Source organism: Ambystoma mexicanum, chromosome 11 (assembly GCF_040938575.1).
Source record: "Ambystoma mexicanum isolate Mex_15411 chromosome 11, UKY_AmexF1_1, whole genome shotgun sequence".
Classification (NCBI taxonomy): Eukaryota; Metazoa; Chordata; class Amphibia; order Caudata; family Ambystomatidae; genus Ambystoma; species Ambystoma mexicanum.
The window spans coordinates 970029162-971182594 of record NC_090934.1 but is presented as its reverse complement, the minus strand read 5'-3'; the positions used below and the strand labels follow the sequence as shown (position 1 = coordinate 971182594).

Here is a 1153433-nt window from a genome sequence, read left to right as displayed (position 1 = left end):
TTGCATTCGGAATGTACTGTGTAGTAGAGTATCGCCAGCAGCCCTACAGATATGGGGCGTATCGGCCACTTTTACTCCCTAAAAATTGGCAATTACTCCCAAAAAATAAAAATAGGGAGTACAAATACTTCCAACAAAAAATAGGAAAAAGACATGTAGAATCTTGCACCCCTGCTTTCACCCTCACAGCTCCATGGATATGTTTGGACCAGTGGTGCAGTACCACCACAGGATGAAACTACTATTTTAACTGCCTGATTGGAAGAAGTAAACCTGTATCTTTTAATGTGCATGAATAACTAGGTGCAGAGAAATAAATATTACAAAAACATTTCCGTTTTTCAGTTAAAACATATTTTTACTCGCTTATAAATTACTCTCATTGGGAATTGGACTTGCATGTTTACTCCCTAAAAAATCATTTTACTGCCTACTTCCAAAAATAGGGAGTAAAATACTCCCACTTCCAAATCTTATCTGGCGCACTGATCACCAGTACTCAGTATCCATAAACACAATGCATACTGAGTATTGGTGGTCCTATCATAATGGGCTGACTCTCCTTTTGGCTAAAGTTACACCATCCAAGACCAGACAAGTCAGAGACAACCCCAAACACCAGAAATGGTTCAACCAAGACCGTATTACTCTAAAAAAGCTAAAATGTAAGCCAGAAGCTATATGGTCAAAACATCAAACTCAGGATAATAAAGAAGCATGGAAACAGGTGGATAAAACCTACAAAAATAAAGTGATTGTTTGCAAAAAACTATATTACAATCATGAAATCTCCAACATGGCCAATAGTACCAAAAAACATTTCGAGGCACTCAGACTCCTGGACAAACCCAATGCCCTTCTACCTACTAATCTTGATGCCATCACAGTGCAGGCAGCATTTGAGGATAAATAATTACAGTTGTCTCAGGAGGATAGCTCAGGGGCAACGGTCTCACCTTGAAAGCAAGACGACACGGAGCAACACTGGTTCGATCTCCGGATCCACGCTTAGAAACCTTTGGGTATTAAGCGTGTTATAAATATGCAATTACAATTACAAGCTAGAGAGAATAGTGGGGTAAAAATGCAGACCAGAAATATCACATCTCTAAGTTCTCCTCTCATTGATCCTGAGACGTCCAAACACTGTTTGTTCTCGCTCTCTAATTTTAACATCAATTAAATGCTTCCAGGAAACAAACCGATTTCTCCCAAAATTTCCCTTGATCATGTGGTGCTCTTCGCCCCTTTTTTCACACGTTTCGTTAATGTCTCTTTTCGAGAAGGCAAGGTGCCCAAATCGATAAAAACTGCCACCATCACTCTGCTACCTAAAAAGCCCAATCTAGTTCCTAGGGACCCCTATAACCTTAGACCAATTGCAATTTTCTGCTCAAGGTATTGGACACAGTGGCCTATAAGCAATTCCAAGCTTTTGTTGAGGCCAATGGTATTTTACATTTCAGATAATCGGGCTTCAGACCCAACTTTAGCACTGAGACTGCGTTCGTTGATCTTCAAGCACATATGCTCCACATGGTAGAAGAGGACAGAATGGGCATCCTGACCCTGGTGGACTTGTCCGCTGCCTTTGACCTGGTAGACCATGACACCTTGAAACTGACACTTTGCCACCTAGGGCAATGCTCGAACATTGCAGTTGACTGGTTTCTCTTTCTTATCAGATCGGTATTCTCGTATTCAATGGGGCCAAGCAAGCTCACCCAATAAATCTATATGGCGTGGAGTACCGCAGGGGGGCTATCCTGTCACCTATTCTGTTTGCTCTATACATCCGGCCTCTCTGTACCCTTTTAAACAACTCGAAAGCGTTTTTTACCAACTACGCAGATGATATCCAACTGGTCCTAGAGGTCAGGAGAGACCACCTGGCAGACTCTGCAACTTTGGCCTCAGTTTTTCACCAAATTGAAGATTGGATGTCCTCCAACTGGCTCTGCCTTACTGCAATAAGACAGAACTACTCATCTTTGTCTCAAAGGCAGCGCGGGCCAACCTAGGCCATGCACACTCCAGCTTTCAAATCGGTGCAAGTAGTATCACTGTTCTTAATAAGGTGAAAACCCTGGGCTTCTGCCTAGAGGCCTCCCTAAATTCTGATGCTCATTGCGACCTCTTAACAAAACATTTTAACCATTCCCTCCATCTTCTAAAATATATATGCCTTTTATCTCTAGAGACAATACTGCAATCATTGCCCGTGCCATGGTCTCACAAGACTAGACTACTGTAACTCCTTACTGATGGACGCTTCCTCCAAAAACCTCAGGAAATGTCAAGTACTGCAAAACTGTGCTGTGCGCACGATTAACAACCTTCTCAGAAATAAACACATTTGAACTCACAGAAGGGAGCTACATTGGCTTCCTATCAAAGATTGAATTAACTTTAAGGCAGGTACCATCATCCACAAATGTGTGTACGGAGAAGCCCCTTCTTACCTGAAGACGCTGGTCCCTCAGTATCACCCGGCCAGAGTACTAAGCACTGCTAACAAAACAGATTGTTGGTCCCAGGTTCAACCGGGAGATGGGCCTCGGCAGATCTTTTCAGGTCAAAATGGCTACATTTTGGAATTCACTTCCCGCCGCTATGACTCTTGGCCATAACTCCCAAACCTTCCGAAAAGCCCTAAAAACCCTGCTATTTAAGTAAGCCCTTCCTTCCAGCTAGTGATCTCGTCCTGTTTTTTGTGTTGGTTCTCCTTGTGTTTTTGTCGTGCCCCGATACCAATGGGCTCTTCATCGCATAAGAAATGCATAAATAAATGAAATAGAATAAATGGAAGACCAGGTTTTAAATCGAATTTTATATGTTTCTGTTTACAGAATGATGTTTTTAAAAGGAACTTGGATATTATTTCATGTTTTCTTTAATGTGAATTATTTTTATATCTGTATTTTTATCTGTGTATTTGCTGTAAGACTTTTTTGTCAGATAAAGCAAAGTAAAGAAGAAACAAATGAGATCCATTGAACAGAGTACAAAGTGAATGATTATTGCCATTTGCAGCCTGTACATAGCACTATCCTCCAACCTGTGTGCACCTCCTCACATGCCATGTCATCTCCCTCCTATATTTGGTCCAATGCAATCGTTTTTGCTTAATCACCGCCTAATAGCCAAAACTTAAAAGGCTTTGTCATTATCATGTGGTAAGTGCTGCTAGTTTTAATTTTGGCTTTAAGAATGGAAACTATTGTTAAGGATTTGAGCTCTTTCGATTGCACTGGAAGTTTTCTCATTCTAGGCCAACAGTCATACTGTGATATTTGAAGACCAGGTTTTGAAGTGAGCATATTTCCCTCTAGGAATAAACATCTGAGTAGTTCTGCATTCAAATTGTGGCTTCCAAACGTGCGTCATTCAGTTTGTGTCTGTCTTTCAGTGCCAGGAAATCATAGAGAGCTCCTTGAGCACCGCAACTGTACTGGCTGATGATGTGGATTTTCACTCCTTCCCTTTTGATTCATTCGGCAAAGGGCTAATCAAGAAAACAAGGACAAGTCCAGATGCCTTTGTGCAACTTGCCCTGCAACTGGCACATTTTCGGGTAAGCTTATACTACGTAAAATATGCTCTACCTAGTTACCTTTTTCAAGTTACGTATATCGGTCTGTGGATATCTACTGAAAGATACTTTCCTTCTGTTGTGCTTTTATTGGTACTATTTAAATGTAAAATGGTTTATGGTAAACAGATTGACTAATGTAGTATGTTAGGTTTACAGCTGTGCAGCTGCTAATTCTTGTGACCAAGTCCCCTACTTGAACCTGGGGGTCCACAGGAGGGTGTCACTGTTAGGGAGATGTATCCGTTTTATGCTTAATTTCCTCTCCTAGTGAGAGCCCCAGCGCTTTTTGCTTGTCTTCTGGACTTTTTTCTTGTTCTCATGAATGAGGGGAGCTTTTTCCCCCTCATTCATTCTTATTTGCTCTAACCATGGCAACTCTTTGTTTTACCTTATTTTATGGAGTCTTGCTTTCACTTTTGCAGCACACTGCACCCTATGTGCAGTGGTCCTGGGGACCCTTTTGGGTTCTCCTTTTTATATTCTTATTTTCCTTAAAAACTACTGTTCTTAAGGAAAGAGGTATACTTTGTATCCTTCCTAAACTTCAACTTTTGAGAGATCAGCACCCCCACCTTATATGGAGTGCCCAGGAGATACGTAGTATCCCCCTTCTCTCTGCTCCTGTAACGTTTTGGTTAGAGTGACAACCCTATAGTTATGGCTGGTGACAGTGGACGTGGTCTACCGACTTTTGTGCAATTTTCCACCGCAGGCTGTATTCGCAAGTCCCGGTTATGCATAAAAGGGTCACCTATGTTCTAACATGGTGGCTCCTTTCTTTTATCACCATTTCTTGTGGTTATCCTTTGTTAGCCCTTCTTCTACCATTCTTGGAGGGGGAGGTCTGAATGTGAGTTTTGCCCTTGGAGGGAAACCTTTGTCTGCCCGCTAAGGTTCCAATGTGTCTGTGAGGACAGGAAGTAGGGAAGGAGTTAAACTCTTCCCCTCTCGGGGCGTGGTTGAGCAGCAAGGGAAGTGGCGGCTTGACTGTGAGCTCCAGCCTTGGCAAACTCCTGAACAATATTATATCCTCGAGTGTGCTTGCTTAGTGAACTTTCTGTTGATACAGTGGTAGCTGTTGATTTGGAGCAGGCGCTGAGTTTGGCAAGCTGAGGACAGAAATCCAGTATGCTGGAGGTCTTGGCAGTGCAGCGTTGGGCGCTGGCTGAGGCGTCCAGGAGCGATGGCGAAATCCTTACTGGAGCCCGGCACTGCAGAGGCCTGTAAGGTGGAGGAGCGCCAGAGCTGACGCCTCCAAATGGATTGAAGCACCCCCAACAACACATAGGACCACAGTGACGGCGCAAAGAAACGCTGGCGGGAGTAATCATTGGAGACAGACTGTGACGGCAGAGGCCGTGGACGGCGTGTTGGAATTTGTAGGCGAAGGGGAGCGACATTGGTTTCTACGACCCTCCTGATCGCACATGGTCTGGACCTGCACCCCGGATAATATACATATCCTGTGACCTGTTCCTCTGCACCCTCCACACCACAGCGAAACGAGAGCACGGAGGTGGCGTAATCCAGGGAGCAGCACCGAATACAGATCTGTACCATACCACACGGTATACCACTCTACTCGGAGGGGAGTTTGAGACCTGTGCAGGACCAGCTGCTGGAAGAAACGCATGCAATTCGACTTGGGCTTGGTCCTGGGTACCGACAGACCTGGCAAGGTAGGCGACTCAGCCGGATAATTTTTTGGCGCATCTTTACTCTTAAGACACTAGTGACCCTGTGGGGCCTCCATCCGCAAACCCAGACTACCATCATCCACATAGAGGTCCCGAAGCCAAGCGGGATTAAAGTGTGATCCTGTACCATTAATGTGAAGGCACACCATTTCAATTGGTCACTTTAATCTAGTCCGGTACACCCACAGAACGGTGTAGTGTAATATCAGAAACAGGAGCTGAATGGACACTAAGAAGAAATGCATGGTGTTACCCCCTGAATTTTTTTGTAAAAGGCCACTGCAGTCAGAGGCCCCTTATAGGAGCTAGAGTATGGCTAGGTCCTGGGCGCTACAGTGTTCTAGAGAGCCGGTTGGGCGACTAGCACAGGTGTGAGGAGGCTGCCGAAGACCCTTAGGCACTTAAAGAGGTACACTCCAGTGGTGTGCGCGGTACAAATTTCCTTTCACATTAACATCTGAATCCAGGACCAAGCAACATATAAAGGTCACCAGTAAGAAAAAAGCCAATTACGATAAATCCTGTGCTAGAAAGTTATTAGGTCTGTTTGGACAAGTACTGTGAACAAACTGCTATTTGGAAGAAGACAACTGACAAAAATCCCCTTCCGACCGAACTGTGGTAAATAAGTGATGGCTGGGGGAGCAACATGACAAGGGGAGCCGGAAAGAAAGGTGGCTTAATGGACTCATTCACCAGCAACCATGCGTCAATCACTGGACCGGCAACCCCGGAGCAAGCGGTAGGCTCCGGTATCGCAACTGGGAAGGCTTGTGATGACCAACTACTGATGGCAATGCAAAGTGGCTACATGACTGTCAATGTCAAATTGTGGCAACCATTGGGTCTCTAAAATCCAAACTCGAAAAGGAAAGCGGCCGTATTAATGAGGTTGAGATCAGGCTAGGTGAAGTGGAAGACAAGGTGAGCTACATGACCGTGACATAGCAACATTGAAGGCAGAACTCACTAAAACCTGAGGGAAATGCGATGATCTTGAATCACGTTCAAGGTGGAACATTGTGTACATTGTCAGAGTGCCCGAGGCAGCATGCAAGGGACCTAACGAACCATTTATTGAAGGTGGTCTAAAAATGTTGACACAGATCAGTTCTCCACACACTCTGCATTTGAGTGTGCACACTGTTCTCTGGCCCTGGTTCCTAGACAGAGGGCCCCTTCACGCACCATTATTGCAAAAATGCTTAATTATAACATTCTGAAATTGTCTAGAGAACAGGGACGCTCTGTTACAAAGCCAACAACATTCACATTTACCCCCACTTGCGGGTGGGGTCCAGGCCCCAAGAAGATCGTACGACCCAGTGAAGAGATTACTGACTGCTAGACATGTCCCATATACCCTTATGTTTCCTGCAAAATACTCTTATGTCCCGTCCCCTCCCATTTCCTCCATACTGCATGGGCGTCCCTTCCTAGGGACGGTAGACGGAACCATTTTCACCAGAAAACGCTTCTTCCCCTTTAAAATAAGTGGCGCGCAGGAGTATGGCCCCACAGCCCCGATTATGCACAAATAGGCCACCTATGTTCTAACATGGAGGCTCCTTTCTTTTTTCTCCATTTCTTGTATGGTTGTCTTTTGTTAGCCCTTCTACCACTCTGGGAGGCGGAGGTCTGAATGCAAGTTTTAACTTTGGCAGGAAATCTTTGTGCGAGTTAGAAACTCCCCTGTCCTTTGACTGCTGATGTGCCTGAATGGAACCAGTTCCCACTGGGGGGCTGGTTTTCCTGATTGGACAGCCACCCACCTCTTTCTGTAAACTGCAGTGAGAGTTTGCAGAGGAATGAATGGGAAATCCTAATAGGTGAGGTTCCTGAGGCAGGAGGCAAGTTGACCACTGGAACAAAAGATCCGAAGCAGAAGATGACCACAGACGCCGGCAGACCCTTCCAGTAACCGCAAAGAGACCACTGCTGCCCTGACCCCCGTTTTCTAATCGACAGAGGCGCCCCAAGGGGGGGGACTCCTTCCCTTTTGGCTGGTGGGGCCTAGAAACCATAAGATGAGCTGCAGAACGAGCCATCCCCAATGTACTGTGACCTTGCAGGGCGGCAAACCGCGAATACAAGGGGACCTCTGACCCAATTGCAGTGCAACATCTTCCAGTGCATGAATCCTCCCAGAACTTTGGTGAGCTCCAGTTGGACCTCCAGAGGCAAGATCTCCCTCTTCAGAGTCCCCTCACCAGAATGCAGGACTACAGAATCGAGGTGGATCGACCAGGAAGTAACCATTCACTATTGGAGCTTGTAAAAAGGTACCAAAACTGCAGACCAACGTCGGAGATCGAAATCCCTTGCTGCGGGTCCTTACTTTCGACTGCTGCTGCGACATCCCTTCCAGAGACCCTCCTTTCATCACCAGACTGAAGAAACAGGAGACCGGGGCCACCGCTGCTGCACGGGAAAGAATCCAGCTGCATTTTCTTCAATACTCCTAAGGTACTGTTGGGCTCAAGGTAGTACTTACACCATAGCCAGGTGTTTGGGTGGTCACACATACTCATTGCCCAGGCTTAACAAATTGTGATCCTATAGGGAGTCCTTTACAAGGTCCGTACTAACCTTTGTATTCCACTAAAGCATTCTATTTAAAAGTAACCAAAAAACATAGCCTTTTCTGCTGCTGCAAAAGACTTTGCACCCCTTCAGAACCTGATAAACACACTATCTGGGCTAAAGGTTCCTGTGAAGAGACATCAAATCCTTGGATCACAGTTATTTAAATTTGGCAGAAACACCTGCTGATACAAGTAACTCGGGCGTAATGGGAAACATTGACATGTTTGCAAGGGTTAAGAGGGGAACTCATGGGAGGCGTGGATAAGAGCCATGGCGGACGGACTGGCTCTGTAAGAGCTCCCGGCCACGCAACCGTTGCAAATGCCACAGTAAAAGCAAGTTTCGCGTGCCACGCAGCGGAAGAACTGTGTCGAGAAGCATGCTGGCGCAAGCTCTCCAAGTTTCGCGTCCCTCAAAGAAGAGGAACCTGCAATTCTAGAGATCCCCCACGACGCGGGAAGCGGCCGAGTCCCACCACCAATATGGTGGCTGGTGCTATCCCGGCAACTCAACAGGCCGGCAACCACTGAGTCTTGGGAGACGGGGGCTGAAGACCCGCACCGGCCACCGGGAGCCGGGTGGATCTCTGCCGGCGATCCGAAAAACTGTGCCAGCCCCGGCGCGAGCTCCATCACCCCGATCCCCCGGGGGCCCGGTCTGGGCGCCAATGTAGTCTGCTGGCGATAGAGGCCCTCCCCTCCACCCCCCAAAGAGGAAAGGCGCCAGAGCAGCTCCCGGCACGGGGCCCGACGGCCTGAGAAAGCAAGCAGAGCGGAGCACCTGCAGCAACACCAGCAGTGGACGGGTAGCCGGGTTCCCCCCCTCTCCCTTCCGGGCATCACTGACTCCTGCTTTTGGGCCTGGACACTCCATTGGAATCCCGGCGGCACCCATCCCCCACCCAGCAGCATGGCGGCGGCACACACCACTCGGGGGGGATTCCTCGCCATCCTGAGCCCTGCAATGTCTGGGATCCCGACCTGCTGTATGAGCCCTAACGCCAGCCACAACAACCGGATCCAGCGCCTCCCCGCAAACCTCCATCCCATTGGGACCTGCTCCACCCACCAAGCGGGTGGGCTAGCCTCTGGGTCTGCACACCGTGGTGGGGCTCTCTGCCCTCCACCCCCCGATGCTAACCCCTCTCCCCCCATCAAGCAGAGCCCCATCATTTGGAGGTATAGGGGCACAATCCGGGGACTCCCCGCAGTGAGGAGCGGGTGAGCGGGGGCCCATCTACGCTGCAGCATAGCCGCAGAGGGCAACGGACTGAACGCCCCTCCCCTCGCAACACTCCATCTTGCAGGAGACCCCACCACACTAAAGGCAGTCTACCCCAGGCCCGAATCTGTGGCCCCATGCCAAAGCGCCCTGGAATTGCCACTGGGTCTGCTGCAGCTGGGGAGACCGTTACGGAGCTCGGTCCCCCTCGTGCAGGTGGGAGGCCCCTGCACCCCGTACGCACGGGCGTGGCCTGGGAGGCACCCCGATCAGCAACTCACCCCACATATGCCCGCTTCAACACAGCCTGCTCGGCAGAAGGTAAGGCGGCACCTGCCGCACTGGGGACTGACAGACAATCGGGGGAACGGGGGAACTACTCCCAGCCGCGGACTCTCTGGGGCAGCCCTGACATTGGCAAGACTAGGACTGAATAAAATAGGCCCTCAGCAAGGAAACTTTGAACTACCCGCCCTATCCGTGGGATCTCAACCCACCCCCGGGGAACCTGAAAACACTACTGGGCGGGGGTGGGCCAAACAATGCTCCCAAGCAAAGCTGCCCCCTAAAAACACCAACAGCGAAGCCCTACACCCGAAGCAGAGACCAGCAGAAGCTCCCAATAGCTCCCAAGGCACAGTGGCCCACGAACAAAGGATCAACAAACCTCAATCTCCAGCAAAACACCCGTGGGAGCTCCCCCCACCCTCACTACTCGTAAGGCAGTCGGTCCAGAACACTTAAAGGCAGCACCCCGCCCAGCAAACGCGCTGCCCCCCCCCCTGTGGTGCGACTGGGAAGCTAACGACCCAAAAGCGCGTCAACGAGTCCCTTGGGGGGGGGGGTTGTTCAGTCTCGCGCAGCCGTCCGTCAACCCACTCTACAGTCGGCAACCCGGGAACCGATCCAGAGCAGCCTGGTGGTTGGGCGCAAGACCTCAGAGAGACCCACCAAACCAAGTCCGCTGCCCCATCAGTATGTCTAGGAACCCCAAGCCAACAAAGCAAACAGACATTGCAGCCTTGCTAACCACTCCAATGGCGGAGAAATCCAAAAAAGGGGAGCGCCACAAAGGCACAGCAGCAGGTTCCTCCCCAGAAATGGCCCCGGACCGAAGGCGCAAACAGTTACTAAAGCCAACCTACAAGACCTCCTCACAGCAATTACCAAGGAATACCAAAGGGGGGAAGGATGAAGTTGAGAGCAAAATCTCATCCCTGGACAAGAGGTTGGGGGAAATCGAGGCTAGAACTGAAGAGATAGAAACTACCATCTTCGAACAAAACTTTGAAATTGGAACGGGAACCGACAGGAACGCAGTACTGGAAGCCAGATGTGAAGCGCTCGAAGCCAAAGAGGACGCGGTGAACAGGTCAAGGCGCAACAACATCCACCTGAGGGGGGGGGGGTCCCAACCTCAGTCTCGGACGGTGACCTGGACCAATATGTAAAAGACCTGTTCCGCTTCATCATATCCTTGCCAGATGAGGCCCACTTGGAGCTGGACAGGGTGCATAGAACCCGGGCGAGACAAAACTCCTCTTCTCCTCCACACGTTCTTGCCCGAGTGCACTTCTTCCGAGTCAAAGAGGAGATCACGCGGGAGGCTAGAAGTACAGCCTGGATCCACTTCAGAGACGCTGCTATATCCCTTTACCAGGACCTGGAAGCAACAACGTTAGCAAAAGGAAAAGCCCTAAAACCAATGGCAGAATGGCTCTGCGAGAAGAAAATAACATACCGATGGGGCTTCCCCACGGCCCTGTCCTTCACCTGGGAGAGGCCCTGTCCTTCACCTGGGAGAGCAAATCACAGCTGATCTCCTCCCCTAAAGTGGCAGAAAACTTCATGAACCCCGAGACCGGGGACAGGGAACCCAATGGAGCAGCGCTCAGCCCCAAAGGTGCTAGGTGCGAGCCTCTAAGCACATGGTCCCGAGGCGATAGGCACCCTAGGGTACGCGGGCCCGCCCCCAGGAACAAGAAAACAAACAACCAATAAAGACGAGCCGCCGAGCATCCCAAAGACCCCACCAGATCAGCCCCGAGAACTACAGACACAGGAACTCAACTTAGTGGATCTCTACTACACCATACGGCAATCCTCTCGCTATTCTGGAAACGCAAGAGGCGTTATGGCCTCCTATCTAGCTGGTTGCGTTGGCCCGGCCACAGGCCACGTTGGTCGAAGGCTGGACCGTAAGACCAAGTTTTTCTTCAAAGTGGGAGTTCGGAGTCATGGAGATGGGAGACCTTGTCAAAGATATCGGATTCCCCAGAATCCAAAACCAAGCTGTGAGGAACAAACCCCAAAAAGGGGGGCTGCCCTTACTAGCAACTATACTTAGCCCAGATGGCTGCCCCAGATAGGAAAATCATCATGTTGACCTGGAACGTACAAGGCCTAAACGCCCCGGGCAAGAGGAAATCAGTGGAACAAATACTCTCCCAAGTATCCGCAGACATCGTCTTCCTACAGGAAACCCACCTACTAGCTGCCAACGAAAATCGGATAGCCTTCCTCCGCTATCCGAAACGCTACTTTGCCTCCTCTGGCCAGAAAAAAAGAGGGGTTGCCATCCTTCTCAGCCGCGACCTGCCACTGACTCAGATCACGATCAAGAGAGACCGAGAAGGACGTTACCTACTATTGAAAGGCCTCCTCGTCGACCTTCCCATCACCCTCGCGGTGGTATACTGCCCAAACAGCGCCCAAGACCGCTTTCTCCACAGCCTGATTCCAGTTGTGGCGGCATTCTCAGAGGGTCAGCTTTTGATCGGCGGGGACTTCAATCTAACACCAGACCCTGACCTGGACAAAACACTCCCTCCTACTAGGGAGGACTACATCAAAGCCCTGGCCATGGCAGAGTTCTTGCGGGAAACCGACACCATAGATGCCTGGAGGCTGTTTAACAAGAAGGAAAGAGACTATTCATTCTTCTCGCATGTCCATAGAGGCCATTCGCGAATCGACCTGCTCCTAACCTCCAGCGAGCTCTTCCCCTGCATAGAAGGCATCCAAATCGGCCTGAGAGCCATCTCGGATCACGCTCCCGTGATTATGCGCCTGCGAACACTGGGAATGCCGGAACTGCCGAAATGGTCCTGGAAGCTACAAGACCAAACCCTAGCGGACGCAGTTTGCAGAATGGAAATTGCTGAGGCACTCACAAACTACTTTGCAGAGAACTCGACCATCGACACCTCAGGGGCAATCCTCTGGGATGCCATGAAACCGGTGATTCGAGGCGTAGCGATCAACTGCGTAGCGGGGCTCAAGAGACTTAACCAACTACAGCAAGACAAGCTGGAGGAAAGGGTCAAGGAAGTGGATGATACCTTTTTAAAAAGCACCAGACTAAAGCTACCGGCCGGGCACTCAAGAGAGCGAAATCTGAACTAGAGATGCACCTGGTGGACCGCTCAGCCAAGGCCCTGGCCTATACAAAACAATTCTACTACCAAAACAGCAACAAGGTGAAGCCCCTCCTGGCGTACAAGTTGAAATAAGTTCACTCAGGAAACAACATCCAAGGCCTGGCAGACCCGAGCTGTAAAAACCACTATACAAAGCCAGAAATCCTCGAACTCATGGCGCACCACAGAGAAACCCTGTCTGGACCCCCCACATCCAAGTGGGTGCAGCTGAGCTTCCTGGCTCCCGGCCAAGGAGTACCGCCGCAGCTCCAACTCGAATCGCTGGAGCGCCCAATCATAGCAGAGGAAGTAGGCGATACGATCCCCGCCCTGAAGAATATGGCCCCGGGCCCAGACGGCTTTACTGCCCAGTTCTACAAGAAATACACCAATATCTTGTCCCCCGAGCTTGCAATCCTATTCAATTACTTTCTCGAAACGGGCACCACAACCCCGTCGATGGAGGAGTCCGTGATAGTCCTCATCCCAAAGCCGGGGAAAGACCGGACCCAATGCGCCTCATACAGACCTATCACTCTGCTAAACAATGATGCAAAACTGTTTGCAAAGATCCTGGCGAACAGACTGGCACCGACTCTCCCAAGCATAATCCACCCGGACCAAACCAGCTTTATCCCAGGCCACAGCACACACGATAACATCAGGCGTACAATCAACACAATCAAATCGGCCAACAGAATGAGGTCGGAGCTGATAGTCATGTCACTTGATGCACACAAAGCCTTCGATAGGCTGGACTGGGGCTACATCAAGAAAATACTAAGACACTACAAATTCAGCCCAAACTTCACCAAATGGGTCCTAGCCAACTACCAGCACCCCCCCCCCACACATCTCAGAGTGAACGGTATCAAGTCTGAGAGAATCGCTATCACAAGAGGCACCAGGCAAGGCTGCCCCCTATCCGCCTTCATATCCGCGCTCTCTATGGAGCCCTTTGCAGACAGAATAAGAGCGAACCCAGCGATCCACGGTCTCTCAGTCGGCGGAGAGTCCTACAAAGTAGCCCTCTACGCAGACGATTTACTCTCAACAGCCTCTCATCCTAAATAGTCCAGGCAAGCAATATGGCAGGAATTAGAAAAGTTCGGAGAAGCAGCAGGATTCCAGGTAAACTTCTCAATCTGCAGTAATGGGTCTCAACATACAAGAGAAACACAAGGCCCCCCTAGTGGCCAAATGGCCAATCCCATCGGCAAAGCAGCATCTCACCTACCTGGGAGTCCTTATGCCAACTAAAACGGAAAGGATCTACAAAATTAACTTTCGCCCACTATTCGCAGAATTCCAAAAAGATCTAGCCAGATGGCAAAAGCAGGAAATCTCATGGTTCGGAAGGATCACCGCAGTGAAAATGAACTTAATCCCAGGACTACTATGTCATTGTCTGTCCCTCCCAGTCATGGCCCAAAAAACTGCCATCCAAAAGCTACAGGCAGACCTCCTAAAGTACGTCTGGGAAGGAAAGAAGCCGCGAATACCAAGAAGCATCATGCTCTGAAGTACCGCGGCGGGTGGCCTAGGGGTCCCAGACATCAGCAGATACTGCCTCGCAGCACAGCTCTCTCACGCCTTCGCATGGAAACTACAGGACCCTCAACCCCGTTGGCTAAGGACAATTGGTGCCAGTCGCCGATAGAAAGCCTACCACACAGGAGAAGCCCTGACCACTCCAACAATGAGGAATCGCTGACAGCGACAAAAAACAGTGACAAGCTGGAAGAAAGCAGCCCCCCAATGTAACCGCAGAACTACGACAGGCCCTCTCACTCCCATCTGGGACAATCCGGACTTCTCTCCCAGCGTCTCCCCGAACAGCTTCGACAAGTGGAAAGCGGGCGGACTGCGCGTCATCGCGGACCTCTTTGAAAACGGCGCTCCTCTGAACTTTGAAGCCTGCAAGACTAAATTCCAGGTCCCGGAAACAGAAAGGTGCAGGTATGTCCAGCTCAGGCACTGGCTATCAAGCGATGGAGTCGGGCAAGGCGGAAGCAGAGAGCTATCAGCCCCAGAGAGCACTCTCATGACCACCCCTCCTAAAGGGAAAGTGGCCACCCTATACAGACTACTAGATAGAACGGACCCGAACAAGAAGGAGCCTTACATGATAAGTTGGGAAAAGGACATGGGAAGAGAGATTGACCAAGCGGAATGGAGCCATATCTGGCCCCGTGTTCACAAAAGCGTAACCAACAAAGAATGGGCCTTTAAGGTGTGTTACAGATGGTACCGAACCCCAGAAATCCTCAACAAATGCAACCCCTCCATCCCACCAAACTGCGGCAGAGGATGCTCAGACAAAGGCACACTATACTTCTATTATGGACCTGTCCCAAAGCGGCCCAATTCTGGAGGAACGTCCTCGACCAAATCAAACTAATCACAGGCCTCACAATCCCGTGGGACCCGGGAGTAGTCCTGTTGCGGTCAACAGGCGAAGGTCGATTCCCTCTGTCCAGCCGTCTAGCTGACCTCTGCCTGCACCTACTAACGGCGGCAAAAATATCGATCGCCAGACTATGGAAAAAAAAACAGGGCCCATCAATCCCAATGTGGTGGACCAAATGTTGAGAGATAGTTGCAGCAGAAAAAATCACGGCCGTGCGCTTCAATAGCAGAAGCAAATTCTACCAAACCTGGGCCCCATGCCTGGACTACACGCAGCAATTCCCGGGAGTGGCAAGACAGCCCCCAACCCTGCGATGGATGGAGAAAATGGACTGAATACCCGACGGAGGCAAAACAGAGACAACTCTGGTGGCCTTGCCGGAGCCCAACACCAACATCGTCTCGCCTCCCGAACATCAGGGCAAACTCAGGCCTAGAACTCGGCACCCCCGCCTACCCCAAGAACGCACAGCAAGAAAGAGACTGATCACCAATACAGCTTATTGTGTAAACCTATGCTCCCTATGTCTCCACTGCCCCCTCCCACTGTTCCCTTTTCAGACCTCAGTTTTACTGTTCTGTCAGATTTGTTGAAACAAAGCTTTAATGTCTCCTTGGACCCGATGTCTTGACGAAAGCTATATGTTTCCTGTGTTTATTTTGTTTTACTTACCACTGCTATAAAACAATAATGTGAAAGGTTGAAAAGAAAAGGTGAACTCATGAATCCGGCAATCCACCACTGGTTCACTATCGGTAACATTCTTGTGTATGGTCCACAAAACCAGTAGGCCAACACCAACTGGGAGGTCAGTTTATGATTCACGAGTAAGACTTTCGGGCTGCGAACACTGCACCCCCATTTCTAGTGACTAGCAGCAGAACTCAAGCTGAGCCACTGAAACTTGGGCTTCACCTAGCTCAATGTGGAGAGCACAAAAAACAGCATTGCAACAACGAACACTCCACCCAGCACAGTCCTCAGCACGAACCAGACAAGAAAAGTAAAAAAGATGAAAGTGGTTATGCTCGATAAAGCCCTCTTTTCACATTTAGCACAGGTGACTCTAGAGAAAACCGCCAATCCCAAAGCAACAGTAGAATAAACACTCCTGTGCAAACCTTTACCCAGAGGGCTTTTGAAAATAGGGATGGTGAGCGCTGTTCACTAAGCAGAAAACAGGCCCGAGCTTCGCATCCAGGTACCCAGAACCGGGTTCCCTAGGCAATGCACTATGGATGAGCTGGTCGTGGATATTTGCTTACACATTCCCCCATACCACTGTGTGATGCTGAAAATGCATCGAAGGGACTGGGCCTCTGTATCCTTGTCCTTTTTTTTTTTTTTTTTTAAATTTAACTTTATTGGTTTTAAACAGCAAAGGTGAATCATGAGCAAGAAGCAAATTCGAACATACATAGGAACCATGTATCGCTACTGCATCTTCTCCCAGCTCAGATTCAAATAGCGTAATTACAAAGACAATACAGTCAAGCGTGTGTCCACTCCGGACGAGTGAACTATATAACTCCCCTTCCCTCCCTCCCTCCCTCCCCTTTTATTGCTCGTAACGCTTCCGTGGCGTGATGATTGCTATAGTCTGAAGAAACTTGCGACGCGGCAACATCTGGTAGTCGTTGTCTTTGCGAATCGTGAATCGTTGGTAGCATGATCAGATGTGTGACAGGCACGGACCTCTGGACGATAAGGATCTCATTTTTCATACATCGTGGAAGGCAGTTGGTGAATGCCTTTATTGGCTAGGTGTTGGGTGGGCGTTCGGTCTTGACATGTAATGGCTTGCGAAGTCACTCCACGCTTCTTCGTGTTTCGCGGCCTTGTCGTGCAGGGCCGCCGTTATCTTCTCCATTGTGTAGATATTGGTGGCAACTTTCAGCCAATCTGTCTCGTTTGGCAGCCGTGGGGATTTCCATTTTATAACTAGGGCCGCCCTAGCCGCTAGAAGGAGGGGGGATACCAGTCCTTTCACATGAACCAATTCGTCATCGTCCTCCTCAAGACCGAACAGCGTAAGTAGGGGGGAGGGTTCTCTGTCTATGCCATCTAGTCGCTTGATCCACCCTAGAACCTCCTGCCAGTAAATGCGCACTTTAGGGCACCCCCACCACATGTGCCAATAGTCTGCTTTCGCTCCGCAATGGCGCCAGCATCTGGGGTCGGAGGTTTGGAACATCTTTGAAAGCCTAAGCGGATCATACTGCCAACGGTGGAGTAGCTTTACTGTGTGCAGTTTGTATTGAGTAGCAATAGACACTCTGGCGGGCGTGTGGCATATCCGGTCCCAGGCCTGCCGAAATCTTTTTCCCACCTTCCTTTGAGGCGGAGGATCGGGGAATGGTCCTTGGTGATCAGAGCTCGATACATCCTGGATATCAACCCTTTGGTCGCAGTGGTCGTGTCTAAGATTATTTCGAAGGGCGTTAGGTCTCTGCGCGTGGTGGCTTTCCATTCCTCCCTTGACAGCACCCCTTTCAGCCGTAGGTACAGGAAGGTCGGGATCGGGTGAATTTGGAGGGCGTCTTCCAGATCCGAAATTGATATGAATTTCTCTTTCCTCCACAGCTGACCGACTCTTTCTAGGCCTGCATCAAACCAGGCTTGATACCAGGCGTGTTCGGGGATCTTCTCACGGATGCCAGGTGACCAGAGGTGGCTCAGGGGTGAGGGCCATGTTGTAACTCCTGTCATAGCCTTACCCTTCTTCCAGATGTTCCACATGGCACCCAGTATCGGGTGTTCACGTAGTGGTTTTACGAGCTTGTTCCTGGGGACCCATAGCCATTCTGCGAGGGTGACGTTGCGGAGAAAGTCATTGTCCAGCTGGACCCACTGGAGGTCCTTCCTGTCTCTTAGGTGTGGGACCAGGATCCTCAATTGCGTTGCCTGATAATATATTTCTATATCTGGAAGACCTACGCCTCCGAGCTCCTTCGGTAGTATCAGGACATCGTACGCTATTCGTGGTTTTCTCCCATCCCAGAGGAAGTCGAGTATGGTTTTCTTAACCTGTCTGAAGAAGTGTTCTGGGATCGTGACTGGAAGGGCCTGAAACGGATACAGAAAGCGTGGGAGGCTTACCATCTTGATAGCGTTCAAGCGTCCCATCCAGGAGATTGTGAGCGGCTTCCATTTCAGTAGGTCAGTCTTTAGGGCAGCTGGAGCTGGGGGAAGTTCGCCTCGTAGAGCTGTGTAAGATCTCTTGTTATATTGATCCCCAGATAGCGCAGCGTTGATTCCTGCATGGTCAGGCCGAGGTGTGCCAACTCCCTTTGTTGTTCAGGGGAGGGTACGTTAAGCGGGAAGAGGATGGACTTAGACCTATTGATTTTGAAACCAGATAGTGTTCCGTATTCTTCGATGAGCTGGATCGCCCGCGGGACTGACGACAGGGGGTTGAGTACATGCAGCAGGATGTCATCCGCATACAGGGCCAACTTGTATTCCCTTCCGTTCACTCGGATACCTTCCACAGCAGAGTCCGCCCGGAGAGCTCTGGCTAGTGGTTCCAGGGACAGCGCGAAGAGTATCGCCGAAAGGGGGCATCCTTGTCTCGTTCCTCTGGTTAGTGGGAACCAGCGCGAAAATTGGGAGTTCACCATCACTGAGGCTTTCGGGGTCGAGTAGACAGCTTTGATCGCTCGACGGAGGACTGGTCCGAGGCCTATATGCTTCAGCGTGGCTTCCAAGAAGTGCCACTCGACCCTGTCGAATGCTTTTTCCGCGTCGATTGAGAGCAATGTTGGCATATCCGGAGATGTTCTTGATTCATGTATTAGGTGGAGGGTCTTACGAGTGGAGTCAGCGCCTTGTCGACCCTGGATAAAGCCGACCTGGTCGTTGTGGATCATCGAGGGCATATGCGTCTCTAGACGGGCTGTGAGGATTCTTGTGTATATTTTGGCATCGATGTTTAGCAGTGATATCGGACGATATGAGGCACAATACCTCGGGTCTTTTCCTTCTTTGGGGATTACTGCTATCAGGGCCTCCGAGAAGGACGCGGGGGCTACTCCAGTATGAAGGATGTTATTGAAGAGTTCAACCATAAAGGGGAGGAGGGTACTTTGAAAGGTCTTATAAAATCCTGCCGTGTAACCGTCATTCCCAGGGGCTTTTCCTGTCGGGAGTCTTTTAATAGCGTATTCAACTTCCTCTGCTGTAATGGGGGAGTCCAATGCCTGTGCAATATCGGCTGGGAGAGAAGGCATGGTAACCGCCGACAGGTAATCCGTAATTGCCTCCAGGCCGGGGGCATCCTGTGAGGTGTAGAGCTTCTCATAGAACGTGGCAAAGGCTTCAGGGATATTGGGGGGGCAGCGGACTCTGGGTGGTTCTTCTTCTTGTATAGCGGGCACCCACCTCTCGCGACGCTGGCCTCGGAGTCTGGTAGCGAGTAGTGCCCCCGCCTTATTACCGTGTTCATAGTGCCTCTGCTTTAGGCATCGGAGTCGATGCTCAATGGCTCCAGTTTCGAGTTGGCGCAGTTCCTCCCTTTTGGCATTGGCTTGTTCTATCTTGTGTAGCCTCTCCGTAGTGGCGGTTTGTGCCGATTGATCTAGTTGGGTGATTTCCGTCCGTAACCTATTCTCTATCAATTGTCGTTCCCTTTTTTTGGCCGCACCTTCTCTGATGAGCACCCCTCTCCAGGTGGCTTTGCCCGCCTCCCAGACTGTATTCGTGGAGATGTCACCTGTGTTGTTTTCCTCAAAATAGTGGGTGATGTCCTGTTCGAGTTGTTCTCGAAAAGCCAAGTCTCTGAAAAGCGATTCATTGCAGCGCCATTTGACTGACCTCCGGGGGAGGGCCATCTGATCCAGTGTGACCGTCACCATATCGTGATCCGACCAGGTGACCGGAGATATATCGGTGTCCGTCATTGCCGTTGTGAGTGCAGGCGTTAGATATATATAGTCAATCCTGGAGTACGTGGCGTGTGGGGTCGAATAGAAGGTGTAGCCCGCGCGTGACGGGTTCCGGTGTCTCCAGGCATCTGTTAAATTGTGTACCTCCATCAAATCTGCCGCCCTCGAGTGTGCGCCGATGACTGGAGTGTTTGTGGGGGGGTCGCCAGCTTGTCTGTCGAGTTCAGGATCCATCCACGTATTGAGATCCCCACCCAGGATTACTTCGCCTTGTGCCTCAGTCATAACCTTAGGGATCGTTTGGTGAAGAAACCGGGATTGGCCGGTGTTTGGTGCGTAGATGGATGCGAGCGTGACAGCGGTGCCTTGTATATTGCCCACCAGGACAATAGTTCTTCCGCTCACGTCAGACCAGGATCTCATTAGCTCGAATTGTAGGGCCTTGTTGATCAGAATGCCCACCCCATGTGAAACTGAGTCTTGAAGTGGATGGCGTCCGCGTTGGACCAGATGCACTCAGCCGGCCTTTCGGCGGACCGCCTGTGAGGGTTATAGCCTCGCAACCCCCTCCCCCCATGGTAGCGTATCATGGTTCTGAGCCCCCCTCCCCTCCCATTTGATTGCTGAACATCAATCACAGGATAACAAGCAACAAGAACAATTATCTTAAGTATACAATAGAGAAAGAAAAGAAAATTCAACGATACGTGTGGGTACAATGGACGTCATTCGCCGGTCGATCTTCAGAAATGACAGCAGTAGAAAGTGCACAATATAGGGTGTCCGGCGGGCCCATGACGTCGACCCACCACCGAGTACCAACTCCCTGGCCCATGGGTCCCGAGTAAGATTCTTCAGGGCAAGTGACGGGTGGGTGCCGTCTCATCCATTTACGTCCGGGGAGTCATTGGGACGTCTATATTTTCTTGCTCCCCTGACTTTATTCCGCTTCGGGCCCTGGGGTCTCCTTCTCTCTCCATCCCGTGCCGAGTCGTTCTGTGTTTCTTCCCGCGGGTCCGGGCCCAGGAGCTCCGCAATGCAGTTCCGGATGTCGTCTTCGGATCGGAGCGCTATTCGTCTGCCCTCGTGCTCAAAGTTGAGGGAGAAGGGGTATCCCCACCTGTACCTCGTGCCTCGGTCCGTGAGCCACTTCGTGAGGGGGCTACAGAGACGTCGTAGAGCCAACGTGAGCGAGGAAAGATCTTGAAAGATAGTTATCTTGGCCCCGCTGAGGGTGAGGGAGTCTGCGGATCGAGCCTTCGTGAGAATCCTTGTTCTGTCTTGGTATCTATGGAACTTGGCGAGGACGGATCTCGGGCCCCCTGGTGGGCCACCGGCTCTGTGTATCCGCTCAATTGCGAGCTCGTCCACATTCTCATCGGCAACTAGTATCCTAATGATATCATTTATGGTGTGTTTAAGGTCTGATTCTGTCTCAGCCTCGCGCTCTGGGATCCCAAAAAAGCGGAGGTTATTACGGCGCTCCCTGTTCTCTAAATCGTCAATTTTCAGTCGGATGTCTTCCTCTCTTTTCTCTGTTGCTCATTCTGAGGTTCAGTTGGGTTTCCATTACATCGGTCGAGGCCTGGTTGTTTTCGACCCCCTCAAGCCTCTGTTCTATGTTATCGACCCGCTGGGTCATTCTGTCGAGCTTGTCTCCTAAGTTTGCGCCCATGCTTCTGATCTCATTTAGGAGGGCGGCTATGTCCCCTTTGGTGGCCGCCGTACCCGACTCGGGGTGCTCAGTCGCCATTGTTCCGTCGGTATCGGGGTCCAGATCTGGGGAGATGTATGCAAACCTGGCGAGCTTGCTGCGGGTGCTCATACGGTGTGTGGGCGCGAGGAGGCACACGCCCCTATGATGGGGGCCTTTCCCTCAGCACCAAGGCCCGATTTGCTTGTCGGCGTGAGGGACGGGAGCGTGAGTCGGGTATCCCTGGGAGCGGGAGTGGGCGACGGGAGGAGGCACACGCCCTGGGATCAGGGGCACTACCCTCCGTTCGTACTGTTCGTCTCCGGTGGTGGCCTCTGTTCTAATATCCTCAGCCACTCGGGTTCCACTGCCCTGTGCCGGTGTGGCCTTTGGGGCCTGTCTGGATTGTGCCCGTGAACATTCAGGGGCTAGGGGAGGCCCGGGTCAGGCTTGTAGGTGCAGGGCCCCGTCCGAAGTGTTGCCTGGCTGATGAGGGAGTTCCGCGCCAAGCTCTGCAGTGCGGGGGGGGCGATTCTCTGCTGGATGGGGGGTGGTAAGGGATTTCGCCTCCTGCAGGTCCGGGATGCCCCTCCGTTGACGGGGTGGCGTTGCCGGGGGGCCCTGGAAAGCGCACGCGTAGTGCGGGCGGGAGACACTCACCCGACCTGTCGATAGCCGGTCCGCGAGGTTCCCGAAAGCTCTCCTGCGATCTGGAGGGGGGGCAGCGGTCGACTGGGGTGATGCTTCGGAGTGCGGGAGGCCGAGTAGGCCGTACGCGAGTTCGCGCAACTTCGGCGCTCCGAGGAAGTGCTGCGTAGAAGGCCCGAAGGGGGCGGCTCTTGTCGGGGCGATTTCGCAGGAGAAATCGCTCCGATTTTCGTCGGAGTTTCGCCCAGAAGTCGGGGGCCAGGTCCAGGGGGCTCCGTCCGTCGTTGTTGCTCGGGTGGGGGGGCCAAAAGTGGGGGCTCAAGGCACTTTTGGGGGTTAGGGGAGCGGAGCTCACACGGAGGAGTTCTGCATCCGTGCGCCCCCTGGCGGCCAACACTATCCTTGTCCTTTAATGCTTTTATTGTGTGTTCTGTCGTGTTTTCCGCGCAGGAGTTCATGTGAGACTCCTGGCGGTGCAGCTCTTTTGGTTTTGGTTAACAGACCCATGGGATACCCTTATGGTACTCATGGGTAGGGGTACAACCCTGTGCCCCTAGTGTATGTTTATGGGCACCTGCGTGTGGCCCATAGAGCAGGGTATGGGCTGGTGGCAGCTCCATGCTGAATTTGTCAGGTGCTGAGTATCCTCCATTTTGGGATACCCAGGTCCTGCCATTGGTATCAGTTGATTCCTGATGGGAAACAAGATGGCCCCCGTGGCCTCTTGCTTTCTATTGCCTGTTACCTTGTTTTCCCAAAGTCCTGGGAAGCCCTGACTCTGTCCCTTCCCCCTGACCGGCTGTTGGGTGGAAGTTCCATATATGGTGTTGTTGTGAAGTCCAGGCCAGACTGGCTGGAGTCTTCCCAATGACTGTATGTTGTGGGTACACCTGTGGGTGGGACCTGGGTGAATGGAGTGTGTGACGAATACACATTGTGTTGTGGGTGTCTTGTATCTGGTGTTTGACACAATGACTGAGACAGCCCTGCCAGAAACCGGTATGAAGAGTGTGGAGTGTTGAATGGCTAGGTACTTGTCCCAATACACACAACTTGTTGCGAGTGTCTGGAGAGACGTGAATGTCCTGAATGCACTATGCACCTGATTGGCTGGCTGGCTGGCTGGCTGCCTGTCTGCCTGCAGGGATGCCCTTCTGACCGATTGGTGTCCGAGTGTGACCCAGCAGAATGAATGGGAGATCAACTAGTATATCATGGGGCCTCTCACTGCTAGAATTTGTGTTCAGAAGCTGAAGTCCACTACGAGTAACTGGAGTAACTGAAGCTTAACCTTGAAGCCCTGCTGGAAGAGAAGAATTGCTGTTGCTCTCCTTCATCAATCTGAAAGCTGCTGTGTCTCCAAGGACTGACCCAGGGAGGACCTGGTAAGGCACCCTCTTCCCGAGCTACGAGGGACCATCGTGCACCAGCTGATCTTTGCCAAAGCTCCCTGGTAAACAGACCTTCGAAAGGCTGCCGGCACGAGACGGGGACCGCCACAGAATCACAAGGAGAAGCGCCCGGACTGTTCGCCACCGTCGACTACCGCCGTCGCTGGCCGGAGCCGCTGTGCTCCTGTTTGTCTAACAACTCTTGATTCAAGGATGCTCTCGTCTGCATCGTCGCCCGCTTGATCCTGCTGGAGAAGGCCAGACCGTCGACGCGCCGAGGAGTATCCGCCAGTGGGTTTCCCGCCACCCAAAGACCACAGAGACGCCGACGACTCTACGCCCTTGCTGGTCCACAGTTCTTCAAACTCTTTGCGGCCCAGAACTATCGACCTCGAGGTGCCCCGCACGCCTCTTCCTTGAAGGCCGGTTATGCTTCCCTGTCGACGAGCACCGCTAGGAAAGAAGCTGCCATTTCACCGCCGTAGTTCACCCTGTTCTTCGCCGGACGTTTGACCACCCGTGACTCCTGCCTTAAAGGGAGGGCACTCAAGAAGGGCCATTGATTCCCCGATGAACGCTACAACGCCAGGTACTATGGGGTTGCAGAACTATTGGAAAGTCTCTTGTGAACAATGTATGGACTGGGCTTGTGATGTATGGGACCGGTTGTCCATGTGGGGGGGGGATCAGCACATAGAACTGTGTCTAGGTAGCTGGGCCAGTATTCTGCCAATTGTTCTAACCAACTGCTTTCCTCGTACCGCTACTGCTGGTTTCCTCTTTATTGATGTGTGACATTTTGACAGTATAGTTGATGCACTTTAATGGGATCTGATAATATTTATGGTACCACTTTAGAACTGTATATATTTACCATTGTTGATTTCCTAAGTGCAAAGTGAGTTATTATGACGGTGTACATAACCTTGAATATTAATTATATAAAAACTGTGTTTTAACCAATACAGTATGTGGACATTCCTTTGTGGGGACTTGGGGACTACACTGTACTTAAGAACCAGCCTGCATCACCTCCTGAGAAGCTAGGCCTTGATTGCTCGTCCATTGCTACCACAATAGAGAATCTTGGCTGAGGTCCTCTGTGCCTCTCTACCATATAGAGAGCGGAAGTACAGTCACCCCCCTCCCCCTCCGGTCCTTTACTCACTGCACTACATGATATCCCTCAAACTACACCGAACAATGATATTCATAACTCCAATATGAGTGAGACATCCCTGCTACCCTTACCTACTGAACATGTCTATATGCCCTTCAATCAAACACCATCCTTCCTGCAACCTGCACACTCAAGAACAGCAGCAGATAACCCATCCAAACCCACAAACTACAGACGAAGCTGCCTCGCTACTGAGATCATAGAATTCAGACATTTACCTGCATAGTTCATAGACATCTTGCATGAAGCAAGGAAACCAAACTCCAGACATTATTTTAATAAATGGGAAAGGTTGTGATCTTGTGTAACTGGAAACAAATCGGCCCCTTTAATTGTTCACCAGCAGATGTGTTTCCACCTACCTGCTTTATCTATTTGATGTGGGCCTGGTCTACAACTCACTCAAAAGTTCATTTGGCGGCCTATCCAACATCACAACATAAAATCGTGTGGTAGATGTTGGGGATCATTTTCATTTTGGTGCTTAATTCCACCCACTTTGGAGACCCCAGCTCTTTTGCTGGACTTTAGGACTTTTTAATTTTAATCTTGGAGTGAGACAGACCTTTTTCTCACTCTCATGTATTTTTGATCTGATTTGGATTCTGTGTTTTCTTTGTTTTTGGAGTCTGACAAACTCCATAGGCATCTACTCTTTGTATGGTGACACGCAGCACCTTCAGTGCTGTGTGTCAGATAAATTCTTTAGATTTCTCATAAGGTTTCAATACTTTTTCTTCGGTGAACTACTGTTCCCAATGTTAGTAAAATGACATTGACTTTACCTACCTTTTTCTCTTTGTAGATCCAGCACACACCATCTTATGTGTAGTGCTGGGGAGTTACTTAGTAGCCCCTTTTTCTACTTATGTAACATTTTTTTTATGTTACCTTCACTCCTTTAAATGACTGATGGCAGTGGTTTAATTTTCCCACCATTGTGCTTTTCTTCCGCATGCTGAACCCTCAGCGGTTGTATAGCACCCTTGGGTTACCATTGACTCAAAATGGCCCCAGTCTTCTTTTTTTGTGCCTTTGTTTTGTTAGTGAAGTCTTTATTTGGTTTTGCACACCAAACCAGGTTTAACCCTTTTGTTCGTTTTGTCTTTGGGTGGGCTTCAGTGCTGAAACCCGCCTCTGGCTCCAGTGTGTTTGGAAGGGCAGGAAGTCGGGGAGGTGCCCGAAACTCCTCTGTCCTTTGTCTCCATGGTTACCTGAATGCACCCAGTCCTCATTGGCTGGCTGTCCATGCTGTGTGAGTGACAGCGAGGCTGTGCATGAATGGGAGAAACCTGCATAAAAGGTGAGGTTTCTTGAACTTCAGACCGAGCCGACCACTGAACGAAACATCCGAGGAAGGAATTGTGAAGAGAAGCTTGCTGCATCCTCCTAGACCATAGAACTGCCAGGTGAAGCCCTGCTGCTGTGCTGAAACTGCTTTTCCAAATCGACTAGAGAGGCTCCGGAGAGGATGACTTCTTCCCTTGGGTTAGTTGGACCAACTAACCTCAAGACAGACTTTGTTGGAAGACCTTCCCCAACTGACTGTACTTCTTTTCTGCTGCTGAAACCGAGTGCCAGGGGTCGAGAAATCCGTAGTCGAGTGCATCCTCTTTAAGCCGGACCAGAGCTTCAGGAGGATCCTGAGGACCCTCGTGAAGCAGGCGAACCCAAGCTAGAGTCACCTCACCAGAGTGCTGCACTCAAGGAGCGAAGAAAGTCCAAGTGTCCAAGATCCGCACTGCTGCTACATACTGGTAGCTGAAACCGCGAAGTGCCGCTGAACTGAAAAGAGCCCAACAGTGACTTTCTACAACAAACTCTCTAACTGTGTGCAAGATATTTTTGCTATGTAAGAAGTACCCCAGCTCAATACACTTTGTCCGAATTGTCTTTGGCTGTCCTGGCTCTCTGCAGACTCTTCTGTCATTGACGTTGATCCGAACTGTCCATCATTTGTGATGCATTGGTTGCTTAACTGATATTGCTGGGCAAAGTTTCTATTTAGACTTCATTGGGGGATTTTAAAAGTGCTTACATGCTCTGAGAACCTGCTAACCCTTTTCCTTCCATTAACCCTGCCTTTTTCACAACCTCAGAATTTTACTAAGTACAAAAGTGTTATATAAATGCCAATACTGTCCTAGTAATTGAAGTCACTCCAGGGTGTAAGAAGTGTGTACGAAGCATCTCGAGTATCTACTTGCTTATCTTGATATGATGAGATATATTTTATTTATAGCACCCTTGTACACAAGTGTTTCAGAGCGTGACCAGGCAAACGGAGGGGAACAGGTGGGAACAAAAAACAATGATCTTACTAAGCCCAGTGAAATCGAGAACGCGCAAATGCATGTATAAGGGAAAAGGGGGGGGGGTGCATGGAAGGGCGGAAGAATTGGAAAGTGCGGAACAGGGGAGAGAACAGAATAAAAAGTAAACTATATAAATATAGGTGATAAAGCAGTGGTAGTGCAGTCGGCAGGTGGCAAAGTGCTAGGGTAGTGAGATAGGGTGTATCTGATAAGTGCAGAAGAAGAGAGGGTGGGGGACTGTACGAGTACAGATACAGACCCCAGTGCAAGGGGTGGTCCGGAGGCAGTGCAGGACGGTGGAAGGGTAAGCAGGTACCTGGGCCCGAAGGAAACAAAGGGTGGCAAGGTGCACGGTTCTGAGAGAGAAAGCAGATCAGCGGGAGAGAAGAGGGGTAAAGGCAGAAGCGAAAAGGAAGGTCTTGAGTTGCTTCCTGAACAGTCGATGGTTCTACTCGTTTCAAGGTGGCAGGAATTCTGAGAACGTGTTATGAAGTGTATTTTGATTGTTGCACATTGCCCTTTTTAAAGAAAACTGATTTAAAACTGACAGTTACATAAATAATTTACTACAAAACCTTGAGTGTAAATGTTATTTGGATACTTGTATGTGTGGAATTCGATGCTACAGCTCACATTTACCCCTCTTGAGATAAGTCTGGCTGCTCAGTCCCTCTACCAACTTGCGTAGTATAGACCTATACCAATAGGTTGGTTACCTAATACCGAGAGAACAAGGCTGGTGGGTTACTACATACAATCTTGCCTAACAGTAGAAACCCCTAGTCAAAGCATTCATTGAGGGAGTAAAACACATATAGCCATCAGTGGTGCATTCGCCGCCTGGTTGTAATCTAAAAACAACACTATTTAAATTAATCGGACCACCATAAAGCTAATAAAGTCACCTTCCTCATTGCTACCGCATCAATCAAAAGAATAAGTGAATTACAGGCGTCCATTTCAGAACCATCAGTTTCAATACGCAAGCACAAAGAGATATTAACATTCAAGGTTTTCACCAAAATAATATAAAAATCTCAAGTTAATCAATTCATTGAATTGCCAGCTTTCTTCCATAATCCACAAAACAGAGGAGAAAGGGTATCACGCACTCTGCGTCTGTCGCACTAGCATGTATTACCTAAATAGAACCAAAGAATTCAACAAAACAGACCAATTCTTTGTGTCAATGGCAACCAGATGGGAAGAAGATCCAGTTACAAAATCAATCATTGCAAGATGGATCTTTAGGTGCATACAACATTGTTACACTGTCAAACAAAACACTACATTTTACCCTTTGAGCACACTCTACACATAGTACAGGAACAATACTAGCTTTCACACTAATGTACCACTTGAAGTAATTTGTAAAGCAGCAACTTGGAGTGCTTCTCACACTTCCACATGGCACTATGTGTAGACAAAAAAAGCAAGATTCTCATATGGGATAGGCAGTATTGTAGAGAAACCCCTCAATGCTCAAACAGAAAAAATACAACCCACTAGGGGAAAAAGGCCCAGCACACCTCTTGCAAGGAGAACAAAGTTTTATTCCCACAAAAATAGAAATGTGCCAGCAAAGTACTCTGCTGCCACGGAGTGTTCTGGCAAAATCAGTATGAGCAACACTTCATGAAGGCACACAGCGTCATCAATGACGTAAATTACATAATGTACAAATCCAAATGGCTGGTTGGTGCGACCCTATACATAGGCTACCAGCTCCATAGGGGATGCCAGGCTGTTGGTCCCAGCCCCTTCTGTCCGTCATCTTCCAGGTGGGCTCCTCCTTGTGCATCATCAGACATGAAGCTACACTTAATTGGTTATTAGGCAAAGACTAACAATGCAGGCTCTATCTCTAACCTGATGTGTACCTGGTACTGCAGACAAGGGCTAAGGGGATATTTTGAGGTCATTGCATCACACACTAACTCGATTCCAGACACCGCAACTCCCATAAAAAGCTCCCTACCCTTGTTTTAGCTATGTTGTTTTACCCCTCCTGGCACCTTAAAGCACAAATCACGCGACCTATGGGGAAGGCAACTGTTCTCTGCTTTCTGATCTTTCGTGATCGATTGGAGGGGGGTCTAACAGTTTTATGGTTGGTCATCTGCTACTGACTGGTACCTTGAAATGATGGGGGTCTTGGGACTGGGGCTTTTGGGTGCTATTACTTAGAGCTAGGACAGTGAAGGTCGGAGGCTCGTTGTTAGGCAGAAACCTGTGCAGTTCCCTTAGGGAACACTGCAAAAGATTTAGGACTACAGGTGTTAGCAGTAAACCCACTTGGTAGCAGTCTGTACCACCCAGGTTTACCTGGTAGCTGTGGCTGAGCAGTCAGACTTCCCTCAAGAAGAGTTAGGCTGTATGCAAAGTGTACACAATAGGCATTCGGTACAACAATACAAGCAAACACTGACCAGAGCTTTGGTATCAAAGTATATAATTATTTATTTAAAAACACACTGTTTGAAACACTCCAGCAAGCTTATTGTAAAATATTCTAAACACAGTTACGATTATAATATATACACCCCTTTTTCCTTATCCGATAAGTCACTGTAAAACACCACTTATTTTCACACAGAGGTGAGCGCTTAACTAGATGGCACTCTAATAAGTTTGTGAGAAAGGGAGGGAAAAAGACAGAATATTGAAAGGTACACCACTCTAAGATTCAGGAACACTGTTAGCAAGGCAGAAGAGCAAAAGTCACTGGTGAGCCAAAGGCTGGGCCCACTCTTAGAGAGAGCAGAGCACAAATGCGCCCAAGATCACACAGTTACACTAGGCTTAGAAAGTCTTGCAGAGGGTTCAAAAAGAGTTTAGAGAGGCTTAGGAAAGTTTAGCCAGGGTGTCCCAGGCTAACCCAGGTTCGAAAGCCGGGGACTAAATCTACCCCGTACAGTCGGTAGCAAGGGAAGCCAGGCGAGAGACGGTACCTTAAGTGGGAAGGATCCTCCAGCGGTGGCAGTTGTTCCTGGTAGTGGGTGCAAGTTGCGTCGTCGTCCAGGGGGAGAGAAGATCTCGACTTGGAGGAAAGGTGAAGGTCGTTGCACTACCAGGGAAGAAACCAGCCGTGGAGTTTTCCGGTTAAAGGTGGTACCTTTGTTTCGCGGTCGTGGTAAAATGTGGTATCCCGGTTGCTGGGGTGCTTGGCACAGGCAAGGCGGCCACGAGGTACGTCGGGAAGGCGAAAAGACGGTGAAACTGGTTATCCCCACCAGTCAAAGGAAGAAGACTCTCCGGCGGGAGATCTCCTCTGTCGTTGGGAAAAAGTGGTGAGACGGTCCAGCAGGGCTCCACCGGTGGTGGTGTCGTGGCAGGTCGGCTCAGCTTCTCCCTCGTCGGATTCTTGGGTCCTGTGGCGACTTCTGAAGTTCCAGTCCCCAAAGCCCTGCTTTTATGCAGCAAACCCCCATTCACTCAGCCTAGCTGTCACTCAAACATGCTAAGTGGGGAGCCGGCCGGCTCACCACTTGGGCCAATCAGGATTGAGTGCGACTTGAGTTGCCTAGGCAACTCAGTCCAGGGTGCCTAAATTCCCCTCCACCCCTCCTAAGTACCCCAGACAGAGTGGCACCACTTTGGAGGGCTTCTGTGGAGAAGCCCGCCAAAAGTGGAACAAAGGGATCGACTTGGGTTGGAGTCACAGAAGAGAACACAAACTCCATTTTAGAATCAAGTTTTGGCAAAAAATCCCAACCGGAGAATTAATATTAATTAAATAAACCAGCGGTATGTTTGAGGCTACCGTAAATAGTTAAATAAAGATAGCCTAAAACAATGGGAAATCCCATAGGAAAATATTCGCAGTTGAATATAAAAAGTAGTATCCACTGCCACCAGCCAAAACTCGATCAGTGGGGACGGAGACGTGCCCCCTCGACTAACAGACCCTGGGGCAATCCAATTGCCCCAGTCAATACGTCCACAATAAGATGGTTTGTACTGGTTCTGTTCAGAATTTAAGACTAGTAAAGTCAATGGTGACTTTACATGCCCTGGGAGACAGTCAGTCCCAGGGTATGGAGTCTATATTGGGGGGTCACTATGATACCCCTGTGTCACTGCACTGAGGGTGCTGTGTAACACATCACAAAAACACATGAAGCCCTATGGAGTAAAAGACCCCATAGCCCATCAAACACATCTAGATTCAAAGAAACACACTCAATCATGTCCAAGAGTGAGGGTAAAAGAGTCTCACTCTTGGCAGGAGAAAAAAATAAACCCCAAAAATCCAGCAAAGCTGCTGGGGGACTCACTAGGTTAGGAAATTCAGCCTAAACAGAGAATTCTCCCTAACACTCGTGCCCTCCTTCTAATGGGATTGCTTTTCGCAGAGAGCTCTCAACACCCTCGTGGCCTTGCAGGGAGCATTTCTTCTGCGATACGAAGTGTTGGCAACATGAAACAATTGAGGGTCTATGAATCTCTGCTGCTCTGGCCTTTCTCACTGGTGTCCAAGGTACACCCTATTCCCACATGCATGCACTTATTTCTGTGTGTGTAGCTCGGGCCTGCGGCCCTGGCTGCAACATGACGTTAGGCCTTGATTCCAATATTGTTGCTTCTATCTAAGATGTATTTTGGTTCCCCATGGTTCGCTAAAACAAAAAACATCCCCCATCCTCCCCACACAATGGCCCTTGCCACCACACCCTCCCCTCTGCCCCCTGCACAAGCCCCATCTGCACACTTCCATGCCTCTTCTTCATCCGAAAAAGCTTGTCGCGGGGGGCTGTTATGCTCATCCTCCTTCCCAAAAGTATTAAAGCATTTTTTCGCAAATGTTCCTTCAGCTCACCCTCCACCGTCATTATGCATCGTGTACTGCTTGCTAATCTATGCAAACCAATCTAGGCAAATTCATAAGCCTCAGAAGGGAATTACTTACCCTCTAATCATTTTTCTATGACCTTTATCTGCTTAGAATCAAATACGTCCAGCTATCCTCCCTGTGTAAGAGCGAAGGGGGAAAAAGAGCATCCAGCTATTTTAAACTTGTCATGTCTGAAAAATATACAACTGTCGTCGATGGGTGAGGGATCATGGGTACCCATTGTTCTATAGCATGGGGTCTGGCATGGATTCACATGCTCGTGAATATTCCCCGTCGTCGGGCTGGGAATCCCGGTAAAGAAAAAATCAGTATCAGTTTCGTTTCTGATCTGTCTTTCTTAGTAGTAACCAATCACTGATCTCTGGGTCATACTGCCCCCAGCCAATGACTGCCCTCTCCCTAAGCCCCGCCTCTGGCAGCCATCCTCAGATTTTTACCACACGCTCAAGTGTTGGGAGTCCTCGTGTTTAGCTCTTGAGTTTTTTGCTGCGTTTTCACGCTTTTTCAGGAGATTTTCTAATTTTTTCGGTTTATTCGAGCCTCAAGCTCCACCATTTCTACTTCCGACAACGGGTATCCGTTTAGGAATTCTTCTACGCCCTTCAAGGGTGCAGTTTTCGTCGAGTTTACACTTCTTGGAGGATTCTGGAAGATCTGCGGCCTGCCTCAACGGACATGGCCCAGGACAAGGGAAGCTCGATGCCCGGATCCAAGCTGTTCAGGTGCTGCCCTGGATGCGGATTGCAGAACGTTTTCAAGGAGGACGAGCATTCGCGTTGTCTCTGTCTTCATGAGGACAAGACGCACGTGGAGAAGGACTGTGCGTTCTGCAAGAACCTTTGGGAACGGACCAAACAAGATTGTTGTTCTCTGCCTCGCCGCCTGGCTGGAGAAGGGCACGGCAGGTGAGAAGGCGAAGAAAAAGTCTGAGCGGGCTTCTAAGTCCTGTGAGGGTGCCTCGGGGACGGGGGCCCAACAGAAGGCCAAGCACCGCAAGTCCGCGGCACCGGGAGCACCGAAAGGTTGGGTTCTTCGGCTGCCAGGCAGGGCGCTACTTCCCCGGCACGTTCGACCACGAGCCAGCGCTCTGGTTCGGGGAAGAGGAAGTCTGAGAACCCGGGTAAGCCGCTGGAGCGGACCCGGTCGATCTCGAAGGGGGAGCGAGGCGCTGACCCTCCCCCCCCCAAGGCGAAGGCCCAGGACGCACCTAAGGTGGTGAGGGCTTTGATCCATCTGGCAAAGGCTTCTGTCGAAGTGGTCGCTGCGACCCTGGCGAAGCCAGCTGAGACTACGCCAGTGGAAATGGCCTCTGGGCCCAGAGTATCCCTGCCGCCGCGGAGGGAGTCCTCTTTCCAGCCCATCATTAAGACCCCCGTGAAGCCCCCGGCGGAAAAAGAGGGGGGGGGGCTGTGGCCATTACAGACTCGGAATCAGCCTCTGAGGAGGAGCTGGTGGAAACTGAGAAGGGCCTCAACGTGAGGTCCATAGGCCTCAACGAGAGGTTCGAGAAGGTTCGATCCCAGGGGACGGTCTCCGCTGACGTGATCGAAGATGGCGACGTAGAGGGCCCAGTGGACCGAACAAGCGGAGGAGAGTCCACCCCGCTCCGCCCTTCGTGCCTGCGAGACCTGTGGACCCCTCGTCCTCGCCGGACCCTAGAGAGGATACGGCAACGGACACAGCGACGGGGAAGGACGATGACGGCGGCGATGACACAGCGGACATCCCGTCATCATCCCCCAGCCCCCCCCGCGGGCTTCCACAGACGACGAAATTGGCTATTTCCACGCCATGATAACCAGGGCATCCGAGCTCTTCCAGCTCTGCCCTGAAGAACAAAAAAAGGAAGGGTTTCTGTACCAACGACGAGAGGCCAAGAAGAAGACGGCCCTCGCGGTGCCTTTGCTCGACGACATCTGGAACGAGGGGCTTGCTGTCCTCAAGAACCCTTCCATGGCACCCGCCAAGAGGGACGGGTACGAGAAGAAGTATAGAGTCCGTCCCCGATGCCGCCCCCTTGTGCCTCAGGGCCCAGCCCACGCCGGACTCTGTCGTCTCAGCAGCGGCTAAGAAGGCAGCGGGTGCGGCGGCTTCAACTTCCACTTCCCCGCCGGACAGCAAGGGCAAGAAGTTGGACTCCATGGGGCGACGAGTCATCTCAGCGGCGACGACGACGATTAAGGCGGCCAATGCCTTAGCGATCGTGGCCCGCTACGACAGGGACCTCTGGTTCAAGATGGCTCCCCTGCTAGACTTCCTACCTGACAAGAGGGCGGAGGCCCTAGAAATTCTTCAGGAAGGTGAGGTGGCGTCCGATCACGCCCTAACAGTGGCAACGGACATTGCCGATACCGGATTTTGCCAACTGGGCAACGGAGTTTGCCTCAGACGACGAGGATGGCTCAAGGCGACAGACTTTCACCAGGACGTCCAGACCAGAGTGTTGGACATGCCGTTCGACGGCAACAACCTCTTTGGTAAGATGGTGGACGAGTCTCTACAGGCCATCAAGAGCGACTCGGAGACGGCCCGGGCCTTAGGGGTGCTTTAACAGCGACGGCCCTTTCGGAGCTCTGGAGGCAGCAGGGTTCCTCCAAAGGTTCCAGCGTTGGCTCCTCCACTTACCGCCAGGTGGCCCGCTCCTCTTCCCAGGAGGCCTACAGAGGTTGCGGCAAGCAAGGGGGATCCCGCCGTCGTCGCCAAGGCCGCTTCCAAGCAAGACTGACCCGGCTGTGTTGTCGGGCCCCCACTGAAGCACCCGGTGGGAGGCCGGCTGACGAAGTTCGTCAGCATGTGGGAGTCCATCTCCACCGACCGTTGGGTGTTGGACACTCGCTGGAATTCCAAAAGAAGTGCCCTCACATTCCTCCCGTGGTCCAGAAGGAAAATCACATCCCTCAACTGCTGTTGGAGGTAAGGGCGATGCTCAAGAAAGGTGCCATCGAGCTCGTCCCCAGAAGGCTCCGGGGCTCCGGAGTGTACTCAAGGTATTTCCTCGTCAGGAAGAAGACGGGTGGTTGGCGCCCTATCCTGGACCTGCGTCGCTTAAACAAGTACATCAAGGCGCAGAAATTGAGGATGGTCACCCTCCAGCACGTGCTGGGACAGCTGGAGGAAGGAGACATCCTGTCGTCTCTGGACCTAGAGGATGCTTACTTCCACATCCCTATTCTAAAAAGGCACAGGAAGTTCCTCAGGTTCGTGGTTCAGGGACGCCACTACCAATTCAGAGCCCCCTACCGTTCAGATTAATGTCGGCACCCAGGGTTTTCACCAAGTGCCTGGCACCAGTGGCTGCGCGGCTGCGCCTGCAGAGGATCCATGTTTACCCCTATCTGGACGACTGGCTAATCCGGGCAAGGACAAGGGAACTCGCCGTCGAACACACGGCGAGGACCGTCCGGTTGCTCACGGAGCTGGGGTTCGCCATCAACTACCCCAAATCCCACCTAGTTCCATCGCAGATAGCACTGTTTCTGGGAGCGAAGCTCGATACAGTGGGGGCAATTGGCCTCCCCTTCAGAGGAGAGGACCAAGACCATCCTGGGCAAGGTGCGGCGCCTGCTAGCCACGGACGTGGCCAGGGTGAGGTCCATCAAGTCCCTCCTCGGGATGATGTCCTCATGCATCTATCTTGTACCCCTTTGCAGACTTCGGATGCGTCTGCTACAGGAGTTCCTCGACGCCCGCTGGCTTCAGGCGAGGGGCTGTTTCGAGGACAGGATCCCTCTGGACGAGGAGTTCCGTCGGGCGATCTTATGGTGGGGCATCCGTGCTCACCTCACGACAGGCACGGAATTTCAAATCCCGCCGTTTCAGGAGACGGTGACAACGGACGCCTCTCTGGAGGGTTGGGGGGCCCACACTGGAGACCTCCACGCAAGAGGCCTTTGGCTCCCGGAGGAGAGGTCTCTCCACATCAACATTCTGGAGCTCCGAGCAGTGTTCTGGGCTCTCAAGTCGTTCCTTCCGTCCCTGAAGGGCAAAGTGGTGAGGATCTTCACCGACAACACCACCACGATGTTCTATATATGGAAGCAAGGAAGCACCAGATCCCCAGCCCTATCCAAGGAGGCCCAGGATCTGTGGCACTGGGCCGTCGCCCAGGGGATGTTTCTGGTTCCCTTCCACCTGGCAGGAATAAAAAAACACCATCGCGACTCACTCAGCAGGGAGCTGCGCTCGTGCCACGAGTGGGAACTGCACCAGGATCAAGTGGATCGACTGTTCCAGCGATGGGGCAAACCCCAGATCGACCTGTTCGCGGCGGCGATGAACTCCAAGTGCCAGAGGTTCGCCAGCAGGTTCCCACAGCCGAGGAGCATGGGCGATGCTTTCTTCCCTTGGGTCGGCCTGTTTCTATACGCGTTCCCTCCATTGCCGTTGCTGCTCCGCCTCATCAACCAGCGCAAGAAGTCAAGGTGCAGGATGATCCTCGTCGCACCGGCGTGGCCGAGGCAGATCTGGTTCCCGGACTTTCTGGACTTGTCAAAGTCCCCGCCATTCAGGCTGCCGGCGGACGCGGATCTTCTCTCCAGAGAAGGAGGTGCCATTCTCCATCACGACCCACAGTCGCTGAACTTGCAGGCCTGGCTCCTGCAGCACTAGAGTTTGGAGGGTACGATATCCCGGCTGATTGCAGAGAGGTACTTGCAAAGGCCAGGGCGTCCTCAACTCTCGTGTTACGGTCATAAATGGAAGAGGTTCTCTGTCTGGTGCTGTGCACAGAAGATTAACCCTCTGCGGATTACGGTCCCTCAAGTGCTGCCACACCTACTGTCGCTGGCTAAAGCTGGACTGGCTCACGCCTCCATAAAAATACATCTGTCTGCCATCTCCCGATATACCAGGACTACGGGACGGGCGTCCTTGTGGCGAAGGAATTTATGAAGGGACTATTCCGATCATTCCCACCGGTGAAGGCTCCTGCCCCGGCGTGGGAACTTAATGTGGTGCAGGCCAGGCTCATGGGAGCCCCATTTGGGCCTATGCATTTGGCGCCTTTGAAGTTCCTGTCATGGAAGACAGCGTTCCTCGTGGCCATCACCTCTGCACGACGAGTGGGAGAGATTCAGGCCCTATCTTGCAAGCCTCCATACTTGACTTTTCATGACACAAGGGTGGTGCTGAGGACGCACCCCTCCTTCATGCCCAAGGTGCCGTCGGACTTCCACCTCAACGAGCCCTTGGTGTTACCAGTTTTCTTCCCGTCGCTTTCGCCGCCGGCCGAGAGGACTTTGCACTCGCTGGATGTAGCTAGAGCGCTGAAGTTCTACGTGGACCGCACAAAGAGTTTTTGGAAGACATTGCAACTGTTTGTGAACTTTGGGTCTGTGAATCAAGGGAAGGCTCTCTCGAAGACTTCCATTTCCAGATGGCTCTCCGGCTGCATCATGCATTGTCACCGGTTGGCAAACCGACCGCTTCCCGGCCATCCGAGAGCCCATTTGACCAGAGCGATCGCTGCTACCATGGCGTGCCTGCCTGGTGTGCCCCTGCTAGACATCTGCAGGGCTGCTACGTGGAGGTCGACCCACACCTTCACAAGATTCTACTGCGTCAATCGTGACTCCAGGGAGGAGTTCAGGGTCGGCCAAGCAGTGCTGCGCAACCTGTTCGCTTAAGGTGAGCCTGGTGAGGAGGTAAGAGATGCTTAATGTTGAGCCTGTTGCCACCTCCCATGGTTGTGCATGTTTATACTGCTATGTATTCTTTTATTCATGAGCATGTGAATCCATGCCAGACCCCATGCTGGAGAAGGAACAAGTTACTTACCTGTAACTGTTGTTCTCCAGCATGGGTCTGGCATGGGTTCACATGCGAACCCTCCCACCTACCCCTCTGCGGCTCTTCACTTGGTCATACTGCCACTTAGCGTGCTACCAAATCTGAGGATGGATGCCAGAGGCGGGGCTTAGGGAGAGGGCAGTCATTGGCTGGGGGGGGAAGTATGACCCAGAGATCAGTGATTGGTTACTACTAAAACAGACAGATCAGAAACGAAAAGGATACTTATTTTTTCTTTACCGAGGATTCCCAGCCTGACGACGGGGAATATTCATGAGCATGTGAATCCATGCCAGACCCATGCTGGAGAACAGTTACAGGTAAGTAACATGTTCCTTCAAAAAGATTTCTACTTTTTAATAACTTTCCCTCCATAGTTTTCTATGGAACCACATTCTAATTGCTTTGTTTTTGACCCTGCCATGACCTTTTGAAGGGAAGTAAAGCCTTCAGCTTCACTTACCTTGCATTTTGCTCATTTGTTCTGGGGAAACTGACTAGTCCTTTAGGCTTTCAATACTGGGAAACTTTGTTTACCTTTTCAATTCTTGTATTTTACATTGCACACAGCACCTTACATTGCAGTGCAATGGGGATACTTTAAGACAAGCTGGTGCCTGCAGTTACATTTTTACTGCTTTTGCTTCATTTTTCTTGTGCTCATTCATGTTTACCACGTATGTCTACTAAATGTGGCTAGTGCCCTAAAAGGACCATGCTACAAGATTTTCGATTGTTTTCCTTTGGCCATATTGTAGTTTGGCTCCTTCCTGCCTTCCCAAGTCAGGAAACCCTTATACGTTCATGCACTGGCGACAGAGAAAGCTGCTACTTTCACAGGCTAGTGAACCTTTGTTTGTGTGTTGGCCAGGAAGGGGACTGGGACTGTCTAGTCCCAATCCACATCTCTGGTGCCAGACAGTCTGCTGTTGGGGCAGATGTGAAACCAGTAGTTGCCCCTGATTGGACAACTACTGGCTGTTTGAATTGTGCACATCCTTTCCATCGGTGGGCTTGTCCTCGCTTTCAGCTCCAGTTTTGGATAAGAGGAGGACTTCTGCAGCCATTATTGAGATCTACGTTGGAGCCAAGAAGCCTCCGAAGACGAGCAGCTCAGTGAGGACCTATAGACTACTTCTGCAGTGGAGCATCCCCTCCAGCGATTGGCCCGGAGAAGCCCTGCTCCACTGCCTGATCTCCAATGGCCATTGTCTGTGCTTCAGCCCTTAAACTAGTGGGACCAACTCATCTCAATGTCTCCTTGAGGTTGCATACCATTGAAGCTTTCTGAAGTGTCCCTGGATTGCCTGGTGGTTTGACCAGCTCTCTAGTCTGCTTTTTCGCCAGAGTCGTATTTCGTTCAAGCCCAAAACTTTGGTGGTTGCCAGCTTGTGCCATAAGTCGACCTTCTCCTGGATTTTCAGCTTCTTAGCGTCAAGGGAACATGTTCTGGAGCGGTTTCTTTGTCCACAACTGGAAGGACACCTGTTGTTGCCTGAAAACGGTGCTGCAGCTTGCCTTCCTCCATTCCATAAAGTGTCCTGAAGATGTCTACATTTCTTTATCAACTGGGCTTGCAACTTTTAGTTGCATCTGACCAGAAGAAGCCTCGAACCTGCAACTCCTGGGCAAATCTCGCCCGATAAAGCAGGGGTGTTGCTAGGTCTCGAAAAGACCTGGGGCTATGCTAATGTCAGGACTCTCGGGACTCGGGGCTAGCTAACCTTTTGGCTGTAGCTCCTGAGTCTATCTGGGGCTACAACCAAAAGACGAGGGGCTATAGCCCCCTTAGCAACGCCTCTGCGACAAAGGATGGAAGACTGCGCTCCCTGTGACCCCCCCCCCCAGATGGACAAGCCATCATAATCTGAATCGGGAGATAAGCATTACTGTGCCTGTCCCCCCCTAAACTCCCTCGTGTCGTCAATAGGATAAGAATGGGTGCAAAGCCCTCTGTTTCCTGTCTCCCTTTTTTGTTGAACCTGGGTCAAGTTTACTGCCTCTGGGTTAGCCATGGGTCTCGAATGGAGAGAAGAACTTACCTGTCTTCTGGTAAATTGTTGCTTAGCTTTAAAATAGTTTAAAACTATTCTGAATCACCACCACAAGTCCATTGCATCACTTTAGAGAACACCTTAGTGTTGGACTTCTGAACTATAGGCAATTGAACTTGTGACTGGTTCTCATCATTATATCTACATCTGCATTATATACCTGTTTCACTTGTTTAGTGGTTTAATGATGTAAGTGAACCTACTAGTGACTGGATATATTTGTTTTATATCTTATTGTGAGCTATTACTATTTGCTAGTTTCATTTTTCAGTGTGTTCCAAAGGTTTGAATGAATAACTGTATTTTTACAACTGACTGTCTAAGCTGAATTATTATTCTATTCTGTGTGGACTCTTTGAGGGCCCCTGACCACACTCACGCTCTCCTGAGACGAAGCATTGACTGCCCTCCTCTCTATCTTGATTAGGTTTTGGCTAAATTGTCAATCTTCCTTTTCACCCCAACTAGTGTGGCCTCCAGGGCTGATCTTAGAAATCCATCTCACAACCGTACTTGTCGGGTGGGGTGGGTATAGTGTGACAGGTACACCCCTGTCAAGTACCCCAATTTTAGAATTTCAAAAAGCTAGCTGTTAACACTCTACACCAACCACTAGATGGCAGATCTAAGCAGATACAAGCTAAAGAAAGATGATTATTTGGTAAGTAATGTTTGCCATATTTCTATATAGTTCTAAGGCTTGTGGATCTGCTTAGAATCACATGCTTTGCCTAGGCCGACATCTAGTGGTTGGTGTGGAGTATTGCATGACTTCATTTCGAAATTCAAAAAGGGACTTTGACAGGTCGTGCCTGGAATACTATCCCTATTGTGATGTGTGATGTGTACTGTGTTCCCATGGTCCTTCACGTGTTGAGGTCCTCAGATAGTTGTCGCCATCATGGTAGTCGGTTGCTCTACACAGACTTCCAAGCTTTAACAGCTAGAGTGATATTATATTTAATATATCGCCCCACTTTTCATTGGTACATTCAACACTCAACTGATCAAGAGGTATTAGGTGACGCTACATCAAGAGAGTCTACAAACTTTTCTACTGCTGTCTTCAACGACCCTCTGCAGGCTTTGGCCTACACCAGGCTACTAAGTCCTTTATTGTAGAGAGATTGGGAAAATCGACATTTTACATTCACATTTGGAGAATGTCTGTTCACCCTTCCCTTTTACACTTATTGACTAGCTGTCCTTATCTTTAGTCATGGAAAAGACTTCTTTGAAATTATGTCCCTCCTGTAGCAGAAAATTCCCATGGAAAGACACATAACCTGTGCAACCACTGCCTCCCTCGAGACTACTCTGAAAAAGCACGGCCACGCGTGCAAACTCATTGTTACAAAAACGTTAAAAGATGAACACACGAAACGGTGGGCGGCCTACGCCAGGGAGGTTGGGGCCTCTTCAGATTACCCCACCGGTACAGCGAAATCTGGTGAAGAACAGGGCATCTTCAGCGACTTAAGTGACGCCGAGAACAAAAGGCGGGAGTCAGCAGACTCCCGCATTCTCGTTCCCAGCTCTGTAGGACACACATCTCGCTCTGCTGTGGAGACAACACCTTGTGACAATAGCATCCAACGTCATAAACACAGGGCTTGTAAAAAACACAGTAAGCACGCAACCCATAGCCACTCTTCAACCCTGTGTTAACAAAAAGCATTACAAGTGCTACTGACTAGTGCGACATAAGTCCACTGCACCTACAGCATCAGGTTAAACGGACGCCGAGTGTAACAGTTACCGTGCATGAGCATTCGATGACTGTGTTTTCACAGACGTCTGCACCTAAACAGGTGCCAAAATAGTCAAGTGATACAAACCCGTCCAAACAACCGTCAAAAATGACAGAAATTGTTTCTTAACCTACACAATACACTTAGCTTCATTCACTCTTTCTCAAACTTTACCTAAAGATTGACATACACTCAATCCAGAGGAAATAGTTTCCTTTGCAGGAAACACCAAAGACCGGCACATGGACCAAACAACGATTTGAGGAGAGCATGGACCGGGCGTCTTCCTTTATCTTTTTAAAAAAATACCCTGTCAAACAAACTTACATTTCCATGGATGAGGGTGAACCTCCCCCAAAGGCACCCAGGGTGAAAAGTGTAGCTGAGCAACATTCACAGGGTTTTTATACATGTTCAGGATGTTCAAGGGGACAATATTTTCAGACGATGCCTAGGGTACAGACTACAATAACCCTCATGACTTTGCTTCAATCCTCTGATGTCACAGATTAGCCCACTGCTAACTCACAGAAAAATAACCAGCTCCTTATTAATGATATGCTATAAAAGCTGCAGAATATTTTAAAATACAAACCAACGAATCAGATGAAGATACAGACCTCGTGGATAATCTATTAAAAGAAAAGAAGTCTGTATATACCTTTATTACAATCAATCAAAAAACATATTCTACCATCTGACCACTCCCGCTCTTACTAAAGCGCTCAATCCAAGAATAGAAAAACGTTTTAAACCAGCTTCTACAGACTCTTACTTTATCAAAGGTTAGTTGAAACCTGACTCCCTGGTGGTCACTACAACCCGTTAAAGGGCTGGTATCCTGCTAGCAACCGCAGAAGCACCCCAGATTAAAGAAAGCAAAAACCTCTATACTTTAGGTAAAAAGGTTGCTACATCATGTAAGGAAGGCATGGTATCAAGATAAGACAGACAGAAGTAATAACATTTCAAGGGTGTTTATTGAACTGTAAAAATGGGTGAGATAAAAGCCTAATCTATGTTTATTTGTATAACGCGCCAAGCCCTCAGGTATCTGGGCGCATTATTCCAGTTACATTTGTACAAGAAATATACAGGTTACATTATAATTAAAAGAGACTATTTACAGCATTGCAAGAAGTAAAACATGACATTATGTACCAGCAGGAAAGGAGATGACAGGTCGAGCCCTTGTAGTTAATCATTTCTTTGCAGTAGTCTTGAATTGGGGAAGAGTGGGCACAGTTCTTAAGCCAGTAGGTATAGAGTTCTAGAATTTGAAGGCTAATACAGGGAAGCTGGAGCATCCAGGTTTCTGGCGTTTGTACTTGGGGACTTTGGGCTGATCTGGTAGGTCTGGTCGACTGGTTTTTGGTGTATCTGCAGATCAGGTAGTTCGGTGCTGAATTTGTAAGGCACTTATGAGTCAATGTAAGTGTATTCAAGGAGATTCCGTTATTGATGGACAGCCAGTTGGTGTAACATCTCGTTTCAGAAATGTTTTGGGATTGGGGTATGTTAAAAGCAGCTCTCATAGCATTGTTTTGGAGGACCTGAAGTTTGTTTAGATATCTTTTGCTAGTTCCGAGGTAGAGGTGCGTTGCAGTAATCTAATTTGGATAGGATCAGCGCACTAGCTAAGGTGTAGCGGCTTGTGAGAGAGAGAAATGGTCTGCAGTTGTTTATTAATTTACAAGTGTAGGCTGTGGCGGAGGCTACTGTGTTCACTTGTTTCGTCAGAGTTAAGGAGGAGTCAAGGTAGATGCCTAAGGTCTTGACGACTTTGGAGACCGGGATGTTAATGCCATCAATGCAGAAGGAGTTGAAGGTAATGTCAAGTTTATTTAATGTGGCTTGCACGCCGGTTAATAAAAGTTCTGCCTTTTCATTGAGGCAGAGGCCATGAGTGGCCATCCATGCCTGAATGATGAGGTAAATTTTATTTAGTAATTTAGAGTCAGTTTCATGATTGCCAGAGATCGGGGTGAGCAAAAAGAAAGATATGTGGATGCACTCCAAAAATGTAAATAAGGGATAAAGGTTATTCTCAATATTTTTAAAGATTTCAAGGTGCGGGGGAGGAAAAGTAGATCTGGCACAGGTCTACTGCTACAAATATGTAAAGAAAAAAAGTGTCCTAACTGTGGAGCCCTCCCGTCCCCTGCACACTGTTACTAATCCGTTATCAAATGGTTCAACAATTATTTATATACAGATATTGTTTTTCAATGAACGTATTTTATACATATGATATTCAAGAAACCGTTTTGATAAAAAAGCAGTTATATATTTACACATTTAATTTCTTTGACATTCGTTTCTTAGATGCAAAAGCTAAATACAAAGGAACAATGGATTTTGTAGATAAATCAACAATTAAAATGGCTGACGTGTTGTGAGAATTCATTCTCTTCTTCAAGAGCCAAAGTTTGAACTGAAAAGCAACAAAGAAATGCTGTTCTAGAAACATACATAAGGATAGTCTAGGTATTGTCTCAATACATCATTAGTGGTTAATTGAGTAATTCACAGTCCATAGTATTAATCGTATCTATACACACATTCAAGAATGTCGTTGTGAAAGGCAAAATCAATCAAAAGCACGTTCTTGTTACCTAAATAAACGATCTGGTGGTTCGCGTGTACCAGCACTCAAATAAAAACGAGAGGATGCTTGTGGCTAACTTAAAGTCATAAATATCCTGTCACCCAAGGTATATCAATGTGTAGAAGCTCCCGAGAGACAAAGTAGATAGAATGTAATCCAGGTGGCTAATGTTAGCAAGGAGTTAGGAAATAAACCGAACAATTACAAGAGTATAGACATAAGATTATCCACCATTTGGTCATATATTATTGTCGAGCAAAGAGAAGAAACAAAGTACCTAAATGATACTCCGTGGTTGTTCCTTCCATCCGTTGTAAGAAAATTTAAAGCATTCCAGACGACGGCTGATAATATTCTATACACTCCCTCTATGGGTTCCTGTTGAGTCCAAAGATATACAGTAATAACTGAGGGTGTGTGTACATCCAAAATGCTCATGGAGGAGCTACATATGATAAATTGAGTCTCACCTATTCAAGCCTATAATCTTAAACTGTGACGGATGGAGTCACATCAGAACCATGCGTCTATGCTGTGGTGTGTAACTGGGAGATCAGGACACTGTCTCCAGGTATGGGGCATCTACGTGCAAACTGCAGGAAAATAAGATGTCCAAAGTGGACCATTAGGGTTGTAAATGGGAGATGATCAATAATGGTAGAAGTTTGTGGCGAATAGTCTATAACGATTAACTCGCCCTTCCGAGTGAAGTAATCGAGTTGCTTGTGGTCCGTGCAAAATGCACGTAGTATCTGCAATGGGTCCCTCAATCGTGGGGTCTGTCATGTCTGGACAATGCCATAATACCCTGCAAGGATCAAAAAAGTAAAAATGTGTTCGGACGGAGAGTTCCGGATGAGGCTAGTGTCCAAGAACTAATGAGAAGCTTCAAATGTAAGTGCAAAAGCACTTTTACCTGAAAAGCCACAATAATGTCATTTTAGCTGTAACTCTATGTATGCTGCAATGCGCAAGGCGATATCTGGAGCCCCGCAGTCTGTCAGAAGATGCAGACAGCGGTCTGCGGCGAACTAGCATAGAGGTGAAGAGCGGTGGTCGTCTAGACAACCGATAATGCTCAGGAAGGGTCTGTCTGCACAGACCTCCATATGATACAGAAAAAAATATAGCGATTGAAGATGGATTTACCAGGAAGCCGCAGTGGTAACGTTAAGAAATGGAGGAGATGGGGAACGCCGTATTGGAGTGGTAAATACCCTATTGAACAAAAAGCAGCATGTGGTTAAATAAGTCGATCCGTACTGTTCTGAAAATGGTAAAGTAAGTAATACAATTTATCTACTCCAATGGGAGGAGGCTGAAAAAGGTAAGGTGATACAATGGGGAATATTGGATATATGTGACACTCGGCACGTTAATACAGTAGATCAAGAGTGTATGAGACACTGGTCCATCTAGTGTCAGGTTTCCTCAATGTTATGATCCCTACTAGTTGTGGTCTGAGTGCTGGTCACCACGGTTATGTGTATGTGCTTTAGTTTATGCTGGTCAATGCCAGTTGATAGTGTCCAATTAACATGCAATTGGAAGACGAGCACATCCTTTCCTGTGTTAAATTCATAATTTGGTGGGCTGGTTAGACAAAGCCCGGACTTCTCGTGGATTAACAGGGATTCCACCATGCACATATGTACATTATGTTGGTTTCAGCTAACGTGTTTTTACCAACTCTTTAGACATTTTTTTCAATTAAATATTAAGGTGGGCCGGTGAGACAAATCCCAGCCTACGGTGAATTTAATAGGTGTTCCACCTCCAATTTGCATGTTGCGATTATTTCAAGAATATGTACTCCCATTTAGGATGAGAAATATCACCTGCAGAGGTAAGTATAGACTGTATATTAATTAGGGTATTCGCTAGTGCCCTATATAAAGCACCTTAGGGAAAACTCCTCATTCAGACCCTTGGGATTAAGGGTGTCCAGAAGATGGATCCAATATTTTTCTCTGCGAGAGAGGATTCAGTGGTAGTCGCCTCCTCTGTAGGGTTTCTTCCCTATTTCCAAGATTTGCAATTTGATCTGAGCTACTGAGTGGTGATGATCTGTGAAGTGTCTGGCCAGTGGAGATCTGGTATTCTTGCACCTGATGTTTGATTTATGTTCATTAATTCTGCCTTTGACTGGTCTTGTGGTTTGACCCACATAGTTTCCCACAGGGACATTTAATCGCATAGATAGCTCCTCCAGAGGTGCAAGTGGCAAAGTCTTTAAGTTTATACTTCTTGCCTGTTTGTGGGTGTGCCACTGTTTCTCCCTTGATCACGTTGTTACAGTTAGAGCAGTTGAAGCAAGGGTATGTACCCTTCTTCCTAGTGCTCAGTAACAGTTGTTTGTCTTTTAGGTGTTTTTTCTGCTCTTACCAGTTTGTCTCTTAGATTCATGCCTCTCTTAAAAGCCATCATGTGTGACTTTGGAAACAATCTTTTGAGCATTGGATCACTTTGTAGAATACTCCAATGTTTCTTTATTGCTCTATCGGGATCGGGATGAGGACTTGGGTGTTGTCTGCATAGTTAGTGTAGGTGACACCCAACTGGTCCAGATCATCGAATAATTATTGGTGAATGTTATATAGTGTTGGTGACACTCAAGAGCCTTGTGGCACGCTGCATGTCAACGGGGCAGGGTCAGCAGATGACAAAGGCGAGAACACTCCCATCGTTCTGTTTTCTAAGAAGGATTGAATCCACTCTGTGGCTTCTTCAGACAATTGGGCTGAAGAGGAGAGGTGGTTGCAAAGGACTTTGTGACTGACCAGATCAAATGCGGCTGATAGATCTAGGAGGAAGAGTGGTGTTATCTTACCTTTGTCTATTTGCTCATCAATTTGTGTTTTTAAATCTATCGGTGCTCTTTCCGTGCCATGTCTGGGCCGGAATCCAGATTGTCGCAGGCCCAGAAGGTTGTTTGTTGCCAAATGGGTCTGTATATGGAGATAGGCTTCCCTGTCGAGAATTTTCAATAGGAATGGCATTGTAGCGATAGGCCAATAGTTTGTAGGGACATTTGGATCAAGGTTGTTTATTTTTAGGAGGGGGGAGTAACTAGGCATCTTTCAAGTTAGTAGGAACTGTTTTAGATGCAAAGGATCAGTTGATGAAAGCTGTGATGGCCGGTGCAAGATCTTTTGCTGCTCTTTGATGACGGACGTAGGGCAAATATCACCTTGGCATCTGGAGGATTTTAGGCTAGTGATGATAATGTTTTCCACTTTGGTGATGGATAGTGGAGAGAATTTGAAGAGGTTACAAGGAATTCTCTGCTGGGCGTTAGGTCTGAGAGGGCCGTACGTCTGTGTTGATGTTTATTTCGATTTTAGTTTGTAGCTGTGAGATTTTATCAAGGAGGGCTGCTTAAATCTTTGTGCACCAAGCCTTGTCTTTGGCACAAGACTCAGGGGGTGGGTTGGGCGATTCTAGCTCTCGGAGGATCTTGAAGAGTACTTTAGAGCCAGATTTAGCATTGGAAATTCTATTATAGATTACGCTTTTCGTTTTAGAGAATGGCTGTCTTGTATGCCTTAGTTTTTTCAAGCCGATTCGGCCTTCCTTTTGTCGTCGCATAGAGTTTTAAGGTTGGAGGTGAACCAGTTTTTGAGGTGAGCCTGTGGCTTGGCTTTCCGTAATTTCAAAGGGGCAATACTCTCTGTGGCTTAGGAGCGTAAGGTTTTAGAGCTCTACAAAGGTGGATGCGTCTGTATTAGTGTTAGAGTAGTTGTGAGCGGTTGTAATAAGGGTAGTACGTTTTCAGTCGTGATGTTTTTGTTTCTAGTTACGGCAGGAGGAGCCAGGAAGCTAGTAGAGGGCGGAGTGAGCAGGGCTGCATGGTGAATGTGATTGCATAGTGGTCAGTCCATGCACATGGTGTATTGGCAAGGATATTGGTTTCACAGTTAAGGTTGGCTATCCAGTCGAGAATACTACCTTTGTCATGGATAGGTTGTTAATAAAGTGGGAGAAGCCTAATTCCGTTATTGCCTTAGCTAGAGACATGGCTGGACTGTGTTTAGGGTCAAGGAAGCCAAGGTTAAGATCGCCAAGGAGTAAGATTTGTGGACCACATTTGGTGTCTCTGGCGAGGAGTTGTTGCAGATCTTCCTCGAATGTGGAGATGGGACTGGGTGGTCTGTAGATTAGATGAATCTTAAGGGTGCGTGAGGCAGATAGAGGGAGTTTCACAGAGAGGAGTTCAGCAGAGGGGAATGGAAGGTGCTGCAGGGCTCTGATCCCAAGGTCAATTTTTACTGATGATAGCGACACCACCACCTTTGGAGGATTCTCTGTCATATCTCGTAATGGTGTATTTGTCAGGGATGGCTAGTGCCAAGGAGGGACCTGTCGCGGCATGCAGCCAGATCTCCGTGATGGCAAGGAAGTCTAGTTGATTGGCAGTGATAAGGTCTGCCACTCCTAATGCGTGGGCTGTAAGTGACCTGGCGTTGATAAGGGCCCCTTTGACGGGCGAGTTAGGGTTGGTAAGGTTGCTACTACCAGCAGTGCCATTCGTGGTAAGGGGAGTGTCCCTACTAGTATCATTTTTGTGGGCCTTCCTAGTTTTGCTAGTATTATTGGTGGTTGTAGGCTTGAATGAGGTTTTAGTAGTTGGTATGGAGGTGTGAGATTGGATGAATCTGGATCTCAGTCTCAGATGTCTGGTTGCTGACTTCTCTAGTTCCAATGTTGTGTTGGTTATGGTTTTAGGCTTGATTTGTGATTTGGTAGTAGAGAGGTATTGAGGTTTCAGTCTCAATCCTTGTCTGAAATTTCTGGTGGCAACCGTGCAGGGTTGATTTGGCGTAGGTCTGGAGGCATAACCTTGTATCCATAAGGCTGGTGAGATAGTTTCTGTGCAATGTATGGGTATGGGTGCATAGTAAGGTTGGGTTAATGGAGGCAAAAATTGCATAGGTGCTATGGACTCATCGCGAGGGAGGGCAGCAGACATGGAGAGTGACACACTATTCTTGATAGAGGAGGTATGGTCTGCTGTCATGGTGCTAATGAAGCATTCCATCATACAATGCTTAAGGCTATGGCTTGTAGGAGAAGAAAGGTTGTTATGCTTAAGATAAGGTAGGATAATAGAGACCACTTCTGCAAAGGGGGGCTAGCATTGTGCATAGGCATGGCTAGTTGTTTGGTGGCGGGTGACTAGGGGCATTGAGCCCAGAAACTCGTGTACCAGACACTGCGTGCTCGCTGGTGCTACGATTAACTAGAGGGACACAGTAACAAGTGCATCGTTGTATGCCACAATGATGTACCAGCAGGTACCGGTAATGCAATTAATCACAATTGAAATGGGTGGGCACAGACATAGGCAGAATGCAACTATCTTCACAGACACAAACATGTGCAATGCAATTAAGCACAATTGAAATTGGTGGGCATAGGCAGAATGCAACTATCATCAAAGACACAATAACATGTGCAATGCAATTAAACACAATTGAAATGGGTGGGCATAGGCAAAATGTTACTAACTTCAGTCATGAGATATTAGCTGGAGAGGCAGCGAGCAAGTCGCATAATGCAGAAAGTAAGGTGGCAGTTGTCTAATCCGACGTTAAAGTAGTGCGCACCAGCAAACATAGTGTAAATAGGTACATGCGAGTTAGCTAATGGACGTAAAGTCTTTTTCAGTGAGAAATTGTAGGGCTTACTTGAATTGGCCTAAGACGGTAACTAGCAGGAAGCCACATTTTAGCAGAGTTCACCAGTAGTTTCCGACGCCCTCGTACATGAGGAGTCTCGTGAGGCTAGGGAGTTTGGGTACGCCGTGATTCACGTTAATAATGATTGTGCAAGTGAACAGTAACCATGTGCAATTATGAGAAGATGCACGCTGTGGGAGGGGCATCGCTTACCTTCAGCGAGGATGACACTCTGAGCGGTGGGTGGATGGAAACAAGCGTGTTTCCCAGCCACACAGTGATAGCGTGGACAGAGCGCAGACGGGGCCTTTTTAACGGGCCTCCTGCAAAGGGCCGGCAATCTAAACCTTAATCTAAGATGGGAGCAAGCTACGACTATCAAATAATAAGAAGGCAGTCCTGGTGGCGTCTTGTCAAATAAAAAGGGCCTATATTAAAAAGAACTATTGCCAATCCTTACTGCTAAGTTACAAAAGAGTGTTGGATAGTGTTCACAAGATTAGAAAAAAGTGTCCACAGAATGATAAGTCTGGATGTTATAGCCGGGGTTCTCCCTTCCCCACGTTTTTAGCATGGGACAAGGCAGGTCTCTTGAGCACAGCACACTCCTGGGCTTCTCCCGCATGAGTTTATAGTTCTTTTCAACGATAATCGGAACTTCTGTGGCCAAGTCACTTCTCATACAAAGTCTCTTCAAATTCTCAGAAATGTGCTAATTCCCTTCTACCTTAGCGACCCCCAGCTCTTTTGCTGGAATTAAGAACTTTTCATTTTTACCCTGAAGAGAGCGAGACCTTTTTCTAACTCTTACTTATTTTTCTTTGATTTGAACACTGTTTCTTTTGGTTTTGTAGTCTGACAAACTCCGTAGGCATCATCTTTTTACATTGTGACACACAGCACCTTCAGTGCAGTGGCACAGGGAAGTCTTTTCGATTTCCCAAATGTTTAAATACCTACTGTTTCCAAGAGCAGTAAAGTGAAATTTACTTTACTTACCTGTTGTTACTTTGTAGACCCAGCACACACTATCTTCCTTACAGTGCTGGAGGGGTTACTTTGTATCCCCTTTGTCTACTTTCTCATGTAACATTTTTATGTTACCCTTTCTACAATTAATGGCTGGTGGGAGTGGTTTACCGTTTCTATCACATTGTGTGTTTTTACCGCAGGCTGAATCCTCAGTTGCAGTATTGCACCCATGGGTGTCCATTTTGTCAAAATGGCCTGGTCTTTTTTTTGCCATTTCTTGTTGTATAGGTCCTTCTAGAGATTTACTCTGCAAGCCAAAAAACGGTTTTGTCCCTTCGTTCGTTTTGTCTTTGGCAGGTTTACTGCTGAAGCCCACCTCTGGCTCCAGTGTGTCTGGCAGGGCAGGCAGCAAGGGAGGTTCCTGAAACTCCTGTGTGAGTGACAGTGAGGCTGCAAATGAATGGGAGAAACTTGTATAAAAGGTGAGGTCTTTTGCTTGGAAGGAAGTTGACCATTGGACGAAGGAATCCGAAGAAGAACTTGGAAGAGATGCGTGCTGCAACTCCCAGACAGGTGGTTTGTCTGGTGAAGCCCTGCTGCAGTGCTGAAGCTCCAAATTCGCCTCGACTAGAGAAGCCCTGCAAATGACGACTTCTCCCCTTGGGTTGGTGGGACCAATCGACCCCAAGACTAACTCATCTGGAAATCCTCTGAGCTGGCTGTACTTCCATTGCTGCTGCAGGACCCGCACTCCCTAGAAGCAGGGCTGACCAAGCCTGAGCCATCCCTACAGAGTGCTGGACCCCAGAAGCAAGGAATGTCTGAGTGGTGTCCAAGAACCGCAGTGGTGCTATTCCTGAGAAGCTGAAACCGCAAAGTGCTTCTGATCTGAACTTTGTCCATTGCTGCCGCCTACCTTCGAATCGTAGTGCAGGAGTCCCCAGACGTCCTCCCTCTTGTCCCCACGAATGAGGCCCAGCAGCAACAGGATCTGCCATACTAAAACAGGAACAGAAGCCAGCTGGAACCAATTTCTTCAGACCTAAGGTACTGTGAACTAAGGGGTACTTACCTCTCGTTGTGTAGTTTGCTTGCTCTCTGTTGAGATCTGCATTACTGGCTTTTTGAGTTGCTTGCAGCTCTGCCTTCCACAAGCCTCCCAGCTTGTGGCCAAGAGTGATTTCTTTTACAACAAAACTTTCTATAACATTGTGCAAGACTTTTTACTTACCTTCAAGAAGAACTTCGGCTACTCTAGACTTTGCTCAAGTGGCATTGGCTGTCCTGGCTCCCTGATAGACTCTTCTAACCTCTGACTTTGTGTTTTGATCTGTCCCTCCAAAAGGTCATACATTCTTTACTTGTATAGCTGTGAAAGGGTTCATCTACATTGCATTGGGGGGTTCAAAAGTACTTAGCCGTTTGAGAAACTTGTTAACCATTGGTTTTCTTCCCTAACCTTTTCCTTTTGACACCAAACTCAGTATTTCTATGAATGTACCAGTGATCTATTAATATCCACGGTGTCCTAGTTAATAAAGTCACCGGAGGGTGTAGGAAGTGTCTGTGTGTCCTCCCAAAAGGGTATATACTGAGTTATTGAAACTGAGAGTGTGTATTTTGAAGTATATTTAAGCGTTACATGTTTTGCTCCCTTCTAAAGAAGGCTTATTCAACTGACTGTTAAATTAATAAATTATTGTTTAATCAAGAAACCTTGAGTGTAAGTGTTTATTTGAATACATGTCACTGTGAAACTCTGTTGCAACCCTACAGTGCACATTGACCCCTCTTGAGATAAGCCTGGCAGCTCAATCACTCTAGCAACTTCTGTAGTGCAGACTTATACCAAAGGCTGGGTTAACTATTTCCAAGAGGACCAGGCTGGTGCAGTCTCCCACAGGGTACTGCATACAATCTTGCCTAACAGGGCATGATGGACCAAAACCAACAAACAAAAGTTCCATTTCGATAATTTTCATGTGAGATGATTTCTCTTCACCCTTGGATCCCCCTCAACCGGGCTCCAGTCTGTCTTTTAACATTGGCCTCCCTCAGTCGGGTTCACTACGGCCTTTCACTCAAAATATCAGCAATTTGTAACCTTCAAGAATCTCAATGTCTTTTTAAACAATCACTCAAAGGTTCCATAGAAGCTCCTGGCGAGCCCTAACTTCTGATAGTAATTTCGCCGGCTTTACTCTCTGTTAATATCCAAGATTCAACGGATGGAGTGGGGAAAGGACGGGGCGCAAGTGGATGGGAAAGCTCAGCGGAAGAATGCAGTCATCAATATGAACTGCCCTAGCTAGTACTCTCTGCGTCGGCCTGACCTCAGGGGGCAAAATGGCAGCCAAGGAGCGGAGGAGCCATGAACTCAGGAAAGACCCCGATGCCTGATAACATTGTGGCGGGTGGCGAGAATCTGCAACTATATTTGCATCATAGGCTAAACTGAGTGGAGGATCTCTGCTGGGGTAGTGGCTGGGACGGGGCTGGGTCTCCAGGCGTAACGGCAATTACCTCTTCAGTGCCTACGACCTGTATCTGCCGATACTTATTTCAAAAGCACATCGCAAAATGACTCAGCATGGAGCTGTGGCGGACGGTGTTTGAGGCCCGTTCTCTCTCTCCCACTAACCCAGCCTGGCTCTGAAACAGGCTCCCGCGAAGTAGAACTAAAGCCACGGCCTCAGCGGGAACCCCTGCGACATGTTGGAAGAAGTGCAGGAAGGTTGAAACGGTTGCCAGCTCCCTCTCAAATACTGGGCATCGGGCCCTAACTGTAACCTGAAGGGCAGGAAGCCCAGCTGGCTCCCGTAAAAGAGCTCTCTACAAAGGACCGTCCGTCTCTGGGCTTCAGCGTGAAGGACACCGCATTCTGGAACGTTATTAACTCCATTAGTGCAAGGCTGCAGGTGGGTGCGGGTGCAGTGATACGTGACCGCTACAGCATTCCTGCCGTGCAATCACCTGAAGAGACCAGGAATCAGCCAGCAGCCCTGAATAAAAAAAGCAACAGAGCACTCCGGTGAGTAGGAGGTAAACTAGGGAATGGAACAAAAAAGCAAATTAGTGGTGCATCTGCCCCTTCAATCATCTGTAAACCCCAACCCACACAGTGGTAGGCCAAGTACCCCTCCCGCACCTCACGCGGAAGGCATATCAGCCCAAAGCGCAATAAATACAGCAGTATCGGGAGGGAACTCGCAATGCTCGCATCGGTCTCGGTTCCACCAGAGTTGGGTGGCACTGTATGCATCTGCCACCCACAGGAAGAACTCCAGACAATCCGCAGGGCTCATCCGCATTAGACCTGCTTCTTAACCCTGAACATATGAGCAGGCACCGTCCAACCCTCCACCTAGAGCGAGGTCCCCACCAGGCATCAGACTGGGACTAAGGACCAGAGGAAAAGGAACACCTGCCCACGCGGCCAGTCGACAACATCAGGACGGTGTCCAAGCGATTGAGCAGAAACTGTACCCTCCCCCCCGCAGCCCGCACAGTAGGAAGTGCCTACGGATTGGAGAGATCCAAGATAACCAAAGGGCTAAAAGAGCAGCGGCCACACTCGCCCTGACATTTGGGGGGCAGAACAACTCACTGGTGGTACCGAGACAACAGCACGACACCGGATCCCCCAGTCCTGGTACTTATCAGAAGAGAGGCAATGGCAAAAAACGGGAAATCCACCAAACAGGTGGACATTGCCACATTAATGGGCAATAGCAACCCGGAAAAAGCGAAGAAAGGTGAGCAGACTGAGACGCTAGCGCCAGAGATGACATCTACCTCCAGCAGCTCTCAGTTGGCCTATGCATTTGAATTTGAGAAGGGAATGGACAGGATTGCAGCTTTAGAAGCTCGGTATGAAGCCCTGGAAGCAAAACAAGAAGATGCGGAGAACCGCTCAAGGCGAAATAAGATCCGCCTTCGGGGCATTCCCACCTCGATCGCAGATGCAGACCTGGAGAGCTATACAGTAGATCTGTTTAGATTCATACTAACTCTGCCACACAGTGCCCCACTGCAAATTGATTGAGTTCACAGAACTAAGCCAAGACAATCATTCTCATACCCCCGGACGTTCTAGCTAGAATTCATTTCTACAAGGTGAAGGAGGAAATCGTGAGAGAAGCTAGATCATCCAAGCAGATCCTGTTCAGAGACTCGACCATTCTTATGTACCAGGACCTCGAGAACGCCACACTTCTAAAAAGGAAGTCGCTGAAACACAGCACGGAGTGGCTACGGGAGAAAGATACCTTACCGCTGGGGCTTCCTGACCTCTGGGAATTTCAATTGGGACAGAAACCAGAAGCAAATTCAATACCTAAATGAACCGGAAAAATCCTCGGGATAGGCGTAGAGAGTGGAGAGTCGGAGATGGAATCAGCCTCCCACGATCTGGTAAAAAATCCTGCGACAACCATCACCTGGACAAGAGTCAACAGGAGAAGCAGAATCCGGGGCCCAACCAAAAAGAATCCTAACCCAGACTGAGAGGGTGAGGCATCATACTCATGTCAGTCCTCCCAGCCCTAGGGTTCCCACCCAGCACCATTCAGCAGATAGTCGGTTCACAGAAACATTTGGGAGGGAGATGAGGGTGGGATTCCGACAAGCTTGGGGGGGGAAAAAGCGCTAGAATCCCCAATAACAAAGTTTTGATGGGAGCATCGATAAGCCCATTCTGCAATGAAATCCAAAATGCTGAGACTCGCTGTATTAACCCGCCACAGATGTGTTAGGCCCTGTTGGCCTCCAATCAGTTTGGTGGTGGGGCGTAGCCGGTAACCCTGTTGGGTGAGGGCTGGTCTCATCCCTGGCAGTTATGGGGAGGGGGAGGTTTGGAAGGGGGGCAAGTGGGAGCGTCTTCCAGCTCCAAAAAATCAGAGGAGTCAAAACATCGACATCCATAGGAAGCACAGACACACACAAACGGGGCAATTCAATTCCGGGTATCCAAGAGGGGCACTAGAAGAAGCCATACAATGCTAAAACCACTAGGGTACACCAATGGGTCGGATATTGAGAGCGAAATACGAATGATCACATGGAATGTCCAAGGCCTTAATTTCCCTGGCAAACAAAGATCCATTGAATGCAAACTGAATCAGCTCGCTGGTGATGACATACATTACTCACCGTAATAGCATTTCTGATGATTGTATCTGTTTAGATTCACATGCTGTGCATGTAGTCCGACATCCAGTGGTCACCGCAGAGTATTGCATCTAGTCTTTCGGGGACGTCGGCATTGGCGTGTCTGTAACACTATCCGTATCCCTCTGTTTGTATTTTTTCTGCCATGAGGGATCCCAAGGCTATTGTGAGTGAGTACATGAAGAGAGAAAGTAGTACAGCGTCTATGTTCCTTCCACCCCAAGCGGGGAGTTAGGGAGGGCGCATGTGAATCTAAGCAGATATAATCATCAGAAATGCTATTACGATGAGTAATGCATATCTTCTGATGCTTGTTAATCTGCGTAGAATCACTGCCGTGCATAGACTAGCGAGCAGTACCCAGAGTTGGAGGTGGATTGTGAGAAGGAACAGTAGAGAAAATATGTCTTAGTACTGCTTGTCCCACCTGAGAATCAGACCTAGAATGAGTGTCTAGGCAATAGAGTTTTGTAAAGGTGTGTACAGAACTCCAGGTTGCAGCTTTGCAAATGGAGTCTAGGGGAACATTTGCAATGAATGCTAGGGAAGCCCCAGTGCCCAGAGTAGAGTATTCTAGGCTTCAAGGGCAGTTCTCTCTTAGCAAGAGCCTAACCTACTGTGATGCATTTGACAATCCACCTTGAGATAGCTGATTTAGAGATGGGATCTACTAGCTGCCACTGAAACGGAAAATTGGTTTGTTTTCCTCAGTGGTTTATTTCTTTCCAGTTAGAACATGACTGCCCTGCGGACATCTAGTGTGTGTAGACATCTTTCCGCCATGCTAGTGGGATTCTGGAAAAAGGTAGGTAGTTCGATTGATGGTTCACATGGAACTTCGAGATGCATTTAGGCACAAATCTGGGGTTAGTGCGCAGAACTACCTTATATTTGTGGACTGTCACAAAAGGGTCTAGAACAGAAAGGGCCTGTAGTTCACTAACCCTTCTAATAGAAGTGATAGCCACTAGGAAGGCTGTCTTGTAAGTAGGTCTTTTAGACTTGCGTTATGCATTGACTCAAAGGAAGATCCCATGAGTCTGGTTAAAATCACATTTAGATCCCAACCAGGACCTGGGTGAAAAATGGGAGGATAAATCCTCTTAACCCCTTCCATAAAAGCTTTAATCACCGGTATTTTCCACCACGACACCTTCTGTTGTGACGTGGTGTATGCTGAAAGAGCAGCCAGATGAATTTTAGGGAATTGAAAACCAACCCTGTGTCTTAACAAATGGGTTAGGTACAGCACAATGTGTGTGGGTGACCAATCGATGGGATTGACACCCTTGGTATTACACCAGATGACAAACCGTTTCCATTTGCTGGAGTAGCAATAGCGGGTGCTAGGTTTTCTGGCCTCCCTGTGAATGTCCATGCATCTCTGAGGGAGCTGAAAGTGTCCGAACTGTGACCTCAGGAGCCAGGCCGCTAAGTTCAGAGTTTGTGGGCATGGGTGTAAGGTCTCCCCTGTCCTGAGACATGTTGTACGGGCAGGGTAGTTTTACTGGTGGGGAGAGGGACACTTCCATTTGATGAGCGAACCAGGCTTGGCGCGTGTTGAGTAGTGGAGTTGGGGGGCGGGGGGTAGGGGAGGGCCGAGCGTAAACTAATTTCCCTGACCATGTTATCCAGAGACCGTTTCCCTTGGAACGGTTCTGGGGGTACCTGGAGGCGTAGTCTTGTCATTGGGCGTTCTTCTGAGTTGCGAACAGGCCCATCTCTGGGAAGCCCAATTCTGCAAAGACGTTGGACACAATGTCTTCATGCAGACGCCATTCGTATTCTACGGGCAGTGGGAAATCTCTGCTGAGCACATCCGCTAGAAGATTGAGTTCTCCTGGAACGTGTTGTGACAATAGGAACATCTGGAGCCCACATCCAAATGTTCTGGGACAGCTTGGATAGCCATGGAGAGTGTGTGCCCCCTTGTTTGTTCAGGTAGTACATGGCTGTGGTGCTGTCTGTCAGAAGCAGCACTGTCTTCACTTGTAGTTGCTTCTGAAAGGCTTTCAATGCCTTGAACACCGCTAATAGCTCCAGTAGATTTATATGATTGGATGCTACTTGTGGGGACCACACTCCATGCGCTGTCTGCTCAAGCACGTGAGCCCCCCTCCCGTGAGATGCGTCTGTCTTGAGAGTGGCTTCCACTGCAGGGGTGGTGAAAGTTTTCCCCTTCAAGAGGTGTTCCTTCAACCACCACTGCAGAGAGAGAACGAGGGCTGGCGAGAAAACTACCAGGTCTTCCCATTATCCGCTGGCCTGATACCACTGGCTGTTGAGCCACTCTTGCATGGGACGCATGCGCAGCCGTGCGTGGGGAACCAAGTATATGCATGACGCCATCATACCCAGCAAGTGCATGGCTTTGCGTACCATCACCTCCTGACTGGCTACATATTGAGGGATCTGAAAAAGCATGTTCTGGACGACGAGGCCGTCCTTCGTCCGGACAAGAGCCCCCAGAAATTGTTTTACTTGTCTGGGGACTAGACTGGATTTTTTCTCGTTGATGGAGAATCCCAAACTGAACAGAAGGTCTACAGTATTCTGGGTGTTCAAAAAGCATGTGTTGTAAGAGTCCCCTGTTATGAGCCAGTCGTCGTGGTAAGGGTAAACCGGGATGGACAGTCTGCACAAGTGTGCTGCGACTACTGCCAGGACCTTTTGTAAACACCCTTGGCGCCTAGGCGATGCCGAAGGGGAGCGCTTTCAATTGGTAATGCCTGTCCTCTATCATGAACCTTACATATTTCCTGTGCGCTGGCAACATTGAAATATGAAAGTATGCATCTTTCATGTCCAATGTTGCCATGTGGTCCCCCTGTTTCAAGAGTTATAGTTTCCCGTGCTGTTTTTGTTCTGATTTGCACCGTCGAGGACCACCTCCCCTTTGGGGGGAAGGTTTCTGAGTTATCTGTTGCAGGGACTTAAGAGTCTCATGCTCTTTCTAGGCCATCCCCAGGGCATCGTCGACCGCTTTCCCGAAGAGATTGGTCTCTTCTATGGGTTTGTTGATAAGAGCGGCCTGTGTTTCAGGCTTGAACCCAGAGTTACGAAGCCAAGCGTACCGCTTGAGTAAAGTGCCCTGGGCCAGAGACCTGCCTGCTGTCTCAGTAGTGTCCAGAGTATTCTTGATAGTATTCTGGTTAACCTGCCTACCTTCGGCCACAATAGTGAGAAGCCTGGACCTAACAGGTTCAGGAACCTCCTGGAGACCTTCCTGTACCAGGTTCCATTGAGCTTCTGCATAACTTGTCAGCAGCGTGGTGTTATTCGCTATGCGCATGGTGTATGCAGCTGCTGAGGTAACACGCTTACCTAGGTCGTACAACCTCTTGGATTCCTTGTTTGGAGGTGCCTCCCCCGTAGCTAGGGGTACTCCTGCCCATTTCCGGGTGGTAGTCCCTACCAAGAAGTCATGGGTGGCGTGGCCCTTAATATATTGAGGGTCCGAAGGGGCTGGCCGAAATAGCTTTTCCACTCTTGGGTTCACTGCCCTGGTTTCAGTTGGCGACATGAGGGAGGGGGGCTAATCTTCTTAACAGAATTTAGGAGGGGAATGGCTTGGCTTGAGGGGGGGTTTTTCCTTGAAAATGTCCTCCACAAAGTCTTGTTCGGGTACCGCCTCTTGAGTAGTAATGTGGAAGTGATCTGCTGCCTTCCTTAACATGGCATTGAAGGCCATTTGGTCGTCTACAGGCGAGGCTTGGCTAGCTGGGGTGGATTGAGGAGAATCCAGGCATTGAACATCAGTGTCCTGATCTTGCGTGGGGAGTGTCCATGGCTCTGTTTCCACTTGCTGGGTTTCCTCCCAGTTGGCCATGGCATCCGCCTGGTCCTCAGTGTAGTCCTGCAGGAAGGAAGGGTCTTCTTCTTCGCTGTAGATGTCTTGATAGGTGTCCATCTGGACCACCTCTCCCTGATGGACAGAAGCTGAGGGCTGAGAGTCAAGATTTTCTTGAAAACGGGAAGCCGATTTTACAACAGGTTCCCCACGAGATCTCTAAGGGGAAGGGTGTTCAGAAAAAAAGACAATTTTTTTGAGACAATCCATGCACCCTTCAAATTTTTTCCCTTGTCCACTTAGAGGAACCAGAAGGGCCTAAAGGTGGAAAAACGTCATTTTCCACCCTTTGGCTTCGAAATTAGTCTCCTAGGGTGCTATGAGGACAAAGGCTCCTGACTGTCCTCGTAGTTTTCGCGAGAATCGGGGCACCATGGCGTGTCTTTAGACTTGTCCGCGGCCTGCCCCATGCATTTCGACGGTGTAGGTACCAGCCCAACCGCCTAAGTAATTCTCGCGATGCTGTATTAAATCGGCGTGAGTTAACCGATTTGAAGGCTTATCAGAAGATTTACCGCCTACCACGGCGTTGGAGGGCCTAGTGGTAGATTTTTCACCTGGAGGCCTAGCAGTAGGTTTTAAGCCTACCGGGTCTTTAGGAACCGTCAAAGCGTTGAATGAATGCGCTTCGATGTGTAAACCCGATTAGGGGAAGCACCCTTGTTTTTGGAGTGCCCAGTCGCAAGGCGCTGCTGCTGATGCGGTGGAAGGCTGCTGATCTACCCGATGAGAGGAATCCGCCGAAATTTTCGATGGCCCTGTTAGCGCCTTCACCTTTTTCGACGGAACTATCGAAACTGGTGGTCGGGTTGTGTTTAGTGTGTTGCGGTTTTTGTACACCCATGTCGCCGGGTGTTGTCCCTGAAGTGTGACTAGTGTCAGGCCTTGAAGGGTCGGGGACGGGCGTGGCAGACCTAGAAGTGTCCCCCTCAAGGTCTTTAACATCCAATATGGATGTTTGGTCATCGGAGGTACCCCCGTCACTTGCGGTGGGGGAAGAGGGTTCAGCCCACAACATACTGTACGCGGCCCCACCGCTTTACACAGCGCTCCTTAAGGGTCTTAGGCCAAAGGAGCTTACAAGCCGCACACCGCTTCTCGTTGTGATCTAAGGGGAGACAAGAATTACACGTTCTGTGCTAGTCTTTCCACGGGTATCTGACCCTACACTTAGGGCAGAACCTCAATGAAGTCCTTTCCATAGTGAAAGGTACAAACAAGGATGACCAGACCTAGAGGGGTAAAGAGGAAAGACATAACGAAAGATATGGCCAACTGACCCCACTCTCCCGACTGTGTAGACTGGCCAGAGGGCCCGGCCATGTGGATGCCTCAGCCACCGGATCTTAGGTGCCGAAATCCACTGTCGTAGAAACTTCCAGCAGTCTTGATCGAAGTTCTTCATTGCTGTCGAAGTGACTTATAAGGGAATAACCGGCAAAGTCGGTAAAAAGATAAACAGTGTCTCTTATGTAAGAGCTCCGCTATAGGGCGACCAGTTATCTGGGCGGAAAAAACAATCTGAGGGACCTCAGCGCATGAGGGATTTTGGGTACACTACACGGCACGATAGGATAGTGTTAAAGACACGCCTATGTTGACGTCCCCTTTCGGTCGCCAAAAGACGAGATGCAATACTCTGCGGTGACCACTGGATGTCAGACCATATGCACAGCATGTGATTCTTAGCAGATTAACAAGCATCAGAAATCTTATTTCTCCAGGAGACTCGCCTGCAAGTGGCTGATGAGCCGCACATTAGGTTCAAAAGATTTAAGAAGTCCTCCTTTGCCACATCAGGGGAGAAAAAGTGGGGGGTGGTGATATTGCTGAGTGAAAAGGTTCCCTTAACCCAAATCACAGTAAAGAGAGACCCCTGAGGTAGATATCTCTTGGTAAAAGGATACCTTCTGGAACAACTGCTCACCATAGCAGCCATATACTGCCCAAATAATGCCCAAGATAAGTTCCAAACCCGATCATATCATTTACTGAAGGGTCTCTTTTGATGGGTATGGGGGGGTCATTTTAACGTGGTTCCAGATCCACAGAAGGATAAAACACTACTCCCCTCCGACCCCCCAACCAGGACAGATGTTGCCCGGGCTTTAAGCCTCACCAGATTCCTTAGGGAGACTGAGACAGTGGACACCTGGAGACTAGCAAATATGGGGTCTAAAGATTTCACCTTCTGCTCGTACGCACACAGGCTTCTCTAGAATTGACTTGTTATTGGTATGAAGCGCTATTCCCCTGTCTTGACAGAGTAGAGAAACGCACATGAGTTATATCAGACCATGCTCCGGTCGCAGCAGACCTACTCATTAAAGGGTCACCGGCCCCTCCCCCGAAGTACTGGAAGTTGCAGGACTTCATTTTACTAGACGAGGCCATTAAGAGAGAGTTAAGCGAAACTCTAACCTACTACTTTACCGAAAACACAACAGTGGACACCGCTATAGACACAATCTGGGATGCCATGAAGCCGGTAGTAAGGGGAACACTCGTTTGTGCAAGCACGGAGCAAAGGCGGATGTCCCGACTCCCAAGAACTCCAAATTAGAAGAGGAAGTAGCAGTACTGCAGAACGTGCTCAAAAATCAATGGACGAAGAAATCCGAGAGGGAACTTAAAAAAGCTAAAATGGCTCTAGAAATGCATTTGGCGGATAGATTAGACAAATCTCTGCCATACACAAAGCAATACTATTATATTAAGAGCAGTAATGCAAATTGCATACTGGCCTACAAGCTGCAGAAACTACATAAGAGAAGCAATATAGTATGGCTCATAGGAGAGGATGGAAACGCTCGATACACAGAGAAGGAGAAAATGGAAGTCTTGGTAGCCCACCATAGCGGAATTATGACAGGTCCCCCTACACCTACCGACTGCCAGACTCAATATCTACACTTTATTAATGTCCTCTCCCCAAAAGCCCGACTAGAGCCCTTAGAATGACCAATCACTGTGGAGGAAACAATGGACACTATTAAATCCTTGAAAAGCACGGCCCCGGGCCCTGATGGCCTAAATGCAACATTTTACAAACTCTACTCACACATGCTAGCCCCACAACTTACTGTCCTATTTAACTCCTCTCTAGCAGGTAGGGTCACTAAAAAAAATGGCAAAATCCCTAACAATACTTACCTACAAACCAGGGAAAGATCCTGAGTAAAGCGCCTCCTATAGACCGATCCCACTGATGAACCACGATAGGAAGATGTTTTCTAAGGTCGTGGCATTTAGACTGAGAAAGATTCTCCCAGAAATAATAGCCCCAGACCAGACAGGATTTATCCCAGGGCGGGGGACACAGGATAATATCAGACGTACAATCAATCTTATAGAAAGCGCCGATAGAATGGGGATTAATTATTGGTAATCTCATTAGATGCCCCTAAATCATTTGATCTATTAGATTGGGGATATATTAGAAACACAGTCGCACCCCTGGGATTCAGCTCTAATTTTGTAACTTGGACAATGGCCAACTATCAAAACCCATCCACTTAATTAAGAATGAATGGCTCCAGATCTGATAAAATACACCTCAATAGAGGCACCCGTCAGGGCTGCCCACTATCGCCTTCAGCATTTGCTCTTTCCATGGAACCTTTTGCCATCAGAATTTGGCCAAAACTCAAGCATATGCAAACTCACAGTGGGGGCACAAGAGTACAAGGCTGCAATGTACGCAGATGCACACCTGACAATAGCGCAACCAGGCACATCTCTAGACCCCTTCGGGGATGAGATGAAAGCATTTGGCACGTTCTCTGGATTCAGAGTACATTACGATAAATCATCAGTATTAGCAGCAAATCTCACAAGGAAGCAGAGGGAGGCATTCAGCCCCCATCTCCCCATCCCGTGGGCAGAAGCCACAATCAAGTATCTGGGGGTCCAGATCCCCAGGAGGGCTGCACAAATGTAGCAAAACAATTTTCTGCAGCTGTTCATGGAATTTCAGAAAGATCTAGAGCACTGGCAAAAACAGGAGATCTCCTGGCTCGGAAGGATAATTGTGGTGAAGATGAACTTAATACCCAGATTGATTTATCATTGCGCAGCACTCCCGATACATATCCCAGAGGGTGACTTAAGTCATCTGCAGAAAAATATACTAACATTCATCTGGTGTGGGCAGGGGGACCCTGAGTAGCTAAAAATTATGCTCCGCGAGCAGTGCTCTGGGGGATTGGGAGTCCCATATGTGTCCAGAATTAGGAGGGCAGCGCAACTATCTCATGCGTTTGCATCGGCTCAAACCGTGGACCAACCATATTGGAAGCAAATGGAGCAATCATCGTGTTCAGGCCCCCTTACACCAATCTGGAACCCACAAAAAGATTTGCAGCCTGGAGGGTGGAAGGTCTACGGAAGATCCCAGACTTCCTGGAGGTGGGCAATCCCCTGACATTCAAAGAATGCAAAGCAAAATTCAACATTGCAGAAATGGAGCGTTTCCACTACACCCAGCTAAGGCACTGGTAATCACATGGTGTCATCAGGGAGAAAGGAGGGCAGGAGGGAACCTGACAGCATTGGAATTGACCATAGCATCATCCTCCCCACCACCACCACGAGGGAAAATCTCCACTCTGTACCGCTTACTGGATAAGTCAGATTCTGCCATAAAAGAAAGATATATCCTCAGCTGTGAAAAAGACCTGGGGCTCACAATTGAAATAGAAGACTGGGATAATATTTGGACCAGATTACATAAAAGTACTCAATGCATCACTAACAGGGAAGGGGGGATATAAAGTCTGCTATAGGTACTACATAACACCAGAATAACTACACAAAAGCAACCCAGCCATACCCCCGGGTTGCTGGTGAGGATGCGCAGCCAGCGGCTCTCTGTTTCACCTGCTATGGACCTGTCCAAAAGCGAATAACTATTGGCGGGGGGGGGGTGTTTGGCCATATTAAATCAATTACAGGGGTAACAATCCCATGGGATCCTGGGATCATACTTTTGGGGGATACAGGGCCAGGGCTTACAGGTCAGATAGCTCGCCTATGCATGAACCTTCTCACGGCCGCCAAGATTGCGATAGCCCGGCTATAGAAGAACCCCAACGGTCCCTCAATACCCATGTGGTGGGTGAAATGTTGGGACATTGTATCAGAAAAAATCACGGCGATCCGCTCAGGAAACTTGAACGCTTTCCGAAATGCCTGGGCCCCATTCATGTACTACTCATTGAAATTCCCAGGAATCACCCGTCATCCCCTCATAACCTGCTGGCTTCAATAAGGAATTGATAAAGGTGGAAGGAGCACTCAACATCCAAGGCCTCTACAACAGTTGGACAACATAGGACCCAGAGACCTATACCCATAAAAGAACTCCCCTCTGAATTAACTTGTGTTGTGAATTGTAATGTTACAAATGCTCTGATGTGATGTCAATGTCCATACAAATGAAATGCCTAATAAAATGTGTTTTTGAAGAAATAAAACAATCATTCACTGTGGACGTCCCTCAGCCGACGTCCCTCAGCCGAGTTCACATTTGTCGTCACAATGTTCACGGCTTTATCATGGTTCACCCCGATTCGCAGGCATCCCTCAGCCGGGTTGATGTTTGCCAATTATCACAACTCACTTAATTGTCACAATGTGTCGAAGACTTTCGACTGTACAAGGGATTTTTTACTTGACCCTTGTATGACCACTTTGACACGAAACAAGGCCTCCCTTAAGGCCTCTTGGTCTTTGTAGTTTTATTTGCCAAAATGTTCTTAGTTCAATACTTTCCCTTTCTTTCAGAAGAGGAATACCAGATAGTCCTTCGAATGAGCATCCAAGTGGCGCCGGACCACTCGACGTCTGGCTCCAACTTCACTCACAAAAGACCTCTGTCTGTTATCTTCTTTCTGTATATACAATGTTGCCACTGCAACCTTGGGCTCAACACAGACCGGTCCACTACCAGTTTCTTCTGACTCACCGGCTATATTGAACTCGTTCGTGTTTCCTCTGTTGCTGGAGTCGAGGATGGAACCATGGTGAGAACCGTTTTTCCCCACCCTGGCAATCGGTGCAGGAGGGTTCCACGTACCGCTAACACACGATACACCACTTGCGATTCCTGGTCTTACGTTTCTTTCACAGAGGCTTTGCGGGCCTGTGTTGAAAAGGGCAAGGGCAAGTCCTTCCTGGTCATCCTTTCAGATCTCTCTGCCTCTCTCCTCCGTTTGTCTCTTGTCTCTTCCCGGAATGGTTGCTTCCTCGTGTGCTCTCGTGCTCTGCCTTTTATCTGTGGGGAAGGGAAAGGGCTGTCAGGTGTGTGTAGTTATTATCAATTACCTAACTGTGCCTGACCCTTGTGTTGAGACATGTCAGGTAAACGGCCCTGCTGTTAGTGTTTCCTGCACTGGTCCACCCCCAGGAACTGGATCCAATAGCGATGGCCGTGTCCTGGTCACCTGTATGACAGATCCCTGGGGACTAGCGGGTGAGACACCTTCAGGTTTCTCACAATCGGCAGCATGCGAGACTAGAATTGCCAACAACACAACTTTAATGACCAGCTCTAATAGTGCCCAATGGTACGTTCTACAAGTCCAAATGGAGGCTGTTCCAGAGCCCTTAAATTCACAAATCCTAAAAGCTGTTTCAGAAGGCAAGCAGGTTACCAATTTCATTATAAAGAACTTGTTGGATGCAGCAGATACTCGAGTACCATTTTTGGCTCAGAAATTCAGGTTTAAAGCCAGTAACCCACGCCATATTAATCGATCTACCCATCGAAAACGAGGTTTCATTAGGCAAAGCCGTCAATGATGCTTTGGAAAATACTAAAAAAGAGCACGAAACACTTAAAACTTTGGGCCAAATTTCTAACTGCACGTTTCAAATTCAGGGATACCGCAAAACAACTAAGTAATCCTTTGGACAAGGGCCTTCCCCTTCCTCATGGTACACAACTCGGTCACAATCAACTCCCTTTCATTCCTCATTTCAAAGTGGGTATACACAAGGAAGGAGTCTGGGTAGAAGTGCTGCAGCTAAAGGCTCTTCGACCCCCGCTAAACAGTGACACACACATTCAGGTTCCCTTCCAAGTTTGCCCGGTAGGGGGGGGGGCACATTTATGAATTCACGCATTGGAAGGGAATCGCAACAGACAAGTGTGTGTCAACCAGGTTACTGCATGGAATTCCTGGAGATGCAGCGCGACCATCCGCAAAGATCCAGGATAATGGCACAGGAACACCAGCTCATTCTACAAGCAGAAATAGAACGGGTTCCCCTACACATGGTAAACAAGGGTGTTTATTCAGTGTTCTTCCTTGTCTCAAAGAAGGAACCAACTATGCGTCCTGTGTTAGACCTGCGTCCAACAAACACATGTTAAACCACAAAAGTTCAAAATGACAATCCTGCAGAAGGTAGTCCCTCTCCTAAAAAGGGGGGATTACATGGCAACATTGGACATGAAAGATGTATACTTTCATAATTCAATGTTGCCAGTGCACAGAAAGTACTTAAGGTTCAAGGTAGCGTCCACTCCCTACCTGTTCAAAGTGCTACCCTTCGGCATAGCTTCAGCCCTGCGGTTGTTCACTAAAGTACTGCCAGTAGTAGCCCATTTACGCAGATAGTCAATCCCAATGTAACCTCATTTAAAAGACTGGCTCATAACAGGAGAAGCGCCATAAATGTGTCGGCAGCACACTCGGGACACAATCAACCTTCAAGTTTCTTGTTACATACCCGGTCGTCGTATAATTGTTCAAAAGGTGATGTGCCTTCTCAGAATGATGGCTTCTTGCATATTTCTGGTGTCACACACAAGGTTGGGCATGCGTCCCATACAAGAGTGGCTCGTGAAACAATGGTCTCAAGCAAACGGTCACTGGGATGATCTAGTTATTTCACAAGCTGGGGGTAAAGGCACTGCAGTGATGGACAAGGAAAACCTGTTCAAGTGCAAACCCTTTCTCAACCCCACAGAAGAAGCCACTCTAACAGACGCTTCGCTTTCAGAGTGGGGAGTTCATTATCTCGACCAAACAGCACACAGCATGTGGACACAGTGTCTAACCAAGAACCATATCAACATCCTCAAGTCACTAGCAGTGTACAAAGCCTCACAAGCAATTCAACACCAGTTGTCGGGCAAAACGCGCTGGAAAACAGCTGCAATTGGATCAGCTGTTCAGCCTGCCAGCCCCTCCTCTCCCGCTTTAAAGGGAGAGGAGGCAAATCGGCAGGCGAAGCCGCATACAGGCGAAGGCCATAGGACAAGGCCAACGCCGCTCTCTGCAGCTCTGCTGCGAGAGCCACCCTCCAGCTTCAACAGGCCCCCCAGGGCCACCATGGAATCTGCACTCCCTGCCGCCATTAAGGCACACGCGGCCCCGCTGCCTAAGCCCCGCCGCACACCGGAGGAGCAGCGCCCCACCCACTCCCAGCGCTGAAACACAGCTGCAATTGGATCAGCTGTTCAGCCTGCCAGCCCCTCGTCTCCCGCTTTAAAGGGAGAGGAGGCAAATCGGCAGGCGAAGCCGCATACAGGTGAAGGCCATAGGACAAGGCCAAAGCCACTCTCTGCAGCTCTCCGCTGCTCGACGGCGCAGATGGCGCAACTACGCTCCAGCAGACTCACACAAGATAAGGCCTCAAGCCTTTGTCCGCTTGCAACACCTCTCACTAAAACCTACCCATGTCACAACCTTGCCCACCGTGCTGTGCTGTTACAGGAATGCACGACTACGGTCACCCACTCAACCCTCTAACCCCAACACCTTCACTCCAAACTTGGGATACTGTAATGTAAGGGTTGGCGTGAGGTGCCAGCCCTCATTACACATGCGGTACGCTACCATCAACCCAGGGATGCCCCGCACACTGTAGCTACGCTATGTCTGATCCTCAATGTTTACATCACCAATCAAGACTCCACGCCCGCCACGAACAATAAGCACAATAATATTAACTTTTCTCCACCACCCATGCCCAACTCCACAGTTGGTTCTGTGCTCATTGCCCATGCTGATTCCCCTATGACTCCAGTTGGTACTGTTTTGCCTAATGTTGTTCCTTTGCTCAATGCTCATACCGATGCCCCCATGACTCCAGTTGATACTGTGTTGCCTAATGTTGTTCCTTTGCTCAATGCTCATGCTGACGCCCCATTACGACTCCTGACCCCACACCACCTACTATATCTGAGCCACCATCCATACCAACCAGCCCGCCCACGCCTCCCTCTGCTTACACGCTCAGTTGCGCCCTGCTTAATGCCCGCTCCGTTCCCGCCCACGCCCTTGACATCAATGACCTGCTCATTAAGGAAGACCTCGGCCTCCTCATCCTTACCGAAACATGGCTCAATGAAAGCTGAGGCCCAGCCCTATCGCTGGCCGTTCCATCTGGGTATTCCATCTTCAGGAAAGACTGCACCTCTCAGAGAGGTGGAGGGGTTGCCCTCATCGCCGGGGAAAGCTTTGCCATCAGAGAAGTTGGAAAAACCATCTGCCCCCCCCCCCCCCCATATCAGTCATCAAAGACGACAAATGGTGCAATAGCATTCAATCTGCCATGCTAGAGAAGCTTAACACCCTCCAAACCAAAATCCGCGGCCACCAAAAAGCCCTCCAACATTATGGTTAACATGCGCACTGGACCAGCCACCAAAACCACCTCCTCCCCTCTATTTGATTTCAAAGACATCACTGAACTAGAGCTCATCGCCCTGCTCAATTCCATCAAACCCTCCAACTGCAAGGGTGATGCCTACCCAGCTAGCCTCATCAAAGACTCTGCACCCACCTTAGCCCCCTTCCTTACAGCATTTATTAACTCTTCCTTCCAGTCATGTTCCATCTGGACTTAAGGAAGCTTGGGTGCGCCCACTCCTCAAAAAACCCTTGTTCGACCCAACAGTCCCTGGGAATTACAGGCCCATCACCACTGTACCATTCCTGCTCAAAACTCTGGACAAAGCAGCATACCTGCAAGTCCAAAAGTTCCTGGAAGATAACCGTCTCCTCGGCCTGCGGCAATCTGGATTCCGCCCACGACATGGCACCGAAACAGCCCTCCTAGACTTAAAGAACCAAATGGGTGATCTTAAAGACGCAGGCAAACCTGCTCTCCTATTGCTCCTGGATATATCCGCAGTCTTTAATCTGGTTGACCATAACACCTTGTGCCACCATCTAGCCACCCAAGCCAACTTTTCCCCCAAAGCCTGTCAAAGGATCACCTCCTTTCTCCAATAAAGGGCCATGAAAGTATTTTCTGACTCAGCCTCCGCCACCCCCAGCCTCCTCACCTGCGGTGTCCCTCAGGGTTCTTGTATCGCGCCTACGCTTTACAACCTCTTCACAAGGCCTCTGTTCAGCATACTTGATTCCCTTGGCATATCGTAAACCAACTATGCAGAGGACACACGTACTTATCCCACTCACGGGCGATTACCTAGCAGACACCAATACCCTTACTATCTATTCTACCATCCAATCCTGGATGGCAGAGAACTGGCTTTGCCTCAATAGTGAAAAAACTGAATTCCTCCTCATAGGGTCACCCTTCACACTGGGCAACCTCAGGGATGAGTACGCCTCCTTCACCATTGATAACATTCCTATCAAGGTCTCCAACCATGTGAAGACACTCGGAGTGTACCTGGATTCCGACCTGTCCATGGATAGACCGGTAAATGCTATCGCCGCGTCCTCAGCCTACTACTCCAAAATCCTTAACGCCACCAGGCCCTTCCTGGCCCACCATAACTGCCGAACCATTGCCAGGGCAATTATCGGGTCAAGGCTAGACTACTGCAGTGCCCTTCTTGTTGGGACTCCAACAAAAACCTGGCCAAATTGCAGCTTGTTCAAAACAATGCATTGAGGGCAGCCTCAGGCATCTCAAGAAGAGACCATATCTCTGAAATCAGAAGGCAAGCACACTGGCTCCCTGTCAAAGAGAGAATGGTCTTCAAAACTCTTGGCCTCTCCCACAAATGCCTTCACAAACTCGCCCCTCCCTACCTAACAGAATTACCAAGCACACTACCACTAGAACCCTAAGTGCATGCTCTGCCAACACGATTGTCACGCCCACAACGTGTAAGGTGCGCGCTGGTGGCTCCAGCTTCCCCACCCAAGCAGCCACGCACTGGAACGCACTGCCACCTCACATAAGACGTATTGAGTGTCACCTAGCCTTTCGCAAGGCTATCAAAACTAGACTCTTTGTCTAAATTGCCTCTTCCCTCACTATGAATCTGTATCAGTCATTTACTGCATATGTGCTTGTTACTGTGTAACCGTGAAACCACGGGCACCTGCCTGGAAATTTTAAGTCTGTTCATCCTCTGTAACAGCGCCTCAATGCCTTATGGGCCGCAAGTGCGCTTGACAAATGCAAATAAATAAATAAATAAAACAGTCTTGGTCCTCACAGACAGCACAACTGCTGTGTTTTATATCAACAAACGGGGAGGTATGCGTTCTCCAAGTCTGTCGAAATTAGCACAGAAGATTTGGATGTGGTCCCTGCAGAGGAAAATGTTTCTTCCGTCACAACCAATGTTCCCTCTAATTCTTTTTATCGAAGTGTGGATGTGGTTGGCTTTTGTGCACAAATTATTTTCCATGTGCCCTACTGAATTACGAGGCACGCTGTTTTGTGAGTATGGGTAATTGGTGAGCTATAATCTCTGAAGAGTGTTTGAACCTCTGCAATTCTTTACAGATCAGTGTAAAAGGTGCATCTTGCAGAACATTTTCCAAAGATCTAGGCTAAAAGAAATATTTTATGTGATTATAAAGCTGATCAACCAGTCCAAGACTACAAGATCTGCCACAGTCCCAAGCCAAACTACTCTTATGCACAGAAAAATGTGTATACACAAATAAAAAATATATTGTAAGCTGCGAGACAGCCATGGTTTCGAGAGATGGCACCGACAACAAAAGTATATTTAAACCAAACTTTATTTATCTTCAGGATAGGAGAACACCTAACTAACCCTATATTATGGCAGGATTTTCCTGCCTAAAGAAATCTAAGGAAGGTCCATAGCTTATAAATCCAAAATAAGTCTGTTTGTGTCAAAACCTATGCTGTCCTCACAACTACAATAAACCTAGTGGCAGAAATGCTCTCAAACAAATATAATTGTTTCAAAGTGAATGTTCATTGGTAGAGTTCTCTGGTTCAAGTTCAAGTCCAACACAGTTCCAACACAACCCTGTTTCACTAAAGACTGATCAAGTTCTTCTTTAGATTTACCAATATCACAGTTCGCATCACTTGCTGGTCTCTGGTTTCCCTTCCCTGAATTCCAAAGGGTAATACAGTTCACACAACCCTGTAGTCTTGGGATTCCCTTCCCCAAGATGAAGGCAATAATGTTCACACAACACTCTTTGCTGTTTTCAATTTTTATGTGGCTTTGGTTTGGTCTAAGTGCAGTCATCGGACCACCCATCACAGGTTACACAACCAGTAACCACATGTCTTCTTTGTGCTTACAGTCTTGATGTTGAAAATACCTGCACTAGGAAATGTCCTGGGCTAGGCGCAGTTGCCAGACCACACTGTCCACCCATTACAGGTCATGCAACCTTAAGTTCCACCAATGCTATTGTTCAATAGTTCATCAGAACCTGCTTTTTTCTCACTGCAGGATTTTTCACATAACTTTCCCAGTGCTTGCTGATAATGGGGCACTTATTTTCTCTAAGATGCCCTTATGGTTATTAATTCACAGCTTTTCCTCTAGTAACAGGTATCTGGTCATTCACTTGGTGTCAGTTATATCACTCTTTCTGTGGTTCAACATTCAATATATATGCAGCTTTGTGTGAGCTTAGTTTCACTTGGTATGGGCTCAACAGCCCCTTTCATTGGGTTTGCATTCCATAATAATGTGTTTCACTTTGTACAGGCTCAACAGCCCCTTTCACAGAATTTGGTATTCAATAATAGTAGGTTTCACTTGGTACAGGCTTAACAGTCCTTCGGAGTGCCCGGAGCCCCAGAGCCCTTCTAGAGGATTACTGAGTTGCTGTGCTCCATTTGGCGGCGGCCCTTCTGCCCGGGAAAAGCAACTCGCTGGTTCGCTGACTGCTTACTTCCAGGTATGCTGGCCTCTGGCCTTGCCTCTGCTTCTCCGCGATGCCTGCTCTCTGCTTTCGCTTACACAGGGCTCCCAGTCCCGTTTTTTCCACTTGGCAGGACTCTCGGGATTCTCAGCAGCATCTCACCATCTTGGCTTTTCGCCCCTGAGCACGGCAGCTTTCTGGTCTTCTCCTCGCTCTGCTTCACCTGCACCGCTCGTACCTCTCTCTTGACACTTCTAACTTCCAGCTTTTATACTCTTTTCCATTCACAATGGACTGCATGTCAAACAAGGTATTTTCAATAACCTGACCTTGTCAAGGCCATTCGTGTGACATGCCTGACCTCTCTTCTTTGTCACAGTACCAGAGTGGTACTTGCCATAGGAAATCTGCATTACTCCTAGTGGCCTCTTCTCAGTTCTTAAAGGAAAATCATAGGGGATAATGGACGGAGACTGACAATATCCCATAAAGGCTAAGGGAGGGTAGGTTAGTACTAGGAAAGGGGGGATACCATGTCTCGCCTTCAGGTACCCTCGCTCCAATCCCCAATGGCACCCTACCCAGGTGATCCTCCCTCACTCTTCCACCCCCAGGGTCGGGATCCAAAAGCGGTGGACTTTCCCTGGCCGCCTGAACAGAAGATCCCTGGGGAGTAGACGTGAGAGCACCTTCACAAAGCTCAGTATAAGAAATTGTTTTAGATGTGTGTATTAATTTGTTCACACTGCTCAAAGACAATACAGAACATGTTTTAAGCCACTGGGGAAAAAAAAACATGTGTATCACATAAAACAAATATTGCTCATCACAACTGAGGTGGCTGTCAAAAAAATCATGCCAATAAGAGTTCATGGGCCATTTTATTTTAATTTAATGTATTCATTTATAGCAGCACACACAGCTTGTAGGTATCTAGGTGCTAGTTACTTACAGAGGCTCAGTGCAGGTAGAAAAAACAGTGCAATAGGTAGTTGAAGAGGTGCATTTTAAGTTTCTTTCTGAACAGCAAGTATGATGGTTCAGCCCACAGGTGAGGGGGATGGTTGTTCCAGAGGCTTGACGCGCAGACTGGGAACCTGGAGCCTCCTCTTTTGCAGTTCAATCTTGGTATAGTCAGGCAATGATTGTAGGCAGATCAATGAGCTATCAAGGGCGCTTGTCGTTCAAGCTTCTGGGTGAGGTATGTCAGTGGATGGTTGGATAAGCAGCGGTGGGTGATAGTCTTGAATTTGATTCTCTCTCTAATCGGGAGCCAGTGAACGGATCTCCAGCTTTGGAGATATGGGTATGTTTACCCAGGTCCATAGCTGGCCGAAGGGCATTGGTCTGTGTGACTTGTAGTTTTTTTTTTCTGTGGTGCCACAGAGTAGTGTGTTACAACAGTCCAATTTAGAACCGATTAGTGCTCGGGTGACAGTAAGGCGATTTTCCAGAGGATTGGTTTACTAGCATAGATACATTTTGTGGCATAGGCTGAGGTCGAGGCAAATTAGTTGGTCTAGAGTGACATACAAGTGATCACAGTTAAGGGTGTTTATTAAACTGTATATGCAGGTTGGAAAAACGCCTAATCTAAACCTAAATCTAAGATGGGAGCAAGCTACGACCATCAAATAATAATAAGGCAGTACTAGTGCCGTCTTGTCAAATAAAAAGGCCTATACTAAGAAAAACCTATTGCCAGTCCTTACAACTAAATGCAAAACAGTGTGATAGGATTCACAAAAAAGAAAGAGGTGTTCACGAATGATAAGTCAGGCTGCAGTAGCTGGGATCTCCCTTCCCCACGTTTGAACAGCGGACAAGGCGGGGCTCCTGAGCACAGCACACTCTCCAGCTTTCCCAGCACGAGACGACAGTTCCACGCTCAGCCATTAGGACATTCGGTGGTTGTCTCTTTTCTACAAAAAGTCTCTTGCCTCCAAGGAACTGATGTGTCCCAAAATAATAAAGAAACGTTTTTTTCTGCTTGCATGTTGGGTGATGCCTTTTCACCTCTGGATCCTCATCTTCTGGGTTCAGACCCTTCTCGAATGTTAGCCTTCTCCTTTGGGTTCACTACGGCTTTCCTCAAAAACACTTTTACCTGTTTCATTCACAAGTCTTAATGTCTTTTTAAACAGTCCACTGTAGACATCCCTCTGTCGGTTTTATTCTGGTCAACACAATGATCATTGGGGCAACATGCTTTGCCCCCTTCAGCCGGCATCCCTCTCCATCAGGTTCATGTTTGCCAGTATCTGTTCCTTCTATTTTCCTACGATGTGGGATTTATTTCCTTTGGGTTTTCAATGGTTTGTTGGTCCGAGACTTTCGACTAAACAGAGGTTTTTGCTAGACACCTATATGACCACTTTAAACTTTTTCTTGCGGCTCTCCTAGGGCCTTCTGGTATCGGTATTTTTCAACAAACGTGTGATCAGCCAGTCTTTCGAAGGGGCACCCACGTGGTGCTGGACCCCTCTGCAGCTGGTTTTCCCTTAATGTTAACAGTTCTTTGAATTTCCCTTATTTTGACATGTGCAATCTTTGTTCAACACAACTCTGTTTCTTAGCGGTCCTCCCCTGGACACACCAGCTGTGATGAACCGCTTGGCATTTCTTGTCTCTGCAGTCGAAGGCAGTACCACGGTAGCAAGCTTCTCTCCAGGGCTTGGTTCGTCTCTCCAGGGCTTGGTTATCAGAGAGGAGGGCTCAGTGTACCGTTGAAATCTGCTGCACCATACGCCGGCTATTGTTCGCGGTCTTACGATTCCTTTCAGATTCTTTGCGGGTCTGGGTTGGAAAGGGCAAGGTCGCTTCTCTCCTCGTCACCCTTTCGGTTCTCGCCGCCTTTCACCTCCTCTTAAACTGCCGTGCTTGGATAGCTGTCTCGCCGTGCGGTCTGCCTTGCTCGTAGTGTGTTCTTGTGCTCACCTTTTATCCCTGTTGGGAAGAAAAAGGGCATCAGGTGTGTGATTCTGGTCAATTGCCTGACTTTGCCTGACCCTGGTGTTAGGACATGTCAGGTAAACTGCTCCGGTGTTAGTCCATTGTCTTTGGTTTGCAAAAGTGTTCATGTTGGAAAAGGGGGGAGGGTGAGTATCCTACATGGTAGGATGGGGAAATGGTGTTATAAAAAGGGAATACCACCTCTCACCCGTCGTGTCCCACTTCCACGCCTCGAAGACTTCCCCCTCCCCCCCCCACACCTATCCAGGTGATCTTCCCTCACTGGTCCACGCCCAGGAACTGGATCCAATAGCTATTGCCGTGTCCTGGCCACCTGGATGACAGATCCCCGGGGACTAGTCACGGGGACACCTTCAGGTTTCTTACAGGTGGCATCCAGGTAGACACCCAGGGCCTCATCACAAGTTGGGCAGTAACGCCGGCGCTATTCACTATTATCGCCGGCGCTATTAGCCCTACCGCCAAACCCCCGGTGCTATTAGCGCTGGATCACGGGTTTGGCGGAATGGTCAGTGCCCATTCCCCATTGGGCCCATTCGGGAATTCCTCATTCCCCGTTGGGCCCAATTGGTAAAATTCGCACTATTACCGCTGGAGGATTTCCCGGCAGCGGTAATGACGCTGAAAATGGGCAAATTTGCCGCAGATTTTCCTCCAGCTCAGAGCTGGGGGGAAATCCGCCAAGGCCATGATCTGGCGGACCCTTAAATGCGGCGGTAATGGCGCTACCGCCGTATTTAGGGGTTACCACCAGACTCGTAATGAGGCCCCCAGTGTTTTTACCGCAGAGGTAACCAGGATTTTATTGCCATCGATGATGAATGATTTGAATGAATGGTCTAGTCTGGCGAGGGTAGCCGATGAGCAGTAGCTGTTGTTTCATCATTTAAGCAGAGGCTGTTCATGGTCAACCATGATTTATTGATTTAGGCGTTTTATCTTGATGGTATCTTGTGTAGTCGCCAGATAGGGGGTTGAGAATTTGTGTGTCATCGGCATAGTCTGTATATGATGTGCCAAGAGAGTCGGAGGTCAAATAAGGGCTTTGTATAGATATTCTACAGGATGGGCGAGAGACAGGAGCCTTGGGGAACACCACAGGAGATAGGCGTGGGGGTGCCTGCTGTGTTGCCAGCAAAGACTCTGGAGGTTCGGTCGGATAGGAAGGAAGAGATTCATTTGGCGGCGTCGGGAGAGTAATGAGCAAAGGTTGTGATGTGGTAGCGAAGTGTCTGGTGGCGAACAAGCTCAAAGACTGCCTAAAGGTCAAGTAGGAGTAGGAGTAGGAGGGAGAGATTTCTGGTATTGATTGCATCGTCCAGTTTGTTTTTTAGGTCCAGGAGGGCCGTCTCGGTTCAATATCTGATCGGAAGCCTGATTGCTGGGTGCCTAGAATGTGGTAAGATTCGAGGAAGTCTCAAATTTGGAGGTAGGCCACTGTCAATACTTTTCAGAAGGAAGGGGACGGTGGTTGTAAGCAGTGCTTGGTAGGAATTGTTGGGGTATAGGGTAAGTTTTTGGAGCAACTGGGAAATGGAAGATTCCTTAAGGGCACTAGGGACAGAGCAGGAAGCAAAGGAGGAGTTGATGGTGGCAGCGATTAGAGGAAGCAGAGGTATTTTATGAGTGATGCTGGGCAGATGTCACCTTTGCATCTGGATGGTTTAAGACCCTTGATTATGGTGGCCAGGTCATTGACTGAGATGGGATGAAATTGGAAGAGGCGGGCATTTGTAGGTGTTCCAAGTTGAGGAAGCAGTGGCGGGGCTGCTGTTGTGTGGGAGCATTTGGTGGTGATTTTGCAGTGAGGAGTGAACCGAGAAGCCCAAAGCAAAGCAAGTGATGAACCATTATAAACCTTTATGAATTAAGTGAAAGCAAGGAGGTAAGAGTAAAATCTCACTAAGTTAACTGTATGAGATACAAGTGGTGGCCAAGACAAAAAGACTTCCAAGAAGAATATGAAATAAGTAATGATCTAAGATACAAAAGTCCACAGGACTACAAGTTCAGGAGTAAAACCTGAAGAAAACAGAAGTCCAGCAAAGTACACAGTTATCGTTTGTGTGAACTGTAATGGGTGGACCGTGTGGTCTGACAACTGCGCCTAGACCGAGTGACCCCATTGGAATGAACAAGGAGTTGAAATGGTACTGTTTTGAGAGCCAGAAGATTTGAACTGACATTTGGGTTTTGCAATCTGGAAGAGTCAGCGTCTTGGGGAAGGATCCTCCAAGACTTTATTGAACTTTGTTGAACTCTTGGGGATGAGAACTCTGAGGTCTTTTTGGATTGTTCTGAACTTGGGGGAAGCTCAAAGAAAGCGACTGAGCTGGAAGAAGCTCAGAAATGTACTTTTGAACACTATTTATTTTGCGACGGATATTCCAACACATTGAATGGATTTAGTTGTGAGGGCAAGTATAGGTTTTGGACATAGACAGACTTTTAATTTGAATTTACTGACACTGACTATCCTTAGTTATCCTTGGTTTTCTTTAGGTGAGGAAATCCCACCTTAGCATAGGGCATGTTAGGCCTTACTCCATCCTGAAATGTAACAAAAATAAAGCTTTTTCTTAGAGAGCTGAATCTGTTGTCTGTGTCTTACTTCATGATGCCTTCACAGGGCCAAGGAGTCGACAGCGTTACCCAAGATTGTATTAAAGTGATCCACGAGGGTGGCAGCGTCCTGCACAGTGGGCATGGGTTGGCTGAGCAAGGTGAGGATGTTCACACTGGTGAAGTTGCGGATACTACGTGCGAGAGTGGGTGTGGTAGGGGTGGGGCAATTTGTGTACCGTTTATATGCTGTTTACTCAGGATAAGGGTGGAGTAAGTGATTATGTGGTGGTCTGACCATGGCCAAGGGGACGTTTGAATGGATGGATACGTTACCCCCATGATCCAGCAGCCAGTCAAGAATACGTCATTGGGCATGCGTGGGGTTGAGGATGCATTGGACGCAGCCTAAGGAAGAAGTGGTTTTGATCAGGGCTGAGGCTTCTGTGTCAGACAAGTCATTAAAGCCGAGGTTCAAGTTCCCCAGGGTAATGAGCTGGGTAGTGGGCTTGAGGTTTGTGGATATAAGTTAAGCAAGGTCATCTTCAAAATGTTAGTCGGCCTGGAGGGTGGTATAGAAGGTGAAAGTTGATAGTTGCTTTGAGGGAGCAGCTGAGTTTAACCGAGATGGATTCATAGTTGGGGAGCTTGGTGGTGCTAACTGGCAGAGTGGGGGACTATCCGTGTAGATGGGGGAATACTCCTCCACCTTTTCTTCTTGTTGGATCGCAGCGTATGATGGTGTAACCTGTGTGGCCGGAGAGCAGGTGCAAGCTGTTAAGTTATCAAGGCGTTCTGGGAGTGGGCGCAGAGCAAGAGTTGAGGTGGCGATGATGCTGGCTGATTCGGGTGCGCTTGGGGCTGAATCTGGTTCCAAGGGGAGAAGAGGTGTGCTGGTTGTGCTTTGTGGCAGCCTTGCATGTAACTTTGATGGCCTGGTACTGTGTAGAGAGTTACTAATAGATGATGGTAGCACAACTGGTACAAATGTAGTAGCCAGTAATTGCTGTTTGGATTGTGGGCGAGAGAAGGTGAGGGAGAACTGCAGAACGGGTTGAGGCCAAGCTCCCGCCTGCTGGGGTGGAGTTGTTTCTCAATACTGTGTCTCACCATGTTTTTACATGTGATGGGCACTTCTTGGCCATTGGGCCCACATGGAGATGGTGGTATTGTTTGGAGCGGGGGAGGAAAAGGCTTGGGCTCGGTAATGGGATGAAGTGAGCACAGGCCATGCGGACAGAGCAGCGGCATGCATCGGGTAAGGCACATGCCAATCCTGATGCACTAGCAGCTAGCAAGTGTTCGAGCTTATCTTTCTCATTTGTGCATGGAGCGGGGAGGCGGCATGCGGGTGTGGGAGTCCCTTCCAGCATAGGGTGGTGCAGTGTTCCTCAGCGCTCTGCGGTGGGATCTTTGTGCGCGCAAGAGATATTGATAGGGCAGAAGGTACATGTGACGATGTTGAGTATGCAGGCATCGGATGGAGCGGGGGGAGGAAACGGCTTGGGCTCAGTAGGGGGATAAGTGAACACGTCCAAGGCGGGCAGAGCGGTGGCACTATCGGGAAAGACACATGGTAATAGTGATGCACTAGTAAGCTGCAAGTGTTCAAGCTTACCTTTACCAATTGTGCATGGAACAGGGAGGCAGTATACTTGTACTGGAGACGCTGGCGGGGTGGCGGTGCAGCGATCACTGCAGAGACATTCAGCATTGGCCTTAATAGTTGGCTTTTGCAGATGGCTGGCTACGCCTCCTGGATCGGTGGGGAGAGTTGAGAAGAACGCCACTGCAGGCAATCAGCAGCAAGTCCAGGCAAAGCTAGGAGCTCAAATGAGCTATCAGCCCTGTGGCGACCATATTTAGGTGGATGAAAGGGACTCCAGCCCTAGTAATACAGCAGATGCAGTCCGTGCAGGGCTCACGAGATAGATTTAAATGAAGTAATTCACGGGCCAGGAGAATATGATTCTCAAAATGTGTCAGGAAGTTTAATTGCATCTTATCTTAGAAGGGTGAGAGGGCTGTAGAATCAGTACAAATACATTATAATACACATATGGTCCAAAGAAACACAAACACTATGTATTGTAAAAAATAAATGGTTTATTTAATGGAATAGTGCGCTAAAACTCATTTTGGTCTTAAAACATGGGCAAAAATATACATTAAACATCTTTTTACACAAATCATGTTTAAACCCCTTTAAAATCGAGCACTAGGAGGCGTCCGTTTTGTGAAATCTACGAGCCTCCCGGGCTTCAGTTAATCTCTGCCCTTGCAGCACTAATGAAGCAGAAGCCACCTGCTGGTAGCTTTTATTACAGAGGCGACTTTTGCTTCATTGGGTGTTGTTGGGACATCTTTTTGCCTCTGAACCACTCAGCTCCTTCTCCTGCTTGCTAGTGTATGCAAAGCATGTGATTCTGAGCAGATCCACAACCCTGAGAAGACAAATATCACATACCTGTAATAGTCTTTCTGATGCTTGAATCTGCTTGAATTCATGTGCACCTGCCCTTCCTCCTCTTGTTGAAGTGAAAGGTAGATAGATAACTTGCACCTTTCTTTCTATCCCGTACTCGCATAAACTCTTCATGCTCCCTCATGTCAGAAACAAAACAATCTATCTGAGGACATCGACGCATGAAGGACCATGGAGGTGCGCTTCACACTAGGGTTAGTATTACGGACACGCCCTGCCGATGTCTGTTTTGTCCTGCAATACTCTGCACCAGCCACTAGATGTTGGCCTATACAAAGCATGGGAATCTAAGCAGATCCAAGCATCAAAAAGATGATTATAGGTATGTAATATTTATCATATGGGATCGCTTGCTATGCATAGGCAGACATCTAGTGGTAGCCGCGGATTATTACATTTTTTGTTTTCGAAACTCTGAAAAGGACGTCGTCAGGGTGTGCCATTAATACTATCCCTAGAGTGATGTCCACTTTACCCATGGTCCTTCATGCGTCAAGGTCCCTCAGATTGTTTTTTTCCACCTCGTAGTTGGACCCATATTGCAGAGTTCCTTCTTGGCTGACGGCATTACTTAGAAAAAGTTTGAAGTTCGACTTCTTTGTGTCCTTTCGACAACCGTACACTGCAAGATCTCCAGCAACGGCATTCGAGAACAAGGCCATCCGTCGACAACGACTCCCGTCTCAACAAACTTTGTCTGCAGCCTATCTAAGCCCCAATGGTCCTCGGCCCTGTACAGTAAGGAGAGCGGGGTTAGGTTCATATTCCACCACACTTGGAGAATGTATATTCCCCTATACTTCCTTGTATTCCGCCAGGCTGCCATCTTTATACATTATGGAAAATACTACTTTTAAATTGTGTCTTTCCTGTAACGGGTAGTTTCCCTGGAAGGATTCACACCGAGTGTGTAACCTTTGCCTCCCTAAGGACCACCCCGAAAAACAGTGCAAGTCTTGCAAAGGACCGCAAGACTAAACGCTGAGCCCACCACGGCATGCAGGCCGAGGCTGCCAGGAACGTTGAGGGAGCCTCCAGCGATGGCAATGTTGGCGTCCTACGTGACACAGAGGGCGATCGGGGTTCAATGGATTCCCGCGTGCGAGCCCCTGACTCCAACAGGCAGGCTGATGGTTCTGCTACGGAGAAGACACCAAGCAACTCAAGCACCCACATTGCATGCCACACCAAGCACATACCCCAAGGACGAAAGTCGACCAGGTCATCGACCGATAAACCACACAAGGTGTTTTAAAGGAAGGTCCAAACATTCCCTGCCCTATGGGCCATCGTTGTTGCGATCACCTTATGACCGGTCCGCGAAACAGATGCCAAGGTCAGTTTCTGACACTGCATCAAAATCTAGGAGGTCCTCGGTTCCGGCGACTGTGTGTCGAAAGACACGCTGATGGCCCCTGTAAAAAGCTTTAAGATAAGTGACTTGATTAAAAACACATCCCTTACAAACTACTGAAGGCCAGAACATCGAAAAACTCAAAATCCTCAATGCCCCAAGCGTCCTCAATGCCCCAAGCCTCCAAATCACAAGGTTCAAAGAGTAAGGATTTTTCTACCCCCGAGGACACCCTTTCAGGGGCAATGCATCACAAATGGCACCCTACTCCAGAGCTTCTACCTACACCCTCTGTGTTGCCAAGCTCCTCCCAATAGACCCCAGAACAGCACCACTGCCACGTTTTACATAAACAATCAGGGGGACACACCCTCTCCAAGTCTGTCCAGGCTAGCACAAAAAATGTTGGTGGGCACTCAAGCAGAACGTATTCCTAGTGTTAGAACATGTTCCAGGGGAACTCAATTCTCTGGCAGACTCGTTAAGCAGAGATCCTCTAACCGAAGAGCATGAGTGGCAGCTCAGCAGAAACCTCTCAGATGATATTTTCTCCCTCTGGGGCAATCCTCCCTTAGACTTGTTCGCCACTAGCCAAAACACAGAATGCCCAGACTTCGCATCCAGGTGTCCCCAACCCGGATCAAGGGGAACGCCCTGTGGATGAGCTGGTTGTTCATATATGGGCAAGACAACTTTGGTTTATGCATGTGTGCAAACTGGCAATGTGTGATCCAATCAAACTCCTGTGCCCTTCCAACATGCTCACCCAACACAGGGGGACAAAGTAACTTGGCAGCTTTACTCCTGAAGGGAGTTTGGCCATTTAAAAGTACCTCAAAGGTGTATGGAAATCCTCAGAGGCACACAAACTAAACACCAGACACTGTTATTTTAACAAATGGAAAATATTTGTAATATGGTGCCAGTTTAAAATGGTAAACCCAATTGAATGCACGCCACCACACATTCTTCATTAGATGCTCCACTTACTAGACTCGGTATAGTATTTTTTAATATATATTTTTTAATTTGTTTATGGTTTATTAGCCTTTACAAAAATAAAAATGTTTACAAATTTAGATGATCGTGATTCACATTAATTTATCCAGTTTTCCTTTATCGTTCAAAGAAAATAAAAATTGTACTAAAGCTTTTCGTATCCTCACACTTTTTGCCAAAAGAATCCGCAACCATAACAGTCTTGCCATAAATATTTTATAGTCTTCAAATAGATGTTTGAATTAATAATTTCTCTTGTTTTGAAGTTTCAGTCCAATGGATAATAGATGTTGAATGGTTTCTATTTGGTTAGCGCCACACCCAAACCTACAGCTACTATCCTCTAGTTTGATTTGCTTTCTTCTTGCTTGTATTTCTCTTTTATAGAGTATATTTAACCAGAAGCGTAACATGATTTGTCTAAAGTTTGAGCTTGGAGATTTGAGCAAGTAGCTTTCCGTTGCTTTCATCCTTTTTTCGAGTAAACGGTCAGCATGACTACATTTATATCTTTTTGTCCTATTCATTGTCACTATCCAATCTTGTTGATGCATTTTCATTTTTGCACATGACTGATTCTGGACAAGTAGATCCTCTGTTATATCTGCATCTTGAAGAACCTTTTTAATAAACTTTCTCCATTTTTTTTTTTTTTTTAGAAGGGCTGATCTGCTTTCTTTATAAATTCTGCTAAAAAGGAAAGAGCAGTTACCCTTGATTATTGTTCAAGAAATGTCCCGTGCATTGAGCAAAGCTTCCACTCATAAATCCTGTATCTAGTATTTAACTCCATCAAGGTTCTCCTAGCGGTAAGTTGTCCTTGTGGAAAATCCCTGTCAAGGCATTCATGGAAGGAGTAAAAAGGCTTTAGCCACCCCCATTTCAAACCTGCCTCCAGGATGGGATCTAAAAGTGGTACTCGCAAAGCTCATAGATGCCACCCTCCTTTGAGCTTATGCATAAATCCAGCCTAAAAAAACTTATTGTAAAACAGCTTTTTGGTGCCTATCACCTGCATAAGAAAAGTTAGTGAATTACAAGCTTTGTCAGTGCAAGGCCCTTTCTTTGTTATCCACAAAGGCAAGTTGGTATTAATAACACACCCTAGGATTTAACCTAAATTCATATCCAAGTTCCTTGTCAACCAGTCCATTGAACTACCTGCTTTCTTTCAAACCCTTCAAGCTCAGCTGAGAAAAACGTCCATACACTAGATCTAAGGAGGGGGGTTCTTTACTATCTAAACAAGAAAAAACCACTACGAAAAACAGACCAACTGTTTGTCTACATAGCACCTGGCAGGGAAGGGGATCACGTTTCAAAAAACGCCACCTCCAGATGGATAGTGAAATGCATACAGCTCTGCCACTCTCTATCAAACAAAACTCTGCTTTTCACACCAATAGCTCACTCTACCAGGGGTACAGGAGTTACTTTGGCCTTTATTGCAAACGTTCGTTGGACGCCATTTGCAAAGCAGCTACATGGAGCTCTATTCATACTTTTACTCAGCACTTTTGCATTGGCACACACTCTAAAGCAGATTCAGGGTGGGGAAAGCGGTGCTAAAACATCAATTTGCTGCTGAACCTTCTCACAACACACCACCTTCTCCAGACACTGCTCACTAATCTATGCATAGCATGTGATCTAAGCAGATCCACAAGCCTCAGAAAGGATACATTCCTCGCCATAATTGTATTTCTGATGGTTGTATCTGCTTAGATTCACATGCGTCCACCCTTCCTCCCGTGTAGAGTAAAAGGTGCATAGATGTTTTCTGGCTTATCTACTCTAATCTGCTTTATTACATCTGTACTCGCGCTACATGTCATGCTACCTCATGTCACAAACAAAACAATCTGAGGGACCTCGATGTGTGAAGACCATGTGTACAGTGGACATCACACTAGGGATAGTATAACTGGCACGTCCTGTCGACGTCCCTTTTCGAGTTTCCAAAAACAAAAAATGTAATACTATGCAGCTACCACTAGATGCCGGCCTATGCATAGCATGTGAATCTAAGCAGATACAAGCATCTGAAAAACAATTATGGTGAGTAATGTATCATATGTAGATTCCTGAGGCTTGTGGGTCTGCTTAGAATCTCATGCTTTGTATAGGCCGACATCTAGTGGTGGCTGCAGAGTATTGCACATGAGTTTTTCTAAGTTCGAAAAGGGACTTTGACTGGGCGTGTTTGTAATTCTATCCTTAGTGTGACATTGACTGTACCCATGATCCGTTGTGCGTCAAAGTCCCTCAGATTATTTATTTCCGCAGTCATGGTTAGACATTTTGCAGAGTCCTGTAGCTACACTACTTTTGAGTTAATATCACTTTATTACTATTTGAACGGTTACCGCTCGATGCTACATCTCGACGGAAGACCTTGCAACAACCGAAACAGACAATCGTGATGGCAACAGGCTTCAGCCAACACCTGGCTTTGGCCTAGCAGTAGGGAGAGTGGGGGGACTGATCCTTTTCATTTATTGAATGCCTACCTCCATTCCTTGCTTTTTCTGCCCCATCTTACTGCCCTTGAAATTGCTTTCCAACATGGAGCTTACTCCTTTAAAATTCTGTCCAACATGTAACAGAATGTTTCTGTGGAAGGACTCCCATAGGGTGTGTAACCACAGCCTTCCCCGCGATCACCATGACACCCATTACACGCGCCGTGCGCTTTGTAGATCTAAACCCCTAAAAGAGTGTCAAACCAAATGGTTGGCGGCATATGCCATGATGGCAGAGTCGGAAACCGATGCAAGTCTCTTATCTGATCAGGAAGGCCAGGGCAACCAAGGCTCTGGTTCAGCGCCTGAAGGCACCACAAGGGACCCATCAGGCTCCTGCGCGTCAGTCCCCTGTCTGGAAAGGCAGTCACAGCGTGCTGCAATGGGGAAAGCCTCTGCCGACAATGACGCACGCGCATGCAAAACGCCCAAACACATACTCGAAGGCTGGTCCTCGGCGGAACCATCGAAAAAAGCCTGCTGCGGTTCCACATCAGCATTTACCACAAGGTGATAAAAACAAAGCGGCGGATAGAGGCGTGCATAAATCATATTCCATGGATGAATTGGAGACAGCGAAACATCAGTCGAAAAAACAAAAAACTCACTTTTCGATAGAAATGCACCATAACAAATCACATAAAACACACACACCTGCTGCCTTTGAAGGGTATGAAGAAGCACTTTCTCCTCCGTCATTATCTCTTCAAAAGAAAAGATCAAGGGAAGACCCAGAAGCATTGACTGAAATTCCCTAAACAGGAAAGAGCACTTTGAACAGACTATGGACAAAGTTTCCTCTTTTGTTGACTTTATGAATAAGTGTCATATTCGCCAAAAGACTTTAGACCTTGAAATGTCTCAGCCCCTTTAGTCAGGTCAGCTTCAGCATCCTCCGTCACCCATTCCTACCCTTACATCCCTGGATGCCTCCAATTAGCTCTCAACACTGTGTCAATCAGCCTGACCAGGCAGATTAAGACATCTGGCATGTGGACCAGAATGACCCTGGTGAAAATCTGGACTATTTGTATTTAGATGATCAGGATGACCCAGATGTCACTATCGTTGACACACTGGATGTTACAACGGCAGATAGCGGTCATACATCTCCTATTGATGTCCAGTTGATATACAACTACCTGCTCAAAAAAGCTGCTCACCATTTCAACATCCACACTGAGGAGACAGTCCCTGATAGTACTGATTTTGTAAAGAACATTCCTAATGAGAAGACGCCCTCAGCCAAGCAATTCCCATGATCCAGTCCATTAAAAAGAGAATTACTCTTCTAGTTCCACACCTTTGCTCACAAGCAGTCCATTCCAGAGTACCCTTACTTGGACGACTGGCTAATAACGGAGGACACTCCTCAAATGTGTCACCAAACACACACAGAACAGTCGACCTACTGTTCCAATTAGGATTCTCAAGAAATGAGAAAAAGTCAAGTCTAGTGCCCAGCCAAGTAAAACAATTTCTAGAGCCACTAATCAAAACGAATAACATATTAGTCTTCCCCCTCCGATGACAAGGTGCAAAACAATACTGTTTCAAACACCTCAGTATGTAGCCGGTCGTCAAGTAACGGAGCGAAAGACAATGTGCCTTCTAGGAATTATGGCTTCCTGCATCTATCTAGTGCCACACGCCAGACTGCACATGCGTCCGATGCATGTGCAGTCTGTATCATAGATACCCTTTCCTGTTGCCAAACTTGTTTTAAATTACACTGCTTGTCATTTTATACCCCGCTGTTTCGGTATCGGGTAATATTATCCCCACATATATGGTTGCGGTGTATAATATTGCCGGGAAAAGTTTGTGGCAATATTATATGGGTGACCATAAATATAGGGAAAGGGGCAGCAAAAAAAAACAATGTTTTTTTTTAAAAAAAAACGGTTTGGGGGGTTTGCGGGGTGTCCCCCCACATGTTCCATGCAATAATGTCCCCACAAAAAATTGCCATTTTTCGGCGATATTTTTGCATGGCGATATTTTTGAGGGGACATTATTACATGGAACCGCTGTTTCTTTTAACTTGTGTAACCTTTATTGCTCACTTTAGTGCCTTTCACTTTGCAGATCCTCTAATTTTAGCATTAGCCTGATTCTCTGTTTTACCTGTGATTTATTGTTTACCTAGTGTAATTTCCCCTTCCATCTGAGTGTGATTTGAATCAGATTCTGTTCAGCTCTCTGAACGCACCCGTGGGAACTCCATTTCCCAGCATCACCGGTAGTCCTTCCTGCCGTATTTATTTTTAAACTCGGTGTGAATGCGCCGGCGCAAAAGTGTCAAGGCAGTCTGTGACGCACGTGACCAAGACTCCTTTATGCTCCAATGTAATAGGTATTAAGTAAGTTCTATTGGCTATTGCTGCAGCCCGTACTATCTTCTCAGACCGGGCGACTTCACCCAGAGACAAGTTACCAGTGAACCGCCCCTCTATTCTGACGGCTCCGACAGGTACTGCTATGCAATCTGCCTTGCCGTTCGTGATGATTGCAAGAGATACTAGCCACGCTTCCACGGCCGCCATACTGACACCTCCTCTTTTACTGCCCATGAAATTTACCGACTGTAAGTCGCATGATGTGGTAAAGTACCCGCAAACTCCTGACTCTGCAACTAGTTCGCCCCCCCTTCTCGGTTCCAACCAGCTTCCCCACCAGAAAACCTCACCGCAATGCAATTAGTTTTCACCAAGCTTTGTTGTCTCTTACTGACTACTCTATCCTTGATTAAACATGCATTGGAAGTTAACCACTATATTGAAGATAATTTAGATCTATGCGCACTGACGTAAACTTGGGCTTCCACCTCCGTTGGCCCCTCCCTCAATTGAGCCATACCAGATGGTTATACTTTGTCTCACCATGAGTCTTTCTGGGAGAGGCGGCTGGGTTGCCTTTATCCTCAAGGATTCTCTGTCTGGGTGGTGCACATTAAAATTGGTATGAACTCCAAATCTACTGTGAACCTTCTTCTCATTTATTGCCCGCCCTCCCTTACAGCTAACTTTATCTCTGCCCTTTCCAATTATCTCCTACCACTATTAAAGCCCAATACCCAATATATCCGCCTCGGAGATTTTAATTATTGGCTTGGACACCTTAAGGACCCATTAGCTGCAGAATTAGATTCGGCGCTCTTAGAACTGGGTTTTGCACAACAAATTCACGTTCCTACACATCAGTCTAGCCATAGACTGGATTGGGTTTCAGCTGCCAATGTCTCATGCTGTGAGATTCAGGTTAATCATGTCCCTGATCGGTACCTTTACCTGTCAAAATTAAAAAACACAAGCCAGATTTTATTAAAATTCATAATTTTAAACCTAATACCTGGGACAAAATTGAACCTCTCCTGGACCCAGTGATTAATTTCACTGAGCATACTTCTATGCATACCATGTCCTCCATTCTCACGAACAATCTCAGCAGCATCTCCTCCTGCCTGGCTTCTGCCAAATCTAAAAAATCACTAGGCCCCAAAAGAAGTAATCTGTGGGTCTCAAAAGAATTACAAAAATCTAAATCCCTAACCCTTTCATTCTTGGAAAGCCAACTCTAACACAACGTCCGCGACGCTTATAAATCATCAGCAAAGTCCTATAAAATGGAGCTAGTGGATGCAAAAAAGACCTATCATAACCTCCAGATTCTTAACGCTAAATCGGATATGAAGGAACTTTTTAGGATCTTAAAGGAATCGGAATCCACCCCCCAGCCGCTCGGATTGTCGCCGCCTTCTGACGCCAACAAGTCCAAAATGGAATGCATAATAAACTTTTAGGCATTAGAGCCGACATTATCCAAAAACAGTCCACCATTTCCAACACCACCCATAATAAACCATATGTCAGAAATCCTTCGGTTTCTGAATTTAATTTCCATGCCATTTCTGAGGAAGATCTGCGGATCACCATCGAACACTCAAGGCAACTAAAATGCAAGGGCGATTCCCTGCTCTTCCTTGATCATTAAGTCTTGTCCCCCACTCCTCACAAAAGCAATCTGTAAATTTGTGAAATCCTCCTTATTAAAGGGCTGCATTCCTGATGATCTGAAACAAGCTTGGGTCACCCCCATCCTGAAGAAGCCAGAGCTTGCTGTTGACAACCCTCTCAAGTACAGACCAATTACCGACACCTCTTTTTTATTAAAGATCCTCGATTGTGTTGCGTACTTGAAAATTGCACTTCATTTGAACCAGCAGCCCATTCTTAACGTTTATCATTCAGGGTTCAGACAGGGTTATGACACTGAGACCTGCCTGCTGGACCTAAAGTCAAGACTCTTAGGAAGCATGGACAAAGGTCTAGCCTCCCTTTTTAGTTTCTTTGGATCTGTCCGCATCATTCGACCTGGTCGACCACACCATCCTGGTGTCCAGAATGGTGGAGGTTGCCAACTTCTCCCCCTCTGCAGCATCCTGGATTAAGTCCTTCTTGGCTAATAGGCAGAGTACAGTCTGCCTTTGGGAAGCCCAAGCCTCTCCAATTTCTGTGCTCTTTGGGGTTCCTCGGGGAGCCAGCACGTCTCCATGTCTCTCTAACCTCTATACAGCCCCCTTCTTCAAAATGCTAGGGGAGGAAGGTATTACCTTTTCGAATTATGCTGACGACACACAGATTCTAGTCCAACTTTCTGGAGTGCACTCCAAGGATGAAGAAGAGGTCAACGGAATCTTCACATTAATTGAAAACTGGATGATGTGCAATAATTTCGCTCTGAACAAAAGCAAAACAGAGTTGATGATAGTGGGAAACTCCAAGTATCTCACCAAACTGGACCCTGTATACAAATCATTCAGGCTAGAATCAGTCGAATTTTTTCCTCAATCAAAACTAATACTAGTTGTGGTACTAGACCAGTCGCTTAACATGAGAGCCCACGTGAGTAACATCGTCTCAGCTTCCGTCTATTATGTGAAACTATTAGCCCACCTGAGACCTTTCACCTTGCAAGCTAATGTAGAATCCATTGCCAGAGCCATAGTTTGGGCAAAGATTGACTATTGCAGTAGCCTCTTGGTCAGTGTCTGCAAAGTTGACTCCAACAGACTCCAGGTAGTCCAGAATGGAGCCGTTAAATTAATCGCTGGCATAGCCCGACAGGATCATGTTTGAGGCTAGGCGTTTCCTACACTGGCTCCCTGTTGAGGCTTGATCCAAATTCTATAAATGTAAATGTAGACTGGGTATAATGCCCACATACCTGCAAGACCATATCCTAGAGAAGGCTAGCATCAGGTCATTAAGATCGTATAACCAGAGCCTGTTGGAACTTCTGCAATGCAAACTTAAAAAGGTTGAGAACTGGGCCTTCTTCATTGCCGCACCCAAACTCTGGAACTCATTACTGCAGACCCTCAGACAACAAGAGAGCCCTTAAGACTTGGCTCTTCTACTGACTTCTGAAATGACATTCATCAAAGGCTTTCCCTAACCAGCTGAGACTCTGTCCTCTCTTGTTCTCTGTATTTGTTTCTTTGTCTCCACCCTCACGCTTTAGGGTTCACAGCAGCGCGATACAAATTCATTAAAGTAAAGTAAAAGCAAGAGTGGTGAACGAAACAATGATCGCAAGGCAGTGGTATGTGAGACAATCAATTGGAGGTTTTGCAACCTCTACTTCAATCGCTGCAGTGGTGGTGCAAAGACAACCTGTTAAAGGGAAAGCCTTTCAACACACCAGCAATCGAAGCCACTCTTACAACAGACACATCCCTGACAGGGTGGGGAGCTCATTTTTTCCATCACACTGCACAAGGGGTGTGGACATAGGCAGTAACCAAGAAGCATATCAACCTTCTGGAACTGCTAGCAGTCTTCAAAGCACTTCAAGCATTCAAGACCCAGTTAGTACACAAACAGTCCTCATCCTAACAGACAGCACCACAGTCATGTTCTACATAAACAAACAGGGTGGGGAACACATTCTCCAGGGATGTACAAATTAGCCTAAACCATTTGGCTGTGGATCTAAAACGCAACATGTTTCTCTTAGTTCAACATGTTCCAGGGGACCTCAATTCACTGGAAGACGTACTAAGCAGATGTGTGGTGCTGCCTTCAGAACACGAGTGGCAATTAAATGTCTTCTCAGATTGGGGTTCCCAGAAATATACCTGTTCGCTACTCAGGATAACGCACAATGCCTATGGTACACGCCCAGGTTTCCCCAGAAAGTTACAAAAGAAACGCCCTACTAATTAATTGGTCAGGGAAATGTGTGTATGCTCCCCTCCCCCAGCCCAGCACTTCTTCTCAACAAAATAGTTCACAAGGTACACCGGGTAAAAGTAACACTTATCCTGATAGCTCCTATGTGGGCATGACAAACATGGTTCTCACACCTACAGATGATGTCCCTGTGTGCTCCCATGAAACTACTGTGTCCAACCAACATGTTGACACAGGATCAAGGGACAATACTCCACCCGTGCCCTCGGACATTGAACTTAGCTGCCTGGCTCCTGAGGTCATAGAATGTGATCACCTCAACCTGGACCAATGATGTATGGAAATTCTTAAAGAGGCACGTAGACCAAACATACGGCATTGCTATTTTAACAAATGGAAGTGTTTTTTGTTATGGTGCAAGACACCTTCACTCAATCCAATGCAATGCGCACCATGTAATATAGTTCACTATCTACTATACCTATAAGACTCAGGCTTGGTCTTTAACTCACTAAATGTTCACCTAGCGGCTCTCTCAGCATTCACCTCTTCACAAAGCAAAGTTCTGTTGTGGAAAATGCCACGTTTCATTACATTATTTTTGAAAAGTAATACACCTTGAATCCTGGGAAAGGGGGTTCACACAGGTTGCTAAAACTGTATCGATATATTGTGAATGCCATTGTTGATGCTAACTGAATTGCCATATATTTTCTTTTGTATTTGATGTTTAGAGTGAGGGGCCAGCATTACTGTGTTAGAATGTTTCCTCTTAATTTTGTTAGGCAGGGAAACCCACAGTAGAGAGGGCAAGTGAGGTATTTTGAGATTATTTTTGTTCTAATAAAATGGCATATTTTGAACAAGTATCAAACAGTTGTCTGCCTCACATTGTTGACCCCTCACACTGGCCACTTGGTGATGTTTCCCTCCTGCGCTGCTACCTAATCTTTCCCTCTTACCCCCTCCTCATAGTTAATCACCCCCTCTTGTCTCAAGGTTTCTCTGCTCCTTCCTGTCGGTTTCCAAGCATCTGTGATGCAGAGTGGAAGCCCTGCTCAGCATGATGTATCAGCTGTGCTGACTGTGCCCTTATGGGGCTAGTACTCCATCTCTACAGCAACTGACGATCCCATGACCAGTGAATGGGACAAAGTGGGGGTGACAATTGGAACCTTCCGGGGCCATCATTCACTAGGTTGGGGAGGTCTCAGCCCTGTTAGTCACCACGCTATAAGCCCCAAAAATAAGGTAGATTACTATCACATTTGATAGACATCACCCAGGGACAAACATTGAATGCTTAAATGGCACTCCTGCCCTGGGTTTTATGGGCTACAAAGTGAGGCACATCAAAAATGGGCTTCATGGGCAGAAGGACTTCTATTTAAGTCCCTCCGAACGTAAACAAAAATGCATACAATATAAGCAAAATGTTTAGGAGTCCCGGAGTCGGGGGACCGAACACCAAAAGGTGGGCTTGGTGATTGGATGAAGCCCGGGCAAACATGGTCTATGTGCAGCAGACTTTGACCTGGGGTCAAAAACTTGGGGATCCACTGTATACCACTATGCACTAAGGGCTGCCCCAATCCTAACTAAGACCCTGCCCTGAAGCACCCCTACATCCAAAGAGTAGGGCAGATAGATATCGGCGAGTGCAGAAGGGGAATTGAACATGGCACAATGACAGTGCTCGACTATCTCCTTATGTCCATGCTTGGAAAGTAATGGATTAATTTTCTTAAATTACTTGTATGATGTGTTCGCAAACATATTGAATATAGAGTTCTCATTACCAACGAGTTTATTGTTTTTTTTTTTTTTTACCTTTACCTTATAATTTTATATGTAGGAGGCAAGCAATAGTTTGAATACATGTTTTCTCTTCTCCTTTAGGACAAAGGCAAATTTTGTTTAACATATGAAGCTTCCATGACCCGGCTGTTCAGGGAAGGAAGGACTGAAACTGTGCGTTCATGTACCATTGAATCGTGTGACTTTGTTCAATCCATGGCAGATCCAACCCAAACTGTGAGTTGAACTTTGAAAAGTTCTTAAATATGCCCAATGAAGAGTAGCCTTGTGCAAGTTATTGCAGATGTGTATAAGTGTGTAGTTGGACCGAGTTACAATATACTGTTGAATTTCATGTGGTGTGTCCATGCGGGTGGGAGAAATAATAAACTGTTGGAAACAAAGTAGAAAATGGTAACACTTGCACCCATCTATCCATTCAGTAACGTTTATCGATTTTGCTGCTGGCCAAGTCCACCTTCCAACTTAGATTTTTGCTTTGAACTGTGCATGGTTTTCCATTTAATGTTCTCGAACCCATCAGAAATGAAAATTACTTTTATTGTGAGGGAGGAGTGCTTTTTTGCAGCTATTGTTTTTTTTTCCATCATGATTCCCGAGAGTTGACGAACATAATGTCTCATGTGAAACGAGTGCTTTTAAAACGAGCAGTGCCTGAAAGGTATTAGAGTAAGGCACACGTTAAACCAGCAACACGTCACTGCAGGCGCCATTCATATTTGCACATGCTTTGCTTATTCAGCAACCTTATGGCTGGTTTCAGATGGTCATTGTTGAGAGCTTTTTCGTCTTCAATAGAATTGTCAAACCCAGCCCTAATAACTTGCTTGTTCTAATCGACTTCACCAGGGATGCGTTATCCAATTTTCCCATTATACTGTAAGGCCAAATGTATATGTTCCTATTCTTTTTGATGTATTAGCAGCATCTATAAGCGGGGTAATTTTTTTTTTTTGCTTGTCTTCTTTTTCTTTGAAAATCCATGATCTTTTCCATTTAACACTTATGGCGTTGCAGCATTACACATTGAGATATTTTTGCTGTAGACTTCTTTAAATATCTATCATTACAAGGTGGCAGCACCAGGAACCATATAATTAAAAGAAAATGGCTCTGCCACTGTTTTTCTTTTAAATCCTTATTGGGTAAGAATTGATGTAGTAACACTCTGCTTGGTATTAGGTAACCCACTTTTTGGTATAGGTGTGTACTACACAAGTTGGTAGTGTGGCTGAGGGGTAAATGTGAGCTGTAGTAATGAAATTCATATTTACAAGTAACTAAGTACTTATTTAACATCAATTTTTAAATAAGCATTCTTCAAAAGGGCAATTTATGTAACAATCAAATATACTTTAAAAATACTTTTCAGGATCAGCACAAGTTAGTAGATACTCTTTAGCGATGCTACATTCACAATTCCCACACCTTGAGGTGACGTCATTCACAAGGACAGTAATGGCATTTATATATCACTAGTTATACTTTGCAGATTCTGAGGTTCGCAGAAAGGAAAGGTTAAAGGAAGGAAAAAGCTTAAACCGATTCTCAGTACATGTGACTATATTAAAATCTTCCAATGAAGTCTAGACAAGCCTTTCCCAGCAGTAACGGTCTAAAACAAGTTACCTCCTATGAAGAAACATAAAAATTAAAGTCAATGGGCTAAAAGAGTCGGCAGGGAGCCAGGACAGCCAAAGTCAATTGGAGCACAGTCTATGGAGCTGAGGCACTTCTTGGATAAAAGTCTTGCACAAAGTTAGAGTTTGTAAAGATCCCTTGTTGGGTCACAAGTAGGAAAGCTTGTGAAAAACAGAGTTGGAATCAACTCTAAGGGTAAGCCACTGCAAGTCTCAGCTGAGAAAAGCAAAGCTCAAGACAATGAGGGAAGTACCCGAAGTCTAAACAGTACTTCTGGTTTGAAGAGTGGTCCAGCTGAATTCTGTCCTGTTGCATCGATGCAGATCCTGGGTTCCTGAGCCTCAGTTGTGGGGACAAGAGAGAGGACGTTTGGATGACTGCTGCTGCAGCAATTTGGAGGTCGCCGGCAGCTACGGGCTCTTTTCGGATCAGCAGCACTTTGCGGTTTCAGTGCTTGGTAAACAGCACCTCTGTGGATCTCGGTTACTGGTTGGGCTTCCTTCACTCCTTGAATCCTGCACTCTGGTGAGAGTACTCGAGCTCAGGTCGTTCTGCTTCTGGAGGGTCCTTAGGAGACTCATGGAGCTTCTGGCCAGATTGCAGACCTTGCACTCGACTACGGATTTCCCGACCCCTGGCACTCAGTTCTTGCAGCATCGAAGAAGTACAGCCAATCGGGGAAGATGGTCCATTGGAGTTTGTCTCGGGTTTAGTTGGTCTCACTAACCGAAGGGAAGAAGTCATCCCTTTCGGAGCTTCTCTTATCGATCAGAAAAAGGAGTTTCAGCACAGCAGCAGGGTTTCACCGGGCAATTCAAAGGTCCAGGCGCATGCAGCACGCATCATTTACGGTTTCTTCATAAGGTGTTTCTGCCAGTGGTCAACTCTGCCTCTAGCCCCAAAACCCTCGCCTTTTAAGCAGGTTTCTCGCATTCATGGACAGCCTGGACTGTCAATCACACAGCAGGGTGGCTGTCCTGAAGGAACAGACAGCCGATCAGGACTGGTTGCATTCAGGCATTCCTATAGACAAAGGACAGGGGAGTTTCGGGACCCTCTCTCACATCCTGTCCTTCCAGACACACTGGAGCAAGAGGTGGGCTTCAGGTCTGAAGCCTGCCTAAGGCAAGACAAGCAAAGACCTCAAATCTGTTTTGACGCACAGAGTAAAACCCAAGAAAGACCTCAGAAACCAAAAATGGGTGAAAAAAGAAGTCCAGGGCCATTTTGACAAAATGGTCACCCATGGGTGCTGTACTACAGCGGAGGGTTCAGCCTGCGGTAGAAAAGCACATTGGTAGGAAAAATTAAACCACTGCCACCAGCCATTTAACGTAGTGAGGGTAAAATAAACATGTTACATGACAATGTAGGATAAGGGGCTACTAGGTAACTCCCCCCCAGCACTCCACATAAGATGGTCTGTGCTGGACCTACAAAGAGAAAAGAGGTAAAATAATTTCACTTTACTATTCTTGGGAACTGTAGTTCACACAAGAAAAGGTATTTAAACCTTAAGAGAAATCTGAAGTATTTCTCAGTGACACTGCACTGAAGGTGTTGTATGTCATCATACACAAAGCAGATGCCTATGGAGTTTGGCAGACTCCAAAAACAGTGAAACCACAAAATCTAAATCGGGTAAAAACACATGAGGGAGTGAGGAAACGGGCTCACTCACTCCAGGGTTCAAATTAAAAAGTTCTAAAGTCCAGCAAAAGAGCTGGGGGTCCCGAAGGTGGGAGGAATTAAGCACTAAAATGAATATTCTCCCTAACATTCCTGTTAGGACGTTTTTTTCTGAAGTCCAGCTAAGGGCTTATAAAAGCCATACAACTGAGTCAGTACAAAACTCCACTCTTAGTATAAGGCTGTACCACCTGAGCTTTGGGTAGCGTAGACGGAGCAGCCAGGATTATCTTGGGCGGCTGAGAGGTCTTTAGTAAAGTACAAAGAACCTGTAGCATTCAAATGGTTCAAAATAAACACTTAAAGTATTATTAAAAAAAATAAAGGCCAAGGAAATCTTGGTGGGTAAATACTTTGTCATAAAGTCATGAACACAATATAAAAAAGCAACACAATGTTTAAGGTACACAGACAAAGCATAGACCTTTTTCAGAATCACTAACAGCATTTCTAGGCAAGTCAGACCTAATTATACACATTTAGAATAGAACACACCTATTCAGGGAGTGTAAAACCACTAGTTACATTTAGATGTCTTTACAGTTAGTCAAGGGTAGTAGACCCTGTCAGTCATGCAGTGACACTCCGTTAAGAAATCACTTGGTAAACCAACCCTGTTACCAGGATACTTTTCTGAATAGCGGAACACAAATTCATGAAACAGTATAAAGCTATAACTGCATTCAGGATAACTGTTATACCAGGTGAGTAAGACCTAATATTGCAATAAACTATTCTGATGCTGGTTAATCTGCTTAGAATCACATGCTATGCATATAGTCCGACATCCAGTGGTAACCGGAGAGTATTGCATCTTGTCTGTCAAGAATCGAAAGGGGGTGTCGACATGGGCGTGCCTGTAACACTATCCCACCGTGACGTGTAGTGTACCCAAAATCTCTCATGCGTTGAGGTCCCTCAGATTGTTTTTTCCACCCAGCATACTGGTCGCCTTATGCGGAGCTCGTCCAGAGACATTGCTATTGTTATCCTTTCGAACCTTGGTCGTTTATTATAAAGTTATTGAATATTATCCTATTGTCCATTCCTTCGGAGGTTTGCTATCTACGCTGAAGCCGGTTCCACGGACCTTCGACAGACAGTGTTCAGGTCGGGGCTGCCGACCACGTTGCCGAGCCCTCTGGCCGGCCTACACAGTAGGCAGAGTGGGGTCTGGGTGGACATTTCCTTTTCTGAGAATGTCTTTCCCTTTCCTCTCTCTTTGTTCCCTGGGTCTCTTTGTCACTATATTTTTCCTCAGCTATGGAGATGACTTAGTTTAGGTTTTGCCCTTCTTGTAAGACCAAACTTCCTTGGAGGGATTAACACCGTAAGTGTAATAGGTGTCTGCCCCTGAATCACGACGAGACGGCTTGTGCGGCTTGCAAGCTCTTGCGTCCAAAGACACTAAAGAAGCGCCGGGTTAAGAGTTGGGCGGCCTTCGGAATGTTGCAGGTCGAGTCTAGTTCTCCCGCTGCCACAACCGCCGATTGTGACGAGGGGCTAAGTGACGAACAGACCTCCGATTCGGAGGCCATTGACCTCTCGGCAGAGCATTCCCGCTCTGCGGGACACAAATCAAAAGGAATTCTTGGAAGGCACTGGAGGGATTTCTTCGATGTTAAAGGAGAAATCGTGACGTTCTGCGACGGAAGATACGTTACAAGAGCCTTTTCCACCCCTAGACTCCTCTGGTTCATCTATTTGGACCAGGGAGACATTTGAGGGATGTATTGATAGTTTAGAGAGTTTTGTACAACTCTGAGATGTCCACGCCCAAGAGGCTTCGGGAGGAGAGTGCCTTTCCACCTGTGGCTAAACTTCAAAAGGTTTTTGATCCTTCTCAGGAAGAAGAAGAAATATATACTTACGACCTCACTGGAGATGAGATTCCTGTGGACCAATACAATCAGGATGAATATCGGGTTAAGCGGTGGGCGGCCTACGGAATGTCGCAGGTCGAGTCTAGTTCTCCCGCTGCCACAACCGCCGATAGTGACAAAGGGCTAAGTGACGAACAGGCCTCCGATTCAGAGGCTATTGACCTCTTGGCGGAGCATTCCCGCTCTGCGTTGTCCGTCCCCGGCCTCGTCAGGCAAGACTCAGGTCCTGCTATGGGGACTGTACACCCCGGCGACAAGGACGCACACTCTTTACACACTAAGGACACAACCCTCGGGACGTCTTCGACAAAACAATCGGAGCGCCCCATAGCGCAAACGGGCACACCGAATATTTCGGCCGTGCCTGCCGATCGTCAGGAATGGCAGCCCTCCCCACAACCGCATGTGCGCATTGCGACCGGGCATTCTAAATTTGAGGGCGCTGCCCCCAATATTCAAGAGACCGTCGAGACGCATCGGAAGAAGGCGTCCACGGTTGAGAAGGCCCGGTTCTGCTGAAAACAACCGCAGGATCGAACTAGACACCTTTCTGCCTCTGAAGAGGTTGCCGAAAGCATCGCTAGGATTATTTCAGCGGATAATCAGAAGCAACAGTCCATACCTAAGGACAAACCTAGGGATTAATCAAAATCCAGGGATAAGTTGTTGAAGGAATCATCGGAACCCACAGAGAGGCCTAAGGACAAACACAAGGACACAAATCAAAAGGAATTTATGGAAGGCACTGGAGGGATTTCTTCGACGTTAAAGGAGAAATTGTGACGTTCTGCGATGGAAGATACATTACAAGAGCGTTTTCCACCCCTAGACTCCTCTGGTTCATCTATTTGGACCAGGGAGACATTTGAGGGATGTATGGATAGGTTAGAGAGGTTTGTACAACTCTGAGATGTCCACGCCCAAGAGGCCTCGGGAGGAGAGTGCCTTTCCACCTGTGGCTAAACTTCAAAAAGTCTTTGATCCTTCTCAGGAAGAAGAAGAAATATATACGTACAACCTCACTGGAGATTTGATTCCTGTGGACCAATAGAATCAGGATGAATATCGCTTTGCTGACACTGGTGTTCATATCGACCCCACAGAGGGTTGGGGGGACAACCCAGACATGGTTGATCCTCAGCCTTGGCAATCACCTAATCCAACACCAGAACCTGATGCCTCGTGCATGGATCCCCCCCCACCAAACCCACTCGACGGGCCTCCCCAGTTGACGACCAAATGGCGTTCAACGCCATATTAAGAAAGGCAGTGGAACATTTCCAGATTGCTTCCCAGGAAGCTGTACCAGAGGCTGATTTTGTCCAGGACATCTTAAAAGAGAAACCACTGGCCAGCCAAGCTCTTCCTCTGTTAAACTCTACCAAAAAGCTGTTGGCCCCTTCATTATTGACACCTGTCCTAACTAGAGCAGTAAATCCTAGAGTAGAAAAATTGTTTCAACCTTTCCCCTCTTACCCCCTTTACATCAGGGGCCATGCTACCCCAGACTCACTGGTGGTAACGACAACCTGGAAGAGAGCGGGGGGGTTCCCCTATCAACTGGCAAAGCACCCCCGGACAAGCAGTGCAAGAGGCTATACACTCTAGGGAAAAGGGTCACGGCTGCCACAGCTTTTTCCACTCGCATAGCAAATAACATGACTTTGTTGGCTAGCTATGCCAACGCACAATGGTCCATGCTACAGGAATGCCTTCAAGAAGTCCCTGAACCGCTGTGGGCTTGCCTGCTCTCCACGGTATCCTAAAAAATACTTTGAATGCGGCAGAGACAGCTGGCAGGTCCTTGGCTCAAGATACCCTCCTGAAGAGGCACGCATGGTTACGAAACTCTAGTTTCAAACCAGAGACTCAAGCTTCACTAATAAATAAGCCGGTGGAGGACACTGATCTATTTGGAAAGGCAGTGGATGAAGCACTCGAAACTGTTAAGAAAGAGCATGACACCCTCAAGACCCTGGATCAGATCACCCAGAGGCCTTCCCCGAGGAGGGGAGCGGATCTAGATGTTCATTTCATGGCCAACGTTTCCCTCGGAACCAATACGGCTTGGGAAATAATTGGTCCTCTCCCCAAGGAACCAGCAGCTACACCACCCCGTATGCCCTAAGAGGTCCACGATGTGGAAAAGGAAGGAGGCTGCAATTCTACCCCTCTAGGCTACCCGGCCTCAGGCCAAAAATGACCTGTAGATCCAGGCCTTCCCTGGTCGCGGGCCAGCTAACAGAATTTCTTCAAGGATGGGAGGGGATAACTACAGACCAGTTGGTTCTCAAGACCGTCGCCCATGGGTACTGTATAGAATTCTGCTGGTCCCCCCCAATTCAGATCTCCACGTTCAAGACTCCTGACACCAGAACATCTGCGCATCCTTTTACAAGAAGTCAAGACTATGCAGGAAAAAGGGCGCCAAGGAAGTTGTACCTCTTCTACAGGTAAACGAGGTTATTTATTCAGCGTACTTCCTTGTACCCAAAAATGATCTCACCATGCACCCTGTACTAGATTTGAGCCCAGCAAGCAAATTTGTCAAACCTCAAAAGTTTTATATGGTCACTCCGCAGGAGGTCATCCCCCTTCACACACTGGGGGATTACATGGCAACATTGGACATGAAAAATGCATACTTTCATATTTCAATGTTGCTGGCGCACAGTAAATACCTCCAATTCATGATACAAGACAAGCACTATCAGCTCAAGGTACTACCCTTTGGCATAGCCTTAGCCCAGAGGATGTTTACAAAGGTACTGACAGTGGCAACAGCACACCTGCACAGGCTATCCATCCCGGTTTATCGTTACCTCGACGACTTGCTCATAACAGGGGTCTCTTACGAGACATGCCTGTCAAATACCCAGAAGACAATAGACCTTATATTCAGCCTGGGATTCTCCATCAACTGGAAGAAATCTAGCTTAGGCATTTATTTGGTTCCTCACGCGGGCATGCTCATGATGCGTCCAATGCAGGAGTGGTTCAACAGCCAGTGGTGTCAGGCCAGCAGTCAATGGGACGATCTAGTGGTGGTCTCGCCAGCCTTTTTTCCCTCACTGCGGTGGTGGTCCAGGGAGAACCTCTTGAAAGGAAAATCCATCACCATCTACGCAGTGGCGGCTACTCTCACTACAGACCCATTTCTAACAGGAAGGGGAGCTCACCTGCTTCAACAAACAGCGCACAGAGTTTGGTCATCAGACATAACACCCAACCACATAAATCTGATGGATTATGAATGGCGATTAAACAAAGACATTGTCTCCAACGTTTTCGCAGAATGGGGCATCCCAGAGATCGACTTGTTTGCAACTCTGGAGAACTTTCAATGCCAAGACAACGCCTCCAGGTACCCCCAAAACCGTTCCAAGGGGAACACTCTGAATCACATGGTCAGTGAAATTTGTTTACGCTTCCCCCCTTCCCCCCCCCCCCCCGACTCCCCTACTCAACAAGATAGTGCACAGGATGCACCAGGAACCAGTCCCATGACATTGGTGGCCCCCATGTGGGGCCGCCAACCCTGGTTTGCTTATCTGATGGAGAGGTCTCTCTCTGCCCCACTGAAGCTACCTTGCCCGTACACCATGTTGTCGCGGGACAAAGGGGAGACACTCCACCCATGCCTGTAAACATTGAACTTAGCAGCCTGGCTCCTGAAGTCATAGTTCGGACACCTGCAACTCCCTCAGAGATGCATGGACATACTTAGGGAAGCGAGAAAACCTAACACCCGATCTTGCTATTCCAGTAAATGGAAACACTTTGTTATCTGGTGCAATTCCAAGGGTGTCAATCCAATTAACTGCTCTCCACACACATTGTATTGTACCTGATTCACTTACTTGACTCGGGGCTGGTTTTTAATTACCTTAAGGTTCACTTAGCTGCTCTCTCAGCCTACACTACGTCACAACAGAAGGTGTTGTTGTGGAAGATACCAGTTATTAAGGCTTTCATGGAAGGGTTCAAGAGGATTCAACCCCCCATTTCTAATCCAGCTCCCAGATGGAACCTAAATGTGGTGTTAACAAGACTTATGGGGTCTCCTTTCGAGCCCATACATAAATCAAGTCTTCAAGATCTCACTTACAAGAATGTCTCTTTAATAGCCATTACTTCCATTAGAAGAGTCGGTGAACTACAAGCTCTCAGTTCTAGACCCCTTTGTAACAGTTCAGAGATAAGGTGGTTTTGCGCATTCACCCTAGGTTTGCACCTGAATTCATTTCAAAGTTCCATGTGAACCAATCCATAGAACTGCCAACGTTCTTTCAAAACCCCCCCTGTTACACTCTTGCTAAGAGAGAACTTCCCTTCAAGCCTAGAGCGCATTCTACTCGAGGCACTGGGGCTTCCATAGCATTCATTGCAAATGTTCCTCTAGAGTCCATTTGCAAAAGGGCAACCTGGAGTTCTGCTCACACCGTTACAAAACACTATTGCCTAGACACTCATTCTAGGTCTGATCCTCAGGTGGGACAAGCAGTGCTAAGAAGTTGGGGATGTGATTGTGTTGTACATCCAATTGATCCACTCCAGTAGTTGACCACACTTGTTACAACTCTAGTGGTCTTGTACATTGAATGCACCTTATAAAATAAACTTTTCTTTAGTTGTGATCATCAATAGGTCCTACCACATATGTACTGTATTTAGGTAGAATTTTTATGAATTGTTGAATGTATGGTGGCTGAATGTGGATGAATGGGCGAATGATTTATTGTCAATTGTATGAATTGATATGTTCTTAATTGTTATCTCTTTTGCAATGTTAATAATACTTTAAGTGCTGATTAGGTCACGATTAATTTGTTTAAATGATTTATCAGGTTTAATAAAATTCCTTTTGATACCTTGGACTATTTTTTCTGTGCTTATTTGTTATATTAATACCCTAGTCCAGAGTGTGGGGTCTCCTCCGTCTTTCAGTGATACAGGGACAAACAGTACTGAGACATCTTTTCACTACTGTTCCTTCCCACAACCCACCTCCAACTCCGGGTACTGCTTGCTAGTCTATGCACAACATGTGATTCTAAGCAGATTAACAAGCATCAGAAGACTTGCATTACTTACCGTAAAAGCATTTCTGATGATTGTATCTGCTTAGATTCACATGCGCTCACCCTTCCTCCCCGCTCAGATGGAAGGAACATGGACGTCTTACTACTTTCTCTCTTTTCCGTGCTCACTCACGATGTTCATAGGCTCCCTCACGGCAGAAAAAATACAATCAGAGGGACCTCGACGCGTGAGGGATTTTGGGTACACTACACGTCACGTTAGGGATAGTGTTACAGGCAAGCCCATGTCGACGTTCCCTTTCGATTCTCGAAAGACAGGATGCAATACTCCCCGGTGACCACTGAATGTCGGACTAGATGCACAGCATGTGAATCTAAGCAGATACAATCACCAGAAATGCTTTTTCTGGAAGTAATGCATGTCATTTACTTACGATTTGGCAAAACCCATTCAAAGGATAGTAAGAACTTTTCTAACTGCTCATATTTCAGAGGGGCAGTTACCAACCAACTCTTTCATAAATAACCAAGTCACTTTTAAACACTTGTTATACTTTTCAAGGCAGACTCCTTTTCTTATCCAGTCTTTCCCTAATCTATTGCATGAGTGCTCTCAGTGGCAGAAGAGGAACCCTAGTGTGATCTAGGTGCAAGCTGTAGGCAGGGTGAGATGGGGGTCAGTTGCAGGAAAAGTCAGAGTTCCTGAGGAAGTCTCTTCAAAACAAGTAAGTAGTTCTCTTTATAGTTAGGAAGGGTCCAGGGACTTCAGAGAAGACACCCTAGAGGGATTCTAGCAATAGGACTAGGTGAACTGGATGAGAGGACTCCCAATCGGGTTAATCAACGACAAGCTTCACAGGAATCACACAAGTCGTAAAGTAAATAATACCCCAGCCAACACAGTACCTCAGCGCAGAAGAAGTTTGCAGCAGGAGGTCTTCAGGATCTGCAGCCAAAAATCCAGTCAATGAATTTCTTGTCGTGAAGACTGAAGACAGGACACTGAAAGGGATTTTGCATCAGCGATCAATGGGGAAGGCTCCAGGCAAAAGTTTATTTGTGGCTGAATGTGGCTCTGTGGTTTTGGCACCCTTTCCAGGAGTCAGGAGAAGACTGAATATCGCTGGTCGGATTCTCGTCGCTAATCTGGTCCAGTACTCTGTTGGGCCTTCAAGGACTCAAATCGTGTCACTGGAGAGGTAGGAGGAGGCCACCTAAGTTTCGGACGGATTTGGACTTCGGAAGACCATGCACCACACAATGGCTCAAGGTCCCAGGGTATTGGGGTATTGCAGCCCAGCAAGGTCAGAGCCTGTTGTAGGATGGCTCAAAATGCAGGTCTTCTTGAGTCTAGTGGGTCTCATCAGGCTCTGGGTCGTCATTTTCGGGACCCCCAGGTCGATTGGAAGAAAGAGTAACAGCAGGCTCTGTTACATAGCAGGCTCTCTGGTAGCTGGAAATGGCTACCGCCATCTTTTCTTCATCTTCCTCTTGGGTTTCAGCTCCAGTGGTCGACTTGTCGGCAGATTCCAGGTTCAGTGTTTTTATCAGGGACTACAGCACAACTTCTGCATTCTCTCCCTGCATTTTACAGCAAGGGGCGGTCTGGCTATCCAATTGGGACAGCCAGCCCCCCACTGGTAGTTAGTTCCTTTCAGGCAAGGTGAAAGACAAAGGGTACATAGTTTTGGACTCCTCCCTCGCTTCCTGCCTTCTCAGACACTCTGGCGCCTGAACACGGAATCCAGAGGATTCCTGCCGAAGACAAAACTTCCACTGAAGTTGTTCCCATCTAGAATGGCAAGGGAAGACCTCAGAAACAACAAGCACACAAGAAATGGCAGAAAAGGGAGCACACCATTTCTGCAAAAGGGTGCCCTTTTTGTGCATTACTGAGGATGAATTAACAGCCTGCGAGTAATAGAGACTAAACGTCATGAAGGTAAAACCACTGTCGCCAGCCATTCATGTAAACTTGCAATTATAACAAAATGTTACCAGGTAAGTAAGTAAGGGTTGCAACCCCCAGCCCTCTTGTGCTCCACATAAGGTGGAGGTGCTGGCTCACTTATACATGATGTGTCCAGGTTGGGCTGGTTGCAGAGGATAAAGGCTGTGCCTCGAGATTTTCACATGTCCTTTGGCCGTTTTGTCATTTGACCTTCTTCCTGTCCGTCCTCTGCCATGCAAAGCTTGAGTTTTCAGGGGCAAAGTGGCAATGTGTGTGTATTTATTTTTATTTATCTTTTACATTTATATAGCGCACAAACAGCCCTGGGGCATTGTGGCGCTGTTACTTGAGGGGCACTTAGTTACAGGGAGGGGGTACAAGTTGAATGTACATTTGCATGATTTTCATGTATACATTTATACACATACATTTTTGTATGCACAGATTACATATACATATGCAATTTTATATCATATTTAAGTGTGCAGGCATGCTGTGTCTCTTGCGGAGGCCGGTTAGGCGAAGCACATGGTTTTTAGTGCCTTTCGGAATGCCATGTGCGATTCCTCTGCACGTAGTGGAGGTGGGAGGGTATTCCATTGAAGGGATGCTAAGTACGGGAAGGTAGTGCCACCTGTTAAGCTCACCTGGTATCCACGGGGACGCCACCCAGCCCTGGTTGGATGATTTGCACTCTCGAATCCTCTCCCAGTCCCTTGTTGAAGGCCTCTGGTTAAAGATAGGTCTGCAATATAGGAGAGCTGGATTCAATACCAGATTCTTTGTTTTCCCACCTCCCTTGGCCTCAACTCCTTCCTCCCCCTTGGGCCCTCTCCTCACCTTAATATTGTAAAAGGTGGATTCTTCGTCCTGCTCCTTGTGGCAGAGGCGCGTGGATGTGGGGGGGCGAGCAGTGACCAAGTTACTTCACTGGTGCAAGACCCCCTGTGGGAATCCAGGCCTGCTGCGCCTCCGTAGGTTTGCTGCAGTAAGGCGGTTTCTGTCGCAAGTCTAGGGCCAAAATAATGGATTGTCGTAGCCCTAGGGGCTTATTTTCCTCGATAAATTGTTGTACCTGTAAGTAGGCTGCTTTGTCAAGTATTTTAAGTAAGAATGGGACAGTGGTAATAGGCCTGTATATGTAGCCATATGTTGTATTGGGGGCTGGGGCTGTCTGGACTCATTCCACATCCCAGCCAAGTGTGTCTGCTGCTGCCCCAGCCAGTTTGAATGATGCAGATCTATGCCATTGATGTGCTGAGGGCAAGTACAGCCCGATCCTAGATAAAAGGAGGACTCTGCATCCACTCTTCAGATCATCGTTTGAGCCAAAACCCCTATGAAGGAAGATTTCCAGCAGCCCTTTCCTCTCTGTAGGTCTCCTGAAGACCTCCATCAGTGCTTTGACCCCTTTACCAGTGGGAACAACCAGTCCCAATCTCTGCTTGAAGATCCAGCTGCTGAAGCACTCTGCACAGTCCCAAAAACATCCTGTGAGGTAGCCAGGTGTCGGCCTGGGCTAATTGGTTGCATCCATCACTGTCCCATGTTGACCATTGGGACGCTGCAGATCCTTAGCTTATGGAACAAGAAGTAGCACCCCGAGGTTGCCGTTCTCCACCACAAAGAGGGGCCTTGCAGGACCAGTTTCCTTGTTCTCACCCCAAGGGTCGACTTCCACCATTTTGTTAAAGTAGTTTTCGCTGATCGCCGTCCGCATTGCATCCTGGGCGTCCTCTAAGGTCGTCGTTGGAGTTGTGGTCCCGAAGTCGCTGTGTCATGAATGTCCAGCTTTCCAGAATCCGGTCCATCGGAACCCAAATCCCAGAACTAGCCAGACCCAAGTAATCGATGCCTGAAGTTGATGCCTGAAGTGGCCTCTGCACCTGCCATCCATGGGCTTCCACCAGCGTACCCAAGGCACAAGTCCAGAAGGCCCAGCAATTTAAGGAACCCCTTTGGTGGTCAGAGTGAAATGGAGTACTGGGGTGAGTAAACACCCCCATTTTGGCCCCCTGTCTACATAGGGTTCTACAGGCGTAATGTCCTACCCCATCTCTCCCTTGCCTAACCTTATTCTCCCTTGCCTAGCCTTGACCGGTGGTCTTCTGGCCTGGCATCCTCTCCTGGGTCTCCCTCTAAGGTGGTTGGATTGTGAGAAGGTCTTTTGAAAAAATGTCCTCGTCTTACCCACTACCTGTTGTCTCTAGCCAACACTTGTTCATTCCAATTAAAATTTCATGAGCAGGAGCTAAAACTAGCTCCTGGGTATCGGCCAAAACCTAGTAGGCAGGAGCTACCCCAAGAGAACCAAGAGCTAGCACATAGTGTGTCACAAGTAAAACGTTTACATGAGATGCAAACTTCAAGTTATGTCTATTGTATACAATTGACTCTGCTTTAATGTCTTCTAGATGTGTCTAATGGCTCTGTATACACATTATCTGATAAAGAAAGTCAATGCCACATAGGTATGTTTGTATGGTACCAGTTTTCCTAAGGTACCAAAAGTAGCTATTGGTAGCTGTTGGTGTCAAGCTAACCAGGATCTCCTGGGCTAGAAGCAGGAGCTAAATAGCTCCCAGCAATTACGAACACTGCCTGTGACTCTAAGGTCACTAAGCCACTTCTTTTCTAGATAGTGAAGGGCATTTTATGGTTGCAACCTTACTTCTAAAGGTTTTGTATAGTGTTTGCTACTTTCTTCTTGTCCTGTTCTCAAAGTTTTTATCATTTACCTGGTTCTCTCTTTATTCACTTGCTTTACAATGCTTAGAGAATACAAACATAATTCCAACTGTATTTAAAAGTGAAGTGTTGGTACTCTTATCACTCTTAGCAAAGGGTGTATCACCCGCTAGTCCTCTGGGACTTGTCATCCAGGTGGCCATGACACAGCCATTGCTTTTGAATCCAGTTCCTGGGGGTGGACCAGTGCAGAAGGATCACCTGGATGAGGGGTCGTCAGGGAGTGGGGGTGAGACAGTGGATGGTGAGACGCGATATTCCCCCCTTTTTTGTCCATCTACCCCATCATATTTTTTAGAATACTTTGAGTTCTCGGGGGGGAGGGGGAGTAATTGGGTACTCAATCTCCCTCTTTACACCTATACCAGTTAGCTCTCCTCACACAAATAAAAGGCAACACCTAAAGACACACTCTGAGCAAGGCGGAACACGAGTACCAGCAGAACTTCCGGAATGAAGGCACACATACTGCAGCAGAGCAATGGACCAAGGGAATTTGCCGCCGGCAGACTGCAAAAGACACGTGGAGAAGGCCAGATCCCACAAAGTGAAGATTGCATTGTGTTTTAAGGACGCGAGCGACCCTCCCGGGTGAACAGCGTGTTAGGTAAGAATTGGTGTAGTCCAACTGGTATTGAACTACACAAGGCTTCTCTCTTGGTAATAGGTAACCCACCTTTTAATATAGGCCTGAACTACACATGATGGTAGTTTGACTGAGCAGCCAGGCTTATCTTAAGAGGGGTAATGTGAGCTGTAGAGCTGTGCAATGAAACCAGTAAATACAGGTAACCAAGTAAACACTACTTCTCCAGCATGGGGTCTGACATGGATTCACATGCTCATGAATATTCCCCGTCGTCAGGCTGGGAATCCTCAGTAAAGAAAAAATCAGTTTCAGTTTTACTTCTGAACTGTCGTTCTCCTAACAACCAATCACTGGTCTCTGGGTCATGCTGCTCCCATCCAATGACTGCCCGCTACCTAAGCCCCTCCTCTGGCAGCCATCTTCAGTTTGTTACCGCACGTTCAAGTGTTGGGAGTCTGCATGCTATACATCTCAAGCTTTTACTGCATTTTGTGATTTTTCTTAGAGTTTTACTCTATTTTTTCAGTCAATCGAGCCTCAAGCTCCACCTATTAACCTTCCGATTAACGGGGACCCTTTTCTTCTTGGAGGATTCCAGAAGCTTCTTCGAGGCCTACACCGCGTGGATATGGTGGAGAAGAGGAAGGACTTGGCGCCTCTCTTCTAGGTTTGCCCCGGCTGCAACCTACAGAACGTCTGAACATTCCCTATGCCTCTACTGCCTGCATCTGGACCAGGCGCATGTGGAGGACGACTGCGTGGCTTGTCGGGAGATGGTGCCGCACACGCGGGCCGACCGATGAAAGTGCCTCAACGAGTGGCTGCAGTCCAAGGCCCCTGCTCTGGGTGAGTCCCGGCAGCATGCCTCCCCTGCCCAGAAGAAGAAAGCAGAGCGGTCTTCTAAGACCTTTGAGGGCGCCCCTCCTGTGAGGGCACAACATAAGGCTAAGCACCGCAAGTCCACTCCCAATGGGAGCGCCGTTGCGATGGGCTCATCAGCGGCCAGGGCGAGTTCAGCGTCTCCACCATCTTTGACCACGAGCCAGAGAAGGGGGGACACGGTAGTCCTCCAGGGCATGGACATTTCCTCAGAGGAAGAGCTCCCCAGCCTCCGGATCCTCCAGGAGGGGGGATGCGTCAAGAGCAGGCCCTACGGGAGGATCCTGACTAAAGGGACGACGATGAGGAACAACAGCATGGTGACGACAGAGCAAGTGCCCAAGTCCCCATCGCATCCACCCCAGCAGCCACCTGGGGATAACTCAGTCAACATTCTTGCGGCCCTGTATACCCTATGCTCGGAAATCCGAACGAGGATGCCTCTTGCGCAGGTGGCCCCGCCGCGGCGATCGGAAGAACCACCACCCAAGAGGAGGAGAGTACACCCCCCTCTGCCTTTTCACCCCTCTTCTCCCTCAACGATGGATGACACGGAACTGGACACGGCGACGACAGGCACTGGCACGGATGATGACGATGGCGGCCTGGCAGGGGAATCTCCCGTCTCCGCCGGCCAGTTCTTAAACCGCCTGACGAGATTGGTTTGTTCCACGCCATGATCTCTAGGGCCTCAGAGCTGTTCCAGCTTGTCCCGGAGGAGGAGGAGGAGGATAAAAAGATAGAGGGTTTCCTTACCAGCACTGGTAGGCGAAGAGTAAGACCGTACTTTTGATCCTGTTATTAGATGACATTTGGGACGAGGGTTTGTCCCTCATGAAGAACCCTTCTTAGGCCCTGCAGAGAGGCATCACTACGAGAAGAAGTACAGAGTGCTGGACTCTGCGCCCAAGTGTTTACGGTCCCAGCCATCTCCAGCCTCTGCGGTTTCGGCAGCAGCCAAGAAGAAGTCTTTGTTCTCATCTTCGTCGGCGGCTTCCTCCCCCCAGGACGGTGAGGGGAAGAAGTTAGATGCCAGGGGGCGAAGAGAGATCTCGGCGGCAACGACCATCAAGTCTACTAACGCCCTCGCCATTGTGGCGCGTTACGACAGGGAACTTTGGTTCAAGATGGCCCCCTTCCTGTACTTCCTTCCTGACGACAAGCGGGCTGTGGCTTTGGAGATTCTACAGGAAGGCGAGGTGGCTTCGGACTACGCAATTAGTGGCCACGGACATTGACGACATGGGATTCCGCCAAATGGGCAACAGCGTTTGCCTTCGTCGACGGGGCTGGCTGAGGGCCACGAATTTCCGCCAGGATGTTCAGTCGAAGGTGTTGGACATGCCTTTTGACCGGGACAATTTGTTTGGGAAGACTGTGGACGAGTCTCTCCAGGCCATCAAAGCAGACACGGAGACAGCTTGTGCCCTGGGCATGCTTCAGCAATGGCGGCCGTCCTTTCGGACTTCTGGAGGGAAGTTCCTCTAAAGGATTCAGAGGAGGTGTCTCGTCCTACGGTCAGCCCCCCCCTCATCGGGCAAGGAGACCTACAGTCTGGAGGTGGACGATTTCATCGCCAAGGCCCCCAAGGCGGCACGTCGAAAAACGAGATTGAACGGGCCATTGAGTCGGGCCCCCACCCATGCACCCTGGTGGGAGGCCGGCTGGCAAACTTCATCAGCATGTGGAAGGCCATCTCCACCGACCGTTGGGTGCTGGATGCTTTCGCCTATGGACACACCCTAAAGTTCCAACGGAAGTGTCCAAGGATACCACCAGTGGCCCGTCAGGAAAACCATGTCCCTAAGCTGCTGCTGGAGGTACGGGCCATGTTAAGAAAGGGGGCGATCAGCTCGTCCTGAAGAAGCTCTGGGGCGCCAGAGTGTATGCTCTTTACTTCCTCGTCAGAAAGACCGGCGGTTGGAGGCCCATTCTGGACCTCTGCCATCTGAACAAGTACATCAAGTCCCAAAAGTTTAGGAGGTTGATCCTTCAGCACGTGCTAGGACAGCTGGAAGAGGGGGATTTTTGATCATCGCTGGACTTGGAAGATGCCTATCTTCACATCCCCATACACAAGGGACACCGCAAGTACCTACGCTTCATGGTTCAAGGACAACATTACCAGTGCAAGACCCTTCCCTCCGGGTTGAAGTCGGCACCACGAGTGTTCACCAAGTGCCTGGCCCCAGTGGTGGCGCAGCTACATCTACGAGCAGTCCACTTGTACCCGTACCTGGAACTGGCTCATCCGGGCAAACTCAAGGGACATAGCCATCAACCACACGATGAAGACAGTCCAACTCCTGTCAGAACTGAGGTTCTCGATAAACTTTGCAAAGTCTTGCTTGATTTCATTGCAGGACGCTCTGTTTCTGGGAGCCCGACTCAACACAGCGTCGTGCCTGGCATCTCCGTCGGAGGAAAGGATGGTGGCCATCTTGGGCAAGGTACAACCGCTGTTGGCCCTGAAGGTCGCAAGGGTAAGATCCATCAAGTCCCTACTCGGCATGATGTCGTCATGCGTTTACCTCGTTCGGCTGTGCAGGCTGCGGATGCGTCCGCTGCAGGAGTTCCTTGACTCTCGCTGGATACAAGTGGAGGGGAGCTTCGAGGACAAGATCACACTCAACGAGAGTTTCCGTCGAGGGATACAGTGATGGGGAGTCTGCGCACATGGTCCGCAGGTGCGGATTTCCAGATCCCACCTCTTCAGGAGACAGTCACGACGGACGCCTACCTGGAAGGATGGAAAGTGCATTCCGGAAGTCTTCATGCAAGAAGCCTGTGGCTACTGGAGGAGAAGTCATTGCACATCAACGTGTTGGAGCTGTGTGCAGTGTTTTGGGCCCTCAAGTCCTTCCTTCTGTCCCTTTAGGGAAAGGTGGTATGGGTCTTCACGGATAACACCACCACAGTGTTCTACATCCGGAAGCAGGGGGAAACCAGATCCCCAGCGCTCTCCAAAGAGTTGCAGGACCTTTGGCACTGGGCTGTAGCCCATGGGATGTTCCATGTTCAAGCAGGAGTGAAGAACACAATCGCCGACTCTCTCAGCAGGGAGCTGTGCTCTTGCCACAAGTGGGAACTTCGGCAGGACCAAGTGGATCAGCTGTTCCGCAGATGGGACAATCCCCAGATCGATCTGTTTGCGACGGCGACGAACACCAAGTGCCGGAGGTTCGCCAGCAGGTTTCCCCAGCTGGGGAGCATGGGGGGGCGTGTTCTCTTTCCCCTGGGATGGCCTGTTTCTGTATGCATTCCCTCCGTTGCCATTGCTTCTTAGACTAGTTAGTCAACTCAGACGGTCCCGGTGCAGGTTGATCCTCGTCGCACCGGCGTGGCCGAGACAGATATGGTACCCGGACCTTCTGGACTTGTCGGCGTCTCCTCCAGTCAAGCTTCTGGCAGACGCAGATCTTCTCGCCAGGGAAGGAGGGGCAATTCTGCCACCACGACCCAGGATCACTGAACCTGAAGACCTGGCTCCTGCAGCACTAGTTTGGGGGCTACGATCTCCCAGCAGATTGTAAGGAGGTGCTCACCAAGGCCAGAGCTTCATCTACTCTCAAATGCTACAGGCACAAGTTGAAGAGGTTCGCCGTTTGGTGCCGTACTCAGAAGATAGACCCTCTACGAGTCACTGCTCCGCAGGTGCTTCCATATTTGTCGTCGTTGGCCAAGGCAGGACGGACCCATGCTTCCATCAAGGTTCATCTGGCGGCTAGCTCCCGCATCACCAGATCTCTTGGACGATCATCCTTATGGTTGCATCGTTTGTTCAAGGAGTCCGTGAAAGGACTATTTTGCTCGTTCCCACTGGTGAAGGCTCCGACCCCGGCGTGGTAGCTCAATGTGGTGCTGACTAGGCTCATGGGTCCTGCGTTCGAGCCTTTGCCTTCGACGCCACTGAACTTTTTGTCGTGGAAAACAGCATTTCTTGTGGCCATTGCCTCCGCATGACGAGTGGGAGAGATCCAGGCCCTCTGTTGTAAACCACCGTACTTGACATTCCACGAGACGAGGGCAGTGCTACGGACGCACCCCTCCTTCATGCCCAAGGTGCTGTCGGACTTTCATCTAAACGAGCCCTTGGTGTTACCTGTATTCCTCCTGATGCTTTCGTCGTCGGCTGAGAGGACTTTGCATTTGCTGGATGTGGCTAGAGCGCTGAAGTTCTATGTGGACCGCACAAAGTTTTCGGAAGATGTCGCAACTTTTTGGGAACTTTGGCCCTGTGACCCAGGCCCTCTCCAAGGCTTCCATTTCCAGGTGGCTCTCCAGCTGCATCACCCATTGTCACCGGTTGGCAAACTGACCGTTGCCTGGCCGTCCGAGAGCCCATTCGACCAGAGCGATCCCTGTTACTACGGCGATACTGTCTGGTTTGTCCCTGCTGGACATCTGCAGGGCTGATACATGGAGGTCGGCGCACACCTTCATGAGATTCTGCTGCGTCGACAGGGATTCTAGGGAGGAGTCCAGAGTCGGCCATGCAGTGCTGCGCAACCGGTTTGCTTGAAGGTGAGCCTGGTGAGGAGGTAAGAGATGCTTAATGTTGAGATGCTTAATGTTTAGCCTTGCCACCTCCCGTGGTTGTGCATGTGTGTACTGCTATGTATTCTTCATGAGCATGTGAATCCATGCCAGACCCCATGCTGGAGAAGAAGCAAGTTACTTACCTGTAACTGTTGTTCTACAGTATCGGTCTGGCTTGGATTCACATGCGAACCCTCCCACCTACCCCTCTGCAGCTCTTCTCTTGGACCTACTGCCATTTTACATGCTACCAAATCTGAAGATGGCTGCCAGAGGAGGTGCTTAGGTAGAGGGCAGTCATTGGCTGGGGGCAGTATGGTTGTTAGGAGTGATTGGTTGTTAGGAGAAAAACAGTTTAGAAGTGAAACTGAAACTGATTTTTTCTTTACTGAGGATTCCTAGCCTGACAACAGGGAATATTCATGAGCATGTGAATCCATGCCAGAACCATGCTGGAGAACAGTTACAGGTAAGTAACTTGTTCCACACTTAACGTGCGTTATATTAAATTATTTATTTATACACAAAGATATTTAAAGCATTCTTTATATGATACACATGTTCCAGCACCCGGAGGAGAAGTCATTTAAGGTCAGTATAGCGTTTATATAGTATCACCTTTGCAATATTGAGTTTTCAAGGAAGGAAAGGTTAGGGTTAGATTAGAAAAGACTGCTAGGTTCTAAGAACAGTTAGATTCTCCCAAAGGGTTACAGGCAGTAAGGAGGCCTTTAGGGAGCCAGAAGAGCCAAAGTCAATGGACAAAGTCGGAGTTCTGATCAGGGACGTCATTTAGGGGTCGCCAGAGGTTGCAACTGCGACCTCTGTGGTCTCCCATGCTACCTCTAAAGGAAAAAAAAAGTAACGCATGCTCCTGGGCTGTGGCCAGCACCATGTGGCTCTTTACTTCTGGAGTGGCTGGCATTCTTGTTCAGGCCCCTTAAAAAAAATAAGAAAAATAAGAACAGGGGTGCCACAAGTCTAACATTTTCAGCACTGACCCTAAATAAGAAAAAATAGGAATACCAAATAATGTGTCTTTCTGGAATTCTATACAATAATTGCTAGACTCATTAAAGGTTTATTTCAGGCACACTTCAGGGGGGTGAGTCACTGTTTTAGTCTGTTCTTAAATGCCTCAACTCAGTCTTTCATCCTTATGAGGTTGATAAATGAGTACCAACACAGGTTGGGTGATATTGTGTATATATTTTTTTTACATAAAGTGTAAGTGCTATATAATAACACATCATCATTTGGTCATGAACGTCTGCTTGCATTCACAGTAATTTGGTAATCTATACACACTGATCTTAACGATGCATATGGCGATCCATTCTTGTATTTAATGTACATCACATTTATAGAGATATCATAACCATATTTTTCGTAGTGTACAATGCTATGTGATGCTACTTCCCGTTTTGTCAACGGGTGAAAGGTTGTGTTCCATCGCTTCCCGCTATATCATTTCAGGGTGGGGTCAAATTACATCACTTCCTGTGATGTCAGCAGGGGTCAAGGGTCGTGTGATGTCACTTCCGCTACCCCTGGCATTTTGGTGAAATGATATCCCTAATTATGATGCTCTTCTTCTTAGAAAAAAAAGTTTCTTAAATAGTCAGTGTTCAAAAGGAAAATCTAAGCAACTCGAGGAGTCACATTTAGAAAGCGCACGCGGTAAGGTCAACTTAGTGTAGGGTTAAATTGCACTCCAAAAGAGGGGTAGCACCCCTAATGGCAAAAAGATAAAAATACCCCAAGCCCCACAGTACCTTGAAAATGAACAAAAAGTGTTCCTGCTGGTTGCCTTCATGATGCAATGCAGTAGACTCTTGTTCCTGGTCCTTTGTAGTGGTGACGAAAGGGAGGATGTCTGGCGGGCTTCTGCTGCAGCACTTGAGAGAGGGACTTGGCAGCAATGGATTTCCGTTGATTCAGCAGCTCTTTGTGGTTTTGGCACCTTTTTCTCAGCTCAAATGGTGAACGAAACGCTCTGATTAGGATTTCCTTGATCCCGCGTCCTGCGCTCTGGTGAGAGGACTCTGGATGCAGATTTCTTGCTTCTGTAGGGTCCTATGGGTGCCCATGAAGATTTGGTCAGTTTCTGACTTCGGAAGACAATGCACTCAAAAATCGGTCGAGGTACCCCGGTAATTGGAATTCTGCAGCTTTGCTAAGTCACAGCAAGTAGGGGGTTGCGCCAAAATAGTTTGTCTCGAGGCTAGTTGGTCCCACCAGCCTAAAGGAAGTCATCCTTTAGCACAGCTGCAGGGCTTCACCTGGCACTTTGCAGCCCAGGAGGGTGCTGCTGGTGTCTTCTCTTATCTTCTGCTTTGTATATTGTCCTCCAGTGGTCGACTCTGCTCTTAGTCCTCAAAACCTTTCTTTTGATGCACATTCCCATTCATTCACATTCCTAGGCTGTCCTCCCGTCCAGCCAGCCAGCCAATTGGAACTGGTTTCACTAGGGCACACACCAGAGACAAAGGACAGTGAAGTTTCAGGACCCTCCCTCACTTCCTGATTCACTGAAGCCTGGGCGGGCGTTAGGGCTGAAGCCCACCAAAGGCAAACTACCCCCCCTCACCTCTGACTCTACCTCTGCCCTCAGCAACCTCCATCTTTCCATCCTCAACCCTCTTGACATTCTTGCCCCAATCATGAGGATCCGCCTGAAACCTGCCTCAAAGCGTAACACTTGGTACGACACCAAACCTGCAGCCCTGAAACAAAAGTGCAGGGCAGCAGAATGGATGTGGCTAACTTCAGGCTCCTCCTCTGACAAACTGGCCTGCCGCCTACTCCAAAGGCAATACAGACTCGCCATCTGTGCAAAGAAAAGAGCCCAAATTCAGGCACGGATCTCCGGCGCATGGAATAACTCAGCTGAACTTTTCCAAATCTGCAGGGAACTAGCCAAACCCTCTGCAGTCTGCTATTCCCCTTTTGCTTCCCAGGCCCTCTGCAATGCACTGGCCTCACACTTTGCCACCAAAGCTCAGGACATTCTGACAACCCTTTCTACACTCTACCTCAACCCATCCCACACCCCCTCCCTCCTCCCTCCTCCTTCCTACTTCTCTTCCTTCTCTCCTGTCACACCTGAAGATGTTACCAGAGTTGTCCGCTCCATGAAGGTCCCTTCTAGGCAGGTCTCCCATTGCTCATCCAGGACAATCAAGGATAAGATTGGCTCTCTTGCTGATTTCGGCAATCACTCTTTTGTCACTGGAACTTCCCCTCCCCCCTTAGGCATTCTCTTTTTGCATCCACTCCTGAAAAAAACATCCTCTGGCTCTGCCAGCTATCACCCTATATCCATCACCCCCTTCCTGGGGAAGCTGCTTGAGAAGCTGGCCTTGCCCCAACTCAACTCTCACACTGAACTTGTTGGTGGCCTCCACGGCCATCAATCTGGATTCCGAGCATCCAGAGGCACAGAAACTGCTCTTCTGAACACCCTTGAAGAACTGCTTGCATCTCTGGACTCCAACTCTCCAGCTGTCCTTATCCTTCTCAATCTCTACTCTGCATTTGAGACAGTTAACCATTCTATCCTCATACAAAGGCTTGGTATCTCGGAACGGGCACTGGATTGACAGTCCTTTCCTCACTAACCGCTCTACCCAAGTCATCCTGGGCCCCTTCTCCTCTCTTACTTCCATCTCCACCTGCGGTGTCCCCAAGGCTCTATACACTCCCCTGGCTCTTTGACATGTACCTTGCTCTCCTTACACACCTCATCTCCTCTTTCTCCTCCAACTTCCAGTGTTACGCAGACAACGCACAGCTCTTCTTCAGACTCCCTGCTGACCCACTTGCACCCTCCATCATCCCTGACTGCCTATCTGCCACCAAGTCCTGGTGCGCCTCCAATGATCTGTGCCTCAATGCCTGCAAAACTGAGATCCTTCCCATTGGAACCCCTGCTCCTTCCTTCTCCTTACTCTGGCCATCCTCCTTGAGTTCTCCCCCTGCACCTTCAACTCAAGCCAAAACCCGTGGAGTCATCTTTGACTCCCCTCTCCTTCCTCCCTCAAACTCAGGGCATTGCCAAGAATTCCAACTATCGGCTCTTCCTTCTCAAAGGAATTTTACTTTTTCTCACTTTCCCTCAGAGGCTCAATGTGACTCAAGCCCTGGTTCTCTTTAGACTTGACTACTATAAGAGCCTCCTCCTGCATCTTCTTTCTTCCACTCTGCGATCCCTCCAGCATATCCAGAATAGGGCAGCAAGACTTGTCCTTGCCCTCAAGCCCAGAGGCAGGGGGTCGCTCACTTTCCTCTGCGGGCTCCCTCCTTTGGGATAGCCTCCTGCGTCTTGAGCAGGATCTTCTCGAATTCCGGAACATCCTTCAGAGTTTCCCCTTCCTCTTTTCCCTTTCCTTCCCTCCTTCCCTACTTCTCGCCTTTGCTAATCCCACAGTTGCTGAATCGGTGTCCTGTGCCCTTTTGCATCCTAGGGCCTTGACCTCCCACACCAATTCTTCCCAGCTCCGGTCTATCCACAGCACTTTGCATCTGCTCACCCTCTGCTCTGGAGGCTCACACTTATACCTCCCGCGGCCCAGGCCATGTTGCACTCAACATTCCTAGCACTTTGTCTAATGCTCACCCAAAAACTCGGACTCCCCAGCACTTACCCCCTCTTCCCTCTTCCTTTCGGTACTTGCATGTTCTGAATACTCACAAGGCTTAGTAGGTTCATCCCTCTCCCCCCTCTGCTCTTAGATATTGTGTTGTAATGTATTTCCTACCCTCCCTCCCTCCCTGCCCTGTGGATGCTTGGAAACAGTATTTTCTTATTGAATAAGCACCTAACAAGCGAACAATAAATAAAGGACAAAAAACCTAATGCAAACAGGGTAAAAGCCTAGAAGAAACTTACAAGAAATGGCAAAAAAAGGAAGACTGGGTCCATTTTGGGAAAATGGTCACCCTTTGGTGCAGGACTGCAGCTGAGGTATCGGCCTGCAGATACATGTCACTAGGTAGTAAAAACCACTGCCACCAGCCATTCTAGTCAGTTAGTGTAACACAATGTTACATGAGGAATGGGTTAAATGAATTACTATGTAATCCCCCAGCACTCCACATACGGTGGTGTGTGCTGGACCCATAAAATAAAGGTAAGACAGACCGGGGTCATCTTACTATTCTTGGGAATAGTAGTTCACCCAAGAAAAAGTAGTTAAACATTAAGAGAAGTTCAAGGGACTTCTCTGTGGCACTGCACAAAAGGGGCTATTTGTCATAATGCAAAAGCAGATGCCTATGGAGTTTAACAGACTCCATAAAACAGTAAGGAACAGAGAATATTATAGTCGGAAAAACACATGAGTGAGTGAGAAAAAGGTCCCACTCACTCAGGAGTAAACATTTAAAATCCCTGAGTCCAGCAAAAAGAGCTGGGGGTCTCTAATGTTAAAGGGAGTTGGCACAGAAATTACAATTCTCCCTAATACGGCAGAGTTGGGGAGGCGATGCCAAGCCGGTGGTACTAACCTTGACTCGTAAATTGGAATTCACGAACCAAGAAAGAAGTGCACACAGCCAGTGAGTTGGCAAGCAACCTGAGAGACCGGTGTCTGTTAAAGCGAATGAAGTAGCAACATTATATCACATGTGAAGGCTGCATGCATGGTGGTGAGACGCAAAGAATGACAGACCTGTGAATGAGCTTTAAAGTAAAATGCAGCTGTAAGATCAGCGATACTAATTAACGGAGTGGTCCGGTGACAGGTAGTAGCCCACTCAAAGTTTCTGTGAAAGGTACTTTGTTTAAAGTAAGAAGAGTGAAAGTAAAAGAGTGAACTTTGAGTCGAAGTGGTCCTGCAGTGGTTTGTAAACAAAGCCACGCACATTCGAAAGACTTCGACATCCGTAAGTGGTCTGAGCCCGACAGAGGGAGACCCGAAGTATAAACTTGGGGATTGGAGCCCCCTAGCAACTTTGTTTTCATCTTTATCGTGAGAGGTCTGAGCCCAACAGAGGGGGATCTTTGTCAACGTTTTGGTTAAAACATTATTTTGGAACTCAGAGGAAGTGACTTTAACATGGAAGGCCCAGGCGCTCCACGATTCACAGTTTTTAACTGTGTATTGTGTTGGAAGCAGAGCCAGAGTGTCATCCTGCCTGCAAGGATTGCCTTACTCCGTGAGGTCTAGCGTGGGGAGGAGAGCTGGTCCAGCCACATTATCATTTGAACACTGATTTTTCCTTTTGCATAAATTTCTCCCTTTTTGTACAAGAGATAGGGCAGGCATTAGGTTTTTGTTGGCATAGTTCATTTTTTATTTGACAGACTCCACTAGGACTGTTTTGTTTATCATTTAATGGGCGAGACAAATCCCATATTAGTTATAGGGCAAAATAGGAGTTTCTCTAACCCCAAAATTTTAATAAAGGTTTTATAAATTGCATCCATTGCGTCAGTGTCAATACTTGTGATATCATGCCTTCCCTACGATATTAGTAGTGAATGTTTAGTCTGCTACTTAATGGTGGTTTTTAATTGATGTAAGTTGTCTAAGGCCTAAAGAAATAACTGTATTTTTATACTTCTGCCTAAAAGGTATTCAGAGAGTGCTTTGTCTGTGCTTAACTGAACCCTTCACCACTCTAAGGCTTGCTGTTCAGTCACACTACCCAAATAATGTTTGTCTAGGCATTAGTGTTTGTTTCTGTTCATCAAAATAGGGTGGCCTCTCAGAATATGTCCATAGGGCTGATTCTGAACATCCATCTTAAGAGCCAACAAATAACATAACATAACAAACATCAAGAGGGAGGAAGGAGACAAAAATGGGAAGCCGTATACCAAATATAATTCATAAGTTATAGTAACAGGATAGTGAGGCTTGCATAAATCAAGTAACATAGAGACAAGTATACTGAAAGAATGGGACAGCCATTAAAGACCTACAGGGAACCAGTGCTCCTAATCTAATACTAATAGTGGGATCAGTGGGTGTATACCTTCCAGCATAAATCCATTAAAGCAGCTTAATTGGCAGATATTGCAAGACCATGAGAAGGCCTTCATTGGCAGGTTATTACAAAGCAGTGTTCCTCTGAATTACTATAAGCAATACAAAAGGATCCCAAAAAGATCTATATTTTATAAATCTATTTGTAAGGTCGGAATTTTCTACATAGCACATTCATGCCAGACTTCAGCCGATCGCATATGGATTGGGGTCACATCCTTAGATTTCCAACAATTGGCAATAGCAAGCTGTGTTGCTATTAGCATGTAGTTAGCTAGCTTATCATTTCCTGTCCCAAATGAGTTTTTTATTTATTTTCTGGTGGTCCATCTTAAGATCGGATAGCACAATAATAGAGCTGCACTGTGTGGCACGCCTCTTGTCTGAACACATGAGCGATGCAGTGTATATAGCACTTATTGGCAATATTCCCCTAATTTTAGGGAATAAAATGGATCTTTTATCCGCTTATCTAGAGGACTATGCTTCGCCACTTTCACTCACTCATACACACTCAGTCATGCTTTGCCACCCTCAGACAAGCTCAGGGATGAGTTGCACTCCCAAAGACTCTAAAGACCAGTTCTATGCTCTGCACAACCTTGGCCACATAGTGCAACGTTTTAGTCACTGTTTGTCCACCCTCAGCTGTTTTCTCCACTGCCTCAGCCATGGACTGCACTCCTTCACCTACACGTAGGACTCTTCCGTCCACGCTATGGCCATACAACAGCCATATGTTGCACATGCTACATCACTCTAAGGAAAGATATTCTTTTTGCTGCTTTTCTTGCTTAGACCTGTATTGGACACCCTTTCTTTTTGCTTTATTTAGACTGCTGACCTGACATTTTGGAGGGAATTAACACCTTTTCTTTCTGCTCATTTTTATTGGGAGACTGATCCGTCCATAAAACTATCAGCAATGGTCCCGTTAGTGGATTTCTTGTATTTTTGAAGCTGCACACATCACCTTATAGTGAAGTGCGCTTAGGATACTTTGTATCCTTATAACGTTTTCTTTTGTAACTCTGTGGTTACAAATGCAATGTGTCTAGGGTGGGCTGGTGGCAGCGGATACTTTTCTACCATGCATTTTACTTTTTACTCGTGCACTTTTGCATTTTACTGTGTCATGCCGTAAAAAATACCATGCACTTTAAAATGGCTGTGCCACAAGATTTTTGCCTGTCGTTTGGTCTTGTTGCCCTTCGGTCTCGGGTCAACAATTGTCATATATGTAATTAATGCCATTTTCTGGGGAAAGCTTCTGCTTTCCTGTGGTTAGTGGCATTTTGTGTGTGGTTGGATGTGGGGACTGGAACTGCCTAGTCCCAGTCCACATCCAGGTCACATGATGAACCAAGGACAACAGTTGCAGCTGAGAAGCCTTCCACCAAGTCCTAAGTGAATACCTACTGTTCTTTCTTGATCTCAAGAAGGCCCTCATCGGTGCTTTGACAACTGGACTGGTGGGTGCAACCAGTTTTGACCCCTGCTCGAGGATCCATGCCTGCTGAGCCTTCGTAAAATGTCCTGGGCCACCCAGTGGACAGACCAGTTTTCTCCTGGGCTACCTCGCTGCAACAGTCGCCATTCTGTGTGTGTCCTTGGATCTTTGAGGACCTTCAACATGTGCTACAAGACACCTGCTGCTGTATTTTCAAACCAATGGAAGCCATGCCGGGACTTCTTCTTTGACGCAAATCAAAGTACGCCTGTCACCGCCTGATCGCGATGACTCCCATTGCAACACTGGAGGTCGCCTACTGTGCAGAATTCTTCTTTGGTCGCAAAGTTGTTCAGCTGGACAGTTCCTGGAACCATAATACAGGTACTGCGACCGACTGAAACTAAATCCCACATTCGAAACTGACCTCTGCCTCCCGTATCCCTGGGCCTCCCTCGATTGGACCTAGCACAGAAGAACGTGTCCTCAGCGGAATCCAGAAACTCTGAACTGGTCTTTGGAGAAATTGGACTAAGGTTGTTAATATAACTTTTCTGTTCCCCCTCTCCATAGTGTTGCATGGGCATTAAATCCTGAACCTATCTCTGTCTTTTCTGACTTAGATTTATGTTGGTCTAGTCAAGGATCCCCTCCTGGGCCTTTCCTAGTGTAATGAAATTGAGAGATTTACTTACCTGAACTTTCCTTAACCTTTTGGAACTCAGAATCACGACCACTAATATTGTTGAATCACATACTAAATCTACCTGCAAAGTAGAACATTTGGAACTGATGTCAGTAAGCCAATAGGCCCAAATCCATCTCAGGGCTGGTCTTACTAAGTATTAGGAAATTGTTCTAGAATTGCCCTTAAGTGTTTGTACTCTTTTCTGAATCTGGTCACTTACCTGTATTGCACTGGTTTTGAATCAAATGTTTTTCTATCTTCTCAGAAGATTGAATATATATATGTATTTTATAACGGTTGTTTGACAATGCTTACCTGGATGCTTTATTGCTTGGTGTGTATTTTAAGGGCCTTATAAATCATTGTATATTTGTGTACTTAACTGTCCAACTGGAGTTGTTAGAGTGCTACGTTTTTGTCTCCTTGTAGCCCTAAAGCCCCCTGCCCCGCCCCCTCAGCCTCTGAGTCTAAGTCTTGCCGCTGTGCTCCCTACCTTGATGGGGGAATTTTGGCTAGACTTCAGTGTCTTCCTGTTCACCATAATAAGTTGGCCTCCCAAAATCCACTCCCAGAGTTGATTGTGGAAATCCATCATTGCCACATGTTTACCATACACTCCCTTTCCCAACAAATCACTGTCAGCCATGCCACACACAAGTTGTGTGCTTCCCTTTAGTACAGAAAAAACAGTTTAGAAAGTATCAGTGGAATTCTGAATATTTTGTACATCTACCACTTGTGTGGAGTTAAACATTGGAGTTCAAAATTGAGGTATTTATACTCATCAAATTGCAGTAATTACCACATGCACTATTCATATGAAATACTGCATTATATTATTCCGCCAAGCCCATAATGAGGTGAGACTAAAAACAGTGCTATTCCCAAATATTGCCTATTTTGACTATTACTTCCAAACTCAAAATGAGTGTCTCAGACTGGTATCCAAGTAATATCAATGACAAATCACAAAGATGCATTTTCTTTTTTATCTTTAGAATGACCAGAGGTTGAAATTGTTCAAGGTTGCGTGTGAGAAGCACCAGCACATGTACCGCCTTGCCATGACGGGCAGCGGCATCGACCGTCACCTTTTCTGTCTTTACGTTGTGTCCAAATACCTTGGAGTTGACTCACCATTTCTAAAAGAGGTAAGTTGCTATCTGGAAAGAGTACATTCGACTGCCCTCTTTTCTGTACATAGAACACAGAGTATGCCATGATTAACAATTGACTTTATGTACTTAATTGTGGTTTATCATGTGTTTACGGAACAATTGCATTTTAGCTTTACTGGGAACATTCCTGTTATTTCAGCGCTTCCTTTGAAACTGTTTTTTGGCTGAAATTGTAATGTAGTCTTCTTTGTTCACAATAGAGATCCCTATCACAGTTACACCTCTGACAGCTGAACTGTATAGAGGGGACTTATATGAGAAACATTCCGATTGTCATCCTAGAACATGTATTGTTATGAACATTTATAAAAATCCTTTTTTCTGCCAGAGTGTCCTTGTTTTGTTATGAAAAGCTAGACCCACTGAAAGTAGTCTAGGCGAATTTATTTTAGTCCATTGAGCAGGGTCTGTGGCTCATTGTACTAATGCATCCACCACAGGGATCTGTGTTTGAATTCCAGCAGGTCCACTCAGCCCTTCATCCTTCTCAGATCGATAAAATGAGTCCCAGTGAGTAATATTAAACTTCTGTTATATAGCGCCAAGATATCGCCGGGTCAATATGCGCTGTACAATTGCACATTTGTGTTCTGTTATTTTAAGTAATGGTAAAAATGGGAAAGTGAGTCATAGTTCATGCGAGATTATTACATCTCCCTGCAAACATACTCTGAGACCAGATGCTACAGACCAGAAGCAACACTCCTGCATAATGCTTTGAATATTCCCCACCACAGGCTGGGAATCCTCAGTAACCTTAGTATTATAGCTTAGAGTAAAGCTTTTTAGGCTCCCTTTAGTAGCCCATCGGTGTCCTTTTGGGTGTATTTTTCCCCAGCAAATGAGACGTTGAGTATCTAGCTCCAAGATTGGTATTCTGGTTAAATGAGAGTAAATACCCCACTTCTGAGGCTGAGTCCACTAGACGTGTGATGGATTACAAGGCTGACAGACCCCATTCCCCCAGGAAAAACTGCCATCCTATTCTAAAAATGATGGAAAACCAAGTAAATCTAGCCGTCCCTCGACTACATCCCTGACGACTAAACTGCTGTCAGCTAAGACTGCCTCGTCTACAACAAAAAGTAAATCCTCGTCGACTATCAAAATGACCCGTCAACCAATATGAGTGGCTCAGTCAGCCGCGAAACCAACGGCCTTGTGGATGGCAAAAACGACCTTGTCAGCTACATAAACCATGTCGATGGCAGCTCCATTGAGGAAGCTCCCGGCAACGACAAATCAGCCTACAAAAACGACTACAGGAACGTAGACGACAGCAACCCCCGACAGTACACAGCATATTTCCTATTACAATACAGTCCCCAATAGGGAACTTCCTTGTCAACTACCAAGACGAGTGCAAGGAAAAGAGCTGTGGCAACAACCTCGTCTATGGAAACAGGAAAACTTGCAGGTGACAGCAAGAACACCACCGGAGGGGTCACAGCAACAAAATCATTGACGGAACACCAAAAATCACACTTCTCTGGCTGGCCTCCCTTGGCCCTGTGCCTCCACCTACCAACGAGGCAAAAACTCTGGGTGTCCTCTTCGACTCCACTCTATCCTTCTCGCCTCATATCATGGACATCTCAAAAAAGTCCCACTACCAACTGGACCTTCTCAGAGGTATTCTACCTTTTCACACCTCCCCCCAGAGTCTCACCTTCCCCCCAGAGCTCTGGTCCTCTCTAAACTGGACTACTACAACAGCCTCTTTCTCAACCTGCCCTCTTCTACTCTCTGTCCTCTAAGACTTTTCCTTATCCTTGGCCTCAAGCCCAGGGACCGCATCTCTCCGGCGCTGAAATCCCTTCAGTGGCTCCCCATGCCAACAGTAATACATTAATGTCAACAGCACCCTAGAAATTGAAGTCACCTGTGGGTGTAGGTCTCTACTGTATGCCATCCAAAATGGGTATTTACTGATTCTGAACTTAAGAGAGTGTATCATTTTGAAGTATATTTGTGTGGTGTTTTACAGTGCTCCCTTCTGAAGAAGGCTTTTATAAACTGACTGGTAAATACATTAATAATTGTTTTTTCAAGAAACCCTGTGTGTAATTGTCTACTTGAATACTTGTCACTGTGAACCTCTGTGTAACTCCTCTACAGCTCACATTGACCCTTCTTGCGATAAGCCTGGCTACTCGTCCACACTACCAACCTGTGTAGTACAGACTTAAACCAAAGGTTGGGCTACTACTGCCAGGGGGTCAGGGTTGTTGTAGTGCATCCTAAGGGTACGGCATACAATCGTGCCTAACACTAGGCAACAGACCCAATCCTTAGAAAGTCTTTCCCTTATTCTTGGAGCATGAGTGTTCTCGGTGGCAGAAGGAGGGGCACTAGGTCTTGTGAAAAACCAGAGAGTGTTTCACTGTCTAGACCCGGGGGAATCCCTTACTCAGGTGGCCAGGGCACAGCCATAGGCTTTGGATCCAGACCCTGCGGGTGGACAAGTGTGGGAGGATCACCTGTGTGAGGGTTCCTCTGGGAGTGAGGGAGGAACGCCTGATGGCGAGACATGGTATCCCCCCTTTCCAAGTACCCCAGTGCTGTCCTATTTTATAGAATATTCCAACTTCCCAGATCCCTTCTACCCCCTTTCCTACACAAACATTGAGCCGAGGAAGAGGAGGTCTGAGGCTAAAGGGAGTACCACCCATGCAATACATTGGACATGTCCCACTAATTCCATCAGGCAGTGTCAGGCACTTGATCGTCATTACATACACCTGGTACCTATTAACTCTCCCCACATGGTTAAAAGATGGAACACTGAGACAAACCCTAAGCAAGGCAATACACGAGAAGGAGCAGTTCTTCCAGGGCACAGTGAACAAGGCGGAGCAGAGCAAAAGGCAGAGGGTCAGAACCGAGGTACGGAGAAACTTTGGACACCCCAGTGAGAGATCGTTGCCTCCGAAGGTCCTTGAAAGTTGCGCAAGGAAGCCCAGCCAGAGAGAAGAGACCTTGTGTTTCAATGATACAAGCCACCCTTCTGGGTGAACGGCAGGGTTGGGGAGGTGCAGCGGCAGCTGTGGCATAAACCTTGACTTCAGGATCAAAGCTGCGAAAAGAAGAAAATGAATTTACACAGCCGGTGAGTTGATGAAAGCAATGAAAGTCTGGTCTGTGTTAAATGAAACTTGATGGCAACAGTATCCGACGAATGAAGGTTGCACGTGTGCTGATAAGACGCGAGAGAAAGCAAAGCATTGTAAAGAACTGTTTTAAAGATACAAAGTAACAGAGTGGTCCGGCGAAAAAAGATTGCCCAATAGAAAGTATCTGTGAAATGGCTGATGCTGTAGAAGCGGTGAAAAGAGAAAAAAAACTGAGATGCAAGATTTGATCTGATAGGTTTAATCCTGGCAGAGGGAAAGCGCTATGTGAGAGATATCTTTGAACTCTGAAATAAGTACTGTGCCCGAAACTACATTTGCCAAGAGGTTTGATTGAAGCTTGAGGAAGGGAACCCCCACAAATTGTGATTGAAAGGTTTGATCCAGGCAGAGAGAAACCTGTACTGAATTGTGGTAACCAGAAGGAATCAAACTTTTGTTGAACTATTACAAGCTAAAAGGTGACCTGGGCTGGAGTGAGAGAAAGCTGAGAGGTCCAGCAGATAAACCTGTAACTTTTTGTGGAAGGTCAAGTGAGCCCTGGTCCACGGAACAAATTGCTTTCTGGTGTCCGAAGCCAGAGTGTGTCGAAAGGTCCAAGTGTGCCACCCCACCCCATGCTACAAAACGTGGGGAGGGAGTTTACTCAGCCATACTGACATTTCTTTTGAACACTGATTTTCTTTTTTGCGTTACACATTCACTTTATGCATTTATTTTATTTAGAATGAGGGCAGGCATTAGGCTTATTAGTATATGCCATTTTATTTTGAGTAAGGACTGACTAGGACTGTATTTTCTTTTTGTTTGATGGTCGAGAATACTCCAATGTTAGTTATAGGGCAAGATAGGAGTTTTCCAACCCCTTTTAAACCATCAATAAAGGTTTGCAACGTGCAGCTCTTTTGTCAGTGTCTACCTGTGATACCATGTCTCCCTCAGTCTCTAGTGTCCAACAGGCAGTTAGGATAGGCACAGAAGTAACAAAAGTCAGAGTTCCTAAGGAAGACTGTTCAAACATTTAAGTATCTCACTTTAGAGAGGTTGAAAGCTGCTGCAGCTGCTGCAAACACCTCTTTGCTCTCTTCCTCTTCCACCAACCTCACCTAAGCGCCTCTCATTGCTGACTGACTCTGCTGGCATTTTACATCCCTCCTCTACCTGTCTGGAAGTTTCTCTCTGCTCCCATTAGCTACCCGAGTCATCTGCTTCACTGAGCAATTTTTCTGTCTAAACTGCTCCCAATTCCTCCCATCGCTTCCCCTTGTGGGCTGGGATTTCCCCAGGAAGTCACCCTAAGCACCCTTAGCCCTTCCATTCAGGGGAGGGGGTGCCCTAGTCTCCCATAGGGCTTTGTTGCATGCTGCTGGTTCCATTCCCACCACTGCTGTGCTACTGTACCATGCCTAGGGAGTTTGCTGTGGTTGTTTGGTCGCTCAATGAGGCAGTGCATCTCATTCCCATTTGGGAAACCACTCCGTGCCTTCTGTTCCAGACCAGGGTCTTGTTTGGTCCAGGCGCATCATTTTTTTTTAATGGTGATGCCTACCGGGACCCCATATCCATCCCAGAGGCCTGAGGAATCTGGTGCTTGATGGTAATTGTAGTCTCTTGGGAACCACCAGAAAGAGATCTGGTCGGGACAGAGGGTGATGGGCATTGGGTCCAGATACAATCACAGCTCCATGCAAACCAGGGAGCCGGGGACAAGTGTCCCTCTCAGCTCCCCTACACCACCTCTTGGGTCCTTGTTTGTTTATTAATTTGATAATGCGCGCCAAACCCTTAGGTAGACTGGCACAACAGTACAAGAATTCTCGAGACTTAGTTACAGTGCCAGTCGCGGGCAGGTGCATACATATGAGTACAATATAGTATAATATGATATAATACATTATATAATACAAGATATAGCTGATCCAGGTGCAAATCAGGACCAGACTAGGCATTACTTATATTTAGGGTGGGTATATACATGTGAGTGCCACATATGGTACAGTGTATAATACAGGGTGTATGTAATGCAGGGTGTGGCTGGTCAAAGGTGCAAGTCCGGGACTAGGGCTAAGCATAGTCTAGGTAGAAGGTGAGAATAGGGTAGGCATGGAGGGGACGAGAAGGTTAAAGGTCGTTGGTGCAGAGCCAGTTGACAGCATTGTGTCTAAATCTGGCGTAGGGTAGTGGGCGTCTAAGGTCAATTGGAAGTGAATTCCAGGTTTGCGCAGCTTTGACTGGGAAGCTGGTTCCCCCAGCCGTGGTCATCTTAAATCGAGGGGTTTCGAGCATGAATGAATTGGCAGATCTGGTAGGTCGGGTGGTGGTTCTCCTAGAGATTTTTTCCGCTAGCTACGAGGGATCTAGGTTGTTCCCCCATTGAGAGGATCTGGCCTAGTGGCTCAACAGAGTTAAGTTCCATGTAAGTACTGGAGGTGGGTGGAAGTCTAGAAAGTCCTGCTGTACAAACTTTGACAAGGCCAGCAAGTTGGTAAAGAGCAAAGTTTAAATGCATCATTTGGTTTTAACGGTGTGTGTGAACACGTACAGGCAATCCTTGGCGCATTCACAAGACATGCCGCAGACTCAATGGGTTTACAGTGTGTGTAATGGCACTGTAGATGCACTTCTCAGAAGGGCTAGTTTTCCTTAAATGGCATACAAGCCTATCCTATAAGAAGTGCTACTCTTTTTGATCTGCCACGACTAGTGAGCCCACTTCTAGCCACGGCAGAGCACAGAAGCCCAGGGACCAACCAAGCCTGGTCATGGCCTCTGGCAACGGTTATCATAGGTTCCGTGAACACTGCATCTAGGTGCTATAAAGCCACATACGAGTTGTTGTTATAGTAGTGTATATTGTGCCTCATAGCATCAGAAATATGTTCCTAACGTCGTAACTGAAAACTCCTTGTGTGCCTACCTGGTGCTGAGCTCAGTGCGTGTGCGACGCACCTTGGAAGGGGTCTGTTGCAGGGTCGTGTGTGTGTGTGGGGATGGGGTCGGGATTTTGTGGCAGACTTCATATACTCTATTTCTCAATAATGAATGGGGCCAACGGGGATGGAGGGAGGACACGAACTTTTTGTAGCAGTGAGAAATGGTACATGTTGGGGCTAGGCGGTGGATTTATTTAAAATTGCTCGCTTTTGGCAGGGTGGGCGTGAAGTGTGCATATCATGCATTTGCAGTCTGTCATAATGTTGCATTTAGGACGTATATGCGATTTTGTTTGGATCTCATTCACACAGGCTCTCGGATTGGGCACTGGTCAGGGTACAGGGATCTGGCGAAGTGGGAGGGCTGCAGATTCTGTTTACAGTCCGCTGAGTGTGAAACATTCGAACATCTGTTTATGTACTGCATTTCTTTCAACAAACATAGGCGATGTCGTCTAGGTGCATTTTTGACCTCTGATTCTCCTTTTGAACGTCACCTAGTTTGGCTTCGATGTATGCAGGGCAACACCGTGTCTAGTATGTTAGCAGACTTGTTGTGATGATTGAGGAGCATCTGCTGCCACTCAATAGTGCCATCGTGTGTGGGCAGCCTGTGAAGTAGGCTCCTTCACCCATCTAGAAATTGCGTAAGATTTCGAACGCTCTTGGCTTCTGATCGTTAGCCATTTTGTGTTTTGATACTTTTAGGGTTTTTCTCTTATAAAACTGGTAGATGTTGAATTTGTTTGATCTTGTGAGATACACACCTGAACACCCCTTTTGGGGGAACAAAGAATGTTGGGGGGGGGGGGGGTTGGCTATGTCGTATGTATATGATGTCGGTTTGTATTATGTTTCTAAATTTTTTTTTTATTAGCTGCCAAATGTTTTTTAGCAATGTTTTAAGCAATATGCCTTTCTTGTTCTCTTCCTTTTGTTTTTTGTTTGTTTTATCATTAGTATTATCAACATTTGACTATGGATTTCTTCATGTGCTACGAAAAATGTGTAAAGGTGTAAATTAAATTTTGCTACCAAAACAAATAGATAAATAATAATGTTGCATTTAGAAAGTGACATGTCCTTACCTCAAGGACTGAGCTGTGACCTCGGGTTCAAGTCCGGCTGATGCAGATATAATTGTGGAATATTGAGAAATCACTGACAATTTGTCCGAACATTTTGGACACCATTATTCTGTTACCCTCCATTATCTGTGTGTGTTCGATCTCACTACTGACACTGGGGAAGGGACATCTTCAAAGAGAAAGAGATGCAGAATTGAACAATATTCAAAATGAAAATAAACTCGAAGACTAAGAAAATAGGTGTTACGTAAGGCTGGCCTTGGGTGCAACCAAGGTATAGAGAGTACAGGTTACTTTACAGAAAGAAGCCGCCAATCTGTGGCGATGGCGCTGTTACTGCCCCAAGCATTGTTCGTGCTCACAGATAATATATGTCATCTTTCCTTCCATTCTGTTGCCAGTGGAATTTCCCCACATATCAGTAAATACCCTGTATTTCGGCCTGCTATCGCTCACAGCGCAGCTCCTTGATGTCTAGCTTCCAGGGGTGGCGGCTCTTGCCTCATTTGTACCATCTAAGCCAGCCCCACCAGCGCTGTTTGTTTTTTGGGTATTTGCCTTGGTTCGTGTGCTTTGCCCAGTTTGAGCCTCCTGTTTTTCCCTACTCAGTGCCATGCCATGGTTGTTTGTGCTCTGTTTCGACCCTGTGCTTTGCTTCACCTGCTGTTTGTATCCCACGAAGATTGGGGCATAGGATTGTCCTGGGCACCATTGAAAAACTGCCCACAGTTGCAAATGGAAATTCATTCCTTTTGTGACAGACTGTTTGAATAGTGCCCAAGGGGGAGGTTTTGATCCAATGTGATGCAAATTGTGCAATGCAATGTAAAGAATATTTGTTCAGCGACACTGGTCAAAACTAGCTGCAAAGTGAAGTAACTAGTCAAACTGGCCCACATTGGCCAAAAAAGTGGCCTTCTTTGACCCAAAAAACTGGTTCACACTAGCATTTTGCGTTTTTGGTTCGGCTTTGCCCTATAGGCCAGTCATAGCCTGACACCGCGCCCGTGTGTGTATGGGGGTATCTTGTGCTTTGCCCGCGTTTCTACCCCATGAGTTAACCCCGTTTCAACACTGTGTTGTAGGCCCCGTATTTTAGCATGCATGTACCTTACGCTGTGTTCTGGCGTTTATATTAATGCAAACCCAGCTAAGTGTGTGTACCCTGTGCCTTTGCAGCACACACTCTTCCCGTGTGTACCCTGTGCCTATGCAGCGCACACTCTTCCCGTGTGTACCCTGTGCCTTTGCAGCACACACTCTTCCCGTGTGTACCGTGTGCCTTTGCAGCGCACTCTTCCCGTGTGTACCCTGTGCAGCGCACACTCTTCCCGTGTGTACCCTGTGCCTGTGCAACGCACACTCTTCCCGTGTGTACCCTGTGCCCTTGCAGCGCACACTCTTCCCGTGTGTACCCTGTGCCTTTGCAGCGCACACTCTTCCCGTGTGTACCCTGTGCATGTGCAGCGCACACTCTTCCCATGTGTACCCTGTGCCTGTGCAGCGCACACTCTTCCCGTGTGTACCCTGTGCCTTTGCAGCACACACTCTTCCCGTGTGTACCCTGTGCCTTTGCAGCACACACTCTTCCCGTGTATACCCTGTGCATGTGCAGCACACACTCTTCCCGTGTGTACCCTGTGCCTGTGCATACCCAGGCTTCGCTCATCTCGAGTTTTCGCCCCTATGTCCCAGCTCCGTTTGCACTTGTGCTCGCGCTCTGCTAGCTGGGTACTTTCTTTGCCCACTTCTATATTTTCCTAATATGGTCCGTGCCCCGTTTGTTTTCCCCTTGCACGGCTCCAGTGTGTAGAGCAGGGGTGCACAACTGATTTTGACAGAGGGCCGAAAGTACCTTACATGAGGGCTATAGTGGGCCGAAAAGTAAAAGTGGGCGGGGCGGTAGGCGGGACATGTCAGGAGGCTTTTTCAACCCCCAATTTGTATTAAACACATGGAAAAAGATATGTTTTTGAGGGGTAACGATTTTTATTGCATTTCAAACTTACATTTTGTACTACACATTTTCCATTGCTATCATTTATTTCGATTTAGTTATTGTATATCGTCTGTTTAATTAAATTATATATATTTTATTGACCCTTGATTGGACATTCCGTTATTTTGGACTGCTATAGTTTGCTGTTTGGGTTACCCAAGAGGAGTATGGCCTTCGTTGAGTCAGGTTTCCTCAAAAAAGCAAAGGATGTACATCTCCTAACTGTGCCTGTTTTAGCTTTATTATTGAGTTCACTCTTGGAGTGCAACACTATGCCCCATGGCTCCCATCCCCAACCAAACACTATGCCCCATGGTCCCCTCGCCCCCAACCAAACACTATGCCCCATGGCTCCCATCCCCAACCAAACACTATGCCCCCTGTCCCCCACCCCCCAAGCAAACACTATGCCCCCTGTCCCTCACCCCCCAAGCAAACACTATGCCCCATGGCCCCCTCACCCCCAACCAAACACTATGCCCCATGGCTCCCTCACCCCCAACCAAACACTATGCCCCATGGCCCCCTCACCGCCAACCAAACACTATGCCCCATGGCCCCCTCACCCCCAACCAAACACTATGCCCCATGGCCCCCTCACCGCCAACCAAACACTATGCCCCCTGTCCCTCACCGCCAACCAAACACTATGCCCCATGGCCCCCTCACCCCCAACCAAACACTATGCCCCATGGCTCCCATCCTCAACCAAACACTATGCCCCATGGTCCCCTCACCCCCAACCAAACACTATGCCCCATGGCTCCCATCCCCAACCAAACACTATGCCCCCTGTCCCTCACCCCCCCAAGCAAACACTATGCCCCCTGTCCCTCACCCCCCAAGCAAACACTATGCCCCATGGCCCCCTCACCCCCAACCAAACACTATGCCCCATGGCCCCCTCACCCCCAACCAAACACTATGCCCCATGGCCCCCTCACCCCCAACCAAACACTATGCCCCATGGCCCCCTCACCGCCAACCAAACACTATGCCCCCTGTCCCTCACCGCCAACCAAACACTATGCCCCATGGCCCCCTCACCCCCAACCAAACACTATGCCCCATGGCTCCCATCCTCAACCAAACACTATGCCCCATGGTCCCCTCACCCCCAACCAAACACTATGCCCCATGGCTCCCATCCCCAACCAAACACTATGCCCCCTGTCCCTCACCCCCCAAGCAAACACTATGCCCCCTGTCCCTCACCCCCCAAGCAAACACTATGCCCCATGGCCCCCTCACCCCCAACCAAACACTATGCCCCATGGCCCCCTCACCCCCAACCAAACACTATGCCCCATGGCCCCCTCACCCCCAACCAAACACTATGCCCCCTGTCCCTCACCGCCAACCAAACACTATGCCCCATGGCCCCCTCACCCCCAACCAAACGCTATGCCCCATAACTCCCATCCCCAACCAAACACTATGCCCCCTGTCCCTCACCCCCCAAGCAAACACTATGCCCCCTGTCCCTCGCCCCCCAAGCAAACACTATGCCCCATGGCCCCTCACCCCCAACCAAACACTATGCCCCATGGCCCCCACACCCCCAACCAAACACTATGCCCCATGGCCCCCTCACCCCCAACCAAACACTATGCCCCATGGCCCCCTCACCGCCAACCAAACACTATGCCCCCTGTCCCTCACCGCCAACCAAACACTATGCCCCATGGCCCCCTCACCCCCAACCAAACACTATGCCCCATGGCCCCCTCACCCCCCTAACCCCCAACCAAACACTATGCCCCCTGTCCCTCATCCCCCAACCAAACACTATGCCCCCTGTCTCTCACCACCAACCAAACACTATGCCCCATGGCCCCCACCCCCAACCAAACACTATGCCCCCTGTCCCTCGCCGCCAACCAAACACTATGCCCCATGGCTCCCAACCCCAAACAAACACTATGCCCCATGGCCCCCTCATCCCCAAACACTATGCCCCATGGCTCCCAACCCCAAACAAACACTATGCCCCGTGGCCCCCTCACCCCCAACCAAACACTATGCCCCATGGCCCCCTCACCCTCAACCAAACACTATGCCCCATGGCCCCCTCACCCCCAACCAAACACTATGCCCCATGGGCCCCTCACCCCCAACCAAACACTATGCCCCATGGCCCCCACCCCCAACCAAACACTATGCCCCCTGTCCCTCACCCCCCAAGCAAACACTATGCCCCCTGTCCCTCACCCCCCACCAAACACTATGCCCCCTGTCCCTCACCCCCAAGCAAACACTATGCTCCCTGTCCCTCACCCCCAACCAAACACTATGCCCCATGGCCCCCTCACCCCAACCAAACACTATGCCCCATGGCCCCCACCCCCAACCAAACACTATGCCCCCTGTCCCTCACCCCCCAAGCAAACACTATGCCCCCTGTCCCTCACCCCCAAGCAAACACTATGCCCCCTGTCCCTCACCCCCAACCAAACACTATGCCCCATGGCCCCCTCACCCCCAACCAAACACTATGCCCCATGGCCCCCTCACCCCCAACCAAACACTATGCCCCATGGCCCCCACCCCCAACCAAACACTATGCCCCCTGTCCCTCAGCCCCAAGCAAACACTATGCCCCCTGTCCCTCAGCCCCAAGCAAACACTATGCCCCCTGTCCCTCACCCCCAACCAAAAACTATGCCCCCTGTCCCTCACCGCCAACCAAACACTATGCCCCATGGCCCCCTCACCCCCAACCAAACACTATGCCCCCTGTCCCTCACCGCCAACCAAACACTATGACCCATGGCCCCCTCACCCCCAACCAAACACTATGCCCCATGGCCCCCTCACCCCCCTAACCCACAACCAAACACTATGCCCCATGGCCCCCTCACCCCCAACCAAACACTATGCCCCCTGTCCCTCACCCCACAAGCAAACACTATGCCCCCTGTCCCTCACCCCCCAAGCAAACACTATGCCCCCTGTCCCTCACCCCCAACCAAACACTATGCCCCATGGCCCCCTCACCCCAACCAAACACTATGCCCCATGGCTCCCACCCCCAACCAAACACTATGCCCCATGGCCCCCACCCCCAACCAAACACTATGCCCCCTGTCCCTCACCCCCCAAGCAAACACTATGCCCCCTGTCCCTCACCCCCCAAGCAAACACTATGCCCCCTGTCCCTCACCCCCAACCAAACACTATGCCCCATGGCCCCCTCACCCCCAACCAAACACTATGCCCCATGGCCCCCTCACCCCCAACCAAACACTATGCCCATGGCCCCCTCACCCCCAGCCAAACACTATGACCCATGGCCCCCTCACCCCCAACCAAACACTATGCCCCATGGCCCCCTCACCCCCTTAACCCCCAAACAAACACTATGCCCCATGGCCCCCTCACCCCCAACCAAAACTATGCCCCATGGCCCCCTCACCCCCAACCAAACACTATGCCCCCTGTCCCTCATCCCCCAAGCAAACACTATGCCCCCTGTCTCTCACCGCCAACCAAACACTATGCCCCATGGCCCCCAACCAAACACTATGCCCCCTGTCCCTCGCCGCCAACCAAACACTATGCCCTATGGCTCCCAACCCCAAACAAACACTATGCCCCATGGCCCCCTCACCCCCAAACACTATGCCCCATGGCTCCCAACCCCAAACAAACACTATGCCCCGTGGCCCCCTCACCCCCAACCAAACACTATGCCCCATGGCCTCCTCACCCCCAACCAAACACTATGCCCCATGGGCCCCTCACCCCCAACCAAACACTATGCCCCATGGCTCCCACCCCACCCAAACACTATGCCCCATGGCCCCCACCCCAAACCAAACACTATGCCCCCTGTCCCTCACCCCCCAACCAAACACTATGCCCCATGGCCCCCACCCCCAACCAAACACTATGCCCCCTGTCCCTCACCCCCAACCAAACACTATGCCCCCTGTCCCTCACCCCCAACCAAACACTATGCCCCCTGGCCCCCACCCCCAACCAAACACTATGCCCCATGGCCCCCACCCCCAACCAAACACTATGCCCCCTGTCCCTCACCCCCAACCAAACACTATGCCCCCTGTCCCTCACCGCCAACCAAACACTATGCCCCATGGCCCCCTCACCCCCCAAGCAAACACTATGCCCCCTGTCCCTCACCCCCAACCAAACACTATGCCCCATGGCCCCCTCACCCCAACCAAACACTATGCCCCATGGCCCCCGCCCCCAACCAAACACTATGCCCCATGGCCCTCACCCCCAACCAAACACTATGCCCCCTGTCCCTCACCCCCCAAGCAAACACTATGCCCCCTGTCCCTCACCCCCAACCAAACACTATGCCCCCTGTCCCTCACCCCCAACCAAACACTATGCCCCATGGCCCCCTCACCCCCAACCAAACACTATGCCCCATGGCCCCCTCACCCCCAACCAAACACTATGCCCCCTGTCCCTCACCGCCAACCAAACACTATGCCCCATGGCCCCCTCACCCCCAACCAAACACTATGCCCCATGGCCCCCTCACCCCCAACCAAACACTATGCCCCATGGCCCCCTCATCCCCAACCAAACACTATGCCCCAAACACACTCAAGCATGCACCCATACAGACCCGAACCCCCACCCCCAAATCAACACACACACAAACATGCACCCATACAGACCCGAACCCCCAACTCAGCACACACACACTCAAGCATGCACCCATACCGACCTGAACCCCCCACCCCCCAAATCAACACACACACACAAACATGCACCCATACAGACCCCAAACCCCCACCCCCAACTCAGCACACACACACACTCAAGCATGCACCCATACAGATCCGAACCCCCCACCCCAGCACACACACAAACATGCACCCATACAGACCCGAACCCCCACCCCCCAACTTAGCACACACACAAACATGCACCCATACAGACCCCAACCCCCCAACTCAGCACACACACTCAAGCATGCACCCATACAGACCGGAACCCCCCAACTCAGCACACACACAAACATGCACCCATACAGACCCGAACCCCCACCCCCCAACTCAGCACACACACAAACATGCACCCATACAGACCCCAACCCCCCACCCCCAACTCAGCACACACACACACTCAAGCATGCACCCATACAGACCCGAACCCCCCACCCCCCAACTCAGCACACACACACAAACATGCACCCATACAGACCCGAACCCCCCACTCCCCAAAATCAGCAAACTCTCAAACAAGCACCCATACAGACCCGAACCCTCACCCCCCAACTCAGCACACAAAAAACATTCAAATCAAAACATTCATACACATCCGACACCCCCCGATCCTGCATCTCAACATACACACAAAATACATTCAAATACAAACATTCACACCCCCCCACATCTCAACATACACACAAAATACATTCAAATACAAACATTCATACACATCCGACACCCCCCCCACCACCGCATCTCAAAATACACACAAAATACATTCAAACACAAACATTCATACACATCCAACACACCCCCCCACGCCCGCATCTCAACATACTCAAAATACATTCAAACACAAACATTCATACACATCCGACACACCCCCTCACCCCCGCATCTCAACATACACTCAAAATACATTCAAACACAAACATTCATACACATCCGACACACCCCCTCACCCCCACATATACACAAAATACATTCAAACACAAACATTCATACACATCCGACACACCCCCTCACCTCAACATATACACAAAATACATTCAAACACAAACATTCATACACATCCGACACACCCGTGTGTGTGCTGAGCCAATGAGGGCCAGTGTTTTCACCGGCCCGGAAGACAACAAAGACTTTCCTAATGGAGGGCGGCCACGGGCCGCCCTCCATTACGAAAGTCTTTGTGCCTCGCGGGCCGGTCAAAAGGGCATGGCGGGCCGCATGTTGTGCACCCATGGTGTAGAGCATGCACACTGGGGTGGTGTCTGGCTGGTGCATGCGCCTTTGGCTGGTAAGCCTCCAGGCGCTCATTCACTGTCCATGCCCCCTGTCCCCAAGTCATGTTGGTGTTTTTGATTGCCTGCTGAAATGTCTGCATAAATCCCAACCCCCTCGTTACACAGAGGGCCCCTTCCCACTATACCACCGCCTTAAACCGTTACGTGTAAAGGCGGGCTGTTCTCGATTCTCCTTGCGGGTGTGTTACTGCAGACTGCCACAGATCACCCGCCTCCCAACCCCATCACCATGGTATGGTATGGTATGGTATTTTTTATTTAAAAAGCGCCTATACACAGGCAAGTGTTTGAAAGCGCTCAAGGAGGGAGGGTGGGGGGACATGGGGAAAAAACAGTCGCTCAGAGCCCTTCAAATTCTGAGACGATAACCGTCTGCACAGGCAGAGTAAGTGCATAAAATACATTTAACAGTTTGAGATACAGCAAATAGGCCTGATGGCGATTCTGCAGTTTTTTACAGTGCAATTAAGGGGTGAAAACAAGGGAGAACAGACGATATTCAGGCACAGTGCGTACGGATCGTGCAAGTGCACAGACGGTCACAGGGGAGGGGGGAGGTCCAAGTGCACCCAGTCGGTGGAGACTGGGATAAGTGCATAGAGAGCCACTCTGTTGGGTTATTTCTCCAGTTCAGTGAGTGTGGGTGGGGTGTAGGGCCCTGAGGCAAGTGTGAAAGAGTACTGGCGGGGGTGCCAGGGACCTGTAAGATACTGAGGTACACCAGACGGCCAGTCAGCAAGCTGTTCGGAAGAGGAGGGAGAGAGGGAAAGAGCAGAGAACTAGGTTAGCTGGGTAGAGGGATAGAGAAGAGGAAGGTCTTGAGGAGTTTCCGGTAACTTAGGAAGGTCAGGCTCAATAAGAAGGGCTGAATAGCAAACTATCAGACCCCAGGAAAGGCGGTCTGCAGGCAGAACAGGGACTTTGACAATCCAGGGAAACAGGGCTCCGGAATGGAGGGGGGGTATGGCCCTGTCCGAGGGGAAGGGGCAGTTTTTACATGCTAAGAAAAGAACACGAGATCTCGCCCAGAGGACCCTTTGTTTTGCCGTCACACAGTCCCTTAAGCTGAATAGGGATATGCGTTCCAATTCCACCCCACATTGCTAATGAAACACGCTGCGACTGAGTTGTGGAAAACAAAGTTTGCAGGCTTTATTATTTACAAAACAATACATGAAGCCACTCAAAGTGTGCGTGACTTTGGGCATCTCGCGGTTAGGAAGAGCTTAAACAGGCACTTTTTGGAAAGGATGACCTACACGTGGGTTCATCGTTTTTGGTTTTGGCGCTTTTTGGTCGCTAAGCCACCACATTTTGCCAAAACAATTGCTACAAGAAGAAAGGGGTTCCAAGAAGCAGTCTTTGTGGTTGGCATGACAACTGGAAATGCTGTGGCAAGCAATGGCCAATGCACAAAGTGTTCATTCCTGTTCTAATGCACGGATGTAATCCAACAGTGGCTTGTTTAATGTAATGTCACATGTCACGTCTATGTGTGACTTCTGGAGCTGCGGAGTGATCTGTTGTGCTCTGTGCTAATGTTATGGTGGGTAGAAACATTGAGAGGTTCTTTCCTCTCCACTCTCTGCTGGTGTCGGTGGAGGTCCGTAGTTGCTGACCTTGCGGTGCAGCGTCCCCATGTGCCAAACACCGCGTCCAGGTGGTGTCTTGAAACTCGCTGCAGCAAAGGCTCGAGGTGAGGTCCTTGCTAGCCTGAGTTGCTTGCTCTCCCCTCATCCTCCACTTGATGTGAGGTCAGGGGGCCGAGTGCTTTATCAAGGCTATTGCCTCAGAGATTCCGCTACCTACTTTTGCTATTCAAATTGGCAAAGTTTGTGGATTTAACAAATGTTTTGAGCCCATACATTGTTTCTTTACTGTTTAAGTCCTATATACATAGGCTCGCATACGAAGTATAAAAGACGTTCTGCTTTATGTAATGTGCCATTTTAATTCTTGCTGAGGATTCATTTGCACTAGCAGTGATTACATGTTTGGAGGAGCGCTCAGGGCGCGTTGAAAGGAAGAGTTGCTAAGTTGAGTAATGTATGCGATGTGGTCGGTTGCGTTTCAATGCCGCTATTACACCTAGTTTTATTTTACAGCGTAAATAACTGAGTGACTTTTCTCTAGAACCAGCAAAGTACAATGGAGTGGCCCGATGATGACTGCCTAGATTCATCTCCATTTAATCTACAGCGGGGACATCTGTGGGCTACAAGTGATACTGCAGCCACACCATTAAACACACACGTGTTGACACAGTCACACACAGAGGCTGCAGTACCATGGACAGAAGTCTGGTGTCCTCCCAAATGCTCCCACTGAGACAAAGGGAGTGGTTGTTCAACTTTTCCCATTTAAAAATAGTTAATTTCTTGTTTTGAGCTTAATATGTTAGGACTTCGGAAACAACAAATGGTAACTGTTCCCTGAAACATCCATTGTTATGTGAGAAGATACATTCACAAAACAATAAAAGCAATACGTGTGCTCAAGGATTGCATAGTTGGGTTATAACGGAGGAGATTGCATTCAATTCGATTCACACAAACGGGGCATGAATGATAGCTTGCAATATCTGTATAAATTGCCTTCGACACCTACCAACCTACCACCTCACATCCTCTCTCTACCACCACCCACTCTCTCTGCCCCACCCTGCCACCCTACCCCCACTCTCTTCCCCACCTACCCTACCCCCAATCTCTCCCCCACCCGCCCTACTTCCACTCTTCCCCACCCGCCCTACCTCCATTTTCTACCACCACCCACCCTAACCTCTCTCCCTGCCCTCACTCTTTAGCCCCACCTACCTACCCCCACGTTCTCTACCCACACCCACCCAACCCTAACTCTCTCTACATACACCCACCCTCACGCTCTAACCACACCAACCCACACCCCCTCCATGCCCTACCCCTCTTTCTCTGCTCAACTCTACCACCTCTCTTTACCCCACTGCACCCATCCTACCTTCTCTTACACCCTCTCATCCGTCTCACACTCTCGCTTTATTCCGTACCCTCTCACTCGTACTCTTTCTCGCTCTTATTATCCCTTTTCACATCATCAATGACTTCCTCCCTTACTTCCTCTTCTCGTTCTATTGCACATCTGCACCCCTTATCACATCCACCTTTCAAACTGTGCACTCACCTTGCACCTAGGTGCCTATAAATGCAAAGAGCAACAGTAAACGTCAAACTGTTGCCATTGCTAATGCTTGTTTTAATAGGGCACTACCACCATGCCTAAGCTTATCTGTTAAACATTACATTGTATATTACCATTACTTCACAGAAGGGCTGCTATACTTTAGATGGCATAGTATAAACATTTCTAAACAGAACTGAAACGCATTTTAAACCCCTTTCCTTTTTTACATAATTGCCCTTAACCACCCCCTACATATAATTATGGCGAAAATCAGGACAAAACGAAGGTATTTTTGCATTCAGTATTTTGGTCAGCGCATTTAAGCACTGATACCATTCAATCGACCACATATACATTGTGATCTTTTGCTTTGACTCTTCTTGGTCCTGTGTGCATGTGTCTGGGAGAGAAAGAGAAGGGGTGGATTATGGGCAGGTAGGAGAGGGATATGTGGACCCCGCATTTACAAACAAAGAAATGTCGACCAAGAGAAGTCGAAGTAGGAGCCCAGGAGGTAGATGGAATCCCATAGAACCTCCTTACATGCAACTGACACTATCCCATACCTGCTGACCTCTACAGAGGCTGTGGCATATTAGGAAACATAGCTTGCATATATATTCCAAGCAAACTCCCAAAACATGGGACAGATCCATAAGAAAAACGAAATGTTCCTCTTATTTTAAACACCACCAATTGTGCAAAAATAAAAACTCAAAACGCTAGCATCAAACATAATTTTGTAATTGACATATTGCATGTCAACAGCAAGAAAATATATTTCTGGGCCTTGTGGATCTGCTTAGAATCACTTGCTGTGCATCGGCCAACATCCAGTGAAAGCTGCAGAGTATTGCACATGAAGTTTGACGTTCGAAAAGGGACTCCTTACACGGTCTGCGGTAGCGTCCGTGTAGTTATGGTTAAGTTACTCAACTCCTAGGAAGAGCAATTTTTGGGCTGCTTATAACTGAGGTGCCAGTTGACGAATCCTCCCCAAGCTTTTTTAAAAAAGTGCGCAATGCTGTAATACATAGCATTTCATAGAGTGGTTAAAGAGAATATGCTTATTGAGAAGCTTATTACAGGCTATGTGGCAGTAACCCTATATATATATATATTTATAGAGGTGTTTTAAAATGTTACTTTAAAAAAATGTATGCATACCTGTAGACTGTTTTGTTCAATGTAGATATTGTTGAATTTGCAAATATAAATCGTGTAGAGTTTCATAGTCGTTTTTGGTGCAGGTGGCTGTGACTAACAGGAAACATGTAGTCTGACGGTTCAAGAGTACATCTGAAGCCTTGACTGAGATGACATGGTTACATGTAGAGTTTTTGGATGTGTGACTGTTTTGAAAGCAGCCAATGAGGGAGTGTTACAAACATAAAAGTAAAAAAGGGTAGAAGGGCAGCCCTGTGCGATGGTGTCCATGTGCCAGCCGTGTCTTTTAAGGATGCCTGGTATTGAAAGGGGTACTGCAGAGACTGCTCGCGAACGCCTATACACCAAAAACGGCATTAAAAAGTTGTAGAAAAGTCATATCAATGACTAAACACAAATACAAAATGTTTAAAAAGAAGTGTTAAGAATGTTGCTAGGAGGTGGGTAAGGGCACAGTTTTCATTTGAAACTTCCTTGATCGGCGAAAAAAACAGTTTCAATATGACACGAAGCACGTACCCGTTCGCGGACACATCATCACGCTGAAAAGGCGTGGTCACGTGATGACGTCCACGATCGCCTGATGACGTCTGTGGACCTCAACGGCAGAAGACGCCACAGGTGTTGTCTGTGGACTTAAAGATGCGTCCCCGATGCTGAATGCCTGCGGACACGGTGTGGTGTCTGCGAGCATCATCCATTGTGTGAGAGGAACCAAACATTCCTCTAGTCCACGGACTTCGAATTCAGGGTTTTTAAAACTAAATAAAATTAATGACAAAGTAAGATATTTATAGTATCAAAATACATTTATTTGAGAAACGGATGGGGTATTGGAATGGGAAAAGAAAAATAGAATTTGGAATTTCTATTAAGTCATTATTTGGGGAGGGAGGGAGAGAAGTTTTTTCAAACAGTCTTTGATTTATATTTTGTGAATTTGATTGGGGCGATTGGTGGGGAAGGTGCACAGGCCAAGTAGGACAGTGATATTCAACATTTCTAATTACATAATTTTTACCATAATATAGAAGTTCTTTAAAGTGTACTGGTAAAAATCTATGAAATCCAGTGAAAAAACATTGTTAAAAGAAAGTTATGGTTACGAGTAAAATCGAAACCCCCAGAAATTCGCCAGTTAATGGTAAGTTAAGGAACACTAACTCAACGCTACCACCATGCACTGCTAAGACTAACACCCAGAACATCAAAGACAACATCACAAATGTCACAAACCATTAGGAGAACATCAGTGGCTGAGTAGTTACTGTGCAGGGAACCGACGTGTGCCCCTCGTGACCGTACTGTTATATTCATGTATTTGTGAGGGGTTGAAACTTTAGAATCCCATAAGGTGCTGCACCAGGGCGACACATGCCCTGATTCGGAGTGCCACTCTGTGGACTAACCCCCAGCCACCTTTCCCCACTGTGGGTCTGGGTGTGAGCAGGTTCCCTGCAAACTGATTACTACAGCTACCAGAAGTCCTTGCAGAATCATCACTGATTTATAATACCTACACTGTCTGTGAGCAGCAAGCAAAGACTGCCTCCTTGATGATGTGAAGAGCACAGAAACCGGTAGGGGAACATCAGTGGCTGAGTAGGTTTACTGTGCAGGGAACCAGAGTGCCTCTTTCATGTACTGTTTGGGGGGGGGGGTATATATATATCACTTTCTGAGGCTTGTGGATCTGCTTAGATCACATACTATGCATAGGCCGACATCTAGTGGTAGTCGCAGAGTATTACATGATTTGTTTCCGAAACTCGAAAAGGGACGTTGACTGGGTGTGTTAGTAATACTGTCCCTAGTGTGACAGTATGGAGAGTGGTTGGAGGTTCATATAGCTGTACCCTTTTAGAGAATGCCTCTTCTGAACCCACCCCCCCATCTTCCGTTTTGTCGCCATGCTGCCCTTTGCATTAGCAATGGAAAATACCCCTTTTAAATGTTGGCCTTCCTGCAATAGGAAGTTCCTTTGGAAAGATACGTACAGGGTGTGCAACCACTGTCTTCCCAGGGACCACCCCGAGAAAAGTCCTGCAAACGTTTCCATCCTAAAACACTAAAGGACTCCAGAACTAAATGCGAGGCCGCCCATGCCATGTAGGCCGAGGCCTCTATGGACGTGGCAGGAGAATCCAGCGAGGGCAACATCAACATCATTAGTGATGCTGAAGGCGACCAGGGATTGTTAGCATACAGTGTGCGGGTCGCCGTCTCCAATAAGCAGGCCAGCGGTCCTGTGACGGAGACTACACCCGGCTGCTCAGGCACTTACACTTCCCGTCACACTAAGCTCACAACCCACGGACGACCGTCAACAAAATTGTCGACAGCCGTGGAGTGTCCATGGAGAGGTCCTCTAAATCGTCCCTGACCTCTAAATCATCTCTGTCCTCTGGGCCATTGCTCTCGACAGGCCTCCACAAAACGGGCACTGAAAGCTGTTTCGGACACTGCGACTAAAAAGACACTCATATCCTGCTCCGGAAGGCATACATCGAAAGGCGCTTTGGCTTCCCCTAAGCGCACAACTAAAATGAAAACTCCTAAAGAAACATGTCCCGGCTACTCTTTTAAAGACAAAGCCGTTGAAAATATTCGACACTCTTCCCAGCCCTCTATTTTACAATATACAAGCCTTTCTTCCCCTGCAGACGCCCTCAAAGGGGATCTGCAGCACAAAGACCAGGCATCCTCACTACATACGCTGATCCCCGCAGCTCTTCCAACATCCTCTGAGTGAACACCTGAACAGTTTGACAGAATCATGAGGAGAATGTTGTACTTTGTTGATTTTATGGACAGGCATCCCGAAGAACTTGGGTCTCTTAAGGACTCTTCATAAAGCAAGGCTGCTGAGGACCAACCAACTGCCAAAAAGCCACATCTGGATGTCTCTCAGCCAAGCACCTCCGCCCAGACCCCCTTCACGCCCAAGCACCAGGATCCTCTCAGGACCTGTATGTCATAGATCCCTTTGGGATCTCAGGATCACATGTCATAGATCCCTTTGGGATCTCAGGATCCCAGTTCTCATGGTGATCATGGGGATCAATATAGCCAAGACCAATGTTATGACGACGATGATGACCTTTGTTATCCTGTCGCCAGACCACCAAGACCAACCCGCGGCTGACTCCTCAGTGGACAATCCGATCCAATACAATTAGCTGCCCCTTGAAGGCCTACCAACATTTTAAAATAGACACCCAGGAGGCCCAGGTTGACAAGGACTTTGTGGAAGACATCCTTGGGGACAAGAAGTCTGCCACTCAAGTTTCTCTTTTGCAGTCCGTCCAAAGGTGCATCCAGCTTTCTTTGCTTATGCCAAATCTCATGACGGCGATTAACACTCATATTGAAAAAATGTTCAGCCCAGCCCCTACAGACCCCCTGTACATCAAGGGTCTGCTCAAATCTGACTCACTAGTCATGACCACTACGACGGAAAGAGCTGGCACACCTCTGGCCTCTGCTGAAGCCCTGCCACATAAGGAGAGTAAAAAGATTTACAACTTCAGTAGAAAGGTTGCTTGCTCGGCTGCTTATCAGACCAGGATCGCCAATGACACCACCCTCCTGGATAGTTATAGCTGCCATAAATTGGAAGAGCTGGAACACCAAATCGAGGCAGCCCCAGAACCCCTAATGTCTCAATTGCTAAGCATTGTATCAGAGGGCAATCAGGTGTCTAACTGCATTCTTAAGAATAACCTTGATGCTGCAGACAATGCAGGTTGCATCATTGTGGAGGGCACTTTAATCAAACGCCATGCCTGGCTAAGGCAGTCCGAGTTTAAATTAGAAACACAATCTACCCTGCTCAACATGTCTGTCAAACCTAATGCCCTTTTCGGCAAGGTGATGGAAGATGCCCTGAAAAGTGCAAAGGAGGAATAAGATGCCTTTAAGTCTCTTGGACAATTAACGAACAAACCCTTTATCCAGCGGGGTTCCTTCAATACTAGAAGGTTTTGGGGGCAGGGCCCACAACACTTTTCTGGGTACTTTTCTGGGTACAATAAAGCCCACCATCACCATGGGGCTCCTCACAGGGACATTCCTCCTCTCCCAGCTTTCAAAGAGGCTATAAAAGGTCCAGAGGCAGACCCTCTCCAGCCAGAGGCTCCGCTCCTCCCAGACCAGGATGCCCCGCTCAAGGTCCCCTCCCATGCTACTGCAGTAGGAGGTTGCATTTCACAATTCACCCACACATGGGAAGGGATCAATTTAGACAAGTGGGTTTTGTCCACCGTGGCGGGCAGGTCAGCATAGAACTACTGCAAAAACCGCCCCACCATCCGCCAAAGCACAGAAAGAGGACGCTGGAAGAGAGGCACATATTACTGAAGGAGGTCAAAGCCTTGCTGGAAAAAGACACCATAGAGATTGTCCCAGCAAACCAGGTAAACAAGTTTATTTATTCTACGTACTTTCTTGTGCCAAAGAAAGACTTCACACTGCGTCCAGTACTAGACCTGAGACGAGCGAAATACATATGTCAAACCTCAAAGGTTTCGCATGACCACGTTCCAAGAAGTAATCCCCTTCTTAAAATGAGGGGGATTACATGGCAACATTGGATATGAAAGATGCTTACTTTCTTATTTCAATGTTCCCAGCGCACAGAAAATATCTGTGGTTCCAGATAGCGGGAGTACACTACGAGTTCAAGGCGCTCCCCTGTAGCATCGCCTCATCACCAAGAGTGTCCCCAAAGGTGCTCTCAGTAGTAGCAGCGCATCTTCTGTTGTACCCTTATTGAGACGACTGGCTAATAACCGGGGAGTCTCCTCCAATCTGCAGATACAACACCCAAAGAACTATCAACCTTCTGTTCCAATTGGGATTCTCCATCGAGAAAAAGTCAAATCTTGTTCCCAGCCAAATAAAACAATTTCTGTGAGCCTTTTTAAAAACAAAGGAGAAACTAGATTTCCCCCCCAACGGAGAGAGTACAAAACCTGCTGTTACAAGTACCTCACTACCTAGCCTGTCACCAGAAAACTGTGCGCAAAGCAATGTGCTTGCTTGGGATGATGGCCACATGTATTCACTTGGTTCCACATGCGCGCCTGCACCCAATGCAGGAGTGGTTAGCGAAACAATTTTCTCAGGCAAGCGGTCAGTGGGATGATCAAGTGGTTGTTTCACTAACCCTGGTACAGGCTCTTTGCTGGTGGACCAGGGACAACCTGCTAAGAGGAAAACCATTTTGCAATCCACTAGTATCTAGGAACACCTCACTCAATGGATGTAGAGCTCATTACCTTCACCACACAGCTCACAGCCCAGAGACGCACATCAAAGCCCAAAACCACATCCACCTCCTAGAACTTCTGGCAGTTCTCAAGGTCTACCGGCTTTTCAGCAGCATCTAGTAAGTCGGACAGTGCAAGTCCTCGCAGACCGCACCACTGCCATGATTTACATAAACGAACAAGTGGGCACACAGTTTCCAAGGCTGTCCCAATAAATGTGGATGTGGGCACTCAAGCGGAACATGTTCCTGAATCATAACACGTACCAGGGGAACTCTGGGCTCTAGCAGACTCGCTAACTAGAAACCCACTGCCAGAGGAACATGAGTGGCAACTCAACAGAGATATTCTAAACAAAATCTGTTCCCAGTGGGGTTATCCGCCCTTAGACTTGTTCGCCACAAGCCAAAACACACAATACCCAGATTTCACGTCTGTTTCCCCAACCAGGATCCAAGAGGGATGCCCTGTAGATAAATTGGTCAGGGAAATGTGCCTATGCTTTTCCACCAACACCACTCCTCAGCAGGATAGTGCACAAGATGCACCAGGAACATGTCACTCTGATCCTGATCGCCCCAATATGAGCAAGGCAACCTTGTTTTTCACATATGCTAAAACTGACGATGTGCCCACTTACGCTTCTGTGCACCATCAAAATGCTGTCCCAGCACGAGGGAAAGACACTCCATCCACATCCTCAGTCTATGAACTTGGCATCCTGGCTCCTGAATTCATAGATTTTGGTCACTTAAATCTTCCTCAAAGGTGTATGGATATTCTAAAGGAGGCACGAAAACCCAACACCAGACACTGTTAGTTCAATAAGTGAAAAACGTTTGTGGTATGGTGCAAATCACTGTCCTTATACCCAATAGAATGCTCCCCATCCAACATTCTACACTACATGCTTTATCTACTAGGTTCTGGCCTAGTATTTAACTCCATCAAAGGACACCTAGCAGCCTTGTCCGCATACACCACCTTGCAAAACAACGTTTCTTGGTAGAAAGTGCCTGTTATCAAGGTTTTCATGGAGGGAGTAAAGGGATTATACCCTCCCATTTCTACCCTTCACCAGGCTGGGACCTTAATATGATACTCTCAAAACTCATGGGCCCACCATTTGATTCTACGCACAAAGCCAGCCTAAAACATTTAACATACAAAATCGCCTTCCTAGTAGCCATCACCTCAATATGAGTCAGTGAGCTACAGGCATTATCTCTATGAGACCCTTTCTTTATAATCCACAAAGACAAGGTGGTTCTTAGGACACATCCTAGGTTTTCACCTAAATTCTTCTCCAAGTTCCATGTCAACCAATCCATTGAACTACCTACTTTTTCCCAAAATCCATCTAACTCAGCTGAAAGGAGGCTACATACATTAGATTTATGGAGGGCAGTCTTGTACTATGTAAACAAAGCCTCAAAGGAAAACGGACAAGCTCTTTGTTTCCATTGCCCTGGGTAGAGAAGGTGATCACATCTCTAAAAATACCATCTCCAAATGGATATTCAAATGCATACAGCTCTGCTATTCACTATCCAAAAAGACCCTTCCTTTCACTCCTAGAGTTTACTCTACCAGAGGTACAGGAGCTACTCTAGCATTTATTGCAAACGTCCCCTTAGACGCAATTTGCAAAGGAACTACTTGGAGTTCCATTCATAACTTTTACGCAGCATTACTGCATTGACACAGACTCTAAAGCAGACTCACAGCTGGGACAAGCAGTGCTAAAACATCGATTTGCTGATGTACCTTCTCACAACCCACCTCCTTCTCCAGATATTGCTCGCTAATCTTTGCATAGCATGTTATCTAAGCAGATGAACAAGCCTCAGAAGGCATACATTACTCACATCATATTTCTGATGCATGTATCTGCTTAGATAACCCACCCTTCCTCCCCTCCTCGAGTAGAAGGTACATAGATGTTTCTTGCTCTATTGCTATTTTGTGCTTTATTACATTTGTACTCGCGCTACACTTCATGGTACCTCATGTCAGAAACCAAACAATCAGAGGGACCTCGACGTGTGAAGGACCATGGATACAGTAGACGACACACTAGGGATGGTATTACTAACACACCCAGTTAATGTCCCTTTTCAAGTTTCGATAACAAATCATGTAATACTCTGCAACTACCACTAGAGTCGGCCTATGCATAACATGTGAATTTAAGCAGATAACCAGCATCAGAAATACGATTACCATGAGTAATTATCCCATACACAGGCCCAATAAATGAATGCATACATTAACACATCTGCACAGCGTAGCACACTGTGGACAAAGACAACATTCAAAAAGTCAAACTGACAAAGTAATTAAACCATCATAATGGCTGTGCTCCCTCAATAAATATTAATACACATCATATGTGATCCTGTATGAAAATGTGTTTTATTTTTCCCTATGTGAGCGTTCAAACACTGAACAACCTATACAAAAGCGCCTATCAACCAAAAATGCTTTCAATGCAGGTTGACTTAAGACTTGCTTCGGCTGTCTCTGCTACCTTTCTTGGGACCTTAACACTTCAAGTTCCACTTGGCTACTTCAACGCCAACTGGTTCACAGCACTTGATCGGTGGACATAACTTTCATTCAATTAAAAGGTGGACCCACTAACATGTCGGCGGCAAGCCTAGCAACGCATCCACTGTCATGATTTTCAAGGTTGTAACAATAAGTGTTCCTGCTTAATAGAAAGCAGCTGCTGAATTGAAAAAGAGAAGTGTCCGATGTCCGACTAGTCAGCTGTTAGTGGAGACGCTCTTCAGCTTTGTAACTAAGAAAAGTTCAAAACAACGATTTGCAAAGCAACAATGCCGGATCCTGACATGAATCTGCCAATGCTGTGAAATCCTTTATCTCGAGGTTGTTACTCTGGCAGCGTTTCACTTGCATTCCCCCAGAACGCAATTCTGCTGAATTAGTGGAGTGTGCTAATCTGCCTTCTGAAGAGCTGCAAGCGTAATCTGGTGGTCACATGTTCAAATCCCATCTGAGCCGATTTAGCATTCCACCTCTCTACAGGGGTGTAATACTTGCAGTGGCACAGCACGCACTTCTTAACTTTAATTGGGGAAAGACCAGAAGAGCTGAAATACGTAAAACTCAACTCAGCAAGCCTGAAGTACCTCATACGAGACAACCCTAGCAGGACTCATTTACTTTGAATAAGAGGCGGGAGCTTTCTTGGCATGGTTGCTCTTCATTTATTTTAGATACTTTTAGGACCTCGCAGCAGGGCTGGTATACATTAGACAACACCAGAACTTCTCTGCAGGGTTGCTCTCCTTCAGAGAAGTTCTCTAGAGCAACCAGCAGCTGGGATGACTTACTTTTTGTTTTTAAGTCTCAGCAGATAGGTCAAGGTCCAAATGGGAAAGGAGTCTGAGCGCCTGCCTGGCTACCTGCTTCACAAACCGTACAATGACTTATAGTTCACTGGCACAGTCGAATAGGACTTTTCAGTAATAATCTTGCAATGTTACTGCAAGTGTGTTTTTCGTGCCAGGTGTCTCCACTCGGGGAAATATGCTGGATAAACATTCCAGAAAGGTTTTCATTTTCGGTATCGCATGTCTGTACTCTTAAAACACAGAGTAAGGTGTTGAAAAAAATGCCGCCTTTCCACGGCTCTTCCTCCTGGTGGCCAGTCCATTCACAGAACGCACAGGGCGAAAAAGTATGCTACTAACTAGCTATATTTAAGGTAAGGGGAAACCTAAACTCCAATGAAATGTCGTACCTATTTGATTTCCCTATGTCGCTAATAGCTTTGACATGCCTTGTGGTGTTTACCTCCTGCAGTGGACCCTTCTCAAATGGGGCCTTAACAAACTGCTCTAAGCATTCCTTCTTTCCGGGGGCGCTAGAGTTCTTGTCAAGCAGACGACATAAGGATTTGCTAGCTGTCATTTCTTTTTATGAGCTGAAGTGAGAGCAGGGTAGGCAATATCATGAACAGAGTCCTTTTGAAGCGGTTTACTATACATAGCAGATGCCTGACTGAGTCTAGTATTATCAGGAAAAATCTCCAAATGAATGACGCCGAGTGTGAAAAGAAGAACTCCTTGTGAGTTGTAGGTACATTCTGGGAGATAACTGTGGGGCAGTCTAAGTATTATATTCATTCGTTTTGAGTTACCTTATTTATTGTGTGATTAGTGGGAGTGAACTGGGGTATTACTGAGTGAGCCTGGATAATATCAGGGCTATTATCAGGAGAATACCTCCGAGTGAGCCTGTGTACTATCACGAGATGCCCCTAGAGGAGTCTGGGTATGATCAAGTGCATATTGCTGAGAAAAACTGGGCATCACCAAGAATATATTTCTGGTTGAACATGGTAATTAGTACCTTTGAGAAAGCTGTGCAATTATAAGGCGTACACTTCTTTATATGGATATTAGCAGTAGTATAACCCACGGTGAGGCTGGGTATTAGCAGGAGCACACATCCGTGTAAGCCTTAGTTATTACTCAACCAACTTTATTTTGTGAACAATTTCCCATATAAGCACATAGAACGAACCCATGATTTTTTTTATTTTTCATAACTGGTTTTAAAGGTGCATTTTACAGCACACTTTAATACAATGGGGAATAGCCAGACACTTTCCAATTTGGATTGTAGGAAAACACATGAGAAAATCCAATTGATGCAAGTCACCAACAATACACAATCATTGTCCAGTGCATTTTCACGATGCCGTTGCCCACAATATATTCCAGTATAAAAACATTTTCACGCTGGGTGTGCCCATACATTTCTAGGCTGGCTGCACCAATATTTGCCAGTATTTCCATATATGAACATACTTATAGTATCATTACTGGCATTATGTGCAAAGCAAACATAAGATATGTCCATACTGGTTCTACCATTATATGGCAATACGCCACCTTATAACATACTCCATTTGCTGCTGCCATTAAACAAAAAAAAAACATGCCACAAAATTAAACCATGTCCAAACAGGCTGCACCAAAATGTCAGTCTGGCCACGTACTAACACTTAAGCTTCTGTTATCAAAGATGCTCAGTAGTGAGGGAGTATGTGAGTGAGTGTCAGGTTGGGAGGGGCCTGAGAAGGATGCCTCTATGCATGCATGGGTGTGTCAGGGCAGATGGGGGGACTGAGGCAGAGTGTGTGTACGAGGGTCGGTGCAGGTGGAAGATTGAGGCTGAGTTTGTGTGAGTGAGAGACTAGTGTCATGGCTGTGATGAGACTGAAGCTGAGTGCACACTGCTTAAATCAGTTATATATTCATTTTTTATCCCTAAAGATGGCAGAAGAATCTTCTCCATATTTAGGGATTGTTGGGTCCCTGCTTCGCACTGAAAAGGGCCCAGGCAGCTGATCCGGCGCACGCCGGAATAATACGCAGGAGCCGGGTCTGTGCTCAACCTTCTTTATTAACTGTATCGGCGGAACTGCCGAAACCTCCCTCATCCCTCCCCCTTCCCCTGACGTCACGTCCGGGACGTCATGTCCTGAGGACCCAACAGGGGTCCGCCCACACAACGATGTGGAGCAACCTCACATCTCCCCCCTTTTTAAAATGTTAGTTGAAGGGCTCCTCTCTTACCCCATCTCCTCGATGAGTCGCATCGGTTTCATGCGACTCCTCTGCGGTCGTGTTGTCTTGCTCGGGGTCGGTTCTTCCCTGGCGGGTGGGGAGCGGGGTCTTCGTCTTCTGACTCTTCTCCGTCTCCCTGATATGCTTCTTCGCGTGGTCTGACTTCCTCACTGTCTCGGTCCCAGGTCCATTGGCCGGCTGGAGTCAGTCTGACTCGTTTGAAGTGCGAGCTGTTCCGGGTTATTGTTGAGTGGTCACTTCTTTGTGCGGTGACCATGGAACCCTTCTTATGTGTCACGACCAGCGGTGTGGGTGCGAAGGTGGCTTCCTCTTTCATGTTCTTGGGTTGTCTTAGCCATACTTCGTCTCCTGGTTGCATTGTGTTCTCCCGAGCCCTCCTTTTCCTATCCGTGATCTCCTTTGTTTTCGCTTTGTTCGCGGTGTCGTTTGCTTGCGCTTCTTGTTCCAACGGTGTTGGATTTTGTGGTCTCGGGTCCTCGGGTAGTCGCGTGGTGATCGGTCTTCAGAACATCAGGTCTGCCGGGCATACACCCGTTGTGCTGTGGGGGGTGTGCCTGTATTCTCGTAGAAGTTGATTGAGGGCCTGTTCGAATGGCTTGTTCTGCACATGGGCTATTTGTAGGGTCCTCTTTATGTTGGCCATAAATCTCTCAACCATGCCGTTGGCCTGTGGCCACGGGGGGTTATGCGTCGATGTTGAAATCCCATGTATTTTGCGAATTGTTGAAAGTCTTGACTGATGAACGTGGGACCGTTGTCGGACTTTATGATCTTGGGGATGCCATAGGCAGAGAGCATCCTGTCGATGACTGGGATGACACATGTCGTGGCGCTGCTCTCTACTATCTGGGCGTCCGGGTATCTTGAGTGCTCGTCCATGAGTACAACCACGTGTGTCCCATTATTCAGTGGTCCGAATAGGTCTATTGCTGTCAGGCTTTCTCAAATCTGATGTTGTCCCCGGAAGCTGCTGAACCCCCGCAGTCCCCTTTGGATGCTAACCTCTTAACTGGTATCAAACAGTTCAGTTGAGAGCACCCCCAAGGGAAAGGGGGAAAATGGGACAAAATAATAAACTTCAGGTTTTGCTCAGCTTCTTTATCTGCCAACCTGTGGGTGAAAATAACAACAATTCACTTTAGTCACTAACCTTTGAATTCCTTGGCTCTGACTTCTCTTTATAAATTTTAGTAAATAAACACGCCACCATACCTGATTATCCTCTGTGAATAACGTAGAGGACGTGTATGAATTCTACTGAAGAAACCATAAAAATAGAGTCTTAGATGCTCTTACTGATTTCTTCAATTCGGTTTTGCAAAAAAAACTGCTAATCTCTCTCAGTTTAAGGAGTTTGTCTTCAAGCAGTTCAACTGTCTTTTGCCCAAACAACCCGCTGGAAATATTATACATGTAGTTTGTATTGGTGTCTAGATTCAACACAAATTCCAAGAATGACACTCTAACTATTCAATTTAAAATTGTTTGTTTTCTGAATGTGTAAAAGTGTTCATTAATTGGATCTTTTGCTTGCAAAGAAGATCGCTCGTAAAAGAAGCGTTCCTTTTACCAGAATATGCGCATGCGTGAAGATATTGTTTACTCCTTCTAAAATGGAAGCGCACATGAACAAGGAATTGAGTTCAAAAATGAAACTGGCTTGGGCGCATGCGTAAAGGAATAGTCTTCCACTCTTCTTAATATGAATTGCTCAAACATGAAAGGAGAAATTCCTCAGTTCCGGAGACTAATCCTTGAAGAGGCATCCCAGTGAAGATCACGCGCCAGGTTAGAATGTTAGTAAATTAAACATAACGCCTCGGAGTCGCGTGGCTACCACACTGTCACTTGCGCAGACAGTGTAAGATTTCTAACGCTAGTCCGACGCTAAGAAAAGCACTGTTACCGACAAAAGGTACAGTACTCAATAAACTTCTATACGGCCGAAAAAACACACGACGCTAAAATGAATAACAGACCTCCACACTCCAATTTGCCAGGTGCAAAAAAAATGTGACGCAGTTCAATTAATTTAAATACAGTTCTAGAAGTTCAAAAATAAATTCTTGAAAGAACAAAAAGAACTACTATATAAACAAAAACTAAGAAAAACAGGAACAAGTTAATTAATAGTTTTGATATTTATCTCCTGCTTGATAATCATAAAATTCCATAAAAGATAATGAAATCACTTAGCTTGCTTCTTTCTTTCACCGGAACGTTTTCTAAGTTTCTTTTTAAATCTCCAACACTTTCCTGGTCCAAATAACTAATATTAGGCACAAGGGCCTAACTAAAGTTTTCTAAAACTTAAGAGCTTCAAACATAAGACCTTCCAGCTGGGCTTCTGACAATGAAAGGCGGTTTAGAATGTTCCAACAATGCCTTTCTTTTACTTCTGGCCAATCACTGATCCTTTTGGAATTCTCCATTTTGACTTGGGAAGCTCTCCACACTCTGCACAGAAAGTTAAGGCCCAAACCATACTTTATGTTAATCATATCCTTATTTCATCTCATTCATCCAAATCCCACGAACCCTGACAATTGCCAGCTCTTCCCACACTTTGTTGGGCAGCGGTGAGGGTTGTAGGGGGTTCGGTTGTGGCGGTAGTTGTCAACTATGTTTTCCACCAGGCGATCAAGTTGGGGGAACCAGACTTTCTGGCGAAGGAGGCGCTTTGTGGCGACTACGCCCCTGTGTCCTTCATGGGCTAGGTGTATTATCCTTTCTCGGAGGGTTCTCGGGACGATGACCTTGCAGCCTTTTAGTATGACGTTATCCTCCACCACGGTCAACTCGTCGCGGACTTGATCTAGCCACTTGATGTCTTCTTTCGTGGTTTCCGCTTCACCTCTGGCCTGCTGTTTCATGAGGGCCGTCTTGTCTACCTGAAGGCAGTGCCGGGCGATTCGCAGTGCTGGGTCTGCTTCTGATTGGACGGACAGCTCCAGCCACCCTACCGGAAGTGGTTGTAGGTGGTGAATAATGTAATTGATGTACGCGTCCGCTATGGACGGTTGGGACGCCGTCGTGGGCATGGGATGTCGGGAGAGATAGTCCGCCGGGTTTTCCTCTTTACCTGGCTGGTGTTGTATGGTAAACCTGTAGTCCTGCAAGCGGAGTCCCCACCTGGCAATTCTTGGCGGCATCCTGGCCTTCGGGCTGCCGTATATGATGAGTAGTGCCTGGTGGTCCGTGACGATAGTGAACTCCTTGCCAAAAAGGAATAGATGAAAGTATTCGCAGGCCCAGACAACCGCAAGGCTTTCTTTTTCCGCCTGAGAGTATGCCTGTTCTCTGTTCTGTGGTCGTCAGGCTCCTACTGGCGTATGCTACCACGTGCGTGGACCGTGGCTCCATGTGGTCTTTTTGAGTCAATATGGCGCCCAGTCCCACAGGGCTGGCGTCCACTATCAGCTCGGTATCACGGCTGGCGTCAAAATATCCCATGTCCTCTGCCTGTGTGATGGCCCTTCGTATCGCTTCGAATGCTGCTTGGCACTCCTTTGACCACTTGAACGGCGTGTCCTTCCTGGTGAGAAGTCGTAGGGGATTGCCGACGGTGGCATAGTCTTTCAGGTACCTGGAGCAGTAGCTGGCCAGTCCCAGAAACGATCTGAGGTCTGTAGTGTTGACGGGGGGCGTTGCTGAGTTGAGGGCCTCCACTTTCTCTGGGTCTGGCCTCATGCCTTTATCTGAGAAGATGTGCCCGAAAAACCCCAGCGATCCTTTGGAGAATTCGCACTTAGCTTTGTTTAGGGTGAGCCTTGCGTCGTCTAGCGCCTGACATACTCTGTGCAGTGCCAGGTCATGTTCTTCCTGCGATTTGCCGTATACCAGGACGTCGTCCGAATAGTTCAGACAGTTGGGAATGTGCCTGATCACCTTGTGAATCTCCTCCTGAAAGATCTCAGCAGCCGAGGATATGCCAAAGCTGAGCCTTTTGTATTGAAACAGGCCGAGATGAGTGACAAATGTGGTGATGTAACGGGATTCCGGTGCTATTTCGATCTGGTGGTACCCTTTTGTGAGGTCTAATTTGGAGAATATCCTCGCTCCGTGGAGGAGGTGAATCATGTCCGTGATTCTCGGCGCTTGATGTCGCTCCATTTCGATGGCTGTGTTGGCTCTGCGCATGTCGACGCATAGCCGTATGGATCCTTCTGGTGACTTCTTCGGGACGGGGACGATGGGTGAAACCCATGGTGTCGGGCCTGAAACGGGTTCTATAACATTCATTTTGATGAGCTTGTCCAATTCCTCTTCTACTTGTCTCTGGATGTTGAACGGGATGCCTCGGTAGTGTTGGGCTACCGGTTTGACCTGAGGGTTGATGTGGAGGCGCACTTTCCGGTTGCGTAGTTTGCCTAGACCTGTGAAGAGTCTGGGGAATGATTGTTCAATTGAGTCCGGTTTCGCGAAGTACTTGTGGGCCATCAACTGGTATAAAATGTGTACCAGTCCCATGTCGACTGCTGTCCGGAAGCTCAGTATGCACCCGCTGTTGGCTTCTGTGTCTAGAATGTACAGTGGGATCTTCGCCGAGTCTCCTTTGTGTGTGCATGTGGCTGTGATCATGCCTTTGCATGGCAGGGGTGTCCTGGATCCATAGTGGTATATGTCCACTGTGGCTTTTCGGATCTTTGGTGGGGCGGTCAAGGACTGATATGAGCTTTCGCTGATGATATTGACCGTCACTCTGGTGTCCCCGAGAAACTTTAGTGGTGTGTCGTTTACTTGGAGTGTCAAAATGGGGCTGTGTTGGGTGGCCGTCGTGTTGTCCCGTAGGGCCCACACGTACCCTCTCCTTCTCTGATCCTCCTCTGACGAGAGGGTATCCGTGCTGGTGGGGGATCGGGTCTCCACATATCTTACGAAACGCCGCCTGTGTGATCTTCTAGTGTCCTCCGATGACCGTTTGTCTTCGCGCGTGTAGCGACTTCTGCGGTCTCCTTCTTCTTTCCTGGTACGCCGCCTTTCGCTGTCCGCTGGCGGCCTGGGCGGGCTCTGTGGTGTGGGCCTGAGCCTTTCCTGGTATCGGTGTTTGGGCATTGAGTGGGTCGGGGCGTTCTTGCACATGGCCCTGTAATGGTCCATTCCCCCGCACGCGGCGCACTTCTGCCCTATGGCTGGGCATGCACCTGTGTGTGGATATTTGTAGCCGCATTTGAAGCACGTGGCGTCGGGGTGTTTGTTGGTCAGACTTGGGTGGGTGTATATCTTGTTGATTACTTCTGCGTTGACACTGGGTTGGTGAATGGACACCTTGCCGAGGTTGTCCAGTTGCGAGTCCACCGCTGCTTCCATGCGGGCCAGCGCCAGGATTTCTTCTAGTGACCGTTGTTTCTGTAACAGTTGTTTGCGGAAAGGCTGTGAGAGACATCCAGCTATCACTTGGGACCTGAGCGCCTCTTAGTTGGAGTACCTGTGGAATTCACAATGTTTCAGTTTGATGCGTAGTCGCATCACAAAACTGTCTATGGACTCCCCTTTTTCCTGTCTTGTTGTGTGGAACATGTGGCGCTCATAATCCACGTTTGTATGCGGAGCGAAGTATTCGGACAGTTTGGCCTGTAGTTCCCCATATGTGACGGTGTCTACGTCCAGCAACTCCCCCGCAATGTCTCTTACCGCCGGTCCCACTGCCATAAACAGTGCGTTTTTCATCCTCGTGTCGTCCGACAATCCTATGGCCCCTGTGTAGAACTTGAAGTCTCGTAACCAAATGTTCCATCTAGGCCCCAGGTTGGAGGTGTCTCTGATTTCAAATGGGTTGGGCATCTGCATGACTTGGACTGCTCCTTCCTGGTGTGCATGCAGGTTGTTGTCCTGCGCAGTGTCGGCGCTTCCAGATGCCTGTCCTGCTCCTCCTGAGGAGGACGCCGGGGTGGTCGCAGTGTCCGACATGACTGCGCCGCAGTAAGGGTGTTGTGGCACTGACCTTTGTGCTATGTGAGATGCACTGTGTGCACCTACGTTGGTGCTTCTTCGTGGTGTGGCCTTTAGCCTGTCCTGTGGCCTTTGGCCTGTACTCCTGCTGGGTGCAGGGTGCCAGCACGTCGTCTTTTGAACACCCGCGTGTGGGGGCGGGGCCGCTTGTGGCGGGTGCCTCCGCGGGTTCGGAGCGCCCGTGTCCCGTGGGCGTCTCTGATCGGGTGTTTGCTGTGTCACGCGGGGCCGGGGCCGCGCTCACACGGCGCGTTCGACCTTGGGGGCGGAGCCGCTCGTGACGCGTGCCCGGCGGTGCCGGAGCGCCCGTGTCCCGGCTTGCAAGTAATGTCACGCGGGAGCCGGGGCCGCGCTCACACGGTGCACCCGTTGTTGCCGAGGGTGAACGGGCTGAATGTGAGGCCTCTGTCACGCGGGAGTCGGGGCCTTGCAGGGAAGGCACACGTGCCCGAGGCGCGCCGACGCGCTAAACTGCTCGGCTGCAGACCTCGGCACGGCGCCTGCGGGGTCCGCGCCCGCTCGTCGCCAGTGTTGGGTCCCTGCTTCGCACTGAAGCGGGCCCAGGCAGCTGATCCGGCGCACGCCGGAATAATACGCAGGAGCCGGGTCTGTGCTCAACCTTCTTTATTAACTGTATCGGCGGAACTGCCGAAACCTCCCTCATCCCTCCCCCTTCCCCTGACGTCACGTCCGGGACGTCATGTCCTGAGGACCCAACAGGGGTCGGCCCACACAACGATGTGGAGCAACCTGACGGGGATAATAATTAACAAAAACGGAGGCAAGCAATAGTACTATGACACTGTGGGGGAGTGGAGTCCCCCTCCCCCCCTACAATGGGGGCTATTACAGAGGCCTGCACATGCCATTGAGAGGCAGCGATCGGTTAGCTGGCCTCATGAAACTGGGTTCCCAAGGGCTGCTTTGGAAAGCAACATGCACCAATTTCAGAGCGATGCTACTGCTGACCCCATCGCAGCACACGTTGCTCTGAAATTGTTGTAGGTTGCGACATACAACCATTTCAGAGCAACGCGAGATGGAATTGGGTCACCAGCAGAATCGGTTGTTGGAAGTGCATTCAGAGGCACTTGCGGGTGTGTGGCGCAATGGTGCAGGAAATCTTGGTTCATTACTCGACAGAGCCTAGCCTGTTCAGTAATAAACATAGATTCATAACTGGGCACTAGGCAGCGGGTCAGACGATGAACTTGGGGCCTGTGCTTACTGCTTGCATCCCTTGATTCTTCGCTGTATTTAAGGATAATAATTAATTAAAAAAACAGATGCAAAGCTACAAAGCAAGTCGGGTCACCCTGCCTGTTCAATCAACGCTACGCACTCACAGGCGTGTAAGTGTTTAGCCTGTAAGTGGGCTGCCCAAGCCCATAAAATACATTTCCATGTTAATACTTAGCTCAAGTGCACAGTGTGCGCCACGAACCGGACCATCCAGATGTTCCTTCCTTGCCGCTGGAGACTCCTATCCTGATTTTTTTTTTTGCAGTCCAGCCGATGAAGTGTTGTGTTCCTCACCATTGGGAATGGGATACTAAACCAAACCGAGGCTGGTTTGGTTTTTGCATCCCTTTCCCAAGTACTCTTGTGACGAGGGCTGAGGTAGGAGGGTCAAGGATCGGAGGACTGTGACTGAGACCTGACGCTTCCCTCAGCTGCCCGCCCCTATCCTGTCTTTTTCACAGACTGGTCAAGAGCAAAGCATACCTTGGGGCATTTCTTAATGCCCGCAGGCATTATTTAGAGCTGGACTTGATCCGCATTCTATGTTTTGCGCATGTGCAGCGGGGATGACTCATTGGAGCGTTCCCCATTGCATATTCAGTGCAACCATCCTGTCCATGAGTGATAGGCTATTCCTGTTACTCATGGACATGGTGGTGGGTGAGGCACTGCCCCAATGGACCAGCCACCCCTGTCTAATTGCAATTTAATTAGCACCACAAATGTTTGCAACCCTCATGAGACTGATGAAGTGAGGCCACTAGTCAGCATCACTGTATCTCATCTACTTTCTTCTGCCTGTCTTCAGTCCTACCTTTCTCATTGTCTTTTCTATCTCTCCCTGCCTTCCTCTCGTAATTTAGTCTCATCCCATTTTCCTGCTCCCTCTGTGTCTAATTAAACCTGGTGTCTCCTAATTGTCCCATGTTATGTCTGTTCCTCTCTATCTCACCATACCTTATACTCTTCACCTCTCCCCACACCCCATCCATACATCTGCCTCACTATTCGCCTCTCCCGCTTGTCTCATTTTTCTTGCCTTTGCATGGAAAGGGCTGCAAGCTGTTCGTCCGCCCTGCCTCTTTCTTAATGCCAATGTCCAAGCGGAGACAAATATTAACTAATTGGCAGTACTTAGAACATGATGGTCTTCATCTTGGTATTGTGAGGAATCGGAAATGAAACCCGGACAACGTTGGATATGGTTTTGGCTAAAGACATTTATTTAAAAGAAAAAGGGGTGGGGGAATGCCTTGCTGTCCCTGCACTAGAAGTGTTTCCTTACCTGAAACCAAAACTAAGGATCTGTCAGTATCCGAATGTCCAAAACAAAACCGTCCAGTGTCCAAAGTACTATCCTGGCCCTCACATTCTAAACAAATGAATTCTGAGGTGAAACAGGTAATGTCTTTGGCCTCAAGTGTTTTTAAAATGTTCAAAGGGAAAATGTATAGAACTCCAACAAAAGGTATTTCAATGAAAGGGATCCTCGTTCCAGAGGGTGTTACACTTCCCCTGAATTCTGCCTCACAGCCTTGTTTATTCACAGTTCCTGGTGTTTCTCTTGATTAAACAACAAAAGTTATTAGCAAAACTGTTGGCCCTTTTGCCTTTCTCTTGTCTGGACACCTGGTGTACTCTCCTGCTAAGTTTCAACTCCTTATTCTCTGGATTCACACAGCCTTTTTTGCTACTCATATATGCTTCCCAGGACCTTGTCTTTACTTCTGTATGTTACTCAGCTTGTCCTTGTGCCTGGTATATTTCTCTATCAGGATTTCCTTCACACACTTGCCCCTGCATGGCATACACTCCTTCCAGGGTTTTCTGTAAATACACACTTGCAACTGCCTGGTATACCCTCCTACCAGGGCTTCTGGCAAACGCACACCTGTAACTGCCTGGTATACTCTCCTTTCAGGGCTTTTTACTGGTGAGCTTTTGTTCACACTTCCTGACATGATAGTCCTGTACGTTTGCCTTACTGGCTAATATATTCTGCTTAATATATATACTCCCCAGTGTTGCCTCTGTTCTTGGATGGACTCGCCGGTTCTTGAAGGCATTCCTTGTTTCTACCGCGGCCAGTCAGAGACTGTCTTTTGCTGCTTTCTCTCTCACAACTGTTCTCACTTGCTGTTCCTGCTCCTCGCAACATCAGCTGGACTCGTCTGATCCTTGCAGGACTCAGGTAAGTGAAACGCTGCCTCACGACACCTGCAAACACACAGGAGTCCCCTGAAGACGTATGGTGTTCCCACAGCGTGTCTTCTGATTGGAGCAGCTTTCCTTCCCTCAGTTCTCGAGCCGGTTGGCTCCGCCGGCGCCGAACTTCTTGCAACCCGTCACCTTCCTGGATTGCATGGAGAGGACCAGCTCTCTGCCGCCAGCAATCTCTCTGCTAGTGTGCTTTAAATGTCCCGTCCACAGGTGTGTGCTCCCAGCAACTAGAGCGCTGCTTGCGCTTATGGCTTTCTTTGCTTTGTATTGCTCTGCTCCTCTTCCTCGTCCCAGTGTTTTGGAGGTTATGAGTTTAGTAGTCCATTTCATTTTTTCTAACTTGCATAAAAACCTGGGGTGAATGTTCTTAAGGGTTTTAGATGGCAAGTCAGTCTTGGAGGATTGGTATGTGGAGTCTGAGAAGGGGTTTCCAGCAATTTTACAAGGCAGATCAGAATTTGAAGATTGGCCTATGGGTCTTGGCAAAAGGTTTTTTAATATTCTTCGTAGGTGGATTGGGGGGGGCGGAGTTCTGACAACATGCCATATGGCATTGGGGACAAAAGGTTCCTCCTCAGAAGGAAAAAGGGGATACCATGTCTCACCCAATGAAGTCCTAATATCCTCCGGGGCGTTGTGTCCCCCCACTCCTGTGATCTTCCTTCATATAGCTGCCCCCAGGGTCAGGATCAGGTAGCGGCTGCAGTCCCCTGGATACATAGGAGGAGGTCCCTGCTGGGAAAACAGTGATGACTCCATTGGATTCATCACAGGATCTTACGGCATACTTGCACATTTTGCTCTACCTCTCTTTGAGTAATGCAATGAAGCTCCTTTTAAAGATTCATTTATGTCCATTATGTCTACTAGCTTGACATGCAAAAAAAGGGTTTGCTTTTATGTGTATAGTCAAATGTTCTTAAAATCAAGTGTAAAAAAAAAGCTGAAGTTTGTGACAATCTCCATACCCAAGTGTCCTTACTGCAAACATTCTTTAAGTATGTTCCTTAAAATGCTAAAATGACAGTAACCTAAACCAGGAAATATTTGAACTTGCATTATTTTGCATTCTGGCACTTGTAGTTTTCCATTGAGGATTGTAGAAATAAAGCCACAATGATATTCTTTAGTCTTAACATGTTTCTATAAGGATGTATATAGTCGGGTTGCTTTACTGTGTGATTTGCATATTATCAAGTAATCACTGTAATACAGTATTATTGTAGCCCTTGAAACTTAAATGTGTGTACAAAGTAATGTTCAGAAAGTATGTGCTCCAGTTCATAAATTGCAGTCTCGGCTAAAATCCTGGCTTAACCAAAGTGGATGATCCTGAAAAATAATGTAATCTCACTGTGCCTTAACTGCAAAAACTGGGATCAAGTTCACACTATTCAACCAAAAATCTCCCTTACAATGATGCAGATTTCATGATTTTATGGACAAAATGGTGTCCCCTTGTTCCCCTCTGTGGCCTCTGAGACCATCACTTACAGTTACGTTATTGTTTTACTGACTCCATCCACCCATTAACAAATGATTTGACAAGCAGATATATAGTCTCTCTAGCCAGTCAGTGCACCAGAGCTTCTAGTATAGCGGACTGACTGTGGTAGAACCAGGATTAATTTCCTCCCCTGCAGGTGCCAATCACCAAAGTTATTTGGGCTGCCCACAGTACCTCTCCCACAGGTTAATCTTTTTTTATTTTTTGATGGTATTGTTTGATTTTACAAACATTTTCATTATTTAAAAAAAGAAAGTTAGTTTCATTCATAAATCATATTCATCAGTTTAAAATTATACGTTGTGTTTTTAAAAGAAATTAGTTACATTCGTCAGACATTGGGAACTTCTTTTGTTTGGTCCAATGTTGAGTTCCAAAATTGTATGATTCTGAAAATAAATTGTTTGTTCTCTCCCAGCAATATCAGTGCCCAACGATTGTTCGTATTATATTGTGTTCCTGTGTGTGGTAACATAATCGAAAAAAGAGACATTTTTAAGAATAAGCGCCATGCAGTCCATGATGATGTGCTGAATTGTTTCAATTTTGTCATGTTTACAAAATCGGCAGAATGTCCGCTTCTGTGGTATCTGTTTGGTTCTGGCTAAAATTTCTCGAGTTGGATGTATGTTCAGACGCAGTCGAAGGAAAGTATCTCTCATGAAACCGACTTGAAAAAGCTGGACATATGGTGGAATTTGGTTTAATGATCTTTCCTCTAGGTGGCAATTCAATGCTAGCTGGTATTTAGCTTTCTTTTCGATAGTGTAAATCCAATCATTTCTTTGGATTTTTTTATTTTTTTTACTTTTTGAGGATGGTGAAGAAGCATTTCTTCAGTTACATCTTCATTTCTCATTATCAGTGTGCATGATTCTTTCCATAACTTCAGCACTGTTTCGTTTGTGACGTGCTGTTTTTTGCATAGAATATCAATAGAAGGTATAGCTTCAGTATTGTTTTTCTGTATAATCCAAGAATTTCCAGTTCCTTAGCAATTCTAGAGCTTGTAAGGCTAGCTCATACCGAATTCTCAGAGTTGGATATGTCGGAGGGAGAGCAAGAATCTGGCACCATACAATTCCTTCTAGTTGATCCCAAATGTTGCATGGCATTTTCAACATAGATTCACTGCCGTATATTAAGACAGCCGAGATTTTCTGTCTATAATAGGTTTTAGTCAAAATGTACCATATTTCTTGTGCAATAGTAAACCTTGACATGCTAACGATTGAGCTTTTACTTTTAGTAAAAGCTGCCATTCTTTTTCAGTTTCTGATAAATTTTTATCCCTAGATATTTTATTGATTTTACATTTTCCATTTTTTTTCCTTCTAGGAATACTGTCAAGGGTTTTGTATGTGCACGTCCCTTTTGGTAGTAATTTAGAGACATTTGTGATTTCTGTCGCACTCACCTGTGTCTCTGCAAGAGCGATGGACAAGCCTCCCTTGACCCCTAGTCTTCACTTCCCCTGTTTCACCCGGAGGAATACCTGTCAAATACAAGGTGTACACTCAGATCTGCATTCACCTGATTCCCCTGGGCCCTTCCCTTCTCTTTACTGTGTGCTGTGATGTCCCCCTATGGGCTTACCTTGATCTTTAGTAGGGTGTGCACTCCATCCTGCATTTGCAGGGGCACGATTCATTCATGTGATTGGTGCCAATGTCTGTAGGCTCAGTCCAGATGCCAAACACTGTTTTATGCCTTCACAGCAAGGCCGAGAGTTCAAGGCGCCAGTTTCTCCACTGGCTAGAAAGTCCTTCCCACAAGTGAACGTTGCGTGGAGAATGTTGAGTGTCCAAAATTGTCCGTATTGTTTTTGTTTGCTGGTATTTTTGTGGGTGAGTTGCGCTGCGTGTAGAAGCTTTCTGCTGGTAGGTTTGCACAGGGCCTTCAATTCGAGCGCGCCTGGTAATCGTCTCTCCCTTTCCCTTGCAGGAGCAATTATGTGGTATTAGCGCCACGAGTCCGGGTTCAGAGCTACTGGAGACTTGGTGGATTGGGTACGTTTGCACGGAGGCTTTTGGTAAGTATGCACCGCGTAGAGAGAGAGCGCAGTGAAATAAGTGTCCGCGTTATTGGAGCGAGCGCAATGAATGTCTCTTCTTTCTTACAGGGGTTTGTGCACTCGTGCAACTAACCTGGATTGCAGCGTCGCGGGAAGATTCGGTGAGTATGCGCAGCGTTACTGATGTTCACGTGTTAACACTGTTTTTCTTTGTTCTTACAGGTGCCAGTGTAGAAGTCCCCTCTTGACTGGAGATAGCTGCGGTATGGAGTAAGAACCAGGTAAGCTGAATGATCCAGAGCGGGTAAGCAGAAGTAGGATGATCCGGAGCTGGTAAACAGAAGCAGGATGATCCGGAGCAGGTAAGCAGAAGCAGGATGATCCAGAGCACGGCAAGTGTGTTGCTGATACAGCTCACAGTAAGCAACACGAAGCACTGGAAGAATCTTGGGTGTGGTTTATACAGCCAGCCACATCCAAACACTAGAGAGCTCATGAGTTATCATGCACGTCCTGTTTGGCAACAGGAAGTGGTAACCAGGAAGTTACTACAAACATTAGGAAGGAATGAAAGGAGGGATTTGTTATGGGTTCTTTGTATGCCTATGCCAGGCCTGCCAAGCCTCCACCCAGCTTGTCCCAACTACCTGCCTGATACCCATGACAATTTCTTTATATTTATTTTTAGTTCATTGGATTTTAGATACACTTCAGCGCCTGGAGTCTTCTTTGAAGACCAACTTAGGTTTTATCCAGGGTGACCAAGTCATCTGCATACATCTTATATGGCAGTTGCACACCATTTATTTTCAGAGGATTTGTAGTAGTATTTTGCTGGTTTTCTGCAATGTCCGATGTATAAAGGTTAAAAGGGTTGCTGCCAAAGGGCATCCCTGCTTTTAAACCGTTCCAGGTTTGAATTTCCTTTGACAAGATTCCTTGTTGGGTGAGTCTGATTTTGATCGAAGTGTTGGATTAAAGTGCCTTAATCGGTTCTAATATTTCAGATGGACATTTCCAAGCTGTCAATTTAGCCCATAGTTTTGTTCTATTTGCCATCTGCAAATTAATGAATTAGCATGTGTATTTGTTTTTGCATTTATTGCATAAAATTTCAGGATGTTCAAAAGTATGAGATTAATGTTTGTTCCAACATTTTTGACAAAACCTGTTTGTCGGGTGTCCTGTCTGCCATTTTCTTTGGCCCAAGTTGTAAATCTTCTCAAAAGTTGTGTCGCAAAACTTTCCCCAAGGCGTCTTGCAATGCTATCGGGCGATAATTATGGGTAGTTTTCTGTTAACATGCTTGAAAATAGGTATTAAAATTGCATTTTTCCATGTTGCAGGGATAGTTTTGGTGTTTGAAATAATCTTGAATAATTGCGTACATAAAGTGGCCCATATTTCTGGATTGTGTCAATATGGCGTTTTAGACCGTCGGGTCCTGCGGCGCGAGAGGTATTTAAGTTTTTGATAAGGATCAAGATTTCTTGGTAGTCCCATTTAACTTTACAGGTGTGGTTTCTATTGGGTACATACCTATTTAGTTAATCTTGATTCTTTTCTTTGTATAATGTTGAAAAATGAGTTCTCCGGTGTGGTGCTGGAACATCAGTTATAAGGCGTTCAGACTGATTGTGGTTTTGATTCAGTAGTTTCCAAAGATGACTACTATTTTTGTTCTTAATTGCTGCTAGTATTTCTTCTGCATCAGCCTGTATCAAGTTGATCATTGTCATTTCTATCCAGTTCTTTTATCGTTGGATTAGGAGTCTAATTTCTTTGTCCTTGGACTATGTTTTTTTTCAATCTTTTTATGTTGTCCTTTAGTTCCTTTTTTTAATGAATTTGATCGTTAAAAACATGAGTGTTTGTTTTTACCAGTATATTTCTTGTAGTTCATAGATTTGAATGGAATAAGTAGCCGTTCGTACTGTAGTTTTTGAATTTCATACTGTGAATTGTTTTGGAATCTTTGTGGTATGTCTTGAAGTCTATCGTCCGGAATTCGAAGTCTGTTTGTACCCCTGTTAAGTTCTAGCCTGGGAATGGGTGCCTTCACAGGATGTTTCAACTCAAGGGCCCATTCAATTGTGATTTTGTGTTGGTCACTGTACGGTGAGTTAATGTTGGTTTCCGTCACCATATCTGTGATACCATCCAATGTGTAAATATAATCCAGGTAAGCGAGGGATGCGCCCTTTCGGTCTTTGATTTTCACACTGCAATATGGTTTTTTGTGTGATCATTCTTTTGGCCATTTCTTTTATCCATACTTGAGCTTTCTAAGGTAGTTTTTCTAGGGTATTCTCACTGCCAGGTTTGTTAAAGAGATGTATATTTAGATCTGCACATATAATGAACTCTGTTTGAATATTTTTTTAGAAGCTCCATATCAATAGCTGTTTAAACGGTGTCTGTGAAAGAATCATCATTAATCACCACTAAGTTCCAGTATAGATTTAGAACACCGATTTCAGTGTCACTTTCTTTCCTTTCAGGTTTTTTGTATTTGAGTTCAATGATGGTCAATTGGACCCATGGATGTCAATTCTTTGTTTCAAGAGATCTATGTTGCCATCTATTTTTAGCAATCAACATCCCCGATGAGGGTCTTCCCTTATCCCAGTATACAGCCAGGTTCATGTATGTCAGATAACCTTCACATGCTGGTTGTTTGTGTGACAAAGTCTCTTTTAGACATATTATATTGCATTCCAATAAGTCTGTATTTTCTTTTCCAAAGATGCGCTCAACCTAGTGTATTCCAGGTACAAAGAGAGTTTTGCTTTTGTCTTAGAGTTTAGTTGTTAATGTCGATGCTTTTTTTGCCATCTTTCCGGAGATATCCTTCAGACCGTCTTTGGAACAGACACTCTTAATAGAGCTCGATTTTCTTGATATGTCATGGATGAGACAGAGAGGTTTCTATAATTTTCTGGCAAGTCTATTTCTGATGTAGATAGTTGTTGTAGGGAACAACTTCGAGATAGATTTCTCTTCTCAAGGTGTGGTTGTTGAACCTCAGAATACTTTGTTCTACATGATGTATACAATTGAATCCCAATTTATATAACATTCGAGCTTTTGCCATAAAACTTTCCAATTTTTGTTAAGTTGAGAACTGAATCCGGACCTTGTCCGTTATTTGTTCATATAAGATCTTTAATATATGCACACCTTCTGTTTTCACTGGTCCTTGGTGCTTCATAATCTGGAAGAGGTGGGGGTCGGGGTTCGGCATAGGAATAGGTGAAGCAGGGTATGGTTTGTGTGTTGCAATGTTGGTATGTGCAGATATGAAAATATAGGGCTTTCTGTGGTGTGTTTTATAGATATTTTGTGCGTATATGGAGAAGTGGTTAATGTTAGCATTAGGTTGCTAATGTAAATTGTTTGTGCAGCAATCTCTGGTGTCTGAGGAGTGTGGAGAGTTGCATTGGTATTTTTATGCCTTATTCTCCCATTTTATTAGATTTTAGGTTAAGTGATGCTACCTTAGGTTACACTATGCCATGGCACAAATTCCTTCTGACACCTCAAAGAAGCTTGATTGTAGTGTCACTCAGTCTTACATGAGATTATGGTAAAATGCAGATGGACATGCATCATGAACTAGCAAGTGACAAAGCAACTATTTGAAGCATTAGTTAAACCCTCACTCTGTGAGGTTTCGGCATAGTTGAGCACCTGGCAGCGGGCAAGGCACACAATGCTGAGGTAGCTCTGTCCTCTCAAAAATCTCAGCTCTCCTGAAATGTGACAGATAATTGATGTGCAAAGGTTGTATACATAATGCATACCTTCATCAAACAATGTGTACATCTATCAGATGTTTTGCAAGCATGAGTATTAATCTGCATATCCTATTATTTACACATGTGTTTTGATGTCTGTTAATAACCCGTTAATCAATTCATATTAATGAGTTCACAACGTAAGTGCTAATTCTGTGTGTTGACAACACGTCACGATACTGACTCCTCATTAACAAGTGTTTGAGGGGTCCGACACTATGTTGCCGTTATACTAGACCCCCAACTGCCCAAGCTAACTTGCCCGGGCACCTATCACTAGATGCCTGCCTGCCATCGCTATGTAAGCATATGATTCAGCCTACTGTGTTCTCCGTGCCTGTCGCCTGCTGTGTTCTCCGTGCCTGTCGCCTGCTGTGTTCTCCATGCCTGTCGCCTGCTGTGTTCTCCATGCCTGTCGCCTGCTGTGTTCTCCATGCCTGTAGCCTACTTTGATCCCCATGTTTGTAGCCTACCGTGATCCCCATGATTGTAGCCTATTGTAATCTCCACGCCTGTAGCCTACTGTGCGCCCCTTGCAAAGTCTAACTCCTAGTGACAGAAAGTGAACTAGCCCGTTGCGTGATTTACCTGCATAACTGCATTTATGTTTAGCTTGCTCATTGATAAGCAGCAACTAGCCTGTTTAGTGATGTTTGCATTACTACATTTATGTTTACTGCCTTTATGTCCAGGGTAGACACTCATCCCTTATAACTGCCTCCAGTGACCCTTGTACGCCTTCATACTCCAAACTATGAGCCTAGTCTAGCTTAATCATATGCCACTACTTAGAAGGTGCTTCTCAACTCATAATAAGCCACCTCCTATGCAATATCACATCATGAGCATTATAGCCCATAGCCTCTTAATCCGTATATGTCTACTGCTCATTATCCACCAGATATCTCGCAGTAGCCACCCTACAACTAACAAGAGAGCTCTACTCAATCCAACCAACATATTTTTAGTTACCCCCACCACTATGGCTAATCCGAGCCCCCAAGCCAGCTTCAAAGTAATCCAAGTAGTCTACCCTTCAGAAACTCTAGACTCTGAGCTAGACTTACAAGACTCTATGATCCTCTGACTAGAACCCTACCCCCCTACCAACAAAAGATCCAATAACCAAAAGGCTAATGTCGCTCACCTTTAATATCCTGAGGCCGCCAACTACTCCCACTAAAATAAAACCTACCCAATCCACTGTAGTGCCCCCCCCCTCTTAAGGGAGGATTAATAAATGCTAGATCCCTGACTGCGCATGCCACGGACACCTGCTACCTGATCTCAGCCAATAATCTGGATTGTCTTGCTATCACAGAGTCTTGGCTGCACGGCGCAGCAGGACCCCTACTTTCTTTAGCTATCCCTGATGGTTATACCATAGTGAGACAGGACAGAACTAATTTACGAGGCGGCGGCATTGCCATCATCACAAAAACTAGCCTAGGTATGGGAACCACACCCACCTTAGTGTCTGATTCATGTGAAGTGCTCACTATCAAACATCCGCTTCTTAACTCCCAGACACTGGCTATCCACCTCATTTACAGACCACCTGGACCCACATGAACATTCGAGGAGGATATCTACATCCTACTCTCCAATAACCTTAAAATATCTACACAATAACTTGTCCTAGGGGAAATTAACTTGGGATATAATGACCCCCTAGATAAACACACCACCATCATTGCCAACATTCTCTGCGAACTGGGCATAACAAAAAAAAAATTCTCGAACCCACTCATACCAAAGTGAGGAATTCTTGATTGGCTGGCAGACTACAACTGCACCACCAACATCAAATCGGTCTCCCCACAACCTTGGATAGACAACTTCCTCTTGTCCTTTGAACTCTCCACCGCTAGAACCACTCTCTCCAGCTCCCACCATGACACGCCATGTCCAACAAGGAATAAAGAGTATCACTAAGGATAAAGTGATTCCCGCTATCCTACCCACCCTTAACCAATTAGCGGATGACCTAGACCCGGAAACAGTCGTTGATGAGTACAACAAAATTATGTTAACCACACTCGACAACATTGCCCCTCTAAAACTCAGACCGAGTAAACTCAAATCCCATCTAAATAAATGGGTCACCCCCGAACTAAAGGACTCACGACAATTTAAGAGGAGTTGTGAAACCTCATGGAGGCTAATCCCCTCAGAAGGTCACAAAAATAAACTAATGGAAATCTCTTCCCACTACAAAAAAGAAATCCTCCTGGTTAAGTGAAACTCCTATAACAAGCGTATATCTAATTCTATTTCGAGTATGAGGGAACTGTTCACCATCCTCAAGGAATTAATCCCCTATCCCCATACCGGATACATGTTCCAAAGATAAAACTTGGTGCTCAGATATACAACAAGCACTATCCAATAGTAACTAAGCGCCGAAAGAAAATAGCTATGAAAAAAGCTGCTAACAATCTGAATACCGACCACCCCCCTTTAAAGGAACAGGACTCAGCTGTGCGATTCATGTTCTCAAAAACCTCGATCCTTGTGGTAGAGAAAGTCATCCTCTCTCTCAAGCCTTCCAACTGACAAGGTGACCGCTGCACTGCCCAGCTTATAAAAGACGATGCCAGAGATCTATCCCCATTTGTATCCAAACTTATCAACGCATCATTTGCATCACGCACTGTGCCTACCAACCTGAAACAATCTTGGGTACTGGCTTTGCTTAAGAAGCAAACCCTAGACCCACTTACACCTACAAACTACCGTCCTATCACGACAGTCCTATTTTTGCTAAAAATCCTGGACAAGATTGTCTACAACTAAATTCAAAAATTCTTGGAACAACATACTCTCTTGGTAGCACGTCAATCAGGATTCCGACCCCAACATGGCACTGAGACTGCCCTCATCGATTTGATGGCACAAATAGATGAACTACGAGACAAAGGTAAAACAGCCCTTCTCCTACTACTAGACCTCTCGGCTGCATTTGGCCTTGTCGACCACAAGGTCCTTTGCAGCAACCTAGACTCGGCTGCACATTTTTCCAAAGAGGCTATAATCTGGATTGAGTCTTTCCTTGGCGACAGGACTATGTGGGTGTTCTCCCCTTTGGCAGCAGCAGACTCGATCTCCATTCTGTGCAGAGTTCCCCAGGGCTCTTGCGTCTCCCTCACCCTATGCAACATATTTACTAAGCCCCTTTTTGATGATCTGGACCGTCTTGGTATCACCTACACTAATTATGCAGACGATACCCAAATTCTCCTCTGACTTTCTGTGGATTACAACAAGGATTTGGCCTTGGTGTATCATCCAGGCATGGATGGCAACCCACGGTCTATGCCTGAATGATGATAAAACAGAGCTAATCATCCTGGGTACTCGCTCTAATCTTAAAAAATGAGGCCAAGACTACACCTCTTTTGAGATTGATGGCAATATCCAAGTATCCAAGGAGGTGAAGACACTTGGCTTTTATCTGGGTTCCACCCTCTCCTTCGATAAACAGGTGAAATCCCTGGCATTTACCACAGTTTACACGTGTAAGCTCATTAGAGCAGGTAAACACTTTCTCTCAGATGACAACTGCATTATCCTAGCTAGAGCACTGATTCTGTCCAGGCTCGACTATTGTAATGCCCTATACATCGGGGCTAACAAATCGATCATCCACAGAATTCAAATCCTACAAACTAATGCCTTGAGAGCAGCTCTTGGCGTGTCCAAAATATCGCAAATATCTAAGATAAGGCGCCAAAATAACTGGCTGTCTACCCAAAACCAAATCCATTTAAAAGTTGCATGCCTTATTCACAAAGCCTTGAAGAATGCTGCGCCTAGCTATCTCACGGACCGATTCCTAAAGAGAAGATCCACCCGACCAGCAAGCAGCACCAATGTCAATAGCCTTAGCATACCGAGATTCAGGCTGGATAAGTCAGAGGGAGGTAGCTTCCGGGTCCGAGCGGCCCAATTAAGGAATTCATTGCCACATCCTTTATGTGATGAGCAGCCCTATCTCAAACAAATTCAGATCCAACTATATCAATCTGCTGAAGTCTGCTGACGACTAGTTGCTCACAAGCTCTTACAAGACTCCTGATACCACCTAGTCTATATATATATATATATATATATATTTCTGAGGCTTGTTGAATCTGCTTGGATCACATGCTGTGCATAGGCCGACATCTAGTGGAAGCTGCGGAGTTCGAAACTCGAAAATGGGCATCGACACAGGGCGTGCCAGTAGTACTATCCCTAGTGTGACGTCCACTGTACCCATGATCCCTCATGCGTCTAGGACCCTCGGACTGTTTTTTTCCGCCATACTGGTCGGAAGCATTCCGCGGAGTTCCCTGGCTTTAGCCATACTTTTGCAAAAATATTGTTATATTTCCCCATTTCTCCACCCCAATGTCGAGTCACCGAACCACCACACTCGACGCCGGCAAGGAGAAAGAATTGCCATTGAAAGCTGCACGACGGATTTGGGCCTCGGAAGGCCTCTGGCCTCAGCCCGGCCTAGGAAGGCCTCTGGCCTCGGCCTTGCACGTAGGGTGAGTGGGGGGTGGACATACTCTACACTCTTTTGGTATATAGGTACATTCTTATATATTCCTACACTTATTAGCCCGCTGCCACAAGGTGCGTATGGAGGGTACCCCCTTCCAATTTTGCCACAAGTGCAACCGCAAGTACCCTTAGGTTGACAGGCACGCCACGTGCAATCTCTGCTTACCGAGGGACCACCCCGAGGCTAACTGCAGAGCGTGTAGTAGGTTCAAACCGAAAACACTTGAGGACCGTTCGATCAAGCGTTGGGCCCAGCACGCCAGGCTTCAAGAGGCCATGGCAGTGGAGGGCGCCTTCAGCGATGGCAGCAATGCCGTGCTTTTGGACGGCGAGGGCAACGTGGCGTCAATTGGCAGCCAAGCGCAAGTCCCCGACCTCGGAAGGTCGTCCGGCAGGGCGGCTATGAGGAAGACCCCGGCGACACAAGCGCTACCCACAGCACTTCCACAAAACACACGAAGTCCAACCGAGACTCGACGCGCACGCCGAGTACTCGGAAAGAGGCACATACAGAAAGGTCCGATTCGGTGTCCTCTGGGCGTTCACGATCTAGATCGCTGCATGACTCCAGGCACCCATCCACTGTTGCCAGAAGTGCCTCGCTCCCCAAGGTAATGGAGGTTCGATCATCGGAAGACGAAGCCGACCTCTATCCCCAGTCTGCAATCCAGGAGTCGGCGTCAACAGGCCGCGCAACGGCTGCTCCCGAGTCCCAACCTCCACTACACAGAGATAGGGACACTACCCCCCGAACCTCGGCGCCAGGCGTCGAAGGACTCCAGAGCGGTGAAAAAACAGGGGAAACACGATTCCACACACGGGGAAGGTGGAAAACAGAGGAAGCAGTCTTAGCCTACTTCCACACCTCAAAGACTTTCTACTCCACTTAAACAGATGGACAAGTCTCGGTCTTCTGTTACCCCAGAAGACCCCTGTTCAAACCAGTAGGTCTAGTCTAGATAAGACAGGGAAAGGCCTTCAAGAAAGAATCATTCCCAGTTCAAGAGAGTGGTCTACTGATGACATAGACAGAGTAATGTCAAGGATGTCATCATTGGCAGATTTCTACACCAAAAACCCTGAACACTTTCTCTCTTTTACCCCAGACGGGTCAACTCCCTCAGGCTCTAGGGATCCGATTCCCCCAAGTAAGAAGTCCCGGTCGGAGCTCCTACTTCAGACCCCTTCAGTATACAGCCCTATTCTCATTATCGGGGAGATCCATCCCTTTATGAGGATCCGGATTTGGGCATGTTGGAAGAACAAACTGGGACAGGCTACTATGGGGATGACGAGGACCAAGAGGAGGAGGAGGAGGAGGACAACCCAGAAACCTACAGGCTAGATTCCCCGGTAGATGAAGAAACCCCGGTTACTGACTCCCCTCTCGATAACCAGCCTCTTTTGAATGAAGTGCTGTCCAGAGCGGCAGAACACGTCCACATTGACACCCAGGGTGCACAGGAAGAGAGGGATTTTGGCGAGCAGTTAGTGGGAGAAAGGAGATCTGTTGCCCAGGCCATCCCTATCCTTAAGTCTATACGAAGGAGGATAGACCCTTCCCTTGTTAATCCCCATCTCACTATGGTGGTAAACCCCAGAGTTGAGAAGCTTTTCAGGACAGCCCAAACAGACCCACTGTACAGAAGAGGGCATCTGAAACCGGACTCCCTGGTAGTTACTAACACCCGTAAGAGGGCGGGAACACCCTTGTCATCGTCGGAAGCTCCTCCCGACAAGGAGAGCAAGAAGATTTATGGCTTGGGCAGGAAAGTAGCCTCCACTTCCGCCTACCAGGCAAGGATTGCCAACTCCACCACCCTACTGGCGAGTTACAACTGCCACCAGTGGGAAGAAGTCGCAGCACTCATAGATTCCACCCCAGAACCCTTAAAAAGCCAATTGGCACGAGTTCCGGCGGAAGGAAGAGCCGTGTCTGGTTGCATATTAAAAGCAACCTTTGATGCCGCAGAGAACGCCGGCGGATTGATAGCAGAAGGTAATGTTATCAAAAGGCATGCTTGGTTGCGACAATCTGGGTTCAAGGCCGAAACCTAGGCTTCATTGATAGACAAACCGGTGGAGCCAGATCTATTGTTTGGAAAGGCAGACGAGGACGCACTTAAAAATGCCAAGGACAAGTATGAGACACTCAAATCTCTAGGCCAACTAACCAATAAACCCCCTAACCAGAGAGGGAATGGCAATTTTCGTCGCCCACACAGACAAAATTCCCAGAGAGGGTCTAACTATTCCCAGGGGCAGGGTACACAATGGAACAGCCAGCAGTCTACCCAGGGTTATGGTAGGGGTAATAAGAGAGGGCATGCTAAGGGTAGAGGCAGCCCCAGTAGAGGCGGTGGCAGGCCTCCACCAAAACAGTGACGTTCCGTTCAGGGTCCCTTCTCACACATCCCCAGTAGGGGGACGCATTTCCAACTTCACCCAAGCTTGGGAAGGGATCACTTCAGACAGATGGTCCTGTCCACAGTGTCCGCAGGATACTGCATAGAACTGTTAGAGCGTCCCCGAAATCACCCTCCACAACATAGAATACATTCTTTGGACCACCAGAAGATCCTCCTCGAGGATATTGTCAATCTTCTAGCATAGGACGCGATAGAACTCATCCCGGGATACCAGGTAAACAAGGGTATTTATTCAAGTACTTCCTTGTGCCAAAAAAAGATTTGACAATGCGCCCAGTATTGGATTTACGGCCTGCAAACAAGTATGTCAAGCCCCAAAAATTTTGCATGACTACTCTCCAGGAGGTAATCCCCCCCCTAAAAAAGGGGGATTACATGGCAAAATTGGACATGAAAGATGCCTATTTCCATGTTCCCAGCGCACAGAAAGTACTTGCGCTTCAAGGTGGACAGTCGGCACTACCAGTTCAAGCTGCTGCCCTTCGGGATAGCCTCGGCTCCAAGGGTATTCACCAAGGTACTGGCAGTGGCGGCAGCACACCTACGCAGGGAGGCACTCCCGATGTACCCTTATCTGGACGACTGGCTCATCACGGGGGAGACCCCAGTAATTTGCAGAACAAACATTCAAAGGACGATCGACCTCCTCTTCGAATTAGGCTTATCAATAAACGAGAAGAAGTCCAGCCTGGTGCCAAGCACCTCCAAACAGTTCCTAGGAGCTATCCTAGACACACAAGAGGGGTTGACCTTTCCATCAGAGGAAAGAATTCGGAATATACTGCTGCAAATTCCGCAATATCAGGCCGGTTGCCAGATAACGGTTCGCAAAGCAATGCTTTTGCTAGGCATGATGGCGTCATGTATTTACCTGGTCCCACACGCGCGCTTGCGCATGCGTCCCATGCAGGAATGGTTGGCGAAACAGTGGTCTCAGGCAAGTGGTCAGTGGGACGATCTAGTGGTCGTTTCGCCAACACTGGTACAAAGCCTTCACAGGTGGACAAGAGAAAATCTGTCCAAGGGGAAACCCTTTTACGATCCCGAGATACAGGCGGTAGTCACAACCGATGCATGCCTGACAGGGTGGGGAGCTCACCTCCTCCACCACACAGCTCAGGGTCTCTGGTCTCACTCAGTGGCCAAGAATCACATCAACCTGCTAGAGCTTCTGGCAGTATTTAGAGCGCTTCAAGCGTTCAAGCACTACCTGCTGAATCTGTCAGTGCAGATCCGGACGGACAGCACTACAGCCATGTTTTACATAAACAAGCAGGGAGGGATTCGTTCGCCAAATCTGTCCAAGCTTGCCCAGAATATTTGGATATGGGCACTCAGACGGAAGATCTACACAGAGAAACCGTAGAAGAGATCTTCTCTCAGTGGGGTTTCCCCACTATAGACTTATTTCGCCACAAGCGAAAACAGACAGTGCCCAGGATTTGCATCCAGGATCCCCCAGCCAGACTCCCAGGGGAACGCCATGTGGATGAACTGGTCAGGGATGTTTGGGTACGCTTCTCCACCAACACCTCATCAGGAAGGTGGTCAACAAGATGAACAGAGAGTCAATGACGCTCGTCCTAGTTGCTCCCATGTGGGCGAGACAACTGTGGTTTCCACACCTACGCAGACTAGCGGTGTGCGAACCCATCAAACTCCCGGGCTGGTACAACCTACTGTCCCAGCACCAAGGTCAAACAGTGCATCCTCAACCCAACTCAATGAACCTAGCAGCATGGCTCCTGAGGTCATAGAGTTTGGACATCTCAAATTACCACAGAGATGTATGGACATCCTAAAGGAATCTAGGAAGCCAAACATGAGGCACTGCTACTTTGACAAATGGAAACGATTCATTATCTGGTGCCAGAACAAGCAAATCAACACAGTTGATTGCACTCCTTCCACGCACTCCTTCCACAGTTGTCACGTACATGCTCCACCTGCTGGATGCAGGACTGGTATTTAACTCACTGAAGGTACACCTGGCAGCACTGTCAGCATACACCACTTCCCATAACAAGGTGTCGTGGTGGAAGATTCCAGTGGTGAAAGCTTTCATGGAAGGAGTAAAGAGACTTCACCCTCCTATTTCTAACCCACCACCAGGATGGGACCTTAACGTGGTGCTATCTAAACTCATGGGCCCCCCATTCGAATCCATGCAAAAAAGCAGTCTCAAACACCTGACTTTTAAGAGGGCCTTCTTAGTAGCAATAACATCTATAAGAAGGGTCAGTGAAATTCAGGCTCTGTCAGTGCAGGATCCATTCTTTACAGTTCATAAAGATAAACTGGTTTTACGTACACACCCTAAGTTCTCACCTAAGTTTATTTCTAAATTCCACATGAACCAGTCCATAGAGCTTCCGGCTTTCTTCCAAGACCCATAAAGCTCGGCTAAGGTGAAACTACACACCCTAGATGTGCGTAGGGCGGTACTCTACTATGTAAACAAGACCAGATCGCTAAGGAAAACAGATCAGCTGTTTGTCTCCGTAGCTACAGGCAGAGAGGGAGATCGCGTCTCTAAAGGTGCCATCTCTAAGTGGATTGTTAACTGTATCCAGATGTGTTACTCTCTTTTTGGAAAGACTCTGCCTTTCACGCCAAGAGCCCACTCTACTAGAGGCATTGGGGCCACTCTGGCTTTCATTGCAAATGTACCCCTTGACACCATTTGCAAAGCAGCTACTTGGAGCTCTATTCACACTTTTACTCAGCACTGCTGCATTGACACCCATTCCAAGAAAGATACTCAAGTTGGACAAGCGGTTTTAAGACATTTATTTGCTCATGACCCTTCTCACATCCCACCTCCTTCTTCTAACACTGCTCGCTAATCTATGCACAGCATGTGATCTAAGCAGATTCAACAAGCCTCAGAAGAGATACATTACTTACGTAATCGTATTTCTGATGCTTGTATCTGCTTAGATTCACATGCGACCCACCCTTCCTCCCCTCTGAGAGAATGCGCATGAATGCTTGTAGTCTTATCTATCTATTTGCTTGGATTATCTGTACTTGTGCTACTCCTCATGCTACCTCATGTCAGAAAAAATACAATGTGAGGGTCCTAGACGCGTGAGGGATCATGGGAACAGTGGACGTCACACTAGGGATAGTATTACTGCCATGCCCTGTTTCGACGCCCATTTTCGACTTTCGAAAAACAAACTGTAATACTCTGCAGCTTCCACTAAATGTCGGCCTATGCACAGCTTGTGAATCTAAGCAGATACAACCATCAGAAATACGATTACGGTCAGTAATGTATCTCATATTTTCACCATCCTGCTGCCCATTTGTACATTTTCCCTTTTGTGTAGTTTTGAGACCTCATGTTCCCTGTATACATTCTGTCTTGCTTGTATTCTGTAACTGACCTCCATGGCCTGTATATATATTCTGTTTTTCCTGGGATCTATAACCATGAAACGGATTTCCATGGGCTGTATATATTGTGTTTTGCCTGTAATCTGTAACCATGTAACTTCAAGCTTCGCATACTCTTTACCGCTGCGCCCTGTTACCTTCGGGTTTGGTGCGCACTATAAGTGACTAAAACAAACAAACTAGCAGATGGATTTATAACAAATACTCTTCTGAGGTTGTATTTATCTTGAACCTATTTAGACGTGTAGTTCAAAGCATGAGTTTGAAACCAACCTAATTAGATGTGTAGTTCAAGGCATGGGTTTGAAAGCTTTGGTTTCCAGATGATTTGGACTAGAACTACCATCATCCATTTCTATCAATATTAATGGTGAGGAATCTGGGGAGCCAAAGGGGCTCATTACAGGTTTGGCTGTAACCCGCCTGGTATTACTGGGATATTACGGGTGCCGGCAACGGCAGCAAGCTCCCATTCCATGACTCCACGAATGGGTTTGCCACAATCCAGTGATTGAAGCAATTATTTGCCAGTAGGGGCCTGAACTCCTGGCAGGTCAGGCCTGCCGGTAGTTCACTGCCCCTACCGGCAGACTTGTAGAGAGCAGGTCCAGTAAAAATGCCAGAGCCAGTAGTACCAGCATTTTTACCAGACCGGCACCCCGTAATGAGGCCCAAAGTGCAGTGTTTTTCAAAGCAGTATTCTGAGAGTTAAATGACTTAATTGGAGCTGAACACGGACTACTGGTGTAATAAAATGTCTTAAACCGGTCTGACTGCGATTTATAAGCACTAGGCATGCATGTCTTTCACTGAAGCCCTGTTAAAAGCAAGCATTGGTAAAGCCAACTGTGTAGGCTTGTGTACAAGTATTAGGAATGTTTATATTAGATGCTCAGGTGCTTGCACCATTTTGCAGCTGCTACCATCAATGGCCAGTTAATACCACTATGGCAGTTCCTGGCAAGTGCCTTTCCCATGCCTACAAAACTGTTGACATTGTGAATGCTTGTTTTTCTTTTGGGGACAGCAAGCATCAACACCTGTTAACAAACGCTCCGCGTAATTTGCCTTTGGACGTTATCTGGTGGAGTTCCTTGATTTGTTCTGCTGTGCTGTCCTGGACGCTGTCCTACAACGCCGTGAGGTTGTCTGTGGGTTTTCTGTTTGGGTATTCAGCATAGTCTTTCTCCCATTCATTCCTGGTCTTCCTCTTTTTGGTTTCCATGATGGCGCTTTTTTTTCCATCTGTTTTGGCCCCTGTATATTTCTCGTGTTATTGCCTATACCTTCCGTTTGCAGTTTTCTTGGTCGGTCTTTTTTAATCCTCTTTGATTTCTGGTTCGAGAACTGTGACTTGGCTCATGTGGGAAAATGACACTGCATTGCCATTTAGTGAGATTTCGCTGCTATTAAATTGCGGATCTTTTGCACGATCACTAGAAAATGTTCCGGTATGCTGCGTGTGCCCACGGATTGGGCCATGTTTCCGCTAGTCCTCCTTCCGACCGTGGGTCAGGTTTTCGAGGCGGCTGCCGTGCCCTTGGTGCCCTCACTCTGCTCGTTCCTGCATGTCCCCGTTCCTCTCCCCTGATGCCTGTGCCCACCATGGCACGTTACCTGGTTTTTCGCTTTTGTTCTCCACGGAGGCCGTATGAGACGCTTCCATTCTCCGTCTATTATGTGAGCAGGGAGAAATCATTGCCTTACAAAATGTGTACCCACGTGTGCCATTTAACGGGGGGATACCCCTGTAACTTTTTTTATTTTTCTTATTCTTGGTTCACTTTGAACCTTTATCAAATAGATTTGCATATTAGATTTTAAATCATCAAAGTCTCTGAGCATTCACTAATCATAAAAACCTACAGTATCCACAGCTAAAAGTACAATATTATAAACATTGAACAATTGAGACCTAACATTTCATAAAATCCTAAGAGATATTTCCCAATAAATTGATTTAGCTATAATTATTCCGAAGTTAAGGCCCCCAAAAAACCAACCGCTGCCACCACATCAGACGCGACCGAGCCCCTAAAACATCGTTCCCAAAAACAGTCGATAATGACAAAATCCAAGGAGTTAAAAAAAACGGATTACAATATCTAAGACGCAGGGAGCTTAAGAAAGTGCATTCAAGTATTAAATGGAACAATGTTTCAGAATCTGTCCTGCAAAATCTGCACATAGTTTATTCTAACGGAATTCTCTCATTACTTCTATAAAATTATCTTGGAATATACAGTTCCATTTAAATTTCATGGATAGTCCACGTGTCTTTTCCTGGATAAATTGACAAAAAAGGGGACAGCACACCTTTTTTTTATTTTTATTTTTTATAATCGCCAGCCAGATAGGGAACCGTAACTGTGCACTTTTTCCCATAGCCATTATCCAGTCCCATCGTTCCAGACGATCGTTCGGCCTAGTCGTTAACTCTTCGCGAGTGCAACCAATGGCAAGCAATACAATATCACAAGACAAAACAAACTGTGTTCTCGTTATACTTTCTAGTGAAACATTATCTGCCCTGGAACTCAGATCCTCATAAAATGCTCCCTGGACAACTGTTAACATTTTTCCAAATAATGTTCAAAACCGCCATATACCGCAGCATTTTCGAGATTTCCCTCCCATGTCGTACGGGGTTGCCACCCCAGGTAAAGAATACAGCAATTTAAATGTTCGCCTCCACAACAAAGCTTCAATACCTGGGAGAATCTAAACGGTCGAAATAAAACCATTCCACTCCATAAATAAGCTTCAGAACGATCTTACCTTTATAAAATGTCACCACAGGCAATATCGAAAACCGCCCCTATATTTATTATCGATTTTAAGAATTTGATTGCACAGCCACATGGCCATTTCTTTCAACGATCCCCCAAATAGCGAGTATAGTGGTTTTCCTATAAATGTGTGCCCACGTGTCATTTCACGAGGGATACCCCTGTAACGCCCATCCTTTTTTTTTTCTACCCACGGGGGATATCTCTGTGACCCCTCTTGCTTTTGGATTCCTTCCTCCCGGACCCTATCTTGCTTTACCCCCTAACCCGTTTGCCTCCACATAAGGCTGCCCCGATCGCACAACTTCCTTTTCATGCAGAAAGGTGACCTGCGGCGATTGCACGCAGAGGGAAAGAGGACCTAACCTGTTGATACATGTCTCCCTGTCTCTACTTCAGGTGTAGCGTACCCAACAATCCAGGAGAGTTGCTCCGTTAGGTCTATGGGTGCGTGAACAGTCGCATCACATACATCAGAATCGTCAAACGAGTGAGAGAAAAGTGGCCAGAGTTAGCACTATGAGAACAATCCGACATGACCATTGAAAAGATGCATGATATCTCGGAGGGCAGGCATGAAATATCAAGAATTTACGAGTTATTGATGTCTAAAGTGGGCAAGGAGCTGCAACAGCTGATGAAGGACTGGGAGGAGGAGGTGGGAGAACCTATGCAGGATGGGCAATGGGAGAGATCCCCAAGATACCACAAGAAGGTATCCCGGAATGCGAGGCTGCAGCAGATCCAGCTATATGTTACCCACAGGGCATACTTGACCCCCAGCAAAATTGCTAAATTTGGAAATACAGGGATACAGAAATGCCTTAAGTGCGGGGAGGTGGATGCCGGGATGGTACACATGGTTTGGGCGTGCCCGGACGTGGGAAGATTCTGAGAGGAAGTCAAATTATGTCTGACCCAGAAGGGGATCAAGTTAAGGGTAGATTCAGTATGGGTATGCATGCTGGGGGGATTTACTAGACCCCCTAACCTTAAGCATATCAGCAAATTGAAAGACCTGGCCTACATCCTGGCTAAACAGAGAATCGCTATGAGCTGGAAAGCTGCCCAGAGACCCAGATTAGAGGTGTAGTGGAATGACCTCTTGAAATGGGCAGAAGCGGAGATGGTGGCATGGTATGAAGCAGTCAGCAGGGGAGGGGAAGAGGAAGCAGCCCCCCTGATAGCTTGGAGACAAATGGTGGCTAGAATGTCGGGATGCTCCCATGTCGGGCCTAGTGAAGGCGGCATGTCTGATAGTAGTGAAGGAGATAAACCATAGAAACGGAATTTGTGGCATTAAAGTGGGCGCTCGAGTTAATGGGGAGGGAGAGGGGGACCGCAATGTATAACACATGGATGTAATAACAAGTAGCATAGTAGCATGTACACAGAAATGTCCTATATGTTGGACTGGTTTACTGGTTTAGAGTGATGTTTAAATAAAAATTGTTCAAAAAAAATGGGTGCGTGAACAGAAGAACTATGCAGTGGTCTCTCTACTGAAAGGTAAAACGTCCAGCAATGTAGGCGGGCAAAAATACCAGCATAGGTCGGTGCGTTTTCATTTAAATTGGTTGATGGTGTTTGTTAGGGAAATTGCCACTTTTTGCAACAGTTCCTCTATAGACTTCAACGGGGCCCAACATTTCTGTTATGGATTTAACTTTGCCTGTTTTTGTAGCTGCAGTAGGCCTTTTTAGCCCCATTAACCACCTGTTCCCATTTCGTTTGGGGTGCACTGGGCAGTCCAAATAGTGCAGGAAGAGGTTTGCCCCTTTCTTTTTACGTGTGCTAGTTTTAACGTGGCACTGCCCTCCCTATTGCTGCAGGGATACTTAGTGTTCTTTTTTTTTTTTAGTTTACTTTAGTTATCCTTTTTAATGTGCACAGAACAGGCTGGTGACAGTAAGCCTATTTTCAGTTTCATTTACGGTGCATTACTGTTATTTTACTGTGATAATTGCTTTTTGAATATGTAGTCAAACGGATTGCACCTGTGCTACAAATCCTGTTCTTTGTGCCTTGCTGGTGTTTGGCAGTCTTCTTGCCCTTCGAGGTATGAAATGGCCATATTTGGTCATAAACCTTTGTAGGTTACGGCCTTGGATTCCAGGTCAGTGTTTAGTGTGTCTGAGCTTCCTGTGTATTTGGACCACCTGGTCCCAAACTATATTCAAGCCAGGGGATGTCTGTTGTTGGCCATATATTGGGCAGCTGGCTCGCACATTTATGTTCCAACATAGGTCATGTATGGTAAAGTACTTCTAGTAAAACTAACCATCATTGGTAAAGCTCCAATCCATTTGCTTTTTAAAGACAGACGTGGTGTAGGTTGGAGAGGGAAGTTTGTAATTTTCTACCCCTTTCACATTGTTGGCAAATGCTTAAAGTATGTTGACATGTATTCTACAGTGCAACTAGCGAATAAATAGGCTATGGTACTCCTACGTCCCGTCCCCTTTCCTCCATACTGTATGAGTGTCCCTCGCTAAGGACGGGAGACGGAACCTTTTTCACCAGAAAAAATCTTCTTCCCCTTTAAATTTAAAGGTGCGTGGCCCTGGAAGCTCCCCCCAACTCTGCCCACCGGTGCCACTCCTCAGTCCTCTTTTCTGTATCAACGGGAACAGACCGCTTTCACCAGCGCTCCTGGATTTGGCTTCAGCCTTGTAATTCCATGCGCTCTTCCCCGGATACTGTCTTTTGTCTTTCTCTTCAATCAGGTCCTCTGGTGCCACTCTCCTCCCCGGCGCATGCCGACGTCCTTGGACTTCAGCAGGGGTCCAGCCTGTGAGGGGCTCTACCCCACGTCCGACCCCCACAGCCTTTGCCTCTGCGGCCTTGGCCCCGACCACGGCAGAGACGGCTGCACCGTGTGCATCGCACTTAATCCGCACGCCCACAGGTTAGCTCGGTGGAGAGAGCTCTTCGAACAATTGCCTCTAGAGAACTTGAACTTCATCAGACAAGTCACGGCACAATGTAAGGCTACTCTTCTCATCAGCAACCCGCAAGGGTGACTCCTTTCCTTGGAAACTTAAGAGCGAGAGGGACCGTCCAGGTTCTAACACCAGCACAGGTACCAAGGCTGCTTCAGCTACCAGCCGCCAGGTCGAGGGGTTGCTGGATCCTACCGGAGGGACCGCAAGGTTCTTTTACCGGGTCTCCACCTGAGGGGCTACTCCCTACTACCGGACAAATGTCTGAGGGGGCGCCAGAATGCAGCACTACCGGCGACACAGCTGAGGGCATGACACCGACCAGGCACCGTCCTGCGGTGCAGGGTAGGCCTCAAGATCCGCCAAGAGTCCTGTAGGAGGCCGGGCTCAGCGAGGAAAGCACCACAGCGCAGATATGTGGTAGGCAGCCCGACAAGATGGCTGCCGTGCCAGACAAGATGGCTGCTCGTCCAATGCCACCACCCTTCATGGAGCAGGTGGAAGAACGAGTTTCGAGGTTGGACTGGTCTCCACCAGGTACGTGGCCTACAGTAGATCCTTCAATGTCACAGGGCAGATACACTCAGCAGAGAAGGCAGAGTACGCCCAGGCCTCAGCAGCCTTTGGGTTCTGCTCTTCCGCTGATGCCACCTAGCGCCTCACTGGCCTGTGAGGACCGATTTTTATTTTTATTTTATTTTTTTTGGAGAGATTCCTCATACTTATGCGATCCCCGCAGATGGGAGCCTTCCTTAGGGATGCAATCAGGGACATGCTGTCTCCGCTCCCTCCACCAGCACCCACAGTCAATCTGCCTGTGGCTCTGGTGCCTCAGCGCAGCCCAAGCTGCCAACTCCAGAACCCACGTTGTCGGCTCCTTTGCCTCTGGCTGCCTTGCAGTTCCACACCAGCCTCCACAGCAGCCTCAGGCACCGAGTACTCCTCCACCCGCTCCGGATCAGCAGGACACCCCAGCGAACACGGATGAGGAGGACCCCGACACATCATCGGCCAAGGCATTCCATGATCGGTTCGCAGGCTTAGCTGAGTACTTGGGGCTTCCATAACCTGAGGTCGAACAGCTGAAGGCCGGAGTCCTGACAGAGGTCCCCACTCTATGGCCCTCGGCTAGAATGGGGATTCCGATGCAAAAGGACATTATAGCCTTGGCCAAGAAGGTATGGCTTGAACCCCATTCGGTGCAGCCCACCAACAGGCGGCTCAATGCCAAGTACAGGCAATTGGAGGGGCATACACTCTTGCTGTCAGCACACCCTCAACCACACTTCTCGGTGATTGCCGCAGCCTCCATCTACTTGAAGCCGCAGTCTTCCTCAGCCGCCTTGTCCTCGGCACTGCTAGGCAGGGAGGAGAAGATCTTGGAGGTGTATGTAAAGAAGGTCTATTCCAACGCCTCGCTGCACCTTTGTCAGTCCAATGGAGATGCCATGCTCACAGCCGTTAACCAGAAGCTATGGCGGGAAATAGCCGACTTCCTTCCGGAACTTCCGGTGCAGTCAGGCACACTTCAAGACAGGGCTGGTAGAAGCAAAGATGGTGGCTCAAGACATCATGGATTCTACATTGATGCATTTAGACTCCCCAGGCTGTGCCATCTGCATCGCCATGGATATGAAAAGGACTGCCTGGCTATGGGCTACCAAATTCATCCCGGATGTCCAGGAACGCATATTGGACCTTCCATTCGAGGGTAGTGACCTATTTCATTCCACCAACAATGAGCTTAATAAGACAAAGAACAGTTCCCAGACTGCAAAATCCTTATCTATCTTTACAAAGTCCACGGCCAAGATGTACAGCCAGAGGCACCAGCTTTCCGACAAGGGACGGGCCTTCGGCTGGTTCCGGGCTTCCAGGAACGACAGTCCAGACAGCCAGACCGGTCTCTAAGTCAACACCGCCACAAACAGCACAAGGCTGGGAATAAGGGCTTTTTTCAGTCCCTCTCCTCAGCCCCAGCCTCAGAGGGGAAAAAAGGCATGCCACTACCCTCCTGGTCCACGTGTCTCCAGTGGAGGCCAGGCTTGCCCTTCACACACAGCATTGGCGCACTAGGTTCGCACCCCACTGGATTCTGTGAGTAGTGTTCACGGGCTACTGCCTACTGGGCCCTCCCTCCCCTCCTTCTCCACTCCCACAGATTGGGACAACTCTATTGGCTGAGATTTGCTCACTCGTCCAGAGTCAAGCAGTGGAAGAAGTCCCAGCCTTCCAGTCGGGCATGGGTTTCTACTCCAGAATTTTTGCCATACACAAGAACCAGGATGGCCTGAAAGTTGTGTTGGCCCTATCCACCCTGAACCATTCCCTCCTGCTTCAAAAGTTCAAGATGGTTACCCCAGCGCTTATTGAGGAGACACTGTGCAAGGCAGATTGGATGTGCTCCCTGGATCTGAAGGTCACTTATCTACAGGTCCCGATTTGGCAGTCCCATTGATCCTTCCTGAGGTTCAGGATCATGGGCTTCCACTTCCAATACAAGGTTTTACCATTTTGGCCTCAATTCAGCCCCCCAGGGTATTTACCAAGCTTATGAATACAGTGGCAGCCCTCCTCTGGGCTCCGGGGAACCATGTCAACCCATATCTAGACAACTGGCTCATCAGGGTGAGATCCCCTGAGACGGTCCAGCACACCACCTCCGCCCTCCTGAATATGCTACACGAATTGTGATTTTCCATCAATTTCAAGAAGTCACAGCTGGGGCCGACATAGTCTACTGTTCCTGGACCTCATGTAGGATACAAACTCAGAGAGAGTCTTTCCCTCATAGGACAAGGTAATAGCCATCAAGAGGGCCATACGTCATTTTTTCAACAGAGGAGACATCAGCCTGGAGGTACCAGCACCTCCTGGGTATCATGGTGGCATGTCTTCTGGCAGTACCTTACACAAGGCTAAAAATGAGGAGACTACAGCTGCACTTCGCAGCCTCATGGAGTCAGGTTCAGAGATGCCAAGCGGGACTTGTCAGCATTCCTCCTTTTCTCCCCCAGGACCTTGTCTGGTGGAGCACGGACTGCAACTTGAGGATAGGCAGGTCCTTCAGTCAACTAGCACCGCAGGTTACCATCACCACAGACTTGTCCTTTGAGGGCTCTGGAGCTACCATGGACAACCACAGCGTCCACAGAGTTTGGTCTCTTCAGGAACAAGAGGCCCATATCAATTGGCTAGAGCTGAAGGCCATCTGGCTCACTCTCGAGGCCTTCCTGCCCCTCATCAGTGGCAAGACGTTCCTCATCCAAACAGACAACTCCACCAGCATGTATTACATCAACAAGCAAGGTGGCACAAGGTCTCCTCTATGCCCCCTGGTGGTCCGCATCTGGGAGTGTGCTCAGGCAAATGACATACAGCGATCAACCTCCCGGGGGAGTCGAACCCGCAGGTGGACAGGCTCAGCAGGTTTGGTGCAGACAATTACGAATGGCAATTGAACCATCAGGTCCTTCAGGGGATCCTCAACAGATGGGGTCATCCTCAGGTGGACCTCTTTGCCACCTGGTACAACACGGTGCCCTCAGTTTGCATCCTGGCAAGGACAGGGTCTAGGCTCTCTGGGCGATGCGTTACAGATACAGTGGAACAGCATGAACGCCTATGCCTTCCCTTCCACTCCCCTGGTACACAGGGTGATCTGCAAGATAAGGGAGTCCCAGCACCTCAGTATCAATCTGATAGTTTTGTGGTGGCTGGCGAAGCCATGGTTTTCAGAGCTGGTCAGCCTGTAAGACCAACCTCTGATCACCTTTCACTGGGCCCAGCTCATCTACTGTCGCAGCAGGAGGGGTAGGGGGGGGGGGACAGTCATCCACCCTGCCCCTCAGAAGTTGGCCTTTACAGCGTGTTTCCGGAACAGGTCCCATTAAAGCATCTGCATCTCTTGCAGGCTAACCTTGACATCATTCAGGGTGCTAGGAGCAATGCTACTAGGAGCCAGTACAAAAGCAAGTGGATTAGGTTTTGCCACTGGGCTGAGTCTCTAAGGAGGTTGATCCTCTTACTTGCACATTGAACCATGTGCTATCCTTTTCGGCACATCTTGCACACTAAGGGGTACAAATGGACACATGCCGCACCTATCTGGCGGCCATCAGAGTCTACCGGAACTCGCAGGAGGACGTTTTCTCATCCGCCAACCTAGTGGTTAAAACATTTGGCGGGCCACACCAGCCTCTACCCGCCTATCAAGATGCCACACCCTGTGTGGATCCTCAGCATAGTGTTGGGCACCATGGTGCATAAACCCTTTAAGCCAATGGTGTCCGCGGACATCAGGCTAGTCACCATTAAAACAGCCCTCTTAGTAGGTCTTCCGTCTGCACGCTGTGTTGGTGAAATCTAAGCTCTGGTGGCTTCTGAGCCGTACACTACCTTTCATAGGGACAAGGTGGTCCTCCAAACGCATCCTGCATTCTTGCCTAAAGTAGTCCCTTTGTTCCACCTAAATGAGGAGAAGGTACTACTGACTTTCTTTGCAGACCCCAAGGATGATGCTCAGAGGGTTCTGCACTGTCTAGATGTTAGGCGCATGCTAAAGTTCTATCTGGACAGAACCAGGAGCTTGCGCAAATCTGAGGCTCTATTTGTCACCTTACTCAAGGCTGTGATATCAGGATTCCAAGGCCTCCATAGCTAGGTGGATGGTTTCGGCCTATGAGGGGCAGCACAAACCACTTCCGGCAAATATGCATGCCCATGTTGTCGGAGCCAAAGCGTTCCAGAGACACGTCCCGTGGCAGGGCATCAGTAGTGTGGCCACGTGGCCACGTGGGCTACTCCCTCTGCTTTTTGCAAGCACTACTATTTGGATGCCGGCTCCAGGGCAGACTCAGCATTCCGGCAGGCAGTATTAAGGAACATGTTTTCTTAAGGAGGGTCACCTCTCCACCCTGGGGCTACATTCAGTTGTAATCGCCCATACAGTATGGAGGAAAGGGGACGGGACATAAAAGTAAGAAGTTACTCCCCATAGTGACTAACGCCCTCCTACTCCATAGACCCCTTTCCTCCATAAGTCCCACCATCCTCCCCCCTAATTGAACTGGTGTCATTAAGCAATGGTAATATTGTCGACGTGTCGATGGAGACTGAGGTTTGGCGCTGGTGGGTGGAGTCAGGGGAGTGCATGCTCCCAGGGCTGCACCCCCACGTGCCTCTAAATTTAAAGGGGAAGAAGATTTCTTCTGGTGAAAAAGATTCCATCTCCCGTCCGTGGCGAGGGACGCCCATACCGTATGGAGGAAAGGGGACTATGAACTAGGAGTACGTTAGTCACTACGGTGAGTAACTTAAAACATTTTCATGCCAATTTGACCGGCAGATCATTTCTAGTTTGAAGTCAAAGAAATACCTGAAAATACTTAAAGTGGAGAAGGGTGTTCTGCTTTGGACTTTTTGCAAGCAGACACCTTTTGGACTAGAGCTCCATGTGTTCTGTTTCTTAATGAATGACTGCACTAATATTCAGCCAGTTGGATTCAGATAATTTTTATTTTATGTATTGTGCTTCAGTTTAAAATGAACCTTTCACACATTACAAACATAACATATACATTTAAGACAAGTAATCAATACCATTTTAAATAAACTATTTCGCTACTAACACCTTTGCAAGCAGCACATCTATGGATAGCTAATCCATTCTTAGTACACAGCAGTCCCATTACAATTCAAATGATCCACATACAAGACCAAATATCTAGTAACATTTCTTTACATTCGCCAAACAAATATAGAATGAAACCATAATAAAATAGATCACTTTAACTCCGGGATCTGATTTACAAAAGCTAGAACATCAATACACAACGAGATTTGTTGAGCATTTAAAACCTGGTGCCAACATTGGTCTATTTAGTTAATGAGAACATATGATGGATGAATCTCATTGCTGAACAGCTACATACAGTAACCTCAAATTAATCGTTTTTTTAACCAACAGGTTTTGTCTGAACCTTGGAGACTGTCCACCAGTCAGACACCGCAGCAGCAAGTGGAACTCTTTCAACTAGACAAGAACCCAGAATATGTCTCAAGTGGTGGAGGGTTTGGACCTGTGAGTACAAATTAAACAGTAATGTATTTTATAGACTGCCTTGTCTTCTGTACAACGAGCACTTGAACATGATACATCACATTTCAGTATCAAAGTGTGACAACCTCATTTTATCACAGAAGTTTAAGCACAAAGCCAACCTTAACTAATTGTTTACAAAGGATTACACAATGGATATGCTCTAGCCTGGATAATAACACCCCTCTCAACCTTTTGAGTTGTCGGGCGGGTGAAAACATGATTGTTTGCTTGTTTTTATAATGGTGAGAGCCCAGTAAAGTCTATAAATGGGTAAGGGACTTGCCGTGTGAATGAACTGACTCCACAACAGGTGACAAACAGTTTAAGCTTCTGAGTTGCGAGGAATGTAATTGTATGAGGCCGGTACACAACCGAAAGTGCCCATCTTGGTCCCTTTTCTTCACTTCCCCACTGATATGCCACTGAACTTGAACTGTCACTATCATACAAATATTGTACTATTTTAGTGACCTTTTGAAATTAGAAAGTATGTTTGTCATGTACTAGATGTCTTTGCCTGTAAGAAAAATTGTGATAATTCCCATGACTGTCTGCAAATAGCACAGTAACAATGCTAATATATTATTGAAAATGGCCAATCCTAAATTCTAGGAAAATGTTAATTGGTGTCGTGATTATTCTCCAGCATGGGCTCTTTCATTGGTTAAGATGTTCATGAATATTCTCTGTCGTAAAGCTGGAATCCTCAGTAACAATAAAGTAGTTTTGCTTTACATTTAAAACTGCTTGCACTTGTACAGCCTGTTGCTGTCACTTTGGGTCATAATGCCCCAGTCAATGAGAGTGATCCTCCTTAGCTACACCCCTGGTGGACATCTTCAGATTTTTACAGCACGTTCAAGTGTTGGGAGTCCTTGTGTTTCGCTCCTCAAACTCGCTATTTCTCTATTTTTGAACAACTTTTTTCTTCTTTTTCCTTCATCAGTGGTCACCGTTGAGTTTTCTGGTAGCAGGGATCCATTACCGGTAAAGATCAGAACATCCGAAGATCTTCTCATTCCAGGAGGTCTTCTCAGATTTCAGGCCTTCTCCATGCGACAATGGTGGATTCTAGCAAGAAGAGCCTTTTCAAGCACTACTCAAATGGTCGCCTCGGGAACATTTTTGTCAATGATCGGCATGAAAAATGCATCTGTTGCCTGCACCCAGGCCATGATGTGGATGCATGCTCCATTTGCCAGTCCTTGTCTTCGAAAACTCAGAAGGCTTGTCTGGAGGAGGGTACCAGGTCCTCTGTCTCAGCCTCGATCCGAAGTCCTATTTCTGTTACGGTTGGCAAACTTACGGAAAAGACTCCCTCTAGGAAGAGGTTGACGTTCCATGAGGACAATTCCATGAGGAAGAAACCTACCAAGGGACACTTTGTATGCTTCCGCCCACCGCCCCAGCCGATGTCATCCGTGTCGGCGGCTTCACCTTCGACTATGACTACAGGGCATACCATCCACTCTTCAACGAAGAAAACGCCCATCCACAATGACACCCCTGTCGACGAGCCCCAGCCAAACATTGTTGACATCTTCAACAACTACTCCATCGACGAGCCTCGGGCACAAATCGTCAAAGCCAATTCCTCGGTCCATGACCTCATCTACAACAGTTCCCACAACAACCACGTCGACGGTCCATAAGGTGAAACTGACCTCATTGACGACTGCCCATTGATGACTGCTTTGTCAACCACTTTGTTGATGATCACAACAAGGAGTGCCAGAGTTGCTCTTCCTCCAAGGCCGGCTTCAGCACCATTGACATCTACGTCAGCGTTGTCCTCTCCACAAACACCAGGGATTGCTACCTTTCCTAGGAGCTCCAGTGTGGACAGAGAGATGCTGCCATCACTCTCCTTTCTGTCTCGACCTGCTAAATCCAAACCCCTCTTCTTCTGGTACCTAGGTCTAGGGAAGCTGCACCGCCTGCACTATTGCAAGAGGATGTCTTCTCGGGAGATTAAGAGCCTCTGGAGACTTTATTCTCTGAGCAGGATGATATTGAGGACCTACCAGATCCAATTCTACCGAATCCTCCCAAACAGTGATGACCACCTGTTCCACCAGTGGCAATCCAGCTGCTTGTTCCATCAATGGCTGTGCCTACAGTTCCAGTGGGAACTCCGTTGCTACAGAGGGATCTGTCACTCGACATTGTATCTACTATGCAGACCCTGGTCATGGAACTGCGGCAGAGACTGCCTCCTCTGACCGCTCAAGGTGCCCCTCAAGGAGCAACCAGTAGCAGACTCTGACCTGTGGTGGTGGCCCCACCAGTGGCTCAGCCTTCCCACCTGCTGAGACCAGCTCCATCGTTTCCTAGTCCTGTGGCAACCCTCACAAACAAATACAAAACACTGGTCCAGACACGGGAGTATCTCCGGACGGTATCCAGTCATTCCATCGAATGACAATGCATCTAACTGCAAAGCATGTAATTTCTTTCATCGAAATGCCATTCAATAGAATGGCCATTTAGTTGAAAATAATGTGATGGATACATCGAAATGTAAAGTTATGATTAGGGTTAGGGTTAGATTAAGGGTGACATTAGGGTAAGGGTTAGGGTTGGGGCTAGGGTTAGCTTATGGTTACATTAGGGTTAGGGTTCGGGCTAGGGTTAGATTAAGGGGTTACATTAGGATTAGGGCTACGGTTAGAGTTGGGAAGCGTGGGGTTTGGGGGGGGAATCTGAGGGGGGAAATACCCCCCACCCACCCAATATACAGAAAAACTTTAAAACGGTACAAGGAGCTGGCCAGTGCTGAAATTTCAGCACTGGACCACGCCATGTAACGTTGGAAAGTTGCAAAAAAAGCATGGACATGCTACTCTTTACATGTAAAAGTGCATTTCCATTGAAACCAGTCCATGTATATTGTCGAGGGACTGGTTTCGATGGAATTTAACTTTTACATGTAAAATTGTGGATGCTTTTGCATTTGACAGTTTGTATTCGATGCTTTTGTTTGTCGATGCTATTTTTTTGACGTGATCACTATAAACCTCTCCGGACACGTATACTGCTACGGACTAGTATGATGCATTAGCCCCTGCAGATGGGGAGCCCCCAGAGATGCCATCAAGAGATTCGCCTCTGGATGAAATAGACTCTCTTTTCATGCTCTGCTGGCGTGTACTGTGAAGCTTTTTGATCTTGTTCTTGAAGAACAGAAGAAAGGATGATTCCCTTTTCACTGCTTGACAACATTTGGGAGGATGGCTTGCTAGTTATGAATAACCCTTCCTCTGTACCTCTGAAGGAGGACTGGCTGGACAAGAAATAAAAGGTCACAGACTCCGCTCCCAAGTGTCTGCGCACTCAGCCTGGCCCTGACTCTGTAGTGGGCACTGCAGCACAGAAAAGTTCGGTCAACCCGTCCTCTCGTTTCATGGTGCCCCCTGACAAGGATGGCAAGCAGCTGGATGCTTTTGGAAAGCGTGTCATCGCCACAGCAGCAACCACCATTACAGCAGTCAATTCCCTGGCTATCTTCTCTAGATATGACAGGGAATTATGGTACAAGATGGGTAAAATCTTAGATTTCTTGCCTGGCGATGAGCGTGAAGACGTTCTGACTTTACTACGTGAAAGTGAGGCGGCATCAGATCATGCCATTACTGTGGCTCTCAATATTGTGGACACCGGTTTCTGCCAGATGTGTAACAGAGCGATCCTCAGGCATCAACGGTAGTTGAAAACTACATACATTCACCCAGATATGCAGTCTAAGGTAATAGACATGCCTTTTGATGGAGAAGACCCCAGTGGGAAGCGGCTCGATATTACACTCTTAGCCAACAAGATGGACATGGACACTGCTCGTTCCCTAGGTACCCTGCAACAGAAAAGGAAGTCTTTTTTTGGTCCAGCAAAGGCAGATTCTCCAGGACCTCTAGAGATTATCATCCTGCCAATCAACCTTCCCGCACCAGCTCAGAGGAGGCATACAGGGAGAGGTTGCAGGCGTATAGAGGGTAACCATGATGGCGTGGCACTTCGTCTCGCACGCAAACCCCAAATCAAGTCCCACCAGAGTGAGGTCTCGGGCACCCAATTCAGCACCCCAGTGGGAGGCCAGCTTTGACTGTTTGTCGTTGCGCAACATCACCACTGACTAGTGGGTGCCCCAAATCATCTGTCACTTCACACACTGGAGGTTAAGGACAAATGCCCCTCCATTCCGCCAGTGCAAAGGCAAGAACATCTGTCTCTCCTCCTGCAGGATGTTCAGTCCCTTCTAAAAAAAGAAATCAAAAACGCGGGGGGGCATCAAAGCCGTTCCTTCACACCCGCAGGGTTCCGGGGTGCACTTCCTGGTGATAAACAAGTCGGGTGCGTGGAGAACCATTCTGGCTCTCGGGGAACTCCACAAGTTCCTCTAATCGCAGAAGTTCTGCATGGTCACACTATAGCACATGCTGAAGCAACTGATGAAGGAGATTTCCTTTCATCCCGGGATTTGGAGGATGCATAATTCCACATTCCCATCCATCGAAAACACAGGCGCTTCATTCACTTTGTGGTGCAGGCGTGGCACTATCAGTTCAAAGCTCTGCCATTCGGCCTAATGTCAGCGCCAAGGGTGTTGAGAGGTTAGAAATGAGAGGCAGACATAAAGTGTAATATTCTCATGTCAGATATTTTTATTAAATAGAAATGGGTTGGAAAAACTCCTCTCTAACCCCATCCTAAAGAAGAGTTTCCCCGTCTAAGAAACTAAAACTAAAAGATCAGCCTGGGTCAAGTCGTTAGAAACTTAGAAACCGTCCTTATATCCAAAACCTTCTAATTTGACCCTCACAGTAGAAACAAACAGCCAAGGGTGCAAGAAAATGTCTCAGACTTATGTTTAGTAAAAAGTATTCATGATGAAAATATGAAGATAAAGCCAACAAAGTGTTCTCCAAAGAGAAACCCTTGGAACCAGAGGCTGGTTTCTTTCCCCTGGATGTTTATGTAGGATGGCAAAAGTGTTTAGAACAACATTTTCTTGGTATCACAAATGTCTTTTATTTAACAGTTCCTTGGTTTCTTTGTACTGGATTCACAAAGTGTTTGTTCGTATAATAAACTTCACAATACGATTTTTTTAAACTTCTCTTGTATATTGAAAGATTGCATGGTGTATTCCTTTACCAGGAGTCGTCTTGTGATCTCTTCACATCTCCTGGTATACTCCCCTGCCAGGTATCTTCCCACCGTTTTAAAGTTCTTATACAGTTTGAAAATACCTGGTATATTTGGTTGCCAGGACTTTTTGACTTCATAGATCCCCTGGTATACTCCTTTGCCAGATATCTTGCCACAATGTTAGAGACTTTATACAACTTTGGTGGATTGCCTGGTATACTCCCCTGCCAGTAATCCTCCTGTGGGGTCCTGCATATCCCCTGTTATACTTCACTGCCCGGTGTCTTCCCCAAATGTCAACTGCCTTGTGTATTCTTTTTACCAGGAATTATTTTTGATTTCATTGTCCTTTTCACTATGACACAACTGCATCAACTTTGTTGTGTTTCAATATGTTTACTTTGGGTAACACTTGCCCCAGCTTTCCCCCACATTGACATCTAATGCATAGGTATTTTTTTCAAGTGTTGTTGCTGCACTTAATCTTGTCAGTATTCAAATATTCTTCCTTTTCAACATTAATTTAACATTGGGTTTTGCCTGTATTCAAATCGCCTTCGAGCATTGTCCATAATAACAGTCTCATATGATTAATTCACTTTATTGTATGCGTGTCAATATGCCCTGAGGTCCCCAATGGCTCTGGGCAGCCTCACCGGTAGTTCAAAGCGTCTCCAACTTATGGCTTGCCTCTGCGGTGAAGCTTCCTCCTTGGGACGGCTTCTTACACAATGCAGAAGTTTCTCCAGCATTCCATGTAGCTATGCGTTCACTCGCTGGCTTCCCTCTGTGGCTTGGACTGGATAATTTTGCTTCCCAGCAGGACCGTACCTCCAGGAGCTCTGCTGTGGCTCCCATTTGCTTCCACGGTCCTTCATGTGTGCCTGCTGCGTCACTCCTTCCTTCACGCCATGCCAGTATGTGTGACTTGCATTCAAGAGCCACCTCATGGATGTGCCCTCTTCTCTGTCGGCTTTCTCCTGCACGGTTTTTCACGTATCGTTCCTTTATTGAGTGTGGATGCCATTTTTAAATGTCCCGCGCACTTGTGGTTCAGTCAAACAACTAGTCTGCACATTAGGTTTCGGACTTCGCTCCGTCTGCATCAACTCCTCCCTCCTCTTCCCCTCCCTACTAGAGGCTTTATGGGAAGCTGAAGTCCATAGATGTTGAATTTCTAAAATGATGTTCAAAATTATATGGAGCAACATCAGAAACGCTAGATGTTATATGCGTGTTGTGAATGTTTGAGGCATAAATGGAATTTTGTCTAGAGTGACACAAAGTAAAGCGTTTCTGATATTTACAATAAGGGGGATTTGTGGGATGACAAAAAGCCATCAAGAACTTGGGTATTATAGGGTCTCGTCCAATGGAGTCACTACCTCCCCCTGACATCTGTCTCTTCTCATGTGATCCTCTTTCATATATCCGCCGCAGGGTCAGAATCACATAGTGACTGCTGTCCCTTGGCCACATGGGTGGAGATCACTGCCAGGGAATCAGTGGTGACGCCACCAGATTCATCACAGTGTTTACAAAGTGCCTCGCACCGGTAGCCACCCACCTGCGCTGAGCAGGAATCTGTTTACCCTTACCCGGACGACTGGCTGATCTGCGCTCAGTCTCTACCGTTGGCTCGGTAGCACACCGAGCAGACCACACCGTGCCTGACTTGGCTGGGATTCTCAGTCATCCTTGTCGCTGTCTCAAAAATGACATGTTCCTGGGGTCACAATTGTACACGCTCCACAGCCTGGCTGCTCCCTCAGAGGAGTGGGTCAAAGCCATGCTCTGTAAGTTTCAGTAACTGTCCTCTCTCCAGCAGATGAAGATTCACTCGCTCAAGTCCCTATTGGGGATGATGTCTTCATGCATCCCTTTAATTCCTCGCTGCAGGCCGCGGATGAGGCCTCTTCAAGAGTTCCTGGATGCCAGGTGGAAGCAGGGGTCGGGGTCCTGGAAAAACAAGATCACACTCAACCCAGTGTTTCGCACCACTCTGAATTGGTGGAATCATCACCAACACCTCCTGCAGGGTGCTTCTTTTTGCCCACAGGGACATCAGGCAACAGTGACAACGGATACCTCCCGGAAGGTTAGGGAACGCATTTTGGAAACTTCCATGCCATGCTTCTCTGGGAGCAGGAAGACACATCAATGTATTGGAGCTCCAAGCAGTGTTCTGGCCCTAAAGTCTTTCCAACCCCTAACTCGAGGCCAAGGTGGTTTGCATCTTCACGGACAATACAACCACAATGTTCTACATCAGAAAGCAGGGTGGCAATGGGGGAAGACCCACCCTCCCATTCTGTCCATGGAAGCACAGACCATGTGGCACAGGGCTCTGTCTCCGGGCATGTTCCTCATTCCCTTCCTCATGGCAGGAGACCAAAATACCATTGCAGATTCTCTCAGCAGGCTACTGGGTTCCTGCCACAAATGAAGTTCTTCACCTTTTCTCAAAGTGGAGACGCCCATCAATCGACTTGTTGGCCACAGCAGACCACTCCCAAGTGTTCAGTTTGCCAGCAGGTATCCTCAAGTGAGAAGCCTGGGGCATGTTTTCTCCATCTCCTGCTAGGGCCTGTTTGTCTACTCATTGCCTCCAATCTTGCTTCTTCTACGTGTGATCAATACACTCAAACACAATTGGTCAAGATGATTCTCATGGCTCCAGCTTGGCCACACCAATTTGGTACTTAGACCTTCTCCATCTGTCGATAGCACCCTGAATTAGACTACCCCCCCCCCTCCCAGACCTGCCCTCCAGAGGAGAAGGATCCATTCTACACCACGACCCAGTGTCCCTGAAGTTGACAAATTGGCTCGTGCAAACCTAGAGTTTGGACATTTCTCATTGCCTTTGGAATGCTGACAGATTCTAGCCAAGGCTAGAGCCCCTTCTGCTCTCTCCTGCTACAAACACAAGTGCATGGTGTAATTCCCATGACTCGGAGTAAGAGGCTTCCTTATCCTGTCTTCGCCTGACTGCTTTTTAACACCATTTAGACAAACAATTTATTCAAATTACTTAATCCTATGGTCTGAGTCCCTATGTCTAACTAAATGTCCCTATATTCGCTAATTGGCCCTCTCTACAGGTAAGGGGCAAGCCCTCGGTGGTTACCAATATTACACCTGTCAAGGGTACAGAAGAGGAGGTAAAGTCTATCCCTAGCCTTGCTCACTACTTTCCTGTCTTCTAAAATGTTGCACACATCAAGGTCGATATTTTTTTACTTTGTCATCTCCTTGGATCTGTGTGGCTTACAGTACTCAACGCCTTGATTTTACTAACTAAGGGATTTCTAAAACCAAAAAACAGCTACCAGTTTTGTTGGGGCTGCTTATCTTAAAAAGATGCTACTATGTCTGTGCCGTGTCTACCACTTCCGTTTGTATCGAACACGGGATCTAGGTTATCACTCCTGGATCTATTGTCTACCGGTTTCAGCGGTATCATTACTTCCTGCTTTCTCCAGGACATATACTGATTTTTGCGTTACTGGTCTCAATTATTAATAACAGCAGAGCAGAAAAACAACAAGAATGATGACTATTCTTGTCCTGTGTAGCCACATTTATAGGTTGTGGATCCTTTTCCCCAATTTTCTGTGGGCCGGGGTATTTTCTGTAGGTCGCTTGCGAATACAGATACCACTGATACACGGATGAGTTGGATGACTATGTTCCCGCAGACGGGGAATTAGACGTTGACGAAATTGGTTCGTTCCACTCTCTCTGATATCTAAGGCTGCCAAGCTTTTCAATCTGGTGCCGGAGGAGAAGAAAAAGGAAGGCTTGCTTTTGGATCTAAGAGTCATCCAAGAAAACTATTCTCTCAGTCCCACTGTTGGACGACGTATGGGAGGACGGCTTGCCAGTCATGAAGGTTTCAAATACCACTCCTGCTAACCGTGACCGGTTGGTGAAGAAGTACTGGGTTCCAGACTCGGCTCCTAAGTGCCTCAGGTCCCAACACGTGCTAGACTCTGTGGTCTGAGCCATTTCTAGAAAGAGGTCTTCCAACCCCTCTTCTTCGTCCATGGTGTCTCTGGGCCAGGAGGGTAAGAATTTAGATGAGACTGGCCACAGCCATATCAACCATCATGGCCGCCAATGCCCTCACCATCCTGTCAAGGTACGACAAGGAGTTGTGGTATAAGTTGGGGCCCATCCTCGACTGCCTTCCTGACGATAAGAAGGGTGAAGCCTTGACCCTGTTGCAGGATGTTGAGGTGGCTTCCGACCACCCCATCACCATCGCTCTCAACATCGCGTACATTGGGGCCTGTGCCTAATGCGCTGCTGCACTGTATAAGGTGTTGTTCCAGAAATCAAAGCCATAGCGGGCTTTGGCATCAGCAGCCTGCCCTCTCTCTACCTGACGCTTCTCCCCCTGGAAAAGTTGCAGGGTGCTTAACCACTGCACTAGTACCTGTTTATACTGGGTGGAGCAGTGACCTCCTGAGTGCTTGAGATGTGGGATGTTGGAAATTAGTGAGGATGTAAAATTCGACATTACTGCAAACTCCTGCTCTATGTGATGCTTTGATTAGGGTGGCAATCCTAGTATATTAACTCACTACAGACACCTGGCCAGAAGCTGCAAGTCTCGGGTACGAACCACAAAATGCCTAATCCAGCCTTGCACCTTTCTGAGCTCGATGAAAGGAGTACCACGTTGGCCAACAATACATTGAATGGCATCTATCATTCTCCATTTTCCTGCAGAAATATAAATGTGTGGTGGGTCTATATAAGTAAGCTGTATTTGTCAATCACTGTTGGTGAAACATAACGCCCTGAGAGCCGCAAGCCAACACTTGGCGTGCTATACTAAGTAAATAGTTATAAGGGAGAGGTTTGGCAGCATCTGCTGGGAATACAGAAAAGGCCTGCAGGATGCACGCAGGAAGGAAGGAAGAGGGGAGACGATGAGGCCTGGCCGCGAGTCAGCCCCTTCTCATCGAGCGTCTGGGAGCACTGTTCTCTGCAGGCATGAATATATGGGCAACAGCAAAGCAATTATCACAAACTTGGATATCTGCAGCTGCTATGCTTAAGTCCGGAAATTCCGAGCGAGGCAGGGAGGGGCTCTAAAAGCAGCCTCCGGGGGAACGGGCAAGCACCCGGAGATGCTGCTTCTGCTTCACAAACCGCCCTGACCGGAAAGGTGCATCACCCAAAGTGCAGAAGAAGTTGGGGGAGGCAAGTTAGGGGAACTATTCTAATGTGCCACGTTTGGAATGCAAGCGTCTCAGACACCACCCAGGGTTACGAGGCTCTATTGAAAGGTGAGCAAGGAACTTACAGACAGTGGGTTCCACACCCAGCATTTATCCATCCCAAGGGAACAAGCGCAACCTAGTTAGCAGCAACCTTTATTTGGCACGCTAAGAAACGACACCCTACAGAAACAGCACTATAAAAATGCACACGTTAAAAGAGGAAAACGCACATAAGAACTACTCCCCACGGGCAGAAAAGGATGTTCTCTACCTTGAGTTTATGCAAATAATCACAATGGTGAAAAACAAAGGCGTAAGATCTTGACCAACTCCTCTGTCCAATGATCCATTGAGTCATCCTCCCCCAATACCCCAATCTATGCGACTCTACCATTCCATAATGTAGACCTACATTTGATTTCCACCTTCATTCCTATTCTTGCTCGCTCATCCATTAGCAAAACCTCCATCCATGCATTCATTTTTTCACCCATTAACTCATGCGCTCATTCCACGTTTCACTCATTCACACACGTGTTCGCCGGGTAGGTATTCATAAACTGACCATGCATGCAAGCACATCATCCTTTGCTTATCCGCCAGTGTATTCATGTTCCCTTTTTCATTGTTATACTCATCCTTTCATTAGTGCCTTCATCCAAGCGCACAATGACTGTGCTATTCACTTAAAGATTGATGCACGAGTAGCGGCAACTTTTTATTAACTCGCCCATTCATTCATCTATGAACACATGCACTAATCAATTCAATCTTTCATCACTGATGTATGCAATCATTGAGAATAGCCACTTTGGGACCCCTACAGTGGTGTTTCGGCACACTGTAAAAGCTGAACAATTAATTTAACCATTAAACAGTGCACACATCCGCCAATGAACTCAAAGGTTTAGTTCATCGATACACGTGCTGTTCCTTCAGCCATTCACCCGTCCACTCCTTTTCTCGTTGTCACCAGGGATTTCATGCAATTGTGCATTTTCCCCACTCATTCATTCGTGCACTTAGTCTGAGGCACCCACCCGTGCATTCTCTGTTCAATTATTCATTCTTGTTCATCTATTCACTCAAAAACTATAAGACTATATGGATCCATAGTAAATCCTCATTGTGATTAATTAGACATGATTCTTTTCTGGTGAATAAAATGGGGGCTTAGAACTTCCATTAATTGTAACTGGGCCACTTTGCGCACGTCACTTTGTCAACACGGTGCATTTATGGATATTCCTGCATGCTCTGAACTACGCCTCCTCCTGCATATCACAGAATGCACGATAAAAGGGTCCCCGAATACAGACGTTTAATTTGGGAGCATTTTCACAGTAAGGAAAAGGGGCACTGGAGTCAACGTGCGTTCAAATCAACTGCACATTTAAAAATCAAAAACAAAAAAAGAATAAAATCTCATGGCAAGTAGTATGACTTGTAATAATTCTAGATATTACTGGATTAGCATAAGTGTTCATAACATTTTGTGCTGAGACATTGCGTGCAATGAAACAATAAAAGAATATGTCTGTGTTTACACTGGAAAAAACAGTTATCTGTGATTTTTCAAAAGGGGCAAATGGGAAACACTGGAAAAACACCCCCCGAAGTAAAAAACAAAACCTAAAACAGGAAACCCTAATGATAACATACAATTATCTGCAGAAAAAGCCCAAGACAGGGATACCACTTGGGCAACATACTTCAAGTGCCTTACACTAAGAAAATATATACATTTAAAAAAAAAACATATAGACAGAAATTCATTTGATCAAGCTGCTCAATGGAAATTTAACAAGCAATGATGGGAAACCTCCACCCAACACAACGGGCCATGTGCACAGGATTTTGCACTAGTTATTTTAAAAAACGGTTAAAGTGTCCATCATGTGTCCAACTCTTAACTCTCCACAGTGCTCCCTTGTTTCAATTTTTTACTTTTCTACCACAGTCAAAAGTTGAGTGTTAGACACCACCAAAATCGTTTTTACTACATTTGTGGAAAAGTGTAAATGCCCCCACAATTAACAATTGCGGAGGCATTTATCATGGATTTCGATGAAACCTGTATGCTTTAACCAGGTGGTAATTTCAGGCAGATTGCTTGGGAAGCCATTTCTTTGCAGCCAGCATGAAATTTGATGCTGGCAGTAACGCAGCTACATTTGTCAGGTGGAGTGGGTAAAGCAGGTGGACATGTAAAATCCATCTGGCTCCCCAACTGCGCCTGACAAATATCAAATCATGAAGATCAGTAAATCGGCATTAAAAACAGATATTTTTACCACCATTGTTGCTGATCTGTGGGATCTGCAACATGACTCCTAATGACTGTTTGTGCCAATCTTATTAGCAAAACATTCCCTATGTGAAAGATATCGGATTACCAAGAGTTTGTGGTAAAAGGCAATTTCGTTAATTTTATCACATGCTGCCACTGGTACTGGCATTCTGCCAGAGAGGCAGATGAGGTTCTCTCACTTGCTAGGTCTGCCCATTCCTCGTTCATCTATCATGACTCTCTCCAGTCTGATGCAAAAGCTGCTCCTGAGCCAACACTTCGTACTGCCATCATCTTCCCTCCTAAACAGTATCCTCTTTCCCCTCTGGAAACGTCTGCATTCTCCTTGCTGGCAGGCGGTACACCTCTGAGTGCTTTACAAACTGTCTGACTGCTATCAGCCCCTTTTTCTGTCCCCTCCTGTCACAGCCTCCAACAGCTTTCCCAGTGTCCTACAAATGTGATTAGGTCCTATTTCCATCACATCTCACACTTCAAGCTGATGTGAGGCTCATATGCCCGCGTTTGTGAAACAGGTGGATGAACATAACACCTCTGCAACTTCCTGTTGGAAAACACGTCTCCTCATGAGAAAATGGAGTACTCCAAGGAAATGTTTGTCTGGCCTACAAGCCGAATTGTTAAGGTCTAAGGTCTGGAATAAGGTTGCAGTTTTTGTAGTTTTTTAGATGCGTGGCCTCGTAATGTATTCTTTACTACTCGTCCTCAGAGTGTATGTAGCTGGTTATACTGCTTTAATATAGAACACTGTTGTACAATAACTACTTGTGGATGATGTTCCTACATTATACAATAAACTGACAATATTTTTGTTGTTGCAGGTTGCTGATGATGGTTATGGGGTTTCATATATTATAGTTGGTGAAAACCTAATTAATTTCCATATTTCCAGTAAATTCTCAAGCCATGAAACGGTAAGTAATATACTAATTATTATGAAAGGTGTTTAGCCAACAGGTGCAGAAAATCTGTCTACCGAAACAGACCTTTTGTGTTTAGACTCTAAGGAGGTGAAGCTGGAAATGGCCTTCTTGGCAAGGTCCAAGATGGGGAGGGTGAATGAGAGGGTGGAGTCGAAGATGATCACAAGGTATTTAGCCTTGAGGGAAGATGAAGGTAAAGGGCCCAAGGAGGGCGGCCAGTGGGTAGGATAGAAACAGGGCGCAGGTGTCCCAATAAGAAGGATCTCCATTTTACTGGCATGAAGACAGAGGTTGTTAGCCACACACCATGCCTGGAGAGCGGTCAGACAATCAGGGATGTGGGAGGAGGTGGTGGAGGGAAGTTTGAAAGAAAGCTGTGTGTCATCAGCATAACACTGGAAATGTGGAGAGAAGGAGGATATCAGGTGAGCAAGAGAGGAAAGATAGATATTGAAGATAGCTCTGTTCCCAATTAAGGCAGTTTTATGGTGTGATTTCAGAATGATGTGACCAGCTGAAAAGGCGCAGTTACATCACCATAATCACTTTTGCCCTATATACCCAATAATAACACAAATGCCCACAAATAAGAAAAAAAGCAAAATAATTTTTACTGTGTACGTTCTCAATGTTAAGGGTCGGCAAACAGCAACTGTATAGACTTTTTATTATAGGTTTCAAGTCATTGATGGGCATTTAGGAAGCAAGTAAGCAATTAAGGCAACTTTACACTGAGTTGTGAGATGGTTGTGACAAATTGAAAACACAATGTGATATCACAATAATTGCCTAACTAAGCAGTAGGTATGCAGGCAGTTGCTTTTAAATTGTGCCAATCACCATTTGTTAATCAACGATGCATGCTATTCACTGCAGCTAAATACTAAAGTGAGGCCCGTCACTGCTCCCATAGAGGTCTTCCAAATTTGTCTGGTTTGTATTTGCCCTCACCACCCAGCATTCCTTAATTTTATAATTCCAGTAGAACAATTGGTCAGCACAGGAGAGCTCATTGCCATATCCTACATTGTAATTCACTCTGCTGCAATTACATTGTGACAAAGCAATTTAGGTATGTTTGGGGATAAAGAAGTATTGGGGTGCGAAGGGTTGAGGGGTGTGTGTGGGGCGGGTAGTGCGGGCATGGATGGGAACTCCCATTCTATTTTTTTTTTTTAAAGCTGCAAGGTAATAAACTTCAATCAACTTACGTACAATCCTAAGAAGATACATGTGTCATGAGGGTCTTTCAAAGTCTGTACCTGTGGTAGGATTTGGAGAAGCCAACCTCAGGGCTCAGGGTTGCCTCAACCAGAGGTTACCCTAACCAATCTATTGATGGTAGCAAGGCTAAGCAGTCAATCTGAAATAAGGTGGCAGGGATGTATTGTTGAATAGTACAGCTAACACTTGTAAAGATAATAAATAAAAGGCACCATACAAATAAGTTCAAAAATAATCAAATCTATCACTATTATACTCAAGCACAATCAATGCAATTAAAGATCAGTAAAAAGGTCTCTCTCTCTATATATATAAAACACATAGTTTGTTTGGCAACCCACTGCGGGTTGCTCACTACTTAAAGCATTCACACAGTATACAGTAACTACTAAATCAGGGAAAGGTTTTTTAAAGCATCAATGCATAGGCCTTACAATATAAGGCGGCTCAAAACACAGTGTAGCTAGGATCAGAAGTCCCCTCTCTACCTATTGAAGGTTTTAGAGTCGTTAGGTGCCCCAAAGGATTCTTCAGAGTTGCATTTGAGTTGCACTAGTAAATGCCACCCAGATGGAAAGTTCAGGACAAGGAAAACAGCAAGTCTAGAGACAAAGCAGTACTCAGAATATAGCATAACTGACTTAAGACCAAATGTAAAAGTTGTAGGAAGCAGCTGCCACCCGAAGGTCCAAGGGGACTTATCCTAAAGGTAATGGTCAGCGCCGGCTTTTGCGCCCATTGCAAACCTGTTAGGGATAGGGGAGTACAAGTGATGTAAGGGGTCTCGGTTTTGATCCCCCACAAAGGTGCATTGACGCAGGTCAGCAGACCCTCAGCAGCTTGGCTGTTGGACCTCTGGTTCTGGCAGGCTCCTCTTTTTGTGTAGGTCTGCACAGCAGTGCCCCGAGAAAGCCCACAATGATTTTAGCACCTATGCTGGATAGAAGTCCTTGCAGCAGAGCCAAGCTGGTTCCAGGTGTTGCAGGCAAATTGTAAAGATGCAAGCTAATTTATGCTTGAAAATGGCGATGTAGGTCGAGGAGGATAGCTAATTGGTTTTACCCACCAGTGAAAAGGAGAGATGTGCCTTTGAAAGGTCTCCCCTGTCCAATAGAATGATGAGGTCCAAAATGCACTAGTGCTGGCTGAGCCAGTGCAGGTTCCTATAGCAGTTCTCTGGCGTCCCTTGGTTGTCTTTTTCTTCAGATCGCTTCCAGTTCCATTTGGCGACTTGTTTCCTGGGTCCAGCTCCCCTCCTTATACCCAGAAATCCGGCTGGGAGTTTGCCTATTCCTCCAATAAGGATCTTTACAAAATCCAAACTCTGAGGTTGCTATTCAACAGTAAACAAATCGGCCTCCCAAAATCTGTCCAACAATAGCCATGCCTCATCTCCCTTTGTGCCATCCTTTCTGGATTAATCCACACATGAGACAAATCCAGCCAGAAGCATCAGTCTCTCATGTGCTACAGGATCATCCATCATTAAAAAAAAAAAATGGAGGCGATTGAGAACTGTAGAACTTGTGAAGACATCTGCCACCTTTTATTTTGGCATAAGCAGACATTGAACTGCTTTTTTGTTTATATAGATAAGAATTGTGGCCAATATTGGTGCCTATAGGGGACCGAAACACATATAGACATAGGCCATAAAGAAATTGGAGTGGCTTTAATGAAAGGCATACTGTAAAAGAGATTGTGGGGCCAAAGAGAACATTGTAAATAGGTGAAGAAGAAAAGGAACTACAGTGTATATTGTTTATGTATGCTAGAATATGTGGAAAACATTGTAGTGTGTGAAGGCGTGTGTGTATGCAAGGTGGTAGAGAGAGATGTCGTTAATGTGTGGTGTATACAGTATCTATGATATTTTAATTAAATATGTATACAATTTGTTGTAAAAATAGTTTTTTGCTAAATCTGACGATATGAAGATTTCTTGTTAGTAGAATTAATCCAACCTCACTACCTCTGATCCATTTTTTTGATTATTCTCATGTGCTTTGGCCCAGGGGGTGACAAAGCATTTTGCACTATTATAAAAGCTCTCGGACTATCAATTAGTACACTGAGGCAGTGGGCTTAACCCACAGCCTGAGCAAGTCGAGTGATTTCAAAATAACCCCTTAGGTTAATGAGGGGAGCGCAATGGCTATTGCGAGTGGCCTGTGCTCAATACCCAACAGCCCTTCCCCGTATAGAGCTGCAGAAGCTGCTTTGGCGCTCTGCTTCGTGGGGTGCATCCATAGAAACGGATACAAAATGAGCATTAACATTTAAATTCCCTGTCCCACTTTGGTTTATGGCCAAAAAGGTTTTGGGTATTTACTCAAGCCATGATCCGCACACAGTGACACTCAATCCCAAATGGTTACATTTCTCTGTATGGGTAAGCAGCACTATCCCACCACTCGTTGTCCTGTCATAAGGTAGATGAGTCGGATGCAAGGGCATGGGAGTTGTGGGTAGGCGGCATTGTTGTATGAGGACATTTGGGTTTGCTAAGGATGGCAAGCCAAGCTTCTTGATCTGTTTTAATTGTGCCTCCTTGTTCAACACGAAGTTGTAGGATAGCATGGGAAAGTTTAAATTCAGGCTCATGGCAAAATCAGTGGGGCACCTCTACTCTTGAGGTAGGGGATGTCTATCGAGACATGTTTTGAGATTGTTTAGAAGGCTACGAGCGGTCAGGGAGTGAACTCTGAATTCCACAAGTGTTGGACATATATCAAGTGGCAACTTGATCCTCTCTTCATTATTTTACAAACATGACTGTCTATTCGCTTGCCGAAGAAGATGCTTGTGTAGAACATTCAGTTTTGCTTTCTCGCACTCTTCCCACCTTCAAACCTTTCCATATAGCTATTGGAATCTCTCAAAAGATGTGGAATATGTGAGGGGAAGGTCTGCATTAGCGAATCAGGTTACTTTGGCAGTGTTTCTTATGGATACAGCATTCCAACAATAGATTTCTCATCTGTCCTCCCACTGCCTCTCAATCAGATTGTTTGAAATCTCTTATGTGTGGCAGTTCTACCATTTCCCAACATATGCCACTGGGATAGAAGTGCAGTAATGGGGCCAGGGGGAGAGGGAGGCATATGGCTTTTTATGTAATGAGGAGGTCTCTTCCGTCTGTCATGGCAGAGTCGGAAACCCCCGCTAGCTTGCTCCCTGTGTGAATAGGTTCTGATCCAGTGTGTGCCTGGAAGAAATTTCAAAAGATGAAGAATCTGTGGGAGGAGCACCATATCCATTTGCAATAACTTTACTTGGTGATTACTGGAAGTTTGAAAGCTATGAGGGCTTTGATGCAGGGTCTCAAAGCCCCACTTGTGTGGAGGATACAAATAAAGTGTGTTAAAATAAAATACAATTGTTTCAAAGTAGTAAGTTAAGAATTATGTTGAAGCTTCTGTTAATAAATGTGTGGTAATTTAAAGCTGTATTTTTCTCTTAGGATTCGCATCGCTTTGGCAAACACCTCAAGGACTCCATGAATGATATTTTGTCATTGTTCAACCTCAGCAAAAACTCCACTAAATGATTTGAAGAAAAGAATCAAGTAATGGTCGTCTAAATTGTAAAGAAAGAACATTCTTCTAACTGAGGATAGATGGACCAGAAAACGGATTCCTCGTTGTTAGCACCGGACAGTTCAAAGTTTATAAAATGGTCGTTGCATGTGTCCTCCTTCTCTTGTGCTGTCTTAAATCGTTTTGTTTATAGTCCATGATGTTACAAAACTGAATGGTAAAGGTTGGCTGCCCCGTTTTAAGGAGATCAGTCATTGCCCTGTGGATAAAAACATATGCTGTGCTGCTAAATCATCTTATTTTATGAGAATATGATAATTAATATTGTGGACAGAATGTAATATATTCCATGTTTTGTACTCTGCCCGGTTTACTTCTTCATATGTTTCCAATTTCGAACTGTGAGTCGGAAGATCTTTCTTTTCTTTGTTTTTTAGAGGGTCCAGCTGTGAAGGTTGATTGGAAAGCATGTGCATATTAGTGATAATATAATGAGCCTCCCAAAATGTGTTTACATTTGATCATTGTTACTCGTAATATGTTTGATGCTTTTGTCTGGAAAATAACAATCCTGTCAACGGAAAATACTGTATGTCAGCGGATCACAGTCATGTGGGACAGGCGTGCCAGTGGAACCACAACAATTACATGATCAGAGGCTGGTTGTTAAGAACGTGACATCTGCGGACATTCTCACACGTTATAGTGCGTACTTTTATCTGTTAGTTTCTTAAAATTGTGGGTGCACCCAAAATGATGTTGCCTGTTAACAAAAATGCAATGCACTAATGATAGCAGCCATGGGGAGCCCCGCTTTGGGGAGTAGAATTCAGTACTTGCACTACTAGAGATTGGCCAGTTGTGCCTCATCATGCTTTATAAATTAACACTAGACACCTCGCTGATTGATTTCCTGTCATGAACTCAATATTGTGTGTGTGTAAGGCATGTGTAAAAAGGTGCCTTAAAATATTGAAGGACCTTGTCACAGGAAATAACCCCACGTCATAATTTACGTTCGCATATATCCTTATAGTATGTGAAGTTGCTATGCTTACCAATTATGTGGCTGATTTGTCGCACAAAAGTGTGGTCAAAATGACAAACAGGTGACTGGGAAGAACAACTGCTTATTTTTTTAATGTTGTAAAGCCTTCGTTGAAGGTCACTTCTAAAGACACCAACCAGAACCCATCCTGGTGTCCTGCAGTTATTTTACATAGTCCTAGAGCGTGAGCTGTCATTGTCATGTTTGTGTCGCCATGCTCCAGACGCAAAGACATCTATGGAGTATTTGTCTTCCTTAACACAAGCACGATGGTTGAAAAAAGGTTGAACACTTCAAGTGAATATAAATGTATAATTGCCAGCTAGTAAAAGTAACTTGGAAAAACCTGAAATACTTTTTACAAACTGCCAAAGATTACTCCTTGGAAGTGCGTGTTTTTTACAATTGGTATTGCCCTACACTACAGAGATAACACAACATTAGATCGCCAAACAGGGACAGTGGTAGTAGCCGTGGTGTATTTGTGTGGATGGAGAGTTTGTACGCAGTTTGCTTTTATTTCAGTACCAAATGCACAAACACGTGTACCTTATTCAACAGCTAAAAGATGGACATTTATTTGGCGCCTTTCTGTATTTTGTGAAGAAATGTGGTGATAAGGTGGCTCACAAGGTTTGGTTCTTTCTGGGAGAACTCTTCAACTCTAGCTCACACACACACACACCTGCACTTTAACATCAATTAACACATTTTGTTATCTTTTTCACTTAAGAGCATTGATTTAGTGTGCATCGGTTCTGTATCATACTTTCCTTTCCATTCTATTATGGCAGTGATGTGTGGTGTAAGGGGGAGGCCACTTCCATTGATATTGCGATCCATGGGAGTGCACATAAAGGCGTACAATAAATGAAAACTGAGATTGAAAAGATCTGATTCCCGTTGCCTCCCCTTGCACATCTGCACAAGCACTAAACTTCCCACAGATTTCTTTATATATATGCGTTTGGGAACAGATCATGTTTTTTATTACACAACTTGAAACAGAGTACAGGTAGGACTAAGCTAATCTGGTGATATACTTTTCACTGCACCACTTCCCTAACAGTCTGAAAGGGGGCAATTTCTTTAAGGTTGCAAGTGTGGGTAGTATCTGAATAGCATGTCTTCAAGTCTGACATCTGAAGCAGCTTCACTACATCTATAATTGTCCTGTTTGTCAATGCAGTTGACATGTACTATTTATATTGACCACTGACCAATCAGTTTATTTAACATGAAAACAATAACACATAGGATTTTGTTTTAAATTATTAGTACAAATAACTGTATAAGTATAACTCTCAGGTTTTAAATGTTTCAAATGTTAATGTGGCTAGTACAGTATTATCCGTGTAGTATCGCAATTCTTATATGGGTTGTTGAAAATTCACGCAGGAAGGGTCCATTTTATATTGTATTTGATGAGGGAAGAGGCAGAAGGAGTATTTTCTTGTTTAAATGTAATGAGAATACATTACAATGTTTCAAAACGGACTGATATTTCCTATTTCATTGCTATTGGATCGTCCAGTGCATGTTCAAAAACCTGCTGTCTACTGCAGTCCTCTCCAGTTCTCTAGTTGTAAGACTTTTCTGGCATGCGTGTAGACCTCAAAAAGAATCATGCAGCAAAGATATGTAGACCAAGCAGTTCATCTAGTTGTGCAACGGGTGCACACCATTTCTTATCCTAGGAGCATTCCCAAGCAACTAGGAAAACCTACCTCAGTTCTGTCAAAATGTACAAGACTGAAAGTTCAGTACACAGAGAAGTCTAGGTAAGACTGAAAGTTCAGTACACAGAGAAGTCTAGGTAAGACTGAAAGTTCAGTACACAGAGAAGTCTAGGTAAGACTGAAAGTTCAGTACACAGAAAAGTCTGGGTAAGACTGAAGTGCAGTACGCAGAGAAGTCTGGGTGTTTCACTTAAGAGTTGTAATGCAATCCAAAAATAGCATAAGCTATACAGAACCCGAATAGCTCAATAACATTTTCTGTACCACCATCCACAAATATGAGCTAGTGCTTCATACAGACTTAACCTTAATTCTCCATGGTGCTCTTAATTTTTTAAAATTATTATTCATAAACAGTTGATGCAGGTATGGTGCGATTCTACCCCATGGCATCCAACAATTGTATATTTTCCATCCTGTGGGTTGGGAAAGCAATTGTGTGGTTCTCATAAATATTGGTTAAATGCACCATCCCAAAATGATTACTCAATAAGCAGAATATCTGAAATTATGGTTCCTTTGGGTGCTGTACTTTCTTCTATCTGATAATATTCAAGAGATTTTGTATTGCTAGTAAAAAAAAAAGATACCACTTCTCCGGTATTTCCCTGACATTTTCAAGGTAGTTATTTGTTTTGTGTTGAAAATAAGATTGGCTAGTCTTCAGTTCATCATTTGTTGCTACTTGGTTTTCAGAGCAAGTTGAGGAAACCAATGACAAATACTATCCTTTAACCAATCTAAAGGTTAGGTGTATTTATTTTCATATTCCTGTGGTTAGCATAATGGAAGCAACATAGTTTAACTACAAGTGTGTACATTTAATCCTGCAGCTTCTTGTTCTGCCCCGCGTGCTACAGTTAACATAACAGAGTTCTGGGTAAGAAGCAGAATATAGAAAATGTGATGCTGAATATGTGGTGGATAGATAAATTGGCAATGGCGGTTGCATACACTTGGATGTCCTGCTAAGAAGTCTGACGTTTTTTTCTGAGATCTACCATTGTGCCAGAAAAGCTTTTAACAACTAGCAACTGGTAGGCAATCTTTTAGAAAAGTAATGTTACTTCTGCGTAACCTGCGTCTATGCTCAATTGGATGTAAATCTTAGCACTCAAAGCTGAATTAGATTATCATTAATAAAGAGAGTAATTTAATGTGTCTAGATCATTGTCCTATTCTGTGTTGAAAGCAGTAGAAATGTATGTTTTACAAAAATAAATGTTACCAATTTAGAAGTGTACTTTCTTATTTAAAGAAACAAGCTAAGTAAGAACACTGTATAAAATGTTTGTTTCAATATTATGCCAGTGGATTCGTACGTTTGTACAATTCCTGTATTAATTTAAATTTCATATGTAGGGTTTTTCAGTTTCACCAAGAAAGCTATTTGTAAAACATCATAAATGTTCTTAATCCTGCAATTAACCAATAATACACATACCCTTTACCTTTAAAAAAATAGGTAAGACTATTATTTATTAGGGTATTAATCGAGTGTATTCCCAGCTTTGGGCAGCAACAGAGCGCTTTACAATCATGCGTGGTAGAACGTGGATAGGGAAGCTGAGAAACAAGGCAGTGGAGATCTACAACATCGGAGGGTGGGCAATTTGTCAGCGATTGATCTACAAACAACCATGGGAAAAAAACATTGGGGATCATATCACCCAGTCTCAGGTAGGGTGGGGAGTGGAAGGTGTGTGGACATGGACGTTAGGAAGTGCCATTCATTGAAGAGGAGGGTCTTGAGCTCATTCCTGAACTGAAGAAATGAGGTGGCGATGGGGAGGAGGTTCCAGAGTCTTGGGGTGTAGACCGAGAAGGCCTGTCTTCTAGTTTTTTCCTTATCACGCTGGCAGAGTTCAAGTCTGCACACGCCCTTACTTCTGGTGGATCATAGGTCTCCAGAGATGCTGAGTTTCTCAGTGAGGTAGCTTGGGGACGTCAGGGTGACAGCTTTGTAACTGATGCCCTATGATTTGAAGATGCCGCCGGCTTGCAGCTGGAGCCACTGCAGTTCGATGTGGTAAAACATACATTGTTTGGCAATATTAGATGTAAAAACCACCTCCTTTTGTGTGGTGGAAATTTGTTATATTACCACATGCAGTAATATGGCATTTCACAATAGAGTACAATGGACTCCAAAACCAAACTCTTAATGTGGCTCTAAGACAGGGGTGAACGGGTTTTGCTGGAGAGCCGAATGTACCACACAAGTCCCATACAGTGGACCAAACGATCCATGGGAATGAGCAGGTGGTAGGGGCATCAGTCCACAAATTTGAGTTAAAAAACATGCTTTTAGGTGTCATTTTTATGTATTACTTTCTAACTATAGCCCTTTTTAAAACTGCACATATGATGAAAAGACAAAAACTGGACCACAGATTTCAGCAGAAATGCAAAGAATCCCCACAAGATCCGGTTTCTAGAAGAATGTCACCTGATATGACAGACCTAGCGACTGACTGACTTTAGGCCAGACAACACTTCATTAAAATCAGGAAAATTTGAGGACCATGAGTAATGTCCTAAAAGACATTCAGCCCACAGGCTGCATGTCCTCATACCTACCGTCCCCTTTCCTCCATCCTTGTGGGGTGCCCCCTGGAACGGGGAAGGTACGGGAAACTTTTGGCAGCAGAAAAATGACCATAACCTTTAATTTGTATAGTGCGCTGCCCTGGGCATGAACATGCCTACTTGCCCAGTGTGCTCTGGCACCTCACCTCAGTCCCTTCTTCAGCTAGCACAGTCACGAACCTGGCAGCTTGTGCGGGAGTCTTACTTTTATGTCCTGTCCCCTTTCCTCCATACTGTATCGGCGTCCCTTCTTAGGGACGGGTGATGGAACCTTTTTCGCCAGAAAAACCTTCTGCCCCTTTAAATTTAGAGGCACGCGAGGGTGCGGCCCTGGGAGCATGTGCTACCCTGACTCCACCCACTTGCACCACTCCCCAATCCCCTTTTCCGCGTCGATGGGAACGGGCCATTTTCACCAGCTCTCCTGGGTTTGGCCTCACCATATAATTTCACACGCTCTTCCCCGGATCCTTCTCTTATCTTTTTGTCTTGGTCATCTGGGTACTTGGTCCTTTTGGATATGTCTGTGTTCCTGTGTTTTAAACTTGGCTATCTTCTTAGGGGTCATGTATGCTCTGTGGGTAACATATAACTGAATCTGTTGAAATCTCTCGTTCCTTGATACTTTCTTGTGGTATCCATGTACCCTTACCCACAAACCGTCTCCCATTGATTCTCCAGCCTCCTCCCAATCTCGTCTCATCTAGATCACCTCCTTCCACACCTTAGACATTAACAGTTTGTATACTAGGAAGACCTCATGGCCTCCATCTGCCACATCATAATATGTTTATATAGCAGTGTCGGGCTGTCTGTTCAACACTGTCTCTGACCATGTACCTTTTATCATCTTTACCAGCCTCGTATGTGAAGTATTGTCCTCAGTGTAATCCTGTGTCTTGCACCAGTGTATCAAACTCTACCACCTTCCAGTCTTGCCACACATCCCGAGGGTTGCTATACCAATCAGTTCCCATTGCCTTCTGACAATCCTCCTCATTTGCACATCCATCCCATCCAGTGCCACTAGCGGCATCTGTGGGGGGCATGGGAACAGGTTCTCCATTACCTGGCAGGCTCTTCGCCACATTTTCCAACCCAGATCCAGCAGTCTTGTCCCTTCATCCCACTGCGATATTGGAAGCCATATCCAGTCATTCAGAAAATAGGGAGTGCACTCTGCTTTCAACAGTTTGGATTCTGGTGTAGGATCCTCTGATAAACACCCTGCTACGTATTGAAGTTGGCTAGCCAGATAGTATACCTCAAAATTGGGCAATCTAATGCCCCCTTGTTCATATGGGTTCTGTAGCTTCCATAACGCTATTCTATTCCTGGAGTTGTGCCATATGAACCCCCTACATATGCTCTGAACTTTAGCAAAGAATCAGTTGGGTATCATATATGGTATGTTAACGAAGGGTTACCAGTCAATTGGTCGAAAACATTTGGTCGACAGGACAACTGGTCGACACCATTTGGTCGAATGCCAAATGGTCGATTTTTTTTTTTGGTTTTTTTTTTTTTTTTTTTACCCTTTTTTTGTTTTTTTTTGGGGGGGTCCCCCCCCCCAACCCCCTTTTTTTCTTTTCTTTTTTTTTCCCCACACGAAAACCCACAAAACACATATATAAAAAAAAAAAAAAATTCGACCATTTGGCATTCGACCAAATGGTGTCGACCAAATTGCAGTCGACCAGTTTGCTGTCGACCAATTGACTGGACACCTTAGCGAAGTAGTGCAATAGCTTGGGCAGTACACCATCTTTAACAGTGCCACTCTCCCCATCATGGTCAAGGGGAGCCTGGCCCAAAATATCATGCTATTTTCAATTTTAAAAAAAAGGTGAAGGTGAGGTGCGCACTCCAGTTCCTAGTCAAATATACCTGTTGCAAGAAGTAACTGGGTTAAATCCCAAAAATGCTTCATCACCGTTGTTGGGGTTTTTTTTGGTTGCCAACTTTACTTATACCCATGCGCCAAATCGCTATTTATAATTCAAAATAGTCGTGTGGGGTACAAAGGGGTATGACCCCACCCCCTTCATAAAACAATGAAAAAGTAGTACGCCACACACTTGAAGAACTGCGCAACACTTGCATAGGATAAATAATTATGAATTTATGTAGTTTGAATCACTAACATAAATTAACAGATGATGCCCTTTTAAGATAACACGGGGTTCGACACACCAGTATCTTTTTCAAATCAGGGCTAATAGCTGCATTATATTTTCCACAGTTCAATACAAATCCAAAAAATGTATGAAAAAGGATAATTGCAAGTCATGATAGAGTACAGTATAATACTATACATTGATAAATGAAAGGGCAAATCAAAAATGATTGTTTCATCACAGACAAAAAAGGGCGGGTAAAATGGAGTGGAGGTTTAAGGGATGCGAACAAAAATAGGGAGAGAAAAGTAGTCAAAACAGCATGTAAGTATTATCAATTGAATAACAGTTTGTATCAGTGTTAGTTATTTGGTATTGGTGCCCCTGGGGGCCTTACCTATATGATTCCTCCCTGATGATTGTTTGTGACAAGAAAGCATTTGGAGGAGAACAGAGCAACCGAACTGCAGCAGATGGGATTCAACCCTGTTAATACTTGTTCATTTTTGGGATTTAACCCAGATACTTCTTGCATCAGGTATAATTGACTGGGAACTGGAGTGCGCGCCGCGCCTTCCCACCCCTCTACCCCCCCCCCCTTTTTTAATTTTTTTTTTTTTTACATATTTTCAATTTTAGACACCGCCTTCTCTGTGTTTTGCTTGTGTTCAACTTCAACATTGTGGTATACATCTATCCCCAAGTATCTGAACGTCTCAGTTTCCCACTTTATTTGTAATACCGGCAGTTTATATCATGGTACTCCCACATATCTACAGCGGGGAAATATGCTAGATTTTTTGGGGTTAACTGTTAAGCCAGACAGCATCGTGCATCGCTCGATAACCTCCAAAATATCTTGTAGGTTTTCCTAAAGATACTTGAGGTACAGCAGCATATCATCCGCGTACATCGATATCAGATGTTGCCCTCCCTTCGTGCTGAACCCTATTTCTCCATATTGCTGCCTCAAGTATATTGCCAGGGGTTCAAAGGCTACAATAAAAAGCATTGGGGACCACGGGCATCCCTGTCTAGTACTTCTGCTAAATTGCCACTGTTCTGATATGGTCGCTTCTGTTCTGACTCGAGCCAACAGTTTGCTGTACAGCAGTTGTAACCACTTCAAATATGCATTCCCAATACCATATTCCTTCAAAACAGCCATTAACCACGGCCATTTGACTGAGTCGAAGGCTTTCACTGCATCCAATGAGATTACTGCTACCTCTTGGGAGCCCCCATCTGTCTGCTCTATAATGTGATGGAGCCTCCTAAGGTTGGCGGATATACTCCTGTGCGGAACATACCCCATCTGGTCAGGATGTATGAGTTTATTTATAACTGTCTCAACCTATTGGCCATTACTGCTGTGAGTATCTTACTGTCTTGGTTGAGCATTGATAGCGGTCTGTATGATCCGCAGTCTGTGCTCGGTTTATAGCGTTTAAGGAGCGGAATGATGATCGCTTTCCTAAGGGACTCTGGCAACGCGCCCTCTCAAACGCCTCATTTAACATTGCTAACATCGGGGGGAGCAATTCTAACCTGTAGGTTTTGTAAAATTCACTTGGGAGTCCATCCGCCCCTGGGGCTTTATTAGTGGGGAGTAGCTTTATCACTTCTAATTCTTCTAATGTAATTGGAGCCTCTAAGTTCTCTTTCCGCTGCCTCAAGTTTGGGAAGATTAATCTCTGTCAATGTTTCCAGCGCATCAATTTCTTCCCCCTCAGTAATGTCTGTGTACAATCGCTGATAGTACTCAAAAAAACATTTGTTCACACCTTCCTGGGTATCGCGTGTCTGCCCATCCCCTGCATTGCTCTGATTGTTTGTCTGGAGGTCTCACTTTTATACAACCAGGCTAGTAATCTGCCAGGTTTATCTACTTCTGCGTGTTGCCTTTCTATGTATTTTTTGTAGTTTAGGTTGCATAGTCTTTCCCAGTGGTCCCTGCAATCCCGTTGTAGCTGGCGTATGGTCTCGGCCTCCTCTGGGGAATTCGCACCCTCCTGCATTTTGGTCTCCACTTTCCTTTCTGTGTCATGCATTTACTGTGTTATACCACCTTGCAACCCTTTTGACCGCCCCCCCCCTCACCACCGTCTTAAATGCCTCCCATAGTGTACCAGCCGATCCTACAGTACCGGTTTTGTGTTCAAAGTACTCTCATATTTCTTTCCTCGGGTCTTCTGTAAACACTGTGTCGGCCATGAGTCTCCATGTCGGGATTCTCGCCGTAGGAGGCAAGTTCTGCCATGTTACTATCAACCGAGTGTGGTCTAAGAGGTCCACAGCTTTGTATTCTGCTCTCATCATTCCTCCCGCCAACTCCGATGTAGCAAGTATATAATCTAAGCGGGTATGCAGGTTTTGTGGCGCAGAATAGTGAGAGTATTCTCTGTTCTGTGGATGGTGCATTCTCCACACATCCACTAGTCGAAAATCTCTTAATAGGGCCCTCAAGGCCTTAGCTACTGGGGTAGGCCTCTCAACCTTCTCATCTGATCTGTCAAGCGTGGGGTCCAATGTGCAGTTGGAGCACCCCCCCATATAACTGCCCCATCCATATACTATTCTTAATGTATAGGTTCCAGAAGTAGCCAGTGGTGTCCCGATTTGGAGCATAAACGTTAATGATGCTCACCTCTCTATTTTCTACCAACCCTCTTATCAACACCATCCTCCCCTCTATCTCTATGGTGGACTGTAATAGCTTAAACGGGACATGTGGTGCTATCCACATCAAAACCCCTCTGGCGTATGCTAAGTATGTTGCTCCTATGGTGGTCCCTTTCTGTTTTCTCGCCACCACCTCTTGCCTATCTTTGGTCAAGTGAGTTTCCTGTAACAAGGCAACATCTATTTTCTGTCTCTTCAGGTACATCATGACCTTATTCCATTTGATAAAATTATTTAGCCCTCTGACATTCCAGGTCACTATCTTCAGGTCTCCCATCTCATCTGTTCCCTACTCCGCCCGCCTCCTCTCCTATCCTCCTCTTACACAGTGGCGTGTGATTGTAGGCTCGCCCCCTTTACAACTTTCCAAACTCCCCCGCCCCTCCTCCACTTCAACGCCCCAACTCCCCCTACTCCATCCTCCCTACCCGTCCCAAACCATTGCCCAGCTCCTGCCTTGGATCTCAAGCCCCTCCTCCTCATTACCACAGCTCCCCTTCCCTCTATTTCCCCAACCACCCCCAACCGTATAACTCCCCCAACCTCCTCCCTCCCCCCTACTTGAACTACCCCAACTCCCTCCCCAACCATCCCCAACTGTGGCCTAGCTCTATTCCTGGATCTCAGGCTATCCTGCATATAGCCCGTTTCCCGGTGTCACCGATACTCTGAGCTCAGCAGGGGGCTACCGTACTACCAGTATCCCGACTAAACTACCTATGGGGGTGATAGTGTGTCTCTTGGTGCTGCTGATCTAAAGCGGCACTTGTGCCTCCTGCATTAAGCTAAAAGTGTGTTGCTCAGTTTACATCTCTCCTCGTCCCTGTGTAACCTCACCCACTAATCCTGTTATAAGCTGTGTTATATTCAAGTCCCAAAGTCTATTTCCTATACAACATTACAGCTAGGGAAATCCCAGGTTCGCTTATCCGTTCTGCTCTCCGTCTGGTCATCCGCTCCTGCTGGACAGTTCTGTGCATCCAACCACTCTGCCACGTCCTCAGGAGTCTCGAAAAATAGGGCCTTGTTCTTATGAAACACCTTCAGTTTCGCTAGGTAGATCAGCATGTATTTGTAGCCTGCTTTGCGCAGCCTCCTTTTGATCACCACATAATTTAGTCGCTGTCTCTGTACCAAGAAGGTATAATCTGGGTATACTGTAATGGTCGCAGACAGTCTGCTTATTGTTCCCCCTTTTCAAAAGTGCTCCAAGATTATCTCTCTGTCGTTGTAATTCAATATCTTGGCGATGATCAGCCAGGGGGGGGGGGCTCCTGGTGGTGGCTTCCTAACCAGGGCTCTGTGTGCTCTCTCCACTGCGAACCCCTGGGTGAGCACTCCTCCCTTGATTTCCTGTAACAGCATGATGATCTCAACATAGTTGGTCGGGTCCGATCCTTCTTCTCCCTCCGGGAGCCCTACAATTCGTACATTATTCCTGCATGCACACCCTTCTGCTTCTTCCGCCCTGCTCTCTAGGTTGTGCACTAGCTGTTGCAGTGTATGAACTTCTTTGGCATTCGCCGTGCAGGTGGCTGTATTAGCCTTAACGTCTATTTCCAGTACGCTTGTGCATTCTGCCAGCACCCTCACATCCTGCCGCTGCAAATTGAGGTCCACACTTACAGCGTCTATCTTAAATTCCAGCGAGGTCTTTGGATCAGCCATAGCGTTGTCGAGCTTGTTCTCCTATGATACTTTCATGTCTGCGATCACTTCCAGGATCTGTTGGTCATTTCGTGCCAGGGCCATTTTGCCCTGTGTGTTCTGTCCCTTGTTTTTAACAACCTCTGTTGTTTGTGGTGATTTGGCAAACTCCTCAATTGTTTGCTGCTTTCCCTTGAATTTAGTCAGCTTAGAGGCCTTGTCAATTCCAGGAGTGGTCTCTCCGCTTTGGATGGCCAGAATCGTTTTGTCCTGGTGTCACAAGGCGCCCAGCTTTGCCCTGCAATGCTATCCTACAGTGGGCTACTGACTGTGTGATCGGAAGGAGTTGGGGCCTTCCGAGAGCTGGAGGTCCGCGGACCCCAACCGAAGGAGCCTAAGGCACTCACAGGAGGCTGCGCTGTCTCGGCTGTGTGTGGTAACTGTCCTGCCACAATGTTCTGCCTACCCCTTAACATATTTTTGGGGCGTCTGCTCAGCACCGTCCTTCACGGTCTTGGCTAGTGTTGCAGCAATATGGCATAGCTTTGCTCCTGTCAGCCCAGATTCCTGCCGTGGCACGCTTACACCTTACCGGCCACAAATGATTTATTCTGCTATGCAATAGTCCTAGTCCACATTCCGGCCCCTGGTATCTCGGCCGTATTTAGACTCCATATACACGCTGGAGGGATGCACCCAGGCTTGTTTGCCGTTTTTGCTGTGGGGGAAAGCTCCAACAAAGAGAACTTTCTAGCTCCCATCATCCACGGGTCTGCTAACTGCAGTGTGTCTTCATCCAGTGTTGTATCAAAACCTACTGCCCGTGCCTTGCAGAACCTCTGAGTCTCGGCTTTGTCAGTTTCATCCCCACTGAGGCTCAGGCACCCACTGACATAATCGGATCCTGTTATAGTTTTTAGCAACTTAGTGTCTACTCCTGCTTTAAACGTTTGCTGCCGTCTTGACATCCATTCTGCAGAGGGCGCCCGCTGTGCTTGTACAGCTCAGTCACTGGTGCAGTGGGGGGCCTCACATAGACTCTATGCACTTTTGCATGTGTTTTAGCCGCGTAGCCGTGGTCTTCTCCAGAACAAGGGAGACCGTAAGTGGGCTCAATGCACACTGCGTTCTGCTATGCTCTGCCGTCCCCACCAACATCTCCACTGTCAGTTTCACCCGCACCTGGTCCCACGAGCGGGCTGAGCACCGATGTGTGATGTATTTTCAAGCCAAACTGCGGCAAGCACGGGTCTCACACCGGGAGTCACTGGCGCGATGGTCGTAGGCGCTCTGCGGCACACACCCTCCAGTCAGGGCAAGCCTCTGCTCTAATGTCTTGTGCTCTGCGGCGCAGAGGCAAAATCCACTACGTTGGTCCGAGTCACCTGGCGGTGTGCATATATGTTAGAGCGGCAAGGGGCAGCTTGTCTTATCGTTCCGGTACAGGTTTCCCCTCTCTGTTCCCAGTTCCCACTGTGTCTATTTATTTCCCATTGCAATCACCATTCACTTCCAGTGCGGCTCGCTGGTGTATTCCTTTGTCTGGGAGCGTCTGCAATTTTTCCCTCATCACCATAGAAGCGAGCTGCTGTCCATGCTTTCATAACTTCTATTTCCCACATCCGATTCGTTCCAGGAAGCTATCATTGCATGCCCCTTATAATCCTGCAGCTGCAGGTCCATTCCTCTGTTCCAGCGTCCTTGTTTCTTGTGTGGATCAGGGTCTTGTAGGATCAGCAGGAGCCTGCATACAGCTCTCTCAGCCAGTGTTATGGTGAAACCATGCCTTCAGCGTACTTTAGAGTTCATAGCATCCCACTACTTCGTCAATTGCACAGTTTTATAATGCCCAGACTACTGTGTCTGTGTTTGATATGTCCCTCTGCCAAGTACCAAGCATGCTAACAGCAGCGCTCCCAGTTGAGTCGCTGCACATATCTTCTTTCGGTCACCGACTTCAGGCTTTTTGTTCTGATATGCTTCTTGTCATTTCAGCTGTCGTGCTGTCGTCCTCTCCGACACGACTTGCTGGTGCGCCAGCAACAATTTATTTGCTCCCATTGCTATATTCAGAACTCTATATTAGCCCAGTGATACCATGGGGCACTAGCCAGGATAACATGCGCCCACTATGGCTGCTCCTGTTTTTTTATTTTAATTTTTTATTTTTTTTATTTCTGTTTGTTTGTATCAGCTGCTCTTTGTTTTAGCGCATCAGAGGCTCTATTGCTGCTAACGTTGTACCGTACAGCTGTTGAGCTTCCCAGTGTTCACGCAGCCAGTCTGGATGTGATTTTGCCTGCATATATATATCGGCTCTCTTTCATTCTGTGCCATAGCTCGTCAGATGACTTCTTTGCTCTTGTCCAGCCGCCATCTTGTTCATCCAGGCGACCCCACTTTTCTGCAGCTCACTGTGTCTTGCAAATGCAATGATTCTCAGCAGCTTTCAGACCATGTCACTTCCTATTCCATGGCACTGTAGCAACGCCCCCTTTCTCTCTCAGCTTCTGTTACCAGCATACGCACCAAGGCTAACCCATCTTACGACCGAGGGGTCTCCGGACCCTACCGGTATCAGTGCTGAGGGACTGCAAGGTTCTTCTACCGGGTCTTCACCCTAGTACCGTCACCATGTCTGATGGGGGCGACTGCATGCAGCACTACCGGTAACAATGCCAAGGGCGGTACGCCTTCCAGACCTAGGCCTGAGGTGCGGGATAGGCCTCATGTTCAAACACCAAGTGTCTTGGGAGAGGCCGTGTCCGGGGGGCCATGCAGCACGACTTTGGCACATGGCACCCATCCTGACAAAATGGCTGCTGCGTCAGACAACTGTCCGATGCCACTCCTAGGAACAGAGCAGGCGGGTGAACGAGTTTCAAAGTGGGACTGGTGTCCAGCAGGTATGTGGCCTAAAGTGTAACCATCAGTAGCACAGGGCCGGTTTCCCCTGCAGCCCAGACTGAGTATGCTCCGGCCCCAGCAGCCCCCAGCCACTCCGTCAGTATCCCCTGCACTCCTCTTCAGCCTCCGAGGACAGGTTCTTGGAAAGGTTTTTGTGGCTGATGTGAACCCCCTAGATGGGTACAATCTTGAGGGATGCAGTCAGGGACTTGCTCCCTCCGGTCACTCCACCAGCACATACAGTCATTCCTCCCATTGTTCCGGCACCACAGGCCCCAGCGCAGCCCCTGCTGCCGGCTCCGTTGAACTCCGCCCCTAGTTCAGCCAGGTCCGAGCCAATCTCTGCAGCAGCCTCCGGCTCCGGCCTCCACACCGCAGTTCATGGCACACAGCACTCCTCCCGCAGCAGACCAGCAGGACACACAAGTGGATACAGATGAGGAGGAGGACCCTGACACGCCGTCGTCAGCGAAGGCCTTTCACGACAGGCTTGCAGGTTTGGCAGAATATCTGGGCCTTCCTCATCCCGAGGTAGAGCAGCCCGAGGAGGAGGGGGGGGTCTTGGCAGAGGTCCTCTTCCTAAGACCCCTTACCAAGACTGGTATCCCAATGCAGAAGGACATCGTCCCTCTGGCCCAGAAGGGTTGGCTCAAGCCACACTCGGGCCAGCCTGTCAATCGACGCCTCGATGCCAAGTATAGACAGATGGAGGGGGATACACTCTTGCTGTCAACGCACCACCAGCTGCACTCGTCAGTGATCGCTGCAGCGTCACTCTACTCTAAGCCTCAGTCGTCCTCGGCCACCTTGTCCTCGGCACTGCTAGGCAAGGAGAAGATCTTGGAGGCATAGGGGAAAAAGCTGTACTCCAGTGCATCCCTGCCCTTGCATCAAGCCAATGCGGACACTCTGCTGGCAGCCGCTAACCAGAGGGTGTGGCGGGAAATAGCAGACTTCCTTCCGGAACTTCCGGTGCAGAGCCAGACATGCTTCAAGACGGGTCTAGGAGAATCCAGGTTGGTAGCACAGGACATCATGGAGTTCACAGTGGCCCACATTGATACTTCCTGCCGGGCCATCTACATCGCCATGGACATGAGAAGGATGGCCTGGCTTCGGGCTACTAAGTTTAACCCTGACATCCAGGATCGCATATTGGACCTTCCGTTCGAGGGTAGTGACCTCTTTCACTCTACCACTGACGAGGAATTAGATCAGATGAGCTTGCAAACTGTGAAGTCTTTATCCTGACAAAGGCCACACCTAAGATGTACACCCAGTTGCATCAATGCTCCGATAAGCGGCAGGTGTTTGGCGGGTTCCGGGGATTTCTGGAACGGAGGTCGAGACAACCTGACCGTTCGCTGCGTCAGCACCGGTGCAAGCAACAAAAAGGGGGTGGGGGAACAAGGACTGCTTCCAGTCCCCCTCCTCAGCAGCAGCCTCAGAGAGCAAAAAGGCATGACGCGTTCCTCCGGGTCCACGTGTCTCCAGTGGGGGGGGGGGGGGGCAGGCTAGCCCCTCATGTGCGTTTTTGGCACCAGAACTTCGCGCACCCGTGGATCCTCTCAGTAATATCTATGGATTACTGTCTACCTATACCTCCCCTCCCACAGATTGGGAAGGCATCTCTGTTGGCGGAGAGCCGGTCGCTCGTCGAGAGCCAGGCAGTGGAAGAAGTAAGTACCAGCCTCCCAGAGATGATTAGGCTTCTATTCTAGGATTTTCGCCATACAAAAAAAGAACAAGGCTGGCCCGAGAGTTGTGTTGGAACTCTCCACCCTCAACCTCTCCCTCCCTCTTAAACAATTCAAGATGGTTACACCAGCACTCATTGCAGAGACACTAGACAAGGGAGATTGGATGTGCTCCCTGGATCTGAAGGACGCTTACCTATACGTTCCGATTTGGCAGCCCCATCGTTCCTTCCTACGCTTCAGGATCCTGCTTTGGCATTTCCAGTACAAGGTGCTACCCTTTGGCTTCAGCTCAGCTCCCAGGGTATTTACCAGACTCGTGAATGCAGTGGCAGCCCCCCCTGGGGCCACCATGTCTACCCACACCTGGACGACTGGCTTGACAGGGCGAGATCCCCCGGAGGGGGTTGTAGACACCTCCGTGCTAATGAGTACCCTCCACAACCAGGGGTTTACCATCAACCTGAATAAGTCTCAGCTGCAGCCCATGCAGAGCCTCACCTTCCTGGGCCTCATCTGGGATATGAGCTCCAAGAAGGTATTTCCCTTGGAGGACAAGAGTACGGCCATCAAGAGGGCCACTAAGCACTTCTTTACCAGAGCAGGGACTTCGGCTTGATGGTACCAGCACCTACTGGGTATCATGGCAGCGGTTCTCTTGGCCGTGCCACACACAAGGCTCCAGGTGAGGAGCCTGCAGCTGTACTTCGCAGCCTCATGGAATCAGGAGGGGGGTCTCCCAAGCAGAGCTGGTCAGCACTCTGACATCACGTGGTGGGCCAAGGACTGCAATCTGCGGACGGGCAGGCCATTCCGGCAGCTGACTCTGCAAGTCCCCATTACTACAGATTCCTCCATAGAGGGCTGGGGAGCCTCTCTGGACAGCCACAACGTCCATGGAGTCTGGACCCAGCAGGATCAGAAATTGCATATCAACTGGCTGGAGCTCAGAGCCATTTATTTAGCCCTCAGGGCCTTCCTTCCTGCTGATCGAGGGCAGGACCATCCTGATCCAGACTGACAACTCCACCAGCATGTGCTATGTCAACAAGCTGGGGGGTACCAGGCCCCCTCCGCTGTGCAACCTAGCGGTCAGCATTTGGGAATGGGCCCTGGAAAACATCTAACATCTACCTCAGGGCGTCCACCTCCCGGGGGAGGCCAACTTGGAAGCGGACAGACTCAGCAGGCTGGGAGCGGCCAATTACGGATGGCAATTAAACGTCCAGGAGCTGCAGGTGGTTTTCAACACATGGGGCCATCCTCAGGTGGATCTATTTGCCTCCTGGAGGAACAGGAAGTGCTCCCTGGGCAATGCCATGCAGATTGCATGGGAGGGTACGACAGCCTATGCTTTTCCACCCACTCCCATGATCCCCAGGATGATCAGTAGGATAAAGGAGGCTTGTGACCTCAGCATCATAGTGATGGTGCCATGGTGACGAGCGAGACCGTGGGTCTCTGAATTGCTCGGCCTCTCGGACCGTCCACCCATTCACCTTCCGTTGGGCCCAGCACCTCTCCTGTCCCAGCATGGGGCAGAGTTCTCCACCCAGCTTCTCAGAAGCTAGCCCTTGCAGTGTGTTTCCTGAGCAGATCACCCTCAAGCACCTGAACCTATCTAGGGCTAACCTGGAGATAATCCAGGGCACTAGAAGCAAGACCACTAGGAGCCAATACAGAAGTAAATGGAGCAGGTTCTGTCACTGGGCACATTCTAAGGAAATCAACCAACTCCATGACATGCATACTGGATGATGTGGTCTCTTTCTCAGCACACCTTGCCCACTCAGGCATACAGGTGGACATATGTCGCACCTATCCCACAGACATAGCGGCCTACAGAAATTCAGAGGAGGAGGTCTTCTCCTCTTCCAACCCGATAGTAAAATGGTGAGGACTGCAGTACTCCCTAATGGAAAATGTGGGACCTAACAAGGATCACTCTCCCGGAACGGAGTTGTCTGTCCAATGGCAAAGAGCGAAGGAAAGAATTGCTGTTGATCTGTTTTCATGCAGAAACTGTCATGACTTTGCCTTATGACTTGACAGCTGCAACATTGCTACGGCCCATTATGATAGATAATGCCTGCCAGACACATCAGAGGCCACTGATATGATTACTGTTGATTGCCAAACTTCTGTGCATGTCTCTGACTCTGCAGTAATTGAGGACAAAAGTAGTCAAACTGAGCCTGATGCCGCGAATGTCTTGAAGTCTTTGCCCTCTAAAAAGGAAAGACAGCACTATTCCATTGCTTTACCATCATTGTCTGTTACGCCCACTGATGAACATGGTCAGGGTGTGGACTTGGGACCATTATCCCCTGCGCCTCTCAAAGCTTGCATTAAAACTAAAACGAGCCTCTTTGGAACTTCTCGCCTTCGTGAATACGATATGCCATATATTGCAGAAAAGCCACTGAGAGAATTGGTCATGGATTCAAGAAATCGTATTATCAACATCATGCCATCCTCAAGGTCGGAAACCAGAGAGGCCCTTAGAAATAAGGTGATGGCCAGGCTTCGTGATAGAACAGGACCAGGGATTGTCATGAATGTTGACTTAAAGTGTGCTTAGGGTCAAGTTAGACAAGTGGTGTACACAAACTAACAAACTTTGCAGTTATCGGCTGTGGCCATAGCAATCTTCCTTTTTTTTCTGGCTACTTGTAAACATTTCCATAAAATGCCATCTAAATTGAAATTGATTGTGGATTGTATATATAATTTCCCTTCCCATGTGTTGTCGTTCTTCTTGTTCTATGTTTGTATTTGTGCGCACTGAGGCCTATGGGGACTTTTTGTTTAGAGTAGATAGCACAATGTGCATATAGAAAAGGAAGGAGAAGGGGGCGAGCGGTCAGACCACTTAGGGTACGTGAATCTAGGATCTCGCAGAGGAGAGGAAGACAGCTGGAGCACAATTGATGAGGAGGATGACGATGACGAGGAGACAGAGCAAGCTCCTGAAGAAACTCCCCAGGTGGAGAGTTTGTGGGAGGGTAGGTTAAGGAGCAGCTTTGGCTGGATGGCAGTGGCAAGGAAAAAGGGAAGTGGAAAAAGGGTTGCCTGGAGGAGGGCAAAGATGCAGATGCCCCTTATACATATGAAAACTATTTGATAAAGGTGCTCCTGCCCCTCACGGCCGGCGCGGGTAAGTGGATTTCTCCAGCGTGGGGTCTGGCATGAATTCACATGCTCGTGAAAATGCCCTGTCCTCAGGCTGGGAATCCTCAGTAAAAGTAAAAAGTTTCACTTTCACTTACAAACTGTCTTTCTCCTTTAAACCAATCACTGTCCTCTGGGACCTACTCCCCACATCCAATGACAGTCCTCTCCCTAAGCCCCTCCTCTGGCAGCCATCTCCAAATTTGTACAGCATGCTTCAGTGTTGGGAGTCCTAGAGTTTGCTTTTCAAGCTACTTCTGTTTTTGATTGGAAAAAGGTTCTATTTTTGTTCAAAGGGAGCCTGTGTGCTCTTTTCTCCATCTGCCGACAGCGGGGATCCGTTGTCAGTCAATTTCAGCACCCCTCAAGGGCGAAGATCGTCAAAGATTCTAGAAGGCCATCGGGCCTACTTTTCACCCTCTTACCATGATGGAGGAGAAAAGCCCTGCACCAAATGCGGGCTACGGAATGTGTTTGTAGAAGAAAATCAACTGCAATGCCTCTAATGCCTGCATCCGGAACACAAGGAGGTGGCATGCGAGATATGCCTCGGGCTCAACAAGAAGACAATGACGGACAGGCAACGTAGACTGGTGGCTTGGCTTAATGCCAAGGTTTCTGACCCATGCTCCAAGCGGGGTCATGCCTCACCCAGGACTGGTCGGTCTAAGGAGCCGTCTTGTAAATCCTTTGAGGGCACCTCATCCATGGGGGCCCAAGACAAGGACAAGAACTGGAAGTCCGAGTCCACCGGGTTCGTAGCGGAAGCGGGTCTCAAGGTGGATAGGGCGCAATCAAGATCACCTTATGCTTCCATTGCAAGCCAGCAATCAAGCGCCTCCTCAAAAAGGAAATATTCTACCCCAGCTAAACTGCGTGATTAATCTGAGAAGCCACGGATGGAGGAGAAGAAGTCCGAACAGCCCAACCAGGCGCAATCAGCACAGGCTAAGGCTTTGTTGTTAACAGAGTTGGGAGCTGTTACAAACATGACGGCTAAGGGTGCTGACCCTGCAAAGGTAGCCCCCTGCAGCGCTGTAGGTATCCCTGCCCCCAAGGTGCGACACTGCCGCTGTCACTTTGGCAAAATCTGCTGGCACACCAAAAGGGGGGAAACCGGCTCAGGCCCCGATTCAAGACCCTCAAGGGGGAAAAGGGGGATGAGGAGGCCCCAAAACAGCCCTCCCAAGCCATGGAAGTCTCGTTCATGGACAACGAAGACCAGGAGTACCTACACGGTCCACGAGGATGTTGAAGAGGACGTCAGCACAGGGCCTAGTTTTCCAGTCTTGCCATCTCAGCCGAGTGATATTTCCTTGGACATCCTGTCAACCCTGCACACCTTGGTGTCAGAGATCCAGAGGAGGATGCCCCAAGGCCCAGCTCCAGTGGTTTCCCTGGCCCTGGATCAGCCTCCAGCGAAGAAGAGGAGGCATCATCCGATGCTCCCATTTCAACCTCCACCTGCTTGTCAGGCCCCTTCTCCCCCAGCAAACCCAGACACGGGTATGGGACGGATACGGCCACGATGACGGATGACGACGATGATATCATTGCAGCGGACAGCGAGTCTCTGCATTTGGATGCTCCACGTAGGGTGTCCCCAGCGGAAGTGTTCCACTCCATGATCTCCAGAGCCTCTGAGCTATTCCAGCTTGTGCCCGAAGAAACCATGAAGGAGGGTTTCTTGTACCAGAGGCGCAAGGTCAAGAGGAAGATGGTGGTGCCCCTTCTGACGACGTGTGAGAAGAGAGCCTAGCCCTCATCAAGAACACTTGCACGGCTCCAGCCAAACAGGATAGGCTGGAGAAGAATTATCTATCGGGTGCCGAACTCTGCAACACAGTGCCTGAGGTCTCAGCCATCGCCTGATTTGGTGGTATCAGTGGCCATGAGGAAACTGTCAGTGAACCCCTCCTCGTCGTCTTCGGTCCCTCCGGACAGCGAGGGGAAGAGGATGGACACCATGGGAAAGAAGGTGATTTACACTGCGGCGTCCACTATCAAGGCGGGCAACGCACTGGCGATCCTAGACAGGTACGACAGCAGCTGTGATACAAGCTGGATACTTTTCTGGAGTTCCTTCCCAACGATAAGAGAATGGAGTTAATCACTCTCTTCCAGGAAGGGTAGGTAGCGCCTGATCAGGCCATCACAGTGGTGTTGGAGGTCACGTCACAGGGTTCCGGCAGATGGGGAATGGTGTCTGCCTTCATTGCCAAGGCTGGATGAAGTCCACAAATTTCAGTCAGGAGGTTCAAGCGAAGGTACTTGACATGGCCTTCAACGGAGAAAATGTATTTGGGAAGGTAGTCGACATGTTCCTCCAGGCCATCTAAGTGGATACGGAGACAGCCTGTTCCATGGGCACACTCCAGCAGCATTGCTCTTCTTTTCGCTCCTCTGGGGGAAAGTCTAGCAGGTCTTCCAAAGGGTTCTCTGCTTTTTACCGTCAACCCTCCAGATCTACAACTCGGGAGCCACACAGAGGCCGTTTCCAAGACTACGGTAGCGGAGGACAGCGTCACTGGCGCTTGCATGGCAGGGTGATGGCACCGAAGCAGGCCTGAACCGGCCGGGACGTCAACCCCCACTTGTGCACCCCGGTGGGAGGCCGACTGACGAAGTTTATCGGCGAGTAGATCACCACCGTCAGATTGGTGCTGGACGCTCTCGCCCAGGAACACACTCGCATTTCAACGCAGGTGTCTGCGGATACCTCCAGTTACCCGTCAGTAACAGCACATCCCCCAGCTCCTGGAAGAGGTTCAGGCCATGCTACGAAAAGGGGCGATAGAGCTAGTTCCCCAACAGCTCTGGGGCTCCCGAGTTTATTCCAGATACTTTCTGGTCAGAAAGAAGACGGGGGCTAGAGGCCCATCTGAGACCCACGACGTCTCGACAAATATCCAAGTGACAAAAGTTCAGGATGGTCATGTTGCAGTACGTGCTCGGCCAACTGGAAAAAGGAGACTTCTTGACATCGTTGGGCCTGGAGGACGCCTATTTCCTCGTACCCATTCACAAGAAACATCAGAGGTTTCTACACTTTGTAGTGCAGGGACATCACTACCAGTTCAAGGCTCTACCCTTCAGCTTGAAGTCGGCCCCCAGGGTGTTCATAAAGTGCCTGGCTCCGGTGACAGCCCAGCTGCCTCTACAGGTTATACATGTATACCCATACCTGGAGGACTTGCTCATTCGCACTGGCTCGTGGGAGCTGGCCGTCGGACACACAGAGAGGACCGTCCAGCTTCTGACTGATCTGAGATTTTCCATCAACTTTCCGAAGTTGTTCTTAACAGCACCGCAGAAAGCACTAATCCCAGGCGCCAGGCTCAAGACGGTGTCTTGCCTGGCGTCACCTTTGGAAATAGAGGGTAGCAGCCGTTCAGGGGAAGGTGCTGCGAGTCGACGAAGACATCCACAGTGCGGCCCATCAAGTCGTTGCTGGGCATGATGTCATCCTGCATCTACCTCATCCAGATCTGCTGATTACAAATGCGACCACTTGAGGAATTCCCGGACGCTCACTGGAGACAGGTGTTGGGAAACTTCGCGGACAAGATCCCTCTCGACGACGCGTTTGGACAGGCGATAAGGTGGTGGGGCATCCGCTCCAACATCACCCAAGGCAGGAGTTTTCAGGACCCTCCATACCAGGAGACGGTCCCCACGGACACCTTCCTGGAAGGCTGGGGAGCCCACACCGGATGTCTACATGCTAGAGGCCTGTGGCTGCTGGAGGATAAGGATCTTCAGATCAACATCCTGGAGCTACATGCAGTGTCTGGGGCCTCAAGTCGTTCCTCCTGTCTCTGAAGGGCAAGGTGATTAGGCTCTTTACGGACAGCACCACCACCATGTTCTACATCAGGAATCAGGGGCACTCTCTCCCCGGCACTCTCCAAGGAAGCGCAGTACTTGTGGCACTGAGCCGTCAGACAAGGGATGTTCCTCATACCACTTCACCTGGCTAGAGTCAAGAATACCATTGCAGACTCCCTCAGGAGAGAATTACCCTCCTCCCACGAGTGGGAACTTCGGCAGGATCATGTGGAACGCATCTTCGTCAAGTGGGGCAGGCCCTGTTTACAATATTGCGTAGGTTGGGGATGTGGGAGCCATTCATCTCCATGGTGTCGCTGCTGTATTCACTACCGACGGCTAAAATAAGGGTGAATGGACAGTTCACGCTGAACATAAAACTGGAGAGCGGTACACGGCAGGACTGCCCTCTGTCGCCACTGCTATTTGTGTTGGTGATAGTGCACTTGGCGGTGAGAGTAAGGGAAAGGCACCTGCACAGAGGAATTCAATTATGCAAACACAGAGTGGTTATCTCTCTATATGGTGCCGTTTGTCAGTGATCCCAAACACAACTTAGACCCAGTGATGAGGGATGTCATTCAATTCGGAGACTTCTTGGGGCTCAGAGTGATTGCTACCAAGTCTGTCCTGTTCCCGCTAACGGTGGGTACAAAGTGCCATATAGAGCAAAATCAGTACTTGGTGGGTTGAGGGGGGGGGGGGGTTTGGGGGTCAACGTTGCCCGGGACTCAGTTATCCTGTATACATATAACTATCACAAGGTGCATGAGCAGGCCAGGTCTGCAATGGACAGGTGGGGGAATCTGCCTCAGAACCTCTACGGGAGAATCTCCCTGGTCATAATGGTGCTATTACCCCAGTTCTTATATATCTTTCTGAATGTTCCACTGGCACTACCTGGTGAATATTTCCGAGATTTATAATCGGCGGCGCTAAGGTTTGTTTGGGCAGGGAAGCAGGCCAGAACATCCTGGGATAAACTAGCGGGGCCAATACAGGGGGGAAAGCCTAGCACTACCTGAGTTTAAAACGTACTATACTATGGCCCAGGCAAGCTTCCTTCTCTATTTTTTTGGTGAGCGAGGAGACAGAACTCATGTAGAAGTGGAAAGAAGATAACTGCACCATTTCTGCTATGGGTGACTATCCTTACAGCACCCGATAGAATTTCCCACAAGGGTAACATGGTAGAATTGACCTGCATGGCATGGTCACGTATCGAACATAAATTTAGGAGTGACGTCTTGTATTCCCGGATCTACCAGTCACATACATACCTGGGAGCCCCCTTACTAGTGAATATGGCTATGTCACTCTAATGAAGTGATTACGGATAACCCTTTTACAGGGAGCTTTTTCCACATGGGCAATTCATAACACTAGAAGAGCTGAGAATAAGAGGGGTACTCCATGCCTTAGATATCTTCCTGAACTATAGGCTAAGGAGCTCTATAAAGCAACTGTTTCCAACCTTCCCAGAGAAAGTGAAGTGATTTACGAACAGATGGTTTAAAATAAATGTACTTTTACTTTTTAAGCAAAAACCTTGAGTCAGTGTTTGCTTGAGTCACAGTAATTGTAGTCCTTTGTGTAATCTCTACTACTGCTCATTTGCTCTTGAGATAAGTCTGGCTGCTCCGCTACTGCTACCACTTTAACAGTGTAGTACAGGCTTGTACCAAAGGTGAACTTGTATTACCACTTGTAGTCTTAATTGTGTGAGGGCACTGCACAGGATTCTGCCCAACAGCGGATACTTCTTCTCTTTGTCGTCTTTTTTGTCTTTCTGTCACAGTTACTCAGTCCTCAGGCTCCTTCTACAGGGTTTATCAGGTGTCCATCTTGCAACAGGCTCTTCCCTACTTCAGACCCCCACGCCCTCTGCCTACGTTGCCTTGGCCCAGACCATGGTTGGCAATCTTGTTCCGCGTGTGACTCGCTGTCCTTGAAAGCGCTGAATAACAGACTAGCCAGGTGGAGGGAGCTCTTCCAGAAGTCGCCTCCAGAGGATCTCAAGACCTTTGTGAAGCATCGAACCAGGCCCAAGGTAGGGCCGATATTCTCCATCGCACTCCGCGCGGGAGGGATCGGTCAGGTCCTTCTAGCAACGCTCGCACTGAGGCTGTTGCAGCTACCGGCCTCCGGGCCGAGTGATCCTCGGATCCTCCCAGTGACAGTTTTGAGGGACCAGAAGGTTCTTTTACCGGGTCTTCACCCGAGGGGCTCCGCCCTTGTACTGGCACCATGGCCGAGGGGCTATGCCCTATTACCGGCAATCTGTCCGAGGGGGCACCTAAACGCAGCTCTACCGACCTCCGGGTCGAGGGTGTCATACCTACCGGGCCTAAGCCCGAGGAGCAGGGTAGGCCTCGTGATCCAAACACAAGAGTCCTGGAGGAGGCAGGCCCAGCGGGCCGAGCAACACGTTGCAGGCACGTGGCAGGCAGCCTGACAAAATGGCAGCCGCACCAGAAAGAAGCACCCATCCGATGCCATTCCAGGAATTCAGCGAAGAATGTGTGTCAAGGTGGGACTGGCTTCAACCAGGTACGTGGCCTACAGCCTACCCCTCTTACGCACAGGGCGGTTTTCCTTTGCATCCATATGGACAGGGTATGCAGCGGCCTCAGCAGCCCCCCACTACCCAGTCAGCACCCCCTGCCACTGCTTCAGTCGGTGAGGAGGTTTTCTTCAAGAGGTTCCTCAGCCTCAAGAAGTCACCGCGGATGGGTGTTATCCTCCGAGATTCCATCAGCGAAGTAATTCCCACCATGCTAGTGGCACCCCAGACACCGCCATCGGGCCCCCACCCCCTGGTGCAGCCACCTCCTCCGGCTCCAGAGCCAACTACGCAACCTCTGCTGCCTCCTCAGCCTCTGGCTGCGGTCCCTGGACCCCAGCCTTCGGCGCCATTTACTCCTCCTCCTCCACAAGATCCTCCAGATCCACAGGATACGGACGAGGAGGAGTATCTGGATGAGGAGTAGTATCCGGACACGCCATCCTCAGCCAGGGCCTTCCATGAACGTCTTGCTGGGCTGGCGGAGTACCTGGGCCTTCCCCAACCCGAGGTCGAGCAGCCGGCAGAGGGGGTTCTGGCTGAAGTCCTCACATGTCGCCCCTCTGCCAAATCGGGGATTCTTATGCAGATCGATGTAGTCTCCCTGGCCAAGAAGGGCTGGCTCAAAACCCATTCAGCCAAGCCGGTGAATCGACGCCTGGATGCCAAGTACAAGCAGGTGGAGGCGGATACACTCTTGCTCTCGGCCCATCCTCAGCCACACTCCTCGGTGATGGCTGCGGCAACACTTTACTCCAAGCCCCAGTCGTGCTCAGTCGCTTCTTCTGTGGGGCTGCTAGGCAAGGAGGTTAAGATCTTGGAGGCGTATGGCAAGAAACTCTATTCCAACGCCTCTTTACATCTACATCAGGCCAACGCCGATGTCATGCTGGCAGCCGCAAACCAAAGATTATGGCGGGAAATTGCGGACTTCCTCCCAGAGCTCGCCACCCAGAGCCAATCATGCTTTAAGGAGGGGCTAGCTGACGCCAAGCTGGTCGGGCATGACCTCATGGTATCCACAGTGTCCCATATTGACACCTCAGGCCGTGCCATCTGTATTGCCACGGACATGAGAAGAACATCCTGGCTGCGGGCAACAAAATTCAACCCGGATGTCCAGGAACGCATAGTAGACCTTCCATTCAAGGGGGCGGGGGAGCCCTCTTCCACTCCTCTACGGACGAAGAGCTGGACAAAAAGAAAAACAGCTCACAAACAGCTAAGTCTTTGTCCATCCTTAAAAAGCCCACGCCCACATCGTACATTCAATCTCCATAGCGCTCAGAAAGCAGTCGTACATACGGAGGGTTCTGTGGCTTCCAGGAACACAGATCCAGGCAGCCAGACCGCTTGCTGTCTCAGAACTGGTTCAAGCAACAAAAAGGGGGGGGGTGAGGGCTTTTTCCAGTCCCCCTCCTCAGCGACAGCCTCTGAGGGAAAGAAGGCATGACAAGCCCCTTTGGGTCCACGTGTCTCCGGTGGGGGGGGCAGGCTTGTTCTCCATTCACATTTCTGGTGCCTGAATTTCACTGACCCCTGGATCCTCTCTGTAGTATCCACAGGGTACTGCCTTCCTATCGTAGCATCTCCTCCCTCCTCCCCTCCTCTCCCACAGGTTGGGACAGCAACTCTTTTGGTGGAGTTCTGGTCGCTCGTAGAGAGCCAGGCAGTGGAGGAAGCCCCAGCCTCCCAGCGAGGCTTTGGTTTTTACTCCAGGATTTTCGCCATTCAGAAGAAGAACCAGATGGGCCTGAGAGTTGTGCTGGACCTTTCAACCCTCACCCTCTCCTTAACTCTGCAAAAATTCAAGATGGTTACGCCAGCTTTCATAGTGGAGACATTGGACAGGGGAGACTGGATGTACCTACACGTCCCGATTTGGCAGCCCCATGGTTCTTTCCTACGGTTCAGGATCATGGGCTACCTTTATCAATACAAGGTCCTTCCTTTTGGCCTCAACTCAGCCCCCAGGGTCTTTACCAGACTCATGAATGCGGTGGCGGCCCTCCTCAGAGCGCAGGGCCTCCACATCTACCCATACCTCGACGACTGGCTTGTAAGGGCTACATCTCCAGAAGCGGTTCACCACTCTTCACATGCCCTTATTAACACACTGCACAATCTGGGCTTCTCGCTCAATCTCAAGAATTCACAGCTCCAGCCCACGCAGACGCTGATATTCTTGGGCCTCATCTGGGGCACGTGCTCCGAGAAAGTATTTCTGTCGGATGACAAAATCTCGGCCATCAAGAGGGCCACCGGCCACTTCCTCAGCAGAGAAGTGACCTTGGCATGGTGGTACCACCATCTCCTGGCAGCGGTTTTATTAGCCGTTCCATACACAAAACTAAGGATGAGGAGGATTCAGCTGCACTTCGCAGCCTCAAGGAACCAGGAGCGGGTCTCTCAATCAGAGATGATCAACGTTCCTCCATCTCTCCACCCGGACCTGACTTGGTGGTCCAGAGACTGCAACCTGCGGACAGAAAAGCCCTTCTGGCTGCTCTCTCCGTAGGCCACCATCACCATGGATTCCTCGCCCGAGGGCTGGGGAGCCACCCTGGACGATCTCTCAGTCCACGGCACTTGGGCTCGACAGGAGCAGGAATACCACATCAATTGGCTAGAGCTGAACGCCATCTGGCTAGCGCTCAAGGCATTCCTACCACTTCTCAGGGGCAAGGTTGTCCTCGTCCAGATGGACAATTCGACCAGCATGTACTATGTCAACAAACAGGGAGGCACCAGATCCCCTCCTCTGTGCAGACTGGCAATCAGCATGTGGGAGTGGGCCTTTGAAAATGACATTTACCTTACGGCAGTCCACCGCCCGGGGGAATCCAACCTGGAAGCGGACAGGCTCAGCAGGCTGGGAGTGGACAATTACGAGTGGCAGCTAAATGACATCGTTATTCAGGTGATCTTCAAAAAGTGGGGTCACCACCAGGTGGATCTCTTTGCCACCTGGCACACCAAGAAGTGTCTCCAATTCGCATCCTGGCAAGGTCTGGGCCCAGGCTCTCTAGACGAGGCATTTCACCTCCAGTGGACCGACATGAAAGCCTACGCCTTTCCGCCCACTCCCCTGATTCACAAAGTAATTTGCAAAATCAAGGAGTCTCGCCAACTCCTCATCATTCGAATAGTTCCATTTTGGCCGGCCAGGCCATGGTTTTCGGAGCTGCTCAGTCTCTCGGAAGTGCCCCCGATTCACCTCCCAACAGGCCCAGCACATTTTCTGGCACGGCAGGGGGGCAGAGTCATCCACCCTGCGCCAGTGAAACTAGCCCTCACAGCGTGGTACCCGAGCAGGTAACGCTTCGGCACCTCAGCCTGTCACAGGCCAATCTGGAGATCATACAGGGCACCAGGAGAAAGGCTACCAGGGCTCAGTAAAAGCAAAATAGACCAGATTCTGCCACTAGTCAGACTCCAGGGGAGTTGACCCCCTAGCGTGCACCTTGGACGACGTCCTCTCCTTCTCGGTGCACCTCGCCCACTCAGTCATGCAGGTGGACACCTGCCACACTCACCTTGCAGCCATTGGGGCTAACAGGAACTCTGAGGAAGGCATCTTCTCCTCCAATCCTATCGTCAAGAAACATCTGACGGGACTCGCAAGGCTCTACCCGCCCGTCAAGAGACCGCACCCGCTGTGGCGGCCTTAACAGTCTTGGGGGGCCCTGGCGCACAAACCGTTTGAGCCAATGGCGTCCGTGGATATCAGGCTGGTCACCATCAAGACGGCCTTACTAGTCGGCCTCACCTCGGCTCGTAGAGTCACCGAAATCCAGGCGCTGTTCGCCTCGGAACCATATACTACCTTTCAGAAGGACAAAGTAGTCCTGTGGACACACCCGTCATTTCTGGCCAAGGTTCCGTCTACTTTCCACTTGAACGAGTCCTTCCTTCATTTTTTCCTGATCCCAAGGACAAAGCACAGAGGGTGCCGCACTGCCTGGATGTCAGGCGTGCCCTGAAATTCTACTTGGACAGGGCCAAGGGCTTCCGCAAATTGGACGCCCTGTTCGTCACTTTCAGAGGCTCAAAACCAGGCTATCAGGCCTCTAAGGCTTCCATATCCTGCTGGATGCACTCTGCCATCAAAGAAGCATACAAGGGTCAGCACAAGCCGCTCCCGGCCAACATGCATGCCCACGCAGTCAGGGCCAAGGCAACAGCCATTGCATTCCAGCGACATGTCCCTTGGCAATTCATAAGCAGGGTGGCCACTTGGGCCTCTCCCTCGGCATTCTGCAAGCATTAATGTTTGGACGCCGGCTCCAGATCTGATGCGGCTTTCAGACAGGCGGTTCTCCAGAACCTATTTGCTTAAGGAGGATCTCCTCTCCACCCTGGGGCTAAAATCAGTTGTAATAGCCCATACAGTATGGAGCAAAGGGAAAGGGATGGAAGAGTGATTGTAAGTTACTCACTGTAGTGACTAACGTACTCTTAGTCCATAGTCCCCTTTCCTCCATACGTCCCACCAACCTTCCCCCTAATAATACTGGTGTAATTAGGCAATGTTAAATCGACTGTCAACGCGTCAATAGGGACTGAGGTGTGGCGTCAAAGGGCGGAGTCAGGGCAGCGCATGCTCCCTGGGCCGCGCCCCAGCACGCCTCTAAATTTAAAGGGGAAGAAGGTTTTTCTGGTGAAAAAGGTTCTGTCTCCCGTCCCTTGGAAGTGACACTCATACAGTATGGAGGAAAAGGGACTATAGACTAAATGTACTTTAGTCACTACGGTGAGTAACATATAATTTCTCCAGCATGGATCTGGTATGGATTCATGTGCAAACCCTCCCTCCAACCCATATGCGTCTCTTCTTGGTCATACTGCCACTTTACATGCTTACAAAATCTGAAGATGGCTGCCAGAGGAGGGGTTTAGGGAAAGGACTGTCATTGGATGGGGGCAGTATGACCCAGAGGACAGTGATTGGTTTAAAGGAGAAAGACAGTTTGTAAGTGAAAGTAAAACTGTTTTTTCTTTTACTGAGGATTCCCAGCCTGAAGACGGGGAATAATCATAAGCATGTGAATCTATGCCAAAACCATGCTGGAGAAGAACAAGTTACTTACCAACTGGTAACCTTCTTTTGACTGGATGTTCCTCCAACGTATTCCTCATCTTAGATATATTCATCCAGCTTTAGCTGAGCTACTTCGGAAATTTGTTCTCACAGAGGGCACCGTGTGTCGATGCCATTGAGTCGAAGTCCCTCGAAGGCCTCCATCGACGGTGATGTCATCGGATATACAAGTAGCACGCGTGGCACTCGTTGGCCTCAGTTCTGTTTTTCCCCTCTTGCTCTGCTGTATAGATAATGCAGGTATCCAGGTGTCAGCCTTTGCGAGAGTTGAAGTGGTAATACTGGAAAATCTACAGAGGGGTAGGATGGGAGGGCGATGAGGAATATGCTGGAGGAACATCCAGTCGAAAGAACGTTACCAGTTGGTGTGTAACTTGTTCTTCGAATGGATTGTGTCCTCCAATGTATTCCTCATTTTAGATAGACTCCCAAAGCAGTGTAAAAGTTCTTTGGAGGAGAGAGTAGATTTTTAATATTATATAGCTGAATACAGCACTACTTTACCAAAAGCAAGCTCTTTAGAGTGGGAAGCATCCAGATTATAGAATTTAGAAAAAGTGTGCTGTGAAGACCAAGTCGCTGCTTCATAAATAGATTTTATGGGAACACCTCTTTGAGGGGCTGTCGAAGAGGCTATGCCTCTGGTTGAATGGGCCCTCAAGCCTTCTGGTGGATCTTTGCCCGCCAATCTGTAGCATTCTGAAATGCAAAGCACAATCCAACGTGATAGGGTTTGTTTTGACACAGATTGACCCAACTTCCTTCCGGTGTAGCCAATGAAAAGTTGATTATCCACTCTATCTTGGAGAGCCTAGAAATGTAAAAGCTTAGAGCTCTTCTCGGGTCCAGCCTTTGCAATCGTTCCTCCTCCTTGCTGGGATGAGGTGGAGGATAGAACGCGGGCAGAATGATCTTCTGATTTAAATGGAAATCAAACACAACTTTAGGTAAGAACGAGGGTTTAACCCTCAATACAACTCTGTCCTTGTGAACACAGTATAGGGTGGCCCAGAAGACAGTGCCTGCAACTCGCTCACTCTTCGTGCAGATGTTAAAGCAACCAAGAAAACGTTTTTCAATGTTAGCAATCTTAAATGGCATGTGTGCAAAGGTTTAAAACGGGCACACATCAAAAACTTTAGAACCAGATTAAGGTCCCAAACTGGGACTTGGAAAAAAGAGGGAGGAAACACATTGTTGAGCCCCTTTAAGAATAGTACTATCAAAGAAATTTTAAAATAGGAACATTCTTCCGAAGAGCGCTTGAAGATGGAAAGCGCTGCAAGATAAACTTTAATGGTCCCAAAATTGAGACCTTTATGTGCCAATGATAAGAGGAAGTATAATACTTCTGGAATAGGACACAGAAAAGGATCAACATTCTTTTCCCTGCACCAGTTGCAAAACTTCTTCCAGCGGCAACGGTACAAAGATTTTGTTGCTGGCCTTCTTGCCGAAAGCAACACCTCCATGACGTCATCAGGAAGGTCCCAATCCTTGTATCTCAGCCTTTCAGATATCAAGCATGAAGGTTGAGAGTCCTGACCTCTGGATGGCGAACCTGGCCCTCCTTTTGTGAGAGAAGGTCCTCTCTCTGAGGAAGACAAATGGAGGGCAGATGGACATATCTAGAAGGTCCAGGTACCACGTTCTCCTGGCCCAATCCAGGACAATTAGGATCATGTGGTTTTTGAACCGTCTTAGCCCCCTGATGACTTGAGGAATGACGGGGATCGGAGGGAACGCATATAGCAGTGGGAAGTTCCACGAACGCGTCCCCTAGGGCTTCTCTCGGGGGAAAGTCCCTTGAGAAATACCTTTCGCACTTTTGGTTGATTCCGGTCGCAAACAGGTCTACTTGAGGGGTTCCCCAAAGGGCAAAGATCTCTTGAAGGACTTCCTGAGCCAGTTCCCACTCGTGGGACACAGTACTCTGCCTGCTCAGAGCGTCCGCCATCATATTCTCCTCCCCGGCTAGATGAACTGCAGATAAGGAGATTCCTTCCTGAATTGCCCAATACCAGAGCCGCATTGCCTCTCTGCATGGGGTAGTGACCCTACACCTCCTCTTTTGTTTAGGTAATGCATGGCCACTGTGTTTTGTCCGTCATTACCAGGACATTTTTTCCCCTGACAGATGGCAGAAAAGCCTTCAGCGCTAGTCTGATTGCTCTCAGCTCTAAAAGGTTGATGTGTAGTTTGTACTTGGATGGAGACCAACGACTGCTGATTGTCAGATCGTTGGCATGAGCTCCCCACCCCATGAGTGAGGCGTCCGTCACTACTGTAATCTCCGGCCATGGTTGCCAAAAATGTTCTCCTTTTAGGATGTTCTTTGTGCAAGTCCACCACAGAAGATCCTTCCGAACCTTGATCGGAATCTGAAGGAGATCCATCATTTGTCCTGAGAATTAGGACCATTGAGTCTTTAGAGCCCATTGAAGGGATCTCATCCTCAGGCGTGCTTCTGGCACTAGGAAATTGCAGGATGCCATGAGGCCAAACAACCTCAAGAAGTTGTAGGCCTGGAGATTTTGGAATTTGGAAACCTTCTGAAGAACGTCTTGAGCCCTCGACTTGGCAGGTGAGCTCTTTCCCAAGGATGTGTCTAGTACAGCCCCTATGTACTGGTGCTGTTGGGAAGGTGTAATTTGTGACTTCTGGAAATCGAGGGAGAAGCCCAGTCTGTGGAGGAAGTGGCAGGTGACTTTCAGATGATTCAGGGCTTGCTCGGCAGAACGCACCCTGATCAGCCAATCGTCCAGGTAGGGGTAGACGTGAATCCCCCCTCTCTTGAGGTGTGCTGCCACCACTGCCATCAACTTGGTGAAGACCCTCGGGGCGGAGGTCAACCCGAATGGTAGGACTCAAAATTGATAATGAGATTCGCAAACCTCAGGTATTTTCTGTGCTTGAGATGGATTGGCACATGAAAATAAGCATCCTGAAGGTCCAATGACACCAACCAATCCTGAAGTTGCAGGGCCTGAAGGATCTGAGAAAGAGTAACCATCTTGAACTTGTCCTTCCTGAGGAGCTTGTTCAAGCCTCGTAAGTCCAAGATTGGACAGATAGCGGGGGGTCTCTACTGGAAGGGCGGTATTTTGAAATGAGGGACTTATTCACAGGAGGAATTGAGTCCAGGGTTTCCCAATTTTTGCCCACCCTATTCTGTAAGGCTACATGGAAGGGTAAAATCGGATCTTTGGTGGGCCATGATCCAATATGTCAGTCAAGTCATCCTGGATGAACTGAATTGGTGTTCTAACCCATCCTAAATAATCCACCACCTTTGTCATCAGTTGTCTGTATGAGGGACTGGCATGTTCCCCTGGTTCTGGACTGCCAAAATCTGTCTCAGGTGATGTGTCAATTCAACTTGCGTTATGCAAGGTTTCCACTAAATCCCTCATTCTGCTCTCCTCAGAAATTAGACATTCTGGGACATTAGGGGTTCCATACTCTAGGCCAAAAGGAACATCATCATCATCCTCCTCAGACCTTTTTTGTTCTTCAAAAATTTAAGTCAAGGATTTGAAATATTCCTTCCTTAGTAGAGGTTTATTAATTTTTTTCTAGAGGAGCTGCCACAGTGGAGGCTGTAGGTTTTGTAGTCTTTGCAGTTATTTCTTTTGCTGCTATTTTGTCAGTTTCTGGCTGAAATGGAGCCTTTGCAACTTTTGGCACTGAAGACTTTGGGGTTGACATCGACAAAGGTGTCGATGGCTTCGACGAAATAGCAGTCGTCGACGCAGCTGGCTTAGAGGGCATCGAGACGCTCTTCGAAGGCTCGACCTTTGAGGTGTGCCGGGTTCTGGATGGCGTCGATGACCTCGAGCGGTCGACTTGACTCGAGCGATCTTTATCACTCGGGGTCCTGGAAGGTTCCCGATCTTTCCTCCTTCAATCACCCGGGCTCGAGGGTGCACAAGTGTTGGAACGGTAACGGTCTCTGCCGGCTTCCGAGGAAGGCGCGGACCAAGGCTAGCCTTTTGAAAAACCTCCATCACTTTAACTCTAAATGCTTCCCATTCTTCGGAGGAAGAATGTTTTGTGGGGCATTTCATTTTCTTGGGGGATTCGTCTGAAGACTAGGTGGAAGGGGACTGGTGGCATCTCTTTTTAGACTTTTTTGTCAAAGACGAAGAGTGGTGTAAACCACTTCGGGACCTAGACCAATGTTTTCGCCTTTCGCGTTGAGGAGATCTCTCCTCATGGGATCTTGACTCAACGCTTGAGGCTCGTCGGTCGGTCTTTCGACCTACCTGTAGTTTTCCCTTCCTCTCTAGCAAGGCCTTGCTCGTCATTGCCTGACACTTCATGCAGTCCTACATGTTGTGGTTTTCACCGAGGCACCACAGACATTCGCAGTACGGATCCGTGATCGACATTTTGGAACGGCAGGTTTTACATTTCTTGAACCCCGAACGCGGGGTAGTCGGGGTCGACGATGAGGACATCTCGGAATATCTTCTTCACAATAAGTGCGTAACAGAACTATCAAGGCATGCTAAGTCTCCAAAGCAACACGTACTCCGGAAAAACAGAACTGATGCCAACGGGCGCTGCGCGTGCTACTTATATACACAATGACGTAACCCTCGTAAGAGGCCTTCCAGGGACTTCGACTCAACGACATCGACGCACGGCGCCCTCTGCCGAGAAAACATTTCCGAAGCAGCTCAGCTAAAGCTGGACGTATATATCTAAGATATGGAATACGTTGGAGGACACAATCCATTCGAACAATTGTTACAGGTAACTGAACCCTTATGCATTCGAAAAGCATACAGCCGGGGTACCTCTGGCAGTCGGCGACATAAAAAGCTTATTGGTAGCGACTATCGGAGACCAGGCTGGGGATGTGGGGGTAAAGGCAGGATACCCGGGAGTGACTTTGGGGAACGATGCACACAATGGAGCATCGTTTAACAATATCTGGGCACAAATATCAGACGCGCTGCGGCGAGAGTTCTCTAACGCACCTGATCTACAATTGATAATGCAATGTACTATGGGCGATGATGAAAACCCCCTCAGTTTATTCTTAAAGTTCAAGAAATGTGGACAGCAGATATGGGTAGCTCATGGGACCAGTCAATACCCTTTTTCTACTTTATCATTAAAAAGGGTCTGCCCAAAGGAATGCAAAAGGTACTAGACAAAATCGTGGGCATCGAGACAAAGGGGTGGGCCAAAATACAGAGCATAATAATATACCATTGCAACAGTATAAAGGAGCATGACAAGGAAAAGGACTAGAGGTGGCAAACGGAGGAAGCAAAACTAGTACAAAACAAATGAGCTAAAATTGCTGTGGAGGTGTCAGTATTGACACCAGTGCAGACAGGGGTGGCAGGAAACATCCAAGAGTTCGCAAATGCTAGAATAGCTGCGGTTTGGTCGGAAGAAGGGCAAGGACAGTGGGGGGGGTTCCAAAGAACCACAGCCCACAGTGGCAACAAGGAGGACAGCAGCAAGGAGCAGGAGGGTTTTGAGGAGCAAGGGGAGGTAGTTTTGGGGGAATGGGGCTGAGAGGGGGGAATGGGACCTTCACAATGTTGGAACTGTGGGAAATGGTGGCATTTTTCAAGAGAATATAAGAGCAGACTGGGGTTTGGGTCGATTCCTTGAATGCCTTCTATACCCTATGATATACATCAGGCCTACACACAGTTACCCAGCAGGTACCTGGTCCACATGTGCAGCAGCAGCAAGCAGTACCACAGTACACACCCCAGCACATAATCCAACAGGGAGGTGGCACAACCCCATTCAACTGAGCACAAAATGGTACAGTTGCCCCTTTTTGAGGCACAGCCATGGTGGAGGAAACCCCTTTTTTGTTTCCTGGGACAAATACATATCCTGACTAGGACAGCCCACAGAGAACTTTTGCATGTCTGTTCCGGTCAATGACCCTCAACCCTGAAGAGGAACCCTTGGTGGGGGCAGAGATAGGAAACAAACAATTTCATTTTTATGGTTGATTCGGGTGCTGCAAAATCATGCATCAGTGAGGGAGACTTCCCATTATCTTGCAAAACTCTTGACATGCAGGGCTTTTCTGGGGCTATTTCTATGGTTCCATACACTAAAGATCTGGACCTAAAGTTGGGAGGGAAGGTGAAGCATGCTCCTTTATTGTATTCTGAAAGCTCACCTGTCACCTTGTTAGACAGGGATCTGCTCAGCAAGTTGAACATGACTATTTCATTCATAGATCAATGCATTGTTTGTGCCACGCCAGCAATGTGTGCAATAAGAGCAATGGTGTTAATACATGCAATGGCAGGCGAGGTAGTGGTCCGGGGGATACCCGTTGACCCAGACATGTTTATCTATGGAATAACAGTACCTGTGGAGGCGATGCCACAAATTGCCAAGTGCTGTTGGAGAGTGCTGACAGATTTCATCTTTCGCCCTGTGGTGTCCCCGGAATTAGTGGCGGGCACAATCCTGTTCCTAGACCTGCAAGGGTTGTTGGTGTCGGCGAAGAGAGTGGCTGTACTAGGGACAGACCAACATGGGTGCGAGTGGCGTACAGTGATTTGCGTTAACCCTATTGTACCACTTATGGAGGTGACAGATGTAGAATTGTTTGAAAATAATGGCAGTGACGGAGAAATAATTCTAGAGATTTGCATCCCCTGCAAGATCATGGTGCAGTACCGAAGAGTGTAATGCCCCTTGATTTAATTTTATTTATTGTATTTGGTTATACTCCCAAAACCCTGGGTTATCACGGCGTAGGTTACAAGGATGTTTACATTCTTACATGTTACAAGGATATTTATAATCTTATATGTTTCAAAGAAATTTGCATTTGTGTTAAAATGCTTTGTTACATTTATATTCTTACATCTTACTTGGTTACAGTGTGGGCAGCTGGTTACTAGGTGCTGGCGTGGCTCTCATTCTGTTAGTATTTATTAAAGAGTCAAGTCTTAAGTAGTTTTTTGAAATGTGGGAAGGAGGGTATTTTGTATTTCTTTGTATTTGTTTTTATTTATATAGCGCTTTAATTTTTTTTTTATTGAAACTTCAGTTCAATCTTAAGAGAAAACAATTAGTAAAGTTAAACTTTTGTTACAAACGAACAATCAATCTAGTCCTTAAGCAGAGAACAAAGAAAAGGAAATAAACACAATATTAGCGTCATAAGAACAAAAAGAAAAAAAGAAGAGAAGCTGAACTAGAGAAACTGAACTAGAGATCCTCATCCTTTGTCTAACACGTCACGCTATACATTACAATTTTTGGTCGCTTTTCACCAATTTAAACATGGGCTTTCGTCCGTATCGAATCCATATAATCAACTATGGCACATGTTAGTTTTATGTTGTGACCCGCTCTAACATGCACTCACCAATTTTCCATGTTACTGTCTAGAGGTGCAAAACTCCCAAGGTGACAAGTGCGCTTGGTGCTAGTGGCTGGGCAGGCTGTTATGAGATGTTGTAGTGATTCAATTTCAAGCTCACAATAACAACATAACTTGTCTTTTATTTCTTTGTTCTGTCTTTGCCACAACATCTCTTTAATGTTCAGAGCATTTAGTTGTAGCCTCAGAAATTGGTTGCATTGATGGCGTGACGGACAATTTGTCAAATAGCAACATTGCTCATTTAGATTTTGTGCTCCTATTCCCGACTTCAACGTAGACTGCATTTGTTCACATTGTTCTGTATTGCTAATCCAACACCAGATTTCAAATTTCTTTTTGACAAGTTACGGGTATTTAATAAAATCTCATATCTTTAGGTTGGCATTTGACATAATTCCTTCCAATCGTCGCTTCCAGTTCGCTAGTAAACTAGGCCTTCCACCGTCGGGTTTTGTTGAAAAAATTTGATATGCAGGAGTTGAAGGGTTCAAACACATTTTTCGCATGGTCACCAATGATTTCTATGTTACTCAGGAATGCAAGGAATTCAAAGACAGCTCGTATCGTAGAGCTGTGATTGAAATGTAGGATGGTAGATTTAGCACACGCCGCCAAAATTGACCTTCTAATCTTTGCCAGTATTGGAGATGTATATTCCAACCCGCTTCTGCACCAAATGTGATGGTGGGAACAACCTTTTGCAAGTAGAACGTTATGATTGGGGCTAGTGTATGTTTCCCATAGTCCTTGTAGATCTTTGCACCTTGTATGCGAAGTTTTGTAATTCGATTTACTAGTTCTTGCCTCCAATGATGTTCATTTAATGAAGTATTTAACGTAATTCCAAGATAACGAATGGAGGTGACTGGACTTAGTATTTCGTCGGCAATTTACAATCTGAATTCTTTATCCTTCTTCGTGCCCAGCGACCTGATAGTCATTATTTTTGTTTTTTCTATGTTTATTTATAGGTCGTTATGATTTAAGTACTCATATAGTTTGTTTAATAGTCGTTGCAAACCGATCTGGGTGCAATCGATGAGTACAAGATCATCAGTTTCTGTTATGCATTTGATTGGAGTGTTAAGTTTTGGAGAAAAGCATCAAACTTGATCTAAATGCCTTGGCAGATCTGAGATAAATAGCTTAAACAATTCGGCAGCTAAGGGGCAGCCCTGTTTTACCCCTTTATTAGTTGGTATTTTATCCAATAAATCACCCTGGTTGTTTAGGTGTATCCGAATCGATGTATCTGTGTGGAGAGCTTCCACTGGTTCAAGTATGGTTAAAGGGAAATTCCAATTAAGTAGTTTCTGCCAAAGCATTCCATGGTTGACTTTGTCAAATGCCTGGCGCATGTCAATAAAAGCCAGATACATTTTTTTCTTAGCCTTTAGGGTTTTGAACTTTAATATGTTCAAATTTCAGAGATTGACTTCAACTCCAACTCTTTCTGTAAAGCCAGTCTGGCGGATGTCGAAAATCTTGTCACAACACCAATTTCTGCCGCAAAAATTAGCCAAAGATCTTCCCAATAGTGTCTAGAAGGGCAATCGGACGATAGTTGATTGGATCGGCCCGATTGGCCTTCTTATAAATTGGTACAACTATTGCCTCTCGCCAAGACGCAGGGGATCTGCCTTGTATTGGCGAGTGTCTTGAACAGAGCTTCGATGAAATCTGCCCATTGAGGTGAGTGCTTTTTCAGCATCATGTTTGTGATCAAATGCGGGCCAGCGGCGTGTGAGTTCTTCAGTCCCCAAATTGCTCTTTTGATGTCTGGTGAATCGATCTTTACATCCCACATATTTTCTCTGTTATTAAGTGGTAAACGTGGTTCAGATGAAGGTTTGCTGTAGATTTGAGCAAAGTGCGACTTCCATATAACACCAGTAATTTCATTTGAGATTGATGATGGACATCTGGAGTTGCCTGCATTTAAAATGCCCCAGACTTGACGAGTGTTTTTAGACACCAAAAGTTTCATCATTAATTCTGCTTGATCTTGTTCGATGATGATTGCATGGGATTTGAGCCAATTTCTATAGTGTTGTCATCTATGTTTGTTTGCCCTTCTCACTTCGGCCATAAACTTGGGAGGGTCTGTTTTTTTCTTCAGCAATCTTATATTACGTCGCAGAGCTCTCTTTGCGGACATGAGAATGTTACTAGATAAATGCTTGTGCGTAACACCCATTGACCATGATGAAACTATGGATGTCCTAAAGTCTGTCAACAATGGCACATAGTCTACTGACTGGGCCTCTTTTTGCTTTAAGAACCTTTGACTCAAATTTTGAATTTGTTGTCCGGTAATACAAAGGCGGTTTCCTCCAGCATTTACGGAAAGTGGAATTTCATATTGTTTGCATGACTGTGGCCACTCAATCAAACAAGTGAGTCGCAAGAGCTTGTGGTCACTATTTTTCATCTGACATACTTGCAGGTTTATATCATGTTCAGCCAAATTTCAGAACACCCAGAAATAGTCTAATATTTTTTGAGATTTTGCACATTTCCAGGTTGAGTTAGGCAGCTGGTCACCTATTACATTGCCATTTACCATTTGGCAGTTTCGGTTCACAAAAGCTGACATCCAGAGCTGTCCTCTTACATCAACCTCATTTTCTGGCAGTCGCGTGTTTGTCTCTCGGTGTCAAATTTAAACCATGTACAGTTCAAATCTCCATTGCAAATAATTGATACATTCTTGAGTGCAACTATTGTTATCGATGAGCTGAGTGATCGAATTGACAAAACGCATAGTGCTGATTTTTTGGGGATTCCAGTACATGTTGATAATCAGAAGATGTTTGCGTATTACAGTATCTGAGTGATTTGTCTGCAGAAGGATTCCTTGAACAAATGGATTTGGATTGAACGTGTCCAAAGTTGACCACAAAGCATGTATTTTTACCAGAGTCAAAAGTCCTAAGTATGGACGACCTTTTAGATTTTTTACTGCCGGATTTAGATGAATGGAAAAGCCGTCTCTTGTCGGGACGTCGCACAGCCAGGTCTCCTGAAGACAGATCACAATTACCTTTTCCAAGTCAACATCAAACTCATTAAATAAGTGCATGAACCCTCTTGTGTTCCAAGATAGGAGCACACACGGGCACTCGCGCACCTCAGGCCATGGCTATTGTCAGTCCAGATGATGACCCGGTTTGGTAGAAGATCTGGAAGGCATTTGACGATTTTGGCCGTCTTGATGATTCGTGGAAGATGAATAAGTCAGAGATTTTCGTAATCGGGCACATCTTTGTGCAACATTTTCGTCAACAGCCTTTCAGATCGGCTCCACTTCATTATTGGTCATCGCCATGGGTTCAAGCATAATGTTGAAGCCAAAGGCGAGCAATTCGTCGGTAGCTTTCAAAATTGTGTTGCAAACCGAGGCAGAAGCAATGTGTAGTAAAACTTGATTGGATGTATTTTCTGTGGGATATTCCACGATCTTAATGTCATCAGATAGGATGGTACGTAAAGAAGGGATGCTATTAAATAATTTTATTACGTTGTTCTGATTTAAGTTGACTTCATTGTCGTCAGATGGGATATTTTGGAGTCGCAGTTTCCAAGTTTGCCTTGTCATTGAAGTTGTTGAGTTTAAATGAACTCTTGAGCTATAATGAACCAACTTACTCTTTTGATTTAAGGTCAATTTTGGGTTAGATTTTGAGGTCTGTACTGGATTACGATCGTTAGCCTCAAGAGGTCCTTTTTTTTGTTGTCATTGTAAGTGTCTGGCACTTGGTCATTGGGCAAAACACGAAAAACATGACTACCCAGTCGAGTTGCCACAGTGAGAGAGGTTTAATTATGCTGCAAACTGTCGTGGGCGCTAATTTGACTGACACAAGAAGAGTCACCTTGATGAGAGTAAGTTGATAAATTACAAAGATTTATCGCAGATGCAGAGGAAGAGCCCGTGTCACTTTCAATATCAGAGTCAACTCTTCTCTTTTTATTTGGCAAGGAGGCTGGTAGTGTCAGCTTGGTATCAAGATGGTCTTTGGTTAGGGCAACTTTAGATTGAGCGGGTTTCGTCGGGTCTGCTGGGATGAACAGACCGGATTTCGTTGGTGATGACAAGTTCCTGATGAATTTCTTTACTTTAGTGTTTCCTTGCTTTATTCTAGGGCGTTTTGCCTCGTTGGCAGTAATCGTCCCTTGAGGCTTTGATGTGATAGAGATTGGTTGGAACATGCCCTTCTGAAGGGTGGTAACTGGTTTAGCTGTACTATGCCAAACAAAGCTGGGGGGCCCTGCTCGAGAGTTCCTGAGGTCTGCTTACTGTTTTGGGAGTCGGACTTCTCCAAATGCAGGTCTGAGTCCTTATTTGTTTCATTTGCAGGAACTGCTTTGTTTTGAAAATTGCCAGGAGGAATTGGATTATTGCTCATGCTGTCAACAATGGGCAAATCATATCATTGGTCTGATACAGAAAATTCTCCATTTCGAGGGACAGCTTTTTGTAATTGAGGCATCATAACAGGAGCAGATTCTTTGCAAGTTAAGTGAGTCAAAGTTGATGACAAATGTAGTACTTATGAGGACTTGTCTAGCGCCTTTGTTAACAAAGACAAGGCATCATTTGGCAAAGTCATGCCTGACAAAGGCACCATTTTTTGGGGCACTGCGTCAACAGTGTGATGCATCCATTTTACAGCTTCGAGTAGGCCCTCAGACAAGGTATCAGTCTGGCAATGGTGTCGAGCTGCTAGATCAATTAGGCGCTTTTGCCAATGTGTAGTTAAGTCAGCTTCTCTTGAAATCTGGTTTTGGAGAAGGTTGTTGAAAGATTTTATCGTTTCCGTTTTTTCCATTGAAGTTGAAATTATTGCTGTCTGATCCTTAATTGCTTCATGAAGAGATTCATAAAGTTTTACAAAAGGGATCATGGCCATCGAAGAAGCAGCTAAAACATTATTATGAATTTGGGTCGAGGCCATGGCAGAAAGGCTCGATTTCAAGCTAGATCCAAAGGGACCATCAATTCCAGAATGCGAGCTGTTTACTGTGTCTGATTGCTGATCACCAATCGGGGAAGCATGGCCGATCATCTGTGTATTAGCTGCTCTATGCGAATGAGCATTTTTGGCCTTTGCAGATGGATTGCATGGAGTGCTGGAGGAGGCGCCTCTTTGATGTTAATATCAGAGAGTGATCCGTCAATTTTTGCAAGGACTTCTTGTTCGTTTGATCGTTCCCTAGAACATTATCCGGATTAAAGAGCAACATTGTTCCATCAGGAGAGGCTTGTAGCGTCATCAGATTGTTACAAGCTTGTTTCTCAGATCTTATATTAGGATAATAATTAGGTGATTTGGAGATATTTTCTGGACATCTCTTGTAAACTTGCAAAGATGCATGACAGGCAACCAACTTCTTTTTTGCCAACAAGAAGTCGTTGTCTAATTGTGCCATCAGACGTGCGTCTTGTAAGACTCTGTTTGAACAAAGAATGTCACTTTCATCAGAGGCGGCTTTTGCACCAGTGACGTCATTAATTTGTTGGTAAAGAAATCAAGCTGAGACTAGAATTCAGACATGACGGCCCATCTTGGTCGTTAGTTGTTTGTATTTTTGCGTTAGCACAATCATCTACATTTGCATTTTTGTGTGCTTTCTCATTGTTAGTCACTTCCATTAACTCCACGCCTGTAACATCAAACGGAGAGTAGAAAACATCCGGAGCTTCAGGACTTTTTACAGACAAACACATTTGAATGGCAGTTAGGGGAGTCGAGGGACTCAGAGGGGCTGGAGCCAAGCCAATTAAAGTTAATAAAACGTTCCGTTTTGACACCGGTGGCTCTGCTTCAGGCACTGACTCGACCTTGAGGTCAGGAATGGATACAGGGTAAATTTCATTAACTGCGCTCGCACTGGCCAGAGTAAGCAGACAGACAGACAGACAGACTCAGGCTTGTTGATGTGTATGTCAGCGCTTGCTGTGTGCCCTGTGGCAACCATGTGCTCCGGGACAGTTACATTGGTTTTGTCAGTCAAATTGATTGTAAGTGTTGACACAGCTGGCAACACGCTTACCTTAGTGGATTTGGAAACCATGACAGCTTTCATTGCGGTCCAGGAATTCATCATCCAGCGATGTTGTAAAGTCTTTCGCCTGGTAACTGGGCCAGTGTTTCCCGTGTTTGCAGTCATGTCTCCCAGTCACTCTCGGCGGCCCGAAGCAGACTGACTCTGCACCATGACTCTGTGCCACGCTCCACGCGGTATTTTGAATTTTATAGGCACACCTCCTGCTTAAAGGTGCAGTAGCACAAGCAGAAAGCAAACCACGTCGCTACAGCTCCTCGGGAAAAGCAAAATAGACTGAAGCAGACTGACTCTGCACCACAACTCCGCGCCACACTCTGCGTAGTATTTCAAATTCTATAGGCACACCTCCTGCTTAAAGGAGCAGTAGCACAAGCAGAAAGCACACCACGTCGCTGCAGCTCCTCGGGAAAGGCAAAATAGACTGAAGCAGACTGACTCTGCACCACGACTCCGCACCAAAGCACTTCAGAAGAGGAACAAGCATAATACAACTAGCAATACATGACAAATGAATCTGAACCAGAGAACAGTACAAGGAACAATTTACATTACTGATGAGGAAAGGAGCTGATGGTGATGGGCTAAATGAGGGAGGGCGTTTGAGGAGTAGGAAGAGGTAGAGTCAGTAGTGGGAGAGGAAAAAGGATGCCTGGGGGTGAGTGGAAGAGATAAGATTTTAGATAAGTGCGCAATGAGGGGTAGGAGGTAATAGAGCGTACTGGAAGGGGTAGGCAGTTCCAATGGAAAGGAGCGAGAAGTTGGAAGGAGCGGAAGCGGGAAGGGGAACAGGGTGGAGGAGGAGAGAGAAGAAAGAGATCTGCAGAACGGAGTGAACCAGAAGGAGTATAAAAAGTGAGAAGGGAGGATAGGTAGGGAGGGACAAGGGGATAGAGGGATTTGAAGACTTGACAGAGGAAATTAAATTTAAGCTGTGAATGAAATGAGAGCCAACCTAGTGAGTTGAGAGAAGAGGAGATGGAGTCGTGAGGTGAGCAGAGGTAGCGGATAGCAGAGTGGTAGATGGATTGGAGGGGGGAGAGGTGAGAGGGGGGAGTCCAAAGAAAAGAGTGGAGCAGTAGAAGAGTCTGGAGAAGATAAGGGAGGCGACTAAGATTTTGTGAGTAATGCACTGATTGATGGAGATAGGTGCCTGGTGGGAGACGCATTTGTGAGTGATGTTTTGTGTAATATTCTCGCCTGAATGGGGAGCCAGTGGGCGTCTCTTCTATACTGGGATATGTGGTCCCTTTTGTGGGTGCCTAGTGCTGATCTCTGTCGTGGCTGTGTCCCCCTTCATCGAAGCAGACATAAAATATGTACCTGAGCAATTGTGGACTACCAAGGTACACAATGTCTGGCTTTTAACCCCAGTACACATAACATTAAATGCAGGGACAGTGTTATCCCAGGTGAGACAGTACTCACTATCAAGAGAAGCAGCGGAAGGAATTAGAGACACAATACAGGCCCTGCTCGATCAAGGTATAATGGTGCCATCCACAGCCCCGTGTAACACAGCGATCTACCCTGTGAAAAAGGCAACACAGCAATTGGAGAATGATCCAGGATTTACGCCCCCTAAACGACATGGTGCAGAAAGAATTTCCTGTGGTCCCTAACCCTGCTACCATTCTATGTAGTATCCCCAAGGGGGCGACCCACTTCACAGTGATGGATCTAAAAAATGCCTTCTTTTTGATACCTTTGCACCCTGAGTTACTGTATCTGACAGCTTTTACCCAAGGCTTAAAGTGCCACAAACACACTTGCTTGCCTCAGGGGTACTGCGAGAGCCCAAGTATTTTTAACAGAATACTGCATACTGACTTAGGAAACATTCAAATACACAATACGATCATCCAGTAGGTGGACGTTTTGCTTGTATGTAGCAACAGTGAGCAGCACTGCCGGAGAGACTATTACACTCTGGCATTTATTGGCCTGGAAGGGGTACAAGGTTGACAAGGCAAACTGCAATACTGCCAGCAGGAAGTGCTGTATCTAGCTAGGTCAATTAATCTCAGCAAACAGCAAAAGGATAATACCAGACAGATCGGCATCTGTGTGTGCCACCCCGCGACCCATAACAGTGAAAGAGATGCAGAAATTATTAGGGATATGCAACTACTGCAGAGCATGGATTTTAGACTATGCAAAGTTGAATTTTTTATTTAAACAGATAACAAATATCAAGTTCAAATACTCAACACAGGATAACAGATGAACATACGGATTAGGTAACTAAATATGAACTACAGAAAAAATATAACTACAATGAAGCGGAAGAGGAAGAAGAAATGAGAAAAAGAGGTGAAGAAGAAAGAGTATACAAGATCAACAATTATCTTATATGATAACAGTAAATCATAGTAAGTGCATAACTCATGAATGATCACAAAACAACAACGTCTTAAGCTAAGATGACAATGGCCTATACAGATATAGAGAACTGAACAACACTGAATTCTGACAAAACAGTACAGTGCAGTACATGTTCCTTATTAGGCCACTTTATCCATAAACATCGAGGAAACTTCCCCATATGTCCAAACACTTGTCAGTGTCTCCACTTTGTTTGTACATTGCCCTTTCATAGGTAGAAACGGTAAGCAACTCCTCCACCCAATCGTTGATGCAAAAAGAGGCAGACGATTTCCAGGATCTCAAAATCATCTTTTTTGCTATCATGCAAGACCGGTGGAGCCATATTTTACTGAATTGAATATCCTCTAACAGAGATGCATCTCCAGATACCAAAAGTGCCACAGTCATTGGAATTGTACAACATAAGACTAAGCCCAGTCATTCACAGACCCCCCTCCCAAAATGTTTTTGTTTTCGGGCAAAACCAAATTAGATGGCTAAGCGTGCCCCTATCCTGCTTGCACTTCCAACACAATTAATTTTCCAAAAGGTGTCTTCTGAACATGGGAACTGGCATCCAATAAGATCTGAAGAGAAGTTTGGTCTGCAAATCTCTTAAGCCCCAGTCCATGCTCATCAGTCATACATTACCACAGCACCTTCGCCAGCAATCCTCGTCCATCACTTCACCCAGTTCTTCAGTCCAAACATTCACCACCTCCGGATCCCCCTTGCAACATGCTTGCAAGACCCCGTACATGGTGGTGGCTGGGTGATTTGCATGCTTGCAAGTTTTCAAAGCTGTCTAAGCTGCACTATCAGCCGTCAATTGCAATGGGTCCATATTTACAGTGATGATGTGCTTCAATTTTCTGTATTCTGCAAAAGTGCATCCACCCATTTCAAAGGTATGGCGTAACTGTGCAAATGGGAACCATTCATTACCCTCAACCAGTTCCTTTATGTACTTTATTTCCGACAGAAACCATGCCGGCCAGAACAGAACGTTCCTGTTTTGCTCTGGTATTGTGACCATCACTTCTTACTTTTATGCCACTGGGGCTGTGCCGCCGATATATATGCCTAACACTTGCTAGCATTATCCTTATGTATCATGTATGCATTAGCCTCTAGTTGTCCTATTGCTTTATGACAATACTAGGCAACTACAGTACCATGACCTAACATGCCCCTGCAATCTAATGATAATCCGAGAGAAATTAAATGCCTGTAGCAACTATATCTGGTCATCCAAGGACTTAAATATATAAACAATAGATGGCAAGAGACCACACTCAGCTGCTTCGCAGAGGGCCTCCTGGGATATGAAGAGGAACTCCTGGCTCGAGTGGAAGTAACCTGCGCACAAATCTGGCCAGAGCACATTACAACGTTTATTTATTTATTTAGACATGTATATAGCGCACCGAATGCAGGGGTACCTGGGTGCTTTATGCTTAAGAATATCATTACAACAAATTAAAGTGCAGTAATATCCAGCAATATGCATTTGCAAAGCTTAACCTCATGTTAGAAGGTGGCTAGATCAAGGTATGCAGTTAGAATACAAGGTAAAGTCCAGGTACATGATATGGGAAAGCCTGACCTCATGTTGCAAGGCGGCTACATCAGAACATATAGATACATAAGGTAAAGTCCAGGTACATGAAATAGGAAAGTCTGACCTCATGTTGCAAGGCGGTTACATCAGATCATGTGGAGATAGATGAGAAGAGTGTGAGAAGATGGGAGAAACAGGGCGTGCCATGGGTGAAATGGAGTGGGGCGGGGAGGTTGCAGCAAGATCACAACAAACTAAAAACAGATTTACACCAGTAATTGAAAACAGGGTACATTTGAGATGGCAACAGGCACTGAGAGTAGGCTAAATTCAAATTTACACCAGTAATTAAAAACAGGCTAAATTTGAGATGGCAACAGGCACTGAGAGTAGGCTAAATTCAAATGTACACCAGTAATTGAAAACATGCTAACTTCGAGATCGCAGCAGTTCAACATCATAAACTTCGAGCTGCACGCCCTGAGGCTAATGACAATACAAAACTGCTACGGCCTCCAAATGCTGACGGCGAATGACAGGAGATGTGTGCCTAAAAATTGGAGATTCCTGTTGCACATTCATACCGCCTGAAGACGTGTATAACAGGTTCTTATCTCCCATAATTGCAGCCGTACATGGTCTAGGCGTTTGCATGAAGAAAGGAGGAATACAAGGAAATTAATGGTTTGACATGGCATTCGATTTGGCCCTTTCCTGGTTGGCACCATTGTGAACATGCTGGTACCCGTCATCGTGTTCTTCTTGGTTATCTTCTGCAGCTGCCAAATGGGCCTCCGGTGTTGTGCCAAAGCAGTGCCTACTAGTGCAATGATGATGATGATGTCAATTGGGGTTTCAAAGGCACCTCGCAATACAAAAGATAGTGAAATACAAACTGACCATGCCATCCCTCACATGATCCGCATCCCCTATGGAGAGGAAGTTGACCACTTATATCACACCACTATTGTCCCACCCCCTGACCCTGAGAACTATGAGGATGTATGGGTGGATCTGGCAGGGGATGTATTTATATGACACACACACCTGAGGAACATACGCGATCAGGGGAAAGTTTATGGTCTGTGTGCAGGGCCTGGATACCACAAAAAGGGACACCACCATACAAGGCGGCGGTGAGGAGGAAGAATGAGCGCATCTGTGAGGGGGAGTTTGTTACTGTACAAGTAACAAAAGGGGGAATGTTGGGAAGGGAACAAACCCATCCCACCCCCATAGGCACTTTAAGGTGAGGCGAGCACCATTGGGAGAACTATAATAGATCAGGGGAGAGAAGGGTGTCCTAGAATGCCTCACATGATCATAATATCATATTCAAATTTAGACATTTAAACGTAGTGCGTGTATATAAGCGAACGCCATTTCTGTAGATATTAGAAGCCAAAGTCAAAGCACAGGGCCTGCATGGCCATGGATTAGGTAGTGTGTTAGACACAGACCGCAAGCTTGAAGGGAAAACCTGGACAGGCCTGAGCACTGATTTGGGAGGCCCACACCGCCAATTTCCACTGAAACCCCTCTTTGTTCTAAGAGTGTTGCCAATATGTTTGTTCTAAGAAGAATGTGCCGTGCAAACCCACAAGACAGTACTGGGCGCCTTGGTGTACGTGTTACAACAAAGAGGCCACAGAAGGCCTCTGACCACCACCCAGACAACTACGAGCTATAGCCCCTACAACTGCCCTAGTCCCAAGACCCCTGACTTCCAAGGTGCCAGTTAACCCAAGACCACCAACCATAAACCAATCAACCATAAAAGTTCTAAGAGCATGGTCGTCCCACCTTTATTTCATAATGACATGATTTTCAATACGAGGAAAAGGGAGGGATACATTATGGTTCAAAAGCGAGGGTTGAACCATTGGGTATGGATGATGCAATCAGGAGTGAGGGAAGTATGTGTGGGTCAGTTTAACCTCGAGTCCTCCCCTGTTCCAGTCTTTGAGCATGCCAGGTGCACTGTATAATGATAGAGTAGCACTGTTCACAAATGTAGCTAATTGCTTCTTCGGCCTTGGTCATATAAAAGAGGGGGGAGCAGTGAGTGCATACACAAACATCACTGTAAATATGTATAATGATCGTAATGAGCTTAATAACAATGATAACAGGTCAACAAGTACAGCAGTTCGTATGAGTACGAGTGTGAATATGATACTGGAAACATTTTCACATTCGTTTTTGAAAAAATATTTTTCGTAACATAAGCATTTATGATGATATTAGCAGTAAAAGTGTTGTGAGTAAACCCACTGGGCCACATAAGAGAATAAAACGGCAAGCACGAAGGGCGAAGTACGACGCATACCATGGGCTAGGCTTTGATGCTATTGAAGATGTGTGACACCCTGAGATGACCAACAGTTGGTACATGGATAGGAGTGCAGTAGGGAGAAACTGCAAATGGCAGCTGTTATTATGTCCATTAATACTACATGCGTCGGAGGGCCCCAAAGGATTAGTACCACAAGAAGTACCAATCACAGAACCACAGTGCCTGGTTCCTTTTGACTGTGTAGGGATAAAGGCACCTTCCAGGCAGACAAAGTGTGACTAGAGCCCATCGATCCAGATCCCCCGCAATGTAATGATAATCCGAGAGACATTAAATGCCTGTCGCAACCATATCTGGTCATCCAAGGACTTAAATATATAAACAAAAGATGGCAAGTGACCACACTCGGTGCTTGGCAGAGGGCCGCCTGGGATATGAAGAGGAACAAATTGACAAGGGGGGTCCTGGGAGTCTCTCTCCCAGACATTAGTCCTGGTTACGAGAGACTTACCCAGAGTCTTTAGCTCACTATCTTTCACAGAGAAGAAATATCCCAAACATATCAGTCTTTGTCCTGCCCTGGGGCAGTCCAGCACCGAAATGTTAGGCAATTCTCCTCTGAACAAGAGTACCAACAGCATCCCCAGACACGTGTTTCGGTCTGGTTGGACCTCATCAGTAGGGAGGAGCTGTGCCTCTCTAAAAATAGTGAGCAAGGGGTCCACGTCTGGATTCCCCTAGTAACTTAGGGTGAGACCCAAAGCTACTTGAATATGCAAATTGACAAGGGGTGGTCCTGGGAGTCTCTCTGCCAGACATTAGTCCTGGTTACGAGAGACTTACCCGGAGTCTTTAGCTCACTATCTTTCACAGAGAAGAAATATCCCAAACATATCAGTCTTTGTCCTGCCCTGGGGCAGTCCAGCACCGAAATGCTAGGCAATTCTCCTCTGAACAAGAATACCAACAGCATCCCCAGACACTCTGGGTAAGTCTCTCGTAACCAGGACTAATGTCTGGCAGAGAGACCCCCAGGACCCTCCTTGTCAATTTGCATATTTAAGTAACTTTGGGTCTCACCCTAAATTACTAGGGGAAACCAGACGTGGACCCCTTGCTCACTATTCTTAGAGAGGCACAGACCGAAACACGTGTCTGGGGATGCTGTTGGTACTCTTGTTCAGAGGAGAATTGCCTAGCATTTCTCCTCTGAACAAGGCTCAGGCCACAAACATTAGCTGGGGAAGGCGCAGTGACTGCATCAGCGCCGTGATGTTAGTATCAGTGGAACAAGGTTTCACTGAAGTAAAGTGGATTGCAAGTGCAGAGCCGAGAAACAAAATGGCAAAATGAAATAATAGGAGGCAGAGTGCCTCCATGTGCAGGGTGGGCGCCAGCGCCAGCGCCCCCGAAGAAAGTCGGGTGCCTTACCAGGCCCGTGGCAGCAGATGGAGAGAGCCAGCGGTGCTCAAAGATGGAGGAAGGACAGTGAACAGCCAATCCTCCCTCCTCGCACTGTTCACAAGAAGAAAGCAAGGACATCAAGTTGACATGGATTGCAGCGATGGAAAAACCAGTGAAAGTGCACTGAGAAGAAACATATGAACTTTGCTTCCACAACAAAGGAACTATTTTTATCGGCTCTAACGAGCGATGCAACAAGACCCTTTTGATTCCAGACCTGAAGAGGGGCACGGCAGCTGTGATGGATTACTACTGCGTCTACGGCCAAAAAGTGTACTTGCACCTCCAGCCATCATGGGGGGGCTACTATTCGCTGACAACGCTGCACTCAGCACTCTTAATAATCCCAGAAGAACATCTGCAAGGGGAGCCAATACCCGATAAAGCCCGACCGTTTCTCCCGTGTTCGAAGAACAAATTCCATTACCACTACCAGAGTTTCACACCCTACCCGGAAGAGGGCAATATGAGATGTTGCGGAAGAAGAAGAGATCAAACTATCTATCAAGAGACTCAGCCAGGTTACTCACGGAAATACCTGATGAATACAGACTTTTCAGTGCAGCAGAAACCTTTTTCGCCTCAACAATGCTACCCAGCGTGCAGGCAGTGTCCAATGCAAAATGGCTGCAAAGTGTACACTGGGAACGGGACCAGTTGGCAAATGACACTGAGCATGGGCTCAACGTCATAAAGTTCGAGCTGCACGCCCTGAGGCTAATGACAATACAAAACCGCTACGTCCTCATATGCTGACGGCGAATGGAAGGAGATGTGTGCCTAGAAATGGAGTTTCCTGTTGCACATTCATACCTCCTGAAGACGGGTATAACGGGTCATTATCTCCCATAATTGCAGCCGTACATGGTCTAGGCGTTTGCATGATGAAAGGAGGAATACAAGGAAATTAATGGTTTGACATTGCATTTGATTGGACCCCGTCCTGGTTGAGTGCCATCGTGAAGATGGTTGTACCCGTCATCGTGTTCATCTTGGTCATCTTCTGCACCTGCCAAATGGGCCTCCGGTGTTGTGCCAAAGCAGTGCCTAGAAGTGCAATGATGATGATGTCAATTGGGGTTTCAAAGGTACCTCGCAATACAAAAGATAGTGAAATACAAACTGACCACGCCATCCCTCACATGATCCCCATCCCCTATGGAGATGAAGTTGACCACTTATATCACACCACTATTGTCCCACCCCCTGACCCTTAGAACTATGAGGAGGTATGGGTGGATCTGGCAGGCAACCTATTGATATAACATGCACACCTGAGGAACATACGCGATCAGGGGAAAGTTTACGGTCTGTGTGCAGGGCCTGGATACCACAAAAAGGGACACCACCATACAAGGCGGCAGTGAGGAGGGAGAATGAGCACATCCGTGAGGGGGAATTTGTTACTGCACAAGTAACAAAAGGGGGAATGTTGGGAAGAGAACAAACACATCCCACCCCCCAAGGCGCTTTAAGGTGAGGCGAGCCCCATTGGGAGAACTATAATAGATCAGGGGAGAGAAGGGTGTCCTAGAATGCCTCACATGATCATAATATCGTATTCAAATTTAGACATTTAAACATAGTGCGTGTATGTAAGCAAACGCCATTTCTGTAGATATTAGAAGCCAAAGTCAAAGCACAGGGCCTGCATGGCCATGGAGTATGTAGTGTGTTAGACACAGACCGCAAGCCTGAAGGGAAAATCTGGATAGGCCAGAGCGCTGATTCTGGAGGCCCACACTGCCAATTTCCACTGAAACTCCTCTTTGCTCTAAGAGTGTTGCCGAATATGTTTGTTCTAAGAAGAATGTGCCGTGCAAGGCCACGAGACAGTACTGGGCGCCTTGGTGTACGTGTTACCACAAAGAGGCCAGAGCAGGCCTCTGACCCCCACCCAGCCAACTACGAGCTATAGCCCCTACAAATGCCCTAGTCCAAGACCCCTGACTTCCGAGGTACCAGTTAACCCCAGACCACCGACCATAAACCAATCAACCATAAAAGATCTTAGAGCATGGTCGTCCCACCTTTATTTCATAATGACATGATTTGTAATGCGAGGAACAGGGAGGGATACATTATGGTTCAAAAGCGAGGGTTGAACCCTTGGGTGTGGATGACTCGATCAGGAGTGAGGGAAGTATGTGTGGGTCAATTTAACTTCGAGTCCTCCGCTGTGCCAGTCTTCGAGCATGCCAGGTGCACTGTATAATTATAGAGTAGCACTGTTCACAAATGTAGCTAATTGCTTCTTCGCCCTTGGTACCCTGGAGACGATGAACCCAGCAGACCCTGCGTGATGTAAGTTGAACGGACGGACTGGTCTGGGACCAATAACATGGCATCCCCCTATGGAGCAGGCCAAGCATGTATAGGGTTGCACCAACCAGCCACGCGAGTTTCCACTGTATACAATGACATGATCTATGATGCTGTCTCCTTTTAAGCTTCTGCTTGTACCCTTTTTCAGCAGAATGTTTCATGGCAGCAGAGTTCTTTGCTGACGCACCTATTTTTGTAGAAAAAAATAATTGTTATCCTTGCAAGAGTTTCTTGGGCCTTTTTTCCTTGTGTTTTCTTTCTGGTGTGAGCGTTTAGGGGCATGCCTTCAGTTTGCAGAAATAAAAACCATTGCACAAGACCTTCTAGAGCCCACAGTCTAGCACATTGACACTGCAAGCTGGGGCATCTCTGTGGGTGTGGAAATGCAGAGGTCCACTTGGATGCGGGCTCCTAGGTTCTACTTGAACGTGCAATCTCCCCTTTGAGGGCTCAGAGCTGTTCCACTCGTTCAGAGGCGATGAACTGACAGTGAAGTCACTGGCGATCATTACTAAGCAGGGACTCAATCCGTTTATCGAATGACAGGGCAGGCCAGACCATAAACCTGGGGCGTTCAGTGGGTTGAAGGGCTTCCAGGATAGGACGGGCTGTCAGCTGGACAGGTCGGCAAGCACACACAGGAAGAAGCAACAGCATACCACCAGGGGGTTTTACCACTCCCCCTCCTCTGCACACTGCCACCAACAACAAAAAGCAATGGGGTGCAGGTTGGGAATCACAGCATTCCTGTAGGGGATGGACTGACTCTTTTTCTGGAAAGCTGGAAGCTTTACTTCAAGAATCCTTGGCTCCTCTCTGTGGTATCCACAGGGTTTGGTCTCCCCTTCCAATCCCTTATCCTTTTTTCTCCTCCTCTGCTGCAGATAGGCTCCCCCACTATGATGAGGGAGATTTTACATCTTTGGAACATACATGCAGTGTAGCCAGTGCCTCTTCAGGACAGAGGCTCCGGTTATTATTCCAGACTTTTTGTCGTAACCAAGAACAACCAGGCAGGACTGAGGATAGTTCTGGATCTCTCTTTCTTCAATCTCTCTATCCCGCTCGAACATTTCAGAATGGTAACAGTTGTTATGTGCAGGAGACAGGATGTGTTCCCTGGATTTAAAGGATGCGTACCTGCATGTCCCCATCTTTCAACCGCGCAGGACATTTCTGCGGTTCACAATCCTTGAATCCTCATTTTCAGTACATGGTGCTCCCATTTGGCCTCAATTCATCCCCTCGTGTCTTCACTAAACTTATGAATGTGGTGCCTGGCCTACTTGCGTTGGAGAGCCACCACCAGTACCCTTATCTGGACAATTGGCTAGTAAGGTCAAGCTCACCGGACATTGCTGTACACTGATGCCAGAGGCTGCCAGACCTCCTGCACCTGGGATTTTTTCTCAATCAAAAAAAGTCAGCTTCAACCCTCTGAAAACAGAGGTTTTTTAAGTGAGGTGGGGACACAGTGTCACAGAGGATGTACACGACAAGTGACAGGTAAAAGGCGCTCTGGAAAGAAAGCAGTTCACCATTTTCTTCCCAACGCAACATCAGCGTGATGGTTTCCACACTCCCTAGACCTTATGGTCTTATGTGTCCTGACCAGCACATCTGGCTCAAGATGAGGCGCTTTGAGCTCCACCTGGTGTCATCCTGAGATCAGGAGATGGGTGCGCAGTTAGACAGACTTCCCATTCCACTGGCACTCCATCCGGATCTTCAATGGTGGCTCTCAACAGCAATGTGGTGGCAGGGGCTGCGTTCACTCCTCCGGAGCCCTCGATGGTGGTCACAATGGGGGGCCACCTTACCCAACTATTCCGTTCACGGCTCCTGGTCCAAGCAGGGGGCATGTTCACACATAAACTTGCTGGTGCTCAGGGCAGTAGTCTTAGCTCTCATGGCCTTCCTGCCTTTGACCAGGGGCAAAGCAGTCTTGGTCAGGTCCGACAATTCATTTACTATGTTCTTTCTCAACAAACAGGGCGGCACCAGATCCACGCTTCTCTGCAGGGAGGCAGGGAGCATCTGGGAGTGGGCCATAGCTCAGAGCATTTGGATAAAGGCGGTCTACCTTCCAGGGGAAGCCTGGAAGCAGACAGACGGAGCAGGCTGGGGCCAATACGTACGAGTGGCAATTACACAAAAGGTCACTGGCCCCTCTGTTCCAGAGGTGGGGCAGTCCTGTGGTGGATCTCTTTGCCTCCCAGGAGAACGCCAAATGCTGGCTTTTTGTGTCATGGGACAGGTCCTTGGGGGATGCATTCCCAATCAGTCGGGTCAACCTGAGCTGTTATGCCTTTCCTCCCCCTCCACTACTTCAAAGGGTCCTATGGAAATTCTGGGCCTCAGTGGGCTCATCCTAGTGGCCCTTCAGGGTTTGGTTTTCAGATCTCCTACGGGTCAAGACACAGGGCCCAATTCCCTTGCCGGTTCCCCACAGGGGGGTCCTCACACAGCAACGAGGAGCAGTGGAGCACCCATGACAGTCAGGCCGCGCTTTCAGCCTGGCACCTGATCAGTTGAGGTGAATGCGGGAGGAAGGTTCAGTGGATAATTGGCACATCATCCAGCAGGCCAGGAAGGAGCCAAACAGACAGCAGTACCAAAGTAAGCGGACCAGGTTCTTTGATTGGTTGCATGTTAAAGGGATTGACCCTCTCTCTCTCCCCTCCTCCGTAGATGACATTCTCTCCTTCTCAGTCCAATTGGCTCAATCAGGGCTTCAGGAAGACACTTACCACACTAACCTGGCCGCCATAGTTGTATACAAGAACATGGAGGGGCTCTTCTGCTCAGCTAATCTGGTTGTCAAGATGTATCTTAAAGGCTTGTCTAGAATGTGTCCACCGTTGCACAGACCACACCCCAGCTGGGGCCTGAATGGAGTTCTGTCAGCCCATCAGATCAGGCCCTTTGAGCATCTGACCTCGGTCAACATAAAATGGGTTGTTAGGGAGAATTCTCCGAAATGTGCTATCTCCCTTCTACATTAGAGACCCCCAGCTCTTTTGCTGCACTTTAGGACTTTTAATATCTAACCTGGAGAGAGTAAGACCCTTTTTCCCACTCTTTTCATGTATTTTTCTGTGATTTGGACTCTGTGTTTATTTTGACTTTGGAGTCTGACACTCCATAGGCATCATCTTTTCATTGTGACACACAGCACCTTTAGTGCAGTGGCACAAGGAAGTCTCTTAGATTTCCCAAAGGTTTAAATACCTTCTCTTGGTGAAACTACTATTTCCAAGAGCAGTGAAGTGAAATTGACTTTACTTATATTTTGTAACTTTCTAGACCCAGCACACACTCTCTTACCATAGGGTGCTGGAGGTGTTGCTTAGTATCTCCTTTGTCTAGTTTCTCATGTAACATTTTTATGTTACTCTTTCTACAATTAATGGCTGGTGGCAGTGGTTTACTTTTTACTACCGTTGTGTGTTTTTACAGCGGACTGCGTTCGCAGCAGCAGTAAGGCACCCATGGGTGCCCATTTTGTCAAAATGGCCCTGGTCTTCTTTTTTCGCCATTTCTTGTTGGAAAGGTCCTTCTTGAGATTTACTCTGAGCGCCAAACCAGGTTTGGTCCCTTTGTTTGTTTTGACTTTGGTGGGATTCACGAGTGAAGCCCTCCTCTGGCTCCAGTATGTCTGGCAGGGGCAGGAAGTGAAGAAGGTGCCCAAAACTCCATGTGCTTAATCCCCTTGGTTACAGAAATGCACCCAAAGGTGATTGGCCAGCTGCCTGTCCTTGGAGGACAGCCACCCTGCTGTGTGATTGACAGTTAGGCTGGAATGAATGGGAGAAACCTGCATAAAAGGTGAGGCTTTTTGGCTTGGAAGGCAGAGTCGATCACTGGACGAAGGAATCCGAAGAAGAACTTGGAAGAGACACCTGCTGCAACTCCTGGACCTTTGGTTTGCCTGTTGAAGCCCTGCTGCTGTGCTGAAGTTCCGAATTCCCCTAGAGTAGAGAAGCCCTGCAAGGACGACTTCTCCCATTGGGTTGGTGGGACCAATCAACCCCAAAGTGAACTCGTCTGGACATCCTCTCGAACTGGCTGGTTTTCCACTGCTGCTGCTGCTGGAACCGAAGTGACAGGAACACCAGATCAAGTGCATCGCTTTTAAGTCAGACCCGAGCGCCAGGAAGATCCTCCCTGAAGCAGGACTGACCAAGCCTGAGCCACCTCAACACAGTGCTGGGTCCCAGATGCGAGGAAAGTCTGAAGTGGTATCCCAGAACTGCAGTGTTGCTATTTGCTATAGACTTGAGGAGCTGAAACTGTGAAGTGCAGCTGAATTGTAGTTTGCCCATTGCTGCTGCCGACCTTCCCATTGTGTTGCAGGAGTCCCCAGACGTCCTCCCTCTTGTCCCCACGACTGAAGCCCAGGAACAACAGGATCTGCAGAGCCACACAGGAACAGAAGCCGATTAACATAATATAACATTTCAAAAACACGCCTCTTTGGGCGTGATCAGCAAGGCGACTATGTGGGCCACGCCTTTGGCTTTCTGTAGGCATTACTCTTAGGATCTCAGCTCCAGAAGGGACGCCAAATATGGACAGGCGGTTCTCAGGAACGTCTTTTCCTCCAGTTAATGAGAATAATTGTGTTATTTATATAGCGCCTTAATCTAAAGCACTTTACAGAGCACATATTTACATACAATATCACCCAACCGAAATTGGTACTCATTTATCGACCTCGGAAGGATGAAAGGCTGAGTTGGCCTGCAGATCACGCTCAGATTGCAGCAGCGAGCACTCAACCCGCTGAGCTATCTTACCGTAGGCCCCTTCCAATTGGATTTGTGGAGCAGAATCACTTACAAGGATGGAGGAAAGGGGGCGGGATGTAGGAGTAATAAAAGTTACTCAATATAATGACTGGGTACTCATAGTTCTAAGTCCCCTTTCCTCCATACATCCCACCTGCCAGCCCCCACTGGTAGACCAGAAACTAAAATACGTATAGCCAGGTTTACTAGCACCCGATGTGTAATAAGGGGACTGACGTGAGGCACCAGAGGGCGGGGCAAGTAGGCGTGCACCCCATGTTCAATACATAATTAAAAGGGAAGCTAATTTTTTCGCTGCCAAAAGGTTCCAGTACCATCCCCCTCACAAGGATGGAGGAACAGGGACTTAACACTATTATGAGTACTCTAGTCACTATGGTAAGTAACTTTTATTTGTGCACCAATGCCCTAAGAGTTCACCCCATAAGCATACACATTAGACTGCTGGTTTACACGCATCTCTCTCAAAGATCTAATGTCCCTACACACCAATTGCTTTTGAATTCACTTAAAATGTTATTGCACACACATTTTTTAATACTGGCAATTGATCAAACTCAAGTAGCATAAAGTAACTGGAATAAAACCATGCATCTAATGTGCAGATTGTTTGTAATACTTCTCATGATTGTCCTTTGGGAACACGCTGCTTTGTTTGAAAAAAATATTTTCAATGCCATGCCCAACCCAGCAAAGGCCTCAGGCGTCAAGCAACTGATAATCACAGGATTTGTTTATACTGCATTGGGGAGGATCACAACGACCAGGACTGTGGGTAGTGCCAATCCATGCACCCTAAGGCCCTTCGGGAGGGAGTGGCAGAGCCTTATACCTATTTCCACAAGGAAAAATGTAATAAGAGATCATGATCGAGGTTGTAGGGCACGGAGTGCAGCCTGAAGACCGGTCTCTGTCCCACAAGGTGAAGAAGCAATTAAGGGGTCCCGCTCCCCACGCATTTCCTCTGTGCACCATACTTTCTCATCTTTGAAGAAGAGGAGTCACCGATCCAAAGGCTCCCTTGAACCAGCAAAGCAGGTACTGTTTCCTACCCACTCCTCCACCCTGGAGAAGTGGGAGGCCTTTAGGCTGAAGATGCTTGAAATATTCGCTAAGGCCACTGGCAGTACCATCGGGGGCCACTGTGTCTAAAATAAACAGCCCAGAACCCCTTCTGGAGACCTTGAACACGCATGCCTATGGGTCCGGTTCCTCTTGGCAGATACATGTGCCTGCAACAAAAGGTGTCAAGGCCTTGGCGCTAGTACAAACCTCTACATTGGCGTCTTCGACCCTCGAATATGCTCTTCTCCCTATATGGCCATTTCTCCAGCATTGAATCTGTCATAGATTCACATGCTGTTTGAATATTCTCCGTCATCAGGCTGATAATCTTCTGTAACATTAAGGCAGTTTATATTTCAATTTAAAACTGCAATCACTTTAGTGTTCACCTAGTTGTTTTGGGTCAATTTGCCCCACAGCCAATAGGCAGAGACTTCCTTAGCTCCATCCCTGGAGTGCCAGCTTTAGATTTTCTTTACGGTACATTCAGGTGTTGGGGGTGACCTGAAGGTTCACTTCATTCGCTACATAATTTGTTCTATGTTTTTTTCATAGAAATGTTGACATTTTGTAAAGCCTATGTCAAGTTATTTCCTGTTGTGGTGGTTGGGGGTGTTTTTGTTTTTTTTTACATCCCTGGTGCTCCCCTGGTACGCAATTCATTGCCAGTTCAGGGTTGATGCCTGTTGGAAGCTTCCTCTTTACCAGACCGTGGCTGATCCTGAATCAAAGGCTTCACCAAGCTCCACCTGCCCCTTGACGAATATCTATGTGGAAGATCTGCATGTAGAGTGCATCTACTCCCTGACCCAGAAAACAACATCAACTTGTGTTCCATCTGCCATTTGTCCTTGATGAAGATTCTCTGGGGCCCCCAGGAGTATGCTCCCTTTTTTAAAAGGTTGGAGTCCCACAAGGAAGCTTGACATGGGAAAAGGCTGAGGAGAGAACATACCACCTACGCTCATTCTGCCCAGGTTGCAGCAGTTGATGTACCTTAGCCACCACATAAAACCCTGAGCCCACGAAGGCTGTGGTGATGGCTTTGCCAACGGCTCTAATGGCAACACCCTTGGCGTCTGTGACACTCATGTCCACGAAGACGACTGTCATGGTTTCCTTTGTCGGTGGTGATGAAACGCAGCAAGTCTGCATTCATCCTGTCTACGTCCTCATCCCCCACTCTGTCGACTGTATCATCAGCGACTCCATCAAAGACATTGTCCACCACTACTTCATTGATGACAAAACCCCACTATTTCTTCTGCTGATGCCCGTCCGGGGCCCCATCCATTTCTTCCTGCTCTTCTCAATGCAATCAACCTCTGTTTACACTGGATTCTTATGTTCCACAAGGCCCTTCTCAGGTGCCCCCTCAGGACATCCTGGAATATGTCATAGATACTGATTTCAAGGGTCTAGACGGGGTGTTTTCAAATGACGAGGAAGTCCTTTGGTCACTACTGCCTGTTCAGCCACCCATCATGGAGCCTCCACATGCTCCTTATGCTCTGGCTACTCCTCAGCCTGAACCTGGTCCCAGTCAACCAGAGGCAAATTCTCGATCACTGAACAGACACTGTTGTCAGAATTGCAGAACAGGGACCATTGATGCTGCTACCTCAACGAGATCTTCCTGCTCCCCCAGCTCCACCTAGACACAACTGTGTTTCTCCATTACCTTTGTGCCCCCCTGTTGATCTCTCCAATTCTAAGACAGGGGTGGTGCTTCTCAAGCTGGGGCCTCCACTCATACTATGACTGATGAGATTGATGACTTCGTACCAGCGGATGTCGAACCTGATGATCCACCCCTCAGCAATTCCCCACCTGATGATATTGGTACTTTTTATTCTCTTATGTACAAGACTACTAGAATGTTTGATCTGCTACCTGAAGAGCAGAGGAAGGAAGGCTTCCTGTCCCTGTTTGTCTCTATCCCTACACTCAATGGCATCTAGGAGGATGGTCTCCTAACTATGAAATCCCCTTTGTGGCCCCTCCGATAAAGGACAGCTTCAGGAAGAAATACAAGGCCCCAGACAGCAAAACCAGCCTATCACGGAATCTGTGTTCTCAGTGGCTGCTCAAAAACACTTAGCAAACCCTTCTTCCCCTTATTCTATTCCACCTGACAAAGAAGGGAGGCAGCTGGACGCTTTCGGTATGCACGTTATTTCCACTGCGGCACAATGATTAAAACCGCCAACTCCTTGGCCATTCTGTCAGCAGAGAATTCTGGATTTCTTTCCGGATGACAAGGAGGAGGCTTTTGAGCTTCTTTGTCGGGATGAGGCCCAGTCAGACAGCGCCATCCAGTTGCAGTGGACATCCCTGATACCGGTTTCTGGCAAATGGATAACGGTGTGCTGGCCCGACAAGGATGATTGAAGGCTATCAATTTCCAGCAAGGAGTGTAATCTAAAATTGCTAATATGCCTTTTGATAGAGAGGATTTCTTCAGCAAAAATGGTGACGACACTCCAGGCCATCCAGACTAACAGTGGCCAGTCATTCGGTAGCCTCCAGCAATGCCAGCAGTCCTTTTGTTCAGGAAAGTCTCTGTTTTCACGATCCAACAGAGATGATATACAGTCTTATCGATCAGTCTTATTGATCCAATAGGTATCCATCCGGAAACACCTACAGGAAAAAGTCCCAGTACTACAGGGCAATCAGCTGTGACATGGCCCCTCCCAGATAAGGGGTCAAGCCGGTTAGGACTTCCACTCCCCTGCGGGAAGGTCGCATTCCCACTTCCTCTACGAGTGGTCCGGAATCACCTACCGAATAAGTGGGTACCGCCCTTAATCCAGCATGGACACACCTTAGAATTTCAAAGCCAACTGCCAAACATTTCTCCATCCAAACAGGTGGTACACCATCTTTCTATGCATCACTGCAAAGTCCTTGCAACCTCTCCGAAGGAGCCATACAACGTGCCTTTTGCGGTCAGTGGGGGCTTGGCATTTCCTTGCGTGAAAGAAATCAAGCAGTTAGAGGCCAATTCTAGACCTTCGTTTATTGAACAAATTCATCCGTTCACAGACTTTCAGGATGGATACATTTCAACACACCCTCTTTCACCCAACTTTCAACAGGGATTTCCTGTCTTCACTGCCCTTGTATGATGCAAACTTCCAAGTTCCTATCCAACCACACCACAGGAAGTTCCTCTGATTTAGTCACAGGCGAGCACTATCAGTTCAAGGCGCTACCCTTCGGCCTCAGGTCTTCCCGAGGGTTTTCACCAAATGCCTGGCTCCTGTGGTGGCCTGCCTTCATCTGGGGAGGCATCCACATATACTTGTCCCTCAAGGATTGGTTGGTCAGAGCTCATTCCCTTCCTCAGGCCATAGCTCACACTACAACACTGATGCACTGTTTGTCCTCTCAAGGATTCTCTGTCAATTACAGTAGGTTCCCCTACATTCCTACACAGCAGATGCTACTCCTGGGGGGCATAACAGGAAACTATTTCCTGCATGGCTATCCCGTCGGCAGGCAGGGGTACAGCTATTCCAGAAAAGACCAACTTGCTCTCATGGAAGCTGATGGCATCAGTCCACTCTTTGAAATCTCTCCATGAGATGATCTCTATCTGCTGGCTTTGGATATGACCTCTCCAAGCAAGTCTCTGGAAAATGGGACAAGTTGTTACTCATGCCCCCACACAGTGCGCTGCTAGCCTTGCCCAGGGTGAACCGTTCCACCCTCGTACACACAAGGTCACAGTGATGACTGATGCTTCTTTGCAAAGCTGGGACGCGCACACCGGCAGCTATAATGCCAGAGGCCTGTGGTCTCCATCCGACAAATTGTTGCACGTCAACTTTCTCTAGCTGAGAGCTGTCTTCTGTCAATTACAGTAGGTTTCCCTCCATTCCTACACAGCGGATGCTATTCCTGGGGGGCACAACAGGAAATTATTACCTGCATGGCTATCCCGTAGGCAGGCAGGGTTACAGCCATCCCAGCAAAGACCAACTTGCTCTCATGGAAGCTGATGCCATCAGTCCACTCTTTGCAATCTCTCCTTGAGATGGTCTCTCACTGCTGGCTTTGGATATGACCTCTCCAAGCAAGTCTCTGGCAAATGGGACAAGTTGTTACTCACGCCCCCATACCGTTCGCTGCTAGCCTCGTCCAGGGTGAACCATTCCAGCCTCGTACATACAAGGTCACAGTGATGACTGATGCTTCTTTGCAAAGCTGGGAAGCGCACACCGGCAGCTATAATGCCAGAGGCCTGTTGTCTCCATCCGACAAATTGTTGCACGTCAAAATTCTCTAACTGAGAGCTGTCTTCTGGGCTCTGAAGTCCTTTAGCTTCCATCTCCAAAGGAACGTTGTTCAGGTGCTCATGGACACACCACCGCCATGTTTTACTTGCAAAAATAAGGTGGCACCCGATCACCACCACTCTCAGTGTAAGCACAGGCCCTCTGGCTGTGAGCCCTGGCACACAGGATGTTCCTGTCCCCCTTTCATCTTCCACAACTTGATTGTTTTTCCTTGAGCAGGAAACTGTGCTCCTGCCATGAGTATAAGCTCCTCTGCAACAAGCTTCATCTCGTCTTTCAGACGTGGGATGATCCAGAGATAGACCTCTTTGCCACCAGGAAAAGCAAAAAGTGCAGAGCATTCGCTAGCAGGATCTTGCAAGCCAAAAGCCTGGGGGAGTCTTTCACTTTCCCATGGATGGACAAGTTTCTCTACTCATTTCCTCAGTTTCCTCTGATCCCCAGGTTCCTACTTGCTTTCAGACGACAGCAGTGCAGACTGATCCTAGTGGTTCTGGCCTGGCCGAGACAATTCTGGTACTCTGAATTCATCAGCAACTCCGATCCGTCTCCTTCCTGTCTTCAACCTCCTCTCCTGCCCCACAAAACCAGCCTTCAGCCTGATGGCTTGGAACCTGCCTTCCTAGAATTTGGGCATGTCTCAGAATCTATAGATTCTTCCTTATCTGTCTCCTCACCAGGGTCTTATGAGGATTCTTCTGGGGATTCGTCCTTCTTCTTCCTTCTCCTGGAATCACTCTTCTTGCCCTTCTTCTGGGAGAGATAAGGGCGAGCTCACATTCTGACGGATCCTTTAGTCTTTAGTTTGAGGCAGGGAAACCCCTCTTAGATTTAGGGATAGGTAGGTTTTTAAATTCAATAAAAGTATTTGCCAATCACCATTACGCCTACTGGTCATTTGCTGCCATCTGCACCCTTACAGATATCTTCGTCTTTCCACCTTAATAAATGCTTGCACCTGACTGTATTTTTTTTGCCTCTGCATCTACTCTGCATCTACTCAGGTAGAAAGAATGCTTGCTGGATTCACTGGACGTCATGCAGGCTTTGAAGTGTTATGTTGCCAGCACCCAAACAACTCTGCAAGTCATTCAGCCTAAAGAACTGAACTGAAAAGGTATGGTGTAGGGAGGTCATGAGGGAGTGGATACACCATACCTTTTCAGTTCAGTTCTTTAGGCTGAGTTTTCACTGCCTATACCTAACCTCTTTTTAACATCACTTTGTGCTGGTTAGAATGGGCACACGGTTTATTATTACTCACATTGATATGGAAATTTGTCTTCAATATTTACTATGACCGTATAAACATAATTACTTGAGTGGACCTCTAGTGAATCATTTATTGTTTTTGGAATCTGTGTGCAATATGGGGTAAACCCCAAACTTCATGGTTCTTTGATTATTTTGTTGTTTTTCTCCATAATTACATTGGTTCTGATTGGACCCTTCCACTAACTGACTACATCCCTTCCACCCTGCCCTGTCTTATATCAACATATGGAATGTTTGTTTCTTTCTCTAATATTGGGCCACTAATACCTTTGCATGTGTATGATTTCTATATTGAATATGTTGGCCATATACTGAATTATGAACTGCATAATGCTGTGTTAATGGTATATTTCCATACAATGTCACTACATGCTATGAGTTTTTGGTATTTTATGTTGACAAATGATTTACATCTTTGAGGACGACCAGTTTGGGTTGACGACCAGTTTGGGTTGAAACACGTGTAGGCTGACTAAAGGACAGTAAAACCAACTTTAATTTTGAGAATTTAAAGTGTCACATGACATTGTCTTATTACCTTAGAGGACTTTGAATAACTTGATGGTTGAGCGCAGGTCACCCTCCCAACCCCCCCTTTCTTTGTCAAATTATTCCAAACTTTGTAGGAAGTTTGTGGGATTGGGGTCAACCTGCTGCCACCTCTGAACAATTCTTGAATTCAAATATATTCACTACACTTTGAAAGTGGAGAATAGCGCACAACCATTAGATCGTTCCCACAACTTAATCCTCATATACCCGCTTGGCCTGCACCATCCACACTTTTCCCTAAACCTCGATCCACACACCCATCTACGAATCACTATCCAAACACCCTCTAAAAATAAAGTACATCCAGGCACTCCTAAAAGAAACTTGACCATGTGACTTCAATAAAAGTCCAGACCTGTCTAAAAGCGCCTTTCCAGACCCTGGCTAAAAACCTGCATCCTGCCCTCCAAAACCAAATACCTACAGGGATCCCCAAACTACATGGGCACTTCCAGATCCCTCACCCCACAAAGCCTAACCCAGTTGCTTTGCAATGCCCTATTTAGGCCCCTCCACAAAGTGCATTACAAATCCCAACTCAAGATCCAACCCTGTGCCAATTATACAAAAACCCTTCCAAAACGTACACGACACGGTTGAACCCTGAGGCCCCTCTACAAAGCCCAAAATACATTATGTCTGTAAATGTCCAATCCTGGTGTCCTCTACAAAGCTCCATCGGGAACATCTAGAAAAATATCCAATCCTAGTGCATCCTCTATAAAACCGCATCTGAAATACTTGACATTGTCCAATCCTGATGCCCCCCTCTTCAGATCCCCATCTAAAAGCACTCAGTAAAGGTACATCCTGGTGCCTTCTCTACAATGCACCATCACAATCCCATTTTACAAGGATCATTTGTGCCACCCACCGAAAGCCCCATTCATATCTCCTCTAACATGGCCCAATGTTGATGCCCCCTCTACAAAGCTCCAACCAAATCAATTGTCACAATGTACAATCCTAATGTCCTCTCTGCAAAGCACCATTCAAAACCACGGACAAGGTCCAATTCGAATCCCCCTCTACAATGCCCCTTACGTAACATCTTTAACAAGGGTTCATCTATAGCCCACCTCTGCAACGCCCTATTCAGCCCCAGTCCACAAATTCAGTGTGATCCCTATGCCCTGACTCCATCCAAATCCAGCCCTAAAAAGCCACTTATTGTCCTTATTAAAGGTCTTCAGACTACTTCTTTACTAGTAGCATCTGACACAAGGCATTATACAAATTATTTGACCCTGCTTACAGGCCTCCACACAAACGCTCTGCTTTCACAGTGCAATCCACAACCATCTTAATAGCCCCATGAGGACCACTCTGCACAGGGCCCAATCCCAACATGCAACCTGGTTTAATGAAAATCCCCCCTCTGTGTGTAAGATGGCAAGAAATATGTCCCCTCAGCATAGGAAAGATGCATCACTCTGCCTAGTGCCACAAGAAAGCCACGCTGTAGATAGCACAAACCCCTCTCACACACCCGACCACATTAAATCTGCCCCTCTAGATAGGACAAATTTCCAAACTGGTCTCCCCTCACTGAACAAATATCCAAATCCGTCTCTGCACAGAAGAAATCACACCGCACCCTTCTGCTGCACATGGTAGCCCCACCTCACTCTCTATAAAAAATAAAAAAAAACTCATCCCCACCTCAGTTCACCCATATCACACCGTTCTCCACTCTCTGCACAGGAAAAATACCCAAGTCTGCTTAAAGGACAAATACCAGAGTCGCCTTCCCTGCAAACAACAAATAAAATACCCTCCTCCTCGGATCTGTACACGATACCTCCAAAAAAAACTCACCCCCACAGGACAAATTGCTTTACACACGCCAACATCTGCTCACCTACACATGATACTTGATAAAATCTGCCATTTTGCACAAGAAGAATGCGCTGCACTTGGCAAATCCCTCAGCTCCGTCCGCCCCTCCCCACCATTCTGCATAGGATCACAAGTACTAACATGTGCACTGGCTTCTGACAAATTGCCATGGGACCTGCCTGCCTCACAGTGGGTATCGATTCCAAAATCTCAATCTCAAAAGAATGCCCGTATCTTTCAGCTCACAGACACCACGCACACTAGTGTAATGATCACGAGGGGCTGAATGACGTAGAAAATCGGAGGCTCGTGAGTTTGCGTACATCACAAAAGTGCATGGCCTGAAGTTAACGTGCCACTCACGTGATGAAGCGCAGGTGAAGCGTTGCTAAGGGATATTCGGGCCGACGGGAAATAGGCACTAGTCGGTCTTGGGACAGGCGCGGGCGCACGTTCGTTGCTTATTAAATGCGCTAACAGCTTAACGGTTGCATTCGGCTCCGCGGGAGCCACACAAATATAGGTTCAGGTGCGTTACTTTAACAGTGATTTAAGTGTGCCCACATGTTTGTCTTGAGTATGTCTGATTTCAATTGACCGCAGGGTGGGTTTACGGGAGTTGACAGGATCCCTTCTGTGGAGTGATAACGTTCACTACTGAAAAGTATTCTGGTGGAGTGCCTTATTTCGCCTCCCATTGCTTTGTTGTATATGCTGTCAAATTACCGAGCGTGGGATTTCTTTTTAAAAGTCCTGTAAACTATTTCAGTCTAATTGCTTCGGTTGAATTGATCCAAGACTAGAAGACCGAGAATGCATTTTTATTTGTGATGACCCAGTGCTGGATATGAATGCCTCGGCGGTGATAATCGGGCTCGGACTGACCTGTAAGCCAATGCCAGAAGTGACAGCCCATAATTCTATTGTGGGCCAGAATGGGCCACTTTTTAGCCAGAGTGGTCCAGTTTCTTAAGTTGCTAAAATCGTTTTGACCAATTTTGCTAAGCAAATATTCTTGATATGCACTATTTTAAATATATTTCACAAACCATTCGCCCTTGGGTAGTATTCAAACAGTCTGTTCTGAAAACGTATTTCAATTTGCGATTGTGGGCACTTTTTCATTGGTGCCCGGGCCGATTGAATGTCCCAGTCTGACCCTGGTGACAATGAGACTTCTGCAACTTATCGTGAAAATGAAACAATCATTGTCCTAGTATAATCATGCATATATGTGACAAGACATTTCTTTGACCATCTTTTTAACTTCAAGTTTCGTTTGTTGACTTTTCAAAACGTTGATCAGTTTCAGTCCATTTAGAATATTAATGTAATTTTGATTGCAATGAAATGTGAAACTGCCCTCTTTACGAAAAACCATTATATAAGTGTTAGGTAAGATTGTATGCAGTATGTCGTGGGAGACTGCACCAGCCTTGTCCTTTTGGCAATACTTAACCCAACCTTTGATATAAGCATGTACTACACAAGTTGGTATAGAGACTGAGAAGCCAGGTTTATCTCAAGAGGTGTCAATGTGAACTGTAGGGTTATTACACAGAAACTTAAAGTGACAAGTATCCAAATAAACACTTACACTCAAGGTTTCTTGATTAAACAATTATTTATTAATTTATCAGTCAGTTCAATAAGCCTTCTTTAGAAGGGAGCAAAATATGTAACACAATAATATACTTACAAAATACACACTCTGTTTCAATAAAACAGTAGATCCCCATGTGGGATGGCCACAGATACTTGCTACACCCCGAGGCACATTTAGGGCAATACTGAGGTTAGTGTCAAAAGGAAAAGATGAGGGAATAAAACAATGGTTAACATATATTCTTAAGCAGGTAAGTACTGTTTGAACCTTCCAATGCAAAGTAAATTAACCCTTTCCTGGGGGAAAAGGTAAAGCACCAAGTCGGCGGTAAGAAGAGTCTTTCAGGGAGCCAGGACAGCCGATGTTAATTGAACACCAGTCTAGGTGCGCTGAAGCACTGCTTGCAGGTAAGTAAAAGAAAGTCTTGCACAATGTTTTAGAAGTCTTTGTAGAAAATGAAATCCTTGTAGGGCCACACGCTTGGAGGCTTGTGAGGGGCAAATCTGCAAGCAACTCTGCAAAAGCAACCAAGGCAAGTCTTAACTGAGAGCTACCAAGGCTACACAACAAGAGGCAAGTCCCCTTAGTTTTATAGTAACTTTGGTTTGAAGAAAGTGGTTCCATCTGCCTTATGTTCCTGTGTTTGTCTGCAGATCCTGTTGTTCCTGGGCACCAGTCGTGGGGACTCCTGCACTAGGAATTGAAGGTCGGCGGGAGCTTATCCCCACGTTGCATGCTCCACCCCCCTGCATCTGCGCACATGAATTTCCGTGCGTACGTACTGATATATTTTCCTCATTCTAAATCGTTTGGGGGGCATGGGACATGGACGTGCATCCCAACATTCCCCCCTTTAGTTAATCCTCCATTAACAAACCCAGCTACTTCCTGTGTTATATAATCCTCATCCTTGGGCATCCACACCCTGAACATGTGATGTAAACTTCCACCCGTCCTGGGCATACTTCTCTGGGGCTGCAAGTAAGATAATTGCAAACCCCAGCACCCGCTAGTTCGACCCAATGCTCTACATGATTTTCTGAATCCGATGTGGGTGAAGTCAAGGTCCCCGGGGGAACTATAGGCCGTCTGTTCTCACCATGCGCTGCTTTTTTTAATCATCTATTGGAGGCTGCCTATCTTTCCTACAAGGTGAAGCTATACCTGTTCCTATCGAGACCATCATCATAGTACTGTTCGGGAGTGTCTTCGCGCAGCACCGGAGAATCATTTGGCACGTGCAGAACATCACCAGCAAGAGCCCCATGATAAGGACCGATATCTTCACCACTGCTCCGAGCCATGTTGGTGCCCACGAAAACATTGTATCGAACCAATCTTCAACTTCCACTCCTACTTCTGTCTCCATACCATTCTTCAGCTTGTGGAGGAACCCCTATATTGTATGACAGGGACCCATTTATTTATTTTTTTTACTTTATTTTATTGCCATTTTATCAGATGAATACATTTTCCGAGAGACAATCAGTTACAAAAAGAACACATTTAACCAATAACAGTCTAAATCCCCCCCCACTCATCCCCTGTTTTAACTCAACTTTATTGTTCCCTAGTCTGAGGCATCCCTGTCAATGTCTCTGTTTTGAGGGTCATATTCATGTCTGTTTGTAGCCTCTTTCGGCTCCCATCCCATGCCCCCCTAACCCTGCTCGTTTCCCCCCCCCCATTTTCACATGGCATCTATTGCACCCATTGGTTCACTCTGCCTAGACACCTTCCTTCAGTACCCACTTAAGCAGCAGGGCTGACCACTCAACGTGGAATTCTTCCAACCTGTCATTCACCACAGCCGTGAGCTTTTCCATGACCATCATGCTATGAACTTTTCCTACCCACACCTCCCTCGTGGGGACCATCTCCTTCTTCCGCCATTGAGCTATGGCAACCTCCCCGCTCTTAACATGGCTTCCCACATCTTCGGGATCTCTGTTCCTCCCTATCCTTATGCAGGCATCCTAGTAGCAACTGCTGAGGGTCCCGCTCTAAACCTATCCTGTCACCTCTACCATCCAACTCAAAACTTCTTTCCAGAAGATTTTCACCTTGGGGCACGACCACCACATGTGCATCAGGGTTCCACGCCGAACGCACCCCCTCTGAAAAAAAGGAGATGTTTCCTGAAACATTTTTGACAACTTCACCGGGTCCCTGTGCCATCCCTTTAGCGTTTTGAAATGTTGATCTGTTTCAGAGGTGAACAGCCCTCCCTGAAAGACCACTCTATATATTTGTGACCATCCCTCCTCCAATATTTCCTCTCCCACTAGCTCCCCCCAGTATCTTTGGAACATTTGCCTCCCTTGTAAGCATGTCCCATTCATCGCCTTGTAAAGTCTGGAGAGTATTCCCTTCTGTGAGACTGACTGGTCTAGGACCTTTTCCACTGTCGTGAATTCCCTAGACACCCCCTCCACCCATTTAGGATTTGTCAAGATGCCCTTGATGCAGAGTTTTTCCCTCATCATTCACCGTCGCCCCAACTCAAACGGGGGACCTCATATTGAGGACATTGGTGAGGGTCATGATGTTTACCCTCACATGTTAACGGAGTCCTTCCAGACTGACCAAAAAACTCCCAGCGTTGGGTGGAACCTTAGGCTTTCCTGAATTGATCTAGGCTGGGCCCAGAAATAATCAGACCTTTCTGGGGTGCGCTGTCAAGTCCAGTATGTCCTCAGATCCTCCCTCATATGTTCTAACATCCCCCTGATTTGTGCCGCCTGATATCTGCGTATATCCGGGAACCCGAAACCCCCCCCTTCTCTCTCGGAAGGGTTAAAGTTGCCATGTTCACTCTTGGAACCTAATTACCCCATATGAATCTACAAAGCACTCCTGTGACCTCCCTGAAGAACTTGTCTGGGAGACGATTTGGGATTGCCGTAAATGGGTACAGCAACCTAGACAGTACACTTTTATTGAGGTAATCCTTCTGTACCATATCAGTATTGACGGAGCCCATCTCTTCAAGTCAGCTGACAACTGTGTGCAAAAGGGCTCATAATTAGCCATCACCATTTAACCAACTTTCTCGTCACCCAAATGCCCAGGTATCGTATGCCTTTCTGGTTGATCTTCATGCCCAGGTAGTTCTTTTTCTTCCCTAAGAGAGGGCTTTTAGCCAGTAGTGTCAGGATGGCTGACTTCCCCACATTCATTTTGAGCCCGAAAGGAGGCCGTATTCCTCTATCTGTGACATTAATGCTGGTAGGGGGACCTGAATATTTGTAAGGTAAGTGTCACGTCCCCGGTCCTGCCCTCCTCCCGTCACTCACCAGGCACCATTCGTTCCCGTACCCACCACCCACACCAACAGGGAAGACACGGCAGGCGGGATGTCCGAGGGGGCAGAACCACCTCTTTCCGCCCATTTCCGTGCTGGCGCTTGCCATGGCGTCTCATACATGCCCGACGGCTCCGGCGTCGGCGGCTCCAGCTTCCGCGCACGGGGGAACCTGATCGCGTCTCGCTCAGACGATCACGTGACTGGTCACGGGATCGCCTGTAGCCGACGCTGGCGTCCACATCGGACGAACACCAATCACTGATGGCGTCCGTCCATCACGTGACGCTCCTGTGCGGTCACGTGCCCTGTCACGTGATCTACCTTTCCTTCAAAAAGAGCTGAGAGGAAACACTCAGTGCTTCACAGCTGTTTCCACCAGAGACCTGTTCGGCATTACCCCCGTTCTTCTTGATACACTTTGGAACTCGACCACGGACCGTTACTTGGACTTGTCTTGGATTGCCCTTTTGTTTCGACGCATCTTCTGGACCCTTGGAACTCTTGACCACCCTTTTTCTGGCCCTGGAATTGCTCTGGATTACCCTTCTGTTTTGGCGAACTTCTACCCACGCTCCTGGCGATCACGTTTTGTCTCCTGAGTCATTTGGGGTTCACCACCTGGACCTTGGATGGACTTGCTATCTGGTCACGCTCTGGCTACCGGTGTGAGTTGGAGGAAGTGCTGTACATCCCAGCCTGCTGTCGGTCTTCCCTCGTTGTCTATTCAGGTTTACTACCTGTCCTATCATCCCCAGGGTAAGCTTTGTCATTTTTCCTTGTTTGCTTGCACTGCCATTATTGTTCATAGTATACCTGATCCTAACCTTTGCCTTACAGCACTCAGGGGTCCTTCCGGTGTTCCGGGTATCTGATTGACGACGCCACTCATCACCTGTGGCCTCAAAGATTGCTACGGCAGTATTCTTTACCTGCTCGAGCGGTACTTGGGGACGGAGGTAGTTTATAGCTGCACGACCATCAAGGCGGATCACCAAGATCAGAACAGACTGTGAAGCCTATTGGTCGTCCAGCTATGGACACCTCAGCCGGGGACCCCGTGACGGTTCTAATGCAGGCAGTGACAGCACTCAGGGTCGACATGGAAACCGCTACTGCAACCCTACGCGCTGATATGACCGCCGCCACCACCGCATTACACCACCGCCTCGACACGGTACTAAGTACACGCCATCCCTTACCTGCAGAAGCCGAATTTGACGAAACCATTCCTCCCCAAAACCCTCCTCCTATCATACCCCCTTCCTTCCCGGCCGCTCCTGTGGTGATCCAAAGCCCTTTCCCCTTGGCTACTCCCGAAAGATACCAGGGCGACCCAAAGAAATACCGTACTTTCATCAATCACTGTAAACTCCATTTCATGTGTCGCCCTCAGGCTTTCCCCGATTCCGTATCAAAAGCAGCCTTTCTTCTCTCCCATCTATCAGGGGTAGACGCCACATGGGCCAATCCATTGCTGGAAAACAACCACCCGGCGTTGTACGATTTTGAATTGCTGACCCAAGAGATGGCAAAAGTATTCGACACCAGGCACAAAGCGCAGTCTAGAGACATGGAATTCCTAGATCTCACACAGGGTCGCTCAACCCTCATAGAGTACATCACCAGGTTCAATCAGCTGTCTGCGGAGACCTCCTGGCCAGAAAATAAAAAGGCTGTGGTGTATTACCGGGGTTTATCTGGGGCCATGAAAGATGCCTTGTCCGTAGTGCCTACGCTTCCCACAGTATATGCTGATTTGGTGGACTTAACATTGCAAGTCGATGCCAGACGATCGGAGCGACGCGGAGAAGGTTCATCCTCGTTCCCACTCCCATCCACGGCCGTTGCTACCCCCGAACCCATGCAGATAGGCGGGATCCGCAGCCCTATCTCTCACGTTGAACGAGAGCACAGGAGAACGGACAATGCCTGTTTTTACTGCGGTCTTAACGGCCATTTCATAAAAGAGTGCCCTCGCCGTCCAAAAAACAGAAACCCGGGTTTTCAGAAGGCTCGCCCCTAAGATCAGAGGTGGGAGCGAGTACTATCTGGAATACCTCTGAACCTACCTTTGGTCCTGTGCGACCCATTATAGTACAGGCCTTTCTGAATCATGCTACTGGTGCTCACGCCGTGTCAATAGTGATAGACTCAGGTGCTACAGGCTGCTTCATCGACATAGCCTTGGCCGGTTCATTGAACCTGCCTTTGGTCACAAAGGATTGTCCCGAACCGGTCCAGGCGGTGGATGGTACGTCTCTTGCCTCTGGCCCGATCCGGCAACAGACCGCTCCCTTAGAGCTGGTTGTTCAGGAAAACCACAAAGAGACGATATCATTCGATCTCATCTCTACCCCTCAGTTCGGAGTAATATTAGACATTCCTTGGCTAAGGCTGCACAATCCCCTCATTAACTGGGGGACGGGTCAGGTTTCATTCGAATCCGAAACATGCCAACACTTATGTAATTGTTTATCTAGATGAGATTCTGGTGTTCTCCACTTCCCTTGATGAACACATAAAACATGTCAGAGAAGTACTGTCGCGACTACAAAGCAACGCCCTTTACGCCAAACCCGAGAAATGTACGTTCCATGCAAATCAAATCGAATTCCTGGGGTTCCATATCACGCCCAAGGGGCTCTCTATGAATCAATCCAAGGTACGGGCGATCGACGAATGGCCCACTCCGACCAATCTCAAGCAGCTGCAGTCGTTCCTAGGATTCGCGAACTTCTATCGGAGATTCATATCAGGGTTTTCTTCGGTTGCGGCTCCACTTACGGCACTCACTAGCCCTTCTGTCCCCTATGTATGGTCCACGGCTCAGCAATCTGCTTTCGACATACTGAAAACCCTGTTCACCTCCGCTCCGGTATTACAGCACCCTGATCCCGACCTTCCGTATATTCTCGAAGCAGATGCCTCGTCCTATGCATTAGGTGCGGTGTTATCCCAGACCTGTCCTACCACCAACCGTTTGCATCCGGTAGCATTCCACTCCCGCAAGTTCACGACTACCGAACTACACTACACGGTTACAGAAAAGGAACTACTGGCTATTAAGGATGCACTACAGGTCTGGAGACACCACCTTCTAGGTGCCAAACATCAAACCACGGTGTTCTCCGATCATAAAAATCTCCAGGACCTTGCTTCCTTGAAGTGCACAAACAGTCGCCAGGTTAGGTGGCATCTGTTCTTTGCCGCTTATGATTTTGTGGTCCAACACAGGCCCGGTGTTGGGCACGGTAAAGCCGATGCCCTGTCCCGTTCACCTGGGGGGGAGACCCTTCCCTTTTTCCCGGACACCCTGTTGGGAAAGAATCACGTAATCTGTCTATGCACACCAACTCCCTCCTTGTTGTCCACTATCCGCCAATGGGCCTCTCGGTATCCGCAATCACTGGCGGAATGCGACCCAGTCATGCAAGATGGGTTGCCTTTCGTTCAGGGGGGTGAACTCCTTCTACCCACAACTGAAACCCGGAACCAAGCGCTGACCTGGTCCCACGACGCTGCCGTCAACGGTCACCCCGGACAGCTTCGCACCTTAGATCTCCTTAAGCGTTGGTGCTGATGGCCTACGATGAAGCGTGACGTGCGGGACTATGTCAACACCTGTGCGGTGTGTGCCCAGGGCAAATCGCGCAGGGGTCGGCCTTTGGGTCTGCTCCTTCCTCTCCCAATCCCTCCACAACCTTGGCATACGATCTCCATGGATCTGGTCACTAATCTCCCCCGCACTCATGGGTTTGACACTATTTGGGTCATAGTCGACTCGTATACCAAGTTTGCACGTTTTATAACCTGTAAGGGAATTCCCTCAGCCCCTGTCTTGGCCAAACATTTCTTCAACCATGTATTCTGCCTTTTCGGATTGCCCCATGTGTTGGTCTCTGACTGTGGTTCCCAGTTCACCTCCCGCTTTTGGCGGGCCCTAACCGCTCTGTTGGGCATAGATGCCCGGTTTTCCTCTTCGTATCACCCGGAGAGTGACGGTCAGACCGAAAGGGTCAACTAAACGATGGAACAGTATCTACGCTGCCTGACACTACAATACCAGGACACATGGCTCAATCTGCTACAAATTGCGGAGTTTGCCTACAACAATGCTCTGCACTCGGCTACCGGTTACTCACCTTTCTTTTCACTCTACGGTCAGCATCCTCGTGCCCTCCCCATTCCAGACTATTCCTCTTCCGACACCCCAGCCGCATCGGCTTGTGCCCGAGACATCGTATCTGTACACGCTCAGACCTTGGTCCACTTACGTGAGGCACAGACTTCTATGAAGGCGGCTGCCGACAAAAAGAGGGCTGTTCCGCCCGTTTACGGGGTGGGGGATAGGGTTTGGCTGTCCACTCGTCATCTACATATCCCTGGCTGCCGCAAGCTGTTGCCTCGTTTTGTGGGTCCTTATGAAGTAGTCAAGGTTCTGAACCCGGTGGTGTTGCGTCTGGCGGTTCCCCCCGCCTGGCGGATCTACCCAGTATTCCACGTTTCTCTCCTTAAGCCTTGCCCTGGCCCTACCCGCTTGGTTTCTCCTCCTGCTCCCGTCTCTGTCTCTTCTCCCGATGTGTTTGAGGTCCGGGCTATTTTGGGTTCTCGCGTTCATCGGGGTGTCCTGCAGTACTTGGTGGACTGGTTGGGTTATGGCCTGGAGGATCGTTCGTGGGTGGCTTCCCGGGATGTTCATGCCCCCCGTTTGTTGGCCCGTTTTCATCATGATAATCCTACGAGCCCACGCGGTCATGGGCCTTTGGGGGGGGGCTCTGTCACGTCCCCGGTCCTGCCCTCCTCCCGTCACTCACCAGGCACCATTCGTTCCCGTACCCACCACCCACACCAACGGGGAAGACACGGCAGGCGGGATGTCCGAGGGGGCAGAACCACCTCTTTCCGCCCATTTCCGTGCTGGCGCTTGCCATGGCGTCTCATACATGCCCGACGGCTCCGGCGTCGGCAGCTCCAGCTTCCGCGCACGGGGGAACCTGATCGCGTCTCGCTCAGACGATCACGTGACTGGTCACGGGATCGCCTGTAGCCGACGCTGGCGTCCACATCGGACGAACACCAATCACTGATGGCGTCCGTCCATCACGTGACGCTCCTGTGCGGTCACGTGCCCTGTCACGTGATCTACCTTTCCTTCAAAAAGAGCTGAGAGGAAACACTCAGTGCTTCACAGCTGTTTCCACCAGAGACCTGTTCGGCATTACCCTCGTTCTTCTTGATACACTTTGGAACTCGACCACAGACCGTTACTTGGACTTGTCTTGGATTGCCCTTTTGTTTCGACGCATCTTCTGGACCCTTGGAACTCTTGACCACCCTTTTTCTGGCCCTGGAATTGCTCTGGATTACCCTTCTGTTTTGGCGAACTTCTACCCACGCTCCTGGCGATCACGTTTTGTCTCCTGAGTCATTTGGGGTTCACCACCTGGACCTTGGATGGACTTGCTATCTGGTCACGCTCTGGCTACCGGTGTGAGTTGGAGGAAGTGCTGTACATCCCAGCCTGCTGTCGGTCTTCCCTCGTTGTCTATTCAGGTTTACTACCTGTCCTATCATCCCCAGGGTAAGCTTTGTCATTTTTCCTTGTTTGCTTGCACTGCCATTATTGTTCATAGTATACCTGATCCTAACCTTTGCCTTACAGCACTCAGGGGTCCTTCCAGTGTTCCGGGTATCTGATTGACGACGCCACTCATCACCTGTGGCCTCAAAGATTGCTAGGGCAGTATTCTTTACCTGCTCGAGCGGTACTTGGGGACGGAGGTAGTTTATAGCTGCACGACCATCAAGGCGGATCACCAAGATCAGAACAGTAAGCCAATATGTCTTCTGTGAACAGAGATATTTTGCATTCCAATTCACCCCCCCCTGATACCCTTGATCTTGCCATTCATCCGTATTGCAATAGCCAACTGCTACATTGCGAAGGGCGTACAGCAACGGGAGAGGGGACATCACTGTCTGGAGCCTCTCGTTAGCCCAAAGGTCTCTGTGAACCCCCTCCTCCCCCCCGTTTCTTCACACTCTTGCTCTGGGCTTATTGTATAGCTCAGTTACCCATTTCAGGAAATGTGTTCCTATCCCCATCTTCCCCAGGACCTTTATCATGAAGGACCACTCGACCCTGTCGAAGGCCTTCTCTCAATCCAACGTCACTAATCAGGCCTCTAGCCCTTCACTTTGTGCCCCATGGATCAGGTTGATCATTTTCCTTTTATTAATTGATCCCTGCCATCCCTTGATAAATCCCATCTGGTCCCCATCAACTAATATCAGCATTTTTCCCTTCAATCTCGTTCCCAAGACTTTTGCCAGGATCTTGACCTCTCCATTAAGGAGGGAAATTGGTCTATAGGAGGCGTATCTGGTCTGCTCCTTACCTTCCTTTGGGATCATTACTATGACTGCAGCCATCATCGTGGAGGGGAGGGTTCACCCTCCGAGCATGCATTGAAAACGTTTGCTAATCTTGGCGCCAACAGGGAACGGTATAGTTTGTAAACTTTTATGGTGAAACCATCATCCCCTGGAGACGGCCCTGCTTTAATTCCCACAATTGCCTTCACCATTTCTTCCGCAGTGATGGGGTTATCTAGATTTTCTGCTATCGCCTTTGGGAGTCCAGGGATTGGTAGCTTTTTCAAGAACTTGTCTATTTGGTGCTCCTCCCCCTCCCACTCCGATGCGTATAGGGATTTATAGTATTCTACAAACTCGCTCCCTATGCTCTGGACGTCATGCAGGAGTCTCTCGTCCAGCGACCTGATAGCCCCTATGGTCCTCTTCTTTTGCTCTTCCCTCAGCCTCCACGCTAAGATCTTGTCTGCCTGGTCTCCCTTCTCATGATATTTTTGCTTCAGGAACAGGAGTTTTTTTGCTGTACCCTGTGTCGGTAGCGCTCTCAATTGGGTCTTATATTTGTGGAGTTCTTTCGCTCTGGAGGGGTACATGTTCTGCCCCTGGGTACCTCCTCGCTGTATCTCCTCTATTTTCCTGCAGAGCTTAACCTCCTTCTCCTCCCTGAATCTCTTTTTCTCTGCACCTATCCTCATCAGGGTTTCTCTCATGGTTGCCTGGAACCCGTCCCAGACAGATTGCATTCTCACCTCCCCTGTGTCATTAAATAGGAAGTGTGCCTTAATCCTCCTTAGCAGCTCCTGTTGTACCTCTTTGTCCTTAAGCAGGAAGTCATTGCATCTCCAGATCCCCCGGGGCGCTCTCAGGTTCCACATGTCAACTGTGACTGCCACCATATCGTGGTCTGACCATGGGATCAGCGTCATCTAGGATTGTATCACCCGATCTCACAGACTTTCATCCACCAGGATGAAATCTATTTGTGAGAAAGAATTGTGGACTGCTGAGTAGTAGATGAATGGTCTATCCCCTGTCGTCCCCGAACGGATGGAGTCATACCAACCCAGGACCTCATTGGCCCCTTGAAAGCGAACCGAATCACCTGGGTTGGACTTACTGAATCCTCACCCCCCCATCCTTTTTCGATCCCTCTCTGGGTCTAACACCATGTTAAAATCTCCACCCACCACCAGTTGACCTTCTGTGAATTGAATTAATTTATCTCAGACCTACCCCCCCCCCCCAAAAGACACCCTGCTGCACATTCAGGGCATACATTGAACCAATTGTGAAATTGGCCCCATCCAAGAAACCCTTGCCAAACAGATCTCTCCTGTTGGGATCCCCCAATTCCGCTTCAACCACAAAACTCTGCCTTGTTGAGACCAGGATGGCTACCCTCGGCTTCTTTGCGACATCAGGGGCCATATGCACTTCACCCACCTCCCGGGGGTGTAGTCGTGGTTCCCCCTCCCTTTTTCCAGTGTGTTTCTTGTAGAAGCATCCAATCAAGCTGGGCCCTTTTGAACTCGCGTAGCACTAGTGATCTTTTAGAGGGAGAGTTAAGGCCCCCTGCATTCAGGGAGCCGATTCACATATCACCAAAGCCAGACATCTTCTTTTCCCCTAACCAGCCCTCTTTTCACCTCTATCCTGTGATTAAATCTCTTGCAGGCCTTTTGACCCGAGTCTCCCTATCACACCAATTTTCCCCTCTTCCCCCTTCCCTCCCCCTCGGCATCCACCCCCATTTGGAACCATCTCCCCTGACGAGATTGAATGTGGTTTTCTCCCTCTTGCTACCCAGCTCACTTAAACACCTAATTTCAAGCCCCCCCCTGCTGTTTCTTCATATCCTACGTGAATCTCTTCAAGTCAACATGTCCCCCCTACCTCATCCTAACCATTGAAATACTTTCTCATCACCCCCTCCCGAGCCATAGACTCAAGAGCGGCCTGTCTGGGGCGAGCCAAGCTTTGTGTATTTTCTGGAGCCTGGGACCTTCCACCTTTTCGGGCCCTTTACACGCCGTGTTATATCCTCTGGGCCTTGTTCATCGTTGTCCTATTTTGATCTGTCTACTCCCAATAACTGTTAGTGACCCTTCGTATATCCTCCTCAGTCACGAGTTTATAGTTGTATCCCTCCACCTCAAAGGAAAGAGCAAAGAGAATTCCCCATCGATACTGCACACCCGTTTCGCTAAGCCACTTTGTGAGTGGGGCACAGAGGCGCCTCTTCGCCAGGGTCAGTGAGGATAAGTCCTGGTATATTGCCACCTGTGCACTCCCTAGGGCCACTTATTTTGCCCCGTGCCTTCTTGAGAATTTTGTGCTTATCCAGGTAGTTGTGGAAGCGCGCAAGCCCCTCCTTGTGGTGCCCGCTCTATGAACCCTTTCCAGTTCGCCCAAGTTCTCATCGCCAAACAGGGCTTTCACCACCTCATGTACAGTTCTCCTCAAGTCCTTCTCCGTTTTGCTCTCTTTCTCTGGTACCCAAAAGAATTTCAAGTTGTTCCTTCTCTCTCTGTTTTCCGCCTGTAATCTCTAATGGATGTTGTCTATTCTCACATTTATTCTGTCCACTTTTCTACCAATGTCCGCCCTCATTTCTCTAATCTCCTGCAGGAGAGAGGCGATATCTCTTTTGGTGGACATAGCGTCGCTCCCTGCCTCCGGCATATTGGGGTTGGAATTTGTTTCCTCCTCCGTGGGCCTGCGGTACTCTGTCTCTAATTTTGCCCTCCAGTCCATATGCAATTTATATGGACACCTATCACCTTGCATTGTGTCTTGCTTCTTGGTGGTAGGATACCTGCCCCTGATTCGTTGGGCCCAGGCCCCGACGCTCTTTTTCAGTGTTGTCTTTGCTGTTGTGCAGGCGACCAAGTCGCTGGGAGATCGTATTGTGGGGGGGTGTTTAGTGACCCCCAGCCCTCCTTCCTCCTTTTTTCTGGGGGCCTGTTGTGTCCCACCCCTGTGCACTCTTCTCAAATCTCGGGGCTCCCGCAGTAGTCTCCTCAGAAGGGCGGGCACACGCCCCAGGCACGTGACTCAGGAGCCCTCACCCTGTTCCGGTCTGCCTAGCTGGACCCGAACCACACTGGGTGGCCAAGCTCGAGTCCGGTCCTTCACTCCCGCTGTTTCCTCCCCCTCCCCCTGTTGATGTTTTTATCACTGTGGGCCGGTACCTGGCGCTAGCTTCTCCAGACGGCGGGCACACGCCCCAGGAAAGAACCTGAGGGCCCTCCCCTCTGTCACCTACTACAGGCCGTTGCACCCCTCTTGTCTTGCCTTCAGTTGTGTGCCCTGGGCTTGTATATGGGGGGGCACGTACCCCGGACCGCCCAAGCCTGGCCCCGTATTCGGGCAACCTGTGGAATGTTTCAGGCCTGCTGCTCCCTTGACGCCTAGTCCAGCCAACTCTGCCTTTCCACTCAGCTCTACACCTTGCCTACTTCAGGGTTCACTGGTCTTATCTGTTCAGTTTTTGTTATTTATTCTAAGGGGGAGGGAATGGCCCCCGTTGGTTCCTGAAGTCTGGGTCCCCAGGGGACCTCCCTTCTATGGATATAGGCAGCGGGTTAGCCGTAGCCTCGTTCCCAGGCCCCCATGTCTCTGCTGCGTTTTTGCCACGGGCACTGTGCGCTTGGATCTACTCCCTGCTCCAGGGCCTCCACACATGTGAGATGTCTTTCCCTGGGGCGGGCGGTCGTACGAGGGGCACCGGCCGTCACGGGCCCAGCCGTGGGGGGGGGGGGCTCCTCACCTCCTTTCTTGACAGCCCCTGCCACAGTCTCGTGCAGTGCCTTTCTGATCCTTCTACAGTCGCCCACAGGTAGCGGAGGGCAGCCCGGCAGCCCAGCTCCTCCACGCACGCTGGGCCACCCGGGCCACCCTGCTGTCAGGTGGGGGGGGTTCCACTAGCTTTCTTGCCTCCTCCTCCGTGGGCCGATCCCTCACATAATGGGTATGGTTCAGTCTTCTGTGCGAGACCTCAATCCCTCTTTTGCCGGGCCGTCTCTCTGCATTTTGCCTTCTCCCCCTCTCCTGGCCCCGTGTCTGGGGCATGCACTTTTGGAGGCTGCATTGTTCACCGCAACTTCGCCAAGGAAGGTCCAGAACCTCTTCTCTTTCGTCCTCAGGTGCCCCCAGAAGATGGCTGCTTGGAGGCCACGGTTGCCTGATGAGAGGGGGTTCCTTAGTGGGGGCTCAAACCACTTTTGCCAGGGCTAAGACGGGAGCTCTACGTCAATGTTGCTCTCATCAACGCGCCCCATGGTGGCCTCCTCAGGGACCCATTTTCTGCATTGTTTGGAGGGAGGTATGTGCAACATGACAGTCTGATGTTCTTGCACAGTCCCCCTTCCAATGCGGTCAGCAAATCTAGGATGTACCATTTCTGAAGGGACATCAACCGGATTGCGCGCATCTTGCTCTTAATTGAGTTCATCCCTTGCTCTGTATCATTTTCCAACTGGATCATTTGCCTCCTCACGATCTGGAGCCACTTGGTGTTGGCTGCGGCTGGACCCCTGGTTGCAGAAGGGAGGGAAAGAACACCTCCGTTTTGGGGTACAAGCACTATTTGTCTGGAATCTCTTTCAGCAATTTGGTGGAATCTTTGGATAAATAATGTTATCTCTTCTGCCTTTTCCTTAGTGAGTGCCTCTTTCTCATCGCTTGTGGGGGTTGGGATGCGTATGGCTTTGACTGTGCTGTGACAGACCTCGGTGCTATGGACAGATGGGCCCCAGGAACCACAATGATGGCTGAATGTAAGGTCGTTAGCAAACGTGTGCCTCTCCATGATGGTGGGAGATGCATATATGCCGGGTGACCACACACCCAGAAGACATCCATGAGGGCTGCCCTTCCTGAGATCACGGATCAATAATGTCTTATTGCACTTACTATTGGTTCCCACCGGAATAGTTCCATAGTCTCGGAAAAAAAACCTTTAATCTGTCCACCACTTGCACTTTCACTGGACTTCTTTTGCTTCAATCCATGTTAGTTTCAAGACATATGTGGACCATATAGGAAGACCGTTCTTGTTGATGGTCCATATTACTTCTTCATCAAACCCTGCCAATCCCCTGCCGGGCAGCTCACTACTGCCTCCTCCCATCTGTTTGACCCAAACAGCACGTTCATTTTTAGCAGTGGGCACACTTTACATTGCAGGTCTTTTCCATCTTTTGCACATTTGTCTCTGTCTTTATCAGCACAACTTGTATTCCATGCCCCTGGAACTTGCTTATAACCCGACAAAGTGCCAACTGTACCAAACACTGGGCTTCTAGAGGTGGCTTCTCTTGTGGTAGTAACATTTTGGGTGCCCCTGTTGCATGGGGGATGAGAGAAGAGAAGTAGCAGCTCACATTTGACCTCTGCTTCCTCACTGAGCGCACGTGACTATACCATAGATTACAGAATTCTGGATGGTGCACATCAGTCATTGTGACAAGTACAACCCCCTTATATTGGTTGTACTCTATTTCCTCCTCCTCCCCTCTTTTCATTCAAGGCTTCCATTGCATTGTGACTGTATCCACTACCCACGCTTGTTTCACATTTATCATCTTATTTGAAAAAACTCATTATGACCAATACCATACTTTGGAAAATCCCCAAAATCATATTTTATGCATCCCTTTTACTACACCCCCTCAACAATATAACCTGATCAAGTGAGTAGATACAAAGTCCTAAAAGAAAACCAACAAATAGATACAATACTATAATTACACAATGCTTGTGATGAGAAATGTGCAGGGGGTGAGAAGAACGCGAAAAGATAAAGTATTCATATATTTCATGTTACTCGGTGCAGAAATGAAAAGCTTGATAACAGTGGATAAATATTACAGTAAAAGGAATACACATTTATACTGTTCGGTGCTCCTAAAGAGCGGAGGTTCGAAAAGATATCTACTACACTAACAGGATCAGTGTGAAGAACAAGAACAATTACTTTATTCCAACAAAGAGAGAACTGGGTGAAGGAGGTACTGCATGGGGAGCCTTTCAGACATCCAAGAGGTGTACTCTAGGGAAGGCATGGTTTCACAAGTAGGACACTGATACAATGGATACAATTTGTAAAACCTTTATTGAAAATGTTGGGGTTGGAGAAACTCCTATTTTGCCCTGTAACTAAGATGAGAGTAGTCTCGACCATCAAACGATAAACAAAACAGTCCTAGTGTAGTCCATCAAATAAAAATGGCCTATGCTAACAAAAACCTAATGCCTCCCCTATCTCTTGTGTAAAAAGGAGAAATGTATGCAAAAGAAAAAAGTGTTCAAAAGAATAAAGGTAGTTGAACCAGCTCTCCTCCTCACGTTAAACCTCATGGAGTAAGGCTGTCCTTGTAGGCAGGATGACACACTCTGGCTTGGTTTCTAACATTCTAAGCAGTTCCAAACCGTGAATTGAGGCCCGCCTGGCATTCCATGTTAAAGTCTCTTTCTTGACTTTCAAAATTGGAATACAATGTAAAGTTCACAAAGGTCCCCCTATGCCGGGCTCAGACCTTACAGCACACACTTCCCGTAAGTCCCCCCCTCTGTTGGGCTCAGAACTCTCACGTCACACTTCAACACAAACTTGTACGGGGGTTCCCTTCCCCAAGCTTATTGTACTTCAGGTCTCCCTCAATCGGGCTCAGACCCCTTTCGAATGTCAAAGGCGTTCAAATGTGCGTGGCTCTCTTTACAGACCACCGCAGGACCACTTTGACTCAAAGTTTACGTTTGCTCTCGCTTAATTCACTTTTGCTGTTTGTTCGCTTTTTAGCTTCAAACTATCTACCTTTCACAGAGACTTTCGAATGGGCTACTTCCTTTCGCCGGACCACTCCGGTATTTAGTATCGCTGATCTCACAGCTGCCTTTCACTTCAAAGTTAATTTACAGGTCTGCCTTTCTTCACGTCTCATCCACTCGCGTGCAGCCTTCACTTGTGAAATAATGTTGCTACTTAATTTTCTTTAACACATACCGTTCTCTCAGGTCACTTGCCAACTTACCAGCTCTGTGTGCTTCTTTCTTGTTTTGCTATTTCCAATTCTCAAGTCAAGGTTACCACAGACTTGGCCTCACCTCCCCAACTCTGCCGCTTACCTGGGAGGGTCGCTGGTTTCCTTGAAACACAATGCAATCTTCACTTGTGGGATCTGGCCTTCTCCACATGTCTTTTGTGGTCAGTCAGAGGCAACAACCTCCAGTAGGGAACTCTTGGGGTTTTCGGCCTGCTTCTCGCATCCTTTGTTCCGTTGCTCTCCTCCAGTAGGTGTGCCTTTGTCCTGGAAGTTCTGCTCGTACTCATGTTCCGCCTTGCTCAGAGTGTGTCTTTCGGTGTTGCCTTTTATTTGTGTGAGGAGAGCTAACTGGTATCAGGTGTATGCACTTAGTGTAAAGTGCCTGACTTTGCCTGACCCGATTAACGGGACATGTCCAGTACGATGTGAGAGAGTTAGTCTGGTTACCCCCAGTCACCCTCTTCCTCGGACCAATGTTTGTGTAAAAAGGGTGGGGAGTTGGGACTTTGGAAAATCATACAAAATAGGATGGGGTAGATGAAGAAAAAAGTGGTAATACCGCGTCCCACCAACGGCTGCCTCACCCCTACTCCCCAAAGACCCCTCACCCAGGTGATCTATCCCGCACTAGTCCACCCCCAGGAACTGGATCCAAAATCGATGGCTGTGTCCTGGCCACCTGGATAACAAGTCTCTGAGGACTACAGGGTGAGAGACACCTTTTGGTTTCTCACAATACCCAATACTGCAATTCTTTTACTCTGACCGGAAACAGAGTGACATAAACGACCATGTATGGAACATTATACCGTGGCTCACTCCATCTGCGGACCAAGTTCCTTACAAAAACAGTATCTCCTGACTGCAGTTGAAGAGGTGGCGAGATCGCAGCTTCTGGTGCAGCGCTGTTTTCTTCTTCTGTTCTTCTCAGCGCAATCTGTCAAAGGGGTAACTATGTATTTTGTTAACTGACACAAATATGCTTTAAATTCATCACCTAAAAGGGACGCAGCCCTGTGAGCATCAGAAGCACTGCACTATGCGTACGTGAAAGTGGCGTGTGCATACAACACCCCGCCACTGTTTTGTGAGAGGAGAGGTGATGGCCCTTAGAGGGCTGTGTCCGCAAACTAAATAGGGCCAAGGGCAAACAGTGGACCCAATTATTTTTCAGGGTAACGCACAATTTAGATAATTTTTCCTTCAGGAGGTCATTTGTCGGCTCAACAATACCATTGGCCTCAAGATGATAGATTGAGCACATCTTATGCTTGATCCCTAAGAGCAACGTTCTTTCTTTAAATAGGTTGTTGAAGAAGTGGGTGCCATTATTGGATGCAAGTGCTTCGCACACTCCCCCGCTCGGATGCACTTCTCGTACAAAAAATGTGGCAGCTGACTTATGATTTAGCGTCTGGATGTGCACAAGGTCCAGCCTCAACCCAATAGGAGAATGGTCAACCAATGACAATTAAATATTGATAAGTGTTGCATCGTTCTCCCATGTCTGATAAATCAATATGAAATTCTCAGAATTGTCAGCTGGGGTGCGCTAATGTGGCTCGCAGAGTCCCCAATGTTTGCCCAGTATTGTATGTCTGACAAATGGTACAGTTAGAAATAAACATGTTCAACATTTCTTGGATATTAGGTACGTACCAATCCTCCTGGATGTTTGCAATGATGTGCTGATTTGATAGATGGAAGGTGTAGGCTTCTGCTCAAAGGCAACCATTGCCCACTCTGAGGCATTATCGTCTTACCTGTGTTGACCTGCCTCCATATTAGATCAGTGGGAAATTGCTCACACCCCCTTTTTTACCATAGTAACTTTTCATCACAAGGCACCCGACCCTGCAACTCGATAATTTTGCGCAACTGGTACCACAGTATATGGAACCTCCAATTGTAGCTCATGCTAGCTTTTTGTGGCTACTTTATATCATCTGGTACTGGTAGATAGGCAGAGAAATTGGGTCCGTATTTTTCATATGAGCGGTGCACGTGATGACAGCAACAAGTGTGGGCCACGAGAGAGCATGTGTTAGCCTTTCTAACAGTGCAGCATATTGCACTGGGGAGTCCTCTGCCCCCTTCTCTGCCATTGTGACAGCCCTGAAGGAACGGTGGTTGTAACATATGCTTAATCGTAAATGGTAACTCAACGTTCTTGGGATGCTTATAGCACTTCAATCAGAACTATGAGCTCTGCAGCCTGGGCAGAATAGTGCAAGGGTAATCTTTTTAGCACCAGTACTTCATACTCTCCGTCCACTAGACAAACCACTGCTGCACCTGTGTGCCTCTTACCCATCTCCTATTCAATGGTTGCTGAACCATCATCGAAAAATATTTCTCCATCTCAAGAGCAGAGTCCCTTGCTTTTGGTATGTCATTGTCGGGGCCTTCCTATGTGACACAGTCATGCACGTCATCGTGCCAGTGATTGGTTCAGTTATGAATGTGGCTGGGTTCACCGTCTTGCAGCAGACAATATGAGTGGATGGACTAGACAGTATTACTTTATACGCAGATGCTCTCTGTGTTGTCAGTGTGGATTTGAACGAATGCTGCGTGCCGTACATACCACGTGACTGAACATCCCATCGTAATAGTGGCAGACTTTTCGGTGGCAAAGGCCAGAGCCTGTTCACAAGGAAACTGTCCTTGTATCACTGAGTCCAACATACCGCTGTCATATGCTAAGGGTTTGTGGCCCATTGTGCTTCTCTGTGTCAGGACAGCTGTCATCATTTCCCGGTCTGAGTGTGAAAACAGATAAAACTCTTGTGTGTAGTCAAGTGTTGCTAAAACTGGGGCCATAGCAATTACGTCCTTGAACTCTTGGTAACTAGTGACCATCTCTTCAGTCCATATAATGGTTCTCTTGGTTTTTTGGGCCTCCTTAAGGGCTTACAGTAATGGTTGTGTGTATGACGTATAGTCCAAGATCCAGCCCCTGCAGTAATTACATAACCCCAAAAACCTCTGCATGTCTTTAACTGTGACTGGTTGTGGTGTGCTCTGCAGTGCTGCACACACTCTGGAGTTACTTTTTGTTCCATTGACGTAACTGAGTTGGCCTAAACATAGTACTTCTTGCTGACAATACTGCAGCTTTGCTCTGTCTACTGTGTACCCTTTGTCAGCCAGCAATTTTAACAACGTGATGTTGTCCTCCCTATACTACTGCTCATTGGCGCTACATACCAGCAAATCATCAACGTATTGAATGATGGTACTCAGCACATATATCTTGCCTAAATCTTCATGCAATACCCGGTTGAAAATACTGGGGGACTCAGTACCCCTGTGGGAGCCTTGTGTGCTGGCATCGCCTTCCGCCATATGTAAACACAGCGTGGTATTGAGAATCAGGGTGCAATGGGACAGAGAAGAAAGCGTTCTTCAAATCAGTGCTTGTGAAATGGGTCGCTGTGGTGGGTATGTTCCCTAATATTGTCGCAGGTTTGGGCACAATGGGGACACTCATCCAGTACTATATTATTTAGAGGACGCAGATTCTGAATCGTCCTCCAACTGGATCCCTTTGATTTCTTGACAGTGTATATAGCCTTACAGCAGGGAGCAATTGACGGTACCATAATGCTTTGGTGTAGTGGAGCCGTTATGGTGTCATCTATTCCTTCCCCAGGTTCTTTGGACAATGGGTATTGTTTAACTCTTGGCAATACTGCACCTGGTTTAAGGGTAATGTGAATTGGGGCAACACTACGTAAGAGCCCCAAATGTCCACAAATTGTCAGGTACTTTTACCAGATCGCTTTGGGCAAAGGGTGGGACATTATCTTCTAGTAGCATGGACCATGTCGGTATTGCACCAATATCTCACATGGGACACATTGTCAATATTATGTCCACATCATTGTCCATATCTTCGAACACATCACTGTCTGTAACTCCCCTGAGGAACTGGGTTGGGCCGATGCACAGGATTGTGCACCATTCTCCTCCTTCTGCATCTGACACCAACACCCCTTCTAAATCGAGCATGAGAATGGTTCCTGCATCATGTTCCTCGGGCTGGGCTGGTCCAACAAGAACCCAGATGGCACTCTCTAATACCAGTTGACTATGTTCGGTACTATGTTCAGCAATACTCTATCCCTTTACAGTAACAGGTCTGGGTGCACTGGTATGCCCCTGGTTGCTGCTTCATTCCCCAGTGCATGTATGACCATAATTGCCCTACCATTATATATACCATTAGATACCCCTCTCAAAGGGAAAGAGATGGTAACGTTCAGTTTACTAAGCACGTCTCGCACAGACAGATTGATAAGGGATGCTGTTGAAAACAACATTGGGGCTCGTACCACCATGTCACCTATCTTAATAGGCAGTTCTGTGAATGGAATTGATTTTGTTGCCCCAGAGAACCCCTGGGTGTCCATTACCTCACCTGACGAAGGGAAATGCCCCTCCCTGATACATGATTTTGTGGCACCTGTGTCTACCATAAAAATGAATGTTTGTTTCCTATATCCACGCCCACCAAGGGTTCCTTTTCTGGGTCGGCAGTGACTGATAGAACTGGGCATGCTAAGGTTCTCTGTGGGCTGTCCTAATCTGGATAAGTGTTTGCCCCTGGAAAGACAAAATGATTTCCTATCACGCTGGCACCTTGATGGTGTTCCTCAGTGTCATGAGGCACTGAATTACTGTTGAGCACTTGAGGGGCCTGTGGCTGTGTGAGGTGTACTGCATATGCTGGTGCGCCACGGGGCACCAGCGCTTGCAGCTGTTGAAACTGCAGTGGGAGGGCAGGCAGGGCTATAGTTGGTGGTTCGCCATATGGAACACTTGGGGTACTTGGGCAGAGGGCTTTGGGTACAGCGGGGGCACCCTGCGCATGTGGGGGCATTTGCTGGTTGTATGCAGCCACTTGTCTGCTCCTACACTTCCATGAAAAATGACCCGTTTGCCCACATGTCCAACATTGCCCCTTGTTCCACCCTATCGCACCCATTCCTCGGAAATCTCCTCTTCCTCCTCAGGGTCCTGCAAACCCTCCTGTTCTCCTGCGACACCCTTGGTGGGGCCATCACTGATATTGTGGCTGGTACCCACTGTTCCACTCGTTTCCACCTCCCCACGCAGGGACTGCCTGCACCTCTCCCAGAGTCACCCTCTGTTCTGTCTGTCCTTCCTGGGGGGCATCCTGGTGTGCATCTACTGCCGCCACCTTCACTGACTACTTCAGTATCTTTTTCACCTATCTCGCTTTCTATTTCTGTACCCTCTGTGCTGTTTACTTTTCATTCTCTTTCAACCATTTGCAATCGTGTAAAATTATAGACTGTATCTCCGCCCACCCCTTGGCTTCAGTCCCTACTATCTCATTGAGTGCCTTTTGCACCTCTTTTAGAAGCCCTTTCTTGACCACATAGTAGAAAAATACAATTGACCGATCCCATGGTTCACCTGTTTCTGCCCTCCACATCTCTTGTATTTGTAAAATATACCGAGCTGGATCTTCGTCATCCCACATTGTATGTTGCATTATTGACTGGATATCTGGTGTATCACGGTATACACGCTGCAGCGCTGCCCACAACTGGGCTCAAATATCATTGAAATAGACACTGTCATGGCCATCATCCTCTAATGGTACCCCAGAATACCCTGATTTATCCCAAATGGCGGCCGCCTGATCTCTCAAGATTGCGACAAGCGCACTCTTCACGTCTCCCACAGCCAGGAAACCACCTGCTGTCTGCTTTTCAAATGCATAAATCCACTTTCCCGCCCCAGCTGTGAGGGACGTTGGGGGTTTTTAGTAAAGGAATCTTAACCATGTGTGGCCATGGTACATGCTGTGCCCTCTGTGGTCCTTGGTGCAACAACCAAAACTGTGCCCACACTGTCTTAGTCACCTTCATTTTCCTCACCTGCTTTCCCTTTGCAACCTCTATGCGACCAAAGCGGCTCCTCACACTAGGTGTCCACAAGCTCTCCACCCGCAGCGATCTCACAGGCGGGGCCTCTTCTTCCTCCCACTCATTCACGGTGCCCCACTCCCCCTCTTCTTCACCTGCCCTTGCCTCGTCAGCCGACCGCACAGACTCATAATTCAAACTCCCTGCCCAAGACCTTTCCCCCTGTTGAACCTCTGGATTGCCACTCCTTACCTTCCTTCTCAATATGTACAACCTTAATTGCAGTACTGTCAATTATGAACTAAATGTCTCCCGCTCTCCAGTCATCTTTCCCCTCTAGCCAATCCCAATCTCGCTAACTCTTTCTCTGTCACCCTTAAAGCTGCTTCTAGCTCTTTCTGTTCAATCCGCTCTGGACCCCCCTGCTCTTGAGCAGTAGCTCTAGGGCAGTGGTCTTCAAACTTTTTTGGCCAGGGCCCCCCTGAGCAAAATTTGGGCAGGTCGGGACCCCCCAGAAATGCCAAATGGACAGTATATATTGCGCGCCGTCACCTGCTCCCATCAAAGTCGCTGGGCTCCCTCATCCCACTCCTACCCAGTCGCTGGTCTCTCCCCACCCCATCACACACCCAGGGCTCTCCCCACTCTGCTCCCATCACTATCCCATGGTTCCCGCCCATTGTGCTCCCACCATAGTCCCTCGGTTCCCCCATCCCGTTCCCAACACAGTCTGAGGGCCAGTGGCGGCTGGTGAATCTTTTTTAAGTGGAGGGGCATTAAGGGGAGGTTCGGGGGGGTTTCCCCCTGTGAATTTTTTTTTAAATAATAGGTTAAAATGTTGCATTGTAGAGCATACTTTTAACAAAAAATGGGTAAATAGCCAAACAGTTTGCAATTGTTGCTGGGAGTCCAGGGGGCAGGCATTGATATTTTATTTCTATCGCGCTCGTACACAAGTGTTTCAGAGCGTGACAAGGCAAGGGAGGGGAACAGAGGAGAATAAAACAGCGATCTTACTAGGCCCAGTGACATTGAGAACGCGCAAGTGTGAGGGGAAAAGTGCATGGAAGGGGGGAGAAGTGGAAAGTGCGAAGCAGAGGAGAAACAGATAAATAACAATAAATAAATAATAAAGGCAACAAACAGTGGTAGTGCAGCCAGCAATTTGCAAGTGCTATGTTTAAGGCAGCAGACAGGGTAGGTCTGATAAGTGCAGGAAGAAAGATGGTTCTCCTCAAGTTTTAGAGTGGCAGGGCGCTGTTCCAGAGGGAGGCCCCAGCCGAAGACGGAGATCTACCCCCAGCTCGTTTCTTTGATAAACGACTGACCCTGAGGGAGATGGAAGTAGAGGAGTGAAGAGCTCGAGAGGGGAGGTATTTGCGGAGGAATAGCTGAAGGTATTTTGGACCCAGGCCCCAGAAAGCCTTGTGGACAAGGCAGAGGGTTTTGAATGATAGATGTCCGGCAAAAAGATACCATCCCTGTCCCCTGGGCCCCACTGGTCCTAACACAATGAACATGATTATGTGTATATGCAAGGCGCTGCACATTCATACAGCAATCACTCTATCATTCACATGAGCATCCATCACCATACACTCACTCATAACGCATCCATACACATGTTTAAATAAAAACAATGAACATAAACGTACCTTCTGCATTGGACTGTGTGTGGGTGCTGAAACGGCCTGCTCCAGCTGCTCTGTCCGTATGTGCGAGGAGGCGCAGGAGCTCCCCCTCGGACATACAGACATGCAGCGCCCCAGCCAGCATTTCCAATGAGCTATGCAATGCTGGCGAAGCAAAACGCCCCAGCACTTGCATGGCTCAGTGAGCATGTGGGGCTGGGGAACTAAACTGAACTGTCAAAGGGAAACAGTGTTTCCCTTTGACAGTTCAGCCAGCCCAGGAGCACTCCATTAGCTGGATAAAGCAGCTGAGGGAGTGCTCACTGTTTCACTGGGCTGGCTCCTTAGCTCCTCCATAATGGGTGAGGGGCCACTGGGTGGGCGCCTCTTGCCATTATGGATGAGCCGCCAGGCTCGGACAGGCCTATAGGGCAATGCCTGTACCAAAAATGTAAAATGCTAGTTTGGGCCAATCAAAATGGGCCACCATTTTGGCCAATGTGGACCATTTTGATGAGTTACTTAACTATGCAGTTAGTAATGTTGACCATTGTTGCTGAATATATCACAATTTACTTACATTTTAACACAAAGCACCCCTTTGGGTACTATTGAAACAGTGGGCTTCATAACTACTCTGGCGGTAGCTGTGCCGGTAAAACCGGCACGGCTGCCACTGGAGTTGCATCCGGGTCTGGCACCCGCGAATGGGCAATTACTAGGTCATGCCGAGTTAGGCGGACATGATAATTGCCCTTTCGAAGGTGCCGGTAGATCCCCATTCCCATTTGAGCCCCATATGGCTCAAATGGGAATGGGGAGCTCGGATGCACCGGCACCGTTAATAACGGTGCCGGTGCATCCGACGAGCTGAGGTCAGACCTGGCGGGGGCTGTCAAGCACCCACGAGCACAACTCTTACTATGGCGGAACGGTAGCAACGGTGCCGGTAGCTTACCAGCACCGTTGTTACTGGTCCGCCATAGTAGTAATGAGGCCCAGTCTGTGACTAAAGGAATGAATATCCATTTACAACTGTGGGCCACTTTTTCATTGTTGCCTGAGACAGTTTCATGCTTCAGCCCGCCCATGTGGGCCACCCCTGCCCATTTCTTCCAATCTAAAAAAAAAAAAAAAAAAAAAAAAATCTTTTTTCATGCTGAGCTCTCAGGGCCCCCCTGGGATGCACCCGCGGACCCCTAGGGGGTCGCGACCCACAGTTTGAATACCACTGCTCTAGGGTTTGGGAGATTCTGGTACTCGGCTGATTGACGGAGCAGGAGGAGCAGTGGCTGGTAGCGGGACATAAACAGGATTTGTGTACCCCGATGCTGCATATGTGTGATAGCACCCTAATGGGGGAGGCTGTGCTGCTTGTGTTGTGACTGATGGGGTGGGAGATTCCTGAAGAGTCAGAGCGGTGGGCATGTCTGGGATCGGAGCACATGACAAAGATGGTTGACCTGCTGTGTTCTTTGGTCCGGGGGGAGGCATCTTGTAATTTCCTCTACCATCTTCCATATCTCCACCACTTCCCTTCTATTGTTTAATTTCTTCCACTTATATTGGACCACTAGGAATGTGTACATATGACCCATGATATCTTTATCTTTTGTTCCCTGTTTTGGCCATGGTTTAAACATGGCACCACTCTCTTGGCCAACCATTCCCTATGATACGTCCTAATTGTCTCCCTATACAACAGGAGAGTTGTACACATCTACTCCAGTGGGGACGCCAGCCCCATTTTGGCCGCACCTATTCAAACGTTATGCAATACCTTACTTACTCGGGCTTCAATCCAGCTATGCTTTGTTGTCCTTTTACCCATGCCCCTTTCCCGTTACCAATACCCCGCCCTTCCCCCTTCATCCAACTCTACATGCACACCTCACTCTTATCTCATACCACTACATCCTACACTCCCCCACACACATCGTCCACACCCTTACTCCACTCCATTCCAAGATTTACACACAGCAAATCCGGACAACTCCTCGGTCCACATCACCACAATAAAAACACCAACATACGACTTTTTCACTCTCGCGCCCTCTTTATATCGGGTGGAGGGATCCCAGATCCCCACATAGCCTCTACCCAGACTACGTTTCTGTTGTAGCGCTCCTTTATATCGGGTGGTGAGATCCCAGGCCCACTGAATACAGGGGGCCTCTACCCTTATTCCTCTTAATGACACAGCTCTGTCTTCTTCGCCCAATTGGGAAGGAACCCTTTCCACTTTACGCCATATAATAATAAAAAAGAAAAGTAAAAAAATACAAGTTGTTACGTGGTCTTTCCATTCCACAATCACACCACCTTCGCCACGTCAACTCTTTACTCCACACCCTCCAACCGCCCGCAAAACTGCACTTACAGCTACATGTTCTCTTGGGTTCCTCCATCACAGGGATCCACCAGCGATCTGCACAATCCAGGAGCGGCGCCCGCTACAAAGAACAGACAGGACTTTGACAATACAGCTCCTGTAAACCTCTCCAATTTGTGCACAAGGGACTGGTCGCTGCAGGTGGCTGCAGCCCCTCTGGATGTGCAGCCAGGAATCCTCCATCTCTACATATAGGCTGGGATCATGTCAGGGTCACCAATTTGTATGGTGAACCTCAAGACACCAACCAGAGAAAAACAACCGTGGGAATCCTTAGAACCATGACCTTCAAACCCTGCAATGGAATTGCAGGACTCAAACTGCACATCCAGTCACTGGCATCTTTGCAAACAAGCCAACTGCTGAGCCCACCCTGGTGGCACCCACTATCTGCACTTTGCTAAACTCTGCTTCGAGACGCTCTTTGAACCGCCAGCATTTTCACTGCCAATCTTCATCACAAGTAGAACGACCCTGGTGGCCTCATCGAACCGCAACCCTTGACGCTGCATCAGATTGCCTGTTTCGAACTGCGCAATCAGTCACCAGCATCTTTGCATTGGAACCGAATGCTGCACTGACCCTGGTGGTCCTTGCGATCTGCACTACCTATCTGGAACAACGCAGCCAACTCGTTCAAGCCTGATTTAAAGTGCATAAGCAGTACGAAGAAAGCCAGGTTTGATGCTGTTGAACCTCCAAGAACCACCAAAAAGTATTATTGACTCATAACCCCTTTGGTCCAGCTTTGGGCTATAGAGGATGGTTAGGTCACTTTGATCCTTTTTTGCACACGAGCAGATAGTTTTTAAAGCACATTGGGATTTTAATTGCCTTCCATCCCAGAGTCCTACAACTTTCCATCTGTGCATATTCTGCGTTCTTTCTAAGAGTTGTGTTTTGTGTTGTTTTTTTCTATTTAGTTCTTCTTGCAGGTGGTGTGTTTAATAAGTGTTTTTTATGAGTTTTAATTGGACATTCCTTTTTATTTTGGACTATTATGCTTGCTTATTGGGTTACTAATTAATCGCATTCACACCCCTCTTCAGAGTCTAGACTTCCCTCGCCCGACATTACCACAAAAGGCAAACTGTCCCTGATTTACCTTCCGATTTGGATCACTCTTTTATAGAAGTTTTAGGTGCTTTAGCCACTACAGACCCTTGCACGCATGCAGGGAAGAAGTCATACTGTAACAATCATGTAATTTACCTTTAATGTATATACGTACCGCTGCCCAGTGAACAGCAGTTATGCTGTGCCACAATTGACTTCACCTTACTGTGAGGGGTCAGAAATGCGAGGCGGACACAAAGGTAAAGGTTTCTCAAGGTTTGACATTCATTCAAAATATAAACACCCAGCTTTCCCTAACCTAATAGAGAGGTCCTTGCCTAGCCAACTAAAGAAAAATGACCTTGTATCCAAAATATCTCTGGCCCTTACAGTAATACACACAATAAAATCATGCAAGAAAAATATGGCTAAATTCAGTTCAGCAAAACAATTCTGTAATTCATACTTAAAGGTCCTTGAAAGCAATCTGTGATGAATCCTGCAGAATCCTCACAGCATCCCTGCTTAAAGTCTTCACCCCGGTGGCCAGGGGAAGGCAGACGTTTCCTGATCCTAACCCTGGGGGTGGTATTAGCCGGGTGGATCACCTGGGAGAAGAAAGCCCCCAAGGGAACAGGAGGGTTCCACTAGGAGACACACAGTACTCATCATCCTTGAAGGATGAGATAATTAAGATGCCCTAATATCTAATGGCTTGTTGTAAGAATAAGAGTCCCTTTCCTAAAGATACCCAACATATTGGTAAAGCAAGCCAATATGGTCAGTGTAAGAATAAGAACATCAATAGGCCACCTTCAGAGAAGTATGATCTTTCCTCAATTTTAAACTGTGAAAACAAGCACATATTATTACCTTCCAGTCCATTATCTAAAGATATGTTGTGTAGACAAAGTGAGTTACCTAAAACTGAAATGTGTGAGTAAATGAAGAATGAGAATATTGGGGACTTCAAGTCCCATAATACCATACATACTGGGAACAGGAGCTTGGAGGCACAGAATTGCAATGTGCACCTGAGCGGGAATTTGGATTTTTTAAATCCCCCACAGGAGCAGTTACACAGGAGTAGCAGTAGAAGTCACAGAAGGAGTTTGTGGCCGTGTACGCACCAGGGGCAGAGCAAGGAAGCCTGGCCCACCACCCTGCCTTTGGCGGTTAATGGTGCTGAAAGGGTCAGAAGTAGGAGAAGCCCGAACTGCAGAGGTCGTGCAGCGAGAAGCACTGTGGTTGCAAGTTGCCTTCTGGGAGAAAGGAGCTCTGCGCACATCATGTCTGTCTCTGGTGGCTTGCAAGCATCGAGAAATGACAGGAGCAATGCAAGGTCCTGTCAGGGAAGACACTGAGCGGCTGGCAAGGAAAAAAGAAGTGGCAGCAGTGGGACACACAGACGCACAGTGAGAGACCAGTGAGTTGGCCTTGCATAGGTAAACCTGGGGTACTCCATTGTGAAATGCTGACGGCCAAGATTCCTTTTGAATACCGAATTAATAATAGCAAGTTTGGCTTAATACATGTGCTAATAGAAACCAAAACAAGAGAGTATATAATTATCACTAAGTAAAAGAAAAGTGACATTTAATGAAGACTGTAACTTGCATTGCCCAAGGAAAGAGGGGGCAGTATTAAACCTGCAAAGCCACCACCAGTGTTAGAACAAAACTGTAACCAGTATTGCCAAAGCAAAGAGGGGGTTTGCACTAAAAGGCGAAAAAAAGACTGAATGCACAATTAGTGTGCATTCGACCTGGTTGAAAAGACTGAATCCCAAAATGCCAAACAAGGGGATCAGGAGTTGCGGGGGTGTCCCCTGATCCCCTAGTTCGGTATTTGGGGCTTGGGGGGGCAAGGGTGTCCCCTGCATGCAATACTTGCATGGCGGGTGACAAAAAAAAAGCAAAAGATGGAATTACAAATTGCAAACAAGTGTAGTTCACAATTTCGTAATTCGATCTTTTGGGACTCAATCCTTTAACGTACATCCCAAAGAGGAGGCAATAAATAAATTGGACCACACCATTGCCTAAGCCAAGAAAAGATAATTTGAAGAAAAAGGGGAAACCGCTTTCTTGGAGAGAGAAACTTGAATGAACAGTTTCCTGATGTGATAGATTGAAATCCAGAGTGGGCAGGCAGGTTATCCTTCTTGGGGAGAATGCCAAAGGGGAGAATAACATAACCTATATTGCATGTTTCCAAACAACTGTTGTTTCCTCATGGAAGCAGATCTAAATGTTTCTACTGTTGAGTTTAAGACCTTTCCGATATTTGAAGAAACTCATAGTGGGCAGGAAGGCTAGCCTCCTTATGCAGAATGTCAAGGGGAGAGGAACATAACCTGCATTGCATTTACATTTTGCTATTGTTGAACGTTAAAGACTGTAAAGATGTTTGAAGAAACCCATAGTGGGTAGGAAGGTTACCCTCCTTGGGGAGAAGGTCAAGGGAGAGAGGAACATAATCTGCATTGCATGTGGCCAATCAACAGTTGGAACAAACCGCATCAATGGGTGTTGCATCCTTATGGAAGAAGTTATGCATGTTTCTATTGAAAGTCTGACTATACTGATCGTTGAAGTAACCCAAACCACAGAGTGCTTGTAGTCGTATTAGAAGGTACACCTGGAAATTGATTGTTAGTGTTAGTCCTGGCAGGTCAGTGAACCAGGAAAAAGACATTGAAGCACTCCAGTGTGGTGTAAGGTTAAGGTGGAAAGAAAGTGGCAATGCCACTCATGTGTTTGATGAACTGTGCTAAAACCATCCTGATGAAAACATTGTTGTATATAACAAAGAGTGTTTACTAGTTGTCTTTCTCCAGAGAAGAGACATCTTATTGAAATATTCATTGAAGGAGTGATGAACTTTGTTTGCTTCTAAGACAATCACGTCGACAAGGGAAACCTTCAGAAGTCAGGAAACGTTCTGTTGGAAACTGAGATTGGCTATTGGGAGAAGCATTTGTGTGTTACCTTTTGAAGTCGACTTTGACTATTGGAAGGAACTTTATTCATTGGAACTCTCATTTGAAAATTCTGCTTTAATCCTGGGGAAGGGGATCTGGCCCTGGTTACAAGAGTATTTTGTTTCTAATTATTATTTTGTTGAACTCAAAACGGCCATACGAATACCTGAATTGCTTTAGTTGCATGTATACGTGTGAGGGACAGATTGTGTATTAGAGTGTTTTCCTTTAGTCTTGGTTTCATAGGCAGGGAAACCTAAGTTAGGGATAGCGAGGCATTTATCACACCCTTTTAATTTAATAAAATGGCTTCTTGTGAAAAACTCTTACAAAGCTGTCCGCCTCGCATTTCTGACCCCTCACATATGATGTCATGAGTGGGATCGGAATCAGTTAATACAAAGTGGGGCTCCAATGTGAATATGGTAGATACTAACCCTATGGATATTGAGAGAGAAGATGATTGGTTTCAATCATATGTCCCGTTATTATAACCTAAATATAGAACCTCTACTACTGGGGAAGACACAAATTTAAACCCCAGGACATTAGGGGATCGGAAGTGTTAAGAGAGAATCCCGATAACCAGTGGCCTCTCCAGATGAATGTGGGATTACATTTTCATAAACTCTCAGGACAGGCCATTAGCCCAGTAAGATAACCTGTAGAAGGTAACATTTACCATCTATTCTTTGTTTATAAGTATGTGATTCCAAGAAAGGATAAGCTTGTAATTTCTCTATTGCTAGAAATACATTTTCCTGTTTACGTATTTGCGTACATTATGCCGTAGCAAGGGACAGGATTGAAAATATATCCCTTGGCTTCAGATGGTAAGGAATTAAAGTTTATGGTTCTGAACACTTCTACCTATCCATGTGTAATACACAGAGGTGATAGAGTAGGATGGTTGATATATGATGTTGCTTGCAAAGTATGGAACAAGGAAAGAATTTAAAATAATACCTTTAACAATACATCAGAAAAAAGTCTTCCCTCTTGCTTGGTGAAGGAGGCTAATTGTAAGTGTGTTGATAAAGAGAAGGAGGAATCCTATAACATGATGGCCTGTTTTGATCAGAACAAACTACGTCCAGAAAATGTTTCTGCTCTAATAATGTTTAAACAACATGCAGTTAGAGCCATCATGGAGCTCAGACAAGGCTGATAATTATGGATGAAATTCCAAACTAGCCTGCAATGCTTATCTCGGAGATGATGAAATAAGGGATTATCAACTACCTAGCAAGAAATCTTTTGAACAACCCCATGATAGGTTGTCCTAAAATATCAGTGCATCTCGGAAATCCTTGTTGGAAACTCATAAAAATCTTAACACCTTGTATTTTAAAGATTCAGATTACACCAATAAAATTCTTCTCCCATAGAGTTAGGCTGTTTTAAATGTGAGAGTTGTGAACATTCCATATACCAATGTCCCTTGCATTTTCCATCAATCTTGAAAGAAAGCACTGACTCTCCTAGTAGAAGTACTATTTTCTCACATTCCAAAAGAACACTATCTAGTGAGAAAATGCTTTGTACAGGGGAGAAAAATAACGATGACATCCCAATATGAATGCATGGGAAGACAATAGGTGCCCAGTTTGACACCAGAAGTAAGGGCTCTGCTGTAAGTGCTGCCATTCTTCCTTCTGAATGGGAAACCTCGGGACAGAGAAATGTAGCTTGTGTTCACGGGCAGGCCAAAGGACATCCCTCAACCGTTGGTGAACCTCTTCCACTGTATCCTGAGGCTCAGCGCCCGCTTCTGCCTTCTGCGATTAGCCGCATGTTTCAACTTCCTCTGGTGACCATGGGAGCGGGCCGCCAAAGCTGGCACCTCTCAAAGGCCCCACTACAAGGCTAGGGGCTTGTCCTGTCTGGCCTTGGCTGTCCATAATGATCGAGGAGCAGCAGGGCTACACTCCTGCCTTCCGTGATGACCAGCTGCCTGCAACTAAGGTAGGCCCTGCTGGGCCTATGAGCACACAATCTGCCTTTAATTCTGCAAGCCCTAAAACACTGCCAAAATGGCAGCCGACGTTGCAGAGCCTCTTGTACAGTATCCCGAGGCTCACATGAGCCCACCTGCACCTTCTGCTGATTGGCTGCTTGTTTCAACTTCCCCTGGTGGCAAGGGGAGCCGGCAGGTGAAGCCGGCCCCTCTCAAAGACCACACTACAAGGTTAGCAGCTTGTCCTTTCTGGCCTTGACTGACTAAGGACGGCGAGGAACTGCTCCTGACTGCACTCTCATTACTGTTCCATCAGGCTCCCACTGCAATACTATTCAGAAAGCCCCTTACCGGCGATCTGACCTGAAAAGTAAAAGAAACAACACGTTAGTGAGTGAAGCATCACAGCACGAAACAGAATACATCTCCAGACTCACTGCTGAAGTCGAGCAGCTCTTCCTGGTCCTATTGCACAGTTGGGGACACCTCCAACGTTCTATCCGCAGCTAGCTCTCGCATCTTCACTTCTTCGTTCCTCTACTCCAGAAGCTCTGGACCTGCCCACAGCCGCTCCGATTCTCCAGCCATCAACTCTCCCGAACTCTTGGGTGAGACAGAAAAGGACATTATTAACAGGCAAGCTACTCACTGAGAGTGCATCGCCCACACATGGTCCTTCGTGCCGCAGATGCAAACCGCACGCTGTTCGCATAGCACCGCGGATCACTCCAATCAACGAAATGCACGCAGTGCATGTAAGGGACCGGCACCCATACAAACAAGCATACCGCTAGCAGTATATGCAAAAAGACTTAACCAGCAAGTTCCACTGCACATCAAGTAAGTACGAGTTACATACCCAGCCTCATAGACATTACCTACCCCCTGGGACAACCCAGCACAGACTGTAAAGACTGTAAAAGAATTGAGATGCACCCTTAAGCTGCAGCCGGACTGGGCTTCAGCATCAGTGAAGAAACTGGTGGAGCATCACATAGAAGCACAGAAGTTTTGCGACCCAGAGGCACACACAGGAACCAGGGCAGGTCGGGGAGGAAGAACAAAATACAGTGCATAAGGGTAACATCTGTTTTTCTCACGGTAGGTTCACCCCCCCCACATCAGTCCCCCAGACAGAGCCAGCCCACGCCCCAGTTGAGACACCAGTCCAGAGGCTCCAGGCACTCCCGCAGAGACAAGTTAAGCGTAACATATACATTTCACCATACCTGTCTGTGAGTCATTCTAATGGCCCTGCATTGCCTGGCCAATTTTTGGTTCCCAGATGTGATTGCTCTGGTGGTAGAAAGACTGATGGAAAGTGAACAGAGTGTTTGGTGTTTGGCCTCAACTCTTTGTGCTTTATTGGAGGATTACCCAGTGTTTTTTTTTTTTTTTTGCAAACCTGGAAAGAAAAGGAGTATTTATTCGCTATTAACTCTTGGTCGGAGTGGCCCACTGCCTGCACTCACTGCACCTCCACTGTTAAGCCTCACACCAGACGGAGCGTGCAACATGAGCAGACTGTTTGGTCTTTGGTCTCAGATCATTGTGCTTTATTGGAGGCCCAGCGTGTTTTTTGCAACTTGGAAAGAAAAGGAGTATTTCTTCGCTATTAACTCTTGGTGGAAGTGGCCCACTGCCTGCACTGACTGCACCTCCACTCTTAAGCCTCACTCCACGTGGAGTGAGCAGAGTGTTTGGTGCTTGGCGCTGTGACTGCGAAATTGTGGCGAACCTCAAACCAGCTGCATCAACAAGCGGGAAGACTCTTTGTGAAACTGTCTGTGGAAAAAGATCTTATAGCGAAATAACCTCCCTGATTTTGTACTGCTAGTTCTGTCTTTGGGAAATCAAAGCACTGAGCCTCTGAGCCCATTGCAGAGCAAGCTCTTAAGCGTGCTGCAGTGGTGACTGATCAAGAATAATCAGCCACACGACCCATTGGGACCCGCAGTAATACTGTGGTAGTTGCACTAAAAAGTGCAACAGCACATTTTTGTGATCGAGCTGGCCCCACCATTCATGCCGATCACACATATATCACATGCAATCATGAGTCTGCCCTTGAGACCTAGTACATTGACTTGACTCCGGAAAGTGAAGTCTTAGACAACAAAACAGTGATCTGGTCTGAAATCATCTTTGAATCCAACCAAGACTCTTATTACTGCCGAAACTGACAAGACAGATGTGGTCTCAAACGAGAATGTCTTGCCTTCAAAAGCAACTGTCAAATCATGCCCTCGTAAATCCTTCCACATTGGGAAGCCCATGGGGAAACCATCAAAATCCCTCATTAAAATTGCTGATTTCTAGCTCTGAACTGATGGGAGAACTTGCCATGTCAGCGCCCTGTTTGGGGTCCAAGTTGATTGAATCTGTCTCATTAGCACTGGGGGTGTGGGGGCTCAGTAGCTGAGGTCCTCTTCCTGGTTGCTGACAAGCCCAGTGAAACAAAGGTCCCCTCTGGGGAGGTTGAGGGACGAGCGGTTAAAGCCACTGCATCAGGTCCTGGTCCCACCACTAACATGGTATTGGCAGCATACAAAGTGATAATTGTGGCACCTGAGGATATCCAAGTGCATTACTCGGGAATGCATCAATACATTGACAGTTTGTCGTCACCAACATCACATTCGGCTGTTTCCACCAATGAGTTCTTCTTGGAAGCGGAAGCTGAACAACAAACCGCAAACTAACATAGCAAATGCACCACCAATAAAAACATAGGTACGCAAAGCTTTTGAAAAATTCCATCATATTTTTCTATAGACATTCCAGAAAAAACACCTGACTCCCTAAATCTATCTACTGCTGCCAACACAAGCAACTTAAGTGGTGACTCTGAAACGATGTTTGGGTTCCTTGAAAATCTATTAGTACAACTTCTTACCAAACCTGAGGCTATTTCATCTCAACTGAAAAACCAGGGACATGTTATCAATAAGCATACTGGAATCTTGCACAGCATTACAGACTACTCTCCAAGGTCATACTTACTCTCTAGAGAAAATTGGAGCAAGCATGGAATTACTGTCATCTCGACCTGTCTCTACGGTCTGTTCCCCTTCTCTGAATCAATCCACCGCTGTACCGACCTCTCTTCCACTTGACCAAAATCCATCTGTTGATTCTGTTGCTTGGTTTGCCAAGAAAAAGCAGAAAAGTTATATTGCAAGCCAGAATGTATACAGACATCAAAAGGTCTCATAAGGGAAGTAAAGTTCTCCAGCATTGGATCTTTCATGTATTCACATGCTGTGAATATTTCCCGTTGTCAGGCTGGGAAACCTCGGTAACTTTAACATAGCGTTTTCCTATGGAAAACTTCGACACTATTGTGTCCTATCAACGTTCTTTTGGGTGCTTTAGGGCATGCCAATAGGGCGTCCACTATAAATAGCCCCGCCCAGCGGCTTCCCTTCAGATTTCAACCGTCTCCAAACAGTTGGGATCACCTCGTGTTTCTTCGTGTTTGCGCATGCTTTGTTGTGTTGGCCAATATGTCATCTGTGGGCCAAAAAAAATCTCTCTTTCGGCCTTGTGCTACCTGCGGCCTTAAGAAGGTATTCAAAGGAGATGGCCACATGGACAGTCTCTACTGTCTCTACCCTCATCACTTGGCGGATGTCTACGAGATATGCTAGGGGTTTTAGCAGAGGACTTTGAAGGACCGTAACGGTCGGCTCATATCTTGGCTAAACGAGGGCACCTACCCGGCTCCGGAGGTGGGTTCAGCCCGGGGGAGCCAGTCTTCGAGGAGAGCGAGCGGCATTGGGGGAACCCCCTGTTAAAAAGCCACGGACAGAGTTGTCTATGTCCGAAGTGGGGAGAGGTAGCAAGTCATCTATGTCCAGGTCGCATCATTCGAAAGGGGGAAAGTGGTTCCTCGTTTTCCAAGGCAGATCGGCCTGACAAGTTCAAGGGGTTTGGTGGTGGGCTCGAGAAGTCAAAGGTGTTAGACAAAGGACAGGTGAAGCCGAAGGAGTCTTCCTTCGACGCACTCGTCGTCCAGAGACCATCATAAGTCTTCGTCCAGCCGAGAGTTTTCAAAACACTTCCAAGAAAGCCAAGGACTGCAGTGAAGGCTAAGACCGTGGAAGTTGCAGTTCCGACGACAAGGTCGTTGACGGATAGTCCCTCATCGACGGTGGCAATGCAAAGGTGGCATTGGTGCCGTCCACAACTCTGACGGACAGTGGGCCACTGCTGTTGGCGTCGACGCAGATGGAGTCGGCGGGCTTGAGCCGACGGTCGGGCCGTGGCAGTCCGACGGCTTTGGGCCCATGCTTCCTGTGGACATTTTGCAACCAGATCCTGCTGCGTATTCTCTTTCCTCAGGGATGGAAGAGGAGCAGGAGCTGCTTTTTGATCCGTCAGTTCTGGGCCTGCAGAGTGCGAGGCCGTCTACATCTAGTGGGGTGGGGGCTGGGCCGCCCCTTTAACCGTTGGCTAATCAGCAATCTCTGCTGTCTTTACAAGTATTGAATACTCCTGTCTCTGCTGGGGCAACTGGACGTTAGGCTGCCCCTGCTTCCGAGTCAGGCGGTGCCTTTGGTTTGCCTGGTGAGGTCCCTAGGAAGTCGCCTACGGCGTGGTTGCCGTTGCTGTTGGGCCATCCACAGAGTCATCCTGAGGAGGTGAAATTACCCGAGTCCGAACCAGAGAGTGCTCCACGTGACACCCTGTCCACGGTATCTTCGCCGACGAGGGATGAAGCCTGGGACACGGACCCTGAGGCAGAGCAGCCCAGTAGTCCGGCACAACCATCTCCACCAGATGATATTGGGGCATTCCACGCCACGATGGCAAAAGCGTGTCAGGAGTTTGAGCTGATGCCTGAAGAGGAACGTAGGATTGCTTTCTCTTCGACCATATGGTAAAGCGACGGAAGGTGGTCTTTTCGTTGCCAATTCTCGACCAGGTGTGGCAGGAGGGCATGCGCATGATGCGCCATCCGTTTTCTGAGCATGCAGTAAAGGGTCAGCTGGAAAAGAAATTCAAGGCGCTTGAGTCTACCCCTAGATGTCTCATGTCGCAGCCCGCGCCCAGGTCTGTGGTATCGGCTGCAGCCAGCCGTAAGGCCAGAAGCCAACACAAATGTGTTAGGCCCCTGGACAGTGAGGCCAGGAAATGGGACACGTTTGGGAATAAGGTCCTGATGGTAGGGGCTACCACTGTGAAGGCTGCAAATTCCTTGGCAGTTATGGCCAGATATGATCGGGAAATGTGGTACCGGCTGCCCCCAATTCTTGACCATCTTACGGAGCAAAACCGTAAGTAGGCAATGCTGTTGGTACATGAGGGGGAGGAGGCCTCCAACCACAGCATCAATATTGCAGTGGACTTTGCGGAGTCAGGGTTTAAACAAATTAATACTGGGGTGGTGCTCCAACGGCAGGCCTGGTTGAAGTGTACAGATTTTCGTCTGGAAGTCCAGTATATGGTCATTGATATGCCCTGTGAGGGTGAACACTTGTTCGGCGAGAAGATTGATGAGGATACCGAGATGGCACAGTCTTTGGGTTCCCTGCATCGTGGTCGCCCTTTTCGCTCTTTTCAAGCTTTTCGTGGAGCCTCTGGCAACGCCCAGTTTGCCTCCTCCAGAGATCGGAGTTACGGGCGCTACAGCTACTCTTCTCAAGGCTATTGGCGATCAGTCCAGTCAGCTCAGAAGAGCAGGGACTTTTAAGATCAGCGAAAGAAAGGTTCACAGGCCGCGGCTGCTAAAGGAAGGCAGTCGAAAGCTCAACAATGACTGCCATAGGGACAATCTGCTGTGGGTGCAGGGTGGCGAACCTTGTCGACGAGTGGCAGTGGATAACATCAGATCGCTGGGTGCTGTACATGATTCGTCTCGCCCACTTTTTGGAGTTTCGGCATCCTCCCATTCCTATTCTGCCGGTGTATGTAGTGCAGCCGCATCTTCCGATCCTGCGGCAGGAGGTGGTGCTAATGCTAGAGAAAGGGGCAATACAACCAGTTCTGGTCACGGAGCGAGGCCAAGGGGTGTACTCCAGGTACTTCGTCGTGAAGAAACCCAATGGAAAATGGAGGCCTATTCTAGATCTTTGGGCTTTGAACAAGAATCTGCAGTGCCTGAAGTTCAATATGCTCACCATTCAAGATGTCATCCGCTCGGTGCAAGCGGGCGAGTTCCTAGCGTCATTAGATCTGCAGGATGTCTATTTTCACATCCCAGTGAGGGAAAAACACTGCAAGTTCCTGCGTTTCGTGGTCAGAGAGGATCACTATCAGTTCTGGGCCCTTCTGTTTGGTCTGAAGTCTTCCCCCAGGACGTTTACAAAGTGTTTGGCTCCGGTGGCTGCCTGCCTCCGCAGGGAGGGCCACCATGTGTACCCCTATCTGGACGATTGGTTGGTAAGGAGTTGGTCGCAGGAACGGTCAAGGGAGTCTGTCATGGCGACCATGGACCTTTTGCAACGGCTGGGATTTGCAACGGCTGGGATTCGCAGTCAACTTGACAAATCATACTTGACACTGTCCAGGGAATTGGTGTTTCTCTGGGCGCAGTTTCTTACCCAGGACAATCTGGTGAAACCTTCCAGCGAGCGAGAGGACAAGTTGCGGTCCAAGGCAGGCGAATTTAGAAGAGGTACAGTGGTCTCGGTCAGAGGTTACATGTCGCTGTTGGGGGCCATGGCATTGTGTAACCCTCTCCTTCCCAATTGCTGCCTGTTCATGAGGCCAGTGCAGGAGTTCCTCGCAGACAGGTGGTCGCAGAGTCAGGTATTATGGTCCGACAAGCTTGTGGTCAATGAGGGCTTGGTGGACTCCCTTTGGTGGTGGACTTGCACGCCCAATCTTGTAAGGGGCATGCCCTTGCTGGAGCCAGAGTTCCAATTCACGATCGTTAGCAGATGCTTGCCAGGCAGGGTGGGGGGGGCACACCTCGACGAGTTACAGGTACGAGGCCCTTGGTCTCGGGAGGAGACGTCATTGCATATCAAAATGCTTGAGCTGAAGGCGATGCACTGGGTCCTGAGGTCGTTTCTTCTGCATATTCACGGAGCGGTGGTGAGGGTGTTGACGGACAATACCACCACAATGTTCTATTTAAGAAAGCAGGGCGGCAGGCATTCCAGAGTTCTGTCGAAGGAGGTGCAGGACGTTTGGCATTGGTCTCTAGCTCAAGGGATCAGTATTGTCACTTTCCATCTGCCGGGGGTTCTGAATGTTCAAGCGGATGCGCTCAGTAGGGCTGCAAGTCAGCTGCACGAGTGGAGGCTGAAGGTGCAGCAGGTGGCATGAATCTTCCGGCGATATGGGTCTCCCCCGATAGACTAGTTTGCTACAATGGAAAACAAACAGTGTCCGGAGTTTGCCAGCAGAGGGGCTCATCCGGAGTCGATTGGGGACGTGTTCTCATTACCATGGACGGGCCTCTTCGCGTATGCGTTTCCCTCGTTTCCTCTGATTCGCAGGACCATCCAGTGGGTGCGGAAATAACGGTGCAGGGTGATTTTGGTGGCCCCATTCTGGCCCAGGCAGATGTGGTTTTCAGATCTCCTTCACCTGGCGGTGGAAGAGATGTTTGGGTTGGGAGTGGATCCGGATCTCCTGTCTCAGGATGACTGCAAGGTGTGGCATCACGATCCGGCATCTCTCAGCCTGGCGGCGTGGCTCCTGACCACTCCGAGTTTGGCCAGTTAGGGATCTCCCGGGAATGTCGCTGGATCTTGGAGGCAGCAAGGGCCCCTCTACCAATGACTCGTATGGTTAAAAATGTACAAGGTTCTGTGTCTGGTGTGAGGGTCACCCTGAGATACAGCCGTTGGACATCTCCCCGGCTCAGGTTCTCCCATACTTATTACACCTTGCGAAAGGGGGCCTGGCGCTATCCTCCATCAAGTTGCATTTGGCAGTGATTTCTAGGTTCACGAGAAGGCGCCATGCTGCTCATCTATTTAGTGATCGTTTGGTGAAACATTTTCTGAAGGGACTGTTTCAGACTTTTCCCCCCGGAGAAACGGTTTTCACTGGCATGGAGCCTTAAAATATAGTTCTTTCAGCTTTCGTGAAACCCCCATTTGAACCCATGTCGACCGCTTCTTTAAAGTTCTTTTCATAGAAGATGGTGTTTCTGGCATGGGCATCATTTTGGGGGGGGGGTCAGGGGTGTTTGTCCCCCCCCCAACTTTCATGGCACACCATTTTGTCCCTCATTCATTTGGCTGGGGCACCTTTTCTTCAGATGTCATGTCCCCCCCAACATTTTCAGCAACGTTACTCCACTGGTTTCTGGTGGCAATTTCTTCGGCCAGACGGGTGTCTGAACTGCAGGTACTGGTCATTGACACGCCTTACTTGAGGTTCATGAAGGACAAGGTTCTCCTGCCTACTAACCCGTGCTTTATCACGAAAGTGTCATCAGCGTTTCATAAACTTGCCTCTATTGCCTTACCCTCGTTCTTTGCTAATGCATCCATGCCGGCAGGGAAGGCCCTTCATTCTCTGGACGTTAAGAGGGCACACATGTTTTATCTGAACCGTACGCTGGCCTTCCGGAAGTTGAAGCCGCTGTTTGTGACATTTGGGCCCTCCAACAAGGTGCAGACTATTTCCAAAGAGGGACTTTCCCAGTGGGTTTCATCAACAATTTCATTTTGCCACACAAAGGCGGGTAAGTCTTTGAGGAGTGCTTTGAAGGCTCATTCTATGCAGTACACAGCGTCGTCAGCAGCGCTGTGGTCTGGGATACCGCTTGTGGACATTTGCCTGGCGGCTTCCTGGGCAGTGCTGTATACCTTCACCCGGCATTACTGTCTTGGGCTGCAGCATGTGGAAGATGTGCAGGTGGGAAGGGCAGTCCTCCAACGCCTGCTTCATTAAGGTCGGCCCCGCAGCTTCAGGGGTTTCTTGTTTTGCTCTATCACTGGTTGGGTTTATTGTCTCATGTATGTGATGAGATGTTATTGATTGGTTTGCCTGTGATACACCAACACACAGTGGTTGTACTGCTTTGTAATCTATTCACAGCATGTGAATCCATGAAAGATCCAATGCTGGAGAAGGGAGTAGTTTCTTACCTGTAACTCCATTTTTCCAGCGTTGGCATCTTTAATGGATTCACCTGCGCCCCCGGCTGCCCCTGCAGGCAAACCTGGGTTCGGGTTCACTCTACTTTGGAGGTTAAAATCTGAAGGGAAGCCATGAGGGTGGGTATATTTATAGCAGACGCCCTATTGGCGTGCCCTAAAGCACCCAAAAGAACGTCGATAGGCCACAATAGTGTCAAAGTTTTCCATAGGAAAACGCTATGTTAAAGTTACAGAGGTTTCCCAGCCTGACAACGGGAAATATTCACAGCATTTGAATCCATGAAAGATACCAATTATGGAGAAATGGAGTTGCAGGTAAGAAACTACTCCCTTCTTTCAAACAAACCTATTGCTGGCGGAGCCTTGACCAATGTGTCGACCAAGTCAACCAGTAATGGTTCTGTAATCAACGTCCCTACCAGCGCTCATCTTGCAAAGGAGAAAGGAAATTGAAACTGCATGGCAGAACAGGAAAAGGGCAGGATTATACTTCAAATGGCTTGTGTCCTCCCACGTATTCCTTATCTTTTATATTTCCAATATCCAGCTTTGCTGCTTCGGAAAAACTGTTCAGCACAGGGTGCTGTGCGTCGATGTCTGTCGACTCAATGTCCCTCGGAGGCCTCCGTCTCAATGTCGACGTCACCGAAGGTATATGAAGCACGTGCAGTGCCCTTTAGCTTCAATTCCGTTTTTCCACACTTACGCTTCGGACACGGTACGCTTCGTTCCTTGACGGGAATGTCTTCGATAATTTCTTTGAGTAATTTTTTTATTCTTCGAGTGACTCCGTGAAGAATGACTGTCTTCGGCGTCTTCCACTCCCAGGTTGGGTTTCAAGAAGTGCCTTGACTGCAGTGCGAAGATGTCCGTTACGGACCCCCATAGGATCTGCCTATGGTGTCTGGGGTCGACTCATCCGTCATCGGAGTGTGAGGACTGTCTTTGCATGATGGCCAAAGGCCTGAGAGAGCGTAGAGTGAAGGTTGCGGCAAATAGGACCCAAAAATCCCCTCGACTCGGTTGAAAAAAACAAAAGACTTTGGACCCATCAAGAACAGTTTCTCCTCGTCGCAAAAAGAATAAACGTTCCCGTCACGTACTGGTTCACACCATTCGTCGTCCTCTAGACACGGAATGAAACGGCACCATAGATCGCCATCTTCCTCATCTACAAGTTCCTTATTGGAATGGGTCGTTTGCCCCACTAAATCTAGCTCAACGGCCCAGTGGGATGTGTTTAGATTAAGAATGTTAAAGGTGTTCGAGAATGTGGTCTTGCCCCTCTCGACTACACTCAAAAGCCATGCTCCGGTCGAAAGACCTCATAAGCACAAAATCCGTGCGTCTTCGGACCCGGTGGGCAAAACTCCTCGAGAGCGATCGAAGGATCTCTCGAGTCGAGGAAAAAATCTCCTCGAGGACTGAGACATCGACCCAAAAAATTTGACATCGACACCATTGGGGTCGAAAGGTGCATCATCAACGCCATCAGCACTGATAACTTATAAGAAACCATCTATGCTTCGAGCATCGACCTCCTCGATGCCACTTGTATCGAAGCCATCGACGCAACCTTCGAAGCAGTCGACGTTGACAGTTTTAACGATTTTGGCTCCTTTGACCACAAATATAATGACGACATCTACTACACTTTAAAAAAACATACTCCTTTGCCCAGGTCCAATTATTTCAAGTCCCTCTCCTCTATTTAAGGATGCAGTGGAATCTTCTAATGAATCCAGACCTTTTGGTTTGCAGTATGAAACACCATTAGTGCCTGAGGCATTCATTTTAGAAGATTCAAAAATAACAAACCTACAAGAATGCCTGCATGATGCTAGTGGGTTAGACACTTCACCAGAGGTTGAGTTTGGCAGGGCAGACCCGGGTAACCACGCAGAAGTGACATACAGGCAATTGATGTCAAGAGTTATGGAGTATATTGGGTGCTCGAGACCAACACCAGTCTTTGAGCAAGACGATTTAACTGACATCTTGGACAAGGGACCACAAGAAGACCCAATTGTGCCTTTCCATCAAGCCTTACAAAGGGGTGTGGCTACTAAATAGGAGGCACCAGAGGTCACACCGGCTGTCAACAAGATGTTGACTTCAAAAGTTCAAGCTCTGACCCTTTTTACTTGTCCAAGCACCCAACACCAGAGAATCTGGTGGTACAAGCGGCCACCTCCACCAGTAGGCACAATGCCTATCCTACAATCCCTCTGGATAGGGATGACCAGCATTAGGACACCCTGGCCTAAAATGTTTTTTGGGCTGGGAGTATGGCCTTGAAATCTCTTAATGGTACATGCACATTAGCAAGATTTACACATAGCCTTTGGCAGTGCATTTGCATGGCGGCTGACCATATCCCTGAAGGGGAAGAGTGAGACAGGTTTTTAAACATTGTCAAGGATGGGATAGCTGCGATGTGTGAATCCCTCCAGACTGGTCTTGACTCTGCTGACAGTATCAGCAGAGCTATGGCGGCAAGTACAGTGATGCGCAGATTTGCCTGTTTGAGAAAGTCAGGATTGGCCCCGGATATACAATCCAAGACTTCTCAACCTGCCCTTTAACGGCACTCATTTATTCAGCATTAAAGCTGATGTGAGTTTAGAGAAGCTGCAAACTTCTAAGGCAGCAGCCAAATCCCTTGCTGCTGCAATCAGACAACCTCCAAACCTCCCCATGGGTACACCTTGGAGGGGTAGATCCTTTCGTCACTACTCCACATTTGGAAGGGGCAGAGGACAGCCAGCTCAAAAAGGACAAAGGAGATTCCCCTGCGGTGTACAGGGAAGAAGTACTAAGGCTGCAACAGCAGCGGCGGCCTTACCTTCAGCCACTGCGTCTGCCGCTCCAAAACCTCTCTGAGGACTTGATTCGCAAAACTGCAGTGGGAAGCATATTGTCACAGCATCTTAGAGAATGGAAGGCTATTTCCTCAGATGCATGGGCATTGGAAACCATTGCCACAGGTTGCTGCCTACCTTTTCTGCAAAAACCTCAGAGTCATCCACCAGGGAACAACTCTTTAAAAGTTCCAGATCCGCTTCTTATGCAGGAGATATTAACCCTGCTAGAGAAATGTGCTATAGAACCAGTACCTGCAGCAGAGGGGGATAAGGGATGGTACTCCCCGTATTTTCTAATCCCCAAAAATGACGGTGGATTTAGACCCATCATGGACTTGCAAGACTTGAACAAGTTCCTCAGGAAGGGCAAGTTCAAGATGGCAACCCTTTCTCAGATCTTTCAGGCCCTCCAGCTTCAGGATTGGATGCTATCATTGGACCTTCAGGATGCTTACTTTCTTGTGCCGATCCATCACAAGCACAGACAGTACCTGAGGTTCGCCGTTGGTGGTTCTCATTATCAGTTTCGAGTTCTGCCATTTGGGCTGACCTCTGCCACGAGGGTATTCACCAAACTGATGGCGGTTGTGGCAGCAAGTCTCAGGTGAGGGGGAATTCACTTTTACCCCTACCTAGACAATTGGCTGATCAGGGCTTCCCCAGAACAGGCCTTGGAACATCTCCGCTATACCTGTCACTCCCTTCACAGACTGGGCTTCTCCCTCAACTTCAAGAAGTCCCACATGATACCATCACAAAGACACCAATTCATTGGGGCAGTCCGGTGTGCATCCCTGGGAAAAATCTTGCCCCCGCTGTTGAGGGCTCAAGACATTCTGCAGATGGTGACCAAATTCTAGAATGCCCAGCGTCTACCTGGATCTTCAGTGGTGAGCCTGTCGGGAGAAAATTTTGAAAGGAGAACCATTTTGGAAACCATGGCCGGAGATAACAGTAGTGATGGACACCTCACTCACTGGGTGGGGAGCCCATACCAACGATCTGACAATCAGCGGTTGTTGGTCTCCATCTGAGTACACATTACTTATCAACCTTTTAGATTTGAGGGCAATCAGACTAGCGCTGAAGGCTTTTCTTCCATCTGTACAGGGAAAGAATGTCCTAATAATGACAGACAACGCAGTGGCCATGTACTACCTCATCAAGAGAGGAGGTGTATAGTCACTACCACTGTGCAGAGAGGCAATGCAGCTCTGGTTCTGGGCAATACAAGAAGGAATCTCTCTGTCGGCAGTTCATCAAGCCGGAGAGAAGAACACAATGGCGGAGACTCTGAGCAGGCAGAGCACAGTCTCCCACAAGTGGGAACTAGCTCAGGAAGTCCTTCACAAGAGCTTCACCTTTTGGGGAACCCCTCAAGTGGATCTGTTTGCGACCGGTGCCAACCGGAAGGGCGCACTGTACTGCTCCAAGGGAATTTCACCCAAGAAGAGCGCTAGGAGACGCGTTCATGGTGGACTGTGAATTTCCACTTCTATACGCGTTTCCTCCAGTCCCCGCCATTTCTCACGTAATCAGGAGGTTGAGAAATTTCAGGAAATCCATCATCCTAGTTGCCCCGGATTGGACTAGGAGGACGTAGTACCCAGACCTTCTGGACATGTCCATCTGCACTCCGATATGTCTTCCACAAAGAGAGGACCTTCTCTCGCGAGAGGAAGGTTGTGTTCTCCATCCGGATATCCGGACGCTCAGCCTTCATGCATGGTTCCTGAGAGGCTGAGATACAAGGATTGGGACCTCCCGGATGACGTAATGGAGATTTTGCTTTCGGCCAGAAGGCCAGCAACTAAATCTTTGTACGACTGCCACTGGAATAGGTTCTGCAGCTGGTGTAGCGATAAGAATGTTGACCCTTTTACATGTAATACACCAATGATGTTATCCTTTTTATTACATCTGGCAAATATGGTCTTATACCATATTGGTACCATCAAGGGATACTTAGCGGTGCTATCTATTTTTAAGTGCTCTTCATAATAAGTTTCTTACTTCAAGATACCTTTTTAATAGTAGCATTTTTAAAGGGTCTGACAAATGTTTTCCCTCCAATCCCTTTTCAAGTCCCAGTTTGGGATCTCAACTTAGTGTTGAACTTTATGATGGGGGCCCCTTTTGAGCCATTACACTCCTGTCGTTTGAGGCTCCTAACTCTAAAAAACATCTTTTTAGTAGCAATTACACCTGCCCAAAGGGAGAGTGAGCTACAGGCTTTATCCTGCAAACCTCCTTACACTGGGGGTCATTACGACCCTGGCGCTAAGGGATTACCGGTACCGGTAAGGCTACCGGTAATCCCTTAGCACCCAATTCCCATAACGGTGGCTGGAACCAGCCATTACTGCAGGGACCCGCAAAGGGACCCTGGCGATAATTACGGTACCGCAATTTACGGTACCGTAATTACCGCCTTTACCCATTCCCATTATGCCCTATGGGGCAAAAATGGGAATGGGGAAGGGCAATCGTGAAATGGCGAAGTACCGCCCCACCAACCTTGGAATGGGGTGGTACTTCCCCATTTCACCATGGCGGACTTGTTACAATATCGGCAGAAACCATGGTGCTAATAGCGCCATGGTTTAGCGCCGGTGTTGTAATGAGGGCCACTATCTTTTATAAAGATAAAGTGGTACTGAAAGTGAAGCCCAATTTTCTCCCCAAAATTGTCTGAGTTTCATCTCACACAAAAGATAACGTTACCATCTTTTTACCATCCTCCACATCCTGGGAAAGAAGAGGAAAGGCTTCACAGGCTTGACCTTAAACGTGCACTGAGCTTTTAAATATCCAGAATGCCAAAGTGAAGACAGGTTGACCAATTATTCGTGGGTTATTCAGGTCACAAATTGGCTATAGCTATTGCCAAACAAACTCTATTCATATGGATTATATTGGCAATATCGGAATGCTACAAACTCTCGGGAAAAGATCCTCTGGAACGCCTATGAGCTAATTCGACCAGGGGCATGGAAACTTCTTCTGCTTTACAGAGGGGAGTACCAATAAGGATTATATGTGCAGCTGCCACATTGTCGTCTGTACACACTTTCACTAAACATTATAGTTTAGACTCTTCTTCAGGTCAGGAAACTGCATTTGGCAAAGCAGTATTGCATTCTGTGCACACACACCCATGAAATCTATTCATGTCATACCAAAATTCAGACTCTCTCCAAATTCTGTAAACTGCTTTGGGAGTGTACCAAAGATGAGGAATACGTGGGAGGACACAATCCATTCGATTTAAAGTCTACGCTCTCTCAGGAGGAGTAACCGTCGGGCACAAGATAAATCCTTCACTCGTAAAAACAGAACTGAAGACAACGGGCGCTGCGCATGCTACACATACCTTTGGTGACGTTGACATCGAGACAGAGGCCTCCGAGCGGCATCGAGTCAACAGGCATTAATGCACAGCACCCCCTGCTAAAATGTATTTTCTGAAGCAGCAAAGCTGGATATTGGGAATATCAAAGATAAGAAATACGTGGGAGGAACATCCAGTCGAAAGAACATTACCAGGGGTAAGTAACTTGTTCTTCTGACCAATTGTGCTTTCCAGACCTCCTTTGCAGTAAAGTCTGAGCACAAATCGTCCTATTGTAGTACAGGGAAAGGTACTTCTGCTCTCCTTAGAGCAACGCACTGGAAAGTCTCAAACGATCAGTCCAATGGCTGTTGGGAAGAAACATTGTCAAGCCCTGCAGAATCAGCACAAAGCGCAGCCGAGCTGCTGTTCCAGTATTTAACCTCAGGGTTTTGTTCACTACACCCATCAAAACTCCCTGCTCCAAATCTTGCTGCTGTAGAGGAATGCAAATCTGCAGAATCAGTTGAAGTTCAAACGGAGGCAAGCATTTTCTTTGAACGTATACCCTTGACAGGTCACAATATGGTTGGTACTGCAGAACCACAAATGACTGCCCAACCCCCAATTGAGCGTTCAAATATGAATTCCCTGCAGAAGAGCTCTGACACTATGGTGAAGGCTTTATCTGTACGAAGCCTCTCGCAAGTCATTGACTTATTTCACTCTATCATTCCATTACAAATTGTTAAGAGTAGTAACGTATTGTCCACCAATTTGAACTGGAAGAGTTTGTCACATCAATTGTTTATTTTCATTCCGATGCTATGATTGACTATATTGCTAACTATTTTTCAGAATGGGCTATGAATGGATTGTGAAATGTAAAGGGGTTGATCATATGGGGAAAGATAGATGCTTTATTCATCCTCAAGTCACCACTGATAAGGAGGAGCCAGACCACCACACTCCTATGGCTAGGTTAGCAGTTACTACATCAAGCGGCAGAACTACTAAGGACTTTTCTGCTCCACTAGGCCCGGCAAATTGCAGGAAAACAAACAGTGGTGAAGCAAATCACTGGGAATGGCTCAGTGAAATGGTTTCAATGAACAAACAGCAGCCTTCCTAGCCTTCCTTTTCTTATGATGTCCTGGAACACCAGAGGACACCAGCATTTATTTGAGGAAGACGGCCTCCTTGATCATATTGACAACTTTAGTGTAGTGGCATTACAGGAGACCTGGCTCGTTGAAACTCTGGTAATAGATGGGCGGTGTTCCATTAATAAACTGGCAGTAAAGGGAAATGCTGGAAGACCTAAGGGTGGTCTGGCATTATGCATCAAGAAACCGCTGGTGGTGACTGAAATCCACTGTGATTCTCCTAATATTTTATCTGGGAAATTGACGTATTGTTTTGCAGGGAATAAAATGAATATCGTTCTTATTCATTTATTTGACCCACCTTACATAGGATCTCATGTAATTGTTAGGCAAGAGTGGGACGGAACCTGGAATGCCAATGGTCGTCTTTGCATCAGGGGTTTGCTCCTATACAAAAAACACAAACAATGTGGAAAAATGTATCAATTCCAGTAATTCCCCTAGGGCTTCAGGCCCTGATGATCTTTGCAACCTACTCCTAAGAAGAGATTCCACCTTGTGGCAACTGTTTTACATCATCTATTCATCTTTATTGCCAAAACGCAGTCTATACCTCCATCCTGGCGAGACAGTATTGTAGTCCCAGCATTTAAGAAAGGGTCCCATGCTGACCCCCCGAAACTACAGGCTCCTTGCCATGCTCGATGTCTCGGCCAGAGTCTTTGCTCATGTTCTCCTTGAGGAGTTGAATGCCTGGGCCGTGGCCGAGAACATCGTACCATTGAACAAAACTGGTTATCGCACAGGCTAATACGTAAAAGACCAGTTTACGTGGCATTCATAGATTATAGTGCCGCCTTCTACACTCTGTGGTAAACTCCAAAGGTGGGGGACCCCCCCAGGACTATTGAAAATGCTAGCGATGCTGAATGATCGGACTAGGGTCAAGGTAAGATTGGAGGGAAATGGGGGGACCTCTAGTTGGATTTCCACACATATCGGAGTCAAGCAGGGGTGCATTTTGGCTCCCATGCTCTTTAATCTATATCTTTCTGATATGAGGAAGGCACTGGCTGACAGATAATGCATACCCCCGAAACTGGGACAGATGGTCCTTCAGTAGATGGGCTGTGTGGACGACATTGTCCTCTTTGACCTAACCCCTGGATGACTACAAGCCGCATTGTATGGCCTTTATGAATATTCAGTGGCCAATTCTTTAAAGATTAATATATCTAAAACCAAGATGATGGTATTTGATTATGAATTTAAAAGAGCTGCAAGAAAAACTGGATGATAAACGGTGAGCACATTATGGAAGTTACTCATTACACATATTTGGGCACTACGCCAGATTCTAAACCACAAGGGCTCTAGCCAACTAGATTGAGTTAAGGTTAGAGCAGCCCAAACAGTTGGTGGTATTAGCTCATTATCACACAAAGGAGGCGGCTACTCGGTAGGGATATTGATGCATCTTTATTCCACTAAAGTATTGCCACTCTTCACATATGCGGCCGAGACATGGGCTTTGGGAATCTTAGAAGCTGTCCAAACTGGAAATCATGATCTTAAAGAAATTATGAAGGCTTCCTCCCTTTACTTCGCCAGAAATGGTCTACATGGAATTTGTCATCCGCCCGATTAAAGCACGAGTTATGCTCAATTGCACGACCTGTTACTGGAAGCTGGCTCATGCAGAAAAAGAAACCCTCTTGGGTTGGCTGCAAGAAGGAAAAGTGCATTTATGCGGAACCTGCATATTAGCAACAATAAAAAAAAGAAGCTGATAAGTGGATCTCAAGATCACAATGTGATGGCCTTCTAATGCCTTTTCCAGCGTTTAAAGGAAGAATGAAATGTCTATTGCAATATTTTATCACGGAGCAGTTGATAATTGACTTGTCAACCAAATCTACGAGTCAGTGGTTCATAAGATATATACTTGAAAGGCAGGTATTCACGGTATATATCAAACATTTAATTGGCAATGTTTTGGTTTGGGATTGCCTGCGGCTCAAATTCAATACATTTAAGACAAATGAGATAGTGGGGGGAGGGGGAGTGGAACAACATTCTGAGAAATGAGAGATTATTTTGCCTGTGTGGCGAACTTGAAATTGAATCTGTTCCCCATCACCTATGCTCATGCCCAGCATTTCAATTGTTATATCATCAAGCCTCTAAAGCTGCAGGAGTCGATGTGTGTAGGTCTAAGGAAGATCTATGGTCACTTTTAATTTCCGGAGGTGACATTGTATGATGTATTGTGTATTTTACCAAATTCGGGAGAAATGTTATTCAGATTTTATTCATTTTAGAATAGGAATGCTACCTACGTCAAGGACGGTTTTATTATTTATGTGAAGGATTTGATTTGTTTATGGTTGTTGATGTGGCATGTATTAAAAGTTATTTCATTATAACTAAATAATACTCAAACAAATAAAAAAGAAAGACTGGTTCCTGAAGAATTGATGCAAGGACACCTGGGCTTATTGTCAGACAGTCTGAAAATGATTTAGACCCCAAGGGAAGACTCTATTCACAGCCAATATAGAAACATATTGACCAGCTTCTGTCATTGGGCGCTCGAGAAAGGTAAGAATCTGGTTAACTGGTCTCTGTATGATGTTCTGTCTTTTGTATCCAGCTTGCCTGCATCAGGTTTATGTGCAGGACCTGTGTCGGCCAATGGATCATGCCTCAATTGCAACCCCTTCTTTTTTTCTCGATTGCAACTCTGGTTGTGAAGGGTCACTTTGACAGTCTTTGCCTTTTATGACCTCCTAGAAAACTGTAGCACTGTGTTGGAATCTTAATTTGGTGATGACAGCCTTGAGTCATAAGAAGTTCAGGGCAATGGCTACGGTGAGTATCAAACAAGCGACCTGGAAGAATGCCTTTTTTGGTGGAAATTACTTCAGCTTAAATAGTGGGAAGGTGGCAGACTCATTCCGTTGGAGAACCACTTACGCTGTTTTTAAAAAAAACATATTTTTATTAAACAGTTTTATAACATGAAGCATTGGCATAGAACGGATCTTTATCGTTCACAGTACACAGCATATACATCTGTATAGACATTTTTGCCCACCACCCCCTGGGGTGGCCCCTGCTTCCTAACTTCAGATAGAAATGTTTACGAGCAATTATAAGTGCTCATTACCCAACATCTCCCCACACTTTAAGAGTCACGGTTCCTGACCTCAATAGGGTCGTGGTTTTCCAAGTCTGAGTCACTTTTCCCTTCACCTCCTCTCCGCCCTTTAAGCTACCACCACCTGTCCCCTCTTCCTCCCTCCTGATGCTATCCTCCTCCAGCAACTTTTCTTGCTCACCCTAACGGGGGCTCCAGGTCCAATGAGGAGTGTAGTTCATTTAGTAGCTGACTCCAGTCCATCTCCACCACCTCCTCTAACCCTGAGCCATGTGTCCTCTTCAAAACACCCCATTCCGTCATTCCCCAACTGTGAACACCCTCTAACCACTGCCTTAAGGCCGGCTCCTGGGGCTTCTATGCTATGGCTACCCTCCTTCTAGCCAGTGCTAACATGAACTGGGTCAGTCGTCTCTGCGCCTTGTGACGTTTTCCGCTTGGCAATAGCCCGCACAAACACACTCTCGGAGCACATTCAAAGCTGGAGCCCAGTAACCCATTAATTCTCTCCACCACCGCCTGCCAGTAGTCTCTGATCACTGAACATTCCCACATCATATGCAATATACCTGCCTGTCCAGCCCCACATTTCGGGCAGTCTGCACTCAAGGAACCATTCATCGCATGCAGCTTCACAGGTATCACGTATACCCTGTGTAAGACATTGAATTTTATCAGCTGGAACCTAGCATTTCTCAAGGTCTTTCGGATCTGTTCCCACATTTTTGTCAAGTCTGCTTCCGAGACCTGGTCCCCCGCGTCTATCTCCCACTTGGCCTTGACTGCCAGTTCCTCCGCAGGGAACAGTTCCCCTATTGATTGGTAAATACGGGAAACCCTAGCCTGCCCCCCCCCTTGGTATAGCAGTACTTGCATCAACGGGACCTTAGTTCGCTCATCCGGGATATCCGCCCAGTTTTGCTAAGTGCGCCACCATCGCTCTATAGGCTAGGAATTGTCCCCTAGGAATCCAATATCGCTGCCTCCATTCCTCAAATGGCTATAATGTGCCTCCCTCAAATAAAGCCCCCACTGAGGTGTACCCCCCTCTATCAACCTCGAGAACCCCATTCTTTGCGCCGAAGCCCAAAGCCCCTGATCTGCACTCCATGGTAGGTCCGCACTATAAAGCCCTAGCTTCTTCTTACTTCTCAAGAGCTTCTTCCATATCTCCCTTACCACCCTGAAAACCTTTGTGGTCCCCTTCCCTCGCACCGCTCCCCACAATAACTGCACTGCCCCTCGATTAGCTGGTAGGTCCCCCAATACTCCCTGTAATAGTTACCCCACAGGGTCAGACCACAGCAACACTGCTTGCAACTGGGCACCATGAAATATCTCTCATAATTGGGTACGTTTTACCCCCCCATCTTGGTGCGGGAAGCGTAGCTTTGCCAGAGAGACCCTCCTCCTCCCTGAGTTCCACAATAGCTCCACCACTCGCTCGTCTAGCATCTTAAAGAAGACTTTCTTTATTACATACAGTATATTGGTAAAATAGTAAAGGAGTCTCAGGCGAATAACCATTTTGCATACGGCCACCCTACCCATCAGCGATAACGTCAACCCCTTCCATAACTGAACTGATTCCCCTATCCCAGAGAATGCCCTGCCCGTATTGTACATGAATGTCTCCTCCATACTGTGGAAGATCTGGATGCCCAGATATCTAAACGAGTCCCCCTCCCATCTCAATCCCCAGTCTGGCATGGTGGCTAAGTCCCAACTTCTAAGGCCCCCCCCCAATGGAAATAATACCGATTTATCAATATTAATCCAATATTCCGACAATTTCTGGAAGTTACTCAACAATACTAGCAGGACTGGGAGATTATCTACCGGATTGCCTGCATACAACAGGTCATCGGCGTATAGGGACACCACATGTTGTAACCCTCCCGCTAAAATGCCTGCCTCTCTCATCTCCTTCCTAAGATACCTTGCCAGGGTCTCTGCCACCACTGCAAATAATATTGAGCAGACTGGGCACCCTTCCCTCGCCCCTCGACTCAGTATCCATCTCTGTGATACCCAGCTATTCTTTTTCACCATGGCCATCGGTTTATTATATAGGAGCTACTGCCATCTGCAGATGGAGCTTCTAAACCCATAGGTTCCCAGCACTCGAACAGCCATTCCCACTCCACTGAATCGAAAGCTTTCATGGCATCAAACGCTGCTACCACCATCTCCTCCCGGGAGTCCTTCATCTGATTCATTACATGGTGCAATCGGAGAAGGTTCATTGTGGTGCTACGCCCCCCTACAAACCCATGCTGTTCCGGGTGTATCAGACCTGGGGCCACCCCGGATAGTCTAGAGGCTAGCACCTTCCCCAGGATTTTCGCATCAACATTTAACAATGAAATTGCCCAGTACGATGAGCACTGCAGGGGATCCTTACGATCATTCAATAGAACTGTTATCACCGCTTCCTGCATGGATTCTAGTAGAATCCCTGCCTCAAAGGCTTCATCATAAACTTTCTTAAGTCAGGTAACCAGTAATCCTTCGAACCTCGGGGAACCAGTAATTATTTGAACCTGCAGTAGAACTCTACCAGGAGCCCATCCCCTTCTGGAGACTTCCCCTTTCCCATTGTCTACAGCGCCCAACTTATTTCAGTTTGTTCTATTGGTCCGTCTAACTCCTCCCTGTCTTCCCCCACGAGAACCGGCAATTCCGCTATGCTGAGAAGCTTCTGCGCATCTTCATCTGAATACGCCCCCTCACTCGTGTGCAGGGACCAGTAGAGGTCTTGAAAGGCTTCCTTGATTCCGCCTGGGTGGTGTTTAGTTCCCCTGACTTCCGTCTAATCTGGGTTATAGTATGTCATGGCTGTTCTCGACGGATCAGCCAGGCTAGTAGACGCCCTGCCTTATCCCTCTCCCCATGAATTTGTATGTCCCTTTGTCGTCCCTCAAACATTGAAAGTGAGTCATGTACCTCCCAGTGAGCCATCAGGGTACCAGCCAATTCCGCCCCTGTCTTGTCCTACCCCCATTTCATGCTCCAGAACCGCTATCTCCTTTTTCAACTTCTCAAAGCTCGAGCCTGGTAACTCTTCCTCCACCTCTGCGCCCTGTGTCTCAGCCGGATCCTTCACTCCGGTCTCCCGCTGACACTACTTTCCGTCTGTGGGACAACTTGCTTTCCTGGCTCCGTAGCTGCCCCGTGCGCTCACACTCTGCACTTGCTAGTGTGGATTCCTACAATCCGCACCTTAATGGTCCTATCAGCCCTGCTCTGACCTCACGCTGACACCTCTCTACCCCACACGGGGCGGCCCACTCCCCACTCCTCCGACTCGGCTTCTCGACCCAGCTGGTGTCTCCCTCCTTCAGGACAAGTATTCACTGCAGCCTCCGGCGGCCATCTTTGTTCCTGGGCTCGCACCTCGGCAGTATGGCATTCCTGGGTTGTTCTGCACCTTTCTTCCCCTCCAAACTTTTTTCAATTGTTGTTACCATAACATTCCCCCGACTATGCCTGTGTCGGGGGACCGTGTCAGTGGGTTCAAAGCAGGATCTTTATCAGGTTTCGCACGGGCGGTCCGGGAGCCACAGAGAGCTACGCACTCATGCTCCGGCTGCTGGCTATGCCCCCACCACTTACCCTGTTTAATAAGGACGAGGTGGTATTAAGGACTCATCAGTCATTCCTTCCTAAAGATGTATTAGTGTTCTATTTTAATCAGGGACTTTTTCTTTACCAACCATCTTCCCTAATCAGACTTCAGACGGGTGGTCCGATGTCTAGATGTTCGCAGATCCCTAAAGTCTGTCTGGATCAAACCAACACTTAGGTCCTCCGAGAGACTTTTGAACATTTTTGGGGGTCAGAACCAGGGGAGTTGCTAGGTCTGGAAAAGGCCCGGGGCTAAGCTGATGTCAGAACTGGCGGGACTGGGGGCTAGCTAGCCTTTTGGCTGTAGCTCCTGAGATTCTATCCGGGGCTACAACCAAAAGATCAGGGGCTATAGCCCCCTTAGCCCCCCCCCAGCAACGCCCCTGGTCAGAACAAGGGTAGCGTAGTCTGCTGCCACCTTTTAGAGCTGTTCCATTCAAATTGTTTCCCTCCTAAAAGGATTCATGCTCATGCATGTTCCATGGGAGGACATTACTAAAGCAGCAAGTTGAGCCTCTCCGGTGGCATTCAGGCAAAACACTGTTGATTTGGGCCAGTTTAAGGGAAAATACACACATGAATGCTTTTGGGTAAGTCAGTTAGGTACCATCTTCAGTGCAGTTTATCATTGCTTGGGAATCTGCCAAAAGTATGGCGGAAAGTGGATGGCCATAAGAGTAAGAAAGTCACTTCATACCTTCCTCTCTACGATTGGGTCTTTATTGCTTATTGGGACATGGCCAGAGTGTTTTTTATAACAACAATGCAATAGATGGGGTACCCCCTACGTCGTTGGCAAAAGGGGAAGCAACCAGCACAAGAATCAAGCCAGCGGATATGTAAATGAGTCTACTAAAAGAAGCACAATCCCACCAGCAGTCGGGAGCAGTCCCTCTATCAACTCCTCAGATCACTGCACATAATTCACAAAAACATTTATGAAAAATGTGTTTTCCTTTATTTAATTAGGAACATTAAAATGATTATTAAATAAGTCAGAGCTCATACATGAATAAGAGTAAATGTAAATATAGAACATACAACTATACAACACGAATAAAGTGCATAGTGTGAAGAAAATACTAATTTCCCAATAGGACTGCTAAGAGCTTGCTGCCAGATCACAAGCTGGGGAAGGATCACCATCGTCCCCAAATAGGTCTAAGTCAGTGTCGGTGGATTAAACCCACTCGAGAGAAGGGAATCCCTCAGGTAGGAAAAATCCTGGTCAACCGAGCAAAGTCAGGATGGTTAAGAAATGAATTCAAAGATGGATTGAATCCTGAAAGTGGCAGGGAAGAAAAATCATTGTTTCCAAATATAACAGTTGAAACATTTCATAAAACGAGAAACTGAAGAATCTTCACAAAAATGATAATAATAAACCCATACATGGGATGCTATACGTCAACTACTGAGGTGACATGCGAAATAAACTACAAATACATGACAACAGTATAGTGAGCATGGCGCCTTGGAACAGGTAGATTCGATGGAAAACACATCTAGCTGAATTACAGATGATGTCCATCTTCATCAGGACGTAGCATTCCCATATAAACATTCTTGAAAATTCATCTGTGTAGATTTACAGATGATGTCCATCTTCATCAGGATGTAGCATTCCCATATAAACATTCTTGAAAATTCATCTGTGTCTTGGATTTACCCTTGATCAAGCCCAGATCTATCAATCAAGTACCATTAATAGGTGATGCCTTTATCTGTGGTACAACCTCAAGTAAATAGACAGTTCAGGATTTCAGTGGGTTCCCCAGAAGGGTGAACCTCCAAATGTCATTCAAGGATAGACAAAGTCTAAGCAGCAAACGCCGTCAACACCACACCAGGAAGTCGGCAAGCGCACCAAAACACATCTAGTCCTTTCATTCTGCATGAAGCTGGGCACATGAGCCTTGACTTGCCTCCCCAAGCCCCCCTAACTTTGCACATCAGTCCTTTTCCATCCACCTTTGCACTACCTGACTACGTTTTATTGGAGACGGTAGGCTACTGTATGGAGGAAAGGGGACTGTAGATCAGGACTATAGTAGTCACTACACTCATAACAAAGAGGCAGCTGATCTTTTTTTGGACGGTACATATTTTGAACAGGTGGACAGTTACCCCTACCTTAGAGTTATCATGTAGTAAAAAATAAATTGGACTTTTAATGTTCTCGTTGCTATAAAAAAGGTAGAGGCTGTTGCTAGAGCAACCTTTTGACTGGTTTTGAACAATGAGAACATTATATCACTGTATGTGAGAACATCCTTTTCAGCTACAATAGTAGTTGTGTAGCCTATGGTACTGAGAATTGGGGTCTTGACAGAAACTGTGAAAAGAGGGTGTGTTTTGGGGAAATACTTGTATTGCTTCTACTGGGTTTTCCAAGTGGCACTCTGGCAGCTGACACTGGGTTTGTCTCCAAAGTCAACAGAGTAAGACATAATTGTGCCAGATAGTCAGTGAAATACATATTTTCTGACCAGAACAATCTGGTGGGCAAGGCTTGTAGAGAATACATATGCCAGTATCAACCAAACAAATCATTAAATGAGCTCAGGATGGAACACAAATAATTGAGGTATCTATCATTGTACTGAAAAATCCCTATACTTTATTGGCCAGCCTATCTTAAAATCTTAAAGTAACAACAAGCTGACATTGCCTTAGAGAAACTGAACTATGTACCTTGGCAGGTTAATTATACAACTCTGACAGCCTCATCTTAGAACATTGAATCCTCACGAAGAATGCTTATTACCACAAACCATGTATGACAAAGATTTCATTGGCAAGTAAAATACAATTATGGAAAACGTGCAAGGACAACCAATGCAAAAGCTGCCATTGGGAGGTGGAACATCTATAGCGCTTTTTTCTTTTTACTGCATTGGCCCATCTCTAGCCTACAGAAAGAGCTTCATATAGCATAACATTTGAGGAGTGACCAAGCCATGCAGCTAGCCTAAGTTTTATGGGTGATTTTGAGCCGACCACAACAAGAATAGTAACCTTCTTCTTGGTAGCTGCTAGAAGACTAGATCCCAGCCTGTCACACTAAATCAAGAAAATGTAGAGTAGATTTAGAGCGTATGCAGGTCTTGAAGTTTAATGCTATCTCCTTTTAGGAATCTTTTATTTTGGGATTTCAGGATTTTATGTTCAGGGGGAATGTATACTGATTAAATGTTTTTGAATAAAAACTTTGAAACTGCAAGTCCTGTAAATTCATGGGAACTTTCCTTGACATACTAGCCTACTATTATACTTCAACTGCTGAAGGTTCCGAGTTGAGCAAACCTTTCCCCCCTCTTTGAGTATAACATTCTACTGTTTAGGGTCTGCGTTATAGTTGCAACCCCTAGGTGAAAAAGAAGAGTATATTTAAATTAGGGATTATGTGTTAATGGCCAGGCCCCTAATTAATGTATCATTTGTAAACCTCATGGTGTTTTATCTTGTGCAATTTTAGGCCTTTAATGCATGATCTCGTGTTTTTATGCATGTTTTAATGTTTTTACTAGTTTGTATCTTGAACTTTTATTTTTTTATGGATACCTTTATGTGTATTGTAATAAAATGCTATTGGAGCTGAAAATGTGAATAAATGAAATCACTATAGAGGGTTCCAAACATGTTCAGCGCCCACAGAAAAGAACGCCCCCCCACCCGAGAGAGTCTAAACCTAGGAATGTAAATGGTGAGAGCACAATACTCTCAAAGGGACATAGGGACTGAACTTCTCTTGAAGATATTCTGCCACATTTTTATAAAAAAACTCTGTGAACCAAGCACACAGACTTGAACCTCACCCCTTGCTCGACAGGAAGCCAGTGGAGCTGACGGAGAACCAGAGACACGTGGGAGCTGTAGGGTGGATTGAGCACCGCCCTAGAAGCCATGTTTTGCAGCAATTGAAGCCGGTGCAATAAGTAATGAGGAGTGGCCAGATAGAGCGCATTGCAGTAATCCAGTCCCCTGATGACTAGGGCAGAAACTACAGGAGCATGAAACTTAGTAGGGATGTTGGGTAAAACTTTACAAAGGGTGCACACTTTAAAAAGGCCTTTACGGCAGGTCACTGACACCTGCTCAGACATGGACCGAGAGGCCATAATCTGAATGCCTATGTCCTCAACCGACGAAACGGTTCAGGAAAAGTGCCAAGACTGGCAGGCTAAATCTACAAGGTCCAAAACAAAGAGGGGTTTGTTAGTAAAATGTATTGAGGACTTGTAAAATCTATAATTTGTACCCTTCCATAACATTTCTTTTTTTTTTTTTAAAGATGATTTGAGGTAGCACAAATCCACAGTAGTTGGAACTTTATGTTAATTTCTCACAGCTATTTTTTAAGAAAATCTATCTGAAGATTAACCCGAATTACAGGAAAGGTTGAATCTTTGGTACCCATGCAGGAAAAATATAATTAAAGGTAAGTAACATTTGTTATTCTAATTTAAATGTTATGATACCAGAAGATTGTAAAAGTATGATTTTTAAATTGTTTAGTATGCTGCAAATGTTTTTACAGTTGTCTTATTTTTTACAGGTCCTCTTAGGTTTTCCTGGCAGGATTGCAAATATGAAAGCTTAACTGGCCAAAACAAGAAAAAGGCCAAAAAATCGGCAATTGTTGTACAGTTTGATAGTGAACAACTGATGTTTTATGTTGGACTGTTGCAGACACGTTGCAGACATCTTGATGAGTGTCCCTCTTAACTACCAGAACAGCAGCACTTTAAAAAAAGAAGGGGTTCTAAATTACGATGAAAATGATTTTTCTTTGATGAAAGACATTAATGTAAATAATGACGATGGAATAGATTACTTCAACTCCCTTTCTACTAATATGGTGAAAATGGAATCATTGCTGGAGGTTGATCGTCAAGGTGTGTTTGAAGAACGCCAGCGACAACAAGAGCTAAGTGTCTCATCAGAGGAGACTATTCTTTCTTGTTCATCTCACCCACAGCATCATTCGTGCAATGTCCATTTCCTGTCTTCCCTTTTAACTCAGCATAGAAATCCTAGTTATTTGCCACTGGATAACTGGAATCATGGAGTCCATGCACACCATAATGTCAGAATGATACCGGTAAGAAAGCTTGTAATTTCACTTTCAGTTTATTGATTGATTCAATATAAGAGACAATTCCCTAGAATCACAAGTGCCATCATGCGAGAATACACCAATTGCCATACGATCACAGTTTATAACAGGAAGATCATCAAACAAATAGGTTGTGGTTAACGTTTTGTCCTGTTAACTGAAATCAAACGAGAATTTTCTTATCAACATATGACAGTGTTTTTCAAAAATATGTTGGCATGCCTGGTGCCATTTCACAAATCTGCTGCCCAACAGATTATTAGTAGAAGAGTATGTAAGCATTTTCACAAAGCGCACAGTGCTTTCTAATATCAAAACTATTCCTTTCTTGGTGAAAGGTACAATGGAGGAATATGTATAGGTCATAAACCAATTAAGAGATATTAGTCACGAATGAAGGATACATTAAATGAAAAATACAGGAAGCAAAGGGTTAACACTATCATAAGTACAAAACATACATTAAAAATGAGAGTGAGAAAAGTGTCATGTGTCATCACATTATCAAAAGTATTGGTATGCATTGTTACAGTCTAAAAATCATTGCCAGACATCTTCACTACCTTGCTGAACCTACTATGCAGCCTTACTGGTGTGTGGTATGTTATATGAAGTACATTGTATTGTGTCAATTTCAGACATGCATTTTGCGACACCAACTTCGTATTTTTACAAATTGTTTCCTATTGGTCAACTTCCAGGGGCCTTTCCACATTTTTTTTCCAGTCCTACCTCACTTTAGTCACTGTTTCCTATTCTCCAACAAGACACTGTATATTATGGACACCGGTCTCCTCCCATCCACCATGTCATATAGTCACTTCAGCAATTGACAACTCTTAGGTTACTCCGGAAAAATCTCCCACACCCTGCATGCTTTTCCCGTTAACCCTGCATAGTGTAGAAAATGACTCATCTCCAATTCCCAATCCTTTCTCAGATCTTTGTATGATTCCAATTGTCTATCTACAAATAAGTGTCTGCATGTTAGCAATCCTTTCCGTGCCACCAACTCCATCAATTTTTTACATGGCATTGTCTTTCGATCCACACACGCTCCCAATGGGATGTTGGGGGAGTGTGGATGCACCTCCCCTCTAACCCTGCATGCTCTGTCCCATATTTGTTTACCTGGGCCAACCATGTACCCTTCCTTCGCCCTGTCAGTTGTTTGCCTCAACATCTCTTTAAGCTTATACTGCCTATTCCCATCAGTCAGTAGTCTTATTTTGGGATTTAACACATCTGATTACCTTTGTGCTACAAACTGTAGCTACACAGCCAGATAGTACATTTTGAAGTCTGGCCCTTGTTGTCCCCCATGCTGAACTCTATTTTGCATTGCAGTTAATGCTACCCTCCTACGGCCTTTTACCCACAGTGCTTCGTACAACAAAGTTTTTAGTTTCTTAAATGTACTCTTCGGCACGTTATATGGTTCATTTGTGAAGTAATACAATAGGTGTGGCAAGACTCTTCACTAGCAATATCCTTCCCATCAGAGAAAGGGGCAACGTATTCCAAAAAGCCACCAATTTCTCAATCCCCTCGATAGCTCTCATCGTATTTACCCTGTGGGTATCATGAAAATCATGTCTAATCCTAATGCGCAGATAGGTAAATGTTTCAGTCTCCCACGCAACAGGCATCTGTGGCAGTTCTGATTTCGGTACATCCACCAGTGCTGCAAGGAGATAAATACAAGACTTTTTCCTATTCAATCTAATTCCAGATAATTTCCCAAAAGTCTCCAATACCTCCAGTACTATAGGTATATTTATTTCCTGGTTGGAGATATATATGAACATGTCAGCGTATAGCGTATAGCGATACCACATGTGTAATCCCTCCAACCCTTATTCCTGCCTCTTCCATATCGCTCTGCAACACACATGCCAGTGATTCCAGAATCATTGCAAACAATGCCACTGACAAGGGGTATTCTGGTCTCGTTCCTTTACCAATCTCTCATGGTGCAGAAACCAAGTTACCCGTTTTAACTCTAGCCGTTATGAAAGTATATAACAGCTTGATCCATTGGGTATTAAATGTGTCTAACAACGCCCACATCCACTCTCACCTCACGGAGGCAAATGCTTTTTTAGCATCTAGCGACATTATCACCTTAGCGTTTTCATCCTCCCTAGTTTGCGCTATTGCATGATGCAGGTGACGTAGATTATGCAAAGTATTCCTACCTTGCATAAAGCCAGCTTGATCATTATGTATCAGACTTGTTAGGACTCTTTGCAATCTATTGGCTATCACAATACGAAGATTTTGACATCCGAGTTCAATAAGGACACAGGACGATAAGATTACATTTCAGTACTATCCTCACCTGGTTTTCGGTATCTCAATGGCCAATGCCTCTCTCATCGATTTGGGTAATATCCCTTTCTCAAAGGCATGTTCATATTTTTTCCACAGTCTTGTGCTTTCTTCTTCCCTATACTTTTGCAAGAATTCCCCCAGCAGCCCTTCCGGCCCTGGTGTTGTACCCCCCGGTAGGTTTTGGATCACGTCTGCAATTCCCTGTACTGTTATAGGTTCATCCAACACCGCCGACATCCCCACATTCAGTCCAGGCATGTCAATTAGCTCTAGAGTTTCTATTTAAGCAATAGGCCCAGAGCAGGGGGGAGGTATTTCCACTTCAGGTAATGCCCTGTGGCTCATAGTTACAGACCCAAGCGAAGTGAGGGCCTTAATGAAGGCCCGGGGCATTACCTGATGTGGTAATGTCCCCCTTGCGAGGAGCCTATTGCTATTAGTTTCCAGCCCATAAGACTGGGGTACTAAAAGCATTATTTTTTCTGTTCCGAAACACTCTGGTGTTTGGGAACAGAAAAAAAAATGTTTAAAAAATGGCCACCGGGGAAGGGAAAACAAAGTACGTTTTGACTTTCTTTGGCGGTTATTGAAAAAAATAGAAAAAAGTTTAAAAACAATTGCTGCCCTAGAAACGGGAGAATTAACTACACGTTGTTCCTTCTATCTTTCCGTGGCACCCATTAAAAAAAAGTAAACAAAAAAATACCTGTCATTGAAAGGCCATAGTGCCTTCTTCCTTTCCATGACGGCCTGTCGCAGATCGGGAGCGTACGCGCTGGGGACACAAGTGCTCCCAGCTTGTCCATTCGAGAAATGGATGTAAAATAAGGTAAGTAGGGTTGGGAGGACGGGGAAGGAATTCTGTGGATGGGGGTCAGGGGAGGGTAAGACTTGCATCATTCCCCAGGGAGGGGAGATGGCGGCCGCCAGCCCTGAGGAGGCTCAGGGCGACGGGATTACCATCTGGTAACGTCTGCTTTTTGAGCTTCCCCATTGGCTGAAAGGCTGCCACACCCCCCTCGCTGGGTACTAATATTTCTGAACTGACACTTCTAGAGTCCTCTCCATAAAATTTGCTGTAGAATCAGACACATTAATTATTAATATCCATGTCTATGTACTATGCATCCATCTTGGCTACAAATCTCCATTAGTGCGCACAACCTTTTTTCTTGATTTACCAGCCACACCATCAGTTTACTTCGCTTATCCCCTTCCCAGTGTCATCGTTTCCAAGTGACTCCCATGCCAAAATGCAGCGTGTCTTCAAGTCCTGTTGTTCCCCCTTCCCTCCATAGAGGTCCAGCACTCCCGTTTTCATCCATTTTTTTTTTTCAATGCCCCCTATCATCCTTTGTATTTATGACCTCAACTCATAAGTGACAGATATACTTTGTACCGGTTAGGGGCATTGAAGGCATCCCATTCCAATCCCACATCTTCCACAAGTCCTCATTTATTAGTTGGCTATCTGTACTCCTAATCCATTCCTCTATGCTGGGTCCCTAAGGGCTTCAGCACGCAATTTCCATGTGGGAATACCATTCCTGCGAACCCCAATGTGAAGTCCCATTACCACAGGCGAATGATCAGACAGTGTCTGTCCCAAGTATTTTGTGTCTCCACACATGCCACCAGCCTGGTCTGCAGTGATAGCAAAATTGTCTATTGTCGTGTACGTCCCATGCGGGTCAGAGTAGAATGAGTATCCCTGCTTATCCGGGAGTTCCCTTCTCCCCAGATCTTATCAGACCACAACTGTGCAAGGGTCTCCTTAAATGATTGCGTAGCCTTTGATCTGTGTGTCGACGCCTTAGATCTATCTAAATTGGGATCCACCGTGCAGTTCCAGTCGCTACCCCATACATATAGCGCATGCATGTATACTGTGTATTTATTTAACACGTTTGTGAAAAACCCCACATTGTCGATATTTGGTGAATAGGAATTAATAAGACACATTTCCGTGCCTTCCACAGTGCCATAAATGAAAAAATATCTTTCTTCTGGATTGTCTTCACAATCCGGAATGGAATCTCCTTGGCCACCCAGATTGATGAGCCCTTGGCATACGTTGAGTAGCAGGACCCTCCTCCCACACCCTCCCATTTCCTCAAACATTTTCAAGCTTATTCTTACGCAAGTGGGTTTCTTGAAGGAAGGCTATGCCTATTCCATGTTTTCCTCATAAAACGACCCACCCTACATCTCTTACCAAATAGTTTAACCCACTTACGTTCCAGGGCATACATTTAACCTGTGTCGCCATTATAATATGCCCATTTGTGATAGATCTCTTGTAATTTCAATCTCTTCATACAAAAGTTCACAACAGTGCAGCCCTTTCTCATCATCATCTCACTCGTCAGTAATAGGTGTAACTCAAACCCCCCAGAACCATGCAACTCACCAAAAGCAGAACCAAAACATAATATAAAACGGACATTCAAGCCTCCCAGAGACTTAAAGCTTCTGTGCGTCATACGTATCAGTCAGTCCTGCCACCTAATCAGGGACAGCCAGGAACGATACGTAATGCCTGCACAAGTGGTCATAGCTGTTATGTACCACTATCAGAACCACCCTTACCCCTTTGCAACATCACCTGTTTCCACATATAGTTCCTCTCCAGCATTCAAAGTTTCCATTCAACATTTGTGCCTGAAAGAATCGCCATGTTCTTTTCTCAGGTATTCCCTTCCAGTCCTGAAGAGCTTCCCCCTTGTGTCTTCCCCATTGGTCAAGATATCTGGACCGGTTAGCAGTTCTACATCTCGTGTTTCTGCGTGCCAATGAGGACCATACACTTTCACCTTGTTTAGAGTCAGATGTTTTTATTTGCCCATTCTCCTTGGCCTTACCATCTGCATTAGGACGCTTAGTCTCGTGCTTCCAGTATGTTCCCAAATCCTTGCTGTTGCAGACACAACGCAGCCTCGCTTGGGTTGTCAAAGAAGGACGTTTTCTCATTGTGTATAACTTTAGTTTTGCGGGAAATAAGAGCATGTACTGTAAATGTGCTCGACGTAGAACTGTTTTGACCCTAGCATAGGCTCTGCACGGTGACTGCACGTGCCAGGTGTAGTCCAGAAAGATCATCACTTCTATAATTTTAGCTATTATTGTTCTTGGGGGCAGGGGAGGGGAAGCACTTGGCGGAGGCCACTAAGCCACGGTCCTGTTTGCCCTTTCCACCCCTAAGCCTTGTGACAATTTACCAGAATCGACTGATAAACATGTTTTATATATATTCAGTAAAGTCTGTATCTTCGTCACCTTCCGGCAAGCCTTTGTTGCGAACTTTGTTTCTTCTGGCCCTATGTTCTGCATCTTTGACTCTTCTCTTCTAGATATTTCATATGCTCGTGGAGGTTCAGTGATTGATCTAAAGTGTAGAGGTTGTCACTGTCATGTCTACAGTAGTACGTCCATGTTCAGACATTGTCTTCCTGAGATTGTGCAGATCTTGCCTCAGAAGTGACACATGCACTTATACTTCATTCATTCTATTTTCCAAGGAGGTTCCTAGGGCATACATTGCCTCCAGTATCACTTGTTCTGATCCAATTTCCTGCAATTGAGTAGTTCTAGCTCCCTCCTGTTTTTGTGCTTGTTGCAGTGAGGACATTTTCTTATTTGAGGTCCCTCCCTGCGTGTAACAATCCATCCTTGCCTGTTTATGCTGTGTGCCCATAATTATAAGCCCTATTCCTCCATGTCAAACAGAGTGGACTCTCCAGGTGTCTCGTCTCCAGGCGCACCACCAGTTTATCCCCTCTTGTACTCCCGCTGCTGTTGGGGCTTAAATATCATTCATCGCCCCTCTAATATTGTGTCTTGACAGGGCTCACATATGCATCCACCCCCAATGGCCCATGGGGGTTTCTGTCTCCTTTGTCCTGTGCTACTTTACTACCATGGTCTTTGTGGCCACACCCCTCCTTTGAATACCAGTCCTTCAGCATTCTAACCCCAAGCCTGTTACCTAATCCGCATATGTTTTCTATCTGCTTAGCAGGTGCTCCTCCTCCATCCCTCCAATTCTCCTCCTAGTCTACGGGCAGATACGTCGTAGGCAATTCAACATCTCACTCCCATGCCTTCATCCACTGTGTGGTTTCCCCTTTCTCAGACCACATTGGCCATCTTGCCTGCCCCGGCCACGTCGTAGATGGAACTTGCTGAGCCCTTTTCCACTGAATGCCATCTGAAAGTGATGTCTAACTTAGCTGTTTGTCCAACCAGGGCTAGTTCAAAGCATTGCTGCCGACAGTATCACTGCTCATGTAAGCTGGAGGTAAATGTCTGCTTTGGATCAGCGGGTCTCACTGCAGATCTGCGCTTTTTCATCCGCGCTTCGTGCTCTAGTTGTATCCTGAATTTGCAAAGTAGCACGGAAATAAGTATCTAATTTAAAAAGATGATCTCCTTTAAAGTAGCCACGAAGTATGAAAGTGTTGTAGTGTATGACTATGCTTTTGCCTGAATACTGGCACAGTAAGGGCCTTCTGATTATAGTTTTCTCCCCATCCCAGTTGTTCAGCCAGTCATTAAAAATTCAAAAAGAAATTCCCTAAGTCTTCTCCCTCCTGGTAGGGTTACAATATCCCCAGAGGCAATAAGGGTCTTGTCTGTAACTCGACTTGTCAAATGTTCTTGAAGCCGAGCCTCAGCCTGAATCTGATGTGCAGCCAGTTGAGCTACGACTGCTTCAATATCGGTCATATTTTCAGAAGGGGTAAAGGTTCCCTCTGTCTGGCTTCTCAGAGAAGAAAAGGGTCTCAATCTTTTCAGAGAAGGTTTCAAAGTCATTGGACCCTTCCGAACTTGATTTTGAGGAAGGTGGTTTGACACCAAAAACAAAAGGCTCGGGAAAAGGTTGGTTTAAGGCACTAGATCTAATAAATATATGGGAGGCTCTTATTTTTAAGATTGTTCGGTCACATTGTTGTATTTGATAATGGGCTATCGGTAGAGTGCCTAATAGTACCCGAGTTTTGAAAAACAAATCCTATTGGCTCACTGGGATTTGAAGTTGGGAGAATGAGGTCTCCTTAATGGATATTCGATCAGAATCAAGGGCCTCAATAATCCTAATTTCTCCTTCTGGTGGGAGGACAATTTACCAGCATGGGTTCTCAATTTTTATCAATTGAGTCGGATCCCACTTCTGACGCCATATACAGGGAAGGCATGGTATCACAAGTTATAACACTGACAAAATGGATACAATTTATAAAACCTTTATTGAAAATGTTGGGGTTGGAAAAACTCCTATTCTGCCCTATAACTAAGATGGGTGTAGTCTCGACCATCCAACGATAAACAAAACAGTCCTAGTGGAGTCTGACTAATCAAAATGGCCTATGCTAACAAAACCTAATGCCTGCCCTATCTCTTGTATAAAAAGTGTAAAACAAAGAAATGTATGCAAATGATAATGTGACTCATCCAGCTCTCCTCCTCATCTTAGGCCTCATGGAATAAGGCGATCCTTGTAGGCAGAATGACACACTCTGGCTCGGTTTCCAACAGAATACACAGTTCAAAAACCGTGGATCGAAGCCCGCCTAGCCTTCCATGTTAAAAGTCTCTTTCTCTGACTTCCAAAATAATGTTTTAACCAAAACGTTCACAAAGATATCAGGCAAAATTGGGTAAAAGCCATTGGATTTAAAAACATTTCTGTATTGGAACATCTGCAGTATTACTGATGCCAGATTACCAACAACACACATGGACGTTTCCCTGCAGCAAACCATGTTGGCACCCATCTGCAAACTGTGCACCCTATTGATCCAGGGAACTTCTGTCAAAAGTAATCCAAGGGAAGAAAAAGTAATCCAAAAAAGGAGCGTACGCCAAGCAAGAAGTCACGCACATTTATTGGACCCAAACAGCTGGAAAGTACTGTTCAGACAGCCCCGTGGAACTGAACTGAATGAAATGAGCTGTCCATGCCGCCCATTGCAGCTAAACATTTTATATGGAATTTCTCAAATTAACATAAATTTAGCTGTGTTTTTAAGGCAGGTCATAAAAGCTGATTGGTGGGGCTACGTCAGTTCCCTGTATCAAAATATATGATGAATGATCCTAATTTGTTGCTTCAACTTTTGGCCACAATTACATTAACACCCCTTGTGATGTCACAAACCTTCCCAAACCGCCCTCAATTACATGAGTGTGCAGAACAGTCAAAATTTGTTTAGCATTAGTTGGCAATGTCGAATATACAAAATAGCTTGAGATGGCAAGGGGCGAGACATTCACACTGAATCTGATCAGTGGTGTGCCCCGTGGACGTCAGCAGGACACTGTACAATGTTGCACGCAAGGGACACCAAAACCTTCTGCTAATTTGCTTCGCGTCCTGTGCCCCATAGTCCCAACCCCAATACTCTGGCCCCCAGCTCCCTTCTCACACCTTGCTGCCAAGTGTTTTCTGACCAAACCATGGCTGGAGTTTAAATGCATTTAATTTCTATTTCTCTTCCAATTCTCCTCATACACCCTGGTGCCTAGTTCATTGGCCTCACAAGTATCTTTTAGAATAAATGCACTGTTGCTGCTTTCTCCTGGGAACCTTGAGCTGTGCAACATTTCAGCACTCTGTTTCTGCTGAATGTTCAAGAAATACATTGTGCTTGTCACATAAGGGCATGAAGCTTTTTTCTTAAGAGCTGTCTGTGAGAAATGCTTTCTTAACGTGGGCCGACAAAAATGGCTTCTCTACTGTTCACCTATTGCTCAAAGAAACCCCCCAAACCATAACCCCCTAGGACATTTTACACCCCCACTCTGTGCCCACTCTATACTACTCCATACTGCCCCCAAAGCACCCACTACTTATTGTGTATAACCAAGGCAAATCAATAGTCGAGCCAGTTGTCAGGTGGTGTTGGGCTCTTTTTCCTCGTCATAGTCTCGTGGAGCGTATGTCGCTCCTCAATAGCCTCTGTCAAAGTTCTGTTGCTGCGCCATTTGCACACATAAAAGTACAGCAGCTGCTTCTGATGTCCTTGCAGACGTCGCCACCCATTGCTGTTAGTAGATCCATAATGTATCTATTCTGGAGAGCAACTGATCTCACAGCCCTCAGTTCTTCCCTCACAACGTTGAGCTCTTTCTCCATCAAATTAGCTAATTGTAACACTTCATAATGGGTGATTTGCAGCCACTTCGCGTTGGCTGCTGTCTGTACACCTTGAAGCAATAGGGACGCAAAAAACTTTGATACCTTACTGAACAGTCTATACTCAAGTGGAACAGCAGCCAGTCTGTCTGATGATTTTCAGGACCAGTAATTTCTGTCCCTGCAAATTCTCTTCAAGTTTAAGTATTGTGCTGGTTGTGCATGCCCCACCCTGCTCAATGCTTTACTAGTGTGTAAATCTTTATTCAGAAGTGCAGGATGATTGTTGAATGGAATGAGTTCTGAGTGGGGCACCAGCAGGGCAGAGCTTTGCAGGGCTTTGAGGGAACATGTGCCTCCCCAATTTGGAGGGAGCTGGGCATATGCGGGTTCGGCATACCCACCATTCTTCCATAGTGATTGCATTCCCTCTAATTCAGCGCCAGGATACACCTTACCTTCGTAATCCAGTATTGGTCCCCAAATATATTGAGCCTGTGAATCTGAAACACAAGGAAAAGCATGTGAGTTCCTTTATGTGCAAATGCTGTTTTTTCTGATCGATCCATGTTAAAGCATGAGCATGTTTGTTCCAAACTGTGAGACAGCTGGTATTCATTTTTCTCACTACATCGTCTTCAAACCCTTCCAATCTTTTTGCCATTCCCCGCTCCCATCCCCCGTCATGGAAGACGGACCCCTCAATTTGCATCAATGGTTTTGTATGGCACCATGGAATGCTGTGCCCTGTCTCATTGTGACACTTAAATCTGCTGTAGGTTGTGAACAGTTGCTCTAATATGTGTTTTGTGGCTTCTTTGTTTGCCATTCTCGTGAGTTGTATATAATTGTCAGCATATACCTCCTCCCCCTCATCTATCCATTGGACAGTAACTGATTCCCCCTGAAACAAGTCCCTTTGTCTTACACAATGACATATGCATCAGACACCTTCATCGGCTGACACTTCTTGGGGAAGAAAGAGCTTTGGTGCCCTTGTAACATGTGGAATGAGAGAGCACACATAACATGTGTCATTGGCCCTCTCGCGACCCACCTGTCTCATTTTGACATACCATATGTTGCCAGACACAGTCCTGCCACTGCCCCTAATGCCATTTAATGAACTATTTATTGGTAAAAAAATAGTTTGGGGAATACTCCTTCATTTTTACTCACAACAGGAGCAAACAGTCCCCTTTCTGCTTAAAACCAAATAAACATAAAAACAAAAACCAGTACACTACACCAACATAGCTTAAAGTGTCCTTCCTCCTCCTCCTGCGACTTCCACATGGAACAACTCCTCCAGCCCGCTCCCAGTTTTGCTATGCAGGCGAAAGGAAGAGAAGAAAGTCAAAGACAGTTTGGTAATACTTCCCATCAGCTGGCCCCCCTCTCTCCTTCTGCAAAGGCAGCATCAGACTTGTGCCGGCAGACGCCTGAAAGATGAATCCATGGGTGCCCCTCTGCTGCCTTTACTACTGTAGGGGTGCATTACATGATGGTGAAGGGTCCAGTGAAACGTGGTTCTTTCCGAGATTTTATGAAGTTCCTGATGAGGACTTTGTCGCCCAGATAAAGGGGAGGCTCTGCTGTAAATGTCTCTGCTTCTGGTGCTGATGAGATGTCTGTGCTTGATGCTGGGTCCTCAGGCAGGCCTTGACATGGTCACACGTGACGTGATCTATAGGTGAGAGATTTTGTGAGCTCACTCAAATATGCTTTAAATTCATCTCCAAAGAGTTGGGCAGAATGAAATGAAAAAGTGTCTGAAATTGTACATGAAGGAGTGAGAGGTGCATGCATTCTTCTGCCAGTGACAATTTCATTCAGAGTCAAATGATGATCCGCGCCTGGGGAGTTGTGCAATGCAAATAAAGTGAACATAAGATAATAGAGCCAATTCCTGCCTAGTGTCACCGACAGCTTGGAAATGCGCTCTTTAAGCAGACCATTGAGGCATTCAACAAGTTCATTGGCTTGAGGATAGTACGCTAAGCACAACTTGTGCTTGATGCCGAGGAGGAACGTTACCTCCTTAAAGGCATGGTCTGGTAAAAATGTTTATTGTCCCTACGGGTCGGCCATGTTTTTTTAAGCCTAAGTGGCTCGATTTTAGAAAACTTTCCTATGGACCTTACCCGAGTTTTCGTCCATTAAACGCACGCGAAAACAGGCACCAGGGAGCCGCCATTTTGTGATAATACTATCACTTGCCGCATCGCCCTGGCTGACCTGCCTCTGCGCACTAAATCAAATCCCCTGCCCCTGAGCCTGTCATCAGCAGACTCGTTCCGCCCATTTCCCAACGCCAAAGCACGTCTCGTGTCAACAATCGCTGCGCCTCAGCTAATGACGTGTCGCCATCGAAATGGCAGGACGCCTCTTTCATCAATAAGTATCAACAGACCGTTTCCCAACATACAGCAGCAGATTTTCGATTTCATTCCTCTCTATTCTGTGACTCGTTTCTCTGCTCTGGTCAGCTACCTTCGCCGCTTGTAGCCCGTGTGAACACCTGTACCATCTCTGTAAATTATTTTACTTTGTTTACCACACAATGGCTACAATAATGCCCTACATGTACAAGCCCGAGTATACCGAGGAGGAACTACTGGAAAGGGAAGCACGAGAAAACGATGGGGATTCGGACGGCAGTTGGGGGGACGATTCAACAGATGAAGAGCCTGGGCCTAGTCGCATGGACGGCGTCTCCACCTGGTGCACATGCAACAGGTGCATGCTAATGCCAACCGAGGACGAGAACTGCTGCTGCTGAGAAAACTCGGGATGCCTGGCCTACATTTCGGAAGGCGAGCCACGACCGCAATGCATCACCTACCTACCAGACTTCAGGGCAGCCTGCCTCACACGGGCCGTGTTGAGAATAATGATGGTGCTTATGCACGAACTTCGCAACTGTTCGTCCTCGTAATCCGAGTAACAAGTAAGTATACTCTGCTTGTCATGCCACTCCTATTTCATGTTCTTCTACTATATCCAAAATTATATATTCATATCATAGTAACGCATGAAAGTCGTTCAATAGTGTGCATTGTCTAGAAAGCATTTGTCCGTGCAGAATGCCATTAGTTACAAGAATTGTCATTGACAACAAACGTTTATTAAACTTATCTTGGTCATTTAAAAATAGTTTGTTTCATTCCTATTCACAGTTTGGTAGAGGCTGGTGGCCTATCGTTCCTTTACATGGTGGCTCCACGGGAGGTTTGGACACCGAGTTCGAAGAGTGATACCCGCCTGTGCCGTTCGTGCTATACGAGAAACGTTCCCGAGTGACAGCGGTCAGTACAGGGGATTTTCTCTCGCTGTGCTGCAACCTGACCTTTATAATCTTTAAAGTCTTGTATTTTTGTGTCATGAAAATAAGATACAAAATAAAACACCACATATATTTTAACAACGGTTGTTTCGATTTTTTTTAAATGAATCTAGTGTGTCTCCATTCAAGGATGGACGTCAGACATCTGTGCTCTGAATGGGTGAAGGTCTGGTCGCTGTGAAGCAGGGTGGTCGCTATCTATCTAAGCTAACATAACATATTCTCGATAATGCATGCACTACATAACACTTGTTCAAAGTCTTTCAGTAGGTTATGTCTCTATAAAAGTCACACATATATATACTAACAATTACAATTGGATTATACAGGCCTTAGGTTAAGGGTCTTGACCACTATAATACACCGGTTGAAGTGTGGGTCTGTGCTCACAAGAATCTCCGGTATGTGGCATTTGTTATTGATGAGCAACAATATACTATCAAAGGCAGTTCGCACCCGCGGATGAGCGCTGGCATGGGGGGCTGTCTGGGGCACGAAAGGCCAGGGTGCCAAACTACATGTACACTTCAAAAGGTATCCCACGCCAAGGGGCCATCGGTCACATGGCCTCCTCAGACCCCGTGTCTCCAGCCAGGCCTCCCCTTGAAGCAGGCCGCCCCCCTGCAATCCACATAAGTGTGTCTCCATTCAGCAGTCTTCCTGTGCCTTATCTGCACGCCCCAGGCCCATCCATCCCACCCCCTCTATCAAAGGCGGTTCGCACCCGGGGATGAGCGCTGGCATGGGGGGCTGTCTGGGGCGCGAAAGGCCAAGGTGCCAAACTACATGTACACTTCAAAAGGTATCCCACGCCCAGGGGCCATCGCTCACATGGCCTCCTCAGACCCTGTGTCTCCAGCCAGGCCTCCCCTTGAAGCAGGCCGCCCCCCTAAGACCACGACATACATATGTCATTCATTCACAAACACACCCCTTTTTCTAATATTTTATAAACCACTTGATATGTCTCATGAGAACATCCTTGTGCTTTGCAAGTCAACTTCTGAACGTGCTTCCTGGCAACCACTGAGATCTACGCTAATCTGTTCGTCGTCGTGCTATCCGTGAACTTCTGTGACCGCTTAGAGCAAACCCATCAGTGTGCTACCTGTGGCCACCCACCTATCCTCCTACAACATACTGCTCTGCTTGCTGAATCCAACTGTTTGTTGGTCAAGGTAAGGCCATGTATCCTAGTCATATTTCGCAGATTTCAAATTTCTATCTATTTGCGAGTAGAGTACACAATAGTGCTATGTTCATTGGTCTCGTTGCTATTGACTTGAGTTTCCATTGCTATGCTATCAATAGATCTATTTATTTTCATCTTTGTCTATTGTCATCGAATTGCATTCTTCGGGGGTCCAGTCTATAATGTAAGCATGTTTCCTTCTCGTGCAAGACAGAACATCCAAGGGACGAGTCACATGTTTAGATTTTAGTCACATCATTTATACATTTCTGCAACTTATGCAAATACTAAGCCGCACATAATGAACTGGTATAGTTCCTGCGACCAAAACAAACCTTGCATTGATCATTGTATGATTCATTTACTTTTGTATCAAATCTTTATTTATGAAGATTGCATAATAATGTTGATATTTACTTTTCAGATTTATCAACAATGCCTGCCTGTTCGATTAGTGGTTGCCCTTCGAAGACCCATGCGAAATCTGAAGGCACTAAAATGCATGTATTCCCGAAAACTGTTGATCAAATAAGAGAATGGGTCAGACATTGCGGATATCCACTGGATGAGCTGGAAAGTAGAGTCCAACAAGTCTTACAGGACAAGAGGGGTGATCGATACCGCATCTGCAGCCAGCACTTTTCCTTGGACATGTACACAACATCTTGGGTAACAAAGAAGAATAAACGGCGAAGAATAAACGGCGAACGACACGGAAATTGCTCATACGCTATTCCCACTCTATTCGTCCACATTCCGCCACCGGTGAGTCAAGTGTCCGGATTTAGCTTTAGGCCTTGCGGTAGTGTGTAGGTAGCCGAATGGATTAATTGATATTGTAGGTGTTCTATCCCTTGTAATAATTTCGATATTGATATGTGTGTATAGCTTTTTGAATAATGACATTTATCAATATATTCTTTTTCGATTTCATAACCCACAAACGAAATGTATATATATGGGAACAGGGAACTGTACTGTATTGAGCATTTTTCAAGTATTCTGTCGCCTTATATGGCTATTTTTAATATTGGCATTTCATTATCAATCATTAATTTACCTTTACAACTTCTTGACTATCCATTGAATCTCAAGCAAGAACATTCTACATCCTTGACGTGGTCAGCGCGTATCAGGTAATCTTACTAGGCTAATCCGCTACAGACTTGTCAAGTAATAGTTTTATTCTATTGTGTAATTATTTTACCGAATGTTTGGTTAGTGCTTTCCAATTGATATGCACCTTAGTTATCGTCCGCTGGTGTTTGTTTTCAGTTATAATTAGTGTTATCCATACTAATGCAAGTACTGTCTTTCAGGGAGATGCTGAAGCGTCCGCCACGTCTACAACATTTCTAGATGTTCTTCACCAACAGGAGGTATGGATACTGACAGCTCCCTCGAGCGTCATCATCAGAGCTGGAATTCTTGTTGTTTGATTGTTCTACACAATGTTTCATTCGTGGTTAGCCGTTGATATGTACCTGTGCTGTCGACCCCAGGTGTGTGTTATGTTTTCACTATTGTAATCCTCACTAATGCAAGTACTATGTTTCAGGCAGTTGATGGCGCGTCAACCCCTGCACTTGATGCGGAGCCTGACATTCAAGTAATTCCAGGGGAAGTGGAAGCGGGACCATGCGTATACGAATCGGCGCAACAGCGTTCGGAAGTGCGCACTACATTTGTAACATCCATAGATATTCTTCAGCAGCACGAGGTATGGATACTGACAGCTCCATCATGCGTGATCATATAACGTGATTCCATTTGCTATACTTTCCTCCCTATTAACGCAAGTGCTGTGTTTCAGGGAGACGACGGAGCTTCCACTACAATCACAACATCCCATTTTGATGATGCCGATGTAAAGGAATCTGAGAAATAAGTCGATGAAATCTGCATATTTATATTTTCCTTGATTGTTTTAGACAATGCATCATTTGTGGTTATCTCTTTATATGTACCTGTCCTGTCGACCCCAAGTGTGTATGTTTCCAATATTGAAAACCAAACTAATGCAAGTACTCTGTTTCAGATGCCTCCTCTCCAATACAACCATTCATGGCAGTCCATGCAGAGCCAGAGGTATGGATACTGACAGTTCCATCGAAATAGATCATCACAGGTCTAATACTTGTCGTTTGATTGTTACACACAATGTTTAAATCGTGTTTGGCTATTGAGATGTACCTGTGTGTTCGTCCTCACGTGTGTTTTATGCTAACAATATTTTGATACATAGTAATGAAAGTACTATGTTTCAGGGAGACGATGGAGCATCATTCCGTGCTGTCTATGCGGATACAGAAAATATAGTCGTTGCAGCGCAAGAGGAAGGGAGGACATGTGGAAACGAATCGGAGCTACAGCGTGCAGATGTTGAAGGTCGAATCAAAAAAGTTGCAAAGAAAAAAAGACAAAACAAGGTTAGTTACAAACAGTTCATAACTTTAAAAAAAAGTTTGTGCTGGGGACTATTTTATGTTTTTTCCAGTCAATTGGACTACACTTTATCTTGTGTTTAAACTGAACATCCCTTTTCCAATCTCTCTTCTAGTTATCCGTGGGTGTCAGAACTATACATACACAGGCAGTGAAGCGAATGAGAGATGTTGCTTGCCAGACCATGTACACTATGGAGAAACTATTAATTGAGGCGAGGCGTGTTCAGGCTCGAGATGCTCATGTCCAATGGCCAGACATGAATTAACTGTGTTTGGAGAATACAGCAAAGTTGCATTGGACCATTGCTACAGTGCAACCGCACCACCACAAGAAGATGATATTGAATGTATTGAAGATAGCTCTGAAGTAGTTGCAGATCAATTCACACAATCTACACCCGCCAAAAAATTGCCACCCAAAAACATGTCGACATTGTTGTGTTCTCCCATCAATTTGAAGTAGCAGATGTCGAAATGACAGAGAATGAACCAGCCGCAGCATCCATAGACGCATCAGAACTTGATAGCAGCGATATTACTTTCCAATGTGTTGAAATCTCTGCAATGTCGCAGGCCGAAACAACGTTGACGCAGGATAACAGTCTAATGAAAGAGAGCAAATACATTGTATTCAACAGTTGTTTGATGGAAGTATGCTGAAATGTGGGCATTCAGTTAGAGGGAAAGAATGTGGGAAGCCATTGATTAATCTGACTCGTCAAATAAAAGGCAGTAATGTCAAAATAAATGCCGCCTGTCGATTAAATCATAGGTTCTCATGGTCTGCACAAACGATGCTGAGGAAAATGCCAGCAGGCAATCTACTGCGTGCAGCTGCATCACTTTTTAGTGGCTCCACTTTTAGAAAGTTAGAGGCTTTCTTTCAGTTTGTGGGACTCCATTTCATTTCTAAATCGCTGTACTACATATACCAACGTGATTATCTGTTTCCGGCCATTAGTGATGCTTGGAAAATTGAACAATTGTCTCTAGCAAGTACATTCGAAGGGAAACGTTTCAGGCTAGCCGGCGATGGACAGTGCGACAGCCCTGGATTTTCTGCCAAGTACTGCACCTACCACTTTCAGGACATGGATAGTAAGAAAATTGTGAGTTTGGTGGCCGTGCAGGTAACACAATGTACATCCTCAGTGGCCATGGAGAAACTAGGATTTATAAAATCAGTGGAATATCTACAATCAAGGGGAATGCACATCGACCTCATAGCCACGGACAGACACGTTTCAATTGCCAAGACAATGAGAGAGCAGTTCTTGCTAAATCAATCAGTAAGAAAATCTTGGCTGCAGGAAAAGGTTTTGAAAGTATTTTGCAGTGGTCCCAGTCTATCAGCAACCATCTTTGGTGGAGCTCAAAAACTTGTGAAGGGTCAGGGGAAATACTACTTGAAAAATGGCGGTCACTGATGCACCACTGTACTAACGTTCACCGCTGGTCAGAATACCTACATTTCCACCAATGTGAACATGACCCCTTGTCCCCAGAGCAGGCAAGGAAGATGAAGTGGTTGATTCCATCTTCACCGACACACAGAGCCATTGAGAAGATTGTTTTCGACAAAACTCTATCAAGAGATTTGAGAAGACTGACAGAATTCTGTCACACAGGAGATTTGGAAGTGTTCCACAATATGTGCCTAAAGTACAGGCCAAAGCGCTTGCATTTTAGCTTTCGGGGCATGAAACATCGCACTCTACTAGCGGTCTTGGCCCATAACAGCAATGTCGGACGCGAACAATCTAGGACTAGGGGTAAAGTAAGGATGCCTCGCTACACTAAGGTGTTTTCAAAACGAAGTAAGCAATGGGTGATCAAACCAGTCTATGATGAAATGCAGTTCGACTTTGTGAAAGGCCTTATTGTTGCTGTGTTAGAGAAGCACAGATATGGAATTTTGGACATTTCTGTGCAGAGCAGTGATCCATTGCCACCGAACATTGCAACTGTGTCATGTCCACCCGAAGCACAGCTGGTTGTGAAGTACAAATCCCGGTTTAAATAATTGCAATACGATTGTCTTTTTGTAAATAAATGTTATTGTACAGTGTACCTGTAACCCTAACCCCTACCTTCACCATCATGGGTGGCGAACAAGCTGGGTGTCATCTTTGAATTCTCTCTATTCACCTCATATATGTGTATGTATATATTTTTCTCATGTCTCATCTCATGTAAATGTAAATGCTGCACACTGTTGCGCACTGTTAACGGAGGGGAGGCTTGGAATTTGCAAATAATAAAACAAACAAACAATAAATCTCACTTTTAACTCAACTCCTGTGGTACTTTATACTTTCCCTGACCTTCCGCCAAAAATTAAATGTCTCCATAGTTATGATTCTTTGGGGCTGCAAAGCTCGCAGACAACGGGGACAAAATTGGGGGCCTTAGAACGCGCCAAGGGGGCCGTGGCATTTGGGAGAGAAGCCAGTTCGCATTTGCACATCGTGGCGCACTACATAGAGGGATTCTAAACTTCAAGTTCTCACAGATGCCTTTACTACGGGATGTTGCAAATAAAGAATGCGAAGGACAGTGGCTTTAATTTTCAGCTCGCGCCCAGAAGAGGCCCACAAGTCGCACGAAGTATAAGGGTCTATTGTTTTTTGACCTTGAGACAGGGACCATGCCGAAAGAACTTCATTTGAAGGGGTGCGCATTAATGTAAGAGACGATAAGGCAGAAAATTCAGAAACTAGACCGAGTTTCATTTTATTTCAGTATACGAAAAATCTATGTCAAGAGCACGGTCGGATTTACAGACTGCATTCCGCAGAGACACAATGGAAATTTCAAATATAATGTGAGTAAATCTTTAGACGCTTTTATATCGGAATGAAGAATTAATGAATGGATGCATGAATGAATGAAGAGCTAGGAAAAGCAAGGAAAACGTGTTCGTAGTGGGCACATGGGCATGCAGGTCCACAGGTATCACCGATCTCAGTCCTTGGCCCAGCCACTTTTCCCTGCACTGCCTACCTGCACTACGGGACTGTCTCTGTATCCTTCAGCCCCTTCTCCCGGCATTTACCTTGCACTTGCCACCAGCTGGCCCTATTATTTATCTTGTATTCTACTAACCATGTACAGCACTTTTACCCCCCTCTTCCATTCCCCTTGTGCGATCTGAAAGACACCTGGCCTAGTAGGATCGTTGTCTGTCTGCCCTTGTTCCCCCCCCTGCCTCGTCGCGCCTTGAAACACTTGTGTATAGGCGCGTTACAAATGCCATATCATATATCATATCATTCCACACGCATCTAGACAAACTGTTGTTTCTCATTGTGTGTTGGCCTCGATTTATTTTGTTACTTTTCGCATTGATTTTAGAGCCGAACATACTCCATTGAACTATCCTTGCAAGCAAATAGTTTCTGATTGGCCGTAATAAATAAAATAATTTTTTTGTTTTCATAACAGGGATTTGATCCCGTTCTGCTACTGTCATAGGTTTGAGACACCGGCAGATGGTTTTTTCAACAGACACCTGCAGCTTCGTGTGAACAACTGGAGCACACTGACAATTTTATGGGACGAATCGCCAAGGGCCCACATGCCCTTACGCTGTACTAGTGGCTAGAAGCAACATATCAACCTTTACGATGGACTAGTGCCTAGTTGATGGAACAGCCTTGCGGTTCACCGTTTTTCCAAAGTGCTTCTTTTAACGAAAGCCAACACCCTGTGTACCATAAAGGAGCAGCGCGTGACTCAATATAAAGTTATAAGGATTTGCGGATACAGATAAAAGAAAATAAATGGCTTTCAGAGTTCATATAGCAATTGCTGAATATTCTCTAAACATTTAATGTCAAATAACTGTACTTAACCAAATGTACCGTGTTGCTGTTTGATTTTAAAGTACAGTTTCATATTCCGAATTGTGGCGCGCTGTGTTGTGAGATGGTCTGTGTTGGTTTCCGGGTTCTGTGTGGAGTCGCGTAGAAGACGACTGGATGCGTTTGCCTATGCAGCACAGTAACGTCACGGAGAGAGGCGGGGAATATGGATGTTTTGATAATGTCAGGCTCAGGGGCGGGGGATTTGATTTAGTGCCACAGAAGCAGGTCAGCCAGGGCGATGGGCAAGTGATAGGATTATCAGAAAATGGCAGCTCCCTGGTGCCTGTTTTCGCGTGTGTTTAATGGCCAAAAACTCGGGTAAGGTCCATAGGAAAGTTTTCTAAAATCGAGCCACTTGGGCTTAAAAAAACATGGCCGACCCGTAGGGACAATAACATTTTTTACTAGACCATGCCTTTAAATAGATAGTTGGCATAGTGTTGTCCATTGTCCGGCCTCAATACATCATATACCCCCACCTTGGGATTACTTCACAGACCAAATATTTGGCGGCAGATTTTGCATCAATGTGACCAAATGGGCCAGCCTTAAGCCAACGTGAAAAAGGACATGCAATGACAATCATGCACCTATAAGAGACACATCAATCCTACATATCGATATAGTCAATATGTAAATGCTGGAAGTGCCTCTCTGGGCGTGGTAAAGTTTCTTTGATAGTTTCGAGGGTGTGCCGTGCTATAGATATTTGGCACGTGATACCATTATTTACAAACTCAGTCACCAATTCTTGTAGATTAGGCACAAACAACTGTTCAGTAATCTCTGCAGCTACATGCTCTTTTGCTACATGCGCTTGGTAATGCAGATGATGCAGGGCTGTGTAGAGCAGCTACTGGGGTATTACCGGCTTCCCTGTAGTATTCTGTCTGCAAACTAGTCTGTAGGTGATAGCGAGCAGCCCCTCTTTTGCCATAACTCCTGTTCATGTTGGGTTGCACCCCCCTGCAACTCATTCACTTGGACAATGGGCAGTGCATTGGATGGCTCAGCGAGTGTCGTGTGCTACATTTATTTATTTATTGCATTTGTTATACACCCAAACCCGGGTGTGTCACAGTGTATGTTACATTTAGTTTTGAATCTCAGGTTACAGTTACTTTTCATGCATATGTGTTAGTGTTGGAAAGTTTGAGCACTTCATAGGTTACACACTTGGGGCTCTAGTTAGAATAATATAGTTGCAAAATTGAGGCAGATACATAAACAGTAAAACATGATTAAAGTTGCAGTATACGAAAGCTGAGGGAATAGATTCTGAGTGGTCAAAGAGGCGAGGTTCATCATGTTGGAGGGTCTACCACAGATTATTATTTGTTGAAGAGACACGTTTTTAACCGTTTTTTAAATCTCTGGTGTGAAGGCTCGAATCTTGTGTGCATGGGGAGGGAGTTACACATTTTGGGTGCCATCACCGGGACACTGCTCCCCCTTGCCCTTGAGAATTTGAATTGTGGGACAAAGAGTTGGATGCTATTGTTTCATCTGAGTGTTCTTGTGGCCCTGTTAAGGGTAATGGCATTATTGAGGTAGATGGGTGCTGTCTTAGTGAGACATTTGTGGGTAGTACAGAGTGTTTTAAAGTTGATTCTTGCTTTAACGGGTAGCCATTGTGCTTCCATCCTGGTTTTGGATATGTGGTCAGATTTATTTATGCCTAGGGCTTCTTGCAGCCCTTTATTTTGCAATAGTTAGAGTTTGGCTAGATTAGTGTTTGAAGAGCCTAACAGTAATACGTTGCAGTAGTCTATTTTTGACAAAATGAGAGCACGGGCAAGTATGATACAGTTTTGTGGAGTCAGGAATTGACGACTTAGCGCAATGAATTCAGCCGTGTAGGAGATAGCTGGCAAGAGGGCATTCATCTGTTTGGTCATTGTTAGGTTGGATTCTAAAAGGACGCCTAGCATTTTTACCTGTTTAAGTATTGCAATGGGTGTACCATCGATCGAGATGGATGAATAGTCGGGATGGAGAGATTTAATTTTGGCAGGGGATCGCACGATAAGAATCTCAGTTTTTTTCAATGTTAAGACATAGGGCCTCATTACGACCCAGGCGGTCCGGAAATAACGGTGGCGGTAAACCCGCCGCCACCGTTGTTTCCGGACCGCCTGAGTCCGACCCCTGCAGGCGGGAGGTGATGTTCCCGCCAGGTCTGACCTGGCGGGTTTAACACCTCCCGCATGCAGGCGGACGAGGAAACACCGGCAGCATTACGAGATGCTGCCGGTGTTTCCATGATCCCCATTTCCATCGAGTCCCATATGACTCAATGGGAAAGGGGATTTACACCATTCCGCCTCCGTGATTCCCGGAAAACCGCGGTTGTAATGCCCTGGTAATTCCAGGAATCATGGAGGCGGAATGGTAATATGAGTCCGGCGTTAACCAGGCGGTTTTACCGCCTCGGTTAACGCCGGACTCGTAATGAGGCCCATAGATTGTTGGTAGCCATCCAGTTTTGGATAATGGCATATGATTGTGTCTTGCTCATGGTTACCAGTAATGGGGATGACAATATGGGTGTCATCTGCAAATTTGTGCAGCTGACACCCATGGCGTCAAGGGCTGTGAATAGCAACTTAGTTTAGGCATTATAGAGGGTAGGTGAGAGGCATGAGCCTTGCGGTACCCCTATGAGGACTGGTATAGGGTCAGCGACTTCCTTTCCTATTGAAACTCTAGAAGTCCGTTCTGAGAGAGAGGATTTCATCCAGAGGGTGGCTTCCTGTGAAAAGTAGACGTTTTCTGCCAAAGTGTTACACAGTTTGTCATGGTCTACCAGATCAAATGCGACTGACAGATCTAGTAGGAGTAGGATACACAGCTTACCAGCATCTCTTATGGAATCCATCTGGATTTTTCGGTCCAATAAGGCCGTTTCCGTACTATGGCTGGGCCGGAAGCCTCCTAGGAGGTGGGTGGTTATAATAATAATAATAATAATTTAGCATTTATATAGCGCTACGAACCCTCAGGTATCTGAGCGCTGCTTATTATTACCCACGGGGTGTGGCGGTTCTGCTCCAGATGAGATTGTATTTGTGAGTAAGCAATTTAGTCCAATTTTTTTTTTTTCAGCAAAAACTGTTATGGGGCGGTAATTAGCACCAGGCTTGATTTATTTTTTTTTGTTTATGGAGAAACCCAATTCGAAGAGGAGGTCGATCGTTCTCTGAATGTATGAACTGCAAATTGCTGGGGTCTCCCCCGTGATGAGCCAGTCGTCCAGGTAAGGGTACACTGGGATTGCCTCCCTGCGTAGGTGTGCCGCCACCACCATCAGAACCTTGGTGAATACCCTTGGAGCTGAGGCTATACCGAAGGGCAGCACCTTGAACTGGTAGTGCTGACTGTCCACCTTGAAGCGCAAGAATCTTCTGTGCGCTGGGAACATGGAAATATGAAAATAAGCATTGTTCATGTCCAGTGTTGCCATGTAATCCCCCTTTTTTAGGAGGGGGATTACCTCTTGGAGAGTAGTCATGCAAAATGTTTGGGGCTTGACATACTTGTTTGCAGGGCTTTTTTGGCACAAGGAAGTAAGTTGAATAAATACCCTTGTTTACCTGTTTGCCCGGGACGAGTTCGATCGCGTCCTTTTCTAGAAGATTGACGATCTCCTCGAGGAGGATCTTCTGGTGATCTAGGAAATGTACCTTTTGTCGTGGAGGGTGGTTTCTGGGACGCTCAAGCACTTCTATGCAGTATCCTGCGGACACTGTGGACAGAACCCATCTGTCTGATGTGATCCCTTCCCAAGCTTCGGTGAAGTTGGTAATGCGTCCCCCTACTGGAGATGCGTGGGAAGGGACCCTGATCTCGGCTTCACTGCTTTGCGGGAGGCGTGCTGCCTCTGCTGGGGCTGCCTCTACCCTTACCACAACCCCTTTTGTTACCCTGTTGTAACTCTGGGTAGACTGCTGGTTGTAACCCTATGGTGTGCCCTGCCCCGAGAACAGTTGGAGCCTCATTGCGAATTTTGGCTGCCTGGGTGACGAAAATTGCCATTCCCTCTTTGATTAGGGTGTTTGTTGGTCAACTGTCCCAGGGACTTTAGAGTCTCATACTCCTCTTAGGCATTTTCTAAAGCGTCCTCTACCGCCTTGCCAAACAGTAGATCAGGCGCCACTGGCTTGTCTATTAGGGATGCTTTTGTCTCGGGTTTATACCCTGACTGCCTTAGCCAGGCATGCCTCTTAATAACAGTGCTCCCTGATATTAGCCTGCCGGCGTTATCCGCGGCATCAAAGGTTGCCTTAAGGATGCAACTGGACACAGCCCTCCCCTCCGACGCAACCTGTGCCAACTGGCTCTTTAAAGGTTCCGGTGCAGAGTCGATGAGTGCAGCCACTTGTTCCCACTGGTGGCAGTTGTAACTAGCCAGCAGAGTGGTGGAGTTGGCAATACTTGCCTAGTAGGCGGAAGTGGAGGCTACCTTCCTTCCCAACCCGTCGATCTTTTTGCTCTCCTTGTCGGGGGGAGCCTCAGACGATGATAGGGGTGTTCCCGCCTTCTTTCGGGTATTAGTGACTACCAGGGAGTACGGTTTCAGTTGTCCCCTTATATATAGCGGGTCTGACTGGGCTGCCCTGAACAACTTTTCGATTCTGGGGTTTACTGCCCTTTTGAGATTGGGATTGAGAAGGGAAGGATCAATCCTCCTTTGTATAGACTTGAGAATAGGGATGGCCTGGGCAATGGGTCTCTTTTCTCCCACTAATTCCTCGGCGAAGTCCCTTTCCTCCTGAATATCTATGCGGAAGTGTTCTGCTGCTTTGGGTAAAACCTCATTTAGTAGAGGTTGGTTGTCAACTGGAGAGTCGGTAACCGGAGGTTCCTTGTCTACTGGGGAGTCTACTCTGTAGACTTCTGGGTTATCTTCGTCCTCGTCTTGGTACTCGTCATTCCCATAGTAGTCCACCCCAGTTTGGTCATCCAACTCTGCCAATTCTGGATCCTCATCCTGTAGTGGATCCTCATTATATTGACAGTATGGCTGTACGTAAAAAGGGTCAGAAGACCGACTTTGTGTTGGTGCCTCAACTCAAGGTTTTCTTACCAGGGGGGTTGTGGGTCCCTAGACCCTGAGGGAGAGGCCCCGTCCGGGGTATACGAGAGGAAGTTCTCTGGATTCTTGGCATAGAAGTCTGCTAGAGATGACATTCTAGACATAACTCTGTCTATAGACATAACACTGGACCATTGTTTTGAGCTGAGAATTAGCCTCTCTTGGGGGTGTTTCCCTGCAATCTCTTGACTGGACCTATGGGCTTGTGAAGGGGTCTTAGAATGTTTAACAGAGGACTTGGAGCTGTTCTTAGGTATCGGTGGTGTAGAAGAAGGCTGAGAGTGCTTCTTCTGCTGTTTTCCCCCCTCCCCGTGAGTGGAAGAGTGTTTCCCTGGGGTTTTCAACCTTTCCTGAGCTTTTCGACATCTGGTGTCGAGATTCATGGGTTGTGTCCCTTTCCATAGATTGAGGTCTGCTGACGCCCACTCCTGGAGTGCGGCCTGGAGATGGAGGTCGGCTTCGTCTTCGGATGATCAAACCTCCTTTACTTTAGTAGGTGAGGCATTCTTGGCGACAGTGGATGGTTGCCTTCTCGATCTTGATCGAGAACGCGCAGAGGACACTGATTCGGTGGACCATTCTTTGTGTGCCTCTTTCCGAGAACTCGACGTGTGCGTCGAGTCTCGGTTGGACTTCGAGTGTTAAGTGGAAGTGGTATGGGTAGCACTCGTGTCGCCGGGTGTTTTCCCCATAGCTGCCCTGCTGGACAACCTTCCGAGGTTGGGGACTTGTGCTTGGCTGTCTTTCGACGCCACGTTGCCCTCGCCGTCCGATAGTACGGCGTCGCTGGCATCACTGAAGGCACCCTCCGCTTCCATGGCCTCTTGTTGCCTGGAGTGGTGGGCCCAACGTTGGATCGAACGGTCCTTTAAAGTTTTAGCCTTGAACCGGCTACACGGTGTGCAATTCGCCTCGGGGTGGCCCCTCGGCAAGCAGAGGTTACAGGTGGCGTGTCTGTCAACCCAAGGGTACTTGCGGTTGCACTTGGGGCAAAATTGGAAAGGGGTACCCTCCATACGCACCCTGTGGCAGCGGGCTAGTGTGTAGGAATATATATATATGCAAATATATGTGAGTGAAGAGAATGTACCACCCCCCACTCTCCCTACGTGTACAGGGCCGAGGCCAGAGTCATTCCGAGGCCCGGGCCAAGGCCAGAGTCATTCCGAGGCCCAAAGTCCGTCGTGTAGCTCGACAGAAGTTTTCTTCTCCGGTCCGGCGTCGAGCTTCAGGTTCCGATGACGCGACGTGGGTAATGAAGAAAACGGGGAAATGTATATTATTTATGAAAATTATGGCTAACGCCAGGGAACTCCGCGGGATGCTTCCGACAAGTATGGCAGAAAAAAACAATCTGAGGGTCCTGCACATGTGAGGGATCAAGGGTACAGTGGACGTCACACTAGGGATAGTATTTCTGGCACGCCCTCTGTCGACGCCCATTTTTGAGTTTCGAAAAACAAACTTTAATACTCCGCAGCTTCCACTAGATGTCGGCCTATGCACAGCATGTGATCCAAGCAGATTCCACAAGCCTCAGAAATATATTTATATATCACACTTTCTTACTTACAGAAATCACAAATATTTAACAAACCCTACCCAATACCCCGAATCAATGCTCCCTTCCCCATATACACTCACACTTCCCATTCACATCCATCACTCCAAAACCCATTCAATGGCCTTCTCCACAGGCCTGTCCACTCATCTATATAAACTCACTGGCCATCTCCACGGGCCTGCTCACTTATTCTTTTTTGCACTTAACGCCTTCTCCACAGGCCCACATAAGGCTAACTACCTACTACTCTATTGTTAATATACAATGACCTGAACCCTCCTCCTCCGGCCACTAAGCTACTTCAGCAATCCATTAATTATTATTAAGCACTACCATTTACAGCAACAGTCTTGCACCAGCCCTTCCACCTTGGCCAACACAATATACCACATTATTTCTAATCTACCGCATGCGCTCCACACCAATAAATCAGCGCTTACCTTCTCCAATCCTCAAAAAGAATTACGTTACAATACAATCACCTGCACTAGGCACCACTCCCATCTAATTAAAGTCTGACACTGTCTACACACTCCTTTGTTCTACTACAGATGTGCCCGCCACACACCTTCTCCCTATCGGAGGGGTGGAACTAATATCTATGACTACTCCGGCTGATTGTCTTCCCACCTGTAGGATGCATTCTATACACCATAGAAACCCACGCAGTGTGCGCCCCGTTGGGCGTTCATGTAAGGGTACACTCACATGCTCTATAGATCCTCAAACCCTCTTGGAGCAGAGTCTTACCCCTCACAGCATGCTCCTCCACCTGAGCGTGAACATCGCTCGGGACCAGGCAGACCTTTGAGAATTCGGTGTGTGCTGGGCTTCCTTGTTAGTGTGCTTGGTATTGGTCTCAGCCCGCCGAGCCTGCGCTCCCAGGTCTGCAGCCAGAATACCCTCAGCACGCTGAGGGAACTGAGGATCTCGCTGGGGCCTCCATGATGTACCAGGGCAACTCTTGTCAAAAGTAATCCAAGTGAAGAAAAAGTCATCCAATAAAGGAGCGTCCACCAAGCAAGAAGTAACACAAATTTATTGGACCCAAACAGCTGGGCAGCTCGGTTCAGAGATCCCTATGGAATTTAACTGAATGAAATAAGCTGTCAACCCCTCCCACTACAGCGGAGCATTTTAGTTACATTTTTAAGGCAGGTCACAAAAGCTGATTGGTCGGACTACGTCAGTCCCCTATATCCAAATATATGTTGATCCTAATTGGTTGCTACAACTTTTGGCCACAATTACATTAACACTCCCCGTGGCGTCACAAATCTTCCCACACCGCCCCTCAATTACGTGATTGTGTTGAACAGTCAAAAAACATTTGTTTGCCATTGGTTGGCAATGCCCAATATGCAAAATAGCTTGAGATGGCAAGGGGTGAGACATTTACACCAGGTTTGACCAGTGGTTTGCCCCTGGACATACGCAAGGACACTATCCAATGTTACACCCAAGTCCTCGTCCTGTGCCCCATAGCCCCACCGCCAATAATCTGACCATCTACGAGCTCCCTTCTTATGCCTTGCCTGCCACGTGTAGTCTGACCACACAGTGGCTGGAGTGTAATGAATTGTGTTTCATTTCTATTTCTCTGCTAATTCTCGTTGGCCACGAAAATCTTTTAGAATAACTTTGCTGTGGCTGCGTTCTCCTGGGAACTTTCAGCCATGCAATATTTCAGCACACTATTTCTGCTGAATGTTCAAGAAATACATTCTTCTTGTCACACAAGGGCATGCAGCTCTTTTGTTATGAGCTGTCTGCGAGAAAGGCTTTATTAACGTGGGCCTACAAAAATGGCTTCTCTACTGTTTACCTATTGCTCAAAGAAAACCCCCATTCAGAAGCCTCTATGACATTTTACACCCCCACCCTGTGCCCGCTTTATACAACTACCAAATACTGCCCCTACAGCACCCAGCCTTCATTGTGTTCCACCATTGGATTTCTGACACGCGCCTGCTTCTGTGTCAGTTTATACAAGCAGCACCATGTTCAATGACGTCTTCACCTACGGTGTTACCCACCAAGTCATCCTTGACGTCACCATGTTACTTGCGCAACTGGTACGTGCGCCCACATTGGCAGCATTGAATCTGGACCTTTACAACACTATAGAAACAATACATGCAGAGTAGACAAATATATGTCCCTTATCACTGAATTAGGACCTGATCCAGTTGCAACTACCACAATAGAAGAAACGTCAGTAGAAGTTATACATCTTTAAAATATTGAAAGGTTTGGACTGCAAATTTAATTTCATTTTATGGTATAAGTTACAATTTGAATCTTTCATGCACGGTTCAATATGCCCTTTATATTTATCTAGGAGTGCAATTGATGCTGCATCAGCAAAATTGCTCCAGACTCTTGAAGGGCCCTGAGCTTGTAGTTTAATAATAATTGTAGGTGCTTACTCATTTCAGATATTTACCAGGTGTCAGGCATGGTATCATTGTATGTGTACCAGGATAAAGGCATTTCTGTGCATCTTGTTGGGCTCAGAATAATTGCATTCTCTCTTTTACAAATGTTGCCAAATTCTTAATGGTTGACAGTAGAAACAACATCTCTTTTCTTTCCAAAATCAAGTAGCTGTTTCATTGTGAGGTGATGCTTATTTCTTTGTTTTCATTTGTTTGGTAGCATGTTCGGTCATTGCTGCATTGATTAGCTTGCTTTAATATCCTCATCCTTTAAGGCTGTTGATGCTCCCAGACGGTCTACAAAGAATCATCAACAGGTGACAGCATCTGTGTCTCACAATAGGGAAACTGAATACACATCAGCAAGGGAGCCTTTTCCTTGCTCTCCCTTTTCGCAGAGCAGTTCTTTGTAATGTACACTGTCCAAGTGGAGGGCCAGCTGAACCAGGGACCAGATCCACCCGCTTGCCTTACGTTTGACAACCCTGATTTACAGAAAGAAAGCACTGTGTATAATCTAAACAGCGCTTCATGAGTGTGCAAATGACACCAAGCAGATGTTCGCAGCATTCATGATGGCTGCTGGCCAGAGACAGTCAAACACAGAAAATGACTGCTGCGAAAACAGGAAGATTTGACCATCAGCAGACATTAGGAAGTGAAGACATTGAGCATTCTCTTCAGTGGCTATTCTCTTCAATGGCAAACATACAATAATAAATATTGGCAAAGCCAAAAGGTCTACCTTTGCAAATATAGATGGTGGTCCTTTATCGTCCTCTGGGGACTTTATAAAAACATCTTACCCTAAAGAGTTACAAAGTCAGATCCATCGGCGTTGCCAATGCTTGTTTTACTGAATGATTGTACAACTTAAACGAAAAGCTTCAGCAGAATGATCTATGCATGCAATGAGCATTGTCTTATCATTTGTACAAATGAAGACAGACCATTTTATATTAAACCACTTTGTTCTGTTTTAGGTTGTAAGACAATTAGTTTCTCCAGTCACTGGTGTAAATAATTTTATTTGTTATGATCAATGGAAAGAAGGCATGAATAATGGGACGCTACAGTCACCGGATTTGCCTGCTTCTTCAGATGGTGAGCATTTGGAGTAAAGTTATTTCTTAAAGGTACATTATGCCATTCAAAATGCGGCATAGAGTCGACTGGACTCCAAATAATGAAATTAAATGTTAATGGCTCTCAGCTCTGCGCCTTCTATAATAATTTCACCTAGTTCCCCATTGATCAATGTGGTTTGATGATATCGCTTCAGGGGAAAAACACATTGATCTCTTACTATGGGACTTGGATTGTGTGTACTACCTCTCTACTCGAGTCTAGATGACCCTTACATTGTGTTTTCCATTAAGATAGCTTCTCCTCGTTTCTGTCTACTTTTTTGTTAACACAAGTGCTTCAAAAACTAACTCGAATACAAAAGACAACTAAATACTGTTTAAAAGAATATTTTAATAAACAGCAGATTCATACTTGGAAAAAGCTATTTCCAATTTGAAATTGTTTCTATGTATTTTTTCCCAACTATACTTTCTCAGCTACAGCTGGTATTTGATCATTTACCCTCCTCCCTTTATGCCTACTGTTTCAATCTACCATTCACAGCTACCAATATATAATATATGTGACTTTATAGATTGCTATTTTTTGTAATGAAAAGCTGTAAAACCTACACCTGTGTGAAGTAGACCAAGAGAATATGCAATACTTGGTCCTGTGTTTTTCAAGAGACAGACATGGTTCAGTTACTTCCCAGTATGTGCGAGAGTTACCAATTCAGTCACATTCAAGTAACAAATGGCTGATTTGCATTGTTCCTGTGAGAAATAAGAAGTGGCTAAATTCCAAATCTGGTAAGACAATATGTCAAAATGTCAATGAAAATGGAAACGTGTCACATTTATCTATGACCACACACATTTTTGTTTTCATTTTTAACTTTACTTTCATTTCAGTGGCAACCTTAGAAAATGTGTATATATGCACACATACATAAACGCATAATCAATTCGGTCAAGAAACGTAGCATAAAAATACATAATTTGGTAACATCTTGGCAAAATAGTTCACAGCTATATTAAATTCATCATATTCAACTTTTCGATACTATCTGATTCTTGCACACCACTTCCCCACTCTTCTGTCTTTATAAAGTGCAAGTTCTTATTTATTCCCTGGAGCGTTCTACATTCTTACTGGCATATGCAATCGCAACCATCCCTCCATATCTCATACCTTTCTAAATTATTGTTTATGGAGAACGATATTTAACCACTTTGATATCCCTCCACACATCTTGTGCCCTTTCTACAACACAACACTAATTCAAATGTCATTGTGGCCTATATAAAGCGAGCTGAAATTATCAATCTTCACTTTCTTGCTGATCTTGTTCTTTTCAGTTATTCCAGGTATTATTTTTAACTTGTGTGTCAGATTTACACCTACTATAATGCATGCCTTGCCTCCATTGCCAAAGGATAAATTGTTTATTGGCTGTGCAGGCAATATATTTAGCCAAAGGCATCTAATACTATTTAAATGTGTCTCTTCATGTTTAGTCTATGATTTAGATTTCGTTGAACACTCTTCTCTGCTCAGAAATTAATCTACCTTTATGATGATGGTGGTGTCATCTGATGATGTACAAACATTCTCTGCCACTTCCAGTCATCTGATTCCTCCCAGCAGGAGTATAGGCTACAAGTTTGTTTTCCTGCTATTGCTATAAGCTGGGTCAAGAAACATGAAATGATGAATATTCTCCAGAGTATATAAACAGAACAGGCAACCTGGTTCCTTTCTTGGGTTCCATTTATTTAACATACTTCCTACTGGTAGGATCCTGAATTTGTATATTAAATATACTGATCTTTTTCTTGCTGGATGGATAATATCCAAATACATTTCAAAGTCTCCTGTGAATTTTATAGACACGTATGAACAACCCCTTGTGCTCATAATAGCCCCATCCACATTATTTCCAGATAATGGCGTTCAGAGCATTCTTGAAACATTTAGCATCTAGGCTAATCTACTCAGGGCTAGACCAGAGTACTTGCAGACCTAATTTATTCTCCATCAGCTTCACTTCACCCAAATCATACATCTTCATTTTAAACCTGTCACTGCCTTTCAACAATACTTGCTTAACACAAGTGGAACAGGAAGTGGAGGTGAAGTGGTCTGTTTTTTACACAAGGTTTTTTTAAGAAAACCAAAACACAAACAATATTTATTGCTTGGGCCCTCTCCCCTGCCATGCTTTCTTAGCAGATAACCTGGTGGAAGTGCTGCATAGCGGGAGGCTCAGTTGAGGACTCATTACTTACCTGCTTCATTTCCAATTTCTTCTTTCTTCTTATTTCCTTCACTCTTTCAGATTTAGAGTGCTGCTGGTAGTGTTGTGTAAAAACTGTAGGTGATGCAGTGAGGTCTTAATATCCAGACCTTGATGAGTTCGGGTTCTTTAAACGTCTGTGAGTTCAATGGCCTAGAATTCAAGTCATCTGTGCATTTAATATATCAAAGGTTTGTTACCTTTGGTTCTTCAGATGGTTTGGACTACAAGTCCTGTAGGCCATAGCCAGCATGGCCAATGGTGAATGATGATGGGAGTCACAATTCAGAACACCTCTAGAGCTGATGGTTGTAGTCCCTTGTATATAAACCCCTTATGCAATTTTTTCGAAACATAATGCCATAGCTCATCGTCCTCTCCACAAAAATATGAATTAGCTGTATCTTTTCTTTAGAATATAGGTGAATTATTCTGGAAGGTTTCATTGTGTTTCCATCAAGTTCCAGATTTAGTGCTTAGTGCCTTCTCAACACTTCAATTATATTTGCATTCAGTGGCAATTCTAGTGTCTGTTGCTGAACTGCCTCATTTTCAAGGCCAGGCCAAATGTTTTCAATAAGCAGTCTGATAGCTAAACATCAGATAAAAATAGAACAAAAGAACAATGTTGTTCAAATATTGCTTTGAACGATAAATTAAAGACATTCAAATTACTATTGTTGGTATATCCTATTATTAACAAATCCTACAATTCACCTGATAAGATGCATACTGATATGAAAAATAAAGTTATGGTAGGCACTTAGAAAAATCATTCGAGGAACATTTAAAGAATACTCATGGAATATACAACAGTCCATTCAATTATTTGAGTTAAAATAAAATCATAATTGAAGTAATAACATGTAGTCTATAGTCCTAGTCTTGTTTCACTAGCATGGTGCCAAACAAAGTTGTTAAAACTAGTTATATGGTGATGCCGCTTTTAACTAGACATGCAGGACAGTTAAGGAATGGTTCGGTCAAAATTTTTTATTGCCCCTATGGGTCAGCCATGTGTTTTTAAGCCTAAGTCGCTCAATTTTTAGAAAAATTTCCTATGGACCTTATCTGAGTTTTTGTCCATTAAACGCACGCGAAAACAGGCATCAGGGAGCTGCCATTTTGTGATAATCCTATCACTTGCCGCATCGCCCTGGCTGACCTGCTTTTGCTGCACTAAATCATATCCCCCGCCCCTGAGCCTGACATTATCAAAACATTCATATTCCCCGCCTCACTCAGTGACGTTTCTGTGTTGCGTAGGCAAACGCGCCCAGTCGTCTTCTACGCGACTTCACACAGAACCCGGAAACCAACACAGATCAACTCACAACACAGCGCGCCACAATTTGGAATATGAAACTGTAATTTAAAATCAAACTGCAACACGGTACATTTGGTAAAGTACATTTATTTGACAATAAATGTTTATAGAATATTCAGCAATTGCCATATGAACTCGGAATGCCATTTATTTTCTTTTATCTGTATCCGCAAAAACTGTTCCGTTTTATCGCGCTGTTCCTTTATGGTACACAGGGTGTTGGTTTTCGTTAAAAGAACCACTTTGGTTGCACAGTGAACCGCAAGGCTGTTCCATCAAGTAGGCACTAGGCCAGCGTAAAGGTTGATATGTTGCTTTTAGCCGCTAGTACCGCGTAAGGGCATATGGGCCCTTGGCGATCCGATAGTCCCATAAGATTGTCAAAGTGGTGCAGTTGTTGACAAGAAGCTGCAGCTGGCGGTAGAAGAAGCCGTCTGCCGGGGTCTGAAACTGGTGGCAGTCTCAGTAGGGAAGGATATACCTGTTTTGAAAACATAAAAATTATAATCAGTCTCGCCAGCCGATCTTTATTAATATTATTCATTTTATTTATTACGGCCGAGCTGAAGTATTTGCTTTCAAGGATAGTGCAATGGAGTATGTTCGGCTCTGAAATCAATGCGAAAAGTAACGAAATAAATCGAGGTTAACACACAATGAGAAACGCCTGTTTGTCTACATGCGTGTGGAATGTGGACCTGCATGCCCATGTGCCCGCTACGAGGACAATCCCACAAACGTTTTCCTAGCTCTTCATTCATTTATTCATGCATCCATTCATTAATTCTTCATTCCGGAACAAAAGCGTCTAAAGAATTACTTGCATTATATTTGCAATTTCCATTGTGTCTCTGCGTAATGCAGTCTGTAAATCCCACTGTGCTCTTGACAACGATTTCTCGTATACTGAACTAACATGAAACTCGGTCTAGTTTCAGAATTTTCTGCTGCCTTATTGTCTCTTACATTATTGCACCCCCCCCTTCAAATGAAGTTCTTTCGGAATGGTCCCTGTCTCTCAAGGTAAAAAAACAATAGAACCTTATACTGCCAGTGCGAGCTGTGGGCCTCTTCAGGCCGCGAGCTGAAAATCAAAGCCGCTGATCTTCACTAGAAATGAGCATACATTCCTTCTTTGCAACATCCCGTAGTAAAGCCATCTGTGAGAACTTGAAGTTTTGAATCCATTTATGTACTGCGCCTCAATGTGCAAATGCAAACTGGCTTCTCTCCCATCTGCAACGGCTCGCTTGGCGCATTCTAAGGCCCCCAATTTTGTCCTCGTTGTCTGCGAGCTTTGCAGCCCCAAAGAACCATAACTATTGAGACTTTAAATTTTTTGGGGAAGTTCAGGGAAAGTATAAAGTACCCGAGGAGTTGAGTTGAAAGTGAGATTTATTGTTTGTTTGTTTTATTATTTGCAATCCGCAAGCCTCCCCTCTGTTAACAGTGCGCAGCATTTACATGAGATTGCGAAAATCAGTTACATCAACAAAAATATATACATACACATAGACAAGGTCAGCAATATGAGGTGAATAGAGAGAGAATTCAAAGATGACACCCAGGTTGTTCGCCACCCAGGATGGTGAAGGTAGGAGTTACGGTTAGCATACTTCGTATGTACACTGTACAATAACATTTATTTACAAAAAGACAATCGTATTACAATTATTTAAACCGGGATTTGTACTTCACAACCAGCTCTCTTTTGGGTGGACATGGCACAGTGGCAATGTTGGGTGACAATGGATCAGTGCTCTGCACAGAAACGTTCAAAATTCCCTATTTGTGCTTCTCTAATAAAGCAACAATAAGGCTTTTGACAAAGTCGAACTCCATTTCCTCATATACTGGTTTGATCACCCATTGCTTACTTCTTTTTGAAAAGGCCTTAGTGTAGCGAGGCATCCTTACATTACCCGTAGTCCTAGATTGTTCACGGCCGAGATTCTCGTTATGGGCCAAGACAGCAAGTAGAGTCCTATGTCTCATGCCTGTATGCCGAAATGCAAGTGCTTTGGCCTGTACTTTAGGCACTTATTGTGGACCACCTGCAAACCTCCTGTGTAACAGAATTCTGTCAGTTCCCTCAAATCTCTTGATAGAGTTTTATCGAAAACAATCTTCTCAATGGCTTTGTGTGTCGGTGAAGATGGAATCAACCACTTCTTCTTCCGTGCCTCCACTGGGGACAAAGGGCCATGTTCACATTGGTGAAAATGTAGGTTTTCTGACCAGCGGTGCACGTTGGTACAGTGGTGCATCAGTGACCGCCATTTTTCAAGTAGTATTTCCACTGACCCTTCACAAGTTTTGGAGCTCCACCAAAGATGGTTGCTGATAGACTGGGACCACTCTGAAATACTTTCCAAACCTTTTTTTTTCCCTGCTGCTGAGATTTTCTTATTGATTGATTTAGCAAGATGCCATATGTCAAATTGATGTTTAATATGTGGGAACTGCTCTCTCATTGTCTTGGCAATTGAAACGTGTCTGTCCGTGGCTATGAGGTCGATGTGCATTCCCCTCGATTGTAGATATTCCACTGATTTTATAAATCCTCGTTTCTCCATGGCCACTGAGGATGTACATTGTGTTACCTGCACAACCACGAAACTCACAATTGTCTTACTATCCATGTCCTGAAAGTGGTTGGTGCAGTACTTGGCACTGTCCATCGCCGGCTAGCCTGAATAGTTTGCCTTCGAATGTACTTGCTAGAGACAATTGTTCAATTTTCCAAGCATCACTAATGGCCAGAAACAGATAATCACGTTGCTATATGTAATACAGCGCTTTAGAAATGAAATGGAGTCCCACAAACTGAAAGAAAGACTCTAACTTTCTAAAACTGAACCCACTAAAAAGTGATGCAGCTGCACACAGTAGATTGCCTGCTGGCAGTTTCCCCAGCATCGGTTGTGCAGACCATGAGAATGTATGATTTAATCTACAGGCGGCATTTATTTTGACATTACTGCCTTGTTTTTGACGAGTCACATGAATCAATGTCTTCCCACATACTTTCCCTGTAACTGAATGCCCACATTCCACATACTTATAATATTCATCAAACAACTGTTGAATACTATGTATTTGCCCTCTTTCATTAGACTGTCATCCGGCGTCAAAGTTGTTTCGGCCTGTGACGTTGAGGACATATCACCACATTTGAAAGAAATATCGCTGCTATCAAGCTCTGATGCGTCGGGCAATGCTGCTGCTGGTTCATTCTCTGTCATTTCAACATCTGCTACTTCAACATTGATGGGAGAACACAACATTGTCGACAGCTTTTTTGGTGGCAATTTTTTGGCGGGTGTAGATTGTGTGAATTGATCTGCGACTACTTCAGAGCTATCTTCAATACATCCAGTATCATGTTGTTGCACTGGTGCGGTCGTACTGTAGCAATGGTCCAATACAGCTTTGCTGGATTCTCCGGACACATTCATTCCATGTTCTGGCCATTGGACATGAGCATCCCGAGTCTCAACACGCCGCGTCTGAATTAATAGTTCCTCCATAGTGTAAATGGTCTGGCAAGCAACATCTCTCATTCGCTTCACTGTCTGTGTATGTATAGTTCGTAGACCCACGGGTAACTAGAGGACAGATTGGAAAAGGGATGTTCAGTTTAAACACAAGATAAAGTATAGTACAATTGACTGGAAAAAACATAAAATAGTCCCCAGCACAAAAAATTTTCTAAAGTTATGAACTGTTTGTAACTAACCTTATTTTTGTTTTCCTTTGCAGCTTTTTTTTTTTTCCAAATTCAATTTTATTGGTTTTAAACAGCAAAAGTGAATCATGAGGTAGAAGCACATTCGAACATACATAGGAACCATATATCGCTTCTGCCTCTTTTCCCAACTCAGATTCAAATAGCATAACTATAATGACAGTACAGTCAAGCATGGGTCCACTCCCGACGAGTGAACTATATAACTCCCCTTCCTTCCCTCCCTCCCCTCCCTTTTATTGCTCATAACACTTCCGTGGCATGATGATTGCTGTAGTCCGAAGAAACTTGCGACGCGGCAACGTCCGAAGGTAGTTGTCATTGTGAATCGTGAATCGTTAGCATTGTGATCGGGTGTGTGACAGGCACAGGCGTTTGATTGATAAGGGTCTCAATTTTCATACATCATGCAAGGCAGTTGGTGAGTGCTTTTACTGACTAGATGTTGGGTAGGCGTTCGATCTTGACATGTAATGGCTTGCGAAGTCACTCCACGCTTCTTCATGTTTCGCAGCCTTGTTGTGCAGGGCTGCCGTTATTTTCTCCATAGTGTAGATATTGGTGGCGACTTTCAGCCAGTCCTTTTCGTTTGGCAGCCGTGGGGATTTCCATTTCGTAACTAGGGCTGCCCTGGCTGCCAATAGGAGGGGGGATACCAGTCCCCTCACCTGCACCAGCTCGTCATCATCATCTTCAAGACCGAACAACATCAGAAGGGGGGAGGATTCTCTGTCTATGCCATCTAGACGCTTGATCCATCCTAGGACCTCCTGCCAATAAATGCGCACTTTGGGGCAGTCCCACCACATGTGCCAGTAGTTGGCTTCCGCTCCGCAGTGGCGCCAGCATCTGGGGCTGGAGGTTTGGAACATCTTTGAAAGTCTATGCGGGTCATACTGCCAACGGTGGAGTAGCTTTACAGCGTGCAATTTGTATTGGGTGGCGATAGACACTCTGGCGGGCGTACCGCATATTTGGTCCCAGGCCTGCTGGTCAAATTCCCTGCCGAAATCTTTTTCCCATTTTCCTTTGAGGCGGAGGATCGGGGAGTGGTCCTTGGTGATCAGAGCTTTATACATCCGGGATATCAATCCTTTGGTCGCGTTGGTCGTGTCAAGGATCGTTTCGAAGGGCGTTAATTCTCTGCGCGTGGCGGCTTTCCATTCCTCTCTTGAGAGCACCCCTTTCAGCCGTAGGTACAGGAAGATCGGGATCGGGTGGATTTGGAGGGCATCTTCCAGTTCCGAGATTGATATGAATTTCTCCTTCCTCCACAGCTGACCGACTCTTTCTAGTCCTGCATCAAACCAGGTTTGATACCTGGCGTGTTCGGGGATCCTCTCACGGATGCCAGGTGACCAGAGGTGGCTCAGGGGTGAGGGCCATGTTGTAACTCCTGCCATACCCTTTCCTTTCTTCCAGATGTTCCACATGGTGCCCAATATCGGGTGTTCGCGCAGTGGTTTTACAAGCTTCGATCTGGGAACCCATAGCCATTCTGCGAGGGTCACGTTGCGAAGGAAGTCATTGTCGAGCTGGACCCACTGGAGGTCCTTCCTGTCTCGTAGGTGTGGGACCAGAATCCTCAATTGTGTTGCCTGATAGTATATTTCTATATCCGGAAGACCTACTCCTCCCAGCTCCTTCGGTAGTATCAGAATATCATATGCTATTCGTGGTTTTCTTCCGTCCCAGAGGAATTCGAGTATAGTTTTCTTGACCTGTCTAAAGAAGTGTTCTGGGATCATGACGGGAAGGACCTGGAATGGATACAGGAAGCGTGGGAGGGTCACCATCTTGATAGCGTTCAAGCGTCCCATCCAGGAGATTGTGAGTGGCTTCCATTTCAGTAGGTCAGCCTTTAGGGCAGCTAGGAGCTGGGGGAAGTTCGCCTCGTAGAGCTGTGAAAGATCTCTTGTTATATTAATCCCCAGGTAGCGTAGTGTGGATTCCTGTATGGTTAGGCCGAGGTGTGCCAGCTCTCTTTGTTGTTCGAGGGAGGGTACGTGGAGCGGGAAGAGGATGGACTTAGTTCTATTGATTTTGAAGCCGGAGAGTGTTCCATATTCTTCAATGAGATGAATCGCCCGCGGGACTGACGACAGGGGGTTGAGTACGTGCAGCAGGATGTCATCTGCATACAGGGCCATCTTGTATTCCCTACCGTTCACTCGGATACCTTCCACGGTGGAGTCCGCCCGGAGAGCTCTGGCAAGTGGTTCCAGGGACAGTGCGAAGAGTATCGCCGAAAGGGGGCATCCTTGTCTCGTTCCCCTGGTTAGTGGGAACCAGCGCGAGAATTGGGAGTTCACCATTACTGAGGCTTTCGGGGTCGAGTAGACAGCTTTAATCGCTCGGCGGAGGACAGGGCCGAGGCCTATGTGCTTCAGCGTGGCTTCTAGGAAATGCCATTCGACCCTGTCGAACGCCTTTTCCGCGTCAATTGACAGCAATGCTGGCATATCTGGAGATGTTCTAGATTCCTGTATAAGGTGGAGGGTCTTGCGTGTGGAGTCAGCGCCTTGTCGACCCAGAATAAAGCCAACCTGGTCGTTATGAATTATCGAGGGCATATGCGTCTCTAGGCGGGCTGTGAGGATTCTTGTGTAAATTTTGGCATCTGTATTCAGCAGTGATATCGGACGATATGAGGCACAATACTTCGGGTCCTTTCCTTCTTTGGGGATTACTGCTATCAGAGCCTCTGAGAAGGACGCGGGGGCCACTCCGGAGAGAAGAATGTTATTGAAGAGTTCAACCATAAAGGGAAGGAGGGCACTTTGAAAGGTCTTATAAAATCCTGCCGTGTAGCCGTCATTCCCGGGGGCCTTCCCTGTCGGAAGTCTTTTAATGGCGTTTTCTACTTCTTCTGCTGTGATGGGGGAGTCCAGTGCCTGTGCAATGTCTGCTGGAAGAGAGGGCATGGAGACTGCCGACAAGTAATCCGTAATTGCTTCCAATCCGGGAGCTTCTTGCGAGGTGTAGAGCTTCTCATAGAAAGTGGCAAAGGCTTCAGGGATATTGGGGGGGCAACGGACTCGGAGTGGTTCTTCTTCTTGTATAGTGGGCACCCACCTCTCGCGACGCTGGCCTCGGAGTCTAGCAGCGAGTAGTGCCCCCGCCTTATTACCGTGTTCATAGTGCCTCTGCTTTAGGCATTGGAGTCGGTGCTCAATAGCCCCTGTTTCGAGCTGGCGCAGTTCCTCCCTTTTGGCATTGGCTTGTTCTATCTTGTGTAGCCTCTCCGTAGTCGCGGTTTGCGCCAATTGGTCCAGTTGAGTGATTTCGGTCCGTAGCCTATTCTCTATGAGTTGTCGTTCCCTCTTTTTAGCTGCACCCTCCCTGATGAGCACCCCTCTCCAGGTGGCTTTGCCCGCCTCCCAGACTGTGTTCGTGGAGACGTCACCTGTGTTGTTTTCTTCAAAGTAATGGGTGATGTCCTGTTCGAGTTGCTCACGGAAGACCGAGTCTCTAAAAAGCGATTCATTGCAGCGCCATTTGGTCGACCTCTGGGGAAGGGCCATTTGATCCAATGTGACCGTCACCGTGTCGTGGTCCGACCAGGTGACCGGGGATATACTGGTTTCCGTCATTGCCGTTGTGAGTGCAGGTGTTGGGTATATTTAGTCTATCCTGGAGTACGTGGCGTGTGGAGTCGAATAGAAGGTGTAGCCTGTGCGTGACGGGTTCTGATGTCTCCAGGCATCTGTTAAGTTGTATATATCCATCAGTTCTGCCACCCTCGAGCGTGCGCTGGTGACTGGGGTGCTTGCGGAGGGGTCGCCGGCTTGCCTGTCGAGTTCAGGATCCATCCACGTATTGAGATCCCCACCCAGGATTACTTCGCCTTGTGCCTCAGTCATAACCTTGGGGATTGCTTGGTGAAGAAACCGAGATTGGCCGGTGTTTGGTGCATAAATGGATGCGAGCGTGACGGTGGTGCCTTGTATATTGCCTACAAGAACAATAGTTCTACCGCTCACGTCGGACCAGGATCTCATTAACTCGAATTGTAGGGTCTTGTTGATCAGGATGCCCACTCCCGCCTTTTTCAAGGGGCCAGAACCCCAGTGCTCAGAGCCTAGTTTGGGGTGTAACACTCTCCGTTCTTCGCCTCTGGAGTATCGAGTCTCTTGTAGAAAGAGAATATCAAAGCCTGCCCTCTTGAATTCTCGGGATACTAGAGATCTCTTGGTGGGGGAGTTGAGGCCCTTGACATTGAGAGTGCCGATTTTAAGGGTGCCGTGCCTGTCACCCGCTACGTTACGTTTCGTGGACATTGCTGCACTTAGTGTGTTCGTCGTGTGTGTCGCGTCGTCTTCGAAGATTAGTTGCCACAGTGGAAGTACTCTGATAAGTGTTTCGTGCCTCGTGAGGCATTGAATTTGCGATCATCCCACCCACCTCCCCTTCCCTTTGGGTATTGGTCATCATACCCAGTGTTCCCGGTTTCAATCTAAGTTCCGCATCTTTCAAACCCATGTGAAACTGAGTCTTAAAGGTGATGGCGTCCGCGTTGGACCAGATGTACTCAGCCGGTCTTTCAGCGGACCGCCCGTGAGGGTTATAGCCACGCAACCCCCCCCACATGGTAGCGTATTATGGTTTTGAGCCCCCTCCCCCCCAATTTGATTGCTGAACATCAATCACAAAATAACAAGCAACAAGAACTGTTGTTACAGGTAAAAGATAGACAAGAAATGCAACGATACGTGTGAGTTCGAGGGACGTCATTCGCCGGTCGACCCTCCGCTATGAAATCAGTGGAAAGCGCACAATGTGGGGTGTTCGGCGGGTTTGTGACGACGTCCCACCGCTAGGTACCAACTCCTTGGCCCATGGGTCCCGAGTTAGGTTCCTCAGGGCGAGTGACGGGTGGGTGCCGCCTCATCCATTTACGTCCGGGGAGTCGTTAGGACGTCTGTATTTTCTTGCTCCCTTGACTTTATTCCGCTTCGGGCCCTGGGGTCTCCTCCTCGCTCCATCCCGTGCCGAGTCGCCATGTGATTCCTCCCGTGGGTCCGGGCCCACGAGATCCGCCATGCAGTTCCGGATGTCGTCCTCGGATCGGAGCGTTATCCGCCTGCTCTCGTGTTCAAAGTTGAGGGAGAAGGGGTATCCCCACCTATACCTTGTGCCTCGGTCCGTGAGCCACTTCGTGAGAGGGCTGCAGAGACGCCGTAGAGCCAACGTGAGCGATGAAAGGTCTTGGAAAATGGTTATCTGGGCCCCGCTGAGGGTGAGGGAGTCTGCCGATCGAGCCTTCGTGAGAATCCTTGTTCTATCCTGGTACCTGTGGAACTTGGCTAAGACGGATCTTGGGCCTCCTGGTGGGCCGCCGGCTCTGTGTATTCGCTCAATTGCGAGCTCGTCCACATTCTCATCTGCGACTAATATCCTGATGATATCGTGTATGGTGTGTTTAAGATCTGACTCTGTTTCACCCTCGCGCTCCGGGATCCCAAAAAAGCGGAGGTTGTTGCGGCGCTCCCTATTTTCTAAATCGTCAATTTTTAGCCGGATGTCCTCTTCTCTTTTCTCTATGTTGTTCATTCTAAGGTTCAGTTGGGCTTCCGTTACATCGATCGAGGCCTGGTTGTTTTCAACTCCTTCAAGCCTCTGTTCTATGTTATCGACCCTCTGGGTCATTCTGTCTATCTTGCCTCCTAGGTTCGCGCCCATGCTTCTGATCTCGCTTAGGAGGGCGGCTATGTCCCCCTTGGTGGCTGCCGCACCCGCTTCGGGGGGCTCAGTTGACATTGTTTCGTTGGTATCGGGGTCCGGGTATGGGGGGGTGTATGCGAATCTGGCGAGTTTGCTGCGGATGCTCATGCGATGTGTAGGTGCGAGGAGGCACACGCCCCTATGGTGGGGGCCTTTCCCTCAGCACCGAGGCTCTGGTTGCTTGCCGGCGTGGGATGCGGGATGGTGACCCAGGTGTCCCGTCGAACTGGAGCGGGTGACGAGAGGAGGCACACGCCCTGGGGTCAGGGGCACTACCCTCTGTCCGCACTGTACGTCCCCGGTGGTGGCCTCCAACCTGGGATCCTCTGCCACTCAGGTTCCACTGCACTGTCCTGGTGTAGCCTTTGGGGCCTGTCTGGACTGAACTGAGCTCGTGGGGGTCCGGTGTGAACAGTTCGGGGCTAAAGAAGGCCCGGATCCGGCTTGTGGGGGGAGGGCCCCGTTCGAAATGCTGCCTGACTGCTGAGGGAGCTCCGCGCCAGGCCCTCAATGTGTGGGCCGCGCTCTGTAGCGGGGGGGAGCAATTCCCTATTGGGTGGGGGGGAGCAAGGAATTTTGTATCCTCCAGGTGTGAGGGTCAGCCAAAATGCAGGAATAACCAATTATAATCCCCATCCAAACCCTTTGTTGGTTCCTTTATATTGCATTCCCCTCTTTTCTCCCCAACAGCCACACTTTTCCAATTCACCTCCCAGTCGGCGCCTCGGGGGTCCGCCTCGATGGAGGAGGGGGGCTCCTAGTCTCCTTGGTCGGCGCCTGTCGCAACTTCGGGGGCGCGGGTAGGGGGCTGGTTCCAGGGGGAGGGGGCGCCGTCTCTCCTCAGGCAGGGTGGCGTTGCTGGCAGTCCCTGTACTCGGGGGCGGGAGCGCCTCTCGGGGGCCTTGGGACGCCCGCGCTTAATGCGGGCGGGAAACACTCACCCGACCCAGTTGTGGCCAGTCCGTGGGGTCCGCGAAAGTTCTGTGATCCGGGGGGGCCGGCGGGGGTGGTGCGTTGGTGTGCGGGAGGCCGTTCACGGGTTCCCGCGGCTCCAGTGCTCCGGGGAGGTGCTGCGTAGGAGGCCCGGAGGGGGCGGCTCAAGTCGGGGCGATTTCAAAGGGAAAATCGCTCCGATTCTCGTCGGAGTTTCGCCCGGAAGTCGGGGGCCAGGTTCAGTGGGCTCCGTCCGTCGTTGTTGTTCGGGTGGGGGGGCCAAAAGTGGGGGCTCAAAGCACTTTTGGGGGTTAGGGGAGCGGAGCTCACACGGAGGAGTTCTGCATCCGTGCGCCCCCTGGCGGCCGACCCTTTGCAGCTTTTTTGACTCTACCTCTGCACGCTGTTGCTCCGATTCGTATCCGCATGTCTCCCCTTCCTCTTGCACTGCAACAACTATATTTTCTGTATCCACATAGACAGCACGGAATGAGGCTCCATCAACTCCCTGAAACATAGTATTTTCATTACTGTGTATCAAAATATTGTTAGCATGAAACACACGTGAGGACAAACACACAGGTACATCTCAATAGCCAAACACGATTTAAACATTGTGTGGAACAATCAAACGACAAGTATTCGAGCTCTGATGACCTAGTTCGATGGAGCTGTCAGTATCCATACCTCTGGCTCTGCATGGACTGCCACGAATGATTGTATTAAAGAGGAGGCATCAGCAACTCCCTGAAACACAGTACTTGCGTTAGTATGGTTTTCAATATTGTAAACATAACACACACTTGGGGTCGACGGCGCAGGTACATATAAAGAGATAACGACAAATGTTGCATTGTCTAAAAGAATCAAGGAATATTTAAATATGATCAGATTTAATCGACTTATTTCTCCGATTTCTTTACAGCTGCATCATCTAAATGGGATCTTGTGATTAGCTCCATCGTCTCCCTGAAACACAGTACTTGCGTTAATAGGGAAGAAAGTATAGCAAATGGAATCACATTATATGATCACGCTCGATGGAGCTGTCAGTATCCTCACCTCGTGCTGCTGAAGAATATCTATGGATGTTGTAAATGTGGTGCGCCCTTCCGAAAGCTGTTGCGCCGATTCGTATCCACATGGTCCGGCTTCCCCTGGATTTACTTGAATGTCAGGCTCCGCATCAAGTGCGTGGTTTGATGCTTCAACAACTGCCTGAAACATAGTATTTGCATTAGTAAGGATTACAATATTGAAAACACAGCACACACTTGTTGTCGACCGCACATGTACATATTAATGGATAACCACAAATGAAACATGGTGTAGAACAATCAAACGACAAGTGTTCCACTCCTGATGATCACGGTCGATGGCCCTGTCTGTATCCATATCTAGGGCTGTTGTCAATGTGGTGGACGCTTCAGCATCTCCCTGAAAGACAGTACTTGCATTAGTATGGATAACACTAATTATAACTGAAAACAAACACCAGGGCAACGACAACTAAGGTGTATATCAATTGGAAAGCACTAACCAAACAATTGGTAAAATAATCACACGATGCATAAAAACTATTACTTGACGTGCATAAAACAAGTCTGTAGCAGAATAGCCAAGTATGATTAACTGATACGCGCTAGAAGTGGTTCATCACTGCGGGCACGTCACGGATGTAGAATGTTCTTGCTTCCGATTCAGTGGATAGTCAAGCAGTTGTAAAGGTAAATTATTGTTTGATGATGAAATGCAAATATTAAAAAATTGCCATGTAAACCGACAGAATACTTGAGAATAATGCTATTGAAATGCGCAATATAGTACAGTTCCCTGTGCCCATTAATAGATTTCCTTGTGGGTTTATAAAATCAAAAAATAATTTATTTATTTATTTATTTTTATTTATTTCATTTAGTTTATACAAAACTTTTTGAAAAGAGATATCCCATGCCCCTCCCACAGTGTGTCGGAGAAGTGCCATGAGGGTCCCAAGCCGCGAAGAGGAGCTAGTCTGTGGAGCTACTAGAAACCAGCTAGCAGCCACTTCTAGACTCTCAATTCTCGTTCATGCGGCAGTGTCTCAGTGTGCTGCTGTTTTATTTTCCCCTGTTTGGCTTTGCAGCTACTCCGACACACCATCATGGGCCTCACTAGTTTACATCTTTCGTATCCAACTTCAGTAGTGTTTCTAGATTTTGTAAAAAATTTGATAAGCCAAAGATTTCTTTTTCCCTGGGGTTGTGGAGTTTGCGCCACAGGTCCTCTCCACATAAAGTGTCATACTGTAGTACCAGGCGGCCTAAATGGACAGATCTAAGATCTTTCAGGCTTTCACAGTACAATGTAAGATGTTTGAGAGTCTCATTTTGTTTCTCGCAAAAGCGGCATTTGAGCATAGCTGTTACTTTTCGTGCTCTTGTTGCTTGGCTTACTCTTGTATTGAATAGGTTTAAGCGAAATTTCATATAGATCATTCTATGTCGAGCATTAGGTGTCTTTATCAGGTATTGCAACATCTGGTTGCGGTCTTTAGCTTCAATGGGTGCGTCGTCAAAGAGCTTGGGCGATTTCGAGCATCCACTGTTTGACACCAGTCTTGTTCCCATAGTTTTTTCTTTACGAGTGTTGGATTATTTTGCAGTGTAAGTTGGTCCGTGCCGAGTTGCTTTAGCTGATTATTGCAACCAGTTGCCCATCTACACAGCACGGTTTCAGGGTTGCCTTTAAGTGCTTCCTGTAAGATCTTAAACTGGGGAGTACAGTCTTCTGTGATTATTTTCCGGTAGATGGATAGCATGTTCCATAGCACTCGTGCCTGCAAGGAGATGAGATTTAGTTCATATCTGACGCACGCACTCGAGATTCCTTTCTGTATGTGCAGAACTCGTCTCCAGTATTGGTTTTCCAACTGTGGCCACAAGGTGGCAGAGGCGCCTAGGGCGCTTTCCGCGCCGTATATGAGCGTGGGAGTGACTTTTTGGTTGTAATGAGCTAGCACTGGTAGCAAGGAGAATTTTCCGAATTTTTTATTTATGATGACCCCTTGGCATGCTAGTTGTCTGCATTTTTGTATGATGTTCTCCGTCCAGGGGGCATCATTTATGTTGCTGTTGAACCAGACTCCTAGATACTTGGCCTTTTTCACACATCTCAGGTTGTCATTACACAGCCTCCAATTCGGAGCACTTTTTAAGTTCTGTTTTTTGTTTCCTGTGAGGTCTTGGAGGATGATTATTTCTGACTTTGCAGAGTTGATTTTCAATTTGTTTTCTTTTACGTAGCCCTCAAGTGCAACGAGCTTCCTGGATAGGCCAATTGGGGTTTGATCCAATATTACAATGTCGTCTGCGTATAACATCCAGTTTACAGTCATCCCATTGATTTTTGGGGGGAATGATGTGACAGCTTCAAGGTATTCTCCAATATCGGACAGAAATAGTCCGAATAATGTGGCTGCCAACGGGCAGACTTGTTTCACACCTTGATTTGTTTTCATAGGTTTCCTCAGTGTTCCACCAGAGTCCAACCTTACTTTGAGTTCTGTGTTAGAATGCAGATCTTTTATGGGTTGGAGCAGTTTCTCCGGGCAGTGCCATTTTTTCATCTTAGTCCATAGCAGCTCTCGATCGATGGTGTCGAAGGCGCTGGACAGATCAATAAATGCAACGTAGATCTTCCGGTTTTGACGAATGGCTTCCATCTTCAGGAAGTTTAAGATAGTCAGGTTCAGCCCGCAGCCGACTCCTTTTACAAATCCTGTTTGGCGGGGATCGTATCTTTTAGAGTCGTTAATCCATTTGAGTAGTTGGATTTGAAGTTGCGCCACAAAGAGTTTCCCAATTACGTCGAGCTGGCCTATCGGCCTGTTGTTTGTTGGGGTCTGTTCGATCACCCTTTTTAAAGATCGGTACCACAATGGCACTCCTCCAGGACGAGGGAATCATTCACAACTGTATTATTGATCTGAATAAGGAGTAACAAAATTCTGCCCATAAATCAGGGAATTGTTTCAAATGTTGGTTTGTTAGGCCATCTGGGCCTGTTGCTCCTGAGGTGCTCAATCGGGCGATATTCTTGTGTATATCTTCTTTCTTTATTACAATTGACCATTCTTGCTCTTGACGTGGGGCTGTTATGGTCTTTGTTGAATTGTTGTTAAAGGCCTCTGCATAGTGGCTTACCCATATGTCTTCTGGGATCATGGATTTTATGATGGCACCCTGAGGGGTTGAGATGTTATTCAGGTAGCTCCAGAAGTCGCTGGTGTTCCTATTTGCAAGTGCTTTCATCATGTGTTCGGCGTCTCTTTGCACCATTATATGTTTGTGACTGATAAGCCAGTTCTTGTAAGTCTGTTTCAACTGTTTAGCCTTATAGTGATTACTGGGGACTCCATTGTTTTTGAGCAGTCTTAAGGATTTTTGCAGGTTTTTTTTCTTTAGGTTCAGCTCTGCGTCCCAAACGTGTGCCTGTTTGAAATTTGCTTTTGCCTTACCAGATCTTTTTTCTCTATGGGTCTCCAATAGAGTTGTGTATTCAGTTTGTTCTTTCACTGGTTTTTCTCCCAGTGCTTTGCACAATGAGCTCACATTGTTCGCATTGAGTCTCAGCCGATTACGACCTGGTCCAACTTCGAGAGGAAGTTTTGGCAAGACGTTTTCACGGCCACGGTTATGTGGCTTCAGATATAGTTTTAGAATACAATGGTCGCTGGACTCCATTTCGATGATGGTTAGGTGAGATATTTCACACCTCAACAAATCATCGGCAAACATATAGTCGATTGTCGATCTTGAGTGGTTTCTTCGCCAAGTGTGTTGAGCGGGCATATCTCCTGTTGTTTGCCCGTTCAGCATGTGGAGATTCCACGCCTTCATTTCCGACAGCCAGCGCTTGGCGGCTAGTAGGGCATTTGTTTCATTCTTGTCGTGGGCAATGTGATTTTTGTTAATCATAGAGTTTATGTTAAGATCTCCACATATAATAATATGCGTGTCTTTGTCGTTTCTTTTGCTGTTACAGATGAGTTCTGAGATGGTTTCCAGGAATCGGTCAAGATCTATGGCTAGGTGTTGCCAATATATATTTATCAACATGAGTGAGTTTACTTTCTTCATTGGGCTCGCAGGCAGTTGAATTTTGCATACCTGTATGTACGCGGACACGTTGGTTGCAGATAGTATGCGAACTTTGCTTTCAATTTTTGCAAAGATTGCCATTCCGGACATGGGGCGTCCTTTGATTCCTTTTATCGCTGGGTTGAAGGCGATCTCAAAACCATCTGCGATCGGAGGTTGCATTAGCCATGTCTCCTGAAGACACAGTAGATCTATGTCTTTCAGGTCGTTTGGAAGTTCTTCAAACAAGTGCGTATGCCCGCGTGTATTCCATGACGCTATGCATAGATTGCCATTCGCATTTAACTTTTGGCGTTAGCTGTTTTTTGATTTGTTTATGGTTTTGGCAACCCAGGACCAGTCGAGATCTTCATATCGTGAATTGGGGTTCCTCCCGCTTATAGAGTTCCGGTGCTTCATCATTGTTATGAATGGTTTATTGATAAATGTCATTATTCAAAAAGCTATACACTCATATCAATATCGAAAGTATTATAAGGGAGTATTACAAGGGACACAACACCTAAAATATCAATTAATCCATTCGGCTAGCTACACACAGAATGTGGACGAATAGAGTTGGAAGAGAAATTTTCGTGTTGTTCGCCGTTTATTCGTCTTTGTTACCCAAGATGTGGCGTACATGTTCAAGGAAAAGTGCCGGCTGCAGATGCGGTATCAATCACCCCTCTTGTCCTCTTAGACTTGTTGGACTCTACTTTCCAGCTCATCCAGTGGATAGCTGCAATGTCTGACCCATTCTCTTATTCGATCAACAGTTTTTTGGGAATACATGCATTGTAGTGCCTTCAGATTTAGCATGGGTCTTCAAAGGTCAACTGCTAATCGAACAGCCACACATTGTTGAAAATTCTCAAAAGTAAATATCAAGATTATTATAAAACCTTGATGAATAAAAATGTCTTAAAAAAGTAAATGAACCATACCATGCTCAATGCAAGGTTTGTTTTGGTCGCCGGAACTATACCAGTTCATCATGTGCGGCTTAGTATTTGCATAAGTTACAGAAATGTTTTAAATTATGTGACTAAACTCTGAACATGTGACTTGTCCCTTGGATGTCCTATCTTGCACGAAAAGGAAACAATCTTACATTATAGACTGGACCTCGAAGGATGCAATTCGATGACAATTGACACAGATGAAAATAAATAGATCTATTGATAGCATAACAATTGAAACTCAAGTCAAAAGCAATGAGACCAATGACCATAGCTCTATTGGGTACTGTAATCGCAAATAGATAGAAATGTAAATATGACCGAAATATGACTAGGATACATGGCCTTACCTTGACCAACAAACAGTTGGATTCAGCAGGCCGAGCAGTATGTTGCAGGAGAACAGGTAGATGGCCACAGGTAGCACACTGATGAGTTTGCTCGAAGCGGTCACAGATAGCACGACGATGAGCAGATTAGCATAGATCTCAGTGTTTCTCAGGTAGAAGTTTCAGGAGTTGACTTGCAAAGCACAAAGATGTTCTCATGAGACATATCAAGTGGTTTATAAAGTATTAGAAACAGGGGTGTGTTTGTGAATGAATGACATGTGTATGTTGTGGTATTATGTAGTTTCCAGGGGGGTGGCCTGCCTCAGGGGAGGCCTGCCTGGATACACGGGGTCTGAGGAGGCCATGTGAGCAATGGTCCCTGGGTGTGGGATACCTTTTGAAGTGTACATGCTGTTTGGCACCTTGGCCGTTTGCGCCCATGACAGCCCCCCATGCCAGCGCTCATCCCCGGGTGCGAACCGCCTTTGATAGAGGGGGGTGGGATGGAATGGATGGGCCTGGGGCGTGCAGATATGGCACAGGAAGACTGCTGAATGGAGACACACTTATGTGGATTGCAGGGGGGCGCCCTGTCTCAGGGGAGGCCTGTCTGGATACACGGGGTCTGAGGAGGCCATGTGAGCGATGCCCCTGGGCGTGGGATACCTTTTGAAGTGTACATGCTGTTTGGCACCTTGGCCGTTTGCGCCCGTGACAGCCCCCCATGCCAGCGCTCATCCCCGGGTGCAAACCGCCTTTGATAGAGGGGGGTGGGATGGAATGGATGGGCCTGGAGCGTGCAGATAAGGCACAGGAAGACTGCTGAATGCAGACACACTTATGTGGATTGCAGGGGGGCGGCCTGCCTCAGAGGAGGCCTGCCTGGAGACACAGGGTCTGAGGAGGCCATGTGAGCGATGGCCCCTGGGCGTGGGATACCTTTTGAAGTGTACATGCTGTTTGGCACCTTGGCTGTTTGCGCCCGTGACAGTCCCCCATGCCAGCGCTCATCCCCGGGTGCGAACCGCCTTTGATAGAAGGGGGTGGGATGGAGGGGACGGTGGGCATGCAGGCAAGTGTGTGGGAGCGAGGGGCCATCAGGCCCCTCTCATCCTTTACTTCTCAGTAGAAACTCGGACCAAGTGCCTCCAGTAGTGGGTTCGCCCCTTGCCCTTTTGTGATGTTAACTTTGGTTGACATTCGCGTAGATGGCACCACTGAGCAGGACAGGGGGCATCCATTTTTGTACCCCCTTTCCACTCCATCTTGGTGACCAGGCCTCACTGTGCAGAGCACATGGCCCCCACCCTCGTTCCCACTCTGACTGGAAAACTCCAGAGGTATTTGCAACAGCTAATAAATGTAACACATCACTCTTCCTCTGAGATCACTGTCCTGCATGTGAACCAGCCTAAACTAAGCACATAGCTTGTTCATCTCCACAAACGTGTCCTTGCCCACGCACCCTCGCCAGTGAAAACTTACTGGCATTCTGACCCTGTGTCCCTGCAAGGTATTCTCTTGATGTGCCAGACCACGGACCACGCCATGATGCCCACCTAACAGACCCCTACTGCAGTATATCGTTGCCTATCAATAACTTCTCCAGCATTGTATCTTTCATGGATTCACATGCTTAGAATATTCCCCGTCGTCAGGCTGGGAATCCCTGGTACATTATATATAGACCCTTTCCCGTAGGAAAACTTTTTCGACGCTTATGCGTCCTATCCACCTTGTTTTGTATCATGCGTGCCCGCACCGTCAGGACGTCATGATTTAAATACAGGACCCGCCCCCGCGCTCCCTCAGATTTCAACCGTCTTTCAAAGTAGTGGGATCCTCGTGATTACTGCTAGTGGAAACTAGGTTGTTTTTTCTGTTTCGCTTCGGCGACGTTCAAATTCTGGAGAATTATGTCTGGAAAAGCGTTATTTCGCCCTTGTGCGACATGTGGCCTCAAAAAAGTTTATGAAGGAGATGCCCACATGGATTGTATCTACTGTCTCCACCCGCACCACACGGCGGATACATGTGAGATATGCCAGGGTTTCTCCCAAAAAACCCTTAAGGACCGTAAAAGAAGGCTGGTCGACTGGCTTAATGACGGAGCGGGTGCCTACCCGGCTTCGGAAATTGGCTCCACGGCCTCCAGGAGCAAGTCGGAACCTTCATCGAAAAAGGTACGGCCAACAGAAAACCGCGCTGAGGACAAGCATAAGGGGAAGCATGCTGGGTCTTCCTCATCACATAAAAAGCCCTCCTCCTCCTCCTCATCTAAGACGGAGAGGCAAGCGCTGTCAAAATCCTCCTCAGGGGACCGTCCCAGGTCTTCCGTGAGTCGAGACGCTTCAGCCGGGAAGTCGGCATCGAAATCGGCGACGAAGTCTAAGGGCTGGACGACAACAACTTGCTCGTCGACCTCGGTGTCATTGACGATGCCTATTACCGTTCAGGCAACAACGGTTGGGATTCCTTCGTCGACGGAGACTCAGTCTATGGCTTGGCTGCCAGAGGTCTATGACCCGATCCCCCCTGAGGTCTTACTGCAGCCAGACACGGCCTGCTCGGTGGAAGGAGAAGGTGGCACGGTTCTGCAGCCATCGGATTTAGGCTTACGGCCTTCCACGTCGGCGACGACGACGAGTGCGAGTGGGGGTATGGTACCTATATCATCAACGTTATTGAACCCCCAGGCAGTTTTGTCTCTGGATGTGCTTAATACTCTTCAGAAGCTTCTGCAGCGGCTGGATACGCAGATCCCTCAACCTGGGACTTCGTCATCACCTTTTTCTGTACCTCCTGTCGACGAGCAAACTTGTGCGGCTCGCTCGACGACTAAAAACCCATCGACTCCTCAGGCAGTAAAAGATAGTCCTCGAGCGCAGGAGGAGGGTGAGTTGTCGGAGTCCGATTCTATACTGGGTGACTCAGGGTCAGACATCTCTCTGTCACCTTCGAGGGACCCAACATGGAATTCGGATGTAGAGGTAGAGTCTACGAGGAGCCAGTCACAGCCATCTCCTCCGGATGATGTGGGAGCCTTCCATGCAATGATGGGAAAAGCTTGTTCCGAGTTCGGCTTGATTCCTGAGGAGCAGAAGAAAGACTGTTTCCTTTTTGACCATATGGGTCAAAGGAGGAAATCGGTATTTGCCATCCCAATTCTGGACCACGTGTGGCAGGAAGGTCTCAAGACGATGCGCCTTCCGTTCTCGGAGCCAGCTATAAAGGGGCGGATTGAGAAAAAGTTTAAAGCTCCGGAGTCCACTCCAAAATGTCTAACATCACAACCTCTGTCTGACTCGGTGGTGTCGGCGGCAGCAGCTAGGAAGGCCAGGGTACAGCAAAAATGTTCAACTCCACCAGAAAGCGAGGCTAGGAGGCAAGAGGCCTTTGGAAAAAAGGTGCTCTCGGTCGGTGCGACGACGGTAAGAGCAGCCAATTCTTTAGCGATCGTGTCACGATACGATAGAGAAATGTGGCACAAACTAGCCCCTATCCTAGAACACCTGCCAGACGAACACCGGAAAGCAGCCATGTTACTGTTGCGGGAGGGCGAAGAGGCCTCGAACCACGCAATTAATATTGCAGTTGACCTAGCAGAGTCTGGATTCAAACAAATCAACCATGGCGTAGTACTTCGTCGACAAGCGTGGCTCAAATGTACTACTTTCCGTCCTGAAGTCCAGTACAAAGTCCTTGACATGCCATGTGAAGGGGAACACCTGTTTGGCGAAAAGGTTGACGAAGCGTTGAAGGGGATGAAGGAAGACACTGATACTGCTAGGTCCCTCAGCGCCCTCCAAAGGGGTAGAAACTTTCGCTCTTTTCGCCCCTTTAGGGGTGCTTCTGGAAACTCCCGCTTTGGAGCCTCGAGGGACCGTGGATTTAACAGGCCCTCGTACTCTTCACAAGGGTTCAGACGAGCGTCCCAATCGGCACGTAGAAGCAGAGACTATCAAGCTTCCAGGCGGCGAGGCTTGGGTCCCTCGTCGACGAAGAACAAGCAAACCAGCAACCAATGACGGCCTTCGGAACGTCCTGGGGGGACGAGTCTCTCATCAGTTCGACCAATGGAAATGCATCACCACAGATCGATGGGTTCTAGACACGATTCGCATGGGTCATGCGCTACAATTCAGAGACAAGCCTCCACGTCTTCCGCCTGTATTTTCGACCCAGCCCCACCTCCGAATCCTACGACAAGAGGCGGCGCTTATGTTGCGAAAAGGAGCGGTAGAGAGAGTTTCTGTGGCACAGGAAGGACACGGAGTTTATTCCCGGTTCTTCGTTGTCAAGAAGCCAAATGGAAAATGGAGGCCCATTCTCGACCTGAGGGTACTCAACAAATGGCTAAAGAGCCTAAAGTTCAAAATGCTAAAGCTCCAGGAGGTTATCAGGTCGGTGCAACCCATGGATTATCTGTCGTCACTAGACCTTCAAGACGCCTATTTTCACATCCCAATACGCCCACGACACAGGAGATATTTAAGGTTCGTCGTCGGGCGAAAGCATTTTCAGTTCAAGGTCCTCCCGTTCGGTCTCAAGTCCTCCCCCAGGACGTTCACCAAGTGCTTGGCCCCCATAGCGGCCCATTTAAGGAAGGACGGTCACCATGTCTATCCCTATCTAGACGACTGGCTGGTCAGAGGCTCGTCCATGGAACAAACACGAAACAGTCTGGGGGCCACGATGTCCCTCTTACAGGAACTGGGCTTCGCGATAAACTTCAGCAAGTCCTCCGTAGAGCCTTCGAGGACCTTGGTCTTTCTAGGAGCGGAGTTTCATACGCACACAAGTCTGGTAAGACCATCCAGCGAAAGAATACAGAAGCTACAAAGCAAGGCGTCGGAATGGAGATGTGGTACCAGGGTGTCGGTGCGCAAATACATGTCCCTGGTAGGGACCATGTCATCCTGCATTCCGTTGATAAACAACTGCCGTCTGTTTATGAGGCCTTGCCAGGAATTTCTAGCGGACCGTTGGGCGCAGAGCCAAGGTCGCTGGTCCGACAGACTGATCATCGACGAACAACTGGCACAAGCACTCTGTTGGTGGAGAGTTTCTACTCATCTAACGAAAGGAATGCCTCTGGTGGAACCGGAGTTCCAGAAGATGGTGGTGACGGATGCATCGCTGAGCGGATGGGGAGCTCATCTGGATACGTTACAGGTACAAGGCCAGTGGTCGTTGCAGGAGTCCTCCCTGCATATCAACCTGCTAGAACTGAGAGCAGTGAGATGGGCTCTGAAATCTTTTCTTCCTCAACTGAGGGACTCGATGGTGCGTGTCATGACGGACAACACCACTACGATGTTCTTCTTGAGGAAACAAGGAGGGACACGTTCCAAGTCCCTATCGACGGAGGCACAGAAAATCTGGCATTGGGCCCTACAACACAACATGCAAATCTTGGCGTTCCACCTACCAGGCGTGAGAAATGTGGAAGCCGATGCCCTCAGCAGAGAAATGAACGAAGTTCACGAATGGGTGCTGAACGACCAACAACTACAGCAAGTATTCAAGAAATGGGGACATCCTTCCATAGATTTGTTCGCGACGAAGAACAACAGGAAATGCCATCAGTACGCAAGCAGATGTCCTCAGCAGGGCTCACTGGGGGATGCGTTCTCCTTCCCATGGTCGAACAAATTCCTGTACGCATTCCCGCCATTTCCCCTTGTCCGGAGGACGTTGCAATGGATCCTCAGGTACCCATGTCGAGTAATTCTGGTGGCCCCGTACTGGGCCAGACAGGTGTGGTTTTCAGACCTGCTACACTTAGCTGTGGCGGAACCAATGAGATTCCAGAAGACCCCCGACCTTCTGTCTCGACAGGAGGGTGTAGTTTGGCATCACGACCCGGACAGCCTCAAGTTGACGGCCTGGCTCCTGACTTCGCCGAATTCGGTCGGCTAACGATTCTGGAGGACTGTCGGCGTATCCTGCAAGCGGCAAGAGCGCCTTCCACAAACGCCTCATACACGTACAAATGGAGAAGTTTCTGTCAGTGGTGTGAGGATCAACCAGGGTTGGCCCCGCAATCGATTAAGCCGGAACAGCTCCTGCCATACTTGCTGTTCTAAGCTCAAAAGGGCCTATCGGTATCGTCAATAAAAGTACACCTGGCCGCCATTTCCAGGTTTACTCGTCGACGGCATTCGGCACCATTGTTCAGCGACCGCCTGATTAAGCACTTCCTTAAAGGCCTCTTTCGGAGTTTCCCTCCAGAGAAGAAATTTCCGCCGGAGTGGAGCCTCAATCTGGTCTTAACGTCTCTTATGAAGCCTCCTTTTGAGCCAATGTCATCATCGTCTCTAAAGTTTTTGTCGTGGAAATTGGCCTTCCAGGTGGCCATCACTTCAGCCCGCCGTATTTCAGAAGTTCAGGCTCTAATGGTAGACCTACCATACTTACGATTTTTCAAGAACAAGGTAGCCCTTGCCACTAACCCACAGTTCATACCGAAAGCTCCTTCGGTGTTCCATAAACACTCCTCTATTGTGTTGCCTACGTTCTTTCCGGAGCCATGCTCGGTAGCGGAGCGCACGTTACACACATTGGATGTAAAAAGGGCTCTCAAGTTTTATCTTCATCGTACGCAACCATTCAGAGAAACAAGACAACTGTTCGTGGCCTATGGTTTGGGTGCTAGAGGAAAAGCCATTTCTAAGCAAGGACTGTCAAGATGGGTGTCATCTACCATTTCGTACTGCCATTCCAGGGCAGGGAAGCCTCTTCTACGAGCCAAGAGCTCATTCAACTAGAGCAGCGGCATCGTCGACGGCACTGTGGGCCGGAGTCCCTCTGGGGGACATCTGCATGGCGGCTACCTGGGCGGCTACACACACCTTTACCCGCCATTACTGCCTGTCGCAGCAACATGCCGAAGATACCAGGATGGGACAGGCGGTGCTCCGACACCTATTCCAATAAGGTAAGCCCCGACTGAGGGGTTGCATCCTGTGGAATTTATGACTGTATGTGGTTCGTTTTCCTATGTTAACGATTACTAATGTATACATGATCATAGGGAATGGGCTTTGCGAAGAAAGTATATGGGTTTGCATGCACGCCTCCTCTCTTGGGGGTGTACTGCTATGTAATCTATTCTAAGCATGTGAATCCATGAAAGATCCAATGCTGGAGAAGGGAATAGTTTCTTACCTGTAACTCCATTTCTCCAGCATTGGTATCTTTCATGGATTCACATGCGCCCACCTGCCTCCCCCTGAACATGCAAACCGGTTCCCCCACTACTTTGGGGGCCGAAATCTGAGGGAGCGCAGGGGCGGGTCCTGTATTTATATCATGACGTCCTGACGGTGCGGGCACGCATGATACAAAACAAGGTGGATAGGACGCATAAGCGTCGAAAAAGTTTTCCTACGGGAAAGGGTCTATATATAATGTACCGGGGATTCCCAGCCTGACGACGGGGAATATTCTAAGCATGTGAATCCATGAAAGATACCAATGCTGGAGAAATGGAGTTACAGGTAAGAAACTATTCCCAAATGCCACATACCGGAGATTCTTGTGAGCACAGACACACATTTCAAACAGTGTATTATAGTGGTCAAGACCCTTAACCTAAGGCCTGTATAATCCAATGTTGATTGATAGTATAGATATATGTGTGACTTTTATAGAGACATAACCGACTAAAAGACTTTGAACAAGTGTTATTTAGTGCATGCATTATTGAGAATATATTATACTAGCTTAGATAGTGACCACCCTGCTTCACAGCGACCTGACCTTCACCCATTCGGAGCACAGATGTCTGACGTCCATCCTTGAATGGAGACCCACTTGATTCATTTAAAAAATCGAAACAACCCTTGTTAAAATATATGTGGTGTTTTATTTTGTATCTTATTTTGATGACACAAAAATACAAGACTTTACACATTGTGCAGGTCAGGTTGCAGCACAGTGAGAGAAAATCCCCTGTACTGACCGCTGTCACTCGGGAACGTTTCTCTTATGGCACGAACGGCACAGGCGGGTATTACTCTTCGAACGCGGTGTCCAAGCCTCCCGTGAAGCCACCATGTAAAGGAACGATAGGCCACCAGCCTGTACCACCTGTGAAAAGGAATGAAACAAACTGTTTTTAAATGACCAAGATAAGTTTAATAAACGTTTGTTGTCAATGACAATTCTTGTAACTAATGGCATTCTGCTCGGACAAATGCTATCTAGATACTACACACTATTCAACGACTTTCATGCCTTACAATGATAGGTATATGTAATTTTGGATATAGTAGAAGACCATGAAATAGGAGTGGCATGACAAGCAGAGTATACTTACTCGTTACTCGGATTACGAGGACGAACAGTTGCACGAAGTTCGTGCATAAGCACCATCATTATCCTCAACATGGACCGTGTGAGGCAGGCTGCTCTGAAGTCTGGCAGCTCGGTGATGCATCGCAGTCGTGGCTCGCCTTCCGAAATGTAGGCCACGCATCCCGAGTTTTCACAGCAGCAGCAGTTCTCGTCCTCGGTTGGCATTAGCTCGCACCGATTGCATGTGCACCAGGTGGAAACACCATCCATGCGACTAGGTCCAGGCTCTTCAGCTGTTGAATCGTCCTCCTAACTGCCGTCCGAAGACCCATCGTTTTCGCGTGTTTCCCTTTCAAGTAGTTCCTCCTCGGTATACTCGGGCTCGTACATGTAGGGCATTATTGTAGCCATTGTGTGTTAAACAAACTAAAATAATTTATAGCGGTGGTACTGGTATCTGTTCACACGGGCTACAAGCAACGAAGGTAGCTGACCAGAGCACAGAAACGAGTCACAGAATACTCAAAGTAACACAGAGAGAGGAATGGAATCGAAAATCTGCTGCTGTGTGTTGTGAAACGGTCTGTTTATACTTATTGAGGAAAGAGGTGTCCCGCCATTTCCATGGTGACACGTCATTATCTGAAGCGCAGCGAATGTTGACACGAGACGTGCTTTAGCATTGTGAAATGGGCGGTACGCGTCTGCTGATGACAGGCTCAGGGGCGGGGGTTATGATTTAGTACCGCAAAAGCAGGTCAGCCAGGGCGATGCGGCAAGTGATAGGATTATCACAAAATGGCAGCTCCCTGATGCCTGTTTTCACGTGCGTTTAATGGACGAAAACTCTGGTAAGGTCCATAGGAAATATTTCTAAAATCGAGCGATTTAGGCTTAAAAACACATGGCCGACCCGTAGGGGCAATAACATTTTTTGACCGAACCATTCCTTTAATAATATACCCAGCACCTAATATGTCTGAAGGACTATGACTGTTCCTTAAACTTGGAGTAATAATGATTATCATTTGCAATCTGCCATTCCTTCCCGCCCCAGTTCCCTTATCACTATACCAGAAATAATATATGCAGGACAACGAACAGATTACGCAAGGAACAGATAAACTGCAAAACCTTGGAATTTGCATTTATCTCAAAAAGTGCTCAAATTCCCTCGACAATGTTGCACATATTATGAGCTTTTATTGCTGATTGAAGGAGTGAGGGTTGGCCTAGTTAGCTATGTTACGCATCTCTAGTGCATTATGCTTGAGCTTCTACCAAAGAGGTTGCTATTCCACTCTTGGAACATTAGATGGATCCTAATAGTGGGACTTCAGCAGTGTCATAAGATTTGATGATAGCTGAGCGCATCCACTGACTCAAGGTTGCATTGCATAGGTAGATTTCTTTCATTTGTTGAATCACTGAAAGAAAGAAACCATGCTTCGTATGATCAAAAAGAGAATGTTGTTTCCTTGTACAATAGAATAGCATGGAGCTGGGCTACATGCAAGAAATGGAAATCACAATCTTCAGACCAAGTATTAACTGTATGGAGCATCTTACAGGTGACATGGAATTCGCAGAAAATTGTAGGAATGCAATTTGGATTTGTCCGTTTAATTACCATTGTCCAGAGTAAATGAAACTCGTGTGTGGTTCTGAACCCAAAACCTTTCCAATTTCAACTATGGGTTTGGATGAAGTGTTGGTTACCAAAAATAGGACCTTCCAAGATATAAACCTGACAACACATTCTTCCAATGTTCTAAAATGACATTTTTGTAACTGTTGTAAGGACAGTAAGAGGTTCTAGGTAGGAACCAATAGTTTTGCATGAGGTTTCCACAGCTCAGTCCTTTAGCAGGCAATGCATAGCTTTGGCCATAGCAGTTACAGAGGATCACTTAATTCTTAATTGCTGCTTACTACAAGTGCAGTTAGAAATGGTCATTCCGAATTTGATACCATCTTACATAAACTAGGAGGTTTCCAATGTTGATGAACAATGAATTTAGGGATTTACTTTGCAATATCTTTACTAAACTAAAGCAATTCAAGCCACTTTGTCGATATTCAAAGCTGTCAAATACAGGCAAGAATTGTTGATAGTAGCAGACCTGTGAAACAACACGGAAAGGTTTTTCTTAAGCGAGAAGCAATATGAGGGGAAGCCATGACATTGTTGTCAAGTGCAGAGCTTTTAGACCAACTATACAATGTTTGCCCATGGTTTTCTGAGGTCCTGGGTCAGAGGGGAACCTAAGGGAAGGAATAGAGCAGATGCTCTGGGATTATTTGTGTAATAGCCAACTTTATTTGTGCAACAATATACTATGCAAACTCAGTTGCATGAATCCCACAAACCGAAATGTCTCATTTACACTGGCATGCATTTATTTCCAGTGCCATTTATACCCATTCATACTTGTACAAATATTCAGACCTGAAAATAGGGCAAACCCTCATGCTCTTCTTTTCAAAAACCCCTTCTCCCCTTCATTGCAGTTCCCTGTTCGATGTGACACAGAGAACCCTGGCAGCATAGGGTTTTGGACACACTTTCCCTGATTTCCCTGCTCCCCTCCCATTTCGATGGTGGCTAGCCCAACAACTTCCAAAAATCCAGCATGCCCTTCCCTAGAGGGTTATGCTTCAATATTCCCATCTTGTGACTGCTGGCAGGCCGATGTCTCCTCAGAACTATGGTACCAGGAGAGCCCACAATGGTGGCAGCGATTCTCCTCCCTCAACGCCACTGACATCAACTCTTCTAGCACTGGAACGCCCAAATACAACTTGCTAACACGGGCCCCGTTTGGTGGAGGGGATGGATTGTAATGGGCAAATATTGTTTCAAACAATAATAGTCAAATGTTTTAGATTTGGACAGCAGTCTTTTGGGTAATGGAAGTGAAGCCCCTTCCAGCAAAAGTGCCAATAAGACCCTTATCATATCCCATCCGCTGGATGTGAGTGAAGAGAAAGACACATGTTGGAAGGAGTTGCCGCTGATGCAAATGACTCAGCTTGGGGAGTCTCCCTCAATCCTCGAGGAATTGAGGACCTGCGCGGGAAAGACAGTATTCCCCTAAAGACTTGAAGGCCTGGCTGATTCAGATGCACTGATATGTATATTACCCAGAGTTCTTGTGAATGAATCCCAATCTAGGAAAAAAAGAGCTGAGGATGCAAACTCTTGTTTCTCTGTCCGTTGACATAAGCTTTGAACACCTGCTTCTCTGTTCTATTAAGCGCTTGCTTGCCTTCTACATCACCTGGAAATGTTGGGGGGTTCAGATGAGTACACCCAACTCTCTCCAGTTGGATGAATTTCCTGTATCAGTGGTTGACGCAAAAGGCATATCAATTCTCCAACGTGCCCCTCATCCTCCAACCTTTGAGATTGGCATCTTTTGTGATTAATACTAGATGCTCTTTTGCTAGACTGATCCCTTTCAACTGATTGTGCATATTGGTCAACCATGGTAGCTTATCCTGATTATCTGAGTAGACTGGAACTAGCAGGTTCTAGTCCCTTTATGATGGGGACCAAAGGCACAATAGATGGTGCAGCAGAGGTTTTGGATGGAATCAAGCCCACAGAACCTATGCTGTACATGCCACTACATCTCTTTTTAGGCAAAGGCAAGTTCTGACTGATGCTTCCTTGCAGGCAATTGCAAGTTTTGTATGGTGATGAACACTTATTAACAGAAGCAGGTCCTTTCCCAACTCTTTTCAAAGCATCACTCTTTTAAACTCTTACATGTGGGAAAGAAAACACATGACACTTTTCTAAGCAGGGGTGGCTAAAATGTCAGCTGGGGGAACAGAATTGCCAAATTCTGCCCATAATTCCATTTTTCGGGTGGAACACAATTTCCGCCAATTTCATCAGGAGAGCTTTCCATTTTATCTTTATAGATATAGAGGAATCCTATGGACTGCTTTGATCATCCTAGATCCTAGCCCAGTATTCGACAAATATATGGTCCAAACAGAATACCAGGTACATTACTGTTGAATGTTCCAGGTAGCATTTGTCGTTTAGCTTGATTTATCGTAGAATCTGTCCTTGTGTTCTTCCCAGGATATCATTTGTATTTTGATATTGTCGATATATGCTCCTCCGAAAGTAGCAAAAGGGTAGAGGATGGAGTATATACAGTGCGGAAAGGTAGCTGACTATCTGTAGAGTCTTATAATAGTAAAGTGTAAAATACCTTCTGGCATGGTAAAGGCCTTCTTCTTATCCTATGGGGCAAGGAACACTTACCAATAGCTTTTGGTAAGATCCAGTGTTGAGATGACAGTGGAGATCGCAATTATTTCTGTCATCTCGTTAACCCAAGGCATTGGATATGTGTCACATTGTGAAAGTTCATTAATCTTCTGGAGGGCTATTGAAAATCTTCAGCTACTGCCTGCTCTCTCTACAAGAACAATTGGTGAAGACCATTGGACTTCTCAGTGACTGGAGGTACAGCAAACTCTTCCTTAATAATCAGGTGGCTCAACTCTGGTAGCCAATAAGACTGATTTTCCTGGAGGAGTTTAAATATGGTGCCAAAACCCCTGCTCCTTGCACTGTAATTTCTAACAAGAATACAGATAACAAATCTTCTAGGTCTTGCTTCAAGGAAGCCTCCAACCCCTCAAAGATTAGACTCATTCGCGTTTGGTTGGCAGGACTTTCTCCTTCCTGGGCAGTGGTCTGGGTGTCCGACGTGGAGGGCAGACAAAGAAAAGGGCAATTCCTGCTTGGATCTGTTCCGACCGGGAGGACCTAGGGTCCAAATCCCTGCTCAGACAACAGGTAAGCACATGTCGTTATGTGTTTTCTCTCTCCGTTCCTACAGGCCATCGCCAGGCAACGCCAACGACCTCACCCCTCCTCTAAGGCGTGGACTCTGCAATGCAGTAACCTCACCTACATCAGCCCCATACCCATCAGCACCCTGTCACCGTCCACAACGCAGAAGTTGATGCTCACCAGTGTCCGCTCAACTATCAACCATGCAGCGGACATCGCCAACCTCATCACTACACATGACTGTGACACTATCTTCATCACCGAGACCTGGCTGAAAACCCACCTCCATCACCATCCTAGACGTCCTTGTCCCCGACAGCTACAGCATCTAACACAGAGACTGGCTGAACAAGACAGGCGGATGCCTCGCAGTCATCCACAAGACCATGTGGCCCTGCACCAGACTGGACGCCGACAACATTGGATCCTTCAAAGTCCTCTCCTGCCACTTCCCACTCTCCTAGACAAACACAGCAGGGGTCATTACGACCCTGGCGCTAAGGGGTTAACAGTGCCGTAAAAGGCTGCGGCCCCGTTAACCTCTTAGCGCCTTACTACGAGGTCCCTTTGCGGGACCCAACCTGAACGGCTGGTCTGGACCAGCCGTTAAACTAGGGACCCGCAAAGGGACCTTGATGGCAATTACGGTACCACAATAAGCGGTACCGTAATTGCCGCCTTCCCCATTCCCATTGAGCCCTATGGGGCAAAAATGGGAATGGGTAAGGGCCATGGAGACGGGGGGAATTGCCTCCCGCCAACCTTGGAATGGGGTGGTAATTCCCCCTTTCTCCATGTCGGACTCCGGTATGGACCATGGTGCTAATAGCACCATGGTTTAGTGCCGGAGTCCTAATGAGGGCCAGTCACCTTTCATCTCATCTACCGTCCACCCAAACCCAACACAGCCTTCGTCAGACTTCACTGACCTGGCCACCACCAGGTCCCTCATGGACCCCAACATCTTCATAGGCATCTTCTACCTCCAGGCAACAAGGCCACCAAACCAATGAAAGAAGCACTCCTCAGCCTTCTTAACACCCTCAGCCTCAAACAGCATACGAGAGACCCACACATGAGAAAGGTAACATCCTTGATCTAATCATCAATGAACTGTCTTCCCTTCACTACAGCTCTTCGCTGCTACCTGACTGGTCTGACCACCAAGCCGTGCCTTTCAACGTTCTGCACACCATCGCAGTGAAGCACTCCCAGCAGGAAACCCATCAGACAAACCTTAAGGTCTCTTGCCAACCTCCACCTTACATAGACTGAACACTCCCAACTGAACTGCAACTCTCTACTGGAAGCACTCAGTGCCACCCTCTCAGCCTCCATCGACCGGCACACACCACTGAAACAACGCACTTGCAAACCCGAAACAGTCAGCACTCTGGTACACTCAAGAACTGAACCTCAGCAAAAGAATCATCAGGAAACAAGAGAAAACCTGGCACCACTCCAGGACCGCATCCGACCTGGTGCTCCTCAAGGAACTTCAAGCAACCCACCGACAACTAATCAATACAGCCAAGACCACCTACTATCAGAACACCATAGCAGAAGCAGACAACAAAAGCAGAGTCCTCTTCAAAGCAGTCAAGCACTGCGTCAACATGCTACTCAACCCTGCCATACCACACTCCCACCGAAAAATCCACTGCCATCAACACATTCTTTGTCGACAAAATCAGCAAGATTCACCAGAATATAGGCACCAGCTCTGCATCCACAGACCCACCTCACATCCCTCCTCAGGAAATATCCCTGGACAGCATTCAAGACACTCTCGACAGAGGACCTGGTAGAAACCCTGGCCACCCTCAAAGCCACATCGTATACAAACATAATTTTCCCAGCATAAATCCTCAAGACCGTCCATGCGGAAGCTCACCTTCCTTACCTGGAGATCATCAACAGCTCAATGCACCTTCCCATCAACCCTAAAAACAGGACAACTCCTCCCTCTACTAAAGAAATCCACTCTGGATCCCAAAACCCAGGTAACTATCGCCCCATCATCCATCTTCCCTTCCTAGGTAAGGTCATTTATTAAGTAGCAGCCGCACAACTGCAACAACACATTGACACAAACAACCTCCTCCAAACCTACCAATCCAGGTTCAGACCTAGATGCAGCACAGAGGCGGCAACCATACAGGTGGTAGACGATGCCCTCCGCATCCTTCATGATGGCCACCTCTGCTTCCTGGTTCTACTCAACCTCTCGGCTACTTTTCGACACAGTAGACCGCCAAGCGATTGCAGACACACTACACCGGCGCATGGGGATCAGCAACCTTATCCTACGCTGCATCAAGTCCTACCTCGTAAACTGCCAGCTGTTTGTTCAGATGGACTCCTCTAGATCACAAATGCTACCCGTCACCTGTGGAGTCCTGCAGGGCCCCATCCTCTCCCCAGTGATTTTGAATATGTACATGGAGACCCTGGGAGCCCTCCTAGCCATACAAAACATCCTCATCCAGTGATAAGCGACAACAAACAGTTATACCTCAAGATCGACTCCATCAAGGACATTCATAGCCTCAAAACCTAACTCTTACTGATCCAGTCTTGGCTGTCCAGTGCATACTTAAAGGTCAACCCCTCCAAGACCGGATTTCTACTCCTCACCATCAACACCAAACACCCATACATAAAGACCTGGCTATCAACCATGAACTCTGAGGGCTTCACACTCGAGCTTACCTCCTGCGCCAAGTCCCTTGGATTTCACATCGACAAACACCTCTCCTTCAAGTAACCCATAGCTAAGAAAACTCAGACAACTTGGTATCAGCATTCTCTCCTGTGAAAAATCAAGCCCTTCTTCCCTCCGGACAGCTTTAGATACACTGTTCAAGCTCTGGTTCTATACCACCTGGATAGGGGCAATGCACTCCTCAAAGGCCTCCGGTCGTCCTACCTTGTGCCCTCTTCGACCTTCACTGGCTCCCACTGCACGCACTAATCACCTTCAAGTCTTGCTGCATTCTCTATAAGGCAGTCGCCCTCAAGTCACCCAGCTGCCTCGCTGAGAAACTCTGTATCTCTGCCAGACAGCGCACCACCAGAGGCCAGGGCACAAGCAGACTTGAAATCTGCTACTGCAAAAAGGAAAGGACCAGAAAACAAGTCTTCTCTGCCTATGCCCCAAGAATATGGAACACACCCGAGGCTCCCTCCTTCGAACCCGGGACACATACCAGATGTTTCCCCCCTGGAACCTGGCACGCACAACGGATGTTCTCTCCCTGAAACCCGGCACACACACCAGATGTTCCCTCCTTGGATCCCGCCCCACACACCAGATGATCCCTACTTGTACAAGTGTGATAGCATCATGTTCTTTGCTCAGTGAGCAGCTAGGTTAAATTCAATGAGCTTTGTTAAATGTTCGTCGAATTGAGTGCCTGCTGACATTTATAATATCCCTGAGGCTCCCTCATTGTGGCTGGCATGTTTCCGCCTGGGAACCACCTCGGACGACCCACTTTGTACTGCAGCTATTGCACAATTTATCAGCGATCTGCTGTCTCAAAGGTTGACATATAATACCAATCACTGAATTTGGTTGCACATGATCTCCACCTGTTATCTGATTAACCCTTGCGTTTCCAACATCTCCTTTGACTGTCATTCTTCCAGACAATTAATATTGCCACTGCAATGTTCTTCTTTATTTGCCATTTGCAAGTTGTGCCAACTGTCCTTGGCTGGGAGATGGGCCGCTCTGCCTTATGTGGGTTCTGGCATCTGAACGTTATTTCTTTGCCTTTGCCCTTTTCTGCCGTTTGCGTTCCTTGCATCATGGCAACATGTAGCTTCACCTTTCGCTCCCTGCTTTGGTTCTTCTTCCTTTCTTGCAAATGCAACGGAGGAAGACGTGTTGCATCCTGCATCTTCCTTCTTTTTTTCAGGGTAAGGAAGGAAGATGTATGTGTTCTGTCCTGTCTTCCTTGTGTCTGTGTGTGAGTAAATGGCTGTGGTGTAGTCTATTGCAGTTCCCCTGAGTGTTCTATCCCGAGTGCTCTATGTTTGTCACTTACTGAGAGTCAGCTGTGTTCTCCCAGGGTGTGGATGGCTAGTTTCCACCATATGTCTAACTGAACCTGCACAACTAAGGGGTCCCGGTCTTCCTAATAAAAGACACTTACCTCGTGCCCTTCCTCCTGTCATCCTTCCGCTTCAAATCATTTAGTTTACGGCCAATGCTATAAAAAAAAACTCAGTTATGGGCCACAAGACTGTGGTCATGCTCCAACTATATATAATGGGGACCAATTTCCTCTTGGCTTACTCAAAACACCCTCTTGTATGTCATTTAATCATTCACAAACAACGCTCTCCCCTCTTGCTTCTCCACTCTTTTTCTCTGTTTTACTCTGTTTCTCTGCCTCTCCCTTTCTTCGTTCCCCCACGCTCCTCCCCTTTTTTCTGTGCACTTACTCTATCAGAATTGTCCTTGGACCTAGTATGATGGCAACAAGGGTTGTCTCCTTCCCCTTCCCTTACTTGTGTCCCCTCCCCCAGCACTATCTGAAATGTCATCAGGCCTAGTACGATAGTCGCTTGTTTTGTTCCTCCCCCCTCCTTCTCATCCCTTCTCCCTCTCCTCTTGTAAATCTCCGACTTTACCAGAAATGTCATCAGGCCTAGTAAGGTAGTCGCTTGTCTGTTCTCATTTCCTTCCCACCCACCCCCTCCCTTCCTTATCTATGGGCCTCATTACAAATCGCCCTGTATGGAAACAACGGTGGCGGTAAACCCGCCACCACCGTTGTTTCCATGCCGGGCGATCACAACTCCTGCAGGCGGAGGCGTCAAACTCGCCAGGCCTGACCTGGCGGGTTAAAGACCGCCCGCCTGCAGGCGGACGTGGAAACACCAGCACCATCACGGGATAGTGCCAGTGTTTCAATGATCCCCATTCCCATTGAGTCCTATCGGACTCAATGGGAATGGGGATTAACACCATTCCGCCTCCGGAATTCCTGGGACACCAGGGTTGTAATGCCCTGGTATTTCCGGGAGTCAAGGAGGCGGAATGGTAATACGAGTCCGGCGGTAACCAGGTGGTTTTACCGCCTCGGTTACCGCCGGACTCGTAATGAGGCCCTATGTCTTAGCTCTTGCACTATCTGAAATGTCACCAGGCCGAGTATAATATTAAAATTTACAGTCTTCTTGTTCATGTCCTTGTAAGAATGTAATTGTATTTTTGTTCCCTCCCTTGCCTTGAAGCACTTTGAAACACATTGTGTATAGGCGCTATATAAATAAACTATCATATCATAACATCCTCCCCGTCAGCATAAGACATGCCCCCACGCTCCTACAATTCAGAAAAGAACTCAAGACCCACATCTTCAATGAGTCTCTCCTCCTCAACAGCTAGGCCATCACATCACCTCTCGCGCCACCTGACTCACTAGATGCCGCCAGCCCCTCTGCTTCCCGCCACCTGGTACAGCTGTACCCCTCGTCTGTGCCCCTCTGTATCCTACCCCCCCACTGTACATCTGTTCTGGTGTTACCTCTGAAAAGCGCTCTGTTCTACCTCTGTAAAGTGCTCCGTTGTGTATCTTTATCATTGTATACCTCTGTAAAACGATCCATTGATTATCGAAGTTCGGACCATGCTCATTAAATACCATAATAATAATAATAATAATAATAATGAGGGATGCTTCATTATCCTTCTTTTATACCTACTAGTTCAAAAGGTAAATCTGTTCCTTCTTTCTGTGATTTGGAATTTAAGGTTACCTGAGACTTCTGTTACCACAAAGGATCCATGCCACTGTGCCACAGTTTATTTTTCGGATGTACCTAGAAAAGTACCATAACTTTATCTCCCTCCTGGAATTTCTTCAAGCAAGCCTTGTTTTCATGCATCTGTTTTTGGTTGGTCAGGGCATTTTTAATTTCAGGCTATCTAATGCATATCTGGGCTCCTGTCCATAGACCAACTTGAAGGGGACTGACTGTTTGGATGCTTGTGATGTCTTCTGTACAGCATACAACTCCCAACATAGTAATTCATCCAGCTTCTTATCATTGCACCAAACCATCAGTCTGTAAATGAAGGTGCATATCATTTGGATATATAGGAGCCCTTGATTTTCCTCATGAACTTTGACATGAAGCTCAACCCTTCATCCATAATGATGTGCTTTGGAACCCCCCCACTTGTGTGTAGAAGGGTACAGCGTGTTTAATGATCTTGTTGATTAGTGTTAAGCATTAGAGTAAAAAGCTCCGGACGACAGGGGAGCACCTGTTTGGAGGAGACTTTCATAGAGAGGACTTGTCTAGAGACCTCATCTTGCGCTATGGGTGAGAAAGGGGAGAGTAGGAGGAAGGGGAGAGGGGTGCCAAGGGAGGCCTGAGAGCTGGGGTGAGAGGTGGGAGGGGAGTAGAGGAGAGTGAGGACAGGATGTCCTGAGTTTTGGTTAAGAAGTGGGAGGTCAGTGAAGTACAGTGGGTCAAGGATGGAACAGAAATGAAGACTGCAGAAGGATTTGCGAGTTCCTTGTAAATTTTAAACAGTTTGCCCATGTTGTTAGTGGCCCATGCAGGCTTGGATATGGGCCCTCTTCTTCGAGTGGATGGAGAGTCTATATTACCTTTGGAGCAGGCAGCAGGCCAGACTGGCTGAGGATGTGCCTGAATCCCGCCACTTCCGCTCAGCAACTCTGCACTGGCGTTTCAGAGAGGTTAGGTCAGAGTCATACCAGTTGTTGCACTTCGAGGCAGGCTTAACGCGGAACCTCATGACAGGGGCAAGGATGTTCAAGGTGTTGGAGATAGAGAGGTGAAGGCTGGCAAGGGCCTTGTCAGTATGGAAATTCATGGCAGGAGTGGGAGGGCGAATGAAAGTGGCGGCAAAAGAAGCAACTGACACTCTCTTCATCGGCCAAATGACAGAGGAGACTGGCAGTGCAGGCTGAACCTTAGCCGGGGATCTAAGAGATCAAGGTAAGAGGACAGGAGGGCATGGTCAGACCAGGAGAGAGGTGTAGTGAGAGGGTGGGAAATGGATATGTCTGCTGAGATGAGAGCATCCAAGGTATGTCCCGCAGAGTGGGTTGGACAGGAAGGCTGCGGAAGAGTCTAGTGGCTGAATCAGCTTTTAATGTTTTTTGACACATGAAACATGTAATAATGTTGATTTTGCATATACACCCCTGGCTGGTAGAACTAAGATAATACATAATCTTGTGTTTTCTCGCTTTCAAGATTGATATAATATAAAGTAAAGGAGGAAGACCCTGTTGAAAAAAAAGTGTGACATGCATAATATAACAAAGTTCAGAACAACTTTAAACGGACAAGGGAGGCTCAATTCCCCACACTTCAATGAACATCAGAAGTTGTACATGAAGACATGGTTAGTTGATTTCATTGCACATGGATACATGCTGTGTGCATAAAAAGACACAAATATGTAACAAAACTGCCAAACAAGAAAAGAAGAAACTTGGTTACAAGATTAACATATGCAAACATGTGATGCAAACATTAAAGTCAAAGACATTAAACATAGTGCCTTGCAGCTCAAATAATGATCTCTTCATACTAACGCTTACTTAACACCTTAAAGTATACAGTCAATATTAGAGTTTCTAACTCGCTTGCAGGCAATGCATTGCAATCAACAATTGAACATGTATTCACTTAAAGATATCAAGACTCCATCAAACAAGTAAACAAAATGGGGAAAGAGACGTTGATTCAAGGACTCGAGTTTCAGCATCAAGGGTCCTTAGTCTCATAGGAGTTTGGCCCACCCTCTTCAGGAAAATACATTGATTGTAGGCAGCAGAGGATATGATCGCACTTCTCGGCAGCGTTGAGCTATGTTCTGTGTCTGATGCAATGGTCTCCTAACGTGTAAAGAACAATTCTGAAAGTGACCTCGGAAAAGGGATCACATATGTTTTCAGGTCTGGGACTCACAAACGAAGCAATCTCGCAGGATGCAAACTGGTCAGGGGGTGTTTTTTAGTCAGGTATGTGCGATCGTGCTCAGATCTTATTTCTGAGTTCTCGTAACATGTTCTGAACGCGCATAGAAACACCAGACACCTAATCATGTTTCTCTCAGTATTTTGCTTTGCAGCCGGATACTCAAGATAGATATTCTTCTGTAAGGTGTCAGGGGCCTCACAATCACTACCTTCTGAAAAGGTGAGGGTAATGATAACTGTACCTAACGGTCCCAGCTTGACTTGGTACTCAACTTGATACAATACCTCACGTGTCGCCTACAACCTCAGTGAGAGACAGCAAAATTGAGATATCGCTCTAAAGCTTCTTGAAATTAATTCAAGCTCGTGGTAGACTTTACAGAAATCCTTCTTTTCTCCTTTTGGTTACTGACAGTGCTTTTTTAAACTCTAGAACATAAGGTATAAAGATCAGTTCACAAATGTCTTGTGCAGTGGGCTCCCCAGTCTGGACATGATGACGGACGGCCCAATTATTAATCAGAAAGACTAACACATTGCCTCTTTAGTTTTGGTCCTTAACTGTGGCCACAACATCTATTTCACAGTTGGCTACTGGGCTGGACTTTGGGGACATCTACTTTTACTTTCCCTGAGGCATCTTAGTTTACAGTTGATTATCGTTATCTTTCAGTGTTTTTTCAAATCTGCATTCATAAATGTCACATGGAATATACAAAAACACCCCAAAACATTAAAAGCCTCATAAAACAACATACAAATGATAAAAACAGTAAAGCGTACCATATTTATCATTTTTACATTTCATATCAGATATCTGTCATTACAATACCTACAGATGATAAAACATATATTATTGTCCGACATCTATACTAATTTAATTTGGCACACAATTTTAGATTTGTTCATTCTAATTGCTCAAGCTCTTTTATTACTTTGAAATTCACTGGCTGTGAATTTCTTAATCGACACAATAACAATGTGTCCATTGTATACCATGTTCCCTGTGCTTGCAGAAACGGTCTGAACCATGTTCTCCTGATGCCACTGTACAAGTAAAAGCATAGAAAGTGTACCAAACTGTCTGACTTTTACACAATAATAGCAGTTCCTTATTTCCAACAAGCTCCCCTGTAAGCCAAAGGCAATATCTCCAAGCAAACATGTACCATATTTAAGCAAAAGCTGTAGCTCCTTGTTTAACTAAAACTCAAGTCTTTCCCCAGAAGCTCCTGAGGGGACAAACTGGTCAGCCCACCGGTGGAGAGGCATTCACCCACAATCCAATCATCATACCCACTGCCTAGGTCACCTTTAGCATGTCCATCTATGTCAAAAGGTTTCTCATGCATGGTATTCAATCCCAACTTGCTGAGCATTGATTTCACAAATATCAACCATGGTAGCATTGCAGCAATATAGTGGTTACATTTTAGGGATATTGACAATACCTGAAATAACGAGATTGACGAGGTTGGGGATATTTTTGCACTTGCGGGAAGGCTAAGGAGTTTCCTTAATATACATTTTCCTTGGTTTCTAAGATAACTTGTGTCCTCTATTCCTCAATTCGTAGCTCCAGACATTGCTGTGGCCTGTGCATTGTACACCTCTGTAGAAGAAGAAATTGCTCTTTCGAATGGATTGTGTCCTCCCACGTATTCCTCATCTTGTGATAATTTGTTATCGCCAGCTTTGCTGCTTCGGAATTTCTTTTTCGGCAGAGAGCGCTGTGCTTGAGTTTGTGGCGCTGACTGTCTCTCGACAGGCTCCATACCGTGTTGACGTCACTGATGGTATAAGTAGCTCGAGCTGCGCCCGTTGGCTTCACTTCTGTTTTTCCGATTGCTTCGCTCTAGTGAACGGTGCGCTTCGAGATTTTCTTTCAAGAAAATGTCTTCTTCATCAACCGCTTTGACTCCCAAAACTGGGTTTAAGAAGTGTATCGACTGCGGGTCGAAGATGTCTGTCACCGATCCCCACCCTATCTGTCTTTGGTGTCTGGACTCAGACCATCGAACCGGCGACTGTGGCTCCTGTCAGTCAATGATGGAGAAGACCCTCCGTGAGAGGAAAAAGGAAGTTAGCGGTGGGGCGGTAGGCGTTGAAGGGCTCTTCGAAAGCCTTGTCAAAAAAACATAAGAAATCGTCCGATTCAAAAGAATCGTAACGTCGTAAAAAACATTCGAAGAGATCCCGATCTCGTAGCAGGTGGAGACGATCTTCTTCAAAGCTAAAAAGGAGACATAGATCTCCATCGTCATCATCCGATACATCGACAGAATTAGTTTGATGCCCAACAAGAAAGGATTCCCCTTCAAAATGGGAGAGCTTTAGAAGAAAAATGATGCAGGTCTTTGAGAATGCGGCCTCGACCCCCTCAAAGAAACCTCAGAAAAGCCAGACCCCTAGTCGCTCCACAGGACGACACAGGGAAGTCGGGAAATATGGCGGCAAAACCCAGTAGAACCCATAAAACTGGAGTCGACAAATCGTCAAGAGATGTTACGCTCACCTGGACCCCACAGGGGTGTCGATCGGACCCGGACAGCTGCGATCTCCGTCAACGTGATGCGTAGTGCAGAGATGACTGTCTGGACTGGCCCGCCTAGTCTTGTCTGCTGGACCCTAAGAAATATTTTCCTGCAAGTGGAGACAGGGATTAGCCACCTAATGGCCTCCCAACTGTTCTCGCTCTTCCCCACTAATCACCTCCGATATCCCCTTAGTAACCTCACCTTATGTTTGTAAAAGATGAGCTCTCCATCCTGCGTGTCTTGCAGGGAAGTTACTTCACTGGTTTGAAGGCGTTGGGAGAGTTCCGGTAAGCATTGACTCTGAAGTCCCAGGCGGGATTGGTAAGTATCAAGTTCAAAGAGTTCAATGTGCCCGATGTTCACTCTTGTCCCCTTCCTTCCTTAAGTTGCAACTGAGTTTGTGAGAAGAAGGTCTCGTAGCTGCTGCTGGCGTTCAGGTAAGAGTCTGTGTTACCCAACGCTGTCCGGTAACTATTGCATGCGTTAACGTGTTGTTTTTCTCCCTCTTTACAGATGTGGCATATGAAGATATGGAGAAGAATACCGCCGGTGGTAAATCAGGTAAGTCTATGGTGGTAAGAGGTATTTGTTGATTCCCTTGGCTCACCTTGTTATTCTTGTGCCGCTAGGTGCCGGAGTACGACGAAGAAATGATGGAGACAGTGCCGGATCGAAAGATGCTGTGTGAACTGGTGAGTATGGCGCCGTGCTGGAGCTGGTGAAGTGATGCGTGCAGGACTGAGGTACTTTCCAGGTCGGGAGATGAAATGGATCCGGAATCAGGTGAGGAATTTGAAATAAGTTAGTTTTCTAACCTTGTCCTTTTCTTCCTCTTTATTCTAGGAGCTCTGGATTCGAGGCGGGCGTGGCAGAAGACTGGATGCTGGCTGGAGTCACGCTGCTGGATGCAGAATAACACAAAGCATGTGCTGCTGTTCGGGCGTGGTTTAAATAGCCTCCAAAGTAGTCCCAGGAAAGAAGTTCCCCAGGACCACACCCGAGTAAAAAATAGTCCCTGTAGTAAAATAGTCCCATCCAGGCCTCACGTTGGCTTGAATTTATTTGCAGCATGGTCTGCATGAGGTAAGTAATGTCTATGAGCCTGGCGCCTAAGGCGCCAGGACTGATTTTTATTATGAGCCTGGTGCCTATGGCGCCAGGACTGAACCCAGACAGCCCCTAGCTGGGACTGCTGGGGTTTTTGTAAATGTCTGGATGCCTGCTCCCGGGGCTGATGGGCTTGATCCGGATGCCCGGGGGTAGGCATCATGACAAGAGATCCTCAAGTGTTTCTCCGATCCCTCATAAAAGGCAGATATTGTCAAAGTCGAGTGCAACTCCGTCGACGCCATCGGCGCCGACGGCTTCGACAACAAAGCCTATATTATCCTTGACGCCCTTATCAAAGGCTTCCTCGAGTGTGTCGAAGGTTCCTTCGACTCCTTCGAAGAAAACACTGATTCCTTCGACAAAAAAGCAGGAGGAAGAGAGAACGTTTACACCTTTACCCAAATCAGATTTTTTGGGTCCATGTCTTCAATTTTTGCAGAATCTTGCTTAGAGGAGGAAGATGCCACTCCTGTTGGAGTAAAATTTGGCACTAGACAAGTTCCAGAGGAACTTATAAACCCTGAAACAAAAATGAGACCTATGAGACTCTGCATTCTGATGTGCTATGGACACATCACCTGAATTGGTGTTTGCTCCACTTGATCCTGCAGAACACGCAGACTCAGGGTATAGGAACTTGATGAGTAGGGTGATTGAATATATAGGTTGGGGAAGAGCCTCCCCTACTTTTGAGCAAGACGATATGACGGACATTATAGTCCGGGGACCCCGGAAAGACCCAGTTCTCCCTTTCCATGTTGCGCTCCAAAGGACAGTTGAAAGGAACTGGGAAAAACCTGATAGCATTGCTGCAGTAGACAGCAATCTTCCAAAGTAGTACACAACTTCTACTTCTGATCCAGAATACCTGAACAGACACCCTACGACAGAAAGTCTGGTTATTTAGGCCGTTACTACTTCCAGGCAGACAGCATACCCAACCATACCTTGGGACAGGGAGGATAAATAAAGTTGATGCTTGGGCTCGTAAAGTTTTTACTTCGGGTAGCATGGCATTGAAATTGACCAATGCCACCTGTACCCAGGCCAGGTTCACACATACCCTGTGGGAATGCAGTTCGTATTAGCAGGTCCATGGCATCAAGCGCAGTGCTACGCAGATTTGCGTGGTTGCAAAAGTCGGGGTTTGCACCAGATGTGCAGACCAGACTTCTCAACATGCCCTTTGATGGCTCGAGGCTGTTTGGTAGTAAGGCTGACGAGAGCCTAGAAAAACTACAGACCTCTAAAGCAGCAGCTAAATCCCGGAGTGCCTTCATGCGTCAGCCTCAGAAACCCTATTCGGGCTCATTTTCCTGGAGGGGTCGTCCTTTTCGGTACTACTCCTCTGTTGGTAGAGGAAGAGGACAGGCTTTTCAAAGGGACAAAAGGAATGTCACTCGTGGTGTACGAGGAAAGACTACAAAGCCATCTTCAGGAACGGCATCTATGCCCTCAGCCGCTCCTGAAGCCGCCTCCAAATCTCTCTGAGGTCTTATCATACAAAACACCCGTGGGAGGCAGAATCTCTCAGCATCTGAAAGAATCGCGAGGCATTACTTCAGATGCTTGGGCACTGGAAACAGTAGCCCAAGGTTACTGCCTTCCTTTCCTAAAAAGATCTCACGATCATCCACCGGGAGCCAACTCTACCAAGGTTCCAGACCCGCTCCTTTGGCAGGGAGTTATAACCCTGCTAGAGAAAGGTACAATAGAACATGTACCTGTAGCGGAGAGGAACAAGTGTTGGTACTCCGCTTATTTTCTCATCCCGAAGAAGGACGGAGGACTGACAAGTTCCTCAGAAAGGACAAGTTCAAGATGGTAACCCTTTCTCAGATCCTTCAGGCTCTCCAACTCCAAGACTGGTTGGTATCATTGGACCTTCAGAAGCTTATTTTCATGTGCCAATCCATCCCAAGCACAGAAAATACCTGCGGTTCGCAGTTGGCGGTTCTCACTATCAGTTTCGAGTTCTGCCATTCGGGCTGACCTCAGCTCCGAGGGTTTTCACCAAACTGATGGCGGTAGTGGCAGCGAGTCTCAGGAGAGGGGGGATTCACGTCTACCCCTACCTGCCATGAACCATCGGACGCGTCCCTTCTGGACTTCCTGGTCCCTGACACATAGGGGCTTACACTCAGCAGTACTCCCAACATGGCCGCCAAACACGGAACGCTGTTTACCAGTTTCCGCGTCAGACGTATCACGTTCTATAAAGCAGACATGCACCCGCGGCTCTGCGGGTCTCAACCCTACCGCTTACAGTGGCTAGACGTGTGCTGCCGTAGTTCCCTCTTGTTATCTTCTTGATTCCTGGTTCCCGGTCCCCTATTATTACCTACTCATCCATTCCTTTCCCTTTTGTCCTCACTTGCATCCCAAATCTCTGTGTACCCGCTTCCGAGTGCACGCCTTGCTGTTTCCAGGACTTCCCGGACTTCTGAACGATCCAGGACTCGGGACGCTGAACGCACGCTAGAACCCGAGGACATCCACACAGGGTTATACAAGACCCGCACTGTGCGCAAGAAGACTCCATCGAAGAACTCCACTAAAGAACGCCGACAGGTGAGAAGGGGGGAAACCTGTGACACTACCTGGACGACTGGCTGATCAGAGCACGTTCTCCAGAACAAGCTCAGGAACATCTGTCGATCACCTGCCACTTCCTCCACAACCTGGGCTTCTCCCTCAACATGATACCATCCCAACAACTCCAGTTTATCGGAGCAGTCATGGACACTTCCTCGGGCAAAGCCTCGCCGCCGAGATGAGAGCTCTCCACATTCAGTAGATGGTAACAAAATTCCAGAAAGCCCAGCATCTGCCACCCTTCTATTTTCTGTGGTTGCTTGGATTAAAAAGATGCCTACAATATTATGGTAGGACAGTAGACCATCCTCACAACAGTAATGGCCAGAGCCTCGGCTACCATGACAAGATCTTAGAGCTTCATGGTCTTGCCCCCCATTCTTACAGGTAAAAAACCTGAAAGCCAATTTCAGTCCCCGGGAGTTTTCATTCCCTTCCTTTCGCACAAACTATAATTCTGCTTTCTTTACTGGTGGGTATTCATACAGGGGGCAACAATTCAGGTTGCAGGCTATTAGCCAGCCAGAAAAAAGTTACTAACTACCTCAATTCTATACATATACACAGCACTCAATTTCTTACTCGGCAAGAGTCAAATATCACTAGCTAATTGTAGTGGTGAGTGCACATTTTGCACCCTGTTCTTATATCTGGAAGTAGGTTACTGCAGGTTTTCCTTTCCCCATAGGTTTGTTTTTCTATAAACCCACCCAAATCATAACCCATTCTGAGGAAAGATAAGTTTATTCCTGATTAGCTGAAATGTGTCAATAGTATAGCAATACACATGTGTGACTCAACCTTCTTCATACCTCAAAGGTTCCACATAGTCTAGGTCCCACTATGGAGAACTCGTAGTGAGGGGATAGCATGGAATATGTTCAACAAGTGTGAGCGATTTATCCACTCGTCCTTGTTGTCTTTAAATAAAAATATCTGGGGCTACACTGTCGGGACTCTGGGCTAGCTAGCCTTTTGGTTGTAGCTCCTGAGCTTCTATCCGTGGCTACAACCAAAAGACCCCGGGCTATAGCCTCCTCAGCCCCTCCCCTAGCAACGCCTCTGCTCTTGGGTCCTGCGGACCAGAAATGCCATCTTCCCAATGGCATTGTTTGTCACCTGGAGGTGCCCTTTGAGGTGGGCGAATACATGTATGTTACCATTGACCTTTCCAAACCCACCAGTGTGTGGTTTGTCACTGTTTAATATTGGGTGATTGGCCACTCCCGGACCTCTATTGTCTTCACTGCCCCTAAATTGTCTAAATTCCTGTGGATGGCCATTTACTTTAGCTATGTCTGGTGTTCAGCACCTCCCTGATAGTTCACAACTAGTCCCTATTAGCTCAATTTCGCATGTGCTTGTAACAGTGTTTGCAGTTCCAACGTGATTGCCCTGATTCAATGGGCCTTGCCGATTTCTTCGATCTGCATTCTTCAACATCCAACTTGTTAAGGTGCCACTGTGTTTACTGAGTCACTTCTTTCCCCGGTTGTCTCTTTTGCGCATTTTTTTAAATTTGGCTTTTCCCTGCACCGACCACTCTTCCCCTTCCACCTCCTTATTGTCACATTCAGAATTAGACTGTCCTTTCCTTGACTTTTGAATATTTGACCTTTTCTGTCATTTGCGTTCCCGTAAGATCTTCCTCCTCACCCACTGATGGTCCATTTTTTGCAGGCTCCAGGCTAATTAGTGTTATGGGTGCCTCTTCAGGAGTCTTGAGAAGAGACCATGACTACGGTTCTGTCTTCAAAAACTCCAACTTTCCCAAACATGCCTATTTCAAGTCGTTGCAGAAGCTGGCTCTGAGTGCATAGATTCAATTGAATTGAATTGATATTTTATTTCTATCGTGCTCATGCAGAAGTGTTTCAGAGCGTGACAAGGCAAGGGAGGGGAAGAGGGGAGAGCAAAACAACGATCTTACTAGGCTCAGTGACATTGAGAACGCACAAGTGCATGAGAGAGGGTGAGCGGAAAAGTGTGTGGAATGGGGGAGAAGTGGAAAGTGCAGAGCAAAGGGGAAACAGATAAATAATAATAAATAATAAAGGCAACAAACAGTGGTAGTGGAGCCAGTAAGTGGCAAGTGCTGGGTTTAAGGCAGCAAACGGGATAGGTCTGATAAGTGCAGGAAGAAAAGGGGGCGACTGTATGGGTACAGATACAGACCCCAGTGCAAGGGGTGGCCCGGAGGCAGCGCTGGAGGGTGGCAGGGTGAGCTGGTACCTGGGCCCGGAAGACATAGGGATGGCCAGGTGCACGGTGCAGAGAGAGAACAGATCAGCAGGGGGGGTGGTGAAGGCAGAAGCAAGAGGAAGTTCTTGAGGTGCTTCCGGAACCGGAGCAGGTTCCCCTCAAGTTTCAGAGTGGCAGGGAGGCTGTTCCAGAGCGAGGCCCCAGCCGAAGACCGAGATCTACCCCAAGTTCGTTTCTTTGAAAAAACGACTGACCCTGAGGGAGTTAGAGGTAGAGGAGCGAAGAGCTTGAGAGGGGATGTATTTGCAGAGGGATAGCTGAAGGTATTTTGGACCCAGGCCCCAGAAAGCCTTGTGGGCAATGCAGAGCATTTTGAATTTAATCCTTGCATCCACTGGGAGCAAATGGAGAGATTTCAGAGCTGGAGAGATACAATCCCAGGGCTTGAGGCCAAGGACAAGTCTTGCAGTCCTGTTCTGGATTGGTTGCACAGGGCAGAGAGTAGCGGCAGGTAGATTTAGAAAAAGGCTGTTACAAAAGTCCAAGCTAGAGAGAACCAGAGCTTGGGAGACAGTGAGCTTCTGGGGGGAAGGAGAGGAAAGGCAGAGTACCTCTGAGGAGGTGCAGTAGGAAGTTTGACTTTTTTAGAGACATCAGAGATGTGGGCGGAGAAGGAAAGTGTGGAGTCAAAGATGACCCCGAGGTTCTTAGCCTCGCAGGTGGGGGTAGGAGGATGGCCAAGGGAGGCCGGCCAGAGAGTGAGGGGAAAGGATGGTGAAGGCGTGCCGATGAGGAGGATCTCCGTCTTGCTGGCATTCAAAGATCATTGGCGGCACACCAATCTTGAATGACAGTTAGGCAATCAGAGATGAGAGAAGGAGAGGAGGTTGCCGAGAGCAGCCACAAAATGAGTTGAGTGTCGTCAGCGTGGCATTGGAAATTTGAGCAGAAAATGGCAATGCAGTGGGCGAGAGTTGCCAGGTATTGGTTGAAAAGCTAGGGCGAGAGGTTAGACCCCTGTGGAACACCACAGGTAGAGAGAGATGATAGGAATGACCCAAGTTGAACCTGGGAGGGTCGATCCGAGAGAAAAGAGGTCAGCCAGGCCAGAGCCTGATCAGTGATACTCCGGTTATCACGGAGACGGTTGAGCAGGATGGTATGGTTGACCGCATCGAAGGCAGAAGAGATCGAGTAGGATGAGGACAGAGGGAATGTTAGAGTCAAGGTTGGAGAGCCGATCTTCACGGCTGTTCAGGAGAGCAGTTTCTTTGCTTCTGGCAGCTCTGAAGCCAGACTGGTCGTCATGGAGACAGCCAACAGAATCAGAATGAAGGTTAAACTGAGAGATGGCCAGCTTTAGATCCACATGTATGGCCAGCTTTAAGATCCACATGTATTCTGTTACACAATTTGAAAAATATTTTAACAGCAAAATGTAGTGTAGCATCTGATGCAGTGGCTAATACTGACCTGAGTTCTGAAATTGCATCATGTGTTATTTTATTTATTTATTTTATTTTAATATTTATATCGCGCCGGTAGCTCGCGAGCCTCGGGGCGCCGAAACAAGAACACGAAAAGGCAGAACAAACGGGTAATGGGACGGATAGGAGGGGACGAACACAAAAAATTACTCTAACATGAGAGTTAGAAGGGTGGCAAACTCCTCTCTGCACACAAGTCTGGGGTTCCAGATAAAACTTGTATCTGGGACTGCTTTGGGTCCACTTCCTGCTCTGTCACTCTCTCTGTCAGCATGACTTCCCCTGCCAATACTACTTGCTGTATTTCTGTTTGGAGGGAGTAACACAGGTTTAAAGGTGAGTTATTTTCCACTGTAATTGACTTCTCACTTAAAGCACCACTTATTATTTCATCTTCAGGCTGCGCAACACTTTTTGAGGAATTATTGTTTCCAAAAAAGTCTGTTATTTTCCTTGTCACTGTTGGTATCATTGGTCGCTGGTCATTCCCAGGGCCCTCCAGAGTCTCATCAGGGGGTTCTCACTTTCTACTGCTCCACTTAGTGGGGGTGGGGGATCACCACCCTTTGCCTTCTGAGAGCGTAGATCATACTTCCCCTCACCCCCACACTTCCCCTTTGGTTTCCCATGCATGATGGTTTCCCGGAGGGGTTGCTACGACCCAAAGGTATCTAAGCGAGCTGCAGAAGAAGCAGGAGTTCATCCGTAAATGTGTACAGTGAGATTAAAAAAGATTTTCTTTCTGAATGCCATTAGGTTATTCATACATCAGGTAACTTCGGGAAGAGAGTTCCAGATTTTGACCCCCACAAGTGCACAGGAGCTGCCAAGGCCCCCGGAGAATCTAAAGGGATTTACACACATAGTATATTGTAGTGCTGATCTCATTGGCCTTTCCGAGGACTGCCATCTCCAGTGATGTTGAACGAAGTGGGGGGCTGTGGGCTTTAGTTAGAAGCTTGAAATCAATGGGCCTCATTACAACCTGCCATTCCGGGACCGTGCAAAATCCGTGACGGCGGTAAAAACGTTTCCGTGTCCGCAAGGTTGCGGAAAAACCATCCGATTACACGCTGTCGGTCGCGCGCACCACACGGACTCGGAAACGTTGTTACCGCCGTCACGGAAAACCCCACGGAAATGGAAATAACAAAGCCACAAGTGGCGCTAAACCCGTTTCCGCCTCCGCCACCACGGACACGGAACCGGAAATACCATGATCGCCAAAACAGGAAACAGAGAGGCGGCCCTCATATAAAAGCACAATCCATTGCCATCCAGAGCCAGCACAAGCACAATCCTAACTCTGAGAAGCCAAAAGGGACCACCAGCATGACTGCCAGGATTCCTGCTCAGAGGCAGCGCAAACAGCGCTTCAGCGAGGCGGAGCTGACCGTCTTGGTGGAGCACATTGTGGACAATGCTGAGATGCTGTTCAGCGCCGACCAACGGCGTGCCACACAGCAGCGGAGGAAGGAGGTGTGGGCCGAAGCTGCACGCAAGTGCACCGCCGTGGGCGTGGCAGTGAGGAGCGTGAAGGACTGCCACAAGCGTTGGGACGACCTGAGGCTGAGGGTACGTAACCTAATTTCCACGCACCGCCAACGCAGCAGTGGGACAGGCGGAGGACCCCCACTGAGGCTGCAAGCATGGAAGGAGCGTTGCAACAGCGTCCTCCACCTAGAGGGAATCCATGGGATCGGGCAGGCTGAGGCAGGAGTGAGCCCACCTGCAGATGCCGGTAAGTGCCCAAACATGAATGCCACATGTAAATATGCAGTTGTGAGTACTGGGCCAAAGGACCCATTAACAACCCCCCCCCCCCCCGGCAGTGCATGTGTGGGCCAAAGGACCCATGAACAACCCCCCCCCCCCCCAGGCAGTGCATGTGTGGGCCAAAGGACCCATGAACAACCCCCCCCCAGGCAGTGCATGTGTGGGCCAAAGGACCCATGAACAATCCCCCCCCCCAGGCAGTGCATGTGTGGGCCAAAGGACCCATCATGATCCGTATGGCAACCAATATCACTGAGTGCAGACACCAGCAATCTGATGCATGTGACTAACACTATTCAATGTACAATCTTAATAACGCATGTGATGCACCCATCTGCCACCACAACAACACTAATTGCATGCCCTTTGTGTCCCCACAGCCGTTTCAAGTGACAGTGATACTGCACAACAGGCCAGCCAATCTGCATCGGCAAGTACACTAGCCACCGCCACCACACAGGAGGATGCTGCCGGCAGTTCTGCTCCTCTGGCCACATTACCAGCCACTACAGATGTGCGGCACACCACCACCACCGACATCCCCACCGTCTCCACACTGGCTGAGTCTAGACAGGTGCCACGGGAACCTATCATGGACACCCAACACAACACCGAAGGCAGCAGCACTGCAGAGGGGGCGGCCTGCAGTGATAACAGTGCCCCGCAAGAGCACTCGGAAACGGGGCCACAGGGGGAGATGCCCACATTGGAAGACCTGGGCTCCTTCCATGAGCTGGGGTTCAGCCCCACTTCACTGGGGAGTCCCATGAGGTCGCCCACCCCATCCATGGCCGAACTGAATGCCCGCATGCAGCGAATGGAGGACCAGCAGGCTACCCTCACCCAGCTGGTGGAGAGGCAGCTAGAGGAATCCAGGCTGCAGAGGGAGAGCTACAGCGCCTCAGTGCGTCGCCTGTCGAGGTCCATTGGACGCTTTGCGAGCACCATAGTGACCCTTGCACGCCATGTGCGGGAGGGCAACGACCACACCTCCAGGCTTCTAGAGGCCATGTTGGTTGGCCAACAGGCAAATCTGGCACGGATGCCGTCAATCCCAGATTCTGGGCCATCAAACACTACCACCCCATCCAGCTCCACTACTGCCAGTCCAAGGAGGCGCTCGAGTAGGCTAACGGGTCCTTCGGGCAAGGTTGCACAGGCACAGAAGCGCACGTGGAAGTGATGGCATGTGTGTGGGGCAGTGCAGGACACGTGGACTACAAGGGTGTGAGAGGGGTGGGCACGTTTGGGTGGTGGGGTAGGTAGTTTTGGGGGTTTGGACAATGGGCTCTGGGTGGGGGTGGGCACGTTTGGGTGGTGGGTGGTCCCGGGTGTACAGCTTCCCTAACCAATGCACCTTCTTCCCTGTTGTTATCACATCAATACATCACCATTTCAAATCAAGACATACATGTGTGGACATTGATCATTTATTTTGCAGTGCAACTATTAATTCATTGTCGTCACCATGTTTGTGCATTTCTGTGAATGTGCTGTGACTCAAAAGTAAATGCCAATCAGGGCATCCTGTGCTCTCTGGCCATCATGTGGACCCCCAGGGGGAGGCGGTGCCATCCCATCCCCATCTCCATCCCCATCTCCATCCCCATCTCCACCCCATCCCCATCTTCCTCATCTGCGTCTGGTGGCATTGGGATGTTCCTGCGCAGGCATATATTGTGCAGCATGGCACATACGAGCGTGATTTTGCCCGTCTTCACTGGGCTGTACAGCAGTGATCCGCCAGATCTGCTCAGACAGCGGAAACGGGCCTTCAGCAGTCCAAATGTCCTCTCAATCATTCCACGTGTGCGGATATGTGCCCTATTGTATGCCTCTTCATGCCTGTTCCTTGGTCTCCGTACAGGTGTCATCATCCATGGCGTGAGTGCATATCCCACATCACCTACATGGGATGTAGATGGGGGAACATGTCAGTGTTTGTGGCATCATGTCCTCATCTGCTGCTGTGCATTCTTGTATCATCATTCATTCATGCATATGTACCATGCAGTGTCTGGAGGTATGTTTCGGCCATCACGAGGTATGTCGCTGACTGCATATGGGCCTACACATTAACTTGCATGTTTACTGTGCCCTGCGGGTGAAATTTGATTGTGTGCATGTCATGGTGCAGTGCTGTCCACACATGGCAGTGTGACTCCACTGTACTGAAGTAGTAAATACACGTCGTCTCATTTACACGCCTCCCGTGCTTTTTGGGGCAGTGTTTCAATTGAGGGTGGGTGTCTGCAGTGGCACAGGGTTAATGGGACAGTGATGGGATTGGCTGTGGCAGCGTGTGCACGGGCACATTGTGGTGCCCTGTCATGTCTTCCTTCATGATGTTTGGCATCCGCTGTGTATTTGGTAGATGGAAGGGGGGTGATGCATGTGCGGTCACAGCGGCACACTCACAATGCTCATTGGCCTGGACACACACACACCACTCTGACAGGGTTGTAGCATCGTCAGCTGTACTCACCCAATAGCCACATGCTTTGTCCGGCATAGCGTTCCATGTACCGTGGCAATGTGGAATTCCGCAGTACCATTGAGTCATGTGATGAGCCTGGGAAACGTGCACAGCAGTGTGTAATCAGTTGCATGGCATCACAAACCATCTGGACATTCAAAGAGTGATACTGTTTCCTATTGCGGAACACCGCCTCAATTGCATGTGGTACTGTCAGCTCGACGTGGGTGCAGTCAACTGCGCCTATGCAATTTGGCATGCCTGCTATGGCATGGAAGGTCAACTTGGTGGCAATGACCTCGGGGAGGGTGCGGGGTACGGCTTTGTGTTCCGACACATGGCGCAACAGGCCATCCAGTACCTGTACCAGGATTTTTGAGAAACACGGTTGTGATATACCGTGCAGCTCACCAACCGTGTGTTGATAGGTGCCAGTGCCAAGGAAATGCAGAACTGAGACAACCTTCAAGAGGGGGGGGATGGCGGTGGGGGTGTCAATTAGGCTGCTGATGTTGTCCTGAATCATGGCGGTGATGTGCAGGATTGTTGCACGGTCCAGCCGGTATAGGGTGTGGATCTGTCTTGGGGTGAGGTTCCAATGTGAGGCCCTGATGCGTGGTATTGGTGGCTGGCGGCGGGGTCGGGGTGGCTGGGCAATGGGGTTTGCCATAGCTGCAGGGTTGGCTGGTTGCCGCCTGCGCCTCCTCCGCCTACGCCTCCTCCTCTGCGCCATTACTGCCACCATGTGCAGTACTGCCTGTTGGTTGAGTAGGCCCAGTCCCAGTGCTACTAGACCTGCTGCCTGCATGGTTCTGTGTTGTGTTGGGCTGGGTGTGGCCCTTTTGCAGGCTCCCAGTGGCCTGCTAGGTCCAGCTGGGCTGATTTGGTGCACCTGTGCCCTGATTCAGTTCAGCAGGCAGTGTATAACGCCATGTTCGCGCTGGCGGCTGTTCCGCCACCGTGATCACGGTATTTCCGCCATTTTTTTCCCGGTATTTCCGTGTCCGCGCTAGTTGTGATGCTCACGGTGTTTAGTGTTGCCGGTAACGGAGGGGTTTCCGTGCAGACGGACTTAAGGGGAACCCTATTTCCGCGGTGGCGGTTTAGGGTGGTGCTATTACCGGGGCCGCGGGTCATGATTGCGCGGACATGGAAACGGTGCCGGTATGGTTTTACCGGCAGTGTTAATTCCGGACCGGAGTACTTGTAATGAGGCCCAATGTGTGCTTTCACCGGCAGCCAGTTTTTTTTTCTTCAAACTCTTGTTGATCAGATAGCATTTGTCTGATGCATAACAACTTGCTAAATTGAAGACTTTTCAAAGCGTGAGGCGTATGAAAACTTCTCAAATGGAACAAGTTACGTTCCATAGATTTTGTAAAGAGGAATGTAACACTTTTTTTTCTTGGTGTGTACAAGCACATCTAGAAAATGTACGAAATGTATTGCTTGTTGTTCTATATTAAAGGTACATTTGATCAGATCATGTATGCCATTAAAGAATATAAATATATAGGTACACATTATTCAGAAGCCCACCCTTTTAATCAAAATTATCATTAATCACCTTTTCTCATTGAGACTAAAATGTAGATTTGACGTGCCATGGTTTTTATATTGATAACATGTATGGACAACCCCTTTACAGTGCACTAGTGTTGAAATAAATTAAGCTGGTGTTGTAGGACAGGCTGAGTTTTTGAAGCAAACGAAAGGATCCGTGATTTCCTTTTGCCGTGTCTAGGAGCATCTGTCTCCTAAGTTTCCCAGATTGTTTGTTAAATCCTTGATCAAGAATGAGAAAAGAAAGTGGGCAAGGACACGCCCTTGACTCACTGCCCTTTCTATTGCAGAGCGCCTTGTACATTCTACATCTACACTTGACCGAACAGCATACCTGTTCTTGTAAACCTCTTGTCTGGATGATACAACATGTGGCATTCCTAGCTTTTTTGGGGTCCTCCAAAGAAGCTCTCATGCTGTTGCATCAAAAGCAGTTTGAGGTCTACAAGGAATGTGTAGAGTACTTGCTTTTTCAAGACCACACACTTTTGAATTAATTGGGTGAGTCTAAACACTAAACCCTGCTTGGAGATGAAGGAGTAGGCCATTGGCATAACACCATGATCAATGCTCCCTCTAATTATTGTTCTCGAAGTGTTTTAGGCAGAATCACATGCAGTACCGTTTGGGAACACTACATGCAATTAAGACAACAAGTGTCAGTACAATTTCACCTTTGGTACAAGCCTGTACTACACAGTTGTGTGGTAGCAGTGGCTGAGCAGCCAGACTTATCTCAAGAGTTGAGTGAGCAGTAGAACAAGTTACACAAAGGACCAACAAATACAGTGGTTCAAACAACCACTTACTCAAGGTTTCTTGGTAAAAGAATATACATTTATTTACACAGTCCGTTTGAAAACATTACACTAGCAAGAGCAGCTTAAGATCATATACTAATATACCACAAATGCACAACCAATAAATTACTGAACAAGTTCAGCGCCCCTGAAGTGGGAGCAAAAGACAAGGGGCCTCATTACACGGACGGCGGTGGACCAAGGTGCTATTAGCACCTTGGTCCATGCCGGTAAAATACCGGCACCGCCTTGGTGGAAAGGGGAATTACCGCCCTATTCCAAGGTTGGTGGGGCGGTAATTCCCCCTTCCCATTTTTGCCCCATAGGGCATAATGGGAATGGGGAAGGTGCTAATTACGGCACCGCAAATTGCGGTACTGTAATTAGCTCCCTGGTCCCTTTGTGGGTTGGTTTTTAACGCCTGCAAAAAGCAGGCGTTAAATTCTCCAACCCGCAAAGGGACCTCGTAGTAAGGCGGTTGGGGTTTACCGGTACCGGTAAAATACCGGTAAATCCTTACCGCCTACCGTGTAATGAGGCACAAGGTTATGAGAATCAACATCACAAATACTTTCATAGGCAGGGCAAAGAGTTTCAGTAAACTACAACCAGCAATTCAGTTCATAGGCCTGAGCCAAAGTCAATGGTTCAGAGTCTTTGCATAGGATAGCACAGTTCTGGTAGTAAACGGTTAAGTCTTTGCCACAGATCTTTGGAGAATTTGGCTAGGTGAAAAGTTTGACGAATGTTTAGGGAAGAACAAGCCTTCGAAATCGGGTAAGTTTCACAAACTTTCTCTGTGGCCGAAAAGATTTCCGGAACGCGTTTGCAAAGTACCTTTAAAGTGAAGAAGAGCTGTAGCTGAGGCAGTTGTTCCTGGCAGTTCGAGCAGATCTCGCTGTTCCTGAGCTTCAGTCGTGGGGACAAGAAGGACGACGTCAGGAGGATCCTGCACTGCCCAGGGATGAGGCCACAAGCTTTTGCAAAACATCGCTTTAAGGTGGGAGTGCCTTAAAGACCACAAACTGGTATCCCTCCCACTGGCTATCTGGTTTTCCACAGTACTCTGCAGAAAATTCGACCAAGAGGGGATTGTGTCCAGGCGGCTTACGAGTTGGTTGTTCCCACCAAAGTCAAGGGAAGAAGTTAACCTTGAAGGGCTTCTCTGTCGATGGAGTTCCAGGCAATTCTGACCTGCAGCAGGGCTTCACCGGTCATCCAGGAGTTGCAGCAGTCCTCTTCCTTCAGCTCGTCTTGGGTTCTTTCGTTCTAGTGGTCGATTCTGCTTTCCAAGTCCCAGAGACCTGCTTTTAAACAGTTTTCCCCCATTAATTCCAGCCTGGCTGTCACTCACACAGCAGGGTGGCTGTCCTTGCCGGACAGCCAGCCGGCCAATAACGCCAGAGTGCATTCAGTTCTCCTAGGAGACTAAGCACATGGAGTTTCGGGCACCTCCCTCACATCCTGTCCACCACAAACATTCAGGTGCCAGAGGAGGGCTTCAGCACTAAAGCCCGCCAAAGGCCAACGAACAAAGGGACCAAATCTGCTTTGGTGCGCAGAGACAAACACAAGAAGGACTTTTCCGAAAAGAAATGGCGAAAAAAGTTGACCGGAGTCTGTTTTTACAGATGGGTCTTGGGCGTCATATTGAAAAACATGGCTGACCCGATTTTTAGCTACCGTTGTTCGCGGTTGGGAACAATCATGGTAGTTTGAGCTAAACCACTGCCACCAGCCATTTAAAGTAGGAAAGGGTAACAGTTTACTGTTACATTAGTGTTTTGACTCAGGGGATGCTAGGCAACCCCTCCAGCGCTCTATAGGAAGATGGGGTGTGCTGGTTCAGTACATTTAAAGGTACTAGTAAAGCCAATTTAACTTTACATGCTCTGGGAGACAGTAGTCAGTCCCAGAGAAGGTATTTAAACCTTGGGCAGTCTGAAAGACATCTGTGCCTCTGCACTGAAGGTGCTGAGTGACGCACATAAAAAGATGATGCCTATGGAGTTGTTTCAAAACTCCATAACCAAAGAACACAAAAGCAAAACACATATCAAAATACATGGAAGAGTGGGGTAAAAAGGCTCACACTCTTCCCAGGTAAAAATAATCAAATCCTAGAAATCCATCAAAGATGCTGGGGTTCTCAAAAGGTAAGGGAAATTAGCACATTTTGAGAATTCTCCCTAACAAAGTGCGGATGTGGTTGGTTTTCGTGTGCACATTATTTTCCATGTGTGCAACTGAATAACAAGGCAAGCTATTTTGTGAGTATGGGTTGTTGGTGAGCTATCATCTCTGTAGAGAGTTTGAAAGAGAATTTCCCCCTCCCGAACCTCTGCAATTCTTTACAAATCAGTGTTAAAGGTGCATTTTACACCACTTTTCCAAAGATCTAGGCTAATCAAATGTTTATATATGATTATAAAGAGAGCTTATCAACCAGTCCAAGCCTTCCAGATCTGCCACAGCACCTGGACAAAGTACTCATATGTACAGAAAAATATGTGTATCCACAAAAGAAAATATTGTATGCTCAGTATAAGAAATTATTTTTAGATGTGGCTATTAATTTGTTCAATTTGCTCAAAGACAAAACAGAACATATTTTAACCCACTGGGGGATAAACACTTTTGTATTACAAAAAACAAATATTGCTTATCACAGCTGATGTGGCTGTCAAAAAAAGTCAGACATGATACATTATTTGTACGATGAAGCAATGGCGGCTAAAAGGAGTGTGCCTGAAAACATGCCAGTAAGAGTTAATGTGCCATTTTCATTAAGTAACTCACGAGCCAGGAGAACATGCTTCTCAAAATGTGTCAGGAAGGTAAATTGCATTAGAATAACTACACCACAGAAAATGGTTATCACAATTCCTGTGCCACAGTTTACTGTGAGAAACGTGAAGGTGTCTCATCCGCTAATACCTGGGGATCTGTCATCCAGGTGGCCAGGATACGGCCATCGCTATTGGATCCCGTTCCTGGGGGTGGACCAGTGGGGGAGGATCACCTGGATGAGGGATCTTCGGGAGTGGAAGTGGGACACCGAAGGGTGAGATGCAGTATCCCCTTCCCTATAATACCTTTTCCCCATCCTGCCCAGTAGGATACTTAGAAACTCTACCCCCGACTGCCTTTCCAACATACTTTCCCACAGCGTGAATGACAACGGACTAAGAGCCGAGCCGTATACCTGACATGTCCCAACACAAGGGTCAGGCAATTCCTGACAACTACGCACACATGACTACCCTTCCCCTTCCCCATAGGAATAAAAGGCAAAGCACAAGAGCACACTCCAAGGTAGGCCGAATGCACGAGGAAGCAGCCCTTCCAGAACGGCAGTTCAAACAGAGGTGACGGGCAGCGAGACCTGAAAGGACGTCAAGGAGGGAGTTTCCCCTGCCCTTTTCAACCCAGACCCACAAAGCCTCCAATGAAAGATACTTAAGTCCGGGAATCACAGCTGGCAGGTGGTGCGACGAATGACCGCGGTACATGGCACCCTCCTGCACTGATTGCCAGGGTGGGGAGACGTGGTGGCCCTCGAGGTAACGTCCTTGACTCCAATGGCAAAAGATACTGCCAATAAGTTCAACACAGCCGGTGATCCGGAGGAACCTGATAGTCAACCGGCTTGTGTTAGGTTCAAGCTTGCAAGAAGCAACCGTCAGAAGATAAAATAGACCAAAGGAGTGGTCCAGTGCCACTTGGGCGCTCAGTCGAAGGTCTCTGGCTTTTGCCCCTCTCCTGAACAAAGAGACTGTGTTAAACATTAGGCATGAAGGAAACTACAAATACCAAGAGGCCATTGGGAAGGCTAGTATAAGGTGTTTAGGTGGTCCTACAAAGATCAAGTCAAATCCCTTGTACAATCGAAAGTCCTTTACACATTGCTGAAGGAACTGGCATTTGCGCCCGGCTGAGGCGAACGCTGTGCGAAAAGTAATGGTAAAAAGCCACCGCTTGCTGTAGGTTAACAGTGACCCTGCAAGTCGAGATCGCCCTTCGGAGGTCTCTGTTTGAATCGGCAAGCGTTCTAGTTGATCTGAGCCCGACTGAGGGAGACTGACGATTGGGAAAGGATGGGAGCCCGCCTGTGGGGGATCCAAGGTTGAGGAGTAATCACCCGGCGTAAAGGATAACAGAAGGATTCTTTTTTGTTTTGATGTTTTGACGTATCAGGCCCTCTGAAGCAAGAGACTTTGCATGAGAAGAGACTTGGGCACAGAAGGCCCTGATACTGAGAAAAGGATCTGTAATCTCATGCTGGGGAAGCCCAGGAGTGTGCTGTGCTTGAGTCCCGCCTTGTCCCGGGCTAAAAAAAGTGGGGAAGGCAGACCCCAGCCATAACATCCTGATTCATTTTGTGAACACATTCTTTTCTTGTGAACATTATCCCACACTCTTTTGTAACGTAGCGGTAAGGATTGGCAATATTTTTTTTTAGTATATGCCCTTTTTTTTTACTGGTCTCTACTAGGACTTTATTACTATTATTTGATGGTCGTAGCTTGCTCCCATCTTAGAGTTAGGTTTAGCTTAGGCGTTTATCTCATCCATTTTACAGTTGAACTGTGATCGCGTCAGGCCCGGCTCTAGGAATTTTCATCTGGGTGGGCCAGGGTTGTGATCAGGGGGGCCCACATTCCATTGGGTGTGGGTCTAGGAGAACCCTCAACAAAGTGCTGCCATTGATACAAATTTCCCAGATCCGTGATCCAGCAAAAAATGTCTTCCCAGATAAACTGTACATAGCAAAAGAGAAGCAAGGAAAATAGTGTTGCAACCTCAATCTACCTATGTTCCCTTCCCATCTGCTCTCCCCTTTCTGTTATATCTGATCCTCCTTCACCTTTCACCGTCCAGTCACCTTCCTTCAGCTGCCCTAACCACGTTCTCATTTACCTCCCCTCCCACTCATTTACACCAGCACCCAGTATGCCATTCGTGGACTGGCTAAGGAGAATTAAGGGTGATGCCGCCGCCTCCTCCTTCTCCTCTGAGAGGGCTGATCAATGAGGTCCCCAATCTTTGTACCATCTCAGATGGTGTCCGCCCAACAATATCTCCCTGAGCACTGTGGCTACTCCCAGCAGGCCCCGCAGGAGATGCTTGTGCTCCCTCCCTCTTGTGAAAGATAGACCCCCCATTCCTAGACTGAAGCTAGGAATGGGAGATTTTGTTTCCTCCAAAATTACATTTTTTTCAAACTTCTATCAATACAGGTAGTCTTGTTGATCCTAACAATATTTCGAGCACAACAACATATCCTCCAATAACATACACATGTTTACAATCCTCCCTTCACCAACCCATTCCACAACCCTCCTCCTTTCCAGTTGAACCCCTACAGTAGTCCCACCCTGAATGTCTCCCATCAATGGTTCATGTCCAAAGTTACATTTTAAACACAAAATATTATTTTTTGTTCCATTTTTGCAGCACATTTTAATTGAGTTGAGAGTGCAAGGGAGTGCTAGGGCTATAAGGGCTTCATCAGGAGGCAGACAGTGCTGGTTGAGGGGTTTGTGGCCTCCTGGTATCGCTCCTGGTGGGGTGTGCCCCTGTACATTATTGTTTGGCACATACTGTTTACATACTGGGTATATAATATGCGATTGTCAATTATGACTATTTGTTTGATGTGTTTATTTTGATTTCATATTGAATAACACAATTGTGTTCAATAAATAGATTTTCAAAGTTAGATGTGTGTGTGTCCTAATCCCTGTGCTGCCCATCTATTAAACCATGAGTGAGGCTTTTTGGAATAGCTTATAATGCAATCTGAATCACTTCTAGGGGCACCTCATTTTAACAGATAAGGCATAGTGAAATAAAACAATATGCCCAGGATCACACACTTTGGTCAAGTGTTAAAGACATCATTTGAGTCTAGCTGAAAATGTAGCTACTTGACCACGCATCTTCCGAAGTCAAGTTGGAACAAATATGTGTTGAAGTTTGGCTTTGAATATCTAAAATAATACTATTTTGTATACAGGTTACTTAAAAAATGCACACGTCACATGATACACCAGCCTGACAATGTATTAATCTCTGTAGAAACATGTTGATGAAAAGATTAGGAGGGGTGGGGGGCATTTTGTTTTGAATCCTAAATTGCACAGATCAGAATTCTCTTGTTTACACTTTTTGCAAAAGGGGCCATTCATTAATTTTAATTGTTTCCACCAATTGCTGGACGAGTTAAGAGTAAAACACAGGCGAAAATCGCCTTTGCTCTTTACTTTACCACTAAGTGTCTGGAAACGTGCAAATCACTTCCTCAATTAACGATTGTGGGAAGCATCCACAATGGATTCCTTTGGACTCTGCCTGCTTTTATTCCAGGTGTAAAAGTCAGGCAGGTCCCCTAGGAATCAATTGGTTTTCTGCCAACGTAAAAATACATGCTGGTGGAATACCAATCCGATTTGCTAGGGGGGACCTTGTTAAGTCCGATCTGCTCTCCGTCACCTGTCAAATCATGCAAAATTCTGCAGCTCATGAAAAGTAGAGTTACATGCATTTAGTGCCACTTCTTCCACTCAGCTTGACCTGGAAAAAGATCCCCTATGACTGTAACTTTATTTTCCCCATCCTGAATAGAAACCTACAAGCTCCAGCATAGCAATTAATGAGAAATTACAAAAAATCTTATACATACACAAAGTGAAATTAAATGCATGACAAGGTTATTGTTTCGCAGAGCTTGTTCTGTATCCCCTTACTTACTAATCACCCAACAATCACACTTAAATAGCTTCTTAAAAACCTATATTTATTTTTTTAAGTGCCACAGCAATGGTCACTCCCTTTTTACCTTTTCCCATCTCTAATCACTACCTGTTGTAAATAATCTGTCTCTGAGACACGTCAAAAAGATAAGATCTCACTGGGTGGGCCTGATCAGCCCTGGCTGTTTGTATTTGAGGGGAGAGAGTAGAACAGGGGGACAAGGGGGCGGGGGGCATTGGCATGCATCCCTTGTCCAAATGTTAAATCCAACTCTGATTGCACTCTTTAGAAAATAGTTAAATACTACTTTTAGTTATAAAAGATGTACACCTTTTATACTTTCCCCACACCTTTTTTATGCTTTTATTTTTTGTTATTTTACGGGTGTTCATGTTTCATTTCCGGCACTGCCTAAACACCCAGCACCCAGGCTTAATGTCATACTTTCCAAACAAACCCCACAACACACATTCTGTTTGCATGCAAACTCTGTAAAGTTACTCAAACAGAATGAGGTTATCAAGTCAGTACTTATCAGTTTGAATTATGAAATGTTCAGTCAGAGTAGACTTGGCTTCCAAACAAAGCTACATTCTATTTAGGTCAGTACCCCACTGGTAAGTATGCATGAGAAGATCTGAAACTGGTCAATACTTACCAAGCTAGCCTTATCATTTTCAGGTAGGGCCTTGTTGCACCAGCTCAGTGAGGTGCAGCTTGATTCCCTAGGCGTAGCAAGCAAGACACCCACATCTGGGCATATATACATTCTCTTAGGGAGACAAACGGAAGCCAACATGCATTGGCATAGCCCACAGCTTAGGCTTTTGATTAGGCATGGATAGGCATTTGCCAAGCACTGCCATAAGGGTACCACCTGGCCATAAAATGGGAACAGCTGGAAAATGGTGCCAGTAACTGGGCATATGGATGGCATTGCCGGACAAATGTCTGCTAATACCTATACGCAAGCCAAAACCACTGGGTTTGGGATTGCTTGTTTAAGACAGGACTCCAGTGCATGTCACAGAAGCATTAACAAATATATTGCTTATAAAATCAACTTGCTGAAAACAAAGAGAATTGTACTACACCAGGAGATCATTTACAGAGGCAAATTAGTAATTAAACACTAAAAAGAATGCTTAGATATAACACTGGAAGGCCCTATACAGCAACACATTTGGTGTTACATTGTGATGGAGCTTGCTCAAAGAGTTCTAGAAAGGTTAGGTTTTGGTGGTGAGGCATTGACATAGCCATAGCTAGTCGTTAGGTGGGTAAATGACCAGACACACCCATAGGGTGTGTGTTTCTCCTCACATTTTATTACCATCCTATCTGTGTTCCACATAATGTGTTCTGGTTGTATCTAATAGGTAAAAAGTCTCTGAATAAATTAGAACCCCCGTCATTGCTCTGGCCAGCCTCTCATACCATTGTTGCATATCAGCCTTAGCCCTGTCACTAATGTCAGAAGCCATTCCAAACTGCTAGACCACAGGGCCTAAAAATGTGTGTGGTTGCTTGTGTTTCAGTGGCGAGGGAACATGGCCTGGCAATTCAGATTGAACTGCACCTTTTGGTGGCAGCACCGAAAGCCATTTTCTAATGGCTTGTCTCCTTCTCTAATCGCACAGACATACTACAGAATTATGGCATGGAATGTTGCGAAGATCAACGGTAGTGGAAATGTTTAATTCAAAGCCTTGCATCTATCACTTTTTGATTTTACTACACTCTCCCCAACAGAATTACATTTTTGTTACTACCAACCTTATCTTTTCAATTATACTCAAGTAGTTAATGCAGCAGAATATATATTTTGAATGGAATTTGTCAGGGCCCCCGGTCAGTTGACGCACCTTTTACAGAAATCTGTGTTCAAGCAACTTAACCTGTCATTTATTGTTTGATATAATTAACCATTTTATTAAACATGATGTGAAATAATACTATATTCCCACAAAAAATAAACAGACTTTAAATTACAGAAACCAACATTGTGATTTTAGGTTTGAGAAAATAGTTGTAGCAGCCTGCTTGAATAATTGTGCTACCTCACTTGGAGGTGTGACTGGCCGTCCATCTCCCTGGTCAGTTGCACTTTTATGGCTGTGGGTCATAAATCATTGTCTAGGGCAAGAAAACAAATCCTGGCTGGGCCTCCTGAAATTCAGCCTCTCAGAATGATTTCTCTGAGGTTACTGCTGAATGTTTAGAGTGACATCCACCTCCCCCCTCCCTTGTTAACCAGTGGTGTGTAACACCACTGATGGTCTCCTTTCTAGGGGGGCCAGAGGCTGGCTCTGGGGGGGCCTGGCCCCCCTGCCGCCCCTGCTGGAGCCAGGCCTGGGTCACGTGTGTCTGTCTTACTTTGGTGCCATGCCTTCCTTACATTACCATCAACATTATATTGTCCTGGGAACACAGCAGTGACAACACTTACTCAAAACCAGCCCTACATGCAAGAGGCATACATAACACCCACCCAACTGTAATCCCCAAAAATATGGAGTGCAAATAAGAACAACAAAGAAATAGGATACGATCAACAAATCGGAGCCTATCCCCTGCTTCTACAGACAAATATCGACTGATATTTTTGAATCAGTGACCAGCAGAGCTCTGGCATAGGAAGGAGCTCTGATAATATTACGTCCCGATCTCAAGAGAAATTTTAAGGGGAAAGAAACTCTTTTAGTATCCCTAATGGCAAAGCTAAATACTTGTTTTTTTTAAAACTTTGTTTTTATTTGCATTTGTATCAAGAACAATACATTTTAATGAAATACCAACCTTAAAGATGTGGGCCACCACCCTGTCACCAATCCCAACTCCCTGTACCTATCCCTACCCTACCGCCCCCTCCCTCCACCAACCGCCCTCAACCTCACTTCTATACTTAACCACAATCTGTGGTGCCATTCTCCCTCCTCAGCGTCTCAGAGGCCTTACCTGATTACATCTGTCTATTATCCTTGTCGGCTCCCTCCAGGGCCTCTCCCCACTCTGTTCCTTTCAAGTTCCACTTGTTTGCTTGTTCAAACCCTGTGGTTCCATCCTCCAATCCCCATTTGAGCAGCAAAGAGCACCATTCTGCTTGAAACACATCAATTTTATCATTCTCCGTTGCTGTCTGCCTTTCCTTTATCATCATGCTCTGTACTTTCTCCTTCCAAACCTTTTTCGAGGGAAGCATTTCATGTTTCTAGTACTGGGCAATGGCCAGTCTCCCTGCCCTCAGCCTAGCTTCCCACGTCTTAGGGAGTCTATATTTTTCCCTGTCCTTTTGCGGGACCCCTAACAGGTACTGCATCGTGTCCAGGCCCAACTCTTATTTCCATGATCTCTTCCATCCAATTCAGCACTTCTTTCCAAAACACGTGGACCTTGGGACTCTGCTACCACATGTGGGCCAGAGACCCCCGGTTCCTACAACTTCTGGGGCACATGGGAGAAGCTCTCGCAAATATTTTGGACATTATCAGGGGATCCCCATGCCAGCCCATTAGCATTTTGAAGTGGTGTTCTATCGTGGAGGTGAACAATCCCTCCTGGAATACAATTTTATAAATACGTGTCGAGTCCTCCTTGGATATCTCCTCCCCCACTAAATCCACCCAATATTTCTTGAATGTGTGTCTCCCCTATTGACCAGTCTCGTTCATTGCTTTGTACTACCTGGACAAAATACCTTTTATTGTCGTGGCCAGGTCAATGACTTTTTCTACTGCTGTCAACTCCCTTGCAACCGATCCACCCCATTTTGGATCTATCAGTTTACCCATGGTGCAGAGATATTCAAATACTGAAATCCAGTCCCTCCCTAGTACCTCCCTAACCGCTCCCAACTCCAGGAAGACTCCCTCTTTAAACAATTGTCTACTTGTTCAAGGCCCGCATCTGACCACATCTGTGATCTGGTTAGTCCCTGGCATTCTAGTTCAAAAGGGGGCCCCATAAGGAGGACATGGGAGATGGCCATGTTGTGTATCCTTGCATGCCCTTACACTCACGCCAGACTGACCAGTAAACCCCCAGGGTGGGATGGGATCTTAGGCATTCTGGAATGGACTGGATCGGAGACCAAAAGTTGTCCCTCGCCTTTAGTGGATGTGCCACCAGGTCCTCCAAGTATGTCCAACAAGTCATCAGGTCATCCCTCATGTGTTCAAGCATCACCCTGAGTTGGGCCACCTTATGATATAATCGGATATTCGGGAACCCAAACCCTCCCTTGTCCCTTGGAAGGCTTAGGGTTGCCATTTTTACCCTTGGTGTCTTATGATTCCAAATAAATCTAAAAAGCTCTGCTGTAACTTCAAGAAGAACTTCTCTGGGAGATGCCTCGGTATGTCTGTGAACAAGTTACAGCAGCCTGGGGAGTATGTTCATTTTTAATGTGGTCATCCTACCGTAATGGGTCAATATCAGTGGGTCCCATCTCTTTAGATCGGCTGTTAGTTGGGCTCGGAAGGGGTCATAATTGACGGCAACCATCCGCTCCAGATACCTAGTGACTCGGATTCCCAGGTAGTGGATTCCATTTTGATTTACCCTCATGCCTTGATACCTCTGTTTTTCGCTTCTAGAAGGGGGCTCTGCTTCAGCATCGGCATTATTGCTGATTTCTCTACATTGATTTTATGCCTCAAGAGGTGACCATATTGCACAATCTGGGTCATAAGTGCTGGGAGGGAGTCTTGTATGGTAGTTAGGTAAGCCAATATGTCGTCTGCAAAGAGCAAACGTTTGCACTCAATTTCCCCCCTGTCCCACTATGCCTTTGATTCTGTCATTTGCCTGTATCACAATTGCCAGAGGTTCTGTGGCCAGAGCGTATACTAGTGGGAACAGGGGGGCATCCCTGTCTTGTACCTCTACTTAGTTCAAAGGCATCTGTGAGTCCCCCGTTCACTGGGACTCTTGCTCTCGGCCTATTGTGATGTGCTGCCACCCATCTCAGGAAATGAGTTCCCAGACCCATGCTTGTCAGGACCTTCATCATGAAGGGCCATTCGACCCTGTCAAAGGCCTTCTCTGAGTCCAGCAAGACCAGGCACACTTCTTGGCCCTTCATTTGCGCCCCGTGGATCAGGTTCAAGGTCTTCTGGATAATGTTTGATCGTTGCCTTCCCCTAATGAAGCCCACCTGGTATCCATGTATTAGGAGCGGCAATCCCACCTCCAATCTCCTGCCCAAGACCTTCACCAGAATCTTTACATCCCCATTTAGGAGGGAAATTGGTCAATAGAAGGAACACCTAGTGGGGTCCTTTCCCTCCTTAGGGATTGCTATGATCGTTGCTAACAACATTGTGGGGGGCAGGGCCGCCCCTCTCAGGCATGCATTAAACACCTTCACCAAATACGGGGCTAACAATGATCTGAATAGTTTGTAGAATTCCATGGAAAATCCGTCCTCCTCTGGCGCTGTCCCTGACTTCATCCCCTTAATGGCCTGCAGGAACTCCTCCACCGTTATAGGGTTCTCTAGGTGTGATTCTGAAGCCGTGCCACCAAAGAACAGCGACCAATAAGTTTATGTATTATGTACAAAGTCTGTTATTAACGTGTGTCCTACCGTACCATTTCAATTGTTAAGATTATTTTTATGCATCAATAAATATTGGGGCAAAACACAGGTGTTTGCCAACAATCTCACCAAGAGCAATATCCTCTTTTGGTCTGGACATCTTGATGGATGTGTGTGGTTTTCGTCACCCTGATCCCTTTATCAGATAGTTGAAAGCCTTCCCAGACAGATTGAAACCCCACCTCTACAGTATTGTTGAAGAGGAAGTACTCTTTGATTCCCCTGAGTAGTTCCTTCTTTACCGCCCTATCCTTTAACAAGAAGTAATTACATCTCCAGCTCCCCCCGGCCCCAATGCCCACCCCATTTCCACTGAAACTCTCACCATTTTGAGTTAAAGGTGTATGGGCTATGTCCCTCCTGAGATGGTGGAAGGGAGTCGCACAAGCCCAACACATAGTTTACCTGTTTGCCCAGGGCATCGGGCACGCTCCCATCCTTTTATGGTCCCCCATAGGGTCTAACACCATGTTAAAGTCTCCCTTAACCACCAGTTGCCCTTCTACAAATTCAATTATTTTTCCCTGACTTTCTCCCAGAATTCACATTGACCCACATTTGGAGCGTATACAGAGCCCATCATAAACCTGTTACCATTCAGCTGACTTTGGCGAACCCATACCTCCCATTCGGGTCAGTTAGTACCGATTCCACTAAATAGCCCAATCGGGATGAGAGCAAAATTGCTACCCAACGTCTCTTCTTGACATCAGAGGCCATAATCACTTGCCCCACTTCCCAGGAGCGTAATTTAGGTCCCTCCCCCCTTCTGCCAGTGTGTTTCCTGGAGACACATCCAATCCAGACAGGCTCTCTTAAACTCAGGAAGGACCCGTGATCGATTACTTGGCGAGTTAAGCCCCCGGACATTGAGGGAGCCAATGGTCATTTCACCCAGGTCAGACATCGCCCCATTTCCGAGGCATCACATTACCACCCCCTCCTCCGAGACAGTCCCATAATTAGGCCCCTGCTAACTGGGCCCCTGCCTTGAACAACCTTTGTGAACAGACACTTGTTGAACGTTACCAACTATAGACCCCCTGAATTTCCCAACCTCCCCTCCCCCGTGGCATCCAACCCCGCCTAGAGTCATCACCTCAGACGGGATTAAATCACCAGAGGTCCTCCCAAACCACAGACCAGCTTAACTAAACTCTTATTCTCAAGCCCCCTTGCTTTGTCCCATATTTCCTAATTGGAAACAACAACAAACCAAACAATCCCCCCCTCACATCTCAGACATATCCAGACTCTTATCCAGGCCACCCCCCCATGTTCGTCCTGTACAAGTCAGACCAGCTGGGGGGAGTTTAGTTTTATGAATTTCCTCGACACAGGAACTTTGCGCCTATTGGGCCCCTTTATGTGCCATCACCTCCCTTCACGGTTCTTCTCCTCTCCTTCCACCGCTGGTCCCCCCTCCCAACAGCTTGATCGTGACCCTTTGTATGTCCTCCCTAACCAGCTTGTAGTTGCAACTGTCCACTTCAAACGATATGGAAATGGGGAACCTCCATTGGTATCTCACCCCCTTCTCGCTTAGCCATTTTGTTAGGGGCAGCATAGGCGCCTCTTTGCTACTGTGAGCGAAAACAGGTCCTGATAGATCTCTATTTTAGCATTTCCCAGGGATACTGAGCCCTGCCCCTTTACCGGTCCAAAATCTTTTGCCTATCCTGGTAGTTGTGGAAGGGGACAAGCACTAAGAGTGGCCACCTCCCGGCTGCCCCCACTCTGTGCACACTTTCGACCTTAGGTTCCGCCATGTTCTCAGCTCCGAACAATACCTTCACCACCTCGTGGATAGTCCTCCTAAGGTCTCTGTCAGATTCCCCTCCTTTTCCAGGATGGCAAAGAATCTCATGTTGTTTCTCCTTTCACGTTTTTCAGAATCGTCCATTATCAGGGTCACCTCCCCCTCCCTTCTCTCCAGCTCCGCAAATCTCATATCCATTTGAGTCTCCAGTGCCTCGAGGGAGATTTGGTTGTTCTCGACTGCCGGTATGCAGACTTTCCATGGAAACATTTTCCATCGAGGGTTTTAACATCTAATTTTTTCCAAGGAAAAAAAAGTGAATCAAATGCATACTTTTGTGGGGTAAAGGATTCATTTTGCTTGGGGTGTGTTTTTAAGGGTTAAAAACAGGGGGTTAGGGGTGACCCACGCTAAAAGAAATTATAATAATGTATTTGGTGCACATTTTTTCATAGGATAATATTTGATGGTACTTACCTCCGATGGAAAAAATTAAATGGAAAGACATATAACCTCGACTGCCTGGAGTCTCTCATCCATCCTGTCAATTCTGGCATTTATTCTACCCACCTTTCCTCCAATATCTGCTCTCATCTCCCTGATCGCCTCTAGGCGGGAGGCGATATCTTTCTTGGTGGATATGGTGTCCTCACCCCACCTCCGAAATGTTGGAGTCCTCTGTGATAGATTCCGCCTTTGATCTCTGGAACTCAAAGTGCCCCAGTTTCGCCCTCAAGTACATGGGCCAGTGGGTTCCTCTGTTCTAGCTTCTGTAGACACCACTGGCCGGAACTTCAGTGGTTCTCTGAGTTGTAGATGATGGTCGCCTTCGTATCAAGGGCCCAATTTTACAGTGCGCCCCGGGGCAGACTCTCTGCATACCTTTTGTCTCCTTCAGGCCTCCACCTTTTGCTTAGTCGGTGTCCGCAAGCTCGAGCCTCCTCACGCCTATAGTACCCAATCGTCCTCCCCCTGGGTTCGCCAAAGGAGGTCTGTTTTCTTAGTGGGCTCTGGTCCGTTACTTAGTTGCTCCCTCTGTCCCCTGGGTCCATCACCACACTTTCTCTCCACCACTGGGCCCACTCCCAGGCGGGACCCCTCCCCGTATTCTACTCGGGCGACTCACATCTCCTCAGTTCCTTTACAGTTGCTTCTTGTCCCTAGATCAGTTGTTTTCTCGTGGCGGTGTCACCGTGGGATGGGCACTTACCCCTCCTTTACTTCAGGGCATTTGTCCCTCTGTCATCCCTTTCCCCGTCATCGAAGGCTCCTTTCCCAGTCCCGGCCCATCTCAGGACTTCCGCTGGCCTCTACATTCAACCCTTCGTTCTTGCTGCATTCTCCGGGGTGTGTGGTGTTCTGTCCCCTACTTCGCTCCCCCTTCCGGGACTCTAGTATCCAGTGGCGGTGGTTCCTTTTCTTGATGGGCACACGCCCCTGGCTCTGACCGCGTGGCCCTCACCTTATCTCTGTCCGTTGGAATATGTTTGGGCCCCCATAGGGTGCGGGGCCACATCCTCCACTATGGGTGCTCCCCTGCATACTGTCCTCTTGCTTCGCTCCCTTTCTGGGATCTCTCCTGCCCAGTGCGGTGAGGGGATCCTCCCCCAGGCCAACACCTTCTTGAGGCCCCTCGCGGTGCACTGGAGCTCCTCCGGACAGGGGGGGGCTGAGTCTCCTACTATGGGCTCCCCCACTCTTGGCGGCCACTCCCCTGATCCTTTCACCTTCTGGATTCTCTGCTGCTGGGGACTGGGGGGGGCGGGGTCTATGTTGGGCACAAGCCCCATGCTATTACCTGGAGGCCCTCACCCTCTCTAGTCTCCTACTGACTGGCTGGGTGTCTGTGAGTTATGGTGGCGAGTCCCACACTGAGGTCTTCTATGGGCCTTCTATTCACCTTTTTTGGGGCCTCTCTTTGCCTGGGGGCCCACACCCTCTCCAGACTCCGCTTGAGCCTGGGGCTCCGAGGGTTGGGGAGCAGATTCTCTCACTGGGGTTTCTCCATATCATATCAGTCTTCCTGCCCGGCCCTCTGCGGGTCGGATATTCACCTCTTAGGGCCTCCTCTGAGCTCCCTGCACCCCTGGAACTCCTTTCTACTTTACTGCCCATTACAGCGGGGCAGGGGTTCTGGGGGGACTGCGTCGGCCGCTGTGTGCAGGGACCCCCTCACCTCTGGGTCGCTGTTTGCAGTGATCACTTCAGGGACTTCCTCACCTCCAGGTTGCCTCGGTGTGTCCCACGCAGCCTGGGTTGTCCTCACAGTGCTCCTCGCCAGAGGGTTCACTTTCGTTTTCACGCTGGAGTGCTCCGCTCTGCTTTCTCGAGCACCCGGTGGCCAATTTACTCCACTCTTGAACCGGAGTGTAGGTAATTGTGTCTGGGGTCACCTGGTCTTTGCGCTCTCTGGGGGGAGATCTCAAAGTGGGGGCTCGGACCACTTCTTAGATCTAAAGGTCCGGAGAAGCGCGATCAGGCAGCGCTCAACCACGCGCCCCCTGGTGGCCTCCGCTAAATACTTTTTTACTCCCTAAAAGATTATTTGATTCCAAGTAAGGAGTACAATCTGATCAGATTCCTGCTTGTAACCCTTGCATAAAAGGTGGAACTACTGGCCACATAATACTGCTGATTGTTGTTTTCCCCACCCTTCCTAGCCCACAGCCTAGACGCCCCTTTGAAGAAAATCACATAAATGCGCCTTTTAAGATGATAGCAGCAATACTAAGAGGTACAACAAATGGAGTGCCTTCTCTAGTAACTAGGGGCCCCTCTTCTGCAATTCACTGTTATCAGTTAAACAAGATGCATGAGGATGCTACAGGCACTAAACATAGAAAACATGATTATATTGAAAAACCCCAAGAACCTAAAAAAAAGAAAGAAACAGAAGGTGCCTTTTCCTACACGGTTATTAGAGTTTACTATCCTTAATAAATAAACACATTTCCTTCAATGTACTGTACTGCCTAAACATATAACTGAGAGTTTTAGAAAGTTGCTGATTTGTTTTTTGGCCCCTGTCGCCTCCGCAGGAGTGTCCTCCTGTACCCCTCCCTTCTCACCTCCGGATCCTGTGCTGGCATCAAATATTAGTTGACAGATCTCTGTAAAAAGTGAGGGACTATGGCAGTAAAAACACCCTCTGGGATAATTGCATACCCACAAGAATTTGGAAGTAAAAATATTTAAAGCCTCACCTGCTATTATGGGCAGTTTAAGAAAATGGTATGAACCTACATACATACAATTATTTTGCAGTGCAAACCAGATTGTTTGCAACATCCCTAATACTGTTGGGTAGGATTATACAAGTGCTCAGTGAAATAAATGTTGTATAACAGAGAATTGCCATAGCATTTTACTGACCAGTAGACAATAGAACTCTTAAAACCCAGAGAGCATGCAGAATGTGTGAAAAGGAATGCAGCTGTTTGAATATTAAGGCATATTCCAAACCCATAATCGCTTGTAGACCAAGTAGATGATATTTTAATGTTGCTCTCCACTTGTAAGATAACATTATCAATGCTAGCGTCGAAGAGGCTGACCACAATATTTGCCTACTCAAAATCCTTAGAGGGCAAATTAATATTTGAGTTTTATCATTCATTGACTTCCAAAGATACCCTGCTTAATTACAGTCAGTATCCGAAATTTCAGCAGACAGTTGGGTTACATACTGTGGGTGACCCTTTTTCTAAGTAATCATTGGCTATGGAAATTGTGGTACATGAACGTTGTTCATATTACAACCAGCATAAAAATGTGGTTGCGTGTGCCTGTTCAGTTCTTGAGAAGGTGGGAATTGTCTGTAGGCGCTGCTAAAACTCTCCTGAGCGGCACCCAGGAAGAAGCTGGGCAAGCGCACATGCGCACAACTTATGAGGGAACATTGATCAATGTTCCCTCTAAGCTGTGCGCATGTGCGCTTAATATCTAATACTGACTGACTAATACTAATATCTAATACTGACTGTAATTAAGCAGAGTATCTGTGGAAGTTAATGAATGATAAAGCTCAAATATTAATTTGCCCTCTAAGGATTTTGAGTAGGCAAATATTGTGGTCAGCCTCTTCTACGTTAGCATTGATAATGTTATCTTACAAGTCGAGAGCAACATTACAATATCATCTACTTGGTCTACAAGCGATTATGCGCTTGAATATGCCTTAATATTCAAACAGTTGCATTCCCTTTCACACATTCTGCATGCTCTCCAGGGTTTAAGAGTTCTATTGTCTATTGGGCACTAAAATGCTATGGTAATTCTCTGCTATACAAACATTATTTCTCTGAGCACTTGTATAATCCTACCCAACAGTATTGGGGATCTTGTAAACAGTCTGGTTTGCGCTGCAAAATAATTGTGTCTATGTATGTTCATACCATTTTCTTAAACTGCTCATAATAGCAGATGAGGCTTTAAATATTTTTACTTCCAAATTCTTGTGAGTATGCAAATATCCCAGGGTGTTTTCACTGCCATAGTCCTCACTTTTTACAGAGATCTGTCAACTAGTATTTGAGGCCAGCACAGGAAAACACATTTTAGCATTTAGTTTGCTATATATTTGATTTGATTTCATTTGATTTTACTTTATTTGTATAGCGTTATAAGCCAAAGCGCTTTAACGAAAATAATTCCAGTACAAATTGCATGCAATCATAAAAGAAGCAGCCAAATCATTAGGTGGGCAGATGAGATTTGAGACGGGAGCGGAAAAGTAGGAAAGTCAGAAAAGAGGGAGGAGCAGAGCATTCCAATGTTTTGGAGCCAACAGAGAAACGAGCGAACGTGTGAGTTATCACATCGGGGCGCGGGACAGCAAGAAGAAAGAGAGATCGGGATTGAAGGCGAGTAAAAAGAAATGAGAGAGAAGGATGAAACAGACCGTGGAGGCACTTAAAGACCAGGCAAAGTAAGTTAAAAAGGAGACATGACTCAAAGGAGAGCCACTGAAGGGAGGCACGAGCAGAAGAGATAGATTTACAAGAAGAGAGAGAAAAAAGGATACAAACAGAATAATTTAAAATAGCACAGAGATGAGCCAGATGAGTTGCAGGAAGGCCAAGAAGAAGGGAGTAACAGAAAAATAGACAATAGAATATGAGAGAGGATATAAGGGTTTTGTGGTATTATGTGAAAGGAAGGACCTTGTCTTCTGAACATTAAATAATTGGAAGCAACAGGAATGGGAAATAATAGAAATGTGTGAAGAGAAAGTGAGAGAAGAGTCAAAAAGAATTTCCCCAAGATTTCTAGCAGATGAAGAGATTAAGATTGTTTGGTGGAGAGGAGGTGGATGGTGAGGGTAACAAGAGTGGGGACGGTGAAACCAGGAATAAATGGAACCTCAGTCTTGGAGTGTTTTAGATGAAGATAATGATCCGCAAATCAAGAATGGATAGCAGGTAGACAGGAGCTAAGAACCGAGTAAATAGAGGGAGAGAAAGAAAAGAAGGGAAGAAAACGCTGTTTGTAAAAATTAAAAGTGGTGATAGAGGCTGAAAGAAGAGATTTCAGAAGCAACAGGAATAATATAAAGAGAGAATAGCAAGGGACCGAGAATGGAACCCTGTGAGGTGCCCTTTTGGAGAGGAAATATTGAAGAAGTTTGGCCTCCCCGTGAAAATAAGAACGGTTGGTGAGGTAGGAGTGAAACCAAGTCAAGGCAGAGTCCGTGAAACCAAGAGGAGAGTGAGAGAAGAAGAAGAGTGGGATCAACTATGCCCAACACTGCTGACAGGTCGAGGAGAACCAAAAGAAAAGAGTGTTTAGAGTCACGAGTGGACAGAAGAGAATCACAGACAGAACGAAGAGCAGTTTCGTCACCGTGCAGGGGCAAAAACCAGACTGGTGTGGAGGAAGAAGAGAAAGAATATTAATATGAGTGGAGAATTGAGAGTAGACTACACTCTCCAAAGGTTTAGAGAATAAAACGATAATGAGAAGGAGAGGAAGGATCCAAGGGGGGGTTCTTACAAATAGGAAGTATGAATAGTGATGGAAAGGAAGGGGACTGAAGAGAGAGATTGAACAGAGAGGCAAAGTGAGGAAGAAGAAAAGGATAGATATTTGGAATAAGATGGGAGGGCAGAGAGTCAGAATGAGCAGCAGTCAGATTAGTTTTAGAGAGAGAAGATAAGATGTCAGAGGGTGAGAGAGGTAGAAAAGAGGACATAAAAGAGGGTGCAGGAAAGAAATGGGAGGGATGGGGAGGAGGTAGAAGATGTGACAATAGATGAGCAGAGAAGAGTTACTTCCAAGGAAAAATAAGACGCACAATAATCAGCTGAAAGAGAAAGAATGTGGTTCAGATTTTGAAAGAAGTAACGAGGGTGGAAAGAAGTGAGGTTTGAAGATTAGAGTAATAGTTTTGTTTAGAAAAGAGTAGAGCAGAGTCAAAGTCAGCATGAAGAGACGACAGATTGCCATGGTCAAGGGGTGCCAATGTATTTACTTTTGCCAATGTATTTGAGTGATATGGGGCTGTAATTGGATGGTCTGTACCCAGATGGGAACAGTTACCACCCCCGCCTACTACATGGGAGTGTCATAGTTTTATCCAATTAATTGAGGAAATTTAAAAAGAATAGGACCACCTATCCCAGGCGCTTGTTTGAATAACATGGTCAGCATGCAGTCAATTACGAGGCTTTATCTGCTTCCCCCAGCTTTGCAGCTGAAAAGACTTATGGGCGGACAGTAGGTGTACATACCGGGCACTGAGGCAGTAAAAGGAGGCAATCTTCATCATTTTGTGCTAGGCGTTTAATGGCTGAAAGTGTCCAAATCACATATCCTCTGCAATGTCGTGGTAAGAGGTTCTGGGATTAGACACTTAGCCCTTGGTGACAATTTGCAGATAAGCTATGGTTTTCCAGCATTGTATCTTTCATGGATTCACATACTTTAATATGCCCCATCGTCACACTGGGAATTTCCCAGTGCACATATAATGACACAGATAAACCACAGAGTGGCTCCAGGTTGTAGATTATCCACCTCATTGTAGTTCTTATCTACTTCAGCCAATGAGATTGACAGGGTGGTTGCTCCACCCTAGTCAGCCATCTTCAGATTGTTCACATGAGCCAATGGACAAGTCCACGAATTAAAAATGGCTGCAGACAGCTGAAAAGCATTCTCACTCATTGACGACAGGTCCTTTTGATAAACCGTCCACAAGCCAGCCGCCTATGAATCATGGTATAACTTTCTGTGACCTAGTCTACGACGGGGACATCATTGATGCGCCGGTTGTCAATGCAGTTGTCACAGCCAAGCTCCTTGTCTACAACAGATGCAACATCCACAAAGAGCCACTTGATATCGATGGGGAAATACTCGCCGACTGAAAAACATCCTACAGAGCAACGGTCATTGTCAATTTCCCCGTCTACAGATGCACCGTCGACGAAATCCCACAAACAGCCGATGGAAAGGCGCTTCTCACCTACAGAAAAATATTTGTCAATGGAAAAGCGCTCGTCGACCGCAAAGAAATCGATCATGTTCATGGCCATGGAAAAACACACTCCGTCGATGACCATGCGAATGGGGTTAAATATCATCACTCTACCCCCATTGGAAAATGGGGGACCTTCTAGACCTAATCCTGCATGAAGATTAGAATTCTCAGACATATAGAACCATCCTTTGGCTTCCCCAGTGATCCTGAAGGAAGAAAGTCCTCCTTGGCATGCAGTCCTTGATATTCTCAAGGTTTCAGATGATCCTTTCCAGACAACTTTGATACCATCCCTACAAAGCATCTTGGCCGAATTTCAGAGGCGGAAAAACCTTCATCTGGCGGATGACCGTACCCTTCCGTAAGCCCCGAAGAGCAGCCAGAACACTCCAGCAAAATCAACTTTACATTGGCACAGGAGTCCATTGGCCCCTTTGTAATCTAGGGCATGCTTGCTAATATCCAGCCCTCTGGATCAACCAACTCCAGGGGACGACCCATTAGGAGACCCCTATCATAAGTGCTCTGTTGATGACACGCCGGTAGAAGAATCAGAAATGGGGGTATCCCACAAGACTTAACTTGGTCTTGGGAGGATAGCTCAGGGGCAACGCGCTTGCCTCGGAAGCAAGAAGATGTGAAGCAACACCTGTTCGATCACCGGGCCCGCGGTTTGAAGCCTCTGGGTATTAAGCGTGTTATAAATAACCAATTACAATTACAACTATAACTCGAGGAGAGAAGGACAAATGGTAAGACTACGTGATTGCCAAACAGAAGAAGCATGACTCCCCAGGGGCATCCTCACTGCCAGGTGATATTGCGTCTTCCCATAGTTTCCCATAGTAAAATCGCAAAAGGCTGCACACATGTTTACCTCCAGGTGTCCACAGAAGCCAGAAAAATCAGTCCTCATTGAGCTTGAGCACGGGGACAAACGGTGGCAAACCATTACAGCCATACCAATCTTGGATACCAAATGGGAAGCAGGGGAAGACATCCTCCAAGTACCCTTATTGACACAAGCTACCATTTAGTGTGGAAAAGAATGCAAAGCTAAATCTTACTCTGTTATCACGGTGGCTGCAAGACAGAAGTTAGCAAACCCAGCCTCATCAATGATTGCTCCTCCAGACAAGGTTGCCAGAAAACTAGAGGTAATTGGCTGCAGGGTCTCCATCTCGGCATCACTGGCCATAAGAACAGCAAATGCCTCATCCATGACTGCACAATATGACAAGGAGCTCTGACACAAAATTAATGTTTTGTAGCATCTGCCACCAGATTTACAAGAGGAAGCCAGGTCCATCATCGGGGAAGGTGAGATGACATTCTGACCATAAGATAGACTGTGCCATGAATGCGGTGGAAGCAGGATTCAGGCAAATGGCTCACAGAGCTGTGGTCAAAAGACAAGTTTAAATGAAAGCAACCAATTTTTCAGCCAGAAGTATAGTCTCAAATTCTTAATATTCCATTGGATGGTCACAAACCTTTTGGTAAAAAAATAGACGACCATCTCAAAGGTATCAAGACAGACACCAACATGGTGAGAGCCATTAACTCCTTGAAGGAAGGGCCGAGATTGAAGATCCTTTTTTCCCTTTAGCGGGAGCTCAAATAGATGTGTACCTTCGCAAGGAGTAGCTACTCCAAGCATCGCTTATCTTTCACACACTCGCCATCATCAAGATACAAGCAGCCTTCCACCAAATATACCTGTCAAAGGGGTCAATGAGGATCGGGACACTCCCGCTCTCAGATATCCAAACAAGCTTGACTTGTTCTCGCACAGCCTCTCGCACAGCACCCCTCTGGGAGGCAGGGTGACCCGACAAGTGGATCAGTGGAAAGCCATAACCTCAGACAAATGGGTGCTGGACATAGTGTCCAAAGGGAACACATTGGAATTCGTCAAACCGCCACCGGAATCTTCACCGCAAATGGCAAGGCTTCCCTGCCTGAATCAACTTCAGCTGGAAGTGGAAAAGCTGCTTAAGAAGGCGACCATAAAAAAAGTGCCTTCATGATAAAAAAGAAGTAAAAGGTTATACTCCTGGTATTTTTTGGTGTGAATTAAAGCCAGGAGTGGCACCCCATGTTAGGCCTTTGTTGCCTCAACCAATACATCAATACATTCAAATTACCACCCTCCAAGAGGTCATCTCATGGGTGCAGCATGGTGACCTCCTAGTGACAATAAACTTGAAGGGTGTAAACTTCTACATTCCCATCCACCTGTCCCACATGCGCTATCTGAGGCTCACAGTGAGCTCTTACCACTACCAGTTCTAGGTATTGCTCTTTGGCCTCAAATCTGCTGGGAGGGTCGTTACAAAATGCATAGCACCAGTGGCTGCACATCTGAAAAGATCCAGGGAGGAAGTTTATCCATATATGGACAACTGATATATAAAAGGTATATAAAAGGAACACCGCAAAGACTGTATCGGGTCAATTGCTGAAGAACTTACTGAAAAAAGTGATGCTCTAAAACCAAGATGGCACTCGACATATACAACAATAAACTGACTGCATTGGAAGAAACGCTAAAAGAATTTACAGGTGTCAACCTCAGAAAAAAGGTACTAAAATTACAAAAAGATCTGACTGCCTTCTCTCACTACAAAGTAGACCCGTATGTTGTAGAGGACTACTTTTCTGATGAGGTGAAGCAGGCCAGGCGCAATGCTGTTCAAATCAGGTTTCAGAATATCCAAAGAGGAACAGCCAGACAAAGGACAGGATCATCCACTTTCTCCAGTAATTGCTCAGACGACGATGTCTGGACTGGCCGGCAGGTACATTTTAGTGACTCCAGACAAGGAGGTGCTCCAGCGGTCCCTAGGTCCCTAATATTCCTTTTTTAGGACAAAGCGGGACCGGTCGAGGGAAACAACGGTGGCAGAACCAATCACCATGGGTAATCCGCATGAGGGGGCGGGGAATGCCCCAACCAACCCTTCTTTAATAGTCACACTGTCCAGTTACATCTTGACAACCGCGGAAGAGGAGATTCTACAGAAAGGACTCTCATTTGTCCCGACAGCACGCTATGACCCTTTTCAGACAAGGATCGAGCTGGCTCAGCTCATGCGAAAAGTAAGACTGAAACAATTCTTTCATGAAGATGCACCTGAACAACAAGGCACTACTGGGTTACGACCACCCTCCAAGTGTGTTCCTCCTTTATGTAAAAACTCTGCAGAATCAATCCTGTTCGAACAAGCATTGCTTAAGAAAATTGCTGAGTTTGAGAAAAATATACCTTTCGTACATGATAAGTGCTCTAAGAATCAACTGGCTGCATTGACAGATTTGGCCAAGAATGACGCCATCACAATCAAGCCAGCACGTAAAGGAGGGGCCATTGTGGTGATGGACATGCATGATTACGACAACATGGTAAATGTACTGTTACAAGATCAAACCAGCTACCGGATATTACCTGGTGATCCCCCAAACAACCTGAGGGCACTGATAGGTGCTGTTGTGGAATAAGTGGAAGCCAAAGGGCACATCAGTCCAAGAGAAGCAGCTTTCTTAACTCCAACCCATCTACACCTGCCGGCCTTTTATGCAATGCCCAAAATACATAACGGACTGATCCCACTGCCAGGGCGCCCAATTGTATCCGGCATAAATTCAATACTTGAACCTTTGTTGCAATTTGTAGACTTCTTCATTAGAAATGAAATACCGAAAATGAAAGCATATGACAGATTCTACAGCTATGTTCATTCCATTACACACATTAGAATTTGACAAAGCAACAGACTGGCTAGTCACCATGCACATAGAGTCCCTCGACACTAAGATCCCTCAGCAGGCGACCCTGTCTATCATTAAAAGCTTATTAGAATCCGGCATTGAATTATACAATGAACCCTCAGGACTTATAATTCAGCTAGCCTAAATGGCATTGACTAGGAACTTTTTCTTATGCAACAACACTTATTACCAACAGATATCCGGGATGGCCATGGGTACGACCATGGTTGCTGCCGGACCCGTAATATCTTACCGGCACCTGACGTCCCGGTGCCACTGGCTCATTACGAGTCTGGCGGCCGGGGAAGTCAGGCGCTGGCATATTGTAAATCCCCCATTTCCATATAGTCCTATGGGACTCTATGGGAGTGGGAACACAGAAGCACTGGCATCCTTAGCAAAAGTGCCGGTGCTTCCGTGAACAGTCTGCCTACTGTGGCTGCAGCGCTCGCCTGGGTCAGACCTGTCGGGTACAACGGCCCCGGCAGGCAGACTCGCAGTTTGCCGATCCGGAAACAAGGGTGGCGGTTAGTTTACCGGCACCCTTTTTTCTGGATCAGCAAACTTGGAATGAAGCCCAATGTCTTTGGAAATTGGCTCTGAGAGAGAAGATCCATATCAGAGTGAAGCACTTTCCTGGGAAGAACAGCATTCTGGGAGACTGCCTCAGCAGTGAGTACACAATGTCCCACGAATGGGAACTAGACAAAAACGAACTACAGCACATTTTTGGGGATGTGGATACCCCTCAGGTGGACCTGTTTGAAACTAAGGCCAACTCCAAATGCCCACTCTTTCCATAAAAGATTCTCAGAGCCGAGATCCCTGGAAGATGTGCTCTCATTCCTGTGGAGCAACAGGCTCCTATACACTTTCCCACCAATTCCTTTAGTGCCCGGGGTAATCAGATGAGTCCAGGGACAACGATGCAGAAGGATACTCATTGCGCCCGCATGGGACTGGCAAATTTGGTATATGATCCTAGTAAAGATGTCAGTCAAGAAGCCCATCTGCCGCAGGCACATCAGGCCTTGAGTTGCAACTGGATGAGCTCCGAGGAGATACTTGGAGGAATTGTCGAAAGTAACCTACATACTAACTAATCTACCCAACTCCTGTTCCTTCAACGTAACTGATTATTACTACACACGATTATGGACTAGCCAAAATACACCAACACACACCAAAACTTAACTAATGTTTTGCACTCAACAAACATCCCATAAACTGGACTTACCCTACAGACAGAAAATACCAGTGCATACAACATAAAAAAACACCAGCCAAACCACCTGCAAAACGCACTAACACACTCCTAACGTTCTCATGCATAAAACAAACAACCACAACACTGAACCCCCCCTTACCGATACAATAAACTAGTGCGCACAAACAGATTAACACCCTACGCACGATTCACTCAGCCAACATAAACACTTGTTTTTTTAATTTTAATTCTTTGTTATATTGGTTACAAAAAATGCACATTTAACATCAATAAAATCGAGAGAAAAAACAATGAATACACAATAAAGCATTTCATTACATAAAAATATGAAAAGAAAGAAGAAAAAAAGATAACATTTAAAACAAAGAAAGAGAAATGCTGTGTAATATATTATACATAAGAATCAATTTTATTCTTTAAGGCTCTGATAAAACTAGTAACAGCTGCCACAATTGAAGTAGTGGAGCCAGACACGAAATAATTCCATGTGGATTAATTACATCCTTCATTGTTAAAAAAACAAATGCTGAAACTTCCTAAATGCATTACATCTAAATCCTTGTACAGCTGCACAGAAAAGTAACACATTTTTGATTGTTTCTTGATGATCCTTATCTTGGCAAAACCTGCAAAACGCTTTCTCTTTTGCAACTCCATACCGTATCAGAGTCTCTTGGTATGTACCAGGTTCCAACGAAACCTACGAAACAGGAGTTAAGATGCCACACCTCTTATGGTCCCCCCACAAATTAGCCAACAAAACGGGTATCTGTAGGGAAAAAAATGAAAACAAAAATACCTAAGTAGAAATGACTCAATGTATTTGGGCAAATTTGTTAGGGTTTTTTGTACGTTTTAAAAAAATAGGTGGGGGTGGGGTTAAGGGTATAAATAAAGGTAAGGGGAAAGGGCGGAGTGTGGGGGTTCTCCACCTGCATTATTAAAAAATAGGGGGGAAACCCCCACAAGTAATTTTTAGTTTTTTGACCAAAAACAATTTTGGTAAGTTCTAATTAGGTATTTTATTTTCGGTTATTTCATGGACAACCAACGAAACATATCGATGAAAACCATCCACCGTACAGGCACAATAAAAATCATATAAGGTGTGTTTTACCTTAGAGGGATTCCCCATCAATTCATCAACAGTGCTCCCACATTCAACTAATAAGGCAGAGCAAAAGTCCTCCAACTCCTGCAATACCACTAAACCTTTTTCCTTATTAATATCCCTAAGATCAAAGAATAGGGAACATTCATTAGACACCAGTACTTTCCTTTAAAATGTGAGGTACCTCCACTATTGTCATGCCGCGGCAGGATTGGCGGAAGTGGAATCGCTGGCGGTTCTGTCCGCCGTAGCATTCCGCTACTCGTCATCCGTTTTACCGCTCTAGTTGTTGCACGCGTCCTTGACCCGGAAGTATTTAAGTCCTCACTTCCGGGTCGCATACGCGTTGCAACGTTTCCGGGTTCCTTCCTGTGTTGCTGCCGCTCCTTCTCCCGGTGATTTATTCGTGACTTCTTCATATCCTTTGCCAGCCTTCCCTTGCAGTTATTTCTCCACCCTGCCCAGTGCGTGGTCTCGTCCTCGTCCTGCCTCTTTTTTCTCCCTCTTTTCCTTCCTTTCCTTCTTGTCTTGTTGTTTTTCCCCCTTTTCTATCCCTATATCCTATTTGAACTGTTGCCAGACCCTTTGCCTGCCTACCGGACTGCCTGTGAATATCCCTATATCCTATTTGAACTGTTGCCAGACCCTTTGCCTGCCTACCGGACTGCCTGTGAATATCCCTATATCCTATTTGAACTGTTGCCAGACCCTTTGCCTGCCTACCGGACTGCCTGTGAATATCCCTATATCCTATTTGAACTGTTGCCAGACCCTTTGCCTGCCTACCGGACTGCCTGTGATTTCCTTAGTATCTCCGCATTGAAACCACCTTTTGCCATATCCTGGTCTACCGTTTGGATCCACCTATTTCCCGATTCGGTGCCTGCACATCGGATCGCGCCGTCTTCAGCTACTCACCTCCTGGGATCCTCCACGTTCAGGGTTTTTTTGTGCCTTCCGGCTTTTTTCCCCCTGTGAGGCGTTCTCGGTAGGAGTGCCCCCGCTGCCCCTATCTAGTGGCACGGTGGCATCCTATCGAGGGCGTCCTTATCTTCACAAGAAAAAAGAGAAGCCTCCACAACACAAGGACAGAAGGATTAAGCAGAAAGAGGAAGGTGAGGAGTTGAGGGAAGGGGGAGAACTTGTCATCTCTTCAGAAGAAGACGACAAACGTGACAGTTTGCAACGCCTACAAGAAACTGAGATGGCTACCCCCCAGCAAGTCCAGGAACTAGTAGCCGCAGTCCAAAACCTTAATATGGAGGTCCAGAATCTAAAAACCACCAACGCCGCGTTACAGTTAAGAATGAATGAACGGGAACGAACCCCTGCCGACCTACCTTCGTACCCTCTGGTTTCGGGCAAATTCGATGGATCACCAAAACGAGTCAAGGAGTTCCTAGATGCCTGCAACCTTCATTTTTCCTTCCGTCCACAGACCTTCACATCAGATCATACCAAGGTAGGATTCATGATTACCCATATGTCGGGTAATGCCCTGGCGTGGGCCACCCCTTTGGTAAACCAGTCAGATCCCGTGCTACAGAACTACAATGACTTCAAGACCCTGCTGCAACAAACATTTCTACGCACAGAAAGTGCTTTTTTAGCCTCAGAGGACCTCTTAGATGTCCGTCAGGGAAATAACGATCTCCTCTCCTACATCACTACGTTCAAACAGATAGCCGCCGAAGCTGGCTGGCAGGAACAAGCCCAATATACCATCTTCCGTCGAGGGTTGAGAGAGGATCTCAAGGACGAACTAGCCCGGATCGACCGTCCAGCCTCATTTTCAGATCTCATCACGGCCGCTCTTCGGATCGATTTCCGACTCTCGGAACGACGGTCAGAAAGAAAGAAGAACAAACTCTACAGTCTCCCTCCCTTAGAAACTCAGATACCATTCTCTCAACCACCTTCACGCCAGGGAAAGGAAGAACCGATGCAGATCGGTACTGCTCGTGCACCACTCACCCCGGAAGAACGGAAGAGACGACGGGAAGGCAACATGTGCATGTATTGTGGAGCCTCTGACCATCTGTTACGGAACTGTCCTAACGTTCCTCCGAGGCGTTCGGGAAACGAGCGCCCTCGGTGAGTATGGGGACGCACTCCCGAGGGGCTTTTTCTAGTCCTTATACTTCTCTGTCTATAGCCTCGTCTGGTTTACTAGAGGATTCTAGGCTGATGGTTCTGTCAGTAACCCTTACTGTAGGCAGGACCGAAGTCCCAACTCAGGCTTTATTGGACTGTGGTGCTGCAGGCAACTTCGTAGATACCTTGTGGGCTAAGCAAAAGGGTATACCTCGTCTGGCCAAACAGGAGGATCAGAAGGTTGAAGGAGTGGATGGGGAACCCCTGATTTCCGGCATGATCACACATACCACTGAGGAATTACAACTATGTATCCAAAAACATACCGAAAGTATCTCGTTTGACATAATCCGAGCAGCCCATTTCCCTATCATACTAGGGATAGGCTGGCTACGAAAGCACAACCCTCACATTGACTGGGCGAAGAACGTACTCAGTTTTCAGTCCACCTATTGTAGATCCGAATGTCTACCTGAACCCAAGTTCGAGACTGTAGAAACTAACATTGTGTACGACTCCAGACTCATCCATTGTCTTCCACGCCATCTACAAGAATATACAGAGGTAGTAACGGAAAAAACGCCTAGTGATCTTCCTCCACACAGACCAGAAGACTGTTGTCTGGATCTAGTTCCTAATGCACTGGTACCGTTTGGTAGAATGTTCCCATTATCCCTCAGGGAAAAACAATTCCTCCGGGAATATTTAGATAACAATCTGACCAACGGACTTATAAGACCTTCAAAGTCACCAGCTGGGGCATCCCTGTTTTTTATTCCGAAGAAAGACACACAAGAACTAAGACCCTGTATTGACTACAGGGGTCTAAACAAGGTGACCATAAAAGACAGATACCCAATGCCACTTATCACCGAAATTATTCAAGCGGTTCATGGCGCCACGATCTTCACAAAACTGGACCTTCGGAATGCATACCATCTCCTTCGGATCCACCAAGGGGACGAATGGAAAACTGCTTTTAGGACCCCTTATGGGCTGTACGAATACCAAGTGATGCCTTTTGGACTTGTTAACGCCCCCTCTGTGTTCCAGCGCTTTATGGACCGGCTTTTTTCGGACCTGTTGTGTCAGACCACGATCGTCTATCTCGATGACATACTGGTATTTTCCAGAACTCCTGAGGAACATGTGGCTCATGTCAAAGAAGTCTTCCAGAGACTAAGAGAAAATCACTTCTCAGTCAAGATAGACAAATGTATATTTTCTGCAACATCTATCCCGTATTTGGGTTTCATATTGTCCAGTCGGGGTGTCTCCATGGATCCCCGCAAAGTTTCTGCCATTTTGGAATGGCCTTCACCAAAATCCATCAAGGAGGTACAAAGGTTTTTAGGTCTGGCAAACTTTTACCGGAAATTTATATCCAACTTTTCCCACCGAATGGTACCTATCACCACACTACTTAAGAAGAGCTCCAAACCTTTCCTTTGGTCCAGTGAAGCTGAGGATAGCTTCCACAGTCTCAAGGAAGCCTTCTGTACCGCCCCCATCCTTCTGCAGCCAGACCAAGACCGGCCTTTCATCATCGAGACAGATGCATCTTCATCAGCTATGGGGGCAGTTCTTTTGCAGGAACACCAAGGCGAGGAACATCCAGTCTCTTATTTTTCCAAGACATTGAATGACAGCCAAAGGAACTACTCGGTCATAGAGCGCGAGTTATTGGCCATGAAATCAGCCTGTCTAGAGTGGCGTCATCTTCTACAAGGAGGTAAACACCCATTCTCCATCAGAACAGATCACAGAAATCTACAAGTTCTGCGACAGTTTGAGTGCTACAACACAAGACAGGCCCGCTGGGCTCACTTCTTTGCCCAGTTCGATTTCAACATTACTTACATCCCAGGACCACAGAATATAGTCGCAGATGCCTTGTCTCGCAGAGGAGACTATGGGAATGAATCCGACAGGACACCAGATCTTATGTTCCCCTTGACGAGGAGAATAGGCGTTCTATCCGCTTTCTTAAGACAAGTGAAAGAAGCCTCAAAGGGGGGTTTTGAGTCGGAGTGTCACCCACAAGACCCCGTCTACGAAGTCAAGGAAGGTCTATACTTTGTGAAAGGAAAATTATACTTACCTACTTCGGAATTTCGGAGAATGGCGTTGAAATGGTGTCACGACTCCAAGCTGGCAGGTCATCGAGGTATTAAGGGAACATTGGAATTCCTACAGAGGCACTTTTATTGGCCAGGGATGCGCCAAGACGTGACCAGTTACGTGCAATCCTGTGTGACCTGTCTTCGCAGCAAGAGTTCTCGTCTGAAACCTTTGGGCCTTCTGAGACCAATACCGGTTCCCGACAGTCCCTGGGAAGTGGTATCTACTGATTTCATCGTGGACTTACCTCCTTCTGAAGGAAGCACATGCATCATGGTAGTGATCGATTACTTCACAAAGATGGCTCACTTCTCCCCATTGCCAAGGGTACCAACAGCAGCAACCATGGCCGAGACTCTCATCAAAGACGTTTTTCGTCTCCATGGAATACCAAAGAAGATCATCTCCGATCGAGGTAGCCAGTACACTTCTCGTTTCTGGAGACATCTCTGCAACCGGTTGAGCATAGAGAGAGCTCTAACATCAGGTTTCCACCCTCAGTCAAATGGACAGACGGAACGTTTAAATGCCACACTAGAACAGTACCTACGGTGTTATGTGAACCTTCAACAGGACAACTGGGTTTCTCTACTACCCCTGGCTGAGTTCTCCTACAATAACTCTTTCCAGTCTACTCTCGGTTTCACCCCTTTTTTCTGTAACTATGGCTACCATCCCCGAGCTATACTACCGGTCTCTAATGTCTCTACCTCTCTGCCCACAGTCGACTCCACTCTCGCCGTGTTGAGAGACGTCCACCTACAGGCTAAACACAATCTTAGCAAGGCCCAAATGAGATACAAGGTCCAGGCCGACAAACATCGCAGAGCGGGGCCTGACTGGGGAATAGGTTCTCAAGTCATGTTGTCCACAAGATATCTACCACGATGGGCTCACCCTTCCAAACTCTCCCCTAAATTTCTGGGTCCATACGAAGTCACACAAGTCATCAACCCGGTGGCCTTTCGGCTAAAATTACCCAAGAGTCTTCAAAGAGTCCACCCGGTGTTTCATGCCTCACAACTCAAACCTTTTCTTGCAGACATCTGGTCTCGCAAAAAGAAGAAAACCCCCTTGCCTGCTACTTCGACCCAGGAGGTATTCGAGGTAGCCCAAATCTGTGACTCCCGGTACCGCCGGGGAAGGTTGGAATACCTTGTACGGTGGAAGGGGTATCACTGGTCGGAAAACTCTTGGGAACCAGCCTCTCAGGTACATGCTCCACTGTTGGCCCGCAAGTTCTTTCGCTCTCATCCGGGAAAACCGGGGGGAGGTCTCCATAGGAGGGGGCATACTGTCATGCCGCGGCAGGATTGGCGGAAGTGGAATCGCTGGCGGTTCTGTCCGCCGTAGCATTCCGCTACTCGTCATCCGTTTTACCGCTCTAGTTGTTGCACGCGTCCTTGACCCGGAAGTATTTAAGTCCTCACTCCCGGGTCGCATACGCGTTGCAACGTTTCCGGGTTCCTTCCTGTGTTGCTGCCGCTCCTTCTCCCGGTGATTTATTCGTGACTTCTTCATATCCTTTGCCAGCCTTCCCTTGCAGTTATTTCTCCACCCTGCCCAGTGCGTGGTCTCGTCCTCGTCCTGCCTCTTTTTTCTCCCTCTTTTCCTTCCTTTCCTTCTTGTCTTGTTGTTTTTCCCCCTTTTCTATCCCTATATCCTATTTGAACTGTTGCCAGACCCTTTGCCTGCCTACCGGACTGCCTGTGAATATCCCTATATCCTATTTGAACTGTTGCCAGACCCTTTGCCTGCCTACCGGACTGCCTGTGAATATCCCTATATCCTATTTGAACTGTTGCCAGATCCTTTGCCTGCCTACCGGACTGCCTGTGAATATCCCTATATCCTATTTGAACTGTTGCCAGACCCTTTGCCTGCCTACCGGACTGCCTGTGATTTCCTTAGTATCTCTGCATTGAAACCACCTTTTGCCATATCCTGGTCTACCGTTTGGATCCACCTATTTCCCGATTCGGTGCCTGCACATCGGATCGCGCCGTCTTCAGCTACTCACCTCCTGGGATCCTCCACGTTCAGGGGTTTTTTGTGCCTTCCGGCTTTTTTCCCCCTGTGAGGCGTTCTCGGTAGGAGTGCCCCCGCTGCCCCTATCTAGTGGCACGGTGGCATCCTATCGAGGGCGTCCTTATCTTCACAAGAAAAAAGAGAAGCCTCCACAACACAAGGACAGAAGGATTAAGTAGAAAGAGGAAGGTGAGGAGTTGAGGGAAGGGGGAGAACTTGTCATCTCTTCAGAAGAAGACGACAAACGTGACAACTATGCCCTGGCTTCCAGCAAGATTAAACCAAACTTGTATTAAATTGCAAGGAGTGGTAATGAACCAGGGACGCCCAAGAACTTCCTCCAAATAGGGCTTCCAAGACACATAGCTGATCAACTATTGTCAAATAATATACTTCGAGTGGATTGTGTCTGCCAACGTATTCCTCATCTTAGATGTATTCCATCCAGCTTTAGCTTCTTCCGAAAAAGAATTTCGGCAGAGGGCGCCGTGCATCAATGTCGTCGAGTCGATGGTCCCTCGAAGGCCTCCGTCAAGGGTGACGTCATTTAGTGTATAAGTAGTATGCGTGGCGCCCGTTGGCCTCAGTTCTGTTTTTCCACAGTATACGTTGCTTCGGAGATTCGGCGCGCCACAAGTTTTTTGAGAATAGCAAATAATATCGAATATGTCCTAGTCATCGACGCCGACCACGACCCTGAGTTCGGGTTTCAAAAAGTGAAAGTCGTGCAGTTCAAAAGTGTCAATCACAGACCCGCACGAGAGTGTTTGTGGTGCCTCGGAGAAGGCCACGACATGGAGGCCTGTACGAAATGTCAGGCGATGACGCGGAAGTCTTTGCGAGAAAGGAGGGGAAAACTACAGGTAGGTCGCAAATCCAACCGTAAAGCCTCTAGCGTCGAGTAGAGGTCCCATGAGGAGAAATCTCCTCGAAGCGAAAGGCATTGGTCCAGGTCCCAAAGCGATTCCCATTGCTCGTCGTCTTTGACGAAAAAATCGAAGAAACAACGCCACAGGTCCCCCTCCACCTCGTCCTCGGATGAATCCCCAAAAAGGATGAAATGTCCCACTAAACATTCATCATCTGAAGAATGGAAAGCATTCAGGGTCAAAACGATGGAGGTGTTCGAGAAAGCAAAGCCTCGGTCCGCGCCTTCTGCTGGCTGGGAGCGTCATCGCTCCGACACTCGTGCGCCCTCGAGCCCGGGTGATCAAAAGAGAAAGGATAGAGAACCTTCTAGGACGCCGAGCGAGAAAAGCCAGTCGAGTCGACCGCTCGAGGTCACCGACGCCATCCGAGACCGAACACCTCGAAGGGCAAGTCTTTGAAGAGTGCCTCAGCGCCGTCGAAGACGGGTATTACGCCAACGCTATCAACACCATCGACACCTTTGTCGACCCTGAAACCCTTGACGCCGAAACCCCCAGTTCAGCAAAATCAGCCAGAAAAAGGGAAAGAGAAGGCTACAAGACCTGTAATCCCTTCAGGGCCCATTAATACTACTACTCCACCTCTCCCAGAAAAGGTTTTCAAACCTCTTTCTAGGAAAGAGTTCTTCAAGTCTCTGACCTCAATTTTTGAGGAACAGGAGAAATCTGATGAGGAGAATGTACCTTTTGGGCTAGAATATGGCACCCCAAATGTCCCGGAATGCCTGATTTCAGAAGAAAGCAGGATGAGGGGTTTGGTTGAATCACTGCACAATGCAAGTGATATTGATACATCTCCTCAAAATTACTTTGGGAGACCAGAATCAGGAGAACATGCCAGTCCATCATACCATCAGCTAATGACAAAGGTAATAAATTATTTAGGATGGGCCAGACCTCCAGCCCAATTCATCCAAGATGATCTAACAGACATATTGTATCATGGTCCTGCTGAAGACCGAATTCTACCTTTTCACGTAGCCTTGCAAAATAGGGTGGCCAAAAAATGGGAGACTCCGGATTCTATTCCGCCAGTGAATAAATCCCTTACTTCAAAATACCGCCCTGCCAGTAGCGACCCCGGCTACCTGTCTAAGCATCCCACTCCCGAGAGTTTGGTCATACAAGCAGCCACAATTTCTAACACTGGTGTACCCTTCTATCCCTCCGGACAGGGACCATAAGCGTGTGGATGGCTGGACACGGAAGGTATTTTCAGCTGGGAGTATGGCATTAAAATCAGGCAACTCCACATGTGCCTTGGCAAAGTTTTCGTACACTCTGTGGGAGTGCATTGCGATGGCGGCAGAGCACATACCAGAAGGAGACGAAAGCGAAGGATTCCTAGCCATCGTTGGAGATGGAAAAGAGGCCATGCAAGAATCCCTTGAATCTGGATTGGACACTGTAGATAGTGTGAGCCTGTCCATGGGCACTAGCACGGTAATGTGCAGATTTGCATGGTTACGGAAGTCGGGTTTCACACTAGACGTGCAGAACCGTCTCCTGAACATGTCCTTTGATGGGTGTCACCTTTTTGGCAGCAAGGCTAACGAGAGCCTTCAGAGGTTGCAGACCTCAAAGGCAGCTGCCAAGTCTTTGGGAGCTGCCATCAGGCAACCTCAGCCTTTTCGTGGGCCACGTCAATCTTGGAGGGGACGATACTATCGTTACTACTCCTCATATAGAAAGGCGAGAGGAATGGCCAGTCAAAGGGGCCAGGGAAAGGCCACTTGCGGTGGACGAGCAAAACGTGCAAAGCCAGCTCCAGCCTCTTTGCCATCAGCGGCCGCAGCAACCGCCACAAAACCACTTTGAGGACTTGCATCACAAGACACATCTAGGAGGCAGGCTGTCACAGCATCTGCAAGAATGGCGAGCCATTACATCAGATGTTTGGGCTCTAGAAATAGTAGCCCAAGGTTACTGCCTTCCTTTTCTAACGCAACCTCAAAGCAATCCACCAAGGAGTCACCCTTTGAAGTTTTCAGACCCGCTCCTACAGCAGAAAGTTTTAACCCTGCTGGAGAAAGGTGCTATAGAACCGGTACCTCAGCGGAGAAGAACAAGGGATGGTACTCCCCGTATTTTTTGATCCCCAAAAAGGACAGAGGCCTGAGACCCATCCTGGACTTAAGAAACTTGAACAAGTTCCTCAAGAAGGACAAGTTCAAGATGGTTACCCTTTCTCAGATCCTTCAGGCCCTTCAACTTCAGGATTGGTTGGTGTCATTGGACCTCCAGGATGCTTATTTCCATGTGCCGATTCATCTCAAGCACAGAAAATACCTGAGGTTCGTAGTTGGTGACTCACACTATCAGTTTTGAGTCCTGCCATTTGTATTGACCTCCGCCCCGAGGGTCTTCCCCAAACTGACGGTAGTGGTGGCAGCGCACCTCAGGAGAGGGGGGATTCACGTCTACCCCTACCTGGACGATTGGCTGATCAGAGCATGTTCTGCCGAACAGGCACTAGATCACCTGAAAGTCACCTGCCACTTCCTCCACAGACTGGGCATCTCCCTGAATTTCAAGAAGTCACAAATGAGACCTTCTCAACGGCTCCAATATATAAGAGCTGTATTAGACACATCCCTCGGAAAGAGCTCGCCTCCCAGGTCGAGGGCTCAAGACATTCTTCAGATGGTTTCCAATTTCCAAAATGCCCAAAATCTTCAGGCCTATGACTTCTTAAGGTTACTCGGCCTCATGGCATCCTGCATCTTTCTGGTGCCAGAGGCACATCTTAGAATGAGATCCCTTCAATGGGCTCTAAAGACTCAATGGTCCAGTTCTCGGGTCGAATGACAGATCTTCTCCAAATCCCGAACAAGGTTCGTCAAGATCCTCTATGGTGGACTTGTACAGAGAATATCCTGAAAGGAGAACTTTTTTGGCAACATGGCCGGAGATCACATTAGTGACGGACGCCTCACTCAAGGGGTGGGGAGCTCATGCCAATGATCTGGCAATCCGCGGTCGTTGGTCTCCATCGGAGTCCAAACTACACATCAACCTTCTGGAGCTGAGAGCAATCAGACTACTGCTGAAAGCTTTCCTGCCATCTGTCAGAGGAAAGAATTTCCTGATAATGACAGACAACACAGTTGCCATGCATTATCTAAATAAAAGAGGAGGTGTAGGGTCACTACCACTGTGCAGAGAGGCAATGCAACCCTGATATTGGGCAATTCAAGAAGGAATCTCTTTAACAGCAGTTCACCTAGCCGGGGAAGAGAATATGACGGCAGATGCTCTGAGCAGGCAGAGCATGGTGTCCCACGAATGGGAACAGGCTCAGGAAGTCATTCAAGTGGACCTATTTGCGACCGGAATCAACCGGAAGTGCGAAAGGTATTGCTCAAGGGAATTTCCCCTGAGAGGAGCCCTGAGGGACGCGTTTGTGGTGGAGTGGAATTTCCCACTATTGTACGCGTTCCCTCCGATTCCCGTCATTCCTCAGGTGTTAAAACTTATATTTAGAACGCAATTTATATTACATACGTCTCTCGGCAGTTGTAAATAACACCTACCTCTGTGAAGGTCAGCGGTCTTGTAAGAGAAGGAGAGTATCACATAGAAACCCCTCCACCACCCAGCCAAAACCCTGCGATGGGCTGCTGGGGTGCGTGGGTTCCTGCAGGTAGCTGGTGAAGGTATGCACGCTAGTTTTAGTGTGGGCCGGAAACCTCTCAGGAAGAATTCTAGTAAGACAGAGTGAATTAAAGGTAAGTATGAGTATAAAGGTATCTCAAGTCTAGTTGAAGTCTGAGGGCAAAGAAAGGGCTTACCCTGGTAAGACTAGGTACTTCTAGATCTATGTATTTCAATCTGATGGTGGGCGCTGGTATAGAACCTAATGGAGCACAGGAAGAATGATGTATCTTGACACAGGCGGAATGGGAAAAGAAGTAAATGAAGGAAAGGATGGAACCTTACCAACAAGCTGTTGACCAAGGAAAGGATAGCGGATCATAAATGAAGGGTCTTGGACTCGAAGACTGTAAAGGATGTCTAAGACTGGGTCCTAATGTTAGAATAATAAACAACAGGATTAACGTGTGCTGGAAGACCGCGTGGGAAAACAAATTCAATCTAGCTATATCTAAGTGTAGCTGCAAACCAATGGCGGCTGGGATAGCTGTTGATGGTTGAAAATAGCTTCCTCTAGATTCACAAAGTATGAAGGAGGATCGAGATATCTAGTAATCCAGAATGAATGAAAAAGAAATGAATTAAGGATGCATGGTGAAAAGGTCTAGCTCGCAAGCGCTACAAGGATTCAGAATTGAAGAAGTAGCGAACTTAGGATGCGCAGAGCGACTCTGCTTAGAGAAGCAACGTGTAGTTCCGAAGTCCGGGTAGCCGGATATTCGATTCTGGAAGTAGGGGGCGTGGCTACTCGCTCGGCATGAGAAGCGAGAGACACTAATATGCTGCTCGCAGTTCCCGGCTCCTCCATGTTGCGCGTATCGAATCCGGGCAACACCGTGGGCATTGGCAAACGGGAAAGTGAAACAGCGGAACCTCGCTGTAGAGTTGTAACAGTATGCCCCCTCTTAAAGTCACTACCCCCTGGTTTATCGGGGTGCTTCTTGTGAAACAGTCTGATTAGTCGTGGAGCATGAATGCTGGATTTCGATTCCCAAGTTCGATCGGCTGGGGTGTACCATTTCCAATCCACCAGGTACTGTAGTCTTCCACGATGAATGTGTGAGTCACATAGATCTGCGACCTCGTATTCTGCATCGGTATGGAGCAGAACTGGTGGAGGACGAGAGGAAACCACAGGATGGTAGATACATTGGATGTCTGGTTTTAGCTGAGAAACGTGGAATACCGGATGTATCCGTGCCCATGTTTTGGGTAACTTGAGTTTGAATGCTGCTACTATTATAGCAGAGATCACCCGAAAAGGGCCCATGAATCTAGGAGAAAATTTGGAGGGTTTGAGATGTCTGGGTAAGAATCGGGAGGATAACCAGACCCAATCTCCTGATTGTATACTAGGAGCTGTAGATCGGAGATGGTTGGCAATCTTCTTTGTTCTTTCCTGAGTAGTGTTGAGTGCCAGAGAGGCTGAGTGTTGGCCCCAATGTATTCTTTCCAGGAGAGTCTTTACGTCGGGACATCTGTCATCAGTAGGTCTTTTGTCTGGAAACGAGACAGGATGAAACCCGTAGCAACAAAAGAAAGGAGAGGTCTTGATCGCTGAATGGTACGCATTATTATATGCAAATTCAGCGATAGGAAGTAAACCTAACCAGTTCTGTTGTGCCGCTGAGATATAACTCCATAGATATCCTTCTAGAGTCTGATTTAGCCTCTCAGTCAGACCATTGGTTTGAGTACGGAAACCGGAACTCAAGGCCTGGGTGATTCCCAAAATTTGGCAGACCTGTTTCCAATATCTTGACGTGCACTGGGAACCTCTATCAGAGATTAAAGTCTCTGGTAGACGGCGAAGAGCATAAATTCGGGAGATGAATGTTCGTGCCATTTGGGAAGCTGAAGGAAGACTGGCTAGAGGTAGAAAATGTGCCAGTTTGGTGAATGAATCGATGACTACCATAATCGTCGAACATTCCTCAGAAGGAGGAAGATCTACAATAAAGTCTGTTGAAATAATCTGCCATGGTCGTGTAGGTAAAGGCATTCTGACCAGGGCTCCGAAGGGGGAATGTCTTGGGCTCTTATTTTGTAAACAGACTGGGCATGACTTGACGTATGTAAGAACATCACTCCTCATTGAAGGCCACCAGAAATACCGGGAGATCAATTCACGGGTGTTAACATTACCCCTATGCCCTGAAGATTTGGAGTCGTGACACATGCTTAGCACTTCTTTCTGTAAGGATTTAGTGGGTACGTAGACCTGTTGACCATGGAAATAGCACCCTTCCTTTTTAGACAGATGGCTTAAGTCCTTCTTGGTTAGCCCCTTCAGTACGGAGGGACCTGAATGCTGTTCAAGACGTTTGAGAAAATCAGTTGATTTTCAGCTTTTAGCAATGCTCATAATGCTGCGGGGAAAGATCTGTTCTGGCTTGACTGGGAATTGATGAGTGATCTCTTTACGTGATAAAGCATCCGCTTGTAAATTACATTTCCCGGGTATGAAAGAAAATGTGATCCTGTAGGGGGAGAAAAAATGTGCCCATCTCGCCTGTCGGCTGTTGCATGTCTGGGCATGTTGAAGAATCCTTAAGTTTTGATGGTCAGTGCGGACCTCCACTGGATGCTGTGCTCCCAGTAATAAATGCCTCCACTCTTCAAAAGCCCTTTTGATCGCCAATAACTCCTTCTCGAGAACTGTATAATTCAATTCAGCAGGTGAGACAGTTTTGGATAGGTATGCGATGGGACGTTCCAACCCCTGATCATCCTCCTGCAATAGAACCGCTCCCAAAGTATATTGAGAAGCATCTGTCTCGAGAATGAAACGGCGTGACTGATCCGGAGTCATTATTATGGGTGCAGAAGTGAATCTCCTCTTTAGAGTTTTGAAAGCCTTTTGCATTTCTTCATTCCAGACATAAAGAACTCCCTTTTTCAATAGTTTGGTTAAAGGCTGAGTAAGGGCCGAAAAGTTGGGGCTAATTCGGCGATAGAAGTTTGAGAATCCTACAAAACGTTGAATCTCCTTAATAGATCGAGGAATTGCCCAGTTTTGTACGGCCGTGACCTTCTCAGGATGCATCGCGATTCCTTGCGCCGAAAGAATATATCCCAGATATGTCACATGAGGCTGATGAAACGAGTATTTCTCAAGATTGCAGAATAAATGGTTGCTCTGGAGTCTGTATAATACCTCTCTGACATGAGATTTATGTTCAGAGATGTCTTTAGAGAAAATCAGAATGTCATCCAGGTACACGATGACGGTGTGCAACAGTAAATCAGAAAATAGATGGCCCATAAATCTCTGAAAAACGGCCGGGGCATTGGACAATCCAAAGGGCATAACTTGATATTGAAAGTGGCCAAATGGTGTCCTGAAGGACACCTTCCATTCATCAGCCTTTCTAATCCTGATAAGGTGGTAAGCACCCTTTGGATCCAACTTAGTATAGATGAGAGCTCCCGTGACGGCCTCCAGAATATCTGGAATAAGAGGCATCGGGTACCTGTCTGGGATGGTGATTCTATTTAATCCCCTGAAATCTATACAGGGCCTAAGTTCAGAAGAATTCTTCTTGGGGACGAAGAATAATGAGGTGGCAGCTGGGGATGTGGATTCAGTGATAAGTCAGTTTCGTAGATTGAGATCCAGATATTCCCGAAGGGCAACTTTCTCGGAAGAAGAAAGTATGTACATCCTTCTGAAGGGGAATGGCTGGTCGGGAATGAGGTCGATGACACAATCATCTCTGCGATGAGGAGGAAGTAGAGAGTATTGCGAGGAGGAGAATACCTCAGCAAATTCCTGATACTCAGATGGAATCCGGTGACTGAACCGATTACTGTAACCTGTCTGGTTTCGTCCTGTTTTGGACAACATATCTTGCCAGTATGACCAAGGTAATGATTTAGACAAAACTCCGATACCAGGAAGAGAGAACCTGCTGCCCAATTAATATAAGGATTATGCCTTCGTAGTCAAGGCAAACCTAAAATGACTGGGTAATGGGCGGCTCGTATAACATCCATAGTAATGACTTCCTCATGTGTAGCTATTGTCATGAATAAGGGGCAGGTTTGATTCACAATTGGTTCTGAAATCAGAGGACTACCGTCTACACTTTCAACTGGGATAACTTCACCCTTGGAGAACTGAGGAAGATGATTCTGTTTAGCCCATACCTCATCAATAAAATTTCCGGCGGCTCCACTGTCAACTAATGCCGGAACCTCCGAAATTTTCTGATTACCACAGGTGAGATTAATGTGTAAAACCAACATTAAAGTGTGTGAATGATGGTTTCCTTGTGAAACAGGCATATTTAGAGAGGATCCTAAAGACACATTAGGATCCCAGAACGTGGTTCCTCCTACGACCAGGCATTGGCATTTCCCGGCCTTCTTGGGGGAGTGATGGGACACTCCTGGACCGTATGGGTATTTGAGCCACAATATATACATAATCCCTGAATCCTTCTGCGTGTTCTTTCCTCAGGGGACAAAGGGCCTCTGTTTGTTGACCCTAATTGCATAGGTTCCTTTGTAGAGTTTCCTCTTTGTGTGGCAGGAGAAGTAGCGAAAGTAAGAGTAGTGAGTTTCCCTTTGCGCCTTTCGCTACTCCTTTCCTTCATCCTATAGTCAATCTGCATGACTAGTGCAATACATTCTGCCAGGGAAGTGGGACGTGGGACCCTAGAAACTTCATCCCTTAGATCCTCAGACAAGCCTCTCCGGAATAAAGTTACTTGAGCATCGTCTGACCAAGTGGATTCACTGGCAATCTGTTTGAATCTGGTGATATAGGTTAAGATGTCTTGATTGCCTTGTCTGAGATCTAGTAAATGTTCCTGGGCCGCTATCCGAATGTCTTGCCTTCCGAACATGGATCTAACGCTATTATAGAAGGCGGTGTGGGAGTCTAATATTGCATTATTGGTCGTGACCAGAGGAGTTGCCCCGGCCAGGGCAGGTTCCACCATTTGTGAGATCATATAGCCTACTCTGTCGCGATCTGTGTGAAAGAAAGCAGCCTTAAAAGAATATTGTACTGCACAAGCGTCCAAAAATTCTTTTATCTTGTGGGGATTGTCATCGAATTGGCCCCCCGCAGGGGACCAGGAGGAACCTCAGAGCAATGGGGATCCCTGCTAGCTGTGGCCTGTTGAGCAGCCAACTGGGGAGCTTGTTGTTGAGTCTGGTGTTGAGCCTGTCGTAGATTGGTATTCTCTTGTTTAAGATTCTGTACCTCTGAAGTCAGAGATTGAACAGTAGCTATGAGTTGCTGAATCTGTTGATCCATGACAGAAGGTAGTGTCCTTCACAATGCCGAGGACAGTAACAGATACCTAGATCAATTTGGTGTTGCTTACTGTTATAACTTATATTTATAACGCAATTTATATTACATACGTCTCTCGGCAGTTGTAAATAACGCCTACCTCTGTGAAGGTCAGCGGTCTTGTAAGAGAAGGAGAGTATCACCTAGAAACCCCTTCACCACCCAGCCAAAAGGCTAGGTAGGAGTGGCGTCTCCAGAGAAAACCCCAAAAGGGGAAAAACCCTGCGATGGGCTGCTGGTGTGCGTGGGTTCCTGCAGGCAGCTGGTGAAGGTATACACGCTAGTTTTAGTGTGGGCCGGAATCCTAGCAGGAAGAATTCTAGTAAGACAGAGTAAATTAAAGGTAAGTATGAGTATAAAAGTATCTCAAGTCTAGTTGAAAGTCTGAGGGCGTAGAAAGGGCTTACCCTGGTAAGACTAGGTACTTCTAGATCTATGTATTTCAATCTGATGGTGGGCACTGGTATAGAACCTAATTTAGCACAGGAAGAATGATGTATCTTGACACAGGCGGAATGGGAAAAGAAGTAAATGAAGTAAAGGATGGAACCTTACCAACAAGCTGTTGACCAAGGAAAGGATAGCAGATCATAAATTAAGGGTCTTGGACTCGAAGGCTGTAAAGGATGTCTAAGACTGGGGGCCTCATTACGACCCTGGCGGAAGACCATGGTGCTATTAGCACCATGGTCCATGCCGGTAACTTACCGACTCCGCCATGGAGAAAGGGGGAATTACCACCCCATTCCAAGGTTGGCGGGGCGGTAATTCCCCCTTCCTCAGTGGACCTTCCCCATTCCCATTTTTGCCCCATAGGGCTCAATGGGAATGGGGAAGGCGCTAAGTACGGTGCCGCAAATTGCGGCACCGTAATTAGCACCAAGGTCCCTTTGCGGGTCCCTACTTTAACGGCTGGTCTACACCAGCCGTTAAGGTCGGGTCCCGCAAAGGGACCTCGTAATTAGGTGCTAATAGGTTAATGGCGCCACAGCCTTTTACGGCACCGTTAACCCATTAGCGCCTGGGTCATAATGAGGCCCTGGGTCCTATTGTTAGAATAATAAACAATAACAGGATTAACACGTGCTGGAAGACCGCGTGGGAAAACAAATTCAATCTAGCTATATCTAAGTGTAGCTACAAACCAATGGCGGCTGGGATAGTTGTTGATGGTTGAAAATAGCTTCCTGTAGATTCACAAAGTATGAAGGAGGATCGAGATATCTAGTAATCCAGAATGAATGAAAAAGAAATGAATTAAGGATGCGTGGTGAAAAGGTCTAGCTAGCAAGTGCTATAAGGTTTCAGAATTGAAGAAGTAACGAATTTACGATGCGGAGCGCGACTCTGCTTAGAGAAGCAACGCGTAGTTCCGAAGTCCGGGTAGCCGGATATTCGATTCTGGAAGTAGGGGGTGTGGCTACTCGCTTGGCATGAGAAGTGAGAGACACTAGTATGCTGCTCGCAGTTCCCGGCTCCTCCATGTTGCGCGTATCGAATCCGGGCAACACCGTGGGCATTGGCACACAGGAAAGTGAAACAGCGGAACCTTGCTGGAGAGTTGTAACATCAGGTCATCAGGAGACTGAGACGCTTCGGGAGCCACATGATCCTAATTGCCCCTGATTGGGCCAGGAGAACATGGTACCCAGATCTTCTAGACATGTCCATCTGTCCCCCAGGACGTCTTCCTCAGAGAGAGAACCTTCTCTCTCAAATGGAAGGTCAGGTTCTCCATCCAGAGGTCAAATGCTCAACCTTCACGCTTGGTATATGAAAGGCTGAGATACAAGGATTGGAACCTTCCAGATGAAGACATGGAGGTGTTGCTTTCGGCAAGAAGGCCAGCAACAAAGTCTCCATACCGTTGCCTTTGGAAAAAGTTTTGCAACTGGTGCAGAGAAAAGAATGTCGATCCTTTTCTGTGTTCTTTTCCGGAAGTACTGTCCTTTCTCCTGACCCTAGCACATAGAGGTCTAAATGTTGGAACCATTAAAGGTTATCTTGCGGCGCTTTTCCATCTTCAAGCACTTGTCGGAAGAATGCTCCTACTTCAAAATTCCTTTGATAGTACAATTCTTTAAAGGACTCACTAATGTGTTTCCTCCTTACCCATTTCAAGTGCCAATTTGGGATCTCAATTTGGTCCTAAATTTCTTAATGTGTGCTCCTTTTGAGCCTTTGCACATGTGTCCATTAAGATTACTGACATGGAAAACTGCTTTCCTAGTTGCTTTAACATCTGCAAGAAGAGTGAGTGAATTGCAGACACTGTCTTCTAGGCCACCCTATACTGTGTTCCATAAGGACAGAGTTGTGTTGAGGGTTAAACCCTAATTTTTACCAAAAGTGATATCTGATTTTCATTTAAGTCAGAAAATTGTCTTACCCGCATTTTATCATCCACCTCATCCTAGTAAGGAGGAGGAAAGATTACACAGGTTGGATCCGAAAAGAGCTTTGAGCTTTCACCTCTCGAGGCTTTCTAGGCTTCGAGTGGACAATCAATTGTTTATTGGCTACACAGGAAAGAAATTGGGTCAGTCAGTGACAAAGTAAACAATATCACGCTGGATTGTGCTTTGTATTTCAGAATGCTACAGATTAGCACAAAAAGACCCACCAGAAGGTCTAAGGGCTCATTCCACTAGAAGCATCGCCTCTTCAACAGCCCTACAAATAGGTGTTCCTATAAGGTCCATTTGTGAAGCAGCAGCTTGGTCCTTGCTGCATACTTTTTCAAAATTCTATAGCCTGGATGCTTCCCAGTCTAAGGAGCTTAATTTTGGAAAAGCAGTACTATACTCAGCCATCTAAGGGTATTGAAAATCTAACCCCTCCTGCTTTAGGAGTCTATCTAAGATGAGGAATACGTTGGAGGACACAATCCACTCGAAGAACAAGTTACTTACCAACTGGTAACGTTCTTTTGATTGGATGTTCCGCCAACGTATTCCTTATCGCCCTCCCATCCTACCCCTCTGTAGATTTTTCCGGGCTATTGCCACTCCAACTCTCGCAAGGCAAATACCTGTCTGCCGGCACTGTCTACACAGTGAAAAATCAATAATGAAGGGGGAAAAACAGAACGGAGGCCAACGGGCGCCGCCCGTGCTACTTATACACCCGATGACGTCACCCTCGACAGAGGCCTTCGAGGGACCATCGACTTGACGACATCGACGCACGGCGCCCTCTGCCGATTTTTTTTTTTTTTTTCTCTCCAAATTTCCAAAGCAGATAAAGCTGGATGGAATACATCTAAAATGAGGAATACGTTGGAGGAACATCCAATCGAAAGAACGTTACCAGTTGGTATGTAACTTGTTCTTCAATTCCATAAAGGATCTTTGGCACTATTTTCCCATCGTAAAAACAAATACAGGACAGCAGAGAGAATCTACCATAACTGGAATCTAGTCTATGCAGCTGATTAAATAGTGCCAATGTGCATGATCTTAACCAGGACCAAGTGAAGTTTATTTTTTATTTTTAGCATTGATAAGGAAACCCAAATAAATGAGGGAGTCAATGGTGTGAACTGCCTCTGATTGTTTCCATCACTGAAAGTTTTTTTTTTTTTTTTTTAGCTCTTATTAACTTTATTACCTTATTTTAGAAGAATTAATTGACAAGGAATGAACCTTGACAAAATCCGAAAAAACCTCAAGCGGATGTTGCAGACCTATATGGGTAGAATCCAAAATCAAAATATCATCTGAGTAGGCCAGCCATAGGGTTCTAAGATAGTCAAGTTTCAGTGTAACTAATGCTTTTGGTTGCAGGTACTCCCCATTGTCAGCCATGTACAGATTAAATAAACATGGGGCCAGAACACAGCCCTGCCTGACTTCTCCTAAGGTGGAAATTGGGTGAGATAACAGGCTTTGATGGTTTAGTCGAACCTGTATAGAAGAATGATCGTACAAGCCAATGATTAACTTCAACAGACCGTGGCGAATCCCACATTTGTACAATTTAGACCAGAGCAAATTACAATCTACTTTGTCAAAGGCAGATGACTGGTCAACAAAGGCAAAATAAATGGGATTACTTCCCTTCCCCAGGCCAGATGTTGTAGGCACTTAATCACTAAACAATTTAAAGAGGTGCCCATATTTTCTCTAAAGCCAATCTGCCACTTCTCAATTCTTCTCAAGCCAGTAGACCACAATTTTAGATACTGAAGCAAGATCCCAGCAAAAACTTTGCTTTCGGCATTCAGAATGGCTATTGGCCTATAGCTGACAGGATCCGATCTTGCACCCTTTTTATATATAGGTACAACATGCGCCTGGAACCAGGAAGACGGAAAATACTCCAATTGTACTATGTTGGAAAATAAGTATGTAAGAATACATGCCTAGGTAGTCAGATCGGATTTAAATAGGAAATTAGAAAGTATATTCGGTCCCGGAGCTCAGGAAGAACTGATCCCATTAAAAATCTAAAGAACAACATCATAATTGATGACAATATTATTTAAGATGTTACCAATATAAGAGATGGGTTGCAGAGTAGGAGTTGAAAATGACTTGCTTAGTTTTCCTTGGAAACAGCATTCACAAGAGTACGTTCATGTACGTTCCTGTCTGCTAAGAATCTATGCCATTAATACATTATCAAAAGGCCTGGGATTTTCTATTACTCAGTAACATAGCCTCTGCGTCATCCTGACGTAACCAATTTTTATAAGATTGCTGTATCTTTTTAATCTGGAAATTTTTCTCCAAAATAGAAAATAATGTATTATTCAAAGTCTGCCTGATAAGCCGTCTCATCTCTCGCCTCCTGGCAACAAGAGCAATATTATAGGCATGAGAGTGCTAATTAATTCTCAATCCTTTGGTCTTTTTCCGTGGTAAACTGTCCTCAATTATGTCCTGCACAAAACTGTCAAAATTATCGACTGTAAAGGTTTGGGCTTTCTACTTAGTGTTGTCCGCGCAAGGCACTGATTAAGGTTAGCATTAACTCTGGCGGCCGAGACAGAAGAGCATGAGATCCTGTTACCCCCAGAGTTTACAGACATTTCTGTCCTGCCCTCCTTAATATCACTCCCTCTACTTCCTAATATAAGTATATAAAAATGTACTGATAGTAGAGAATGATCACTAAGGTCTGTGATTGTTATTATGAGCCGAAAACATTTCTCAAATACCCACCTATCAGCAAAGACATAATCAATGATAGAATTTACAGCCCCATTTGACCAGGTAGGCCTTGGGGGAGCATCGCCTAATACAGTCCTATTTAAAGGTAACAAACCCAAACCTTTAAACCTCTCCAGCCATCTTCTCCCATTCACAAGTTTTCAAGCTCGCTGACTGGTCGCACTCCCCATGTCCGACACAGTCGGAATTCAGATCTCCCGCCAGTACGATCCCCCCAGGAAATCTATTTGACCAGTCATTAACTATTGTTGTTATGAGATCAAGTTCTTCATGTAGAAATCTAACACCCAGATGCCAATATACATCGATCACCAATATGTCTACCCATCCCTCCATACAGGTCGCAGGATGTATAGCCATTATGTCAAAGTCCACATCAAAACACATAACAGCCCTGGCCTCAGTGCATTATTTAACCAAGATCAATAAACCTTCATATAGACGACCCAAGTCCCGTTTCCAAGCTTCTGGGAAATAAACGGCATACCCATCCATAGAGGGAGGGCACCTAAGCCAGGTTTCTTTGGTGGGTTACAAATGTGTATTCCCAAGTTCTTCAGATTTATACAAAATGTGGCTATGGCCTTGTGTATTCAAGGAAATAAGTGAGAAAAGGCTAAGTCCACAGAGAGGGACAAGATGAAGAGACCTGGGGGCAATCTCAATTGGATGCTCAAATGTCTGCTTTCCTCAGAAGCCAAGATCTTTCTTTTCAAGGAGATGACTTCCAATACTGCACCACCACCGAGTATTTTGACTGAATTCACTGCCCTCAGCTACCTCGTGTCGTTTGAATTGCAATCCCCTGAAGATATATTATCACTATAGGGCAACAGATCAAAACCTAACATTCTAAGTTTATCACATTCTTTAAGGGTGATGTCATACATGATCGTAGACTACTTACTTACTGCACGGTCTGTTCTACCATGGTCTAAGAAATCAACCCTTACTAAGTCCTTAGAAGCTATATGTGCTAAGGCAGGAATCACTTTCAGTAGGCGTTAATATGTTCCTACGATTCAGCACAACTGTGTCACGCCACATTGGAGACCGGGGTCCGCCGCGCCTGCTCTTCCCTTCACCTCCTGGCGAGTCTACCCACGCTTCCGCGCCTGGGGGCTCGCCAGAGGGAGAGCGTTGGGTGTCGGGGCCGGAGGGCTACGGCGCATGCGCGGAAGACCTCTGTCTCGGTTCCGCGCATGCGTCGTGGACTGGGCTCGAGCCCTAGGAAGGGCTTGCCTTCCAGGACTCGCTTTGGATACGCCGGCGCCCGGAGGTGAAGCGGCTTGCGTTCCAAGCCTCACGGGCGCCGGTGACCCATAAAAGGAGCCGCAGATCGAGGCACGCCGCGTCTCAACGCGGTTTGCTTCTTTCTGCGAGCTTCCAACCTGGGCTGCCTGCCACTCACCTGAGCCCGCTCTGGGCTGCCTGCTACCTCCTCAATTCCTCCCTGGGCCTGCAGCATTTCTTACCTGAATTCCTCCCTGGGCCTGCAGCATACCTTACCTGAGTTCCTCCCTGGGCCTGCAGCATACCTTACCTGAATTCCTCCCTGGGCCTGCAGCATATCTTACCTGAGTTCCTTCCTGGGCCTGCAGCATACCTTACTTGAATTCCTCCCTGGGCCTGCCAGCTTACCTTACCTGGGTTCTCTCTGGGCCTGCCAGCTTACCTTACCTGGGTTCTCCCTGGGCCTGCCAGCATTTCTTACCGGGGTTCTCCCTGGGCCTGCCAGCTTACCTTACCTGGGTTCTCCCTGGGCCTGCCAGCTTACCTTTCCTGGGTTCTCCCTGGGCCTGCCAGCATTTCTTACCGGGGTTCTCCCTGGGCCAGCCAGCTTACCTTTCCTGGGTTCTCCCTGGGCCTGCCAGTTTACCATACTTGGGTTCCCCTGGCTCTGCCAGCAACTTACCAGAATAAACTCAGGACCTGCCGGCATACCTTTACCTGGACCTCCCTGGGTCTGCCAGCATACACTGACCAAGGTCCCCAGCGATTGCTGCCCTAGAGTAACCTTTCGGGCTCCTTCAGTTAGATCACCTGCTCTGCTTTGGTTCCTTCCTTTCCTGTCCGGCCTTACCCTCTACATTCCATTCCTGTGGACCAAGAATATATCTGCCATGCCGGAATCTTTGACCTCCGCTTCAGTTCAAGTACTTTGGACTTTATTCCATCGGACTCCATCCTTGCCCGTGATCTGCAACAAGACCGTAGCCTCTCCTGCCTGTGCTTGCACAGTCCCTTCGTCACGTTAATCAGGAGAGTGCTTCCCGTGACATTGGAATCGGCCCATCCTCCACCCAGTATCAGTTTTTGGGTGGCGGAGAGGCTGGTCTCTCGTGCCACAAACTCGTCTTTCGACTGGATACAGACTGGTGACCTCGCAAGATCAAAGACCAAGAAACCAGGTATGCAGCCCTCTCGTGCTTCCCAACTTGACAAACTGGTCGAGTTTCAGAGATAACACTTTCAATTATAATCGTGAAGAGGGGAAAGGCGCGAAACCTTTCGAGGGTATACATATTTGGAGACCTCATGTTATTAGCCAAAAGATTATTCAAAAGGGCCAATGTTTGTAAGGTCTGCTCTGTACTCCCCTTAGAGTCGTTATAAGTAGACAGCAAATTCAGTCCAGGATTCTGAGAAGGTAATTCAGCTGGCATCCTAGAAACAGCCCCACCAACTCCAGTCTTAGGTGGGGGCCAAAATGTCTTAGAAGCTTCCAATTCCAGGGGGCACTCAGTATATTTCGGTGTTGACACTTGCACAGCATTTTGCTGTACCTCCACCGCTGGGGTTGGTGCTCTCTGGCCTGTCACTGCCACCTCTACCAAAGATACCTCCAAGTCAGTTGGCTTATTGGTGGCGCCGAGCCCAAGAGAAGACACAGAAGGAGGGGCACACGTGGAATTTGTGATAATAGCCTTCACTGCTGACTGTACAAAAAGGGACCGCAGGAATTGATGGGAAGCCTGCTCATTTAACTGTTTATTGGAGGTGTTTGTAGGCTTTTTATTTTGCACAACACGCTGTATGTTCAACAGGGTCAGCAATCTCTGCAATTATTTCATCCTCTACACAGATAACTTCTGCGGTTGATGGAAAATCCCCATGATGCAATTGGGTGGAAGCCTCCAGAAGTGTCACAGGCCCAATTTGAGGGCATATCCACGAATACCAACCTGGGAGATCAAGGGATCCACCAAACAAAGAACATCAGAGAACAGGGGCTCTCTAATCGCCACAGAGGGCAATATCCGTTCACTGTGTGCAGGATGCACAATATTTAACACCAAATGTATAGCTTCCACTCCAGCTTGATGTCGTTGGTCAATCAAATTGTCATTACTTTCAGTACTCTTTGCAAGGTGTGGATCTGTGAAAGCATTCTTGCGCAAGAATAAACATTCTTTTGCTGCCATGTGCAGATTAATGTGAACAAATATAAACAGTAGTGACTCTAATATCACTGAATTTGATTTTTGCAAACCCTTATAGAGGGAGACCAGAATGCAGAGCACTTGGTTAATTTTGGTGAAAAGTCCATCTTGACCATCATTTGGACCACCCTCCAACTTTCTCAAGGCAGCTGGGGGAGGCAGAGAACTTGGATAGGATTTTGAGAAGGATAAAAATGTGTCAGATTCAAGAGAATAATTCAGTTTGTGGTTTGGTAAGTTGGACCCCAGCGATAGGTCGGGGGGAGTGTCCACAGGACTTGGGTCTATTGAAGCAGTATGAATGTTAGCAGAGGGAAACGTGAATGTTAGGAGAGGGAAACGGAGGAGGTGAGGCAGTCATGCATTCTACAAGGACCCCAGAGTCCAAGGATGGGCTCTCTGATGTACTCGCATGAGACAATCCCCTATTCAGTTCAGGGAGGATCTCTTCTCGAGAGTTCTTCTGTTTCCCCGAAATCGGAAGAAAAAAAGACATTATCTTTTTGCTTGTTGTTTTGGTCTCCTGTGGATGTATAAGCACAGGGGGTGCCATAGACACTCCTAAAAACAGCATAGAGGTACCTTCCCCTGGAAAGAGAGGAAGGGGTAAATTCGCTGATGCAGTCAACATGTCAGCATCTGTAATCATTCCAGTTGGTGTGATCATAGATTTTCCCCCACTCCCGAGATCGTACATCAGCTCTTGCCTAGTCCTCAGCTAAAAAGCTGATATTTACAACTGTAGGTAAACTCAATACCCTGCAGCAGATTCTCAACAACAATAACTACTAGTTCACTGTCCAACACGCCGAAGGAGAGCCATACGGGAAGACAGATTATTTAGGCACTCACTGTGTTAAGGAGCCCGGAGTCCGATAGCTCTATTGCAAAGGGCAGAAGAAAGGGCTCCAAGATCCAAAAAGCTCCAAACACACCGAACACACTGCTTCGCACACTGTGTGTCAATCTTTTACTGTGTGTTAGCTCCTCCTTCCAAACAGTAAAAAGTGAAGATTCACACCAAGGACGAGTCAGGGTCTCCTGCCAGCAATGCCGCCACCGAACACACAGCTTTGCACAGTAGTACATAACCAAGACACTGGCCCTCATTACGAGTTGGGCGGAAACCGTGCCGTTAAAACTGGCACGTAGCTGCCTGACCCCTAATGATTTACAACCACCTGACTTGCCGGAATCACTGTGGCATTACAGCCCCGCCGGTGCGGTAAATGTTGATCCCCAGTCCCATTTGAGTCCCATAGGTCTCAATGGGAATGGGGATCGTGGAAGCACCGGCACCGTTGACAACGGTGCTGGTGCGTCTGTAAAAGTCTGCGGGTGCCGTTCCGCCCGGCAGGTCAGACCTGGTGGATGGTACAGCACCCGCCCGCTGACTTGTAGTTTGGTGGTCCGGAAACAACTGTGCCGGTAAACTTACTGGCACTGTTGTTTCTGGACCGGCAAACTTGTCATGAGGGCCACTGAGTCTTACCCCTACAGTTTCAACAAGCAAGGTCGCACAACCATCTCACTTGCAAGACAACACACAGATGGCAGTTCTGAACCTATGCTATCAACCTATCACGTGAGCACCTGGAGACCGCCCTTGGGTTCGTAGTGTTGCACGGTATAAGTCAACATAACATAACATTACTGACACAACAGAACAGCCAGATACAGCACCACAATCCGGCCTCCCAGTACCTTAGGGCATGACTTGTGGACAGCGCAGATATGCTCATCTAACCTTGCAATGTTGGTCGATCCTTCAGGCGGTTAGGGCCCGTCCACACAACAAACTTAATGCCAAGAAATGGAGGCGGTTTTCCATGCGGTGTGCCAGAAATGATCAGAATCCTACTTAAGTATTCGTGGACCTCCTTTTTTCAGTTCAGCTGGATCCTTACAAAGCAGAGCTCTGGCAGGCTTTCCTCAAAGTCCGCCTTATGGCCATTACTTTCTACACATGGTGCCCTGAATGTCCATCCTTGTTCGGCGATCCTACAGTCAAGTTTCTTAAAATTCTTGGAGAGGAGATTTTAATTGCACTAGAGACCCCAAACTAGATAAGTCTGACGCAAAATGTATGCACCCTGCCCCTTCAGCTAAAGCACTCCAGGCACTAGTAGAAGCCTTTGATTTGGTAGATGTGTGGCACAGTCGGCACCCACAGACTCAGTGATACTTGGATTACGCAGCACCCCAGGACTTACACAACCAATTAGATAATTTCTTCATGGGAGCCGAGACAATGGGACAGATAGTACAGGCAGACTATAAGGCCAGAGTGTTGTCGGACCATGCTCCACTACAGATCACGTGGAAGGTAGTACCAGCCAGGACCTGTATCCTGACGTGGAGGTTGCATGGAGAGGCCCTATGAGACAACATATTCAGGAATCAGCTCCGGGAAGGGTATCATTGACTACTTCCAACATAACACAGGTAGCGTTGAGTCGGCGGGGACGTTATGGGAGGCTTTTGAAGTGGTAATTAGAGGAGATATAAATCTGAAATTAAGCAACGGAAACTCAGGAAATTTAAAAGAGACACTTTTGATAACCTGAATGAAATCGTGTACACCTGGCAAGAATATCATCACCGGAACTTGAATAAGAGTGAATCTCGCCATCAAAATGCAGCAAACTCAGGTATGGGTAGCGATAGTAGTAACAGCAGCATTGGTGACCTCATTCAACCAGTGGAAAAACGCTGGCGCACGGATAAGAGCAGTGAAAACACTGAAATAGTAGAATCTATCCCAAGTAGCCCAGTGGCACCACCATCAACAAGTCCAAGTTCAACCAGTGTTTTTTTAGGAACACGGGTCAAATCAAAAGAATAACGAGGAGAGGGAAAAGGAACTTGGAAAAGAAAAAACAAATGATTGAAAACTTGGTAGTCAACATATGTAGTAAGAATCTTTCAAGTGGCCAATTGGATATGCTAAATCGAGGATTATCCTTTGTACCAACCAGTAACGCGGACTGCTGAGAAAATTAAGACTTAACATTTTCTTTGACACAGAAACAGACATGGAACCGAGGGCCTCGGACAATAGGTCTCTCCAATTTTGCCCAAAAAGTTATTTTGACCCCTTATATGCAGAAAGTGATGCTTAACTTGTTTGAAAAAACTGTCAAATCTGACCGAGAAATAATCCATTTTCTGAAGACCACGTCACTCAATGTGAAAAAATGCCAACTGGAGCACATAGAGACGCTAGCTAAAGATGAGGAACTAACCATCAAGCCCGCAGACAAGGGAGGTGCAATTGTAGTCAAGACACGAAGGATTATGTAAAGAAGTGTCTCAAACTTCTAAATGATGACACCATCTATAACAAATTGGGTAGTGAGCCAATATATAAAATTAAGTCCCTAATTGAGAGAACCATCAAAGAAGCTCTGGATCAGAATTGGATCAACAACAAAAAAAGTGAGTTTCTAACAAACAACTACAGTATTACCCCTGTCTTTTATGGTCTCCCTAAGATCCAAAAAAATCCCACCAATCCCCCACTGAGACCTATAGTGGCTGGTTCAGACAGCATCTTTGAGCCACTGTCAATTTACGTTGATGGATCATTACAACCACTAGTTCAGAATACCCCTACATACCTCAGGGACACGACCGATTTCTTGAACTGCATTAAAGACGTCATAGCTCTCAGCACTGAATGTGTTCTCTTTAGCATGGACGTGTGTAGTATATACACGTCTATAACACACAAGGAAGGCATCAACACAGTAAAATGGCTACTTAACAACTCAGCAGCCACAAGCGGTAATTCTAACTTAATTTTGAAACTGCTTGATCGAATACTCTTTAACAGCTACTTCAAAATGCAAGGCAAATATTATCTGCAAGCTACTGGAACGTCTATGGGCTCCTCTATGGCTCCAGCATATGCTAATACATTCATGTGTAAATTTGAGCATCAACACGTTTTAGACCATCCTGAATGGTCCTGCAGGATACTAATGTGGAAACGCAACATAGATGATATTTTCGGCATCTGGTGTGGCACCCGTGAGGAACTTGTTTCCTTCTTCAATTATCTAAATTCAGTGCACAATAGCATCAAATTCACCATGGACCTCGGACAACCATCATTACATTTCCTAGACGTCAGTCTAGAGATTCGAGACAACCAGATTTCCACCACTGTATATCACAAACCAACTGACGTGAATAATTTGCTGCACTTCACAAGTTTCCACCTGAAATCCATGCTAAAGAGTCTTCCTTTTAATCAAATTCTAAGTCTTAAAAGCATCATTTCAGATCCATCAGGACTAGATGCTGAACGCTCGAAATTACCAGACAAATTTGGGTCAAGGGGTTAACCCGACACAATTCTCCATCAAGGCAAACAAAGATCAGATTTGATCAGCAAAGACCATCTCTTAACCCCAAGAGAGAAAGTCAAAGACACACCTTTACCCTAAATATCAAAATACTCTAGATAAAGCTTCCAAGTGGGAAAGACCATCAGAAAACACTGGAACATTTGCAGAACGATCCGATTCTACACAAATTATTTCCCAAAGCACCCATGATGGCCTTCAGACACGGCCGTAACCTCAGAGATAAACTCGTTAGAGCTGAGAGACTTCCTAAAGACAAACAACTGCTGTTGACAACAAGGAAGACGGGGACATTCCCCTGCCTATGTTGCACACATTGCAACAATGTGATGAAAGGAGAAACAATCTCACATCCACGCACAGGGAAGAAAACCAAACTTAGGGACTACGCAACCTGTATGTAGACGGGAGTCATCTATGCCATCTAATGCCCTTGCGGTAAACTCTATGTGGGCCAAACTACGAGAGCAGTTAAAGAAAGACTGACTGAGCATAAACCAAACATCAGATGCAAGAATACGAAATCACAGTTCGCAAGACACTTCCCAGAAAATAACCATACTGTGGCCCAACTCAAACTCCAGGTCCTTGAAGTAGTAAAAAAAAACCTATAGGGGAGGCAACTACCAAGCAATTTTATCCCGTAGAGAAAAGTACTGGATACATTACTTGGATACATTGATCCGGAGAAGGCTCAATGAAGAATTTTCCCTTAAATTTTTTATGTAAAACGTATAAGGGCATCAGTACATGCTTGAACAAATCGCACCGTCAAACCATATAGACTATTGGTAATCATCTATCTATTGATGACGAGTAGATATACATTGTTGTGACTACCTGACATTACCTTTAGACTGTTGCTAACCCTTTGAAGGGACTCCTCGACTTGACTTTACAGAGCTGGGGAGCAATCATTTACTAATGTCTAATGTCTTTGTTGAAATACACATCTCAAACTGTATGATTGTACATATAATGTAATCTTGACATTTTGCTATTCATTTCAGTTTGGCAATGATTATGTTTCTTTTCCATATATGAACCTTTATGTAAATTCTAGGCCACGCCTAACACTGAATGGTTTCCTCAAAGGATGACTGGTCCCTTTCCAGTGCCCAACAATTTATGGAATACGAGTATGTTAACTAAATGCAAAATTAATTTGTTTTGCTATCCTGCTTGATATACTTTCCTTCTCCACCAATATAGATTCACATGAGCATACTTTTTTGTCAGTACTAGCTAGGCATTTAAATGCGCCCATTGAATTTCCTCGAGGTCTCCGACACACTGCAAGTTAGGGTCGGGCGCCGTGTAGTCAGCATCTTTTCCTTAGCAACAGTGTCCAACCACACGGCAAGCTAGCACACGAAGCCCACCGCTCCGGAACGCCTGTTCAAGTCATCTGGGATTGGGTAAGTTCTAAAGTGAGTCCATGTAATCGCAGCCTATTTCCATAACAGAATCTGGCTACTTTTTAAATCCATTTACTTGCTCCTGACAACACCTTCATTTTATCTCTATTCACGATCAGAGAAGAATTTTGGTTCATCCGGCGTCCGCAGCCCCTTCACGGCTCCCACGCATTTTCCATTAAGATCAGGCGTCTTGCCTTCTTTTCTCCCACAAGGTTGAGTTCCACATAATTACTACTTCTCACCATGCGGCCAGAACCTAAGACCTTACAGGATCTAACTTTAAATAATTGATTGCAGAGTTCTGGGATGCTAGTCATTGCCTCTAATGGGTATCACCTTATGGGCAGTCTCAGCTGCGGACATTTCGTGACTTGATTACATACCCCACAGATGGGTGTTTTTTTTCCTTAAAGCGAGGATACTTTGGTGAGTTCAATAAATCATAACTTTTGATATTGGCTTACATAATATGTTCTCCTTGAATTGGGACGTAACCCTTTATCCTAATATTGCTCAGTAATTTATAAAGTCTCACACAGTATGAGCCAGATAATCGGGTAGCCCCATATGCGTAGGACTCGTCCCTTTGCTTACCATAACCGTGTTTTCCAGTGGCCTAGAATAAATCTATGCATAAGGAGAAGGAGATCTCCGAGTATGTACTAATGTCTTGAATATCCTCTTAATACAATATGCTTACAGAGCTTTCTTTCTCTCCTTTATTCTTTTATTTTATTTTTTTCTATCTATAATTCAAAATTGTGTTTTCGGCTCATGAAGAAGAGAGCATTCTTGAAACGCGTCAGCCACTCATATTTGAACATAACCTTGTTATCATTTGTGTTCTTTGATTAAATCTTTGACAATTTGCATAAAATGCACAAAGCATTGTTTCGCCTTCATTTCCTTGTAGATAATCAATATAAAACTCCATGTGGATTGTAAACTGCATAACTATTTAACCGTCTAGTGGCGGTATTTGAAGGTGTGCAGGGGACGGGAGGGTTCAGTTTTGGATCCTCTTCTTTCTGTGCTTCTATGTTATGGTGGTTCTGTGCCAGGACCATTTTTTCTCCCCTGCACCTTAAATAACATTAAGTGTTATCTTTAATTTCAATGACATATACTTTACTTCAGGATTGCACCTTCAACCCTCCTTTCGTAATTAGAGAAGTGGCCATATCAGAAGATTGGAGGGTTGCAGACATTGATAACTAGGGAACTGACAATAGCTGAAGAAATACTAGTAGAAGAAGAGAGACGAGTCGGGGAAACAGGGGTACACACCACAAATATACACAGGTTGCCTCAGGAATGTATTGAACACTGCGACAGACTAGGTAAGATGAATTACTTGAAATACGTAGAGAACCAACACGCACATGGGGACAAACCAAGTAAGCTGCTCGCCTGGTTGTACAAAAGTGACACAAAGCGCTTCACTGTCTGTTCAGTGTTAGGGGTGGATGGCAAGTTACGATTAACAAAAGCGGAGATAAATGAGAATTTCATAGAATATTACAAATCCAAATATGAGGATAGCTTGATAGTAGATGTATTGGAAATGGAGGAAGACTTGGCACAAATTAATCTCCCTACCCTAGATACTGGGGCAGCTGGGCTATTAGATGAGCCAATAATACTGGAAGAACTGGTAGCAACAAACAGTGAACTACCTACAGGGAAAACGCTGGGCACGGATGGCTTGCCTATTGAATTCCATAAAGAATTTGTGGCAGAATTGGCAGCCCCCTTATTGAACATGCTAAAGGAGGCTTTCAGGCTTGAAATGCTTCTGGCTTCTGAGAGAATCTATCATCTTACCTCTACTGAAGCTTAATAAGCCCGAAACGGACGTTGGGTCGTACAGGCCGCTCTCCTTAGTGAACCAAGATGGGAAGATACTGAGAGGGCTGTTAGCAAATAGATTGAAATCCTTGGTGACAGCGTTGATGCATCCTGACCAGAAAGGGTACGTACCGGGGACGAGTATTGCAAGCAATCTCCGTAGGTTGCATCATATCATAGACCATACTAAGGACAGCACAAATCAGTATGCAGTGGCGTCACTTGACGCAATCAAGGCGTTCGATTCAGTGAGATGGCCTTGGTTGATACTTACCTTGAAGAAATTCGGTATAGGCCCTGATTATATAAAATGGGTCCAAATCTTGTATAACCAACCAGTGGCCAGAGTTAAACAGGGAATTACATATTGGAACAATGGGTCCTTGAGAAAGGCACAAGGCGAGGATGCCCGTGGTCGCCAATGCTGTTCATCCTGGCATTGGAGCCTCCAGCCACGTATCTCCGGGAAGATTTTGGAGAAGCTGGAATAAGACTGTAGGGATAGCGACACCTTGTGTCCCTGTATGCAGATGATATGCTGCTTTACCTCCAGTAGCCCGGGGCCAATCTAGAATATATACTGAAGTGTTGGAACAGTACGCAGCACTCTCTGGCATAAAAGTGAGCACACAAAAGTTGAGTCTGTTTCCACCGGCAGGATATGTGGGCAAGCCAGCAAAGGAGCTGTCGGCACTTCCCATCCCATGGACAAGAGATAAGTTCTGGTGCCCGGGAGTAGAAGTATATCATGATCCCAGCGAGGAACATGTACACAATACACTTGTTAGGCAGAAACCTGTGCAGTTCCCTTAGGGACCACTGCAAAAGATTTAGGACTACAGGTGGTTGGCAGTAAACCTAATTGGTAGCAGTCTGTACCACCCAGATTTACCTGGTAGCTGTGGCTGAGCAGTCAGACTTCTCTCAAGATGAGTTAGGCAGTATATAGAGTATACACAATAGGTACAGGGATACAGTAGCACAAGCAAACACTGACCAGAGCTTTGGTGTAAAAGTATATCAGTATTTAAAGACGCACTTGTAAATTACACTAGCACACAAAGAGGTAAGTAAAGTCAACACACAGTCACTATTATATATATACAACCCTAATTACTTATTAGACAAGTCTTAGTGAGAAACACCACTTATTTTCAGACAGAGGTGAGCGCTTAACATAAGATGGCACTCTAATAAGTTATAGAAAAAGGGAGGAAAAAGGCAAAGTTATGAAAGCACCCAATTTCAATACTTTTCAAAGAACCACAGTGAGGCAGGTTAGGCAAAGTCTACTGGATAGCAAGGAAGTTCAAATGCCAGGCCCACTCTTAGAGAGAGCAAGCAAAATGTGTCCAGGATCACACAGTGGGGTTTTGCCCAAAGAGTCTTTGTAGATAGTTCACAAAAGATTGAGATCAAGTCAGGAAAAGTTAGTTAACAGGCCCCAGGCTAGCCCAGGTTAGAAGGTCGAGGATTTACCGTTGCCCCAAATGATCTGACGCAAGGGAAGCCAGGCGGGACACAGTACCTGAAAATGGGAGGGACGCTCCAGCGGGGGCAGTTGTTCCTGGAAGCAGGTGCAAGTCGGTGTTTCGTCCAGAGGAAGAGGAGGTCTCGACGTGGAGGAAAGCTGAAGGTCGTTGCACTGCCAGGGAAGAAACCAGCCGCAGAGTTTCCCAGTTACAAGGTACCACCCTTTTCTTCGCTGTAGTGGTAAACCGTGGTATTCCGGTTGCCGGGGTGCTTGGCACGGGCAAGGCGGCCACGAGATGGTCCAGGAAGGCAAAAAGACGGGCAAACTGGTTATCCCCACCAGTCAAAGGAAGAAGACTCTCCGGGCTGGAGATCTCCTCTGTCGTCGGGAAAAGTGGTGAGACGGTTCAGCAGGGCTCCACCGGTGGTGTGGTCATTGCAGGTCGGCTCGGCTTCTCCCTCCTCGGATTCTTTAGGTCCTGTGGCGCCGTCTGAAGTCCCAGTCCCCAAAACCCTCCTTTTATGCAGAAAACCCCCATTCATTCAGCCTAGCTGTCACTCAAACATGCTAAATGGTGAGCCGGGCGGCTCGCCACTTGGGCCAATCACACGAGAGTGTGACTTGAGTTGCCGAGGCAACTCAGTCCAGGATGCCTAAACCCCCTCCCACACCTCCTGTGGTACCCAGACAGAGTGGCACCACTTTTGGAGGCTTCTGTGCAGAAGCCCGCCAAAAAGTGGAACAAAGGGCTCGACTTGGGTTGGAGTCACAGAAGCGAACACAAACGCCATTTTGGAACCAAGTTTCGGCAAAAAATACCAACCAGTGAATTTATATTAATTTAATAAACCGGCGGTATGTTCGAGGCTATATTAAAAAGTGGTAGCCTCGAACAATGGGAAAATCCCATGGGAATATATTCGCGGTCGAATATAAAAAGTAGTATCCACTGCCACCAGCCAAAACTCAGTCGGGGGGGGACTGGACAGTGCCCCCTCGAACAACAGACCCCGGGGCAATCGAATTTCCCTGACCAGTACGTCCACAATATGATGGTTTGTACTGGTTCTGTTCACAATTTTAAGACTAGTGAAGCCAATGGTGACTTTACATGCCCTGGGAGACAGGAGTCAGTCCCAGGGTATGGAGTCTATGTTGGGGGGTCGCTACGATACCCCTGGATTACTGCACGGAGGGTGCTGTGTAACCCACATATCAAAAACACATGAAACCCTATGGGGTAAAGGACCCCATAGCCCATAGAACACATACAAAGTCAAAGGAACACCTCAAATCATGTCTAAGAGTGGGAGGAAAAGAGTCTCACTCTTAGCAGGAGAAAAAAATAAACCCTAAAAATCCAGCAAAGCTGCTGGGGGACTCACTAGGTTTGGGAAATTAGCCTTTACAGAGAATTCTCCCTAACAACACTGAAAGTGACAAGCGGGCTGTCTAGATCCATGGAGTTATGGAAGAAACTTCCACTGTTAGTGATGGGTAGAGCTGCACTCCTAAAGATGGTGGTTCTCCCAAGGCTTCTCCACTGCTTTTCTAATATTCCATTTCAAATACCCAGGGGCTTCTTTAAGCAACTAGATATCCCATGCAGGAGTTCTTTGTTGTGCAATGGCAGAAGTAGGCTGGCCCTGGCGAAATTACAAGGGACGCACAACCAGGGAGGAATAAGAGTCCCAAACTTTGAAATGTATTATGTTGCGAGCCAGCTACAATTCGTAGTGGGTTGGCTGTTGGTTGAGCCGACCCAAGACACCCTCCTGTTGCAACCGGCTTGTAGTCCATACTTTTTGAAAGAGGCAGTTTGGTTACAAGATACATGTTTAAACAACCCGCCTTTACTGCTTAGGTTAGGTAAAAGTATGTGGTACAGGGCCTGCAGGCTGATGGGAATCACACCATACTCCCCCAGGTCCCTCTGGTGGCGCTGAATGCGGACAGTCGGATTGGCCCTGATGCCAGACAATGGTGTACGGATTAGCAAAAGTGGACACTGGTGGAAACGGCTGTGTGGCAGGAAACTACGCCAAGACCAAGGTGAACATGGTACAGGCATTGGCTCATGGAAACTAATGCTACACACTGTTCCAAGTGGAATAAACCAGTGTCAATGTTTCCCATGACGGTAAAGTACAAGGTCTCTTGTACTAGGTAGACTGTGCTACAAAGTGTCTCTACAAAGCAACATTCATAGTGGTATGTGTATCATGGAAGTGACAGCTGGGGAGACGAGGAGGGGTTGACAGGAACACAAGCCTGAACGAGATGGTTATACCGGTTTAATGTGCAATTAATGTTATGGCTTTTTCTTTCCTTCTATTTTTGTTGTGGAAGTTAATAAAAAGAAAAAGATTTTTTTTAAAAAACGTCCCTAAAGGATTTTCCCACTGTTGTGGCAGCCCACACCATGTTGGTAGCTCAACAGAGTACTGATAGCTCAAATGGAGGAAACTTACAAACCAGTCCTCAAATGTGACATAAAGTTCCTCTTGTGGAAGGTGGATTTTTTTTAAATGCCACAAACTCTGTCAGACCTGCAGTGGAGCTTGAAGCTCCGTGGGTCAATTCTCCCTGTATAGTTTTTCATAAAGACTAGGCCATATTTATTCCTCTCCTAAATTCCTGCCCAAAGTAGTCTCGGACAAAATCCTTACCGAGAGCCACGCAGTTCCAACGTTCTTTGGAAATCACTTCACTCCAGCAGAGCACATCCTGTTCTCCCTTCAAGTAAAGTGTATACTGATATTTTATATTCAACACTCAAATTAATTGCGTAATCCTCCCCTCTTATTCATCTCACATGAGGCCCCTCAAAAAGGCCACACTGTTTCAAAGCAAGGATTGACTCGTTGGGCCCCCAACTGTATCTCACACTGTCTCACGCCTTTCCGGAGACGGTGGTCGTTGTGGCATCGGTGGTCCCATAGACGGATTTCGGCCATTTTCACTACCAAGATGGCCGCCGCTATGGAAGTTGTGGGTCTAGAAGTTGAACAACCCAGCGCCGAGGAATTCAGTACATCTGTTCCTGCCAGAAACGTGCGGACGTGTTGCTACTCTTCAACAACAACGCTACGTGAGTTCGTTTCTAGGATTCTTGTTGCTAATTCTGTCCGCTCCTTGTATTCCTTCTGTCTAACCCTGTCCTCCCATTCCCCTCATTCAGGCTCGACCTTCTTTCCCAACTCCTTCCCGATACAGGGGACTCGAGCCGGCGCCCTTACACTCACCCGCTACGAGCCAGATCTCGCGGAACAGTCCGCTAAAGAGATTCTCCCCCTAACGTTCGGTACCTTAGGTAGAATAGTCAGACATTCCATAAAGTCCCCAGAGAGAGAGAATTAAAACTGACATTTCCAATTTATCACAATCTTTCGGAGCCGCGAGTTCCGTGGTCCAGCCCGATCTATTGGTGTTTGATAACATCTTACTTCCTTATACATCCTCAAGTCTGATTCCTTATCGGGGAACTTCCTATCCAGCCTAATAGGCCGACACCCCCTTTTTCAGGTAATTCCTTGCTATCGACTGTTGATACTCTACCTTCTACTTACCCATCTCATACTCACCATACTCTTCTGCCTTTCCCATTAGACGGCTCTCAACCTGCGGTTACCTGAATCTTCTCCGCCCAGACGACATCAATCCAGAGGCTGTTGACGTAGGGTTTTCTTCCCCAGAGGATTTCCCTGATGCCTTTCCTCTCCTCTATTCTTGACCAGAAGGCGGAGGAAGGGTCTCGGGGAGGCATTCGCATTCACCCCCTGTCGGACCCTTTTTTGGGACAAGGAAGTGAAGAGATAAGGAAGAAGAGCAATCGGTGATCCCTTGAGGTAACCATTCAGTTGTTTACATCATTTACAGAACTTTACGTATTACACACTGTCACAAACTAAAGGTCCATGCAAATGCAGGACCAGTTACCGCTCATTTCCCCGCGGCAAAGCTGCCATGACCACTTTCCATGCTGCTGTATCCCTGGAGGACATTTGTAGGGTGGCCACATTGACTTGTTCCATATCTTTGCCGGCACTACTACTAGTTAAGACACCAAGACAGAGTCAGCAGTTGGCCAAGACGTGCTCTGATGTCTTTTTTCATAAGTTAGGAGCAACTTTGCCCTCCATTCTCCAAGGTTCCGTTTCATGCATATATGTATACAGCATTGCTGGATAGAAGGGGGACACTCTGGTTCCCTGCACAATTCACCTCCACAGCTACTGATGTTCTCCTCCAACCAGTTTCTGTGCTCCTAACGTCTTCATGGATTCAGTCTCACTTGCAGCCAAAAGCCAGTTCAGGTGTAATCAATCAATGTTCATTCTGCTGCAAGGACTTATGGTAGCTGTAGTCATCAGGTTTGCAGGGAACCCGCTCACACCCAACCACCGACAGTGGGGGGGGGGAGTAGCCCGCAGTGTGGCACTCCAAAGCAAGGCATATATCGCCCTGGTGCAACACTCAGTAGGACCCTCGAGCTTCCACCCTCCAGAGTACCTTAAACATATACAGCACTGGATGGAAGGGGTGCACTCTGGTTCCCTGCACAATTCACTTCCACAGCTACTGATGTGCTCCTCCAATCGGTTTCTGTGCTCATCACATCATCAGGGAGGCAGTCTCACCTGCAGCCCAAAGCCAGTGCACGTGTAATCAATCGGTATTGATTCTGCTCCAAAGACATATGGTAGCTGTACTAATCAAGTTTGCAGGGAACAACACCTGCACTGGCTGTGAGCCGCAAGTAAAGACTGCCTCCCTGATGATGTGATGAGCACTGAAACCTGTAGGAAGAGAACACCAGTGGCTGAGAAAGTGAATTGTGCAGGGAACCAGAGTGCGCCTGGATGTTTATGGATGTCTGTCAAATTTTCTTAAAAGCCTTGACATTGTATTGGGATTCCAAGGTTAGAACCGGTTTCTTCACTTACACTTGCTTGGTAAGAGTACCCTTTACCCATAAGAGGCCATTCCATTTAGTTCCCTATAAATAGTGTGCCTGAATCCTTCACCGAGGGTTTTGACTGTGGTTCCTGCATGTGCATGCTCTTAAATGTTGTGTAATTTTGAAGATTTTAGAGAGTCCACGATTGCTGGATCCTGAAGGCCATTTAAAGCGTGTGTGGGTATGATGCCTGCTCATAAGGAGGGTCAACGTGATTCGTGCATTAAACTTTTTTTTTTTCCTTTTTTTATTAATCAGCTTGGCAGCAAAACACAGGCGAACAAAACACAAGGCAAGCACAAGGTTGGTACAGTTAAAACAATACAGGTATACAGTTACTGCATCGAGTATGAACATTTTCCATCAAGAACGCATACAGAGCAAACGCAGTTTAAGGGATCCCTTAGCTCAGGGGAGACAACCTGCGTGAGTGGGTGTATTAGTTGGGGAAGATGTATCCGGTGTCGCATTTAAATCTGACATATAGGAGCGGAACTTGAGCCAAACATCCCTAGGCCTCGAGTGAGCTGGTTGTAGGCAGGACCACGTTTCCTCGGTGTCTGAGGCCCATGTGAGAGCCCTGAGCCATTGAGCATGAGTGGGAGGTGCGGGGTGAAGCCAACAGAGCAGAATAGCTCGTACCGCAAGGAGCATGCAAAGGCCGGCCAGTTTCTTGGAATCTCGGGGTAGCCCGGGAAAGTCATGGAATAGGCAGTTCATTGGGGAGGGGTGGATAGGTTGGTCAAGTATAGCAGATACGGTTGAGAACACTATCCCCCAAAATTGGGAGAGGCGGGGACAAGCCCAGACCATGTGTATATAGTCGGCACTATCCTGTCCACACCTGGGGCATCTTAGGGAGTGATCACTAAGCATACGATGCAACCTGCTCGGGGTATAATGAAACCTATGCAACACCTTTAGTTGAATCAATTTGAAGCGGGAATCGAAAGACACCTGATGTATACGGGCACACATGTGAGCCCAGCGTTCGCCCGTCACCTGCACCCCGAGGTCTTCCTCCCACGCCTGCCTTAGCCCGGTGAATTTCGGAGTGGATCTGGATTGTATCATAGTGTATAGCCTAGATATTTTCCCTCTGGTAGGTGTGGGGGAAGTCAGTTCTTCAATAGTGGGATCGTCCGGTGGCATTGCTGGAAACATGGGGTAGTTTAGTTTAAGGGTTTTACGTAGAGATGAATACTGAAGCCATGCACTCGGGCCACCCCTCAAGGGCAGCGGCAGGTCGGGCCACTCAACAAAGCTACCCTGCTCAAATATGTCACGAAGCAGCTCGTATCCCGCCTCAACCCATCTGCGCACAGTAGATGGCAGTACACGTGGGATCCTGGGGAGAAAGTTCCACAGCGGGAGATTGCCATGAAATGGATGAGGCGTATCCAGCAATTTCCACGTTTTCGTTAGCGCCAGGGAAGTGCAAACCACCGGGTTCAGTGTATCCCGTGCCGAGGGAACGGGTTGTATCACCAGGGAGCGGATGTCCCGCTCGCTAACCGCCAGTTTTTCGAGTCTAACATGTGGAGGAGGGTCTGCTGTATTAAACCAGTAGAATGTGTATTGGATTTGAGAAACCAACCAGTATTTAAGAAAATCGGGGGCCCCAAAGTCATAGACTTACTTGAGTCCAATGGGGGAGGTAACATTTACGGTAAGATCGATTGTGCTATAAAAAAGTAATCAATACGGAAAAACTGATGTAAATGTGAAAAGTGGGTGTAGTCTCTTACAGTGAGATTACGTTGCCACCGGATATCTACCAAATGCAGATCGGAAACGGCGTCATGGAGAAAATTCGGGAAGTCCACAGTATGGGTATTCACCAAACAGAATTCATCTAGATCTGGCTGTAAGATTGTATTGAAGTCTCCACCCTTCCCATAATTAAGTCTCCTTTCTGAAAATGGATAGCGTAAGGGAACCTTTCGAAATGGAAACTGTCCTGTTTTTGATTTGGACTGTATTGAAAAGATGTAGAAACATATGTCCTCACATTGAAGGTTAATTCTTAGTAGTTGATCCTGATCGCCATTGTCTCAACGGTTTTTAAAATTTAGTTTTTTATCAATCAGAATGGCTGCTCCTTATTTCTTTTCAGCAGAGGAATGTGAAAAATGGATGCGGAAATCACCTTGATTTAGTGTGGAAACAATCTGCCCATAGGAGAGGAGTCTCCTGCAGTTGACCGATATTGTCTTCAAATTAAGGTACTTTACCAAGGATACTTCTCTGTTTCATAGGGTGTTAAGTTCTTGCATATTTAAGGAAACCTCTTTATGGTCTCATTACTATTTAGGGAAGTAAGATGAAATGGAACACTTGAGCATAGGATAAAGGAGGATTGTGTTGATTTACTGGCAGAGGTTTAGGAACTAGGCCTATTCCTGGGAGCTGGAAGTAAGAGAATACAAGGATAACCTAAGCCACAATGTTGCCATTTGTTACAGAGCCCAACGAGGTGGAAATAAAATCATAGTATTAGTATCTCAGATTCCATGGCAATGACCATAGACGGTCTGTGACCAAGAGCAAGTTGATAAATAACCAAGGTCTCATCTGTTTGAACCAACCACTCTTCACATTGAATGAAAACATTTAATTACCCAGCATGAGTAGTTCAGAACAAATATGCATATAATAATCAAACGGTATATTTATGTAATTGCCTTAATGTGCATAAAATGTTTGGGCCCCAAACATGGGGCTCCTTAGGTTATAAATCTTGTAATAGGCCATGCTCTGTTTATATCTGCAACGATAATATTAAAGCAATGATCTATGAACGCCAACATAGGACCCAAGAGAGCTTAATGCCGTTGGTGGTTTAAAGTCTGTGGAGAGGAATCTATACTTTGCTCCTGTCTGTCCATGTTAGGTCTTTGGAGTCTATGATTACTCTCAGTGAGATGATCACTGCAACAAATCTGTAAGAAAAGAGAATATTTCTGGGGCCTCTGTTAAATGTTATTTATTTGATGGGATGTCAAGAATGTCTAACGCTGTGTGAAGCATGGAAAACTGGTATTGAGAGCCGCCCAACGATAGGGGATATTCTTTAGTTGTAGCCAGATTGTAAGCAGTTTCATGAGACTTGTGTTTTGCAATGGTGCCTGCTGGCGGGGGTGGGGTGGTTAGATATTATAACAGCTGAATGGAGGACCCCCAAAAGGATATGGTCCTTTCTGAATAATTAGTTATTTGGTTTTAAGATAATGCAGCCTTGAAAGCACGTCAAGGAGCAGACCCTTTGTTGCTGACAGTTTGTGAAGATCCTGTGCGTATAATGGGCCTCATTAAAAGTATGGCAGTGTGGAATAAAACAGCAGTAATGCAGTGGAAAATCTGTTACCACCAAATTACTGCACAGCGTACCATAGGTTTGGTGGTGAGGCAGAGGAAAAACTTCCAGCAAAACGCTGGAGGTAATTCTGTCACCTCACCACTTAAAATCTGTCAAAATCCCCATAAAGGACTATGGCCTCCATAAATTGGGAGTAACATTACCATACCACCACTTGTAATCTGCCAGTAATTCCGCTGGACTAAGTGGCGGTAATGGTAAATCAGTTTGGCAGTATTCCAGCAGATTTACCACCGGAATACCACCAAACTTGTCATATGGTCCAATGTAAGGACAAATCAACTGTAGATGCTACCCCAATGGTAAAGACAAATAAGGCCTAGACATATTTTTCAAGACCAGTGTTGGATTCCTTCTTGTGGATCCTTCTGTGTCTGATATAATTTCTTTGCAAGCAATTTTAGCTGTCCTCCAGTTTCTAATCAATGCAGCATTGCTGTTCTTCCAGCTTGAGAACCCTCTGCTCAAGTTAGGACTGTTTAAAATATTGCTCAGAACAGGTCTAGAGATGATGCTGGACGTACAAAATTGAAGGCAAGGGTAAAGGCTTAGTTTGAAATATTGCCCTACCCTGTTCCTGTATCACCTCCAATGGACGGACAATTGATAGTCACAATGAGTATAGATGAATGTCTGTGGTTTCCAAACTCCTTCCTCTATTGAGCATGATTACCCGTTTAGCCATTGAGCACTTGTAGAATGCATTGCCCAGAGGGTCTATTGGATTATCGGTACAGCAGATCACAGGTGGGCATGAGGCCAGCTTGACACCTGCCCCACGTGAATCCTCCACTTTTCCTCCAAACCAACAAAGTGGCACTAAGGAAATTACTGCCACTTGTTTACTGCACAGCTGAATGTGCCGAATGAGGCCCTAAGTGTATTTTGTTATATTCTAAGTACTTTTTAATTACATTTTTTGGTAAATGCTTCAGATGAATCTTTGCATGTCTGGATGCCTTTTGACGTAACCAAAGCTTCTATCTCTGCCATGCCATCAAGAATTGCAAATGATAAGACCTCTTCATCTCGAGTATTGGTAATTACTGTTGTTGGAGCTGTTTTTCTACTGGTTATGATGCTGCTTTGTGGTGTGTCTCAGGTGACCTCAAAAATCCACAGACAAAGAGAGTAGTTTTGCAGTGCTTTATTAAACCTTTGAACAAATGGTCTGGGAAGGCTGGTACAGTTAAAACTAAGGGGGGCACCGAAGGCTCTCTCAACCGCCCTGTGGACTTCCTCCACCCTAGCCCAGGGGACTCTAGCCCCCAGAATGTCCTCAACGTACTCCAGTGGTTGGTAACTCATAATGTCTAGGTATTTTCTAATATAGGCGACAAAACCTAAAGGTTGAGGCCTTTTCTATCTAGCTTCCTCATGGAATTCCTAAGTGATCTACTGCCTTTTGTCAGTGGACTGATTTCACAGAGGTTTATCCACTTTTCTCTCCCTTTTTGCCCTCAAACACATACACTTAACTCTCTTTCCGCATCTATTTCTCTCTCTATATCTATCTCTGCTCTCTTCCTTCTTACATTTTTCTACTCTACCCCTGTCTCCAGCACCAACCCTCCCCTCTAATCTGTGGCCCATGAGTGTGACTTATTCGTACATATTGGAAGGCCTGACGAGATTGGCCTGACAAAATTGGGCTTTAGCTCATTCTCATGCTTTGAGTCCTGGATGTGCATTTTCCTAGCTTGCATACATTTCGACTGACGTCCACACATGCTTTATCACTGTAAGGGGCTCTGAACGTGATGCGTTAGTGTTACTATGGCGGCCATCTTGAGATCAGGATTGAATTAGGGTAACTTCACCCTACATGAGGTAAATACAGTGACCACTGGCTTGACCTGTTTCAGGGGACTGTTAACTTCATCTATTCTAGAATAGTGGGAATGATCTACGTAGTAGGGAGGGAAGTTGTTTAGATGAAAGCTGCACTCATGCAGAGTATATTAATATGCCTTGTTAACAATTGCCTGGAAGGTTTTCATCTACCTTCGGCTCCCCCTTGTTGTGATTGGTTTATGCCCTAGAGAGTGTGGTGTTTGGGGTATTGTGGATCACCAATCCTTGACTGGGATTCCCCATGGAGAATGAAACTAAAAGCAACAATGGCAGCTGGGAAGACCAAGAAGGACAAATCTATAGACTCAGATTGCTTCACACCATGTAACACAATTAACAAGCAGCATGCTCCCAAACAAGAAATGGTGGGATAGATGTGTTGGCCCACATAGAAAAAACTGTGAATACTACAACTACCAAGGATGGCCTAGTTAATACTCAAATGTTTAAGAATATATGCATGCATGTGTAGCATGGGTCCACTTTCGTGAAGATCCTAATCACGTTTCGTTATGCACGTATAATTTCACTAAGAAGATAATATTAAAAACTGTACTCTTTCGCTTTAGGAGCTTTGCGCCATTATAGGGGATGAAACCTGTCATGTAGCAGGGCAGTTTCTGTAGTGAACGATTCAGCAGGCTTGTATCGTACAATGGTTTAATGAAAGTAAAATCAAACAAAAGGACACAGAAGTCGTATTGAAAATGGACAAAGCAAGACATCCTTTATTGCTGGTTTGCAAACCATATCAACAGATAACAACCTATCACCACACCACCCAAACTAACCCAACCCACTTCGCCTTCCCCTTGCATTCCCTCCTAGCTGTCCCCTAATAATACACATCACATCCGTTTGACCTCCCCTGCCCCCAAGACACAATGGTAGTGCCCATTGTATATATCCGCAGTCTGTCTTCCGTTTCCACCTCCTACCATGTCATCGTGTGATCATCTGCTGTCAGTCGCTCTAGTTTGACAATATCCAGCGTGGTCATCAGGTGAGGGGTGTGGAGCCTCTGCCCCTTGACGCACTTCCAGTTGAGAATTAGCTCCCCTTGTCTGAGTCGGTTTAGGCCGGCATGATCGAGGATGGAGGTACAGGTAGTCGTCACCCAGTGCCTCAGCAGCCCTACTTTGCATGTCCCTTTAGGGAGCCCTCGGGGCAGGCGTTGCCATAAGCCAACAAATGGGGAATGCCCTATCCATTGTCTGCTGCGATACAAGAAGAAGAAAAGAAAGAAAAATAACAAACACTCTGGTACCTATATAATACAACTGACAATTCAGATATCCAACCCTATTTCCACCATATTCTGAGACTCCTCCCACGTCATGATTTACCATTATTTATGATCATGGTTGTTTCCTGCCTTTTTGGCGTTGTTAAAACATGAATCTTAGTGTTCACAGTTTGGACCATGATTCTTCTTTGTCATGACATTCTTGAATGCAAGCCATCACAGTTGCATGAAGGGTAACCTTTCCTTTAAGTGTGTCCTCTGTGAAGCCCAAATTTTCTTCAGCTCAGTGCATACAGCATTCTTTCGCAAGGTTCAGTAATACATATACTCCATTATGCTCCTTATCTTCCTTGTGTTGTAGAATTTGATTAAAGTCTATCCAGGAATCCTAGCCGTCCATAAGCGCGCCACGAATTTACAGCTAGTTTCAGAATGTTTTGTTAGTACAAAAACAACTTGAAGCAGAAGTTCACATGTGTGACTACATTGAATGACGTTAAGGCACCATATGAGATCTACCTTTCTGTTAGGCACTCATACATAAGAGTTTGTCACGAAATAAGAGTCTTTGCTGCAAATGTGTATTTTCAAACTGCAAGGTAGAAAACATTCTTCTCCCAATTATACAACATTTGAAAACGAAAAACACCTCTTGCAGTATTGCTTTTGTGACTGTCCTGCTTGATAGAATCTGTATGTTTCCACTTCTCCTCTGCGATTTTGGTAATTTAGCAGCTTGAATTAGAGCCTTCATATTTTAATTCATGTTGGAATTTGCTTTTGTATATGAAAGCACAGCATTGTTGACTGAAGTCAAAGAAATACACTGTCTATCATTACAAGTCTGCTGGTAACTCGCTGGTGCTACCGGCAGACTCGCCTTACCATAACCGGCGCCCGCTATCCCGGTGTTTCCAGGATGTTATGGGTGCCGGAAAACGGCAGTACGTTCCTTTTCCTTGGAGTCCGATAGGACTCCATGGAATTGGAACAGATGAATCACTGGCACCGCTCTGAATGGTGCCGGTGATTCAGAGATATTTCTGTTGGTAGGGGCCTGAACTCCCAGCAAGTCAGGCCTGCCGTTAGTTGAATACTCGGAGTATGCCGGTCCAGGAAAAATGCGGGAGCCGGTAGTACTGGCCGTTCTACTGGCATTTTTCCCCGACTAGCTTACTCCTAATGAGGCCCACTGTGTTTGGTTCTTGGAGACAAGATTGCTGAAAACTTAACTCCATGACAAAAAATGAATTTTTCAGTAGGCTGTGTGAGGAACTCATGGTGGCAACAGTAAAGACGGACACAAGTGATCACAGTTCAAGGGAACAATAAATGCAGGGTGAAAAACACCTAAACTAAATCTAAGATGGGAGCGAGTGTCGACCATCAAATGAAAAATAAGGCAGTCCTAGTGGCGCTGTGTCAAAATAAAAAGGCCTATACTAAGAAACCTATTGCCAAACCTTACAATTAATTTACAGAAAGAGTGTGGGATAGGATATCAATGTAAAGGAAATAGTGTTCAAATAATAAGCTGGGATGTGATTGCCTTGAGGTCTCCCTTCCCCACGTTTTTTGCACGGGACAGAGTGGGTCTTTGGAGCACAGCACACGCTCGAGCCTCTTCAGCACAAGCTGACAGTTCCGTTCTAGCTATCGGGTTCTTCGATGGTAAAGAGTCTCTTTTCTTCGAGACCTGATGTATCCAGCAAACAAACACAACGTTCTGCTTCACATAGACTTTGGGTGATGGCTTCACCCTGGGTCCCCCTCTTCAGGGTGCAGACCCCTCACAATATCGCTTTCTTATTGAACTTTGGGTGCTAGCATTTCACCCCTGGATCTCCCTCGACTGGGCTCGGATCCCAGTTGACAAGGGGGATACTTTCCTTTCCCTCGTCTCACAATACTTCTCGCTTTCACAAATCTCAATGACTTTTTAAACCGGTTTCTCTCAGCAGGGTTCACTCTCGCCGACCTTTCCAAAATAAAGTTCATGTACTAACTTCTCACCATGCAGGATTCGTTTCCCTTACTTTCTCAACAGTTTGTCGGTCAAAGACTTTCAAGTGTACAGGGATTTTGCTCCACCTCCTGTATGACCACTTTGACCTATCTTGGTCGCTCTCCTACGGCCTCTGGTATCTGTAGTCATATTCGACATGGGATCGACCAGGGTTTCTCGAGTCAGCACCCACGTGGTGCCGGTTCCCTCTGCAGCTGCTCTTCCCTTAACACTTATACAGTTCTTTGAACTCTCTTTCATATGCCACTTTGCGACTTTCATTCAATACAACCCGTTTCTTATCGGGGCTCCCTTTTGACTCACCGGCTGTGATGAACCGCTTGGCTTTCCTTGGATCTGGAGTCGAGGCCGGTACCACGGTAGCGGGAGTTTCCCTTGCTCCGGCTTATCCGCATACACTTGCTCCGTGTACTGTTACCACCTGTTGTAAAACACTTGGGCTATTGATCACGGCCTTACGTTTCCCTCCGCTTAGGTTTCGTGGGTCTGAATCGAAAAGGGCAAGATTGCGTCTGTGCTTGTCAGCTTCTCGATATTTGCCGCCTTTCTCCTCCTTTGAAACTGCCGGGTCTGGATAGCTGTCTCGCGTGCTGTCTGCCTCACTCATCTTGTGCTCTTGTGCTCCACTTTTTATCACTGTGAGGAAGGGAAAGGGCCGTCAGGTGTGCGTGATTCTGGTCTATTGCCCGACTTTGGCTGACCCTGGTATTGGGACACGTAAGGAAAACGAACCTGGTGTTAGTCCGTTGTCTTTTGTACTGTGTGAAAGTGTTTGTGTGGGAAAAGTGGGGGGCAGTGTTTTGGAATGTCCTATGTGGTAGGATAGGGAAAGGTGTCAAAAGAAGGAGAGGAATACCGCGTCTCGCCCATTGGTGTCCCGCTCCCACTCCCCAAGGACCCCCCATCCAGGTGATCCTCACTCAGTGGTCCACCCCGAGGAAATGCATAGAGTAGCGATGGCCGTGTCCTGGCCACCTGGATGACAGATCCCCGGGGACTAGCTAAGGAGACACCCTTGGGTTTCTCACACTGGTCTCAGGGATCTTCTCAATATCATATCCTCTTCCTTTACACCTTTTTGATTAGCAAATTTTCCTGTGGTGGCACTAAGCACCTGCCATTGTGACAACCGTATAGTGAATTCATTCTAGCAGGCTTGCATGTTCTGGCATGTTTCAGGAGGTGCATTTGCACTTCAGAAGAACGTGTGTACATTTTCCACACAACATTCTTTGTGTTATTCAATGTCATATGCTTGAGTGTCATTTGGATTGGTGCACCGATTCAACCGCAGTTTCCATTGACTAGTTTCATTCAACTGAACATCATCATACATCTTCTCACCTCTGTCTTCATTGCAAACAGTGTGCAATTCATGCCTCTTAGTTTCAGGTCTATTGCAAAGGAATCAGGCATTTGTTTGGGTTCTGCCAGTTGTTTATCAATATTATTTTGTGTGTGCACTCCTTGTAACAAGACAGTTGACATCTTGTATTACAATGGTTTCTTTTGCAGTTGTATTTTTTAATTGTTCTGCAAGGTGTTTATAATGTCTGTTTTAGCACTCATTTTTATTCTTACAGCATCAGGTGGTTTTTCAATAGATTTTGGGTTTTGAACTAAAGCCTATTTTTTTGGCTTTGATACACAAAATGAACACTTATGAAATTATACTGAAGATATTGAAGATTCTTTCTATTAGTTTTTTTTATTTGCAGACGTATAACTGTGATCAATATTTACTATCATGTCTTGGTGGCATATCATTAAATCACCCGTCGGCGGGTGGCTTGTCCCAACAAGCATTTCACTCCTGCGGAATGGGATTCATTTCTGCACGAGATGATGGCGATTTTTCAGTCGCAGGGCTCTGTTCCATCCGCGCTGTCGAAAGACGCCGGCATTGACCGTGCCAGAGATATCACTCGGGCTCGAGCGGTCGTCGCGATCACCAGGCACCTTCGAGGTCCCGGTCGGACAAGGATGGTCGCCTAGACATGCCCGTTCCAGGTCCCAGTCCTCGACACCCTCGGGACCGTCGGAGCCTCTGAGGTCTTCGAAGAAGACATCGACACCTTTGGCCCCGTGGTCTTCGAAGGACTCTCTTGAGCTCTGCCTCAGAGGAAGCCGTCGACGCCATCGGCGCCCAGGCTGTCGAAGGACAAGCTCGGGGCTCTGCCCTCGAGGACTGTGTCGAAGCCGTCGGCGCCACACTCGACGTCGACGCCGATTCCATCGACACTTTTCGAGGCTGCTTTGTCGGAGGTACCCCGTGGCACGGTGGAACCCCCTAGAAAGGCTCTGGCAAAGGCTAAACATGTCTTTGTCCCTTTTTCTGTGCCCTCATTCCAGCCTCTGGATTATATTTCTGAGGTGGATGAAGGGTCAGAGGAAGGTATGGTTCCGGATGAGCCAGATAAGACCTGCGTCAGTCGTTGCACGACGCCAGTGGTCTGGAGACCTCTCGGGAGGTGGAGTTCTGTAGGCCTGAGCCTGGCACCCATGCCAAGTCCTCGTACCGGCGCCTCATGTCGAGGGTAACAGAATACTTGGGGTGGTCTGTGCCACCAGTGGATTTTCTGCAGGATGACCTGACGGATATCCTCGACTAAGGTCCACCAACTGACCCAGTACTGCCATTCCATATGGCTTTGCAAAGAAGGGTGGCAGCAGATTGGACTGCTCCGTGGAGTCTCCCGGCAGTGAGCAAGTCTTTGCCACAAAAATACCGCCCAGCCAGTAGCGACCCCTGCTACTTGACCACGCACCCCACTCCGGAGAGTTTGGTGGTGCAGCAAAGCAGGCGTTGTGCCCTACCATCTCTCCTGATAGGGACGACAAGCGTTTTGATGGCTGGGGGAAGAAAGTGTTTTCTTCAGGGGGTATGGCTTTACAGGCAGCCAACTCCGTGTGTGCCTTGTCACGTTTCACGCACACTCTGTGGAACTGTATTTCATTAGCGGCTGAACATATTCCCGAAGGGGAGGAACAGGATGGTTTTCTTGCTATTGTGCACGATGGAAAGGATGCTATGTGTGAGTCCGTTCAGTCGGGTCTGGACATGGCAGATTGTGTCAGCCGGTCCATGGTGGTGAGCACCCTAATACACAGGTTTGCGTTGTTGCGGAAGTCGGGGCTTGCTCCGGATGTGCAAGCCCGGCTCCTCAACATGCCCTTTGATGGTGAACATCTTTTTGGCAGCAAGGCTGACGAGAGCCTTTAGAGGTTGCAGACCTCCAAAGCTGCAGCAAATTTGTTGAGCGCTGCAGTTCGACAACCTCTGCTTTTTCGTCCTAGGGGACAGCAATGGAGGGGAGGTTCCTTTCGATATTACTCATCCTTTGGTAAATCGAGAGGAGCTGCAAGTCAAAGGGATACCGTAGGAGTACCATAGGTGGAAAACAGGGTACTCGAGGTGCCAAAGCCGCTCGGGCAGTTGCCTCTTTGCCCTCGGGCACTGCCGCAGCCGCTTCAGCTCAGTCATGAGGCCATGTCCCATGGTTCGGTGGTTGGGGGAAGGCTGGTGCAGCATCTTGTAGAATGGCGTGCCATTACTTCAGATGTGTGGGTTCTGGAGATCATAGCCCACGGCTACTGTCTTCCTTTCCGGCAGAGGCCTCACGACAATCCACTAGGGAATCTCTCTTTGAAGAGTCCGGATCCGCTCCTTGCGCAGGAAATACAATCCCTGCTGGAGAAAGGCGCCATAGAACTGGCGCCTGTAGCAGAGAGGAACAAGGGATGGTATTCCCCTTATTTTTGATTTCGAAGAAAGACAGGGGATTGAGACCCATCATGGACTTGCGCAGTTTGAACAAGCTCCTCAGGCAGGACAAGTTCAAGATGATTACTCTTTCTCAAGTCCTCCAGGCCCTTCAACTTCAGGACTGGTTGGTGTCTCTCAACCTCAAGGACGCTTACTTTCATGTGCCGATCCATCCCAAGCACAAGAAGTGCCTGAGGTTTGCGGTTGCCGACTCGCACTTTCAGTTTCGGGTCCTGCCGTTTGGATTGACCTCCGCCCGAGGGTCTTCACCAAGCTCATGGTGCTAGTGGTGGCAGCGTATCTCAGGAAAGGGGGGATTCACGTCTACCCCTACATGGACGATTGGTTGATCAGGACGTGCTCTCCCGAGCAAGTCCTGGGTCATCTGTCCGTCACCTGCCACTCCCTTCACAAGCTGAGCTTCTCCCTCAACTTAAAGAAGTCCCACTTGACGCCAACTCAGCAGCTCCAGTACATCGGAGCAGTGCTCGACACGCCCCTGGGGCAGTGTTTTCCTCCCCAGGTGAGAGCTCATCACATTCAGCAGATGGTGCACAAGTTTCAGCATGCCCAGAGTCTCTCAGCGTTCAAGTTCTTGAGGTTGCTTGGCCTCATGGCATCCTGCATTCTTCTGGTGCCAGAGGCCAGGTTGCGGATGAGATCTCTGCAATGGACTCTCAAGATGCATTGGTCACAGTCCCCTGGCAGGATGTCGGACCCCGTTCAGGTGCCACCCTCGGTTGCCCAGGACCTTCTGTGGTGGGCCGTTGATGGCAATCTGATGAGGGGGGCTCAATTTTGGCTACCCTGTCCGGAGGTGACGATCGTGACGGACGCATCCCTCACGGGATGGGGAGCTCATGCCAACAAGTTGACAGTCAGCAGTCATTGGTCTCCATCGGAGTCCAGACTCCATATCAATATGTTGGAGCTCAGGGCCGTCAGGCTTGCCCTGAAGGCTTTTCTGCCGACTGTGCGAGGGAAGAATGTCTTGATTCTGACGGTCAACACAGTGGCCATGCACTACTTCAACAAAAAGGGGGGCAGGGTCACTTCCTCTGTGTAGGGAGGCGATGCAGCTCTGGTTCTGGGCCATCCAGCAGGAAATTTCGATCTCGGCAGTTCATCTGGCCGGAGACGAAAACGAGACGGCGGATGCTCTGAGCAGGCAGAGCGCGATCTCTCACGAGTGGGAGCTGGCTCAGGAGATTCTCCTGGAAATCTTCGCCCTTTGGGGGACCCCACAAGTGGATCTCTTCGCCTCCAGTGTCAACCGGAAGTGCAAAATTTCAGCCTGCGGGAATTTTCTCCAAGAGGAGCCTTAGGGGATGTGTTCGTGGTGGAGTGGTCCTTCCCACTGCTGTACGCGTTTCCTCCTGTCCCCGTCATCCCGCAAGTGCTGCAGAGGTTACAGAGGTTCGGTTCCTGGATGATCCTCATTGCTCCGGCATGGGCCCGGAGGACGTGGTACCCGGACCTTCTCGACTTGTCCATCTGCCCTCCATGTCGTCTTCCCTACCGAGACGATCTGCTCTCACGGGAGATGGGTCAGGTTCTCCATCCAGAGGTCAGATCTCTTAACCTTCACGCTTGGCTTCTGAAAGGTTGAGGTATAAGGATTGAGACCTCCCTGAAGACATGATGGGGGTGTTGCTTTCGGCCAGACGGCCTGCAACAAAGTCCCTGTACCATTGCCGTTGGAGAAAGTTCTGCGACTGGTGCAGGGTTCAGAATGTGGATCCTTTTTCATGTGACATTCCTGTGGTTCTGTCGTTTTTGCTTTCGTTAGCCCACAAGGGCCTGCAAGTGGGTACTATTAAAGGTTACATGGCAGTGCTGTCCATATTTAAGCGCTCGTCTGAGGAGTGTTCTTATTTCAAAATTCCTTTTAATTTCTCAGTTTCTGAAAGGGCTCACTAATGTATTCCCGCCGTCACCTTTCCAGATGCGGGGTTGGGATTTGAACCTGGTTCTTAAATTCCTCATGGGTGCTCCATTTGAGCCTTTACATTTTTGTCCTTTGAGACTGTTAACCCTTAAAACTGTATTTTTAGTTGCGGTTACTTCCGCTCACAGAGTGAGTGAGTTGCAGGCACTTTGTTACGCCACCCTTCACTGTGTTTCATAAGAACAGGGTTCTTCCTTCTTTTCTTCCGAAAGTGGTGTTGGAATTTCATTTAAGCCAGAAGGTCGTTCTTCTGGCATTTTATCCTCCTCCGCATCCTGGTAAGGAAGAGGAGAGGCTCCATCGGTTGGATCCTAGGAGAGCTTTAAGTTTCTACATTTCACGCATGTCCCGGGTCAGAGTGGACGATCAGCTCTTTATTGGTTACGCTGGAAGGCGTTTGGGACAAGCTGTTACTAAGCAGACTTTGTCTAGATGCATTATCTTGGCAATTTCTGAATGTTACCGCTTGGCGGGTAAGGACCCTCCAGTAGGCTTACGGGCCCATTCTACTAGGTGTATGGCTGCCTCTACTGCCCTGCAGAGGGGTGTTTCTATTCGTAACATCTGTGAAGCAGTCACATGGGCTTCAGTCCGTACTTTTGTACAACACTTCTCCCTAGATTCTATCCATGGGCCGGATCTGGCCTTTGGCATGGCGGTCCTTTACTCTGCAATTTGATTGGGTATTCTAAATTTCTATATTCTAAATTCTTTTCCCTCCTCGATACATTGGTACTGCTTTGGTAGTCTGTCATAGATATAGAATACGTCGGAGGACCCAATCCCCTCGAAGAACAAGTTACTCTCTTACCTGGTAACGTTCTTTCGATGGGATGGTCTGACGACTTATTCCATATCGCTCCCTCCCTACCTGCCCCGCTACAGAATTTCTTATGCGATTGCAGCTTACGTTTCCACAAGGCTTTCTGTGGTCATACTGGCAGAAGATTGGTGCCACACGTTCCAGGAAAAAAACTACAACTGAGGCTACTGGCGTCGAGTGTCCTACTTATAACATCCGGTGAGGCCCTCGTGGACAACGTATCGATGTCATTGACGCAGGACGCAGAAAGATTTTCCGAAGCAGCACAGCTGTGGTGATTACATGTCATAGATATGGAACACGTCGTCGGACCATCCCATCGAAAGAATGTTAGCGTTAAGAGAGTAACTTGTTTTTCGAAGGGATTGTGTCCTCCGACATATTCCTTATCTTGATAGATCATCTCCAGCTTGCTGCCCTCGGAATTTTGTTTTCAGTAGAGGGGGCTGCGCGTCGACGTCCCTCAAGCCGATGTCCCTCAACCGCCTCCGTATCGGCGCCGACGTCATCATGCGTATAAATAGACTCGCACAGCGTCCGTTGCTCAGTTCCGTTTTTCCGCGCTTCGTGGGCCTCGGAATCGCGTTGCTCAGTCCGTTAGTCAGAAAATATATTCTTCATTATTCCTCGAGAATACCAACTATTACTCGATGGCTTCCTCATCCGAACCGACGACTCCACGGTCCGGCTTCAAATAATGTCGAGACTGTGGAAAGAAAATGTCGTTGACAGATCCTCACAGGATCTGTTGTGGTGTCTGGGATCGGAGCACCAATTTTCAGAGTGCGAGGACTGCATGTCCATGACGGTGAAAACCTTGAAGGAGCGTAAGGGGAAGCTCGAGAGAGGTAAGACAGTTAAAACTCCTTCGAAAGTTTCCTCGGCAGAGTCGAGACATTCGTCTCCTTGCCGACACAGGAAACATTCTCGTTCTAGGTCTCGAAGCAGTTCTCACCACTCTTCGAGATCCAAGCATTCAAGTAAGAGACGTCGAAGATCCTCTTCCTCGTCTTCTTCTTCTGTTTCTCCAGAAAGAGTCACCTGCCCCACAAAACATAGCTCTCAGGCTGAGTGGGAGGAATTCCGTAAAAGGATGCTTACGTCTTCGAGAAAGCGGCCTCGACCCCCTCGAAGACAGCTGAGGGTGATACCCTGGGTGAAAGACCCGAAAAATCGAAACGCTGCGAGTCGTTGCACCCGGCGAAAGAAACTACTCGAGAGCATCACAAACCCTCGAGCAAAAGCCCTGTGCCATCGACGCCATTGTCGAAAGTCCCTTCGACACATAAATCTGCGTCATCGACGCCATTATCGAAGGGCTCATCGACTCATAGGTCGATCGAATCGACGCCGTTTTCGATGTCGAAGCCGAAAAAGAACAAACCCACGGCCGTCACTACCTCACAGCCAGTCGTCATACCCAGGGCCTCTAACACAACTTCGAGAATGTCATCGACAACCTCGAATTAGGATTCCAATCCTCTTGAGTTCTTCGAGGCCTCTTCCAATCTTCTCAACGCCTTTTTCGGTGTTTTCGAAGCCTTTAACGTCCGCGTCGACGTTTTCACAACCAATTGTGACAAATTTACCCCCTTCTGCTCTGGAAATGGGATTTAAGCCATTTCCAAGGTCTGATCATTTCAGACCTCTGTCTTAAATTTATGAGGAAGGGTAGGATTCGGATCAAGAAAGACCCTTTGGGTTTCAGAGATCTGCAACACCTGAACCAGAGGAATTTACCTCTGAGGAAAATAGGTTAAAGGATCTTCGAGAATCCTTACATGAGGCAAGTGGGTTAGATACTTCCCCAGAAATAGAATTTACCAAACCAGACCCAGGGGAACATGCCGAGACCCCTTACAGAATTTTAATGGCAAGAATTATAGAATTCATGGGTTGGTCTACACCTTCACCTGCATTCCAACAGGATGACCTTACAGACATTTTTGTTAAAGGCCTACAGGAGGATCCTGTGGTTCCATTTCACACTGCATTCCAAAGAAAAATATTGGCTAACTGGGAAACTCCTGAGGTGTTAGGGAGAATTCTCTGTTTAGGCTGAATTTCCTAACCTAGTGAGTCCCCCAGCAGCTTTGCTGGATTTGTGGGGTTTATTTTTTTCTCCTGCCAAGAGTGAGACTCTTTTACCCTCACTCTTGGACATGATTTGAGTGTGTTCCTTTGACTCTAAATGTGTTTAATGGGCTATGGGGTCTTTTACTCCATAGGGCTTCATGTGTTTTTGTGATGTGTGTTACACAGCACCCTCAGTGCAATAACACAGGGGTGTCATAGTGACCCCCCAGTATAGACCCCATACCCCGGGACTAACTACTGTCTCCCAGGGCATGTAAAGTCACCATTGACTTTACTAGTCTTGAATTCTGAACAGAACCAGTACAAACCATCATATTGTGGACGCACTGGCTGGGGCAATTCGATTGCCCCGGGGTCTGTTAGTCGAGGGGGCATGTCTCCGTCCCCCCTGATCGAGTTTTGGCTGGTGGCAGTGGATACTACTTTTTATATACAACCGTGAATATTTCTCTATGGGATTTTCCATTGTTCGAGGCTACTATCTTTATTTATTTAATTACGATAGCCTCGAACATACTGCCGGTTTAGTTAATTATTATTAATTCTCTGGTTGGTATTTTTTGCCAAAACTCTGTTCTAAAATGGCATTTGTGTTCTCTTCTGTGACTCCAACGCAAGTCGAGCCCTTTGTTCCACTTTTTGGCGGGCTTCTTCACAGAAGCCCTCCAAAGTGGTGCCACTCTGTCTTGGGTACTTAGGAGGGGTGGAGGGGGATTTAAGCACCCTGGACTGAGTTGCCTAGGCAACTCAAGTCGCACTCTGTCCTGATTGGCCCAAGTGGTGAGCCGGCCGGCTCACCACTTAGCATGTTTGAGTGACAGCTAGGCTGAGTGAATGGGGGTTTCTGCATAAAAGCAGGGCTTTGGGGACTGGAACTTCAGAAGTCGCCACAGGACCTAAGAATCCGACGAGGGAGAAGCTGAGCCGGCCTACCACGACGACACCACCGGTGGAGCCCTGCTGGACCGTCTCACCACTTTTCCCAACGACCGAGGAGATCTCCCGCTGGAGAGTCTACTTCCTTTGACTGATGGGGATAACCAGTTTCACCGTCTTTTCGCCTTCCCGACGCATCTCGTGGCCGCCTTGCCTGTCCCAAGCACCCCGGCAACCGGATAACCACGTTTTACCAAGACCGCGAAATAAAGGGTAATACTTTTAACCGGAAAACTCTGCGGCTGGTTTCTTCCCTGGCAGTGCAATGATCTTCATCTTTCCTCCAAGTCGAGATCTTCTCTTCCCCTGGACGACGCCGAGACTTGCACCTGCTGCCAGGAACAACTGCCACCCCTGGAGTATCCTTCCCACTTAAGGTACCGTGTTCCGCCTGGCTTCCCTTGCCACCGACTGTACGGGGTAGATTTAGCCCCCGGCTTTCGAACCTGGGTTAGCTTGGGACACCCTGGCTAAACTTTTCTGAGCCTCTCTAAACTCTTTTCGAACTCTCTGCAAGACTTTAAAAGCCTAGTGTAACTGTGTGATCTTGGCGCATTTGTGCTCTGCTCTCTCTAAGAGTGGGCCTAGCCTATGGACTTTGGCTCACAAGTGACTTTTGCTCTTCTGCCTTGCTAAAAAGTGTTCCTAAATCTTACAGTGGTGTATCTTCCCATATTCTGTCTTTTTCCCTCCCTTCTTCATGAACTTATTGGAGTGCCATCTATAGTTAAGCGCTCACCTCTGTCTGGAAATAAGTGGTGTTAACTAAGACTGGTCTGATAAGGAATAAGGGTTGTATATATTATAATAGTAACTGTGTTTAGATAGTGTTTTACAATAAGCGTGCTGGAGTGTTTCAAACAGTGTGTTCTTAAATAAATAATTATATACTTTGATACCAAAGCTCTGGTCAGTGTTTGCTTGTTGTATTGTATCTGAGTGCCTATTGTGTATACTTTGCATACTGCCTAACTCTTCTTGAGGGAAGTCTGACTGCTCAGCCACAGCTACCAGGTAAATTTGGGTGGTATAGACTGCTACCAAGTGGGTTTACTGCTAACAACTGTAGTCCTTAATCTTTTGCAGTGTTCCCAAAGGGAACTGCACAGGTTTCTGCCTAACATGAGGTTATCCCAGCGGTTAACAAAAAGTTATCAGCCAAATATAGGGTATCTACTACTGACCCTGAATTTTCGTCTAAACATCCAACTCCAGAGAGTCTGGTTGTTCAAGAGCAACTGCATCAGGCAATAGATAGGCATACCCTACTGTTCCACAGGACAGGGATGACAAAAGATACGACTCTATGGCTAAGAAAGTTTTTTCTGCATGTAGCATGGCGTTGAAATCTATTAACGCTACTTGTACGCTCGCAAGGTTCAGCCATACACTTTGGGAGTGTGCTTCATCAGCGGCTGACTGCCTCCCAGAGGGAGAAGATCGGGAAGCGTTTCTAAACATCATTAAGCATGGTAAAGACGCAATGTGGGAATCCCTTCAAACTGGCATTGATTCTGCTGACAGCATCAGTAGGGCCATGGCGGCAAGTACTACAACCCGCAGATTTGCATGGTTGCGAAAGTCTGGATTTGCTTCAGATGTACAAGCCAGTCTTTTAAATATGCCCTTTGGCGGCTCTTCTTTGTTTGGTAAGAAGGCGGATGACAGCCTAGAAAAGTTACAGACATCCAAAGCAGCAGCAAAATCCCTGGGAGCTTCAATCCGTCAAACGCCATATCGCCCCTCAGAAACCTCTTGGAGAGGTACGTCCTTTTGCTTTTATTCCGCATTCGGAAAAGGCAGAGGACAGTCGGTGCGAAGAGGTCGAAAAAGATTCACCCGATATGGACAGGGCAAAAATACAAAAGCCGCAGCAGCCGCAGCAGGTGCCTCTTTACCCTCGGCACCTGCATCAGCCGCCTCTAAATCACTCTGAGGACTCTCCTCACAAGACACCAGTAGGGGGCAGGCTAACTCAACATCTGACGGAATGGCAGGCTATTACATCAGATGCTTGGTGATTGGAGACAGTTGCCCAAGGTTACTGCCTGCCTTTTCTAAGCATTCCTCAGAGTCATCCACCGGGGAACAGCTCTCGGAAAGTTCCAGATCCGCTCCTCTTGCAGGAAATTGTAGACCTGCTGGAGAAAGGTGCCATAGAACCGGTACCTGTAGCAGAGAGGAACAAGGGCTGGTACTCCCCCTACTTCCTAATACCGAAGAAGGACGGAGGACTGAGACCTATCTTGGACTTGGTAACTCTCTCTCAGATCCTTCAGGCCCTCCAGCTCCAGGACTGGCTGGTATCTCTGGACCTTCAGGATGCTTATTTTCATGTGCCAATCCATCCCAAACACAGGAAATACCCGAGGTTCGCAATTGGCGGCTCTCATTATCAATTTTGAGTTCTGCCATTTGGGCTGACCTCCGCCCGAGGGTCTTCACCAAGCTAATGTCGGTAGTGGCTGCAAGTCTAAGGAGGGAAGGGATACACGTCTACCCTACCTGGACGATTGGCTGATCAGAGCTGTATCTCCGGAACAAGCTCAGATCCAGCTAGGTTATGTCTGCCACTTCCTTCACAAACTGGGCTTCTCCCTCAATTTAAAGAAGTCACTTATGATACCATCACAGAGACTCCAGTTCTTTGGAGCGGTCCTGGACACTTCCCTGGGAAAAGCCTTGCCACCAGAGGTGAGGGCTCAAGATATTCTGCAGATGGTCACCAAGTTTTAAAATGCCCAACGTCTCCCAGCCTTTGACATTTTTGAGGTTGCTAGGCCTCTTGGCATCCTGCATCTTCCTTGTGCCAGAGGCTCGCCTGAGAATGAGATCTTTTCAGTGGGCACTAAGAACTCAGTGGTCGCAATTCTCAGGGAGAATGACAGAGATCTCCTTCAGGTTCCGGACAAGGTGGCTCAAGACCTTCAGTGGTGGGCCTGCCAGGAGAACATCTTGAAAGGAGAACTGTTTTGGCAACCATGGCCGGAGATAACAGTAGTCACAGATGCCTCACTCACGGGGTGGGGAGCCCATGCCAACGACTTGACCATCAGGGGTCGTTGGTCTCCATCGGAGTCCAGACTACATATCAACCTGTTAGAGCTGAGAGCAATCAGACTAGCGCTGAAGGCTTTTCTGCCATATGTACAGGGGAAAAATGTCCTGATAATGACTGACAACACAGTGGCCATGCACTACCTCAACAAAAGAGGAGGCGTAGGATCACTGCCTCTGGTATTGGGCAATCCAAGAAGGAATCTCTCTATCAGCAGTTCACTTAGCCGGAGAGAAAAACTTGACGGTGGATGCTCTGAGCAGGCAGAGTACAGTCTCCCACGAGTGGGAACTAGCTCAGGAAGTCCTTCAACGGATCTTCACCCTTTGGGGGACCCCTCAAGTGGATCTGTTCGCCACCAGCATCAACAGGAAGTGCGATCAGTTTTGTTCAAGGGAGTTTCCACTTCTGTACGCGTTTCCTCCAGTCCCTGTCATTCGTCAAATGATCAGGAGGTTGAGAAGGTTCCGGAAAGCCATGATCCTAATTGCCCCGGACTGGGCCAAGAGAACTTGGTACCCGGACCTTCTGGACATGTCCATCTGCACTCCAATTCGTCTTCCACTCAAGGAGAATCTTCTCTCGCAGAAGGGAGGTCAGGTTCTCCATCCAGACATCAGAACCCTCAACCTTCACGCTTGGTACCTGAAAGGTTGAGATACAAGGATTGGGACCTCCCAGATGATGTCATGGAGGTGTTGCTTCCGGCAAGAAGGCCAGCAACAAAGACTTTATACCGCTGCCGTTGGAACACATTTTGCAGCTGGCGTAGAGAAAAGAATATCGACCCCCTTTTCATGTGGTACACCAACAGTGTTATCTTTTCTACTCTATTTGGCAAATTCAGGCCTTCAGGTTGGCACTATCGAGGGCTATCTTGCATCGCTCTCGATCTTCAAGCGCACTGGAGAGGAACCATCGTATTTCAAGTTACCCTTAGTCTTCAAGCGCACTGGAGAGGAACCATCGTCTTTCAAGTTACCCTTAGTAATACAATTTCTGAAGGGATTAACCAATGTCTATCCTCCAAGACCATTCCAAGTTCCCTTATGGGACTTAAATTTAGTCTTAAATTTCCTGATGGGTACTCCTTTTGAACCACTCCACTCTTGTTCGCTAAGGTTTCTCACCCTTAAAACTGTCTTATTAGTGGCATTGCCATCTGCTAGGAGGGTGAGCGAATTACAAGCTCTATCTTGTAAACCCCCTCATACAATTTTTCATAAAGACAAAGTTGTCCTACAAGTGAAGCCTAATTTCCTACCAAAGGTGGTTTCTGAATTCCACATCACTCAGAAGATTACCTTGCCTTCATTTTATCCCCCTCCCCATCCGGGGAAAGAGGAAGAACGGCTACATAGGCTGGACCCAAGGCGGGCTTTGAGCTTTTACATCAGCAGACTTGCTAGGATTAGGCAAGCAGACCAATTGTTCGTAGGTTACTCAGGGCACAAATTGGGATTACCGATAACGAAACAGACCATTTCCAGATTAATTATTTTGGCCATTCTGGAATGTTACAAACTGGCAGGGAAAGAGCCTCCTCAAAATCTTAGGGCTCATTCAACCAGGGGTATCGCAGCCTCTTCGGCCCTCCAAAGAGGGGTACCGATTCGAGACATATGTGTGGCTGGCACATGGTCGTCTGCACATACCTTCACAAGATTTTACAACCTGGATTCCTCCTCTAGCCAAGAGACTAGATTTGGCAAAGCTGTTTTGCACTCTGTTCATTCTTGAAGGGAAACATGGCAATTTTACTCCCACCTCCAGTTACACACCACTGCTATGGGAGTCTATCAAGATAAGGAATACGTCGGAGGACACAATCCCTTCGAAGAACAAGTTACTTCTTACCTGGGAATGTTCTTTCGATGGGATGTTCCTCAGATGTATTCCTTAACGCCCCTCTCATCCATCCCCTCAGTAAAACTTCCCTTGTGGTTACGGCTTACGCTCCTTCTGGGTCAATAACCAATTCATGTAAAACAACTGTTAACGTCAAAACGGAACTGAGCAACGGACGCTGCGCGAGTCTATTTATACGCATGATGACGTTGGTGCCGATACGGAGGCTGTCGAGGGACATTGGCTAGAGGGACGTCGACGCGCAGAGCCCTCTACTGAAAAATGATCTATCAAGATAAGGAATACGTCGGACGAACATCCCATCGAAAGAACGTTACCAGGTAAGAAGTAACTTATTCTTCTCATAACATTTTGCCCATTCCAACCAAATAAAGTGGAACCGCACAAGTGACTTTGATTTCAATATGGCTTTCACCCCCCGCTGTGGGGCCTTTAACAACCTACCAGCCCGAGCCTAGGTAATAAGGGTGCAAATGGTTTCTTTTTTTTTGGGAGATTGGCTGCGCAAGCAACAGCAATCACTCGTGAAACCCTCCCCAAAGTCAAGATAGCCGCCACCATAGGGAAAAGGGACTAAGGACCTCATCAGGAGTTGAGCAGAGCTGTAAAAATGCAGCAGTAACGATATTACCGCTGCATTACTGCTCAGCCCAATCCCGAGTTTGGGAGAAACTCTGAGAATTCACCTCCAGCTCTGATCTGGACGTGAATGCGCTGACATTTAGCCACTTTTTGGCACAATTAATGCGGCGCAATTAGCACTGTGCTAATAGCACAGGAAATGCCACATTGAGTCCCATAAACTAAAGAAAAATTGGGATTTATCGCAGTACTGCAACTTGTGATCCAGCGCTAATAGAGCCGGACCGAGTTGCAGTAACGCTAATTGGGTTGGGCGGTATACTGGCGGATTTAACGCCGGGATACCTGCCACTCCTGATGAGGCCCTAAGTCCTTTTTCCATTTCTATGGCAGCCGGGAGATTAATAAAAAATATGGCACCATCCGGAGAAGGCCCTTGGGTGGCTGGAAACAGCGTGCAAAGAATGTGTATTCTCACACGCTGTTCCAGCCACCTAATGTGCTCGGCGCCCTTCCCCAGGTGCGAATTACATTTATCATATGATTGAGATTTTTTTAACCAATATACCCAATAAGAATGTGAATTCTTTAGTCATAACCTTTTAGAAATTGACCGTTAAATAACACTTGTTAATTCAGGGTGATTCGCTATCAGACAGGAATACTGAGTCAGGGAGTTTCAACTAAACCTGCGTAGAACTAGCTGCAAGGTTTTGAATTGATCATGACCATCCCCTCATTCTGGACAACCCTCCAGACCATACTTTTTCAGTTTACCAATCCATTTCAAAAGGGGAAAGATCATATGCAAATAAAGCTTAATCCCACCCCAAAAGGGGCAGTCCAGCCCAAACTGCTAGGTCGCACCCCTTCTGCATGAGACCACGAGCAACCCCTGACATGTTTCAGCTTCATTGGCCATCATCATGCCATTATCATATCAGTCAGAAAGTCTATGTTAGGGAGAATTCTCTCTTTAGGCTGAATTTCCTAACCTAGTGAGTCCCCCAGCAGCTTTGCTGGATTTCTGGAGTTTGTTTTTTTCTCCTGCCAAGAGTGAGACTCTTTTTCTCCCACTCTTGGACATGTTTATGGTGTTCCTTTGACTGTTAATGTGTTTATGGGCTATGGGGTCCTTTACTCCATAGGGTCTCATGTGTTTTTACTATGTGTGTTACACAGCACCCTCCGTGCAGTAACACAGGGGTGTCATAGTGACCCCCCCACCATAGACTCCATACCCTGGGACTGACTACTGTCTCCCAGGGCATGTAAAGTCACCATTGGCTTTACTAGTCCCAACGAAATTATTAACAGAAACCAGTACAAACCATCATATTGTGGACGTACTGGTCGGGGCAATTCAATTGCCCCGGGGTCTGTTAGTCGAGGGCGCACGTCTCCGTCCCCCCTGATCGAGTTTTGGCTGGTGGCAGTGGAAACTACTTTTTATATTCGACCGCGAATATTTCCCTATGGGATTTTCCCATTGTTCGAGGCTACCAACTTTAATTATTTAATTCTCATAGCCTCGAACATACCGCCGGTTTATTTAATTAATATTAATTCGCCGGTTGGTATTTTTTGCCAGGACTCGATTCTAAAATGGCGTTTGTTCTCTTCTGTGACTCCAACCCAAGTCGAGCCCTTTGTTCCACCTTTTAGCGGGCTTTTCCACAGAAGCCTCCAAAAGTGGTGCCACTCTGTCTGGGTACCACAGGGGGTGTGGGAGGGGGTTTAGGCACCCTGGACTGAGTAACCTTGGTAACTCAAGTCGCACTCTTGTGTGATTGGCCCAAGTGGTGAGCCGGCCGGCTCACCACTTAGCATGTTTGATTGACAGCCAGGCTGAGTGAATGGGGGTATTCTGCATAAAAGCAGGTCTTTGGGGACTGGAACTTCAGAAGTCGCTACAGGACCTGAGAATCCGACGAGGGAGAAGCTGAGCCGACCTAGCACGACGACACCACCCGTGGAGCCCTGCGGAACCGAGTCACCACTTCCCGACGACAGAGGATCTCCCGGCTGGAGAGGCTTCTTCCCCTGACTGGTGGGCACAACCAGTTTACCTTCTTTCTTCGCACCCCAGACTGGTTTGTGGTCGAACTGCCCGTGCCAAGCACCCCCGCGGCCGGATAGCCACTCACCACTGAACCGCGAATCAACGGACCGCTCCTTGTACCTGAGAAACTCCGCGGCTGGTTTCTTCCCTGGCAGTGCAACGGACTCCTGTCTTCCTCCCCGGCGAGATCCTCTCTTCCCCTGGATGAAGCACCGACTTGCATCCGCTGCCAGGAACAACTGCCCCCGCTGGAGTATTCTCACCACTTTAAGGTACCGTGTCCGCCAGGCCTCCCTTTCTAAAGATTGCTACAAGGTAATAATAACCCCTTAACCTTCCGGACTGGGCAGGCCGCCTTGACCCTCTAACTGGTCCCTTTCTTTGGTCCAACTCCTTTTTGAACCGTTACAAGACTTTTGTGCACTGCAACCATGTGACTTTGGACACATTCCGTTTTGATCCTCTTAAAGCGGATCCGGCCTACTGACTCTGAATTCACGGTGTTACTTTGCCTTCCTCTCTTGTGTGTTCGTGAAAAAGTGTTGGGATCTGTTTCAATTTATTCTCTGTTTTTCTCTTGCTTTTTAAAACGAGTTACTAGAGTGCCATCTACGTTAAGCGCTCACCGCTGTCTGAAAATGAGTGGGGCTTTACTTAAGACCTGTCTAATATTCTTTTAAGGGAGTGTATATCTTTTAGTGACCGTGTTTTTGAATTGCTTACTATTAGTGCCTGTGTGTTTTTCTAGATGTGGTTTTAAATAAATAATTATATCTCTTTTACACCAACCCCTGTCAGTGTTTACTTGCTCTACTGTGTTCTCTTGACCTATTGTGAATACTCTGTATACTGCCTAACTCTTCTTGAGGGAAGTCTGACGGCTCAGCCACAGCTACCAAGTGAATCTGTGTGGTACAGACTGCTACCAAGTGGGCTTACTGCCAAACACCTGTAGTCTTAAATCTTTTGCAGTGGTCCCAGAGGGGACTGCACAGGTTTCTGCCTAACAGTCTATATGGGTGAATGTACGCAGCATGCTTGTCTCTGCTAATACTCATCTTTTTCAGTGCATTGTACAGGATTCAACATTTGGACCGTGTTTGTCTTTCCAAGTCAATGAAGCTTTTCTTTTATCTAGAATCAATGCAAGGTCTATGAGTCTAGTGACATGCTGTCTAGATCTTTTTCTGCAGTATGTAGCAGGCAAACCCACCTCTGGGGGATATTCAGCACAACCAGTTCCCAACTCACCCATCTTTCGAAGCACCTAGACCCAGAACGGTTTTACAGAAGAGCAATACCAGAGCATATGAATAAATAAGCATCAGGGTGTCTGCAACAAATACAGTCTGAACATTGTATGCAATATGTCTGCTGTTAAATATGTTCTGTGTAAAAAAATTGTAAAGGATTAATTTTAAGTGAGTATGATGTGAAAGCATCTTTGTATGCAGCAAACAAAGTACACAACTATTTTTCTGAAGCCTTTATATCCTTTATATCACAGGAACAAGAGAGTTCAAGTAATGTGTGATAATATTACCTTCTCCAGTGTAACATAAGATGGAAACTAAAGTATTTGATTCAGGCTCAACCAGTATAGATGGCCATTCACCTTTCGTCTGGCTAGACATACCCACATATAGAAGGAATTATCATTTGGAAGATCATATTGATCAGTGGGCTATGGAAAAGGCACTAACCTTTTATTACAAAATAGACCACTCCCCAAACTGAAAGTTTTTTTTTAGGTTCCCACTCTTTTCTGATTTCTGTGCCTCTTTCTTGAATGCTCCCTGGCTCCAGGGTTAAAGGCATATTCAGAGAATAGGAGTCCATATCCAGCTTCTGAGTTGTGCATTTCCAGAACATTTGTCCCTGTGGTATCAGCATTGTCACACTGATATTCCTAGGGTTGGACAACAAGAATGCCTCTTTTACTATATAAGGGCAGAATAGAAGGAGTTAAGTCATATTTCTAGGTTATCTTCATTCTACAGCCATCATGCTATGAATTGCAACTGGGTGCCTAAGTAATACAATTCATAATTGGGTAATTTAGGCCCTCTTTTTCATATAGTCTGCATAGTGTTTTCATAGCAATCCTTTACTTTCTCCTCAACCATAATAATTCCCTGATTATAGTATTCAATGAGAGGAAACAGGTTTTGGGTATACTGAAGGGAAGATTATTAAAGTAATGAAGCAGTCTAGGATGTGTTTTTGATAATGCTACTCTGCCAATTAAGAATATGTATAGTTTGGCCCAGAACTTGACTGATTCTCTAAGTATAACAATTGCTTTTGCTGTGGTGTTGTGATGTGTATCCTGGAAATCATATATGCCTAACTATTTAAAGGAAACTACAGACAATTTCCGTGGCAATATATAGGCCAAGGGGTACGACAGGACGTATACCAATTTATGTAGAGACCACTGAATGTACTAACATTTTCAAATACCTTAAGTATGAATGGTAAATTTGATTCTGGATCTTTGATGTACAGAGGAATATCAGCATACAACAATAAATGCAGCATCCCACAAAATGAGCCAAAGATGTGACCACTAATTCAAATAAGATTAGGTATATTGGGGATCTTTGTCTAGTGGCACTCTTTATTTGCCATGACTCGGAAAGAACATTTCCAGTTTTTACCCTGGAAAGTGATGCAGTATATAGCAATTGTTTCCATTCCAGAATGTTTTCTCCCACCTCAAATCTAGCTAGTAATATCCTTTTCCAATCATTCACTCAAGTTAAATACCTTAATTGCATCCTTAGATGCAATGGTGTTTTTGTTCATGGAGTTTCGGGTTGAACTACCTAAACAGTACTGGGACGAGGAAGAGTAGGGAATGCCTATGTGAGTCATATGCAGATACTGGGGTGAAGAAGAGCACATGTAGCCCAATGGAGGAAGATCAATCCTGAGATGAGGAAGAGGCGTGGAGCAATACATAGCGCCCAGCGGAACCAAAATGAGTGGTCCCGTTACCTTAAACAAGGTATTCAGCTACTGGAAATAGAAAGGGAAGAAGGACAATTTATCCTGTCAGTCCATCCGTGAAGGCACCGTGAGCAGAAGAATTTGCCCGCATCCGAAGAAGCTCAGCCTGCAGCTGCTAACTGGGACATGGCGGGGGACATCATGGTGTCCCTACCTGTTCCTGAGAGGACCGAAGAGCTAAGGCTGGAAGAGGTTGAGGATCCCAGCATGGAAGAGTGCATCGAGAAACGGTCAAGCAGGTACACGCAGCCTGGCTCCCAGGAAGTGCTGGGAAGCCGCATACGGCAGCGTGCCAACAGGAAGCAACAGTAAACCACTGTCAGAAGACGAGGAGAAGCCTGTGACCGAGGGGAGTGATTGGGAGCCCAAACAGAAGGTACAGGGGCTGCCCGGCGACATCGAGGGGGCACAAGAAAGTTTGTAAATGGATGTGGGACCCAAAAGAGAGAGAGAAAACCAAAGGGGTCTAGGACCCGAATCAGAGAGAAAGAGAACTAAAAGGGTCTGGAACTCGGATGAGAGAAGCCGAGCTAAAGGGGTCTGGGAGCCAAGTAAAAGGGTCTCAGACCTGAACAAGAGAAGCCAAACCAAAGGGGTTTGGGACCCTAATCAGAGGGAGAGAATCAAAGGGGTCTGGGGCCCAAGTCAAAATATTCTGGGACCCCAACAAGAGAAGCCAAACCAAAGGGGCCTGGGATCCGAGAAAGAATTGTAAAGGGGTCTGGGACCTGAACGAGAGTAACCAAGTAAAAGGTGTCTGGGACCCACACATAAGAAAAATCTTTGAAGGGGTCTGGCACCCAAGACATTCGCTCGCAGGAGAGTACACCAGGGCTGCCTATTGGCACCCAAGACCTTCGCTCGCAGGAGAGTACACCAGGGCTGCCTATTGAACTACAATGAAAGGCCTTAGAAAGGCCAGGGGAAGGGAGACATTCCCCCACCTTTGTTGAACTGCCAAGAAGGGCATAAGAAAGGCTAGGGGAAGGGAGTAATTCCCCTACCTTTGTTGAACTGCCAAAAAAGGCCTGAGAAAGGCCAGGAGAAGGGAGACATTCCCCCACCTTTGTTGATCTGCCAAGAAAGGCTTGGGAAAGGCCAGGGGAAGGGATTCATTCCCCCACCTTTGTTTTTATGAACATGGTCATCAAAGCCAAGGGAAGGGAGCAATTCTCTTGGCATTGTGAGAAACCCGAGAAGGGCCAGGAGAGGGAAGTAATTCCCCCCGGTGTTGTGAACCTTACAAGAAGCCTGAGAAGGGTCAACGGGAGGGAGTCGTCCTCTTGGCATCAAGGTTTTGAGTTGGAACTTTGCTTTATTTGTGAACTAAGACTTTTCAATCTGGAACCTTCTGTGGTTCCTTTTGAAGGGGACCGCAAGCTGGGGAAGGGAGTCATTCTCTCAGAAAACAGTCCCTCTAGACTACTGGCATGGTAGTCTGCTTTGAAGAATAATAGAGACTCACCTTGAAGAGACTCACATTGAAGAGACTCACCAACCTTTTATCTTTACTTAAAAGTTTAAGGGAAGGAAATATGTTTTGACACAGTTCGGTGGACTTTTGGTTTTGAACATTCTGACATATTCTTAGTAATCAGTTCAGTTAGAGAAGCACCTCCTAGAGTTAGGAATAATTAGGGTTTTCCTCCTTTATTTTTTCTGGATAAAAGTCTTTAGAAACAATCATGCCACTGGTTGTAAGTCTCCTCCTTCCACACCCTTACAATGCACATTGAGGGTGAGAATAATAAAAATATTCTTCTCAAATGTCTATCAGGTCTAACTCCCTCTAAGTACGTAGTAATGATTGTGCAGTTGGAGAAGGTTATCTGTTTATTGTCGGAGCGGTCTAAGGCAGGATGCAATGTACAATTGAAATAGCTCCCCAATAACCACACAGCCTCTCTATTTACAAAAGGTTACCAGACATTGTACCTCATTACAATTGTGGCAGTCCGGAAATAAGGATGCCGGTAGCAGCGTACTGGCACCCTTTCCGGACCGGCACACTACAAGTCTGTCTGCAGGGGCTGTTGCACCCAGCAGGTCTGACCTGCCATGCGCAATGGTGTTGGTAGGCAAACTTGTCACGGAAGCACCTGCACCGTTAGTTATGGTTAAGTACCTCAACCCAAAGGAAGAACACTTTTTGGGCGACTTATAACTTCACCACCCATGGACGAATCCTCACCAAACTTTACGGAAAAAGTTTCCCAGTGGAATGGTTCTGTGAAGTTTGGTGTGGTTTCCTCAAGGGGGGCAAAGTTATAGGGGAGTCCCAAAATTTGTGGAAATTCTCATAGACGCAATGATAAAAAAAGTTTGCTCACGCCTACAGCCCAAACCTCGGATGTTCACCAAAATTGCGCCGGGAGCGGGAGCTTGGTTCCGAAAGTGTGCTTTTGGAAATTTGGTGTAAATCCATGCAGTAGTTTTTAAAAAAAATGGCTAAAATGTAGGTAAAACAAAATTAATGATGTCTGGGTTCGGTCCAGGTACCCACTTCCCTATTCGGTCCGCAGACAACCCCATGGACCAATCAGGGTCCAGCATGATGTCCACAGACATCCTACGCGCCCGCTGATTGGATGCTCAAAAGCATGAGGTGCATCATATTTTTCTAAACGGTCGCCATGTGGGGTCCGCGGACAGCCGCCGGTGTCCGCAGATAGGACGGTGGGGAAAAGTTATGAAAACACATTTGGGGTTATTTGGTGGTCGAAAAAAAGGGGCTGGGTGCTTGGAATATAGATGATATGGAGCTGTTTTTCTAGGTGAAAAAAGTGGGTGCGGGTGCCGCTTAGTCAGCGGTCACCGTTGTAGTCCGCGGACAGCGCTGAGAGCGAACAATTTGGAAAACACATTTGGGGTTATTTGATGGCTGAAAGAGGGCGTGGAAAGGTTAGGGGAGTGGAATGAAGATAATATGGAGCAGTTTTCTAGGTGAAAAAGGAGTGTGCAGGTGACGCCGAGTCTGTGGTCACCTCTCAATATCCACGGGCATTATATGGATGGCGGGGGAGGGTTCTGGGTGAGTTTCTTTTTATTTGAAGGTGTATTGTATGTACTTGTTATATGGTTGAAATCTATTCTGATGTGTGTGGCCAGTGACCAGACTGTTGGGGGCATGGCCTACGGCCATGGCCTCCCACCTTGGCATCTCTTGGTACTTTCCTTCTGGGCTTCTATGAGCACTTGGTAATCCCTACTCCTCTTGCCATTCATATGCACTTCTTTTACTGCACAATGCATATGTAATTGTAATTGGATATTTATAACGCGCTTAATACCCAGAGGTTTCTAAGCGTGGACCCGGGGTTCGAACCTGTATTGCTCCACGTCGTCTTGCATCCAAGAGGAGCGCGTTGCCCATGAGCTATCCTGTGTATTTATAGCAGCAGTGTGTACAATTTTCTTGGATAAGCAAGGGAAATGCATATGGAAAAGATGTGTACAACATTTATAAGTGGCAGTTGGTGTGTGGAAGTTTAATATGCTGATAGTATTATCTATCAAGTTTTTTTAACTAATTGATGGATACATGTGTTACTGTTTCAAAGCAGGCAATGAGGGAAAGGTACAAACATAATAGTAAAAAGCGTACGAGGGCTGTCTCGTGCAACCCCCGCAATTTGGGACTGTTTCTGTATCCCTTCTATTCCCACTACCAGCACTCGACACCTGTTGTCTGCACTTCCCCTTGCACTTGCCACCTGCTGACTGTACTTATTTACTTATTGTTATTTATTTATCCTATGTACTTCACTGTCCCCCTCGCCCGCACTTTCCCACTTCCCCCTCGCATGCACTTGCGCGATCTGAATGACACTTGGCCTAGTAGTATCGTTGTCGGTCTTCCCTCTGTTCCCCCTCCCTTGCCTCGTCGCGCCTTGAAATACTTGTGTATAGGCGCGTTACAAATGCCCTGTCATATCATCATATCATATTCATGGTCTGCACGTGCAATCCAGGTTTTTTAATAAAGCAAGGCCTAGAGAGGGTACTAACGAGACCGCAGATACTCATAAAGGGCCATGGATTATGGTCCTTATTGTATGCTAGAGAAAAGAATTTGGGACAGAAAATTGTTTGTGTGTTTTGTTCTTTTTCTCTAGTATACTATTGTCCATTATTTCCATTAGCATAGTATAAAATGCAAATGGGAATATTGAAAACATTTGACTGAAAAATGTAAACTAGATGGACTCTACAAGCTAATATTTTGTACTTATATTTTTTAACCGTGAAAGGTGGTTCCTAGAGGAACCTTTTTTTCTGCTGGTGTTTTAATTATTTTTTTTTGTGTGCAGGAGAGGCCAGGAAGTATGGTGGGGAGGGGCAGCAAGCACAGCTATGGAGGTCCAGGTGAACAGGGGAAGATTTTGGGCGTGCATTAAATCTAAGGTAAGGGGCAGCGTTTCTCATGCTCCTTGATTGCAGCCTCGAAAGCACTTCGAAACTGCTCTCCCCTCCAGAGTGGTGTGTTGCAGTATATACAGAGTACATGTGTCTTTGAAAGATATGGATCAACAGCCTCTTTTATTGCTTGCAAGGTAGCTGGTGGGATCTTGTGCCCCACAGGAGTAGCCTGTGTGGTGTGTGAGAAACCAAAGGGCGTCTCACCTACTAATCCCCAGGAATCTCTCTCTCAGGTGGCCAGGACAAGGCTATCACCTTTGGATCCAGAGCCTGGGGGTGGACCTGTGTGGGAGGATCACCTCAGTGAGGGGTCTTCAGGGAGTGGGGGTGAGGCAACCGATGGTGAGACGCGGTATTACCCCCTTTCCTGTACCGATGCCAGATCCTATTTTATAGAATTATCCAAAGTCCGAACTCCCCCCACCCCTTTGCACAAACAATTTGCAGAGGAAGAGACCGAGTTGGGGAGGCTGAGAGGATCATGCTGTCCAGAGGAGCCACGGAGAAGCTGCAGCGACCCTGGGAAGGAACCCTGAGAAGGAGGACAGGCTGTGCCAAGTCAGTGGGCTTGTGAGTGCAGGAGAGGCTTTAGTGTGGCAAGAGAGCTGTGCTTACAGGCAGCCAGACCAGGGGCAGCTGGAGCTATCTGACAAGACCCAAGCCAAGGATCATCCCCTGGGTGTAACACTAAACCCTGACACAATAAAAGCCCCATTGGAAACCTCACAACTCCCAGAACCTGCAAAATGCCGTTTTGGGGAGCTGTCGAAGTGGCAGCGAAATAGAGACTGATGCATTGTGGACTTTGACATTTCTGTTGCTAAAAATGCACAAAATATACAATTTTACCCATCTGCTACTTATTGTAATTAGTCTAATTGACAAATTAATTTCAATTTCTGATATCCACTGGCTACAGCATCAGTGCCCCAAAGCACCACGCATCGAGGCACCATTGGTGACAGATTTACACCGCTTTAACCTGGGTGTGAAATTGTTAATGGCACTTCATCTAGTATTCATCTAGTACATAATGTATTAATTGCCAAAAGGGGCACAACCACGGTCAGCAGTTGTTAATAAAACAGTAGCAATATATAAATAACAGAATTAGTAAGTAGTTTCTTCTGCCTCCAACCTCTTGGGATATCTGTAGTCAGACCCAGAATATGATAATACAGCACCTGCCAGGATTAATCTTCAGAGATGTATCTGCATAAAGAACAATCATATGTTGTGTAGATTGCTACACAGACAAGTTTGCGGAGTGAGACATGGTTATAGGTGATAGGATCGTAAACAAAAGGATCGAATGCCTTTTTTTCGATACCAAAAGAACCGAAAAAAAGGGTAATTTTTTTTATGGGGGGTTCCCCCTCAACCCCCCGTTTTCTTTTTAATAACCTTTTTTTTGCATCCCAAACTAAAAAATATATAAATAAATAAAAAAGCATTCAACCCTTTTTTTCGGTCCTTTTGGATTCGAAAAAAAGGGCATTCGATCCTTTTTTTTCGATCCTTTGACCGGACACGGTGAGACAATACACAAGCTTCATCCAAACCCACCACTCAGTCTAATATTTCTTCAAGGGCTTCATATCTTTGTGTATCTGTTCGCCATTTTGATTTTCAGAGTCAGATGAGGCGGGAATGGGTACCCTCATTCTGACTCTATGTTTAGATGGTTTTGCAGGTTTAGGAGCAGAATTAGGTCTATGGGCCTCATTATGAGTTCGCCGGTAACCTGCCGGTACTGCAGCGGGTTACCGACAAACACACCTTATGGGTGCCGGCAACAGCAGTAAGTTCCCATTCCATGAAGTTAACAGTGCCAGTGATTCAGACACTTCTCTGCCGTTAGGGGTCTGAACTCACGGCACGTCAGGCCTGCCGTTAGTTCACTGCCCCTACCGGCAGACTTGGAGTGAGCCGTCTTGTAAAAATGCCAGAGCCAGTAGTACTAGCATTTTCTCCAGCATCCTGACCGGACAGGATCACATGTAATGAGGCCCTATATTCCCATGGCAAACTGCCGGCAGCAACATCTCCAGGGGTCTGGGAGAAAAGTGATTTGCCTCAATAGAGTACTCTCATCTTTGCTGGGTAATTAAACGTATATATTTGATCAGCTTTTGTCGTAGTTTGGCTTTCATTTCTACATATGGTGTCTGTTATTGTTGTACCAACAATGTGTACTTTGGGTATATAGCTAGCGTGCTATTCTCCCCGCATGAGAATTTTAGAACGGTGTCACGGTCTTTGTAGTTCAGTGTCTTAGCAATGATTGCTCTTGAAGGAGCGTCAGGGTGAGGTTTTTTGAATAACACTCTGCTCTTTCAAATATGAACCCCTTTGGTAGTTATCCAGAGCCTATTTATGTAGCAGCATGTTCTCTGCATAATTTGAAACATTAACCTCTTCCTGATTTTTCAGTAGGCCCACTATGTAAATAATATTGCGTTTAAGTGCGTTCTACAGAGTCCTCAACCCTTTTTTCAAGCATATTGGTATGGCCATGCAGCTCTTTAACTTGTTTTTGTAGGGTCGTCACAGAAGTGGAGGTTTCTTCGATTTTCATTTCTGACTGTTAAACCCTGTCAAACGGATTGCAAAGATCCTGTCGGAGGATGAAGTGAGCCTTTACTTTACCAATCATGGTTTCTAGTGATGTTCTTAGGGTTGCTATGGCTGCCAGAGCTGGTATTTCAAGTGCATGTTGTTCTTCTTCGGATTAGTGAGGTTGTTCCTGGTGGGGATTTCTATTTCTCTTTCGTCCTGGCTCTCCCTCCTTCACAACTGGTAGGGGAACGCCTGCATCCACAGGTGGGCTGGAAAAGCTCACAGTAAAAGATAGCTGTCACTTTAAGGAATTTTGAAGGGGTAGGGCCTACGTCACGCATGCTTCCCTCCACTCGCCGGGCCCACACTTTACCCCTACGTCACCAACCTTCCACACCCAGTTCCTGTTTTTCAGCCTGCTGGGTGGGTCCAAATTTTGCTGCGCTGCGACTCCTTCCTTTTCGGGGTGTTACTTTTGCTGTGCATCCCTTTTTTCTTAGCGATTGGTTCTTCACTTTTATCTTTTCAATTTGTGGTGCCTCCCTCTACATATGCCGTATGCGACAGGATTCAAGCAGTGCATCCATTGCCGGAAGCATTTCTCTGCAGCCCATCCCCATCATGCCTACGTCTGTTTTTTGGGTATACATCACCCTGTGAGACCTGTGTCTTTTGCTGTGGGATTCACCCACGGTCTCTGCAGACTCGTCTTCTCTCCATGTCACTCTCCATGTCACTGCTGGGACTGGTACCGAAGACGACTGAAGACTTCATTCGGGAACAGGAGGGAGGCAGACATGGGTACGAGAGGGACCGTACCTTCAGGTAAGGTACGAGTTTCAGCACCGGCCTTCGGTACCAAAGGGAAGACTGCCTCCTCAGATCCGGGGTCTTCATGGTACCGTTCATGGAGAAAACCTGGACGAGTTCTCCTGAGTACCTCTGGGTGGGAAAGCACTGGTACCTCCTGGTGGGAAAGTGTTAGTACCTATAGGTGGGAAAGGGTCTGAGAAGATCCACCCGGTACCAGAAGAGTTATTTACACCAGACAAAATAACAACGGTACCGGAGAAACCCTCTAATGCCTCAGTAAACCGAATAAGCAAAGGTTCATGCATAGAGGCCCTCGCCTCTGAGGTTGACTCGGTCCATTCCGATTCCCCTGCACCTGCTAAAGCCTCCTGTGGCATCTGTCTTGGATTCGGTACTGAAGAGTCAGAAAGATAACTCTATTCTAGTTTCTGGCTTGGAAGACTTTGATTCTTCCAAATTCTTTACAGTTCCACCGGAACAATTATTCTGCACTCTTTGCCACAATTTTCTCCTCAGAGGTCAATATGGGTTAACCTACACAGGTACCAGCACAATCTGGACCACGGATGATTTTAACCAATATCCAAGTGCCTAGACCTGTGGTTTTTAACGTATACAATCCAAACCAGCCGACTAACAGAGCTACTTTCAGGCTACAAGGGGCCAACCTAGCCCTTCTCAAATGGCTTATGACATAACCAATGCAGTGCTTGAAACCATGCTTTCTGAGCCCTTCTTAGAAGTTCTGGCTCAGCGCATTAAAGACAAAATGTCACCTATTATACCTCAGGGATCAGTGCCCACCAATCCTTTCTTGAGCCAATCAATGTATCAGTGGACATCGAGGATTCTGCTCATCCGTCCAAGAAAAATAAAATGTCCAAAGACTGACACAGATTCGGATGACACCACTCAGTCACCATCTAAGGTGTTTCATGACATTGTGGCGAAAGCCATACAGGCCCTAGAAATCCTTCTAAGGAAAACTGCCATCTCAACAGTCAAAGAATCCAATTCCCATGGAATTGTTGTTTCTAGAGCAAGCTTTAGCTCGTTGGGGTAAGCCACATTCAGAACCGCACATCTCCAAAGCTCTAGACAACAAATACAAGGTGCCTAAGGAGGAACCTTTCATACTTACGGGCAATCTTCCTGCACAATTGGCAGTAGTTTCAGCTGCCCTGGGCAGAAAGCAAAAAAGGCCCTTTTCCATCTCCAACTTTAGTTCTTGATAAGAACGCAAAAGCATGGGAAACTCAAGGTAAGAAGTCTCACACTAACGCTACCTGGCCACTCAGGCAGGTAAACACTGCTACAGTTTTATTCCTTTCCTTAGGAGCGACAGAATTGGTTCCTCAAGAGGAATTAGGTCAGTGATTTTTTTCCCATTACTTTCGGATCCCAAAGAAAACCTGCGGGATCCGACCAATTCTGGACCTTTCAGACCGCAAACAATTTCTGTTAACCTCTACTGAGAAACATTGTGTCTGCAAAACGTCCGCCTCTCATCCAGCAGCAGCAGCAGAAAGGTAAGACCCTCATTGGGCAGAAGATTGCCATGCTACATCCCCCTGTTAAGCTTCTGAAATTTTTAAAAAGAAAAATATATATTTTTGTTGAAAATCGTCATGTGCATACTGCACACCATAGAAGGGTGTATTTATGTGGCCGATGGGGTTGCAACCTCTCTGCTTCCTCTAGATGCATCAGGGCTGAAATGCTTCACTGAAAAACAGCACAAACTTTATTCTTATATTGGGCTTTTGGCCTTTCCAAGATGGCCGCCCGCACTTTGGGCCTGGAGCCACCCTCTGTGCAAGAGCCTTTGCCCCCTTGATTGGCTGCCTGATCGTATAATTGCCAATGATCTTCACCAGGAGGTCGGAGCCGGCCCGCCCAACACAAGGCCCACATCTAAGGGCCTTTCTGTTTCCTGTCTGTTGCCTGGCCAGGCTGGGGGTCCCCCTAGACCCTCCTTACCAACATGAACATATGGAGGCTGTCAGCACATTCAGGCCTTCGAGTTCAGTGAAAATCATGGGTCAATCCTTCAACTTCCTGGAAGGTTAGCATCCACAACCATAATCATATGTCCTATTACACCACTCATTTGCTGTGCCACCCTTCACTTCTGTCTCACCTGTACCTCTGCTTTCATTACCTCTTTGAAAATTCGTACTTGGCTGTGTGCACATGCGGCACTGTGTGTCATTGTGCTGTTCCTGAATTCGAACTTGGCTGTGTGCACATGCTGCACTGTTTCATTCTACGGTGCCTGAATTCGGACTTGCATGTGTGTACATGCTGCATTGGGTTTCATTCTGCCTTAGCTAAAATCAAACTTGGCTGTGTCCTCGCTGTTACCATTTAAAAAAAAAAAAAAACTCTTACTGCGTGCACTACTGTTACTTTACTACCTTTTTAAAATAGTGTTGCTGTGAGTACATCCTGCATTAACGCCTTGCACGTCCCACCTTGTCCTCGGTGCCTGCCCCCCAACCCTCTGTCCCACATCCTCCCTGAGTTTTCCCTGCACCTCCCCTCCTTGTGCCACAGTATATCAGCCTGGTAAGTGTCCTCCTCACCACTGCAGCTAGCCATGTCGCTATCTATCACTTCTATCTTCTCTAACTGCTTCTCTATTTCTTATTCCTCTCCAATCACTTAATCTGGCTGGAAGAAACTTAAAAAGGACATACTGGGCTCCAACCCAGGCCTTTCTATTTCAGACACCTATGTCACAGTTTACCCCAGAGAGACTCTCACAGACATTTTCTTTGTCGTTACCTCACCCGACCTATGGCTCCACTACCCCCCTGGCTCTACTGCCACCCTCGGAGGGGCGGGGGACCACCGTCCCCTGCACCCCCCACAGAAGACCCTCAAAGATGGCAAGCTGCTCCATATTGCCACGCTTAACTCTTGCTCTGCTGTCAAACACTGTAAATACTCGTCTGACATCTGCAACCTCATGCATCCTCCTTGAAATCATGGATCTTGATGTGCTCGCCATCATGGTTCAAGGATAGCTCTGTCACAAACTTTTACACACTCCTCCCTGAAGGATACAAAATCCTCTCTGTGCCCAGACCCAAGGAGACAGGAGGGGGAGTGGCGCTGATCTTCCCAGAATGGATACCTGTGTCCATCATCCGCAGTCCCCCCAACAAGGTGGAGAGGGCAGGAGCCCCCACCAGCCCCAGAGCCACCAGCCACAGCGACCAATCGATGGAGTCACCTTGACGATGACTTTGCCACGCAGAGCCCTGCAGCAGCCCATCTCAGCCCCATCTGGTAAGGCATACGCTGCCTGTACCCCAACTAGAGTACCCAACTACTTGCATCGGCCCAACAATGTGTAGTTTTGCTAATCAGAGCCACACCCTTACATTTTGTCTGAAAACAAAATGTTGGGCGCAACGCGGCGCCAGACCGAGGCTCGGCGTCCTCAGGGTTGCTAAGCAACATGCTTGATACTTAAAACAAAACATCCGCCGACAGGCGGAAGGAGCTGGAGGCCCGACGAAGGCCTGAAAAAGGCCCTTTTTGCCACAGTGAACAACGGGGCTTTTGACAATCGCGTTCTCAACTTACTGTTGCCCTCAGTTCACATTACAAGCTTAGCAAGCCGACTAGCAAGCCGAACTTTGCGACCAAGACTCGAACCGCCAGCAAACCGTAAGTCAGCAACAGAGCAGTGCACACGCTTCCACTGCCTGCCACCTCAGCATGGGCACAATCCAGTCAGCCTACTTACTGTCCCATCTATGCACTCATTATATGTCTGTGTCAACGTGCATGTAATGCCTGATACTAAGCTGTGCATATCTGCCCTTGGGAATCCACTGTGCCGACGACATTCAGCCGACATGGTTTGCTCCCAATAACGGTGCTCAGCCCTATATGCCTCACACCCCAATAGTCCATCCTGACTCCCACTCAGCCTATCATTGCGCCATACTTTTGAAATGCCAAATTCTATCCCTTTGAATCTTGTACTGTGGCACAAATGTACTATCCATATCTAGACTACAGTACCTATCACTGCACCTCATCTCTCTATGCCATATCATTATAACCTATGACTGCACCCTGTTTACTGTGCCCCTCCACATTGCGCCCAGCCAGGTCTGCGCACATCTCAATTTTGGCTTTTATAATTGCGTACCTTTTACTGTGCCCCTCCACATTGCGCCCAGCCAGGTCTACGCCCAGGTCTATCTTGATTTAAACTGTGTGCTTTTCTCTGTGCCCACAGTACTACGCCTAACCAGTCCAGTGCCCGTGTCCACTTGTCCAGCTCACGCTCTGCATTACACAAGCCCGGACTTCGTCTGAACACACCGTTCCTCCCCATTCTGTACTGCCCCACCTCTCAAATGTATACTCACACTACTCCCAGACCAATTCTCACATGCAATCGTGCACATACCCACAACATATCCAATACACAGCGTATTATTCTCACTTAGTTCATCCTCCTAGCAGCCCTCTGGCTCTCCAACATCATGCTGCCCTCATCAGACGGTCACACCCCCCGCCCCAACGAGGCTTCCTAGACTAAGAGCTTGCACTTAACCTAACATGCTCAGGAGTGCACCCCTCCCTACCAAGTCGAGAAATCTCAGACTCGCCTCTCGCACCACTACCCCATACCCTCGCCCCCCTTCCACTGCACACCGCCAGAAGCAGCCTCCCACCCACTTCCTTTTACCCCTGAGTAACCCTTCCCACTCACCCACCCCACCCACCACTTCCTGCACAAATGTCATCACCCACAGCTTCACTGGGACCACTACCACTGGCCCAACTTCCTCTCATACTCCTACGCCCTCGCTCAAAAAACACTCCCCGACCCCAGCCCTTAAATGCGCACTATCAATGCTCGCTAACTCGCAGCACACGCCCTTGAGATCAATGACCTCATCTCCTCTCTTGATCTCGATCTACTAGCCATCACAGAAACCTGGCTCCATGAGGCATCTGGCCCAGCCATCTCTCTCACCCTTACCCAGGGATACCCCATCCTACGCCAGGATCGCAAGACTTCCAAAGACTGTGGTGTAGCTCTCATCTCCAAAGAAAGCCTCACCATCAGACTCGGCAACCTCCCATGGGAAAACAATGCCGACCTCCTCTATGCCAAGCAAACAATCTCCCCCAACTGCACCATGAATATACTTGTCACATACAGACCTCCAGCGACCACCCTTGACTACCAAAAGAATCTCCTCCAAATTTTAAGTAATAAGATCAAGAGCTCTACAAACAATCGTACCAGGGGACCTCAACCTAGGCATGCATGACCTCAAGGACAAAGCAGCCACAGCACTAGCTAAAGAGCTCTCCGACCTAGGATTCACTCACAAAGTCACTGAGCCCACCCACTGTAAAGGTCGCACCATTGATTGGATCGCAGACCAAAACTGCTCATCATCCATCACCACCATGTCTGCCCAGCCATGGACGGATCACATTTGTATTCAATTCACTATCCCCACCGATGCTACTACTAAAATACTCTCATACGCCCCGCCAGCCAAAGTCAGAAGTTATAAAAAACAGACCAAACTTAACCTCCTCCCACTCCTAGACACTCCTGAACTCAAACCTCCATTTACCAACAATCCTGCCACCCTCGCTAACATATACTCCCACACCCTCACTAAAGCCATTGATGCCATAGCCCCCATCGAAGAAAAAAAAATCTATGCATACCAATTCCTGATACACAGACAAATTATCTGCCCTACGGTCCTCCAAACGCCTGGCCCTAGCCAACTGGCAATCCACGCGCAATGATCTCAACCTTATAGACATCAAAAGTATCTACTCAACATAGAAAAAAGCTATTTTTAAAGCTAAATCTGAATGCATTTCCACATCGAATTCCAAATCTAAGGAAATGTTTGCCACATTCAAAGACCTCATCACACCTGCCACAAGCCCCAATGAAATCATCAAAGACAAAGCTTATTGCTCTAGTATCCTGGCCGCCCTCCTTAATAAAATCAAACTTCTGCATGATAAAATTCAATCACAATGAGAAACTCTACCCAAAACCTGACGGTATGCCCAATCATACCTCCATCCCCACTCCAACCCTCCTTTCTTGTCACAGAATCTGAAGCAGTTGACGTCATCCAACACATCAAACCATCCTCTTGCAAAGGGGACATTTGTCCGCCAACCATTATCAAAGAGTGCGCCGACGCACTATCCCCCTCCATCACAGCATTTATCAATGCATCCTTCTCCACAGGAACTGTTCCTGAAAGCTTAAAAGAAGCATGGGTCCGTCCATTCATAAAAAAAACCTCTCTAGATCCAACATGCCCTAACAACTACCGGCCCATAACCACTGTCCCCTTCCTTCTGAAAATACTTGATAAAGCTGCCCATACCCAGATCCAGCATTACCTAGAGTCCAATGCCTTTGTAGGCAAGAGACAATCCGGCTTCCGCAAAGGTCATGGCACAGAATCTGACCACCTCGACCTAAAAAACCAAATCATGGAGATCATGGACAGTGGCAAACCAGCCCTCCTACTACTCCCAGACCTCTCCACTGCGTTAGACCTTGTTGATCATAACATCCTCACTTCCCATCTACCGAACGCAGCCCACTTCTCTAATCATGCCACCACTTAGATAACCTCCTTCTTGGAGGGCAGAGCCATGAAAGTATACTCCTATCACGCCAATGCAGACCCCACCACCATCCACTGTGGAGTTTCCCAGGGATCCTGCACTGCCCCGACCCTCTACAACCTATTCACAAAGCCTCTCTTCGACAAACTGGACATGTTCGGCATATCCTACACAAATTATGCCAACGATACACAGCTACACCTCCCCTCACTGGCGACTGCGACCTAGATAAGGCAGCCCTCCTTCAAATCTACACTACCATCCAAACCTGTATAGCAGCGAACTGTCTATCCCTTTACGGGGACAAAACTGAGATAATCCTCATAGGCCCCAAGGAAATTCTGCCCAAACTCGACAAAAAATACAAAACTTTAACATTGACAACACCATCATACCCGTCTCCTCTGTAAAAACCCTAAGAGTACTCCGAGACTCCACTCTCTCGATGACACGCCCAGTCATTGCCATCTCCTCCGCTGCTGCTCACACCACCAAACTCATAAATGCCATAAAGCCCTTTCTAACCAGCCAAAACTGCCTCTCGATTGCCCGAGCAACGATCGGAGATAAGCTGGACTACTGTAACGCTCTCCTTGCAGGCACCTCAGCAAAAAACATCAACACACTACAAATAGTACAAACAATGCGCTCCGGGCAGCCCTTGGCATCCCCAAAAGAGACCACATCACACAGATTAGACGAGCCGCCCACTGGCTCCCCATCAAAGAAAGAGTGGAGTTCAAGATTCTCACAATCACACACAAATGCCTCAGTCTCTCTGCCCCACTCTACTTATCAGAAACCATCAACAAAGTCACCTCCACACCCCCAGTAAGAACCCATCACACCAACCAACGCCGCATCCCTCCCATCAAAAGATCTAACGCCGGAGGCATCAGATTTCCCTACTTAGCTCCTAGATTCTGGAACGCACTACCAAGCTCTCTAAGAGCTGAAACGTCCCTCTCAGCCTTCCGCAAATCCTTGAAAACCACTCTCTTCAAGTAACCCCATATTCCCCAGGCCCTCACGCCTGTGCACCTCCCGGACGCTCGCTTGCCCTCCTTCTCTCCTGGTCACTCAACACTGTTGTCTCTCACATGACCAAGTATGTATACTCTGTAACCAAGTATGTATACCGATGTATCCACCTGTAACTAAGTTTGCATCTGTATGTAACCAGCAAGCCTCACTGTAACAGTGCCACGATGCCTCAGGGCTGCTGTGCGCTCTGTAAATACTAATAAATAAATTCCTACTCAGGCCTACTCCTCCTTCTAGTGCCTAGTCTGCAGATTCTCACTCTCTCCTAAATCTTCTCTCCTTATGGCCACCTTCTATCGGCCACCAGGACAGTCCACTCTCTTCCTCTCAGAATGGTCTGACCTGGCCTCCTCTCCACTTTCCTCCTCCTCAACTTCTCCTGCTGGGTGATCTCAACATCTATCTGGACTTGCCTGACTCCTCAGGTCCTTTCTGCAGCCTATGCGATTCTCTCTCCCCGTTTATCTTACCCTCGGGCTCCACACACACACAGCCAGCCACACTTTGGATGCTTTCATCTCTACTGACATCCTTCTCTCTGTCCCTCTTACTCCCTCTCTCTCTTGGATGGACACCTCCCCTCTCTTTTCACACTTGAAGCTCTCCTCCAGTGCAGCCACTTGGCTTCAAAGTCACCAGACCCATGAAAACAGTGACAGCGGCTGCCTTAGCCTCCACCTACTCTCTGCCTCCCACTCCTGCGGCTTACTCCCACCCTGACCCAGCCCTCACTAACTTCAATCTCTCTATCTCTAACACCCTTGATACTCTTGCCCCTGTCATGAGGGTCCGACTGAAGCCTTCCAAAAAGTGCAACTCTTGGTATGATCCAGATCTGGCTGCCCTTAAACGCAAGTGTTGGGCAGCTGAGCGGAAATGGAATGTGTCGGGCGGACCCTCTCACAAATTGGCCTGCCGCCTCCTTCAAAGGCAATGTCGACTCTGCATCCACACCAAGAAAAGAGTCTTTATTCAAGCATGCATCTTCGCTGCATTAACCAACATGGCTAACCTTTTTAAAGTCTGAAAGGAACTGGCCAATACTGCAGTAGCCTCTTCTTCTGTCACACCCTCCCAGGACCTTTGCTCGTTCCTGGCTGCACACTTTGCTGCAAAAACCCTTGACATCCTTTCCTCTCTCTCCTCCACACCACATCTTACACCAGCACCGCTGGAGCCTACCTTGGCCTCTCCACCACTTCTCTCTTCTCTCACTTCCGTCACACCTGATGAGGTCTCCAGACAAGTCTGGTCTATGAAGGCTTCATCCAAAGAGATGGACCCCCCCCCCTCCAAAACCATTAAGGACAACATTGACTCTCTCGCTCCAGCCTTGGCTGATCACTGCAATATCTCTTTTGTCACTGGAGTGTTCCCAACTTCTCTTAAGCACTCCCTTGTGCACCCTCTGCTTAAGAAACCCTCTGCCCACCCCTCCATTCCGACGAACTACCGCCCTATCTCTATCACCCCTTTCCTGGGCAAACTCCTGAAGAAGCTGGCTATCTCTCAGCTCACTCTCCACATTGATTATGCTGGTTGCTTCCACGACCATCAGTCTGGCTATAGATCATCCAGCTGCATGGAAACTTCTCTTCTGAACACCCGTGAAGACCTGCTCTCAAATCCCGATAATAACGCTCCATCTGTCCCCATTCTTCTTAACCTCTCCTCTGCTTTTGAAACCACAACATCCTGATTGCACGTCTCCGTGACACCCTGGGAATCACAGGTAGGCACTGGTGTGGTTAACCTCCTTCCTTTCCGATTGCCTATCCCAGGAGTCCTTTCTATCTACTATCATTTTCTCAACCTGTGGCATTCCACAGGGTTCTAACCTATCCCCCTGGTTCTTCAATGTCTACATGGCTGCCCTGGCACATGTGATTTCCACTTTCATCCCTAGCTTCTAGTGTTATGCGGATGACATGCAACTCTACTTCAAGCTACCCTCAGCCACCTCCTCTACCTCACTCATATCTGACTGTCTGTCCGCAATGCAGTCATGGTGTGCTGCAAATGACCTCTGTCTCACCGGCAGTAAGACTGACATTGTTTGCAATGGGACTCCTGCTCCCGCTTTCCCACTCTCCCTTTTGGACGGGCTCCCTTGGCCCTGCGCCCACACCCACCTGCGAGGCAAAAAACATTGGGGTCCTTTTCGACTCCACTCTCTTCTTCTCTACTCACATTTCGGACATCTCAAATTCCAGTTACCAGCTACACCTCCTCAGAGGTACTCTTCCTTTTCTCACCTTCCCCCAGCGTCTCACTGTCTCAAGAGCCCTGGTTCTCTCAAGGCTGGACTACTGCAACAACCCTTTTCAACGTCCCTGCCTCTGCTCTGCTCCCTCTGCAACTCTCCCAGAACAGAACCGCAAGACTTATCTTTGGCCTCAAGCCCGGTGACCGCATCTCCCCAGGGCTGAAATCCCTCCACTGACTCCCTGTGGCTGCAAGGATCAAGTTCAAGACCCTCTGCACGGAACACAGGGCTTTCTGGGGCCTTCCGATCTGCAATGATGCCTACCTAAATACTGTCCTTCCCGAGCCCTCTGCTCATCTACCTCCATCCTTCTGCGAGTGAGCCTGTTCTCCAAGCAGAGATTTGGAGGGAGATATTTATCCTCTGTAGGGGCCTCCCTCTAGAGTAGCCTCCCTGCAGCACTCAGTCTTGAGCCTGATCTCCTTAAGTTCCGGAAACTCCTTAAGACATTCCTCTTCACCTCCTTCTCTCTCCCTCTACCCTGCTAACCTTTCTCTCTGCTCTATCCTCTCTCTCACCTCCTTTCTGCTTCAGCTTGCTGACTGGCCACCAAGTGACCTCATAGTCACGCAGTTCCCAGGCACCCTTGACAGTCACCTACACTTGCCACCGGTCCATTCCACTTGCATCCGCGGTCTGCACTCTGTCAATAACCCATGTGAGCGGCATCTCTCAACTCTCACCCCAGCTTTCAGAATGACTGGGTGCACGTGGTCCCCCTCCTCCTGCACTTCTCCCCCATCCCCTCTCCTGCACCTGTCTGCCCACTTGCATGATCTGAATTTACCATGCCTTGAAAATCGTCTATCTGTTTTTCCCTTGTCTGCCCTCCTTGCTCGGGGGTGCCTCAATGCATTTGGAACAACTGCAGAATCGTCAGACCCATTTGCTGTTATCTACACTGTTAATTGTATTATATGCAAGTGTTCCATGCACTCACTCTGCCTGAGCAGACTTCTATCATTCAGAAATTCAAAAGCTCTGATTGACTGTTTTTTTTCCCTTGTTCCCTCCCTCCTTGAGCTCTTTGAAACACTTGCTTTGTGTATAGGCGCTTTACAAATAAACAGCATACCATACAAAACTTTCCATATGGTAACCATTCCTCAGATTCTAGCCTCTCTTCATCTGAACGATTGGATGCCATCTTTAGATCTACAGGATGCTTATTTTCACATCCCCATCTTCAAAGATCACAGTCAGTTCCAGAGGTTCACCAAAGGAAGGTCTCATTACCAGTTCACATGTCTTCCCTTCAGGCTCAATTCTGCTCCCAGAGTTTTCACAACAATTCTGGGGTCAGTGGCAACCTACCTTCGGTTAAGGACAGTACATCTATATCCTTAACTAGACTCCTGGCTTCTCAAGGCCCACTCTCCGGAGGAATTGCTTCAAAAGATGCATTTAACATGCCACACTTTTTTCAACCTGGGGTTTTCCATAAATGTGGCAAAATCCAAGCTCATTCCTTCACAAAGGATCCAATTCCTAGGAGCAGTTATAGATACGACTCAATACAGAGCCTTTCCACCCCTGGAAAGGGTGTAAGCTATTCAGCAAACCATTGTAAAGTTCAATACCCATCAGATTCAAACAGCTTGGTGGTTTCAAAGGCTATTGGGGCTAATGGCCTCCTGTATAAACCTAGTTCCCTTTGCAAAGCTCCATATGAGAACGGTCCAGGGGCATCTTGTTTGTAACTGGAACCAGCTGTTGCATTCACAGGAAATGAAAATTCAAATTCCAAAGCAAGTTCAGTACTCACCACTCTGGTGGAACTCCCCAGAGAACCTGTTAATCGGGTCTCCTTTTCAGCCTCTTCTTTACCAACTAGTTATAACAAGACACTCATCAGAGTATGGTTGGGGAAACAATTGTCTAAGTCTAACAGCACCCGGTCTTTGGTCTTCTCAGGAAAAGAAGGACCACATCAATGTCCTGGAACTAAGAGCCATATTTCTCGCTCTGAAATAATGTCTTCCCTTACTTCATCGAAAGGTGGTGAAGGGGGTACTCATTCCCTTCCCCTGTGTCTCCTAGCAGAGATGATTTGGTATTGGGCCATTCAGAATCACATTTTCTTGTTGGCATCCCATCTGGAGGGAAAGGGTGAGAGCAGAAACCGTCAGTAGCAAAGATATTTCAGAAGTGGAGCCATCCATCAGTAGACCTATTTGCCAACCAGCACAACTCTCTATGTCCTCAGTTTACGTAAAGGCAAAGTAAGGGTCTTCAGTCCCTGGGAGATGCTGTACATCTGGATTGGCCGAACCTAGCACTTTGCGCGTTTCCACCTCTCCCATTGATGCACAAGATATTGCTCAAATTCAAAATGTCACACAATCGAACAATGATTCTCATAGCCCCATTCTGGCCTCGCCAGATTTGGCTTCCAGACCTCCTGGAGTTAGCAGGACTTCCAAATTAGATCTCCCATCATCGAGGGCTCTTTTGACTCAACAGATTAGATCTCCCATCATCGAGGGTTCTTTTGACTCAACAGAAAGGGCAGGTCCTTCATCCCTCCCTGCCATTGCTGAACTTGAAGGCCTGGTTCCTAAAAAACTAGCCTTCTCCCACTTACATTTGTCAGAGCAAAATATAACCATCATGTCAGCTTCTAGGAAAGCTTCTACTAAGAAGCAATATCGTATCAAATGGTTAAGGTTCTGTCACTTAGACTTGGACTAAGACCTTAACCCTCTAGATGCTTCTATCGATAATGTCATCTCCTTCGCATCTTATCTAGTTTCCACTGGTGTCAAAGTAGACACTTGCAAATATTACTTATCGGCTATTGGTGCATACCTGAATAGAGAACATAAGTCTTTCTCTATTTCCAACAAAGCCATTCGAAGGCACTTCGAGGGCCTTCTATAGAGATCCCCCTATTCGTGAACCTCCACCTCAGTCGGATCTCAACATGGTTTTGTCAGCCCTAATACAAAAACCATTGGAGCCTATGGCGTCATGTGAATTAGAATTTCTAACTTGGAAAACAGCATTCTTAGTAGCCATTACTTCAGCTAGAAGGATTGGAAAGCTCCAAGCTCTCTCCTCAAAGGAACCTTATATAGTGTTCCATAATGATAAAGTAGTCCTCCGTACGGTCCCCTCCTTTCTACCAAATGAGGTTTCCAATTTTCATTTGAATCAGGAAATAGTCTTCGAGCTTTTCTTCCTGGACCGCATGCTTCCGTGGCCGAGGAGACATCACATAACCTAAATGTTGTAAAAACTCTGTTCAGAAAAGCAGACCAGCTCTTCATTAATTACGGGTGTCCTTCTCCTGGCAATAAGGCAGCAAAAGCTTCCATCACCAGATGGGTTGTCTCCTGTATTTCCAAGGCTTATGATATGAAAGGGCTTGTGACTTTGCAGAGACTTCAGGCTCATTCCACTAGAGCCAAGGCAGCTTCCCTATGCTTCACCTGGCATGTTCCCATTGTAGACATCTGTAAAGCGGCTACCTGTGCTACCCTGCTTGCCTTTTGCAAGCACTATGCTATGGATACATTTTCTGAAGCTTGTTTTCCTGAATTCCGTACATGCTGTCTCCTCCACCCTTACTTATTCTAAGGCTTTTTAGTCTGGTCCCAACCAGTAGCGAAGGAGGGAGAGCCAGGACGAAAGGGAAATAAAAAATTACCTTCATGGTGATTCAGGTTGTATTGGTTCAGGCTCGCCCTCCTTCACAACACTCACCCACCCATCCCCTACAGTAAGTCAATTCTGCTGCCATCAGCGGGACCACAGGAGCTTGGTGTGGGACCCTGGTGATGAGGCCCTACCCCTTCAAAAAGTGACAGCTATCTTTTACAGCCAGCTTTTCCAGCCCGCCTGCAGATACAAGCGTTCCCAACCAATTGTGAAAGAGGGAGAGCCTAGACTAAGAGAACCTGAATCGCACTTCACTGGGTGGCTGACCATAAATGCAACACAACTATCACCTCCATCAGTCCACAAGTATGGACAGATCACGCTCTCATAGCCTTCTCTATAGAAGTTAAAATCCTCCAACCCCAAAATAATACTCTAGCACCCCCCACGCTAACAAGGAATAAAAAAAACATAACTACAGATAGGTTATTACTGCTTATTCTACCTACCCTAAACTCGCTGCCGGACACACTAGATCCCTCATCACTAGTTGATGAATTTAACACAGTCATGGCCACTGTCTTGGATACTATCGCCCCACTAAAAATGAGAAACGGCAAACCTAGAGCACATCTAAATGCCTGGTTTACCCCATTCCTAAAATCACTAACAAAAGAAAAAAACAAGTGTGAATCCACTTGGAGACTAGTACCTTCAGAGGCGAATAAAGCTACCCTTACTAACATCTCTACAAAAAAATAAAAAAGAAATAAAGCGAGCTAAAAAAGACAGCTTTGACAATAGAATATTGCAATAGTAGATCCATCTGGCACTGCTATTGTTCTATATATCTGCTCTACCGCAGAGTGCCAGTGTAGTAGAGATACCCACCCTTGGGTTTTTGTTGAATAGAATATTGCATGCCAAATCAGGAACCAAGGAGCTCTTTACAATACTAAAGGAGTTGGAGAACCCTATCCTGGTACCTGATAACTGTGTCAAAAATAAGACATGGGGCCTCATTACAAGTACTCCGGTCCGGAATTAACACTGCCGGTAAAACCATACCGGCACCGTTTGCATGTCCGCGCAATCATGACCCGCGGCCCCGGTAATAGCACCACCCTAAACCGCCACCGCGGAAATAGGGTTCCCCTTAATTCCGCCTGCACGGAAACCCCTCCGTTACCGGCAACACGAAACACCGTGAGCATCACAACTAGCGCGGACACGGAAATACCGGGAAAAAAATGGCGGAAATACCGTGATCACGGTGGCGGAACCGCCGCCACCGCGAACATGGCGTTATACACTGCCGGCTGAACTGAATCAGGGCACAGGTGCACCAAATCAGCCCAGCTGGACCTAGCAGGCCACTGGGAGCCTACAAAAGGGCCACACCCAGCCCAACACAACACAGAACCATGCAGGCAGCAGGGCTAGTAGCACTGGGACTGGGCCTACTCAACCAACAGGCAGTACTGCACATGGTGGCAGCAATGGCGCAGAGGAGGAGGCGTAGGCGGAGGAGGCGCAGGCGGCAACCAGCCAACCCTGCAGCTATGGCAAACCCCATTGCCCAGCCAGCCCGACCCCGCCGCCAGCCACCAATACCACGCATCAGGGCCTCACCCTGGAACCTCACCCCAGGACAGATCCACACCCTATACCGGCTGGACCGTGCAACAATCCTGCACATCACCGCCATGATTGAGGACAACATCAGCAGCCTAATTGACACCCCCACTGCCATCCCCCCCCTCTTGAAGGTTGTCTCAGTTCTGCATTTCCTTGGCACTGGCACCTATCAACACACGGTTGGTGAGCTGCACGGCATATCACAACCGTGTTTCTCAAAAGTCCTGGTACAGGTACTGGATGCCATGTTGCGCCATGTGTCGGAACACATAGCCCTACCCCGCACCCTCCCCGGGGTCATTGCCACCAAGTTGGCCTTCCATGCCATAGCAGGCATGCCAAATTGCATAGGCGCAGTTGACTGCACCCACGTCGAGCTGACAGTACCACATGCAATTGAGGCGGTGTTCCGCAATAGGAAACAGTATCACTCCTTGAATGTCCAGATGGTTTGTGATGCCATGCAACTGATTACACACTGCTGCGCACGTTTCCCAGGCTCATCACATGACTCAATGGTACTGCGGAATTCCACGTTGCCACGGTACATGGAACGCTATGCCGGACAAAGCACGTGGCTATTGGGTGAGTACAGCTGACGATGCTACAACCCTGTCGGAGTGGTGTGTGTGTGTCCAGGCAATGAGCATTGTGAGTGTGCCGCTGTGACCGCACATGCATCACCCCCCTTCCATCTACCAAATACACAGCGGATGCCAAACATCATGAAGGAAGACATGACAGGGCACCACAATGTGCCCGTGCACACACTGCCACAGCCAATCCCGTCACTGTCCCATGAACCCTGTGCCACTGCAGACACCCACCCTCAATTGAAACACTGCCCCAAAAAGCACGAGAGGCGTGTAAATGATACGACGAGTATTTACTACTTCCGTACAGTGAAGTCACTCTGCCATGTGTGGACAGCACTGCACCATGACATGCACACAATCAAATGTCACCCGCAGGGCACAGCAAACATGCAAGTTAATGTGTAGGCCCATATGCAGTCAGCGACATTCCTCGTGATGGCCAAAACATACCTCCAGACACTGCATGGTTCATATGCATGAATGAATGATGATACAAGAATGCACAGCAGCAGATGAGGACATGATGCCACAAACACTGACATGTTCCCCCATCTACATCCCATGTAGGTGATGCGGGATATGCACTCACGCCATGGTTGATGACACCTGTACGGAGACCAAGGAACAGGCATGAAGAGGCATACAATAGGGCACATATCCGCACACGTGGAATGATTGAGAGGACATTTGGACTGCTGAAGGCCCGTTTCCGCTGTCTGAGCAGATCTGGCGGATCACTGCTGTACAGCCCAGTGAAGACGGGCAAAATCACGCTGGTATGTGCCATGCTGCACAATATATGCCTGCGCAGGAACATCCCAATGCCACCAGACGCAGATGAGGAAGATGGGGATGGGGATGGGGATGGGGATGGGGATGGAGATGGGGATGGAGATGGGGATGGGGATGGAGATGGAGATGGGGATGGGATGGCACCGCCTCCCCCTGGGGGTGCACATGATGGCCAGAGAGCACGGGATGCCCTGATTCGCATTTACTTTTGAGTCACAGCACATTCACAGTAATGCACAAACATGGTGACGACAATGAATTAATAGTTGCACTGCAAAATAAATGATCAATGTCCACACATGTATGTCTTGATTTGAAATGGTGATGTATTGATGTAATAACAACAGGGAAGAAGGTGCATTGGTTAGGGAAGCTGTACACCCGGGGCCACCCACCACCCAAACGTGCCCACCCCCACCCAGAGCCCATTGTCCAAACCCCCAAAACTACCTACCCCACCACCCAAACGTGACCACCCCTCTCACACCCTTGTAGTCCACATGTGTCCTGCACTGCCCTACACACATGCCATCACTTCCGTGTGCGCTTCTGTGCAACCTTGCCCAAGGGACCCGTTAGCCTACTCGAGCGCCTCCTTGGACTGGCAGTAGTGGAGCTGGATGGGGTGGTAGTGTTTGATTGGCCAGAATCAGGGATTGAGGGCATCCGTGCCAGATTTGCCTGTTGGCCAACCAACATGGCCTCCACAAGCCTGGAGGTGTGGTCATTGCCCTCCCGCACATGGCGTGCAAGGGTCACTATGGTGCTCGCAAAGCGTCCAATGGACCTCGACAGGCGACGCACTGAGGCGCTGTAGCTCTCCCTCTGCAGCCTGGATTCCTCTAGCTGCCTCTCCACCAGCTGGGTGAGGGTAGCCTGCTGGTCCTCCATCCGCTGCATGCGGGCATTCAGTTCGGCCATGGATGGGGTGGGCGACCTCATGGGACTCCCCAGTGAAGTGGGGCTGAACCCCAGCTCATGGAAGGAGCCCAGGTCTTCCAATGTGGGCATCTCCCCCTGTGGCCCTGTTTCCGAGTGCTCTTGCGGGGCACTGTTATCACTGCAGGCCGCCCCCTCTGCAGTGCTGCTGCCTTCGGTGTTTTGTTGGGTGGCCATGATAGGTTCCTGTGGCACCTGTCTGGACTCAGCCAGTGTGGAGATGGTGGGGATGTTGGTGGTGGTGGTGGTGTGATGCACATCTGTGGTGGCTGGTAATGTGGCCAGAGGTGCAGGACTGCCGGCAGCATCCTCCTGTGTGGTGGCGGTGGCTAGTGTACTTGCCGATGCTGATTGGCTGGCCTGTTGTGCAGTATCACTGTCACTTGAAACGGCTGTGGGGACACAAAGGGCATGCAATTAGTGTTGTTGTGGTGGCAGATGGGTGCATCACATGCGTCATTAAGATTGTACATTGAATAGTGTTAGTCACATGCATCTGATTGCTGGTGTCTGCATTCAGTGATATTGGTTGCCATACGGATCATAATGGGTCCTTTGGCCCACACATGCACTGCCTGGGGGGGGGGGGTTGTTAATGGGTCCTTTGGCCCACACATGCACTGCCTGGGGGGGGGGGTTGTTAATGGGTCCTTTGGCCCAGTACTCACAACTGCATATTTACATGTGGCATTCATGTTTGGGCACTTACCGGCATCTGCAGGTGGGCTCACTCCTGCCTCAGCCTGCCCAATCCCATGGATTCCCTCTAGGTGGAGGACGCTGCTGCAACGCTCCTCCCATGCTTGCAGCCTCAGTGGGGAAGGGGGTCCTCCGCCTGTCCCACTGCTGCGTTGGCGGTGCGTGGAAATGAGGTTGCGTACCCTCAGCCTCAGGTCGTCCCAACGCTTGTGGCAGTCCTTCACGCTCCTCACTGCCACGCCCACAGCGGTGCACTTGCGTGCAGCTTCGGCCCACACCTCCTTCCTCCGCTGCTGTGTGGCACGCCGTTGGTCGGCGCTGAACAGCATCTCAGCATTGTCCACAATGTGCTCCACCAAGACGGTTAGCTCCGCCTCGCTGAAGCGCTGTTTGCGCTGCCTCTGAGCAGGAATCCTGGCAGACATGCTGGTGGTCCCTTTTGGCTTCTCAGAGTCAGGATTGTGCTTGTGCTGGCTCTGGATGGCAATGGATTGTGCTTTTATATGATGGCCGCCTCTCTGTTTCCTGTTTTGGCGATCATGGTATTTCCGGTTCCGTGTCCGTGGCGGCGGAGGCGGAAACGGGTTTTGCGCCACTTGTGGCTTCGTTATTTCCATTTCCGTGGGGTATTCCGTGACGGCGGTAACAACGTTTCCGAGTCCGTGTGGTGCGCGCGACCGACAGCGTGTAATCGTGCGGTTTTTCCGCACCCTTGCGGACACGGAAACGTTTTTACCGCCATCACGGATTTTGCACGGTCCCGGACTGGCAGGTTGTAATGAGGCCCATGGTGTTCTAACATTCAGAAGGCCCTTAGTGACAAAATTGCCACCCTCCAAGTTAAAATGGATAAGAAAAAACTAAACATACCTCCTACAACCACCCAAATTGACAAACCACGTACTACTGCCAAACCAGAACAAAGATTTAACTTCACCAAAGTCTCCATACTGGAGGTCGAAAAAATAATCTTATCACGTAAACCTTGTAATTGTCGAGGTGATAACTGCCCGGCTCAAATAATAAAAGACGCTGCTAGAGACTTATCACCATTTATCTCTAAACCTACCAACTCTTCATTCTCCTCAGGTAATATACCGAGCAATCTTAAGGAATCATGGGTCCTCCCCGTCCTTAAGAAGCAGTTACTGGACCCGGCTATACCCACAAATTGTAGGCCCATCACCACGGTGCCATTCCTACTAAAGATTTTAGATAGAGTGGCATATTTACAGATTCAGAAATCCCTGGAGCTGCACCAATTCCTAGGCACCTGGCAATCAGGTTTCAGACCACAGCACGGTACTGAAACAGCACTTATTGATCTCGAGGCCGGGGTCGACGAGCTGAGAGACCAAGGAAAAACGTCCCTACTTCTCCTTCTGGATCTCTCAGCAGCATTTGACTTGGTGGATCACAAAGTGCTCTGTAACCATCTAGAATCAGCGGCACACTTCTCGCCCCAAGCTATAGCATGGATTAACTAATTTCTAAGCGAGAGAACCATGAGGGTCTTCTCTACCTCTGTAGCTGCAGACCGTGCTCCCATTACGTGCGGTGTACCCCAGGGATCATGCGTCTCCCCTACCATGTATAACATTTTTACTAAGCCCCTGTTTGATGATTTGGACCTACTCTGTGTCAACCTAAACTAACTATGCAGATGACACCCAGATTCTCATCCCACTTTCTGGGGATTACAAACCGGATTTGGCCTTGGTGAATAAGATATACCTCATCATCCAGGCATGGATGGCGCTTCATGGTCTATGCCTGAATGATGACAAAACTGAACTCCTCATACTGGGGACTACACATAACATTAAGAAACTTAACCAAAACTACACAACCTTTGTCATAGACGGGCACATAATCAAAGTTGCTAAGGAGGTAAAAACACTAGGTTTTTACCTCGACTCTAGTCTCACCCTGGCAAAACAAGTGAACGGTATGGCATCATCCACAGCCTATACTTGTAAGCTGATCAGATCAGCTAGACATTAACTTTCTACAATCAGTTGCACCACGCTGGCAAGAGCACTTGTACTGTCCAAACTGGATTATTTTAACGCTCTCTATTTGGGGTCTAATAAATATATTACTCAGAAAATCCAAATACTGCAAAATAATGCCCTTGGAGCGGCACTAGGAATCCCTAAAAGAGAACATATATCGACAACTAGAAGGCAATCCAACTGGCTCTCCACAGTTCACAAAATTAAACTTAAAACTGCATCTCTAACATTCAAATGCCTCAATAACTTAGCACCAAGCTACCTAACAGAGAGATTTAAAAGAAGAGTCACATCCAGACCTACAAGAGCAGCCTATACGAACTGCCTGTCAGTTCCCCCTTTCAAAAAGACTACAACCGGAGGGAACAGCTTCCCTGCCAAACCTGCTCAACTCTGGAACTCCCTCCCACTCACCTTATGGACTGACCATCATACCCACACTTTAGATTAAATATTATGAAGTGGCTTAAAGAAAATGAGCGTAGTCTAGCTTTACCAGTTAATTGACGTAGCAACCAAATTGGACCCTGACCTTCTATTGTGACTGTTTACTTGTAATGTATATGTACTACCTGCTGTATTAGAATTAACCTGAATTTTTGACTGTGTAACCATGTCAGCCTAAAATATTCTTGCTCTCGCGCCCTGATACCCTCAGTTCTGGCGCATGCTACAACTAAAGAAAGAAACAAACCATGTAGGTAATTTTTCAGATTTTGCAGTTGGTTTCTGTATATACTTGACAATTTCTGATTGCTTAGAGTGAAATTCTGGTCCGTTTATGGACATTTGTGCTTATTGTTATTTACGCTTCCACGTGTCTGCAGCTAGCACGTTCTCACAATTGGAGCAATCAAAGAGGCTTCAAAAGCACCTCAGCTTGTCAATGTATAAGGAAATGTAATGAGGTTCTGCACATGGCTGCCAGAGCGCATCTGAAAGATGTTCATCTAGCCTAAAAAATTATCAATCTCGCAGTGAGGGCTAAATCAATTTTCCATGCGATTTCAGGGGGTACTCGCGTAATGAGTGTTCGTCAATGCAAATTACCTTAAAGTTCAATGTTTTGGGCACCGTGTCAAAGCGCTGTTTTCTGCATCACATTATCCATACTTTAAGTATCATCAACATTTCACTGTTTCCACAAAGGTTGATGCACACATGGAGGCAGCCTCCACAGTTCCCAAACACAAGCTCTAAATTGTTGGCGAAGCAGACTACAACAGGCTCGAGGACAACGCTCCACACTCTGAAGCAGAGCCACCCATCTTGGTCTTCACTCGCAGTTAGTGGGAGTCCCTGCAACTCCTAGGCAAGAATAACGCAAAGAGTATTCGTACCCCAAAGGTCCTGGGAAGTCAATCACAACAGGGCTTAGAGCCGTAGGTCCAACATCAGAAAAGAAGAGTGCATCCTCCACTGCTATATTGGAAGGGGCATGCAAAATGAAATCCCACTATTGAAAAGCCAAGGTCTACAGTCAAATGAAGTGACAAATATCACCAGATGTAATGCTCACTTAAACTCTCCACATTTGCTCCTGTACTAGCAAGCGTAGTTCTCAAATTCCTGCTTTTGTCGCAGGATCAACACCACAGAGTTCGGCATCTTCAAGTTGGTTCTGCAGAGCCATACCTGGCCCATCCTTCTTATTTGTTTCCCAAGACTGCAGCTCATCTCCAATCTCCTTATTTGAAGTTTTGCAGTTTTCCTTAAGGGGGGTTTTGTCTATCCCCCTCATGAGAGAATGTCCCCTGCACTTGGTGAGTAGCCATCTAGTAGTTGGAGTGGGCCGCAGATAGCTACTCTTGTGCCAAGATGGGAGATGCAATCAAGCTCCAATGCATGGGATTGCCCTAGGTGCTACAGAAAATCCCACAATGCCACAGGTCTCTCCAGCAGTCAAGTTCAGAGCTTACTCAGATCAAGTAGGTGAGACTGGAGCTTGCGCAGGACGTGTGATACTGGTACAGTTAACTCCACCTACAATGGAGTCTTAGTAAGTGCCTGTGATGCAAGCCTTCTAACTCAGAATATGGTAAGATTGCTTGCCCAGGCATTATATGCAGTGCCAGTCGCTGTAACTGTTTTTAGCCCTGGATCTGAGAGACCACCTTGAGGAAACATCAAGTTGCAGGACAGGCCATCCGGGTACAGGTATTCTGCTGATGGGAGCGTCCCTTACCTTAGAGAAGTCTTGGAAATGCTCCCATTGGATGCACAGGACCATAGAGATATGAGGTGTTTGGAAAAGATGTCCTAACCCTGATTAAGTCGTCAGAGAGAAGAAGCAGGCCCCACCAGGGCCCGGAGCTCAGAGGTAATGCTCACATCTTGCCTGGCTAGCCACGCCCCTTGAAGGCTTGACTTTTGAGAATTCTATGATTCTGCAAAAGGCTCAAGGTCAGCCTTTGCCGAAGAAGGCAATTGTCACGCTCCATATTGGAGGCGGAAATGGATCTGACGGTAACTATTTTTACCTTAACATGCGTGATGTTCAACAGCAACTGAAGGAAATCATGGGAGAGGCCTGAGAGGCATGATGTATATATACCTCAAATATCCAGTGATAGCTTACAAGAATCACTAAATGGATTTAGAACATTATCCGCTAATGACAAGCGTGCAATAGCATAAGCAATGAATTAGATTAGAAATGTGTATGCACTGCTAGATTGTAGTAATGGATGTCTGAAGTTGATCAGAAGGGCATTAAACATCTGTATTATGTACATTATGACATAGTAATATGACCTGCTCGAAAATAAATACATGCTAAGATGGCCAGTGCCTACACACTGAAGAAGGCAGGATAAACCCATATTAACAATATAAACAACGTATTCATTTTGTGTATATATTGTAAATGAGCAAGTGCGCTCAATAGTTAGAGATGCAGAACATGGATACTGTCACCATATAGTGATGGCTTAAGATTCATAAAGTGAGTCCAGAATATTATATATATTTTTCAAGAACAAACATGATTTATTTTTTAATGATTTATTCTAGAAATAGTTATCTACTAGTATATTATAATAATGTTCTTTCGTAGCTGATTGGAATGGCACACATTATTTGTTGTAATATATGTTAAGATGGCAGCCCTCAAACATTGATGAGGGTAGTCCACTCAGTTGTAATGAACATAAAAACATCCCACGACCGCTGTGGCGTCTTAATTGAGAAGAGCCAGTCGAGTTTGCCATAACAGTACGTGGTACAGGGGTACAGAGCATCTCGTGGACGAGGACAGCGTTATGAAAATGACCACCATCAGCAAACCAAGTAAGTGCTACACCGCGGACTCGGTGTGCTCGCACCAGACAAAAGCAGTGCATTTTGCAATGCAATAATAAAAGCCCATGGAAGGGCGGGCAAGTGCATTGTTGTTTCGCGTTACAGCAAAGGTAATTGGACCACTGTTGCTTAATGACTAGCACTATAAGCAGCTTTGCATGCATAGTCCCAGGCCAGAACAGCAAGGCTGTTTAAAACAATCAATACACTAATAAGAGCCCCATGTAAGGGCGGGTTAGTGCATTGTTGTTTCGCGTTACAGCAAAGGTAATTGGACCACTGTTGCATAATGAATAGCACTATAAGCGGCGTGCATACATATAGGTCCACTTCAAAGAAATCAGGTTGCGCGCATTCTTGAGCACCAGGAAAAATTGGTATAAAAAATATGAGTGGAGAAAATGACAAACTTTGAAAAATTGAGTATCTCTGACTATTAGTTCGGATAAAAAAAACATTGACTGACATGCGTAATCTATATTGGCCCTGTCTTGCAGATTCTATGAATCAAGTATTAAACCAAGTTGAAAAAAATAAGTATACAAGGCGCACAACAATTAACCTGAGCGTAAAGTTCAGTAGTAGTTTTAAAATGCTTAAAATATATGACTAGGCACTATTGCAGAAAATATACGATTATGTATTTTCCATAGGCTCCATCAAATGAAGTCGGGTATTCCGAGACTACATCATAAGTAACTCCATGAAAGTGTGAACCTACAGCACAAAAAAGAAAAGTAATTAGATCACCAGGAACTAGAAATAATAATAGAAAACAAGGTCAGTAGTAGCCTTTATAAGTTTAATATACAGAACTAAGTAATCATGTAAGACATATAAAGTGAAGATAAAACCAATATGTCATCCTCGTAGGATCCATCCTACGAAGATAATTGTTCTGAGAAATGCTATGAAACTTTGAAGAACTATTACGAAAAAGAAATCTCCCAGCGTCCCTGTGTATTTTTTTAAAAACTTTTCTTTATTGGCAAGGAACAGTAGCAGGCACATAATACAGCAGATTAGCTAATAACGGTACATGTTTGGGATTAATATAGCATGACACGTACAGGGGTATACAGAGGAAAATGGATTTGCAGCCCAGTAGCCTTTACTTAGTTCGAAGTTCTGGTTCAGGTTGTGCATCCGACATGGGAGAAGAAAGCAGTTCAATGTCATCTTTACTGTTCAAATAGCTACAGAAATCTGTCCACACATTTTTTGGGCGGGAGTTCATGGGGAAGGAATTGATATAATCTTCATCGCACATTTGAGTCCAGGTAAGGGCTTTCAGCCACATCTCGAAGGAGGGGTGGGGGGGGGACCGTCGCTTCCAGCATTCTAATTTGCATATTTTTTGGCTACCATAGCCCCAATGTTCAAAAACTTGGACACTTTCTTCATCTCAGCTCCTTCCCACATCCCAAACAGTATAGCAAGGGGTCCGGGCCGACCCGGATCCCCACTATCTCCGATAGGGCTTCGGTGACTGCTTCCCAAAATGGGACAAGCGCACTACAGGACCAAAACATGTGGGTATGGTTAGCCTCTCTAGACCTGCACCTTGGGCAAGCATGGGACTGGTTCTGGGCAAATTTCCCCACCCTGTGGGGTGTGTAGCATAGCCGGTTAAGCATTTTGTATTGCATGCATCTAAATCTGGAATTAAGTGAGACCCTGCGTGTGTGTATGCACATATCGCCTCACTTGGCGTCTGTGATTGACAAGCCCAGTTTGGTGCTCCATGTGTCTCGTGGTGTCTGGGGTGCATCTGCCGCCTTTGCCATCTGCATTTTGTAAAGCGAGAATGTTATGCCCCTCCCGTTGGCTGAATTGAATATGTAGTAGATCTCAGGTGAGTGGGGGGGGGTTCATCAGGGTAAGAGCGCCACATAGCACGGACTGCCGCTCTGAGTCTAAAGTATTGTAGCAGCTCAAGAGCTGAACCGGAGTGGCCAGGTCGCCATGTCTGCGGGGTGATGAATTTCCCTTCGGGATATAGATCAGATAGCGCTCGATATCCCAGGTCAAGCCAGTGATGCATAAGGAGTTTGTCGTGTGTGGGGTCGAGGCACGGAAAGTGCCAGATAGGTAGCCATTTATAGTATGGGTGATGTTCGGGGTGAGGCTGCAACAGTCGTTTCCACGCCATGGTTGTGGCGGCCACGGGGTCAGCTGGGTCATCAGCGCGGCATGAGCAATAGAGAATTAGGGACATAATGTTCACCTCCTCACTTGCCAGGTTCTCGAGTTTCACGTGGGGGGGTGGATCCTGGTGGTTATACCAATGTGTGGCATGTTGGGCTTATGCGGCAATCCAATACTGAGTAAAGTCAGGGGCACTAAAGCCCCCTCTCTCATAGGGTAAGGTCATATGTTGCCATTCTTGCAGACTGAGCCGGAGTGCCACAAGAATTGGGCGCATACGGAGTGCAAGTTGGAGACGTATTGTTTCCCGGGCCATAGCGGGACATTCACAAAAATATAGAGAAGCTTGGGGACTATTATCATTTTGATTAATGACAGCCTGCCCGATAAAGGGAGTGGGAGGTTGTGTCACCAAGATAGCTTGGACTCTAATAGTTGCGCAGTAGAAGTGTAATTATCGGCCAGTAAGGAGGATTTAAGTAGGGATACCGGACCCCAAGATATCTGATGCCTCCAGGAGACCAACAAAGGCGGAACTCACAGGCTGGACGTGGGGTTGCAGTAGTTGGGGGGGAGGGGGGAATATTTCGGACTTGGAATAGTTTGTGGTAAAACCCAAAAACGTGCCAATTTTTGTTATCTTGGATGATCGGGTCTAAATGTACAGAAGGGTCTCTGATGTACAAGAGTACGTTGTCAGCGTATAATGATATTATTTCCAGTGTGTCATGCAGCCCTATACCCTTGCCGGTGTGTTTATCTCTGACGTTGTCAGCCTTGGTCTTAATTGCTAGCGCAAATAAGATTGGGGAGAACGGGCAGCCCTGGCGTGTACCCCTATGGAGCGTGAAGGGCAACAATGTCAGAGAGTTGACTAAGACTCTAGCCACAGGATTTGTATATAGCAGTTTAATGTAGGATAGCATAAGTGGGCCAATTCCCATTTTCTGTAGCACTGCCCACATACATTGCCAGGACACCATTTCAAATGCCTTTTGGGCATCCATGGTGACTGCAACTGCATTAGCATTCGTATCGATTCTGGACATGACATTAAACAGTCGACAGATGTAGAGCTGTAGAGCTGTAGAACGGCTGGGGACGAATCCACTTTGGTCAGGGTGGACCAGATGCGACATTATAGGGAGGAATCTGTTGGCTAATGCCTTGGCAAATATTTTAGTATCTGTGTTTGAGTGAGAGGGGTCTATAGGAACCACATTCATCAAGAGGCTTACCCGGCTTAAGGAGCACGGTTATAAGGGCTTAATGCAGGGATTGGGGCAGGGTACCTAGGCAGAGCGATTCGGTCCATACTTCGTGTAATCTCGGGGCTAGAATGGCAACATGTTCCTGGTAAAATTCTGAGATGAGTCCGTCCGGGCCAGGGGCTTTGCCCTTCGGGAGGGTAGAAATAACCTCAGTAATCTCTTCAAGGGCGATCGGGGCGTCCAGCTGCTCTCTGGTGGCTTGGGAGACGTAGGTCATAGGGATTTGGTCGAGTAGTAAGTTTATGTCGTGGAGGCTGTGTTCGCGCTGGGGAGCGTACAAGGCTGCATAGAAGTCTGGAAAGGTCTCCATTATATGCAGGTCTGACCAATGCTGGGCCCCACTCGCGTCCCTAATGTTATCGATGCAGGTTTTACCCCCTTCCATGCGGGCCAGCCTGGCCAGGGTCTGTCCCGGTCTGTCACCCTCGCCGTACTTCCGCGCAGCCAGGGGACGAGCATAGTATTGCATCTCCCTAAGAGCGTGAGATTCGAAGATTTCTAGCTCCAGTCTTATCTGCGCTAGATTGGCTGGGGAAGGCGCAGAGGTGTATTCCCGCTCTAGGTCTTTAAGCTTGGTTTCGGAGCATTGTAGGCTGTTTTGTATGTCCTTAAGCACCCCGGATTCCCTGGAGATGCACATCCCTCTGATAAAGACTTTAAAAGCCTCCCACCGGGTCCCATCAGGAGTATCGTGTCGCTTGTTGCAGTCAAAAAAGGTGTTAATGTCGGCTAGGACCTCGGCCTTCAAAACTATATCTCACAGTGCCTCTGATTTAAAGCGCCAGGTGGATGGAGTGGGTGGGCCAGGCTTGAGCCGGATCCTCAGCGTCACCAGGGAGTGGTCTGAGCGTGTGCATGCCAATATCTGTATGTCTGTGGTCTTACCCATTAATTCAGCCGTTTTGAGGATCAAGTCTATTCTAGATAGGCTGTCATGTACCGAAGAGTAAAAGGTGTACTCACTCGCCTGTGTGAGTGCTCTCCAGGCATTCCGTAGGTCCAGTGTGTCCATATGTGTACATAAGGGTTTGGCGGCCCGGGACATGGCTCTGCTAGTGGTACCAGATCTGTCCAAAACGTTAAGGATCAAATTCATGTCTCACCCCCCATATGATTGAGATACTGATATATTTCATGAGTAGGGTAGTTACTTTGTCAGAGAATTCAGGGGCATCAATATTTGGGGTGCATGTGTTCACTAGTAGATATTTTGTGTTGGCTAGAAGACAGTGTAAAATAACATATCTGCCCCCTGAGTCTATGTAGCTAGTGCGCAGTGAAAATTCAACTGACTTGTGGACCAGGGTCAACACTCCTGGACTGCGTGGAGTATTTGGTGTACAACCTGGTGGGACCCCAAGTTGGTGCGAGGTGCCCAAGGACATGTGTTTCTTGAAGGAGAAGTATTTTAATACTGTGTCTCTGGGCATATGCAGTTATCCTATGGGCTTTAGTGAAGTTGCTTAATCCCCGAACGTTCCATGTCATTAGTTTAATGGTCATAATGTGGCACTATGGAACATCCCAACAGTGAAATCTGCCACCTTCCAGTGGTACATGTATTGCTGCTGCATCGTCTTGCCTCTCAGTAGCCACAGCCACTGCCTTCTCACAATTTTTGATGTAACATCCCCCAACTGTGCCCCCCACCCTCACTGCCCTCCTCCAACTAGCAGTGTATAGTGACCCACCCAACCATTGTGCGCAAGCGTGCCAATTACAACTAGGCACCACCTGCCCAACAGGGGCATAACTGATAGCAAACTGCCAGAGTGAGCCTTGCAGCTGCAGTGGGGGTCGCCGCTGCCGTGTACCCAACTTTAGCAAATTGTGTGGTGCCGAGGCACTGCAGTACATTCAACGGTAAGCTACATCAAGATTGCGAACAGCGTAACATTATGATGCATGAAAACAGACAAGGGGTGAACTCATGGTAGCTGCGACATGAATAGCAGTGAGGGCCCGGAGGCGAGTCAGGAGGCGGAGGCAACCCCTAAAGAGTATAGTTGTGGCAGTGGGAGCCGGGGTGCCACCATCCCCAAGCCCGAACGCCGCTGCCAACAGGATATCGAGTTGCGTTTGTGTGCCATGATGACAGATGAGGAGGAAGGAGGGTCTTTTGACAGTAATCATGTTATCAACCGAAGGGCCTCACTGCTGATAGTAGGTACTGGCCGCCCTAGTCATTGATCATTGGTTCGTCAGCTGCCTCTCCGAGCGGGATCTGGGATTCGATGAACTTCACTGCTTCGTCGGGGACGTAAAAAAGTAGAGTTTGTTGCGATGAGTAAATTTCAAGCAGGCGCGGAAAAGCATTGTATATTCGATCCTCCTTTCCCCAAGCATCTTCTTCACTCCATTAAACTGTTATGCTCCATCTGGACTCCCACAGAGAAGTCTGGGAAGATTCTGATGGTTTGTGATTCGAGCCTTAATTCTCCTTTCTCACGAGCTAGCCATAGTATGAGGTCTCTGTCTCTATAGCTGAGGATCTTAGCAATTATCGGTCTGAGAAAGTCACCCGGTTGGGGGCGGGGGGCCAGGGCACGGTGCACGTGCTCAACTGTGAAGAACAGGGAAAGTTGGGGGTTGTCAAGGAGGTTTTTGAGGAGGTTTTCGACCGCTAGTTCCATCCTGCCTGTGAGAGCCGACTCCGGAACACCTATAATACAGATGTTGTTCATCCGTGATCTAGACTCCAAGTTGTCACACTTAGCCTTGACGTGTTTCATATCGCGCACCAGCTCCATGACCGTATTCTGTAAGGCAAGCACCCTGTCCTCATTGGCCCAATCCTGGTTTCCGCCTCGGTTATCCGAGTACCATGTTGGTTCAGCTTAGTTCTCAAAGAGGCCACATTGGCAATGATTTCGTCAAGCTTCTCGTGGAATGAGGCAAAGTTTTTTGCCATGGATTCCATCATCGCCGTCAGATCAGGTTGAGGGGGGTCTGACGGCGGGTCTGTGTCATCGGGGTTCGTGGAGGAGCCTGGCATCTCAGCTCTGGGTGTTGGTTTGGTGTACTTGTCTATGGCTCCAACCTTGTTGGCACCTTGTGACCTGTTCAACATGCTGTGGGCAGATTGCGGTGAAGGGCGAAGCAGAGAGGTGCAGTATGTTTATTTGAGAGAATTAAGTCCCCTTTGCGATCGAAAGAGGTAGCACAGGGCGCAAGCTATAGTGTGAGGGGGCACCGGTGGTCAGCGGGACAGAGTCTGGCGCTGGGCCCAGAGAGATGCCAAAGTAGCAGGGTTGCAGTGTAGAGGTTGGGGATCAGCCCCTTGTTGTAATTAGTCCAATGCAAAGACGAGGGCCCCGCCAGACATCTGGTATCAGGTGAGTTGCCAGGGCGGAATGAATGGGGAAGTTAGGCAAGGGCGAGCAAGGTGGGTTTGTTATGAGTCCGCTGGTGCTGTCAGTGGGGAGCTCAAACAGAATTGACCAGACAGTCAGACAGGAGGGGACTGCTGGGATCCTGGGTGCGCAGTGGGGAGAAGGTGCGAGGCTCAACACAGGTCCCTCCAGAGATCACGCGCAACGTTGTGGGCCGGCCCCAGGTTAAGCACACAGCTCAGTAGATGTAATGCACAGTCTTGGCGATGCAGAAAGCCAGGGCCCGGAGGGCTTCACGCAGGTAAGGTGGCTATGTAGGCGCAGGTGTGGGAGCAGTGAGGAGAAAAAGAAGCGGTATCTGTTACTTTCACAGCGAGATAATAGTCGAGGCACCAGGTGCAAGGTCAGCAGTTGGAGGAAGTGTGGGGCCGGCCCGGGAGGGGGTAAGAAGCAGTGTGGGTGAGCTCCCTGTGGGGTGGGCCACAAAGGGCACAGCAGGTAGCCCCCCGCTCCCCGCCTGTAGATGGGTGGGGAGGAGATGTATGAGGGGGGCTGGTGGTCAGGCAGCGCTATATGCGCGGGATCCAGACCCCCCCCCCCGGGGAACCAGGTCGCATTGCAGGCATAAATGGGGACGCCGGAGGAGAACAGCTTAATGTCCACTGGCTGTGTCTTGCAGGCCAGGCCCGGGCTCCAGGGGGCAAGGTATTCACACTGAAATGGCAGGTGGGGAGCAGTGAGAACTCAGCAAGCGGCCCCCCCCAGCTCCTCACCTGCCTTGATGGTGTTGGGGATCTCTGTATGGCACGGGGAGGAGACGCGGAGGGGCTGCTGAGGCTCGTAAAGATCCGCAGAGCCAGCGGCCGGTCCTGAATCTCCAAGGCACTCGGGCAGGATGGGGTGCGGGCCGCCCGCCCCGCCAGCACTGCACCGGCGCCCGGCTGCCCCAAGGCAGGAGCACTACCGGTGGGCGCACAGGGCAGTGAAGGAGGACGCACAACAGCAGGCGGCCCCGGTGCCCCCAGCAGCCACCACAGCAGAGGGGTAGGCAGAGTGCTCCCCGCAGCGCAGGTGGGCCCGGCCACACAGCACCCTGCAGGCAGAGGGGGACAGAGGCAAAGCAAGAGAGTCTTGCAGGCGGCTCTTCCCGGCGCGGCAGCTGCGGCCCCAGCAGGCAGAAGCACTCCGTCGGCCATGCAGGGTTCCCGCAAGGCCCGGCGCAGAATGGGTATGCACCAGGGCCCACGCAGAGGAGCAGGAAGACCAGTCGTGGCGTGGCTGCAGGGCACCAATCGTCTTCATAAATGGGTGAACATGCAGCCCTGGGAGTCCATCAACCAAGCTGAAGGGTTTAAGTGCAGGATAGGGACGAGAACCACTGATGATGGCGGATTTGGCGCTGGGTGCGACAGAGTACAGAAGCAAGGCAGCCATTTTCAGGCTGCTCAACAGCGCCCCCCAACGTCCCTGTTAATTTAAACAAGATTCAATTCAGTAGCTTCTACAAATGAAGTGTATCAATATTAGTATTCATACAGACCAGCAAGACCTCACTCACTATTATTCCATGTTTATTATGTTCCAGAATTGGAAGATAAGATTAAGGGGTAGTCAAGCGATTGGTATGTCGTGTTTTTGAAGTAACTGTATGTCCTGATGAAGGCCCACTTTAACATCTAAAAGAAGATCTCAGGGGACGAATCTTGATAAAAAGGGACGACATACCCAGAGTCGACAGAATATCCTAGAAAGAAACATCCACTTATGAACTAGACAAAGCGGAAAGAAAAAGTATTGGATCACAGCCGCTGGGCACTGTATGAACACATCAACCACTGTGAAATGTTATAGCAATAAAATGAAACCACCTGTGTACATCAATAAAAAACTGTATTGATACCTAAGAAATGATTGTGGTAGATGGTGTTCGCATACCCATATAGATCAAATATGAAGAACTTTCTGACCAATATCGATTGTGTACACTTTAACGAACAAGGAGTACTGAGTTTTCAGTACCTTGTTCGTGAAATAATTGTTCATGTTGAACATTGTGTGTGAAAAAGTATGATGATTTTTCTGTCTAATTGTACATCGTACTATATTTAATTTTTGATTTGACAGAATTATGTTCATCGTGTCATTGTGTACTGAATGTATTTATTGACTATAAATAAAACAAATATATTTTTTTTATGGAAAATGGGAGTTGAGGCCCAGTGCAGTATTTGTTCCATATCTGCACACACTTTATAGGAGGTATAAGGTTGCTACACAAGAGGGAGGTGTAGCTTTACACTTGCTTGTTTTTTTCTGATTTTAGCTCCCCACTTTTTGAGTAAAGCCCCGGTAACAAAAGATTAGGGGCAACCCTTTATATTTTCAGCTTAGAGGCACTGCCCATGATATTTGTTATGGGGCTGTAGTTGGGGAAAAGGTTCAGACATCGTTGTTAAAATTGTGGTTACAGATAAAATGCTGAGGAACGAAGACCTCATCACCCTCAAAGACTCAACTAGTATGTGCTGGTCTATACTCATCGAAGCCAAAACCACATTCCACTTATCAAGTATCTTGGCAGCTGCCAACTGGATTAAAGCTCATTGCAGTTGAGCACTGTTCAAACCCACTGACGGAACCGATAACCCCTGAGTCTACAGAAAAATGTAATGCGTTAAACAGACACATAAATACCCTCGCCTCATCAATTTCCTCTCCCGTCTTGGCTACCTTGCCCTCTCTCTCCTCCTCCTCCTCCTCCTCTGCCCCTCCTAGGGCTCTTTCTCTTCCGCAGGGCGTACCTCTGATCTGTACCCCTCCCCGGAAGGTCTTTAAGGCTGGCAACCTTCTTCATATTGCCACTCTCAACTCTCGCTCTGCCGTCAAACACTCCTCTGACATCTACCACCTCCTTCAAGAACTAGACCTTGATGTCCTTGGTCTTACTGAGACATGGTTCACGGCCAGCTCTGTCACGAGCTTTGACACTCTCCTTCCTGATGGCTACAAGATCCTCTCAGCACCCAGATCCTCCCGGACCGGTGGGGGGGGGGTAGCCCTGATCTGAGTGGATTCCTGCCTCTATCGTTCCCACTCAGACCTACTTCTCTTTTGAATGCCTTGTCTGTAGGCTTTCTCTCTCGACCTACCCATTCTCTTAAAGTGGTTACCATTTACCGGCCTCATGGTCAAATCCCCTCATTTCTCTCTGAGTGGGCAGACCTCTCCTCCTCCCTCCTGCCCTCTACCACACAACTCCTCCTTGGTGACCTAAATATACATTTAGACTCTCCTTGCTCCTCCTCTGTACTCTTCCGTGACCTCTGCGACTCCCTCTCCCTGTCCATCCTCCCCTCTGGCCCGACTCACTCTGCAGGGCACACACTTGATGTCTTGATCTCCTCTGACCTCCCCCTCTCCATCCCTCTGACCACTCCTCTCTCCTGGAGTGATAACTCCCTCCTCTCATCTCATTTCTCCCTCTCTTTCCCCCAAGCCAAGCCTACCCCAACACTGCCACCTACCTTCTCGGACATCCGGCCCATGAAGCGTGTGTCAGTTGAGCCTTTTGCCGCCACTTTCTCCCCCCCCCAAACCTTTGGCTGTCTCACATCCTGACACAGCCCTGTCTCTGCTCTACTCTTCAATTTCTGATACACTTGATGCTCTTGCCCCTGTCATGAGGATCCGTTTGAAGTCCAAAGCCAAGTGCAATCCCTGGTATGACTCTGACCTAGCTACACTTAAACGTAGGTGTAGGGCAGCTGAGAGGAAATGGAGGACTTCCTGTTCATCCTCTGACAAACTGGCCTGTCACCTGCTACAAAGGCAATACCGACTCTCTGTCCTCACCAAGAGGAGAGTCCACATTCAAGCTTGTGTCTCTGTGGCATCTAACAACTCGGCCGAACTCTTTAAAATCTGCAAGGAGCTGGCCAACCCTGTTGCAGTCTCTACCCCTCCTGTTGCCTCCCAGGCTCTTTGCAATGCCCTTGCCTCTCACTTCATTTAAAAAACCCAGGGCATCTTGTCCACCCTCTCCACCCACACCCCTCCTCTTCCCTCTCCATCTGTGCTTGCTGACCCTCTTTAGCCACCCTCCCACCATCCTTCTCGTCCTTTCCTCTTTTCACCCCTGACGAGGTCGCTAGACAAGTCCGATCTATGAAAGCCTCTTCAAAACAGGTTCATCCCTGTTCCTCTAAAACCATCAAGGACCACATTGACACCCTCGCTCCGGCCCTTGCTGATTTTTGCAACCACACCTTTGCCTCTGGATCCTTCCCCTCCCCTCTGAAGCACTCCTTTGTGCATCCTCTTCTCAAGAAACCCACAGCTGATCCTTCTTGTCCAGCTAACTATCACCCAATTTCCATTACTCCCTTTCTTGGCAAACTCCTGGAAAAGTTGGCCATCTCTCAGCTTAACCTTCATTCCAATTCTGTTGGCTGTGTCCCTGACCACCAGTCTGGCTTCAGAGCTGTCAGAAGCACTGAAACTGCTCTCCTGAACATCTGTGAAGATCTGCTCTCCAACCTTGACTCTAACATTCCCTCTGTCCTCATCCTCCTCGAACTCTCTTCTGCCTTCGACAAGGTCAACCATACCATCCTGCTGAACCGTCTCTGTGAAAACCTGGGTATCACTGATCAGGCTCTGGCCTGGCTGACCTTTTTCCTCTCAGATCGACCCTCCCAGGTCCAACTTGGGTCCTTCCTTTCATCTATTTTCCTTGCCACCTGTGGTGTTCCCCAGGGGTCTAACCTATCGCCCTGGTTTTTCAACCAATACCTGGCAACTCTCGCCCACTGCATTGCTACTTTCTGCTCAAATTTCCAGTGCTACGCTGACGACACGCAACTCATTTTCATGCTGCCCTCTGCCACCTCCTCTCTCTCTCTCATCTCTGATTGCCTAACTTCCATTCAAGATTGGTGTGCCGCCAATGATCTTTGTCTGAATGCCAGCAAGACGGAGATCCTCCTCATCAGCAAACCTCCACCATCATTTCCCTCACTCTCTGGCCGGCCTCTCTTGGCCCTCCTCCTACCCCCACCTGCGAGGCTAAGAACCTCGGGGTCATCTTTGACTCCACCCTTTCCTTCTCCGCCCACATCTCTGAGGTCTCTAAAAAGTAAAATTTCCGACTGCACCTCCTCAGAGGTACTCTGCCTTTCCTCTCCTTCCCCCAGAAGCTCATGGTATCCCAAGCTCTGGTTCTCTCTAGCTTGGACTATTGTAACAGCCTCTTTCTAAATCTACCTGCCTCAACTCTCCGTCCTCTGCAACTAATCCAGAACAGGGCTGCAAGACTTGTCCTTGGCCTCAAGCCCTGGGATCGTATCTCTCCAGCTCTGAAATCTCTCCACTTGCTCCCAGTCGATGCAAGGATTACATTCAAAACCCTCTGCATTGTCCACAAGGCTTTCTGAGGCCTGGGTCCAAAATCCCTTCAGCTATCCCTCCACAAATAACTCCCCTCTCGAGATCTTCGCTCCTCTACCTCTAACTCCCTCAGGGTCAGTCGTTTCGAGCTGGGGGTAGATCTCTGTCTTCGGCTGGGGCCTCCCTCTAGAACAGCCTCCCTGCCAATCTAAAACTTGAGGAGAACCATCTATGGTTCCGGAAGCACCTCAAGACCTTCCTCTTTTCTTCTGCCTTCGCTCCCCCTCTCCCGTGCTGATCTGTTCTCTCTTGGCACCGTGCACCTGGCCACCCTCTGTCCTTCGGGCCCAGGTACCTGCTCACCCTGCCACCCTCCTGCACTGCCTCCGGGCCACCCCTTGAACGGGGGTCTGTATCTGTACCCATACAGCCCCCCCTTTTCTTCCTGCACTTATCAGACCTACCCTGTCTGCTGCCTTAAACCTAGCACTTGCAAATTGCTGGCTGCATTACCACTGTTTGTTGCCTTTATTATTTATTTATTGTTATTTATCGGTTTCTCCTCTGCTTCGCACTTTCCACTTCTCCCCAGTTCCATGCACTTTTCCCCTGCCCCTCTCCCATGCACTTGCGTTTTCTCAGTGTCACTGGGCCTAATAAGATCGCTGTTTTGTTCTCCCCTGTTCCCCTCCCTTGCCTCGTCGCGCTCTGAAACACTTGTGTACAAGCGCAATATAAATAAAATATCAATCAATCAATCAATCAAAAAAGAACCGTAGCTCTCTTTTAAAAGAACAGTATAATGCTTGGGCATTAGACCATTTCTCAAAAGAAAAGGCAATTGGCACATTTACTAATAAATCACATTTACTAATAAATACTTGTCTTTAAAAAATATTCGGTGTGGCTTCCTAGCGCGAAAGAAAGACTATTAACTTTAGATCAATGGTTTACTGCTAGCCTCATTTACTGCTAAATTATTTTTTCTATTTATTTATTGTGCAATAGCCAACATTTGACTTTTAACACACTTCCAATAATACAAAAGATAAATTAAAATAAAATTATTCAAACAATTTACGAAATCGACATCAGTAAAATCTTCATCTTAAAAAGAAAAATAGAATAACAAACTGAACACACACTAAGGGAAAAAAATGAAGAATAAGAAGCAGACTGTTCTCCCAGAGAAATCAATCAAACTGTAGATCCAAGTTTCACAAAAGAGAGTTTTCCAACATAAAAAGCAGGTTAATTACCCAAGATCCATTAAGGACCCTGCATAGTGGTTTTGGCCAGAATGACACTGGTTACTAGGATCTTAATTCGTACGTAGGCGAGACTGGATCACCGATTAAATTAATTTCTCTTAGAGCTCTAACAAGCTCCATAGAGAGAGCAGATTCATGGCAGGAGGATAATCTCCCCCAAAACGCATCAGAATCAAGCCAGGATAGCTAATGGACAAACCTGCTAAATCTTCTGACCCTCATATTCCAAATACCCTGACAGCTAGATAATAGATGCTTTAACGACTGGAAGACCTTGATTGAACACTTGTCACAATGTGGATCAATTTTCCCTTCTCTGTCTCTAGAGGCCAAAATCTCTTGAGTAGGAAGTAGATTTAATCGAAATCTAAGAAGAGACGATCCAAAACTCAAATCAGGTGTTAGATAAGCAGGAACCAAAGAGAGAGGCTTATCGACCACAGAAAAAACGAGTCGGATCTTTTCGTCCTTTTCATGCTGTCAATCGTATCAATCCAGTCTCTTTGTTTCATCTTTCGTTTTACTCTTTCTGGATTTTGGAGCAATGGGGTCGAATCACAATCCACTCTCTCTAAAATTTCCAGGCATCTTTGCTTGAACTTAGTCAAGAATAGATGTTTTTCCCTGATTTAATTCACCTGCAATTTCCTCAAAAAGTGAGTTTTTAGGAGCATCTAGAGCTGATCTATATAGAGTTAGCCACTTCCATTGAAGCCATGATCTAAGAGACAGCAGTCCTAATTCATAACGAAGAGAGACTATTGGAACGCAGTCCGGGAGTCCCAAGGTACGTTTCCATAACCTGGCTTCCCAGGGATCCCATTCGAGGTCCATTGCTAAGATGTTATAGTCAAGACCAAACAGAAGAAGCGGGATAACTTTCCCTATATAGAAGTTCACCAAGGGGAGAATGGAAAATTTGCATAACTGGGATTTGATTTTCCTCATTTGTGCTCCCAATTTTACATCTTTCAATTCCAACAAGCGCACCAAGTTGCCTTTCGTTGGGAAGGAGCTGATTGACGCTCCCAAGTACGTTAACTCCAAAACTACCTCAATTGGAAATTGATCCAGAGTCCAGGCATACTGCTTAATTATCTTTTTCGGGTGTTGGAATCTGATTATCTTGGACTTAAGTAGATTAATAATGAGGTTATTATTTCGACCATAGTTTTCTTAGGCAAACAAAAGACACTGGAGTCCTACTTGGGACTGATCGATTAACTACGACATCATCCGCATATGCCAACCAATTAATTTTTGTTTTTCCAGTAGCAGAGATATTAAACCCATTCCCTTCATTGCCTCAGCCAAATCTGCCATAAACAAAATAAACAAGAGGGGAGCTAGCACAGCAATCGGATTTGTCAATAGACCTGATCTCCCAAGCCTCACCTGCATGGAATTATTGTGATGTAATTCTCTTAGTTTTGACAGGAGAGTAGGAGGCAAACCCCATTCGTCTAATTTTTTCCAAAGAAGATCGCTGTCTATTGTATCAAAGGCTTGGGAGAGATCTAACCAAGCACCAAAAAGTGGTGGGGTTATCCTCCTTGGACAGACGGGGAGATCAGGGTACTCAGAACCAGCCCATTTAGAGAAGTAGATAAACCCTTCCTGAAACCCGATTGGTGTCTTGGGATGACACCCATTTTTATTTGACCATGATTCCAATTCCCGTAAGATGAACCCTGTAAAGATTTTACTGTCTGCATCTAAAAGGGAAATTGGACGATAATTGGCAGCTGGCAATCGATCCACCTTTTTATATATTGCTATAACTAGGGAATTTTTCCATGAGTCCGGGAAGCTCTTCTGATAAATTATATTATCAAAGAGTTTCTTTAGGATCCCCTCCCATAGGGAGGGGTCTTTTTTTAAGGATTGAATTACTGAGTCCATTCGGTCCCCCCGCTCTGGAAGTTGATGATTTCCTTATCAACATTTCCAGATCCATGGCTGTAAAGTCTAAGGACCACTTAATCAGTGTGTTCCTCTCCCCAGTTATGGCATTAGGTGAGTCATAAAGATTGGCAAAATGCTCAGACCAAGCTTGTTCTCGAATAATGGCATCCATTTTTTGATTCCTGTTGACCTCCCCTCCCCCTACCATTGTCCAAATATTTCTTGAATTTCCCCTCGAAAGGGCAGATTACATTCTTTCTCCATCTTGTTGTCATATAAGGTACCTATGAGCCCTGTACCAATTTCTATAGTTGTTCCTAAGAATTCTCTTGCCTTCCTTAAATTGAGCCAAATCTATACAGGAACTCTTTAGCTTCGTTCTTTGCTGTCTGAGCTCCTTCTTCTTTTTTACAATTTCAACATTAGGGGTATGCTTGTGAATCCTATGAGTTCTCTGCATGTTAGAATTGACAGGGGCCAAATTAGAAAGAAAGAGTGAAAAGTCATCTAGTTTACAGAAATTTGACAGTTGTTGATCTGAAGATTGGTTGACCGAGCCCCGCAGTTCAGAGTTTAGATCACCCCCACCATGAAACCTCCTAACACTGCTAAATTGAATCCACATTTCACAGATAAGTGCCCTTTTTGCTTCAATAAGCCTGAATGCAAGCAACATTTTATTTTTTCTTTCCGTCTTTATGTTAAGGCAAGGAGAAAATTACTTTTACAAATATTATTTTTTTTAAAACTTTATTTATCAGCACACGGAGGTAATGCACATACATTTATACAATCCTCACAGCAACTTTACAGTAAGAAGCAATTAGTTTCCTTCTGAGTCTGGGTTCTCCAGCTCAGCCATATCTGCCAAGTATTGTTTGTACCTTGCTCGTATATTCCTGGGCATGGAAGAGGGTAGTACTGAGTCAATATATAATTCTTCAGTGTCATTAGTCCATACCATGTCCCTGTCTCAGTCTGCCTTGGTTGGCGGGTGTGAGTCTTTCCATTTCATTAATATTGCTCTTTTTGGCTATTAGCAGACACAGAATAAATAGAACAGTCTTGATAAAATTATCATTTTGATCAACGCTATTCTCCCCATCATGGATATGGGTAGTGCACTTCAGCGTTTTATTTTAGTGCATACATCGTCAGCTAATGTATTGTAGTTTAGGGCCTGGGAGAGTTGGGCTGTTCTGCCGATATTTGCACCCAGGTACAAAATGTGCATTGGGCTCCACATCAGGCCATATAAGCTCTGGGGTTGTGCTGTGTTTTCTGTGAGTGGGAATATCTGACTTACTTGGGTTGAGGCACAGGCCAGAGTATTCACCAAATCTTTCGACTTCATCCAGGACCTTACCGAGTGAACGATCTGGGTTTCTCAGGTAAATTAAAATATCATCTGCATATAGTGTCATAATGTGCAGTTTTCTCTCAATCCATAATCCATATGGGCTGTATCGTGCTCTAACAATGTCAGCCAGGGGTTCTATCACTAGGGCGAACAGTAATGGTGACAAGGGGCAGCCCTGTCTGGTGCCCCCCCCTAACTCAAGTATGTCGGTTAGGGTGCCATTAATTTTAATCCTGGCGTAAGGGCGTGTGTACAGTATTTGGATCCATTTAATGAATTGCGGGCCAAAACCATAATTACGCAGAATCCCAAATAGGAAGGGCCATGATACTGTGTCGAATGCCTTCCGCATATCGAGGGATAGCGCTATCCCTTTTCGGGGGATATTGTGGCCAGGATCTCGTGGCAACGTCTTATGTTTGTTGCTGTGGACCTCCCCATTATGAACCCTGCTTGGTCTTCATGTATCATATAGGGCATAAGCAGTGTTAGTCTGGTGGCTAGTATCTTGGCTAAACTCTTTGCATCTGTATTTATTAGTGACAGAGGTCTATACGAACCACAATCCTCTGTGGGTTTCCCCGGTTTTAGCAATAGCGTAATTACTGCCTCTCTAGTTGTTTCGGGGAGTTCCCCTTTAATTAGGGATTCAATCCACACAGCATGTAGTCTGGGTGCCAACAACTGACTGAATTCCTTGTAGAATTCTGCCCCTAGGCCGTCTGTGCCGGGAGCTTTCCCATTTGGGAGTTCTTTGATCGCTTCCAGTATCTCCGCCTCTGTGATCGGAATCTCTAGCGAGTCCCTGGCGGATTCGGCTATAAGCGTTATTGGGATCTGAGAGAGATAATGATCTATCTCATCTTCAGTGACACTGCCCTGTGGGGAATGTAACTTTTTATAGTATGAATAGAACACTTCCTTCACCTTATCATGGTCTGTGGTCTCTTTTACAAATATTGTTAAACCACAGGTTTTTAAATATGTTAGATGAACAATTTACTTACCAACTGTAACGTTCTTTCGACTGGATGTTCCTCCCAAGTATTCCTCATCTTGTGATAATTTGTTATCTCCAGCTTCGCTGCTTCGGAAAAACAATTCTCGGCTGAGGGTGCTGTGCTCGAGGTTGTGACGTTGATTGTCCCTCGACAGACTCCGTACTCTGTCGACGTCACCAATGGTATAAATAGCTCGAGCCGCGCCTGTTGCTACAGTTCTGTTTTTTCGATGAAACATATATAGGAGGAACACCCAGGCGTGCCCCATGACCGATACATTCTTCGTGAGAGGAAAGTGTAAGAAAACGTAAACTGTACTGTGGGGTAGGACGGGAGGGTTGATGAGGAATACGTGGGAGGAACATCCAGTCGAAAGAACGTTACAGTTGGTAAGTAACTTGTTCTTCGAATGGATTATGTCCTCCCACGTATTCCTCATCTTGTGATAGGCTCCCATAGCAGTAGCAATTTTGGAGGCGGGAGTACTAATTTCAGTTTTCGCGGACAGAATGCAGAACTGCCTTAGCAAATAAACCCTCATTAGAGAAGGCAGTATCCAAACAATGATGTTTAACAAAAGTATGCATTGTTTTCCAGGTTGCAGCTGCACAAATATCTGCTGCCGGGACTTCCCTCTTTAGAGCCGCAGAAGTAGCCATTCCCCTTGTAGAATGGGCACAAAGCCCATCTGGTGGTTCTTTTCCCGCTAATCTGTACCATTCAACTATGGCTAATATGATCCAGCGGGAAATGGTCTGTTTTGTTACAGATAAGCCTAATTTATGACCAGTATAACCCACGAATAGTTGGTCATCTTGTCTCAATTTAGCCATCCTTGAGATGTAAAAACTAAGAGCCCTCTTGGGATCTAGTCTATGTAATCTCTCCTCTTCCTTGCCCAGATGAGGAGGAGGATAAAAAGTTGATAGCACTATTTTTTGTGACAAATGGAAGTCCGAGACTACTTTTAGTGAGAAGGAAGGTTTAACCTTAAGGACTATCCTTATAAAAAAAATAGTATATGGTGGTTTGCAAGAGAGAGCCTGAAGTTTACTAACCCTGCGGGCTGATGATAGGGCCACAAGAAGGACAGTTTTTAGATTTAAAAGCCTCAATGGACATGAATGCAGAGGCTCAAAAGGTATGCAAGTCAAGAATTTTAGTACTAAATTTAAATCCCAAGTTGGTACATGAAAAGATACTGGAGGGTATACATTAGTAAGCCCTTTTAAGAATTGAATAATTAACGGTATTTTGAAATATGAAACCTCTTCCGAGGAGTGCTTGAAAATGGACAGCGCAGCAAGGTATCCTTTGATTGTTCATATCTGGAACCCCAGATTAGCTAGATGTAATGGAAAAGAAAGCACCATTGGGGTGCCACACTGAAAAGGGTCCACATCCTTGTCTTTGCACCAGTTACTAAACCGGTTCCAGCGACATCTGTACAAAGATTTTGTTGCTGGACTTCTGGCCAAAAGGAAGATTTCCATTACGTCATCCGGAAGATCCCAATCCTTGTATCTCAACCTCTCAGAAACCATGCATGAATGTTGAGTGTCTTGACCTCTGGATGGAGAACCCGACCTTCCTCTTGCGGAAGACGTATTGGAGGGCAGATGGACATGTCCAGAAGGTCCGGGGTACCACGTCCTCCTGGCCCAATCCGGGGCAATTAGGATCATGGTTTTCCTGAACTTTCTCAACCTCCTGATTACTTGAGGAATCACGGGGACTGGGGGAAACGCATACAGCAGTGGAAAATTCCACTCCACTACGAATGAGTCTCCCAGAGCTCCTCTTTGAGGCAATTCCCTTGAGCAGTACTGATTGCACTTCCGGTTGATCGCGGTGGCGAACAGATCCACTTGAGGGGTTCCCCAAAGGGCGAAGATCTCCAGAAGGACTTCCTGAGCTATCTCCCACTCATGAGAGACTGTGCTCTGCCTGCTCAGAGCGTCTGCCGCCGTGTTCTTCTCTCCGGCTAGGTGAATTGCCGATAGAGAGATTCCTTTTCGTATTGCCCAGAACCATAGCTGCATTGCCTCTCTGCACAGTGGTAGTGACCCTACCCCTCCTCTTTTGTTGAGGTAGTACATGGCCACCGTGTTGTCCGTCATTATCAGGACATTCTTTCCCTGTACAGAGGGCAGAAAGGCCTTCAGAGCTAGTCTGATTGCCCGCAGCTCCAAAAGGTTGATGTGTAGTTTGGACTCCGATGGAGACCAACGGCCGCTGATTGTCAGATCGTTGGTGTGTGCTACCCAACCCGTGAGTGAGGCGTCCGTCACTACTGTTATCTCCAGCCATTGTTTCCAAAAAGACTCTCCCTTGAGAATGTTGTCGTTGCAAGCCCACCATAGAAGATCCTGAGCAACTGTGCTCGGAACTTGCAGAAGATCCAACATATTCCTTGAGAACTGGGACCACTGAGTTCTGAGTGCCCATTGACGAGATCTCATTCTCAACCTGGCCTCTGGTACTAGGAAAATGCAGGATGCCATGAGGCCAAGCAACCTGAGAAAATCAAAGGCTGGTAGACGTTGAGCATTCTGGAATTTTGTTACCATCTGCTGGATGTGGAGAGCTCTCACTTCGGGAGGCGAGGCTTTTCCCGAGGAAGTGTCCAAGACTGCTCCGATAAACTGGAGCTTCTGGGATGGTATCATGTGGGACTTCTTGAAATTGAGGGAGAAGCCCAATTTGTGGAGGAAGTGGCAGGTGATCGAAAGATGTTCCTGAGCTTGTTCTGGAGAACTTGCTCTGATCAACCAATTGTCCAGGTAGGGGTAGATATGTACGCCCCCTCTCCTGAGACTTGCTGCCACAACCGCCAACAGTTTGGTGAAAACCCACGGGGCGGAGGTCAACCCGAATGGCAGAACTCGAAATTGATAATGAGAATTGCCTCAGGTACTTTGTGTTTTGGATGAATTGGCACATGAAAGTAAGCATCCTGAAGATCCAATGATACCAACCAATCCTGGAGTTGGAGAGCCTGAAGGATCTGAGAAAGAGTCACCATCTTGAACTTGTCCTTCCTGAGGAACTTGTTCAAGTTTCTCAAGTCCAAGATGGGTCTCAGTCCTCCGTGCTTTTTTGGGATGAGAAAATATGGGGAGTACCAACCCCTGTTCCTCTCCGCTACAGGTACCAGTTATATGGCACCTTTCTCTAGCAGGGTAAAAATTTCCTGCAACAGGAGCGGATCCGGAATTTTGGCTGAGTTGGCTCCCGGTGGATGATTCTGAGGCCCTTTTTTGGAAGGGGAGGCAGTAACCTTGGGCTACTGTTTCCAGTGCCCAAGCATCTGATGTGATGCCCCGCCATTCCTTCAGATGCTGAGAGATCCTGCCTCCCACTGGTGTTTTGTGCAACAAGGTCTCAGAGGGATTTGGAGGCGGCTGCAGGAGTGGCTGAGGGTACAGATGCCGCTCATGAGGCTGATTTTTCACCTCTTCCTCGTGCTCCACGAGGGAAGTTTCTAAGTGATTTAGCGGCCGCTTTCGAGGTCTGAAGTTTTTCTAGGCTTTCATCAGCCTTTCTGCCAAAGAGCCTCGAGCCATCAAAGGGCATGTGGAGGAGTCTAGCTTGCACGTCTGGTGCAAATCCCGACTTCCTCAACCACGCAAATCTGCGTAGCACAACGCTTGCAGCCATGGATCTGCTGATACTATCAGCAGTATCCAGTCCAGACTGGAGACATTCCCCCATTGCCTCCTTTCCGTCTTTGACTATATTCAGGAAGCCTTTCCTTTCCTCGCCTTCCGGAATATGATCAGCCGCTGCCGAAATACAGTCCCACAGGGTATGGGTAAACCTGGCTAGGGTACAAGTAACATTTGCCGACTTAAGTGCCATACTGCCTGACATGAAAACTTTACGTGCCCAGGCATCAACTTTTTTATCCTCTCTATCTGGAGGGATAGTTTGATAAGCAGTTTGTTTTGAAGTGGATGCTGCCTGAATGACTCAACTCTCTGGAGTCGGATGTTTATTCAAATATTCAGGATCTGTTCCAGCTGGTCTATATTTTTTTGGAAAAGTGCTATCTGCAGCAGCAATACTCTCTGGTTTCTCCCAGTTTTTCTCCACAGTTCTTTGAAGGGCCTTGTGGAAAGGGAGAACAGGATCTTTCTGAGGTCCCTTGACGATTATATCCGTCATGTCATCTTGTTCAAAAATGGGTGAAGTATTACCCCAACCCATATACTCAATTACACTGGTCATAAGACCCCTGTACCCAGCATCTGCATGCTCTGCAGGATCAGGTCTGGCGAACTCTAATTCTGGGGATGTGTCAATTCCACTGGCAGAATGTAGAGTATCACTCGGGTCTCTCATTCTAGATTCCTGATCAATAAGTACCTCAGGAACTTGTCTTGTACCATAAGAAACTCCCAGAGGAGTAACTTCGTCCTCTTCAGAAGCAGATTCTTCATAAATTGCTGACAGACTTAAAAAAGTCTGATCTGGGCAATGGAGTGGATCTCCTTTCTTCCTCTATCTGCATCGAAGGAATTGATAAATCCTTCGAAATTTTCGAAGGGGTCTTTGAAGACTTCGAAGATGACTTTGATACTGGCGTCGAGGATGTTTTTGGTTTTGAAGTCGAAATTATCGACGCCGCGGGCTTCGACGAAGTCGTCAAGGTCTTCGACGGCTTGTGTTTTTTGCATGGCACTGGAGAAGTGCTCGACTCTCGAAGAGTCTTCGACGGATTTACGTCGACTCGAGTTCTTTTAGATTCCTCAACGCTACCGGTCTTTGCCATGGTAGTCTTGGACTTCCCTTTGTCGTCCAATGGAGCGACTTTAGGGGTATGGCTTTTTCGAGGGTCTTTCGAGGGGGTCGGGGCCGCGTTCTTGAAAACCTCCATCTTTTTGCGGAATTCTTTCCACTTACTGGGAGAATCCGATTTAGTCGGACATCGAATTTCTTCGGTCGACTCTGAAGAAGAAGATGATGATGAGGGAGATCTATGTCTCCTCTTCATTTTTTAGATGATGACGAAGAGTGTCTCGATCTACTCCTAGATCGAGATCTCTTAGTGCCTATGGCGATCCGATTCCTTCGAATCAGTCGCTTTGTCTTTTTGACATAGCCTTCTTGGAGGCTTCCCTCCCCACCGACAATTTACCTCTCCTCTCACGAAGAGCTTTCTCGGTCATGGATTGACAGGACCTGCAGTCGTCGGTTCGGTGACTGGAACCGAGACACCAGAGACAAATCCGGTGGGGATCGGTGATCGACATTTTAGATCCTCAATCTACACACTTATTGAACCCCGTCTTGGGTGTCGAAGGAGTTGAAGATGACGACATTTTCTTCACAGAAAATAGAAGCGCGCCGTTCTCGATAGCGAAGCGATCGGAAAAACGGAACTGAAGCAACGGGCGCGGCTCGAGCTATTTATACCATTGGTGACGTCGACAGAGTACAGAGTCCGTCGAGGGACAATCGACGTCACAACCTCGAGCACAGCGCCCTATGCCGAGGACATTTTTTTTCTGAAGCAGTGAAGCTGGAGATAACTAATTATCACAAGATGAGGAATACGTGCGAGGACACAATCCATTTGGAGCATTGTTATGTTTTTTAATACACTGTTGATTGTGTTTTTAGGAGAGCTGTTGCTAGTTTTATGGGAAGTGCATGGTTTATCGGATGTAATTGTATCAATTTGCAGCAATGATAGATGATTTTAGATTTCTATGCTTACGAATTTGCTTTTGCATTTTATATTAACCTGATGTTCTTCCTGTGTTTTATTCTGATATTTGCTGTAGTTTTCTATGCAAAAAATGGATGTAAACTGAATCAATCAACTTTTTCCTCAACAAGAATAATAACGTGTGACAACAGATCAATACTGTAACTATCAGTTACTCCCCCCCCCCCCTTGCTCTTGAGCCCATGACGCATAACATAACAGTAACCTGGACTGCCTTCACTACTCACACCCCCCAAGGATCTTGTTAACATCCTTTTATCACCTAAACCAATGGTACACAAAGATAAGGCCTTCCCTGCTGCCACCATAAAGCAAATTAAGGAGGCCACCCTGACACCCCTGCTGGAAACCGGAAATACCTCACTCATGCAAGGCATCTTCTCAAGCCCCCTAAAACAGGAACACTCTACTCTTTCCACAAAAAACACACTTTGGTCCCAAATGATCTCACAGACTACTGACCAATCACTAGCCTCCTGCTCATTGGAAAAATCAGTAAGAATGCGGTTTCCGACCAACTGCATGATTGGATTGACCAAATCAAAATATATTACTGAAACAGCTTCCATCCAGGACCATGCTCTCCAAATCATGGATGAAGGCGATGCATACTTCCTGATCCTCCTCTGACCTCTGCTGTGTTCGACATGGCTGACCACTGTGCACTGACCAGCCTACTCACAAATAAAATTAACTTCTCGGGCACAATCCTCAAATAGTTTGCATCTTACTTCTTAGACAGTCGCCAAACCGTCCAGATCGGGAACTTCATTTCAGTCTGCCACCTGGTCTTCTGCAGAGTCCTACAAGGGTCAATACTCTTCCAAGTGATATTTAATCTATATATAAACAACCCTGACATCTCACTCTATCAACACAAACATTTTAACAAATTCCCGCGCCTCAGGAATTGCTTTACCTTCAACCAAGCCTGAAACTGGCATGCAAGAAAAATAAAATAGAAAAAAGGCCTTCTCTAGCCAAGCCTCTGCCTATACCTACAGGAATTCCAACCCGGTGGCAATCCGACCTAGCCAATTATCTATAGTAGCTCAGGAAGGAACTCAAGACCTTGCTCTTCTGTCAATACTCAGGTGTCATCTAGGCTCCTTGCATTTCCACATCACATCCCACCTCCGTGGATTGAACATCCTGTGGCACATATTGAAACGCCTCCTTCCTTACCTTGTATGTTACCCTCAATGATATGTACAGCGCTCATTTCTTCATAACTAGGTTTACGCTATATAAAATACAAATACAAACTGTGAGTGTTCATGGAATTGGCCTCTTGGTGAATGTCTGTGCATGGTAATAGGTGTATGCTATCAAAAGAGCAGTTAGATATGCTGTAGGTGATGTAGTATTGTGTACTGGTCGGTTTGAATTGGCAGAGGGATAGTCTGGGAGATCATAGTGCCCTAGTTTTGTAATTCCTTGGAGATAGTGAAACTATAATTTCCTGTGGCTTGAATGTCTTGTGTGAAAATATTAAAACTTGAGGGTCCCAACTCTGTTGAATGTGCCAATAGACTAGAATCTAAATTGTGTGTGCTAGGGGCCCTTTCAGCTAAATCAGAAGGCTCTTACCCTTTATCCTCTGAGTATCTAACTCAGCTAAGCCTAGGAGACGTTGGTCTGGAAGATTATCGGTGTTCTCCCGTGGTGCGTGGAATGCAGAATGTTACTGTTGTGTGAAGTGACCAGTGCAGGAGCCTGTGAAGGATCCCAGTTAGGAAATGCTTTACGATTTGTGACTCATCACTGCTCTTACTCACAGTGACCCTAAAGTAAGGCTTAGGCTCCTCAGATTGCCTTGCAGTGGACTTATAATAATTAGTGTTCAGATCACAAAGTATCCTATGGGTCCAGCCAGTGGTTTTGCCCCAAAAGGGATACTCCACCAGGAGGCTGTTGCTAGGCTGCTGAGGAAGAACATCAGGCCAAGTCCTAATGTTAGACCCTAAAGTCACCCCAGCACGATTGCCAGATTTAGGTATAGAAAGCACTTCAGAGTCACCTCTGGGTTAATCTACACGCATGGCAGATGTCCAGGGACCCCTCCATGTTACACAATCTGAAAGGAACATATTTCTTGGCCAGGAAACCCATGAAAATATATATATTTTTTTAAAGAATTTTATTAGTTTTTCAATACAACCAACAATACAAACCAAACACGCAGTGCAATCCACAATCATAACATTAACATCAATTAGTCTTTGTTCACTGCCCCACTGTTCCCACCGCCCTTCACGAGCCTGTTTGTCCTTCACACTCAGCATCTGCTACACACGGCAGGGCGTCATTTTCATCAGATTCCTCTGGATCTAAGATTGTTCTAAATAGTCCAGATATCAATGCTTTCCATGCCATCAGGGTACCCACTTCTTCCTCCCAAGCCATGCTACTTGCCTCCTGCCGCACCACCGTTTCGAAGCCCATGAAAATAAAGGTGTATTACTTAACCAATTATTTATTTTCCATCAATGTCTCGAAAATAAACTGGTGGAGGACATTGTATGGTGTCCTCTCAGTTAGCGAGGCAACTACAGATTGTTATAAGGCACAGCACCAAAATAAATCTTCTTACCAGGAAGACACCTTTTCAGCACAGAGAAAAGGACTAGTGGTTGGTGCTGTGGGCTTTCAGCATATTGGGCTTCTTCCGCATGCATGCCTAGTATTCTTATTTAATTCAGTGCAGTGCTATAGATTGCAATAGTCTTGTTTCCATTCTGGAAATGACAGTATAAATGTATGAAGGAATGGGGAATATGGATTAGGAGTACAGTGTTCATGACAGTGAGTACCTAGTACTAATTACACATCGTCCAGGCGAGCAAGATGGCTTGTCGTGATCATTGATGGTTGCTTCTATGGTGGAGCTCAAATTACCTGGCTAGATTTGATGGACGATGGTATATGTTACCTTATTTTCTCCCAGTTACTCTCCTCTTGATCGCCGGAGACATTATCAGTCAGGTGATGGAAGGCCAAAGGACTGTTGGGATGCTTCGTTGTCACAGATGTTGCTGGGTTGGTGTCAAGATCTGTATTTGTGCATGGTCTATTCGCCAGTTTAAAATAGATCCCTTCCTTAATTCTGTATCCAGGTAAAACGATTGGCTGGAGACTCAATCAATTAGTCAACGGAGGACCTAGATGTTGATGGGGGCCCTCTTGGGCCACAGATCTAAGTGAGCGGGTGGGTTACCATTTGTTTGAGCTTGGTGTGGGCTGTAGTTGAAAATGTATCCCCTTCCTTGTTTTTCATTTCTGCTTACATGATCAGCTAGTTATCCAATCAGCCAGGCGATAGGCGACGAAGGAGCTACTTGGGCACTTCTTCGTATGGACATCTTAAGGAATTTTTGGGCCCAAGTGTATAGACTCCTTTGGGTCCCCAACTCCCCTCAAACCAATGAAATTAACGGATCTAGAATCTCTGGTCATGGCTTTCTCATTCCGATGACATCTGTAGCTTGATATGCTGACCCACAGAAATCCAAATACCTCTTCAGATTTGCTGGCATAAGAATAATATGGCATAAAGGTGGGATTTTAAGGATAGTATTAGAAGTCCACAGATAGAGTACTTGTTTTCTAGCATAGGTATAGGACACACTTTTACAATGGCAGCCATGAGGAATGTGTACTATATATGTGGTATAGAGATCAGTAGCCATCTGAAAAAGGTACGCATGCTCCAGCATAGACAGAGGACTCAGATTATCAGTCTCACAGAATGTAAAAGTGCTTAAGCTTAAAGACAGATTGGTGGAAGCAACAAGAAAGATACACATATGATTGCAAAGATAGTGGCTATACGTTGGAAGCTACCGGAAAGATGTAAGTATTCTGACATAGACTGAGACTAGAAGAGAGCCATGATTTTGAAGTGATTTGCTATTAGTCAGCAAATAAACAAATGACTTTCCGGTGTGCCAATATATCACTGGTCACTATAATTTGTACATCATTTTTTATTAGCATTTCAAAATGACATCACAGTCTGTAACCCACCCCTCCAATAGCCCCAACAGTACTCCAAACCCCCACCTGCATGTCACAACAGTAATGCAATGCTATTATCAATACCAGTTTACTGCATAACCCTAATTTGGCATATCAAACAATACCCATCCGGCCCACTCTTTGAGGACAGTGCTGGATGTTAGTCTTTTTTTAAAAAATTTAGCACAATGTTCCAGTCTTCAGTGAACAATGGGAGAACCCCCTGTAAAGGAATATGTCATCCACTCTAAAGATAAAGTGTTCCATACTTTAGAAAACCCTTCTGAAGTTTGAGGTGGATCTCTTTGTTTCTGATTCTGAACAATGACAAGCAGAGCTGCTAATTGCAATATCACAAAGGCTTTCTGAACAGCTTTCCGTCGTCGTCTAAAGTCTTCGTCCAACAAAACTAACAAGCAGGAACATAAAGAGAGAGGTGTATGAGTAGAAAAGATTTCATACAAATATGAATTCACCTCTCCCCAGTATTTGGCCAGCCTCAGACAGCTCAGCCATATAAGTTCCCAATTCCCAATGTGGCCACATTCCCTCTTGCATTTATCTGATATGGTAGGTTTCATTTGAGGGAGGCAGGCCGGAGTATAATGCCATTGCACCATGAGTATGAGCCAACATTCTTTTACTTGAATTGATCTAGTAAGTTTGGGAATTGCTCTGCAATGTGTCTCCCAGTCCGGATCAATGACCTCTTCCCCCAATGTCGCCTGCCGACGTCTTTATTAGGTGATCTTCATTTTGAGTGTTCCTTCCCCAAGTATTTTGTATAGATTAGAGATAAGGGCCTTGTTGCCTGGATTGGATATCACAAATTGCTCAAAGGATGTTAATTCCCTAGTGACCACGGCCTTTATCAGGGGAGCCAAAATCCAATGTCTCACCTGGAAATATCTAAACCTGGATTTTTCATGTAGCCCCAACTCCTGCTTGCATTGTATAAATGATTTTACTGTTTCCCCTGAGAACATATCTCTTAGTTTCTCACACCCAGCCGCCTTCCATTCTCTCTGCGTTATCTCAGGTGTTTTCCACTGTTTGCATAATTTACCTCAGATGAATATTGGCTGGGCGATTTAGTTTCAAAAGCCATAATACGTCCCTTAGTCTGGGTCCGCCCACTGCTAGTTCCATTTGTACCCAGCGCTTCTCGGTGGCACCCACAGAACATTCTTTTATCACCCTAATTTGCGCAGCACAATAATATGTAAAGAAATTAGGACGACCCATCCCTCCCTTGTCTGGTGGCAGGATTAATATAGCTTGGGTCAACCGCAGGGATTTATTTTGCCACACAAAGGTTGGGACTGCCTTATGTATTTTACGGAAAAAGGATAATGGTACTTTGATAGGTAACGCTTGAAACAAATAAAGTGCTCTGGGAAGAGTGACCATTTTCACTGAGTTGATTCTGCCCAGCCATGAAATCGTGAGTGGGTCCCATTTTTTAAGTTGCGATTGAAGCTCCTTTAATAGGGGCGGGGTGTATTTGGCTGTCTATACATCTTTAAGGGATGGGGTGATTTTTACCCCAAGAAGTGTAATTCCCTCTTTCGTCCATCCAAAACATGTCCGTGCCTGCAGGTCTAGAGCTTCCGAAGGAGATAGTGATATATTCAGAATCTCCAATTTATGCGTGTTTATTTTCAGTCCTGCCACTGCCCCTAATTTTTCAAATGCGTACGTGGCCTCATGTATTGTGTTTGATGGTTCTGTTGCCATAAGTAGCATTTCATCGGCATAAGCCATTATTTTATGTTGAACGTCACCAAACATAATGCCTTTTATTCCCTCTGTCTAATTCTGGCCAATAAAGGTTCCAAGTGTAATGCGTATAACATAGGGGAGAGTGGACACCCCTGTTTGGTACCACGTTGAAGGGATATTAAAGATGGTAAATGTCAGTTTATTGACAATCTTGCAGAGGGATTTTGATAGTTTGCCCTAATCCATTTAATATAATTCGGTCCAAATCCCATTTTCGAAGGGATTGTGTCCTCCTACGTATTCCTTATCTTTGATAGATCATCTCCCAGCTTGCTGGCCTTGGAAAATATTTTCAGTAGAGGGCGCTGCGTGTCGACGTCCCTCGAGCCGATGTCCCTCGACGGCCTCTGTATCGGTGCCGACGTCATCACGCTTATAAATAGACTCGCGCAGCGTCCGATGCTCAGTTCAGTTTTTCCGCGCTTCACTGGGCCTCGGAATATCGTTGCTCAGTTCTTCAGTCAAATATACTTCATTATTCCTCGAGAATACCGACTCGTACTCGATGGCTTCCTCACCCGAACCGACGACTCCACGGTCCGGCTTCAAGAAATGTCAAGACTGTGGAAAGAAAATGCCATTAACGGATCCTCACAGGATCTGTTTGTGGTGCCTTGGAATCGAGCACCATTGTTCGGAGTGCGAGGACTGCATGTCCATGATGGCGAAAGCCTTGAAGGAACGTAAGGTGAAGCTCATGAGAGGTAAGGCAGTTAAAACTTCTTCGAAAGTTTCCTCGGCGGAGTCGAGACATTCGTCTCCTCGCCATCACAAAAGACATTCTCGTTCTAGGTCTCAAAGCAGTTCCCATCACTCTTCAAGATCTAAGCATTCAACAAAGAGACGTCGAAGATCCCCTTCCTCGTCTTCTTCTTCCGTTTCCCCAAAAAGGGTCTCCCGCCCCACAAAACACAGCTCTCAGGCTGAGTTAGGAGGAATTCAGGAAAAAGATGCTTAGCGTCTTCGAGAAAGCGGCCTCGACCCCCTCGAAGACTGCTGAGGGTGATACCCTGGGTGAAAGACCCGAAAAATCAAAACGTCGCGAGTCGCAGCACCCGGCGAAAAAGAAGCCCCTCGAGAGCGTCACAAACCCTTGAGTAAAGGCAAGGTTGCGTCTTCGTCGTCGAAGATCCCTTCAACGCATAGATCGGCGTCTTCGACGCTGTTATCAAAGGGTTCTTCGAAGGCAACAGGTCAGTCGACTCGACGCCGTCTTCGACCCTCGACACCGAGAAAGGACGAACCCACGGCCACCTCACAGCCAGTGGCCATACCCAGAGCCTCGATCACGAGAATGTCGTCGACAACCTCGAGTAGAATTCCGATACTCTCGAGTTCATCGAGGCCTCTACCACCTTTCTCGATGCCTTTTTCGATGGCTTCTAAGCCTTTAATGTCCGCGTCGACGACATCAACGTTTTCTCAACCAATCATGACGAATTTGGCCGCTTCTGCTCTGGAAATGGGATTTATACCATTTTCAAGACCTGATCACTCCAGAGTCTTATCATCTATTTATGAAGAAGGGGAGGATTCAGATCAGGAAAGACCTTTTGAGTTGCAGGGATGTGCAACTCCTGTACTAGAGGAATTTACCTCTGAAGAAGGTAGGTTCAAAGACCTCCAAGAATCCTTAGAGGAAGCAAGTGGGTTGGACACTTCCCCAGAAGCGGAATTTGCCAGACCAGACCCAGGGGAACATGCTGAAACCCCTTATAGAACCTTGATGGCAAGGATAATAGAGTTTATGGGGTGGTCCATACCCTCACCTGCTTTTCAGCAAGACAACCTCACAGACATCTTGGTCAAAGGTCCACAGGATGATCCTGTGGTGCCATTTCATGTGGCATTACAAAGGAGAATATTGGCAAACTGGGAAACACCTGAGGTAATCCCGGCGGTTAACAAAAAATGATCAGCTAAATATAGGGTGCCTTCTGCTAACCTTGAATATTTATCCACACACCCAACTCCGGAGAGTCTGGTTGTTCAGGCAGCTACTTCATCAGGTAGTAAATCGGCTTACCCTACTGTTACACAGGACAGGGATGATAAGATATATGACTCTATGGCCAAAAAAGTATTTTCTGCATGTAGCATGGCGTTGAAATTCATCAATGCTACTTGTACGCTTGCAAGGTTCAGTCACACACTTTGGGAGTGTGCTTCATCAGCGGCTGACTGCCTCACGGAGGGAGAAGAAAGGGTTGCGTTCCTAAACATCATCAAGGATGGTAAAGACGCTATGTGTGAATCGCTTCAAACTGGCATCGATTCTGCTGACAGCATCAGCATGGTCATGGCGGCAAGTACAGCAACCCAGAGATTTGCTTGGTTGTGAAAGTCTGGTTTTGCTCCAGATGTGCAAAGCAGACTCTTGAATATGCCCTTTGACGGCTCTTTGTTTGGTAAGAAGGTGGATGACAGTTTAGAAAAACTACAAAAATCAAAGGCAGCAGCAAAATCCCTAGGAGCTGCAATCCGTCAGACACCATATCGCCCCTCAGGAACCTCTTGGAGAGGTAAGTCCTTTCACTTCTATTCCGCATTCGGAAGAGGCAGAGGACAGCCGGTTCAAAGGGGTCAGAAAAAATTCACCCGAGGTGGACGGGCTAAAAATACAAAAGCCGCAGCAGCAGCAGGTGCCTCTTTACCCTCGGCATCTGCATCAGCCGCCTCCGAACCGCTCTGAGGACTCTCCTCACAAGACACCAGTAGGGGGCAGATTAACTCAACATCTGACGGAATGGCAGGCTATTACGTCAGATGCCTGGGCATTGGAGACAGTTGCCCAAGGTTACTGCCTGCCTTTTCTACGCATCCCTCCGAGTCATCCACCGGGTAACAGCTCTCGGAAAGTTCCAGATCCGCTCCTCTTGCAGGAAATTGTAGACCTGCTAGAGAAAGGTGCCATAGAACCGGTACCTGTAGCAGAGAGGAACAAGGGCTGGTACTCCCCCCTACTTTCTCATCCCGAAGAAAGACAGAGGACTGAGACCTATCTTGGATTTACGAGAATTGAACAAGTTCCTCAGGAAGGACAAGTTCAAGATGGTAACTCTCTCAGATCCTTCAGGCCATCCAGCTCCAGGACTGGCTGGTATCTCTGGACCTCCAGGATGCTTATTTCCATGTGCCAATCCATCTCAAACACAGGAAATACCTGAGGTTCGCAATTGGCGGCTCTCATTATCAATTTCGAGTTCTGCCATTTGGGCTGACCTCCACCTCAAGGGTCTTCACCAAGCTGTCGGTAGTGGCTGCAAGTCTAAGGAGGGAAGGGATTCACATCTACCCCTACCTGGACGATTGGCTGATCAGAGCTGTATCTCCGGAACAAGCACAGACTCAGCTAGATTATGTCTGCCACTTCCTTCACAAACTGGGCTTCTCCCTCAATTTAAAGAAGTCACAGATGATACCATCACAGAGACTCCAGTTCATTGGAGCGGTTCTGGACACTTCCCTGGGAAAAGCCTCGCCACCAGAGGTGAGGGCTCAAGATATTCTGCAGATGGACACCAAGTTTCAAAATGCACAACGTCTCCCAGCCTTCAACTTTTTGAGGTTGCTGGGCCTCATGGCATCCTGCATCTTCCTTGTGCCAGAGGCTCGCCTGAGAATGAGATTTCTTCAGTGGGCACTGAGAACTCAGTGGTCGCAATTCTCAGGGAGAATGACAGACCTCCTTCAGGTTCCGGACAAGGTAGCTCGAGACCTTCAGTGGTGGGCCTGCCAGAAAAACATCTTGAAGGGAGAACTGTTTTGGCAACCGTGGCCGGAGATAACAGTCACAGATGCCTCACTCACGGGGTGGGGAGCCCATACCAATGACTTGACCATCAGCAGTCGTTCGTCTCCATCAGAGTCCAGACTACATATCAACCTGTTAGAGCTCAGAGCAATCAGACTAGCGCTGAAAGCTTTTCTGCCATATGTACAGAGGAAGAATGTCCTGATAATGACGTACAACATAGTGGCCTAGCACTACCTCAACAAAAGAGGAGGCGTAGGATCACTGCCACTGTGCAAAGAGGCAATGCAGCTCTGGTTTTGGGTAATTCAAGAAGGAATCTCTCTATTGGCAGTTCACCTAGCCGGAGAGAAGAACTTGACGGCGAACGCTCTGAGCAGGCAGGGCACAGTCTCCCACGTGTGGGAACTAGCTCAGGAAGTCCTTCAGGAGATCTTCGCCCTTTGTGGATATGTTCGCCACCAGTACCAACAGGAAGTGCGATCTGTTTTGTTCAAGGGAATTTCCCCTGAGAGGAGCTCTAGGGGACACGTTCGTAGTGGACTGGGAGTTTCCACTCCTGTACGCGTTTCTGCCAGTCCCTGTCATTCCTCAAATGATCAGGAGGTTGAGAAGATTCCGGAGGACCATGATCCTAATTTCCCCAGACTGGGTCAGGAGAACGTGGTACCCTTCTGGACATGTCCATCTGCCCTCCAATTCGTCTTGCACTCAAGGAGAATCTTCTGTCACAGAATGGAGGTCAGGTTCTCCATCCAGACATAAGAACCCTCAACCTTCACGCCTGGCTTCTGAAAGGTTGAGATACAAGGATTGGAACCTCCATGATGACGTCATGGAGGTGTTGCTTTCGGCTAGAAGGCCAGCAACAAAGTTTTTATACCGCTGCTGTTGGAACAAATTTTGCAGCTGGTGTAGAGAAGAGAATATCGACCCCTTTTCATGTGGTACACCAACAGTGTTATCCTTTCTACTCTACTTGGCAAATTCAGGCCTTCAAGTTGGCACTATCAAGGGCTATCTCGTAGCGCTATCGATCTTCAAGCGCACTGCAGAGGAGCCTTCGTATTTAAAATGACCCTTAATAATACAATTTCTAAAAGGATTAACTAATGTCTACCCTCCAAGACCTTTCCAGGTTCCTTTGTGGGACTTAAATGTTGTCTTAAATTTCCTGATGGGTACTCCTTTCGAACCACTCCACTCTTGTTTGCTAAGATTTCTCACCCTTAAAACTGTCTTATTAGTGGCTTTAATCTGCTAGAAGGGTGAGCGAATTACAAGCTCTATCTTGTAAACCCCCTCATATAATTTTTCATAAAGACAAAGTTGTCCTACAGGTGAAGCCTAATTTCCTCCCAAAGGTGGTTTCTGAATTCCACATCACTCAGAAAATTACCTTATTACCTTACCTTCATTCTATCCGCCTCCCCATCCGGGGAAAGAGGAAGAAAGGCTACATAGGCTGGACCCAAGGCGGGCTTTAAGCTTTAACATCAGCAGACTTGCTAGAATTAGGCAAGCAGACCAACTGTTCGTAGGTTACTCAGGGCACAAATTGGGACTACCAATAACAAAACAAACCATTTCCAGATGGATTATTTTGGCCATTCTGGAATGTTACAAACTAGCAGGGAAAGAGCCTCCTCAAAATCTTAGGGCTCATTCAACCAGGGGTATCGCAGCCTCCTCGGCCCTCCAAAGAGGGGTTCCAGTTGAAGACATTTGTGCGGCTGCCACATGGTCGTCCGCACAAACCTTCACAAGATTTTACATCCTGGATTCCTCCTCTAGTCAAGAGCCTAGGTTTGGCAAAGCCGTATTACATTCTGTTCATTCCTAAAAGGGAACATGGTGTTTTTACTCCCACCTCCAATTACACACCACTGCTATGGGAGTCTATCAAAGATAAGGAATACGTCGGAGGACACAATCCCTTCGAAGAACAAGTTACTTCTTACCTTGTAACGTTCTTTCGATGGGATGTTCCTCTGACGTATTCCTTATCGCCCCTCCCATCCATCCCCGCAGTAATACTTCCCTTGTGGTTGCAGCTTACGCTCCTTCAAGGTCAATAGCCAATTCATGTAAAACAACTGTTAACGTCAAAACGGATCTGAGCAACATCGGCTCGAGGGACGTCGATGCGCAGCGCCCTCTACTGAAATTTTTTTTCCGAGGCCAGCAAGCTGGGAGATGATCTATCAAAGATAAGGGATACGTCGGAGGAACATCCCATCTAAAGAACGTTACAAGGTAAGAAGTAACTTGTTCTTCTCTAACGTCAAAAAAAGAAACAACTCTTTTACACGGTCAAAAGCCTTTTCGGCATCTATGGAAACAAGAACTGCAGCGATCGTTTTTTTCTCCACATTCTCCAAGATGTGGCACACTCTACGTAAATGATCATGTGTTTGCTTTGATTTGATAAAGCCAGCTTGGTCCATGTGTATTAATGACGGTAGGAGGTCTACAATCTGGTTAGCCAGCACCTTGGTAACATTTTTTGCATCTAGGTTAATGAGTGTGGTGGGATGGTAGGACCCACAGATTGTTGGGTCTTTTACCCTGTTTGGGGAACATTATTTTTGCTTCTTCCATAGTGGGTGAAATTTGTCCCATGTGCGAAAAAGAATTGAACAGCTTAGTTAAGATGGGAGCTAAAATGTTGTCATATGTTTTGTAAAACCTGGCCCGGAAAACCATCCGGGCCAGGCAACTTGGCCAGATGATTTATGTGATGGGAGTTGCCGTATACCCCGTAGTACCTCATCCGTTTTGATAGGATTTTCTAAAATTTGAGTATCGGCTGACGTGAGTCCGGGGAGTTCAATCGACTCCAAATATAGTATTTGAATTTAAGGGATCCGGCATGTCAGATTTATATAAGTTAGAATAGAATGTATGGAATTGTTTGAGGATACCGGTGGTTTCAGTGGAGTTTGATTTGTTGCATAATCCTAGAAGCTGCCCTTTGTCGAAGCTTAGATGCCAGGAGGCGATCCATTTTATTAGCTTTTATATAATACCTCTGTTTGAGTGATTGTGATGCTTATGAGCCAAAACAACATGGCGTTGGTACGCGGTCATTTTGGACACTCTCTTTTAATCTAATAATGCATAGGCCTTTTGGCAGGCTTTGCAAGCTCAGCAGAACATGCAGACAACTTGGTAGCGAAGACAGAGCAAGGTCACACAAATATTATTGAAGGAGCTCACTGCAGGGAATAGTTATGGTAAATCCACTGAAGGACAAACTGGAAGGGAGTCGGAGCGCATTGCAGGTGCAGTGATGAGGAGCCCTGGGAATGAATGCGAGGAGAAGAGAGCTGGCTTTTTCCACTTCTTACTGGCTTTTTCCACTCTTTGCATCCTTCACTTATGATCTGCTCTTCGGCCGAGGGCAGCCATAACAGAAGGAGGCGGGGAAAAGGCCCCATAAGAATAAAGAGGCTGGTAATCAGGATAGCAGTCAGAACTTGGATCCCCGGCTGAAGTAGTCTAGCTGTAAGGGAAGACGCTCCGCTCCAGACCCCGTTATTGCACGTGATCTCTTTGCCTACCTGCTGTGGGACTAAGCAGTGTTGTAGTGGCCAAGATGAAGGTGTCTTCAGTAACAGCGATGACGGTGACGTACATTCCTATCTATATCCCCATATAACTAACTACATGTTGACTTCTTTTATATTCTTATTCATGAGTATCTAAGCATAACGAAGTATACAGATATCTAAACTTGTGTCTGGTATAATAAACAGCCTATAACAAGCCTTTTATAATTATCTTCCTTGGTTGTTATAAGTCTTATTTTTTGTTACTCTATGTCCAACTGTTTTGTGCAGTAATGGCCGGGAACTAGCAAGTCTGAGGTGTTTCCCAACGAGGGCCAGGTAAGAGAACAACAGTGATAAGGGGGCTTTTTCTGCTTTCTTTGTTAAGTGAAGGTTCAGCCTACCGGATGCTGCTCGGAATGCTTTCTGCATTCTAGGCCCTGTATCGGTTTCCATTTTTCCATAATATGGGATAGTTCCGCCTCCAGTTCTATTTCGAGGGCTATGAGCTGTTTGTGTCTTTTAGATTCTGCGGCTATGAGGATTCCTCTTGTAGTAGCTTTAAACGCATCCTAGGTAGTATTGAGTGAGGTCTCCCCCCTCAAGTTTAAGTCGAAGTATTCAATAATGTGTGTAGTGACTTCATCTCTGATGACATGATCTTGGAGTAAAGCACGCAGGAATTTCCAGGACCAAAGCTGCGATTTAGTAGTTTTAATATCTAATGTCAATGTGATTGGGGCATGGTCCGAGAGGGTGATAGAATGTGTAGTGATTTGTGTAATTATTCACAATTGTGGAGTGGAGGACCAGGCATAGTCTATACGGGAGAATTACCTATGTACATGTGAATAAAAGGAGTAACCTTTCTTCTCCCCTTCAGGGTGAGACAAATATCTTATAAGGAAAGATCCGCTAACAGGCGTTGCAGCCCGCTCGAGGGGGCGGGGGTGCAGCTCAGTGTGTCACCTTGCTTCTGTCCCGTGCAGGGTGCCATGTCAAATTAAAGTCCCCCAAAAGCGAATAAATCTCAGTCCATAAATTGTGCCAGTAACATGTTTCAGAAATCCATCTTGGCCTGAGTTAGGGGCATACATTGACGCTACTGTTAGTTTAATGGAGGATATCTGCCCACCCTGTGTGTTTTGGTGCAAATTATTTGAGAACCACATCCCTCTTTAACATGCGATCAGCACACCTGCGGTTTTGCTCACAGCACATGCCTGTATTACTGTAGTGTAATTGCGTAGGCAGAGTTTGCTTCTGTCTGTTTTACAAATATGAGTTTATTGGAGCGCCACCAAGTCCGGTTGGTGCTGCCTCAAGAAGGACTCCACTTTCCTGCATTTTTGTGGCATGTTAGGCCCCCTTAAGTTCCATGTCAAACACTTGAATTTTAGTTGTGTGTGTAATACGACAGAGGGCTAAAAGTTATTACTATATTGCAGAAATTGTATGTTAGTAAGTAGCAAATGTTTGCATTGCAGGTGAGATAACCCCCAACTAACCCCCCCCCCACATCCTGACAGCCCCTCAATGTAACTGCCATCAGGTATGACCCTTTCCCGCCCCCCAGAAACTCCCCCCTCCCATGAGTTCCCAGGTGTGAATCACAGTTCCTAACATTTTCCAGGACTAACTCACCCGGCTGTGATCCACCTTCAAACCCAGGAGAAAGTGCGGGAAGTCCTAGCTCCCCAATCTGCTACTAAGAACAGATTGATTCCAAAAGGAGAATTTCACACTTCGTCTTGCTGCTTGTCGAAGATCCAAAGGTCCATGATTAATCCACCCGGAAGAGTTGCACGATATATAGTCCAGCTGTGTGTTGCCATTGAGATGATCATTTAGGGATTGGGCCTCTCAGTCGCAAACGGCAATCCTCGTTTTGCTGGTCTTGTGATCGTTTTCGGCTATGTGCTAAACTGCCAGTCCCCGGCCTTAGAGTTTGTGCCTTTTGTTGCGACGTTCGGTTGGGCATTTTCCAATGACGCACTTGTGGAGTCCTCTTCCATTTTTAGCAGGGTCAGTCTTGCCTCCCTGGTTGTTATTCTTTTCTGCCTGCCTTCTAGGGTAAATGATAACCTAAAAGGAAAGATCCATCTTTATCTAATGTCCCCAGGTTTGGAGAACTCTCACAACTTCATGTAGATCTGTTTTTTATGGGTTATTCTCGAGAGATCTTGATAGGATTGAATTTCAAATGGATTGTGTCCTCCCACGTATTCCTCATCTTAGATATCTTGTCTCCCAGCTTTGCTGCTTCGGAAACAAAAATGTCACCAGAGGGCGCTGTGCTCGAAGCCGCGGAGTAGTAATCCCTCGAGGTCTGCCGTCGATCGTCAATGTCATCCTCAGTATAAAGGGCTTGAGCCACGCCCGTTAGCTCAGTTCTATTTTTCTGAGCACCGCTTCGTGTCACAAAACGGCGCATCAGTTTTTTCAACGAAATGTCCTCTTCATCGACTCCATCCACACCCAAGACGGGTTTTAAAAAATGTCAAAAGTGTGGAAAAAAGATGTTGATTACCGACCCCCATCGTAATTGCCTCTGGTGTTTGTGCCCTGACCATCCGGTCGACAAATGTGGTTCCTGTCAGGCAATGTCCAATAAGGCTCTTAAGGAACGGAAAGGTAAGCTGGCTGTTGGGGAGGAATCTTATAAGCCTTCTAAAAGACAAAGAGATTCGGGAGGGTTGAGCGGAAAGTCTCGACACGAGTCAAGGAGAGCGAGGTCTAAGAGTTGCTCGAGAAAATCCTCATCTTCTTCATCCAAAAAATCGAAGAAGCATCAGCAAAGATCTCCTTCTTCCTTTTCCTCCTCGTCTGACAAAAGGTTTGTATCCTACCCTTCCAAGCACAATTCCCCGGAAATTTGGGAGGCCTGCAGGGCTTCGATTGCTAAATATTTTCAAGCATGTGGTCCAGACCCCCTCAAAAAAGCCTTGTCATGCCCCAGCCCACTACAAGAGTGACAGAGGGAGATCAAAGACAAGATACGCTAGATCCGACAAAATGTCGAGGGTGTCATCGGGGGAGAGCTCTCCGACACCTCATAAAAAAAGAGTGAAACCACTGGTGCATAAATCAGGGGTGATGGCTGACAAAATGGCATCCACACCGAAGTCGAATATCGACTGGACGCAGCCTTCGACGACAACGTCGAGGCCACAGCCGAAGATGGCATTGATACCTTCCGCGACAGAGTCGAGGCCTCCCTCAAGGACGTCGAAGCCTCCTTCGAAACTGTTGAAGCCAGCGTCTATATCAACGCCTTTGTTGAGGCATTCTTTAATTCTTATGCCAAAATCGGCGCCTTTGTCAAAGCCTAGATCAATGCCACACTATTCACCACAGAAGATCTTCCATCCACAACCCTGGCAAGAATCTTTTAGATCTATGTCCTCTATTTACGAGGAGCATTCCTCTGAAGAGGATGTTACTTCAGCCGGGGTTAGATTTGGAACTAGAGCGGTTCCTGAGGAGTTGATAGACCCAAACTCTAAGATGGCTGATCTTTATGATTGCCTTCAAACAGCCAGTGGCCTAGATACTTCCCCTGAAGTACAGTTTGAGAAGCCAGACCCTCCAGATCATGCAGAGTCTAGGTATGAAAAACCTAATGGGAAGAGTCATTGACTTCATGGGATGGAAAACAGCTTCCCCAAGGTTTGACCAGGACGATATGACAGACATCCTTAATGAGGGACCTCAAAGGGGCCCTGTCCTCCCTTTCAATAAGGCATTGCAAAAAAGGGTGATGGCAACTTGGGATACCCCAGACTCTGGGCCTGCAGTAAATAAAAAGTTTATAGGGAAGTACAGACCATCCTCATCAAATCCTGAGTACCTGTCAAAGCATCCCTCGCCATAAAGCTTGGTGGTACAAGCTGCAACCTCCACTAGACAGTCCGCTTACCCTTCGATACCACCTGATAGGGATGAAAAAAAAGTTGATTCTTGGGCCCGGAAAGTCTTCTCTTCTGGCAGCATGGCCCTTAAATCTACTAATGTAACGTGCACTCTGGCAAGGTTTACATACACCCTCTGGGACTGTATAACATCAGTGGCTGAACACATCTCGGAGGGCGAGGAACAGGATGGGTTCCTGGCAAAAGTAAGAGATGGAAAGCAGGCTATGGAGGAATGCCTCCAGTCAGGATTGGACACTGCTGATAGTGTAAGCAGGTCCATGGCTTTTAGCACGGTCCTACGCAGATTTGCTTGGCTGAGGAAATCTGGTTTTGCACCGGACGTGCAATCCAGATTGCTCAATATGCCCTTTGACGGATTGAGGCTGTTCGGCAGCAATGCGGACGAGAGCTTGGAGAAGCTGCAGACCTCTAAAGCGGCAGCTAAATCACTCAGTGCTGCTATAAGGCAGCCTCAGCAACACTCCTATACAGGGTCATCTTCCTGGAGGAGCCGTCCCTTTCGTTTCTACTCCTCTTTTGGAAGAGGGAGGGGACAGACCAGTCAAAGAGGCCAGCAGAGAAAACCCCCTTGTGGTGGAACAGGGAAAGTTGCTAGATCAGCCCCAGTAGCGGCTTCTACCTCCTCAGCCACTGCTGCAGTCGCTGCAGAGCCACTCTGAGGTCTTGACCCACAAGTCCCTAGTGGGAGGCAGGATCACCTGGTATCTGAATGAATGGCGGGGAATTACGTCAGATGCCTGGGCACTACAGATTGTGACCCATGGTTACTGCCTTCCTTTTTGACAAAGACCTCAAGATCATCCCCCGGGAACCAATTCTGTCAAAATTCCAGACCTGCGCTTTGTGCAGGAGATTTCAGTCGCGCGAAAGAAAGGCGCAATAGAACATTTACCTCTAGCGGAGAGGAACAAGGGTTGGTACTCCCCTTATTTTCTCATTCCCAAGAAGGACGGAGGATTGAGAGCCATCTTGGACTTAAGAAATGTGAACAAATTCCTCAGGAAGGACAAGTTAAAGATGGTGACCCTTTCTAAGATCCTTCAGGCTCTTCAACTTCAGCACAGGCTGGTTTCATTGGACCTTCACGATGTTTGCTTTCATGTGCCAATCCATCTCAAGCACAGAAAGTACCTAAGGTTTGCATTTGGTGGTTCTCACTTCGAGTTCACCCGAACAAGCCCGGGAACATCTGACCATGACCTGCCACTTCTTACATAGACTGGGCTTCTCCCTCAAAGACTCCAATTCATCTGAGCATTCCTGGATACTTCCTCAGGCAAAGCCTCGCCTCCCGAGGAGAGAGCTTACCACATTCTGCAGATGATAACAAGTTTTCAAAATGGCCAACATCTGCCGGCCTTAGATTTCCTGAGGTTGCTCGGCCTCATGGCATCCTGCATTTTTCTGGTGCCAGAGGCCAGATTGAAAATAAGATCCCTTCAATGGGCCCTCAGGACTCAATGGTCCCAATTTTCGGAGGATATGTCAGATCTTCTGCAAGTCCCGGCCATAGTGGCTCAAGATCTTCTATGGCCGGCTTGCAAGGAAAATATCCTCAAGGGAGAATCTTTTTGGCAACCATGGCCAGAGATAACAGTAGTGACGGACGCCTCACTCATGGGGTGGGGAGCTCATACTAACGATCTGACAATCAGCGGCCATTGGTCTCCATCGGAGTCCAAGCTACACATCAACCATGTGGAGCTGAGGGTAATCATACTAGCGCTGAAGGCCTTTCTGCCCTCTGTACGGGGAAAGAATGTCCTGATAATGACGTACAACACAGTGGCCATATACTACCTCAACAAGAGAGGAGGTGTAGGGTCACTACCACTGTGCAGAGAGGCAATGCAGCTCTGGTTCTGGGCAATGCAAGAAGGAATCTCTCTGTTGGCAGTTCACCTAGCCAGAGAGCAGAACCCGGCGGCGAACACTCTGAACAGGCAGAGCACAGTTTCTCACAAATGGGAACTAGCTCAGGAAGTCCTTCAAGAGATCTTCGCACTTTGGGGAACCCCTCAAGTGGATCTGTTCGCCACCAGTGTCAGCAGGAAGTGTGAACTGTTCTGCTCAAGGGAATTTCCTCTGAGAGGAGCTCTAGGGGAAGCGTTCGTGGTGGACTGGGAATTTCCACTCCTATACGCATTTCCTCCAGTCCCTGTGATTCCTCATGTAATCAGGAGGTTGAGAAAGTTCAAGAAATCCATGATCCTAATTTCCCCGGATTGGGCCAGGAGGACGTGGTACCTGGATCTTCTGGACATGTCCATCTACCCTCCAATGCGTCTTCCACAAAGAGAGGATGTTCTCTTGCAAGAGGAATGTCAGGTTCTCCGTCCAGAGGTCAAGAAACTCAGCCTTCACGCACAGTTTCTGAGAGGCTGAGATATAAGCATTGGGACCTCCCATTTGTGATGTCATCTTTGAGGTCATGGGTGTTAGTCATTGCAGTGCACAGTGGTAGCATGAGTTATGGTTGCGTACCTTACCATAACTGGTGAATTTCTGGGGTTATTCGGTTTTACCTGTAACCATAACGTCCCTGTAGCAACTTTTTTCCATGGAATTGCATAGGTTTTTTACTAGTGCAACTTCACCATAACGTCCCTTTAACATGGTTTTTGTTAGTGAATTTCATAGGTTTTTAGAAGGGCACTTTAACCATAACATTGTGTTATCATAGTTTTTTCAGGAAAGGTGATAGGGTTTTAGTAGCGTAACTGAAACATAGCGTCCCTTTAATGATGTTTCTTTCACTAAATTCCATTACTTTTTAACAAGATACGCTTAGTTTGTATAGATGTAGTGTGCAGAATACTGAAGCCGGTGGCTCTATGCTAATAGCGACAGTGGTTGGGAACACTCTGTCTGTTTGCGGACATCGGGTGGAGTCCAACGTGCCGAGAAAGGGAGGGGTGGTCATAAAAAGTGGTAATATACAGTAAATACAAAAAACATATAGAAACAGTAGCAAGTGCGTGAATGGGAAGGGAAAAAGCAGTAGCTGTACAAAGTCTGTACTTTCACAACAAAGGGCGCAAAGGCATAGGGTATGTAGCATAATGGAAAACGCCAACAACAGAAGTGACGTTTGCCTTCATCAATGTTACTGCACACCTGATTCACAATTGAACAAAGGACGAAGAAGCAGAATCGAGAGCAGAACGTCACTGCAACGTGGTGAGTTCACAAAGGTTTATTTTGTAATTGCACAGGCCTGGTAGTGTACAATAGTAGGAAAGCATGATGTTTTCTGTTTGTGCGCAGCAATGGCTACCACCCTAGAATGGCTGGAGGAGAATTTTGCACATGAAGAAATGAGTGAGGACGATAGCCCCGCTGCACTGTGAAAAGGGAAAGAGTTACTGCAAGTGCAGTACCCTAGAATGGCTGGAGGAGAATTTCCTGCATGACGAAATGTGTGAGCATAGTAACACCATAGTTAGGGGACGCAGTGGCAAGAGTAAGACAATTACAATGTGGTGCTTCATGTAAATTAACCACATTTGTTGCCCTCTAACAGAACATACAGGAATACAAAGGAGTACACTAGAAGCGGCACCTTTGCACAGCAACATACGGCCACCGAAGCGGAAGTAAACGCTGGACATTTAAAAGTACACCGCCTGGACGCCAAAATGGATGAACTGCTCCTCCAATTTGCCGCCTTGGAAATGTTTGTAGAAGAACATATTATGGGGAAAATAAGATATCACTGCCCGACTTGCACATGCCTGCCGTCCCGATTTCCCAGCCCCCTATCCCCGCCTATTGCGTGTCATGAGAGACACTTCAATGAGACCTCAATGCCAGCTTTCCCTCACCAGCATCTTGTTGAAATGGCAAAATCCCCGGTACATGTATCTGTTTCTGGTCGCCCTTCCCTTTCCGAATAGTGGCTATGAATGTCTGCTAATAAACATTGATATGTTAATGTGTACTGATTGTATATGTGCCTTTTCCTTTGTTTTAAGAAGGCCATTGTAAGTGTGAAGGGCACAGCACTAGTGGGGATGATTGCAAGTGAGGAAAATGGAGGAATCGTACGACTGCCGCAGCTGGCTGCCCTATGTGTAATCACAATGAAAGCATCCACAGGACACCAGTACGGGCCGCATGTTTGCATGCACAGAACCGCCTGTAAATAGTTGCAGGACTGTACGTTTCTTGGTCGCACAACTGCGCACATGCGTATCTCGTCCTGTGACACCTGGTAACAACGTCCCAGGTCATGATATGCGAAAAAACGTGTGATGTATTTGTAGTAGGTGGAAGCACGCACCCACGTCCTGCGAGTACCTTTGAAAGTAAACATTCCACCTACTGTATCGTGCTCACACCAAGCTTTTGTAGAAATGTTCAATGCACATGTGCCATACATTTAAGCAGTCCGGGGATGGCAAGAGTATCCGTAGGAGAGCTATGCACGTGGCCACAAAGTATTATGGCCAATATACGTCCCACACAGAGGCGTCCAAATGGAGAACCATGGCGACATCACCATGGTAACGGAACAATGCTGCACGTAGTCCCTTATTTGGCAGACACAAGCCAGATCAGTGCACATTGAAAGAGGACCATTTTCTGCAATGTATAGAGTCTTACAGTGGGAGTGCACCCTTACAGAGATCCTACACACTTCCTTCTGCATGTAGGTATTGTAGGGAAACACGCCCACTTTGTGGTGGCACGTGTTCCACAACACTCCTATAGAGGGGCACACCCCACAAGTGCACTGCAATCCCTGTTTGGCTTTCTAGAGAAGGGCAGCGGTGCACATTGGTTCATGCAGAAATTGCTTTCTCACCAATTGTGTGCCTGCAAAGTACCTCTCCATGTAATGGCCACCAGATCTTCTGCTATTACCTCTGACTCAGGAGCACCCACACCCTTATCACCGACACCTCCTTCGGAAGCTCCTGAGCAAGGGAGCAGGCGTCATTATGTGGATGGCCATAGAAAAGTAAAACGCGAATAAAGTAGAAGGAATCCCCTTTGCCTGCAGCCAGCATGAGTCGTGGGTGTGGAAACTATTTAGGACCATTAGAGATGTGCCAAAATCTCATGCAAATCAGGTACAATGCACTGAGTATACTCAGTTGTGGAAAACCTGGCTTGTACAGCTACGGCACCACCTCCATGTGGCGGCACCTGAAAGCGACCCACCAGGCAGCTGTTTGGAGCGTTGTCCCCTTCCAAGCAGGCAGTAGGTTATTTTAATTTACAGCATACTCCGCATCTGCTCCTGCCACCACTAGGGACACTCCAGTGGGCCACCGCGTTCGGCAAGAAGCCTTGGAGGACATACGCACTGCAACAGACCTGTACGTTTCAAAGGTCACTGTATTGTGCATATACTGCGACGCGGTACTGTATAGGGGGGAACATTTTTGAAGTGCTTTTGAGGCTTTGGTCCGGGAGCATGACAAAGAGTACCCCTCCAAGTGAGGTGCACCCCACATCTTCTACTCTCTATGTACAATTTCTTACCCCTGTGATTGGTACCCTTTGCCAAATCTACCTTCCATTGCTGGCTTTTGTGGCGTGTCGTATAACAGGAAAAATGCTACAGAACCAGAAAGGGGATTGGGGGGGCACTTAAAGGCTCTTATCAGAGCCACCTTGCGCCGTTGAAAAAGAGAAGTTGAAAGAAAGAATGCAGGCAGTGGCGCATTCAGAGATGGCAACAATGGGCAGTTGAACTCCGGCAAAAGCATTGTACGCATTTGCAAAACAAAGTGGTGGCTCTGAAAGTAGCCTTTTTGTGCTGTTTGTGTTTGCAATGTTGGAAGTGGTGAACAACCACAGGGAAAATGCTTGCTAGACTTGCAGGAAGCGCTGCACTGCATTTTGGATATTATGCAGGAACAGTTCATTGCCATCATCAGTCAGATGAACTCCATTGGAACGAAAAATATTGGTACTACGAAACATAATGTTTTCATTGTGGAAGGAGAACATGCCAACGTTGCACAAACAGCCTTGTTCACATTGCGCTGCACTTTCTCCATTTGTGGCCCACACAAGGAAGCACGCAGCCACATCTGTCTCTGGGCAATGCAAGAAAAAATGATGTGTGAATTTGGAAACATTTCAATGAGTTGCCGAAATGTCTCCTTCATTGCAAACTGCAGTGAAATGCTGCTAACATGCCCTAAACTATTCCCTCCACAATGAACAATAATAATGTCTGGATGAGCTTGTGTCACCAAACTGGCACAAAGAGGACCCACATGGACCCACTTCATCCCACGGATTCCGTGCCAGTGCACGTCGGCATTATGGAACCCAAGGTGTGCTACCAGTACACTGCGTTCTGCATAAACCTGTACCCAATATAACCAGGAGTCCCCCAAAAGCCATATAGTCTGCCTACTGAACTGCACAACCATACCCGTAGCCATCTCCACTCCTATTTGCAAACACACATTCTGGCACAATCTGTTAGCAATAACTGGCTTATGCCATATTAACAATCTGTTGCTACACACCACACCCAGGAAATCATATTGACCAATCCCAACTCCTGCACAGTCCCATTTCCATTACAGCCACCCTGAAAAGACCCGGATGTAGCACATGCGCACCTCCAAATGGCGCGGCTTTCGCAAACATATTGCCCTGTGTGGGGGAATGCACAAACACATTTTAAGCATCATAGAAAATGGGCGACTTGGTGGAATTTGTGAAAAGTTTTTTTTTCTAATTTTGCTATAGCGACGTGTAAAGAAACACCCTTTTGTATACTCTTTCTTAGAGATTGCTCTCTGCTTTTCCTCCTTACGTTACTACATGAGTGTCTGCAGCGTACATTGTACATAGTGCAACAGATGACTCATTTCAATAGGGGGCCACTAGAAGAACTACGGTTCTCTTGGGCACAGAACAACATCCTATCATGGAACAGAAAAGCATACATACACCAGAATCGATAATCCAGAGTCCCGTTTCCATGACAAGCACATTAAGGACAGCATTGCCCAACTACCGCGAGGGCCGCACCGCAGGAAAGCAGGACCAGTCCTTCTTCTATTTCCAGTACTCTTTTACCAGCACTCCCTAATTGGCTACTGTTAAACGATTACATACGCATCCACCAATTACATCCAATAATTGTGCATTTAACGCTAGCACATCTATTGAACAGTCCATACCAACCGTTAAACAGGCAGAGGGCAAATGTCCTGTAAATCAAAAGCACCTGCACGGGAAAGTACTGTAAAACGATCTACGAGTTCTGCACCCACATATATCGGCATCGCTACCCCTCACCACGCCTAATAGGTATTACTATTTTTTGTACAGTACAGTGGCAACTGTATTATAAGTTCGTAGCAACACGGTACCTAGCATTGAATATTCATAACGTACTCAAAATCTGTACTGTTATTTCTTCCATCACCTACCATTAAATGGCTTCTAGAGTGGTAGGTGGTGGCAAAGTTGCCATTTGCCCATAACAGCCATTGGTGTATGGAATGGTTACTCTGTTCTTTTGTTCCGTCAATTTTACAATGCTTTCCCCGATTAACGCACCTCCTATCAAATTTGTAAAAATCGCACACAAAATGATCACGCAGCCTTTCCCACCAAACTAAGCCAAGTGCATACATTGCAGGCATACCGCACGTCATAGATAACAGTAGTTAAGCAATACAAAATGTGTGTGTGTGCATTCACAACAGTAACATTCGTAAATATGCATAAGGAAATTAAAGCCCAAAAGCAATGCCTGCAGTCATGTAGCAAGCATACATATGCAGAGAAGTACATGCAAATGCACACACAAAAACATTCTGCTTTGCACTCTGTACATCTTTCTGCACCTTTTTGTCATCCTTCCACAATGCTAAGTACTGCATTTTGAAAGTAGATAGGCCTACACTAATGCACACACGTCATATAATAAACTCCCAAATAACTCACCTACCCCTTTAACAAACATGCTTATGCTTCCAAGTGCACATTCATATCGTAATCCTTCCATTTATACACGCACACTTCCTCTTCCTGCCAAGACATCCCCCTATAGTTTTGAAGAATGTATTGCACAAATGTAAGCACTATGCCATTAGCCAACATGTTTAGTTACCAACTTCTTATACAGGTACAGTACCCACCTGCCTCCGGAAAGCCACTGGAGTGTGCACTTCAAAATACAGCTTGCAATAAACCTACTCTCAGCAAGCAACAAAGTAAGTACAATACCATCATACTGTTGTATGTCTTAGGAGAAGCGTACACTATTGTTGTATTGTAGCACATAGATATGCACCCATCCACCAGTATGTACTCCATTGTTACTGATCACACCTCTACAGGTGCTCAGTGTTTATGTCGCCACCATTAGACTAATCCCCACATAGTAAGATAATGTCCCCAACCGAAAGTTAGACACCACGGCACAGTGACACACTTCCAGTTAAATGCCTACCCTCCTATTGACCCACTCATGCATATACATATACATTTCAATTTTTGCACACCCACTCTTCCCTTTCTTCGCCAACACTACACACTGCCTACCAAACTGCAACTCCATAGAAAGCATCACAGAAAGAGAGCGACGCACCCTAAAAACACAGAAAGTAGCCATGCACTGCAAGCTGAACAGGAACAGAAAGTTGAAGGAGAAGAGGTAATTCAGCCATTAAGGAAAACGGATGCATCTACCATTAAAGACAATGTACTTGATCTGTCAAAATGTGAGAATGAAAAGAAAACCACTAAGTACAGTGCAACACACACTACTGCTAAGAGAGCATGTACAAATGCTAATGTAACCACAAGCAAGCATTCTAAAAAAGTTTTTTTACAACATTTTTTCCACCAAAACCTTATAAATAGAGGGCAGAAATTGCGCTGAACCCTCAAAACCTACCGCAGAAAAATCATCCTAGAAGCTCTTGTAGACAGTGCAGTGAGCGTGAACCAGCAATTGTTTATAGCAATTTTGAACAGAATGAAACCACTAACAAGATTAATTGGTAAATTGCAAGCACTACTTCGAAACAAACGCAATGTCAGCATAGATACTTTTGGCCACATCTGTACCTGTGAATGGAGTCGCACCACCAACACAGAGCCATGCTTCAATGAAGAATCCTACAAACAAGTAGAAACAAACCAAATTGCCTTACATCGGAGTAGACAAGGGTACGAAAAGATGCATAACACTATAATGGAAGAGGAAACACTGCTTTAAGAAATATCCGCATCAAACTTCGATGTCACTCTCCATTTCACCAAAGCAACACGCCTCACCTACAAATGGCCGTGCACATCAATGTGTAACGTTCGCCAATGCTAAATCAAATCTTTGCAGCAATTCCTCAATCAGTATGTTAAAGGCGATGTCAAAATAAAAATAAAAATACTACAAACTGTGCACACCTGTGCAGTGCGCGACTACACTGGAATACAAGGACATTCCTTAGCCTGTATTTCTGGACCTGCTTGCAAAAGCACCTTCCACTGTATCAAAATGTTAGCAACCCACCGTTCAACACTCAGAAATCTAGTTTACAAACTGTACTATGCAAAAAGTCCAGCTTTAGCACTCCATCATTTAAATGAAATTCTCCTACGCGGTACAACCAAACAAGTGCTCAATGAAATAGAGCACATCCAAAGGGAATATTGTGGAACTGAAGAGCACTTACAAACTCCAGCATTTTCAGACAACAGTACTGACAACAGTGCAGCCATCAACTTTTTAAATCACACATACAGAAAAGAAATACAAAAGTTCAAAAGCTCATCTGCTGAAATGCCAAGTATGTGTGTGTTGTCATAGAAATTTCTATAGAAAGAGCACCAAAACTATAGATATAATGCAGAAAATAGAAGACAATGAGGAATCCCAATGGTTTCAATTAGCTCTGTACCTTATAGCTGAAAACAAATACGAAATTACAAACACCTCCATACTGTGCACATATTGCACTGCAAAACTTGACAATAACCAAAGGCTTTCACGGGCAATAAGTAATAATGTGGAACTATTTCCACTGCCAATTGCACTGCAGCAGCTTAATTTGTATGAGACCATTATAATCCAAACAGTGCACCCATTTCAAGCAATAATACGACTTCAACCGAATGCTGCAAAATTGCCTCCCACCGAATTACTGAGAGGCATTTGTGGTAAAGTAGTTTATTTACCATTAGATCTCCAAGAAAATGGAGACACTCTACGAGTGCAAAGGCCAATACAAGAATCTTTGATTATCCTGCTAAATGGTGTACCTACAAAAGACAAAAAAATGTGGCAGCAACTAGTGGACTTAACCAAAGTTAGGGAAGTGTTGCAATATAGATGCGAGATGAGAGCGGAATCGGGGCCAAACACCCCTGGGTCTAGTTGTTGGCGGCAATTGAGCTGCCCACGCCTCTTCCGTGTCGGTGGCCCAGATAACGGCAGATCGCCACTGTGCATGTGTAGGTACCCGGGGCGGAGCCAACACGACAGAATACATCGTACTGCAAGTAGCATACATAGGCCAGCAAGCCTTCGGGAGTTCCGGTGGAGGCCAGGGAAGTCATGTAAGAGGCACTTGCTCGGGGAAGGGACAAACTCATGGTCTAGGATAGATGAGAGTGTGGAACAGACATCCAACCAAACTGGGTAAGGCAGTGGCAGGCCCAGTTCATGCGAATATAAGTGGCATCATCGGACCTACATCTGGGACATCGGGGAGAATGGTCCGGGAACATTCGGTGTAATCGAATTGGCGTGTAGTGGTACCTATGTAGAATTTTAAATTGAATTAACTTAAACCTCTAGTTCCAGGTCTCCGGTCCAAGATTGTCTCAGCGCATTGAACGTGGGGGAGGTTTTAGTTTGTAATAAAGAATATAATCTGGAGATTTTCCCTCTAGTACTCATGGTATTCATTATTTCGGCCATAATTGGGTTGTCAGGGGGTATGACAGGGAAACTGGAGTATCTCTTCTTAAGGGTTCGACAAAGGGCTGAGTACTTGAGCCAGATGGGCGATCTCCGCCATAGGACTATCGGCAGGTCCGCCCACTCGATAAAGTGGTCTTGATCAAAGACATCTCGGATGGTTTCAAAGCCCGCCTCCGCCCAGCGTCTCGTCTCTGACAGGGGAACACAGGGGACCCCGGGAAGGAAGTTCCATAGAGGTAGGCAGCTGTGGAATGGATGAGGTTTGCCATAGAGCGTCCATAGTCTAGCGAGGCCCTCAAATGTGACACCCACTGGATCAAGAGGATTAATATTGCAGTTCGGGGGAGTGTTAAGGGGCAGATATCGCAATCCCCTACCGCACGACATTGCAGACGTAAGTGCAAGGGGGTTCGTGGTGACAAACCAATACGATGCAAATTGTACTTGGGCGACCAGCCATTATTTCTCAAAATTGGGGGCACCGAAGCCACCGTATTCTACGGGGGTAGCTAGGGTGTTGTATTTGAGGCGGACCTTCCCGGAGTGCCATAGGAATTCATTAAGTGTGTGGTTTAATGATCGAAGGAATTCTCTGCCCGGCCACAGGGGAAGATTGAGAAAACGATAAAGAAGTTGGCGGAGTACCACCATTTTTAAGACACCAAGTTTACCTGCAAGAGACAATGGAAGGCTGGCCCAGCCCTGGCATTTCCTCGTAAGCATGGTCAAATAGTTCAAGTAGTTGGCCTCATGTACTCTGTCTCGTGTACAAACTACCACTGCTCCGAGGTATGTGATTTCCAATTGTGCATAAAAAACAGCAAAGCATCAAGGTACATCAATCATTACAATGCAATTATTGACCCCCTATGGAATGCCAATGTTGATGTACAGTATATTTCAGACAATTCCACTGCAGTTGCACGAAATGTCACCGCCTGCTTAACCAAAGCAGAGAAAACAGAGCTCAAAGACCTCTGCGGTGACATATCCTCTGACAAAACACTGGCACAGAAATTGTATAGTTTAGGCATTAAAATATTTAAAAGTTGTCCCATAGAGAATGTGGCAGCTACAAAGCCGCCGACCGTTTAACCGTAACATCCTTATATGGTAAATCTGACAACATAGTGTGGCTAAGCCTTGGCCCTGCTGCATCCATAAAAAGAGTACTTAAATCATACGAAGACATACAAACAATAGCCAAAAGCAATCCCAACAGCCAGGACATTTTGAAGAACAACTTAGTGGACACATACTACCTGAACAGGAGTATTACTTTAGAAGCCTTGTGCCTGTACCAGATAGCCCAAAACTTTGCATACAAAAACATTAAACCAAATGAGGAAAAAGGTAGATGCAGAGTGGAAAGTTTTGAAGGCAGCCTGGTGAAACTTACAAAACGCAGCCTAATTAATCATATGAAGTTGTCATTAAAAACTCCTCAACACAAAGAACTGTACTACATAGCTCTACTGCAACTTTTCAAACCATGTAGAAAAGAAGATTTATAAGCCACCTATAAACCACCTACACCTCCTGTGAAGATGCTTTCAATGCCAGTGAAGAACAATTACAGATGAAAACTTTACACAGTACAAAACCATATTGAACAATGAACGCCAACAAGAAAAAGAACTTCAAGCACAACTAAATGTAGACACTTCTGAGAGCAGTGAACCTTCTCTAACAGGCAGCCAAGAACCAACTGGGCAGCCACTCATAGCAAATGAGGTAGAATTAGCCATGAGAGAAGTAACCACCACTATGCTTCAGTATGAGCACTGTGCAGAAGAGTTGGCAGTACTGAAATCACAACTAAACAATGAACAGCGTACCATTTTTGTCAAAGTGAAACCATTGAACATGGTGTACAGCACGAAAGTAAAACTTGCACATGTGACAACTACAAACCTGTACTGCTGTATGTAAGTGGAGAAGCTGGGTCAGGTAAAACATTCTTAATACAAATGATCAGTAAATACCTCCAACAATTAACAAACAACAACCTTTCTGCTGTTGTAACCGCCCCTACAGGTTTGGCTGCCTACAACATAGGTGGAGTCACCTTACACCGATTGCTACTCCTTCCAGTAGAACACCAAAACAAATTGGAGTACTATAAACTTTCAGCAGAATGTGCTGTGGAGCTACGCAGAGTTCTGAAACAAATGAAAATGCTCCTACTAGATTAGGTGAGCATGGTCTCCAACCTAATGTTGGCCTTGATTCACCTCAGATTGCAAGAGGTCCTCAAACAGACTACGAAAAACTCTTTCGAGGAAAACATGTGATTGTTTTCAGAGATCTCTTTCAATTAACACCAGTCAAAGGGGAACGTATCTTCAAAACCTTAGGACACAAAGAGCGCTGTAAAAGTCTTGGAAGCATTGGGAATGTAAATCTCTGGCAACATTTCCAATACAGAGAAATAACTCAAAATATGCATCAGTCTGCAGACCTCACCTATGCCAACATTTTAAAAAACACATGGATTGGTGTACTATTAAAGGAGGTGCAGTCTACCCTCAATACTAGACGCATCCATGAGCTGTACGGGCGTAACAAATGTGCTACTGATGTCATGGAAAAATAAGCTCAGATAAATACCAGCTGTATGTACTTAATGCCAACTCTAGCAAACTGTGCACAATTTAATGCAACAATGCTGCAAAAACAAAAACAACCACTAGTGGACTTCGTAAGTGGACAACATTTTTATTTTCTTCTACACTGTTGACCTAAAGCAACTTGGCATACTGCAAGCATTGATGAAATGCACTAAAGTGTGTGTTAGACCTTTCTATCCCCAATGAACCCAATGAATACACTTGCACAAACAATATGTGTACACAAATCACAGTAGCAGTATTTTCCACAGGATACGTGGAAAGAAACGTGCTAAGTATGAGGGTTCAAAACTATCCTCAGTAACCTCTGAAACCACCATGTATGCAAATCAGTTACCAGCTCTCCAAGAATAGTCATACAACTCAGACATATGGACCTATCCTCACGTAACTTCATAATGGTACACTATCATCACATAACTTCAGAATGTACACAGATGTCCAAGTAGCAACAGGAATGCACAACCTTCTAAACGTACCCTTTATGAATGGGACACTGTAAACAGTGAGAATACGCCACCTGGTATCTAACTGCAACTAGAATATGACAATATTATTTGCAGCATTCAAACAACCCAAGTGAACCTTCAATAACTACTGTGCTACAAACATATTGTATAACACTTCCAAAGTATAAGCAGTTACAGTACGCCAACAGGTACATAACTACTGCCAGAATTCTGCACTAGCACAGTACAATTACACAATACTTGCAAACCACCAATAGCAACCAAACGCATAAAGAAACAGTGGTACAAAAAGGAAGCAGGTAAACATTTACAAAATACCACCTGCTATACAAATGCCATATAGGGCAAGTCACATACCAGACCTCACTATCTCTTACTTTCGATTCTCGCTCTAGAGATCAGCCCGCTCTCCGGGGCCTCACTGGGCTCAGAAAGGGGGGCCGTAAAGAAGATCATAATTCAACTCTTTAAATGCTATTTTCGTACATTGCTATTCTTTCAGGAGACTCGCTGGCATTCGTGTACTGATTAAATGCCTTGCTCCCTGTCTTCAAGGATATGTGAGGGAGGGAATCGGGCATTTCTGTCTGGCTCTCCAGTGTAATGTTTCAACATGTTTCTTAGCCTTGGACCATTGAAGCGAAATAATATCTACAGCAAAGCAGTTTTACATGAGGCAAAGTGGCAACGTTAGAGAGAGCAGAGAGAGAAAACAAAATGGTGATTCTGGTCATCTTAAAATGGCCTCACTCTAGTTGAACTAATAGCTACGTAATAACTAATGTAAATGAGGCGGTTGGTCTTTGGCCAACCAATTATCATTCATTTCCGGACCCTCAAGGGGTGTTTGGTTTTTCTGGACTGACAAACCCTCCTCTTGGCCGTAAGCCAAATGTCTCATCCATACATTGCATCCTCCTCCGACCAAGTATTTGGATTAGATTCGGAATCTGATTCAAATTCAGACTCATGTACACTTGTTGTCTCCTCGTTATTATTATCAATATCAATTGTCATGAATTCGTTAATGGTTTCAGATTTGTTACTATGGCGAGTGCTTGATTTAGTAATGTTTTTTTGTTTCATCATTTGTACACACTCTTCGCTAATTTCAGTAGATACTATGGGGAGACAATGTATGCAACAACAACATAGTGAAAGAAAAGAAGGGTTAGCCTTGGAGGCAGTGATGGCGCTCTAAGTGGAAGATATTTGGCAGAATGATGAACGTACAAGCTAGAGATGCTGCAACTGAGGGATGCCACAGAGGCTGACCTGGGCTAGGAAAAACTAGAAGAAAAAAGAGCCCTCCTGTCGCGCTTCTCAAATAAAGGTATATGTTGGCACAAGTGAGTTTGCAGGAAGTAATTTATTTGTGGATTTCAAGTCTCAAGGTGTAAACACGTATGTGACAAACAGGTCTTGAATAGGGAAGACAAAGAAAAAGTGAACAATCGAGCACAAATGAAAAAATAGTCTTATTCAGATTTTAGTCTTGTCAGAATTAAGTATTTTTGTCCATGCAGGAATGTATTGTCCTTAGTTGGATTGCACTAAGCCAATGATGAATTCCTGATTGATTTGTTTTCACTTGTACTGTGATGAAAATCCAGTCAATTTCATGATGTTAATGTCCTTAGTTGTTTCATTCAAATAAACACACGTCTAGCAACATAACATTCTGTTCATTAGAAAGACCAACAGTGCGGCGGTGCGTGTGCGCGGTGATGTCATCATGCGGTCGTGTGCGTGATGTCATCGCGCGTTAGCACGTGGCGGTCGCGCATGCGTTTTACCATGAAATTTCTACTATAAAAACACTGCACCTCTTCAGTAGGGCAGCAGAAACCGAACGGGAAGGACATCCATTCTGACGTTGCAGTAAGAACACATTTTTTCCTTTGATGTATGTCTAACCTTCTTCTACCACTAACTTTAAGCAACATAATGTTTCCTTATTTTCTTATTTAAACCAGTTCAGTCTTTTCACCATTTAACAGAACATTGACTCACTATGAGCTTGACCACCCTACTGGTCAGTCACTTCATTTACACTTTTAATCTCTTTGCAACTTATATATCCCAGTTTTTTTCTTACAAGCAACTGGTCTATAACTTCTATGCACAAAACAAACATATATGTCCAGCTCTGCACTTTGGACTGTTAGTACTTTGATATGACATTTTTTTATAAATAAGTATCTTTAAATACTTATGTTTTTTACAGACCATATTTTGAGTTGAAGACCATGACAGACTTCTTTTGATCAAGCAGAATTCACCATATTGACAACATTTATTTCACAAACATGTAAGTACCATGGATTGCTACTGGGATTGCAACTAGCTTCCATCCCCAGGATTGCAACACTTCCCAGAACTAGGAGCTTATGTTCAATTCCCAGCCACCTTCAGGGGGGTGGAGATCAGAGCTTAACACATGCAATTTTCTTTTCGCCTCAAAAATCGTGGGGGAGGAGTCACTTAAAAATACACAACACGCTGATCCCACAATTTTGCAAACACCGCTGCGATGAACTAAGATTATATCAAGGGCCATTCTATTTTGCAGTGACATTAATCTAATTCCTTTTTCCTCGAGAGTCATATTATATAATAAATCAGTGGTTCCATTTATAGTTTCTTCCAATATCCTAGACAGTCGTCTTATGGTATAAGAGTTTATCACCTGGCCCCAAAATGGTATGAATGATTTTGCTATGTCCCCTCCAATCAACCCGTCTTCAATATTACGGCGAGTTTATGACCTGGTCAATTTGGTTATGTCCTATGTTTTTAAAAGAAACACCCCAGGAAACCGAAATCCCAAATAACATGTGCCTCCCAGTTCCTAGGTAACCAAGGATATGCTTTTTCTCCACATATGAAATACACAGGATCTCCCACATATATTGGTTCCACTTCTTTATCAAGGAATGCTATATTCCTGCATCTGGTAAATGTTACTACCTGCAAAGAACCCTTTTTCTTTAAACAGAATGGGACAGAATGAGGGTTATAATTCACTGTATATGAAGGGGGTTCCGCATCCTTATTCCCCTGTGAGTTCATGTGGAACGTGATCACAGAAGTTTTATAAGGTACAGACAATCTATCCTGTGGCATTTATTGCTGGTGTAATTAATCGTCTTTTATGGAACATGGAGATACCCACCGGTTTCATAATCACTTCCTCGAATTCATTCATATTTGTTTTATCTAGTTGACCAGTTTCACTTTCGTTCCATTTCCCATAATACAGGGCACTCAGAGAAGCATAACATCCAGAAGTTAAGGGCAGGGGCTGTACATACCAGCAAATTCCCTGACCACCATGCGGCAGAAGGTGGGCACAAACCCAACAATTATTTTATCTTAGGATTGAGTGTTTCATATTCATTATTAACAGCAACGTGTTGTTCCCATATCCTTCTCTATGTTTCTCTTCCATTGGGGACAAGGTATAGGAAATCACATGGACTGTGCTTTCCATTGTGGAAATGTTCATAATAGGCAAAAGTACTTCAAGAGGGTGCGTTTCTTCTAGGTACCATAATACTGATATGGTCAACATTGGGGCTAATATACTCATTATACACATTACTATGGTTAGACCCAACATACAATTCTTTCTCCCATGTCCTTTTTTTTTTACCATACTATGTACTATGTTTAATTCTCTATCAGCATTGGTGGAGGAGGGGGAATTTGCTGGTTCCGACATTTCTTCTCTTCCTTCTTCTGCTGTGCTCGTCGTGAATATCTCTTGTTCATGTGCTTCCCAGGATGTTGACATAGTTAAATCAATGTATACAATCTTTTATGCCAGTTTGCTATCTGCCTGGATTGCTTTTTCATTTGGTAAGGCCTTCGTGCATTTTCACATTGCCCTATAGTTTCAGAGCAGCTGCCTTTGTACCACGTGCACCCCGCTTGTTCACTCGGGTTCCTGACACATGGATTTAGTACCGAGGAGTTGCGTTTCGTGAGCTGTCTAACTTGCACAACTCTTACGCCACCCTCCTCTAGGTCTCCGGTTCCCACTTGATCCGAAAACAGGAAATGGAGGCAAGAAATTCCCCAAGAGATGAAAATGTGATCACTCCTTCTTTCTGCTCCACAGGTTGTACCGATTTGCTCCTAGTACCGTGTGATCAACAAATAGTGTGGGTGCACTTCCGGTCTCGAGCTTGGAGTGAGCCTGGGACACAATGGCAGATGATGATGGGTGCTCAGGCGACAGTGCAGGCTATGGCGCAACAGAAGATGGTGGACGCCACAGAGGTATGCGCTTGATGTCGGCCAGCAGAGATGCAGACTCTGCTGGACAACATTGAGGCACTGTTTGCTCTTCCGTTTTTATGGAAATCTCATCAGGCTTTGTTTCAGGATCAGGCAGTTTCTGTGGCAAGGGACTGGCAATGGCATTTTTCGTTCCTGGAACCGCTGCTATCTCTTTCTGGTCTTTGTCCCGATCATTTGACGTGTCGAATGGCGATGGGGCTTTCTTGGCGTGTGTGGCATGAATCCACACCTTCCGTCCATCCACGCGTATCGCTGTCTGCGTGGTCAGGAGTATTTGGTACGGCCCACGCCACCTGGGTGCTAGTGATGTTTTCCGTTCGTAGTTTCGGATTAATACCCAGGTTCCTGGCTCCAATGCATGTCCTGGTCCAGTATACCTCACGGGTAATGCCTCCTGCACCTGCTGATGAATCAAACGCAGTTTATTTACTAACAAATGACAATAAATGCTGAGTACAGGGTATTCTATCTCTCTCATTCTTTTCGGCTGAGGTGCGCACCACACATTCACCGGTCTCCCCATTATGATTTCATAGGGGGAGAGCCCAGTTCTGGCCTTCACTGACGTTCGCATACACAATAACGCTATTGGTAATGCATCTACCCAACTTAGTTTTCTGCCTGCACAGATCTTACTGATTTTGGACTTCAAGATTGCGTTATGCCGTTCAATAAGGCCGGCCGAATCGTTTATCGATCTGTAATCCTGCACAAATCTGCAGTATCACTGCACCTAGAAAGTGCGGACCATTGTCCGACCATATGACACGGGGCAGACCAAAGCGAGAGAAATACTCTTTTAGCATTACTTTCGCCATGCTCATAGCTGTGCAGTCTTTCAACGGATATGCTTGCACCCATTTGCTGAATGCACATATGATCACCAAAACATACTTCAGATTTTGGCATCTCTCCATTTCTATGAAGTCAAAGTGAATCACTTCGAATGGCATAGATGGAGGTCCAAAACTTCCTGTTGGAGTCACTGTTCCCTTTCCCACATTGTGCTGTAGGCATGTAATGCAGTTGTTTACCGGCCTTTCAGCATTCTTTTTTATAAGTGGATTTTCCCAGACTCTGGCTAAATGTTGGACTATTTTCTTCGCACAGATGTGTGTGGGACTATGAGCCATTGTAACCATTGCATTTACATAAGCATTTGGCAACATCCAATTCCCGCTTTTCTTGTCCACCCAGCAACCCTCCAAATCCAATTCTGCAGAGACCTTGGCCCATCCCTGTATTTCGTCGGCAGTAGCTTCCGCCTGCATTTCTTTAACAGTCACAATTCCATTTTCTATCATGTAGGGCACTTCCTCCGATTGTACTGTCAACATTTTTGTACTCAAATCAGTGGCTGTCTGTTTCGCAATCTTGTCTACAAATGCGTTTCCTCCTCCCACTTTACATGTCACCTTTTTATGCGCCTCACATTTCACTATTGCCAGGTGCTTTGGACACGTAAGTGCAGACACTAATCGCACAATCAGAGGGCCATGTTGAATTCTAGCCCCATGGGATGTTAAGAAACCTCTCTCGGCCCATAATCGGACAAAATTATGAACTACGCCAAAGGCGTACTGGCTATCAGTATAGATATTCACGTTCAAGTTCTCCGAAATTTCACAAGCTCTTGTTAAAGCAATTATCTCTGCTGCTTGGGCAGAGTTATATGGAATTCTTTTACTCTCCACAACGCTTTTCAATGTCGTAACAGCATATGCGGCAGTTGATGTGCCGTCAGGTAGTTTAAAACAGGAGCCGTCACAAAACAGTTCCCCTTCTGGTTCTTTTAGTGGTGTGTCACTCAAATCAATTCTCCCTTTTGTTTCTTCCTCAGTAACCATTGGGCAATCATGGGGAGGCAATTCAGTCCCACCACTGTTTTTCCCGGGCATTGGCATTAATTCTGCTGGATTCAAAGCGCTACACCTCATAATTTGGATGTGGGGCGCGAACAATACAATTTCATAGCTAGTCAATCTAGCAGAGGTGAGGTGTTGCGTCTGCGTTCTATTGAGTGAAACGTCTATGGCATGTGGCACCAACAAAATTAAGGTGTGCCCCAAAATCATCCCTTCTGTTTGTTTCACTGACCCAGCAGCCGCTGCAACAGCTCGCAAACATCGTGATAGTGCGCGCGCTACAGGATCCAGCTCAGAAGAAAAATAGCTGCACGGCCTATTTCTTCCACCTTGTTCCTGTGTTAAGACAGACAACGCGCATCCTTCGTTCTCATGCACAAATAGCCTAAAAACCTATTCATAATTCAGTGTGCCCAAAACTGGAGCAGAACTCAAAATGTTTTTTAGCGAATCAAATGCTTTCTGACATTCTTCATTCCACTGCAAAGGCATCACAGCATCCTTTTTTGTTTTCCACCATTGGTTTTACAATTACAATTTCTGTGTTGTTGGAATAGGCATACCAGAAATACTCTTTATCCTCTCTGGCATTGATCTTCTCCCTTCTTTTGAAAGTAGGTAACACAAATAAGCTACTTCTTTCTGACAGTACTGGAATTTCTTTAAGCTTGCTTTATGGCCATGCGTAGCTAGATGAGTCAATAATAGAACAGTACCTTCTTTACATATCTGCTCCGTGTCAGCAGCGATTAGTAAATCGTCAATGCATTGTAGCAACACACAGTCTGCTGGTAATTCTAACATGTCTAGCTGTTCTTTCAATGCTATACTGTATATACTCGGACTTTCAGTATAGCCTTCTAGTCCTCCTAGAGTGAAAGCAAATAAATACTTGCTTTCTTTGTGTACTGGAATGCTGAAGAGAGCGTTTTTTAAATCGATAACACTAAAGTATTCTGCTGACGCAGGGATCATTGTCAAAATCGTAGTGACATCTGGCACTAACGGGAATTGGGGGTCTACCACTTTGTTCAGTGCACAGAGATCAATTATGAAATGGTACGGTACCTCATTACCCCCTTTCTTGTACACGGAAAGAATGGGACTGTTACATACACTACCTGTAATCTCTTCAATCACTCCCAATTTCACCAAATCGGAAACAATGCTTTTCAATCCTTTTTCTCCTTCTGCTGAAATTTTATACTGCGGAATACGTGGTAGCGTTATTCCTTCTTTTAATGTAATTTTTACTGGCTCTATTTTCAAGCATCCCACATCATTGTCATTCACGGCCCAAATGCAAGTTGGTACCTTACTCAATTCCTCTGATAAAGGTTCTGTCACAAATTCAGAAGTCGGCATAGTCTGGGGAGAAAGAGTCAAAAATACCCCATCTGGTGTACAATGAATAACTGCACTTAGTTTTTTCAATAGATTCAATCCTAAAAGATTTTCCCCACAATGCTCTGTTAAAAGAAATGGACAATGTTCAGTAAAAGGCCCTATTGTCACTGCTACTGATTTGGACTTGGGGGTTATTACTGTGGTACCTGCGAACCCTATTGAAATATTCTGTCGCCCTGACAGAGGTATGTCTGGAACCAAGTGATGATCTATCGAGCACTTTTGTGCCCCCGTGTCTATGAGGAATCTATGCTCTTCATTCCTATGTAGGGTCCTTTCTGATTCACGGGAATTGACACTGGTTCCGACCCCTGTCCTGGACTGTCCTATTGGGGTAACAACACACCATCCGATATGTAGTCTCCATTGTTATTATAGTATGCACCTGTCTGATTATCAAAAATGTTCCCCCCCTCTCCCTCTACTTCCCGTTTGTACACCCTGCTGATTTTGACTTTGAGTAGTTTGATTCGGAGCCTGGCCTTGATTTTGTGCACCATTCCCATAATTATTTTAATGGTGCTGCATATGATTTCTGTTGTGACCATTTGTTCCTTTGTGCCCTCTGTGAGGCCTTCTCTGACTATATCCACCTCTATTTTGCAAATGCGGACATTGTGCCCACCAGTGTCCTTCCTCTCTGCAATATGCACATTGGTTTAATCCCAAAGGCCCTCCATGCATATTCTAATTTCCCCTACTCTGTGCATTTCCCCTTCCCCTGTTGTGTCCTGCTACCTGCTGGAGTAACACTCCTACTATCGACCGCAGAGCTTCCATTCTTATTTGCAAAGGGTACTCATTACATATCTCATTTATCTCCCCTACCGAAGTCCTAGGGCTTGACATCCATCTCATCGTTTCCCACACACATACATGCAATCTTTGTCTATCACCTATCTGTCCCGGTGGCGGCAAAGATTTCTGCATATACAGTCCTGATGCTTTCTTCCTGCCTCTCTCAATATTCTTTCTCTTCGTTCCCGGTGTGGCGATTACTTCAGAATACTCATCCAATTAATTCTGCTCAATTCCACTCATGGGAGGGGCAGTCAGAACAGTGGCACCCTCCTGATCGAGAGGTGCGGAGGGGGCAGTAAGAGTGGGATCCGTCTGCTGGGGCTGTGGTAATTGCAAAACACTCTGGGCTGGCTGGCTAGTGGGCAGTGCAGTGTCTGATGCAACCTGTGGCTGTGCTGGCGTTAGGAGGGGCTGAGCAACGGGAGGGGGTTGAGTGGCAGCTACTGACGTAGTCTTTTTAGTTTCACTCCTCGGGCCCTGTTTTGTTTCAGTTAAGATTCTGTTTATTAATACGGCCGATGAGTGTAGCTCTCTTTGTGGATATACTTTTTCTATGTTTAATTCATCGCGCCGTCCTGTCTTTCTCAAGCTATTACTCCACTCCTCCTTCTCCTTCTCCTCAGCTTTCTCCGCCTTTGACTTATGCCTGCGCGCATGTTTCTCTCTACTTCTAAATCGGAGCATTGCTTCCCTCCTCCAGTCCCTAAGGAAATCAAGTGCCCCAGGGCGTGTTCTTACTTATCAACACCTTTTCCAGGTTATCTATATGTTCCATCTCAAAACTCCCATCCCTCGGCCACTGAAGATTTTCCTGTTTTCTGGTTTGCTTATGCCAAGTTTCACAAAACATTATCGCTCCCATACCATACTTTATGTACATATCATAAACCGGCGTTCCTCCCGGTGATGCTTCCTGGCCAGTTTCCAAAGATTGTTCGCTGCAGCGGAAAAATCCCTTTAAGGTGGACAATACCCCAGGCATGTTTTAACCTTACCCTTGGCTAATCAAACTTACTCTGGGTGTGTGATTTTGCAAAATCAACTCTCAACCAATATCAGGATCACTTACGAATCAGGGCACGACTCACCTGATTAGTCAATTTGTCTTTTCAAGACACAATTCGTCGTATACTGACGCAACCAATGACGACGTGTCTGCGTATCTCGGCTCTGCCTCGTTTCGGGACCCTCGCCTCCTTGTTCGCTGGACAGGGACGTCGATCAGGGATCAGCGGTGTGCAGTCTCTCATCGCTTTCGCAGGGGCGCCCCGAACACCTCTTGATCCCGGCTCGATCGCTCCCGTCCTCGCCATTCTTACCACCTTCCTTATTCTGCAACGTACACGATGGAACAAGTGGGGGAGGGTCCCTATTCGGGCGCCATCTTGAAGGGGCCCCTGAGGGACCCTCGGATGTGGAAACAAGGCACAGTCACCCCACTCGAATAGATACGCCAGACACGAGGTTCCGTTCCCAAAATTTAGAGTTTATTGCAATACAAAGAAGTCCCAGTTGGCCAAATGGTCCCACGCCCTGCAACGTGTGTCTAACAGACCTTGGGGGACGCAAGCAAGAGTGAAACGTACATCAGTTACATATATACAAAACATGCAACTTACAATAAGCAATGACACAGTATGACACATTTGATACCGCCCCGATTCATTTCCCTTTGAATTAGAGGCGATGATTGACCAGTATGACAAATATGACACCTTAGACCACCATATTTAGTAACGGTTTGCAATCTTCAATTTTACATACACCATTCTTTATTTGCGAGAACACAGCGTTTCTGTCTTTCATGGGCAAGCTGCGCGTAGGAGACTGGCACATACCAGACCTCACTATCTCTTAGTTTCGATTCTCGCTCTAGAGGTCAGCCCGCTCTCCGGGGCCTCACTGGGCTCAGAAAGGGGGGCCGTAAAGAATTCAACTCTTTAAATGCTAGTTTCGTACATTGCTATTCTTTCAGGAGACTTGCTGGCATTCGTGTACTGATTAAATGCCTTGCTCCCTGTCTTCAAGGATATGTGAGGGAGGGAATCGGGCATTTCTGTCTGGCTCTCCAGTGTAATGTTTCAACATGTTTCTTAGCCTTGGACCATTGAAGTGAAATAATATCTACAGCAAAGCAGTTTTACATGAGGCAAAGTGGCAACGTTAGAGAGAGCAGAGAGAGAAAACAAAATGGTGATTCTGATCATCTTAAAATGGCCTCAATCTAGTTGAACTAATAGCTACGTAAAAACTAATGAATATATATTCTTAACACTGTAAATGAGGCGGTTGGTCTTCGGCCAACCAATTATCATTAATTTCCAGACCCTCAAGGAGTGTTTGGTTTTTCTGGTCTGACAATAAGTATTCTCAATACTGAAGGAACTGTACTTGTCTAGTTTTTTTAAGGATTCTTGGTGGCCTATCAGTAGGATTTCAGTTTTCTCCTAGTTTAATCAGAGACCATTGGCTGCCATCCAGGCCTGGATGTGAGCTCAAGTCTTCCTGAGTGTGTTGAGGTGTTGGTCATAGTTCCCTGTTAGGGGAAGAAGAATTTGTGTGTCGTCGGCATAGTTGGTAAAAGCTATTCCTCATAAATCGAAAGGTTTGAAAAGAAGGCCCATTCAATCAGAAGTTGTAAATGATTTGGCAACAGTACCATCAAAGAAATTGAAAGCAACTCATACTACATCAACTACCAAAAGCACATACAAAAGGAGTCTTAAAGACAAACCATAACCAACTCCACCCACAAAAAAAATGCCTTTGCAAAGAAACCACGTACCCTTCTATCAAAGTGCTCAGACACAGAAGAAGTACCTGGCCCATTCAAATTTTCCAATAGAACAGGTGTTAATTGCTATGCAAATGTAATAATGAATGTTCTATTCCAAATGACAGCAATTGTGGAAAGGATTTATTTAAATGGCACAGACCAGTTGTGTTTGCAAATGCTTGTCCTTCGCAGAAATGCAGTAAGTAATCCTGACACTATGTACAGTGTCTCAGGAATAAGGCAAGAATTGGACTGCAGTGCTGGAATGGTGAAATTCACTTTAAACCGACAAGAAGATCCACAGGAATTTCTAATGTACTTACTACAAATACTGGAAAGGAAAAACATACTCATAAATGAAATCTTTCACATTTCCTACACTTGGAAACATACATGCACTCTGTGCAACCATGTCATTCAGGAAGAAGTCCCTAACAAATGCTTTGTGTATGTATCAATACCTAACTGTGACTCAATTCCATTTCAACAACTGGTGCAAAATGCAACCCATAGCATGTTGTGTATGTCGTGCAATTCTGATAATCGTTTGACGCTACATATACACTCACATAGTCAATATGTAATATTAATTCTCCTACTATACAATGCCGGTGGAACCAATAATGACTGCAAACTTACTGCTTTCATACACGGACAGGTATTACTTGGCAAGAAAACCTTCACAACAGTAGCCATAATCTACCACACAGGTGACTCAACCAATGGAGGCCACTATACTACACACATTAGAAAGCAATGGACATGGTGGGAATGCAATGATACTTCCATCAGTCCAAAGCAGTGATTACCTGCAAATCTTGCAAATGCCTACTTAATATTCTTGAAGCCAAAATGTACTCATTGATGTCCAAACCTACTATACCTTACTCCCCAGCACCAACGAGTACCTTTGTAAGTGGACAACATTTTTATTTCCTTCCACACTGTCGACCTAAAGCAACTTGGCATACTGCACTCATTGACGAAATGCACTAAAGTGTGTGTTGGACTTTTCTATCCCCAATGAACCCAATGAATACACTTGCACAAACAATATATGTACACAAATCACAGTAGCAGTATTTTCCACAGGATACGTGGAAAGGAAAGTGCTAAGTATGAGGGTTCAAAACTATCCTCAGTAACCTCCGAAACCACCATGTATGCAAATCAGTTACCAGCTCTCCAAGAATAATCATACAACTCAGACATATGGACCTATCATCACGTAACTTCATAATGGTACACTATTATCACGTAACTTCAGAATGTACACAGATGTCCAAGTCGCAACAGGAATGCACAACCTTCTAAACGTACCCTTTACGAATGGGACACTGTCAACAGTGAGAATACGCCACCTGGTATCTAACTGCAACGAGAATATGACAATTTTATTTGCAGCATTCAAACAACCCAAGTGAACCTTCAACAACTACTGTGCTACAAACATATTGTATAACACTTCCAAAGTATGAGCAGTTACAGTACGCCAACAGGTACGTAACTACCGCCAGAATTCTGCACTAGCACAGTACAATTCCACAATACTTGCAAACCACCAATAGCAAACAAACTCATAAAGAAACATTGGTACAAAAAGGAAGCAGGTAAACATTTACAAAATACCACCTGCTATACAACGCCACCCATCCTACCAACATGTATAGGCCACAAATCGTAAGCCCTTTCATTTCCGCCTACTCCAAAACTACACTTTAAAAAGTGCTGTAACCACTCCAAATGTGCACCATACTAGCAAAGACATTTGGAAGGGTTCTTTTTAATCCAGCATGGATTTTTTTTTTCTAGACCCAATGGTTATGTAAAGGAACACAGGCACTGTGCTCATTGCACGGTACACTGGTTCAAATCCTAGTGCTTAGGGAGTATTAGCCATGAGGGTCCACAAAGTAAAAAATGTATCCTATGTAGTGGACTGCAAACTAACAAAATCCCTGATCTAACATGTTCTGTTCTCTTTTCCCACAGATAATGCAGCAACCAGGACCACAACTTTTCACACTCGATACACAAAACACAGTACAGGCCCTTCTCAATCCAAACAGTAAGTCTGCAACGATTGCTATTATTATTCTCTACAGTGCAATGTGTGCACTTCTTTCTGCTATACACATAGCAATGCCATCATTTGCAATGCACACCTATATTACACTACGCTGCTTGTGCCTACGCCCTACACTGTACAGTGTAGGGCCTCCAGCCATGCACTCAACATTCTACACCCTGGCCACAATTGCTGCTGCATTGTACAACTATGCATACAAACATCTATCCACGTACCACTAACCCCACACAGAACACACCCACCTACCCCTTAGCCACTGCAGTTGACATTGGCTGCCATTTCTTCCAGCCTCCAGCCATGCACTCAACATTCTACACCCTGGCCACAATTGCTGCTGCATTGTACAACTATGCATACAAATATCTATCCACGTACCACTAACCCCACACAGAACATACCAACCTACCCCTTAGCCACTGCAGTTGACATTGGCTGCCATTTCTTCCACACAATACATAACCTGTTTCGTACGTACACTGGTCACCTAAGCCTATAATAAGTGGACACACTGAATGCACAACATTACAGTAACCTACCCAACAATCTGCACAATAACAACCATACAACTTGATGAATGCATCCATACATCTTTCGTAACTGTCGTAACTGCAGCAACATTTGGCTCCTTGCTTTCCATTGGGACCGTGTAGGCCATTAGGTCATTTTCATTGATACCATTTCAAAAAAAGGTATCCAACAAATATTTCAGTGTAGCGCATGGGTCATAGCTCGGCAGCCATATTGCAACCACTGTGTTACTGATTAAGTTTTCAAACTTCTGTTTCCCTTTCTTATTGTGTAAAGGAAACACCATTTGAACACCATAACCCCCTTACACTGTTTGACAACCCTATTTTGCCCTTTCTATGCCCTTTGACACAATTACTAGGTCTATGCATCCTCAGTGTACTGAACTTTAGAATGGCCACAGGTGCATGCAGCGGTCAACAGGCACACAAACATCGACAGCTCACATTTCGTTGACACACTTCTTAGCAAAGCAGCTCCTCCATTCTCCAGCAATCCGAGGTGACCCCCATGAGAGTTCTTGTTTTCTTACTTTCTTTGCAGAGAGACATTGGGCCTCATTACGACCCAGGCGGTAAGGGGTTTACGGCAGCGTTAACAGCGCCGACCCTTACCGCCTGAGTACGAGGTCCCTTAGCGCCATGGCGCTTTTAACACCTGCTTTTAGCAGGTGTTAAAATCCATGGCGCTAAGGGACCATGGAGTTAATTACGCCACCGTAATTTACGGTGGCGTAATTAACGCCTTCCCCACTCCCATTATGCCCTATGGGGCAAAAATGGGAATGGGGAAGGGTAAATGGGGATTGGGGACTTACCGCCCCCGCCAACCTCGGAATGGGGCGGTAAGTCCGCCAACCACCATGGCGTAAACGTAGTTTACGCCATGGTGGTAAAGTCACGGCCCAGGCGGTAACTTACCGCCTGGGTCGTAATGAGGCCCATTGTGTCGTGGGTCGAACAACACTCGCTACCACTGTCATGTTTTGTAAAAAGGAAACGCAGCAAAAGAGTGTCTGGTGGCAACATTTCTAAGAAACCTTGCTTGTGTGGAGCCGTACAATCACAGTATCACCTAGAAAACAGAGAGCAAGACAGTGGGGTAACATATGACGCTACTCACTAACACAAAGTACATGGTCCATGAGGCAGCCAGCTATCACTACATCCTTCCCGCAAAGTCTTGTCCTGTACACTGCCACTAATACCAGCTACTTACATTTACTCTTGTTCCTCGTCCTTCTCAGATATCTTGCACCTTACTGCGGGAGCCACACCTTCCACATTCCAATAGACGGGTGGTGGACCAAGCACTGGAAGATTACCACAAGTGATTTCTTTTCTTTCGTTATTATCTGGGCCAACCGATATGGGCTGGTATGTCCATTTGCGTTTCCAGCAATACCAACCAACCTGCAAACCGTTATGCTGTAAGGCATTACAGAGGCACCAGCTGCTACCTTGTCTACCTTTCAAGAAAATGTGTTGTTCCACATGGCCTACCAAGCACCACTAAGTACTCCTTTTCCCACTTTGCTAAACGAGAACAGAAGTACAGAAGTGCAGAGACAGCATTGGTCACTACATTATGTTTGCGAAATAAAAGAGGGGTGTATACAGCCAACTTACATGTTGTCGTTAAAATTCTGTAGCTAAATAAAGCACTTCCAATAATTCACTGTGGTGTTACTAAACTATGGGAATGTTCTGGAACCGTATGCTCTTTGTGCGCATGTCTGCTTTTGTTTATGTTGTTCCTTTCCGGAGCTAGGTGCTCACATGTGCGTTATGCTTGGCACGCACATAAAGAAAATACCTGGAGTGCACGCCGTCATGCACCCAAGAGCCTACTCCTTCAACACACCCACTGCACACAAGCCAGTAGGGGTTTTGCTTGCACAACACAACACACCGACTGGAAATATCCTCATATTGTCTGTAATGCACTTCCTATCCCCAATGGAGTCTGCCTGCACTGAACAAAAAAGGATAGTCGCCTCTAAGCAGCCCGCCAATGAAGTATATGTGAGTACCTGCGTAAAAAGTCCATATTGCAAAACAATGATGGTATACAATTCCTTCCATGTGCCAATGTCTGCCTGGCCTCCCTGAAGCAAGGCTGTGGCCAAGCCCTAGGCTCCTGGGTACATGTGGAGGCCCACGTCCTCCGCCCATTCACCCAAGAGCCTACTCCTTCAACACACCCACTGCACACAAGCCAGTAGGGGTTTTGCAGGCACAACACAACATAGCACACCGACTGCAAATATCCTCATATTGTCTGCAATGCACTCCCCATCCCCAATAAAGTCTGCCTGCACTCACCAAAAAAGGATAGTCACCTCTACAGCTGCCCGCCAATGAAGTATATGTGAGTACCTACGTAAAAAGTCCATATTGCAAAACTGTGATGGTAAAAAAATCCTTCCATATGCCAATGTCTGCCTCCCCTCCCTGAAGCAAGGCTGTGGCCAAACCCTAGTCTCCTGGGTACATGCAGAGGCTTACGGCCTCTGTCCATGCACCTAAGAGCCTACTCCTACAACACACCCAGTAGAAGGCAATAGAGGCGTGCATGCTACCATTTGGCCACGTAGCTTTCCTGACTACCGGTACGTATGGGTACACTAACGGACTCAAACAAAGCTACATTCTCCAATCTAGTTCCAAACAGTGGCCACACTGTTGGGTGCAAGGGCCCTAGCCATGCACACAAGCCAGTACGCCTTTGCAAGCACAACACAGCATAATACATTGACTGCAAATACCCTCGTATTGCCTCCAATGCACTCCCCATCCCCAATGGAGTCTACCTGCACTCACCAACAAATGATAGATGGCTGTGCAGCTACCCCACAATGAAGTATAAATGAGTAGCTGTGTAAAAGGTTCATATGGCAAAACTGTGATGGTAAAAAATCCTTCCATGTGCCAATGTCTTACTGCCCTCCCTGAAGCAAGGCTGTAGCCAAGCCCTAGCCTCTTGGGCACATGCGGTGCCCTACGGCCGCTGCCCATTCCTCTAAGAGCCTAGTCCTAGTACACACCCACTGCAAGGCAATGGAGGCATGCATGGGAACACGCAGCCACAGAGCTTTCCTGACTACAGGTACTTATGGGTACACTAACGGACCCAAACAAGACAACATTCTCATACCTTCTTCCAACCAGTGCCCACACTGTTAGGGCCAAGGGCTGTAGCCATGCACACAAGGCAGTAGAGGCTTTGTAATCACAACACAGCATAGTACACCGACAGAAAATATCCTCATATTCTCCAGCATGGGGTCTGGCATGGATTCACATGCTAATGAATATTCCCCGTCGTCAGGCCGGGAATCCTCAGTATAGAAAAAATCAGTATCAGTTTCGTTTCTGATCTGTCTTTCTTAGTAGTAACCAATCACTGGTCTCTGGGTCATACTGCCCCTAGCCAATGACTGCCCTCTGCCTAAGCCCCGCCTCTGGCAGCCATCCTCAGATTTTTACCGCACGTTCAAGTGTTGGGAGTCCTCGTGCTGTAGCTCTCGAGCTTTTGCTGAGTTTTCGTGCTTTTTCAGGAGATTTTCCTCATTTTTCAGTTAAATTGAGCCTCAAGCTCCACCGTTTCTACATCCGATAAACGGGGACCCCTTTCAGAGTTTTCTACGCCCCTCAAGGGTGAAGATTTCGTGGAGTTACGCTTTTGGAGGATTCCAGAAGTTCCGAGGCCTACCCCGGACATGGCCCAGGAGAAAGGAAGCTTGACGCCCGGGAAGCTGTTCATGACCTGCCCTGGATGCCAGCTTCAGAATGTGTTCAAGGAGGACGAGCATTTGTTATGCCTCTACTGTCTCCATGAGGACAAGACGCACTTGGAGAAGGACTGTGCGTTTTGTGGGAACATATCGGAGCGGACCATGAAGGATCGCCACCTCCGTCTTGCCAACTTGCTGGAAGGGAAGAGCCCGTTAGGCGAGAAGAAGAAAAAGAACTCCGAGCGGTCTTCTAAGTCCTGTGAGGGCGCCCCGGCGACGGGGGCCCAACAAGAGGCCAAGCACCGCGAGTCCGCGGACACCGGGAGCGCCGAACGGTCGGGCTCCTTGGCTGCCAGGCAGGGCGCATCCACCACGAGCCAACGCTCTGGCTCGAGTAAGAGGAAGTCAGAGAACCCGGCGAAGCTTCTGGAGAGGCCCTGTTCGATCTCGAAGATTCCGGCAGAGGGGGAGCGAGGCTCGGACCCTCCCCCCAAGGTGAAGGCCCCATGCGTACAGAAGGTGACGATGGCCTTAATTCACCCTGCTAAGCTAAGACCTCGATTGAGGATGTCGCAGCGGCCCTGGCTCAGCCTGTGGAGGCTACGCCAGTGGAGGCGACCTCAGGATCCAGAGTCTCTCTGCCACCGCAGAGGGAGTCGTCTTTCAGGCCCATCGAGAAGACCCCCACGAAGTCCCCGTTGGAAAAGGAGGGGGAGGGGCAGGTGGCCCATCGTGGTTATGGACACAACCTCTGAAGAAGAGCTCATCGAAGTCATGGAGGAGGACCATCGGGAGGGATCCGAATGAGGGCGACAAGGAGATTGACAGTGTCGCCAACGAGGTTCCTCAAGAGCCCTCGCTGCCGTCGTTTCCGGTGCTGCAGGACACTTCGGCAGCCATTTTGTCAGCGATTCAGTCCTTATGCTCGGAGATAAGGACAAGGTTGCCCCTCCCCCTGACGTAGGTACCTGAGTCAGACCCAAAGCATCCTCCGCCACCTCTCCCACCTCTGCGGCCTGCTCTGCCTTCCCCCTGGTGTACTACCCACTGGGATGATACAGGCACGGACACAGCTATGACAGGTACAGATGCCGACGGAGGTGACGACGTGTCCCCCGTCGCCCCCTGCCCGGGCGTCCCCGCCCGACGAGATTGGATCCTTTCATGCCATGATTTCCAGGGCATCTGAGCTCTTCCAGCTCTGCCCCGAAGAGAAGAAGGAAGGGTTCCTTTACCAACGGCGCGAGGCTAAAAGGAAGACGGTCCTCGCCGTACCACTTCTTGATGACATCTGGGATGAGGGGCTTGCCCTCCTCAAGAACCCTGCCACGGCGCCTCCAAAGAGGGACCGGTACGAGAAGAAGTACCAGGTCCCCGACGCTGCCCCCTTGTGCCTTCGGGCGCAACCTACTCCGGATTCGGTCGTCTCGGCGGCGGCAAAGAAGAAAGCTGGGGGGGCATCGGCCTCGACATCAACTTCCCTGCCAGATGGCGAGGGCAGGAAGCTGGACACGATGGGACGACAGATCATCTCATCCGCAGCGACGACTGTCAAGGCGGCCAACGCCCTGGCTATTGTAGCCCGCTACGACAGGTAGTTGTTGTTCAAAAACGCCCCTCTATTGGACTTCCTTCCGGATGCCAAAAGGGCTGAGGCCCTTGAAATCTTACAGGAAGGTGAGATTGCTTCGGACCACGCCATCACGGTGGCAACGGACATCGCCGACACCGATTTCCGTCAGTTGGGCAACAGCATTTGCCTGAGACGACGAGGATGGCTAAAGGCGACGGATTTCCGCCAGGACGTACAAACCAAAGTTTTGGACAAATCTTTTGACGGGAACAACCTGTTTGGGAAGGCGGTTGATGAGTCCCTTCAGGCTATCAAGACAGACACGGAAACTGCCCGGGTACTGGGAGTGCTCCAACGACGACGCCCGTCCTTTCGGAGCTCCAGAGGCAGACAAGGTGCCTCCAATGGATCCGGCAGTGGCTCCTTGACGTACCTCCAAGCAGCAAGATCTTCATCTCAGGAGGCCTACAGGGAACGCGGCAAGTCAGGTGGCGCCCATCGTTGTCGACAGGGAGGTTAAGGAGGCAAGGCGGCCTCCAAACAATATTGAACCGACCGTGGGGTCGGGCCCCAGCCGAAGCACCCCGGTGGGAGGCCGGCTGACGAGGTTCGTCAGCGTGTGGGAGTCCATCTCCACCGACTGTTGGGTGCTGGACGCCCTGGCCCAAGGGCATGCCCTCGAGTTCCAGAAGAAGTGCCCTTGCGTTCCACCCGTGGCCAGGAAGGAAAATCACGTCCCTCAACTACTGTTGGAAGTAAGGGCGATGCTCAAGAAAGGTGCCATCGAGCTCGTCCCAAAAAGGCTTCGGGGCTCCGGAGTTTACTCAAGATACTTCCTCGTAAAGAAGAAGACAGGAGGATGGCGTCCCATCCTGGACCTGTGACGACTGAACAAGTACATCAAGGCACAGAAGTTCTGGATGGTCACCCTCCAGCACGTGCTGGGACAGCTGGAGGAGGGCGATTTCCTGTCGTCGTTGGGCTTGGAGGATGCGTACTTCCACATCCCCATTCTAAAAAGACACCGAAGGTTCCTCAGGTTCGTGGTCCAAGGGCGGCACTACCAGTTCAAGGCCCTCCCCTTCAGATTGAAGTCGGCACCCAGGGTGTTCACCAAGTGCCTCGCACCGGTGGCGGTGCGGCTGTGCCTGCAGGGGATCCACGTCTACCCCTACCTGGACGACTGGCTCATCTGGGCAAGGACAAGGGAGCTCGCCGTGGAGCACACTGCGAAGACTGTACAGCTGCTCACAGACCTGGGGTTCTCCATCAACTTTCCAAAATCCCACCTGGTCCCGTCACAAGTCGCCCTGTTTCTGGGAGCCAAGTTCGACACAGTGGCGCGGCTGGCCTCGCCGTCGGAGGAAAGGACCAGGACCATCCTGGGCAAGGTGCAGCGTCTACTGGCCACGAACATGGCCAGGGCAAGATCTATTAAGTCTCTCATCGGGATGATGTCCTCCTTCATTTATCTGGTGCGCCTTTGCAGGCTTCGGATGCGCCCCTTACAAGAGTTCCTCGACGCCCGCTGGGTCCAGTCGACGGGCAGCTTCGAGGACAGGATCCCACTCAACGAGACATTCCGTCAGGCGATCCGGTGGTGGGGTACCCGCTCTCATCTGTCGGCGGGTACGGATTTTCAGACCCCACCTCACCAGGTAACGGTGACGACGGATGCCTCCCTGGAAGGTTGGGGAGCGCACTCCGGAGATCTTCACGCTAGAGGCATTTGGCTACCGGAGGAGAAGTCACACCACATCAACATCTTGGAGTTCTGCGCAGTGTTCTGGGCCCTCAGGTCTTTTCTTCCGTTCCTCAAGGGCAAAGTGGTGAGGATCTTCACCGACAACACCACCACGATGTTCTACATCTGGAAGCAGGGCGGAACCAGATCCCCTGCCCTATCCAAGGAAGCCCAGGATCTGTGGCATTGGGCCGTCGCCCAAGGGATGTTTCTGGTGCCTTTTCATCTGGCAGGAATAAAAAACACCATCATCAACTCACTCAGCAGAGAGCTGCGCTCGTGCCACGAGTGGGAACTACGCCAGGATCAAGTGGATCGACTCTTCCGACGTTGGGGCGAACCCCAGATCGGTCTCTTTGCGACGGAGACAAATTCCAAGAAGTGCCGGAAGTTCGCCAGAAGGTTCCCCCAGCCGAGGAGCATGGGCGATGCTTTCTCGTTCCCCTGGGACGGCCTATTTCTTTATGCGTTCCCCCCGCTGCTGTTGCTGCTCCGGCTCATCAACCAGCTCAAGAGGTCCCGGTGCAGGATGATCCTCGTCGCACCGGCGTGGCCGAGACAGATCTGGTTCCTGGAACTTCTGGACTTGTCAGCGTCCACACCAGTCAAGCTGCCGACGGACACGGATCTTCTCTCCAGAGAAGGAGGCGCCATTCTTCATCACAACCCAGAGTTGCTGAACTTGCAGGCCTGGCTCCTGCAGCACTAGAGTTTGGAGGGTACGACATCCCAGCCGACTGCAGAGAGGTTCTTGCAAAGGCCAGGACGTCCTCAACTCTCAAGTGCTACGGCCATAAATGGAAGAGGTTCTCTGTCTGGTGCCGTGCACAGAAGATTAACCCTCTGCGGATTACGGCCCCTCAAGTATTGCCGTACCTACTGTCATTGGCCAAGGCTGGACTAGCTCACGCTTCCATCAAGATACATCTGGCCGCCATCTCACGATACACCAGAACTACGGGACGGGCGTCCTTGTGGTCTCATCGGCTGGTGAAGGAATTTATGAAAGGATTGTTCCCATCATTCCCGCCGGTGAAGGCCCCTGCCCCGGCGTGGGAGCTCAACGTGGTGCTGACCAGGCTCATGGGGGCCCCATTTGAGCCTATGCATTCGGCACCGTTTAAGTTTCTGTCGTGCCCCTGCTCGACATCTGCAGGGCTGCGACGTGGAGGTCGACACACACCTTCACGAGATTCTACTGCATCGATCGGGACTCCAGGGAGGAGCCCAGGGTCGGCCAAGCAGTGCTGCGCAACCTGTTCGCTTAAGGTGAGCCTGGTGAGGAGGTAAGAGTTGCTTAATGTTGAGTTTTTTGTATTGCTTAATATTGAGCCTGTTGCCACCTCCCGTGGTTGTGCATGTGTATACTGCTATGTATTTTTATATTCATGAGCATGTGAATCCATACCAGACCCCATGCTGGAGAAGGAACAAGTTACTTACCTGTAACTGTTGTTCTCCAGCATGGGTCTGGCATGGATTCACATGCGAACCCTCCCGCCTACCCCTCTGCGGCTCTTCACTTGGTCATACTGCCACTTTACGTGCTACCAAATCTGAGGATGGCTGCCAGAGGCGGGGCTTAGGGAGAGGGCAGTCATTGGCTGGGGGCAGTATGACCCAGAGACCAGTGATTGGTTACTACTAAGAAAGACAGATCAGAAACGAAACTGATACTGATTTTTTCTATACCGAGGATTCCCAGCCTGACGACGGGGAATATTCATGAGCATGTGATTCCATGCCAGACCCATGCTGAAGAACAACAGTTACAGGTAAGTAACTTGTTCCTTATCTCCAATGCAGTCTCCCTGCACTGACCAAAATATGATAGTCGCCTGTGCAGCTACTGTCACAATCAACCACCCAGGAACACACAAGCGCAGCCAACCCAAAGCTTTTGTGGGATCAATGTCATTACTCTGAGGAACATCCCTAACCAACACCCGTAGAATACAGGGAAGGGCCACCTGGGCCCTGTACTGGCACCTCTGGCACCAGGCTCATGGGGAATGAGGAACATCAGACTGAGGATCCAGTGACTTCCTGGTATCCCAATATGGCGGGGCACGTTGCCATAGCCTTCTCTGTTGCACACAGACCATTGTTTGGGAGTGGCTGGCCTAATCGGTCGTAAATAAGCCATGCACATGTTTGGAACTGTGCTTCACGTTACTCTGCTAGCTGGCAGCGTGATGTTCACCAGCGACCTGCAAAGCAAGGGAAGAAGCGTTAAAATCGCTTGTATTCTGCATGCACTGCTTGCAGCACCATAGAAGGAAACTCACCTGAGACTTCTGCTCGTTTCGTCGCAGTTTGCCGCAAGGCACTTCTGATAACTTGTGCATTGTTTTGTCAGCTCGCAGCAAGGCGTTTCTGATAACTTCTGCAGCATTCCGTCAACCGGCACCTGGGAAAAGAAAGAAAGAAAGGAAGGTTAGTGCTGGATGTGGTAACACCTCGGCCAGAGCGCAGCATCAAGATTAAGCGTGCATACTTACCACCGCAGCCTAGTGGGCACCGGATTCCACCCGCTCTTGTCACACGTACCAGAGCCGGTTCCACACACACAGACTCATCAGCAAAAGCCAGAAACCTGCAAAAGAAACAAGGAAAGGATATTAGGGGGCATCAACCCAAACTGGGAAAAAGGCATTAACCAAACAGGACAAGACGGTATATAATCAAACAAGGACATTGAACACACCAGGAAAAGAAGAACAGGAAGAGGTTCCAGCACATAACCAGGCAAGCAAGAAGAAGAGTCGTCACCGCAGCAGGCCTGGGCTTGGACTCTGCAGATACGAATGAACCAGTGAAGTAACTTGGTTCACACAGGACTCGCGCCCCTACTGCAGAGAAAGCAGGACGGAGAGCTTGCCTACCACAATCATAAGGCGAGGAGAGAGCCAAGGGTGCGGGGGGTTTCAGGACCAAAGAAGCCTAAAACACAAGGAAATGGTGAGGAGGGTTTAAGTAACATTGGCAGCCTCATTCACTGTGATTTCCTCATTCTTGGAGCCAACCTCCAGAACGGTCAGCAGGTAGCCACAGCTGATCCACCCCAGAGCAGACCAGCAGACACCCACATCGCCTCTTAGTGCTGACACCCCCGCAGAGACAAGGTGAGCGTAACAGCTACCCGTCAATAAAGTATATGCGAGTAGCTGCGTGCATGGAAGCATTGCATTGCTGGGGTGGTGCCCAAGCCCTAGGCTCTTGGGTACAAGGGGAGCCCTGCCGCCTCTGCCCATGCCTTACTCACAACCACTACAAGGCAAGGCAGCCAAATATGGGAACATTTTGCCATAAACCCACCGCCATAAAACAATCCACACGCACAAAGTCAACGTAACCACTGGCAGCCCTAGGCTACAGCACAACACATGGGAAATTTCTGTGCTTCGCCCTCTTTCACCCACCCGAGCCTGCAAACCATGTTTTGCAACATCTTCCTGCACGGCACTATCCTCTGATTCACCATGTCGGCGTTTCCCAAAACCTTTGACGCATAGCATGCTTCCCTCCAGCCAACCACTGGTCGCGTACAATGTTCACCGACAGCACAGTGTACCACAGGCCAATGAGACTTCGGTCCGCGGAGCGGACCCAGATATCACACATTTTTTGGGATGTCCATTTCAGTTCTTTGCAACAAAAGTACTGGTCCAATTTCCACCAGAAAACACAAAAGCACGCTTTCTCACTTAAACCCCCGTTCCTGCCGCAAATTTGGTGCAAATCCGTCCAGCCGTTCGGGCTGTAGCCATGCGCAAAGTTTTGGCCCATTCAGTCTATGGAAAAAAAAATTATTGGGAACCCCCTATAACTTTGCCCCCCTCCCCTCCTGCATGAAACCTCACCCAACTTGGCGATAAAATTCAGAGCCGGCTATATACTTTTTTTTTGCAAATTTTGGTGAGGATTCCTCCAGGGGCAGCAAAGTTATAAGCCGCAGAAAAGTGCTCTTCCTATGAGTTTAGCAACTTAACCATAACTACACAGCTATATTTCTAATAACCAAGAAACCATTCACGGATTCCTGCAGAGGGATTTGCTCTCCTCACAAAGTGCACGCCAGCTCATGATTCTGCCACAAGTCAAAAAATCAACCCAGCAGCCTTCAGCTCCTCATAATAGCCAGTTCATTTTTTGGCAAAAGTTTAAAAAGAAAAACATCACACGTACCGACGCATTTCGCAGCTCCTTGCCGCTTGTTCACACACAAAATAGAACAAACCGAGTGACACCTTTAACATCTAACAGAACACTCTATGGTTAACTTTCATTATCCTTTCACTTTTTCTATATTGCTCAGTCTGGCATAGTTCAAACTCAAAGGTAGTTCTTTCTTGTATATGTAATTGACCAATTATTACTTTGACACAAGGTGCAAATGCAACCTGCAATCCAGTCATTTTCAACATGACATTATTCTATTCATTAACATTTTGTAAAATGCTAAGTGCATCTATTTTCTAATTGCGCCAACTATTGCATGTGCCACATGTGTGATTTAACCACAGTGCAAACTACAAATACCGAAAAAAAAAAATCTATATATATATATATTTCTTTCTGAGGCTTGTGGAATCTGCTTAGATCACATGCTGTGCATAGGCCGACATCTAGTGGAAGCTGCGGAGTATTAGTTTGTTTTTCGAAACTCGAAAATGGGCTTCGACACAGGGCGTGCCAGTAATACTATCCCTAGTGTGACGTCCACTGTACCCATGATCCCTCACACGTCTAGGACCCTCAGAGTTTTTTTCCACCATACTGGTCGGAAGCATTCCGCGGAGTTCCCTGGCCTTAGCCATACCTTTGCAAAAATATTGTTATTTCTCCACCCCAACGTCGAGTCACCGAACTTCCACACTCGAGGCCGGCCTGGAGAAAGAATCGACCGTCGAGACCTGCACGACGGATTTGGGCCTCAGAAGGCCTCTGGCCTCTGCCCTGCAAGTAGGGAGAGTGGAGGGCGGACATACTCTACACTCTTTGGTATATAGGTACAATCTTATATATTCCTACACTTATTAGCCCGCTGCCATAAGGTGCGTATGGAGGGTACCCCCTTCCAATTTTGTCCCAAGTGCAACCGCAAGTACCCTTGGGTTGACAGACATGCCATGTGCAATCTCTGCTTGCCGAGGGACCACCCCGAGGCTAACTGCAGAGCGTGCAGTAGGTTCAAACCGAAAACACTAAAGGACCGTTCGATCAAGCGTTGGGCCCACCACGCCAGGCGTCAAGAGGCCATGGTAGCGGAGGGCGCCTTCAGCGATGTCAGCGACGCCGTGCTTTCGGACGGCGAGGGCAACGTGGCGTCAAGAGACCGCCAAGCGCAAGTCCCCGACCTCGGAAGGTCGTCCGGCAAGGCGGCTGTGGGGAAAACCCCCGGCGACACAAGCGCTACCCACAGCACTTCCACAAAACACATGAAGTCCAACCGAGACTCGACGCACACGTCGAGTACTCGGAAAGAGGCACATAGAGAACGGTCCGAATCGGTGTCCTCTGGGCGTTCTCGATCTAGATCGCTGCATGACTCCAGGCAACCATGCACTGTTGCCAAGAGTGCCTCGCTCCCCAAGGTAACGGAGGTTCGATCGTCGGAAGACGAAGCCGACCTCTATCCCCAGACCGCACTCCAGGAGTCAGCATCAGCAGGCCGCGTAACGGCTGTTCCCGAGTCCCAACCTCCACAATCGAGAGATAGGGACACTACCCCTGAACCTCGGCGCCAGGCATCGAAAGGCTCTGGAGGGATGAACAAACAGGGTAAACACTCTTCCACCCACAGGGAAGGGGAAAAACAACAGAGGAAGCAGTCTCAGCCTCCTTCCACACCTCAAAGACTTTCTACTCCACTTAAACAAATGGACAAGTCTCGGTCTTCTGTTACCCCAGAAGACCCCTGCTCAAACCAGTAGGTCTATCAAGATAAAACAGGGAAAGCCCTCCAAGAAAGAGTCATTCCCAGTTCAAGAGAATGGTCTAGTGATGACATAGACAGAATCATATCAAGGATGTCATCATTGTCAGATTTTTACGCCAAGAACCCTGAACACTTTCTCTCTTATACCCCCGACTGGTCAGCACCCTCAGGCTCTAAGGATCCAATACCCCCAAGTAAGAAGTCGCGGGTTGAAGCACCAACACAGTCTTCAGACCCCTTCTGTATACAGCCCTATTCTCAATACCAGGGAGATCCATCCTTTTGTGAGGATCCAGATTTGGGCATGTTGGAAGAACAAACTGGGATGGGCTACTATGGGGATGATGAGGACCAAGAGGAGGAGGAGGACGAACCAGAAACCTACAGGGTAGATTCCCCGGTAGATAAAGAACCCCCGGTTACCGACTCACCTGTCAACAACCAGCCTCTCTTGAATGAAGTTCTGTCCAGAGCGGCAGAACACTTCCACATTGACACCCAAGGTGCTCAAGAAGAGAGGGACTTTGCCGAGGAGTTAGTGGGAGAAAGGAGACCTGTTGCCCAGACCATGCCTATCTTTAAGTCTATATAAAGAAGAATAGACCCTTCCCTTGTTGATCCCAATCTCACTAGGGCAGTAAACCCCAGAATTGAGAAGCTTTTCAGGGCAGTCCAATCAAACCCACTGTACATAAGGGGGCATCTGAAACCAGACTCCCTGGTAGTTAAAAACACCCGTAAGAGGGCGGGAACTCCCTTGTCATCGTCCAAAGCTCCTCCCGACAAGGAGAGCAAGAAGATTTATGGCTTGGGCAGGAAGGTAGCCTCCACTTCCCCCTACCAGGCAAGGATTGCCAACTCCACCACCCTGCTGGCGAGTTACAACTGGCACCAGTGGGAAGAAGTCACAGCACTCATAGATTCCACCCCAGAACCCTTAAAAAGCCAATTGGCACGAGTTTCAGCGGAGGGAAGAGCTGTGTCTGGTTGTGTTTTAAAAGCAACCTTTGATGCCGCGGATAACGCCGGCAGATTGATAGCAGAAAGTACTGTTATCAAAAGGCATGCTTGGTTATGGCAATATGGGTTCAAACCCGAAACCCAGAGCATCATTTATAGATAAACCAGTGGAGCCGGATCTATTGTTTGGAAAGGCGGTCGAGGACGCGCTGAAAAATGCCAAGGACGAGTATGAGACACTCAAATCCCTAGGCCAACTAACCAATAAACCCCCAAACCAAAGAGGGAATGGCAATTTCCGTCGCCCACGCGGACTAAATTCCCAGAGAGGATCAAACTATTCCCAGGGCCGGGGTACACCATGGAACAATAACAACCAGCAGTCTACCGAGGGTTATGGCAGGGGTAATAAGAGAGGACGTGGTAAAGGTAGAGGCAGCCCCAGTAGAGGCGGCGGCACACCTCCACCGAAACAGTGACGCTCTGTTCAGGGTCCCTTCTCACGCATCCCCAGTAGGGGGACGCATTTCCAACTTCACCAAAGCTTGGGAAGGGATCACATCAGACAGATGGGTGCTGTCCACAGTGTCCGCGGGAAACTGCATCAAACTGCTGGAGCGCCCCCGCAACCACCCTCCACAACAACAAAAATTAACTCCCTGGACCACCAGAAGATCCTCCTCGAGGAGATCGTCAATCTTCTAGCAAAGGACGCGATAGAACTTGTCCCGGGACACCAGGTAAACAAGGGTATTTATTCAACTTACTTCCTTGTGCCAAAAAAAAGATTTGACAATGCGCCCAGTATTGGATTTACGGCCTGCAAACACGTATGTCAAGCCCCAAAAATTTCGCATGATTACTCTCCAAGAGGTAATCCCCCTCCTAGAAAAGGGGGATTACATGGCAACATTGGACATGAAGGATGCCTATTTTCATATTTCCATGTTCCCAGCGCACAGAAAGTACTTGCGCTTCAAGGTGGACAGTCGGCACTACCAGTTCAAGGTACTGCCCTTCGGGATAGCTTCGGCTCCAAGGGTATTCACCAAGGTACTGGCGGTGGCGGCAGCACACCTACGCAGGGAGGCAATCCCGGTGTACCCTTACCTGGACGACTGGCTCATCACGGGGGAGACCCCAGTAATTTGCAGAACAAACATTCAAAGAACGATCGACCTCTTCGAATTAGGTTTCTCAATAAACGAGAAAAAGTCAAGTCTGGTGCCAAGCACCTCCAAACAGTTCCTAGGAGCTATCCTAGGCACACAAGAGGGGTTGACCGTTCTATCAGAGGAAAGAATTCAGAATATACTGCTGCAAATTCCGCAATATCAGGCCGGTTGCCAGATAACGGTACGCAAAGCAATGTGTTTGCTGGGCATGATGGCGTCAGGTATTTACCTGGTCCCTCACGCGTGCCTGCGCATGCGTCCCATGCAGGAATGGTTGGCGAAACAGTGGTCGCAGGCAAGTGGTCAGTGGGACGATCTAGTGGTTGTTTCGCCAACACTTGTACAAAGCCTTCACTGGTGGACAAGAGAAAATCTATCCAAGGGGAAACCCTTTTACGATCCCGAGATAGAGGCGGTAGTCACAACCGATGCCTGCCTGACAGGGTGGGGAGCTCACCATCTCCACCACACAGCTCTCTCACTCAGTGGCCAAGAATCATATCAACCTGCTAGAGCTTCTGGCAGTATTCAGAGCGCTTCAAGCGTTCGAGCCCTACCTTTTGAATCTATCAGTGCAGATCCGAATGGACAGCACTACAGCCATGTTTTACCTGAACAAGCAAGGAGGGACTCGTTCACCAAATCTGTCCAAGCTTGCCCAGAAAATGTGGATATGGGCACTCAGACGGAACATCTTGATGTCATCTCAACATGTTCCAGGGGATCTCAATTCTCTGGCGGATGCTTTGAGCAGAGATCCCCTCCCAGAGGAACACGAATGGTGTCTACACAGAGAAATCGTAGAAGATATCTTCTCTCACGGGGGTTTCCCCACTATAGACTTATTCGCCACAAGCGAAAACAGACAGTGCCCAGGATTTGCATCCAGGTTCCCCCAGCCAGACTCCCAGGGGAACGCCCTGTGGATGAACTGGTCAGGGATGTTTGTGTACGCTTTTCCACCAACACCTCTCATCAGGAAGGTGGTCAACAAGATGAACGGAGAATCGATGGTGCTCGTCCTGGTTGCTCCCATGTGAGCAAGACAACTGTGGTTCCCACACTTACGCAGACTAGCGGTGTGCGAACCCATCAAACTCCCGGGCTGGTACAACCTACTGTCCCAGCATCAAGGTCAAACAGTGCATCCTCAACCCAACTCAATGAACCTGGCAGCATGGCTCCTGAGCTCATAGAGTTCGGACATCTCAAATTACCACAGAGATGTATGGACATCCTAAAAGAATCTAGGAAGCCAAACACGAGGCACTGCTACTTTGACAAATTGAAAAGATTTGTTATCTGGTGCCAGAATAAGCAAATCAACCTGGTTGATTGTACTCCTTCCACAATTGTCACATACATGCTCCACCTGCTGGATGCAGGACTGGTATTTAATTCACTGAAGGTACACCTGGCAGCGCTGTCAGCATACACCACCTCCCATAACAAAGTGTCGTGGTGGAAAATACCAGTGGTTAAAGCTTTCATGGAAGGAGAAAAGAGACTTCACCCTCCTATTTCAAACCCACCACCAGGATGGGACCTTAACGTGGTGCTATCTAAACTCATGGGCCCCCTATTCGAGCCCATGCATAAAAGCAGTCCCAAACACCTGACTTATAAGACGGCCTTCTTAGTAGCAATTACATCTATAAGAAGGGTCAGTGAAATTCAGGCTCTCAGTGCAGGATCCATTCTTTACAGTTCATAAAGATAAACTGGTTTTACGTACACACCCTAGGTTCTCACCTAAGTTTATTTCTAAATTCCACCTGAACCAGTTCATCGAGCTTCCGGCTTTCTTTCAAAACCCACAAAGCTCGGCTGAGGTGAAACTACACACCCTAGATGTGCGTAGGGCAGTCCTGTACTATGTGAACAAGACCAGAGCGCTAAGGAAAACAAACCAGCTGTTTGTCTCCGTAGCTACAGGCAGAGAGGGAGATCGCGTCTCTAAAGGTGCCATCTCTAAGTGGATTGTTAACTGTATCCAGCTGTGTTACTCCCTTTCTGAAAAAACTCTGCCTTTCACGCCAAGAGCCCACTCTACAAGAGGCATTGGGGCCACTCTGGCTTTCATTGCAAATGTACCCCATAGCACTACTGCATTGACACCCATTCCAAGACAGATACTCAAGTGGGGCAAGCGGTTCTAAGACATTTATTTGCTCATGACCCTTCTCACATCCCACCTCCTTCTAACACTGCTCGCTAATCTATGCACAGCATGTGATCTAAGCAGATTCCACAACCCTCAGAAGGGATACATTACTCACTGTAATAGTATTTCTGATGCTTGCATCTGGTTAGATTCACATGCGACCCACCCTTCCTCCCCTTTGAGAGAAGGCGCATTGATGCTTGTAGTTTTATCTTTCTATCTATCTTCTTGGATTATCTGTACTCACGCTACTCTTCATGCTGCCTCATGTCAGAAAAAATACAATCTGAGGGTCCTAGACGCATGAGGGATCATGGGTACAGTGGATGTCACACTAGGGATAGTATTACTGGCACGCCCTGTGTTGACGCTCATTTTTGAGTTTCGAAAAACAAACTGTAATACTCTGCCTATGCACAGCATGTGAATCTAAGCAGATACAAGCATCAGAAATACAATTACGGTGAGTACTGTATTACATATATATATATATATATATATATAATGTTATATATTATATAGGAAAGTCCAGTTGAGCCAAGTCACACACTCCACAACGCCACCTAGTAGTCAACGCTAGAAGTTCACCTCCAGTTCTGAGCCATAACAGCAAGGCAAATTAGCTCAAATGCAAACCATTTTCTACTGGAAATTGTCTTTTTCTAAGAGGGCAGTGCAACTTTATACATAGCTTAATTAACCCACGACTGGCATTTGCAAGGCTGCCAGGACTACTACATACCTGGTTTCACCCTTATTAGGGATCATCTCGAGCAAGGATCCATATCCTTGAAGAACTTTTATGCCGGAGTTATTGATTTTTACTTTTTGAACACTAAAACATTCAATGCCAAAGACATTACCCTTTTCACCTTAGAATTTAGCTTATTAGAGCGTGAGGGTCAAAATAGAACTTTGGACATGGGACAGTTTTGTTTTAGACATTCTGACACAGACAGATCCTTAGTATTTGGTTAAGTAGGGAATCTCCTCTTAGAGCAGGGCCAGGGAGGCATTTTCCCAACATTTTTTTATTTTAATAAAAGTATTTGACCAAAAACATGACTCGCTTGTGTAAGAAAGGCATGGTATCAACAGTAAGACAGACACAAGTAACCACAGTTCAAGGGTATTGAACTTCAATTGGGTTTGGAAAACACCTATCTAATCCTAAATCTAAAGATGGGAGCAAGCTACCACCATCAAATAATAATAACACAGTCCTAGTGGTGTCTTTTGAAAATAAAGGGCCTATACTAATAAACCTGTTGCCAATCCTTACTTCTAAATACAAATAGTGTGGGAAACAATGTTATGCAAAAGAAAAGTGTTCAAGAAATGATATGACAGGATATTCAAGCTATTGGCTTCCCTTCCCTATGTTTTTAGCACGGGATAAGGTGGCACACTCAAGCTTAGCACAGTCTCTGGCTTTTCTAGCACGAGGGTGCAGTTCAAAACTTCAACATCATGGCCTTCTGTACCAGGTCTCTTTGTCGTTCAAAGTCTCTTCTTTCAGAGGGCCTGATGCAAAAAAACAAATAACAACGTTCTTTTGCTTTCAGAATTCTCCTACTCACACTTTTCCCAGGTGATTTACCGTTCACCTTGGACCCCCCTCTGCCGGGCTCAGATCCACTTTAACATAAAGTTTGTTTTTTCACATACACACAATATTTTCATAGGATTTCCACCTATCCAATTTCTCGGGTCATTCATGGTTCACCCCGGATCTCCCTCTGCCGGGCACAGATCCGTTCTAACACAAAATCTTCAATCAGTCTACCTCTGCCAGGTTCGGACCAATTTATCTATTGTAACACAAATTTGCTTTAAGACAAAGCTTTCAATCGATATACTTCCGTTGGGCTTGGACCAACTTTGTCTACTTTACCATCAACTTTCTTTACTGTATCAACATCGAAGACTTTCGATTCTGCACAGAATTTGGCTTGACCCGTTGCAGGACCACTTCGATTCACAATCCTTTGCCACTCTTTCACTTTTGTCAACTCTCAGCTGGACACCTTACAGAGACCTTCGATTGAGCATGCACGTGATGCTGGACCACTCTGTCAAAGGTATTGTATATCTTGGTTTCAAAGTTCAATCACTCATCTGCAGTTCAACTTTACTCACGTTGGTTATCACACCCGTTTCATACAATGTTCGTTTCAGCGCCCGCCATACAATGTTGCAGCTTGCAACCTTGGCTTCAACACAGACTGGTCTTGTATCTGTCTCCCCAACTCACCGGCTTTGTTGATTTCACTGATACAGCTTTGTTGTTGAAGCCAAGGACAGTACCACGGCAGCTGGCGATTCTCCCTGTCCTGATTATCGACACAGAGAGCCCCGGGGAACCCTTTGGGGAACCCCTCAAGTGGATCTGTACGTGTCCAGTTTCAACCAGAAGTGCGAACTGTTCTGCTTCAGGGAATTTCCTACAAGAGGCGCTCTAGGCGACGCGTCCTTAGTGGACTTGGAGTTACCACTCCTGTATGCATTTCCTCCAGTCCCCGTCATTCCTCATGTGATCAGGAGGTTGAGAATGTTCAGGAAATCCATGATCCTAATTGCTCCAGATTGGGCCAGGAGGAAGTGGTACTTGGACCTCCTGGACATGTCCATCTGCCCTGCAATGCGTCTTCCAGAAAGAGAGGATCTTCTCTCGCAAGAGGAAGATCGGGTTCTCCATTCGGAGGTCAAGACTCTCAGCCTTCACACATGGTTTCTGAGAGGCTGAGATATAAGGATTGGGACCTTCCGGATGACGTAATGGAGATATTGCTTTCAGCCAGAAGGCCAGCAACAAAATCTTTGTACTGCTGCCGTTGTAACAAGTTCAGCAGCTGGTGCAGGGATAAGAATGTGGATCCCTTTCTATGTGACACACATATGGTGCTTTCCTTTTTGTTACATTTGGCAAATCTGGATTGGAACAATTAAAGGTTACTTGGCGGCGCTATCTATTTTCAAGCGCTCTTCAGAGGAGGATTCCATTTTAAGATCCCTCTGATTGTTAAATTTCTAAAAAGACTCACTAATGTATTTCCACCAGTTCCATTCAGTGTACCTGTATGGGAACTCAATCTTGTGTTAAGATTTTTAACGTGCATTCTCTTTGAGGCTCTAAAGTAATTCCCATTAAGATTGTTGACATTAAAAACTGTTTTGCTTATTGCAATAGCGTCAGCATGCAGGGTAAGCAAGTTGCAGGCCCTGTCCTGTAAACCTCCTCATGCAGTTTTCCATGAAGACAGTTATTCTCAAGTTGAAACCTTCTTTCTTACTGAAGGTAATGCCATTCTCCGTCTTCTTCGAAGAAGGCCAAGAAATGGCACCCTTGCTCGCTTTATAAATCCAGTGAATCTTCGTCTGAGGTAATCGGATGTCCAACCAAATTGGACTTCCCTGCCAAGTGGGATGCATTTCGTACACAAATGCTTAAGATCTTCGAGACTGTGGCTTTGACCCCCCCCCCCCTCTGGCCTCGACCCAGAAAGCCTATGCCTCTGTCCATCTGTAAAGGACGACAAAGGGAAGACAAAATCTTTTAAACCGAGCCTTCAGCCAGTGATGCATCGAGAAAGATCTTGATCCGACGGAAAATCATCGAGGGCTTTGGTGAGTCAGTAACCTGGCCCATCGAGGGTTCTGTTGAAGAAGCAGAAGAAGACGACGATGTTGACGCCTTTGCTGACTCCGTCGGCATCAGAGCCATCGACACCGGTATCAAAGTCGATGCTGACTACGGCGATCCCGACTTTGAGGTCATTGTCAACGATTACTCCAAAATTGTCGAAGCCAGTGGTGGTACAGGAAAAGGTTTTCAAACCTTTACCTAAAAATGACTTTTCTAAGTATCTATCAGCCATCTATGAGGTAGACCAACCCTCTGATGATAACACACCACCTTTTGTTCTAGAATTCGGCATCCCTAATGTGCCAGAAGAGCTGATCTCTGATGAGTCCAGATTAGGGGATTTACAGGACAACCTTCAGTCAACAGTAGGTTAGATACCTCTCCCAAGTTAGAGTTTGGCAAACCAGACCCAACTGAACATGCTGACTCCTCGTATAGGAAACTAATGAGTAAGGTTATAGAGGTGTTAGGCTGGAGCATGCCTACTCCTTCTTTTGAACAAGATGATATGACAGACATCTTGGACCAGGGTCCCCAGAAAGTCCCAATTTTCCCTTTTCACACTGTATTACAGAAAAGGGTCTCTGCAAATTGGGAGACACAAGAAAAAACTACGGCTGCAGTAAATACACATTTTGACAAAAAATACAGACCATCCAGCAGCGACCCAGAGTATCTGACTATACACCCAACACCAGAATGTTTGGTGGTTCAGGCTGCTACATCGATCAAGCAGTGAGCATACCCATCCATCCCTCCTGATAGGTATGATAAGCGAGTGGATGCCTGGGCAATACTGTTTTTTACGGCTGGTAGAATGGCATTAAAGTCAACAAATGTGACATGTACATTGTCATGATTTACGTTTACCCTGTGGGACTACATAGCTATGGCGGCTGACCACATACCAGAAGGGGAGGAAAGAGATGGCTCCCTGTCAATCATCAAGGATGGTAAGGAGGCAATGGGTGAATGGCTCCAGTCAGGTTTAGATACTGCAGACAGCATCATCAGATCCATGACAGCTAGCACAGTGTTCCACAGATTTTGAATGGTTGAGGAAGTCTGGGTTTGCACCAGATGTGCAAATTAAGCTACTCAACATGCCTTTTGACGGCAGGAGGCTGTTTGGCAGCAAGGCGGATGAGAGTTTAGAAAAGCTGCACACCTCGAAAGCAGTGGCTAAATCCCTTAGCCCTGCCATTAGACAGCCTCAATCCCCCTACTTTGGCTCATATTCCTGCATGGGTAAGTCCTTTCGATTCTACTCCTCAATTGGAAGAGGAAGAGGACAAGCCGGTAAAAGAGGTCAGAGAAGATTACCTCATGGTGGACGAGGGAGAGATGCTAAGCCAACCCAAGCAGCGGCAGCTTTACCCTCAGCCGCTGCTTCAGCCACCTCTAAACCACTCTGAGGCCTTGACTGACAAGACCCCAGTGGGAGGCAGACTTACTCAGCATCTGAGCGAATGGCGAGGCATTACTTCAGATGCTTGTGCACTGGAAACTGTGGCTCAAGGTTACTGCCCTCCTTTCCAAAGAAGGCCTCAGGATCATCCACCGGGGAACAACTCTTTCAAAATTCCGGATCCGCTCCTTTTGCAGAACATTTTGACCCTGCTAGAGAAAGGTGCAATAGAGCATGTACCTGTAGCGGAAAGGAACAAGGGTTGGTGTTCCCCATACTTTCTGATTTCCAAAAAGGAAGGAGGATTGAGAGCCATCTTGGACTTAAGAAACTTGAACAAGTTCCTCAGGAAGGACAAGTTCAAGATGGTTACCCTTTCTCAAATCCTTCGGGCTCTCCAACACCAAGACTGGATGGTGTTTTTGGACCTTCCAGATGCTTACTTTCATGTGCCTATCCATCTCAAGCACTGAAGGTACCTGAGGTTCGCGGTTGGCGGTTCTCATTATCAGTTTCGAGTTCTGCCATTCAAGCTGACCTCCACCACAAGGGTTTTCGCCAAGTTGATGGCGGTGGTGGCAGCGAGTCTCAGTAGAGGGGGGATTCACGTCTACCCCTACCTGGAGATTGATTGATCAGGGCTCGTTCACCCGAGCAATCCCGGGAGCATCTCAGCGTAACCTGCCACTCGCTCCACAGACTGGGCTTCTCCCTCAATTACAAAATGTCCCACATGATACCATCTGAAAGACTCCAATTTATTGGAGCTGTCCTGGATGCTTCCTCTGGAAAGGCCTCGCCACCCGAGGTGAGAGCTCAACACATTCTGAAGATGGTTACCAAATTCTAGAGTGCCCAGCATCTTACGGCCTTCGATTTTTTGAGGTTGCTTTGTTTCGTGGCATCCTGCACTTTCTTGGTGCCAGAGGCCCACCTCAGAATGAGATCCCTCCAATGGGCTCTCAGGACTCAATGGTGCCAGTTTTCAGGCAGAATGCCAGGCCACCTGAAAGTTCTGAGCAGAGTCTCTCACCACCTTCTGTGGTGGGCTTGCAAGGATAACATTCTCAAGGGAGAATCTTTTTGGCAGCCATGGCCGCAGAAAACAGTAGTGACGGATGCCTCATTCACGTGGTGTGGAGCCCACACCATCGATCTGACAATCAACGGTTGTTGGTCTCCATTGGAGTCCAAACTATATATCAACCTTTTGGAGCTGAGGGCAATCAGACTAGCGGTGAATGCCTTTCTGACCTCTGTACGGGGAAAGAATGTCCTGATAATGCCTGACAACACAGTGGCCATGTACTACCTCAACAAGAGATGAGGTGTAGGGTCACTACCACTGTGCAGAGAGGCAATGCAGCTCTGGTTCTGGGCAATTCAAGAAGGAATCTCTCTATCTGCAGTTCACCTAGCCGGAGAGGAGAACACAGCGGCGGACGCTCTAAGCAGGCAGAGCACAGTCTCCCACGAGTGGGAACTACCTCAGGAAGTCCTTCAAGAGATCTTCACCCTTTGGGGAACCCCTCAAGTGGATCTGTACGTGTCCAGTTTCAACCAGAAGTGCGAACTGTTCTGCTTCAGGGAATTTCCTACAAGAGGCGCTCTAGGCGACGCGTCCTTAGTGGACTTGGAGTTACCACTCCTGTATGCATTTCCTCCAGTCCCCGTCATTCCTCACGTGATCAGGAGGTTGAGAATGTTCAGGAAATCCATGATCCTAATTGCTCCAGATTGGGCCAGGAGGAAGTGGTACTTGGACCTCCTGGACATGTCCATCTGCCCTGCAATGCGTCTTCCAGAAAGAGAGGATCTTCTCTCGCAAGAGGAAGATCGGGTTCTCCATTCGGAGGTCAAGACTCTCAGCCTTCACACATGGTTTCTGAGAGGCTGAGATATAAGGATTGGGACCTTCCGGATGACGTAATGGAGATTTTGCTTTCAGCCAGAAGGCCAGCAACAAAATCTTTGTACTGCTGCCGTTGTAACAAGTTCAGCAGCTGGTGCAGGGATAAGAATGTGGATCCCTTTCTATGTGACACACATATGGTGCTTTCCTTTTTGTTACATTTGGCAAATCTGGATTGGAACAATTAAAGGTTACTTGGCGGCGCTATCTATTTTCAAGCGCTCTTCAGAGGAGGATTCCATTTTAAGATCCCTCTGATTGTTAAATTTCTAAAAAGACTCACTAATGTATTTCCACCAGTTCCATTCAGTGTACCTGTATGGGAACTCAATCTTGTGTTAAGATTTTTAACGTGCATTCTCTTTGAGGCTCTAAAGTAATTCCCATTAAGATTGTTGACATTAAAAACTGTTTTGCTTATTGCAATAGCGTCAGCATGCAGGGTAAGCAAGTTGCAGGCCCTGTCCTGTAAACCTCCTCATGCAGTTTTCCATGAAGACAGTTATTCTCAAGTTGAAACCTTTTTTCTTACTGAAGGTAGTCTCCGCCTTCCACTTGTCTCAAAAAATTACTTTACCAACTTTCTATCCACCTCCCCATTCAGGAAAGGAGGAAGAAAGATTACATAGACTGCACCCAAAAAGGGCTCCTGTTTTTACATATCCAGAATGGCTACATTTCACCAAAATGACCAATTATTCATTGGCTATACTGGCCCCAAATTGGGTCTAGCTGTTACTAAACAAACTATATCCAGATGGATCATCCTGGCTATTGGTCACTGTTACAGAATAGCGGGCAGGAACCGCCGGAAGGACTAAGAGCACATTCTACAGGGGAAAGGTAACCTCTGCTGCTCTTCAAAGAGGTGTCCCAATCAAAGACATTTGTTCAGCAGACACTTAGTCGTCTATTTATACTTTTGTGAAACATTACTGTCTGATTGGTCTTCCAGTCAGGGAGGACAATTTGCAAAAGCAGTCCTTCATCCGGTCCATGATTAGAATTAAATTGAATTAGTACTCCCACCACCAAATTATTATTGCTTATCATAAGATGAGGAATACGTGGGAGGACACAATCCATTTGAAGAGCAAGTTACTTACCCCTGGTAAGGTTCTTTCGATTGGATGTTCCTCGCACATATTCCTCATCGCCCCTCACAGCCTACCCCCCTGCACAATTTACGTGTTCTTACACTTTATGCTTTCTGTGAGCCTACGGTCTATAGTACGCCTAGTAATTCCTATTCAGGAGGAGGGGAAAAACCGAACTGAAGCCAAAGGGTGCTGCGTGCGCTACTTCTACTGATGATGGCGTCGATAGTTGAATGGAGGTCCTCGAGGGACATCGACTCAACAAGAATGGCACTCAGTGCCCCCTGACGAAAAAAAATTACGAAGCAGCTGAAGCTGGAGATATTATCATAAGATGAGGAATACGTGGGAGGAACATCTCATCGAAATAACCTTACCGGGGTAAGTAACCTGTTCTTTGGTCATGCCTGAGCCTTAGCTTCTTTTGGAGAGGTGTCTTCACTACCCTCTCTGAGGCAGTAGAAACAGATATAGAACTTTTCACCTATGCTATGCTTATTATTTTTATTTTATTTGTATATGGTTTATTCAAACCTTTGCAAAAAACATCAAAAAACAATCATTTTAAACAATCATTAAAAGACAATCATTTAAAAGACAATCATTTAAAATAGAACACGGCGAAAGGGAATGTACACACATTATACATAGACAACTCTACCAACAGAGAAAGATCAGCTCTAAAATGTAATATGTAATATTCGTTGTGCTCAGACATTACAAAAAAACAATTTCATAATTTCATAACCCTGGCATATCACATTTAGCTATATGGAGTTGTGAATTTATAGATTTAAGCTTTTAATAAATCCTGATAGAGCCAAGCCCTCATGGGTGGTTTGGATATTTAAACATCTTTTCCAAGCCCACTCATCCTCAAACATAATAAAGTTGAGTTTTAGGGATTCCAGATATTTTACCCTAAGTGGGTGAAGAATCACACATTCCATAACCAAATGTTTTAAAGTCTCCTCCTTGACCAGGCAGAACCTGCAACCAGCCATATCCATGGGGATCACCCCTCTTCTGACCAGGATGTCTCTATTTGGGTTGAATCCTGAACTTCCCCTGCTCCAGCACAGGTTCATCAACTTAAGTTGCCTACTGGCCAAGCAGCATATACTCAGGAACTGGAAGCTGAGGCAGCCCCCAACGACCGACAACTGGCTTCTTGACTTCACCTGGGCAAAAAACATTATTTGTTAAAAAGAGCTCATGCGGACCCACCTACTTCATGTAGTTTGTATGTGTGGTGAACTAAGCCGCCCTGGCAGTAGATACTAGCTAGGGGCCTCCAACGATTTCATTGCACTGAGAAAAGGTGGGGTATCTCTGTATGCTATTATTACCGCTAAACACTGCATGTTTGAAACATTTCGTCATTGTGCTGCTTGTTCATGTGAATTGTATGCTGGCAAGCTAAATCGTATAAATACAGTTAAAAAAAAAGCATTGTCTGCTTTGCTGAGCAGCTGATTGACAGCAGCCCAGGTATGAGTGCTCTGTTGCTTACTTTTATGCTTGTCTCCTAGTTTTTTTCTTTGGCACTACAGCCCCCAATATGTATCTGCAAAGCATTAATTATGTATCATAACATTAAAACTGCACCATTTTGAAAAAGTAAAGTGTTTTGTGTGCTGTAAATTGGATAATGATGTGTTAAAAAATATGTTTTGGTTTTATAACGTTTACAGATTACTATGACGGCTTACATAATTCCCCTCCTAGCAGTGGTGACGATTTTGTAAGTATTTTAAGAAATTGTTGATACCGTTTTTGCGGCTGCCTAATTATTTGTCACAAGTTACTTCTACGCTCATGCTTTTTAAAATAACAACTAGCAAGAATTGCGAAAGAATCAAAAATACTTACATGGATTAAAATATACTATGACGCAGAGCTACATGGTCCTCATACAAGCATCAATTCTGTGTTGCCCACATTCCTTTAAGTGTCCTTCACACACATTCCATTTTCTTTTTGATTGCTGTTCCGTGACCGCAGATGGCTAAACTCGTTACCAGGGTTTGCGTTTTCTTTGGGCTTCATTAAGTGTTTTGCTTTATTGGTAAGAACAGGCACTAATTAAAACATTTCTATTGTTTCCTCACGTCATTACTTGTATCGCATGCGATATTTCGCACTTGCAATATTAATTTAAAAAAAGGTGGAAATGCAGTTTTAAATTGTGACGACGGTTCCCAATGATGAAATAGCTATGTTTTCAGATCTGATTAAAAACAATACCATTTAGGAACAGGCACTTGGGGCCTCATTACGACCCAGGCGGACTTCGCGGTGCTAAATGCACCGCGAAGCATGGCGGAAAGCCGCCGATAGCGCCATGGGGGTTGGCGGATTCACCGCCCCATTCCGACCTCGGCGGAGCGGTAAATCCCCAATCCCCATTCTGCCCTTCCCCATTCCCATTTTTGCCCCATAGGGTATAATGGGAGTGGGGAAGGAGTTAATTACGCCACCGTAAAATACGGTGGCGTAATTAACAACGAGGTCCCGTAGCGCCATGGTTTTCTCCGGCTGGTAAAACCAGGCGGAGAAAACCTCCATGGCGCTACGGGAACTCGTAGTATGGCGGAGAGGTACGCCATGCACTACGCTGGCGTAATACCCTCTCCGCCAGGGTCCTAATGAGGCCCTTGGTCTCCTAGTCTACGGGGTGGTCCCTGTACCTGTTTCCCTCACTTTTGATTGGGGCTCCAACCTCCCTAACCCAGTCTCCCTACTCCCAAGGTTCTTGACACAGTATAGCTTCACTACAGCCAGGAAACACGTATGTCTCAGCTGTCCCTAGCATGGGGTGCCTACAAGCTATAGCCTTATCTTTATAACTCTGTCAGGCTCTTCCTAGGTGAACTAAGCAGGGTAGCATGATTTCCCTGTTGTGACTTTTCTCCTGACGAGTCTTTTGATCTTCGTTCATGCCCATTTGTTCGCAGGCACAATTTCTTGATGACCACTTGTTAGAACTCGCTCTCTCTCTGTGTCTCCTGGTCTTGTTGTTTCTCTCAACCTCCCTCCTGATCTTAACCGTTTACCTCCAAATCTTAATGTTCCCCTCACTCGTTCTGCCTCTATTTACCTACTCTTGCGCTCTCTCTCTCTCTCTCTCTCTCTCTCTCTCTATGTCTCTCTCTCGCCCTCTCACTGACCCTCTCTCTCTCGCTATATCCATGCCTCTACTTTTTCCGCTCCTAGTTTACCTTCTTCCGACAATTCGGTACCACTCCCTCAATCATACCACCTTACCTCTCCAAACATGCTAAAACTCTGCTCCAAGATCACCTCCTCCTGCTCCACACTCTTCTCTGGTGTGTTGTACCTCCCTCACCACCTTTGATCTCACCCAAAAACCTTTCACTGCTGACCTGGCTAGCTTTTTATAGCCCGCTCCTTCCTGACTAGAAGGTTCATCCCACTCCCATTCGGTACTCAAGTAAGGTTCCTCCCTTGGCCAATCTCTTTCTGACCTACCCCAACTCCTCTCATCTCCCCTGGTGGTTGTGTATTTCTACTAGAAGTCTTCATAAGTGCCATTAGCCACGCCCCCATTTCAGTCTCCATTGTTGTCCACCCTGACATGTGGTCTCCATTGTCTGTCCTCTGGTTATCCCCTATACTCAGTAACCCACGGTTCAAACAGGGTATGTGGAGTGTTCCTTAGTCCCTTCACTCCCATTACTGTAAACTCTATTTCTAGCTCCAGCTCTGTCCCCTCACTGCTCCCCTGTAGCCAGTATAGGGTTTGTCGGGTAGGTGTTGGGTCTCCCATTCAACTCCTGAATAGGAAAGGATAATCCATTTTCATTATGGCAACCAGTTCTTTGCTCCTGTTCTGTTGGCGCCAGATGCATTGGGGCATTTATAGACCTTGATGTTTGTTTCTGGACTGTGCTGTTCCCCAGGAACCGTGATCCATTCCAGGGGTTTGAGGAGTTTAGTGCGTGCTGGTAGATGTAGTCCCTTGCATCGAGATATCGTGTTCTTCTGATCGCCAGGCATCTAGCAAACCACCTGGAAGATAAGAAAATTAGACCTGGCAAGGACAGAAGGCGATAGGCATCGGGTCAGAGAAAAAAGCATCAATATATGTGCATGCTTCCACGCATACAAGGGCTACGGAGTCTGGGTTCCTCCATAACTCGCCCACACCATCACGTCTGGCTTTAGAATTGCACTGCTAGGGAGTCTACCCCTGGTTGAGAGTGGTCATTGACCCCCCTTGACAAGGTTTTGCCCCTAACCCTGTCACAAAATATTTCCAAATCCGCAAATAGGTTTTTTCAGAAACACTGGGTGTGATGATGTTTGTACTGCATATATGTATGTAAAATTTGCTTCAGAGCGTTTTCAGGAAAGAAATACAAGTACAAATACATTGCACGTCTTTAAGGAAAACCTAGATAAAGTTGGGAGAAATTACAGAGTAAAAGCAATCCATTTTAGTTAAACTTCATCCTTTACACTGTGCCTTAAAGGGCTAATTATGCTGTTAATGTCAGGAGAGGAAACCGGTGGACGCATCAAGTGAGTATCTGTAAGTTGTTCCATTTAGTAATTATTTTTTCAGCAATCTTTTGAACAGATTAAAGTTTCTTGCCTTAGCTTGGGTGTGAAATTGTTCTGGAGCGATTGGCTGTGTGTTTTTAGAGATCTGTTTTAGAGCTTTTATTCTAAAGGTGGTTTGTTCGAGTTTCATGGATGTTGAAGGTGTATGACTTTTGGTTGGGTTGAGGTGTTTGAAGTGGTTAACAAGACACTGGCCCTCATTCTGAGTTTGGAGGTAAGTAACGTGCCTTACCTGCATGGCGTAAATAGCGTGTCCGGGCTGCCACCAGTTCGCTAATAGAGGACTATTCCGACTTCGCGGGCACGGGCTTTACGCCATGCCGGTAAGGTAATTTGCGCCATGTCGTAAAAGGCACCCAAAATGCCCTTAGCGGTATCAATCATAGCGCAGATAACACTACCGACATTGTTCAATGCGGCATTAGCGGTAACCGCTAATAACGGTCACCGCTAATAAGCAGAACCGGAAGTAACGTCATCGCACAGGAACGGGAAGGAGCACGGCGGCCATCTTTAAAAACACAATCCATTGCCATCCTAACCACACAGGACCCCAGGTACTCTACTGATATTTGGAAAAGATACACCTCCAACACCACTATGCCCAAGGCCCTGAAGAAGAGAGCTGCCTGCCTGCGTAAAGAAAGGTTCAATGAGGACGAGCTGCAGATGCTGGTAGACACACTGCAGGAGCATGCTGCCTTAGTGTTCTCAAGCAACATGAAGAGAGAGGCAGTACTTCAGAAGAAAGAGACCTGGGCACTTGTTGCCCAGAAGTCAGTGCTGTGGGGAACACCCCACGCACGAATAAAGACTGTTGCAAGCGCTGGGACGACCTGCGACTAAGGGTTAGAAACATCCTCTCAGTGAACCGCAGCCAGGCCATGGTAACAGGAGTGTTAGGGAGAATTCTCTGTTTAGGCAGAATTTCCTAACCTAGTGAGTCCCCCAGCAGCTTTGCTGGATTTTTGGGGTTTATTTTTTTTCTCTTGCCAAGAGTGAGACTCTTTTACCTTCACTCTTGGGCATGATTTGAGTGTGTTTCTTTGACTGTAGATGTGTTTAATGGAATATGGGCTCTTTTACTCCATAGGGCTTCATGTGTTTTTGTGATGTGTGTTACACAGCACCCTCAGTGCAGTAACACAGGGGTGTCATAGTGACTCCCCAGTATAGACTCCATACCCTGAGACTGACTACAGTCTCCCAGGGTCTGTAAAGTCACCATTGACTTTACTAGTCTTAAATTCTGAACAGAACCAGTACAAACCATCATATTGTGGACGTACTGGCTGGGGGAATTCGATTGCCCCGGGGTCTGTTAGTCGAGGGGGCACGTCTCTGTCCCCCCTGATCGAGTTTTGGCTGGTGGCAGTGGATACTACTTTTTATATTCAACCGCGAATATTTCTCTATGGGATTTTCCCATTGTTCGAGGCTACTATCTTTATTTATTTAATTATGATAGCCTCGAACATACTGCCGGTTTATTTAATTAATATTCATTCTCCGGTTGGTATTTTTTGCCAAAACTTGGTTCTAAAATGGCGTTTGTGTTCTCTTCTGTGACTCCAACCCAAGTCGAGCCCTTTGTTCCACTTTTTGGCGGACCTCTCCACAGAAGCCCTCCAAAGTGGTGCCACTCTGTCTGGGGTACTTAGGTGTGGAGGGGGATTTAGGCACCCTGGACTGAGTTGCCTAGGCAACTCAAGTCACACTCCGTCCTGATTGGCCCAAGTGGTGAGCCGGCCGGCTCACCACTTAGCATGTTTGAGTGACAGCTAGGCTGAGTGAATGGGGTTTTTCTGCATAAGCAGGGCTTTGGGGGACTGGAACTTCAGAAGTTGCCACAGGACCTAAGAATCCGACGAGGGAGAATCTGAGCCGACCTGCCATGACGACACCACCGGTGGAGCCCTGCTGGACTGTCTCACCACTTTTTCCAACGACAGAGGAGATCTCCCGCCGGAGAGTTTTCTTCCTTTGACTGGTGGGGATAACCAGTTTCACCGTCTTTTCGCCTTCCCAACATATCTCGTGGCCGCCTTGCCTGTGCCAAGCACCCCGGCAACCGGGATACCACGTTTTACCACGACCACCAATTAAAGGGTAGTACCTTTAACCGGAAAAACTCTGCGGCTGGTTTCTTCCCTGGCAGTGCAACGACCTTCATCTTTCCTCCAAGTCGAGATCTTCTCTTCCCCTGGACGACGACGAGACCTGCACCCGCTGCCAGGAACCACTGCCACCGCTGGAGGATCCTTCCCACTTAAGGTACCATGTCCCACCTGGCTTCCCTTGCCACCGACTGTACGGGGTATATTTAGCCCCCGGCTTTCGATCCTGGGTTAGCCTGGGACACCCTAGCTAGAGTTTTCTGAGCCTCTCTAAACTCTTTTCGAACTCTCTGCAAGACTTCCAAAGCCAAGTGTAACTGTGTGATCTTGGGCGCATTTGTGCTCTGCTCTCTCTAAGAGTGGGCCCAGCCTATGGACTTTGGCTCACAAGTGACTTTTTGCTCTTCTGCCTTGCTAATAGTGTTCCTAAAGCTTAGAGTGGCGTATCTTCCCATATTCTGTCGTTTTCCCTCCCTTCTTCATAAACTTATTGGAGTGCTATCTATAGTTAAGCGCTCACCTCTGTCTGGAAATAAGTGGTGTTAACTAAGACTTATCTGATAAGGAATAAGGGTTGTATATATTATAATAGTAACAGTGTTTAGAGTGTTTTACAATAAGAGTACTGGAGTGTTTCAAACAGTGTGTTTTTAAATAAATAATTATAAACTTTGATACCAAAGCTCTGGTCAGTGTTTGCTTGTATTATTGTATCTGAGTGCCTATTGTGTATACTTTGCATACTGCCTAACTCTTCTTGAGGGATGTCTGACTGCTCAGCCACAGCTACCAGGTAGATCTGGGTGGTACAGACTGCTACCAAGTGGGTTTACTGCTAACACCTGTAGTCCTAAATCTTTTGCAGTGTTCCCAAAGGGAACTGCACAGGTTTCTGCCTAACAAGGAGGAGGTCCCAGTTCCCAGATCAAGCTCACTCCATGGGAGGACATCTGCGCCAGCATGATAGGGATGGAAGGCATCAAAGGTGTTGGCGAGATGGAGTGTGGCGCCACAACATCGGGGAATGGAGGTGAGTGTCCAAAGTAAACATTGCTTTGCCAAATCTGATGAAAGTCAACCAATATGTCAGTTCAAAGAGTGATGCCATGGACAGACACAGACACAGACACATCCACACCCATACCCACACCCACCAAAGTAGGCTGATGCATTACAGACACATGCAGATGCTGCAAATGCTACAAGTCACACAGCGTGCATGGCCAAAATACTATGCATGTCAGATAGCACAGCTCTTGGCCAACGTGAGTGACGCCGACATATGCCTGCATACACCACCCATGTAGCAAAGAACGTGCTCATCCAAACACAAATGCCTATTACCCCCAATTGTGTGGGTGAGCAATTGTCCTAATGTATGTATGATGCCTATCAATACATCACTCATGCTGTCCCTCTCTTTGACCCTCACAGGCACTGACCATGACAGCAATGGGCAGGACACAACCCCTGCACAGGCCACATCCCGGAAGAGGTCCCGGGATGACAGCAACTGCCTTTCAACCTCGAGAGGATAACCCATGGGGCGCCATGTACCAACAGGCAAGCCACCCCAGGTACCCATCACGCCGGTGTCACCATGGCCCGTAGAGGGCGAAGCACCACCATCACCACCACCACCCATTGGCCATACTGATGATACATGCGAGACACCACACTCAGAGGAGTCCAGTTTGGCTGGGGAGGTGGCAGCCACGGCACCCCTGCTTGTGGAGGACACACAGGACGACATCTGGGTGCCCATAGAGGACGATGTTTCAGAAGTGGTCCATACCCCTACTCCACAGGCATTCCCCCCCAAGTATCGTTGCTCGATACAGAGCAAGCCACCACCCCTGAGCAGTCTAGTCAAGAGCAGACAGAGGGACACTTCAGTCCAATTTACACAACTAGGGAGGCTGAGCAGGCTAGGCAGGACAGCCAGGGGCAGACTACCTCCACAGGTGCGCCTGCAGGGCCGCAGCGGTCTGACCTGCTTACTGCACTTGTGCGGGAGTTTGTCCAGGACAACAGACTGGCCAGAGAGGAGTGGCGTCAGGATTTAGCTGCCCTAGGCAGGTCCATCAAGGACAGCACTGCCTCCGTGGCAATATCATTCTCTGACAACACCAGCCGCCTCTGCGAGGAGGTCTCGGCCCTCCGGCAGGTGTTAGGCCGCATAGCGGATGCCATGGAGGCAGGGCATCCCGCTATACTATCACAGCAGGCGGCCACACCATCTTCCTCCAGTTCTACTCAAACAAGCCCGATCCGTAGATCGGCACGTACCCTGCGCCGGCAAGACATGCCGCCCCCTGGACCAAGGAGTGCCAATTAATCGACACAGCAGCCGCTTGTAGGCTTTGGAGACTCAATTGGACTTGTGTGGGGGAGATGTGGGGGGAGGCGGAGGGGGTAAGGGTGTGTGGGGCAGTTGTAGGGGGGTTAGGGTGTCTGGGTGAGTTGTGGGGGGAAGTGGAGGGGGGTTAGGGTGGTGGAGGGATTTTGCACGTACGTTTACATTGTTACATTTAATACACCAGTTGTGTGAAAAACAATACCTGAGTGGACATTCATCATTGCGCATGTGTCATTTATTAATTTACAGTGCATAGTGTAAATGTACCCCCACACCCATTGACCTCTGGCCACCCATCATGTCACCCTCTGCTTCCATGTGTGTTAGTAATATTGTGCAATCACTGACTGGCGCACAGCAGGTCCCTCCTGTGCATCGGCACCGCGATGATGTCCAGCCACATATTCTTCTTCCCCCTCATCATCACCAGGTGGTGGTAGTTCAATGTCAGGGGGCAGGGGCACGTTCCAGCAGATGCACATATTGTGCAGCATGACATATGATCATGATGATCTTGGCCACCTTCTCATGCCTGTAGAGGAATGCCCCACCCGACCGGCTGAGGCAGCAAAATCGTGCATTCAACAGGCCAAAGGTCTGCTCGATGACCACACAGGTACGGGTATGGGAACGATTGTAGTCCTCCTCGTGCCTGTTCTGTGGGTTTTGGGCAGGGGTGAGAAGCCACTGCTTCAAGGGATAGCCACCATCACCTACATGAGAGGCAATTAAAGGCAAATGTCAGGCAAATCATGATGGACAGCTGTACGTTGGCCACATGCACATGTCCCTGGATGTATTGACGCCTTTTTCAGTCACTCAATGTTTACTGTGTCATGGACTAATGGTGTGGGTTGCATCTTCAAGATGATACATGGTGTGCACTGATGTCTTGTTGCACATGCATCGTGTACGCATACAGTTGTGTTAGTGTCAAATTAGTGAGGTGTGTTCTGTGAGATTTACTTAGAGGGAGCGTTGGCAGTAGTATGTGCAATAATGGGCATTCAGTGCTGATCATTCCAATGGTGACATGCAGCACTTCTGTGAGTGTGCCGGCCCTGTGCCAGACAGTGGATTCCCTAGTAGATACAGTTTGAGGCACTCACAGGGATGCTTGTCCTGTGTGGTAATATGCTAGAGACACCAACATAGTGCATATGCACTGCATGGTGCAGAATGGCGTTACGGCGGGACAGGGCCGCTGATGAGTGGTGGACGTGATGTGGGGTGGTTTCTGTAAAGACCGGTAGGGGGTGTCTGTACTTCCGCTCTCTATATGGTAGAGCAGAGGCACAGCGGACCCCAGCCAAGATTCTCTATAAGGTAGCAATGGATGAGCAATCAAGGCCTAGCTTCTCAGGAGGTGATGCGGGCTGGTTCTTAAGTACAGTGTGTTCCCCGAACCCCCACAAAGGAATGTCCACACACTGTATTACTGAAAACACAGTCTTTATATAATTAATATTCAAAGGTATGTACACGATCACACTAACGCACTTTGTACTTGGAAGGCAATAATGATAAATATATACACGTCTAGAGTGGTACAACTAATGTTATCAAATCTCATTTAAAGTACATCAACTGTATGGTTAAAATGTCACACAGATCAATAACGAGTAAACCAGCAATAGAGATAGGAAGGAACGCAAGATGGTTGAAACAATAAGCAGAATACTGACCCCTACCGCTAGGCACAGTTCTGTGTGGAGATCCCCCCACCTGGGCAACCTGTAAATAAAGATATATAGCACAAGCCCAGTCCATATATTGTCCGATAGTCTTAACTTCTTCCTATTAAGGTTTTACCCCCCCAATGTACCTGGTGGAGTAGAGTTCTCCGACGATGCGTCGACCGATCCTTCTTGAGTGCCTCCCTTTCAGGCGGGAGCCACGGACCGTCGAGAGGTGTCGGGGAACTTGGCGTTCTTTGTCGGGGAATCGACGGCCCTTCTTGAGTCCCCTCCCTTTAAGGCAGGGGTCACGGGTCGTCGAACGTCCGACGGTGAACAGGGTGAACTATGGCAGGGAAGTGGCAGCTTTGTTCCTAGCGGTGCTCGTCAACGACAGCGTGCGGGGCACCTCGGTGACAATAGTTCTGGACTGCAAAGAGATGATGAAGAACTGTGGTCCAGCAAGGGCATTGAGTCGTCGGCGTCTCTGCGGTCTGTAGGTGGCGGGAAACCCACTGGTGGATGCTCCTTGGCGCATCGACGGCCGGGCCTTCTCCAGCGGGAGACAAGCGGATGCCGATGCAGACGAGAGCGTCCGATGATCAATGGAAGTTCTTAGGCAAACGGGAGCACGGCGGCTCCGGTCGGCGACGGGGGTCATCGACAGTGGCAGACAACAGTCCGGGTGCTTCTCCTTGGAGTTCCGCAGCAGTCCCCGGATCGGGTCGGCAACCTGTCGAAGGTCTGTCTTCCAGGGAGTGTTGGTAAAGATCAGCTGTGCACGATGGTCCCTCGTAGCTCGGGAAGAGGGCGCCTTACCAGGTCCTCTATGGGTCAGTCCTTGGAGGCACAGCAGCTTTCAGATTGTGAAGGAGAGCAGCAGCAATTCTTCTCGTCCAGCAGGGCTTCAAAGTCAAGCGTCACTTAATCCAGTTACTCGTCGTAGTGGACTTCAGCTTCTGAACACGATTCCTAGCAGTGAGAGGTCCCCAGATATACTGTTGATCTCCCATTCATTCCGTTGGGTCACACTCAAGCATCCAATCACGACTACGGGCATTCATGCAGGCAGGCAGCCAATCAGGCACACGAGGTATTCAGGCCATTCACTTCTCTCCAGACACTCACAACAAGTTATTTGTATTGGGACAAGTACCAAGCCATTCAACACTCCAAGCTGCATTCATACCGGTTTCGGGCAGGGTTGTCTCAGTCATTGTGTCAACCACCAGATACTAGACACCCACTACACAGAATGCATATTCGTCACACACTCTATTCACCCATTTCCCACCGTCAGGAGGTACCCACAACATACATCACCGGGAAGGCTCCAGCTAGTCTGACTGGGCCTTCACAACAACACCATATATGGCACTTCCATCCAACAGCCAGTCAGGGGGAAGGGACAGAGTCAGGGCTTCCCAGGACTTTGGGAAAACAAGGTAATGGGTAATAGAAAGCAGGAGGCCACCGAGGCCATCTTGTTTTCCATCAGGAATCAACCGATCCCAATGGCAGGGCCGGGTTATCCCAAAATGGAGGATACTCCGCGCACCTGTCAAATTCAGCATGGAGCTGCCACCAACCCATACCCTGCTCTGTGGGCCACCCACAGGTGCCCAAAAACATACACTAGGGGCACAGGGTTGTACCCCCACTCATGGGTGCCATAAGGGTATCCCACGGGTCCGTTCACCAAACCAATAAAAAGAGAGCTGCACCGCCAGGAGTCCCACCTGAACTCCTGCGCGGAAAACACGACAGAACACACAATGAAAAGCAGTAAAGGACAAGGATACGGAGGCCATGTCCCTCCGATGCATTTCCAGCATCACAGTTTCCTGTTAGTCATGCAGTGATAGGTGTCAACCTTACTTCATTCCTATGGGATTTCGGTGTCATGTACCGTTTGTGATGCTTTGGGGCACAGTGTTCGGTAATGTGCACATCGTACAGTCACCACACCAATGACACCAGGGTGGTGTGTGCATTTCTCCCCCCTTTTCAATGCCATGTGCCGGTCATGCACCTTACCAAGCAGCTAGGCACGTCATCCACCATGTTGCTCCATGAAGCATGGTAGAGTGGAGTTCCGCAGGACCATACAGTCATGAGTTGATACAGGATATCTGGCACAACAATGTGTGATGATCTTACTGGCGTTGCATACCATCTGCACATTGATGGAGTGGTATTGCTTGCGGTTGCGGTACACCGCCTCCATGGCATGCGGGACCACCAACTCGACGTGGGTGCAGTCGAGGGCACCTACACAATTTGACATGCCTGCCAGTGCATGGAAGCCTACTTTTTATCACATATCTCCTGGGGAGTCTGTGGTAGGGATATGTAGTCCCTTGTGTGCTTGAGGAGGGCATCCAGCACTTGGTTCAGTATCTGTGAAAATGAGGAGGGTTGTGATATGCCATGCATGTGCACCACTGTGTGCTGGTAGGTGCCTGTGGCAAGGAAGTGAGCACAGACACCACCTTCAGTAGAGGGGGGATGGCGGTGCGTATTTCAATGAGGCTCACTGTCGTTGTGTATCAGGTCCACTACGGTGGTGATGGTGTCCCGGTCCAGACGGTACAGGGTGTGAATCTGCTCAGGGGTTAGGTTGAAAGGCCTGCCTCTGATGCAAGAGATTGCAGGCTGCCAGCGTGTTAACGGTGGCTGCACTTGTTGGGCATGCTGGCCCTGTCTCACCGTCCTTCTCCTCTGTGGTGGCGGCTGTTGTTGTTGTTGATGTTGTGGCAATGCAAGCATGTCCTCCATCTCCAGTAATGCTACTACTATTGGAATCATCTTGGTGTGGCAGGGGTGTGGTGTGTGGGTGTGCTCCTTTTGTACTGGGCCAGACTCCATTGCCTCCACCTGTGCTGATAGTGTGCACCTGTGGCAGTTGAGAACACAGCTCAGGGCATTTTACGGTAGGCCGGCGATGCCGGTATTTACAGCATGCCGGTAACCACTTTTTCCACCTTCATTAGGCCGTTATTTGCATGTCCGCTTCACTTGTGATCTACTCCAGTTTACGGTATGCCGGCATGGTGGGTCGCGTGCCCACGCCCAGACCGCTATTTACGGCATCGTACTGTACGATGCCGCAAATAGCGGTCGGGCTGGTCAGAATAGCCCGTAGCGGTAATCAATGCTGGTATTCGTTTACCGGCATTGTTGTTCCCTTAGCACCAAGCTCGGAATGACCCCCACTAGGTTTTCAGAAAATATGGGTGGTCTATAGTGTTTTAGCTTTGATGCACTTCTCAGAGTAACCCTTTCAGTGAAGTTACTGCTTGCAAGGTATTTGGAAAGGGCCATGCATAGGGTGTTGCAGTATTCCAATTAATTTAGTACTAAGGCATGTACTAGTTGAGTTCCATGTTCTATGGCTAGCAGTGGGAGTATTTTTTGTTGTTGATGGTATGAAGTTATAGGTGTGTGTTTTTGGTGAGCGAGTTCACTTGTAGTTTGAAGGAAAGGCTGGTGTCATACATGACCCCCCAGCCTTTTTACTCTATCTGAGGGGGTATTTATAGTTCCCAGATTGTCAGGCCTCTTAAAAGGAAGTTCCCTCTTGTGGTTATTGCCCACATTTAGGATAATAGTTTTTCTACCAATAAAGCAAAGTGTGACCGTCATCTTGACGACAGGCATTGAGTCATTGGGCCTCATTACAACCTGCCAGTCCGGGACCGTGCAAAATCCGTGATGGCGGTAAAAACGTTTCCGTGTCCGCAAGGGTGCGGAAAAACCGCACGATTACACGCTGTCGGTCGCGCGCACCACACGGACTCGGAAACGTTGTTACCGCCGTCACGGAATACCCCACGGAAATGGAAATAACGAAGCCACAAGTGGCGCAAAACCCGTTTCCGCCTCCGCCGCCACGGACACGGAACCGGAAATACCATGATCGCCAAAACAGGAAACAGAGAGGCGGCCATCATATAAAAGCACAATCCATTGCCATCCAGAGCCAGCACAAGCACAATCCTGACTCTGAGAAGCCAAAAGGGACCACCAGCATGTCTGCCAGGATTCCTGCTCAGAGGCAGCGCAAACAGCGCTTCAGCGAGGCGGAGCTAACCGTCTTGGTGGAGCACATTGTGGACAATGCTGAGATGCTGTTCAGCGCCGACCAACGGCGTGCCACACAGCAGCGGAGGAAGGAGGTGTGGGCCGAAGCTGCACGCAAGTGCACCGCTGTGGGCGTGGCAGTGAGGAGCGTGAAGGACTGCCACAAGCGTTGGGACGACCTGAGGCTGAGGGTACGCAACCTCATTTCCACGCACCGCCAACGCAGCAGTGGGACAGGCGGAGGACCCCCTTCCCCACTGAGGCTGCAAGCATGGGAGGAGCGTTGCAGCAGCGTCCTCCACCTAGAGGGAATCCATGGGATTGGGCAGGCTGAGGCAGGAGTGAGCCCACCTGCAGATGCCGGTAAGTGCCCAAACATGAATGCCACATGTAAATATGCAGTTGTGAGTACTGGGCCAAAGGACCCATTAACAACCCCCCCCCCCCCAGGCAGTGCATGTGTGGGCCAAAGGACCCATTAACAACCCCCCCCCCCCCCAGGCAGTGCATGTGTGGGCCAAAGGACCCATTATGATCCGTATGGCAACCAATATCACTGAATGCAGACACCAGCAATCAGATGCATGTGACTAACACTATTCAATGTACAATCTTAATGACGCATGTGATGCACCCATCTGCCACCACAACAACACTAATTAATTGCATGCCCTTTGTGTCCCCACAGCCGTTTCAAGTGACAGTGATACTGCACAACAGGCCAGCCAATCAGCATCGGCAAGTACACTAGCCACCGCCACCACACAGGAGGATGCTGCCGGCAGTCCTGCACCTCTGGCCACATTACCAGCCACCACAGATGTGCATCACACCACCACCACCACCAACATCCCCACCATCTCCACACTGGCTGAGTCCAGACAGGTGCCACAGGAACCTATCATGGCCACCCAACAAAACACCGAAGGCAGCAGCACTGCAGAGGGGGCGGCCTGCAGTGATAACAGTGCCCCGCAAGAGCACTCGGAAACAGGGCCACAGGGGGAGATGCCCACATTGGAAGACCTGGGCTCCTTCCATGAGCTGGGGTTCAGCCCCACTTCACTGGGGAGTCCCATGAGGTCGCCCACCCCATCCATGGCCGAACTGAATGCCCGCATGCAGCGGATGGAGGACCAGCAGGCTACCCTCACCCAGCTGGTGGAGAGGCAGCTAGAGGAATCCAGGCTGCAGAGGGAGAGCTACAGCGCCTCAGTGCGTCGCCTGTCGAGGTCCATTGGACGCTTTGCGAGCACCATAGTGACCCTTGCACGCCATGTGCGGGAGGGCAATGACCACACCTCCAGGCTTGTGGAGGCCATGTTGGTTGGCCAACAGGCAAATCTGGCACGGATGCCCTCAATCCCTGATTCTGGCCAATCAAACACTACCACCCCATCCAGCTCCACTACTGCCAGTCCAAGGAGGCGCTCGAGTAGGCTAACGGGTCCCTTGGGCAAGGTTGCACAGAAGCGCACACGGAAGTGATGGCATGTGTGTAGGGCAGTGCAGGACACATGTGGACTACAAGGATGTGAGAGGGGTGGTCACGTTTGGGTGGTGGGGTAGGTAGTTTTGGGGGTTTGGACAATGGGCTCTGGGTGGGGGTGGGCACGTTTGGGTGGTGGGTGGCCCCGGGTGTACAGCTTCCCTAACCAATGCACCTTCTTCCCTGTTGTTATTACATCAATACATCACCATTTCAAATCAAGACATACATGTGTGGACATTGATCATTTATTTTGCAGTGCAACTATTAATTCATTGTCGTCACCATGTTTGTGCATTACTGTGAATGTGCTGTGACTCAAAAGTAAATGCGAATCAGGGCATCCCGTGCTCTCTGGCCATCATGTGCACCCCCAGGGGGAGGCGGTGCCATCCCATCCCCATCTCCATCTCCATCCCCATCTCCATCCCCATCTCCATCCCCATCCCCATCCCCATCCCCATCTTCCTCATCTGCGTCTGGTGGCATTGGGATGTTCCTGCGCAGGCATATATTGTGCAGCATGGCACATACCAGCGTGATTTTGCCCGTCTTCACTGGGCTGTACAGCAGTGATCCGCCAGATCTGCTCAGACAGCGGAAACGGGCCTTCAGCAGTCCAAATGTCCTCTCAATCATTCCACGTGTGCGGATATGTGCCCTATTGTATGCCTCTTCATGCCTGTTCCTTGGTCTCCGTACAGGTGTCATCAACCATGGCGTGAGTGCATATCCCGCATCACCTACATGGGATGTAGATGGGGGAACATGTCAGTGTTTGTGGCATCATGTCCTCATCTGCTGCTGTGCATTCTTGTATCATCATTCATTCATGCATATGAACCATGCAGTGTCTGGAGGTATGTTTTGGCCATCACGAGGAATGTCGCTGACTGCATATGGGCCTACACATTAACTTGCATGTTTGCTGTGCCCTGCGGGTGACATTTGATTGTGTGCATGTCATGGTGCAGTGCTGTCCACACATGGCAGAGTGACTTCACTGTACGGAAGTAGTAAATACTCGTCGTATCATTTACACGCCTCTCGTGCTTTTTGGGGCAGTGTTTCAATTGAGGGTGGGTGTCTGCAGTGGCACAGGGTTCATGGGACAGTGACGGGATTGGCTGTGGCAGTGTGTGCACGGGCACATTGTGGTGCCCTGTCATGTCTTCCTTCATGATGTTTGGCATCCGCTGTGTATTTGGTAGATGGAAGGGGGGTGATGCATGTGCGGTCACAGCGGCACACTCACAATGCTCATTGCCTGGACACACACACACCACTCCGACAGGGTTGTAGCATCGTCAGCTGTACTCACCCAATAGCCACGTGCTTTGTCCGGCATAGCGTTCCATGTACCGTGGCAACGTGGAATTCCGCAGTACCATTGAGTCATGTGATGAGCCTGGGAAACGTGCGCAGCAGTGTGTAATCAGTTGCATGGCATCACAAACCATCTGGACATTCAAGGAGTGATACTGTTTCCTATTGCGGAACACCGCCTCAATTGCATGTGGTACTGTCAGCTCGACGTGGGTGCAGTCAACTGCGCCTATGCAATTTGGCATGCCTGCTATGGCATGGAAGGCCAACTTGGTGGCAATGACCCCGGGGAGGGTGCGGGGTAGGGCTATGTGTTCCGACACATGGCGCAACATGGCATCCAGTACCTGTACCAGGACTTTTGAGAAACACGGTTGTGATATGCCGTGCAGCTCACCAACCGTGTGTTGATAGGTGCCAGTGCCAAGGAAATGCAGAACTGAGACAACCTTCAAGAGGGGGGGGATGGCAGTGGGGGTGTCAATTAGGCTGCTGATGTTGTCCTCAATCATGGCGGTGATGTGCAGGATTGTTGCACGGTCCAGCCGGTATAGGGTGTGGATCTGTCCTGGGGTGAGGTTCCAGGGTGAGGCCCTGATGCGTGGTATTGGTGGCTGGCGGCGGGGTCGGGCTGGCTGGGCAATGGGGTTTGCCATAGCTGCAGGGTTGGCTGGTTGCCGCCTGCGCCTCCTCCGCCTACGCCTCCTCCTCTGCGCCATTGCTGCCACCATGTGCAGTACTGCCTGTTGGTTGAGTAGGCCCAGTCCCAGTGCTACTAGCCCTGCTGCCTGCATGGTTCTGTGTTGTGTTGGGCTGGGTGTGGCCCTTTTGTAGGCTCCCAGTGGCCTGCTAGGTCCAGCTGGGCTGATTTGGTGCACCTGTGCCCTGATTCAGTTCAGCCGGCAGTGTATAACGCCATGTTCGCGGTGGCGGCGGTTCCGCCACCGTGATCACGGTATTTCCGCCATTTTTTTCCCGGTATTTCCGTGTCCGCGCTAGTTGTGATGCTCACGGTGTTTCGTGTTGCCGGTAACGGAGGGGTTTCCGTGCAGGCGGAATTAAGGGGAACCCTATTTCCGCGGTGGCGGTTTAGGGTGGTGCTATTACCGGGGCCGCGGGTCATGATTGCGCGGACATGCAAACGGTGCCGGTATGGTTTTACCGGCAGTGTTAATTCCGGACCGGAGTACTTGTAATGAGGCCCATTGTCTTTTTGATTTTTTTTAAACAGTATTTTATTGATTTCTTTACCATCATAAGAATGACACAATACACATGAATACAGCTTACAGGAAACAAAAAAAGAAAAATAACAAAACGTACGTATTGCATGGTTTTTTATAGCCAATATGAAGCTTCTCTAAGGAAGCGAACCCAGGTTGCAAACATTAACTAAACAATTCCGGAATGACTGACATTCTAGTACAGTAACTTCAAATTCCCTTCCATCCCCTCTCCCCCTCTTACACATCTGGGTAACAATTTAAGCCACTAAAACCATCCTTTTTCATTTCGGTACACTGCAACATTGTCCAATCTTGTTAACTGAACATTTTCCCTGCTTACCACCCTTCTAGGGCTGATTGATTCAATGACGACTATAGTTTTAGTGCCAATGTTGGGAGCCCTCTCTCCAACCTCTGTGCTGCATGATTTAACGCGTCTCTGTGTGCAGCGGAATATTCTAGGATAGGAAGCCAGATTGTGTCTTATATGGGAGTGCGTCTTTCCATTTGGTAAATTGTGTGAACTTTGCTCAGCCATTCCCCTTTCGTTGGCAGCGTGCTGCTTTTCCATTTGACTGTCAGACACACTCTGCCTGCTAGCAGCAGGTTCCTGGGCATGTGTGGAAGTACTGTGTTCATTCCCTCAGTGTCCGTCTCTACAAACAATATTAATAATGGGGATAAGCTCCAATGGATACCGTCTATGGCCTGTATTCAGCCCAGGGTTTCTTTCCAGTAAGTCTGTACTCTTGCACAGCTCCATGCATCTTATATTGCATGAATATAGATGTATTTCAAACTGCCCTATATATCACAGCCCATGTATCTGGGCAATCTTGCAGCTCCAACTCTGTCTCCCATTTGGTCTGTGTACTCAGTTGTAGCAGATGCCCTCTAGTGATGTGTGAGCTGTACAATTGAGCTATCAAACCTCTAGAGTCTCAGCGTTCACTCGAAAATGTGCTGAAAGTGAGCAGCCTTCGAAGGGAATCGCCCCAGCGCAAATCTAGCAGTACACATCTTAACTGCAAATAGTGTAGAGGCGATATGGCAACGCCCTGCTATGCTTCCTCCAGTTCTACTTTTGATATATATTTACCGTCTTTCCACATCTGCCCCGCTCTAACAAGGCCTCCCTCATATTGGGGCTGAAAACAGTTTGGGTCAACCAGCAGATCTCTGATGGGGGGGGGGCACTTGTGCAACTAAGCGGGGATGGCCATCATGTCACTCCCTTCATAGTGTGTGTGGGGTACCAAAGAGACCACAATACTGCCAAGGCTGGGTGTTTGTGAATTCTATGTGGCATGGTTCTGCAGGGGACCCACAACCACTTGCCCAGGGTTACTGGCGCAAATAGCCCATTTTTGAGGCCAACCCACTGCTTATCAGTGCTTTCCCAAAAATGGTCTGCAAGTATGCAAAGTTGCAATGCCCTATAATATTCAAAACAATCTGGGAAACCCACACCCCCCTAGTCCTTAGGTGTTATCAAGTCATATATGACACTCGGGGCTTCAGGACTGCCCACAAATATGTAAGAAGGGTGTGCTTTACTTCTACATAGAATGCTTCTGGGATAACGACTGGGAGTGATTGAAAAAGAAATAAGAACCTGGGGAGAATGTTCATCTTAATCGATGTGAATCGAGCCATCAAGGAGAGTGTCATTTTGCTCCATCTCTGCAGGTCTGGTTTAAGGGAGTTCCACAGGGGCATGTAGTTTGCCCAAAACAAGCTTGATTTCCACACCTAAATACTTGATTCCCTCCACCTTCAATTGTAACCCCCACTCTGCTACTAAGTGGCTCAGAAGTGTTGCGGTTTGCTGCAGTGTTAGTGCAACCTTTTATTTAAATTTGCACGAAATCCTGATAAGATGCCATATTCTGCCAATGTGGCAAAGAGGGCGGCTATCGACTCCAAAGGTTTAGTAATGTACACCAGGATATCGTCGTCAAAGAGTGCTAATTTGTATTTACGCCCAGTTCTTACTAACCCTCGTATCCGGGCGTTCGTTCGGATTGCTTGTGCGAGTGGCTCCAAAACTAGTGGGAACAAAAGGGGTGACGGGGAGCAGCCTCAAGACAAATTGAAGGACTCTAATGCAATACCGTTAACTAAGACTTTAGCTGTGGCGTTCCAGTATAGTGCTAGAGCTCCCGACACCCATTGTCGGCCTAGACCTGCCCACCGCATTACTGTGCACAGAAAAGGCCACCGGACCCTGTCGAATGCCTTCTCTGCATCGATTGACATTAAGGCGCTCATCAATGGAAGCTATCAGGTTTAGGGTTTTACAGACGTTGTCCACACCCTGCCCACCCATCACATAGCCAACCGGATCTGTGTGTACTAGCTGTGGCAATATCTGAGACAGGCGGCCGGCGAGGACTGTTGCATGAATCTTAGCGTCAAGGTTTATAAGCGATATATTGGGTGAAACGATGCACATTCCGTGATATCCTTGCCTTCTTTTGGCATTGCTATAATTCTTGAGTTTTGGGGATTTTATTAAAGAGTTTTACTAAAAAGGGTGCTAAGGAGTTACTATAAACTCGTCTTGCCCTGGTGCTGAGCCTGCTTTCAATTTGGAGATGGCGTTCTGAACTTCCTCAGTCGTTATTGGGTTGTTCAGCATAGCTTGGTTTTCATGTGGTATTGGAGCGCGGGTAAACCTTAGTAAATATTGCGCAATATCATCCTCTGTGCCTCCCTCTTCTGCCGTTTATAAGGTAGTATGAAATCAGGAAAAGCGCTTCGTGATTTCACTTGGATACAGCAAGTCGTTCCCCTTTTCGTCTTTGATTTTTGGTATCATCCTATCAGCTCTCTGTTTTGCACAGGCAAAAGGCAAACTTAGTGTGGGCTTTGTCGCCTTTCTCATAACATTTTTGCTTTAAATATCGCAATTGTGTCAGCGCCTTGCTTTGCCAAATATCACTCAATTTTTTCTGGAGCGTTCTAGTCTGCGCCAAGATTTCTTCGCTACTGTCGGAGTGGGTTTGGAGGGACAGTTCTTTGTTTTGTTTAATTCCAATTTTTAGCTCCCTTTCCCTTTTCACTCTGGTTCTATTTCTAAATGTCCCTTCTGCAATCAAAACACTTCGGATTGTGACCTTTGCTGCTTCCCAAACTGCATTTAACCTTAGTTCCCTTGTGTCGTTCGTGATGAAGTAACTCTTTATTTCCTCAGCAAGGGTTTCTCTAAACAGTGCGTCTTTATAGAGGGTGTCATTGCAGATCCATCTGCTCTCTGTCTGTGGGGACGGGCCTAAATCCAGTTCCAGTTTGCACAGTTCATGGTCTGTCCATGCTACTATCTCTATATCTGCGGTCAGCATTGTGTATTCATATAACGCTTCAACCTGTATATAATCTATTCGGGAATATATGAGGTGTGGGGGGGAATAAAAAGTGAATGCTCTCTCTTGTGGGTGTACCTTGCGCCATGTGTCAATTAGGTGATTAGCCCTTAATAGGTCAGAGAATCCCTCTCTTGTCGGATAGAATGGGGGGATGCGCCCTGTTTCATTGAATGCCAATGCATTCTGGGGTCTGATATGGTGTTACAATCTCCCCCACATATTAACATTCCCTCTTTCCAACTTTCAAGGAAGTCAAAGAGAGACCCACTAAAGTGTAGCTGATTTTGGTTGGGTGCGTAGGCTGAGCAGAGAGTAACCACCCGAGACCTCACTCTTCCCTTCAGCGCAATATATCTCCCCTCCTCATCTCAGTATATCTGCGTTATTTGGAGACCTAAGGACTTCCCATACATAATGCCTACTCCACCACTTTTCTGTTCAACTAAGGCTCATAGTGTTCCTCCTATCTCCCTGCTTACAACCTTGAATTCCTTTCCCTGTGTGAATTTCGTTTCTTGTACAAACAACACGTCCAATTTGGAAACTTTAAATTCTCTCACCAGCATGGAGTGCTTTTGCAGTGAGTGTAAGCCTTTGACATTGAGGGACCCAAACTTTATCCCATCAAGTGATGCTATGGTATTTTTTCGTTTGTTTCATTATAGCCCTTGTCAGTTGGTCTATACGCCCAATCGCTATAATAGGTGGCATGCTGTGAACATGGTTTGTGTATGCGTTCTGCTGTTTGTCTAACTTCAATAGTGCCGAGATGTACCATATTACCCTTCAGATGTGTATCCCTCCCTCCCCAACCCTCTCCCCCATGTGAAAAATGCCACCTTTGGGACTCTTCTTTAACTGAGACGCAATAAAATAAGAAGGGCCACACTTCAGGCACTCCCGCACAATGCAAAATACCAATGAAACATTTGTATTAACCTAATGGCGGAAACGCCCCGCAACCATATTCCAGCCTGTCGTAAACCAGTCCCTACATAGCTTAGTGAACATTCTGGACCCACCACAACTTGTCCCAAACCTTGTTTCTGTCTTACCCGGATTAGAGCATCTAATAAATGCAGTGGTAATTGGGAGACATATGTATATAAATGGAGACACATCTTTGGCTTCTAACTTTCCCCTAAGGGCCTAGCCTTCAGGGTATGTTGTACTGTTTGTACTTCCTGGTGCCTTGAGCTCGGCCTCTCCGTGGCGAGGAGGCTGTGGCTTTGTGCATAGGACCCCTGGGCATTCAAGCTTTGTCTCTCTGTTCCTTGCAAGCCAGCTTGGAGACTCTCCAGGACCTCTTGAGCCTCATCTTCGTTAGTGACGCGGTAGCCCTCACCCTCACACTCAGCAAAAAATGGGAACCCCCATCAGTAGCGAATTTCCTGCTCCCGCAGCCAGTTTGTTAGTGGGCGGCAGTCTTTCCGCTTGATGAGTATGCTCACTGACAGATCCTGAAATATTCTAATACTGGATCCTTCAACGTCAATAGGCTCTTTCTCCCTTGCCTTCTGTAGGGTGTCCTGTTTCTGTCTAAAACAATGACATTTGGCAAGGACCGATCTCGGGCCATTCGCGCGGCCTCTGGCTCCTTGTATCCTGTCAAACTCGGAAGTTGGGTGATTCCGTGGGGTCAAATGGTGATATCATTAGGGCCTTTACTCGACTCTGCAGCGAGGAATGGGTCTCTTCCGGCTTCTCAGTTAGGCCCATTATGCTTATATTTGATCTCCGTTCTCTGTTCTTTAGGTCTTCCAGCTTCAGTTCAACATCTCTTTCTTTGTTCTAAGTCCAGAAACCGAGCTTTGCTGTTCATTAATACGAGGTCACCTGACAATTGGTTGTTCTCCAAGGCCTCTATACGGTCCTCCACGTTCTTTTTTTAAACATTTTTTTATTAATGGTCTCAGCAGTTACATTGGCACCCAATTAACACAGTTTACAGTCGCATATACAACAATATTACCATTGAGTGTTTAACAATCTGTCATTTACATGGTTGTTTCGCTGTCTGAAAGCATATCACAGAGGTATGCCCTGAAGGGGCCCCAGATGTCCTTTGGCCTGCTCATACTTGGTTGAGTCAGTACATACTGCTCCTCGCATTCATTAATGTAGGTTAACTCACGCAGGAAAGTGTCCATGGTGGGGGTGTTCGGGCTCTTCCAAGCGTTCAGTATACATTTCTTGGCTATGACACATTGAACAGCCTTCTGATTTTCTCTGAACATTTACAGATATCACCAAACAGATATTTCAAAGGGGATTGGGTCCTCCGACGTATTCCATATCTATGACAGGTAATGTCCACAGCTGTGCTGCTTCAGAAAATCTTTGGCGTCTGAGCCCTGCGTCGATGACGTCGATGCGCCGTCCCCGAGGACCTCCTCCGACGGCCGACGTCACTCGATGTGATAAGTAGGATGCACGACGCCCATAGCCTCAGTTCCGTTTTTTCCGCGAACGTGTTCGCTTCATGAATCTCGGTACGCCTCGACTCGTTGGAGTTTGCTGTTTTCAATTCTCGGTTCGTTGAACCTGTTCGGTTTGTTGTGAAGACCTGTTCGTGGCGATGTCTTTCTCATCTTCAACCCCGCGTCCGGGCTTCAAGAACTGCAGGGACTGTGGGTCCAAGATGTCGGTCATGGACTCGCACAACGCCTGCCTCTGGTGCCTCGGGGAGGCCCACGATATGGATGACTGTGTCGACTGCCAGTCGCTCACGGCAAAGGCCTTGCGGGAATGCAAGAAGAAGCTGTCGGTATGCCGGGTGTCTAAGCCCCGGAAGTTGAGGTCTGCGGGGCTTTCGACAGATGACTCGAGGGGTGACTCTCCGCGTCATCGTCGGAAGTCCAGTGGGTCTCCTTCCAGGAGTCGGTCTCGCCATTCCTCCGCCTCTTCGAGGCATTCCCAGAAGCGCTGGCATATGTCGCCTTCCCCGTCCTCTTCCGAGGACTCCGCCCGTCGGCGGGTCGCTTATCCCTCCATGCAAGCGACACCGGAGGAATGGGCTTCCTGCGGGAAGCAGATGCTAGTGATTCTTGAATCGCAGGGCACCAGTCCGTCCGCGCCTCTGAGTGGGGTCGGTCGGCACCGGTTGAGAGACACCGCCTGTACGCCTTCGTGCTCGGGTGGTCGGCACGGCTCGCGGGAGAGGTCCCGCTCGGACAAGGGTTGCCGTTCTCGCCATGCCCGGTCCTCGACGTGCTCGAGACCGCGGGATCCTGTGCCGTCTTCGAAGAAGATGTCGACGCCTGTGGCGCCGTCGTCGACGATTTCTCTCGAGGCTCTGCCTCCGAGGGGGTCATCGACGCCATCAGCGCCTAGGTCGTCGAGAGACATGCTCGGCCTGTGTCGACACCGCCGATGCTGGCAGTGCTGCAGCTGACGTCGACGACGATTTGCTCGACGTCGACGCCTTTTCTGTCGACGCCGGTGCCGACTCATCTGGCGCCCTCGACGCGTTTCGAGGCGGTGGTGTCGGAGGGGCCCCGTGGCACGGGGTTTGCCCCTAGAAAGGCTATGGCTAAGGTCAGGCACTGCTTTGGTCCACCGAGGTCTTCCTCTCCCCGCCTGCAGTACATTTCAGAGGGTGATGAAGGCTCTGATGGGGGCTTGGTTCCGGTTACGGTTCCAGATGACCTTATCTCGGGCCATAGCCAATTTGATGATCTGCGGCAGTCGCTGCATGATGCCAGTGGACTGGAAACCTCTCCGGAGGTGGAGTTTTGTAGGCCGGAGCCTGGCACTCATGCCGATTCTTCATATCAGCGCCTTATGTCTCTGGTCACCAAGTACTTGGGTTGGTCAGCTCCCCCAGGGGAGTTCGTTCAGGATGATCTCACGGACATCCTTGATCTCGGTCCCCCCACTGATCCGGTTTTGCCTTTTCATATGGCTCTGCAGAGAAGGGTGGCGGCGGCTTGGACTGCTCCGGAGAGTCTCCCGGCAGTGGGCAAGTCTTTGTCGCGAAAATACCGTCCAGCCAGTAGCGACCCCTGCTACTTGTCTAGGCACTCCACTCCGGAGAGTTTGGTGGAGGCGGCTACGGCCCCGGCAAAGCAGGCGTCGTATCCTACCATCCCTCCGGATAGGGACGACAAACGTTTTGACGGATGGGCGAAGAAAGTGTTTTCTTCTGGGGGTATGGCGCTTCAGGCGGCTGTTAGGCAGAAACCTGTGCAGTTCCCTTAGGGACCACTGCAAAAGATTTAAGACTACAGGTATTTGGCAGTAAACCCACTTGGTAGCAGTCTGTACCACACAGATTCACTTGGTAGCTGTGGCTGAGCAGTCAGACCTCTCTCAAGAAGAGTTAGGCAGTATGTAGAGTATACACAATAGGTACAGAGACACAGTAGCAAAAGCAAACACTGACCAGAACTTTGGTGTAAAAGTATATAATTATTTAAAGACACACTTGATTTACACTAGCAAAAAGAGGTAAGTACATTCAGCACACAGTCACTATCATAAATATATACAAACCTATTCACTTATTAGACAAGTCTTAGTGAGAAACACCACTTATTTTCAGACAGAGGTGAGCGCTTAACATAAGATGACACTCTAATAAGTTATAAAGAAAGGGAGGGAAATAGGCAGAGTTAAGGAAGCACACAAGTTTCAATACTTTTAAAATAACCACAGTGAGGCAGGATAAGGCAGAGTTCTACTGGAGAGCAAGGAAGTCAATTGCAAGGCCCACTCTTGGAGAGAGCAAGCAGAAGGGGTCCAGGTTCACACAGTGGGGTTATGCCCAAAGAGTCTTGTAGGTAGTTCGCACAAAAAGGATGAAATTAAAGTCAGGCTACGTTAGCTAGGTTGTCCCAGGCTAGCCCAGGTTAGAAAGTCGAGGCTTTACTGTCACCCCGAACGATCTGTTGCAAGGGAAGCCAGGCAGGACACAGTACCTTAAGTGTGAAGGAAGCTCCAGCGGGGGCAGTTGTTCCTGGCAGCAGGTGCAAGTCGGTTCTTCGTCCAGAGGAAGAGGAGGTCTTGCCGTGGAGGAAAGATGAAGGTTGTTGCACTGCCAGGGAAGAAACCAGCCGCGGAGGTCTTCGGTTAAAAGGTACTACCCTTCTCTTCGCGGTAGTGGTAAACCGTGGTATTTCGGTTGCCGGGGTGCTTGGCACGGGCAAGGCGGCCACGGGATGCTCCAGGAAGTTGAAAAGAAGGCAAAACTGGTTATCCCCACCAGTCAAAGGAAGAAGACTCTCCGGACTGGAGATCTCCTCTGTCATCGGGAAAAGTGGTGAGACGGTTCAGCAGGGCTCTACCGGTGGTGTCATCATTGCAGGTCGGCTCAGCTTCTCCCTCGGATTCTTAGGTCCTGTGGCGACTTTTGAAGTTCCAGTCCACAAAGCCCTGCTTTTATGCAGCACACCCCCATTCACTCAGCCTAGCTGTCAATCAAACATGCTAAGTGGTGAGCCGGCTGGCTCACCACTTGGGCCAATCACACAAGAGTGCGACTTAAGTTACCAAGGTAACTCAGTCCAGGGAGCCTAAACCCTCTCCCACACTCCCTGTGGTACCCAGACAGAGTGGCACCACTTTTGGAGGCTTCTGTGGAGAAGCCCGCCAAAAAGTGGAACAAAGGGCTCGACTTGGGTTGGAGTCACAGAAGAGAACACAAACACCATTTTAGAATCGAGTTCTGGCAAAAAATACCAACCGGTGAATTAATATTAAATAAATAAACCAGCGGTATGTTCGAGGCTATAAGAATTAAATAATTAAAGTTGGTAGCCTCGAACAATGGGAAAATCCCATAGAGATATATGTGCGGTCGAATATAAAAAGTAGTATCCACTGCCACTAGCCAAAACTCGATCCGGGGGGACGGAGACGTGCTCCCTCAAACAACAGACCCCGGGGCAATCGAATTGCCACGACCAGTATGTCCACAATACGTGGTTTGTACTGGTTTCTGTTCATAATTTGGGACTAGTAAAGCCAATGGTGACTTTACATGCCCTGGGAGACAGTAGTCAGTCCCAGGGTGTGGAGTCTATGTTGGGGAGTCGCTACGACACCCCTGGGTTACGGCACGGAGGGTGCTGTGTAACCCACATCAAAAACACATGAGACCCTATGGAGTAAAAGACCCCATAGCCCATAAAACACATGGAAAGATAAAGGAACACCTCAAATCATGTCTAAGAGTGGGAGTAAAAGAGTCTCACTCTTAGCAGGAGAGAAAATAAACCCCAAAAATCCAGCAAAGCTTCTGGGGGATTCACTAGGTTTGGGAAATTAGCCTTTACAGAGAATTCTCCCTAACACTCACCACAGTCGAGATATAGTATTAAGAGTGAAGAAAAGACCAGATAATCCATACTGGAATCCTCAAATTAATCTCATTCAAGATAAAGAATGTCCATTGAGAAAAGTGTAAATCTTAGAAGAGAACAATTTGCTGCAAACAACGTTTGGCAAGATTGGGGACAGACGGAACTCTTTGGAAGCGATGAAGTGTCCTATCTTGGAATAATTGTTTACTAGGACCTTCATCATGTCATATTGATCAACTGGAGGGAGGTCAGTAACCCAATCCAAAGTAACTGTATGCCAGAGATACAAAGGGAGGGATTAAGTGTGAAACAACCCTTCAGGGTTTCCACCAATAGCCTTTCTCTCTGCACATAAGGCCCATTTATCTGTGTAGGCAATATCATCCGTTCATGTGGGAGGCCACCACCGCCTGAGTATATCAAATGCTTTACTGTGGCTCAGGTGTCCTGCTAGTGTGGAGTCAAAAGTTATGCAACCACTGTAATGCGAGCTGTTGTAACTCTGTGATAGGGGATGTACAAGACTCTTTTTGGCATTTGGCAATTCTTCATGTAACTATTTGCTTGTCAAACACCTTGACTGGATGTTGTGTAGTTCACTGACATAAACCCTCCAATAAGGAGGTTGGGGTATCAAAAATTCATAGTACATGACCTTCAGGAAGGTTGAGGGTAGGCCTTTCTTTCTCCCTTCTTGTAGTGCGCATTTTTCATAGGGCATCAGCCTTGCCATTTGTTGTTCCCCGGTGATAGGTTATCAGGAAGTCAAAAACTGAACAGAACAAGTGCCAATAAGCCTGCCTACTGATGGTACACCTGGCCATGCTCAATGATACCAAATTCTGTTGATCTGTATACACATTCACCCTATGTTACACTCTACCCACGGTCTTACTTGTTTGTCCTTTATCGCTTTCTTCTTTGAAGGTTTCTCTGTCTTCCGGGATGTCCGGGACTTGTACCGGTAAGGCTGGGGGTCCTCTGTATCCAGCGTGGACGAAAGCAGACTCAGAGGAGGACAAGAGTTCAGGATTCCAGGAAGTTAAGAGCAGTCAATGTCTGGGAATAAGCGCGGAACCAGGGAAGGGAAGCACTACTCGCAAGTATGAGATGGAGTTGTGAGCGCGGAAGCATGGAAGGGGGGCCCAGGATGGAATGCACGGACGGCCTCAGGGAAGGCAACAGGCCGCTTCAATAATCCAGGAATGAAGAAAAGGGTATATGGATGGTATCGAACAACAATACGTGGAAAGGAAGGGAACGATGAACACACTAGCTGCGAACTCGAAAAGGAGCATTGAGACGCACAGTGCCGCGGGGGCGTGTCCGTTTTCTAGGAAGCCAGGGCTCCGGCATAAACGCTAGAGCGCAGCGTGGCTGATGCGCCGGCCATGTTGAGAGGAGAACGGCTCCAGCAGTACGGTGCACCATGGACCAGGAAGTCCAGAAGGGGCGTAAATGGTGAGTCATGACAGCATGCCCCCTCCTAAAACCCGATCCACCGGGTTTGCCCGGATGAGCTAGATGGAATTTCCGCACTAAGTGAGGGGCAATCATGTTGGAGAGTGGTTCCCATGTTCGTTCGCTGGGAGGATATCCTTTCCATTCCACTAAGTACTGTAGCCGACCACTTCTATATCTAGAGTTGCAAATCCTGGAAACCTCAAATTCAATCTGATCGTTGACGAGCACTGCGTTAGGTCGGTGAGCTGATCTGGTGGATGCAATATAAGGTTTGAGCAGGGAAGTGTGAAAAACAGGATGAATCCTCTTCCAGGACTCTGGTAACTGGAGTCTATGTGCTACTTGGTTGATGACGTCTTTGATAGGAAAAGGCTATAGAATTTGGGGGCCAGTTTATTAGGATGCAGATGTCGAGGCAGGAGTTTAGAAGACAACCAGACCTTGTCACCAATTCCATAGACAGGAGCAGGTTTCCGTTTAGCATCCGCTTGTCTTTTGACATCCATTCTGGTCTTTTCTAAATGTTCCTTAGCATCCCTATGTGTCGTGACTAGTCTTTCAATCCAGGAATCGACCGATGGAACAGGGGTGGAATGAGGTAGGATTGTTGGCAGAACAGATGGATGGAAACCTCTGCTACAGAAGCAGGGGCTTGTCTTAATAGCAGAATGATCAGAATTGTTATATGCGAATTCAGCTACTGGAATTAAGATCGACCAATCATCCTGGACCTTGGCTGAAAAACACTGCAATTATTGTTCTAGGTTCTGATTTACTCGCTCTGTTATCCCATTGGTCTGGGGGTGGTATCCAGAAGACAAGGCACGTTGGATGCCCAGCATGTGGCATAGGTGTTTCCAGAATTGTGAGATATATTGAAGACCACGGTCTGAAATGATCTCGAAAGGGAGGCCATGTAGTCTGAAGATATGCTTCAGAAATATTCCTGCCATTTCTTGGGCTGAAGGCAACTTGTACAATGGGGTACAATTAACCATGTGGGTGAATAGATCGAAGGTTACCATAATGGTAGTAAACCCTTTGGAAGGGGGCAGTTCCATGAGGTAATAGGTGGCGATTACTTCCCTAGGACTTTCTAGCAACGTGGGTTGTAATCAGGGCGCCACTGGCTTGTAATCAGGGCGCCTGGATAATACATCGGCAATTACGTTGTTAGTTCCTGGGACATGATGTATGCAAAACTGATACTGGGCAACAAAAATAGGCCCAACGAGCTTGGCGACTGTTTCTGCATTCCAGGGATTGTAGAATCTGTAGATTTCTATGATCAGTTCGCACTTGAACAGGAAATTTGGCACCCAGGAGTAAATGGCGCCACTCAGTAAAGGCTTGCCGGATGGCGAGCAATTCTTTCTCCAGAACTCAATAGTGGGTTTCACTGGGAGTTAAAGTTCGGGATAGATAGGCGATGGGATGTTCCGCTTTGTCCTCAGATTCGTGTTTTAGGACAGCACCTATTGCATGTTCTGAGGCATCTGATTCTATCAGGAAGGGTTTATTGATATCCGGTTGAGCCAGGATGGGACCTTGAGTAAATCTCCGTTTTATCTCCTGGAAGGCCGCCTCTTGAGCTTCGGACCAAATGAAGGGAATGTCCTTCTTCAACAATGCGATTATCGGCTGTACAATGCCTGAGAAGGTGGGGATGAATTTCCGGTAAAAGTTGGCAAGTCCCAGGAAGGATTGGATCTGTTTTACTGTTGTTGGGGCTGGCCAAGAAAGGATAGACTCAACCTTGGAGGGGTCCATTTCGATTCCCTTTGCACTCAGAACGAACCCAAGGTAATGAACTGTTTGGACGTGACATAATTATCTCTCTGTATTAACCAGGAGCTTGTTCTCTCGTAGGCGTTCTAAGACCGATGTGACATGTTCCTGATGTAACTGGAAATCATTGGAATACATCAATATGTCATCCAAGTACACTATGACAAAGAGGAACAACATATCCGAAAAGACCCTGTCCATGAATCGCTGAAACACCACAGGGGCGTTTGCAAGACCAAATGGCATTACCAGGTATTCAAAATGTCCAAAGGGGGTCCTGAAGGCCATCTTCCACTCACCGCCTTCCCTTATCCGGATGAGATGGTAGGCGCCTCGTAGGTCGAGTTTGGTAAAGATTACAGCTCCCCGAACGGCTTCCAATATGTCGGAAATGAGTGGTAGAGGTAACGATCCTTAAGGGTGCATTGGTTAAATCCTCGATAGTCCAGGCAGGGTCGAAGTTCCTTAGTGTCCTTCTTGGGCACGAAAAACAAAGTGGCACCGGCTGGAGACTTGGAAGGTCGAATGGTTCCATTGGCAAGGTTGGTGTCCAGATACTCCCGCAATGCCCTTTTTTCAGGTTCGGAAAGAATAAACATTCTTCCAAATGGTATCACTGCAGAATCTTCTGTGTCGATTGCACAATCTTCTGGTCGATGGGGTGGTAGTGATTGAACAATAGCTGTTAAAAACACATCCGAGTATTGTTGGTAAATCTCAGGTACTTGGGAAATATTGGAGACAAAGTTGGATGGTCGTTCGAGGATCTGAGGTTCCGGTCTGTACCATGTTTTGGGATAAACAATGGGACAGGCGGAATTCGGAGCCTAGAAATAAGGATCCGGCCGCCCAATTGATGTACGGGTTGTGTTTTTGTAGCCAGGGCATTCCCGCTACCAAGGGGTAGTGTGCTTTCTTGATGATGTCAAAAAAAAGCATCTCCTGATGATTGTTGATTGAGAGCAAGAGTTCTGTGGTTTGCTGGTTTATGGGTCCCCGAAGACAGTGGTTTCCTATCAATTCCTTCAACAGCTTGGATTGTTCCCTTAGTTTCTCAGGGAATGTTGTGTTTCAAGGCCCATTCATGGTCCAAGAAGATTCCCATGGCAGCACAGTCCACCAGGGCCAGAATGGAATGAGTCTCCTTATTGACGGTAGTTAAGGATGTTTGCAGGACCACCAAGGTATTCAATCGGGGGCAATTTAAGGAAGGAACAGAGGCGGAGCAAGTATCTTTCTCCAGAAGCTGGGCTCCGCTCAAGATCAGGAGCTGGCGTTTCCCGAACGCCTGGGTGGAGCTATAGGACAATTCCGTACAAGATGTTTATCAGAGGCACAATACATACAGAGACCAGTGTTGATCCTACGCATCCTTTCCTGTGCCGATATTGGACCCCCTATGGAGCCCAATTGCGTAGGCTTGGGATGAGGAGAGTGCAATGTGGTCGCTTCCTTAGGGCTAGGGAATTCCATGGAAACCTTTGGAGAAGCTGTTTTGGTTTTTCTCCTTTCCACCTTTCTTTCCTGGATTCGAAAGTCTATTTGGAGGGACAAGTCTATCAGAGCCTGGAAGGAACTTGGACGGGCTACTCTGGCAAGTTCGTCCTTAATTTCATCATTTAAGTCTCTGCGAAACAGGGTAAAACTTGCTTCCTGGGACCAATCGGCCTCTTTAACCAACTGCTTAAAGCGGGTTACATAAGAAAGCATGTCTTGACTCCCTTTTGGTATTCCAGGAGCCTTTCCTGAGCACTGTAAACCTGTTCAGGATGATCGAACATGGTTTTGAAGGCTTCCACAAATCCGTCATAATTGTCCAGGAGTGGATCTGCAGCATTGACCAAAGGAGTTGCCCAGGCTAAGGCATTGCCTGAGAGATGGGCAATTATAAACCCCACCTTGGCTCGGGGCGTGGAAAAATAGTAGAGTTTAAATGTGAACTTCACCAAACAGGAATCAAGGAAGGATCGCAGTGTTTTGGAGGAACCATCATACTTGTCCACTATGCCCCCTATCAGAGCACTTTCCTGTAACGCAGAATCCCGGGAAGCACAAGTTGTTTTAACGCTGTATTTTCGGCTTTGAGGTTTTGAACCTCTGTTAATTCCTGCATTCCTCTCATTAGGTCCTGCACTGCAGCCTCCATATTGAGCTCAGTATCAAGTTCTGGGCGTCTCAAACTGTCACACTCTACCCCCGGTCTTACCTGTTTGTCCTTTATCACTTTCTTCTTTGAAGGTTTCTCTGTCTTCCGGGATGTCCGGGACTTGTACAGGTAAGGCCGGTGCTCCTTTGTATCCAGCATGGACGAGAGAAGACTCAGAGGAGGACAAGAGTTCAGGATTCCAGGAAGGTAAGAGCAGTCAATGTCGGGGAATAAATGCGGAACCAGGGAAGGGAAGCACTACTCGCAAGTATAAGATGGAGTTGCGAGCGCAGAAGCATGGAAGGGGGGCCCATTAAAGAATGCATGGACGGCCTCGGGGAAGGCAACAGGCCGCTTCAATAATCCAGGAATGAAGAAAAGGGGATATGGATGGTATCGGACAACGATACGAGGAAAGGAAGGGAACGATGAACACACTAGCTGCAAACTCGAAAAGGAGCGTTGAGACGCACAGCGCCGCGGGGGCGTGCCTGTTTTCTAGGAAGCCAGGGCTCCAGCGTAAACGCTAGAGCGCAGCGTGGCTGATGCGCCGGCCATGTTGAGAGCAGAACGGCTCCAGCGGTACGGTGCACCATGGACCAGGAAGTCCAGAAGGGGCGTAAATAGCGCGTCATGACACCCTATGGCGTGCTCCCAAGAAGAGTTGGCACTCTTTGAAAGTGGCTATTAGAGCTAGCAGCTTCCTACCAATTGAGTAGTTTCTCAGTGCTAGATTCAGTTCATGGGAATACAATTCCACCAGGTGTGAAGCCTAAGTATAGAGGCAATGTTGGGGAAAAAAACAGCCCCAACTGCTATATTGAATGCTTAGGCTTCAACCATATAAGTGTATTTGGGCCTTGGATGCTGAAGGAACAGTGCTGTGGTGAACACCCGATTGAGCATGTTATAGTATTGTTGCGTCTCGTTGGGCCATGTGTTGTGAGTATCCTTGCGAGTTAAGGCTGTGCGGGGGGGGGGGCTTCACGATAAAACAAAATCCACCAAAGAACAGACGGTAGAACTTAACAGAGCCGAAAATGGCTTGCAATGCCTTTGGGCTCTTTGGAACCAGCAATTTCTGAACGTCCCTCCTCATATATACTGACCACTTTTGATGTGTGCACAAACCCCAAGAATTCCACCATTGTGGCATGGGAGGTGCACCTTTCCGCCATTGAAACAGATGGCTGTCATATAATTGTTGGACAACTTGGCATACATGAATGATATGCTGAGAAAGAGAGTTGGAATAAACCAGGATATCATCCAGGTAGATAAGGATGCACTTATCTAGCATAGCCCTGAAAGCCTAATTTATAAAAATAGGTTAGTGGGATTTATACCATATACCGCTGCCATTCGCATGATCTCCAGGAGCCATGGCAGTTCTGAAAATAATAGAGGGTGGATTTGTTAGCGGCAAGAGCGAGAAAGTGCAGGAGTGTCTTTGCTGCGGTGTTAGTAGTTTCAGTTCGAAAAACAGTCGTGGTGTGTGTGGGTTTGCTTCTACATGGTTTGGGTTGATGGTTGTGCAGGCACTTGAGTCAATATCAGTGGCCATATGTGCCTGGGGCTATAGGATGCATTGGACGTGTTGATATTGTGTGAGCTATTGGAGTGGGGTAGAGTTTTGCTGTTTGGTGTCAGTGTGAGTGGGTGTATAGATGTCCTGTGTGCATCGCATAGTTGATATTGCATGTGGTTGCAGGAGTATTGAGGGTTTTAGTATGGTTGGTGGGGGAAAGGAAGTGTGATCCTCATGAGATAGTATTAAATTGCAGTTACGCAGGTAGCTTGTTCAGTGACTCAATCCCTGTACACCATGGTCAGCTATGTTTGGGCTCTCTTTGACAGTGGTCTATGGCTTACGAGTTAGGTTGACATATTAAACAGCCATGTTATTACTTCTTTCCTGAAGCTCAAGTGTTGGAATGAGGCTGGAGCATTGCACAAACCAAACGCCATCGCATTGTCCTCAAACAACCCAAGCTGAGAAATCACGTAATCGTGGTAACAGTCCGGCACCAAGGATGTCACTGCAGCTATGTCATGAACTGTGGCAAGTAGGGCTGGGCTATGACTTGCTTTCTTATATTTATTTATTTATTTTTAACATTTGTAAAGTGACTAAACCCATAGGCATAGGCTTCAGCGCGCTGATTATACACTACCTTACAGGAGTCCAGACAAGTGTTGATGCAGTAGGAGGAAGAAAAGTAAATAGAACCGGTTTCCCAATTCATGGAGTGTTTATGTGCTTTCATCCAGTTAATTCCCAAAGTGGGGTTATAAATGAAGATGAATGTGACCTTTTAATCTTACGTCCCGTCCCCTTTGCTCCATACTGTATGGGTGTCCCTTCCAAGGGACGGGAGGCAGAACCTTTTTCACCAGAAAAAAAACCTTCTTCCGCTTTAAATTTAGAGGTGCGCTGGGGTGCGGCACAGGGAGCATGCGCTGCCCTAACTCCGCCCTCCGGCGCCACACCACAGTCCCCTTTTCCGCATCTACGGGAATGGGCCGAATTCACCTGCGCTCCTGGGTTTGGCTTCGGCCATGTAATTCCGCCTGCGGATATTTCTTCTTTGTCTTTTTTTGTCTTTTTATCATTCAGGTACTCGGGCCTCAGGCGTCATGCTCCTCCCCGGCGCATGCCGACTTCTACAGGGTTCAGCAGGTGTCCATCCTGCAATAAGCTCTTTCCAACTTCAGACCCCCACACCCTCTGCCTATGTTGCCTTAGCCCAGACCACGGTTGGCAATTTTGTTCAGCGTGTGACTCGCTGTCCTCGAAAGTGCTGAAGAACAGACTAGCCAGATGGAGGGAGCTCTTCCAGAAGTGGCCTGCAGGGGATCTCAAGAACTTTGTGAAGCATCGAACCAGGCCCAAGGTAGGGCCTATACTCTCCATCGCACCCCACAAGGGAGATGCCTTCCCAGGCACTCTCCCATGCGGGAGGGACCGGTCAGGTCCTTCTATCAGCACGCACACCGAGGCTGCTTCAGCTACCGGCCTTTGGGTCGAGGGATCCTCAGATCGTCCCGGTGGCAGTGTTGAGGGACCGAAAGGACGCACACCGAGGCTGCTTCAGCTACCGGCCTTTGGGTCGAGGGATCCTCGGATCCTCCTGGTGGCAGTGTTGAGGGACCAGAAGGTTCTTTAACAGGGTCTCCACCCGAGGGGCTCCACCCTTTTATATACACCATGGCCGAGGAGCTACACCCTAATACCGGCAATACGTCTGAGGGGGCGCATAAAAGCAGCTCTACCGACCCCGGTGTCGAGGTTGTCACACCTACCGGGCCTAGACCTGAGGAGCAGGCACACGCAAGAGTCTTGGAGGAGGCTGGGCCCAGCGGGCCAAGCAACATGTTGCAGGCACATGGCAGGCAGGTCGACAAAATGGCTGCTGCGCCAGAAAGAAGCACCCATTTGATGCCATTCCAGGAATTTGGCGAAGATTGAGTGTCAAGGTATGACTGGCCTCAACCAGATATGTGGCCTACAGTCTACCCCTCATTTGCGCAGGGCTGCTTTCCTTTGCGTCCATATGGGCCGGGTACGCAGCGGCTCCTGCAGCTCCCTGCTACCACGCAAGCGCCCCCTACCGTCTCCTTGGCCAGTGAGGAGGTGCTCTTTGAGAAGTTCCTTGGCCTCATGAAGTCACCTCAGATGGGGGTTATCATCAAGGACTCATCAGGGAGGTCCTCCATACAATGGTAGCAGCACCACAGATGCCTCCGCTGATGCCCCAGGCCCCGGCGCATCCACCTCCTCTGGCTCCCCGGCCGACTCACCAGGCTCTTCCGTACCAGCTTCCGCCGCTCCCGGTCGCGGTCCAAGTACCCCAGTCTCCGGTGCTAACTACTCCTCCTCCACAGGATGAGGAGGAGGATCCTGACATGCCATCCTCAGCCAGGGCCTTCCACAAACGTCTTGCTGGGTTGGCAGAGTATCTAGGCCTCCCCCACCTCAACATCGAGCTGCCAGCAGAGGGGGCCCTGGCTGAAGACCTCACGTGACGCCCCTCTGCCAAAACGGGGATTCCAATGCAAACCGATGTAGTCTCTCTGGCCAAGAAGGATTGGCTCAAGCCCCACTCGGCCAAGCCGGTCAATCGATGCCTGGACGCCAAGTACAGGCAGATGGAGGGGGATACACTCTTGCTCTCGGCCCATCCTCAGCCATACTCCTCGGTGATCGCTGCGGCATCACTGTACTCCAAGCATCAGTCGCCCTCAGCCTCCTCCTCCTCTGCGGCGCTGCTAGGCAAGGAGGAGAAGATCTTGGAGGCGTACGGCAAGAAACTCTATTCCAACGCATCCTTGCATCTTCATCAGGCCAACGCAGATGCCATGCTGGATGCCGCCAACCAAAGATAATGGCGGGAAATTGCGGACTTCCTTCCGGAACTCCCTGCCCAGAGCCAATCATGCTTTAAGGCGGGGCTATCAGAGGCTAAACTGGTGGTGCATGACCTCATGGAATCCACAGTGGACCATACTGACACCTCTGGCCGTGCCATCTGCCTTGCCACGGACATGAGAAGGACAGTCTGGCTCTGGGCAACAAAGTTCACCCAGACGTCCAGGAAAGCATCCTAGATGTACCATTCGAAGGGGTGTTCGACTCCTCCACGGATGAAGCGCTAGACAACAAGAACAGCTCACAAATGGCCAAGTCTTTATAACGACAGCTTTTATAGCGAAGACATTGGACAAGGGAGACTGGATGTGCTCCTTGGATCTGAAGGACACGTACCTACACATCCCAATTTGGCAGCCCCATCGTTCTTTCCTACGGTTCAGGATCAAGGGCTTCCATTTTCAATACAAGGTCCTTCCTTTTGGCCTCAACTCGGACCCCAGGGTCTTTACCAGGCTCATGAATGCGGTGGCGACCCTCCTTCGAGCGGAGGGCCTCCACATCTACCCATACCTCAACGATTGTCTCGTCAGGGCTACATCTCCGGAAGCGGTTCTCCACTCTTCCAATGCCCTTATGAACACACTGCACAATCTGGGCTCCTCGCTCAATCTCAAGAAGTCACAGCTGCAGCCTACACAGACTCTGACATTCTTGGGCCTCATCTGGGACACATGCTTCGAGAAGGTATTTCCGTCAGAGGACAAACTGGGTCATCAAGAGGGCCAGCGCCCACTACCCCAGCAGAGAAGTGACCTTGGCATGGTGGTACCAACATCTCCTGGGTCTTCTAGCAGCGGTCCTGTTAGCTGTGCCACACACAAGACTAAGGATGAGGAAGATTCAGCTGCACTTCACAGACTCATGGAACTAGGAGCGGGGCTCTCAATCCGAGATGATCAACGTTCCTCCATCTCTCCTTCCGGACCTGACTTGTTGGTTCAGGGACTGCAACCTGCGGACGGGCAATCCCTTCCGGCCGCCCACTCCGCATGCCACCATCACCACGGATTCCTCGCTCGAGGGCTGGGGAGCCACCCTGGACAATCTCTCGGTCCACGGCACCTGGACCCGACGGAAGCAGGGATAGCACATCAATTGGCTTAGAGCTGAACGCCATCTGGCTGGCGCTCAGGGCATTCAACAGATGGGATCACCCCCAGATGGATCTCTTTGCCACCTGGCAGAACAAGAAGTATCCTCAGTTTGCATCCTGGCAAGGTCAGGGCCTGGCTCTCTGGGGGACGCGTTTCACCTCCAATGGACCGGCATGAAAGCCTACGTCTTTCCGCCCACTCCCCTGGTTCACAGGGTAATTTGCAAAATCAAGGAGTCTCGCCAACTCCACATCATTCTAATAGCTCCATGGTGGCCAGCTAGGCCATGGTTTTCGGAGCTGCACAGTCTCTCAGAAGTGCCCTCGATTCACCTCCCAACGGGCCCAGCACATCTTCTGGCACAGCAAGGGGGCAGAGTCATCCACCCTGCACCAGGGAAACTAGCCCTCACAGCGTGGTACCTGAGCAGGTAACGCTCCGTCACCTTAGCCTCTCACAGGCCAATCTGGAGATCCTAGAGGGCGCCAGGAGCAAAGCTACCAGGGCCCAGTACAAAGCAAATGGACCAGATTCTGCCACTGGGCAGACTCCAAGGGAATCGACCCCCTGGCATGCACCTTGGACGAAGTGCTCTCTCATTCAGGCGTGCAGGTGGAGAGCTCGGCACAACACCAGAACCATCATCAACTGTAAAAAACCTAGGGGTCCTGATGGATAACGACCTCACTCTGGAGCCACAAGTAAACGCGGTAATCAAGAAATGTTTCTTCCTCCTGCAAGCAGCAAAAAGGATCCTGCCGTTCCTTTCATTCGCCAACAAGACACTTACCATCATCTCTCTGATCATGTCCAGAGTAGACTATGCCAATAGCCTATACCTGGGCATGCCCGAACGACTTCTAAAAAAACTGCAACGCATACAAAATGCAGCAGCCAGACTCCTCCTCAAGCTACAAAGAAGAGAACAAATCACACCCGCGCTAGAAATACTACATTGGCTACCACTAAAACAACTAATAAAGTTCAAGGCCATGTGCATCAAGCACAGAGCAATACACAAATAAGGCGCAGAATTCCTAAGCGACAAACTACGCCTACACCAACCGACAAGAACACTAAGATCAAGCACCGACATACGCCTGGAACCAAAACCCTACAACAGAAAAAAAACTCGGAAGATCGTCTTTTTCTCACCAGGCACCCAAAACCTGGAATGACCTACCTAAGAATATACGGAATACAACAAACCACCTAGCATTCATGAAATTCCTCAAATCATGGCTCTTCAAAGCGTAACCACAACGGAGACGCACTAGAATGCCCAGACATTAAAACAATGACGAAAATAACTCCAACCTCGACCACTCTCAAACTCGACAAACACTCAAACCAAAGAACCAACCATTCGACAGAGCATAAGACATCATGGAAAATAGCCACAAAGGAAGGCTGCAGAAACTGACCACATACCTAGACCAAGACGGAATCCCGAAGTGACTCTCCCACTCATACGTACTGGACGAACATATCCAGACCGGCAGACGCATCCAGATAGACGTTGGCCTGCGTCACATCTGGATAGGAGCGATTGAAGGATAACATGCCGCGCCCAGTAAAAACGTGAATGCTAACATGTGCCACACCTAGAATTGCTAACACCTGCCTGCGTGGCACTCAGATGGAGTTGTGAATGTTAGCATGCCCACACCTGGGCGGGCCACTGGACACTGGCCTGTGCCGCATCTGGATGGGGATGTGAGGGTTGGCATGACCACACCTGGATGGAGGCCTAAACATTGGCCTGCGCCGCGTCTAGATGGGAATGTGAGGGCCAACAGGTGTCACACTCAGACAGAACAATGAATATTAGCATGGTAAAGGTCAGGTAACCCACTAACCAATATAAGCTCAAACTCTGCAAACTGATCTCATGCAAAAAAACTCACACAACCATCTCTCGCACAACAAGCCGCACGCACTTCACAACACTGCAACAACACATAAGCCAGAACAACAGCACACGCGGACTGACTCCGATCCGATACCCGCACCAAAGCTCAGCACCCGGTGTATACTGAGTTGAAGCTGCCAACAGAACACCACTCCTCTTGCTATGCTACTCCCTTCTTCACCTTACTAACCCATCCCACCTTTATAGTTTACAGATCCGCCTGAGCGCCTGGGGACCAATTCCGTTGGTGACGGTGCGCGGTCCAAATACATTTAACATTTAACATTTAACATACCTCGCAGCCATTGGGGCTTACAGGAACTCGGAGGAGAGCATTTTCTCCTCCAACCCTATCGTCAAGGGACATCTGACGGGCTTCGCAAGGCTCTACCCGCCCGGCAAGAGACTGCACCCGGTGTAGGACCTTAACAGTCTTGGGCGCCGCCCTGGCGCACAAATCGTTCGAGGCAATGGCGTTCGTGGACATCAGGCTGGTCACCATCTAGACAGCCTTATTTGTCGGACCTACCTCGGCTCATAGAGTCAGCGAAATCCAGGCGCTGGTCGCCTCCTGAGCCATATACCACCTTTCACAAGGACAAGGTAGTCCTCCGGACACACCCGGCATTTCTGCCCAAGGTTCTGTCTGCTTTCCACTTGAACGAGGAAATAGTCCTTCCTACGTTTTTTCCCAATCCCAAGGACGAAGCACAGAAAGTGCTGCACTGCCTAGATGTCAGACGTGCCCTGAAATTCTACTTGGAAAGAACCAAGGGCTTCCGCAAATCGAACGCCCTGTTCGTTACCTTCAGAGGCTCAAGACCCAGCTACCAGGCCTCTAAGGCTTCCATATCCCGCTGGATGGTCTCTGCCATCAAAGAAGCATATGAGGGCCAGCTCAAGCCCCTCCGGGCCAACATGCATACCCACGGAGTCAGAGCCAGGGCAACGGCCATCGCACTGCAGCGCCATGTCCCTTGACAAGTCATAAGCAGGGCGGCCACTTGGGCCTTTCCCTCGACTTTCTGCAAGCATTACTGTTTGGATGCCGGCTCTAGAACTGATGCGGCTTTCGGACAGGCGGTTCTCAGGAACCCATTTGCTTAACGAGGGTCTCCTCTCCACCCTGGGGCTGCAATCAGTTGTAATCGCCCATACAGTATGGAGGAAAGGGGACGGGACGTAAGAGTAATTATGTTCCTCACCGTAGTGACTAAAGTACTCTTAGTCCATAGTCCCCTTTCCTCCTTACGTTCCACCAACCTCCCCCGTAATAATTCTTGTGTCATTAGGCAATGTTAAATCTATTATCAGCGCATCAATGGGGACTGAGGTGTGGCACCGGAGGGCGGAGTCAGGGCAGTGCATGCTCCCTGGGCCGCATGCCTCTAAATTTAAAGGGGAAGAAGGTTTTTTCCTGGTGAAAAAGGTTTCGTCTCCCGTCCCTTGGAAGGGACGCCCATACAGTATGGAGGAAAGGGGACTATGGACTAAGAGTACGGTAGTCACTACGGTGAGTAACTTATAATTTCTAAGTGATGCCCAGAACATGCCTGTCGGGGGTATTGGCGATATGGGACCAAGGTGTGCCTTTTGGGTCCCATATTTTTCTTCTTGGCTTAAAAACCTTTTTCTTTGCTCAATCTGTATAGGCTCCATGGTAGTGCCAGAAGTATTTGGCTGAGGTGGAATTATGTTTGACTCAGAGTGTTTTTAATTGCCCATGGGTCTGTATGCCTGCATTCACCTCGCCTTTTTGGTTGGCATGCATCAACTTGTAACACCAGATCCATCAATGTCATGTTGAGCTTGGTAGGAATGCAAATACCACAAGGGCATCTTTGAACTCCTCTCGGTATTCCCTGTAGAATATTGCCACCTTTTTCTCTTCTGGCCACTGTCATTCAGCAGCCATTTGATTGAACCGTGCAGTATATTAGAGCATGTCTCTGTGCCCTTCACTCAGCTCAAGGAACTCTTGTTCAATGGGCTGATCCTTATGTCGCGTGTCAAAGACACAGCTCATTTTCCTGGTTAGGGCATCAAAGTCGTATAATAGAGGGTCATTCCTCTCTAGGATAGGATTCGCCCACACAGCTGCCCCACTTCTCAAGTATGACAACACAAAGGCAGCCTTGGATGTGGCTTTAGGAAACACGGTTAGTATTCTCAGGAATTGCAGCTTAAAATGGTTAATAAATGTACATTGTCCCCGGGGATTGCCTGTGAAGAGTTCAGGTGGAGCCAAAGGAAAAGGCATTGCCATGAGCATAGGTGGAGTTGGCACTGGTGTAACCTGATGCTAAGGCAATGGCACTGCGCCTGTCACTGTGGTGAATTCCCCTCCATCTTCAGTTGCCTGGAGTGCATCTAAGCGGGGATGTATATATGACCATGGGCTGTTGACATTGTCTCTTCAGAGACACAAATGGCCTGTACTAATGGTCCTGTAGGGTCTGCTCCTGCATTCATTGTTACCTGGACAAACACAGGGCTCCACAAATGGTCAGAGTACTAGCAGTGAATAAGGTGTGTCCGCCAGTGTCATGCCCGCGCCGCTGGCGCACGCATTGGCAACCATCATGGACTACTTGGTACTCATTTATCCTCCTAATACTCCTTGAACAACTCCTTTTCACGCCTTGGTCTTTTATTTCCATTTGCTCAACTTTGGTTCTTTCTTATTTTATTCAATTAACTACATTTACCATAATGCACCTGGCTGCAGTCCTCAATTGCTGGCTATTCTCATTCATCGTTATTGGGACCACAATCCCCAGAAGCCCTAGCGGCCAGTGCTGCTTCCACCTGCTCCGGACCAGAGAGGGAGGAGGCAGATTGTCTTCAGGTGTGCTGCTCCAGGTGCTGTCAATTAGCCTGCCTCAGAACAGGGCAGGGCTGTATATAAGCAGCTGTCTGCAGGAGCACAGTGTCTTGCATCTTGAGATCTCCCCGCTCCTGTTTGCCTTGACCCACTACTTTGTATGCTGTTCCTGTTGCTGCATTATCCTGTTTTGATCCAGTGCCCTTTCCGGGCTCCCTGTGTTGCAGCCGATCTTGCTCCGCTGCCTTCTACCTACAGCCCTTGTCCTCTAGGCTCCCTGCCCTGCAGCCTGCCTCACTCCGGCTGCCTACGGTCCTTGTCCTCTGGGCTCCCTGCCCTGCAGCCTGCCTCACTCCGGCTGCCTACGGTCCTTGTCCTCTGGGCTCCCTGCCCTGCAGCCTGCCTCACTCCGGCTGCCTACGGTCCTTGTCCTCTGGGCTCCCTGCCTACAGCCTGCCTTACTCCGGCTGCCTACAGCCCTTGTCCTCTGGGCTCCCTACCTTGCAGCTTGCTACCCTCTGCTGTCTCCAAGCCCTTGTCCTCTGGGCTCCCTACCTTGCAGCCTGCACCTCTTCGCTGCCACAGCCCTTGTCCTCTGGGCTCCTTTCTTGCAGCCTGCTCCCTCCGCTGCCTACAGCCTGTGTCCTCTGGGCTACTTCCTTGCAGCCTGTCTCCCTCCGCTGCCTACAGCCCTTGTCCTCTGGGCTCCCTGCCTTGCGGCTTGCTACACTCCTCTGCCTTACAGCCTGTTTTACACTTAGCTACCTACGGCCCTGCTCCTCTGGGCTCCCTACCTCGCAGCCCTATTCTTTTGGGCTCTCTGTCTGTCGCCAACTACTAATCTCTTTCTGTCCTGTTCTTCTGGACTCCCTGCCTTGCAGCCTACTACTGTCCTCCGCAAACCACTACAGTTTGCCTGCAACTAGTGCCACTCTTGACTGCAGACCTGCTTCCTACTTTGCAGCCCTTCTGTTTACCTGACTGCTGCTCCCTTGTTCTCTTCCTTGAGTCCTCTGTACTCCACCTTAGGTTATCTACTTCAGTCTAACTGCCTTTCCTTCATTTCCTTTTGCTAGATTGCTCATTGACTTCCTTTTCGCTGGATATATCTGTTCTTGTCTTCTCATGTGTCTTATGTAATCCCTTTGTACAGAGCTTGCCTGTTGGTTTCCGGCGGACAACCTCTGCCCCTTCCCTTTTCCCGTTTTCAGTGTTACAGACACCCACTGCTGTTGTTCCCAGCCATGAACACATAGCGTGGGCTTCTGTTATAGCAATCTGTGCAGAAGGCTGGAGTTTCCTAAGGTTTGTGGAACACTCTTTCCCATTTCAGCATACACCCCAAGAGGGAATCCAGTTTGTTTGTACCTTTGTATCTTTTCCCCCTTTTGGCTCACAGCTACAGTTTCCTACTCTTCTTTCTTGTAGAACTTCCTGCTGTGTGTGCTTATCTGCTACCTTACTTCAGCACAGCCACCCAAAACCTACCTGGGTACCCTGTGCCACTCTTGACAGCCAGGCAAGACTAGTGGATCTTACAGGAAAGCTCCTGGAACGCTACACAGAGAGGTAGCAAACAAGGGATTAGATAATGATCCTACCTGCAGTCTAAGCTCAGGTGGCATGAGGCAAGTCCTTCAGATGGCTGATTAAAGGATCTGGCACCCAGCCCGGAACCGCATGGGGAAGCAAATTAGAGAAAAAACACAATGGGACCTCCTGGGTGGCATGAGGACCTTCCGACGAAAAAGTCACAGTGGGTACAACACTCAAGCTCTAGTTCCCCAGCAGGATATCACAACAGTCAAAGTACCTATTAAGTGGGCAAAACATGTTTGTAATTTCTTGCAAAAAGTTTGCCAGGGCAGATAAAACAAAGATAAAAATCACAGGCACAACCTGAAGTCCAAACATCATCGTTGCAGCGTAATCCAAAATGCATTCCCAGATATCAGACCATCAATGACAGGGGGTCTTTGTATCATCCAAAAAACCAATACTGAATGCTAATTCAAGTACTGTCTGAAATAACAGGCCAGATGGTCAATAGCAGGATTCATGAATTACGGGAGAAGTACACAACCTGGGTCAGGCAGAAGGTTCGGTAGATGGAAAAACCAAGAATCCCTCTTGTAGACTCAGCAGTTTGTTGTTGAGCACCATAATCCCTTGCCGTGGTCCATTTGATTGGGTCTCTCCTTTGAAAGGTAGCCCAATTTACAAGTCCTTACTCACGCTCACACCAGATTACAGTTCACCCCTCTAGGGAACTAAGGCCACAAGTCTTTATCTTGCAAGGATAACATATTTAATCTGTACAGAAATGAGGATGGGAGGCACAGAACTCTGCTCCCCGACTGACATTCTGTCCCTCTTCTGTGGCTGGCTCATACAGACTGGTGTCAAGGAGGAGCCTTATGTACTGTTTAACTTGGACGCTGGATACTGGCATGGCTCATCCAAAATTGTCCTTCTTCTCTTCCAAGGGATGCTGCAGGCTTCCTTCCTGCATGGCTGAGTTTCCATTTAGGACAAACTACTTGGCATACTGCTGCCTATGCAAGAATACATTGTAGCTCCTGTTTATCATCATTTTGCTATATGATAAACATTTATATATAAATACACCTTCCCACCATACTCTCCACACTTCACTCAATATACTCATATTTTATATGATCCAGTAATTCTCCTTAAAACCTTATTTTCCCTTACTTTTACAATGTGTACATGACCTCCAGCCTGCCTGGGCTTTTTGATGGACAGGAAACAGCTGCTAAGTTACATGCTGGTCTGCCAGCGCTAGCAGAGCAACATGCAATGGCTGTAGTCTATTTTTAGCACAGGCTGCATTCATTTTGGCACAGAGCCTGCTGCTCTTTACTGTGCTTTGAGAAAAACGAAATACAATTTAAAAGGTCTACACATGTATTCAGCTAATAGTTATTTACCTTATTTTTAAATACTAACTATCTTCATTTAGTGCCTGGCCACGCCTGTGCGTGATTATTTTCGCATTAAAAACAAAGCTTTTTCTGTGCTCTAGTGCTTAGAGAAGTCTTGCCTAATTGTAAAGCGTTTGGGGGTGCAGGAACGTGCTAGCTCCATCGCAAAATTCCCCTCTTTTGTTACTTCTACAGTAACAAACTCATCCCCACCCGACATATCTACAACCCCAGAAATATTAGTTTGAGTTTCGCTGTTTATTGTATGGAAAGGTGGTTTAATTGATACCATCATTTTTGCACTATTAGGAATTATATGAACACAACATTGGCAACCCAATTGGCACGTGCAGAAGAGGACCATGAAGAATACGATAACAGGAGCAGTATTTTTACTGCTGCCTCCAGCCACGACGGGACCCAATTAAAGGTAAGCAATAGCCCATCCGTTTTCTGAACTCCACCTTCTTTCTTCCTTTGAACACCTAGATTGTGCACCGCTTCGAAAACGTGGGATAGTGACCCATTCTCAGCATCCTCCAGGGGTAGAAAAGTGCAGCAGCTGCGTGTACCCCAGGAGCCAAAAAAGATGAAAAGAAAGTCTCTGCTGAGTTAAAAAGCCGATACTCGTCAGGTATTCCTCTGAGCAGTGCAGAAGAGTCTTTTGAGACAGTGTAAGTTCTTCTTTCGTTCCACCTTTCAAATTGTCCTTTTTCTGGCAGCATACCAAATTATTGTGTGATCTGCAAGCTTCTTTCTGCTTCTTTAGGTGCTGGAGTGGCTGTTGGCACCTCGACAGGCATTTCTTCTCCCTTCAAGTGTTCTTCCAGGATTACTAGTAGCACTGAGTGCATGGTGGCCAGTGAACACTGGCCCCTCAAAGATGGTAGAAGGTGCTGGTAGGCTTGTTGGACACAAACCCAGTAGTAATCCATCCCCGCTGCCGTACCTTTCGTCATTTCAGGGATCACAAGAATGTGGTTGCACTCTGTTTGCGCCACCAGGAACTGTTCCTTCATTGAGTCTATGGCTCTATGTATTCGCACCGGCTTCTTCATTGTTGATGTTTCGGGACCATCCATATATGCGCACACATAGTCTCTATTTGGGATACTGCTTCTGCACTGTACTCGATCAGTCGGTCTGTCGGGCATGTCACTGTGGTTCCCTGCCATTTGTCATTGCCATTTGAGTAACCTCCCAAGGAAGAAAAATGGTGCTTGTAGACACTGGCAGTATTTCGTGTTGCCATTGGATAATGCTGGGTCTGGATCAATGCTCCTCAACTGCACACTTTGTGCCTGAAATGTGCCCTTTATCCCTCATAGTGCAAGATGTACCAGGCATTGTGCCTCTGTAATTGGGACCGGATGCGGAACTAAAAACCTTAGGGGCCCCTGATGCGTGTGGGTAAGTGCACACACGTAACAGTTTTCATTGATTATATCCCTTCCTGCAGTGCACATATCAGAGTACCAGCTATTGCAGGATTCTGGGTACTCAATATCAGAAATTACGTCAAAGCCAATCCCCTTGTATAAATCATACATCATTCATACTTCCCGTTTCGTTAGTTTAAGAAAACTTGTAGGGGTGGCAGGCAGAAAATGAGCCATTTTGTATTTCTTTTTTATAGACCTATTCATTTTAGCATATTTTTTTCCAAACTGTCCATCCCTACCTTTAAATGGCCACCCCATATAACAGACATACCTTCATCCACTCTAGCAACCACGACCAGTGTCACACAAAACAATTATACTACTACATTTCTAGAATAAATAACATCTTTATTATCATTATCACTACATAGCTGAGAGGTCGGTCAGCCATCTTTGCTTATTCCTGGAGAAGAGAAAAAATGTATCAGAGAGAGGAAGAAAGAGAGAGGAGGAGAGAAATAAAGAGAGAGAGAGAAGAGAGGGAAATACAGAGAAAGAGAGAGAGAAAGGGAGCAAAGAAGGGAGAGAGGGAGAGAAGGGAGAGGGAAAGGGAGGGAGGTAGAGAGAACGAGAGACCCGTTTCCTCCAGGGCCGACCGGGTTCTGGACCTTCAAAAAATAGAATCATTGAACAAACATAAAAAAGAAAAACAATTTTAAAAAATGAAAAAAGAAAACAAAGAAAAATGAGTATATCAGGCGTGTGCCACTGAACACCACCTTGGCATGGATCCTTTTTTTTAAAAAAAACATCTTCTTTAGCTATGTACTTACTTTGTTGATTGAGCTTTCACTTGTCTCAACTGGTCTTTGGACAAGAGATCCACCCAATATCTAATTCCTTCATACGGATGGTGAGAGGAGTACAGAACACCACCTCATATGGACCTTCAAACCTGGGGCTGATCACTTCCCCAGGTACTAATGGTCCAGTTGTAATATGGGCAATGCTGTGTATGAAACCATGGTCTCGCTTTCTACAGGGGTGGTCACTGTTTCTCCCCCCGTTTACTGCACGCCACTACCGCCCCTGTGTGCTTCCGTCCCGTGGTCAATCATTTATGTCCTATCAACATCTAATGTCTCCTTCCGTCAATGCATGAGCCGTTCACCAGAGTGGGAAAATAAATTATATAATCTGGAGTTGTCTAGTCTTTTTGTCAGTTCATTCCAATATACTTTTAAGTCCTCTGTCCTTCGCTGAGACTTTGTAACAGTGGCCTTGTGCAGAATGCATAGTCTAGGATCCATGCCCTACAATAATTACATAAGGCCAAAAAACTGCTACATTTCCTTCCCAGTACTGAGCCTAGGGGCGGCGCATAGTGCCGCCGCTCTATCTGGTAATATTTTTTCCACCATTACAAAAATGAATTGTCCCAAGTATAGTCCAGGATAAGGACAAAACAGGTTCCACAAATAGCTACACTGCTTCCAAACACACAGGATGGTTGGTAAATCACAAACCATGTAGCACACGAAGGCGGTTAACAAATATATGTATAGCCATCTACCAGGTGCATTAAGAAAACATATTTTAATTGAAATACATGTTCACATAAGTTTTGAAATCAAAAAAATACATTTACAAAAAAGGTGTTATTCCATTGCGTTTTGAAGAAAACATACAATATGCAGACATTCGTGCACAGGCAGGATCTTAGATGTAAGTTGAATCCTTTTGTGGTGTTAGTAACAAGAGTGACAACTAAAATCAATCTCCATGTACAGGTCTTTTCTCATGGGGCGTCAATACAAATGTGTGTTTCTAGGTGTTAGAGAGCACTGGTATAGATTTGATCTTTTTGTCAGTGTATCTTCAAGACCCGTCTTCAGGACGCTTTACACAATGGGTTTCAGGGCAAGTTCATACTTGGCTGCGTGCACAAGGCCTTGTGCACCAAACCCTAAAACATGAAAAAATTACAACAAACATTTAGGGACCCGGTGGTTCAATTTCACGCCTTTTAGACTTCATACATGGTGTGCGCATGGATGAATTACACTCCACAACTAACCCTTTGCGAAGTGTGTGAAGTAATATTCCTGGGTAGTTTTACCGCTCAAGGGTGAGTCTGCGTGGGTTGCATCATTTGCAACTATATAAAAGAAAGAGGCAAAAATTGCTTTAAAGCTCGCCTGGTTGAAGCATATTATTAGCCACATTTCATTACATCTTTTAATCATTATTGCATTATGGAAACTCATTTATCTCTTCGGAGTCTCACTGGTTTTAAATTCGCCTTACTTTGATATTTTGGTATATGTTGCTCAATTAGGTGATTCAATATATAGAAAATAGGAACACTTTATACTTATAGAATATCTCTCGAATTGTATGTCACTTCTAGGGATGCTGGAAAGCACTTATCTTGAGTATTGCCATCAGCGATTACTGGACGGGATGTTTCAGAGCTTTTAGAAGGGGTTGTCAGACAAAGAGTGCCCTGTCGGTCCTGTTTATCTGTTAACGCTGTTACTAATAGCTCCTACCATGTAATGCTGGCAGACCAACTTGTTTATAACAAAGAGAAACAAAAGGTCTCTGTCAGACGCAAGATTGAGTTATTAGTCTGGAACAACAATGCACTATCTAATATCATAGCAAAAAACGTACTGGCTCTGTGGAGCGATGTTGCCTCGACGATCACCGTAGCTGTACTACCAAACGAATGGCACCGCGCGGAATGGTCTCTTCTTTAGTTTCTAGTTTGCACACATCATGTGACTACGCGGTTGACGTGCCACACTAGTGTTTACTAGGAAAAGGAATACGCCATCTTGCAAGATCCTTTGTTTAGTTTCCCACGTATGCTTTGTATGACTTCTACATCAGGAAACTTTGGCCAAGAGCTGGCAGAGGCATGGAATACAGTAAATATACACTGTTCTTAAGATGATAAAGAGTGTGAGTGAAATCTCATTTTTATTTTAGTTTTTTTTGTATATTGTCTGCTGACCATAATATTATTATAAATCAAGTAGTGTTCGAGTGTTCATGGCCCGAACTAGGTTGTAAAACTCTGGGCAGAAGACAGAGTCAAAACTATAAGTAATGTGTAGAAACAGCCTGTAATTGCTGAACAATATAAACAGACTGTGGCATATAAACAATGCGATTAACTATTTAGCTAACTAGTGGATAAATAAATTCCACTCGATTGAAATATTAAGACCGGATCTCACTGTATCCAAATCAAAAATCCATTTCTGTTCCAGCTTTTTGAGAGCTAGATCTGTCTCCACCAAGGGGGTGAGCTCTCATAGTTTGAAGAACAAACCGGTAGATGTCATTGTGTGTGTGCTTGGCTTATTTGAAATGCGCCACAAGGGGCTTGCCAGCAATCTAATTTCTCCCAGAGGAGCAATTGTTACGCTCACCTGGCATCCACAGGGACGCCACCCAGCCGGGTTACTCGCTGGTATGCTTCTCAGCTTTGTCCTGATGTGGTCTGCGGGGTAGGTTCTGCCTTGTGGTAGAATTTGGCGTGCTCTCCGTCCCGCCTTCTTTGCAGGGGCGCGTTCTCTTTCATGGGAGAGTGCGGTCCAGTTACTTCACTGACGCCAGCCTGTTTGATATTGATCAGGTAGGTCTTATTGCTGTTCTTTAGTTTTGTTGCTATCCTGCATGCCTTTCTTTGCTTAAAATGTCTCTTTTTTTTCCCTTAGATATGCGCAGCTTCAGCGCGGGGAACTGGCTTTGTGCGGCCCCCCTGGTAAATGATGGCGCATTAAGAGCGCTATGATGCAGTAAGTAAGCGCTATGTGCAGCGCTGCGAAGTCTTGCGAGTGGAATGTCCGGAGTGGTGCCAGCAGAGAGGCGACCAGCCAGGTAAGCCTTTTGAGCAGTTTGTAATTTGTAAATTTCTCTACTGCTTTCTTTAATGTTGCCTCTATCTTCCTCTTTCAGATCGTTCTGTCGGGGAGGCGTGCAGATTCGAGGAAGCTGTTCTCAGTAGCTGCGAGTGTTTAAAGATGAAGACTGCAGGTAAGATGCTGCTGCTAATGATGTTCCTTTTGTCTCCTTGCAGGTTCTGCTTCTCCGAGGTTCGAGGGGAATAGCTGGACACGTTGAGTGTCACGTTGCAAGCTGCAAAGTAACGCGAAGCGTGTTGTCTTGCTCGGGTGTGGTTTAAATTGCCCCAACAAAATAGTCCAGGTAAAGTAGTCCCTAGGCTACCACACCCAAAACACTAGACCGGATAGCTTGGTTCTTAGGAACTAAGCTATGTGGATGCCTCCGTGTTGGCTGACAATACAATAAGGTAGTTCCCAAGCACATTGTTTTTCATGGTGTATGAGCCTGGCGTCATGGGCGCCAGGACTGGCCCCATGAGGGCTTTTGAAGAGGATGACAGGCTCTAGAGGCCCGAGTCCTGACTCCACCTGGCCAATGGGTTTGCCAGAGGGGGCTTTGGGCGAGGGTCATGACAGCGATGTTCAAATATTCGCTGTTTATTTGATCTTTTAGTTTTCCCAATGTATAAAAGAACACATGGGCACCTAATGCCATACAACACCCATTTAGTGAAACAATTGGTAGAGGACTTATGCTGCCATATTCAGCCATTTAGGTCAACTTGTTTGATGTTACTAGTTAGTTGACAGACTGAAAACAGTGGGCACATTTAAAGTGACCACATACTGGCGGCAGCTGCCACAATGTATTTTGAGTGGGTTGTCGATCTTGTTTAGCTGCATATGTGTGAACTAGTTTATCTTTCAGGTTCGGCATTCTTTTGAACGCGAACCTGGGAGTGTTCAATTTGAAATCCTCCGTCTGGGTCATCTTCCAATGTTTTGGAATGACTCTAAGATGTAACACACGTTATCTTCTCTTCTTGAATTTTATTTTGTTCGATTAGGCATGTTTCGCGGTTGATGTTACAGGCCTGTTTCAGAGACCTTCTGATGGTATAAGGTGGATATCCGCGGTTTTTCATTTTCATACGTAGTTCTTTGCTGTTGGATTTGTAATCATCCACATGACTACAGTTTCGTTTTATACTCAAGAACTGCCCGAACGGTAAGTTTTCCCGAAAACTCTACAGGTGAAAATTACTGTATAAGAGTTTTTTAAAAAATTTTTTCATATTTAATCAAACATTGATTTTTTACAAAAATAGAAGAAATAGACGATCAGTCACTACATCTTTGTGTTGCAATATAGTCAACTTGCAAAGATTTTTCATAACTTCATCATGCTATCAAAACTAAAGTTGGTCTAAAAAGTAGCTATAATCAAGACTATTAAATCGAACAGACAAGTCGCACCAGGTGCAATGGCCACCGACTCCGATCACAAGAGGAGTCAAGACAAATTAGCTTCACTCAGAGGAAATTTTACATGCTGTAGAATTTTCTAAGTTGCAAGTAACCACTTTGTTGAGTCGCCACTAATCAATCTAGACCAACATGTCGGCTCATGCATCAACAAAAAGTCTGAGAGAGTGTTTTTCAGATAGTGTAATCTGATTTGGTGGTTGGCTGAGCACCGAAGGAGCAGATGTCGAACAGTTTATTTTTCTGTGCTTGTGATGCAAAATCGTCAAAGGTTAGTTTCAGCGAGGCCGCTAATGGCCAAGATTTCGGAACGTTATTTTTGTCAGTGGGTTTTTCATACAAACTGGTGCCAAGTTTGTTCTCAGATGACCTAAATATTTCTAGATCTAGAAATGCTATTTTATCTTTGTTTGATGACATTGTGAATTTAATCTAGGGTACCTGAGAGTTGAGCCAGGTAAGAAACTAGTCAGTAATTCACTGTTAGCATTCCACAGCATGAAAACATCATCTATATAATGATGCCAAGATGTTATCTGAGTCTGAAAGGGATTGGTATCTGCATATATTGTGTGATGTTCAAAGTAGTCCATAAACAGTTTTGCCAGGTCCCTCCTGTTCTTTTTATCTGCCATGTACCCTTTGCGAGCCAGCAATTGCAATAATACAACAGAGTCCCTCCTGCACTGATGTTCTTTTTTACTACATACCAACCGATCATCCGCATACTGGAATATTGTGCTAAGCACCTGACTTCAATGTGATCTGTAATGGGGTCACATCTCTCAATAACCCAACATCATGTGGATTAACAGTCCATAATTGTGCTGGCACATATCGCACGTCCTCCTAAAAAATAAAAACGTCTGGGTCACTGCTGCCATCAGGGGGTGTTGTACCTACCTATACTGCACCATGATATCATAGGGGATGTAGATTTCTAAAACAATCTCCCTATTTTGCTCACTGTCCTCAAATAACTCCTCATCAGTCATTTCCTTTAATTATACTATCAGATCTATACATCTTTTGTCTGACAGCACTAGTCCTTCTAAATCTAATGACAATATTGTCCCTGCCACCATCTCGGGTGGCACCATGGGTTGGAAAATAAAATCTGTGGGCACTCGCCAACACTTTGTTGCAGTTGGAGGCACTGCTTTTGCTAATACCTTAATACCATAAAAAAGTATATCCAGGACCACAGGAACCCCATGGACTACTGACTCCCTTCCATTGCATTGATTATTACCATTGCTGGAACTACACACATCCCTGGAGTGTAACACACTAGCCCTTGATCTGTGAATGCTATAGTTATATTTAGTTTACTGAGCAGATCCCTATCCAACAAGTTCACAGGGGAACTCCTGAATATAACAAGTGGGCTCGTACTACCTCCCCTCCCACGTTTATATCCAGCTCCTCAGTGTATTGAACCATAGAAATAGCCCCATAGAATCCCTGCGTGTAAAGAGTTTTACCTGATAATAGAAAGTTCCCCTCCATAATGCACAATTTAGTTGTACCTGAATCTACCATAAATATAAATTGCCTGTTTCCTATTTCCTCCTCCACCAAGGGCTCCTCTTCAGGGTGTGCAGTTATCAATAGGATTGGACAGGCAAGTGCTCTCTTTGGGCTGTTCTAATCAGAATATGTATTTGTCTCGGGAAATGAAAAAGGGCCACCCCGTCATTGTAACTCCTTGGAATGGGGTGCATGTTCCCCCTGCCATCCTGTTAAATTGTGTTCCCTCACCCTGCTGTAGTTGTTGCCCTTGCGTGTCAGCCCCATAAGGGAACTTTTTTGACCCCTCACCCAAATTGCTGTTGTCCCATTCCTTGAGGCCCTTGAAATCCCTGCCCTCCTGGAGGTGATGGCCCATAGTTAAATCCCATCCCAGGCCTGTTCCTTCATTCTCTTGCGAAATGCCCCCATTTCCCGCAATACCAGCACTGTGATGTTCCCAATCCTCCTCCCTGGGGCCATATCCCCCCAAAGCCTCCTGCTCTTGCTCCTCGAAATTCTCCTCTTCCCCTTGGTACTCCTTCATACTGCCACTGTGGGTTGGGGTACTGTCCCCCCACCCCATTGTCCCTGTCCTCTTTTGCCCCATAGTTCCACAATTGTGGCATTCACAATTTGTTGAGTGTCTCCTGTCCTTACCCCCTGAACCGGTGCCGTAACTGGTGCTCGGACAACAACCTTATTTAGTTTCTTTTCCACTTGTTTTGCCTCGTCCGTTTGCCGCTTCTGGGCTCTCTCCCTGTCCCGCTCCTTTATTCTCTTACAATGGTGGACTATTGTACTTTGTATCTCTGCCCACCCTTTTTCCTCAATTCCCACAATTCTATCAAGTGCCTTCTGGACCTCTTTTGGTAATCCCCTCTTTACGATAAAATAAGAAAAATTGATCTGTCTCAACATTTCCTGTAATTTAAGAATAAACCTAACTGGGTCCACATCATCACCCATTGTGCACTCCATTAAAGAATGTAAGTCAGGGGTATCTGGGTACATCCTTCGTAGGACATGCCATTCACTTGCCCTTACCTCATTAAAGGCTGCTTCATCATGTTCATTATCTGAAAGACTTACCCCTGAGTACCCCAACCTTGCCCATGTGTCCCCAGCCTGGTCCCCAATTATGGTGACCAGTAGGCTTTTAAAATCTCCTAGTGCCAAGGCTACCCCTGCTGTTTCATAGATCCATTTACCTGCTCCGGCTATAAGCTGGGAGAGAGCTTTAATCAAATTATTTTTGCCCATTTGAGGCCATGGCACATACTGCGTTATCCCTACTCCTTTATGTATAAGAGGCATCTGCATATCTATTTTGTCTTCTACCCCTTTTGTAGTATTCTTCTGATCTTGTGCTACCACCATTAAATCTGGTCTATTTCTTGGTCTGTCCCTCTTCACTGCCTCTTGTGGCAGGGACAGGTTTCTCACCACCTCCTCTCCTTGATCTTCTTCTTGCCCTGCCTCTTCATTATTTCTACCACCTTGAGCTTCCCCTCCATTTTCCCTTGCTTCTTCTACTTGTTGTCCCAGGAATGTCCATACCCTCTGCCCATCATCTTTTACAACACAAAATTTCCTTTTTGCCCCAGGGTTAAACCTAAACAAAAGATTTCCTGACTTCCAATCCCCTATTTTCTGTACCGGTACCCTTTTTTCTGGCGATAGTACTTCAGGTTCCTGTAACCTGACCAACCATTCCCGCAATGCTCTTAACTCTTTGTCTATGTCTACTTGTAGACCCTCTGGGTACACTGATGCTACTGGCATATCAGCACTTGTGGATGGGTTATATGGAGGTGCAAATACTCTTGAGCCCCCCCCACACCCAGTTGCTAATCCTGATAATCCTTTTGACACTCTCTCTACCACTGGAGGCTTATATACTGGGTTTGTATACCCTACTGCAGGTTTAGGCATTACGGGATACATCCCCTTACATTGGATCTCTTTTTCACCTTCCTGATCTTCCATATTCTTGAATAATGTCCAGAGATCTAAAATCTTTTGTTTTTTGGGATTTGTTCCCCTTATAGTTTGCTGCTAGAAAGATGGGCATTTTTCTAGCAGATTTCTGTTATGGGATCCCTGCTCTGGCCAGGAGCAAGTCATCCCCCTTTCCTTTGTTTCCACTATCCATTGTTTATTTATTCTGTCACAATACAGTGCCAGAACTCTATGCATGTTTTTATTGGGGTTTCTTCCTCCATAATGTTGCGCACATATGCATACTTCAGCTTTATATGCAAAAATACAGATCAACCCACGCCCCCCCCAACCCTTTATGGATTTTAGACCTTTTCCACTTTGATCTCTCTCTCTCTCTCTCTCCCTCACACTCACACTCACACTCACACACACACACACACACACACACACACACACACACACACACACACACACACACACACACACACTCACACTCACACACTCTTCCCTTTTTTACCACAAAAGACAGCAAGAGAAAATATACAAAAATAATTGACTGAAAGAGACCACAAGGGGGCACAGGTGTGATGGTCGCATAACCCATTGTCTCCCTCTCCGGGCAAGAAACATGCCTGTGATTTAAGCAGTGCAAGGAGGAAATTTCACCCAGCAAAGTATTAAGCAGAACCGATTGAGCAGCAGTGGAGGTGCTCACATCAGAAACCGTGCAGCCAAGGCGCCGAAATGCACATTATTGTGCTGCTCCTCTGGGCCGTGCGGCTGATAGAGGGGACCGCAGAAGAAAATGGCAGATACTGTAGTGACTACAGATGGGTGAGAAGGAGACAAGCCCCTCGCTAAAGAGACCTGTGCGGCAGAAGTGGAGTTCGGAGGCCAGGTGGGAGCTAATGGTTGGCCCGACTCTCTGAGGTTCAGCGCAGCAGAAACTAGAGGTGCCAGAGTCCGGCAGTGGCCCTCTACCCCCTCCCTCCCACCCATCAAGAACAGCACCAGGAGTGTATGCTGGAGCGGACAGCCCAGCAGAGGTAGGCGTGCAGGAGTAACGGGGCGCGGCCCCTCCCCAGCCCTTCTCTTGCAATCAGTCGGCGGCTAAGTAGGATCTGCGCCTCCGCTGTTGGGATCGAACAAATCCACCCGACTGTGGTAACATGCGGGATGAGGAGTGCCCCTCCCCCATCCATCTCTTAGCCAGACGGGAGGAAAGCTGCGCCATCTCCCTTATCCAGGGGCATCGGCCTGCGCCTTTGTGGAGGAGCAGTCCCCCTGCCCTCCTGCGAACATAACACAACGGGTGGGAGCCTAGCAGGCCCCCCTGCCAATCCTAACCCTGTGACAACCCCAGTGCAAGGTAGACATTCTTACGGTATCCACATCAATGTAATTACAAGGGGACTGCGCATATGCATTCTTAGCAGCAGTGGCCGCCGAAGGGGGTCTGTCATCCACGGGGGTCTGTCATCCAAGCTCTACATCAGAATCCTGTAGTGACCTTCAGCTCTATCATCGGCCCCAATGCCAGTCCCCCAACATCAGTTACTCCAAAAACGTGATATTACAGGGCCCGGTAGCCGCTATTCAAGCACCTGCAGTGGTACTGAGGCCGACCTTGCTACCCTACAAGACCTGGGCCACACAATACCGCAGCGGCCGAAGCACAATCAACGTACTCACCCCGGTGGAGCCCTGCTAAGAAGTGGAGGGAAGTGACGGGACAACTGAAAGCAAGTATGCCGAGGGAGGGGGGAGAAAGTATTTGTGCCACTGGCGAAATCCCACCAAAGAGCAGGCCAACGAAGAAGTGACAGTGCAAAGTGCCCAGCCCCTCACCACAGATTAAGTACAGCTACATAGGGTAAAGAGGGCGCAACCCCTCTATCTTCTGGCCACTCACGCTGCAGCGGGGGTAAACTGACTCCACCAAAGACGAAGCTGGACCCGCACACCCTAGCAACTTTGCAGAAGGTCAGCCGCTCAGTCACAACCATGGAACCAGATGAAGTCCAAATAACGACTGCGACAGCGCAACTAAATCGGACATATGGCTCCTCTTAGGAGAAATCAGATTGATTAAAACTAGCCTCACAGAAACTGACAAACAAAGATGGCGAAAGTCGAAGATGGTTTGGAAGCAGTTGAAAACAACCAGCAGTCAGGAGACATTGCCAACATGCAGTATGAGGCCTGACTGGACCTAGAACAAAGAGCGTGACTTGGAGTCCAAGGCCGATGTCTTGGAAAACCGAGAGCGGCGATCCAACATCCACATAGGTTTGGAGGAGGAACAGGGGGAATCCCCCTCTGGCTTGTAAAGCAAGGTCAAATCCTTAATTCTGACCCTTTACAGTGATACAAATCCCCCCAAGCTTGAGTTCGACAGGGTACAAGGGGCGGGTGGCCCGCCAAGAGGTCCCGGCTCAGTCGTCGTCAAATGCCACTACTACGTACAAAGACATGACAGTCTGCAAAAGGCGAGATAAAAATATACAATAGAATTTCGGGGTTCAAAAGTAAAACAGTACCAGGACCTGTCAGCGATGACCTTAGCAAAGAGAAGAGGATGCCGTCCCCTCACGGTTTGGATGCAGGAGAAGGGGGTGAGGTACCGATGGGGCCACCCCATCTCCCTGACATTTGAGTTTTGCAGAGAAGAATTCAGGATAACCTCAGTGGAGGAGGCAGAGAAAGCCCACCACCATCTCCAAGGCCCTACCACAAGTTCTGACACTGACAGCCGAAGACAGCGCACAGGCCCACGCAGAGAGGCGGCAAATAAGCCTCTGAGACAAGGCAGAGCACAAATGAAGTGGAAATACAAACGGTTGAATACTCCCTGAGGATTCTGCTTCGCTCTCTCAATCCATGCAACGGTTTGCAGAACCATCCGCTTTCTGGCCTATCACTGCAAATGTCTGGCGCAGCCCACCAACTGTTGACTATCAAAATGAATCGGAGGTCGTGTTAGCCTTTGGGTGGCGACGGCACGCTGTTTTCTTTTTTTTCTACACACATGTTGTTTCATCCTTGCACAAATGTTGTTGCTCCAGTTAAAGCCCGGAGAAGGGTCCCGCCATGGTGGCCCTTCTTGATCTAGGGTGTCTCGTTTTTCTTTTCCATGTGAGAATGCTCCCGGTAGCATCTCGTAAGGGGGGGAAGGGTGTGGGAGAGGGAAGATCCACTCACCTAGTCAAGACAACGGGTCCGACCCACATTAAGGCTCCGCACACACACACCGCGTTATTGCGGCAGGTCTACCACTTCTCTGCAAAGGGAAGGGGACGACCACCGTGCACCTCACAAGGCAATGGGTCTCCACTCCCGACTCTCCTCAGTGGGTATGGCTCGGTCTGAAAGTATAGTCATTGGTTCCCTAAACGTGAAAGGCCTCAATTTGCCGCAGAAAAGGTCAATGCTGGCGCGGCAGTTCAAACAATCTAACCTAGATGTTCTGTTTATACAAGAGTCAAAATACACTAGCGGGGGAGAAAGAAAGATCATAGGAAGGGAGATCAGAGAGACGGTGTGGGCTTCGGCCCCCTGAAGAAGGGTGGAGTGGGCATCTTGTTGAGAAAGTCCATATAGAACACATATATAGAGATACTCAGGGGAGATATGTAGCTCTAAAGGGCAAATTAAGAACACGCACCATCACACTCTGCTCAGCCTGTGCAGTCAACCAGGGACAGTCCAACTTCTTTGAACCCTTGTTTGATTTTTTTTTGGAAAACTGGAGGGAAGGTACACTGATTTGTGAGGGGGACTTCAATGTAGTGGGGGAACGAGAGCGTGATTGGCACCCGGTAAAGCAAAACACTCACTCGCCTAGCAGCCTCCAAGGAAATAGACTCCTTAGCTAGTTGAGAGAACATCACCTAATCGATACTTGGCGCACAGCACACCCGGAAGAAAGATCTTTACCTTCCCCCCGCCCAACCCCCACCAAACTTTCTCAAATTGATTATCGCTTGTTGGGAGCTGAAAATGAAAGCGACATCCTAGGAACATCCATTGAAGTAGTGGCCTGGTCTGACCACGATTTATGCACACTGGACCTAGACTTGGGCCCCCTCCCGGTGCCCGATTGCAGATGGCAATGCAACGACTTTCTGTGCAGGGACCCAGTATTCAAAGAGACCCTTTCTGAGGCTATCACAAGTTTCTTTGAGACGAATGACACAGATGGAATGTCGCTGAACACAGTATGGGAAGCAGGGAAAGCCACAATAAGGGGGAATCCTAATATTAGAAGGGGCGGCCAAGAAAAGACTTAAACTACTCAGGGAAAGGGAGCTCAGAGCAGTCATTCCTCGGCTGGAATGAGCCCTGAGGAAACCCCCCTCAATAAAAGACAGTTGCCCAAATTAAAAGGATGAGGGAGGAACTAAGGAATATATGGAACGGTAAAGTGTTAATGCAACTTAAATATCTCAAGCAAAAAACAAAGCCCACACAATGGTAGCAAATAGGCTTTTAAAGCAGAGAGCAGACAGAGCAGTAAATAAAAAATTAACGACAAGTCTGGTATCCCCCTTACGAGCCCGCAAAACATAGTTAACCGCTTTTCAAGGTTCTTCTCGAAGCTGTACACAGCTGAGGGCTGTATTGCCCCCTCAACAATCGAGGATTACTTGGCTACCGTCCCCCGCCCGCCAATCACAGAGGAACACTTGGACATGCTAAATGCTCCAATCACTGCAATAGAGGTTCAAGGAGCCATTTCTGCCATAAAGGCAGGCTCGGCACCAGGACAGGACGGATACACGCCCGCCTTCTACAAAATAAACTCCAGTACTCTCTCCCCTTTTCTCGCCAAACTTTTTAACTTAATTTTAGTGTCAAGGCAGGCCCCCAAATCATTCACCGAGTCCATAATTATTGTCATCCCTAAAGAAGGCAAAGACTCCTTAGAATGCGCGTCGTACCGCCCAATTTCCCTTATTAATGTGGATGCTAAGATCTATTTCAGCATCCTTGCTGCCCGCCTAGCACTAGTCCTTCCCCAACAAGTCCATTCCAATCAAGTAGGGTATGTGAGAGGTAGGCAGGGGGCAGATAACATCAGGAAGACCTCATGGCCACTCCTCGAGAAACTGGTGACAGCCCTCTCCTACTGTCATTTGATGCCCGAAAAGGCATTTGACCGTGTAGAATGGGCTTTTTTACAAGCAGTCCTGAATTGGGTGGGGTTGGGAGCCGCGTGGATACGAGGAGCTAGATCGCTTTACCAGGGTCTCTATTAATGGTATCTCCTCGGATCTCTTCAATCTTACGCGAGGCGCGAGGCAAGGCTGCCCACTTTCCCCCCTAATCTATGCCCTAGTAATGGAACCCTTTGCCCAAGCCATTCGATCTAATTCCACGATTCGGGGCATTCCCTGAGGTGGTAAAGAATACAAGTTGGCCATGTTTGCCGACGATATATTACTGTACCTCACCCAACCATCAGAATCCATCCCTGCCTTCTCCTGAGAATTGTCACATTACGGTGCCCTTTCCGGCTTCTGAGCAAACCTCCAAAAAACCATAGCAGTCCCTCTTAAAAAGAATGCAGTTCTATTGGAACTTTTAAAGACTAACTGGGGCTTTCGAGTATAAACCGACTCCGTCAGGTACTTGGGAGTAAAAATATTACGGTCTCTCTCCCAGACCTATTTGAGGCAAACTATGTTCCCCTATGGAAGACCATCCAAAAAGATGTCAATAGATAGTCCAAACTACCCATGTGGGCAGAACGCTTCACCACCATAAATGAACATCTTGCCAAGATTTTTATTTTTGTTCCTTTCCCTCCCAATAATCATCCCTGAACCATTCTTGACAGAGGTAAAACGCACTCTATTGAGCTTCCTATGGGCCGATAAAAAGCCCAAGATCCAGTATTCTACATTAATTCAGCCCAAAGAGGGGGGAGGTATGGGATACTCAGACCTAGAAGAATACTATAGAGCATCTCAACTCCGGGTACTGCAAGACCACCTTTGGGAGAACCCCGAAAAACAGTGGGTTGCAATCGAAAATTATATTTTCACACCAGTCACGTTAGGAGAATGGCTGTGGGTTCCACTATCGGCCATGACGCACAGAATTAAAGAGCACCCCCATCCTAAAAGTGTTGTGGTCCCTCTGGCGTCTGGCCCGGGCCATGCGGGGGGTTACATCTTGGCCCGCCCCCCTTAGCTGCATTTGGTCCCACCCTACCCCATTCGAGACCTGTTAAGCGAAGTTCAGCGGTTTCAACCCTGGTATGAAGCAGGGCTTGTCCGTACCGGGCAGCTGTGGAAAAACAGTTTTTTTATCACTCTAGAGGAGTTAAGGGCAAACTACAGGGTGTTGAGGTGTCCCCCATGTTATTTCTCCAAGAGAAGTGCCCTGAATGATGCCCGTTGGAGCGACTCTCTAAAACGTCCTCTGACACCGTTTGAGCAAATACTAAGCATCCCCCAAACAACAACGGGTCTCATTGCACGAATGTACAAGTCTTTGATCACCAGAGGCCACCTTCAGCGCCCGTCTTCTGAGTCTAAGTGGGAAGCGGAGCTGGCACTAGCAGCTCAGCAACCCAGCCGGAGATATGAAAGGAGGTGTGGGCGTCGTCCATCTCTGTGCAATACAAAATGCACAATGCACGCCTACTGGTGAGGTGGCACTATACTTCTCTAAGGCTGTCCAAAATGTTTCCAGGCACATCTCCTTACTGTTGGAGAGGCTGCGGAGAATGCTGTGATTATTGGCACCATGGTGGAAATGCTGCGAGGTGCAAATATTGTTGTAGGAAATTCTGGGTTGGATCCAGGCTATAGACAGGATTTCCAGAGTGCTTACACCAGTGCTGGTCCTGTTTGGGGTTGAGTCAGATGAGGAAGACTCGTATGAGTCGCTGTCGCACATGCTACGCAATCTGTTACCAGCAGCTAGAGTGTGCTTGACCATTAAATGGAAGTCTTCTGTGCTCCCCTCAAAAAGAGAATGGCTAATTAAAGCACATGCCATTTACGAAATGGAAAGCCTTACAGCCGCAGTGCACGAGTCTCGCAGAAACATAGACATGATATGGCTGCCTTTCTTAGAATATTACACAGCATACTGGGAATCCATAGACCAAATGATTAAACCAGTCACTGTAAACAATGAGCGAAGCTAAAGGAGCTGCCCCATAATGCCTGTTAACTTTCATTTTTGTGTGACACATTTATGTAGCAAGCTGCAGAGCAGAATGTATTTATAGCTACCGGAACTGTGTAAAGATCTGACTGTTCTTTTTCCTTTTTCTGTTTTTCTATGGGATAGGATGATTGGGGGAGAGGGTAGGGGGTTGGAGGTGTGGGGGGCGGGGGGGTTTAAAAGACAAGTTTCACTCTTCTCACTGTTTCCTAACTGCCTAGTAATGGTGACCATGAGATACCATTGATTGGTACTGTGAATCTAACATGTATCAATGCTGACTTGTTGAAAAATCAATAAAATTCTATTAAAAAAATAATAATGGACTAAAATCCAGACCCATTCCTTATACCGAACCACTACTGTTTTTCCTTATATCCTTTGTAATACCACTTTCCCCGCATTTTTTAATATGCTAAGAATCCTATTGATTCTATCGTCATAAAATAATAATGCGTGGTACTACCTTCTCAACCTTTTATGGCTGAGGATCCCTTACCTCCCAGTCCTTATAAGCTGGGGCCCCCTTTCATCTCAGTCTTTTATACGCTGAGGTTCTCTTTGATCTCAGTCTTTTATATCCTGAGGCTCCCTTTCATCTCAGTCTTTTATATGCTGAGATTGCCTTTCATCCCAGTTTTTTATATGCTGAGGCTTCCTTTTTTCATTATAAAAAGTAGAAAAACAGAAATATATGACAATTTCAATACATAGCCCACCTCCTATCCAATCTACTCCTTAACACATCACCTGAAATCCTATTCCATAATACATCACCAAGAGTCCTATTCCATAATACATCACCAAAAGTCCTATTCCATCTTTTCCATTGACCTCATACACAATCCACATCACCATACTATCATTTACATCACCATATTATACATACACATCACCACACTAGCATACACTTCACCATATCGTACATTCATGTTCCCATGTTGTTATCACTTGCAAGAGTATACTCACATGGACGTGCGTCACTTGAGTTTTCCTCCGTTACAAAGTCCCAAGCTAGCCTGTCTTTCTGGAGCCACACCCTGCTTCAGTGAGCGGATAGGATTTCTTTCAAAATGGCTTCTACTAAAAACCGCTCAGGAAACGCGTGTTTTTTTTATTTAGGGGACCGGTCACTATATATGGGCGTGGCTGACTGGCCTGGGGCGGGGGCAAGAAACTAAGATCACGTCAAAGGTCACCACTGGAAGGTAGCCCAATTTACAGAGGTACCGCTTAAGTATACGGGTACCCCTAATCACGCTAACACCAGATTACAGTTCACCCCTCTAGGGGAATTAAGGCCAAGAGTCTTTATCTTGCAAGGATAACAAGTTTAATCTGTACAGAAATGAGGATGGGGGGTGCAAAGAACTCTGCTCCCCGACCGGCATTATGTCCCTCTTGCGTGGCTGGCGACTGCAGACTTGTGCCAAGGAGGAGCCTTATATACTGTTTAACTTGGATACTGGATACTGACATGGCTCATCCAAAACTGTCCTCCTTCCCTTACAAGGGATGCTGCAGTCTTCCTTACCGCGTGGCCTGGTTTCCATTTAGGACAAACTACTTAGCATACTGCTGCCTATGCAAGAATACATTGTAGCTCCTGTTTATCATCATTTTGCTATATTATAAACATTTATATATAAACACACTTTCCCGCCATACTCTCCACACTTCACTCAATATACTCATATTTTATCTGATCCAGTAATTCCCCTTAAAACCTTATTTTTCCATACATTTACATTGTGTACATGAGCCCCAGCCTGCCTGGGTTTTTTTTGTGTGGTCCTGTCATTTTAATGTTACGTGTGGACAACCACACCCGATCTCCTTGTTGGTATGGGGGACTTTCCCATCTTTTTTTATCAGCATAGGTCTTATAGGTTACTTTCGCTACCTCCAAGTTTTTTCGAATATGGGTCCAAATTTGCTGGGCATGGGCATGGCGCCCCGTCAGAGTGGGCAAATGTATTGGTGGGGAATTAGTGACCGTGGGCAAAACTCTTGGATGAAAACCATAGTTACCATAAAATGGGGTACATTTGGTGGAGGTATGTTCGGTGTTATTGTAAGCAATTTCTGCCAACCAGACATATTGTATCCAGGACGTTACAACGCTGGTGGTGTAGCAATGCAAAAACTGCTCCAGGCCCTGATTTACTTTTTCCGTTTGGCCATCAGTCTCCGGATGGTAACCAGAAGACACGTTTCTTATTTCATTCATATGCAGATGACACACAACTCTATATGGAACTCCAGAATACTGAGGACACATTCAAAATAATTAATCAGTGTATGGAAGAGCTCAAGGAGTGGATGACTGACAACCACCTACAGCTAAATGCAGCAAAAACAGAAATCGTACTATTTGGCCCAAAGAGTAAAATACCACAAGAAAGACAACATTTCCCTCCATTGATACTAGGGGAACAACTGCAGTATGCTAAAAAAGTAAAAAACTTAGGTTGTTGGTGGCAGGAACATTTGGGAAGTGAGAGTCAGGTGGGAGCAAAGGTAAAAGCAGTACACTTTGCATTGCGATCTTTGCGGAGTGTACTGCCTTATATCCCAATAGAAGGCAGGGCAGCTGCGGTAGGGGCAGTGACTAACCCCCACCTCGATTACTGTAACAGTCTGCTAGCGGGAACCCCGCAAAAACAGATGGACAGACTGCAAAAGGCGCAGAACGCAGCAGTTAGAGTAGTTGGGAACCTCAGAAAACGAGATCATGTATCAACTATGCGGAGATCCATCCACTGGTTGAGGGTGGAGGACAAAATTAAGTTTAAGACGGCTTGCCTAGTCTTTAAATGTTTGAAAGGGCATGCACCTGCGTATTTGGCTGACAAAATCACATTATATCACCCTATTAGGAACCTACGTTCAAAGGAGAAACTCCGGATCTGTACCCCTCGAACTAAATGTATCAAGACGAGACAGAAGCTTTGGAGCCTTTGGCCCAAAAGTCTGGAATGAACTCCCACTTGAAATTCGAATGTGCGAAACACTGGATATATTTAGGAAGAAATTGAAAACCTTCCTATTCAAATAAGGAGGAAAGTAGTAGAACTAGAGTTCTACCTCTGCCCATACTCTATAGTCTAACATTTCAGTACTAGTTAACATCTGCGCCCGAATACGGTTCAGTCTGTCTGGTGCGCTCTAGAAATCTCTCAAAATCAAATCAAATCACTTCCATGCCTATTAATTGGCAGAAGGCCCACCGAAAGCGAGAAGTGAGCTGAGGGCCACGGTCTGTAATAACACATGTCTGCAAGCCATGTAACCACACTATGTTCTGCAAGAACAATTCTGCCAACTCTCCCGCTGTAGGAGTTCCCTTGCAAGAGATGAAATGACTAGTTTTTGTGAGGGAGTCGACTACTACCAGATTTGAAGTAAACCCCTGGATTGGCGGTAGATCTACAATTAAATCCATGGTAATTGTATGCCATGGAAACGGCGGTGTAGGCAAAGGTTGCAACAACCCTGCTGGTTTTTGATGGCTGGCCTTCTGCCGGCCACAGATACTACACTCAGAAATGTATAGACTCACATCGCGATTCAGAGTGGGCCACCAAGAATGTCGAGCCACATTTTGCTGGGTTTTAGTTATTCCTGGGTGAGCAGCCGTAGGGGCATCGTGACGCCACTGTATGACTTCTTTCCGCAATTCAACCGTAGGTATAAAGCCTTGGCGTAATAAGGAATGCCATTCTCTAATGATTGTCGTACCCCTTTTGAACACCAATCTCGCAACTCCTGAGCCGACATGGCCTTGAGGACATCCTCAAAGATGTTGGGTCTGCCCACTACTCCAATGATGCTTTTAGCAGGTACTATAGTATGAGGTTCTAGTGCTTCCTTGGTTTCTCCTTCTGGATACTGTGATAGTATATCCACTTTTCCGTGGTCGGCACCCGGGCGATAGGTAATCAAGAAATCAAAGTCGGCAAAAAAACAATGCCCAACGTAATTGACGAGGACTAAAGGTTTTGGCAGTCTTAATGAATTGGAAGTTCCGATGGTCTGCAATCACCGTTACAGTGTGACGAGCACCTAACAGGTAATGCCGCCACTCTTCGAAGGCTGCCTTTACCGCCAATAATTCTCGATCAGCGATAGCATAATTGACCTCTGCAGGGAGCAATTTTTTCCAGGAGTAAAAAGCAACCGGATGTAATAAACCAGTCTGAGGGTTCGTTGCGAAAATACCGCAACTAGAGCATAGCTAGAAGCATCAGTTTCTACAATGAACGTTAAAGCTAGATCCGGATGTCTTAATACAGGAGCTGAGGTGAAAGCCTGCTTTAATTGTTAAAAGCCTTGTTATGCAGATTTATTCCACAGGAATGCCTTTCCTTTTTTGAGTAATGCTGTAATAGGTGTTATCAACTCTGAAATATTCTTAATAAAACGCCGATAGAAATTGGCAAAACCTAAAAAGGCTTGCACTTCTTTGACTAATGTGGGAACTGGCCATTCTAGGACAGCTTGTACCTTCTGCTGATCCATTTGAACTCCCGCAGGCGTCAGGAAATACCCCACGAATTCCACCGTAGATCGGTGAAATTCACACTTCTCGATCTTGGCATACAGTCGATGTTCTTGTAAACGTTGTAATACAGCACGAACGTGCTTTACATGTTCATGCAAATTTTGAGAGTATATCAAAATATCTATGTATACCACTGCGAATACATCTAGGTACCCGCGCAGGACTTCGTCGAGAAAGTGTTGGAATGCTGCTGGGGCATTACACAGGCCGAAGGGCATGCCCTGATACTCGTACAAACCGAATTTGGTCCTGAATGCCGTCTTCCATTCATCACCAGCTCGTACACGTACCAGGTGATAGGCCCCCCGTAGATCCAGTTTAGTATAGACCGTTGCATTACGCACTTGATCCAACAACACTGGAATGAGGGGTAACGGTTATCTGTTTTTGATCGTAATGCGGTTTATACCGCGGTAGTCAATGCAAGTTCTCAAATCACTGGTGGTCTTGGGTATAAAAAAGAGGGGTGATGATACCAGTGAATTGGAGTGTCTGATAAACCCGTTCTTGAGATTAGCGTCCATGTAGTTCTTTAGATGTAACGTCTCAGCTTCAGTAAGTGCATAAATGCGACTATAAGGTAACACAGCGCCTGGCTCTAGGTCTATACGGCAGTCGAATGGTCTATGGGGAGGCAAGGTTTACGCAGCGTGTTTACTAAACACCCCCTGATAGTCCTGATATTCCGGAGGCAGGGAGCTTAGGTCAACACCCTCCAAGGATGTGCCACAGAGGGCGCCTCTGGCCGGTTGTGCCTGTGCTAGATCTTGTGTGAGTTTATAGTAATGCGTTAAACACTTGTGTAGGATAGTATTACCTTGCCGTCTGACCAGACCACTTGTGGGTCATGCTTATAAAACCATGCTTGACCTAAGATAACGCAAACTGGGGAGTTGCGATTAGATCGAACTGGATACTTTCCATATGACTTTGTTGGCAAAGTAAACTTAAAACCTTGTACGGTGTGTGATAGGACCGGAACACAACGCCGTCCCATCCACAGCTTTCACTGATTCTGGAACTTCTTTTCGACATAAGGGGAACTCCCAATTTGTTGGCATAGGCAATGTCGATGAAATTACCCGTAGCTCCAGAATCTAAGAGAAGGGTAACAAGAACCTCCTGACCAAGCATAATTCAAGAGTCCAATGACTGGGGTAATCTTCATCGCTTGGCTCAACCGTATCACCCCTACTACTGTCCCTGTATCTTAGGTTTTGTGGGACACTCTTTTACAAAGTGTCTTGTAGTTCCACAATACAAACAGAGCCCCTCCTTATGCCGCAGTATTTTTCTTCTTTAGTAAGTGGTCCTCGAGTGGACCCAATTTGCATGGGTTCATCCCCAGAGGTCTTTTCAACAGGACCTGTGGGTCGAGAGGCACGAGATTGGTCCAACCGTGCTATTGGGCGTGGATCACTACGCCTTTTGTCTCCACGACGTTCGGCCTGTCGATGATCTAGGCATAAAGCCAAGTCAATCATGGCAGGGCAGTCTCTAGGTTGAGGATCTACCTGAGCTATTAGATCTTTAAGATCATCTCTCAGGCCTTGGTAAAAGAGGGACATCTGTTTTTCTCGAGGCCAGTCCGCCTCAGCCACCAAACGGTTAAATTGAGTGACATAGGTCACCAATTCGTTACCTCCTTGTCGTAAGGTCAAGAGTTCCCGATCTTTGTACATGGTTGCCGCCCTACGGTTAAATAATTTTCCAAAGTCTGACTGGAGCTCTTCCCAATCATATAATACCCTGTCATCCCTTTGTACTAGAGGGTTTGCCCAGGCCACCGCATTCCCAGTGAGATAAGATATTACAAAGGCAGTTCTCGCCTGAGCAACTTTAAAGGCAGCTGGTTTTGTCAAGAAATGGAGTTTACATTGCATTAAGAAAGTATCATATTTCTGCGGATCCCCTGAATATCTCTTAGGTGGGGCCAATGGGACTACGGATTCTGGGGAGACATGAACTTGAACTGGTGTGGGAACAGAGCCTTCAGATGGGAGGGGAGATTTTTGTGCGGTCAAACTATGCACCTGGGTTGCTAACACTGCATAGTCCTGCCTTGTAGCAGTGAGTTCGGCCTGCAAGTCATGAAAAATCTTAGTAAGCTCCTCCATGGTCTGACGATTCGTACCACTCGGGGACCTTTCACACTTGGGCTTGTGCTACTGTCAGGCTTCCAGTTTCCAGGTCCAGGAGTGGCACAAACCAACCATCCGCCCTGCGGTCCAGGCGCCTGCAAACAAAAGCCCACATGGACCTCCGAGACCCCAGTGGGGAAAGAGGGTTAGGGAATCGTTGGTTGGATGGGTTCAGTTCTTGAGGGTAACCGGAAAAAGGGTTAGGAGAGGGGAAGTGGGTAGGACCGGGGACATGGGAAAACACAATGAAACACAATTACATGATATGCATACATTAACACTCATACATGCAACACAGTTAGGATCAGAAAGGCACTTAGCTTTGGGGTGAGTGCTGGCCTCCTCCGTGCGCACTCTCAGGTCCGGTTATGGAGCAATTTCAATGGTGCAATGAGAGCAGGTATTACTATACGTGTTTCTTCACACACATACTCATATACAACATACTATGAATGCTCCAGGTTAATGCCCCGTCTAGTCTGCTTCTTACCTACGTATTAGTGGCATGCAAGGGGGGGATTCTCACTGGCTGTGCGGTTTTACGCAGCACGTGGCTCTGCGTTACACTTATGCCTCCGGGGTGCACAGTCTTGGGAAGTTGCCTCCTAGGGCGCGGGTTTTTGCGATTTGCCGCACGTGACAAGTTGCGACTGGCTCAGCCGCACAAGAGAGCTGCGAACGCAGTGTTTGCCACGTGGCTAATTAGGTATCCTGAAATATGTTGATATATGCACTGCCCGGGGGCGTTGTTCATTAGGTATGCGCGCTATGCACAACCGGCTATTGTCTATGGCGCCGAGGAATTTAAACAGTGATTTAGCTTTCGGTGAAGCAGGGGACTTGAAATGCTAGGCTGTGCCCCCTGCGCGTGCCCCTCTGCTTCCCTGAGCGATTTCCTGCTATTTGTTCAGTTACATGCCAATGGGCAACTTTCGCCGTGTTATGGACCTCCCCCCGTGCAGCGCGACTTATCTTTTGCAGCCGAGGGGCCAATGGAGAAGCATTGTGAGGAGTGGCCCCTCGTGCTGATCCCCATTGCAGGAGCTCCGACAGGCACGTCTTCTCTGTCTGCGAGTTGGAGCACAAGCCCTGTGCGTTGGCTCTGATGTGTGCGTGCGTGCCTTGCCCAACGTGGGCCTCATTATGTAGTTCCTGGCGCAGGGGTGCTTGGGAGATTAAGTTCTGTAGGTTCCTTTCCTGCAATGAGGACACAGAAGCCTTTTGTAAGGCTGTAGCTTGTTCCTTTTTGCTGGTGTTTTTGTTTTGCCAATATTTACAGGTGTATAAGCCCCAATTGGACTTTGTTCACAGGATCCCAAGGTTTGTCCCCTGACAGCTGCAATAGTTTTATAGAGCCCCTCATCTGCCTCCCTTGAGAGTCGGTATTGTTTAACTTGTGGTAAAATTGCTCCTGGCTTCAGCTTAATCTTCACTGCTCCTATCCCTTTCAGAAGCGCCTCATCATAGGGACTTGTTGTCCATAAGATGCTGGGTCCCTTGTTTAGTCCTCTTCGAGAAAAGTTGGCGGTGCTTTCACCGCCATCGCCATTCTCTGTGGTACCTTTCTGTAATGTATTTTCACCCAATATGTGATGCTCATTTCAAACACCATCTCATGATCTGATCTGTTGTCTTTGAATAGTTATTTGTCTGTGACCGTGGTTAACCTGTATCCTCCTGCTATGGCGATCACTGCTCGCCATTGTCGCCCTGTGTCATCCGTCCCATGCACTGCTATCCAATCAACTCCCATGATTACTGCCTCTAATTCTAGTGGCACTATTGTTGCTTCCTCCTCATCTAATGGGATCTCTACCATGCTATTACAATTTGTCCCATACTGGAGCAGCTCCTTATCCACTGGCACCCCCCTGTAACCTTTCTCCACAATAGACTTGAATTATTTCCCTCACATTGAGAAGGCGTATCCCTGGTGTGGAGCACACTATCCCCTTGTCAGTGAATGAAATGGTCATGTCTGAGTCTGCTCATAATGTCTCTCCCCAGTATACAGGTGTCTGTCAAGTATAAAGTAGGGGCAAGGATAGATCATGCTCTGCTCCCCTATAGAAAGTGCAATATCGTCTGTAAAAGGAACCACTTCCGTCACCCCAGAGAATCCTTGAGCATTCATGGCATTGCCTGACATACTATATTTCTCTTCCCATGTGCCGGATTTAGTGCCCCGGTGTCTACAAGAGAGGAAAACGTGTTGTCACCTATCGTCAGCCCTATCTGTGGTTCCTCCGCAGGGTTGAGTGTGATAGATGGGATGCAACACATCAGGTTCGTCTGTGGGCTATCCCATTGATGGTCTAAAGACATCCCGTTCCCTAGGAATGGGGTGCCCCCCACTACAGTAACCCCCCAATTTCCTAATGGGAATCGTCATGTAGTCTGTGCGTGCCATTGTCCCGCCGTTTGATTGTGTGCTTTTCTCCATCTGTGGTATTGGCTGTGTTGTGTATGCGTGTTGTGTGTTCCCCTACATTTGTGGCATCTGTGGTGCTTGCGAATACTGCTGCATAGGCGCTTGCATTTGGGGTGCTAGTGCCATGGGCTGGTGTCTGGTCTTATGTGTAATACTTGGCGTGTTCCCCCTGATATGCTGGCTGGTATAGCATCCCTCCCCTCCCCCCCATTCTGTTGAATTCCCCTGCTTCTGCAAACTCTTGAGATATGTCCCACCTGTCTACACACCAAGCACTGTGGTGGCTCTCTCCTATGCCCTCGGACCCCCCAGAAAATCCCCCTGGGCCATGCTGCGTCTGTTGCCCATATCCTCAAACCCCTCCTGTCAATCCTCCTTGATTCTGCATCTGTTGCCCACGTTCTCTAGGTGTCCCCCCCTCTTCCTTGAAACCTGTTGTGTGCATTCCCACGCCCCATGAACCCCCTTAACTCCTGTCGGTGGCGGTGCATACCACGTCAGTGGTTCCCCTTGTCAATGCTGCCCCTTCCATGGAATATTTAGATAGCTTCTTATGTACTAACTTCGCTTCCTTTCCTCACACTTTTTCCTCTCGTTCTCTTGCAACAGCCTACAATAATGTACTATTGTGAGCTGCATTTCTGACCAAGGATTTGCCTCCATCCCCACCAGTTTTTTTAGTTGCTTCTGCAACTGCTCTGGCAACCCTTGGCATAATATGTGGTAGAATAATGCTACTTTTTTGTCCCATAGTTCTCGCATTTCAAGGCGCCAAAGCTCTTTAATCATCTGAATGTAGTGTAAGGGGTCTTCATCTTCCCCCATTTTGAGTGCCATAATCACACTAATGTCTGACGTGTCTGGGTACTGTGTCCTTAGAGCTTGCCATACGGCCGCTCAGCAGTTTGCAAATGGCGAACCATTGTGCGCCGTGCCCAGGGTGGTTACTTCTGGGTACCCGCCCTTCTCCATACGTCATCAGTGGCTTCGCATAGGATTGCCACTAGTAGCTCCTTCATGTCCCCCACAACTAATTTCTGCCCCGCTGTCATCCTTTCCATTTCGTGTATCCATTTCCCTGCACCCGCGTTTAACGAGGGTAACCTACACCTCAGGCTTTCCTTGTTTGTGTTTGCATGGTATATGTTGAGGTCACCCCTACCTTTTCCAGTAGGGGCAACTGTGTGAACCCAATCTCCCCATTCGCTCCTCAAGTCAGCCTGATCTGTACGTCAGGTCTCTCAGCGTCTTTAATGTCAGTGCATGCCTTTGCTGGCTCCCCCTTCTGTCGCCTTGGAAGATCCCTAAGCATCTGCACATATGGGATCAGGTCGTCCAGACTGTGCGATGCGTCTCTGGACTGTTGTGATCGATCGTCCTTGTCACCTCCCTCCAGATCCCCCTGTGTCCTTTCCTACTTCCCATGTCACACTTCTATCTGTGCTTTTCCCCGTCGACTTATACTTAAGTCGCCCTTTTCCCACATCCTCATTTCCCCCTGCGTCTCTGAGTCGGTGTCCATATCACTGCAAAAGGTTTCTGCGAAATTCAGCCCCCTAGAGGCCGTGTCTGTGCTGGGCGTCCCTCTAAAGTCAATCAGGTCCTCGCTATCCCTTTCCCCAAAGGACGCCATATCTATCCTGTCCAATAGAGTGACAGTCCTGTCCTGTGTGGTAGTGCTGTCTGGCTCTATTCGCCTACCTCCTCCCATTTTGTTGTCTCCAGTGCCCATTCCTCACTTTGTCCTTATGTCTCTGATCTCAAGCTCCTCCTCCTCCTCCGCTCCATTTCCCACTTTCTCCATTCCGTCTTCACCTAAACTTGCTTTTCCTTCTCGTCTTCTTCCCTTTGCCTTTCTATGTCTGTAAGCACCCTCTTCCTCACGTTCTCTTGCAACAGCCTACAATAATGTATTATTGTGAGCTGTATTTTTGACCAAGGCTTTGCCTCCACCCCCACCAGTTTGAGGTGCTTCTGCACCTGCTCGGCACGCGCTCTTTCTCTTTCTTCCTTTGCTTGTCCCTATGCGCTCTCTCGCATCTCTCTTCTTCTTTCTTTTCCTTTCTTTCTTTCGACTTCTTCCATTATCTCTTCCCAGTCTCTTGCTTTTATGCTCCCCCTAAGGCCCTCCATTTCTTTGATTGCCCCTGCTGCTTCTCCCTTTGTCTTCCTATCCAGTTTTAGGAGCATCTGCCCTCCGTCTCCATTCGTGGCTATGCCCTCTAACCCCTCGTTAGTGCTATTCTGCGCCTTGCCCCACGCTCCCTTTCCACTATCCATCTGTCCAACCCCTTTCTACCCCTTGGTATCTGGTGGTGGTTGGAATATTAGATTTGTGTACCCCTCCGCTGCCTTTAGTTCCCGTATTGGGTATAATCCCTGCCTGTCTTCTGTATCCCCTTCTTTCTTGCTCGCAGGAGATGGTGGGGGAGCGGAGGGCCGGGACGCTGGCCCCAGGGTCTCCTGTTGGCTCAGCATCCATTGACGCCTGGCTACTTCCCCCTGTACTCCTGGAACATTCGCCAAACTTCAAATATCGCCATACGATTAGCTAATTTTTTCCCCTTAAAAGTATCCTGTAAGTGTGTCAGTAGTGGTTGCTGCACATTTTTGGAGAAACGTCTGCATTGTGGCCATGGCTTAGTCAATTTACCCTCTGTACTTTTTGTGCATTCCACGCTATATTTACAAATCTTGACCTTATAGCATATAAGGGTCTTACACAAGTGCTGTTGGGGCATTTGTACCCCCTCTACCCTTGATACATAGCGTTTACACTTACTTGACCTCAAATCGTTGCTTTCGACACTCCGCTCTTATACAAGCACAATGAAATAGCAGTTCTTAACAATAATTCTTGAGCCTCTTTGGCCCCAAAACAATCTGTCAGGCGTGCTGTGCGCACCGCCCTTCTGCAACTCTCTGCCGCCTCAGGCATGCCCACCAATCTTGAACTGAACAACCTCCTCTGCCGATTGTAAGTTTCTCAACACCACTTCTAAACCACCTCCTGCTCTCCGAGTCCTATGCCCAGACCGAATGGGTGATGTCACCAATTCACTGAACATTCTAGAGCTAAAGATCACTTACAACCCTCACAATGCTAAGGTCCCGCTACACAAACATTTATAAAAACCCAACATGAACCCACAGCTGTCTTCCTGCCTCCTAACCAGGAATACCTGTTCAATCTGTATCTACAGCATAGTCTTGTAGATAAAACAACTCCACGAGACTTAACCAGATGAACAACTTCCGCAACCTATGCCAACTCCCTTTGTTAAACCTTACACAGGTATACCATCATCCATGACCCGAGCTAAAACACCCAACCAACAGGGAATCCAATATTCACACAATTTCTGACGTCCGTGCCCTTAGGTCATTAGTCTAGGTTATTCACCAGAACCTTTTCCGTTAAGACCAAATGCGCCCTAACCACAAAAATGACATCGGCCTCCGCTCCTTTCCCTACTATGCTTGACAATACTCTACACTACTAGACAATACTCCAAAGATACTCAACAATGCTCAATGCCACCCTTGCACCCCCGTTACTTTACCACTCCCCTTAGTTGCGTGTGGCTGAGTCACTTACACACTGTGATCCACTGACCCTGTTTGGCTGCCGGGTCTCCCAAAGCTGCCACGCCACCTTTGTAGTCTGCTGGACTCCTCACGGATCACGGGCAGGATATTTCCAAGCTGGCTCCTGACGGCCTTTGTACGGGGGTCCACTTCCCCATCGTCTTGGGTCCCGTGAGGTGCCCCGCAGCACTCCAGGCCCTGCAGTGGGAGTAGCAGCTTTGTGCCGCACGGGCATAGCCAACCATCCTCTGCTACTATCTTGGTGGAGAGGTCACGGTATACCAGAGGTCTGGGGTGACTACAAGCTCACCTGCTCAGCTCCCAAGGGCCCAACAAACCTTCTCCCAGAAATAACAGATGACTCAGCCAAGGGCAAGTTAGAACTGTTGTTTATTACAAAAACCAACAGGGATCATACAGGACATTTCGCAAATCTCCAGAGTCACAATTCCAATAACTGTGTCACTGCTTTTTGATGCAGAATGGCTTCAGCACCTGGGCCCTCCCCGAAAAACCTATCACTCGTACTTATTGGGTGCTCGGGGTGGTAGACACTATAGATTACTCATATACATCTTACTCTATTGGTCCTTCCATGTCAGGTGGCTGGCCTGGCCCTTCCCCAAGAAACTATCTATTACATTGTTGCAGGGCGCAGAACTACCATTGGCCCTTGCCCTCTGCCATCCACCTGTGGATGTGTGTCCCCTGATTGGCTGGGACTGATCTCCTCAGGCCTGGGACCCAGTTTGGTTCTCAGCCTTCTGTGCACCTCTTCAGGGTGATGTGAAATGACTGTGTTCTCAATGTGTCACGTCGCAACACCACTTTTAACTATGGGAGTTCTTGCCACATTGTAACATTATTAACGTGTTCATGTTTCACTACTCGTCTGGGTTGCTGAGAACTGTTCGTCTTCCCACTGCAGTGAATGACCATTGTCTAGCTTGGCCGCATCACGTGGTGGTGGACCACAAAATTGAGTCTACAATTCTGAGGATATATTCTGCTTTTCCTCAGCTGGCCCCTTGTCGTATGAGGTTTGGAATATGCTGCTTGTCTCTGACTTTGGCTTCGAGCCCTGGCCTTCCCGATTTGTGCAGCCTGGCTCTGCTCCCCTCGTCTCTTGTTCTGCGACTTGAGGCCTTCTGTGATTTTCATTAGACTTGTACTATGATTTCTACACACTTATATCGTGCTATATTTCCTATATGTTAGACCTATTTGATCCTACCTGGCTCCTTATATAATCCTGTAGTTCAATAGGGTTAGTTGACATAAGAATCTGCAAGCTTCCTCTGCATCTCTTCATTGCCTTGCATTCAGCATTTCTGCACTTGGCTAATGACAAAATAATAAAAGCTTTTGACAGCATGTATATGTTTCTGTCTTCTATCTGCATAACTTTAAGCATGTGGTTCATGTATACAAGTATGTGCTTGTGTAAAGCTGTGCATGATTGCGAGTCTACTTCATGACTAACATGGCTACGTCGTGGTGTCACTAATGACATCAGCACAGTGGTTTCTCAGCATTTAGTCACCGTCATTCATCATGCCATTTGGGTCCATGACCCCTGTTGAAGCACCTGTATCTATAAAGACATTCACTGGATAAGGTTGGAATGGCTGTCTGAGAGACTACCTCTCTGCAAACATGTGTCACTGGTGCTCTTGTGGATTGTCCGAATAATGAGTGACTTTGTGCGTTCTTGACTCTTCGGGCCGTCATTTTCATGGGGATGAGGGACGGCATTCCTGGGACCCTGTCTTCAGAACGACACCACAGCATACAGTTCTTTGGAGAGCTTTTCTAGATATGAGAAACAGTGCCAAGCTGATAGAGCACAACATTTTGAGCAATTCCATAATGACCAAAGCATAGTGTATAAGAGCAACAGTAAAAGTCAGACATTTCAAGTGGTCATCTTGCATGCTGATGGTTAAGATTTTCAGATTGAAGTTTTGAGAGAGTTTTGAAGAAGGAATTGCGGCTATGATGGGTACAGGTGACCTGTCAATGGGACAATCTCATTCAACCCGCATGTAGAATGGGGCCATCTTTGGTTTGGTGGACAAGAACTACACTTCTCACAAAGACATTGCTGCTCCAAAAACATGGTTTAGTTATATGTATGGTAAAGGCCACATCTCTAGAAGGTTGGGCTGTACATAGGAAAGGCCTGCAGATCAGTCTTTGGTCACACATGGAGATGGATCTGCATGTCAAACTGTTGGAACAAAGGGCTACGATGAACGCTTTTCAGGCTTTTTTGCCTCACATTGCAAACAAGCAGATTCCAATGGCACCAACAGCACACGCACTATTCATTATATCAACAAACAGGGAGGTGTAAAGTGCTTATGAATGTAAAAGGAAGCCAAAGAGTTGTGGGCAAGGGCTGACAAACATCAGATTGTAATGATGGCAGAGCATCTGACGAGGGTACGAATTGCTTTGGCAGATCATCTATGAATCACTCGGATGTTCTCGAATGGGAACTGTACTAGTGCAATTCAGTTATCAGCCTAATGGGAATGCCGTTCATAGATTTGCTTGCATCAGTGGCCTGCACCAAGTCTCAGATGTACCCCCACACAGTTCTCTTAGCAGCGGCCAAAGAGTGAGGGGTGTGCTATGAACGGAAGTGAAATGTTTGTCTAGATTAATTTGCACTGCTCCAGATGGTGGCTCGAGTGGTATGGTAACTGAAAAATATGAGAAACTTGATTGCTCCAGTGAAGGCTTGCCAACCCTGGTACTTAGATCTTCTGTCTGTAACAAGACACATTCTTCACAAGACGCATACGGCTGGAGCTGAAATCCTGCGGGAGAGATTGGGGGTGGGTGGCGGAGGGAAAATGAGGGGTCCGGGTGTGGAACCCCCTAATAATATACAAAAAGGGAAAACCGCATTTTAAAGTTCTCAAGCGAAAAATACATTTACAATGACGGTTTTCCGATCAAAAGAAAATCGGTCAAAGTAAATCAGTCTTTTTCTCTTGCGACCTTTAAAAAAAGTAATTTCACATTGAACCTAAAAAATAGCTGTCACAAAGGTTAACTGGACATTTCATGGGAGTAAACGCCATAACTGGAAAGCAGCAGCATAGAAGTTGCGGATGGTGCCCCGCTAGCACAATTACAGAGACAAGGATGTTAGATCTGTTACTCAAGTGAGCCAAAGCTGTACTGAAGAATCTCTTCAACTAAAACAACCTCTTGTCCCACCTCGCATGTATTTACTGATATTTTCAATAAGTATTTGAGTCTACAAGAAATCCAGTAGTCACCACTTTTCCCACCTCCACTACTTTACTACTCTTCCCCACCACTCTACCTTACCCAAATCTAACCCACCTCATCCCACTGTAGCACACCTCACCACATTCTACTCTACAACCATTTACTTATGTTATTTTTAAATGTCTTTATTGAGCAAAGAACGTCATTGCAATAGCATCAGTACAAGTATCGTGGTCACGAATACAGCATTGTTCCATTTATGCATTTTGCAATAGTAACTAAACTTGGAACAGGGGGGTGGGTTAATCAAAATAAAAGGGGGCGAGGGGGAAACAGCAAACTTCCTTACATAAGCCAAATTGAGGACACAGGGCTGAGTTCAAGACACGCAAGCGCTAAGAGCGTTGTATTTAGGGAACTATATAGTGGCTGAAAGCAGGGCGTATGTCCGTGCATGGGTGTGGGCACTGGGGAGCTGCAGGGCCTCTGAGTTTTCAGGTACACAGCGTTATGGTTAATCGGAGAACTCACAGTGGCTTATCGTCTGATGAGTGGAATACACAGTAAACTAGAGATTTCCATGCTGCAAAGATGTCAGTGGGGTCGCCCTCGTGTGTATGCAGCGCCATAGCCCATGCTCTTGTTTCAGCCTCGCCCCAGGTTTCTAGTTCGTGCAGCCCGAGTTTAAATTAAGGGCCTTTTGTGGATTTCCAGGACATGGAAATTCTTCTCTTTGCAAGTATGCATGCTAGATCAATGAACCTAATTACACGTTTAAATTTGTTTTGTCCAGCGTTTGTGTCCACCAGGCATTCCATCGAGGACCAATCGCATCTGGCAACACTGCTGCTTTACAGGTCTGTTCGATATGAAACCAAACGAACTGCACTTTAACACATATCAAAAACATGTGTATCAGGTTGGCGTAGTCCCTTCGGCACCATGGGCAACTGGACAGTGCGTTTTTGTTAAATCTGGCAACTCTGCTGGGGGTCATATATGTGCAGTGAAGGACATTGGTCTGCAGTAGTCTAAATCTGGTGTTACGTGACACTTTTTTAGGAAAACCAAGCACTCGTTCCCACTGCTCGTTGCTCATAGTGGCTCCTATATCTGTTTCCCATTTTGATTTCAGGCCAGGGCTTCTAACACATAAGTAATCATATAATCTCAACAACAGTCTCCAACCATCTTCCAGCATGTACAATAGGGCCAGAAATGTAGATTCCGTTTGTTCCTCAGGCCAACCCCTCCACTTGCAGTTTGCCACCCTTTTCACTTTCATGTATCTGAGAAATTGACCGTTATGCCATCCCATTGCCGGGAGGTGCTCAAATCTTCTCTGGTCGCACATGAGTTCGCCACAATTGGCAAGCTGGGAGAATAGGAACAAGGTGACCCAAATACTGCAAGAGTCCTACACCAAATTCGTCATCCTTTCTTTACAAGCAGAGGTATGGGGTGCATGCAAACCTCCGGGAGCCACAGTACTTCTTTGAGTTTGGCTGGTGAAACTAAGCGCTGCAACGTCATTGATTCTGAGGAGAGACAATCAGATAGCCATAGCGCTACAAAGCTCAGCTGGGCGGCAAGTAGTACAATTCAAGCCTCGGTAACTCTAGACCCCCATCTTTGTAAGGCTGGTATAACACTGCAAGGGTTAGTCAGTGGCAGCTCGACCCACAAAGGAAGTCTCTAATCAGTGTTTTCAAAAGGCGAAAGAAGGCCCTCCCCATATTGTAATCAACATTTGTAAAATAATAGAGGAACCTGGGGAGAACAATCATTTTAGTAATGGCGATTCTGCCCATGAGAGAGTGGTAACCGGGACCAAAAGGACATGGATTTCTTGAGGTTTGCAACCACTTTAAGCGTGTTGTGTGCGTGTGTGCCTTCTGGTGTATGTGTAATCTGGATGCCCAAGTATTTAAATGAAGATGTCTCCTAGGGAAGGCCCACATCGGGCAAAGTGGCCATGTTAGCCCACAAAGTCCACCCAGCGGAAAGACGCAGGCTGAAGGAGATGCCGGATAATTCTGTGAACCTATCTAAGACATTCGGGAGCAATTGGAGATTATGGTGCGGTTCACACAGGTAGAGAAGTGCGTTGTCCTCATAGAGTGATACCAAGTGTCTGGACCCACCAATCTCAATACCTGCATCAAGATACTCCTGGTGCAGGAATGATGCGAGCACTTCCATGGCCATTATATATAGCATGGTTGAGAGTGGGCACCCTTGACGGATGCCCCGACGTATGTTTCACACCCCAGAGATCTGACGGCCCGATTTCACCTGTGCCGTTGGCAAGGTGTATAGCAACTCTACCCATCGGATGAAGCTTCCCCCAACCCAAAGTTCTGCAGTGAGGCCAGCAACCACTCCCAATAAACCGAGTCACATGCCTTAATGGCGTCCAAGGACACCACTATGTAGGGTTCTTCACAGGCATTTGTTTGATCTATAATGTGTTGGAGTCTGTGTAGATACAGGGTGGTGTTGCGGCCTGGTACAAAGCCAGTTTGGTCCATATGTATTAGGGTGCAAGCAGAGGCATGCTGCTTGGACCGTTTTGGGAATCTTGATGTCATAGTTTAACATGGCTAGGGGGCGATATGAGTCGCCCTTGTCTATAGGTTTCCATGGTTTGTGAATGGGTAACACCAAGGTTTCCCGCATGCTGGCCAGTACTATGCGCTTACTGTATGCTTCTTCGAAGGCCTTTAGGAGTATCAGGGCTATGGTAGTGGAATATGTTTTATTAAACTCTGGGGGGAAGTCCGTCCAAACCAGGGGTCATACAAGTAGCTAAAGAGGCAATAGCTTCCCTTATTTCATCCACTGTAATAGGCCGATCTAGGGTGTCTCACTGATCAGGGGCAAGCTTTGAAGCTGAATCAACAAAGGGCTTCCGTTATGTCTTCCCGGGGGACTGGATGGTCGTGGACGTATAGTTGCATGTAGTATGTGGTTCAAATGTCAATGATTGCCAGTTGGGATCTCTGCAGTGCACCGCATTCGTCCAGGAGCAGTGTGGTTTGGGGTCTAGGGCGTTCGCGTTCGCAAAGCCATGCCAATAGTCTCCCAGGTTTGTCTCCCTCCGCATGGGCCCGGGCTGTCTTTGTAGTATAGTTGAACTTGGCTAGTCTCCTCCATGCCTCATTGTTACGGAGAATTCTCTGTTTAGGCTGAATTTCCTAACCTAGTGAGTCCCCCAGCAGCTTTGCTGGATTTCTGGAGTTTGTTTTTTTCTCCTGCCAAGAGTGAGACTCTTTTTCTCCCACTCTTGGACATGATTTATGGTGTTCCTTTGAATGTTAATGTGTTTCATGGGCTATGCGGTCTTTTACTCCATAGGGTCTCATATGTTTTTATGTGTGTTACACAGCACCCTCCGTGCAGTAACACCCGGGTGTCATAGTGACCCCCCACCATAGACTCCATACCCTGGGACTGACTAATGTCTCCCAAGGCATGTAAAGTCACCATTGGCTTTACTAGTCCCAAATTACTAACAGAACCAGTACAAACCATCATATTGTGGACGTACTGTTAGGGGCAATTCGATTGCCCCTGGGTCTGTTATTCGAGGGGGCACTGTCCCGTCCCCCCTCGTCGAGTTTTGGCTGGTGGCAGTTTTTATATTCAACCGCAAATATATCTCTATGGGATTTTCCCATTGTTCGAGGCTAATACTTTTTAACATAGCCCCTAACATACCGCCGGTTTATTTATTTAATATTAATTCACTGGTTGGTATTTTCTGCCAGAACTCGGTTTTAAAATGGCGTTTGTGTTCGCTTCTGTAACTCCAAACCAAAGGTCGAGCCCTTTGTCTTTGTTCTACTTTTTGGTGGGCTTCTCCCAAAAGAAGTCTCCAAAAGTGGTGCCACTCTGTCTGGGTACCACAGGGGGTGTGGGAGGGAGTTTAGGCACCCTGGACTGAGTTGCCTTGGCAACTCAAGTCGCACTCTTGTGTGATTGGCCCAAGTGGTGAACCGGCCGGCTCACCACTTAGCATGCTTGATTGACAGCTAGGCTGAATGAATGAGGGTATGCTGCATAAAATCAGGGCTTCTGGGACTGGAACTTCAGAAGTCGCCACAGGACCTGAAAATCTGACGAGGGAGAAGCTGAGTCGACCTGCTACGACGACACCACCGGTGGAGCCATGCTGAACCGACTCGCCACTTCCCAACGACAGAGGAGATCTCCCGGCTGGAGAGTCTTCTTCCCTTGACTGGTGGGCACAACCAGTTTACCGTCCTTGCTCGCATCCCAGGACGTATTGTGGTCGAATTGCCCGTGCATAGCACCCCGGCAACCGGATAGCCACTTACCACTGGACTGCGAATAAAAGGACTGCTCTTTTTAATTGAGAACTCTGCGGCTGGTTTCTTCCCTGGCAGTGCAACGGACCCCTGCTTTCCTCCCCGACAAGATCCTCTCTTCCTCTGGATGAAGCACCGACTTACATCCGCTGCCAGGAACAACTGCCCCTGATGGAGCGTTCTCACCATTTTAAGGTACCGTGTCCGCCTGGCCTCCCTTTCTAAAGATTACTACAAGGTAACAATAATCCCTTAACCTTCTGGACGGGGCTGGCCGCCTTGACCATCTAACTGGTCCCTTTCTGTTGATCCAACTCCTTCTGAAACTATTGCGAGACTTTTGGGCACTTTTAACCGTGTGACCTTGGACACATTTCGACCGGAGCCTCTTAAAGTGGGTCCGGCCTTGTTAACTTTGACTTTATGGTTTTAACCTGCCTTCTTTTCCTACTGTGTTCTTCCAAAAGGGTTGGGATATGTTTCTATCTTTGCTCTGCCTTTCTCTCCCTTTTTAACCGATTGATTAGAGTGCCATCTTCGTTAAGCGCTCACCGCTGACTGAAAATAAGTGTTGCCTTACTTAAGACTTGTCTAATAATCGTTGAAGGGAGTGTATATCTTTTAGTGACCGTGTTTCCAAACTGCTTAACATTAGTGCCGGTGTGTTTAATGAGATGTGTTTTTAAATAAATAATTATTTCGAAGGGATTGTGTCCTCCGACGTATTCCTCATCTTAGATATCTCCTTCCAGCTCTGCTGCCCTCAGAAAATGTTTTCTCTAGAGGGCGCTGCGCGTCGACGTCCTCCGAGTCGATGTCCCTCGACAGCCGCCATGTCGACGTCATCCTGCCTATAAAGGCCGCGCGCAGCGTCCGTTGCTCAGTTCCGTTTTTCCGCGCTTACTCAGTGCCTCGGAATACCGTTGCTCAGTTCTTGTCAGATTAATCCTATTTACCTCGAGTTATTCGATCCCTACTCGATGGCTTCCTCGTCGGAACCGACAACTCCTCGATCCGGCTTCAAAAAATGCCGAGATTGTGGAAAAAAGATGTCACTGACTGACCCTCACAGAGTTTGTCTGTGGTGTTTGGGAGCTGAACACCATTGTTCGGAGTGCGAGGGCTGTATGTCCATGACAGCTAAGGCCCTGAAGGAGCGTAGGGGGAAGCTGGAGAAAGGGAAGACTTTTAAAGCTTCTTCTTCGTCGACGAAGTCGAGACACTCGTCTCCTCGTCACCATTCGCGCTCCAGGTCTCGGAGTGGGTCCCATCACTCCTCGAGATCGAAGCACTCGAAGAGGAGACGTCGAAGATCCCCTTCTCCGTCTTCCTCTTCCTCTGTTTCGCCAAAAAGAATCCCTTGCCCCACGAAACATAGTTCCCGGGCTGAATGGGAGGAATTCCGCAAAAATATGATGAGCGTCTTCGAGAAAGCGGCCTCGACCCCCTTCAAAGACTGCCGACAGCGATGCTCTGGTCGAAAGACCCAAAGGTCAAAAACGCCGCGAGTCGCAGTACCTGGCGAAGGAAACCTCTCGAGTGCGTCTCGAACCCTCGAGTAGGACTATGACCTCCAAACCTTCCTCGAAGGTTCCGTCGACGCCGTCGACGAGGGTTCCGTCGACGCCGAGGTCGGTGTCTTCGACGCCGTTGTCGAAGGGACCTTCGACACGCGGGTCTGTCGACTCGACGCCAGCTTCGACACCGGCGTCGACGCCAAGAAAAGTCACGGTCACGACACACCCAGTGACTATCCCCAGGTCCTCGATGACGATGGCTTCGAGATTGTCGAGTAGAATCCCAATTCTGTCGAGGTCATCGAGGCCTCCGCCTTTGTTTTCGACGCCACGCTCAAAGCCTTCGGCGTCGACGACATCGACATTTTCGAGGCCGATAATGACAAGTTTGGCACCCTCTGCCTTGGAAATGGTATTTACTCCCTTTATGAGTTCAGAACAATTGAGAACTATGTCCTCAATTTTGGAAGAGGGTGAATTGTCTGAACAGGAAGACACATTTGAGTTGCAGGGACCTGTAACCCCAATTAGAGAGGAATTTTCCTCTGAAGAACGCAGGTTAAAGGATCTTCATGATTCCTTACATGAGGCAAGTGGGTTAGACGCTTCCCCTGAGGTGGAGTTTGCTAGGCCAGACCCGGGGGAGCATGCTGAAACCCCCTATAGAGCCTTAATGGCCAGGATCACAGAGTTTATGGGGTGGTCTGCACCTTCACAATCTTTCCAACAAGATGACCTCACGGATATTCTTGATAAAGGCCCACAGGAGGATCCTGTGGTGCCTTTCCATAAAGCTCTTCAGAGGAAGATTATGACGAACTGGGAAACCCCAGATGTCGTCCCGGCAGTAAATAAAAGACTTTCTACAAAATACAGGGTATCCTCTACAGACCCAGAGTTTTTGTCAAAACACCCATCCCCAGAAAGTCTGGTGGTACAGGCAGCATCTTCTACCGATGTCAAGACGGCTTATCCTACCGTCCCACAGGACAGGGACGATAAAAAATATGATGCTATGGCAAAGAAAGTTTTTTCGGCATGTAGATTGGCGTTAAAATCTGTGAATGCTACTTGCACCCTTGCTAGATTCAGCCATACACTTTGGGAGTGTGCTTCTACAGCGGCTGACTGCATCCCGGAGGGAGAAGAAAGGGAGGCGTTCCTGAATATCATACAGGACGGTAAAGACGCTATGTGCGAATCCCTCCAGACGGGCATTGATTTGGCTGACAGTATCAGCAGAGCAATGGCGGCAAGTACAACAACCAGGAGATTTGCTTGGTTGAGAAAGTCTGGTTTTTCCCCAGATGTGCAAGCCAGGCTCTTGAACATGCCATTCGATAGCTCTTCTTTGTTTGGGAAGAAGGCGGATGACAGTTTAGAAAAACTGCAAACTTCAAAAGCAGCAGCAAAATCCCTAGGCGCTGCGATCCGTCAGACACCTTTTCGTCCCACAGGAACCTCTGCGAGAGTCCTTTCGCTTCTACTCCGCATTCGGAAGAGGTAGAGGACGACCGGCTCAAAGGGGACAAAGAAGAAAAACCTGAGGTGGACGGGGTAGATATTCAAAGGCCGCAGCAAAAGCAGGTGCCTCTTTACCATCGGCAACTGCATCAGCCGCCCCAAAACCACTCTGAGGACTTCCTTCACAGGACACCTGTAGGAGGCAGGTTGACTCAACATCTGGCGGAATGGCAGGCTATCACGTCAGATGCTTGGGCACTGGAAACAGTTGCCCAAGGTTACTGCCTGCCTCTCCTACGCATACCTCAGAGTCATCCACCGGTGATCAGCTCTCAGAAAGCTCCAGATCCGCTCCTCTTGCAGGACATTTTTGGACCTGCTAGAGAAAGGTGCCATAGAACCGGTACCTGTAGCGGAGAGGAACAAGGGCTGGTACTCCCCTTACTTTCTCATTCCAAAGAAAGACGGAGGACTGAGACCCATCTTGGACTTGCGAGAATTGAACAAATTCCTCAGAAAAGACAAATTCAAGATGGTCACTCTTTCTCAGATCCTCCAGGCCCTTCAGTTCCAGGACTGGTTGGTATCTCTGGACCTTCAGGGTGCTTATTTCCATGTGCCTATCCATCTCAAACACAGGAAATACCTGAGGTTCGCAATTGGCAACTCTCACTATCAATTTCGAGTGCTGCCATTTGGGCTGACCTCCGCCCCGAGGGTCTTCACCAAGTTAATGTCGGTAGTGGCGGCAAGTCTAAGGAGGGAAGGGATTCATGTCTACCCCTACCTGGACGATTGGTTGATCAGGGCTGTCTCTTCGGAACAAGCTCAGATCCAGCTAAATCACGTGTGCCACTCCCTTCACAGACTGGGCTTCTCCCTCAATTTAAAGAAGTCACAAATGATACCATCGCAGAGACTCCAGTTCATAGGAGCGATCCTGGACACTTCCCTGGGAAAAGCCTCGCCACCAGAGGTGAGGGCTCAAGATATTCTACAGATGGTTACCAAGTTTCAAAATGCCCAACGTCTCCCAGCCTTCGACTTTTTGAGGTTGCTAGGCCTCATGGCATCCTGCATTTTCCTAGTGCCAGAGGCTCGCCTGAGAATGAGATCCCTCCAGTGGGCACTGAGAACTCAGTGGTCACAATTCTCAGGGAGAATGACAGATCTTCTTCAGGTTCCCGACAGGGTGGCTCGAGACCTTCAGTGGTGGGCCTGTCAGGAGAACATTCTAAAAGGAGAACATTTTTGGCAACCCTGGCCGGAGATAAGAGTAGTCACGGATGCCTCACTCACGGGGTGGGGAGCCCACACCAACGACTTGACCATCAGCGGTCGTTGGTCTCCATCGGAGTCCAGACTACATATCAACCTGTTAGAGCTGAGAGCCATCAGACTTGCGCTGAAGGCGTTCCTGCCAGCTGTACAAGTGAAAAACGTCCTGATAATGACGGACAACACAGTGGCCATGCATTACCTCAACAAAAGAGGAGGCGTAGGATCACTACCCCTGTGCAGAGAGGCGATGCAGCTCTGGTTTTGGGCAATCCAAGAAGGAATCTCTCTATCGGCAGTTCAGCTAGCCGGAGAGAAGAACTTGACAGCGGACGCTCTGAGCAGGCAGAGCACAGTCTCCCACAAGTGGGAACTAGCTCAGGAAGTCCTTCAAGAGATCTTCGCCCTTTGGGGAACCCCTCAGGTGGATCTGTTCGCCACCAGCGTCAACAGGAAATGCGATCTGTTCTGCTCAAGGGAATTTCCCCCGAGAGGAGCTCTGGGAGACGCGTTCATAGTGGACTGGGAGTTTCCACTTCTGTACGCGTTCCCACCGGTCCCTGTCATTCCTCAAATGATCAGGAGGTTGAGAAGATTCCGGAGAACCATGATCCTAATTGCCCCGGATTGGGCCAGGAGAACGTGGTACCCAGACCTTCTAGACTTGTCCATCTGCCCTCCAATTCGACTTCCACTCAGAGAGAACCTACTCTCACAGAAGGGAGGTCAGGTTCTCCATCCAGACATCAAAACCCTCAACCTTCACGCTTGGCTTCTGAAAGGTTGAGGTACAAGGATTGGGACCTCCCTGATGATGTTATGGAGGTGTTGCTTTCGGCAAGGAGGCCAGCAACAAAGTCTTTATACCGCTGCCGTTGGAACAGATTTTGCAGCTGGTGTAGAGAACAGAATATCAACCCTTTTTCATGTGGTACACCAATGGTTTTGTCCTTCCTTCTATATTTGGCGAATTCAGGCCTTCAAGTTGGCACCATTAAGGGCTATCTCGCAGCGTTATCCATCTTTAAGCGCACTGCGGAAGAACCATCCTATTTCAAATTACCCTTGGTAATACAGTTTCTAAAGGGGTTAACCAATGTTTATCCCCCAAGACCATTCCAAGTTCCCCTATGGGATTTAAACTTAGTACTAACTTTCCTGATGGGCACACCTTTCAAACCACTCCATTCTTGTTTGTTAAGATTCCTTACCCTTAAAACAGTTTTATTAATAGCACTTACATCTGCTAGAAGGGTGAGCGAATTACAAGCTCTTTCTTGTAAACCCCCTCACACAATATTTCACAAAGACAAAGTTGTCCTGCAAGTGAAGCCTAATTTCCTCCCAAAGGTGGTTTCTGAATTCCATATCACTCAGAAGATTACCCTACCATCTTTCTATCCTCCTCCTCACCCGGGGAAAGAGGAAGAGAGGTTACACAGGCTAGACCCTAGAAGGGCTTTAAGTTTTTACATCAGTAGACTAGCCAGGATAAGACAGGCAGACCAGCTGTTTGTAGGTTATGCGGGTCACAAGCTGGGGTTACCAATAACTAAGCAGACCATTTCCAGATGGATCATTCTAGCCATTCTGGAATGTTATAAACTGGCAGGGAAAGAGCCCCCTCAAAACCTTAGGGCTCATTCGACCAGAGGTATTGAAGCTTCATCGGCCCTGAAAAGAGGCGTGCCGGTTAAAGACATCTGTGCGGCCGCTACATGGTCGTCTATCCATACCTTTACACGTTTTTACAATTTGGATTCCTCCTCCAGTCAAGAGACTAGGTTTGGAAGGGCTGTACTGCATTCTATTCATCAATAGAAGACAGCGTGAAGTCAGTACTCCCTCCTCCAATAATAGAATACTGCTATGGGAGCCTATCTAAGATGAGGAATACGTCGGAGGACACAATCCCTTCGAAGAACAAGTTACTTCTTACCTTGTAACGTTCTTTCGACGGGATGTTCCTCCGACGTATTCCTCATCGGCCCTCCCATCCATCCCCGCAGTTCTACTTCCCGTGTTGTTGCAGCTTACGCTCCTTCAGGGTGATTAGTCTAGTCCAGAAAGTATTATTGTGGGCTACAAAATGGAACTGAGCAACGGACGCTGCGCGCGGCCTTTATAGGCAGGATGACGTCGACGTCGATACGGCGGCTGTCGAGGGACATCGACTCGGAGGACGTTGACGCGCAGCGCCCTCTAGAGAAAACATTTTCCGAGGCCAGCAGAGCCTCGGAAGGAGATATCTAAGATGAGGAATATGTCGGAGGAACATCCCGTCGAAAGAACGTTACAAGGTAAGAAGTAACTTGTTCATCTCTTTTACACCAAGCTCTGGTCAGTGTTTGCTTGCTCTACTGTGTTCTTTTGACCTATTGTGAATGCTCTGTATACTACCTAACTCTTCTTGAGAGAAGTCTGACTGCTCAGCCACAGCTATCAGGTAATTCTGGGTGGTACAGACTGCTACCAATTGGGGTTACTGCCAACCACCTGTAGTCTTAAATCTTTTGCAGTGGTCCCAGAGGGAACTGCACAGGTTTCTGCCTAACACTCATGGCACCTACAGCGGATTTCAAATAACTTATCTTTGAATGGATGGTGTCCTCCAACTTATTCCTCATCTGTGACATGTAATGTCCACATCTGTGCTGCTTCGGAAATTATTTCGGCAGAGGGCGCCATTGCATCAATGGCGTTGGGTCGATGTTCCTCAAGGGCCTCTGTCGAGGGTGACATCATCGGATGTTATAAGTAGCACGCATGGCGCCCGTAGCCTCAGTTTTTTTCCGCAAACATGTTTGCTCCAAGAACTCAGCGCACCTCGAGTTTCCTATTGCATTTGGTATTATGTCTTCTTCTTCCACCCCAACGACCCCAAGGTCTGGCTTTAAGAAGTGTTAGGACTGCGTGTCCAAGATGTCCATCACGGACCCGCATGTATTTGCTTGTGGTGCCTGGGCGAAGACCACGCTACGGACGACTGCTCAAAGTGCCAGTCATTGACTGACAGGCCTTGCGGGAGCTTAAGGGGAAATTGAAGGTAGGCCTTGTTTCCAACCTCCGTAAGTCTAACTCTACTGATCTATTGACCGACGAGTCGAGGGGGAACTCTCCTCGTCGGAAGAAGTCCAGGATATCTAGGTCCAGGAGTGGTTCCTGCCACTCTTCCTCTTTGTCGAGGCGGTCCAGGAAGTGGCGTCACCGTTCGCCTTCCCTGTCCTCGTCGGATGACTACCCGAAAAAGGTGGCCTGTCCCACTAAATGCTCTACTGCCGAGTAATGGGAGTTTTTTCGGGTGCAAATGAGGCAGATTTTCCAATCTCAGGTGACGGTTCCGTCCGCACCTTCGGTGGAAGCCGGCAAGGAACTATCTCGACCCGACACTCGTGCGCCCTGGGGCCCAGGTAGCCGGCACGATAAACATCGGGCACCGTCGAGGTCCAGTTCGGAAAAGGCATCGGGGGATCGCCAGAGACGTGCCAGGTCCAGGTCAGAGTCTTCTCCCCAGCAAAACCATCAAAGCCTGTGAAGATGTCCAAGAAGGTGTCAACGCCGTCGGCACTGTGTCCTTCGAGTGAGTCTGTTGGGTCTTTACCCACGGTCAGGCCCTCAAAGCCATCAGCGCCATTGTCGACGATGATGCCGTCAGTGCTGGCTGGGCAGAACTTACCAATGGAAGTCCCTGTGGCTGTGGATCCTCCATGAAGGCTCCTTCTAAGTCTGTGAAGCTTGTCCCAGATAAGCGGTGTCTCCCCCCCGACCTCCTAGGAAGAAGTTTTTTCAGTCTCTACAAAATATTTATGAAGATGAAGAAAGGTCCGATGAGGAGGTGGGTCCTTTTGGTATTCCATATGGGACTCCCAATGTTCCGCAGTATTTCATTTCTGAGGAGAGTCGGATTGAGGATATGCGTGAGTCCTTGCATGATGCCAGTGGCCTGGACACTTCTCCTGAGATGGAGTTTGGTAAGCCAGAGCCTGGAGATCATGCCGAATCTTCTTATCTGAGACTGATGTTAAGGGTTGTAGAGTACCTTGGTTGGTCCAGGCCTCCGGTAGAATATGATCAGGATGACCTTACTGACATCTTGGATCAGGGTCCGTCCACTGACCCGGGGTAGCCTTTTCATGTGGCATTACAAAAGAGGGTGGATACTACTTGGAATGCCCCGGAGTCTATTGCATTGTCAAAGAAATACTGCCTATCCAGTAGTGACCCCGGCTATCTGCCCGCACACCCCACTCCCGAGAGTTTGGTGGTCAAGGCGGCTACGGCCACCTCAAAGCAGGCAGCGTATCCTACCATCCCTCCTAATAGGGACGACAAACCTATGCATGGGCGCGCAAAGTATTTTCTTCTGGGAGTATGCCACTGAAATCGGCCAACTCCACCTGCGCCTTAGCAAAGTTTTCGCAATCTCTGTGGAATTGCATTTCGCTAGCGGCTGAGAATATTCCCGAAGGGGAAGAAAGGGATGGCTTTCTAGCTATTGTGCAGGATGGCAAGGATGCCATGTGTGAATCCCTTCAGTCTCGGTTGGACACTGCGGATAGTGTCGCTAGGTCCATGGCTACGAGCACTGTGATGCGCAGATTTGAGTGGTTGCAGAAGTCGGGTTTTGCACCCGTTGTACAGACCCGTCTAATCAACATGCCCTTTGACGGGTTGCATCGTTTTTGCAACAAGGCTGACGAGAGCCTTGAGAAGGTGCAGACCTCCAAGGCAGTTGCCAAATCTTTGGGCGCTGCTGTTCGACAACCTCAGCCTTTCATCCTAGGGGACAGCAATAGAGGGGTGGTTCCTTTTGCTATTACTCCTCATTTGGAAAGGCGAGAGGGATGGCCAGTCAAAGGGGCCAACGTAAGTTCCCTCGTGGTGGACGAGGTAGGGGTGCCAAAGCCGCTAAGGCAGCTGCCTCTTTGCCATCAGGCACTGCCGCTTCTAAACCGCTCTGAGGCCTTGCGTCATTGTTCTCCGTTGGGGGGGCAGGTTGTTGTAGCATCTCAAAGAGTGGCAAGCCATTACTTCGGATGGGAGGGCTCTGGATACAATAGCCCATGGTTAGTGCCTCCCTTTTCTTGGCAGGCCTAACGACAATCCACCGGAGAAACACTCTTTGACAGGAGAAAAAAACAAACTCCAGAAATCCAGCAAAGCTGCTGGGGGACTCACTAGGTTAGGAAATTCAGCCTAAACAGAGAATTCTCCCTAACATGGCTGTATTAATCAAAGCCTAATTGTTAACCCCAATGTACAATTATTAATAAATGATTAAATCATATGGCTTGAATACCCGAAGAAAACACGCAGAGAGCCCAACGGGTGTAGTCAATCAAATCTATTTCATCTTGATTTTGTTGTAATAAACATTTTATACATAAAAACAACCAAATAAAATAACAGACCTAGTAACAGACTCCTATAACAATTACATAAAACAAAAAGGCAGAAGCAGAACAAGAAAAGCATTAGTCTAAACACCAAAAAAGGAGAACATAAAAGAGCACAATTAGTCAAATAAATGAAGCTGATAGCACTAGTAGCTGGGGTAGGTCTCACTCTGCCCATATACCTAATAGCGATGGAAGAAAGTCATAACTAATATTTAAACTACATACCAATTCATGGAAACTTCCTTCCGTATGTACACATGTTGGGGAATCTTTAAGCTATAAAACATTCTTCATATGCCCACATATTAAAGATTATGTTGGCTTCAGTCATTGGGGACTGGAGAGCAACTTAGTAGCATCGGTATCAAGCTCACATTTGATAATATTCACAAGCCAAAAGAAACGTATGTGTCGTTTCTGAAGTAAATCCAATATACACTGTTAGGTCAAATGTAGACACAACATCATAAGCGACATTACCGTATTACCATCCTGTCTGAATGGGGCCTAAGTAGAAAGTGCCATAATGTGGCACCCTAAATATCCTTGTAAGGTGACCCTCAGAGGCCCTTCTCTGGAGTTAAACAAAGTCCACACAGCAGAGCTTGGTGCTACTTGCAATAGTCATTTGAAAAAGAAAAAGAACAGTTTCCATCTCAGAGTTCACAGAAACAGGGGCAATAAAAAGAATTGAAAGTACGTGCTGACGTTGAAAGCTGAAAGTCCTACAAATGTCAGACGGAAAGTTTATGTAGATTCCCCCTTGCCTAAGTTGCGTTTCGGCAGCAAAGAAAAAAAGAAAAAAAAATGTTTTGTTCAAATTCAAAGAAGCCGCCTTCTTCAGGGTGAGGTAGACAGACCCTGTAAGGCAAAGAAAACCCTTTTAATTCTGCGTGTTTCCTCCTTGGCACTCAAAAAACAAATGAATGTTTAAATAGTCACATGATTTATACAAAATAGAGGCAATCGAACCAGTGCCTGTGGCGGAGTGGAACAAGGTTTGGTATTCCCCTTATTTTTTATACCCAAGAAGGACGAAGGACTGAGACCCATCTTGGACTTATGTTACTTGAACAAGTTCCTCAGGAAGGACAAGTTCAAGATGGTCACTCTTTCTCAGATCTTTAGGCCCTCCAACTTCACGATTGGTTGGTGTCATTTACCTGCAGGATGCTTATTTTCATGTGCTGATCCATCTCAAGCACAGAAAATACCTGAGGTTCGCAGTTGGCGACTCCCACTATCAGTTTCGGGTACTGCCATTCGGGCTCACCTCCGACCGAGGGTCTTCACCAAGCTCATGTTGGTGGTGGCAGCGCATCTCATGAGAGGGGGGATTCATGTCTACCTTTACCTGGACGATTGGCTGATCAGGGCGCGTTCTCCCAAACAAGCCTGGGATCATCTCAAGCATCACCTGCCACTCCCTTCAGAAGCTTCAAGAGGTCGCATATGACACCATCCCAACAGCTCCAGTACATAGGGTCAGTTATGGACACGTCCTTGGGGATGTGCCCGCCACCCAAGGTGAGGGCTCATCACATTCTACAGATGGTCACAAAATGTCAACAAGCCCATAGTCTTCCCGCTTTCGAATTCGTAAGGGTTCTAGGCCTCATGGCATCCTGCATTTTTCTGGTGCCAGAGGCCCGCTTGAGAATGAGACCCCTTCAGTGGGCCCTACGGACTCAATGGTCCCAGTTCTCGGGCAGGATGTCTCATGCTGCCGCCCTCGTCTCATAAACAGAGACGGACTCGCCGTCGGAGGCTGGCCCGCCAGCAAGCCCGCTCAACTGCCGAAAGCCCCATGCCTGCGGTGCGGTTCCTGCATCCACACGAGAACCGCTTTCTGCCTCGTAAACGACCTCCATTGAGCTTCCATGGACAACTCTGTTCGCGGTTGCCTTGGTGACTGGGGGATGCTCGAAGAGCATCCACGGCAGCATGCATTTGGCATAGGGTGTCATGGAACCCGCTGCCAGGGTCACCTGCTTAAAAGCGGAAGCAACACTCCACAGGCAGCTTCTCAGCTGTTTGTCGGTGAGTGGTGTGCCTGGTTATTTTTGCTCCATGGATACTCCTGGTTTTTCTTGATGGAATTTTGGCTTTGGACTTTGGATTTGCTCTTGGAATACCCTTCTGCCCTGTTGCTACTGATTGGAAAAACTGTGTTTTGACCTCAGACTGCTTCACGGACTGCTGTTTGGAAACGCCCCTGATACCGTACTTTGGATTTGAACTTGGTGTGTTACCTTGGAACTGTGTGCAGCTTCTCTCAGCACATCAACAGGTCACTGGACCCTGATTCATCTTCTCTGTGCCCCTCAGGGCGGGGAACCGTCTCCTGTCCCACAGGAGCCCTGCCTATATTCCATCTTCCAGGCATCTCCAGTCTCCCACTAAGTAGGTCACCCAAAATGGGGGGTTTGCCTGTGGTAATTACACTAACCATTTCCATTGTCACTTACCTCTCCTGTTTCCCCTTTTAGTCAGGGAACTGGACGCTTCCCGTCCAGTTCCCTGAGTTAGTTGACATGGCCCTACAAGTAGACACTCGTAGGTCGGAGCAGAAGATGGAGTCAAGCAAACCACTTTCGCCTCCATTTTCAGTGCATTCCCCGTCATCTGAGGAGTCCGGGGAACCTATGCAGATAGGAGGCATCAGTGGACCTCAGACTCCTGCAGAACAGGAACGCCGACATACTTCCAATGCTTGCTTTTATTGCAGGCTCAATGGCCATTACGTAAAGGAGTGTCCAAAGCGACCCAAAAGGCCGAAGGCTCATCCCTAGAAGAGGGGGAACAGATGTGCCCAGCCACAACTCCCCCACACATTGGTCCTCCCTTCCCTGGCACCGCCCCCTTAGCCATAGAGGCCTTACTCTTGTTACCCGACAACACCAGACATCAGGTGCGTCTAGTAGTAGACTCAGGAGCCACGGGCATTACATCCACGGGTGGGTTCAAAGAGGCAGTGCTGGCTGCCTCTTTGAACCTATCCGTCCAGAACAACACCAATACCAAGCCTGAGGCAGTACAGGCTGTGGATGGTTCCCAGTTGGTTTCAGGCCCGATCAAACACACCATGCCACTCACACTGATCATCCTCGTCAATCACAAGGAGACTATAACGTTTGATATGTTTACAACCCCACAGTTTGGCATTATATTGGGCATTCCCTGGTTACAAAAACATAACCTTCTTGTTGATCGGTCCCTGGGTCGCCTTTCCTTTGAATCTTCTCACTGCCAAGACTACTGTTTGCAGCAGGACACAATCCCCAATACTCCTGCCTGGCACTTGTAGCAGCCGCTAGTCCCAGCTCAACAAATGCTGCTGAAGTACATGCAGCTTGTTCGGAATATGCCCACGTAGTAGTTGCTATAACACCCGATATCCCTCAGGAGTACGCCCATTTCTCCAGCATTGGATCTATCATAGATTCAGATGCTTGAATATTCCCCGTCATCAGATCGGGAATCCTCTGTGAATAAAATAATTATGAAACTTTTTAAAATATATACATTATTTCCATAGAAATATGACTGTGGATTGCCCATTATGATGTATGAGCCATTGACTTGTGTAGTTCCTCCACTTCACTTTGGTCCTTTATGGCCCTAACCAATGAGGTGGCAGGGTTTAAGCTCCACCCCAGCCCGCCATCTTCAGAGTTTTCACTGCAGTCTAACAGACAGAGGGAATCCTCCAGCTCTCTGAGCTTTTTGGAATCTTTCTCCTGTTAGATATATTTGTTTTACCCAAAATATATCTTTTTGAGATCTCCTGATCAAGCTCTTTCTGCTTTGTGTTTCTGGGCTCAGTAAACCCTATTTCACTAAACGTTCGTCAAGTGAAATCCTCTTCAAAACATGGCTGAACTTCCAAATGCCAAAAAGCCTTCCCTGTTCAGAGACTGCACGAGGTGCATGAAGCAACTAGTCTTCATGAAGGATCCTCATCAGCAATGCATCTACTGCCTGTATCCTCATGATATAAATAAATGTGACATTTGCAGGACTTTCTCCAACAAGACCCTGTAGGATAGACAGAAGACTTCTTCTCCATTTATAAGCCAAAGGTCTATCTTCTGACGAAGAATCTGCCAAGACAGCTCCTGTACCTTCTTCTAAACCATCTGAGAGACATACTTCTAAGAGAAGGGCCTCTTCAGTGGAAAGGAGTGTCTCTCCCTCTCACAAAAGTAAGAGGAAGGTGGAAATACCCCCTTTGGGCTCTGAGGATCACAAGAAACGGCATCCTGAATAAAAAAAACCCACCTCCAAAGGTAAGGAGGTGTTTTAAAAAAACCCATGGGGGCAATCGTCAACGGATAAGCCGGAACAGGGTAACCTCTGGACAAGCCAGACCAATCAGGGTGGCTATGACAGGCGGTCAAGACTAGGGCTTAGGAGGGGTGAGGGCGACTGAAAGACCTCAATGAGAACACAAAGCAAGGATACTTACAAATTACTCCAGAAAGGTGTTATATTAAAATTATAGACGCATTTATTACAAGGCATTTGTAACATAGACCATAGCAAGGAATCACAGTAATACTAAAGTAAACCAGTACATCGCAACCAATACAATACATATATACAAGACCATAGGGGTCTAAGGGAGTACAAGCACGAAATATGTAGACCACCTAGATGGGGAGGAAAACAGGCAGTGCAGGTAATCTTTAGACCCAGTTCGACATCAGAAATACACCTAAGAGGCAGTCCAAGCCCTACGAAGAGAGGAACCTTATGCTCAATAGTACATGCACGCGCTTGTGCCAATGGACAAAATAGGGTCTCTTCAAGGGTCGCCAGCAGCTCAGGAAGGTGGATGATGCGATGAAGAACAAGTTCCCACTATTCAAATAGGACCTCCACGTGAGGGAAGAGGCAGTTTAAGAGTGCGGGATGGAGTCATTATTTTGCAATAGCTATGGAAAGGAAAGGGGTCCTTGGGGGCCACTTTGTGCGTAAAAATGGGCACCTGCGCTAGGGGCCACAGGTTGGGGTAAGGATTACTCACCGGTCCCTGACACAGGCAGACCCAAACTTCGCCAGTACAGTCCACTTCACTGGCAGGTTCGAATGCGACAATCGGGACGTCTCGACACCGTGTAGACTCAGAAATACAGTGAGGATTCCCAAACGGGACAGTGACGATTTCTCTGCTCCGGGAGGAAGAATCGGCCCAACCCCACTGCAGCAGGCTTCAGGGGCAAGGTGGTCACAAATGCAGCGAACTTGCACAGGTCGTTGCCACAGCAGGGCAACATGGTAACCGTGTTTACTCCCGTCTGGGCACACTCGTCTCACTTCAGACCTGGGAATGCCAAGTGTACGTAATTCGGTGTGAGGGTGCCGTGGACACAGAGCAAGCAGTATACCAAGTTTCAAGGGCCTCCTCGAAACGGCGGCGGTATCAGAGCAAACGTCCCATGTAAGCTGGACAGCACACTGGTTGGCCCAGGGACACTTCCGAAGAGGCTTACTTGCAGGGTTTGTTGAAGGTGCCGAGAATAGTTGATCCCACTATTCCAATGGGTTGCAGCGTCTTCGCAAACCTTCTAGGACGATCAGATGCAGAGGGGTCCCACGGGACGACAGCGGGCTCAGGGTGCCAAACCTTCCAGCGGGTCACCAGTGGTTCCCCGACTCAGCTTCTTGTTGCAGGATACTTGGCTCCTTATCCTTTGTTCGTGTGAACTCAGGAGATCGACATGGTAGTGGTGTTTCCAGCCTCCTCTTATCCAAAGTTCCCTTCGCGCCAAAACGGAAAGGACCCAATGGGAGATCTGCTCACAAACACTCACTCCATACGTAGACAAATCGCGGACCACAGTGGTCCCAGGCATTCAGGACACTCCAGACTCTCTTTCACCCAGGATGTGTTTTGGGACCAGACACCCCAGCCCACATCCTGGAGGCACACACAGAAGGCATGCAGAAGCCCGCGAAAGCATTGGGTTTCGCGGGAAAGTGCATGACCAAATAAGGACTTACCCGGGTCGGCTCGACTTGGGGAAGGTGAAGGGGCAAGATGGCCAAAGGACAGGACAAAGAACCTTGTGACATGGCCATTTTGGAGCCAGGCCACCTATTCTTGCCAATCGCGGTAAGCACGGTTAACATGGCAAGAAAGCGTTAAAAATACATGAAAACGATAGCTGCCACCAGTTCTGCCTACGACACATCTGCACAGTTCATAAGAAGTCCAGCAAGAGTTTCTAGGGCCTTACGAAAGACTAGAGATCCAAGGGTGCTGAAAAGTAAGTTACATTGCACTCTTGTTACATGTTGCACAAAGGTTGCAACATGAGGAAAGGACTAAGGGAAACAAAGTCTCCCAGTACTGACTGTCTTAAGGGCATGTCAGTTTCCCCATAAAAAGTGAGCAAAATCCCAGAGGAGTGCATCTGAGGGCTGTGCTTCTCTGGCAAAGTCTAGATCAGGGTGTAAAACAGCAGCAAAAAGTTTGGGGGTTGACACATGGAGGGAAAATTACATACAATTATGAAATCTTTCCTAACATCGACGACAATGACACTTCAAACCTCATAATCGACGATCAAATCTTCTTTGTCGAAATAAGCCTCCATGAAACATCTGTCGACGAAGGAGTCCCATCACTCGTCCATAAATCTCTCATCCGTGAAGATCCCATCGACAAATAAACACAATAAACCGTCGACAAAGTAATTGTCCATGAAGCCACCGTCGACGAAGTCATCATCGTCTACGAAGCCACCGTCGACGAAGCATACGATGGCGCCGTCGACGACTAAGTCAATTCCTTCGTCCACTGAGAAACAAAAACCCAAAACAGCTGCCGCAGACGCCACTGTTACACCATCCAATGAACAAACAGTGCCCCCGATATCAGTGACTCATGAACTATTAGGAGTACAACTTTCTCCTTTAGGAGAGATGACAGAACTCCCAGACATCATTCTTCAGGAGGAGTTTTCAGACACAGAATTTGTTGGTGAGTAACCTTGCCTCACCCCCAAGGAACAGAGTCCTCCCTGAAAAGCAACTGTGGAGGAACCTGCCGAGCCTTACAATCCAGCTCTCATAGAGTCGATGCAAAGGACAGACGTCAAGCGGAAAAGAATGTCATCCATACCGAAAGAGGTAACCCCTCCACAGCGGAGCATATCGCCTCGGCATAGCACACCTAGAGTGTCTCCTTCCATGAGCAGGCCACATAAAAGGGCACATTCACCTGAGCGTCCTCGCAGATCCAGGAGCAGGACGCTCAGTGCTTCACCGACAAGGGTCCCATCTCCAAGATCATTACCTAGGCCAAGATCACCTGTTTGAGACCCTACAATTGTTCCTTCAACCGCATTGATCTCAGACTGGCAAGAGGATCCTTTCCGAGAATTTTCTGACCCAGAGGACGGGGAGATTACTCATGAGCCTGACACTTAAAGGGAATGGGATGATTACATAGTCGAAAAACCTAGAAAGAAAGACTCTCCAGGAGATTCTTCAACACCAGACGATTTGGTATCTTTTCATACCATTATCGGCAAAGCTGCAGACTTATTCAAGTCACATCTGAAGAGAAAAGGTCAGTGCTTTATGAGCACAGGGACAAACACAGAAGGACAGTCACGACCATCCCTCTTCTTGATACCATATGGGAATCTGGTCAAAGATATTGGCTACGCCTCTATCTACTGCTGCTCTGGTTTCAAGAACGGAAAAGAATTACAAAGCCCCTGACACTGTGCCACTTTGTCTAAGGGGACATAGTAAACCAGATTCTGTTGTCATGGTGGCAGCCAGAAAAAAGTTGGCCAATCCTTCCTCGGCCTTATCAGCACCTCCTGACAAGGAAGGCCCTATGTTAGAAGCCATGGGCAGGAAGGTATCCTCGTCAGCCTCTTTCACCCTCAGAGCGTGCAATGCACTAGCCATGACAGCAAGTTTTGACCGCAAACTATGGTTGCGTATCTCTAAGCTCACCAAGCATTTACCAGCGGATATCCAGGTAGAAGCCAGAACAATCATAGCAGATGGGGAAGCTACCTCAGATCATACGATTGACACAGCAGTGGACGTGGCGTAATCAGGTTTCAGGAAATGGCTCACGGTACTGTACTGAGGAGACAAGCCTGAATGAAAGCTACAAACTTCAGACCGGAGGTCCAAGTTCAAATATTGGACATGCCCTTCGATGGGCAAGACTTATTTGGTAAGAAGATCCATGACCACCTCAAAGAAATAAAGACGGACACGGACACAGCTCGAGCCATCAGTTCTCTTAAAGACAAAGACTGCAGATCTTTTCATCCTTTTTAAGGTTCATCCTCCAAATTCAGAGGCTTCAATCATCCCTCCTACGGCCAAAAAACACAGTGAAACACCTGTCCAACCCTCTAGCAGGTACTCCCAGAGGGGAAGGCGTGGCTCTACCCAAGGCAAGACCCAGGACAAACAAAATTGACAGATCATGACTCTCCCCTCAACGTCACACCCCGGTGGCGGGGGGGGGGGAGTAAGCCTATTTCTCCTTTGTTGGCAGTCAATAACATTGGACAAGTGGGTGTTACAGGTGATCCGCAAGGGTCACACCATAGAATTTCTAAATCAACCTCCTTCCTTTGCTCCCACCCCTCGCAAGGTACATCTTTTAAAACATGTCATGTCCGAAATTCAAAAACTGCTCCAAAAAACAGCTATCAAACCAGTCCAAGACCAACAGAAGGGAAGAGGTTTCTACTCCCGTTTTTCCTGATCAAAAGAAAAATGGTCAGTGGAGACCTATACTGGATCTAAGAGCGCTCAACAAGTTCATCAAGCGCATCAAATTCAAGATGATATCCCTGCAAAGTGTCTTACCTTGGCTGAACCGACATGACTTCCTGGCCACTCTAGATTTGGAAGACGCCTACTTCCACATTCCTATTCATCCTGCCCACATACAGTTCCTCGGCTTTGCAATAGGGGAGTTACACTTCCAATTCCGTGCTCTCCCGTTCGGCCTGAAGACAGCACCAAGAGTTTTTACCAAGTTTCTTGCACCGGTAGCGGCAAAACTCAGCAGGACAGGAACAGAAGGCTTCCCATATTTGGACGACTGTTTGATAAGGGCAAGCTCATACAAGCTCACACGCTTGGCAGTTTCGAGAACAATAAACCTCTTAAAAGGGTTAGGTTTTTCAATCAACGAAACAAAATCCTGCCCAGTGTGCAGCAAGACGGTTCTCTTCCTGGGTGCGGACCTCGACCCCTGCATCCCCAGGGTAAGACCCTTGGCGGACAGAGTGGCAGCTGTTCTCCACTTGCCCTCATGGTTCCTAAACAGAGCAGAAACCATGGTACGCTCTTTCAAATCTCTCCTGGGCATGATGTCCTCATGCATATTCCTCATACCAAATTGCAGACTTTGCATGAGACCAATCCAGGAAGTCCTGGACCACCAATGGAAACAAGCACTCGGGTCATTGGAGGATACCGTCAAACTACCACAGACATTACACAAGGCACTTCGATGGTGGAATACACCTCAAAACCTATTACAGGGAATGCCATTTCAGGCACTAACATCTACCCTTATCCTCAGGACAGATGCATCTCTGTCGGGCTTGGGGGCTCACCTAGAGGACCTCCAAACCAAGGGCACATGGTCCGCTCAGGAATCTCAACTGCACATCAGTGTCTTACAGCTCAGGGCAATACGGTGGGCGCTGAAAGCCTTCCTCCCGGTATTAGAGGGCCAGGTGGTGACCATCTAAACAGACAATACGACCTCCTTGCATTACACGAACAAACAAGGAGGCACCAAGTCAGAGATCTTGTCACAAGAAGCTCAACTGCTATGGGCATGGGAATTGCAATATAGAGTCCAGATCAAAGCGGAACATCTTCTGGGAGTGGACAGCGTCCTAGCAGACAAACTAAGCAGAGTTCACAACATCTCACAAGTGAGAACTAGACAAGAAAGATGTTCAACGAATATTTTCCAAATGGGTCATCCGCAGATCGACCTGTTTGCCACCAAATCCAACAAGAAATGCCACAAATTTGCCTCCAGGTACCCAGAACATCGGTCAATAGGAGATGCGTTCTCGGTGGATTGGACAGGGAAATTCCTTTATGCCCTTTCCTCCATCCCTCTCATAGCGAGAGTGCTAAGCAGACTGAAGGAACAGAAATGTTCTATGATCCTGATAGCGCTGGATTGGGCCCGGCAGATCTGGTACTGAACCCTACAACACCTCTCCCGTTGGCCCCCGATTCACCTCAAAGCTCATCAGTAGCTTTTGATGCAATAGAACCGCAAGGTCCTCCACCACAACCCAGCGAGCCTATCTCTCAAGGCCTGGTTCCTGAGCAGCGAAAACTAATGAATCTGGATCTCCCTGCAGCTTGCTGGGATATTATAAAGGCATCTAGGGCTCCTTCTACTAGGATCACCTATACCCGGAAATGGACTTGTTTCTCCAAGTGGTGCGAAACATCCTCAGTGAACCCTCTCGCAGCTTTGGTCGAACAAGTGCTACCTTATGTACTGTACTTGGCCAAAGCAGGATTATCTATATCCTCCATAAAGGTTCATCTATCAGCCATAGCGGCATATACAACAAACCCAGATAAACAGTCATTGCTCACTCTACCAGCTGTTAAGATCTTCCTGAAAGGGCTGATGCGTACATTCCCACCAACAGCAACACCGGTACCATCCTGGAGCCTAAACGCGGTACTGACAGCTCTAATGGAACCACCTTACGAGCCTATTCATAGATGTGACATGAAATTTTGTCTTGGAAAACAGCTTTCTAGATAGCCATCACATCCGCCAGGGGGATCAGTGAGTTACAAGCTTTATCATCAGATCCTCCTTTCACCTTGTTCCACAAAGACTGAGTCATTCTGAGAACCCGTCCAAAATTCCTTCCCAAAGTTTTGTCGGAGATGACTTTCACAGAGCGCATTGTCCTCCCAACTTTCTTCCAGAATCACACATCTGATGCAGAAAGATCTTTGCATTCACTAGATGTGGCTAGGGTTCTAAAGTTTTACTTACAGAGAACTAAGGAGTTCCGCTCCTCCAACAGATTGTTCATTGCTTTCTCTGGCCGCACTAAAGGTCAACATATTTCAAAACAAAGTTTGGCAAGTTGGGTTTCTCAATGTATCACCCACTGTCATCAATCTAAAGACGACCCCCTCACTAGCCCTCCTTCGGCGCACTCCACCAGAGTGAGGGCAGCTTCAGTGGTTTTTCACGCAGGGGTAGCATTCAAGGATATTTGTAGAGCTGCTACCTGGAGCACTCTGCACACGTTCGCCAAGCATTACTGCCTGACAGAAGATACCAACAAAGAATCTGCAGTTGGCCAGGCAGTACTCCGCCACCTTTTTACATAAGGTAGGATCAGCCTTCCTTCCGCCTTTACCTGGATATGTAACCTTGCTGTGGCAAAGGCTTGCAGACGTATTTTCTGCATATCTATGTATATATGATGTGGGCATGTTTTAACTGCTTAGTATTCTATTCATACATCTGAATCTATGAAAGATCCAATGCTGGAGAAGTCTTAGTTACTTGCCTGTAATTGTATTTCTCCAGCATTGGTATATTTCATAGATTCACATGCGCCCACCCACCTCCCCTAGAGGCTGCTCCTGCGTTCAGCTTCCATCATACTGTAGTCTATACGGTTCAAAATATGAAGATGGCTGACTGGGGCGGAGCATAAACCCTGCCACCTCATTGGTTGGGGCCATAAAGGACCAAAGTGAGGTGGAGGGACTACACAAGTGAATGGCTCATACACCATAATGGGCAATTATTTTAATCACAGAGGATTCCCGGTCTGACGATTGGGAATATTCAAGCATGTGAATCTATGAAAGATACCAATGCTGGAGAAATACAGTTACAGGTAAGTAACTAAGACTTCGCACAGGTCTTTCATAAGAGATGCACCGAAACTCTACCGCTGCACAGGCCTTTTGACTGCCCCATCGACCTGGTGCCAGGAGCCGAAATCCCGTCCGGGAGGATCAACTCCCTGTCACCAACAGAGGACCAGGTCCTAATGAGTACATCACCTTGTCACTTAAATTGGGTCATATTAGACCCTCCCAATGCCCAGCTGAAAGTCCTATATTTTTCGTGCCTAAGCGGGAGGGAGATCTCCGCCCATGTGTAGACTACCGCTGATTAAACCTCATTACCATCAAGGATCACTATCCGATACCATTGATCTTCCCCCTCTTGGAGCAATTGGGTCACGCCACGATCTTTACTAAACTCGAAGTAAGGGGAGCCTACAATTTAGTTCGGGTCAGGAGTGGGGACGAATGGAAGATGGCTTTCTGCACCCGATATGGCCTTTTTGAATAGACTGTGATGCCCTTTGGGCTTTGTAATGCCCCTGCCACCTTCCAGCGAGTTATGAATTCCATCTTCCACAATATCATTGATTCATACGTTCTAGTTTATTTGGACGACATCCTGATCTTCTCCCCGTTTTATCAGACCCATGTTAAACATGTCCTTGAAGTTCTAGCCCGTCTTAGAGACCATTCCTTGTATGTCAAGCCTGAAAAATGTCTCTTCCACGCAACCTAGATCGATTTCATGGGATTCCACATCGCATGGGTTGTCAATGAAAACCGCTAAAATCAAAGCGGTCCTGGACTGGCCTGTTCCCAAGTCTGTAAAGGCCTTGCAATCCTTCTTAGGCTTTGCTAACTTTTACAGGCCCTTCATTCCTGGGTTCTCGACCATTGTCGCCCCCTCACAGAACTCACTAGTCCCAAAAACACCCTTCAGTCGAGTCCTGCACATCAAGCAGCCTTTGACACCTTGAAGGCTACATTCACCACATCCCCCATCTTGCAACACCCCGATACAGAGCAGCCTTTCATCGTGGAGGTCAGCGCCTCTTCCTTTGCATTAGGAGCCGGCCTCTCTCAGTCCTGGACTACGACAGGCTTATTTCATCCCGTTGCGTTCTATTCCTGGAAATTCACGCCCACAGAAAGGCATTACACAGTCACAAAAAGGAGCTACTCACAGTGAAAGACGCCTTTCAAGTCTGGAGGCATCATCTGCTTGGGGCAAAATGGCCTATTACGGTCTATTCTGACCATCAGAATATCCAGGAATTAGCCACCCTAAAATGTGTCAATAGTCGCCTGGTCAGTTGGCACCTTTTCTTCTCTGCTTTTGACTTTATCAGATATTGCCCGGGTTCGGCCTATGGCAAAACGGATGCTCTTTCTCGTATGACAAGAGGGGACACTCTTCCCATTTGCCCAGACACATTTCTCGATAAAGCACATTTTGTTTGTGTACACCGCCTCCACCATTACTCACCGACATACGGCAATGGGGTTCCCAACATCCAGAGCAGATTCACGACTGGAATCCCATACTCCTTCAGGGCCTTCCTTTTGTTCAAGACAGTCTGCTCCTGCCCACTCTGGCTACCAGGTTACAGGCTCTGCAATAGTCCCACGACACCGCTGTGAATGGTCATCCTGGACACAAGCGCACTTTCTCCCTCCTCCATTGGTGGTGGTGGTCAACCATGCGGCGCAATGCTGCAGATTACATTGCTAATTGTTCCATTTGCGCCCAGTGTAAAGTCCGAAAGGGTAAACCCCTGGGGTTATTGCAACCCATGCCCCTACCACAAAAACCCTGGCATACCATATACATGGACTTTGTCACTAATCTTCCGAAAATACAGTGTTTCGACACAGTCTTGGTGGTGGTGGACAGTTTCACAAAGATGGCTTGTTTTTTTCCCTGCACTGGTGTCCCGTCGGCCCCAGCCCTGGCCAAGTTGTTTTTCGCAAACATCTTTCATTACTTTGCCCTCTGTCTTGATTTCTGACCGGGGATCCCAATATACGTCCAGGTTCTGGAGGGCCCTCATGACTCTTTTGGATATCGATTCACGTTTTTCATCGTTTTACCACCCAGAAACGGATGGACAGACGGAACGCGTAAATCAATCATTGGAACAATACCTGCGTTGCCTCTGTCTCCAGTATCAGAGTGCTTGGTATCAGGTCCTCCACCTCACTGAGTTTGCTTATAATAACGCAACCCACTCCTCCACCGGCTTCTCGCCTTTCTACTCTCTACGGCCAACATCCTCGGTTCCTGTCCTTTTCTAACTTACCGGTATCCCCTGTCCCTGCTGCTAACGCCTGTCTAAAGGACCTCACAGTTATCCATGAGCAGACACTCAGCCATCTACAAGAGGCCCAGGATGCCATGCGCCGTGCCGCTGACAAGAAACGGAGCCCAGCTCCGATCTATGCGATCGGCGATAGTGTGTGGTTATCCACTAAACATCTTAACATCCCTGGCTGCAGTAAACTGCTGCCCCAATATATAGGTCCCTATAAAATCACCAGGGTCATCAACACCGTTTCTTATCGTTTGGCCTTACCCATTGCTTGGCAGGTTTACCCTGTCTTTCACACCTCCCTGCTTCAGCCTTGTCCTTCTTCCACACGCCTTGTTACCTCCCACACCTCCACTGCCAGGATCTGCCACCGACGAATGAGTTTCATGCTAGTCTCGATTCCCGTTTCTGCAGCGGCCACCTGCAGTATCTTATCGACTGGTTAGGCTATGATCCTGAGGAACGCACCTGGGAGCCTGCTTCCAATGTCCATGCCCCGGAGCTGGTTGCTCGGTTTCACCAGGAACATCCCTCCCAGCCACGTGGTCGTGGGCCATTGAGAGGGGACTCTGTCATGTCACCGCCCTCGTCTCATAAACAGAGACAGACTCGCTGTCGGAGGCTGGCCCGCCAGCAAGGCCGCTCGGCTGCGGAAAGCACCATACCCACAGTCCGGCTCCTGCTTCCAAACGGGAACCGTTTTCTGCCTTGGAAACGACCTCCATTGCGCTTCCATGGAAGACTCTGTTGGTGGTTGACTGGGGAACACTTGAAGAGCATCCACGGCAGCACGCATTCAGCATAGGCTTTCACGTGACCCGTTGCCAGGGTCACCTGCTTAAGAGCAGAAGCAACACTACATATGCCGCTTCTCACCTCTTCTCTTTGTTGGCGAGTGGTGTTCCTGATTATTTTTGCTCACAGATACTCCTGGTTTTTGTTGTTGGAATTTTGGCTTTGGACTTTGGATTTGCTCTTGTATTACCCTTCTGCCCTGTTGCTACTGATTGGAAAAACTGTGTTTTGGCCTCAGACTGCTTCATGGACTGCAGTTTAGAAACCCCCCTGATACCGTGCTTTGGATTTGAACTTTGTGTGTTACCTTAGAACTGTGTGCAGCTTTTCTCAGCACATCAACAGGTCGCTAGACCCTGATTAATGTTCCCTGTGCCCCTCAGGGCGGGGAACTGTCTCCTGTCCCACAGGAGCCCTGCATACGCTTCCCCGCTTCCTGGCATCTCCAGTCTCCACTAGATTGCTCCCCCAAAAACAGGGGTTTGCTTGTGGTAATTACACTAACCATTTCCATTGTCACTTACCTCTCCTGTTTTCCCTTTTAGTCACCTTGAGACCCGGCGCAGCTGTTCCGGCCACCTGTGGCCTCAAAAACCAGCTAGCGAGTACATTCTCGCTCCCTGGCTGGTACTTGGGGACAGACGTACATAGAGCAAGCCATATTTCGTCTTGACAGGATCTTGGACCTCCTTCATGTTCCAATCTAGGTCTCGCAGGAGCTTCTGTGGTGGGCCGACAAGAAAAATCTCATGAAAGGAGAACATTTTTGCCAGCCATGGGCGGATGTCACCGTAGTGACGGATGCTTCCCTGACAGGGTGGGGAGCCCATGCCAACGATCTGTCCATCAGCGGTCGTTGGTCTCCATCGGAGACCAGACTTCACATCAATCTTTTGGAGCTGAGAGCCATCAGACTGATGCTGAAGGCTTTCCTTCCATCTGTATGGGGGAAGAATGTCCTGATAATGACAGACAACACAGTGGTAATGCATTACCTCAACAAGAGAGGAGGTGTAGGATCACTACCTCTGTGCAGGTAGGCAATGCAGCTCTGGTTCTGGGCAATTCACAAGGGAATCTCCCTATCGGCAGTTCATCTAGCCGGTAAGGAGAACATGGCGGCGGACACGCTAAGCAGGCAGAGCGCGGTCTTCCACGAGTGGGAGCTAGCTCAGGAAGTCCTTCAGGAGATCTTCGCCCTTTGGGGAACCCCACAAGTGGATCTGTTCGCGACCGGTGCCAATCGGAAGTGCGAACGGTGTTGCTCGAGGGAATTTCCTCCGTGGAGTGACTCTTCCCGCTACTGTACGCGTTTCCTCCGATCACCATCATTCCTCAAGTTCTCAGGAGGTTGCGATGGTTCGGGACCCGCATGATCCTCATTGCTCCTGATTGGGCCAGGAGGGTGTGGTACTCAGAGCTTCTAGACATGTCCATCTGTCCTCCAATGCGTTTGCCCCCTAAGAGAAGATCTAATCTTGCGGGAGGAAGGTCAGGTTCTCCACCCAGAGGTCAATACTCTCAACCTTCGCGCATGGTTTCTGAGAGGTTGAGATATAGGCATTGGACCTCCTGGATGACGTTATGGAGGTGTTGCTGTCGGCTAGGTGGCCGGCAACAAAGTCCCTGTACCGTTGCTGTTTGGTGTAAATTTTGTGACTGGTGCAGAGGAAAGAATGTTGATGCTTTTCAGTGCTCGATTCCGGCGGTTCTCTCCTTCTTGCTTTCTTTGGCCCACAGGGGTCTTCAGGTGGGCACCACTAAAGGTTATTTGGCAGCGCTGTCTATCTTTAGGTGCTCTTCATAGGAATGCTCTTATTTTGAAATTCCACTGATCACTTGAAAGGGCTCACAATTGTGTTTCCGCTGTCGCTGTTTCAGGTGCCGTTCTGGGACCTTCATTTGGTTCTGAAAAACCATTTTCTTAGTTGCAGTTACATCTGCTAGAAGAGTGAGCGAGTTGCAGGCACTTTCTTCTAAGCCACCCTTTACTTTGTTCCACAAAGACACGGTTGTATTGAGAGTATGTCCATCCTTTCTACCCAAGTTTGTGTCAGAATTTCATTTGAGTCAGAAGGTGGTACTCCCCGCTTTCTATCCTCCTCCTCATCTTAGTAAGTAAGAAGAACGGCTCCATAGGTTGGATCCTAGAAGAGCCTTGAGCTTTTATCTCTCCAGAATGGCTAAAATCAGAGTGGACGGTCAGCTCTTTGTGGGGTATACTGGACACCATTCAGGACAGGCTGTTTCTAAGCAGACCTTTTCTAGGTGAATTATCCTCACTATTTCAGAATGCTACCGGTTGGCTGGTAAGGACCCTCCTGAGGGTTTGCGGGCTCATTCCACTAGGGGCATTGCTACTTCAACAGCGCTCTAGAGGGGGTGCTGGTAAAAAATATCTGTGATGCTGCAACGTGGTCCTCTATACACACACGTTTGTTAAGCATTACTACCTGGATACTTCCCATGCTCAAGAAGTTGCCTTTGGTAAGGCAGTGCTTTACTCTGCCATTTAATTGGGTATGTCTAAATTATTTTCCCACCTCCAATCATGGTTACTGCTTTGGGAGTCTGTCATAGATGAGGAATACGTTGGAGGACACAATCCATTCGAAGAACAAGTTACTTACCAAACTGGTAATGTTGTTTTGACTGGATGTTCCTCAACGCATTCCTCATCGCCCTGCCAGCCTACCTCTCTCAAGATTTTCCCAAATTTATACAGCTTAAGTCCTGCAAGGCTAAGTGAAGTCGATGTTCTGTTCTGGGCATGTGTGCCACACGTTATGAGGGGAAAAAAACATGAACTGAGGCTACGGGCGCCTTGCGTGCTACTTATAACATCCGATGACGTCACCCTCGACGGAGGCCCTCGAGGGACATCGACCCGACACAAGGGCACCCTCTGCCAAAAAGAATTCCGAAGCAGCACAGCTGTGAACATTGCATGTCATAGATTGGGAATACGTTGGAGGAACATCCAGTCGAAAGAATGTTACCAGTTTGGTAAGTAACTTGTTCTTCTGTCGCTTGACAGTGTGGACCTTGGGTTTCTAATGTTTTCATTTCCTCCCCAGGAGGTTCCATTCCCTCCCTTAGGTTCCGACGGATGCCTCCAGCCTTTGCTATAGCCTCCCCTCTTATTACCACTTTCATTGTTTCCCAGACTGTGCCCCAGCTATCCACACTCTCAATGCTGCAGTCGAAAAGGTTGGTCAAGGATTTTAACAATTCATTCCTAAAGGGCTCATCGGTCAGCACACTTGTGGGCAGACGCAATGTCGGACCAGGAGGTCTAGGGGTGTCGGGAATCCACCATAAAGGGAGAGCGGTCCAACACTGGTATTCATAATTAATGAATTCAAATAAATGTCCTGACTCTGTGAAGAGATAATCGATTCTAGTGTGTATTTTATGGGGGTGTGGAATAGTAGGCGTACCCTCTAGTTTTCCAGGTGTAGTTCCCTTCAGACATCAACCAAGTCAAGGTCCTATAAAGCAGTGTTTAAAGCAGTGGTTGCTGGGGGAGCATGGTCACGGGGGGCAAGGGAACAGTCCAGTGTTATATTTCTCATACAGTTAAAGTCATCTCCCCATAAGATGAAGCCCTCTCGCCTAGGTGCAATGAGAGTACAGACTTTGCACACATGAGGTGGGAATGTGTGGTTAGGGAAGTAAGAATTTACAATACAAATTTCTCTATGCTTAAGGTAGCCACTGTATAATCGAATATCTTCCCTCAACATCCCTCTCCACTTCCAGCAGCTGCAAGGGAACAAACCACTAATCCAGGTCATCACGCCCCTGGCGAACTTGGAGCACGTGGCTCCATAACCAGTTCCACCCCATCGGTTTAGAAGTGCCTCCTGTTCGTCAGCCACTAATTGGGTCTCCTGGAGTAATGTGATGGAAATCTTCTTGCGTTGTAGGTAAGATTCCACTCTGCTTTTGCTAAGGTAGGAATTTAGATCACGCACATTCCAGGTCAGTATTTTAACTGTGGACATGGTGTTGTTCCATGATGAGTAGTGTCAATGGGACCATGAGGGCCTGCCAGTCAATCAGAGTATTCACCACGCCCAATCTCAACCCCAGCAACACGTGTAATTGCAGAATTCGGCCTGCTGTAAAGGAAGCAGTGTCCCAAGCAGTAGATGATCACCCCTTTGCCATTTGTTTTACGCACTGGACATTCATCCTTATTGGTGATAGTGTATGCAATAAACAAGAGTAACCTAATCAGTGTAACATTATACCACTGCCCAACAAATCTGTTTCATTCGGGCATTCTGGTATTTGCAAGGCTTAGGGTAGCCTTCTAATACCAGCAAGTGGGACTAGCAACGGGCAAGTGCACAATGTCAACTTGTGAGTGGGCGTCTAGGACCTGCAGTGGGCAACTGATCTTTGCCCCCACTGTTTGAAAAAGGACATTAGTAGCAGTTACTGGTTTGGTGTCTGACAGCAAGACCCAAGGGGGTCAGTAGGTTGAACCAAGAAGCTAATATGTCATTTTACCATCTGGGCTGCTGTGTTTACAGACAATTCGTTCATTACCCTTCCTGGAGGGGTGTCCCGTTACCCTGAGGGGTCACATTTGTGGTGAGGTGTGAGAAGTGTGGGAGCACCCCGCAAATCAGACGTTTTGTCGGGGATCGGGTTTATCTTTGTCCGCAGGGTTATTATGCTCCAGCCACATGTTAGCTACTTCAGGGCTGTCCAGAATGTATGATCTGCCGTTGTGCAGAATCTTCAGCCTGGCAGAATAGATAAGCATATATTTGAGCCCCAGTTGCCTGAGCCTTGCTTTGATAGGCACAAACGTGTTTCAAGCCCTCTGAATGGTGGGGGTATAGTCCGGGTAGATGGCGATTCTGGAGTTATCCCGAAGTATCTCTCCCCCTTCCCAGGAAAATCGCAGGATCACCTCCCGATCGTGAAAATTGAGGACCTTAACTATCAATGGCCGGGGGTGGGAGCCTGGGGTAGTTTCTTCTGGAGAGATTGATGGGCCGTTTCGATTGCAAAGCCTTGTGACAGCCTGCCCGGACCAACTTCTTGTATTAAAAGATTCTCGACGTAAGAGGTCGGATCCGGTCCTTCTGACACTTCCGGCACTCCCAGCACTCGTATGTTGTTCCTGCGTGACCGGCTCTCCGCTTCGTCAGCATGCGACTCCAGTGTAGCATTTCGTCTCCCCAGGTTCTTAACACTCACCTCCAGATCTTTAGTAGTGGCAGCAGTGGCATTTAATGTGGATTCTGCGTCTGTGACCTGTTTAGACAACTGCCTGACATCTTGTTGGAGTAATTGTACGTCTACTTTCATTTTGTCTATCCTGTTTTCGAGGGAAGTTCCCATGGAAGCAATTGTGGCTAATATTTGGTTGTCTTGAGAGTCTTGTGTGGGGGCCGGCGATGTTGCTTGACCGGTGTTTGTCCTCTGAGATGTCTCAGTATGTTTGTTATGGCTAACAAATGGTTCCATAGTGTTAGCCTTTCCTTTGTGCTTTGGGGGAGACATTAGTAATGATTGTTTGCGGTGGCAACGTGACTCCCAGTGGCGTTGTCCGAGGAAGCGGACTAGATGATTAGGGAAGCACAGAGTGCAGTGGGTGTTTCGCGCCTCCAACCCCTTTACTACAAGGATTGTTGTAGAAAGAGTCTCCCGCAGACTGAACAGAGAGAGTCAACAATATAATCACCTGATAGCAGCACAGCAAACAAAAAGGGGGGAGGAGGGGAGTACAACAAGGCTGTGTTATTGTGTGGAGCCTGTTAAAGGTAGTGGAAGGGCAATGTGGCTGTCAACGGCAGTAGTATAGCTGATTCCGCTGAAGCAACAGCAGTGTGCCTGGGGCAGTACATTCGAGTGCCTCTGTGGAGTTGCCGGATCTTGTCCACAATCGACTCAATGTCAGGGTTCAGTGTCCTCGGCGGGAGGTGCAGGGGGCCCTGGTCGGGGTTAACAAATGAAGCACCCAAGCGCAGCAGTCGTGTCTGTGGCCGTGGGTCTGGGCAACTCTTTGTATGAAGGGTGGACCTGTGAGTCAGCTCGTACAGGCACGTAGCGTTACTCAGCGACCTGACCGTTTCGAGCCTCCTCTGAGTTGGTGGAGCCGCCCCGTGTCCAATCCTCAGTACAGCTCCTTGGGGGTGAGAGGGCAGGGAAACGCCTCTCATCTCTACAAGTACTTTGGATGCCGGTTCCACCGCTTGTCAGGCCAGGTGTGTGGTCCTTGGGACTCGGAGCAGGACAGTGCTCTGTGTGCGCTGTGGCGTATTCACGCCGTCTTACTCTGCTCGGCTTCCCAGATCCGCGACAGCCGCCATCTTGGTTGTGGGGGACACCTCACTTCAGCGCGAGTTTCTTCACCTTATTGGCTCTAATTCTTGTCAGACAAAGAGTGGTTGGGTGGGCGACAGCTTCCCCAGCCCAAAATTATATTTGTAACATGGTTCTAAGCTTCATTGACTACCGCCAGCAGGATGACTCCAGGGTCGCAGTCGTAGCACCAGGCAGCCGCATCCTCACTGCATGTGCACTTGCCATGCCCCCTCTACAACCACTTAATAACTCTACTATACCCCACCATACCTCCACCCCTAAACCACTCCACTCCTAACCATGCAACCCGTACCCCACTTTATCCACCACTAACATACTCTACTGCTCCTGGCCCCTCCCTATATTCTGCCTAGCCTCCTGCTCCTGAGCCGTCTCTAACCTCTGCAATCCCTTCTGCTTCTAACCCCTTTTGATCCCCCCACCTGACTTCCCGCTCCTCACCCCTCTCTACCCCCCCACCCAGCTTCCCGCCGATTGCTGGAACCGGCAGCCATCCAGCACAGACCGGTCCCATGACAGGAGCAATGGCATGCGTCAACCCAGAAGATTCCAAAAATGGAGCTGAAGTGGATCAGCAGCAAGCTAGTCGATTTCCAGGCCAGAAATACTCCTCACCTTAAGGCACTGGTGGCAATCAGATTTTCTACTGAGGGACCGACTGGGCCTAAAAAATGGCAAAGACACAGGGCCTCATAAGTATGCCGGCCCGGAAACAACAGTGCTGGTAAGCTTACTGGCACCATTGTTTTTCCGGACCGGCATACTACAGGTCTGCCTGCAGGAGCTGCTGTGCACGACCCGGCTGGGCACAGCTTCCACGGTAGGCAGACCGTCACGGAAGCGCCGGCACCGTAAGGAATGGTACCGGTGCTTCCGTAGTCCCCACTCCCATAGAGTCAAATAGGACTCTATGGAAATGCGGATTAACGAAATTGCTGGCGCTTGACTTCCCGGCCGCCGAGTTTGTAATCCCCTGGTGTTACCGTGAAGTCAGGCGCCAGTAATTCTTTACGGGTCTGGTGGCAACCCGCCGGTATCACCTGCAGGGTTACCGCCAGACTCGTTATAAGGCCCACAGTCACACTCTTACTGGATGTAGATTGGGAAGTCTAGAGGACTTTAAACCTGTCTACACCAGTTTTAACAACAACTGAGGGTGCCTTTGTGGGCTTATAGAGTGCCCCCATCAGCAAAACTTCAATTTTGGCCATGCCTCGCAGTCCACATAGAAAAAGGGAAGTGCCTGTGCTCAGGGCTTACAAATGCTAGTGTTCCAGCGTCTTCCTTATAGCAACATCATACAATATAATAAAATGCCCGGTGTATGTTTATCCAAAGCCGTCCTGCCCCCTTCGCCTGTTATCGCTAGAGGGAGCTGTTGCCTTACTCATACAACAATAAGACTTCAAGTTCATCTTCCAGGCAAACAAAATGTGTTTTTCAACAATGATAACATACACGAAAATATATACATTTGAAAAAAACATATAAACACATTCATTTGATTAAGCACTAGTTCTCTAATGAACATTTTTTTATGTACTTCTCCAGCATTGGATCTTTCATGGATTCACATGCTTAGAATATTCCCTGTCGACAGACTGGGAACCCTCAGTACACTTATAAAGCCGTTTCCTATAGGAAAACGTTCAACACTTTTGTGTCCTATCTGTCGTTTTGGGCCCGCGCACGCATGCCCCACTAGGACGTAGCGGTATAAATGCCCCGCCCCCGCGGCTCCCTTCAGATTTCAACCGTCTCCAAAGTAGTGGGAGCACCTCGTGCAGTCTACTATTTTGTCTAGGTTGTGCTGTTGGAGTTTCTCCTGATGTCAGGAAAAGCGCTGTTCCGCCCGTGCGCTACGTGCGGGTTGAAGGTGCACGAGGGGGACAGACATATGGATTGCATATATTGTCTACACCCTCATCATTCGGCGGACAAGTGCGACATATGTAAGGGCTTCTCCCAGAAGTCTCTTAAAGATCGAAGTCAAAGACTTGTGGCATGGTTAAACGATGGAGCAGGGGCATACCCGCCTTCGGAGGAGGGCTACATGCGCAGCGTGGCCTCAGTGTCAAAATCTTCAGGGGCCCCGTGCCGCTCGACATCGTCGGAACCCCCGGTGAAGAAATCACGACCGGCGGAGAAGGAATCATCGAAAAGCCATTCTAAAGAGACTTCGTCGAAGAAAGCCTCGTCATCCTCATCTTCAACGAAGAAAGATAGAAAAGAAAAATCTAAATCCTCCTCGGGCGATCATCATAGATCGACCTCGAGTCGAGATGCAAAGAAGCGCAGGTCGAGTTTGGAAAAGGCAGGAATGCCTCAAGGACCTGCACGACCGCCGCCGTCGTCGACGGCAGGGCAGTCGTCGACCACGTCTCTGCCACTGACACAATTGGCCTCAACCGTTCTTGGACCGCAGCAATAACAACGACGTCGACGACAGGTCCAGCTATTGCTTCGTCGACGGAGATTCCGCAAGAGGCCTGGCGACCAGAGGTTTACGACCCAGTTTTGCCGAAGACACTACTGTAACAAGAGGCCTTGTCGGTGTCCTTGGGAGATGAGGATGTGAGAGGAGCTGGCCCTGCAGACCTCGGGTTACGAGGGATTACCATGCCTCTGCTCAGTCCGCAGTCACTCTTGTCGCTGGTGGTCTTATCCACGTTGCAAACGTTGCTGAAGACACTGGACGACAGACTACCTCAAGCAACTCTGGCTAGTTCGGCCATCGACGACCTGGGCCCGTCTCGTCGGCCACCTGCGTCAACCCCCATGGCATTGCCAGCCGCGAGGAAGGAGAGCTGATGGATTCAGACTCGGACAGTAGAGCCTAATCGGATGTCTCGCTCTCCCCCTCCAGGGATCCAACCTGGGAGTCCGAAGCAGAATTAGAAACCCTGAGAAGCCCGGCTCAGCCGTCTCCCCCGGACGATATTGGGTTGTTTCACACCATGATGGCCAATGCTTGTACAGAATTAGGTCTGGCCCAGGAAGAGGAGAAAAAGGACTGTTTTCTTTTCGACCACATGGGAAAGAGGGGAAAGTCAGTGTTTTCAGTACCCATCTTGGATCATGTGTGGCAGGAGGGGCTACAGACCATGTGCCACCCTTTCTCGGAACCAGCGATAAAAGGTCGTCTGGAGAAAAAATTTAAGGCTCCAGAGTCTACCCCCAAGTCTCTCTCCTCCCAACGAACTCCTAACTCAGTGGTGTCGGCAGCGGCGGCGGCGAGAAAGGCGGGGGCCCAGCACAAGTGCACGACCCCCCCGGAAAGTGATGCCAGATGACAGGATGCTTTAGGCAAAAAAGTGCTGTCGGTAGGTGCTACCACAGTGAAAGCGGCCAATTGCCTGGCCATAGTAGCCAGATACAACAGGGAGATGTGGCACCGACTGGCTCCTATGCTGGAGCATCTTCCGGAAGAACATCGAAGGCGGCGATGTTACTGGTCAGAGAAGGTGAAGAGGCCTCCAATCATGTCATAAACATCGCGGTGGACCTCGCGGAATCGGAGTTTAAGCAGGTGAATAACGGTGTGGTTCTCCGAAGGCAGGCCTGGCTGAAATGCACCAACTTCCGACCAGAGGTGCAATACAAGGAGCTGGATATGCCTTTTGAGGGAGACCTTCTGTTCGGTGAGCATGTAGACGAGGCCCGGAAGGGCTTGAAAGAGGACTCGGACACGGCACGTTCCTTGGGGGCCCTCCAAAGTGGTCGAAGTTTCCGGTCTTTTTGTCCCTTCAGGGGAGCATCGGGAAATTCCAGATTCTCGGCATCGAGAGACAGATCCTTCAGTAGGCCAACATACCCCTCCCAGGGATACAGACGGGCTTCTCAAGCTGCAAAACGATGCCGGGACTACCAGGCCCCCAAGAAGAGAACAGGTTACTCCTCGTCGACGAGGGATAAGCAGACCAAGGACCAGCAATTACGGGCATCAGAACGTTCTGGGAGGCAGGGTATCGTGCTACATCAACGAATGGGAGCAAATAACAACGGATCAATGGGTGTTGGACATTGTAAGATACGGACATTCCCTGCAATTCAAAAGCAACCCTCCGCACATTCCACCAGCGTTTGTACCTCAACCCCATCTGAGCGTGTTGCAGCAGGAAGTAGCACTTATGCTACAAAAAGGTGCTATAGAATTGGTTCCGTCGTCACAGAGGGGTCAAGGGGTTGATTCCCGATACTTTGTGGTGAAAAAAACAAACGGAAAGTGGCGTCCCATTCTAGACCTGCGCGATCTAAACAAATCGTTGAAAAGCCTAAAATTCAAGATGCTCACGCTCCAAGAAGTGATCCGGTCAGTCCAAGAAGGGGACTTTCTGGTGTCTCTGGACCTGCAGGACGCGTACTTCCACTTCCGTGTGCCAGCGACACAAAAAGTTCCTAAGGTTTGTGGCAGGGCAGACTCACTACCAGTTCACAGTACTTCCCTTTGGGCTGAAATCCCCTCCCAGAACGTTCATGAAATGTTTGGCCCTGGTGGCAGCCTGGCTGAGAAGGCAGGGCCATCATGTATACCCGTATCTCGACGACTGGTTGGTGAGGGGGGTCTCCCCTATGTCGACTCACCCAAGTTTGCAGGCCACCATGCACCTCTTACAACGGCTGGGGTTTGCGGTAAACTTCGAGAATTCCTCGTTAACGGCGTTGAGAAGCTTGGTGTTCCTGGGCACCTGTCAGTGGATCAACCAATAACGTTCCCAATCTCCTGTCCCGGGACGAGGGAACAGTGTGGCATCACAATCCAGTCAGTCTCAATCTCACAGCTTGGCTCCTGACTTTTCATAATTTGGTGCCTTGAGCATTTCGTCAGACTTTCGGAGGATCCTGCAAGCAGCACAAACCCCTTCTACCAACAAGTCGTACAAATGTAAGTGGAGAAGGTTCTGTAAGTGGTGTCAAGGACAGACGGGAGTGCAACCTCTAAGGGTTACTGCGGAACAGCTTCTGCCATATCTGCTACACCTAGCGAAGAGCGGATTATCTTTTTCATCAATAAAGGTACACCTGGCGGCCATCTCTAGGTTCACGAGGAGAAGGAAGTCATCTCCCTTGTTTAGTGATAGGTTGGTGAAACACTTCATGAGGGGTTTGTTCCGGACGTTCCCTCCGGTTAAACGTTTTCCACCAATGGGAGCCTGAATATGGTGCTAGCAGGGTTAATGAAGCCACCCTTTGAACCAATGGCCACATCGTCGATGAAGTTCTTGTCATGGAAAGTAGCCTTTCTAATAGCTATAACATCAGCTAGGTGGATCTCGGAGTTGCAAGCGTTGGTCATAGACCCTCCGTACCTAAGGTTTTTTAAGGACAAAGTGGTTCTGTCAACGAATCCTCGTTTCATTCCAAAAGTTCTTACGGCTTATCATAAGCACTCATCCATTGTCCTGCCCACCTTTTTCGCGACCCCCTCATCGACTGCGGAAAAAGTTCTACATACCTTGGACGTCAAGAGAGCTCTAAAATTTTACCTTCATCGGACTCAGCAACTTAGATCTACGCAACAACTCTTCGTTGCATATGGTCCTTCGGCAAAAGGAAAAGCAATTTCAAAGCAGGGACAGGCTCATCGATGATTGCCTTCTGTCATTCAAAAGTGGGAAAACCGCTACAAGGGCGTCCGAGAGCTCATCCCACAAGGGCAACTTCGTCGTCGACGGTGTTGTGGGCAGGAATCCCACTGACAGACATTTGCCAGGCGGCGGCATGGTCAGTGCCTCACACATTTACCCGCCACTACTGCCTCGAACGGCAGCATGCTGACGAAATACAAATGGGAAGAGCAGTCTTGCGCCATCTGTTTCAATAAGGTAAGCCCTTTTTAAGAAGGGTCTGTGCTTATTTTGACATATGTATATATGGATGTATATAAGGATGTATACATATTTATATATGTGTATATAGGTATTGATCTGTGCATATACTGTTGCGCATTTTAAATTGGCATCCTACATAAGCGTGGTTCGCTATACATATGCTTGGGAGGTTACCGGATTGCATTCACACCTCCTCTTTTTCAGGATCACTGCTGTGCATTCTATTCTAAGCATGTGAATCAATGAAAGATCCAATGCTGGAGAAGGGAATAGTTTCTTACCTGTAACTCCATTTCTCCAGCATTGGTATCTTTCATGGATTCACATGCGCCCGCCGGCCTCCCTGGAATGCAATTGTCTTGTATATCTAGGTTTCACCTCATTCTGCTTTGGAGGGGTCGAAATTTGAAGGGAGCCGCGGGGGCGGGGCATTTATACCGCTATGTCCTAGTGGGGCATGCTTGCGCGGGCCCAAAACGACGTAGATGGGACACAAAAATGTCGAACGTTTTCCTATGGGAAACGGCTTTATAAGTGTACCGAGGGTTTCCAGTCTGTCGACGGAGAATATTCTAAGCATGTGAATCCATGAAAGATACCAATGCTGGAGAAATGGAGTTACAGGTAAGAAACTATTCCCTTATGTGTTATATAATTATTAATTGTAATATTTCTTGGTTTGTATTCTATCAATAATATTCTTCATGCATGTTTGAAACTTTATTTTACTTCAATTTACTTTATTTTATTATCTCATGTCTACTTCGCTTCATGCTGCACATGAATTGTAGTATTCTGACATCCCTCAACATTATATATGAGTCCAAAACCCGTAAGTAGAAACCAAGACAATGAGGATCAGATACAACTGGCCTTATGTACTATGTTGAACTTTTAACAAATTGTCATGATGCCTACCTCCAAGGAGCCAGGTCCGACCCAGCAACCCCAGAGGCAGGCATCATTCCCCCCAGGGAAGTTCCAGCGGGCCCAAGCTGGGGCCCTTTGGACGCAGTCCTGGCGCCTTAGGCGCCAGGCTCATGTTGGACCCCAGGCCTGGCGCCTTAGGCTCATAAAGCTGGACATGTGTTCAAGTGTTTTTATGTGCACTTACCTGATGCAGACCATGCTGCTACATCCAGGCCCTCTTGAGGCCTGAATGGGACTACTTTACCTGTGGGACTACTTTCCACCCGGGTGTGGTTGGGGAAGGATACATACCTGATCGGTGGAAGGATACATACCTGGAACTTCTTCCAAAGCTATTTAAACCCCACCCGAACAGCCACACGTGCTTTGCGTTGTTCTGCACCTAGCAGCTGGACGCTCACCGTGTCAAATCCTGTCCTGCTTCTGGACTTCAGCCACGCCTGTCAGCATCCTGGGACACCTGCAAAGGGTGATAAGAAGAGAATTGGGGAGGAAGAAGGCCTTACCTGCTAAACCTGCATCACGGAGACATCTCACCGACGATCCTGAAAAGGAAGAACTCATTTTTAAAAGCATTTCGCTCCGATCGCTGCAGCGCTGCATTTCACTCACCTTTCTTGGGCGCCTCCATCTTCAGCAGCGATCATCCGGATTCGCAGCCACTTCCCAGAGCCTATGGGGAAAAAAGACAAAGGGCCTCATTACACGGAAGGCGGTGAGCCATGGCGCTATTAGCGCCATGGCTCATGCCGGTAAAATACCGGCACCGCCTTGGCGGAAAGGGGATTTACCGCCCCATTCCAAGGTTGGAGGGGCGGTAAATCCCCCTTCCGCCATTGCCCTTCCCCATTCCCATTTCTGCCCCATAGGGCTCTAAGGGAATGGGGAAGGCGCTAATTACGGCACCGCAATTTTGCGGTGCCGTAATTAGCTCCGAGGTCCCTTAGTGGGTTGGTTTTTAACGCCTGCAAAAAGCAGGCGTTAAAGCACCAACCCGCTAAGGGACCTCGTAGTAAGGCGGTAATGGTTAACGGTCACCGTTGCCATTAACGGTGGCCGTTAACCATTACCGCCTTCCGTGTAATGAGGCCCAAAGACATTAGATGAGCGAATGCAAAAACATTACCTGAGCGCTCATCTAGGACTTACCAAATCTTTACTGGAACTGCACTTTTCACTTCGGGTCGGCGCCATATCTCCGGCATTCCGAACCCCGGCCCCTATGGGGAAAAGACATCAACATTAGCGCTTTGTTGCAAGCAGTCTCCAAAGGAATCTTCTTTCATCACCTGAAAAAGACAATGAACATTATTATTTAAAGCTTGAACTTTTGAACTTGCAACAGAACTTTTACAGCGCCTTACCAGTATAATCAAGCTTACCTGAATCCAGTGAAGTAACTGGGTTCAACGCGCCCCTGCGTCAGAAGCAGGATGGAGAGCTCGTCCTTTCAGACACTAAGGTGAGACTTCACGGGGGATCGTGGAAGGGTATCGAGGAGGGTTGGAAGGAAGTGGGAGGCTCGAGCATTATTCTGCCAGATTGTAATACTCCCTTTTCACGTACAGGAGGATATTCCTGCGAGCCAGATTAGCCAGAGTAGAGGGGCCCGTCCTATCCATCTTCAGAGCCCTGCGCTTCACCATTGAAGAGGCATCAGCACTCGAAACCAGGCCAGCGCCCCCGTGGGAATCAGGTGAGCGTGACACAAATTCTGTGAGATTTAGTTTGAGGTTACTCCTACGCCACGTAAAAGGAGAAAGATCCTTTACAAAAAATCTTTTTTTTCTATTTACATAAATGACGTCAAAATACATGACATAGGGCCTCATTACACGGTAGGCGGTAGGGATTTAACATTACCGGTAATGGAATACCGGTAACGTTAAATCCCCATGCGGATCACGACCCGGGTCACTGCTATTAGCGGCACCGCTAAGTAGGCTGCCACTAATAGCGAGCAGTCCACGTGCGCGCGACCCACCATACTGTAAATAGCACCATGGCGCCAATAGCACACTATCACGAGTCAAGCGGCCATGCTAATAGCGGCATGGTAAAGCACCTAAAACCCTTTACCGCCATTGCGCTAATACCGCCATCGCGAACCACCCGTTAAGAGAACTGAGCAGTGTTGCCACCTGCCACAGGTGGAGAAAATCAGCACAGGTGGAGGCAATGGAGACTGTGGCAGCTCAAAAGGAGAACACCACACCCCTTCCCACACCAAGATGGTTCCAATATTGGCAGCATTACATGGCCTGGAGGGCCTCATTGCAGTGCAGCTGCAACAACAGGCAGCACAAAGGAGACGCAGGAGGAGGAGGAGGAGGAGGGCAAGACAGGCACAGCAAGCACCACCACAGCACCCAATCATACCATAGAGGCACCCACCATTCCCCAGGATCAGAGCCAGTCCATTTAACATAATCCCTGAGCAGATACACACCCAGTACCGTCTGGACAGGGCTACCATCACCAGCATCGTGGACATGATCCACAACGACATTGTGAGCCTCATAGACATCAGAACTGCCATCCCCCCACTACTAAAGTGGTGAGTGTGCTTCATTTCCTGGCCACAGGCACCTACCAGCATATAGTGGGACAGATGCATGGCATCTCACAACCAGTATTCTCCCGCACGCTGAACCAGGTACTCGATGCCCCCCTGAAGCATGCACTTGAACACATATCCATGCCACGGACTGCCCAGGAGATTGCAAACACAAAAGTTGGCTTCTATTCACTGGCAGGCATCCCAAGTTGCATCAGGGCCATCGACTGTACCCATGTGGAATTGGTGGTCCCACATCACAATGAAGTAGTCTACCGAAACAGGAAGCAATTCCACTCTATCAATGTCCAAATGATATGTGACGCCAACAAGATAATCACACATTGCTGTGCACGATTTCCCGGATCAACCCATGATTCCATGGTCCTGCGGAACTCAACTATCCCACGCTACATGGAGCCACACACGGGACAACGTTCATGGCTACTTGGTGAGTAGCAGGGCAAGTACATGGCAATGTGACTGGGGGGGGGGTGATACGTACTCCAACTGGGTGTTAAGGGGGGGAGAGATATGTACTACAACTGGGTGTGAAGGGGGGGGAAGAGATACGTACTCCAACTGGGTGTGAAGGGGGGGAGAGATACGTACTCCAACTGGGTGTGAAGGGGGGAGAGATATGTACTACAACTGGGTGTGAAGGGGGGGGGAAGAGATACGTACTCCAACTGGGTGTGAAGGGGGGGAGAGATACGTACTCCAACTGGGTGTGAAGGAGGGGGAGAGATACGTACTCCAACTGGGTGTGAAGGGGGGGATACGTACTCCAACTGGGTGTGAAGGGGGGGAGAGATACGTACCCCAACTGGGTGTGAAGGGGGGGAGAGATACTTACTCCAACTGGGTGTAGCCTGTCGTATGTGGGCAAAATGCACATACAGATGTACGGCAATGTCCATCTGGGAAGGCGGCAACGTACTTGAGATGAACCGACATGCAAGTATAGGCTACACAACACAGATGACATTCCAGGTCTAGTAACATTAAACATCCATCCACATACAAATTGCACAACATTCCACGCCACAAAATACAAAAATTCCACACATGCCATCAAGATTGCATCATGAATTAGTCCAGCACAACATCAATAATGCAATGTGCCCTATAATGCATGCAAAGGGATCACCACTGGCCATAGCATTTCCCCACGCACCTATTCCACCACTGAAGAGATGCCTCTCTGCATGGCAACATCAATGTTGGAATGGCAGTACACCAGCAGTGTGGAAACATATCTGCCTGGGACCAGGGACACCGAAGACCTCGCATCACCCAGGACATGTCAATTACTGTTTGAGGCATCAATGTGGCATGTCTACTTGCAGGGTCAACCTCCCCCTTGCACGTTGCTGTCACCCAGACCATCTGCATGTATGGTGTCAATTGTGTACTTGAATCACAATGCAATATCAATTTGTGTGATATGAACAGGCCGCTCTTGAGGTGAACAGTAACAGGACCCCATTCCTTCCCCCACACAGGTGATGCGAGCTATCCCCTGAAGACCTGGCTCCTCACACCTGTACGGAACCCACAGAACAGGCACGAGGAGGAATACAATTGTGCACATACCCGTACCCGCATCGTGATCGAGCAGACTTTTGGCCTTTTGAAGTCACGGTTTAGGTGCATTAGCAGGTCTGGCAGTGCTCTCCTGTATGGACATGAGAAGGTGGGCAAGATCACCACGGTATGTGTCATGCTGCACAATATGTTTATCAGACGGAATGTGCCACTGCCCCCTGAGGTTGAAATGGAAGCACCTGATGAGGAAGATGATGGTGATGAGGACGGAGGTGAAGGGGATGCAGGTCTTGCAAGAGGGGATGGGCAGGAGGGACGTGCTGTGAGACAGCATCTGATCAACCAAATATTCTGAGGAACATGTTTACGTACTGTCACATGGATATGGGTATCAATGCACTGGTGTATGTTTGGGAGCACGCAATGGACCCTGTCGCCAATAAAGTACACATACACAATGAAGATGTCCAAGCCTGTGTTTTGATCATAAACCAGTGTATTGAGAAACGGAAAGGTGTAGAAGTGCAAGTAACAAAACATCCCACCACCCTTCTCCCCACCCCTCACAACAGACCCATAACACCCTACACCCCACCCCCCAAAACAGACCCATAACACCGTACCCCCCAACCCCCACAACAGACCCATAACACCCTACCCCCCACCCCCCACAACAGACCCATAACACCCTACCCCCCACCCCCCACCATGTTAGGCAGAAACCTGTGCAATTCCCTTAGGGACCACTGCAAAAGATTTAAGACTACAGGTGTTGGCAGTAAACCCACTTGGTAGCAGTCTGTACCACTCAGATTTACCTGGTAGCTGTGGCTGAGCAGTCAGACTTCCCTCAAGAAGAGTTAGGCAGTATGCAAAGTATACACAATAGGCACTCAGATACACCAATACAAGCAAACACTGACCAGAGCTTTGGTATCAAAGTATATAATTATTTATTTTAAAACACACATTTTGAAACACTCCAGCACTCTTATTGTAAAATATTCTAAACACAGTTACTATTGTAATATTTACACCCCTTTTCCCTTATCAGATAAGTCACAGTTAAACACCACTTATTTTCATACAGAGGTGAGCGCTTAACTAGATTGCACTCCAATAAGTTTGTGAGAAAGGGAGGGAGAAAGATAGAATATGGAAAGGTACACCACTCTAAGGTTCAGGAACACTATAAGCAAGGCAGAAGAGCAAAAGTCACTGGTGAGCCAAAGTCCAAAGTCTGGGCCCACTCTTAGAGAGAGCAGAGCACAAATGCGCCCAAGATCGCACAGTTACACTAGGGTTCGAAAGCCGGGGGCTAAATCTACCCCGTACAGTCGGTAGCAAGGGAAGCCAGGCGGGACACGGTACCTTAAGTGGGAAGGATCCTCCAGCGGTGGCAGTTGTTCCTGGTAGTGGGTGCAAGTTGCATCGTCGTCCAGGGGAAGAGAAGATCTCGACTTAGAGGAAAGATGAAGGTCGTTGCACTACCAGGGCAGAAACCAGCCGCAGAGTTTTCCTGTTAAAGGCGGTACCTTTGTTTCGCGGTCGTGGTAAAACGTGGTATCCCGGTTGCCGGGGTGCTTGACACGGGCAAGGCGGCCACGAGGTACGTCGGGAAAGCGAAAAGACGGTGAAACTGGTTATCCCCACCAGTCAAAGGAAGAAGACTCTCCGGCGGGAGATCTCCTCTGTCGTTGGGAAAAGTGGTGAGGCAGTCCAGCAGTGCTCCACCGGTAGTGGTGCCATGGCAGGTCGGCTCAGCTTCTCCCTCGTCGGATTCTTAGGTTCTGTGACGACTTCTGAAGTTCCAGTCCCCAAAGCCCTGCTTTTATGCAGCAAACCCCCATTCGCTCAGCCTAGCTGTCACTCAAACATGCTAAGTAGTGAGCCGGCCGGCTCACCACTTGGGCCAATCAGGATGGAGTGCGACTTGAGTTGCCTAGGCAACTCAGTCCAGGGTGCCTAAATTCCCCTCCACCCCTCCTAAGTACCCCAGACAGAGTGGCACCACTTTGGAGGGCTTCTGTGGAGAAGCCCGCCAAAAAGTGGAACAAAGGGCTCGACTTGGGTTGGAGTCACAGAAGAGAACACAAACGCCATTTTAGAATCAAGTTTTGCCAAATAATACCCACCGGAGAATTAATATTCATTAAATAAACCGGTGGTATGTTCGAGGCTACCGTAAATAATTAAATAAAGATAGTAGCCTAAAAAAATGGGAAATCCCATAGGAAAATATTTGCGGTTGAATATAAAAAGTAGTATCCACTGCCACCAGCCAAAACTCGATCAGGGGGGACGGAGACGTGCCCCCTCGACTAACAGGTCCTGGGGCAATCGAATTGCCCCAGCCAGTGCTTCCACAATATGATGGTTTGTACTGGTTCTGTTCAGAATTTAAGACTAGTAAAGTCAATTGTGACTTTACATGCCCTGGGAGACAGTAGTCAGTCCCAGGGTATGGAGTCTATACTGGGGGGTCACTATGACACCCCTGTGTCACTGCACTGAGGATGCTGTGTAACACACATCACAAAAACACATGAAGCCCTATGGAGTAAAAGACCCCATAGCCCATTAAACACATCTAGATTCAAAGAAACCCACTCCAATCATGTCCAAGAGCGAGGGTAAAAGAGTCTCACTCTTGGCAGGAGAAAAAATTAAACCCCAAAAAATCCAGCAAAGCTGCTGGGGACTCACTAGGTTAGGAAATTTAGCCTAAACAGAGAATTCTCCCTAACACACCAACAGTCCCTCATGTGTCTGGCATGTTTGCCCTGGCCAATGGCTCCATTGGCACCCTATTTGCCATGGTCTTTGGCAGCATCTTGGGGACGGTCAGTCGTGCGCCTGGTGGTGCGTGTAGAACGCCGGAGAGAGCTTGTCTGTCTCAACCCCGAAGATGATGATGGGGCAGACTGGGGTGGCTGTGAAAAGTGGCGGTCCATGGTGTCGGCCATGCGAACAAGGACCTCCCTGAGCATCACTATCTCGTTGCATAGCCTGTCAGTGTTAGCATCCATTCTCTCAGTGGAGTGCCTCACCGTCTCCACAATGTTCTCCCTGAGTCGGGCAGCCTCCTCGACATGCTGGCCAACCAGCACAGTCCGCTCATGTTGTCGCTCCAGGATGGTGGTCAGTTGGGGGGCAGTGCTGGGTGACCGTGCACTGGATGCTGTGCCCTCTGATGCACCCACTGCAGGTAGGTGAAGGTAACATGGGGGACTTAATTGCTGGGTAGTTGTCCTCAACAGTCACATCAGACCCAGGGGTCTGGGTTGGGGCTGGCTCTGAGGCTCTAGGGGGGCTTGGGGTGTGCATCACCATAGGCTCCACTAGGGTGTCCTCCGGATCGGATAGGGGGGCAGTGGCGGCTGCCTCACCAGCAGAGCTACCTGCAGCTGATGGTGGGCCCTCGGTGGCAGGCATTTGTGCAAGTGGGTTCTCCACCGGTGGTGGGGCTGCAGTTTCTGGTGCAGCTACTACTGCCCTGGCAGTGGCACTGTGGCGATGTTTTCTGCTGGTCAGGTGTGGCCTTCCCCCCCTTGCCCCTGGATGTTGTTGGGGTGTCCTCCGGGTCCTGTGCCCTTGGCCTCTTGCACGTAGCTGGTGCCTGGGATGCATCAGTGGCATCCTCACCATCTGTATGCGAGCCTGTCAGGGACGAGAAGGGGGATGGCATTGGTTGCGTTTCAATATACTTAATGCAGATTACGTAAATGATGCAGTTGTGGCCATTGGGACTTAGTAGTTGTGGATGCAGGTGATGTGCCAGTTCACTGCCTCATCCATGCATGGTTGTTTTTGGAACTTGTCTCTGGTGATGTGTGCATGTGTGTGTGTTTGGGTCTGACACTGACTTGGTGAGGGATGGATGCATGTGAGGATGTGTGTCCATGCATGAGAGGAGTCTGTGCTCACATATGGGGGGGACAGTACATTCACATCGCATCCTGTCATGTGTACACTCACCTCCATCTGAAGTGGTACCCACGCCGAACTCCATGCTGCCCACTCCTTCAATGGATTCACCGGCAATCAAGTTGGAACATGTCTCGTCCCATTCCTTCATTCGGATAGGTGAACCATCTCCACCGGCACTGGCAATGCGATGGTTTTCAGCCAGGATGCCCCTCACCCGCAGTCTGAGGTCGTCCCACCTCTTCCTGCATTCGCGCACAGTGCGCGTGCTGGTGCCCACAGCACTGACTTTGACAGCTACCTCCTCCCAGATGGCTTTTTTTTCAATAAGGTTGGCCGGCGCCTGTCATTAGCAAACACTACCTCGAAATTCTCAGCCAGGGTCTGTGTTAGCATGTTCAGTTCCTCTGGCGTATATTTCTCTTTGCGCTGTCTGTCAGAGGTTTTTTTAGTGCCTTGGGCATGATGCAGGTGTCCCAGATGATTTTACACTGCTCACAACTCGAAACAGGACCTGGTGGCAGAGGATGGCAATGGATTGTGTTTTTAAAGATGGCCGCCATGCTCTTTCCCGTTCCTGTGCGATGACGGCATTTACGGTTCCGCAATTTAACGGTCACCGCTAATAGCGGTGACCGCTATTTGCATGTAGCGCGAGGGCGGAGGTGCTATCTGCACTATCGTGGAAGCCGGCAAGGGACTTTTAGAGGACTTTACCGGCATGGCGGTAGGGTCATTAATGGCATGGCGCTATGCTCGTGTCCGCGTACTCGTGATCATGCGCTATTAGTGCCCTCTTGCGAGGGCGGACACGTTAATAGCGCCATGCCACTAATTTGCGGTTTTTACCGCACAACGTGTAATGAGGCCCATAATATATTTACACTCTGAAAATGTCTTCCTTTACGCACATCTACTCGTGTACACAGGCTTTTCAACTAGTTGTGATACTAATCCAGTAGAGACAAACTAAACCAGAGCTTCCACCAGCTTACTACGCACCACCCTTTTAGGATGACAGTCAACTCGGAACCAATACAGATAAAATGCTTAAGGCAGACCCTTGCCCTGATAGCCATATGGGCTATTTAGGGCAACATACCAAAAAAGAAGTGCAGTGGATGGGTGATTTCAGTAGAAGACCCTCTATTCACAAAAGAAAGGTAAAAAAAACATAGAAGTCAGAAAAAGGTATATGGTGACCAGAATCCCAAAAATGAAATTCTGCACCAATAGCTGCCTTAGGCGTGCCCCTACAAAATCTCTAGTGAGTGCCTGAGCGTTCATCCTTACTAGATTATCTTTTGTGGTCAGCATTTTACAAGTTCTAAAAAAAAACCTTTACAGACTAATTACTAGTTCGATAATTCACACGTTTGTAGATATTGCTTGTTAAAAGTATACAAGCATTAAATATTTCTAAGATCTGTGATGTGTTCTTTGTAAAATAAAAATAAAACCACTGCAGTATTCTGAAGTACAAATCCACAGAAGACAAACAACTGTATGTTACAAGAAACATAGCTTTCTATCGCCCCGGGCCTGATTTAAAGAGCCGAGCGGAGCCGCGGGCAGTTAACACCTGATCCGGCATGGCAGAGAGGATGTTAAAGCATTAGCACCCCGGGTTTCCGATGCAGAAACCTGGGTTGTTAGGAAAAATGTATTTTCATTCAAGGAACGGAACGCTGCGCGTGTCCTGTTCCCTGAATGAAAACACTGCCACAAGATGGCCACCATGGATGTGGAAGGTGGGCTCCATAAGAGCCCCTGTTATACTTTCATAGTGGCCGTCAAAGGGAGATGGAGTGAAGCGGCGGTGGGCATTGCCGCCACCCCAATCAGGTAAGTGGCACTGCAGAAGGGATTGGGATTTATGAAGGGCATGGGAAGAAGGTGGCGCTGCTGGGTGGGGGAAGCAGCCATCGAGTTGCATGGAAGGTGGGTTGAGATCAGCAGTTTCAGCCCGCGATCCAAGGAACCTGATTGATTGATACCAGTGGCATGGGAAATGTTTGGCATAACATTGCATGCTAGTTTGGGATAAAATGGTATGCCCATTCTCAAATTTCTTTCCTTAATGTGACTGACATTGTAATTTCAATGCGTAATAGGTTTAACACCAGCTGTAGCTATTTAAGAACTGTTCAGTAAGCAAACTGTATTTTTACTTTCACTGTTCATCAGTGAATTTGGTATAAACATATATATTTACTCTGTTTTAGGCTGAGGTAAGATTGGCAGTTGCTAGCATCACAGATGGTAATAAAGAGCAACCAATTTTTCAGGATCGAAATGCAAATTCAATAACCTGCAAATTAATGTCATTACAAGAGCCATTAGAAGAAGCCGGCTGTTCCCAAAGAAGTGATTCTAGCTCACTGGTAAAAAAATCATGTTCATTAGATTTGTATTAATACTCATTGCATTTTAAACATACATGTTTGAATATCTTAAGTAAGTTAATACCATATACATTTGCAGTAGGATTCCAGTATATTGGAAAATCTTCTATGCAGAAGGCAGTGTGTGAAACCTGTGATAAAGTACCCTTCCTTCTTTCTGGGGACATCTAGTGGGACCGGATACATCGCCAAACTAGCTGAAAATTGGCAAAATTAGCATTTGAGGATTTACACTGGGGATCTCCTGGTCACCCAAACTTTGTCCCGTTCTTAGGGCAGAGGAAAGTCACATGAGGCTAACTGGTGACTGGTCTTTTCAAGAATGGCAGCATTTATACCTGGTAAGCTAAAACCATATGGGAAATGGGGAATCAGGCTCTCCTCAACCCAACCCCAAATCGCAATGCATTTGCTTTGTCTGTAACCCGGGACCCTGTTGCTACTGCCCCTTTAAGGTAATCGAGGAATGGTGGTTCCGCAAAACTGGCGGTACCTGCACCATCGGTTCCTCTTGCATGGCTGCTTGAATCCCATCTAAAGCTACAGAAGCAAAGTGGCTGATTGCAAAGTGGCAATTCTGCAGTCAACCAGCCATCTATCAGGTACAGGTTCATGGTGTTCACCCCAATGGCAGGGTTTGGGTGAGAGAATCAGAGAGGTCCACCCAAGTGGAGGGACTAGCAAACCCCAAGTTCCACATCAGAATGGTAGGCCATCTTCAAGGGGTTGGCCCTCTAGCCAATCCCTATACTGCCTGAAGAAACACCTGAATCATCTTTGGACAGTGGGAGGCTGGAAGGTGGTGCTAAATTCCTGTAAAAGCCCACACGCTCAGTCTAGCAGAGGAAGTGTTTGCAGTAGGAGAGAAGAGTTGTTTTGGAGGAAAGGCCAGGAAGACATGGAGAATAGAGGAGGGGTCCATAAGGAGAACACAAGAGTCTGGTCTGGGAGCTGGAGGAGAGAACCAGGACATCAAACCGAGAAGTCAAGAGACATTGAGCAACTTGTAAGGGGCAGAGGACAAGTGGCCACAGCTTTGCAACATCAGAGTAAGGTGATGTTCCAGGGGGTCGAGCAGAGAAGATGAGTTAACATCACTAAAGATTGCAGGAGGTGGTTGGCAAAGTTGATTAGGGGGAGATTGGTCAAGTTGGTCAAGGAAGGCAGGGGAAGTTGCTATATAGAGGGAGCATAAAAATCAAGAGCAGGATGGTTATATTGATAAGGAGGAGGACTTTGTATGTCAGAAGAAGGTTGGTGGGCTTGATAAGGATGAGGAGGGTGAGTATCAGGAGACAGAGTTTTAATATATAGAGGAGGGGAGTTGTGAATATCAAAATGAGAGGAAGGGTGAACATCAGAATGTGGCAGGTTGAAAAATGCATTTGCCCATTGGGGTAAGCAAGAGGGAGAAGTTAAGAGAAACTCGAGAGAAAATGAATTTCAGGTAACAGGTACACAGAGGGTTGAAGGGGAAGTTGAACGCAGAAAAGAGGAGTATGGTGTTCAGAAGAAGGAAAAAGGAAATCTGAGGGATGAGGAAGGTGAAGACACAAATAATGGTGTTTTGATAGAGGGTGATGTAAAGTGGCTCAGAACGCTGCTGTTTATAAGATGGGAGGTGCCCTGGGTGGCAAAGAAAGTGATAGATGCAGGAAAGAGGTACTATGGCCCAGTAGGTTTCAAAAGGGATAAGAAGACAGGATCGGAATGGATGGGGGATGAAGTTCAATGTGGTAAAAGGTTGCTAAGGAAAAATAGGGAGCAAGAAGAGAGACTGAGAAATTGTGTAAGAACCGATTAGGGAAATCAACTGTTGTAACACCAAGGTAAGAACAGGCAAAGCTGTGGTTGTGGACAATGCCTTAAGAAATATAGGAAAGCAAGGACTGTGAGTAAAAGAAGCAGAGGAAGTGTGCTGCTGAGCCTAGGGATGTAGACATCAGAAGGAATTCCTCTGGAAAGAGTAGTTGGCTACACTTTCTACCTGCCTAAAGCTCTAGACCTCTGCCATTGACTCTAAGTTTACCACGGTCTACTGCCAAAACCATTTCCTTGTCACAACTGTCATAATAAGAGACTTGCTGAAGAAGACAAACCCAGCATGAATCACCCTGGAACCAAGGTCCTGCTGACTCCCCAAAGCCAGTCCCTGAGGCATTGGAAAGGTGTGGGACCCCCTAAACCTGCAACACAGTTCAAAGGAGGGAGGGTAAGAGAAACCCTTGAACTCAAGTTTGGAACTAACATTTCAAAATGTTGCTTTAAGAAACTTTCTTTTGGCACACCATTGTCTACAGTCCAGAATTGGAACCACACTAGTACCCAAATCAAGCGAGACATTTGGGAACTTTTTTTAGCCATGTATTTTGTTAGCGACCGCCACAGACACTTTATGCCGTTTTCGTTGTTCCACGCTGTATCAGTTCCCAAATAAGTTATTTGAAATATCAATAGTCTGGTCTTTTGATTCCTGGCTCCTTTGTGACACACTAGTCATAGGTTAGCTTCAAAACAAACTAGACATGGGTATCTTAAAAACAAACCTAAAAACTTGCTCTCTCTAATCTACTACTGAGGTCCATTCATTTGGGTTACAATAACATCTGTTATTACTGTGATTAGAAATGTGTGGGATCCTGCATGTAGCACTATATACAAATGTTATTAGTTTTGGCTTGTAGGTGATGCTTTAGTCGCCTAGTGAGGCACAAAAATATGTTTAGTTAGGGGCAGATAGCAATAAGCTTCCGCCTTGGTGATGAAACCTGTATGACCATCTTTTGTATTTCTTCTAGTCTTTTCTTTCATTGAAACGGGAGCATTCGAGGGGATTGGGTCCTCCGACGTATTCCATATCTATGACATGTAATCACCACAGCTGTGCTGCTTCGGAAACTTTTCCGGCGTCTGCGTCCTGCGTCGATGACGTCGATGCGCCGACGTCGAGGACCTCCTCCGACGTCCGACGTCATCCGATGTGATAAGTAGGACGCACGACGCCCGTAGCTTCAGTTCCGTTTTTTCCGCGAACGTGTTGCTTCGTGTTGCTTCGTGTTTCTCGGTTCTAAGCCTCGACTCTTTGGAGTTCTGTTCTTTCTGGTTCTTCGAACCTGTTCGTTTGTGAATTTCCTTCGGCGATGTCTTCCACTTCGTCTTCAACCCCGCATCCGGGCTTTATGAAGTGCGGGGAGTGTGGGTCCAAGATGTCGGTGACTGACTCGCACGATGCCTGCCTCTGGTGCCTCGGGGAGGCCCACGACACGGATGACTGTATCGACTGCCAGTCGCTCACGTCCAAAGCCTTACGCGAACGTAAGAAGAAGTTGTCGGTAGGTCGGGTGTCCAAGCCCCGGAAGTCGAAGTCGGCGGGGCTTTCGACGGATGATTCGAGGGGTGACTCTCCGCGTCATCGTCGGTAGTCTCGTCGGTCTTCTTCTAGGAGTGGGTCTCGCCACTCCTCAGCCTCTTCGAGGCATTCTCGGAAGCGCCGTCACCGGTCGCCTTCCAGGTCCTCTTCCGAGGATTCTGCCCGGCACGTCGGTTACCCCACCAGCCGTGCGACGCCGGAGGAATGGGCTTCCTTCGGGAAGAAAATGTTGGCGATTCTTGAGTCGCAGGGTACTCAGCCGTCCGCGCCCCCGAGTGGGGTCGGCCGTGAGAGGTCGAGAGACACCGCTCGCAAGAGTGGTCGGCACGAGTCGCGGGAGCGGTCCCGTTCGGACAAGGAGGCTCGTTCTCGCCGTACCCGTTCCAGGTCCCGGTCCTCGATGCGTTCGAGACCGTGTGCTCCTGTGAAGTCTTCGAGGAAGACATCGACGTCTGAGGCGTCGAGGGCGTCGACAGGCTTTCTCGAGGCTCCGGCTTCGAGGAAGTCGTCGAAGCCGTCGACGATCAGGTCGTCGAGGGACACGCTCGGGGCTCCGGCTTCGAGGGCTGTGTCGACGCCGCCGATACTGGAGGCGCTGCATCTGACGTCGACGCCGATTTCCTCGACGTCGACGCCGATCCTCTCGCCGCCGTTGCCGGTTTTCTCGACGTCGGCGCCGATTCGCTCGACGCCATCGACGCCTTTCGTGTCGGAGGTGCCCCGTGTCACGGGTGTACCCCCTAGGGAGGCTCTGGTTAAGAGCAAGCACTCTCGGGTGCCCTTTCGCCACCTGGAATATATTTCAGAGGCGGATGAGGATTCTGATGGCCTGGTTCCTAGTCAGGTGCCAGATGACATTGTCTCGGGCCATAGTCAGTTTGACGATTTGAGGCAGTCACTGCATGATGCCAGTGGACTGGACACCTCTCCGGAGGTGGAATTTTGTAGGCCTGAGCCTGGCTCCCATGCCGATTCCTCGTACCGGCGCCTTATGGCTAGGGTGTCTGAGTATCTGGGATGGTCTGCTCCCCCAGGGGAGTTTGTGCAGGATGATCTGACGGACATCCTTGATGTTGGTCCCCCAACTGACCCGGTACTGCCGTTCCATATGGCTTTACAGAGAAGGGTGGCGGCGGCTTGGACTGCTCCGGAGAGTCTCCCGGCGGTGGGCAGATCATTGTCGCGTAAATACCGTCCAGCCAGTAGCGACCCCTGCTACTTGACCAGGCACCCCACTCCGGAAAGTTTGGTGGTGCAGGCGGCCACGGCCCCGGCAAAGCAGGCGTCGTACCCTACCATCCCTCCTGATAGGGACGACAAACGTTTTGATGGCTGGGCGAAGAAAGTGTTTTCTTCTGGTGGTATGGCGCTTCAGGCGGCCAACTCCATTTGTGCCTTGTCACGTTTCACGCACACTCTGTGGAACTGTGTTGCGTTAGCTGCTGAACATATTCCTGAAGGGGATGAACGGGATGGTTTCCTTGCTATGGTCCAGGATGGTAAGGATGCCATGTGTGAGTCCGTTCAGTCGGGTCTGGACTTGGCTGAATGCGTCAGTAGGTCCATGGCGGCGAGCACCGTGATACGCAGGTTTGCGTGGTTGCGGAAGTCGGGGTTTGCTCCTGATGTGCAGTCCCGGCTCCTCAACATGCCCTTTGACGGTGAACACCTTTTTGGCAGCAAGGCTGACGAGAGCCTTGAGAGGTTGCAGACCTCAAAAGCTGCAGCGAAGTCGTTGGGCGCTGCAGTTCGCCAACCTCCGCCTTTTCGTCCTAGGGGACAGCAGTGGAGGGGTGGTTCCTTTCGCTATTACTCGTCCTTCAGTAAAGCGAGAGGAGCTGGCAGTCAAAGAGGCCAACGCAGGGGTACCAGAGGTGGACGACAGGGTACCCGTGGTGCCAAGGCCGCTCGGGCAGTTGCCTCTTTGCCCTCAGGTAACGCCGCAGCCGCTCCTACTCAGTCATGAGGCCAGGTCCCATGGTTCGCCGGTTGGGGGAAGGCTGGCGCAGCATCTTGTAGAGTGGCAAGCCATTACTTCGGATGTGTGGGTTCTGGAGATCATAACCCACGGCTACTGTCTTCCCTTTCGGCACAGGCCTCGCGACAATCCACCGGGGAACCTCTCTTTTAAGTGTCCGGATCCGCTGCTTGCGCAGGAAATTCAAGCCCTGCTGGAGAAGGGCGCTATAGAACTGGTGCCTGTAGCGGAGAGGAACAAGGGATGGTATTCCCCTTATTTTTTGATTTCCAAGAAAGACGGGGGATTGAGACCCATCATGGACTTGCGCGGTTTGAACAAACTCCTCAGGAAAGACAAGTTCAAGATGGTTACTCTCTCTCAAGTCCTCCAGGCCCTTCAGCTTCAGGACTGGTTGGTGTCACTCGACCTCAAGGATGCTTACTTCCATGTGCCGATCCATCCCAAGCACAAGAAGTACCTGAGGTTCGCGGTTGGCGACTCGCACTTTCAGTTTCAGGTCCTGCCGTTCGGATTGACCTCCGCCCCGAGGGTTTTCACCAAGCTCATGGTGGTGGTGGCAGCGCATCTCAGGCAAGGGGGGATTCACGTCTACCCCTACCTGGACGATTGGTTGATCAGGGGGAGCTCTCCCGAGCAAGTCCTGGATCATCTGTCCGTCACCTGCCACTCCCTTCACAGGCTGGGCTTCTCCCTCAATTTAAAGAAGTCCCATTTGACGCCAACACAGAGGCTCCAGTACATCGGAGCAGTGCTCGACACTTCCCTGGGGCAGTGTTTTCCTCCCCAGGTGAGGGCTCTTCACATTCAGCAGATGGTGCACAAGTTTCAGCAGGCCCAGACGCTCCCAGCGTTCGAGTTCTTGAGGTTGCTCGGCCTCATGGCATCCTGCATTCTTCTGGTGCCAGAGGCTCGCCTGCGAATGAGATCTTTGCAGTGGGCACTCAAGACACAATGGTCGCAGTCCTCCGGCAGGATGTCGGACCCGGTTCAGGTGCCGCCCTCGGTCGCCCAGGACCTTCTGTGGTGGGCCGTCGAAGGCAACTTGATGAAGGGGGCTCCATTTTGGCTTCCCTGGCCGGAGGTGACAATCGTGACGGATGCATCCCTCACGGGATGGGGAGCTCATGCCAACGGGCTGAAAGTCAGCGGTCGTTGGTCTCTGTCGGAGTCCAGACTCCATATCAATCTGTTGGAGCTGAGGGCCGTCAGGCTAGCCCTGAAGGCTTTTCTGCCGACTGTGAGAGGAAAGAATGTCCTGATCCTGACGGACAACACAGTGGCCATGCACTACCTCAACAAAAAGGGGGGGGCAGGGTCACTTCCTCTGTGCAGGGAGGCGATGCAGCTCGGGTTCTGGGCCATCCAGCAGGAAGTTTCGATCTCGGCAGTTCATCTGGCCGGAGATGAAACCGTGACGGCGGACGCTCTGAGCAGGCAGAGCGCGATCTCTCACGAGTGGGAGTTGGCTCAGGAGATTCTCTTGGAGATCTTCGCCCTTTGGGGGACCCCTCAAGTGGATCTCTTCGCCTCCAGTGTCAACCGGAAGTGCGAAAGGGTTTGCTCGCGGGAATTTCCTCCGAAAGGAGCCTTGGGAGACGCGTTTGTGGTGGAGTGGTCATTCCCGCTGCTGTACGCGTTTTCTCCAGTCCCCGTCATCCCGCAAGTGCTGCGGAGGTTAAGGAAGTTCGGTTCCCGGATGATCCTCATTGCTCCGGCGTGGGCTCGGAGGACGTGGTACCCGGACCTTCTCGACTTGTCCATCTGCCCTCCATGTCGTCTTCCCTATCGAGACGATCTGCTCTCACGGGAGGGGGGTCAGGTTCTCCATCCAGAGGTCGGATCCCTCAACCTTCACGCTTGGCTTCTGAAAGGTTGAGGTATATGGATTGGGACCTCCCTGAAGACGTGATGGAGGTGTTGCTTTCGGCCCGTAGGCCAGCAACGAAGTCTCTGTACCGTTGCCGTTGGCGTAAGTTCTGCGACTGGTGCAGAGTTCGGAATGTGGATCCTTTTGCATGTGACATCCCCATGGTTCTGTCCTTTTTGCTTTCTCTGGCCCACAGGGGCTTGCAAGTGGGTACTATTAAAGGTTACCTGGCGGCGCTGTCCATCTTTAAGCGCTCGTCTGAAGAGTGTTCTTACTTTAAAATCCCTTTAATTTCACAGTTTCTGAAAGGGCTCACTAATGTGTTCCCTCCGTCACCTTTCCTGGTGCCCGGTTGGGATTTAAACCTTGTTCTTGGGTTTCATATGGGTGCTCTGTTTGAGCCTTTACATTCTTGCCCTTTGAGGCTGTTAACTCTGAAAACTGTGTTTTTAGTTGCGGTTACTTTCGCTCGCAGAGTGAGTGAGTTACAGGCACTTTCAGTTAAGCCACCCTTCACTGTTTTTCACAAGGACAGGGTTGTCCTTCGAGTTCGTCCTTCTTTTCTTCCGAAGGTAGTGACGGAATTTCATTTAGCCCAGAAGGTTGTTCTTCCGGCATTCTATCCTCCTCCGCATCCTGGTAAGGAAGAGGAGAGGCTCCATAGGCTTGATCCTAGGAGAGCTTTAAGCTTTTATGTTTCACGCATGTCCCGGGTCAGAGTGGACGATCCACTCTTTATTGGTTACGCTGGAAAGCGTTTGGGGCAAGCTGTGACGAAACAGACTTTGTCCCGCTGGATTATTTTGGCCATCTCGGAGTGTTACCGCTTGGCGGGTAAGGACCCACCGGCTGGCTTGCGGGCCCATTCTACCAGGGGTGTGGCTGCATCTACTGCCCTGCAGAGGGGTGTTCCTATTCGCAACATCTGTGATGCAGCCACCTGGGCTTCATTACATACATTTGTACGGCATTATTCCCTCGATTCCATCAGAGGGCAGGATCTGGCCTTTGGCAAGGCGGTCCTTTGCTCGGCTATTTGATTGGCTATTCTAAAATTTTGCTTCTAAATTCTTTCCCTCCTCCTTGTTTTGGTACTGCTTTGGGAGTCTGTCATAGATATGGAATACGTTGGAGGACCCAATCCCCTCGAAGAACAAGTTACTTTCTTACCTGGTAACGTTCTTTCGATGGGATGGTCCGACGACGTATTCCATATCGCTCCCGCCCTGCCTTCCCCGCTGCAGAATTTCTTTTGCGATTGCAGCTTACGTTCAGCAAGGCTTTGTGTCTGACTGGCAGTTGACTTATGTCACACGTTCTGGGGGGAAAAAACTACAACTGAGGCTACGGGCGTCGTGCGTCCTACTTATCACATCGGATGACGTCGGACGTCGGAGGAGGTCCTCGACGTCGGCGCATCGACGTCATCGACGCAGACGCCGGAAAAGTTTCCGAAGCAGCACAGCTGTGGTGATTACATGTCATAGATATGGAATACGTCGTCGGACCATCCCATCGAAAGAACGTTACCAGGTAAGAAAGTAACTTGTTCTTCTCTGTGTAGCTAAGTTGTAATTGGTTATCTTTCTTGTCAAAGTAATAGGAGTTCCAGATCTACACAGCGTTAGGGAATAGTTTAAATGTTCTTGCTCTTTTTGCCTGATTAGGGTTACATACTGATATTATTGTTATCACTTGTAATTGTGTCAGATTAACTGCTGTTCCTTACTAATGCTAAGTTTGTATGTCAGCAATTAATTCTTAATGTCACTTAATATGGTGTCTGTCTCTCTCTCTTTCCATCTCCTCTCTCAAATCGTTATCCTAACTTTTCATTGGGTCAATTTCAATACATTTTAACTGTTATTCACATGATGTGTGAAATCATGTAATTGTGAATAATTTGTGGTGAACGTTGTGGGTATGAATAACAATTTATTTGAATGGGTAACTTTTGGTTTGTATTATTCTTTGCATTGACTGGGAACCATGTGCCCCCTTTTATTTCACTTCATATTACAATGTCTTTGCTCATGTGATATTCTTTATATTGTTTAACAATTGACTGTACATATGTGTTCACTAACATGGTACACAGCACTGAGGAAGACCTTAAGAGGGTCGGAACACGTGTTGGCTGTCCAATAAATAATGTATTGTATTGATGTTAAAAAGTAGGTGGCTGGGGCACAAGTGGACAGTTTTGTTCAATACATGCCTCTTTCTGTGAAACTTTGGGTCTGAATCACGCTATAACTAGAGGCTCTGCATGCCCATCTGTGTTAATTAAACTAATGATGTGTTTTGTGAAACGATTAACAAACAAAACAAGGTTTGGTAGTTAGCTCAACCTGGTCCCTGCCCCATCTAATTGACGGTTCCATTTACCATTGATGAGCTCCCAATATACCACCAATCATGGCTGAGTATTTAACAAGTAGAGATAAAGATATCAAGGCATTATCTGCCACAAGGACAGTACATTGAATGCCGTCATGAGCACACGTAACACCATAGAAAAACTGAGACAAAAATGTGTGAAATTAGAAAGATTATCAAAAAAGAAATTAATACATTTTGGAAGATGACTACAGTGAAACAATATTTAGAACAATAAGAAATCCCAGAGGTTTAAGAATATTGATTTTTCCTGGACTTCAACAATCTGGAAGATGCTGACCTGGCAAACCAATCTTAATCAAGGCTCCAACATTATGATGGAACTACTTGTAGAGCATGCTACTAGAAAACATAGGAGAGTGGTCACATCCATTGAAACTTTGAAAACGGATATTCAGCAAATGAATGCCCCGGTGGCAACCGTTGAAAAGACAAAACAAAAAGAAAAACACACCAAGGGCTATGTTAAAGACCAAATGGTCCCAAGTACTTTCCTACCGTTAGACACAATATTATAACACCAAAGAACGACATAGGAGAACAAGAGCTGTACCTTTAGTTATGAGCACTATATCTTTACAATAGAAATAACATACACACTAGTAACGTGCAGATATGTATTTATGCAGCTACCACAGGGGGCATACTTACCCTGCTGCCTCTCTACCGTATGTTTCCCTCACAGGAAGTGGTGGTGCCACCCGGATCATCACACTGATCCAGAAAAGGAGTAACTCGCTATAATAAATACGATTGGTCCTGAAGAAGATGATGACTAAGATTATCGAAACCGGTCGACCGAAATTGGCATGAGTGCTCTCATGCAGATGACGATGACTAATCTAACATGCTTGTACACGTCACAAATACGGTTTTAGCACTAGACAGCTGTTGATGCTTCTAGATTTTTTGCTCTAATATAGGAGCTTTTTAGGTTCTCACTATCAGAATTAGGCCTGAGTTTCTACGACTACCTCGTACAATTGGTGATTAAAACAAATATGGAAATTCCAGCACAGAGGATTAGCCCATGACACGCCGATAAAGATTACATTATAGGTTTTGGTATTTTTTTTGACAATATTCTAGTGACCTATATTCAAATATTTCATTGTTTAACTGTTGGATAGGGTGAATCTCTTTCTGCTATCCCTTTTAGACAGGCGGTGCACCACTTGTATCCTAGGGAGAGATCCATGGGGATAGGGACAGGGTGTTCCTGTCATCAGGGACAGACTGTGTATTGTTTTAGTGATTAGACATACGGTTTGTCTTTTTGAGTTTTGTTCTCCTATGCCGTTCTTTGCTGTTATAAAACCTTTGAAAAGATCCATCAGGATGAGGTGAAACTCTGAAACAAGTGTAGTCTTTGCTGGTAAAGTGGTACAGCCTCTATCCCTTCCACCCACGGCAGCATGAGAGCATTATGACTTGCCTCCTAAAGTGGTTCTGACCGCAATAAAACAGAGAGGGCCCATGAGGCCGCTCATTCAAGAAATGAATGATTATATGTTGTTTGCTTCTTCAATTAAGCATTAAATAACTGACTTTTCCAAAGGGGCAAAGTTAGAGCCTGGGAGACCTAACTTTGGCAGAGGTCCCTATTTTTGAGGCTACTGTTGATAACACGGAGGAAGACATAGTGGAACTTTCATTATTGAGGCCTTCATCACACATAAATCAATCACCTTACATGCATTTTGAGCACAACTTTAATATGAGCTCAATATCAGCAACACCAGTCATTGGGGATTTACAAGACCTTCATGGCCATCTAAATGTCGGGACGGATATTACGGACCAACTACCACCCCACCTGTAAACCCCTGAGCTGCAAGGTGGTACTAGTAAAGATAAAAATGAATAGACTTTGGCAGTGCTGAATTTTGTCCTGAACTACCATGTTAGCGTCTTTGAATACCTTAGAGGAACAAGCACCGACTAATTCTAGAGAAAGAGAAAATTAAGTCAGCCAAGGCCAGTTTCTTCAACAAGGAAATTGAGCAAGCCGATAACAATACAAGTAAACTCTTCAACATTTTGAAGAGTATAGAAAAACCTACATCTCTAACTCCCCCGTTTACGCCATCTGAGGAGGACTGTAATATGGTGCTCAACGCATTCCAAGCCAAAACGGAAAAGGCGAGACAAAATATTATCAAGGCCAGAACTTCTTCTAATCAGGAGATCTGCCCCACCGAAGGAAACACACCTGTCAGAGAACAACTCTTTAAATTTGACCCTATTTCCGAAGCAGATATGCTAGAGGTGATGAACAATATGAAACCCTCTACTTGCGCAGAAAATATTCTGCCCCCTGGCATCATTCTTAAACACAAGGATATATTTGCCCCCATCCTCCGGGAATAGTGAACGCCTCATTTCACGAGGACCCGGTGCCTAAAGACCTGAAGAGAGTCACCATCACCCCACTTGTTAAAAAAGCGGGACTAGATCCCAAGGATCCCGCTAACCTTCGTCCCATAACTAACTCGAATTTTGTTCTCAAATTGTTGGACAAGGTAGCCACACAGCAACTCCAACACTTTGTTGAGAACCAGGGGCTTCTGCACCAGCAACAATCCGGCTTTAGAGCATCCCACAGCACTGAAACCGCTATGCTAGACTTGCAGAATCAGATGCTGACTATGCTGGACGATAACAAATTGGGGATGCTTATGCTCTTAGACCTTAGTGCAGCGTTTGACTTGGTGGATCACCACCTTCTCATCAAGGCGCTAGGGGAGAATGTTGGCTGCTCAGAGAGAGCCATCGACTGGCTCCTATCCTTTCTCTCCAACCGTCAAGCAAGAGTACATTGGGGTAGCAGTTTCTCCGTCCCATGTGACATCATATTCGGAGTGCCTCAAGGGGCTAGCTTATCCCCAATGCTTTTCAATATTTATATGCGCACTTTGTGCAGTCTTCTGGTGAAAGCCGGAGTGTCATTTACTAATTATGCAGATGACACCCAACTCATATTGGAGTTGGGGGGTAGGGATCATGCCACGGATAGTGAAGTGCTCTCCAAGGTTTACAAGTTAATAGACGACTGGATGCTGGCAAATTGGATGTGCCTGAACGACTCGAAAACTGAATTGATGTTGTTTGGCTCCAGTCGTCAGTTGGAAAATCTAGGGGCAGAGTACAGCTCTTTTCAAATAAAAAACGCCATTATCCAGGTGGTTCCCAAGGTGAAGACTCTGGGTATGATGGTCGATTCAGTTGTTGACTCTCACCCCCAGACTAACTTCCTCCAAAAAAACTCAGTTTACTATCTCAGGCTTATGAAAGCAATCATACCTCTACTTAATGAAGTAAACAGGGCAACGATAGCCAGAGCCATCATTCTTTCACGGCTCGACTATGGTAACGCCCTGTTGCTGGGGGCCGCATCTAGGGATCTATCCAGTTGTCAAGTGATCCAGAACAACGCGGTCAGATTAGTAAAAAATTTGAAAAGAAAAGACCATGTTACCGAAGAGAGGCGTGCTCTGCACTGGCTTAGAGTAGAAGAACGTATCAAGTTCAAAACTCTCTGCCTGGTTCACAAGTGCCTTTATGGCACAGCGCCTGCTTACTTGAAAACACACATAGTGCCCTACAACCCCAGCAGAAACCTACGCTCGGGCGGCAAATGCCTCCTGCATGTGCCCAGGTTCAAGCTAAAAACAGGGCTGGGCAGATCCTTTCTTGTGCTAGCTCCTAAACTGTGGAACAGCGTCCCCGAACCCCTTAGGTCCGAAGTTAATCACTTTGCTTTTAGGAAGATGTTGAAGACACACCTTTTTATATGAGATCTTGGACGTAGGACTTTCTTAGAGACCTTGCAATGCAATAGTACTTGTTCCCATCGTCTGTCTCATATGTTTTGTTCGTCTTGTAGTACCGGTGTTTTATGTACAAGCGCCCTGATGCCCTCGGGCTACCGGCGCTATACAAAAACCAAATACAATACAATACAATACAATTCTGGAATTCTACTGTAATTGACTAGGGAAATGGAATGTTGAGTCTCATCCATAGTGGGCCTAAAGTCAGCAGTAAACATAAACATCTCAGGGATGTTGGACTCGATAAAATCTGAAGTGAGGCATCACACAGTATTATTGGATGATATAAAATAGAAATGCTGTCAACAACAACCAATTAACTGACATTAGTGCCAATTTGGCCAATATGACTGATCGTAACCAGCCTATTAATGATCAAAACAATCTAGTTATAGTGGTGCAGGAGGTAGAGCAGGCACATGAAGGAGCTAGACGACATGCCCCTTTCAGAGTCCGTCCCAGAGGAGTTCATAAGGTTGGCTAACCTCCCCTGCGAAGTGGGGGACACCAGTATTATTGAGCCAAAGCACTTCCTTTGGACCTGCAGCCAGACTCTGCTGTAACTAAAAGAAAAAGGAATAAGAAGAAAGGACAAGGTGATAATGGGCCTCATTACGACCCTGGCGGTACGGGGTAAACGGCGCCGTAAAAGGTGCCGGCGCCGTTTAGCCCGTACCGCCTCATTACGAGGTCCCCCCGCAGGACCCAGGAAGCAACGCCTGGTCAAACCAGGCGTGCTTACCGGGTCCCGCGAGGGGAAAAGGGAGCAAACAACGGGCCAACTCGTAATGGCCCGTTGTTTGCTCCCTCTCCCATTCAACCCTATGGGGGCTGAAATGGGAATGGGGAAGGACCGGGTCCGGGTCTTTGGAGGGAGGAATTACCGGGCCTTCCAAACTCGGAATGGCCTGGTAATTCCTCATTCTGAGGACCTGGACCCGGATGCGATTTCGGCAGCAGCCATGCCGCCAATAGCGGCATGGCTACCACCGAGGTTGTAATGAGGCCCAATGACTTATGCCGTAGAGAACCCCAGAAACAGAAGTCTAAAAATAAGAAGAGGAACATCAAGAATGGTACCAAATTAAAATTCCTCTGAGCACTCTCAACTCCTGGGTCGCGCGGGAAGGAACATGGAGACACAGGTTCTTGTGACAGCAGCTTCTCAGCTGTTACTGTACCTAAAGTTGCAACGATATTCACCCAAAAGGGTGTGTAAAGCCCTAACAATAGATTCTCTGCTTAATGATATGGGGAATAATGCAATTGACACAGTCGAGATGGCTTGCCAAACTGACCAGGTAACCCAGGGAAACCCACAACAACAGATGGAGGTTCCAGGTAGTATGGGAACCGAGGTGACCCTGGGAAACTTGGATCTAGCGGACTCAATAAGAGAGTTGCACGCCCTGGTTACTTCTAACATCAGGCAAAGTGCGAGCATCCTGGTGAGAGATCTAACACATGCGTGTCCTTCAGCAGAGATGGAGGGAAGAATGAAACTAGAGGCCGCAAAGAAGGTGGACATAGAACCCAAAGCTTAAGCCTACAGAATGGGACAGAAAACATCCTGGAAAGGAGTATTCGATTGGAGATGGAGAATGTGTTCCATGACGAGGAGAACTTGATTCAGAGCCGAAGTACCATTCTGTCCTTGCTGCATGACATTCCAGCATTTAGAAACATTACTACTAGGGACATTTTGCCACTGGACATTATTTCTGATTATTATTTGGATATGGCGGTAATCAATCTTCCATCTACCGTGGTCCAAAACCCTTTATCATATACAGATGATTTCAGACTCAGGTGTATTGATGTCACTGTGTACAATTGTCCCCTTTCTTCTGCTCCTCAATTAGAATGCAACACAGAATGTGGGGGTGGTCACACGCAATTCTCTAACAGTGTGACTGCAGTTCAATCTAACACGAAAGAGAAGGGAAATTGGTTCTGGATACCAGACATCCAGGGGATCGTAGGTCAAGGGGCCCTTTTTGAGAGAACACATTTTTAGCATTGTCAGCTGGAATTCCGGATCGTTTAAGCACCTTACCTGCCTGGAAAACGCCATTGCTAAACTTGACGAAACAGAACTGATCCTTATTCAGGAATCTTTCCTGACAGCCGAAGTCACCATAGATGGTTTTGAGGTATGCCAGCAAATGGCAATGACAAACTTGCAGGCCTTGTGGAGGGATGCTGTTTGCTGTCAAACAAGAATGGGTTCACTCAATTAATCTTATATGCTCCCATCCCCCGTGTATTCAAGCAGTTCGCCTCATTCTACAAAATGACTTTGGACCCTCTTGATTATTAACCTGTATGCTAATTATAAAGAGGTAAAACAGGCAGTAATTATCGAACAGTTGGAATCCATACTGATGGATAACCAGAGTGACAAGAGTCCTAGTCAGGTGTTATTAGTAGGAGATTTCAATACAGATTGTCTCGACAGTGGCACAGACTTGATTTGTACTCTTGGTCTGATGTGTGTAAAGTGGGATACATTCCTGAGAGAGCGGGATCTTAGCTCACTAAATGGAAATGTAGAAGGCGACTTGGAGGGCTGCACTACCTTGGGCGAGATACAGGTTTCAAGGGTTATTACAACGTTGTGAGCAATTTTGTATAACTAAGGAAGAACCTATTGACCATTCTGTGTTTGCACATGCATATCAATGGGAAACACTGCGTTGGGGACCCACTGTAAATGTAAATTTACGTATTCCTTATCTTTGATAATCCATTTCCAGCTTGCTGGCCTCAGAAATGTTTTCCAGTAGAGGGCGCTGCGCGTCAACATCCCTCGAGTCGGTGTTCCTCGACAGCCTCCGTATCAGCACTGATGTAGAAATAGTACAAATAGTCTCGCGCAGTGTCCCTTGCTCAGTTACGTTTTTCCGCGCTTCGTGAGCCTCGGAAACGTAACGCTTGGTTCCATTATTCATAAAAATCTTCTTATTTCTTTGAAAATCTAAATTTATAACGATGGCATCTTCATCAGAACCATCGGTCCAGGTTTAAAAAATGTTGCGACTGTGGAAAGAAAATGTCTTTAACGGACCCTCACCGGATCGGTTTGTGGTGCCTGGCATCGGAGCATCACTGTTCGGATTGTGAGGACTGTATGTCCATAGCGGCGAAAGCCTTGAAGGAGTGTAAGGGGAAGTTAGAAAGAGGTAAGGCTTTTAAAACTTCTACCCCTTCAAAAGTTTCTTCGGTTGAGTCGAGACATTCCTCTCCTCGTCGCCAAAAGAAACATTCCCGAACGAGATCTCGAAGCGGTTCCCATCATTCTTCGAGATCGAGACATTCTAAGAAGAGGCTCCATAGATCTCCCTCTTCTTCTTCCTCTAGTTCCCCGGAAAGGGTCACCTGCCCCACGAAACACAGCTCTCCGGCTAAGTGGAAGGAATTCCGTTAAAAAAATGCTTAGTGTTTTCGAAAAAGCGGCCTCGACCCCCTCGGAGACGTCTAAAGGTGATACCCAGGGTGAAAGGCCCGAAAAACTAAACGCCACGAGTCGTTGAACCCAGCGAGTAAAAATACTTGAGAGCGCCATGAAACCTCGAGTAAAGGCAATGAGACTGCATCATCAACGCCATAGTTGAAGATTCCTTCGACACACAAATCTGCGTCATCAACACCATTGTCGAAGGGACCTTCGACGCATAAATCTGCTTCATCGACACCGTCTTCGATGCCTAGAACTGCCACTACGTCACAGGCACCAGAGGTGTCGAAAGCCCCGACCATGATGTCGGGAGTTCCATCGACAATCTTGACGACGCCGAGTAGGATTCCGATCCTCTCAAGTTCGAGCCCTTTTCCGACATTTTCGTGTGCCTTTTACAGGATTGTCAAAGCCTACAACGTCCACAACCACAATGTTTTCTCAGGCAGTAACAACAAATTTGGCTCCTTCTTCTCTAGAAATGGGTTTTACTCCATATCCTAGATCTGATTACTTTATAGCCTTGTCCTCCATATATGAGGAAGGGGAGGACTCTGACAATGAGAGGCCTTTTGGACTACAAAGGACTACAGTACCCATTCCAGAGGAATTAATCTCTGAAGAAAATAGGTTGAAAGACCTACAGGAGTCTCTACATGAGGCGAGTGGTATAGGTACATCTCCAGAAGTAGAGATGCTAGACCAGAACCTGGAGAACATGCTGAGATACCTTATAGGGCTCTTATGGCTAGAATAATTGAATTTATAGGGTGGACTACACCTGCACCTTCTTTTCAGCAAGATGACCTTACTGATATGTTAGATAAAGGACCACAAGAGGATCCTGTTGTCCCTTTTCCATGCTGCTCTGCAAAGGAAAATATCTGCAAATTGGGAGACTCCTGAAGTTATCCCAGCTGTAAATAAAAAACTCTCTGCTAAATACAGAGTATCAGCTTCAGATCCCGAATATCTAAGCAAACATCCAACTCCAGAGAGTTTAGTTGTGCAGGCAGCAACTTCATCAAACAGTAAGTCGGCATACCCCACTATTTCACAAGACAGAGACGATCAAAGATTTGACGCCATGTCAAAAAAAGTCTCTTCGGCATGTAGTATGGCACTTAAAACTATAAACGCCACTTGCACGCTAGCAAAATTCAGCCACACCCTTTGGGAGAGTACTTCATCTGCGGCTGACTGTCTCCCAGAACGGGAAGAACAGAAAGCATTCTTAAACAACATCTATGTGAGTCCCTTCAAATAGGCTTTCACTGTGCTGACAGCATCAGCAGTGCCATAGTGGCGAGTACCACAATCAGCAGGTCTGCGTTGTTGCGGAAGTCTGGTTTTGCTCCAGATGTGCAAGCCAGACTTCTGAATATGCCCTTTGACAACACTTCTCTATTTGGAAAGAAGGCCGATGACGGCCTGGAGAAATTGCAAACATCCAAAGCAGCAGCGAAATCCCTTGGGGCTGCAATCCGGCAAACTCCAAATCCCCCCCCACAGGTACATCCTGGAGGGGTAAGCCCTTTCGCTTTTACTCCGCATTCAGGAAAGGCAGAGGACAGCCAGCTCAAAAGGGCCAGAGACGATTCACCCATGGTGGACAGGTCAAAAGTACAAAATCTGCACCAGCATGTGCTACTTTACCGTCAGCATCTGCGTCAGCCGCTTCTAAACCCCTCTGAGGTTTCCCCTCACAAGACACCAGTAGGGGACATGTTAACTCAACATCTGGCAGAATGGCAGGCTATGTCATGATGCCTACCCCCGGGCATCCGGATCGAGTCCATCAGCCCCGGGAGCAGGCATCCAGATACTCATTAAAACCCCAACAGCCCGGGCTGGGGGCTCTTTGGATTCAGTCCTGGTGCCCTAGGCGCCAGGCTAATAGACTTTACTTACCTTATGCAGACCATGCTGCAAATGAGTTCAAGCCAACGTGAGGCCTGGATGGGACTATTTTATTACAGGGACTATTTTTTACTCGGGTGTGGTTATGGGGAACTTCTTACCTGGGACTACTTTGCAGGCTATTTAAACCACGCCCGAACAGCAGCTCATGCTTCATGTTATTCTGCATCCAGCAGCGTAACGCTCACCGTGTCTGCAAGTCAGCATCCAGTCTTCTGCCACGCCCTCCTCGAATCCGGAGCTCCTAGACAAAAGGAAAAGAAAGGAGAAGAGGTTAGATCACGGACATTATTTGATTCCTTACCTGATTCCGGAACCAGCACATCTCCGAGCCTGGAAAGGACATTATTTCAGCACGCGTCTGTTAGGGAGAATTCTCTGTTTAGGCTGAATTTCCTAACCTAGTGAGTCCCCCAGCAGCTTTGCTGGATTTTTGGGGTTTATTTTTTTCTCCTGCCAAGAGTGAGACTCTTTTACCCTCACTCTTGGACATGACTTGAGAGTGTTTCTGTGACTTGCTATGTGCTTATGGGCTATGGGGTATTTTTTCCGCATAGGCTATCATTGGTTTTTGAATGTGTGTTACACAGCACCCTCAGTGCAGTAACACAGGGGTGTCATAGAGACCCCCAAACATAGACTCCACACCCTGGGACTGACTACTGTCTCCCTGGGTCTGTAAAGTCACCATTGACTTTACTAGTCTTAACTTAGGAACTTAACCAGTACAAACCATCATACTGTGGAAGTACTGGTAGGGGCAATTAGATTGCCCCTGGGTCTGTTGTCGAGGGGGTACTGTCCCGTCCCCCCTCGCCGAGTTCTGGCTGGTGGCAGTGGATACCACGGAAATATTCCACCGGAATATTTCCCAATGGGATTTCCCATTGATTTTAATGCACCACTTTTTGGTGCAATATTAAAGATACTGCCTGTTTATTTATTTAATATAAATTCACCGGTTGGGATTTTTTGCCAGAACTCGCCGCCAAATTGGCGTCTAGGTTCACTTCAGTAACCCTGAACCCGAGTCGAGCCTTTGTTCCACTTTTGGCAGGCTTCTGCACAGAAGCCCTCCAAAGTGGTGCCATTCTGTCTGGGTACCACAGGGGGTGTGGGAGGGGGTTTAGGCACCCTGGACTGAGTTGCCTTGCCAACTCATGTCGCACTCTGGTGTGATTGGCCCAAGTGGTGAGCCGCCCCGCTCACCACTTAGCATGTTTGAGTGACAGCTAGGCTGTATGAATGGGGGTTTGCTGCATAAAAGCAGGGTTTTTGGGACTGGTTCTTCAGAAGTCGCCACAGGACCTAAGAAGCCGAAGAGGGAGAAGCCGAGCCGACCTGCCAAGACGACACCACCGGTGGAGCCCTGCGGAACCGTCTCACCACTTTTCCCAACGACAGAGGAGATCTCCAGCCTGGAGAGTCTTCTTCCCTTGACTGGTGGGGACAACCAGTTTCTGCCTTCTTTTCACCTCCCTGGAGCATCTCGTGGCCGCCTTGCCTGTGCCAAGCACCCCGGCAACCGGGATACCACTTTTTACCTCAACCGCGAAAGAGGGGTAACATCCTTTTAACCGGAAAACTCCACGAGTGGTTTCTTCCCTGGTAGTGCAACGACCTTCAGCTTTCCTCCACGTCGAGATCTTCTCTTCCTCTGGACGATGCCGCGACTTGCACCCACTACCAGGAACAACTGCCACCGCTGGACGATCCGTTCCATTTTAAAGGTACCGTGTTCCGCCCGGCATCCCTTGCCACCGATTGTACGGGGTAGATTTAGCCCTCGGCTCTCGAACCTGGGTAAGCCTGGGACACTCTAACTAAACTTTTCTAAACTTAGTAAAACCTTTTCTACTCACCTGTAAAGACTTGTGACATTGTGTGATCTTGGACATATTTTCGCCTGGCTCTCCCTAGAGTGGGCCTGGCAACCGAACTTCCTTGCTCCTCAATAGACTGCCTTGCTAAACTCACTGTGAATCTCTGTAAAATGTTTTGCCTTGCTGTTTTCATTACTTCTGCCTTTTCACTCCCTTTTTAACTAACTTGTTGGAGTGCCATCTAACGTTAAGCGCTCACCTCTGTCTGGAAATAAGTGGTGTTAACTTAGACTTGTCCAACAAATAACTAGGGATGTACATATAAGTAATAGTGACTGTGTTTTGACTTACTTACCTTTTCTGTGCTAGTGTAATCTATGAGTGTGTCTTTTAAATAAATAATTATATACTTTTACACCTAGCTCTGGTCAGTGTTTGCTTGTACTACTGTGCCTCTGTACCTATTATGTATGCTCTATATACTGCCTGACTCTTCTTGAGGGAAGTCTGACTGCTCGGCCACAGCTACCAGGTAAATCTGGGTGGTACAGACTGCTACCAAGTGGGTTTACTGCCAAATACCTGTAGTCTTAAATCTTTTGCAGTGGTCCCAGAGGGAACTGCACAGGTTTCTGCCTAACACTGGTGTACAGCGGTGGGATTTGTATTGAGCATACACTTTAGTGTACTTTTGAGATACCTTAGTGCAACTGACCACAAAGCTTAAGCACAAAAAGAAAAAAAAGTCATTTTCTAACAGGTCTGCTATGGAAAGTTATAGTCAAGAGTCCCTTGCTACAAAAACTGCTGATTGTTTAAGAGTTCTCTGTAAGCATAAGAATCTCATGACTAAAGGCAAGAAAATGGAGCTAATAGAAAGGTTGTTAGAAAACCAAAGTCTGGATGATGGTTCAGAGGAACCTACCACTCCAGAAAATGTAGAGAACAGCAATGATATTGATATTGAACAAAGTATTGATGATCTTGGGTCAGAACCAGAAGAGGAAGATGAAACTGTTGTAGATGTTCCCTCTAGACCTCTGTCTGATCTACCAGCTGTACCTACTGGGCCTTTGCCAGGTCCCACATTTGGTCCTCAGTACTATGAACTGGAGAAAATGAAACTTGAATTAGAGTACAAGAAACTTAATGCTCAAACTGACAAAGAACTAAGGCTAAGAGAAATGGAGCTCAAGTATGAGCTAGAAATGAAGAAATTGTCTGTTGAGAATGCTTCTCTCTCTGGCTCCTCTAGAAGTTCCAGTCCTAAAAGACCCCGGATGCCTAAAGAATTGATTGGTATGTATGAGCCTAAGTTGGTTGTGTTGGATTGGTTGTCTATGTTTGAGTATAATCATGGGCTCCAGAATATCACAGGTAATGAGTTACTCACCTGGTTGTTCTCTGGGCTCCCCCCTGTTGCGACTGATGCAGTAATGGAGTTGGGAGAGGAGGATAGGAAAGAGTATGAATGTGTGAAACTAGCTTTGATAGCTAGGTTTGGGAAGACCCCTTCCCAGTATCTTAGGAGGTTTAGAAGCCTCAAAAAGCATGATGGTACCCCTTGGGCTACCTGGGTGTGTGAAGGGTTGAAAAACTTAGAGGGATGGATTAAGGGTTACAAAGTGAACACTTATGAAGGAATGAGAAATCTTGTAATGATGGAGTCAATTTATGATGCCTGCTCTCCTGAGCTCAGACAGCACTTGGCTGATTCACAGGAATTAGATCCTAGAAAGATAGCTAAGGCTGCTGACTTGTGGGTTGCCAACAGGGCTACTCACAAGGATTCTGGGGTAACTCAGAAGAAGGATGAGGGGAGACAGCCTAAGAAAGACTCCAAAGAGAATTCTAATAATTCCAATTCCAAAGAGGGCCCCAAACCACACCATAAGGGTAAGCCACCTGGGAAACCACAGCAGAGTAGTATACCTTCTGGTGCCAAACCAGAAGGAGGTCAGAACAAGCCTCCATTCCAAAGGACCTTTGGATCCTGTTATGTTTGTAAGGCTACTGGCCATGTGAAATGAGATCCCAGATGTAAGGGTAAACCTTCAGGGATGCAACTTGTCTCCTTAGCCTTCGCTCCAGAGGAGGAAGTCCCTATGGCAAGTGGAAACTTTCTACTACTGGCTGATGAACCCACTGGAGTCTCAGCCAGTGTTTCTTTAGTCTCTCCGGGGTTGTGGGAACAACAGAATTTAGATGTCTATAATTCTATCCCAGATAATACTAAAGAGTATTATAAGGACAGTGTCCACCTGAATGGTCAGGAGACTCATGCCATCAGGGACTCTGGGGATAGCATAACTGTGGTGGATGAATCATTTTTCAAGGCAGATGATGTTGCTAAGGCACCCAAATGCCTCACCAAGTTAGCTGGAGGGCCTGTGCAGATGTGTCCCCAGTTACCAGTTCTCATCCAGTGTAATGATATGGCTGTGAAGATACCTGTCAGTATACAATGTGAAGTACCAGGAAGGGTTCTGTTGGGTAATGACCTGAAAGCTCTTGGAGTTGTGTCACATACCCCCAGACCTCCTAGTAAAAGGTTACCGGAGCTCACCAAACCTGCAAGAGTGAAAACCCTGCGAGGTTTATCTCATGAGATGATGACAGAAATCACTCCTCTTCCACTGGAGCAACTTACTGCAGTGACTACCAGATCAGGAGCAAAGGGGCAACCCAAGACTCCTAGGAAAAAGCCTACAGCAAGCACTCCAGTGCTTCCAACAAGGACTTCCCTGAGGTTGTCCAAAGTTACACCTGTAACTCCACCTCCAGCTGAGGCTGAGAGGGAGGTACAACCCTGTCTGGTTGAACTAGACTCTGAAGAAGAGCTAGTAGGAGGCCCAGAACTTATTGGAGACCTGGACCCGGCTGACCATCCTGAGCTGCAGTCTTTACTGGCAGAAGGTGGACCCAGCAGGTCGGCTTTTCGTAAGGGACAAAGAGAATGTCCAACTCTGGAGGGCCTTCGCCAACAGGCAGCTTCTCAGGCTGATGGGCAAGAGCCTGGGAAGTATAGGTGACACTGGGAAGATGGCCTCTTCTACAGTGAACCAACTGGATCTGAACCTGGAGCCTACCAACGCCTGGTAGTGCCCCAAGAGAACAGACAACAGTTCTTGCAACTAGCCCACGAGATTCCTTTGGCTGGTCACTTGAGTTTCAAGAAGACCAAGGAAAGGCTCTCTCTCTACTTTTATTGGCCAAAGATTGGGGCTGAAGTAGATAGATATTGCAGGAGCTGCCATACCTGCCAGACTTCTGGTAAGGTTGGTTCCAAGAATGTGGCACCTTTAGTGCCTCTCCCTGTTGTGGGAGTCCCATTTGAGAGGGTGGGGATTGACATTGTTGGTCCCCTTGATCCTCCAACCTCCTCAGGCAACAGGTTTATCCTTGTTGTAGTAGACCATGCTACTAGGTACCCTGAGGCAATTCCTATGAGGATTGTTACAGCTCCGGATGTAGCTAAGGCCCTCCTTGGTATTTTTACCAGGGTTGGGTTTCCTAAGGAGGTGATCTCTGACAGGGGGTCAAATTTTATGTCCCACTACATGAAAGCCATGTGGAAAACCTGCGGAGTTACCTACAAGTTCTCAACCGCCTACCACCCTCAGACAAACGGGTTGGTAGAAAGGTTTAACAGAACCATGAAGAGCATGATAGGTGCTTTAGAAGAACCCCTTAAAAAGAAGTGGGACCTTCTACTGCCATGCCTTCTCTTTGCTTATAGAGAAGTCCCTCAGGAGGGAGTAGGTTATTCTCCCTTTGAACTTCTCTATGGCCATCCAGTCAGAGGTCCCTTGGCCCTGATTAAGGAGGGGTTGGAGAGTGCTCCTTCCCCCAAGCCAGTCAGAGTGACTGACCATGTGATAGGTCTCCGAAGGAGAATGTCACACATGATGGCAGAAGCAAGTGACAACTTGAAAGCTGGACAAGCTCTGATCAAACATTGGCATGATCAGAAGGCTAACATGGTTGAGTTTACTCAAGACCAGCTAGTTATAGTTATGCTTCCAACAAGGCAGAGGGCCTTGCAAGACAAATGGATGGGACCCTTCAAGGTTGTGGGAAAACTTGGAGAGGTCAACTATCTGGTGGATCTGGGCAAACCCAGGGAAGCTCCCATAGTCTTCCACACCAACCACCTCAAAGCCTATGTCTCTAGACCAGAAGTAGGAGCCTTGCTTAAGCTTCAACAGAAGAGGAGGCGGAGAGTGACGCTCTACCTGACCTCCTGAGAGGCTTACCTTTGGACGAAAAGGTTGAAGGAGTTAATCTCTCTTCAGATCTGACCCCTGAGCAACAGGAGGAGTGCAAAGCTATGTTAAATCAGTTTGCCCCTCTGTTCTCACTTTCACCAGGCTTGACCCCTTGGGGACAGCATGATATACTCACTGGTGACTGTCTGCCAGTCAAAAGCAGAGGATACAGAATGTCAGAACATGTCAGAACCCACATCAAAGGTGAGGTCAAGAAGATGCTTGATCTCGGGGTAATAGAGCCCTCTACTAGTCCATGGTCTAGCCCAGTGGTGTTAGTACCAAAGGCAGGATCCAAAGAGTTGAGATTCTGTGTGGACTATAGAGCTCTTAATGCAGTCACCAAGACTGATGCCCACCCTTTGCCAAGGACAGATGAGTTGGTGGATAAACTTGGTGCAGCCAAGTACCTCAGCACACTGGACCTTATGTCAGGCTATTGGCAAATAGCCCTGACAGACCATGCCAAGGAGAAAACTGCATTTTCTACCCCAGTTGGCCTATACCAATTCAAGGTTATGCCTTTTGCACTACAAAAATTCACCTGCAACATTCCAAAGGATGGTGAACCAAGTTCTAGCTGGGATGGAGGACTTCTGCATGGCATACTTGGATGACATTGCAGTCTTCAGCCACTCCTGGGAGGAACATGTGAACCACTTAGGACATGTTTTGCAGGCTCTTGAGCAGGCCAATCTGACCATAAAGGCAAGCAAATGCCAAATTGGACAGAGTAAAGTGGTCTACCTTGGACATGAGGTAGGAGGTGGAGAGATAAGGCCTTTGCTCAGCAAGATTGAAGCTGTGCAAAATTGGACAACACCTACTACTCAGACCCAGGTGAGAGCCTTCTTAGGCCTCACTGGGTATTACAGGAATTTCATTGAGAACTATGGGACCATAGCTTCTCCTCTGAATGTGATCTCCTCTCCAAAATTCCCTAAGAAGGTCAAATGGAATGAGGAATGCAATCAGGCCTTTGAAAACCTGAAGAAAGCTCTTTGCCAAGCTTCAGTACTCCGAGCTCCTGACTACCACCAAACTTTCATTGTACAAACGGATGCTTCCAATGTAGGTATAGGTGCAGTTCTTAGCCAACTGGATGAGAAGGGTAGGGAACACCCCATTTGCTTCATCAGTAGAAAACGGAAGGATCCTGAAACAAGGTGGGCAACAATAGAAAGAGAATGCTTTGCTATTGTGTGGGCACTGAAGAAGTTTAGGCCATACTTGTATGGGTCTACTTTTGTCATTCAGACTTACCACCAACCCTTGAGATGGTCAATGCAAATGAAAGGGGAAAATCCAAAACTATTGAGATGGTCAATCTGCCTCCAAGGGTTTGATTTCACCATTGAGCACAGGTCAGGGTGTCACCATGAAAATGCTGATGGACTCTCTAGGATGTATGTCATCGACTAGAGGTATGAGGTTCATCCAGGAGTGGATTAAATCCTCCTGTCCCTTAGTCTGGGGGTGGCGAGTGTTAGGGAGAATTCTCTGTTTAGGCTGAATTTCCTAACCTAGTGAGTCCCCCAGCAGCTTTGCTGGATTTTTGGGGTTTATTTTTTTCTCCTGCCAAGAGTGAGACTCTTTTACCCTCACTCTTGGACATGACTTGAGAGTGTTTCTGTGACTTGCTATGTGCTTATGGGCTATGGGGTATTTTTTCCCCATAGGCTATCATTGGTTTTTGAATGTGTGTTACACAGCACCCTCAGTGCAGTAACACAGGGGTGTCATAGAGACCCCCAAACATAGACTCCACACCCTGGGACTGACTACTGTCTCCCTGGGTCTGTAAAGTCACCATTGACTTTACTAGTCTTAATTTAGGAACTTAACCAGTACAAACCATCATACTGTGGAAGTACTGGTAGGGGCAATTAGATTGCCCCTGGGTCTGTTGTCAAGGGGGTACTGTCCCGTCCCCCCTCGCCGAGTTCTGGCTGGTGGCAGTGGATACCACGGAAATATTCCACCGGAATATTTCCCAATGGGATTTCCCATTGATTTTAATGCACCACTTTTTGGTGCAATGTTAAAGATACCGCCGGTTTATTTATTTAATATAAATTCACCGGTTGGGATTTTTTGCCAGAACTCGCCGCCAAAATGGCGTCTAGGTTCACTTCAGTAACCCTGAACCCGAGTCGAGCCTTTGTTCCACTTTTGGCAGGCTTCTGCACAGAAGCCCTCCAAAGTGGTGCCATTCTGTCTGGGTACCACAGGGGTTTGGGAGGGGGTTTAGGCACCCTGGACTGAGTTGCCTTGCCAACTCATGTCACACTCTGGTGTGATTGGCCCAAGTGGTGAGCCGCCCCGCTCACCACTTAGCATGTTTGAGTGACAGCTAGGCTGTATGAATGGGGGTTTGCTGCATAAAAGCAGGGTTTTTGGGACTGGTTCTTCAGAAGTCGCCACAGGACCTAAGAAGCCGAAGAGGGAGAAGCCGAGCCGACCTGCCAAGACGACACCACCGGTAGAGCCCTGCGGAACCGTCTCACCACTTTTCCCAACGACAGAGGAGATCTCCCGCCTGGAGAGTCTTCTTCCCTTGACTGGTGGGGACAACCAGTTTCTGCCTTCTTTTCGCCTCCCTGGAGCATCTCGTGGCCGCCTTGCCTGTGCCAAGCACCCCGGCAACCGGGATACCACTTTTTACCTCAACCGCGAAAGAGGGGTAACATCCTTTTAACCGGAAAACTCCACGGCTGGTTTCTTCCCTGGTAGTGCAACGACCTTCAGCTTTCCTCCACGTCGAGATCTTCTCTTCCTCTGGACGACGCCGCGACTTGCACCCACTACCAGGAACAACTGCCACCGCTGGAGGATCCTTTCCATTTTAAAGGTACCGTGTTCCGCCCGGCTTCCCTTGCCACCGATTGTACACGGTAGATTTAGCCCTCGGCTCTCGAACCTGGGTAAGCCTGGGACACCCTAACTAAACTTTTCTAAACTTAGTAAAACCTTTTCTACTCACCTGTAAAGACTTGTGACATTGTGTGATCTTGGACATATTTTCGCCTGGCTCTCCCTAGAGTGGGCCTGGCAACCGAACTTCCTTGCTCCTCAATAGACTGCCTTGCTAAACTCAATGTGAATCTCTGGAAAGTGTTTTGCCTTGCTGTTTTCATTACTTCTGCCTTTTCCCTCCCTTTTTAACTAACTTGTTGGAGTGCCATCTAACGTTAAGCGCTCACCTCTGACTGGAAATAAGTGGTGTTAACTTAGACTTGTCCAACAAATAACTAGGGATGTACATATAAGTAATAGTGACTGTGTTTTGACTTACTTACCTTTTCTGTGCTAGTGTAATTTATGATTGTGTCTTAAATAAATAATTATATACTTTTACACCTAGCTCTGGTCAGTGTTTGCTTGTACTACTGTGCCTCTGTACCTATTATGTATGCTCTACTGCCTGACTCTTCTTGAGGGAAGTCTGACTGCTCAGCCACAGCTACCAGGTAAATCTGGGTGGTACAGACTGCTACCAAGTGGGTTTACTGCCAAATACCTGTAGTCTTAAATATTTTGCAGTAGTCCCAGAGGGAACTGCACAGGTTTCTGCCTAACAGCGTCGCTTCGCCAGCAGTAGCGCCGCGTTATACTCACCAGTCCACCACATCTTTCAACTCGGCGCTGCCTCCATCATTTTCTTCGTCGAAACCTAGCACCTGGGGGGAAAACAAAAGGAATAACAAGGTCAGCCGAGAAAACCGACAAAGACAATCTCTTTGCCACCATAGGCTTACCTGCTTTACCACCGGAGGTATTATCCTTTAATTTGCTGCATCTTTCTATGCCGCACCTATAAAGGGAGAGAAAACTGCAAGTTAAACTCATGCAACTTTTACCGGACAGTTTTTGGTAATACAGACTCTTACCTGAAGGCCATCAGCTGCCTCCAGGCAATATTATTTTGGACCCAGCTGCAACCTAACGAGGGAATGGAACAAGAGTGAACATCGGACATATTGAACTCTTTGAACTTTATAGACACTGGAGTCAATATTCCTCCGGAACTCCTCCAGTACCTTCAAACCAGTGAAGTAACTGGTATCTACGCGCCCCTGCATGCCATGCAGGATGGAGAGCTCATCATTTAAAAACATAAGGTGAGATTACCAAGAGGGGATATCGGAGGTGATTAGTGGGGAGAACGAGAACAGTTGGGGGGGGGGGGGCATCACTAAAGTCCACGGGTGGCTAAATCCCTTTCTCCACTTGCAGGAGAATACTTCTACGAGTCCAGCAGACAAGATTAGGCGGGCCAGTCCAGACTGTCATCTCTTCACTACGCATCACGTTGGTGGAGACCGCAGCTGTCCGGGTCTGATCGACGCCCCTGTGGGAACCAGGTGAGCGTAGCAGGCTATTACATCAAATGCTTGGGCATTGGAGACAGTTGCCCAAGGTTACTGCCTGCCTTTCCTATAAGCTCCTCAGAGTCATGCACCAGGGAACAACTCTTTGAAGTTTCCAGACCCGCTCCTTATGCAAGAAATTTTAGACCTGCTAGAGAAAGGTGCCATAGAACTGGTACCGGTAGCAGAGAGGAACAAGGGTTGGTATTCCCCCTACTTTCTAGTACCAAAGAAGGACGGAGGATTGAGACACATCTTGGACTTGCGAGAATTGAACAAATTCCTCAGGAAAGACAAGTTCAAGATGGTAACCTTTCTCTGATCCTTCAGGCCCTCCAGCTTCAGGACTGGTTGGTATCTCTAGACTTTCAGGATACTTATTTCCATGTGCCAATCCATCTCAACCACAGGAAATACCTGAGGTTCGCAATTGGCAACTCTCATTATCAATTTCGAGTTCTGCCATTTGGGCTGACCGTACCTGGATGACTGGTTGATCAGAGCAGTATCCCTGGAACAAGCTCAGATCCATCTAGATTGTTTGCGACTTCCTTCACAAGCGGGGCTTCTCCATCAACCTAGACATCACAGATGATACCATCACAGAGACTCCAGTTAATTGGAGCAGTCCTGGACACATCCCTGGGAAAAGCCTCGCCACCAGAGGTGAGGGCTCAAGATATTCTACAGGTTTCAAAATGCCCAACGTCTACCTGCCTTCGACTTTTTGAGGTTGCTCGGTCTCATGGCATCCTGCATCTTCCTAGTGCCAGAGGCCGCCTGAGAATGAGATCTCTCCAGTGAGCACTAAGTACCCAGTGGTCCCAATTCTCAGGCAGAATGTCAGATCTCCTACTAATCCCAGAGAGAGTAGCTCGTGACCTTCATTGGTGGGCCTGTCAGGAGAACATCTTAAAAGGAGAACAGTTTTGGCAACCATGGCCGGCGATAAAAGTAGTCACGGATGCTTCACTGACGGGGTGGGGAGCCCATGGCAACGACTTGACCATCAGCGGTCATTGGTCTCCATCAGAGTGCAGACTAAACATCAACCTATTAGAGCTGAGATCGAGCAGACTAGCGCTGAAAGCTTTCCTGCCATCAGTACAGGGAAAAAATGTCCTAATGACGGACAACACAGTGGCCATGCACTACCTCAACAAAAGAGGAGGCATTGGGTCACTGCCACTGTGTAGAGAGGCAATGCAGCTCTAGTTTTGGGCAATCCAAGAAGGAATCTCTCTATCGCAGTTCACCTAATCGGAGAGAAGACTTGACGACGGATGCTCTGAGGAGGCAGAACACAGTCTCTCACGAGTGGGTACCAGCACAGGAAGTCCTTCAAGAAATCTTTGCCCTTTGGGGAACCCCTCAAGTGCATCTGTTCACCACCAGTATCAACCGGAAGTGCGATCAGTATTGTTCAAGGGAATTTCCCCCGAGAGGAGCTCTAGGGGACACGTTCGTAGTGGACGTTCCGCAAATGATCAGGAGGTTGAGAAGATTCCTGAAACCCATGATCCTAATTGCCCTGGATTGGGCCAGGAGAACGCGGTACCCGGATTTTCTAGACATGTCCATCTGCCCTCCGATTCATCTTCCGCAAAGAGAGGATCTTTACTCGCAGAAGGGAGGTCAGGTTCTCCATCCGGATAGCAGAACCCTAAACCTTCACGCCTGGTTTCTGAAATGCTGAGATACAAGGAGTGGGATCTCCCGGATGACGTAATGGGTGTGTTGGTTTCAGCCAGAAGACCAGCAACAAAGACTTTATACCGCTGCCAAATTTTGCAGCTGGTGTAGAGAAAAGAATATTGAACCCTTTTCATGTAATACACCGATGGTATTATCTTTCTTGCTTTACTTAGCAAATTCAGGTCTTCAAATTGGTACAATCAAGGGTTACCTCGCAGCGTAGTCAATCTTTAAGCGCACTGCTGAGGAGCCTTAATATTTCAAATTACCCTTAGTAATTCAATTTCTGAAAGAATTAACTAATGTTTTTCCCCAACCCCTTTTCAAGTTCCATTGTGGGACCTAAACCTAGTCTTGAAATTTCTAATGGGTACTCCATTCGAACCCCTTCATTCCTGTTCATTAAGGTTTCTCGCTCTTAAAACAGTTTTTCTAGTGGCTTTAACTTCTGCCAGAAGAGTGAGCGAATTACAAGCTTTATCGTGCAAACCTCCTCATACAATCTTTCACAAAGATAAGGTTGCTTTACAAGTGAAGCCCAATTTTCTCCCATAGGTGGTCTCAGAATTCCACATTACTCAGAAAATAACTTTACCCTTGTTCTATCCTCCTCCTCTACCAGGGAAAGAGGAAGAGAGATTACACAGGCTGGATCCAAGGCGTGCCTTAAGCTTTTACATTAGCAGACTTGCAAGAATCAGACAAGCAGACCAATTGTTTGTGGGGTATGCAGGGCTCAAATTAGGTTTTCCCATTACAAAACAAACCATTTCAAGATGGATTATTTTAACTATTATTGAATGCTATAAATTGGCAGGAAAAGAGCCCCCTCAACATCTTAGGGCTCATTCAACAAGGGGTATCGCAGCTTCTTCAGCTCTAAAAAGAGAAGTTCCAATTAAGGACATATGTGCGGCTGCCACATGGTCGTCCGCACACACTTTTACCAAATTTTACAGCCTTGATTCCTCCTCTAGCCAGGAGACAAAATTTGGAAAAGCTGTGTTGCATTCTGTGCATCTTTAAAGGGAAACATTTCATTTTACTCACACCTCCTCTATATACTACTGCTATGGGAGTCTATCAAAGATAATGAATACGTCGGAGGATTCAATCCCTTCAAAGAACAAGTTACATATCAAACTGGTAACGTTCTTTCGATGGGATGTACCATGATGTATTCCTTATCGCCCCTCCCATCCTTCCCCGCAGTAAAATTTTCCCTTGTCGTTGCAGGTTACGCTCCTTCAAGGTTATTAACCAATTTATGCAAAGCAAAACTAAACTTCAAAACGGAACTGAGAAACGGACGCTGCGCAAGACTATTTGTACTCATGATGACATCGGCGCCGATACAGAGGCTGTCGAGGGACACCGACTCGAGGGACATCGACGCGCAGCACCTTCTACTGGAAAAAATTTCTGAGGCCAGCAAGCTGGAAATGATTATCAAAGATAAAGAATACGTCTGAGGAACATCCCATCGAAAGAACGTTATAGTTTGGTAAGTAACTTGTTCATCTCCAAAAATAGGTTGGTTTTGAATTACAAGAATAAGAGCCACTTCATGAAACATGTTGTTAAAGTCTTGAATAATATGAGGCGTGGTGGACAGGATTCTACTGCCTTCCTTGCTTTGTTCACAGAAGTCTTCCACCAAACCCCCGAAAGTGTAAAGAAAGGGTGTTTTTCTTCTATCGCAAAAAGGGGTGTCCATTTCCCAGAAATCCAAAAAGAGATGAGTAATATGCATAGGACCATGAAAATCTTAAAAGTCAATCCTGACCATTCCTGAATGCCTTAAAGGCAGCAAGGAAGCAAAGGTGAGCTACAGGAGTACATTGAAAGATTTCCGAGTAATGAGCCATGAGAGAGAGGGGGAGAGAATATTAATGACCATACTGGGAAAAGATGCCAATAGTTTTTGGCCGATTATAACTGGGAAATTGAGAGCTCAATTCATATTAAAATAATGCCCAGTTCCGGAGAAGCTTGAGTGACCCATTTTACTCAATTATATAGCCCTGGTTTATAGCTTTCCACCTTTGAGGGTGTGGTGGGATCTTGGGATTTCAAGTTCGTTCCTGAGGATATTGAGAAGGTAATGCTGAAGCTCAGTAACTTGAGGGCTCCAGGGCCCGGTGGGATCTGTAATGCAGTTCTCAAGTCTGATCTCTCCTTCTGGGCCTATATACTATCAGCCTGATTCATGGAATTATTTGCGGGAAAAACGCAGATTTGTGTGCCTTTCTGCCCGAAAATCCCTGTTTGAGGTATGGGGATTCCCGGGCAGAAAGGCACACAAATCTGCGTTTTTCATGCAAATAATTACATGAATCAGGCTTTATTTGGGGTATTTAAGTCTGCTCTATTTACTCAAATGTTCCCGTAATCCTAGCACCCTGCCACTATTGTCCCTATTTTAAATAAAGGTGACTCAGATTCTAAAATCGTGGCCTCCCTTGTCAGAATAGTTTAAATAGTAACTCCCTTCCCCATGTTCAGCATCGCAGGGTATAGGGAGTTTCTTAAAAGGGATAAGTGCATGGCACAGTTCTTTCAGTCTTTCACACTTTGGCTTATTGGTACAAATTAACAGTTCCGGCTTGGGCTTCAAACCTCTGATATTTGAATCACTTCCGCCTTGCCATAAATATACAGTCCCGCTTTTGACCTTTAACTTTCCACAATTTGGCGCAGGCTTCCCTCTGCCGGGCTCGAGCCTGTCTCTCCTTTCACATTTACTTTCTCAGTTTTTCACACAGTTCTGCACAGGCTTTCCTCTGCCAGGCTCGAGCCTGTTTACTTAATTTTCACTCCATAGGGGTTCCCTTCCCCACGTTTTGTCTCAGGTGTCTTTTCACTGTCGAAGACTTTCTAATTTGCAAGCATTATTTTGCATGACCATTTAAATCTCTCTTTCAATATTTCTGCAATCCACCATCTTCCTCATCTTTCAACACCAAAGCCTCTTGGTACTTATAGTTTCTTATTCCTTTTAGTTTGCCTTCTTGGCCGCTTTCAAAGTTCTTATATTTTGCCCTCTTGGCATATTCAGAGTTCACAAACTTTGTTTTTCTCTCATTCAACTTTCTTTCGGGATCGCGGTTACTTTCTTGTCTTTGGTTCGTGTTCAACTCAGAACATTTCAAAGAGATTTGCGATTGTGCGATTTCACCTTGCAGGACCACTGTGTTACTTTGTATTTATTGCTTTTACAATTCAGCAATTGTCCTTTCCATTATGCTTTTTACCGGCAGACAAGCAACCTTTAACTTTAGAGTTACAGTTACTTTTGCTTTTAACACAAATCAGGATTTTGTTGCCTTTGATAACTCACTGATAGTCTTAATCTGTCTCCCTTGATCAACGATCTTCATGCTGCAGTCAAGGCCATTTCCAATACCCCCTCTGCTCCTCCCCAACCCCGTCGTTCACCCGGGAGGGTTACGGGCTGCTTCCAAGTACCTTGAATGTTTCTTTCTTCCAGTCACTCGCTTTCCATCTTGGAACACTTACGGCTTCCTGAAAGTGTGGGATTCTAGCCTGGTTCTCTCTCAATCTTTTTAACTGCAGACCAACCCCTTGGCCTTCCGACTTCCATCATCTGGTTTGCATCAGCCCTGTTAGAGCTGTTCCTTCTAGTACCCAGCCTCGCTTAAAGTGTCCCTGTTCGTGCCACCTTCTATTCGCCTGACAGGGAGTGTAAATAAGTGGCAGGTGTATAGTTAGGATTACGTGTCTGACTCTGCCTGGCTTCATTACAGGGATAGAGCCATGGCAAGTCAGTAGAGGTGATCTGCCTGATCTCATTCCTCATCTTCCTCGGCTCAGTAGTGCTGCCAATGTAACATGGGGAGGAATTATGGGAGCAGTAGTTTCCCATACAATAAGCAGGGATAGGGGTTGGGTGGGTTATGGAAATAGGGGGATACCATGTCTCACCACCTGGTGCTTCTCCTCCACTTGCCGATGACCCCCTACCCAGATGATCCTCCCTCACTTGTCCACCCCAGGGTCGGGATCCAAAAATGATGGCCCTTCCCAGGCCACCTCAGTACAGGCACGTTATAAATGCCACATCATATCATATCATATATCATTGGTGGAGATTTTTTTATGGGCAGAGAAAGCAGGTATTTTGAAACCTAAACACATTGGTTTCCGAGAAAGGGGTCAGGACTTGTACTGCAGGCTTTCTTATTAACCACTTCCAGCAGAGGGTGTGGGAAAGGCGAATGCCCAACATCTATGCTGTGTCCATCGATTGATCGATGGCGTTTGACAAGATAGAGAGAATCCTGCTCTGGAACAAACTTAAGAAGTGGGGTGTTCCTAACAATCTCTTGGCCATTCTGGTAAACTAAACGGTGTCTAGTCAACTGGTCAACAACAAACTGGTCGACTGCAATTTGGTCGACACCATTTGGTCGAATGCCAAATGGTCGAATTTTTTTTTTTTATATATATATATGTGTTTTGTGGGTTTTCGTGTGGGGAAAAAAAATAAAAAAGAAAAAAAGGGGGTTGGGGGGGGACCCCCCCAAAAAAAACCAAAAAATGGGTTAAAAAAAAAAAAAAAAATTCGACCATTTGGCATTCGACCAAATGGTGTCGACCAAATTGTCTGTCGACCAAATGTTTTCGACCATTTGACTGGTAACCTGTACTCTGACACGACTTTACGTATGAGATTAAGCCAGGGGGTAATACTTCGGCAATAATTACCACATTGAATGGACTCCGTCAAGATTGCGTCTTGGCACCATTCCTATTTAGCATCTGTCCATCGGATATTGAGGAAGAATTGGCAAAAGCCGTGTTTATTGTCCCCTTTGTGCTAGGGTGCAGGTTAAGATGGATTACATATGCAGATGACATCTTGCTGTTGGACCATTCAAAGGTCGTCATCCAGTATATTTTGATGGCTTTTGGCAAGTATACCACGGAAAATGCATTGAACACTAATCAGACCATAACTAAAATGTTGGTCTTCCATGCTGGTCGAAGGTAGCTGTCAACAAGCTGGAGGCTGACCTCCCAAAAAATAGAAGAGGTTTGGCTACTAAAAATATCTTGGCTTTAACATCTATGGGGTAAAGGGAAAATCCCGGCTGATTGAGCAGGTTATTGCTAAGATTAGGCAGATGTTGTGCCAAATGCAACTGCTACATTGCCGCTTTGGTAAATTCTCACTAAAACCACTGCTGACGTTTTATTAAGCCAAAATGGTACCAACGCTATGCTATGGGTTGGAGGTCCACTCCCAATTAATTGAATACTATTTTGATTACTTGGAAGGGTTATTCTGGAAAAAAAACCTAGGCTTGTCAAAATCTGTTCCAATGGTGGCTTGCTGGGTGGAATTAGGGTTGACCTCTATTAATTCAAAGATTTGGTGGAAGAGGATCTAATTGTGTCTCAAGGTACGCCCCGACCCCCAATTCTATCTTTGAGCTGATGGATGTGGAGAAAGCTAGCACTGAGAGCACCCTGATCCAGTCCTGTGCTACATTCTTGAGTCTGGCCTCGACTATTTGGGAAGAGGCTTGAACCAACAACATTCTGGCAAGGAAGAATACCCGACAACAGGACTGCATTAGCACATGTGAAAAAATCAGGACGTACAAGAGCCACATTGATCTAACCAGGGCTAATCTTAAACTGGGATGCTGTGCATTGTACCTATTACTCTATTCTTCCTGGAGTTTTGCCAGAAAGATACTGTGCTTCCACCTTAATTTGTTAGCCACTAACGAGAACAAATTTCGCTGGAAAGTTGACAATGTGAAGGGCCCAGATTGCGACGGCTACCTGTTATCTGTTGAGTCATTGAAACACCTGGTATCTGAATGTCAAGAATTGACTATTTTGAGAAATTAAACCTTTGGGCGATTTGTGGAGGCAATTGGATTACATCCCTGGGAGTTTCAGTGGGACTGTTTCTAATTAGACCATTGTTCAAGATTATTATTCATCGCTTTGTATTCCTTTTTACGTATACTTGGTTTGTAATAGAATGTGAGGGTGTCTACCTCATTTATGTTATATACTTATTTTAGTTTTAATTGGAATTGCACATTGAGTGATTAGAGTTAAGGAAAGAGAAATCGCATGACGTACATTGTTAATATTTTCTTTTGCTTTGTTATTAAACTAATTGTGTTAAGGTCTATTTACCTAGGGCATGTGAAACTAGTAAATAAGAAAAAAACTATTTCGGAGTTCAAACAAAACGGGTCAGATTCCAAGACCCGTCCGCAACAGGTACTTTAACCAATCAAGAACCAGAAGATGAACTGGAGGTGGGAGTTGGAGGAGATGAAGTAGACGCAAGAAGGATAACCCAGTCTTGGTCTTAGAAACAGCAGAGACCCCGACGTTAACAAATTTAGTGTTTAATCTTTCTAATAAAGAAATGACTGAGTCAGAAGTGGCGGTTCTCGACAAGTGATGTCTTTGGCTCTGGTCAGCAGAACTAATTGGATTGACACACATACTGATTGATTTATTCAAATTCACAAGGAAGTTGAAGCTTAAAAAGTATTTCCATAAGAAACAGTTCAAAGGTGCAAGTCAGAGTGAGAGGGTGGTAGATAATGAACCCAACTGTTATGGATATCAGTAAGAACAATATAAGGTAGAAGAATTAGAAATATAGAGGGAATCTTAATATTGCCCCCAAACACCTGACAGAGACAGAAATGTAGGACAAATCCAAATGTACACCCATATTTGGAACAGAAAACGTGATAGATCTTTTTCAGAAGGCCGTGACTCGTGACATTCATTGTATCATGGAAAAGCCACACAAAATGAGAGTATATAACAATTTAATATTTGCAGTCTTGAATTTGTTGAGTAGATATGAATATATTGTTATCAATCAGGCAGACAAAGGGGGCAACATTGTTGTCATTAATAGATCTGATTATATCAACATGGCAGAGGCACATTTAAATGAACCTGGATGTTATGAGAAATTGAAAGAGAATCCCACCAAAACAATTAACATGCAAGTAGAGAACTAGTGTCTAAATGGGTGAGGACAGGGTTGCTGACTGATGAGGAAACCCAGTTACTTACAGTGAAATGTCCAAAACTACCAACGATCTACTTTCTACTGAAGGTGCACAAACCATTTGAGACAATACCAGAAGGGAAACCTATTGTGAGTGGAATGGGGTGGATCACAGAGCAATTTGCCAAATACATTGATGTCATCTTATGGATTTATTTATTTTGTATTGATTTATTTTATTTGTATGGCACAGAGACACTGGCCCATAGGCATGGGGCACCTGGATAAACATAAAAAAGTGACATACAGGCAGGAATGAAGGGGGTTTGTAGTCCACGTTTGAAAGCATGGAGAGAGATGCAAGCTCACAGGTCAGTTGGTAAAGCAGTCCACATTTTGGGGGTTCCGTAAGAAAAAGATCTTTTTTCCTGCAGTGTGTCCAAAAGACAGGAATTATTGGATCGCAGCACCCTGCGGGCCCGAGAGCCAAGTTATGCAATTGGTCAGATACTTATTGCTCACTCCATAAAGACACTTGTGTGTGATGCATTGAACTCAGAAAGAGATACTACTGCTGATCGGAAGCCAGTGTAGAGTTTTACGAGCTGCAGACACATGGTTCAATCTGTGGAGACCCTCAATGATGCGAACAGCATTGTTCTGGACAACCTGCAGTCGCATTACTTTACTCTTAGCGATGCCCATCAGGAGCCTTGAACAGTAATCAAGTTCAGCTCCTATTATATCACACACAATGGTGGCACAAATGACAGGTGTTAAAAATGGTCTAAGCTGGGCAAGTAGTTTGAGATGGTAGAGGTACTTGAAGCCAGGCATCTTATTTGCGCTTTCATGTTAAGTTTTTGATCAATGGTCACTCCTAGCCTTTTGATTTTAGTTTTGGTGGACATGATGCAGCCTGCAATATTGACATTTGGTATTATCGGCCTAGCTTCCAAAGCTGTGCCGAACTGCCCATGATCATAAGCTCAGTCTTGAAGTCATTATGTGCCCAAACGTTGGAACACATCCAGGTTTGGAACTGTCCGTAGATAGCATTGATGGGAAGTTTGTCAGCATGGAAGTTCCCAGTAAGGAAGGGGTAAGGGGTATCAGGTATTATGTATTATCAGCATAATTAGCATACACAATGCCTTCCCTATCCAGATGTTCAAACAATGGTAACATAAATATGTTGAACAGTGTGGGTGATAGACAGGATCCCTGTGGTACCCCACAGGTTACTGAGGACTCTTCAGCCATAGCGTCTTTGAAAAAGACCCTGGCCTTGTGATCCGAGCGGAAGGATTTTATCCAAGTAGATGCTGATAGAGCAAAGGAGGCCGCATGCTGCAGGCCATCTGTAAGTATGGAGTGATCCACTAGATCGAAGGCAGCATACAGATCTAGGGATACTAGCAATGTTGTTTTGCCTGACTCAAAGATGCTATTGTTTAGGTCAAGCAACGTGGTTTCTGTGCTATGTGCACGCCTAAAACCTGATTGTTTTTCTCCACGAATCTTGTGATTAGACAGGAAATCCTCTATTTGTATTTAAGCCACATTATCGAGTATTTTCAGTAGGTAGGGCACATTTGTAATAGGCCAATAATTACTAGTCACATTGGGGTCCAGTGAAGGCTTTTTAATCAGTGGTGAAACCCCTGCTTTTTCAATACAAGATGGAACATGGTTCACTGTGAATGACGCATTTATGAATTTGGTGATAAGCGCAATCAACTGAGGGGCACAGGCTTTCACGATGAAAGATGGGCAGGGATCGGCCTTGCAGTTTGTGGGTTTAAGTTGTTTAATGATTTCCTTTGTTTGCTCTTCATTCACCGACTGAAACTCAAATGAAAACATTGTAGAAAGACTTATGGTCCCCACCGGGACCAGTCCCCCTTTGCGGTTGTCGTCTGGGATCCGTTTAGTTGCGATATCCTCCTTTATGCGTGTCAGCTTACTGATGAGGGCATTCTGAATACTTGTACACAAGCTAGTGTCTTTGGTTTTCTGAATTGGGCAAATGGCAAGGATCCTGCAGCTCTTTAAGGCTTCTGAACAGTTCCCCAAAGTTGGAAGAAGCCCCAGAAATTCTTTGATCTATATAGTTTCTTTGCCTCACAAATTGCAACTTTGTAGGCTTTGGCAGTGACCGAATATCTTGTCATGAGAGAGCTTGGTTTCTCCAGCATGGGGTCTGGCATGGATTCACATGCTCATGAATATTCCCCGTCGTCAGGCCGGGAATCCTCGGTATAGAAAAAATCAGTATCAGTTTTGTTTCTCATCTGTCTTTCTTATTAGTAACCAATCACTGGTCTCTTGGTCATACTGCCCCAGCCAATGACTGCCCTCTCCCTAAGCCCCGCCTCTGGCAGCCATCCTCAGATTTTTACTGCGCATTGAAGTGTTGGGAGTCCTCGTGCTGTAGCTCTCGAGCTTTTGCTGCGTTTTCGTGCTTTTTCAGGAGATTTTTCTCATTTTTCGGTTAAATTGAGCCTCAAGCTCCACCGTTTCTACATCCGATCAACGGGGACCCGTTTCGGAGTTTTCTACGCCCCTCAAGGGTGAAGATTTCATCAAGTTATGCTTTTGGAGGATTCCAGAAGTTCCGAGGCCTACCCCGGACATGGCCCAGGAGAAAGGAAGCTCGACGCCCGGGAAGCTGTTCAGGACCTGCCCTGGATGCCAGCTTCAGAATGTGTTCAAGGAGGGTGAGCATTTGTTATGCCTCTACTGTCTCCATGAGGACAAGACGCACGTGGAGAAGGACTGTGCGTTTTGTGGGAACATGTCAGAGTGGACCATGAAGGATCGCCACCTCCGTCTCGCCAACTGGCTGGAAGGGAAGAGCCCGTCAGGCGAGAAGAAGAAAAAGAAGTCCGAGCGGTCTTCTAAGTCCTGTGAGGGCGCCCCAACGACGGGGGCCCCAACAAAAGGCCAACCACCGTGAGTCCGCGGGCACCGGGAGCGCCGAACGGTCGGGCTCCTTGGCTGCCAGGCAGGGCGCATCCTCCCCGGCGCCATCAACCACGAGCCAATGCTCTGGCTCGGGTAAGAGGAAGTCGGAGAACCCAGCGAAGCTTCTGGAGAGGCCCCGGTCAATCTCGAAGATTCCGGCAGAGGGGGAGCGAGGCTCGGACCCTCCCCCCAAGGTGAAGGCCCCAGGCTTACAGAAGGTGACAATGGCCTTAATTCACCCTGCTAAGACCTCGATTGAGGATGTCGCAGCAGCCCTGGCTCAGCCTGTGGAGGCTACGCCAGTGGAGGCGACCTCAGGATCCAGAGTCTCCCTGCCACCGCGGAGGGAGTAGTCTTTCAGGCCCATCGAGAAGACCCCCACGAAGTCCCCGTTGGAAAAGGAGGGGGAGGGCATGTGGCCATCGTGGATACGGACACAACCTCTGAAGAAGAGCTCATCGAAGTCGTGGAGGAGGCTCAGCCCATCGGGAGGGATCCCAATGAGGGCGACGACGAGACTGACAGTGTCGCCGACAATGTTCCTCGCGCCCGTTGTTTCCGGTGCCGCAGGACACTTCGGCGGCCATTTTGTCAGCGATTCAGTCCTTATGCTTGGACCTTCGGAAAGTCCACTGCATAAGAAGAGGAGGACACATCCTCCGCCACCTCTCCCACCTCTGCGGCCTGCTCTGCCTTCCCCCTGGCCTACTACCCATGGGGATGATACAGGCACGGAAACGGCTACGACAGGTACAGATGATGAAGGAGGCGACGATGGGACGAGTCCCCCGTCGCCCCCTGCTCGGGCGTCCCCGCCCGACAAGATTGGATCCTTCCATGCCATGATTTCCAGGGCATCCGAGCTCTTCCAGCTCACCCAGAAGAGAAGAAGGAAGGGTTCCTTTACCAACGGCGCAAGTCTAAAAGGAAGACGGTCCTTGCCATATCACTTCTTGATGACATCTGGGATGTGGGGCTCGCCCTCCTCAAGAACCCTGCCACGGCGCCTGCAAAGAGGGACCGGTACGAGAAGTAGTACCGGGTCCCCGACGCTGCCCCCTTGTGCCTTCGGGCGCAACCTACCGCGAATTCGGTCATCTCGGTGGCGGCAAAAAAGAATGAAGCTGGGGGGGCATCGGCCTCAACATCAACTTCCCCGCCGGACGGCGAGGGCAGGAAGCTGGACACGATGGGACGACGGGTCATCTCATCCGCTGCGACGACTATCAAGGCGGCCAACGCCCTGGCTATCGTAGCCCGCTACGACAGGGAGTTGTGGTTCAAAATCGCCCCTCTATTGGACTTCCTTCCGGATGCCAAAAGGGCTGAGGCCCTTGAAATCTTACAGGAAGGTGAGATTGCTTCGGACCACGCCATCACGGTGGCAACAGACATCGCCGACACCGGTTTCTGTCAGTTTGGCAACAGCGTTTGCCTGAGACGACGATGGCTCAAGGCGACAGATTTCCGCCAGGACGTACAAACCAAAGTTTTGGACATGCCCTTTGACGGGAACAACCTGTTTGGGAAGGCGGTTGATGAGTCCCTTCAGGCTATCAAGACAGACACGGAGACTGCCCGGCACTGGGAGTGCTCCAACAATGACGGCCGTCCTTTCGGAGCTCCGGAGGCAGACAAGGTGCCTCCAAGGGATCCGGCAGTGGCTCCTCGACGTACCGCCAAGCGGCAAGATCTTCGTCTCAGGAAGCCTACAGGGGACGCGGCAAGTCAGGTGGTGCCCGTCATCGTCGACAGGGAGGTCAAGGAGGCAAGGCGGCCTCCAAACAAGATTGAACCGACCGTGGGGCACGCCCTCGAGTTCCAAAAGAAGTGCCCTCGCGTTTCACCCGCGGCCAGGAAGGAAAATCACGTCCCTCAACTACTGTTGGAAGTAAGGGCGATGGTCAAGAAAGGTGCCATCGAGCTCGTCCCAAAGAGGTTTCGGGGCTCCGGAGTTTACTCAAGGTACTTCCTCGTAAAGAAGAAGACAGGAGGATGGCGTCCCATCCTGGACCTGCGACGACTGAACAAATACATCAAGGCACAGAAGTTCCGGATGGTCACCCTCCAGCACGTGCTGGGACAGCTGGAGGAGGGCGATTTCCTGTCGTTGTTGGACTTGGAGGATGCGTACTTCCAAATCCCCATTCTAAAAAGACACCGAAAGTTCCTCAGGTTCGTGGTCCAAGGGGGCACTACCAGTTCAAGGCCCTCCCGTTCGGATTGAAGTCGGCACCCAGGCTGTTCACCACTTGCCTCGCACCGGTGGCGGCGCGGCTGCGCCTGCAGGGGATCCACGTCTACCCCTACATGGACGACTGGCTCAACCGGGCAAGGACAAGGGAGCTCACCGTGGAGCACACTGCGAAGACCGTCCAGCTGCTCACGGACCTGGGGTTCTCCATCAACTTTCCAAAATCCCTCCTGGTCCCGTCGCAAGTCGCCCTGTTTCTGGGAGTCAAGCTTGACACAGTGGCGCGGCTGGTCTCGCCGTCGGAGGAATGGACCAGGACCATCCTGGGCAAGGTGCAGCGTCTGCTGGCCACGGACATGGCCAGGGTAAGATCTATCAAGTCCCTCCTCGGGATGATGTCCTCCTGCATTTATCTGGTGCGCCTTTGCAGGCTTCGGATGCGCCCCTTACAAGAGTTCCTCGACGCCCGTTGGGTCCAGTTGACGGGCAGCTTCGAGGACAGGATCCCACTCAACGAGAGGTTCCGTCAGGCGATCCGGTGGTGGGGTACCCGCTCTCATCTATCGGCGGGCACGGATTTTCAGACCCCAGCTCACCAGCTGACGGTGACGATGGATGCCTCCCTGGAAGGTTGGGGAGCGCACTCCGGAGATCTTCACGCGAGAGGCTTTTGGCTCCCGGAGGAGAAGTTACTCCACATCAACATCTTGGAGCTCCGCGCAGTGTTCTGGGCCCTCAGGTCTTTTATTCTGTCCCTCAAGGGCAAGGTGGTGAGGATCTTCACTGACAACACCCCCACGATGTTCTACATCCGGAAGCAGGGCGGAACCAGATCCCCTGCCCTATCCAAGGAAGCCCAGGATCTGTGGCATTGGGCCGTCACCCAAGGGATGTTTCTGGTGCCTTTTCATCTGGCAGGAATAAAAAACACCATCGCTGACTCACTCAGCAGAGAGCTGCGCTCGTGCCATGAGTGGGAACTACGCCAAGATCAAGTGGATCGACTCTTCCGACGATGGGTCGAACCCCAGATCGATCTCTTCGCGACGGCGACAAACTCCAAGAGCCGGAGGTTCGCCAGCAGGTTCCCCCAGCCGAGGAACATGGGCGATGCTTTCTCGTTCCCCTGGGACGGCCTATTTCTTTATGTGTTCCCTCTGTTGCCGTTGCTGCTCCGGCTCATCAACCGGCTCAAGAGGTCCCGGTGCAGGATGATCCTCGTCACACTGGCGTGGCTGAGACAGATCTGGTTCCCGGACCTTCTGTACTTGTCAGTGTCCACACCAGTCAAGCTGCCGACGGACGCGGATCTTCTCTCCAGAGAAGGAGGCGCCATTCTTCATCACAACCCAGAGTCGCTGAACTTGCAGGCCTGGCTCCTGCAGCACTAGAGATTGGAGGGTACGACATCCCAGCCGACTGCAGAGAGGTTCTTGCAAGGGCCAGGGCGTCCTCAACTCTCAAGTGCTACGAACATAAATGGAAGAGGTTCTCTGTCTGGTGCTGTGTACAGAAGATTAACCCTCTGCGGATTACGGCCCCTCAAGTATTGCCGTACCTACTGTCATTGGCCAAGGTTGGACTAGCTCACGCTTCCATCAAGATACATCTGGCCGCCATCTCACGATACACCAGAACAGGCGTCCTTGTGGTCTCATCGGCTGGTGAAGGAATTTATGAAAGGATTGTTCCGATCATTCCTGCCGGTGAAGGCCCCTGCCCCGGCGTGGGAGCTCAACGTGGTGCTGACCAGGCTCATGGGGGCCCCATTTGAGCCTACGCATTCGGCACAGTTGAAGTTTCTCTCGTGGAAGACAGCTTTTCTCGTGGCCATCACCTCCGCACAACGAGTGGGAGAGATCCAGGCCCTATCTTGCAAGCCACCATACTTGAATTTTCACGACACGAGTGTGGTGCTGAGGACGCACCCCTCCTTCATGCCCAAGGTGCCGTCGGACTTCCACCTCAACGAACCCTTGGTGTTGCCAGTTTTCTTCCCGTTGCCTTTGTCGCCGGCTGAGAGGACTCTGCACTCGCTGGACGTAGCTAGAGCGCTGAAGTTCTACATGGACCGCACGAAGAGTTTTCGGAAGACATCACAGCTGTTTGTAAACTTTGGACCTGTGAATCAAGGGAAGGCTCTCTCGAAGGCTTCCATTTCCAGATGGCTCTCCGGCTGCATCATGCACTGTCACCGGTTGGCAAACCGACCGCTGCCCGGCCGTCCGAGAGCCCACTCGACCAGAGCGATCGCTGCTACCACAGCGTTCCTATCTGGTGTGCCCCTGCTCGACATCTGCAGGGCTGCAACGTGGAGGTCGACACACACCTTCACGAGATTCTACTGCGTCGATCGGGACTCCAGGGAGGAGTCCAGGGTCGGCCAAGCAGTGCTGCACAACCTGTTCGCTTAAAGTGAGCCTGGTGAGGAGGTAAGAGATGCTTAATGTTGACTTTTTTGTATTGCTTAATGTTGAGCCTGTTGCCACCTCCCGTGGTTGTGCATGTGTATACTGCTATGTATTCTTCTATTCATGAGCATGTGAATCCATGCCAGACCCCATGCTGGAGAAGAAACAAGTTACTTACCTGTAACTGTTGTTCTCCAGCATGGGTCTGGCATGGATTCACATGTGAACCCTCCCGCCTACCACTCTGCGGCTCTTCACTTGGTCATACTGCCACTTTACGTGCTACCAACTCTGAGGATGGCTGCCAGAGGCGGGGCTTAGGGAGAGGACAGTCATTGGCTGCGGGCAGTATGACCCAGAGACCAATGATTGGTTACTACTAAGAAAGACAGATCAGAAACGAAAATGATACTGATTTTTTCTATACCCAGGATTCCCGGCCTAATGACGGGGAATATTCATGAGCTTGTGAATCCATGCCAGAACCATGCTGGAGAGCAACAGTTCCAGGTAAGTAAGTCCTTTTGCTCATTGTTTCAAAGCTGTGTTCTTGGTGTTTTTCAGTTTGCGACTGTCTGCCGAGAGCCAAGCTTTGTCCTGTTGTGTGCTCAAAAGGCACGGTTTTACTGGGGCCAAGCTGTGAACTGCATTTTCCAGCATATCTTGGTACACATTAGCCAGTTCTTCTGCTGAGTTAAGATTAGATAGGTTGTCAGTGACATGGGAAATATAGGGAGCAATCAACTGTTTGGTAGCTCTACTTCTGACAAGGCCTGGAGTAGTCCCGTTCCAACCCACAAAGAAATGGTCTGACCAGGGACAGGGATTTATTTTGACCTCCCTGACAGTAATGTTGTGGGCGAGCACCCAATCTAGGGCCTTTATTGTGGGTGGGTACATTAACATTCTGGGTGAAGTGGAACCAGGGTGGGCATAGAATCATAGCCATCTAAGAAGCCCATATTGAAGTCACTTAAAATCATAATTCTAGGTAGAGGTTTTGGTTGAGATGAGATACCAGAAACAACGGTAGCGGCGGGTTTACCGCCACCGTTTGTGATAAAAATCTGGCATATTCTGTGGTTGTCGGTTAATAAGAAAGATATTAATGGTGGTATTTCAGTCAAGGGCAAATTTTACACATAGCACATCACACTCCTGTAATGTGATATTTTCAATTTTATGGATTTGTATGGAGTCTTCGTAGATCAGTGTTACGCCCCCTCCTTTGTTATGAGATCGATCTGTTCTCAAGATGCAATATCCTGTAGTTACAGCGAGAGAGAAGTCAGGTCCTGCGGCACTATGTAGCCATGACTCAGTTATGGCACATAAGTCGTTTATGTTTAATGATGTGCTCAGCCACTTCCATTAAGTGTCTGATGATCCATTAAGTGTCTGATGAGAGATCTAGTATTAAGTAGCAAACATTTAATCTGTTTCTGCCATTAGTTGGAATTAAAGGTCTGTTGGAAGGATATTCAGCAGTTATATCATGCACCAACGGTCGTCTAACAGTATGTTACGGAGACATGGGGCCTCATTACGAGTCCGGCGTTAACCGAGGCGGTAAAACCGCCTGGTTAACGCCGGACTCGTATTACCATTCCGCCTCCGTGATTCCCGGAATTACCGGGACATTACAACCCCGGTTTTCCGGGAATCACGGAGGCGGAATGGTGTAAATCCCCATTCCCATTGAGTCCTATGGGACTCAATGGGAATCGGGATCATGGAAACACCAGCAGCATCTTGTAATGCTGCCGGTGTTTCCTCGTCCGCCTGCAGTCGGGCGGTGTTAAACCCGCCAGGTCAGACCTGGCGGGAACATCACCTCCCGCCCGCAGGGGTCGGGATCAGGCGGTCCAGAAACAACGGTAGCGGCGGGTTTACCGTCACCGTTATTTCCGGACCGCCACGGTCGTAATGAGGCCCATGGTCATTAGTATCATGGGGGATGTGAATCAGTGATTTGTCGTCAGGGTTTGAGCCAACGGCTGTGTTCGCAGCTGGTCCAACCATGGTCTGGTTGATGTTAAAATTGGAGGCTCCTTGTTTCGGAGCAGTGACAATCTTATTATTACAGCCAGTGTTGGTAGTAGGCTTGAGGTTGCATGATGCAATGTGAGGAGTTATATTAAAAATAGATAGGCACAGATAGAGTGGACATATTAGGCAGATTTTGCAAATGATCTAGCAGTTCCATAGAATCTTCACTCACTTGTGCAGGTAGCACGGTCTGTGATGAGATGAAGGGAGCAGAAGCGACAGGATCATCACATGGGAGAAGGTCTAACGCTTCACGTTTCTGTAGTATATCTGTAAAACGCTTACTCCGTGGAGCCAGTTCTTGAATAAGCGGAGGCATACCGTTGAGCAGTAAACAGCCGGACTGAGTGGAACAACCAACGCCCTGAACAGTTGTGAACCGGCATTAACCAGTGCTGCACAAATGCGCAGATGTTGGGAAGATAAACCCTGACGAATGTCGGGAAATGTAGTTCAAGCAAACTATGCATTCGTACAAACAAAGCAGGGTAGGATGAATTCAAGCAAATTCGATCAGTAAACAGTTTTAAATCACAAAAATGTGTCCTGTCTATGGCGTACATGAGATTCTGGTCGAGGAAAAAATTAAACATCAAGCAATGCTAATAATCCCAGTAAATCACAAAGACTATTTTAGAACAGATTCATTCACAATTCGCTGTCCAGAAGTACCAACACACACTAAGGGCAGTGCTGCCAACTGTCTCTTAAGAACACCAGTGTTTACCGGCCTTGCAGAATGCACCAGCGCTGACGCGCTGATGTTGGGAAGATAAACCCTGACGAATGTCGGGAAATGTAGTTAAGCAAACTATGCATCAGTACAAAGCAGGATAAGATGAATTCAAGCAAATTCGATTAGCAAGCAGTTTTAAATCACATAAATGTGTGCTGCTTATGCCGTATCTGAGATTCTAGTTGAGGACAAAAATAAACCACACAGAGCAATGCTAATAATCACAGTAAATCACAAATGCTATTTCATAATAAATTCATCCACAATTCTCCATCCACATGTACCAAGTTGACGTTTTAAAGGTTACATCTTATCTAAGAGATGCAATGCATCTACTACAGCCATTAGAGCACTTTGAATCATCTGATGATTTGCATTTTCTAACATTAGATGTGAAGGCACTGTACTCATCTATCAAGCATGAGTTAGCTCTGATAAATGTCGATTACACATATGCCAATAGATCTGCCTCGTATCGAATGCATCTAGTTATGTTGAAAAATATTTTTTATTTCACTTTGACCAACAATGTGTTTCTGTTTAACATACCTTGTATAAACAAACCAGAGGCGTGGCCATAGGGTCCAATTATGCATCATCATTGGCCAATCTATTTATGGGCTTTTATTAGAACCAATATATGCATGAAGACAGTGTATTTGCCACAAGTTTAAAAATGTGGGTATGTTATATGAATGATGATTTGGCAGGGGAGTGAAACTGTAGACTATGAGTTTGTGCAATAACTTAATCCAAATGACTTTGGAATTCCATTCACATGTACCACACATTTACAGGACTTTTTCTTTGTACACACATCTTTATGTCAAAGAAGTTAGAATACTATCCATGAGATTTAGAAAGCCTGCTGAAGTAAATTCTATCTTAGCCACAACTAGCTGTCATAAGGTCAGTATTATTAAGAACAGTCCAACTATAGAATACATACGGGCAAAAAGAAATTGCAGTGACATGTCAGATTACGCACAGGAATGTGAAGTATAAAGAGCTAGATTCTTGCAAAGAGGCTATAATGAGAAAAATGTGACATTGGCTAGAAAGCGAGTGATGGAAACCCAAAGAAGTGAGTTGCTCAAACCAAAAGTAAGAGAGAAGTCTAGAGATATCGATGTGGTAAGAATGATCACACAGTACTCCAGTCATATTCTGTTCAAAGTATTTCAGAAACATTGGCACATTATGGCTTTAGATCCAGATCTCCAGGAATACATTGGCAGAGGACCTGTTTATGTTTATACCAGAGCACCCACTTTGGGATCCCCACTTAGCCCATCCTTTTTAAATCCAGTATGGTCGCAGAAAGCCTGCTTACATAAGAATTTGTCCGATTATTTCCAGTGTGGCACTTGTAGGATGTGCCAGTATGCCAGGGTAATGAACAATATTCAAAGCAATGGGCCTCATAATATGTTTGCTGGTCTCAAACAAGGGTGCCAGTAAACTGACCGGCACCATTGTTTCCGGACTGGCAAACTACAAATTTGCCTGCCGGGCTGCTATGCCCGACAGGCCTGACCCTGCTGGGCGCAGCAGTCACGGTAGGAAGACCTTTCACGGGAGCACCGGCACCGTTAGCAGCGGTGCTTGTGCTCCTGTGTCCCCACTCCCATAGTCCCATAGGACTCTATGGGAATGGGGATTAACAAATATACCGGCGCCTGACTTCCTGACCGCCGGACTCAGAATGAGCCGGTGGCACCGGGAGGTCATGCGCCAATAAATTATTCCGAGACTGGCGGCAACCCGCCAGTAGCACCGGCAGGGTTACCGCTGGACTCGGAATGAGGGCCAATGTCAAGGAACATTATAAATGCAGCTACAAATATGTGGTGTGAGGAATTATATGTTTTTGTGGACTTGTATATATCGGAAGCGCCATTTGAGAGCTCTGCGTATGAATTCAGGAACATCTGAGTGCCCTAAGGAATGATGATCTGAGGTTACCTTTATCAAAACACTGGCAGGAAAATCATCAACTTGAGAACAGAAAACAAAAAAGGAGTTTGATTTGTTGGATTGAAACTTGTACGAAATAATCCCCAGGGAGGAGACAGAGAAAAATCACTGTGACAAACTGAGGCAAGAAAGATCTGCACATTTCGGACACTTGACAGGGGTCTGAACTCAGACCATGAAATGGGAGTGTTTCTGTGATGGATTGTGTGTTATCTATGAGTTACAAGATTTCTCATATGCTTTGGTTTACTAATATCATATGCTGATTGCAAATTAAATCAGACTATGATACCAGCAATATGCAGCTGTATTGGTCTATATGTGAAGTGTGGGAAACAGATTAGATTAGTGAATAATATAGGTATTGTAAAAACTTTGCACCCAAACATTATGGAACCAAGCAAAGCTAAACAAAAGCAATCAAGTATAGCGAACTACTGACTGAGTGAGAGGCTACTCCATACACATGTGGTATGATTTGAGGGATGCAGAATATAGTTCGATTGTGGGTCCGTCAGAGAGTGACTAGTAAATACCAGCCAAAAATAATGTTTTGTATGTCAGGTGAGTGTTTTAATTCCTAGATGTGAGGGACATACTATTGCCCCAATGAGATCTCATTGTGAGAATTTTCAATCTTAATCTGCGCAATTGTGGGACATATTTCTGGCTCCAATTATATATGGACTTCAGCTCAGAACCAGCTCTGGTGAGAATTTTCTAAATTTAATGTGTGCAATTGCTCAACATTATTCGGGCTCTAAGTATATATTGAGTGAGAGGTTATTCCATACACATGTGGTATGATTCGAGGGATGCAGAACTTTGTTTGATTGTGTGCCATCAAAGAGTGACTAGTAAATACTGGACAAAAATAATTTTTGTATGTCAAGTGAGTGTTTCAATCGGCAGATTTGAGGGGCATACTATTGCCCCAATAAAATCTCATTGTGAGAATTTTCTATCTTAATCTGCACAAATGTGCAACACATTTTTGGCTCCAATTATACATTGCCTTCAACTCAGAACCAGCTCTGGTGAGAATTCTCTAATTTTATTTTGTGCAATCGAACGATAAACTTCTAGCTCTAAGTATATATTGCTGTTCGTTCTGAACCACTTGTGATTTCAGTGGTGGTCAAGTCTATAAGCAGTGACTGTTTAATAATTTAACAGGATAGACGTGACATCACACGCATATCGAGTAACGTCACGTTCTTAATTTAGAGTTCATCTCCAAAAATACGGGTTACCATATACATTTTTTAGACAATTTCTTTTACTATCACAGTTCATTATCTCCAATGGCTTGGAATTTGATCCAACCGAATCAGCAGCACTTAAGATTTCACTTTGTAAAGATTTAGGTAAAGACTCTGTGACAAGGTGCTGTTTGTTTGTATTTTTCCGGTTAAGAATTCTGGAGCAGTACAACTTACAACTTGAGGTATTTATCTCACATTATAACAAGAAGGATAATTGGAAATTGTATGAATTGGCATTCGAGCAATGCATAGAGGCATGCTTCTATAAACACAGAGGCCTTAGAAGGCTCAAATCGAGAATGTTAACAAACAAATAATGAGTCACCAACATACCAATGACAAAAACACTGTTGTTAACACAGACAAAAATCTTTTTTAAGAGACAGGAATTGGTTCATTCAGGGAAAAGAATTTGAAGGCTCCAAAATTGTTGTACGGCATGCAGAAATAGGATTAGGTGAATATAATTGTTTAATCCCTTCGGTTTGGCAGTAGTGTTTGCACAATGGTGGCACAACATAGTCTTGTATTATATTGATTGGTATTGGTACATGAGGTGTTTTTGCTGAGATTGGTCGCCATATTTGGGTAGCGGACGAGTGTAAACATGCACTTGATTTATTTATTGTGTTAGTAGTGCCAACAATTAATTCTCATTTATTGTGTTGGTATTGCCAACAGTTAATTCTTGATGTCAATTAATATGGTGTCTTTCTCACTCTTTCCCACCCTTATCCTAACTTTCATTTGGGTTAAATTTCAATACTTTGTAACTGCTTTTCACATGGTGTGTGAAATCATGTAATTGTGAATAATTTGTGGTGAACCTTTTCGGTATGAATAACAATTTGAATGGGGTACTTTTGGTTTTTATTATTCTTTGCATTGATTGGGAACCATTTTCCCACTTTCATTTCACACTGAATGTCTTTGATCATGTGATATTCTTTATATTGTTTAACAATTAAGTACATATTTGTTTACTAATATGGTACACAGCCCTGAGGAAGACTGTAAGTGGGGCAAAACACATGTTGGCTGTCCAATAAATACCTAGTGTCTAATTTTGAGTAGTGTTGTTGTTGTTATCTGATCAATCGGATTTGTATTGATGTTAACAAGTAGCGGTCTGGGGGTGTGAGTGGACAGTTTTGTTCAATACATAAGTTTAGATATCGGTGGCTGTTCTGTTTGTGTGAAGCTTTTGCTGTAGCATTGAAAGGTCATTTGTGCATGATCAATTAATGTAGGATTGCAGCCTTGCTCCTAGTTTAAAATCCAGGAAGTGGACAATTGAGAATCTTGGTTATGACTTTGGCTGGGGGATATTGTAAGTTTTGGAGATATTTCAACATATTTTCAATATCGATATAGCATGAGTCAATATTGTTAACATTGAGATATATACATATATATATATATAAATGTTTACACATACTACCATTTTGTATCTACATTTTGATATTTACACAGCTGTGTGTATTCTCAAACAGGAAGAGGAACTCTGTATTTGCACTTTATTTTGATCAATCTATGTTGATAAAAGTGAACATTTGTGGCTTGGTGAAGCGTTGTTCCTTATACAATTCCACACTGTTTCACCAATCTGCACCCCATTTTGCATAGTTACCTGTTAGGGCCCTCCGGACAATACTGGCTACATGACATTTGGACACCCCACCCCTTTCCCCGGATTTCAGCTCAAGTCAAAATGTGTTTGTGGTTTTGTGGTTTAGCCAGTGCCTGCAGTGAGACCTTCGGTCATGGTGCCTTTGCCTGCTTCACCCCCTCTCAAGAGGAAGAAGCATACTATTGCAGAACAGGCTGGGACCCCAGACACGGCTCACCCCTCCGGCACGTCAAGGAAGCAGAGTTTCAATGATGTGGAACTAGACGCACTTGTGGGCTACGTGTCTGCCCATGGCCGCAAAATGCTGGTGACTGCAGGGTGCAAGACTACGACTGCTCAACGTAGGGCCCACTGGCAGTGCATCGCGGACCAGATTAGTTCCCTTGGATTGGTGAGGCGCACAGCTGATTATTGCTCAAAGCGGTGCAGTGACCTCAAACGCCGAGCAAAAAACAAGCTGGCTTCCAATCATGCCTCTACTCTGGTGACTGGCAGTGGGTCTCCACCATAGGAGGAAGTAATCACAGAACACGAGTCAATTGTTGGAGGCTTCATCACAGAGGATCAGATCCAAGGCATGGGAGACCTACCAGATCTTGAGGCAATGTCCGGTGAGTGGCCATGCATGTGTGTGCAAACCATGTGTATGTTGCTTGGGTGATGTGTTCTGATTGAGTGCCAGGTCGGGCTGTGTAGTCATGACTGCTATAAGTCACCCATGTGGTGCCTCCAAACCATCCCCGCCCTTGGGTTTGGGTTTCACAGTATCCATTCTGACTGCAGTTAACACTTTGCACCTAATTGCTGCGCTTGCCCTTCAACTGGCATCATGCGACAAGATTGTTAATACTGTTTTCCTGTTCATTCTGCCTGATTGATGGAATCGTTTGCATGATAAACACACATTTTTGTGCCGTTCTGCCCCAAATTCACCATACTTCAGACATAGATTTCACCCCACAATGCCCCACATTTGTTTAGTTTTTATGGGAATGATTTCATCAATCAGGCTGATTGACTTTTGTGTGCCTACACATGCTCTGCACACAATCACTTCGGAGCCCTGTTTGAATGTACAACATGACAATTGACTTGTGCCATGTCCGAGTGACCTACTATTGATGTGTCCATGTGCCTACCATCACTGTATCAGTATACACTGGCTTTGTTGCAGCGTGTGACACATGTGTGTTTTGTCACTCTTTTGAATGTTCTATATCATGATGTGCATCTCACATGGATGGGGGACAGTACTGATTTACTACCATCTGGGTGTCCTTGTCAAATCTGCCATGGCTATGCTGCGTGCCATCTGTGTGCTGGAATGTGTCATGTATGTGGATTGTCCATGCCACTCATAGGCTAATGTGTGATGCATGTGCTATGCAGCATGCACCACATGTGTTGCTTTTCAATTTTGGAGTCCTCAGTGTCTGCTTTTAGGGTCCCCTTCCACTTCATTGCCAGTGCATGCATGCCAGAGTTAGTGTCATGTGTGACATGTCATTAATGTATTTGATGTGTAGATTGTGATGCCTATGTGTGTCAACTATGCTGTTCATGTCTGTCTTCATTACTTTTGTTTTATGTTTGTGCAGGTGATGAGGCACTAGATGCTGTTGAGGAGGAGGAGATGGCGCAGGGGCAGGAGTACTCAGAGCTCAAACCAGGCACAAGTGTAGGACATAGGGTGGTGGTGGAGGAAAATCCATTAGTCCTACAGACCATCCTGTCCATGGGTGTCTCTGGGTACACCTCCGAAAACCTCTATGGTTTTGACATTGAGACAAATGTCTCGTCGCAGGTGAGTGTTTCTGGCAGGGATGCTGTTCTGTCCAACCCACCTGCACTCTGCGTAGACCCCTCAATGGGGCATTCAGTGTTGGAATGTCCGCCTTTGGCGGTTACGGATGTAGGGTCACACTCCACTATATTTGCTCCTGCTCCTGGGCCCGCAGATCAAAGGAGGAATGCAGTCCTGCAGCCTCAGGCACTTCCAGCACAGCAAGGTGCACATCACCTTGGCCCAAGCAGGTGTGGTGCCCGCAAACACGGTGGCCGTGCGCCACCAGGCAATACTATGTGGGAGAATTCCATGTATACTATTGCAGCACAACAGCGGGCATTATGTAAAATGATGGCTCAGGACGTGGATAGGGTGGCCACTTCCATTATCCATCCTGAAAGGCAGGTGGAACTCCAGCAGCAGGGACTGACGGGCTGAACTGGAGACTCTTCGCACAGCTATATCTGCAGAGTCACAGGGCCACAGGGATGCCCTGAGGTTAGAACACAGGTCCCTCAGAGATACTCTGGGTGCACTTGAGGTGTCCCAGAGTACAAGGTCAGAACAGCAGCGGGAGCAGCTAAAAACGCACAATCTCAGCTGCGCTCTAGGCAACCCGTGAGGAGATCCGGGCATCACGTGAGGCCTTGCAGGCAGAAGTCTGTGCTACCCGTGAGGTGCTGCATGGGGGCTCCGGACCATCATCCTGCAGAACCAAACCTTTCAGACATGCATGCTTGCTGCCATGAAGGAGCATGCCAGGGCTTTGCATCGTCTGCCTCCCATACCACGCACACCTTCTAATGTACCACCAGAGGGTGATGACAGCGACGGTAGTTCTCACTCTATATGGTAGCCGTGCAGGCCATGAGCCCATGGAGGGTATTTTTTTTTTCTCAACATCCACGCGTGTGGGTGTTGGGGTGCACCCTGTACCTCCGCCCTCCTGGGTGCTCCCCCCCCCCCCGGTCGACACATGGACATTTTTAATTTTATTTTTTATTTTCATTTTTGACACAATTTTTTTCTTTTGATTTTTCTTTTTCATATTCGATTCCAATTTGAAATTTAGAATTTGAATTTCATTTTTTGATTTTCATTTTTTCTTTTGATTTTTTCAGTTTATTTTCGTTTTCTTTTTGTTTCATTTGATTTTTTCATTTTCTTTTGATTTTATTTTTTATTTTTTCATTTAATTAGTATTTTGATTTTACATTTTTTATTTGATTTATTTTATTTACTTTTCATTTATTTATTTTTCATTTAATTTTTTTAAGTTACACGGTTGATAACTATTTTCTTTCAGATTGTACATTCATGTTACAGTGTGTTGCTTTGTGTGGCTCCCGTAGGCATCCACTGTGTGTTCCAGCTGGCCACATGCAGTCTTGTCCTGTGTTTGGGTTTGAAACTTGGGTTCCTGACACACATGCCACTCCTGCTTCCCTTTTCCATGGGCTCACAATGGTGTGACCAAGTGGCAGTAACTTACACAGAGGCATTGGGGTCCCATAAGTTGTGTGGGCAGTCTGTAGTCCAAACTGTGTATACACCCCTAGTGGGAATTGTTGATGATTTCTTCACCGCATGGTTGATTTGTATATTGTATTCGATACATGACATTTTGCATATTTGCATGTAGCTTCATGTCTTAATGAGTCGGTCTCCATTGCAGATGCAGGTTGTTATATGCAGTACACTGCCACATTTTCCTACCAGCAACACACTGGAGATGGAAGGGGTCGATGTGCTGCTTTTGTCAGGTTGTGACACTTGCACTACTTTAATTTTTTACTGTCTTACGTTGCCACTGTTGGGTCCTGTACTAATGTTTTGTCTTGCTGGTAAGTATTTGTTCATGTGCGCTGTTCCTTTTTCATTAGTGAGAAGGAATTGTCTCTGGCCAGTTTCCAATTGGGACGGTGCACTTAGTGACACTTGTGTCATGTGTTGTGCATTCATTTGGTTGCTTTCACATAGCATGCCATGCCATGGTGTGTTGGGTAGCTGAGATGGGGTTAGGGAGGGGTTGGGTGACATGCCACTATTTGGATGTAATATTTTGCTGCATGAATGTGTGCCTTTTACTGACACAGCATTGGGTCTGTTTAAGTAGCTAGGGATGCACACAATGTCGCACTTCCAGGAAAACAATCTCAGGGTGGTATGGTTGTGACAGTTGACTGTCCCTTTTGTCGTCATCATCATCAATTTTCAGCTGGTATATGCCAGGCCTGTGTGCACTCCGAAGTGGTGGGATTTTAGGTGAAGAAATTTGCCAGAAGATGGGTACGGGCTACCTCACCACGTGCCCTTTCCCCTCCCATGCGCAGCTGGCGTGCATGTGGTCCGGGATGTGGGGGCACCACCATGTCCACTGGCACGCCCCGCCGGGTTACAACATTGTGCAGGACACATGCTACCACTATGATCCTGCACACTACTGAGGGTGCATATAGCAGCTGCCCACCAGAGCGGTCAAGGGAGCGAAAACGTGACTTGAGCACTCCGAATTTGCGCTCCACTATGCCCCGGGTTGCAATATGGGCTGTGTTGTATCTTACCTCGGGTGGTGTGGTGGGGTTCCATATTGGCGTCACATGTAGGTGCTCAGAGGGTAGGCACTGTCCCCTGGGGAGGTGATAATGGTTGTCATTAGTTGGGTTTTCCCATTTCTCAGTGTCTGACATGCATGCATGTGCAGAGGCATTTGTACTCATCAATGAGCCATGTGTCGCCATGCCTCCCAGCTTCCAGTTCCCGGTTTAGGGGTGACATTCTGAATATAAAACTACCATGGCTGGACCCCAGATAGTTGGCATATACTGAGATGATGATTCCCTTGGCATCACATGCAACCTGCATGTTGATGGAATGCCAGTACTTGCGGTTTCGATAGATGTGGTGAGTGGCCCTGGGAGGACGTAGAGCCACATGGGTGCAATCAATGGCACCTAGCACTTTGGGGAAGTGTTACACCCCGTAAAAGTCCTGGACCATGGCCTGCCTTTCTGCAGGTGTTCTGGGCATGTATATGTGCCTGCGGACTGAGGGGCGTGCAGTCATGATTGCCAACACCTGGTGTAGGCAGCGTGACTGCGTGGCCTGTGAGACACCCCAACTATGGCACTTGTCTGCTGAAATGACCCAGTAGCCAAGATATGCAGTACATTGAGCACCTTTTCCAAGGTGCTCAGTGCTTGGGAGCACAGGGTGGCTAATGTGAGGTCATCCTCCCACTCAGCAACCAGTTCTAGGATTATTTGTGGTAGAAACCTGTACTTCCCATATATCTGGTCATCAGAAATTCCAAAAAGGCTTGTCCTGGGTAAAAAAATGCAGGGCCTGGCTATCCTCCTCCTCCTGCGGTGTCCCACACCACTGCTGCGAGGAACGTTATATTCATCCTAGCGTATGAGCTTGTTTGTTTTTTGCACGCACTTTTATGCTTACGCCTGCTTCCTGCTGCGTATGTGGATCCGGATTATCGCGTCTTTTGTGGCGCGCGGGTTTCCCCTGTTCGATTCCATGAATATGTGTTGTTAGCGCACAAGTGGGCGTTGCGAGGATTTAGCTGCGGTACTTCCCCTGTAACGCCCATATTTTCACACATTGTTCCCCATTCCGCATGTTCTGCCCCGTTTTCCACCCCCTTTTGGTGTGTGCGCTACACGTTGTGCGCTTTCGCTCAGCACATCACGCACGGCGTTTAGTGACGTGTGCGCCTGTGTGCGCCACCCGCAAATTTGGCGCACATCCCGGGGAAAACACGTGCAGCGCATTCCATGAATCGACAAATGGCTGCGTGCGCGGCTTTAGCACGCGTGCATTGCGATTTTCACACTTGCGCTCCCCTTTTCAGCACACATTAACTCCATTAATCACCCTGTAAGACTTTCGTTTTCTTGGTGTTCTTGTGAATGTGAAGCTTAGATTCACAATTGGCAAAGCATTCTGAAGTCTGCAGGAAATGTCAGTTGTAACTGAATCTTGCTTTTGATTTTTTTGTAATATGTTTGTTGAACATGAAATCGTAAAAAAAAAAAAAATCAACATGCGCCATGATTAAATATCTAGTTGCAATAAACCAAGATTTACCAAGAGGTGGTGAGTTGTAAATCAAAGAAACTTAAACATTGGTATTGTTGGGAAGGAACCTATTGGTTTGCTTCATTCCCAAGTTTCCCAAGCGCTTTAGAATTAGGCAAGACTTCTGTTAACTGTTTTCTAAGCACTACAAGAGTCCGGGGGGGAGGAGGGTCACTAAATAAAGATACGTAGTATTTAAAATATAAGGTGCAAATAGCCATTAGTTGAAAACACATGTAAATGTTATTCTGTGTAGCTTTAAAATCGCAAAGCAGGCTCTGCCGGAAGGAATGCAGCCTGTGCTAAAAGTAAACTACAGGCATTGCGTCATCAAGGCTAGCTCTCGCAGAGCACGCAAAGTGGCTGAGCAGCTGTTATTGTCCATCAAAAGCCCATGCAGACTAAGAATAGGAGAATGTACATGCTCATGCACACAATGCAACATTATGTAAAAATAAGGGTTTTTATGAGAATTGCTGAACGAGATGAAATATAATTTCATCTTATTGAGTGAAGTGTTGAGAGTATGGCGGGAAGATGTGTTTATGTATGAATGTTTATAACATTGCAAATGATGCTAAGCAAGAGCTACAATGTATTCCTCCAGAGGCAACAATATGTTAAGCAGGATTGATCTAAATGTAAACCTGGCCATGCAACACTGCAGACTTTAGCATCACTTCTATGGCAAGAAGAACAGTTTTGGATGAGCTCTGCCGGTATCCAGTGACCAAATTGAAGAGTATATAAAGGCCCTGCTGGCCATTAGGAAGAGCCAGCCAAGGAAGACAGAATGCCGTTCAGAATGGCAGAGTCATCTGCCATTCCCCCAATCCTCATCTTTGTAAAGATTAAAGTTTATCTCTTGCAAGATAGACTCGTGGCCTTAATTCCCTAGAGGGGTGCATTTTCTCTGGTGTGAGCATGATCCGGGGGACCCCAATGTATTTATGCGATACGAGTATGGCCTACATTTCAGTATGTTTAGAAACCCCTCTTGGCAGACCTGTTTCTGTATTGCATTGTTCCACTTTCAACAGTGTCAGAGCTCTTGAAAGCTGGTGAGGACTCGGGTATTGTTTACTTACACAACTGTGACACTGTGTTTGTGTTCGGTGAGTGGTTTGGACTCATACATTTTTCATAGATGCTGTGTAGAGTCAATTTAGATTAGCCCTCTGAGAAATTAATAATTTACATTGCATGTTGGTATTTGAAAGTATTGTAGCAGAGCAGTTAATATGCTAATATTGTTCTTGAAATAAAAAATCTTTAGCTGTTCAAATTTACTGTACTTGACCTCTGTAAATGGGGAAAACAATGCTATTTGCAAATGTAAGAAATACCTTTTGTGTGTGATTTGATGCTGATTTGATACTCACATATAAGAATAATGGTGTGGTTTTTCTCATTTCACGGGGCTGTTAACAAGGCCCCATCAGTGGCTAACATCCTCACTACACCATGAAAATATAAGATGCAGTCTGTCAGTGGGCTGCAAGAACCAGACTTCAAAACTACAGCCCCTTTTGGTACATTCAGGTCTGGATGAAATAAACACATTTTATCCACAGGGGTTCATCCCTTTTGGAGTCAACATACAGTTTCTTCAGTAACACTATTTCATCATATATACAATGCTATAAAGGCAGTGCCTGTCATGATGCATTTCTCTACTTACAGGAGCAGTATTTCAGATCACCTTTTCATTTTCATTAAATTATATGTTGGAGCAAATCGCCCCTTGCAGCGAAGCAGTGCATTGGAAAACATTGAGTGTGTCACCATGTTGGTCATCACATGCCTGAGTGTGCAGAGGGGCAGGCTTTTCAATACGTAATGAGGGAATAGCGGCAGTGGAGTTTGGAGGTGAAAACTGAAGCACACTAGCAAGCACAAAACTTGGAGCTACTATTCTGAGATCTGACTCCAAAGAGGCTGCAAACTTAGGCGTATATTTTAGACTAAGGGCAAGAAGAAAGAATTGCATGTTGAAGATACCACTTAATGAAGGTGTAGAGGTATAACCTGTGACCACCACAGTGAAATGGTAAACCAAGAAGGGGAGATGAGGAACAAAGATGGTTGATGACGTAAACTGTGGAGTAGAGAAGAACTAGGACACAACTGCTGAGTTCGGTGCAGAAAACACAGAAATGAGAATGAACAACAAAGGGCATACTGCGGATTAGAAGGAAGGAGTTTAGATTATAACAAACATTAGTCCAATCAATACCTACTAACCATTCATGAAAAAACGTAATATAGCAAATACTGCATCAGAGAAACTGCAGTGTCCTTGTAACACACACTCTGGTGATTAAACAACAACGTGCATACAGATAAGTTAACAACATTGGGTTTTTCAAAGATGTGTAGTAGAATGTGCCTCATTGACTAGGAGAAAATTACCAGAGCCTTAGATTAGTCAATGGGCCTCATTATGACCCTGGCTCTAAGGGGTTAATGGCGCCGTAAAAGGCTGCGGCGCCGTTAACCCCTTAGCGCCTAATTACGAGGTCCCTTTGCGGCTCCCGACCTTGACGGCTGGTCTGGACCAGCCGTTAAGTAGGGACCCGCAAAGGGACCTTGAAGGTGATTACGGTACCGCAATTTGCGGTACCGTAATTACCGCCTTCACTATTCCCATTGAGCCCTATGGGGCAAAAATGGGAATGGGGAAGGGCCAATGGTGCATGGGGAATTACCGCCCCGCCAACCTTGGAATGGGGTGGTAATTCCCCATTGCACCATGGCGGACTCGTTACAATACCGGCAGCAACCATGGTGCTAATAGCGCCATTGGTTACCGCCGGTGTTGTAATGAGGGCCAATATCTATCAGCTGCCAATATGTTGCCCTGTTATTAACAGAGAGTTGATTAAATTGCTCAAACACCTATTAGCACTGGTTGCTATAGAAAACATTATTATAATGACCTCAACACTAAACTATATGTGTTGCCAGAGATAGGGGAAGAGAGTAGACATTTGGGAGAATCATGTGGGATTCCTAGAGGTGACCCTGTCTACTCCAAATTGGATGCACGTGGGCGGGTGCTTTACCATCTCCTAAGGGCTCATGCCTTAATAGAGCTTAATGGCAGGTGCCCCGAAGATAGACCTCAAGATATACTTTTGTAAGAGGAGGGTCCTGCTCAATTATTGATTATTGCATAGTGGACTGTTATTTGTTCCCCTAAGTAGCTTATTTTGCAATATGAAACTGGATTGAAAGTGATAATTTTCCACTAACGCTGAAGGTGCATGATTCATATATAACAAATAACTTACTAGAACCTTCTGCTGCCAGCTATAATACTAGGCAGTTAAAAAGAATGGACATGGAGGCATTTGATGGAATTACGTGTTCTGCTGTCGTAACAAATCTCACTGACTGTATTTTGGCATCCGACCTGGTATGTGTATCAGTGGTTTTAAATTATGATACATTAATTTGAAATATTAATCTGAAGCGTGAATTCATAAAAAGAATTTCACACTGTCTGAACCCCACACGAGCGAGGGATGCACCCTGGTTTGATAAGGAGTGTAGGACTACGAAAAGTCAAATTTTTAATGCAGCTAAGGATAGGAGTATGCAGACAGGGCTCTTATTTCAGTCAAAGAAAGACAACAAAAAACTGTTAAAGAGGAATGCATTGGAGTTTGTACCAAAACAGTGGAGCGAGATGGAGATTGCAGTCCAATCTAATGATTCCAAATTATTGTTGAAGTTGGTGGTGAGGGGTTTTGCGGCATTGGGAGAAAATACTGTTGATCAAGTTTCTCCAGATAATGGTCCTAGCAGCCAGCAAGGATCTAAGTGCAAAATAAATCACTTTCAGCATGGAGATCACTGAATCTAAAAGTTCTTCCTTCCAGTAAAGCCGCTGGCCCTGACGTCTGCATGCAGATTTTTTGAAGGGTTTCTCAAATTGGTGGCTTCCAATTTTATTCAAGCTTTTTAATTCAATTAGCTATTCTGGGGTTTTAACCCACTCATGGACACAGAGTATTATAGTCCCTATTATATTTCTTTTTTTATTTATAATTTTTCCACAACACAAAACAACTGTCTGTTCTGTTGCCACCCCTTGTCCCACCCACATCCTCAAACTGCATTTATTGTCATGACAATTCTCTCCTTCGTCCCTCCTCCTCCCAACTAGCGCAGTAAACTTCCCAGCGTTTTCAATGACGTTCTCTTGTAAATGTTTGTTCAGCATATACCCTCTGATAGGAGCCCAAATGTCCACAGGTCTGCAACGAGATGGCAATGTATTTCCATATTGTAGCTCATACATTTCACCCTCTTTTTTTAAATGTTTATTTGTGTGTTACAGTTCAAAAGTTTTACTTTTCACACATTGCAAAAACATGAATCAATTGGCACCATGATTAAATCACTAAGTAACACACTTACAAATTCTCAGTAAACACAGAGTGGTCTAACAATTTTTAAAATCCAACAGTTTCTAAATAATCTAAGGACATTTCATTTGTGTTTAAAATCCCACACCAGAGCTCCTCTTCACAACCTAGCACATGAATTATTATCTTGTTGTTCCTTTGTAATTGAGGAAGGGCTGGGCATGATAAACGGAGATGTTTTAATGATTCGTCATTGTTTAGGCAGAAGCAACATAAACGAGAGCCCCTTGGGGCATTGTCCCTCCTGCCTAGAACCTCCATTGTCAGAAGGAGATTTAATTTTAAGCTCAGAATGTTTTCCCTAAACTCCCTTTCAACCCATGCATATCTATACAACTTCATTTTTGTTCTGTTCTGTCCTAGTGGTGTGTTCGTCAAAATAAAAAGGCCTATACTAAAAAAATGATTGCCAATCCCCACTTCTAAACAATAAACAGTGTGGGAAATTATGTAAATAACAAAAAGTGTGTTATGAAACAATATGTCAGGATGACTGGATAGTTGGTTCCCCTTCCCCACGTTTTTTCCACGGGACAAAGAGGCACATTTGGGCTTGGAACACACTTCAGCTCGGCTTAACACAAGGGCACGGTTCCAGTTCAAATATAAGCTCTCCGCAGCCAAAACGTCTCTTGCTCAATCAAGGAAGGCTTCTCCTTTGCAAGACGAAAGTTCACACAAAGATTGTTCAAAGTTCCTTTCCTCAGGAGTTTACTTTTTAAACAACAAAAGTCTTTTACTTCCTCTTTCAGTCCCTCTCGACCGAGCTTAGATTCCCTTTTCACTTTACAATTTACCATAGGACTCTCTGTCTGACTCGGGCCTCTATATGTCACAGCACATTCACCTTTCACTTAGAGTCCCCCTTGGTCAGGCTCAGACTCCTATTTCACTTTCACAGTTCACTGCAAACCGAAGACTTTCGATTGTGCAAAGGATTTGACTTAAAGCCCAGCAGGGCCACTTTGATTATCTTGCTCATAAATAATATTCACATTTCATAAGTTCTGTTAGCAGGATACATTTAGGCAGAGAACTTTCAATTGGGCACATACGCGGTGCTGGACCAGTCTGCTACTTAGTATTTTGCGTTACTTTTCACAGTTCAGAAATAAATGATCATCTTTCCTTTTCATTCGTGTCTTTCATCAAATGCCTTTTCCATTTGACGTCACAGGACATTTTGTTGCCTCCCGTAACCTTTGTTTGTACGCAGCCCGGTCTCTCACAGTTGCCTTCTATTCACCGGCTGTATACAAGGTTCGACTCACGGCTTTGATCATGGAGTCAAGGGCGATAACACAGCGGCTGCACTTCTCTCCGACTTGACTAGTCAGGCAGGAGTGCCCACGGTATCTCGGACACACATTGCAGGATTCTCAGCCCTCACTCCCCCACCTCACACGTGCTGCTTTCAAGTTTTCAACAGCCCAACGATTACTTGTCAAACGGCACAAGGGCATCGCCCTCCTTGGTTTCATTCTGTGACTTTCCATCTGGCTTCCTCGATTCAGCTGCGATCTGGAATAGGCTGCTCCTTCATTTGCTCTGTCCCGTCCCTTGCCTTGCTTGAAGTGTGTTTGCATGCTCCGCCTTTTATCCAGGCGATGCAAAGGGAATTCAGGTGTCAGTTGTTCCAGGCAATTGCCTGACTCTGCCTGACCATGGCACAGGCAAATGTTCGCGTTTGTCTTTCTCCAGCAATGTATATGTGTTCGTGCAGAGAAGAGGGTGGGGGGGGAGTTAAAAAACTCATGAACTTGATCATGAAAGAGAGAGTTAAGGTCTTAAAGGGGGATTCCGCATCTCACCATTAGGTGTCCCACATCCATTCCCCAAGGATCCCCCATCCAGATGATGCTCTTGCACTGGTCCACCCCTGGGTTCTGGATCCAATAGTGACGCTGTGCCCCGACCACCTGGATGACAGATCCCAGAGAACTGGTATGTGAGACACCTCCTGGTTGCTCACAATACTTATAATGTGTCAGTCTGAACCTACTATTCAAAGCTATGGTTCTAGATTGTGAACAGGCATGCATCCATTGTTTATCCATGAAGACGGTCTCTAGTGCCATTTCTCACCTTGATCTTGCCATATGTTGTCCCTGAACTCTCAGCATCTTGTAAACAGTGGGTACTATTCTGTTATAGTAATATGTTCCGTTATATATGGCATATTATAGGTGCTGCTGCTGTGGCTGTTATCTGCCGGTGAGATAGCTCACCGGGTTGAGAGCCTGCTGCTGCGATCTGAGTGTGACCTGCAGATCGCAGGTTCGAATCCCGGCAAGGCCAACTCAGCCTTTCAGCCTTCCGAGGTTGATAAATGAGCACCAATTTCAGTTGGGTGATATTGTATGTAAATATGTGCTCTGTAAAGCGCTTTGGATAAAAGGCGCTATATAAATAACACATTGTTATCATTATCTGTTGCTTCAATACATCCCTAAGCCTCATGCACAAGAATGTTGTGAGTTCATTCACCACTCCTTTCTCCTTCAACTGTTGCAATGTTATCAATTACCCATCTATATACAGGTCTTGTAGTGTGTGAATACCTAAGGTCTTAAAATGATTTCTTATTGTTGGTGGGGAGGGCATGTTTAGCGATGCACTGGAAAAGGTTGTTGCTCCCATGTAAGAAGGAATGGATAAATGTGAGTAAGAACATTTATGTGATGAAGAGGATCGTAGTGGCAATACATGGGAGAGTCCTAAACCTCGAAACGGAAAGAGTAGAATTTCAGAGGGGGTGGGTGGCGTGACTCACGGGTGGCGGTTGAAGCATAGAAGGGAACGTAACTCAGGGTGTGCAAAGGGGGGCGGCGATCGACCGTCAGTGGTGCAGAGGTGTCAGAGAAAATCAGTTGTTCATTTGGGGATGAAGTGACATAACTTAATACTTCTGGTTTAACCTAGGCCAAGTTGATATGTTGGCATATATTGGGGGGATGGGTGGGAGAGGGGGATGGGGGACAGACACGAGGGATGTTATGGGGATCATTGTTTAACAGTGGATTTGTAATCGGATTATATTGTTTATAATGGCTACATAGTGTTTGTTTATATTTGAAAATGTCAATAAAGTTGAAATTAAAAAAACAAAGCTTTTCCTGCATCAATGGAGTGCCCTCTACATCATAGATAGAGAGTTTCGAGTCAAATAGCCCATCTAACCCCACTAGGTCAGACATCTTGTCACATGCTGCACGTGTTACATGCGACTTTTGCACCTTCTGCTTATTATTCATACTTTTCCAGCACAGTTTCGTACAGACATTTTCCTGTTTTGTGGACAGAGTAGGCGCAAATAACTCTGATTTCTCCAAGTTTATCTTCATCCCAGATAGACTACCATAAGTGTTTATGTTGTTGAGAACTGATTGCAGGTTCCGTTGGGTGTTTTATACACAAGAGCATATCGTCGGCATTGAGCAACACTATGCTTACCGCAGAATATATTTGTATCCCCCTTTGCTGGTGGTATTCCCTGATATAGCAAACTAAGGATTCGATGGCTAATGCAAATAACAAGGGGCGAGAGCAGTCACTGTCCTGTTCCCCTAGTGCAAGATATTATGCCAGATTGCACTCTGTTGGTCAGTACAGTCACCCTGGGTTTACTATATAATAGATCTATCGATTTCGTAAAGTGTGTCCACAAACGTTATGTCAGTAACACTTCAAATAGGCCGATTGAAGGTCTTCTCTGCATCAAGGGTGGACACCACTGCAGGGACGGATGGATCTATCTTATGCATCAGCCCGAACAGCCTACTTACGTTATTTTGAGTGGAGTGACCTGGGATAAGCCTAGCCTGATCCGGAAGGACCAGGTCCAGCATAAATGGTCGGAGCATATCAGCAATTATCTTTGCTACCAATTTATTGACTGTATTTATCAGTGATAGTGGTCTATAAGATGAACATTTTGAAGGGGATATACCCGGTTTTAGCAGCACTGTTATAACTGCCGTACGTGTTGATTCTGGTAAGATACCTTTTTCCAATGAGTGTGCGAGCATCTGTAACATATTGGGCACAATCTCCTCTGCAAATTCTTTGTAGAACACGCCTGTGAAGCCACCACTTTCCACAGCTTTACCAGCTGATATTTGAGCAATAACAGCTTTAAGTTCTTTGTCTGTTATTGGGTTGTGGAGGAGGGACCCCTGTGGCTCTTTTAACCACCCCAAACCCTTGGAGTCTAGAAACTCCATCATTCCTTCTGATGCTACTGTACACTGCACAGTATATAATCGCTGGTAATGTTCTGCAAAGATGTTAATTTCCGTGTTGTCCCTCACTGTGTTCCCTTCACCATCCTCAATTTTTCACAATATCCCTACTCCCACTTTCCTTACGTATTGCCCAAGCTAACGTCCTCCCCGCCCAATATTATTCCCCATAGGCTCTAGCCCTATGAGGATTTTCCAATATGCAAGATTCCTGAGATGCCAGGTGAGGAAATTCTTGGCGAACAGCGCAGAGCCTCGCAAGCAATGCCAAGTCCTCCCCTTGATCTAATATAAGTTCATTCTCTAGCTGTGAGAGGGCATTGCGTATCGATTTCAGTACCCCATATTCCGTTGATATACATATTCCTCGTATATACCTTGAATGGCTCCCATGCAGTGTTAAGGTCATCCACGGTATGTATATTTCATTACAAGAATTGGCTTATTTCCTGCGTAATTTCATCTCAGGTAATAGTGTCTTGAAGTGGTTCCCTTTTAAACCACCACCTGCGTGACCTAATGCGATAGGTAGGCCATTCAAAGGAGAACCTAACTGGGGGGTGATTTGATAGTGTTCTGGGTAGAATTATACACTCAAATGCATTCCAAAGGATAACAGGGGTTTCAATAATATAACCATTCCACACAAATGACCCGTGCAACTGTGAATGATGAGTATACTCGCTGTGGGATGTGCCGCTCTCCACATACCTACTGGAGTATAGATCTGGGCTATCTCCACCCATTGGGTGACAGACTTTGGCGGTGCTACTTGGGTAGAATGCACCCTGTCCAGTCTTAGCATTAAAGCAAAGTTAATGTCTCCCACCCATATCATCTCGTAACCCTCAAATTTACAAAGGTGACTTGCACAATTTTTGAAAAAATCTGGGGAGTCAATATTAGGAGCGTATACATTGATGACGATCACCTTATTGCCCCCTATTTCCCCTGCTAGGAGTAGGAATCTGCCATGATCATCCACTATCTTGTCATGTAATTTATATTGCAGGGCAGAGTGTACATATGTTGCCAACCCCCATGATTATGTAGATTAAGACGAGCAGTATCAATGTATAGGTCTCCTGCAACTTAAGAACATTTACCTGGTGCCTACTGGCATATTGTACTATCTGTCTAAACTTTCTAGTGTTGTGCAGGGCCCTGATGTTGCAAGTAAGAACAGTTATTCTAGTACCCATACTACGTAATTGAGTGGCATATACCAATGTGTGTGGGGCTCCCTCTCAGCGACAGCCTCCGCATGACCTCCCTCTGTTGTGATATTCGTGGACGTACTTGTATGTCATTAGCAATGTCTTTCATCTGTCTACTTGTCTGGAACATAAACTGAGTGAAACAAACCCAACTCCCAATGTACTGTCCCTGCACCCACCCATGCCAAAACTTCAACTTACTGGCTGACCACCACCCGCTCAAATCGCAACTTCATAGAATCAATATATCAGAAGTAACTGCTTTGGGGGCTGCTAAGCTCTTGCAGCCGCTCCCGTTTTGAAAGTTAAACCGGACAGTCTTTCTCGGCATGTCATGCCCGTTTAGTTTTATGAATCATCAGTTCCTTTGTAGTGCCCGCCTCTGTTCCATGTCCCCAGATAGTACATGCATGGCGCGTTCACCCATCGAGTGTTCTCAAGGATCAGGGGTCAGTAGCGAGCCAGATTCTTCATCTTGCCCCTTACATCGGTAGCTTATCGCATCGTGGCCTTTGGATCTGTAAAGAAGACTGTTTTCCCATCATGCATTATCTTCAATTTAGCAGGATATAACATGGCATATCTGAATTTGTGCTTGCGCAGGACAGCTTTCTTTTCCTGGAAAAGACGCCTGGAATCCTGCACTTGCAATGCAAGTTTGAAAAAAGGCAGATAACCAAGGAGCCAAACCTCAACTCACCCAGCTCACGTGCCATTCTAAGAATCATATCCGTGTCCCTGTGGTTAAAAATATGGGCTATGATGGGTTGGTCCGGCGCACCTGGAGGGAGTCTGGGGTCCAGTGACTTATGTGCCTGCTCCACCATGAGCTTTTGAAACATAAATGGGTTCCCCAGAACCTCCACAAGCAGATGTTCAACAAAGGGCTCCATCTTCTCAATAGCTGTAGATTCCTGGACCCCAGTATCCTCACTTTGTTGTGCATAACCTCCTTCAGCGTTTGTTGTAGCTGCATCACGTCAGCCTGCAGTTTGGCTGAAAGGTCCTCATTATCACCAATGGGCTTCTCTGCTTCATTTGCTCGGCTGCATAGCTTTCCCAGCTGTATTGCCGATGACTCCACTTTGCATGTGAGAGTGTTGATCTTTTGCCCCGGGGTAATTATACACTCCTTAAGGGCTGTCAGTGTGTAATTCAGCATCTGTAAATCCTGCAGGGTGTTTCCCCCCTCTGCACCTGTACCAGTCCCTGCTATGGTAGTGGTTTTTGTGAAGGATTCCATCTCCGCCTGCCTCTTTGGATTACCCATGGGAAATGGAAAGTTCCTGGTGCCTGTTCAACACACCCTGCCCTCACCCAGACTATGTGTGCCTTCACCAGTCCCCCTATAACCGTACTGAAGATGTTATGGGGATCTAGTAGTGCCGTAGTAGTGTCCCTGCAATTGGACACCACTCTGCTACTCTCGTGGCTCAATGAGGCTGAGGCCTGTGATGCCGCAAGTCGCACATTGCGGACTGCATGTACAGGACAGGCACCTGCCCGGATAGTTGTAACCACCATCCATGGACCGCGGTGGTGTTACACTAAATATTGTCCATCCTCTAGAATCCAATATGAAGTTGCTCCAAATCACAGATCTGCCTTCTGAGATGGCTCCAAGCACTGCAACTCCTGTGGGGATCTCTCCAGCCGTCAGCACCGTGTGTTTTGCCTCACTGGACTGATATACACTCGAGCCGAGGCTCTCGGTCGAATACGGGCTCGGTCTTCAGCTGTCACCATGCCAAACCTGAAGTGTGCAGGGCGAGTCCTGACGACCTGCACCCAAACATGGGCCAAATGTATCCCAAGTCTGGCACCGGTCAGCCAACACCGGCAGCAGATCCTACCCGCCCGGAGGTCTCTCCGAGCTGGGCTCGTCCGCAGCAGGCGCCAGACAGCCCATGCAGGGACCTGGAAACCAGGGCAACCCGCTACTACCTGTCACAACATCACCCACACTCCCGCTCACAGGGACACTTCAATCCAGAGGTGTGCAACCCAGAAATACCACACATGGCATGCAGCTCGTCACCACTCTCTTTCTCGCCACTCAGCGTGTCAATGCCCAGGGCTCCATATTCAGTTGTTGCTCAGAGCCCAGGGTCCAGCGCACCGCTTACCTCCCGGGGGAACCTCCTTCTGCTGCTCTGGGCTTGCAGGGACCCGCCACAGTGCTTCAGCGGGCTAATCACTTTGGGCAAAAGGTTGTTTTCAATGGATTGCGTCCTCCCACGTATTCCTCATCTTTGATATACTGCGATATCCTGCTTGTAGCTCTGAAACTTTTCTCAGCAGAGGGCGTTGTGCATTTTTGACCTTGTGTCCTTCGAGGACCTCCATCCTCCTCGAGTATGATGTGGACGCTGTTATAAAAGGCATGCACCGTACCTGTTTTCTCAGTTCCGTTCTTTGTACAGCTGCTCGAAACGGTTCTTTGTCTCAGTGTGCTTGATAACTGTGCAGTTGCTAAACATGTCGACTCATACCCCGAAAACAGGCTTCAAGAGATGTGCCGAGTGTTCGGCTAAGATGTCTATAACAGATCCTCATTGGATATGTCTCTGGTGCCTGTGGTCAGACCACACCGTCGACGATTGTGGCTTGTTCCAGTCTATGACTGGAAAAGCATTAAAGGAGAGAAAGGGGAACCTTGCTTTGGGCAAACCATCCCTAAAGTGACCCCTACAAAAAAAAATCAGCTGAAGATAAGAGCAGAAGCGAGAGGTCTCCACACAGGGCCAAGAGGCACAGTAAGCGCGATAAGCATTCAAGATCTCGTAATTCCTCTTCATCGTCTTCGAGGAGATCTAAGAAAAGGGATCATCGCTCAAGATCGTTCTCTACGGATTCATTGCCTGAGGGGAATCGGGTAGGTTTTCCGAAGAAGCGGGCTAGTAAAGCAGAGCTTGGAAAATTCTGCCTGCATATGTTCGAAGTGTCTGAGAAGGCAGCAATGTCAGCCCCTTTGAAGAAGTCGTTAGAGACTCCCGACCCCGTTGTGTCGAAGGCCGACAGGGTGTTGATGAACACCACTGATCGCCGAGCCCAGAAAGCAGGTTGTAGAAGGATTCTAAGACCTCAAAGACATCTAGTGCGCCTCTCATGGCCTTGACGCCTCCAAGAGATAACAGGTACTGTGCTACATCATTATTGCCAATTAGCTTTTGGTCGACCGCTACCGGCGTACACCGTCTACAGCCTCCACTTTGTTGTATGTATTGCCTGTGTATTGCCTTACTTTGTTGTATGTATTGCCACATGTATTGCCTGTGCAATGACCCACGCGGCCCGCGCTCATCCTCCATCAATCAACTGGCGCACAGCTAATCATCCACACCCTTGTTAATGCATTGCTGTGTACTCTGCACCGCTATTGCGATATTGCGCTACAAACCAAATGAGCACCTATGGCATATAATGTTATATAATGACTAGCAGTTGCACCTAGCATGTCTTTAGCCATCACTGAATTTCTTTAGCCTGCATTGAACACTTTGCCCTGCATCTGAGCCACCTAGCATTGTGTTATAGCATTTTCATTTATTAATCTACCTCAGTGCATTCTAGTAGATATTGCCATTAGAGCTCTCCGCCCTTGACCACATGTCACGCTATCATTCATACCTACTAAGTTACCTATGCATATCTTGCTCTGGCCTCTGATTTTGTGTTTATACTGCCTGCCTATGACCTTATGACTGTCTATGACCCTCGCACCCTGTTCTCGTGGGGACTGGCGCATTTAGGTGCCTCCCAATGCTATGTATTCTAGTCACTATTGATTGCCATACCTCGGTGCCTTCAGTCTCTCTATTTTAGCCTTGTTGGGTCTGGCGCATTTAGGTGCCTCCCATGCTATGTATTAAAGTCACTGTTTGATTGCCATATCTAGGTGCCCTCAGTCTCTGTATTTTAGCCTTGTTGGGACAGGCGCATTTAGGTACCTCCCATGCTACGTATTCTAGTCACTGCCCATTCGTGCCTCACAAACTTGTGTCCCTACTAGTGAATGGTATCTAGACCATACAGATCTAGCCACACTAGGTAAAATGCACCTAGCATTCTAACGTAACTGCTTCTTAGTCTTAGTTTCAGACACAGCGAAGACACAGCTTTAGACACAGTTACCGACACTTAGTACTCAGACGGCCAGTTATCCTAGTCCACACACACCAAGTGGCATTGCTAGCTACCAGGGATAGCTTCGCACTATGTCCAGCTTACTCAACATTTATTTTATAATGATCATGGCCACACTTCATGCCCCCCCCCTAAGAACAGCCACACTGAAGTTCCCCCATGCAAGCCAGCTTTCGCGTTTCCTCTCCTACTCACCACACCCAAGATACTCAACTACCCTGGCCATATCAGCCCCGTGCACCAGGCCATGCCAGGCCAACTAGCCTACACCTCTCAGCCTATCCCAACTCATGAGAGAAACCTCAAATTACATGCCAGACTCAATAAACTCTATGAACCTCTTAGAAGATCTCTCCCCACCATGAAGCGTACAACGAAAGACCAACACACCAGAATATGTACTGTACCCCCTCGCTCCTCCCCACCAGTGAACATAAACATGCTTAAGACAAATACCAACTCATCTAACTCGGCCATAACCAAAATGGACCCTAAAGGACATTCCTTTAAGGGAGCACTCCTTAATGTAAGATCCCTAGTGGCACACGCCATTGACCTAGCTGACTTAATTACAGAAGCCAATCTAGACTTTATTGCTATAACTGAGACCTGGTTACATAATGCGGCAGGTCCATCACTCATGTTGGCCATTCCTGACGATTACACCATATCCAGACAGGACCGAGAAGGCTCCCGTGGAGGTGGAATCGCCATTATATCCAAAATAAACTTATCATTACACCTAGTCCCTACCACAACTATGCAATCCTCACTGCCAAAATGTCCATAAACAACACCCAAACTCTATCGATTCATCTAATTTACAGAACTCCGGGTCCACTTGGAACTTTCGAGGAGGACTTGCACAGCCTTCTGTCCAACAATACCAAAACTACTTCCTAATTGCTGGTATTAGGGGACTTTAACCTTGGCTTCAATGACCAAGCAGACGCCCATGCATCTATTATTGCCAATACCCTTAACACCTTAGGACTTACCCAAAAAGTTAGCACCCCCACCCATGCGAAGGGTAGAATACTTGACTGGATCGCTGATTTCAACTTCTCAGCCACAGTATCCTCTATTATGCCCCTTTCCTGGACAGACCACTCCCTGGTGTCCTTTAATCTACTAACCATCAAACCACCCAGTGCAGTCCCACAGGCAGCTCCACCATGCCCTACAAGAAACAAAAAGAATATTACAGCGGATAATATTATTCCCCTGATCCTTCCTATCTTAAATGCACTGCCAGACAACCTCGACCCTAGTGCATTGGTCAACGAATTCAACAACATCATGCGTACCACTATGGACTAAGTCGCCCCTCTCAAAATGCGAACAAGCCAACCCAAGACACATTTAAACAAGTGGTTCACGCCAGAACTTAAGGCCTTGCGCCTAAACAAAAGAAAATGCGAATCCGACTGGAACTTAACTTAACTAATTTCTCTCGGCATTAGAAAAATGAAATCTGTCTAGCGAAACGTAATTCCTACAATGTTCGCATTGCCAATGCCAACTCAAGTATGAAGGAACTCTTCTCCATCTTGAAAGAACTTGAGTCCCCCATTGCCACACCAGATACCTGCATCAAAGACCAGACTTGGTGCACAGATATCCAAACTGCCCTAGCAAATAAAATTACCACACTGCAAAACAGAATCCAACTAAAAAAAATTCCCTAAACCTCACAAACAAGCCGCCACTTAACAACACCATCAACGACCCTACCAACAAATTCTCCTTCACTAAAACCACCATCTTAGAGGTAGAGAAAATCATCCTCTCCCTCAAACCGTCGAACTGCAAAGGTGACATCTGCCCAGCACAACTAATAAAAGACGCTGCCAGAGACCTTTCACCGTTCATTTCAGAACTGATCAACACCTCCTTCGCCACAGGTACTATCCCGGCGAACCTAAAACAATCGTGGGTGCTCCCACTTCTCAAGAAGCAGACTCTTGACCCCCTCATCCCTACCAATTATCGGCCCATCACTACCGTACCTTTCCTATTGAAGATACTAGACAAGGTTGCCTATACACAAATTCAAAGACACCTTGAATTAAACAACCTACTGGGAGCCAGACAATCAGGTTTCCGTCCACTCCATGGTACTGAAACTGCACTCATTGATCTAAAGACCCAAATAAACGAACTGAGAGATCAAGGTAAGACGGTACTCCTCCTTCTACTTGATCTCTCAGCTGCTTTCGATCTAGTGGACCACAAGGTCCTCTGCAAACACTTGGACACCGCTGCACACTTCTCCACGCATGCCACCAAATGGATTGAATCCTTTTTGAGTGAGAGAACAATGAGAGTCTTCTCCTCCTCGGCAGCAGCCGACCCTCTACCAATCACGTGTGGCATCCCTCAAGGCTCCTGTGTTTCACCAACCCTATACAGCATATTCACTAAACCCCTCTTCGATGATCTGGACCTTCTAGGTATCACCTACACTAACTATGCAGATGATACACAGATTCTCCTCCCGGTTTCTGGGGATCACAGCAAGGACAGGGAGTTGGTGAATAGGGTGTAACTCATTATTCAGGCATGGATGGCATCACATGGCCTCTGCCTGAATGATGATAAGACTGAGCTGATCATTCTGGGCGAGCAGGCCAATATCAACAAGTTAGGCAAGGACTATTCCATGTTTAACATAGATGGCAATAGCATCAAGGTTTTGAGTGAAGTAAAAACACTAGGCTTCTATCTCGACTCCACCATGTCTTTCACCAAACAAGTTAACTCCTTAGCTTCCACTACAGCTTATACCTGTAAATTAATAAGAGCAGGAAAACCTTTCTTATCTAATAATAGTTGCATGATCCTAGTGAGAGCCTTAATACTATCACGACTTGATTATTGCAATGCCCTTTACAGTGGCGCTAACAAAACTATCACCAAAAGGCTACAAATCCTACAAAACAATGCCCTCAGAGCCGCCTTAGGCATAAACAAAAGGGAACATATCTCCTCCACTAGACAACAATACAAATGGCTCTCCACCGACAATAAAATCCACCTAAAAATGCTCTCCTTGACACACAAATCCCTCAATAACGCTGCTTCCAGTTATCTGATGGACAAAATAAAAATAAAAATCTCTAGCAGGCCTACAAGAACTCCCAATTCCAACTGTCTGGTAATTCCAAGATTTAAACTTGCTAAAATTGGCGGCACAAGCTTCCCTTTGCTAGCCGCTAAATGGTGGAATGCCCTGCCACATAACCTGAGATCAGACCAACCTTTCCCACACTTTTGAACAAATCTTATCAAACACCTCAATGACAACAACATGTAAGGTTTTGAAAGACTTTAATTTGTGTTATGTTATTTATCTAAATGTATATATGTACCATCAAAGATATATCACTACTGTAAATTTTTACAGTAACACTGTACATAACCGACCGACTTGTTCCTTAGCATTTCCTCAATCGTCCTTCAGACGTGCGACAAAATCTGTATATACCCTCACTGTAAATTAGGTAACACTGTAATCTTATGTAACATTGTAATTCGCTGTAACAGTGTAATTCTATGTAACATTGTAAGCCTTGTGTAATCTTTTCACTGCGCCCGGTTACCCTTGGGTCTGGCGCGCAATACAAATAAATAAACAAACAAACAAACCAACCCTCCTCCGACCCATTCGACGCTGTCGAAGGCATCGAAGTCAAGCACATCACCGTCAAAGTCATCTGAGTTCTGGCCCTCAACCGCCTTTTCAGAACTGTCGAAGGTTTACAGACCACAAGATAAAAGAGACTCTATTTATGAAGAGGAGGTGAAGGTGGATGAAATTCCTATTTATGGTTTTGGGTAATAATATGGCACCCCTGCTGTTCCAGAGGAACTGATATCCCAGAAATCAAGAACGAGGGAACTTGTAAACACCCTGAAGGATGCCAGTGGTCTGGATACTTCCCTGGAAGTTGATTGTGGCACCCCTGAAGGCTAAGGACATGCTGATGCGTCTTATAGATCAGTAATTGCAAAGTTTATAGCATACCTGGGCTGGGGTAGATCATCTGTTTAGTTTGAACAAGGTGACTTGACTGATATCTTGGATTAGGGGCCACCTAGGGACCCAGTCCTTTTCATATTGGAGTCAAGAACAGGGTTTTGGAGAACTGGAAAAGTCTGGACGCCATCCCTGCAGTCCGCAAGGACTTCACTAAGAAATACAGACTCATCAGTGGATCCGGATTTTCTTTTGAAACATCCAAGTCCTCAAAGCCTTGTTGTTCATGCCACTGCTGTTTCTAAGGGAGCAGCCTATCCCATGATTCCTCCAGACAGGGAGGATAAAAGGCTTGATGCTATTGGAAAGAATGTTTTTTCTTCAGGGAGTATGGCACTGAAGTCAGCCAATGAAACTTGTGCACTGACAAAGTTTACCTACACTTTGTGAGAGGTAATTTCCATGGCATCGGAACACATACCAGAAGGTGAAGAAAAGGATAGTTTTATGAGCATTATTCAAGATGGGAAAGATGCTATGTGTCCTTGCAGTCAGGTCTGGACACTGCGGACTGTATTAACCTTTCTGTGGCTGCTGGTACAGTGCTTAGATGTTTTGCCTGGCTAAGAAAATCAAATCAGAGTTTGCTTCTGACGTGCAATCCAGACTGTTGGATATGCCGTTTGAAGGGTCAAATTTTTTGGAAAACAAGCAGATGAAAGCCTGGAGAAATTGCAGTCATCTAAGGCAGCAGCAAAATCTGTGAGTCTGGCCATTAGGCAGCCCCCAGAGGAGCTGCTACAGCTACAGCCTCCTTGCCTTCCGCACCAGCCAGTTCCCCAAAACCACTTTAAAGACTTAAGGCATTTGTCTGTAGTGGGAGGCAGGTTAGCCCAGCATCTGAAAGAATGGTTAAGCATTACAACAGATGCTCCCGATAGCAGCCACCATGACCGCCAGACCCGACGGCCAGACGACAATCAGGAATATATGGGAGCCCCTTGGAATTGCCACCCTGGGTGACCAGGCGAGCGAACAGAGCATCCTAGCATTCGGTGAGCTGCACGAGACCACGTGGCTACCTGCAGGTCAGTTCCTGTTGCGTGGAGCCGTAGTAAATATCCTCAAAACTCGATGGCCTGAGATCGAGGACTTCGAAGCTGGGACAGAGGTCGTGGAAAACGTGCTGAAGGCGGCTGAGGGGGGACATGAAACCTCGAGGATCTACGATTCGCTGCTTGACGGCACAACCAAGCAAGACCTCAAGTGTAAAGTAAAATGGGAGCAGGAACTGAGCATACAGTTTGAGGACAAAGAATGGCAAGTCATAACACACTACCACAAGAAGGTGTCCAGAAACGCTCGATTGCAACTCATACAATTCTACATCATTAACAGAGCCTACCTCACCCAAAAAGTCATCTCCAAATTTAAAGGAGCAGGAGTCACAGAATGCCCCAAATGCAGAGAACCCCACGCGGGGATGACCCACATGTTCTGGGGTTGTCCGGCACTACAAACTTTCTGGAAGCAAATAGAGAAAGGTGAAGGAAGCGGACATAATCGTGGACATACAGTCGCCAAAGGCGTGCATACTGGGCAAATACAAGAAAAACAAAAAAAAAAAAAACCCCTCAACAAGATGAAAGATCTGATGTACATCCTGGCCAAAAGGCCCATCGCTATGGGGTGGAAGAGCCCTAAAACTCCAAGCATAACACAGTGGTGGGAGGACCTCCGAAAATGGTCGGCCCCAGAAACAGGGGCCTGGGAGAACGCCCCGCGGTAACAGAAACAGGACATTAGCGAAGACCTGCAACAGTGGGTGTTGCTGATGGTGACGCTATTTCATCCTAGAGAGGAAACCTCCTCTAAGCAAGCAGTTCATAAGGATTCATCAGCGAAGACGAACTATAGGGAGCAGGGGTTGATCCTGGGGTAATGGGAGGGAAGGGAGGGGGGGGGGTTTAGCGTTAGTGTTGTAAGGTGTTACGGATTCAAAACATTATGTTGGTTTATGTTATGTTGTAAAAAACGATAAAATATTTTTTTCTAAAAAAGCATTACAACAGATGCTTGGGCTCTACAAACTGTTGCCCATGAAGAAACCACCAAACTGTTCCTCAAGAGCCCAGTCCTTGAAAGTACTAGATCTGCTCTTCCTACAGGAAGTTCAGACACTGTTGGAGAAGGGTGCAATCTAACAGGTACCTGTAGCGGAAAGAAATCAAGGCTGGTACTACATTTTCAGATCCCAAAAAAGGACGTAGGGTTGTGACCCATCTTGCACTCGAGATACTTGAACAAGTGCCACAGGAAGGACAAGTTCAAGATGGTGACTCTTTCGCCGAACCTCCAGGCGCTTCCGCTCCAGGATTGGATGGTGTCATTGGATCTTCAGGATGCTTATTTTCATGTGCTGATTAATTTGAAGCACAGAAAATACCTGGGATTCGCTGTTTGCAGTTCTCACTATCAGTTTTGGAGTACTGCCATTCGGGCTGACCTCTGCCCAAGGGTATTCACCAAGCTGGTGGTGGCAGCGAATCTACAGGGGTTGGCGGGCTCCACATCTACCCCTACCTGGATGATTGGTTCACCGAACCGGCTCCGGAACATCTGGACAGCACCTGTCTCTCTCTCTCTCTCTCTCTCCAAAGTCTGGGCTTCTCCCTCAACTCAAGAACTTCCACATGGCACCTTCTCAAAAGCTGCAATTCAGTAGAGCAGTCCTGGACTCTTCCTTGCGGAAAGCCTCGCCACCCGAGGTAAGGGCTATCCACATATCGCAGGTCGTAAACAAATTTCCTCCAAATCTTCCTGCCTTTGGTTTTCTGAGGTTGCTCGGTCTCTGTTAGGCAGAATTATACGCAGTACCCTTTGGGAACACTACACACAATTAAGACTACAAGTGACAGTACAATTTCACCTTTGGTACAAGCCTGTACTACACAGTTATAGTGGTAGCAGTAGCGGGGCAGCCAGGCTTATCTCAAGAGTAAGTGAGCAGTACAAATAGTTACAATAAGGACAGCACTTACTATGATTCAAGCAAACACTGACTCAAGGTTTCTAAGTAAAAGAATATATATTTATTTACTCATCAGTTGTATAACATTTCACTATTTTAAGCAAGTCAAAAATCACAATCATAAATACACCACACAACTTCCCTTAAATTCCAGACAAGTTAAGCTCACAAAAGGAAGTGGGAGTAAAATGGCACTCCAGTAATTTAAAAGGGAGGGAAAGACAAAGTTATTAGAAATTAGGCAAATCCAATAGGTAAGTACTCGGGGCAGTTGAACAAGAGAGACTACAGTGAGGAGATCAGATAGAATAGGCTTGGGGCCAAAGTCAATGGTTCAAAAGTCTTTTGCTCAAGATCACACAGTTCAGAGTAGTTTGCGGTAAAGTTTGTTGCACAGATTCCGGACGAGGTTGGTTGGTAGAAAAGTTAGTTCAAATAGAAGAGGAGGACAAGCCCTCGGATTGGCGAAAGATTTCAAACACTTTCACCAAGGTGAGCGAAACGCACAACCAGATTTGCACAGTATCTTAAAACGGAAAGGGAGCTGTAGCTGAGGCGGACGTTCCTGGTGGTTCCTGCAGGCTCACGGTTCCTGAAGCGACTGTCGGACTGACACAAATTAGGAAGACTGGAGGGTCCTGCGCCACCCAGGGAAGAAACCAGCAGCAGAAAAAAACAACAAATAAAAGGTGCGCTCCTTAAAACCCAAGCAGGGTCCGACCTTCCTGGCTATCCAGCCCACTGTAGGTGTGTACAGCGAATTCGACCAGAGAAGGGGTCCTGGCTTGTAATTTGGGCGAACTGGTTGCTCCCACTAGCTCCAGGTGAAGAAGTTTCCTGGAGGATCTTCTCTGTTGTTGGATTTGGAGATTCGGACCTGCAGCAGGGCTTCACTGGGCGGTTCAATCGTGGTAGGGGTCCTCTTCATCCAGTTCCTCGTTGGTTCTTTCGTTCCAGTGGCAATTCTGTCTTTCCAGTCCCAGAGACCAGCTTTTTATGCAGTTTTCCCCCATTCATACAACCCGGCTGTCAATCATATAGCAGGGTGGCTGGCCCGGCAAGGCCAGTCCCATTAGCCAATCAGACAAGAGTGCGACTTGGGTTACCAAGGGAACCCATGGCAGGGGTCTGAAGATGCCTCCCTCACATCCTGCCTACCTAGACTATCAGGCGCCGTAAGGAGGGCTTCTGTGCAGAAGCCTGTGAAAAGGCAGCGAACAAAGGAGTCATCCCCGGTTTGTCGTGCAGAGTAAAACACGAGAAAGACTTTAACAAAAAGAAATGGCCAATAAACCCAGCCGGAACCAAAATAAAATGTATTTGGTCAAGCGGGTTTATGTTCGAGGCTAATAGAATAGCCTAAAACATTTTTTATATAAGATAATCGCGGTAGAAAAGTTAGGGTAGATACCACTGCCACCAGCCAAGTCTTAATGTTAAGGGAGCGAAACAATGCTCCAAGAGGCACAGACAAAAATGGATAAGAGTTAACCCTTTCCAATACTCCATGTAAAATGGGGTGTACTGGGTCTGTGGTTTAAAGTGACTATATAACGTTAATGGCAACTTTTGGGGGACGGTAGTCAGCCCCAGAAAAATGGAGTCAGTGGGAAGTCTCAAAGACAACCCTGTGTCACTGCACTGAAGGTGTTGTGTAACACGCACAAAAAGTGGTGCAAATGGAGTAGGTGAGGTTCCAGTGCCCAAGATCACACATACAGTGAAAACACACACAGCAAAACACATGTAAGAGTTGGAAAAAGGCTCATACTCTTATCAGGTGAAAAAAATAAATCCTAGAAATCTAGCAAAGCTGCTGAGGGACTCATTAGGTAAGGGTAATCAGCCATTTATGAGAATTCTCCCTAACAGTCTCATGGCATCCTGCATTTTTCTGGTGCGAAAGGCCCGCCTGAGAATGAGGTCCCTTCAGCGGGCTCTCAGGACTCGGTGGTCACAATTCTCCTGTAGGTTGAGGGATCTGGTACGGATCCACACAGCCGTCAAAGAGAATGTCTTAAAGGAGAAACCCTTTTGGCAGCCATTTTTCTGGAGATTACAGTGGTTACAGATGCCTCCCTCTCAGTTTGAGGAGGTCACACTAACGGTTTGGCGATCAGAAGATGCTGGTCTCTGTCTAAGTCTAAACTGCATATCAACCTTTTAGAGGTGTGTGCAATCAGACTATCGCTGATGGCCTTTCTGCCTTCTGTATGGGGAAAGAGCGTCCTGATAATGATGGACAACCCAGTGGACATGCATTACCTCAACAAGAGAGGGGGTGTAGGGCCACTACCACTTTGCAGAGGGGCAATGCAGCTCTGGTGTTGGGGACTGCAGGAAGGAATCTCTCTGTCAGCAGTTCATCTGGCCGGAGAGTAAAACACAGCAGCGGATGCTCTCAGCAGGCAGAGCACTGTCTCCCCTGAGTGGGAGCTAGCTCAGGAAGTCCTTCAAGAGATCTTCACTCTTCGGGGGAACCCCTCAAGTAGCAAACCTAGAGCTATTTTTAATCTAGCTAAATAATCAAGATCCCAACATCTAGTTTACAATGGAATCCAGCCCAAAACAAATAGCTTTTTTAGATCTTTTCGTTACAGCGGAATCAGGCAAATTACAATGCTCTCTGTATCGAAAGACTTCTGCATGCAACACCTTGCTACATTATTCTAGCAATCATCCACGCCATCTGTGTGACAACTTGCCCTATGGGCAGTTTCTCTGTATTCGAATAAACTGCTCTAATCTGAATGATTTTTATGAACAGTCAATTTGGGTGCACGACTTAGTGAAAGAGGATACCCAAAGAGACTGATTAGTAAAGCAATGAAAAGAGCTTGATTTACGGACAGAGACATATTACTTTCACCTGAGAAAGCATCTAACCAATCCGTTTTTTATGTATTTTTCTGCTGATTCTTTGGTCCAATTTTGACTTTTGTAACATAATTATCAAAATAAATGTTTCTTTTCCTTCTTTTTCCCTTTTCAATATTGTCGTGATTGCTTTTAAAGTCTGACACAGCCACCAAATTTGTTTTTCAATGATATCATTACATGATACACTGCATATCTAAATGATTATTTTCAAAAACATTCTGTTAAATCATTTAACCAGAAGTTTGGACCTTATTGTTATTGATATATTGTTGTCCCGCCCTACTGGTGTGTTTGGGACACTTCCCCAATTTTTTGTTTCAAAAAACCCCTCAAGTAGGTCTGTTTGCATCCAGTGTCAACAGGAAGTGCAGCCTGTTCTGCTCAAAGCAATTTCCTCACAGAGGAGCTCTAGGGGACGCGTTCATAGTGGACTGGGAATTTCCACTGCTGTACGCGTTTCCGCCAGTCCCAGGTCATTCCTCATGTTCTTAGGGGGCTGCGAAAGTTTCAGAAATTCATGACCCTGATTACCCCGGACTGGTCCAAGAGGACGTGGTACCCGGAACTTCTGGAAATGTCCATCTGCCCTCCAATTTGTCTTCCACAAAGGGAGGATCTCCTCTTGCAAGCAGATATCAACCTGGTTTTAAGATTCCTGATGGGTTCCCCATTTGAACCCTTCCATTGTTGTCCACTTAGGATGTTGTCTCTGAAAACAGTATTTTTGACGGCCATTACCTCTGCTCGCAGAGTGAGCGAGCTTCATGCTTTATCTTATAATCCACCATTCACGTTCTTTCACAAAGACTAGGTAGTCTAGAAGGTTCGCCCCTTTTTTCTACCTAAAATATTGTCAGAATTTCATTTGATGCATACTTGACCCTAAAAGGCCCTAGAGCTTCTATATGAGCAGGGTATCTAAGGTAAGACTGCATGACCAACTTTTTATTGGTTACACGGCCCACAGAAATGGACAGGGGGTTACTAAACAAATGCTGTCTCGGTAGATTATACTGTGTATATCTGAATGTTACAACTTGCCTGGGAAGGAGGTTCCCGAAGGTCTAAGGGCCCATTCAACTAGAGATTTGCTAAGCACTACTGTTTAGTTTCTCTTTCGTGCTTAGTATACAGATTTGGAAAGGCTGTTTTACACAGTGTAAATCAAAATATAACTCTTCTTTCCCACCTCCAACAAAGTAGTGCTATGGGAGAATATCAAAGATGAGGACACAATCCAGTTGAAAGAACATTACATGGGGTAAGTAATTTGTTCTTATTTAGGATATTACTGGTTTCTCCTCAACTCTTTCAAGACACAGCCATCTTGCTGCTTGGCCAACTATTCCCTATTTTTAAGACGGGGCTTTAAACACTACGCCATAACCAAGTTGAGCTTGAAAATAACTGACGGGATTCAGAAATAAGTGTCAGATCTGAGCCCTGGGAAGCCCTCCCCACCCCCACAAATTAACACTGATTACAGGACTCACATCTTCCTTGTATTGTGGTTCTTTATTCCTCTGGCCCCTTTGTATCAAGAGCCGAGGATTCACAATACACCTCTCTCACAGGTTTCAGGTTACAGCATTCACAAGAGGACTCTCTTGGGTTACAGGGCTCACATTATGCGTCTCTCGTAGGCCTCGGGTTCAGCATTCATAATGGGCCTTCCTCCCATGCCTTGGATGCAGTATTCACAGCAGGCCTCTCTCTTAGGCCCTGGTCCTTCCTGCCATAGCCTGCAACCTCTTATTATCTTTCCCTAGGGGTTGTGGGTGGAAAGCCACAGGCTCAGGCTTTACAGGAGTTGTAAAGGGGCTGTGTGTCACGACCCGTGACCCAGAACCCCACTTGCATGTTCACATGCCAGGTAGGGTTAGGGCTTGGGGTTCATTTGGGGCCTCAAGGGCCTTGCATTGTCACCAGAGACTCTCCTGGAGTCAGTCCTAGCGCCTTTGGCGCCAGGCTCATATTTGGAATGGGACTTGAAGGGACTACTTTTCATATGGAGGCACCCACACAGTCTAGTCCCTTAGAACCAGACTGTGCGGTGCAGTGTTTTGGGTGTGGTAGCCCGGACTACTTTACCTGGACTACTTTACAGGGTAGGCTATATAAACCACACCCAAGCTGAAGAACGTGCTTCGCGTTATTCTGCAGCCAGCAGCATAACCCTCCCTGAGTTTAGAGACCAGCATCCGCCGTTCCTGGAATCGCGGACCTGCAGAGGAGACAAAAGAACATTATTAGCAGTTCCAGCTTACCTGCAGTCTTCCATTCTTTCGTTCCCAGCTGCTCGCGGTCTTCCATCCCGTTGGCAGCATCTTGAGGACAGCGCGCTCGCACCGGAACGAAGCACCTGGGGAGGAGAGAAAAAGGGACAATGTTAAACAGGTTATTCACAGCAAGCTCAGCAGTAACCAAAATCTCCTCACCTGGCTCGGCATATCTTGGCCGGTTCCGCTCCGGAAAACACTGCACGCCCAGAAAGACCATCGTAACCTGAAAAGGAATAAAGGATAGAGGTTAGCCCAAAAAGACATTAGCGCACCGCACTTCGCGCTGAACCTACCTTTCTTCATACGCTCTGCGTCCATAAACTCCGGCAGGAGCCGAACCCAAGCAGCGCACCCAGCGACCCTCTGCATACCTGTCAGGGTCCGAGTTGCCAACGTAGTCTAGTGGACGAGTTCTTCCACCTGATGCACCCCTCTGGTATTGTAATCAGACAACCAGAGCAGCAAATCAGAGGAAAGAAAGGATACCAGATGAGACCCAGGTGTCGCAATAGGAGACCACTTCCACAGGATCAATGTCGTAGAAGCCGGTGTCGAGAAGGCAAGATGAGATGCGTAGGACAGGAAACACAGTGAACCTACACGCGAAGTGCGAGGTTAATCACAATGTGCATATGCAGGGCAACCACTCTTTCCGAACCAAAAACGCAGTTTGCAATAGTATTCTGTTAGACTAGATGCATAAACGGTAGTACTAATGCTGTCCTTAGTCAATGCATATCTAGCCCCCTCCCCTTATCCAGGTTACAGTAAGAACAAGAAACCCCTTACGGGCTTACCATATTAAAGTCTGTGCAGTCTTTGGAAGTTCCAAGCAGAGAGGCAAGATGAGACGGGTCCGGTTACCAGAGGAAAAAAAAAGCACACCCTAACCCGACGGCACGAGAACGCCTAAGTACACTGAGGCAGTCTCTAGTCTGTGTACAGAAAACGCTGTTCCAACAAAATCCCAAGATCCCAGGTATCCGAAGTTCTTTACTTTCCAAGTTCAGCAGATGAAGAAAGGCACTGTTCAGAAACAGCCGTGATCGTGAAGCACAACAAAAGGGGCAAAGACAAGGCAGTTCCGTTAGCTTTCCATGGTCAATACACACATCCGGCAGACACGTAGCAAGGGGCAATCCAAAACGAAAATCCAATAAACAGTCCGGGTCAAGGCACAAGAGTTCCAGAAGCAAGCAGGGGGAAACAAGGGCAAGGAAACAAGGAATAAACAAGCAACTTTCGTAACGCCACTAATACAAATCAGAAGCACTGGGCAACAAGTGGGAGGTGCTTAAATACAGATCATGTGACGACGTTGCATGCTAGTCGACGTTGACGGTACCAGGAACAGGGAAGAACGGGACGCCAGCGTTGCCATGCCAACTTCCAGGCACCTGGCTGCAGCGTTCTTAAAGGGCTATACGCGTATGGTTGTGGACCGATCGTACGCGTGGACATGACAATACCTAAGGGGGAAATAATCAGGGAAAGACATTAATAGCCCACAAGAAAGCAAAGGCCCTCAAAGACTACTATAATCGAACTTACCTCTTTAAAGACACTTGAATGGGTTGGCATCAGTGAAGTTAACTCGGTCGCTTCAACCCGCAGAAACTACTTGCCCCTGCGCAGAAAGCAGGACGGAGAGCACGCCAGACATCATAACAAGGTGAGGAGGGGGGTCCTTCAGGTTGAGTCCAAGGGGCTGGTGGGAGGAACTGAAATCTGAACCTAAGCACAGTCCTCCTGTGTTTTCAGGTCCTCCTGCCATAGAAGACATCATCCCGAATTGAGTACATCTGGGGGAAATCCGGCAACCAGGGCATACAGACGTCCCCGTAGATATCAGGTGAGCGTAACACTGTGGTGCGCTTCAGGTCAGCCTTCATCCCCCAGGTCTTCCAGGGTTTAACAGCTCCCCATCTCCTTCCATCCTCTCTAGGCTTGCCCTGCCTTCACCTAGACTGCAGTCCATCCTCCAGCAGCCTCTTCTTGTATCAAGGATGCATCATCAGTTAGGTCTGCTTCCTCAGGGTCCAAGACCATGAATGAACTTTCCCAGCCCTTTTTACACCGATGAGGCTTTGCTGCTATTTCTAAGCTGGCCCATGATAGGTTATTCCCCAGACTATTGTTTTTTCTTCCCTGGTATTAGTTCCTGTGGGACTATTAATTCCTCGTACTCGTTGGTTATTATTAGGGTTTCCGTATTGGTTAATGACTTCATTGATTTTATTTGCTCTAACACAATACTTTGAGGTTCTGAAGGCATGTATGGGTGCAGTGCCATTTTGGAAGTCCTTTGATCAGTGGTCATGGCTCTATGGTATCCCGCAGTCTCTTTCTCAAGAGATTTGTTGAGTATGTGAACCGCTTTGTGCATGAAGTGTTCTGGGAACTGAAGTGCTCCATTTAATTGACATGCTGCGTTGGCCTCGGAAAAACGTTACCACATCTCTTTGGGACGTCTAATGTGCGTGTGTAATTGTACTCCTACATGCAAGCTAAACACACCCCATGTCCCCAAACAATGGGCTGCTGGGCGACATAGTTAGCAGTAGCTGATGTAGCTGAACGCAGCAACATGAACTCACAAAATGACTTGAGCACACTTGAGGGATATATGGCACCACCAAGACCTCTACAATCACCTTCTAGAGCCACAACTGCCAGTGGTCGGGCACCCCAGTCCCCTGTTACTTAGTCTCCCCCATTGAAAGGTTGACGACCGCCTCTGACTCGTCACACAGTCAAATCAAAGTCTAATAATCATTGAGATAACTAAGTATGGTTTATGCTGGGAAACAAAGCACATTCAAAGTCAAATAATCAGTGAGAGAGTTAAGTTGGATGCATACCATGAAACAGAGTTCTGTGATGAATCCGATGGAGTCATCACTTTTCTGCCAGAGATAGCCTCTACAGATGTGGCCAGGGGACGCCTTCCACTACCTTATCCTGACCCTGGGGGTGGCTATAGGAGGGAGGCTCGCATGCGGGGAGGCAGCCCTCAGGAGTTTGTCATAACTTCAGTGGATGATACATGGTAGACCCCTGTTTCTTTTGAGAATACCCCAGTCATTCCCCATGCATTGATGGCTTGTTGTCGTATCTCCCCTCACCCACCTAGGAAAGACACTGAGGACATTCTCTTTGACTCTGTACATTCATCAAATGTGGATGGGCCTTTTAGTACTATTAGAAACACTCTGCCAGACTTTATATCAAAATTGTCAAAACTAAACTACCAGGATTATAAATGCTGCAATACTGGGACGGGAAAGATGCACCGAGTAATGAGGATTGCTGAGAGCCCAAAGCACATGCTGCTCTCTAGTGTGTGGGAAAGCCAACCCAAAGCTCAGCGTTTTAAACTGGCGAAACAGCTGAGAAGGAGTCAACCTCGCTGGCTGGAAAATGCAACCTCTCTCGATGCAGAACGAGAGACCAGAGGGCTGGATTGGTGTTCGTGGAGTGAACAGGTATGTGCAGAGCACACATGGGACAAGTCCTGGCAGCAGAGTATACTAGGCCATTTGAGAGAAACAGACGTACACATGAGAAAAACCCTGGCTGGAACGTAAACGAGGTAAATGCATATTGCAATTGTGTTCGTACCAGAAAGCCCTGGCAGGAAAGCGTACCAGACGGTGTTTACAGTGTATATTATAAAAGCATCCAAGGATGTCCTGAAAGGGATATATATCAGGACTAGCAAAAGACTGAGGATACATATTAATAGAGAGAGAACACCTGCAGGAGAGTACACCAGGCATACTGATAAGACAAAGAACAGCAGACAAAGCATTGTTTGTACCAGTTGTGTTGGCCAAGGGAAACCTAAGGAACTGATATCCTTGAACATAAAGAAGAGTGGAGAGAAATCCAGGGGAAGGGAGCCATCCCCTGAACCAAGGAACTCTGACTTTATGGAACTTTTGTTTTGCAGTTTTGGTTTTAAGTAGGGAAACACCTGGGGGGGGGGTTCTGTTGCGCTCTATCGAGATGGCCGCTTGAACATGCAGGTCTGACCAAGGGGTGAACTTTTTCAACTATCCCTCGAAGCTGGTGCTGCAATTGAATCTGAAACTTTGCTGGCCGCCGCCCAAGGACCTGCTGACAGGCTTGGCTGACTGGTGTCAGCCAGAGAGGGACTGTTGCTGTGTTAATCACATCTATTCAGGAGCCGGATGCATCCTTTGTTCCTCCCCGCTCCGCACTTCCATGGCACACGGCCCAACTGGGAACGCGAGTGTAGGAACCCGCTGTCCTATGGGGGGAGGGGCGCTTAATGCTCCGGACTGCACGCTCTTCCTGAGCTTACCCTGAGCTGCTGTGAAAGTCACTGTTGAGCCCTCCGACTGCCGGGGCACCCACTCCCGCTGCACCGGACTGAGCTGGTCACGCCACTTGGAACTCGCCGCCCCGGCGTACATGAAGAAGACCCTCATTGCTGCCCCCCGCTGTCAACCTGAGCGCAGTGGTGGCGGCCCCGTCGGGGGTCCCCTGGATGGAGCAGAGGTGTGTGGCTCTGCCTGCGCTTCTGCAGCTAAGGAACGTGACATGCTCCCTGTCCAAGATTACTGTACGGAACATCACGGTTCAGGCACCTGGAGGCCCCGGACCCACCCCCCCACTATGAACTGTCGTCCTGTGTTGCCTCTTACCAACCCCAGCTCTGCTGATACACAGCGGGTCATTCACCCCTCCTGCCACACAGATCCAGCACTAGCATCTTTGGTCAGAGACGCGGTGGACCGCTCCCGAAAGCTGCACCACTGGCACTCTGTGGCTGTCTGACACTACGAGCTGCAACGTTGACCTTCCTGGAACCCTGTGGGTGCTGTCCCCTGGTGCTCACCGTGGTGTGGTAGGTGCACAGCCCATCTTTATCGCCCTACCACCGTACCATGACCCCCCTGTAAACCCATTGCGCACCGCAAGGGTCATACTCTCTGTAGGTTAATGAATTAGCCTCCACTGCCCAGTGCCCTGCCTTTTAATACCAGGACATGTTGTGTGGCCGTCTGCCCCTGCGCAATACGCTTGGCCTGAATCCTTATTAGCAAGATCTCACGCATCAGGTGTGACGGACACCGCCTTGACTGTATTTGGCTGGAAACCCAGCGAACAAACACTGCACCGCTAACTTGCGTGAATTGACTTCAAGTATTGCCTCAAGCAACCTAACACCGGACTATCACTGTGTGAGACATATGTGGGGCCGGGGGATAATGGGGCAGCATCACTGATCACCCTTGCTGCCAATTATTGGCCTTGTTGAATGCAGGGCCATGACCCACCTGGTGGAGGGCCGGTCGATCCTATTGGCTGCAATCACCATCCTTGACGTTTAGGGGATCCCCTACACAGCGCACTGCTCATAACCACTGCGACATTGCTCCTGGGCTGCCCCGCTGTACATAGTGAATCGCCTGGCCCCCGTGGTAGTAGAGCCCCACATGCAAGCCACACAGCCATCTCCGTGAATGCAACTGACTGGAGCCCTATTGGCTGGGCAGCATACTGTTGATTTACAAAGATTAAGTTAACCTTGAACATTATCCTAGATAGCAGCCCTTCCACTGCACGTCCTCCTCCCTCCTGTCATACGGGGGAGGCCAAAGTCCGCTGGAGGTGCAGCGGAACGCTTCCTCTGATAACATTTATTCTTTGTGGCCCTGTGGTGCAACCCCTGCCCCCCTGTTCCAGGCACACTGGTTAGGTGTGTGGGACTACCCTTTCAGTCGTATGACCCTCTGGCTTGAGATTCTGACACTGCCGTGCCAGTACTGGCTTTGTCTGGCTCGACGACGCTCCAATCTAGCTAACTCAAGAGCTCCTTTTTTTTATTTGTATATAGTTCAAAGAACCTTTACAAAATGTTTCACAATTACATCCATTGAACAATTTTGACAACACATTTCAATATGTTTAAAAAAAGCCAGATAAAATTAAACTCAAGTTAGGAACAATTTAACAATGAAGTAATAAAATCTCTTTCTCAATGACCTTCAGAAAAACAACCAAAGCAAAAATGAAAGCCTTTTCATTGCCTTTCATGAGTCTATTCCAAAGTGTGGTTAGGCAATCTTCATAGATCACAATGATAAATCTTAAAAAGGACTTTGTCCTTTGATCCCTAAAAAAGGGACATTCTAGAATGAGATGTTATAATGTTTCATTCCGCTCTGTACATTCTGATAACCGACAATTCAAAATGCCCAACTTGTTTTTACCTGTCACCCAATACTTTGTTCTTTCGAGAGGATGATATTGGTTTAGCCTAAAACGCATATAATATTTTCTCATTATGTTACAAGGGAACATCCTGAGATAATCACTGCAACCATCTCTTTTATGGGGAAATTGCGCATATTCCCTATATGATTCCAGAGTGGCAATTTGATCAATGGCATTACACCAATCATGCTGGAATAATTTTTGTTTCACATAATTTGGATGCCTGAACAAATCTTCGCTATTAACACTCAAATTTGTTAGAGTATTCTCCATGGTCGCATTGTAGTTGTTAATAGATCTAGAAGAACAGCCCTTTTTGAAATCCAAGAAATCTTCATAAATTGTATTCTCGGGGCAATTCAGAATTTTAGAGTAGTTTGACAGAGCACGCTATGTAAACCTGGTAGATAAAGAAATAAGACCCATCTCTTGTCTGATAATGCAGTTAGGAATGGATAAGGACAGACGCAGAGCTTTTTTTTAATCATGCTACCCTGTAATATATCCAATTCTTTCAACATGCTACTGGGACAAATGTCCAATGCATATAAAAGAACTGGTTCCACTTTCAGTGTGAGGAAATCCAAAAGCGTAATAATTGAAAATTTACAGAGAGTAGTGAAAATGAACTTCATTTGACTCAGTAAAGGTCTGGATTGTTGCTTGAGATAGTATACCCACGAGTTATAGGTAGTCACATTGCTCAGACGATATCCCAATTAGATGGTCTCTTTTAGTTCAAATATGGGGGTGTCACCAATGCGCCATCTAAATTTATTACGCTTTTTACAAGATTGGAGAATCTTAACGTGGGTGTCACTTGGATTGGGATAAAGTTATGATTGTAGGCGAACACTGAGAATAAGTCCAATTTGGCTTGAAGGCCTGATGGAGTTAGATAAAAAAAAATCAGATCATCAGCAAATGCCAACCAGTGTAGTCGAAGAGAGCAAAGCCTTGCTGGATATGTGATGGCAGATTCCCAAAGGTCGTCTATGTCTGCAAGATACAGGTTGAAGAGCATGGGTGCAATTTTGCACCCTTGCTTCAAACCAAGATAGAGCGGAACAGACTCAGTTAGAGAGCCTCCCCGGGTTAAGCGAATTATACAAGAAGTATTTGTATGAAATGTAGTGATCCAATGTATAAAGAGTTCTGGGATTCCAAACTTCTGCATTTTATTCCATAGAACTTGTCGCACTACTGAGTAAAATCCGGAAGACATGTCAATTGAGGCAATGTAAACATTGCCCAGTTCTTTTCGTTTAATACCAGCAATCAAATGGGACATGATTGTAGCATTTAAAGTTGTGCCCATCTGGCGCATAAATCCTACCTGACATTTAGAATACATTTTGTGAGTAGATAAGTGTTTTTCTAAATCATGGATGATTAAAATAGAAAAAACCTTTGCTGCTGCATCATTCAGAGATATGGGACGATAATTCTCAGGTAATCTAGCATCACCCTTTTTATAAAGAGGGATAAGAATGGACGTGACCCAGGAATTCGGAATAAGGCCCTTTTGAAGAATGCTATCAAATTTGATCTTTAGGATCTTACTCCAAAAAGCGGGATCTGATCTATATACACAACTAGGTATCCCATCAGGGCCCAGAGCATGGGAATTAGACAGTTTTTGAATGGCCCACATGATGTCATATGAGGACCAAGCAAAGTAGTTGGCACAAGAGGCAGGAACTGTGTCATACTTTATATTTGCAAAGCGGGCAGGTATTATATATTTTTCCTTTGCATAGGATATCCATGTTTCTGCTTTTATTTCACACTTATCAGATCTATCTAACATATTTCCCTTTTTCAGCGCAGTCCAAATGTCTCGTGAATTACAACAACAAATTGCTTTGATCATATTGCAATTTTGTACATTATATTGCTGCAAATGTGCACCTTTCATTTTGAATTTGTATTCATGAATGATGCGCTTCTTTTTTTATCATATATTGCGAAACAGGATATTACCCCTTTTCTAAAGGTCTAATGTCACGATTTTGAATATTTTCAACATTTTGATGTTATAGTTGAAACTATATTTGTGGGTGGAAGCATTAAGAGGAATTTTAGTTCTGTACTGGTTAAGAGCATCCTCAATACAATCGTTATTATTGCATTTACATAATTGGTGGGATATGAATTATTAAAATCCCAGTTCAACAGGCTAATAAGATGGTCATGTACCCGTTCTACTAGTTTCCTACATAAAGTTGGATTCCAACTTAGGGAAATATTATCCCTTTTATTTTCAATAGGTAGTAAGAGGATGTTCGAGTGTCATTGATTGATATCAAGGGAGGATGTAAGAGAAATGGGGGCATGATCACTGTAAATAAAATCTCATATTTTAACAGGATCAATTCTGGATAGCAATATATCGGAGACACAAAAAAATCAATCACAGAGCCATTTGAACCTCTTTTCCAAGTATGTACATTCAAGGACTCACTGAATGTGACAAATGACATGCCCCAATTTTCAAAGTATTGACGAAACATTGCTCCTCTCTTACAGCTGCTTGAATTGGATTGCTTACACACAGAATCATTAGTAGTCTGTTCATTACAATGCAAATTAAAATCCCCACCTACAATAGTCTCATATTTAGAGTGTAACATTGAGGCTTAAGCAAAACAGCAATCTAGATCATCAAGGATATCTAAGATAGAATATGTCAGAGGATTGCAATACACGTTGATTATTAGAATTACATTTGTTTCACACTTGTCGAGGCACAGAATTACAGCTAAAACATGAACAGAACAATAGACCAAGGTTGCCTTACATTCAACAGCATTATTGATTGCGATGGCCAGACCCCCAAAGGTCCTGCCACCCGCACCTTTGGAGGCTGGAGAGCAGTATGAATGGTAATCAGGGATGGTCGATGGATCCATTTTCATTGTTTCTTGGAACAAAAATGGTTGGTAAAGGTTCTGCAAAGCCAAATAGAAATATTATTATACCCACATGAGTTCCAAGACAGAACAGTAAGAACAGAGCTAGCCTTAGCTTATGATGTAAACAGATCTTGATTAGCTGTATAGATCGTTTTTAGCAATGGTTCTAACCATGCCATTTCATTATTGGTACGACTTATTGTTAAAAGTTGAGATATACAAAATGTATCATTTTTGGTACTAATTGAATGATCACCTTTCATTTTCTGCTCATTTAGATTGCAGCTTTGTTTAGCATATAAAAATTTGTTTGCCATTTTTTCATCATTAAAGGTGAACAGTGTAAATCCCATTTCTGAAAGTTCCCTTCTAAAGGACCAAATAAGCTTGAGTACGTGTTCAGAGAACAAATGACATGTCATATTAAAGTTGTTGGTAGGAGCTAATGCAATGTGGTCAATATCATTGGAAGATATAATTCTTAGTGATGGAATTACGTAGAGGAGATCCAAAAGATAAAATGTTGTGCTTGCCCTCGAGCTCAATCATGTTGGTGTGATTCTTATTGTTCACATTGGAACATAGGGGTCTGACAACATTGATGTTATCATTTGCAAGAATACTACTTCCTATATGGGTGTCCTTGGACACGTCCCTGTGATCAGATGTAAGATCTATGAGGTTGAGGATACTTTTTAGATTGTTTACATTTTTGCTAATGGGATCACCATCTAATCCCCCAGATTCAGATTGAATGGCAATTGAGTCATTATGCGCATTAGATTCATTTCCAAGAGATTGAGTAGTTAGAAGCTGGTTAATTATTTCAATTGGAGGAATACCAGCTGTTAGTGCTATGCGCATAGACTCTTGAATGTTGGAAACAGTTAGCCTGCTACTCTGTGATGGTTGTTTGTGTTTTTCATGTATGGCGCAGGCAGAATCATCCATTCTTGACTTATTCATTACCGAAGTCTTAACAATGGTTATTTCATTAGATAATTTGGTCAGCTTACCTCTACCATTTAGAATTATTGGTGCATTTTTGGGAGTCAATACCTGCGTATTCACTAGATTTCTTTGTAAGGTTTTTGAATAAAGCTGGCAATCCTTTTGAACCATTCCACCATTGGACTGGTTAGATACTACATTTTGGTTAATAGTAGGAATAAATGAGGATATGCCGCTGGTCGATGTTTTTTTCCTGCATGCGCTATGAAAATAGTTAGAAAGTATTTTTTGAGTTTTGGGTGCAGCCCCTTCAGTCTCGCTCTTATTGTCAAAATCATGTTTTAGATCTAGTTGGGGCACGGTAGCTGCAGGTTCTTCATGTACATCGACTGTGATTAAATCGTGAAGGCCGCCGGGAAGTGATGATGGTTTATCTACCTTTAGTTTGATTTCATTTTTAAGATCTGCACCTAGATGTGATTGGCATTCCACTGAAAGTTGTGCCACATCAATCGCATCTTCGCTGCCACTTTCAGGGCTCACAGTATTCTTTTTTTTTTGTGATTTTTTTTTTTTTTGTTTCTCATTTGCTGATCTACGTTTTTTTTCCGCACGTTTAACACAGCGTTTTTGATTTTTGCGGAATCTTCTGGAAGTATAGCCCATATATTCAGATTCACATTCCATGGAGCCAGTGGAGAATTTCTGTTCATCAATACATTTAAGTAGGACCGAAGGACTGTTGGCGGAATTCACAATTATTTCTAATGGAGAGGCAGGAATAGGTGGATTAAGCATATTCCTAAAATCAAATAGGGCGGAGTTCATAGTCGCAAGTTCGCCTCGTATTAACACAATTTCATTAGATGATTCCGGCCAGTGGCTTGCTGTGTCGTCGGAAAAAAAATCTTTTGTCTCAGTACATTGTTTATGAGTAATCTTAATCTTGGCACCTATTTGTGTCATTGTCTTCGAATATAAGCCATCCAGGGCAAAAATAAAACCCTCCATCTTGTTTATCTTGGAGTCAATCTCATTCATAGTATATTTAATATCTCAATTTTAGATGGGTAACGTCATGCCCCTTATCTAAGGTCAAGAATTCTTATTATTACTGGAAAAGTAAATGGTTCTGGATCTTTAGGGGTAAGAGGCATGCTAGAAACACTACCATTGTTCTGGGAGTATGAGATGACAGGATCGGGCTTAATGGAAGATTAGGATAAGATTAAGCACCCTCATTACTAATATTTGCCCCAGATGATGGCAGAGTAATGTTAGGTGGCAAGTGTGCATCATTTCCAGATGCATTAGCTTGTATTTCGTGATCTCTTGAAATGAGTGGAGTCAACAAACCAATAGATAATCAAATGCACAAGTCCAGATTGGCCAAAGCTCTAATATCAAAGTCGCTATTAGGCGAATTAGGCGAATTGCTTTCTTTGGTCGAACCTGGAGACTCAATGGTTACTGTGTTGGATGTTGGCTTCTGTAGGACAGGATTAATGATGCCGTGTCAGCATCACAATCTATGGTGGGTATGGAGCCTTTCTCAGATTCAACCGTGCTACCTATGCCGGCTGAATGTGCCATACCATGGCATTTGCCACTTCTTAGCCCATTGGCCATCCTTTAAATGTAAATAAAGAAAAATAAAGCACCTAAAACTTAAAAATATGCAATTTGCAGTGTGTATTGTTAAATGCAGAAAAGAAGAGAAAAAAGAGGGGAAAAAAGAACATTAGGCTACTAATGTTATTTCATAAACACAAAAGACTTGGACAGACTCTTCATACCTTCGTGCTGTTGAGATAACTCAACATGTAAAGTTGGCTGACGTAGGCGAGGATAACATTGAAATAAAGAACATTAAATTCCTAGTTCACACACTCACACGTCCGCACAGCCGAACAGCCAAACAGCCTCTACACTTGCAGGCACTTGCAGTGCGCGTGCACGCCTATTTTTGAAACACCAAGCACCTATCCAGAAAGAGGGGGGAGGAGCTGCCGGCAGCACCAAGGATTATGGCTGCAAAGAAGAAAAGCAAATGATGAAAGAAGCTGCAAGGGGCCCGGCAGCTAAGCAAAAAGCGCCATCACTGAGACTAAACAATGAGTCACTGATGAAAGTTCAGAGCAACAAAGCAAATAACGCTATCAGTAACTCCTGTGAACGAGTCGTAACAGTGCATTTAAAGCAAAGTAGTTTACTTGTGGAAGTCCAGGAAATGTCCAGGAAAGCACGTTTCGCATAGGCAGTGCTTCTTGCCGACGACGCGATGTGAAGGAAATGCTTCCTGCAGTCAGTTGGACCAGGAGAATGAAGCAGCAGGGTCTACAGCCAAACAGCCTCTACACTTGCAGGCACTTGTGGGAGGGACATTGCTGAGTGTGAATCTAGACTCTTGAGACTCAATATGCGGCCTCTCAGCAGACAGATACACTTGCCGGTATAGGTTCCGAACTAAACATGTTTCGCTCTCACGCCGAACAGGAACGGAAATTCCTCGTTGATCCACGGTCTGCGTATAGGTACGGGAAGGGTGAGCATCTGGGTCGGGTTCTGGCCAGGCTGATCCTTCTTGAGAACGGTACATCGCATATCCCGGCTATAAAGAGGGCTAATGGTACTTTGGCTCTAACATCATACGATGTTAACTCCGAATTTCGCTCCTTTTACGAAAACCTGTATTCCAATGTAGACAGGGCTGATACAACCGATATAGAGACATTCTTAGACAGTCTTCCACTCTTGGTCTTCTCATTGGCAACGAAGGAGGCTTTAGATACTCGATCACATCTAAAGAAATTTCCAACGCCATACACCTACTATCCTCCAGTAAATCTCCTGGCTCCGATAGTTTACCAATTGAATTTTATAAGCACTACAAATCACGCCTCGTCCCACAATTATCGTCCCTATGGAGTGAGGTCTGTGATTGAGGTATCCTTCCCCCATCTCTTTGTGAAGCAATAATAAAAGTACTACTTAAACCAGGAAAACCCCCAACTCAATGTGGCTCCTATCGCCCCCTCTCGCTTATGAACTGTGATTTCAGAATTTACGCTAAAGTGCTAGCCCTAAGATTGGCCCCCTATATGCAATATATTATACACCCAGACCAATCAGGTTTTATCCCAGGTCGATCCATCTCTCTCAATCTGCGTTGTCTATTCAATATTCTGGCCCGTATCAACCCGAGCACACAGGCAGTCGCAGCGAGCCTGGATATGCAGAAGGCATTCGATTCCGTTTCATGGAGGTTCCTATGGCAGGTACTCGAGAAATGCAACTTTGGCCCTAACTTCAGATCCTGGGTTAAACTCCTATATTCGTCCCCTGTTGCTAGAGTTCGCACTGACGGCCTGTGCTCGACTCAATTCCCGATAGCCAGAGGCACGAGGCAAGGCTACCTTTTTCACTGTTAATCTTTGCACTAGTTATTGAACCATTGGCAGACAGGATATGTCAGCGACACGTACATAGAGGCATAAGGTTGTCAGGACCCCCTGAGATTAACTCCCTCTATGCGCATGATGCTGTCCTATTCATTCGATGTCCTGAGCATAACCTGGCCCCTGTATTGGAAGATGTCATGCGCTTTGGTGAACTATCATGTCTCTGAGTAAATTGTTCCAAATATATATTATTCCCATTGACTGAAGTCACCTCCCCCCCTCGAATCCCCAGGGATTTGCGTGGGGGCAATCCGAGATCACTTATTTGGGCGTGGCGGTCTCACAACACCGAAACATTTTATACAAAGCAAACTTCGGAAAATATTCAACTACCCCCGCCCGGAAATGGCAGGTTGGGCTAGACTACTGATCTCCCCAGCTGGTAAGATTGCCATCCTTAAGATGGTGGTATTACCGCAACTCCTTTACAGATTCTTGAATCTCCCTCTATGGCCGGGCCGAGAATTCTTTGCAACACTGACCCGAACTATCAATGCCTTCCTATGACATTCCGGCGCGGTCTGACTGAGGTTGGGAACACTGACCGCTCCAATGCAAAGAGGCGGATTCGGCACCCCTAGCTTCGAGGGGTACTGGGTGGCTGCCCAAGTCGACTTTGCATCATTTTGGTTTGTCACTACAGACCCCCCCTCCATGTTAAACTTGAGGGCCTCACTACGGACGGTTGTGATATTCTCTCGATGGTTCTCCCTTCTCGAAACGAAATTTGAAACTGTTGTCCCGGTTAGAGCTACAGTACTAGCCCTGGGTAAAATGTGAAAAATGTCTGGCTCCCTGCACCCCTTTCATGGAGGCTTTCCCCTCTGGAATTTCTTTCCAGAGTCTCCTCAAGTAGCCGCCGCAACAACACGCCACCAGGCGGGGGCCGGTTTAATTCTGGTCCGAGATGCGTTTGAACAGGGTATCTTCATTGAATTATTGGACCTGCCGGACTCCATACGGGATAGGCCCTCCCGCTGGTTGCACTATGCAGGCCTGCACTGCTCTCTTAAGAACAGAATCCCTGATTTCCCCTCGATCTCCCCGGATGATCCAATACTGTCAGAAATTCTGAATACTATGACTCTCAAGGGGAAGGTCTCTAGACTATACACTATCCTCCAGAGCAAGGCGGCCTCTTCAATTACCAAACTCAGAGACTCCTGGGATAGAGATCTAGGTGTCGAGATATCAGACCAACGCTGGGATCGCATGTGCACCCGCACCCTTGAGATTTCTTTTCATTCACGGTTCAAACTGATCAGTTCAAGGTACTTCATAGGTTCCATCATACCCCGATCAGAGTATACCACATGTCACAGGACCACCTACCTACATGTTCGAGATGTAATTCGACTACGCAAATTATATACACATGGTGTGGTCATGCCCGCACTTGACCCAGTTCTGGGAAGAGGTATGTACATCCCTATCTGAAATGTTGGACTGCACTGTTTCCCCTTCTCTGTTGACATGTCTTTTTCATGAACTTCCCAGGCTGGGCTGGGACTCTAAGAAACTGTCGGGCCTATGTCTACTTCTTGCGATCTGCTGCATTTTATTGCTCTGGCTGCAGCCTAGGTCCCCCACGCACGCTCAATGGCTCTGTGCTGTCACTTGGGCTATCACTTGGGCCTCTGACACCAAAGAATATTGGATACACCTACAACCCATAGTGTCTAGACCAAGAAACATCCGGGCTGCCTTCCGTTCATACGTCTCCTCCTTATCCACTGACACTGAATATGAAACTGACGGCTTAGCCTCTCCGAATTCAAACTATACTTGGTTTGTGCTTTGATTGCCCTTGTGTTATTTGTGTCTCTGGCAATCTTCGTTCCTACTGGCATTTCACTGCTTGTATAAGCTACGATCCATTGTGCAGACTGAATGTATACGTACCAACCACATTTTTAATGTTCGTTTTTCTCTGGTGCATTGTCAAGGTCAATAAATAAAGGTTTAACATTTTTTTTTTTTAATTAGGGAAACACTCTAGAGCAGGGACATAGAGGCATTTACCCACCCCCTTTTATTTTAATAAAAGTCTTTGACTCATTTGTGTCCGAGTTTCATTCCTGACTCATCACAGTTCATTAAAACGTATAATTCAGAAATCAAGATATAATTCATGCATTCGAACCGTAACAATTATTGAAAGAGCAAAGTTGGTTGATGCTTACGGAACGACTTTAACAAATATTAGAGCGCAAGTATGAAACATTCATTCCAAGACTAAGTTAAGACTGAAGGATTGGGTCACTTGTTACATAAAACCCCTTTTTTTCAAATAAGTGATAGATTGAAAGTAAGTAAATTACCACCATTAGATTCACATCTGTAACAAGCAAGCAATGTGAATGAGCTCCTTGCTGGACAGTCTACAAATGTTTTTTAAATTTATTTTATTTATATAGCGCCACAACATTAGCCCGAAGGCATAAGGGCGCTATAAAAAAAAAACAGATACAATTGCAACCACAAAGAATATCAGTCTTTGGGACAAACCTATCACAGAAACCAGAATTACTACTATATAACATTGCAGAGAAAGGGCATGGCTAAAACTAATCATGATTAATCTAGTACAATTTTCAGATTTGTCAGAGTAAATTCATATTTTTTTAAAGTCTCAAGAAATAAGGGAAGTTATTCTGGCCACAACCAGTGATTATACAATCTTTGTTAACTCCATGACACTAGTCCTTAACTTGAACCATGCGCAAGAGTCTAAGATCTTGAGTTTGGACACAAGCTGGACCCACTCTATTTTGCAACCAGAACACCTTCTAAGGGCTTCTTTGGTTTCTTGTCTCTCCTGTCTATCCACATTTGGGATGATGAAGTTTCTATGATACCTAGCCAGCTTTCTTAGGTCAGGATACAAGATCTCAGGCATTTTAGATTTTTTAATACCTATGTCTTTTACAAAAGGAAAATACGACATTCTATCTCCAGAGTCCAAAGCATGAGGAAGAATGTGCAAAAATGAAGGACCCATGGCGGCTAAAACTCAAGGGGCAGCCATCGTAGCAACAGCAGCTGGGCCTGTCACTTTGTGTTGATGTTTATTATTTTCAAAGCCAACACTAAAACCCCTATCACAATTCATCAAATCAGTGTGTGGCAATGTATCTGACATTAGAGTGTAGGCGTATAATAGTTGAACCACTTTGACAAGCTATATCCATAGTCTGCACCTCAGTCTGGCAAGCTACATGAGACCTAGCTGGTGGAAGCTGAGGTGTAATATCTCAGATTCAACCCATAGTTGGAAGTCCACAATATTCTTAAATTGAGTAAGATAAAAAATAATCTTCTCTTTAATAAGCTCACAGGTTTTTGAGTCTTATTGGCCATCATCAGAGCCCTTAGTTCCTGCATGAGACTCATTGGTTACCTCCTTGACCACATTCCCCCTGGTCTTCATAGGAGACTGCATCACTTTGTCCAAAGATGCAGAGAGTCAATCAGAATTAGCAGAGTTTCAGGTCATCCCTCTAGTCGGTGCCACCTCTGGCAGAGCCTCAGAATCCTTTTAAAAGCCAACCTCTATCAAAAGTGACTAAAAACTAGTAGCGGTGTAATCAACAGAAGGAACCTTGGAATCTTCAACACTACCCATCTTTTTACACTGAAGGCATTGATTTCTGCGCGCACTTCTTTTTAAAACTTCAGAAAACTGGCTTGTGCTCGACATCCTATGAACAGGGAAGGAACAATATTCTGGAGGTTCCAATTTCAATGAAAAGGGAAAGGGGAATTGGAAAAAAGAATAAAAGAACACATTTCTGCCTTATTGCCTTCTCGAGACCCAGGAATATTGAGTGAGGAACAACTGAATGACTGAGAAAAAAGTTGAATCCGTAGTGCAAGGTCATGAAGGGGTGATATTAAAACTCAAAAATGTGTTATCACCTGACATCCCAGTTGGGGAATAATCAGGACCTTGAAAGTGAAGTCTGAGAAGAACTAAGCGACTGAAAAGCAGAAACATTGTCGGAAATGTGGGGCAATTGTGGATCTGTGACAAAGTCAATAGGAGGCCGGTGTGATTTATTGTATTGAGTGCCCGTGCGGCCTGAGATATATAGGCCAGACCACCCGGGCTGTCAATATCCGCATTTCGAAGCATTGCTCTAAAATCTGATGCAAGAATCTGACAGCCCCCCTAGTGGAGCATTATTTGACTATGAATCACACCCCCAACAACATTCTCTGGTGGGTGGTGGAAAAAGTGAAAGGCGGGGCAGATATCCAACACAGTCTTCTAAAAAAAGAATCCAGATGGATCCACCGCCTAGACACGTCCCACCATGGCCTGAATGAGATTTTTCAGCCCCTCATGTGAGCAATAACATCTATGAGGTATCTGCTGCACTACAACTCATTATGCACTTGCTTGGCACAACCACCCAACAAAAGACTAAACACCTCCCCCCAAACAACCAAAAAACCTCCCTCCCTCCCGGCCCACACCGGGAGCTTGTGCAGCATCATACTGCACTTTGCTACCAACATGGGGTAAGAGGGAAGGTGTTGAGAAGGGAGAGGGGAAGGTCGAGGTGCGGGGGGTGTGTATGTCTATGTATCCATCATTCAGTGAATCATCATTTCTCTACCTGCAGGTAGACGTGTGACGACAAAAAGGCCCACGGACAAGGCCTCCAACCCTCTCTGCAGCTTGGCTGCGAGGGATGACCCGGATGACCCCAGAAGCACGCCGGAGCACCATGGCTGATCCCGCGAAGGAATTCAGCACAGCCTCTGCAGCCATCGGCCTCCACGCGGCCTCAGCCGCAATCAACAAACCATGGAAGCCGTGTCTCGCTTCCATGGTAACCGGCCGTCGTAACACGAAGGAAGCGGAGTCAGCTGACTCGCGCATCGCCGCAGCCGTTGTAGCCCGCAGCCCCTCCTCTCCCGCTTTAAAGGGAGAGGAGGACCACCGCCAGGCACAGCCGCCACCAGGCAAAGGCCCACGGACAAGGCTTCCAACCCTCTCTGCAGCTCTCCGCTGCTTGAGGGTGCAGATGGCGCCCCAAAACTCTGCAAAACCAGGTCAAGGGAAGGCCAACTTCTTCTATGCCCCCTTGATTCACGCATCTGCACGCCCTCCGCTGTTCAACAGCAGGAATGTGCGACTACGGTCCTGCACCCTGCCTACTAACCCCATCAGCTATATCCCTACTGTGGCTTACCGTAACGCCAGGTTGGCCACAAGAAGCCAGCTGCCAGCACTCTGGTGCGCTGCCACAAAATGCGCCTTGGGCCCCAGGGTTGCCCCGCAGTCCTCTGACACGACACGACAGGTCTTCAAGGGTTGTACTTACAAACACTACGCCCCAACAACATTAACTCTCTATCTCTACTTCCGCCCCTCTGCCCCATTGTACCCACCACCATTGCCCCCACTGTCACTCTGGATTGTGTGCAGCTCTCTGATGTTCATATGTTTACTGGTCATATTGCTGGCGCCCCCATTGATTGTGTGCAGCCCAATGATGTTCATATGTTTACTGGTCCTATTGCTGGATATGTTTACTGGTCCTATTGCTGGCAACCCCATTGATTGTGTGCAGCTCTCTGATGTTCATATGTTTACTGGTCCTATTGCTGGCGCCCCCATTGATTGTGTGCAGCCCAATGATGTTCATATGTTTACTGGTCCTATTGCTGGCGCCCCCATTGATTGTGTGCAGCCCAATGATGTTCATATATTTACTGGTCCTATTGCTGGCACCCCCATTGATTGTGTGCAGCTCTCTGATGTTCATATGTTTACTGGTCCTATTGCTGGCGCCCCCATTGATTGTGTGCAGCCCAATGATGTTCATATGTTTACTGGTCCTATTGCTGGCACCCCCATTGATTGTGTGCAGCTCTCTGATGTTCATATGTTTACTGGTCCTATTGCTGACGCCCCCATTGATTGTGTGCAGCCCAATGATGTTCATATGTTTACTGGTCCTATTGCTGGCGCCCCATTGATTGTGTGCAGCCCAATGATGTTCATATGTTTACTGGTCCTATTGCTGGCGCCCCCATTGATTGTGTGCAGCTCTCTGATGTTCATATGTTTACTGGTCCTATTGCTGGCGCCCCCAGTGATTGTGTGCAGCTCTCTGATGTTCATATGTTTACTGGTCCTATTGCTGGCTCCACCCCATTGATTGTGTGCAGCGCATAGATGTTCATATGTTTACTGGTCCTATTGCTGGCGCCCCCATTGATTCTGTGCAGCTCAATGATGCCTCTGTGCCCTCTGATCTTATCATTCACACCCCCTTGACCACCCCACCTAGCTCGTCTGATCCTCCATCACCTACCAGCCCACCCCTCCCCCTGCATCCCTCCACCCGTAGGCTCATGTGCGCCCTGCTCAATGCCAGCTCCGTACCAGCCCACGCCCTGGACATCAACGACCTGCTCATAAAAGATGAGCTCGACCTCCTCATCCTTACAGAAACATGGCTGAATGAAAGCTCAGGCCCAGCCTTATCACTGGCCATCCCACCTGGTTATTCCATCTTCAGGAAAGACCGCACCTCTCAGAGAGGTGGAGGCGTCGCCATCATCGCCAGAGACACCCTCTCCATCAGAGAAGTTGAAGGCATCCTTGACAGCAACAGCGACTACCTCCCTTTAAAAATGTGTCTCACCCTACTGCACCATATCCATGCACATTGTCTACAGTCCTCCAGGACCGTGCACTGACTTCCACGACACCCTTATCACTGCACTGTCTCACAACATCAAAAAGACCTCACAGGTTCTACTCCTCGGTGACCTCAACTTAGGGCTGAACGACCCCAAATGCTGCCCTGCGAAACACCTCAAGAAGGCACTCTCCAACCTAGGCTTCACGCATTACATCTCCCACCCCACACACATCAAAGGAGGCACCCTCGACTGGGTCAGCCATCACAACTGCTCCCTTCTCATCAAGGAAAACAACCCTATTCCTTGGTCCGACCATCACTACATCCAATTCAACCTCGGAACCAACAAAGTGGCTCTTTCTCCGCTATCACCATGCCCTGCCACGTACGCCAGGAGCTCACGCCTTCTCACAGTTGAGAACTTGGCACCCTACCTCCTTAACTCAGCCCTTCAAACCCCCTCTTCGAACAACCCTGATACCTTAACACCTTTAAGGATGTCATCACGTCAGCTGTGGATGCTATTGCCCCCCTGACTCTCAAAAAAGTTAAAAAAGCCAAACATACCAACTCATGGTTCTCCAAAGAACTCCTTGACCAACGTGCACAGAAGAGGATTGCATTATCCACATGGAAAGCAAACCCGTCTGAAGCCACTAAAGAGAAGTTCAAAGCCATCTCCAAATCATACAAGACCAATATCACTCTGGCAAAGGCTGCTTCCTTTAACACCCGGATCGCTGACGCTAAGTCTGGATCTAAGGAACTCTTCACCATTTTCAGGGAACTCGAAAAACCATCTGCCCCCCCCCCCTCAATCATTAAAGATGACAAATGGTGTAATAGCATTCAATCTGCCATGCTAGAGAAGCTTAACACCCTCCAAAGCAAAATTCGTGGCCACCAAAAAGCCCTCTCCGACATTATAGCGAACATGCACGCTAAGCCACCCACCAAGACCACGTCCTCCCCGCTTTTCGAATTCAAAAACATTACCGAGCAAGAGGTCATCACCCTGCTCAATTCCATTAAACCCTCCAATTGCAAAGGTGATGCTTGCCCCGCCAGCCTCACCAAAGACTCCGCACCCAGCCTACCCCTCTTCCTTACGGCCTTTATCAACTCATCCTTCCAATCAGGCCATGTCCCATTAGGACTTGAGGAAACCTGGGTACGCCCACTTCTCAAGAAACCTTCACTCAACCCAACCGTCCCGGGGAACTACAGGCCCATCACGACTGTACCGTTCCTGCTCACAATCTTGGACAAAGCAGCTTACCTGCAAGTCAAGAAGTTCTTAGAGGACAACCGTCTCCTCGGCCTACGGTAATCTGGGTTCCGCCCCCGGCATGGCACTGAAACGGCCCTCCTAGACCTTAAAAACCAAATGGATGATCTCAGAGACGCAGGCAAACCTGCCCTACTACTGCTCCTTGACCTCTCCGCAGAGTTCGATTTGGTTGACCACAATACTCTGTGTCACCACTTATCCACCGAAGCCAACTTCTCCCCTAAAGCCTGCCAATGGATCACCTCCTTTCTCCATGAAAGTCTTTTCTGAAGTTGCCGCCGCCACCCCCAGCCTCCTCACTTGCGGTGTCCCCCAGGGATCCTGTATCGCACCTACTCTCTACAACCTCTTTACGAGGCCCCTGTTTAGCATCCTGGACTCCCTTGGTATCTCATATACCAACTATGCGGACAATACGCAGGTACTCAACCCACTCACGGGCAACTACCTAGCAGACTCCAACATCCTCTCCTCTATCTACTCTACCATCCAATCTTGGATGGCGGAGAACTGGCTTTGCCTCAATAGTGAAAAAACCGAACTCCTCCTTATTGGCTCGCCTTTCACTCTCGGCAATCTTGGAGAACAGTACGCCTCCTTCACTATTGATAATATTCCAATTAAGGTCTCAAACCATGTTAAGACACTCAGAGTCTACCTTGACTCTGACCTGTCAGGTCAATGCCATCAATGCCTCGTCATCCTATTACACCAAAGTCCTCAACGCAGCCAGGCCCTTCTGGGCCCATCAAAGCTGCCTCACGATTGCCAGGGCAATCATCGGATCAAGACTTGACTACTGTAATGCCCTTCTCGTCGGGACTTCCAACAAAAACCGCGCTAAACTTCAGCTAGTCCAGAACAATGTACTAAGGGCAGCCACCGGCACAGCAAGGAGAAACCACATCTCAGAAATCAGAAGGCAAGTACACTGGCTCCCGGTTAAAGAAAGAATTGTCTTTAAAACTCTTGCCCTCACCCACAAATGCCTTCACGAACTTACCCCCCCCCCCCCTGACTAACAGAATTACCAGGCACTCCGCCACAAGACCGCTCAGATCCATCTACGCCAACACCATTGTTAGGTTTACCTCTCGGAAAGTGCGCTCTGGTGGCTCCAGTTTCCCTACCCTAGCAGCCACGCATTGGAACGCCCTGCCTCCTCACCTAAGACTCATTGAGTCCCACCTAGCCATTTGTAAGGCTATCAAAACCAGACTTTGTGTGATTTAAATATGTATGCTCCACTGCCTATATGCCTGCCAAATTGTAACTAAGAGTCTCTGGCACCCGTATGTAATCTTAAATATGTGTATCCTCTGTAACAGCGCCTCAATGCCTTTTGGGCTGCACGTGCGCTTAACAAATGCAAATAAATAAAATATTCACCAGTGCAAGGGGTGGCCAGGAGGCAGTGCAGGAGGGTGGCAGGGTGAGCAGGTACCTGGACCCAGGGGACAGAGGGTGGCCAGGTGCACAGTGCCAAGAGAAAGCAGATCAGCAGGGGAGAGGGGGAGCGAAGGCAGAAGCAAAGAGGAAGGTCATGCGGTGCTTCCGGAACCAGAGATGGTTCTCCTCAAGTTTTAGAGTGGCAAGGAGGCTGTTCCAGAGGGAGGCCCCAGCCGAAGACAGATATCTACCCCCAGCTCGTTTCTTTGAAAAATGACAGACCCTGAGGGAGCACGAGAGGGGAGGTATTTGCGGAGGGATAGCTGAAGTTATTTTGGAACCAGGCCCCAGAAAGCCCTGTGGACAATGCAGAGGGTTTCGAATTTAATACTTGCATTCAATGGCAGCCAATGGCGAGATTTCAGGGCTGGAGAGATACGATCGCAGGGTTTGAGGCCAAGGAAAAGTCTAGCAATCCTGTTCTGGATTAGTTGCTGAGGGTGGAGAGTAGAGGCAGGTAGATTTAGAAAGAGGATGTTACAATAGTCCAACCAAGAGAGAACCAGAGCTTGGGAGACAGTGAGCTTCTGGGGGAAGCAGAGGAAAGGCAGAGTACCTCTGAGGAGGTGCAGTAGGTAGTTTGAATTTTTAAAGACTGCAGAGATGTGGGCAGAGAAGGAAAGTGTGGAGTCAAAGATGACCGAGGTTCTTAGCCTCGCAGATGGGGGTAGGAAGAAGGCCAAGGGAGGCTGGCCAGAGAGTGAGGGAAAATGATGGTGAAGGTGTGCCAATGAGGAGGATCGCTGTCTTGCTGGCATTCAGACAAAGATAATTGGCGGCACACCAATCTTGAATGGCAGTTAGGCAATCAGAGGTGACAGAGGGAAAGGAGGTGGCCGAGGCCAGCCTGAAAATGTGTTGAGTGTCATCAGTGTAGCACTGGAAATTTGAGCAGAAAATGGCAATGCAGTGGGCAACAGTTGCCAAGTATTGGTTGAAAAGCCAGGGCGAGAGGTTAGACCCCTGGGAACACCACAGGTAGAGCGGAAGATAGAAGATAGGAAGTACCCAAGTTGGACCTGGGAGGGTCGATCAGAGGGGAAAGAGGTCAGCCAGGCCAGAGTCTGATCAGTGATACCCAGGTTACCAAGAGACGGTTGAGCAGGATGATATGGTTGACCGTGTCGAAGGTAGAAGAGAGATCGAGTAGGATGTGTACAGAAGAAATGTTAAGAGTCAAGGTTGGAGAGCAGATCTTCGCGGATGTTCAGGAGAGCAATTTCCGTGCTTCTGGCTGCTCTGAAGCCAGACTGGTGGTCATGGAGACAACCAACAGAATCGGAATGAGGGTTAAGCTGAGAGATGGCCAGCTTTTCCAGGAGTTTGCCCAGAAAGGGAGTAATGGAAATTGGCGATAGTTAGCCAGATAGGAAGGATCAGCTGTGGGTTTCATGAGAAGAGGATGCACAAAGGAGTGCTTCAGAGGGGAAAGGAAGGATCCTGAGGCAAAGGAGTGGTTGCAAAAATCGGCAAGGGCCGGAGCGAGAGTGTCAATGTGGTCCTTGATGGTTTTAGAGGAACAGGGATGAACCTGTTTTGACGAGGCTTTCATAGATCAGACTTGTCCAGCGACCTCATCAGGGAAGAAGAGAGGAAAGGAAGAGAAGGAGGGTTTGGTGGTGTTTAAAGGGGGGTCAGCAAGCACAGACTGAGAGGGAATAGGAGGGGGAGGGGAGGAGAAGGTGGACAGGATGTCCTGGATTTTTGAGATAAAGTGAGAGGCAAGGGCATTGCAGAGAGCCTGGGAGGCAAGAGGAGGCGTAGAGACTGCAGTAGGGTTGGCAAGCTCCTTGGAAATTTTAAAGAGTTTGGCTGAGTTGTTAGATGTCGCAGAGGCACAGGCTTGAATGTGGACTCTCTTCTTGGTGCGGACAGAGAGTCGGTATTGCCTTTGGAGCAGCTGACAGTCCAGTTTGTTAGAGGATGAACAAGAAGCCCTCCATTTCCTCTCTGCCGCCCTACACTTGCGTTTAAGTGTAGATAGGTCGGAGTCATGCCAGGAATTGCACTTGGCTTTGGACTTCAAACGGATCCTCATAACAGGGGCAAGAGCATCATGAGTATCAGAAATAGAAGAGTAGAGCAGGGACAGGGTTACGTCCGGGTGTGAGTCAGCAAGAGGAAGATTGGGGGAGATAGAAGGTGGCAGTGAAAGCCTTAACTGACACACGCTTCATACGTCTGATGTCCAAGAAGGTAGATGGCAGTGTTGAGGTGGCTTGGCTTGGTGGGAAGAGAGTGAGAGATGAGAGGAGAGAAGGCAGTGGTCACTCCAGGAGAGAGGAGTAGTCAGAGGGATAGAGAGGGGGAGGCCACAGAAGATCAAGACATCAAGTGTGTGTCCTGCTGAGTGCATCGGGCTAGAGGGGAGGATAGAGAGGGAGAGGGAATCGCAGAGGTTGCAAAAGAGCAGAGATGAGGGACAGGGAGAATCGAGGTGAATGTTGAGGTCACCAAGGAAGAGGAGGATACTCAAACTCTACCCCCGCTTTTCCAAAACAAACACTTTTGCACAATACGAAAGACAACGGACTAACACCAGAGCTGTTTACCTGACATATCCCAACACAATTGTCGAGCAAAGTCGGGTAATTGACCAGAATCACACATACCCCTCCTGAACTCTGTTAAAAGAAGGTTGGCCCCCTCCCTGGTCACACCAGCTCAGACCCAAGCAGTGAATCCAAGAGTGTAAAAACTTTCGGCCAGCTCCTACGGACCCTCAATATATTAAAGGTCACGCCACCCCTGACTCCTTGGTAGTCACTACCACCCGGAAACAGGCAGGGTTACCCCTTGCTACAGGGGAGGCACCTCCGGATAAGAAATCTAAAAGGTTGTACGCCTTAGGTAAATGTATTACCTCGGCAGCTGCATACACCACACTCATAGCGAATAACACTACACTGCTTGCCAGTTATGCAGACGCACAATGAAACCTTGTACAAGAAGGTCTCCAGAAGGTTGCTGAGCCCGCTAGGTCCAGACTTCTCACCATCGTGGCAGAGGGCAGCCAGGCAAATCAGAATATAATTAAAAACACTCTGGACACTGCTGAGATGGCAGGCAGGTCCCTGGCCCAGGGCACACTACTCTGGGTTCAAGCCTGAAACACAGGCTGCCCTTATTAACAAACCCATAGAAGAGACCAATCTGTTCGGTAAAGTGTTACAACAAATAACTCCGAAGCCTTCCCCCCAAAGGGTAGGTGGTTCTCTCGGTCCTTTCGAGGCCAATCCCGTGCAGGTCAAAACAACTACAATACGGGAAACTGGAACTCTGGACAAACATCCGGAAGCCCTGCCAACTACCCACCTAGGGGTCAACGACGTGGGAAAGTCAGAGGCTCCAGCCCCAGAAGAGCCGCAACCTCTGGTCAGAAAGGACCAATGGATCCAGGTCCCCTCCCATGTCACCCCGGTCAAGGGCGTTTAACATCTTTCCTCGCAGCATGGGAGGGGATAACTTCAGACCAGTGTGTCATAAAGATGTCGCCCACGGGTACTGCGTGGAATTCGCTGACCACCACAGTTCAGACTGCCACATTCACGACGCCTCTCGCCGGACCATCTGCAGATCCGGAATCAAGAGGTAGAAGTGCTTCTGGGAAAGGATGCCATAGAAGCCGTCCCTATTCTTCAGGTAAACAAGGGTATTTATTCAGTGTACTTCCTTGTACCCAAAAAGGACCTGACCATGCGCCCTGTTCTAGACCTGCGCCCAGCGAACACATTTATAAAACCTCAAAAGTTTTGTATGGTAACGCTACAGGAAGTGATCCCACTGTTGAAACAGCGGGACAACATGGCAACATTGGACATGAAAGATGCATACTTTAATATTTCAATCTTGCCAGCGCACAGGAAATATCTAAGGTATATGATAGAGGACAGGCATTACCAATTCAAGGTGCTCCCCTTCGGCATTGCCTTGGCGCCAAGGGTGTTTACAAAGGTCCTGGCAGTAGTGGTAGCACACCTGCGCAGACTATCTGTCCTGGTTTACCCTTACCTCGACAACTGGCTCATAATAGGGGACTCTTGCGACACATGCTTTTTGTACACCCAGAAGACCGTAGACCTTCTGTTCAGTCTGGGATTCTCTATCAACGAGAAGAAGTCCAGTCTAGTCCCCAGTCAAGTAAAACAATTTCTGGGGGCTCTGATCCAGACAAAGGACGGCCTCGTCTTCCCCTCCAACGAGAGGGTTCAGAACATGCTTTTTCAGATTCCTCAATATGTAGCCAGTCGGGAGTTGACGGTACGCAAGGCCATGCGGCTGCTAGGTATGATGGAGTCATGCATATACTTGGTTCCCCACGCGCGCCTGCACATGCGTCCTATGCAAGAGTGGCTCAACAGCCAGTGGTGTCAGGCCAGCGGACAATGGGAAGATCTGGTAGTTGTCTCTCCAGCCCTCATTCTCTCTCTGCAGTGGTGGTCGAGGGAAAACCTCTTTATGGGGAAGTCCTTCACCACCCCCGTAGTGGAACCCACTCTCACGACAGAAGAATCTCTCAGGGGATGGGGGCTCACCTACTTCAGCAGACAGCGCATTGAGTGTGGTCCCCACAAGAAGCATCCAACCATATAAATCCGCTATTAGCAGTGTTCAAGGCACTGAAAGCCTTTCAGACTCCACTTCAGTGGAAGACAGTTCTGGTTCTGACAGACAGCACCACAGCCATGTATTACCTAAACAAACAAGGGGGCACACACTCTCAAGGGCTATCCAAGCTATCCCAACACATTTGGATGCGTGCTCTCAAACACAAGATGTTTCTGTTGTCCCAACACGTTCCAGGGGAACTCAATCTTCTGGCAGACGTGCTCAGCGGAGATTTCCCACTGCCTGTAGAATACAAATGGCATCTGCACAAAGACATCGTCTCCAACGTCTTCGCAGAATGGGGCTTCCCAGAGATCGACATGTTCGAAACTCAGGAGAATGCCCAATGCCAAGACTACGCCTCCAGGTACCCCCAGAACCTCTCCAAGGGGAACGGACTCTGGATAACATGGTCAGGGAAATTGTACGCTTTTCCCCCCGACTCCCCTACTCAACAAGATAGTGCACAAGATGCACCAGGAACCAGTCACCATGATATTTGTAGCCCCTATGTGGGCCCGCCAACCCTGGTACCGCTCATCTAATGGAAATGTCCTTCTCCCCACCATTAAAATACCCTGCCCGTACAACATGTTGTCTCAGGAAAGGGGGGCAGACCCTACACCCATGCCCACAAACTCTGAACTTAGCAGCCTGGCTCCTGAGGTCTTAGAGTTTGAACACCTTCAGCTCCCTCAGAGATGCATGACATTCTCAGGGAAGCTAGGAAACCTAACACCCGCTATTGCTATTCCAGTAAATGGAAACGTGTTGTCATCTGGTGTAATACCAAGGGCATCAATCCCATCGATTGCTCACCCACACACATTGTGCTGTACCTAACCCATTTGTTAGGTGCAGGACTGGTCTTTAATTCCCTAAAGGTTCATCTTGCTGCTCTCTCAGCCTACACCACGTCACAACAGAAAGTGTCATGGTGAAAAATACTGGTTATTAAGGCCTTTATGGACGGGATTAAGAGAATCCATCCCCCCATTTCTCACCCAGCTCCTGGATGGGATCTAAATGTGGATTTAACCAAACTCATGGGATCTCCCTATGAGCCAATGCATAAAGCAAGTCTAAAGGACCTTACTTACAAGACGGCCTTCTTAGTGGCCTTCACTTCTATTAGAAGGGTTAGCGAACTACAGGCCCTTTCTGTTCTAGACCCTTTTGTTACAGTCCACAGGGATAAGGTAGTTCTGCGCACTCGTCCCAAATTTGCACCTAAATTCATCTCGAAGTTCCATGTGAACCAATCGATCGAACTACCCACTTTCTTCCAGAATCCCACTAGCATGGCCGAAAGAAGCCTACACACACTAGATGTGCGCAGGGTGGTCATGTTCTATCTGGAAACAACGAAACTACTGAGAAAAACAAACCAATTTTTTCGTTTCAGTGGCGGCTGGCAGGGAAGGGGTTCCTGTCTCTATCAGCTATCTCAAGGTGGATTGTCAAATGGTTCACACTGTGTTACACTCTTGCTAAGAGAGAACTGCCCTTCAAGCCTAGATCATACTGTACTCGGGCCACTGGGCCTTCCATAGCATTCATTGCAAATGTTCCCCTAGAGTCCATTTGCAAAGCGGCAACCTGGAGTTCGGTACACACCTTTACAAAACACTATTGCCTAGACACTCATTCTAGATCGGACTCTCAGGTGGGACAAGCAGTATTAAGACATCTTTTCTCTACTGTTCCTTCTCATAACCCACCTCCAACTCCAGGTACTGCTCGCTAGTCTATGCACAGCATGTGATTCTAAGTAGATTAACAAGCATCAGAAGACATGCATTACTCACCGTAATAGCATTTCTGATGATTGTCTCTGCTTAGATTCACATGCGCCCTCCCTGCCTCCCCCCTCGGGGTGGAAGGAACATAGATGTCTTACTACTTTCTCTCTTCATGTACTCACTCCCAATAGCCTTGGGCTCCCTCATGGCAGAAATAATACAATCTGAGAGACCTGAGCGCGTGAGGGTTTTTGGGTACACTACACGTCACGATAGGGCTAGTGTTACAGACACGCCTATGCGGACGTCCCCTTTAGGACCCTGAAAGACAAGATGCAATACTCTGCGGTTACCACTAGATTTCAGACCATAGGCACAGCATGTGAATCTAAGCAGATACAATCATCAGAAATGCTATTACGGTGAGTAATGCATGTCATACCAGAAAGCTGTAGGAGAGCAGCAAAAGAAAGGTCAAAGTGGTTATACAGGGGTCTTGCAAAATCCTTGATACAGTTGAAAGTCTTTGACCGGTGAACGATTAGAAACCAAGGGAAGCAAAGGAACTGTAAGATTGGCAGGAGTGAACCCAACAGTGGGATTCCTACTGAACTGGGTGAAGCATGATGCCGGATGAACATTGTGAGGACAAAGAATGAATCCGACAGAGGTATGTCCACAGCAAACTGTTTAAAAAGACATTTTTTGAATACGAAAGGTGAAAATATCTTTGCATGCAATCCATAGTGAACCCGGCGGAGGGAGGCTGACATTCGAGAGGGGTCTGAGCCCAGAAGAGGGGGATACAGGGGTGAAGAATCATCCCCCAAAGAGAGGCAAACAGTTGGGAAGGGACTGAGCCAGGAAGAGGGGGACCCAGGTATGAAGCCATCACCCAACATACATTGGAAAGGAACTTTTTGTTTGTTATTTTTGAAATCCATCAGGTCCTCGGAGGCAAGAGACTTTTTGTAGAAAAGAGACTTAACCACCAAAGGTCCTGATACCTGAAGTGGAACTGTCATCTTGCGCTGGGAAAGCTCGAGAGTGTGCTGTACTCACGAACCCCACCTTGTTCTGTGCTCAAAACGTGGGGAAGGTAGACCCCAGGCTACCACATCCTGACTTATCATTTGTGAACAGTTCTTTCGTTTTTATGAACACTATCCCACACTCTTTATCTATTTAGTTGTAAGGATTGACAATAGATTTTTTTAGTATAGGCCCTTTTATTTTGACAAGACGCCACTAGGACTGCCTTATTATTATTTGATGGTCTTAGCTTGCTCCCTTCTTAGATTTAGGTTTAGATTAAGATTAGGTGTTTTTCCCACCTACCTATACAGTTTAATAAACACCCTTGAAGTGTGTTCACTTGTGTCTGTCTATTCTTGATACCTTGCCTTCCTTACACCGCACAGAAAACCTAGCTGTGTGTGGAACACCCACAATACGCCCCCACACAAACCAAAAACATAGCAATAGACCAACCTTTGTGCAAAACTTCGCGTCCACCCTGCCCCACCATCCAGCACCCCTGCAAAAATGTGCAGGCCCCCTCGTAAGTCAAGACTGCACCCCTGTGTAAACGCACAAGCTCCCTCGTAAGCCAAGGCTGCACCCCTGCAAAAACGTGCAAGCGCCCTCATAAGTCAATGCTGCACCCCTGCAAAAACGTGCAAGCACGCTCATAAGTCAAAACTACACCCCTGCGAAGACGCGCAAGCTTCCTCGTAAGTCAAGGCTGGTTCCCTGCGAATGCGAGCAAGCTCCCTCTTAAAGAACAGCTGCACCACTGCGAACTGCAAACTGCCCCGCTACTCCCAAGACACCCAAACTGACGGCATATACCCCTACTGCACATCAGCCCCCCTCAAGCACAGACACCACCCACCAGCCCCCCTCACCTCTGACACTACACCAGCCAGCCCCCTCAAGCCCAGACACCACCCACCAGCCCCCTTACCTCTGACACTACACCAGGCAGCTCCCTCAAGCCCAGACACTACCCACCAACCCCCTCACCTTCCAACACAATACCAGGCAGCTTCCTCAAGCCCAGACATCACCCACTCACCTCTGACACTACACCAGCCAGTCCCCTCAAGCCCAGATACCACCCACCAGCCCCCATCACATCCGACACCACACCAGGCAGCCCCCTGACAGACTGCCACCCTGCCAGTCCAATGTATAGCTGCAACTCGCCTGAACCTCTGTTGTGCCTCCACCATGAAGCAGACCTCCAACATTTTCACCACCAACACGATCAACTGGAAGCACTGAAGAGCAATCCAGGACTGGAGCATCTCCTGTCACTCCCTGGCAGACCTGAATCTGCAGCACCTCAATTGGATAGTACAATATTCCACCAACAACACTGTGGCCACCCCATCCACATGTGACATGTGAATGCAATGCAAAGTGGCATGTGCATATTGGCCATGGGTCACTGCGAAGGCATCAAAGCACAGCAAGTGAATGTGTGTTGAGGACAGAAGCACACAGAATCCAATATTGGGCAGATCCATGAATAATGACTAGGCGCATTACTTCCTGAGCATAAGTAGCCTGGGTGGTAGGGGTGGCAAAGTCCCTATCAGGGATGACAACATGATAAGCATGTGCATGGGTGATGGGTGGCCAGTCAGAGAGTGCATGTCTCATTGAGACAGGAAATGTGTGCTGCCACACAGAAACAGCAAACATGGGACACAACTTCATTCTAGTTACCGAAGTGGAGCATGACGTGAGGGCAGGCAGCATGTGACTGCACATGCTGGTGGACGTGTAAGCTTGACAGGGGAGTGACACAGCTATTAAAGTAGAAATGCGCAAGTGATGTGTCTAGGCCACCCATCCGCAGTGAGCTCATCTCTCACTGCCGCACCCACAATGCAAAATGCACACTACAGTGAATAGAGTGTGGGCACATACACAATCCCAATCATGTGCAAAGGGGACACATGAACAACATTTGACCTGAAATGAAAACAATGCAAAATCATGCAAATACACATGAACAGGTGGCAATCCATTCACAATGAGAGTGAACCAAAAAATACATAACTCATCCAGACATCTCTGCAACCATACCTGTATGTACATCATCACACACACAAAAGAAGACTCCATGCCAACCACACTGATAAGCTGATGCCAAAGACATGCAGTGATGCTGCACATGTAATGGAAACTGAAAATCATCCAGCGCAGCCTCCATTCGTCTGATGGCTTCACTCCCACATGTCAGGCACATGTTCATCCCTCGACCCGCAAATAACACACCATCAACATGACACACACAGGTACGAAACAATACACATGGCAATGAAGAGATGCACTGGGTGAAATGTAAACAATCAAATATGCAGACAGACAAATGAACTGCATGAAGCGTGGAATGTACTCATATAAAACTTGTATTGAACAAAACTATATCACAAAAACAGGGAAGGAATGTTCGAGAAGTCCAGGGTAAAAGAATAAAACAGAAATGAACCCTATTCCTAAACAAGTATATACATGAAAAACTGGGAAGGAATGTCACTGAAGTCCGGGGGAAAAGAAAAAAACATAAATGAAACCTATACCGAAAGAACTATATCCAAAGGCAGTGGACTAGTCCTCCTCAACGATTTCAGACAACCTTTTGACCAGGGCTGACTCACAGGCCATGTCCTCCTCCCTCAGGCAGGCCTCCGTTGTTGCCTTGTGGGCTTGCAGGTGAACAACTGATGCTTCTGTGTCCCGTGCCGACCTGCAAGTCACCTCGAGGATGGCAGCCCGCCTTCCTGCCTGACGCAGCACCACCTCAGCCCTGGCCACCATCGCCTGTGCCTCCCCTGCCTGCTGGCTCTCTGCCAGCAGCTGCCTCTCGTATTGAAGGAATACAGAAAAAACGGCATTCATATGTTCCTCCTGACACCATGCCTAGTGCACTCTGTCAGTATGGCCTCGGACGTGATGACATTTGTCAGGGGCATACAGCACCTGCACTGCTCCGAGGTGCCTGCTGACCCTCCATTGCCTGTGTTCATGTTGGTGCCTGGGTAGGCACAGTGCTTGGCAAAATTCTGTGCAGTTCCCTTGGGGAACACTGCAAAAAGATTAAGACTACAGGATTAAGCAGTAAACCCAATTGGTAGCAGTCTGCACCACCCAGATTTACCTAGTAGCTGTGGCTGAGCAGTCAGACTTCCCTCAAGAAGAGTAGGGCAGTACATAGAGTATACACAAAAGGGCCAAAAACACAGTAGAGCAAACAAACACTGACCAGAGCTTTGTATCAAAAGTATATAATTATTTATTTAAAACACACTTTAGGTAATACACTAGCACTCTAAATCACAAGCAAGTTAAAACACAGTCAGGTAAAGTATAAACACCTCCCTTGATAACTAATAGACAAGTCAGAGTTAAAACACCACTATTTGTTAAAACAGATGTGAGTGCGTAACCTAGATGGCACTCCAATAGTTAAGTTAAAGGGAGAGAAAAAGGCAGGGCATGAAAATAAAACAGTTTCCAACACTTTTCGAAGTTCAAAGCAAGGGAGTCAAGGCAGTATACACTGTAGAGCCAAAGTTCATAGGCCAGGCCCACTTTAAATGGAGCAAAGCGAAATGTGCCCAAAGATCACACAGTTTAAAATGCACTAAAAGTCTTTGCAGAATGTTCAAAAGAGGTTGGGGTGTTTCAAGAAGTAAAGTTAGAAGGTCTGGGGCCAACCCAGTTGGAAAGCCAAGGATTTAAGGGTCACTTTTAGCAATCCGTGGAAAGGGATGCCAGGCAGAACACAGTACCTTTAAAGAAAAAGGAAGCTCCAGCGGTGGCAGTTGTTCCTGACAGTGGTTGCAGTTCGTTGTTTCGACCAGGGGAAGAGAGGATTTCGTTGAGGAGGAAACTTGGAGTCGAGGCACTGCACAGGGATGAAACCAGCCGCGGAGTTCGTCGGTTAAAAGGTGCGTTCCTTTTATTCACTGTCAAAGTGGTGAAGCTTGGCTATCCGGCCGCCGGGGTGCTTGGCACGGGCGATTCGACCAAGAGACGTCTTTGGAAGGCGAAAGGGGCGAACTGGTTGATCCCACCAGCTCAAAGGAAGAAGACTTGTCCAGCAGAAGATCTTCTCTTGTCGTTGGGAAAGTGGTGAGTTTGTTGCAGCAGGGCTCCACCGGTGATGTCGTCGTTGCAGATGGCTCAGCTTCTTCCCTCTTCGGATTCTTAGGTCCTGTGGCGACTTCTGAAGTTCCAGTCCCAAAAGCCCTTCTTTTATGCAGAAAAAACCCCATTCAACAGCCCAGCTGTCACTCAAACATGGGCGGCTCACCACTGGGCCAATCAGAACAGAGTGCGACTTGAGTTGTTTAGGCAACACAGTCCAGGGTGCCAATTCCCCCACCCACAAATCCTGTGGAACCCCGACAGAGTGGCACCAGTTGGAAGGCTTCTGTGGAGAAGCCCGCCAAAAAGTGGAACAAAGGGCCCGACCTTGGTTGGAGTTACAGAGACGGACACGAACGCCATTTTAGAAAAGAGTTCTGGCGAAAAGACCCAACCATTGATTTAATATTAAATAAATAAACCAGCGGTATCTTTAACATTGCACCAAAAAGTGGTGCGTTTAAAATCAATGGAAAAATCCCATAGGAAATATTCTGCTGGAATATTTTGCGTGGTAACCACTGCCACCAGCCAGAAACTCGACAAGAGGGGACTGGACAGTGCCCCCTTGGAAACAGACCCAGGGGCAATCGAATTAACCCCTTCCAGTACTTCCACAATATGATGCTTTGTACTGGTTCTGTTCACAATTTTGGACTAGCAAAGTCAATGGTGACTTTACATGCCCTGGGAGACAGTAGTCAGTCCCAGGGTATGGAGTCTGTTTGGGGGTCACAATGACACCCCTGTGTTACTGCACTGAGGGTGCTGTGTAAAACATACACAAAAAACAGATGATGCCCTGTGGAGTAAAAGACCCCATAGTCCATAAGTACACAAAAAGTCAGAGACATACCTCAAATCATGCCTAAGAGTGGGAAGAAAAGAGTCTCACTCTTAGCAGGAGATAAAAAACAAACCTCAAAAATCCAACAAAGCTGCTGGGGGACTCGCTAGGTATGGGAAATTAGCCTTATAAGAGAATTCTCCCTAACACTCCCCCACTCCCCCAGGACTAAGGGACAGGAGGATTGAATCCACTTCTGGATGAATCTCATACCTCTAGATGGTTACAAACATCCTAGAGATACCATCAGCAGTTTGGTGGTGACACCTTGATCTGTGTTCAATAGATAAATCAAAGGTTTTTCTTTGTAAGCTATATGACCTACAAACCCTTTGAGGAACATCCTCCTTGTTAAATCTATAGGGGATCTGGTTGACCAGTCCCTCAGAAGTTGGTACAACCTCTGAACCTGTGTTAGGCTTTTTCAAGGGGTCCTTATAAAGGATTCCCTTAGATCTAGAGGGGCCTCCAAGGTTCCTCACCACCTCTCTGTTGGGAGCAGGTTGGATCTCAGGCCTCTTGGTTGGAGGGGTTGGGGTTAGGCAATCTACCTGCTTCCCATTCCTCTTAGATCTTACCTTACCTACTTTAGGAGTCTCACTCCCAATACTAGGATTTGGGTTGGAGTCTTCAGTAGAAGGTCCAACAGTCTGAAGGTTTTTGGCCTTAGATTTTTCTTTTCTGGTTTTCCACCAGCACTGAGAATTACCAGTTCTCTTAGGCCTAGGTAGGGGTACAGTTGGTCTATCCTCCTCTTCCCCAGAAGCAGGGGGAGTCAGAGACTCTAAAACTGGGGGAACAATGATGGTGTCAAGGAGTTCCCCCTTCTCACCTGAGTTTGATCTTTGCTGGATTTCTTGATCGATGCCTTCTTGCGTACTGCTCGAGTCTTGAATAAGGCTGCACGAGTCTCTTCCGACTCCAACGTGCGTTCAAGTACCGGGATGCAGGGGTCCAGGAATCCAAGAAATAACAGGGTGCGCAACTAGCACATGAGTCCAGGAATCAAGAAAGGAAGGAAAGGGACTAGAATTGGGTTAGAGTGGAAGAAGCAAGGGAAACAATACCAGGAGCTACGGAGCACACGTCTGGTCGCTACTTCGCAATAGCATTGAGACGCGCAGGGCCGCGGGGGCGTGGCATATTTATGGAACATACTACGTCCGCCGTGAGGCTGTTGCGAGGCGTGTCATGTGATACAGCCATGTTGGGAGAAACAATGAATGCAAGCCCCACCGTGACAAGGACCAGGAAGTCCAGAAGGGGCATGTTCTGTGGGTCATGACAGCATGCCTCCTCCGAAAACCTGTTCCACCAGGTTTGCCCGGGTGTATAAGGTGAAATCCTCTGAGTAGTCGAGGGATCTTGAGATTAGAAAGTGGTTCCCAGGTTCTTTCACTAGGAGGATATCCTTTACATTCAACCAGGTATTGAAGCTGACCCTGTTTATACCTGGAGTCACATATTCGAGATACTTCATATTCCAATTGGTTGTCGACCAGTAGAGGAGGAGGTCGGTGGGATTTCCAGGAGGATTGGTGGTAGGGTTTTAATAAGGATGTGTGGAATACTGGGTGAATTTTCTTCCAAGAGTCTGGTAGACTAATCCGGTATGAAACTGGGTTGATAATTTCCTTGATGGGAAATGGACCATAGTACCGAGGGGCCCACTTGTTTGGCCGTAGATGCCGGGGTAGTATTTTCGAGGACAACCAGACTTGATCACCGATTGCATAAGAAGGACCTGGTCTCCTTTTTAAATCCACATACCTCTTCTGTGTTCTGGCCTTCTCTAAATTTTCTTTGGCCTCTTGGTGTAAGTTGATGAGGGTTTCAATCCAGGAGTCGACAGTAGGTACTGGTGTAGGATGAGGGAGAACAGAGGGTAGAACTGATGGATGGAAACCTTGGCTACAATAAAAGGGGCTGGTCTTAATTACTGAATGGTCCGAATTGTTGTCGGCGAATTCAGCCACGGGTATCAGGAGCGACCAGTCATCCTGAACCTTGGTGGCGAAACATTGAAGATACTGTTCCAGGGTCTGATTAGCACGTTCTGTGGCCCCGTTGGTCTGGGGATGATAACCAGATGAGAGGGCGCGTTGGATTCCCAGAATGCGACAGAGATGTTTCCAGAATTGAGAGACGTACTGAGGTCCTCGATAAGATATGATCTTGGAAGGGAGTCCATGTAAACAAAATATGTGTTCCAGGAAGATTCCAGCAACTTCGGACAAGGATGGTAACTTACACAGGGCTTTAAAATGAGCCATATGAGTGAACAAATCTATGGTAACCATGATGCTCGTGTACCCTCGGGAAGGTGGTAATTCCACAATGAAGTCTGTAACAATGAATTCCCATGGCCTTGTTGGCAGCGATGGTTGCATTAGAAGACCCGCCGGTCTCTTGTTATCATGTTTGTTTTGACTGCAGACAGCACAAGCTTTGATGTACTGCTGTACGTCGGTCTTCATTCCAGGCCACCAAAACTGTCTTTGTATAAAATGGAGGGTGTTGGTTATGACACGATGTCCGGAGTGAAGGGTATCATGACAGAGGTTTATAATTCTTTGTTGTAATTTCTTTGTAGGAATGACCAGTGCATTGTCCTTGAATAAGTATCCTTCCTTAAGTCTTAGGTTCCATGGATTCTTCCTTGAAATATCCTTCCAGAGGTCAGACAATTGGGTTTGTACTCAAATTTCTTCCAGGAGGTTGACTGCTTGAGCTACAAAGATCGTGTGGGGAAACATCTTAGGATAGGCCTTGTCTTCAGTAGTTACATAGTCAGGACATTGAGATAAGGCGTCAGCAATCATGTTTTGTGATCAGGGAACATTAGTGATTTGGAATTGGTATTGGGCAAAGAAGTAGGCCCAACGCACCTGACTGTTCCTGCACTCCAATGATTGTAGAATTTGAAGATTGAGAAGGTCCGTGCGGACCTGAACTGGATATCTAGCACCCAGAAGTAGATGTCGCCAATCAGTGAAGGCCTGGTGGATGGCTAACAGTTCCTTTTCCAGGACGGAATAGTGTGTCTCACTGGGAGTCAGGGTTTGTGAGAGGTAAGCAATGGGGTGTTCCAGTTTATCCTAAAGTTCCTGTTTCAAGACCGCTCCTATGGCATAGTTAGAGGAATCCGTTTCCACCAGGAATGGGCGATTTATGTCTGGTTGGGCCAGGATGGGGGCTTGCGTGAACTCTGTCTTCAATCGTTGGAATGCTTTGTCTTGCGGTGTAGACCAGATAAAGGGAGTGTCTTTCTTCAAGAGAGCAACAATCGGCTGGACAATCTCGGAAAAGGTAGAAATGAACTTCCGGTAGAAGTTGGAAAGCCCCAGGAAGGATTGAACATGTTTCACAGATGTGGGAGCAGGCCATGCCAGTATGGCCTTTACCTTTGAAGGGTCCATACCAATTCCTTCTGGGCTAAGGATGAATCCCAAGTAGTGAACAGAAGTAACATGAAACAAGCATTTTTCGGGTTTTGCTAAAAGTTTGTGTTCACGGAGTCGTTGCAGTACTGCCTTTGCATGCTCTTCAGGCTTTAGATGATCCTTGGAAAAGGTCAATATGTCATCCAGATAGACAATGACAAAAATGAATAACATGTCAGAAAACACCCTGTCCATAAAATGTTGAAAAACTGCGGGGGCATTAGCTAGTCCAAAGGGCATGACTAGATATTCATAGTGACCAAAGGGTGTTCTAAAGGCTGTTTTCCATTCGTCTCCTTCCCGGACACGGATCAAATGATAGGCACCCCGGAGATCCAACTTTGTGAATACTACGGCGCTTCTCACAGCTTCTAGGATATCCGAGATCAGGGGTAGTGGGTACTGATCTTTGAGGGTGCATTGATTTAAGCCACGATAGTCGAGGCAAGGTCTAAGTTCCTTGGTGTCCTTCTTGGGAACAAAGAACAATGAAGCACCCGCTGGAGATTTTGAGGGTCTTATGGTGCCGTTTTCAAGGTTGGTATCCAGGTATTCTTTGAGGGCCTTTTTCTCAGGTTCGGAAAGAATGAACATTCTGCTAAAAGGAATCACTGCTGAGGGATCTGTATCTATGGCACAGTCTTCAGGTCTGTGAGGGGGTAAGGCCTGGACTATGACAGTTGAAAATACATCAGCATATCCCTGATAGGCCTCTGGGACTTGTATGATATTAGAAACCATGAGTGGTGTTTTCAGGTCTCTTGGTGGTTCTTTAAGGGGTGTCGAGGACGGATCCAGGATTAGACAGTGGGACATACAAAACTCTGAGCCTAGGAGTAGTGATCCTGCTGTCCAATTGATATACGGATTGTGCTTCTGTAACCAGGGCATACCCAATACCAAGGGGTAATGGGCTGACTTAATGATGTCGAATGTAATCCGCTCTTGGTGATGGTTTATGGAAAGTTGGATCTCTTTTGTCTGCAGGCTTATGGGTCCAGAAGAGAGGGGTCTTCCGTCGATTGCTTCCACCGGCTGCATGGTGCTTCGTGTCTCGTACGGAATATGATGACTAACAACCCAGTCTTGATCAATGAAAATTCCCATAGCTCCGCAGTCCACCAAGGCCAGAATGGGATAGGTCTTATTCTTGGAAGGCGACAGGAAGGCTTGTATTGTTTTGTCCAGGAGAGTTCAAGGATGGAATTGAGAACCCTTGCTCGCGGCTCGCCAGACCCAGACTCAAGCAGCAGGTCTCAGGCCGCCATTTACCCGCTGTGCACAACCAGCAACACGGACAGGGTGGAGGAGTATTATCAATGCAGATTAACGCTGCACCAGTAAAGGAGAGGGTTTCTACTTACCAGCCCACCACAAAAGCCCTGATGAATGTGGTCTAACCACCTTTCATCACAGAAACCGGTCGGCTATAAAAAGACCTGACCCAAGAGTACAACAAGACTACCTGGAGTCAGTGCATTTGGTTCTTTGGATCCCCAATATGAACAACTCTGTGGATCCCCTATGATTTTAACTAAAATATTGAGAGAAATAATTGAAAAATTGAGAAATTGATTGAAGAATAGACAACCATCCTTCTCGTTTCTTGTTCTTAACATTAGCACCCGCTTAATAGAGAAAACCAATTAAAATGATATTTCTGTTCATCTAGCAAGCGGCAAACACCTGATCCACTATGATCAAACAAGTGTTTTTTAGCACGGTGCAGTGCATTCACGCATGCTTATAAGGTTACTTGGAGACATGTTGCTCTTTCAAAACGTATACTTCAACAAAAAACTGTGTGTTTCTTAAGTGTGAACATTGATGTGGAGCAAATATCTTTCTCCCGAAGCTCCGCCCCATCTAGGATCGGGAGCTGGCGTTTCCCTAACGCCGAGGAGGGGCCAGAGGACACTCCCTAACTAAGTGTTTGTCTGAGGCACAATACATGCACAACCCCGTATGAATCCTTCTCATTCTTTCTTGCGGGGATATAGGTCCACGGAAGACTCCTATCTGCATGGGTTCTGGTTCAGAGATTGAGCCTGGGTTTGAGTCCGCCTTGGTGGTGCTCTCAAAGGACGGCTTTGGAGGATTAGCTTTGGATTTCTTCTTCTCTGCCTTTCTTTCCTGGATACGAAAATCTATTTGCATGGCAAGGTCCATTAGTGTCTGTAATGAGTTTGGGCGAGCCACTCTGGCCAACTCATCCTTAATTTCCTCATTCAGTCCTCTCCTGAAAAAGGTAAAACTCGCCTCCGGGGACCAATCAGCTTCCTTGACTAACTGCTTGAATTGGGTAACATAGGTGAGCATATCCTGGGATCCTTGCTGAAAGTCTAACAGGCGTTCCTGGGCACTATAGACCTGTTCTGGACTGTCAAACATGGTCTTAAGGGCTTGTATGAAGCCATCATAGTCATCTAGAAGAACGTCGCCGGAATTAACGAGGGGCGTGGTCCAGGTTAAGGCGTTTCCTGAAAGGTGGGAAATTATGAAGCCCACTTTAGCCCTGGGAGTTGAAAAGTAGTAGGGCTTAAAAGTAAAGTGAACCAAACATTAATCCAGGAATCCTCGAAGGGTTTTTGGTGAGCCATCATATATGTCCACTATACCGCCCAGCAATACACTTTCTTTTGTGGCAGAATCGCGGGATAGAACTAGTTGTTTGAGAGCAGCGTTTTCCGCCTTTAGATTCTGCACCTCGGTTGATAGCTCTTGCATGCCACGCATCTGGTCCTGGACGGCCGCTTCCATGTCTATATCGAGTTCGTTCGGTTGGCGTCTCAAACTGTCAAGGAGTTCCCCCCCTTCTCACCTGAGTTCGATCTTTGCTGGATTTCTTGATCAATGACTTCTTGCATACTGCTCGAGTCTTGAATAAGGCTGCACGAGTCTCTTCCGACTCCAGCGTGCGTTCAAGTACTGGGATGCAGGGGTCCAGGAATCCAGGAAATAACAGGGTGCGCAACTAGCACACGAGTCCAGGAATCAAGAAAGGAAGGAACGGGACTTTAATTGGGTTAGAGTGGAAGAAGCAAGGGAAACAATACCGGGAGCTACGGAGCACACGTCTGGTCGCTACTTCGCAATAGCGTTGAGACGCGCGGGGCCGTGGCATACTTATGGAACGTACTACATCCACCGTGAAGGCTGGTGCGAGTCGTGTCACGTGATACGGCCATGTTGGGAGAAACAATGAATGCAAGCCCCGCCGTGACAAGGACCAGGAAGTCCAGAAGGGGCACGTTCTGTGGGTCATGACAGATGGAGCTTGGGTTGGGCTCCCATTTCCCTCATATTTTAGCCTGAAATTTAGAGGTCAACTCACTAACACCAGGGCTTGTATTAGGGTTCTCAGTAGAGGTTCCCACAGGCTTAGCGTGGTCCCTTAAGGTGGCCTCTCTAGCCAATTTGGTTAGGTTCTGCATCTCCATACTGGGAGGCCTGGGGGTACTGGATACGACTCCTAGAGTTTTTAGATCATTTCCCAACAGGTCTCTCCCAGGCACCTCAGTCTGAACACTGACAGGGATCCTCACTGTCATGTATTACACTGAATGAGGGCTGATAGAATAGGAACCATCTGGACAGGGCCTCCAGAATTTCTAGTGGGACCTTTGGGTGCCTTAGCCACATCCTCAGGTTTGAAAAAGCTTTCATCCACTACTGTCCTGCTCGCCCAGTGTCTCTCCTGGCAGGAGTATCCTGGCCATTGACAAGAACACTGTCCATATAATATATTTTAGAGTTTGCTGGTAGGGAGTCATAGATTTCCCTATTATGGTTGCTAACCAGACCCATAGGCTCTAAGTATACAGTTGCTTGAAGACCCAAGGGTTCTTCAGCAAAGACTTCAAAGTGAGCACTAGCCACTTGTACTTCCTCCTCAGGAGTGAAGGCTAAGGAGACTGTGCTGATCCATGTAGGTTTACCCTTACATCTGGGATCTCCTTTGATGTGGTCAGTTGCACCACAGATATAGCATGTTCCAAATGCTCTCTGGAATGGTGGCTTGTTCTGACTTCCTCCTGGTTTGTGACCAGAAGGTACACTAGCCTGATGGGGTTTCCCTGGTGGCTTACCCTGGTTATTTTGTTGTTTGTGGCCCTCTTTGGTCTGGGAGGTATTCAAATTCTCTGGACTCACTTTTGGTGGCTGCTTTCCCTCATCCTTTTTCTGAGTGACCCCTGAATCCGTGTGAGTAGCCCTGTTGGCAACCCACAAGTCAGCAGCCTTAGCTAGCTTTCTAGGATCTATTTCCTTTGAATCACCTAAGTGCTATCTGAGCTTAGGAGAGCAGGCATCATAAATTGACTCCAACATAACAAGATTTCTCATTCCCTCATAAGTGTTCACTCTCTAACCCTTAATCCATCCCTCTAAGTTCTTCAAACTTTCATTCACCCAGGTAGCCCAAGGGGTACCATCATTCTTTTTGAGGGTCCTAAACCTCTTAAGGTAATGGGAAGGGGTCTTCCCAAATCTAGCTATTAAAGATAGCTTCACACATTCATAGTCCATCCTATCCACCTCCCCCAACTCCATTACCACATCAGATGCAACAGGGGGGAGCCTAGAGGACAACCAAGGAAGCAACTGATTCCCTGTGATGTCCTGGAGCCCATGATTATACTCAAACATAGCCAACCAATCTAACACATCCAACTTAGGTTTATTCATACCCACAATCTCTTTAGGCATCCGGGGTCTTTTGGGACTGGAACTCCTAGATGATCCGGGGAAAGAAGTATTTTCAAAAGACAATTTCTTCATCTCTAGCTCGTGCTTGAGCTCCATTTCTCTGAGCCTTAGTTCTTGGTGCTTTTGTTCAGATTGGGCACTAATTCTTTTGAATTCTAATTCAAGTCTCATTTTTTCTAGTTAAATGAATGCAGGACTTAGTGTGGGACCTGACAAAGGTCCAGTAGACGCAGCATGAGGGGCTAGAGCAGGCAGAGGGCCAGTGGGGACAGTTATACTGGCCTCACATTCCTCTTCCAACTCTATAACATTATTATCAAAACTTTGATCCATGTCAACTCCATTACTGTTGGTTACATTTGCTGGGGAGGTAGGCTCTTCTGAACCACTACCCAGACTTTGGTTCTCTAACAATTTTTCTATCAATTCTATTTTCTTGCCTTTTACAGGAAGATCCTTATGTCTACAAAGAACTCTTAAACAATCAGCAGTTTTTGCAGAAAGGGGCTCCTGGCTGTAACTTTCCATAGTTGACTTATTAGAAAATAGCTTTTACATTGCTAAGCTTTGTGGTTAGTTGCACTAAAGTATCAGAAGCACTCTAAAATGTATACTCAATACAAATCCCACCGCTGTACACCAGTGTTAGGCAGAATCCTGTGCAGTTCCCTTGGGGACCACTGCAAAAATATTGAGACTACAGGAATAAGCAGTAAACCCAATTGGTAGCAGTCTGCACCACCCAGATTTACCTGGCAGCTGTGGGCGAGCAGTCAGACTTCCCTCAAGAAGAGTAGGGCAGTATATAGAGTATACACAATAGGGCCAAAACACAGTAGAGCAAACAAACACTAACCAGAGCTTTGTAACAAAAGTATATAATTATTTATTTAAAACACACTTTAGGCAATACACTAGCACTCTAAATCAAAAGCAAGTTAAAACACAGTCAGGTAACGTATAAACACCTCCCTTGATAACTATTAGACAAGTCAGAATTAAAACACCACTATTTGTTAAAACAGATGAGCGCGTAACCTAGATGGCACTCCAATAGTTAAGTTAAAGGGAGAGAAAAGGGCAGGGCATAAAAATAAAACAGTTCCCAACACTTTTCGAAGTTCAAAGCAAGGGAGTCAAGGCAGTATACACTGTAGAGCCAAAGTTCATAGGCCAGGCCCACTTTAAATGGAGCAAAGCGAAATGTGCCCAAGATCACACAGTTTAAAATACACTAAAAGTATTTGCAGAATGTTCAAAAGAGGTTGGGGTGATTCAAGAAGTAAAGTTAGAAGGTCTGGGGCCAACCCAGTTGGAAAGCCAAGGATTTAAGGGTCCCCTTTAGCAATCCGTGGAAAGGGAGGCCAGGCAGAACACAGTACCTTAAAGAGAGAGGAAGCTCCAGCGGTGGCAGTTGTTCCTGACAGTGGTTGCAGTTCGTTGTTTCGACCAGGGGAAGAGAGGATTTTGTTGAGGAGGAAACCTGGAGTCGAGGCACTGCACAGGGATGAAACCAGCTGTGGAGTTTGTCGGTTAAAAGGTGCGTTCCTTTTATTCACTGTCAAAGTGGTGAAGCTTGGCTATCCGGCCGCCCGGGTGCTTGGCACAGGCGATTCGACCAAGAGACGTCTTTGGAAGGCGAAAGGGCCGAACTGGTTGATCCCACCAGCTCAAAGGAAGAAGACTTGTCCAGCAGAAGATCTTCTCTTGTCGTTGGGAAAGTGGTGAGTTTGTTGCAGCAGGGCTCCACCGGTGGTGTCGTCGTTGCAGATGGCTCAGCTTCTTCCCTCTTCGGATTCTTAGATCCTGTGGCACCTTCTGAAGTTCCAGTCCCAAAAGCCCTTCTTTCATGCAGAAAAACCCCCATTCGACAGCCTAGCTGTCACTCAAACATGCTAAGTGGTGAGCCGGGCGGCTCACCACTGGGCCAATCAGAACAGAGTGCGACTTGAGTTGCTTAGGCAACGCAGTCCAGGGTGCCAATTCCCCCACCCACACATCCTGTGGAACCCAGACAGAGTGGCACCAGTTGGAGGGCTCCTGTGGAGAAGCCCGCCAACAAGTGGAACAAAGGGCCCGACCTTGGTTGAAGTTACAGAGACGGACACGAACGCCATTTTAGAAAAGAGTTCTGACGAAAAGACCCAACCGTTGATTTAATATTAAATAAATAAACCGGCGGTAACTTTAACATTGCACCAAAAAGTGGTACGTTTAAAATCAATGGGAAAATCCCATAGGAAATATTCCGGTGGAATATTTTGCGTGGTAACCACTGCCACCAGCCAGAAACTCGACAAGGTGGGACTTGACAGTGCCCCCTTGGAAACAGACCCAGGGGCAATCGAATTAACCCCTTCCAGTACTTCCACAATATGATGGTTTGTACTGGTTCTGTTCACAATTTTGGGCTAGTAAAGTCAATGGTGACTTTACATGCCCTGGGAGACAGTAGTCAGTCCCAGGGTATGGTGTCTATGTTTGGGGGTCACTATGACACCTGTGTTACTGCACTGAGGGTGCTGCTTAACACATACACAAAAACATATGATGCCCTATGGAGTAAAAGACCCCATAGTCCATAAGTACACAAAAAGTCAGAGACATACCTCAAATCATGCCTAAGAGTGGGAAGAAATGAGTCTCACTCTTAGCAGGAGAAAAAAACAAACCCCAAAAATCCAGCAAAGCTGCTGAGGGACTCACTAGGTTTGGGAAATTAGCCTTATAAGAGAATTCTCCTTAACACACCTCAGCTAACGTAGATGGTACTCTCACCTCGAGCAGGGATGTTAGCTCCACCAGACGGGGCTTTGTTGGTGGGGCTGGTGCACATGGGGCCCTACTGGTATGTGGCCGGAAGGCACCCTGGAGGAAGCCGTGGAGGAGGATGGGCAGTGAACAGTCCACAGAGCCCACCAGAGAGCAGGCCTGTTGCCAGCAATGCCATGAGGCGGCACAGCTTATTGTGATTATGGACAGGCATACCACAAGTAGCCGGTCTATCTTCACGAATGACCGCGGTCCGCCTCGTGAGGCCAGTCAGCAGGGACAGCACCTGATCTCTGATGGACACATCAGCTGGTAAGGGAATGCTGGTCTGGGTGTAGGCATCCCGGAAGGTGCGCAGCTCTGCATCCGCTGGCCCAGGGACAGGATTTTGAACAGGTACCTCCATGATGGCCTGCTCAGCCTTATGGCCCTGGCACAGGGTTAAAGTATGAACACCCACCTAGACACCCCCACCTGACCCCATGGGCTGGCCTGCAATGGCCACCTCCTCTGCCTACTCCTCCGTTAACCTGGTATCACCCTGTCCGACTGTTGCTGAGGAGTCTCCTGACACCTTCATCTCCTGGGACTTACCTTCAGCAGCCCCACCCGATTGTCCTGGCGCTACCTCAGCCACATCGCTCCCCGAAGATGAGCTGTCACAGGGGAGTGGCTGGGGCCTGCGCCTTAGTCTGGTGGAAAGGTCCCTGCTTCCACGCTCCGCAGCACTGCTCCCGCCCTCTTCTCCAGCTGCAGCAACCGTGCTAAAGGCGACGAAACACTGACATTGGTGTGCAGTGTCAATGCCTGTGAGGCATACACAACATTTAGAGCAACATGAAGGAGGAATGGTACAACCAGCAAAATCCACACTCGCACACATGGCCATGTAATTCCCATCTAAACAGACACAACAATCCAGGGTCAATGATGACCACAGTCATGACACATTAAAATGTAAACACAGCACAAAGAGTGCAGTGCGCAGACACATATCAAGAGACATGACATGGCACAATGGCAGAGGCAATGAGACCCAACTGCCTTCTGCTGCGTTGCTATGGGAGACATGGCACAGGGGCACTGGGGTGGGCAGGGAGTCAACTGGTAGGTTGGCCAGGCAGTCAACTGGTAGGTTGGCCAAACATAGAATGCATGGAAGCACAGGTGGGCTGGTGTACCGCTGTGTACACACTGGTGGCAAGACACAAAGCTGAATGTTGGCTGCTAGTAGACACTCATGATTGCACCACTCACTGCATAGACATGCCAACACCTGCTTGGGCATATGTCCACACAATCATTTCAAACATGCCTCCCTGACAGCCTGAACTATGAGCATGTAACACAAACATAATTTACTCAGAACATGGTTTTTTGAAGGAAATATACCTGTGGAAACGTTATATAGATGATGTTTTGTTAATCTGGAATGGAACAATTGACACATTTGAGATTATTTTCCAAGATCTAGACACCAATAATTTCGGGATTGAATTTACGGGACAGATTCATGCCTCACATATAGTTTTTCTGGACCTTCAGATTTCCATTGAACAAAATACATTACAGACCAGCAAATATAGAAAACACACAGCAGCAAATGCCATTTTGCATGCTAGAAGTTGTCATAAAAGAAGTGTTATCAGTAACATTCCAAAGGGTGAATTTCACCATGCACAACGTAACTGTAGCACGGACGTTGCTTTCAAATCAGAATGTGAACTAATTGGGGACAGATTTAAAGAAAGAGGGTGCACGGTTCAAACCATTGAACACGCAAAACATACAACCAATAAGCTAGATCGAGAATCAATACTGAACAAAGAGTCTGCTCCCAAGAACATTTAGCCAGATATGGTAAATTTCATCAGCACCTATTCAAGTGATAGTGGTCAAATCTATCACATTCTCAAAAGGCACTGGCACATTCTAAAATTGGACAGTGATATTTCACACTATACTTCGGATTAATCGAAGATAATCAGCACCAAATTACCAACGTTACGCAACAATATTGAGTCCCTCTTTCCTAAAATCTGGATCAAAAAAGCAGCTTTATTGGCTCAGTAGCCCAACCAAAGGTTTTTTCCAATGTGGTTCTTGCAACTTTTGCAAGTTTGCGTTATCGCCAACAAAACTCTTTACTTGCCATGGAGGGTTGCAGCTAGAAATCAGACTTTATCAATTGCAGAACAAAATTGGTTGTATACGGAATTGTATGTGTCTGTAAAAAGGTATATATAGGAAGTACCATCAGAGAACTTAGTCAGAATTCGGGAACTCCTGTCAAATTTGAATAACCAGGATTTGAAACTCTCACTGGCTATCCATTGGCAAAGATAACACCAACAGAATAATAGGCAAGATATCTGTTTCGTTGGCCTGCAGTCAGCCAAACAGCACCCAAGAGGAGGAGATCGTCAATTATATCTACGGCATCTAGAAGCGCAAACCATCTGCAAACTACGATGTCTTAAACTGGGTCTCAACAAAGAACACAAACTATATGTCTTTTTGTAATGTGTCCCATGTCACCATGGCTAGAATAAGATCACTCGAACAATATCAAATATGTTATTTGACTCTGTAATGTCAGAGTGTCTAGTATCGAATCAGTAGCTGGTTTCAAAGACAGATTGAACTAATGTATCTGATCTTACTGATGCTCAAATTAACAGATAGCGCTAATTATTATTTCTGAATTTATATTGGTGGAAGGTGCAATGAGCAGACCCATCGGGACCGCTCCCAATTCATAATGATACACCAGTAAACAATGACAAGAACACTGTTATTAACAATTACTTGTTGCTAACAATTAGTGGAGTGTTAGAGGCATCAATGTACTCTAACCAAGAATAGGACTCTTTAGAGCGTGCATCCAATCAACTAATATTATTAGTGTACCATTGGCACCTAATATCACGCATGGATAAACAGTTTACTCTTATCCATGGACGCAATTAGCAGTGCTAATGCCATAGTATGCCATAGCCCCAAGCACATACACATGGCATGCGCACACATCGACACAGAGTACACATACAGGGGAATGACCGGTCACATCAATATCCCTGAAATGTCAACGCCACAACATGACACCGCAAAACATCCATATGCACGTGTCTTCTCCAGATGTTGGGGGTGGATAGTCACACATTGCACTGGTCCACACATCATGTCCATCATGTATGCCCCTCACATAGGCACCACATCCTCACCTGGCATCCTTGCTGTCTGAGCACATCCAACCATTAAGTGACACTGCATAGGCACGGTGTTAGGAAAGATTTCTTAATTGTGGGTAATTTTCCTTCCATGTGGCAACCCCTAAACTTTTTGCTGTTGGTTTCACCATGATCTAGACTTTGCCAGAGAAGTGCAGCCCTCTGCCGCACTCCTCTGGGCTTTCGCTCCATTCTTACGGGGAAAATGACATGCCCTTAAGACAGTCAGTACCGGGAAACGTTGTTTTCCGTAGTTTTTTATCATTTTGCAGCTTTCACGCAACATGGCACAAGAGGGCACTGTAAGCTAAGTTACTGCTCTCTTGGGTCTCTAGTCTTCTACAGGCCCTAGATACTCTCTTTGGATTGTAAATGAACGGTGCAAGTGAATCACGGACGGGATTGGTGGCAGCGATCGTTTCTTTTGTTTTTGAGCTCCTTTTGGCGTTTTAAGCGCGTTTCTCGCGCTTAGCCCAAAATGGTAGCCTGGCTCCCAAAATGGCCAGACCACGAGGCTTTGTCCTGTCCGCTGACCGTCTTGCCCCCTTCACCTCCCCCAGGTCGAGCCGACCCGGGGCCTTCCTTATTTGGGCATGTACTTTCCCGCGAAACACAGATGCTTTTGCAGGCTTCTACAGGCCTTGTGTGTGCATCCAGGATGGGGGCTGGGATGTCTGGTCCCAATACACATCCTGGGCGCCAGAGAGTCTAGGGTGGTGTAAATGCCTGGGGCCTCCGTGATAGGTCCACATATGGTGTGAGTGTTTTATGAGCGGATCTCCCATTGGGTCCCCTCTGTTTTGGCACGAAGGGAACCTTGGATAAGAGGGGGCTGAAAACGCCACTACCATGTCGATCTCCTGAGTTCTCACGAACAAAGGAATACAGGAGGCAAGTATCCTGCAACCACGAGGCTGAACCGAGGAATTGCTGGTGACCCGCTGAAGGACTGCTCCTCTGCACTGCTGTCGCTTTGTGAAACTCTTTCTACCTTGGATCGAACGAGAAGGCCTGTACTGGTACTTCGACCCTTGGAATAGTGGAAACAACTATTCTCGGCATCTTCACCATCTCCTGCACGTAAGCCTTCGGAAGCGTCTCTGGGCCATCCAGCAGACTGACCAGCCTACCCAGGAGTCTTACTCTGTAACCGCCGTCAGGTTGTGTTGTATTATGAGTCCTTGTAACTCTCACACGATTCGTACACTTGGCATTCTCAGGTCTGAAGTGAGTAGTGTACATTTGGCTGAAATAAACCTGGCCGCTCCGTTGCCCTGCTGTAGTAACAAACTGTGTGGGTTCACTGCGTTTGGGACATCCTCAACTCAACTTCTGCTGCTGCGGAATCTACACGACGCCGAGACGTCCCCTGCTCGTATCTGAACCTGCCAGCACTGAAACTGACACGGAGAAGCCTGGGTCTGCTTGCATCTGGGACCGGTGAGTAGCATCGCTAGGAACTGGTCGCCATCCTGCAGGAGCCCATAGCTTTTCCCTGCTGTGTATAACAGCACGCCTTTCCGTACTCGCGCTCTGCTTCTGCCCACAGTGGAGGCTGCGCTTGAGTCGCGGAGCTCTGTTCATCTTCATTTGTTCACCGAACTGAACTGCCTGATTCCCTCGAAGAGACTCCCCTTTTTTCCCGTTGGCACCAGCGTGTGCAGGTACTTTTGAGCACAAGGCTCCACTCTTCGAAGGGCTTGGACTTCCTTTTAGTTAGGTGCCTCTGAAGGCGGACTGGGTCTAATTATTATTTGCACTGCCTGTTCTCCTCCCCATCTAGGTGGTCTACACATTTCGTGCGTCTAACTCATTAGACTCGTTTGTATTTGTATATATTTATTGTATTGGTTTGGTATGTGTTGGTTTACTTGAGTTTTATTGTGATTTCTCGCTGCGGTCAATGTTACAAAGGCCTTGTAATAAATGTGTATATATTTTTAATATAACACCTGCTTGGAGTAATTTGTAAGTGTCCTTGCTTTGTGTGCTCATTGCGGGCTTTCTGTCACCCTCACCCCTCTTGAGACCTAGTCTTGACCGCCGCGATCGCTACCCTGATTGGTCTGGCTTGTCCAGAGGTTACCCTGTTCCAAGAAACTAGGCTGGCCTTCTGAACCTCTGCCCCTCCAGGACAGAGTTCAGAAATCCATCTTAACACACGGTTTGTGCAACTGTACAACTAGGCACTGCAAATACCAGCGCTTGTCCAATGAACACATGTCATACTTCACACATGGGGAGTATTGTCTGGGGAGCTGCATGCTGCTGTGGATCACTGAAATGCACATGCTGCATACATAAGAGTGTAACTGCACACATGCATGCCCATGCACAATACAGATGAACTGCCCGAAAAGTGCACCACATGGCTACTCACCAGTGGCCTCCAGATGCCGTTTCCAATCACAGATCCGGGTATACAGCTCTGGGTAGAACTTCGACAGGACCTGCATGTTGTGCTGGAAAACGTGCACCTGTCCGTACGGTGCAACTCCACGCTTCCTTCTAGCTGAAAATGGCAGCCCTCTGCCTCGCTGCTGTGGGGTTGCCGCTCTGTTCAGAGGAAGACGGTGCAGCCATGGCAACCCCCGAGGCAGGTGTGGGTGGGCAAAGTGTTTCTGGAGATGGGCTGTGGCGCAGTGGTGGTGGAATAGAGAGGTGGGAGTCTGACACGGCAGCTGAGGTGGTCACAGGGCCGGACACAGGAGTATAGGCAATGGCACGTCAGCAGGCACTTCCATCTCAGTGCACGGGGGCAGCAGGCACTCGCCCTGGGATGGCAAAGTGGGAGGCAGCACAGGGCAGGAGAAGGCCGTTAAATTGGAATGGTGGCAGGAGAGTTTCTTTTCCGCGTCTAGCTACAAAGGCAGCCAAAAACAGAGTAAAGGCCCTTAGCAGGTAAGTTATGTGACATGCGCTGCATGCAGCGTGCCTATGCAGCTCATGGCATTGACCGAAGAGTTTCCATGCACAACACTGGTTTTGCGCACGAAGGAACAAAGACAGAGGTGTATCGTTTACACGTATTTGGGGTGTTACGCAAGCCGTTTCCTTCAGGTAACGCTTATTGTATTTTTCTTTTTGGGGGTTGCCTCTGCACATACACGCATTTATTTGTGTCAATTCTGAGGCCTACGGTGTGTCACGTACACAATTTCTTGTTTTGGGGTGCCTCTGAGTATTGCGTCCTGCTTTTTCACTTTTCAGGAGCTTTCCAGGTATCGCGTACGCAATTTTCGGTTTCGGGGTGCCTCTGCATATCGCATACAGTATTTTTTTACTTTTGGGGTACATTAGAGCCTTGCTGGACCACACATCTACATCGCACATCACGTAGACTGTCCCCTTCCTCCTTTTGCCCAGAACAATATCTTGGTGTGCCTTCCTGTTAGGAAAGATTTCTCTTTACTGCATCTTTCCTTCCATCTTTATGGAACCCCCTAACTTTTTGCTTTTCTTTTTTAATCTGACCTGTACTACTTGCAGTGCAGTGAAGCCTTAAGCTTCACTACACTGGACTTTGCTCATATGTTATGGGGAAACTGATATGTCCTTCAGGCTGTCAGTGCTGGGAAACATTGTTTCCCTTAATCGTGTTACTACTTTTGGTTACTTTTGTATCACTTGTGGTAACCTTTTATCATTGTAAAATGCAGCTTACACTGCATTACAATGGGTTGCATTTTTGTTTTGCCATAGACTAATACTCAGAGGATTTTTGGTTTTCTAGGTGTGCTAAAAGGATAGGCTGGTGGCAGCAGTGACTTTTTCCCACTTTTTGCAGATTTTCATTTTAGCTTTACTGCGTTTACCACGTTTGGCTACTAACTGTGGCTACTGGTCAAACATGGTGGTGCCACGAGAGTTTTCAACTGTTCTTTTGCCATCTTGTCCTTTAGCCTTTTTCCTAGCCTCAGAGGCCAGGAGAATCCTTATAAGGACTTCCAGTGCCCGGGAAAGCAGGAGCTTTTGGCGGGCTGCTGGAGGGCTGTGTGTTTTTGCTGGCAGGATGTGGGCTCATTCTGTCTGACTTCAATCCACAAACTGGTTTCAGTGAGGCTGAGTGGTATGCATGAATGTTCCCGCCAGTGGTCCTGATTAGACTACTGCTGGGGTGTGTGTGTTGGCTAGTCCTGCCATTGACTAGTGGGAGGTGCAGCTCTTACCTGGCCTTTAGGATATCAAGAGGACCCCTGCACCCATTCTTCATAGATCCTGGAGAAACCTGAAGGAGCCAAGTATCCTATCCAGCTGCGAGACCCGCAAACAAACCTGAGACCTGACTGAAGGAGGCCTGGCAACCAACTTCTGCTGCTGTCTTGGAGGAGCTCTGTCTGGCTCGTGGTCTTTAGTAATCCTGCAAAGGAGCTACAAACCTTGGAGTGGATCGACCATCCATTCCCGACGTCTGCTCGGTGCCCTGCCCAAGGAAGCCTTCGGAAGTGCCCTGGGACCGTCCTGTGGCTGACCAGCTTTGTTTTTGGGCTTCCGTGCTGCCGGCATCAATGTACAGAGTTTTGTCCTGAAACTTGGGGGGACCCTCAGCTGGGCCTACAAGACTACCTCCTGCTAAATGTCGGCAGCCTAGCATCAAGGGGACCCGAGATGGGAGGAAAAGTCTGACCACGGCTGCTGAGTCCTTTTGCGTCACCGTGCGCGGTGACCACCATCAGAAAATTGCTTACTTGACCCAAGTCCAGTCCTGAGAGGGGTGCTAAATTGAGTTTTTCTGCATTCTTCGACTGAGAGTCCTTGCAACAGTAAAAGACACCAATCGGAGATCAGCTTGAACCTGCAACCCCAGGGAATCGACGACAGCGACTCTTGGCGGGAAAAGCAATGTCGGACCATTTTCCATTATAATTAAGCTTATTTCTAAAACTTTTGGCTTTGCCATTGCTTGCTTGCGCAAGACATCTGACTGTTGGGGCTACTTTTAGCCATTAGTCTAACTTGAACCCTAAGAACCCTTCACTTGACCCAGAGTCCCTACCTGTATTTCTTCCTGCATCCTATGTTCTGTGAAACTGTAACCTGAACTATTGGGCAAAAGGCCAAAGGCAAATTAGATTGAAGATCAGGGCACCTGGCAGAGCCCTGAAAAACCCAGGTGGGTATACTTAAATTAACAAAAACTTCAGGGTGAGAGGTCACATAGTTCCAACATTATAGCAAATATAACAGTCACTTCTTACTGCATTATTCTTCACAAAATGTATTTAATGACATCTGGATAATGTTGGTGGGGATAGAGCACCCGGAGATGTTTAGAAAAAACAATACATATAGGTATGATCCAGTAAGACAGGCTGGATCTCAATGCAATAACAACAGATAACTGCTACTATTGGTTGATCCTTTCAATTGTGCAGTCACAAGAATAAACATAAACCCACATCAATGGACATATATACAAAAAGCACATTAACAATGCTTCAAATGTGCACTGTTCAAATGGTGATATCGTCGACACAAAGGTGTTTCGGCCTCGAGGAGCTGTATAGTGCAGCTTTATGGGCAGGCCTTCATCAGGACGTGTGATGGAATGGATGGTAGTCCCGGGGTCTCTATCGAAAACTTATCCAGTGTAAGGGTAAGAAAGATAATCCATCATGGGTATAGATATCTTTGGGGCATTCAATGCGTCGTTGAGGGAACAAATGTTTACCTCAAATGGTAAGATGTGTCTTCTTGGTTCAAAATGGTGGAGACACCCACTGTAAATCGTGGTTCTTATCCCAGATTGTCCAAATGTGACAGTATCTGTGAGAGCCTCACCTACGCAGCGCTTCTAGCCTTTTTGGTGTGCTGTCAAAATTTTGTGACGAATAATGCAGTAAGAAGTGACTGTTATATTTGCTTTAATGTTGGAACTATGTGACCTCTCACCCTGAAGTTTTTGTTAATCAAAGGCAAATTAGGACTTGACAATTTTAGTTAGGGATCATCTCTGTGGACCTTTTTGTGCATAATACTTGTCTAACCTTTCATTTGCAGGAGTTTGATATGTATTATGCCTCATAAGAAAGTGAAAATATATATGTATTTAGTTTGATAGTGTTGTGTGTTAAATGTAGCTGCTTGTAGTCATTTTTCTATAGTGTGTTTTGGCCATTAATAAATAACAGTATTTTTTACATTCTGTCTAAGTGTAATCTGTGATTCCCGTTTTGTGACCTCATTGTGGACCCCTTACAAAACCTCTGAAGAGCTTAGCCTAGACCGTCTGCCACTGCTACCTAAACTGGTTTGGCTACAGCTTCCGGAGTTGTCCCTGTCACAATATAGGTTGTCCTTCTATGCATCTCTCCACCAGGCCAGAGTATAGAAAATCAGTCTGAACACTTCCATTTATCCTTTACACCTGAAACATGAGTTAAAAGGCCCCAAGAGGGAAAGGGAGCCTCCGGAGTCAGGGACGTGGTGAAAACACATCTGCCCCAGCCCAGCAGGACGTGGCGGGCCTCAGGCCACAGCTGACCCGGCACCTAGACGCCAATGTGTTTGCAGACAGACAGGGCCTCTCGGGCCAAGAAGGGATGCCCTGCAGAGCAGAAAGAGACTTCATCCCAGGAAACGACACAGGAGACGGGTCCGCAGAGGAAGAGGTGCTTCACTGATGAGGAGCTACACATCCTCATTGACTACTGTGATAAAGCTGAGGGTATTCTTCCGAGTGAGTAGACCTCCAGAATCTCTTTTTCAGGTGGCAAGGGAGGGGCTGGTGCTTTCAGATCCCGACCCTGGAGGTGGACGAACGAGGCAGGATCACCTGGGTAGGGGAACCCGGGGTTATGCTCGGGGAAATGCCCCAGGTGAGACGCTGTATTATACCGGGGAAAGGGGCGAGGAAGATGAGCTTCTTGAAGCTATTATAGGCACCAACTCAACCTCCCTTCCACCTAAAGAATCTTCCTTATCCGAAACCAACGATCCCTTCCCGTCTGATAAACCCATCTAAAACCACAACTTCCGGAATCCCTTATATCCTTTCTTCTACCGGGATATTCCCAATCATTCTACTTCACGTTCCTCTCATAATTAATTTCCGAACACACAATCTACCTTGACAAAACATTACCGTTCTCATGATCCCCCTCTGTTCAGTTCATGATCCCAGCTATCCGTGTTTGCTTCATAATCCCTACTAATCCCGTCCCTCTGATTATCTTTTTCCGAACTCCCAGCCAAATGTGACCAACAACTACAGTTCTCACAAACCCTTTTACTCATTCCACAAATCCTACAAAAACCACCCTTCCGAGATCACCAGAAATCCCTCTACTATGTGGGTTATAATCTCATACAGCACCTCTTCCTCTCTCTATCCCATAAAATACTCTGGCACTTGAACAACCTCGCCCCCCTTCCGGCACAAACACTTTTCTGCACCACAGAAGACAACAGAATAAAACCCAAGCTGTTCACCTGACATGTCCCAATAAAATGGTCAGGCAATTGATCAGAACCACACACACTTGACAGCCCTTTCCTTTCCCCACACAGATGAAAGGTGGACCACAAGAGCACAGGATGAGCATGGCAGACCGCACAACGTGAGAGCCTACTCAGCACAGCAGTTCAAGAGGAGCTGAAAGATGGCGCATACCGAGAGAGTGACAAGGAGAGAAGCAACCTTGCCCTTTCCGATCAAGGCCCGTGAAACCTCTGCAGACGGAGGCATAAGAGCGCGAACAGGGGCCAGCATGTGTTGCAGCAGGTGTCTGCGGTACACAGGACCCTCCTCCGCTGATTACCAGGCCAGGGAGAGAAGCTTGTCTCAGAGCTACCAACCTTGACTCCAAAGAGAAGGAAGCCAAGCGGTTCATCACAGCTGGTGAGTCGAGGGGAGAACCGATAAACCAAACTGTGTTGAATGAAAAAAAGTAGGAAACGGTTAATTTTTACTGTGAAAGGCTTAAAGAGCGAATGATGAAAAAAGGGGAACGCTAGCAACAGAAGAGTCCGGCACCACGTGGGTGCTCACGCAGGAAACTCCAGGCGATTACCCGATGGTAGAGACTACCGTAACCAGAAGGCCTTGGGAAGAGGCGAAAGGAGGTCAAAGTGGTCATACAGGGGTCTTGTAAAATCCTCTGTACCGTCGAAAGTCTTTGACCTAGAGATGATTGTGAAGAAAAGGGAGATGAATCCCGCTTGGTGAAACTAGCGCATGAACTGTGTGTCGTAAAGGTTGGCAAGAGTGAACCCAGTGGAGGGATGCTAACAAAAAGGGGCAAAGTCTGAAGTCCTGAAAAACAGTAAACTGTTTAGCAAAGGTTGGAAATAGTGAACCCGGCAGAGGGATGCTAAAATCCCTATGACAGTGTGTTGACAGAAGTGAACCCGACCAATGGATGTCCACAGTGAACTGTTTTTGCGAAAATTGGTAAGAATGAACCTGGAAGAGGGAGGCCCACAAAAAGGGCTGAAGCCTGAAGAACTGTTTAAAAAGACATTAAGATTTGTAAATGCAACAGTATTGTAAGACCAGGGGAAGTGGATTGTCGCCCTTGGCATTGGAATCTGAGTCTGGCAGAGGGAGATCCTGCAAGAAGGGCCTGAGCCTGATCGAGGGAAGCCTAGGGGTCCGAGCCCGAGAGAAGGGGATCAAGAGGGTGGAAAATCATCACCCCAACGTTCATTGGGAAAGCTTGAGCGTGTGCTGTGCTCAGGAGATCAACTTTGTCCCATGCTCAAAACGTGGGACAGGGAGACCCCTGACAATTGCATCCTAATTTATTATTTGTGAAAACTTCTTTCCTTATTGAAAACCCTATCCCGCACTCTTTCTGTAATTAATTGTAAGGATTTGGCAATAGTTTTTTTTTTTTAGTATAGGTTTTTTTACTTTGACAGGGCGCCACAAGGACTGCCTTATTTTTCATTTGATGGTCAAAGCTTGCTCCCGTCTTAGATTAAGATTTAGGTTGGGTGTTTTTTCCACCCTGTGATCACTTGTGTCTGTCTTTACTGTTGCCACCATGAGTTCCTTACACACCTAACCAATCACTATCGTGAGATGTGCCAGTATGCGGGGATGGTGAATTGGCAGCAAGCCTTAGACCAGATCAACATCGTAGGTGTGGAGATGCGCACTGCTGACAAGGTTCAGAAGCGGTGGAATGATCTCACACGTAGGACCAAGCACAAGCTTAGTGTCAACCCGGCCTCTGCACTGGCCACTGGAGGGGGGCCAGCAGAGGAGGAGCAGCTAACACTGCATGAAGAGGCCACGAGTCAATTGATCACCCTTGAGCCGGTGCAAAGTGTGGGAGGCCAGGAGAATTATAACAACACATCTGGTGAGTGGCATTTCTTGTGCATAGTATGTTTCACCAATCATGTATGACGCACCATATATGTGTAGTAGTACATCTGGCTGCAGTTGTATAACATCCTTGGAGAATGCATGTTTGCTAACATTTAGACTCGTGCAGCATGGCCTTCATTCTGGGATTATCCTGTTGGTGGGCATGTGTGGCACATGTTTGTGTGACAGTACACATCACTGTTTTCTGGCCTACACAGCAGTGTCAATACATGCATGCAGGATATCAATGTCAAGAACATGTGCAAATTGCCAAATCCCATGACGTGCCCCCCTGACAGGCACACATCACCCACAGGTTACTCCTCTGTGCCATGGCCAAATAATGACACACCTACATGTACTGTTGTATGCTACATTCTTGTGGCCTGTTACTTTGCATTTCTCAACAGGTATATGCGATAGATGTTGATCAATGACATCACTTGATGCTGAGTTGCATGTTCAAATTGTCACCTCCCATGGGATGCATTGTCATGATGCATATCAGAGCTGTCTGTCATGACACCCTGTAGTGTGACCAGACTGACGGTGCATCAGTGCCCACAGACAACTGCCCCGAGTAGCAGGCCTGATGTTGATGTAATTACACTTGTATGGTGTAAGTGGTTACACTATAATCTACATGGTGAACAATAGGTCATGGTGGGTCATCATGCAGAGGTTGCCATTCTGGCAATCTGATAATGATATGTCCGTAGCCAGTCCATGTGAACAGTAACAGGCATTGTTTATCCACTAATTATATAGACCTATCTGACATGGAAGGCCTGTATTTGTCCATCAGGTGATACATGACAGACACATGCCTTGTCACTCGCATCACTGTGCTGTACACTCGCACTGACATTGGCCTGTCTGTGTACTTGAGAGATGCATAATACTTTGCATACTTGTCCACACCTGAGTCATCTGTTTAATGAGGAAAGACATGCCAGCTACATCGCCAACTCAGATGTGGCATGATGGCTCTGATACTCTTTGTGTCATGTGAGATGTAGTTCTGGAGGTGCAGGTTCCAAGTCCAAGCATGCACAGTCATGAACAATGACCCATCATTGTGCGATGATGTTCATAGACAGGGACTTATTCACAAACAATGACACCTCTGTATGTATATGGTTTCTGTACAGCGCTGCTAAGGCCCGAAGCCATCAAGGTGCTAGAGAAAGCAAACAACAGGAAAGATCGGCAAAAGCAGTGAGAACACGGGAGAGAGAACCATCAACGCAATTAAAACAGTAACGTTTTTAGATCCTTTCTCAACCGAACATGATCAGTTGTTCCCCGTAAGGTTTCCGGTAGGGCATTTCATAAGGTTGGTGCCAAGTAAGAAAAGGAGCGACCACCAAGGCGCGCACTTTGATAACTGGCGATCTTTAACAGGTTCTGAGAGGCAGAACGTAAGGACCTGCCAGGTTGGTAACGCAATATTTTCTCCTGCAAATATGAGGCTCCAACATTGTGTATAGTGTGGTGTGTCATGCACAACACCTTACATTTAATACGGGAGCAATCGGGGCCAGTGGAGCTGGTGCAGCAAAGCATGAGCAGATGATAACCATGGGGCATCAAGAGCTGGCTTAGCCGCCGAGTTCTGCAAGACTTATAGCCGTTTAGTCTGAAACAGAGGCTGTCCCAGGTGTATGCATTGCAGTAGTCAAGCGCCCCCATAATAGAGGACGTGACTACCTGAGTTCTACACTCGGATGGAAGAAAAGGAAGAATCTTCTTAGCAACTCAACTTGGCAAAGCCGGTATTACAGACTGCAGTAATGTGAGCATCTCTCGAGACGGAACGTAGAAGTTTCACCCTCCATGCTTTTAACTGAACTACTTGGAGTGGGGCATGGCCCCAGGGTTTCAGATCAAAACTCATGACTCCAAATGGAGTTGAGGCTCGGGGAGCCAATAGGTAGAACCTGGGTTTTGTCACTGTTTAGTTTCAACCAGTTTTCTGTCATCCATGTATTTATAGTGCAGAGACAAGATTTCAATTTGCCCTGGCGGGTCCCATTCCAGGGAGTCGAGATGGAAAACCAATTGTGTATCGTCCACATAGGTGTGAAATAGCACTCCTTGGCTGATAAGGTCTGCTAAGAGACGAAGATATAAGTTGAAAATCAGAGGAGAGAGGGAGGACCCCCGGGGAACGATGCAGGGTAGGAAAGATGCAGCAGAACGCCAGGGTCATAAGGCAACCGATTGAACACGGTTTGAAGGTAAATCAGCCAAGAGGAATACCCGAGATGCTGGCCTCCTCTAGGCGTTATAACAAGATCACATGGTTGACTGTGTCAAAAGCCGCAGAGAGGACAAGAAGAATCAGCATCCTACCTCTCTGATGTCCTGAAGCAGCGCACAGTCGTTGAGCATTAGGACCATAATGGATTCTGTACCCATCTTTGGTCTGAAACCTGACTGAAAGTGGTGTAGATGCCTGTTCTATTTCAGAAAACGTCACCTCCATAAGTTTCATAAGTACATGCAAAAGAGATACAGTCGATAGTTAGAAGGTAGGGAAGGGTCCAGCTGCTGCTTCTTTAGGAGGGGAGAAACCAGTGCATGTTTCAATGAATCAGGAATAGTGCCCAAACAGAGCTGAAGCGCAGCAGTAATTATTGGTATAACCGCCAAGGGTCGTTTTTTGAGAATGTGAAGAGGCATGAGATCCATGGGGGATGTAGACTTTAGTTTGTTTAGTGCAGACAGCACTATGTCATCGGTAACAGGTTCAAATTGCAAGCACTCAGCAGGGGTAGATCCTTCAGACCAGCACCCTTCCACTGGGGCCTTTGGAAGGTTCTGCAGATACGTCCTAATTGAGTGTCTTATTTTTTCTATCTTTTCACTGAAGAAGGTACTAATGCTGTTGCACCACATCTGTGACCCTGCCGAGGGATTGCCCAACGGATGGGGGAGCAGAACGTTCACTTGCAACCTTAAAAAGCTCATGTGGGGAGCAGGCAGCAGAGGCAATGTGGTTATCATAAAAAGAGGATTTACTGAGTAGCCAGTTTTAGCTACGGGGTCGTAACAAGCCATCATTGTTCAGTCCTGCAGCACTCTCACTTGTCGACCAAAATTCTGGGGTTGAATCGAGGGACCAACGGTTTATAGGGGCATAGACGCGTCTCAACAGGTGCGAAAATTTCACCAGCTTCGGTCATGGCTTGAATCAGTGTCATCCTAGGTTCCAGGCCTTACTAGTCAAAAGATATTCTGCCACTTTTGGAAGTTGGACCCTCGCCCAAAAGCATTTGGTGGATGGTCGTTTTGGGGGAGGCCAGGACAAGAGGGAATGGCAATCAGGAAAGTCAATAAAAAGTGATCCGATCAAGTCACATGGAGGGGCTGGTAAGTGATAAGAAGGGTCTCCTCAGCAAAAATGTGGTCCACAACATTGCCAAGGCAGCTCGTGGGAAGATGGTTCCGAACTGACATAGTGATGTCTGCCAAGGAAGTAATTGAAATTGTTGGATTGAGCATCAAGAGAGTGATTTGGGTGCCCGCCCATCACAATGAGATTAAGATAGTTAATTGACAAGTCTGCAACTAGTTAAAGGGATCAATAAACTTTCCCAGTGGTTGAGTGGGGGTGTCGGTAGCAGAACAAAACATGTATTACCTCGTTCTGGGAGACTTGAAAGCAAACGAATTGAAGCTCACTGGGGAGATTGTGGCATAACGGAACCATGAAGCCCCTAAAGGCTGTCCGGTAAATAATAGCCAGACCCCCACCTCTACTGGAAGGGGGCCCTGTCAAGACGCAGTAGGCTATAAGTGTCTGGGAGGATGTGGGCGATGTCTGGACCTGATGAGGTGTTCAACCATGATTCTGTAAGGCACAGAAAAGCAGGTCTGTGATCCACTAGTAGATAAAAATATTGTCCCAATGTGCCACAGTCGATCTGGCATTGATCAGTAACCCTGTTAGTCCCAGTAGCGAAGTGCTGGGTTTAACCAGTAATGCTCTCACTCACTGGGCCTCAGTCAGAGGGGTAACACCCATCCCAACAGCCGACAGTGGCACTTTCCCAGAACCATCCGTATCAAAGCCCAAAGGGAAACTAGTCCCAGTAGGGGCCAGTGAAGTAGTTTGCATTGTGATTAACGTTGATTAACAGCGGGCAGATCAGACGTGGAAAGTCTGTGAAGTCCAATACCATCTGCTATGTTTTGGCAGAATATTATACCCCTAGGCCCATCCTCGGCACGGACGAGCACAGACAGGCCTGCCTTTAGCGCGCCTTTGGCGTGCTGTCGGGATGCCCACTAAGCTGTTGCTCTCTCCTGCACATATGTGCAGTGACTGAGGAGTGGACAGACTGGGAAATAAGAAAAAAATGAAGAAAGGAAGAAAGACTTCCTGAATGCAGTGGGGAAAAGCGCAACCCATTCAGCAAAGGTTTTTAAAAAGCACCCTATAATGCCCCCAATAGTTTTAAAAGCACATTAAAAAAGCCAATGCACACAAAAATTCCTAAACAGGCTTAGAAATCACAATAGCGGTGCCTGTATTTAAATGGTGACTCCTGTGGAAGTCAGCCTTACCTATCCCAGAGGCATTACTATAGGGAATGGTTGTTGCACCTACATGCTAATCCTGGACCTTGTATGACCTTCATGAGTATGTCCGAAAAAGATGGCTCAGGATATGTCGTATGGGCTTCCACATTTGCACAAAGACAGCCTCCTCAGTATCATGGGTGGGGCGTTACCAAAAGAGCAGGGCCATGCTTCTACTGACAGTGCTGGCATCTGTGTCTCAACTCAGTGCTGGCCGGTAGCCAGTGAATCCCATGTGGTGGTGTGTAGCAAGGGCATGTGTTAGTGTAGTATTGCATTTAAGGAGAAATCCGTGATTGATGCATGCCATAAATAGTGTGTACAGAATGGCACGCTCTTGGTAGATGCATATGTCAAAGTTCCCACTTCACTATTTAAGGCACCATTGGCGTAGTGCTGGTCCAAGGGGATACCAAGTTGTGCGGCCACACATGGCAAGGACAAATATGGTGCTCAACGTACACCCATGATATGCAGTAGCAGTTTGCATTTTATGAGATGATAGTGGCTGTTGCCTGACAGTGTCAGACAAAATGACAGTCAATGACTGTTGGTCACTCACTCATGGCCAGTCATCGACTGATGCTTCATATGACAATGTCATGCAAATGGCACTGTCATCACACAATGTCAATTTACAATGCATATTCCTGACTTCTGCTAGGCATACAGCCGGGAACTCACGGCCACGTGGAGCCCCACACGGAGTACTGGGAGACCTAGGGTTGTCATTGATGTGAGACAGCAGACAGTAACAGTCATATGTGTCGTCACTCTACTGCCAAATATAGGGAGAAGTTTGTGATTTTGACATTGCACACATCTTCGCTACACACGTAACACTTTGTTCATTGTACATGGACTACGCGCCACACAATGATGCAATGGGCTGTGCTGTCCTGGTCAGGGTGCCTGATTGCATTGAGGTGGCAGTGGTTGTCATGTTGGTTGAATGGAGTGGATGCCAATGATGAGGGAATGCATGTATGCTGTGTCCCAATGCAGCCACAGGAGCAATTTGCAAAGGATTTGGTAGTTTACCATCTCAGGCATGCGGCAAATGTAGTAATGATGCTAAATGGTTGAACAGTTCACATGTGTCTGTTGACTGAACATGGTTGTCCAGTTCTCGGTTGAAATTATATATTGTGTGCCATGTTTTGATGATGGTGGTAGTATCTGTGGATTTGGGTGGCTGACTGATGCCATGTGGTGGACTACAGCATTACAGTGCCCCATGTGCAGTACTTGTCCCTGGGTTGTGTGCTGACATGACAGTTGCATGGACCATCAGTCAATGTGTATGCTACTTTTGTACGTCAATGTGTCCACTGCCGGCATGTAGAGGACCTGGGGAGGGCAGCGGGGGGGGGGGTGGGGGGGGAGTGCTGCATAGCAAAAGCCATACATCTGTGGCTTACAGCTCATGGTGTGGGAAGTTACAATGTCAGATGCTTGCATGTCCTGCCATTTTGTGTCTGTCTGCATGTTGATGCACATGTGCGTTTTATCTGTCATTCTCTATCCATGTGCAGGTGAGGATGCACCGGATGCAGAGGAGGAGCAAGAAGAGGAGGCGTTGGAACACTAGACCACCAATGGAGGCCGTGGTGTCTTTCTCCATGAAAACCCACTGGTGCTACAGACCATCATCAGTCGTGCTGCTGCCTCCTTGGACTCTTCTTTTTTTATTTTTTAAAAACGTTATTTATTGAGTTCTTGACATTACAACAGAGACATGGAATAGCAACATTTGCGACAGTAAGTGCATTTCATCGTGGTCGTTGATTCTGACCTTACAGTGACTGTAACATGGTATATTACAAACAGACTTTCATGTCGGCGTATAGACCAGCATGACGAGGGGGAAGAGAAAAGAAAGAAAAAAAACACAAAAAGGGGTCAGTGGTGGATATTAGAGTTGATGCCAAGTAATTGCGCAAGGGGGGCCATATGTCTTTAGGTTTGCAGCTCATAGGTTGCAGTGCGGACCAATGCTCTTCGATGTCAGATACCCATGTAATGGCGCACAGCCATTGTGCCACTGTTGGGCAGGTAGGGCGCAGCCACTGCAGTAGTATACATCGAATTGCTAATAGCATACAAAGGCTTGATAGTTTGTGATAACAGCGCTGATAACAGCGCTGCAGACGTTTGAATTGATGAAACAGACAGTTCTGCGGGATGGGTTCTATAGTACAATCAGGCTTTTCTGACATGACGTCGCAGATCTCATACCAGTAATCTTTTAGCTTTACACGACTCCATAGCCTGTGCAGGTATCTCGCCTCGTCCGCGTGGCATTTGGGGGCAGAGTGTAGAGTAGTTGTGTGAAAAGAGGTGCAGTCTGCTCGGGTTATAGTGGAACCTGTGTAGTTGTATTAGTCAGAATCTGGAGTTAAGGGCTACTGCACAAGTCTGCAGACACATGGGGCCTCATTCTGACCCTGCCGGTATGGAAAAAAGGGTACCAGTAAGCTTACCGGGACCGTTATTTCTGGACTGTCATATTACAGGTCTGCCTGCCGGAGCCGCCATGCCCGACAGGTCTGACCCTGCCAGGCACAGCGACCATGGTAGGCAGACCCGTCACGGAAGCAATGACACCGTTAATGCTTCCGTGTCTCCCTTCCCATATAGTCCTATTGGACTCTATGGGAATTTGGAACAACATTTTACCGGCACCTGACATTCCGGGCCGCCGGGTTTGTAATCTCTCTGTGGCACCAGGCAGTCAGGCGCCAGTAAATATTTACGGGTCTGGCGGCAACGTGCCAGTAGAACTGGCATGGTTACTGCCGGACCCGTAAAGAGGCCAATGGATTCCCAAATGTCGTCAGTGATGTCCATTTCCAGGTCACTAGCCCAGGCTTCCCGGAGTTATCATAAGGGTTTATTGCCACGGCTTTGTAGCAGGTTGTACAGTCTGGCTACCCCATTTCACGTGGAAGTTCCGCCCTTGATGGTTTCAAATAATGGCTCATCTAGCGGCTGCACTAGGTTTTTTTAACCGCTCATCGAAATCCAGCATATTGTAGCCAGCGTGGTGTTTGTCTGCGTGGGGGGTTTGTTAGGTTTTGGAACGCAGTAAAGGATTCCATGTCATCTATATCTCCCATGGTCGTGTAGCTGTCTGTCGCCCATTGTTGTGCTGCAGTTTTACTTATACTCCTATGTCCCGTCCCCTTTCCTCCATACTTGTGGGACATTCTGTCCTTCGGGACAGGACCGGAGCACTTTTATAAAAAGCATAAAAAATTGCACACTTTTGTCCTACGTGGGGTACAGTGCATGGCCGTAACCCTGCTCTCCTGAGCTCCGCCCTGTGCATCGCCCTTCAGTCCTTTTCTCTGTGTGGTCGGGGCTGGACGCACTTGCATCACTGGGAATTTTTATTTTGATTCCCTTTGTCCTTCCTTCCTGCTCCGGTTCCTCAGTCATCTAGTCCTCAGTCTATGCCGAGCGTCTGGCATTCGTGTCCTTTTCTTCATGTGAATGTCGCTTTGCTAGGTTTGATCCCCACTCTCTTTGCTTGGAGTGTGTAGGCCCAGAACATTGTTGGGATTTGTGCTTCTACTGCAACTCCCTCTCCGTCCGGGCACTCCAACGTCATCTTCTTCAGTGGGAGGAGGTGTTTGAGCATGTTCCTCCACCTCATTTCCAGCTTTTCATCGGCGAAAAGAAGAAATGCCTGGTAAGTTCTTTACTTTTTAGGGGCCGCCAGGGGACTCCTTCCCAGGGTCTTCCAGGTCCGGGAGGGGCTCGTGTACCTCTGTCACCAGGGGTTGCCCTGAGGTGCTCCAAGGGCCTAATGGGCGCACCGGAGCGTACTCCGAGGGTTCCCGCAGCGGGCATGCCAATACCGGACACCATTCTGTGGTTCACCATTTGGGTGATAAGGTTCAGCCCAGTTTTTCTGTGGCTTTGGATACCAGGGTTCGCCCTGAGACCTCAATATCTGGAGCTTTCCACTCTGACACCCGGGTACGCCCTGGAGCTTTCCATACCGAATCACGGCTCGAGGCCCCTCTTGAGGGAGCTTTACATCCCAGGTTAAAACCTGAGGTTCCTCTTCTTAAGGCTAAAGTCAGCACCAAAATATCCGAGAGATCCTCTTTGAAGGTCTTGTCAGTGAGGTATATCCCTCAACTGTCCCACGCTCAGGGTTGTGGTGGTACCAGTTCTGTCGAGGGGGCAAAGAGGGCAGTCACGGACCTTTACCCGTCCACTACCGGCTCTGCCGAGGTTCCTCGACTGGAGGCTAATTTTGGGACCGGTTCTAAGATGTCCCGTAAACATCCAAGACCACCCAGTACCAGCTCTGCCGAGGATCCTTGTATCAAGGCTAAGGTGTTACTTAAGTCCGCTGACTCCGCTGAGGAGACAATTGCCTCATCTCCACATATGATGCAGTTCTCCTCAGGTGTCGACAAAATGGCGGCCCAACCCTGTGGTCTACGGTGGCCATTTTGGATACCTCTTTTACACCGACGTTCACACCATCTGGTGCTGGGAGCATTCCTTTTGGGGCTGAGCAGCCTTTTCCACGCCACGTGGACAACAGAAATCCATTCTGCCCTTCATTTGACTGGCGCGTCTGGACACCGCTGCCTTATACAGTGTCGCTACCTACTGCTTCCACTCCGCTGATTTACGTGGATCCGGCCGGTGGTGGGCCCTCCTGGCAACCATCCTCTTTGCGTTCATGAGAGTATGCCCCTCACAAGCAGCCTCTTCCTGTACCAGCGCCAAAGCCTTCGGCTGAGGATGAGTTTTTTGGGAAGTTTCAGATGCTCATGCACTCTGATCCTATGAAGGCGTATTTCAAGCGTCTTTTCAGGGAAATGTATCCTGAGCCTCTTGTCCCACCTTCTGCCCCAGCTGTTCCATTGCAGGTTCCGGTGGTGCCACTGCCGCCACCTCTTTCTTCTGGACCTCCTCCATCTCTTCCTCCTCTGCCCCCGTTGTCTCCTATAGAGAAGAAACGGGCAGACTGGTACAACAATTTAAAACCTGAGGCGCTATGCGTGGCAGACCAGTCTTCTGTTCTCACCTCGTTGGATGAGCCTCAAGCAGATCGGGACAGCGATGAGCAGCCCCGCTTGGTGAGTGCATTCCATGAATGGGTCCTGGATATGATGGCCCTCCTTGACATTCCAGTACCTGAGGCCCCCACTCCTCAGCAGGGGGTACTTACGGGGGCCTTTACCCTGTCACGCTCACCTGATTCCCACGGAGGCGCAGGTCTGGCTTCGAGTGCTGATGCTTCTTCAATGGTGAAGCGCAGGACTCTGAAGATGGACAGGTAGGGCCCCTCTACTCTGGCTTCTCTGGCTCGTAGGAATATTCCCCTGTGCGTGAAAAGGGAGTATTACCTACTGACGGAATAATGCTCAAACCTCCCACTCCCTTCCAACCCTCCACGATACCCTTCCTCGATTCCCTGTGAAGTCTCACCTTAGGGTCTGGAAGGATGAGTTCTCCATCCTACTTCTGATGCAGGGGCACGTTGAAACCCAGTTACTTCACTGGATTGAGGTTTGATGGAAGTTCAAATAAGCTTGACTATTCAGGTAAGGCGCTGTAAGAGTTCTGTTGCAAGTTCAAAAGTTCAAGCTTAATAATAATGTTCATTGTCTTTTTGCAGCAAGCGCTAACGCTTATGTCTTTTTCCCCTTAGGGGCCGGGGTTCGGAATGCCGGAGATATGGCGCCGACCCGAAGTGAAACGTGCAGTTCCAATAAATGACAGGTAAGTTCTGGATGAGCGTTTGGGTAATGTCTTTGCATTCGCTCATTCAATGTCTTTGTCTTTTTTCCCCATAGGGGCCGGGGTCCAGAATGCCAGGAAGCGGCAGGACCCGAAATGAAATGGGAATGACCCAACTGGTAAGTCTTAGAAGGAAACTGAGCTTTTCCTATTCCCTTCCTTCTCTCACCTTGTGTTCTTTTCTTTTTCTCTCTAGGCACTGGGAAGTGGCTGCGGATCCGGATGATCGCTGCTGAAAATGGAGGTGCCCAGGAAAGGTGAGTGAAATGCAGCGCTGCAGCAATCGAAATGAAATGCTTTTAAAAATGATGTCTTCCCTTTCAGGATCGTCGGTGTGATGTCTCCGTGATACAGCTTTAGCAGGTAAGGTCTTCTTTCTCTCCAATTCTCTCTTATCTCCCTTTGCAGGTGACCCAGGATGCTGACAGGCGTGGCTGAAGTCCAGATGCAGGAGCTGACACGGTGAGCGTCCAGCTGCGAGGAGCAGAACAACGCGAAGCAAGAGTTGCTGATCGGGCGTGGTTTAAATAGCTTTGGAAGAAGTTCCAGGTATGTATCCTTCCTCGACCACACCCAGGTGGAAAGTAGTCCCACAGGTAAAGTAGTTCCATTCAGGCCTCAAGAGGGCCTGGATGTAGCAGCATGGTCTGCATCAGGTAAGTGCACATTGAAACACTTGAACACATGTCTAGCTTTATGAGCCTGCCGCCTAAGGTGCCAGGACAGGGGTCCAACATGAGCCTGGCGCCTAAGGCGCCAGGACTGTGTCCAAAGGGCCCCAGCTTGGGCCCGCTGGCACTTCCCTGGGGGGAATGATGCCTGCCTCTGGGGTTGCTGGGTCAGACTCGGCTCCTTGGAGGTAGGCATCATGACATACCCTGTCACCTCAAGAGCGCACCAACCTGTCCCTTCAGAAAGATGTCTTGGCTGAAGCCAGCAAGGTCTGGCATAAACCCCTCACTGGGCTACACATCAACAAGAGAATTGACGCTCGATACAAGCTTCACACCTCTGAGGAGATAGCCTTATCGGCCTGTCTGCTCCTGTCCTCAACGCTGGTGGCAGCGGCCACCCTCCAGTCCAAGCCAGTCTCTGCATCTTCAACGGCAGTGACCCAAATCCTATCCAAGTAGGATCAACTTCTGGACTCCTTGGGCAAAAAGGTTTTTGCCAATGCAGCGCTCCAACTTCGTCAAGCAAACACCGAGCTCATCCTGGCAGCAGCCAATCTGAGGCTGTGGAAAGAGTTAGCCAACTTCCAGGAGTGCATTCCTGTGTATAGGCTAGTTGACTTTAAATCCGATTTGTCGGACGCCAGAGTGTTGGCGCAGGATTTACTGGAAGCTGCTGCACACCACGTAGATACCTCAGCTCGAGGCCTTACGGTAGGGGTTGACATCTCCCGCGAGGCGTGGCTCCACGCGACAAAGTTTTCAAAAGAAGTGCAAGACAAGGTGCTAGGCCTTCCTTTGATGGTAAGGAATTGTTTGATTCTTCTACTAATGAGGAACTCACAAAGACCAAAGTGAGTACCCAACTTCCAAATCTATATCGGTCTTGGCAAAACCTTCAGCTAAGGCTCCTTATACACATAGGTCAGGGTCCCAGACTCGATCTTTCTCTGGGTTCAGGGGGTTCCAGGATCGTCGTGTGCGCCGGACTGATGCTCCAGCCATCAGCCTCTTCTCCAGGGACAGTTAGTCTCCCTGCCGACAAATCAGCAAAATGATATTTTTCGGCGGGAGGACGGATCTCGTCCCATCTGGAGGCATGGCAGACCATCACCGAAGACCGGTGGGTTTTGTCCATCGCTCGGGCAGGCTTTCACTTGCCCCTCCATCCATACTGAACCCTTCAACCCTTTCTTCCTACAGATCGGGGCGCTCCCTCAGAGCCGAGGTACAGAAACTTCTAGACCTCAAGGCGCAGAACCTGTTCCCCTTGGGGATCAAGGGGAGGGCTTCTACTCTTGTCTGTTCAGTGCCCACACCCAACCAGGCTGGCCTGCACATTATCCTCGACCTTTCACAGTTCAATCTTTCTCTTCCCCAAGAGAAATTCAAGATGATCATGCCTTGCCAAATAAAGTCCTCTCTTCAGAAGGGCGACTGGCTCAGTGTAGTGGACCTCCAGGACGTTTACATGCACATCCTGATATGGAGGGTGCATCGGAAATATCTGCGGTTCTCTCTGGGAGGGGAACATTTTCAGTTCTGTGTGCTACCTTTTGGTCTCAGCTCAGCGATGCGTGTCTTTACGAAGATGCTGGTCATCGCTGCTTTCCTCCGGCTACATTGCGTTCATGTATATCGGTATTTGGACGACTGGCTCCTACGCAGTCCTTATTTAAAGTTGAAAAAAGTTCAATCAAGTATCAAAGGTAGTACACTTGCTCCAAATGAAAGGGTCTGTTGTTGTTTTAACCAGAGTGATGATTTATCCATAGAAACTCAAAATTAGGCTATCACTAATACATTCTTAGCGAGGAAGCAGTTGCTACAACTCATAAGTTGTTCAGACTTAATGTGCCTATGCATTTCTGAATATGATTTCCTTCTTCAGGGCAAGTCTGATTAATTATAGGTAAGTAATGTTTGCAAATTAATATCATCATGATGTTAAGCAAAACCAACACACATAATTGTCATAAAGTAAAAAATAACACATACCAATCAGTTGAAATTCACAAAGGTGATATATCAAAGGAGAAAATAGAAAAAAATGAAAAAAGCACAATGAGTGGATTATACGTATATAAATCGTATGACCAGAGAGAAATATAAACTCCATTTACCTTTATGGTGTGGCAAGTAATGCAAGAGAAAGAAACGTTTGTTGTTGGTGCCCGAAATAGAATGGGCAAACGAAATGCCGTGGATACAGTGGCTGTAATGTAAAGCACAGATGTATTTTAAAAGGAGAGTAATGTATGACCATAGTGAAAGATAAATCCAATAGGACTAAATATCATACAGTGAAACACACAGAACACTCTAGTCCTTCTGTGTGCAGCTGCAGAGCAGTGTCTCCGGCTGCCGTGTTAGGCCGTTGTCAGGACAACGGCTCTTTTGTGGAACACGTGACCGCCTCGCGTCTAAGAGAGACCGGCGGTCACAAACAAAAGTGAATTGCAGATGATAGTCTGCACGGGCGAGTGGAATGATTAATTATCAGGCATTGCAAAGCAATGGCAAAAATTATAGTGACCCTTAATCCAGAAAAAAAGAAAACGAAAGAAATAGAAAAAATACTGATAATGTCACGATTGAAAAGGGGGGGGTGGTTCAGCGGATAGTTATGTACATTGTGTGTACGGCAAGTGATTGTAAGACATTGAATAATAATGTTGAAGATTATGATGCTACTCAATTCAAAAAATTAATTTACAGATAATAAACATAGAAAAAATACTATGGTAGACAGAATGTGTGCTAGAGGATACATATGTTGTAAAGACACTGTGGTAAAATTAAATATCATGGGTCTACTAAGGGTCCATGTAATAAGCATTACATAAGATGGCGCAACCTTGTCGCGAAAGGTATCACCAAATGGCGGCACCTTGGGTTCCAGACTAAAAGTCTGGGACTTACGGCAAGGTTGCTACTTGGTAACATAAAAGGAACAATTGGATAAGCATAACCATACCCATCCAAAAATGGCTCCAAGTTAGGAAACAGCAAAGTTACTACGTAGTAGCATAAAAGAAGTAATGAGATCAGCAAACACTATACATTTAGAGCGCTAGAATACAAGCATGATGTGTCATTAGTAAGCATAGGTTCACAGGCATAGCAGTAACATTCAAATATTGCTGTGATGATTAATTTTCTCATTCAGACCATTCGGGACCTGACTGCAAAGTTTATCAATCCAAAATGTCTTCCTGCGATTGAGACGCAGGCCTAAATCTTCATGAGGATTGTTCCTGGTCACAACCTCGAGAATCAAAAACCTTATTTGTGAAAGCTTATGGTTATATGATGTTAACACTATCAAATGTTTTGAGGAGAATCTTCTTATGTGTACGTGGGTGGAAAATAACATTACCTTTGATCACAGAGTTGCAATTAATGCAGTGTAGACAGGGAAATGTGCCAGTGCGTTGTGCAGTAGGTCTTTTAGAAGGTGGTCTCGTATGTACTAGTTCGTCCCTGAGGTTCCTGCTTCTCTGGTAGGCAAACACCGCTAAATAAATTCTGTACTCTTGTGTCGTTCTTGAAAATACTCCAATGTTTCTTAATCCTGTTGCTTTGGATGGAGAATTTTGACACATATACCGGTGATTTAAGTTCCCTATTGGGTTTCCTCGGGGCGGATAGTAAAGTGTCACGGTCAAGAGTATTGACTCTTTGAACTGCCGAATTCAGTTCTTCCTGGAGGTAGCCTTGTTTGAGGAATTTCTCTTTTATTTCCAGTTGTTGTGAAATATAATCTTCTGGGTCACTCACAATCTTTTTAACTCGAAGAAGTTGGTGTTAGGGAGAATTCTCTCTTTAGGCTGAATTTCCTAACCTAGTGAGTCCCCCAGCAGCTTTGCTGGATTTCTGGAGTTTGTTTTTTTCTCCTGCCAAGAGTGAGACTCTTTTTCTCCCACTCTTGGACATGATTTATGGTGTTCCTTTGACTGTTTGTGTTTATGGGCTATGGGGTCCTTTACTCCATAGGGTCTCATGTGTTTTTACTATGTGTGTTACACAGCACCCTCCGTGCAGTAACACAGGGGTGCCATAGTGACACCCCACCATAGACTCCATACCCTGGGGCTGACTACTGTCTACCAGGGCATGTAAAGTCACCATTGGCTTTACTAGTCCCAAATTATTAACATAAACCGGTACAAACCATCATATTGTGGACGAACTGGTCGGGGCAATTCGATTGTCCCGGGGTCTGTTAGTCGAGGGGGCACGTCTCCGTCCCCCCTGATCGAGTTTTGGCTGGTGGCAGTGGAAACTACTTTTTATATTCGACCGCAAATATATCCCTGTGGGATTTTCGCATTGTTTGAGGCTACCCACTTTAATTATTTAATTCTCATACCCTCGAACATACCGCCGGTTTATTTAATTAATATTAATTCGCCGGTTGGTATTTTTTGCCAGGACTCGATTCTAAATTGGCATTTGTGTTCTCTTCTGTGACTCCAACCCAAGTCGAGCCCTTTGTTCCACTTTTTGGCGGGCTTCTCCACAGAAGCCTCCAAAAGTGGTGCCACTCTGTCTGGGTACCACAGGGGGTGTGGGAGGGGGTTTAGGCACCCTGGACTGAGTTACCTTGGTAACTCAATTTGCACTCTTGTGTGATTGGCCCAAGTGGCGAACCGGCCGGCTCACCACTTAGCATGTTTGATTGACAGCTAGGATGAGTGAATGGGGGTGTGCTGCATAAAATCAGGGCTTTGGGGACTGGAACTTCAGAAGTCGCCACAGGACCTGAGAATCCGACGAGGGAGAAGCTGAGCCGACCTACCACGACGACACCACCGGTGGAGCCCTGCGGAACCGACTCACCACTTCCCGGCGACAGAGAAGATCTCCCGACTGGAGAGGCTTCTTCCCCTGACTGGTGGGCACAACCAGTTTACCTTCTTCTTTTCGCATCCCAGGCCGTCTTGTGGTCGAATTGCCCGTGCCAAGCACCCCGGCAACCGGATAGCCACTTACCACTGGACCGCAAATTAAAGGACCGCTCCTTTTATCTGAGAACTCTGCGGCTGGTTTCTTCCCTGGCAGTGCAACGGACTCCTGTCTTCCTCCCTGACGAGATCCTCTCTTCCCCCGGACGAAGCACCGACTTGCATCCGCTGCCAGGAACAACTGCCCCCGCTGGAGTCTTCTCACCACTTTAAGGTACTGTGTCCGCCAGGCCTCCCTTTCTAAAGATTGCTACAAGGTAATAATAATCCCTTAACCTTCTGGAATGGGTTGGCCACCTTGCCCTTCTAACGGGTCCCTTTCTTTTGGTCCAACTCTTTTTTGAACATTTGCAAGACTCTTGTGCACTTCAACCGTGTGACCTTGGACACATTTCGTTCTGATCCTCTTAAAGTGGATCCGGCCTTCTGAACTCTAAATTCACGGTTTTACTTGCCTCCCTCTCTTGTTTTGTTCTTATGAAAAGGGTTGGGATCTGTTTCATATTATACTCTGCTTTTCTCTCCCTTTAAAATGAATTATTAGAGTGCCATCTGCGTTAAGCGCTCACCGCTGTCTGAAAATAAGTGGGGCTTTACTTAAGACTTGTCTAAAATTCTTCTAAGGGAGTGTATATCTTTTAGTGACCGTGTTCTTGAAGTGCTTACTATTAGTGCCTGTGTGTTTTTCTAGATGTGGTTTTAAATAAATAATTATTTCTCCAGCGTGGGGTCTGGCATGGATTCACATGCTCATGAATATTCCCCGTCGTCAGGCCGGGAATCCTCGGTATAGAAAAAATCAGTATCAGTTTCGTTTCTGATCTGTCTTTCTCAGTAGTAACCAATCACTGGTCTCTGGGTCATACTGCCCCCAGCCAATGACTGCCCTCTCCCTAAGCCCCTCCCCTGGCAGCCATCCTCAGATTTTTACCGCACGTTCAAGTGTTGGGAGTCCTCGTGCTTAGCTCTCAAGCTTTTGCTGCGTTTTTGCGCTTTTTTCAGGAGATTTTCTCATTTTTTCGGTTAAAAGAGCCTCAAGCTCCACCGTTTCTACTTCCGATCAACGGGGATCCATTTCGGAGTTTTCTACCCCCTCAAGGGTGAAGATTTCGTCGAGTTACGCTTTTTGAGGATTCCAGAAGTTCTGAGGCCTACCCCGGACATGGCCCTGGAGAAACGGAGCTCGACGCCCGGGAAGCTAATCAGGACCTGCCCTGTATGCCAGCTTCAGAACGTTTTCAAGGAGGACGAGCATTTGTTATGCCTCTACTGTCTCCATGAGGACAAGACGCACAAGGAAAAGGACTGCGCATTTTGTGGAAACATGTCGGAGCGGACCATGAAGGATCGCCACCTCCGTCTCGCCAACTGACTGGAAGGTAAGAGCCCGCCAGGCAAGAAGAAGAAGAAGTCTGAGTGGTCTTCTAAGTCCTATGAGGGTGCTCCGGCGACGGGGGCCCAACAAAAGGCTAAGCACCGCGAGTCCGCGGGCACCGGGAGCGCCGAACGGTCGGGCTCCTTGACTGCCAGGCTGGGCGCACCCTACCCGGCGCCATCGACCACGAGCCAACGCTCTGGCTCGAGTAAGAGGAAGTCCGAGAACCCGGCGAAACTTCTGGTGAGGCCCCGGTCGATCTCGAAGACTCCGGCAGAGGGGGAGCGAGGTTCGGACCCTCCGCCGAAGGTGAAGGCCCCGGGCGTACAGAAGGTGATGTTGGCCGTGATTCACCCTGCTAGGATCTCGATTGAGGATGTCGCCGCGGCCCTGGCTCAGCCTGTGGAGGCTACACCAGTGGAGGCGCCCTCAGGTACCAGAGTCTCCCTGCCACCGCGGAGGGAGTCGTCTTTCAGACCCATCGAGAAGACCCCCATGAAGTCCTCTGAAGAGGAGCTCATCCAAGTTGTGGAGGAGACACAGCCCATCGGGAGGGATCCCGACAAGGGTGACGACGAGGGCGACGGTGACGCAGACGAGGCTCCTCAAGAGCCCTCGCGCCCGTCATTTCCGGCGCCGCAGGACACCTCGGCGGCCATTTTGTCAGCCATCCAGTCCTTATGCTCGGAGATAAGGACTAGGTTGCCCCTTCCCCCTACGGAGGAGCCTGAGCCAGACCCGACGGAGGATCCGGAGCCAGGACCTTCGGGGAGCCCACTGCCTAAGAGGAGGAGGACGCATCCTAGGCCTCCTCTCCGGCCTCTGCGGCCTTCTCTGCCTTCCCCCCGGTCCACTACCCACGGGGATGATACAGGCATGGACACGACTACGACGGGTACGGATGACGACGGAGGCGATGACGGGACGTGTCCCCCGTCGCCCCCTGCCCGGGCGTCCCTGCCCGACGAGATTGGATCCTTCCATGCAATGATCTCCAGGGCATCCAAGCTCTTCCAGCTCTGCCCCGAGGAAAAGAAGAAGGAGGGGTTCCTTAACCGGCGGCGCGAGGCTAAAAGGAAGACGGTCCTCGCCGTACCGCTTCTTGATGACATCTGGGATGAGGGGCTCGCCCTCCTCAAGAACCCTGCCACGGCTCCTGCGAAGAGGGACCGGTACGAGAAGAAGTACCGGGTCCCCGACGCTGCCCCCTTGTGCCTTAGAGCGCAACCTACCCCGGACTCGGTCGTCTCGGCGGCGGCCAAGAAGAAAGCGGGGGGGGCATCAGCCTCGACTTCAACCTCCCCTCCGGACGGCGAGGGTAGGAAACTGGATGCGATGGGACGACGGGTCATCTCATCTGCAGCGACGACCATCAAGGCGGCCAAGGCCCTGGCCATCGTAGCCCGCTACGACAGGGAGTTGTGGTTTAAGATCGCCCCTCTGTTGGACTTCCTTCCGGATGCCAAGAGGGCTGAGGCCCTGGAAATCTTGCAGAAAGGTGAGATTGCCTCGGACCACGCCATTACGGTGGCTACGGACATCGCCGACACCGGCTTCCGTTAGTTGGGCAACAGCGTTTGCCTGAGACGACGAGGATGGCTCAAGGGATGTTTCTGGTACCCTTTCATCTGGCAGGGATAAAAAACACCATCGCCGACTCACTCAGCAGGGAGCTGCGCTCGTGCCATGAGTGGGAACTGCGCCAGGATCAAGTGGACCGACTCTTCCGGCGATGGGGCGAACCCCAGATTGATCTCTTCGCGACGGCAGGGAACTCCAAGTGCCGGAGGTTCGCCAGCAGGTTTCCCCAACCGAGGAGCATGGGCGATGCTTTCTCGTTCCCCTGGGACGGCCTGTTCCTTTATGCATTCCCGCCGTTGCCGTTGCTACTCCGGCTCGTCAACCAGCTCAAGAGGTCCCGGTGCAGGATGATCCTCGTCGCACCGGCATGGCCGAGGCAGATCTGAATCCCGGACCTTCTGGACTTGTCAGCGTCCACACCAGTCAAGCTACCGATGGACGCGGATCTTCTCGCCAGAGAAGGAGGTGCCATTCTTCATCACGAACCAGAGTCACTGAACTTGCAGGCCTGGCTCCTGCAGCACTAGAGTTTGGAGGATACGACATCCTGGCCGACTGCAGAGAGGTTCTTGCAAAGGCCAGGGCACCCTCAACTCTCAAGTGCTACGGACACAAATGGAAGAGGTTCTCTGTCTGGTGCCGAGCACAGAAGATTAACCCTATGTGGATTACGGCCCCTCAAGTATTGCCGTACCTACTGTCTTTGGCCAAGGCTGGCCTATCTCACGCCTCCATCAAGGTACATCTGGCTGCCGTCTCACGTTACACCAGAACTACAGGACGGGCGTCCCTGTGGTCTCATCGTCTGGTGAAGGAATTTATGAAAGGACTGTTCCGATCATTCCCGCCGGTGAAGGCCCCTGCCCCGGCGTGGGAGCTCAACGTGGTACTAACTAGGCTCATGGGGGCCCCATTCGAGCCTATGCATTCAGTGCCGTTGAAGTTTCTGTCGTGGAAGACAGCATTCCTCGTGGCCATCACCTCTGCACGACGAGTGGGAGAGATCCAGGCCCTGTCTTGCAAGCCTCCATACTTGACTTTTTACAACACGAGGGTGGTGCTGAGGATGCACCCCTCCTTCATGCCCAAGGTGCCGTCGGACTTCCACCTCAACAAGCCCTTGGTGTTGCCAGTTTTCTTCCCGTCGCCTTCGTCGCTGGCTGAGAGGACTCTGCACTCGCTAGATGTGGCAAGAGCGCTGAAGTTCTACGTGGACCGCACAAAGAATTTCCGGAAGACATCACAGCTGTTTGTGAACTTTGGACCTGTGAATCAAGGGAAGGCTCTCTCGAAGACTTCCATTTCCAGATGGCTCTCCGGCTGCATCATGCACTGTCACCGGTTGGCAAACCGACCGCTGCCCGGCCATCCGAGAGCCCACTCGACCAGAGCGATCGCTGCTACTACGGTGTTCCTGTCTGGTGTGCCCCTGCTCGACATCTGCAGGGCTGCTACGTGGAGGTCGACGCACACCTTCACGAGATTCTACTGCGTCGACCGGGATTCCAAGGAGGAGTCCAGAGTCGGCCAGTCAGTGCTGCGCAACCTGTTCGTCTAAGGTGAGCCTGGTGAGGAGGTAAGAGTTGCTTAATGTTGAGGTATTGCTTGATATTGAGCCTTGTGCCACCTCCTGTGGTTGTGCATGTGTATACTGCTATATACTCTTATATTCATGAGCATGTGAATCCATGCCAGACCCCATGCTGGAGAAAGAACAAGTTACTTACCTGTAACTGTTGTTCTCCAGCATGGGTCTGGCATTGATTCACATGCGAACCCTCCCGCCTACCCCTCTGCGGCTCTTCACTTGGTCATACTGCCACTTCATGTGCTACCAAATCTGAGGATGGCTGCCAGGGGAGGGGCTTAGGGATAGGGCAGTCATTGGCTGGGGGCAGTATGACCCAGAGACCAGTGATTGGTTACTACTGAGAAAGACAGATCAGAAACGAAACTGATACTGATTTTTTCTATACCGAGGATTCCCGGCCTGACGACGGGGAGTATTCATGAGCATGTGAATCCATGCCAGACCCATGCTCGAGAACAACAGTTACAGGTAAGTAACTTCTTCCATCTCTTTTACACCAAGCTCTGGTCAGTGTTTACTTGTTCTACTGTGCTCTTCTGACCTATTGTGAATACTCTGTATACTGCCTAACTCTTCTTGAGGGAAGTCTGACTGCTCAGCCACAGCTACCAAGTGAATCTGTGTGGTACAGACTGCTACCAAGTGGGTTTACTGCCAAACACCTGTAGTCTTAAATCTTTTACAGTGGTCCCAGAGGGAACTGCACAGGTTTCTGCCTAACAGTTGGCTGTATGGAAGGTTCTTTAGTAAACTCGGTTGATGAAAGCTCAAGCGGTGCAGTAGATTATTGCGATCAGTGGGCTTCCGGAAGAGAGTAGTACTGTAGCCGGTGTCCTTCTTTATTATCTGTACATCAAGAAAAGTGATCCTATCACGTGATCTCTCTCTGGTAAATTGAACTTGTTGGTCGATATTTGTACATGAAACAGTTGGCGTATGTTGGCGCCATGGTGGCACCCATTGATGTACCCAAGATTTGTAAGAAAAAGTGGTTGTGATGTTGAAAATAAGAGTTCTCAGCAATAAATTGTAGGAGAGTCAATATAAATTCTTTTTGTGCTCGAACATCTGGTGATTGGAGTAACAACCATTCAACTTCTTCAATTCCGAGGTTGTGTGGTATAGAGGTATATAGACTCTTGACGTCAATGGTAAACATCAGCAGGTTCTCTTGAAAAGTGGTGGAGTTGAGTTTCTGAAGAAAATGAATAGTGTCGCGGGTATAGGTTGGAGTTTTCTGTATAAGTGGTTGCAGAAAAAAATCGATGTAGATACCTAATGGCTGGTAAATGCTCTCCATCCCTGCGACTATTGGTCTTCCGGGAGGTTTGATCGGATCTTTGTGGATCTTGGGAAGTGTGTAAAAGTTTGTGAATCTTGGGTTGTCATTTAACAAAAACTTGTAAGTATGTTCATGTATCCAGTCCAATTCTAATGCCCTGTCGAGCAATGTCTTTAAGTTGTGTTTTATAGAGATGGTTGGATCATGATCCAGTGTGGCATATGTTGTGCGATCTTGTAGTTGTCTCAAACATTCTGAGTCATAGTCCGCAGTGTTCAGGATAACCAGGGCCCCTCCTTTGTCTGCATGGCGGATTGTTATTTTTGTATCACTGTACAGATCTCTGATAAGACTCATTTCGTGGGGTTTGAGGTTCTTATGTGGCGGGGTTCTGTAACTGATCCGTTCGAGATCAGGGGTGACAAGTTTCTGGAAAATATCGATAGACGGTACATTGATTGGTGGTACAAATCCACTCTTGGCTCTAAATTCTTGGAAATCAGGCTTGATGATCGATTTTTCTTAAGTTTCCAATTCTTCAAAGAACACTTTTAATTTAAGATTCCTTACAAACTTATATAATTCAATCTTACTGGTAAATAATGTTGTGCCACAGGTTGATACGAAGCTCAATCCCTTCTGTAATGTGTTTTCTTTAAGCTTGCTGAGTATTCTGTCTGAGATGTTGACTTAAGTTTTCCTTAATTGTAGACGCGCTTGTGGTTTGGGTCTCGGATTTCCTCCTCCCCCTGTGGGTACTTTTGGGCGGTCGAGTTAAAAAGATTGTGAGTGACCCAGAAGATTATATTTCACAACAACTCGAAATGAAAGAGAAATACCTCAAACGAGGCTACCACCAGGAAGAATTGAATTCGGCATTTCAAAGAGTGAATCCCTTGACTGCGACACTTTACTATCCGCCCCGAGGAAACCCAATAGGGAACTTAAATCACTGGTATATGTGTCGAAATTCTCCATCCAAAGCAACAAGATTAAGAAAACAATTAAGAAACATTGGAGTATTTTCAAGAACGACACAAGAGTACAGAATTTATTTAGCAAATCACCAGTGTTTGCCTACCAGAGAAGCAGGAACCTCAGGGACGAACTGGTACATACGAGACCACCTTCTAAAAGACCTACTGCACAATGCACTGGCACATTTCCCTGTCTACACTGCATTAATTGCAACTCTGTGATCAAAGATAATGTTATTTTCCACCCACGTACAGGTAAGAAGATTCTCCTCAAAACATTTGGAAATTGTAATAGTGTTAACATCATATATGGCATCAAATGCCCATGTGGGAAATACTACGTGGGTCAGTCAACCAGATTAGCCAAAACACGGTGGAACGAACACCGGTCTTGCATCCGCAATTCTAACCCTAACTTAGCTGTGGCCCGCCTTTGGACGGAAAATAACCATAAGCTTTCACAAATAAGGTTTTTGATTTTCGAGGTTGTGACCAGGAACAATCCTCATGAAGATTTAGGCCTGCGTATCAATCGCAGGGAGACATTTTGGATTGATAAATTTCGCAGTCTGGTCCCGAATGGTCTGAATGAGGAAATTAATTATCACTGCTATATTTGAATTTTACTGCTGTGCCTGTGAACCTATGCTTACTAATGACACATCATGCATGTATTCTAGCGCTCTAAATGTATGGTGTTTGCTGATCTCATTACTTCTTTTATGCTACTAAGTAGTAACGTTGCTGTTTCCTTACTTGGAGCAATTTTTGGATGGGTATGGTTATGTTTATCCAATTGTTCCTTTTATGTTACCAAGTAGCAACCTTGCCGTAAATCCCGGACCTTTAGTCTGGGACCCAAGGTGCCGCCACTTGGCGACATCTTTCGCGACAAGGTTGCGCCATCTTATGTAATGCTTATTACATGGACCCTTAGTAGACCCATGATATTTAATTTTACCACAGTGTCTTTACAACATCCTATATGTATCCTGAAGCACACATTCTGTCCATAATAGTATTTTTTTTCTATGTTTATTATCTGTAAATTCATTTTTTGAATTGAGTAGCATCATAATCTTCAACATTATTATACAATGTCTTACAATCACTTGCCGTACATACAATGTACATAACTATCCGCTGAACCACCCCCCCTTTTCAATCGTGCCATTATCAATATTTTTTCTATTTCTATCGTTTTCTTTTTTTCTGGATTAAAGGTCACTATAATTTTTGGCATTGCTTTGCAATGCCTGATAATTATTCATTCCACTCGCCCGTGCAGACTATCATCTGCAATTCACTTTTGTTTGTGACCGCCGGCCTCTCTTAGACGCGAGGCGGTCACGTGTTCTACAAAAGAGCTGTTGTCCTGACAACGGCCTAACGCGGCAGTCGGGGACACTGCTCTGCAGCTGCACACAGAAGGACTTGAGTGTTCCGTGTGTTTCGCAGTATGATATTGAGCCCTATTGGATTTATCTTTCACTATGGTCATACATTACTCTCCTTTTAAAATACATCTGTGCTGTACATTACACCCTCTGTATCCACAGCATTTCATTTGCCCATTCTATTTCGGGCACCTACAACGAACGTTTCTTTCTCCTGTATTACTTGCCACACCATAAAGGTAAATGGAGTTTATATTTCTCTCTTGTCATACGATTTATATACGTATAATCCACTCATTGTGCTTTTTCATTTTTTCTATTTTCTCCTTTGATATATCACTTTTGTGAATTTCAACTGATTGGTATGTGTTATTTTTTACTTTATGACAATTATGTGTGTTGGTTTTGCTTAACATCATGATGATATTAATTTGCAAACGTTACTTACCTGTAATTAATCAGACTTGCCCTGAAGAAGGAAACCATTTTCCGAAATGCATAGGCACATTAAGTCTGAACAACTTATGAGTTGTGGCAACTGCTTCCTCACTAAGAATGTATTAGTGATAGCCTAATTTTGAATTTCTATGGATAAATCATCACTCTGGCTAAAACAAAAACAGATTCTTTCATTTGGAACAAGTGTACTACCTTTGATACTTGATTGAACTTTTTTCAACTTTAAATAATTCCTTGCCCACGTTGGGCCTAACGGAGAGCGGCTGTGTAACCTAGTGTTTTTACTCGGTCTCCAGCTTTTGATGTCATTTTGAGTCAGGGTGTCTCCAGACTTATCTCAGCCAGCTCCTTTTGAACATAAATGTGAACTAGACATATTGTCCCTATTTCAAAATTAATTATTATTTTCTTAACTTTTATTACCTCGTGGTGCCCACTCTTTTTCCCTTTTGCTCTTTTCTCCTACGCAGTCCTTGCCCACCGACGACATTGAACAATCTCCAGTCTCTCCTCCAGCTCCTATTCCACCTTGGGCTGTCGGTGAACTGGCAGAAATCTTCCATGACGGTATCCCAAGACCTGTTTTTCCTGGGTTTCCGTTGGAATACAGTCGATACGATTTAAGCACCATGTGTCAGCTCTTCCTCCAGTCTTCGCACATGATGGCTTGGTGGTTTCAGAGACTCGTGGGCTTCATGGCTTCTTGCAAGCTAGCCCTTCCCATTGCACGTATGAAGATGAGGCACACTCTGGCTCTTAGGAGCTCTTGGTCTCAGGCTTTGGACTCAGATTCCAAGATGATTCCAGTTTCATCCTGCATGACGTTGAATCTATTATGATGGTCCTCGACCAACAACCTTTCCGTGGGGGCCTCCTTTCAGGAGCCCGGCCCACAAGCGATGGTTATCACGGACTCCTCCCTTTTGGGATGGGGCGCGACGCTGGATCATCTCCAGGTATTTGATCTATGGACATTTCAGGACAGGCAGTTTCATATCAATTATCTGGAACTCCTGGCTGTTTTCCTGGTGATCAAAGCTTTTCAACCGTCCATCGCACACAAAGTGGTTCGTATTTGCACTGACAATTCTGTGGCGATGTTCTACATCAACAAGCAGGGTGGCACCAAGTAACCTCTCTTTGTGAACCTAGCCATGTGGATTTGGGAATGGGCCATTCAGCATGACATTTGGCTACTGGCTGTACACATTCCAGATCACATCAATGTAACTGCAGACTCACTCAGCCGCCAGTCAGCAGCCAGTTATGAGTAGGAACTGAACACAGATGTTCTCTCATTTTTCTCCAGTGGGGAACTCCAGAAGTGGACCTTTTTGTGACTTTTACAAACAGGAAACTTCCTCCATATGCATCCAGGAGCGGTCTGGTAGTCTCCTCTTTAGGGGACGCTCTCGAGGTTCCTTGGCACAACATGAAGACCTATGCTTTCCCGTTCATAGCCCCTCGGTGGCCAGCCAGATTCTGGTTCTTGGAACTTCAGCATCTGTCCATTCTTCCTGCGATCAGATTGCCGTTGATTCCCGACCAGCTTCACCAGTGCGATCACCAGATGTGGCATCCCTCGCCACCATCATTCAGCCTTTTGCTTGAATTCAGATTGTTAGCACAGTTTAACTTGTCCGCATTATCCAAGCGGCTAGAAAACCTACAAGGTCTAAATAAAGGAGCAAGTGGCTCTGTTTTTGCCACTGGTGTTCAGCTAAACAGCTCGACCCCAAGCATACTACGATTGACACTGTTTTTTCCTTCATATTTCACCTTGCAGGTTTGAGCATTCATGTCTTTTCTTGCAGGACTTACTTGGCTGCTATTGCAGCCAATCTGTCCACTGACAGTTGTTCCTATCCTTTGACTAATCCAGTCATTAAAAGGCATTTTTGCGGGTCTATTACATCTTTTCCCACTGGTACCCAAACTTCATCCAAAGATTGGATTTGAATGTGGCCCTCATCCGTTTTTTCCTTAAACCATTTGAACCCATGGCCACGACTGATCTAAAATAGCTTTCTTGGACGGTCGCCTTTCTGGTTGCATTCACATTGGCGAGGCGAGTGTTAGGGAGAATTCTCATTCTATGGCTAATTTACCTTACCTAGTGAGTCCCTCAGCAGCTTTGTTGGATTTCTGGAGTTTATTTTTTCCACTGGGTAACAGTGTGAGCTTTTCCACCACTCTTACCTGTGTTTTGCCATGTGTATTTCATCCGTTTTTGTGATTGTGGACTCTGGAGAACACCACTTCAGTAGCCCCACTCTTTTGTGTGTTACACAGCACCTTCAGTGCAGTGACACAGGGTTGTCTTTTAGACTTCCCACCGACTCCATTTCTGGGGCTGACTACTGTCCCCCAGAAAAGGATAAAGTTGCCATTAAATTTACATAGCCATTTAACCACAGATCCAGTACACCCCATCATACATGGAGTATTGGAAAGGGTTAATTCTTAGCCCTTTTTTCTGTGCCTCTTGGAGCATTGTTTCGCTCCCTTAACCTTAAGACTTGGCTGGTGGCAGTGGTACCTACCCTAATTTCCTACCGCAATTATATTACATAACGTGGTAGTGTTTTAGGCTATTTTAGTAGCCTTGAACTTTTAAACCCACTAGCCCAAATACGTTTTATTTCGGCTCCGGTTGGGTTTAATCGCCATTTCTTTTTGTTAACATCCTTCTTGGGTCTTTGTTTGCGCGGAAAACCAGATTTGCCTCCTTTGTTCGCCGACCTTTGGCGGGCTTCTGACCAGAAGCCCTCCTTTGGCGTCTGGGTGTCTACGTGGGCTGAATGTGAGGGAGGGGTGTAGTCACCCCCTGCACATGGTCTCCTTGGAGACCCAAGTCACACTTTGTGTTGATTGGCTGAGGTGGTTGTCCGGGCTGGACAACCGCCCTGCTGAGTGATTGACTGCCAGGCTGAGTGAATGGGGGATTTTGGCATAAAAGGCAGGACTCTTACGCTAGAAGGCAGAGTCGCCACTGGAACTGCAAGGAACCGAAGAGAAGCGGAGAAGAAGATGGCTGCTGCAATCTGGAGTCCCGGTGGAGCCCGGCTGCAGTCCTGAGCTATCTAACCCTTCAACGACCAGAGAAGATCCAGTCCAGAGTCTTCTTCCCTTCAGCCTGGTGGGATCAACCAGCTCGTCTTTTCTTCAGTCAGAGAATCCTCTCCTGGGTCGAAATCATTGCTGTGCTGTAGTGGTCCGGATAGCCATCATAAGAGCCCTCTCCTGATTTAAAGGAGCACACCTTTTATTCATCGTCGTCTTTTTCGCTGCTGCTGCCCCATCCCCGTGTAGTGCAGATCGCTCCAGACATCGTCCTTCTTGTCCCCACGACTGAAGCCGCAGGAACCGTGAATCTGCAGGAACTACCAGGAACAACTGCCGTGGCACCAGCTTTTCTCCAACGCAATAAGGTACTCTGCACACTTGGTCATTCTCTCCGTCTGACCAGCTGGAATCGTGGTGAACCCTTTTCCTCCTCGAAGATTTGTTTTTTCTTCCCTCCCTCTTATAACTTTTCCTTCCATTTGATAATCTTTACGAACTCTTGGCATCTCGAATCTCGAACTATTCAATGTGTGATCCTCGGCAACTGAGCATCTGCTCCATTGACACTGGCGCAGGCCTATTGACTTTAATCTGAATAAGTCCTCGAGTCTCCTTGCCTTGAAAAACTATTGCCTATGATTTGTATTCACTTTTCCCTTGTTTGAAATTCTAAAGTACAAAGTGTGTTTTAACTTCGTGAGCATTTCTATTCGTGGGTACGCGTTAGTATCGCAACACCGGTCGATCCAATCCTAGTGCACTTACCTTGAATTTGCTGGAACAAGTGGAATTGGTTGTGTGTAGTGTATTTTACGTGTGGTTTTGAATTTATAGAAGCAAAGTGTTTTGTGAACAGATGGTTTAAAAATAAATCTACTTATATTTTTTACCTGAAACCTTAAGTCAGTGTTTGCTTGAGTCACAGTAATTGTGGTCCTTTGTGTAATCTCTACTACTGCTAATTTACACTTGAGATAAATCCTGCTGCTTCGCTACTGAAACCACTTTAACAGTGTAGTACAGGCTTGTACCAAAGGTAAACTTGTATCACCACTTGTCTTTAATGTGTGTAGAGCTCTCTAAGGGCACTGCACAGGATTCTTTCTAACAGCGAGTAAGCAAGCTCCAAGCTCTGTCTGTGGAACATCCGTTCCTCACCTTCCATAAGGATATGGTTGTGCTCCGCAGTCATCCTTCTTTCCTGCCAAAAGTGGTTACCGATTTTCATTTGAATCAATCAATCTCATTACCGGTCTTTTTTCCGAATCTGGCCTCAGATGCAGAAAGAGTCTTACACAACTTGGATGTCAGACGAGCCCTATTGTTTTACCTCGACAGAACGAGTGAACTCAGGGGCTCCTCACAACTCTTTGTCAGATTCGGGGTCCCGAAAGGGAATACTTCAAAGGCAACTATCTCCCCATGGATTGCCTCCTGCGTTTCTGAAGCCTATACCATTAAGGGCCTTCCACCTCCGAAGGGCTTCCATGCCCATCTTGTATGTGGCAAAGTGGCTGCTGTTGACTTCCAAAAGTATGTACACCGGGAAACCATCGCCAAGGCGGCTACGTGGGCTTTCCCATCAGATTTTCGTAAGCATTACTGCTTGGTCCTGAGCTCCAAGGCTGATGCCCAGTTTGGTCAGGCTGTCCTTAAGAATGTATTCCAGTAAGGGGGTTTTCCATCCACCCGAACTAACTGTGGTGTGTGCTTGGGAATCTCCCACAAGTATGGAGGAAAGGGAATGGGACGTAGGAGTATAATAAAGTTACTCACCGTAGTGACTACCTCATTCCTAGTCTATAGTCCCCTTTCCTCCATACGCCTGCAGCCGCCCCATCTAAAAGTATCCTCTATTATTGCTTAAATGGTCTCAGACCTGGAGACAGAAAAGGACTGAAGGGCGATGCGCGGGGCGGAGCTCATGATGGTGGGGTTACGGCCACGTGCAGTACCACGCGTAAAAAGAGAAGGACACATTTTTCAAGTTGACGCTTTTTTACAAAAGTGCTCCGGTCCCGTCCCACTGGACGGAATGTCCCACAAGTATGGAGGAAAAGGGACTATGGACTAGGAGTAAGGTAGTCACTACAGTGAGTAACGTTATTATTTTGGGATGGGACGGGAAGAAGTTCCATAGCTGCAAATTCCTGTGATATGGATGGGGTTACCTACTATTTTCCATATCTTGCCCCAGGCTAATGCTGTCGTGAGTACTGGGTCATTAAGTTTGGGTTCCTTCCATTGCGGTGGTAACTCCAGTGAACGGATATCGCGTGTGCCAGCTGCATACCGTTCCATTTTCAGTTGTGGGTGCCTTGAGTCTACATCAAACCAGTAAAGTACATAGAGTGCCGGTGCTGCAACCCAGTATTTTTCAAAATCTGGGGTGGCCAATCCACCATGTGCATAAGGTCTCATCAGAGTATCCCATTTAAGTCGGACCGCGCCAGCATGCCACATGAAACTATTAATTACTGTTTTCAATGTGTCAAAAAATATTGCCTCCAGCCATAGCGGTATGTTTAAAAAATAATATAGCATTTTCGGGCGGTTTAATCATTTTAAGGAGTGACAGTTGGCCAGCTATTGTAAGTGGGAGTTTCACCCAGGCTAGCAATATGCTTCTCAGATGGAGCAAATATGTGCCATAATTGCGGGCGTAGAAGGAAGTCTTGTTTTGTGTTACAGCTAACCCCAGATATTTAAGTTCCAGTGGAGTCCAGGCGAAGCACATAAGATCAGGCGGGGCGATGGTTGCGTCGGTAAGTAGAGACAACTCTGATTTGGCGCAATTTACATGCAGCCCGGATAGGGTTACGAATGAATGTATTTCCTGCATAATTGGTGCTAGGTGTCTATCTGGGCTGCATATAAATAGTAGTGCATCATCTGCATATAGTGAAATGGACTGCGGAATCCCTGATAGTCGGATTCCTCTTTGAGCGGGTTTGCAGCAGATTGCATCAGCAAGTGGTTCTAAAACTATGACGAATAATAGGGGTGACAGCGGGCAGCTTTGCCGGGTCAATGGGGGCCGAGAGGCAGCCGTTTACTTGAACCCAGCAGTGGGCATTGTATATAGCAGTTTCACCCAAGATATGAACCCAGCCCCGAAGTTGCATTTTTTAATTGACATCCACATGAATTGCCAGGATACTGAGTCAAAGGCCTTTTGTATATCCAGAGCAGCAGCAACTGCCTGCGTCTCTGGGTCAATCTGTGCCAGCACATTAAAGAGGCGTTGCAAGTTGAGTACAGCCGCACAGCTGGGGACGAAGCCGGACTGGTCTGGGTGTGCAATATGCCCCATGTAAAGAGCAAGTCGTAGAGCCAATACTTCAGGAAATATTTTTACATCGGAATGTATAAGTGAGAGAGGGCGGTAGGAGCCACACTGTTCTGGTGGCTTACCAGGTTTAAGTCGGACAGTGATCACTGCTTCACGCAACATGGGGGGAGTATCCCTGTGGCATTGGCTTCCTCCCATAGGGCGAGCCTTGCCGGATGGGAGGGTGTCAACAGCCCATAATATTTCTTCAGGGGTTATGGGGTGGTTGAGATTATCCCTAACTTCGTCAGACAGTATCGATATCGGTAGGTTGTCCAGGAATGTCTGTCTGAGGAGGCTGCAACGTCTGAATAGGCGTACAGCATGGAGTAGAGGAGTGGAATGTTGGGCAGAATCCTGTGCAGTTCCCTTACGGAGCACTACAGAAGATTAAGACTACAGGTATGAGCAATAAATCACCTTTGGTATCAGTCTGTACCACAAAGAGTTAGTTGGTAGCTGGGGCTAAGCAGTCAGACTTCTCTCAAGAGGGAGATGAGCAGTATTCTTGGTTTACACAATAGGGCTATAATACTATGGTACAGGGAAACACTGACCAAAGCTTTGTATTAAAAAGAATATATATATTTATTTTACACACTTCTTAGATAACACATTAATTACAGTTATTAAAGCAAGTTAAAGCAAGTTAAAATCAGTCAAGAAAAGTATACACAACTCCCTAGTTAAATTGTAGACACGTTTGAGCAAGAGTGAAAACTGAGCAAAATGGCACAGTGAAAACCAAACACAAATGGCACTCTAGCAATTTCTCACAAGGGAGGGAAAGCACAAGTTATACAGGAATATATTCGTAGACACCCTAGCAACACTTCCCATAAGTTTGTGAACAAGTTTAGGCAAGGCAGTACTTTAGCATGTATAATGCTTAAATGAAAACCAAGCAAAATGGCACTTCACAAGTTTTAAAAGGGGGAAGGAAAAGGAGGTTATAAGAAGTAGGTGCACCAACATAGTTCTAGTTGAGAAGCAATCTAGAGAAGGCAGTTCTAACAAATTCACCCAGAGTCAATAGGCCTGTGCCAGAGTCAGTGGTACAGGGGAAAGAGCCTAGGAGCAAAATGTTCTTGTACCCCAGTCAAGTCTTTGTTAAACGATTCGAAAAGGTGGATGCAGAAGGTGAAAGACAATATTAGAGGATAGGGGTGGCCAACCCAGCAGGTAGGTAAAGGATTTAAAACACCTTTAGCACTACCACACGAAAAGGGAGTACCTTGAAATGTAGAAGAGGCTCCTGCGGTGGCGATTGTTCCTGGCAGTTCGGGAGATCCAGCAGAGGAAGAGAGGCTCTCGTCGTGGAGGAGGGTTCGAGTTACTGCACTGCCCAGGGGTGAAACTAGCCGCGGTGCTGCCCAACGAATAAAAGGTACGCTCCTTTAAATTGCGGTACGGGTGCCTGGCTATCCGGTCTCCGAGTGCAGGGCACTGGCGATTCGACCAAGGGAGGTCCAGGAAGGTGATTAGCAAACTGGTTGGCCCCACCAGCTCAAGGGAAGAAGGCTCTTGCAGATGAAGATCTTCTCTTGTTGTGTGGAGAAAAGTGGTGAGACGCTGCAGCAGGGCTTCACCGGTGTTTCAGTCGTTGCAGATGTCTTTGGCTTCTCTCCTCTTCGGCTCCTTAGTTCCAGTGGCGACGTCTTGCTCTTCCAGTCCTCAGGACCCTCCTTTTATGCAAAAAGATCCCCATTCATACAGCCTAGCTGTCACTCACACAGTGGAGTGGTCATCTTGGCGGGAGACCCTCCAGCCTATCAGGGCAGAGTGCGACATGGGTTGCAGAGGCAACCCTGTCCAGGGGTCCTACTCTTCCTCCTACACAATGGATTCACCCCAGACTCAGTGGCACCGAAAGGACGGCTTCTTGGCAGAAGCCCGCCAAAAGGACGAACAAAGGATCCCCGACCTCGGTTAGGAGTTTAGAGAAAGACACGAGAAAGAATTTATATCAAAGTTCTGGCAAATAAAACCTACCGGAGTAAAGTTAATATTAAAATAAACCGGCGGTATGTTAGAGGCTGTCAGTAAATATGGTAGCCTCGAACAATGGGAAAATCCCGTAGGGAAATATTTGCGGTTGAATATTTTTGGTAGTAACCACTGCCACCAGCCAGAAACTTTTGAGAGGGGGACTGTACGGTACCCTCTCGAAAATGAACATAAGGGAAAAATTATGAACCCTTGCCAGTACCGCCATAGTGAGATGGGTTGTACTGGTTTTGTTCATAAAGATTGACTAGTAAAGTCAATTGGGACTTTACATGCCCTGGGGGACAGTATTCAGTCCCAGGGTATGGAGTCTATGTTTGGGGGTTGCTACGACACACCTGTGTCACTGCATGGAGGGTGCTGTGTAACACATGTGGATAAAGATGGTTCCTATGGAGGTGAGATAAACCCCATAGACATTAAACACAAAAAATAGCCTAGAACACACATAGCAAACTAAGAGTGGGAAAAAGAGTCACACTCTTAGCAGGAGAAAAAAACAAACCCTTCCAATCCAGCAAAGCTGCTGGGGGACTCTATAGGTAAGGGAAATTAGCCATAGAATGAGAATTATCCCTAACATGGAACACTCGGCTCACCTATGGTGTGGTGTGAACCGTCTGGCCCATCGTGTCTTGCACCAATGGGATATGGTGTATGCCTTTTACTTTTTGCTCCATTCTAGCTAGTAGTTTTCCGGGTCGCTCACCTTCCCCATACTTTCTCGGCTGGCCTTTGCTGTCTATGAACTTCAGCTCCCTTTCAGCCATTTCTCGGAAATTGTCCAGTTCAGTGTTAATGTCACCCAGGCTTGTGCTGTCTGTGCAGATGTGTATGCCTGCTCTAAGTAACGCAGTCTAGTTTCACTGGTATGGCTGTTCCTGCATATTTGTTTGAGTATCCCTGATTCGGTCGCCAGTGCAATGCCACATAGGCATGCCTTAAAAACTTCCCAAAGGGATGTGTGACTATCAACAGAGCTTGTGTTTATCTCGAAGTACTCCTCAACTCGCTTACCCATTTCGACCGCTAAGACCGGATCTAGTAGTGATTGTGGCTTGAACCTCCACTGCCTACTCACTACAGGTGGTACTCCTAACCAGAGATGGGTCAGAGAACGTGCAGGGCAGTATGTCAGCTTCTTTAAGATGGTTTGTCAGATTATCGGTCCTAGTGGGTCAATGAGCCTCATTACGAGTCTGGCGGTAACCGGGCAGTAAAACCGCCTGGTTACCGATGGACTCGTATTACCATTCCGCCTCCGTGACTCCCGGAATTACCAGGGCATTACAGCCCCGGTGTCCCGGGAGTCACAGAGGCGGAATTGCATTAATCCCCATTCCCATTGAGTCCCATCATACTCCCATAGGACTCAATGGGAATGGGGAAGTGGAAACATCGGCACCATCCCATGATGGTGCTGGTGTTTCCACGTCCGCCTGTCAGACCTGGCGGGAAGATCACCTCCCGCCCGCAGGACTCGGGATCGGGCGGTCCCGAATTAACAGTGGCAGCGGGTTTATCGCCACTGTTAATTCCGGACCGCCCGACCCGTAATGAGGCCCAATGTGTGCCTTCACATGGGTGTGTTGTATAGATTTGTGTATAACAGTCATTACCCCCCTACATTGGGATGAATATATGGTGTAGTGGCGTTGCATGCACCAGATTTTAGCAAATCTCCCACTGCCTGTGTCCAGTGCGTGAGTTTCATGTACAAACAGGATATGTGTCCTTTGTTGTTCAATGTATAGTTGGAGGCTACGCATCTTTGTTGGGTTCCCCAGCCCACGTACATTTCAACTCATGACGTTCACTGGCTCAGCCCCCATTAGACCAGACTGTGAAATGGACTCTGATTTCCCTAGTGACAGGCTTAACACATTTTGGCAGGTGCACTGCGCAATACTGTCGATTGCTATGCGCCAAAACACAAATGCCAAGCACTTTTTTCAAAACTACCCAACAATCACCACCCCCATCCCTCTCCCAATCAGGTACTCGGTTACAAGTGTATAATCACTGTATAGTCCGGTATCATGGACATCGCCAGACAGACAAGTGCCGCCCCGTGGGGTACCACCACTGAGGGTGGTGTCGCAATTAGGGTCAATGAACAAGGGTTAGGCAGTCACTAGAGTGCTGCTACAAGATCAACCTGGGAAGTGTTTGTCTAAGAACCTCATGGCGTCTTCAGGCACTGTGAACAAGTACACCTTGTTGCAATGTTCTATTCTTAGTTTAGCCGGTTGAAGCATAGCATACTTCGCATTATGGTCTCCTCTTGGTGGCCATGAAGGTTTTACGTTCCTGTTGCACTGATACTGAAAAGTCTGGGTATAGGTGGATCCTATTGGAGCCCAGTACTAGTTCTCCCTTGACTCTTGCAGCCCGCAACAGCGCATCTCTGTCCTGGTAATTTAATACACAAGCTTTTTTCGAAGAGGTGGGGCTCCAGGCTCGGGTTTAGGTGCAAGTGTACAGTGAGCTTGTTCAATAGCGAAGTGTGGTGATCATTTCGAGCCATCGAGTAGAGACAACAGGGTACGCTCCACATAGTCTTCCATTGGGCCTGCCACATTATCTTCCGGCACTCCTATTATTCGCAAATTGTTACGCCGGGATCTAGATTCTAGGTCGTCATTATTTCTGCCAATGGATCGCACCTGCTTCGAAAGAGAGGTGACATCCGCTCTCAGGGCCTGGACTTCGTCTTCGGTCGTGCCCACCCTGGACTCTACTAATGCGAGCATCAGATTTGCTCATACGAGATTTTATTGAGCTGATGGTGCTGCTCATATCGTCCAGTTTGGTGTGTAAGGCAGTGAACTCCTCGCGCATATATTCCATTGTGCGTTGTAGCTCGCTTGGTTCTTGCACTTCAGTCGCACCGTTGTATGCTCCTTGAGTGCCGATACCCTCCTCCCCGGCCTTGAACTTTGGTTTTTCCCATCTCCTTTTGTCAATGTGCTGTCGTTATACCGGGGCACGCAATGGGGTTTCTGTTTCAGTAAGTTGGTGCCTCTTGGGCCGTCCGGAAGCTATGTTACTCGTGGTTCCCGAGCAACAATGTGGGGTTTAGGCGCATCTACCCACAACTGTCTGCCAGGCCGACAGTGCATGTAAAGGGAGAAGGTGCTGTGATGGCTTTACACTGTGTCCTTTTTGTGATTATAGTGCACTGTGGTATGCAGAAGCGCCAATGTGTGGTTTTTCTCATGGATGGAGGTTGGTTCTGAGCGAGCCGTGCTGTGCCCTACTTAATGCTAAATGTTTGCACTCGGCTGCAGTACAGTGGTGTGGGGTCAAACTCTGCCACAGGGGGTGGTCCCTTGAAACGCCTAGCATATCGTATAGAAATGTAGCTTGTTACTCCCCTTTAATGGATAACCCCATTGCCCCCAGAATCACGTTGCACAAAGCAATGGATGTACTGTAGTGGCGCAGTACAGTCAGCACCAGGGGAAGAAGTTACTGCAGTCCTCCCACTATTGTTTAAAGTCCAGCATGTGGTGCACGGTTGCGCTGGGAAGCAGCATGCCTTGTGAATATTGGCTCGCTTGTCGCTGTAGGACAGATGGGTTGTCAATAGGGCTATCCCTCCACGGGCCGTGGTCTCTCACATTTAACTGCTCATGATGGCGGGCCATGGGATCTCGCTGCAGCTTGCAGACGTGGGGGGGCACGGAGGCACCAGTAGCGGGATAGTGGTGACAGAGGTGGAGCTCGGGGAGTGGTCCGGTAAGTGGCGTGGGCCCCCGCAGTGCACGTGATGGGTCCTCCGCTTGAGGCAGATCGGGTCGTCGAGGTCTGATGGGCGCGGGTGAGGCCTAACCGTCAGGCCAGCAGCACACTCACCAGAGGTATGGATGGCAGCGGATGCCGCTTGTAAGTCCAGGTGTGCCCCGGTGGGTCTTGCAGTTATGTCGGGTGATGTGGGAGGTGCAGACAGGGAGCGATCAAGGGTTAGCACCCTCTCATGGGTTATCAGGTTTTAAGTCCTCAGGATCTGGCGTCGCCTCCCGCGGCTGTCAAGTAGAATCCACTGCATCTCCCGAGCCACACAGCCAGTGTTGTTGTGCTGCGTACGGCAGTCAGTGCTGAAGAGTAGCAAGAGCTAGTGGAGTGGTTGGCCCGGGCCATTTCGCGCCTCAAGCTTCAAGGAAACAGAGGCAGTTACTGTGTCAGAGGGCTGTCATGGGGGGCCAAATTCGGCAGACTTGCTCCACAGAGATTCCCCTGCTTAAGCTGCTCCTTTTTGTAGTTTTCTGCACCCTGAATCGGAGGTTATTGATTGCGCCGCAATACCTAGCTGCAGAGCTCTTCACTCAGACGTCCATCATAATCGAGCGCAACAGCACTCCCCTCTTTGGACTCTTCTGACTGATTTGGATGCAGAACCAGATGTGGACGTGTGCAGGCTGGAGAGACAGCATGGGAGCAGCAAATGTTGCGTTCTGCCATCCAACATGGCATGTTTTGGACAGAATTGCAGAGGGCATGGATCAAATGGCCAAGAATATGTCCCCACCAGCGACCTGGGAAACGCAACAGCTGCAGGTCATGCGGTCCTCAAGCGGCTCCCACAAACTGGGGATGGAAGCCAACATCAAGGGCCAACAGGCTGATCTGAGGTGTCTGCAGAAGTCCATGCATGCAGATGCTCGGGCACATAGAGAGGCTCGGAGGCGTGAGAGGGAGATATGAGGACTGTAATGCATGATGAACTCTCTGCCAGAAGAAAACATCTTCACGAGGAGATGGCTGCCTTGAGGCAGACACTGTCCAAGCAACTCAATGCATCATGAGTGAGTGCTCATACAGACTCTGTGGCCATTCATGAGGAAGCGCATCGAGACCTCACTACCATTGGTGTGCTGGTGCATGCATCCGTGTCATGGCTGGCCATGGCCAATGAAGACCAGGCCTTGGCACTGCATGGATTGGATACACCACCATAACCACCAACAGATCAACCGCAGGATGCAGGGCCCAGCATATCCACACCTCCTTGCCATGATGTCCATAAGCCCATGGAGGGAATTTATCATTTTCATTGTTTTGTATTCATGTGGATATTGACATGCACCCTCCCCACTCCAGGTTGAATTCTTTTCCCCCCAGTGCAGAATGGAGATTTTTTTTAATTGCCTGACCATAGTTAGGCTTATTAGGAAGACATGCCTGGCTGTTGCAATGGTACTCCTCTGAAGCCTTCTTCCTCGTCTCAGTACCAAAGTGGTGTAGCTGTATGTTGATGTGTATAATGCCTAGTCTATTCCTCGTCCCAGTACTGTCAAGTGTCCCATGTGGGAAAATGAGGGGAGCTGGTTTATATTAGCCCATAAAGGATGGGGGAGGATTAGGTTTTTCGTCCATAGGAAAAGGGGATGCCATGTCTCTCATAAGGGTTCCCCACTCCCAATCCTCAAGGAGCCTCCACCCAGGTTATCCACCCTCGCTTCTCCACCCCCAGGGTCAGGATCCAAATGTGATATCCTTTTCCTGGCCACCTGTGCTGTGGATCCAAGGGGAGTAGGTGTGAGAATACCCTCAGGTTTCTCACATACCCTTCCCTATTGTGGGTTGTACTGAGGTGCTTCACAGGGAAACCGGGGAGGGAAGTTTGTTATCTTTCTCTCAGCCTTTCTGGTGTTCCACTGTGGAGCAACACGATTCACTGTCCAAGAAACTCTGAAAATCCCTTACACTGAACTCTCTTTGCAGGATATTGGATTCATTTTCAATGAACGAACACTTTCCTCCTCACCAACTCTCCCTTCAAATTTGGAAGGTACCAGTTTTAGTTAGTGATGATGTCCAACTATAGGATTTTATGTGGGCCATGAAACCCATTGATCGAATTGGGGTATATCGCTTCCCAGGACTAACTGAGGTGATAAGTTGGAAATCACTGCCAAAGTCAGATTTATTTTCCTTCCCAAAATGGTAATAGTGATTTGGGCCAGTGGGTGTCTTTTCCTAGTGCCTTGTACACGTCACCCTTTCTTTCCATCCTTGAGGGAGTAGCTCTGTTCTAATGGCACTTTCCTTACTTCCTGTATACAGGTCTGCCCAGAAAATATTTCCCTGTAAGGTTACAGGAATTTTATGAGTTCTTTCCTCCAGTATATTAACAGACATTTATTTGGTTCCTACAATCGCTTAGCTTTTTCCCAGCCCTCTTTCGGTTCTTATTCCCCTGTAACATCTTATCCTGAGATTGAGTGTATAACGTGATTAGATGATGGCTCAGTCCCTGCCTCCTTAGTCTTTTGAGTCGGGCCAGGTTTTTTCAGTGACAATGTCCTGGGAAGATCCTGGGAAGATCGACTATGTTCAATGGACAACCTCTCCCAGTATGTCCATACCCTCTACAAGAATAACATTTTTGATTCGAGAAGTGGGTTTAACAGTGGAGGATAATTTCCTACTTTTTCCTGCTCCCATAGACGTTGTTTTATCCTGATCAAGTGGTGGTGTTATCTGGGGAAGATGAATAGGTAATAGTTCTGGCACGGAAGATACAATGGTAGATGATGACTTATTGAGGCTCCCTATGGCCTCAAAAGAGATTTTAATCAAGTCTAAATGTTCTTCCTCTATCTTTTTTATTTTATGAATTCCCAAACCTTCTGGAGGAGTTGACAGTTCAGATGGAATATCTTTTCCATTGGAAAGGTAGCTTTCCTTTTCTAAAAGGTTGAAAAAAGAATGTGAGCTTCCCTCCTCATCATCCATCTTCTCATGGGACCTTTCTTTCAACGGCTTATGGGCAAAAGGTTCCCACACGATTTCATATCTTAAACTTCTCACCAACTGGCCCTGCTTGATCTCAATGGGGTTATCAGAGATATTCAAAAGGACACACTTTAATTCTTCTCCCCAGGAAAGTGTAGCTAGTATTTGTAATACTCCTACTTCCTGTCCCCTTTCCTCCATACTTTTGGGAAATTCCATCCAGTGGGACGGGACTGGAACACTTCTGTAAAAAAGCATCAAATTGAAAAATGTCTCCTTCTCTTTTTACGCGGGGTACCGCATGTGGCCGTAACCCTGCCCTCCTGAGCTCCGCCCCACGCATTGCCCTTCAGTCCTTTTCTCCGCACGGTCAGGGCTGGACACACTTGCATCACCGGAAATAATTTTTTTTCTTTCGTTGTCCTTTTCTCCTGCTGTGGTTCTGCGGTCGCGTAGTCCTCCGTCTATTCCAGATCGTTTGGGATTTGTATCTTTTTCCTCTTGCGAACGTCGTTTTGCTAGGGCGGAATCCCCATTCTCTCTGTTTGGAGTGTCTGGTTCTGGATCACCGTTGGGACTCATGTTTCTACTGCAACTCCCTTTCGGTCCGGGCAGTTCAGCGTTGTCTTCGTCAGTGGGAGGAAATCCTCCAGCACGTTCCTCCACCGCATTTTCAACTCTTCATTGACGTAAAGATGAGACGCCCGGTAAATTCCTTACTTTTCAGGGCACCCTGGCCGGGGGTCTCCTTCCCGGGGTCCTCCAGGTCCGGGAGGGGCTTCAAGAGCTCTGCTACCAGGGTATCCCCTGAGTTGCCTCGCAGGCCTAATAGCCATACCGAGGGTTTTCTCTGAGGATTCCTGCGAGGGGCCTGCTGGCAACGGATTACGATCCGAGGTTCACCAATCAGGTGCTAATAGTCAGCCCAGTCCTTCCGAGGCATTGGGTACCGGAGTTCGCTCCGAGGTCTCCTTGTCTGGAGCTTCCCATACAGACACTGGGGTGCAGCTTGAGGCCTCCTTTGAGGCTTTCTGTACCGAACCATGGTTCGAGGCCCCTCTCAGGGGAGCTGTTCAGACCGGACTCTGTTCCGAGGTTCCTCTTTTTGAGGCTAAGGTGTGTACGACAGAACTGAGAGACCTGTCAAGGTCCTGTCTGTGAGGTGGATTCCTCAACATTCCCACGCTCGGTGTGATACCGGTTCTGTTAAGGGGGCAAAAGGAGAGGTCTCTGACCGTAACTCCTCTGTTACCAGTTTGGCCGAGGTTCCTCTCTTGGAGGCTAATTCAAGGGGCAGGATGTCCAGTGAACATCCGAGGCCCCATAGTACCGTCTCTGCCGAGGATCCTTGTGTCAAGGCTAAAGTTTCAATCAAGTCCCCTGATCACTCTGTGGAGATGCCTGCCTCATCCACACATGTGACGCAGTTCTCCTTAGATGTTAACAAAATGGCGAGCATTTACTTGTGGTCTACAGTGGCTGTTTTTGATTTTTCCCTTACACCCACGCTATCGACGGCAGGTGCTAGGAACCTTCTTTTTGGTGAACAACAGTTTCCATGGGTCAGTGCGAACCCGTTCCTCCCTTCTTATGACTGGCACACTCGGATGGCACTACCGCATACGGTCTCGCTTCCTGGCAGCCTCTTCATCAGAGGATACCTTTTTCGGGACGTTTCAGAGACGTATGCACTCTGACCCTATGAGGGAATACTTTAAGGGCCTTTCTTGTAGCTCTCTCTCTAGGGATTCCCTGATGTGCCCCAAGGGCCTAACAGGAGTACCAGAGATTCCTTTGAGGGTTCTGACGGACCTACCAGTGCCAGACATTGTTCCTCGGTTCACCATCACGGTGCTAAAGTTAAACCCAGTTCGGCTGGGTGCTGGGATACCAGAGTTCACCCTGAGGTCTCCATTTCTGGAGCTTTCCCCGCTGTAACCAGGTTGAAACCTGAGGTTCCTCTTGTGGAGGCTAAAGTCTATACCGGGTCCCGACTTGAGGCCCCTTTTAAGGGAGCTTTATGTACTAGGTTGAAACATGAGGTTCCTCTTGTGGAGGCTAAGGTCTGTACTGAGTCCCACTCGAGGCTCCTTTTAAGGGAGCTTTACGTACCAGGTTGAAACCTGAGGTTCCTCTTGTAGAGGCCAAGTCTATATAGACAGATCTTAGAGGCCTTCTCAGAGGGTTTTGTCAGTGAGGTATTGTCCTCAACAGTCCCACTCTCAGGGTCGTGGTGGTACCGGTTCTGTCGAGGGGGCAAAGAGCGGGGTCCCGGACCGCATTCCCTCTGGTTCCGGCTTGTCTGACGTTCCTTCGTTTGGAGGCTAATTTTGAGGCTGGTTTGAAGATGTCGACTAAACATCCGAGACCACCCAGTATCGGCTCTGCCGAGGATCCTTGTAAGGCTAAAGTGTTACTTAAGTCTCCTGACTCTCCTGAGGTGACAATTGCCTCAGATACGCATGTGACTCAGTTCTCTTCAGGGGGCGACAAAATGGCGGCCCAACCTGTGTGGCCTATGGCAGCCATTTTGGATACCTCCCTTACACCTACGTTTGCAACATCTGGTGCTGGGAGCATTCCTTTCGTCAGTAGTAACCCGTTCCGCCCTTCTTTGACCAGCATGCGTGGGCTCCGCTGCCTCATATTGTCTCGCTCCCTCCCGCTTTTCATCCACTGATCTATGTGGACCCGGCCGGTGGTGGACCCTCCTGGCAACCATCCTCCTTGTATTGATGAGGTTTTTGGGAAGTTTCAGATACTCATGCACTCTGACCCTATGAGGACGTATTTCAAGTGTCTTTTCACTCCTGTTCCACCCCGGCCCCAGCTGCTCCAATTCGGGTTTTCTTTTAAAACCTGAGGTGGTAGGCATGGAGGACCAGTCTTCTGTTCCTGCCTCGTTGGGATGAGCCTTAAGCGGATGAGGACGGCAATGAGCAGCCCCGCTCGGTGAGAGCATTCCATGACCGGGAGGGGCTTGTGTCAGAGGACCTGCCAAAACCGGACGTGGTTCCGAGGTTCACCATTTGGGTGCTAAGGTTCAGCTCAGTTCGTCTTTGGCTCTTGATACCGGGGTACGCCCTGAGGTCTCAGTTTCTGGTGCTTTTCACACAGAGCCACGGCTCGAGGCCCCTCCTGATGGAGCTATATGTCCCTGGTTGAAACCCATGGTTCCTCCAAATACAGTACCGACGGAGTCGAGGGATCCTCTAAGGGTCCTGTCTGTAGGGTACATTCCTGAACCGTCCCACGCTCGGGGTTGTGGTTGTACCGATTCTGTCGAGGAAAAGGTGATCAGCAACAGGCCTTCCAGTACTGGCTCTGCCGAGGTTCCTCCATTGGAGGCTAATTCTGGGGCAGTTCCTAGGATGTCCACTAAACATCCTAGATCTGCCAGCACCGGCTCGGCAGAGGATGCTTGTTTCAAGGCTAAGTGTTTCTTAAGTCCCCTGACTCCCCTGAGGGGACAGTTGCCTCATTTTATCCTTGGTCCACGGCAGCCATTTTGGATACCTCCCTTACACCAACTTTCATGACGACTGGTTCTGGCAGCGTTCCTTTTGGGGCTGAGCAGCTTTTCCAAGCTATGTGTAAAACAAAGACCAGTTTGTCGGTCCTGGCCCCTTGTACACAGAGGTCAAGGTCCCATACTATGTCCTTCTCTGGGATCAGGGGGTTTCAGGGTCGCTGTGCGCGCAGATCTGAAACTCCTGTTGGTAGCCCTGCCTTATGCGGTCGCAGCAAGCTGGTTGGTTTTCTCTCGGCCATTAGCCTCCTCTACAGAGACAGGTAATCTCCCTGCCGACAAATCACCAAATTATATTTTTTGTCGGTCACACTACATACTACACTTCGGTGGGAGGATGAATCTCGTCTCATCTGGAGACATTGCAAACCATCACCAAAGAATGGTGAGGTTTGTCCATCGTTTAGGCGGGTTTTCGCTTCCCCTTTCCTCCTACCCCACCCTTCAAACCTCTCTTCCAACAGATCGGGATGCCCTCCTTCAGAGCACTGGTACAGAAACTTCTATACCTCAGAGCGGTGGAACCTGTTCCCCTCATGGAGCAAGGGAGGGGCTAGTACTGCTGTCCCTTCACAGTGCTCAACCAGGCTGGCCTGCGCACTATCTTCGATCTTTTCGAGAGAAATTCAATTTGATCACGCCCCGCCAAATAAAGTCCTCTCTTCGGAAGGGTCGATTGGCTTAGTGTGGTGGTCTTCCAGGATGCGTAAATTTACATTCTGACTTGGAGCCTGCATATGAAATATCTGTGGTTCTCCGTGGGAGCAGAACACTTCAGATTCGGATAATCCTTTAGGTCTCGGCTCAGCGAGACGCACCGGAAACTCCTCTGCGGGGCCCCACAGCGGTCGTCCAATACCGGATCTTCTTCCAAGGTTCCCCATTGGGGGCTAAGGCTGACCCCAGTTCTGCTGTGGCTTTGGATACCAGGGTTCGTCCTGAGGCTTCTCCATCTGGTGCTAACTGTACCGAGTCTTGGCTCGAGGCCCCTCTCAAGGTGGATATAAGACCAGGGTTAAACCTGAGGTTCCCCTGCTTGGGGCTAAATGGGTCAATTCTGTTAATTGAGAGTCCCTCATCGGGGGTCCTGGCTGTAAGTTATATCCCTAAGCCTTTCCGCGCGTGCGGCCATGCTGATACCAGTTCGGTTGAGGGGGCGAAAGAAGGCAGTACGTACCACAGACCTTCCAGTACCTGCTCTGCCAAGGATCCTCCACTAGAGGCTAATTCTGGGGAAGCCCCTGACGTTTCGAGTAAACACCCTAGATCTGCCAGTACCGGCTCTGCCGAGGTTCCTTGGTTCAAGGCTAGGATGGCAAGCAGGGCCCATGACTCCCAAAGTTACTCACCGTAGTATCTTGATCCTAGTCCATAGTCCCCTTTCCTCCATACGCCTGCCCGCCGTCGATTCTAATAAGTATCCTCTATTACTGCTTAAAGGTCTCAGACCTGGTGATAGAAAAAGTCTGAAGTGCGATGCGTGGGGCTGAGCTCAGGAGGGCGGGGTTATGGCCACGTGCGGTACCACGTGTAAAAAGAGAAGGACACATTTTTCAATTTGATGCTTTTTTACAAAAGTGTTCTGGTCCCGTTCCACTGGACGGAATGTCCCAAAAGTATGGAGGATTATGGACTAGGAGTAAGATAGTCACTACGGTGAGTAACTCTGTTATACTCTATCTCTACTGTATAGTACATACATGCCTATGCCATAGGGAAAACTTAGCTGTAACCCTAAAGTATTATTTTGTCTTCCTGGCACTCGACAATCATGTGGGCAAAAAAGATGGAAATCATTCCCCTCTGTGGACTTCCTGATGGGGAGGATAACCTGGGAGTTTAAGGCCTAAAAGCTTACCCCTAAATGATGTTTTACATAATTGGGAGAGTTAATGTTTCCCCACAGACTTTTGATTTGTCCATTTGATCTGCTGAAAAAATTTGGGTTGTTTGTTTGTTTGTTTGTTTGTTTATTTTATTTGTATGGCGCTCCAAACCCGGAGGTAGAAGGGCGCTTAAGAATATGGTTACAGTGTGCATACTTCGTACAGGTTTATAATATATACATATATATACAGTGGTTAATAAACAGAACATATGCAGTGCGTACAATATACAATTTTCAGAATAAATACAGTGTCTAAGCCAGTATCCGCACGGGTCTAGAGTTAGTGGTGTTATTCTTTGTTTAGCAGCCATCTGATGACCTGCTTCCTAAAGATCTGGAAGGATTCGACAGTTTAGATGTTAAGCGGTAGGGAGTTCCAGAGTTGGGAGGCCAGCACTGTGAAGCTTACCCCTCCCGCTCTTTTTAGGTGGAACCTGGGCACTAGTAGGCAAAGAGTGTTGGAGGATCTGGTGAGTCTGGTGGCAGGTTTCAGGGTGAGTTTATTAGCTAGATAAGGTGGTGCTAGGTGATTGAGGGCTTTGTACGTGAGGCAGATGATTTTTAGATCAATTTTTTGGCGTATGGAAAGCCATTTGCAGGCTTTCCTAGTGGCAGAGATATGCTCTAGTCTGGGAATGTTGAGGGCTGCGCGTAAGGCGTTATTTTGTATTACCTGCAATTTATTGAGTATGGATTGATTAGCGCCTAGGTACAGGCTGTTACAGTAATCCAGTTTGGATTGTATTAGGGCCCTGGCAAGGGTGAGGCAGTTGTTGGGTGATAGGAAGGGTCTGCTGGCCCTAATGAGCTTGCCGGTATAGGCAGCGGCTGAGGCGATCATATTGTTGTGTTTGCTGAGGTTGGAGTTGGCATCTAGATAGAAACCCAGGGTTTTTACGCTTTTGGCTATGGGAATGGGATGACCATCGATGGTGATGTTATTATAGCAAGGGTCAAGTTTAGTTAGAGTGTTGGGGGAGCCGACAATTAGGAGCTCTGTTTTCTCATCATTCAGGCAGAGACCATGGGAGGCCATCCATGCCTGAATGATGGAGAATATTTTGTTGATCCGGGCGGAGTCTTCTTGGTAATTACCAGAGATAGTGAGGAGTATCTGGGTGTCATCTGCGTAGTTTGTGTAGGTGACACCCAGATGATCCAGTTGGTCAAATAGAGGCTTTGTAAATGTGTTATACAAAGTGGGGGATACACAGGAACCTTGTGGGGCCCCGCATGTGATGGGGGTGGGGTCTGCTGCAGCTGTGGTGGAAAAGACTCGTATGGTTCTGTTAGCCAGGAAGGATTGTATCCATGTGATGGCAGGGGAGGAGAAGTGGGCTGCGGTGGCAAGGTGATTACAGAGGACCTCATGGCTGACCAGGTCAAAGGCCGCTGAGAGGTCTAGGAGGAGTAGGATAGCGGCATTGCCTTTGTCTTTAATTTCATCAATCTGGCTTTTGAGATCAACAAGGGCGGTTTCAGTTCCGTGTTGAGGTCTGAAGCCAGATTGACGTATTCCTAGCAGTTGGTTGGATTCTAGGTATTCCTGAATTTGGATATAGGCGACTCTGTCCAGGATTTTCAGTAGGAAGGGGACTGTGGTGATGGGCCTGTAGTTTGTGGGTGTGGCCGGGTCGAGGGATTGTTTTTCCAGGAGGAGGAGAACCCATGATTGTTTTAAGTTGCTGGGGATGGAGCTACTGGTGAAGGATAGGTTGATGAGTTTGGTGATGAAGGGGGAGAGCTCTCTGGATGCATCTTTTATGATTTGAGCCGGGCAGCTGTCTCCTTTACAGTTAGAGGGTTTCAGGGATGTGATGATTTTTTGAACTTCCGGTATGGTGACTTTTTTGAACGAGAAGCCTGCGCTAGTGTAGTTAGGAGTGGGTAGGCTAAGGTTGGTGACATTGTTGTTGAGTTGTTGCTGTTTGTTTTCGATTTTAGTTTGGAGTCCTAAAATTTTATTGATGAGGGCGTTCTGGATGTTGTTGCACCAGGGTTTGTCTTTCGGGCAGGTTTCCGGGGGCAAAGTAGGGTTTTCTAGTTCCTTCAGAATTTTGAATAATTCTTTAGTGGAGGATCCTGCCTGAGTGATCCTGGTGTTGTAATTATCTTTTTTGGTCCGGATTATCTTGCTTTTGTAAAGTGAGGATAAGTTAGTGAGGTTGGATTTGTTTACTGCAGTGGGGTTAGTCTTCCAGGTGAGGTGAGCCTTAGCTTTCTTTTTTCTAAGTAGTTTGAGCTCAGGGGTGTACCATGAGTTCAGATGAGCTTTGGGTTTAGCTTTGCGTATTTTCAAGGGGGCAACGGTGTCCATTGCTTTGGCCATGGAATCATTGAAGGTGTCAATCAGCATGTTTAAGTCAGCGTTAGCTGGGAGGGCATTGAGGGTAGGTAAGACCAGTGGTAGTAGGGCTTCAGCAGTGATGTTGCGTTTATTCCTGGTGGGGTATGCTGGTGCCATGGGGTGCTTATTGGGCAGTACCTGATTGGTGTTAACCTCAAGGGGGATCATGTGGTGATCGGTCCATGCTAGAGGTTGGGGGTCTTTGCAGGTTGTGTTGCAATTGTGGGTTGCTACCCAATCAAGGGTTCTGCCTTTTTGGTGGGTAGGGAGTACAATGAGTTGAGTGAGACCGTGATCGGTTAGGGCATTGGCCAGGGATGCAGCAGGTGCGTCGTTTGGGTCTTGGTAGCCGAGGTTGAAGTCTCCAAGGATCATGAATTGTGCTGTTGGTTTGGAAATCTTGGTGATGAGGGATGTGATGTCTTCTTCGAAGGTCCCAGGGGGACCTGGGGGTCTGTATATGAGGTGGATAGTTATCGTGGCTGTGGGGGAGGTTTGTAGTTTGGTTGTGAGTAACTCGCAGGAAGTGAATGCGACTGTGTCGGTTAGTCTGAGGCCTAGAGCGGATTTGGAAATGATTGCTACGCCTCCACCTCTGGCGTTAGGTCTGTCCGCTCTGAGGATAGTGTATTTGTCTGGGATGGCTAGCGATAAATAAGGTCCGGACGCCTCATGAAGCCAAGTTTCTGTTAGGGCTAAAAGTCAAGGTCATTGGTAAGGATGATGTCTGCAATTTCTGTGGGGTGGGCAGCCAGGGATCTGACGTTGAGAAGGGCGCCTTTTAGTGGGGGAGGAGTGGGTTTGCTTGGTGCAATGTGCTTTGTGTTAGTTTTGGTGTAAGGTCTGGAGTAAGGTTTAGAGTTTGTGGTGGGGAGCCTGGAGCCTAATCTTTCGTTGCGGGTTGTGATGTTGGGAATAAGGGAGAGGGGGGTTGGTCCGGGCGGCTTAAAGCGGGTGAGAGGTTTGGTGGTCGATTTGGTTTTGTTAGACTTAGCAGTGGGACTGTGGTGGCTGTTGGTGGGTAGGCCATGGATGGCGATGGATGTGGAAGTGAGGGGGTGGTGGTAAGTGGAGGGGAAAGGGGGTGTGGAGGGTAGGAACGGAGTGGGGCAGGGGATGGGGTGGTGTCTGGGGCACCCTAGTTTAGCCAGGCCGTCCTGATGGGCTATGTAGCTATTGTTGCTACAGGGTACATTGTCCTGTATTAAGCAGAAAGGGAACATGGTTAGGGCGAGCCAGAAGATCATGGTCTGTGGATATCGGTGGAGTCTGGTGGCGCTGGAGGGGAGCAGGTCAGACTAAGATAGATGGTGGCTGGTTGGAATCGGGAAGAATCGGTCAGGTACAGCCTGTGCACTATAGTATCTAGGTTGCCCACGTTTTTCCTTTTGAAGCATGGGTTTCTGTATCAGGAAGACACCTCTCCAGAGGGCAGGGTAAAACTCCAGTTGGTGATCCCAGAAAGTCATAAAAGGATGGTCCTAGAAAGAGCCCAAATACATCTGAATGAAAGCCATCTGGGATACTCTAAACTTCAGAGGCATATAATGGAAAATTATTACTGGCTGGGAATTCATATTGACATTGACTCTTTATTCATATGTGTGTAATCTGCCAAGGAAATAAACAGCATATACAACCTACTTGTTTCACCAATAGAGTGGGACTCTATTGGTGAAACAAGTAGGTTGTATATGCTGTTTATTTCCTTGGCAGATTACACACATATGAATAAAGTGTCAATGTCAATATGAATTCCCAGCCAGTAATAATTTTCCATTATATGCCTCTGAAGTTTAGAGTATCCCAGATGGCTTTCATTCAGATGTATTTGGGCTCTTTCTAGGACCATCCTTTTATGACTTTCTGGGATCACCAACTGGAGTTTTACCCTGCCCTCTGGAGAGGTGTCTTCCTGATACAGAAACCCATGCTTCAAAAGGAAAAACGTGGGTTCTAGTCCGATGTATGTATCAGGGGGTGGAATCAATATCAAGTCAGTGGGTATCAGTCTTCTTTCACCTTGAGGAATTGTCTCATCCCTACTACTAAAGATATCAAACCTGATAGAGCCTTTAGTGGCTACTGAGGGGTCTGATGCTCTGGCACTTATTTTCTCAAATGTTAGGATCCCCTAACGTATATCAGTTGAGCCATATCCCACTCTGACATCATTTGTGAAGGCATCATGAGGTAAGACACAGGCAACAGACTTAGAGTTCAAACAAACAAAATATATTTATTAACTTAAATGTCAAGATGGTTGGAAGCCTAACTTGCCCTATGCTAAGGTGGGATTTCCCTACCTTAACCAAACTAAGGAAAGTCTGGGTCAAAGGGTTCAACTTAATAATCTGTCTCTGTTCAAAACCTATCCTTGCCCTCACAACTATAACAAACAAATGTTTAGGGATGTCAAAGTCAAAAGCAACATTATTTAACTTGAAGTTCTAATAGATTGTGTCCTCCCACGTATTCGTCATCTTTGATATACTCCGATATCCAGCTCGGAAACGTTTCTCAGCAAAGGGCGGTGTGCGTCGTCCTTGACCCTGTGTCCCTCGAGAGCCTCCGTCCTCCTTGAGTATGACGTTGACACTGGTATATATGGCACGCACCACGCCTGTTGCTTCAGTTCCCTTTTTCCGCACAGCTGCTCGAAGCGGCGTGTTATTTACTGCGTAGTTACGAGTTTGTTACAAAACCGTGTCTACTCGTACCCCGAAAAAGGGCTTCAAGAAATGTGCTTAGTATTCGGCTAAGAGGTCCATAACCAATCCTCATTGAGCATGTCTGTGGTGTCTGGGGGTGGGCCCCATCATCGAAGATTGTGGCTTGTGCTAGTCTATTACTGGAAAAGCGTTAAAGGAGAGGAAGGGGAAACTTGCTTTGGGCAAGCCATCCCTGAGTTTGTCTTTGGTGACCCACACAAAAGTTTCGCCTGAAGATAAGAGCCCAAGAGGGAGATCTCTGCACCGGGCCAAAAGGCACAGTAAAAGTTTGAAGCGTTCAAGATCTCGGTGTTCCTCTTCGTAATCTTCAAGGGGATCAAAGAAAAGGAGTCATCGCTCCAGGCCTTCCCCTACAGATTCTTCGCCCGAAGGGAAACGTGTAAGATTTCCTATAAAAGGGACTAGTCAGGTGGAACTGGAAAAGTTCTGCTGACAGATGTTAAAGGTGTTTGAGAAGGCGGCGAAGACAGCCCCTTCATTGAAGTCCTTAGAGACTCCCGACCTCATTGGGTGAAAGGCTGACAGGGTGTCATCTGTAAAAACCACTGACAGCGCGCCCGAGGGTCCAGACAGTAGGTCGAAAGCCTCAAAGGCATCTTGTGCGCCTCTCATGGCCTCAAAGGGATCCTCCTTCTACGACGCATTCATTGGTGTCGAAGGCATCGAAGTCGAGTCGATCAGTGCCGAAACAGTCAGGGTCAAAGCCCTAACTTGTTTGGATCTAAAGCAGATGAAAGTCTTGAAAAGCTGCAGTTGTCTAAGGTAGCTGCAAAACGTTTGAGTCAGGCCATTAGGCACCCACAACAAGGTCGAACAGTTCCATCTTTTGCTCAGGGATGGAGAAATTGTTTGTTTCGTTACTATTCCTCAGTTAGCAGAGGAAGAGGTCAATTTAACCAGAGGGGATAGAGAAGGCAACATCAAGGCAGTCAAGGACGTACAGGCATAGGAGCTGCAGCAGTATCTGCTGCCTTGCCTTCTGCACCAACCGGTGCCACAAAACCACTTTGAAAACTTGAAACATTCAACTTTGGTGGGAGGCAGATTATCACAGCATCTGAAAGAATGGCGAAGTATTACATCAGATGCTTGGACACTACAAACTGTTGCCCATGGTTACTGCCTCCCTTTTTTAAAGAGACCACCAGACTGTGCCGTTCGAGGCCAGTCCTTGAAAGTACCAGAACCGCTCCTTCAGGAAATTCAGAAATTGTTGAAGGGTGCAGTCCAACAGAAGCCTGCAGCAGAAAGAAATCAAGGCTGGTACTCTCCTTATTGTCCTGATCCGATCCTGTGAGAAACCTCAAGATGTCTCAACCGGTAGTCCCTGGGGATCTGTCATCCAGGTGGCCAGAACACAACCATCGCTTGTGGATCCAGTTCCGGGGGTGGACCAGTGCGGGAGGATCACCTGGATGAGGGGTCTTCAGGGAGTGGGACACCGGATGGTGAGATGCGTTTTCCCCTTCCCTCTAACACCTTTTCCCCATCCTAAAAGGTAGGATACTTAGGAACTCAAACTACCCCCTTTCCCGACACAAACACTTTCTCACGGACAGCTCACCATGAGCAAAAACGGACTAACCCCAGAGCTGTATACCTGACATGTCCCAATACAATGGTCAGGCAAGGTCAGGCATTTACTGATCATTAAACACACCTGACTTCCATCACACTTCCCCACATGAATAAAGTCGGAGCACGAAAGCACACTCTGAGCAAGTCAAAGGACATGAGGAGGCAGCAGTTCCAAGATGCAGTTTAATACGAATAGAAAGACGGCGAGACCAGAAAGAGTTGCAAGGAGGGAAGTGCCCTTGACCTTTTCAGACCATTACTTTTGTGAACCTTGGAAAATAAGAAACCTAAGTCATGGCAGTAATGCTGAAGAAACCTGCAGTGTGTGTCAGAGGTTCCCGGGGCTCTCCCACATCGATAACCAAGGCAGGGAGGGGGGTCTGCCGCTGTGGTACTGTCGTTGGCTCCTACAACAAAGCCGCGCCAGTAAAGACAGCACAGCCAGTGTGCCAGAGTGACTGATACCAAACCAGACTGTGTTAGAAACAAAGTTGCAAGCAGCAACAATATAAGAACAAATCTAAAGAGAACAGTGTGTGACAAGCGACACAAATATAATTGAAAACCAGAGGAGTCACTGAACTTTAGAGGCCAAAAAAGATACCATAGACAGTGGTACGGCGCCACGTGGGTGCTCATTCAAAGGTCTCTGTTAAGTATCCAACTGGTTTGCAACTGTTAAAAGGGAATTTTGAGATCAAAGTGGTCCTGCAACGGGTCAAGCTAAACCCTATACAAATTTGAAAGCCTTCGATATTTTAATGCAAACTGAAATTGGTCCGAGCCCGGCTGAGGGGGACTAATTGTGTAAGAGGAAGGATCTGAGCCCGGCTGAGGGGGATCTGGCGTGACCCATGAGTCACCTGAGAGAATATTCTCTGAACATTGTAAAAAGGGCGATCTGAGCCAGGAAGAGGGGGATCCACAGTAAACGATTGTGATATAAAAGGGATCTAAGCCCGGCTGAGGGGGATGCAGGGTGAATCACCTGAATTGAGTATTTATAAGAAGAAAATAACTTTGTGTTTTGTTTTGGTACATCAGGCTCTCTGAATCAAGAGACATTGACAAATAAAGAGACTTGGGCACAGAAGCTCCTAATGCTGGTAAAGGAACTGTATCCTCGTGCCGAAGAAGCCAGAGTGTGTGCTTTGCTCGAGTGAACCGCCTTGTCCCGTGCTGAAAATGTGGGGAAGGGAGGCCAACGGCCTGAAAATCCTGACATATCATTTTGTGAGCCCTTCTTTCTTTTTCATGAACACTACCCCACTGTATTTGTATTTAGTGGTAAGGATTGGCAGTAGTTTTTGTTAGTAGGAGGCCCTTTTATTATGACAAGGCTCCACTAAGACTGTATTATTATTTTTGATGGTCGTAGCTTGCTCCCATCTGTAGAATTAGGATTAGATAGGTGCTTATTACACCCTCGTTGAAGTTCAATAAACACCCTTAAACTGTGGTAACTTGTGTCTGTCTTACTGTTGATATCATGCCTTCCTTACATGTGGTGTCAGGGGTGGGATGTAACTCAATTGAAACAAATTGGGGAACCCTACAATTCCAGAAACTTAGTCATAGAGCCGCCATGCCCTCTATTGCCACGAAAGAATCAATAACTTTTACATCAGTAGCAGTAGAGAGGTTGCTATCCCTCCTGGGAAAAGCAGAATGATTCCCACTGACTTAGATTTGATACCCCCTCCTGAGTGTTATATAATATTGTCCCCAAAATCTGTCCTGGCCTGGAAGTTCAGTGTAGACTTTCTAGCAGGCGTCATCGATCCCGACTTCCGGGAGACATAAAGGTTCTGTTACAGACCCACGGTGAAATCCCATTTGAAGTACATCGTGGGGACAAAATTGGCCAAGGGATTCTTGAAAAGGCTCAATTTCCTAGTTTTAGAGAAAGTGAACCAGAAGAAACGGAGAGGGGTATCTTGGACTTTGGGGAAGCTGATGAACCATCTACCATTGAAGAGAAAAAGGGAGAAGAACTTACCATCTAACCCGAACTAGCCTTCGCCCAGCAAAATGATCCAGCCCTCGCCGAAGCTTTCTTACAAGCAGTTCCCGAAGGAGAGGGTGTAGAGGAGGGAAGTCCTTTTTTCTTCTTAAAACAAGGATTGCTATTTAAAAAAGAACATCCACAGAAGGCTTATGTAAAACTCAGTAATCCCCAAAACCCACCGGAAGATCGTATTAGAGATTGCCCATTTCCATCTGACAGGGGGACACTTAGCACAATCCAAAACCCAGGCACACATCAGTGGGAAGTTTTACTGGCCAGGTATCCATACTGATATAAAAACCTTTATTCAGACGTGTGAAATACATCAGAAATCCAGTACTCGCATCCCATTGCCTGCCCCTCTGAATTCTTTGCCAATAATAGAAGTGTCTTTCTCAAGAATTTGGATGGACGCTATTGGACTTTTAGAAACATTTAGACTGGGTAACAAATATGTCCTTGTGATTGCCAGCTGCTCGACTGGATACCCCGAGGCATTCCCTATGCGGAACAACGCGACCCAGCAAATTCTAAAGTACCTCCTTTCATATTTTTCCAGGATTGGCTTTCCTAAGAAAATCCTGACGGATCAAGAATCACATTTTATTAGCACGCTCATGGGTGAAGTCAAGGAGCTGATCCATATTACCACCTTACGAACTTCAGTTACCATCCCCAAACAGATGGTTTGGTAGAGAGATTCAATAAAACAGTTAAAATGATCCTAAGAAAGATGGTAGATAAGGATGGGATGGACTGGGACCGTAGGATCCCCTGGACTCGATTTGCAGTAAGATAAACTCCTCAGGCATACACCGGATTCCCTACTTTTGAACTACTTTATGGTAGAAAACCTATAGATGTCCTGGACATGCTCCGGGAGACCTAGGAAGAAAGAGAAGAGGCACCCATTCCCCTTTCACAAGCTGCTACCATATTGTGAGAGCATGTGAGACTTGTTCGAAATCTAGTCTATACTCATATGGAAAAGGCCCAAATCTAACAAAAGTCCACCTATGACAAAAAGGTAAAGTTAAGATCGTATTGGTCCTCTTATCTACCTCGGAAAACAAGTTTGTCTCTAAGTGGCATGGGCCATACAAAATACTTGAACGAACAGGAACCTGTACTTATAAGGTAGCACAACCTGACAGGAAAGAGAAAGTTCATCTATATCACGTACATTTCTTAAGAGTGGAAGGAAAAACCGTCTGCCACCAATGCCACAATACTGTCCTATTTGGTGCCAGAAGAAAAAGACAACTTTTAATGAATTCCTCAAGAGCTATCTAGTCAACAACAAAAAGATTTAAAGGATTTAATTGTATTGTTTCCCGATGTATTCTCGGCAAAACCAGGAAGAGTGAAAGGCACCTATCAGTACATTAGAACACCCAAGGGAAAAGTGGTTCATCTGAAACCATATAGACTCCCGGAAGTCTGTAAACAGATAGTGGTTGAGGAAGTGAATAAAATGTTAAAAGCAAATATTATCAAACCCTCTTCAAGCCCATGGTCCTCCCCTATCATATTGGTGACCAACCCTGACCATTCCTGGAGGTTTTGCATAGGTTTCCGCCAAGTTAATGCCATTTCCCACTTCGATGCCTATCCCATGCCACGCATCGATGACCTAATTGATAAACTCAGAAAAGCCACTTTTCTATCAACCCTAGACTTAACAAAAGGGTATTGGCAGGTCCCAGTGTATGGACCTCATAAGGAAAATACAGCTTTCTTGACGCCCCTGGGACTGTTCCAGTTCAAAGTCCTCCCTTTTGGCTTACACAGGGCTCCAGCCACTTTCCAACAACTTATGGACAACATATTACAGCCCTACTCTGATTTCTGTGGAGCTTATATGACGACATCGTCATTTATAGTAAAACCTTGGAGGACCATATTTTCAATCTGTTTACTATTATGAGAGCCCTCAGAGAAACTGGCCTAACTGCCAATCCGTCCAAATGCACACCGGCCCAATCAGCCATGAAATACCTCGGCTTCTTTGTAGGGAATGCTAGTGTACAACCTCATCGCGAGAAAGTGAATGACGTCTTACACACCCATACTCGTAAAACTAAAAGAGATATGAGAGCATTCCTAGGGTTAATCGATTATTACCGTAGGGTTACCCCAAACCTCTCGGACTGGACAGCTAGGGTGACAGACAAAATAAAGAATGCTGAACCCCAGAAAATACATTGGACTGACAAGGATTACATGTTACAACAACCTAAAACAAACCCTGTGCTAGAACCCGAACCTAAAAGTAGTAGATTTCTCAAAGGAATTTGTATTACAAACAGACGCCTCCCTTCCAGGACTAGAAGCAGTCTTATCACAAATTTGCAAAGGATTGGAACATCCCATCTTATTTACGAGTTGCTACTTTTCCCATGTGGAAAAATTACTCTGTGCTTGAATTAGAGGACCTTGCCATCAAGTGGGCCATTATCCAACTTAGATACTACCTTCTAGGAAGAAAGTTCTCACTTGTCACGGACCATTCTCCACTAGTTTGGATTAGCCAGCAAAAAGATTCTAACCCTCGGGTCATGCGATGGTTCTTAGACCTGCAACCCTACTGTTTCAGTGTGGAGCACTGAAAAGGCAAAGACCAAGGGAACTTGGATTCCCTCTCTCGGTTCCCCTGTGAAACAGATGTGGCTACATCGCATAGGGCAAGGGTATGTGAGAAACCTTAAGGTGTCTCACCCGCTTGTCCCCAGGGATGTGTCATCCAGGTGGCCAGGACATGGCCATCACTTTTGGATCCAGTTCCTGGGGGTAGACCAGTGTGGGAGGATCACCTGGATGAGGGGTCTCGGGACACCGGATGGCGAGACACAGTATCAGCCTTCCCTGTAACACGTTTTCCCCATCCTACCAGGTAGGATACTTAGGAGCGCAACCCCTCCCCCTTTCCTACACAAGCACTTTCTCACAGACAACTCACCATGAGCAAAAACAGATTAGCACCAGAGTCATATACCTGACATGTCCCAATACAATGGTCAGGCAAGGTCAGGCAATTACTGATCATTACACACACCTGACTTCCATCACACTTCTCCATACGGATAAAAGGCGGAGCACGAAAACGCACACTGAGCAAGGAAAAGCACACGAGGAGGCAGCAGTTCCAAGATGGCAGTTTAATACGAGGAGAAAGTCGGTGAGACCAGAAAGGGTTGCAAGGAGGGAAGTGCCCTTGACCTTTTCAGGCCGTTACTTTCGTGAATCTTGGAAAATAAACCTAAGACCTGGGACTAAAGCTGAAGATACCTGCATTGTGTGTCAGAGGTACCCGGGGCTCTGCCCGCATCGATAACCCAGGCGTTGAGGAGCGTTTGCTGCCCTGATACTGTCCTTGGCTCCTACAAAAGCAGCGCCAGTAAAGATAGCACAGCCGGTGAGTCTGAGAGAGACTGATACCAGACCAGCCTGTGTTAAAACCAAGGTAACAAGCAGCAACAGTGTTTGAAGAAATCTAAAGAGAACAATGTGTGAAACTTATGTGATAAGCGCCGCAAATATATTTAAAAACCAGAGGAGTGACTGAACATTGGAGGCCAAGAAAGATACCGTAGACAGAGTGTTCCGGCACCATGTGGGTGCTCATTCTGAGGTCTCTGTTAGGTATCCAACTGGTTGGCAACTGTGAAAAGGGAATTTTGAGATCGAAGTGGTCCTGCAAAACCTGTGCACATTAGAAAGTCTTTGATAGTTTAATACGAACTGAAATTGGTCCGAGCCCAGCTGAGGGGGACTAATTGTGTAAGAGGAGGTACCTGAGCCCGGCTGAGGGGGATCCGGGGTGAACCGTAAGTCCCCCGAGGAAAGAATATTCTCTGAACATTGTGAAATGGGGGATCTGAGCCTGGAAGAGGGAGATCCACAGTAAATTATCATGATATAGAAGGGATTTGAGCCCGGCTGAGAGGGATCGAGGGTGAATCACCTGAATTGAGCATTTATAAGAAGAAAAGAACCATGCGATTTGTTTTGGTACATCAGGCCCTCTGAATCAAGAGACTTTCACAAATAAAGAAACTTGGGCACAGAAGGCCCTGTTGCTGGTAATGGAACTGTATCTATGTGCCAAAAAGCCAGTGTGTGCTTTGCTCAAGTGAACCTCCTTGTTCCGTGCTCAAAACGTGGGGAAGGGAGGCCAACAGCCTGAACATCCTGATCAGTTATTTTGTGAACATTTCTTTCTTTTTCCTGAAAACTATCCCACACTATTTGTATTTAGCGGTAAGGATTGGCAATCGTTTTTTAAGTATAGGCCCTTTTATTTTGATGAGACTGCACTAGAACTGCATTATTATTATTTGATGGTCGTAGCTTGCTCCCATCTGCAGATTTAGGATAAGGTAGGCATTTATCACACCCTTGTTGAAGTTCAATAAACACCCTTGAACTGTGATCACTTGTGTCTATCTTACTGTTGATACCATGCCTTTCTTACAATCCCAAAAAAGGACAGAGGGTTGCGACCCATCTTGGACTTGAGATGCTTGAACAAGTTCCTCAGGAAGGATAAGTTCAAGATGATCACTCTCTCCCAGATCCTCCAGGCCCTTCAGCTCCAGGATTCGATGGTGTCATTGGATCTTCAGGATGCTTATTTTCATGTGCCAATTCATCTCAAGCACAGGAAATACATGAGATCTGCTGTTGGCAGTTCTCACTATCAGTTTCGAGTTCTGCCATTCGGCTGACCTCCGACCCAGGGGTTTTCACCAAGCTGATGGCGGTTGTGGCAGTGAATCTACATAGGGGGGGATTCACATCTGCCCCTACCTGGATGATTGAATGATCAGAGCTCGTTCACCCGAACAGGCTCTGAAACATCTGGACAGCGCCTGTTATTCTCTCTACAAGCTGGGCTTCTCCCTCAACTTCAGGAAGTCCAACATGACACCTTCCCAGAAGCTGCAGTTCATTGGAACAGTCCTGGACTCTTCCTCAGGAAAAGCTTTGCCACCCGATGTGAGAGCTATCCACATAGCACAGATGGTAAACATATTTCAAAGTGCCGCAAATCTTCTGGCCTTCGATTTTACAAGGTTGCTCGGTCTCATGGCATCCTGCATTTGGTACCCGAGGCCTGTCTGAGAATTAGGTCTCTTCAGTGGACCCTCAGGACTCAGTGGTCACAATTCTCCGGCAGGATGACGGATCTGGTACGGATCCCGAACAGGATAGCTCAGGATCTCCTGTGGTGGTCTGTCAAGGAGAATGTGTTGAAGGGGGAACCCTTTTGGTAAACATGGCCAGAGATTACCGTGGTTACAGACGCCTCCCTATCAGGTTGGACACTGGTCTCCATCAGAGTCCAAACTGCATATCAACCTTTTGGAGCTGAGGGCAATCAAACTAGTGCTGATGGCTTTCCTGCCCTCTGTATGAGGAAAGAGTGTCCTGAAAATGACGGACAGCTCAGTGGCCATGCATTATCTCAACAAGAGAGGGGAGTGGGATCACTGCCTCTGTGCAGAGAGGCAATGCAGCTCTGGGTTTGGGCACTGTCGGCAGTTCATCTGACTGGAGAAGAAAACACGGCGGCGGACACTCTGAGCAGGCAGAGCACAGTCTCCCACGAGTGGAAGTTAGCTCAGGAAGTCCTTCAAGAGATCTTCACCCTTTGGGGAACCCCACAAGTGGATCTGTTTGTGACCAGTGTCAACCAGAAGTGAAAACAGTTCTGCTCTAGGGAATTTCCCCCAAGAGGAGCTCTAGGGGATGTGTTTGTAGTGGATTGGGAATTTCCACTTCTGTACACGTTTCCACCGATCCCCGCCATTCCTCATGTTCTCAGGAGGCTAAGAAAAATTCGGAAATCCATGATCCTGGTTGCCCTCGACTGGGCCAGCAGGACGTTGTACCCTGAACTTCTGGAAATGTCCATCTGCCCTCCGATTCATCTTCCACAATGAGAGGACCTTCTCTACCAAGAGGGGGATTGGGGTGCATTCTTCATCCAGAGAACGGGACCCTCAATCTCCATGCATGATGGTTTCTGAGAAGTTGAGGGACAAAGATTGGGACCTTCCGGAAGATGTCATGTAGTTGTTGCTCTCAGCCAGAAGGCCAGCAACAAAATCTTTATACGGCTGCCATTGGAACAAATATTGTAGCTGGTGTAGAAATAAAGGAATTGATCCATTTACTTGTGACACACCATCGGTTTTGTCCTTTCTACTACACTTAGCCCATCAGGGGCTACAGGTTAATACAGCCAAGGGCTATCGTGCTGCGCTGTCCATTTTCAAGCTCTCTCTGGAACCCGGTTCCTACTTCAAGGTTGCTATAGTCGTCCAATTTCTGAAAGGGTTGACCAACATTTTCAAACCGGTTCCTTTTATTGTTCTATTCTGGGATCTCAACTTAGTTTTAAGCTTCCTGATGTGTTCTCCATTTGAGACATTAAATTCTTGTCCACTTAGGATGTTGTCTTTGAAAACTGCATTCTTTTTTTTTTTTAAATTTCTTTTTATTCATTTAGCGTGGCAGCAAAAAACAGGCGGACAACGCCAGGCAAGTACAATATGAATACAAAAATACACAGTATAGGCAAACAAGGGTTACATTGCAAAGAAACACAGCCATTGGGGACTTTTATAACATGAGCAGTATGTCAGAAAACTATGTTGTGGGCGAGAGCTCGGGTCGGTGGTGGGAGGTAGTTGGAGGAGATGTGGCCGGTGTCGTATTCAGTTCTGACATATAAGAACGGAATCTGAGCCAGATGTTCCTGGGCCTGGAGTGGGTGGGTTGTAGATGAGACCAGGCCTCCTCGGAGTCTGAGGCCCACGTGACCGCTCTTAGCCATTGGGCGTGCGTGGGAGGCGAGGGGCGAAGCCAGCACAATAGGATGGATCGTACAGCGAGGAGCATGCAGAGACTAGCTATTTTTTTGGAGTCCCGGGGGAGGCCCGGGAGGTCATGGAAGAGACATACCACCGGGGAGGGGCTGATGAGATGGTTGAGCATAGCAGACACCGTCGAGCAGACTGCCTCCCAAAACTGTGAGAGATGGGAGCAGGACCAAATCATGTGGATGTAATCGGCAGCATCTATGCCGCACCTAGGGCAACTAGAGGGGTGATCACTGAACATGCGGTGTAATCTGATCGGGGAGTAGTGGAATCTATGTAGGACCTTAAACTGAATCAGTTTGAAGCGGGAGTTGAAGGATACCCGGTGTGTGCGTTCACACAGATGCGCCCAGCGCTCATCGGACATTTCGACACCAAGGTCCACCTCCCACGCCCGCCTCAATTTAGTGAATTCCGGAATGGATCTGGACTGCAGCATAGTGTATAGTCTAGATATTTTACCTCTAGTGGGTGAGAGGGAGGTGAGTTCCTCGATGAGGGGGTCGTCCGGCGGCATGGCCGGGAAGGTCGGATAGTTACGCTTAAGGGTCCTGCGAAGGGATGAGTATTGGAGCCATATACACTGGCCTCTCCTTAAGGGCAGTGGGAGGTCGGGCCATTCCACAAATACACCTTGATCAAACACATCGCGCAGCAACTCGTATCCCGCCTCGGCCCAGCGTCGGACCATGGCCGGTGGCACCAGAGGGACCCCCGGCAGGAAGTTCCAGAGAGGGAGGTTACCATGAAAGGTGTGAGCAGTGCCGGACAATTTCCATGTTTCTGACAATGCCAGGGATGTGCAGACGACCGGGTTCTGTGAGTCCAGTGCCAGAGGGGCGGGTTGTATCACCAGTGAGCGAATGTCACGGTCTCTGACCGCAAGTTTCTCGAGTCTAACATGTGGGGGGGTTCCGTCGTGTTGAACCAGTGGGATGTATATTGGATTTGGGATACCAGCCAGTATTTAAGAAAATCCGGGGCACCGAAGCCCCCATAAGCCATGGGGGTAGACAAGGTATCCAGTTTGAGGCGGACTGCACCCGAATGCCAGAGGAAGGAATTGGCCATGCGGGTCAGTTCCCGGAAGAAACCCACCCCTGGCCACAGGGGGATGTTGGAAAACTTGTAGAGTAACTGGGGCAACACTACCATTTTCAGTAGACCTATCCTGCCTGCGAGGGATATCGGGAGTTTGCCCCAGACTAGAACCCTAGAGGACAAATGTGTGAGATACTTTTGGTAGTTCTCATTGAAAGTCAGCGCTTGATGGCGCGTTATCTCAATCCCCAGGTAGGTGAAAGTAGACTGGGCCCATGTGAACCCCTGAGTGTCCGGACGGGGGGGGAGTGCATTCTGTAAGAGGGAAAAGTATAGATTTCGAGCAGTTCACCTTAAGGCCCGAGATTCGGCCAAAATGTATGACGTCTTCCAGCATTGGGGGTAAGTTGATGGAGGGAGAGCGTATAAACAGTAGGGCATCATCGGCGTATAGGGAGACTACGTCTGCCTGGCCTGCCGTACGGAGTCCTCTATGAGCATGAAATTGGCGGACATATCAGCGAAGGTTCTATTGCTATGGCAAAGATCAAGGGAGAGAAGGGGCATCCCTGTCTCGTCCCCCTGGTGATTGTAAAGGGGGGGGAGCAACGGTCACCGGTGCAGACCCTAGCCACAGGATCAGAGTAGAGCAATTTAACCCAGGAGAGAAAAGAGGGACCAAATTTACAGCTCTCGAGGACTCGCCACAAATACCTCCACGAAACTGAATCAAACGCTTTTTGCATGTCAAGTGTGGCCGCCACCGCATGCATCTCGGGGTTAATTCTATTAATTATATTAAAGAGGCGCCTAAGGTTCAGAGATGTAGAGCGACCAGGGATAAAGCCCCCTTGATCCGGATGGATGATGGAAGGCAAGAAGGGAGCCAACCGGAGTGCTAGTGCCTTAGCATGTATTTTGACATCGCAATTTATAAGTGAGAGCGGGCGGTACGATCCGCATTGTGAGGAGGGTTTGCCAGATTTAAGTAATACCGTAATTGTGGCTTCGCGAAGTGAAGGGGGAAATGCACCGGCTTCAACCGATTCCTCCCAGAGACCCATCAGGTGAAGGAGCAATAGTGATTTATAGCGTTTATAAAATTCAGCTGGGATACCATCCGAGCCAGGGGCCCTCCCTGAGGATAAGGAGTCAATCGCATCAGAGAGCTCCTCAAGCGTAAGCGGGGAATCAAGGACACCCGCAGCTTCCGGAGTGAGAGTCGACAAAGGAGGAGTATCGAGAAAGGAGTCAATCTCCGCCGCCGGCACCTCATCAGCGTTGGAATATAGGGTTTCATAGAACGTGAAGAATTCTGTATTGATGTCCTGTGAGGTGACAGCCATAGAGCCATCCGATCTCTCAATCCCAAGTATATGCGGGGACCCCATCTCGTGACGAATAAGTCTTGCCAGAAATCGGCCCAGACGTTCACCCTCCCCGTATTTTCTCGCCATGCCGGGATTATCCAGAAAAAATTTTTGTTCGCGCTCGGCAAGGGATCGGAACGTATCCAACTCAACCCGATGTCCGCCAGGGCTCCCGGAGTGGAGTGAAGTGAACAGTTAGCCTCAAGGATCGATAATTTAGATTCACTCCCGGCGGGGTCCCTGCGGATCGACCTAAGGACACCGTTCTCCTTCGATAGCGCTATCCCTCTGATGTAGACCTTGAAAGACTCCCAAAGAATGGCCTGCGATGTCACCGAGCCTGTGTTTATATCGAAGAACTCCTCGATAGATAGCTCGAGTTCAGAACAAAACTCCGGGTCTAGAAGGGAGAGAGGCTTCAGCCTCCAACGTCGGGTGCGGCCGGGATCTGGTCCCCAGTCTATGGAGATAGTCACGGGAGAGTGGTCAGACAGGGTCCTGGGGAGAATCATTAACTGTATGACATTCTTAACTAGTGCGTTGGAGATCAACCATCTGTCAATACGGGAATAAGAATCGTGGACCGAGGAGTAGAAAGAGTAAACGCGGGAATCTGGGTAAAAGAACCTCCATGCATCAACCATGGCAAGCCGGGGCAGGGATGATAGTGCTGTGTAGGCTGCTCTAGAGAGTTGACGAAGTTTGGACCCCGATCTGTCGAGGGCCACATCGAAAATTGTATTAAAATCTCCCCCCCCCCCAGAGGATGGGAACAAGGGGAAAGCCATCGAGAAGGGACGAGACCTGTACATAAAAATCCGGATCATCTATATTGGGACCATAAATGTTCAGCAGGACGATCTCCTTATTTTGAATCGTGGCATGAAGCAGTACATATCTGCCTTGAGGGTCTATGTGTGAAGAGATAAGGGTGAACTTGAGACTCTTATGAATGATAGTCATGACCCCACGGCTTTGGGAAGAGAAGTCGGTGAAGAATCTGTGGGGACCCCATGATTTAGCAAATCTTAAGCATTGTTCTGTGCGGGCATGTGTCTCCTGTAAAAAAAGAACCTTGGATCCATGACGCTCAGCCTGTAGCTGCCTCATCTTTTTGTTATTACCCAGCCCCCGAACATTCCAGCTCATAAAAGTCAGGTCACTCCCAGACATCGAAACGGGGGTGAATATATCAGAAAGAATACCAGTAACCAATGTGCCAATAAGGGAGTCATGCAGAAACAGTCATTGAGTACCACCTCGCGGTCCGTAGTTGCTGCCAGCGCCAAGATTTTTGTAACATAACCCCCAACATGTCCCACCCCCTCCCACATCCTTCCCCCAAACAGAGGGATGACAATCCCAAAACCCCTCAACCAAAACCAAACCAAAGGCATCAGCGCCTGGGGGCCTGTGGGCCGGATTGGCCGCGTCTCTCCGGGCCGCGGCAGGTCCAAATGACGTAAAAGGGTGCCAGTAGTAAGAGCTTGCACGTAACTTAGGCGGAGATGTTGCACATGTTGACGTGGCACCTATTCATAACAGTGAACAAACTAAACAGGTTGCAGAGTAGAGACCCAGTATGGCTCCAGCACAGGAAGGTGGCCGGGTATGGGCCCTCCCCGAACGGGCTGAAGGGTAGCTGCAGGGCCTTGAACAAGGGGGGATCAACCTGGGAAATGTTCGTCCAGGAACTTGGAGGCTTCTTCTGGAAGAGTGAAAAAGAACACCCGGTTGGCGTGTTCTATGCGGAGCTTGGCGGGGTAGAGCATGGCGTATTTAATTGAGTGATCACGCAGCCTACGCTTAACAGCCAGGAAGGTCTTGCGTTCACGCTGGACGGCCACTGAGAAGTCCGGATAAAGATGGATCCTCGCGCCATCCAGTAAGAGCTCACCCTTGAATCTCGCGGCTCTGAGGAGGGCATCGCGGTCCTGAAAATTCAGCACCCGGGCTATGATGGGCCGAGGAGGAGCGCCGGGCTTGGGTTTAGCTGTTAGGGCTCGGTGTGCACGCTCTATGGAGAATTGCGGGGAGAGTTTGGGTGAGTCGAGGAGCATCAGTAGTGTGTGTTCGACGAAGTCCTCCATTGATTCGTGAACCTCGTTCTCGGGGACGCCGATAATACGGAGGTTATTGCGTCTTGATCGGGATTCCAAATCCTCATTCTTCTTCTCCACGTCAAGGACTCGGTTGGAAAGAGCAGCGACTTCAGAGCGCAGGGCACCCAATGCATCCTCATCAGAGCCCACCCTCGTCTCAACCTCCGCCACCTGGCTATCCGTCCTCTCAATATGGGCTTTGATAGAGGATATAGTGCCGTTCATGTCATCTAGTTTGGAGTGAAGTGCAGTGAAGCCCTCCCGAATAAAGTCCATCATGTTTTGGGACTCCGGGGCTGTGGCGGATGATGACGCTGTGGGAGCCTGCTCGGTGGTTTCCTCTGGCGATCTCACCGGCGTCTTCGCAAACATATTGATGGAGCTCTGTTTCCTTGCGGCCCCCTTGGTCATCCTGATGATGTTGAAGTTCCAATGGAGTAAGGGGGGAATACCAGCGGCTCAAGTGAGAGAGGTGTGGGGACCTCGGGCCGCGAGACACACAGGGCATGGTGCAGGGATGATGTGGAACAGGTAGTCCCCCGGGGGGGGTCAGTGGCTGTGGACCCGCATATGTGTGGCCCGTTGCCTCCGACGGAGTCCGCGGGGGTATAGCCAGCCCACGGCAGCGCGGGAGGTCCGGAGAGTTCAGATGTAGCTCAGAGGCTAAAAGTTGTGATGTGCGGTGGCTGTCGTGCGGTAGTCCAGGCGTGCCTGCAGGAGGGACAAGGGGAAGCACCAACCGGCCCCGCGTCCCACCGATGGATTGGACAGGCTGAGGCTCAAGAGCAGCAATGTGAGGTGACAGACCCCCGAGACTTCACAGGCCAGGAGGCCCCTCAAGGTATGTGAGATGTAGGTGGCTGGCGTGACCCAGAGCACCCCAAGACAATTCCGGAGCGGGGGGATACCAGGGTGATGCAGCTCCAGGGCAGAGCTGTCTGCGTCGGTGTGCCGGCGGCCAAGGTGTGCCTCTATGTCACGGAGGGGGGCACACGGGTCGCGGAGCCAGGCGGCACCCCCCCTCCATGTACCACGTACCTTATTGGGCCCGGGGCCCTGCGGTGTATGTCGGGGGGTAGTGGGGGAGCGCAGCACCAGGTGTGATGGGGTGCGCCGCAGCTCGACCCCTCCGCCAAGTATCCTTGAGGGGGGGGACCCCCAGCAGCAGGCAATCAGGATCGTGAGCCAGGAAGGGCCGGGCCGTAGCAGCCGAGTCGTGTCGCAGCAGTATATGCTGCCCCTCCGCGGCTGCAGAAGGACGCCGGATCAGGGGCTCCGGAGGAGGCCCCCCCGAGCTGCGAGCCTCGGCAGAGGTGGGTGGGGGGCGCGGGGGAGCGCGGCACCAGGTGTGATGGGGTGCGCCGCAGCTCGACCCCTCCGCCAAGTGTCCGTGAGGGGGGGACCCCTAGCAGCCAGCAAGCAGGATCCCAAATCCGGAGAAGTTGCGCCGCAGCCGCGGCCGTGTATGCCGTCCCTCCGCGGCTAGTGAGCGCCGGATCAGGGCTCCGGGAGAGGCCTTCCCGAGGAGCAAGCCTCGGCAGGGGTGGGTGGGGGCCCACAACGGAGCGAGTAGTGGCGCCGGCGAGCAGGGGAGTCCGGCGCGTTCCACAATTGGAGCAGGGTACTGGCGCGAAGCCGCCTCACTGGTGGGGGAGGGGCGGGGAGACGTCGGGATCTTAGGGCTCCCGGCCCCGTTTCGTGTCGGGATTCGGGCCGAGTGTAGCCCGGATAAGCTGCTGTGGAGTCGTGCCCTCCGAAGTCGGGTATCGATGCTGAAAGGTGCCGCAAATCGGATTCTGTGACCTGCCAGCCGCGGAGAGTCACAATCAAGCGGCCATCTTGTTCGGCGCTCAACAGCGCCCTGAAAACTGCATTCTTAACGGTCATTACTTCTACTTGCAGAGTGAGCAAGCTTCAGGCCTTGTGTTCGAAAGCACCATTAACAGTCTTTCATAAGAACAAGGTAGTTTTGAGGGTTCGTCCCTCTTTTCTGCCAAAAATAGTGTCAGAATTTCATTTGACACAAAAAATGGTCTCACAGGCTTTCTACCCTCCTCCTCATCCATTAAGGAGGAGGAGAGATTATACAGACTTGATCCTAAAAGAGCCTTGAGCTTTTATATCAACAGGGTTTCTAAGAAAAGAGTGGACAACCAACTATTTGTTGGCTATGAGGGCCACAGAAAGGGACAAGCGGTAACCGCTGCAAGGCATCTGCAGTGTTGCCACCTGGTCTTCTGTGCATACATTTGCAAAATATTACTGTTTAGATTCCCTTTCGGGCCGAGAATCGAGATTTGAAAAGCTGTGTTACATAGCATAAACCAAAATTAAATTAAACTCAAACTCTTCTTTCCCACCTCCTGCAATACTCTGCTATGGGAGAATATCAAAGATGAGGAATACGTGGGAGGACACAATCCATTCGAAGAACAAATTACTAACCTCTGGTAATGTTCTTTCAACTGGGTGTTCCTCCCATGTATTCCTCATCGCCCTCCCATGCTTCCCCTGTGTCAAGGAGTTCTCATCTTTGAGACTGCTGTGCTGGTTAGAGGAAAAACATGAACTGAGGCAACAGGTGGGGTGTGTCCCATATATATGAGCATCGACGTCCTACTCAAGGAGGATGGAAGCTCTCGGTGGACACGAGACGATGACCCACGGTGCCCTCGGCGGAGAAAAGATTCCGAGCTGCAAGCAGGATACCAGAGTATATGAATGATGAGGAATACGTGGGAGGAACATTCAGTCGAAAGAACATTACCAGTGGTAAGTAATTTGTTCTTCTGAGCTACTTCCAGCTCACAGTTTTTCTCTGCTCCCCTTCCCCAAGCATAAGAAGTTCCATAAAAAAGAGGCTTAATGTTTACCTTTCCCTAGTTCAAGGCAATTTAGTTCAGAACCAATCCTCGGGCTCCCTAATCAAAAATAAAGGGGTCTTGAGACTCTGTTCCCAAGACAACACTTTTAGTCCCTCAAGTCTCAGGGTTCCCTTCTGTCTCACACAGGTTCCTTAGTACTTGCTCCTGTGCACCAATTTGCTCCTGTGCACCAAGTCGCTTTTACTCGATTCCTTTTGTTGGCCTCTGTGTTTAGGGTGTACTCTTGGGTTTTCTTGCCTTCTACATGGCCGCCTCGTGGCTCTGCCAACATGTGTCGCACACCCCTTTTCAAACTGTAGCCTTGCCACATTGCATTCACTCATTAAAGTTTGCTGTTTAGCTTCCTTCAGCATTTAATGTAATCGACTTCAAGGTTTGATTGCATTTGTTGTGCAACACTTATTTAATAGTGTTCAATTGCAGTTCAATGTTAAATTCTCTCTTTTGTTGCTTAATTATATTCAGTATTTAATGTATACTTGTTTGCCTCAATATTAAATTTTCCTTTATGGGCGTGGCCTGATGCCATGGAAGATGGCACATAGGTTAGCCGCTCCGTCCCACCTTCTATACTTATACGGCATTAGGTGCATTTCTTATCTTATTTTTCCTACCCTCTTACTGCCCAGCATCCTGAATTCGTTCTGCGGGTTAACGCAGAAGTTCAGACGCTTCTCTGACCTTCTAGAATCTGTTACACGGAGGTGCGTGACCAGACTGCTACCTGCGCCTCGCTGGATCCGCGCCTCGTGAGGAAACGCTCGGTGTCCCTCCTACGGTGATGCACCGGGTTCGGCCTCTTCGGCTCCTCCTCCAGGATTACGCCACCACAAGCGAGCCACGATCAGCACACAACCTTCAATAACGTTCACACGTTAGAGCAGTTTTTCACGCTGCAATTTAGCTACCATTTAACTGTTTGAACCATAATGCTTTAAGGCACATGATTTTATTCATTTAGTACATTGGTGCGCCACCTAACAAAACTATATATCTGAACAAGGAAGCAATACGACACTTTGCACAATATATTTAATTCATTTTCTTTGACATTTGTCTACATTTATGACATTTATGCTGGGATAAACGCCTGCATCACGTTGCATGTTACTGATTTAGCTGTAGGACTCAATACATCAATTGCTGCTTTCTCTTCAATATCTTTCTGCATTTATGGAATCCATTTGCCTGTTGGTGTTTCACAGCGGCTTTTACTGTGGCCCTTCTTTCTCTTTAACACTGCTGCATTATATTGCATTCCAACTCAGAGGAGAATAGCAATAAGTAATTAAGCAAGAGGAAGTTCAGGACAACAAAAAGTCTCTACCTGAATAATTCATCATCTGTGTTGTTAAACTGCTGACTTCGTTCTTGGGATCCCGTGTTGCTACCACCCTACTTAACTTTTGCCTTCAGGGGTCTCCTTCACACGATTTGTCTGGCTCTTTACTTGTGTAACCTCTGAAACACCGTTTCCGCTTGGAATAATAATATAAAAAAATAACCAAGAATCTGTGTCTACTACAAAATATCACTCTTTTACCAATATAAAAAGACCCAAGAGTGACTCACCACCTCCGATCAGTGTATTTGATCCAACTATTGAAGCCATCTTACTAGAGATTAGAGCTCTAAAACCTTTTATGGAAACTACTAATCAAAAACTCCAACAATTAGATGACAGATGGCTCGGATTTGAAAACAGAATGGAGGAGGTGGAAAGAAGTGTAGGCCTTGTGGAGGGTGTATCCCCCAGAGGGGTGCAGCTTGAGAAATCCATCAAGGACCTTCAGAAACATAATAAATAGCTAGAAAATAGGAGTAGACGTAATAATCTTCGGATCTCGGGTCTACCGGAGGGTTGTGAGTGGTCGCACCCCATCGCTTTTCTGCAAAAATTCCTACCAGCTATTCTACACCTAGCCCTGGAAACCTCTCTCAACATACAACAAGCCCATCGCATTGGTCGACCAAGAATCTCAGCTTCCTCTTGACCCTCTCCCAGAACCTTGATTTTCTACCTACTTGAATACACCCAGCTCCAGCTCATTTTATCTACATCCAGAGAAAACAAATCTCTTATCTGGCATGGGAGCAAGATATACATCTCTCAGGATAGGGCCAGGAGAACGATTCAGCGCAGAAAAGTATTCTTATGCTTTTGCCCAGCACTGAAACAGCTTAACATCCGCTATGGGCTATATCATGCATGTTCTTTTAAAGTTAAACATGAAGGTCGCTCTGCTATATTTGATGATTCGGATGACTTAAAGGCTTTCATACGTTCTGTTAAAACTGAAAGCATGGACACATCTTCCCCAGCTAATCCCTCTACCTCTTCTGTTACATGAAACCCCTGTCATCTCTTCTGGTTGTTGTACTTCACTTAATGCTGTTATTACTATGTTTGTATCATAATCCTGGTGGGATGGGCGCTGTCTAGGCGTCTCTCTCCTTTTGTGTGCCGTCTTTTCCTTTTGACGGATCCACAGGTGTCAACTACCCCTGCTTTATTTTTCTTCCTCTTTTCCCCATTCCTGGTCTGATCTCCCATCTCCTTTTTATCCTGTTATCACATATAGTGACACTCTTGTTTTTGTTGTCCCTAAGGCTTTGTGCTCACTCTTTGTTTCTGCATGAACAGTCCTTGATCAGACTCCCTTCCCCTTCTCCCTTCTCCCCTATGTGTTCTCCTTCTGTGTCCTCTCCCTGGTATATAAGGTTACTAGTGCACCTTTATTACTTTGCATTTTTTTGTTTGCTAGGGTTCCATACCATGGGCCTCATTACACGGACGGCGGTAAGGGTTAACGGTCACCGTTAATGGCAACGGTGACCGTTAACCCTTACCGCCGCACTACGAGGTCTCTTTGCGGGTTGGAGGTATTAACGCCTGCTTCTTGCAGGCGTTAAAATCCAACCCGCTAAGGGACCTGGGAGCTAATTACGGCACCGCAAAATTGCGGTGCCGTAATTAGCGCCTTCCCCAGTCCCATAGAGCCCTATGGGGCAGAAATGGGAATGGGGAAGGGCAATGGCGGAAAGGGGATTTACCGCCCCTCCAACCTTGGAATGGGGCGGTAAATCCCCTTTCCGCCAAGGCGGTGCCGGTATTTTACCGGCATGAGCCATGGCGCTATTAGCGCCATGGCTCACCGCCTACCGTGTAATGAGGCCCCATGTCTCTACCACCTTTCAAGTGTATAAATTATATTTAAATGTGTTACATGGAATATTAAAGGCTGCAACAATCCCATATTAATAAACTCAAACCGTCTGTAGCCTGCATACACGAAACTCATCTATCTAGCAATGAGGCTATGAAGCTCAAATCCCTCTGGGTCAAAGAGGTCATCTCTAGCCCTGCAGTTGCCAAGAGAAATGGTGTCGCCATTCTACTCAGTTAAAAACGACCTTTAAAATTTTTAGATCAAGACGTTGACTCCAATGGACGTTGCGTTTGGGTCAATCTCATGATTGATTCTGTACATGTTTCTATTTTGAACATCTATGAGCCTACCCGATCCCAATTATTGGACCTCCGTCAAACAATTGATTCTCAAAAATAGTTTCACTAATCTAATTATGTGTGGGGATGTAAATTAGGTCCTTGACCCATTTCTCAATCGTAAATTCAGTTGTGTATTAAAAGCAGCTAAATCTCACAAGTCCTTTCTAAGCTGTCTGGCTGAGGTTGCTTTCATTGATTCCTGGAGACTCTATCATCCCACTCAACTGGATTATACATTTCACTCATCTCCACACAACACACTCTCCCGTCTGGACTATATTTTTTTCTTCTAAACCCCTTACTGGTACCATTGTTGATTCTTTTATTTCCCACTTTATTATCTCTGACAACGCCCCTGTATGCACCTCCTTTAATCTTGAAGACGTGAATAAGAAATCCTCTCGTTGGAAATTCAATAATTTCTTATTACAAGATCCGCAGTTTATTCAATAAGTTCAATCATTATTACAACAATTCTATGCTGACAATCATGATAATGACACGTCCACAGTAAACAACTGGGATGCATGTAAGGCTGCTCTGAGAGAGGCCACATTATGGCGTATTCTGGGAAAAAACTAAAAATGCTTGGGAAGCATCTTAATGATCTTTATTCTCAACTTACGTTAGCTGAGAAACAGTGCTAACGTAATCACAACACTACTAATCTTCGTCTGGTAATGACACTATGTTTTCAAATTAACAATGAGCTTACAGATTTCGCTGCTGGAACCATACTAATATATAAAACAAAAATCTACCAAATATCTAACAAAGCTGGTAAAACACTTGCCTTGTATCTGAAAACCAAAAAAGAAAGTCAATACATCTCACACATCAAAAATGCAGCCGGCACCTCTCATCATCATCCAGATGAAATCTTAAATTGTTTTAGAAAACAAGGATAGAAAAAGATAGAAATAGACAGATAGAAAAAGGATTTATATACTCCTGACAACCCTATTCCTCCTGAAAACATAGATTCTTTTCTCAATAAAATTAACAGATCGTCCTACCCTCAAATTGACCTTTCTCACTTAGACAATGATTTCCCAGGCTATTAAAGGATTGAGTAGAGGTAAAACCCCTGGACCAGATGGCATTTCAGTTGAATTTTATTATAGTCTGGCTCATTCGCTTATACGCAAACTTAAATCATTATTTTCCTACTTCATCACTCAGAAATCATCAACCAGCTCATTCTCCGAAGCAATACTCATTTTGTTGCCTAAACCTGATAGAAATGCCACGCTTCCCAGTAATTATCGACTGATCTCTCATTGATGTCGAGAGCAAGATCTTCGCAAACATTTTTGCTAATAGAATTGAATCATCCCTTCCTGCCATGATTAAATCAGATCAAGTTGGCTAAGTGAAAGGACGAAACGTCTCCTTTAATGCTAGACTATTACTAGATGCCATTCACTTAGTCTCAAAAGACAAAAAAGATCAACAAGGTTACGCGGTTTTTGCACTTAATGTAGAAAAAGCGGTCAAACGGGTCAACTGGAACTTCATGTTTCAATCCCTACAGTGGCATGGTTGTGGTGAAAAGTTTATCTCCCTGGTTAAACTTCTTTACTCCTGCCCCAAGTCTGCAATTAGTATAAACGGCCAGTCTTCACCCCTCTTCCCTGTACTTAGAGGTACCCGACAGGGCTTTCCTCTTTCCCCAGTTCTATACATTCTTTCTTTGGAGCCCTTACTGTAACTTATCAGATCTAATAAAAACATACTGGGAGGTCAATCACACACCAAAATAGCTGCTTATACTGATGCCTTATCCTTATAAAAAATCCCAAACTTAATCTCCTTAACCTGCTCAATACACTCTTATCTATTCTGCCAACTTTTGGGATATAAACTTAATAAAGATAAGTCAGAGATCTTACCCCTTAACTCCTATTGTCTCAAACATGAAATTGATATCTGTGGTTTCAAGTGGTGTGATGACTCTATCAAATATCTTGGCATTCGATTCACCTCTACGATTTGTTACACTATTAAACTAAATGCACAGATTATGTTCGATAATCTTAAAGATTTAAGTTCCAGATGGTCTCCCCTGTATCTCTCATGGCGGGGTCGACTCGACATGATCAAAATGATTCTCTCCCCTATTGTCTTATATTATTTGCAGCTTCTCTCAGTTCCACTGCCTCTCTCCTTTTTTAAGTCTATTAATTCTATCCTACTCAATTTTCTATGGGGTAATGGTAAAAATAAAAGAATTGCTGTTGCTAAATTGAAAGCCTCCTTTGACATGGGTGGGGTTAGGTTTCCAGATTTCAAATTATATCACTCTGCTTTCCTCCTCAAACAATCCCGTTGTTGGTATTCATCTCCAAATGTATTCGATGTTCCCTCCTGGTGCATATTAGAGAAACATATGGCTCATCCATATATAATTGCGGACCTCATATATCTTCCAAACCATCCCTCTACGGCTATGTCTGACCCTATTAAAGCCTCCATCTCAGCCTTGAAGTTGTTTCTTTTTCCTCACACTAAATCTACTAATAAGAGCCTCTTCCCATTGCTTTGGAATAACAAACACATTGTAATTAACAACATAGCCCTATGTCGGAGATCCTGATTGAAAAAAGGCATCAGATTCATTCAGCAAATTGTAAACAGCCCCTCTATTTTTTCCTTCCAACAATTGCAATACTGCTTTTCTGTTCCCAATGCTGACTTTAATCGTTTGAACAAATTAGTTAATTCCTTTCTTAATGCACTCCAGCACTTTTCTAATGTGATCCTTTTGCCTGATGCCTTTTGATTGATGCAGTTGACTATGCTCTCTGATGTAAAGGCTTCTAAATTTTATAATTTCATCTCCTCAACATCTGTGGTGTGGCCTGTACGTTTGTCTTGGGAAAATGATTTTGGTTGTACTCTGGATGATCGCATTTGGTCCCTTGTATTCTCAAGAATTAAATGTATCTCTGTGTCAGCTAATATAACTCAAGATCTGTTTCTTTTTCATTCATACAGACTTTATTACACCTGTTAAACTATCAAAAATCTCAGAATGATGCTAATGATATGTGTTGGACATGTGAGTTCACCCCTGCCTCATATAAACATATGTTTTTTGACTGTCCTTTTACTTTCAGATTTTGGCAGGAAATTCCTTAAACTAATTTTCAAAGTAGACGTTCCGCTATCTTTCTTGAATATCTTTTTGAGGAGCCTGGCTTTCAATCCAAATGTTGTGCATGCCTCAGTCAAACTTTGATTTATTTATTACCATTGCTATTAAACTCATCACAGCCAACTGGAAAAACTCACGTGCCCTTACCTCCAGAGGGTGGTGGAATAACTTTTGTCAGATACAAAGAATGGAACTATGTATGGTTAATAATCAAAACTCTATGGGCAAATATAATGCCAAATGGATTTATCTGTTATCAATATCTACAGGACTCACTAGTATATTGTGCTTGCTATCATCTTTTTTGCATTTACATACGTTTTATGTGCTGTATTGACCTGATATACCCCCTCCTCCCCTTTCTCCTGTTTTCCCATGTGTATCTGGTCTGTCCTAGTTTGTCTTAGTTATTTAAATGTATTTCCTATGCAGAATATTTTTGCTCAACACTTTCTTCCTTTTTTGATATTGGTTATCAATTCATTCAAAATTATAGGAAGGTCTATTATCTATGGTCTATTGCTCTATTATATTATTCACCTTGTTTTATTCTATGCCTTTTTAGATTTCTGTACTGCTCTAAAGTTGTATCTTTGTTATTACTACAATGAAAATCTCTTACATTTAAAACATTTCCCTTTAATTTGCTATTCAATATGCATTCTTCAGTGTTAGGTACCCGTGCATTTTGGTATTCAATATGCATAAGTTTTCAATAATTTCAAAATTCACAAACTTTACATGTTTTACTTTCATTCAGTTCAATTTTCAACAAGGTGTGACTTTTCTGCACTCGAGTTTTAATTTTAGCCTCATTCATTTTTCTTAGCCTTTGTCCTTTCGTTATAGTCACATACGGCGAATATTTCTTTTCCTTAGTTGAAGAATTTCGACAGCGTTCCTTTTCTTCTCCAAGGTACTGTTAGGCAGAATTATATGCAGTACCCTTTGGGAACACCACACACAATTAAGACTACAAGTGACAGTACAATTTCGCCTTTGGTACAAGCCTGTACTACACAGTTAAAGTGGTAGCAGTAGCGGAACAGCCAGACTTAACTCAAGAGTAAGTGAGCAGTATCAAATAGTTACACAAAGGACAGCAATTACTATGATTCAGGCAAACACTGACTCAAGGTTTTCAAGTAAAATCATATACATTTATTACACTCTTCAGTTGTTTAACAGTACACTATTATAAGCAGTCTAACAATCACACTCTTAATACACCACCTCCCTTAAATTCCAGACAAGTTAAGCTCACAAAATGAAGTGGGAGCAAAATGGCACTCCGGCTATTTAAAAGGGAGGGAGAGACAAAGTTAATAGAAATTAAATCACACCAACAGGTAAGTACTCAGGGCAATTGAACAAGAGGAACTACAGAGATAGAATCAGGTAGAAAAGGTTTAGGGTCAAAGTCAATGGGTCAAAAGTCTTTTGCTCAATATCACACAGTTCAGGGTAGTTTGTGGTAAAGTTCGTGGCACGGTTTCCGGACGTTCCTGGTAGTTCCTGCTGGCTCACGGTTCCTGAAGCGACTGTCGGACTGACAAGAAGTAGGAAGACTGGAGGGTCCTGCACTACCCAGGAAAGAAACCAGCAGCAGAGCAAAGCAACGAATAAAAGGTGCGCTCCTTAAAACCCAAGCAGGGTCCGACCTTCCTGGCTATCCGGCCCACTTTAGCTCTGTACAGCGAATTCAACCAGAGGAGGGGTCCTGGCTTGCAGTTTGGGCGAACTGGTTGGTCCCACCAGCTCAAGGGAAGAAGTTTCCTGGATGATCTTCTCTGTCGTCGGATTCTGAAGATTCTGACCTGCAGCAGGGCTACACTGGGCGGTTCAGTCGTTGTAGGGGTCCTCTCCTCCTGCCAGTTCCTCATTGGTTCTTTTGTTCCAGTGGTGACTCTGCCTTTCCAGTCCCAGAGACCTGATTTTTATGCAGTTTTCCCCCATTCATATAGCGTGGCAGTGAATCACACAGCAGGGTTGCTGTCCTGGCAAGGACAGTCCCCTCAGCCAATCAAACAGGAGTGCGACTTGGGTTACCAAGGGAACCCATGGCAGGGGTCCGAGGATCCCTCCCTCACATCCTGCCTACCCATACTTTCTGGCACCTTAAGGAGGGCTTCTGTGCAGAAGTCCACGAAAAGACAGCGAACAAAGGAGTCATCCCCGGTTTGGCGTGCAGAGCAAAACACGAGAAAGACTTTAACAAAAGGAAATGGTGAATAAACCCAGCCGGAGCCAAAATAAAATGTATTTGGTCAAGCGGGTTTATGATCGAGGCTAATATAATAGCCTAAAACATTACCACGTTTATATACAATAATCGCGGTAGGAAAGTTAGGGTAGATACCACTGCCACCAGCCAAGTCTTAATGCAAAGGGAGCAAAACAATGCTCCAAGGGGTACAGACAAAAAGGGATAATAGCTAACCCTTTCCAATACTCCATGTAAGATGGTACAGTAGTCAGCCCCAGAAAATGGAGTCAGTGGGAAGTCTCAAAGACAACCCTGTGTGACTGCACTGAAGGTGCTAGGTAACATACATGAAAATATGAGGCCCTGGAGTAGGGGAGGCTCCAGTACTCAAGATCACACAAAAAGTGAAAACACACACAGCAAAACACATGTAAGAGTGGGAAAAAGGCTCACACTCTTACCAGGTGAAAAAAATAAATCCTAGAAATCCAGCAAAGCTGCTGAGGGACTCATTAGGTAAGGGAAATCAGCCATTTATGAGAATTCTCCCTAACACTCGCCCCGCCCAGACTAAGGGACAGGAAGATTTAATCCACCCCTGGATGAATCTCTACTTCTAGTCGGTTATAAACATCCTAGAGAGACCATCAACATTTTGGTGGTGGCATCCTGCTCTGTACTCAATGGTAAAATCAAACCCTTGCAGGCAGATTGACCATCTTAGAAGTTTTGGGTTCTCCCCTTTCATTTGCATTAACCATCTCAAGGTTTGGTGGTCTGTCTGAATCACAAAGGTAGATCCATACAAGTATGGTCTAAACCTCTTCAGAGACCACACAATGGCAAAACATTCATGCTCTATGGTTGCCCACCTCGTTTCTGGTTCCTTCGGGTTCCTACTGATGAAGTAAATGGGGTGCTCCCTACCTTTCTCATCCAGTTGACTAAGGACTGAACCTATACCTATATTGGAGGCATTTGTCTGCACAATGAAGGGTTGGTGATAATCAGGAGCTCTTAGGACTGGAGTTTGACAAAGGGCTTTCTTCAGGTTTTCAAAGGCTTGATTGCACTCCTCATTCCATCTAACCTTTTTAGGGAATTTCAGAGTCAAGATCACATTCATGGGAGAAGCTATGGACCCATAGTTCTCTATGAAATTCCTGTAGTACCCAGTGAGACCTAGGAAAGCTCTTACTTGGATTTGAGTAGTAGGGTGGCCCAGTTTTACACAGCTTGTACTTTGCTGGGCAATGGCCTTATCTCACCTCCTCCTACCTCATGACCAAGGTAGACCACTTTACTCTGACCAATTTGACATTTGCTTGCCTTTATGGTCAGATGGGCCTGCTCAAGAGCCTGCAAAACATATCCCAGGTGGGCAATATGTTCTTTCCATATAGGGCTGAACACTGCAATGTCATCCAAGTATGCCATGCAGAAGTCCTCCATCCCATTCAGAACTTGATTAACCATCCTTTGAAACGTAGCAGGTGCATTTTATAGTCCAAAAGGCATAACTGGTAGAGGCCTGCTGGTGTAGAAAATGCAGTTTTCTCCTTGGCATGGTCTGTCAGTGCTATTTGCCAATAGCCTGAGGTTAGATCAAATGTAATGAGGTACTTGGCTGAACCAAGTCTATCCACCAGTTCATCTGTCCTTGCCAAAGGATGGGCATCAGTATTAGTGACTGCATTTAGAGCTCTGTAGTCCACGCAGAATCACAACTCCTTGGATCCTGCCTTTGGTACTACAACAACTGGACTAGACCATGGACTTGTAGATGACTCTATAACCCCGAGATCAAGCATCTTGTTGACCTCTTCTTTGATGTGGGATCTCACATGCTCTAACATTCTGTAACCTCTGCTTTTCACAGGTAGACAGTCACCAGTGAGAATATCATGCTGGCCTCAAGGGGTCAAGCCTGGTGATAGTGAAAACAGGGAGGCAAACTGATTCAACACAACTTTGCACTCCTCCTGTTGTTCAGAAGTCAGCCGAGAAGAGAGATTAACTCCTTCTAAAGTTTGGTCTCTGAGGATTTCAGGTAGAGGTTCACTCTCCTCTTCCTCTTGAGCTGAAGCTAGAAGCAAAGCTCCCACTTCTGGTCTGGAGACATAAGCCTTTAAATGGTTGGTGTGAAAGACTCTGGGAGCCTCCTTAGGTCTGCCTAAGTCCACCAAATAGTTCACCTCTCCAAGTTGGCCCACAACCTTGACAGGTCCTATCCATTTGTCCTGCAAGGCCCTCTGCCTTGTTGGCACCATAACTAATACAAGCTGGTCTTGAGTAAACTCAACCGTGCTTGTCTTCTGGTCATGCCAATGTTTGACTAGAGCCTGACCTGCTTTTAAGTTATCACTTGCTTCTGCCATCATGTGTGACATTCTCCTCCGGAGACCTATCACATAGTCAGTCACTCTGACTGGCTTGGGGGAAAGAGCTCTCTCCAACCCCTCCTTGATCAGGGCCAATGGACCCCTGACTGAATGGCCATAGAGAAGTTCAAAGGGACTGCAACCAACTCCTTCCTCAGGGACTTCTCTATATGCAAAGAGAAGGCATGGCAATAGAAGGTCCCACTTTTTCTTAAGGGGTTCCTCTAAGGCACCTATCATGTTCTTCATAGTACGATTAAACCTCTCTACCAGTCAATTTGTCTGTAAATGGTAGGCTGTAGAGAACTTGTAAGTGACACCACAGTTTTTCCACATGGCTTGCACGTAGTGGGACATAAAATTGGATCTGCTGTCGGATATCACTTCCTTAGGAAACCCTACTCTGGTAAAAATACCAAGTAGAGCCTTAGTCACAGCCTGGGCCATAACAGTTGGGTATCTTGTAGCATGGTCTACTACAACCAGGATAAAACTGTTTCCTGAAGATGTGGGAGGGTCAAGGGGACGAACAATGTCAATGCCCACCCTCTCAAAAGGAACTCCCACCACTGGGGTAGGCACCAGGGGTGCCACATTCTTGGCTCCACTCTTGCCAGAGGTTTGGCAAGTGTAACAGCTCCTACAGAATTTGTCAACTTCTGAACCCATCTTAGGCCAGTAGAAGTAGAGAGAGAGCTTTTCCTTGGTCTTCTTGAAACTCAAGTGACCAGCCAAAGGTATCTCATGGGCTAACTGTAGGAACTGGAGTCTGTTAGCAAGGGGCACTACAATTATTTTGCAGTCCCCAGGGATTGACTCAGTTGGTTCACTGTAGAAGAGGCCATCTTATCAGCTCAACCTGTGCTTCCCAACTTCTTGCCCATCAAGTTGGTTAGCAGCCTGCTGTCAAAGACCTTCAAGAGTAGGACACTCTCTGTCCTTTGCTAAAATCTCCCTGTTGGGTCCACCTTCTGCCAGTAAAGACTGCAGCTCAGGGTGGTCAACAGGGTCAAGATCTCAAACTAAGATAGTGTCTTCTTCTAGATCTGACTCTTCAGATGCTGGCTCAACCACACAAGGTTGCACCTCACACTCTGCCTCAACAGTTGGACAAATCATAGGTGTAACTTTGGACAATCTTGGGGATGTCCTTGTTGGTAGCACAGGGGTGCTGTCTGCCTTTTTGCTGGAGGTCTTGGGTTTCCCCTTTTCCTCATTCTTTCTAGAAATAGCAGTGAGCAACTCCTGTGTAGTGGGAGTGATAGTTTCCTCTGTCAACTCCTCTGGAGAGCCTCTTCCGATTCTCTCCGTTGCAGACCTAGTGAGCTCCTGTTTCCTTTTACTGGGAGGCCTGGGGGTGCTTGCCACAACTCCAAGAGTTTTAAGGTCATTACCCAACACGACTCTCCCAGGTACTTCACTCTGCACACTAACGGGTATCTTGACAGTCATATCATTAAACTGGTTGAGAGCTGGTAACTGGGGAAGCATTTGCACAGGGCCTCCAGCTAACTTGGTGAGGCATTTGGGTGCCTTAGCAACATCCTCCACCTTGAAAAATGATTCATCCACCACAGTTATGCTGGCTCCAGTGCCTCTGATGGCAGGGGTTTCCTGACCGTTTACAAGAACACTATCTTTATAATACTCTTTAGTATTATCTGGGATGGAATTATAGACATCTAAATTCTGTTCTTCCCACAATGCCAGGGACACTAAAGAAACACTAGCTGAGACTCCCATGGGTTCATCAGCCAGTAGGTGAAAGTTTCCACTTGCTATAGGTACTCCTTCCTCTGGGGAGAAGGCTAAGGAGACAGTGTGACCCCTGAAGGTTTACCCTTACACCTGGGATCCCCTTTCACATGGTCAGTTGACCCACAAACATAACATTTCCCAAATGTTTTCATGAATGGGGGTTTGTTCTGACCTCCATCTGGTTTGGGTCCAGATGGTGCACTAGCCTGATTTGGTTTTCCTTGTGGTTTACCCTTATGTTGCTGTTTGTGGCCCTTTTTTGGATTGGAGGTATTAGAATTCTCTGTTATCTTTCTTTGGCTGTTTCCCCTCATCCTTTTACTGAGTAGCCCCAGAATCCTTGTGAGTAGCCCTGTTGGCAACTCACAAGTCAGCAGTCTTAGCTAGCTTCTTTGGATCTATCTCCTTAGAATCAGCCAAGTGCTGTCTGAGCTCAGGAGAGCAGACATCAAAAAAAGACTCCAAAATAACAAGATTTCTCATTCCTTCATAAGTGTTTACTCTGTAACCCTCAATCCAACCATCTAAGTTTTTCAAACACTCACATACCCAGGTAGCCCAAGGGGTACCATCATGCTTTATGAGGGCCCTAAACCTCTTAAGGTACTAGGAAGGGGTCGTCCCAAATCTAGCAATTAAAGCTAACTTCACACACTCATAATCCATCCTATCCACCTCCCCCAACTCCTTCACATGAGATGCAACAGTATGTAGCTTAGAGAAGAGCCAGGGAAGCAATTGATTCCCTGTAAAACCTTGAATAGCATGGTTATATTCAAACATTGCCAACCAATCCAAATTATCAAGCTTACCCTCACACATACCTACAATTTCTTTAGGCATACAGGGTCTCTTAGGACTGGAAGACCTAGAAGACTTTGGGAGAGAAGCATTTTCAAGAAACAATCTTTTCATTTCTAGTCCATGGTTCAACTCCATTTCTATTAAGTTCTTGGTGTTTTTGTTCAGTTTGAGCAAATAAACATTTGAATTCCAGTTCAAGCCTCATTTTCTCTAGAGCAATGAATTCAGGACTGAGTGTAGGACCTGTGGGGGTCCCAGAGGACAAGGGTTGAGGTTGCTGAGCAGGCAAGGGGGCAGAGAGGCTTACATTCATAGATACATCTCCCTCTTCCAACTCATCATTGACAGACATATTATCATCCTCAATGCCTTCCAAATTTGCTAGGGAGTCAGGCATTTCAGACCCACTTCCTAGACTTTGGTTCTTTAACAACTTTTCAACTAATTCAATCATTCTGCCTTTGGCAGAGAGTTTCCTTTCTTTACACATGTTTCTTAAATAATCAGCAGTGTAACTCAGGAGGGTCTCCCGACTGTGGCTTTCCATATTTTTTGTGATGTTAGCCTTGTGGCTAGTTGATCCAAGGTAATAGCCGCACTCTAAGTGTAATTACTATACTCTTATCCTCACCGCTGTACACCAGTGTTATGCAGAATTGTATGCAGTACCCTTTGGGAACAACACACAAAATTAAGACTACAAGCGACAGTACAATTTCACCTTTGGTACAAGCCTGTACTACACAGTTAAAGTGGTAGCACTAGCGGAGCAACCAGACTTATTTCAAGAGTAAGTGAGCAGTATCAAGTAGTTACACAAAGGACAGCAATTACTATGATCCAGGCAAACACTGACTCAAGGTTTTCAAGTAAAAGAATATGCATTTATTTCACTCTTCAGTTGTTTAACAGTACACTATTATAAGCAGTCTAACAATCACACCCTTAATACACCACATCCCTTAAATTCCAGACAAGTTAAGCTCACAAAATGAAGTGGGAGCAAAATGGCACTCCAGCAATTTAAAAAGGAGGGAGAGACAAAGTTAATAGAAAATAAATCACACCAACAGATAAGTACTCAGGGCAATTGAACAAGAGTAACTACAGAGATGGAATCAGGTAGAAAAGTCTTAGGGCCAAAGTCAATGGGTCAAAAGTCTTTTGCTCAAGATCACACAGTTCAGGGTAGTTTGCTGTAAAGTTCGTGGCACGGTTTCCGGATGAGGTTGGTTGATACAACAATTAGTTAAAAGAGAAGAGAAGGACAAGCCCTCACATTGGAGAAAGATTTCAAACACTTTCACCGTGGTTGAATGAAACGGACAACCGGATTTGCACAGTACCTTAAAACGGAGAGGGAGCTCTAGCTGAGGCAGACGTTCCTGATAGTTCCTGCAGGCTCACGGTTCCTGAAGTGACTGTCAGACTGACAAGAAGTAGGAAGACTGGAGGGTCCTGCACTACCCAGGGAAGAATCCAGCAGCAGAGCAAAGCAACGAATAAAAGGTGCGCTCCTTAAAACCCAATCAGGGTCCGACCTTCCTAGCTATCCAGCCCACTTTAGCTCTGTCCAGCGAATTCGACCAGAGGAGGGGCCCTGGCTTGCAGTTTGGGTGAACTAGTTGGTCCCACCAGCTCAAGGGAAGAAGTTTCCTGGAGGATCTTCTCTGTCATCAGATTCTGAAGATTCGGACCTGCAGCAGGGCTTCACCGGGCGGTTCAGTCGTCGTAGGGGTACTCTTCTGCCAGTTCCTCGTATGTTCTTTCATTCCAGTGGCGACTCTGCCTTTCCAGTCCCAGAGACCTGCTTTTTATGCAGTTTTCCCCCATTCATACAGCCTGGCTGTCAATTACACAGCAGGGTGGCTGTCTTGGCAAGGACAGTCCCCTCAGCCAATCAAACAGGCGTGCAACTTGGGTTACCAAGGGAACCCATGGCAGGGGTCCGAGGATCCCTCCCTCACATCCTGCCTACCTATACTTTCAGGTGCCTTAAGTAGGGCTTCTGTGCAGAAGCCCACGAAAAGACAGCAAACAAAGTAGTCATCCCCGGTTTGGTGCGCAGAGAAAAAGACGAGAAAGACTTTGACAAAAAGAAATGGTGAATAAACCCAGCCGGAGCCAAACTGAAATGTATTTGGTCAAGCGGGTTTATGTTCGAGGCTAATAGCCTAAAACATTACCACGTTTATATACGATAATCATGGTAGGAAAGTTAGGGTAGATACCACTGCCACCAGCCAAGTCTTAGGGCCTCATTACACGGAAGGCGGTAATGGTTAACGGCCACCGTTAATGGTAACGGTGACCGTTAACCATTACCTCCTTACTACGAGGTCCCTTAACGGGTTGGTGCTTTAACGCCTGCTTTTTGCAGGCGTTAAAAACCAACCCGCTAAGGGACCTCGGAGCTAATTACGGCACCACAAAATTGCGGTGCCGTAATTAGCGCCTTCCCCATTCCCATAGAGCCCTATGGGGCAGAAATGGGAATGGGGAAGGGCAATGGCGGAAGGGGGATTTACCGCCCCTCCAACCTTGGAATGGGGCGGTAAATCCCCTTTCCGCCAAGGCGGTGCCGGTATTTTACCGGCATGAGCCATGGCGCTAATAGCGCCATGGCACACCGCCTTCCGTGTAAGGAGGCCCTTAATGTAAAGGGAGCGAAAAAATGCTCCAAGAGGTATAGACAAAAAGGGAAAAGAGTTAACCCTTTCCAATACTCCATGTAAAATGGGATGTACTGGGTCTGTGGTTAAAGTGACTAAAGTAAAGTTAATGGCAACTTTACCCTTTTCTGGGGGACAGTAGTCAGTCCCAGAAAATGGAGTCAGTGGGAAGTCTCAAAGACAACCCTGTGTCACTGCACTGAAGGTGCTGTGTAACACACATGAAAATATGAAGCCATGGGGTAGGTGAGGCTCCAGTGCTCAAGATCACACACAAAGTGAAAACACACAGCAAAACACATGTAATATTGGGGAAAAGGCTCACACTCTTACCAGGTGAAAAAAATAAATCCTAGTAATCCAGCAAAGCTGCTGAGGCATTCCTTAGGTAAGGGAAATCAGCCATTTATGAGAATTCTCCCTAAAAGGTACGCAATCACTTCAACAATATTTTAATTGCTCAAGAATAAAGAATTCATGGCATTCTGAGACTTTTGAAAATGTGCTTGTTGCTTTATACAGACACGCGACCACTCTGATCAAATGTACAAGTCTTTGAAGTCCTTTCCCGTAGCTCGCTGGCCACAGAATTAGCGATTTCCTTTCAGTGAGTCTTTCTCCACCCCTCAGACACTCTCGCGCTCTCACAGCGCCATAGGAGAACAAGCACTCTTTGATGGGATGAAGGATGGTCCCTCATCTGGCCTCCTTCCTTCGCCTCGCCTCTGCCCCACGGAGCACCTGCTCCCATGTCACACTCACCTGGATCCTCAGCTTCTTCAGTCCCCAGTGTGCTTTTCAAGCTGCAGAACGGCTCATCAAGTCTCACATTCGCGTCTCGCTTTCCATACATTGCGTCCCTCACCTCTTTTATACACCTGTGTTGTGTAAAGGGGTTGCAGGTTTGAGTCCTTTCTTTTAATTGCCTGACCATAGTTAGACGACTTAGTAAGACATGCCTGGTCTTTGCAGTGGTACTCCTCTGAGGCCCTCTTCCTCGTTTTCAGTACCAAAGTGGTATAGCTGTATGTTGGTAGTCGTCTCTTCCTCGTCCCAGTACTGTCAAGTGTCTCGTAGGAAAATTAGGGGAGCTGGTTTATAGCCAATAAAGGTTGGAGAGCGTTAGGATTGTCCTCCATAGGAAAAGGGGATACCATGGGCCTCATCAGAGGCTTGGCGGTATCCCGGCGGTAAATCCGCCAGGATACCGCCAATGCAAATAGCCTTATTGCAACTCGATCTGGCGCTATTAGCGCCGGATCCCGAGTTGTGGTCAGGCTATTAATCCCCATTTTGTTAAGCGTTCATTGGACTCTATGGGGCAGTATCAGCGCTATTACCGCCTGCACTAATAGCGATGCAGTAATAGTGCCGCAAATGGCCAGAAAATGGCAAGATTTACCTCCAGTTCAAAGCCGGAGGTAAATTCTGCTACTTTCCACCAAAACACGTGATTGGGCGGATCAGTAATTTTTGCCGCTCTGCCCAACCGCTGATGAGGCCCTATGACTTTCCTAAGGGTTCCCTACTCCCAATCCTCAAGTACATGTCACCCAGGTGATATTTTGCTTCTCCACCCCCAAAGTCAGGTTCCAAAAGTGATGGCCTTTCCCTGACCACTAGCGCAGAGGATTCAAGGAGAGTAGGAGTGAGAATACCATTAGGTTTCTCACAATGTGTTGTATTCATAATTAGCGACTATGGCTGGTGAAATACAATGTCCTATGTTGTTGCAGTGATCCCGATTCATCCAGTGACTGCGCTCTATGGGAGGTCTGCCCTGTATCCTTTCACGTCCCTAGTCCCCATGCCCTCTGCCAGGCACTGGCTCTCTTTTCACGAATTTGGAGGTACAGTTTGAAAGTGAGCATCCCCCAAAAATGCAGTGAGAACTCCCCAATGAGAGTCAACAATGGATACATCCTAGGAGGGAATGAGACCAAGACCAAATGCGGGTGAAAATAAAAAGTAAAGTTAATAGGGCAAGCAGAGAACTCTGCAAACTCCTAGAGCGTTCTTCAAACTCATAGAGCGCTCTGCCAAAACATCAGAAAATGCACATTACATTACAAAATCACGTCATCTATTACGTGTGCTATAGGGGATACATTGAATTGCGGTCATTGGACAAAAGGGACAGGACTGTATCCATTCTGTAAGGGTGGTGCTCCCGGATCGGCTGGCATGGCACTGGTTACTTCGTAGAGCACGCGGGTCATTGGGCTCATCTGGGTGGGGTGCAGGGTCAAGCGATGTCCAAATCGTGAAGATTTAGACTGTCTAACATTTGCCCTTGTGGCCACACATACCTTTAACATTATTTATACATTTTGACATATAAGAATTATATTTTGAGGGGATTGGTTCCTCCGACGTATTCCACATCTTTGGAAGTAATTACCACAGCTGTGCTGCTTCGGAAAACTTTTTCGGTGTAGGTGTCCTGCGTCGATGACGGCAATACGCTCTCTTGAGGACCTCCTCCGACGGCCGACGTCACTGGATGTTATAAGTAGGATGCACGACGGCCGTAGCCTCAGTTCAGTTTTTTCCGTGAACGTGTTTGTTTCAAAATCTCAGCGCACCTTGGTTCTCTCTTGTGAATTGGTTCTTCAAATATCGTTGTTTTTCCCGTAGTTATGTCTTCGTCTTCTGCTACCCCGAAGTCGGGTTTTAAGAAGTGTCGGGACTTCGGTTCCAAGATGTCTCTGACAGACCCGCACGACGTCTGCCTTTGGTGCCTCGGTGAGAGCCACGCCACGGATGACTGCGGCGAATGCCAGTATTTGACATCGAAGGCCTTGTAGGAGCGGAGGAAGAAGCTGTAGGCCGGTAGGGTTTCCAAACCCCGTAAGTCGAAGTCCGCTGGACTCTCGACGGACGATTCAAGGGGCGATTCTCCGCGTCGGCGTAAGTCCAGGGGGTCTCGTTCCAGGAGTGGGTCCCGCCATTCCTCGGCCTCTTCGAGGCATGCACAGAAGCGCCGTCATCAGTCGCCTTCCTTGTCTGAGGACTCTGCCAAACAGCAGGTTTCTTGTCCCACCAAGCATTCATCTCCGGCGGAATGGGACGCCTTCCGTAAGGAGATGATGGCAATTTTCGAGTCGCAGGGCACCGTTCCGACCGCGCCTTCGAGAGAAGCCCGTACAGAACGCTCTGGAGCCACTGTTCGCACACCTTTGGGCTCGGACGGTCGACGCGATCACTGGGAACCTTCGAGGTCCCGGTCGGACAAGGAGGATCGGCATCGTGCCCACTGCAGGTCCCGGTCCTCGACGCTGTCGAGACCATTGGAGCCTGTGAGGCCTTCAAAGAAGGCTTCGAATACATCAGTGCCATGTCCGTCGAGGGACTTTCCTGGGGCTCCGGCTCTGAGGAAGCCATTGACGCCATCGGCGTCGAGGATGTTGAAGGGCACGCTCCGGGCTCCGGCCTCGAAGCCGCCGTCGAAGTTGTCAGCGCCTCGGTCGACGTCGACGCCACTCCTATCGGCGCCCTCAACGCCTTTTGAGGAATTGTTGCCAGAGGTACCCCGGAGAGCTGTGGAAGCTCCTAGGAAGGTACTCAGCAAGTCTGTGCACCCTGTTCTCGACCCATACTCTGTTACTCCTCCCAGGGTGGACTTGTTCCAACTCTTGGAGTACATTTCAGAGGTTGATGAAGGGTCTGAGGATGAGGTGCCTCCTGAGGTTCCTGATGACTTGTTGTCTGGACATAACCAGCTGGAAGAACTGCGTCAGTCTTTGCACGACGCCAGTGGTCTTGATACCTCCCCGGAGGTTGAGTTTGGCAGGCCGGAGCCTGGTACGCATGCTGAATCATCGTACAGGCACCTCATGTCGAGGGTGACGGAGTATCTGGGGTGGTCTGCTCCATCTGTGGATTTTCTGCAGGATGAGCTGACAGATATCCTTGACCAAGGTCCACCCACTGACCCGGTGTTGCCATTTCATATGGCCTTACAAAGAAGGGTGGCGGCAGCTTCGACTGCTCCAGAGAGTCTTCCAGCAGTTAATAAGTCGCTGCCGAAAAAATACCGTCCAGCCAGTGGCGACCCCTGCTACTTGTCCACGCACCCCACTCCGGAGAGTTTGGTGGTACAGGCGGCTACGGCCCCAGCAAAGCAGGCGGCGTACCCTACAATCCCTCCTGATAGGGACGACAAACGCTTTGACGGTTGGGCGAAGAAGGTATTTTCTTCTGGGGGTATGGCTTTACAAGCAGCCAACTCCATTTGTGCCCTTGCAAGATTCACACACACTCTGTGGAATTGTGTGTCTTTGGCGGCTGAACATATTCCCGAAGGGGAGGAACGGGATGGTTTTCTTGCCCTCGTTCAGGATGGCAAGGATGCCATGTGTGAATCTGTTCAGTCGGGACCGGACATGGCAGACTGTGTCAGCCGGTCCATGGCGGCGAGCACTGTGATGCACAGGTTTGCTTGGTTATGGAAGTCGGGGTTTGCTCCTGATGTACAGTCCTGGCTTCTCAACATGCTCTTTGCTGGTGTCCATCTTTTTGGCAGCAAGACTGACGAGAGCCTTGAGAGGTTGCAGACCTCCAAAGCTGCAGCGAAGTTGTTGAGCGCTGCAGTACGTCAACCTCTGCCTTTTCGTCCTAGGGGACAGCAATGGAGGGGAGGTTCCTTTTCGATACTACTCTTCCTTTAGTAGATCGAGGGGGGCTGCCAGTCAAAAGGGCCAACATAGGAGTACCAGAGGTGGAAAACAAGGTACTGAAGGTGCCAAAGCCGCTCAGACAGTTGCCTCTTTGACCTCAGGCACTGCTGCAGCCGCTTCCGCTCAGTAATAAGGCCATGTCCCATGGTTCGCCGGTTGGGGAAGGCTGGCGCAGCATCTTGTAGAATGGCGTTCCATTACTTCAGATGTGTGGGTTCCGGAGATCATAGCCCACGACTACTGTCTTCCTTTCTGGCAGAGGCCTCACGACAATCCACCGGGGAAGCTCTCTTTGAAGAGTCTGGATCCGCTCATTGCTCAGGAAATCAAATCCCTGCTGTAGAAAGGCGCCATAGAACTGGTGCCTGTAGCGGAGAGGAACAAGGGATGGTATTCCCCATATTTTTTTATCCCGAAAAAGGGTGGCGGATTCAGACCCATCATGGACATGCGTGGCTTGAACAAGATGCCCAGGAAGGACAAGTTCAAGATGGTTACTCTCTCTCAAATCCTCCAGGCCCTGCAGCTTCAGGATTGGTTGGTGTCTCTCGACCTTAAGGATGCTTACTTTCATGTGCCGATTCATCCCAAACACAAGAAGTTCCTGAGGTTCGCGGTTGGCGACTCGCATTTTCAGTTTCGGGTCCTGCCATTCGGATTGACCTCCACCTGAGGGTCTTCACCAAGCTGATGGTGGTGGTGGCAGCGTATCTCAGGAAAGGGGGAATCACGTCTACCCCTACCTGGACAATTGGTTGATCAGGGCACGTTCTCCCGAGCAAGCCCTGGATCATCTGTCAGTCACCTGCCACTCCCTTCACAAGCTGGGCTTCTCCCTCAACTTAAAGAAGTCTCATTTGACAACTACCCAGCGGCTCCAGTACATCAGAGCAATGCTGGAAACGTCCCTCGGTCAGTGTTCGCCTCCCCAGGTGAGGGCTCACCACATTCTGCAGACGGTGGTCAAATTTCAACATGCCCAGAGTCTCCCGGCGTTTGGTTCTTGAGATTGCTCGGCCTCATTGTTACGGAGAATTCTCATTTTATTGCTAATTTCCCTCACCTAGTGAGTCCCCCAGCAGCTTTGTTGGATTTCTGGAGTTCATTTTTTTCACTTGGTAAGAGTGTGAGCTTTTCCCCAACTCTTACCCGTGTTTTGCCATGTGTATTTCCTCTGTTTCTGTGATTGTGGACTCTGGAGTACACCACTTCAGTAGCCCCCTTCTTTTGTGTGTTACACAGCACCTTCAATGCAGTGACACAGGGTTGTCTTTTAGACTTTCCAACAACTCCATTTCTGGGGCTGACTACAGTCCCCCAGAAAAGGATAAAGTTGCCATTAACTTTACTTAGTCATTTAACCACAGATTCAGTACACTCCATATTACATGGAGTATTGGAAAGGGTTAATCCTTAGCCCTTTTTATCTGTACCTCCTAGAGCATTGTTTTCCTCTTTTAACATTTAGACTTGGCTGGTGGCAGTGGTATCTACCCTAACTTTTCTACCGCGATTATACTATATAAACATGGTATTGTTTTAGGCTATTATATTATCCTCGAACATAAACCCGATTGACCAAATACTCTTTCTTTTGGCTCCGGTCGGGTTTATTCGCCATTTCTTTTTGTTAAAGTCCTTCTTGTGTTTTACTTTGCGCGGCAAACCAGGTTTGCCTCCTTTGTTCACTGTCTTTTGACAGGCTTCTGGGTGCCTGGGTGTCTAGGTGGGCTGAATGTGAGGGAGGGGTGTAGTCACCCCCTGCACAGGGTATCCTAGGAAACCCAAGTCGCACTTTGCCATGATTGGCTGAGGTGGTTGTCCGGGCTGGACAACCCCCCTGCTGCGTGATTGACAGCCAGGCTTTGTGAATGGGGGATATTCGCATAAAAGGCAGGACTCTTGGGCTGGAAGTCAGAGTCGCCACTGGAACTACAAGGAACGGAAGAGAAGCGGAGAAGAAGACGGCTGCTGCAACTACCCCGTCCCGGTGAAGCCCTGCTGCAGTCCTGAGCTATCTACCCTTCATCAACCAGAGAAGATCCAGTCCGGAGTCTTCTTCCCTTGAGCTTGGTGGGGGTCAACCAGCTCATCTTCCACAGCCAGAGGATCCTCTTTGTGGTCAAAATCGCTGCACACTGCTGTAGTGGTCCGGATAGCCATCTGAAGAGCCTCTCCTGTTTTAAAGTAGCGCACCTTTTATTCACGGTTGCTGCTGCTGGCTTCATCCCTGTGTGGTGCAGACCCCTCCAGACGTCCTCCTTCTTGCCGAAGCTCCAGGAACTGTGGGTCTGCAGGAAACCAGCAGGAACAACTGCCGTGGCACCAGCTTCTTCCTTGAATAAGGTACTGTGTTCTGCTTTGAGGAACTAGGGTGAATCCCTTTTCTCCTCTTCCAAGGCTTGCGCTTATCTTCCCTCCTTCTTATAAATTTTGCTTCCTCTATTGACAATATCCAAGAACTCCTAGCAACGTTGAATCTTGAACTGTCTGACTGTGCGATCCTCAGCAACAGGAAGCCGGTTCCACTTGACACTGGCTCCGGCCTATTGACTTTTGTATTTATGTCAGCGAGTGTTCTCTGATTCTGTCTGCCTTGACAAAAGTATTGCATATGATTGTTGCCCCCAACTCTTTCTGATTAGCCCAGGTGCTAAGTGTGTTTTGCCCCGGTAACATTTCTTGCCGCGGATACGTGTTTCTTTAATACGACAAACTGTCAAAAAGTGATCGCATATGTGTTTCCGGTAACGTCTTTTGTTTCACAACACCGGTCCGTCAAAACGTAAGGTACTTACCTTGACCTATTCTGTTCCAAGAGAATTGGTTGTTTGTAGTGTATTTAACGTGTGGTTTAAATTAATAGAAGTGTTGTGTTTTATAGATGGTTTAAAATAAATGTACTTATATTTTTTACCTGAAACCTTGAGTCAGTGTTTGCCTTAGTCACAGTAATTGTGGTCCCTTTGTGTAATCTCTGCTACTGCTCATATACTCTTGAGATAATCCTGGCTGCTCCGCTACTGCTACCACTTTAACATAGTAGTACAGGCTTGTACCAAAGGTGAACTTGTATTACCACTTGTAGTCTTAATTGTGTGTAGTGGTCCCTAAGGTCAATGCACAGGATTCTGCCTAAAACTGGTGTACAGCTGTGAGGATTTGGAAGTAGAGTGATTACACTTAGACTGCTGCTATTACCTGGGTTCAACTAACCACAAGTCTAAACCCCACTAATTCTATTAAATCATGTCAAATATGGAAAACTACAGTGAATAGGGTCTCTTAAACTATACTGCTGAGGTTCTGAGAAAATGTGTAGAGAAAAGAATTTCTCTGGTAAAGGAAAAGAATCAGAATTGGTTGCAAAGTTAATGGGAAAACAAAGTCTGGCGAGTGGGTCAGAAGGGCCTACCCCCTCCAGCAAATGTGGGTACTGATGTTTCTGATTCTGAGAGTGTTGAGTTAGAGGAAGTAGATGAGTCCTTGTTAGGAAACCCTACAACTCCTTTGCCTGCTCAGAAAGCACAACCTCTGTCCACAGGGACCTCCACAGGTCCTACACTTACTCCTGAGTTTATTGCACTTGAGAAAATGAGACTTGAATTGGAAGTGAAACGTATTGATGCACAAACTGCCATGAAACATCAAGAGTTAAGGCTCAGAGAAATAGAGCTGAACCATGAACTAGAAATGAAGAAATTGTCTTTAGAAAGTGCTTCTCTCCCAGAGTCTTCTAGGTCTTCCAGCCCTAAGAGACTCCTTATGCCAAAGGAAATGATTGGTATGTATGAGACTAAACTTGATGTTTTGGATTGGTTAGCAATGTTTGAGTACAATCATGGGATTCATGGTATCTCAGGGAATCAGTTGATTCCTTGGCTTTTCTCTAAGATTCCCCCTGTTGCAAGTGATGCTGTAATGGAGTTGGGGGAGGAGGATAAGCAGGATTATGAGTGTGTGAAGCTAGCATTAATAGCTAGATTTGGGAAGACCCCTTCCCAGTATCTTAAGAGGTTTAGAACCCTCAAAAAGCATGATGGTACTCCTTGGGCTACCTGGGTGTGTGAATGTTTGAAAAACGTAGATGGTTGGGTTAAGGGTTACAAAGTGAACACTTATGAAGGTCTGAGGAATAATGTTGGAGTCTATTTTTGATGTCTGCTCTCCTGAGCTTAGACAGCACTTGGCTGATTCAAAGGAGATAGATCGTTAGAAGTTAGCTAAGGCTGCTGACTTGTGGGTTGCCAACAGGGCTACTCACAAGGATTCTGGGGCGACTCAGAAAAAGGAAGAGGGAAAAAAGTCAAAGAAAGACAACAAAGAGAATTCCAATAATTCCAATCCAAAAGAGGGCCACAAACATAACCAGGGTAAGCCACAAGGGAAACCGAATCAGGCTAGTGTACCATCTGGTCCCAAACCAGATGGAGGTCAGAACAAACCCCCATTCCAGAAAGCATTTGGAAAATGCTTTGTTTGTGGGTTAACTGACCACGTGAAAGGAGATCCCAGATGTAAGGGTCGGTCTCCCAGGTGGATGAAGTACCTATAGCCAATGGAAACTTTCAGTTACTAGCTGATGAGCACATGAGAGTCTCACCTAGTGTTTCTTTAGTGTCCTTGGGTCTTTGGGAACAACAGAACTTAGATGTCTATAACTCAATCCCAGATAATACTAAAGAGTATTACAAAGATAGTGTTCTTGTGAATGGTCAGGGAACCCCTGCCATCAGAGACACTGGAGCCAGCATAACTGTGGTTGATGAATGTTCTTTCAAGGTGGAGGATGTTGCTAAGGCACCCAAACACCTAACCAAGTTAGCTGGAGTCTCTGTGCAAATGGTCCCCCAGTTACCAGCTCTCGTCCAGTGTAATGACATGACTGTCAGAATACCTGTAAGTGTGCAAAATAATGTACCTGAGAAGGTCCTGCTGGGTAATGACCTTAAAACTCTTGGATTTGTGCCTAGTACCCTCAGGCTCCCCAACAGAAGGAAGCAGGAGCTCACAAGGTCTGCAAGGGAGAGAACCTTGAGAGGCTCTCCTGGAGACATGATAGAGGAAACTATCACCCCAAGTCCACAGGACTTACTTACTGCTATTGCAGGACAAGAAAAGACAAAGGGGAAACCTAAGTCTACCAGCAAGAAACCAGCAAGCACTCCTGTGCCCAGAAGGACATCTCCAAGACTGTCCAAAGTCACATCTGTGATTCCTCCACCAGCTGAGGCTGAGTGTGAGGTTCAACCCTGTTTGGTTCAACTAGATACTGAGGAATCGGATCTAGAAGAAGATATTACCCTAGTTGGAGATCTTGACCCTGTTGAACATCCTGAGCTGTAGTCTTTACTGGCAGAAGTTGGACCCAACAGGGCAGACTTCAGCAGAGGAAACAAGAGTGTCAAACTCTTGAAGGTCTTCGCCTACAGGCAGCTTCTCAGCTCAATGGGAAAGAGCCTGGAAAGTATAGGTTGCACTGGGAAGATGGCCTCTTCTACAGTGAACCGACTGAGTCAACCCCTGGAGACTGCAAAAATCTTGTAGTACCTCTAGTGAACCGACTCCAGTTCCTGCATTTAGCCCACGAGATACCTTTGGCTGGTCACTTAAGTTTTAAGAAGACCAAGGAAAGGCTCTCTCTTTACTTCTACTGGCCTAAGATGGGTTCAGAAGTAGACAAATTCTGCAGGAGCTGCCGCACTTGCCAAATCTCTGGCAAAAGTAGAGCCAAGAATGTGGCACCCTTGGTGCCTCTCCCAGTGGTGGGAGTTCCTTTTGAGAGGGTATGGATTGACATTGTTGGTCCCTTTGATCCTCCCACATCTTCAGGCAACAGGTTTATCCTGGTTGTAGTGGATCATACCACTAGGTACCCTGAAGCAATACCTATGAGGACTGTTACGACTCCGGCTGTGGCTAAGGCCCTACTTGGTATTTTTACCAGAGTAGGTTTTCCTAAGGAGGTGATTTCTGACAGGGGATCAAATTTTATGTCCCACTACATGCCAGCCATGTGGAAAACCTGTGGAATCACCTACAAGCTCTCAACTGCCTACCATCCCCAAACCAATGGGTTGGTGGAGAGGTTTAAGAGAACTAGGAAGAGCATAATAGGTGCTTTAGAAGAACCCCTTAAAAGAAAGTAGGACCTTCTACTGCCATGCCTTCTCTTTGCATATAGAGACATCCCTCAGGCGGGAGTAGATTACAGTCCCTTCGAACTTCTCTATGGCCATCCAGTCAGAGGTCCATTGGCCCTGATTAAGGAGGTGTTGGAGAGTGCTCCTTCCCCCAAGCCAGTCAGAGTGACTGACTATGAGATAGGTCTCCGGAGGAGAATGTCACACATGATGGCAGAGGCAAGTGATAACTTGATATCTGGTCAGGCTCTGGCATGACCAGAAGGCTAACATGGTTGAGTTTACTGAAGACCAACTTGTTCTTGTTATGGTCCCAACAAGGCAGAGGGCCTTGCAGGACAAATGGATAGGACCCTTCAAAGTTGTGGGTAAACTTGGAGATGTGAACTATCTGGTGGACTTAGGCAACCCTTAGAGGCTCCCAGAGTCTTTCACATCAACCGTTTGAAGGCTTATGTCTCTAGATCTGACATAGGAGCCGTGCTTCTATCTTCAGCTCAGGAAGAGGAGAGTGAACCTCTGCCTGGCCTCCTCAGAGGCTTACCTTTAGATGAGCAAGTGGAAGGAGTTAATTTCTCTTCCAGTCTCACATCTGACCAGCAGGATGAGTGCAAATTACTGTTAAATCAGTTTGCCTCCCTGTTCGCACTTTCACCAGGCTTGACCCCTTGGGGCCAGCATGATATACTCACTGGTGACTGTTTGCCTGTCAAAAGCAGGGGGTACAGAATGTCAGACCATGTAAGAACCCATATAAGGAATGAGGTCAACAAGATGCTTGATCTCAGGGTTATAGAGCCCTCTACTAGCCCATGGTCTAGCCCAGTTGTGCTTGTACCAAAGGCAGGATCCAAAGAGTAGAGATTCTGCATGGACTATAGCGCTCTAAACGCAGTCACAAAGACTGATGCCCATCCTTTGCCTAGATGTGCAGGTGGACAAACTTGGTGCAGCCAAGTACCTCAGTACATTTGACCTAAAGTCAGCTATTGGCAAATAGCTCTGACAGACCATGCCAAGGAGAAAACTGCATTATCCACCCCAGCTGGCCTCTACCAATTCAAGGTAATGCCTTGTGGACTAAAGAATGCACCTGCTACATTTCAGAGGATGGTCAATCAAGTTCTGAATGGGATGGAGGACTTCTGCATGGCATACTTGGATGACATTGCAGTGTTCAGCCCTACATGGAAAGAACATATTGAACACCTAGGATATGTATTGCAGGCTCTGGAACAGGCCCATCTGACCATAAAGGCAAACACATGTCAAATTGGTCAGAGTACAGTGGTCTATCTTGCACATGAGGTAGGAGGAGGTGAAATAAGGTCATTGCCTAGCAAAGTACAAGCTGTACAAAACTGGGCCACCCCTACTACTCAAACCCAAGTGAGAGCCTTCTTGGGTCTTGCTGGGTATTACAGGAACTTCACAGAGAACTATGAGGGACCATAGCTTCTCCCTTGAATGTCCCTTGAATGTCATCTCCTCTCCCAAATTTTCTAAAAAGGTCAAGTGGAATGAGGAGTGCAATCAAGCCTTTGAAGGTCTGAAGAAAGCCCTTTGTCAAGCTCCAGTCCTAAGAGCTCCTGACTACCACCAACCCTTCATTGTACAAACTGATGCTTCTAACGTAGGTATAAGTGCAGTCCTTAGTCAACTGGATGAGAAAGGTAGGGAACACCCCATATGTTTCATCAGCAAGAAGTTAAAGGATCCTGAGACAAGGTGGGCAACAATAGAACGTGAATGTTTTGCTATTGTGTGGTCACTGAAGAGGTTTAGACCATACTTGTATGGATCTACCTTCATTATTCAGACTGACCACCAACCCTTGAGATGGCTGATGCAAATGAAAGGGGGGAATCCAAAGTTACTCAGATGGTCAATCTGCCTGCAAGGATTTGATTTTTCCATTGAACACAGAGCAGGAAGTCGCCACCAAAAATGCTGATGGTCTCTCTAGGATGTTTATAACCGACTAGAGGTATGAGATCCATCCAGGAGTGGATTAAATCCTCTTGTCCCTTAGTCTGGGGGGGGGATGAGTGTTAGGGAGAATTCTCATTTCATGGCTAATTTCCCTCACCTAGTGAGTCCCCCAGCAGCTTTGCTGGATTTCTGGAGTTCATTTTTTTTTCACTTGGTAAGAGTGTGAGCTTTTCCCCCACTCTTACCCATGTTTTGCCATGTGTATTTCCTCTGTTTTTGTGATTGTGGACTGTGGAGTACACCACTTCAGTAGCCCCTTCTTTTGTGTGTTACACAACACCTTCAGTGTAGTGACACAGGGATGTCTTTTAGACTTCCCACCGACTCCATTTCTGGGGCTGACTACAGTCCCCCAGAAAAGGGTAAAGTTGCCATTAACTTTACTTAGTCATTTAACCACCGATCCCGTACACCCCATATTACATGGAGTATTGGAAAGGGTTAATCCTTAGCCCTTTTTATCTGTACCTCCTAGTGCATTGTTTTGCTCTTTTAACATTTAGACTTGGCTGGTGGCAGTGGTATCTACCCTAACTTTTCTACCGTGATTATACTATATGAACATCGTATTGTTTTAGGCTATTATATTAGCCTCGAGCATAAACCCGCTTCACCAAATACTCTTTCTTTTGGCTCCAGTCGGATTTAGTCACCATTTCTTTTTGCTAAAGTCCTTCTTGTGTTTTACGTTGCGCTGCAAAACAGGTTTTCCTCCTTTGTTCACTGTCTTTTGGCGGACTTCTGCCAAGAAGCCCTCCTCTGGGCGCCTGGGTGTCTAGGTGGGCTGAATGTGAGGGAGGGGTGTAGTCACCCCCTGCACAGGGTATCCTAGGAAACCCAAGTCGCACTTTGCCATGATTGGCTGAGGTGGTTGTCCGGGCTGGACAAACCCCCCTGCTGCGTGGTTGACAGCCAGGCTGTGTGAATTAGGGGATTTTCGCATAAAAGGCAGAACTCTTGGGCTGGAAGTCAGAGTCTCCACTGGAACTGCAAGGAACCGAAGAGAAGCGGAGAAGAAGACGGCTGCTGCAACTACCCCGTCCCGGTGAAGCCCTGCTGCAGTCCTGAGCTATCTACCCTTCAACGACCAGAGAAGATCTAGTCCGGAGTCTTCTTCCCTTGAGCATGGTGGGGTCAACCAGCTCATCTTCCACAGCCAGAGGATCCTCTTCGTGGTCGAAATCGCTGCACACTGCTGTAGTGGTCCGGATAGCCATCTGAAGAGCCTCTCCTGTTTTAAAGGAGCGCACCTTTTATTCACTGTCGCTGCTGCTGGCTTCATCCCTGTGTGGTGCAGACCCCTCTAGACGTCCCCCTTCTTGCCGAAGCTCCAGGAACTGTGGGTCTGCAGGAAACCAACAGGAACAACTGCCGTGGCACCTGCTTCTTCCTTGAATAAGGTACTGTGTTCTGCTTTGAGAAACTAGGGTGAGTCCATTTTCTCCTCTTCCAAGGCTTATCCTTATCTTCCCTCCTTCTTATAACTTTTGCTTCCTCTGTTGACAATATCCAAGTACCCCTGGCAACGTTGAATCTTGAACTGTCTGACTGTGTGATCCTCAGCAACAGGAACCCGGTTCCACTTGACACTGGCTCCGGCCTATTTACTTTTGTATTTCTGTCAGCGGGTGTTCTCTGATTCTGTCTGCCTTGACAAAAGTATTGCATATGATTTTTGCCCCAATTCTGTCTGGTTAACCCAGGTGCTAAGTGTGTTTTGCCCCGGTAACATTTCTTGCCCCGGATACGCGTTTCTTTAATACGACCGAACTGTCAAAAAGTGATCGCATATGTGTTTCCGGTAACGTCTTTTGTTTCACAACACCGGTCCGTCAAAACATAAGGTACTTACCTTAAGCTATTCTGTACCAAGATAATTGGTTGTTTGTAGTGTATTTAACGTTTGGTTTGAATTAATGGAAGTGTTGTGTTTTACAGATGGTTTAAAATAAATGTACTTATATTTTTTACTTGAAACCTTGAGTTAGTGTTTGCTCGAGTCACAGTAATTGTGGTCCCTTTGTGTAATCTCTGCTACTGCTCATATACTCTTGAGATAAGCCTGGCTGCTCCGCTAGTGCTACCACTTTAACATAGTAGTACAGGCTTGTACCAAAGGTGAACTTGTATTACCACTTGTAGTCTTAATTGTGTGTAGTGGTCCTAAGGGCACTGCACAGGATTCTGCCTAACACTCATGGCTTCCTGCATTCTACTGGTGCCAGAGGCCAGACTGCGGATGAGATCTTTGCAGTGGGCTCTCAAGATGCAGTGGTCGCAGTTCTCCGGCAGGATGTCGGACCCTGTTCAGATTCCGCCCTCGGTCGCTCAGGACCTTCTGTGGTGGGCCGTCGAAGGAAATCTGTTCAAAGGGGCTCCATTTTGGCAACCATGGCAGGAGGTGACGATCGTGACGGACGCATCCCTCACAGGATGGGGAGCTCATGCCAGCGAGCTGACATTCAGCGATCGTTGGTCTCCGTCGGAGTCCAGACGCCACGTCAATCTGTTAGAGCTGCGGGCTGTCAGGCTAGCCCTGAAGGCTTTTCTGCCGACTGTGCGGAGGAAGAATGTCCTGATGATGATGGACAATACAGTGGCCAATGCAATACCTCAACAAAAAGGGGGGGCAGGGTCACTCCCACAGTGCAGGGAGGCGATGGAGCTCTGGTTCTGGGCCATCCAGCAGGAAGTTTCGATCTCGGCAGTTGATCTGGCCGGAGACAAAACGTGGCAGCGGACGCTCTGAGCAGGCCAAGCACGGTCTCTCACGAGTGGGAGCTGGCTCAGGAAGTTCTTTTGGAGATCTTCGCCCTTTGGGGAACGCCACAGGTGGATCTCTTCGCCACCAGTGTCAACCGGAAGTGCGAACGATTCTGCTCGCAGGAATTTCCTCCAAGAGGAGCCTTGGGGGATGCGTTTGTAGTGGAGTGGTACTTCCCACTGATGTACGCGTTCCCTCCAGTCCCCGTCATTCCATAGGTGTTGCGGAGGTTCGGTTCCCGGATGATCCTCATTGCTCCGGCATGGGCCAGGAGAGCGTGGTATCCAGACCTTCTAGACATGTCCATCTGCCCTCCATGTCGTCTTCCCTACCAAGACGATCTGCTCTCACGGGAGGGCGGTCAAGTTCTCCATCTAGAGGTCGGGTCTCTCAGCCTTCATGCTTGGTATCTGAACGGCTGAGATATAAGGATTGGGACCTCCCTGAAGATGTGATGGAGGTGTTGCTTTCGGCCAGAAGGCCCGCAACGAAATCCCTGTACCGTTGCCGTTGGAAGAAGTTCTGCGACTGGTGCAGGGTACAGAATGTGGATCCTTTCCAATGTTCCATTCATTTGGTTTTGTCTTTTTTGCTTTCTTTAGCCCACAAGGGCCTGCAAGTGGGTACCATTAAGGGTTACCTGACGGCGCAGTCCATATTTAAGCGCTCGTCTGAGGAATGTTCTTTTTTCAAAATTCCTTTGATTTCTCAGTTCTTGAAAGGGCTAACTCATGTGTTTCCACCGTCGCCTTTCCAGGTGCCGAGATGGGATTTGAATTTGGTTTTAAAGTTCCTAATGGGAGCTCCGTTTGAGCCCTTACATTCTTGTCCATTGGGACTGTTCTCCTTTAAAACTGTATTTTTATTGAGGTTAGTTCCGCACACAGAGTAAGTTGCAGGCACTTTCCGCCAAACCACCCTTCACTTAGTTCCATAAGGACACGGTTGTCCTTACGGTACGGCCTTCCTTTGTTCCGAAGGTTGTGTCGGAATTCCATCTGAGCCAGAAGCTAATTCTTCCGGCATTCCATCCTCCTCCACATCCAGGTAAGGAAGAGGAGAGGTTCTATAAGTTGGATCCTAGGAGAGCTTTGAGTTTCTATCTCTCACGGATGTCCCAGGTCAGAGTGGACGATCAGCTCTTTATTGGTTACGCTGGAAGGCGTTTAGGTCAGGCTGTTTCTAAGCAGACCTTGTCTAGATGGATCATTTTGACGATCTCTAAATGTTATCGTTTGGTGGGGAAGGACCCTCCTGTAGGTTTACGGGCCCATTCTACTAGCCGTTTGGCTGCCTCCAGTGCACTGCAGAGGGGTGTTCTGATTCGCAATATTTGCCAAGTGGCCACATGGGCCTCTGTCCATACTTTTGTGAAACATTATCCCGTGGACTCTCTCCATGGGCAAGATTTGGCCTTTGGCAAGGCAGCCCTCTATTCTGCAATTTGATAGGGTATTCTAAAATTTCTAAATTCTTTTCCCACCTCCTTATGTTGGTACTGCTTTGGGAGTCTGTCAAAGATGTGGAATACGTCAGAGGAACAAATCCCCTCGAAGAACAATTTACTTTCTTACCTGGTAACGTTCTTTCGATGAAATTTTCTGATGACGTATTCCACATCAAACCCTCCCTATCTGCCCCTCTACAGAATTTCTTATGCGATTGCAGCTTCCGTTTCCGCAAGGCTTTCTGTAGTCATACTGGCAGAAGATTGGTGCCACACGTTCTGGGGGAAAAAACTACAACTGAGACTAGGGGCGTCGTGCATCCTACTTATAATATCCGTTGACGTCGGCCGTCGGAGGAGATCCTCGAGGTAGCGTATCAATGTCATCAACGCAGGACGCCTATGCCGAAAAAGTTTTCCCAAGCAGCACAGCTGTGGTAATTACTGTGAAAGATGTGTAATACCTCGTCGGAACATCCCATTGAAAGAACTTTACCAGGTAAGAAAGTAACTTGTTCTACTAGACGTTGGACCTGGACGATAAAAGTGAGACTACATGGTTCCAGGTGCCTAATCTATTCACAATATTTCATTGATACATTCATCAAACATTCCCTTAGGTCCCGTGAGAGAATGGTTTATTGTTTGTTAGTGTGAGGAGAATATATTGCCACACATGGGATTAGTGGTCTGGGGTAAGCTGGGGTGGCGCACAGATGGGGGCATGCAACTGTTACATCAAATGGCGGTGGGGTGAGGGGGTTTGTGTCCTATATTTCTTTAGACAGAGTCTAGGGGTGCGAGGCAGGTTTGCAGAGACATTGTGTGTCAGGGTGCAAGGGGGTGGATACTCAGTGCGGGCTCAGCGGAAGGGTGAGAGGTTACATTTATTGCATTAAGGCTTCAGTAAGAAAAGGGCCTCTGGCCATCATACCACCATGAGGGGTAGAATGGTGGGGGTTGAGCACGCTGTTGGAAAGGGGAGGGAAGGCCCTGTGGCTCGTTGAGTTCGGCCCAGTAAGATTAGCGGGATTATACGTGAACCATTGGAATAGAGTGAAAACATCTTATTGCCACTTCATTTACAACAAGTAACAAGCAACCTCGGATTACATTGTGGGCTATGCCTTTGCATTTATCGTGGTCATCATTCTGCAGAATGGTTCTATTTACATTAGTCTTGTGACGTCGCTGTTTGTTGTATGCATGAGAGTCTTATACCATTTGAACATACTTGTGACACACCCACTGTGGAAACTCTGAGGCCACGCCGGTGCATTTGGTGACGAACAGAAAGGGGAGGAGTGTTCAAAACACACAAAGCGTGGCGCACATGTTTGTTTGGGAACGGATGCAGAGAATCCACGCACGCTCAAGCATAATACTTGCCTTTTGTTGCATAAAGGCCCCTACTACATGTAGGTGTGAAAGAAATTAAACTGTGGGTGGAACAATATATTTCCAATCAAAATCAGAAATTGTCTGGCCATTTGCGAGCCACAATTTTTCCTTGGAAATTACTAATCACGTGGGCTACAATTGAGCCAGTGTTTACTCACGCCTATATGTGCATATTTGTATTTGGGGTATACAAAAGTAGTAATACCATACTGAAGAAATGTACTTGTCCTGAAGAAGGCCATTAAATCAAGGGTTCAACAAGTACTAGAGATAGTGCCCAATTTTACCTAAGGGCCGAAACATGTCAACTACTTTTATAAGACTAGAGAACAACTGAAGTCTATCATCTAACAGCTACAACTCAATGTAGTTTGTTGTATTTATGACAAAGAACTCCACCACAGATAAAGCTGTGTTTTAAATGTGTTGAAAGAATTGTGTTGAAAAATGGTGTATCGTTTTTATGTCTATATAAATATATATTTTTTGATATTGAATAAAACATGTGGTAATGAAATACAGATAAGAGTGGTTCATAAGTAATGTGGTTCTTTAATCATGTTTGAATCAACCTGTTGGAATTGAAGGAGAAAATGATGTCCTTTGTTTTGTAGTAGAGAACATCACCCAACCTGACCTTTATAGGCGGAGAGAGGGGTCATCTTTTTCTCACTTTTGTTATATTTGGTCATACTTGTGAATATACATAGTATTGAGAATCCAGTGAGCATGCAGACCATACATTTTGCATCATAACAAACAAGTTACCTAGCATGTCATACATTTGTGAGGATCTTTGGTAGAGAACGATGTGTAGTCATCATTATAGGACACCAGCATATAGATCATACTTTCATGTTCATTGCAATTGATTTAGACATGTTAAGAAATGATTATTCCGTTATAACTCATAGACTCAGCCCCCTTATACGCAACCAGAGGAGGGGATTTATAGCTTTCACAGAGGGGATTAGCAGTGTGGGTGAAACAGGGTGGCACACAGTCGTGTGGTGTGTGTCTGCTACATCAAAGGAGGTGTGAGGTTGGGGGGGTTATCCATAGAATATGTCTTAAAAGTAGGGTCTGCAAGTGATGAGACATGTTTGTGGAGATGAATTGTTTTTTCCGAGCCCAAGCTCTTGCCCAGTCATTCACAGGTCGTGATGGAAGGAGGAAGGCGAGAGATACAGTGTTCAACTTGTAGTTTGTTTGTGCCTAGTCTCCCGTGAGAACAGGACTGCTGCAGGGACACCAAAGGGAGGAGGTGGGGGGAAATGGCTGGCTAACTGTGTGCAGTGTTAGGGGGGAGCTGCAGGCCTGTATGCTGGCTTTGCCGTAAGGCCTGCTTTAACATATACAAAATGGAGTCAGTGTTTAGTACAAAATGGAGTCAGTAATCGGCCCTCTGATTGAGCGTTGCATCCGTATGCGTCGTTCCACGGCTGTCCAGCACCTCTGGCCACAGGCGCAGGGGCAGCCGTGGGATGAGCATTGTATGCAAGTGGGTAGTAATGGAGGGGAGGGGGCCTAAAAGACCTTTCTTCTCATACATTCCCCCCTTTCGTTACTTAAGTAACGAATATTGTAATTTCACCCAATCTTTTACGCTCTGCCTCCCTTCAGCTACTGCCTCATCCCATGCGGGTGTTCCCTTTCGTGGCATCCATGCTCTGCACACTGTCCTGAGGCTTTCCCCAGCCCTGGCATACTCATCTGGGGTGCAAGTCATGTAAATACGACCCCCATCCCCTTCCAGGTTGACCCACACCTCATCGTCCCATGCTAATTCACAGGGCTCTTTTATTGTTGTGTGGTATAACCTGTCTACAATGTACCCATTGTTGTATATGGCTGACAGCCTATATTTCGGCTCTGAGTCATCTCCTGTTTGTACTTGTGCCTCATGTGTCATCTGTACCACTCCTTTTGCACTGCCCATAGTCACCATCATCATTGCACTGTTAGGTACATCATTTGTATCAGCACCTAAGGCCTAATTGGCACACACAACAAATCAAAAGCAGGAAAACGATGGTGGGTATTAATAGTTTGACAGTCATTCCGAGCCAGGAAGGTACCCACAAAAACATGTTGTCGAACCAAGTGCTGGGCTGCACCCCTCCTCCTTCCTTCATACGCTCGCTAAGGTTGTGCACGGCTGCTGTGACATGCGAAAGAGTTCCATTGTCCGGCTCTGCAGAAGGTATGAAAGTGCAACATGTGGCAAACACCTCCATCCATAGCTGTCAACAGGTCTAGAACATACCTGTTCTGCATCGTCATCAACCGCAGGGCCCTTAGCTCCACCTTGATTACGTTAAACCCCTCTTCTGTGTCGTTGGCCAATTGGATCAGCTCCCAGTGGGTTATCTGGAGCCATTTTGAATTGCCCCACACCTGGATGCTTGGAACGAGGGAGGCAAAGAACGTTTGAGCTGAGTTAAACAGTCAGAACTGATCTGGAATTTGTGCCAAAAGTTTGGAGGATGCCTTGGAGATATAGTTTGACAATTTTCTTTTTCTCGAGTCTGTGCTTTGTAGTTGTTCCTTGGATAGGGCGCATACAGGGGTGTCTTCAGTTGCTGGCAGGGGCTCTGGATCTTTGAGTGCCGACGGCCACTTCCCCCCCTTGGATATGGCTTTCAGGTATCACCATCAGGACGGAATGCAGCGTTGCCAGAGAGCACATGCCCCTGCATGACTGTAGAAGGTGCAGGTACGCCTGTTTGCCGCAAACCCAGTAAGTGTCCATCAAGGCAGCCGTCCATGTCTGGGATGATGAATGTTTTGCTACAGTTCTTATTTGCGCCCATATTCACTTTTCCTTCTCCATGGAAGCACAGCTCGTAGGATATCTGCTTCTGCAATTTGAATGGCTTTTCAATGGCTGTGACCCACGTTAGCTTTGTGATGTGTTGAGTCCATATTGGGGCTCATGTTCTCTGGATCCATTGTAGTTTTTCGTCTGACAATCCTCGCAGTGCCTCTGCTTTGCATGTTATTTGCTCATTCTACCACTTATTGTCTGAATATAATGTTCCTTTAATCACAAAGAAAGGTTCTTTCAGGCATAGTACTCCTTGGGGTTTCGCGTAACACGTCTTTTCATTCTGCAGCATTTCAAATGAGGCAGTGGGCCTCATTACGACCCAGGCGGCAGGGGGTTAACGGCGCCGGTAGAGCTGCCGGTGCTGTTAACCCCCTACCGCCTCATTACAAGGTCCGCTTGCGGGTCCCGCTAAGAATGGTAAAACCAGCGTCCTTAGCGGCTCCCCCGAGAGCAGACCAGGATGCTAACAACGGGCCCGTCATTAACGGGCCCATTGTTAGCATCTTCCCTATTCCCATTGTGCCCTATGGGGGCTCAAAGGGTAATGGGGATGTACCGGGTCCGGGTTCCTTAAATGGGGAAATACTGGGCCCTCCAAGGTCGGAATGGCCCGGTATTTCCCCATTCAAGGAACCTGAACCCGGTACCTGGTATGGGGGTAGCCGTGCCGCTAGAAGCGACATGGCTACCTCCATACTTGTAATGAGGCCCAGTGTTTGCTTGAAAAGTATTTTTTATTCTGCATAGTGCAAGATGAAGGAGACACTGTGCCTCTGCAACAGGTGACTCTTGTGGTAAAAACACTTTAGGAGTACCTGAGGCATGGGGTATCAGAAAGCACACATAACAGCACTCACTAGTTTGTTTTGCGGTGGTGCTCATGTCTGCGTACCATTTGTTAGACTGGTGTGGGTGTTGTGGGTCTTCTATTGCGCCCAGTCCCAGCCCGTGATACTCATCACACCTCTTCTGCCCCACACCCCTTTTTCTCCTTCTATCCTTCCCGGGTGCCCCAGAGCTTTTCTTTCGTCTTGCAGGGTTGAGAATGTTTTGCCTGCCCCCCCTCTCCCATTCGTTACATAGGGCAATGTACCTCTCGACAGTATTTTCATCATCTCGTTTAACTCCCTCAGAGTATTGTGTGTATTGCCCAGCTGCGTCTGGTACAAATGATACAGTTGGATCGGGGTCATCATATAACCAGGGTAATTCAGACGGGTCTGGTTTGTTCATATCATAGATACTGAACTCAGATTCGTTATAGCGGGTAGTGGGATGTATTGGTACAAGAGTGCTGGTTGTGTGGTTCTCAACATGCGTGCCTTTTCTCTGTGCCCCGTATGCCCAGATCAGTTTGAACCCATCCCATATGAGGTGGGTGCCCTGTTTTACCAAGTTTGTCCCTCCCCCCCTCATTTATATTGATAGATATACATGCTATGACCCAGTACACTACTAGGCCAAACAACATTGAAAAGAAAATCACTGCACAAAAAATCAACCTGCACTTGTATAAATATTGTCTCAAATTAAATCCACTATTCCCATTACTATCACTATCTACTCTGCTGCTGTTCACATCTCTCCGTTGCCATGGTTAGTCCTACAGAATGAGACATAAAGGCGTGTTAAGCATACACACATTTTTTTTATATATAACTGTTACTTGCATTTCTGTATATACATTTTGTTCCACTTAATATTCTTGTGTTTATTCGTAAACATCATTTTTTACTCTATGCCACCAATATGAAGAGAGCGAGAGAGAGTGCGAGAGAGAGAGAGAGAGAGAGAGAGAGAGAGAGAGAGAAAGAGTGAGAGAGACACTTCCCATCATCACTGTTATTGCAAGGTGATTACTTTTTCACTATATATTACTTCTACTTTCTTCACATTGGTTATCATTCAAAATGTACACCTTATTTAATTATTTTCATTTTCAGTTTCCTTCCTTCTTTTCTTTCAAGTCTTCTTATTAATTGTGTCTGCTTTTCTTGTTATGTTTGTGTTTCTTCTTCTGACCTATTTGCTTCTTCAATGTGGCCTACACTGTCATATGCTTTGCATACTTCGAACAAATGTATCCAATATCTCAGGCCCTTCACTTTCACTGCTGTGGTTGTGCAATACACTACCTCATATGAACCATGGAATCTGGGTGCATTCCACCGACGTACGAAACTTCTTACGTACACCATCTCCCCTGGCATGAGCTGGCAGTTTGGGCTATGTGTGGCTTGTGTCACTGTGTCACTTGCTGTTTCTTGTGTGAAGGGGGGTGCTAGTTGTTTTGCAATCATACGCGCAGCTTTTGTCAGTTGCTTCAAATAGTCGTGAAACTCTTCCCCCAGCACTGTTGCACTCTGTGTGCATCTGATTGTCTTTGTAATGGGGAGTGTGCTGCGTGCATGCGTCTACCTGTCACTATCTCGACGGGGGACAAATGGTAGTCCTTACTGGGTTGGTTTCTCAATTCAAACAGGGCCAATGGTAAACTGTTTACCCAATTCTTCTTCAATGTGTAACACAGTTTTGACAGCCTACTTTTGAGGAGTCTGTTTATTTTCTCAACAACTCCATTCGATCGCGGATGGTAAATCGTGCATAATTTGTGAGTGATGCCGCGCATGGTTGTTACTGCTTTGAATAGATCATTGACGAAATGCGTTCCATTGTCGGAACGTATGACAGCGCATATTCCCCAGTGGTAGAACACCTCGCTCACTAGGAACTTGGCTGCACACTTCACGTTTGGGTGGGCGCAGGGTCCCGCTTCCATCCACCTTGAAAAGGGGCATGCTTCCACTATCATGTATCGGGATCCATTACATAATTCTCCCATGTCGTCTGCATAATCTATGTGTAGTTCTCGAAATGATCCAATTGGCTTAGGCAATGTTCTTAATGTCATTCCCCAATTATATGTTGTGCCTGTGGTACACTCTATCAACATTTTGGATATCTGTTCCTGTAGGCCTGGCACGAACCAATTCTCCTGAATCTCTGCCGCAATATGTTGTTTGGCGTTATGGGCTGGAAAGTGAAGCTTCTGGAATGTTATTTCTAATAGTTTCTGTGTCATTACTACTTTTTACCTGTGTTGTTTTGTCGCCAGAGAAGGTCAGTGGGTGATTGACTAGACCCTCTTTTTCCCATAGTTCTTTTTCCTCTACTGATGCATCCTGCTGCAATTCTAATATCTGAGAAACTGGCATCGAGTTGTATCCCTCCATTTGCTCTTCTTCCACATGTCTTTGTAATACCTACTCACCTGTTGTTTCCTTGGGTAGGTAAGATGCTTCTTTGGCAGCAGCCTCTATTAGTTCTGCGAGTACAGGGGGCTTATCTTCTCTTCTAAATCCTCTCCTTCCCCAGCGGGCAAATCCCCCATGCACTGTTGTGGTTATATATGCAGAGTCAGTGTATATTATTACTGCACTTCTTTTGCTGTGTGCAGCGCTTCAGTTAGCACCACTAGTTCGGCTGCTTGTGCTAAAAAATGGGCAGGCAATCTTTTTTCGACAATCACTTCATACTCTCCTTCCTTCAATCATACCACTGCTGCCCCTATGTGTTCTTCTCCTGTTTCACAATTTATTGGTGCTGGTCCATCTACAAAATATACCTCTACTTCAGTGTCATGGTCATGAAGTCAGGGGCACAGGCATGCAGGGGTCGCATGCACAGGAGACCTGTGTGGACACTGTCCTGGCGCCTTTGGCTCCAGGATCATGAACAAAAGTAAACAAGAACATCCATTTAACACCAAAAAGCTTTTTATTATGGACATAGCAGTTCAGATGCATTAACCTTGAACATTCCATCCATTAAGCAGGATGCATTAACCTTGAACATTCCATCCATTAAGCAGCCCCAAGTGTGTTCTTGGGTGTGGCTGCTAATAGATTGCCTTAGCAGGTGCTCACTCTCTAGGAGTGGCAGGGTGTGGCTGGTAAGCCGGCCCTAATGGGCGTGCCCATGATCTCAGCTATATAAGCTGCCCCGATCCTCAGGACAGGCGTTTTGCGTTATTCTGCACTTGCAAGCAGCGTAACGCTCATCGTCGCCTGAGGTCAGACTTACCTTTGAAGATCCTGCTTCCTGGAAATCCTGGTTCCTACCAGCATACTTACCAACTGGGGGAAGCTGTTCTTACCTGTACATCTCTTCGGTGAACCAAGTATTGATCTTTACACTTTCCGGAACGCCGAAATCCTCATCTTAGCACCGCAGCACGACACGCTATCGTCGACAGCAGCGCCTGCAATGGAAAACAGAAGACAAGGTTAGACATCGAAAAAACAGTCAGTTTAAGGTTGCGCTTTGCCATACTTCGTGCTTTTCCTTAGACCATCACTTATCTGCTGTCGAACACTGCGGTAACATCCATCTTCCATCCGGCCGCGTCTTGCGTCTCAAAGCTGCATTGAGGCAGCATTTTCATCTAAGGGAAGAATACAGAAGAGAGACATTATTGCGGGCATAAATAGGAGCAACATATAAAGACATTAAACAGAACGAACAGCATCACAAGAGTTCAAGAAAGACTTACTAATCAAAAGGAGAAGCATAGTCACAGCTGGACTGGACTATTCCTTATCAGGGATCAGTGAAGGAACTAGATCCCATTCAACGTGCCCCTGCCAGAAGTAGCAGGACGGAGAGCTTAGCTTCCATAATTCACAGGTGAGCTTTATGGGCCGGCGTATGCTCACAGAAAGAGCACTTTGGGGTGAAGGGTTCGGGAGGTACAACAATCACAGATTGGCGCACTCACACACTGTTATATCCATGCAGGAGCAGTATCACCACGTACCACCGCTCACAGCTTTTCTACTGAGGGAGAGGCCTGAAGGGCGTGATTCAAGTTCAGGTAGGGCTGCAACCGTGCCCCAAAGCATCTGCAGAGAACAGGGGAGTGTAACAGAACGCAAAGCCTCTAATACTCTCTGCGCGTTATGGAAACTTCAGAAGCAGATCAGTTAGCCCTCTTACTAGGGGAATTACAGGCTGAAGTATATGCTTCAAGACAGGAAACCAATGCACTACGGAGGGATCTTATTGTAACTTGAGAAAGAACTGACGAATTGGCAAGACAAATGCTACAAGCCAAAGCAGGACAGGTTCCACTGCCTGGAGTGACCCATTCTTCTCATTCTTCCACACCTGTCACGACCCTCGCTCAAAACCCCCTCTGGCAAACCCATTGGTCAGGTGGAGTCAGGACTCGGGCCTCTAGAACCTGGCATCCTTTTCGAAAACTCTCTTGGGCCACTCCTGGCGCCTATGGCGCTAGGCTCATACACCATGAAAAAACATGTGCTTGGAAACTACTTAATGTGTTGTCAGCCAACATAGAGGCTTCCACGTAGCTTGGTTCCAAGGAACCAAGTTATGAGGTCTAGTGTTTTGGGTATGGTAGCCTAGGGACTACTTTACCTGGACTATTTTGTTGGGGCTATTTAAACCACACCCGAGCAAGACAACACGCTTCGCGTTACTTTGCAGCTTGCAACATGAATCTCACCGTGTCCAGCTATTCTCTCAAACCTCGGAGAAGCAGAACCTGCACGGAGACAAAAGGAACATCATTAGCAGCAGCATCTTACCTGCAGTCTTCATCTTTAGCCACTTGCAGCTACTGAGAACAGCTTCCTCGAATCTGCACGCATGTCGGACAGAACTACCTGAAAGAGGAAGATAGAGGCAACATTAAAGAAAGCATTAGAGACATTTGCAAGTTACGAACTGCCCAAAAGGCTTACCTGGCTGGTCGCCTCTCGGCTGGCACCACTCCGGACATTCCACTCCCGCTGAAGAACACCGCGACCTACAAGGAAGGAAAACACAGGTTAGCAAAGGCAAGACTTTGCAGCGCTGCGCATAGCGCTTACTTACCGCATCATAGCGCTCTTAATACGCCATCATTTACCAGCGGGGCTCAACCAAGCCAGTTCACCGCGCTGAAGCTCCTCATACCTAAGGGAGGAAAAGAGACATTTTAAACAAAGAAAGGCATGCAGGATAGCAACAAAACTAAAGAACAACAATAAGACCTACTTGAACAATATCAAACGGGCCGGCGTCAGTGAAGTAACTGGACCGCACACGCCCATGGAAGACAACGCGCCCCTGCAAAGAAGGCAGGACAGAGAGCATGCCTAACTCTACCACAAGGTGAGGGAGGAGAGGGCCCCAGAGGGGCTGAAATCATACGGGGTTGGAGGGAGGATATTTACCTCGGTCGATCATCCTTGAACACAGTCCTCCTGTATTTTCAGGCAGAACCTTCCCCGCAGACCACATCTGGGCAAAGCTGAGCAGCATACCAGCGAGTAACCCGGCTGGGTGGCATCCCTGTGGATACCAGGTGAGCGTAACAACACCACAACAATCAACACCAGTTCAGGTGGTTTTTCCAGGAGCAGTCCCTCTAGTCCCTCCTGAAATCGCTGTATTTATGAACCAATGTCGCTTTCTTATCTTGTGCAGACCAGGAGCCTTTCCTAATGACCAAGCCAAATATTTAGGCGGTAGTGCAGCGGACTGGTCTATACTTTTGGTTGATAAAGATGAGCCTTTACTCCGCAACTTTAGGAATTTCCAACATGAGATGGGACTACATAGACCTGACGGTGCAACTCGATCATAGGTTGCAGAATCGGAAAATGGATGGAGCTAGATCAGAGGGATGGTCAGTGTACGTACACGTGAGAATCAGACTAAACCACATGAACAGTCTGAGCCAATGCAAAGTGGTGGATTACAAAGTCCCCTTACCAAAGCAGAAAGGTAAATAAGAAAACAACAACAGCTTTGCTTATATTGTAGACCAGCAGGTCACTTCTTCCGTGACTGCCCAGTAAAACTACCCAAGAAAACGGTTGGGGCAACAGACAAAACTGATGAAAAAGAAGAACAGAACTCGGGAAACGCCAATGCCCGGCAAGTATAGGGGTCCGCTTGTCGAGCATGAAAAAGGAATTGGAGGTATATATTGATTGTGGAGCTGTGGGTAACTACATTGACCAAGACTTGGCTCTCCGAATAGGCCTTCCTCTTCGACAGAAGTAGAAATCGGAAAACGTCACTGCTGTGGTTGTTTCTCAGCTATCATCCGGCCCGGTGACACAATACACCGTGAAAGTCAAGCTTCTGTGTCAGGATTGGCATCAAGAGGACATTACTTTCCATCTCATCGGTGCTCCTCAGTTCCAGATGATATTGGGAATACCCTGGCTGGAGACCCACAATCCTAGGATCGACTGGTGAAAACAAGTTCTGACATTTCCTCATGATTGTGCTGACACATGTTACAAAAAAGATGACACCAATCTGAAACCGAAGAAAGGAATTATGTTGGGCCTCATCAGCTCCTTACCGCTTGAATACCAGGATGTCTTCAAAAAAGAGCAAGCCAACGTTCTGCCCCCGCGCAGACCCTACGATTGTCAATTAGATCGTGTACCCGGCGCCCAGATCCCTCGCAGCCGAATTTAGGCTCTGACAGAACAGGAAAATCAGCATCTTAGAACTTACCTGGATCAGTACCTGGCGAACGGTTTCATTCGCCCCCAAAGTCACCTGCCTCCTCGCCCTTATTCTTCGTGCCTAAAAAGGAGGGAGACTTAAGAACTTGCATCGACTATAGAGCCATCTATCAGATCATAGTAAAAAATCGATATCCTTTACCACTTATACCAGAGCTCCTGGACCAAGTAAAACATGCTCAAATCAACACAAAACTGGATTTAAGAGGAGCATACCATCTTGTAAGAGTAAAAGAGGGAGACGAGTGGAAAACGACCTTCCGCACGAAGTACGGCCTCTTTGAATACCAGGTCATGCCCTTCGGGCCATGCAATGCCCCTGCGGCATTCCAATTCTTTATGAATGATGTACTCTGTGAACTACTGGACGTTTTTGCTCTTGTTTACATTGACGACATTCTTATCTACTCAAATTTCATGGAAGAACATGTAGGCCATGTCCGGGCAGTCTTAGAGAAGCTTCGACAACACCAATTGTATGCCAAGTTGGAAAAATGTTTTTTCCATATAACTGAGGTCGAGTTTCTCGGTTTCATGCTCACACCACAAGGCGTACATGTGGATACACGAAAGGTGGATGTAATCCTCCAATGGCCCTCGCCAACATCCACGAGAGGAGTGCAAAGCGTGCTCGGATTCACCAACTTTTACCGTCGGTTTATACCTGGGTTTTCACAAATTGTACATCCAATTACCTCCTTGTTAAAGAAAAATCAAAAGTTCCATTGGTTGACAGAAGCTGAAGAAGCCTTCCAGAATTTGAAACTAGCATTTACTACAGCACCAGTCCTTCGACACCCTCAACCAGACCTACCTTACATAGTTGAGACAGATGCTTCAAAAATAGCCATGGGAGCAGTATTGTCACAACCAGACCCTGAAACAGGACAACTACGCCTCGTCGCATTCTGGTCCCACAAATTTTCAGCCCCCGAGTTGAACTACGCAATCACAGATAAGGAATTACTGGTGATTAAATCAGCATTCAAGGTCTAGAGACATTACCTTCTTGGGGAGAAACATACGGTCACTGTCAACACGGACCACAGTAACTTGCAATACTTCAAAACCGCCAAAGCACAATCCTCGCGTCAACTTCGTTGGGCTCTCTTTTTCACAGAATATTATTTTATTATCACTTACAGACTTGGAGTACGCAATGGGAAAGCAGACGCTCTATAACGCATGAATAAAAGAGGCTTTTACAGCATCCAACCCTGTGGCCATAATTCCTGAGGAAAAGATTCAAACCAGATAGCTGCTACCACCTGTGTGGATAACCAAAGAACCCGTTTGCAATCCCTGATGGATCAATCAACGCAACAGGAATGGCTGTTAAAAAGTGACCAGTACGCCATCGAAGACAATCTACCACATTTCCAAGGAAGATTATATGTCCAAGACCAAGAAGTGCAAAAGCAAATCATCACAAATTACCACGATTCATTAATGGAAGGACACCCAGGAATAGCCAAAACTCAGGCTAAGGTAAAACAAATCTACTGGTGGCCAACCTGGCGAAAAGACATTGCCTAATTTATTGAAACCTGTGGTGTCTGTGCACAACACAAGTCTCAGAAACTGAACCCCGCTGGCTTACTACATCCCCTAACAGTACCGCCAGTACCTTGGCACCCTATCGATGGACTTCATCATGGATCTTCCACCCTGCAATGGATACAACACCATATTAGTTGTTGTGGATTTTTTCTCCAAAATGGCCCATTTCATCCCTCTGAAGGGACTCCCAACTGTGTCAACTCTCGCTCTGTGTTCCTAGAGCAAATAGTTCGAATGCATAGATTTCCTTCAATATTAGTATCTGATCGCAGAACTCAATTTGTTTCTGCCTTTTGGAGAAAGTGTTGTACGATTGCAAAATCGATCTCCGGTTGTCCACAAGCCATCACCCTCAAACTGTTGGGCAAACTGAACAAACCAACCAAACTTTAGAGCAATATCTCAGGTGTATGTTGCAACTGTCTGAGGATTCTTGGAAAAATATACTCTGGATAGCTGAGTATGTATACAACAACTCCGTTCACACAAGCACAGGGCAAACTCATTGTACACTGTGCATGGAAGATATCCGAGGACATCGGTATTTAATCCACCCGATACCGTGGAAATGCCAGCCATAAAAAACTTGCATAAAACCATCACTCAGGTTCTTAAGGAGGCGACGGAGCATCTGACCAAGGCTAAGGAAAGACAAAAACTGTTTGCTGATCGACATCAGAAGGAAGCTCCCGCCTACCAGATTGGAGAAAAGGTGTGGTTCGCATCCTAATATTTTCCCCTGAAGGGGCGAAGAGCTTTCAGCCCAAGATACCTGGGCCCCTATACTATAAAGTCCATAATCAATCCTGTCGCCATGAAATTGGAGTTACCATCTCACATGAAAATTCACCCCATATTTCATGTCTCTCTCCTCAAACCCATGAAATCCAAAACACGGATTAGTTCTCCGCCAGAGCCCGAAGTAATAGATGGAGACCAGAATAGGACTCCAAGGGGGTTCGATCAAAATTATATTACCTAATTGACTGGGAAGGTTACAGACCTCAAGACCGAACTTGGGAACCCAGTGTCACGATCCATGCCCCTGATCCACTCAGGTATAGCAGCCCCCTGGCAGCAGTGGGGCTAAATCCCTTCACACTGGCCCCCAAGGGCCTTAAAAGTCCATCAGAAAGATACATGGAGTCAGTCCTGGCACCTTTGGCGCCAGGCTCATTATCAGGAATAAAGCAATACCAGTTTTGGACTTTAATCCAACATGGAGGCCTATTACACAGTTCAGTTCTTTAGAACCAAGCCATGCAGTCTAGTGTTTTGGGTGTGGCTGGGCCTGGAACTACTTGGCCTGGAACTACTTTACCTGGGCTATTTAAACAACACCCAAACAGGAGAACACGCTTCGAGTTATTCTGCACTGCTGCAGCGTAACGCTCACCGTGTCCAGGCCCAATCCGGAAGCTCTAGATCCAGATTCCATTAATAACCTGGAAGAACAAGAACAGCATTAGCAAGCAAGAACACTTACCTGTGAAGTAACCGGCCTTGAATCCATCCTGCGCTTCGCTTACCTCGCCCATCTCCGGAGTTCGCCGCAACCTGAAAAGGTAAACAAACAAGGACAGCATTAATAACAATTCTTACCTGGGCAACCAGCGAGTCCTGGCAGCACCCTGCACTTCTCTTACCTCGCCCATCTATGGGTTTCACCGCAACCTGCACAAAGAAGAGAAAAGAACACAGGTTAGCAATTAACACTAATAAACAGTGCAGGGCTTCGCACATCAATAACTCACCATGGTCTTCGCCATCGGCGCGGCAACTCCGAGATCACAACCATCCCTGTGAAAACAAAAAGAGACATTGTTAGGGAACAGCGTAGTGGACCAAGACGCCGAGAAGATAGAGAAAATGGAGGGAAAGAAAGAGACAGAATAAAGACGCAAAAGACATTATAGCTCACCTTGAAGACAGCAAGCAGAGTCAGAGTCACAGCCGGTCTGGACCCGACATAAGGGCACATGGAACAGTGAAGCAACTAGGTCCACGGAACGCCCGCACCAACCATGCGCCCCTGCACAGAGACGCAGGGTGGAGAGTTCAATGCACAAAAACCTAAGGTGAGCAGTAACCCCAAGGGAGGGGATTTGGACCAGAGGGAGGTGGGAGTCCACCCATCACAGAACCAGTATCTTAACCCTCTATTCTCCTGTTATAGGCGCTACCCAACGTCTGGCACATAACCAAGCAGAGAGTGGTCCGAGCTAGCACTTAGACCTCCATCCAGTATTTTGTGGCGCCCCCGTGGATACCAGGTGATCGTAACAGGACTCAAAGCCTCAATTAAAACATCCACCTAGGCATCATGGAAACATCAGAGACTGACCAACTAGCCCAGTTACTGGGAGAATTACGGGCCGAGGTGCACTCTGCCCGGCAAGAAACCAACGCCCTTAGGAGGGAGTTGATTGTCACCAAGGACCGCACCGATGAATTAGCCAAACAATTGCTCCAAACACAGGCTGGGCAGGCTCTGTTGCCAGGAAGTATTCAGTCGGTTCCAGCCACATCCGTCAATCCAGTGCAGGTGGTCCTCCCTGGGGCAGTTCCTTTGGCCCCACTGGAACGTTTTACGGGTGACCCAAGAAAATATGCAATATTCATGAACCAATGCCGCCTGCATTTTCTTTGTAGACCCGGTGTCACGGAGTTCCCCCCCCCCCTTCTCACCTGAGACCAATCCTTGCTGGACTTCTTGGGCGGTGTCTTCTTGCGGACAGACCAAGACTTGAATAAGGCTGAGTGAGTCTCTTCCGACTCCAGCGTCCGTTTAAGATTCCGGGATGCAGCAATCCGGGGATCCGGGAAACGAAGAAGATGTGCTGATGGCGCACGAGCCCAGGAAGCAAGAGGAAAAGGGAAAGGGGCAAGGAATGGAAGTATAAAAGCTAGGAACCAGGAAAGCAATACTGCGAACTACGGAGCACACGTCTGATCGCTACTTGGCAATAGCATTGAGACGCACAGAGCCGCGGGTGTGCGGTCTATTAGTAGAATACGTTACGTCCAACGTATAGACCGCGGAAGGCGTGTCACACTGGACGGCCATGTTGGGAGTGTCAGGAAATGCAAGGCCTGTTGCGATAAGGACCAGGAAGACCAAAAGGGGCGAGTCCTGTGGGTCATGACACCCGGAGCCTTTCCTAACGATCAGTTGCCTTCATTCTGTCATATGTGAGTGGCAGTGCCGTGGATTGGTCCATACCGTTAGTAAGCCAGGATGACCCACTCCTGCAGGATTTCAGGGGGTTTCAACAGGAGATGGAGAAGCTGTTCGCCCGATATACCCAGGGCCAAGCTCTGGATAACAAACTTCTGTCCCTCCGCCAAATCAGCCAAGATTTGTTAACATATATCGCCACTTTTAACAGACTTGTCATTGAAACTGGCTGGCCTGAGGAGAAACAAACAATGTTTTTCCATCGAGGATTACGAGGGGGAATTGAAAGACAGCCTAGCTCAGGTGGTAAACCCGCCAAAAGACTGTGCAGAGTTCATCAACCTAGTGGTGCAGCTAGACCACAGGCTGCAAGATCAAAGGACAGATCAAGCCAGAATGGAGAATCGGACTGTGTATGTACGCTCAAAGGAGAACAATCCGCGTTCATCAGAAAACATTTCGGAACCCATGCAAATTGGGGGGTACGGAGCCCATTAACCAAGGCCGAAAGAGACAAAAGGAGACAACAGCAAATATACCTGTACTGCGGGAAATCAGGTCACTTCCTCAGAGAATGTCCCGTAAAACCCCCTAGGACAACAGTTGGAGATACAGAGAAAGAAGGAGGAGAACAAGAGTTGGAAAACTTCCAGGCCCGGCAAGCGTAGAGATCCGTTTGTCGAGCGAAAGGAAAAAAGCCACAGACCTCACACCTTGCCCTGCCTGTGATTTTGATCAGTCACCAACAACTATCTCGGGATGCATGCTGTGGAGGCTTAGATAGACAGCGGAGCCGTTGGTAACTACATAGACCAAGGCCTGGCAAAAAGGATGGGGCTTCCCCTCTGTCAGAAACGACTACTGAGGTCACCACTGTCGACGGCACGGAGATAGCTTCTGGTCCTGTAACTCAACGCACAGCAGAATTGACCCTTCTGTGCCAAGGCAGACATCGGGAAGCCATTGCCTTCGACCTTATCAAGGCCCCTCAGTTCCGGGTGATTCTAGGGATGCCATGGTTGGTGGCTCACAATCCTAACCAACTGGCGAGCCAAGAAATTAGCCTTCTCCAATGAGTGTGCTCATGCGTGCTACCAAGTGGAAATGCCATTGTCTGACCCAGAGACACCTGTCCAAGATAAAGAGGCGTTGGTACTCGGTGTAACAAGTACACTACCAAGCGAATACCACGATTTCCAAGACGTTTTCCAAAAAGAACAGGCTAATACCTTACCCGCTCACAGGCCATATGACTGTTAGATCAACCTCGTACCTAAAGCACAAATCCTGTGTAGTCGAATTTATGCACTCACCGAACCTGAAAATCTCCACTCATATCTGGACCAATACCTGGCAAACGGTTTTATCCACCCATCCAAATCCCCGGCAGCCTCGCCCCTATTCTACGTACCCAAGAAGGAGGGGGACTTGAGAACGTGGATCGACTACTGCACACTAAACCAGGTAACAGTTAAAAACCGTTATCCCATACCCCTTATCTCTGAACTGGTGGACCAAGTCAAGGATGCCCAAATTTACACCAAATTGGACCTCAGGTTGGCATACCATCTCGTGCGTGTAAAGAAAGGCGACGAATGGAAGACTGACTTTCGTACTAAGTATGGGCTGTACGAATATCAGGTGATGCCCTTTGGGCTTTGCAACGTTCCCGCTGCATTCCAGTACTTCATGAACGATGTACTACGGGAATTGATCGACGTATGTGCCCTAGTTTTCATCGACAACATCTTGGTGTGCTCCTCTTCTAAACAGGACCATGTCAGGCACGTTCGCTTCGTCCTTGCAAAACTCCGACAGCACTAGCTATAAGCCAAACTTGAAAAATGCTTCTTCCATGTCACCGAAGTCGAGTTCCTTGTTTTTGTCTTCACTCGCAGAGGCGTCCGGATGGATACGCACAAAGTAGACCCCATCCTTAGCTGACCCACACCGTCTTCAGTGAAAGGTGTCCAAAGTATGCTTGGCTTTGCAAACTTTTATCGCCGATTCATCTCGGGTTTCTCCCAGATTGTGCACCCGATCACTTCTTTATTACGAAAAAACAACAAACTGTTCCAATGGACAGAAGAGGCGGAGAAGGCCTTCCAGGAACTCAAGAAAAGATTTACCTCAGCCCCGGTGCTATGACACCCCTGCCTAGATCTCCCATATGTAGTGGAAACAGATGCTTCCAGCAATGCAATGGGGGCTGTTCTTTCCCAAAGGGATCCTGAAACAGGGCAGTTACATCCCGTTGCCTTTTGGTCATGAAAATTTCCTACACCTGAACTTAACTATGCAATAACAGACAAGGAACTCCTAGCGATCAAGGCAGCCTTTAAGACTTGGCGGCATTACCTCCTAGGCACCAGACATACCATCACAGTAATCACCGACAATTGCAACATACAATACCTCAAGACGGCAAAGGCTCAATCATCCTGTCCACTCGGATGGGCTTTATTCTTCGCAGAATATGACGTACCGACCTGGAGTCCAGAATGGAAAAGCCGACGCCCTATCCCGCATGGGTATTGATGAGAACGCATATTCAACCCCAGACCCGGTGGCCATTATTCCAGGTGACAAACTACTAGGACTTACAAAAACGTTATCAAAGGACGAACTCCAAAAGGAAATTCGGCTCTTAATGAACACCGAGGCTCCAGAAGACTGGACCACTCAAGGGTAACATTACACAATACAGAACCAACTCCCGTATTTCAGACGGCGTTTATATTTACCGAATAAGGCACTACAAGAACAAGTCATTTCTGGTTATCATGACCCCCTGATAGAAGGGCATCCAGGAATTGCCAAAACCCTAGCCAAGGTGAAAAGAAATTATTGGTGGCCGACCTGGCTAAAGGACATTACGCAGTTTATTCTGTTATGTGGCATTTGTGCACATAATAAATTCCAGAAACAAAGACCTGCGGGCCTTCTTCAACCCCTGGAAATTCCACCTGCACCGTGGCACACACTCTCCCTCGATTTCATCACAGATCTGCCTCCCTGTCAAGGGTTCAACACTATCCTAGTGGTTGTTGACCTATTCTCTAAAATGGCCCATTTCATTCCGCTTAACGGTCTACCAAACGCATCCAGTCTGGCAAAGGTGTTTTTAGAGCAAATCGTACGATTACAAGGTTTCCCCTCCTTCCTGATTTCTGATCGAGGTAGTCAGTTCGTGTTTAACTTCTGGAGGAAGAGTTGTGCAATTGCCCAAATCGATATTAGTCTGTCCACTAGTCACCATGGCCAAACGGAGTGGACGAATCAGACACTAGAGCAATACCTACGGTGCATGTTACATCAAGTGGAATAAAGCTGGAAGGATGTGCTCTGCATAGCCGAATATGCCTACAACAACGTACTTCTGAATTAAATACCCCCATGGCCTTGGAAATGCCAGCGGTGAAGACTTTACATACGACCATCACTCAAGCCTTCAAAAAGGCAGCAGAACACTTGATCCAAGCCAAAGAAAGACAGAAAAGATTCTCTGATCAAAACACGAAGAAAAGCCCCAGACTACCAAGTCAGAGATGAAGTCTGGTTGGCGTCTCGGCATGTGCCCATAAGAGGAACTCGAACATTTTGTCCCAGATATCTAGGGCCCTATACCTTCAAGGCTATTATAATTCTCCAGCATTGGATCTTTCATGGATTCACATGCTTTGAATATTCCCCGTCGTCAGGCTGGGAATCCCCGGTACATTATATAGACCCTTTCCCGTAGGAAAACTTTTTCGACGCTTATGCGTCCTATCCACCTCGTTTTGTATCATGCGTGCCCGTGCCGTCAGGACGTCATGATATAAATACAGGCCCCGCCCCCGCGCTCCCTCAGATTTCAACCGTCTTTCAAAGTAGTGGGATCCTCGTGTTTACTACTAGTGAAAACTAGGTTGTTTTTTATTTATTTATTTTTTTGTCTGTTTCGCGTAAGCGAAGTTCAAATTCTGGAGAATTATGTCTGGAAAGGCGTTATTTCGCCCATGTGCAACTTGTGGCCTCAAAAAAGTTTATGAAGGAGACGGCCACATGGACTGTATCTACTGTCTCCACCCGCACCACACGGCGGATACATGTGAGATATGCCAGGGTTTCTCCCAAAAAACCCTTAAGGACCGAAAAAGAAGGCTGGTCGACTGGCTTAATGACGGAGCGGGTGCCTACCCGGCTTCGGAAGTTGGCTCCACGGCCTCCAGGAGCAAGTCGGAGCCTCCATCGAAGAAGGTGCGGCCAGCAGAAATTCGCGCTGAGGACAAGCATAAGGGGAAACAGGCTGGATCCTCCTCATCACATAAAAAGCCCTCCTCCTCCTCATCATCTAAGACGGAGAGGCTAGCGCTGTCAAAATCCTCCTCAGGGGACCGTCCCAGGTCTTCCGTGAGTCGGGAAGCTTCAGCCGGGAAGTCGGCATCAAAATCGACGACGAAGTCTAAGGGCTCGACGACGACGACTTGCTCGTCGACCTCAGTGTCATTGACGATGCCTATTACCGTTCAAGCAGCGGTTGGGATTCCTTCGTCGACGGAGACTCAGTCTATGGCTTGGCTGCCTGAGGTCTATGACCCGATCCCCCCTGAGGTCTTACTGCAGCCAGACACGGCCTGCTTGGCGGAAGGGGAAGGTGACAGGGTTCTGCAGCCATCGGATTTAGGCTTAAGGCCTTCCACGTCGACGACGACGGCGACGAGTGCGAGCGGGGGTATGGTACCTATATCATCCACGTTACTGACCCCCCAAACGGTTTTGTCTCTGGATGTGCTTAATACTCTTCAGAAGCTACTACAGCGGATGGATACGCAGTTCCCTCAACCTGGGACGTCATCGTCACTTTTGTCTGTAGCTTTACCACCAAATATGCAGATCCATCCCGTATTCCACGTGTCACTCTTAAAGCCTGTTCAGCCTGGAACTCGGGTCAAAACACCCCCATATCCGGTATTGGTTAATGGAGAACCCGAATTTGAAGTCAAGGACATCCTAGATTCTAAACTCACCAGGTCCATGTTATATTACTTAGTGGACTGGAAGGGATACGGCCCTCAGGACTGGACACGGGAGCCTAGCGAGCACGTCCATGCGCCACGCCTGGTAAGACGATTTCATCAGAACCATCCGACCAAACCAGGGCCAGACGGAGGAAATACCTTGAGAAGGGCTTTAGGGGGGAGTGCTGTCACGATCCATGCCCCTGACCCCCTCAGGTATAACAGCATATTGTGACATTGGGAGTACTTCCAAGGAGATCCTGGATTTCCAACCTCTCAGTGATCTCTTTTTGGGAGTCCTCTCAGTGTCATACTGACTCTGGCCAGAGATCAGAGTGTTCACAACGTCCCATCACCATGACAAGGGGTAAGTGGAACCTGGTCCTTCACTGCATGGCACTCTGGGGGGCAGGCAGTGTAGGTGTTGTGGGTGGGTAAGATGTCACTGTGTGGGTTGTTTTCATTGCATCGGCTTAAGGTGGGTGGATCTGACTGCATGGGTGCAGGGGCACATGGTGATGAGTGGCTGTGAGTTCTTGCTTGCATTTGTTGCATGGCACTTAGGGGGGCACATATTGCGGTGTAACTGGGTGCATGGATATGTTGCCTGCCCTGACCTTGGGTTGTTTTTCTCTGCAGGGGCATTCTGCTGGGGAAAGATGGTTGCTGCGATTGAAGGGGAAATTGCTGTTGTATGCATGTACAGGACACATCATCAGAGTTGGGTGGTTTGCAGGCCTACAGAGGGGGGCATCCGTGCATTCCAGGGTACCGCTGGTGCTGGCTCACAAGGTAAAACGTGTGAAGTGATATGTGCATCTTTATTGCAGTGCACTTGGATTTCTCAAAGTCTGCATAACTATTTTGATGTGAATGTGTATTGTGACAATACTTATTGTCAGGGAATGGGTTGGGCACTCGACCTGTATATTGTTGTGGAACATGCATTGGGGTCCAGAGCACCCCTCAGATGTGTTAGTTGCTCATTTCCATTTTGTACTGTGCCTTCCTACTTGTGTTCTTGTGTATTTAGTTTGGGGGCTATGTGCAGAATGGTGGTTGGTGTCCATGTGACAGTGGTCAGGGACTTTGTTGCTTGTGTTGTGTGCTTTTGGGTGGACTGCATGGACACTGTTGGTTCTAGTTGCTATGACTGTGTTGGTGATTTGTGTACAGCACTACAGATAAGGGTTGTATCAGACACTTTTACTCCATACATATTGGCACATACTCACGTAAAATAATAGGGAGTCAAAATACTCCCAACAAAAAGTATGAGAAAGACATTTGGAATCTTGTGCCTCTGCTTTCACCCTCACAGCGACATGGATATGTTTGGCCCAGTGGTGCAAGTAGTACAACAGGTGTACAATACTTTTTTAACTGCCTGATTGGAAGAAGTAAACCTGTATCTTTCGAATGCATTGTGTCCTCCCACGTATTCCTCATTTTATGATATCTCCATATCCAGCTTTAACTGTTTTGGATTTTTTTTCCAGCAGGGGGTGCTGCGTGTCAAAGCCTGTCAACTCGATGTCCCTCGAGGGCCTCCGTCTTGGTGTCAACGTCATCAATGGTATATAGCGCGCTCAGCGACTGTTGGCTTTAGTTCTGTTTTTCTGCGAGAGCTAGCGCTTCAGATTATCGGTGTGCTTCGGTTCCTTGACTAAGAAACCTTTCGTTTTGTAAAAATGGCATCCTCATCGGCATCATCAACTCCGAGATCAGGGTTCAAAAAATTCCATGACTGTGGGGCAAAGATGTCCATCACAGACCCCCATAGGTGTGTCTATGGTACCTCGGATCCTCTCATTCCACTTCGGAATGTGGGTCTTGCCTATCGATGACAGCGAAGGCCCTGAAACAGTGTTAAGGGAAGCTATCTGCAGGGAGGTCCCATAAATCCCCTTCGACAATCCAGTTGAAAAGGCGATCATCTGATGAGTCGAGAGATGACTCGCCTTGTCGGAAGAAAGCAAAAATGTCCCGATCACGTAGTGGCTCACATCACTCGTCATTTTCCTCATGGCAGTTGAAGTAAAGGTGCCAGAGATCACCATCTTCATCGGCGAGTTCCTCCCCGGAACGGGTCTTGTGCCCGACCAAATTGGCGTCAACCTGCTGAGTGGAAGAAGTTCAGACTAAAGATGCTACAAGTATTTGAGAACGCGGCCTCGAACCTCTCGAAGAAAGATGAGCCATCCCGTTGTCGACAAGCACGACAAAAAGAAGGCAAGGGACAAAACCTGTGTGCCCTCGGGGCCAGATGTACATTCGAAAACTCCTCGAACCCCTGGAGGTTCCCTCGAGTCGAGAAAAGGCTCCTTCGAAGCAAAAATCATCGACACCATCGGTGCCAAAAGCTTCCACTTCGAGCGCTAAAAAACCCTCGACGTCACAGCCATTGAAACCCTCGACTTCGACAGTGTCGGAAACTTTGACGCCATTGTCGACGCAAGTCCCTAAATCATCGAAGGATGTCGAGAAAATATTCACAAAAGTGATGGGTGGAAGGTTTTCAATAAATCTTTACCACTGGCGGTGCTCTGGGCAACCTTCCACACCACCGTTTTTTAGCACATCTGCGCCATTGCAAAAGGGGTCCAGCCATATACAAATCAGTCTGGTACTGCCACCAATGGTTGCAGCCCAGCCCGAACTGCCAGGCCAGGTCCCCTCTGCACGGAAACACAAGCAACCCCAGACATGTTTCGGCCTTGTTGGGCCTCCTCAGTGAGGTGCAGCTTGGTTCCCTATGGCGCAGAGACCCAAGCTACCATCACTGATGACACCCAACAAGGCTGAAACATGTCTGGGGATGCTTGTGGGCTCGTGCAAAAGGGATGTGACCTAGCAGTTCGGGCTGGACTACCCCTTTGGGGGTGGGACCAAGCCTGATTTGCATATGGTTTTTCCCCTTTTGTAATGGCTTGGCAGGAGAAGAACGATGGTCTGGAGGGTTGCCCAGAGCAATGCCAGAGGTCAAGATTTATTCTAAACCTTCCAGCCATCAACTCTTTTGTTTTGCTATTGTCACCCCGAGTGGGAAGGGTATGCCCAGACGTGGGTCCCTTGCCTGCTGGGCCTAGAGACCCAAGCTACCCCTCACTGATGACGCCCAACAAGGCTGAAACATGTCTGGGGATGCTTGTGGTCTCGTGCAAAAGGGATGTGACCTAGCAGTTCGGGCTGGACTACCCCTTTGGGGGTGGGACCAAGCCTGATTTGCATATGGTTTTTCCCCTTTTGTAATTGCTTGGCAGGAGAAGAACGATGGTCTGGAGGGTTGCCCAGAGCAATGCCAGAGGTCAAGATTTATTCTAAACCTTCCAGCCATCAACTCTTTTGTTTTGCTATTGTCACCCCGAGTGGGAAGGGTATGCCCAGACGTGGGTCCCTTGCCTGCTGGGCCTAGAGACCCAAGCTACCCCTCACTGATGATGCCCAACAAGGCTGAAACCTGTCTGGGGATGGTTGTGGTCTCGTGCAAAAGGAATGTGACCTAGCAGTTCGGGCTGGACTACCCCTTTGGGGGTGGGACCAAGCCTGATTTGCATATGGTTTTTCTCCTTTTGTAATGGCTTGGCAGGAGAAGAACGATGGCCTGGAGGGTTGCCCAGAGCAATGCCAGAGGTCAAGATTTATTCTAAACCTTCCAGCCATCAACTCTTTTGTTTTGCTATTGTCACCCCGAGTGGGAAGGGTATGCCCAGACATGGGTCCCTTGCCTGCTGGGCCTAGAGACCCAAGCTACCCCTCACTGATGACGCCCAACAAGGCTGAAACATGTCTGGGGATGCTTGTGGTCTCGTGCAAAAGGGATGTGACCTAGCAGTTCGGGCTGGACTACCCCTTTGGGGGTGGGACCAAGCCTGATTTGCATATGGTTTTTCCCCTTTTGTAATGGCTTGGCAGGAGAAGAACGATGGCCTGGAGGGTTGCCCAGAGCAATGCCAGAGGTCAAGATTTATTCTAAACCTTCCAGCCATCAACTCTTTTGTTTTGCTATTGTCACCCCAAGTGGGAAGGGTATGCCCAGACGTGGGTCCCTTGCCTGCTGGGCCTAGAGACCCAAGCTACCCCTCACTGATGACGCCCAATGAGGCTGAAACATGTCTGGGGATGCTTGTGGTCTCGTGCAAAAGGGATGTGACCTAGCAGTTCGGGCTGGACTACCCCTTTGGGGGTGGGACCAAGCCTGATTTGCATATGGTTTTTCCCCTTTTGTAATGGCTTGGCAGGAGAAGAACGATGGTCTGGAGGGTTGCCCAGAGCAATGCCAGAGGTCAAGATTTATTCTAAACCTTCCAGCCATCAACTCTTTTGTTTTGAGAAAATATTCACTCCACTGCCAAGGAAGGATTTTTTCAAATCCCTTTCCTAAATTTATGAGGATTATGAACCATCTTCAGATGAATCTCGTCCATTTGGATTTCAGAATGGACCCCAAATGTTCCAGAGGCCTTAATTTCTGAGGACTCAAGAATAAAGGTTCTACATGACACCCTGCAATTTTCAAGTGGATTGGACACTTCCCCAGAAATAGAGTTTGGCAGGCCAGATCCCTCGGACCATGCCAATAGATCTTACAGATAACTGATGTCGAGAGTGATAGAATATCTGGGATGGAGTAGGCCTGCACCACTATTTGAGCAGAATGACCTAACTGATATTTTAAACAAAGGACCCCAGGAGGACCCTATTCTACCATTCCATGTAGCTCTGTAAAAGAGGGTTAATACCAACTGGGAGACGCCAGAGTTACTTCCAGCTGCGAGCAAAAAACTAAGCAGCAAATACTGTGCGTCAAATAGTGACCCGTGCTATCTAACAAAACATCCAACTCCTGAAAGCTTGGTAGTTCAGGCTGCCACTTCTACATCCAGACAACAGGCATACCCAACTACCCCTCCGGACAGAGATGACAAATGTTTTTATGCTTGGGCTAGAAACGTTTTCTCTGCTGGGAGTATGGCTCTTAAATCAGCAAATGCCACGTGTGCACTGGCCAAGTTCACTTTCACATTATGACATTGTATGGCGATGGCGGCTGAACATATCCCCCAAAGGGAAGAACAAGACAGCTTTTTAAACATTGACAAGGATGGGAAAGATGCGACGTGCGAATCCTGCTTGACTGGTCTCAAATCTCCAGACAGTATCAGCAGGGAAATGGCGGCTAGCACTGTAAAGCACATATTTGCCTGGTTGCAAAAGTCTGATTTTGCACCAGATGAACAATTCAGACTTCTTAAAATGCCCTTTGATGGCACTCATTTAATTGGCAGCAAGGCTGACAGGAGCCTGGGGAAGCTGCAGACCTCCAAAGCTGCAGCCAAATCCCTTGCTGTAGCAATCAGACAGCCACCTACTCGCCCCACTGGTACAGCTTAAATGGACAGACCCTTTCGCTATTACTCCTCAGTTGGAAGAGGGAGAGGACTGTTGAATCAAAGAGGTCAGAAAAGATTCCCCCATGGTGGATGGGGAAGAGGTGCTACGACCGCTCAGGCAGGTGCTGCTTTACCCTCAGCTGCTGCAGAAGCCACCTCAAAACCTCTCTGAGGCCTTACTCCACAAGACCCTGATGGGAGGCAGACTCTCACAGCATCTGAAAGAATGGAGGGGTGTTACTTCAGATGCATGGGCATTGGAAACAGTGGCCCAAGGTTACTTCCTTCCCTTTCTAAAAAGGCATCAGGATCATCCACCAGGGAACAGCTCTTTCAAAGTTCTAGATCCGCCCCTTATGCAGGAAATGTTGGCCCTGCTAGAGAACGGTGCTATAGAACCGGTACTTGTAGAGGAGACTAACAATGATTGGTACTCCCCTTACTTTCTAATCCCAAAAAAGTTTAGAGGATTGAGACCCATCTTGGACCCAAGAGACTTGAACAAGTTCCTCAGGTAGGACAAGTTCAAGATGGTTACCCTTTCTCAGATCATTCAGGCCCTACAGCTTCAGGACTGGATGGTATAATTGGACCTTCAGGATGCTTACTTTTATATGCCAATCCATCACAAGCAGAGAAGTTACCTGAGGTTCGCCGTTGGCGGTTCTCATTATCAGTTTCGAGTTCTGCCATTTGGGCTGACATCCTCCCCGAGGGTTTTCGCCAAGTTGATGGCGGTGGTGGCAGCAAGTCTCAGAGGGAGGGGGATTCACGTCTACCCCTACCTGGACGATTAGCTGATCAGGGCCTGTTCTCCCAAACAGGCCCTGGAACATCTCAGCTCCACCTGTCACTCCCTCTACAGACTGGGCTTCTCCCTCAACTTCAAGAAGTCCCGCATGATACAATCTCAAAGGCTCCAATTCATCAGTGCTGTCATGGACACATCCTTGGGGAAAGCCTCGCCACCCGAGGTGAGGGCTCAAGACATTCTGCAGATGGTCAACAAATTCCGAAATGCCCAGCGTCTTCCGGCCTTCGATTTTTTGAGGTTGCTCGGCCTCATGGAATCCTGCATTTTCCCGGTGCCAGATGCTTGCCTGATAATGAGATCCCTCCAGTGGTCTCTCAGGGCTCAATGGTCACAACTCTCAGGCAAAATGTCAGACCTACTTCAGGTTCCAAGCAGAGTAGCAGAAGATCTTCTGTGGTGGACATACCAAAAAACATTCTGATGGGAGAAGCTTTTTGGCAACCATGGCCGGAGATGATTGTAGTGACGGACGCCTCACTCACGGGGTGGGGAGCCCACAGCAGCGATCTGACAATCAGCGTCTATGGTCTCCATCGGAGTCCAAACTACACATCAATCTTTTGGAGCTAAGTGCAATTAGACTAGCGCTGAAGGTCTTTCTGCCCTCTGTACAGGGAAAGAATGTCCTGATAATGATGGACAATATAGTGGCCATGTACTACCTCAACAAGAAAGGAGGCGTAGGGTCACTACCACTGTGCACAGAAGCAATGCTGGTCTGGTACTGGGAAATTCAAGAAGGAATCTATCGGCTGTTCCCCTAGCCGGACAGGAGAACACAGCGACGGACGATCTGAGCAGGCAGAGCACAAGTCTCCCACAAGTTTGAACTAGCTCAGGAAGTCCTTCAAGAGATCTTCAGCCTTTGGGGTACCCCTCAAGTGGATCTGTTCGTGACCAGTGCCAACAGGAAGTGCGAACGTTACTGCTCCAAGGAATTTCGCACAAGAGGAGCTCTAGGGGACACGTTCCTAGTGGCCTGGGAGTTTCCACTCCTATACGTGTTTCCTCCAGTCCCCGTCAATGCTCACCTAATAAGGAGGTTGAGAATTGGACCAGGAGGAAAGGGTACCCAGACCTTCTGGACATGTCCATCTACCCTCCAGTACGTCTTCCACAAAGAGAGGACCTTCTCTCGCGTGAGGAGGGTCGGGTTCTCCATCCAGAGGTCAAGACTTTCAACCTTCACGCATGGTTCCTGAGAGGCTGAGATATACAAATTGGGACCTCCCGGAAAACGTATGATTTTGCTTTCGGCCAGAAGGTCAGCAACTAAGTCCCTGTACTGCCTCCATTGGAACAAGTTCTGCAGCTAGTGCAGGGATAAGAATGTGGACCCTTTTACATGCAGTAAATCTATGGTGTTATCGTTCGTGTTACACCTGGCTAATCTGGGACTCCAGGTTGGTACAATTAAAGGGTATCTGGCAGCGCTATCTATTTTTAGGCGCTCCTCTGAAGAAGTATCTATCTTCAAGATTCCACTTGTCATACAGTTTTTGAAAGGATTGACAAATGTCTTTCCTCCGGTCCCTTTTCAAGTTCTGTTTGGGATCTCAACCTAGGTCTAAAATTCCTAATGTGTGGTCCATTCTAGCCTATCCACTCCTGTCCATTAAGAATGTTGACTTTAAAGACCATTCTCTTAGTTGCCCTTACATCAACTCATAGGGTGGCTAAACTACAAGACTTGTCCCGCAAGCCTCCTTAAAATAGAGTGGTCCTTAGGGTTAAACCTACCTTTCGTCCAAAAATTGTGCTTGACTTTCATTTAACTCAAGAAATCATTCTACCTTCTTTCTATCCCCAACCTCATCCTGAAAAGGAAGAGGAGAGGCTACACAGGCTGGACTCAAAAAGTGCACTTAGCTTCAATATTTCCAGAAGGTCTAAATAAAGACAGGACAATCAACTTTTTATTGGATATACAGGCCACATAAGTTGGGTATGGCGGTGTCAAAACAAACCTTGTCTAGGTGGATCATCCTTGCAATCTCTGAATGCTATAGGTTAGCTGAAAAAGATCCTCCTGAGGCCCTCAGAGCACATTCGACCAGGGGCATGGCTACTTCCTTTTCTTTACAGAGGGGAATCCCAGTTAAGGATATTTGTGTGATGGTCACATGGTCCTCAGTCCACACATTGTAATTGTAATAGTTTATGTGTTAAAGTGCTTATACACAAGTGAAGTGCTTCAGTCCACACATTGTAATTGTAATAGTTTATTTGTTAAAGTGCTTATACACAAGTGAAGTGCTTCAAGGCGCGAAGAAAACAAGGGAATACAGTCATCATTCTTAGGCCTTGAATATTCTGAATGATCTAACAACAATAACTAGCATACTATGTCGGAGGCATATCTGCTAGTGAACTGCGTGACTGAAGGGTGAGCGGAAGGGGTGGGGGCAGGAGGAAAGGAACATACAGATCAATAAACTACAGTACTGGCCTGGCGACATTACAGATTGCTTGGTGGCTGGTCATCCAATGCCCCTATGCATGAGTGTTTCAAGCACGACCAAGCTAGGAAGGGCAGACAGAGGGTGGACCGGACAGACAGACTTGCTAGGCCAAGTACATTCAGGTCGTGCACATTCACCAAGCACTTTTCACAAAGCACTATAGTCTGGATTCTTCCTCAGGTCGGGAAGGTGTTTTTGGAAAGGCAGTGTTACATTCTGTACACACAGGCCAATAGGAACTCCTTAATTATAATCTCAAACTGAAAATTCAGACTCCCTCCTCCAGAAATACTAACATTGCTCTGGGAGTCTATCCTAAAATGAGGAATAGTTGGGAGGACACAATCATTCGAAGAACAAGATACTTACCCATGGTAATGTTCTTTCGACTGGATGTTCCTCCCACGTATTCCTCATCGCCCCTCCCAGTTGAATTTCCATGTTATTACACTTAACGCTCTTTCAGGGTGAGTAGCTGTCGGGCGTGGGATCATTCAATACACGTAGAAATCGGAACTGAAGCCAATGGTCGCTGCGCGCACTATATACCATCGATGATGTTGACAACAAGACCCTCGAGGGACATCGAGTCGTCAGGGATGGACGCACAGCGTCCACTGCTGGATTTTTTTTTTTTTTTTAGAAGCAGCTAAAGCTGGCTTTGGAGATATCATAAGATGAGGGATACGTGGGAGGAACAGCCAGTCGAAAGAACGTTACCTCGGGTAAGTAACTTGTTCTTTGATGAGCATATATAACTAGGTGCAAAGGAATTTATATTGCCAAACACATGCAGTTATTCAGTTAAAACATATTTTTACTTGCATCTGAATTACTCTCATTGGGAATTGGACTTACATTTTGACTCCCTATCAAATAATTTTACTCCCAACTTTAAAAATAGTGAGTAAAATACTCCCACTTAGAAATCTTATCGGGAGCACTGTTTGTGCATATTATTTCATGTCTAATGGATGCACACAATTTGCCTCTCCCAGGCACATATTCTAAGTGTGTTGTTATTGTAACGCTTACCTTCAGGTGTCCTGTAGGGGTGCCCTTTCTTCGGCTGTCAACTATGTGTTTGTGGCTCACCTCCCGTGATCAGGCGTGATGGTAGTCCAAAACACTCCTTCCCCACCGTATTCACAGAATGGCACATTGACCCAGCACACGGTGCAAGTAGGAGTGTTTTGGGCATTGGTTTCCACTCTGGCTGAGGTGGTTATGTTGAACGCTATGTGGCTGGTGAGTTGGTCGTTGTGGGACCTATGGGCAACAAGTGGGTACTTTAGTGTTGATTCGATACCTTTTCCCCTGAACCTCTCTTGACCTCCCCCGCAAAGCTGCTGGCTGGTAGGGGTATTGGCTCAGTTTCTGTGTGTGGCAGCGAGTTCCAGCATGCAGTCTTCAGCACCAGGTCCAGTTACTTCACTGGTCGCTCGTGGTCCAGACCTGCTGTGACACACAAGATGCTCCTGGTAAGTATATGTCCTTGGAAGAGCGGATGGTGAGTGTGCTGCGAGGCGCCAGTCTATAGGTTCAGTTTTGTTGCTTTACTGGCTGTTAATGTTCGGAGTGCAAGCTGTGCGAAGAACTAATGTCTTGTCTTTCCCTCCTTGGGTGCGTTTAAACTTCCAGAATGTCACGGATTTTGGAGGATAATGACTGCAGTGGTCCGGATTGCGTTCGAGAGAATGAGGTAAGCAGGTTTCCAGGGGATGACTCGGGCCAGAGTTAAATTACAGTTCTGAGCGATGCTTTCCTTTCCAGGTGTCCGTGGAGTGTAGGAGGGGGTGATGACTCCGAAGAGCTGAGCGGGACGAGTAGGAAGCAAGGCAGGTACGTATCAGCAGTTCCGGAGACCCGATGGATGTTTAAATTTGTAGCATTATTGCTGGAAATGTAGCACTCGAGCAGATGGTAAGCACTGCACTGCTTTCCGTGATGGCAGAAGAAACGTTAAGCAAGGGGTGCGGCCCATGTCATGGTTTTATAGCCCTGGGCTGCACCCTTGAACACTAGACCACCAGGGCTAACTTCAACATGGACTGCCTGGGGGCCTTCTTGGGTATCACTTCGTGGTTCAACTTGGCAGCCATCTTGGTGCAATGCTGCCTATGCCAGCCAGCGACCTTCGAGGTCCACACCTTTTTTTAATAAAAGTATTTTATTATTTTCCACATAACTCAAAACAACCTTGGCACCAAGCATACAAATGCCACATCAACAATTTCCAACATAAACACATAAAAAACATCCCACACTCCCTCCACCCTACTCAACTTCTCCCCTCTACCCAGTTCCCCCCCCTCCCACTGCCTCCCTCACCTTCCCGTTATAAACTAATCACATTCGGAACCAATAAAGATCTGAAATATTCCAGGGTCAATCCGCCTCTACTTCCACCACTGCCATTTTGGCAAAAAGGGCGTGTAGTAAGCCCTCCCACTCATTAATGCCTCCTGAGGCATCCCCTTGGTCTGGTTGTCGTGCCCTTTTCCAGGCAGCTGTCTCTGCTGCGCCCCAAGGAGACATGTCCCTACACCATTCATCTATCCCCAGCCCTTTAAACGATTTCCTGCCATGGTTATCCTGCGTTTAGCTAAAATACACGCCAAGTCTTTCAATTTACCAACATGCATCATACTCCTATGGTGCATAAAGCAACCCACTAAACATGCACCGGGAGAGAGCATATCCAATTCCACACCGGCCCTCAGTAGTCTACTCGCTATTCCCTGCCAAAACACCCCCACCACTGGGTATGCACAGAACATATGGAGCATTCCCACTTCCATCTCCTTACACCTAGGGCAACTCCTTGCCACTGCCCCTGGAAATCTAGAGATCCGCTGAGGCGTCAAATAGGCTCACCAGCAACTGTATGAGCCGAAGTTGCACTTCACTTGCAACCTTCTTGTGATATCTTAATATTTTCACCCATTGTGCCTCAGTACACCTCTAAATCCTCCTCCCATTTCCTTTTTATCTCCAGGGGGGGAGGGGCGACCCATAAGTTAGTAGAAGGTTGTATATTCGCGATATGGTATGCCCGCCCTCAGCAATGTCGTATAGAATGTCCACAATCACGTGGTTCTCCATCAATTCACTATATGCAGGCCACCTACTCGTAATCTCTCTTTTGAGGGTGGCATGTAACATATATTGCCCCCTATGAACATCCGTCTGTTGTGCCAGTTCCAAGAAGGGTTTAGAAGCCGTGTCTTGCAACATGTCCCCTATAGTGGCCACTCCCCTGCTCTCCCAGAACTTGCGCATGCTCATTCTCGCCTGGGGCGAGGATGCCACCAACGATATCATGGGAATCTGCTCTGACACCGGGTCAGACAACCCCATCATCCCCATGGCCCTGTCCCACACTTTCAACCCCAAGGACACCAAATGCGACCTCTGACCAACCTGAGGCTTCCCAAGCCACAGCAACTCCTTCAAGTAATAGCTCTTATCTATGGCCTGTAAGATCAGTGTGTCCGAATAAGGGTCTTCAGCCAACCAGTCTACCACAAATTGCAACTGCCCCTCTACATAGTACAATTCAAAATTTGGGAACCGAATGCCACCCTCTTCATCTGGTCTGTGCAGCGCTGACAGTGCAATCCTGCTCCTCCAATTTCGCCACAAGAAACTTTCTACAGATGTCTTCTAAATTCTTTTAAAAAGGCCTTGTGATATAGAACGAGACATTCACAAAAAAGTGTAATAGTCTAGGCATTACCACCATCTTCAACAACGCTGCCCTACCCGTCATGGAGAGGGGTAATTTAGTCCAGAACCTCATGGAACCCCGAATGCCCTCTAGCGCCTGTAACGTATTGTGCCTGTGCTCGACCCCTCGGTCATGATACACATTAACTTCCAGATATCTAAACGTGCGCTCTTTCAACTTGAAAGCCAACACAGGCAGTGCTCCCCTCTCCATCCTGTGTAGTCCGGCTATCGGGAATAATGCCGATTTAACCATACTAATGGTAATCCCTGATAGTTTGGCAAATAGCGCCAATGCCTCCAACAGCTTCTCCAAATTATCCTCTGGTTTCTGAATATATAAAAGTGTGTCATCTGCATACAGGGATATCGAATGTCTGGCCCAATCTATATCAATACCTGCTTCTCGGTATTCTGACCTGAGATATTGGTCAATTGGTTCCATAGCCAGCACATACAGCAACGGCGACAATGGACAGCCCTGCCTCGCACCTTTTTCTAGTTCCCATGCTCCTGATACATATGTGCCACTCTTAAACCGGGCCATCGGCCTAGTGTGCACCAGTTGCACCCATTTAATATATGCCTGCCCAAATCCATATCTGTGCACGGTTGCATACAGCCACTCCCATCTCACTGAATCGAATGCTTTCACTGCATCCAATGTAGCTATAGCGTACAGCGTCTCCCAGGTCGCAGTCCTATTTATCACATGATGTAGCCTTCTCAAGTTCCAGGACATGCTACGTCTTGGAATGTACCCAGTCTGTTCTGACTGTACTAGTTTGCAAATCACTTTTTTCATCCTTGCAGCCAATATGGCTGTCAGGATCTTATTGTCGTGGTTCAACATCGAGAGATGTCTATAGGAGCTACATTCCGTCAGAGGTTTTTGGGGCTTGACCAGGGGTATCATTATTGACTCGCTCAGATTAAGGGGCAGGACCCTCTTTGCGTAAGAATCATCGAAGGTATTCAGCAAAAAGGGGCTAATACTTGTGCATATTCTTTATAAAATTCGCTTGGGAGCCCGTTTGAACCCGGCGTCTTCCCCGTTGATAGTCCCGTAATTATATTATGGATATTCTCCACTGTTATGCGAGCCTCTAGGTTATCTCTTTCCTCTTGGTACAATCCCAGTAAGTCAATTTACTCCAACACCTCCACTAAAGAGATGCTAGATTCCGGAGACCCCTCCTTATATAACTGTTGATAAAATACACAGAACGCCTCATTACTCCCTTTCTGAGTGCGACATATTTCCCCCTGTCCAGTGTTTATCTCATGTATAGGACTTTGTTGCACTTCCCGCTTATACAGCCATGCTAGTAAGCTGCCAGGTTTGTCCCCTGCATGGCTGTCTCTCCATATATTTGGCAAAACTATACTTGCTCAACCTCTCCCAGCAGTCCATACATTTATCTTGTAATTCCCTCAACCTCTCAACTTCATCGGGCACATGCTCTTGAGACTGTTGCCAGTACTTCAAACGTTCCTCCGCCACGGTCATTTCCATAGTAATATTTGCCTGGGCACCACAAGACCCTGCCATTGCGGCCACTCTGACCACCAGTTTCAATGCTTCCCAAAAAGTTCCAGCGCTAGATAGACTACACAGATTATGCAATATGTAGTCAGAGATGCAATTCTTCAAACTATCCCGAAACGGGGGGTCCCCAAGGGCCTCACTCCTAAGTCTCCAAGTGGGTATCAGGGTCCTGACAGATGTATATTGCCACTGCAGGCTGAGCGGGGCATGATCAGACAAGGCCCTCCCCTCATATTGGGCACAGGTGATCTGATGAACTAATTCCGTCCCCACAAAAAAAGTAGTCAACCCTCGTCTACACTCCATGCAGTGCTGAATAATACAAATAGTGTCGGGTATCCGGATGAAGCACTCTCCAAACATCTTCTAGAACAAAGACTTCCAGGAGCATTTGTAACGTTCTGGCCGCCGGGGCTTGTTTACTGTATTTGGTATCAGACTACGCTTGGGTTCAACATACAATTCAAATCCCCCCCCATACCACATTGCAATCCCTATAAGGGCCTAGTTGCGGACACATCGTCCGAAGAAACTCTGCAGCACCATGATTGGGGGCATAGGTATTTACCAGACATGTGTCCACCTGCTCAAGGAGTCCCTGTATAAGCAACAAGTATTATCTATAACTAGATAATCCTGCCCTCATTATCTAGTTTCACCTGAGTAACCTTGAAGGGAACAGAGGGTGCAATCCATATCAAGATCCCCCTAGCATAAGCATAGTATGGAGAACCAAAGAGCTGTCACCCCCATTTCCCAGCTATCACCGCCTGCTTATCCACCGTGAGGTGTGTTTTTTGCAACATAGCTACGTCCACTCTACTCCTCTTAAGATATGAAAACCCCGCACATTCCACCTAAGTACCATTAGAGTTCCTGCCATTTCTGTTTGTCAGCTCTCCTACCCCCAACCTCCTCCCTCCTCCCCCTTTTATACCCTTTTCCCTTTGTAACATTTCAGTCCAGAATGCAATACCACTTTCCCCATTCAACATATTCGCAATCAACCACTCCTGTTTCTTAATCCCCCAACTTACACCAAATATAGCCAAATGCCCAGCACTGTTGGCCTTGCTCTGCCCTTTCCACTTCCCGCATTCACCCCTTTCAATCGTGCATGAGGCTGGTGAATTTGATGAGAGTAAGAATGAGTACGAGTGAATGCTGAAAAGTATGATTGGAGTGTTTCATGTGTTTGACGGATTGAATTTGCACAGCAGAAGACACTTTCTCTCTATAACCCCTTATGGCTGGACTTTAGAAGCCCATAATATGTAACACTGTCTGTTACATTGCTGCACTGTGTAATTGACCTTTCATTTAGTAATGGTAATTTATTTACTTGTGTCTTTGGCAATTTGATTACATTTTAATATTGATTTAGGATTTCATAAAAATGGTTTACATTTTGTATCCACTGCCTCATGACTTTGAGGCAATACGTCCTCTTAAACCATTGCTCTTTGATTGGCATCTACCTCTATGCAATAGAGCGATTCGCCCCCTAACATTGTCTTGTTTGCTGCTAAAAGTTGTTTAACCTAATTGAGGGTTTGTTATGTGTGGGCTTTGTTTCCCTTGCACCTCTCTTTGTCTTGATGGCACAGCAGGTGGGTGCAATAACAAGCACCCCCAAAAAACAAAACAAAAGGGACGTGGTAGGCTCCGCCATAGGCCTAGTCCACACCATTCTGTTATAAACCATTTATCAGTAATGACCCATTGTAGTTCCTGCTATTTCTACATCAAGAGAGTAGCAACTATTAGAGCCTAATTCCACATCAAAGTATGCCCACAGCCACTTGGCTCAGGGCTTTTTTACATGCCGAAATGTTTTATTGTCATATCAGACCATTACTTGCGAACCAACTCATCGCTCTTGTGCTGGGCTTCCGCCTTGGTAGAACTTCCTTCATGAGTCTCCCGGTTATCTTCCTCCTCACCGTCATCTATGCCAATCTTTTCCCTGTCCATCCATGCCCGTGCCTCCTCCGGGAGATCAAAAAACCAAGGCTTGTTTTTGTATATAATCTTAAACCATGCAGAGTAGATCAACATATATTTCAGGCCAGTTCGCTGAAGCCCTCTTCAGTTCTCCCCCTTGCCTAGAAAATGCCAGGATCCTTTCCCTGTCTTTGTAGTTCAGGACTTTGGTAATGATTGGTCTTGGGGAGCCCCGGGGAGGGGGGGGGGGGCACCTAGTTAGTGCTCTGTGTGCTCTTTCAATTGTGAAGCCCTGTGTAAGATTCCCAGGCCAATTTCCTGGAGCAGCATATTCTCAATGTACATCGTCGGGTCAGTCCCTTCCGCTCCTTCCAGCAAACCAACGACTCGTATATTATTCCTCTGTGCCCGTCCTTCCGCTTCTTCAACTATGCTTTCCAGCAGTCCAACCTTCTGCTGTAGAATGTGGATGTCACCCTACGTTTCCCAGAGCGTGCCAGATTGTTCCTTTACCTGCGTCTCTAAAGTCGTGGTTCGCTCCGCCAGACCACGCCCATCCTGACGCAGAAGACCCACATCAACTTTCAGAGCATCAATTTGCACCCCAAAGAAGTTTTTAAGTCTGCTATTGCCAGCATCACCTGGTTGCGTAATTCAAGGACCCTGTCTCCTTTCCCCAAGTCTGGCTCCATATCCTTCTCAGGTGCTTGCTTCTTTGGCTTGGTGAAGACGTCTAGAGTTGGTTGGGTGGCTTTACTTTTAGTCGACTTGGGAGGCATCCAACCAGTTGTCTGCCCTCTCCCCGATCCCCAAGCTTCCAGCAGGTCACCCCCACCTCTGACAGGGCCCAGAAACTGGTAGCTACAATATGTGCTGTCAATCTAACCTCCACTGTCCTCTTGTGTAATATCTTGGAGCGCAGGGGTGTTAGTGTTTGCTGCCAGTACTCGCTGCTGTACCACGTGCTATGTTGTACGCCCCTGGGTCGGGGCTTCCATTCACTGCTATTAGCCCACGCGCCAAGCCCTCCGTTCCTCCAAGCTCTCCTAGGTATGGGCAGCAATCCTGGTTTGTGCTTTGTCCATGTGTCTTGTCCCCGGCTCACAAGTGCGCTGTGCTTTCACCTGGCAGCTGCACTCCAAACACCGTAAGACAGCACACAGGCTTATCTCACTGGGTCACCTGCCTCCTCATGCGCTGGTACCTGTCAAGTTCGTTTCGCCAGTGGCTGGGCGTCCCAGCACCCCTTCAGCTCAGGATCCAGTTCGCACCACGCTGCCTTATCCTACGCCGCAACTTACTTTGGCCCAATACTGCCCAGGCCCTGCCCCCAGTCACTTTCCGTTGTCAGAGCGCCCCCACTATCCAGTCATCTGGGCTCCATTGTTGCTACTCACCAGCTCCTGCAGAGCCTGGCAATCTATCTACTTTTACCCCTCTGCCCGGGTTCAGTTCTGTGTCTTCCTGTCACTTTTCCCACTGTCCTCTGCTTGGGCCCCCAACTCAGGAGGGACACTCCCTCGAACGCTGGTACCTGCATTAACAGGGCACTTCACACACTGTGTTGCATCCGGCAAATCCGCCCTCCTGCTTGCCTTGCATTCAATGATTCCAGCTGCTGTGAGAATACAACGGCCCAGCAAGTACCCTTGCTATTTGCAGATCCTCTTATCTGCCGCTCCCATGGGCCTCTGCAATGCCTGGAAAACCGCTTCCTTGTGGAGCACGAGTCCCGAAGCTGCACTAGCCCCCTCACCAGTTCCACTGGGAACGTCCCCACTCCACCTCCACACCGTCAGGCAAGCAGGTCTCCTTCAGTGCTCAGCAGTCCCAGGGGCGGCCCAGCTATCTTGACAGTGTCCCATCCCCTTTGTCTTCATTCATGCACAACCGCCGTCTCTGCACTCCTCTGCACAGCTGGCAGTCCGGGTTCACCGCACAACCCCACAGGCATTCGATACGTTCCTTTGTCCGGAGCAGCACACATCGCCATCTTCTTTTTGGGCCACGCTGAGGAGGCACCCGGCTCCGCACGGTGTATCTCGCTCTTCTCTTTTTCGCTCTCCTTCACACTGCGCCCACGCTCACCTGAGCCGTTCACACAGGGACTCGACTGCTTACAACGGTGATAGGATCATGTAAGCCGGTCTTCCACCAGGGTAAGGTCGGATCAGGCTGGAACAGTCTCTAGAGCAGCCCTACACCATCGGCCACCAAGCCACGCCCTCCCTTTGAGGTCCATACCTTGCCAATGTTACAGGTGTGTGAGAACGTGACCAATGCTCTGGTTGGTTTGGTAGAGTTACTGTTATGGGGGAACATGCCCTGCCCTCTACTGGGAATCATGACAGTTATGGCCACAGACGATAGGCCCCACTTCATCATTGAATGGCACCTGGGTTGTGGCCTCACTGGGTGTGCTCCACAGAGGTAGGTTTTTAGGTGAAGTGTTTTTGCACCAGCTGGGTGCGTGCAACCTCTCCACGTGCCCTTTGGCCAACCATGGGCAAGGGTTGTGCTTGTGGCTGAGGGCGGTGTCCCACCTGCATGTCCACTAGGATGCCACACTGTGTGGCTACATTTGGCAGTACACATAACCGCACTAGAGTGGTCAAGGGAGCAGAAACATGACTTAAGCGCCCCAAATGTGCGCTCCACTATGGCCTAGTGGCTACATGTGCTGAATTTTCATCTTATCTCAGCGGGTGTGGCAGGATTCCGATATGGCGTTATCATGAGCGGTGATAGCGGGTAGGCACAGTCCAGTGACAATTTGTATTGGTTGTTCTTATTAGTATTTATTGTCATGGTCGGTCGTTCAGTGTAAATTAACAAGTAGGGTCCTGGGAGTCCCTCTGCCAGACATGAGTCTTGGTTACAAGAGATTTACCCAGAGTCTTTAGCTCACTATCTTTCACAGAGAAGAAATATCCCAAACATATCAGTCTTTGCCCTGCCCTGGGGCAGTCCAGCACCGAAATGCTAGGCAATTCTCCTCTGAACAAGAGTACCAACAGAAACCCCAGACACGTGTTTTGGTCTGGTTGGACCTCATCAGTAGGGTGGATCTGTGCCTCTTTAAGAATAGTGAGCAAGGGGTTCGCGTCTGGATTCCCCTAGTAATTTAAGGTGAGACCCAAAGTTACTAAAATGCAAATTAACAAGTGTGGTCCTGGGTTGTTTAGTGTGCCACGTACATGCATGTACGTGACAGTTCATACTCAATGATGAGCCAGATGTTGCCATATTTTCCTGATGCCAGGGCCCGGTGAAGTGATGAGTGGTGATAGATGTAGCTATTATGCGTGCATTCAGGAAAATTTGGAATACACTTCCATGATCAGTCCATTAGCGTCACACACTACCTGCACGTTAATGGTGTGCCAGTGCTTGCAATTACGGTATATGTGCTCCGTCAATCAGGGGATGGGGGCATAGCTCAACATTTGTACAATCAATTCACAGAGTACACGTTGAAAGTGTGCTAATGTGTAGAATGGCTGGCGCACTCTCTGCCTTTCCTTCAGTGTCTGGGCATATATAAGTGCCTGCGCACACACGGACATGCTATTATTCATGCCAATACCGGGTGGAGACAGCAGGATTGTGTGGCTTGCGATATCCCACCAACTATGACCGTGGTACACTGGGAGGAGCCAGAGGCCAAGAAATGTAGTGCAGTCAGCACTTTTTCAAGGGGGGGGTAAGGGCCACTGAGTAGATGGTGGGTGATGCTAGGCCTTGCTCCCACCCACTCCCTGATAAAGTCTAGTATACCATGGAGGTTGGGAACCGGTACCTAGCATACATCAGGTCATCAGGAATCTCAAACTGCGTGGTGTGTTGTGTGAAAATCCGAGCCCTGTGTATCCACCTCCTCCTTTGTCCATGTATGATAGCTCCTGCTATTGCGGGGTTCATCGTAGCTGTCCAATGTTAGTTTGGTGTGCATTGCATATTTTATATGCATTGAATCCTTTGCATGTTGACCTTTGCGCCTGCTATCATGTGGCGGATGGATCACAGGGTTGGTGTGCAACTTTTCCCGATGCAAGGTTGCGCATTGAAATCCATGAATTCGGTTGAGTTTGTGGTGGACTGGGCATGCGATTGCTTAGCGTGGCCCGTCGCTCAACTCACCCACATTTTCCTTATTCTGCATGTTCCATCCTCTGTTTGGGTCTCTGCGTAGGCCCGGCCCACACTCTGCAAGGTGTCTCACGACTGATCACAGAGACGTGCCGAGTCTGTGCAAAGTCCCAGCAAAACCTGGAAAAGTTCTGCATAGTTGATTCCTTGCAAAGTACTGATTCTCCCTGCAATAAATTCCATGAATCGGGGCCTTCATCTTTGTTTGGTTTGCTGGAGTTTAGGTGGCATTTGCAATATGCACAGGATCACCTTAAAAGAGGCAGACCGCGCAAAGCTCTGCCAAGTGCAGTCTTGCAGGGCTCTGGGGAACATGCCCCCAAGCCAGGGGAGGTATCTGAGGTTACTGCTAAAGAAAGAAGTGACACGCGGCACACCTTTCTTTTAGTAACGCAGCATTGCGGCAGTAATAACTGACACTATTTATATCATTCCATAGAAGCAGAAAGTGAAGAGCACTTACAACCTACGCTCGAAGCTCCCAGGACCAATAAAAGGTGCTTTACCGGCGCAGTCAAGTGTAATAATAACAAAGAACTCCTTCATAGATGTGGAATGAGGAATGAACCTGCAGGTGTCACCAGAGAAGTTGGATCCCAAAGGAAAAATAACAGCATGTTTTGCTGCGGGTGGCGATTTAAAGTAAACAACTCACAAGAGGAGGATAAAGTAATGCAAGTGGATGGTAACAATACTAACACTTCTAACATTGACAATAACTCACTGCTTAATTTGTGTTATTCCCTGCAAGCTGACATTTATAATAATCCAAGGATTGGGTGAGCGCAGCAGGGGAGGCACAGTCTCAACACGACAAGGCAGTTGGGCAAGTTCTAGGGAGCTATCCCTTAATTAACAGCCTGATGGCAACCTTATGCCTGTTTGCAGATCAAACCTGTGATGGAAATCATAGTGCAGAAACAGCAAACCCACAGTCAGTGGACACATCCCTTTTTCACTCTACTATTTGCCATCAAAGTTTTTCTGAAATTATGCAATACAATATATGAAGATATCTGCTTACAAACTAACAGACTGGATTGAATAGAAATCACCCAGACTAGGCTGATTGTGGAGAGGGACAAGTGCTCACATGTGGAACACATTAATCAGCATATGGATTAAGACGCTTCTTGGCAGGTGCATAATGTTGACAACCCCTGTGTAGCTAATCCTTCAGCGACAGTGGCAAATTACACAATAAACAGATGTACTACCACTTTGGATGTAGGAATTGAAGGTATTTATATAACTTGGAGGGAGCATTGAAGACAAAAAAAGATAAATATTCAGAAATCCATAAATGGAACCAATAAAAAGTGTGGAAGGTGTTGCGCCTAAAGGGAGTGTCAGGTTGCACCACTTAACAAAAAAAGGAAGAAAGCAAGCCACCAGATGTTTAAAAAGAAGAACTAAGAATGATAGCGATATAACAAACTGTGTGACCAAAAACAAAAGCTGACAATAAGGATAATATAGCGTTGAATGAGCTCACATTGATTCACACCATCATGGACGACAGCACGTGTGCTAGGACAGAATTATATGCATCTGAAAAAATCAGTATGAAAAAGGATCACCTTTCTCTTGGTCCCCAAATGACCCACAAGCATAACGCTATGGTAGGGGCAGAGGCGACTAGTTTCATGACATGCAATCTGTTCCCAGAAAGAAATGATTTTCTGCTTAACCACTACTTCATTCTGCACTTATTTAGATTAATTCCTCCACTTAGGGTCCTGGAAACAAGTGACATTGATTACATAGAATGTATGTACAACATGCCTCTGCCCACTACGTGTGTGCATTGCTTCACTAGAGAAATGTTATCTTTGGTAAAAATGTACTTGCCTCATTTTTTTAACTGTTTTTTTTATCTACACCCACAATATACATCTATCGATATTGGGCATGAGAAAAATGGGCTTGGCACTGATTTAAAAATATCCACCACAAGATCAGGTAGGAAGTTTGTCGGAGGAAATGTTCTTGAAGAAAAATTATGAAATGCATGCCTGGGGTTTTTCTATTTAAGCCATTTGATAGACCTATTTTTGTATAAGATCATATCTTGGAACACTTGCGGTTAGAGGCATACAATACTGAAAAAGACAGATTTTTTTTATCTTACAAGAAAGCTGGTTGACTATTGCCTTTTATATCGATGGATTTCACATTTTCATAAAACGGGATAAAAGGGTCGGCCAGCAGGTGGTCTGCTGATAGGGATTCACAACGACCTCACTGCTGTAGAAATAAACACGTTCCACCATGAGAATAACATTTTGGTAGTAGAGATCACTTATAAAAACGTTAAAGAAGATGCTGCTCGTGAATGTATACGCCTATTCTGAGAGTATTCAAACAGGTGTGCTTGATTTGCTTGTAAATTGGTGTGTGTCTAGTAGTGTAGAAGGCGATACGATTTTAATGCACACTGTATGGATAAACAAACAATTGACGAAACAGACAATGTGAAGGCCAAGATTATAATGCAACAGATTAGTAGCAATATACAGAGGAAGATTTAGTCCAGATTTATGGAGGATTGGGAACTCCTCATGTTGAACAGGCGAATTAAGGATTAAATTCCGGGAATCTTACATGGTGAAGTGGAGCAAAGAAAGTCATTCTAGATTACTACTACAGCAATTCGAAATTGGACAATTGTGCACTACAGTATTCTATGACGATACCATTCATGCAGTACTTACGTTGTATTTAAAAATAGATTGGGAAAAAGTATGTACAACAAAAATTAGAGACCTTGAAGGGAATAGGGCAAGAAGGATAAGATGGACAGAATGAAATCTAAATGCCATGAGTGTCCAGTTTGTTACACTAGAGCAACAAGCCTTATCACATGTGAAGAATAAGAGACCAGAAGATATAATACAGTGCATTATGAGTCTTACATTATCTATAGCCATGACAGGTGGCCCATACTCTGTTAAAGATGGAAAAGCACATGTGGGGGTGTATGACAGAGAGGTGCGAGACGCTAAGAGAAGTCTAAGACAAGAATTAGGATTTGTGAACAGAAATTTCAATTGTAGGAACAAGCTGGCATTATTGATCAAGAAAATGAGGAATAAATATACAATCTGGGTGAAGAAACATTGTTTCTTGATCAAAAATTTACAGTGGCAGACGATGTACGACATACTGAGACGGTGAAATGAAAACATTTTGTAATGTGGTAAATGCGGTAAAGGTTAATAAAGCTGCCCTGATTACAAATCCCATTGGCAAAGACACATGGATTAAGCATATTAATTAGATCTATGTTACTGACATGAAATGGCAGGAGATAAGTCCCTGGACTGTCATCAGCCAACTTATTATCTCATTTAATGAAGATAGTGTATTGTTACTGCATATGTAATCTAAAAACATCTAGAGCTCTGGGACCAGATGGCCTGGCTAACATAGTACTGTTGAGGGACCCAGAGATTTGGTCAGTCATTCTTATGGGCCGTTTCACCAAAATGTGTAGGGAAGGTGTCATACCATAGTCTTGGAAGGCAGTTTTGATCCCTGTGGGGTACATTTACCAACCCAGAAGAATTCCCCTCCATCACCAAGCTGCAATTCAGCAGTACCAGCAGTTGTATACTAATTGACCTTTTCACAATTGACCTCGGGAGAATTGACCTCAGGAGAATTGACCTAATTTAGAAGGTCAATTAGGACATTAGGGAAACCCTCTGCAACCCCCTAGCCAATCCAAAAACCCCTGCAACCCCCCACCCAATCCCCTTATATTATTTACAATCCAAAGCCAACCCAATACATATATAAAATAACTATAATATAAAGGTCAATTGTGCAGAAGGTCAATTAGGAGCACTATAATTAGGTCAATTAGGACCACTATAATTAGGTCAATTGTGCAAAAGGTCAATTGTGAAAGGTCAATTTAGGTAATACTGTACCAGCAGAATGGCTGCACTGGCTCCTTTGAGCACCATTGCCTGGCATCAAATCTGCGTTTTGCAGCTACAAAAATGATGGCTACGCTGTCTTTGCCAAGCACATATGGGGCGAGATAGAACATGGAACACCCCGAAAATGGCTGCCAGTGTTTTCCTTATGTGCACCAAAGAAAAGAATTGAAAAGCAGCACTGCATTTAAACATGACTGCACACTGATGCCCTGTCCATCCTTTCAACTATACTGAATTTGGTTCCAGTAAGACCCAGCTATGTTTATCCACCTTCAGGTTGTGCTCCAGCAAAAAGGGGCATTCCTCATCGAATGACAGGCTGTGTCAGGCAAGATCTGTGAAATAACAAAGCACTTCACTCCAAGCCATACGCAAAATGCTTTCCTTTTTGCAACAAAATGACACAAATAAACCCTTGATAAGAAGCTCTCTCTCTCTTGGCTCATGTCAGTTTCATTGGACCCTTGCTTTGAACAGATTCCTGTGTTGTAGAAATTGACTATGGCCATGGAAATGCTCAGAATAAAGATACCAGGAAAAGCCGCATTTGAAAGTGACAGCCAAGGAAAATTAACCACATGTAAAACTGTGCTTTTTACAAACAAGAAAATAACTGTTTAAAATTGAAATGTTGAATTAAGGCACTGTTCTATTAAATGTGATTGGGGTTTGTTTTAAAGCATACATAGGATATTTAATTCCAATAGCCTTAATTTCTGGTTCACAAAATAAATAAATACATTTGCTGTGAAACCAGCAAGAAACAGGTTTGACAGGTCCTGGCTTCAGAGGGCCCTGCCTTTCCTGATTACAGGATCCATCTCCCCCCAAGTGGACCAGCATCTGGGGCATATGAATAGGCAAGGGTGAAACATCTCGCACCCTCATCAGACATTGCAGCAGTGCTCCAGCCTTGGACAAAGGATTTCTGGGACACATAGGTGTGACTTTCTGGTAGCACCTCCCGTCCACTCAAACTGGAGAGTTTCAAAGACATATCCATGGAAACACAGGGCCAGTGCCTGACAGTTGGTTGGGGGTTTTACAGAAAAATCCCTTATTTGGATGACAAAGCCAGCCCATCTGGGGCAACAGACTGTTCTTATTTCATAAACTTTAAGGGCCTGATTCATGATACGTTTTCCTATGGGATTGCGCCATTATAAAATACTTCCATGAATCAGGCCCTAAGACTCTTATTTCTACAACCGGAAAATGCAGGAATGCAAAGGTTTAACAGTTTAAATGTAATTTGTGTGGCATTAAAACAAGATATTGTGGCTTTCCCTAGCATGTATGGGACGCAAACAGCAAGAAAATGTAATTCATGAGAAAAGTGTATATGGTATAACTTTGAAATGTAATGCAAAAATGCTCTGTGATAATAGGTACACATATATAAAATTGTAGAATTTTTAAGTGAAATATTTCTCACTAAAACTTGTGAAAGATTATTAGAACAACTAAACGACATCGTGCAGATATGGGAATGGTAATGTCAGGTTCAGTGTAAAATATTGAAACTGCTTATGTGATTTTCAAAAGTGCTACAACTGTAAAAATGTGCAATTTATGTCATAACTGATTTTGGTTAAAATAACTGTGGGAGTGCCATGGGCATTATAAGCACACCCCTTAAAACTGATGTCATGTCCCTGAAGTCCACCTGGCTGACAGGAAGGCGGTAACAGTCCCCTCTGACCAATCCAGTTGTTAGAGGCATGTCAAGCGAAAGGTCTGCCCCCATAGTATATAATGTGATGTCATGATCCCTACATAAAGGGGAGGCATGGGGAGCTCTGGACACTCTTCTGAATTTTCCAGCTCCTTTGTATCCAGAAATTCCATATTCACTCTACAAAATCCTAGATTCCACTGCCAGGCCAGAGCATACCAGCATAGCTGACCCTATCCAGCAGGACCACTGATCCAGAAAAACCCTGCTAAAAATCCCAATAACTCAGGGAGAAAGGGGAAAGGTGGCTGAATCCTAATTGGGGTTATTCATTACCACCTGCTTGTCCTGCTACCCGCTTTATCCAGCTGAGGTGCCGCTGTGCCGTGACCAGACCTTGCCCAGCTGTTTTCCTCTAGGTGAGTCCACCACTGTGACCAGTGACCAGATATTGCCTTGCTGCCCAGAAACTCAGCCCTCTGTCCAAAATACCCCATTCAAGTTTTTGTTGTGAGTATTTCCCTTCTCCAACAACCACAAAGTGCATCCCTTGCTCTGTTAGATTGTATTAGGTCCAATCCTATAGAAATCCCATAACCGCCTTAGCAGGAATCCTTAAAACTATCAGAACCCTCTGTGTATCCTCTTCATTGATTTCCAAGTGTTAGTGCCATTCTTCCACTCATTTCTGTCCTTGTGTAAGTCCTTAGTACTATTTGATTAAATAAATTAATTCTCCCTAAAAGAAGCACACAGCGTGAAGGGGTTACAACTGCAGCTTAACCTTCTTATTCACGGGTCGTGTTTCTCTTTTCTAGCCCCTAAAATCTTGTTTAAGTGAAACTTATCATTTTCTTTCCAAACCGATTTTCTCTGTCAACTGCTTTTATTTTTAAAACTGAATTTCCTTTCCTGTTGAGAATCTCATCCAGTCTTTCATTTAGAGTTCCCTTTTCACTTTCATATTAGTTAATCGGGGTTTGAGGGAGCGTTGCATGGAGAAATTTTAACTTGGGTGCCATCCCAATCCATAGAAAGGGAGATGTAATAATGATCAGTGTAAAGGTGGCTCAAAGAAGGATATGAGTGCAAGGCATCAGATGTTCTTATCCAGTCAGAATAATATAATGATGGTTTAACCCGAACAGGAGAATGCGCCAGATCTTCAATTGTGCAATCAGTAGCAGATAAAATAGCCATGCTTCTTTCCAAGATTGAATTAATCCAAGCACAATTATGTGAACAGAAGAATTTCTGTTAAGTCTACAAAAAGAGATCCCTTTGTGGGACACAGAATCTTATGGAATAAGGAAAGAATTCCCCACTCAGCTCTTGCTTTCAAAGATACAGGGCCTCATCACGAGTTGGGTGGTATCCCGACTGGGATGCCGCCCAACTTTATTTGTGTTTTGCCGCCCACCCGTCCGGCAGTATTATCGCTGGATTGCAGGTTGGGCAGTAAATGTTATTCCCCATTCATTCCCCATTGGGTCTGGACCCAATGGGGAATGTTTGGTGCAATTACCGCCAGCGGTATCACTGTGCAGTAATTGCACTGTAAATCAGCATTTTTCCACTGTATTTACCCCCAGCTGCGAGCTGGGGGTAAACACGCCATACTCGTGGATTGGGCTGACCCTTAAATGTGGCGGTAAACCTGTTACCACTGCATTTAAGGGCTACTGCCCAACTTGTGATGAGGGCCATAATTCCCAACTCATATTGTATAAGATTTACTGGCAATGAGTTTGGGAGCCTCTGTGTTCTCCTCCAAAATATTGCTTCTAAGGTCGATAAGCTGTCTATTACATTAGGAGGATATGTTTCAATACCGTAAAGCAGCTTTGGTATGAGTTTGCTTTCATATAATTTGATAGCAGGTTTCAAGGAAAACGTAGAGAATTTCTGATCAATCTTTACTAACTGAGAAGAGAGGGCATGTACTCAGTCTTTAAACGACAAACTTAATTTCCCAATGCAGGACTTAGCATTGATCATGAAGCCATGATAAGTCATGGATGACACAGTGTCAAGTTTTATACCACAAATCTTCGATCGGTAGGAGCTCTTAATCCTCTATCCAGAAGGTTGCATTATCTTAGTCTTCTCAGGGTTGACCTTCAGAGAGTGATCCTCAATATATTTAACAAAGGAATTAATCAGTCACTGAAGGCCCACCGCAGTACAATTGAAAAGTAAAAAGTAATCGGCGTAAGCCAAGGATCTTACTCTTAGATCACCCAATTTAAGTGATACAAAAACAGAAGACTTCAATGAATTGTCTACATCAGCAAGATATAAATTGAACAGGCAGGCCAACAGAACACATCCTTACCTAACCCCACATGAGGTAGGAATAGTTCTGGATAGGCCACCAGAATGGTTTAGGTGAACCTGTATGTTTGTGTCATTATACAATCCCACAATGAGTCTCAGCAAGCCTGGAGGAATGCCCCATGCTTGCAGTTTCAACCAGTTTATTACTGTCAACTGCATCAAAAGTGGATGCCAGGTCGAGCTACGCAACAAAAATAGACTCATAGGGCCCCGCCCAAGCCTTTTGGTGTAGGCAATTCAGCATGAGTCCATTTAAAGAGGTCCCCAGTTTGTGCCTAAACCCTGTTTGCCATTTGCTCAAAATCTAGCAATCTGCCATCCAGGATGCGTCAGCAAGACCGATGCAAAAACCTTACTTTCTGCGTCTTGGATTGCAATCAGACGATAATTTAGTAGACAAGATCAGTTCCCTCTTTTACAAATTGGGATTACATATGCAGTAAACCAGGAATCCGGCATTTTACCGGATATTACAACATTCTGGAACAAGGTAGATAAAGCCTCAGGCCATAGCTCAGGGTTGCTTCTGAATAAAGAATTAGTAAGCCTACTGGGTCCAGGAGCACGGGAGGAACCAAGGTACGAGAGTTCATAAAACACTGCTTCAGGCCCAAAGTCGTCAGGATTCAAACCTGTGGCACTTACGTGGGATAGTACCAAGGGACAGGATTCATGATCTTCCTTAACTGAGAAAAACATTTTTAAAGTGAGCAACCCACGCCATTTCATTTACTGCATTGACTTGCAAGCTGGGTTGTGAAATATCAATGCTGTTGACCAGCCTCCAAAATGTTTTGGAATCTTTATTTACTAAGCTAGCAAGCATAGTTTCAGAATCTTCCTGAAGTCTTTTGGCTCGTGAGTTCCACATCCCATTTTTGTCGGACTGTTGAGCCTTGATAATATGTACAAGAGCCTCTTCCCGTGGCAGTCCCGAATGGGACTTGAAATATCTTATTGTCTTCCTCATGACTCGTCTTCCAGTTACTATTTCCGCACTATATGAGTGGAGGTGACCTTCGCTTTTACCCTTAGGTAAACTTCCACCATACCCATTATTGCCAGAAATGCCTATGAGAGTTTTAACAAATGGCCCAAATGTTTCTACTGCGAAGATTCCACTCTTCAAATCCTCAGGAGAGGATTGAAGGAAGTGTGATAGATGGTTGTTCATACGAGTTACATTAACCACATTCCACACAATCAAACTGCCTGCCCTGTCCAGGGTCAGGTCGTCAAATTCCAGTTCGATATTGAAGGCAATTTCCAACATGACATGATCACTGCACTGGGTCAGTGTAACCACAAACCCAGTAAAGCGAGAATACAACCAACTACTAACAAAGATATATTCGAAGGGCTGAGGATCTAGATCCATCTGACCATGTTGATTCTACTATAGTTGAAGTGGAAAAATTGTTGTTCAGCATCTCTAGACCCAGTCCATTCAAACACTTGAGCCAGCGGCTTCCATTTCCCCTTTTGTTAAGACCCCAAATTCCCTTTGTCCCCACATCATCAAGCAGTTCAGGAGTGATGCAATTGGAATTAAATCTCCAGCTACAGTTATATGGCTACCCGGAAAACTGGAACACCATTCCTCCAGATAATTCGTCAACTATTTCAATATAGCATCCAGATCCCCCATTTTGTAATTCCAATATACATTCAAAATAGTCTAAAGGGGTCCTATTCATTGATCGTATATGGGTAGCTAGAATTCCATGGCATATCTCTCTTCACCAAATTACATGTATTGACGGGCATGTCTCGTTCAATGCAGACTTACCGGTGTAGTCGGACCTTTGCGGGACCGGTAAGTCCCCATTGGAAAAAACATTCCCCATTCCCATTGAGCCCACATAGGGCTCAATGGGAATGGGGAAGTAGCTAATAACGGTACCGCAATTTGCGGTACCGTTATTAGCTCTGAAGTCCCTTAGTGGGTCCCGTCCATAACGCCTGGTAAAACCAGGGGTTGAAGGAGGGACCTGCTAAGGGAACTCGTAGTAGGGCGGTAAGGGATTACCGGCACGGGTCCCCTTAACGGTGCCCGGTATCCCTTACCGCCATACTCGTAATGAGGCCCTATGTCTTCGATTTTTGAAGAGACTGGCTCGGAAGATGAGGAAATCTCTCCCTTTGGAGTGCAATATGGCACTAGACAAGTTCCTGAAGAACTTATAGACCCAGAATCTAAAATGAGAGACCTGTGCGACACTCTGCATTCTGCTAGTGGCATTGACACGTCACCTGAATTAGAGTTTGCAAGACCTGACTCTGCAGAACATGCAGATTCAGAATACAGGAGTTTAATGAACCGAGTAATAGAATATATGGGTTGGGGTAGAACCTCACCCGCTTTTGAACAGGATGATATGATGGACACAATTGTTCGGGGCCCCCAGAAGGATCCAGTTCTCCCCTTCCATAGGGCACTTCAGAGAACAGTGGAAAAGAACTGGGAAATCCCTGACAATATTGCTGTGGTAAACAGTAATTTCCCTAAAAAATATAGACCGTCTAGTTCTGATCCTGAATATTTAAACAGACATCCCACTCCAGAAAGTCTGGTTATTCAAGTTGCAACTACTTCAAGACTGACTGCATATCCTACTATCCGTCCGGATAGAGAGGATAAGAAAGTGGATGCTTGGGCCCATAAAGTTTTTACTTCAGGTAGTATGGCTCTTAAGTCAACCAATGTTACCTGCACCCTGGCCAGGTTTACCCATACCCTGTCGGATTGCATTTTGGTGGCAGCTGATCATATTCTGAAGGCGAGGAAAGGGAAGGCTTCCTGAATATTGTCAAAGATGGAAAGGAGGCAATGGGGGAATGTCTCCAATCTAGACTGGATACTGCTGATAGTATCAGCAGATCCATGGCTGCAAGCACTGTGCTATGCAGATGTGCGTGGTTGAGGAAGTCGGGGTTTGCACCAGATGTGCAGGCCACACTTCTCAAAATGCCTTTTGATGGCTTGAGACTGTTTGGTAGTAAGGCTGATGAAAGCCTAGAAAAACTACAGACCTCAAAAGCGGTAGCTAAATCTCTTAGTGCCTCCATGCGACAGCCTCAGAAACCCTATTTGGGCTCATCTTCCTGGAGGGGTTGTTCTTTTCGGGACTACTCCTCTTTTGGTAGAGGAAGAGGACAGGCTTTTCAAAGAGGCAAACGAAATATCACTCGTGGTGGACGAGGAAAGACTACAAAGCCAAACTCAGGAACGGCATCTTTGCCCTCAGCCGCTCCTGCAGCCGCCTCCAAATCACTCTGAGAGCTTGTTACACAAAACCCCAGTGGGAGGCAGGATCTCTCAGCATCTGAAGGAATGGTGGGGCATTACCTCAGATGCTTGGGTACTGGAAACAGTAGCTCAAGGTTACTGACTCCCCTTCCTAAAAAGGCCTCAGATCCATCCACTGGGAACCATCTCTGTAAAAATTCCAGATCCGCTCCTGTTGCAGGAAATTTTTACCCTGCTAGAGAAAGGTGCTATAGAACAAGTACCTGTAGCGGAAAGGAACAAGGGTTGATACTCCCCATACTTTCTCATCCCAAAGACGGATGGAGGATTGAGACCCATCTTGGACTTAAGAAACTTGAACAAGTTCAAGATGGTAACCCTTTCTCAGATCCTTCAGGCTCTCCAACTCCAAGACTCCAATCATTGGACCTTCAGGATGCTTACTTTCATGTGCCAATCCATCTCAAGCACAGAAAGTACCTGAGGTTTGCGATTGGAAATTCTCACTATCAGTTTTGAGTTCTGCCATTCGGGTTGACCTCCGCCCCGAGGGTTTTCACCAAATTGATGGCGGTGGTGGCAGCTAGTCTCAGGAGAGGGGGGATTCACGTCTACCCCTACCTGGACGATTGGTTGATCAGAGCGCGTTCTCCTGAACAAGCTCAGGAACATCTTTCGATCACCTGTCACTTCCTTCACAAACTGGGCTTCTCCCTCAACTTCAAGAAGTCCCACATGATACCATCCCAAAAGCTCCAGTTAATTGGAGCAGGTTCGGATACTTCCTTGGGAAAAGCCTCTCTTCCTGAGGTGAGAGCTCTCCACATTCTGCAGATGGTAACAAAGTTCCAAAATGCCCAGCATCTGCCGGCCTTCGTTTTTCTGAGGTTGCTCGGCCTCATGGCATCCTGCATTTTTCTGGTGCCAGAGACCCGATTGAGAATGAGATCTCTTCAATGTGCCCTCAGAACTCAGTGGTCCCAATTCTCGGGGAGCATGTCAGATCTTTTGCAAGTCCTGAGCGCAGTTGCTCAGGATCTACTATGGTGGGCTTGCAACGACAACATCCTCAAGGGAGAATCTTTTTGGCAACCATGGTCGGAGATAACAGTAGTGACGGACGCCTAACTCACGGGGTGGGGAGCCCACACCAACGATCTGACAATCAGTGGTCGCTGGTCTCCATCAGAGTCCAAACTACACATCAACCTATTGGAGCTGAGGGCAATCAGACTAGTGCTGAAGGCCTTCCTGCCCTCTGTACAGGGAAAGAATGTCCTGATAATGACGGACAACACGGTGGCCATGTACTGCCTCAACAAGCGGGGAGGTGTAGGGTCACTACCACTGTGCAGAGAGGCAATGCAGCTCTGGTTCTGGGCAATACGAGAAGAAATCTCTATCAGCAGTTCACCTAGCCGCGGAGCAGAAAACGGCAGCACACGCGCTGACCAGGCAGAGCATGGTCTCTCACGAGTGGGAGCTAGCTCAGGAAGTCTTTCTAGAGTTCTTCGCCCTTTGGGGAACCCGTCAAGTGGATCTGTTTGCAACCATGGTAAACCGTATGTGCGAACAGTACTGCTCAAGGGAATTTCCTCCGAGAGGAGCTCTAGGAGACACGTTCGTGGTGGAGTGGAAGTTCCCACTTCTGTACACGTTTCCTCCATTCCCTGTGATTCCTCAAGTAATCAGGAGGTTGAGAAAGTTCAGGAAAACCATGATCCTAATTGCCCCGGATTGGGCCAGGAGGACGTGATACCCGGAACCTTCTGGACATGTCCATCTGCCCTCCAATACGTCTTCCGCAAAGAGAGGATCTTCTCTCGCAAGAGGAAGGTTGGGTTATTCATCCAGAGGTCAAGACATTCAACCTTCACGCATGCTTTCTGAGAGGTTGAGATACAAGGATTGGGATCTTCCGGATGACGTAATTTAAATTTTGCTTTCGGCCAGAGGGCCAGCAACAAAATCCTTGTACCTGTGCCGTTGGAATAAGTTCAGTAACTGGTGCAGAGATAAGGATGTGGACCCTTTTCAATGTGGCACCCCAATGATGCTTTCTTTCCTATTACATCTAGCCAATCTGGGGCTCCAGATTGGAACAATTAAAAGAATGGTTCGCCCAAAAAATGTTATTGCAAAAAAAGATGGCCAATAATAAAAAAAATCGATTGGCACTTTTTTTTTTAAGTCCCTATGTAAAATGTTGAGAAAATGAAGCTCAAAATTTAAAAAAGGATGCACATGGGGGCATCCATTTTGTGAAATGGATGCCTGCATGTGCTTGCTTCTGCGGCACTAATGAAGGAAAAGCCAGCCACCTGTAGTAAACAAAAGCTACCACTGGGTGGCTTTTCTTTCATTGGTGCCGGGACTCGGAGGACGCAGATCGGAGACTACAGGCAGAAAAGCTGCAGATGCATCTCGGTAAGTGCTATTTATTTATTTTTTTAAAATGCACTAGCTGCGTTTTTTAGTTTTCCGGGCTGGAGGAGCCTGGAAAACTTAGAAATAAAACCGCAGCTTTAAAAACGTATTGATGTTTGCGGTAGCTTTTGAAGCTACCGCACACATAAATACAACGTTATTCTGTTTGAAAACGCTCTGGTTTTTCTTTCCAAGTTTCTCAGGCTCCTCCGGCTTGGAAAAATCGCAGCGTTTTTGAAACACAACCGCGTTGTGTTTCTGCTGCCGTGGCTATCACTAGGTATTTCATTAGGTTCTCTCTAAGAGACATGTCTGACAAGTTTTTGTTTTACCAAGTAAGGTGTCGCTATTAGGTCTTCCGTTGAGGCCCCTATCATTGACAATAATTTCAAACAATGTGCCCCCCAATCTATTAAGACCTTACATGATGACATCACATGTGTATTTACTTTTCATGAAACGTCTGTACAAGGGATTCTTATTGTAATGTTGATAAAAAAAGTATCAAGGATCATTGGAATAAATGTGATGAGGTACATAGTGCATTAAGCAATGCATTGATACATATATCATTCTATTATGAAGTTCTTTCCAGTATACTAAGCTACTCATGTAGAAACATAGGCATTGCGTGCAGCACACTTGATGGAGGTGCACTATTAATAACCTTACCACATTGAATAGTAAAATGATGAATGCTTTCTTATTAGACTTTTGCATACTGTGAAACATTTAATGAGGGGCTACTAAAACCCACTTACTACATTATTGATTAGTACAGACAAAACACAAAAAGACAACAACACATACAAATATAAATATATACAGGGAAAGTGAAGTAAGCAAAAAAGCAGCAATGCTACCAGGCAATGTTCGGAACCTAACTGATTATCTTCATGCACAGAAATGATTGCTCTGCTTCAAAACTGCTACTTCCCGTATTTATAAGTATCACATGATGTCACTGGAACGTAAAGAAAGTAGTGTGAGTACAAAGTATACCAATATGAGCATATCCAGGGAAAGTACAGTAATAAAAAAACAGCAGAATTGTAAGAAAGTGTTGATAACTTTACTTATTATCTTCATGCATAGAAAGGATTGCTGTCTTTGAAGCCTGTGTCTTCCATGTATATGTTTCATATGATGTGAGTAGACCCTATGGGAATTACTGTAAGAACATATTTGAAGGATAAATCTACAAATATAGTACCTTTTGTATTTTTAGTTCCTGACTGTTACTGAAAAAAACCATGTGGCCTAGATATGTCAGTAAAGTAAAAAAGAGTGAACCAGAAATGTGATGTCATCAATGATGTCATCTTTGATGTCCTGGGTGTTAGTCTTAGCAGTGCACAGTGGTGGCGCTAGTAATGGTTGCTTAGCTTAGCATAACTGACGAATTTCAGGGGTTTTTTGGTTTTACTTGTAACCAAAACGTCCCTTTAACAACATTTTTGTCACTGAATTTCATAGGTTTTTAGTACCGCAACTTAACCATAACGCTGCTTTTACAAAGTTTTTTCATTATATATATATATATATATATATATATATATATATATATATATATATATATATATATATATATATATATATATATAAATATAGATAGATAGATAGATAGCATGAATTTGATAGGTGTTTAGTAGGATTCCCTTAGTTTAAATACATGTAACATATAACATACTGAATCCCCTGTCCCACGCTAGTGGTTCTGATGTCCGCGGACCATGCACATGTCCGCGGACGGACTAGGTCAACATCAACACTATCCAAAAAGTCAGGGGGTATCTTACATTGTTATATCATGCAATAAAAACACTGAACATGTTCAAAAACAGAACATAAATGAATTACATTCAATGATAAATAAGAAGTGGAAACTGTATATGTAAGACACCAATAGCATATGCAACATAATGGAGCATACGAAAAGAAAAGAAATATGCTTCCAGCAGAATTACCTCACAGAAACTGCATAGCAAAAATCAACAGTTCACCTATGCAGCAGTAACAGCAAAACTTAAAAAGAAACTAGTAAGTACACTACATTAATTTTTATATATTTATAAACTTTCTGTATTAGGTACACTAAAAGTAATTCTTTGTGTTATTTACACAGAAATGTCTAGTATTTTGGAATGGCTAGAAGAACATTTTCCTTGGGATGAAATGAGTGAAAACAGTGATACTAATGGTAGACACTACACTTCTCTAAAAAAAAACAATTAATAACCATTACTTTGTGTGTACTTAACATATTTTTTTTAACAGACCATTTAGACATTAAACATAATACAGAAACAGACACCTTGGAAAATCACCTGCAGCGTGTGGAGCAAAAAAATGATCTATTAATGACAAATTTAATTCTTTTAAAAAACTTTGTGGAGGACCATATAAAGGAAAAAATTAAATATCACCGTCCCACATGTACCTGTACCCCTTCTCCATGTCCCAGCCAACATCCCCAAAAACTCCCCAGCAAGAAAAATGTTATGATGAGACTTCAATCCCTTCCTCCCCTACCATTCAAAATGTACAAATCCCTAATTCCCCTGTATTTGTATCAGTTTCTGCATCCCCCTCTCATTCATAATTTTTATACAATAATAAAATATTATGTGTGCTGTTACTATATTCTTCTGTGTCTTTTTTTTTTAAAAAAAAGGCAGTTAGGGTGTCCTCTGACAGCGCGGTTGTCTGGGATGATGTCCGCAATTAACCAAAATGGGGGTGTTCTAAGGACACTTTACCTGTTCGCACTGTTCGCAATCATAATTGAGGTGTGCTTAGGACACACAAGATGTCTGCAATTAACCGAAATGGGGGTGTCCTAAGGACACTATACCTTTTCGCACTGTCTGCAATCAAAATGGAGGTGTCCTTAGGACACACAAGATGCCCGCCTGTCCCCAATTAACCGAAATGGGGGTGTCCTAAGGACACTATACCTGTTCGCACTGTCCGTATTCAAAATGGGGGGTGTTCGCAGAACACTAAATCTGTCTGCATGTCCGTAACTATTCAAATGAAGGTGTCCTAAGAACATTCCCCCTGTGGGATGTTCGCATTGTCCGCAACCAGAATGAATATGTCTGTATCCCATCCTCCTGCGCAAAGTTATGACGCACATTTATTTTGTTTGGGGACCTGAACACTGTCCGTAGAACACCCGCGCGCATGCGTATCACACCCTTGGGTCCTATGAACATTGCGCCTGTCCGCAACTGGCTGCCGCACTTGTGTCACACTTTTAATTAATTCAGAGACCCGAACACTGTCCGTAGAACACCTGTGTGCATGGGCACAACTGACTCTGCACTTTTGGTGTCCTATGGACACCCGTCCCATTCGCAAATGTGTTTGCGACGTGGGTCCTTGTTCGCGGACACAGTCTGGGTCCCTGGACATTTAAAAAGTGTTTTTTTTTTGCAGTCCAAGGTATTTTCCAGTGAAAGGTCACCCTTGCACATGTCCCAGACAATGTCCCTGGCGATCTACATACTTTTTGGAACTTTATGAGCCCTTTCTTAGTGTTGGAAGTGTCCGTGGACGGCACAGGTGTCTGCGAAGCGCGCCCCAGCACCCCTATAAAAGGCCACACCTCAGAGCTGATCCTCATTCTGTCTTTCTGTCTAAGACACAGCACTACTGGAGTTGATCCTTGCTGGACCTGCTTTTGCTATTCCTCATTCCTGACAGCTGTCCTGATGGCATCCATGGCTGCTGCTGGTGCTTCTGCTGTCTCAGCACCACCTCCACCACCACCACCTCCCCAAGGGCCTGCAGAGGGGAACAGGTATGAGAATGCAGAGCAGAGTGATAAAGAGGATGACGAGAATGAGGTCGTGGAAGTCCCTACTACTAGTTCTCACCGTGAACCTTAGGTGTGGAGGTTGTTGTCAAGTACTGAAGTAGTTGGATCCTGCAGGAGTGAAGCTGGCCCACCTAGCCCCCAAAGCCTGCCTGCTCAACAATCCTGATACTATAAAACTATTGGCCAGGCAAACCCAAGGGGAAAGGGGAATGGATAACAAAACAAAGACAAGAACTCCCACTGCAGGTACTTCAGACTGTTTTCGCTGGAAGGGTTTTTTGGTTCAGTGGTGTTCCTAAAAGAAAACACAGCCTTAAGTAAAATATATTTAAACTTATGTTTTGACTATTCTATATTACTATAATATGTCTCTAATTACCTGTTGCCTAAACTTGAATTGCCCTTAGGCTGCTTCAGTAAGAAATGTTGCTGCTTTTGATGCGGTATATGAAGTTTTTTTTTCTTTCTTTTCTCTCTATATACAGCTTATCACTCTCTAAAACAAATAAATAGTGGTACCCATTTATGTAGTTGTTACTCAGCCTTTGAATATTTCCTTTAGTGTATTTTCTAAATAAGTATATTTATTAAATATAAATACCTTGGATAACTTCCTGAAGAAATTCTAATATTCCGCTGGCCAGTACTGGATTTTCGAAAATATTACTAAGTGTATTTTCTTTAAAAATTCTCCTTCGAAAAAGGCTTTAATTCAAAACTCTTGTTCATAAAATTACTGACTAGCCTTGAATCCGAAGCGATATGTCCAAACGAAAGTCTTTATTTCTTTGAGTCCGTTACGAAGTGCGACACAGAAAAAATGATTCATCTCAAAATGGCTGCGACGCACACGTGACATCGTAGGGTCCTTTCTCTAACCGCACGCATAGGATTCAATTATACGCTCCGGCTCTGTACGAATGCTCGAAACAAAATTACTAAAACGTTAGAAAGGTTAAATAAGGTTAATAGAGATTAGACACGCAGCAAAACGATCCGCATGCCTAGTTAGTATCAGTTGGTTTTAAAAATCTAAAATTGAAAATGTAATTCTTTTTCTTGAATCTTCAACTACTCTTGTTTGACCAAATATAATAAAAATTACTTGACTTAAAAAGTACCATGAATTAACTTGTAAAGTCTTAAGTAAAAATTTCTTTTGAGCAACATCTAATAGCTTTCTACATTAAACAACGGAATTGCACTTAGCTTAGTCCTTGTTATTCAATTGGGTTCCTCTGTTGAAACAACTGGTTTAACTGGAATATTGTTATAGTAGATTTCAGCAACTTCTTTCTTGACTGAGATTTCTAAGGTAGAAATTGAACTAAAACAAAAGATTCTACACCTAGTGAAAGTACATTATAGTTTTATTTTAACAAGCTAAAAAATGTACGATGTTGAGCTATCCCTTGATAGTGCGCCGAAAAATAATGGAATGGCAAGTAGTGATGATTAATCAATTCCTGTTTATTTTTGTGATGTTAGAGCCTTTGTGGATGACACGTGTTTCGGCAGAGCTGCCTTTATCGAATCCAGGCTATATAGATAGCTCATAAGTCACTGCATAATGCATAAAGGTGCTGAAGTTCACAGGGATGAATCCCACCTGATACAAAGAAGTCCTCCGTATGTACGAGTGTCATACGGAGGACTTCTTTTATTATATTATTTATTATACCTTGGATAACTTCCTGAAGAAAGTCTAATATTCCGCTGGCCAGTACTAGATTTTCGAAAATATTACTAAGTGTATTTTTTTTTTTAATTCTCCTTCGAAAAAGGCTTTAATTCAAAACTCTTGTTCATAAAATTACTGACTAGCCTTGAATCCGAAGCGATTTGTCCAAACAAAAGTCTTTATTTCTTTGAGTCCGTTACGAAGCGCGACACAGAGAAAAAATGATTTATCTCAAAATGGCTGCGACGCACGCGCAACGTCATAGGGTCCTTTTCTCTAACCGCGCGCATAGGATTCAATTATACGCTCCGGCTCCGTACGAATGCTCAAAACAAAATTATTAAAACGTTAGAAAGGTTAAATAAGGTTAATAGAGATTAGACACGCAGCAAAACGATCCGCACGCCTAGTTAGTATCAGTTGGTTTTAAAAATCTAAAATTGAAAATGTAATTCTTTTTCTTGAATCTTCAACTACTCTTGTTTGACCAAATATAATAAAAATTACTTGACTTAAAAAGTACCATGAATTAACTTGTAAAGTCTTAAGTAAAAATGTATTTTGAGCAACATCTAATAGCTTTCTACATTAAACACGGAATTGCACTTAGCTTAGTCCTTGTTCTTCAATTGGGTTCCTCTGTTCAAACAACTGGTTCAACTGGAATATTCTTATAGTAGATTTCAGCAACTTCTTTATTGACTGAGATTTCTAAGGTAGAAATTGAACTAAAACAAAAGATTCTACACCTGGTGAAAGTACACTATAATTTTATTTTAACTGGAGCTAAAAAATGTAGGACCTACTCTGATGAATACTTTAATGAAAGGCAGTTTAGATTTGTAAGGAACATTCTAAGTGACATCACAATACTGCCTGCTGCAAACTAAACCAATCACTATTGGGATAGTGTTCCTCCATCTTGGCTTGGGGACATTTCATCTTTCTAATGAAAGTTAGTGAAGGAACAAGAAAAAAAAATGAACTAACTAAAACAGAAAATGTTCTAGTTTCTAAACAGAATTTATTTAATATTTTAACCACCTGAAATAGTGTTTGCAACATCCTATTCTCCTAGGAATCTTGCTAATGTGAGGTACAGAATGTGAAAACCTGACAGTTGTTTGCAACTCTTGATGGAGTACCGAAAGCTTGTGCAAACAAGGTGTGCTGCACCGAGTGCCAGTTGGTACTGAGTCGTGGCAAACCGGGTTTGTACAGCTACGGAACTACCGCAATGAAGTGACACCTAAGGTCGTTCCACGGTGGGGCTATTCGTAAGGTTGTACCTTGCGATAAACGTAGTAGGCTGAGTTCCCCTGCAGAATCCTCCGTTTCCGCTCCTGCCATCACAAGAGACACTGCTGTGGGGCAGCACATCCCTCCAGCTGCCTCGTAGGCCATAAGTGATGCTGTTGACCCTTACCTTTCGAGGGTCACAGTATTGTGCATGTACTGCGATGCAGTACTCTGCAGGGGGGAGAACCTTCGAAATGCTTTCGAGGCTGTGGTCCCGGAGCATGAGAAGAAGTGCCCACTACCTGATTAAGGCCAACCCAACATCTTCCTCTCTCCACCTGCCCTTTCTTATCCCCGTGGTTGTTGTTCCTTCCTTACCCTCCTTTCCCTTCCTTTCCTTGTGTGTCATGTTTAAAAAAACTAAAAAAATATAAAATAACAAAAATTCAAAAAAGGCTCTTTTCAGAGCCACCCTTCACAGTTTAAAAATAGAAGTGGCAAATAAATTGTGCAGGGCCCTGTACAATTTTAGAAGTCTGCGGACAGTTCGCAGACCTCTAACATTTTTGCCGTGCTGCCCTATCAGAATCAGAACCACTGCTCTTTTTCTCTGGGAGGAAGTGGTGGCTCTGAAAAGAGCCTTTTTGCAGTGTTTTTTTTGTGTTTCGAAAACTTCAAATGGTCAACACCTACTGCAAAATGGATTGCTATAATTCCAGAAAGGGTTGCAATGCATTTTGTATATTTTGCAGAAAAATCTTATTGCCAGCACACGTAAGATATACTCCATCTCTGCGAAAAATGTGTGTACTAAGAAACATAATATTTTCATTGTGAAAAGAGAACATGCCAGCATCTCTCAAAAAGGCACAAACAGCCTTGTTGACATTGTGCCTTGCTTTCTCCATTTGTGGACCAAATGAAGAAGAACGCAGCCACATTTTTCTCAGTGCAATACGAGAAAAAATTACTCGGGACTTTTTTCATTGCAAATTGCAAAGAGATTCCAGAGACATGTCCTAAACTGTTCCCTCCACAATGAATAATAATAATGTATGGATGACACTGTTTCACCAAATTAGCACAAAGAGGTACCAAATCCAGCCACTTCATTCTACACACTCCATGCCATTGCACTTCCACATGAGAGAATCCAAGATGTGCAGCCACTCCACAGCGATCTGCATGCACCTCCAACCAAGTTATCCACGTGTCTCCCAAAATCCAGACAATCTGCTTTCTGAAACACACAGCCATAGCTATCTGCTCTCCTCGCAGAAAAAAGACTTTCTGACAAAGTCTCTCCTTACACATCACACCCAGTAAACGTTATTGACCAATCCTTTGCTCTGCACAGTCTCATTTGCATGCCTCTCAGCCTCAAATTCCCCATATGTAATACGACAACCACGGTGTCCACAGACAAATTGAAAAATCTGAGAGTGGGGAATGCAAATTTAAATAGTGTGCCCCATTTCTCCTTTGAGGTTGGCTTTGAAAATAGCCTTTTTTTTAAGATGCTTCAGAAACACCTCTCATTTTCTACATTTTTTTTGTTTTTTTCCCCTTATTTTCCTCCAAATATCTTCACACTAGCTTCTCCAAAACAATCCTTATGTTGCAAAACAGCATGGCATTTCCCATAATAAAGACATGCCATCTTCTTTAAAGTAAACAACATTACCAGAATCAATGTTGTCATTGTTGCAAAAGAACATGCCAGCTCTAATCATAAAAGCAAACAACATGCCTCGGTTGATTAAACACCTAGCAACATTTTGCTGAGGACAAGAAACAGAACTATTGTCCCATATTGCCCTAGGTACCAAAGCAGAAAAAATAACCTTGGCATTTGGAAGTACTTTACTGCTTGGACAAGCTTTCCAGATCTTCCAACAAAGTAGGGGCACTGACATAGCCCAAATGCAAAGCACCACAATGCAGGACACCCACATGTGGACTGTTAACCCTAGCCATATCTTGACAAACTTCTAGCATTGCTTGTAAATTGAAACCAGGCACAGTGCTCCGCACCACCTCCACTCCTTTTACGTCAAAATTGTTAGCCACATTCCTACATTTAGCATTCCGCTCCAAACTATTCACAAACATATCTACAAGCACCAACACCCTGACTTTCTCCAGCTCTACCATCTTCACTACACACAGCCTCTCTCAATGCAAAGCAGAACCTCAACACCTGATTGGCTAATCCCTACAGTCCCCTTTCCATGCTGGATTTGCTGAGAAACCCCGGATGTGGCATTCGCTGTCAGCGAACAGCTGCCGGGTCCGCAGAGCGCGTAACACTGGGCAGCCCTTCCACCCTTTCCACTTCACTCTCTGCACCATTCCCTCATTGGCTACTGTTAAACAGTCAGGCAACCATCCACCAATCACATCCAAGAACTCTACATCTAATTCCATCATTACAGTTCAGCACTTTAGATGTACTGTTGATCACTTTGAGTACAATTGGGCTGTGACTGCAAAGCACCTACAGCAACTACTACAAAGCTCTCCAACATTTCTACTTGCAGATTCATGCACATCCACATGCATGAACACAAACTACAGGTATGAATATTTTCTGCACAGTACATGTACAGCTCTTGTATAAATGCATATAAACAGAGTAACTGCCCCTTACCCTGTCTAACCTGTAAAAAAGCTTACTGTCATCTCTCCCATATGCTATGATCAATTTTCACTTGCAAACCTCTCTGCTCTCCAAATTTTTATTTACCCATATTACTAACTGTAATGTGCAAACTATTATTTTCTTCATTCATTCCATCATCTGTGTAACCACTGCCACCTATTTATCCACATTTCAACCATAATAGCATTTAATGCATTATAGTGCATAGGATGTACATACAATTTCCTTTCTATACATGCTGCATATTTAACATACATTCTATCATTTAAACTTCCTTTAGAAATTATTATAATAGTAATCAGACACAACACACACGGTTATCTAACAAAGTGTCATTTTTTTTTAAAAGATGGGACAAATAACAGTATGATTATGGGAGAAGGCTTTCTAGTGTGTTATAAAATGACACACAACCAGGATGAGTAAATGCATCTTTATTCATGCACACAGATAGCCAATATCATTTTAAAGGCTTTCAGCTGAAACAACACCACTGCCTCTACAACTGTTCTTCCAATCTAAACGGATCTCTCATTCCAGCTGGTTGCCCATTCCATTCTAGAATTTACAACAGCATTCAACCATACACAGGTGCAGTCATGTCTATCACATCATGTACAACTATGTACAAACAGTGTTGTAAAGCAAGACATATAAGACACACACCACAGGATCACCCAGTAGTTTGGTAATCACCTTCAGAGTAATAAGCTGCTGAACCCATCAAATCTTTCTGCTTTATTTCCCACACCTTCACAAATGCATACATTGCATGTTTTTCCCTACAGTTCCTGCCATTTACCCTGTAGAAATAGCAAAAAAAGCATACAATTATTTCTTGTATCTCCTAGCATCCAGTAACAGCGCCTTAAGAAGCCAAGTGTGCTCTGTGTGCTTATTATTGTAATCATTTCTAAAGCACGTTCAACTAACAGATTCTAAGTAAAATATACAGAATGCACATAGGCAAAAGAAAGTGCATCTACATGCTATGCACAGTTACCAGAAAGCAATACTACTGCAAAAACAAAGAAATCCATGTCTACATTAACAACAGTGCTATTAACAAACATATTAACTAACTTCTTTCTTTCACAATTGCAGTGAAGACCCCTCTCCTGAAAAGCAGCAGTGTCTGAAGTACGAACCAGAAATCAGAAGAAACCTATTCTTTCCATCCAAAAAAGTAAGTGCAATACTGCCATAATGTTCTGTTACTGAAACACTGTAGAATTCTAGTATTGTAGAACAAACAATTGTTTTAACCCTGCAACATTAGATTCAGTATTAGTGCTTCTCCTCAGCCGCTGCATACTTTGTATTGTCATCTGAATACCAGTATAGTAACACACAAATACAAGAATAGCCTTCCCAACCTGAAGTAGCAACCCATTGCACAATCATACACCTCTATATACATCCTTACCATCAGACACTCATGCACAAAGCACACATACCCACACTTTCTTTTTTTCTCCAACAGACCCCAAAGAAGGCCTACCAAAAAGCAACTCTGTAGAAAGCACCGCAAAAGTAGACACAATCAAAATAAAAGTCTCAAAAATAAGCATCCACCTCTAGCAGAATTTGTACCAAAAGTCCAAACAAACCAGCTAATGCAGTCAGTAAGAAACAAAACAAGCTTCCAGTCAGAAACTTTGCCTTCTCTTTCAAAATGTAAAACGAAACAGAAAGTGATTAACAAGATTAACAAGACTGCAGCTCCCAATAGTGCTAACAATGCACCTATAAATCTTGATGTAGCCACAAAAATATTTTACAAACAATTTTCTGCCACAGAGTACTTCAGAACCTTATAAAAACAGGAGAAAAATGACTCACAACACTTAAAACCTTCCGTAGAAAATGAATCCTAGAAGCTCTCATAGACAGTGCAATCCTTCTAAAAAGGAAATTATTTATTTTTATTTTAAACAGAATGAAACCACTAAAAAAACTAAGTACTAAACTACAAAAAAGACTTCTCAATAAACGGAATATCAACAAAGATAGCTTCACAAACATATGTGGAGGTGAATGGAGTCACACCACGAGCACAGATCCATATTTCAATGAAGAAGCATACAAACAAAAGCAAATAAACCGAGTTGCAATACATATCAGTGAACGAGGGTATGAAACACTTAATAATACCATTATGGAACAAGAAACGTTGCTCACAAAAATATCCCCAGAAAACATAGTACTAACTCTCCATTCCACCGAACCAATACATCCAGTCTACAAATGGCCATTCATATCAATGTGTAACATAGCCAAACAATCTTTCAAGTCTTTACGCCAGTTTCTCAATCAGTATGTGAAAGGCAAAGACGAATTCAAAATGAAACTACTACAAAATATTGACTCTTGACCAGTGTGCAAATACACAGGACTACAAGGACATCCATTAGCCTGCATTTCTGGACCTATTTGCAAAAGCACCTTCCACCATATCAAAATGATGTCAACACACCATACCACTGTAAGAAATCTAGTTCTTAAACTGTGCTATTCCCAAAATCCTGCTTAAATACTAGCCAATTAAAATAACAATCTTCTACATCGTACAGCCAAAGAACTACTCAAAGAAATAGAGCATATTCAGAAAAAATATTTTGGAAGTTGAAAGCCACTTACAAAATGCAATAGCTTTACAACAGACTAGCAACAACTTTACAGATGGCAACCTTCTACTACACACATACAAAAAAGAAATACTAAAGTTTAAAAGTACATCTGCTGAAGTACCAAACCATGTGTGTGTGTGTGTTGCCGCAGGACTTTTTATAAAAATAGCACAAAAACTGTAGACATAACATACAAAATAGAAGACAATGAAGATTCCAAGTGGTTCCAATTAGCTCTCTTGTCTTATAGCAGAAAACAAATACGAAATTACTGACCCCTTAATACTTTGTAGTTACTGCACTGCAAAACGTGACAACAACCAAACACCTTCACGTGCTATCACAAATAACTTGGAATTATTCCCACTACCAAAACCCCTGCAACAACTTAACTTATATGAGAACATCATAATTCAAACAGTGCACCCATTTCAAGCAATAATACGCCTTCAACCAAAAACAGTAAAATTACCTCTCTCTGGATTAGTGAAAGACATTTGTGGCAAAGTAGTTTATTTGCCATTAGATCTCAAAGAAAATGTACACACTCTGGGAGTGCAACGTCCAATAGATCAATCTTTAATTATCTTAGTAAATGGCATACCTACAAAAGAATTTGGCAACAACTCGTGGACTTACATAAAGTTAGACAAGCCCTGCAATCAGAGGCGTTGCTAAGGGGGGGCTAAGCGGGCTATAGCCCCTGGTCTTTTGGTTGTAGCCCCGGATAGAATCTCAGGAGCTACAACCAAAAGGCTAGCTAGCCCCCAGTCCCGACAGTTCCGACATCAGCATAGCCCCGGGTCTTTTCCAGACCTAGCAACACCCCTGCCTTGTCATAAATCTCCCCCCGTCTCACCTGTGATCGGGATCTCCCTTGTTCGGTCGCAGGACTCTTCCTGTGGGTGGTTCGGGTCTTGAATAAGCTCGCCCAAGCCTCGTCAGGTTGCAGAGCGCGTTCAGAGTTCTGGGAAGTTTTTGGTTCCAGGGTGTCCAGGATTAGCGATAACAAGCAATGTAGGGGGGAAGTTCAGGAACAGGAAAAAAAGGCAAGGAAGGAAGTATGAGGATCAAGGAAGCAAATGTAGAGAGCAAACACACGTCGGGTCACTATCGAAGATAGCGTTGAGATGCGCGGACAAGCAGGGGCGTGACCAATTTATAGTACGTTCTACGACGTGAAAGCTAGTGCGTAGCACCGAGCTTGGTACGGCCATGTTGGGAGGAACAAGGAGTACAAGCCCTTTGTGACAATGACCATGAGGTCCAGAAGGGGCAATTTCGCCGGGTCATGACAGCATGCCCCCTCTGAAGACTGGTTTCTCCAGGCTTGCCTGGGTGAATAAGATGGAATCTTCTGAGCAAACGAGGGGTCTTTAAATTAGAAACTGGGTCCCATGTTCTCTCGCTAGGGGGGTAGCCTTTCCACTTTACCAGATATTGTAATCAACCCCTTCTTATACCTGGAATCACATATCCTGGACACCTCATATTCCAACTGGTCGTCCACAACAACAGGTGTGGGTTTGAAGGGTTTTCGAGTAGAAGTAACGTAGGGTTTCAACAGGTAAGTATGGAAGACTGGATGTATCTTCTTCCAGGAATCCGGGAGCTTAAGTCGGAAGGAGACAGGATTGATGTGATCTCCTTTATAGAAAATGGACCATAATAGCGAGGACCCAATTTGTTTGGTCGTAGATGTCGAGGTAACAGTTTCGAGGCTAGCCAGACTTGATCGCCAACTGAATAGGAAGGTGATGGTCTTCTCTTAGAGTCCGCATATCTTTTGGTTGGAGTCTGGGCCTGTTCTAACTGATCCTTGGCCTCTCTTTGTAAGTCGATCAGCGTCTGAATCCAAGAGTCAAGGGTAGGTACCGGAGTAGATTCTGGAAGAGCTGATGGTAAAACAGACGGATGATAACCTTGACTGCAATAGAAAGGGCTGATCTTGAGAGCTGAATGATATGAGTTATTGTAGGAGAATTCGGCTAAAGGTATAAGGAGAGACCAATCGTCTTGAACCTTGGTGGCAAAACAACGAAGATATTGTTCCAGGGTTTCATTTCCGTTGCCCCATTGGTTTGTGGATGATAGCCTGAAGAAAGGGCACGTTGGATTCCTAGAACACGACAGAGATGTTTCCAGAATTGTGAAATATATTGAAGTCCTCGATCCGAAATAATCTTGGAAGGGAGGCCATGAAGACGAAAAATATGTTCCAGGAAAATTCCAGCAAGTTCTGAGGAAGAAATGGTGTAAAATGAGCTAGATGAGTGAACAAGTCGATGGTTACCATGATGGTTGTATATCCTCGGGAAGGTGGTAATTCAACAATGAAGTCAGTGGCAATAACTTCCCAGGGTCTGGTTGGCAACGTAGGTTGTAGAAGCAGACCCGCCGGCCTCTGATTATCATATTTGTTCTGACTACGAATTGCACAGGTCTTGATGTATTGAACTACACTGGACTTCATCCCTGGCCACCAGAACTGTCTTTGTATAAGACGGAAGGTGTTGGTTACCCCTCGATGGCCGGAGTGAAGAGTATCATGGCATAGATTCATTACCTTCTGTTGAAGTTCTTTTGTCGGAATGACAACTGAATTGTTCTTGAATAAATATCCTTCCTTGATTGTCAGACGCCTGGGATTTTTTTCGGATATGTCCTTCCAGAGTTCAGATGATTGAGTCTGTACTCTGATTTCTTCCAGGAGATTGATCGTTTGAGCTACAAAGATTGTAGGTGGAAACATTTTAGGATAGATCTTATCCTCCAAGGGAACGTAGTCGGGACGCCGAGAAAGGGCATAGACAATCATGTTTTGCGGTCCAGGAACATGTGAGATTTGAAATTGATATTGAGCAAAGAAGTAGGCCCATCGAGCTTGTCTACTGTTCCTGCACTCCATGGATTGTAGGACCTGAAGATTTCGATGATCAGTACGGACTTGAACTGGATATTTAGCACCCAGGAGTAGATCTCTCCATTCAGTGAAGGCATGACGAATGGCCAATAACTCCTTCTCCAGAACTGAGTAGTGAGTCTCACTGGTAGTCAGGGTCCGTGAAAGGTAAGCAATGGGATGTTCCAACTTATCATCGGATTCTTGTTTTAAAACTGCTCCTATGGCGTAATTGGAGGCATCTGTTTCCACTAGAAAAGGACGATTTATGTCAGGTTGGGCCAGGATGGGGGCCTGAGTGAATTCTTTTTTCAAGTGTTGGAATGCCTTGTCTTGTGGTATAGACCAGTGGAATGGAACGTCTTTCTTCAGCAGATTAACAATGGGTTGAACAATCTCGGAAAAGGTGGGAATGAATTTCCGGTAGAAGTTGGCAAGCCCCAGGAAGGACTGTATTTGTTTTACAGAAGTTGGGGCGGGCCAAGCCAGTATGGCCTTCACCTTTGAAGGATCCATACTAATTCCTTCTGAACTAAGGACAAACCCCAGATAGTGAACTGATGTAGCATGAAACAAACATTTTTCTGGTTTGGCTAAGAGTTGATTTTCACGGAGACGTTGTACTGCCTTTACATGTTCTTCATGTTTCAAGGAATCCTTTGAGAAGACCAATATGTCATCCAGGTAGACAATAACATTGAGAAATAACATGTCAGAGAACACCCTATCCATAAAACACTGGAAGACTGCGGGAGCATTAGTCAGACCAAAGGGCATGACTAGGTATTCAAAGTGACCAAAGGGTGTTCTAAAGGCTGTTTTCCATTTGTCTCCTTCCCGGATACGGATCAAATGGTAAGCACCTCGGAGATCCAGTTTCGTGAATATCACTGCACCTCTCACAGCTTCAAGGATAGCTGAGATCAGGGGTAGTGGGTATCTGTCTTTCAGGTTGTGTTGATTTAGGCCCTGATAGTCCAGGCAAGGTCTGAGCTCTTTGCGATCCTTTTTAGGAACGAAGAACAATGAAGCACCAGCTGGTGATTTTGAAGGTCTTATGGTGCCATTCTCAAGATTAGTGTCTAGGTATTCCCGGAGGGCTCTCTTTTCTGGTTCTGAAAGGATAAACATCCTGCCAAAGGGAATCACTGCTGAGGGTTCAGTATCTATGGCACAGTCTTCGGGTCTATGTGGAGGTAAGGCTTGAACGATGGCAGTAGAGAATACATCAGCATACCCTTGATAGATCTCTGGAACTTGTACAATATTGGAAACCATGAGTGGTGTCTCCGGACACCTTGGTGGACCTTTAGGGGCTGTGACTGAGGCATCCAGGTTTAAACAATGGTTCATACAGAACTCTGAGCCCAGGAATAAGGATCCGGCCGTCCAGTTGATATATGGATTGTGCCTTTGTAACCAGGGCATGCCCAAAACCAAGGGGTAATGGGCTGATTTTATAATGTCAAACACAATTCTTTCTTGATGATGATTTATGGAAAGATGGATCTCCCTTGTTTGCAGACTTATGGGTCCTGAGGAAAGAGGTCTTCCGTCGTTCGCTTCCACTGGCTGTGAAAAACTTCTTGCTTCATACGGAATGTTATGACTTCTGACCCACTCTTGATCAATGAAGACTCCCATTGCTCCGCAATCCACCAAGGCCAGTATGGGGTAGACCTTGTCCTTGGATGGCGATAAAAAGGCCTGTAATATCACCAATTTGTTTTGTCCAGGAGAGTTCAAGGATGGAATTGATGTGGAGCAAACATCGCTCTCCCGAAACCTTGCTCCATTTAGGATCGGGAGCTGGCGTATCCCGAGCGTCGGGGAGGAGCCAGAGGACATTCTTTAACTAGATGTTTATCCAAGGCACAATACATGCATAAGCCTGTGTGTATTCTTCTTAACCTTTCCTGCGGGGAAATTGGTCCACGAAATGCTCCAAGTTGCATGGGTTCAGAATCAGTGCTCGGACTCTTGGCAGATTCTGTCCTTGTAGTATTCTCTAGGGAGTATCTTTGAATTGATACTTTATTCTTTTTATTTTCGGCCTTTCTTTCTTGGATTCTAAAGTCTATTTGCATAGACAAGTCCACGAGGGCCTGGAATGAACTAGGACGTGCCACCCTGGCTGGCTCATCCTTAATCTCTTCATTTAGACCTCTGCGAAACAAAGTAAAATTGGCTTCCAGGGGCCAGTCCGCCTCTTTGGCTAGCTGTTTGAATCTGGTAACATAGGTCAACATGTCTTGGGATCCTTGTTGGAAGTCAAGTAGCTTTTCTTGAGCACTGTGAACCAGCTCTGGTCGTTCGAACATGGTCTTTAGTTCCGCGATGAACCCTTCATAATCATCCAGGAGAGCATCCCCTGAATTGAGTAATGGAGTGGCCCATGTAAGGGCATTACCGGAAAGATGCGATATTATGAAGCCCACCTTAGCCCTAGGAGTTGTGAAATAGTAGGGCTTAAAGGTAAAATGTACTGAACAAGAATCCAGGAATCCACGTAAGGTCTTTGTTGAACCGTCGTATTTATCAACCACTCCTCCCAATAATACGCTGTCCTTGTTCGCGGAGTCGCGTGACAAGACGAGCTGTGTTAGCACCGCATTCTCGGCTTTTATATTCTGCATCTCTGTGGAAAGTTCTTGCATTCCGCGCATCAGGTCCTGAATAGCATTCTCCATGGTAGAATCCGTATTGATCGTTCGGCGTCTCAAACTGTCATAAATCTCCCCCCGTCTCACCTGTGATCGGGATCCCCCTTATTCGGCCGCAGGACTCTTCCTGTGGGTGGTTCAGGTCTTGAATAGGCTCGCCCGAACCTCGTCAGGTTGCAGAGCGCGTTCAGAGTTCCGGGAAACTCGTGGTTCCAGGGTGTCAAGGATTAGCGATAACAAGCAATGTAGGGGGGAAGTTCAGGAACAGGAAAAAAGGCAAGGAAGTAAGTATGAGGATCAAGGAAGCAAATGTAGAGAGCAAACACACGTTGGGTCACTATCGAAGATAGCATTGAGACGCGCGGACCAGCAGGGGCATGACCAATTTATAGTACGTGCTACGACATGAAAGCTAGTGCGTAGCACGGAGCTTGGTACGGCCATGTTGGGAGGAAGAAGGAGTACAAGCCCTTCGTGACAATGACCATGAGGTCCAGAAGGGGCAATTTCGCCGGGTCATGACATTCCTGCAATATCTAAAAGACAACAATGAATACTACAAAGAAATTAATATTGAAGAAAACTTGAGGGAAACCACTGAAATAATTCAAGACTCATCACAAACTGGTCAATTTCAACTTCTAGATCCTGCTACAGAATCCAATATTTTAGACCATTATACAATCCACCCATTACACTCTAAAGACACCATAGATGATGCACTGGAAACATACCAAATGCGACAAGCCAAAGGATCTCCAATCAGCATATGGGGAAAAAGTATAGAAGCACGTGCCTTTCCTCTACTCTTTCCTACTGGAAAAGGAGGAAGATACAATGATAGGCACACACAAATAACAGCATCAGAATACCGCTCTTTACGAATGTATTCTGAACACCCCAGATTCAGACAAAACGTGGAGATACATATTCCACCTTCTCTTTGAAAGTGAACTAACAACTCTATGCTATGGAGTTGTACACACATTGAAATCAGGTACGCATTTTTAAAATATGTGAGCTGCACAATTACTACAAAAAGTGCACGAAAAAGATGTAGTTTTACAGTCACGCATTACACATCTTTTAGCAAACATGCGTGGTACAAAAGAATACTGCTTCTGTCGTCACGCACAATTACTACAAAAAGTGCAAGAAAAAGATGAGGTTTTACAGTCAAGCATTACAAATCTTTTAGCAAACATGCGTGGTACAAAAGCATACTGGTTCCAACGTCACGAAGATGTACGCTGTATGATAAGAAACCTTGGCCCACCCCACTTGGTTTGTGACATTAATTTGTGCAGAATATGCATGGGAAGATTTACACAAATTCCTACGCATAGCAAACAAAAACAAAACCAACGTAGATATAAAAACAGCAGGAGAACTCTGCTCTATAGAACCTGTAAATGTATCAAGATATTTCCATCATCGCTTCATTGCTATGCTACACTTCATTTGTAATAAAACTGTTCCTCCCCTTCGAGAAGTGCAACACTTCTTTTGGAGAAAACAATACCAAGCCAGAGGAGCACCACACATCCACATGTTTTTGTGGATTAAAGATGCTCCTAAGTTTGGTCAGGACAGTGATGGCACTGTTTTACAGTTTATGCAAAAATATGTCACTTGTGAAATACCTTCACAAACAAGACATAGTGACCTTCATGCACAAATTTTACAATTGCAAAGACACAAATGTGGGAATTATTGTCGTCACAAATATAAAAACAAAGGGAAATACTACACCAAATTCCGCTTTGGTTTCCCTAGACCAGTTTCAACAAAGGTCAAGTAAACAACTTCATGTCTTCAGTTAGACATAGTGTCAAAGGTAAATCATTTAAGAACACATATTACATAAAAGGAACAGAACAATCAAAAGATATCAATGATTACAATGCAATCATTACCCTACTATGGAATGCAAATATAAATGTGCAGTACATTTTGACAATTCCACTGCAGTTGCACAATATGTCAAAGCCTACTTAACCTAAGCAGAAAAAACAGAGCTTCAAAACCTCTAGGATGACATATCATCTGACAAAACACTATCACAGAAATTGTACAGCTTAGGCATAAAAATGCTCTCCCATAGAGAATGTGGCTGCTATGAAGCTGCAGACCGTTTACTGCCTTGTATGGAAAATCTTAAAATATAGTATGGCTAAGTCTTGATCCAGCTAAATCTAGAAAAATAGTTCTCAAATCATATGAAGACATAGGACCAACAGCCAAGACATTTTGAAAAACAATTTACTAAACACATACTACCCAAACAGAGTACCACTTTGGAAACCATGTGTCTACACCACATAGCCCAAAACTTTGCATACAAAAATAATATTCAACCAGATGCAAAGAAAGGTGGATACGGATTGGAAAATTATGAAGGCAGCTTAGTGAAATTTACCAAACAAAGCTTAATTAATCATATCAAATTGTCATTAAAAACTCCTCAACATAAAGAACTGTATTACATATCCCTGCTACAACTTTTTAAACCATGGAGAAAAGAAGATTTATTAGATACCTATGACTCCTATGAAGACACTTTCAAAGCAAATGAAAGCACTTTAACAGATGTCAACTTTACACAGTACAAAACAATGTTGCACAATGAACAGCAACACGAGGAAGAACTCCAGGCCCAACTAGATGTGGACAATCCTGACAGTAGTTAACTTTCTGTAACAGGAAGCCCAAGAACCGCTTGGACAGCCACTAATAGCAAATGAGGCAGAATTAGCCATGACAGAAGTAGAAAACACCATGTGTCAGTATGAGCAATCTACAGACGACTTTGCTGTACTAAAATCACAACTAAACAATGACCAGCGTAGCATTTTCCAAGAAGTAACAAAACAAATTGAACATAGTGTGCAACATGAAAGTAAAAATTGTACCTGCCAAGACTATAAACCTATACTGCTATACATGAGTGGTCAAGCTGGATCAGGCAAAACGTTCTTAATCGAAATCATCAGCAAGTTCCTCCAACAAATGACAAACAACAAACTGTTAGCTGTTGTAACTGCCCCCACAGGTTTAGCTGCCTACAACATAGGCAGTGTCACTTTACGCCGATTACTACTCCTTCCAGTAGAACACCAAAACAAATGAGACTATTACAAACTTTCTCCAGAAGCTGCAATAGAACTACACAGAGTTTTCAAACAAATGAAAATGCTGCTAATAGATGAGGTAAGCATGGTTTCCAACCTATGTTAGCCTTCATTCACCTCAGATTACAAGAGGTACTGAAAACAGACTGTGAAGAACTTTTTGGAGGAAAACACATTATAGTTTTCGGAGATCTTCTTCAATTAACACCAGTTAAAGGTGAACCTATTTTTAAAACCTTAGGGCACCAACTATGCCATAAAACTCTTGGCAACATAGGAAATGTGAACCTTTGACAACATTTCCAATACAGAGAATTAACTGAAAATATGCGTCAGTCTACAGACCTCACATATGCCAACATTTTAAAAAGTATTAGAGTTGGTGTACTATCTCAATAAGCAAAATCTTTATTACAAACCAGGTAGATCCATGACTCTACGCCCATAACTCATGTGTTACTGATGTCATGGAAGAATTAGCACACAAAAATGTCAATTGTATGTCCTTGATGCCAACTCTTGCAAGCTGTTCAAAATTTGATGAAACAATGTTAAAAAAAGAAATGCAACCGATAGTTCAAATTTGCTCCACAGACAAACTGTGGACGTACATGCTATGACACTACCCATATGTCAACAATCCACAACAAGGCTAAACACCTTGGAAAACTCTATCTCTAACACAGCTGGTTTGGAGAAAATGTTAAAATTATCTTTAAACTGTAGAGTAATGCTTAAACGTAACCTTGACGTGGACCAAGGACTAGTTAATGGAGCACTTGGTACAGTTGTTGGCTTTCAAACAAACCCACGTAACAACAACATTCAGTTTGTCAATATTCTCTTTGACAAACTATCAGAAGTTAAAAGGATACGACGCTCAACAGCCTGCTTCCTTCTTTTCAAATGCATGTATGTACCCAGAGAACAATGTTTTCTAACTCTAGCATACGCAGTCACCATTCACAAATCACAAGGTCTTACCCTAGATAAAGCATTGATCGATATTGGTAGCACAGTCTTTAAAGAAGGCATGAGCTATGTAGCACTATCACGCTTACGTACACTTGACAGACTATTTCTAATCAACTTGGATGCAAGTAAAGTAAATGCTGATATTCCTTGCATTCTAGAATACAATAGACTGAGTTCACTCTACACCCATCATCTAAAAACCTGTCCTGTTCCAAAAAAATCAAAAAGTTGTAAAATAAAACTACTTCAGATTCAAACTATGCAGGATCACAGCAATTCCTCCATAGAAAGTAAAAGAAGCTAATATTTCATCAAGGACCACAACCAAAGAAAAATCTACTGCTCAAACTAAGTCAACTACCTCTTCAAAGAAACAATGCACACTGCGAACAAATGACTTGGACACAGAACTGTCCGGTCCATTCAAATTTTCAAATACAACTGGTGTAAATTGCTACGCGAATGTAGCAATGAATATTCTATTCCAATTGCCACCAATTAATGACAACATTTACTTAAACGGGACAGACCAATTATGTTTGCAAATGTTAGTCCTTCACATAAATACAACCAACAATCCTGACAACACTAAGGGGCCGATTCATGGAACAAACGTGCGCTGAAAATCCATGCGCAAGCAGGCGCAAGGGAGCGCAAGCGTGAGAAACGCAGCGCACGCGCACGCGTGCGATTCAAGGAAGACCCTGCGCGTGTTTCCCGCTGTCCGTGCGCCCAATCCAGCCATGGCACACGCAGGCGTACACGGCGTGCGCTACGCGCACAGCAAAAGCGCACATAGCGCGGCGCACACAACCAAAGTGGGCGGAACAGTGGGCGTAACACGCGGAATGGGGAACAACGCGTGAAAAAGAAGGCGTAACTGGGGAAGTACTGCAGGGAACTACACGGAACGCACGCACGCGAACAACCTGTATTCATGGATCCGAATACGGGAAACCCGCGCACGGCAAAAGACGCGCACAGGCGTCAACGCGTCCGCCACACGAAGGCAGGCGAAAGCGCCCCCGCGCACAGTACAAAAGTGCGCGCAAACAACAAACACGTAAATACAGCTACGATGAATGCCCCATTTGTCGCAGCACTGATCGTGGGACACCGCAGGAGGAGGAGAATAGCCAGGGCACGCATTTTCGCACCACGGACAAGCCTTTTTGGGATGCCTGACGGGTCTATGCCAGGTATAGGTTTCCACCCAATATCATCCTAGACCTTGTCAGGGAGTGGGAAGATGACCTTACATCCCCACCCTTTGCTCCCAAGCATTGAGCCCCTTTGAGAAGCTGCTCAATGTCCTGCATTTTTTGGCCACTGGGTCATTTCAGCAGACTACTGCCATAGTGGGGGGGTCTCACAGGCCACGCAGTCACGCTGCCTACACCAGGTACTGGCAATCATGACAGCGCGCCCCTCAGTCCGCAGGCACATATACATGCCCAGAACACCCGCAGAAAGGCAGGCCGTTGTCCTGTATTTTTTCAGGGTTGCACACTTCCCCAAAGTGCTCGGTGCCATAGATTGCACCCATGTGGCCCTACGTCCACCTAGGGCCACTGAGCACATCTACCGAAACCGCAAGCACTGGCATTCCATCAATGTACAGGTGGTACGCGATGCAAAGGGAATCATCACCTCTGTCTATGCAAACTACCCAGGCTCCACCCATGACAGTTTCATATACAGAATGTCCGCCCTGAGCCGGCCCCTGGAAGCTGGGCAGCATGGCAACACATGGCTCCTAGGTCAGTACAAATGCCCTTGCACATGCATGCAAGTCACACACAGACAAATACCCAAACCCTAATAATCTCAACTATTATCACCTCCCCAGGGGACAGTGCCTACCCTCTGAGCAACCACATGATGACGCCAATCCGGAACCCCCACCACACCACCCCAGGTAAGATACAACGCCGCCCATATTGCAACCAGGGCCATAGTGGAGCGCACATTCGGAGTGCTCAAGTCACGTTTACGCTCCCTTGACCGCTCTGGCGGGCAACTACTCTATGCACCACCAGTAGTGTGCAGGATCATTGTGGCAGCATGTGTCCTGCACAATGTTGCAACACGGCAGGGCGTCCCGGTGGACATGGTGGTGCCCCCACATCCCCAACCACAGGCACAGGCGCTGCCCATGGGAGGGGACAGGGCACGTGGCGAGGAAGCCTGGACCCAGCTTGTGACCACATTTTTCACCTAAACTCCCACCCCTGTGGAGTTCACACAGGCCTGGCACATACCAGGTGACAATCGATGATGACAAAGAGACAGTCAACTGTCACAACCCTACCACCCTGAGATAGTTGACATGGAAGTGCCACATCATCTGCATCCCTAGCTACTTAAACACAAGCTATCCTGTGTGACCAAAAGGCACATATATGACATATGACATGATATGGCCTATACACAAGTATTTCAAGGTGAGATGAGGCAGGGAGGGGGGAACAAGGGAAGACAGACAACGGTACTACTAGGCCAGGTGTCATTTAGATTGTGCAAGTGCAGGGTTAAGGGGAAGGGAAAAGTGCAAGGGGAAGGGGAGGGGGGGGAGTGCAGTACAGGGGAAGTAGACCAAAAAACAAATACATAGGTCGGCTGGTGGCAACTGCAAAGGTAAGTGCAGACAAGTGCTGGGAAGGGTGGGCTGTAGGGATAGAGAGACAGTACCGCAGTGCAGGGGTTGCCAGGGAGGCAGTGCAAGTGGAGAGTGGCTGGGCCAGGGACCGAGGTCGGTGAAAGTGGCCCAGTTGCAGCTCCAGTGCAGTTCCAGTGAAGAATTCCGCAAGGGAGAGGCAGAGAGAAAGCAGAAGCAAAGAAAGGTCTTGAGGTGCTTCCCGAACCGGAGATGGTTCCCCTCAAGTTCAAGTGAGGCAGGAAGGCTGTTCCAGAGGGAGGGCCCTGCCGCGGAGAGAGATCTACCCCCAGCTAGTTGCTCTGAGAAGCGGATGACCCTGACATGCAAGGTGTGCATCACACACACCTGCAAAACAGGCCTGGCCATCACTGTCATGTCACTCAAACCCTCCCAAACCACAACATGACATGGCAAGCAATACCCATACACCAACACAGTAACGATAAGGTATACATTGCCATGTCCAAAATCTACAGTGGCATCAGACAATGATGCCTGACCCGGAATCAGATGAAATGACAGACCAACAAAATCTCCCACCCAAAATAAGTAATTTCCAAATGCATTACAAGAGTTGTAGATGTAACATAACAATGAATGCTTGTCTACATGCACATTGTGCATTGCAAAATCAACACTGCAGCTTCTGTGTGCTGTGTCCTACTCCTGCAACACACTGCTCAGCGCACAGCACAGTGAACAGCCATTGTGTGTGATGCACACCCTGAGAATCACATCTAAGTGACAGACCACATCAAACAGCAAATTAGGCATGTACAGGATCCATAATTGGTCACAGAACATGTGCTGCAGGGACACAGTGGGCACCAGAAGGCAAACAGTGTACACGTGGATATGCAAGGGTGGGAGTACATGTAGTGCATCAGAGTGCAAGTGTGTGGTTCTGCAAGGACATGCACTCCACATATGCATGTGCACTCAAGTGACCATCAGTGTTCTCTACACATCACATGTGAACATTCACCATGTGTACACCCGAGCATGTCAAACCACAACTATCCCCTCGCACCTGAAAGGTTAACACAAAACATGAACAGGCATTGATCAGCAGAACACAACATGTACATAGGATACCACCATTATAATGTCAGAGTTCCCATCACACTGCAGGGCAAGGCAACTATCAACAACAACCCCCCCTCCCTCACAAATGACCATGACCCACTGAACAACTGCACCTGGGTCATGGAGCCTTCAAACCTCAATTCCACCTGGCCACAGGATCACCTTTACCCTTCGTCACCATCTCCCACCTTGTGTGTAAAAAGGTGCCTGCACCCTCATAATCCACACTCATATCCAAAATCACAAAATCCAAGCCAGAAAAACGAACCAGAACACCCTCCAGTAGATGACTTGACGTAGCAGTACCTCACAAAGGCCAAGTACTACCGCAATGATGCAACAACCAAGGTAGCACAGTAAAACAATGTCAGAACAGGATGTGAACCATGTGTGGTACATGACATAGGATGATGCACCATGAACGGATGTATACTGTCACAGGTCCCGTGTACAGGCGCGGGAGTGTCACGAAACAACCACCCCCACCGTGTCCCAGGTGCCTGCAAGGTCAAACTCACACAGGCCCCTGAGACCCTGGTGGGGAAGGAGGTTCAGGGATATGCAGTCGGGACAGGTGTTGACACACTGGATGACTGAATGAGTGGCAGGAGAGGGGAGGAGGAATGACACATGAAACTAGGGAATGCACGAAAATGTACTACCTGCATGAACACATACACAATCCAAACAAACTTGGACATCATTGTCATGGCCTTCTGTAGTCCAGGCTTAGGAGTGGTACGAACCAACCACCCCCGCTAGGGTTTTGGCGCCTGCAAGTTCGGGGCTTACACAGGCATCCGCAACCCCAGCGGGGAAAGAGGGTTAGGGAACGTTGCTTGGATAGGTACGGGAAGCAGGAACACCGGGTAGAGGGTACAGGGTTCAAAATTGCATAGGATTCCGGGTGATTAGGGGGAAAAAACATAACAAATTGAACCACACATACATCCATGCATTAGTACACTCCCCAGCAAGCCTATGCAGAGCAGTTTGAAAGAAAAACAACAAGACACTTAGCTCTGGTTTTGAGTGCTGGCCTCCTGGCTGCGCACTCTCAGGTCCGGTTACAGGAGCACTGCAATGCTGCAAAGAGAGTCACAGTCAACAACCGGTACGTGCCAATTACACAAAAACACAACACCAAACATGCCCCATAGCAACAAACTACTCTACAAACAGACAATCTGGTGTAGATGTTTCGTACCCATATATAACATCACCCCTGTGACGGGTCATACACAGTCAATGCAGTAAGTCAGCCGCCGGTGGGTGCGTGGCAAATGGAACACCAATGTGTCACAATTCACACAATATGCAATGTTCCCTGGGTAAGCAGACAGACCCATATAGCAAGCCATGACTTCTGAGCAAGTTGCGTACCACCATGACCGAAACAAAGTTGGCAGTGCATTTATCATAAAGTACATGGAAAAGATATGCACTGCACCCGAGTATGTCCCTTGCTGTATGTCCCTGTGAGCTGCCCCTTTCCATGTCTCGGAAGGCTACATTGTTGATACAAGTGCCTCAATGGACCTTGGTGTACCGGAGGGTATGTGCCACTGCCCCTGCATGTGTCCCAGACAACCTTACAATCAACAGCCATCAGTCCACCAACACATCTGAGCTGCATTGTGTGCTTCAACACCAATATTCGTCTAAGCTCACCCTCAGTGCTGTGACTAAGCCTGCATGTGCAACTCGCCTGGTGCAAGCTTTGCTGTGTTGTGGCCCCCCTGTGCTGCTCACCTTGCCTGGAGTTCCTTGGAACACGTCAGCAGTTCTAGGATGTAGGTCTGCAATCCCTGTGCCTCTGCATGTGCACACATGTGCATGTGGGCACCAACAAACGTGTCCAGAATTCCGTCGTCCAATGGGCCATGTCTGCTGGCAAAGGTGCTCTGGAGGCTCATCCCCCTGCAGAAAGGGCATGAAACACATGATTAATGCTTCAAAGTCATCTGTGTGTGTCTCATCAGGCATCTCATTACTTGACCATGTCAGAGAGTCACATCATAAATCACACCATCAGTCCATCTTTCAGATCCAAAGTGTGGAACACTATCTACAGCATAAATTGCAACAAGCACGTGTACAGTAAAGATATGAAACATACTACACAATGCATAGCATTTAATGTACACATTAATCATGACACACCCCATCTAGCAAAAGCTGAACAGTGGACAATAACACCAAAATCATCCCCACTAGGGGTGTCAACACAAGTCACACAGCACCAGACATGCCACAGATATGACAGTCCAAAGCCCTTGTGTAAAAATCTGTAACACTGAACCATCCTTGCGAGCCCATGGATAAGGGAGGCAGGAGTGGCATATGTGAGTCAAGGACCCCAAGCAGTAAACACATAAACAAGACAAGCCTGAAGGGCCCAGCTGGAACAGACAGTGGATGCCTTCAAAAGCCACAAAGCACTGCACCGTCACATGAAAGCACAATAGACAAGCAATTCTAAACTAAATCAACTATTAACTAATTACACTAACAATGGAAAACCTACATTACCTAATTAAACTAACTATCAAACAGAAACTTAACTAACTAAACTAAAAGAAAAATCAAAAATGGCCACATACGACCCAGGGGGAGGAGAGGTACCCAGGAGGGGGGAGGTACAGGGTGCTGCTCAACATCCACATGCGATGATGCTGAGCCAAAAAAAAAACCTCCATGGGCTCAACGCCTGCACAGCCCGACCTATGTGGGAGATAGATGGTCGTCCGAGTCTGGCTCATCCTGTAAAGGAGGACGTGGCACAGTAGCCTGGCCACGCCTAGCCGCAGCTTGCCCCTCGTCGGCAGCAAGTCTGCCGGACGGGTGAGCCTGGTTCTAGGTGGCGATGTGACGTAGGTCTGCATGCAGAACCTCACGTGATACACGTGCTTCCTCTTGCAAGGTAGCATGTGTAACACGGAGTTCCTCCTGCAAGGCCTGGCTGGACAACCGCTGCACCTCCCGGCAAGCCTGTAGCTCAGCCAAGATGGTACGCTCAAGCTGTGCAAACCTCTCCTCTGCCTGCTGCCTCTGGGATATCATAAGGACACCCAGAGTGGATCTGAGGGAAGCATACTCCTCCCTCAGGGCATCCATGTGCGCCTCTGCGTGAGCAGCAATTGCTTGACGCAGAGACGACATTTCAGCCTGGCGTGCCCTGTCTGAGGCCGCCATGCCCAGCCTGAGCGAGCGGGCCGTGGACCGTGCCGCCTGCTGCTGGAGAAGCACCTGCCTAGCAGGGGGAGCACAGATCGGGCCACACGCTCCATGCTCTCCGCGATGTTCTCCATTGCTGCCCCCTGCCGTTCGGAATTGGCAGTCATGTCTTGCTCCCACTCAGTATACTGCGGTTGCGCGCGGCGACCGCGTTGCCAGGCTTGACCCCTGCGGGACCCAAGGACCGGGGGTCCTCGCTGTGTTGGCACCGCCCGCGGCTGCACGACTACATGCCCCCGTCGACGTGATGTCCCAGGCACATCAGTGACTGGTGTGGAGGATGACCCTGCGTCCCGATCCACCACGGGCAGAGAAACCAAGACTGTATGATCCCTCAGTGCAGGGGTCGCAGACAGAGGAGTGTCCACATCAGAATCCCTCACCCCTGACACATGGATTTGATGCTCATCCAACTAAACATGGACGTCAGAGTCGTCATCAAGGCTGGACTCATAAGCAGCCAGAGACAAGATGGACTGCAGCACTTGGGGGTTTTCGTGGCCTACCACCCCACGACCCCCACTAGTGCCGGGTTGATGTGGTGGTAACAACCCTGTGTCTGGCATGACAACACCATCCTCCGCCTCCATTGCGTCATCACCTGAAAAATAGAGAGAAAAAAGGTCACTACACATGTCAGAAGCACACAACACACACACACACCGACAGCAAACGCATCCGGCAGACATGTGACACTCAACATATAACCTGGCATGCATGCTGGGTCAACTTTGAATACCTGTCTAAAGGTGGCAGTTTCCATGGAAGTGGGTCTATGCAGTGCAGAAAATGTGTACGCCACTCACTACCTACATGTACAAGGACTCCATGGTGTGTGCCAGGAAATGTGAAGGCAGTGCAATGTCAAATTCAGACATCACGTGCATTGTGCATTCAATGTGTACCATATCTAGAAGCCAAGCACCCCTCCACCCCAGTACCAAAGCAGGGATGCCTAGCATGGTATCAAAAGGCTGACCATACACCTGTGTATTGACAGGCAGTGTTGACTGGCATCAACAGCTTAATGTGATTCAAGTGACAACACTGCAAATGATGCTGGGACAGTAAGCAGGACACATGATGAAAACTCTGGAGGCCGCCCACGTGTGAAGAAGACACAACAACAGTTGGACAGAGTCATTGGCCATTGAACAGGCTGAGGCCTGTGAGCCACACAGATTGTCAGACCCTAAACATGTGTGCAACGCAGGACTGAGCCACAGTTGACATGGGAAGGCTGATGAGATGCCAGGCAATGTATGTAACCAAGGACTTGTATAACAGTGATCATCCAGTCAAGGACACATAGGGGCATGCGTGCAATGCACATGGAGCATGAATGGGCACTCATGTCCCTGCGGGACATCTGACCTATGCACAGTACAAGTGAGATACCCTGCATCGAGTACTAAGGCTGTACCACACAGCATATGTCTGGCAGATTCTACGCTGGAAGTTAGCATCTACACAGGACACATGAACAAGAAAGTACACATTGGCAAGATTGAAGCAGACCAGTGCAAAGGTGGAACTGGGGTGCAGAGTGGCGGAGGAGGGGCAAGGGAGCATGCCTACATGGAGTCCCGCATGCAGGCAGAGGAGACATGCATGACGGAAGCATTGCATTACTTACACATCAGAACCATGTACACGTCACATGTAGCAGCACTCATGCACAACACACCCACAAGTGAAACACACACGTCCTCAACAAACACGCATCAACACTCACTGGACTGTGCATCAAAGTCCAGCATCTCTCCCACTCCTTCGACCAATTCAGGTGGTATGAACTCCGCAACGAGAGCCTCATGCGGAGTGAGCTCTTCCTCCTCTGGTGCAGGCCCACCGCCAGTCACCAGAGTCAAGTTGTAATTAGAGGCACGCTTAGCCTTAGTGCTGCGTTTGATGTCATTCCAACGCTTTTTGCACTCTTGCGCCGTGCACACCTCATGGCCGAATGAACTGACATGTTCCGCAACATGCTTCCAGTGGGTGTCATGTTGGGCAGCCGTAGTCTGACTATTGGCACCCACTAGCATGCCACGGCTGTGGCCCCGCACGTAGTCCATGAGGAAGTCCAGTTCCTGCTTACAGAAAGGCTTTTTCCTCGACGTGCAGGAGGTCGTGGCTGTGTGTAGGGTCCCAGCCTGTGCTGCAGGTGCAACCTTCCTCCTCTTGGACTGTGGCGCAGACCCTGGCTGCCTAATGCCTCCCTGACCAGTATGGCCAGTGGGTTCGGTGGATTGAGCCAAGGGAGTGGCAGATGGAGGGATGACCAAAGGCCTGACTTGTGTCAGTGGCAGCTGGGGGCCCACTAATGGACCCTGCGCAGCAACATCAGCTGTGGCAGGGTCATTGACCGCAACGGTCCTGGTTGGCAGACTCACAACCGGGGTGATGTTGGGTGCATCTGCCCCTGCACTTGCCAACACCCGGCTGTTCGGGGCAGCAGATGACATGACTGCCCCAGGGACACGTGTCTTGGTCTGAGCAGCCCGGCCTGCCCCTATGGTTTCCCCCCTGGCCTGTTGGAGATCTACCAAGGGCTCTTCAAGTGCCAACGCAGCCTGCGCTGGCAGACCCTGAGCCTGGGTGGCGGTGTCCACAGCTGCACCTGCAGCTACCACTACCCTTGGGCCCGTGGCAGTCGATGGAACGGACTGCCGGGTCAAATGGGTGCCAGTGCCAGATGCAGGAGCTGCATCCCCCGGAACCACAGGGGGTGGTGGCATGACTGCACCGACACATGGCACAACATTGTGCTCAAGTGGCGCACCCCTGCCTCTTCCACCTCTGTGGCCGCCCTGGACACCCTGGAGACCCCCTACTCCCTTGTCACCATGGCCACGTCCCCGACCACGCCTGCCACGAGGAGGACGCCTAGCTGAGGCACCCCTCACCTTTGGTGGCCTCCCAACCATGGCACTGATGTAGTAGTGCTGGCACAGATGGAGTGGTGCCAATGGGAGGTGTACACCACAATTGACCTGGGCAATTGGGGTGAAGGGGGTGGGAAGCAAGATGTCAACAGCCCCCCTGCACCTGCAAGGCTGTATGTGACCCCGGTGATGTGGTGACGGGTCACGCAACGCTCATGCACCCCAAAACTGCAGTAAAACCGTGCACGCAACCCTGCAGCCTACGTGCGTGGATTCAACCTCCCGCAGTACGTGGTGGCACCCAGTAACACGAATAACGCGTACGCGTGGGACACGCAGGCTACTATGACATCGAAAATGGGTGCGATACACAGGGGCACCCGCAGTGGGAAAAAGAGTGTGTGCGACTCACCGTCTGACTAGCGCGATGCAAAAAAACACGTGTAGCCAATACCCCCGCCAAAAGAAGAGATACGTCCTTGATAGCTGTGAAGTTGTGATGGCGCGCGAAACAACAGGAAGCAGCAACACACGTCGGTCTCCACGAAAGGCACGTACAGCGAACTGCTGGGCCCGCTCACCTTTAACCCGTGCTGAGGGAAACGCATGCGCGCGTCACGTCACTTACGCGCATGGGCCCTTTCCTCGTATTACACGCGGACAAGCAGTTTTTCACGCGCGCTGAAATGCCCATACATGCCTGTGAGTGTCATGTCACAGGGGCGCTTGCGCTTCAGGGGCCTTCTGTGCAATGAAATTGCGTATGCGTGCAGGCGCGCTTACGCGCTAAGGGCCTTTCCTCGAATTACACGCTGATGTGCCGAATTTTCACGTGCCAAATCACTCCATATCAAGCTGGCCACGCGTAAGCACACGGAAGACCACGCTCCTGCCCAGAAGGCCAAACTACTGCCCCCCAGAGCCCCGAGCACGCTTCCACCTGCCATCTGCTGCTGCCTGACTGCCTGCTGCCCACGTGCCCTGCCATTTGCTGCCTGCACATCAGCCAGGGGTGCTGTTGCTGTGACCACCCCTGCTGGAACCGAAGACTCCCGACTGGGATTCCATCACTCCACAGCCCAGCCCCAGGACCCAGTTGCCCACCCACTCCTGCCTCTGGGGTTGTCATGTCGGGCACTGCAACATCTGGCACCACTGACAACCCCCGGCCAGAGAGGCAGAGGGGCACCAGCTTCAGTGCCACCGAAGTTGGTGTCCTGGTGGAGCAAGTCCTGGGGCAGTATGATGCCCTCTTCGGAAGTTCCCGCGCCAACAAGGAAGGACGGACTCGGATCTGGACTGACATCGTGACTGCCATCAACGCGGAGGGGGTGGCAGTCCGCGACTTCCAACATGTCAAGAAGCGCTGGGAGGACTTCAGGTCCAGGACCCTGAACAAGGCCCGGCGCCTCTTGAAGGCAGCGGATGCCAAGGGGCGCCGGGGCCACTTGTCGGAAGATCAGATGAGGGTCCTGGAACGCATATCCCCAGCGCTCCACGTCCAGGTCCTTGAGAGGCAGACCCGTCTGGAGTCGAGCGGTAAGTGTACATGCATCCTGATTGTGAGCTGTGCGTGTGGTGATGTTTCAGTAGTGTGCAGGTTGCACATCTGTTTGTATGGGTTCGAGTATGGGTGGGGGTGTACAGGGTCGTGGAGCTAACACATGCGAGGGCTGTAATGTGTGAGACATGGATGGTGCTTGTGTGTGTAGGCTTGCATGCCAAATGCAGTTGTGTGGGCACACATGTTTGGATGAATGTGTATGTAAGTAGACATCTCTGTGATGTCACGCATGTATGTTGTTTTCAGCTGCATGTATCAGCACTGTGTACATGTGCATTTGTGTGTATTTGACAAGGGTGCAACAGTGATGCAACATGGATGCATGTGACAGCCGGATGTGGAAGCCTGATTGGCAGCTGTGACATGGATGCCCATCCGAACACTGCGATACTTGGCACAGGTGTACACATACATGCAAGTGTGGTGTTGTGTGTACATGTGTGGTGCACTTCCTGTGTTGCATGTGATGTCTGGCTCAGCTTTGCCTGCTCATGCTGTTGTATGGGTATGGATGGTGCTGGCAGTTGCGATATGGCTGTGGTATGGCTCATGTGTGCGAGTTGAAATGACATGTGTGTTGGGGATTGTGATGGCATGTCTGAGGTTTGCCAATGCCACTCATGTACAACTGTCATATGTGTATGTGTCCATTGTACAGTGCCCTGATGCCTGTGTTTTATTTCTCCCTGTCTGCAGAGTCAACTGATGAAGAGGGCGGAGAAGGTGCTGTGGAGCACAGCAGCGGGGATCCCACCGCCAGCCGGAGACGCAAGGCCCGGCTCCCCTCCCATGTTGGCATCTCGTCGGGGAGTGAGGGGTCCGGTGCCGCGTCCCAGGCCGCAGCTGCCGGGGGGAGGTCCAAGAGGCGGAGGTTGGAGTTGGACTCCTCGGCAGCAGAAGGGGCAGCTGGGACCCCACAGGGCCCAACGGGGGAAGATGGCACGGAGTCATCCAGGTTGGTGGGGGATTTGGTGGAGGACGAGGCCGTGCAAGCAACAGAGACGGGGTCTGGAGGTGGGGATCCCACTGGTGCTAGTGGTGCAGTGCAGGACCAGGGACAGGAGGCAGCACAGGCCGCCGCGGAGGTGCCTGTGTGCAATCCTGTCCCTGATCCTGTCCCTGCATCATCTTGCACCAGCAGGGATGCCTATGTCCAGACCGGTTTTCAGGCAGGGGATGAGCAAACGACAACTGGCCTTCCTCTGCCTGCGGACGTGGCTATCCGGGTCCGGGTTGAGCCTGTCCTGACTGGTGTGGCGTTGCGTCAACGGGCCATGCGAGGTGACCTGCAGTCTTTTCATGAGGAGACTGCACGTCATCTCGAATGGCTTGTTGACCACGTCAGCCTGCTGGGACAGGTCACCCAGTCCGGATTCCTCCGTTTGCTCGGGCTTGCTACGACCCCCTCCTCAACTGAACCCCCTACGCGCCAGTCGTCCTCCGTGCCATCTTCCCACCCATCAGTCACCTGGGTGCCCTGTGGAGCTGCCTCTGACGGTGCAGCCAGGCTGGTGGAGGAGGCATCCCTGCCACAGTCGGGAGTCGGACATCCAGCAGGGGTGGCCACATCAACGACTGCACCCCAGCCGGCGGAGGATGTGCAGGCAGCAGGAGGCAGTGCACGGGCAGAGGCACAGCAGCAGCAGCAACGTGGTGGGAGCCATGAAGGCTCAGGGCCTTCAACATCGGAGGGGCAGGCATCGGCCGGAGGGTAGGAGGACCCAGGACAGAGAGTGTCTTCCGTGTGGCAGCGGTTGGGCCACGCCATGGATGCGGAGTGGTAGCGGGCGGAAGAGGCACGGCTCACAATGGTCAGGGCGGAGAACTCCATGCGGAGGGCCCTGAGGCGGGCCGAGTGCCTCGAGGCAATCCGCAAGGGGTTGGAGGTGGACACGTCGACGGCCCTGCGGACCCTCGGGGCCATTGAGGAGGACCGCCTCCGGGACATTGAGCAGGAGTTCGATGATGCCCTGGCCCGGGACATCCAAAAGTGAGCCGTCAGACTAGCCCGCTGCCCTTGTACATAGTTATGTAGGTAGTGTTAGGTTTCCTTTGTTTTTTTATTTGTTTTGGACCTTTTGGACATTGGCCACATTTTTGTATATAGTTTATTTTATTAGTTAGTGTAGTTAGATAGGTTTCATTTCTTTTGTTGGGATAATGGACCCTGGCTTGTTCGTCTGTACATAGTTCACTGTTGGATTTTATTTTTCTTTCACAATTTACCCATGGAGCAATGGCTTTCAATTATTATTTCCCATTGGATTTTCTTTTGTGGACAGTGACTTTGGACACCATTACTTTGGATTATGATTTTTGGTTTTGCTTTTTTTCACGGACATGCTTCTTTTCATTTTTGGACATTCCCATATCTGTTTATTTATTTTTGATTCTATTTATGTTTCCTTTAATACATATTTTTTAATCGAACTTCAATGTGTAGTATCATCTCATTGGTTTCATGCATATCATGATATGGGTTTTGACATTCACTGACACCCATTGTGTGTATGTGAGGGACATCTGTTTTGTTGTGTTGTTTTGAAACTTGCAATTGGTGTTCTGTCATGTAATTGCCAATTATGAGTGGGTGGATGCAATACTCGGGTGGGTGTTTTGCATTTGGAGGCTGACCATAGGGACCAGGGATCTAGATTGTGATGACATGTTGGCTGGGTAACATGAGTTGGGGCCTGCTGGCAGGTGCCCCACAGTGCTGGGGGGTGGGGGTGGTGGGGAACATGAGTTGGACATGGGTGGGGGCCTGCTGGCAGGTGCCCCACAGTGCTGGGGGGTGGGGGTAGTGGGAGACATGAGTTGGACATGGGTGGGGGCCTGCTGGCAGGTGCCCCACAGTGCTGGGGGGTGGGGGTGGTGGGAGACATGGGTGGGGGCCTGGTAGAGGGTGCCCCTGCACTGCTGGGGGGTGGGGGTGGTGGGAGACATGGGTGGGGGCCTGGTGGAGGGTGCCCCTGCACTGCTGGGGGGTGGGGGTGGTGGGAGACATGGGTGGGGGCCTGGTGGAGGGTGCCCCTGCACTGCTGGGGGGTGGGGGTGGTGGGAGACATGGGTGGGGGCCTGGCGGAGGGTGCCCCTGCACTGCTGGGGGGTGGGGGGGGTGGGAGACATGGTTGGGACCTGCTGGCAGGTGCCCCACAGTGCTGGGGGGGTGGGGGCGGTGGGAGACATGAGTTGGACATGGGTGGGGGCCTGCTGGCAGGTGCCCCACAGTGCTGGGGGGTGGGGGTGGTGGGAGACATGGGTGGGGGCCTGGTGGAGGGTGCCCCTGCACTGCTGGGGGGTGGGGGTGGTGGGAGACATGGGTGGGGGCCTGGTGGAGGGTGCCCCTGCACTGCTGGGGGGTGGGGGTAGTGGGAGACATGGGTGGGGGCCTGGTGGAGGGTGCCCCTGCACTGCTAGGGGGTGGGGGTGGTGGGGAACATGAGTTGGACATGGGTGGGGGCCTGCTGGCAGGTGCCCCACAGTGCTGGGGGGTGGGGGTGGTGGGGAACATGAGTTGGACATGGGTGGGGGCCTGCTGGCAGGTGCCCCACAGTGCTGGGGGGTGGGGGTGGTGGGAGACATGAGTTGGACATGGGTGGGGGCCTGCTGTCAGGTGCCCCACAGTGCTGGGGGTGGGGGTGGTTGGAGACATGGGTGGGGGCCTGGTGGAGGGTGCCCCTGCACTGCTAGGGGGTGGGGGTGGTGGGAGACATGGGTGGGGGCCTGGTGGAGGGTGCCCCTGCACTGCTGGGGGGTGGGGTGGTGGGGAACATGAGTTGGACATGGGTGGGGGCCTGCTGGCAGGTGCCCCACAGTGCTGGGGGGTGGGGGTGGTGGGGAACATGACTTGGACATGGGTGGGGGCCTGCTTGCAGGTGCACCACAGTGCTGGGGGGTCGGGGTGGTGGGGAACATGAGTTGGACATGAGTGGGGGCCTGGTGGAGGGTGCCCCTGCACTGCTAGTGGGTGGGGGTGGTGGGAGACATGGGTGGGGGCCTGGTGGAGGGTGCCCCTGCACTGCTGGGGGGTGGGGGTGGTGGGAGACATGGGTGGGGGCCTGGTGGAGGGTGCCCCTGGTGGCTGGGGGTGCAGGGGAACATGCGTTGGTGGGCAGTAGTGTAAGTTGACATGTGGGTTGGCTGGGGGGCATGGTCATGGTGGATGGGGTGCCTGCAGGACATGTGCAGGGTAGGCCCCTGTGGTGTGAGCCACCTGCAGGGGCCGTGGAGGGTGTAGAGGGAACACCTGGGAGGACCCACACGTGCAATTCACGTGTGGTGCTCCCCGCGCACCTGTGTAATACACGTACCCTGATGGAATCGCGTGTGGAACTTCAAGCGCACCCCTGTGATACATGTACCCTGCTGAAATCGCGTGTGGAACTTCCCGCGCACCCCTGGAATGCACGTACCCTGCTGACTTCACGTGTGTGACTTCCCACGCACCCCTGGAATACACGTACCCTGCTGATATCGCGTGTGAAACTTCCCGCGCACCCCGAAATACACGTAGCCAGGACATTCGCGTGGGGAACTTCCCGCGCACCCCTGATATGCACGTACCCTGTTGATATCGCGTGTGAAACTTCCCGTGCACCCTGAAATACACGTAGCCAGGACATTCGCGTGTGGAACTTCCCGCGCACTCCTGATATACACGTACCCTGCTGAATTCACGTGCGAAAATTCCCGCGCACCCCTGATGTACACGTACCCTGATGGAATCGCGTGTGGAACTTCAAGCGCACCCCTGTAATACACGTACCCTGCTGAAATCGCGTGTGGAACTTCCCGTGCACCCCTGGAATACACACACCCTGCTGATATTGCGTGTGAAACTTCCCGCGCACCCCGAAATACACGTAGCCAGGACATTCGCATGTGGAACTTCCTGCGCACCCCTGATATACACGTACCCTGCTGAATTCACGTGTGAAAATTCCCGCGCACCCCTGATGTACATGTACCCTGCTGAAATCGCGTGTGGAACTTTCCACGCACCCCTGGAATACACGTACCCTGCTGATATTGCGTCTGAAACTTCCCGCGCACCCCGAAATATACGTGGCCTGGACTTTCGCGTGTGGAACTTCCCGCGCACCCCTGGAATACACGTACCCTGCTTATATCGCGTGTGAAACTTCCCGCGCACCCCGAAATACACGTAGCCAGGACATTCGCGTGTGGAACTTCCCGCGCACCCCTGGAATACACGTACCCTGCTGATATCGCGTGTGAAACTTCCCGCGCACCCCGAAATACACGTAGCCAGGACATTCACATGTGGAACTTCCCGCGCACCCCTGAAATGCACGTACCCTGCTGAAATGACGTGAGGTACTTTCCGCGCACCCCAGTGATACACGTAGCCCGCTTGCCGTGCTGGTACAGGGTTAGCGCAGCCCTTTGCGCTGGATTGGGGATTTTGATGGCTTTTCCCTGCGCGAGAGGCGTTCTTGGGGGCGTAACTGGCGCTGCTGCAGGGTCTCTGCGCCACTGTGCGCCACAGCTGGTTTTGGTAGCTGGTATGCATGAATACGCTGTGCGCGGAAATGGGTTTTGATGCACGCGGCTGGCGCAGGGATTCGCACGCGCACACTGTGCGCCAGCCGCGTGCCCCACTTGTGCGCTGATTTCTATGAATTACCCCCTTAGTGTTTCTGGAATAAGGCAGGAATTGGACTACTGTGTTGGAATGGTCAAATTCACTAAAATCACACAAGAAGATCCACAAGAATTTCTAATGTACTTACTACAAGTACTAGAAAATAAAAACATACCTATAAATTAAATCTTCCAGATGTCATACATGTGGAAACATGCATGCACTCTTTGCAGCCATGTAGCACAAGAAGATGTTCCTAAAGAACGCTTCATATATGTATCCATAACTAACTGTGAATCCATTCCATTTCAGCAACTTGTAGAAAATACAAACCATAGCAGATTATGTACTACCTGCAATTCCAATAATCGCTCCACCTTACAAATACAGACACATAGTAAATATGTAATAGTAATGCCTTTACGTTTCAATGCAGATGGTATCAAAAACAACTGGAAGCTGACTGGATTCATACATGGTCAAATATCACTTGGTAAGAAAACCTTCACAACAATAGGTATAATCTACCACGCAGGAGCCACAACCAATGCAGGTCACTACACTGCATATATAAAAAAGAATTGTGGATGGTTTGAATGTAATGATACTACCATTACTGTAAAACAGAGATTATCAGCAAATCTTGTAAACGCTTACTTGATATTCTTTAAAAAAAAATATCATAACTAATCTGTGTATGAACATAAACAAAACTTCAACTTCAAAACTATGAACAGTTAGAATACGCCAGCAGGTATCTAACTGCCCCAAGATTCTGCAACAAGCAAACAGATAAATGAATACCACTAAAATCAAACAAGAAATATACAGTTAGAATACACCAACATGTATCTAACTACCCCAACAATCTGCAACAAGCCAACAGGTAGATGAATACCATGAAACAAGAAATAAACAGTTAGAATACGCCAACCGGTTTCTAACTGGCCCAAAGACCTGCAACAAGTCAACAGATAGATGAATACCACTAAAATGGAAAAAGAAATAAACAAATAGAATACACCAACTGCTATCTAATTACAACAATACTACCACCACTTCCAAATCAAAATCCATACACCTATTCAATTCCTCCTACTGAAATCAATGAACGAAATATATTGTACCACAACATAGAACTTTTTTTTTTTCATCCAGCATGTATTTTTTTCCCACAGACCCAATGATTTAATAAACAAACACAGGAACTGAGCAAATTTCACAGTAAACTGGTTTGAACTTTAATACTTCTAAAGTACTAAGTATGAGGGTCGACAAAATACAGAAATGTCTACTATGCAATGCAATACCTCATTATGAACCACCTACACTAACATATGATCTTTTCTTTTAGCACAGAGATTGAAAAAGAACGTCTGCTACAATTACCCATGTCATGAAAAAACTGCATACAACCACAAAAAGTCAGACAGTCAGTATATAATGATTGGACTCACAAACACCACAGCATAACACACCCATTCAAGCTAACACCTGACCACAGACCACAATCCAAAATGTTTGCTTCCATGGGTATCTTATGCTGCAGTGCTTGTTGCCAAACCCTACAATCTTAACTGCATGGCCTGCCAAAACTCTATATACAGCCTCAACAAAGGAAACAGTAAGTATATAATGATTGGACTCTCAAACACTGCAACATAACACAACCAGGCAAAAGAACACCTCACCAATAAATGCAAACCCAAATGCCTACATTCTTCAATACCAACATTCTGAACACAATCTAACAAACAAATACACACACATCATAGAATATGGTAACGTTTTGGACGTGTGATTGGACATGATGAAATGAAAAGTCACGCAGTGTGCCCACTGGCAGTAAGGCACAGGGTATGGTTGAAGTGCAGCTTATATGGGTTCTTTACTATGATGTGTGCAGAATTGTTGATGTTGTGGTTCGGTTGCTAGTGAAACAATACTTTCTGCATGGTAGTGGGTAGGGGTGATGGAAGCTATGGTATGTTTGTGGATGGTGGTAATTGCGACCTGTCTTCGTCAATGGGTGATTTATGGAGTGAGGGATTTGGGTTGAAGTGCTGCTATGTATGTTACGTTTGTGTACTATGTTAGCTGCGTACATGGTCCTATGCATGCATTCATAGTGTTGTGGGTGTGCGAAAGGGTGGAGTGTTGTGTGCATGGGAAAAGGTGTGTTGGGTGCGCCGGCAGATTTTTGTGGATGCAGAAATAGGGCCTTCTGTAGGAAAGGTTTCCGGTGGAAGGGCTTTGGAAGCAAAGGGTACATGTTCTCAGACTGTTAAAGGGGACATATGGAGTTGTGTATAGAAATGAAAGTGTACAATGCAGAGTTTAAGTATGTGATTGGTGCAGGTATTTTAGAAAATGTGGTAGTTGTTAATAGGCGGCAGTAAGGGACTGTTGGAGAAATCGAGTGCAAAGGGAAGAAGTATTGTGTCTGCTTTATTGGGGCATGGCCTTAGCTGTAGCTGGGAAAGCGCACGTGCCACACCATGGCTTTTTTGGAAAAATGGAGTGCAAAGGGAAGAAGTATTTTGTGTGATTTACTGGGGCGTGGCCCTAGCTGTAGCTGAGAAATTGAACGTGCCACATCAGGGCTTTATGAGCATGGTGCCTTCGCAAATGGAATTGTGGGGATTCTCCAATGAGGAATCGAGGGTTTGGTTTAACAGAAGGGGTAGTGACATATTTACCGAAAGGTACATGTATTGAGGTTGGCGGACATGGAGAGACGGCGAGTGCTCATAGTCGGTGATAGGTTTGTGCACGATCTGCACAGGTATGCCGTGGAAAGAGGCTTCGATACTGGTTTTCAGTTGGAAGGAGTGCAGGCTTTTTGGGCCACAGTTTGAGTGGAGTTTCGGATGCATGGATCTTCTTTGCAAATATGTGGCCTCTTTTGGTACTGTGGATGTGGTGGTTGTGCATTTTGGAGGACTAAATTTGGGGCACATGTTGTGTTTATGTTTGCTCGTTTATTTAAAGAGGTTGATGAGAGCTGCGATGCAGATATTTCCTACTGCAAAGGTGATTTTCTCATTGATGACACCAAGAGGAAAATGGGAGCATAGTTAATCTGCAGTGGAGAAAAATGTGAAGAGGAGAAGGAAACAGACAGTGAGCAAAAGACAGAAGAAGAAGAAGAAGAAGAAAAAATGTATGAATGCACGTATGTAATAAAAAAACGACAAAAAGGACAAAAGAATTATTAGTGTTTTTGGGGACTCCTCCTCGCGTGATTTAGCGACAATTAACGAGTGAGAAGAGAACAGAGCACCAGAACTCGGCGGGAAGAGGACCAAGGCAATCAGCCCCGGCCCTCCTACTGAGAAGGAGCTTCATAAGTGACAGGGCCCACCTGACAGAGGCCCAGCCAGCAGAGCTTGCTGGGTAAGTGTGTTTCATTCAATGACACCTTGGATGCAGTGAAGTTAACTGCATCATTAGACAGCACAACAGTGAGTATGGACCCCAGCCCTGCTCTGGACCTTACCCAACCCCCCCACATTGTTATTGTGTTGGTGTCTAAATAAACACCCACTGATACCATACATCCTTCTAGGCCACTAGAGTGGTTTTACACACCATCCTAAAGACACAATCCCACCCCTTTATTTCACCCCACCACGACCCCTAAAATCCTCTCAACCCCCCCTAATGTATAGCACAGTAATGCTGCATAATCTGCTGTACTGTGAGGATTCCACGTGGCGCATCCAGTTGTTTTTAGGATGGCAGCTATAGCATTGCCACTGAGGAGGCAAAGCAATTGGGCAATACAGGTTGTGTATACACAAAGACTGTGAGAGAAGGTTTGTTTGTACACCTACATGTACGAGGCTGTGGTGAAAGTGTGCAATGTTAGGGGCATGCAACATGTTTGTATACATGGACTGAACACACTTGTGTAACGTACTACCATACATTCCCTGCTGCATTTGTGGGATCACTTTTCCGACATTTGTAGTACATGCGTTACAATGGAAGACCATGTTGTGAAGTGTATAAAGTACGTGGCAGCCATGGTGTGGTTATGCATGCAGTGTGTGCATTATATCATATGATGTGCTGTTGTACTTTCTGCCGTTTGTATTGCGCATACATACAAGTGTGTGAAGGAGCGCCGAGGAAAGGGACGCAGAACGGAGGCCATACAGGGATAGTGATTCCTCTAGGCCAGCTGACATTGACCGTGTGCAAGTGAATGGGAAGGGGAGGGCAAAGTGCAGTATATGGGAACAATAGGAAACAGAAATACATGTGACTATGGCCGGTGCTGGCAAGTGGAAGGATAAGTGTTCACATAAAGTAAGAGTGCACGGTTAGGGTTCTAGAAAGCAGTACGCAAGTGCGGGGGTTGGCTGAAAGCTAGTGCAGGGGTGGAAGTGTAGGCATGGAGGTGAAATGGGACACTGATAGGTTGGGTAAGAAACCAGTGCACAATGCCTTTTAGCCAGGAAGTCAGCAGGTGATAGGTGGGGAAAAAGAAGTTCATGGAAAGGTTTTCTGGTGCTTTGAGAGCCTACCATTATTCTCCTCAAGGTGCAGGGAGACAGAGAGTGTGTTGCACAGGGAGGCTGCAGCAGAAGTAAGACACGTACCATCATCTGATTGCGTGTACAAGCAACTGACCCAGACAGAGTAGGAGGCTGATTAGGGAAAAGGTAGAGCAAGCAGATATGTAGGAAGTCAGAGTGGAAGGTATTGATGTCCCAGGGACCAGATGTCATTTTGCATAATGAACAGGGCTTTTTTTTTATTGTTCGAAGTTAGTGGGGGGTAGTGCACACATTTTACTAAAGCAGGGGTAGGATACCTGCCGTGCAGGCTAAGGACAAGTTGCGTGCTCTTTCATGCATGAGTTGGTGAGGACAGAAAGTGGAGGTGGGCAAATTTAAAAAGAGCCTGTGGCAACAGTGCAGCTTACAAAGCACCACACCCGTGCAGACACTGACCTTTTGGAAAGTGCCTGTAGGTTGCTAAAATACATTCAGTGGTGCATTTAGTGCCTTATTTTTACACGTTACATAGTAGGTGGGTTATTGGGGAACACATTTGGTATCAATGTGGGAAGGCAAGAACAGAGTTACTGATTAGCTACTATAGTGTATGATATGGGTAAATAAAAACTTTGGAAGTATATACCAACAAATTGCCACTTCATGATGGCAGACGGGAGGAACATTAGTATGTAAGACACAGTGGACGCTTATAAGCAGATATTGTGCGCTTAGGTTCTTCTAACACAGTTGTGCACACACTGCTGAAGAAATGTCCATCCGTTTCTTTTCTGGTGATGGGTGCTTATGTGCATGAATGTGCATGTATAATTACTGCAATGTTTCACTGAAGTTTTAACTGGAAGTGCTTCCCACACATGCAGCCTAACGTTGTAACGGTACATATGACCTGTTGTAGAGAAGTGACATTGTAGGATGCTGAAGTCATGGAAGCCATTGGTGGATGTGTGTGTCAGTACTTACAAATAACTAATCAGGGCGTGGTGGGAAGAAGATAGTGGAAAGGGCAGAAGGACTGTAAGTGAATTGTTGGGGTGCGGCTCTAATGGTACTTTGCGAGGAGCACATGCTATATTATGTGCCTTTGAAAATGCTGGCCAATGGAAATGCCATTGTTGCAATTGTCCAATGAGGTGCTTAGATTGTGCGTCACAGCAGAAGGCGGCCATATTTTGTTTAATTCCTGTGTGTAGTGAGGTGGGAAGAGATGGCGAAACGCAAAGTTTTGATAGTGGGTGATCGCTTTGTGCTCGATCTGCTCCAGTATGCCGTTGAAAGAGGCCTTAATAGTAATTTGAATTTGGACAAAGTGGAGACTTTGTGGTGCGGTGTCCCTGTCCGTAGTTTCCCCCATTTGGTTGAAGAATGTTGACGAGTGCCCACTTTACGTACTGTACACGTAGTGATTATGGAGCATTGCTTTCGGGTTCAATAGCTTGTGCAAGTGTGTACCGACAACTGGAAAAGATGATGAAAGAAGTGAAGCCCATTTTTGTCACTGCAAAGGTGATTTTCTCATGTATACCATCAAGTCCCGTATATAGCTATTCTAATGAATGTTGTCGGCAGCCAGAGGTGGTACACGTGTTATCAACAGAAGTATGTGCAGCTTTTTGCATGCTGCTGGGATGCATTCCTGTAAGAATGAGAACATTGGTCATCGATATCTGCACCTTCTCAATGGGAATGGCATTTGATTGTCGCATAGTGGCAATGACATTTGGTTTTCAAATCTGAAGGCTGCAGTGAAGACGTTATTGTAAGAATGTGAGGCACAGAGCAACAAATGAAAACCATTATAAAAGCCCGATAAAGGAGTTGTTACTGTGGAAGTTGTTTAAAAAAAAAAAAAGCTTTTTTTCAAAACACACCACTACAAAGCACATCCCCTTCCTTGGTTGAAATGTATTCCCCTACTTCCGCACGTGCACACCTGCAAAAAAATTCCATACGTCTCCACAGTTGCAGGGTTTTAAGTGTAACATACGCTGATTTTGCAAATGTACATATTCTGTTTGGGATTGTGGAGGAAACGGAATTGCGCAATAAGCTTTGTGGGTGTGCAATGCACACTCAGAATGTGCTATACAAAATATTTATTCACCTTAATGCAGAGGTTGAGCTTATAGCTGTGTGTTGTACGCACCACAGCCTATGCTCTGTGGGTGATTTGCACATACATTACTTGACAGTGAGTGAAAAAGTGCGTCCGATGGGAGTTGTGTGCAGTGTATCATGTAGGTTTGTACGCGTATGGAGCACCTACACTGAAGTGATTGCTTTTGGTTTTTTAGTGTGAGACTTTGGTGATGCTAGATCCAGACGACATTATTGTTGTTGCTTGTGCAGGGAGAAATGCACACCATGCAACACAATGTTTAGTGCCGTTTATGCTGAGGGAGGTAGTAGGGCAGGCAATGATTCTGTTTCCAATCTCTTGCATAATTTTGTTTCCCAATATGAAGCCACCCATGTGGGGACATTATTTTCCATTTGGTGCAGAAATGGAGAAAGCATGGTATATTGTGAAGAAGTGTATTTGTGTCTTTTTACAACTTGTGTCATGGTCCTATTATACAAATGGGAATCTATGTTTTGCCAGCGTGAGCATTTTTTCCTCACAAATAGCATTCTTTTTCCTATTACTGCATTTTCCTTTTGTGCCCGCTGTACACTCATTGTTTTGGTGCCCTTTTTGGAAGTACACAAAAAATGTTTCTCACTACTGTTAAGCACTTGCGCCCTTGAAAACGCACTGCAACGCGCACAACTATCTCTTTCATCAGGTACCTATTTCTACCTGTTTCCACTGCAGTGTTTTCCACACTACGGCTGTTCCTTCCATTTAGCAAACAATTGTGTAGTGGGTATACGATATGTGTCGCACTTACTCCCTTCATTGACAATTTCTGTGATAATCACATACACAAACCATTTCTAAAGGGACGTTAAGATACAGGAGCGCTATTACAAACATAGCATCATTTCCAAATACACTATGCTAAAGCAAAGTAATGTTTACAGTGCTGCAATATAAACCTATGAAATGCACTAAGAAAAAACATTGTTGAAGGGACCTTATGGTTCAGTTGCACTACTGCAATCCTTTTGCCTTTCCTGAAAAAACTACCCTAAAGCAACGTTCTGCTTACAGTGCCCTACTAAAAACCTATGAAATTCACTAACAAAAAACATTGTTAAAAAGGCTTTATGGTTAAGTTGCTCTATTAAACACCTTTTGCCTTAACTGTAAAACACTACCCCAAAGCAACGTTATGGTTAAAGTGCCGTACTAAAAAACCTATGAAATTCACTAACAAATAACATTGTTAAAGGGATGTTATGGTTAAGTTGTGCTACTACAACCATTTCCGCTTCATTTACAAAACTAGCCTAAAGCATTGTTATGGCTACAGTGCACTAATAAAACCGTATGCAATTGACTCACAAAAAACGTTGTTAAAGGGACGTTATGGTTAAGTTGCGCTACTAAAACCATTTCCACTTTATTGCAAAAAACTAGCCTAAAGCATTGTTATGGTTACAGTGCACTATTAAAAACCTAAGAACTTCACTAACAAAAAAATGTGTTAAAGGGACGTTATGGTTAAGTTGCACCAGTACAAAACCTATGAAAGTCAATGGAAACATGTTGCTACAGGTACATTATGGTTACAGGTAAAACCTAAAAACCCCAGAAATTCGCAGGTGATGGTACGCTACGCAAACATAACTTGCGCTACCACTGTGCACTGCAAGGACTTACACCCATGATATTAAAGATGACATCACAAATATCATTGATGATATCACTGATGACATCACAAGTCTGGCACGCTCTTTTTTTAGTTTAGTGACATGAATGCTCCTTCTCCTTTTCGCTTCCCGGTGAACACTGTCACTTCAATTACGTTGCGCACCTAGCACTAGATGTAGTATATATGTTTCAGTGTATAGCATACATATTTGAATGCACAATACATGTTTTATCATAGTGTGTAAAAGAATGTTGTGCCTTTTTTCCATGTAGTAGATGCAACTAATAAAAGAGAAGGGAGTGACTGTTTGGATCTGGTCTACAAATGGGTGTGCAGAGCGAGCCTTAGCAGACCCTCAAGCCAGAACACCCTTCTTCCTGGTAGACAGAGCAAAAGGAGGCTCCTTAGGGGGATAAGTAGGTCAAGAATGATGATGCAAGAGCGATTCCGGGACACCTCTCCAATGTCTAGAAGGCAGGAACACTGGGACAAGATTATGACAAGGAAACTACCCAATTCCTATCCACCCACCCTCAGAGACTATGGCCTCATCACGAGTTACCCGAAAAAGAATTCCAGTCATTCCGTCATGTTGGTATTACCGTTTCCGGTTACCTGACTGCTGGAATCAGGTCCGCGGGTATTACCAGAATGATGGAATAACTGCCATCAATCACAAAATCCTGGTGATGCCGGCAAGAAAATGCTGGTAACAACAATACCGGCACGCCTACTGGCGTAACCAATAGCACCGATGTTACCAATACTGGAAACAGTGGCGACGGAAATACCAGCACCGGAAACAGCATCATTGCAGGAACTGGAAGCTCGCTGGTGGCCATTTTGGAAATCACAATCTATTTAAAATCAGCCACTTCCTGTTGCCATCCACTCCAGAAAACGCTGCCATCATGCCTGGCAGTGGGAAATCATGCAACCATTACAAAAGGGGAAAGATCATATGCAAATCAGGCTTGGCTCCATCCCAAAAGGGGCAATCCACCCCAAACTGCTAGGTCACATCCCTTCTGCACAAGACCACAAGCACCCCCAGACATTTTTCGGCCTTGTTGGGTGTCATCAGTGAGGAGTTGCTTGGATCTTTAGGTGCAGGAGGCTCGGGAGCCACGTCTGGGAATACCCATCCCACTCAGGGTGACCAAAGCAAAAACAAAAGTTGATTGCTGGAAGGTTTTGAACAAATCATGACCACAGTCACAGCTCTAAGCAACCCTCCAGACCATCGTTTTTTCAGCCTGATAAGCCATTACATAAGGGGAAAGATCACATGCAAATCAGGCTTGGCCCCACCCCAAAAGGGGCAATCCGCCCCAAACTGCTAGGTCACATCCCTTGTGCACAAGACCACAAGCACCCCCAGACATTTTTCTGCCTTTTTGGGCCTCATCAGTGAGGAGCAACCTGGATCTCTAGGGCCAGCAGGCGCGGGACCCATGTCTGGGCATATCCATCCCACTCGGGTTGACCAAAGCAAAACCAAAAGTTGATTGCTAGAAGGTTGTGAACAAACCATGACCACAGTCACAGCTCTGCACAACCCTCCAGACCATTGTTTTTTAGCCTGCTAAGCCGTTACAGAAAGGGAAACACCATATGCAAATCAGGCTTGGTCCCACCCCAAAACAGGCAGCCCAGCCCAAACTGCAAGGTCACATCCCTTCTGCATGAGACTACAAGCATCCCCAGACAGGTTTCATCCTTGTTGGGCGTCATCAGTGAGGAGTAGCTTGGGTCGCTAAGCCCATCAGGCTCGGGAGCCACATATGGGCATACCCGTCCCACTCGGGATGACTAAAGCAAAACCAAAAGTTGATGGCTGGAAAGTTTTTAACATATCATAACCACTGGCACAGCTCTGGACAACCCTCCAGGACATCGTTTTTCAGCCTGATAAGCCATTACAGAAGGGGAAAGACCATATGCAAATCAGGCATGGTCCCACCCCAAAAGGGGCAGTCCACCCAAACTGCTAGGTAACATTCATTCTGCACAAGACCACAAGCATCCCCAGACATGTTACGGTCTTGTTGGGCATCATCAGTGAGGAGTTGCTTGGGTCTCTAGGTCCAGGAGGCTCAGAAGGCAGATCTGGGCATACCGGTCCCACTCGGGGTGACTAAAGCAAAACCAAAAGTTGATGTCTGAAAGGTTTTGAACAAATCATAACCATGGGCACAGCTCTATGCAAACCTCCAGACCATCGTTTTTCAGCCTGATAAGCCATTACAGAAGGGAAAAGACCATATGCAAATCAGGTTTGGTCCCACCCCAAAAGGGGCAGTCCAGCCTGAACCGCTAGGTCACATTGATTCTGCACAAGACCACAAGCATCCCCAGACATGTTTCGGCCCTGTTGGGTGTCTTCAGTGAGGAGTAGCTTGGGTCTCTAAGCCCAACAGGCAATGTTCCCTCTAAGCTGTGCGCATGTGCGCTTTCCCAGCTTCTTCTTGGGTGCCTCTCAGAAGAGTTTTAGCAGCACACACAGTCAATTCCCACCTTCTCAAGAAGTGAAAAGGCACAAGCCACAGTAGTTTTATGTTGGTTGTAATATGAATAACGTTCTTGTACCAGAATTACCCTAGCCAATGATGCATTAGAAAAAGGATCACCCACACTGTGTAACCCAAATGTCAGCTGAAATATCCGATACTGACTGTAACCTAGCAGGCCACTTGGTTGATTAACCTCTTACCATGATTCCTATTTTTGGTACGTATGTCACACAGGCTCTTTCAGGGGTTACTTTTGGAAGTTAATGAATTATAAAACTCAAATATTAATTTTCCCTCTAAGGATTTTGAGTAGGAAAATATTGTGGTCAGCCTCTTCTAGGTTAGCATTGCTAATGATACCCTACAAGTGGAGAGCAACATTACAATATCATCTACTTGGTCTACAAGTGATTATGGGTATGGAATATGCTGTGCACTACTCATACACTGCATTAGGGCAATGAATATTCAAACAGCTGCATTCCTTTTCACACATCCTGCATGCTCTCCCAAGTTTTCAGATTTCTATTGGGTACTCAAATGCTATGGGGATTCTCTGCTATACAAAAATGGGTTCCATGTTCTTGCATCTGCAGGTATTTTTTCACAGAGTTTTTTGCTGAAACATGTTTACCGAAAAAAAAATTACTTTTATTTTTATTTGGGGGGTTCCCCCAAATCCACTCTTTGCTATTATTTTATCCCTACACGCCAGACCCCTGTATCCCTTATATACCATTAACCCCTAGCCCCCATATTTTTCAATGAGTTTTTTCGGCTGGAAAGTTTCAGCAAAGAACTCCATGAAAAATACCTGTCGATGTAATAACGTTGTACCACAAAAATTATTTCACTGAACACTTGTATAATCCTACCCAACAATATTAGGGGATGTTGCAAACAATCTGGTTTACACTGGACAATGATTGTGTGTATGTATGTTCATGACATTTTCTTAAGCTGCCCATAATAGCATGATGAGGCTTTGAATATCTTTGCTTCCAAAGTCTTGTGGGTATGCAAATATCCCAGAGAGTGTTTTTACTGCCATAATCCCTGCCATAATCCCTCACTTTTTACAGAGATCTGTCAACTAGTATTTGAGGGCAGCACAGGATCTGGAGGTGAGAAGGGAGGGGTACAGGAGGACACTCCTGGGGAGCGGGAGGGGGGCAAAGAACAAATCAGCAACTTAAAAAAAAAATCTCAGTTATGTATTTAGACAGTACAGTACACTGAAGGAAATGTATTATGGATTGTGAACTTTAATAACAGTGTAGGAAACTGCACCTTTTGTTTCTTTCTATGTTCCGCTGCTTAAGGCTTTTCGAAATAAGGAAGATTACCCAGGCGTAGAAGCACAGGGAGTCTTGATTCTATTAAAGACACAGAGGCGAGCATTATGCTTAACTTTCTTTTCTCTTGCGCTCCAGCAGTTTCAATTTACAAAGTTTAACCATAATAAAAAACAAATAAAGGCTTTCAGTGTTCCTTTCCATCTTTTCTTTTTTTAAAACATGTTTATTTTTGATCGACATACCAGAGAAGTGTAAATTACAACATACTCTTTCATGACAATTTGTGCAGCTCATTGATCATTTCCTCCCCTATCAACCCCATTCCCGTCCCCCCTCAGTTAACGTCCAAATCTTGCTCTTCTGTCCGTTGTATCATCTCCGTGCTCCTCGCCTATGCCTGGAAGCGGGACTCCTAATAGAATTGATTCTGGCTCCAAGGGCAGCTTTATCCCAGTTATGTCTGCTATGGTGGCGATGCATTGGGCCCAGAAGTTTGCAACCACTGGGCAGGACCACCACATATGGATGAACGATCCCTGTAGGCCGCATCGACGCCAGCATTGAGGGTCCAAGGCTGGGTTGAAATGGTATAGTCTAAGTGGCGGGTAGTACCATCTTAGAAGTAGTTTATGGGCACACTCACGATTAGTAATGCAGAAGGAGGAGGCCCGCGTGCGAGACCAAATGTCTGACCAGACCTGGTCTTCTATTGGGTTTTCCTAGGTCTGTTTCCCATTGGTTCATGTAGGCTTTCTTGAACTGCTCTAATAGTCCCGAAAGTCAACTGTCTCTGAAGCAACTGAGAGTACACCAAATGGAATATGTGGTCCGCTTTCAACTTCGAACCCGATCCAACTTCGATTACTCCTTGATGGAGCTGCCACTGGATGCCTCCTGCGCTCTGCAGTGGTCAATCATTGTTCTGCTCTTCCCCTACATGAGAAATCAAACGTTATATTAAGGTGGGAATACGCAGCCCCCAGAGTACAAATCAGAACAATAAAGAACATAATGCATGTTATCTCATATTCACCCACTGTGTATTTCCCGAGTGGGAATAATGCTGAATCAAGACTTGCTGTGCTTCTATGTCTGGGTAATCTTCATGCTATGTCAAGACCGTATGTCAAGGCATTATGCTTTTTCTAAGCTGTTCACAACTGTCGCTGCTACTGACATAATTGGCTTAAAATAAAAAGCTCTAAAGGGGGAATCATTAGACCAATCTGCTGCTTGCAATATGGCTTGCTCGCTCACTCCCACTGTGAAAGCTTTAGAAGTCATTGCACCTCTCACTGAGTGTGCCCCAAAGGTGGACAGATCCACACCGTCCTGCTCCATCACTTCTCTGACCCATCTGGCTGTATTCATCAAAACCACTGCTTTAAACTGATTTCTTCTTGCTAGAAGCAGCTGGGTCACCTCGGGAGGTCTAAACTTTTTTGTCCTTCGCTCATACTCTTTGATGCATGAAGCTACGCATAGTTTGTGCTGCCCAGGTAAATACGGGGAGGAAATGACTCTGGAATTAGTCTTGGTCCTTACCATATTGAAGGGTACTCCCTCTGGAAAGAACAATTTTCCGTCCACTTCTAAAGCCCTAACGTCGGATATTCGTCCACATGAAACCAGACACAGCGACATGGCCAGTTTACCAGACAGCTGGACCAAAGACAAATCCTTGTTGCGAGGCCAGCCTAGCAATAGCTCTAGCACTGTGTTAACATCCCACAGATACGCCTATTTCGGCTTCGGTGGGGATCGGATTTTCACTTCTCTCAACAGTCTCACCACTGCTGGGTGCTCCCCCACCGGCTTCTTGTCTATCAAGTCATGGCCTGCTGAGATCGCTGATGTATGAACTCCCAGCGTCCTGAATGCTCTACCTTTTTCTGCCAGGGCTGCTATGTAGTTAAGCACCTGGACTGAAGGGGCAGAAATGGGATGAACGTCACGTCTACGGCACCAGAGGATAACCAAACTGCTGGGTCTCGAATCGGGTCCTGATACTGAGGAAGAGTGTGCATGAAATCCGAGGAAAGTTCAGTCAGAACTTTCAGACTGGGGCTACCATTACCACTTCTGCCTGCTCCATGCGCTTTTTCACTAGCCCCCTAGCTATCATTGAGAATGGGGGAAAAGCATAGTGCCTAGCGCCACCTCAGTGGTGTAGAAACGCATCTGACCCCATGGCCTCAGGATCCAGCCTCCAGCTGAAAAACATGGGCCTATGAGTGTTCAGTCTGGATGCAAATAGATCCATTTCTAGCGATCCCCAGAGACCTTTTTGGTGTCTACTACGAAATCCAGGAACACTACCCTTTTCCTGCGGATCAACTCTGACTTCTCGCGGTTAATCAGAAACCCTAAACCCTAGCAACTCCAGCAGGAGACCCAGCCACTGGGTCTATGCCTGAAGCGTCTCTCTCTCTCTCTCTTGCTCTCTCTCTTGCTCTCTCTGCGGCTAGCAGCAGGATGTTGTCTAGGTAGATGATCATGCAAATGCCCTCTCTCTGGCCGTTGCTGCCACTGGCCTCATAAGTTTGGTAAATGCCCACGGGCTGAGGAGAGACCGACCGCCATAGTCCTGAACTGCCACACGCATCCGCCCCACAGAAATCCCAGAAAGGGCCTGTCCTCCGGTGCTACTAGCACCGTCAACTAAGCATCCTTCATGTCTTTTCGTGTCAATAAATCCCCTTTTACGGAGAATCTCTTTGAGGAGGTGGATGCCCTACATCTTGAAGTGTATGTAGGGGATCCACCTGTTGACGCTCTTCAGATTGATTACAGGCCCCACTTTGTCCTTCCTGTGTACTAGAAATAGGTTGCTAATGAACCTGACATCCCTGCTGGTTCTATTGCCCTTTGCTCACTAGTTGGGAAAGTTCCTCCTGGAGGATGCTCTGCTCTTCTTGAGAAAAGATCATCCTCAGGGGAACCTTGCGCTGCTCTGGACACTCTACAACCTCTAGTCTGAAGATTGCTGTTGTCTGTAAGACCCAGGCATCACTGGGCAGCTTGTGTCACTCCCTTAAGCACAAAGCAGTCCTTGCCCCCAATGGCGGGCATTTCGCCCCCTGGTTCCCACCTGTTTGGGCTGACTGGAATCTGGTGTATCCTCTACCCCTGCAACTTCTGGTGAGCCTTTCTCTCGCCGGGAAGAAGGAGTTGTATTGTCTGGACTCCGAGTATAGGGCTCTATGCCCTTGGGGCCTTCTCTGGTTGGCATGCTTACCGGCCGTGCAACCCCTATAACGGCCAGTCCTGGCAAAAACTCTGCCGGGAAAAATATTTGTTATGGACGCTTGAGCCTTCTCCAGGGCTGTGTAAGTTACAATGAACTTGCCCATTTCTTTCAGGAAGACCTCTCCGAGCAACAGGCCTTGCACCCCGGCTTCGTAGGTGGAGAGTTATCCCAGCTTGCTGTCAATCTTTAGAAGAAGACTCTTCCGTCGCTCCGAGGACAGGCCGCAGTTCACAATACCAAGTAAGCACACTGCCCTTTGTGCCCAGTTGGCCAGCGTTAGTGCATCTACCGGTTCCCCGGTATTCAAAGACTTCTCTGCCAGGTCCATGATTTTTTCAATTGGTGCTGGCAAATCGAGAACCTTCTCCTGACAATTTCGCCAGTAGCGATCCATACCCTTGTGCATGTCCTTCGATGACTATGTGATGATGGAGAGCGTTTTTGGATCGAGCTCCAGGGTCTCCAGCACTCTCCCTGAGAGCTCAGGGCGCTGCCACTCGAAATTCATCCTCAGCCTTGTTTTCTTCATTTTTTCTAAAGGCTTGAGAAGTCTTTGCACCATATATTTAGCCACCATGGGGCAAGGCTGCCACTCCGAAAACTTCAGGTGCCTGATCGCATCAGGGTCAAACATGTCTGCCAATTTGACCTCAGTGTCGTCAGTGTGTTTTTCTTTTCTGAGTCTCTTCCTCCCCTCTCTGGGTTGGGTCGGACTGCCATCTGGCAGGGTCGCAGGCCCCTACTTTTCACTTCCTTACACTGTGTCTGGATCTCCCATATTGTCTTCCCCTGGGGATAGGGGTATGAGGTGTGGCATGTCTGACTGTCCCATAAAGGCTTCTCTGAGCTTCTCAAATGCGCTGGTCGCCTCAGGGGTACTCTGTTTCTCCCTTTTATCTTGGCTCGTGGGGGTGGAAAAGGGCTTCCTGTTACGACCCTGTGATCCCCCCTGGTCTTGCCCCTGTGCTTGAGGGTGTGTCTTGGCATGCTGCTTTGCTCAACTGCTGCATTCTTCTGTTTGCTGCTCCCAATCAAGGACTCCAGTGTGTCGTGGCTGTCCTGAAGGGGCTTGCCCTCTTGAGCCACTGTTAGGGCTAAGGAGTCCCCCAGGAAACTTTTAAAACTGAGGGTACTCTACTTGTCATACTTGTATCATAGCTCTCAACCATTTGTGCTGCAAAGGCGGGTGAAATCACCCGATTTTGTTTTTGGGCGTGCAGGAGGCTTGGCGGGTGAGTCAGCCCTTTACAAGGCGGGTGACACCCGCCAAAAGCGTGTGAGTTGAGAGCTATGCTTGTATTCAGACATTTCTGAAAATTAGGTTGGATGCTACTTCACTTTGTGCCTAGCGCCTGTAATTGCGGGCTGAATAGCACCCACTTGAGGAACTGCCCTGCTATGTCTGGAGGTCTTGCTTGGCTCAGATGCCTCTATCAGTATCTTGGGCCAGCTGCTCCTCTGAATGCATCTGCTGGTGACTTTCTGTTGTGTTTACAGTAGGCTGCTTTTCTTCTTGTGCTTAGCTTTCCAATTGCTTGATACTCCTTTAACAATTGGTCTATTTTTTAAAAAAAATGATTTTAACTGCCTTTGACAGTTCGCCAAATCCTGCACTCTGGAGCTCTGTGGAGTCATAGCTCTCAACTCACCCGCTTTTGGCGGGTGACACCCGCCAAAAGCATCTACACACCCGCCCACCCGCCAGCTCCTGGGTTTCACCCGCCTTCCCCCACCTCACGAGACTCAGTAGCACTGCGCATGCGTGCTGCTGGCTCTAGGCGCAGGCATCTGGCATGTTCACTGAGCCAGTGTGCGGGAAAGTCGTTTGGTTTCTCTGAGTGCGACGTGCATCCTGCAAGCTTTTTCGGCCTGAGACAGACCTTGTTTCGGAGTGGCAGTCAACTGCGATGCGCAACCGTTATTGGGTTGCATCTGCGCAACTGCTCCTCCATGGAGCTCTCAGGTTACGGTGGCCCAGCAGGCTCCTGTCAGCGCGGGGCGAGCGAGTCTCTGTGAGTGAGGATGAGTGCCTCACTGACCCACTCGTCCCCTGCATGCAATCACGTTTCCTGGTTCCGAGCGGCACTTCCCGTTACCCTCGAAGATGCAACGCGGCTGAAGATCGGAAGGGGCACTCCTGATCCCTGCCTGCGTCTTGCGCCGCGTCAGGCGAGGAAATCGGCTCTCACACAGTCGCTTGCAGCACGCTGGTGCTCCAGCTGAGCTTTCCTTCAGAAGCTACGCTGCACTCAATATACATATAACGTGTAATCACGCATATATGTAACAAAAGGCAATTCTTTTTATACAAACCCTTGCACAATCTGTTCCCATAGAAAAGAAAGGTACTTAACTTCCAAAGAGCAGGAAAGAAAGGGGAAGGCACCCTGTAGGAAGTGACATATGAGAGGCAGGGGCTGCTGAGTGGACTACAGGAGTGGTACTGGATATAAGGATTTGTAGTTCAGATGTTAAAAAAAAAGAACACTGAAAGCCTTTATTTGTTTTTTTTATTATGGTTAAATGTTGTAAGTTGAAACTGCTGGAGAGCAAGAGTAAAGAAAGTTAAGCATAATTCTTGCCTCCGGTCTTGACATAGAATCATGTTTTTTGTGTTTAGTGCCTGTAGCATCCTCATGGATCTTGTTTAACTGATAAAAGTAATTTGCAGAAGAGGGGCCCCTATTTACAAGAGAAGGCACCCCGCTTCTCTTGTACCTCTAAGTATTGCTGCTATTAACTTAGAAGACACATTTCTCCAGCATTGTGTCTGGCGTGGATTCACAAGGTCATGAATATTCCCAGTCGTCAGGCTGGGAATCATCAGTAAAAGAAAAAACTGTTTTGCTTCCACTTAAAAACTGTATTTCTCCACTAAACCAATAACTGTCCTCTTGATCATACTGCCCCCATCCAATGCCAGTCCTCTTCCCAAGCCCCTCCTCTGGCAGCCATCTTCAGATTTTTACTGCACGCTTCAGTGTTTGGAGTCCTCAGGTTTGCTCTCCAAGCTTTTTGTAAGTTTTTCAATGGAAAAACTTCAATTTTTGTTTCAAAGGAGCCTGTGTGATCTTTTCCTCATCTGCCGACAGCAGGGACACATTGTCGGTGAATTTCCGCACCCCTCAAGGATGAAGATCAATCAAGATTCTACACATCCGTCTTGGGCCTATTTCGCACCCTCTGACCATGACGTAGGAGAAGGAAGGAAGGCCCCTCTTCAGGCTCTGCACCAATTGCGTTCTACGGAATGCCTTTGTGGAGCTGAAACACCTACAATGCCCCTACTGCCTGCACCCGGACAGCAAGGACGTAGAGTGCGAGATTTGCCTCGATTTCGCCAAGAAAACGACGGACAGGCATAGTAGGCTGTCAGCATGGCTTAACACGAACAAGGCATCTGACCCTTGCTCTGAGCAGGGTGATGCTTTGTCCAGGACCAGCTGGTCTGAGGACTGGTCTTCTAAGTCGTTTCAGGGCCCAATGGGGCCCACGATAAGGCCAAGAGCTGCGAGTCTGACTCCACCTGGTACGCAGCTGAAGCGCCTCCCAAAGTGGATATTGGGTGATCAGCATCACCTTCCGCTTCTATTGCTAGCCTATCTTCAAGCTCCTCTTCAAAGAGGAAGTCTTCTACACGGGCTTAACTACGGGAGAAATCTGAGAAGCCGCAGACGGAGAAGAAGAAGGCAGCGCAGCCGAAGCAGGCTCAAACGGCACAGGTGAAGACCTTGTTGGCGACTCCGTCGACAGCGACTACTACCACGGCAGCTACGGGCGCTGATCCTACAAGGGTAGCTCCCACAGCTCAGAAAGTGTCCCTTCCCCCAAGGCGCGACACTGCCGCAGTGACTTTGGCAAAGTCTGCAGGCATGCCAGAAGGTGTGAAATGGGCCCAGGCCCAGGTTTAAGACTCTCACGGGGGAAAAAAGTGGGAGAGTGTGAGGAGGCCCTGAAACAGCCCTCCCAGGCCGTTGCCCAAACCATGGAGTTCTTGTCCACGGACGAAGAAGAGCGAAAGTACTTGCCCACGGTCCAAGAGGACATTGAAGAGGAGGAAGATAGCGCCAACGGCGCAGGGCCTAGATTTCCTGTTATGCCTTCTCAGCCGAGGGACATTTCCTTGGACATTCAGTCGAATCTACACACCTTGGTGTCAGAGATCCAGATGAGAATGCCTCTGGCACCGGTACCTGTGATCCCCCAGGTCCCTGATCAGCCTCCAGCGAAGAAGAGGAAGCATCTTCTGATGCACCCATTACAACCCACGTCGGTCCCCTTCTCCCCCAGCAGACCCAGACAGGGGTATGGGAACGGATACCTCCATGACAATGGATGATGATGAAGACATCGTCACAGCGGACGGTGAATCGCCACATTTGGATGCTCCCCATAGGGTGTCTCCACTGGTTGAGGTGGAGTCTTTCCACTCCATGATCGCCAGGGCCTCTCAGTTATTCCAGCTGGTGCCCAGAGGAAAGCAAGAAGGATGGCTTCTTGTATCAAAGGCGCGAGACCAAGAGGAAGACGATCATGGCGGTGCCTTTTCTGGACAATGTTTGGGAGTAGGGTTTGGCCCTTATGAAGAACCCTTGCAAAGCTCCAGCTAAGCAGGATAGGCTGGAGAAGAAATATTGGGTGCCAGACTCCACACCCTAATTCCTGAGGTCGCAGCCATCGCCGACTCAGTGGTGTCGGTGGCCACGAGGAAACGGTCAGCTAACCTGTCCTCGTCGTCTTCGGTCCCTCCAGACAGCAAGGGGAAAAGGATGGACGCCATGGGAAATAAGGTGATTTACACAGTGGCGTCCACTATCAAGGCAGCCCACGCACTGGCAATCCTGGCCAGGTACGACAGGGAATTGTGGTACAAGCTAGGACCGATCCTGGAGTTCCTTCCCAATGACAAAAAGATGGAAGCCCTAGCTCTCTTTCAGGAAGGGGAAGTGGCGTCTGATCAAGCCATCACAGTGGCATTGGACGTCGCCGACACAGGTTTCTGGAAAATGGGCAACAGTGTCTGCCTTCGGCGACAGGGTTGGATGAATGCCACTAATTTCCGCCAGGAGGTCCAAGTGAAGGTGCTGGACATGCCGTTCGACGGGGAAAATCTGTTTGGGTCATCAAGACAGATACAGAGACGGCTCGCTCTCTGGCCAATCTCCAAGAGCACCGCTCATCTTCTTTTCGCTCCTCCAGGGGAAAGTCAAGCAGGTCTTCAAAAGGGTTCTCCACATTGTACAGACAGCCTTCCTGATTCTCAACTCAAGAAGCGTACAGAGGCTGCTCCCAGGCCTTTGGTAGCTGAGGACAGCATTGCTGTCGCCCACATGGCAGGACGCCGGCACCGAAGTAAGCTTGAGCCGACTGGAACATCATACCCCCACTCATGCACCCCAGTGGGAGGCCGGCTGACGAGGTTCGTCAATGGGTGGAGAAAGATCACCACTGACAGATGGGTGCTAGACGCTCTCGCCCAAGGACACACCCTGGAGTTCCAACACAGGTATCTGCGGATCACTCCGGTTCACCGTCAGCGGGAACACATCCCTCAGCTTCTGGAAGAGGTATGAGCCATGCTGTGAAAAGGGGTGATAGAGCTGGTTTTTCAACAGCTCTAGGGTTCCTGAGTCTATTGCAGATTCTTTCTAGTCAGAAAGAAGACATGGGGCTGGAGGCCCATCCTGGACCTACGATGTCTGAACAAATACCTAAAGTCTCAAAAGTTCAGGATGGTCATGTTGCAACACGTGCTGGCCAGTTGGAAAAAGGAGACTTCTTAACGTCGTTTGACCTGGAGGACGCCTATTTCCATGTCCCCATTCACAAGAAACATCAGAAGTTTCTGCTTTTTGTGGTGCAGGGCCAGCGCTATCAGTTCAAGGCCCTGCCTTTCAACTTGAATTCGCCCACCAGAGTGTTCACAAAATGCCTGGCGCAGTGGTGGCGCATCTGCATCCACAGGGCATACACGTATACCCGTACCTGGACGATTGGCTTATACGTGCCCGCTCGCGCGAGCCTGCCGACACACACACAGAAACGACCGTCCGGTTATTGACGGATCTGGGATTCTCTGTCAACTATCTGAAGTCCTGCTTAAAGCCATCGTAGAGCGCACTGTTCCTATGCGCCAGACTCAGTACTGTGTCTTGCCTGGCTTCGCCCTCTGAGTAGAGTCTGGCAGCCATTCAATGAAAGGTGCAACGGCTATCGTTGACAAAGATGGCCACGATGCGGGCCATCAAAGTTGTTACTGGGCATGATGTTGTCCTACATCTACCTCGTCTGTCTCTGCAGGTTGCATATGCGGCCCCTACAGGAATTCCTGGATGCCTACTGGATACAGGTGTCCGGAAGCTTCACGGACAAGATCTTTCTCAACAAAGAGTTCTGACGGGCGTTAGAGTGGTGGGGAGTCTGCTCCAACATCGCTCAAGTCACGGGAATTCAAAACCCCCATACCAGGAGACGATCACCAGGGACGCCTCCCTGGAAGCATGGGGAGCGCACACTGGACATCTGCACGCCAGAGGCTCGTGGCTGCTGGAGGAGAAGGATCTTCATATCAACATCCTGAAGTTATGGGCAATGTTCTGGGCCCTCAAGTCGTTCCTACCATCTCTGAAAGGCAAAGTGGTGAAGATCTTCACAGACAACACCACCACCATGTTTTACATCAAGAAGCAGGGGGGGTACTTGATCCCCGGCACTCTCCAAGGAAGCGCAGGACTTGTGTCGTTGGCCCGTCAGACAGGGGATGTTCCTCGTCTCTCTCCACCTGCCGGTAGTCAAGAACACCATCACAGACTCCCTCAGCCGAGAACTGCTTTCCTGCCACAAGAGGGAGCTTCGTCAGGATCAGATGGACCGCTTGTTCGTCAAATGGGTCAGACGGCGACAAACTCCAAATGCCAGAAGTTTGCCAGCAGATTCCACCAGCCGAGGAGCATGGGGGATGTGTTCTCCTTCCCGTGGTAAGGGCTGTTTCTGTATGCATTGCCTCAGTTCCCTCTCCTGCTACGATCAACAGTGTCAATGCAAGATGATACTTATCGTCCTGGTGTGGCAGAGACAGATTTGATATACAGACGTTCTCAGCCTGTCAGCATCGCCTCCTTTCAAGTTGCCAGTGGTTCTGGAACTTCTCACTAGAGAAGGAGGCGCAATCCTTCATCACGACCTAGGAAGGTTCTGTCGGAATTCCACCTCAGCAAGCATTTGGTGTTACCTGTTTTCTTCCCAGGATCAATGAACCTGAGGGCTTGGCTCCTGCAGCCCTAGAGTTTGGCGGGTATGAGTTGCCAGTGGACTGCAGGGAGATCCTCGCCAAGGCCAGAGCATCGTCGACCTTGAAGTGCTATGGCCACAAGTGGAAACGTTTTGCGACGTGGTGCCGGTCACAGAAGATTACCCCAAAGCCCCACAGTTCCTTCCATACTTGCTATACTTGGTCAAGGCTGGACTGGCGCATGCCTCCATCAAGGTACATCTGGCAGCTATCTCCCGCTACACCAGGTCCCAGGAAGATCTTTACTTTGGTCCCACTGACTCGACAAGGAGTTTCACAAAGGACTTTTCCGATCTTTCCCGACGGTGAAGGAACTAAACGTGGTTCTGACGAGGCTCATGGGAGCCCCCCTTTGAGCCTATGCATCAGGCCCAACTCAAGTTTCTCTCCTGGAAAACAGCTTTCCTTGTGGCCGTCACCTCTGCCAGAAGGGTAGGTGAGATCCAGGCCCAACCGTACCTGACTTTCCACGAATCAAGGGTGGTACTGCGTACCCACCCCTCTTTCATGCCGAAGGTTCCGTTGGAATTCCACCTCAACAAGCCTTTGGTGTTACCTGTTTTCTGAAACCTTTGTGGCTGGTGGAAAGGGCCTTGCACTGCCCTAAAGTTCTACATGACACGCACAAAGGGTTTTCGGAAGACTACACTGCTGTTCATGATCTTTGGTCCTGTGAACCATGGGAAGACCTTGTCCAAGGCTTCCATTTCAGGGTGGCTCTCCTTCTGTATCACACACTGGAGGTCATTATGACCTTGGTGCTAGTTGCACCAACTTTACCACCATGGTGTAAACTACGTTTACACCATGGTGGATGGCGGATTTACCGCCCCATTCCAAGGTGAGTGGGGCGGTAAATCCCCATTTCCCATTTTCCTTTGCCCATTCCCATTTTTGCCCCATAGGGCATAATGGGAGTGGGGAAGGCGCTAATTACGCCGCCGTAAATTACGGCGGCGTAATTAGCACCATGGCGGGTTAGCGCCATGGATTTTAACGCCTGCTAAAAGCAGGCGTTAAAATCGGAATCAGGCGTTAAGGGTTAACGGTGGCGTTAACCCTTAACGCCTGAGTTGTAATGAGGCCCACTGTCACCGGATGGCGAACCCACCGCTGCCTGGCTGTTTGAGAGCCCATTCCACCAGAGCGATCACTGCAAATACGGCGTTCCTATCTGGTGTGCTCCTGCCGGACATCTGCAGGGCTGCTACGTGGAGGTCCATGCACACCTTCACAAAGTTCTACTGCATCGACAGGGATTCAGTGAGGAGTCTGAGTCGGCCAAGCAGTGCTTGAGGTGAGTCTGTTCGAGAGGTAAGGATTATTGCTTCTGTTGAGCCTTGCCACCTCCCATGGTAGTGTAATGTAGTACTGCTATGTATTCATTATTCATGAGCATGTGAATCCATGCCAGACCCCATGCTGGAGAAGGTTTAAGTTACTTACCTGTAACTATTGTTCTCCAGCATGAGTCTGGCATGGATTCACATGCAAACCCTCACTTCAGCCCCTCTGTGGCTCTTCTTGGTCATACTGCCACTTTACGTGCTTACCAAATCTGAAGATGGCTGCCAGAGGATGGGTTAGGGGGAGGACTATCATTGGATGGGGGCAGTATGACCCAGAGCACAGTGATTAGTTTCGAGGAGAAATACAGTTTTTAAGTCAAAATTAAACTGTTTTTTCTTTTACTTTTACCGAGGTTTCCCAGCCTGACGACAGGGAATATTCATGAGCATGTGAATCCATGGCAGACCCATGCTGGAGAACAATAGTTACAGGTAAGTAGCTTAAACCTTATGTCCTTTTCTTCAAAGAGGCGCCATTGACGCTCTCGCTGAATCATGTCTAGGCTGGGGGCTAGGAAAGGTGGGGAAAACAACAATCAGCTGTATTATGTTCCCAGTCATTTCACCTTTTATGCCAGGGTTACAAGCAGGAATCTGATCAGATTTTACTCCTTACTTGGATTCAAATGATATTTTAGGGAGTAAAAAAGCATTTAGCTTTGCCATTAGGGATACTAAAAGAGGTTCTTTCCCCTTAGGATCCCTCTTGAGATCGGGCAGCAATATTATTAGAGCTCCTTTCTATGCGAGTGCTCTGCTGGTCACTGATTCGTAAATATGAATGGAATTTCATGTGTAGAAGCAAGGGGTAGGCTCTGATTTGTTCATTGTTTCCCATTTCTTTGTTGGTCCTATTTGCACTCCATAGTTTTGGTGAGTACAGTTGGGTTGCTGTTATGTATGCCTCTTGTATGTTGGGCTAGTTTTGAGTAAATGTTGTCACTGCTCTGTTCCTAACACAATATAATGTTGATGGTAAGCAGTGGCACAAGAATTGTGACAATTTACCTTCCTTATACATTTTGAGAAGTATGTTCTCCTGGCTCGTGAATTACTTAATTAAAATGGCACATTAACTCTCATTGGCATGTTTTCAGGCACCCTCCTTTTAGCTGCCATTGTTTCATCTTACAAATACTCTTATTGGCATGTTTTCGGACACACTCCTTTTAGCTGCAATTGTTTCATCGTACAAATAATGTATCATGTCTGACTTTTTTGACAGCCACATCAGTTATGATAAGCAATATTTTTTTGTAATATGCAGGTGTTTTTCGAAGGGATTAGTTCCTCCGACGTATTCCACATCTATGACACTATGACAGGTAATCACCACAGCTCTGCTGCTTTGGAAAATGTTCTGCGTCCTGCGTCAATGACGTTGATATACTGTCGTCGAGGGCCTCTGTCGAGGCGACCTCACCGCATGTTATAAGTAGGATGCACGACACCCGTAGCCTCAGTTCTGTTTTTTCCGCGAACGTGTTCGCTACGGAGATCTCGGCGTGCCTTGGTTCTTCGGAGTACTTCTATCGGTTCTACAAACTTCTTTGTTTGTGAAGATATCATATCTTTGTCTTCTTCTACCCCGTGGCCGGGTTTCAAGAAGTGTCGGAACTGCGGTTCCAAGATGTCGCTGATGGACCCGCACGACGGTTGCCTCTGGTGCCTCGATGAGGACCACGCCACAGATGATTGTGATGATTGCCAGTCGTTAACATCGTAGGCCTTGTGGGAGCAGAATAAGAAGCTTTCTGTCGGTAGGGTGTCCAAGCCCCGAAAGTCGAAATCCGCTGGGCTTTCAACCGATGATTCGAGAGGCGACTCTCCGTGGCGTCGGCGTAAGTCTAGGGGGTCTCAGTCCCAGAGTGGGTCCTGCCATTCCTCTGCATCTTATAGGCACTCGTGTAAGCGATGTCACTGGTTGCCTTCCTCGTCCGAGGACTCCGCCCGTCGGCGGGTTGCTTGTCCTAACAAGCATTCTTCTCCTGCGGAATGGGATGCATTTCGTACAGAGATGATGGTGATTTTCCAATCGCAGGACTCCATTCCGTCCGTGCCATCGAAAGAAGCCGGCAGGGAACGTGCTAGGGCCACCGCTCGCACACCTTCGGGCTTGGGCGGTCGGCACGATCATCGGGAGCCTTCGAGGTCCCGATCGGACAAGGTGGATAGCTCTAGCCATGCCCGCTCTAGGTCCCAGTCCTCGATGCCCTCGAGACCGGTGGATCCTGTGAGGTCTTCTAAGAAGACGTCAACGCCATCGGCGCCATGTCCGTCGAGGGACTCTCTCGAGGCTCTGCCTCCGAGGAAGTCATCGACGCCATCGGCGCCGAGGCTGTCGAAGGACAACTCGGGGCTCTGCCCTCGAGGCCTGTGTCGAAGCCATCGGTGCCCCGCACGATGTTGACGCCGGATCCATCGATGCCCTTGACACCTTTTGTGGAGGCTTTACCGGAGGTACCCCATGTGTCGGTGGAAACTCCGAGGAAGGTCCTGAAGAAGTCGGTAAGGCCTGTATTTGAGCCTTTTTCTGTGTCCTCTTCCTGGGATTTGTTCCAGCCTCTGGATTATATTTCTGAGTTGGAGGAAGGGTCTGAGGAAGGTGTGGTTCCTGATTAGGTTCCTGATGACCTGTTATCTGGTCATAGCCAGTTGGAAGACCTGCGTCAGTCTTTGCACAACGCCAGTGGTCTTGATACCTCCCCGGAGGTTGAGTTTGGCAGGCCTGAGCCTGGTACGCATGCTGAATCTTCGTACAGGCGACTCATGTCAAGGGTGACGGAGTACTTGGGGTGGTCTGCGCCATCAGTGGATTTTCTGCAGGATGACCTGACGGATATCCTTGACCAAGGTCCACCCACTGACCCACTGCTGCCATTTCATATGGCTTTACAGAGAAGGGTGGCGGCGGCTTGGACTGCTCCGGAGAGTCTCCCGGCAGTGAGCAAGTCTTTGCCGAATAAATACCGTCCAGCCAGTAGCGACCCTTGCTACTTGACTACGCAACCCACTCCGGAGAGTTTGGTGGTGCAGGCGGCTACGGCCCCAGCAAAGCAGGTGTCATACCCTACCATCCCTCCTGATATGGGTGACAAGCATTTTGATGGCTGGGTGAAGAAAGTGTTTTCTTCAGGGGGTATGGCTTTACAGGCAGCCAACTCCGTGTGTGCCTTAGCACGTTTCACTCACACTCTGTGGAATTCTGTGTCTTTGGCGGCTGAGCATATTTCCGAAGGGGAGGAACGGGATGGTTTTCTTGCTCTCGTTCAGGATGGCAAGGATGCCATGTGTGAATCTGTTCAGTCGGGTCTGGACATGGCAGATTGTGTCAGCCGGTCCGTGGCCGCGAGCACCGTAATGCGCAGATTTGCGTGGTTGCGGAAGTCGGGGTTTGCTCCTAACGTACAAGCCCGACTTCTCAACATGCCCTTTGATGGTGAATATATTTTTGGCAGCAAGGCTGACGAGAGCCTTGAGAGGTTTCAGACCTCCAAAGCTGCAGCAAAGTCGTTGAGAGCCTTTTCGTCCTAGGGGACAGCAATGGAGGGGAGGCTCCTTTCGATACTACTCTGCAAGTCAAAGGGGCCAGAGGTGGAAAACAAGGTACTCGAGGTGCCAAGGCTGCTCGGGCAGTTGCCTCTTTGCCCTCAGGCACTGCCGCAGCCGCTTCAGCTCATTCATGAGGCCATGTCCCATGGTTCGCCGGTTGGGGGAAGACTGGCGCAGCATCTTGTAGAATGGCGTGCCATTTCTTCAGATGTGTGGGTTCTGGAGATCATAGCCCATGGCTACTGTCTTCCTTTCCGGCAGAGGCCTCACGACAATCCACCAGGGAATCTCTCTTTGAAGAGTCCGGATCCGCTTCTTGCGCAGGAAATCAAATCCCTGCTGGAGAACGGCGCCATAGAACTGGTGCCTGTAGCGGAGAGGAACAAGGGTTGGTATTCCCCATATTTTTTTATCCTGAAAAAAGACGGGGGATTGAGACCCATCATGGACTTGCATGGTTTGAACAAGCTCCTCAGGAAGGACAAGTTCAAGATGGTTACTCTTTCTCAAGTCCTCCAGGCCCTTCAACTTCAGCACTGGTTGGTGTCTCTCGACCTCAAGGACGCTTACTTTCATGTGCCGATTCATCCCAAGCACAAGAAGTACCTGAGGTTTGCAGTTGGTGACTCGCATTTTCAGTTTCAGGTCCTGCCGTTCGGATTGACCTCCGCCCCGAGGGTCTACACCAAGCTCATAGTGGTGGTGGCAGCGTATCTCAGGAAAGGGGGGATTCACGTCTACCCCTACCTGGACGATTGGTTGATCAGGGCGCGCTCTCCCGAGCAGGTTCTGGGTCATCTGTCAGTCACCTGCCACTCCCTTCACATGCTGGGCTTCTCCCTCAACTTAAAGAAGTCCCACTTGACACCTACCCAGAG

At 47.2% G+C, this 1153433-nt stretch overlaps 2 protein-coding genes across 6 annotated transcripts in view; both read left to right on the top strand.

The window, feature by feature from the left end:
* Nucleotides 1-212840, top strand: part of CPT1A (carnitine palmitoyltransferase 1A) — a 634145-nt gene extending 421305 nt beyond the window's left edge. For all 5 annotated transcript variants that reach the window (XM_069624124.1, XM_069624123.1, XM_069624122.1 and 2 more), the window contains exons 14-19: nt 3410-3574; nt 93830-93964; nt 124838-124990; nt 194200-194313; nt 207846-207938; nt 212635-212840. In XM_069624124.1, coding sequence (XP_069480225.1) covers nt 3410-3574; nt 93830-93964; nt 124838-124990; nt 194200-194313; nt 207846-207938; nt 212635-212721 — 747 coding nt within the window. In that variant the 3' untranslated portion in view covers nt 212722-212840. The remainder of the gene's footprint in view (nt 1-3409; nt 3575-93829; nt 93965-124837; nt 124991-194199; nt 194314-207845; nt 207939-212634) is intronic.
* A 68715-nt stretch (nt 212841-281555) lies between these two features.
* Nucleotides 281556-822687, top strand: LOC138503977 (uncharacterized). Its single transcript, XM_069624120.1, has 6 exons — nt 281556-281643; nt 343079-343624; nt 374040-374160; nt 654005-654054; nt 785093-785251; nt 822441-822687. The coding sequence occupies exons 2-6, from the start codon at nt 343196-343198 to the stop codon at nt 822447-822449; spliced, it is 768 nt and encodes a 255-aa protein (XP_069480221.1). The 5' UTR covers nt 281556-281643; nt 343079-343195; the 3' UTR covers nt 822450-822687.
* Nucleotides 822688-1153433: the final 330746 nt, after the last annotated feature.

What these genes read in the sequence shown, in the direction of transcription:
- LOC138503977 (XM_069624120.1), top strand. Translation starts at nt 343,196, where the DNA reads ATGTTGGACTGTTGCAGACACGTTGCAGACATCTTGATGAGTGTCCCT. An exon ending in ATAATGTCAGAATGATACCG is followed by an intron (nt 343,625 to 374,039) that starts GTAAGAAAGCTT and finishes GTTCTGTTTTAG; the next exon opens with GTTGTAAGACAATTAGTTTC. An exon ending in TTTGCCTGCTTCTTCAGATG is followed by an intron (nt 374,161 to 654,004) that starts GTGAGCATTTGG and finishes TAACGTTTACAG; the next exon opens with ATTACTATGACGGCTTACAT.